Here is a 1,106,266-nt window from a genome sequence, read left to right on the forward strand (position 1 = left end):
CCCAGACCTCCACACCTGGTAAAAACGTGTTTCAAAACCTACGGAGAAAGGCTTTTGTGACAGAAACAGTGGGAGCTGCCTGCCAGCGCTCCTCCCCTCTGAAAAGCGTCAAAGGCAGCCCCCCCCGGGCAGAGGGGACAGGACGCAGCCAGCAGCACAGTAGGTGTGGCCCACCCAACTCCCCTCTCCTCCTTCTAATGCTTGAAAGAACCGTCTAAAGCAACACAGCACAAGCTGCGTGTCGGCTGCGTACAAAGGGAAGACATCCGGCGAAGGGCACCAGGCGCTGGAGGAGCAGGAAGACCTGGGGTGACCTCCCTCCCCGCCCAGGGAAGTGTCGTTATTCAGAGAGGGTAACGTTCTGCACAAGCAGTGTGGTCAGCCCGCAGGCCGTCGCCAGCAACGTCTCTTGGACTAGAGCACACCCAAAGCTTCTCCAGCGCAGACGCCCAGCAGGACCCTTCTCATCTCCACACGTGCCTTCAAAGACTATTTTTGGCAACACTGCATCTCTGCCAAGGCCACCACCCAGGGTCCTCCTGCCCTTGAATCCCTGTGACAGCTAGAATTAAGAGGATGTATTTATCAGTATCATCTTTACGTAAAGCTGCAAATGCTTTAACACCAAAGCACGTCGGTCTGACCGGACAGCCCGACATTTCCAGCAGGACGAGCCCAGGAAAGCATTAAGAAAACACAGGTGGGAGGTCATTTTAGTGGAGTCACTCCTTTAATTTAAACCTGTGACTGTCATTTTATGCTTGACTAAGAAAAGTATTAATAAAAATTCATTTTCATTTGGATTGTTTAAAAATCTCTTAATAAACGTGACAGTATTTTAAAGCTGCTCTGAAAATAGGTGGAAATGTCCTCAGAAAAGAGCAGCCGGGCGCGGCTCTCTCACTAAAGTGCTCGCTGCTTCCACTCGAAGACAGTGATTTACTTCCTGGTGCACTGAAGTAGCATTCCTGTGGAACGAGCCACGTGCGGAACACATGCCGTCCGTCTACACGAGGGTGCCCTCCCGGCTGCGGCCAGGGCTGCGCCCGCGGTTGGCGCTTTCCCGGCTCCTACGGGGCCTCCTGCAGGAGCAGGCGCAGCCTCCTGCGCTCGTCCCCCGCCGGGGTGGCCCACTCCCTCCTCAGGTACTGGACGTCCACGCTGCCGGAGGCTCTGGCCAGCACCAAGGCCAGGAAGCTGCCACGGGTCTTCTCGGCTTCCCCCACGACAGTCATGGCCACCAGCCTGGAACCGAGAAGCATACGTGTGACCCTGACTCACCCAATCATCCGCGTCCCGGGGAAGGAAGAGGAAGGCTGAAGCGTCTGTCATCATCAGAATGGAAATCAGACCCGAGGCAGACGTACTCAAATCTACAGAAACCACATTGAAACGTGTCTCTGCAGCCAGAGACTGCGGGACTGACGTCTGTGATGGTCACTGCTAAGCACCAGGGACGTGCTGCCTTAAGACGGGGAGCCCACAGACCTGCACCCCTCGCCCAGACCTCACCCTGAGCTCCAGATCCGCCGTCCAGCCAAGGAACTGCACGTGGGGCCGCTGTACCATGGGCACTTTCGCCGACCCCGTTTCTCCAAGCAGGCCTGTCTCCCCACCATGTCCCCCCCATGGCCACCCCATACCCCCGTCCCCACACAGCACCCTCTGCAGCCTCACCACCGTCCTCCTGTGGTTCAGTGCCGTCTCCCCGAGGCCTCCCCATCCCTGACTTCCAAGTATCCTAGGAACACCCCTCATCACGTAGTCACAGCTTTAATCACCAAGATTAAACCACACCCGCCACAATGTGCCCCTCCCCGTCTTCTCCACCATGACCGGAGCCAGACCTGAAGGCCACGCTGGTAGACTGCAGGAGCAGGCAGCCCCTCGAGGGGCAGTGGGGGTCTCAGTGGCAGGGAACCCCCATCGGGGCCCACAACCCAAATACCCCCCAGCCCTCCCCCCAGGCCCCAGGACGTGAGCCCATCACATTATTTCATTTTATCACCCGTCAGCCCACGGGGACTGCAGCCCACTGACCAGTTCACTGTCACAGCCCTGGTGCCTGCAGCCATAGGGGCGCACAGGAAGGACCCAATGAATACTTGTTTTCATATGTAGTCAATTCACCTATGGCACAGGAGCCAAGAATACACAGTGGGGGAAGGACAGTCTCCAATAAGTGGTGATGGGAAAACTGGACAGACCACCATCTCACACCACACACAGAAATCAACTCAAAACGGATTAAAGACTTGAATGTAGGACCTGAAACCATAAAGTCCCAGGAAAACACAGGCAGCAATCTCCGCGACAGCGTCCAGGTGATGGCCTTTCTGGATCTGACTCCAGGAGCAAAGGCCACAGAAACAACCAGCTGGGGTAACATCAAGCATGAAAAACTGCAGAGCAGGAGAACTGAGCAGCAAAGTGGACACAGACCGGCGGACGGGAGAGCACGTCCGGCAGCCACACCCCTGCTGAGGGGCTAGCATCCTAAACACGTGAGGGACTCACACCCCTCAAGACAAAAGCAAAAGCAACCCAATTTAAAAACAGAAAGAAGATCTAAACAGACATTTCTCCAGGGAAGACACACAGAGGCCAACGGCCACATGAAAAGGCACTCAGCACCACTGGTCATCAAGGAGATGCAGACCCAGACCACACAGACGTCACCTCACCCGTGTCAGGACGGCCATCATCAAACAGACAACAGCACGTGTCGGCGAGGCTGTGGAGAGAAGGGGGCCCTCATGCACCGCTGGTGGGAATGCAAGTTGGTGCAGCCACTGCGGGAAACAGTCTGGAGGTTCCTCAAGAATTAAAAAGGGTTACCATATGATCCAGCAGTTCCACTCCTGGGTAGGTATTCAAAGGAAACGAAAACAGGACCTTAAAGAGGTATCTGTGGCCCCGTGTTCACAGCAACACTGTTCACATAGTCAAGACATGGGAACAGCCCAGGTGTCCATCAGTGGTTGAAGGGATAAAGAATACGTTATGTACACGTATTACATGTGGAATATTATTCAGCCATAAAAAGAAGGAAATCCACTTGCAACATCAAAGGACCTTGAGGACAGTATGCTGAGATACGCTGGACAGAGAAGGACAAACACTGTATGATCCCGCTTATATACGAAACAAACAAGAAAACCCAGCCAAGCTCACAGATACAGAAACCAGACGGGTGGTGGCCAGAGGCAGGGGCGGGGGCGGGCCGAGGGGGTGAAGGGGTAGGAAGGCACAAATTTCCAGTGGTAAAGGAACCACCATAGGACGGGACGTTCAGTGCGACAGCTGTAGCTAAGTATCACTGAACTGCGTGTTTGAAAGTTGCCAAGAAACTAAACACTACAAGTTCTCATCACAGAAAGAAAAGTCCTGAAACTACGTGAGGCGATAGACTTAGGTGGTGATCATTTCACAACGTGCACAAACACCGAATCACGACGTTGCACACCTAAAACTAGCATGTTTTATGTCAGTTACACCTCAATATAAATAAATAAATGACAGACAAATACGTTTTATTAAATAACCAAGACACGTTTTGGAATAAACTGCATGAGCATTATGTGTTTGTAAGCAAATTACAGTTTGGATTTTAATGATGTAATTTTTTAATAATTAGAATAATGTAAGTATACCTACTACTTGAACTAAACCTAAACGCGATTCTTAATTTTTTTCATATCTTATCAGTATGCCCCTAACATTCTGTCAAATGATCTTCTGGTTTTGATCACTTTTTATCTTCTTTCTTTTACAAAAGGGATGTGGTCCCCATCCTCCAGGTTGTAACAAGCCTTCACAGAAGGAGGATTTACTGACAAGAGACATAAAATCTAAGAAAAAAAGAATGGTGAATGGAAAAAGTGGTCTCAAGGAGGACTCTTCCTGATGCTCATAAAACAACAAAGATGAGGAATTACTAGAGCACACGGGTGACAAGCCAGCTCTCACGTGTGTGGAACGGGCCCCAGTGCAGTCGGCCCCCAATCGCCTGGGGCAGGGGGACTGCGTCTCTGTGGAAGTCCCTGACTCCTGACTTCCACGGAGCATCCTTGTCAGAACGCAGAAGGAACGCTCTGTCTACCGCTCAAATGTGCGTGAATTTATAAGACTAGTAAATAAACTAGTAAATAAACAAGGTGCTAAGAAGAAAAAAGCTCCTTTTATTTACAGAGTGAATTCTCTAACCACACACTATTTTAGGCTAAATATCAGACAGACACACTTTAAAGTGATTTTTAAGACAGTACTTAAGTATATAAAAATATTATATATATTTAAATACAAATAACCACACTTTAAAGTGTAGTAACCTTATATGTAACTTAAGAAAGACCATCAGTGATGCTTCTGCAGGAAATCACCCGTGAGGGCTCAAGCCTTACCTGTCTGGGGAGACGGACTGTTTGGCCACGGGACCCAGGTCGCTCTCCAGGAGGTCCCAGACGTAAATGCAGGACGCGTCGTCCCAGACCAGAAACATGGCAGGTCTCGTCAAGGACCAGTGCAGGCCGTTTATGGCGTGGCCGCCCGTGCTGTGGTCCCACTGCAGGCGTGGGAGCTCGGCCGTCAGCTGGTGCAGCCTGAGGCTCCCGTCAGAGCAGCCGGCCTGGGGAGGGCAGACTGGCGTCACTCAATCTCACAGCCAGGAAAAATTTCAGAGCATTAGCTTTCTTTTGTTTGTATAGCAGAAAGAGCTGGTTTAATTTTTGTTTCCAAACATAAAATTATAACATTAAATGTTGTCCTCACAAATTACAAACTTGAGCATTCTCCTTGGAGACTGACTCACTGTGAACGCCCTCCAGCCCAGGATGGCTGAGATCAGTGAGTTGGGTGACCAGGTAAATGGGCGCTTTTTTAACAAATGGGCTGTCGCCGATTCAAGCTAGGACGCTGAGACTGGGAAGACTGACACTGAAGTGGAAATCACTGTGCCACTTTTTAAAAGTTACGTACACTGGCACCAATAATATGACTGTACATTCCTTTTGGAGTGAAATTTCCATTAAAAAACTTAGCTGGTTTAGTAAAAGACAAAGTTTTTAGCTTAGAAAGAGAACCCTAATTCCATTTTACTCAATATATTTAATCCTTCACATTCTTAACCTTTCAAAAAAAGCAGAAGCCCGAGTAAGCAATGTCGGGAGGTCTGTCTATTCCAGGACCAAGTAACTAAGCACATCCGTGGACAACGGGGCTGTTGGGGAGGCGGGCCTGGGGTCAGCACAGGATTGGGGCTGGGAGTGAACGTCATTGTGGGAAGAGCTAACAGAACCATGCACAGGACGCAGACCCACTGCTGGGGACAGCCTGCATAGCAGAGTAAGGACTAGCAGTCAGTCGTGACCCATGGGGAGAGTGGGGAGCCACGTGTCCGTGCAGACATAGTGAATGTGCTCCAAGGAGGAAAGGAAGTCCTCCAACCTGTAACAGAATTCACAGCAGGGTGCCAGGAGCTCCAGTAGCGTCCCCGCATCCCCCACCAGAGCCCAGGGGTGAGACAGGGAAGTTGGGGACCCACAGGGGAGACTGGAGTCTGCAGACGAGGAGATGCCAGCAGACTGGATGGAGGGCATCTACGCCCTTGGTGAGGGCCCAAGGCCGTCCCAAGCAGAGGGGACACCGCGACTGAGCAGGACTCGGGAGGGGCATGATCTCGCTCGTCATGGATGCTGACTGACAGGATGTTTTGCTCCGCCCCACAGCCAACAGGACGGAGGCTAGAGGAGGACCAGCTTAGCTCGTCAGGGATGGACACCCTGGCCACGGGTCAGGGATGTTTCCCCACGCCTGGCAGGGGCGGGAATCCTCGTGCTGGTCTTGAAACTGCTCTCTCAGCCTGAAATTATGTCACAAGCGACGGCCCCATGGAGTGAGCTGCCCTGACCACAGATGGGGCGTCAGGACATCAGGGCAGACGTGTGCCAACACCGTAGACGCAGCAGAACTGATGCTTTAAAAACCGACGCTCTTACCAGGAAAACTGGTTCCCCGAAAGGTGAAAAGTCAACCACGTTCACCCTTACGGGTCTCACGCCCTGTTGCTGGGGTCTGAACAGCCTGGGAAACACCCTCCGCTCCTGTCTGGTGCTGTGGCAGACGAGGCCCTGGTGGTGAGAAGAGGCCCCAGTGAGGAAGGAGGGGTCTGGCCCAGGGCTGGACAAAACCAACATTCTTGAGACAATGTAAACAGCGTCACCACAAGGGCGAGCGGAAGCTCATCTGCAGGGAGACGGTCACCGAGCAGCTCTAGTCACAGAGCGAAGTCTGAACACAACTCACCATGTCCGTGCCCACGACAAAGCGATCAGGGTCTGAAGGCAGAAATTTAACGTTCAGTGTTTGTGTGGACACCCAAAATTCATCACCTTTATGGAAAAGGCTGGAAAAAAGAGAAGGACAAATAGTGTCAGGTAGTCTGGAAGCCGCAGGGCGGAGGTGGCACCTGTGCCATATGGGGCGCCCGCTCCCAACCAGCGTCTCCAGCTCCCTTCCTCCCGCTCCTGTGCTCTCCGTGGGTCACTAATCCTTTCTTCCAGTGTCTGGTCTGCAATATCGTTCCAACTTTCAAACCTCAGAGACAACAGTTCCACCTAGGAACGCCTTCAGATCCCACGACCGGCGCTGTCCCGGCGCCTGAGTGTCTGTGACCTCCCCGTGCGGAGCCGCCCGCAGGCAGCAGCCCCTGTGCCACTGCACGGACCCCAGGCCACCCGAAACTTGGTTTCTGGATTTCTCCCACTGCAGGGGCAGTGCGTCCCGGAGTCCGTGGGGTCAGCTCTAGCGCACGGCCCAGCAAGCCCACCGCTTCCCCATCCGCGGGTCCCAGCTCCGTGAGGAGGTGCCAGCGCGGCCGCACCACAGCATGGAAGACTGCAGGCCAACTCAAAGTTCCACCATGCTCTAGAGTCTTCCTCTCTCTTTTCTGAAAGACGATATTTGGTCTATTGTTGGTTTTTCACCTCATGCTGCGTACCTATCTGTAACAGGCAGGGCCCAGGACTGCTCCTTCTGCGAGGCCACCCCAAGCACACGGCGGGGGTCTGCCCCCATCTCCACCCACCCTCTGCTCACACCCACATCCCGGACTCCAGCCGCAACCTGCTCAGGACCCGTCACCTCCTCCCTCCAGATTTCGGTCCTCTGTCCCTGGAACTGCCGGCTCCAGGTTTCCTCACCTCCACCACTAAGGGAGCCCACCCTTGAGTGCCTGCTGCCGCGGCTCCAGCTCCAGCTTCATCTCTGATCTCGACTGACCCTGCGTCAGCCCCTTAAGGCTGCCCAGAGCCCCGTGTGCCGTCCTCCATTCCCGCCTCACACTGTTGCCAAGCTGATCACCCTAAACTGCTGAGAACCCCTAGGAGTCCCTGTGGAGCCCGTCTCGTCCCTGCCCCCCGAGGCTGGTCTCAGCCCTCAGCACAGCACACTCTTTGGGCCTGGCCCCGACTCATCCCTACTTCTCAAAGCAGATCTGCTGCAGGCTGCTGATGCATTGGGGTCTGCTGGGCCCCATCTCAGCCGTCACCTCTCTGAAAAGTCACCACAGCCCTCCCTGAGCTCCCAAGCTCCGCGTGCCTCCCCCAGAGCCAACCACAGGGACGAGGACACTGCCACCAAGCCCCTCGGGGGAGGGCTTGCTGCCCCAGGGGCCTTGGGCGCATCGCCCAAGGTCACACACCTCCAGGGACGCCCACGGTCTGCAACTGAGGGGGTGTCAGGCCTAGCTCAGCCCCCAGGGCTGCCATGTCCACAGCCCACCCCTCACCAGACGCCCTCTCCAAGGGCTGCAGCGACCACTGGTCACCGTCTGCACTTGAGGGCCTGAGCGAAGGGGCCACACAAGTTTGGATGGTGCTGGTTGTGCACAGACCAGGGGAGGCACCGCCTGGTGTTTGGGGGGAAACCCAACATTGGCTACAGGAGACACTTCCCTTTCAAGAGCGTATAGTTAAGTACAGAAGAAACCTATAGTTGAAGGGTACGTGTAACGCAAGGTACCAAGTGCATAAAGGCCAGAACCGAGATGAGATGAGATCAGTTTGGCAGAATTCAGAAAAGGGCCTGGGCCACCTGTGCTGGGGTCTGCCGTGTAGCCGGTGAGCTTTAAACATAACTGACTCCTGCCACGGTTACACTGAAACCAGCCTCGGCACGCGTCCGATCACTGACAGCCCAGCGGAGTTCGTCTGAAGAGAGGACTCGGGCTAATACGAAAACTTCTCAGGGTGAGTCGCAGGCTGAGAGCCCGACTGCGGTTACTGACAACAAAGGGCATCTCTGGGAAATCAATTAACACGATGTATAAATACCACAAATACTACTTGTACACTTAAGATTTTATGTCATATCAAGTTATCTGAGTAAACATAAATCTAATTTCTGAATAAAACTTTCATATCACTGTTGCCGAATCCTCAAACTTGTCTATTTAGCTTCCGGGTTGCATTAAAACTGGATGAAAAATAGTGAAATGGCACCAATTTACAAGACAGAAAATATTTAAATCAAAGAAAAAAACTGTTAGCTCTGACCTGGTACTTTTACCTATTACTCTGAGTCATTAATAATAGACCAGCAAACACACGGCGTGTGAAGCCGGTTTCCGCGACGCACGCCTGGCTTGCTCACGAACGAGCCTCGAGCTCCTTCTGTGGGGAACCTACCTGCCACCCAGGTGAACGGCCGTGCTGTGCAGCAGTTTGATCCTCCCTCCAGGTATCAGCCCTGAAAATGGAGAAACCAGAAATAAGTGTGCCTCTAACGTGAGTTAAACCAAAATCCAATCACACGTGCCTGGAATCACTTTCCACTGCTTCAATACCTGTGTCCCGCCGTAACATAAAAACACAGGTAGGTAAAGAGTGCTCCCTCCCTAGAGCAGGGGCAGGTCCTGCAGTTCCCTCAGGGGAAGAATCAAGAGTCTGCAGTTCAAGGCTTCACGGGAAAATGGCTGGTGGGATCAAGATCAAAAAGCTTCCCATTTTTAGATTTGATAAAATAAAACAAAGGGAGTACACTAAGCAAAAAAAAAAATCAATACATAACTGGAACCTCCGGTTCCCACAGAAACCCTCTTCTGCAAACGTCCTCGCGCCCTGGTGGTCTCGCTCCTCAGAGGCTGCCTGGCTCCGCTCCGCGACCCCTCCCTGCACTCCCCACGGGCTCACGGCCCCACTGGCTCTCCCTCCTTTGTCCATTTCCAGCTTCGTCCTCTTCTGTAATTACTGCAGAGGGGGAACTAGAGACTTACTTATACTGAGGCCCACGTCCTAGCAAGGCACAGCCGAGAACCTTGGCAGTGGATGAACTAAAAGTACACAAAAAACTCAACCTGCAGTGAGAAAGGGTGGCTGTAGTTATAAGGCATGGGACTGTTTACAGTCTTGCCACCTGTCACAGTTATAACTGATTTCAGGGCGTGCGACGTCACCGATCGCAGATCCCACTTTCCCAGCACCTGCTCCCCGGACCAAGCTGGGGCTGAGCGTCTTGGCTCAAACCTTCCTCCCTGGGAAGGCTTCCCCGATCTGGGCCCTCAGCCCTGCTCCAGCAGTGACAGCACGATGGCCAGTCTCCCCAGGAGACCACTCCCCAGGCAGCGCTGTCGCCCCCTCACCCCATTCCCCTGGCACCGCAGCCAGGACCCGGCTTGTTCAGAGAATCAGTGAATGAAGGACTGGTTCTAAGCGTGACCTGAGCTCTCCAAGAGGCCACTAACCTGATATGCACACGACAGGGCTCGGAACCACCCCAGCCTCTCCCGCAAGCATGTAACGCCCAGAGCTTTCCTGGTGCGAATGTCACCCCCTCTTTTCCTAAAAGCAGAGCTAGATCAGTGGCTGGAATTTACATAAGTGGTTCTACAGATAAAGGAGTCTTCTTACAGCAACTTTTGATAAAATACACACTGCCTGATAACACCCTTTGTGAGACTCTCATTTATATCACAAAGTACTTTCACGCAAAGTAATTTTGTCTCCACAGGCAGACTATGAACTGACCTCCCAACACCACCTAAAATTCCCCCAAGTGCCTTGGTCACCGCACAGAGGCCTTGGGTACGTGACCCCTGAGGTCTCTGAGGCTGGGGCTGGGGTCTCGGGGCCAGGGTGCAAGCCGGCGAGGGCAGCATCGGGCCCTATCAGCCCACATTCCAGGAGGTGCCTGGGCCCTCCCGCCCAACATTCCCGACAGACACAGTGAACACTGCCCCAAGCAGATGAGCAGATGCTGGGTGGAGAAAATGCCGAGAAAGGCGGGGCCCCGCCTCAGACAGGCCTCCATCCAGCCTGGCTTCTGGGAGCGAGTCCACCTCTCAGCCAGGCCGCCGCGGCCCACATGAAGCCCGGCAGCTGCTCCGCAAACCGGGGGCGCCCCTGTCTGATTTCGAGCATCGGGGCAAAGCTGGGGTCACTCTCGTTACACCCATTGCCTGGGTCTACAGGGGCACCCCCAGCTCAAACCAGGTGAGGGGCTGTGGGACGGACGTCCGGGCCCTGCCTGACACGGCAGACTGGCCACGGGGCGTCAGGAACCGCTGACCTCGGGCCTCGGCCCCTGCCCCCGCTGCCCCTGCCTCAAAGACTGTGGGAGTCACCCTGAGGGGTGGACCTGGGACTCGCACACCAACTGGTGACCCAGGACACAGAGGGCCCCGCAGCACAGACAGGACACGCAGCCCTTCCTGTAACAAGAGCAGCATGCGAGCTGATCTCGGGGCCTGTTCGAGGGTCAACAGGGCATGAAGCATACAACTTTCATCTTCATTTTCCAGGTAGCTAATTACTTTTTTTTCCAAAGCAGGTATTGGTATCTTTTTATTCATTTTATTCATTTTAGCAAACACTGAATAAAGTTAGTGCTTTTATTTAGTAATTACCCAAGTCACTTATTGAACCAGCGAGATCTGCCCTTGGTAATTCAACCACCACCTGAAACAGACGGGAAGATGAACACACTTAACACTCGTGGAGCCCTCAGCAGAGCAGAGCTCCGACAAGGACAGCATGCTGCATTAGCCACTAAAAGGATCACTGCTCCAGAAAAGGGACGGGTCGTAACTTCCGAACCGATACTTGCTGTAAACCGCCTTCTTTTCAACCCGTTTCTCCACACTCCATGAGGGGCCGACGTCCAGCGCGTCCTCTGCAGTGAGTCTCCCACCCTCGTCCTGTGGCCCCGACTGTCCCCACCTCTTGCACTGGCATTCGCTCGTTCCCACAGGTAATTCCCGATGGCCCGTCTGGTCCTTGTGTCCTCGAGCCAAATGGAGCCCCCCACACCCAACCAACCTCGGCACAGACCAGGCCCGGGCGTGCGGCCTCCTCACCCACACGTTGAGAACCCCGCTCTCGTCCAAGGACGCGATGTGGAATGACAGACCCGACGTCTCTGTGAGGACAGAAGTGGGGAGGGAGGCTCGAGACCAGGGGACCACTCCTCACGACCTGAGCTACAGAGCTCACGAGGCGAAGGGACGTACCTTCCGGAGCAGAGAAAGGTGAGAGCACGCAGCTCTGTCTTTTGCAGACAGACGCTGAGACCGGTTCTATCGCTCGGAGGGGACTGCGGTGGTTCACCGACGTCAGGACGCCATCTGGGGATGGAAGGGTAAGTCAGGGAGCACGTTAGCACTGAGTTGTGGGGGGATGGGCACAGGTGCATCTCCTCAACGAGAGACCACGCGGACCACACACAAACGTCCACGTGCCACTGCTGTCAGCTTCACCGTGAAGCGCAGACCAGAGTTCACTGCAGCCAGTGAGAAGAGGGGTGAGCTTTGCATGCAGGGCTGCAGGGTGAGGAGGGCGAGGTTCAGACCCCTGGCCGGGACCCTGGGGGCCACCCTCCACCTGCGGGGACGACGGGGCTGGAAGGTGCGCAGGACAGCAGGGCTTCTGGAGGAAGAGGAGGCTCAGACAGAGCAGCATGGGGCACAGGCTGACGGGGACTCAGAGCTGCTAGACCCCCCATCCCCATTCAAGAAGTGACCCTCGACACCCTAACACAACACAGCTCCTCTGACCACAAACATCCACCTGCACAATGTCCAGGAGCAGAAGAAACCAGACAAGCTCACGCAGACGCCGTAGGAACAAGGCAGAAAATGCAAATCACAGTGTTTCAGCCCCTGAACATTCTCCCCAAAAACAAGCACAAAACAGACCAGAACGCAACACTCCAAGCTACATCATGTCTCTTCGAAAAGCACTTGGAAATGTGTTTAAAGCAAGGAAACAAATCAGAAACCCAGAACAAAAATGGGTAGAAGACAACAAGAAGAAGAAAATGAGAGTTGGAGCTGAACTCAGGAAAAACCGAGGGAAAAGGCAAAGCAGTCTGAGGAATGAATGAGGACGGACAGGGCTCCAGGCTCAGTGCCCTGAAGCGAAGGAGGCGTAGTGAGCGGGTGTCCCTCTGGAGGAGAGGCCACCGGCACTGGAGGTTCTAGTGACAAAGTTCAGACGGCAACAGAACACAAGGAAGCACCTTCCTGGAGTAAAACTTCAAGTGAAGTTAAAAGCTTAAGAATTGCAGTGTTTTGAACACAGAGGTGAATCAAAGGTTAACCAGTAACATCAGCAGAAGTTAGAAAATGAATGTCCTTAAAAGACGTCCTCTAGCGCATCAAGCCCTTAGGTACCCATAAACTCATACCTTCCCAACAGCGGCAAGGTCGCCTCCAAAAGGGCAAAAATGGGTTGTTGGGAGACGAAAACCTGCGTCTTCACGTGGGAAGCACAAACACACTCGGCAGTGCAAACAGACGCAAGGCATCCACATGCGTGGCAGTATCACAGAACAGGAGGGGAAGCTGGAAGGCTACTCGGCTGGGAGAGAGGCCGGCCCAGACGCATCTGACACGGGACTGCGCCCAGAACATACAAAGACCCCTCACATGCAGCAGTAAGCAGCAACAACTCAACTTACACCCCGGGGAAGAGCAGGCAGACACCCGCCCAGACAGAGGGCGAGGGAGGACGCTCACCCGCGTCCTCAGGGAAACCACAGCAGAACCGCGAGACGCCCCACAGCTCAGCCGGTGAGGACGCAGCCTGCCTGTGCCACAGGCCCTGGTCTTGCCTGCCAACCACAGAACTAACTGGAAACCCCTGGACTGCTGGGTGGAAAGACCAGGCAGGTGCACCAGAGGTTCTGCCAACAGAGGGGAGGGAGCTCGGAAACACCTGGTGCAGGAACCCCAGGGCCTCAGGCCAGGGAAGGACGCCGGGCTCACAGGGCCCCTTACTCGCTGTCTGGAGAGAACCGGGGTTCCTGGGCAGGAGCAGAGGGAGCATGGGCTGAATGCAGTCGGGCCAAGGGCAGCCCCTCCACGGTCAGCATGGGGTCAGTGCGCCGTGCACGAGCTCCCCAGCCCCCAGCACTGGGAGGTGGGCCGGTACGGGCACTGAGCAAGCCAGTCCACAAAGCACAAGAGAAAACCCCAGGACACGAGTGCCTCCCCAGTGGGGGTCATGCTTGTGTGGTTGTGGCTGTGGTGGACTCTGGTTATAATTATGGCTGTGGTTGCAGTTATAGGTGGTTGGTTGCTAGTTGGCTGCAGGTTGTGATTTTAATCGTGGTTAGCTGTGGTTGTAGTCGTGGCTGTGGTTTGTGGTTGTGGTTGTAATCGTGGTTGTTTGTGGTTATAATCATGGCTGTGGTTGTAAATGTGGTTGTGGTTGTTTGTGGCTGTGGCTGTGGTTGTGGCCACAGCTGCTCGACATGCAGTAGTCACACGAGTCTAACTAGAGGTCCTGGCAGGTCCAGTGCTTCCAGTTCCCTTTGACGCAAGAGGCAACCACTTCTCCTCCTTCAGCCCTCTGTGGGCTGCCTCAGCCATGGGAGCGCAGGCTCTGATATGCCAGATGGATTTAATCCAGATGGATTTAAAACTGAAAGTCATCTCACTGAGGACCTGCAACCCCAGGTTCAACAGGAAAGGACACCCCACTGTCGCCGGCCGCTGCCTGAGCATCCCCTGGAAGGGGTCCGTTATTCCTGCTCGTCAAAGGACCCTTTTGCTCGTAGGTCAGACCATTCTGGGGTAACTTGAAGTGACGAAACAGAGAGATTTCAGGGCCCCTCTGTAAGTCCAGGCTGACATGCAGGCATCACTGACCAGTAGAAAACTGTTGAGGTCCTGAACGTCCAGGAGCACCCACTCAGCTTCAGGGAGCAATGGATCCGGGCGTCCTCTCTCAGGTCCCACACGAGCACCGAGCCATGCGCGGTCCCAGCAAACAGCAAAAAGGCTTTACAGGGGCTGAAGCAGCAGCACGTGACCTGGAAAGACCCCCCCCACCCCGACAAAAGCCAGACACTGAGAGCTCCCGTGGACCCTCCCGTAGAAGATGGGGGGACAGTGCGGGGGGGGGCGTGTCTGAGTGTCCACGGCCTCTGGGATAAGGGAGGCAGTCGCGGGTGAGCCCCAGGCATCTCCATTCCGCCCAGCCGCCGCCCAGAGTGGCCAGGCCACCCCTGGTATGTCATCTGCCTCCCAAGCCGCAGCACTCTGTGATTCCCAAGCCCCAAGACTGACACCCACAGAAGTTACACTTCTCCACAGCCTGCGTGGAGATGGAAGATTCTGAGGTCATGGAGATCATGACTTGGAAACATGCATGTATCCTCCCAGCCTGAAAGCACAGCCCTCCCACTGGACCTGCATGGTCAGCACACCACAGTCCCACCAGCCAGGCCCGGAAAGGCTCAAGCTTGTTTAGAACCCCAGGAACAACTGTCCCCAGCCGCAAGAGGCCAGGCATCCGCTGCTGGGACCCCAGGGCGCCGGGCCCAGGTTTTCCTCAACCCTGCAGCCATGCTGACACCCGACCCCGGGACCTGAGAGGTGAGCTGTCCTTCCAGCTGAGAGCACTGTGCCGAATCCCCTGCACACAGCGGCGGCGGCCGGGACAGAGGAAGCCACGTGGAAGCCCCCTCCTTGGCGCCCCTCGCCCACCCCCAAGTTGCACGGACGACTCCTCAAGCCGTACCTCCGACTCGCACAGCAGGACCTTCTGAGGCCCTGACGGCTGCCAGATGTCCCACACGCAGAGCAGGTGCCTGCTGTCTAGCAGGGGCGCCGCGGCCTTGCCAGGCAGACCGTGGACGGACACCACTGTCCGCCTCTGGGCCTGAGATGCATGCACGCAGGTCACCCTTCGGTCTGAGGAGGAGACAAGAAAACGCCCCTGTGGTTAGTGACCCGCCAGGACCGTGTCACGTGAACACTTTTCAGACGCGCATCAGCTCGACGAAGAGACAAACGTGGTCCTTCACCGCCACACACGCCTGGATCTGGTGTCGACGGGTGGCCACAGCTCGGCCGGAGGCCACCCGTGCCCTTGCCAACGTGGCCCCGCTCCCTCTCACTCCCCGCTGCTCCCACAGACTGGGCGGCGCGGAGGGGTCTGGGGAGGCCCCGCAGCCAGCCCATCAGCACCTTGTCCGCCAGCAGTGGTGACACCTCCTCTCCCTCCCGAGGACCTGCCCTCCCGTGGCCGTCCACTCCCCCTGTCCGGTCAGCTCACAGCGATGTCTGTCTGTCTGTCTGTCTGTGTGTCCACTGCTGACTCCTGGGCCTAGGACACTGGACACTCCTGAACGTGTGGAACCAACAGAAGAGCAAGTGGGCGGCCAGCACTGCGTGGTTCCTGGTGGCAACAGCGTTGGGGGGGCCCTCGTCCCTACCTCCAAGCTCAGATCCAGGACCCGTGCCCCAGGCCCAGGCTCAGACACTGTCATCCCAATCTCCTCCTGGTGCCTCACAACTCACTTTACCAAGCAAAACACACCAGAACCTGCACTCTGTTCACATGTGGAACAGGGGCAGGTCCCACAGGACACACGAGCCTCCCCAAAGGGCCCTGGTGCATGCACAGCCAGGCCCCCAGCTCTGTGAAGCCGCCGTCCCTCCTCGGCTTCTCAGGACGCAGAGGAAAGTGGGAGCCTGCATGTCCACATTTCAGATGCTACAGATGCGATAATAGTACTTTTCGACAATCAGTCTTATCTTTTAAAAACAAAAGCCCTCTCAAACAATATGAGTTTTTAAGAAATTAACACCACCAACTTTGCTAATGTTGAACGTGGAGGAACGTGAGTGCATCTGAACGTATAAACAGCAGGTAGCACAGGAAACACCTAAAACACCCCAACTGGCGGCACCAGAGCCTGGTGCCCTGGTGCACACGGCCCGTGGGCCTCGCCTCCGCTCGCGGACCAGCCTGGCCACCCACGCCCTCACCAGCCACTGTTTAAAGCCCAGCGGCGACTTGCTCAAGGAGTCACACCTGGTCACGCGAAGGCAGTCTGTGTGGCTCACACGATCACGTGCAGTTTCACTGCGTGTGTGACGTCGCAGGGTGCCCTGTCCCCAGGAACCTACTTAAACTGAAGTCAGGAGCTCGAGGGGAAACTGCTGAGCCACGTTCATTGCACGACTCCCACCCTGAACCCTCCCATGCTGCTCCCGCTGCACCTCTGCGCCAAAAACCAAAAGCAGCCGAAGGAAACGGAAAATGACCGCGTGTCCTTCCTCCAGTCACGCCTGAGGAGGGCCCCACAAAGCCGCGACCTCACACTTCAGTCTGCAGACGCAGAACCTCCATTCAGTAAGCCCACCGTGGGGACACAGGTGTCCCAGTAAAGATGGCCGTCCTGGCGCGAACATCTCCCGCTGGACCCAGATGCCGAGCAGGGCCGTGCTTACTCTGGAGGAACAGCAGGCCGGTGTTGAAGGGGACGGAGCCGTCGCTGAGAGGCAGGGTGCAGTCCTGTGCCCGGGGGGGCCAGCTCGGCTCCGCGGCCACACGGTCCTCTTCCAGCAAAACCGCAATCACCTTCAAAGACACGAGAGCAGTCCTTGGTGAGCACTCCCAACGTGCTCGCTTTACAGGAAAAACACCACACACAAATCACTACCTGGGCAGTTATCCACTTCCAAAAACCTAACTGCCCAAGTCCAAGACATCACGACAACTGACACAAGGAAACTAGAGTGTTCCTCCCACACAACAGCAGAGACTGCAGGGAAAATTCCAATAACGTAAACTCCACGGGGGAGCCACGGTCCAACACGGGCATCGCTTGTCACAGTAAACATGGGCTAAAGGTAACGGGAGGGGGAGAGGTAGACCCTCCAGCCTTTCTAGAGGAAACTCAGCACAGCCCACGTCCCACTCGCCGGGCTGCGCTGAGACCCAGTGTGACAGCATATCAGCGTCTCTGCCCTCAGGAGTCAGGGGTCCAGCTTGGGACGATGGCAAGGAGGCGGGAGGGAGACGCAGGGGATTCAGGAAGGCAGCTGGCCTGGAGGCCTGGGTAGAAGATGAGGGACCACGGTGACACGAAGCTGCCGGGCCCGTCCCCAAGTCGTCCTGCACCACCTTCCCCCCGCCCATCCTCACTCCCCATCAACTCTAAGAGAAGCTGAGTAAGTTTAAAGTCACATGAAACCAGACTCTGTAACACGCTGGGGGAAGAATCTCCGAGACTCATACTGAGCCTTCGTGGAGGGTCTGGTGACTGTGACCGGCTCTGACCTAACTGAGGGGCAGGGCTGGGGCTCAGACGAGATACGCGGGCACTCGGGATCCCCGTCGCTCCCTCAGTCTTTGGACGTACTTAGAACCAGTTTTTAAAGCCATGAGTTTACTAGTTTCAAATACCCTGGGTATGTGTGTCCCTTGCCAACTTAACATGCCTGTTTTTCAGTCTAGATTTTACAATGCAAGCAATTAACGTTAAGGAATACAATCCAGGTGCACAGACAGCACTAGCAAGATGCTGCCCCAGGGCCGGCATACCTGGCAGGCTGCCCGGAGGAAGCTGCACAGCCGGGGTGTGTCAACCTTCGGGACCACGGCAGCGCCACCGGGGCCGCCCCTGTCACTCCCTGAAAAATAGCTCATGTGAAACCAGCTAGGTGGACTCACAGGCACACGTCACAACCTTAAAGGTGTCGCAAACAAATGAGGAGCACAGACTGCCCAAATTAAGAGCGGGGAGTGTTGGGGGAGCCCGTCCGCAACGCGCCTGTTTGAGGGTGAGCGCCTTCCCTCGTGTGGGCCCGGATCAGGGCCCAGACACTAGGGGTTCTGAACACCCAGGAGGCGGCTGGGAAGAGCACGTGTTTCCACAGCCGCACAGCGGTGACCACACCCAGGACAGAGAAAGGGCAAGAAGGTAACAAACACACCCCAGGGCCAGGAGCCGTTTACCCCCAGACACAGCCGCACCCTCTCCCGGGTGCTGGGTCCACACTTCCCGGGTCTCCACCTCTTCGGTCTGCACATCCCTCTCCACATGGTCTTCGTTACACTGAACATATGCCTTAAAAACAAGGTGTGCCAGAGTCAGCTCTGGGTCTTGACCTCAGAGCAATTTCTCACAACTGAAAAGAAAACGATTAAAATGTTTAAAGTTAATAATGACAGTCTTCTTGCTTCTGTCAAAAATATGTACCACGGCGTAAATAAAGCCACGCAAATGCTGCTCATGTCTTAAACATTCGATGCACGCAGGCCTGAATCTCAGAAGTGATTTCAGAAAGTCACATCAAACAAGTCAACTCTGGTTTGAAAACAGTTACCAAATCCACCGGCACCCTACTCTCTTAGAGCACAGAGGCTTCGCAAAACCAGTTTTTTAATTTAAAAAAGGCACATGCTTTAGGGGTAGGGGATTAAGAGGTACAAACTACTACGTATCAAATGAGTAAGACACAAGGACACTGCACAGCACAGGGAGCAGAGCCAGTGTTTTATGCTAACTGTAAATGGAGCATAAAACACTTAAAAAGTGTGAGTCACTTTGTTGTGTACCTGAAACATGTAATACTGTCCATCATCTACACCTCAATAAATTAATTGATTAATTAATTAAAATAAGTAAATAAAAATCAAAAGAAACAAGCGGAAAAAGGTACATGCTTCAGTGAAGACAGTAAGATACTAAGAGCTTTGAATGAGGAAAACAAGCATAGAAGTCAGAGGATCTGCTGAGGGTCAGAGTGAGTTCAGCTACAAAGCCAGGATTAATCTGGCGGCTTCTTAAATTTCATCCTGTGACCTTCCTCCATTGAGAGGTTCCTGATGGAATTCACCCAGGAGCATGCTGATCCACGGCACCATTGGGACACACGAGAAGCAACAGAGGGTGTCCCTGACTTTAAAACGCCGCAACTGTTGGGAACTAGACTGAAACATAATTAACAATAGAAAGCAGGATGGGGGACAGAGCTGGGGGACAGGGGAGCAGCGCTGGGCCAGGGGCAATTCAGCAAGAGTCACCAGGAAGGAGCCCCGAGAACAGGCCAGTGGACACGGAGGGACAGACAGGTCGCCAAGAGGAGAGGCAGGGACAGCAGGAGCACATGATGGAGAACAACAGGGAGACAACAAATGGGCCTGGCAAGGAGGACACAGGCAGGTAACGAGGGACCTGGTGAGGTAAGGAGACACTTAGTGAGGCAAGGGGGACACACGCAGTGATGGGGACCTGGCACAGAAAGACCTGGGAGAAGAGGCAGGTGGATGGGAACAGGGGAGGGAATCGAAGGTGAGCCTGGCATCTCGGGAGTTCGGGAAGAACCTGAGTGGTCATACCTGTGGGACAGGGAGGACGTGCAGGACTGCTCCACCCCACAGGAACCTGGACAGTGACCAGAGGTGACATCCCGTGACTTCCCATAAACCCTCCCTTGGTCGAGCTGTCCTCTGAGCCGGGAGCCTGCCCAGTCCTCCTGTGTGACTACGTTTATGCTGGAAGGCTCTGGACACGGAGGACATCACACAGTCTCTCCAGGGAAGAGCCCGTGACGGAGGAGCCCCTCTTCCCTCAAGTCTGTGTCCTTCACACCATCCCAGGTTCTAACATCCAGAGCAGGACAGAGCCAGGCTCAATCCCCTCCCTGCATTGTACCTGCACTGTCACCTGTCAGCACACCTGCACCCACCTGCTCACGTGTCAGCACACCTGCACCCACCTGCTCACCTGTCAGCACACCTGCACCACCAGCTCACCTGTCAGCACACCTGCACCACATGCTCACCTGTCAGCACACCTGCACCACCTGCTCGCCTGTCAGCACACCTGCACCACCAGCTCGCCTGTCAGCACACCTGCACCACCTGCTCGCCTGTCAGCACACCTGCACCACCAGCTCGCCTGTCAGCACACCTGCACCACATGCTTGCCTGTCAGCACACCTGCACCACCTGCTCGCCTGTCAGCACACCTGCACCCACCTGCTTGGTGTTCTTCTTCCCAAAGCTCCTGATGTACATGTCATACTCGTTCACCGGTGGCAGATCCAGGAGGGAGAAGGTGAATGAGAAGTCCAGGTCGATGAGCCGGAGCAGCTTTGTGCTGCGCGTCCTCAAAACAGTTGGAAACAAAACAATGTCAAACAGACAACGTGCAGAAGGGGGAACAGGCCTCGTGGTGAGATAGTAGCTCTTGCTGAGGACCTAACTGACGTTTGGTGTGAGTCAGATATTAATGGTCATTAAAGATAAGACACCGCAAATGGGCTGGTGATGCCATGTGGCTGGACCACGCTGACGGCATTTTGTCGGCTCTGTCTCCGAGCCCTAGGCCCTGCCCATCCCTCCACGGGACTGAACTCTGTCCTGCTCACAGGCGTGCACCCAAGACACATGCGCTCCCTGTCACCCCACCTGTCTTCACTTGATACCAACACTGAGAGCTTTGCTGCTGCAGATGGTTAGTGGGCAGGAGACCTGGGGGGGCACGGCGAGGAGAAACCCCCACGTTCCAGTCAGTGTGGACGCCTTCTCCCCAGCAGTCATGCTCTGGTTTTGCTTTGGCCTCTGTAAACCTACAGCTCCACTCCTCCATCGAATCTGCACTAGACCCAACACCCAGCCCTAGACCACCGACTGAGAACTTCACTTCCACGAATCTATGAATGCTACAAATTTCTGAGTTCACAGTAAGGCGAGCTTGGACTCCGACACGTGGAGGAACAGCCCTGGTGGTTCACACTCAGCTCCCTCAACCCCAGAGGCTGACTCGAGCCTGTGGTCGTCTACACAAGGACCTAAGGACATCAATACAGGCATGGTGTCCGAGGCACTTGGGACGCATGGCCCACCTGGGACTCTTCGCCCGAGAATTCTCCAGCTGCACATCCGAGAAGCAGCGGGGCTCACAGGGTTGTCCAAACCCTGAGCAATGCCAACCACGCCTCGAGAGGCAGTGGCACCTGCAGGGGGTCAGGCCCGGCCGCCAGCCCTGTGACCACCTGACTGTGACTCTGCTACAGCCGTGACAGGTGGGGCTCCCAGGGCCCCTGAAACTGACACAACATTAGGGCCACATGTCTTTGTGCAACACTGTACACCCACAGCAATAGCACCACACCGGGCACAGGGAGACACAGCACAAATTAAAGACCCTGCCTGCCCGTCAGCTAACTTTCAAAGGTACGTTGAAGAGAAGCATTTTAAAACTAATCACACCTTCTGCAAACTTCCCAGTCCACCTACTTTTGCTTAAGTGCCTGAGTCCGGCTCTTCTGACGGTGTGAGGCTGTTGCAAAATCCACGAGAATTCCACAAACAGGGGTTTGGGAAGGAGAATTGTTTGCACCTGTTTAGGAAAAAAAAGCTATTTTTGTGAAACTGAAATATTTCTTTCAAGCAAAGGAAGTCAAGAGTAAAGGAATGAGAAGCACGCATACCACTTATGCTCAATAAGTCTTTACACGTAACGGGTGACGACAAAGGGAAACACCTTCCCCGGGCATCTGGAGAACCGCTTCTGCTCATTTCATCTAAAACTCTCAGCAACGAAGCACAATTTCCTACGTATGCACCAATCATACTAGTTTCAGACATATTTAAGAACACACAGAAGATGCAGTCCTCCACTCCCATCCCCCTCCAAAACTGCACGCTCTGTAAGGGACTGAGATGTGTAAGGCAGGGCTGAAAATGGCAGACGTGAGCTCCTGGGGGCTGGCCACTCGCTGCCCCGAGACAAACGGGCAGGTGTGGGCAGAGGTGGCTGGACTGGTGACCAGTCATGGAGCAGCCTAGAGGCTCCTGTGAGGGCCAGCAGCTCCACCCACAACTCTGCCACGCATGGACCTCCTCACATCGCCTGTTCCCCACAGGTTTCTGTGGTTTCCGTACAGATGTACCTACATGTCTGTTATGTATTTATTTCAACTGTATCTTAATCCAACTTCTTAGTCCTTCTACATTTGTGTTTGAACTCATCCAAAGAGCATGAACCATCCTGCTGGCTTACAGTTTTACCAAATCCCCGAGGCCCGCGGGATGGAAGCCATCCCACAGCCCCAGCTCTGCCCTGGTGCTGGCCTTCTGCAGCGAGCAGGTGGCCAGTCTGTGCGCCTCCACCCTCCCACGGTCAGAACACCCACCAGCAGGACTGAGACAAGGGTGGAAGCAGGTCGCGTTTATGAGAAGAACCCTAGCATTTGCCAAGCACCGTGCAGGACCGGAGATGATGCTGACTGCTGCTCCAGCTTCAGAAGTGAGGAAACTGGCCCCTGACTGAGGCCACAGGGTCAAGACGAGAACAAAGACCCCGCGGAGCAGGTGTCCGCCCTTGGGAAACACTCCCCAGCCAAGCACGCAATTCCTTCTGGCGGTGTGTGAACACTTTCACACCACGGAGTAACTTATTGCTCTGGAAAGTTACTTACTGAACAGTTTCCTGTCACCCTGGACAAGGATGAGGTGTGTCATTTACAAACAAACAGGTCACTGCTGCAGCCACAGCCACCCCCGACGTGGGGCTGACCGCGGAGGACACGGAGAGCCAACACCTTTCGGCTGCTGAAAGATGGTGACCGGGCGGCACCAACGACTAAGGTCTCTGTGTCACCACGGGCCTGGCGCCCCCGAGCGCTTCGCACGTGGCAGCTTGTTTAGTTAAGTCCACAGCAGCCCTGAAGATGCCATGCCCTTGTTCTACAGGCGAGGAGCGAGGCACAGAGAGGCCAAGGTAACGCCAGGCCGCACAGCAGCGACAGGGGCAGCACACCAGAGCCTGCGGGCCGCCGCCCGGCTCCGAGGTTCAAGAGGACCCTGCACACCAGCACCCCAGCTCAGTCCTGCTCCCTCCAGAGCAGACGCACAAGACAAGGCAACAGTCGCTCTGCCTGGCCTCACCTGGATCATTACATTATATTAATTTACTCGTTAACAATTGTTTTATGAGACCATTTAAAGCAGTACACTATCCAATGTTTTTAATATTGTCCTAATTGACTTTTTTGGGTTATTTTAATGCTATTTTTTTATTAGAATATCATAGTTTTCCCTTTAAGTGGTTTTAAAATATTTATTCCTGCCCTTATACAAGTGACTTTACCGTATCCAGATGCCAAGAACTTCTGAGCAAAGTACACTTCCTAAGGAAAAGCCCTGGGAAAGGAGACTCCCCTGGAGGTGCCCTGACCCCTGAGCGCTGCGTTGGCCCTGGACCTGCTGCCCCTCATTGGTGACACTCGTCTCCTCTGTCAGAAAAAAAGCGGCCTGCATGGCAGCCTGGCTGACTGACCCCGGGAAATGGGCGGTGTCTGCGGCCCGCGGCCCCATGGGCACTGAGCAGCACTCAGGCACCTGTATCGGGAAGCGGGGGAACCGGCCAGGCTCACGTACCTGGCCCTGCGCCCCTTCCACGCTCCACCCGGCCCGGGCTCTCCAACAGCTTCGGAGACAGCTCGCCCACCCGTTCGTTCTCCGCATGGATGGCTTTCCGAATTTCTTCAATCTCCCTCCTTCTGGCCGGGGGAAGCTCTTCTGCCATCTCTGCTGATTCAAGTGCATCCAGCCCGCTGTCCTCATCCCCGTCACAGACCTCAAAGTCGTCCTCATAGTCCTGCAAACAGTCACAGAGCCTGGAGCTACTAGGACAAACCCTACACGGAAGAAAATACACAACTTGTCCCCTGAAGCAGAAGAGGGCCGCAGCGAGGCTCAGTCTGTAAAGTCCAGGGTCACTGAGTGGCCAATCGTGTAAATGGCTGCATGTGTTTCTCTAAAAAGGAACCGGAGTCTACAGACCTGCGTCCACCAAGACCTGAGTGGACAACCACGCGCAAACGCTTCAGTGCTGGGAACGTGCGTGCATGTGCATGTAGACACGTGTACTTTGTGCTCCATGCAGATGTACACGTACACAAGTGTACACACATATATACACACACGTACTACACTCGTATACACACGTACAGGTGTGCACGCACACACACGTTTGACTGGGAGGGTAAGCTTGAGCCATTTAATCACATCACACTGGTCAGCACTGGCAGACGTGTAGGTAGCAGACCTAAGTCAGATACGGAGCAGTTAAGAGCAATAGAGAGAGAGCAAGACTGCTAAGCTTCTGGTTTTGGAACAGATTACCTTTAAGATGAGAACACTTTTAAAGCTAATAATAGAATACCTTTAATTTTTAATTACACCTACTTCAAAATCACCTTCAAAACCAACTGTATGTTCACCAGCTCCTGCAGTTTTCTGAGTCAGCGTCTTCCTTTCCAATCTCCTGGAGGAAGAAATGAAACATATAACTAAGACATCCAATCATAAATTTGAATCTTGCAAATAGGTTGGGAAAACATACGTTTTCTGAGATTCATTTGATGTTGCTTATTTTAAAATGTGTTTATAAAACCAACATAACCTAACCACAAATTCTTACAGAAATACCCTCATGATGAGTATGACCACGAAGAGAAAGCGTCAACAGTCACACTCTGAGAAGCCTCTGGAATTCTGATGACTAAAGAAAAGAGGCAACCACAGATGCACAGCAGCGCCTCCCCACGATCACATCTGCGTCTTCCCCGTGAAGGAGACACAGACACGTGTGTTCCTGCACGCAGGGACGCCTGCTCTGGCCCTGGCCCCGCCCTGTGGGCCTCAGGGTCTCTCCTGAAATCGGAGGACATGCATTCCGTGGGGCTCCGGAGGGTGGGTGGCCTCCCTGGCCGGAAGGAAGAGGGTCCCAGGAAAACCAGCAGAGCACGTTCCAGGTTTCCAGGGAAGAGGCAGCAGAAACGAGCACCGGTGGAGAAAACTCCCGTTCCCCACGGCTGCTCCTGCTCGTCCACCTGCTCTTCCCGCCCAGTGGGGACGCAGCACCTCTGCATCCCACAGGCACCCACGTCGGGGCTCCCCCAGGGCCCTGCGCCCCCACCTGACAGCTGCTCCACCACCATCCCCAGTCCAGCCCCAACCTTCCCGTGTCCCCTGTCCCCTCTCAGTCACACGAGTGAGGGGAAATCTGATCAAAACCACACAGCTCGCTGCACTGGGGGATGGATGGATGGGTGGCCGAGCCACCACAGATCCACCCACCAAAGGGGCCTTGGTTTCTATCCTGGAGAAGAAATAAAAGTGGCATCAACGGGAGCCTCTGGCGCCTACAGGTGGGATGGACGTCGGGGCTAGAGCAGCCGTGCGGGGTGGGGGGATGTGTGGCCTGCCTCAGGGAAGGAGAGGCCTGTCAGCCTTTCAGGATTAAACCAGGGCAGGTGTCGGGGATGGCAGAGGGAGACGGCCTGGACCTGGTGGGAGACTCCCCAAGCGGGGAGCTCAGGGAGGAGGGCAGGAGATGCTGAGAGATGCGAGGCCAGTGGGTGTCCTACCCCAAGCCCCCAGGTGCTGCCACAGTGGCTATGTGGGCCTGCGCCCACAGGACCGAGAGACAATTCCCAAGGGCACTGCACGGCCGGGTGGCGCAGTGACTCCAAGCAAACGCTGTTCAGGAAGAACTGCCCCAAGACAAGGCCTCCCAGCCCGACGTCACAGCAGAAAGACGTCACGTTCACTGCACCAAAAGCGGGAACCCTGCGACTGGTGAGAGAAACTAAAACGAATGCTTTGCAGGAGCTTTAAACAAAACTCACAGCACACAAGCTCCTCACGTCCCCAACAACGCCCCCCTCAGCAACACTCAGGGCTGACAGCGGGAAGGGTGCCGGCCAGGGGGACAGGAGAGTGATGACAAGAAAGTGTCCCCCATCCTGTGGAGGCACTGAGCAGAGAGCCCCCCACATCACCCACAGTTTTTGAAAGAATGGCTCAGTCTCACCAGCGGGCCCCTCTGGTCGGAGGGCAGCTTCCGTCCAACTCTCTGGTTTGGCATTTATCTCTGAAAAGTATCTGCAATCTTGAACACCTCTCACCAACAACAGCCTGAATTCGGTCTTTTGTAATGTCTCTAGTTTCTCCAGTTCTCCCCAAACTTGTTGACTATAAATGCAGAGCACCCAGGTGCAGGCTGGGCACCCACCCAACCCGAGCTCCTCCCAGTCCGCTCTGCAGCCCCACCAGGACCGCGGCCTCGCAAACGGACGCCAACACCCCTACCTCCCGCCCCAGTCCCCGTCACAGGTGCCCGAGTGCAGGGAACACAGGTGACAGCCAGACACGCGCCCTCTCCTCACCACTGCCTCCTCACTGCCTCGCCTCCGGGCCAGCTTCCACTCCAACGCGCCCTCCTCACGGCCATGCTGAGGACAGAATGCAGTGGTCAGTGCGAGGGAGCGTCTCCGGGCAACCCCTGGGCCACCCATCCCTCTATGGGGCCTCGGGTCTGGCTGGGAGGCAGCCCAGTGCTGCGATGCCCCACAAGTCACTCAGCCTCTCGTGCGTCACTGTCTCCTCTGAGAAGCGGGAGAGCCTTCCTGGTGCCTCCTCCCTGGTGCCAGCGAGGGGCGGGCAAGACAGAAGAAGTCGGACACCAGCCCTGCTATGGTCACTGGCACCAGAAGGCACGGTTCTCGGACGTCACTGCCCTGAACTATTCAGTGCATAAGCGTGGGGACAGCACGGTACCCCCATGAACAAGGGGGTCGTCCACACATCCAGAACATATTCTGGCATATTGAGGGTCTCATAAACGCTCAAGAACTAAACCAAGATCAAGTCAGTGCCGATGCTCTGAAACACATGCCCCAAGCACAAGCCAAAACGACCTGTCAAATGTCTTCAAGGTCCCTTCTGGATACCTTAAGGAAAAAAATACTTAACATATTTTGCTCCTTTGGTGAAAAAGAGAATGTAAAATAAATGTCTCGCTGATAATTTTTTACACTGGTTACATGTTGAAAGAAAAATATTTCAGGACTGTTGGGTTATATATTATTAAAGTTGATTTTATGTTTCTTTTTTAAGGTGATTACCAAAAAATTGAAAATTACAAATATGGCTCATGTTATAATTCTAGTGAACAATGTTAACCTGTACAAAAAAAAATGGGAGGCACAAGGAAAACAAAAAAGATATATTCTCATCCAATAATTCCACATTCAGAAGTTTACCCACAAAAAGTAGGAGGGAGGCCTGTATCATTAGAGCTGGAGGGATTTCCACAATGAACTGGGAAAAACAGTGTGCTCCACTGGGGTGGGGCGAGAAAAAGGACCCAAATCCCCCAAACGTGTGTATCTAAGCAGGACTGGAAACCATCACACAGAAAAAAGGTCACGTGGGAAGAAACATTTGCACAGCTGCCTTTTCCCCTAAGGTGTGGCTGCGCTGGACAGTGAGTGACCCAACCACTGCCTCAAACTGGTGACTAAAACACGCACACACCCAGCAGCACACGTGCTGCCTGCCACTCGGAAAGTTACTGCGCTTTCTGCGTGTGTGTGGAATAAAGATCCACAAAAACAGGGCACAAGACACGAAAGACAGTTTCTCCTGGTCCTGCCCCCCAGATAATAACACAGAAAGGGAAACCACGGAAGCCCAATCTGGTTGTCACATTGTCGACAACAGAATGGAAAACTGAGAAATGTTTTGACAGCCACTCCAACACCCTGGTATGCACCACTTCAGCGAAATGAAGTAATCATTCTGAAGACCACTCGGCGAGAATTACGAAGACAGCGTAAAAATGAGGACGGGGAGCTGCTGGTGTCCTAGTGATGCTGCATGATCCGCATGTGATCCTCACGTACACACACCTGCATACGTGCGCACGCACACACAGACACCCCGCGCACACTTACATGTGCGCACCCCAGCGTGCACACGCACACACACGCATACATGACACACACACGTGGCCCAGAACACAAAATAATGAGGCAGGGAGTGGAGCTCCGAAGCCGGCCAGTGTCAGTAACAAATGTGTGATAGTTTTGCCCGTGAGGTCACGGGGGCCTGGGCTGCTTTGTGGGAAGATTTTTAGCACTGACGCGACTACTTACCACAGGTCCACTCAGACTTTCCTGCTTCCCCGGAGGCCATTTCACTAATTTACGTCTTCCAGGGATGTCCCTTCCGTCTGAACTGTCTAGCCTGTAGCGTGAAATGCTGTCGTCTGTCCACTATTGAAAGTGGGGGGTAAAGCCTCCTACTGTTGGATTTTCTGTCTCTCCCTGTAACTGTCAGGTTTTTGCTTTCTGTATTTTGGGGCTCTTCATGACGTGCGTGTTCTTTTACAATTGCCACATCTCCTGCAAGCAGCTCAGTTCATCCTTATGAACTGTTCTCTGCCTCTTGAGCGACTCGGCCTGCACACAACAGTCACTCAAGCTCTGTTACGGTTGCTGCTTGACAATTCACCTCGTCCATCTTTTCACCTTCAATGTGAGTCTTTTAATCTAAAGTGTGTCTCTTATGTGCCTCCTGGAATCACCACTGAAATAAATCATCTGAAACAAGGCCTGTCTCCGGCCCAGCTTCCAGGCTGAGACACAGGACCACACCTACTGCATGAAAGAATCAGTGCAAAGTGTCTTACCTTCCTTCTTGAGTCTTTATCTCTTTCATTATTCCTCCCTAAATTCTCTGCATGCCTAGAAAGCAAACATGATCAAAATCAAAACTAATGTTAAATGAAGACGTGAAAAATAAAACATTTACACCTCAGTGAAGGCTGTTATCAGCATTTGATACAATTAAGAGTGGCTATAGGTTGGCAAATTTGTAAAGCCTGGTTTATTAGAACTATGAACACTGAAGTCTTTTTAAAAACGATTTTTACTAATTCAGCAGTAACGCAAGATAGGAAATACCTTCAGCAGAGAGAAGAAACTGTGTTTGAACAAACTTGTGCTTTGTGTAATAGATCCTCATAAGGGTTCTAGAAAATTCCTGCAATTTTATTAGAGAATCAATCCCAAATACTGTTTTGTGTTTAATATAATATTTGTATTTCCAAAAGAAAGATTCATCTTGAAATATGTTCTATTTTTTAGTCATGTGTATATGTTTAATTGGACCCTAAAATTAAGGCTTTCAAAATTTCAGACTGATTTTCAGTTTTTGGGACTCACACTCATACCAATTCAATATAGCACGTGGCTGAAAACATACAGAGCCAGGCAAAAGCTTCACTGTGCACCGCAGCAGATCTGCAACACACAATCTAGGAACTGGCACCCCCAGGTTTAAGGACTAACTTTGCTCAAACTTGTAAGAATTTGGACAAGGCATTTAACCTAAATTTTCCTCATCTATGAAAAAGAATGACCAGAAATGGTTGTCGCAATGCACAAATTAAAATGTAGAGCTGATACACAAAATGAGAGCTTCTATAAACTCTAATCTGTAACTTCACAAAACCCACAAGGGGCATCATCTGAGTTTTACAGGTGAAGAAAGCTCCATGGCCTGGCACCCGAGCAGGCAGACGGGCAGCAGTGGCGCCAAGGCCCTGGGTCTGTCGTCTGACTCTCGGACACCGCGAGCGGGAGTCTGCAGGCGGCTCCATGTCCGGGGACGTGGACCAGATGCTGGGAAAAGGTGCCTGACAGCCCGTGTGCAGAGGCTCCCGGCTCATGGTTCAGGACGGTCCCCCCTCCGCCCCATGAGAGCTGACTTCCTAACGCTGCACTAGCAAGTGTGCAAAAGGCAGAGCAGGACTAACCGTTTGTAACAAGCTTTCAAGCCCCCAGCACAGCAGACACACAGTGGGAGGGCTGTATCTGGAGTAAGTGAAGTAAACCCATTATGTACGCTCGCTTACCAACCACAACCAGGCCCAGTAAGGAAAATTCACCCCACGGCACCTGTGAGGACTGCGCCACACACACAACCCACAGCCACCACCCAAGAGCGCGGGGCCTTACTGGCTGCTGGTCTCGTCCTTCTTGGAACCTGCACCTCGACTTCTGTGCTCACCATTCTGTTGGGAAAGATTCCACAACCACTCATTAGTACAGCACAACAAATCAGCAATAGTTAGTGACGCCTGCAAGACAAGCGGGGCTCAGTCCTAGCAGCGTCTCTGCTGCGGCGTGTCTCACAATGATGGTTCTCAGCTTTAGTAAGGTGTCGCCCTAAGTAAGGGAGGTGAATAAGGGTGCACTGAGAGTGACTATCACCTCAGTGACATTACCTGAGCAGGAGAAATTTATACTCGATGTCACATCATTTTCAGAAAATCTGACTAGCTCCTTGTACTGCTTCAAGTTACAAACTTTCAAACACATGGAAGATGGCTATGTCACAAAGCCACACACTTAGAGAAGAACACCTAAAGGGCCGGGGTCCCCAGGTGTGTCGGCGTTAGACGGTCTGTCGCCATGAGCACCTCACAGAGCTGGGTGAGGCCACCGGCCGGGAGCCCGGGAGCAGGGCGGGCAGGGCGCGGGGGCAGGTACCTTGGCCGCCCTCCTCCACTGCTCCTCCCTCCATGGCCTGTCCTTTCTGTCCGCGTGGCCCCGGGGCCGCTCGTCCTCGGAAGGAAAGCCCTCCGTAAGCCGCCGGTCTCTCCGCCGCTCCTCCCCGCCTCTGTCAGACAGCAAGCGGCTGCTGTCTTTTGCGCTCTTGTCTCTCCTCTCCCTGGCACGGCTCTTTTCTCGGCGCTTCCTCTCCTCCTGCCACCTGTGCGGTCTCTCGCCCTCCTCTTGGTGCAGCCAGTACTTGAGAGGGTTGTCCCTGCTGTCGCCGTACCGCAACTGGAACATGACATGGAAACCGAGCATGAGGACTGGAAGCGGCTGTCCCTCACTCCCTGCCCAGGGTGCTGCCGAACTGCCCGAGGACGGCAGGGGCCTCATCCCAGTCCCCCCAGCGCACACCCTCTCCCACAGGACATGTCCGGGACTTGCCGGCTTCTGTGGGCTCCCCTCCCAACAGTGCATCCCCAGGTCCCTCGGTCTCCTGGGCAGTTTGCACGTCTGCCCCCTCCCCACAGGGAGATCCTTAAAACCAGCACCATCGCTACGTCATCTCTGCATCCCCCAGCCGCCTCGGAGCCCAGCGACAACTGTGACATCATCACGAGGTGGGTGAGCGTGGACCAGCGCTGGCTGGGGTGCCGGGCCGGGAGAACCGTCTCCAGGCCTCAACATATCCCCAACGGGACTGGCCTCTTCCTTCACGCAGGGCCTCCCCACCTCCGTTCCTGGGGCCCCACGCCCTCCGTCCCACTGCAGACCACCCCCTGGCCTCCAGCCCCACCCACCCTGCTCACAGCCACCAGGACAACCTTCCCAGAGAGAAACGCGACAACCAGGTCCTGATGGAGACGCTCAGTGTAACATTACGTGGCTGCCTACACCCATCACAGAACAAAGTCTGAGGGATTAGACCTGAGTGTTTAAGAAGTTATGAGGACTCAGAACAAAACACAGGCGACTCCTAACATGACGCAAGTGCGGGGAGGAGAGCTCACTGCATCAGCAACGGGAATTCGGAAGGACAGACTTGACTATTTCATGATTTAAACATATAAAAATACAGATTCCACAGTAACATGAACAGAACAAACAGAAAACCAGCAAATGTGACAGGCACAGAGGTCACCTCAAGGCGCTCTCAAAACTAGCACGACACCCCGCCAGACAGGCACGCACACACACACAGGTCGGGCCCAACGCAGGGCAGCAGAGCCTTTTAGGAAATGCCCTTTTCTCTGAGTCAGATTAGCAAAGACTAACAGTGATGACGGTGCCCGGCTGCTCAGGACGTGGGGCGCCACACTCCGGTGATACACATAATCACAGCTCTGAGGTAAAGCAAATGGGCAAGTGCACCCTGACTTTGATCCAGCAAGTTCATTTCCAGAAATTAATCGTAAAGAAATAATTCAGAATAAGTGAAAAAGTTTACACCATGGATGTCTTCATAATAAAAAAAAAAATTAGAAGCAACTGAAGTGTCCAAAAAAAGCAGATGTGTCAAGAAAACCATGACAAGTCCATATCATTAAATATTATATTATGGATAAAATAATATCATAGACACACGATAGCTTAGGAAAATGCTCAAGATGTATTCAGTTTGAACAGTTATAAAACAGTAACAATCCAACCTAAGAAAACTGTCTCTACGTACATGTCCATCCACATACGCACACATGAATACACATGCATGATGTGACCCACGGTTCTCTCTGGAGGGGCCCGGTTTTCCTAAATTCTCCCAAACGGCCACGGTTCTCTCTTGCACCGGACAGACGAGACTGCCTGGCGCCCAGGCCCAAGCCGGCAGCGGCCCACCTCCCCACGTACCTTCCTCTCCCGGTACCGTCTCTCTCTCTCCTTGTCGTCTCCTTCAGGCTCCTCACCCTTTGGCTCCCTCTCCTCAGGCCTTGCTTTACTTACTACAAAATAAAACGAGTTTTAACATTCCCATCTCCAGCTTCAACTGAACTACACAGTAACATGTATGTAAACACACCCCTGACTAACACTCTCCAGTCTCGAGGGTGGGAAGTTCTGGAATCGGGCTTAAAATGGAATAAATGGCAGCTGCTATCCAGCAGCCTGGAGAAGGTGTCAGAGGAGGCCCTGGAAACTTGAGAGGGGCAGCAGCCCGATGCCAGGCCCTCGGAGCCCCCGTGCCGCTGAGAGGATCCCAGGAACAGAGTCCAGTCCTCCCAGGAAAACTGGCCAGGAGGGCAGACGTCTCCTCCGAGTGCTCAGCTGCCGGAAGATGCCGGCCTCCGACCAGCTGGGCCCCAGCCCCTGCCTCCCAGAGCCCTGCTGCTGAGGGCGCAGCGTAGTGGACCAGGAGGCCCCACCATGAGGCTCCGTCCAGCCCACCTGCTGCCCAGACCCGCAAGCTCTCCCTGGCATGGGCAGCCAGTGGAGCCACCACTTACAGCCTTATCCAACAGTGAGAAACTAGACTTTCTCTTTTGAATCTGCTCCAAGTTATTAGGCTTAGTCCTAAGAGACGCGATATTTTAAAAGATGAGCACAAAATTAAACATACAGTGATCACTGAAACAAAGTTCATTCCGTCCAGAAGTATCCACCAAACACTGGCTACTTTCGGAGCCTGGGTACAAGAGGCCAGAACAGCAGGTGGGGCCTCCCAGGGCTCGCGCCCGACATGGGGGCAGGAGAGGGGGTGGGGGCCCTCCCAGGGCTCGCGCCCGACATGGGGGCAGGAGAGGAGGGGAGAAGGGCCAGGCTCCCCAGGCTGGGAGAGGAAGTGCGGGTCAGGGTGGTCCCCAGGTTTTCCAGCCTGAGGAAGGGAAGGCCATGGGGGGGGCAGGTTCTGGGGGCTGTCGGGCAACAGGGGCTTAACAAGCCTGCAAGTCAGGGATGAGGTCCAGCCTTATTATTTAAAAAAATACCAAGAACACCAAAATAATAACCCCAGAAAGAGGCAACGAACTAAAGTGATGACCCACCTCAGCCCAGCCCTGCCCAAGGCCACAGACACACCCCCTCCCGGAGCCTGAGCCCAGCTTCCTAGCCTGGGGACTCCAAAAGTTACTACGAACTCTTCTGACATTCCCTTTTTTGTTTATGTTGGTTGGTTTGAATTTCTTATAGGAAGAACACACCATTTGTGTAATAAAAGATAATGAAATACGTACTTGGGAGAAAAAACACATTTACTTCTACAGTAGAATTCCTAGGAATCTGGACAAGTGATATTTAAATATTGCTTAAAATAAATCTGTTCCTTTTCAGGATTTCTTTCTATCAAAGAGCATTATTTTTGTCTATTTACTATGTGGACTGAGATTTACGGAGACTTAAGTCTAAACTATATTTCACAGTAAAACCCCAGCAAACAATGAGACAACAGTTACCCCCTCACTCGCCGAGATGAACTGTAAAACATAAGAAGGGGGCAGGGGCAGGTGCACATGGTGCAGCCCAGGCCTCTCACTACAAACCCACCACCCAGCATTTACAAAACTCGGAGAGCAGCAGGGAGGAGGCCGCCCTGCACACACCTGCCTGCGTCCTGCGCTCTGGCCTGTCAGGTGGCCGCCCCTGCGTGTCCTGGCCCAGCAGGTTGTGGCAGCCAGCCGCCTGCCTCAGCCCGTCCCGCCATGCCCTGTGGTCCCCCTTCTCGCGCTCCTTCCCCCGGCTGGGGGCCTTCTCAGCAGCGGCCTGCTCTCGGTGTCCCTCCTTGGGCTTCTCTCTGTCCCGGCTCCTGGTGTCCTTCCTCCTGTTCCGATGCCGGTCCTGGTCCTGGTCCTGAAGCCTGTGTGGCTTCTCCCTCTCGGCCACCCTGTCTCTGCACCTGGCTTCCCGCTCTGGGTCCCTGCGTCTGTGCTCCCGGCATTCAGGGAGGTCAGTTTCCAGATCCTTCTGTGGCTGCTTCTCTCTGTGTTTCTTATCCTCCTTGGGACCAGCTGACTGTGCCGCCTGAACAAGAGATGGCAAGTTTCAGAACCAGAGTCAGACTCACTGAGGGGCCTTAAAGTGCAGGCTGAGGGCTTTCCATCCCAGCAGGACAGGCCTAGACCAACACTCTCGAACCCAAGAAGGGGTCAGACTTGGCGGCCCGACGACTGGTGACAGCACCCACCTAAGGGACACCCACGTGTGTTGGCAAATCAACCCTAAAGTACCACGTGGAGCAGAAAGAAAAGAGAGGGTGTGGGCTGGGCAGTAAGTGTGACACTAACCACCCAGGGCCCACTCCACCAGCATGGACCCTCGTTGTAAGCCCTCAGGAGGCCTGGATCACAACCTGGATGCCCCCCGCATACACATGCACACACACACACACACACATACACACACACACATGCACAGTGACACACTGTCTCACACACGAGCCCTGAACCTCGACAGAAAGCCGACTGAGCTGGTGGGGCGCTGGGCGGGGGGCGAAGGGACCCTATCCCAGGGCCATTCCAGGGTAATTAACCACGTGGCTTTATCTCTGTGTGAAAACTGCCCCAAACGAGTCACGTCACACGTGAGCAAAGTTGTGCAGCCCTGAGAACCAGGTAAAACTGCCCCAGGTAACCATCCAAGGTCCATGTCTTTCTTCCCAAATCTTTAAAATATGTTACCCAAAGGTATTTTCTGAGGTCATCTGCTTTCCAAGTATCGTCTTTGGTTCTTCTCTGAAACGAAAAGCATAAAGTCAGAATCATTAAAGTTTAAAAGACCGAATTTTGTCGCTCCAGGGAGCTTTGTCACTTCCAGTCAGTGGCAATCAGCCCTTCATATGCCAGAAAACACAGTCTCTCTACAGGAATTAAAAGTACCACCAACACAGATCTTAAAACCACCCACAAGTGATCACAAGCTACTTCATAATGTGACATTCACATGCTCCCAGGCTCAGGCCACCAAGGGACTCACGGCAGGTGACCCCCCAGGTGCTGAGAGGACATCAGCCCATGACACGGGTCCCCAGCCGCATGCAAGACATGGCCTGGTGAAAACAGTAAGAAGGGACCAAGGGCGTTTCCTGTGGACTGCTCCCCTTCCCTTGGAGAAACACGGCCTTAAGGGCACAGCTGCAGGGCGACCTGGAGTGCGCCGACTTTAAAGCCAACGTGTCCCAAATGAAGACAAAACACAGAAGTCTTCCTGGTGATGTGAAAATTAAGGAAGCAGAAGAAAATCACAGCCGCTCACAAATACACTAAGCAGAAATAAACAAAAAGCAAGCCGGTGGAAGAATCTGGCCAAAGGGTGGCCACAAAACGTGTCGCCCTCTACTGTCACGCTCACTAGGAAATGTATTCTTCGTCTGATAAGCTGGTCAATTTAACAGAACGGGTCACAGGAAGATGCAGTTAAGAGGATCAGCGTCCAGCACGGCTGCAGCTCACAGCTGCTGAACTTTAAAATCAGTTCTCTCAAGTTAAGGCTCCTTAGAGGGGTTAACACATGACCTTTTCCGAACAAAAGGTCCAAACCCGAGGAAGAGCATGTGCCGGCAGTGTGGTCACCCAGCTCCAGGGCTGGACAGCAGACCGAGGGCGTCGGGAGCCCATCGGAATGGCTCTCCAAGTGGCTGTAATCACAGCACTTGTGCCAAAAAGTAAAAACCTTGAAGGCAACAGATCTCCAGCAGAGACCCCAGGGTTCTCCGCCCGCCTCCAACGTTCCCACCAACCAAAGCTCAACTTCAGGTCTCAGTCCTGCACTTTTCTTTCTTTCCCTTTTCTCTTCACACTTTTTAAGCCATAAAATGACAAGCACCTAGCGCCCACCACAGCTCACTGTCACACGAGTCCAGCAACGCCATACAGTCGCGCGGGGACACGGCTTCAGGTGGGAGCCGCCCTCGCCCGCGCTCCCCGTCTGCCTCGTGGAGCAGCAAGTGCAGTTAAAACCTACTCCACGGCCAGAGGCCGCGTGTCCTCCGTGAAGGGCGCTGCCTGAACAGCAAACCCTCCGACCACAGGAGCAGCCAGTCTACCGCGGGGACCGCAGCTGGCACCCCACGTGCGTGTCGTCCTGTGCGCGGGACGGACAGACACAGGGAGAGCTCATACGCAGCCCACGACTCGGCTGCTGTCCAGGAGCTTCTACAGCAAAGCCCTGCTGGGCGCCCAGTGAGAACCCAGGCAACGGGCAGTCCGTCCACCTCCACGGGGATAAAGGGGTCACACTGCTTCCCTCCCTTCCCATCCACGCAGGGCCCGCAGCTCATCCTGAGACCGCGGGAACCAGGGGAGGGCCCCCAGGGGACAGGCGCGGCCCCAGGGGGGCCCAGGGAAGCAGCGCCATAGACCCCAGTGCCCTGCCTCGGGGCCCACATGACTACGCAGGGTCCACCTCCCTGCACCGTGTCTCTCCTGAGCCAGGCACAGGCCGTCCAGCCATGGCCTCACCCCCAGGGTCATGTTTGGGTCTCTAGGCGGCCCTGCTGGCCCTGTTTCCCTTTTGGAGAAAAGTAATTTCCCCAGTTTCCCCACCCGAACAGCTCAGCCGCCCGGACCTCCCCACACACCCAAGCTGTGACTTCCGCCAGCTGCCCAGGCAGTCCTGTGCTCACGGGTGTCCCATCAGGCAGCGCCGGGCAGCTGCCCGCCCCGCAGGGGCCTCCACTCCTGCCTCCAGCACCCTGCACCGCCCGGGCGAGCAGACCTCTCCCACTGCCTGCCCGCAGCTGCCAGTCACTGAACCAGTCCGCAGGTCAGAGAGCAAGGCTGTTCCGTTCTCCATCAATTGGGTGAAAACGGCTGTCCCTGCTCCCTAGACTTGAGGCCAAGCAGGATCAGTCTCCAAGCACCTCGGTGCAGGTCTTGGTGCCCGGACAGCCAGCCAGGGGTGGGTCCACTCTCAGATCAGACACGGTTCTTCACCAGGTCCCTGCATGTCCTCCTCTAACTTATGCCCTGCTTCCACCCTCCAGTCTGGGCCACTGCCACCCACACCCAGCTAGACTGACATCTCCTGACCTGCCGCAGCCCTGGGGCGGGGTCCCCGCATCACCGCGACTCCCAGGACCACAGGGCCACAGGTGCAGTCCACCCCCAGAGGTGACAGACCACCCTACGCATTTGCTAAAAAGACCCGAAGAGGGAAAGGCTGCTTCACACACCGCTTTGGGGGCAAGACAGGTCCCAACTTGCTGTCTTAATCTTTTAAAATTATGCCTGATACCAGAATTTTTTTAAATTATCGAATTCAGTGACTGAGGAAGCGCTCCCTAAACATGGCTACTGTCCTTTGTTCTCACTGCAGTGAAGCTGCGGGGGAGACGCGGGCTCCCGCCTCTCCAGGGCTGCCCCCGTGTCCACTCCTGTCCACCCTGCATGGTCTGCTGACACCAGGCCTCGCCCCCAGTCCATGGGGCAGATGCTGGGCCTGGCCATTCCCATGTAAGCAAGGTAAGCTGAAGTGTGCTCTTTCCTTCAGGTAAAACAGGTGTACAACACTGTGTAATACATAAAGTACTCACAGCACTGCCTGGTCCTACCAGCAGGTGTGCCGCTGAGGAGACACAAGGCATGCTCAGTGTCCCAGGGACGGCCGTGAGCACCGAGGGCGGGGAGGCCTTGGCCCTGCTGCGCTGCACTGTCGGCGTGTGAGCACAGACCATGCATGTGTGTGTGAACACAGAGTGTGTGTGCATGTGTGAGTGCAGTGTGTGTGCATGTCAGCACAGTGTGTGTGTGTGTGTGAGCGCAGAGTGCACAGATGCTCAGAAGAAGGGGAAGGGCTGGCACAGGACACGGGCCAGAAGAAACGCCATCAAGAAGCTGGTGCCGCCTTGACCCCTCCCTTTGCGTCAGGAGACAAAGTGCACACTCTAATAACTCCACGAAGTCACAGTAATTACACAATCAGGTTCCAACAACTGGTGGGTTAACTTCCTAAGAAGTAAGTGACCAGCTTAAACTGAGAACTAAGGTGCACACCCATCAGCTGTCAGGGAACATTAGCCCTGAGGTCGTGGCTTTTGTGACTTCAAATGTTTAATAAATACGTACCAGAAAAAAATCCCAAAGGTGACCCAAAAATAACACAAACTGTAATAAACCAGGTGAGTGACCTCAGCCAGACCACAGAAAAACACTGGAGGGAAAGGACCTCACGGGGCCCCAGCGGCAAACAGGTGTCTGAAAGGGGTGTCTGATGACTAGTGCGAGGACTGGTGGAGAGGAGCCCCGAGGGGCTTCGGGGCTTGTGCTGGAACCCCGGCTCAGTGGCTTCCAGCAAGACTCTGCAGACAGTGCAGGCGATCTGACAGGGAACCAGAGCAGAGGACCAGCAGAGAAAACCCTTGGAATCCCAGAACTTACACAATTAATCTGGCGCTTCCCACAAATAAGAAAGATCAGTGAGAAAAACAAACATGAGAGAGCAAAGAATCAAGATAAACAAACGGAGAAAAGGATCCTAAAAGGAAATGTGACCAAGAAAATAAAGAGAAATCTTTATTTTTTAAAAAAAGCATAAAAGAAATATCTTCCAAATTTTTCTAAAATATTATAAGCACAAGTTAAACAAATGCTGCTAAAAGGAATGATATAAGAAAAAATCCTTGATATTAAAATTAACAAAGTAAAACATTAAGTAGATGAGGCAACAGTAAAGTTGGAGAAATCTCTTGGAATATAAGGGAAAAAGACAGAGATGGAAAATGTGGGCCATGAGTTCAACATCCTACAAGAGACTGAATCAGAGTTCCAGAAAGAGAGAATGGGGAAAGCAGAGAGAAGGAAATACAGAAATAACAGGAAAACTGTCCTAGAAGTGAAGGCGATCTGAGTTTACATTTTGAAAGGGATGATCAAATGTCAAAAATAACAAATGAAAAAAGACCCACAACAGATCCCTGCCGTATTTGTCCAGAGCACCAAGAAGAATGATCCAGAATCTTCTGAAGAGAAAGAAGATGTTACTTGCAAAGGTATCTCATCAGCCAAGCAGTAGCTAGGAGATAAAGCAGACGCTACAGTCAAGGTGCTGGGACTGAATCTGCACCCTGGGCCACACTCTTGCACAGGGCCATCAGTGCAGTAACGTGTTCTCAGAGCATAACACCCTTGGAGAAAGGGTGTCTGAGGATTTACTCTAGGGGAAAAATGGGGAATTTCAAGGGTGGTGACAGCACTGGATCCAAGAAACAGTAGATGTAACCCAAAAGAACAAAGAAAAGAAATTCCCAGAACAGCTCTGTGAAGGTCTTGAAAACAATTAGCCCTGAAAGTCAGCGAGCCCTGCGAAGGGTTTTTTAAAGGAGATTTCATTCAACAGATAATATGACTGATTAATAAGCTAAGTCATAAATGATAAGGTTGAAATTTAAAAAGAACATGCTCTTTTCTCCAAAAAAGGAGGCAAACAGAAACTACAGGAAACAGGAAGTAAACTACACTGTGATACACTGCACTCAGTGTGAAAAGAGACGACCCCTTGCCCCCATGCTAGGGCTGTACAGCCACATTTCTTAGCTCCGCAGGGACGACAACGGTAACTGATGACAACTGACATAATGGAGGGACCCCAGCTCAGGCACACACAGGGTGGGGCCGGTGGCCACTGAGGACCTGGCCTCAGACCCGTCCCTGCATCACCAGGAACCTGAACCTTGTCTGAACAGCACCAGACCAAGGACACTAGCAGCCATCAAGCAGCAGCTGCCAGCCGCAGGCCCCCAACAAGCACCTCCACTTCTTTCCAGCTCCAGTTATAACTCCTGACAAACAACTCACGCAGACAACTGTGATCATGCCATTTTGTGCCTTTACCATCCTCCCCCACTCTGTAGCCTGGGAACACAATTCAAATGCTTCTTCAATTCCTGTCTCCCTGGCCACAGTCTTAGCAAATACCAAATAAACATTTTTTATTTCAATCAGGTCTCCATTTCTAAAATTTTGGTTAACACAACTTTAAAAGCAACCTATAAACAACTCACAAAAAACTTAAGTTATACAATAACTTTTGAAAATCTAAGGGAATCTTGGAGAGGGTGACAGAGGGCAGGAAGTTGCGGAGGATAGCGAGGGCACTAACTTCCTGCTCAATACTACAAACATTATAAAAGTGAATGATGGAAACAAGAAAGTAATAGGAGGGAGAGTGGGAGGAGACGTATGCAAACTAAATTCCTCATCTTTTAGCGGGAATCCACAGACAAGCAGGACAGCGACAGTTAACAGCTACTGAGTTAATAACAGTGGCCTACAAAGCTGGAGGCATAACCCTCCCTCACTTCAGACATTACTACAGAGCTACAGTCATCAAAACAGTGTGGTGGTGGCACAAAAACAGAAACATGGATCAATGGAACAGAATAGAGAGCCCAGAAATAAACCCACGTGCCTAAGGTCAATTGATCTTCAACAAAGGAGGCAAGCACATACAACGGAGAAAAGACAGTCTCTTTGGCAACTGATGTTGGGAAAGCTGGACAGCAGCATGTAAATCAATGAAGTTAGATCACACCCTCACAGCACACACAAAAATAAACTCAAAATGGTTTAAAGACGTAAATATAGGACAGGACACCATAAGTCTCCTAGAAGAGAACATAGGCAAAACATTCTCTGACATAAATCCTACTGATGTTTTCTTACATCAGCCTCCCAAGGCAATAGAAATAAAAGCAAAAATAAACAAATGGGACCTAATCAAATTTATAAACTTTTGCAAAGCAAAGGACACCAAAAACAAAATGAAAAGACAACCTACAGCCTTGGAGAAAACATTTGCAAATGATGCGACTGACAAGGGCTTAACTTCCAAAATATACAAACAGCTCATATAACTCAGTAACAAAAAAAAAACCCAATCAAAAAATGGGCAGAAAATCTAAACAGACATTTCTCCAAAGAAGACACACAGGTGACCAATAGGCACATAAAAAGGTGCTCAATATCACTAATTATCAGAGAAATGCAAATCAAAACTACAATGAGGTATCACCTCACAACAGTCAGAATGGCCATCACTAAAAAATCTATAAATAATAAATGCTGGAGAAGGTGTGGAGAAAAGGGAACCCTCCTACACTGTTGGTGGGGATGTAGTTTGCTGCAGCTGCTACGGAGGTTCTTTCAAACACTAAAAATAGAGTTACCATATGATCCAGCAATCCCACTCCTGGGCATATATCCAGAGAGGACTCTAATTTGAAAAGATACATTCACCCCAATGTTCACAGCAGCACTATTTACAATAGCCAAGATATGGAAATAACCTAAATGTCCACTGACAGATGACTGGATGAAGAAGCTGTGATATATTTATACAATGGAATATTACTCAGCCATAAAAGAAGAATAAAATAATGCCATCTGCAGCAACATAGATGGACCTACAGATTATTACTGATTGAATGAAGTAAGTCAGACAGAGAAAGACAAATATCGTATGAAACCACTTACACGTGGAACCTAAAAAATTATACAAATGAACTTATTTACAAAACGGAAACAGCCTCACAGACATAGACAACATACAGATGGTTACCAAACGGGAAGGGTGTTGGGGAGGGATAAGTTAGCAGTTTGGGCTTTGCAGATACACACACTGCTGTGTATAAAACAGATGAACAACAAGGACCTACTGCAGACCACAGGGACCATACTCAGGTTCCTGTAATAAGCTATAATGGACAAGAGCATGAAGAACAGGTATTTATGTGTGTGTGAAACTGAACCACTCTGCTGTACGCCAGGAACCAGCACAACACTGTCAATAGACTAGACTTCAGTGAATAAAAAACTATCACCGTTCTAGGCACTTTTCCTTGCAGGGCTCCGCCGACCCCACCAGTACTGTCCCGACCTGATCCGCGGGGACACAAGCCACGTCGGTAACGTCCCCAGAGGCCAGGACTCCAGCCCCGGCACCTGGTGCGCCCACAGGCTCAGTCTCCCGCGAGGCGTCCGCACCCACCTTCCCGGGCTCCATCGCCGCGCGCAGGCCCGGGGCCGCGCAGCCGTCTGGGGCCAGGCCGGGAGGAGACGCCCGCCCGCACGCTGGGCCCGGCCGGCGTCCCGCCTCCTAGCAACCGGCAGGCCGGGCAGCGAGCGCCGAGCGACCGCCGGCCCGGCATGCCCCGCGGCGGCCCCCAGCGCGCTTGCGCCTCCCCGCCTCCCGGCAACCGGCAGGCGGGGCAGCGGAGCGCCGAGCGACCGCCTGCCCGACATGCCCCGCGGTGTCCCCCAGCGCGCCTGCGCCCCCCCGCCTCCTAGCAACCGACAGGCGGGGCAGCGGAGCGCCGAGCAGCCGCAGCCCCGGGACTCCCGCGGGGCCCAGAGGGAGGGGCGCGGAAGGGAGTCCTGCCCATGGTGTTTGGTTCCGGGCGTCCTGAGGGCGCGGGGTCTCCCCCCTGTCGGTGACTCTAGATGCGGGGACGGAGCTGGGCCGGGCCCGCGGGCCGCCGGCAGCACCGCAGCTGCAGCGGGGAAGCTGAAGCGCGGCCGCGGGCCCGGCGGCGGCGGAGTGAGCTTCCGCCCACTTTCCCTCGTGTTTGACGGAACACGCCCTGCGAGGTTGGTGGGACTCAACAGTATTTGAAACAGTCACTATTTAAAGATTCAGGTTTTATACAAAACAAGAGACAGAGGACTGAAATACTGAGACACATTATGCCTCTCAGGTTTATTTTTACCACAACCGTGTTTGTTTGAAGTTTAAAAGCCAACCCAAGACTAAAGAGGTGTGGGTCCCAGTAGGGTGATGCGCGTTGTAACTGACACTTAGCTCTGTTTCTGCAGACTGTCAATGTTCCTTGAAGAGTGCACTTGACGTTGGGGGGGGGGGTGGAAGAAGGGGAGACAGACCGGGAGGGGGAGGCTGTCAAGTCCTGCGCTAAGGAGCAGCCAGGGAGTGTGTTATCAGGGGTCTCTGACTTTGATATCACGGTTTTTCTGTAGATGCACATTTTGCAGACGTTGTGTTGTTGAGTCACATACTATTAGGAACCAGTTTACGGTTTATGCATCTGTCTGCTTTGCTCCGGACGTAAAAGCCATTTACTCAGCTCCTTGCCTTAGAGAAATTAAACACAGATCCAACAAGCCTTTGTATTTAATTGGCCTCTGCACTACTACCTTTTTCATTTTCACTCAGCAGCACTTAGGAAGGACGCAAACAGGAAAGGGGGTTATGAAAGGTAATTTCAGTGATAGCTACTATTAATTTAGGGACTGCTCCCAAAGGAGGCACCACACTAACACTTTCCACTTGGTAATTCGTTTAATTCTTACAGCGGTCCTGTGAGGTAGGCTTGTTGCTGTTTTCCAGATGAGGAGGCCGAGGCCAAGAAAGATTAATTCAGTTGCCTAAGCTCACACAGCTAGGGTGGTGGATGGTCTGATGCCAGAGTCCATTCTCTTAACCACTGTCTCACTCTTTGTCAGCTGAAAACAACTGATACTGGAAAAGCTTCAGACTGTTGACTGTAAGGATAAAGTCACCAGCCGCAGTATTAGAGCAAGTCACAAGCGGACGCTGCTGGCATGACCTGAACCCTCTCCCTCCCCTCCCCAGTGCAGTCTCAAGCTCTAGTCAACATCCCTGTGTCTTGATTCTGTTTTTCTTCCACTCCAGCCCCTACCAGCCTATCCTCCTCCCTTGCAGGTAGCAGTCCAGCAGGTGACTCTTGCGTCACTCCCTGCTTGTCCCCACCTGGCTCTCACCCAGTTCCCCAAATGCACCATATTCACAGGGCTTTGCAAATGCTGTCTCCTTCTCCTCACCATCCCCACCATATTGGCCAAATAAATGTCAATGGAGGAAGTGAAAAAATCTTTCTCTCCTCAGACTTCTTAAAACAATTCTTTTCTAAGTAGCTCATTTGCCTGTCACATTTTACCTTGTGATATCCCTTTATCACCTCTATTCATCTGAGGACATGGGGACTGGTAGAGTGCTGGAGACAGCTCCATGAACGCTGCCTGGACCTCTAGCCCTCACAACTGCCTGGAGGGAGATGTGTGTGAACCGCTGTGGCAGAATGTGAGTGTGAGGGCTCCTCGTAAGATGCAGTGAGTGGGAAGTGACAGGCTCTGTCTGGAAGAAAGGAATGAGGTCGGGAAGGGCCTCACTTCAGGTGGACCTTGAAACAAAAATCACCCACCAGGCAGAGAGACACAGCATTTTAGGGGAAAAGGAATATGGGTGCAAGTCCGAGGGAGGAGGGAGGGTCTGGAGGGTTCAGGAAATGGGATAGCTGTGTCTATAACAGTGCTGTCCAGCAGAAATACAATGCGACCCACAGGGCTGATTACAAATTATCTGGTAGCCACACTTTTTAAAGTGAAAAGACACAGATTAAATCAAATTTAATCATATATTGTACTTAACTAAATATACACAAAATGTTATCATTTTGTCACATAAAATATATTTAAAATATTGAGTTGTTGTATACTTTTTTGTGCTCTCCTTGAAATCCAGTATGTACTTTATCCTGACAGCACATCTCAGTTCAGATGAGCCCCATTTCCAGTGCTCAGAGCCCCACGTGGCCAGTACCTTCCCTATGGGCAGTGCAGGACTACAGCAGAGGGTGTGTGAGTGGGGGTGGGGGGCATGCGGTGGGTGGGAAGGCTGGAAAGGGGACAGGGCCAATTTGTAAAGGGCCTTGAATGGCATGGTGTGCAGGTTTGAAGAGTTAGGTTGGGCAGTGATGTTCTTCACATGGGAGAGGAGGCTGTGTTTCTGGCAGACGGCTGGGCAGCTGGGGAACTCCCGAAGCCCAGAGACAAGGCGGGAGGCTTGGTGGGCTTTGTGCGGGTGCTCCTCTGCTGGGGGTCCTGTCCCTTTCTCTCCACCAGCTTCAGCCCTGCTCACCCCGGAGCCTCCACTGCTCCGTCGGCATCCGATTGGTTTGTCACAGTCCCCCGTATCCTCTTCCCTGTAATTTAAAAATGTCCAACTTCCTCACTAGACTGTAAACCTGCACAGTTGCAGGTTGTGATAAAAACAAAACTTCCCTCCGACCCCCCGCCGTAATAAACAACTTTGTTACAAAAGCCACATAAGGATAGTGTCACTGTAGAGTGTGGGTGTGACACAAAACCTAAAACCTGGTGAGGAGTCTGTGTGTCTGAGCTCCCGTCACTAGCAGCTTGTTTTACTGCCCCGTGCTTCTGTGAGCTCCCCGGTGAAGGTGGGAATTACCAGGTACCTGCTCTGTGGGGACTGAGAGGATTAAAGGAGTAATTCTGTCAAGTCCCGAGCACTTTGTGCCTAGTGCAGACTGAACACTTAATAAATGTTCGTTATGAATGCTTTTTTTTTTATTACTATTGCTACCATCATCTGAATTATAAGCATTTAGAGAAGGTGGAAATGGGTGGGGTACCACAATCATAGCCTTCATTTGTAAATTCATAAATTATCTTGATTCTGTTATCGTGTGAAAGGAATTGGAGCCCTTTCTGGAATTTCAGAGAGCCCATCAACACGTCTTTCTTATCTCAACTCACAGGGAGACTGTGGTGGAGAACCCCAGTGCCCCTCAAGTCCACGGTCTCCCGCGGTCCACTCTCCTCCAGTGTGAGCAGACCTGTGAATGTGATTGAACTACAGTCCATGAATAGCCTACTGATGACCTAAGTCAGAGGGAGATTATCCTGAATGGGCCTAACTAACATTAAAAGGAGGTGACATGTCAGAAAGTCACTGCTGCAGTCCTGGGAGAGGAGAAAGCAAACGGCCATGACAGAAGGGGCCACGTGGAGACAGCTGAGGGGGACCCCTGATGTCCACCTACAAAAACTGGGACCTGAGTCCTACAGGCTCAATGAGCCTGGGAGAAGATGTCAGGTGACGTCCCCAAGGAGACCATAGTTCAGCCAACACCTGCCTTGCAGTTACTAGGCCCGAGCAGAGGACCCAGCGAGGCTGTGCAGACAGCATCTTCATCATCGGCAAACACTGAAGTGGGGCCTGCGACTCAGTGCGTGGCTTCCGCGGGGAACTCTACTATGTACCAGGTAATTGAGACCTCCCCCATGAACATCAGGCGCCCCTCACGGGCACGGAGCTGCCTCAGGGGCTCCTGAGGGCTGAGCTGTATCAGTGGATAAGTTGCATCGTAGAGACGAGCATGAGGTGCAGACAGGATTAACTCACCACCACAAAAGGCTTCCCAGAGGAGGAGACACACAAACTGGGCTCTGAAAGATGCTCAGGAGTTTTGCAACGGAGAGAGACCATGGCACGGTGTGCTGAGCGTGCACAGCAGCGGGACAGCCAGGCACAGACCCCCGGCCCCGGACCCCGGACCCCAGACCCCAGGAGGGAGAGGAGCTCTGTTGGCAGTGCACAGGAGCTTTAAGTGCACGGTAGAAGCAAAGTAAACTACAGTTCATAAGCAGGGAGGGGAATTAATCAAATCTGCATTTAAATTGGTCATTTGATAGAAATAGGGACTTTTAGAAATAAGTTTGGAAATAATTTCACGTTTAGGTAACTATTTGAGTACAAAGAACTCCTTTGTCTCCATCACCCGGACCTCCACTGTCAGCCTCACCAACTTGCCTGCTCCCACTAGCCTGTAACCTGTCTGTCCTTTACCGTCTACGTGCACACACTTACATTAGTCGTCTTCTGAGTCACTTGACAAAGAGCTTCAGATATGGTTACCTATCACCCTGAAACAGTCCAGCACCTGTTTCCCCCAGACAAGGACCGCCTCGGCTCCACAACCCTCCCAGTCAAGAAGTAAACAGCAACCAACTCTGCTGTCTAATCCACAGACTGTCCCCCAAACACTCAGGAACTTACACTGCATGCAGTTTTACATTGCATTCAGTCTCCTGGGACCTGGAGAAACTTCAGTTTCTCAGTAAAAAAACAGGGGGTTCCTAACACCGCATCTCTGCGTGAGTTCCCAGCCACACATGGATCCAACTTCCTGGCAGAAGTGCCCCAGAAATGCTGCTGGGCTCCTCTCAGCACAAAGAATCAGGTCTCAAAAACTAACCTGGTTCCCCCCACCCGCCACTGGCAACAGGTAGCTGGGTCCTGACTGCCGGCTTTTCCCTTTGTGATTGATATGTCCCTTGTAGCAGGTGTTAAAACCTCCCCCTGCCATCCTTGGCCTCCACTGATCACTCACCTGGCACTGCGACGACCGCTAAATGGAGGTTTTGTTTCCATCACATTTCCCGGGCACTCTTGGCTCACTCATTCACTGACATCCGTAAGGACTCACGGATCCTGCTTTACTCACTGGGCTGTAATCTGCTAATATTGCCCTTGATTTTGCTGCTCAAATGATCCCCGGCTTAATCATTGGGTGCCCCTCTCATTGTCTCCAGTGTTCTTTGATGTCATGTGACTCTTGGAGCATTTTCTTACTCTCTGGCACAAAAAATACTTGAGGCTCATCCTGTAATTTCCCCGCTCTAGCCCAGAAGTCAACTATTTCTCCAGAGATCCTGCTTCCCATCACTGGGGAATGGTATTTAGAAGTAAGATCGGGAACTACTTGTCTGTCCATCTGTGCACATACATCAAAACACACTCGTTTATACTCCCTCCAATTCCAATACAACACTTCACAGCTCTTTCTAGCTTCTCCCTTTCCATGCTTATGAGCCCACCAATGGCAAGAAACCTGATTTCATTATGTTCACTGTGTGTGTGTCTATTTGCAAGTACAACCAGGCTGACTAGTCACTAGTGCTAGGCCCACTACTGTGTCCTCCGTGCCAGGGAGGGAAGGTCTCCAAGGAGATTTTAAAGCAGGCTTAATTTAAGGGATAACAATCAACTCAGAAAATTCTATAATAAGCTTAGCAAGCCATAAAGGACCAAGCCTTTTCTAATCCCTACAGACGTACAGAACAGAGACCTGCTTGGGTGGCTCAGATGAAGAGTGTGTGGTGGTGTCACTTAAGAAGCATCTCAGAAGCCCAGGACCAGGAGTCTGCACGAGTTTGGGCAAAATGAGTCTGCTTGCCTCCTAAAAATTCTCGCTGATCATCTGCCTCTACAAGAATTATGTCAGGAGCCACTGCAGCCACTGACCTTCAACACCCCCTAAGAGGAGCTCCAGGCAGAGATCAGGAATGCTGTGCTCTGGGAAAGCTGGCAGAACAGGCCTACAGATAGAGATTTTCAGAAGATTTTATGAGCCCAAATTCTTGTGTCTCTTCATATCTGGAAAAGCACTGAAATCATTAACGGGGACACCTGCTCCTTGGGACTAGCAGCATGTGTGCTGCCTAAACGTGTGCTGACCGCATGTCTCCCCAGCCTCACCAGGACCACGTGCACTCACCTCCCCTGCATTTTGGAGCAGCCTCAGAACCACCTGAGACCCTGTCTCCCAGGGTAGAGTCCTCATTTTGCCTAAAATAAAATTTAACACACAGCTCTCACGCTGTGCTTTTTTTTTTTTTTTTTTTTTTTTTTTTCAGTTGACAGCAGCATAAAAGCAGAGAAGCAGACTGTGCCCCCACCCTCTGCAATGACACCTGGGCAGAGGTTGGGGGGTGGATAGGGAAGAGGGAAGGGGGAGGGGTGGATGGAATAGCTGACAGGTCCCCAGTCCCAGGTGGGAGGGGAATCCAAGACAAAGCAGAACAGGTTGAACTTAAACGGAAGGCAGCACTCTTCTCTGAAACTGGACAGGCCTAGTGCAGAGGCTGAAACTTCATTCTTCTGACCAGAACACTCACACTGATGCTCATCTCTCTTCTGGGAAAGCGAAGGCCTTTCATTGGAGAATCATCTATGCAGAAGGTAAGGAAAGAGTAACACAAAGAGGCCACAGGAGATTTGGGGTACAGAGTAAAATGCTGGCAAAACCCCCAAGAGCTGGGCTGGGCCTGGCGTTTGACTCGGTGCAGGGAGATGGGTTCTGCCTTGTGGGAAGTGGCCAGAAGTTCAGTGGGGTCACAAAGGCGGCAGAGGCTTGAGGCTGACTGGGGCGTAACACGGGCCTGTCTCTTGGGTGTACCTGACATCCCCAGGCCCCCAGGTCAAAGGCTTCATCACAGACACACAGGACTTCTCCTGGGACATGTGTTCACCCAAGTCTTTATCCATAGGATGTGATTCAACAGCTCTTTAGAGGAAGGATCACATGACAGAAAGGCTCATGCTCCTTCCTGTGTTAACAAGGCAATTACTTTTTTTGCGTTGTGATTCGGTCTTGAGTGAAAGGTGGCATTAGAGCATCAAGTTGCTGCCTGAAAAGGGATGAGAGGCACCAATTTACGTATTTACAACTTACATAATGTAATTTGGGGAAGAGCAAGAAAAGGAAAACCACTTCCTTCGCTTGCTTGAGGTTTAGTGCCCTCGCTCAAAGTTGAGTGTTCTAGCCCCTAGAGTTTATCTGATACATATTTATCTGCATAGCCACACACACACACGCACACATGTGCACACTATGTACAGACTCAAATGGGGGAGGGGAGGCATGGTTTATGTATTCAGCACCTGCTGTGCCAGGCACTGTGCTGTACTGAAGATGTGATAACGGACATAATAAATATGTTTCTTGTCCTCATGGTCTTAGAGCCTAGTTGAATTACTAATGAGACTTTGGCAAAGCTACCAATGCATGCAAATGCTTCCCACACCCAAAGGTTCATGCGAGCAGTAAGTCTTTTGCTGGCTGCGTCTAACAGGGCTGTGACTGCAGTTAGTCTTTAGCTGTAGTTCTTCTTCAACTTAACAGGCTTTTTCTCTTTTGTCTGCACAGCAAACTGGCCTGTGGGACATAACAGTTTTCTCCTGTAAATGCCAGGCTCTACCCCTGCAACTACTGCATAGTTGTCTTGTCATTTTCCAGAATCCAAACAATATGGCAGAGAAGGGCCACGTGACATGAACACGTCCATCAAGAACTTAAAAACACATACGCAAGCTACATTTCTCTCCAGTAATCCCTGCTCTCCTGAAGGTGATCATTCAAGGCTGCCAGCAACACAAAGACTTGAAGAGTATTTGGGGGTGGAGAACTAGCCCTCTTGTTATAAACTGAATTAAAATATCCCTGGAACTCACTAAATACACTTATAAACACTTACCTAGACTGTCCTCTGCAACTGTTTGGCTTTAAGTAGACTACAGAACAAATACAATTACTGGCTACTTTGCCGGAAACCAGTGATGGAGAGCTGTCTATGCTTCTGGGAAGTCTCGGGCAGGTGCCAGCACCTGCGGGAGAAGCTGCCGTGTGCACCTGGAGGGCAGGTTCAGCAGCCCCGCACCTAGGGCACATCCAGGCGAGCGAGCACTCAGGAGCCTAGCGGTCGTATTTTCATGTCTCCAAGACGGCTGGGGGTTCTGGGTGCTGCGGGCTTTCCGCATGCCTGGAAACGCACACCAGGCTTTACGGCCCACAGAACCTATGTTTTTTAATATCTTAAAAGTACCTGAAACATATGTGGAATCTTAAAAAAAAAAAAGACGAACTTATTTACAAAACAGAAACAAACTCACAGACATAGCAAACAAACTTATGGTTACCAGGGAGGGAAGGGGGTGGGAAGGGATAAATTGAGAGCTTGAAATTTGCAGATACTAATAAATATAAAATAGGTAAACAAGTTCATCTTGTATAGCACAGGGAACCATAGTCAGTATCTTGTAACCTACAGTGAAAAAGAACATGTGAACGAATGTATGTATGTTCCTATGTGACTGAAGTATTGTGCTGTGCACCAGATATTGCCACAACATTGTAAACTGACAGTACTTCTATAAATATATATTAAAAAAAAACTGGGATTGATCTAAAAAAAAGAAGTACCCGAAACAGTAACTTTCAAAAATTTGGCAAATACAGCACAATCGCAGGACAGTGCGCCCCTCCTTTCACGCTAACCCCGCAGGAACCGGGGCCCAGGAGCCAGCACCGTCCCCACGCCGCTAGGCGGACACCAGCACCAGGTAACCCACCCCACCCCTCCCCTCCCCTCCCCTCCCCCCTGGGGCCCGCCCACACGAAGACTTCACGGAGGCAACGCCCACCCCGCGGGATGACATACAGCGGCCCCGCCCACCGTGGCTCAGGGGCACTCCGCCAGCCAGCGCGACAGCACGGCGGCCACGCCCATCCCACCTCAGGGGCGCTTTCCCTGTCCTGTGAGGTGCCACCCACGCCGGCCCCGCCCACCCTAGATGACGCCACACAGCGGCACCGCCCACTCCCGCCGCGGCGGTGGGATGACGTCACACGCTGGCCCCTGCGCACCCCGCGTTGGGCGGTGCCCAGGCAAAGGGTCACGCCCAGCCGCGGCCCGGGCCCCGCGGCGCCGCCGCCCCGCCCTGCGTGCTGACGTCACGCGGCGCCGCGGGCGGGGCGGCAGTACGGTCCCCTCAGAGGGGCGCTGGCGCGCTGGCTGAGGCGCGTCGGCCGGGACCCGCGGGATCGCTGCGCGGCGGGGCGATGAGCGGCGCCCGGGCTCCGGGCCCGGCGGCCGGCGCTGCCGGGGACGAGCCTCCCGGTGCGGCGCTGAGCGTGGACGTGGCCGGGCTGCTGGCACAGCTGGCGCGCAGCTTCGCGCTGCTGCTGCCGGTGTACGCGCTCGGCTACCTGGGCCTGAGCTTCAGCTGGGTGGCTGCTGGCACTCGGGCTGCTCGTGTGGTGCCGCCGGAGCCGCGGCCTCAAGGCCACCCGCCTGTGCCGCGCGCTGGCGCTGCTGGAGGACGAGGAGCGCTCCGTGCGCCTGGGGGTGCGCGCCTGCGACCTGCCCGCCTGGGTGAGTGGGCGCCGCGCAACCCGCCCCGCCCCTGACCCCTCCCGACACGGCTCCGCCGTGGTCGGGGGTTCCCGGTCCGCCACCTCTCCGACCCCGCCTACCCGCCCGCCACTGCCCCTCCCGGGTCAGGGATCCCCGCCGGCCCCGACCCTGACCCCGCCCAGGTCGGGGGGGGTCCCCGCCTGCCCCAGCCCACCCGCCCACGTCGGGGCGTCCTGAGCTCAGCCGGCAGCCCCGCCGGGGTCGGCGTCGGGGTCCTGAGTGCTGTGTAAGTCAGGAGTCCTCGCCGCCGTCGCGCGGCCCACCCGCCGGGGTCGCCCTCTGCCCGCCGTCCCTCTTGGAAAAGGCACCTTCCCTCCGCCGCGCGGGTCCGAGCAGGGCGGCGCAGGTGAGGCCCGCACAGGTGAGGCGCGCTCCGCGCTGTCCTGCCTTGGCCACGTCGCCAGGCCTCCCCGTGCAGAGGCCGTGACTCCTGCCTCTGGAATGTGGGCTCGGGGCCGCCGGCTTCCCCGGCCGGCCTGGACGTGTTCCCTCCCCTGCGGAGAAGGCAGCCAGCGGTGGGGGGAAAGGGCGTTTTTCCTCCCTTCCTGAGAAGCCTCAGCCGTTTCTCGGTTGTTTCTGACACTGTTGAAGAGCAGTGGGGGTTCCTTGAAAGATCTGCTGATGTTACGATAGCTGAAGGTTTGTTTCACTTCTTTGGAAGTAGCATAAGCTGAGTAACGTTTATGCAGGGTCACCTCGAATGCGTTGTGAATTAAGGGGGCTGGGGGAGGAAGTTATGGAAGAGTTACCCTATTAGGAAGAGTCATCGTATTGTTTTTACCTCAAGCAGTTCCCTGCATAATTTATTTATGCAGCATGGAAAACGAATGCATTTGGCTCCCCCATTCTTTTTAACCAAAAGTTGGTGTCAGTTTCAGACCACACGAAGTAGTGCTTATCTAAGATAAAGGATGCTCATATTAGGCTTGATGTAAGCTTCATGGAAAAGTGGCCAGTCAGTGACTTTGAGAAGGGTCCTTTTCTCTTAGAGGAGACAAGGGCTTGGATATGATCCCTGTTTCCAGTCATAAGACACTTTTGAAGCAAGGCGTGGAGTGCGTGACACCAGGCAGAGGTTGGAAGGCAGGGGTGCCCCTCAGCTCCAGGAGGACCTACTAGATACTACCTTGTGATGACAAGCTGCAGGTGCAGTGAGAATCTAATAGTTGGGGACTTTGGAAATTTAAAGTTCTGTCAATACCTGCTGTTGTATTTGGAAGAATCACATTAAGTAGTGTGGTGTAGCTTTCAGCCAGAAGCAGGAAAGAGGAGGAAGGTGTAGAAAACGGGACCTCAAAGTAACCAGGGTGGGAAGAGACAAGACAGAGGTGCACTTAGGGAAGCAGGAGAGCTCTCAAGTGGGTCTTGTGGTCTTCCGTTCCACCAAATTAAATGATTCCAGAAAGTAGCTAAAAACAGAGTAAGTACATTAACAAAACAGCTGGTGTTATCAGGGTTGAAATTCATAGAACTTGGTGGTGCTGACATGCATAGATACCTGATTATGGAGCAGTGGTACTAACATCAAATTTGCTTATAAAAGTCATGAAATGCACACTGTTTTAACATAATAAATTAACAGGTGCAGTTGCTGCCATATTGAAGGACGAGACAGATTCTTCCTCTTTTTTTTTTTTTTTTTTTAAACAGAAGGATGATTAGCCAGAGTCTTTTCTTGGGTTTTCCTCTGTGTGACTTAAACTGATGAACATGGTGTTCATCTCACAGTAAGGAATTTGTATTTTCTCCAGAATTTTTCACTTATTTATTTCAAATGTGTATTTGTGCTCCTATCACACATATGTTTACTCAAACGTGCCTGTATTGTTTAGAAAACTTCTGTAAGGATTCACAGGAAAACTTGACAGTGATCATATCCCAGAATAGCACTAGGAGTCTGGGGGCTGAGCGAGTTCTTTTAATGTTTGTTTTTATTGGGGCCCCATGTGTTATTTTCATAATAAAAGCAGTGAGGTACACTGTCTGGAAGTAGCTAGGGCAAATCAACAATAGAAGAAGCTGTGCACAAGAACCATGGAGGTTTCTATGTTAGTAGTACTTTGATTTTGACTGTACGTGCTTAGGTTTGGGGGTTCTGAACTTTGGGCTGCTTTTTTGCTTTGAATGAGATGTATTTGTGCAGATTTCATGGTGTGTCATGGACAGCTATGATTCCTAGCAGGGGGGAACAGGAAAACATAGCCCAATGTGGTACTCACTTCCTAACCCCATTTGTGAGTATGTCTACTGACAGCTTTTCTTCTTTTTATTTAGTAAAAAATTTATACTGTCTTTGTAAAATGAGATGATTAATGGATCTTAATACTTTGAGAAAAAATATATATGTACTGCTTCAAATTAAGGCTATTAGGTTATGAAAAGTGGCTATCACTTAATATGTGATAATTCTGTAAGACTTTGGTCCTACAGCTTTAATGTAAACCACATTATTACTCATTCTCCCTTTTTTTCCCATCAGTAGGGAAAAGGCATGGCAGGTTTGAGCTGATGGATTGAGGACTGGCCTTTCTGTTGTACCAGTGGTCTCCCCTTGTTAACGGGCCCTGTAAGATTAGATTATAGGTGAAGAGTATTGAGGAATTTTTGTAGAGATGAGTAAGGATGACTTTCCCACTGCTTTTTTTTTATATGAAAAATTATAACTTGGTGTGGTGTCTGCCCCTTTCTTGCTCTCACTTCTGACAATAAATGCTGATTCTACGGCTGCTGGTGAGTGGAGACCCAGACCTGTCGTAAGTGACGGTCAATCTTTTGTTTCTCTGAGAATTGATGATTGGGATTTAAAGCATAGTCAACTTCCATGTTGTCCTGTTTTTTCTATTATGTACAATCTTTATTTGGGGAACAGTTTTCTTCTTCCCATGGTTCTTCTGGGAAGTCTGGGAGAATTTAACTCTAGCCAAAATTTAATATGTATAGGCCAAAATCCAAATGAACGAAAGAAAAGAATACATTTTGGTCTCATGTAAAGGAAGGGCAAATACTTTTATTCTCAGTGTTAATCACTGAGTTATACTTTTGAAAATTTTTGTGAAGACTTGTAACAGAAAACAGTTTGTGTAGCTAAATCAGGAGTCACAGTTTAGCTATTTTAAACTGTGGTTGCAACTTTAGCACCTAGATCCAAGGGCGATATGTGCTGTGGGAAAATGTTAGAACCCTCCTCCTACCTGTGAAAGGGACGGAAATGCTCTCTGGTCTCATTTATACCCACTTCTGCTGTAGTTCAGAGGGGAAAAGGGTGTCGTCCAAATGCGTCAGAAAGTTAGAGCTGAATGCCCCATGGCTGGTGGACATAAAACACTAAATACCTGTTTTTTTAGTTTAAACTAAAAAATGGATTTAAATTTAGGACATGCATCCATCAGGTTGTATGTTCTGGTTTTAGTAATACTTCTGTTTCAGATGAATAGTAGCCTCACTTTACATTTCAAGATAGAATATCGAGCTAGGATAGAACTATAAGTAATTTAAATAGATACATTAATTTAAAATATGTGTAGTGTATTTATAGTAAGTTCATATATGTTATATTAAGTTATATTAACTATACTTATAAAATATAGATCTCGATTCTGTGAAGAACCAGTTGTGAACAACTGACTAGTGATTCAGTGTTCTCCTCAGGCCTCTGCTGAACCTCTGATCTCTGTGGGTTTTCATGGTTTCTGCGTTGATTACAGCATTTCCTCTTGAATAATATCACAGATATTGTGAATAGATTAAAAACCATTGAATTGTACACTTTAAATGCCTGAACTGTATGGCATGTGAATTATATCTCAGTAATGCTGTTAAAAAATATTATAGACACTGAATTTCTTCCAAAAATAAGAAGTGAAACGATGAGTTATAGTACAAAGACAGCTGTTCAAACCTCCATATGGAATTCCAGCTAAAGCTGTTATAATCTTTAAAAATTATTGTTTCAATATAAATTTGGAAGCATTTACTTTTAAAGACTATTTAATGAAAAGGGAAGCTTATAAATGAAAAAAGTAACTAAGTTAATATTTTTACCTTAAGCCTAATGTTGCTTTAAACATTGATACTCTCTGTTGGCTAAACGAACAAATAGAAATGTGACCGTGCATCAAAGATATAAATATCCTAAATGTGTATGTTTTTTATAAGTTTTAAACTCTTATCTTTAATTCAGGGTATCAATATGTAATTACAATGTGTGTTTCAGAAATTTATCCTGTAGATTGGCTTGTTTTATGTAAGATACATTCTATCATAGCATGATTTTAGAATGAACTATTTTTAGTCTTTTGCATTTCATTATGTTTTGTTAAGTCATATCTTCTTTAGTTTCCATGACAATGCTTCCTCCATTTAAAGGTCTGAGGACCACTGCATGCAGACGTGTAAGATGTCACCTTGCCTTCACGTGTGTGCTCTCTTCCAGGTAGACAGGAGGTAGGGCTACAACTGAAGAGACCTGGTGGGTGGGTCAGAGCAGAGGATGGGCGGAGTTGGTGGTAGGGGCACGCATAGACACACTTAGGGACGTTGAAGAGTAAGCAGGAACAGAGACATGAAAGTGCAGAGTTGGGGAATCTGGCATATCCTAGGGTGGAACTCTGGGGGTGCCTGGGCTCTGCCATCATGAGGCATGAGGTGAGGAGGGCGATGGAAGGTTGGACCAAGGCTCAGACTGGTTCTGGGCCCAGGGGTGAGGAGGAGACATGTTCAGATGGGGCCTTGGCTGTGCTCTCAGGGTTTGGATGCAGGAGGAGGGGGCATTGCGATGGATTCAGCACCAAGCTCGTGAAATCAGACAGTGGAGACCCCCGTGCAGGGACAGGAGTTCTCTTGCTTCAGCTGCCAAAGCACTTAGAGCCCAGGTTACTGCTGCTTATCCCCCAGATAAACTGTCCTCTTTTCTCTTCGTGACCTTACTGTGCCCGAAGCACTGAGTCACCTGTGTTCTTCTGGGGCTGGGTGGGGCATGGTTCTTGCATAAACAACGTCAGTAGTTTCTTTTGCAGGGGATCATTTTTCCATTTAAAATGTTTTATTCACAAGTTTTCTCATGGTTTTTCTCCCTCACTGGTTTTTCTTTCTTTCTTTGTTTTTCCTTAACTATTCAAAACATTCTTGTAAATTTGTTAAAGGAAGCCATTTATTTTGGTGAATTTTTCCTAGAGTAGATCACATTTTAAGGACAAGCCCAGCTTATACACAGGGACTAAAAATGAGCCTTTACTGATTCATCTTTTCACTCAGCCAACAGTTATTAGGTATTTGTTTTGTTCTAGGTAATGAATAAAACAAGGCCTTCAACTCAGAAGTCTCCTAGCTGGTAATAACACAAATCTAGGTGTTATCCTAGTTTTAGTCATAGTATGCACTGGCAGTTTTTGTTGTTTTAAATTAAAGTAATACATATTCATTTTTGTTAAATTAAGAAAAAGTATTTTGAAAACATTATGCATAAATTGCAAACCACCATAATAGTAGCTGGTGAAAAACTGTACCAATGTTGAATGGAGTTGTTACTGTGAATTTGTCTGTTTGTACTGATAAACCACGCTAAAAAAATTTGTTCAGAAAGGTATGGTTTAGCATCTAAGAGTTTTCGAGACTTAACTACATATGGAAAAAGAAAGGGAGACCTTTATTAGGTCTTTCGGCTGGGGAAGTGGTGGGTTTGTTTTTTTTTTTAATTATTGATATTTAGAGCATGTTGTACATTTAAAATAATAGCTCAACTCTTTAAATCAGTCTATTGTAAAACAAAGATTGTGTGGATGAGGATTAAAACTTTTTTCCAGGGTTTGTAGATGTAGCTGTGCATGTAAATTCAAGTTTATGCTATCCTGTCTTTGTATTTTGTGAAAGGTAGTTCTGTGATTACTCATAGTGGACGCCTCTGAGGCCAGTAGTTCAGTATCTGGTGTCTTTTTAATGGATCACAGCAGGATGTCTGGATGAAAGTATCGACACAAAGTGGGAACACACCTTAAGTGCACCCTGTGTCGGCAGTAGTGATTTCCTTTTTTAAAAAGCTCCATTTTTGTAGCTGGTGACAACACTGGAGAATTGGTGATAACTGCAGAAGTGGCAGACGTGGAAATACTGATATGACATTTTTTATTGAGTTTTCTTTTTGTTTGTAAAAATGTCATTGAAGTTGAACTTGAAGTTTTTTTTTTTCCATTCACTTAGTGAACGTATCCTTATTTTTCTATTAATGGAATTTGGTCATGTTTTCCTTTATTTCTTACGTTTTGGCTAGACAGATTTTAAAAACATAGTTTTTCTGGTATGAAAAGACTGCATGCTCACTGTAGAACATTTCAAGCTTTGGAAAAGAATAAAGAGGGAAAAAGTTACCTGCAACCCTACTAACTAGTAATAGCCGTTATTAACATTTTGGTGGTTTTCTGAGTCTTTAGTATGTTTGGAAGGTATGGGTTCATGCGTGTGTTGTATTCTCCTTCATTAAGCACTGTGTTGTGGACATTATGTCACTATTCTTCAGAAATATGACAGATAATTGCAATAGCATCCATTTTATGGGGGTGCTGTGCTTTATGTAAATTATATCTGGTGGACAAGTTCCAAAAATGAGATTGTTAGATACTGTGTGTTGGGGAAAGGGAAAACTAGAATTTTAGATATTTAATTTTCTGCTCTTTTCAAGTTTTGAAAGAGTATTTGCTTGAGCTATTTATCAAATCTATCCAGGATATATAAACTATTTTTGAGCTCAGAAGAGTTGGGTGATAATTTTACAAGCACAAGTCTAGCTTTAGAAAACAGTGTTTTGAGCACTGTGATGTTAAAATAAGCACAGTAGATTTATCCAGAGCCCCTCTTACGTAACTAACCTTTAGAAGAAGAGCATTCCCCCCACGCAGAGTCACTGTTCAGACAACTTTCTTCCCTCTGTGCTGTGCTGGGATGTGAAAGTCGGTTAACAGGAGCAAGACTGTAAACTGGAGTAATGGCTTCATGTCGCCCAGTGTCGTGGTGGCTGTTTGGAGGTTGCCGAGAAGGCTCCCTGGATTGTCCTTGGTCTTGTCTGAAAATAACCAGCTGTGCAACTGGTGTCGTAGTGTCCCCTGGCCACCCGTGGTTACTGAGTGGTGTGTGCTCCTGGCGGCTGAGTAGGCTGCCCTTGCGTCCCGATCTCACGTGTGGCAGCTCTGCTGCTCAGGCACATGCTCTAGGTCTGGAAGACGTGGGTTCCTACCTGAGACCCGCCTCTCCTGAGTCTGGGCACTTGGATCCCTCAGTCACACCTTTAGAACTTAGTTTCCTCATCACTAGATGGGCATGAAATGAACTTGACCCCATGTTGTGGTTCTGAGGCTGGAACGAGGAAAGGCCGGAGGATGCGGGCCTGGGACAGCAGCGGTGGCAAGTGGGACCCTGGGGCGAGTGATCTGAGTGGCTGATGCTTCCTTTCATTTGCCCTGTGTTACCACTGGCTTCCTGCTGCCTGAGTCCTTCTCTTCCTCACCTTGCCACCTGCTCCCCACTTCAGCTGGCGGACAGATGAAATCTGAGCTTCTCTTTGTTTCTGTTTCACTGTGGTTTGTTTATTTTGTGTTGTTGCTAAGAATTTATCTGTGATCTTGCTTTGTTGTTCCTCACACTTGTAATTTCTCTTTTTCTCTCTGTACATCTCTGAAATAGGAGCCCACGTTATTACCCTCATCCTTGTGTCTCCCTTAAACAACACAGGTTCTCAGTTCTGTTTGCAGCAGCTGCCCTGATGCAGTTGATAACCAGTTACATTTTGGCAGTATCATGTCATACAATTTTTTTTAATTCTAATACTCATTTCCTTCCTCTTGTGAGTAAGTGTTGGTTAGTGACTAAAGTGGAGATTTGAAAATGCACACCCTGTTTCTGGGTCTGTTGTGACAGTTTGATTTAATCTGTTTTAGATGTGGAGTTGTTTCCCTCTGTTGGCATCTGTGGGTTGCGATGATTTAGGTTTCCCACAGTAAGGTGGATCTGTAGAAGGTGAGCCCGGGAACATGGGAAGAGAACCTTGTGCAACGTGCTTCATGCCCTGAATGTCACACTGCAGGACATATTACATACTGGTTTTCCATTATGCCACTCACATTCTGAGATACCAGCATCAAATTGCTAAAATTACTAATCTGAGTGATATTCTTACCTTCTATTTTCTTAGAAAACTTCTTACATCTTTGTTAGATCTGCTTTGTCCCGTAATTGTATGTAGAGTCTGGAGTTTGAAGACGAGGACTTTTTGTATCTGCCACAGCATCTAACAGAGTATTTGCACTGAGTTTGCTCAGTAAACCTAGGGAGCTGTTGGAGCAGTGAACTTCCAACTGCCTGCTTTATTAGGACTGTCTGCACCCAGTTTGTAACTTGTTGCATAAGGCCTGCGTGGCTGTTACTTCACGTAGTTGAGATCATTAATTTATTACCTTTGTGCTGTAAACATGTATATGCCTAGCAAGTGAATGCATACAATCTGTTAAGACTTTCTAATGTCTGAGAATTGGGTTTTTAAAACCAAAAACCCAAATATAATCTGAAACAAAAATAGCGATACAGTGTCCATTTTTTCACGTAGTGAAGATCTTGACGTCTGTCCAGTAGCTGTTGGAAAGTGTTGCTTTTGCTTAATAGCTTGAGTCCGATGGTGGTTTCACCGTGGGGGAGGTGAAGGCGTGAGCGCCGCGTCCTGGAGAGCAGCCTTCGAAGGAGTTACCTAGGGGGTGGTCTCCATGGTGAGCGGGGCAGGAGAGGGGAGGCAGTGGGCCCTCTTTGCTGCCTGCACTAGGGCCACTGTGAGAAAGTGCCACAAACTTGGTGGCTTAAAACAACACAGATCTATCTTTTACAGTTCCGGAGGCGAAAGCCTGAAATTGGTTCCCGTGGATGAAACCAAGGCTTCAGTGGGGCCCTGCTCCCTCTGGAAGCCTTTCCCAGCCTCTGGAGCTGCTTTCCTGGGCCCTGGGCTGCTCTCCACCCTCACAGCCGGCAGCTGCTGCCACCGTGTCACCTGTATGTGTCCCTCTTAAAGGGATGAGTGTAATTGCATTAGGACCCACCCAGATAATGCAGGATAATCTCCCCAACTCAGGATCCTTAATTTACCACATCTGCAAAGTCCTGGTTTTGCCATGCAGGGATTAGGACTTGGATGCCTTCGGTGGACCTGTTTTCCAGGCAGCACTGCCCTGTGTCTTGGAATTCGCAGAAGTTAGGGTGGCTCAACAACAGCCATTGCAGTTCATCTTTGTTTCATCAGTTCTGAAAGATATGGTCCCCTACTCTTAACGCCCGGACTCAGATTCCCCTTGCAGCCGCGTGTAATTTCGGTAGCGTGCTCTTTCTGTCTTGTGGCACAGAAGTGATGGCGTGTGTTGTCATTGGTCACCTCTTGGATTCAACACTTACTCTTCCCTTTTCCTGCCTTAGCCCTAGTGCTTGAGAACTGGCATGTGGTCTTGGAGAGACAAGTGGTGGGGAGAGGGTTGGAGGAAAGGTGACCCACCTGGGCCAAAGTGTCCGTGTTGGGAGGTGAGAGGCACACAGAGCAGAGCCTCGCGTTGTGTGAGCGGGGGAGCTGGGATTGATCTGAAGGGCACCAGGAAGACATCAAAATATTTAAAAGAATGGTGTGTCCCAATTTTAAGAAGGGATGTGTAGGAAGATAAATCTGGCGATGACATCCAGATGGACTGAGGGGACAGAGACTGGTGGCTGGGTCCCAGTGCGAGGAAGGAGAGCCTGAGTCTGATGGGGCCACACTGGGAGCGAAGGGGGCGTGAAAGGTGACTGCAGGCGACCTGCTTGGGGCATGATGATGACATTTTCCAGTAATGATTCAATGGGAAGCATAGTTTGGAGGCCCAGGGACAAGGGTGGAGGATTATTTGTCTTATAAACGCTGAGTTTAAGGGGCAGTCACCCACACAGCAGTCAGCGATGGTGGTTAGCGCCCGGAGACATGCGGGGCTCCATCAGCTCGGGCGAAGGGTGGTGGGAAAGCGGAGCAGTGTGCAGATACCAGGCCAGAGGGCCTGGGCAGACCCTCTGGCTCTGGAGTAAAGTGGTTAATTCATTCGGTGCTTACTTACTCTGCACCGTCTGCCTGCACAGCTCTGCAGAGCGGAGTCACTGAAGCCCCACAACAGACCTGTCACCCTTGTTGTGCAGACAGGACGCAGACCATGCTGACTTAAGACAGTCGTGGCTTGCCGTGGTCCTGGGTAGAGCCTGGACTGGGACATCTGCCCCTCTGCTCCCCTCCTGTCTAGATGGTGGTGAAGAAGAAACTGGGGAGTAGACATCGTCTGATCTGGTCACTTTGATCATTTCTGCTTTCTGGCGGAGGAGACTAAGGCCAGGGGTTTCAGCAGGTACCCACAGCCACGCAAGGACCAGAGGTGATGCCGGGCTGGCGTCATGTTCCTCCCCGCATGCCCTCTCCCCTGCTGCTTGGTACCCAGAGGGCGGGCAGCCCCAGCCCCTGTAAGGGTGGGGGCAGCATTGCTGCCGACAGAGCAGCCTGACCTGGGCTGGTGGCCACCCTGACAGCAAGTCCACCTTCGGGTGTACAGCGTCAGCATTCTTGAGTGTCGTGTTAGGCAGTAGTGTCTGTTTTCAGAGGTTCTGATCTCTGTAATTGGGACAAGGAATAGAAATGCTCTTTCTTGGTCTTTGTTTTCTTCCTCTATTTCCCAGTTTTTGTCTGCGGTCATTTTCCTCCTGCCTGGAAAACTCCCTTTAGTACTTCTTTTAATGCAAGTTGGACAGCAACAAATTTTCTCAATTTGTGTCACTTACAGAAAAACTGAGCAATCAGAGTTTCCATACCCCATCCGCATACAGTTTCTTGTGTTGTTATCATCCAGCATTAGTGTGGTACGTTTGTTACAGTTATTGAAACAGTGTTGACACAGTGTTAACTGCAGCCCACGTTTCCACTGGGAGCCTCTCCTTGTTTGTAGGCTAGTTTCGCTCCCAAGCCCGCACCTCTGGGCGGCCACTGAGCAGTTTTACTACCTATAATTTTGCCTTTTCCACTGTGTGCAACCTGTTCAGATTGGCTTCTGTCAGTTAGCAGTAGGCATTTAAGAGTTTTTCCCTTATTCTTTCCTGGCTTGTTGGTTCATTTCTTTCTTTTATGTTTATTGCAATAAAATTCAAAAAATGTAAAATTTTTTATTTTTTATTACTTTATATTTTTAAATGTACAATTCAGTGTCATTTCGTGCATTCACTGTGTTGTGCCACCATCACCTCTGTCTGGTCCCCGAAACTTTCATCACCCCGAAAGAAACCCTGTCCCCATTAGCAGTCACTCCCCACCTCACCCTCCCCCTGCTCATTCAACCACGACTCTGTTTTCTGTCTCTATGATTTTACCTGTTCTGGACATTTCATATAGATGGAATCATACAATATTCGACCTTTTGTGTTTGGCTTATTTCACTTAGCGTAACGTTTTCAAGATTTTACCCTGTAGCACACTTCATTTCTCTTTATGGCTGAATGGTGTTCCATCATATAGGTAAAGCCAGTTTGTCCACCCATGCATCCTTTGAAGAACTTTTGGGTTGTTTCTGTCTTTTGGCTCTTGTGAGTAGAGTTGTGAACACTCGCAGATGTTTTGTTTGAACGCCTAGTTTCAGTTTTGGGGGGTCTGTATACTGAGAAGTGGGATTGGTGGGTTTACCTTTTTGAGGAGCTGCCAAGCTCTTTTCCACAGTAGTGGGAATATTTCACATTCTCACCAGTGGAAGTTCCTGCACATGCTTGCCAGCACTTTCTCTTTTCTATTTTTTGATTCTGAGCCATCGTAGTGGGTGTGCAGTGGTGTCTCACTGTGGGTTTGATTTGCATTCCCTGTGACTGATGCCACCACCTCATGATTGCATTTCCTCCCAGCTCCACACTTAGGGAGGTTCTTTTGGTAGTTTGACGTTGGCCACAGTGGGAATATTTCCGCCCTGGAAGTCGGCAGTCCCCAAGAGTTGGCCGTGAACCGGTGCCCACTCTACCACCGCTCTGAGCTGTGTCTGTACCCTCCTCCAGAGAGGTTCTCCGTGACCTCTGAGGGTGGATGGGACAGATCACCTTAGCGCAGCAGTGCTCTGAGTTGGCATGAGGGTGGGTTGCAGGGAAGAGCTCCCTCTGGCCTGGTCTCACCCACTCTTGGGCTTCTGTCCTCTGGAGGTGGTAGCTGAAGACCTGTGGTGTTGGCTGAGCCTCCCTCGGTCTGTCTCAGAGTCCAGGCTGTGCTTTCTCAGGACAGGGCACCTGCTGAAAGCTGTTTTGCTTTTCAGTGGCTAGCTTTTTGCCTTTAGTAGCTTAAAAATTTGGAAGATGCCTGCAGGATAACTTACTTTACCTCCCCTGCCCCCAGGGGTCCTGGCCCTCAAGTCCTGTTGCTCAGCTGACCCCAACTCCAGTCCTGTCTCCCTGGTCTGGGAGATTTCCGTATGCTCAGCTGGCTTCTCAGCCACATTTCTCTGGGTTTCTCAGCCTCTGGCACCATGCCCGTGGGGGGAAACAGCCACAGCAGATCGACCCCTCAGCCCTGGGCCTCCTGTGCTCTCAGTGTGCCTTAGCCTTTTGTCTGGTTGCCTGCGAGGCGCTCTGACCATTGGAGCTGGAAGCCTGTGTTATTTTTAGGGGAAATACTTGGGAACTAGCACACTGCCCTGTGAGAGTGAGAACAGATGGTCTCCGTTGCTGAGGGCGCACTTGGAAGGGGAGGGGGAGACAGATTTAGGAGAAGGGGGTCAGGTGTCCAGTTTTACTTGCATAATTTATTTCAAAATGTTTCCCTGGGTAAATAAGTTTAGGTGGGTTTCACGGTTTTGAAGAATTTGGTTTTTTGGTGGTGGTTGTTTGAAGGAAAATACTGTTACTGTGAAGCACAACATATGAGGTGTTTAGTAAATTTTAAGCAGTGGAGCACGAAGTAAACAGCTGTAGAAGAATTCCAAGTTGGGCTTCACTTGTCTCACCTGTGATATGGCACCTGACAGGTCAGGTAAACCCTGGAAATACGTGTTCAACATGACCATTTAGTGAACTCACCTTTCTGGGCGGGGAGTACTCTTTGTCTCACGCACTCTGTACCTTACAGCCCCGGGAGGAAGACAGCTTGAAAAGGAGGAGGAAAAAGTTTTGAAAAATGGATGGTAAAACTTTGCACAGGAGCCCCCTTCCTGTGTGAGGAGGGCTGAGGGTCCGGGGTCCCAGCGTGGGTCTGGAGCCGAGGCCAGTTTCAGTATGGCCACTGTGCGCCGTGGCCCCAGCCAGAGTCTGGGACTGAGGAATTCAGGTCCCTTCAAGCTCTTAAAAGTGAACCAGGAGTTGGACCTTGAATGAGGGGGTGGGGGAAGGCAGTACAGCATGGATAAGGCACGGGGAGGGGAGAAAGTGCTTTAAAGTGGGAGGTGAATGATTTATAGGGTAGAGGAAACTGAGGCAGTAGGCTGGAAGTGTCATTAAACACAGTATATAATATGATAAAGCAGTTTATTCGTGTGTCTGTGTGGTGTCACCAAGTATTTCAGTTCTGTCATACGTCCAAGTTGTTACTAACTTCAGAAATCACCTGATGCCTACAGTGACATGACCACTGCTCCGTCAGTGAGTGGACCAGGTATGCTCTAAGGCCAAGTGCACCACTGACGTGTCTTTGATTGTTGACTGATCCACTGACAAAGAGCTCAGAATCAGGCTGCACGTTTACCTCTAGGCCTCCGGATTATGTACTTGGTTCTGTTATTTTTAGGGAAATGCCTATTCATGTAAGCGTGGTATGCTACACAGTCTGCGTTTGGTTGGAACCCAGGATGCAGGGAGCTGACTGTAAATCACACCCAGAGTTTCGACTGTGCAGAGGATCAGCTCCCCTAAGCCCTGAGTTAATCAAGGGTCAACTGTATGCAAATCAGTGTTTTTGGGGAATATTCACAGGATTTTGTAGCCATCACCAAAATCTATTTTTAGAATATCTTTGTCCTCCCTCCAAGAAGCTCCATGCCCACCAACACTCACTCTCCCCCCACTTCTGATGCCAGCCCTGGGCAGTCGGCAGCCCACTCCTGTGTCTGTGGGCATCGCTGTCCTGGACATCCCACGTACGGGCAGCCTGACGGCATGCAGGCTCTGTGGCCCTGACTACCAGAGTGATGGATGGATGGTAGGGGTTGGGAGGTCGGTGACAGACAGGGGTGGACTGGTAGATCACTGGGAGACACCACAACCCTCTCCGGTGGTGGTGCTGCTGTGGCTGTGTAAGGTATGACCATCGGAGGGACCTGGGAAATGTGTACACAGGGCCTTGCTGTGCTTTTTTTTTGCAATATCTGTATTTTCAAAAGAAAAAAATTTTTGAGGGTGATGTTATGATCTAATTATTGGTTTCTGTATAGAGTTGTCCATTTGTGGTGAATAAACTAGAGGACTTTTTAGGAAGAATTGGAGAGAGTTTGGGATTTGATCAAGGGATGTCCAGACATTTTTGTAATTTTCTCCCTGAGGTTCCTTGATATTTTTTAGTCTCTTGTGCAGAAAACAAAGAATGATAGATATGCCGCATAATTCCCCTGGGTTGTTCCTGTAATGATGAAGCTGACGGTTTTCTCTGGTCAGTTGGTCGGTTGGGTTTGGTTTTGTTTTGTCTTATTTTTTTGTGTTTCTGTGTCGCATGGTCACAGTTAATGGCAAATAAGCATTATGGGGGATTTACTGGAACCTTGGTCTTAAACATCCAGCAAAGATAAATGATTATATTCGGGTGAAGAGTCCTAATATTTCCAAGTGCCTAATTACCTAGTGTTTCTCCATTGCACACAAATAAAGGAATAAAAGTAGAAAACGAGAAGATTTTAGATTGGTAAATTTCTCTCACTTCATTCTTATAACTCAAGATATTTACTGTCTGTGTGAGGGAATAAAATTAAGCTGAGAAATTTCATGTGAACCTATTCCTTGAAAATGAAAAAGTCACAGTAAAGTTTCAAACATGATGTGACTTCTGATTTCATGTAGATGTTTGGTATACCTGTCAGGTCTGTAATTCAAGGGGATTTTAACCCCAACTTCACAGTCTCATAGTTTCTTCCTCTTCTTCTGCTTTTTAATAATAGAGCAAAGCTGGATTGACTCCACTCAGTACATGGAACAAGTACAGTTATTTCAGTGCTGTAATTAACATGTCTATCTTTCTGTCCATTCTAGTCAAGACATAAGAATTTAAATATGAAGGATAGCATTGGATTTGATGTAAAGTAAAAAAACAACCAGATTGTCTTAAGTGTTTTAAGAAGGAGATGAGAAGACATGCTTCCTATTCTCGGACTCATTTCAATTTGTGGGAATGATAGATCTCATGCCAAAATCTCAACTTTAAATCAAGATTGTCAAATAATTTACTTCTGTGAGTGTTTTTCTTTTTAACAGTTACAGAAAGAATGTTATGACTTTAGAATTTTGTTAAAATACGATTCAAGTCTTTGAAAAATTTCCATAAACATACATCTGTATGTAAGGCATTAAATTGATCTCTCGACATTAGTATTTTGATGAAGGGATGTCTAATTGTTCTGCTGTATAGAAGTTATCCATGTCCCAGTTTTGACTCTGCCGTTGACGGTCAGTCTTGGCTTAAATGTCCTTGTCACTCTACGCACACACTGAAATGTAAGTCCCCCTTCAAAAATAAATAAGTAGATGAATGGTACATCTAGTATAGCAGATATGTGAAATCAGAGAAAGCCTCACGATAGCATTCCTTTCTAGTGAATTAGAAATAGGAGTTGGTTTTCACATAATTTAGATAGCTTTGTTACAGAAGGTATGCTGGCTAAGCCTAGCTTTTTAATTTGTATTTTACAATTTCCTGATCTACAAAAATAGGTAGTAGTCATTCATATAGCAAAGAAATAGCCAGGAATTTTTGAAGATGAACGTGCGCTAACCGAGTGTTTGTCCATGGGGTAGGTACCTGTTTCCCCTCCCCTGCCCCTCTGACCATCAGAGCGAGCCCGGCAGAGCCTCAGGCCAGGCCCCCCCCCCCCCCCACTGTAGAGACGACAGAAGAAGCGCATTTACACTCACTCCGGTCTTTTCCTGGTGCGCAGGTGGACGGGCCCTCCCTGCCTGAGGTCTCGGCGGTGATGCAGGATAGTAGTGCTTCTTCCTCCCGTGGGAAATTGCTCATTAACATAAAAAGCACCTTGGAGAGAATTTTGAAAGTTTCTCCTGGTAGGAAGGCCATAAACAGGTGACTTTTCCAGCAATGTCGGTATATTTTAATGTCTTTGTACTGCAGTGTTCTTTTTGGTCAGTCAGATCTCACTGTTACACGGTAATCAAAGTCTACATAGAGCTCATACGGACAGACCACTGAGAAAATTCTAACTGTGGATTTTGAAAAATATTAATTGCCGTGATTAATGTGTGAATTAATTGATTGCCTGCTTTTTATGTGCACCAGAAATAGACAAGCCCAGTTGTTTTGTGCCATCTTTTCCATCCAGGTGAGTAATTTGGCCATACTGGTAATAACCCTTGACAGAGGTTCTTAGGGAGATATTCTCTCTCACCTTTCTGGAAAACCTTGAGTACTTTCTTCTTTATGGGAAGAGCTGTTAAGAGAAAGCATCCCAGTATTTTAGAAAAAATATTAAGATTTCTTGACCCTGTTTTTTCAATTTCCATGCATACTGAGCCTCTGGAGAAGATGGGGGAGGGCGGATTGGAATCAGGGGTGTGAGGAAAGACAGAGGTGGTGTAATAACCCCTGTGGGAATGGGTAGAGACATTTTAACATAAAAAGATTGGAGGGTACAGATTTTTGTTGGTGCCAATTTACATTTGAGCCCTTTTCTCCTGACCTGGTCATGAGCCAGTCTTTGGGAATACATGGAGCTCCCTGCTGTGGAGCCACAGAGAGGTGGCATGTGCTCTGGTGATGTAAATGTAAAATTTGTTTAAATCCTGTTATTTGGAAGTTTTGTCCGATGTCAGTATTTTTTCCCCATCATAATTACATTAGCATGGAAGAATTGTAATGGGTTTTTCTCCAAGCCCCAAGCAGATGCTCCCAGGTGCCTGCAGTGTTTCAGCAGGTCATATGTACTGTGTCATAGTTTCCTGTGTTGGTCGCATTGGGAAGGGCTGGCTAGAGAGCTGTGGACGTCCGCCTGACCAAGGTCAGGAGAGTGAGGATGATTCTGATGCTGTCTTGGACACCAGCCCAACTCTTTCCCCATCACTGACCACAGTTCCCAGGTCCCGGGTTCTCCAGGAAGTTCTTCTGTATGTGGAACCTTGGAGTCCCCTTTGGCTGATTTGTGTGTGAACCAAAATTTTTCTGGGCGTTTTTACTTTCTGTGAGTTTCCCTTCCCCATTGCTCTGATTTTAAGACTAATCCCCATGCAGACAAAACAGTATTAAACAGCTGACGATTTTTGGTTAGTATCTCCCCAGCCTGTGACCTCTGATTGCACGTCAGGTCTGTGTAAGTGAACCCGCTGTGTACTTCCAGGCGAAGGTATGTGTCGACTGCTTAAAGGTTCCTGAAAGCTGAGTTTCTGTTGTGAGACAGCAGGGCACGGGCCTCTCATGGTTTCGTGGAACCTGCGGTTCTGTTGTGCTAGTCTTGCCTCATCCGTTCTTAGTTTTCGAGGTGTAAGTGTTGATTTTAGACAAGAAAACCTAAATCTTGCTTGGATCTTTCCAATTTGTAGTCTTACGTAGAGCTCATCGCCTGGTGGGAGAAGGTGGTGTTTGGGGGTCAGCAACAGGTGGTGACACGCACCCAGGTGTGCTGGGTGACCGGAGGCCCCACAGGCTGGGACCTCCTCCAGCCGCCCAGGGCCGCTCCGAGCAGCAGGCCCGGACGAAGCGACTTCTTCCCCTGGAACCAGTCATTGCTCCAAGTAAGAACTGAGTGGGTTTCTTGATGTTGGTCTTTTTTGGCTTTTGTGTTTGTTTTTTTTTTGACACTGTGCCCAAAGGACTATGTAGAAATGAGCGAAGCTCAAATCCTTGGAATGAGGAAGAATGTGAATAAGTGAACCTGATTAACTAGTTTACTATTTGAAGTTTAATAACATTTGGTTTCCAAGATGATCATCATTTTATCCATTATCTTCTGTATTTTACTAAAGATACTTAATCACTATTGTTTCAGCTGTAATAGACCTACATCTTTCCTCATGTTTTCTAAGACATCAGTTACCCTATTTGGATTTTTAGAAGGAAGGAATGAGTGTGTTTACCCAGCGTGTCTCCACACTGCTGATGCTGTGGGGTTTCAGCAGGTGTCCCCACAGCCCCCGTGAGGGTGAGGCACCTGCTGTGCTTTGGGTGGTCGCCCTGGGCCGAGCAGGGGGGTCTGACTGTTAACATGGCCTGCAGGAACAGCGCTGTTTGAAGACAGACAGTCCTTTTGTTTAGCTTCAGTTTTGAACATTATCCCATGTTCACAAATGGGGAAGATAGGAGTTAAGTAGGAAATGTCAGCTATGTATTAGTTTGTTCCATCTTTTATACTTCAGGGAAGACTTTGGAGTCCTCTGGGTCTGGGACTCGTCTCTCTAGCCCACTTCCCCTCTAACTTTGAGCACGTCACTTCCCCCTCGTGGGTCTGTTTCCTTATCTGGCATCACTGTTAAAGAGCTGTTGTGAGGACTGGGCAAGGTATTGTATTCGGAGTTCTGGCATATGGTTAGTGTTCTGCCTTTGTGTGTTTGGTTTGCTTTTTCTAAACAAACAACTTTGATATTATCAACATCATATTAGAATTCAAAATACGCCTTTGTTCTTTTTAAAGAAAAGATAAAAAGAGATTTCTTGGGTGGTGTCAACTCTTAAATATAATCAAAACTTAAATACTCATACAGTGATTATTTCTAGCTTGTAGAGATACTATGGATAATAAATATGAAACTTGTTTCATGATAAGACTTATAAAGGAGATTTGAGTGGTGTTTTGTTTTGTAGGGGTGGGGAGTTTCTGTTGAAAAATAAGATTTGGAACCAGATGACGTGTTCATCATCCCTATATGATTTAGGGACACATTTTGTATTTTCCCTGCACATCTCTGCCTTTCTCTGCCATGTTTTTGCTACTTTAAATTCTGTTTTGTGGAACATAAACAAATGTTTATCAATATGTATTACTAAGAAGCAGATTTTCAACATAGGGAATAGAATTAAAATTTGGTGACAGATTTACTTTCTTCCATTTTGATAGATTCTTTTTCTTTGGCACTTGTAAATTAAAAACCTCAGAACTATTGAATGCCTTGGGATTCTGCTACTAAGAGATGGCCTGACTTTCAAAATCCATCTTCGTGAATTTTAGTAATGTAGCCAGTTTACTTGTGTTGAAAGCTTACTGTGCATATGGTTTCTCTGCCTTGTCTTCTCTGGTAGTTCCAAAATAGATTCCCTGAGATCCTAACCTTAGGTAGCTTCTCTCCTGAAAACCCCAGCGTTGACCGCAGCGGTGAACGAAGCAGCACTGCTCTGCGTGACACAGAAGGCGCTTCGGGCTGGGCTGACCCGACTTTTCGGTTTCAGCACCACCGTCCCGCCCACTCCTCACCTAGCAAGAGTGGATTGCAGGTGCCATTGTTTTTTCTTGGAAAATTCTCTTTTCTTTGCAGGGCAAACCCCAGCTAATGCTTTCCAGCCCATCACACACCATCTTCATCCTGAAGCTGTCGTGGACCCTTCAGGAGGCGGCAAATCTTCTTGCCTCCTAGGCTGGCAGTCCCACCTCCCCCGCCAGCCCACCGCCAGCCACGAGCCTCCTGAGCCGGGACCAGGTCTAATTCCGCATCACATCCCGGGCTCTGGGCACCCAGCCAGACCCAAGTGACTGCTCGAAAATGGCTTCTTCCGTCTGTTTTCCACAAAGAACAATCTACACATGTGCAGTAGGTTAAGGAATAACACAGTGACAAAAATGCAGTAACAGAATCAGAATTCACAGCAGGTGAACGGTTTCTGCCTGGTGCGTGGTGGTGGGCAGCAGGGCTCTGGTATGATGTGTGGGTGCTTCGTGGGACTGGTGACAGGGTGACTTGGAACTACTGGTGCCCTGGCAGATTAGCTGAAGAACTGTCGGTGAACTCAGAGAAACCAGATGCTGTTAGAGAAGCAAATATCTCATTTTGGAATGGTTTTTGCAGGAGTCGTTTTATCATACTTAATCATGAAAGTGTTTCTTTCAGCATAGTTATACTTTACCTTTGAAACCTGATAAGTCAGAAAAAAAAATGTTTAAAGCAGATTTGAAGTAGATTACTCATGTTCTAAGAGAGTCTTGTTTCTTAATATCACTCTCTCTAAAATAAGATATAGTTTAATTTATGGAAATTATATTTTCACATAATTTTAGTAATTTTTTGTATAAAATAATACTTCTGTGTTAGAAAATTCTTAATTTTAATCTTAAATTACAATAGTAATTAGAAAAGTAGTTTATGCTTCTTACAAGTAATTGGAACGTATGAAAATAGAAGGGAGTGTGGAAGCCTCATTCCCCTCTGTGTTCCACTGGTTTGGTATATATTCTTGCAAACTCTTTTCTGTTTGTTTATAAACACATACAACTTGTGTAAAGCTATAGGTTTATATACACGCATATAAACATAGCAGTATTTTTAAGCATATATGGCCTCTATTAATCAATTTTTATCTATTGGTAAATCTGGCAGTATCCTCTATTACCAAGCGTAGTAATTTCTTGTAATTTTTGGCCCAGCTCATCTGCACCGCCTCCTCCGCCCTGCCCTCACCTTCCCAAAGGAACAGGTTTTTAAAGTTCTTGTTAATTTTTTATTAAAAGATTTTTATGTGTCTCCGCCACCTTCTGAGATGAATGGTAGCTAGTTGTACCTGCTTTTCTCCACTTGTATTTTCACTTAAAAACAAATCCTGAAAGTTATTCCACAGCCGTTATTCAGATCATCCTGGGCGCTGTCACCGCAGAGACCCTCCCTGTCGCTCTGAAGCTGTGCTACAGGCAGCTCTGGGCACACTCGCTGCCATGCACGCATCTTCTCGAGCGCAGGCAGAGCTGCCTTTTCACCTCCAGTCTGTCACTAGTCGCTGTCCTGTAAACTTGGGATATTCGTAATTCCTGTCTGTAGACTTGTAAGAATTAACTCAGATACTGTGTGTGAGTAGCTTAGCACAGAACCTGCCATGTCAGAAGCAACTCGTACTCAGTAAATGGTGGTTACTTGGCTGATTTGAACAGGTAGAGTTTATAGCATAGTCAGCCGCCCTCACTGGTCTTCCAGAAACCTGGCTCAAGGGGAGTGGTTGTCTGTCCCTCGGCCGTCCAAGGGCCGGGTCCCCGGTCCCGCCTCCCTCACCTTCCGCTCCTCTGGACCTTCCATGCGACAGGCTTTGAAGAGGGCTCAGCCTTGTGCTGTGCTCTAGTCCTTTTTGGTTTAATGGCCCCATGAGAATCTGAGGATTTGGTCTCCAGGCAGACTTGCCTACAGTTGTAGGCATGTGGATGCCCAGACAGGACCCCGCCGTGATGAGCCTCCCTTAGATTTGAAGTGGGCGGAAGGTCTGGATTAGTCAGAGCTTTCTCCCCACCAGGCACAGGGTTTAGGATGCTTGTTTGTGGGTGTTCAGAGCTCAGCAAGAATTTGGTTCGTCCAAGAAACCAAGGACTATTTTGAAAATAAAAATTAAAACCACTATGAGTACACTATCCCCCTCAGTAGTAGAAGGGACCTTCTTCTGCACATAAACTGCAGAGAAACAGTGCTGCTCTGAGGTATACAGGATGAGGAAATGACTCCCCACCACCTAGCAAAAAGGAACCAACCACTTGCCCCTGCTCACTGGGCAAGGGTGCAGCCAGTCTGGCCCAGGTGTGTCTGGCAGGGCCTGAGGCGCCCTGTCCCTGGGTTATGCGGGTCGGGGATGTCCCTGTGCAGAGGAGCTGCCATTGCCCTGAGAGGCTGCATGCTCTCTCTGTCTGCTTTGACTGCCGTGTCAGAGCGAGTAGCCACACTTAAAGTCAGTTTTAACCAGTGGTGGTCCCGTTGTTTCCTGGGATGAACAACATATCCTGTCACTGCATAATATTTGGGGGAGAAGAAAGGATCTGAAAACAGATTTTAAAAAGGCTTACGTGACAGACTAAGTTCATTTTGCTGTAATTTTATCAAAAGACACTTAACATTTGGGGTATTTCTTTTGGAAGCAGAGTGGCAGTTGAATTCTCCAGCAGTGATGTCACCCTTGCCCTTTCACGACACCCTGGCGTCATGCGTTCTCCCTGAGTGTAAACCAGGGTGTGCCAAGGGTCATCTTGATGCAGAGATGGTCTCAAGTAAATTGCTTCCTGGGACCACGGCCTCACGCCTGCTTTACAGCCTCCTACCTGACTTTTGGAGCACTGAACTACTCTAATATTTAATTTCCAGAAACAGCAGAGCACAACCTGCAGATGAATGGCACTTGCTAATTTTGTGGCCTAGTCGGGCTGGTCCAGCAAGCCCTCCAGTTCTCCCCACCCCAAACTCCACATGTCACCTGGCTTTGGGGGAAGTGCAATCCTTTGGTCATCTGGATCCACTCGGGTCAGAGCCGGCCCCTCTGTGGTGGCAGAGCCTCAGATTGGAGCCATCGTCACCACTGTTCGCACCGGAACCTTGGCCTCCTGAGTGGTGTCGTCCCCGAGTCTTGAGCCTTTTCCTAAATTCTGGAAGGTTGCCATCTACTCGGTTCTGTCCCAGAACGGACTCAAGCTAACTTGATTTAGAAAAGCTTATTTCCATCAGTCTCGCCCACCCTTATGGTTCAGGCAAATTAAAGGCTTCCCTTGGTGCTCTGTGAAGGGTCAGGTCTGCTCGGGCACGTGGACACGGGGCAGGTGGACCCGGCCTGACCTCCCGCAGAGCTGCATGGCCGCAATATATGTGGTGAGAGTGGCCTATCTCTAACAGAGGAACTGGCTGCTCCTGGGCCCCATCCCGTGATTTGTTCTTAGGGGCCAAGCAGAAGAGGTGGAGTTGGTTCTCAGAGAGCTATCTCCTTGGGGCCACCCCACCCCAGGGTAACATTCCCTGACCAGTTCTGCTCAGCCAGAGTATGGGATGGGGGCTTGTCTTTTATTGGCTACAGTATGTGTGTTACTTAGGAAAGTAAGTGTGGCAGTTCTGGAAAACATTTCTCTGACCCCATCTCGGTCACTGTGGTCCATCACCCAGCAAAGCCAGAAGTGTGGCTTTCAGAACGTTGGCATGGCCAGTGTGTTCTTTGAGGGTTGGGGAGGGGAGTACGTGGCACCTCAGAGGAGAGCTCCCTGCCCCAAACAGCTTCTGCCTTTTCCTGCAGGAATGGCTGTAACACCAAAGAAAACCCTTTCTCACTATTTTTCTAAATAGAGTTTTTCCTGCCTAAACACTTACTTTTTCCAATATGCAAGCCCCAGGCATGGAGAACTATAATTATAATCCTCATTTGGGAGATGGTGTGGGGAGGAGCCCAGGACGGGAAATTGTGTGCTGGCTCCTTGGGGCCATTAGGCAGGAGGAGAGAGGCAGACCTCAGGGCTCTGAGCCCAGATCCCTGGTGTGGGGTGACAGTACTGGCGGTGGGGCGGGGGAGGAGGGGCTTGGGGTCGGGTGCTCCTCTGGACGGCGGGGAGATGGGCAAGTGCCTCGGAGTATTCTCGGGTGTGGAGAGCCAGGGCCGCATGTTTCTGTATCCAGCTTCCCATCAGGGTGTTTAAAGAACATTATGCAAACAACAGATAAACAGCAAGAATGCTAAACGGCCTGCCTGGCGTCGTAGAGCTGTTAGGAGTCAGTAAGTCACGTGTGTGTGTGTTTTTCCTTAGGTTCACTTTCCAGACACTGAAAGAGCAGAATGGCTAAATAAGGTAAGAGCCAGAACATCAGTGGGAATTAGAGGATGAGATGCCATTTTTCCGTATTTGGGGGTTTGGATGTTGACAGTGTGTGAACTCATCTGGACTTAGTGGGTTGGCTTGTGCTCCCAGAAGAACTCAGTCATAACTGATATGTTGCTTTCCTTTTCTAAACAGTGCAAACTGTGTCTTTGACGTGAGAAAATTATGATGTATTTACAGTTGGATGTTTGGCCCTGTGTCTCCCTTACTGATCAGCCACTGGTCAAATCTCTTTTATGATAATCACAAGCGAAAAATTTGGAAATGTTATTATGAAGGGGGAAATAACACCCAGGAAATCTAGTGATAGATAATAATCTTTTTTGGAGAAGGTTATGTTTTTAGGTCATTATATTTTGGAGTAGATCTGTTATCTCTGTATTTTATATATCCTTAGATTTATATAGTAAAAACTAATGTGGATAGTGATTACCCACAGAAAATCACTGGAAGTTAGTCCATCCTTGAAAACAACTCATTAATGTTTATTAAGAATGATACAGTTTTAGGAGGCTTTTAGCAATGAATTGAAACCACAGGATTTTCTGATTTTTTTTAGCAATCATTAAATGTGCCTGTATACTTAAACAGTATTTAGCTAGAGTAACTGATTCCTGCAGCATATTGGTTAATCAATAGTTTACTGTTCGCCTGGTGCTCCGGGACATTTTCAGAGGGGGCAGCTCTGCCTGTTTTGCTGTTAATCTAAGAACAAACTGTCTGGCCCCAGCATGGAGCAGTGTGGGTTGTGTCTTTATAGTGTGGCACCATTTTTCATTTGAAGTGAAGTTTCTGGACTTCAGCCCTGCCTAACTTCAAATATGTGTAGAACACAAATAAAAAGGTAAATGATTGTTTGATTACTTAAAAAAAAGCTTATTGTAATACATTTTAAAAATTTAGATACTTTTTTTGTATAACAAAAAAGCCCCCCCCATTTTCAAACATTCTGAAAAACTGTAGGACTATGATTTTTCATGATGACTTGAGTACTATTCCATTTTGTGTAACATGTGCTCTTTCTTCTTTCCAGACTGTCAAACAGATGTGGCCTTTTATTTGCCAGTTTATGGAGAAATTGTTTCGAGAAACCATAGAGCCGGCTGTGCGGGGAGCACACCCCCACCTCAGCACCTTCAGCTTCACGAGGGTTGACATGGGGCAGCAGGTTTGTTTCATCTTGAGTGTTCTTACCTGTGCACACACGTTATTTTCTAGAGGAAATTTCTGGAAGGCTGGCAGTGTGCATGCAGGTCCTCCCAGGCCAGCATCCTGCAGGTCCTCTCCTCCTCCATCTGGGCTCACCTCACTCATCCCCTGTGGTCTCTCAGCCATTGCAGTTTCATCGGTGGTCCCCGTGGTCCCCACCAGTGTCTGCCCCACGTTCTTCTGTCAGAGTTACCTTTGTACAGTTTTCTGCCACCTGTTCTGCTGGAAAAGGAGTTTGATGTATAGACATACCAATGATGCTGTGATGACACGTGATGAAGGCTTTACTCTCCAGACGTTTAGAGGCAACAGCTCAGGGCCCCAGTGCCAGGCTTTCCGGCACCACAACAATGACACAGGTGGAGGGAAAGATAGATTCTGTTATCGGAGTCACCTCACATGCAAGGGAAAGTCCCTAATCCTAACTCTACGGAAGCCTTAAGACTGTTTTTATATTTTTAAGTCAGTGTTTACAATTATTAGTAATGGTTGAAGGTAGCATTTTTTTCTATTGAGGCATAATTGACACATAATGTTATATTACTTTCAAGGTAACATTTTTTCTATGCCTAATAAAAAGTCGGAGTTGAGCAGTACTTTCAAACACACCCACAGCAAAGCCAGGCATGGACTGTGTGTTCAGATGTCTGTGCTCCAGCCTTTCGGGGTTTTAGTGGACGTGTCTGAGAACTGACCCCTGGCCGTGTCACTGCCCCCAGGCTCTTTCCTATCCGACATCTCCTGGCTGCTGGTCCCCTCCCCCATCGAGGGCCATTTTCTATGTGCAGAGAGGGCTCAGTGTCTTCCACAGTGACTCAGGCTGTCTAATGAAGAAGAGAGGGAGCCCACACAGGGTCTTTGTCCATCCTCGGTCGGTGCTGGTCCCCCGGGGTTGGCCCCTCCTCCCCCTAATACGAGGTGTCGTCTGGGAGGAAGGGAATCCTTGGTGCAGTCATTTGAACTCAGGGCCCTGAGTGTCTGTGCCCGCTTTTCACTTATCCACATGGTGAGCTCACTGTGTCCTGTGATCTGTCATCCTGCACGTGTCTGAGCTGTGTGATCAGGGGAATAGCCCGGAACCTGGGACGGTAGGAAAGGTAGACTTAGAGTTTAGTCCTGCAGCTGGTTGAAGAGTGAGATTTCAGGACACCCATCCTGTCACAGAAGCAGTAGGCAAGATAGGTAAGATATTTCTTCAGCTTGAGTTTTAATGCTCAAATGTGCTGTTGAGAACTTTCTTAGAAGGGGTCTCAAATTAATAAATAGGGAAAAGGTTTGGAAATGGTGTTACAACGGGGCCCTTGAAGTATAACATCTATTAATAGTCTGCCTTTTCTTTTTATAGAGTTGTTTGATTCTGACTTTATATTGTGTATTAGGTATTGAAAATATAGCGAGTATTTTAAATGAAAAGCCTCGTTTAAAAAAAATTGAAGTACAGTCAGTTACAATGTGTCGGTTTCTGGTGTACAGTGCAGTGTCCCCGTCATGCATGTACACACATATATTCATTGAAAAGCCCTGCTTTTGTGAAAATCTTAAGAAATGGAAAATTATGACATAAAAAATGAAAGAAACTTATGTTTCAAACCATGTAGTAAGGATGGGGCAGAGGGGGACGGGGCAGAGGGGGAGAGTCGGGGTCATTTGGCAGAGACCAGGGGCTTGGGGTCCTGAAGGAGCAAAGCCAGTCGCAGCTGGAGCCGCGTCCACCGTCCTGAGCACTCGCTGCAACGGGCAGTGAGTGCTCCAGGCGCCTCATGCTTCCGTGTCTGGTAGCTTCACGTTCCCCGGGAGCAGGCCCCTCATCACATGTTGTACAGATGAGGACACTGAGGGGCCAAGGGTTCGTGGCTTGCTGCTGGAGAAGCAGCTAGAGCATCGTGAACACGGAGTCTCCTCTTCCTTCCTCTCTGCCATGTCGCAGCACCTGGTTGTCTTCTGCCCTCCTTAGTTTTTAAAGTGAGTTGATTATGTTTCAGCCCCTCAGGATCAATGGTGTTAAAGTGTACACTGAAAACGTGGACAAGAGACAGATCATTTTGGACCTTCAGATTAGGTGAGTGTGTGTTGTGTCAGCTGCGCCCGTGGGGGGGGGGGTGTGAGAGCGCTCTTCGCACCTGCTGTGGGTGGGGTCTGACCGGCTTTCTTGTTTACTTCCTGGGTTTCAGTTCCTGATAACCTAGGTGATTGCCACTCATAAAATGTGTGAAATAAAAGAAATTACAGGCATTGTAAGGAAGGAAAATGACAGACTCGTATCCCTTTCGAACATTGATGCGAAAATCCTTAATGAAATGCTAGCAAGCTGAATTCAGCAACGTGTTGAAGGGATTCTACACTATGACCAAGTAGGGTTTCTTCCTGGGATGCAAGGATGGGCCAACATATGGAGACTGATCAGTGTAACACCCCACATTCACAGAATATGGAGAAAGCCACGTGATCAGTTCAGTTATGCAGAAAAAGCACTTGAAGTTCAACACTCTCTTTCCTGGTAAAAACACTCAATAAACTGAAGAGACAGAAACTATGTCAGCATAGTAAAAGGCATGTGTTCACAGTGAGCATCCCACGAGTGGTAGAAGACTGAGACCTTTGCCTCCGAGATCGGGAACAAGAAGGGTACCAACTTTCGCCACTGCTCCTCAACATGGATGTTCTTTCAGAGCAAGTAGGTGCGAGGAAAACAAAGTAAGGTGTGCACGTTGGAAAGGAAGAAGTAAAATTATCTCTGTGCACAGATGGTATTATATTAAATGTAGAAAACCCAAAGATTCCACCACGAAGTCTTTCAGAACTAGTAAACAAATTCAGCAAAGTAGAAGGATACGAAGTCAACACAAAAAAGAAAAATCAGGTACATTCTATATACTAACAATGAACAACCCAAAAAGGAAAGTAAGAAGACAATTTCATTTACAATAGAATCAGAAAGAATAAAATACTTAGGAGTTAACCGAGGAGGTGAAAGGCTTGTACAATGAAAACCACAAAGCATTGCTGTGAGAAATTAAAGATACAAACACATGGAGACACACGAGAAGACGTAAATCCCATGTTCATGGTTTGGAAGATTTAGTATTGTTAAAAGTCAACACTAAAAGCAAGCTGTAGAATCAGTGCAATCTGTATAATCATAGATCTCATAGGGACTGAGGTCCCGAATGTGTAAGGAACTCCTTCAACTCAACAACAACAAAAAAGCAAATAACCTAATTCAAAAATGGGCAAAGGACTTGGATGGACATTTCTCTGAGGAAGATACACAAGTGGGCAGAGGCACGTGAGAAGTCACAGTTAATCGGGAGACACACGTCCGAACGACCTCACACCCAGCAGGATCCATCACTCAGAAGACGGCTCAGTGAGGATCACAGATGTTGGAACCCATGTGCCCTGGTGGTGAGCGTGTGAAGTAGAAGCACAATAGTGGTTTCTCAAAAAACTTACAGTGTTACCATTTGATCCAGCAACTCCACTTCTGGGTATATACCCAAAAGAATTAAGAACAAGATCTCAAAGAAATATTTTACACTCGTGTTCACAGCGGCTTTATTCACAATAGCTAAACCGTGGACACTATCCAGGTGTCTGTGACTGTTGAGTGGATAAGCAGGAAGTGTCATGTTCATAGAGCAAAGTGTCATTCAGCCTTTACAGAGAAGGAGGTGCTGGGGTAGCAGTGTCCATCCTGCAGCAGCAGGGGTGACACGCTGAGTCAGTAGGCCAGGCACAGAAAGACAAGTTGCAGTGTGATTCCACTCATACGAGGCCCCTGGAGGAGTCAGATTCGCAGGGACAGAAAGGGGCTGGGGGTGGGGGAGGGGAGCTCGCTGGTCAGCGCTATAGAATTTTTGCAAGATTGATAGCGTTCTGGCAGTGGTGGTGGGGGTGGTTGCACAGCAGCCTGTGCTTCATGCCCCTGAGCCGTGCACCTGGAAGTGGTTGAGGTGGCCAATTCTATGTTACGTGTGTTTCACCACAGTAAAAGGTAATTGGGAAAAGTGAATTGGGGTCTCCTGGTGCTGTGCCCACAGTAGGGTTTTCTCGGCTCTTGTCTTTGTCCTTCATGAACCTGGCTTGTGCTCCCCGCATCCTCTGAGGCCTGTGACATTGCTGTGAGGCAGCGACTGACACATGGCAGCAGGGATATTATTTTATAATGTCATCCTGGAGTTTGGAATGAGCGTTAATGCAGTAAACGTGCAGAGTCAGGACTAGTTACTACGGAAGGGAGGATGGACTGCTCCAAGGACGTAATGCGGAAAACTCGGCGTCTTTGATGTATTTGGCACCACTGCAAACGCTGCTGCCACCAGGGGAGTGAAGAGGAAGCCTGGGAAGGACTGTCCACTAGCTGAGCATGCGATTCCGGGGCACAAACCTTGTCCTCTTGTTCCAGCAACAAGGGAGCGTTTCACACGTTTATTAAATACTTGCTGGAGTGAACCTGTTGACTGATGCCATTTTGAAGACGCCATCTGGCTTTTGTGGTTTTAGCAGACATCATGGCACATGGAAGTGATGCAGCTCAGATGTTCTTGTCTCCAGAAAATCTGTACTCTGCCTTCTTGTGTGTTCCAGACAGGGACCTAAGTTATTGGCAGTAGAGACATGGAAGGAGTGATTGAATGAAGTTAGGAAACAAAATGATCAAGGCTTAAAGTGCATGGGTGAAAACTTGTCACTGGCTGTGTGCCTCTGCGAGGATTGCGTCACCGGGAGCTGCAGCCCTGAGCACCAGAACCCCGAGGGGAGGTCTGGGCGGAGACGAGAATGAGGTGCTCTGTGCTCTGGGGAAGCCAGCAGACCATGCCTGCAGATAGAGACTTCCAGGAGAAGACTTTATGAGCCCAGATTCTTGTCTCTTCATATCTGGAAAAGCACTGAAATCATTAACGGGGACACCTGCTCCTCGGGACCAGCAGCACGTGTGCTGCCTAAACGTGTGCTGACTGCACGTCCCTCCAGCTTCACCAGGACCATGTGCACTTACCTCCCCCGCATCTTGGAGCAGCCTCAGAGCCATCTGAGACCCTGTCTCCCAGGGTAGAGTCCTCATTTGCCACAAATAAAACTTAACTCACAGCTCTCACATGCATTTTTCTCAGTTGACAAGTGAAAAAGAGGAAAGTTTTGAGATGGTTTTGAAGCAGGCTATTGGTGATTTACCCATAAGCAGGAGACCCGTGCTCAGTTTGAAGGCCCTGTAGGTACCGACTTTTACACCAGGACTGCAAAGATGGGGAGAACATGCCCTAGATGCCTTTCGTTAGTACTTTGCTCGTGCGCTTAGACACTCTGTGTCCAGTGATGATCAAACTGACCCTGGGGATTCCCAGCAGGAGCATAATGTTCTGCTTCTGGAGTGGAGGGTGGGAGTCATGCAAAGCATCCTGTTTGTGTTAAAAAGAGGTGCACGCCTTACATGCAGCATCATGTGTGTCCAGGTGTGCTTCACGCTAAAGAGTGAAATGACTTGTCACTGAGTAGAATTGATGCCCGGACACATGCCATGTCTCTAACCCCTGATGGCACCGGGCACATCCTGAGCCTCGCTGCCATGGGCCTCACTGCCGTGGGCAGGAGTTGGCTCTGCAGCAGTGAGCACTGTGCCCTGGCAGGAACGTACTTGGACATGGGCGGGGCTGCAGGCGACAGCTTTGCCTACAGTCTGATGTTGTTGCGTTACTATCATTGTATTCAAATTACATATCTTGCTGGTCTGTGGTGATTAAGAGAATGTAATACAGAACTTTTTCTTTGCTAGTTTTGTAGGAAATTGTGAGATTGATTTGGAGATCAAGCGATATTTTTGTAGAGCTGGTGTGCAGAGTATACAGGTAAGGTTTTTAAAGTTTCATTGTCTTCTCAAATTCTCTATGCTCTATTCAAAAAAAAAGTTGTGAAGTTTTTATTAACTCAGAATTTCTTTGAAGTTAAGTTTTTCTTCATAGGTTATACTTGAGAGAAAACTGAAGTCAGATGCTCAGAAATCACTAAGAACATCATGCACCCCCTCCTCCCATCAGTAAGTGGCCTGTGGACTTGTTTTCTGTCACCTACTTTGGTCTCTGTTTGAATTCAGATTCACGGTACCATGCGGGTGATCCTGGAGCCGCTGATTGGAGACATGCCCTTGGTGGGAGCTTTGTCGATCTTCTTTCCTCAGGAAGCCAGTAAGTCCACCTTTATCTCCTTTTCCTCCAGCTCACTGACAAGCATGTGCACATACGAAGAATATACAGAGTGGAGGAAGAGAGTTTAACTCACTCCATTCCCTTTCTGGAGCATGACTCCTATGTGTTTTCATCTCTTTATGCTTAGTGGAGGGCTTCACATCTCTTGGTAGACGGTTTTTTTCCTGATTACAAAAATAAAGTATTTGCTACAGAAAATTTGAAAAGAGACTTTTAAAAAAAACAGTGGGTGGGAACTAACATTCAGCACCTATCACTGAGTAGGATGTATAGATATTTACTCATTCAGTCCTCATAGCTCTGTAGTTACCTACTCACACAGTTTCCTTTTGCCGGCCAGGAACTGAGTCTGATTTGTCCAAGTCACAGAACCATGAGTCTGGGCGTCTGCACCTGGCCCAGCCTGGCTGGCAGAGGTGCTGTCCTCAGGCCCCCAGGTTTCCCCATGGCCCCCGAGCTGGCAGTGCGTGAAGCACACAGACACGCCCTCAGTTTTTGAAAAGTCACAAAGATTCTTTTTGACTGAATTATATTCTAACACTTTGATAAACTGTGGTAAATAGTATCATTTCACATTGTTAGGTATGTGTGGTGTTCCATTTTTGGTTACAAGGAGTCAATACTCATTACTAATTAGGCACAAAAATAAGAGAACAGAAATGTTGTTCCCACCTAGACGCTCCCCCCACCATGGCCTCACTCCTCCCCAGTGACCCTGTACCTGCATGGCTGCTCACTTGGGCTTCTGCAGCCTTCAGTTGGCTTCCTATCTGGCTCTGTCCTCAGAAGACGTCACCACTAGCGTGTCTTCCCAGGTGCACACTGACCCCCAGGGGCCGGCTCTTGCTTGCAGACAGTCCTCTGGTCCAGGTGAGGTCTGTCTCCCCAGCCCTTCAGGCTCAGCCCCTGCTGACTGCGCACGGGGAGTCACAGTGCACGGTAGTGCCCCCAACCCCATGTCCCTTACCACCCCCTCGTCCTCTCTCCTCTCCCAGAGCATTGCCCTCCCCTCTCTGTTTCTCCCCTTCCCGGGACACAGGTAGTCAGGCCCTCCTTGGCACCCAGAGCCCTGTGCCTGGTCGCTCCTGTCTCCTGAGCTCTTGAAGCACAGCCGCATCTGTCTCCATACAGTGGAGTAAATGTCTGATGAATAGGTTGATCTGTTCTGCATCTGTCTCTTCACCAGATGCCACCTTTGTAACCTGTGACGTGCCCTTTCTGGAGGCACCATTAGCATCATGTATGATTTAGAATGGGGATATTCATTTGTATAATTTGATTCAAATAACTGAATACAAATTATTGTCTTCAGGTTTTTAAAATACAGGTTTATCAGACCAAGTGAGTGGCACTTTTCTGTATAAAAATATAAGACTTAAGTGTCATCACTTTGTTACCACTAAAATTATTATTCGCCTTTGCTTTTTATTGCTTAAATAATTGGCTTATTTTGAATGTACTTTAACAACAGAAAACAACGTAAAACTCAAAAACTATTAAGGAACTTCTGTGTTAAATTTTAATTTACTAAAATTTTGAGAAATGAGATTTATGAAAGATTTAAAATTCATGGATTTTTTTCCGCACACACAAATTGTTTAAAAGCCAGAATGTTTAAGAAAATCACTTTATTAACAAGTATAAAAAGACTAGTCTCTAGCAAAATGCTAAATAATTTCAGTTTACAGGGAATTTTTAACAATTTACAGAAAGACCTTTTTGTCAGTTTAGAATGTAACAAAATTAAAATCTGTAAGTCTTACTCTTTAACTTAGCAATATTCTTCCTTAGTTTGGATCTTCCATAGGTGTATTTAGTTTAAAAACTAACATTGTAATATTAACTTCCAAGTGAAGTTTTAGTGCTCAGAAAAGAAGGATGAGGCGATGAAAGGTTGAAAATCTCGTGTCCTTAAATGGTGAGTTACAATCACCAAACACAGGGTTCGGAGAAAGGGGACTTTTTCAGTCACTTCCATCTGGAAACTATGAAAACAAAGCTCCCTGTTGGTGCCAGGTCCTTCCTCACTCCAGGGAAAGACGGGGTTTTGACCCTCCAGATGACGTAGAGGTGAAGACTTGGTCTGCTTGCTGGTTTGTCTAGGTTCGTGTTGATAACATGCTGCTTGTTTAAGAAAGAAACTGAAAGCACGTGGTGTGCTGGGTTTGTGGGGCGCAGAGAAGACAGGACGGGCCACACTGAACTGCTCTGGGTCACGTGGTGGAGGCAGGCGCCACCCAGCCTCCGTCTCCACCCGGGTTCTTCCTCTTCCTTGATCTGTGTGCTTTGAACAGATTGCAGTCTCCCCTCAGTGTCTGCAGGGGACTGGATCCAGGCCTCCCTTGGATTCCAGAATCTGTAGATGCTCAAGTTCCTTATACAAATGGTGTAGCATTTGGACATGACCTGTGCTCATCCTCCTGTGTACTTTAAATTATCAGTATACCTAATACAGTAGATTCTGCATAAATAGTTTAAAATTCAATGTAAATGCTATATAAATAGTTGCCGTAGTGCTGCAAATTTAAGGTTTACTTTTTGGGACTTCCTGGAATTTTTTTTTTCCAGATAGTTTTCATCCGTGGTTGGTTGAATTCAAGGATGTGGAACTGGAACCTCAGATGTATTTAATTTCTTTAAGCCCCAGTTTCCCCTTTCCAGCAGCACCTCTCTGGGAAGATTAGAGATGAAGATGGAGCGTTAGTGGGTGTAAAACACTAAGTGTACAGTACCAGGCCCCTAGTGTAAGTCTTCAGGTTTTTAAGAAATCCAAAGTATTCCTAAATGTAGGGTTATTATTCTGGTGGAGTCTGACACCAGAAGTCAAGTATTGGTGAGCACAAAAGTTTGGATGAAGGTTCTGGTACTAGCCGGGGCGACCCAGCTGGACGGGTCGCAGGGAGTAGGTGGCCACCTGCACGCACTAACCTGGCAGACATTGGGAGTGTCTGGGCACGCGCGCTCAAGGGTGTTCGGGAGTCCTTGCGTCACCTCTGCATCTGTCGCAGGAGTGTGGAGTAGGCTGGACTGACTCAGGAGTTCTTTTCTGGAACTTCTCCAGGGCATGGTCTGGGACTTGCTCTGAATGTGGTTATCCTGGGTCTCTGAGCCACAGGTTGAGTTTCTTCACCTGTGAAATGGGAATAGCATCTTCATTTTAGAGTGACTGTAAGAAGGAACCAAGTCCTCCCAGCCAGGACTCCAGTGTTGAGGAACCTTCAGCAGAGGAGGGAAAAGGAAGGGCTTCCTTTATAAACAAATTAGCATATTTAGGTGCCTCATGAAGCCCGTGCTGGGGCTGCAGTCGCGGGTTAGGGACAGAATGGAACGTGGGCCGTGAGCGCCGGGGCCGCTGTCCCTCTCCCGTGCTGTTCTGCCTTGGCTTCGTCCTTCTGTTGCTGAAAGATGGGCCCCCATCCCCGACGAGCCAAATAACCCAGAGACAAGGTCTTCGAGCTTAGAAGAAAAGAGGCAGCTTTATTACTTTGCCTGGCAAAGGGGACTCCCAGCAGGCTTGTGCCTTCAGAACTGTGAGCCCGTCTTGGGGTTGGGGCTTTAATGATTATATAGCGAAGAAACCGGAGAGAAAAAGCGGGTATCTATCAACAAGAGCCTCTGGTGAAGCTTCCTTCCGAATCTTGGCGAGTCTGTCCAGCATCATGGGACTGTCCACTGGTCTGGAGTGTCATCAGCACGTGACCTTCTTTATCTGATCAGGCTCATTAGGCGCCAGGAGGGACTTCGGAGGGTCTGGTCACTCTCCTGAGGTTGTTGTCCGGTGACTCCCTTCCTAGGGGGATGACTCAGAATCCAAACATGATTGTAAATTTCAGTTGCCAGAGTGAAGTAAAACAAACAGGAAAATTAATAACTCCAGCTCTACTTGTAACAATGGGCCTGGGCCTGGGGCAGTGTCCGGTCAGATTTGCTGACCGTTTTAAAAGTAAACGGCAAGTATAAGGCCAGGAATTAGCCTAAGCGCAGCCATTTTATTACTTCTCTTTCACTTCTCTCTGTGTCTTCACTCTGTCCTTGCCTGCCCTGTTCCAGCAGCACCCAACACGGGCCCTTAACCCCAGACCAGGAGTGGAAGGTCCAGTGTTTGAACAGGGCTCCCAGAAACCAATTCCACAACCCTTGGCGGGCGGCAGGGAGATGGAGGGGCAGGGCCGGGCAGACAGGCCTGCAGGGCTGCCGGACTAAGGAGGGCCTGGACTTAGACTGCACGTTAAGACTGAGAGCACCTGGGGAGCTACGGGGGTGTTTATAAGGTGTTCTCTGAGCCTCCTGGATCTGGAGTTTGGTGTCTTAATTACGTTGGAGAGTCTCGTCCCGTCAACGTTGTCCAGGCGCACTTTCAGTGGCCCTTGGAGAGTCTTGTGCGAGAGAGAGTACTGCATCTCTGTGGTCTGGGCCTAGGATGGTGTCCCCCCCGCCCCCAGGGCACAGAGGGTGGGTTGTCTTCCTTCCTCTCAGCTGCAGTGGGCCTCCTTCTTTGTATCCTCCGGGGAAGGCAGGCCTGTGTCTCTCCAGTAGCAGCTGCCCCTCCCTGGCCTCTCCCTGCAGGAAGTCCTGTCGGCTGGCACACCACATGGAGTGTGTGCTGATTTCTGTGGATTCCATAGGGCCCCTCTGGCTGTGCTGCCCTGGGGGCTCTGTCACCTCAGCTCCCTGTGCACTTAGGAGGGATGCTCTTCCCAGTTTCCTGCGTCCCAAGTAGGGGGTGGGAGTCCCAGGAGCTTTACGACGTAAGGAAAGCATTTGTGACCTTTACCACCAGCCCAAATAGGCATTTCAAACACTCTGGAGAGGAACAGGAGCCAGCAGTCTATATTTTTAACCAATGTCCCACACAGGACGCCTGGCCCTGGCATGCAGTCTGCTGCAGTGAGGGTTGTGGTTGCTGCCTCCGTAGCGCCATCCGCGGGTCCCCAGGGAGGCTGCGGGTGCAAGTCTGAGCTTCCGTGGATCACACGTGCGCTGGCGGTGCGGTTGCAGTGAGACCGCGTTACTCGTTGCTCCTCACAGGAGAGCATGGCAGCCCCACGGGTGGTTTCCCATCATTGGGAAACGCGTCTCACTGGCTCTTCAGTTTCCTGAAGGAGATCTCAGTCGGGGGGGTGCAGGGAGGCACTAATTTTAGCTGTTTTTCCAAAGCACTGCCTGGACCTGCCCCTCCCAGTGAGCTCCTGCCTGTGTCCCCACACGTGGGCACTTATGCGCTCACACTTTCACACAGTCACTCACACTCCTCTCCCCCTGTCCCCCACCCCTCCTTCGACCCCAGCCCCTTCTGGTGCCCCCTCCCCACCATGTGCCTTCAGGGCCTTGAACATGGGGGCCCTTGGCCTGGGGCTTTCTTTCTTGTGTTCAAATCTCCTCTCTTTCCAAACCCAGCTGAGTCCTTCCTTCCATGAATTCTGCCTCTGCCCCCCCACCTCACCCTGGCGCTTTGTTTCTCTGAGCTTGGGTAGCGTCTCTTCATTTTGACAAGGGGCCTGTGAGCAGGCCTCAATCTCCTGAGACTTTATTGTCTAGTGATGGTTGCAGTCCCTTCCCAGAGGTGGCTCCCTGAGACGGCCCTGGAGGTTTCTTTACTCTTTCTGATTCAGCAGGATTGCCCAGGCTCCCGGTAACAATTTTTGCCCCAGGCCTAGATTTCTTCAAAATCCCCTGTCCTTTAAGTGGAAAGTGTGTTTGAGATCATGATCGGGGTGCCGGGAGGTTCTACTTTCAGGACTTGTTGAAATAGTTGCTTTTGAGTTTTGATCCAGATGAATCCTAACCCTTCCCGTTCATGTTTGTACTTCCCAGTTTTGTTACTCGGGTGTGTGGGTGGTAGAGGTTATGCAGTCTCGCCTGACATCTTCTACAAACACAAGGCCCAGGTGATTCTATTACATGCAATGCTCGTCTTCATAGGAAAAGCAGCGTTTCTAATCGGTGCTTTTTACCTGTCCACATCAATTTAAGAGACTCTCAGCCAACTATGTAGGAATTCTTCTCAGTTAAATGCCTGCTAGAAAAATGAGCAGAAAATACAAATGTTGAATGAACGGAAGGAACATGTTCCGCCAACATCAGGAAAATGCAGATTGAAAGAGTGGTAAAGTACCATATTTTAACTACCAGAAAGGCTGATTTTTAATGTCTCTCTTTGATGAGAGTATAAAAGAAAGGATATCTTCCTACACTTTTGCTGTAATATAAATTGATACAGTATTGGGGCAACTAGGTGGCATCTATCACATAGAAAATAAACACATGTCTCTGACAACTTCCACTTTTGGAACACTGGTCTCCACATGCATGTAAGAACATGTGGTAAAAAGATACTAAATCACTACTTACAATAAAAGAGAAGCTGTAAGTATTCTAAGTGCTCATCAATAAGAGAATGGTATATAAATAATCACATGATTTTACTGGAGAAAACTATGAGCTCAAGAGACAAAACGAGAGCAGGCAGGCCATCTGCACACCGACAGGGCCGGCGGCCTCCAAGTTCTCCTGCGTGGGAAACGAGGCCCAGGACAGCATTATGCAGGAGCCCGTCTGTTTGTAAAGAAACACCTGTGTGATTGCATATGATAACTGGAAATAATTTGTATGCGTAATATTTTTGCCCTTTTCTCATTACAGCTTTTAGAAATTAACTGGACAGGACTGACTAATCTTCTCGACATCCCTGGGTTGAAGTAAGTACTCCGTCCCGCGCTGTAGTTCGCCTGTTGGTGGTGCGGGGTGCCTTCTGGGTGTCGTGAATACCCAAGGGCATCCCTGGGCCTTTTCCACAGGCCCTCGGGGCAGTGGTCGCAGCGCATCTGCGGCTCTGGGCCCGGACGAGCTGTGGGAGGACCGGTGAGGCTGGACAGGGCCTTTCCGTTTGCCGTTGGGTGTTTTCCAGTTTTGATGTTTTAGGAAAGTAGTAGGCTGTTAATTCCTGTAAGTGAACTGTTATATTTTGTTTGTATTTGTTTTCCCAGAAAAATAAGGCAAACTTTAAAAAGTTTTCCAACTGTATGTTTCAGAACTGTCCCTTTCTGGGTTCTTTTCAAGCTGTGCTACCTCCTCTGCCCTGGTGCCTTGATCCACTCCTTGGATGGGTGGCAGCCAGGCCTGGACCTGGGAGCGCACAGGGGCTCCAGGAGCCGGGTTGCGGGGCAGAACTGAGTTCCTCCATCAGGTCACTGGGAGTCCCTTCGTCGTCTGTGCAGTCTGGTGTCTGGAGCACAAGGAGACGTCCCATGATGAGTCTGTGAAGCTGTCAGGCGCACGCCCTGCTGTGTCCCCGCCCCCATGTCCCAGGGTGGAGGGCGCCTGTGACAACCCTGCTAGTCCCCCCCCCCCCCCAAGGCTGGAAGCTCTGAGCTGCAGCCTCAAAGCCTGCTTTTGCTGGCTTCACTATTGTAATTGAAGGTTAAAATGCATTAAATATTGGTTTAAGTTTCATGTGTTCCCAGTGGACACTTGGCTAATCTCTGAATTTTTTTCCTCTAAAATAGCTTAGAAATTAAATTTGAAAGTCTTGGTTTCGGTCTGTTTTTTCTAATCTTAACGTATTTGTTTATGTCCCTGAAATGACCATTAGAAAGAATTTTATTTTGTTTCATTATCAAGGAAAAATTAAGACTTTACTAAATTGAGACATAGTCTTAATAAAAGTCTCTTTTAGGTACTGCGGTTTATTTGATGTAGAAAAGTACTGTTATCTTTAAAAGATCTTTGGAAAGAAGGGACAACTTTTTTAAAGTGTTGTTAAAGTGTCAGTAGGGATCCTTGGTTGCAACAACAGTTGCAATTCCCACAGTCTTAATTAAGTGAGTAAATAAATACTGTTTTTTAAAGCCAGTGTATTCATTCACCCAACAAATGGGTACTGAGTGCCTGCCAGGAGCCGGCCGCCGTGCTGAGTGCCGGGTGCAGCTGTGGATGGGCGGCCAGATGCCTGTCTTCTGGAGCCCACGTTCCTGGCTCAGTCCCCAAGAGGCCTGGGGCCTCGTTTGGGTGACCTCAGCTGCAGCCAGGTGCTGGTGTCCAGGTGGTGCCATGGGCTCTCTGTCCAGTGCCCAGCTCTGTGTTTCCACTGGGGGCCGTTTCCAGCCAGGCACTTGCTATGAAGGAGCAGCTTCCAGCTCCTGCGCTGCCGGCAGGGCAACCTCAGGGATCAGAGCCCCTTCCCACTAGCTCGGGCCAAGGCTCCAGGGCTGACTTCTGTTTCTCCGCCCTTCCTTGGACAGATTCCCAGGATTTTGAAGGTCAGGTCTGGGTCTTGTGCCCACCTGGAGGGGAGTCAGAGAAGTGCTTGAAAAAGCTCCAGTGAAGGGAGGGGGTCCCTGAAGAAAGAACTGTCATCAGAAGCAGGGGAAAGGTTCTTGTCCCACCTGGGGTATCAAAACACCCAAAAACCAAAACTGAAAAAAAAAAAAGAAAGAAAAGAAGCAGCAGCAGGGGAAAGGGAGCAGGTCCTGCTGTCACTCAGGGCAGAGGGGTGTGCACTGGCCAACCCCTCTCAGCGTCGCGTGGAAGGAAGCCTGGGGTCCGTCAGGCACCCGCTCTGCAGACAGCGTCAGGTCAGTGCCTTTGGAGAGCCAAGGGCAGGTGAGCCCCGGGCCACTGCTTTGGGGCTCAGACCCCGTCCTTCAGTTAAGCTGGGTACACTCATGCATGTGTGCGCCTGGAGATGCAGACACTCGTACAGCTCCGTTCCACTTTGTGATTTTGTATGTAGACAGGCTCTTTTTATGCAGTAATAGCTTCTCACTATTGTATTGTACATAGATTTTTACATACACAATACATATATAAACCATTCTTACATAAGCAATATATAGGATTACATATATCACTAAAAATATTCATGTGAAATAAACACACCATTCAAAAATGAGGTTATGAATTAAAAAATGAGGCTATGGTTTAAAAGGGATATATTAAAGTATCCCTTTTAAATTATACATATTTATATGTGATTTGTAATTATATAATTTGTATTTTTATGTAATAAAATGTATACACACATACTTAACATAAAACTTGGGCTACTATTTCTGACTCAGAGACTTTCTCAAGTAACTCACAGCTGTGGCAAGCCTTGTCACAAAATTACACATTCCATAACTTTGAACATAACTTAATGAGGTCATGCCGCAGGCTTTACAAAATGAACATTCTACACGCTGTTTGCACTGATGACGAAGCAGAGCTCAGGAGTGTTATAAAGTGGCAGTGACGCCTGAGTCACTTCACTTCACCATAAATTTTAGCTGTCCTGCTGTTTTGGGGGGCAGAGTCCTGACCTGAGTGTCAGGGGTGTAAGAGGAGTGAGACTGGGGCTGGAAATCGCCGTCAGGTGATGAGCAGGACGGTTTGAAGGACTGGGAGGGCTGGCGGGAGGCTTGGCCACAGGAGGCTGCCCCTGGGTGAAGGACAGCCCTGCTCCGGGCACCGGGCAGCCCTCTGCTGGGTGTAGGCGTTGTGGGGGCGGCAGCTGACTCATCACCACAGCAGCTAAGGGATTCTTGAAACATTACATCACCAATGAGGGGTTTTGTGTTTCAACAGACTTTTCAGTATAAATAAAACCAGTATTTTGGAGGGAAACACCTGTAGTAAGAACAGGTAAAGCTTCAAAGGACCACCTCCACCTCTGCTTGGTAAGCGCGTATCCAGGGTCCGCCAGCTTAACTCTCTCCATCCCTTTGGGGCGTTAACCCTGCTTAACTGACATCTTCACCCCAGAGCGGTGCTGTCTGGGGTGTGGCTTGATTTTCCCTCGTTGGACCGAAAGTCCTGAGCTGAGGCCCTCAACTTGCAGCTGGGCTCGGGCATTGCTCCCCGATGACTGTAGGAAGTACTGGTGAGAAGAAGGGTTCTTTCAAGGCTCTGCAGTTCTGATTCAAGGTGTTCTTCAGTAGCAAGGAAACCTCATTCGTGTGTGCTCTCAGAACTGTTGTCACACACGTTGCTTAATTCTCACACTGACCCCAAAGAAGAGACAACAGATGAGTTAGGTGTATGTTTCTTTAGCCTCCACGGTCTTCTTCATGCTACTGAGTTCTTTGTGCTGGGTGTGTAGTATTTCAAAGCAATTGCAGGGTTTAGTACCCAAATAAAGTGTGAGGAGGGAATGAACTGTACATTTTTTTGCTTCGTTGGGAGCTCTGCACACGTAACCAGAGAGAGAAATCTAATGTAACGAATGTGGGCTGAGCGAGTGGATGCTTATTTTGGTTTTCTCTCCACTTTTATGGGTGTTTGAAATATTTTATGTTAAGAAAGAAATTTAACGAAGTGTGTCTTAGTTTTTCAGTATTAAATCAGTATAAAGTTACATCAAATGTATGAGGTGTTATTTGGGACACTGTGAAATGTAGCCAGAATATGACCTCATGTCCTCAGAATAATCCGAGGTAAGTCACTGTGGCAGTATCGCATCTGCATTGCAGAGCGGCTGTTTCTGAAGGAATCAGACAGCTTTGGCCATGTAACTCGGACGTTGTCTTGTTTGTGCTGAGTTCACTGTTGGAGGTGAAACTAGCCGTGAAGTGTCTGATGGTTTATTCTCGTTCCCCCACAGTGGCTTGTCAGACACTATCATTCTGGACGTCATATCGAACTACCTGGTGCTTCCCAATCGCATCACGGTTCCTCTGGTCAGCGAGGTGCAGATCGCACAGCTGCGGTTCCCTATACCAAAGGTAAGCACCCCGACACTCACAGGTAGGCTGGGCAGCTTTTCACATCCCTGGGTGTGGTGATTCCTGGTGTTTCTCCTAACGGTAACCTTGGCACGTGGCCCTCCGTGCAGTGCAGGGGCTCGTCCTGCCTCTCTCCTCAGGAGACTGGCCAAGGGACGTCTGGTCTGAAAGCTTCCAGAGACTGAGGGCAGTTCCAAAACCCCAGCTGTGAAGCTCAGAGGTGCTCCTGGGGCCTACTCCTGCAGGTGTTGTTGCAGATCGTAAAGGACAGCTGTGACAACTGATTTATCCACTTGTACGTACCCAAGTATCACCGTTTTCTAAGCTGGGACTTCGCACCAGCTCCCTCTCAGATGTGGCAGTGTGGCCACCGGTGGGGTCACTGGGTGAGCCATGTGGCAGGGGCATTTTTGGTGTTACAGCTGCCCCAGATGGGACGGGAGGGGATGGGCTGGGCTTCAGTCTCTTCACCTGTAAATTGGGATGATACCTGGCACACAGAGGTCGGTCACAGATACTGGAGTTGCCCTCCTTTGAGTAAACTAAACAGCTTTGTCCCAGGACTGCGAGAGCTTGCCAGTCAAGGAATGAGATTCGTCTGCTGCACACGGAGGACGTGGTAGAGGGATGGTCCTGCCCAGTTAGTGAGAGCGCCTCCTACATGGGGCTTCGCACCAGCCGGCTGGTCTGTCTCCCTCACCGTGGGGGCCGCCTGTCACGTGTCTGTTACTCTCCTGCAGAAGGTCTTGAGCTGGCCCTATTTCAGTGTTTGTTTCCTGAAGAGGAAGTGGGCGGTTACTCTGCCTCTGCCTATTGCTCTTACTAGTTAAATCAGAGCTCAATGACAGTGCACAAATCAACACACACGGTGAGCATTTCTGCATTTCTGTGAAGTAGCATCACCCAGTCATTTGTGCCCAAATTAGTTAGTGTTGGCCTTCAGCAGGTCTGAGGGGACACCACATACAAGACAGGGGTATCTTCTCCTTAATTTAGGATTCTCATCTCTGAAAATGCAGGGCTGACTTTCCACGTAGAAATCCTGTGGTCCTTGGCCATGAGGCTTGTTACTCTCCGAGCGCAGTGACGTCTGAGCCCTCCCAGACCTGACCCCTGTAACTGTGGGTTAAAGCCATTGCTGCTCAGTGTGTGCCAGAGTATCTAAGCTTTAGATGTGTGAAAATATCAACAGTGAATTTTCCTTGTTAAGTTTTTAGAAGTGTATTTGTGAAAATGTGTATCTTCCTGTGCTGATTGGGTCAGGAGTGTTACCTGGTAATTTTTTCAAACGTGTTTGTGAGGTAGGATGCCCCTCCTCCAAAGGTAACTTCACATTTGTGTTTGCCTTGAAAGAAATACAAGTGGATATTTTTTACTTTAATGATTAGACAACATTTTAGGGGAAAAAGAGAACTATGTGTAAAGTCTGTGAGTGGTATGTATGTCACAGCTTCAGTGTCCCATCCTTGAAGCAGGTTTAGTGGCAGGCCGTCATGGGCTTGTTCTGAGACTGGATGGGGTCATCCGTGCACATGAGGACTTGGTAACGAGCTCGTGCATCCTGTACTGCTGGTTACCCTTACGTGTCTCTGCAGTGACCGCTGCTGTCTCCACTACCAAGACACAGGACTGTGGTCCTGCCGCTCCACCCCGCCCTGCCCAAGCTGTTGCTCTGGGAGCTGCGCCGGGGAGGTCCCTGGAGGAGTGGGGCTCACGCTGGCCCTGGGCTCTGTCCCTTAGCCCTGCCCGGCGCTGCGCAGCTGTGCTGTCTTTGCTGTGCCAGGAGGTGCCCGTTTTGTTCCTGGCATGGCTGTGGTTCCGTCTGTTGGGAACCAGCGGACAGTATGCTTTGTGCTCCTTTCCAGGGTGTCCTGAGGATACACTTCATTGAAGCTCAGGATCTTCAGGGGAAGGACACTTACCTTAAAGGACTTGTCAAGGGAAAGTCAGACCCCTATGGAGTTATTCGGGTGGGCAACCAGATCTTCCAAAGCAAGGTCATCAAGGAGAGCCTCAGTCCTAAGTGGAACGAGGTTTACGAGGTGAGCCTGTCCCCGGCCCTGCCCATGCCGTGCCACACCGCTCTCCCGTCCCGCCCCACCCCGCCCCGCTCCCGCCTGCTTCCTTCAGGTGCTTGGTCTCACTCTTGCTTAAAGTTCCCATCTTTTGAAATATGTACCTGGTGTTGCTGCCTCGCAGCACTCTGTTAGGCCAGCACGCAGAACTTTAAACCTTAATCACATGGAGCTGTGACAGGGAGTAACTAGCACAAATCGTATACAAGAGCGAGGTTCGCTGTATACTGTTTTGTGAACTTCCATTTGGTGTCTCTGGACGTCCCTACGCGTCAGTAAATGCAGCCGCTCAGTTGAATAGGCCCCATCGTTTCTCTGCCCAGAGCGGTCTCGGCTGTCTGGTTCAGCGTTATAACCAGTGCCGCACCAGTGTCATGGGACAGATTTGTCTTGACTTAGCCAAGCTCCCCCAGATAATGCTCCTCAGAGTGGAGCTGCGCATCCAAAGTTACCTGCGTCTGAAGGGACTGACACATTCGCAGGATTGTTCCTCAGAGAGGGGTGCAGCTCATACCCTACCAGCTTCCCTCCTCCCTGCCCGGTCTGTGGCCAGATCTCTTTATGGTGGTGGGTGGGTTACTTGTGGGTCGCAGGAGGCCAGCACTGACTGCAGCTGCTGCAGGACTAGAGAGATGTCCCAGCCTGTGACCCTGTCCTGGAGCGACAGGACCCCAATACTGAGGACAGACACAGTGGGCTGTGACCATGCGCGCAGATGTTTCACAGTGACCCCCAGGCGTCCAGCAGTGTGTCAGGACTGCTGGTGGGAAACCTCAGTGCCAGACAGCTTCTCACCATGGGGGAGAACCGCCCCAGTGGTCTCCACACTTGACGGTAAAATGTGAAATAACTACGATTTTTAACCTTCCAGGCTCTGGTCTATGAGCATCCCGGACAGGAACTGGAGATCGAGCTCTTTGATGAAGACCCGGACAAGGATGACTTTCTGGGAAGGTCAGTCCTGTGTGTGATTTACACTGTGCTTACATATTGGAAAAATAAACATTGATTTGTTTACTTACATTGAACAACCAGTACAGCTGAAAAGGTGAGCTTTCAAAAAGCACACTTTAGCCTAATCTTTATTATTTAACTGAATTTCTTGTGGCAAAAAAGATATGGGGGTAGGTGACATTGGACAGGCCTGGCTTCATCAAGAATGGCCTGTTGTCAAGCTGTGACCTCAGAATTCATTCATGAGATGATTTAACAAGGAGCACCCCAAAGACTCTGAGCCAGGCAGTGGTCAGGTCAGATGTGATTCTGCCAGACCACTGCTGGGTCAGGGTGTTGGGCTGGGGCTGGCCCCGGGGAGTGGGGGAGGAGGGGAGGTGGCAGGCATGGGGAGGCTCCTGGAGCAGCTGGGAAGGATGCTGGTCTAGCCCAAGGCGGAGGGTGGGCAGAGAGCCAGCGGCTGCAGGAGGAAGGGTGTGGTCCTCTGTCCTCTTCGGCTCTGGCCCAGGGCTCACAGCAGAGCAGGATGGTGGGGGAGGAAACGCACCCCTGGGGCCCAGAGCAAGAGGCTGGGGAGCTGGTGAGAGCTGAGGAGTGCGCCCGCCCGAGGGCCTGGGGAAGACTGGCCTCTGGCTCCACTGCCTTGGCTCCTCCCTTCCTCGCTTCACATTCTCTCCTGATAGACTAGTGTTTTGTTGCATGTCTGGAGTGCTTTTTCACAGACTAATATTTAAGGCTGTTTCAGTTGTACGAAGTGTGCTTCTGTGTTCTGAAGTTGTTGTGTTGTTTCTGTAGTCTTATGATTGACCTTACCGAAGTTGAGAAGGAGCGCCTTTTAGATGAAGTAAGTGTCCTCTGAGTTTGTTCTATTTCACAAGTACTGACTGAGTCCCTGCTGCGCCCCCACTTGGTGGTCTGAGAACTTAACATCTGCCTCACAGACACGAGAGCTTGGGCCTCCTAGTAACAGCAAAGTGAAGTAAGTTTCAGAGCCAAATCAGATAGTGTGTATTGAGCGCCTGCTGTATGCTCGAAATACCCAGGGAGCCAACAGAAGTCCGCTTCATTTCAGGCAGTGCGCTCTCCTGCGGGGTCAAGGCAGAGCCTGGGAGAAACTCCCTAAACTGGGTACTTCACAGATAGATAGAGTTCCTAGCAGAGCTGACGCAGTGCGGCTGGTGAGAAAGGTCCCAGGAGAGGCACCCGCGGACTGGAGGGCCTGGGCAAGTCAGGCACGATCAGCCGGGTTTCTGCTTCCAGAGTGACACGCCCTCCTTCCTGTGCGAGGCGCTCGGCAGGCACCTGCATCTGTCACGTGCTGTGCCGGGCACTTAGAGTGCCAGTGTTGGCTGAAGAGACAAAACCCTGTGCTCCGGGCAGGTCCTTCTCAGTACTGAGCACTGGGACTGCCTCTGGTTAACTGCTTTGTGACTTGTAAGCTGAAACAAGTGTGCACTATTTATTAAGCACATAGAGATGAATAGAAACAAGCATGTCGGCCTGCCTGACATTGACACTCAATATTTGGGATCAGTATTATATTCTCTCTGGGCCCATAGGTTCTGTTAGGTTCTGTACGTAGGGGCCCACAGTGCTGGAGAGCACGAGAGGGAGGTGGGTCCCAGTGTGAAGCAGGGATGGAGTTAGCATCCGCGAGTTAGTGCACGCTGAGCGTCTGGAGTGTCGACGCCACGGGCGGCGCCTGTATGAGGTCCCCACCGCTCTCAGGCTGTCCCATGGGCAGACTGTGCTCAGTGTGTCTGACTCAGAGAGCCCATGCTGAGCTGCTTGTTTCCTCCACAGTGGTTCCCCCTGGACGAGGTCCCCAGAGGAAAGCTGCATCTGAAGCTGGAGTGGCTCACGCTGGTGGCCAGTGCTGCGGACCTGGACAAGGTGCTGGAGTGCCCGCGACAGCAGCCCCACAGCAGGATGAGGGTCTGAGGGTTGTGCTGCTGTGGGGTTAGGACAGTGCAGCCCTCGTTCTGACCCTCATGCTGAGAGTCACCGCAGTAGCATCAGTACGCACTAGAGGTTTTTAAAAAGGAGATCAGCAGGTCATTCACCTGTGTTACAAGGTCTTTGCATGTTGTACTTAATGTTGTGCAGGGATTTGAGAGCCACAGGTCACCGAGTGCTTCATTTGATTTCTGTAGAATCTTGTCATGTTCACTCTCTTTGTGTTGCCTGTATTGGGTGGTTTATTTTTCCACTTTTCTTATTTTCCTGAGCATTATAATCAGGTAGAAATATCGAGAATCTTTTGGAAACACACCCGCTGAGGCCCATGCCTTCCCTTGAAGGTGCTGATGGACATCAGAGCTGACAAAGACCAGGCCAACGACGGGCTGTCCTCTTCGCTGCTGATCTTGTACTTGGACTCGGCGAGGAACCTTCCGGTAGGTGTGGCTGCGGGAGCTGCCTGGGTGCTGGAGTCCTGGTGGCGGCTCTTGGTGTGTTCAGCCGCGCCTGCGCCCACGCAGCCATGCTTCCACTTCACCCCGGCCCAAGGAGCGGCAGGGGACAGGTTCTTGTGCAGTTCCCTCAGGAGCATAGTTCTGTGTTTCTGCGTCTTACTGGCAAGATGTTCAGAGCTGTCTTTACTCCAGCATGTTTTATGAAGAAGCCTCCAGGATGTAGGAAGAGAGTACAGCTAGTAGTTAGGGAAGAAGATATTCTGTAGGAAATTGCTAAATTATTAAAATTATTATTATTATTATTATTATTAAAATTTAGTTGCCTGAAGATGAAAATTGTCTCCCTTTGGCCTGGGAGTGAAGTAACAGAGCAGCATCCATCCAGGCGGTGGCCCGGCGGGAATGGGGCAGCGTGGGGCGCAGTGGTGCTCAGGGCGCACTGGCGCAGCAGGCAGGTCGCCCAGCCCTGCACATGCGGCCTGGACCACGTGCTCCTCCTCGTTCGCATCAGGGTTGTCTTGCTCTTAGAAGAAGCTGTAGAGTAGAGTCTTTGTAGATGATAACCATCGGCATGGAGGAGAAGAGTCACACTGTGCCATCACACGAGGCCTGGTGGGACCCTCCACCGTACCCTAACCCCCAATGAGGGTGATGTGGTCACTAAAAATGATGAATTTTTTTGAGTGCCCATTCACTTGCTCAGCAGACAGTCTTTCTGCTGTTTCTTGTGTGGGAGCCCAATTTTGTTGAAAGAATGACTACTGGCACCAGATGCAGGCTGTTTCCTCCCGGGACTTGATAACAGGTGCCCACTTGTCCGTACGTTGTGGACAGTCTCCCCGTGGGCGTGTCCTTGGTGGAGGTGCATGTGGAGGGAGCACGCGGGCTCGCCGTGCTCACACTGTCCCTGACTGTGTGCAGTACACACCTGGTTCTTTCAAGGGCTCAAACTGTGCATTACGTGGGCTTTGCTTAAAAGCAAAGTCAGTGTATTTTGCACATCTCTATGTTTTATTTTTAGTTTTCAGCAATTAAAATCTGATCAATCTATTTTTTTTTGTATTGGAAAGATGTGATTGAACTGGGTGTGTGTAAACGTATATAATTGTTCTTTTTTTCGGTGAAGATTTCACCTTTCTGCAGAATTATTTATATGGTAGAACTTTTTGTTTTTAACCACAATGTTATAAAGTCTTATAATGCCTGATGGAAATGAATTTACTGTGTATTTTAGGATGTAGAGAACAGTATTGGTGAACTGTCAAGAAGGAATTAGACCTGTCCTTTAGAGCTGTGTTTTGTCACATTAAATTGAAATTTAAATAAGAAAAATTTCATAAGCAGAAACAAAGAAAGAAAGGAAGGAAGGAAGAAAAGTGAGTTTATTCACTTCTATTGAAAGGGCGCTCTGTGCAGGAAGCATGCTCCGGCTGGCGGAGGCAGAGGGCCCTGCAGAGCCGCTGCCCGCGCCACTGCCGGTGGGGCGCTGCGCCTCTGCCGCTGCTCCCTGGTTACCGTGCTTCTGCGCCTTCACTGACATTTGCTCTCTCCTCCCGTTTCCACTCTCCCAAGAGTATCTACGAGGGAAACTTTGGGTGTGGCTACTTAAAAGAGAGGCGAGCGTCGGGACTAGTGTTTTGTGAAAATACCGCCTCAGTCTGTAGAGCACTATTTGTGAGTTCTCAGTGTTCTTTCCTCCTCGTGCTTGGTGGGGCTGCCAGAATGCGGCTGAGTGCCTCACGCGCCCCCTCAGTGCGGAATGACCTGCATGCTGGCCTGTTTCCCGCATGACCTCCGCTGCTGTGCGTGTTCTGTTGTGCCTGTTTGGTAAAACGTGACACTCTCTGCCATAACCACCGCTGGTGATGCCTCTGCTGATGAGTGGATGGGCCTAGGGGTGTTGGGGAGCCTCGGGCTCCTACCCGCTCCTGGCCCGTAACAAATTTAAAAAATCATCTGAGCAAAAAGTGAAGCCACAGGGACTAACGTGGATTTTTGTATGGTTCATCTCAGTGTGAGATGTAATGTTTGCAAGCTTTTCAGAAGCTTCCTTAAATCTACTTTCTCCTCCTGACCAAACACAGAAGTGTCAGAACTTGGCTTTCTTTAAAGTCCCACCTGCGGCCCTGGGGACAGTCAGTGAAGACAGAAATTCACCTGCTACCCTGAAACCTTGCCTTCTTCCTCACTTTTAACCAGAGCAACTCAGGGAGGTAAACTATACATTGAATTATGGTCCAGAGCAACTCAGGGAGGTAAACTATACATTGAATTATGGTCAGCTTCTTTTAAGGAACAAAGAATTTCCTGGAGTGGCTAATTGAGCATTTGTAGCTTTCTCTGGGAAGCTGATTTTAACCTCATTGTGTGTTTCCCTGGGGCCTTCTCTGGTGCCTTGATTCCTGGTTCTGCTCTTGGTCCTTTTGGCAGGGTTATTCTCGCTTGCTGTGAAGTCAGAGAAAGCCACCAATGGCTTACTCATTAGTCTAGAAACTAATTATTGATTTAATTCAATGACTAGTGAGATTCCTACAGTTCATTTGGCCGCTGACTCTGATGGTGGTAGTGCTTTATGTTTTTGAAGGGTCTTCGTTTCTATTTCCACATGCTTTCTCAGTTTATTCTTAGTATTAAAAAGAAGGAGAGGGGGAGCTTGAAAAATAGTTATTTTATCCCATTTTATAGGTGAGGACAGTCAAGCCCCTGAAGGTGGGTGAGCTGCGCTGTTGCAGGGTCAGACGAGGGCGCCGTGCGTGCGGCCAGCCGTCCTCCTCCCATCAGGTGGTCCCTAGTGGAGGTCTGTGCTGTGGCCGCTCGCTGTCAGTGACAGCCCAGCCCGCCGAGTGAGCTTAGTCCGCCCTCCAGTAGCTTCTCTAAGTTTCTGCTTCTTTTAAAAGAAATACTGCTGACCCGTGTCAGGATTTTTTAAACCGCTTTTTAACTTTTAGCTGAGACGTTGCTGGGTTATCCAGACTAACTTTCCTCCCTCGTTATCAAAATCAACATACTGTGCTTTATGATTCAAATACAAGCATCAACAAAATGTTCTGAAAAATAAACCTGAATAGGTGGGTTACTTTCCCCACATTGGCTTTCAGTAATGAAGTGAGGTCAGTCCTGTTCTCAGTTTCCTCAAAGGCTGGACCTGTCACTAGTTCTGGTAAAGGTTTGGGATGGTGGCCACCCTGTTGCTCTCTTACCTTCTGCTACTCAGGACACTTATAATTTTCACCCCAACGAGTGCATCACCTCCAGGGGTCCCCATCTGAAAGCAGGACCTCCCAAGCTGGAAACAGCCTCTTTCTCCCGGGGCCTCAGCCCTCTGCCTGCCTCCTTTTGCCCAGAGGAACGAGAGGGTGTCCTCTGACTCCCAGCTTCAGAACCTGAGGCCTCTGTGGCCACCTGTGTTTCCCAGCACTTTCCACGGGCTCCCTGTGCACAGCTTGTTTAGTCTCGGGCCGTCGCGATTGCTTCTCAGGTGAGACCACACGGGATGAGGCACTGAGGTTGAGACCCAGGGTCATGGCTCAGGGACCTGAACTCAGCTGTGTGACCCAGAGCCCTCAGTCTCCACTCTTCTGTCCAGTCCATCCTAGTACAAAGTGAATTTGCTATCATGTTATTAAGTGTGTAAGTTCATAATGCTGTGTATGGAAAGGAGTGGTGTTTGCTCTAACGTCTACTTTATACGTGAAGATGCTGCCATAGGCGTGGAGGCCCTGGGTGTGATGGTCCCAGGCGCTCTGTGGAAGTCACGTGAGTTCATTTTGTCAAAAGTGCAGGAGGTGTGGAAGGTGCAGTAATGTCCAGAGGCCTGGTGCTGGCCTGGCCTGGCGCACCTGGGCCATCTGGCCCGTCACACCCCAGCCCACTGGCAGCTTTCCCTACCTCGCACGCTCCTCGTGCCCCAGCCCACACCCAGGCCTGTCCCCCGCTTAACTTTAGTTGACATGTGTTAGAGTGACGTGCACACTAGTGCAGACGCCAGGACTCAGAGCGAAAGGTTCTCACGGTGCCTGCAGACTGCCAGTCCTCACAGGCAGTGGTTCCATCCTCGCTGTCCGGGCCCTGAGGCGGGTCCGGGGGGCCCAAGGGGTCCTGTGAGCTGAGGCCCAGCCTAACCTTGTGCTTGCTCTCTTGCCGGCCCCGCCTGCTGCAGTCATGGCAGGCAGGAGGCTGGGTGTCTGTCTTCCTTCATTACAAAATCTGCTGTTTAGTTTAAAAAATAATAAAGTTCCATTTGTCATTTGAGGGTTAACTACAACTAAAGTGACAAAATCTTTCGTCTTAAATGTTAATCCTCCAAGGATCTTGCAGAACAACTCAGCCCTGCCCTCTGGAGGGCAAGGAAGTAATGAGTTTTTAAAAATTAGTGGAAGTAGGACATAAAACCCATAATAACAGAGGAACCTTCGAGGGGCTCTGATTAGCCTCTACACCTGTACTTGGAAAAGCGCGAGGGCGGGTAGGGCAGGCCACTCTCTGCTATGTTGTGCACCAGGATGGTCTGTGGCCCATCATTTGCACTTCAGATAAAACCTTTAGGTTAGTTATGGGTGGTATTTTAGGGATTTATTCAAGGGAAGGATAGTAAATAGAGTCCTTTCCTAAAGCATCACTTTTGGAATTTTCAAATCCCAAAGCGGGGGCAGGGAATAGTAATCATAGAGGGGAAGGAAATGTGTTTTGATGTCTACAGATTAAACCTTTACTCTCAGATACACACTTGGGCATAAAGAATAATTTTACAAATGGCTTTACTGTTTTTTTGTGTAATTCTTGTTGGTGGTTTTTGTTTAAAGATTTTTTTGTTCTCATTAATTTTCATGTCATTAACCTTACGTAAATCTCATTGCATGTTTTATTAACCCTTGGTATATTCATTTTCTTCTGACTTGAAAGAATAACCCATTAGAATTTAACCCTGATGTCTTGAAGAAGGCTGCGGTTCAGAAAGCTTTAAAGGTAAACTAACAGTTTTCCCTTCAAAAGTTAATTAAAACATATTGAAAGAGATGATGCTCTAACCCTCGTGGGTTTACTGACAAATTCTCTGTGGAGTAACAGAGTCAACGGTGGTTCAGCTGGAGAGAGCCTGCTCTTGCTGCCGAGAGTCAGGGTTAGAAGAACGTGTCGACTGTGAAGACAAATGCTGTCAGTACCAGCACGACCAGTCTGACTTCTGTCCTGTGGGCCTTAGCCCTTAAATCATCGGCACTTTAATTGGATCGGAATTTGTGAAAGTGGTGAAATAGAAGTCCTCTCTGAAATCCTGACCAGTTTCCAGATTATGGCTGAAAAGTCTGCCCCAGGCACTGTTTTGCCGCTCACAAATCACCTCTTCCAATATGCAGAGGCAGGGCCGCCTCTGAGTCGGTGACCGCGTGGCTTCTGGCGCTGCTGGTTCAGGTGACAGCTCTTTCAAGGAGCTCTGAATTTCATGAAATGAGGTGTATTGAAAACTAAGCTCCACTTCCTACAACGACATGAGGATGTATTTTCTGGCTGTATTGTTAAAGGTTTTCTATAGCTTACAAATGCTTTATTATTTTTTCTCTGATTCTTTGAACATTTTATGCTTAAATATTTAGGGGAGTGAGGGGTTAAATGTCACTGTTTTAAGAAAATTCTATCCAAAGAAATCAGGACTATTTTATACTCAGTTTCATCTGGAAGAATAAGTTAAATTTCCAAAGTGAGGAAGACTGACAAGCTCTGCTCTGATGCAGTGTCTGTGAAGCCCTCGCCACGCACCCTCCGCTGGGGAGGTGCGGCGGACTGCTCCTTGGGGCTCTGCTTAGCACGGGAGTTCAGATAACTGCTCCTCACCAGAACGCGGGGAGGAATCGTAGCCACAGTCTTTCCTCACCATTTCCTTGGTAACTGAAGACCTTGCCTAGCAGAGCACGGTGGTTATGAGGCTCTGCAGTTAGGCTAGACTGTCTGGGCGCAGGTCTCCGCCCAGCTGCTCGTCAGCAGGACCTGAGGGGAGGTGCTGACCCCCTGCTGCGTTCTCTCTTCTCCAGGGGAGAACTGAATAAGTCGCAGCAGGTCATGCATGCAGAGTGCTCAGTGTAGCTAGCATAATATGTGTGTTTCCAATTGTTACAGTATCTCGTTCAAGCCTACTGACGGGTCTAGAAATGGTATTATGCCCATGTTGTAGACATCAAAACTGAGGTTCAAATACATGAAATGTTGAGTAGATCTCAGTAATCAAGTGGTAAAGAGATTTAAGTTCAAGGCAGTTTGACTTAGAAGCTCGTGTTTTCACTGTACCTGTGTCGCTCACTTGTGCTGATGCATTTTGAGTATTGCATCCTTGTAGAAAACTTAGTCACTGATTTAACCTTATTTCATACAATCTAAAACATCAGTCATTTTAAGAACAGTCGGCCCTCTGTCCATGAGTTTTGCATCTGCAGATTCAGCCAACTGAGGATCCGGAAGAAAATTTACAGAAAGTTCCAAGTAGCAGCTTTTACGTTGTATTTACAACTATTTACATAGTATTTACATTTTATTAGGTATCATATGTAACCTGGAGATGATTTAAATTATAGGGGAGGATAATCCCACACTATTTTATAGATGAGACTTGAGCATCTTTGGATTTTGTATCCTGGGGGTTCTTGGAACCAGTCCTGCAAAGATACTGAGGGACAACTGTACACCGTTGTTTTATGTACCTCTAAGAAAGAAAATAAAGGGCTAGTTAAGGTTTGATAGTGCTTATTTTATACTTATTGAAAGAACTTTTAGGCTTAGGATGAACATAGATTTTTATCATGTCACTCACATGCGCACACGAAAGGAAAACATAAGCAAGATAAATTGGTGAAGGCGGTGATAACCACCACTCTACTGTAATCCGCCCAAAAGCAGTACTTAATGTTACCAATCGTTCGTTTCATTTTGTTTTCGGAGATGTTAGAAAAGTTTTTAAAAATAAGGATGCATTACAATTGATAAGCTACAGTAAATCTCTGGGAATGAACGGCTACTTTTTCAGAGATTAAGTAAGTGTATTAGTGAAACAAACTCAGCTTCTGTATCCAAGACTCAGAAGCAGTAGTAGCTTAAGCAAGACAGGAGTCTGTATTTCCCTTGCATGTGACAGTTCTGGCTTGTGCTCTGTGGTGCTCACCACCTCCAGCCAAGGAGCGGGCAGCAAAGGCAAGGTGCCGGGTTGGCCACAGGCGAGGTTCCGAGGGAGAACCCGGCACTCAGCTCCGCCCTCAGGGCTCCGGAGTCTGGGAATAGGAGACGTGGGTTTAGGGGAAGTAGTCTAGTCCTCCACTGCAGTAGCTTGTAGCCACATATTCGTAACTATTTATTTCATTTTGCAGAATTCATTCACATCAAAAAGGTGAACCAGAAAATAGATTATCGCAGTAGGTTTGGACTAGTAATATTTTATTCCCATAATCATGAATTTGATACCTCTATCTTTGCTGCAGTGTTGAGGCTTGACTCTAAAATTATTAAAGACATTTTTGTGACCTTCTCGTTAATTTCCACTAACACAAATGTTTACCTGCATCTTGTGGGGCTAAGTTACAAATAAACCTCATGTCCCATATGTGTTGCATTTTACCTTGTTTTCTTCTGTCAGCCGTCTGTGTTAAAGTATGATTTTTACCATTTTTTCTTATTCCCGAATTTTTCTTACTGCATTTAAATCTGCTTAATTTATGTGATTTAGATTGACATTTATTCTTCCAGTCAGAATTACTTAGCAGCTGGTGAGCAGGGTTTGGTACCTGGTAGCCACACTAAGTTGGAAGTGTGAGAGCGCGCCTCTGACTCCAGCACTTCACGATTCCAGCCAGAAGGCTGTGCCGAGCCGCCCGCTCTTTCACACTTGTCCTCCTGGTGTTTTTCTGTTTCCAGTGTTTGCTCTTTATTCATCTTGTTATCCTGGTAAAATGAGTTTTGAGAGTTGGAATTAACATTAAAGATTTTCAGAGGATTCCATTTTTCCAAAGTAGCTTGCTTTAAAAACAGAAGGCCCTAACATTTTAAAATTGTTTGCAAATATAAAATTCCTTAATTTATTTTATGTAGATACAACTGTGGCTTTGGGGTATGCTTAGCAAGTGTTTTCCAATTAAATTGTTCCAAGATACTCCCTATAACTGAAGTATCAGAAGTAAATAGAAATGACTGTTCATATAAGCCAATAATTCCATTTTTAGTAATCCCCATTTCAAGATGTTTATTTTGTCTGTTTTTTGTTTGTGGATAGTCAGGGAAGAAGATAAACAGCAACCCAAACCCACTTGTCCAGATGTCGGTCGGTCACAAGGCCCAGGAGAGCAAGGTGAGGTGCTGACTGGTTCCCTATGACCCTCCATCACTGTCACTGGTGGTAGTGGGGGCTCCCTGTGACCTCCGTCACTGTCACCCGGGGGGCTCCCTGTGACCCTCCGTCACTGTCACTGGGGGGCTTCTTGTGACCGTCCGTCACTGTCACCCCGGGGGCTTCCTGTGGCCCCCCATCACTGAGTTCTTTTGTTTTCTTGAATCAGTCGTTTGATAACCAGCTACGTAATTTGATATCAAATATGTTGTTCATTTAAAAATAACATCAAAAAATAACATGAACATGTGAATGTGCTTCTGGTTGATTTCATGGGTAGATGACATGGGACAAATTTCCAAGTTTCCTTTCAGTGCTCTATTAATATTTTGCTTAAAGGACAGCCAACAGTGTGCTTAAAATTCAGCAAATACAGTTTTATTCAGGAATTGAGGGAGGGCATTGCTGTTGCTGTAATGTGTCCTACTTGCAGGAAATACTTCAGGAATTACTCTTTTTTTAAACTGCTAACCATTAATTTGAGAAGCTTTCTGATGTGCAGCACTGTGTCAGCCCCAGGATGTCACGGGAGGGAGGCCACACCGCGCGGTGCAGGCCACGTCGCCGGGGGTGGGACACGGGCTGGGGTGGCTAGCGGTTCACCCCCGACACCCTCCAGAGCTTCTGCAACTAGTAAGTGATGATCCAGCTCAGGAAACTGGTGTCCTGGAACTTAATCAGCGCCGTCCTAGACCTGCAGCTGCAGTAGCACAGAGCTGATACCTGGCTGTTTCTTTCAGATTCGGTACAAAACCAGTGAACCTGTGTGGGAGGAAAACTTCACTTTCTTCGTTCACAATCCCAGGCGCCAGGAGCTTGAAGTCGAGGTATTTTATTTGCATTTTAAAATAGATTTGTTGAAATATGATCAGCATCAAAGAACCGCACATATCTAAAAGGTGCCGTTTATGGGCCCCTCCCTGCAACCAGTGTGTCTTTGTCAGACTTGGTCATACAGAAAATGCTGTGTGGTTTCAGTGTTTACTTGTCAGCTCTTGGCTGATTGTCACTCGTACCAGTTGTTCTTGATTTTTGCGTGCCGACATCTTACTCTCAGCCCTGCTGACCTCGCTGCGGTTCAGGTAGCTTCCGTGTGGATGCCTTAGGATTCTCCTGCATGCGGTCTGCTCGCAGTGACCCTTCTGCTTCTGCATTTCCCGTCTGGGCGCCCCATTGCCCAGCCCGGGCTTGGTGCCTCTCGGTGTCCCTCAGCATGAGTGGACACCATTGCCTCCTGCAGACTTAAGGGCGAAGCGTGTGTCTCACTGCCATTAAGTGTGACGTTTGAGGGCATTTCCCTCTCTTCTTGCTGCTGGTTTGCTGAGTGTTTTTGTCACAAGTGGATGTTGAATATTGCCAGGGACTTTTCTACAACTAGTGAGATAATCATGTGGTTTTCTTTTGTAAATATACAAATTTTCATTTGTAAATACAGTGAAATGCATTGTTGATTTTCAAATCATAAAGCTTGCAAACCTTTATTTGGTTTTCAAGATTTAACATTAGAAAACCTTGCAAGCAAACCTTTATTTGCATTTTAAAATAAATTTGTTGAAATATAATCAACATCAAAGAACTGCGTGTCACTTGATCATGATGTAGTATACTTTTTATGTACTCAATTTAATTTGCTAAAATTTTGTTAAGAACTTTTGCCTCATAAATAGGCATCAAGGATATGTTATGCAGCACAGGGAAATACAGCCATTATTTTGTAATAGCTTTAAATGGAGTGTAGTCTATAAAGTTACTGAGTCAGTGTTGTGTACCTGAAACTGACACATTGTAAACTATGCTTCAGTGAAGACAAGTAATTTTTGCATCTTAGTCATGAAGGATGCTGATCTATAATTTTGTTTTCTTATCCTGCCTTTTCAGTTTTGTGTCGGATTCATGCTAGCCTTTGAAGTAAGTTGGGGAGTGTTTCCTCCTCTTCATTTTTCTAGAAGAGTCTGTTTAGAACTTGTTTTCCTCGAGTGCGCGGTAGAGCTCACTAGCAGAGCTGTCCGAGCCTGTGGAGAGAAGATGGTCAAGTTCAAGTTTAATCCCACTGATAAGACGCAGGTCTGTCAGGGTGTCTGTTTCTTTTTGATGGAATTCCATGCTTTGCCCCAGTTACTCTTTGGTTGGTTGGTTGGTTTTGCCTGACTTGGATTAATTGGGTGTATTGCTGATTGCATTCTGTCTCCTTGTTCTGTCCTGGTCTTTCAGTGGGTGCCTTCGGGTGCCTTTCACCGTGGCCACCGCCTCGATCGTGCAGGTGCCAGGCCGCAGTGGCTTGTCCTCTCCTGGGCCCTATACTCTGCGTCTGTGCCTGTGTTTAAACCCACCATGTGTAGTATTATTTCTGCTTTGAACTGTCAATTATATTTTAAAGAGCTTTTTAAAAATAAATACATGGGGCTGTCTTTCCTATTTAGACGAATATTCACCACCCCAGTGACTTCACTCTGCTGAGATCCCGGTTTTCAAATGGCATGGTTCTTCCGCTGAAGGGCCTCCTGCGGAGCTGCTCTGCAGAGCTTTCTCAGCTATTGTGTGTCTGGGAAACTGTCTGTTCCACCTTCGTTTGCCAGAGGTATTTTCATGAGACATAGAACGCTTCTGGTTAGTAGGTTTCTTTCCTTCCACTTTCTCCCATCTTGCATTGTTTCTGATGAGAAGTCTGGGGTTTTTAGCCATGACTTTCTTGGATTTCCCCCACCCCGAGACTCTTCATCCTGCAGACTTTTCATCTTAGCAGCTGAACTCGGGTCTTCCCCTTCCGTGTCTTCCCCCCCGTCCTGCGTGTGTGTCATGGAGGTGTCTAGCTTCCAGTGCCGGATCTGCTTCTGCGAGTGACTTACCTTCACTATGGGTCATATATTCCTGCTTCTCCAGTTTTCCATTGTGAATTTTCCATTATTGAGTGCTGCGGGTTTTTACGCCTCTGGATATTCAGTTTCCTTTTCCTCATTTGCAGACAAGTTAGTTGGAAACACTTTGAGCCTTTGGAGGCTTGACTTAAGCTTCCGTCGTCTTGGGACCACGTGACCTCGCGGGTCCAACGCCCTGAGTGCCGTGAGATCTCTCCTCCTTGCTGGGAGTGGGTGCTGTCTGCAGCACTTTGTGCTCTGGGAGCTGCCCGCTTGTTTTTCCTGAGGCATCTTTCCTGGCCTCAGCTGGTTCGCTCCCTGCACGCGCTGATCAGCAGAAGATTCGGGGGCCCTTGGAGGCCTCCAGCTCTCTGGGGAGCCCTCCCCTGCCGGGGCCTCCTGCTCCCTGATTTCCTCACCTGGGTTCTCGGTGCAGGGGCACTGGCCTCATCTGGGGTCCTCAAGCCAGCCTCGTGGCTGGAACGCTGCCCAGCGACCAGCCCCGTTGTCAGGCTCCTCCCCTGTGTCCACACTCTCTGCACTCCTGTGTCCAGGGTCAATGCTGTCCAGCCTGAAGCCCGTTGTCTCGCTTACCTGTCCGGCTTTGAAGCTGAGGTGGGACGATACATGTGGTTGCTGTGCTCCGTGATGGTCAGAAGCACAAGTCCTTGGCATCTTTTAAACTCGGATGTGCGCCTGCTCGTCCCACATGTCTCAGCTCTAAGGAGAGCACTGTTCTCAGTGGGTCACGCAGCTCCCGGGGGCGTCCCTGTGGCCAGGTTCTGGCCCCCGCGCTCCTTTTGGCACAGCCTGCTTCCCAACACTAAGTCTCTGAGGAGTTTGAGGGCCTTGGTTTTGTTTAGCTTGTATGACTCCAACTTGTTCCTTAGCCCCTGAAGTCTGGGGGTTGAGGGGTGTCCTGTCGTGGGGGTCGCTCAGCTTCCCGACAGAGCGCCAGCCACAGTCGGTCGGGTGCGCCCAGCCTGCTCCGTTACTGTCTGTCTGTTGTTTTATATTTTCACACTGTTTTATACGAAATGTGTATGTCCAGCTACTTTTTTTTACTTTTATACTTGTCTAGCTAACTTTTTCCTTTATGAATTGCACTACCTTTAAAACAATTTATAGTAACTGAGTCTTGAATTTAAAAATATGACTTTTGAAATTCTATAATGATTATTTTATTTAAAAATTATTTTGTGATTATAGTTTTTTAAAAATTTTTCTTTGTATTTTGGGGGGGTAATTAGGTTTATTTTAATGGAAGTACTGGGGATTGAACCAAGAGCCGTGTGAATGCGAGGCATGCAGTCTACCTGAGCTCTGCCTTCTCCCTATGATCATAGTTTTAAAAGTAAGCATCACACTTAGGTTTTCACATGCAGTTGACTTCCTTGACTGGTTTTGTTTGTATAGCCCGTAAAACCACCAGAGTTCTTACTCTTTTGGGTTAGTTATTTTGTATCACAACAGCCTAACAGGAATAATTCCCGTTGCAGGGATAAAGCTGAGGATTGTAATTCAGGAGACAGAAATGACCAGGCATTTAAAGCAGATATTGTAGATTTTGAATAGGGAAGGCTTAAAAGAAAGAAACGTGCCTTCTCCATGAGCCAGGGTCACCAGAAGAAGCTGGGTACATCACTAGGAGTGTGTGCTTTCACCATTTTCATAGGATTTGAGGCGTTTCCTGTGGACCCTCAGATCTGTGCAGACCGCTGCCTCTTAGCGCAGAGTCACAGAGCATGGTTTTCTTTCTCACACTCGGGATGACTGCGATGAGGAGACACAGGTGCGTGTGACCCGGGTACGTTGTAGCACCTGTCACAGAGCTTTGTGTCTCCTGAAGAGGTTTCCTGCTGCACTACTCACACGTAAAAGGAGGTGGCCGAAGTGTTTTCAAAGACTGGGATTTGGACTGTGTGGCTTTCTGTCTCTGTCCTCAGAGCTGAGTGTGCTGTGGTGTCCCGCAGGTCAGAGACGAGCAACACCAGTGTTCTCTGGGGAACCTGAGGGTCCCCCTCAGCCAGCTGCTCAGCAGCGAGGACATGACTATGAACCAGCGGTTCCAGCTCAGCAACTCAGGCCCCAACAGCTCGCTGAAGATGAAGCTTGCCCTCAGGGTACTGCGGTGTGCGGCGGGCCGCTCAGGCAGTTGGGAACGGGCTGGGAGGACGAGGGTCAGGGTGTGGGGCGCAGGGTTGGGGACCCAGGAGGATGGGGGTCAGGGTATGGGGTGCAGGGCAGGGCCAGAAGGATGGGGGTCGGTGTGCAGGGTGGGGGACCCAGGAGGATGGGGTTCAGGGTGTGGGGTGCAGGGTGTGGGACTCCAGAGGACAGGGGTCAGGATGTGGGGCGCAGGGTGGGGCCGGGAGGACGGGGATCAGCGTGCAGGGTGGGGGACCTGGGAGAGTGGGAATCAGAGTTTGGGACACGGGACAGGGGACTCTTTAAATCCTTTGGCCCAGAAAGTATTTGCTATCTTGATCAACAAAGTTTTCTGTTAACGTTCAATTTTCAAAGTTCATTAAGAAGAGAAAATTTAATAAAGCCCCGCAAGATGGCAGAGATTATAGGAAAAATAAATTTTGCCCAAAATAGACAATGATTTGTTTGTAAGTACCAAAGGAAATGCTGAAAATAAAACTGGCAAACATATGGGAAAATGTTAGAACCCCCTAATTATTAAAATGAAGAACCAACTTTCAAGTCAAATAAACTTGGTCTGTGGAGGGTGCAGTGGAAACAGTCTCCTGTGCCTGGTCACCCCTGGGTGTGGGGACAGCCTCCCGGCAGGGACCACAACCTCTCTGGTTGTCCATCTGGAGCCCTCCCCCTGGACGTCCGGCTTCTGGTAATAACAGAACTGGAGGCGCTGGCTGCAGCTTTACTTCATGGAAGCGGAAACAGACTTCAGGCTGCCAAGGTGACCCCAGATGCAGAGTCACAGACGTAGATGTGCTCAGGCCGTGTGCTCAATTCAGAGCACGTGTGAAAAGCAGACAGAGTCAGTGACCCGCTGCCCACGCAGGGGAGGGTGTGGCTGCTCCTGCTGGACCCTGGTGGAGACGGTAGGGTGGAGGCCCACGTAGGGTGGGGTTTTTCTCCCGGCCAGGGCGTGACGCGACCTGTCCATGGTGGCGTTGCCCCTGCCGTGCATACCCACTGCCGGTGGAGGAAGTGAATGGGACGCACGGGAGTGAGTCTGTGCATGCGGTGCCGTGTCCCTCCCTCCCACGGGCCTTGTCCTAGGCTTCCTCCACACGGTAGAAGAGCTGAATGGGTAGACCGGATTGTTCTTCATGCTTTGTGCGAAGCTTTAAAGAAACACTTGCAAACGAGTATCTCTAAGCTGTTCATGTGTGAGGCTGTGAGGCTGTTCACCAGTGTCACTGGCTTTATTTTTCGGTCTCTTTTCACCTCTAGGTGCTCCACCTTGAAAAGCAAGAAAGACCTCCAGACCACCAGCACTCAGCTCAAGTAAAGCGACCCTCTGTTTCCAAGGAGGGGAGAAAGGTTGCAGTCAGATCTCAGATGCCCGCATCCCCAGGCACCGGTGACAGCGGCACCGCCCCGTCTACACCGGTCATTGGGGGCAGTGACAAGCCTGGTGTGGACGAGAGAGCCCAGCCTGCAGAGGCCGGCCCCCTGGAACCAGGGGACCTGGGCAGAAGCTGCTCCAGCCTGCAGGCCAGCGCCACCTGCTCCCCTAGCCACGCCTCCGTCAAGGAGCCCACCCCGAGCATCGCCTCAGACATCTCGCTGCCCATTGCCACGCAGGAGCTGCGCCAGAGGCTGCGGCAGCTGGAGAAGTAACGTGGCTCCCCACCCCGGCTGAGTTGGTGCAGGGCCCTGGGCTGTGGTGGGGTGCCAGCTAGGCGCAGCTGCCTCCAAGTGTTGCCCTGCCCTGTGAGGCCTCTGGCTTCCATGTAAACCTGCCGTTTCCAGGGCTGGTGTTCGGCTCACTTGAAGATTAGGCCCAGTGGGGTGATGTGGCCACAAGTGGGAGAGGCCCTGGGGCTCCTGTGCATCCTGCCCAGACCAGGAAGGCAGAGTCTAGAGCTGATCCATTGGATCCTAAATGGGCAGGACTTGACAGGACTTTGTTGTGTCAGAACAGGTCCTGCTCTGTCTGCTTGTCCAACCTCGTTACCACCTCCAAGCTGGTGCTGTGTTTGGAGGTTTGTGGGGCTTTGTCCCTCACGCCTTGAGTTGGAGGTGTGTCGGGGTTTCCTTGGATAAGGGCCTGGAAGCCTGCACTTGTCCTGAGCTTCTCTGTCCACTGGAGGAGGAAGTTGCCCTCTTAAGTAGTTCTCCTCTTTGCTGCGCCAAGGAGTGCGGGCTAAGATGTGGGGGCAGAGGCGTGTGGCTGCTCCTGGGGCCCGCGCTCAGAGCCGCCTGTCTGTCTCAGAGCCTGGGCCTGGGCTGGGCCTTGACACAGAGATGAGGGCATAGTGACCCTGTTGGCCCATCCCCGAGAAACAGCGAGTGACTTTCACGGGCTCTGAGGAAGGCCCAGGCCCAGGAATTCCGCAGCACGGGGTTTGTGGTTAGGAGACGCAGTGTCTCGTTTTTATGTTGAGCCGTCAGTTTAGTGACAGAGTTACGTCCACCTCTCAAATGAAGGCTGAGCCCAGGGCCTGTCTGTGCCCGGGACCACAGGTCATGTCCGTGGGCACTTCGCCCCTCGTGAGTGCGTAGTCTCACGTGTGGCTGTGGCAGTGACACGCCCCCTGTGTTGTTCTGCTTTGTCTCCCCAGCGGGACGACCCTGGGACAGTCGCCCCTGGGGCAGGTCCAGCTGACGGTCCGGCACAGCTCCCAGAGGAACAAGCTGGTGGTGGTCGTGCACTCCTGCAGGTGAGAGCGCGGGGCCCCGGCCCAGTGGCAGGGAGGCTGTAGTCCCAGTTTCACTGCACTTGTTCCATGATGTTTTCTAGTCAGAACCATCTTGGTTTCGTTGTAACACTCCCTGGAACTGCTGTTCTGTAGTCTGCGTGACACTCCCTGTGGCTGAGTGTTTAGGGCAGGAAAGTGAACAGTTTTTCTTTTACTGAATGTCCTTGGGGGATTGGACTTCCAGGAGTGGATTTGTGTCCGCTCAGGGTCCGGGCGAGTCCGGGTCATGGCAGGAGAAGCTGTGGTCCTGCAGGAAGGGGCGCACCGCTCTTCCCCGCAGTCAGGAGGGCTTAGCGTGCGCGGGACTGATCAGCAGACGTGAGGTCAGGCGCCATTGTTGCTTCTGTTGTGCTAGATTAACGGTGCTGGTTGGAGCTGACGGGTTATTTTCTGTTATGTGACTTGTCTGTTTCACTAGTAGCTGTGATACAAATATTTGGATCTTATAAAAAGGTGTTGGAAACACAGGAAAATAAAATTAGTGAGATTTACAACTATGACCGCACAACCCCAGACCCCGGTTCAGTGCGTGTTTGCTCACGGAGCCCCTTCCTGCTCCCGAGTCGTGGCTGTGCGAAGTCCAGGAGCAGAGCACTGACCGGAGGCTGTTCCTGGCTGGGTCTTCAGATCCATCAATAAGTGAACCACCTGAAGTGGCCACACATACAGTTGACCCTCGAACGACCCGGTTAGATCTGCACGGCTCCACCGCATGGGGTTTTTTCAGTAGGAAACGGTACAGCACTCCATGATTTGTGGCTGGATCCTTGGATACAGGACCGTGTGTTCAGATGGGTGGCACCCTCAGCCTCAGTGGGGTTCAGGGGTCAACTGTGATTACACACTGGGTGGTATTTGGCCCAGTTGTCCTCAGACAAGAGTGGTGTGGGCTGCGGGAAGGAGGTGGCCCTCTTCTGTGAAGGGATTAGGTGGACACAGCTGACAGTGGGGTCAGCGGCCTGTGCAGGAGCCAAGGAGGACCGAGTACACTGGGGGTCCGCTGGACAGTGTTGGGAGAGGGGCGGCTTCGTTTGGCCGTGAGTGCAGTGAGGCTGTGTGCGGAGGCCAAGCAGTAGTTTCCGCGAACTCTGGGCCCAGGAAGTGGGCAGAGGCCAAAGGAGCTGTGAGGAGCCGGCGAGGGGCCAAGACAAAGCTTCTTCTGGTGCCCTCAGCATGGAGAGTGCAACCTCAGCTGGTCTGTTCTTGTGGGCGCGCCGCGTTCCTCCGCGGTCTCACACCCAACTGCTCTCTGGTTTATGTCCTCAGAAATCTCATCGCCTTCTCTGAGGATGGCTCTGACCCCTACGTCCGCCTGTATCTGTTACCAGACAAGAGGAGGTCGGGAAGGAGGAAAACACACGTGTCCAAGAAAACGCTGAACCCCGTGTTTGACCAGAGGTGTGTCCATCTGCAGGGGGTGGGGTGACCCTGGCAGGAAGGCCCCAGGATATGACCGCACAGCCCTGCTGAGCTGTCATGAACTTGATAGTGTAGATAAGCAAGTAGGCTCTGGGCTTCGCACGTGAACCCTCAGGCTGCTCTCCACGAGCTGAGCCCTGCGCATCTTGGCATGGCTACTGCAGGGCTTAGGGTGGGCGCATCGCCAGTGGTTGGGGGACAGTGAAGTCGACGGTGCTGGAGCCACCAACCCAGCTTATGTCCACCCCGGAAGGTATCGTGGTTGCTCACAGTGACCTTACCTAAAGCAAGGTCAGAAACTGACCAGCAGACGCCCGGTCCCGCTGTGGGCAGGCTTGCTTGTGGGAAAGTGGTCACAGCCGTGTGTCTCTGAGAGGCCTCTGGCCTTGTCCTCTGCTTTTCCGGAGGCCCTGCGCCTGCAGCCCCATGGCTGCCTTGCGGACTTGGCTCCTAGAGGCATTTACTCCTCAGCAGCTGGCTCCAGCCGCTGGAAGTGTCTGCAGCCCACCCTCCACTGAGGGCACGCCCGTGATGCCGGTCTTCCGCCCATCCGGGGCCTGGAGTCCGTCTCCTCGAGTCTGTGGGCCAGTCCCACACTGAACCCCAGAAGAGCTGGGAGTTGTGTCCAGACGGGACAGGGGGGTCACAGGCGGTCGGGCCTTGCCCACATTTAGGTGCTGGAGTCTCCTCTCACTGTTAGGAAAGCAACTGGAGAAACCTTCATGTCTTCCTGAAATGCCAGGCGCAGACATCCAGCAGGGGGACTCAGGTTTACAATAAAGGCAAAGCGTGGCATGAGGACGGTCTCAGACAGACAGCTTTTAGTTGCTGCAAAACAGCGCAGGTCACAGAGGGGCTTAGGAGTGGTCCTCTCTCCCGCTTCAGCTTCGACTTCAGCGTCTCGTTGCCGGAGGTGCAGAGGAGGACTCTGGACGTCGCAGTGAAGAACAGCGGTGGCTTCCTGTCCAAAGACAAAGGGCTTCTTGGCAAAGTAAGTCTGACACAATCCTTGATCAGTTCCTACTCTTCGTAGAACTTAAGCACGTACCCAAAGTGCCTTTCTCGGACCAGCATCACACGGGCGGACAGCCCGTGTCTGCTGCGCTGCCATCAGCGGCATGGGAGCCAGTGTCCCCAAGAGGCGTCATAATAACTTAAGTGCAAGACTGCCGAGCACAGGGGCCCCCATGGGTGTGACCAGTGTGGGGTTCACAGGCAGCTCCTCAGGGAAGAAAAATTGAAAAACGAGACTCAAGACGAGGGTGGTGCCATGTTGCCCGAGTAAGACCGAGAAGACAGAAGAAGTGGTGAAAAGCCTAAAACCCACTCCAGCAAATGTCTTCTCCCCCAGGTGCTGGTCGGCCTGGCATCTGAAGAGCTCACCAAAGGCTGGACCCAGTGGTGAGTGTCCCCATCGCAGACAGGGAGCCCGGGGTGCTCGTGCAGGGGCGCCCCCATGACCGCGTCTGCCTTCTTCCCGACTCCCAGGTACGACCTCACGGAAGATGGGACGCGGCCACACGTGGTGCCGTAGGCGCTACCCCGGAGCCTCCCGCTGCCCCGCCTCTGTGCCCAGACACGCATCCCTCGGACGCACCCATGCTGTTTTTATAATTTCGTGTGTTCAGTCACGTGTACCTTATGGTTTTATAAAACATGTTGACATTTTAGGCATATTTAGCCAATATTATCCTTGAATTTTGTATGCTTGATTTCCTCCAGTATTCCCGCCAGGTGTCACGGCGTGCAGCAGGGTGGTGGTTAGCTGCCGTGTGATGTGCAGCGTGTGTGGGTTGCATCCACCAGGAGGTGCTCTGTGGTGGCCTTGTTGTGTGTATCGCTGAGGTACTTACGCTGTGTAAATAGACTCTATTTTTTATAGTCTCTACATGCTGGTTTCAATTCAGAGGAAAATAGATCAAGGAAATATATATATTTTTTCTTCTAAAACTTATTAAATTCTTATGACAAATAATAATTTTTGTCTTTGCAAGAAAATGTTCTCAGTGACCTATTTTGTGGTGTTTCTTTTTAAAAAGAAAGCCTGAAAGATTAGTAAATATTAGTATATTTCTGCCCATTATGAATGATGAAAGAATGTATTCAAAATATTTACACTTCCAAAAATACAAAGATGTATTATCAAGAAGTCACTTGAAGTGCTTACAAGGAAAAATGTATAACTGAGTAATATAAGATATTAAGAGTTGTCATGGCTCATAAACCATAGTGTGCTAATCTGAAATTTCTTGCATAAAATGAAATGTCTTAAGTGTATTTTCAGTTGCTTGTTGTAACTTACTCATGGGACAGTGCTCAGTACACAGTGACCCTTTCCTGGAATGTTACTCAGGCAGATCTTCAATGGCAGCAGTTAGGCTCTAGTGCAATTTTCAGTGTTTTCTCAGCCCGCACTGTGTCCCAGAGGCTGGGAGGTGGATTGGGGCCCGCAGACGGGAAACCAAGTCTGGACGTTACACGCAGGGTGGGCTCCCCGGGCTGGCACCCGCCTGAGGGGTCTCCGCTCGCAGCTCTGGGCGTCTGTGACCGCCTCCCAGGCTTCCCCACTTGCGCTGCCAGACCTCGGTGCTGGGCCGCTGTTTCACAGTTTCCATTGGGGAGTATATTTTTCTTCTTAGATTATGAAAAGCATGCTTTCTGTACTTAAACGGCTGAAGCCTCTGGGAGGGAGGCTCCTTCACAGCGTCCCAGCTGTGCGGGCAGGCCGGGTGACACCAACGACTCCCGAGCAGTGAGGACGCCAGGCCACGCGCAGACGTGGGACAGGCACGATGGGGCTGCCCAGGCGCGTTGGCTGCCTCACACTGTGCACCATGGCTGACGTGTCAGGGGCTCTGGCCTCGCAGCGCAGGCTCTCATGCTCTCCTCAGCAGTGAAACTTCACGCTGAAGTTGCTTCCTGTCGTCACAGGAGGATGCTGACGTGCAGGGACACAGGCTCATGGAACATGTGAGGCCGGTGTGTTAGCAGCGTGGGAAGGACATGTACTTCGTAGACCTCGCTCTGCCCGTGGCATTGAGTTTGTTGGGGATTTTTTTTAAAATGAGGGTTGCTGAAGGGCTTCTGGTGTAATTTCTAAAAGAGGAGAAATACTCTGAAATGTTAGGATAGCAGTGATTTCTACCAACATCCTCAGTTTCGGGGCTTTGCAGCCATGCGTGTCCCCTCTTCAGTGTGTTTTATTGCTAGAATGCCTCACTTAGGCAAATAGGTTCAAAACCCACACAAAGCCAGTGGCAGCATGAGGCCCACCCTCTGTGGATGGTGGGGCTGGACAACCCCCAGCAGCCAGCTCCATTCTCTTTGAAAGGGAAGAAGGAACGGAAAGGGACTATTCTGTGGTCACTGAAACTCCTCCCACGTAGACTCTGCCTTTACGGCAGACGGGCCATCACAGGCAACCTCATGCACCTGCGGGGCGGCTGAGCATCCCCGTCAGGCCGGACGCTGGAGGCCCAGGACGTGCATCGCCAGTGCTCAGTAACTGACTGGTCCGGGAAAGGGAACTTTAACTTCTCTACATGGAGGGAAAATTAAGGTAGGCGAGTTTGAACTCTGTTACTTTATTGCTCATCCTGTGCCTTAAAGTAGGAAGTTTGAGGTGTTGTTTCAAGTTTCAGTTTAAAACAGAAGCAGCCTTGTAGCTGTATTTGCCACGATTTTTCCATCCTGTGAGAATTCCGCGCACAGACGCTCCTGTCAGGAGGCCAGGCCTCCTTTGCAGACCAGCGTGTGTGCTCACCTGGGGCTGTGCCGGATGCCGCGGCAGGTGCTGGTACACGGCCGAAAGTCCTCTCTGCTCAGCTGACGTCACACGACGGCGCAGGGATTTACGCAGTCAGACTTCCACGTGAGCTCGCTTGTGACTTGTATCCCCTTTGTCTCTTGAAGTGAGTTTTTAGTGTGGAACCGGAGAATTTAAAGCAGATAATAGTGTTTATGTTTGCTGTTTGTGAATTCTTTCATGTTCAGGAGAGGCAGGTCACTGGTAAAGGAACATCCGATCACTGGCATGAGTCTTTAGTTTCTGTCTTCATTGGCCTGTCCTCGGCCTGCCTCAGACTCTGGGCTTTGAAAACGGGATTATTTGCTGGAAGATACTCACGAATAGAAAACAGTCTTTTAAATGTACTCACTTTGTAACTGGCGCCAAGAGGAGTGGAAGTGGGGCCTGGTCTGAACAAACGGAGGCGCCCCTGCCGGGGGCTGGAGCCAGGGCGGGTCTGTGCGCGGCCGCCCCTCCCGGCCCCCAGCACCTGGCCCTCTGGGTTTCCTTCTGCGTTGCTGGCCCCTAGGCTCTTCGCTGTCTTCTGACCCCAGACTCTTAAGTGTGGAGGAGCGCAGGTTTTGGGTCTGTTTATTGTGTTTTGCATTCTGCTTAATACCGTTGGCATCTGTGGTTTCCCATACAGACAGGGCTGCTAAGCTCAGGACCGTCTGCCCCTCTCCTCTGTCTCTCTGCTCCGTGTCCCGTCCGCCTGCCCAGTGCTTCGGCTGGAGACCTAGACCATCCTGACGCCCCCTCCGTGTCTCTGCACACGCAGACGCCCAGCCCTTTAGTTCTGCGGGCGGTGTACCCCGTCCACCAGGAGTCCCGGGAGCCCAGTTACCTCCCAGCTCACGCAGCTGGCCCACATTCTCCACATGGCAGCCAGAGGACCTTTTCAAGTCCAGATCGAATGCACCATCTGCTGTCTCCCGTTGCTCTCAGAATAGAGACCGCTGTGGTCTGGTGTATCGTGTGTGGCCCTGGGGCCCCGGCGCCTCCCCAGTGGATCTGCTCCTGTCGGCCCCACCCCATCTGTGATGCCCCGCCCAGGACTCACACCTGCCTCCCCAGACCCTGCCCCGTCTGACCTCCCCCTCCCGCCCCGCTACTCAGCGCAGGTGGTTTCCTCCACGTTCTGACCGACACTTCGGTCTGGGTTCAGTCTCCTGTTGGAAGGGCCACGTTGCTCCTGTTTGTCATGCTGAACACGAGTGTGATTTAGCCCTGTTTACGGCTGTTCCCCGCCTGGACCGTAGGGGTCCTGGGCAGGGTTATGTGGGTGTTTCTAAGTCTTTTCTAATCGTTTACCACTGTTCCTCGCACATGGTTGGTGGATAAATAACTGTTGGATAAAGGGTGTATGAAGTTGGGCAGACCTTAAACAACAGTAATTTTCCACTTAAAGACAGACGCCCATGGACAGTTCATAGTAACATTGTGAGACAAGGTACAAAGCCAGTGATCTGAGAAGCCACTGAGGCAGGAAAGTGGGAAGGGAGCCGGGAACCTGTGGTCAGTGTTAATCTGGAAATCCTGGGCAATACAGTATGAAAAGAAAATGATTATGAATTTTGTGTTGGGCAAGAAGGTCATTTTCAAATATGAGATTGTCTCCCTGAAAAACCTAAGAAATTCATCTGAAAGCTTTTGAATTGAACAAGTATTGAATAAAGGACCAGTCATAAAAACATAAATTTCTGCGTCTTATGCACTAATATTAATGGCTATTAGAAAATATGACGGGAAACGTCACTCAGCAGCCTTGGAGCTGCAACTGTGCTGAGCACCTGCAGCCAGTCGGGGGTGCAGGATGGGTTGGGCCCCCAGGGGACTGTCACCACTCACCTGTCTGGCTCCTGGGGCAACCACGTCAGAACAGTCTGTGGCACTTGTTTGACACTGCCCCAGGCAGCTGCAGTGTCACCAGTTGGGACAGACAAGAGCTGACCAAAACATTCTGAAGGAAAACCTAGGAAAGAGAGGTCCCAAGGGGGCTTTGAAAACCTCTGGTGTTCCAGGGGCTCTGGAAAGACGTGTGCACCTGCCCAGGAAAGGCCTGTGCGAGAACGGTCTGCCACCTCCAGCTGGTGTTGAGGCTCTGCGAGCGGGACGCAAAGAAAGGCAGCTGTCGACTGCCTGACGGGATGTGGAACACAGACCACCCCCCCGACACATGCGCTCCCCCCCACTCCCCCCCTACATGCACACACACTCCCCCATGTACACACACTCCCCCACTCCCCCCACATGCACTCCCCCCTCCACCCCTCCACACTCCCCCCCTACTCCCCCCATGTACACACTCCTCCCCTATAGGCTCCCCCACATACGGTCCTATGTACACACACTCCCCCCCACTCTCCCCAACTCCACATGTACACACACCCCCACAACACTCCCCACACACACACCTCACTCACACGCACTCCCCCCATGTACACACATGCCCTCCATACGTAACCTCAGGCCCTCGGCAGAGGCTGGGAGACCCGTCCAAAGTACGTAAGGAAATCTCTGACCGTTAGCTAGCTGACCAAGAAGGCTAACCTAGCAGACTTCGGAGGCGGCACATAACAAAGAATACAGTTTTTAACCAATTACTCCAAGAAAGTTACTAAGAAACACCCAAGTTGGAGGGGAGCACTCTAGAGTTGCCACAAACATTTTTTAAATGTTCAGTTTACAATAATAAGAGAAACACGAGGCGTGTGAAGAACCGCACATAATGGGCCGTACCAGCCGAAAGCAGCCAGCAGGAAGTGCCCCTGCGGGAGCCCGGAAGTCAGGCGGCAGGTGGACCTCAGTCAGCGGCCACCCCAGTGCACCCAAGTGCAACTATGTCTGAAGGTTTCAAGGACAGTTTGAGGCTGATTCTCAGCGAAACGGTGGAAAATCAATGGAGAGAAATTATCAAATGGATGAAATAGAAATTCTGAGTTTACAATACGGTAAGTGGCGTGTAAATTTCAGTGAAGGATTTCAACACTAGGTTTGAGCTGACAGAAGAGTCAGAAAACTTGAGAAGTCACTCAGATGATCTTGTCTGAGGACAAAAAACAAGAGGAGTGAACAGGCCACCAACACGTCACCAACACACAGTGACGTCCCAGAGGGGAGGTGGGAGCAGAACCAGAACGTTTAGAAGTAAAGGGCAAACACACTTAAAGTTGGTGGGAAACAGGACACATTAAAGAAGCCCAGCAAACTCCAGGTCAGACAGACTTAAAGGCCACAGCAGGCACGTCTTCCTCAAACTGGTGAATGTCAAAGACAAAATCTTAGCACTTCAAGAGGGACTGTCCACGCAAGGGCTCCTCAGCAAGACCCTCCCGCCCGCTGGCCCGAGACCACGGGGAGCAGGGCGGGGCCGGGGCACAGGTGCCCCCGACCCCATTTGTCATTGCTGCTGACCCACCTGCCCTGCAGGAGCACGCAAGGTGTCTGCGTGTGCTTACTGGGGGCTGCTCCTAACCACTCTCCTTAGATGAGCCCTAGGGTCCTGTCCCGGGGACCACCGCGGCTCCGGGCCCCACCTCTGTGCTCAGATGCACGTCGGGCCCAATGACTGGGAGCAAGCCACACACCTCTCTGCTGCCGCTTCCCACCGTGAAGCGGGGTGGCCATGAGCCTGCCCGGGAGGCGGGGGGGGGGGGTGGAGGGTGAGCTGGCTCCCCGCCCTGCCCTCCCTGTCAGATCACAATGTTGGAGCCTCTGCTCCACGCCCACCTGGCAGACGGCCACACAGACAGGGCAGTGGCTGCCACCAGCCTCACCACCCCCTGCCATCCCAGGCGCTGGCCATGGCCTGCTTGGTGGTGAGACTGCCGGCCCCTCCCTGCGGGTCCCGCCCAGCCTGGTTTGGATGGTGCGGCCTCCTCTCCCCTCCCACAGCGCAAAGGGGCGACACAGTTTGTGTTTACAGCTTTCCTTCACTGGGGTATAAAACACACACAAATGTGCAGAAACCCTGACTATTCTGCCTTGAATTTTCACAAATGGCTGCCATGTGACCAGGTCGCGGCAGCCTGGGCCCCCTCCTGCGGCAGCAGCTCCTATCCCAGCACCCGCCCTCCAGGTAAGCTAGTCAGAGTCAGAGCTCTGAGTGCATCTGGCTTTTGTTCTAGGGCTTGTTTGTGGCAGACGCGTGATGTCTCTGGCCTGGGTCAGGGCTGGGGTGAGAGCAGCGCTGCAGGGAGAAGTAAGGCTGGTCAGCGCGGGCTTTGTACACCTCCTGCCTCCAAGAAGCCGGCCCACAGCCCTGCAGATGCACCTGAGGGGCCAGGCCTGTGGGAGAGAGGGACTTCTAGGCCCAAAAGAGACCCTCCCTCGTCCCAAGGCTCCCCCAGACGGAACCCCCGTCGGCTGGGACACGGGTCCTCCCTGGAGCAGGACCCACCACACGCACCTCTTCCCTTTGAAGGAACTCCAGACGGGACCCCAGAGACCAGGCCGGTTACCACAGCAAGTGCAGCGTGGATCTCCACCGTGAGGATGGGGTGGAGGGCCGCGCCTCACGGGGCTCTGACAGCAGGCCGCCCCATACCCAGTCTCACCAGGGCAGTCACACTTGCCACAGCTTTCCTGGAATCTAGCCCTGACTGAGGGCCTTGGGGAGCCCGGTCCTGCGTGTTTTGGGTCTTTTTATTTCCTTGAGCTGCTGAAGTTGGATTTCTCTCTGTAATGAAAGGCAGAGCTATTTATGGAAGTTTTCCAATTAAATAAAGAGGTGGGGACGCAGCCCCTGTTCCACATGTAACCTCACCTCCTCCTGATGCACACTTTGGTTCTCCTTTCTGAATTCGCTTTTCCCTTCCTTACAAATATTTGTATCAAACAACCTCTTTGTTTTGCCTGAGATTTCCTTTTACTTGTCCACGGTTTTGCAAGCTGCTTCAACCCTCAGTTTGAGAGACTAAGCTTTTTATTTATGAACATTTTAATGTTACTTAAGTGAAACATAACACCAGCGCTTCTTGGATCACTTTTTATCAACAGTTCTTCCAAACTCCTGCCCGGGGCTGGTGCCGTGAAAGGGTCCCTCACAACTTCCAAACGTGAGTGTCCCAAGCCGAGGAACCAGGGCCGGCACAGCTGTGACGTCTGCTCCTTAAGGCTGAGCATCGGGACAGCCCTGGGGAAATTCTGCTGTAGACTCAGCATTCCCCTTCTTTACAACTGTAAACCCAAGGCGCACCTGGTTGACCTTCTCCAAACCAAGTAAAAGGCCAAACGCTGATAACCCCCCCTCCCGCTCAGTGACGTTCAGATCGCAGCCCGGCACGCACGCACGAGGCCGTGTGTGCTGGGCTGCGAGGGGTCAGCACCCGCCTACACGGACCAAACGTACTTATGTGCCTGTGCGGGCATGTGTGTGCGGGCATGGGCATGTGCTCACGTGAGGGGCATGTGTGCACTGCGTGTGCACCTGAGTGTACTATGCGCCTTATGTTACGTACGTGTCCACACGCACATGTGCAACCGCATGTAAATGTGCTGGTGTGCACGTGTTTTGTGCATATGCACGTTATGTGCACATGTGTGCATACTCATGTGTGAGTGCACACGTGTGTGTTTAGCTCCTCCAAGACCATCTTCTCAAACCCAGGGTCTGAGTCTGAAAAGCAGAGCCGCAGGCAAGGCCTGCGTGCATGTGGTTTGTCTGGGAACGTGGGCCTGAGAGTGAGACCTTTTCCTTTTTCTCTGTTCTCTGAAAGAGTTTTCATAAAATGGTGATCATCTGTTTCTTAAAAATCTGGTGAAATTTGTCTTTAAAACTTTCTGAGCCTGAGACTTCGAAGACCCATCCGTTTTCAAATTTTGTGTTAGTTCATTTTCAGTTTCTCATCAAATCAATTTTGAAGATTGTCTGTTTCATGCGTTCCAATTTATTGGAAAGTGTTTCTTGTGAATGCAGCATCCCTATCACACTTGCAGTTGCCTGTTTCCTAATGTCATTTGCTGGTGCCTTCTACTTCTTTCTTGACTGGGTAGCTTGATTTGACAAATCCGTGCATCTTACTAGTTTTGTGAAGACCTTGCTTATTGTTTTATTGTGTCACTTGTTCCTCATTCCTGTTTTTGTAGTAAAATCTGCTCCTGCCCCTTCTGTCTGCTTTGGTTCACTCTGTTGTTGTTGTAGCTTCTTGAGTTGAGCATCAAACTTATTTTCAGTCTTTCTTTTAAAACAACTAAGTCTAGTTGTTTAAGGCTGTAGATCTCACCCCACATCTCGCTGCAGCTTCATCTCCCAAGTGTTTCAAGCACACAGTTCGTGGGATCTAGGCGTGTTCCATTTCCACTCAGACTGACTTTTTATTCCATGAGTGATGTAGACCATTTGTAAATTTCAAAGCACATTTCCCCCACCCTTTTGGTGTCAGCTATGAATTTAATTGCCCTGAGGTCAGAGAAGGTGGTCCATACAATGTTCATGCTTTGGGGGGGTGGGCGTTAAGCTCACCCACCCCTGTCCAGTCTTTCCCTCCTGGCCCCAGGTCCAGAGCAGGTCTTCAAGGACATTCTGAGATGCCCTTCTTGGTGGTATTTGAGATTTCCAGATAGCAGCTCCTGTGACCGAGTGGGAGGGGGCTTGGTGTGACCACTGGTTGGCGCCTGTATCTTGGTCCATGGTTCTGTGCCAGCGGCACCAGCTGGGGAGACTTTCAGCTGCTTTTCCTGGGTGGCTCCTGGCAGTGAATCCAGCCCTCGTTTCAGTCCTCCAAGGGCTGCATCTGGCTGCACCTGCATATCGGGGGCTGGCACGCCCGCAGCCTCTGCTGTCCCGCCCCATTCTCGCCCCATGGCTCAGTGATGTATTTGTGGTTTTCTCTGTTTATATCCTGTCTTTTGGAGCTGCTAGGAGCAGGGCAGCGTGCAGAAGCATACATTCATTCACATCGTAACAGAAGTCCTCAGTACGTGTCATCCTGCTAGAAAGGAATCCGCTGGTGGTCACCTGACGGGTCTGGGGCAGCAGGTGACCGATGCCTCCTGTCCCCTCGGGAGCCTTGGTCCCACCAGGTGATGCTGCAGCCACTGTAGCACCTGGAGGCTGGTAGAGGTTTGATGATGAGTTTCTGCATGCACTGTGCAGTTTTAGAGTTGGAAGGAACCGCTGCTCATTGCAGCCCCACCTCTCATTCCCCAGTCGAGGAGCCAGGCTCTCAAAGAAGGCGATTTGCCCAAGATCTCACCGCTGCTCAAAAGAACCAGGTAGTCCCACCGGCAGATTTTATAGACGTCTCAGGATGACAAACTTGCCTCCTAAGGAATCCTCTCCTTCTGAACTAGGGGTACAGACACATCGAAATACAGTGAAGTCATCGCAGTAGAGTCACTCCTGTGAGGTGACACGCTTGATGGCCATTACTTCACTTGCTATTTTCTGAACTGTTTCAGTGTCACAAAGGCATCTGGACCATCCCTTGAATTTAGTTATTCAGTAACAGCCAGTAATTATGGCCTTGTTACTCTTTTATAAATGGATTCACAGGAAAGTACCCAACAGAAATGGGATAGACAGAGTATATGATACAAAATGATTTAACAAGATAAACAGGGTTTCTTAACTTGGACAAGACAAGACTGACCCCCGAGTAGTCTACGACAGGTGCTTAATGTTTCTATTCCCAGAGCAGACCATGAGAGGCAAGCCTTGCTTCCCCACGGGCGGAGCGCCTCACGAGGGCCCTGATCCACTGAAGATGCGGGCGCGTCTGTGATAGAAGCTGCTGGCAGGTTTCGCCAAGCATGAGTGACTCACGCGGGGCAGGCAGGGGCCCCTTTGCCACCTTCTGGGAGCTGGCCACCCGGGGTGTCTGTTGCCTCCTTTCACTCCTCGAGTGACTGTCACCAGGGTCCCTGCCTGTACCAAGCCCAGTGGACTTTGGTGTCAGTGAGGGGCCCTGGAACCACCCTCGTGCTGGGGCCCGTTCCCAGGGTGGGGCAAGGGTGGCTCTTGAGTTTCTGGTTACTCCTGCTTTTTCTCTGATTGTTGAAATACACCTCCATTTCCCAAGTTCAGACATTTACTGTTAGAGACAATAAGGTATAAAACCACGAAAAGAAGGAAATGTTTCTGCCTGTGCCTCCTCACTAGCCGTGAGCCTGCCCCCCAGGGTGTGTCCCGTGGGGCAGGAGCTGGCGGTGAGGCCCCGGGGCCCCGGGCTGGGCTCTGCCCACAGTGGCTGAGAAGTTCTCCCTGGAGTCAGATCACATGAGGTTTCCAGTGACCTTTTCTTGTTTTAGCATGTTTTCCCAGTTACAATCATCATGATCAAATTACAGACTTTGTATTTTCTTATTAGGAAATATTTCTGGAAGGATATTCAGGAAATTGGTAACAGTAGTTTTCTTTGAATTAGAGCCATGTGATTATATTATTCGCTCAATACAAAATAAACTAAGTTAAAAAACCTGCATTTTATACTTGGTCCATTATCCAAGATGTTATTTTAGCCAAACTTTATGCCCTTTCATTGCATGATCCCAGCAGCTTTGGCCGTAGCTCATACTGGCTTGCCGTGGGGCCCAGTTTTGATTCTGGAAGCCTTTTCTCATTACGACATTGAAGGCTTTCAGAAGAGAGATTACGTCATGCCCCATTCATTCGTTCAGAAAGCATTTCCAGACTTAAGCTGAGGATGTGGGATTAATAAGAACTGGGGGGAGGGGGCTGGGAGGGGTGCAGCCAGGATGCTACTGAGAGGGGAAGTGGGTGGGGTTTGGGGGGAGCTGGGGTTCAGTCACTTTGGTGACTCCAAGTGCAGACCCGCTGCTGAAGGAGGTCCTCTTATTGCCGCAAAGTCCGGTGAGGCTCAGAGACATTGAGGGATCTGTCTGAGGTCACAAGGCCTGTAGAAGCCCTTCTACCCAGGAGGCAGCACCCCCAGGAAGCGTGGACGTGGGACGAGAGAGGGAGAAGGGAGCAGGATTCAATGTCCAGGAGGGGTGGTTGGGACTTCAGATTTGGATGGAGTGCCCACAGCCTGCCCGACATGTGGGAAACTCGGACCTCGGAGAAGTGTGTGCATGGACGCCAGTGGATCCAAGGGGCGTGGATGCCCAGGACAGGGTGACAGGCTCAAGGCAGAGTCCAAACTGAAAGGAGGGATCAGGCCTGGGGGCGTGGCATTCAGAGTCTGCAGGGGAGGGGTGGAGAGGTCGGTGCCCAGCATGACATGGGTGGTGCCTGTGCGGACCCCCTGAGCCCCTCTGGCCTCCCTGCTACAACCTTCCTGTTAGACCAGTACCCCATGCCCAAGAGGCTGCACTTCTTTGTGGTTGAAACGAAGATATTTTTGATCTAATGGGTTTAATGAGGCATGTGGTTAAATTCGTTTCACTGTTCACTTTGACCTGTCCTGGCGGGGTGGGGGGACAACAGCTGCACACACAGCTCAAATCATTTTCCATGGGAGGCAAGGTGCTGGGATGGGGCCACCACCCTGGGCCTCCCCTGCGCCCTCTTTTGTTTGGGTCGGTCTGAAAAACGGGATCCGCTCTGGCCAGTCTGGATGAGAGAGGCCAGCTGCTGGGCTCGGAGGTCATGAGGGACTGGCGAGGGACTGAGAACCTGGCACCACGGAAGGAGGGGAGGAGGAACAGGGCCTCGTGGGGGCCGGGGCTGGGACACAAGGTGCAGGTGTGGGCTTGGTGTGGTGGTGGGTTTGAATGGGGCATGAGCACAGCAGCCACTCTGCTTTGCACCAGGAGCCCCCCTTGGCCCTCACCAGCAAAGCCCAAAGCCTCGGACACCGCTGAGTGGGCTCCTGCTGGCCCCTGGGGACGGTCTGCGCCCAGGTCCTGACTCCAGCTGGAGGCCAGGGCTGGGCTGAGCTGGGGGGGCCTTTGCTCCTTCACCCTGATGGCCCCAGCGGCCCCCGGGGGGGGCGAGGTCTAGGGTTGCAGTCTTTGCTCCTCAGTAGTTTATGAAGCCCCAGGCTTTCCAACACAGCTCATTCGGTTTTGGCTTGACAGAGAGCCTGGACTTGCTAATTGCACTGTTTAGATGACACTTTCCATAAACTGAGTCAAATCTTCAGCTCTCCAAGGTGTGGGGAAAACGTGTAAAACCAAGCAATAAAAGCTTTTTTACAAAAAGTTGTATTGACAAAAGTGCTTTGAAATTAAAAAAGTAACTGCTGTAATTAATGGTAATTCAATGTACCTGGGTAAAGGTTTTTTTGGAAACTGAAAAATGATTGCAAGTGACTGAATAAAAGATCTTTTTGAAATTCAGGTGGTTTCCAAGTTTTTGCTTTCAACAAAAATTGAAAGAAAGGCAATCAAGTTATTAGCTGATACAGATTAAATTAAAAGAAGCTAATGATAGATCAGTATGTGATTTTTGGCATTTAACTAAAATATGTTCAAGGAATTGAGTATGTTGCTATTAATTTTTTTCATTTCTCTTCCCTTTTTTATGTGAAAAAGCTTTCTCAGGATTTACGTCTACAAACATAAACAATCAGAATAGAATATTTATTCTTAGAAACATGAGTTGATTGAAAAAATAGTCTGAACAATAGCATTAAGAGGTGTTTCAACAAAATTTTAGTTTTGTGATTAATAGGTACTTATCAAAATTCATCATTAATTTGTATGGTTTTGATGTATTTGTATCCGTAATAAAAGTAAGTTTTAAAATCTAGAGCGCTGTGTCTGTATGTGTGTATATATGCGTTGTTATTATTATTTTTGCTGGAGACGTGAGGAGAGAGTCACATCGGAGACACGGATGGAGACTCGGGCTCAGGACACCCGGGTCCGGGTGCTACTCGGACGTCAGGGATATATATAGTGATGTCACATTTTTATTTTAAGAGTCAATCTTTATAGTTATGTCAAAGATTGCATCCATTTCAGTCGTTTAAACCAGTGATAAGACAAATATTGATGTCAGACTGAAAAATGTCAGGACCCCAGCTGGAGTGAAAGAGGCAGGTCCGAGAACGGGGGGGGCGGGGCGCGGCGGCCTCGGGGGCGGGGCCCGGGTGTGTGGGCGGGACCCGGGTGTGTGGGCGGGACCCGGGTGTGTGGGCGGGGCCCGGGCGCGGGCGGGGCGGAGAGGGTGCGCGCCCGGATCTCGCGAGAGCGGCGTGTGGTGACGCGCAGGCGGGCGGAGCGCGTCGAGGGCGCGGGCGGGCGGGTTTGAATCTGGTCCGAGCGCGGGAAACGGCGGGTCCCGGGGACGAGGTAAGCTCCGCGGTGCCGGCCAGCGAAGGGCTCTGGGCGGTGGGCCGGGAAACGGCGGGGTCGGGCGGGTCGGGCCCCCAGCACCGCAGCCTCCACCTGGGCCGCGATCCGAACCCACGGCCCGGCTGGCGGCTCTGAGGCGACGGGGGAGGCGGGCACCGGGGCCAGGAGCGCGCCAAGCTCCGCGCCTTTCCTCTGGGGCTGGTTCAGAGGACCCCTGAGCCCTGGACCGGGGACTGACCCCGGAGGGGACCCCTGAGCCCTGGACCGGGGACTGGCCCTGGACGGGACCCCACGGCTTGGAATCGGGGTGACCTGCCTTGGAGGGGATCGCCCAGCCTTGGGCTGGGAACTGATCTCGGTGAGGACTCCCAGCCCTGACCGGAGACTGACCTCAGAGACCCGTTCCCTGAGCCCTCGTGCCCGGGGAACCCGCCCCCAAGTATCTCTCCTGGTTCTCAGGTGAAAGGTTGGCTCCAGGTGAGTGGGGTTTTCACGGTGACAAGGTAACAGGGATCTCTTTTTAACGCCCATCTTATTTCAGCGCCGGACCTCCTGTGTGGGGCCCACGGGACAGTGGGGCTGGCTACTGCACGGTGAGATGACCCTCGCCTAGAAGGCAGCGTCTGTCTGGCAGGAGGGCAGGTCTTGACCGCACGGCGCAGGAAACATAACGGGGCCACTCTGAGAGAGACTGAGTGTAAGTGGAAAAACCAGTAACCCTTAAGGAACCGTGATCACTAGTGTCAGAGAAATGGGGAGAATGGCAGTAAATTTGGCAGTCTAGTGGGAGTGGGCTACTGTAGTTAGAACCAGCATGCTAAGAATTACACCTGGAAATGCAGCAAGCCAGGAGAGCAACCAGGATTACAGAAAGCAGGAGCGTCCACAGTTTAAGGTGTCCAGTTGCATGTAGTCGATGGCACCTTTTTGGAGTGTGGTTTCCGTAAACTCGTGGGTTGGTACGAGCCATTGTTACTCTGCAGGCTTGTTGCTGGCTGCCCTCCCACCTGCTTGGTCAGTTGGAAGTTCAGCTCATAGCTCAGCCATCTGAGTTGAGGGAAGAGATGCCCACACTTCAGCGGTGCTTCTGTGGGGAAGTAATTTTCTGTTGTTGGTTTAATTTAAATGCTAAGATCTTGGGGTTCTGTATATAAGAGGACTCTTTCCCCGTAATTACTGCCTTTGGTACCAGTAACTTTCCATGTTGCTCTACTTGTAACTGCAGGACGTTTTCACTTACTTATTTTTTAATAGAAGTATAGTTGATCTACAGTACTGTGTTAGTTTCATACATACATATATATTCTTTTTCATATTCGTTTTTATTATAGGTTATTACAAGCTATGTTCTGTCATTTTGCTGTTACTTTGTCTTTGGGTTAATGCCTTTCAAACAGGGGACTGCTCACACTCGGTGTTGTGAATGGAAAACAGGATTTATTGTGGGAACACAGACGGGGAGGAAGTTGTGCACAGTCCCTGAGCTCTGTCCCCACAGAATGGGGGAGTGCACTGTGCTCGGCGCACCTCTGCACACACTAACAAGCTCCCTGGTGACCCCAGGGCCGCACTGCAAAACAAGGTGGCTGTGATGGGGATTTGCTTTGGGGAGGGAGAGACCTCGGGCTGTAGCAGCTGCGCTCAGTCTGCTCTCTGTTGAGCATCTTGCAAAGGTACTGAGAAGGGAGGGAAGGTGAGCCTCCCAGACCGTCCGGGTCTGTCTTTCCGTGGTCGGTCCCTCGTTAACAGCTGACGGTAACCTGTTGTGTTGATGCTCTCCTCAGTGAAGAAGACAAGTCACTTTTTTAGACATACTTGTTCATGTCAGAATATTGTTACCAACTGCCCACCACAGGGGCAGGGGGTTTTCCTGCAGTTGTGGATGTCAGTACCAAATTACATCTTGTCAGGAAAGGTGTACTTGCAAATGTTAAGTTTCATGATTGTGCTTTTTTCCCAGGGTTGCAGAGTAAATGCCGTATGAAAACCAGTTTGATCTGCCATGGAAAAACGTGAGACATTTGTACAAATAGTGTCTAAGGAGCTGGTTGGAGAATTTTTGCAGTTCGTTCGACTTGATGTAAGTTTTATGTTTAGCTTTATTGTGATTTTGACTGTTAATGTGAAACATTGGTCTAAAATCATTATGTCTACAACTGAAATACAGTCATCTCAGTGAATCCTTAGGGAACAAGGTTTATTTGAAAAAATAAAACAACTAAAATAGACCTGTCGATGGGCAACTACTCAGAAATGGTATTTCCTGCTTTCTTTTAAGAGGGGTTTGCAAGGGAGCTGAGAGGCACAGGGCAGTGTGCTTCCAGTTACTCAGCGCATACTTATGGTCTCGCTCCGTGTGTGGCTTGTTGGGGAAATAGTGCAGAAGGCCCTTTCTGTCCTCAGGTAGTTTGCAATGTTGTGGTGAGTCCAGGTGTGTAAACACAGCAGAGTTGGGGCTAAGCTGGGCAGGGATGTGGGGGCACCCAGACTCAGACGTGGAATGTCCCCCATTCAGTGGAAAGGCTGTGGAAACTCAGATCTAAAAGGTAAACAGAAATTAGCCGGTCAAAATGGACCTGGAGAAGGACCGCTCCCACTGGAGGGGTTAGCGCTGAAGCCTGCTGGAGAGGCGCCTTGTGCGTGAACCGTAAGAAGTTCGCAGGCCAGAGTGTAGAAACGCAAACTGAGGAGAAGGCAAGGGGGGAGCCTGGGGGCCGAGACTTTACCCCTAGAGGAACAGGGGCTTTACGCAGTGTCCTGCACTAAGAGGATAAAAGAGGGAGAGGAAGCTAGTGGGGCGAGAGATGAAGATGGAGAAGTGAGCTCTGCTTTCGCTGCACGTGAGGAGTAGAAGCCGTGTCCTTCAGGACAGAGGGTGACTAGGACATGGAGGTGAGAGCATTGGCCTGTGTGGGCTCTCAGGTTGAAGGATTGCACGTGGGCCAGGGAGGATCCCTGGTGTCTGACTCCAAGTGCTGTTCAGCAAGATGATGAAGTGGGAAGAGGATGGGTTGGAGGGAGAAGATGGGCTCAGTTTGGGACGGGTTGAGTGTCTGCCAGGGGTCATGCGGTTGGCCTGAGGCCCAGGGCCACGGGTACCTCGGCTCCAGTTGGAAGCTGAGGTCATGAGAACGCACGGGGAATGTATCGTGTAGCGAGAGAAGAGGGGCCTGGACAGGACTCCGGGGACCCAACATTCAAGGCACCAACTGAAACATTCCTGACCTTGATCCCACCTGCCTCACTGGTTCTGGTCACACAGTGAAAGTCATATTAGTGATAGCGAAGAACTAGAGAAGAATCTCATAAACTTGTTGCTGCAGTGTTTATTTTTCTTTATAAGAGAGAAGTGAGCTTATAGTATGATAAACTTAAACATAACCAGCAGTCTCACCAGCAGCACATCACCACAGAGGTGTCTTGGATGTTACGTGAGTGTCTGCTTTAGGGTAGGGTGTAGAGGATTTGTATAGAAGCTTTGCAGTCTAAAAGATGGCTGTTGCCAACTATGTTCCGTAGTACTAACTAAAGCCACTAGCGAAATGATGATTTGAGCTAAGTTAGTATCAATTTAAAATTAAGCACAGGGAATTACTGCTGTATGGGCACATGGTTTCAGTTTTGGAAGCTGAAAAGAGGTCTGGAGACGGTTGGTGGTGATGGTTGCACAACAGTGTGAATGTTCTTAACACCACTGAACTTAAAAATGCTTAAGGTGGTAAATTTTGTGTTGTGTATATTTCACCACAATAAAAAAAAACTGGGAAAAAATAAAATAAAATCAAAAAGTAAAAGTAGCAACATTTGGGCAGCACGGTCACATGGGCTGACGTGGTGTGTTCACTCCAGCGACCCTGTTACCTGCTGGAGAGCCTGGCGCTGCTGCTCGGCAGTGGACGTCTTGGTAGCTAGGGTGCTGACTTGGTCCTTATACTGACGAGGCATTGGTTTTAGTTTATGAGCAACAAGTTTTATGAACACTTAATAACTCAGCCTAGTCCCTTGGTCACCATGTAAGCTCTTAGTTAAACATCAAGGTGGAAATATGTGGGATTGTGCGTCAAGTTGCACCAGGCTGTTCCGTGGAGTTGGAGACGAGATATCATTCTGTAGGCAGAATAGTTGAATGATGGCAGTTTCACAGTCAGCCTGGTGAGAACTAAAGCAAAGACTTACTTGAAGCCAGTTTGAAGCCTATTAGGTGGACCTCCCCAAATGCAGTCGGTTCTGCTTTGTCTCCGCTTCTACATTCCGGTAAGTCAGTGTGCTCTGTGAGATGGGCACTGAAGAGCAGAGGGACTGTGGGGAGACGGGGTCGGGGCACAACAGTAAAAACTTCACCAGTGAAACATTTAAAGAAAGATGGGGACCAAATAAAATAGCAGTTTTATACATGTTAAAGCAGCGAGAAGTACATAGATACCATAGTAAATATGACAGGTTGCCTTGAAAAATGTCTGGGGTTTGTGGGTGGAAGTGAGTGCCAGCGCCCCCAGCGGTGGCCACAGCCCTGTGTGAGGGAGGAGAGAGCGTGGCCAGGCCGCTGCCCAGGGCGTGGTGGGGGCGGCGGCCTGAGGTGCATGGTGGGGCCCACAGCACATGTGGGGTCCCAGGGGCTGCAGGTGTGCAATGTGCCCTGAATTCCCCGGGGCTGAAGCCCCACACAGCCAAACCAGAAACTTGCTTCTTGCTCAGATTGTTCCCTAACATATCGACTGCGACAGGACAAGTTTGAATTTCAAAGCAAGTGTTGTAGAGCAGAACTGACTGTGTGGGGTGCCCCCCACCCCGGAGTGGAGGCTCAGGACTGCGGGGATTCGCCATTAGCTGATACCCCACGTGCCATCCGTGTGCCAGGCTCTGTCTGCTCCGCAGGCCAGGGTACAGGGCATGCAGGGGTGGCGGGAGGTGTGCAGCTAGTCGAGCTGGCTGAAGAGGGGTGGGTGGTTAGGTCAGAGATTCTAATGGGCTGCGTGGAGGTTGTGGAGACTCGGGGAGAGAATTCTGGACAGAAGGGAGGGACACACAGACCTGAGGAGGGTGCGGGCGTGGGTGCTCTGGGAGAGACAGGCTGGTGGGAGGAGGGCAGAGAGGTGGCCCTGAGGGCCCTGCGGGGCTATGCCCCCCTTGCCTAGTGCGGCGCCTGCCAGGCCCCGCCACCTGCCCCACCCCCAGCCTCCTTAGCGCGTGTGTTCTTTCTGTGTCGTTGGAGGGTCGGTTGCAGGCAGTGTCTCATCACCCCTCAGTATTTCCCTGTGTTTGCCTAGAACATAGACACTCTCCTGTAGAGTCACAAGAATACCCTCAAAGTTGGGCACTGACAGTCCCCGGTGTGTGTGTCCCAGTCTGAGATCGCCGTCTGTGCCCAGCTGTCCTGACTTGCTGGTTTCTTTACTCCAGGGAGTTTATCAGCCTCACTTTCCGTGGTGGACAGTCCTGGGTGCAGGCAGCGGGCAGCCATCTGTGGCCTGTCCGCCCCCTGCCCCTGTTTGCTGATCTGATCACATTCTTTTCTGCGTTTTGGAGAAACTGTGTTCATGAGCGGTGTCACGACCTTCTTGGTGAGGCGTATGTCCCCTTGTTGGTGCATTTGTGTTGTCAGTCTACTAGTGTGGGCGTCAACAGATTTCTCCACTGTGAAGCTGTGTTTCCACCTTCATAATTAGCAAGTAATCTGTGGGGAAATAAGTAGAGATGAGGTACCGGCCCTGTTCCTTGTCAGCCTTCTGCCCACCGGGCTCAGGATCCACTGACACTCTTGCTGACTCGGTTGCTGTGTAGCAGCCGCAGAAGGGCGACTCTCCAGTCCCACGCTGCTGCTGTCCCTAGCATGCCAGGGCTGTTAGTGAGTTACTGGTGATTATGTGTTAATTATCAGTATGGCCTTACTGATTCTTATTTTGTTCAGAGGGTTAATCCCTTCCTGTTGCTGTCTTGGTGCTCAGGTTGCCCCATACTGGGTTCCAGGAGGAAGTCAGGGCCCAGGGCAGGCTGGAGACACAGGGTGCAGCACGCAGTCGGCGGGGCTGCGCGATCATTCTTGTCGCTGCTGCCGCTGCTGCCGCTGCTGCCCTGACCCGCTCTTGGAGCCCGACTGCAGGCCTGGAGATGGGGGACTGCTGGATCTTAGGGAGTTTTGCTAAGAGAGTGAGATTCCTACACCAGGACTGAAGAGGTGGAGGAGGAGTCTGCTTTCTGTCCAATAAGCCCTGCACTTTCTCTTCTAGGAATTGGTTTTGAAAACTGCAGCCAAACTCTTGAACTTGTAACTAAGTTAGCACATAAACTTTTCTTTTGATGCCGTTATAAAAAGGATACAACTATTTTCTTGTATTGGAAATGTAACAATTGTTACTTGTTTTACAGAAGGATGCTTCTGACCCTTTCAACCTAAATGAATTACTAGATGAATTATCAAGGAAGCAGAAAGAAGAGCTGTGGCAAAGGCTCAGGAGTTTACTAACAGACGTGTTGTTAGAAAGCCCGGTGGACGGGTGGCACTTGGTGGGCCCCCCCGGGGAAGACAGCATGGAAACGGAGCATGGCTCAAAAACGGTAGTGCTGGTCTTTCAGAAAGTCTCCCTTTTCTCTGTTACAAATAATTGTTTATTGTGTAAAACTGAATTTCAAGTGAAGGGAAAATGTGAAGTTAGGAGTCTGCTGAGGGAGTTCTACCCTTTCCCGCCCTACTGCTGCTAACCTAGTATTCAGGGCTGCTGTTCTTCCCCGAACCGACTTGTGCTGAAGTTTAACTCACTTCTTAGAATAAAGTTAGTGTCAAGGGTGGCTTGGTTTTTGTAAATTTAGTAACTTTTACATTTAAAAATTACATTATAAGTTGATTTTAATCCACTTGTGCTTTGATTTTTTTCATTTGTAGAAAAAAACCATGGAAATAATTCACGCAGTGACATCTGTGATTCTTGCTTCTGTGTCTGTGATAAACGAAAGTGAGAATTTCGAAGCCTTGCTGGAGTGCGCTGTGATGCTAAATGGTAGGTCGACCCAGAAGGCGGCACCTCTGCACGACACGCAGTGAAAGGGAGCCAGGCTCTGTTCAGCTAAGACGAGCAGAGGTGCCTTCTGTCAGGGCCGTCCTGGAGAATTGCTGAAGTTAAGCCACATGTGAATGTTTCAGGGGTGAAAATGTGCATCGCTGAGCAACTGACTGCTGCTCATGGGTTTTTTTGGGAATGTCTTATTCAACCTGCAGGACCAGTGATGAGAGCTTATGAAGGGAAAGCAGCCTGATTATAAACTTCTTGGCTGGTGGTCTCTGTCATAGTTTCAATTTGACCAAGCATTTGTGACCTTGAATTTTCCTCTTTAGATATTTAGGAACGTGAGCTGAGGAACAGTTGTTGACTCTTGGGGAGTTTTTCTATACTAAAATTGATATCGCAATACTTTTCAAGGTTTACTGAACTGTAAAACTGTGATTACTAATTTAAGAGGAGCACTAGTCTGAGTTAGAGAAGGTCTGATTATATAATATTTATATGAAATTATAGAAATAGAAGATGCAGAAGTAGTTTTAAGTAGTGGTTTTTAAGAAAAGTCTCCCGCGTGCCCTCTCCCCCTGCTGTGTGAATATAATTAGTTCCATGTGACAGATTCTCTAATCAAACTTTCACCCTCAGTGTCACTTGGATTTACACACCGGCTTAGTGTGCTGTTTTATTCAGAATTCCTGCGTTGAAATAGTGTCTTATAAGTATAAAAGCAGCTCCCAGATGCTTGTGACTGCTGTCAGTTTACCCTCAGTCTCCGTCAGGCTTTACAGAGTGACCGGTGCTCACGCTGAGCTCCCAACCTGCCATCATTCAGGAGTTTGTCAGTGCGGTGGTGTTCAGGTATCTGGACTATGGTTATGAGCACACTGTTAGTGTTATCAGTATTTTAATTTAGTTCTTGAGCTCTTCTGTTAATAAAAGCACTGGGTTTTGTATTTGTTATAATAGTTGCTTTCACTGTTTTTCACCAATGAGCCAGAATTTAAGGCCAACAAATTGAGGGACGGTTCTCATGGATTACTGGTCCCTAGGCCTGACCTGGCTCCAGTGTTAAGAGCAGCTGTGGGTGTCCCTGCACTTAGGTTCGGGGGGCCTCAATGTCTACCTCTGTTAAATTAGGAGTTTTGGCAACGTGACCTCTCTGAGTCTTCCAGCTCTAAAATTCTCTCTTCTATTGGGTACCAGTAGCAAAGCAGTTGTTTAATTAACACCATTTTATGTTCCATAAATAATGTGTGTACATCTTTGGCAAGTTAAGCATAAACTAAATTTGCTTAGCAAACCTTTGTAAATACTGGTACTCTGCACTGTTGAATCTGGACTGGCACTGTTATGTTGCTCGCTGAGCAACAACTGCTCTGTTTTAGGCATTCTGTATGCATTACCTGGATCTGAGCGGGCGCTGCAGGGCGCCATCCAGGACCTGTGTGTGGTGTGGTGGGAGAGAGGCCTGCCCGCCAAGGAGGACATGGGGAAGACCGCCTTCGTCATGCTGCTGCGGAGGAGCCTTGATACGAAGACGGTGTGTACCCTTCCTAAGACGTGTGCTGCGTTGTGCTGGAAAAGGGCCCATGTTTACACCGGCTGAGAGCTATGCTTGCTTGTGAGAGGCTGGGCCCAGGGCTCCCGGTCAGGGGCGGTCAGAGACAGGCCATCGAGGTGGGCAGCAACTCCGTGTGCAGACTCTCTCCCCTGTCTTCCTTGGTGTGTGTCCTGTCCTCCCTCTGGTCACTTCGCAGTCACAGGGTGGCTATCCACCTCCACCTTTTGTGTGAGTTTCAGGCAGGGGAGCAGCCAGGCAAGATCTTCTCAGAAATTCCCAGCTGGCATCCAGCGGCAATGTCACCTGCCACACTGGTCTGCTGGCTAGTGGAGTTTTCAGAGGACACACTGCCTCTCAGCAGAAGTGGGGCCTTTTTAGAGGGAGGAAGGGGTGAGGGACTGAGGTGGGCGGCTGTGCTCTGTGGTCCTACATGACGGGAGTGGGTGGCACGGATGGTCAGGGAGACCCTGCAGGCCCGAGGGCTGGGCTTCAGACTGCCCCCCCAGGCCAGTGGAGAGCGTGCGTGAGGAGAAGCTATACCTTGGGCTGTTTCTCATCCTGTAATCTTTGGTATGCAGTTCAGAAATCCAGAAAAAGTCTTGTTTTTACCCCTGGTCAAGACAACAGATACTTATATTCATCTTTGAAAACTGGACAAATGAGGAAAAGGGAAAGTGAGGAAGATAAAAATTGGCCACACCCAGGATGACCATGTGACCTGGGGATCTATAGGGAACCCCCTTTGACGCCCACGCCTTACATCTTTACTTCCTCGTCATAGATCCTAGAAATGAAGCTTGTGGGTTTGAACTGGGAGCTCTTGCTCATGTTGCCAGCAGCTTTCTCTAAAGTTTACACCGGCCATGTCCTTTCCACCGTGGGGCAGTCCATCTCACCTGGGCCTCCAGGGAGCAGTCAGTTTTATGGCAGAAAAGAACCTTTTTGGCTGAGTCATCTGGCTGCCAGCCTTTGCCTGCTGGCCATGGAGTGATTGAAAAACCCTCGTTTGTGTCAGAACTTATACTTACGCTATAGTTAGTTTGTCTTTTAAAAGTCCATTTCCCCCACCATGTTTGTTTAGCTTTTACTTCAAGACTTTATTTAATGTCTTCCTAATGTTCTACACCTGTGCTATTTAATACAGCAGCCACTAGTCACATGGGGCCATTTAAATTTCAAGTCAAGAAATTATAGATTTGCTTCCCCGGTGGCATTGGACCTGTTGTGGTTGCCCATAGCCCGACGTAGCCGACGGCTCTGCACTGGTCAGCACAGGCCCACGTCCTTGTGGTCCCACAAAACTGCTGAACAGCACTGGCTAGCAACAGCTCTGCTTGCTTTTGCCTGTGTTTTTAAAAAAAATATTCTCTAGAGTTCCATTTGCAAATTTTAGTAACATCTGCAGATTTTAAAATCTGTTTTCTCTTGTCATTTCTTCCTTTGGATGAGTAATCTAGAGTTGTAATTATTTATGATATAAAATACTCTCATAGTTAATTTGAAATGTGACCTTTCCATTTTTTAAAATACTCTAACATTTTCCTTTTCACGTTGTCCCAGGGTGCAGACATATGTCGGCTTTGGCGTATTCATCAAGCTTTGTATTGCTTTGATTATGATTTGGAGGAAAGTAGAGAAATTAAAGATATGCTGCTCGAGTGCTTCATAAATGTTAATTACATCAAGAAAGAAGAGGTAAATGGCTTTTCTTTTTTGCCGTTTTTGTGCGCTTGTCTTTAATGGAAGCTCTTCCTAGCTCGTGTGTTTGCTGTTTGCGTCCCACTCAGTGTTTTAGTAAAAAACCAGCTTAACTGTCGGGAGCTACTGTATGTGCTGCACATCGCTTTTGCTGCGTGGCAATATTAGGGAAGGATTTTACGAGTCCTTGCTTATTTCATCATTAAATCGGATGGTCACAGGTGGCTGTGTGAATCCTAGGGGAACCATGATTGTATTTTGAATTAAGAATGATTAAAAATAAGGTTGAGAAAGCTCTTCCCCATGGGTCAGATCTGATCCTCTGCCCTGATTCCAGGTTGACAGGCATATACTCAAAACCATCATCACACAGTAGCCTTTCTTCCGCCTGTCCAGTAAATCCAAAGAGAGGCTTTCAGCCACTGCTCCAGTGTCCAGTCTGGTGGTCACTCCCACACATGGCTACTGAGCATGTGCAGTATGGCCGGTCCAGTTGTGGCCTTCAATGTAAGATACACATGGATTTGAAATGTAATATGGAAAAAGAAGGTGATGTATCCCATTAATAACTCTACATATTTATTGCATATTTAAGTGACAATATCTTGGCTATATTGGATTACATGGATGTATTATTAAAACCATGTAATTAAGCTTTTTCCTTGTGTTAATGTGGCTGCTGGAGAATCAGAAGTCACGGGGAGCTTCCCGTTCCTCTGCACAGCGCTGATCTGCTGTCTTGGGGTTTCCTGGGTCGTTTATTGAAGACTGACTGTTCCCTCATGGGAACACCTTTTATTGTAGAAAACAGCTTTCTTTCTGGGTTCTTGTGGCCTAGCAGATGGGGGTTAAGACAGAAGGAGGCAGTCATCACCCCTTTGTGAAGGAGGTGGGGAAAGACTTCCCAAAGGTGGAGGAGGAGGCCCGCAATGGAGGTGGCGAAAGGTCTGATGGCTGGTCAGCAGGAGAGATAGGATATGACCCTGTTTGCCGGCTCCCCAGGCTCTGCCTCCCACTGGCGTGGCTGAAGGCCTGGATGTGGTCACTGACGCTGGCCGAGACCTCGGCTCTCGGGGTCTGAAAGGCTGTGTTCACATCTCTGTTCGTCCACTGAATAGGTGGTGGCTATGATCAGACTTTTTTCAACCTCAGTGTTTCCTCCTGTAAAACAGGGACGCAGTTGCCTTGTTGCAGGGCCCCGAGCGGCTCAGGAGTGATGTCCACTGGGCAGGAAGGGCAACATCATCATTGTTGGAAGGATGTGGTATGTGTGGCCTGTGTCCTGAGCCTCTTCTCTCCAGGATGGTTGTGAAGTGTTGGGAGAGTAAAGAAATTCAGAGTGGGTTCGGACAGATAAACTTTATTTCTGTTTGTTGGCTTCTGCACAGCAGTTGATGAACCACTCATATAATGTGTATACACATGTCCAATTTCAGTTGGAATATAAAGAGACAGAGACAGATACACATGTGTATGCACATGTATACCAGAGACAGATACGTGTGTGTACATGTGTACGCCAGAGACAGATACACACACGTGTGCACGTGTATGACAGAGACAGATATGCACGTGTGTGCACGTGTATACCAGAGACAGATACGTGTGTGTGGATGTGTATGCCAGAGACAGATACACACATGTGTGCACGTGTGTGACAGAGACAGATATACACGTGTTACAGCTGTGTGCACACGTATGCCAGAGACAGATACACACACGTGTGCACGTGTATGACACAGATATGTGTGTGTGCACATGTACGACAGAGACAGATACACGCACGTGTGCACGTGTGTGACAGAGACAGATACACACGTGCTACAGCTCTCTCTTTAGTTCATGTGCTCTTTTGAATTAGTTTCCTGCTCAGTCATTAATTTGGTCAGATCAGTTTCCAGTCATTCTGGGTAAAAAAAAAATACATCTTCTACACTCTATTGGCAAGTTACTTCCAGTCAATATTTTTTTAAGAACTTGTGTGTTGCCAGCTTGGTCACCGTGCCATTGGTATCAAAGTGTGTTACGTCTGTAGGATTCCAGATGTGGTCATGTGCCAGGAAGCAGTGAGGAGGTGGCCGTGCTGCTGGCAGGGAAAAGGCATGCTTGATTTATCTTGCGCTCCAATAGGGAGTAACTGTGGTGTTCTTGGTGTCTACACTACTGTGTGTGGTCTCGCAGTCTCGCAGTGTGCATGTCGACCAGTGTCACATGATGCATGCGTGACACTTAATAACTGCATGTAATACATGGAGACTGCATGCATTTGAAAATTCTACCTTGGCAAATACTTGACTTCTTACTTTACAAGTCCTCAATTTTCTCTTTTATAAAAGATGAACTGAACTGATGTTCAGTTCCATTCCCACCCCACAATGCTAGATTTCAAGCATTCTTTGATCCTAGGTCATGTAGACATTCGTGACAGAGCCAGAATGAAGTGTTTTGGGGCCACTTGGCTTGCCTGCTGGGCAGCGGGTAAATGTCTGTGAAATCCTGTGGTCGAACTGGAGGGAGCTCCGTGGTAGGAGCTACTACACCCTCTACAGGGGCCCCCCTGCCCCGTGGGGCCCAGCTCGGTCCCTCCAGGACTCCCACCGCTGTCCCACCGAAGCTTGTCCCCAGGGCGTCTGAGTTACAGTTACGGGGGCTTCCCTACCGGGAGGAGTAGCAAGCGTCAGTGTTAGTAAGCAGGCAGACAATTGTTTGTGATTTTGTTACTGGGAACTTGTTTTTTGGTTGCAATTTGAACATTATATCCTTTTTTTTTTAATAGGGAAGAAGATTTCTTAGCTCTCTCTTCAATTGGAATATAAACTTTATTAAAATGATCCATGGGACCATTAAAAACCAGTTACAGGGATTACAAAAGTAAGTATTAAAGGTAATTAATATTTTGTGCTGTCTTAGCCTGGTTTTGAAAATTTCTATTTGACATGACTTCTTAGTTATGCTAATGTATAAGAAGCTTTAGAAACTGTCTCTTAAATTATATGATTCACTGTGTGCTGTTGTGCCTCTGAGTGTTTTTTCTTGCTGTAGGAAACTGTTGTCTTTCAGCAGTGATGCTGAAATTAAGGCTAACTTTGTGGTAGTCCTTTATGTCCTGGTTGACTATCAGCCCCAGTCACAGGAAAGCCCATGTGGCCAGCACTTCTGTGTGGATGCCCCGTCTTCCCTTCCTGTGGGCTGAGCTGTGGTTGGTGGAAGAGCCCTGGGATGGGGGTGTAGGACGCAGGCCCTCGCCCGAGCTCCCAGCCTCTGGGGCCCCTTCAGTGGGCGGAGCTGTTTGCGGGGTTCGGGGCAGGTACTTAATCTGCTCTGGAGCTGAGGAGCTGACATTTTATTTTTATTTATATGTGTGTGTGTATGTGTATATATATATATATATATATATATATATATATATACACACATATATATATATATATATATTTTAACTTGTTGATTGCCCCACTGTGGATTGGGTGTCCCCGAGGAAACAGCTGTCACCCGATTGGGGTGGCGTGGCGATCACCATGTTAACCGGGCACTGGGGGTGGGCCCGGACCTCGTGCGCGCTGAGCACACGTCCCACCACTGAGCGCCACCCTCCCCGTGAGTCGACACGCTAGAACTGAAGCCTCAGACGCCTCAGGTGGGCGGGCCTTAGACTCAGGTCCCCGTCGCGCAGCTCTGAGTGCTGAGCTGGGGTCTGACCCTGGGCCGGTCAGTTTACTGGGGTGCTTTCCCCTGCCCTCACTTGGAGAGTATTTGGGTTGAAGCAGCCAGTTTCCTAACTATGAGTCTGAAGTCAGTCCTGGTATCTCAGGGCTTCCTGTGCCTGAGGGAATCAGTCTGGAAAGTCCAAAGTGACTCCAAGTCGAAAATTTATTTATATTTAAACATCTGTTACTTAAGAATTTGGTTCTGGGCTTGCGTTCTCATAGTTTTACAGAAAATAGTGACGTTCTGGGGAGGTCTTGACTGAGAAAGAAGAAAACAGTTTGATATTTCAATTGTCCTTCTCCAACCTTTTTTTGTAACTTTCTGCTACAGGTAGATAACGAATCTCTACTATGCAAAGCACTAGTCTGAAACTAAGTTTCTTCTTCCCTAGAATAGGAGAATGCCTGCAATGATACACTTTAAAAGTATAATCTTTTGAACTTGCAATAAAAATTTTTGATTTTTTTTTTAACAGATCTTTAATGGTACACATTGCAGAAATTTATTTCAGAGCTTGGAAAAAGGCTTCAGGGAAAACACTGGAGGTATTTCCTTCCATTTTATGAAATGTTAACATGTTTTTATTGTGTTCTGGTTACTAACTAGATAGCCACAGTAGGGCTATTTGAAACCTGTGCTGGTGTTTGTCTGTCACACTGAAGGCCACGGCGCGAGTCCACATGACAGAGACGTGTCACGATGGTTACATCAGAACCCATGTGACAGTCGTGTCCTCTGGTCTCATGTCGCTGCCTGGCTTGCACACAGCCTCAGGGGCCCCATCACTCGGCACCAGGCGCAGTCGAGTGGTGCCGAGCTTTGCCCCGGTCACTTGGGCAGCTCCAGCCCTGTGCTGTCTGGCCACGTGTGGCTGCCTGGCGTTTGAGACGGGCTGTAACTATAAGAGACGCACCAGTCTTGGAAGACAGTGTGGAAAAGAGGAAAGTGAAATATCTCATGGGTATTAAAAAAAAAAGTATTGATTACACATTGAAAGGTTAGTGTGTTGAATATATTGGGCAAACAAAATATGTTATTAAAATAATTTTGCCCTTTTTTCTGTTTCTAACGTGGGCACTAGAGAATTTGAAGTTGCTTTTGTGGCTTGTGTCTTGTCTCTGTTGGACAGGGCTCCTTGGCAACCTCAAGCCACCTCTTTAGCGACATGGTTTGAGAATTTAAAGATGTTTGTGTGAATATGGCTAACCTTTAGTAACTGTGTGCACCTGCATTCTGACTGTGCAATTCACAACCACAGGTAAAGATTCACAGACCCTTTTGGAAAAAAATTAAAAGAGAGTGTCCTTGTCTGATATTCCCTTGTGTTTTTCTCATCCTAGGTTGTTAGATGTGTTTTCTTTCCTTCTGAGAGTACAGTCTGTACTCTGAGTCAAAAGGGGTCTTTCCTTTGGGAACAGGCCCGGACGGGCAGGTGGGGAGGCGGAGGAGGGGCAGCCCCCTGCCGTTTGGAGTCTGTTTCCATCCGCTGTGCTCTCCTGGCCAGCGGAAGCTTGGGTTAGACTTGCCGGGGTTTCACTGACTTTGCCCCTAGAGAGAAAGCGCTGTCACTTGTATCCCCCATTGACAACTGCTGAAATAGGTTTACAATGTATGATTTGGGGCGAAAGGGCAAAACAAGGACTTTGTTCTGCAGTTCTTTGCACTGCTTTATTGCTGCATGAAACTTGTTCCCAGAGAGGAGTTCATCCCCCTGTTCTTCAGTAGTGGTTTAAAACTGGGCGTTTGTAGTTGAAACCTTAACTGACTAGGTCTGCCCCAGATTAGCACCAGCAGCTTGTGCTTCACAGGCTTGCTCCCTTCCCTCTCCTCCCGCCGCCCCGCCAGCATTTAGAGCAAGGGCCAGACTTGGCATCCCCTGTCTGTGTCCTGGAGCGCGTGTCTCTGGGAAGGGTGGTTGTACAGTGCCAGGATCATACTTACCAAAGTTAACATATTTGAATTTCTCATAAAAGTGGCCGGAAGTTTAAAAAAATAAATTTCTCAGCTTTGTTTCAAAAATGTCTTCTTATAGTTTTTTTGGAATCGGAATCTAACCGTTCTCCCAATGGCACTTGCTTGTTACATCATTTAAATCTCTCAGAGCGCTCCTCCCTCTTCTATTTTAAAAAACTCTGCCACTGACATGCTGGGAGACCCAGGCCACTGCCCTGCAGGGCGCCCTTGTTCTGGTGGCTGGCTCTTGGTGTCAGCCCCGCGGTTCTGGCGGCTGGCTCTCGGTGTCAACCCCGTGGCCCGGACACTTGCCTGGTGGTGTTGGTTTCTCCTTGTCACCACAAGTCAGACTCAGGTTTCTACGTGCAGTGATGCTGAGATTTACTGGCAGCTTCAGGTGGGTGAGATTGTTTCAAAGATAGTGGAGAAGAGGTAAATATTGACAGCACGGTTTCCTACATCCTTCCCTGAAGCCATGGAGTCCTGGGTGTGGGGCAGTGTGCAGGAGAACAGACCAGACCTCCTGGGTCCTGGCGCCCATGTCCCATCCCTGCCCCGCCCCTCTGCGGCAGCCCTGGAAGGCTGTGTTTCAGTCAGTTTGGAATCCTGGCCGCGCCTTAGCAGTAGCTCAATGTTAGCTCTGCAGGGATGCTTGCACAGATGTAGTTTTCCAGATTAGCAGGATGGCGCAGAGAGGGGGACCCCGCCTCTCTCGGCCCCCGCGCTCTGTCTGACTGGCTGGAGCTGGCTCCAGGGGTCAGGGGAGGCTTGCCCTCTGTTTAGCGCGGATTAGATGTTTCATCCAATAAGATAGCTGCTCTTTGGTATGTGACAGCGGAAGGAGTTCTAAAGGTGTGGGGTTAAAGCGGGAGCGCTCTGGTGCAAGGACCCAGGCCCTTTCCCTCACGACGCAGAAGGTGAACAGGTCAGACTGTCTTCCCCACCCACGTGTGCTGGCGCCCCCCAAGCTCTCACACTGGGTTTTCACTCCAGGCCATCGAGAATGACTGCATCCAGGACTTCATGTACCACGGGATCCACCTGCCTCGGAGTTCTCCGGTGCACCCCAGAGTGCGCGAGGTGAGCCTGACCTGTCAGCATTTTCAGAAGTCACGCCTCATCTTGTTTGTTTTTAGATAATTGTTTTTGTGAAATGTTGCTACACTTTCACAGGCATCAGTTAAAGGCATTTCTTAGGATCTTGATATTTGGAATCTGGGAGTTTTACCCTGCCTCCAGAGTTTACAGTAGGAAAGCAAAGGTGTGGCTACTGTTAAGACATCAGAATTTTGTTCACAAAATCTTTCATTAAATTCTCTGGCATAAAAATGTCCAGACTCATCACTCCCTAACTGCCACTACCATGTTTTTCAAAAAAGAGGATATTTGAGTCTTTTTTAATTGAAGTAGTCAGTTTACAGTGTAATTTCTGTTGTGTAGCACAGTGATTCAGTCATCCGTATCCACATGTGTACACACTCCTTTTCATGTTCTTCTTCATTGTAGGCTATTATGAGGTATTGGATGTAGTCCCCTGTGCTGCACAGTAGGACCTTGCTGTTTATCTATTTTCTGTATAGTGGTGTGTGCCTGCAAATCCCAAACTCCCAGTTTATACCTCCGCCCCCCACCCTTTCCCCCTGGTAACCACAAGTTTGTTTTCTATGTCTAAATCTGTCTCTGTTTTGTAAATAAATTTGTTTGTATCACTTTTTTTAGATTCCATATGTAAGTGATATATAGTAATTTTCTTTCTTTTCTGGCTTACTTCACTTAGAATGACAGTCTCTCAGTTCATCCATGTTGCTGCAAATGGCATTACTTCATTCTTTTTTATGGCTGAGTAGTATTCCATCGTATAAATATACCACAGCTTCTTTATCCAATCATCTGTCAATGGACATTTAGGTTGCTTCCACTTGGCTATTGTAAATAGTGGTGCTAGAGTTTTCTCTAGATATATGCCCAGGAGTGGGATTGCTGGATCATATGGTAACTGTATTTTTAGTTTTTTGAGGAATCTCCATGCTGTTTTTTCCACAGTGGCTGCACCAAACTACATTCCCACCAGCAGTGTAGGAGGGTTCCTTTTTATTTGAGATTATTTTTATTATTTATTCTCATACATTACATTTCCATTGTGGTATCCTGCATACCAAATGGATGAAATGTTTCGATGGTTTCTCTTCTAAGATTTTGTCTTTGAAAGGTCCTCTCGGAATCTGGGTGTGGACGTGTCCTGTGTCGCACTTGGTCTGAGTAAACCAGGCTTTGCTGTCAGAGTGACCCTGTCACACCGATGCGGTCTGATGGTCACAGTAACCTTGCAGGAAGACAGGCCATCTTGTCTCTATCGGTCAGTGTCCAGATCCCCCAGCGACGCCTGTTTGCTGTCTTGGCAGCCAGCTGTGTGTCAGGAAGCTGAGGGAGTAGAGGCAGCCTCGCTGCTGTTTCGTGCAGTGAGGTCGCTGTTATTGGTGGGATGCAGGCATACTAATTATACGGAGTTTGCGTGGACAGGAAGCATTTCTTTTACGTTACTATTTACTTTGCATCTTCCAAAGATGAAGAACCCAGAGATAAATATATTCAATTGCTCCACCCCCTAGCACACACACAGACACAGACGCACAGACACATACACACACACACACACACACACACACACACACACAATCCCAGTGTGCTTCCTTGAGCTGTAGGTCAGTTTGGTGTTTCAGATACTGTTTAGCCATAAGGAATCGTGTCGTATTCAACTGTACAAGTTTGTGACATAGTTGCTTTACTCCTGGTCCCAAATGACTAAAGACGTTTTTCATATCTGGTTTTCTGTTGTGGTAGTGTGAGTAATTAGGATATTATAAATATAGATATAATCATTTGTTAAATTTATGGAAAAATGCACAGAAAGAATTGAAAGGAAGAATATCAGGTTTCACTTTTCAAATGAAATGTATTCCTGGACTCCAAGTAATGTTCTCACTGCTTATAACACGTTATAGTTTCTTCAGATCCTTTTTTTGATAAACATCAAATTTACGTTATAAATCATTTTATTGATATGGTGAAAGGTTTTAGCAGGTGCCTTAGAAGTCATTTGAAAGTAAAAAGTCCCCACATTGTTAATGAAAGTCTTCTGAAATTAGATAGTAATGATTACACAACTCTGAATGTGCTAAAACCCACTGCTACTTATATCTCAAAGCGGTTTGACAAGCTTTCTGTGAATACCATTGATATCGAATTAATATTGTACACACACAAAATTATAGATTCATATCACTTAGCACCATATAAAATCTTGTAAATAAAAAAATTAAGTCAGAAAAAGTAATCCCCCGACTTTCAGGGTAAAGTTGATTCAAGTTCACCTAAAGTGTGTTCTGTTGTTTTATAGCCTAATTTAAAAATTTTTCCATTTTTCTGTAATGTAATTTTAGCTTCAGGAGTTGTGAGTTAAGGAAGACAGGCAGGTTGTTGGGGGCAGGGTTCTGTGAAGAGCTGCAGGAAGAGTCTGGCTGGTTAGGAAGGGAGTGGAAAAGAGCACAGGCGGGAAGCTGAGAGCAGCCCGTTTCCTGATTGTGCCTGAGCTGTGGGCGAGCTTGACATCTGCGTGGGGCTCTCCCTGGGAAGGAGCCCCACGAGCGGCGCTGCTGGGATACAGCCATCCCTGGGTGCCTGCGGGGCTGGCCACCAAATCCACGGCTGCTCCAGGCCCTCTCGTGTACTTAGGCTGCCACTGGATTACTTACGATCCCTGAGACCTCGTGAATGCTGTGCAGATAGTGACCAGCAAGCAGCAGACTGGAGTTGCCTTGGAGCTTCGTGGATTTTCTTCCCGAGTACTTTGTGCCTGTGCTTGGTTAAACCCGCAGATGCAGAACTGGGTGTGGAGCGCTGACTGTGTACCTTTTGGGTGTCCGGTGTAGGCTCTCAGAACAGCGGATGGTTGGAGCCAGAGCGCTTGAGAACCAGAGTGCCCTGTAGAAGCCACTCAGGCTGTTCCGTTTTCCACTTTACCCTGTTGGTCAGAGGTGCCAGTGACTTTTCATGAGGTTTCCTGGCTGTTGGTAAAAGAGTGGAAACTGGAACCCAAAGCCAGTGACCTCTTTCTGCCGTGGATTCCTTTGCCTGGTGAGCCGTGTTCAGTGCTGTCAGGATGCCTCTCCCCTGTGACTCCCGTCAGAAGAGACCTGCTGAGGCCGGTGAAGCCCAGGTGCAGCCCACGCTCCCTGGGTTTCTGCAGAGTGGATCTTAAATGCTTTTTTGGAAACACCAACATCACCGTTCTGTTCTTCTCCTCTCAACTCTAGGTGCTGAGCTACTTCCACCACCAGAAGGAAGCGCGGCAGGGGGCGGAGGAGATGCTTCACAGGCTGTACAGGCCTGTCCTTTGGAGAGGACTGAAGGTGCGCCGCTTGGCCTGCCGCGCCTGGAGCGCCGGCCACGCTGCTGACGTTAACACGCTCTGACTCAGTTGCAGTAAGGCAGTAAAAATAAGACTCGAGGCCGGGAGTGTTAGGAAAGTTTGGATGAATAATTTATTCTTCTGTTAAAAGCATTTCTTGAGTGGGAGCCTGGGTTGGCTGAGCGCTGCAGCACAGCTGTGAGGAGGGCGGTCTTGCCCAGTGAGCTGGCAGAGACGCTGGGGGTCTGCAGAGCTGCGTGGGCCACCCCGTCCTCAGGACCGCCTGCTGGTGGCCAGGGACAGAATGTCAGCACTCTAGGGAGGCGTTAGGGGGACTCACGGGCAGTTTTAACGCAGGGAGCTCCAGGCTGGGAGTGGGATGGTCACTGCTCCTGACAACACAAGGTGGGCTGTGACGCAAGGAGGCGTCCTCTCGTGTCTGTCGACGTCGAGCTCGGGGCGCACCTCCCTTACGGAGGGTCTCACAGTTCGTTTAGTTTGTGTACGGTTGTCTTTAATTTGCAAGTGCGTCTGTGTTGAGATACTGGCGGTGGTCCTTCAGGAGCCGCACACGGAAGGCTCTGAGGGGCCTCTCTGGATGCTGGAACTTGCTTTCATCACTGCAGGCCAGAAACTCGGAAGTCCGGTGCAACGCTGCGCTGCTGTTCGTTGAAGCATTTCCCATTAGGGATCCAAGCTTCAGTGCCATCGAAATGGACAGCGAGATTCAGAAACAGTTTGAAGAACTGTATGTACGTGTCTCACGTGGTCGAGCTCCTTAGGCCGCAGCTCTGCAGGGCCTGGCGTGCGTCCTGGCCGCCCCTGAGCTGGGCCGTGCTGCCCTCAGAGGACACGCTCTTGCAGGAGACCTGTGCTCTGCCACTGTCTCCTATGCAGGTGGGCCCAGAGTGTCCTTTCTATTCCTCTCAGTCTCCTCTGGAGCGTCTGTCTACTACTGTCTGTGGTTTCCAGCATCTTAAAGGTACTCCTGTCCCCGGCAGAGAGGCAGCAGAACAGGGTGGTGAAGACAGACCCCGGCTTGAGTCCATCCCTCGTTTAATAGCTGTGGGGCTTCGGGCACTTTGTCTGTGAATTGAGGGTGGCAGTTCTGGCCACCAGAAGGTTGTAGGGCAGTGTCAGTGAGCTAACGCTGGTTATGTTTTAAGGCAAACTGGCAAGTAATGCCTTTTGCAGTTGATTGTTTTCAGCTGCCTGATCTCCACACGAGATGTGCGGATGTGAGGGGTGTTGTGAACCGTCCCCTGGCGGGAGCAGTGGTGAAGAGGGTGGTCGCGCCCAGTGAGCTGGCAGAGATGCTGGGGGGTCTTAACTCCCGCACGGCCCCGAGCGGTTGCAGAGCTCCCTGACCCCCACCGAGAAACTGCGTTGTCGTGGTTCGCAGAGGAACATCTCGCAGGAAGCGATGGCAAACGAGGATGTTCCCCGCGGCGCTCCTCAGACGCTCCTTCTGTTTCTCACTGTGAAAAATCTCAGACTTGCAGAACGTGGAAATAACAGTGTACTGAGCGCGTGTCCGCTCACCTCTTCGCATGCAGGTGCACTCACGCACGTCTATAAACACCCACCCGCACACGCAGGGGCCGCACCGCCTAGGGCCAGTAGTCCTCAGTGTCTGCCGGGTGGGCCTCACCCACACGCGTGTGCATCTGAAAGCCCCTGCAGGGACCCTGGGGGGTCAGGGACGGATGTCTCTGGGGAGGCAGGCAGTGGGCCTGGCCCGAGTGGAGCACTCGCGAGCGGTGTTGCCAGTGGCTGTGCGGAGGCGTGTGCTGAGGGATCGGGAGCGGGGAGTCACGTGCTTGTTCTGAACCCCAGCTCCAATTTAATGAGTCTGATCTCTGTCACATTACTTCACCTCTCTCTACACCTGTTTCTTCTTTAAAGGTGGGAATAATATTATACAGGATTGTGACAAGGTTTCAGTGAAAAATTGTATATAAAGTGCTTAGCTCAGTCCCTAGCACTAAGATGGCAGTGGTCATTTGCTGCCCAAAGGAGCGTTAAAATACATGAACTGCAGAGCTGTCGCATGGGGTGCCCTGTAACAGAGCTATCTGTGTTCAGACTAACCTGCATGAGGTTTATTTAAATAAATTCAAAACAGATTTTTTTAAAAGACTATTTTAAAAATCAAAAACAGCAATAACAGAGTTTGAGCTCTGAGTCCTGTTTAGGGTGAAGACAGATTTCTAGGGAAAGGCTCGTGTGTGAGCAGCGTATCCTGTGAAAGCCTTGAATCGCTTTTGGGAGTGAAATAAATGTCGGGGTCTTGGCCGGTGACGGTAATTGCTGGGCGAGCGTCTGGCTTTGCTTTGCTGCAGGGAGGCAGAGGCCTCTGACTGTTGAATCCGACATGTTCTGTACTTTTCTGTGACATTGATTTATAGTTTGGCCAAGTGGAGAATTTTGTATGCAAAATATCTTTTTTATTCCAGGACTGCCAAAATATTTGGTATTATTTTCTAGCATTGAGGGTTTCTGAAACTTTAAGGATGTTTCTATCATTTGATTTTTTCTAGCTGCCTTACCATGAAATCCAGTCTGTGGGTCTGAATCTTAGAGAAAGGAAGTTTCCTTAATAGTATGTTTCTTTTCTTCTTTCCGGTGTCTGTTTGTTCCTAACTCCTTTTAGGAGGCAGTGCAATATAGTAGTTGAGTTAATAACAGTAATAGTTACGAGCAGGAGCTGTCTTTGCAAAGGGCCAGATAATGGAGATTTTAGGTGTGTGGGCCCCATGGTCGCAGCTGTCCCACCTGCCCGCGCTGCACAGAGAGGAGTAGATGGCGAAATTTGAATTTCACATCATGTTTCTGTGTCACAAACTATTATTCTTCCAATCTTTTCCAACCATTTAGAAATGAAGACCACAGAGATGGGCGTGGGCCGGATTTGGCCTCAGGTTGGGTTCCTGACCCTGCGTCAGGGCCCGAGGTGGTGGGAGCGGGTCTTGTGAGGAGGGAAGGTCCTCAGGCAAAAGTGGGGTTGCCCTGCGCTGCCAGCTTCCTGAGCTGAAGGAGTGGGGCAGTGCTGAAGGGAAGGCCGGCACCCCCTGTGTGTGTGGTGTGTGTGTCTGTGTGTGCGTGTGCGTGCGCGCGCGCGCGGCCGCGCGGTCAGGGTGTCCCCTTGCAGAAACGGCCTGCAGGGTAAGCCCCATCACGTTGGCGGCTGCGTGGCTGCCTGGAAACACAGATGCAGACCCCAAACTTGGGAGACTGTACGTTGTAAGGTGATTACCCAGAATTGTTTCGGAAGGGTAATATTGGAAGTAATTCATAGAAAACAAAACTTACAAAACCTGTGAGTTTCTAAGGTTCTCTTCAGTTTTTCATTTTAATTTTTAATGTCGTTTCCTTGCTATTTGCTTTTCTCAAGTGACCCGTCATCTTCACTTTTCCATCCTTGTCTCTGAACGAAGGGTCGGGGTCGAGAGGCAGCACTTGTGTGAGTGCAGGGCCCATCTGCAGGAGGCTGCTGCCAGCCTGGGCACCTGGGCCTGCTTTTGCATCAGCGCACAGGGCGCCCTCGGGTCCCGCGCAGGGAGCCGGCGGCCTGGGACCCCTGTTGGGGGAAGGGGGTTCCTTTCCGGCTGCCTGGTGCCCTCCTCTTCCTGCTTTCCTGCTGGAGGTTTGGGGTGATTGCCGATCCTTCTGTGCTCCTGGTCTGTTTTGAGAACTCTTTCAGGCAGATCATTCATCCCTGAACGCCCATGTCCACGGAGGCCTGGCCCCAGGTCCCGGCTGGCCCGACTCTGCAGCCTCGCGATGCCCGTCTTGACGCTCCGCCCTCCCTGCGGCCACCCTGTCATTGTGGGCGGATGTCGGGGAGAGCAGAAGCGCTCACTCATCCTACCTCGGCCTTCTCTGGGCTCACTGTGGAGTCAGAACTGTTTTTTGTTCTTAAACTTTGACCTGGAGAGTTTCATGCGTTGAGGCCCATGTGCCTGGCGCTGCTTGCCCCGCCCGTGTGTCTCCGTCCCTGTTTAGAAGCGAGTCTGCGCCATGTGACACTTCTGTAGGTAGTGGAGGTGTCCCTAAAAGATAAGCATGATCCGACCATTGTCACAAGATGACTGGTGATTCCTTCAGGTCGTTTTTTTAGTGGCATTTCAGTGACAGTCTGGGTTTTACAGAACCTGTCCCTGTTTGATGTTAGTATGTTCCTCTGCCCTTTGTGTTTCCTGTAAGCTGGTGGCTAAATTCAGAGCTGAACAGAGTCGTGTTTCTGTGTGGCTTGTTGGTCACGCTAGGTTCTTGGTGGTGGTTGTGAGCTACACCCCGGGGCTGTGTACCGTCTTACCTCTGTGCCAGCACCACTGGCAGCCGCTGCCTGGGTTAATCCATCACACGAAGAATTATTTTGTTTGGTGCATTGCAGCACTTTCGAAGTTGGAGGGTGTTACCCAGGCTGTGTCTCCCAGGACTGGCAGGGTGGGAGGCCCTGCGTGTCCCATGTGTGATCAGGGCCTGCTCAGTGGAGGCCGGCAGACGGGCTGGGCAGATGAGGCACCATGTGCCTGGACTGTCCGCTTGGAACACTCAGCTCTGGAGGTGATGTACTCAGAGGCCCTGAGCCTGTGGGAAACTCTTCAGCTGGCAACATCGCGCAGGTGGTGAGGGCTGTTGTGCTGGCGCAGAGACCGGCAAGGAGCAGACACGTGGGATTACTAAGCCTGTTTCCCTCTCTCACTTTAGAGCCTTTTAGAGGACCCTTCCCCGATGGTCCGCTCCACAGGGATCCTGGGTGTCTGTAAAATCACCTCCAAGTACTGGGAGGCGATGCCCGCCGCCATCCTGGTCGACCTCCTCAAGAAGGTCACGGCGGAGCTGGCCTTCGACACGAGCTCCGCTGACGTGCGCTGCTCTGTCTTTAAGGTGAGATGGCAGTTCCACAAGCAGTGCTGTTTGTGGGAGTACAGTCCAGACCACACGCTCCTGCCCCATCAGCACGGCTCTGCTGACGTTCTTGTCGTCTGGCCACAGGGAGCTTTTCAAAAAGATGTCTCCTTGAAATGATACTCGTTTGTAGTGAGTGTGGGGAGTGGGGAAACAGCATTTAGAATAGGAGCTGCTTGTATTTAAAACTTTTTAACGTTATTGTACATTGAAATGGACTTTTTGGTTTAGTGGATGCACTTTAATAAGAACCTTACAGAAGCGTTCTTTCTCCGCTGCCCTGTTTCCACACTTACCAGGACACGTACAGGCTTGTTTCCCCTGCTGCCCCTCCCGCCGTCCCCCACGTGTAATTACTTTGAAGCAAATCCAGGATATTAGGTTTATTTATTTATTTATGTATTTTTATGGAGGTCCTGGGGATTGAACCCAGGACCTTGTGCATGCTAGGTACACACTCTACCACTGAGCTATTACCTGCCCCCCAAATCCAGGATATTATATCAGCACATCTGTAAATATTTCAACATGATCTTTAAAATAGGTCTCTTAAAAATATATCCTTTTTCCTAATAACTGGAGAGAGACAGTGGTGGAGCAGGTCAGCTCTTCAGACGTGGGGGCCGGTCTGAGCTTGGGCCTCTGGTGCGGGCACCGCCGTGCGGAGTGCGGGTCTGACAGGCGTTGGGGTTCTGCGCCCCTCGAAGCAGGAAACCCAGGGATCTGTGGGCTGTTAGGAAACCATACAAGAACCCTGGGGCTCAGCTTTGCGGCCACTCCACTGGGGTCCTCCTGCTCCTTTCAACTCTAAAATCCTTTAAAATTTCACTCAGAGGAAGCACTGAAGAATGATTTTATAACTGCTTCAGCCTTGTTTGAATGAAACAGTGGGTGAACTGATGATCAGGCATTGAAACTACATTAATTCATTCAAAGTGTGCTTCTTCCATGAAACTTTCAGGGGAGCGCTGTTTTCTTGAGGTGTGTTTATTTCACTAGTTTTAGTGAAGATGGAACTGAATGTTTTCTGAACTGAATTTTCTTAACTTTTTCTTGCTAATGTTCTAATTTTGAACTGTTTATCTTTCTCCTTTCTTGTAGTGTCTGCCGATCGTTCTGGACAACAAATTAAGCCACCCATTATTAGAACAGCTTTTGCCAGCAGTGAAATACAGTCTCCATGACAATTCGGAGAAAGTGAGGGTGGCTTTCGCTGACCTGTTGCTGAAGGTGAAGGCTGTGCGGGCTGCCAAGGTACCGTGAACGGGAGCTTTCTGGTAAGGCGTGAAGTAAGGAGGTGTCGTGGTCATCGACAAAAAGGCAGAGCAGTTCTGACCTCGAGGGTTTTGGTGCCACCCTGTGTGCTGACCGATGTCTGGCCCGTTCTACACTTGTTTGTCCCGTCAAGTGTCACTTGCTTTGTCGGTGTTTTCCTTGTGAAAGCGGCCCCAGCCCTAAATTTTATTTTTATCATGTGCATAAAAGTTCTCGTTGAAATATTTAAATGCTTGGCACACAATAAGCACTGAAAACACTACTTGAAAAAAATACTGAATATAGATGCGTGCCTCCCCATTCCACAGAAGGAAGGGGGGTCGCTTGCTGGGATGTGCGTTTTGGGGGAGTGCAAATTGCCGAAGGGACACCCTTAACTCTGGTTCTGTTTGGCTTTTGGCTAAAAATGTCACTTATTAGGGTTCTTAACTTCATTACTCTGCCCGGGCCCCGCTCTCTGCAGAAGCCCTGCGGCGCATCCCGCTGTGCTCTCGGGCCGCACCGCCCAGGCGCTGCCCTCTGTGCTGTCGCAGAGGTGTCGGTGGTTTCGGTCCTTTGTGTTTCCATGTAAAGTGCAGAATCTGCATGTCAGTTTCAACAAAAATGCTGCTGCAGTTTGACTGCATTTGTTGTAACAGCCTTTTGAAGGTGTAGTTCTGAATCTGAAGGTGAAATTTGGCCTCGTGTCTTGTGTGAAGTGGACCTCTGTTTGCAGAGGATGACTGGGTGACAGCTCGTGAGAAAGTGGAGAGAGCAGTTGTTTTCAGTTTACGGGTCTGTCTAGGAGAAGGGGGGCCAGGTGGGACCTGGAGAAAGGCCTGTGACTGGGGAGTCTGGGGTTCAGGGACGGCAGGAGCAGGGAAGGAAGGCATCATGTTTTCACCGGGGGCTTCTTTCATCTGGTCCTTTGCTTGCAGAAGCAAGGCAGAGAGTGATTTAGCTCAGAGACCTCTGGGAAGGGTGCTGGGCGCACGAGCTGAGTTCCCTGGAAAACGCAGGTCAGAGGTTGGCAGGCCTGCGGAGGGCAGCTGTCGGGAGGGGGCTGCTGGCCCCACCAGGCTGGAATGACAGGCTGCCGGCCGGCACTGGCCGGCACTGGCAGTGCTTGCGTTCCAGTCTCCGCCTGCTGCTGCGAGGGCGGGATGAGGGCGAGAGCTGTCCTCTGCTTCCTCCCTGAGCCCGGGCAGGGCTGTGCGCAGAGGGACCACGAAGGCCCGGTGTGGATGTTTACCGCTGATTAAATAAGAGTGCGTCCTGTGGCCGAGGAGCAGTTAGCAGCTTGGCTAATTAGGCTTCTATTTATAGTTTTCATTGCCAGTGCTAGCAATTTCAAGTTGCTTGCTGTTCGTTTTGAAATTCTACATTTTTCGTATTTTATAGCTAAGATTTAGGCCAAATCAACAGCTACTAATGTTGAAACTTCATAATTAAAAAGAAAAAAATCTTTGGGTTTCTTTTATTTTTTTCTTCTTTGGATTTCTTGATATGCAATTATTCTTAACATTGGAAATGAAACACCAGTTAGCAATGTGTTTATATTCTTGTCTGCTGTTGATATCAATCTGTGGGTAATATGTTTGGATAAAATAAAACCTCAGGTAATTGAAACAAAAGAAATCAGAACCCTGAACTAATCAGAGCCGTTCTGCATTTTATTTTAGAAAAAGTGTTATCAAAGAAGAACAGGCTAATGTTGAGGGGGTTTCTCGAAAGGCAGCCTTGCGGGAAGAGTCCGTTGCGAGAACCGCCCCTGGGCCTTGGCGCTTGGTGAAGGTGCCGACCACTGTTCCCTTTCAGGACGGTTGGGCCTCCGTGAGGGCTCCGGAGCCAGCCTTTTCCACGTGGAAGACCTCTTTTCAGTGCTGCCCTGTGGCCGGGCCGCTGTGCTGACCTGGGTGTTTCCTGGGTGTGTTTGTCTCGGGCAGGTTTGAGCTCCGTGAGGTCTTGAGGCCTGGAAGCCCCCCGTGAGCGCCGCCTCCGTTTCCCTCTCGGGATCTGTGTTGCTGGGCGGCCCCAGTGGATGTGCAGCTGAGGGCGTGGCTGCAGGCCTGCTCTGACCTACTCGCTTGGGGAGGAGTGGTGACATGCTGAGGGGCTGTGGCCGGCTCGGGAGCTGGAGGGGTCTCCGCACCCCTCCCTCCGTGTCTGCTCCCATCCGCCCCGGTGCTGAAGCGGTGCAGCCGAGCAGAGCCATGGTCTCAGATCCCAGGCATGGCTGAACGGAGACATGAGCCTTTCAGGAAATGTTTGTCACCCACAGCTGCGCTGGGTGCTGCCTGGGTTCCACTCGGCGTGCTCACACTCGCAGCCCACCTGGATGGCTGGCATGGGCAGGAGGGGGCCGGGCAGAGGGCAGAGCGGGCTGGTGCTCGTGTTTCTCCACCAGACTCTGGCGCGGGGTCTCATCTCACCTCCAGGCCTCAGCCGGCGGTGCTGGAGGAGTTGGCTTCTCCCTGGAAACACCTGCCTCGGGGGGCTCTTGCTGTTGGAAGCTGGGGCTCTGTTTGCATCCCCAGTGGGAGAGTGTGCGTGATAGAAGTGTTTGCTGTGAGGTTTGGGGTTAGTTACTGAGAAATACCAGGAAGTGTGTGGGTGGAGGTGTCCCAGGAATGTCTGGGGGAACGGTGGTAGTGTCAGATGCTCAGACGTCCCCTCCCGGCGGAGGCAGAGTGTGTCTGTCAGGATTTGCAGCACAAGGTCCTTGTGACCTGGGCATGGAAGGCTGAATGCGGGTGAGCTGTGCGCAGGTGGGAGTGAGGATGGGGCTGGGGGAGGTGGGGGATGACATGTTGTGTGAGGCTTGAAGCGACATGAAGATGCCTCAGTGCTGATGAGAAAGAGCCAGAAGGCCCTGGCCAAGGGTTGGTCGCTAGGGCCAGGGCCTGGAGGGACCCACGCCAGTGGTGCCGTCCCCTCGGACAGATGAGGGCCGTGTTGAGTGTATTTGTACAAGTGACGGAGACATGGTTTGAATGCTTCACCATTAAAACATGTTTTCTTACTGTTATTCTGGGTCATTTTCCCTTTGTCTTGAATTTCTTGTTGAGAAGTTTGGCCCTTTCCTGTGGGCGTGGCCAGCTCTGACGCTTCTGAGCTGAGGGGCGGCAGGACAACGGCGGGCAGCAGCTGTCAGGTGGCCAGAGGAGGCCTGAGGCGGAGAGGGTGGGAGGGTGACCAGGCGTGCGCCCGGTGCTCAGGGCTGAGGCCTCTGTGTCCAAGTGGAAACGAGGCGCTCGCCTGAGCTTCCTTCCTGTGCCAAATCTGCTGTAAGTGTTTAAATTCACTTTTCATAGTAATGGACCAAAAATTGCGGTGTTCTAGGAAATTTAAAATTATGAGACTGATGGCTGTCCTTTGAGAGTCCGCTGTACGTCGAGCGTGGTTCTAAGGGATTACAATTAAGCCCCAGCAGCCTCGTGCTGAGTGCTTTTAAAATACGGGTTTATTCTGATTTCTCTTCACAAGAGGCGCAGATTCTGGTATAGTCATTTGAAATGAACTTCCTTGAGTACAGAAATTAGTTTCTTTTTTATTAGGCTCTGGGAGTGTTGCTTAAAATGTTTTCAAGGTTGCAGGAGGGATTGATCGTCTCCTTCTCGTGCTTCGCACACAGTTCTGGAAAATCTGCCCCATGGAGCACATCCTGGTCCGGCTGGAGTCGGACTCCCTGCCCGTCTGCCGGCGCCTGGTGAGCCTCATCTTCAGTTCCTTCCTGCCCGTGAACCAGCCCGAGGAGGTGTGGTGTGAGCGCTGCGTGGCGCTGCTCCAGATGAACCACGCGGCCGCCCGGAGGTTCTACCAGCACGCGCACGAGCACACGGCCTGCACCAACATAGGTACCGCCCGCCCGCGGGACTACGTGCCAGGGCACTTCCTGCCCAGTTCCCTCCAGCTGTTGGGGGTTATAATTTCACTGTGAGAGAGAAGCTCTTATTGAAGAAACACATAGATCAGTTACTGTTTGTCCTACACATTGTAGCCAAGCTGATTCATGTGATTCGCCACTGCTTGAACGCCTGCATCCGGAGGGCACTGCGAGAGAGCGGGGAGGACGAGGAGGAGAGGGAGAAGGAGAACGCCAGCGTGAGTGGGGCGGGGCGGCGGGGGTAGGGACGGGCTGGGCACGGGGACCGGAGGGGGCGGGGACGTGTTGCGGGGAGGGACGCGTGGGCACGGGGACCGGAGTGGACGGACGGGGACGGGGCGGGACGGGAGCTTCTCCCCCGGAGCTTGTGAGACAGGACAGCAAGTCAGAGTGGTGTCACTTGCACAGGCTGTTGCTTTAGCCAAATTCTTACTTTCCATTTGTTCCTTTAGTACTGGTACTTCAACTAATTATTTTGAAGGATCATAAATAATTTTTGGGGAAGAATTCCCATGTGTCCTTCTCTGAGTAGGGTTAAATACAGAGGAGAAGTTACTATTGGTGACACCATTTTTCCAATTTTTCACTTTAAGCTTCTCTATTTTCATTTGACTTGGGGATAGCACCCTTGGATTGGGTCTGGGTGTTACCGTATTTTACAGTTAGATGGGCGCCAGTGCCCTCAGATTCTACTGGAAACATCTTGGGGTTGAATTTCTGGGAATTAGCTTTATTTAGAATGATCTTTCAAACATAACTTATCAAAGGGACTGTTTAACTGCTATTTCTTCAGAATCCAAAGTGACTAATACATCAAAAAAAGAATATTTAAGATTTAGATACGTATTACTTATAAGCAGTATCTTAAGCTTATGAGCTAACTCTCAGGCTTGTGTACCTCTAAAGTAGAAATCTGGGGTAGTCTTTGGTGTCCAGCCACGTAGATTAGGAAATGGCCTTTCAAAGAAAATAACAAAAGACAGTTTGCCCTCTTGCTGAAACCTGGTGCTGCGTGCTGGCCGCACAGAGAAGCTCCCGCGCTGGTCTGGCCACCTGGGATGGGGTCTGCGAGTGTGTGCGTGTGTGTGTGTGCGTGTGCACACACGTGCTCCCGTCCACTCAGCATCTCCTTCCTGCTCTGACTGGGCTAGAGCGCACGTGTGGTCTAAAGCACACGTTCAGAACGTAACGGTGGCTGCTGCTCACTGCCAGCGTCAGCTTGGAAGGTGTAAGTAGGTTTGTCATTACAGAGCAAACCGAAGAGGTCCGTGGCTGAGTGGGAGCTGGCGCCGTCAGGCAGGCTCCAGAGCCAGGGGCTCTGACTGCCGGCCCCGGGGGCTGGCGGCCGCTGGCCGAGGCCCACCCCAGTGTGGTCCGCCGAGCTGTGTGTGTCTGAGTCGCGGCAGTGACCACATTCAAGGACACAGCCCTCCTCCCTCAGTCTTCTCACATTGAGGACTTGTGAGGCTGACATCTTCTGACACAGCAGAAAGTATAGTAAAAAAGCCTGCTTTTCAGCTGTGTTACATCCTTAAAGAGTCATTTATACGTTTTAATCTGTAGAGGATTTTTAATTCATATAAACTGCTTATTGAAAGGACAGAGGGCAAATTTAGAATTTATTTCCTGGGTGGGCTTTTCAAAACAGATTGACCTTTAGTGATGGAGATGCTCAAGTAAAGTCGTTCACGGCGTGAAAGTAGCCCTGCGTCCTGTGCGTTTCTGCTCTGGGTCTGGAGTTGAGATGTGCTTTTAAACAAGGTGCTCTCCTAACAGTCGTCCTGAGTTGACTCTTCCGCAACGCGGTCGTTGTTGCCTCAGGCCCTGGACCAGACGCTGTCCGTGAGCGACGCGGGGTGCATGGCGGGCCTGTTGGAGGTCGTGGTGATCCTCTGGAGAAGCATTCACCGGAGCTGGAAGAGTAACACGGAGGCTGAAGTGTACACTGTCAGCAAGTTTGCCGCCATGCTGCCCGAGTACCTGAAAGTGTTCAAGGTGAGCCTGGCCGTGCTGCTGCGGGCGTGCTACAGTCACGCTTGTGCAGAGTCCGCCTGCGGGGCCTGAGCCAGCTCGCACCTTGTGGGGCGGCCGGCCTCTCGCCCCTCACGGGGGTCCCAGCACCCAGAGACGTGTCCCGGGTGAGCACCCAGTTGCTCTGTCTCTGATGGCCTGTGATGCTGTTTTGGAGTCTGGTTTGAGTGCGCCGGCGCGCTCACCGCTGCCTCCATCTGAGTGTCTTTCCTCCCGCGGCTCCTCCGGCAGCCCCGCCCCACTTTGTAGACACAGAAGCCGAGGCTCAGAGACAGCCCTTTCCAATGTGCGGGACCCTGGACTGGGGTTGGCAGGTTCTCCCTAAGATGCGCTGTTTTCCTAGAGGGATTCTGATTATCTTATTCAGGAGTTTTTCTCTGACTTAGTTTCATTCTCTTGAGTTTTATATTCAGGACACCACGTGCATAGAGTTTTTTTTCCCCCTTTCATCATTACTGTTTTTAAAATAGGAGTCAGTGCCTTGATGCAAGAGAATGTCTGTTCTAGTTACTGCCAGTAGCCCCAGGATCTGCTCATACACAGCAGGTGCTCAGTAAATATTTGCACAAATTAGTGTATCACACAAGGCAGTAAATGTCCTATAAAGCCCTGGGCATACGCAGCAAACCTGACACTTACCTGGGGTTTAAGTTTTCCCCTTGCATATTGAGAAGGTGGCTCAGTTCCTACAGAGCAACTTTGAAAAATGGGCTCTTGGGAAGTCACTAGGGCCCTGGGAGTGCCTGAGTGCCTGATGGTCATGTTCCCTTCTGTTTCGTCTCTTCATGCCTTCAGGATGACCGCTGCAAGACCGCCTTGTCCATGCTGGCGTCCCTGATGCCAGCCTCGGCCGTGCCCACCTTCAGGTGCCCTCCCCACGTCCTGCACGTGCTGGTATCACCCTCAGCAGACGGCCCACGACCCTCAAGTGCTCGGTGCTGCCGCCCTCCCACCTCCACCCCTGTGGCGGGGAGGACAGCAGACGCGGTTTCCAGGGCTCCAGGGTTGCTGAGGGACACGGGAAGAGATGGGGAACTGAAACCACCGCTCAGCTTCAGAGTCTGCGGCCATCCAGCCCAGAGCAGCAGCACGCGTGGTTCTGGGCACACGAGCGTGGCTCTGGGTTGGATGAGCTGTGTGGGCAGGATGCACGTGGACTTGGGCCTGGCGTGGAGAGGGGCATGTGAAGTGTCTTGTAGTGCTTCTCTGCACTGACGATGTCATACCAGTGTTGAGGGCAGACGGGGCTAGTGAGATGCATTGTTGAAGTTAATGTCCCCCAGAACCTTTAAAATGACATAGGTGGCCTGCTTTTGTGGCTGCATCGTGTTTTTTATTAGATAGTGTTACTCTAGAGTGTTGGTTATTCCCTCAGTAACAATGGCTTGTTTTTATTCATATTTATGAAAAAATAAATGTTTTGATGCTAAAAAAAAAATAATTCCCCCCAAATTAGGGATCTTTAGAGTCTGACGGAGGCAACACAGAAACAAAAGGCTGGGGTTTTCATGAGCCTGGCGTGTCCTCTAGCTCATGTCGGGGCTGCGTGGGCTTGGCTGCCGGCAGTGCTGCAGATTCAGCATTTTGTGCAAGCTCATCCCACGTGGCGATCATGGGAAATGGTGCATTTGTTCCCGTGGTGCAGCGTGTCTGGGGGACCTGAGACAGGCTTACGTGCCTTCAGTTTTTAGCATCTTCATTTTCCCTAGCTTATAGAAAAGCGAGAACTTGCTATTGAAATATCAGATGTGATCGCACGTCTTTGGCATTTGCAGCTGTGGTGTGATTTCCACATTAAGAAACCAGGAGGAGGGAGCGGCCGACAGGAGCCACTGCGTTTTGTTGGACTGCCTCTGCTCCTGGGGGCAGGTGGGGCACGTGCTGGAGTTAATTGTGGACTGGCTGCCAGAAGAACAGCCTGCGAGCAAGGTACCCTGGGCCATGCTTGCAGCGTTTGTGGGGCGCAGTGTGTGAGGGCCTGCGCCGCCTGGGGTGTGCATTGTAATTATTCTCTGGACTCTTAGAGTAACTCGACGTCCAGGCGGAGGGTGCGGCTCCAGGACCCACGGCCCGTCAAGCCCGAGCTGGCGCTCGTCTACCTGGAGTACCTGCTGACCCACCCCAAGAACCGGGGCTGCCTGCTCTCCGTCACCCGCAGGAAGCTGAACCGTCTCCTCAGGGCTCTTGAGACGTCAAAGGTATCTTTGTAGAACAGACCCAGACGCCCTGGAAGTTGAGTGATGAAGTAAGATCTGAATTTCCCGTGTTTATAGAGTAAAATTTTCACCTGGGGGCAGCATGGGGGCTGGTTGAAAATTTCCAGGCCTGGTCTTTCTGCCAAGTCGCATCCAGCCCTGGGTGCAGGGGAGTCAGGCTCGGCGGGTAGCCTGCGGTCAGGACGCATGCGTCCACAGGGGACTGCCTGCCCCGCCCCCACCCCTCCTGCTCTGCTCCTGCTCGTGGACTTGGCGCACTAGCTTCCCCTCCGAGTCCTGGGCAGGCTTTTCTGGGAGTCTTTGGGTTGCGTGTCCGTGAATTCACCACCTCCTGCAGGGCCAGCCCTTGGGCAAAGCCTGTTAGGCTGCCTGGTCTCAGCTCTGCTGGAGGCAGAGGCTCCCTGCACCAGCCCCAGGCATGGTGGGAGGAGGGGTCTGCTGGAGGCTCAGCCGTCCAAGTAGGGGTGGATGCAGCCGTGGGCTAGCCTGGGCCCTGCTGGGCGCTGTCTCACCTTCCAGGAGTGGGCAGGTGGGCAGGGCTGGGATTTTGCCTGTGGCGGGGCCTGGGCTGCACTGATGCAGAGAGGTGGGCGGCCTGTGGGTTCTGGGGATTGGGGGGTGGTGCCCCCAGCTGGCTTTCCTGGCCAGGGTGCCAGTGGGATCACACCTGCTGAAGGCCGCTGTTCCCCATCCTGCTCTGTGCCAACCGGGCACCGCTCCTATTAGGGTGGGCGCTGAGGGGCCGCAGGCGAGCTGGGGCGCCTCACCCCCGTGCCAGGAGAGAGCTGTTCCTGGGCTGCCCTCCTCTCTTCTGCTGGTCTGTCCTGACTGCTGTCTCACTCAGATTTGCTAGAATTTACCCTGACGGCTCCTGAAGCAGCACCTGTTCAGAGCTGCTCTCTCTCGCCCCTTCGAGGGGAGGGTCTGTGGGGGGAGAGGTGGGGACGCACGGTTCCCCTCCCCGGGCACAGCTGTGTCCTGGCACTGGCTTCTCAGTTGGAACCTGCCCTGCAGATTTCCTGTTTTACAGGTGGATCTGGAATCGATTTTGCGGTCACCAGGTGGGAGCCCTCACAACCTGAGTGAAGGAACTGCCCTGCGCGCCTTCAGCCTCCACTGTCGGCTGAGTGTCCACCTCCAGCACAAGGTGCGTCCACGGCTGTGGCAGCGCGGGGGCGTGTCGGCGAAGGGGCTCCGCCTCTAACTCTCTTCTGTTGTTGTTGGACAGTTCTGCTCAGACGGAAAAGTTTGCCTGTCTACTCTGGAAGACACTGGGGTTTGGTTAGAAAGCAAAGTTTTATCTTCTATCCAAGATCAAGAAGAAGAGTACCTGAAGCCTCGCAGGGTCGTTTACCAGCAGATCATCCAGGTCAGGCGCCTGAAGGCGCGCAGTCCTCCCGCTTTGTCGAGCTGTGATGTGCTTCTGGGTTTCAGTTTCTGATCTGAAGTTGTAACTTCAGACAATACGGCTGCTCTTCTGAGACACTCACAGTGGCATCTGGATATCTAGAGTTTATTTTCATGCGAAGCATGAACTGCATAATTTTAATGTAATTTTACAATTGCATATAATAGGCATTCAGTAATGTTTGTGAAATTACGTAAAGTGTTATTCTGGGTTTCTTATGCAAACTAAAATGAGAACTAATGTATCTTTATGAGAATTCCTTTATGAAACATCTTTGTAAACATCTGCCCTACGAGGTAACCAGCAGCACCTCAGGTGGTAGACATTCACCAGGCTGGATGCGTCCCTTTTCCTCCTCGCCGTGGCCTTTGTTGTGAAGTCACATCAGCGTGCCTGTCTCCCCCACAGACCTACCTGACTGTGTGCAAGGATGCTGTTATGGTCGGCCTCGGGGACTGCAAGTTTCAGCTGCAGCTTTTACAACGGAGCCTTGGGATCATGCAAACAGGTATACTTCCTTCATTAAAGGACTAGCTGAGAGCAGGTAGTAATCAGAACCGGTCCATCTCTCCTTCCCTCACTTTGCTGGCCAGGACTCACTTTCAAGTGACAGGTATGTAACGCAAACTGGCTTACACCCAGAAGGGAAGTGGTCACTCCAGAATGCAGCTGAGTCCCACACGTAACCACATGTAAGAGTCCAAGTTCACAGAAACGCAGATACTTTTGCTGTAATGTAACACGTGTGTTTCGAAAAGCACCACGCATTCTGCAAAATCATTTGTGGGAAAAGGTGCCTTGGGGCAGACGATGAGGTGGTGCCGTGTGACAGTACACCGAGAAGTACTAACCCTTGCAAAAAGAATCAACACAATTAAAGAGGAAGGTGAAGTTCCTAATACAAATATTACAGGGCATGATGGACCTCATCTTAGGAAGGTGAAGGGAGAGTGTGGAGGCCACGGCCCCCCGTGCAGAGCTGGGGACCTGCCTGGACAGAGCATTTGTCCATTGGGGCCAGAAGCGACCAGGTCCATGGTGTCCTCTGACTGCTGCTTGTGCACAGACGCTGGTCCCTGAGGCCCTCCCTGCTGGGGCCACCACCCCGGCTGAGCCACCGGGCGCCCTGACCACTCTAGAGAAGCAGGCGCTTCCAGCGTGAGGGTTTCCAGTTCCCACAGCTGTGAATTCTTCTCAGCCACTGACCGTGTGAACACACGTTGCCTGAATATAGTGCATGACTTCCAGCCTTTCAGATTTCTGTCCATAAGTAAAGACACTAGTTAAGGGCAAGGCTCTTCGGCTGCACGGTGACCTTGAGGGTGGACAGAGAGGACAGGCCCTTTGTCTTCAGCCCCGTGGTCTTCTGCACGTTGGCTCCGCGGGGCTGGCCCCTTACTGGCTGTTCACTGTAGGGACTTATGTATGTGGAGAATATGTACCCCTTTGCCTTCTTCGAGATTAATTTCTTGAAAGTTTCTGTTACGTTTGCAAAGATTCTCCCAATTCTTTCATCCTGGCAGTGCCATTCACCTGTTGAGGGCTAAACGCGACTGGAACATGACCATTTATTGTACTTACTTTAGCAGATAAATGTGAATTTGGGGTCAGTCTCTTGTCTCTGTTTCAAGCAGAGCTTTCTGTGTCATTCTAGTCTCTTTCATAAATGAGGGCCATGTGAGGCTTGGTCCCTGTATAAGATAGAAGAGGCCACACTGCTTTGTCACCTGGATAATAATCTTTTTTTTTTTTTTTTAACATTTTTTATTGAGTTATAGTCATTTTACAATGTTATGTCAAATTCCAGTGAAGAGCACAATTTTTCAGTCATACATGAACATATATATATTCATTGTCACATGTTTTTCTGCTATGAGCTACCATAAGATCTTGTGTATATTTCCCTGTGCTATACAGTATAATCTTGTTTATCTATTCTACATTTTGAAATCCCAGTCTGTCCCTTCCCACCCCCTGCCCCCTTGGCAACCACAAGTTTGTAGATAATAATCTTTTATGAGGAACGTTATTTCTGTGCTTTTCCATATGACAAGTTTTTAAAAAAAGTGTGAGTGTAGTTTGTATAGCATACATTTTTAAATGTATATAAGCATCATGGATCCTGCCCAGTCAGAGGGAGGCACCCATGCACACAGGCCTGAAGGTGTGAGCAGCGTGTGGTCCAGTGTGGGACTCGGACACCCGGGACGCTCCCAGGGCTTGCAGGGACAGTGCTGCTGGCTCTGTTCGTGGCTCAGCCCACAGGCTGGCCTGGAGCGAGACAAAAAGGAGAGCTGAAGGTGTCCAGGAGGAACTGTAGGACTGAGTTCACACACTGGAACATTGCACCATATCAGCGCCACACAAGAAAGGAGAGAAAGACACCATAAACCACACAGTGTTGGAGGGGTAGCAGAGCTGGCCTTGGAGATACCAAGTATGTTTAGAAAGCTCTTGGGCCACCCATCTCAGACCTGACACGTGAGAAGATAAGGTGTCCGGGGAAGGACACTGTCCCCGGGCAGAGGTCCTGAGCGCCTCAGCTGAGTGCGCTGCTGCTTGATATTCACAAAGGGCAGCTTGCGGGGGTGGTTCATGCTGATCTGATCAGCCTGGTGCTGGCTCACCCTGGCCCCGTTAAGTCACATGACATGCATGTGTTAAGTGAGAAAAGTGAAATGGTTTCAACTGAACTGTGAGATTAGGTAACAGTTTTTTCCAATTTTCTTTGCAGTGAAGGGGTTCTTTTATGTTTCGTTGCTCCTTGGCATTCTGAAAGAGGTCACTGGAAATTCCTTGATGCAGAAAACAGACTCAGAGGAAGAAGTCGCGTGGCTGTTCGATATGGTTCAGAAGGTGTTTCAGAAGATGCTGGAATGTATGGCCCGGAGCTTCAGGAAGCAACCAGAAGAAGGCTTGCGGGTGCGGGCGCCTCCCCAGGGCGAGGTCATCAGAACACCTGCTGGCTGGGTGTGCAGAGCAAGGCCAGATCTGCTCCCACGCTGGCCGTGGCCCTGCAGGTGCCGCCAGGCGCCGGGTGAGGTTCGGCGCAGGTAGGAGGGCTTGCCTGGAGCCAGCCTTCTCCAGAGGGCAGCGCTCAGAGACAGTCCCTCTGCTCTGCTCGTGGCCCGGGAACCCACCCAGACTGTCAGTGCTGGAGCAGGTGGTCCCGGGGTGAGGCCAATGGCCAGCAGCAGGGCGCTCACCTGCCCAGAGAACTCACTGTGGGAGGCTTGCAGGGGTCACCTTCATTAGTGAAGGTTTAAGAGATGCTTAAACGGGAGGATGTTATGAACTGTGGAAACTCAGTTTTATGCTGTTTTTAGCTGATGGAGGTCGGTGAAGGCTGTGGGCTTGTTTTCCATAGCTTAGTTCATATCCAACTTAATTTGAAATATTCCTGTTTTTGATGAGTTGGTTCAAGTGTCTGGGACTGGTTTATGAAATTTGTGTCCAAATCTGTTCTCACCATGGGCAGCAGCCCTGTTCAGAACACATGGTCCCAGAGTTGACATCTCCCTTAATGCCAGTGATGCTTCCTCTTCCCTTTCTTCCTGCTGTTTTCTTTATTAATATTATCGAAACTCCCATTTTGGGGGCGTTTTCTTTGCTTTGGGGAAAGAAGGTCTAGAGGTGGTCCCTGTGGGCTTTCTCACCCAGTGCCGGCAGCAGCAGAGAGGAGGACGCGTGTGAGGGTGGGCAGACGGCCTGGCACCTGGCTCGGGGGAGGGCAGTGGTTTTCCGGGCACTAAAAATGACTGATGTGCTTGTGCTTTTTGTAGCTGCTTTATTCTGTTCAGACACCTCTGCATGAGTTCATCACCTCAGTCCAGTCTTGGCACATGGACACGCCCGTTCACCGCGGTGTGTTCTCCACTCTGATTGCCGCGTCTGTGGTCGAGATGAGTCACCGGCTGCGAAAGGTGAAGTGCGCTGGTCCTGAAACTGCTGTTTCGCTTTGACCTCTCAGGAGCACGTTTTTATCTTTTCCCAAGTATTTTATGGGAACTCCCATTTAGTGGGAGGTGTGCTTGTCCACAGCCGCCGCACAGCCTCATCGCTGGTTTGCGTGGTCACGTCACATGGCCACTGGGAGCTACGGGGTGGAGGGATGCTGTCGAACACGTCCTTCGCTGTGAGCTGTTCGGTTGCCGTGCTTGGAGACTTAAGTGATTTGATACATTTCTTAAGCCCCCTTCTCCTGGAAGGCGAAGGAAGCCGTAGTCGTGGTGAGCAGCGTGCTCGTGGGCTGCACTTTTGGGAGGTCACGCCGTTGCCTCACTGTAGCATAAGCCTTGCTTTTCTGAGTTTTCTTTTATGTTTAAGCATAGGCAGTGTGAGCTCGTGCTCTCAGTCTAGAGACAGTGTCTTCACTCCTGCTCTGTCAGGAGAGCAGCAGCCTCTTTCATGTGATCGGCCTCCTTGGTTAAAGACAGACACACTTGGTGATAATTCAGGTCCAGACAGAACCGTTCTTCCATCCCGTGGACTCCTGGAGGCAGTGAGCCAGGGCTTGAACCAGGGACTTAAGACAGCAAAAATTCCCACGTGTTTTCTAAGTATGAAAAGATGCAATCTGGCAGAAAGTATCGTTGAATTATATAAATGCAAGCAGATGTACTTGCATAAACTTTGTGTTATAAAATCATGGCTATGAGAAGTTGACAAGGCTCTGAAACGGGAGTGGAGTTTGAGGCCTCCTGAAAGCTTGATGGGGGGCCAGCTGGGTTTGGGAGGGTGAGCGCCGCTTCACGCGTAGCAGAAGACCTAGGAGTGTCCGCCCCGCAAGCTGCACAGCACGCCTGTTCCCCACGTGCCGACCTGGGCTGCCCTGGTGTTGCAAATGAAGTTGTGAGCGCGCTGCAGCCAGCCCGCGACCACGCCCATTCTGTCCCCTGGCCCACCCCTGCACCCCTGCCCACCTCCACGACCGCCTGGTGCCCGCGGCCACGCCCACCTCCACCCACGGCCACGCCCACCCCGCCCCGTTTTCCCGCGCGCTTGCGCTACAGAAGCAGAACTGAGTAGTTGTGACAGAGACTGTTTTGCCCACAAAGTTGACAGTAGTTACTATTTAACTTAAATATTTAGTATTTTACTGCCTTACAGAATCTGTACTAATAAAAGTAATGAGTTAAGTTTGCTTCACATAGAAACACATCGCTTACAGAAAACATCCACATGAAAGGTTTGGTTCAACAGCAAGGTTGCTGGTGACATCTTTTTCCTTCACCTCCATCTAGCTGGGTGAGGCAGCCGTGGGCACAGGGTCAGGTGGGTCCTAATTAAGGTGAGCATTACAGCAGTTAGTAAAAGGTCATTATCCTGAGGCTCCCGAAAGCCTTTCTTTCTCAAGTGTGGGAGCAAACCCGAAGTGCTCGCCGTGAGACCCTCGGTCGGCGCGGTCTCCATCTCAGTTTTCAGTTACTGACTGACTTTTGTGTTTAGGTTTCAGATACGGAAGAGCTTGCCCCGCCGACGTGTCTCTCGGATCTTCCACCGTTTTCAAGGTGTTTAATAGGAATAGTACTGAAGGCTCCGAGCGCAGTCAGGTAACCCTCTTCCCTGGGCGGCCGCGACCCCGGTGTGGCCGTGACCTCTCCGCAGCTGGAGCGCTGCTCCCTTCACTCCCCGCCCCTCAGAAGGGCATCTTTCTCCTAAGAAACACATTCCACACAATTTTTTTCTCATTTTATCAGCAGTTAAAAATATTAACACTATACTTCAAAGAGAGATTGTAACTTTCTGTGAAATATATTCATCCAGAGTCTCTGGTTAGGGTTACTGTAACTGAAGTTCAGTTAGAGGGAAACACTTTGGCTGTTAACGTGCACTAAAACTCTTCCACAATGCGCCCTTCGGAAATGCTTGACTTGGTTAAACTGCGCTGTGGTTTTCACTCGGCACACGGCTGCTCCTCGTTCCTCCGGGCCCTCTGTCCCGTGACCCACACTCTAGGGTCTCTGTGGCGCCTGCAGGGCTGCGGGGCCACAGAGCAGTAGTGCTTGCCGGGGTCCAGTGCCAGCGGACAGTAACGGCAGATGTGTCCACCGAAAACTTCAGAGAGCGTCACTTTTAGCAGCAGTGAATTATCTGTCGGCAGCATTAAACCCTTCCTGTGTGCGTTGTGAGCATGCAAGTAGCTTTTTCACTTTCTAGGACGTCCAGGGACTCCTTCCACCACTGTCACCTGCCTCCAGAGTCCCCGAAGTGAGGGGCTTGCTTCACAGAGGTGGAAGGAGGTAATCAGCCTCCCGTGGTGCCTGAAAACTGGAGCTCATGGTGGTTCATGGACCTTGGCTGCATTTGTCTTTGTATAAAGTATTGGAATATATACTGTGGAGTAACTTCTGGTGTTTATTACATTTTTGCAGGTCATTTTTAGATGAATTGAAGGCATGTGTCACTTCTGACGATATTGAAGGCATTGTATGTCTCACAGCTGTTACACACATTATTCTGGTTATTAATAAAGGTTGGTTACACTTCCTGTCATGTTGTCTGGGCCCTTGCTAGGCGTGTCTTATGTAGAACTGTGGGGGATATCTGGGAAGAGGCCCCTGCTGGTCAGGCTCTCACGTGCTCTAGATGCCTGCTGCCCCAGGCGTCCACTGCTGGCTGCCAGCTCACCCTCTGAATGCAGTTCCCGTCCGCGTCCCCCTGTGGACCTGCCACGTACCCTTCTCTGTGCCTCGGAGCTGAGCTTCTGTTGACTTGTCATGTATTACCGTTGTTGTGTGTGCTTAAAGCTCTGAATTTGTGCTTGCTCACGGTGGTATGTTTTGGTATTAACTTTGATGTGTCTGCTGTTTTGCTTGAGCTTTAACCCTGTCTATTCTGATTTCCCAACCAGTTGAAAAAGTATAGAAAAATAACTGGAGATACCTATGAAAGGCTTATCTCGGTGTAAAACACAGTAATGTCCCTGTAGATGGACTACTGTTAAGTTTCTGTATTTTTTGTTCAGTTTTACTAAAGTTGAAATTGTTTTCTGAGTAACGTATTACACATAGAGCATGCTTTTCTCAGGACAAGCTCCACCCACAAGCCTGAATGCATAGTATGGCTGCACACTGGTGACACCACAAATGTCTAGCTAGTCTGACCCAGGAAGACTTGCCCGAGGGAGCCCCTGGTGGTGATCAGCAGGCTGGGGAGTGCGGAGGGTGTGGGACAGAGGCTGGGCCCTGGGAGCCCTCGTGCCACACAGATGATGACCCTGAAGTGTGTTTCTTGAGGGGCGCAGGTGAGCGTCAAGTCTGATGGCCTACGTAGAACTCCTGGGGCCCGGGCTGCGGGGACAGAGCTCACGGGGCCGTAGGGCCCCCTCAGAGCTGGTGAGGTGCTTTCATACACATTCAGTGGTCCTTCTGACCCCTTTATGGGGGATTATTACTGGTCCACAGGTCAGTAGGTGGGTTTACTCAACGGGGAGGGTAGGAGGCTCAGTCCTACTGAAGCTGCACCCATGCTGACAGAGCAAGTGTGCTTTTTGTGTGGAGTTCAAGTCTTTTTCTGTCTTTAACGTACCTTTCCCCACAGGTAAACTTAAGAGCTCAAAAGTGCAGGATGTTGCCGCGACTGTTCACAGGAAACTGAAGGCATTCATGGAGATCACTCTGGAAGAGGACAGCAGGGAGAGGTGAGCACGGCTACACCCCAGGTCTGGTCATCTGAGGACCACTGGTTCCCCTTAGGTGTGTTTCAGATCACGCTTTCATTTCCGCTCATTACAGCCAGGTAGAAAACTGGGGATTGAAAAGATGGAAACATTTTTGTTGGCAAAACTCCTTGAGCATATGTTTAATTTACTTCCTCATTCTGTCTTTAGGAGCAAAAACAAAACTGTCATTTGCAAAATTCTACTCTAGAAAAGTAAGGGCATACACACTCATTTTATATGGCTTTAAACCTAGACAGATTATTTTTGGTGGCTTGCTGTATTTTTGAAACCACGGGCGTCCCGGAGACATAATTACCCTGTTTACAAGTATCCCCATTGGGAACGGGAAAGCCCCCTCCAGAGGCTGGAGGGCTATGCATCCCTTCTTACCTGCTGGGTGGCTCGTCGCTGCCACAGGGCCTGCTTTCTAGGAATGTGTTCACTGGGCTGTTTTTGCTGCTATATATACTGTTTCTGTCATGCTGTGCAATTTACTATAGACTTTTGACCGGACCAGCCAGAGAAGCAGTGTTCTCCTGCAGTTTTCTGAACATTATATGGTCGAATGTTACAGGGCTCTGAGCCAGGTGATTAGTTTGTTCACCTGGAAATCAGCTGCTTCCCATAGCTACTTTCTGCCCTGGAGAAGGGCTTTCAAACTCCTGACTGCTCACTTACGAACAAGGACCTCTTCCTTCTCCATCTGTGTGCTTCTCTCCCCTTTTGTTGTCTTGTGGCATCCAGCCAGGCCCCCAAGACGGCACTGAGAAGGAGCGGTGGTGGGGCACACTTGTCTTGTGTGTGACCTTGGTGGGAAGGCTGCTCGTCTCCCACCAGGAGGCACATGTTGGCTGTAGGTGTTCTTTATCAGGTTGAGGACGTCCCCCTGTTCCTAGTTTGCAGGTTGCTCTTGTCCTGAGTGAGTGTTGGGTTTTGTTAAATGCTTTTCTCATCTACTGATAGGATTGTGTGATGTTCCTTCTTTAGCCAGCTGATGTGGTAGGTTTTGCATCAGCTGATTTTTGGGTGTTGAACCGGCCTTGTATGCCTGGCATGAATCCTACTTGGTCATGGTGTATACTTTCTTTGTACACTGTTGCGATTGATTTGCTAATATTTTGTTGATTATTTTTGGATCCATGTTCATAAGAGAGATTGGTCTGGTTTTCTTTTCCCGTAATGTCTTTGTCTGGCTTTGCTGTTAGGGAAATGCTGGCCTCATAGAATGAGTTAGGAAGTATTCCCTGCGCTTCTGTATTCTGAAAGAGACTATAAAGAACTGGTGCCACATGCAAACCAGTGAAGTTAGAACACTCCCTCACACCATACACAGAAGTAAAATCAAAATGCTTAAAGACTTAAACATAAGACAGGACACCATAAACCTCCTAGAAGGAAAAATAGGCAAGACATTTTCTCATATAAATCATAGCAGTGTCCTCCTAAGGCAGTCTACCCCGGCAATAGAAATGGAAGCAAAAATAAACAAATGGGACCTAAGTAAACTTACAAGCTTTTGCAGAGCAAAGCGAACCATAAATAAAACAGACAGCCTATGGAATGGGAGAAATTATTTATGAATAATGTGACTGACTAGGGTGTAATTTCCAGACTATACAAACAGCACATACAACTCAATAACAGAGAAACAAACAACCTAATCAAAAAATGGGCAGAAGACCTAAACAAGCAATTCTCCAATGAAGACATGCAGATAGCCAATAGGCACATGAAAAAATGCTCAATATCGCTAATTATCAGAGAAATGCAAATCAAAACTATAATGAGATATCACCTCACACCAGTAAGAATGGCCATCATTCAAAAGTCCACAAACAATAAATGCTGGAGAGGGTGTGGAGAAAAGGGAACCCTCCTACACTGCTGGTGGGAATGTAGTTTGGTGTAGCCGTTATGGAAAACGGTATGGAGATTCCTCAAAAAACTAAAAATAGAGTTACCATATGATCCAGCAATCCCACTCCTGGGCATATATCTGGAGGAAACTCTAATTTGAAAAGATACATGCACCCCAATGGTCATAGCAGCACTATTTACAATAGCCAAGACACAGAAGCAACTTACATGTCCATCAACAGATGACTGGATAAAGAAGTTATACACACACACACACACACACACACACACACACACACACACACACACACAATGGAATACTACTCAGCCATGAAAAAGAATGAAATAATGCCATTTGCAGCAACATGGGTGGACCTACAGATAGTTGTACTGAGTGAAATAAGTCAAACAGAGAAAGAATAATACCATATGGTATCATTCGTATGTGGAATCTTAAAAAAAGAGAAAAAGGACATAAATGAACTTATTTGCAAAACAAACAGATTCACAGACATAGAAAACAAACTTATGGTTACCAGGGGGGCAAAGGGGTGGGGAAAGATAAATTGGGAGTTCCAGATTAGCAGATGCTACTATATATAAAATAGATAAACAAGGACCTCCGGTGTAGCACAGGGAACTGTATTCAATATCATGTAATAGCCTATGATGGAAAAGAGTGTGAGGAGGAATATATATGTGTGTACAGGTGAATCATGCTGTACACCGGAAACTAACAACACTGTAAACCAGCTATGCTTCAGTTAAAGCAAATAGAAAAGAAGGAAAGAGCTGGGATGGCTTCGTCCTCAGATGCCTGGCAGAACTCCCCGGTGAGTCATCTGGATCTGGTGCTTTCTCCTTCAGACTTTGGGATGGATGGAAGCCTGTTCAGATTGTCTGTTTCTTCCCCAGTCGGTCTTGGTAGACTGTGCCTTTCGGGGGTTGGCCCGTCTCGTCGAGGCCATCTGCTTTGTGGGCATAGTGTGTCTTGAGCGTCCTTTGAATGCCCTGTAGTGATGTCTCCTCTTCCACTTCTGATGCTAGTGATTTATGTCTTCTCCCTTTGTCTTTCAGCCTGGCTAGAGGCTTATTGATAGCATTAAGTTTTCAAAGAATCAACTTTCGGTTTCATCGACTTTCTCTGTCGATTTCTTGTTTGCGGTTTTTTGATTACTGCTCTGATTGTTACTGTTTCTCTTCGTCTGCCGGCTTTGGGTCTACCCTGCTCCTTTTTTCTGGTTCTCAAGGTGGAGGCTGAGATAAGACTTTAGGAATTTCATCTCCTCTCACAGGCCCCTCGGTGCCGTAATGTACCCGCTAAGCACAGCTTCTGCTGCATTGCACAGACTTTAATGTTATGTTTTTGTTCTCATTCAGTTAAAAATACTTTAAGATTTTTCTTGAGGTTTCTGCTCTGACCCATGTGTTATGTAGAAGTGTGTTGTTTAATCTCCACACACGTCAGGATTTTCCAGTTATTTTCCTCTTCCTGGTTTCTAGTTCAATTCCACCTGGTCTGAGAGTAGACGCTGTGTGGATTGCTGTTCCTTTAAATCTGTTAGGATGTGTTTCGTGACCTAGGGTGCGTCCTGTCTCGGTGAGCGCCCACGCAAGCTTGAGAGGAGCGTGCGCGGTGCTGCTGCTGGGTGCGGGGCCTGCGGGGATCGGCTGTGTCCTCACTGACGCTTTTCTGCTGGGCCTGCCCATTTCCGACAGGGTTGCTTTATATACCTTGCGATCCCCACATTGGGAGCACATGCGTTTAGAACTGATACATCGTCTTGGTGAACTGACCCTTTTATTGTTACGAAAGGTCCCTCTTTTTCTCTAGTAATGCTTTCCCCCGTGATGTCCATTTTGTCAGGCATTAAGCCAGCTCCCCAGTGTCCTTTGGTGAGCATTTCCAGAGTGTTTGTGGCTTCTGTCAGGAGGCAGAAGCCCCACAGTGACTATGACACTGAAGCGCAGCCACGAGTCCTGTCCGGGTGCTGGTGTGATGGACTGTGGGCTCGAGAGGGTGGCTGCGAGCTCTGGGTGACAGCAGCACTGCCCTGTGGAACACACACGTCCAGGGCTAAGCTGGCTCCCGGACGAAGTCCTCAGACCTTGTGCTGGGACCGCTGGACGTCTCATCTCTGGGGGACGGAGGAGCTGTCTGTAGGGAGGTGCTGAGGGAGAAACCGGGCCAGAGCTGGCGCTCTGCTGAGTCCTGCTGGGGCCGCGTAGCCACTGGCTGGGCAGCCACCCCATGGGGCCTGGAGGGCAGTGCCCTGCGGTGCCGCTGTTCTGTCCAGGCCTCCCGGGGAGGGCTGGGCCCTGTGGGAACCTGGCCCCGGAGAGCATGTGTCTTCTGCGGGGGTCAGAGCCGAGAGAGAAAGCCCCTCCCACATGGGGAATGTCCCTCCGGCGCCCGCTGACCAGGACCCGTGCCGTGCCTCTGTGAGCCTCAGCTGGGCACTGGAGCGGGGGCTTGGGTGTCCTTGGTTGTGAGCCAAACACATGCACTCAGTTATATGCTTTATTCTAGAGACTGGACTGTTTACTGTACAATTTCAAAAGGACATTTGAGGGAAAAACCCAACAGACTCTAGGTTTTATGAACTTGTTCTATTTCTAGGCACGTGGGGAAGAGGGAAGTGATACTCTGATCTGGAGGAAACAAGACTGTATATTTCTGAAAACACTTGTCAGTGCAGACATGAAGCAAGGTCATCAGAATTACAAACTAGATAATTGCTAAGTTATTGTCATAGGACATGGTAAAAATCTCAGAAATGCAAGCATTTTACAAGATTCCTTTGTTACAAACACCATTTCTAAGGTGAGAACTTGACTTGTGTTTAGTTAATTGAGAGGAAAGAGGGCTTAGAAGTTCAAAACTTACCCTGCGGAAAAGGAAAGGGTATTAACAGAATTTAAACACCGAGCATTTGTCACTGGTTTCCGTAGCTAATTCCTTCTTTCTTTGTGTTTCAGATTTCTCTATGAATCATCATCAAGAACTTTGGGAGCACTTTTGAATTCATAACCAAGGCCACATCTTTGGTTGTGTAAAAATAGAGAAAAAGGACTTACAGAAAGCGAAATGAATGTGTATTTTCCTAGTGTTTTTAATGTCAATACCCCATCAATAATGAAAGCGTGGGATTTATTCGGGGTGGGTGTGGGTAGAAAACTCGGAAGTCCTTACGCTTTTGCCCAGTGCCTGTGTAAATAATATACGTAACGTAAAGGACTCCAGGTATCATGGTGCGGAAACCCACGGTGCAAAGATACTTTTCTAGCAAACCTAGCTGTTTTTAAAGTGACTTTTATATTTAATGATTGCTTGCAGACTACAAGTAATAAAGCAATGACAACACCTATTTGTGTGTTTTAAGATGTTGGTGTGCATTGTCCCCTTCAGGGACAAGGGCTGCATTCTGAGGTGAGCCTGCCTTCCTCCCAGGGGGAGGGGTGCCACAGACGGAGCGGCTGGGCCGGCGGGGGTGGGCTGCCCTCTCCATGACCCCGCCTCACCCGCCCTAGGCCACCGTGGTCTCCACACGCGGACCCCGTCAGCCACTGTCCAGGCCTGATGGGAGAGAGAGTGGCTTCAAACCCATGCACGTCCTGTCCTCAGACCCCAGCAGATGAGGAGAGAAGACCAGTGCTTCAGTGCCTGTTCCTCTAGGAAGGCAAGAAGTGGGCTATTTACCGCACTTACTGAGCATTTAGGATTCTGAGAACTGGGAGGTAAGGTGGCTTCCTTTAGCTAACTTTGAACACATGACTTTCTAAACACCTTTGCTAACTAAGCTATACTTTATATTGGTGAATTTGTGGTTTTTTTCCTTTTTTGCTCTTGCCTTGTGTCAAGAACAGGCAAACCTCATGAAGTGAACTGAGGCGTGTTCTTTCAGTGCTCCTGGAGGAGTTTGTGCAAGACGAGAAATAGTTCCTTGGACTTGTGGCACTCAGCTAAAACTGTGTGAGCTTGGTGTTTGTTTTCTTTGTGGGAAGAGGTTAATCGGCTTTTTAATTTGCATACAAGTTTTCAGAGTAGTCAGGTTTTCTTTTATCTTTTATCTTGATGTGTGAAATAGTCCAATTTGTCAACAAATATAATTCAGTTTTTATTAGGCCAAAATAGGTGATAAAGTCCTGTTGGAGGCATACACCCTTAGAAGCCCCTGCATGTGCGTGGGGATGCGGAGCCGGGACATGGAGCTTCAGGTCTGTGACAGCAAGGAGGGGACGGCTCAGATTCTCTGCAGAGGGGGCAGGCGGCCATGGGAGCCGGGGCCATAACTCCTGCTTCACTGGGGAGCAGGTTTAAAACATGCAAAACTGAGCACTGTATTGCTTATGCTCACATGTGTGATGGTAATATATTGACAAATAAGGGAAAAATAAAGACAAAAGCCAGAACACTGCTTATGAGAGGACAGTTAGGAGTCTCCAAAGGCAGTGACAAAAATGTTTCTTAAACTAGAAATAGTTCCGTTAGTCTCTCTGCCTTATATGTGTTACAAACATTCTTTTGTATTTAGTATTTGACAAAAATTGAAAGAAACAAAATCGACGTGAGGAAGTGGGGGAAAGCAAAGGTGCCCCTGGGGACACAAGTGTTATTGCCTGGGACCCAGCCGCGCACACGTGCCCACGGGCGGCCCTGAGTAGCCTGGGGGACGCATTGGCTGCGTGGAGTGAAGGTGCGACGGTTGCCTGCAGACATGGGGGAGGCTCAGATGGGTGTGCGTGTGGACACCTTGTGAGGCCAGAAAACCCACTGCAGGGCTGTGTGCACAGGCCAGAAGCCTGCCCCGAGCACAGGCCCCAGTGTCCCAGAGTAGGCCTGGGGGCTCCCCAGCTGACGGCCATGGGTCACAGGACCCTGAACAGTAGGACCTGCTGGTGGTGAGTGGTCATCAGACGGGCAGATCAGAGGCCTTGTTCCTGCCCAAGAGGCAGGGAGAGGGTCCCTGGACAGGGCGTCCCACAATAGTCTGTGCACCACGTAAGTCCAGGATGATTGCCTCAGGGAAGTGGCCCCAGTGAGAAGTCACAGTCGTTTGCCCAGGTCCCAGACTGGAGCCAAGAGTGACTGAGAGGTCCCAGAAGGAAGGATGTGACCTGCCTAGTGTCTCCCCAGAGGGCCCTGGGGCCACATCCGGGGCTCCTGGGGCTCAGCTCCTTGCCCCCAAGGCCTGAGCCAGTGCCCCCCGGAGGGTCCAGGAATGTGCTTCCACGTCTGCCTAGTCTCCTGGGTGTCACGACACCTTTTATGGTTAACTTGGGACCAAATCACATTTCTTCCGGAAAACAAAGGACATTTCTGAAAATGGGTTAATTTCTGCGGCTGTCTTACTAGTCTCTTGTTGCCTTCTCTGTCATGCTGCAGGCTTGTTTGGTGTTTTCTCCGAGCAAGGGGAAGTTTCCTAATTCGGGTTTCTCTGTGCTCCTGACCCCAGTGTCTGCCTAGGAGCCTCTGTCCCGCGAGGCACTGGCGTCTGCTCCTGTGGGTGGCCCTGGCCGGGGGTCAGCAGGAACTGGCAGCCCCATGGGTTTGCGCAGCAAACGCAGAGCAGTTTCCCTTCACACCTGAACCAAAAAGCTTTCCTCGGCCTCAGCCCAGTTTTCTGGGACTCTGGCCTCCAGAAGCCATCACTGGCGTGGGCAGATGGCTCTCCTGCCTCTGGACAAAGTGTGTCAGGCAGACACTGGGGGAGGGCAGGCTCCCAGTCTGCGTGGAACCTCGGGCCTGCTCGGGTTAAGGCAAATGGACAGGCAGTCTGTCTTGTAGCTGGAAAATCTCTTGACTTAACGGCCTCACAAAATTGGCAGGTTTTAGGTTTATCCAGAAAATGGTCAGAAAGTTTGCCTCCACATCCTGACACTGTCTCAGAATTACCTCTCCACTGCTGTGGGCCGTGCCAGCCCCGGGCCTCGTGTCCTCGCGCAAGCACCCTGTCATGGTCGTGAGGACAACCCGCGTCTTCCCCACGACCTGTCCCCACGCGGGCCACGCCAGGGGAGGTGGAGGTGGGGGGTCTCCACCACCATAGTTCGAGTCATTGCAGGAGCACAGACGTCTGAGTTCAGAGAAGCTGGGATTGCTTTTTAGTTTTATTTTTTTGATTCTGTTAGTGTACATTTTATTTTTTTTATAAACGGTCACAATGTGCCAGTTTCTGGTGCACAGCACAGTGTCCCAGTCTTGCATACGCACATGTATTTGTTTTCATACTTTGGTATTGCGTTTTAAAACCTGAGTAATTTACATTCAGTGAAACACAACGATCTTAAGTGTACCTTTTGATGAGATTTGAAAAATATATTCAACCACATAGCCCTAGTCCACTCAAGGCTAGAACATCCCTGTCATCCGGAAAGCCCCTGCCCCTCCCTCAAGGGGCACCCACTGCTGGCGTCTTCGTCGGCACAGGGCGTGTGGCCTGTCTTTGATTTGATGGCGTGAGATGATGTGCGTCTTTGCCCCAGCAGCGTGTTGGACTCCCCAGTGGACTGCTGGACTCCCGCGGAGGCTCCCTTGTCTGCATCGACGTTCTCTGCTGGGGAGATGGGGGAGAGCCCTTCCTTTGCCACGCTGATGATGCCCTGGCTCCTTTCCGTTGCCAGCATCTGAGTGGTGTTCTCCTGAGCTGTTACTTTACCAGGAGCTGCATGGCGGTGGTTTTCTAACTGTATCATTCTTTGCATTGATCACTTGGATTTTTTCCTGCAAAGAACTTTCCTTCAGTAACCACTTGGTTACTCTCAAGTTTTATTCATGGAAAAGTCAGGGTGAACACTTTGATTCCTTTACTTCAGCGGTTTTTAGGAGAACAGCTTGGTGCCCCAGAAACCCCTAAAAGCCCCCAATGGGTTTTAGTATCGTCATGAACGAACGCATTTATGTCTGATGGGGATGGACCCATGGCAGGCACTTTTTATTGCCTCTTCAGGTTTGTTCTTGTGGTCCTTGAACACAACCCACTCTCCTAGAAAGTTTCTGTGCCAGGAGCTTCTCAAGTCTGGAGTTCTGTGCGTCACCCCTGGGGACGTTCTAGCCTGGCTTTGAGGTTAAACCTGGCCTGACATGTTGGTTTAGCCTCTTGGTAGCTGCGACACTTTCTTTATCTCTGAAATCTGAGTAACAACAACAGTCATTTCACATCAGCAAGGTATCAGATGTGAAGCACCTCTGAGATGCAGGAGGAGACAGCGAATGCTTCCCCTCGCCCTTCCCCATGACCGACTTGACAGCCACCCCGTGCACGGCAGCGTCCTGCTGGGTGGGTGCCAGCCGAGGAGACCTGCCTGCTGAGAATTCCCACGTGCTGCTGTCACCAAGGTGGCACTCAGGTGGCGGTATTCCGGTTTTAATTGTAAATGGAGGTGAGGGTGCATGACATTCAAATTGGGATTTCCTCCAACCACTCCAGGTTACTGGTTCTCAGACGCCACCTGTTGGGAGTCCAGATCAGATGCAGATCTGTGTTGATTTGGTTTTCATTTACCTCAATCAGCATCATTCAATTCTGCTTAGGACTTTAACCTCCCGCCTGCTGTGTTCTCACGTCTGCTCCGTTTGATCAGAGAGACACTTGCCTCTCCAAAGGGGACTGCAGGTTAATGGGTTACGGCTTGTTGGGTCCTCTGTGAGCCTTAGGCTAGTAGACAAAGTGGAGACATCAGGGCACTGTCCTTGTGAATGAAGCCTCGCTCTGAGGAAAGTCCAGTTCTGAAACCCAAACAGCAACCCTCAGCCCTCTAATGGGAAGTGGCCAAAGGAGGCGGACACATCAGATTGCAGACGCCCAGCTCCCAGCCCAGCCCAGAGCAGAGCTGGTCTGAAGAAGACGTGGTCCCTGTGGGCCCAGGTCACTTGGGGAGCAGATGACGGTGGGTGGCCCCGGGCTGAGGGCAGCGCCCGAGCCTCACATGGTGTCTCTGCTGCTTTGCCAGGGCACTTCCAGCCAGGGGGCCCTCATGTGCCGCCTGTCCACCTAGAACACCCTGCTGACAGACTGACTTGCCAGCCCGTCGGGAGAAGGTGACTCCGCCAGGTTCACATTCGGGAGAAGGAGGGCTGATGCCTGCGGCCTCTGACTTCCTCTGAGTAAAAAAACAGCACCGAATTAACATGCAGCCTTCGGGTTGCCAAAACCTCTGGAATCGACACCCTAGGAGCAACCAGTCAGCATGTACCAAGTCCAAGCTCGTCCTGCTCGCTGCACAACCGGCCACTAAGTCGTGAGGCAGGTTGTCGGGACAAGGAATAGCGACTTTATTCAGAAATCCAGCAGACTGAGAAGGTGGTGGACAGTGTCCCAGGGAACCGTCTTGCCCAGGTGTGGAGGTTAGTTTCTTTTACAGAACAAGGAGTGGGGGTGAGGAGGTAAAGTTAAAAAAAAAGGGTAATAAATTGTTGCAAATATTTCCTGGTTGCAGGCAGATTCCCAGACTCCGGAGCGGAGGTATTAATTTCTTCCTTCCTGGTCATTGACAGGGGGCCCTTGTCAGGATGTGTCCTGTGAGCTAAACAGGTGTTTCAGCTCAGTGCTCATCACCCGGGAGGCAGGGTTCCTGGAGGTGGGCCGCTGTGTCTGCTTGAAGCTTACAGGCAACAACAGCCCCTTAGTGATTAATTTGTAGCAAAAGAAATAGAATAAAAAGGTTAAAGCAAAAGAAGCTGATCCAACATGGAGTCAGATTTATGTTCTTCCCTGCGACAAGCACCCTGGCTGAGCCCTTGCTCTGGAGAGGTCTGGGCACCACTGCAGGCACTGACCCTGGAGCTTCCTCCCTGGGTCACCCTGAGTCCACCCCGCACTGGCCTGGTATCCTGGGAGGATGTTAGGATCTCCCCAGCTCAGTACCTCCCAGAGGCGGGGTCGCCTGGCTGCTGTTGGTGCCTCCCCTCGTTATGAGGCGTTTCTCTCACCAACCACTAACAACCGTCTGTTAACAACAAGGACTCTTGCACACGGCTATACAGAAAACACCTGGGCAGCACAGGGACCCACAGTCAGTGTCTTGTAATAGCCTATGATGGAAAAGGATCTGAAAGTGTTGTACATGTAACTGAATCATTTTGCTATACATCTGAAACTAACCCAACACTGGAAATCAACCATATTTCAATTAAAAAATAAAATTATAAAAACAAAAAAGGAGAGATGGTGTAGCCGGAGCCTGGAGAGTTCAAAGGAAGTAGCTCAGAGTTGGTTTTGGAGATGAAGCCTGAAGCAGCTCAGTCAAAGAGTGTTAGCCAAGCGGCACCATGTGTGTGGTTCTGAGGAGTGAGTGAGTGTAAGTGAATACACACCACGATTCAAACGGAGTGGAGAGTATAAACCACTTATTTACTGAAAAAATTAATAATAAGGAACCTGAGGCTGAGCCACCTTTCAGTGGAGCAACTGACAGGCACCGGGAAGCCAAGGGCTGTAGGAGGCAGAGGCCCCCCAGGGCTGGAGATGCAGGTGCGGGCCGGGGTGTCTGGCTCCAGAGCTGCCAGGCAGGCCAGGATCAGCTCTGTGTCTCCAGCCCATGTCACTCGGCCCCCTCCTCCAGGACAGAGTGCCTGCCTGGCCTCATGCAAGCCTGAACCCGTCATGCATGTCCTGATGGACACGTGTCCCGTGTCCGGGGAGAATTCCCACAAAGACCAGCTTGAGTGCTGCTGGCCATGAGGGGACAGACACCAGCCCCATGCCACACCAGGTTAGCCTCAACTCCTAACCCCTTGTCTGGCTGGCAAAGTGCGATAATGTGGCCCCCACATGCTCACCCGGATTCCTCCGAGCTGTAGGGTGCAGCTCCCCTCTCCCCACTCTGGGGCTGTGGCCTGGAGTCTGGTGGCACTTGGCAGGGGACCGAGCTGTTACTCAGGGGCCAGGGAGGTGCTGCAGAGGGGAGGGAGGCAGGGTGCACTGGGAGTGGTGGGCGACGTCCCTTGCTGAGCATGGGCAGTCTCTTGGGGCACCAGCCCCTGCAGGACGGGATGGGAACGGTTTGCTCCTGCCCTCGAGATGGGCTCTGTGACTGTCCCAGGCTGGCGGCCAAAGGGCCCATCAGAGGCCCCTTCTCCTGGGCCTAGCAAAACTGCTCCTGATGAAGGGGAAACACAGTGGGCATCCCAGCCCAGCACACCAAGCGCCCCTGACCAGAGGGAGGACACAGTTGGTGCTGCTCATGCAGAACAGCCTTGTGACTCATATCTGAGCCCCACTCCCACGGTTTCCACGGCCACTGTCCCAGCAAGTCAGCCGTGGCTGTGCCATGTTTTTCAGCAGAGTTGGGGTGAGGGCTGGCTTCCCACTCTGAACACCTTCTGGCCCTAATCAGACGTCAGGGTTGTTCTGGTCAGCTCCGAAGTTGTCCCGAGCCCTGACTGACACAGTCAGAACCCTCAGCTTGATCTGTTACTGCTCGGCGACATGAGGCCACAGAGCTAGTGTGCTCGGGGCTGGGATGTGAGCCCTGAGTAGGGTCGTCCTCAGGTGGGGCCCTGAGGGGACACATGGCTCAAGGACCTTGAAAATCTTGGAAGAGTCATTCCTTGGCCTGTGACTGCAAATATGTTCTTGCTTAACCTGTGCAACCGCATCCCATGCAGACCGTGGCTGCATATTAGAAGCATTAGCAAGTGCAACAATGACAGACTGGATACTTTCATAAGGAGAGAGGCCTCCCCGACCTAAAGGGCCCAGGGAGTGAGCATGTGTGTGAGCGTCTGTGTGCCTTGTACCGCATCCAGACATGTTCTCACACGCACACACACCTGTGTGTTGGGTCCAGCACAGGGGACACCTGCACACAGCCCCTGCCCGCTGAAGTCTGGGCTGCCTCTGGAACCGGCCTGTTGCTCTGCACGAGATTCCTCTCCTCCCTCCCTCCCTCCCTCCCTCATGCTCCATTTCTCTGCTGTTAGCTCCTCTGTCTGGTTGGCAAGCTCGGCCCTGTGGCAGGTGGCGCAGCGCCCAGCACAGGTCTGCTGTGGTCACAGCGGGGTGCCCTTCCCTGCCCCTGTCGTGGGTTCTGGGCTTCTCCCCAAGCCTCGTCGCTGCGGTGTTCTCGCATCCATCCTGTACCTCCGATTCCCATTTCCCCTTCCTGGGGTCATGTCAGCGTCCTGAAGCTGGGGCGAGGGGTGACACAGGACCGGGTTCCAGAAACCCCTGTTGGCAGCAGCCAGTCAAACAAGGAAAGGACAAACAGTCCCAGGCCCTTCCTCAGAGCCCCTGTAACAATGCCCAGGAAGGAGGCGCCCGCCCCAAAAGTAAACAGCCCTGCGAGTTCAGGCTCAGGAGGGGCCCTGGCTCCTCTGGGTGCCTCACGACAGCCGACCGCCGTGAATGCCCTCGGATGTGCCCAGGGTGGCCCCAGTGGCCTCCGTGTGGGCAGGGCGCAGCCCCTCGAAGTCGGGCAGGTGACTGATGATGTAGACCCGCATCTACAGGAGTGGAGGTGGCGTCGGGTGTCACACTGAGCCCTTTCTCCTCCTGCCCTTGGACCCCTGAACCACTGCAGGGCCTGCCCTCGAGCCCACCTTGACCTTATTTCCATTCTTTCCCTACTGTTTTGCCAGCAAACATGTCTCTGGTCAGCTTTCTGGACTCAGAGGACAGACTTGCCCGTCAGCCTCCAGCCTTCACTGGGCTGTATCTCAGCCGGGAGCCCGTGCTTGGGTGGGCCCCGTGTGCTCACACGGTGGTTGGCGGAGTGCTCAGCGGAGCTGAGCAACGAAGGCTGGTGGCCTTTCTCAGACAAGTCTTCGGGTGAGTCATCTCACTGACATACCCTACGCCAGGAGGCACATCTGCTTTGAGGTGAGACCCCCGCGGTGCTGACCCAAGTCTGGCTGCTGAAAATAACGTGCTGATTAAACAAACCGTCTGCAAAAAGCCCATTCACTGTGCTTTCCCCCCACCTTGTGGGATGGGGAACAGCGCGTGGGAACACGAGGATGAAGGCGGCTGCTGCCTCCCAGGGAGGACGGTGTCCCTGCAGAGTGGACCTCCATCTGGGTCAAAGATAGGCTCCCTGCCCACCTGTCAGGCCAGGGGAGACACAGGAGCAGGACTGCTTTCTTGGGTGCAGGCACTGAGACTGTTGAACAGGGTGGGTGGGAGGGGCCTGGGAACTGTGGGACAGTCAGGCCCAGCCCCAAAGCCTGCACAGCCCAGCCTTGTCAGGGTGGGGAAGCTCCGGGAAGGCTGCGGGAAGCCTGCCGGAGGCACCATGGGAATGGGAGCTGACCTGGGGTCAGAGGAGGGTGGGGAGCCAGATGCTGAAGCAGGCACGGGGTGACGGAGGGGATGAGCCTGTGGTAGGGTGTGTGGGACACGCAGCACAGCCACACTCATCCTCACCTGCCAGCCACACTCACACACTGTCTGCTGACACACAGCCCCCATCCACTGAAGGACCCCTTCCATGCCCAGGTCTCCAGTTAGTAGAAGTTCCCTGGGAGGAGCACGAGGTCCCCAGCGCCCCTGGCTGGAGCCTTGGACAGGGACCAGCAGAGGGCCAGCCACGGGAGGAGAGAAGGGCCCCCAGCTGACCTGACTTGGCCATATGCCGACTGTGGGTTCCAGACCCCGAGGACTGGACCTCGGGACCGGGGTGGCTCCCACGCCGCAGCTCCATCCCCACTGACCCCCCCAGGTTAGGCTCCCACGGCCCTTCCCTTTCAGGGGTGGGGGGCACGTGCTGCCCACGCTGCAAGTGCAATTCTGACTTGGCCATGAGGAGGGGTGGCCGGCAGGGCAGTGCGACTCCATGGGACCCGGCGGGAAGGGCGGGGGCGGGGGGGGGGGTAACCGAGGTGGGTGGTGGGCCAGGGCCCGGCAGGTGGAGAGGGGCCGAGGAAACTGCGGGGGAGGCGAGGCTCCGAGCCCACAGGGGCGGCAGGAGGCGAGGGGCGGGGCCCGGGGGGGCTGGGCGCCCCCAGACGCGGCGGAGGAGCTGCGAGGGCCGGAGCTGGTGGCGAGGACCTCTCCCCTGTTGGGGGGGGGTCCGGGCGGGGGTTAGGACCTGCGGGGAGCACCGCGTGTCGGCGGCGGGACCTGCGAGGTGCGCCGAGTGTCGGGGGCGGGGCCGGGCGCGGCGGGGGCGGGACTGGGCGTGCCGGGGGCGGGGGCCGGGCGCGGCGGGGGCGGGGCCCTCGGCGCTGTCCGGTGCTGAAGCCGCGGCAGCGCCGGGAGCGCGGGGAGGAGCGGCCGCCATGGACTGAGCGCCGCCAACATGGGGCCGCCGCTCGCGCTCCCGCTGCTGCTGCTGCTTCTGCTGCTGCCGCGCGCCCCGCCCGCCGCCCCCGCGCCCGCGCCCCGCGCCCGCCCGCTCCCGGGGCTGCTCGGTGAGTGGGGGTCGGAGTCGGGGGTCGAGGTGGGGGAGGGGCGCCCGAGTGAGGGGGCGGGGGCGAGGGGCTCTCGGTGAGAGAAGGGGGCGTGGGGCGCCCAGGTAGCGAGGGGGAGAGGGTGGGGGAGGGGGCGCCTGCGTGAATAGGGCGGGGGCGTCTCGGGAGTGAGGGGAGGTGGGGGAGGGGCGCGGGGGGCGCGGGGTCCGCGGGTGCTCCCGGCGCGCGCGCGGCAGCAGTTCGCTGCCCCTCGGGGGCCGCGGGGCGGCGGGGACGAGCGCTGCGTGGGTGAGCTCCCCGCGTGTTGGTGCCGCGTGCGCCGCGGGCCGCGCCGGGAGGCCGCGCGGGGAGGGACCCACGCGTGCGCGGCTGGGGTGACTGGGAGGGGCGCGCGGGCGTGGGTCCTTGGCTCCCCCGCGGCCTCGGCCCCACGCGCCGTCCTCCGCGGCCTCCTCCCCGCGCGTCACCACGCGAACTCCTGGGCCAGCTCCGCACAATCAGACGGACATTTTCCTTCTGTGACAGGAGTGGGAGGACGAGGGAGGGGACGAGCCCAAGATCGCCTTCCCTCAGGCACGGCCTTCACCATTTCCACCCAGGGAACGTTCTGTCCCCCACGGACCTCGCTCCGCGCGCATCTTTTTTTTGTTTCGGAGGTTTACCGTAACGCCAGTAAAGGCCAGCGTTTCCGTGGCTTTGAGGCCGGAATTACTGAACATAATAGATTAGAATAATAGGTGTTACCAGACTGAGTCAAATTCAGGTCCAGGGCTGGGAGAGGGGCCTCCTCAGCCGGTCTCCCCCTCCCATCCTGGCCTTGCCCTTCTGGTCTCCCGTGGGGTTCACTGTCCCAGTCCCAAGCAAACAAACTGCAGGGAGCGTTGGGGAGGCGGTCTCCCTAGATTTCTGGCCAATATGGGCCAGTTGCCCTGAATTTCTCCCTTGCTGTCCTGGGTCCTCACGCACTTCCTGGCAGGTGGGGAGCCTGGCACAGCTTGAGGGAGAGCTGGTGCTCCCAGAGGAGAGCTACGCCTGCTGGGGTGGAGTCCCGGGGTGGGTATCTGCTCTTGTCCCCGACATCCTGGGCGATGTTGTCAGAGCCACTTCAGGCACAAGTCATCCTTGCCAGGGGAGCCCCACCTGGGGAGGCCTGGGGGCCTCACTCACTCTGCCCTGACCTCCAGGACCTTGCCCCAAACCAGTGCACCGGTCCGATTCTGCTGGGCTGTGTTCCTTCCTTCCTCTGGCTGAACTGGCATATCATCTTGTGCGAGGGCTGTTTGCTCAGCTGGCCAGACGCCACCCTCCACATGCACACAGGTCAGAGAGACCAGGATCAGCTGACACCGGCCAGTCAGCCTCCTAGGGGAGGCAGCTTCAGTGGGATGAGGAGGGGGCTGGTCCTCAACTTCTCTCTTTCCATTGTAATTGCCAGTTCACAGTGTTATTTAGAAATCAGAGAGAAAGGAGGAAGGGGGAGGTGCTGAGGGCGGGAGCAAAGGAAAAAAGGAAAACCCAGGGACGGAGGGATGTGAAGGGAGAGGGCTGCTCAGCTGCTGGGCCATGTTGCGTGACGCAGCCATGGTGTTTTGGCTGCAAGCACAGTTGAGTCATGAGGAAGGGGCACCTCATTCCCCCTCTGTTCACTGTGTGCCCCAAGGGAGCCTCCTAGGTGCAGCCTTGATGTGGGACAACAGTAGGGCCCCGGCATTGTTAGGACTGTCTCAAGGACTCCAGGTGACAGGTTTAACTTCTGTATCCTGAGGAACTGTGCGTACAGACAGTGAGATGGAAGTGTGGTTTTCCCATTTGGGGACCCAACCTGAGGTCTCAGGTAGCCTTGTCTGCCTGTGTATGCTCCTGGTCCTGTTCACCCAGCCTCCTCTCCCTGCACCATCCTCACCCAGAGGGCTGCTACCCTATCTTGGAATCCACATCCTGTCTCCGGACAGCTCAGGGGAGCCATGGTCGCCCCTGAAGGCATATGCTGCCATGTTTCCTCCTTCAGTCACCTGGGTCTTGTTTGATCGTGATCGTACCAACCTCAGTTTCCTGTTGGTGGTGTACGAGGAATGCTGTCTCTGCCTTAGATGTGGCCCAGCCATGTCACTTGTGCCCAGGTATTTATTTAGCAGTTCAATGCTCAGCCTCAACTGAAGGCCCACAGAAGGCACGATTCCAGGAGATGCAAGTTTTGCTCTTCACTTGTATCGTAAAGCTGGGGGGTTGAATGAGGGGCCAGATATCACCAGACCCAAGACCAGTTCTTTCTGCACAGAATGCCGCGCCTTGAGCCAGGGGCCTGTTCACATTTAGCTGGTGAAGGAGCTCTTGCTGAAACGCTGGGTCAACAAAACTCCTGTGTCCAAGTTTATCCACATGCCACGGCGTGACCCTGTTTCCACCACAGCTGTGGGCAGCACCCCAGTGACAGTGGCTGTCCTGCCTCTGCTCTTCAGGGCACCCTTTCCTGTGATCCTGTTGCCTTCCTGACCTGCACCCCGGCTCTGCCCACATCCTTCTGGTGCAGAAGGCCCCTTGAGGCACACAGTGCCTGTTGCTTGTGGCACTATTGTCAGAGCTGAAGGGGGCAGGGATGTGGCACCCCACCATGGTGTGACTCAGCCTTGCTCATAGCCAGAGCACCGTGGCTCGCCGGGCAAAACGACACCGGCTGCTGAGCAACTCTTCTCCTCACGTGTGTCCATCTTTGGGTTTTCCGTCTCCCTCTTTCTGCCTTTCTCTGTGGTTTCAGGATGTCCTTTTGTTCAGGTGCTCAGTGCTTTCCATAAGTCCGCCGTGAACAGGAGCCTCTTGTCCCTAAGGCATTCTTCAGTTACAGGGAGGCCCGTTTGTGAACCTGCTCTGGCGGCCCCCACGTTGACGAGCAGTTGTAGAAAAGGTCCTCCTCTTTTGCTAAAGAAATAGGAACTTCACTTCCCAAAGGATAGGGTCAACCTTTCATGCAAATTTTGCTTGGAGAATCCAAAGTCAGACCCAGCCAGTGCACCTGGCTTTGAAGAAGGCTCCCATTTCCCTCCTTTGTTTTTGCCTCTTGATTTGCCCACACGGAGCTGGGGAGAGAGCTGCCGGGAGCAGGAGTCAAAGCAGCCTTGCTTTGTCAACGAGATGGCATGATGCTTTATTTTTAAATCAAAGCATCCTTCCTGCCAGGAAAGCACAAATCAGGCTTTACTTCTTGGGGTCCGGCGCTGAGCTCGTGGGCTGTATGGAAATGGGCAGCCCGCCCCTCCCCTGTGCCACCTGCCCCCCGCTGGGCTGCGAGCCCTTTTCCGCCCAGTTGTCTCCTCCTCCTGCTGTGGCTCCTGCAGCCTCAGGTGCTGACGTCCCGGGCAGAGGGACTGGGGCACAGGGATGACCCCAGGCTTCTGGGAAAGGGAGGTGCCAGACAGTGGGCTCCCCCACAAATGCAGGGCGTGGGGTGGAACGGTGACGCGGCTGTCTCCTGTGTCCAGAGAGCACAGTTAAATGTGTCAGACTCAGGAGGGATGTGCGGCATGTGAAGAGGGTTCCAGACGGTCCCCTGTGTTCGTGCAGCTTCACTGTGTGTCTGAGCACCTTGCAGCCCTTCTTTTAAAAGCTGACCTGTTTTTGCACCTGGTTTACCGAGGGCACCGCCAGTGGTGCCCGCTGCGCGGTGCAGGGGTTGCTGCGTCTGTGGTTGTCTGCTCTCCACTTCCCCCGGTGCCGGTGTGGCCCCGCCGGTCCCCTCTGTGTGCCGGGAAGCATAAGGGCAGGGGGACACAGAGAGCCCGCGGCTCGGGGCGGGAGGCAGCTCGAGGCTCGTCCCCCAGGTATGTCTCCTAGGAGCTCTGTGGTTTTCATTGGTTCTTTTCCGTGGTAATAATTTCTGCATTCTGCATTCTGAGTTTACCTTGTTCTGTTGTTTGCATGCAGTATTTTACCTAGTTAGTGAATATAGTTATTCACCCACTTTTCTTTGGGTTTTGAAAGTCAGGAATATGGGGTGAGGAAGGGCCAGCGAGCTGTCATTAGTAAGAGGGTTTCCAGCACCACGATGTCTTGGCTCATCACCTTAGAATTTCAAAATTTTTAATGAAAAAGTGTTTGTAACTGAATGTGGCCCAAATGAAAAGGACCCTCTAACTCTGCATAGCAGGTATTCACGATATGCCTGGGTATGCGCAAATACTGCTAGTTTAAGGATTCTTTATATGTGGAGAGGTGAAGAAAAGCCTAAGAAATGGGCAAAATGGGTTTTATCCAGATGTGGGAGGTAGGTGCAGGCCTGCTGAGGCTGACTGAGAGCCCAGCTTGTCTCTTCTGACAAGATGGTTCATCTCCCGAGAAAGCAAACAGTTGAATTCATGGCAGAAAGCCCTCTGCGTCACGTAGAAGCGCCTGGCAGCTGTTCTCACGTTAGTCTAAACTGACCTCCATAAACGTAGGTGCAGCTGGACTTATTTTTCAGATCTTGGTTGACAGGAGGCCAGAAAGCTAGAGAAGCAGGGAACAGCCGGGGCACCTGTCTGCTGGCTGGAGACAGTTTGCTGGAGGAAGAAGGAATTTTCTCTTTCAACTCGCACCTTCTCTGGCTCAGCCACCACCACTCTAACGTCTGCATGTCCAGGGCAGGGAGGGAGAAGGTGCGGCTCTTCTGGAAACACTTATGCTCACATGTTAAGTAACTTTTTTGTTTGTTATTCTGAGCTGATAAGTGGGTGACTCCCATATTAGTCTAAGAAACTGAACTTTGGACTAGAGGTGCTGGGGCCTGAAGCGTGAGGTCCACCTGCATGTAGAGTGGCCCCCGTGTGTGTGACGTGAGGAGGGGAGGTGGCCTCGAGGGCTCTGCGATGATCACTTGGTACCCGCCCTCCTGTGTGGAGGTGGAGGAGAGGGCTTTTGCTTTACTGATTTTTATCTGTTGCCTCCAATTGTATTGACTGTGATTCAGAAAATGCAAGGACACGCCCTCTGCCCCGTGGGGCTGTTCAGGGGCATGGTGCCTGGATGGTGGGGTGAGCTAACAGTTATAAAATAGATTGGGGTGATGTCCCTTTAATTTACTTAAAAATTGTCACGTAGTGGAAGTGAGCTTTTTCCTTAGGTGAATGGCTCTCTGTACAGATTCCAGTGCCAGAGGCCAGAACAGCTTCATCCCCCTGACGCTGCCCCACGCCTCCCCTTTGCAGCCCGCCCCCAGCCCTGGCAACCCCTGAGCTCTCTGCGAGTGGTTATGTGTATACCCCATTTAGCTGTGATGGGCCAGCATTTCTGTCTCCGTTCTATAGATGGAAAGACTGAGACTTGGCGTGGCTAAGAAACCACCGTGGACACCCAGTGCTGGGCTTGGCCCCAGGTCTCCGGCCTTCAGAATTCTGTCCTTTTCCAGCAGATGACCCCAGGAAGGGGCAGGGAGAGCGCTGCAGAATGGGGTCCTAGCGGAAGGGTTCTGTGTGCTGTGAGAGCTTGTCCTCCAGCTCCACAGGAACACGGGCGTCTGGGGGAAGGCGTTGCTTTCCTGTGTTGAGGTTTGTTCTGGTGTCAGATTCGATCCTTTGGCCTCTCCGAGGGGATCTTGATGTTTGGAAGGGGCTGGCTTGTGTTTGGACACCTTCAGCTTCCCCACGATGGCAGGAGTGCAGGCGCCACATGGAAGGCACGGGTTGCTGCGTCCGTGAACTGTTGAGAATGCCTCGGCGCTCCCCTTGGGCTTTTTAAATGCAGTAATACACACACCAAAGAAACTAGCTCTCATTTGAGACTTGTTCCAACAAAAAGTCCACTTCAGAGTAAGGGATGAAGGAGGGATAACTTTCGTAAGAAAAAGGGTAAGAGTAGGTTCCATCTAAGCTTGAGATTTAGAGCGGCAGACGGGCAAGGGATGGGTCACTCAGGTCAGCCGTGAGCCTTCTCAGAGGGCAGCTGGTAGACGAAAGAGTGGACCACCCCACCGTGACGTGGGCAGTCTGTGTCACACTGCGCCATCCCACGTACGGTACAAGGATGTGTTTGGATAGCGTTTGTTTGGTGGAAGGAATTTTCAAAAGAAAGGTTGACCTGGTTTCCAAAGGGAAAAGGCCTCTATATTAACAGTGCGGTCAGTTCTGACTCCGACAGCAAAACGTAGTCAACGTGTAAATGATGGCGCAGCCTCTAAAGGTGGCCCTGGGAGGCCGGTGCCTTTTCCATCTGGGGCTGTGGCTTCAGTCCAGCTCAGAGCAGTAATTAACCTGAGGAGCGTCTCGAAGCCAGTTCGGGGACGTGTGTTCTCTGAAATAGCCGGTGTCCGTGGCACCGGATGCGGCGCAGCAGCCAGGGAGGGCGCAGCTTTCCCCGGCAGGTCGGGGGCGGGAGTGCGGGTGCAGAAGCAGCGTGAGCCGCCGTCCACCAGTCTTCCTGCCTCAAGCCATCTCTGCCCCGAGAGGCACCTCTGCTTTTACCAAAAAACACTTGGGGACTTCTTAAATCTCTTTTTCTGCTTTTGCCTGAAAACAGGCCGAGATTCAGATCACCAGACTTCCACCTGGATTCAGCATTGTCTGAGCAGAGCACAGAGGGGACTGCAGCGAGGAAGGAGCAGGGTCTGCCCCCAGGGCCCAGCCCACCCTGTGACCAAGCCTTCCCTCGGCCTCTCCCCGCCTCACCAGGGTCTTCTGGCCTCCAGTCCCTGACATGGTCAGTGTGGAGCAGAGAGGGCCTTAGCAGAGCCAGGAGCTGTCGGCGGCTTCCAGACACGTGGTGGGGTGCGTGGCTGTGGGTCTAGAACACACGTTAGGCGAGAAAAGACAGCATTTCAGGGCGCACGTTGAGGGACCGAGGGCTCCCCTGTCTTTCCATCTGGTAATCTTTACCGTTTGCACTTGGTTTGGAAGTCAGGAGAAGTGAAAGGACTTCCCCCAAATCTCTCTGAATTTATACCACAAGCAAAATACCGAATTCTTCGTGCTTTTGAGAGGATTTTATGAAATGGCGGGAGAGCCCTTGGTGAGAGCAGCCCCGGCGGCCACTTCTGGAAGCTGGGCCTCTCCAGGCTGGTGGCCAGATGACAGACCGGTGTTCTTATTGCAAACAGTGTTACTTTGCTGTAGCTGAATTGACTGCTGAGGTTTTTGCAAAAGCATTACCATTTAAAATAATAATATCACTTGTGTGTCTTAATGAGCGTGTTTAAAAAATATTCACACCCAAGTGGGATGCAGTCGGGCTGTGTTCTGACACTGAGGACGAGTCAGCTCGGTAACAGTCGGTTGTCCCTCCATGTCATCCCTTCAAAGAGCTTAAGGCCCTTGGATAGAAGAAATGAGGTTTAGATGATGGTCATACGGACTTCTTACGTGTTTGCATGGGAAGTGCAGTAAAAGGAGACAGTGCATATTCTTTTTCAAATACAGTAAACACTTTCTTTTAAATAATATTTAAATATTGATATTTGATAGATGCAAAAATCAGAGCCCTTTTTTGGGGTATGTTTGAAATGTCTAGACTGCAGTCTTTTTAAGTGTCTGGAGTTTTGTTTTTTCACCAGGGCATAAACATATTTGACGACAGGGACTGAGGGACTTACGTACCCTAGAGAAGTGTTGGGGTCACACATGGCGCTGGGGACCCAGCTGTGCCGAGCTGCTGCCTCCCATGGGCGACACAGCCAGGGCAGCGCACCCCACCCCAGCCAGCCCCGCGGCAGCTGTCCCAGAGTGAGGACTGTCCAGGGAGGCCCACGTGCTGCCCCGCGGGCTGTCGAGGCCCGGGCCATGGCAGTGATGGCAGAGTGGGGGTCTCACTGCCCCGGCCTGACTCTGGCAGCATTGCTCCTGTGGCCCAGGCTCCACCAAGGCCCCTCTACGGGGAGGGCCCCCACCTCCAGGCTGTGCCTCGCTGGTGTCCAGCAGCCACCGGGCCTAGCCTGCTCTCTGTGTCTTTGGCCTTCTCGCTCTCCCAAAGGAGCTTGGTGACATCTGGACTGCGCTTTGAGGGGTGGTACCTGCCGGCCTGGTGTCCACAGGCCTGCAGGTCTGTCAGGTCCCGTGAGCTCTGCGACCTGCTCGGGCCGTGGGGCTCCTGTGGGAGGTCTGCTGGGCTCTGGCTGGCGCCCCGTCCTTGTGGTTTGCTTCTCCCAGCAGCCTTTCTCTCTGAGAGCGTGACAGGGACAGGCGCCCCCTTCGCTCTCCCCCGGCTGCCGTAGGGCTCCTCGGGGTCCCTGGGGAGGGGAGGCAGAGGTGCCCGACATGGGGGCTGGGGCCCTCCCGTGGGGCATGCTCTGAGGTGAACCCAGCAAGGATTCCAAGTTCCCAGCCAATGTCTGTGTCATACCTGAGGCCTGGAATGTGCTAAAAAAAAATGCAGCGGAACAGAGACTTTCTTCTCATGCAGAACCAGGCGTGGGCCTGACTTTCTCTGCGGCAGGAGCCAGGCAGGGTCCCGTGCAGGGCGGCCCAGCGCCCAGCTGAGCCAGCGTCCGCTCCCCTGGGAGTGACCACTCCAGGCCTTAGGCCTCCTGTTCAGCTTTTGTCTTGTTTGGGGCAAATGCTTCAAGAGGACACACAAGTGGGGAAGCTGAAACCCAGAAAGCACTCGTCTGCGTGGGTTTGCCCTGCTGGGAGTTTCAGCAGAAGGAACCATTTTGATGACTTTGAGTGTAGAAACCCTTCTTAAGTGGAAAAATGATGTTTCAGAATAAAGGTTGGATTCTCAGGGCCGTCTTCTAGAAGCAGGGCCACCTACTCCCTAATACCCACGGCGCCTTCTGACGGCCGCGCCCCTGAGGCGTCATGATGAGGAGTTTAGGGTTCGGCTCCCCCTCGTCTGGGAGGGTGTGGGTGCGGGCACACAGACCAAATAGCCAGAGCTGTGTGGGTTACTCTGCTGGCACACTTCAAACCACCGCCTGGAATTCACGCGACAGCCAGTGAGGCAGTATCAACAGGCCAGTCTGGGAGTGAAAACTCTGTGAGTGAGAAACGTGGTGAGTGTGTTAGGAACGAAGAGTGCAGTACTTAGCTGCGAATTCAGATCCTGCTGGTTGTACCTGCTCTGTCTCTTTGGGAAGACGTCCTTCTCAAAGCATGTCTTGATTTAGTGCTGTTCTGAAAAGGTAAAGATGTGCGTGCAATCGAGCTGAGAATTTTTCTTATTCTCCAAACATTTTGAGGGGGTGAGATACAGATGTAAAATGCATTTTAGGGCGCCAGGAAACTACATTATTGACACAGTAGTACATTAATTAGGAGGTCTGCTGGTGATGTTAAAACCTGATGTGTTTGGTCGGCATTGATACTGTTGAAGAATATGCAGCATTTGCTTAATGAGTAAATGTTTTCCTTAGGAATTCTGAAAGAACATCAGATATCCGGGTTACATTTATAGTCAAACACTAGGGAAAAAAGAATGTTCCAGATTGTTAGAGGCGATCTTACGTAAAACGTTCCACAGAGATTGTAGAAGATTAAATGGGTGCTAACTCCAAAATCAAAGCCTTATTTTGAAAGCGTCTACCCAGGTCTGGGTACATGTGTTCCAAATGTTGTCAGAGTTCCTCCAGGATATCAAAAGATGCTGCTTTGCTCTATAAAATACATGAATAAAGAAGGATGACTATATCCTTTGAATAAAAGGCGGAGGGCTGTGTTAACTTTCAGCCTGGAGAGGAGGGCGTAGTTCCTTTATGTAACCCGGTGGTTCTCAACACTTTTGGTGTCCCAGCCAGGATGCGTGGAGTGCGGCTGGACCCTCTGGAGTGGAGGCAGGGGTGCTGGACGCCCTGCAGTGGACAGGCTGCCCACCCAGAGAACTGGCCGGAACGCCAGCCAGGCCAGCCGAGAAGCCCTGGTGCAGGTGGGGTCTTGGGAGGAAGCAGCTGGCCGTGTGCTCACGTGCAGGGGCAGAGGTGACGGGTTGATGTGGTGCAGAACCAGCCCTAATAGGAAGGAGTCTTGCCTCCTCCAGCCCGCCCAGTCCTAGTGGAGTGACCGCCTGAGGTCTGACCCTGTCACTGTTCTGCTAGAAACTCCCCACACCTCATGGCCATGGCCCATGCCACGTATATGTGTGCCCGTATACACATACATGTGTAAGTGTGTGTATTTGCCAATTACATGCATGTTCTATTGAACTAATGCTTACTACCAAACAAATTAAAAATCAATTTAAGAGAATGAGAAATTAAACATTATCAGTGATTAGTTAATACCGTTGAAGCTACAAAGCATTTCTGTACTCACGAAAAGTATTAGTACTGTTTCAGATGCTTAGCTGTGAAATGTTTCAGTCTCAGTGGCTCAGGGTGTCATGGTCTGCGGTCTCAAGGCACAGTGTGCAGCTGTCCAGTGTTAGTGAGAATGCGCGAGTCCGTATTTGAGAAAGTCTGACAGGTGATTTTTAGCCTCTTTGGCTACTTGCTTGTGGGGTCTGATTGAATCGCTGATCCTTTCACCTCGTCCTGCCTGAAGATCTCCCACCAGGAGGAGTGTCGGCTGGGCCCCTTTTCCGTGTCACCATGAGCCGTCCGTGATTTCTTTGCAAGAATCTCTTCAAATCCGGTTCATGTTCTGTTCGGTTACGGTGGATCCGTAGATCATGCCGCTGGGCACGGGGGAGCGGCGGTGCACTGAGGGGCCGGTGGAGGGTCGCTCACCCTTCCTTCCTCAGAACCTGCCGGCCCGCTTGCCACGGACCCAGTGAGGCTGCAGAGGGAGCCCATACGCCAAAGACACTTAGTTGTAAGTCAGTGTAAGGAGGGCATATCTCAATATATACACGCAGTCATTTTTGCTGAATAAATGAATGAACCAGTTGTAGATTTTCAGAGATGGGAAGGACCCCTGCTCCAGTTTCATCACTTTACAAGCAACTTCTAAGTAAGGAGACTGAGACGTGGGCATGTGGAGGTTACTAAGCCTCCGAGACCAACCCAGACGGAGCCTAAGGGGGACACGGGGCTTCTCTTTGCCTAAAAGTCTTCAAGGAATGAATACACGTGGCCACGAAGTGGGGGCGAGCTCTTGCTGAAAGTCGGGCCGCTGGCCCAGCTGCTCTTCCAGAATCCCTCTGGTTACCCTGGGATCGGACTCTGTTTTCAGCAGTGACACTGAAGAATGCCCGTTTTCACAAATGTGCGCCATTGTGCTGACTGTATCTGAACGCCTGTCCTGGCCCCGTTAGCACCCAGGGTCGATGTTCTCTGCATTTCTAGGACGCGGCCCCCCTTCTCGTCCCCGCCCTGTTTCTCTGGGTGGGTATAAGATGTCAGTGAAATACTAAGGAATGCTGATTATCAGATGAGGCATCTGTACCAGGAACAGTCATTAATTTAAGGGTTTTTGTAGCAGCAAGATGAGGCGAGGGAATGCATCCCTGCACCAGAAGCACCAGGCTTCCCTGCTCCTGCTCATCACGCAGCACTCTGACCTCCAGAACAACACTGTAAAGTTCAGATTCTCACTGTAAGAACATTTCAAAACGAGTGAAGGGCCTTCAGCCTAGGAGATTTATATACTTGGTTGGAATAAAATGTGAACCATCCAGGAAGTACAGCCTCCCGTTTGGGGGCTTGCCATCCTGGCTTCTGTTGGGGGCTGGTGGCCAGCTCACCTCTTCATCCAGAGACCCCACTTTATGTCAGCTCGGTCGCTTCCTACTGAAGCACAAGATCTAGGGCCGTTTCATTGCCAAGGACCCCAGAGAGAGCCCTGTGTCTGACAGCGGTGGACTGAGCCACTGACCCACTGAGGACCCGGGTCAGAGCGAGAAGTCACAGGGCCGGTGGAGGAGGAGGACGGCGTGTGTGGGGAGGCCCCCCGATCCCAGGCAGGGTCCCTGGAGCACCCCTGAGATGCCGCCTGGGGCCCCAGTGGGCTGCGTACCAGCCGTGGTCCAACAGAGCAGGATGGCCTTGCAGCTGCGAACTTCCTTTTCCCCCGGGGAAGGTTGTGGGGGCAGCAGCAAGAGCCCGGCTTCACTGGAGGAAGGCTGCCGCCTGAGCTCAGAAGCAGCTCCACTGTTCACGTCCACGCCGGGGACTAAACCCAGCGGCAGCTGGCCCTTGGACAGCACTGGTTTGAACTGCATGAATCCACTTACACGTGGGGGTTTTCTGATTAATATGTCACGCTGCAGTCTGAGGTTGATTGAATCTCCGTCGGGCCGAACATGGGACGTGCGTTTCCGTGGGCTTTGGTACCCGTGTGGGTCCTGGAGCCAGTCCCCCATGGATACGAGGGACAAGGGTGCATTTTGAGGAAACTTCAGGTGTCTGTTCTTTGTCAGGCTCCTCTGTTCTCACTGTGGACAGTGTCAGTTTTCCACTGAACTGTACAGCGAACCAGGTAAACCTCCACTCACTGCAGTGGGCCAAGTCCCTGCCGTGTGCCAGGCCTGGTTCTGGGCATGGGAGCTGCAAACACAAGACAGGTCTGTGGGCACGGAACCCTCTCTGCCTCCCGGAACTGTTACCAAGCCAGGTTCGTTCCACCTGACACACAGCAGGTGCCACGCCGAGATGCCGGGGCGCACCTGCAAGGCAGCCAGGCGCGGAGACAGGAGAGCCCATCTCAGACCCGCCCCCCCCGAAGGCGGGGCGTCGGCGCCTGTGGGATGAGGACTGAAGGCGCAGGCCTGGCTGAGGCGCGGGGAGTGGGGGCAGGTAATTGGGAGGAGGTGCCGCTCGCCGGCCTGCGCAGGTGTAGCTGGGCTGTAGGCCCACGGGGGTCAACCGCGCAGGCCCAGCTGGGGGATCGGCGGCCCGTCCCGGCTCTTCCAGCTGGGCTGGGACCAGACGCAGCTGCTCCGGGTTCCCGGGAAGCTGCCCGAGTGGGCGGCCCGTGTAGGCTCTGTGTTGCTTGGAGGGCGCCATGTCTTAAAACGACCGTAATCAGGGAAGGCAGGTAAGGTGGGTCTGACCCATTACCCACAGTTTCAGAGCATCCTCTGCCTCCAGAACCTCTCCTGCCTTCCAGAACTTTCCATGGCCTCCAGAAGCCCACCAGGGCTGTTCTCTCTCCTGTGAATTCCTACTGCTTGTCGCAGAGTGGAGTTTTATTAAGATGTTCCACGTAGTGACTAGGGTTTTCCGTGGTGTTGGTTTGGGAAGCCCTTTTCAGACAAGGGCTTCCCATGTGAGGAGACTTGTGTGCAAGCACCACGTTTCTCTCTTCCGTGGTGTCTATTTTGTTGTGTTTCCTAATTCTCGCCAGGAAACGGAAGTGGCGCTTGTGAGGTTGGCTTTTACGTTTTACATGCGTGCTTTCCACTAGCTGTGCTGACAACCGTGGGCCTTGTTAAAAATCACACGTGGGCATCAGGTCCAGCGTGGAAGCACACCTTGCAAACGCTCTCCTGCGCGCGCGGGGGCCGGGCAGCAGGCACTTGGGAAGGCGGGGACGCTGTCTGTGCCCGGGCCTCCTCCCCCACCGCCTCCCCCTTCACAGCCTTGGTGTTTGCTGTCTGGGTCCTTTGAGGCTTTGTGAGGGGAGCTGCTCGGTCGGGCGAAGGAAGCTCGCGGAGAAGCCCCTGTCCAGGAGCCGCCCTGGAAAGGCAGAAGGGTCAGCCTCCGTGCTGTGAATTGTTTCCGTCTCCACGGAGCACGATCGGCCTCGACCCCGAGTCTATGAAGCGCTCGGTGAATCGGCGCCGACCCGTCATCGGCAGGGCCTTTGCTGGTGCGGGTTCGGGGGCCCGTGAGGACACTGCTGCTCTGTGCCCCGCACGGCTTGTGTGGGGGCCACGTCCTGACGAACACCAGGAAAACGAGAGTGAGGGATCTCCAGGAGGAGACGAGGCTGGGAGGGGAGTCTCTTGCCTAGGTGTGCACACTCGGCGGTGCGGGCTGGGCCTGGGCGCTCAGACCCGCGTGTGGCCCTCGGCGCGCTGTGACCTCCCGGGCCCTGGGCCCAGGCTGGGAGTGGACAGCATCTGAGTGCGTGCTAGTTTAGCCTGGAGTTCACACTGTTGGCAGATCTCCTTGGTATACTGGAAAAGGAAATCTACTCTAAAAGTTGTTTTTTTCCCCCAAAGACCCCAGAAGGAATTACTCAGTGTGGCTGCCGTGTCTGTTAGTTAAGAAAAAAGTAATGGTTTCACGATTTTGTGACCAAACTGTCTACTTTCTCTGGACCTCAGTTTCCCCGTCTATGAAACGAGGACGTAGGACCCACGTGTTCATAGTCACATAATTTAGAAACACTAGCTCTCAGTAAGTGAGAGCCCCCTCCTTTGCGTGGGCCTTCGTGCAGTAGTGGACGTAGCTCGTGGCACACTGGCTGGTCATTTCTGCGTTCCGGGTGACGGCTCACCCATCGCGCACATCTGGGCTGGGCCGGGACCCTTTGCAGAGCCTGCCTCCCCTGAGGGCCCCGCAGTCTCCCTGCTCCTCCTCCCTGGCCTCTCGCCTCCTCCTGGAGGGCTGTGCCCCCAGCACTGCCATCAGGTCAGCCATCTTGGATGCTGGGCGGCCTGCTTGGCACAGGCCAGGAATGCACGGGCTTGTCAGGTAACGAGCGTCCTGGAGGTCTGGAGGGAGCCTTGATGAAGAGCCTTCCTAAAATACGCGCTGCCGGGTTGACGTCTGTTCCGGCGTCTGGAGGGGGCGCGGGCACAGGCACCGCGGCTCAGCCAGCATGTTTGTCACGGTGACAGGGCAGCCTGGTGTGAGCTCAGGCGTCTCCCGGCCTGGAATAGGCAGGAGTAAACACCATCAGCATCCGGGAGGTGCGGGCGAGACGCGTTTCATTCACTCGGCTGGACGAGGGCCATCTGGCACTGTTCAATTTTTCACCACTTCCGTAGTTTAGTTTTGCCAACAGACCTGCCATGAACAGGACCATCCATGACCCACGAAGACGGGGCGGGGGTCGGGGGGAGCCGTGCCCTCCTCCCGCCGGAAGAAAAGGATGAGGATGAAAATCCTTTTCTCCTCTGGACACGTTTGAAGTGGGGAAGCCCCGAAGTCTGGCCGTTCGCTAGTCCAGGCCCCTCACCTGTGAGGAGCACCAGCCCGGGACACCAGGTGTCCTGGGGTTAAAGGTTGGGGCTGCCTGTTCCGGGCGGCTGGAAGGGGAGGGAGGCAGGCCGCGGGGTTGCGCGCTGGCCTGGAGGGGGGTCTGCAGTGGCCCCGGGGCCCTGGGTGTGACATCTTTGTCCCCCAGTGCTCAGGAGCCCACGGGACCTTCTGATGCTGGTGGTCGATCTTCAGTTTCTTCAAAACTGAGTGTGATCTCAGGGGAAGGTTCTCAAGGGCAGGAAGACGGCTCAGACCAAGGGCCTGTTTGGGGGACAGTGCTGGGGTTGGTGGACAGGCTTGGGGTCAGGTGACCAGGAGGCTCTCAGTGCCCCCGTTCTCAGTCTCCCGCCCTGCGAGGGGGCCTGTGTGGTGAGGCCAGGTCAGACTGTTTCTGCGGATCCTGCAGAGCCTGACCGTGTATCCTGGGTCCGAGCGTCAGGGGTCGGCTCCCCGGTTCCCCTTGGACTGCGGGTGAGGCCGGGGGGTGTGATGTCTAGGCAGGAGTCCTCCCCACACCAGGATCCCAGGGGCAGCTGCACTGTGTGGACACAGCTCCTTGGGACTGGACCCAGTAGGGCCGTGGGTGGGGAGGACCATCCGGTGGCGGGGCCCTGACTCCACCTTAGGGTGGGTCTCGGCAGCTGGCCAGGCTCCATTCCCAACGGGAGTATTTGAAAGTTGCTTGGTTAGCCTTTGTGAGTTTGGCTCTGACAGCCCTGCTGCAGGGACAGTCGGTCCTGGTCCTCAGACAGGCAGCTGGGCTCTCTTCCGTCCCGGGGCCCCGAGGTGAAGGAGGAGAAGGCTCACGCTGGTTTGGTCTGTCCTCGCCTCTGCCCACAGAAAGGGCTCCCAGCCACGTGGCATCCCTGGGGCTGCACGTGGTTTTTATGAAGGCAGTGCAGGGGGCAGGCACCGAGGGGCTCCCCGTGGTTTCCCACGAGTCAGACCCCAGAAGGAGGTAGCGCCTGCACAAAGGGTCCACGTGGGCCCTGCTTGTCCCGCCGTGAAGTCCCTCCTGGGTCCGCACGTGTCTCTGTGCTCCGGTGAGACCTTCATCCTCCCCGTGTTCCTGCTGCCTGAGCGGTCCCTCCAGGCCCTGCCCGATGATCTCTGACCTGCCCTGGAAGTGAACTGGTGCTGGATGAAGCTGAACCAGAATGGGTCTAAAAGGTGGCGGTGGGGAGGGGAAGGCAGGTGATCCCGGGGCCCCGCTGGGGTCGGGGAGGGGGCAGGAAGTGTCTCCAGGCTGCACAGAGTCTGGGGTGACTGGCGAGGGGTGGGGCCGCCCACTCACACGCTCTGTTGGTGGGAGTGGGGTTATCTCAGCTTGTGGGCAGGGCGTTGACTGTTTCCACCCCAAAACGCACAGATCTGTGACCTGAAGTCCCACTCGGAGGAATCTGGACTACAGCCTGCTTGCACACGTGTGCGGCGGTGCTTGTGCATGGGCCTGCACTGCTGAGGCTTTGGCTATAAAATAAAACTAGAAACAACCTAATTTTTCGTGATGAGAGACTGGTTAAGCGTATGCTGTGTTCATACCATAGGACCTGCAACTGTTAGAAAGGTTGAGGCGATTTGGTTCAATATCGGGAGGAACGGTTAACCAGGCGGCTGCGCGCCGGGCCTGCCCTGCCCTGCCCCTGTACTCACATGTCCTGTCCAGTCCCCGCAGTGGCCCTGCGGTGCAGGAGCTGCTCTGGAGCGTGTTGCACAGACACACTCAGGCACGGTGGCCTCGGGGCCCAGCTCTGAGCCCACGGTAAACGGCCAGGTGCGAAGAATGACCCCGTCAGCAGGTTTTAAATGTACAGACATATGTCCTGCACACAGAAAAGAGCATTCATTAAAAAACAGGAATCTTACCAAGGACTTCTTTTCAAAGTTTATTAGGGGCTGAGAAGAGGGAGGTGAGACTGGGCTGAGAGACTCCCCACCCCCCGCCCTGGGGCCTCCGTGCCGCGCTCGGCCCTGGTTCAGGCCGTGGGGCCCGCAGAAGGGAGGCCCGAGCTGAGGAGGACGCCCAGGTGTCGGAGGCGGGAACGCACACCCGGCCCGAGCTGCAGGAGCGCTGAATGCAGCGTGATTAGCTCCATCTGGGGGAGGATTCGTTGTAATCAGGTTGTTTTTCTGGGCTTTGCAGCCCAGTTGTTCTCCAGCTTGTGCCGGCTGGGTGTTGGCACTGCCTTACCCAGACTTCAGACTATGAACCGTCACTGCCAGTTTGCACACTGCTGTGTGAATGAGACTTGCGTTTTGTGATGCTTTCAGTTCTTCCTGGTGCCCTGGGCCCCTTACACTGAATCCTTCCCATGTCAGACTTCCAGAAAAGCATGATGGTGGACAGTTTCTGCTGGAGAGACAAGCAGTGATTCTGTCTCTCCTGAGATGTGCTTCCAGGCACCCCCACCCAGGGACTTCAGCTGCAAAGTAGCAATCCTGCTCGGTGGCAGGGGTTTCAGCTCTCAGGTCACCCCGTGCTGGGACACCTTCTCTGCCCACACGAGGCAGCGGGGCTCTCTGTGCATGAGGGTTTGGCCGGCTGGGTAGTTCCTCTGCAGCCAGGAGGACCCTCCCTGCCCCAGGGAACAGTTGCTGTGGGAAGTACCGAGCTACCAGTGTTACAGAACCAAACCTGGGTCCACTGGCTGGACTCAGCCAAGCCGGCCTCCTGACGCCGGGTTGTGGTGAAGGAACGCACAGCGTGATTGCAGGCCCAGCGAGGAGCACGGCAGCTCCGACTCAGAAGCCCTCAACTCCCCCTGGCTCTCAGGGAAGGGTTTCTAAAGACAGGAGGAGAGGGTCGCAGGGTGTACGATCAGCTCTGGTTCTCCCTGCTGAGTGCTGTTCTCCACAACAAGCCTGTGACTTTTGGGGATTCTTTCTTGTATCCTTTTGGTGCGGACACATGCAGGGACGTTACTGCTGCCCCCGCGTGGTCTGTACACGGCAGGGCAGCCTCGCCAAGTGCCCAGGATCGCGGCCCCGCCCCAGCCGCTTCCACCAGAGCAGCTCTGCTTCTGTGTCTGATGCGGTTGGTGTTCTGGAAGGTGGTCAGCACCCCTTTGTTTTACAGTGAGTGGATGAGGACGGGGTGTGGGGCATGTCCTGAGTCAGAAGTCCAGCAGGGGCAAACCCCTGCCGTTCTGCGCCGGGACTGGTGGGGCCGCCGGGCAGCTCGGCTCCTAACCAGGGCGCTTCTGAGAGTCAGAGGTGCGGTGGTCAGTGGTGTTCTAGGTGCAAAGGGGCCGCCTGGGGGCTTGGGAGGGTCCCCACAGGCCAGCCTGGGCCACTCGGGGGGCTTGACTGCTTCCCTGGTGGCTCCAGACCCCAGGAGCCCCTGTAGGGCCACGTGGAGAGCAGAGAAGTCAAATACGAGGGGCCCTGCCTGTGTTGCCTATAGACCTGGCGCCGGGCCCCGGTTTTGTGCACTTGCTCCAAGACCAGGTCTGTTGGTCTGTCACAGGCCTCCAAAGACCTTTGTTTTATTTAGCGCTTCCTGGGAAGAGCAGCGTCTTGGGAATGCGCCCCCGCGAAACCATGGCACCTGCAGGAGCCACGTGGGGCCCGAGAGCGCACGCCTGCAGGGCCGCGGGTCACCTGGGGCCAGAGGGGCTCCTTGGGGGTTCTGGGGCAGAAGCAGGGGCGGCCCGAGTCGGGGTGTAGCGAGGACTGCCTTTTTCATCCAGCCGCGGCCCGGCTTCTCATGGGGGTCCCCGGTGGCCTGCGGGCTCCACGCAGACCTGGATGAGTGGCCGCTGGCCTCCCTCCTGGCCTGGGTGGTGAGCGTCCTCACAGGGCCTTGCCTGTGGGGAGGTGGGAGGGGAGGTGGGCGGGGAGGTGGCCACCAGCCCTCCGGTTTTGGGTTTGGCCCAGTTGGTGCTGCCGTGGTGCCCCGGGCTTCCTTCCCTTGCGGCCCACAGATATGTTGGCCTTGCTGAGCCCACACCCTGCATTGTTTGTGGGGGAACTGGATCCAGTCCTGGGGCAGGAGGCACAGGGCTGGCTGTGGGCCTCTGCCTTCTGAGTGCGCACGCGAGAGAAGAGTGGCTTTTATTTAGGGACCACGGCTTTCCCAGGGGGCTGGCTAGTCTTTCTGTTTATCGCTGCACGCTGGTGCGTGGAGCCAAGTACAGTCCTTGAGAAGTGTCCACAAAGCACTGGATGGAGCGGAGCTGTGGGTGGGTCTACTGCTGGCGGCTTGAAAGGCGGACAGAGGCCACTGGGTGCAGCCGGGAGCTCGGCGCTCCTGGAGGACCTCGCATTAAAGGCCGTCTGGGTCCAAGGTGAGCTGCTCTCTGACCCAACAGAAGACCATTCTGAGGGGCTTGCTCTAGGCAGAACTACACAGTATGAAGAAAGTCAGCTTTCCCCGCCCAGAACTAAATTCCAAGGGGTCGCGACATGGGGTTAGGGGTAGGGAGGAGGACGAGACCTTGGCGGGGAGCTGGGGTACGCGAGGAGCAGGTGAATTTCCAGGCTGGGTCGCTGCCTGTCCGCCTGCACGTGCTCTGGCGGGGTGGCTCAGCCGGTACCCGCCCACCGTGGACGCGCCCTGGGGAGTGACGGTGCGGCCCCATGTGAGAAGACACACAGGGGCCCCTCTCAAGCCTGTGCCCTCCCGGCTGCTGGCCCTGGGGCTCCCGGGGTGGGGGACAGCTGGGGTTTCCATGCAGCGTCATTCTGGTCAGTCTCCTTCCTCCGATTGGCCCTCTGAGCACCTGGGAGATAATTCTCGTGTGCCTCAGGGGACAGAGGCTGCCACTGTCCAGCAAGCACCTGCTTTCAGAGAGTGTCAGGTGGAGGACGGCCAGCTGGACACCTCCAAGGGCCTGACGTGTTGCCGGCAGCGATTTGTTGAAAGGTCCGAAGCTGTGCTCTGAGCTTGTGCGCGGGAGCCCCGTCTCCGGGCGGGAGGGGTGTCCTCCGAATGCTGACCGTGCCTCCCGCCCTGACTCCTCCCTGCTTTCTCACCCCCAGGAGGACAGGCCTGGCTCCAGAGTCTTGGTTTCTTGTCACTGTGCCCCCTTGGCGTCTCACGGTCCCCCACAACGTGACGGGGGGCCCGAGCACCTGGCCGTTTGCTGTCTGGCTTGTTGAGGGCTCTCCCGGGATGATGGTGAGGCCTGGCTTGGCTCTCTTGCAGTCAGCGGGACATTGGGGTGGGACCTGGAGTTGCTTCGGGAGAGAACAGGTGACACGCCCTGTGTGACTCTGCGTTTCTGAGCCTTAGTTTCCTCAGATGTAAAATGGGAGGAGCAGACCAAGTAACACAGAGCACGTCGAATCCTAAAGGCCTCTGTGGGTTCAGTTTTTCACTGTCCTCTCACTCAGCGAGCGGTCGGTCAGTGGGGCTCCAATGCCGGCTGCTCAGGGTCAGACATAGTCTGATTAAAGTGAACATGCTTTGTAAGCAGAAGTGACGCTGTTGTGTCTTAATGTGAAAGTGAGCTCTGAGCTTCCTGGCAGCCAAAGCAAAAGTAAGAACTCACCAGTTCACACAGTTTGTACAGCCGATCAAGGAACTGGTCGAGCACCTTCGTTTGGTCCAGGCCCTGCCCGGGCCTGGGAGGAGGTCACCGAGGTGGCCTCAGATCAGAGCAGGCCTGCGTGGAGGGGTGGCCCGCTGTGCTGGAGGGATGGGGAGGGCCTGCTGACCTGGCTCAGGTGTGTGCGGGCATCTGCCCCGCGCCCATCCGCAGCCCCCAGAAGTTACTGCTGAGTTACATCTTGTAAAATCTGAGAGTCCTAAAGGGAAAGGGGATGTGGTAAGATTCTGGAGCAGCTGAGAGTCCACTGGTCACTCTCTCCTTGACCACAGCTCCCGTTCCTCTCAGGAGTCTTGTGTGGCCGTCAAACCCTCCTTAGTAACCAATGCAAAGTGTTGGTGGGTGTCCTGTGCATGTGTTTCGAGGCCTTGCAGAGGCCCATTTGGCCGGAGACGTGACCGTGTCGATCCTGGGAGGGTGTGGGGGTGCCCACGAAGTCCTGCTTGGAAGGAGGGTTTGCGTGGAACAGGGCATCTTCCGGACTTCGCGGCCCCCGGCTCCAGCGGTGATGGGGCAGCCAAGGGGCTCGGGTGGAAACAGGCTTTCTGACCATGACACGGTGGGCTTCACAGGGGCTCTGCTTGCTTTGGACAGGTGCTCATCTGGGGTTTGTGTTCTCAGCAGATTTGTGTGGGAAGGCAGAGCCCCAAGGTCACATCTGCATAGCCCACCCTCCAGGTGCCAGGTTGATGGCAAGCCCTGCGGTCTCCCCACTTTCTTTCTGCCTGAAGGAAGCAGGCTGTGGCCCCCAGACACCGTGCCCCTAGTCTTGGAATGTGGCACGCTGTGTCAGGAAGGCATGCACAGTCCAATGGGCTGGGCTCTGGGGCCTGGCGGGCAGCCTCCCCCAGGAGGAGACAGCTCGTCTCCCACCCATGGAGGTTGGAGGGGGCGGGGGTTTGGATAGCCCAGCCCCGCCCAGGACAGCCCACACCTGACTGCGTTTTGGCAAAGGACTAGGAAGTAAAATTGGCCTTTCGAGGTAAAGATCGGTTGATGGGCACAAAGACCTACCCTGGAGGGCGTCCAAATGCTTTGCTCCAGTGAACTCCTGAGGTCACAGACGGGGTCAACAGGCGAGGGTTGTCCCCTCCCGAGTGCCAGCTGGGCGCCGGGGAGGGCCGGGCCTGTGAGCAGGGCCCGGTGTCGGTTTGTATTACACATGTCCTGGCACTCACCGTGTTTGCAGTGAGGCCTCCCACAATAAAGTGCGGCTTTGGAGAATGCAGCCCTTAATGTAAGACTGTGTTTGTATGCACGTCCCAAAGCGCTAATATTATAATGTCAAATGTTCTGCCGTCTTGGCAGGGGTTTTTCTGAGATGATGCAGTAACCCTCAGTCCTGTTTTTCCATCACATCCCAGGGTGTTTTAGTTACCTTAAGAAGGGAAATAAAATGCAGAAGCTGACCCAGCTGTTTGTAGCGTGCTGCCCTTCTGAGGGCTTTACGAACAATGAGAAGGGTGCGCTGGGTGGGGACCGCACCGCACGTGGGCCGCCCTGCTGAGGACCGCCCATGCTCTGGCGGGGCGTTTCTTCTCACTGGGCGGCCTCACGGGGCGTTGGTGGGGAGGGCCCTGCAGGTGAGGCCGACCGGAAGGCGGGGCCCCGGGTGGTGCCCGCAGGAGCTCAGGGTCGACGAGCTTGGATTTCCAACCGGGGTCTGGCTCTCCTGTTCACAGAGGATCCGGAATCTGCCACAGAGGACTGACAGTTGGAGGGGCCCATCTCTCCAAGTGGAGCCGAAAGGCCCAGGTTTGCCGTCCTCAGACGTTAGTGCTGTGCGGCAGCAGTGCTTAGGGGTGTCCTTCATTAACACCCGAAGAAGGAAGAGGGGGTTTGTAGGCTTTGGTTCTAGAAGACAAGTTCCCGGTGCGCGCTCTGGGGCAGGACAAACGCGGTGGGTTATTTGCTGTCCAGAGTCTCGGGGTGAAGCTGCCAGTTGGCGGCTGCGGCTGTGGGCATGTCAGGGAGCCAGTGATGACGGACAGACGCCTAGAATGTCGCTCGACACTCACGACAAAAGTCCTCCCTGCATCTTCCGAAGGAGAGGCCGGGAGCCCGGCTCTTGAGGGGCTGCAGCGAGCGTGGCGCTCCAACAGCACCACCTCCGCTGGGGCTTGTGGCCACACGGCCAGGGTGAGACTTGGATTCCAGTCCCACAGCAGTTCGGGTGGTGCGGCCTCAGGCAGATCGCGGGGCCTCGCAGAGCCTGCTTCCTCATCTGCGAAGCGGGGATCTATGTCCTGCTGGCTGTTGTGAGGGTTAGACAAGGTCACTATGGGAAGTGCTTTGTGGGTAGAGCTCAGTAAATACTTGACAAACGTGCTGCACGGCCAGCAGATGTCAGATGTCGCTCCACAGGTGGGTGAGCACACGAGACACTTGTCGGATGAGTCCTCACCGCAGGAGAAGCCCCGAGGTTTGCGGGTGGAGGAGGCACCAGTGCGGGGAGGTGTCTGGCACCTCAGGGTTCGTGGTGAGGCCAGGGCCACCACGTACGCCCCCCCCCCCCCACCGCCGATGTCCCGCGGTCCCTGCTGCCTCTGCCCCGGGCGAGGCGCCCGCAGCCATGCACTGGCCAGCCCTCCAGCGGTAGGCGTGCTGGCCATCGGGAGGGGTTGACCTCCTCGGAAGTTCATCTCCGATGACGGGGAGGCACGCAGCCCGGCCCCTCATCGCCCACGAGGCCCAGCCTGCACACTGAGCTGTGGCGGGGACTCAGGCGGGAGCCAGGCGCCCGTGCGCCCTGGGGACCCTTGGCCTGCAGCCGCTTCTCCAGTCCAGCTCCTGAGGTCAGTGACTGAGGAGCAGGAGGCCCTCCGCTGGGAGATGGCAGGTAACACTGAAGAGGACCCCACAGCGTGAAGGGCCAGCGGGGAAACAGACCGAAGGTGGCACCGGGCCACTGAGACGGAGTCACTGCAGGTGCCAGGTGCCATGCAGGCGGTGAGGACAGACTGGGCCCTGCACAGACAGACAGACGGAGGGGAACGGGGGCAGACGGGGGTGGCTCTATCCTGACCCTAGACTGAAGGCACCTCTCTTCCAGCTGGGCTGCTGCCGGCCATGTCCACCCGTTTCCTCCTGGTAGGGCTGGGGGTGCGGCCCTGAGAGATGCCAGTCTCTTCTCTGACCTGAGCTTGGACCTGAGTGGCATCTGGGTCTTCAGTCAGTGGTGAGCCACGTGCCCTCCCTGTGGGGCCACTCAGGCCCGGGAGGTGGGGCTGGGTCAGCGTCCCTGGGTCAGCGTCCCTGCTCCCCATGTGGGGGATGGGCTGCTGGCCTTTATTTCTCTGTGGAAACGAAACACCCCGAGGATGCTTAAGAGGCACGCAGCACTGCCCTTGTGGTTTGAGGGGTGAGTCTGTGCTGATTAAATGCGCACGACCAGTATTACTATTACCTGCAGCTGAAAGCACTGAAAGTTTGAATAAATAGTGAATCCACACCTTAGTGCATTTGAATATGAATTTCAAAAGATTCTCAAGCTCATTTGAGTTCATAGCCATATTTTAATTTTTTTGTTTTTAATTTTATTTTTTGGAGGGGGAGGCAATTAGGTTTATATTTATTTATTTGCTTTTTAATGGTGCTGGGGCTCGAACCCAGGACCTCGTGCATGCTAAGCACATACCGCTCACCTACACCCTCCACCCCATAGCCATGTTTTTAGATGAAGTTTGAGAAATAGTTTGTGGGAAAGTGTGCTGATGTGCCGGTTCCTTACGGCGTGGCTCTCCGCAGTGTCTAGCTGGAGACTGTCCACTTGTGTGTGCTCCCCGAGCGCTGACATGGATTCTCGAGCTGCCTGTGCTGTGGTGTTGCCTGCTGTCCAGAGCAGAGTTCCTGCATCGCCCTGGGTAGAGGAGGACGTGCCCCTGGTGTCTCACTCATGGCAGCTCTTGGAAAGCCAGTGTTTTGCTTCCAAAGCTTTAAGAAATCAATTATGAGGAGAACCAGGATTTTATCTCACCAGCTCTAAAATGATGGCTTTTCAGCATTTTGAAAAGCAGTTCTTCTGCCAGAATTTGAAACAACAAATTGAATTTATGAGGTCAAGGTGAAACTAGCAAATGTGACAAGGGAGAGGAACATTCATGAATGAAAACGAGGACGAGAGGTCACTGGTCAGAGAGCTAAACGAGGAATCGGCTGGGCGCTCGGGCAGGGTGAAGCAGGGGCACGAGGGCGATTTAGCCCCATGTTCAGATTTCTGTGCAAGAAACGGGTGCCCAGAGCAGGCCAGCCGCTTCCCTGAAGGACGGACGAGGCCTGGTGTTCTCTGCCCTCCAGGGCCGCCCGCCCTCCCCTCCTGCTTGAGCCCCAGGCTGGTCCGGCGTCTGGCTCGGGCCCCGGCCCCTGGGCAGTGGGAACCCAGCAGGCACTGAGAAGGGACAGGACGGTCTGGGTTCCTTCCCGGGACCCCTCCCGGTCAGCCCTGTTCCGGAGCTGCGGGCTCCCCTCCCACAGTGTCTGCACCCTCTGGGGCCGTGGTGCTGGCCCGGGGTTGCGCTCGGCCCCTGAGGTCCTCCGCCTCCGCACACCCTTGTGCGGGTGAACCCTCTCCAGGTCGGCTCCGCTGGACCCAGCCGTCAGTCTTGGGCATCTGTAACGAACCGGGCCACTCAGACTGCAGACGCTTGTTTCTTGTCGTTCTGGGGGCTGGACGTCCAAGGTCAGGGCGAGGGTGCCGCGGTCCCGGCCCCGTGTCTGGCGAGATCTCTTCCCAGCTTGTGGATGCCCGGGGTGGGGGGAGAGAGCTGGAGGGGGCGGGCTCCTCACGTCCCCTCCCCTCGGCCGTCACGGGGCTCCGCCCTCCGGGCTGAAGCCCCGCCTCCCGACTGAAGCCCCGCCCCCCTGACACGGCGCCTTGCGGACGCAGGGCACGGGCACGCGCCGCCCGCAGCGCCTGCCTCGTCCCCGCTCCTCCCTGGCTAACAGGGCATCCGCTCGGCTCTCCCCCAGGTTCTGGCGCAGGTGAAGGTGGGGCTGGACGCCACGGCAGCTGACAGCCCAGCTGGTCTCCTCGGACCTGGTGTAGCAGGTGGACGTTGCCCGACAGGCCCACTTACTTAGTTTCTTCTCATTGTTTGCTTGTTTTCTTGGAAGTGACACCAACATTTTTACGAACCCAATCAAAGCCTCGAATCTAAATGCTTCAGTTTCGCTCGGCCGGCTGGTTTACCGGTCCCTGTCTGCACCCTGACTTGCAGCAAAGCTTAAAGAGCATTCGGGCCTTCCCATTTCAGGTTTCATGTTGTCAAATTTGTTGCTGTAGTGGCTCGGGCCAGTGAGGTCTGGGGCTGCGTCCCCAGCAGCTGCAGTTGGCGGGGCGCTGGGCTGGGAGGGGCTGCTTTGGGTCCTGACCTTCGACTGTGAGCTGAACCCTTGTTTCCCTTGTTCCTCTTTCCTGGCCTGGACCTGGCCTTTTAAAGCACTCGTTTTGAAGTATTTTTTCTGATACGAAAATACCACAGGCTCATGGAGGAAACTGTAGACTTTCCGTGAAGGATGAAGAAGAGAAAACTGACCCCACCAAGTACGGCCCCCATGTTAGACCTGACGTTCGTCTTTCCAGTCTTTTTTAAAGTCATGGTTAGAAAGGAAAACATGTGGTCGTGAACATACCTGACACACCATTTGTGCTCTGCTGGCTTCGCTTTGCATTGTGTGAGCAATTTACCAAGTAATTGAAAACTCTACAGCCTCATTTTTGACGGTTGCCTAATGAGAATTTTCATATGTTTTGAATAAATAACCGCCTGAATACTACGAGGAGGAGCCACCTGTGCCTGGTGATCCCCGGGGAGGCCCGAGCCACCCACCCCTCTGGCTTTCTCTCTTTTTCAGTGTGCTTCTGACAGCGGTTCAGTCGCTGAGGGCAAGATTTCAAACACGGTCATGTGCTGGGGGAGATGCGAAGCCAGGCACTGCCTTCCGACTCACCTGGTGCAGAGTCTCCCAGGGGCCCCCGAGGAGGTGTTGTTGATGCCCGTTTCACAGAAAGGAAAACGGAGGGGGGCAGTCAGCATGAATAGCTTGCCCTGTTCTCGCAGCCATGGGGATGGGGCCGGGATTTGGAGGCTCATGTTTTCCCCTGTTCTGTGTTGTCAAAAGTACCAGAGACCAAAGCTGCTTTTTTCTTTGACAAGATTATGGCAGGAACACGAGATGCCTTTGCTGCAGGGTAATGTGGAGCTTCAGCTGTCCCTTGGAGGGTGTGAGTAGGAGCCCCAGGAAAGGGGCTTCCCAGCCGGGATGTCGTCCGGGCGGGATGCAGGCGGGATGGGGCTTCGAGGAGCCCATCAACGCCTCAGGTCTCAAGGAGGCCGTGCGGGGTTGGTGGGCGGCGGTGCACCCCCTGCCCCGAGCCCGCACGCCCTGACTGTGCTGAGCGGGGAAACAAGCGCCTTGTCTCTGTTGATCTCGAGGCTCGTCTCTGTTGACCAGCTGCCTGGAGCTGGGAAGTGAGCTGAGGTCAGACCCTGAGTGGAAGGCGGCCAGGGATGCTAAGCAGTGACCTAGCTTTGGCTGGACAGTGAGGCCCACTTAGCAGAGGATGGTGTTCGGGAGGGGCCATGGCAGTGGCCGGAGCACAGGTGTCTGCAGGTGAGGTTTGGGGGAGTTCTTGGAGGTGCTTGGAGTGTGAGGGAGGCAGAGACACTCTCAGGAGTCCAGAGGCATGTGTGGAACATCCATCACAGCACAGAGCTGTCCCTGACAGAGCCGGGGGGCGGGCGGTTACGGCCTCACACCAGGCCCGGCACCCCCTGGGGTGGGCGGGGACACAGCCTCCAGGCACCTCGGGTGAAGGTCCCTCCAGCACGGCTGGCAGCCGGGGGAGAGGGCAGCCAGGTTCCGGCTTGTGTCTCCTTGGTGAGTCCCGTTGCACGGAGTCCCCGCACGGAGCAGGGGCTACAGGTTTAGCCATCGTTCCTTCCCCGTCACTGCCTGTTGAACGGCCGGCTGAGTCCCTACCGTGTGCCGGCCACACACACTCCTTGGGCCGGAGCGGGGCTTTGAACCACAGCCGGAAGGAGGTGCGCAGGCAGCTGTGCCCTGTACCCTCCAGCTGCAGCCTGGATGCCGGTTTTAGTGACTGTTCTCATGGCCGAGTGGGCTCTTCCCTGAGCCCCAGGCCTGACTGCCCCTCCCACCCCTGGCCCGGTGTCCACGGCCATGTTCCAGGGTCAGTCTCACTCTGGGCTCCTCACCTCCTGCTGGCCCGGCCTTGCTGCCCCACCGAGCATGTTCGTCCTGGCCCTGGGCTGAGTGTGTGTCCTGTGAGGCCCTGTGTTCTCCCCTCCTGACACCCACGCCCTGGGCCTGGGGGCCGTGTGAGTGGGGTGGGAGGTCCCCGGTGCCACAAGCAGACAGTGTCCAGGGCGTGGGTCCCAAGGAGACGGCGGGGCTGCGTCTGGCTAGACATGACACCCATGTCAGGGAGGGGAGGGCGTGGGCTGAGGTTGGGGAGCCCACCGCACTGTGTGCCCGGCCTGCAGCCCAGCAAGTTCGGAGAAGGGGAAGGACACTCGTGGGGAATTCCTGTGAGCTGGGGACACAGTTCCCACCTTGTCATGTTGCTGGGGAGCCTGAACACGGTGAGGGTGCTGCAGCCTGCGTGCTGGGGGTGGGCTTTGGTGAGCGCTGGTGGAGGACTTAGCACCTGCCAGGGTCGGGCCCCCAGTGGTTGGTCTGGGACCTAAGTGCTTGGAGCACCAAGGAGCCTGCAGAGGGGCAGGCAGGGGGGGTGACTGGGAGGATGTGGTCTCCAAAGGATGACCCCAGGGAGGAGCAGGGGCAGTGAGGGCTGTGCATGGCCAGTGGTCAGGAAGGGAGGAAGGCAGAGGTGGGTCTGCACAGCCCGACCCGGGCCCCAGTGGTGTGAGTCCCAGGGGGTGACAGCCCTGCTGGGGCCTCTGCCTGTGGCTCCTGACCCCTTTCAGAGGCTGTGATCTCCCCAGGGCCTCGAGGCTGCACTCGTCTCCATGAAAACCCCTAGAAGCCTGGCATTGGGAGGGCATGTCTGTGCTTTGGCAGAGGTGGGTCCTGAGCAGGGCTGGGTCTGGGCCTGCAGGCCGCGTGGAGGCGGGGGTGGGCCGCGTGCAGCAGGGATGTTGCTGCGGGGCCCTGAGAAGCCGCAGGTTTCAGCCCGCAGAGGTGCGGGGCGGGATGAAAGACCGGGTGTCAGGGTGGGGCCCCAGGGCACCAGGTCTCTGGGATGCCCCCTGGAGGTCCCCTGGAGCCGTGACCTCTGGCTCTGGGGGCAGGCCGGGAGGTGGATACCAGAGCCCGGGGAGCAGCGCGGAGCGAGTGGCAGAGGTGGGGGCGTTTTGGACAAAGCAGTAGCACACGTAAATGGGGCATGAAGTCCCTGTGATGCACTGAATTACGCTCAGTGATGACTGAGCCCTGCGCCTGTTGGCCGCACGTCCCTGAGGCAAGGCCCGGCCCGGCGGGAGGGGTGGAGGAGCCCCTCTCTCCTTCCTAAACCCAGAGGGGCCTGGGGGCTGGGAGCTGCAAGTCGGCCTGGCTCTGGGCCCCTGTGGGGCCATCTCTTGTCCAGGCGCTGCCTTCTGTGGTGGCCGCTGCCTGCAGTCCTGCTCCACGCTGGACGCCCGGTTTCCAAAATAGCTAAGCCTTGGCCTCTGGACCATGTCCTGGGAAGGGCGTTCCTTCCACCGCGGGGTGTCCTTTGCCTGGATGCCCTGCCCTGCAGCAACCAGAGCCTGGCCTGGGAAGGCCGAGGGCCGCCCCTCCCAGTCCAGGGTGGTGGTTGGTCTGATGGTTTCCTGTAAGGTCCTCGTGGGTCACATGCCACTGGGCTGTCTCTGCGGAGGCTGCGGACAGCAGGTGTCGGTCAGCTCTCATGGTCAAGGATGCGGGGTCCTTGCACCGGTCCTCTCTCGTCTGCTCAGATCTCCTGGTGTGAACTGGGCTTGCCTGCTGGCTCCTGCTCTTGGTGCTCAGGAGCTCCCCAGCTGATAGAGGACCCTGCCCTGCTGTCATCCCTGCACAGCCTGCGCACAGGGGCGGGAGCCGGTGGGAGAAGCTGCTGGGGCAGAGTGGGGAGTGGAGAGGGCCGGTGAGGTCTTTGACCCTGAACTGAGGCTGAAGGCAGGAGTTCTTCCCGGAGTTCAGTGGGGAGATCCCAGGGATGAGGTGTGCGGAAGCCTGGAGGCCGGGTGCGGGAGCGGGCAGGGGCCACAGACCCAGATGAAGGGGCCCTTCGGCTTTTTGCGGAAGGGATGGACCCATCGCTGGGGTCCTCATTGCTGGACGCAGCTCACTGGGCGTCATGGAGAGTCTCTGTGGCCTCAGAGAGAACGGCTGGAAGGGAAGTGGCTCACACTCGGGGACGAAGCAGGAACCACGAAGGCCAGAGGTGGCGGGCTGGGGTCGCGAGAGGAGGTGCGGCCAGTGTGGACGGGGCGGTGTCAGCAAGTGTGGCAGGTGGGGGGCCGCTGGCCAGAGGCCTCGTGCAGCCGGGTGATGTGTCTGGAGCAGCAGGGGCCCTGGGAGAGCGTGGCTGTGTACACAGGGCTCACTGCTGGCGGGCCGTCCCCGCGGAGGGTCTGCCGTCTGCGGTGTGGGTGAGGGAGAGCAGAGGAGGCGGCTCTGCAGGGATCTGCATCGAAGAAGAGGCTGGAGCATCTTAGACACCTGACGAAAAATTAACCCGACATTCTCTGCTGTCCCCAAGTCCCAGCCAACTCTTGTCAGCCTTTTGACTTGAGAAGAAATGAGTTGAAAATCATGTATCAGTTGCATGTGTCACGCTGGTAAGAGTCTCTGCAAACTGCATAGTGGCCTCATGTCCATGAGAGGAGGGCTCTCGTGGGAGGTGGCGGGCGGCCCAGCGCCCCGGTTCTCGCACGTGCCACCAGGCAGCTTCTCCTCGCTGAGCCGTCTCTGAAAAGGAGCCTCTGATTGTGTTGATCTACTCAGGAGTCTCTCCTGTCCCCTCTCCTCCGCATTTTTTTTTAGGAACATGATTGTTTCTCCTACGTGGAATTTCGGTGATTTTCGCCCCATGGGGGATTTTCTGATGTCTGTGAGGCTTTGCTATTACAGCAGGAAAGAGGGTGGAGCTGGAAGAGGGAGTTACAGTGGATGCAAAGAAGGGCAGACTTTTCTTTTTGTGATGAAATCCTGGAAAAGATAAAATAACCTCAGCCTGTGAGAATCAGACAGAGACACAGCGGTGGGGAGGGGGCGGTTTGGGGGCCTGCGCTGTTCGCGGGGCGAGACGTTGAGCGGTGGCTCACTTATTTGCACGTGCACTTGGTGATTGTTCTTCGAGCACCTGCTGTGCGTGGGGTGCATGAGGTAACCCCGGACGTCCCGGCTGTTCTTTGTCACGGGGCTGCAGGGAACCTGAGGGGGAGAAGCTAGAATACAGTCAGAAGACTGAAGATGTGCCCAGTGTCCCTCAGAGGGCCAGGCCCGGAGGACGGCCCCTCGCGCGCATAGGATGGGACAGGCTCACCGCGTGTCCTCCGCACGCAGGGGAGGCCCTGGCGTGTTCCTGGTGGGACACCGTCACCAAGTGAGACACGCAGATCCTCCTCCCTTAGTGGCTTCTGGGGACAGAACACTGTATTTCACTCGTGTTTATCTGTGTCTTTAATTCAAGGCCCACGGAGGACCTTGAATAAACCCTTGCTGGGTGGAATCACGATTTCAGATGCACTCATTGCTCTTGGCACTCCACGAGGCCCAGAGCGCGGCCCCACTGTTTCTCCCGTGCAGACCTGCAGACAGACCCACTGGCATGTCACCTTCATTTGGCGTGCTTGGCCACCCAGGGCCTCCGGCTGCCCTGCCGACCCCAGAGGAAGACAAGCCTCGTCGGTGTCCGGCTGCCTGCTGGACCGTGGCTGGCGCCTGCATTTCCCTGTCACATGTGGTCAGCAGAGCCTGAAACACGGACCTAGATGAGGCCTTGGAGGCCAGGAGGACGGAGAGGAAATCTTGAGGTGGATTTCTACCCGCTCGCCATTCTGGCCCCGCTTTCTGTGCAGCGTGAGCTCTTGTTCTGGTTACCTGGACCTTTGAGCTCCGGTCAGTAGGAAGGGGAGGTGGGTTGGATGCTGAGGCCCCGGTCGGCCTGAACGAACCCCAGAGTTGGCTCACTGGTGGTGGGGATGGGGCGGGGAGACAGCTGGAGAGGGGTCCCCAGGCCTGCACCCCAGGACCAAACAGCCTCATGGCACGGAAAGGAGGTTCCCGGGTCCATGTGCTGCAGTTGTGACCAGAGGTGCTGTTACCCAGTGCTGGACGTGGCCCCGGGACCAGTGTGGGGCCCCAGGACCCTGCCTGCCCCACCGCAACCCATGGCCCAGGCCCCTCCTCCCGCCCGGCACCGCCCGGCACCTCGCAGCGTCCGGCCCTTGTAGGCTGACTGGCAGTGGCTGCGGCAAGCGGTGGCTGCCATGTGGGACGCTGCCCAGTGTCTGTGTCACTTGTTACCCCGCGTTCTCCACATTCACAGCTGAAACCCCGGGCTCAGAGTTCGGGGTCTTGGGGCCCCTTCCTCTCTCCCAGCTGCTCCTTTCCTTTCGACCCCCGCCCCCACCCGGCCCTGCCTTTCCCACTCACGGCCTGGCTTGGAAACGGCCGCCTGGGCCAGGGCCCACCCAGGAACATGCACTTTGCAGTGAGTGTGCTTCTGTTCCTTAGCTTAGGGCATTTTTCTTTCAATTATTACTTTTTTTTTAAATGCTGGGAGGCTGTGGATGCCTCTTGTAGCCAACAGGGTGACTCGGACATCACAGAGGTGTCCATTGTGCATAATTGAATGTCACACTTCTGGGGGAAGAATGGAACTGGCCCCTGAAGATAATTCCCCATGGCGTGTGAGCACCAGGCTTTGCATCTGCCTTGGCGGCTCAAGGTGTGTGTTCAATGTGCCAGGGGTCCTGTCACCTGGCCTGTCTGGGGCCATCGTGTCTGTGTGGCTCAGCTGAGCCACTGCTCCCCCTGACCCTGCTGGACTGGCTTGTGGGGAACCTGGTCCGGGGCACCTGCATTGCTGGGAGCTTTTTGGAAATGAGGGTCTCAGGCCCACCCACACCCCCTGAGTCAGGAGCCGGGTGGGCCCAGCCACCACGGTTTAACCAGTCCTCTGGGTGCTCAGGGCCAAGAACTGCCGGGCAGGGCGGCTGTGTGGGTGACGCTGGTCCTGCTGTACACCTGGGTCTCGTTTACTGTTTCCCAGTGAGGGGTGGGCAGCAGAGAGCTGCATCTTGAGAATTGTGGCAAATGTCGTCTGCTGGGTCCTTCTTTGGAGGAGAGCGTGGCCCTTGGCAGCATCGAGGATTCTGAGAATCTCGCAGAGAAGAAACCTGTGGAATTCTAGCTCAGAGTTTTCAGTGAGTGGGGCTCATTAACACCCCTCTTGTCCTGGGGACATCATTGCCAGCCAGCCCTGCTCCTTCCTGAGGTGACTTTCACTGTGATACAGTTTTCAGTCGTTTTTCTTTGTTGTTCTGTGTTTAATCTGGGGCTGCAGTGAGAGCAGGACGCACAAGCCACGGACGAGGGTGGAGACAACTCCCGCTCAGGTGCACCCTGGATCCCCTCTCCAGACCCACCGGCCTCTTCCTCGGCAGGTCTGGGTGTCCCCGGCTCTTCAGACTCAGTGTCAGGAGAGGACAGCGCTCACTCCAGGTGTGGACAAGGACTCCCGAACTGCAAACGCTCCTTCTTGTCTCATCATTGAAAAACAAGCCCAGAAAGTCATCTAAGAAAACACTTGATGTTTTTGAGCTTATGGTGTGAGAATTCTAAACCTCAAGCCCAGATATTCTTGCCTTTTTACTCCTGATCAAATGACAATTATGTTTAAACATATACCTGCCTTCAGACTGAACCTAACAAACTCATGAATGTTAGTTGACATGATTTTTCTTTCATAGCTAATACAAAATAACTCAAATATGGCATTGAAATTTGGGATAATAATGAATGTGGATCCAGAAAATGGATCATAAAGAGTTTAATTTACTTGACGATACAGTCTTTAATAGTGTGCAGGTTCAAAATCCTAGACGAAAATTACACGCACTGTGCTTCTGCTTCTCGCTGGAAATGCAGAAACTTGGGATCGCATCAGCATCCGGGCTGGTTCACGGGCAGGAAAGTTCCGGAATTACGTGCTCTGTCATGTGATGATGGCAAAGAAGGACAGATTTCCTAAGGAGGGTCCTGAGACTGTGGGCCCCGTGCGTCAGGAGTGGCTGAGAAACTGTGACCCAGTTTTCCTCCTTCATCTGAGACCACGGCTAAGGCAGCCCAGCTCTGCCCCAAATGCTCAAGCCACGTCTTGTGCACCCCTGTGGGAGGCGGGGCCTGTGGCACACATGCGCGTACCCCTGTGGGAGGCGGGGCCTCCGGCACAGCTGCGCACCCCTGCGGGAGGCGGGGCCTGTGGCACACGTGCGCTCATCCCAGTCCTCCTGTGCGCCTGGTCTCTATCATGTCACATTGCCATGCTGTCCTTTCACGGGAGTGGCTGAGTTTGGCCCAGTTCAGGCCTGTCGCGAGTTTCGGGGTCTTAGGGGTCCCATTTCTTTCTCCTAACGGAGTGCTTGAATCCTCAGCATTTGACATTCAAGACTTCTCATTAAATATCTTTTCAGAGGTTTTCTTTAACTCCGTATCTATGGAAACAAGCTTAGAAATGCTTTCTTAATCCAAAAGAATAATTCAACAAATGTCCTTTTTTTGAAGATACCATTGCATTTCAGAAAATTGAGGACAGAAGGCCAGGAGACAATTGAAATACCACTCAGAGCTCACCTGGCTGAGGTGGAGGACTCCAGCAAAGCAGGACCGCGTGGTGCTAATGTTACCCGACACGGGCTCCAGGGCCCCAGGCCGGCGCTGAGAAGGCAGCAGAGGTGCGCAGCAGCCTGTCCCTCTGCGGCGGGGACGGGCCTGTGCAAGCGCTGTCTCTCCTCCTGGGTGGTCCTGGGGCGGGGCAGCCCCCACTCCTCCTCCCATCACTGTCCCCCCCCTTTCCCTTCTGTCTCTGAAATCTCAGTCACGGCTTTGCTCTATGGTCTTGTCGCCCAGATGTGCGGCAGGTTCGGCTGCTCCCGGCTCCAGAAGCACATGGCCTCGGGGCGGCTGCTCTGCAATCTCTTGCTTGCTCTTCCAGGTCTTGTTCCATGAGAAGTGGGTTTCTGATGTGAACGTGGTTTTCTGTTCCTGCTTGGACACCCCACCCTGAGGCGCATTTTTGCGTGGATCTGACGGAAATGTTCAGAAGCAGCACATGGGTGCAGGGGCCAGGACGTGTGGTCTGTGCTCGGGGCCAGGTTGAGGGCCCGGTGGTGGGTGGAGCGTCCACCCGTTCCCAGCTGGGATGGACGGCAGCTCTGCGTACCCCCTCAGAACAGGAGGAACGAGGACAGCTCTGAAGAGACACCACCTCCAGTCCTACACCCCCCCACGCTTTGCCAGTGTAGGTTCCTAGGAAAGAAGATAATTAATGTAATTATTAATGTAATTCCCCAGCACTTCAGGTTTTCAGCCCCTTAGAGTTTTCCACTGGGGAGAGACACAGAAAGTGCCTACGCTGAGAATCCCCGTGTGGACTTTGGTGTTGAAACCCAGACACCAGGCGTGCAGTGGAGGCTCATGGCACAGCTGCTTTCTCCCGAGGCTGAGAGGAGACAGGCGGGTGCACAGAATCCCTGCCATAGATGGCCGTGGGTGTGAGGGTCCTGGGCCACTGTGCCCCAGGCGTCTGGTGGGGTCTGGAAGGGGACAGCTGGCCCCGCGGGAGAGGTGACACTTGTGTCACCTACTGTGCCTTAGTCGTTTAAGTCACGACTGTCTGCTGCCTTCCCTGTGCATGAGCTGTGGTGTAAAATGCCTTCTCGGAGGCACTGCATGTCCGTCCCGAGAGGATGCTCTGTCCGTGTGCCCGGGGCGGCGGGGCCGAGGGAAACTTCTCTGCGGGGAGAGTGAGCATTCGGCTGGGGCAGCTGCTCGTGGCCTCCGGACAGCAGGCGTGGGCTTGGTGGAGACGGCAGTGTTCACTGGGTGCGGGGTCTGGGTGAACAGGTGACCACCGTCTCTGATGTTGCCTGATATCAGCCGATGCTGATTCGTCTGATGCTGGCTCCGTTCAGCTGGGCCTTATGGACCTCCGGGAGACAGGATTCACATGGGTCCAGAACCACCTGGGCAGAGCGAGGCTGGGCCTTCAGCCTCCCCCTGCAGCAGGTGGGAGGTGGCTGCAGCATACACTTTTCTGGTCTTTGAGGGGTGGCCCCTGTCACCTGGGGAGCCCAGCTGTCACGGTGGAGGAGGGGGCCTGTCACCCCTGCCCCAGACCTCGGCTCTGCAATGAGGGCCCCTCCTGCTGCCCAGCGGGGTGTCAGACTGGGACAGGGGACGGGGTCTGGAAAGTGGGCAGCCCCGAGAGGAGGGTGGACACCTGGGCTCCAAAATGCCATGTACCATGACCTGGCTTCGATGCCGCTTCTCAGAGAAACGAGAGAAAAGCAAGCTGGCCTTGTGACATGGGGTGGCCTCCTCGCGTCTGGGGCCGGAGGAGAACCCCTTTGGGAACCGGGAGCTGTTTCCTCACCTGGGCATCACCCAGCGTACCGAGCGCCTGCCCTGGGTCAGAGGGCCCAACCGACGTGGGCAGGAGCCGCGAGGGTCCCCAGTGCGGGAATCAAGTTCAGCTCAGGTCTGAGGGGTCCTGGGTCCCTGAGCCGCAGAGCTGTCCCCGCCCCGTGATGGAGGAGGCTGCACTCGGGACCCACGCACAAGGTGACACTTCTCCAGCGTCTGCCCTGAGCCGAGCCGAGCCGGCCGCCTACCCTGGGCGGGGCTCCGGGGCCCCAGCCTTCAGAGGGGCCTTGCCCCACCTTCCGTTTTCTGCAGGGCAGAAGGCGCAGAGTCTGGGCACCTCCGGCGCAGCTCCCCCGGGCCTCCCTCCCCGCCTGCTGGGCTGGGAGCTGCTCCGGGGTTCCCGGCTCTGGGGCACGTGTGGGCTGGAGCAGAGCGCCGGGCTGTCTTCTTAGGGAAGGAGCCTGTGGGTGCGGGGGCTCTCGGGGCAGCGACCCTCCCTCCGTCCTTCCCTCCAGATGGCAGGTCTCTCCTCTCCTTCCCACGAATCTGCTCCGCGCAGGACAGTGGGGCAGGTGGACGGGCGGGGCTGGAAGGTGCAGCTCCACCAGATGAGAGTCCGCAGGCCTCCTCCCGCCTCTCTCTGCTCAGGTGACTGTGGTGAACACACACCCCTCGGCCTGGAGCAGCGTGGAATAGGGAGGGGGGCACATTGGGGACAGAGTCTGGCTGAGGGCGTGTTATTCACCTCTGAGTTCTGGTTTCCTTGCCTGTGAAACTCCCGTCAGTGCGTGGTGGGGACTGGACGCGATGTAACAGGTCGGTGTTCAGCTGATGCCAGCCTGGGAGTGAAACTCTGTCATTACATTGTGTGGCCCGGGAGGAGAGGACTAGAGACAGAGTAAGGGAAATCCCGATGAGAAGCCCTGTTTGTGGAAAGTCACTGTGGGAAGCGGAGCATGCCTGTCACCGTGGCTGGGTGGCCCGCGCACGCGGGCTCCCTGGAGTTCTATTTGCTCCGAGGCTGAGCCGCTCTCAGCTTTAACAAAACTGAGGAGGACACTCTCGGTTCCTCAGAATCTTCTCCTGATTTGTGGTCTGTCTGAGAGGGAAGCTGTTCCATTTTTTGGTGAGAGAATCCATTTCAGGCTCATTTTTTCTTACAGTTTTTAGTCACAAAACCTTTCCAGTTACATTAGTTGACATGTGTTAAGTAGTTAGTGGCTCTGTTCTCGGCACTTTTGCAAAAGCCCCAAGGAAGGGGAGGGAGTCACTTTGATTCCGGCTGGGCAGCTGAAGAGACCAGCCCCAGGAGGGAAGCCAGTCGCCTGGGCTCGGCCGGAGCACGGGGCGGGGGGTCGGTGGGGCTGGGGCCCTGGCCGCCCCAGCAGAGTCATGGCTCGGGGGGCCGCCAGGAGTGAAGGGTGGGGTCCCTGGGGGTTCCCACTGTAAAACACACACCCTTTGTAAGCGTCTCCTGGGAGCCAAGGCTCTGAGAGGAGGGCAGCCGGGCTCCTCTCGGGACGGCTGGACCTGCTGTAACTCCCAACAGCACCAGGAAGAGGCCGCAAGGCGGGGCCCAGGCACTGCATGGCATTCTGCGGAGGTCAAGGGGAGGCAGGATTCAGGCTAAAAAGTTCAGTGTGAGTGTGTGTGAGCTTGTGTCTGTGAGTGTGTGAGAGAGTGTGTCTGTGCACACGAGTGTGTGTGAGTGTATATGAGTGTGTGTGTGAGCGTGTGAGTGTGTGAGCGTGTGAGTGTGTGAGTGTGTGAGCACACGTCTGTGTGTCTGAGCGCATGCATGTCCTGGAGCCAGGGGGAGACCTGTGGGTGTCAGGAGTGAGGGATTTTGGACATGTCTCCTTGCCTTGATGGTCAGGGTAGACCACACCCTTCCAGCGAGGAACCTGGGTCTGAGCCCTGGGCCCAGGAGGCTCAGGGTGGGTGGCGGCTGTGGGCTTCCTCCGAGGGCTTCACTCTTGCCTTCAGAGCCACAAGTGGGCCCATTGGCCCAAGGGGGCAGCGTGAGCAGGTGACTGCCTGGTGGGGGGAGGGCGGTGCCGAGGTGGGGAAGGTGGTGTGTCCGATCAGGCTCTGTCAGACCGAGGTCTTTCTTTCTCTTGATGACTTGAGGCTGATACTCAAAATGAAAGGTGGTCTTTCTTAATTTTAGAGCAAATAACCACGCAAGTGTACTAGCAGTCAGGTTAGCACGTGGCCCGCGGGGACGAGGGCACAGGGAGACCGCTCACGCTCCTGAGTCTGGGGCAGTTCTGTCCCCATCAGAGTCCCTCCTGGTTCTGGGACGATGTTTGCTTTGGCATCTTCTGCGGGCCCTGGCTCCGTGCCTTCCTGACACAGGTCTGCCCAAGGGCATGAGTGCTTCAGTGCGAAGGATTTCAGAGCAGCTCCCTGACGCGGGAGTCAATGACTGCAAACTCTGTGGCGACCTGGCGCGACTGTCCTCTTTCGCTCATCTATTTACTCCTCAGCACCTGCTGTTCGCCAGACATGGGGGCACCACTCAGGAAGCGGTGGAGGTTAAAAAGGTAGCTTTGTGTGGCCCCTAACCTTGAGAATCTCATGTTCAGGGAAGTTGTGCCCTTAAGTGGACATCACAACACAGTGTGGAGATTCCTACAGCAGGTGCTGGACAGAGCCAGTCGCCAGTCTGGTCATGGGAGAGTCCATGGGGGACGTTCAAGTTGGGTCTCAGAGGGTGGCTAGGGGCTTTCTCAGTTGGAGAAACAGGAGTGCAGGCATGATGCTTTGGAAGGAGTGTGTCTCAGTGTTGCCGGAAGGCATGTGTGTTCAGAAGGCACCTACTCGGGTCCATCCGTGGCCCTCACTGGGCAACCCTGGCACGTTGGCTGTCCACGCCCTGCCGAGGCTGCGTCTTCTCTGTCCTTTCCCTGTGTTGAAGATGCACTTGAACGTGGGGCAGGTGGGCCGCCTCCTCTGACCTGCCCTGCCCCTCCTGGTGGCTCAGTGCGTTTGGCACCCCTCCCCACGCCTGCCTTCTCTGGTGGCGGTGCAGGCCAGCCGTCCACGTCAGGATGCAGGCAGGGACTGTCAGGGTGTTGGAGGGAAGGCCCCAGGATGCCACCCTGGAGGTGATGCCCACAAAGTGCCGTGGGTCTGGCCATCTGGTAGCACGCCAGGAGGTGTCGACAGAATGGCCCACCCCCCGTGCTCCCTCTGCAGCTCCCCTGGAAGACCCCTCGGGCAGGTGGACCCTCCCGTTGCCAGAGGAACGGGATGATCGTGGTCCTCCTCCATTGGAGAGGCCGGTCCTGTGGTTACTCCTCTCACAACTGGAGCCGGATGATCCAGCACCACCTCAAGGAAGCCAAATCCAGAGCCTCTGCGGGTCTGCGTGTTCCTAAGGACTCAGGAGCCAGCAGAGGCCGTGGCCCCGGCGGGCGCACTGCTCCCCGGGAGGTGCTGACCCTTTCTCCCCTGCTTCTCCTCCCAGGCTGCCTATTCGAGGACCAGCTGTGCGGCCCGACGGAGACCTGCGTGAACGGTAAGTGGGCCCAGCCACACACAGCTGGGGGTCTGGGCCCGCCTCTGCCCTGCCCACTCACGGCCACCCCTGGGGTGGCTCCATGAGCAGATGGGAGGTTCTGGGTGAGTTTTGTTTTGTTTTTGATGCTTCTGGAGAGCTTCGTGGAGCTGAAAGTTCTCTGGGTATTATTAAAAGGAGAGAAAATGGAAAATCAGTGGAACTGAGACAGGCCCTTTCTGTAGACGTTTGTGTCTGTGTGTCTGCATCTGCGTCTGTTCCCTGTAGCCTGGGGTTTTCGGGTGATTTGTGAGGAGCCCTGTGACAGTGGGTGGTGGGGTCTGGTGTCCTGCCCCGCCGCCCACCCTTGCCCCCTGGCTCCAGGTCTGCTCTTGGGCAGCAGCAGGCTCTCCATCCTGTGGGCCCCGTTTTCCTTTCTTGTTAGCTGGAGAAGACTCTGGTGCTTTGTGTTTTCAGGGAGGGCTCGTCACCCACAGTGTGGGGCCTGAAGTGTCTGAGCGGGGCAGCCCCCGGGCCCGGACTCTGGAGGGCAGGCACCTCTGCTTCTCTCATGGGGCTTCGCTCAGGGGGCCAGACCCATGGTGCTCTGAAATGACGAGCAGAAGACCCCACGACCACGACACACATGGCCCTTCACACGTCGATGGGGGTTAGTCTGATCACACGCTGGGAAGGCAGTCCAGCTGGTCTGCACTCAGGACCTCAGGCTGTGGGTTCTTCCCTCCTGTAGCGCCTGGCTCCATGGGTTTGGGGGTGGGTTTGGCCCCTGCCTGCATCCTGCCCGCAGTACTTAGCACCTGCCCAGGCCCCCTGGCTCTGTGCATGGGGGTATGGGTGGAGCCCACCTGCCAGGACTCATGGGCCCCTAGGACCTTCTGTCCAGCCTAGTGAGGCCCTTGGGGTGAAAGGTGCCTCTGCCCGACCTCCTTGACTAGCTCGCCCTCGCTGGGCCCCCACAGGATGCTGTTTGAGGGTCTGAAGGCCAGAGACCAGGCACAGCAAACATCCGTGGTGAGTAAGTCCTGTGCCGGTGTGGATTTCAGGGCCAGGAGCAGCTGTGTGTCTGTGTCCCCACAGCTCGCCTGCCCGGGGGATGCTGCTGGCAGGCGGGTGGCTCTGTTGTGTTTTTTCATTTTGGGGGAGAATTCTGTGTAGGTTGTGACAAGCAGTGGCCTGGACTGGAGGAAAGTACAGCAGAGGCTCGGCGATCCAAGGTCACCAGGCTTGTGGCCGCCGCGTGGCTGGCCAGCCTGGGCGCCTCCATCGCGTCCACCCACCGTTGGCCTCTCGCTGGCCCTGCAACCCCGGGTGAGGACTGCACTCGTGCAGCTTTTATTTAGAGGCAGCTTTTAAAACATAATTTTATTAAAAAAAAATGTCACCTGCCCTGACTCGGTGAAACCTGATTGTGAAGGAAACAGGTGTGTGTGTTCCATTGAATCAGAGATGAGGGTGGTGCTGTCAGAATAAAGGCCAAAGCTCTGTCTCCCACTCCGTCCTTGACAAAACTCCCGCCTGGGGGTTGTGCCCTTTCTCAGAGGCTTCCCGTCCCTGGCCTCAGCCCGCCTCCCTGGCGTGGAGTCACTGTAACGTCGTGTAAGAGAATGGCTGCAGGCTCTGTGGAAGGGGAAGGCAGTCCAGGTGTAAATATCAACACGCGGGCCCTGGGCCTGGAGGCAGACGGAGTCTGATGCTGCCTCCGGTGCAGTTAGGGCCCCCCTGGGATGTGGCAGAGCTGGCCTGCAGGAGTGCGTAGTGCTGGCCTGGCCCTGTGGTCACTGCTGGTGGCTGCGGGCTGAGCCTGGCGGCGGGTGGGCTGGGCTGGGCTGAGTGGCCCGCAGCCGCTCAAGGCCATGAGGGGGCCACTGCATGGAGTCCAGAAGGCTCAGTGGTCGGACACAGGGCTCCTCTCTCTCCTCCCCGCCTTTTCTTGGCATACAGGTAGAAGTGTGTAATCCTACTAACCTTGTGTGTGTTTTCAAAAAACCCAATGGACCTTGTTAACCACAAGTAAAAGTAGACTATTTGTGTGGGATAAGATATTTTATAAAGAAAAGTCAAAAGATAAACAGACTTACCACCTTGCACATATTAGGACAGCTACTATGTGAAAAACCAGAAAATTACAAGTGTTGGTGAGGACGTGGAGAAACTGGAACCCTCATGTGCTGTTGGTGCGAATGTAAAATGGTGCAGCTGCTGTGGAAAACAGTACGGTGGTTCCTCAAAAAATTAAAAATACGGTTACCACAGGATCCGGAAATTCCGCTTCTGGGCATGTACTCAGGAGAATGGAAGGGACTAAAGAGATATTTCTACATCACGTTCACAGCAGTGTTATTCACAGTAGCCAGGAAGCCACCCACACAGTCACTGACATGAACGGAAAGCAAAACGTGGTCCATCCATACGATAGAACATTATTCAGCCTTAAAAAGGAGGGAAATTCTGACACCTGCTGCAACAGGGATGAACCCTGAGAGAGATATGTAAGTGGAATAAACCAGGCATAAAAGGACTGATAATGGATGATTCCTCTCATGAGGCCCCTGGAGGAGACAGAACGTAGGACAGGGGGGCTGGGGGCTGGGGAGGGGGTGGGGAGTTGTGTTTAGCGGGGACAGAGTTTCAGTTTGGAAAGATGAGAAAGCTCTGAAGATGATGGTGATGTCTGCACAGCCGTGTGGATGTACTTAGTGCCACTGGGCTGTGCACCTGAAGATGGTTAATATGCTGCGTTTTACGTATATTTTACCACAATTATGAAAAAGGTAAGCAGCCTGGGGAAACCGCTAGCAACATGGCAGACCGAGGGCTTGTCTTCTTCATTACAAAGAGCTCCTACGGTGATAAGAACAGGCAAAGAGTTCCGCAGGAAGGCACCTGAGGACGTGAACAGTGATTCACAAGAGCAGGTAGACAGCCTGTGTGGCTCTGGAGCTACTGGGGCTGCAGCCATGTTGCAGAAAAATGTGTTACAGTTCGGTGTTACAGCTCAGTTGTGACAGCAACCTGGATCCCGGCGAGAGACCAAGCAGCACTCAGAAAGCTGGAGAACTCAGGTTTATTATACCAACAGGCCCAGAGGAGTTAACACTTCAAGCTCTGGATCCCGTCTGTAGGGTTACACAGGCCTTTTATAGGCTGCCAGTTTTACACTTTGCAACATCATATGCAAATAAAGTACAACAGGAGTTGACCAACCAGGAATAAGCTTTGTAGAAATAGACCAATCAGGAGTAAGCTCCATGCAAATGAAGTACTACAAATGGACCAATCAGAAGTTAGGGAAGTGGACCAATCAGCAGTGAGAGTAATAACCAATCATGGAGTGAAGGAAATAACCAAGCGGCAGTGAGCTCAGGGAACCAATAGAATTTTAGGGGCAAGTAAGCCTTTCAGAGGCAGAAAGTGAGATAGAGCCTCTGGGCCAGGGAACCGGATGGTGCCATCACGAGAGCAGCGGCCCTGCCTGGGGGCCCTGCCGGTTTTTTTATGGGGCTTCCCGCCTCAGTCATAAACCCTGCCGGTCAGGCAGCCCAGAGGTAAAAAGGCGAGGGACGTGCGGTGCTGGAGAGGAGGCAGGGAGTGGGCGCCGCACTTGCTGGTCCGGGTGTGAGCCCTGACACTCTTTCAGCATGCAACCTGCAAACACCTATCACGTGAAAAAGCCTGTGATTTGACTTACTTTTGAGATTCACGTGTAGACAAAAGCAAAGCATCTGACAAACCCAGTCACACCTGCAGACCCACTGATGTGGGGGCGGTTTCATCACCTACGGCGGGTCCACGGCGGGAAAGCGGTGAAGCTGCTTAAAATGAGCTAAATGTCTATTTCCTCGGCAGGAAAACGCGGCGCAGTGGCCCTCGTGGACCTCACTTTCTGTGTGCGTCTCCCTCCCTGCACGACCAGGGAGGAGGTGTGGGGGGACCCCTGGTGTCTTTTGGAGACAGTCTGCAGAGGGTGTACACTGACGTGTAAATGTCTTTGTATTGATTCATTTATGGAAGTGGTCTTGTCTTCCTTCTGTAATAAAACTAACCTAATAAAGACATTTCAGAGTCTGGTGAGCTGATTTGGAAAGGCAGGTCTGGTTAAGGCCTGCTGCCTGGGGCGCTGACCATACAGGCCAGGACTTCAGCCCCAACACAGGGGCAGCCCTGGGGGAGCCACCAGGCCCCATTCTGGCTGCAGATGGAAGCTTCTTGTGAAGAAGATAGAAGATGTCTTGGGTGTCTGAGGTGGGTGGGCAGGAGGACAGATGGTACCAGGAACGTGGTCTCCAGGGTGGGTTAGCACGGGCAGGTCACTGGACAAGAAACTGGGCGCAGAACAGCGCCGACGTCCAGTGATGGACACTCACGGGGGCGGGGGTGGAGGGAGCACAGGCCGGGGCTGGGGAAGGGACAGCAGCCTCTTCCAGGAAACGGCACCTGTCACCACGGCAAGAGCCTCGCTGGCCCCTGTGGGGGGGTTGGGAGTGTCTCTGAATTGGGAAGAGGCCTGGGGTCAGGTCTCAGGCCAGCCGCTGCGTCTTTCTTGACTCGGCCCTTCCAGGGTCTCAGGTGTATGACTGCCGGTCATCAGCTGTAAGGCTCTGGGCTCCCAGCGTGGGAAGGAGCCACCCTCTGTCCCTCCCTCCCTCCCTCCCTCTGTCTCTCCCTCCGTCTCTCCCTCCCTCCCTCTGCCCCTCCCCCTCCCTCCTCCCTCTGTCTCTCCCTCCCTCCCTCTGTCCTTCCCTCCCTCTCTCCCTCCGTCCCTCCCTCCGTCCTTCCCTTCCTCCCTGTGTCCCTCCCTCCCTCCGTCCCTCCCTCCCTCCCTCCGTCCCTCCATCCCTCCATCCCTCTGTCCCCCATCCCTCCTCCCCGCCTTGTCCTTTTCCTCCCTAAGGCCTCTTGAGGTCTGAAGGAAGCAGGCCAAATCAGTACTTCTGTGGGAAGTGCTCAGAACATTTTTTTCATCTTCGTGTTTGGTGATCATGAGCTGGGCTTGTCAGCTGTTGGCTGTGACCTGCCCGGGCACCCGGCACACCACAGCGGATCTGATAAACAGACCTGATCTGCTTTATTGCACTGGAAAAAATAGAATAACAAGAAGCTTTAATTTGACAACTGGGAGACTGTGAAAAAGTACAGTCAGCTTGAAAAGGAGATTAGGCAGCGGCAATAAAATCAGCGCGGTATGAATGATGGGCCGGCCGGAGCGCCGGGGAAGGCCCGTGTGGTCCGGACGTCTGGAGGCCGCCGGCCGTGGAGACCTGCTCTCGCCGCGGCTGGCTCTGCGGGCGGGCATGGCGGGGGCGGTTCCAGACCCTCCAGCTCCTAAGGCTAGTGGGGTTTCCATGGAATGGTTTTACAAAACCAGCTTTATGATAACCGTTTTCACCACTTTTTAGGAAGATGGTGGTCCTGTTTTGGCCACTGTGGTTTGGGTAGTGAAAGCCACGCTGTGGAGTTACTGGGTCGCTGGTTCTCGACTTGGCATCCTGGCTGGGCTTCTCGACTCTGCGGAGGTGGAGTCTGGCTGTAGTTTTTTCCGGATAAGTCACAGGTTCACGACGCTACAAATGTCGCATAATGATGTTGACGTCGTGGCCGTTGAAGGAGGGGCCACGTTCTGATGGCTTTAATCTTCACCAGTGAGGCTTTCCTGGGCAGTTCCGGGTCCAGAAGTGCACTCTTGGGCGCCACCGTGTAGGATCTGCGTGTCGGCCTCCTCCCGAGGCCCTGGGGCGTGTTGGGAAGTGGCGGCCATGGGCCGTCGCCTCCTCCTGTCCATGTCCCCAGCGGCGCTCCCGGGCTGCTGTGGTGAACACACACGAGGCCAGCCACGTGGCGTCGAAGGAGCAGGACGGGACTCAGGACTCGTGGGGCGGCCTCGGGGGCCGGTTCCCTCGACAAGGTCCTGAGTCCTGGGAGAAGCCGTGCCCCTGTCTGCTGTCTGCCCAGTGGTGCGGCCCACGGTTTCTCCCGTGTCCCGGGGGCCTGTTTGTCTGAGGTCGGAGGCGGGCTCCTTTGAGGAAGCAGGGGCTTCTGCGGAGTCCTGGGCTGGCCAGGCCTTGTCTCTGTGTCCTCGGGTCTTGTGACATCCTGCCCTGTCCTGGGGGGGGGGGCTTGGGAAGACAGTGTGTCCCTGCCGCCTGGGGCAGCCTCGGGGGGTGGACCTTGAGTGGCTGACAGCCAGCAACGTCCCCGAGGGCCCCGAGGGATGGCTCCATCCCCCGCAGCAGACGGACCCACGGACCTGCAGACAGATCCTGGGCTGGCTCAGTCGCTGCGCTGGGGGTGTCGTCCTCACGGCTGACCGGAGAGCAGGCAGGCGGGGTCTCCTGCCCTTTCACTGCATGGAAATCCTCTCCAAGCAGGGGCGCACTTGCCCGGGGGTGCTGGCTCTCCGAAAGCCCCCTGCGCCCCGGCCTCGTCGGCCAGGCCCTCCTCCGCCTGCCGGATCTGCAGGCCTTGCCTCCCACGTCTCTTGCCAAGCGAGACGGGCTCGTATTAAACTCCCTGAAAAGCAGAAAATGCGAGGAAAATAGAAGTCACTGCCTAGGGACAGCCTCACGTCTGTGGTAGCAGCTTAGAGCGTTTCTCCAGCCTTTTTGCCTCCACGTGTCTTGCACAGCTGTCATCATATTAAACCTACAGCCTGTTTCTGAGGTTTTCAGTCAACAACCCACCACCTGTGTTTTCTGACGCTGTTAACGGCTGTTCGCAAGTTTCCTTTTTAATGTCTGCCTAATACTCCAGTCATGAGAGTGTTACACAACTGTAAAAAAGCGTTTTCGTGTTTTTAAATATTTGGGATATGCCCACTGTTGTTTAAATTAATGTAGGCACCGCCGTGAAGAAGAGCCTTGTGCTTGACGTTTTCAGTCGTGTTTTGGGTGGCTCTCCTAGAATACGTTCTCGTGACCAGACCCTGGGTCAGGGCTGTGGGCTTTGGAGGCATGTGACGCACGCTGGCACGTGCTCTTACTTGCGCTTCCACAGAATGCGTGGAAGGGGACACCTCGCTTCCCAGCCAAAGCATGGTCTTTTAAAAATCTTTGCAAATTGGCTTTCTGTTTTTATGTGTGGGTAGTTGATTATTACACCTTCGGAATTTATTTTTAGGACACACATCTGCTTTTGGACGACTTCCCATTAGAGTTATTGGCCATGGAATCAAATCCACTGTAAAACAACCTTAGACACCTGCCTTCCTAACATCAGGGTGTGTGTGGGGTTAACCAGGGTGCGTGTGGGGTTAATCAGGATGCGTGTGGGATTAATTAGGGTGCGTGTGGGTGCATGTGGGATTAATCAGGGCACGTGTGGGATTAATCGGTTCGTGTGGGATTAATCAGGGTGTGTGTGGGATTAACCAGGGTGCATGTGGGGTTAATCGGGGTGCGTGTGGGATTAATCGGTGCGTGTGGGGTTAATCGGGGTGCGTGTGGGATTAGTCAGGGTGCGTGTGGGTGCGTGAGGGATTTCACCCAGACTCCCCCGTGGCCTGTCCCAGGAGGACATAATCTCTTTCTTGCCAGCGTCACTTTGAAACACTTACACTTTTTTCTCTAATGGCCAGGATTGTTTGAGTTTCTTCTTTAAAGTTGTCCTTCTGGTGTGTGGCCCTCGGTCTCAGGGACCCCGTGCTCAGGAACCCAGTCCCCGCCGGCCACCCCACCGACCCTGCAGTGTCTTCCGTTTCTCTGGTTTTCATTCTCACAAGGGCCTGAGCCCCTGGCCAGTCCCGTCTCCCCTCCGCCCTCCTGCGTGGCACCGGCCACGACCCTGCCGTCCCCCAGGCCCGAGACGCCCAGCGTCCTCCGCCAGCAGGGCCACGTCTGGGCTCTGGGTTACGCATTAGAACTCAGTGAGTCAGCGTAGGAGTCTCACTGCTCACGTTTGCACCTGTTAAGTAGATCTTTACAAGTAAAGTCTTTGTTTTGTTTTTCCTGATTATAACTTGTAAAATCTGGAAAGAAAGAAAGAAAGGACCCAATAAGAATTACCCCAGAGGTGACATCACAGCTTGCTCTGCTTCTTCCATTCGAGCACATTTTCGTTCCTCTTTTTCTACAGTTTCACACATGATGTTTGTTGTGCTCAAACTGTGCAGGTGAGCGCGCCACCTTGCTTGGGAAGTAGAGCAGTGTTGCCCCCCTTGGGCCCCTTCTGAGTTATTTTGATGAGAGAAGATGGCGGAAGTCTTATTATATAAAAGAGGGAACTATTAGTCCCTGGAGTATTTCCCCGCCTTTCTCTTTTTGGTTTATCACGTGTTGATTCAAAAACAGATCTCACGGATAGTCCACGGACACGTTCTCATGAAGAGTGAACAGCGTGGGAAGACAGAATAATCAGGAAGTGGCGTGTTCGCCCCGTGTGCCCTCGCCCTGCCAGGGCTGCGGCTTTGACCCGCTGCTCTGTGCCCGGCCAGGCCTTTCCCCACGTGCGTTCCGGGGAGCGCGCCAGGCGCCTGCTGTGAGAAGATCTAGCCAGGAGCACGCCTGCCGGTCTGAGCCTCGGCACCGTGCTCGGTGACCGAGCCGTCTGTGTTGTCCAAGGCTGCTCTGCGTGCAGACCCTCCGCTGACAGGTGCGGGATGACGTCACTGGCATGACCGGGAGGCTCGTTCCAGTCCCAAATTCCAATCAGTCAAAACTAAAAGGGAATGGAAATTAATTACTGAGTTAAACGATGTGAGGCAGGGTTTAATTTGGCGTGTTAACCGGAAAGGAATGCAACACTGAGCCTCGTGTTAATGACTTGAGATGAGCTGAAATTGATTCAGCTCCATTTGAGCACAGGCTGCACGCACGTGCTCACATGCACACACACGCACACGCGCACACACGCAGTGCATGCACACACCACACATACATGTGCACACGCCACCACACGTGCGCGCACACATGCATACATGCACACACCATGCACACGCACATATACACACTTCACACATGTGCACGCTGCTCACGCACAAACACATACACGCCACACATGTGCACGCACATGCACACACACACGTCTGGAAAGTGAGCAGGATGGCCGGCGACTGGGCTGTGAAGATTCCGTCTGCCCCTTGCCCGTCAGGAGTCTGGGGGACGCAGGGGAGCAGGAGCAGCTCCCCATCCCCCACCGTCCTCTTGCCCAGCTGTCCCCTGCACTTGGACCCAGAAGCCTGCATCCTGAAGTCACCTGCCTTCCATCCTCCCAGCCCTCAGGGTGATTGGCAGGTCACCAGGGGGAGCGGGCAGGGTAGCTGCTGGGTGAGGACCTCGCTCACTGTCCCTGCCCCGAATTTCTAGAGACACTGGCTGCTCCCCCTGCATCTGGGCTGGTGGTTGCTGGTGGGTCAGGGGGCCTTGTGTGTTGGAGGCTGATGACCCTCCTCCTTTGTGCCTTCCTGGGCGCCTGTGTCAGGCGTCCTCGATGTGACCCTAGCATGGCCATACCTGGGGTGGCTTTGCAACTAGAATCATCAGCACTGGAGAGTGATGGGTGGATGGCGTTGTTCTGAAAAAGCAGCAAGAGAAATACAAGTCCCAGCAAGTAAGAAGTGTGGTTTCAGAGCCAGGCTGTGGACTTCCCTCCATCATGGCGGTAAGGAAGCGACTCCTGAGGGCTGCTTTCTGCACAGTGTGGTTCTGAGCCCTCTGCTGCCCACACTCGTCCCCAGCTGACGTCCCGATGGTCCTCACGAAGCCTGTGTTGGAGCTCCCACTGCTGGAACCTGTCCACAGTGAGCCGCGCTGGGCTTCCCGAGTGCCTGCGTGTCCTTGGAAATTCAGGTAGTGTTGGAAGCCCCTCAGCCCCGTCCCGCCCTCCCTGGGCACAGAGGCAGCCTGTCCATGGAGTGCAGTCAAACAGTCCGGCTGGGGCCCTCACCTGCCGGGCCTCTCCGGGGGCTCCGACAGGACACGTCCTTTCCTGGGGCCCCGCCTCCTCGTGTCCTCAGACAGTGGCCTGTGCGGAGTCTGCCTTCACCTGCACTGGGCCCTCCCCGCAGAGGAACTGGGGTGCCGGCGTGAGGAGGGTCGCTGTCTCCCTGCCAGACCTGGACTTTGCGGACAGCACCCCGTCAGGACGCACGTTTATTAAGATGCTCTTGAAATGTTATTTGGTCCTTTTCTCCCAGTTTCTAGATTGATTTATGAATTAGTTGAATTAATTCTTCAAAATCTCTCGTTGTGAAGACAGAAGGGCTGATGGACCGTCTACTGTGTGGAACCTGTTTGCCTGTTTCCTGTCTCGTCCAAACCAGAGCTGTTTAGAGTGTTTCCCTTGGGGACGTGAACTCCAGGCGCCGCTTGTGGACAGCATTTTCCGCAGGTTCCAGGGCTCCCGCCAGTGATCGCAACGCGTAGTAGCCTTTTGGTGAATGAGCAAGTTCCGTGTGTGGGTCCCACGCCCTGCGCCTCCTCCGCTTGGCTCAGGGTTCTGGGCAGACCAGGCGGAGCGGCCACGCCCACACCCACCTTTCTGGCCTGAGTCTGATACTCGTTTACGCTCAGTGTCGCTTTTGGTCGTACAATTACCGGATCTTGGTATCTGCCTACGAATGTCAACAACGTAAAAGCAAAGAGACGTTCGGTCGTGCAGGAGTGACCAGGGCCTGAGTTGAGCCAGGTAGACCACACGAGAGCCAAGAAATGTCACTACTTGAGGTTTATGTTGGAGTGGTTTCTGCTTTGCAGATTTTTTCTTTTCCTTTCAAATGCCGAAAACGTTTGGTTTCTAAGATATTTATAGCAACCTGTTTGTTCTACATCAATATTTGGAACAACACTGATTTTCTTTCAGTTTATCCCTGTCGACTGTCAGGTAGTTGGATGGTGTGGGCGGTCTTTCGAAGCTGATACTGGGGTTTAATTAGCTCATTTCAAACCAGCCTAGACTTCCTGGGCCGACGACCGTGTCCTTCTGGGGGCCGTGTCTGGGATGTGCTTTTGCTCTTAGGAGGCGCCCAGCGCTCTCACCCCGCCGTCCGGCTGCCATGGTGATGATGACTGTGGGGCTGGGTCCCGTCTGCAGGGCGGAGCGAGCCACCGTGGTCTGGCCGCAGGGCCTGGCTCTCTGTTCTCTGCTGCCCTTCCAGGCGTGGGCTCGAGCTCACCAGCCGTGGGGACGCCCGCACCCTGAAACAGCACCTTACGGAGACGGTTGTTTGGAGAGTGGGTGTGGGTTTGTGGCAGGAACAGTTTTAAAGTTTTAACATTTTTCATGGCTGCTGCTTCTCTGCTAGTAGGACTCAGGTTAGAACTGTGGCTGTGTGGAGAGAGAGCTGCTAAAGCCTCGTGGATTTTGGTCCATCCTGCGGGAGGCGTTGGAGGAGGCCGGGCGCTGGCCCTGGGGGCCCGGGAGCTGATTTTCAGCCGTAGCCACGGGACTGCATGAGTGGTAGAACCAGCGGTGGGGCTGGTTACACCACAGCCCAGGTGGTTTTCAGGGGTCCAGCCTGGCGTGGGCTGTTCTGGAGCACGCCCCAGTCTGTTCCCGGGCTTGGAGCCTCTGAGGGATCAACGTCTCCTTTGCCCCTGAATCGGCACTGACGGCAGCTGTGCGTTTGCGCTGGGTTGCGCCTCTCCGAGTGTTTTCGCACTTTATTTTGCTGGACTTCTGCAACAGCCCCAGATAGTTCTCACTTAACAGATGACAGACGCGGTCTCCTAGGGGGTAATCTGGGGGAAGCAGGATACAGTCCGATCTGGAACCACGGCCGACCTGCCCTTCCTCCAGCTGAGCCGCCCTTTGCCTCTCAGAGGTGCATGGATCGCGGTGGGTTTGCTGCTAAGACCCCTGGGACCCTGATTTGCCTCTGCTGAAGTCCTCACGGTGCTGGCAAGAGAGAGGACATGGTCGTTTACGGGTGAGACGGTGTGAGGTGAGAACCTCTGTGCTCCAAGCACCGGTGGGGCTGCAGGAACTAGCTGGTGACCGGGGGTCGCCTTTTTGCCCCCAAAATGGCTTTCAGGGATGGGATGAGCTAGGAGACCCTGCAGAAATCCTGGGGCCGGAGGACCCTGGACTGGCGGGCTCTAGGTTGCTCTCACCCATTAATAATAGGGAAATGACTTGTAGACAGCCCTCCCCTTCATCAACTTGCCTTGAACTCAGTCTTGTGAATGGGGTTTCAGACTTGTTCCAGCGTGGGAGAAACCCCCGCGGCTGGAAAATGGGTGACGCTGCGTGTGGATGGGACCCTCGGACGTCAGACTGCTGGCAAGCCCGTGGGCTCTTTGAGGGGCAGGGGCGTGGAGGAAGGCCGGCCTGTGGCACTCTCCGTCTCCAGAGGGAAGCTCGCCGGCTGCCTGCTGCCCCTCGCTGGAGAGCGCAGCTGCCCCCCAGGGCCCCGCTGCCAGGCTGGGCCGGAGGACCACTGCCTTCCTGTCACCGCCTCCAGTTTCAAAAAAAAGAAAAAGCTCTGTTTTTTGCTTAAAATAAAATGGATCCTCTGAGAGGATTGGGAGAGAAAGAGGAAGAAACGCGTGATTGTCCGAAGGGGCTCAGGGTCAGGACCTGTGTGGGCGGGCCTCAGGCTCCCCAAAGCCGGCAGTGCTGGGCCCGCAGAAGTCAGCTCAGCTCAAGGTCAAGTGTCCAGTGTTTTGAACTGTGTAATGTGGCGAAGAGACTGGAAATAGCACAAGATTAATGGATACATTAAAATAGCGATCACGCAGGCTGCGGTCCAGATGTGGACTGGCCGTATCAAGTCTGACTGCCAGAGTGTTGAGACCTCCGGGGCCTGTCCCCACAGAGACCAGCCAGAGTGGGGGCGCTCGGGTCACGCTCGGGTCCCACCCACCCCCTGAAGTGTTGTCGGGTCCCCAGGATGCCCTGGCTGCCTGGGGGGAGGGGGGCTCAGCTGGGTTTGGAGCAGACCCTCCCCGCCCCCGTGCCGTCTCTGCTCCTTAGGTTCTCTGTGGTGTGCGCTCAGGGCTGGGTGCCTCTCTGTCTGCACGACGCCCACTGTTATGCGGGGGCCTGACCTTGCTCTGCCCAGTGGTCATTGGCACCGTCCTTGCCTCGGCCCCCCTGGCCTGCACCTCCCGCCCCACCGTTTGTTCCTCTGCTGCTGGGTCCTGTCTCGTCGATGAACGGACGGTGTTCAGGTTGTTTTCAGGGTCTGGCTGCTGCAGGCTGGCTGCTCTGACCCCTGTGCTGGCCTGGGAGGCTGGCCCACCTCCTCGTGAGGGGCGGGTGGGCTTGTCTTGGGGCCCCTCCCTGGGAAGCTCCCTTGTGTCAGGTTACCTGAGATTCTGGTAAGACGCAGAAATGTCAGAAATCAAAATAAATAAAAAATGGATTATCCTATCCACTGATGGGAAAACATGCCATCGTCTTTTCAAGCAGTCTGCTCCTGTCGGCCAGTCTTAGTTCTTCAGAAAATGGAGTATGTTTTCTGTCATTTTCCCAGGTGTTGAGACAGAAGGCTGTGACCTGGTCTGATCGTAACTTCCATGCAGACGGGGTCTCTTCCATCTACTTTATCACCCTCCAGCGTGCCAGACCCTGATGACGGCAGGGAATTCCCCATTCCTTGTGCTTCCCTTTGGCTGGGTTTTCTCTCTCACTTGCCAAGCCGCCTGAACAAATGCCCTGTGGCCACTGTGGTGACCTGGTAGGATCCTGCCATCCTTCCCTGTCTCAGGGAACAGAAGTGCACTCCAGCATTAGCAGGGACCCCTGCGGGTTGGGGGGCAGGGCCCAGTGGTCAGTCTCACGTGTCCAGTGCTCAGGTCGTCAACTCCAGCTGCTAGTCTGGCTCTGGCCGGGTGCGGACTTCAACTCAACCACTGCCTCACGAGACTCCTTCTGGCCGGGTGGGCTGGGGGTCGGGGCTGGGGTCCGGAGCTGCTGCACCAGCAGGGCTGGCGGGCTCCCCCCAGCCACAAAGTTGTATCGACAACGTGCACTTCTTTCTTCCTTAGAAGGAACCACAAAACAGCCAGACCCAAGGCTCATACTTTTTTGGGTCTGTTGCCCGTGGATTACCGTTTTCATGTGCTTAATCTGAAAGCCTGAGCCGCTGGTGCGCCCGCTGTGTGCGTTCGTTCCCTTTGTACACGCGTGTGCGCGTGAAGTCTGTGGCACGAACACTGGGCCGGAAGTCAGGAAACAGGGCTGTCCGGGCCCTGCCTTCTGTTTAAGCAGCTTTCCCACTTGAAGCGGCCGGTTTTCTCACCTGTGAAATGAGGAGCTCAGCTCTGTCCGGGGCTCACCCACCGTGGCTGCTCCTGAGAAGCGCCTGGAAGCTTTTAAACCATTGCTGGCCAGGCTGGCCCCGCAGGGTTGAATCAGAATCTGGGGGTGGGGGTGGGCTGGGCGTCAGTTTTCTTTCTTTTTCTTCTTTTCTTCTTTTCTTAAGCTTCTGAAGTGGCTGTAACGTGTTGTCATAGCTGAAAACCCCGGGGCCAGGAGGCTCTTGAGGCCCTTCCGCCCCTGCAGGTTCCCTGACGTCTGCGCTGAGAGCCAGCTGTGCTTTCTGCGGGAAGCCAGAGGCACGGAGCGGAGCTCAGCTCCTCCTTACAGCTTGTCTGATCTGTTAGCCGGAGCACATTAGCATGAAGGATGTTCCTCTGTGGACGTGCAAATCAACGCGAATGACTGATCTGCCGTTTAAGGAACTGCAGATTGCAGCGCAGAACTGTCTCAGGTAAGCAGCCCCGGCCCCGCCGAGCGGCAGCGTCCTGCGCTTTGTCGCTGAGGGCGCCAGCCGGAGACGCAGAGGACTGGAAGCGCGGCAGTTATCGCCAGTGCCTGCACAGGCTTCACAGCGCGTGGGACGTTTCACACACTTTCTCACTTGAACCAGAAGCTCTAGGCCCCCCGGCCTGGCTGCCTGGGAAGCTGTGGTTTCGTCAGAGAAACAGGCTGGGGAGGTGGGGACACGGGAGTGTAAACAGCTCGCGACAACCCAACCTCACCCAGCGAGGCAAGATCCAGCGGGGCGCCCAAGTCTTCGGCAGCAGAATCACCTGAGTTCTGTGGCCACGTACAGAGAGGACATGGAGTCTGCTTTGCTTCGTGGGTCCTCTCGTCCCTGCCAGATGCATCAGGCAGCGGAGGGACCACCGGGAGGAGGGGAGGGATCTGGGTTCCAGGTCTGCTCACGGGTCCCCAGGCGAGCAGCCTCGCATGTGAGCCCATGGGCGCTCGACGCTGCAGGTGAGGGGGTCAGGGACCACGTCCAAGGCCAGCACTGCGTGGCGAGGGACTGGGTCTTAGCGAGTGTCTCCTGGAGGCTGTTGGACACACACTTTTAGGGCAGCATCCGGTGTGGGCGTCTGTCACCGACCTGGACAGTGGTTATTGTGCGTATGGATTGTGGTCTGTCTGCTCCTGGACATGAGCTGCCCGGGCAGGGGCTCGACTGCTGGATGGTTGGTGTTTCTGGCGTCTACACTGTGCCCACCACAGACCAGGTCAAAGGAGATGCCAGTATTTACCTCACATTTATGAGACAAGGGGTTTTAAAGTTTCCCTCAATTAACTTTATCAAGGTAACTCATAAACATGGTTTTAAATAGTCAGTTGACACGAGGTTCCAACAGAAGTGGCAGACCTCCCCCACCCCTCTCAGGCTGCCGTCCTGTCTGAGGTCCGTCCTGTCCAGGAGGGAGGCCAGATCCCTGTGCCCTTCCTGGGCCTGCATGGAGCCCTCGCATCGGAGCGCAGCCTCTGGCCCCCGCAGCATAAGCACTTGTAGCCCCGCAGGCTTCAGTGGGCAGCGAGGTCCTCTCGGACCCCTTGGCTACTGTGGGGGCCCAGCTGGCGCTGTGGGAATTCCTGGATGGGGCTTTCTCGGCCAGAGGTCAGGGACGCTGGACTGGAGCACAGCCTTTGATGAGGGAGGGGAAGGGCGGTGTCTTCCGGCGGAGACGGAAGCACAGCCACGCTAGGGGAGGTGGGCGGGTTGGGGTGGGTACAGACGGGCAGCAGGCATCCCAGCGAGGGCACCATGAGGCCAGAAGGCTGTCCACTGCCCAAGGAGGTGGGAGACTCCTGTTTCAGTTCCTCCCTGATTCGAGGAGGGTTGTGGATGGGCTTCTTAAAGTCAGCAGGTAAGAAGGGCAGGTGTGGGGACAGGTGATGTGCTGAGGTGTGTCAGACCACGTGGGGAGTCTGCCCAGCGCTGCCCCACGTGCCGAGGTGGCCTGTGTCCGGAAGCCTGGCCCTCTTTCCTTCCTCAGGGCTGGCTCACACTCGGGCCTGAGTTCACTCCCTGTTTCTCAGGGTCCGCCTGGGCCTCCTGCCTGCGGTGCTGCTAGTGCCCACTCTCTGGACGGCAAGGTGTCCCCACCCCAGGCTAGTCTGCCCCCGCCGGTCATCCGATCCCTGCTACTGGGTCTCACAGCTGCTCTTCTGGGGGAGCAAGCAGGTGTCCCCCTTCGTCCAGCCCATGTCCCGTGAAAAGAAATGGGGCCAGTCTGCGCGCAAGTCCACACGTGATGCGCTTGGCTCCGGGGCATCCTCCGGGACGTGGGGAGCCCGCAGGGCGTCGTGCACGCGTCTGAGATTTGGCTGCACCCACAAGTGTTTGTAGCATCTCCTGAGATCTATTTATGTTCTGCATATTGTCGTTGGTGGTGAGGACTGTGGGGAAGGCCAGACCCTGCAGTAGAGTTGGGATCCAGTCGAACTCAATTAAAATCCTACGTGTTCCTCTTGGCAGGTGCAGGTAGAAAAGCCTAATGCAGAGTAATAATTATTACAAGTCACTCAAGAGTTTTTCCTACACGATCCTGTTCTCAAACGTTAATCGACTCCTTGAAGATCCAAGTTTCAAAAAAATGTACTTCGGTTTTCTCATTAGTGTCCATTTATCCTAAGACACATGTGTGGGAGTCACCACCCTGTGGGGCGAGGTGCCTGCCCGGACGTGCGGGCAGCAGGGCCCGGCTCCGCCCTGGCCGCCAGCCGTCGCCAGAGTCACCGTGAGGCTGCGGGTGTCGGTGCTGGGGCGGCGGCCTGTTGGTGTTGCTTGTTTTAAGCAAACAGTGCTGACTGGCAGTGTCTAAAGGGCAGAGTGTCACGGAGGTTTCATTCATTATTTTGCGTCACGCAGGTAATGGTCTTCATCAACCACTGGGACGTGCAGAAGAGCAGAGAGAAGACAAGGAGCCTGCGGCCTCTCCGTGGGCGGCTGGGTTTTAATCTCTTTGTTCTGGTGTTTTTCCTGCACGTGGGCATGTTTTATGCCTTTACATTCTGCTTTAGAATGCTCTCTTGAATTTATATAATAAGTATTTCCCATCTTACTTCACTCTCTTCCTAAATACAACCTTTAACAGAGTGAATAGTTTTGAGCCATTGAATTAGTAACCCAAGTCACAATCCCTCTTCATTGCACAGAAGACCCGTCCATCCGTCCCTTCATTCACTCGCTGTTTTGTGGAGAGACTTGTTTACGAGCTCAGTGCCAGAAACTGGTCAGGCTGGGCTTTGACGCCCCCGGGGGGGTGCAGGGACGCGGGGAGGGGACATCTGTGTGGTCACGATGGAAACACTGTCCCACCCAAAGGGTGTCTCTGCTTCTCCTGAAACAAAGCAAAGGCTTTTAAAGTTGATGTGGAGAAACTCATTTTGTGAGATTCTGTAAAACCAACAGAAGAGCTGGAGAAAGTACAGGAAGCTTCCGGCAGAAGACACCAGGGAGCTAGAGACAGCCAGGGCTCTGCCGGGAGCCGGGGTCTCGGGAGGGGGACCAGCTTGGGCGGATGACTGACCTGTGCTGCGGAGGGCGGGGAGGGGCAGGACCAGCACTGCGGGTGCTCAAGGGCGCTCGTCCAGGGCCTGCTGGGGGTGACTGTCCCCGTGGGCCAGCGAGGCTTCGGGTCGGGGCCCCTGACAGATTCAGAGCACAGCAGGGGTTGTCACCCCGGGTGAAGTCTACCCGGCCTGGATGGCTGCAGGCCCCGCCCCGCTGGCTGCTGGGGGCTGGAGGGAAGGGTGTCCGGGGTGAGGTCAGCTGGAGCCTGTTCCACATCCCATGCACTCCATCCACATTCGGTTAGAGCAGCCTCGTGTGAGGTGACATGCCTGAGAGGAGACAGGCGGGTGGCGGAGCCAGGTGCAGAGGCTTTGCGGTGCTGAAGTCGGCCTCTCATGCTGAGGTGCGATAATTCAGATTTTGGAAACAACAGGTGACAACTGGGGAATTCCAGAGCAGCTCAGTCCGTACAAAGAACGCATGGAAATCCCAGCCCTGAGCGGCGCAGGGCGTGGAGGGGCGCAGCCGGCCGGCTTGACACAGGGCAGACGCAGCGGATGCAGTGGGTCAGAGGACCACGTCCAGAGAGGACAAAGGCGGAGAATGTGCCTGGAGAGGGAGGGACCTGTGGACGGCGTGAGGAGGAGGCTTTCTGTGAACCAAGCCCACAGGCGGGAGGCTGGTGGGCAGAGCAGCGTGTGGAGAGAGAGAGACGAACAGCTTCCCGAAACGTGACAGGCGTCAGGCAGGATTTCGAGACGCACGATGACTGCCAAGAGGAACACACACACACACACATGCACGCACACACACGCACCCGGGGAATTGCGCAGTGCGGTTGTCGAGGACACAGATTAAACCTTGTAGCCCTGAGGCCACATACGCCTGCGGTAGGGGCTGCAGCCTCGCCCCACCCTGTCTCCACCGCACGCGAGCCCTTGGCCAAGTCCCCTGCGTCCCGGGGGGACCTCCTGCCCCGCGGCCTCACTCTGCACACGACCGCTGACTTTCCTTCGCCCGTCAGTCGCGGATGGAACAGCAGAGGTGCTGGTCCTGACGCCAGGGCCCCTCGGGCTTGGCTGACACTGTCGTGAGGGTGCGGCCGAGCCAGCTACGCCCGAGGAGGAGGGCACGGGAGCAAGGCCACCAGTGGGCGCCACTCACAAGCAGGTGGGAAACTGCACGTGACCCTTGTTTGGAGCCCTGGCCTGGGGGGCGCTCCTTACGCACCTGACGACCGGCTTTGACAGAGTCAGGGTGGTCAGAGCCATGGAATGCCAATTTTAAGGAACTGAAAGAACATTACTGCCGACCTAAACCGCTCTACCCAGGGGAAGGGCCTTTCCAAGGGGAAGGGGAGACAACGATGTCTTGGGCCATCGAAGAACCGAGAGGACTTCTTGCTAGCTGCCCTGACCCTGCAGCCACCCCAGGAGGTCTTCAGGGAGGAAGTCTGTGCCCCCAGACGGGGACAGGGGCACGGCGTGGAGTCAGCAGGGCGACCCTGCCCCGAGGCCGCAAGGAGCGAGTTGTGGGGAAGGCTGTTCCCGGGTGGGAAGCCTAATGTGACAGCGGGGCTGTCTCTCTGAGTAACTTTATGTTTAAGGGACGCACGGTTGCCCCTGAAACTATGCAAACGGTTCTAAAGTTGCCGTTGAGAAGCAGCAGGAAGGCAGAGAGCAGGACAGGTGGGGCTGTGGCTCCGTGCAGGAGTCTTCACACCGTGAACAGACAGGCGGGGCGGAGGGAGACGACAGGCAACCGCAAGACAGGCCCCCGTGCGTGTGGTGCTCAGTCTGCGGTGATGACGGCGTTTAGAGTCTGCGGGGAAAAGATGTGTCATCCAGTGGTGATCTGGGGACAGCTGGCCAGACGTTTGGAAAGTTTGTAGCCGGATTCCCCCCAGTCTCCTTACCCCCAAATAAAACCCAGATGCTCAAGGACTTAGAAGTGTGATGGATTTTACACGCACCAGAAGAAAACTTGGGGGAGTTCTTAATAGTTTTGTCAGGGAAATTTTTAAAGCAAGACAGAAAAGCTAATATCTAAGAACATTTAAAGTGCATGTGCCTCTACCCGCCAGGCCCACCCCTGTGACATTCCATGACTGTGCTGACCTGTGTGTGTGGGTAACCAAATGTGAAACGAGTGTTGGAATAGGGGGAACCCGCGAACGCCCTGAATGTCCTGCAAACCGTGGTTTATCCTGTGTCCGTGCAGATACAGAAGGACCTTAAGAGGCTTGTAAGTTTCATGAGGTCCCATTGGTTTATTCTTGCTTTTACTTCTATTGCTTGGGTAGACTGTCCTAGGAGAGCATTTCTGAGATGTATGTCAGATAATGTTTTGCCTATGTTTTCCTCTAGGAGGTTTATTGTATCTTGTCTTATGTTTAAGTCTTTGATCCATTTTGAGATTATTTTTGTGTATGGTGTAAGGGAGTGTTCCAGCTTCACTGCTTTACATGCTGCTGTCCAGTTTTCCCAGCACCATTTGCTGAAGAGACTGTCTTTATTCCATTGTATATTCTTGCCTCCTTTGTCGAAGATTAGTTGACCAAAAGTTTGTGGGTTCATTTCTGGGCTCTCAATTCTGTTCCATTGGTCTATATGTCTGTTTTGGTACCAATACCATGCTGTCTTGATGACTGTAGCTCTATAGTATTGTCTGAAGTCTGGGAGAGTTATTCCTCCAGCCTCTTTCTTTCTCTTCAGTAATGCTTTGGCAATTCTAGGTCTTTTGTGGTTCCATATACATTTTATTATGATTTGTTCTAGTTCTGTGAAATATGTCCTGGGTAATTTGATAGGGGTTGCATTAAATCTGCAGATTGCCTTGGGCAGTGTGACCATTTTAACAATATTGATTCTTCCAATCCAGGAGCATGGGATATCTTTCCATTTTTTAAAGTCTTCTTTAATTTCCTTCATCAATGGTTTATAGTTTTCTGTGTGTAATTCTTTCACCTCCTTGGTTAGATTTATTCGTAGGTATTTTATTACTTTGGGTGCTATTTTAAAGGGGATTGTTTCTTTACTTTTTTTCCTGTTGATTCATCGTTAGTGGAAAGAAATGCAACTGATTTTTGAACGTTAATCTTGTAACCTGCTGCCTTGCTGAATTCAGGACTGCAGCAAGGACTGCCCTCTGCTAGACGAGGTCTCCTGCGTGGGGACAGTCAGGACCCGTCTCTGCCGCACAGTGGGCATTGGACGTGCTCGTAAGGCTGGCTTTGGGGGGAGTAAGGGTCTCTTTTATTGGGTCTGTCTTTTATTTGGCTTTCTTTGAGACGTGCAAGAGGACGTGTGTGCCCCTGGGGTGAGGGCCTGGTGGCGTTCGGAATGTTCTGGCTGCTGGGACCCCACCTGCATGAGTAAAGAGCCGGCCTGGCCCCCCCGCCTCAGCTGCGGGAGGGAGCCGTCCCCGCTGAGGGAGGGGGGGGCTGGGACTTGCTGCAGTTTCAAATGTCGTGGGGCCTTGTGGCTGCGGCTGGATTCTGACACAGGCCGGCTCTGCCCGTGTTCATCCTCCAGGAAAGATGCGGCAACTGGAAACTTAGCGAATTCCAGCAAAGTTGTGTCTTCATGTTCCCGGAACGTGGGTTTCACTGAAGAGTTTCCGTGATGAGCCTGCGTTGCTGGCGTCCGGACGCCCTCGGTAGCAGCACTGTGGTCTCCGGTCTCAGCCTGTCTGCGGGGGCACAGGGAAGGGGGCCCGGTCTTCAGCGTCAGGACAAGCCCCGCTCACCCCACCAGCAGGTCTTCGTTCCCCTGCAGCTTGGAGGAGCAGGCGGCATCAGGGCCGGGTCTCCCCTCCCAGATGTGAGGTCGGAGTTCCGGCTCCGTCCCGCGCGCGTCCGGGGGAGCGACCGGCCTCCAAGCAGCCCAGCGCGCGTCGGGGAGAAATCCAGCCTCGCTCCCTCTCTCCCTCACTTTCACGGGAACCGTGGATTGTTTCTTGTTTCCGATCAGTCATGTTTTTGAGCAGAGAGCACGTTGCTCGGCTGCCCTAAAGCCACTGCCTACGCTGTTCAGACTTGGCCCGAGCGTCTGCTCTGCCCCTCGCTCCCCACTCATTTTTGAGGCTTCGCAGGAAAGCTGCTCTGACACGGCTCACTTGGAGAAGCGACAAACAGGACAATATGGCAGAGACTTTAGGTAATATTTTGTCAGTGCGTTTTTGCATAAATAATTAAAAGTTAGATTCCACGCAGGGTTCGAAAACTCATTGCTGTTCCCCCAACTTAGAAATAAATTTGAAGACTCCATGAAACAAAACACATCTTATATTCACATTTCTTAGTGGGGTGGGTCTCCCTAAAATGCAGCAGTTCAAGTTCTTCCTTTCAGGTGTGGTTCTGTGGAAGTTTCTGTCTGAACGTACTGGCGGTGGTTCGTATGAAATGCATGTCCTAATGTGTTTCTGGTCGGTCGTGTCACTGGCAACGGGTGTAACTGGTCTGTTTTCATTCTGGAGCCTGAAGTAAAGACCTGAGCCACGCAGGCTTCAGGGGGGTGAGCCGTCCCCCTACAGATGAGCCAGAAAGCTGAGAGCGCTGAGTCTGCCAAGCACACTTGCGTGCTTTCTGAGGGCTTCTGTTTCAATAATGTAACCTGAACAGTTCATTAATAATTCAAAGAACACCCCCCCCAAAACCCAGAATAAAAAGTTCTCTCTGCCAGTCAGGCACAGGACCCACATGGCCCAAGACGCGTGCTTCAGGCCGGACAGGCTCTCCCTCAGGATGCGGAGGTGGGGGTGTGCGGGGCGAGGAGTCCTGGCACCCAGGGTGCCCACGAGCCTCACTCTGCACGGAGGTCAGGACCCTGACGAGGCCTGGCCAGGCCAACACGGGATGTGGTTACTGGTCTTCAACAACCAGGGGAAAACCGGGGGTTCTGGGACCTTTGTGTGTCTTGTAAAAAAATGAAACTCTCTTAATGCTGGTTTTACGTGCATACGTGGAAACAGAACCGTGATGCTGATCGAATGCACATGACTTAGAGCGTCAGAAACACGGAGGGTCAGCTGAGAGTCTGGTGTCCTGTGTCCTCGCAGGCGAGAAGGCGGCATCTTTCTGTGACTTGGGGAGTCGTCACCTACTGAGTGAGGGCCACCTCCCAACATTCTGTCCTCCCCACGTTCACCGTGAAATGCCTTTGGGGTTCCTTCCGAGGTGCGTCTCTGCCGGCGTCACCCCCTTTCCCTCCCAACCACACCCCTGGTTTCTGCGGATGTGCTGCCCTCACGCGCTCCTGGGGCCCCGCGTCAAGTGTCCCAGACGGTGGCCGCGTCTGCGTTCACGTCCGCTCTGCCGCCTGCTGCTGGTCCACTCGGCGGCCTCTCTGGCGCTGTCACTTTTCATCTCTGCTTCCTTGGCCAGTTTTCTCTGACCACCACTCTTTTCTGTGAAATGTCACGTGGTTTGTTGCCGGGAGCGGAGGAGCCAGTGTGCCCATGTGCCTCGCCGTCCGTGCGGGGACAGAGCCGCGGGTGTGCCGTGACCTGGTGCCAAGACTGCGCCCTGACTGATCACGGCCTCAATGCGGGTCCGTTACACACGCAGGACACACCAGCTGAGAACCTGGCAGCAAGCTTTGTCCGATTGGCAATTTTGGCAATTGTCACAGTTACCATCCTGGGGGGACCGAAGGGTGAGTGTGTCCTTGGGGACGGCCTGTGTAACTGACCTGTCCTCCTGCTGGACGGGCAAGGGGAGGACAGCAGGGCCCCAGGCCTGGCTCGTTCCTGAGTGGACTGAACCTGAGTGGACTGAACCCGGGCCCCAGGGTGGCCCTGCCCCGTCGTGTGCACGTGTGGAGGCGCTCTCAGGTCTGCGGGACCCTGATAGGTAGGTTTGCTGTCCGCGAGACCATGGCCCAGCTGCAAGGGAGGGGAACGCCAGGCTCAGTACGCGGCTCTGCTGCTGGAGGGAATCCCAGGAAGGTGGGCGCCAGGCCGTGGCCCAGAGGGCCAGCTGCGGGGGGACCCCCGCCCTTGGGTTAACACTCTCCCCAGAATGTTCTTACAGAGGCCATTTGAGAACTACCCACCCTGCGCTGACTTTCCCGAGGACCCTCCTCATGTACCGTGTGGGGGGCGCACGCTGGGCAGGGCCGTGCTGGGGGTCCTTGATGAGGGGTCTCTCGTGAGTGAAGAGTCCCTGCTGGGGCGGGGGTGCAGCCGTCAGAATAATTGTCAGGCGGGTGCTGTGGCTTCTCACTGTGTCTGCAGTACCTGCCCGGGGTTCTAAACCCTTCCTGCTCGGAGAATCTCCTGGGAGCTTAACTGGAGCCAGTGCGGGGGCCCCCGGGCCTGTCTCATCAGAGCTTCCGGACGCAGGACCCAGGCACCTGTGCCTCAAGGCCCTGGCGGTGCCAGGGTGCCGCCAGGGCCGAGGAGAGGCTGGGGGCGGGGCCGGGGGACCCCAGGCCCTGGGGTGGTTGGTCGGTGCAGATGCGTGTCTCAGAGGGTGACTGGAGAGGAGAGAGGAATCTGGACGCTTGGAGCCCGAGGTGCCACCGTCCAGAAGGTAAACTAGCGGGTCCTGTTAGTGGAGCTGTGCCGGGAGTGGCCCCTGGTTTCCCGGCCAGCAGACGCCCCTTCCCTGCCCCCCGAGTGCGGATCACTGGTGACACTTTCCTTCCAATGACCTGGTCCTTCAGTTAGTGATGGATTTGGGGAGGACAGAGGTCCCCTGCCCCCTGCATGTTGGGGGGGAACCTCAAACCATTAAGCACGTTGGTGTGGACCCCGCAGGGCGCAGGGCAGCCCGGACGGTTACGCTGGACGCGGGGCCTCAGGGTGAGGCTGTGTGGGTGGGGAAAGGGGGCTGCGTCCAGCGTGTTCACGGCCGGAACCGGCGTTTCTTTCTGGGAACCGTAGTGGGCGGCTCTCACGCTTTAGTTGCAGCCGGGCCCGAGCCGCCTACTCTCGTCCCTCTTCTCTTCCCACAGGTGCAGTTACTGTAGAGAAGTGTGGAGTCCGTCTTAAGGTCACTGCTCCCCTCTGCAGGCCAGGCCATGTGAGCACCCGCTAGCCTCCCAGGCCTGCTGCTTTGGGCTCGGCGCCAGCCTGTTAACTTGCTCTCTCATCTCCCCCAGGCGGGTTCTCCCAGCCAGCCCCGTTGTCTGAGCCCGGCCGCGGGGCCCGGGGGGCGGCCCCTCCGGGAGGTGCCGGGAGGCCATCGCCCCGCGCGGGCTCAGCTCACACGCGACGCCTGTTGTTGGGAGGCTCCGTGTCCCCGTCCAGTCGGACCTGCGGGTCCGCGGCTCACACCTGCCTGCCCGAGCCGCCCTGTGGGGGCCTGGCCTCACTTGGGGCTGGGCAGTGTCCGGCGGGCGTCCTCGTGTGCCCGGCGCTCCGGCTGTGCGGCCCTGGCGCTCAGGAGTGCTCCCCAAGCTTGCGGGGAAGCCCACAACTTGAAGTGGTGCCGGGCCCTGGGTGGGGACTCACCTCCGACCCAGAGGTCAGAGGTCTTCCCGCCGAGGTTCCTCTGGAGAAGACGGCCGGGCCTGGGGCAGCCCCTCTCTCAGCTGCCGGCCGGGAGGCTGGGAGGCGACGGCAGCCTCTGGTCAGGCCTGTCGTGCTGTTTGCTTTAGGTGACGTCTCTTTGTGTTTGGTTTTGCCTGCATTTGGGATCAGACGCTAAGTGAACTGTGGAGGAAATTTAAACATACTCAAGGAAGTGAATTATCGTTTTCCATAACTCCCTACAGCTCATTACGAATCAAGTAACAGAAGATTATTTTGATCCTGAACTAAACTTTAGTTCAAAGCCTGTCTTTCTTGCTGTAGATTTTGTCATAGGTCTTCAGCCAGCGCACCTCCGCTAGCTGGACTTGCTCGGAGGCAGAGGGAAGGGGCAGCCGGGAGGGGAGGCGCGTGCGTGCGGCCGGGCCCACCACCAGGTCTGCGCGCCCGTGGTCTCGGGAGGGCACGCAGTCCCCCGGGTCCTAGATGGAGCCCAAGCAGGCAGGTCTCTGCCCTCCCAGGTTCACCCCAACCTCCAGGGGGGAGAGGACCTGACGGGGGTGCTGGAGCTCCGGGGAGACCGCCCTCTGAGGAGAACCCCCGCCCAGCACGCACACATGGTCAGCGTGAGCCTGGGTGGTGGTGCTCTGCCCCCAAGGGTCCACACGTGACCCAGCCCGAAGCAAAGCGGCTTTACACAGATGAGGACAGGGACTCAGTGTTGACTTTCTCCTCTGACGGCAGCTGTGGTTACCAGGGTGACCACCTCATAAGGCCCAGAAGAGGCTGACTGGTGCTTCCTCGGGCACAGTCGGCCCTCCCCCGGGACAGACTGAGGGTGACGGTGCGGGCTGGCTGTGGCCGCAGGGGACGGGCAGCGCGGGGACCCCTCTGAGCTGCCTCTGCCTGTGACTCTGCGCAGGGGGGACTGAAAGAGACTCTGTAGTTCTAGTGAGGAGCCGCCACTCTGGACGGGAGCCTTTACTAACAGGCAGCGCCCTCATGTGTGAGCGGCTCCAGGCCCGAGGATGGCAGCTGGCCTGGGACGGCGCTGGGCGGCGGTCACGGCACAAGCTTCCTGTCCGCGGCTCATCCAGGGCGGCGTGCCCAGCCCCGAGGGGTGGTTCCGGTTACAAAGAGCACCGTGGCCGCTGCCTCCCCCGTAGCAAAGAGCCTCAGAGATGGACGTGCCACCTCCTGGGAGCAGCTCCATCAGGAGGCGCCCCGGACCCACCCAGCCTGGAGACGGATACTCCCAGGGCCGAGTTGGGGCGAGGACGCTGGGAAGTGAGCTCCTCTGAGCTTCTGCAGGGCTGCGTCCCAACCTCGGGAGACCAGGGGGCGTGACCTTCCAACCCAAGCTGGGAGGGGGCTTTGCAGGAGCCCTCGGCTGGTTTGAGTAGCTCCTTGCAGGCGTCGAGGACTGGGCCTGATGGTGGTGTGAGGTCTGGCCCCGACCCGAGGGCAGGACGAGCTGCTGGGTGTGGCTTCCTGGGGCCCCACGTGCGAGTGGAGGGAGGGGTGGCCAGGGGTCTGGAAGGGCCGGGGCCTTGGTGGGATGGGCTCGGGCATTAGAAGGAGCCAGGAGACCCCCATCTGGGAGGAGCTCGGTGCCAACCGGTTCGGGGCGGAAGCCCAGGGCTGTGCCCGGCCACGTGGAAACGCTCACGGAGACACGGGAAGTAGGGCTTTGATCATGGTGCTGCCGGCCCTAGTTTGCCCAGCTCCGCGACTTCATCCGTGTCCACCCCGTGAAGGGCTAACTGCACGTGGGGGACAAGGGTGAAACACGGGGTTCTCGTCGCGGGGGCCAGCGAGGAGGGGGCTTTCCATCCCTCACGGTGCCCTGGGGACCTGTGGCCTCCTCCCTGTGCTCCGGGGGCGTCTCTTCCTCTGGGAAGGGCTCCAGTCACTGGGTCTGGGTCCACCCAAGTCCAGGATGGCCACCACTCCAGATCCTTAGCTAATAACATCCACTGAGACCCTGTTTCCAAGCGTGGCTGCCGTCTGAGTGGACGTGGATTTTGTGGAGACTTCAGCCCATGGCAGGACCTGTCCCCAGGTGGGTGAAGGACACTCTGCCATCACCTTACGGCCGAGGAAACAGTTGCTGGAGGGGTTGATCTTGCTCGATGGCTTCAGCTGACTTGGGACCCCCTGGGGGCCCCTGCCCCTGCCTGGGGCCCACTTAGCCTCCAAGTCACGGTACTTTAGCAGGAGGAAACCTTGGGGGGGACGGAGGTCAGCCGAGCCACTGTCCCCTCCCTCGCCTTCCTTCTGAGGGAGAGAAGCCTTTGGTCTGGAGTTGCTGGGTGACACTGGACACAGTGGGCTCCACAGTCCTGCCCTCTGGTCTGTGTCCTCCCCCCACCCCAGTGGGTGACTCGTGTGTCCTTGCTGCTCTGTTAGGTTGGTGCTTCAGTGATGGGGAAAGAGCTGTAAGGAGAGACCAGGGCTCTCGGTGGGGGGCCGTGGCACGTGCCTGGGGGTGGAGGAGGGTAGGTGGCCCGGAGGAGGACTGTGTTTTTCTTAAACAATGCTGAGGGAAGGTGCACCAAGGCCCTGGCAGTCGTCAGCAACTGCACAGGCAGGTCCAGGCTGCCCTGACCCCCCCGGGGGCACTCCAGCTGCAGATGCCAGTGGCTGGGTGGCAGGACCCCCTCCTGACCACACGAGATGCCCGGGTGGGCAGCCTCTCCCCGGACAGTCACAGCTGTGTTTGCGTAAAGCCAGCATTGCCTGTGGGGCGGGCGGGCCAGCCCTGTACCCACTGCCCGAGCCGGGTTCCCACTGGGCTCTCCGGGGCTCTGCTCTCCCCCGGGTCCCCTGCCGTCTTCCTGTCGTGGAAGTTCACAAACAGGAGAGGAGTGGGTGGGGCCCTTCTGGGTTTAGAGGACGGTAGTCACTTGAATCACTTCAGCCTGAGACACAGACGATCCGCAGTCACGTTAGGACGTGTCGGTCAGGTGTCAGGCACCCCCGGCCTCTGGGGTGACCTGGCCATCACTGCCCAGAGGAGCTGCCGAGGAACCTGGCAGGACAGTCTGGTGCTGCCGTGGACAGAGGGACTGGCCCTGGACTGGCACAGCGGGCAGTCTGGGGGAGCAAGCTCTGTGCGGCCTCACGGAGGAGGGACGTCGGCTCTGGGAGTGGACGTGGGCGCTGCCCCGGATGAGGTGTGGCCGGCGGGGCGGGGGGTACTTTCTGAGGAACAGAAACACCTGGGCCGCTCGTCCAGGGACCTGAATGTCCCCAAGGCCAGGAATGTGAGCCCGGGGTGTCGCTCATCCACTCCTTGTGTCGCTGCTGGTTCCTCTGTGCGGCAGGACTGTGGTGAGACCGTCTGACTCCTGGGGCGCAGTGACAGCGAGGCCCTGCCTGCTGGTGACGGACATGACGTGGTTACCCTTCGGCGCGGGTGTCAAATTAGAGAGAGTAAAGTTATTACTAGAACCGTGGTGGGTGCCGGGGTTGACTTTGTATCACGTTTGCAGTAACAGTTTCAGACTGGGTTTGGAACGTGCAGGAACAGAAAAGAAACAAACGTGAACACGGCCGGGCGGGGCCGGGCTTCGTGTCAGCAGGTTTGCGTGAAGGTGTTGGCCTCTGGTCAGTTGCCAGTTACCACCACACAGGCTGAGAGCGGTGGGTGCTCGCATGTTTGAGTGTATCTTCTCAAACTCAGGGGAAGCACTTGAAATTACCTTTTGTTATGATTCGGACTTTTTGGAAGCCCACTGAATTACCCACTTTTCTGGTTTAATTTTGACGTGATGAACGCTCACTTCCTCCTAAGCTCACTGCCGAGGGGCAGCAGCAGTTCTCACGGGAGGGGAGGGGTCCCCTGCTGGATGCCCCCTGGCATCCGCTCCTTCCTCCCCCGCTTCTTGCTACATTCTGCTGGAAAAATTCCACCGTGCAGGGGGCTACTCTGCTCTGGCTGTCAGGAGGCTGTGGCCCAGGAGCAGGAAAATCAGGCTGTATTCTTTTGGTTTATTAAAATAAAAGTGCATAAAGACACGTCCTTAATAATTTCATTAATACTTTCTCCTGCCTCTGGTGATGTATGCTTTCAATACCGAAGAGAAGGGGAGGACGAGTCTGGATGGCACGTGTGTTCAGACTGCAGAGGGAGAGGCCACCAGGTGTCAGTGTAACCTCACGGTGCAATCTCCTGGTCGCGTCAGGGGTCTGCCACAGGGTCTGCTGACCTGAAACCAGGAGGCGCTTGGGGGCCGAGCGTGTGGGCCCTCGTGGGGCGTGCTTCGCTCCCTTGAGGGGCTGCGGGTTCATCTCCTCTGCTCGCAGCAGCGAGGTGGGCCGGGGTTGGGACGGCGGCTCCCTGTCGGGGCCGAGGCAGCTCTGCCTGGGTCTTGGGGTCCTCGCCTGAACTTTGACCTCCTCGGTTCTCACCCCCGGCCCTTGCTGCCAGCCCGAGGGCGGACGGGCTGCTTTTCTGTCCAGGGCTGTGGCCCAGTGTCACCCGGGGCAGCCCCGTGGGGAACCTGCCTGGTCCAGTTCGTGTCTGTAACAGTCTCCCTGCGTCCACAGCCGGGGGAGGTGAGGTCACTTGCCTGCCGTCACTGACCTGTCCAGCTCTGAGCTCGTCACCCGGCTCTGTCTGACGTCAGGAAGACAAACAAAACTGGCTGAAACACAAACCTAAAAAATCCACCCCCAAATCAGGAACATTTTTCGGGTGTGGAAGAAATCCATGGGAGCTGAGGTGAGGAAGTAGCTTGTTGAGCGGACGGTGGGTGAGAAAGTGACCCCTGGAGCGTCTGTGGCGGGACAGGCGCTGGGAGGTGTCCAGACTCAGTCACTGTCAGGGTCACGATGGGTTCAGACCGAGGCAACGTCAAGGGTGCCCCGGGGGGACGGGTGCCACCCCGCTCGCTGGGGAAGGGGGGTAACGTCCCCGCATCTCCAGCCTCCTCCTCAGTGTGGTGGATGCCATCGACCGGGGCCCGCCTTCAGCTGGACACCGCGGGAGTCTTGGAAGTTCCAGCCTTCCCCGGCCTCCCCACTGGGCTGTGGAGGCTTCCAGGTTTCCTGAGGGGAGCTCCCCAGGGGAGGTTCACTTTCTCAGGCCTAAAAAGAGCCCGGATTTGGTTGAGTTCAGAGAAGTAGATTCAGAACTTGTTCAGGAAAATACTGGACGCCACACCATGGGATCAGTCCTACTGTGCAATGGGGACAAGTGTGCAGGTGACACTATTTATTCGGGAACTCTGGACGTTCGTGGTTGTGACGTGCCAGTCAGGAGGGCAGAGGAGACGCCGGAGCGACCGGTGTGTCCCCGCTCGTTGGCCCCGCGCCGGGCACACTCTCCTTCCTGGCCTGTCCTGGAAAGCCGGCTTTTCAGAGAGGGTTTCATCCAGGAGACCTTGGTCCTTCAGGACCCAGCTCTGGTCTACAGCCCACATCTCCCCATCCTCCGGGGGCACATCCAGTCTCAGCTCTGGCGTCTGCATCGCCGGGACCCAGGGCCCAGATGACTGGTGCTGAGCCGCTGCCTCCCAAGACTGGCTCTGGAGAAGGGGCCCCTGGGGTGGCCGCAGCAGAGGCCCTGGTGCGAGGGACGAGGCCAGAGGAGCGCCCTGGGGCCCCCGCCCTCACGCGGCCCTGCAGACCTTCCTCGGGGACCTCAGTGCCGCCTGCTGCTGGGAGACCGCAGGGGAGGCCCGAGTCCCTGCAGACTCAGGGCGGGGTCCCTCCCCTGCGACAGCACATGTGCGGCTTTGCTCTCAGGCCTGCAGCTGGTAAGGGGTCCCCTGGCAGTGACTTCTGCCCGCGCCTCTGGGCTCACGGCAGCCGCGTCTCCACTGCTCCTTCGGGGTTGAGCCGCCTTGTGGGGGCCGGTTTTCGCCTTCATTCCGCTGTTCAGCACCTGCAGCTCTCCCTGCCTGGCAGCAGGGCAGCACGTTTACAGTCAGTAAACTCGATGTTTAAAGTTCTTGGGGGCAGGGTACCCTGATTAGGAGATTTTGACAGCGTTAGTTTTTCTCACTGTCGCAGTGATGGCCTTTGTTATAGAAAATTCAGAGGACGTGAGCGACTGCCGAGAAGACGGTCCGAGTCAGCCTGGATTCCACTCCTACCTGTGTGAGTCCCGCGGGTGCACGACGCTCATCAAAATGAAACCAGAGCGTATTCTGTGGCTTTAACCCGAGTCTGAAGTGTCGTTACCTTGATGGGCTGAGGTTTACGCTGCCCTGAGAGGCAGAGCAAACCCCCGTTTGCCCCCCTTCAGCAGTTGCTGATTTTCCCGGAGGGTGTCGTCCTGGAGGCAGCTCAGAGCCCCGGGGAAGCCAGGTGAGGGCTCAGCCCCCACCCTCCCCGCCCTCCCTGCAGCCGTCCTGCCCTGAACAGGGAGTCTCTCTCAGGAGCGCGGGCCTCACGTGCACCTGCTCTCGGCCCCTGGTTCTCAAGCCTGCTGCCCGGGAGGCCCCCGGAGCCTGGACCCCGCCCAGGCTGGTCTCAGGGGCCTGCACGTGGGTTCCACGTCCAGCCAGGGTGGGGAGGATCCAGGTCTAACCCTGGGATCATTAAGAAAACTGTGCGCAAAGGGGAAATCCCTGTTCATGCATCACTGGCTTCTTTAGCTTAAGAGGTGGCTTCTTGGCTGGATCTCTGCTCGTGGAGGCCCGTCCGCCGAGGCCCTGCCCTTCAACCTTCGCTGGGGCAGGTCTGCCCCTGTCACACGGCCGGCCTGCTCTGCCTCCCAGGTGCACATCGCGAAAGGCATCGTGATGCGTTCGTGGGAGAAGTTTTACCAAAATGCCTGGCTGCCTCCAAATGGCCATGCCAGGAAGGGGCTGCCTCGGGACTCCCTGGGATGTGGGCCCCACGTGGGACAGAGTGGGGGACGTCTGGGGGCTCCGTGCACTCGACAGAGAAGTGGAGGTCAGGAGGCGCTGGAGAGCGAATGCCCACAGAGCCCTGGACGCTGTGTCCGGTTGTGGCTGAACCGTGCGCAGGTTCACGTGTACAGGTCCACGCCCGGCACCTCAGGATGCGGCGTGGTTGGAAATGGGGCTGATGCGGGTGTAGGAGCTGAGTCATTAGGGTGGGGTGACCGGTCTCCTCCTAGGAGGAGGGGCGGCCAGGTGCGGACACGTGGGAGGGCAGCCGTCCACACACCAGGGAGAGCGGCCTCAGGAGAAGCTGGCCTCCGGGCTGGGAAAGTACGTTTCTGTTGTTCTAAGCCACCTGATTCGGGGGAAACTGACGCAGGCCTTGTCTTCTCAGGGGGACTCGGCCCCTGTTCTGTCCCAGTGTTGCTGGCTTCTCCAGAGTTCCCAGGTCCCCCAGACGCCTTTGCAGCTCTGACTCCAGCTGGCATCTGTTTTTGCTCACAAGCTCTTGGCCGTGCATGGAGCCTCGTGTTTTGGGAGGAAGCCGATGGGTCTGCTGGGCTGGCCCTGTAGTGTCCCCGGGGTGAGGACCGCAGGCCTGAGAAGACAGGGGTGAGAGGCAGCAGCCTCGGCGTCCTCGCTGGCCCTCACGGCCGTCTGGGGAAGGGCGAAGCGCCATCTGGGAGCAGAGGGGAGAACGGTGCACCATCCCCACCAGGGCAGGCCCAAGGAGCCCGCCATCTGCCTGGCTCGACGAGGACCATTTCCCCGCACACCTGTCCTGCGTCTTGTCCTTCGGGCGGCCGGGATGCACGCGGTGCTGTGGGCAGAGGTGGGTGGAAGGGTGAGCTCCCGCTTTCCACCTGGGGTGGTCTCTCTGCCTCAGGGGTGCCTCGTGCCGGCACCCTGCCTGCCCAACACACCTGGAGGGTTGGGGTGGGCTGAAATGAACAAGCACCATCACCACAACTCCTGGGAAGCCCAGCGGAACACAGACCATGGCTGGGTAGCGGCCGGCAGGGCAGTGTCTGGTGCCTGCTTCTCTGCGTTAGCGGTGAAGGTGTTCAGGTGGGAAAGGAGTGTGGAGGTGCACCAGCCATCTGTGCTCCTGCTCAAGTGCCCTGGGAGCTGCAGGAAGAAGAATGGGGCCCCTGGCGCGCCGTCCCACCCAGACAGCCTGAGAGGCAACCAGCCACACTCAGCTGGGCTGTCAGGCTGGAGGCCAGGCCGTCAGCCCCGGTGTTGTAGGTGGAGCCTTTGGGGGGAATTTGGCCTTTCGCACAGTTATCAGCCAGCCTGAACTTGGCCACGAGGGAGTCAGGGGTGCTGCAGGGACGGCACTAAGGGCATTTGTGAAGGACGATTACTTGTCTCAGGGAGGATCCTGTGCTTTAATTATACCTGCAATTAACAGACGTGAAAATTCTGACTGATGTTGGTGGCCCTGCTTGTAAATGTCGACGCGAAGACGCAAGTACCAGGGAGGCTGGGAGACGCCATTATCCCCCGGGCCCCTCGCAGCGTGAAGAGAGGGCAGAGTCATCACGGGGCTGACTGGGAATTACTCATGGGATGTCTGTCCACAGGAGACTCAACCAGATTACATTTAATCACACAAAAAAATCGTCTAGGGCTGTTCCATAGTTAACTCAAGTCCGAGAGTCCTTGGAGAATTCTGTGTCTAATTGAGGGGATGAGTTTTATCAAAAGCAAACAGGAGGATTCTGGGGAAGCACGAGAACCCACCTCCCACCTGGACCACAGCTGCACTGGCAGAATCTGTCTGATGGAACTGTTTTGAACACTGGAGTCTCTTGAAGGCTTGCAACTTCCGGGAGGATCTTGGACGGTAATTGCGGTTAACTTTGGTCATTCTCAGCTCTCGGCATCTGCCTCCCACCCCGGCCATATGACAGGAGGCTGTGCATGTTCCCGGAACAGCGAGCACACACGCTGTGGGAGCTGGGGGTGGTGCAGAGAGGACCCACCCTCCAGATACTGGGTGTCGTGCTCTGATCGCCGACTGCTGCTTCTGTTGGCAGCGGTGCAGACACAGAGGAGGGGCCTTCCCCATTGCCACATGCCCTCCCTCTCCAGCTGAAGTGACTCCAGGGGATCTAAAGCTTTATTCACCTCTTCATTCTTCACTTTTCCACTTTTGGGAGCCAGGTGTCAAAGACCAGGGTGTTACAAAACAAGTGCGTATACGCGGTTAGAAAGTGCCTGTGTGCCCGAGGAAGGGCTCAAGAAAGGCCTGAGGACACGTAAGTTTACACCGTAGCTGGTCCTCAGCGCAGAGCCCGCTGACAACAATCAAAATAATAAAAACAGTGACAAGAAACAGCAAACCCTGGGGAAGGGGGAGAATCTGATTTCCAGAGTTACCGCATTATTAGAATCAAATGTCCAGTGTTCAATAAAAAAAATCACGAAGCATACAAAGAAACGGGAAAGTATGGCCCAGTCAGAGGAAGAAAGTCAACAGGCTCAGTCCTGAAGAAAGCCCGCTGGCTACGGTTTCGCGTGCTTGAAAGTTGCTAGGAGAGTGACTCACACGCACACACACGGAGTTCTGCCCCCGTGTGGGGTGATGGGCCTGAACCTGACTTGCTGTGGTGACCATTCCGAAACACATACAAAGACCAAGCCGTTGTGCAGTCACCTGAGAAACTAACACAGTGGTGTGTGTCAGTGACACCACAATGAAGATGTCACTGAAAAACGCCTAGTGGCGAAGATCTTTCAAATAACCTCTAGAGAAAGACTTTGAAGCAGCTGTCTTAAAGGTGCTAAAGGACTAAAGGACAGGACTAAAGGAAGATTTGGAGAAGCCAAGAGAACAATATGTGAACAAAATGGAAATATCAGCAGAGGTAGGGAACCTAGAAAGAAACCAAAAACAAATTCTAGGAAAAAGATAAAATCTTTTTGTAACAACATGGATGGACTTTGAGGGTGTTGTGCTAAGTGAAAGAAATCAGGAGAAAGACAAATGCCATGTGAATTCAACTCGTACGTGGAATGTAAAATACAAACAAGTAAGTGAACAAATCAAACAAAAACAAACAGTAGATACAGACGACAGAGTGGTGGTTACCAGAGGGGAGAGGGGGGGTGCAAAATGGGTGCATGGAGTGGCCTGTCTGGTGACGACGGAGACTCAGTTCTTGGTGGTGAGCGTGTGGTGGGGCACGCAGAAACAGAAATGCGATGTTGCACACATGAAACTTACATGATGTTATAAACTACTGTTATCTCAATTGAAAAAGAAGAAATTCCGGAGCTGAAAAGTACAGCAACTGAAATGAAAAATTAACTAGAAGGATCCAAAGGCAGGTTTGAACAGGCAGGGAAAGGAGCAGCGAACTTGAAGACAGGACAATGGAAGCCGAGTCTGAGGAACGAGAAGAAAAAAGATTGAAGGAAAGTGCACAGAGCCCCAGCCTGCTGGGGGACGCTGTGGAGCCGACAAGACACGCACTGTGGGAGTCCCAGAGAGAAGAGGGAGACGGAGGGGCAGAAAGAATGTCTGAAAACGCAACAGCTGAAAACTCCCCAAGTCTGTTGAGAGACACGAATGTAGACACCCGAGAAGCTCAGTGGACTCCGGTGCGATGAACGCAGGGAGACCCACAGCAAGACACAGGGAGGCCAGACTCTCCAAGCCGAAAGGTGGGACTTGAGGGCAGCGAGTGAGCAGCGAGTCCTCAGCTCACAGCGACCTGGGATGGCTCACCCACGGACGTCACACAGAAACGGGGAGGTCTGAGGGGTCTGAGGGCAGGGGGCTGACAGAGTAAAAGGGCTACAAGAAAAAACCCCAGAATCCTGTATCCAGCAAAAATGTCCTTAAAAGTGGGGGGTAGATCAAGACGTTCCCAGGTGAACAAAAGCTGGGGGAGTCTGTGGCCCCCGGGCCTGCCCTGCCAGAGATGCTGCGGGGCCCGCAGGGAGAGGATGGCAGGCAGCTCCTCGAAGCCGCGCGGGAGGAGGGGCCTTGGTCAGGGCGCCTCCGCGGGCCGCTGTACAGGCTGGGGTTGGGCCGGCGGCTCACGACCGCACTGTTTCCTACACGATTTAAGAGACTAATACATTTAAAGGAAAAAAAATAGTGCAAAAGCTGGTATTACTGCAGCTTTGGCTTCTGACTCCAAGTCTCGCTCTCTGCATCATTTAAAAGACCGGCGCATTTAAAGTAGTTATTAGCTTGTGTTTTGGGGCACACGATGTATGAAGATGTAACTTTGTGACATCAGCGACTGAAAGGCGTGGAGACGGAGGTGGGAGGGAGCGGAACTCTTGCTTGTTGCTGAAGCTGGGCTGCTGTGAATTCAAGTGAGAGTGTTATGACTGCAGGTGTTCAGTGTGAACCACGTGTGCTGTAGAATACACCCAAAAGGAAATTAAGAAGGAGTTTAAGGATTTCACTATAAAAGATGAACTAAACACAGAAGAAGACAGGAGAGCAGGAAACGAGGCCCAGCGCCACGGGGCCTGTGGCAGGGGGTCCCGCCTTGTGCGCGGCTACTTGGAATGTGAACGGGCTGAACGTTCCCGTCACAAGGCAGGTGGGCAGGATGGATGAAACACATGTTCCCACTATGCGCTGTCTGCAGAGGCTCGCTTGAGACCCAAGGACACAGAGAGGTGGGAGGCCGAGATGGTGAAAGGCTGACGGCTACTACAAAAACAAAGACAGAAAGAAAGAAGAAAGAAAGAAAGGAAAAGAAAAGAAAACCGCAAGTGCTGGCAAGGAGGCGAAGAACCTGGAGCGCTGTGCGTTGGTGGTGGGGGTGCAAATTGGTCAGCCATTGTGGAGAACAGGATGCAGTTTCCTCAAAAAATTAAGACTTGAACTACCAGCAGTCCCACTCTCCGGGTAACTGTTTGAGGAAAACAAAAACAATGATTCAAAAACATACCTGCACCTCCGTGTTGATTGCAGCGTGACTTACAGCAGCTAAAATGTGGAAGCAGCCCCGGAGTCCTTCAGTGAGTGAATGGATAAACAAGCCCTGGTCCATCCATGCAGTGGAATATTATTCAGCCATGAAAGGAAGGGAATTCTGCCACCTGCTACAGCACGGATGGCCCCGAGACACTGTGCTGAGTGAGCGAAGCCGGTCACAGAAGGACATCCTACGGGATCAGTCCTTGAGGCCCCAGAGGAGTCGGATTCAGATACAGCGAATGGGACGGGGGCGGGGCCTGGGGAGGGGGTGCTCTGTTTTTATTCCTGACCTCACCACGCGTGCAGAGCCCCTCCCAGCAACGGCCTTTGGGTGGTGGTGGCTGGACAGAACCCGGTGTGATCTGGGTGAAATCCAGGCTCATGGTCTGTTCAGCGTTCACTCCCAACGGAGAGCACCCTAGATCCGGGGATCTGCCACAGGGTCAGGGTGGGGGTTATCGGCTGGCGTTTGAGGAGCTCGCCCAGGGCCAGACGCCTGGAGACCCGTCCTGGCCAGCATGGCCGGCGTGGCATGGGCAGTGCCCTGGTTTGCGTACAGGACACTCTGTGGTGTGAACTTAAAGCCTGACTCCGAGCAGATGCTTCAGGAGTTGGGAGCAAGCACATCCCGCCTGCATTTGTGGCTGGAGGGGCGGCCGCCGGGTCTTCTGGTTCATGAGGTGGGTCTCAGCTGCTGGAGAGACGCTGCCCGCCGTGTAGACGGGGACCTCGATCATTCTACACTTTGGTCTTAATTGAAACCAGAGACCAGAGGTTAATGCAGTTGTGTCATTTTTATCAGATTTGCATCGACGTGCCCCCGTGAACCACTGTGACGTCTGGATGGCTTTGAGTATCAGGGAAATGGACTTAAGTGATTATAAAATGACCCCACCGATTTTATGGCTGTTATTTTGTTGTGGTGATGTAAAGAGATTTTTCTGTCAGGTTTTTGAGGAGCCATATGTCTGACAAAACAAACAGCAATGCAACAAAATAAAAATAAAACCCAAATTCTGCGCAAACCCCGAGTGTGGAGACAGCAGGAAAGCATGAATTTCGGTGACAAATGCCTGCTCTGTCCGTGTAAGCAGTGCATGGGTCCTGCTCCCGTTAAAAATGAGATGGGGTCGGTGCAAAGGTCACCAGGATACTGCCTTCAAAAGAAATGCTGACCAGTCATGCCCGTCCTGTGGGACGCAGTGTCTTGCTTCGGGAGCCACGGCTGAGCTGTCTGGTAGTCACGGCGGCTATGACCACAGAGCCTGGGACAGCATCCGCGGTCCGAGACAGAGGGCAGGTGACAACAGGTGCCAGGTCTCAGCTCTCGATGACGCCACCTTTCCTGGGCCTGTTTCTGCAGGACTCTCTGTTTTAGCCATTTCACATGTTTGAAAGAAAAAATACACATAGTCACCATCGCCCCAGCGTGATACTTTTATTCTGTTTCAAACAGCTTCTTTACTTTTTGGTGAAAATGCTCAAAAGGCCTTTGATTCAGACAGTGAGGGAGGCGGCCCTGTGGGGAACAGCATCTCCCCTGGCAGAGGGCCCCTCACCCCTGTGGGCCTGGTGACCTGCCCCAGGGTCTCAAGCAGTGCCCCCAGGCTGTCCTCGGCTGACCTCGGGATGTCCCGCGAGCAGCCCAGGGGCAGCGTCCAGCCTCCTCTCCCGCCTGGAACGCGGGCAGCTTGGTCCTGGTTGGGGGGAGGCCGAGGCCAGCCTGAGTGTGAGGGGTGTCTGGGAGGGAACCGCAGGCCCACGCTGCTCCCTTGGGCTCCTGGAACCGCCTGGGTAGCCTGAAACTGTCCCCTCCTGGGCTCTTCGCCAGGGGGTCTGGGTGGTCTGGGTGGGCCCGTGGTGGGGACCTGCCCTCCTGTGAAGGGCCAGGAGGGGAGCTGAGTTCCCTTCTCCCTGCAGCCCTGGGAAACAGACCCCTGCCTCCCATGCCCGCGCCCCCTCCTGCTTGGGGAGGGGTGGGCAGTGAGGGGCAGGTCAGCTGGAAGGTTCATCTGGGCAGGTTCACAGGGGCGCCCCTCCCCGCCCCCATAGCAGGTGCTCAGCTGAGCCTGGGGTTTGGGGTGAAGGCCTCTCCTGGGTGCCATCTTGTGGCCATGTTCTGGTATTGCAACCTTCCCACCCACGCCAGATTCCCACAGAAGTGGGTAGAGTTAATTCCCACCCTAGTGCCTGGAAGAGGGGCTGGAAATCAAGGAAGACTGTCCAGATTAAAGCAGGGGCTGCTTCCTCCCTCCGAGATGCCATGGCAGGGGGGCCGGGATGGTTCGTGGTGGCACGGGGGCGGCCGGCAGGCAAACCTGGAGCCGCGTCCTCTGATGTCTGTCCCTTGGCTCCTGGCTTGACGTGGGGACGGAGTCCTGGCTGCTCTGGCCGTGTCCCCGCGTATGTGCAGCCTGTCCGAGAGCTTCAGGTCTTAAAAGAGTCGGGGGAGGAGCCCCCCCCGGGGGTCACTTCTCTGAGCCCTCACTGCCCTTCCCGGAGAATTCGAAGCTTTGACATTTATCTTCCTCCCAGGAAGAGAATTTTCCCTCGTGGTCCAGCTGCCTGTGTCTTACGTCCTCCCTGCGCTTTGGGGCGGGGGCACGGCAGGGCAGCGCTGGGCCGTCGGGGTGACCTCTGGGGGGCAGCAGTCGCTGCTCCCGGGCGGCCTATCCCCTGCCCGCCCCAGACGGGCCTTGGGTTTCTCCTGGTCTCCGGGCTCCTCTGGCTCCTGTGCCCCCAGTGCTCCCTCATGTTAGCAGCTGTCCGGGAGCCCCCGAGGGCCGGCGCAGGGTGGGAGGGTGAGGGCAGGAGCCTTGGTGGGGCCGTGGGGGTGTGGGGGAGGGAGGGGTGGGTCATAGGTGGAGCTGGGCTCCCGCTGCCTCAGGCCATCCCTGAGGGGCGGGGAGCTGACCTCCGCGTGCGGCTGCGATCACACTCCGTGGTCCAGCTTTACGGGATTCGGCGACTGGGTCGTGACCGACACGGTACAGTAATCGCACTGTTTGGGAGACTCCCCAGTAAGCTGTGAGAAATTTCTCTGAAAAACAAGAAACTTAATGTGATGAAAATCACGTCTGAAGAATTCCAGTTCTGAGGTGCAGACTCATCGAAGTACGAAACCACAGCATCATTCACCCCTAACGCCCCCCGGGCAGGAGGCCTGCGCGTTGTCTCGCAGAAGTGCTCAGCCCCCCGAGTTCTGCTCTCACTGGGCTGTCCACGAGGGGGCGGGCATGTCCACCAGGCTGGGCTGTGGCTCCCCAGGTGGGAGGTGGGCCATGTGTTGAGTCCACCTACCTTGTGGGAGTGACAAGAGGTGTCTCTTGTACACCGAGGTGGCGGCTGGTGCCTGGGGCCCAGGGTGGCCTCGGGGTGGGGACTGGTCCCAGGAAAGACCAGGGCACGACCAGAGGACTGGCTGTCTCAGCCCCACCTCCGACCTCTGGCAGGAGAGGGGCTGGAGGGTGGCTAGTCGCCAGTCGCCAGTGACAGCGAAGGACGGAACGACTGGCGCTCTCATCACCGAGAGGAAGGGCGGCACAGTCTTGATCAGCTGACGCTCAGTTAACCAGGGGGCTGTCTGTTTGCCCAGACAAGCCTGTGACTTTCCACTTGATCTCCACACGGCTCCCCGGGGCTGCCGTGCAGCGAGATGTTGTTCATGGAAATAAGGATGGAAGGCACTTCTGCTTTGGTTGCTTTGTGTTGACCTTTAAATCCTTGCAAAGCTGAAATATCATCAGGAAATTTTCACGAGTGCAATTAAAAAACTTCTCTGTGGTGTCTTGCCTTAATTACAGGGGACAGAACAGGCTCCGGTCCCGGGAGTCGCCTCCGGGATGGTGGTGAGGGCAGCTTCTGTTACCGTGGGGCTTACCTAGCGGTCACCGCGTGGAGGACGGTCGGCTCTGCGTTACCAGGAGAGGGGATCCTTGCGTCTTCTCACTCCGTGTTCCGAGGGCGCTGGTGGCAGTAGGGAGGGGCAGCCCCTCCGTCCGGGGGGCCGCTCCCATGAAGGGGACCTGCTGTCCATCTCTCGTCCCTGCGGGGGCGCCGCTGGTCGACAGGGCTTGGCCGTCCTTGTACGCATTCCAGGCTTAAGGATCACCATTCTGTCCACTGACTTTATTTTAAACATGCAGAGACATAGCTGTGGCGACTCTGGATGAAGTGAAGTTTCTCTTGTCCATGAACGCACTTCTGTCCCCTCCGAGGGGGCGTCCACCCTCCAGAGCTCGCTCGCGTCCGCGGGGCTGGGTGCTGGGGTTTCCTCTGGGTCTGACCTGTGAGAACCCCCTCGCTGCAGGCACCAGTGCAGCGGGAGAACCTCTGAAATTTATCACTGCTCCTGCAGCCTCAGTTTGCAGGCTTCACTGCCCGTGGTCCCAGCAGCTCCGAGACCTCCTGCTTCTCCTTGTCACCTGGGGCCCCCGGTCTCAGGCTGCCACCAGCCCTCAAAGCCGTGGACTCCTCTGCTTTGAGAGGCTGGTGATGCGGACCCCAGCCGGTCTTCCTCCTTCACCACCGGGTGGGCGCCGTCAGGGACACACACGCGTCCAGTGATGTCGGACGGGAGGTGGGCACAGGGCGGCCGGCATGCGGGATCACCGTGCAGGGCACGTGTGGACGGTCACTGGTGGAGACGGCGGTGCTCAGCCTGAGTCCCACGGAGACTCAAGTTTGCTGTGGCCGCTCATCTGCAAGGTCACCCACGTCCTTGGTTTGAAACGTTCTTTTCTCTGAAAATGTTCAGTCAGGGTTCTTGACAGAAAGTGACAACACAGAATAGGGAGCCTTTTCAAACCACGGGTCAGGCAGAGATGCAGTCTTTCCGCGTGCTCCGACTGTGGGTAAATCGCTCTCATGACCACACCTGCTAGTGTCTGTGCACCAGGCAAGACAGAAGCGCCTCGTCCGGAGGGCCCTCTATGCCCACCTCAGCCTGGTCTGTGGGCGGGGTGGCTGCCGGTGCGTCTGCAACCTCACTGCCCAGCACTGGGTGGGGGGACGCCCACCTTTCCGAACCACGTGAGCCTTCCTCTGCCCTTCTGTTTGATGACTCTGTTTAGAGTGCTGTCTTCTGAACTTCAAATTAAATTTCTGATGCTCTGGCCAGTTAACTTCCAAAAGCATTTCTTGGCTTCTCTGTAGGACGTTAGCGTCTTCGATTCCCTGCGATCAGTGGGCAGTGAGAGCGGGTGCGCTGGCCACATCCATGCTCGGCCCGGGGCTGGGGTGAGCTCTCCCTGAGACACTGATGCTGGGTGCTCAGGAACCTGCCTTCTCTGAGTCGTTGGAGGAGCAGTGCTGGTTATATCGTGGCCGTTCCCAGGCCGACGCTGGGCCCGGAGGGCCCACCACAGACACGTCTGGGCCTGGAAAGAAGCGGCCGGTCTGCCTGCCACGCGTGCCTCTGATCGCTGTCTTCAGATGAGATACAAAAACACTTCTTCACAGCAGCTTAATGAGAATTTTCCTCCAGGTCTGCCTTCTGAAGTCTCGCAGGATGTTTAGTTCGGGGGCGTCTTCGCGGGCGTCCTGGCATGTTCACACACACGCGGACGTTCTCTAGCCGGCCGGCCGGTGATGGCAAGCGGAGCGCCCTGGGCGGGGCTGGTGGGTGGTGTTTGCTGACAAGCTGCAGGAGAAGCAGACGAGACAATGTTCCTTCCCCAGAAAAGGGGTTCCCTTCCACCGCAACTCCCCGGGGAGGGGGGGGCCTGGAGGAGGGGAGGGCTCTGCGGGCGGTGCGGGTCCACCTGCTTCGGGTCAGCCCCCGCCCCCTGCCCAGGCCTGACCCAGGAGGAGACTCCAGCCCAAGGGTCTGAGGTCCGGGCCGGGCGCTGTCCTCCTGGGACGCGGCCCGGTTCCTTGTCCTTCTCTGACTCTGTGTGGTTTCTGTCCCTCCCGCCCCCTGGGGACACGCATCAGGGACGTCCTGGGAGGGCAGTGCTGGCACTGCCTGCGTTAGAACCTGCCCCCCACACCCGCGTCCCTCTGGCCAGTGTGGGTCTGTTCATCGTCGCCCTGTTGTAACCGGTCTTTGGACCTGGCGTTGCCCCCACGCCGCGCGGCCTCTGAACCTGTGCCGGCCTGGCTTCCCTCCTGGGTGATGCCCCCCCCCCCACGCCCTCCTTCCCTCCTGCCTTGCTCTCAACAAGTATTTATGGCGCAAACGCTGATTTGCTAAGCCCTGTCCCAGCCTCCGGCCGTCCTGCCACCTCCAGCACATGTCGAAGGTCAGAGGTCGAAGGTGGCGGAGTCCGCGCCTGCGCAGGCGGGGCTGCCGTGTGCCGCTCCGGGCGCGGGAAGACTGCCCCCCCGCCCCCCGCCTGGCTGGCTGTCTCTTGCGGGGGTCCCGTGAGGCGGTGCAGATTTAACCACAGAAATATTCGTTACCAAGAGAGTTCACAGACGAGAGGATAGGACTTCTCAGCGGAGTTCCCGCCACCCTGACAAGTCCCGTAGGTGGATCAGCGCCGGGTCTTCATGGCGGTGCCGTCACTTTTGGTAAAAATGTGACCAAGCATTTCTTGTGCTTTGTTTCAGCTTCTCCTGCTAACAGCCGTGGTGGGGGGTTGGGGTAGATGGTATTATTCTCCTTAACTTATTAATTAAAAACCTCTTTATGCATCACTTGGCCACATGAGCAGAAAACACCCGAGTCCAGAGTCTACCCTGGTGCCCCCGGCCCCCAAGCCCGAGATTTACCCCCTTGACTCACACAGTGGCCGTCAGGGTGAGGGGGAGGGTCTGGGCCACGTGGAGGAGAGCATGGGGGTGCCAGGCCGGCCTGGGTGCAAGTGGGGTGCACAAGTCGGGGTGTGCAGGTGGGGTGCACAGATAGGATGCACAGGTGGGGGTATGCAGGTGGGGGTGCCAGGCCAGCCTGGGCACAGGTGGGGGTGCACAGGCACCTGCTGCCCGCCCTTCAGGGCATCTCAGTTCCTGTGAAGAGGGTGGGGCATGCAGGTGAGGGGTCCTCACCAACTGGGTGGGGCATTGAGCCCGATGGCCAGATTAAGCCGAAAAGCCGTTGCAAGGTCGTGGGGTCACCCTGGGAACGTGCCAGGTGGCCAACGCGCCATGTGTACTTGGAGTCTGGTCTGCGTGTCATTTGCGGGCAGGTAGACTCGTCCCTGTGATGTATGGCCCTGGCTCCGCGGAGTGGTGTTCCAGGTGCGGGCACACCGATGTCCACATCCGTTGTCCTGCCGAGGGATGGCCCTTTTCCTGTCTCAGTCTGTGGCTGCCACAAGCGAAGCTCCTCTGAGTGAGTGTGCTTGGGCAGTCATCTTTACAGACACCTGTTCATTCCTCCCGGGCAGACACCTGGGGTGGTTGCTGGGTTGCTGGGTTACTGGTTAAGTGTGTGTTCCAGACACTGAGAACTGTTCCCCAAAGCAGTTTTGTGCCCTGTTGTACCAAGAATGTGTGAAAGCCAGAGGCTCAGTGTCCGTTTTGGGTCTGGCACCCAGTTCTCACACAAGAGCTTGGGGTCAGAGAGGTCAGCGTCTGGAAGCTGGCCCCCCCTGCCCCACCACTGGGACCTTGGGCCACTGGCTCAGGCTCCGCCTCTGATTACCCTCTGTTGGGTGGGGACCGTGATGCGCCTGTCGGGGGAAGGGGTCACAGTCCCTGCCATCCCTGCTCCTCCTGGGTGTGGCCGTCCATCCGGTGCTGCCCGTTTGCTTCAGGGTCCAGCTCAGCGCCACGAGCGCCTGTGTCCCCTCTCCCCACTGGCTCCTGGGTTGTCGGGGCCGCCTGGGGCCAGGCCGGGTGTGACCGTGGGCAGGGGCCGGCCTCTCCCAGCGGAGGGCGGCATCCCCTCCTCACACCTTGGGCGACGGCTCTGGACCTGGGCGTCCGGCGTCCGTCTCCTCTTCCGCAGCTCCTGTGCTGGGAATTGGCCGCACCGCCGAGTGACCTCCCCCTGGGAGATGATGGACTGCGGACACTCAGCAGGAAACAGGCGTCTCCGAGCAGCACCAGCGCCTGTGCCTGGAGAGGCGGCTTCGCGCCCGCGGTGAGGAGGCCGAGAAAGGAGCCCGCAGTGAACGTGTGTGAGCAGCTTACTAGAGGACAGGTTTTCCTTAAATCAGCATCACTTGCTGTAGATGCACATGCTGAAGAGCTGGAGCTGCGCCGAAGGCCAAGGCTTCCTCGCCCTGGACATGCGTGCCCTGGGCTGCGCGCGCGGACGCGTCTTGTCGGGAGCAGGCGGGCCGCGCGCATGGCGGTCATCGTCGGTGGGGTCCGTGGCACACGCGCCTGTGGTGGAGCCGCCTGACTTCTGTCTTAGTCGTGGCACCTTGGTAACGTCCCCTTAAGACGCAGCTGCCTTGGTTTGCGCCAGCAGCAGTACTCTTGCGTGGAAACGCAGCTTTAGGATGCCATGGGGTGAACGCTCTGAGGGTCCCATCCGTTGGGGGCCGGCCGAGCTCCCGTGGTGCAGGCCCCAGCCTCCACCCCGCAGGGCCGCCCCGGCCCGGGCGCAGGGCCCAGCGTGGCAGGGGCCTGGGCTCAGGCTCGGGGGTGAGGCTGCCGGATGCAGGGGCCTGACCAGGGGCCGAGGAGCCCCCCGCCCCCTGCGTTTCCCTGCGCTTCCCTGCGTTTCCCTGCGTTTCCCTGCGGTCTGCTGGTTTAATCCTGTCTCCTCCCTGCTCCGCCGGATAACACAGCCGGTGTAACGACCAGGAGGAGCTGCAGGCGCGGGGAGGGCCGGGCCCTCTGGGGTGGGCGGGTGCGCGGCTGTTCCGGGTGCACAGGGCCTCAGCTGTGGTGGTGGTGGGGGGCGGGCCTGTGCGCTGTCCCCGGGTTCACCAGGCTGATTTAGGGTTTCCTTCTGGTCCTGTGCTGAGAATGCTTCCTTTTTGCTTTGTGAATTTTATTGGTGAAAGTCGTGAAAAGTGTCTTGTGCACGCCAAGGATGTTCTTGCAGTGTCTGATGGGAAGGAAAGCTTTGTGAGTCAAATCAAGGTTTCCCTTTGCTTCCTTCTTTCCTTAGGAGGACTTCTGAATTCCAAGATCTGGAAACTTTCTACCTAGATTTTCTTCCAGTTTTCTCAAAAGGTCTTATTTCGGTGACTTTGCCATCTGTCCTGGTCACACAGCCCTCATTTCGTGCCCATTTGCTCTCTACGCACCGGTCAGCATTCGGGTGGCAATTGATCCTGGACATTAAGGTTCTGGTTCACTTCTGTGACCAGGAGTCCTTCTCCCCATCGCATTTTCTAAGTGGCAGTTGCTTGCGTGTCTTTAACTTCTGTGGTGTTGCCCGAACTCCCTGGTGGTCAGGCTGGGCCCTTCGGTGCTGCGAGGCCCTGTCCCCGTCCGAGTCGGGCCTGCTCCCTTCCAGGCGCCTGGCTCCCTCCCCCTGCCGACAGCGGCCCCAGTGCTGGCTCCCAGCTTGTCCCCCTCCGCCCCCCGCCCTGGTCGGCATGTCAGGGCAGCTCTTCATTTTCCTGAGCCTGGCTTCCGTGTGATGGGTCTGGTTTTCCGTGGGGACGGTTGTGTCCCCGTGAGTCTGTGGTCCAGGCTCCCCTTGGCCTTCTCCCGTCGAACCTCCTTCCTCCCGTCTTCGCTCGACCCCCTTTAATCCGCCTGTTGTGCTGTTCCCTCCTTTTCCATGGTTGCCATTTTCTTCAATGTTACTGAGAGCACGAAGCAGATGCTGTTTAGAATTTGCAGGGGCTTCTGACAGCAACTTCAAACGTGTTTTAGGATTTGTTTATACTGAAGTCCAGTGGAGGCACAAGGTTGTGTCATTTCAGGCGTACGACGTGGTGGCCTGGTTTGCGCGTGCACACGCAGGCGTGCTCTCCGTTCCAGGCCGCTGTCAGGTCCTGGGGACGGCTCTGCAGCAGGTCCCTGTCTGAGAGTCGTCCCCAAAAATATTTTCCTTGCACCTTCTGTGCAGGCTCATCTGTTCTGTGTTTTGGAATCGTTTTTTAGGCCTCAGGTCCTTCTTGTGTTTGATGTCTGTGTTGTTCACAGCTGCCTCCTCTCCTCTGCCCAGAGCGCGGTCCTGGGGAGGCCGCGTCCTCGCGGGCGGCTGTGGGCGCACGTATCCGGAGACTGCGACGCACCTTGCCCCCGAGCCTCGGGGCCGCAGCGCCCGAGCCAGCCTCGGGTCAGCTGCACACTGTGAACGCGTGTCCGGTTAGTGGCACGTGGGATGGTACGGCGGACTTGGGATTTAGACAAGGAGGAGCGTTCACCTGTGGCCCCATCAGCGAGGCTCGCGCCGTGTGCTCACCGCGGCTCTGGTGTCTCCCGGCTCGGGCTCCCTCTTGGTCCCGTGTAGCGACGTGGCTGGTCTGGGTACACAGAGGGGCTCGCACTCATCTTGAGTCTCAGCAGGCACGGAGCCCGTCGCGTGTGCCCTGGAGAGATGGTCTCGTCCTGGACCCCCCACGGGGGCTGCGAGGCAGAGCTGCAGGCAGGGCCGGTGAGCGAGCTCGGCCTCCACACCCCACGCTGGGGGTGTGCACGGGGGGCTTGCCTGCTCTCTGGGAAACCCTAACCGAGCGCGTCCTGCAAGCTCCACACACGTACAGACCAGCCTCCCTCGGCCCGTGCGGGGCTCTGCGCAGCACCCTGGGCCGGCCTGCCAACCCACACCTATGCTGCCAGACGCGCGGGCGGTGTGTGGTCTCCCCGAGGCCCCAGGGCCTTCCTCTGTCCGACCTGTGTGTTCCAGCATCACCTGAAGGACCGAGAATACTGTCCAATGTGGCTGTCCTTTTACGTGTGAGAAGCAGGGCCGTGCAGCCTGAAGGGACTCGTCTGAGGCCACCAGTGAGGTGGTGCTGGGCTTGGACTGGAGCCACTGCCTCCCCCGCGCCTGCCCTGAGCCGAGTCTCCTGGTCCTGCTGCCCAGGGGACTGCGTTTCCTTCGAGCACAGGGCTGAGTCACAGTTGAGGAAGCAGATGTGGGGGGGTCCTGGGGGCCTGGGCACGAGCTTACCCCTCATCAGGTGAACTTGCCTTTCCCAGGGACACGGGGGGCACCTCTGATGTGGACAGCGTCCCCTCGACCCTCATGCTGCCCTCTTCAAGTCCGAGTGGGAGAGGACAGAACTTGGGCCCCGGTGGCAGAAACACCCCGAGATAAGCAGAGGGAGCACCTTGCCCTGCCTTCCCGGGGGTGCTCTCACGTTACCCTCAGGGTCTGTTTCCTCTTGCAAACCTGTGGCAGCAGCTGTGGGGCCTTTGGAACCAGAGGCCGAGAGGACAGATGGGTCCTGGACAGGGGCCCCGACCGAGAGTGACAGATGGCTGGTTTCAGCAGGGACGTGTCCTTGAGCCGGGCCCGGCGACGTGGCAGGAGAACCACCCGCGATGGCACTGCCTCCTGCCTCCAGTCAGCGTGCTGGTTCTGAAGACACGAGGGGTGGGCGCTCCTGCACGGTTGCCATGGCGACCCCTCCTTGTTGCCAAGCAGCGGGGAGGCCGCACAGGGAACTGGCAGTTTACATGTGTCCTGCGCCATCTTCTAGGAGCGAGTGTGTGTGCACACGTGTGTGTGCAGCACATCCATTAAAGAACGGTTCTCCCAACTGCCCGAGCACACTCCGGGCACACGCCGGGCACACGTGAGGCACACGCCGGGCACACACGGGGCACACGCCGGGCACATGCCAGTTTCCGGATGCAGGCACGTGGCCCCGGCTGGAAGACCAGAGCTCTGAACGTCAGGGGCTAGGTTTGCAGGAGGGAAGGGTGGACACCCTGCACCCTGACTGTGAGGGGGAGCAGTTGCGGTTTGGACGTGCAGGCCCGTCTGTTGCCCCTGGCGAGTGGGGCCTGTGTGGGCACTTCCCCTGCTGCAGGGTTTCCGGTGCTCAGTCCGGGGAGGCTTGGGCATCTGAGAATTTGCAGGTTGCCCTGAGGGGTGAAGGGTGCCCCTGGGAGCATGGCCCCCAGCTGACCCCGACATACATGTTTAGTGTGCGTGCAGGGGGCCAGACGCCGTGCGCCCTGTCCCTGTGGCCGGGGCTTCATGGCTCCCTCCTCGGGAGGCCCAGTCTGTGACATTCGGATCACAGCTCCTGGCAGGACTTGTGTTTGGAGAGGGACACGCGGAGGCAGCCGGTGCTGGGGAATCAGCGAGGGCTCCACGCAGGTCAGACGTGGGAGAGGGTGGTGGGGCCGGCCTCCAGCAGCCCCTCACTGTGCAGTCTGGGGTTTAGCTGAGCACCCACCGCTTTACTAAACTTCACTAAATGTCCACAGAGCCTCTGCCCCTTTGCCTGTGTTCTCAGATCATGGGCAAATATTACAAATTGATTCCTGTATGAGCCAGAAAAGGAAACGGTCTGACTCAGACTTAACTGATTGTAAAGTTAAGGGGACGCGCTGGAAAAATGCACCCCCTGCTCAACAGACGGGCGTGTGCTGGCTTGGACGGGGCGAGAGCAGGTCCTCGCCGGCCTTGATCGCTCAGTCAGCTTCACCAAGCCCGCTGGCAGCACGTCTTTGCTTGTGATTCTCGCAGACCCCCCTTTCAGACGGGCCCGCGGCGCCCGGGCCCCTCGGTCTGTGCTGACTCGCGCCGTCGCCCAGACCCCACCCTGTGTCCAGAGCTCCCTCCTGGCCAGCTATGGCTTGACCGTCAGGGTGGCCAACAGGAAAGTGTCAGAGAGGAAGCCCGTGGCCCTGGACCTGAAGACCGGGCTGTGAGGCCGGAAGACAGAGATTCCAGCAGCTCAGAGCCAGAGCGACACCCGCGTCTGGAGGGGGTCACCCGCGTTCCGAGAGCGGAGAGCCGCGTGGCCCCCCGGTGGGTGAAGGGATGCGAAGCCTCGTTCGTCACCAGAGAGGCACAGATGACAGTGGAATGTGGCCTCACCGTGTCAGCCTGGAGGAGTCAGCTGCGGGGGTGCCGGGGCCGCCGCGGTGTGCTGGGTGCAGCCGGGCGGCTCCTGGGGGCGGCAGGTGTCCACGGGGCTCGTTTCCCCCACCGCGCTGCCTGGCTGACAAGGCCGGGGTCAGCAGGCTCGGTGCGCCGAGTACGCCAAGGGCTTTAGAGGAAGGTTCTAACGCGTTTTGATAACAACAACAATTACTTTGTTCTAAAATGGGCGTGCCTGTCGCCCTCGCCTCTCAGCGGCAGCTGGAGTCATCACCACAAGACACCCTTTGGGCAAAACCCCTCGCTGCCACCATTTGCGCCTCCTTAACTGCGGTGGGGTGGAGGGGTTTTGTTCCCCGTCTCTGCGCGTGCATGCACGTTCAAACGTGCGTATGTACGTGTGCGCACATGTGCGTGTGTGTGCGTGTGTGCACGTCGCGCACGCACGCATGCGTGTCTGTGTGTGTGCGTGTGTGCTCTCCGTCTCGGCCCTCCTCTGGGTGGGAGTCCTTCTGCCTTCTCTTGCACGATCCCTTGGGGGCTCCTGGTGACTGGACGCTACAGCACACGTGGGGTGACCTCCGCCTCAGGGAGCCACCATCCCGAGGCTCAGGTGGGGTCGTCTGTGGGGCGAGTGGGGACACCGGTCTCTTGGTGCCTCCGCGCCCACACCTGCCTCAGGGCCCACCTGAAGGTCGCCTGGTCTGACTCCCTGGACGGCTCAGGACTGGATGGGCAGTTCCTGTGCTGAAGTCAGGCCAGATCCAGGTTGTGAAATCTTTTAAGAACCTGCTGCCCATGTGGCCACTCTGGTCTCAGTCTGAGAATCAGAGCACGGACCTCGGGAGGGCCTGTCAGGTGTCCACGGCGTCCCGGGCGCGGGCGGACACCAGGGTCTGTGCCCCGTCTGAGCGTGGTCTTGGCGCCATGCCACCATGGGGGCCCTCAGTGTCTACGTCTACATGTGTCCCAGGTCTTGGGGTCCAAGGGGACACCTGTCTGCTGGTGCCGTTGCTTTATCCTGATGATGTCGGGAAGGAGAGCGAGTCCGTCAGCCCCGCAGGTAACGAGGCTGCGGGTCCCTTTCCTTCGGCGTCTGGGCTCTTGCACAGGCTGCCATTCTTAATCCTATTTTAATTTTCAAATAAATTGCTTTCATTATCCTTTCATTTACAATCACACACACACATCTCTGCTCGTTAATGTTTGCCAGCTTTTCTCTGAGGCTGGATTTTAATAGCGTGGCTGCAGCTCGGCGATTCAGGAGGACCCACCTTGGTTCACAGGAGTTATTGCCTTTTATTTGTTTATTTTTGTATATACATTTATTGAAGCACAGTCAGTCGACAGTGCTGTGTCAGTTTCTGGCGTCCAGCACGGTGCTTCGGTCACACATGAACCATATATTCATTTTAGGAGCTACTGTTTTTCAGTCTTTGAGAAAACAGCAGAGAGTTGCTGAGTTGGTCCCTTCGAAGGGACACGTGGAGGCCACGTGAGGCTGTGACCGACCTTGTCCTGATCTGGAGGAGGCGCCTGGCCCAGCTGGCTCTCTGTCGGGAGGTCCACTGGGCCTGAGGGGGGCTGGACGGACCATCAGCCTCACCCAAGGCCTCTGCCAACAGGAAATCAAATGAAGGTGTTTGTGTGAATCCACCGTTGAAGTAACTCACCTGCCGCAGGAGCTGGGCTCGCCCAGATCGAAACCCCGGCGTTTTCCAAGTTGAGTCATGGGTTTCTCTGTGTGTTTGCTGGCCTCTAATCCAGTTTAGGGTCTCGAGGGTGCACGTCGACCCCCACGCGGACGGCGCCGGCCATGGGGTCTGGACGGCAGGCACCGGGAACCAGTGCCGCTCCCTCATCTCCGGGCGGCTCCCCACTGGCACTGGGCGCCGCCTCTAGCTTACAGCCCGACGGGTCTCCTGTCTTCCGTCACCTCCTCCCCGTGGGGAGCTTCTCTCCCATTCAGGTTTTCATTCATTCGCTAAATTTTCTATTGCTCTTAGAAAATTATAGTAAAATAAATGTAACGTGAAATTTACCATTTACTTTAACCATTTGGGCGCACAGTTCTGTGGCATTAAGTGCATTCCCGGTGCAGCCACCACCACCGTCACCCCCAGAACTTTCTCATCTTCCAAAACTGAAACTCTGTCCCCGGCAGACACGACCCCACTCCCTCCTCAGCCCCAGGGACCGCTCTAGGTCCTCACGTGAGTGGAGTCATCTCGTGTTTGTCCTGCCGCGATGGCTTATCTCACTGAGCACAGTGTCCTCAAGGCTCATCTCTGTTGTAGCAGGTGTTGAAACCCCCTCTTTTCTGTGGCTGAATCACGGATGGACCACATTTTTCAGCCGTTCATCCATCAGTGACACTTAGGTTGCTTCCTGGCTGCCGTGGACATGGAGGGGCAACTATCTCTTCAAGTCCCTGCTTTCAACTGCGGTAAATTATTACTCAGTGATTTCCACGGGCCAAGCATTGTGGTGCGTGGGACCCAGCGTCCCTCTGCCTGGGGGCAGGCAGACAACCATGGCTCCAGAACGCAGGGCTCGCTGGGCCCCAGGGAGCGTCAGCGGGGCTGGCATGCGAGTCAGGGGGAGTCGGGGGCAGATTCCCAGCACACAGGCTCCCCATGGGGTGTGGGGTGCGTCCGTCCCCGGACTGCTGGGGGGCCTTCCGCCCAGACATGCCTGCTCCTCCCTCGGTGAGAGGACGCGGAGGGAACGGGGAGGCAGGGCACTGGAGCTCCCCGACGCCTGACTTGAGACGTCCGTCTGGGACACGTCTCCTGCGGTTTCCTGGGTGCTAGCAGGGCGCGCCCAGCACCCTCGCCCAGCACCCTCCCCCAGCACGTGTGGCTGCTGCTTCCTCGAGGGCCCGCGGGCTGGCAAGGCCAGGCTGGTCTGTGGGGACAGGGACCCTGTGGTCCTCGCCATTCGCAGAGAACCGGGCCCCCCGTGTCCGGAGGGCGGGGCCCTGAGGCGGGATCCCCCAGGGTTGCTGGGAGGCCAGGACGGGGCACTCTCAGCCCCACCCCCGGCCCAGGCCTCTCCTGCTGCCCCGCCCACTCAGTCCAGAGCGCTCCTCCCAGCAGCCCGAGGGCAGAGCTGGCGATGGGGGGGGGGTCCAGGTGGTGGGCTGCCCGGCGGGCGGTCGGTGGTCAGGGCGTCCTCCTGAGGCTCGTGCCAGAGCGGCCCCAGGTTCCTGGCTCAGGGCTGTGGGTGTGCCCGGCCTGCAGGGGTCAGCTGGGCCGCCTGGGCTGGAGGGAGCAGGCCAACCCTGCCCGTGGGCCTTCGGGACTAGGAGCTGCCTGAAGTGTGTGAGAGCACGGAGGGAGAGAAGAGAGGAGAGGGTCTGCTCGGTAAACCTGCTTGCGGACAAGCCCCTCTCCCTCCCCTCCCCCCTCCTCCTCCCTCTCTCCGGAAGGTGGGCGAGACCCTCTTCGGCTGGGGCTCAGGAGTGGGTGTGCGGCAGGTGACGGGCAGCTGTCACTGTCCAGGTAAGGCTCATGTGTGCCTTCCCCTCACCCCACGCAAGGTGCCAGCTCCGCTCGGTGCTGCTTACAGCCCTCAGAGCCAGGCCTTTCTCTTCTGTCTGAACAGTCAGTGGAAGGTCCTGGGCTGATAAGAGGAGAGGCCTGGTTGCCCGGCAACGGCTGGAGCCTGGGCTGCTGATGGGAGATGAGCTGCTGCAGATAAACCGCCTTTCCTTCCTCTGCTGCTCTGGGGCCCGCGGCAGGCAGCCCCGCATCCACGGCCTGCGGAGGCGTGGGGGGCCTGAGCTCCTGAAGTGAAGGTGCTGAGCCCAGAGCCAGCCTTGGGCAGGCACCTGTCCCCAGGGTGAGCCTGGCTTCCCGGATCCGGGGGTGGGGCCGGCAGGTGGTTAATCCTGTCGCCTCCTAGAAAAGAAAGGAAAACGCAGCTGAAGTTCCCAAAGCCTGGCCCTCCTTCTGGGGGGCGGTCAGCCCCAGGTGGGACACCCACGAGCGCGAGCTTGCAGCCAAGGCCTGGAAACCGGGTGCTGGTTTTTGCTTCTTCATCGTTTAATTGTCTTTCTTCCAGTAAACGCCTGTTGGTGTGGCTGACCCCCCACCAGCCCGCTGGTCTGGGAGCTGCCTCTGACACACGAACCCCGTGTCCACTTCCCTCTCCTCTACCCGCGAATCCTGCCTGTTGTGCTTTGGTTGTCTGTGCGAGGTCATGGAGCTTTAGCATGAGTGGAGCCCTCGCTGACCAGAGAGGCTCAGCAGTGGGTGAGGGTCACACAGCCCCTGGCAGCAGAGCCGGGCTCCTCGCGGCCAGGCTCCCGAAGGTGCTTCCAGCTTCCCAGCAGCAATGTGGGGATGACCACGACGAGTTCTGGTTGGTCTGCCTGGGTCACTCCATCTAACCTCCCCATGAAGTTCCACAGGCGGCGGTGGGGGGGGGCAGGGCGTGGAGCTCGGGGGGGGGGCTCAATGTGGAGCGTGAGCTTGGCACGCACGAGGTCCTGGGTTCCATCCCCAGCATGTAATTACCTCCCTAAATAAATACGTAAGTAAAACTTTTAAAAGTTAAATTTAAAAAAGGACTCCAATTACATTAAAAAACAAACCAAAAAAAAAAAAAAAAAGAAAAGAAAAGAAAAGACAAACGACTATAAACAAAACAAACGGCAAGTTTCCAGCAGTCCCAGGGGGCTGTGCGCAGTGCCGGCTGCCCCCAGCAGACGGCACGGGGGACTGTGAGCAGTGCCAGCCGCCTGCGATGACAGAGACTCTGAGAGGGAGGGCGTGCGTGTGCGTGCGGGACTGGATCCATGTGCTGCTCACCAGAAACCAGCACACTGTAAACCAACTTCAGTGAAAATGCTCTATTTAAATGCTTAAAATAAAAAAGAAAGAGGATGCGAAGACGGTTTGGCTATCAGCAACGTGCTGCAGCCTTCCCCCGTTACGCTGGGCCTGGCCCGCAGGCCTGGCTCCCCGGGGAAGGCACGCGCTCCACGGGGACGCGGCTCCGTCCCTGTCCTGGCGGTTTCTTCCGGGCGCCCTCTCGGCACTTCCAGAAGATGGAGCACGTTCACAGTCAGTCCCTTTATCTGTTCCCTCAAGGCCGGGCGGGGCCCCTGCTGGCTGCCAGGGCTGTGTTTGCCCTCGGATTCTGGAGCATTTCAGCTACTTTGGCAGTGTTACTATTGTAAGTTTTATTAAGTTCTGCTTTCCTTTTCAAAAAAAAAAAATTAAGGAAGCAACAAGGAGCCGTAGTGTGAGCCTGATAAATGTGAAGTTGAAACGTGAAATTCTGGCCGAGGAGAGGGAAGCAGGCATGCTGCCCATGCTGGTCGGGCCGCTGTGCGGAGCTTCCCTGCACGCGGAAGGAAAGGGCAACACGACACATTGGATGTGGTTTCCTAATGACATAAACGTTCACAGACGCGGTGGGACCGAGGGGAGGAGTGACTCCCAGAGCCCCGGGAGGGTCTCACCAGCAGCTCGTCCGTTGTAACTGGCTTTATTGTCTTGTCCTGTCACTCAAGGACCATCCTGTACGTTAGAGACCTTGTTTCCATCCATTTCACCATATGGTGAAAAATTCTCCATAATTAAAAAAAAACTGAGCTTGAGGTGCCATGGCTGTGGCCTCAGCACTGAGAAGGAGACCCCAAGGATGGTCAGCGCTGGGTCCTGGCGGCCGGGCGGGCTCTGGGTGGTGGCTGCAGGGCCGAGATTCCCCCCAGCCCCCTCCTCCGGGCGAGCAGAGGGGCAGCAGGGCCCGGGGCAGCGGGCACCTCCCTCCGTCGAGGGGTGCAGGATCAGCCTCGCCGCTCCATCTGGGTTCTCCAGAGTTTGCCCCCTCTGTCCGCCCGTGAGACAGCAGTCCCTGTGGTATCCAGGTGGTGACACCAAATTTTGGATGTGGCCAAGCAGCTCTGCAGAGCCTGGTGCACTGGGGACCCGCTCTGGTCGTAGGACAGGCCTCCCCTGCAGGGCGCTGGGGCTGGGGCCGCCCGCCGGCTGTGGTGGGCGGCCCCTGCCTTCCCTCAGTTCCCTGTTCGGACGCACGTGGACAGACGGGCACAGGGCAGAGAGAAGCAGGGCTGGGGGCTGCGAGCGCCTCTCAGTTGGGGTGAGGGTGGGCAGCTCCCGCAGCTCAGAATAACAGGGGTGCAGGTGATTGGACTCGTGCCCCAGGTGACTTCACGCAAGCCCAGGGACCTGAACTAGACTGGACCTTGGAAAATGTCTAGTTCTAATTCAGCGGTTGCATTTTAGGAACGGAGGCTCAGAGAAGTGAGGTAATGTGCCCAGGGTTGCCCAGCAGGCGGGTGGCCAAGCTGAGGCTGGAAGCTGGTCTCCTGGGGCCCCATTTGGGTTCCTGCTGGTTTCTCGCTGCTGGATGGCAGGGTTCAGGGGACAGCAGCTGGTTTCAGGTGGGTTGTGCACGCAGTTTCAGGTGTGGCATGAGCGTGAGCGTTGTATTCAGCAAAGTGGAAAACGTCTGCCAGGACCTTTTCAGGACTCAGCCCAGAGTGACGCTGTCTTTCGACTGTGGTCCTTGAGTTTCATTCTGCTGTTGTCTGTTGAAGGAGGACCGTGGTGACGAGGCGTCAGACTGGGGCCGGGGGTGAGGACCGGCTTGCAGCAGCATCTCAGTGGAGAGTGGGGGGCGGGGTAGGGGTGAGGACGGGTCCCCCCGGCAGGTGGCTCAGCTCAGGACCTCAGCCTTCCAGTCTGTGAGACGAAGGGGTCTGAGTAAACCACGGCTGCCGCTCTCCTCAGCTCTGGTAAAAACCCTGATTATTCTGGAACTACGGGGTGCAGCCTGTCGGCCTACGGCCGGGGTCCATCCGGCTGGAGAGCAGAGCAGACGGCTGGGCAGAGCTGCTCCGCCCGGATGGAGAAGGCAGTTCAGAAAGGTTGCCGTCTCCACCTGGGATCTGTCATCGCTCTCACCGACTGTCCAGGATCGGGGTGGAGCACCGTCCTCGGTGACGCCGGTTGAGTTTTCTCTGTGGGAGGTGCCGAACATCCAAGGCTCGGGGGTGACGTTTTTGCCCATCAGCGCTGCGCTCAGGATTCCCAGCGCCAGCCCCCCAGCTGCCCTGCCCGGAGAGCTCGGGGCCCCGTCTTCAGGGGTCAGAAGTCAGTAAGAGGCTTGGACGCGGCCATGAAGGGCGGTGGGGCCGTGCAGACCTGGTCCTGCTGTGGTGCTCAGCGCCAGTCAGAGGGCAGCGGCCCGGTGACCCCGCACCCAGGCCAACTGTGCGGCCAGCAGAGAGGGGTCAGGACGTTTGCTGGGGGCCAGCGGCCCCCCAGCCCGGTGTCCTGCTGCTGCGTGGTGACAGCTCCTTTCACTGTCTAAACCGTAGCTGATGACAGCAAGCAGGTCCCTGGGACGGCCTTCCTGGGCGGGAGTGGGGCTGTGCGGGGCAGGCGGCACGTGGGGGGCGGGGCGGGGCGGCTGCGGCTCCCACCGGGGGCTGGCTTGCCCTCTGCCTCCTGGCCAGCATGTTCCTGAGGCCATCTCCCCTGTGCAAGTGTGATGCCCCTGGGATCCCCCAAAATTGGTTTTGGTTTCATTTAATGGGATCCACGTGGGTCCTGGGAGCTGGTCGCGATGTGATCCGATTTTCCTGGGAGCGAAGTTGCCTGGTTCACACCTGGGGCTCGTTCTGGCCATCAGTGGACAGGCTCTCTCATCCTGAGGGCCTGGCTCGAGGAGGTGGGGGCCGGGCAGCCAGCAGCCAAGCGAAGCTGGGAGAAGTCTCGTCTGGCTGGCTGGAGCCTTCCCCTCCCCGGGCCCTGCCTCACTGCGGTCCATTCCCGGGGCCCCTGAGGGAGGACGTTTTTGGGAGGCTCAGGGTGGCCCTCCCCCTTCACTCAGAGTCTTGCCGGTGGAGGGTCCCGAGCTTGTCCCTGTGGCCTGCGTGGGAACCTTGTCCCGAGCCCGCCAAGGCCTGAGGTCTGAGCGCTGTCTGGGGGTTGGCATCCGTTAGCACCCGGGCCCACCTCACGCAGCATGACCCTCAACTGGTGGCCTCTCACCTGGCAAGTCTCGGCGCCCCCGTCTGACCCCCCCTGGACACACCTGCGGGTCCAGCCCCGCATCCCCGCCCCCGCTCTGCTCGAAGGTGAACGAGGCGACATCGCCTCCAGACAGCGGCCTTGTTCTCTCTCCCGGGGGTTCTCAGCCTCTGAGTCACCCTAGAGGTGGGAGAGTCTGCTTTTTGTGTGTCTGCACTCACTTCCAAGTTCCTGTGTGGCATTTCGGCCGACACCCTGAAGACTTTCTTGCATTGGTTCCAGATAGTGCACTTAGGATTCAAAGCCCAGAAGCACTGGGTTACAAGTGGTAATTTAACAGCAAAGGTGTGTCTGTCCTGACGGTGGAGACGCCCCTTGCAGAGGTGGAAACGCCAGCTGGTCCCACTGTCCCTGCAACTGGAGCCGGCTTTGCCCTGTTGAACCATGAGTCCTGCTGAATGAATCAGCTGTCCTGTGCTCTCCAGCGACTTCAGCTACCGTGAGTCTTGTGCTGGCGGGAAGCCAGTCCCCCAGGCTGAGCGCCGTGGCTCCGTCCATGCAGGGGTGGGGAGCAGTCATTCCTTTGCGAGCAGAAGACTCACTGTCCAGGCTGAGCAGGGCGCCTCTCAGCTGGGCCGCTGCAGGCCTGCCTCCTCCAGAAATCCCTCCTGGTCAGCACGACTCTCTCCGGGGAGCCAGGCCTGTCCCTGGGCCTTTGCCCTGAGGCGCTGGCCCTGGTGACATCTTGGTGCCCACAGAGGTCTCACGTCAGGTGAGGGGCAGTGTGTCCCTGAACGCCAACTGCTGGGCGGCAGCGTGTGGACAAAGTAGACGCCGAGTGTGCGCAGGGGTCTGACCTGGACTAAACGTGCATGCACGCTGACAGCTGGACGTGCAGGGTTGCCCCAGTGAGAACCGTCCCCAAGGCAGAGCCGCCGTCCTGACGCGGGCGGCGGAGTGCCCGACCCCAGGGGCCCACGCGGCTCCTCCTGCCGCACGCCTCCAGCATGTCGAGCACACACATCGCTCTCCAAGACTGCGCTGCTTTGCTGTTTTCTTTTCTTTTTCTTTTGAATTGCTTTCTCCTCAGTTTTAAATTGTGGCAAAACCTATATAGCTTAAAACTGACCACGTTAACCATTTTTAAGTGCACGGCTCTGTGGCCTCACCCGCATCACAGCGTGGTGCAGCCAACACCACTGCCGAGTCCAGAACCTTCTCCTCTTCTCAGACTGGGACTGTCCCCATCAGACACGAGCCCCAGCGCCCCACCCCGGCCCCCGCCCTCCTCTGTCTTTACGAATCAGTGACTCCAGGGACCTCATACAGGTGGACTCACACAGTGTTTGTCTTTTTGTGTCTGGCTTATTTCACTCAGCACAGTGTCCTCAGGGTCCACCCGTGTTGCAGCGGGTGTCAGGATTTCCTTCCTCTTTAAGGCTGAGTAACGTTCCACCGTCTGCTCAGCTGTTGTGAAGGTGCGGCCGTGAACGTGGGTGTGCCAGTGTCTTTTGAGTTTCTGCTTTCAGTTCTTTGCAGTGCAAAGCCAGAAGTGGGGTTGCTGCGTCTACCTTCAAGGTTTTGAGGCAGGAACCTCCGTGCTTTCCACAGTGGCTGCACACCGTGTGATTCCGACCAGATGACATTCTGGAAAAGGCAAAATCATGGAGACAGTAGAACTGGCAGCGGCTGCCAGTGGTGGGGGGTGAGCAGGTGGAGCGCGGAGCTGCTCCGTGTGACTGCCGTCGTGCGCACGGGTCCTTACACACCAGAGCCCCCGGAGCACAGGGCACCGGGAGCGAGCCCTCACATAAACCGTGGGCCCTGGGGGGTGGCAGCGTGTCAGCGCAGGCTCACCAGGTGTAACAGAGGCGCCCTCTGGGGGTGTTGGTGGTGGGGGAGGCTGTGCCTGTTTGGGGAGGGGGCATTTGGGCAATCTCTGTATCTTCCTCTTAATTTTGCTGTGGACCTAGAACTGCTCTAAAAAGTGAAGCTTATTAATTAGGAACATGCACCGGGGCCCATGTCTGTCTCTTCCTCACCAGTATGGTTGTAGTCTAGGGGCAGAGAGGGTCAATGGTCTGTTTACCTTCAGCTTTCAAACAGTTAAAACCAAATTATTAGCTAAAACTAATTTTAAAGACACAACCAATATTGTATATTGTGTTATATTTATTGTAAACATATGTTTAAAATTAAGGTTTCAGGAAAATCTAATTAATATTTTCCTTAGGACACATTTATAGCAGCGTGAGCCACAAACCAAACTTAAAAAACGAGTAGTTAAAAAGCAACAAAAGTGAAAAATACTGATCATAAGAACAAATTACAGACAATGGTTTTTACCACACGAGGTTGCTCATTTGTGGAATCTAAAAAAAAAAAACCACACACACACAAAGCATAAATACAAAACAGAAACAGACTCAGACCTAGAACACAGACTTGTGGTTGCCAAGGGGGCGGGGGTGGGAAGGGACAGACGGGATTTCAAAATTGTAGATACTGACAGGCATGTGCAGAATAGACAAACAAGATTATACTGTGTAGCACAGGGAAATATACACAAGATCTTGTGGTGGCTCACAGAGAAAAAAATGTGACAATGAGTATACGTATGTCCGTGCATAACTGAAAAATTGTGCTCTACACTGGAATTTGACGCAACATTGTAAAATGACTGTAACTCAATAAAAAAAAATGTTAAAAAAAAAAACAAAAAACGAGGCCATTGCCTCAGAAAGGAAATAATGTGCTTGGGACGCTCTGAAATAGATGGGCGAGGTCTTGCCCATTTTCCTCTGTGACACCCTGAGTGATGGGTGAGTTTCCTGAGGGAGGCGGGTCGCTGGCACATCCGTGGTGCTGTGGTCGCCCCGGGCCTTTAGCTGGTCACTGACGAGGACCTGACTTCTCTGCCTCCGGTGGCTGTGGTCCTCACACTCCGGCCTTGGCTTCCTCATCTGTGAAATGTGGAGTTGGACCATCTTAATGCTCCTTCCAGTCTCGACTTTCAAGATATTTCCATTTGCAAAGTGAAGCGAAAGTCCCAGTTAATTCTAAAGAGTCTCATTTTCCTCCTCCTTGCCCCCGCCCCCGCCCCCCGACACACCACCCGCAGGCACGGAGTTCTTTGCACGAAACAATCAAAGGACAGGGTCCCGGGCTGTCTGTGTCTTGCTGGGTGGGGACCAGACCCTCCCTCGGAGACACCACTGCCGGGGTCCCTGGGGCCGGGGGGCAGCTGTGTTAATTTCAGCAGCGCCGTGGGCCCAGTGCGTGGGGGCAGAGGTTTACCCTCCCGTGGCCGATGTCCGCCCGCTCCGAGCAGCAGGCAGGTGGCCTCCCGGACACTCTGGGCTTGTGGAGCCCCACAGGAAGCCAGGAGATCCTTGTGGTGCTTAAGATGGTTCTCTGCTGGTCTCGCGGTGCCGTCTTAAGCACATGTGTGATATCCGACCGGCAATTACTGATGAGCCTGGCTCTGGGCAACTGGCTTCTGCTAATTAAACTGGTTGCATTTGAATGGCTTTCTTCAGCTCCGTCAGCAGCGCAGTGAAACTGCTGTGAACAATGGAAGCTGCTCCCTCCCCTGGCCGAGGCCACAGACGCCCCGTGCGAGGCGCTGGGCCCTGAATTAGCCTTTTGTACCAAAGGCGGCGATTTGAATGTTTGAACCCCCCACAGGAAGCTTGTCTCAAAGTGAACAATTCGCCAAATAAAGACTAATTAGGCCCTAAATTAATTAGAAGGTGCGGTTTGAAAGGATGTCGATGAGCAGAGCCTGTCATTTCAGACAAATGGGACAGAACTGGATAAATGGGTCCGTTAACGTCTCCTGTTCTGCGAGCACCCCGCCTCCTCCGTTCTCAGAAGGCCCCCTCGAGGCCAGCCGCCGCTCTGTCCCACCGCCGGCGCCTCCCACGTGGCCGGCGGTTCCCCTGCAGAGCACGTGTGTTGGGCTGGTGGGGGGGCTGGAGAGTAAACGGGAAACCCAGCCACCCTGGGCTCACGGCCCTGGGGTTTATTTCCCGAGGCCCCGCGTCCTCCAAGTTCTTCTGCTCTGGCAGCTCATGGAAGCCTCTCCGGGGCCCCGTGGGAACGTGCCAGGGCCTGCCCGTCTGTCTCCTCTCTCACCCTACTTCCTTCTCTGCTCTCCACCGCAGACGGGCTGTTTGGACGGTGTCAGGAGTTTCCGGCCACAGACACGCGCCGCCATGAAGCATCGCCGGGGGACCTGCAGCACCTGACGGCCGCCCTGCGGAAGCTGTCCCGCTCAGGTAGGTGTCCGCGTGTGTGGCCAGTGGCCCAGCGGACTCTTGTCTTCTCCTCAAACAGCCGCGGCCTCCTAGAGCCGAGCAGCTGGAGAGAGACTCACTCATCCACCGTTGCGGTGGGCGAGCCGGCGGTCTGGTCACAGGCCTGGCGCATGAGCCCCTCTGGGGTCGGAGGCCGTCCGGGCACAGGAGCCAGGGCAGGTCCACCATGCCCGTGAGCGTCTGAGGTGCTCAGAGGCCTGGGGGCAGAGGGGCCGGGCTGGGCCTGGGCGTGGTCGGTACCAGTCCAGCCAGGCTGCCAACCAGCTTCCAGAAACCAGATTGTCCAGCCTGCCATCCTTACGCAGGTTTTTGTTTTTGTCGCAGGAGATACCTGTTACCTGCTTGCTCCGCAGGGCTGGTACGCGTAACGGCCACGTAACAGTGCGTGCACACACACAGTGTACGCACGCTGTCCAGGACTGAGGGCGCCGTGTCGTCAGGCTCAGCGTCACTGTGGCCTGCCCCCGTCACTGAGGCGCAGTCCTCTCTCCCCGTGCCCTCGGGGCCTGGGCGAGAGGCCAGGTGCACACACAGCCGTGCTGCGGAGTAGGTCTGCAGCCTCCTGGTGGGACCCGCATGGCCCTGCCCAGAAGGCTTGGAGGGAGGGAGCCCATGACTGTGGCCCCCCACTCGTTCTGGGTCCCAGGGCTCCCTGAGGGCCCTGAGTTGCTCCACAAGGAAAGACAGTCTGCGGTCCAGTACGTCTGGGGACCTGTGCCTGATCTGCCCTCCTGGTGTGCGCTGTGACCCTCGGTGGGTTAGGGCCCTAGAGAGTTCTGCAGGGAAGGCTCACGTCCATACATTCGCTCTGAGTCGTGGGGCCTCAGCACCCTTCTCCCAGGGCTGGGCTGTCCTGGGCTCAGTCAGAGAAGCAGAACCTCTGGGAGGCCACGTCCGTGACACTGGTGGTTTGGCTTCAGCCGTCCTGGGAGCCGGGTGAGTGTCTGTGCGCCAGAACCAGGGGTCTGCAGGGCAGGCAGAGGGAACAGGATTGTGGGTGCGAGCTGGGAAACCAAGCCCTAGGGTGGACGAGAGCCTGTGTCCAGTCTTGTGGCCGTGGCCTTGGTGGTGAGGGTCCTGCAGAAGCTGGCCCCAGGTCCCAGGTCTCAGAATTTGAAGGAACCGGGGGAAGTGGAGCCATTGTGGCAGGTGCTGGGTGTCCACGAGGGGTGGAGGGGGCGACCGTGTGTGTGACCCACAAAACCACACGAGACCCCGTTCCTAATGTTCTAGTCCCACCACCCGGTCGAGCCTGCAGTTGGGACCGAGCCCAGAGCAGTGTCTCAAAAGGAGAGGAGTCACATGCAGAGGAGCCGTGAGTTTGCTCCAAAATCCAAGTCTGCACTGAGTCACCTCCGGGGCCTCCCGGGGCTCCCCGTCTGCCGCCGATCCCCGCATGCAAGTGTCTTGGCTGTGGGCGTGGAAGAGTGGCTGCTTCCTGCGCTCTGGGTCCACTCAGCACTGCGTCCTCCGTGTACTGACATCCCCTGCACGGTGCCCTGGGGAGAGAGAGGTGATGACAAGGGCTGAGAGTTGACAGACCTCTGACCTGGCACCGTGGCGGTGTGTTGCGGGCCGGGGCAGGCGAGAGCAAATTGCTGCTGCTGGCCACTCCTGCAGGTGTGGGGAGGCGTCCGCCGGGTCAGTGGCAGTGTGGCCGGTACCGTGGGTGTGTCCGTTTGCCCCAGCGGAGAAAGCACGTCTGCAGCGGCAGCGTCGAGGCCAGCACCTGGTGGACAACCTGCTGCTCCAGCCGCCCTCCAAATCCACCGGCCCTGCCGCGGGTGAGCGGAGGGCGTGGGGCGCCGTGAGTGCCCAGGAAAGGATCAGGTCCCTGGGGGGTGCCAGTCTCTGCACCCCACCCCCAGCAATGTGATACGGCTTGTGTTTACGCTGTTGTGAGTATAAGTTTGGGTTCGTGGTCTTGTCGGTGGAGGCAGTTTGAGTGTCTTTCCCACCATAGTGGACCCCAGTCCACAGGTCAGGGCACGGCGGGGATTCTGCCCGCCCTGAGTGCCTGCGCTCCAATGATTTCCTCCAATGACGCGTTCCGGAGCTGGGGGATAACCATGGGGCGGGTTTGCTCGCCTGCCCCGTGAGCCCGTCTGACGGGTGGACCACAGTGGCATTTGGTCACGTCTGGTGTGAGTGTTAGTTGAGAGCCGGTGTCCAGTTGTCACTGAAAAGCCCTGTTACTTCCTTTTTCTCACTGCAGGAGGGCCCTGGTAAAAGGCCGGAGGACCCTTCGGTGGGGGCTGGGAGAAAGATGAACAATATGAGTGTTTGGCGTGTGTACTGGGGTCTTCCCCCCAGTAACACTGGAGGGGTGGGTGTTTCTGGGCGAGTTTGAAAAGAAGCACCATGGGGTCAGCTGTCCACCCTGCAGTCACGTGCTCCAGTGCTTTCTGGACATTTTGTTTTCTCCCCCGGGCTCCTCCAGCGGCTCACGTTGGCTCTGCGCTCCCCTGCCCAGGCAGCCGATGGCTGGAAGGTCTCCAGGCCCCTGCCCTCCCTCGGCCAGCACGCCAGAGATCCCTGCCCAGCGGCCTGGGGGTAGACGCCCCTCCAAACTTTCCATCGTCCTCGGGGGTGAGGGGCAGTTTCCAGAGTCAGGTTTGCTGTTCTTACATGGGTAAGGATGAGGCTTTGGGAAGATCCTTGTCCAGCTGGAGAGGAGACTCTCGGGAGTCTGAGGGGCCCTTTGCAAGGGAGTTGGAACCTGCTTTGGAGAAGGACGCAGACCTGTGAGCTAATGTGCAGAACAGACCCCAGGAGGACCCCTGCCACCCCACCCTCACCCGAGTCCTCGTTTCTTCTCTCGGGGGACCTGGGAGGGAGAGAGAAACAGAGGAAAAGCATGTTCAGGGGGCGAAGTGACCCCAGGTTTTCACTGTGAAATTGCCTTTGACGGGCCCCATCCCGGCTGACGTCCTCCCAGCCCTGCTCATCCTGAGGGCTTGGCTGGGACCTTGCACAGAGGGCAGCCTCCTGGGAGGCAGAGGTGAACGCGCTCTTGGCAACCTCACTCTGTGCCTGCCTCCTGGGTATGCGTCCCGCGGTCGCCTTGTCTTCCCTACTTTGCCACGATCCTTGAGCTGAGCGTCGCTGCTCCGGCTCCAGTGCCGTCTCCCGAGGACCGGGGGTCCCGCCTGCTGGCTTCAGGCTTTGGGGGAGCATCAGCTCGTGTGTGACGCAGACAGTGACACCGATGCTGCGGCCTGGACAGCCCGCTTCATCCCCAGGGACCGCCGTCCCGGTGCCCGTCGGCCTCCTGACTGGTTGCCTCTCCCTCCTGGGCCGCGGTTTTCCCCAGACCAGGAGGAGTCATCCTTGGAACACGCAGGTTCACGGGCCGGTCCTGGCGGTTCTGCGTGGGCTCTGGGAGTCTGCGTTTTCAGTCAGCTCTGCAGGTACCCGAGGCAGGAGACGCCTTTGGTCACCTGGTCCTCTGGCGAGTCTCAGCCCTCCTCTCGGGGCTGCGTCGAGGGCATGTGCTGCTGGCCCGGCCACGTGAGGGAGAGCGTCCGCCTACACTGGGCGGGTGTGTCACTCTGGTGTAATTTAGAGTCTGGCCTGCCCTGCCCGGCATTTGTGCTGCGATGGTCCTTGTTGTGAGGGCTCCTTATTGCAGGCTGCTAGCCAGAGCCCGGCTCTCCCCCTTCACCCACCAACACGCACACGCATGCACGTGTGCACACGGTGACCACACGCACACTCACGTACACACACATGCACAGACACGTGCATGCAGATGCACACACCAACAGTGACACGTGCACACAGCCCACCCACACGTGAGCACACGCGTGTACTGCAGCACAGTGATGTGCACATGGAAGCCAACACACACATGGGCACACAGCCGTGTGCACACAGATGCCCACACTGTCACGTCCAGCGTGCATGACTGGTAAGCTGAGCTTCCTCTGTTTCTTCAGTTGGTGTCACCTGCCCCCCACCTCGTTTTTCCTCTGGACCTTGCAGGTGCCCCACCTGGTCACGAAAGGACTCAGGAGTGGACGCTCTGTGTGGGCCTGGCCAGGAGCCCCCACTGGGGTCCTGACCTCGGTCAGCGGCCAGGCGGGGCTGGCTCCTGGGGTGGGGGACTCTCAGCACCCCACGTCCCCCGCCTCAAGCCTCAGCTCCTCGTCCTCTCGGCCGCTTCTCAGTCCCGCGACAGACGGCGGCTCGCACTGCTGCTGGGACGCCTTCCTCTGGAAGAAGGAAGGGAAAGTAGCGTTTAATTGCACAATATTCTTCTTCAACATAAATATATCCATCAAGGGACAGAACACGTTCACTTTATTTACCGTCCTTGGCTCCTGCAGGCAGCGTCGTTTCATGAGTGGACACATTGTTCTCTCACGTATTAAATTAAAAAAATACATTTCACTTCTTCTGACAAGCCATTAAAATCCAGCATTTAAATGTCGCCCATCGGCACATAATTTGCTGTCATAAACACAACTATGGGTCCATTTTCTGGGAGAGCTTTCCTGACGCCCTGAGTTGTGCGTCAGAAGCAAAAAGCAAAACAGCAGAATTAAAAGTCTAACACAGTGTCGTGATGCCTTAAAAGAATGAAAAGAAACCCCCTAAGGATAAGGAAGGGAACCCCGGAGACCTGCCGCGTGGCTGCAGCGGCCGCCCCTCGTGGGCCCTGCAGGGGGCGGGCAGGGCTGCCTTCCCTGCGGCCCTGCTGCTGCCCCCGCCCCTACCGGGACCCAGCTCTGGCTTCCGTGGGGCCTCCCTGTGCCCGCCCCGCCCTGCGCGCCCACTGCCACCTGCTCCTGTTAACCCCCGCCTGCCCCCCCCCCCCGCCCCGTGCCTGGCGCGCTCCGAACTCTCCGCCCGCTCCGTGCCGGTGGCTTCTGCGAGGAGCGGCTGTTAGACACGCCCGCTTCCCGAGTAGCCGGCCAGGGCGTCGGAGCTGGACTCTGCACTGGCCACGTGGCAGGCTGGGGCCGTGAGGGAAGGGGGCAGCCTGGCCGGGCCTCCCGACTAGCGCTGCCGGTGGCCTGCTCAGGGATTCTCTCTGAACTTGGAGGGTTTCGGAGGGTTTGCAGGGCACAGGGCTGAGCGCTGCTGCCTGGTGCGTGGCAGGACCAGCGTGGAGGAGGTGAGGGGCCCTGGCAGGTCCCAGAACGGAGAATGGTTGCAGTTTCTGGAGGGGCAGAGGGTGAAGCCGCCTGGGCAGGGGTGCTGCTGGGGGTCAGCCCAGCACAGTCCAGGCCGCTTCTCCCGGGGCCGCCTGGAGATGCGCGTGGGGAGGGGCCGTCCCGTCCCACTCACCCCCCTTCCGGAGCCTTCTCTGAAAATGCCGCCTCGTCACCGGCCACCAGCTCGCCTGTGCCCTGCCCGGCCGCCCAGGTCACCCCTCTGGCTCTGTCCCCAACGGGCTCTTCCTTGGGGACTTTCCGTGTAAATGTCACTCAGTCCACCTCGGCTCCGAGGAACTGCTGCTTCCAGAGGTGGCGGAGAGGAGCTCGAGGGCTCCCTCAGCGCCGGGCACAGGGTCCTGTCTGACCCGCCTCATTGGCTGGGCGCCCCGACTCCTCCATGACCTGCACAGGGCGGTGGGGCGGGGAGGCCCCTCGGGCACAGGCCACGCCCTGACTGTGGGCCAGGACACCCCGACCTCACTCACCCCCGACTGCAGACCAGCTCTAGGACCCTGGCACTAAGGCCTCTTTCCCCTTAAGGCACTTTTGAATCTTTTTATTGTAAGGTGAAACACACATTTGTCTCTTAGGGAAGGTTTGCTAGCCTGTGGGCTCTGCCTTTGTTTGAGGACGTGTCAATTTCTCCTTCATTTTTGGAAGATCGTGTCAATTTCTCCTTCATTTTTGGAAGATCGTTTTAATGGCTGTAGAACTCTTGGTTGACAGTCTTCTAGGATTCTGAAAACTGTGTCCCACTGCCTCTGGCCTCCGTGGCTTCTGAGGGAGCGGGCCGCCAGCCTGTCGAGGGCCCGCGGCATGTCGCGCGCTCTCCTCTCTGGCTGCCTTCGAGACCCTCGCTTTGGCTTCTGTCCGCGTGACACTGGCGTGGGGTCTCTGGGTTCACCGGTCCTGCTTGGGCTTTGCCGAGCGTCCTGGGTGCGTGGATTCGTACTTTTCATCCGTTTGGGGCGCTTGGCCGTCGTTTCTTCAGGCATTCTTTCGGCCCCATCCCTCTCTCCTCCGTCTGAGGATTCTGTTGCGTGTGTGCTGGTGCAGTTGATGGTGGCTCGCAGGCTCTGGGCATTTTTCCTCGTTCTTCTTCCTTCCCGTTCCTCGGGCTGGATGATCTCGTTTGACGATCCTTGAAATGACAGATACTTTGCTCAGATCTGCTGTTGGCTTCCCTGGTGAACTTGCATTTCGGTTACTGTAATTTTCAGCTGAAGAATTTCTGTTGTTTCTCTAAAAATTGCGTTTTTATCTCTTTATTGGTGTTTTCTACTTGAGGAAACATTCTTTCCACTAGTTCTTCAGACGTGGTCTCCTTTAGTTTTTGGAACACACTTAAAACATCTCACGTGAGTCTGTCTCCTCGGCCGGTTTTTACTGTGTGATTTCCCCTCTATGTGTGGAGCATCTTTCCCTGTTTCTCTGCAGGCACCAGAATTGTCCACCGAAAGCTGGATGTTTTAAATGGCACAGTGTGACGGCCCTGGAGCCGGGCTCCTCCCCTCCTCCAGGTGCTGCAGGAGTTCATCACTGTCTGTGCGGTGACTTTGGTGAACGAATGCTGTAGTGCGTGCTCTCTGCAGCGTGTGGCCACCACAGTCAGGGTCAGCCGGCTTAGTGGTCAGATAATGATCGGACCAGTTTCCTTAAGAATCTGGAACCAGTAAGTCTCCCAGGCTTTGCTGAAGGTTCTGTACGTGCTGGACACGCCTTAACGCTCAGCCGGGCAGCTGACAGCTCTGCCTGGACCTGCACTTCCTGCTGGCTCAGAGCCTCGGGGTCACCCAGAGGTGGGCGCTGGGGGCTTCCCCTATCTTTCCTGAGCAGACGACCGCCCTGGGCCTGCGGTCAGCCCTGTACCAGCTGGTGGCCACCCAGACTCCCAGGATTACGGGGCAGCTCTACGAAGCCCCCGCAGACACCCCGTTCCTGCGTCTTTCCTTTAGCTTTTTGGTTAGCCTATCGTTTGCCCCGATGTTACCCCACCTCAGGCAGCTGAGAAGGTCAGCGTGTCTCTGAATGTTTCCAGCAGCTGCCCCTGGGAGGGGATTTCATGCACGGCGAGCTGCGAGTCAGGCTGCATGAAGGCAAGTGGGGCCCAGAGGGAACAGCCAGCAGGTGGTGACGGTCTCCCGGTGACGAGGTGTTAGGGGCTCCAGCCATCCTGCCCTCTCCTGCGGCCGCTGGCTTGTTTCCACTGTGACTGCGGCGTGGGGGTGGACGCAGGGCCGGTTACAAAGCAAGTCCGCTGGTCCTCCTGCAGATCGGCCGTTCCTGAGTAGTGCTCCCCCGATTCCTGCCAGCCTCTGTGGTGTCTGGGGCCCTGAACGGGCCAGTTCCGACCGTCTCTGACAGTCTTCCCGCTGTTTTTAAGGAGGACGCCTGCAGCTTATTCCTGAGGTGTCTGGTCTCCTGTCCCCCCCCTTTACCTGGACGTGGTCCTGGGGTGACTGTCCTTGGAGACAACTTCACTTCAGTGTGAATTTAGTGTGGTCTTGGGTTCTGCTCACCATCCAGTTGCTCCGTCTGTTTCACGTGGGAATCAGGGCTGAGCCAGCACTTCGCTGCCAGGCTGCTTCCGCCTCCCCAGAGGCAGTTCACCACTCAGCCAATTCTCCTGCCCACTCCCTCCACGCCCCAGTCTCTGTGTGTGTGTGTCTAATCTCTGTTTTGTCCAACACAGAAACGAAAGCCCATTTCCTGTCTCGCCCTGTCCTTGTTAAACACAGCCCCGACTCGCTCTGCACGGGATGAGGCTGAGCTGTTGTGGGTTTAGAACAGCGGCTCGAGCCCTGGGTCACACGGACGCAGCCGGGGAAGCCTCGGAGGGGAGGTCGTCGGAGCCTCACCCCGAAGACTCCCAAGTGGCTGCTGTCTCGTGGGGCCTGCTGTCAGCCGCTCTTCTCAGTTCCCCAGGGGATGCCGACGTCTTAGTCACGTTTTTCATATGAAGTGGGACTAACAGTCTCTGTGTTACCTAAACCTTGTTTTAAACACAAGCATACCAATCGCTTGCTCCCTGTCCATGTCTTACATTTCTCATCTGAATGTTGTAAGACTTTCAAATAGCAAGTTCTGTGGCGTTTCAGTCCTGTGCAGTGAAGTGATGTGATGTGTTTGTTACAATGTTCGTAGGATGACGGCGAGCAGCAGTGCTCAGAGCAGCACAGAAGGGCTTGCTGTCTGGACAGCTGTGGCTTCAGTGGCCCAACGCTTTCTTCTTGCTGTGGGGAGGAAACACCTTTTTAGCTCGTAGATTAAACGAACAAGGACATACGGAGGCACAAGGTGGTTCAAGGTCCCAGCGCCGCCTCATGAAGAGCTGGGATCAGAGCTCCCAACGGCAGGGCGGACGGCAGCGGTGCTCAGACTTCTGATCTCAGGACCCGCCATGTTATTAACAATTACTGAAGACCCCAAATAGCTTCTGGGTTTTTTTGGGGGGGGAGTAGTACTAACCACTTTTGCTGTCGTACAAATTAAAAATTGAGAACATTAAACATTCATTCAAAAATAAAAATAATCATAATAAACTCATTACATAGTAACCATAATAACTGTGTTCCAAACATTGAAAAATGTGCCAAGTGTGGCGTTTGTGTTTTGTTTTACATTTTTGCACATTTCCTTAATGTTTGGCTTAATAGAAAACAGCTGGGTACTCCTATCTGACTCGTTCTAGGCAGTTTCCACCCACACAGCCTCTGGGAAACTCTCATGTGAAGGAAAATGAAGAGAAGAGGCAAACAGTGCCTTGGTGACCTCGTGACCACCCTGGCGCCCTGGACGCACGGAGGCCCTCGGGCAGTGCTTTGGGACCCTCTAGAGGGAAGGGCGCCTGGGGAGTCCGGAGGGAGAACCCAGCTCTGCCCCCCGTGCTTGCGTCTCTCCCCTGCTGCCCGTCTCTGCCCGTGGAGGGGCTCCTCCAGCGTCCCGGCACACTCCCTTCGGGCAGGGCCTGCTCCTGGTCCGTTTCAGAATTGGTTCCGGGTGACTGACAGCAGAGCCAGAGCGCTCACAGCTGCTTCCAAGTGTTGCTCGGCCTGAAACAGTAGAGGCAACCGTGTGGTTAGAACAGAAAGTGTGATGGGGTTTCAAGCTCTGCTCCTGGCCTCTGGGAGCCGTGATACCAGAAACGGTGCAGGGCCGCCTGCTCCTCTGGGAACCCGAGTCTAGGGGACTCGGACACCTGCACGTTGCCTTCTCACCGTTTTCTCTCGGGGAGCTGGGTAACGCAGGCCGTTCAGGTGTGAAAGGCTCGTGCCTTCTGTGACGCTGCGGACTCCCGCCCTTCGCTGTCTGGCCGGCCTTTGGCCGGCCGGAGCCTGGCCTTCCCTCGGGTCCTCAGGTGTGACGAGGAGCCCGTGGGGCAGGTGTACAGCCCCCGGGCCACGTTCCACACGCCCCGGCCCGTCCCCTGCCTCAGAAAGATGGGCTGTGGTCACGAGAGCGTGGCCGAGAGGGCCTCGGTTAGCCAGCAAGTTCATCTCTGCTTAACGAGCGGTTGAGCACTGTTGTGGCACCTGACAGTCACAGCCTGATGACACTGTGCCAGCTCCGAGGTGCCGACAGGGCAAGGGTGTCGTGGACGCCGCGAGGCCGGGCTCAGCCACGGAGGGTCCCCACCGCACGGCCCCTGGGGGCCCAGGTTCCGTGTCCCTTCAGGCCCGGCCGGGATCTCTGCTCTCACCTCTTGCTGCCGCCTCTCAGGCCTCCAGTGGCTCCCTCCACCAGCGGGGCTGACGCAGGCTCGTTTCCACGGCGCCATCTGTCTTCCAGGAGCCGGCGGCTGGGGCTGCACGCCTCATCCTCGAGGCAGCGCAGATGCAGGGAGGGGACTCCATCGTCCTAGCCGGGGTGCCATCAGCTGGCCCCAGGGCGAACCTGTGGTTCACGTGAGAGCACTCACTCCAGGTGTGGGAACCAGACATGAGGCGAGGACCTCCCACAAAGTGTCATTGATGACAAACCAAAGTCTTTCTCCTTTACGTGTGTTTGAGCAGCAAATCTGTCCTCTGGAAGAGGCCGAGGTGCCCTTTAGGTTCAGGGAACGTTGATAAAGTGTACACTGCCCTGATGGTGGAGGCGAGGTTTCTTAACTTTGACACTTTAAAGGCTTGCATTTTTTTCTGATGCAAAGTACAGGCGTGCTTTTAAATTTTACAGTGTGAGGTCGGGGGGCTCCGTCCCTGTGAAGGCTTGACTGACTGGGGCGCTGGGGAGCGTCTGTGGAAGAGCTGACTGGGAGGCGGACGGGCACCTGCCTGTGAACACCCTGCAGGGGGCTTTATTTCAGATGCGACAGAGCGTCACCCTCCAGAGAAGTAAATGCAGCAGCAGAGGTGGAAGTCGAGATGCCTGGAAGCTTCCAGAAGCACCGAGAACCCTGCATTTCTGAGAGATGCAGGAAGTAGGGGGGGCACCCGTTTACGGGCTGAACGCGATGGGATTCTGTCCTAACCCTCACTGAGCGCTGTAGAGGTCGTGAGACAACCAGGCTCCCATCTCGGAAACGGCTCACGTCGCAGGCTCGTGTGCTACTTGCCTCATGAGATAACAGCCTTTAGATTGGGTGGGCAGGCACTGCACATGGGCGTCTGGGCCTCTCAGTTTGGAAGTGGTTTTCACCCCCTCCTCTTCTTTCTCCCCCTTACATCTCTCTCTTCCCCAGTTACACTTGCTGGTTTTGTAGGGTTCTGGGCGGCCCGACAGGAGTAGACGGCAAAGCTCTATGAAGACGTCACTTTTACTTGAACTGAATTACAAAGTGCAGGAACATTGGTGCAGACAGAGAATTTCTTTTCCACTGTGTTCAGCCTCCGATGGATTATCACAAACCAGGAGCAGTAAGCCAGGCAGCCCGCAGTGCTGACGACGCCCAGCGTCCGTCCCAGCTATCCCCGGCTGTGCTCCTGACACAGAACCCCGTTTCACTCAGCCTGGCAGTCCTGGGTGTCAAGACAAAAGCAAACAGATAAACACCTTTTGTAAACCATTAGAAACTAACCAAAATCTAGTTTATTCATTAAAACGAGGTGGGAAAATAGAATCGACAAACCTCTGGCAAAACTCACAAGGAAGAATAAAGAGAGAGCACAAATTAGCAAAATAAGAAAGGAAAATGGAGAAATTACAACAAACAAAATAGAAATACAGAATATCATATGAGAATATTATGAAAAACTGTATGGAACCAAACTGGATAACCTAGAGGAGATGGACAAGTTTCTGGAAACATACTGTCCACCAAGACTGAATCAAGAAGAAACCGAACACTTGAACAAATCGATCACTAGAAATGAAATTGAATTAGCAATAAAAAAACTTCCCTACAAATAAAAGTCCAGGACCGGACGGCTTCACCGGGGAATTCTACCAAACATACAAAGAAGAACTCATACCAGTCCTCTTCTCAAACTCTTCCAGATGATTGAAAAGGAGGGAATACTCCCAAACTCATTCTATGAAGCCACCATCACCCTGATACCAAAACCAGACAAAGACACTACAAAAAAAGAGAATTATAGGCCAGTATCACCGATGAACATAGACGCCAAGATCTTCACCAAAAATATTAGCAAATAGACTCCAACAACACATAAAAAAGATTATACATCATGACCAAGTGGGGTTCATCCCAGGGACACAAGGCTGGTTCAACACACGCAAATCAATCAATGCAAAACATCGCATCAACAAGAGAAGGACAAAAACCACATGATCATCTCAATTGATGCAGAAAAAGCATTTGATAAAATTCAACACCCATTTATGATAAAAACTCTCGCCAAAGTGGGTATAGAGGGAACATATCTCAACATAATAAAAGCTATATATGACAAACCTACAGCCAGCATAGTACTCAATGGTGAAAAACTCAAAAGCTTCCCACTAAAATCTGGGACAAGACAAGGATGCCCACTATCACCACTCCTACTCAACATAGTCCTGGAAGTCCTAGCCACAGCAGTCAGGCAAGGGAGAGAAATAAAAGGGATCCAAATTGGAAAAGAAGGGGTAAAAGTGTCACTATATGCTGACGACATGTTACTATATATAGAAAACTCTAAAAGGTCCACACAAAAGCTACTAGAGCTGATCGAAGAATTCAGCAAGGTAGCAGGTTACAAGATTAATGTTCAAAAATCAGTTGCATTTCTTTACACTAATGATGAATCAACAGAAGAAGAAAGTAAAGAAACAATCCCCTTTAAAATAGCACCCGAAGTAATAAAATATCTGGGAATAAATCTAACCAAGGAGGTGAAAGAATTATACACAGAAAACTATAAACCATTGATGAAGGAAATTAAAGAAGACTTTAAAAAATGGAAAGATATCCCATGTTCTTGGATTGGAAGAATCAATATTGTTAAAATGGTCACACGGCCCAAGGCAATCTACAGATTCAATGCAATCCCCTATCAAATTACCCAGGACATATTTCACAGAACTAGAACAAATCATAATAAAATTTATATGGAACCACAAAAGACCTAGAATTGCCAAAGTATTACTGAAGAGAAAGAAAGAGACTGGAGGAATAACTCTTCCAGACTTCAGACAATACTATAGAGCTGCAGTCATCAAGACAGCGTGGTATTGGTGCAAAACAGACATATAGACCAATGGAACAGAATAGAGAGCACAGAAATGAACCCACAAACTTTTGGTCAACTAATCTTTGACAAAGGAGGCAAGAATATACAATGGAATAAAGACAGTCTCTTCAGCAAATGGTGTTGGGAAAACTGGACAGCAGCATGCAAATCAGTGAAGCTAGAACACTCCCTTACATGATACACAAAAATAAACTCAAAATGGATCAAAGACTTAAACATAAGACAAGATACAATAAACCTCCTAGAAGAAAATATAGGCAAAATACTATCTGACATACATCTCAAAAATGCTCTCCTAGGGCAGTCTACCCAAGCAATAGAAATAAAAGCAAGAATAAACAAATGGGACCTAATTAAACTTACAAGCTTCTGCACAGCAAAGGAAACCATAAGTAAAACAAAACGACAACCTACGGAATGGGAGAAAATTTTTGCAAATGAAACTGACAAAGGCTTGATCTCCAGAATATGTAAGCAGCTCATATGACTCAATAAGAAGAAAATAAACAACCCAATCCAAAAATGGGCAGAAGACCTAAACAAGCCATTCTCCAAGGAAGAGATACAAATGATCAATAGGCACATGAAAAAATGCTCAATATCACTAATTATCAGAGAAATGCAAATCAAAACTACAATGAGGTATCACCTCACACCAGTCAGAATGGCCACCATTCAAAAATCCACAAATAACAAATGCTGGAGAGGCTGTGGAGAAAAGGGAACCCTCCTCCACTGCTGGTGGGAATGGAGTTTGGTGCAGCCACTGTGGAAAACAGCATGGAGATTCCTCAAAAGACTAGGAATAGACTTACCATATGACCCAGGAATCCCACTCCTGGGCTTGTATCCAGAAGGAACCCTACTTCAGGATGACACCTGCACCCCAATGTTCATAGCAGCACTATTTACAATAGCTAAGACATGGAGACAGCCTAAATGTCCATCACCAGATGACTGGATAAAGAAGATGGGGTATATTTATACAACAGAATACTACTCAGCCGTAAAAACCTGACAACATAATGCCATTTGCAGCAACATGGATGCACCTGGAGAATGTCATTCTAAGTGAAGTAAGCCAGAAAGAGAAAGAAAAATACCATATGAGATCGCTCATATGTGGAATCTAAAAAAAAAAAAAACAAACAAAGCATAAATACAGAACAGAAATTGACTCATAGACATAGAATACAGACTTGTGGTTGCCAAGGGGGTGGGAGATGGGAAGGGATAGACGGGATTTCAAAATTGTAGAATAGATAAACAAGATTATGCTGTATAGCACAGGGAAATATATACAAGATCTATGGTAGCTCACAGAGGAAAAAATGTGACAATGAACATATATATGTTTATGTATAACTTAAAAATTGTGCTCTACACTGGAATTTGACACAACATTGTAAAATTATTATAAATCAATAAAAAATGTTAAAAAAAAAAGAGACAGGAAGTGGGTGGTCCTAGACCTTAGACTTAAAACAAAATAAAACAAAAATAACCACACTCCAGTAAATATCTTCATTACTTCCCGCCTCTGCCGATGTGTGCGAGTCTGCATGATAACTTTGTCCGTGCGGGATCTGTGTGGGAGAGCAGAGCAGGCCCGGGGGCGTGGTGGGTAGGTGTGCTTAGAGACCACAGATGGACGGACGGAGGGCCGGTCGGGGCAGCAGCCTGCTCAGGGGGACTGGAGTGAGATGCCCCTCCTCACGTTTTGTCCCCTTGAAAACGCAAACCCCCTTCTCCTGTTAGCAAACATGAATTGTGTGGGGTCAGGGCGTCTGAGGCCATTTAAGCCTCAAGCAAACCAGCAGGATTTCTTCTGGTTTCACGTTACTGATTCAGAAGCCTGTGTGGGGGACGTCTTTGCCAGGAGCGTGGACTGGGGACGTGCGCTTTCGGGACAGGGTTCCTGTGTCTTCAGTGGGACGTGGTGGGACAGAGGTCCTGGCTCCAGGCGTCCAGTCTCTCCGTGGCCCCCACCAGCCGCGTCAGGCCAGATCCTCACCATTGGCAGGAGGATCGTCGGAGAGGTGGGCGTGACAGTGCTTTGTGGGTGACGAGTCCCGTCCGACCTCGAGGTCAGCGGTGACCCCGTTCTCTGTGGAAGGACGGTGGGCATGCTGTCCTTACTGAAGGGTGTGGGTGCCACTCCGGGGTCTGCGGGTCTGCAGCTCTGGCCCACTCGGGGGTCTGAGCAGAGGGTGTGGGGACCGTGTGCAGACGGTGCTTTGAGGGCTGCTCTGTCCTGGTCCTCGATGGCACTGCTCCCGGCCGCCCCCACCGCCCTCGGCCTCTCACTTCTCTAACTTTAACTGGAAGTTAAATGCTCTCTCAGAACACACTTTTGTTGTTCAGCGTTTGGGAAAATGTAAAAGCTGGTGACACGGTCCTTGGAAAGAAAGAGGGTTTTGACTTTTCTCTGGTTGAGCGAATGAAGTGGCTGGAGGATCCAGGGACAGCAAGGGTGGCATCCTCACTCCCCAGTGCCGGCCGTGCCCCCTGCCCCTCCTGTGTCTCTTTCCATCAGGTCTTCTCTCTCAGCTGCTCTGCTTCTGCCCTTGGTCTCAGCGCCACAAGAGAGTCTTTGAAGAGCTGGTCTGAAAAACACCCCCAGAGAGGACCAATTAAATGTGTTAAAATGGCTTGTGGTGGAGACTGGAGTCTCCGAGTTCACGAGAGCATCTTGAATCTCCAGGTGGAGGGGGAGGGTGGGGGCCCCTTCCCACCCCTCCTGGCAGGTGTCAGGACCCTGCGGGCCCGCGGGGGCCCCATCCCATGCCGCGCTGGCCTCCTCCCTGGTGGGCAGCGTATCTGCCACTGCCACTCGGCACCTTCTAGGAGAAAGTATGCCTCCCTGAGCTCTGGCTCCTGGCTGAGCCCCTGAGTCGGGGAGACTGCGGATCTGGGGCCTGGGGACCCAGCTGGGAGCAGGGCTGGGTGGACGGTTACCAGGGCAGGAGCTCAGCCGCCTGCCGGCTGGCCGTGTGCTGCCAGCAGGCTGCCGGGCCCTGGGCTCCGCCCGTCCACGTCGGGAGGTGGGCCTTACTGATCAGTGGTTGCTTTTCTGCAGTGGGATTTGACCTGGAGCCCCTCTTTCCTCAGGCGGTGACTTCCTGGAGGCAGGCAGCCTCTGCTCCTTCATCCGTGGGTCCCCGTGCTTCTGAAAGCACCCATGGACAGGCCGGAGGAGCAGATGCAGCCGCCCAGGGAGGCTCTGGACCTGACACGCAGTCTCCCTCCGGACAAGACACCCCCCCGGGCGAAGGTTTAACCTTCCTCTCCTGTGGCTGAGCCTCTAGGGAACGGTACCTGTTCCTCCTCATGCAGGAGACTCGGGAGGGGTGGCCCCGAGGAAGCACAGGGTGGTGGGGGGCGGGGAGGACGGGGGCACACGCTCCCCCAGTTCTGCCCTGGAGAGCGTGGCCGTCCTGCTGCTCCTCCCTCCTCGGCGCCCAGACTTAGGGCTCAAGTCTGAGGTGATGCCTTGGGCTGTGTCCTGTCCGGGGGCTTCTCAGGGGACAGGACACATGGGTGCTGTGGGGCCCTGACGCAGGAGGGGCAAAGTTGGGAGGGAGCAGGGGTGGCCACTCGGCTGTGGAGACGGGACACCGGAAACAAGTGGCCCTGCAGGGCTGCATGGTGACCGTCGCCGAATCCCCAGTGGGCCTGGGGCAGAAGCGCCCTCGGCGTGAGGGAGGACCATCCCCTCCGCCAGGCCACATGGGGCCCCACTCCATGAGGTCATCCTGCACCGTCACCCACCCCCTCACTGACATCAGGGCTTTCCAGATTCTCCTCCCAGAAGAGACGTGAGCTTGGATGGGAGGGCTGTGTCCGAGTTCAGGCCGGGGCGGGTTGGGCCTCCTGACCAGGCCTGTCCCTTGTGGTCTGTGGGGCTGGCTGCCGGCTCTGGCCAGGCTCCTGGCGCCTCGGTGTCAGTCTGTGTGGGGACTTTGGATGCTTCGCTGTGGTCAGTCCTGGGGCCAGGCTCACCCTGGGGAGAGGGACTTACAGGGCTATGGGGTCGGGACGGGCGCTGGGGGAGCCAGGACGGAGCTGGCCCGGTGGGGGAGGATGGGAGGACGATGAGGCGGAAAGGAGCCCCGGGAGAGAGGGGGAAGACAGGCTCGGTGGGGAAGGAGGTCGAGGCCTGCTGGGCGGATGCACCTGGGCGGACGGCAGGATCGGAGGCGGGTCTGGGGTTTCAAGGTGCCGGGAATGTTGACAAGCAAGATGGTGTTCTGGAGAATCTGGGTGAAGCTGAAAACCCGGATTCGCCCTTATCCCTGGTGTGGCCGAGGGTGACGAGGCAGCCACCCCTGGCCTCGCAGGGCCCACAGGCAGCCTTCTGTCCCCCGGAGACCCGGCCCCGAATAGGGCCCTGGCCTGGCCAGGCAGTGGCAGAAGCAGCACCTTGCCTCTTACCAAAGAACAAAAATTACTCACAATTACAGGCAATTAGCTATTTTAAATTATTAATGGTGGTGAAAGAATGTGTCTATTCAACAAGTAATTTATCGTAATTTTTTGTAATTGAAAGTAATTTCTAGCAATTAAACCCTAATTTAGTGCATTTTCTGGGCGATGCCTTTATTCAGGGGGTGCCTCTGAGTTGTATTACTGGGTCTTTTTTCCAGGCACTTTGTTCAGGAAAATTTGCTGGGTAGGGTATTTGGGGGAGCAAATAGCCAAGCCTTGGAGAGAAGTGAGAACAAAGGGGTGGCCCCAGCCGAGTCACTGGCCGCGTTTGCAGGTGTGGGAAGACGTGCTCCTGCCCGGCCTTCCCCACCGAGTCGCCTCCTCCTTGTCTGTCCAGTCACTGAGAGGAGGTACCCCTGGGCCAGCGTCCAAGGAGTGCTGCCCGCTCCCCGGGTGCCCCCTCGGGCCGCTGGGCTTGGGGACGGGCAGCGGCGGGACGTCAGTGCTGCTGCAGGAGCCCGGGTCTCCCTTCGCTTCTGAACTGAACCCCCACCCAGTGGGCGGGGAGTGGGGGCCTGGTGGGGGGCTCCGGCTGCACCGCGGTGACCAGCTCACGGTGGGTTTGCACATGGAAGCAGCTGGGAGACGGGGCGCCTTTGTCAGCCTGAGGGGGAGTCTTATCCGCGGTGAAGTCTCCTCCTGTGTCAGGAAGCAGATAAATATTCTGAGTAAATTCTTCAGGAATGAAATGACTTGGGTTCATCTGGGAATGGGCTTTATTCCCTTGCAAATTAGTCATTTAACTACGCGTGACTTCTGCGTCCTGGCGGTAATTGAAACTTGAGTGTGGTTCCTGCCCTCCCGCATTTATTCTCTGTTGGGAATGTGGGACCTGCGTGGCAGAGACCAGAGAGGAAAGACGCCTGTGATTACACACGGTTCTTTTTCCCGAGCAAACTCGGGGCCGGGGTGACTCCCCACACCCCAGGCAGCAGCCCCGTCCGTTCACACGGTGCCCCTCGCAGTCCTGCTGCCCCTCCCCGGGCAGCTGCTGCCGTCCACGCTGTCCACACCGTGCACACCTCCCACACGCCCAGGCTTCCCTGCTCCGTCTTCCTCCGGTGGCTCAGGTCCCTTTGCCTAATCCGAGAGCCCCTCTCTGCCCTGCGGCCTGAGCTCCTCATGCCCAGGTGCTCAGCCCTGCAGAAGGTCACAGGAGGTCGCGTCTAGCTCAGCCGCAGGGCTCAACCTTTTTGTAACAAGTATTTAGTCACCCCCTTTACTACCCTGAAATAAAATGAATAGGATGGCGTCCCAGCACCCGAGACTTGAGCAAATGAATCCGGTGCTGAGGTGTAAGGGGGGCAGATGGGGAAGGCTGGGTGCGGGTGAACCACACAGGTGTGGCTCTGCATCCGTGCCCGACGGGGCAGGGTCTCAGCGTGGACCTGCTCCTCCTGCCGTGGGTCCAGCTGAGGCTGAGTGATGAGATGCCCTGGGGTACATGGCGAGCAGGTGACTGGAACCACCTTCTGGAGGCTGCAGTCCTGCCCTGACTTTCTGAAGGGCGACCAGGACCCCGAGGTGCACGCGGCTGCAGGTTTTTTTTGGGCCCTCCCTCCTGGCAGCTCCAGGAACCCTGGGAGCTGAGGAGCACTGTGTCCCTTGCCCCTGGAAGGTTCCTCGCCCCTCCCCAGGCTGCCCAGTGGGTGGGGGGCCCAACACACACTCTTCTCCCGCCTGCCCCCCGCCTGCAGGCCTGATGCTGGAGACCCAGCTCCTGGCAGGCAGCCGAGGGCCGTTCCGACGACCAGGCTGGGGTGAGCAGGTGTTGAGGGAGTCACGCCAGCAAGGGGGCCTCCGACCTGTAGAGAAGCCGTGGTGCTGCGTCCGCTTCCCCGGTCATCTGTCCGGGGAACTCGGGGCTCTGGCCTTTGCACCTTGAGCCCACTTGGTCTTTCTGAGGGAAACTGCCAGTACGTCCTCGGGCAGAGCGGTCAGGCTGGAAGGAAGCGAAGGGTGCTCAGTTCCTTTTCTAAACTGACGTGACCAGAGAGCGAAGGGCCAGGTTCACGGCTGCTCCGTCCGCCTTGCCAGGGCGCCTGGGCACAGCGGAGTCCTTCTTTTTCTGGTCAGTTAGTGCCCGCTCAGTGCCTGGCAGCGGCCAGTCCACTGTGGGCCGGTCCCGCGGGGCCGAGGGGACGCCCCTTCTTTACTGCACGTGTCCTCTTGATCCTAAATCGGGTTTGGGTCGAAGCATTTAAAACCTGCTCCTTCTCTTCCTCTGCCAGTCGAGCAGGTTGGATCTTGAGTCACTGCTGGGAAGCGGCGTCCTGCCTTGTGTGTGCACTGCGAACATGTTTGGGTTCATCTGTCACAGCAGTGTTGCCAAAGCCTAATACAGAGGAAACTCAGTCCGGGAGGTTACAGCCAGTGATACTGCCGTGCCGAAACCGGAGCAGAAGCGTGGCGCTGGTGGCGGTGTGCACTAAGCTTCTTGTGAACTGAAATTCATGAATTAAAGCCGTAGCAGCACGTAAACTACTCCTTAAGACGGTAAAAATGTAATTTAAGAAATTAAGGAAAATTTCAGAGCCTCGATGATTCTAGATGAATGGGACTAAGGAAGCTAATAAAGATACTGAAATACATTTCCCCGCTAAAATAAACGATGTCACATTGTTATGGTACTCGGTGAGATTAAGTGAACTGGCGGCTGCAGTGACAAGGGGGTGAGCAAGGTCTGTTCAGTGGGTGCCCATGCGTGTGGGTGGAGACGAGGGGGAAACGAAACCTGGTCCACTCAGGAAAGCTCCTGGCTCCCAGGTGGGCCGCTCGGTCGGCGGGGAGCCGGCAGGGCAGAGGCGGGAGGAGGGGAGAGGGACACACGCGTCAGGGACGAGGCGTCCTCTGGAGCGAGCGCTCTCCTTCCCTCTGACTGTTGCCTGGTCTGGACCAGGGAGGCTTTTTTCTGGGGGGTTTAGGACCCGATGGGCCAGCACTGCGGTGGAATCAGCGTGGTGTGTGCGGCAGGTGTGCAATGAGGCTCTTCCCGGGTCATTGTGACTCTGGCGGTCCTCAGCCCACTCCGGGTAGCACCCTCCACGTCCATCCACGCCCAGGACGCCCTGAGCAGGCGCGTGCGGGCTCCACGTCACGGCTCCATGCAGGGCACCCCACGAGACAGCCTCATCACCGTCCGACCCGCAGCATCTATTCGGGTGTCCCCGAGCCCGGCGCTTGGAGACGTTACACTCTCGTCGTGTGTGCTCGTGTCTGGACTTGGGTTTCTCGCCTGGCGTTGCCGTAGCAGCCACGTGCGCAGGTATAGTTTCCGGAGGTGGGACACGTGTTGGCAGGGAGCGAGGGGACACAGGGGATGGGGAGGGCCCTCCTGACCCGAGGAGGCACACACGCTGTGGGTTTTCTGGGCAAACCTGTGGAGTGCGTGGGATCAAGGCACTGTGATTCAAGGAGTTTCTCTACTTCTGCCAAAGACACCTGTAAAATCAGGTGACAAAGAATTACAAGCAAAGATGTAAAAGCTTTGAAGAATGTGCTCCCACTCTCATTCTTGATCCTTGATACCCGGGTTTGCAGAAAGTGGAATGAGGTGGCCTCGCGGGAAGGGCATGGCCCAGGACGTGGCCCCCGCGGCCCGGCGCGTGCCCACTTCCCCGAGACGGGACTGTCCCTTGGGTCTCCTTTCATGAGGATGCGCCCCTGTGGCTGGAGATGTGTCTCTTCTTCCTTCTCTGAGCTCCCCCAGCCCCGACCCTGGCTCCTGGCTGCTTCCCATGCCTCACTTTTCTTTATGTCCTTTGACCTCGTCTATAAAGGGATGCCGACCGGGACCCGGCCGTGGTGGAGCTGGTCAGATTCTCCGCTCCTCGGCACTGACTGTGGAAATACACCAAACAGACAAGCACCGTAGGCTGTGACAAGGGCGATGGTGGACCCCAAGTCCCGCGACTTGAGTCCGTGTCAGAGACACATCTGGGAAGGGAGTGGGGATGGTCTCCGACACTCGGCTCAGCCCGTGGCCGGGAGTCATTCTCGGAGGACGCTGCGAGGTGGGGAACTCAGGGTGGGCGGGGCGCGGTCGGCGTTTGCAGGCTCTGAGGCTGATCTGCGAAGCTCACCCCCCTCCTCAGTGTGTCTGAAAGTTCTAGGCGGGGCTGAGCTCAGGCCTGTGCGACAGGAGACCATGAGGTTTGCTATTGTCTAGTGGGTTTGCTCCTTGGCAGGAAGGCTCCAGTGCTCAGGCTGTGACAGAGCTGGTCAGTGGAGGGCTGTTGGTGGAGCGCCCAAGGGTGCCCGTGGTGCTGGGGCTAGCGCTCCCTGCCCCTTAGCATTGCCTCCCGTGCTCTGCGTCAGAGGTCACGGGAGAGCTGGTACGGTGGGCTCCACCCAGACGGCCATTTAATTACCCACGGAAGCCGGTGACGCACGGATCACCATTAATAACGTGAAGAGGTGCCCAGGCCTCACTGTGGAGACAGGAGAAGGAAGGGCCGGGCACGGCCAGTCGCAGAGGCTGGCTTTCATCTGCTGCCCTTGGGTTGTACGCGGCCAAAAGCACCAAGGGGAGGGCGTGTCTCAGGCTACTGAAGCCGTGATTTAGGTCTGATGCTAACTGAATGGAAGGAGGGCCTTGGGACTTAGGGCTTCTTGGTCCAAAGAGGGTGGTCAAGGGTCCAGCTCTGTCACCAAAGCGGACCTCCCTGTCCCGCCGTCATCAGCTCTGTAAGTGGTGCTGCACCCCCAGGCCCGTGCCACCCGCCGAGCTCTGGCCTAACCGGCTTCAGTGGGAGGCGCCCGTCCCCACGGCGCCCGCCTCCACCTTCCCCGGGTCCGACGGAGAAGTCCTTGCGGAGTGGGCTCCCAGGAGCTCAGAGCTTCTGCCTGGATCCAGGGCGTTGCCCCACTCAACGGACACACGTTTACTCAGCTGCCTGAAGACGTCCATGGGGAGAGCACACAGCCTCCTGGCCGTGTCCCATGCCCGTCTCGGGGGAGCCTCGCCCCCCCTCCTCTGGCTCTCAGGGCAGCATCACTGTGGCTCCTTCCTGATTAAGCACTGTGAGAGACCGCAGCACCGTGCAAACATTCCCGAACCTCTTAAATTAGGGCGCTTCCTGCATGCTGGGCGGAAGCTGGGCAGGGGTAGCGGCCATGTAATGTATAAATCACCGGAAAAAAGGCTTGAAAGTGAGCTGGGCGTCCCTGCCCTTCAGCAGCAGGGAAGATGGAAAATGCCAGCATCTCGATGCAGGGGGCCAGCCCTGGGCACAGTGGCCGTGCTCGCTGGGGTGCCCAGCCGCCAACCTGAGTCTATGGGCAGCCCTCCGCCGTGGCTCCTGGTCAGCACCTGGCAGCAGGGGCAGCCTAGGCCTGTCTCCCCTGTGTGTGGCCAGCGATGAGAACTGTTTCAGTTTGGTGTGCTCGAACCCCACCTTTAATGGTGTTGGACAATGATGCTTTGAGTTGTTGAAGCGGCTGTGAATTCAGCCTTCAGAAGGGCAGAACTCCGCATGGTGCAGGGCAGGTGTCCGCAGTGCCCAGGACGAGCTGCTGTTGGATCCACGGAGTGTCCCATCCCCTCCTGGTTTCTCACCTCCTTCCTGGCAGATTCCAGCATGGTGACTGCGCTTCCCTCCGGGGGCTGGGCCGTGGGGCGGGGGCCGCTGATGGCGACCACACTGACTGGCCGGCAGGGCGGTCTCCCCCTCCGTCCTCCTTCAGGGCTGGTTCCCCATGAGCAGTCCTGGGTTTGGGTCACACGTATCCCTCCCTGCCCCCAAGGAGGAAGAAGGAAGCCTCTGGATTCACCAGGAAGGAACCCATCTCTCCTGGGCTGAGCCCTCCTCCTGGGGAGGGTGCCCCGCCCTGCCCTTCCTCCTCCAGGACCACCTGGGGTCTCGGGAGCCATCTGTCTCCACCCCAAGGCTTCGGTCAGAGCCCTGCGGGTGTGGGAGCTGGGTGCCCAGGCCGGGCCCCCGGGGGCTGTGTCTGGACCACTTCGCGGCTGCTCATTCTCCCTTGTCCACCAGTATTCGCGCTGCACACTGTGGGCTGGGCGTGGCTTCCCAGGCAGTCTGTGTGCCTCTGCGTGGCCAGGGCTATATGTGCTGGTGCGACGGGGGCACAGGGCCCACCACTCTCTGCCGTGTGGGACAGGAGGCCGCCTCGGGAACGGAGGCCTCAGCCAAAGCAGGAAAGCGTTCCCGGGCGTCTGCCCTGGAGTCACCTGGAGGGCCTCCAGCAGGACAGCCAGTGCAGGTGTGGAACTCGGCCGTCAGAGGGGGCACGACCAGTGCCCACCGGCCTCTGCGGAGTCACCGCGGGGTAGTCCACGTGCGTGGCTCCTGGGCCGGGGTGGGGCACAGGTTAGCCAGGCTGTCAGGCAGCCGTGCTCCATGGTGGGGTATGCTGAGCAGGTAGGAAGGTGACCCTAAGGGGCTGTTTCTGGGCTTCTGGCCAGTGGGGTGCACAGGAGAGAGCCCGAGGTTTGCCAGGACGGCTGTGGAAGGAGGTGGCGTCTCGTCTGCCCAGCGGATAAGAGGGTGGGGGGCGTCCACACAGAGGGAGAAACGGGAGGAAAGACGCAAAGTTTGGGACCTAGACTCACTTCCCCAGATTTTGAGGGAAGTGCCCCGAGGGGGTGGGGGCTTCCCGTGAGTTGTGACGCTGGCCGGGCAGAGGCCATGTTGTGGAGGAGGGTGTGCTGGCATGTTCAAGGGCTTTCTGCCAGTGGGCACGTGGCACAGGCCAACCTTAGAGAGATCTGGGTGGGCAGCACCCAGTTGAAAAATGGGTGGGCGCTCTGGTGAGGGGAGGGGTCCTGGGGAGAAGCCTGCCATGGGTCCCCGATGATGTTCCCTCTCAGAGTTGAGGAGAAGGGACCGCGTGCGAGTGTCACGTGTGGGTGGAGGCACTGAGTAGCAGCGAGTTGGGGTCTTGCCACGGTGACCCCGACGAGTGCCTGTGGCTGCGGCTGATTTGTGTTTGTGTGTGTCGTGTGCTTGGCGTGCGGGATTTCAGCCTGATCCTGACCACGTGCAGGCCTGCGGGCCAGTGTCGCGGCTGCCTTGTTTTGGAGGTGCTGGGAGCGCACGCTTGGGTTTTATAGCCCTTCTGGGCTGTATTCCAACAAATGTTTTTCTAGGCCTTCAGAAAAGTCCTGCGCAGCTGGCCTCATGGATCCTTGACTGACTGGTGACTGTGTGTCTCTGTATGTTACTGATAAATTATTTATAAGGCAGAATTTTGTGTAGGAAGTCTCACTTCCCTGTGGAATCCTTTAATAAGATCTGAGCGACGCTGAGAAGGCAGCCTCGCAGCACCGACATGTAGCATCTCGTCGAGCCTGAGGCGGCCTCCTGGCTCCCGGACCCTCCGCCTTGCTGGTTTGCTCTGCTTTGGGTTTGGGACGTCTGGTGGCTGTACTGACGCGCGTCTCTGAGCCCCGTGGATGGACAAACAGGCGTCTGGGCTGTTAGGCATGTAGGCATTCTTTTTCTCATCTGCAGACTCCAGTCCCCCATGCCTGTGCGCACGTGCAGATGCAAATGCACACACATCCAGACACGCACACGTGCACATGCAGACACAAATGCACATGCACACACCATTGCGTCCATCCCTGGCAGAGGTTGAAGGGGGCGTCACCCTCATCCCAAGGGAGGGGTGGGGTTCACAGGAGGGGCGTCACCCCTCCTTGGGCTCTTCTCAGCAAATCCTCCTCCCAGTCTGTGCCAAGCTGTGCGGTGCCCACGTTGTAGGTGGTCCGGGCAGTAGCAGCCCACTTCTCCAGTGTCCAGGCAAGATGTTCTCGCTGTTGGTGAAGACGGTCTTAAGCAGACATTACAGAAGCCACGTCGGTTCGTCCCTGAGACTGGGGGGGGGGGCATCATGACCTCACGGCCCTCTCCCCTAGCTCAGGGGCGCCGGCCCTGGCGCCCGCTTCCCACCTGCTTCCACACGTCAGTGGCTGCCCTGCCGCCCCCGAGTGTCTGCCTGAGAAACCGTGGGCTCCTGGAGGCCTCTCTGCACGTTCTTGTTCTACCAGGCTGAGGTTTGGGGGCAGTTCTGACCTGATAGGGTTTAGGATTTTCAGCATCGGAGAGAAGAGGCATCAAGGAGCGTTGGAGAATAAGGAACGAGTGAGCTTTAAGCCGGCCGTGGGGGCGGCTGTCCTGCTGGCTGGTCTCCTGTCCGCCCCGCGTCTCCTGCCCTCTGTTAGAACTGTTCGCTGACCCTCACTCCCTCCGCACAGTCTCCTTAGGGGACCGTGACTTCTGCCAGGGGCTCCCGCTGGTCGGCCAGCACCACGTCCACCCAATGCCTGCTTGTCGGGGGGCTCTTGGCTGTGGCTTCTGGTTTAGGTGGCCCGTGAAACCACATCTGACAGTGTTTCCCTGCAGCTTGACAACCTGAACTGCAAGGGGCAAAAACAGGCAAGTAAGAGAAAGGGAAAACCACAGAGTGGGCGGCCCTGGGGAAGCTGGGTGGTCCCACAACAGTGGGGTTGCATGGGGTCCCTCCTCGTCCTCCTGGAAATGGGGTGCAGGGTGTCCCTTTGGGTGGAGACTCAGGCCAGAGTAGGAGGATGGTGAACACATGGAGTTACATTTCTGCCGTAGCCACTAGAAATTTGACCAGAACGTCGACAACAGGAGAAAGAAGAGGACTCTGGCAGAAGGAGGCCTGTGCAGAGCAGGGCCCCACGGGCAGCCGTCCCTGCCGAGTTCTCCCCTGGTCTGCGTGCCGGGGAGGGGGCCACGGCAGGGAGGCTGGGAGGCATTTCTGGAAGAGTCTGAGGCTCAGGTAGGTTTGGGAACAGGCTGTAAGGCAGAGAGAGTGAAGAAGACACCAGACAGGACGTCGGCACAGCTGCACGAGGAGCTTCAGGTGAGCGAGAATCAGGATCAGTTCTTGATAAACCTGCGTGAAGACAAGTCACACCTGGGGTCTCTCCACAAATGACTGGTTTCCTCAAGTTGGGTCAGGCTCCACCTGGGAAGTAAAAACTTCCTCATAAGCAACTCTTAGATGAGAAAGCACAAGTGGGAAGTAGCCGTAATGAAAATACGCCACACTCAGCACTCCTGGGAAGACTCAGAGGAAAAGCCGTAGCCTTTATCAGCCGCGCTACTTCCCAAGCAGGCGGCTTCCCCGAGAGGAAGGAGCACCAGCGGGCTGAGCGATACACGTGGCTCCGAGCCCCCTGCGCAAGGACAGTGCAGGTGGCACCCGCTGCCTGGGCCGCGCCCAGTGACGTCGGCCCCGCCCCGGACCCCGCTTCCGGCGTGCTCCCCCGTTCTCAGTGTGCCGGCTCTTCCTTCTCAAGCTCCTCGCCCTGTCCTCGTTACCCAGTGACCCCGAGTGTCCGCTGCAGTCCAGGCATCACATTTGTGGCAGAGACGGGGGAGCAGAGACAAAAGGCATCTTTCCTCTTACTGCAAAGGAGGTAATTTCCACCCCAGCCCCGCACACCCTCCCCGGGTGCAGGCCCCTCGTTCAGTGTCCAGGACTGGTCACCGCCGACCTCCAGCTGCGTGTCCAGGTCTTCTAGCCTTGGTGGGAGCAGGAAGGGATGGCCCAGGTGCTGTGCCGGTGTCCCCATGCCACCCGAGACAGCCAGGTGGGGTGAAGGAGGGAGGTGCTCGGCCAGGAAGGTGGAAGAAGAACAAGGCCCTGAGGGAACCCTAAGATGCGAGGAGCCTGTTCGTGAGGAGGAAAGGAGGACAGAGAGCAGACTGCACGCCAATCGGGGAAAAGAGCAAAAACACAAACACACAGAATCAGGAGCAGCAAGACCCTCATTAAAACAGAGGCAGCGAGCGCTTCGCGGAGGCGCACAGACGCACGTGAAGTCTGGATGCGGTCCGCTCTCTTCAGAGGAGGACCGTATTAAGTCTGATCACGGACCGCGGGGGCGGCCTGAGCTGACGGCGCGGGTTGGCACACAGCCCGCCACCCCCACCCCGGGTACCAGGCTGGCTGGCTTCACGGTAAATTATTTCAGATCTTCAAGGACTGGGTTATTTCTGTGCTGTGTAAACTATTCCAGAGGGCAGATAAATCCTGAAACCTTCCAAGTCAAGCATCACGCACAATAGCTTACGAGGAAAACAGAACAGAGTCCAGAAAAAGGCTCAAATACGCGTGGAATTGGAGGAGGAGGATGATGGATGTTAAATCAACGGGAAGAAGACAAATTGTTCAATAAACTGTGTTCCAATTGTTTGGGAAAAAAAGTATTTGAGTTCTTATTTCTTTTGGCAAAAATAAATGCCAAATGAATCAATAACTTAAGTGAAAGTCATACAGAGGGGCTGCGGAAGGCGGCGTGGGGCGATGCGACGCCATGGGCGCCCTTTTAATTGCGATGCTTTAAATCTAAGAAGCCATAAATGGAAAGAGTAATAAGTCTGACTGTGGAAAACCTTAAAAAATTACTGGGAGGAATATCATAAGAAAAGTTGTAAGACACGTGCGACCGGCAGAGCTGCACCTCCGTGTGGCCTCACGCAGGTGAGCGCGGGGCACGAAGCAGCCGGGCTGCGAGCGGGCGGCCTCGGGGGTGGCAGGACGGCGCCCGGGGTGTGAGCGCTCGCCCTCCCCGGATGGCAGGGCGGCGGGTGAGACCGCAGGGAACCGCAGCTCCTCACTGACGGCCCACACGCCGGACCGCAGGCCCGTGTGGTCTTGCGGAGCAAGGAGGCTGGTCCACGGTGGACGGAGTTGGCGCGCTGCAGCTTTCTGGGGGCACATGCCCCCCGCTTTAGTTACATGTTCAGGCGCCCTTGGGCCTCACGTGGGGGTTGGGGCCTTTGGTGGCCGGGAGCCCATCTCAGCCGACCCTCTGAGCAGCTGGGCCGCTGGGTGGGGGCCTCCTTGTAGCCAGGGAAGCGAGGCCGGGCTGGACCTGAGGCCAGGGCTGAGTGGTCACACCCCAGGACCTTTCACTGCTGTCCTCGACAAAGTGCTCAGGCATGGAGAGAATGGCGTGGATGCTCTGGGACGTTAGCGTCGGTGAGAATCTGTGAATGACCCGCAGTCTCCGGGGAAGCGTCAGTGCCATCCAGCCCCGTCCCCACACCGAGCGCTGGTCATCACGGCCCTCCCTGGGTCAGTCTCTGTTAGACCCTCAGTCCCACGGGGCCAGTCCTTGGTTGAGGGGAGAGCTCGGTCCACAACAACATCCTCTGAGTGGGTGAGGACATGGCAGCCCCGCCTGGACGCTGCCGTCCTGCACGGCTCTGCACAGGGACCTGGCGCCGGATCAGAGGACCAGGGCATCCCTTGGATGAGAGGAAACGTCGTCGGCTTACGTGGACCGTGGTTGTGGCGTCCCAGGTCAGCTGGGCAGAAGGCAGCTGCCATGTTCTGGTGGGTCTCGGTCTGAAGACGTGAGGCGGTGACCTGAGAAGGGTCTACTGGAAGGTCCCTGCTGGTGGTGATAGGGAGGGCGCAGACGGAGGAAGGCGGCCAGGAAGTAGGAGGAAGGGGACGCGGACCTGCCCGGTTCGGCCGCGGGAGGGGCACCGCTAGGCAGAGACCAGGTGTGGGGCCACGGGGAAGCCGGCAGCCGCCCCCGCACAAGGTCCCTGCACACACTGTCCCCTCCATGCCCAGTTCCTCTCAGGGGGCATTCCTAAGAAGGGAGAGGGCATCCCTGCTCTGAGATCCTGGGGTCTCCTCTTGAGTCTGCCCATGCGTGAACCTCTTTTTCCCCACGAGCTTGGCCCCCCAGGGCCTGAGCAAGGTCAACACAGGGAGGCTGTGTGTCTGTGTTACTTTTGTGGAGTGACCGCAGATGCTGGCGGGAAGGGGAAGGAGGCCCCCGTGTTTTTCCCAAATACGCTCTGGTGAAGCCCCTCAGGGGTGTTCTTTCTGTGGGGAAACCAAAGCCTTAAGCAGGTTCTTTTGAAAAGGTGTGTACTCACGTGTGTGCCTGTGTGTGCACGGGTGTGCCTGTGTGCATGGGTCTGCCTGTGTGTGCACGTGTGTGCATGGGTGTGCCTGTGTGTGCATGGGTGTGCATCATGTCGAGCCTCCTGTGGGCTCCTGGGGGAGGTTTTCAGATGCTCTGGGACGCTGAGCGTCAGGAGTGGATGGGTCCCCACAGGAGGCAGGAGGCAGGAAGGGGAGAACTCAGAGAGAGAGCTGGGGTGTTAGTTTTACCTCCTCTGCGGTTTTTCCTGGACCAGCCGCATCTCCAGTGTTCCCTCTAACTCAGCGAGCCATATTTTTCATTTGTTTTCAGGTCTGTTTTGGTATATAAAGCAGGTATGTCCATTAAATACATTTCAGGGCTCAGGAAAGTTGAGGTGCTTGGTTTTCCAGGAGCAGATGTGATGGAAGTCACCCCCGTCCTGTGGGAGTGGAAACCCGTGCCGTCTCTGTTCCTGATGGGGTCAGAGGCCCTGGTGCCGTCGGGAGGCTGAGGGCCTGTGCTGCCCGAGACCACTGGGGCTCTGTGGTCTGGGGGCTGTTCACTGTGGCCGGGCTACGCGTGAAGCCTGCAGTGTTGGCTTTGGAGTTAGTCCGCCCTCCTGTGAGCCAGTTTCTCAGTGCTGCCTCTTTTTGGAGCGTTTTAAACACTGGGCGCCTTTGCCGGGGGACGTCCTGGATCCCGGGGCCTGGCTGCACCTTTGGCAGGTTCCTTCCCTCTGCCGGCCGCAGACCCGGCAGCCGCCCCAGGCAGGAGCAGCTCCAGCTGAGGGGCCGTCAGGTCCAACCACGGCCACGGCGCCCCCACCCTCCCGATGGGCAGTCCTCCTGGATCTGTGCAGGGTCCTTTGTGAGAGCAGCACACGTGACCGTGGCCACGGGGACCTGCCAGGAATGGGAGTAGGTGTCCCCTCTCTGCTTCCTGAGGGAAAGTCCCGTGAAGGGAACCGGTTAAAACCTCCCCAGCAGCTCACAGTACCTCACGGCCAGGTCCCTGCTCTGGCGGCCAGCCCAGCCTGGCAGCTGCAGCGACGCGTGTCCAGACTCAGTCCCCTGGACAGCGAGGGAGCCCAGGTGGGTCTGTGACAGACTTGTGTGTTGATTTTAGGTTCTCCCAGGATCAGTGCTCAGCACATATTTAAAGCACTTGGAAATAGGGTGGAATTGCTCCGGTCGGTCTGCTCGGGACGGTTGATTCCCGTTCACGGGGACTGTGCCTCCACCTTTGTCCCTGGTTCTTGGTTTGGGGGGACGTGAGGAATTCTGGATCAGATGAGCTCTTACCTGGGGAACCTCAGCTCAGGGAAGAACGACCGGACCCCCTGATGAGTGGCGTCCATCTCAGAAGCGGGCTTGTCTCGCCTCCGGACGACCCACACTGCGCGGAGCTGCGGGTGGCTGGAGCTGGGCAGGTAGCGGGCCGTCCTGGGTTTGCACATCATCCACTTCTCTTTAGGGAGCGCGTGCTGTTTTCTGTCCGACAGGCGACCGGACAGGATTGACTGTCTGGCCCTCCTGGATTTTGGCCCCTGACTGGGACCTGCCCCCACCCTCCCTGATCTGTGCCATCTGCTCGGCTGGGCCAGCCTCCCCAGAGCCACGTTGCGGGGCGGAGTGGGGGGGCGCTTGCTGTTGGGCGAGATTGTTGGGGGACGTGCATCTCGTTCGTGGTTGACACCAGGGCGGGGGTGAGAGTCAGGAGCAGGTGAGAACACAGCTCCGGCTCCCGGGCACCTTCAGCTGCACAAGATAGTCGAGCAGCAATAGCCCAGGTCCGCCTGTGCAGGGACGCCTGGTTCCTGTCACCCGGTCCGGCCAGAGGCACAGGGGACATGGTTTCACCTCCAAGCAATTGTCACCAGGAGGCCAGGCTGCGTGGCGGGGTAGGGGCCGCCGTCCTGGCCCTGACTCTGCAGTGGACGTGGATGTGGAAGTGCCCACAGACCCCCACCCATTCGTGGAGCCGGGAACGTGGGGTTGCCATGGCGACCGGAGAGTGGGCTACTCAGCTCTCAGATGACAGGGGACCTTCGATTCCCACCAGCCTTTTATGTTTAGTGGAATGAGAGTGTCATGTGAGGGGACCAGGAGACCAGAGGGCCCTGACATGCTGTGAGCCCTTGGATGCCCGTCGTGGACTCAAGCCGGGAGCTGTGGGCTCTGGTCACAGCAGGGCTGCCGGGTGCAGGACCCACATGACCGCTTTGCTCACTGCACGTGTCCTGAGTTCACGCGTGTCTACAGTGGACAGCAGGGTAACGTAGATGCTGAGAGGTGGGTGTTGCTTTCCCAGTTCATGAGTGGTGACTGCTGGGCCCCAGCAGGACGTTAGACCGACCCCCTGGCCCTGAGTGGTGGTTTCTGGGCGTCAGCCGGGAGACACTGCGGTGCTGGCCTCAGGATCCTTGCCTGCCCGTTAGGGTTCTCATTTCAGCCAGAAGCAGAATTGTCTCCAAGCTGTTTTTATACTGTTTCCCCCAAGATTTCAACAGAGTTTTCATCTCTGTACTTGTTATGATCAAGTCAGAATGTATTCAATTCACTCTCAATAATTTCACCTTCTTTCTTTTAGAAAAATTTCTCACAAGCACTTGAAGAACATGTGAACTGTTAATTTTTTCCCTGCCAGGTAGCAAAGTAGCTGAAACTGTCTTTCATAACAACAGGGTTGGCTGGGCAGAGTTGCAACTGGTTGGAAAATGATATAAAATATTGCTAACAGTGGTGCTAAACATTAGTTGTCAGTTTCAAGGAAGATACCAGGACCGTGGCTCAGGAATTAAATGTGTTTTGTATCACATCTGAAAACCAGACACGAGGACAAAGCTGTAAGAAAGCAGTTTGAGATCCAATGTAAGAAATAAGCTTCACTTAAAATTTTTTTTCTGTAAGAATCTTTCTTTCAACTCTTTGAGTGCCTGGGGGTTTGTGCCGTGTGTGTGCGCATGTACATGTCTGTTACGTGCTTGTACGCAGGCATCGTGTGCGTGTGTGCATGTGTGTGCTTATGTGTGCTGTGAGCATGCATATGTGCATGTGTGCATATACGCAGGCATCGTGTGCATGTGTGTGTGTACTGTGAGCATGCGTGTGTGCACACGTGCATGTACATGCGTGTACGCAGGCACTGTGTACATGCAGGAAAAAGCACAACCTTGATTCTGGGGAAGGGGAGCTGGCCCCCTTCTGCTCCGTGTGATTTATGTGTTGTTTTGATGATTTCTGTTTTCTTCAATACATGTGCATTTCGCCTTCAGTTTATAAAATTAAAAAAAGTATGCTCATTAGGAGTGTGGACAATGTGTAGCCGTGGAAATCAGAGCACATTCACGGTCATGCCTCCTAAAGACCCTGGATCCTCATGCTGCCCGTCTGCACCCAGATACAGATGCACAGAACACCACACCCAGGTGCCCGTCCACACCCAGACACAGATGCACAGACCACCACCACCCAGCTGTGGGCCCTGTTCCACTCACCTTGATAATATTATAGCATCTTTGTTATTGTAATCGTTTTGTGAATATTTTAATGACCATGAAACATTTTGAGTTGACGTGTAATCATTTATTTAATAATTCATCTATTGCCAGGCCTATAAAAATGTTTTTATTTTTCACTTTTATGAGAAGTATACGGTGACACACGTGGGCATGACATTTAAGAAGGGTGCATGTGCAAGTGCGTGTGTGCATGTGCACATCCGTGTGTGTGCGTGCACATGCTTGTGTGCGTGTGCACATCCGTGTGTGCACATCCATGCGAGTGCCTGTCCATGTATGCACATCCGTGTGTGTGCAAGTCCGTGTGTGCAAGTCCATGGGAGCGCGTACTGCGTATGCACAAACCGTTGGGAGGATTTGGCATATCTCGTCAAAGCAGAGTAAAAGCATTTGAATTGGAGTGCATTCAGTATGTGTTGAATTTAGGAGTGAGTGGCCACTAATGAAAGGTGCCAGTTAGAGCTGCCACCTGCTTGGCAGGCACGTGACAGGGCAGCTCCCAGGCCCCGTGTGGCCCTTCCACCCGAGGAGTGAACTTCCTCTGTCCTAAACCAAGGAAAGCCCCCTCCCTTCACCAGCCACTTCGAAGTCGGGCTGGAGGCTCCCATGGGTGGGGTGTGTGTGTGTGTATGTGCGTGTGTGAGCATGCATGTGTTTTGTTTTATTTCTTGGTCTTATTGTTTTAAAATGTTTAAGTTCGTGGCACACATTTTATAATCAGGGTTCAAACAGCAGCTGTTTCCAGGTCTTTGGAGAAAGTGGAAGCCTGGCTCCTGCGTGGGAGGCAGTGTCCCCCGTTTGGCTGCTCTCCACCGCCCTGCTGACTGGCATCTCCAGGGCACGGATGTGTCAGTGCCCAGGTAGGGATGCTGGCTGTGCTGGCCAGTCCCTCTCACCCCTGCGAGGTGTCAGGAGGGATGCCTGCCGCGGTCGTGTGCACGGGAAGTGCGTGTCCCCCTCTGCATTTCCTTAGAGATGCTCCCAGGTCGGGAGGCCTCCCCTGCTCTCTCCTGCCTTTGCGGCCTTGGCGGGACAGTCCTGCTGGCCTGGGCCCTCCTCCAGACCAGCACACCTGGAGCCGAGTCGGGGTCTGGGTCCAGGCATGTCGGCTCCAAATCTGAAGCCTCTGTGTCAGTCCGCCCAGACTCCGGACGGAACCCTGGCCTGGGCTGAACAGCAGGCATTTTCTGTTCCCAGTCTGGGGCCCAGAAGCCCAAGGTCAGGGCGCTGCAGGGTCGTGTCTGGTGAGGACCCAGTTTTGTTTTGTAGATGGCGTCCTTCCCCTGTCCTCGCCGGGCAGAGGAAGGGGCTCTGGTCTCTTCCTCTTCTTCTAAGGGTCCCGCTATGGACGCTGCACCCTGGAGATCACCTCCCAGAGGCCCCACCTCCCCAGACCATCCCCTGGGGGCTGGCGCTTCCAGGTGCACTTCAGGGACACAGACAGCTCTCAGCCCCCTCATTTCTCTCTGTCTCTCACCTCAGGGAAGCGGCCTCTAGGTCACCAGGAGACCCACCGTGGTCTCGCATGGCTATTTCCACGACGCTGGTGCCCTTCCCCGCTTCCTGCCTGGAAGTGCTGGCTTGAATTTAACTTTTGAGGGGTGTTTGTATTTTGCTACATGACTCAGAGGCTTAGGAGAAGTGTACATGTTAAACAAGTCTAATACATAAACCAGTCAATCTGCAAATGCGACCCAGCCCGGACGATGCATTTTTCATGAGTCTCGATGGCACACAGGCCTGTGTCGTTACTGCAGGGAAACATCATGCAGTTTTATCCTCACAGGCAGAGGGGGTCTCGGGAAGTCCTGCTCTGCCAAGCAGGCCAGTGTGCTTTGGCAGACGGGAGGTGGTGTTTTCCCGGGGGTCGGGGTGGGCCCTGCCCGAGGGCACTGGAGGCGCCAGGCGGGTGGCAGCAAGGCCCCTCTCAGTCTGCACAGCAGCCACGCAGGGTCCTGCCTGACCCTCAGGGGAGCGGCACTAAGGGTTTGTAGGGCAGTCCTGACCATCATGGATTCGGGCTGCAAAGCTCCTTCCTGTCCACCACAGTAGGTCCAGTCTGGAAAGCTCCCTCAGCCAGTTAATTGATGGGGGTGGGGAGGGCGAGGCTTGTTCTTCATAAGGAGGCTCTGTTCTCTCTTAAGAGACCTGCTCCCGACTCTGCTTGGCTCAGGTAGGGGCGGCCCACGTGCTCTCTGACAGCATGGGGGAGATACCTCACACCAGATCAGTGAGGCCCCACCAGCCACACGCTCCTGGTCAGGTGACCAGGCTCCGCCTCATCGGCCAAGCTCGCAGTGAAACGGCTCACCCAGCGAGCCGGGCCTCCTGGAGCGCGGGCCTGAGGGCTCGTCCCCGCTAGGCCCGTAGAACACGTGGAGCGGCTGGGAGGGAGTGCTCTGCGCTCTCTGCAAAGATCAGACTTCCTGTCACGTGAGTCCCTGTGTCACGTTTCCGTGGGAACCTCGGTCACAGGATGGAATACGTTTTGTCTAATATGACGCTCACAGCACAGAGGAGGGACCCGGTCACCGGAAAGGTGATGTCACTGCCCAGGACACACAGCCTGTGACCACCTGTCCCTGCCCCGCCCCCCCCCCCACGGCCCACCCGTGCAGCTCGTCTGTTACATCAACCACACGCAAGCTCAGAGAAAGGTTAGTTTCCGTTAGATACTCACTCACACGCGCACCCCCCCCACACACTGCACATTCGAACGCACTTGAGCGCACACACACCAGACGGCACAGTATACGTGTGCAAACGTGTCGGTGTTACAGCTCAGTTGTAACAGCAACCTGTATCTGGGCAAGAAGCCAAGCAGCACTCGGAGACTGGAAAACTCAAGTTTATTACACCCGTGAGTTCAGAGAAGTTAACACTGCAAGCTCTGAACCCAATCTATACGTTTACACAGGCCTTTTATAGGCTGCCAATTTTACACTTCGCAACATCGTATGCAAATAAAGTACAACAGAAGTTGGCCAACCAGGAACAAGCTTTGTAGAAATAGACCAATCAGGAGTGAGCTCCATGCAAATAAAGTACTACAAATGGACCAATCAGAAGTTACGGAAGTGGACCAATCAGGAGTGAGAGTAATAGCCAATCAGGAGTGAAGGAGGTAGCCAATCAGAAGTGAGCTCTGGGAACCAATAGAATTCTAGGTGTAAGCCGCTTTAGAGGCAAAAAAGTGAAACAGAGCCTCTGGGCCAGGGAACAGAATGGTGCTGGGAGGAGAGCACCGGCCCTTCCCGGCGGTTTCTTTACGGGGCTTCCCGCCTCAAGTGAATGCTCCATGTGTCTCTCCTCCCCCCGTTTGGGGTGTGGAACACGTTTGTCGGAACTTTCCAGCCTCGAGTTCCAGCTCAATACGTTGACTTTGTCACTTTTAGTTTGTCTACTTTGAGGTACTTTTGTGCCGCCCCCAAGCTTCTTTCTGAAGGTTAGTTTCGTTTTTCTGCACTAGGGAGCTAAGAGATAAAGGCTGTCGTGGAAGTGCTTCCGAGCCCCAGGGAAGGAGCCCCAGCGGACGGCCCCGGGAAGGGCGGTCTGACCTGGAGATGCCCGTCGTCAGGACGCGGCCTCGATGTTCCCTCCTCACTGAGCAGGGGCCGCCGCGGGACTCCCAGGGAACGAGGCCGCGTGCTGTCGGCCCGGGGCCGGGTGCTGCAGCCACGGTCAGAGGGGCACGTGCGCTACGCCGTGGGAGGGAGGGCAGTGACGGGGCGAGCGGAGCGCCGGGGTCGGCTACAGAGATGCTGCGGAGGGGGGCTTAGGACCTAGTCGTGCTCAGTGCTCAGAACACGCAGAAACTGCTGCCGAGGAGCAGAGCACCGCTCCCCCAGGGTGGCGGGGCCTGGCCGGCAGGACCTTTGTGTCCTCAGACTGGCCTCCGGGAGCTCCCTGGGGCCCTCAGCCGAGACCTCGAGGACCCCTGGGGCGGAGTGCGGCTGCGACATGTCCCGGGTCCCCAGAGCGACCTGGAAAGGTGGGGAACCAGCTCTCAGCTGAGTGTTTCTTCTCCCGAAGCCGATGGGCGATCGGCGGCCCTCCCCCTCTCCGCAGTGATGGCGACTGTCACCCCAGCTGTCCTGAATGTGTTTCTCGCAGGGGCGTCTGTCTGGGACCGCGAGAGGCAGCAGGGCTGCGCGGAGGGGCGGCCGCCCTCCTTGCTGTGGCCTCGCTGTGCGAAAGGGGCGGAGGCCTCAGCTACCGCGTCACTGAAACGCCGGGCCTTTCCTGACGCGCTCCCTACGGGCTAAGAGCCCTGCTCTGGCTGGGACAGCCCGGCTCAGCGGGCTGCTTTCGCTGCGGGTTTCACCCTCGCGCGCGTCACCAGTCGGAGTCGTCGGAAGGCGCTCGTCTTCCACGCGTTGCTGGCGTCCGAGCACAGGGAGGGACGGCGGCCTGCGGGGAGGGCGGGGGGTGCGGAGGGGCTGCGTGCAGCCCCGTCCTCGGGGAGAGCCTGCGGGTGGGCCAGGAGCCGCTAGGGTGCAGTTTGGGCCAGATCAGACTCAAGTGAGACTTGGAAGCAGCACAAAGGCAAGGAAAGCAGCTTCAGCAACGAGACAGAGCAGCCGAGTGAAGGCACGGCCTCCCGTGTGGGACGCGTCTGGTGTCAGGGGCTGGGCCGGGAGGTCTGAGGTTTCCGCGCCGCTCGAGCTGCGTGGCCCTCTTCCCTCAGGTCCACGTGTGTTTTGAAGCTGCAGCATCTCCGTGACTGTGAAAAATGCTCCCCAGTGTTTTCTTGCTCAGTAAGCACCTAGGAGGCCCTGAAGCTGTGACACCTCGTCAGGGGACCTGTGGGCCGTACGGCGTTCATTGAAAAATCAGTCACAAGATGCCGGCGGAATCCCTCCCTGGTGGCCCAAACCAGCGTGAGTAGAAGTTTCAGGAAACAGTACCGCTTGGCGAGTTTGGGGGCATGACGCGGGCTTTGAGGTCCGTGTGGAGGGAAGCGAGCGCTTTTACTTAGGGGCGGGGCCGTCAGCAAACCTGTTTTGAAGAAGGCGTGGCGGCACCGGCTGCTGGCTGGAAGCACGGACGCAGTGTCACGGTTTGGAAAACGGTGGCGTCTTGCGTCACGCAGCCGGTCCCGCGTGCTCGCTGGTCCCCAGCCCGAGGCTGACTGTGCCGGGGCCACGGGGGCCGCGTGAGGCTCGCCCGCCGGCAGCGCAGACGGGCGCGGGGCCTTTGCCTTGGAGGCGAGCTCCGTCACGTTGCCGGCCCGCAGCGAGGCCCCGCCCCGGCTGCGCTCGCTCCGCGCTCCCACCCGAGCTCGGCCGGGGCGAGCACTCGCGCTCCTCCGCTCCCTGGGGTTGTCCTCCTTCGCTGTTGGGAAAACGAAGGCCTGAGGCGCGGGGCTCGAACGGCGTGTCCGTGTCGCTCCGGGAAAGCTCGCTCTTGTCCGGACGGCGCTCTGCAAGCCGTGTGGGAGTTCGTGTCGTCCTGACACCTGGGAGGCCCAGGAGGACCTCCTGCCCCGTGACCGACAGCGAGGCAGTGGGGCCCCGCGGAGCTGCGTCCGCTCGGCCGTGACAGGCGCACACAGCCCCGCAGGCCGAGGCCTTGGCGTCGCCCTCCCTGCTCCACGCCCGGCTCCTCCGGGCCCCGTGCGGTCTCGGGCCCGCGTGCGCCTGCAGCCTCTTCTCCTGGGAGGGACCGAGGCAGCCTGGGCTCAGCATTGGCTGACCCATGGGCAGGTGCTTCAGCCACTGTGGGGCCAGTGAAACCCATGCCCCCTGGACAGCCCCCACCTTGTCCCCACCTGGGGGACTTGCAACGTAACAGGGAGGAAGTCGCCGTGAAAGAATGGAGGGAAAGGGGTCACAGAGTGATGAGCAAGAAACCTCAAGTCTGCAGTAAGACAGTTCCAGGAGACGGGCTCCCCGGCGGTGCGGAGGCCGTGAGTGTGGTTGGGTCGAGAGGGCGGTAACTCGGGCAGAAAAACGCCTTTCTAAGGGGCATGGGTCATGGGGACCCTTGGGGCTGCGACCTCCCTCCTGTGCCCGAGTCCTGCCCTGCTGTGCTGTGGTGCCAGATGAGCCCCACTCCATTCAGATGGAGACGCAGGCAGGTCCCTCCCACTCCGGGAACCTGCAGGGAACAAGGATGTTCTCCAGCCGCCGGCCTGTCCCTTCCTCCCTGGCGGAGGGACCCCTGGCCCTCACCGGCCCTGACCGGGGAGAAGGGGCCTGGGCGCCTGCTGTGCAGCGGGGACACTCCCCGTCTTCTGCTCCTCCGTCACCCTGGGCGCGCCCCGACCTTCCTCCACCTGTGAGGACTGTTCATTCATCCTTCCAACCTCTGTTCGAGCACCACACCCTCTATGAAGCTCTTCCCAGGTCTCTCCCTCCAAACGGGTGTCTTCGTTTCTCTACTCCCATAGCTGTCAGCATATGCCTTTATTATATGTTCATCACACTTCAACCTGGACCTTAGCTGACCATGCACCCAAGCATGGCAATGCTGGCCCGTGAAAGGGCAGTGGTCTGGAGGACCTGCCTGATAGGGGGCACGGGAGCCGGTCGTGCAGGTTACAGCGGTGAGGGTGCGTCCGGGTCGCCACTGTGTCCGCAGTGCCTTCCTTTTCATCACTGAGTTGTCTTGACTGCTGAGGGCTTGTGCACTGTGGGAAGGACCTGCTTGTTTACCCCTCACCCACTGAGTGACATCTGGGCTGCTTCCTATTTGGGGTAAATCTTCATTTTTCTGGGATAAACGGCCAGGGGTTCAATTGCTGGCTGTGTGATGTGTATGTTTAGTTTTCCAAGACCGTCAGACTGTTTTCCCGAGTGTCTGTGCCATTTTGTGGCCCCACCGGAAACGTAGCTGTGTTCTGGTTTCTCCAGATCCTCGCCAGGATTTGGGGCTGTCGCTGTGTTTTGCCCTAGCCCTTCTGATAGGGGTCAGTGGTGTTTCGCTGTGCGTTTCGTTTGCATTTCCCCAAAGGCGAATGCTGTCGCGCAGCCTCACGTGGGCTGGTTCGCCGCCTGCACATCCTCTTCGATGAGATGTCTCTTCGTGCCTTTTGCCCACTTGTAACTGAGTTTTTCACTGTCCCATCCTGAGAGTTCTGCCTGTGTCGCAGATTAGTCCCTCACTGGCTGTGTAGTTTGAGGTTCTCTCTCCCAGTCTGTGCGCACCTCCTCATCCTCTAACAGGACCTTTCACAGAGCAGAAGTTTTAATTTTGATGAGACCCAGCTTATCGGACTTTCTTTTTACGGATGACGTTTGGTGTCAAGTCTAAGAACTCGCTGCCTCACCTCGGCTCCGAAGATTTTTGATTTTTGATTTTTGATTCCTCTAAACTTTTCACTGTCTTATATTTTACATTTGCATCCATAATCCATTTGGGTTACTTTCTGTGTAAACCCTGAGCCCTGCGTCGAGGCTCCTGTTTTCCCCTCTGGAAGCTCAACCCTCCAGCTCCATCTGTCGAAAAGGCAATTTTTCAGCACCAAGTTGCTTTTGTACTTGTGTCAGAATCTGCTGGACGTTCCTGTGTGGGTCTTTTCCTGGTCCCGTGCTCTGCTCTGGTGACCTGTGTGCCCATCCTCCATGGCACCACGAGGTCTCGGTGACCGGCTGGTGCGGTTGGGTCACAGGGGTGGGATCTGTAGGTAGAGCAAATGTCTCCTTCTTTCTTCTTCTTTTTTCTGGACTGTTTTAGCTCCCAGGTCCTCTGCTGTCCCACTGAAGTTTCTTGTCTGTGTCCACAAAGCCTCTTGCTGGGATCTTGATAGGAATTGTGTGAGACTTCTGTATCGGTTTGGGGAGGATTTACATCGTTATTATGTTGAGACTTTCAACCCATGAACACAGCATGCCTGTCGTTTACTTAGATCTTTGATTTCTTTCATCAACACTGTGTAGTTTTCAGTGTGCACAGTCCTGAACACGTTCTGTCAGATTTACACCCAAGTACTCACCTTCTGGAGTGACTGTAAATAGTATGTTAGTTGCAGCATCAGTGTGGCCATAGCTAGTATACAGACAAATAATTTATTCTAGGAGTTTTTTGTAGATTCGCTGGTATTTTCCATGTGGGAAATTATATCGCCTGGAAACAGGCAGGTTTCTTTCTTCCTTTCTCACCTGCATGTTTCTCATTTCCTTCTGCTGCCCATTGCGGTGCTGAGAACTTGCAGCTCTGCTGAGTGAACGTGGTGAGGAAGCACACCCTGCCTCGTTCCTGACCGCAGTGGGAAAGCTTCCAGCTTTTCACCGTTAAGTGTGGTGCTGGCCGCAGGCTCGTGCGGATGCTCGTTGTCGAGGCGGTGAAGCCCTGAAGTCCCCCCCGGCCCTGTTTTCCTGAGAGTTTCCATCGTGAGTAGGTATTGAACTAATTGACTGATTTAGGGTTAAACCAGCCTTGCATCCCTGGAGTAAACTGCATGAAGTATAATTATTTTCACGTGTTGCTGCATTTTATATGCTAAGGTACTTTCTTATGGGTCTTAATGTTTATATTTATGAGGGATGTTGGTCTGCAGGGTTTTTTGTTTTTTGTTTACTGTCTTCGTCTGCTTTTGGTATCATGTTAGTATTAACTAATACTAACATCTAAAATTAACTGGGGACATTTGGTCCTTTTCTGTTTTCTGGAAGGAATTGTGTAGCATTCATGTTAATTCTCCCTTAAATATTTGGTAGAATTATCCAGTGAAACCTTCTGGGTCTGGAGATTTCTTTTTGTGGAGGTTTTAAATTATGGATTCAATTTCCTTAACAGTTATAGGGCTATGAAATTACCTGTCTCCTATTGGATGAGTTTGGTAGTTTGTGTTTTTTGAGGAATGGGACATTTCATCTAAGTTTCCCTTTGACCATGGACTCTTTAGCAGTGCTGTTTGATCTCCAAGTGTCTGGAGATTTGTCGTATCTATGATTGATTTCTAGTTCGATTCCATTCTGATTGGAGAATATACTCTGAATGATTTTGATTCTTTTCATTTTGCTGAGTTTTATTTTATATTCTAGGATCTGGTCCACGTTAGCTGGATTTGTCTGTTTCCCCTTTCGGTCCTATCAGTTTCTGCTTCACATACTTGGCAGCTCTGTTGTTTGGTGCACATGAATTTAGGGTGTGTGTCTTCTTGGTGGATTTACCTCTGTCCCTGAGGCATGTGTCTCTCTCTGATTTGTTTGCTCTGAAGATTTATCTGCTATTACTGCTTTTGTTTGACTGACAGTTTTTTTTTTAAACCTTTTACTTTCAACCTGAAAGTTGGAGTGAGTTTTTTGTAAATGGCATATATTTGGGTCATGCGTTTTTAAACCGCTCGGTCAATGTCTGTCCTCATTGGTGTATTTAGCCCATTTATGTTTAATGTAATTATTGGTTTGTTAAGGCCTTGAATCCCATCTTACTATTTTTGTTTTCTGTTTGTTCTATTTCTTCTCTCTATTCTTTTTCCTTCATTCCTTTAGGTTATATTTACTTTTTTTTCAAATCCATATTGATTTATCTACAGTGCTTTGACTGTATCTCTTGGTTGGTATGGATATTACATTATATGTACAAAACTGTCACCATTTGCTGGTGTCATCATTTTACCATTTTGAGTGGGGTCTAAACCCTTACTTCCCTGAGTGATTCTTCACCTGGTTTATTATAGTTACTTAAAATATTTTCTCTGCATATAACTAGAAGCACATCAGACAACGTTATAACGTTTGCCTCAACTGTGAAACGTAACTCAGGAAACTCAAGGGAGGGAGAAGGGGTCGCATTCCCTCAGACCTTCACTTTCATGCTTTTTCCTTCTTGATGTTCTGAGGCTTCTCCTTCTGTCACCACCTTTCTATTCACAGAAGTTCTCTTAGCAGGCCTTTCAGGGTAGGTCTGCTGGTAAAGGAGGCTCTCATTTTCATTTGCCTGAGGATGTCTCCATTTCCCTGTCACTCCTGGACGATATTGTCACTGGGTGTCTGGACTGGAGGATTGTCAGGATTCTGGATTGACAGCTTTTTTCTCCCAGCATTTGAAAAATGTTGTGTGATTTCACGTAGCCTCTGTGGTTCCTGATGAGAACTCCTCTGTCACTGGATTATGTTCAACTCATGGGTATGGTGTTATTTCTCTGGCTACTATTTCCTTTGCCTTTAGTTGTCTGAAGTTTAATTATCGTGTGTCCCAGAGGAGATTTGAGTTTATCCCATTTGCGATGCTCAGCATCTGGAATCTTTAAGTTTATTCTCATCAAAACAGAAATCTTCAGTCATTTTTTGGAGTGCCTTTCAGCACTGTCTTCCTTCTCCTCTCCTGGGACTCTTATGACATAAGCATTAGATTTTTTGTTACAGCCCCACAACCCGGAGACTCTGCCCCCGTTTTTTCAGACTGTCTTCTCTCTGTTGCTGGAATTGGGTAATTTCTACTCTTCTGTCTTCCAGGTCACTGATTCTCTGATCTGCCCCCTCCATCTTTCTATAAAGCACATCCACTGAGCTGTTTGTTTTGGTTATTGTCTTTTTCAGTTATAATATTTTCAGTATTTATCTATTTGCTGAGACTTTCTATTTCTTTGTTGAGGCTTCCCATTTTTAATTTGCTTCAAGTGTGTTCATAATTGTTCACTGAAGCGTCTTTAACATGGTGGGTTTACAGTCTCTGTCAGAAAATGCCGGCATCTGTGTCATGTTAGTGCTGGTGTTTACTGATCATCTTTCTCCATTCAGTTTGAGGTTTTCTTGGTTTTGAGAAGAGTGGTTCTCTGTTGAAACCTGGACATATCTGGGTTATATTATGGGACTCTGGGTCTCATGTAAACCTTGTGCTTTAACTGGCTTTTTCTGGCACCACTCTGCTGGGGTGTGGAGGGGGCTCTGTTACTGACAGTGGAGGTGGAAGTTGGGGTTCCCCACTGGACCTTTGCTGACACCTGCAGGGAGGGTCTTGTCCTCACAGCTGGGAGAGGGGTGGGTGGGAGTCTGAACTCCCAACGTGGTCTCCGCTGATATGAACAGGTGATTACCACCTAGAGGGGATCCAGTCGGGGTCACTGGCCTCACAGTGGAGGATGCGGAGGCCCCCTCTCAGCCTTTGTGTGAGTGGGGGTGGGGTCGTGCTTTCTTCTAGGTTTTGGGGGTAGGGGAGCTGCATCGTCCACAATGTGCTCAGTTGCTCCTTTCCTGGCCACTGACTAGAGAGAAGCGACTTCAGCTGGGTCCTCGTCGGCACCTGGGCTGCTGGTTGATTCAGCTCCACGTCTGAGATGACAGGCCAAGGGAAACATGGGGGCCCCACACGTGTTTTCTCAGGTCCTGGGCCCCTGGCCACCTGCCACCTCCTCTCCACCCTACACAGCCTCTCATGTGTGGCCCAGGGTGTGGCTGAGCCAGGTGGGAAGAGCAGGCGAGTGTGTGCTCACCCAGGGTCTCGTCTCTCCGACCTGCCTAGGAGACACGCTCACGGAGGACGTCCAGCCCCTATATCTGTGTGCTCGGTTCCCGAGTGCTGCCAGGAGCGCTTAGAGGTTCAGGGTTCCCTCACTGGCCCGACAGACACATCCATCACGTGGCCTCCACACAGACCCCAGAACGGGCACGGCTCAGACTGCTCTGCTCTTTAGATAAAAATATTACTGCAGTTCTGTTATTTAAATTTTAAAAATGATTTTTTTTTCATAGTAAGTTCCTTCTGTGCTCTTGATTTTTCTGTTTCCTCCCATCCTTCTGGGAGTGGCGTGCTGAGACCGTGCCCGTTCCTCAGCGCACAGCGCTGGACCACATGCTCACACTGCAGACATGCCTCCTGGGGGGGGACCAGTAACAGCCACACAAACACATCGCATGCGGGGCGATTTTTAGGTGCTTTTGTCAAACGGAACAGACTAGCTTACTTCTAAGCATGTTTAACCCCAAAGTAAGGGTGACAGTGCCTGTGAGGCTGGGTCTCCGGCTGGGTCTCCAGCTGGGTCTCTGACCCTCTCTCCAAACGTTGCGTCACCCTCAGCTGCTGGTGGCCGCAGGAGGCAGCTGAGGGGGCAACTTTTCCGTCAGCTTCACTCTGGGTAATGCTGTCAGGTCTTCTGAGATTTAGACTCAGTTGGAAACTGTTCCAACAGTTTGAATCTTGCCAGTTGTAAGTTTTAAAAAATGTTAGATTTGCATTTGAAAAAGCGTTCCAGTGGGTCTATGAAGGCAGTTTACATGTAAGAGCTGTTCTTTTAATTCTACTGAGAACGCATGTTCTCAGTGAGTCCTGGACTTTCTTGTGCTGCACTCATACACACACCAACGCACACAAACGCATAGCCGTCCTGATTTGAAGATTTTGGTAATGTGTTTTTGTACAGGGCATAAAAATACATCTCTGTAATTACATGATATTTAGTGATTAGATAATTATGGATAATTGCACGGGATAGTGCTAAGTGCTACAGTGTTACCATAAGATCTAAAATGTACAAATTGCATAATAATTATTCTTGGGAGTTATTTGGTAATTCGGAGCATAATTATCATGTGATCTGCAGTGCATGTAATTAATGCATAATCACATGGACTTTGCCATCATAACTGCTTTGCCCTTGTTATAAAGCTCTTTGTCATAACATTTGAGTATAAATATGGTGTAATTGGCTCCAGACACAGTACATTAAGCCCCACGATAACTGCTTTTCTAGTAATAGTACCCCTTATTTCACTTCAAACGTGTGGCTCTCGAGCAGGGTGGGGTTAGGAGGAGCAAGTTGCCCAGACGTGGCCGCGAGCAGGCCTGGTGGCCACCGTGTGTGCTTGGGGGCCATGGCCAAACCTTTCCAGGTGGGGAAGTTGGCCGCTTTCTCTGCAGACGGCTTCCCTCTTTGGACCAGAGTGCATGCCTGGCCGGGGGCTCCTGCCGTCCAGCTGTCCAGCCTCCTCCCGCCTGGTTTTCCACTAGCAAAGCGCCCAGCAGTTTCTGGTGCAGGGAACTCCGGGAGCCAGAGTGTCTGTAAGGAGGAGACCTGGCTGTGAACCGCCCTCTGTGAGGGGACGACGTGGCGGGAAAGCCGGGAACAGCAGCTCTGCTCGGCTTTGCCTCGTTAACACAGGTCCTGCCGCTCTCCCCGCAGGTTCCTCGTGGCAGGACACCACCGCCCAGCACCTGATGGCCCGGGAGCTCTCACACCTCCCCCAGACCTACCCACGACGTCCCGACGCGTCCCACCTGGCCAGGTAAGGTGGATGTGCCTTCTGTCCCCATGAAAACGGCCACAGCCAGCAGCCACCAAGCCTAGTTCCTTGTGTCATGTGGCAGAGTACCCCCATCTCCCTGGCATTGAAGTTCCACAAAGTTGGGGTGTCTGCACGGGGCCCTGCCCGTGGGTGTGCTGCAGCCACCCCCCCGGGTGCCCTTGTCACCCCAGACGTGCCCAGGGGTCCTCCCTTGTTCTTCCTGAGACCCTTGGAAAGTCTGCGTCCTCAGCTTTGGCTGAAAGCAGAGAAGTCAGAATTCTCATCTCCCAGGGAGAGTTTATTGTTCACTTTGGTACAAAAAGCAGGATTAAGCCCCGAGTGTCACCCCATTCCCTGAGCACCGCGGCCTGTGTGAGCGGAGGACTATCCCCACCACGTCCTCACCTGCCCCGTCAGAGGGTCCGGGGCCTCGTCCATGCCTGCAGGGGACACAGGCCCGGGTTGAGCGCTCTGTCCAAGGACATGGTGCAGTCAGCGGGCCGTCCCTCTCACTCACTGAGCGGGAAGAAGACCCTCCGGCTTCATGTGCAAAGTCCATTCTTCCCTCAGAGAGAGAATGTCCCACATGGCAGGCCTAGCCACAGCAGCCCTCGAACGCTAGCCTTCAGGGCCTGCCTTTCTGCCTCTGGCCTTTGAGGAGAGGAAGCACCTGGGCCACCAGGTCCCGGGGACAAACGTGTGAACCTGATGGCTGGTTACCGAGGTGCCTCTCGCTGGCCGGACTGAGGGTTTCTTGAGGGTCAGAGCTGTTCTTTGTGTTTCTTGTGCCGATACCCTGGGCTTCATCCAGGAGAATGTGTGATGTCGTCTGTTGTGTGAAACAACACAGACCCAGCGTCAAGCTGTCTTCGAATTTCCATTTTTATTTGGGTGAGTTCAGACTCTCCATGCTGGACTTTACATTACGCTGGGCGTCTCAGTGCCGCCCACTTCTCCTCTTCGTGAAGCTGGGCCTGAGTGTGGTGCGCCGCCCCAGGCCACCACGTGAGAGGCTCCCACCACGGCTGGAGTGCAGGGTGGACGCCACGGCCCTGGGCTGGCAAAAGCTTTCCCTTTGCTTTTCAGGAGCCCCAAGCAGAGCGTCCAGGACGAACGGGGCCTCAGCCGGGAGGGCAACGTGCTGGCCGAGGTCCTTCAGCGCTACCTGCCCTACCTGGAGGCCTTGGCCCAGGCTGCCGCCCCGAACACGCTCCCCGGGCTGAAGCTGGACAGGCCGCTGGCGCAGGTGACTTCGGAGCTCTCTCTCTAGTCTGGGGCATGTCTGTACCTGCCAGGCGGTTCCCTCTGGGCACATGGGGACAGTGGTTCCTAGGCCCGCAGCATCTCTGGGCCTTCCGCTGTATCCTGGTCAGTGGGCGGGGCAGGAGGCCTGGCGTCTCCACCCTTCAGGAGGGCCTGCGCGCCCGCTTGGACAGGCCGGGGCCATGGGGCCCACTTGTGCTCGTGGAGGGTGGGAAGCAGGTGGGTCCAGGGTGCCCCAGACTGTCCTGGGGCCTGCACTGCGAGTTGCTGTCCCCGGAGAGCCCTCCTTCCACACACCTGCCCTTGGGGCGGCATGTAGGCACCAGCTGTCGGGCCCGAGGGTGGAAGTTCATTTTGTACTGAGGCCAGTCTGCTTTAGAGCCACCCAAGATTTGGAGCACCTTGAAAAGGACAGTTTACAGAAACAATTAGAGATCTTGGTAACTTTTAGTGGGCAAGTGTGCGTGATTTTTTCTGGCAACTGGTTGAACGGGAGTTGCCAGGCTTTGACTTGCCTGGGGTGAGGGCGGGGGTGAGGGTTAGGGTGGCTTGTCCCCGAGGGGCCTGGGGTGGGTGGCTCCGTGGCCTTCGGAGGCACTCCTCACAGAAGCTTTGGGAAGAAAGGTACCGCTGAGATGGGAAAGACAAGTTACAGGCGTGGAAAGAGTGTTTGCCAGCAGTGCACCTGAAGAAGCACTTCTCTCCGTGGTGTGTAGAGAGCTCTCAAGACTCACTGGAAAAAACAGAGATATAAAACATGAGCAAAAGTTTGAAAGGACTTCACCAAGGGGGACAAACGGGTGGCAGAAAGCTCGTGTGAAGTGTTGGACGTGGCTGTTCACTGGGGAGGTACGAGTTAACAGCAGTGGTGAGAGGCCACTGCGTGCCTGTCAGAGCAGCTGAACGCAGAAGACTGACCGCTCCGCATGTTGGTGAGAAGGTGGGTGCACTGGACTCTCGTGCTGCTGGCGGGAGTGGAAGGGGGTTCAGCCACTTTGGAAAACACACACCTGCTCTCTATCCAGCCACCCACTCCTGCCCGAGAAGGGAAGCTTTGTCCACCAGGAACAGGAATGTTCATGGAGGCTGCAATAGCAATTTTCAGCGAGTGGAGACAACCCAAGTGCGTATCAGCGAGTGAGTGGATAAACACCTTGCATTTCACCCGTTAAACGGAACGCTGGTTAGTGATAAAAGTGAATACCGTGGGCGCACGCAGCAGCATGGATGAACTTGAGAGTAACTGTGCTCATTGAAAGACAGGAAAGAGCACATGTTCTCATCCCATTTATACAGAATTTTAGAAAATGAGAACTAGAGCGTAAGGGACGGGAGGCAGGCTGGGGGCGGGCGGGGCCTGGAGATGGAGGCTGGGGAGGCGTCCAGAGGGCAGGCAGACACGTGTGGGGTGACCGGCACACACTGTCCTGACTGCCGTTCCCCCAGGGTGCGCCTGCGCAAGAGCGTGTGAGAGCAGAGGTGCACCGTTCACTGCGTGTCAGCTGCGCCTCAGCGACGAGCGGCTAGCGCAAGCATGCGAGTTCTCAACAGGTGCTTTGCTTAAAAAGACAAACAGGTGGCCAGTAACGGCACCCGAGACGCTGACAGTCATCATTCATTCGGGAGATTAAGGAGCAAACCTCATGTCCACTAGACTGGCTAAAGTTAAAAGAACCGTAGTACCTACTCATCGTGGGGTGAAGAGTGATGGAAACACTCCAGTTCGTGGGAATACGAGCTGCTCAGCCATCACTTGGCAGTTTATTTACGGCTGAACGTCCGTCTGTCCTGTGACACAGCAGGTGCCCCCGGGCTGCTCAGGAGAAGTCCCGCAGGCGGCTGTCACTGCAGCCTTGCTCACAGGGCCCTGCCCGGAGACCACGCAGGGTCCACCAACAGGCCCGCCACCTCGTCTCTCGTCTCTGAAGCGGTGCCGCCTTCGGAGATTGAGTTTGGGAACACGGGGGTCCCTCCTGCCCTGGACTTAGCTACGCCACTGGGAGCAGCATGTGCAAAACTGCAGAGCTCAGAGGACCGCGGCCACAGTGCTTAAGCGTGCCACCTCTCTGGTGTCGTTTGATTTTGAGTTTCTGGCTTCTGCTTTCATTTGTACTGATCTTGGGTGGGAGGCCGAGCCCTGGTGGTGTGCGTCCACGGAGGAAGGGTCAAGGCGTCCCAGCCGTCGTCCTGACCCCCTTCATCCCGGGACGACGTCCCGCTGCAGAGCAGCCTGCTCTCCTGGCCGGGGCATCCAGGACTCTCACCAGCTCAGAGCTGAGCTGCGGGGCAAGCCAACCTCCCGGCCGTGGTGGGCTTGTGCGCCTGGTGGGGCGGTGGCCATGGTGTGGATGCAGGAGGGCAGGTGCTCAGCTCGTGTCTTTTCGTGGTGTGATCACAGCACCTCCCCGCCCAGGCCCCCGCGGCCCTTCCCTCTGCCTCTGCTTCTGTCCTGGGCTCACGTGAGCTGGACCTTAGTCGCTTCCGCCCCAGGGTGGATGCTACAGCCTTGGGGAGGTGGCCGGCTCTCTGCAGCACCCCTGATGGGGGAGGTGGTGGCGGTCTGAGCATGTGGCTAGCACCTGCCAAGCTTCGCGGGGGCTCTGTGCTCGCTGGTTCCTCTCCACTGTCGAATTCTGTGTGCGCAGAAGACGTTCTCTTTTTTCTCTTTAGTTTTGATTTGACTCCTCATGTCGCCATGTGCAACGCTGCCTGGGTGGTCTCCACGGGCGTTCACCCGTCCCTGCGCTTCACTGAGGGGCGCTGGCCTTCTGCGGTCACACGTTCTGGAGAAAGAGACGTCCCTTGAGACCATTGCTCGGCACCTCCGCTGATGAGGGAAACAGCAGCTGTCCACTTTCAACGCTTAATTGTTGGTAGTGCTGAAACCAGAGCCCTGAAATTCTCCTCCAACTTTTTCATGTTTATTTTTTAAGTCCAAAACAAGGTCCCCGAGTTGGCTCCTTAAACCTAGCTGAGCATGGTTCTGCATTTTCCGTCGGGCAGACTGCAGGGCGGGCCTGCTTCTCTGTGGCCAAAGCCAGCTCTGCCCGAACTCACAGGAGATCTTGTCTCTTGTCCCGAAACTGAGGATGCTTGTGTCTACACCAGAGGGTTGCTGAGGAGGTCAAAGGGAACGAAAAGCACTCAAAGCCAAAGAAGGGCCTAGCGCTGGTCCTCAGAGCACACGACCCGCGCTGTGCCTGCTGTCCTGACGGCCTCAGTGGGGTGCTCTGGTTGGCTGGCCTGCAGCTCAGGCCTCGTGCGCATCCAAGGGGGAGGGAAAAGCTGATTGCACCTCTGCTTCCGTCCAGTCCCTTTGCTCTCTGCTTGCGGGTGTGAGGCTGCGGGTGCAGCTGCTGGACAGGACAGAACAGAATGCCAACCAGAAGGCGCACGTCCTGAGGCAGAGACGCTGGAGGGAGAGGCGGGGTGGGACGGGATTGAGGATGGCACCTGCTCCGTGCTTCGCTGGGGTTTCTGTAGAGTAATTCCAGCTGCATAACGTTTGTTGATGTCCGTGATTTAACAGCCACACTCCGTGTTACTCTTAACCTTGTGCAGAATCATTGATCCTGAGGTCTAGATCCTAACACCTCTCCAACCTCAGAGTGTGTGAACTCTGCAGAAGCTGTGTGGGGCTTATTTTTCTAACTGAAAGCTCTGTATCTCAGCAACCAGAGCACAGCTACCCTGGTCAGAGACAGACCCGCCTGAGGCTCCTCTGACTGCAGGAGTGTCCTGTCTTGCGACAGTGCTGTCAGTAAGAATGACACCTCCAATCTCCTTCCCCTGCACGTGGCGGGCAGCTTAGAGCCTGAACACTGTTGAGCTCTGACAACTTTTCCACTGTGTTGGGAGAGACAGACAGACAGACAGACAGAGACAGAGAGAGAACAACTGGCCAGGATCTCCCTCTGCGGCCGGAGCACAGAGAAGCAGAGCAAAGTAACCCCCCACTTACATTAATGAGCTGGAGGTGGGAGTTCCTGAGACCCCAGCCCCCAAGTCCAGCTGCGTCCGGTGGTGCCTCAGGGCCATCTCGTTAGGGAGCCTGTGGCAGCCCCACTGCTGTGGACTTCGTCACGCCAGCAGCAAGCGTGTCTTGATCAGTGTGCTTGTCAGCGCTGCCTTCGGGCTGTGAGACAAACTGGAGGAAATGTTTGTCATCTGGTCCACAGATGGCCCAATTTGGGTTTCCTAATTTGTTTTGGATCCTTGGCACCAGAGACTGTCTGATGAGCATGAGTGACCAATGTGTAGACGTGGGTCTCATCCCCTCAGCGTTTGCTGGCATGTGGGACTCGGAGGGCCCGCAGGCCTTCCTGGCAGTCTGAATTCATAATTGTGCAATCTGGGACTGGGGTGGGTAGGTTTCCGTGACAGGAAGGCACCGACCTGCAGCCCGAGGACCTAGGTGCTGGCGCAGCTGGGAGGTAAGGAAGGCACTTCCATGGCTGCCTCACTGATGGGCAGGCAGGTCTAGGAAGCTGGCTCCAGGAAGCTGCCCTGATTTCCCCAGCTGACTGGTCACTTCCTTCCAGGCTCTATCAGCAAACCTCCTTAATACACTTTCAATTATAGTTACTGATGTCTGTGACTTAACTCCCACTTTAGTCTGCAAATTGTCTGAAGATAGGTCCGTGTTTGATATGTTCCTCCTCCACAGAATGTAGCCCAGAGCTCAGCACAGCAGTAGGTGTGATGGTGGTAATGAAGTTGGTGATGTTGATGGTGGTGACACTGGTGGTGGTGGTGGTGATGGTGCTGATGGTGGTGATGCTGCTTGAAGGCAGTGATGCTGATGCTGCCTATGGTTTATCAGATGCCTCCTCGGAGCTGTGAGCTGAACTAGGCACGTTCCCCTATACTCTCCCTAATACTCACAACTGCTTCAAGAAAAAAAGAACTTTTCCCCAGTTTTGCAGGTGGTAAAAGTGAAGTTCAAAGAGGTCGCAAAGTTACAAATGCCCCACTGAGCTGTGCTGGCCAGACGGGGCCAGTCTCCCCCTGTGTCTGGTCAGCCAACGCCTGTGGGGTGTGTTGTGAGTGGGTTTCACCCCCTCTCCCGTGGGAGCACCATGAGTTAAGGGATGAGCCTGGATGGACGTCATTTCAGTGCAAAGGGCAGCGAGACTGGCAGCCGTTCTCCACCGCTCCACACACAGAGGGGATCGCACTGCGGACACCCACACTCGGCGTCTCTGACGCGCAGCTTGAAGCATGAATGTGCCTGGAGGAGCCAGGCCATGTGCTGGAAATCGGCCAGTCCTTTTAGGTTGCAGATTTGGGCAACTGTACAGTCTCAAAAATTATTCAGCATTATTGTAGGAAATTTGAATCATAGGTTTGTTCAATTGAGGCTTAAAACATCTTTAGAATAGGGGGTTTGAAAGTGAGCTGGAGCTTTTTAGACTCAGAGCTGACAGTGTGACAAAGGGTGCACTTGGATGGCCCCCGTCAGGGGCTGACCCTCAGGTTTCCTGCTGCTTCAAAGAAGGTACAGGTATAAGAAGGCACCGCAGGGACAGCACCAGGAGCCACTGTGTTCCAGGTGCCAGGGCCATCTTCCCCACTTTACAGACGACTCAGAGGTTAACTGACTCGCCAAAGCGAAGGTCACTAGCCTTGTGAGCAGCGGAGGTGGAGTCAGACCCTGGCAGCCTGGCCCAGACCCCAGCTCCCTCCACGCACTCTCTCCTCCAGGATGTGAAGCGACCATGAGGTTGCCTTCCTCACTCAGCCTCCCCGGAGACCAGGGTGCCCTCACCGGGAGGACACCGCCGTGCCCGAGTCGCTCTCAGAGGACCTGGTGTGACTGGTGGAAGCCCGTGCTTTCAATCTTTCCACAGCCTGCCTGCTGAAATATTCCTTCTCCCTCTTCACCCTAATTTGGTTCAGAGCATGAAAGACCCATACAGCATGTCTGTCGCTGTCCACTGCACGGATCGCGCCCCGCAGTGCTCTGCTGCACCGTGCTCGGCCTGCTGGGTCCTGCAGCCGAGCACCCACTCGACTGTCTTTCAAGGCCCTCGAGTGGGAGCTCTGGGTTCGGCGGCCTTCGCAGCGAGAGAGGAGCAGGGCTCGTGGCACAGCAACGAGGCAGCCCCGGACCCCAGCGCTGCGGCCTGACCGGCTGTTCAGAGACAGCTCTCTGAATAGAGTTCAGGCTGGACTTCAGACCGACACTCCCTCCCCGTTTGTGCGGGGGGCTGGCGGGCTGTTTGTTGTGGAGCGTGTCCCTTTCTCTCTCTTTCTCTCTCTCTCTCTCGTGAGGCTTGCTTTTTCTCTTCTAAAGGAAAAGCAGTTGATTTCAGCCAGTACTTGGACAAAATTCAGCAATTCAGATGACAACTAAAATCACATCATTTTAGAAATAAAAACCACCTTAGGGATCATGTCCAATCTCCTTTGACAGAAGAAAACTGAGTCTCAAGAGGTCGAGTGATTTGCCCGAGTTCATGTGTGAGAGGGAAACTGGAACCCAGTCACCCCGCTTTCCGGCTCGCTCACTCCACCGGGATGCGTCCTGGGAAGCTGAGGCCATGCAGTTTAAAAAGGAGGCAGACTTGGGAGCCTGAACCACCGTCTTGAATTCAGTGATGGCCACACATCTTAACCCAAGTGTGTAGCCAGTGACTCGGTGTTGATCGTGGCACCGTGGGAGTTGCGTGGAGAGAGTGTGAACTGGCAAGACTTAAAGATTCACGGCCCGCAGACCCTGTGGGCCCGTCGCACCACGAAGGGGCTCTGAGTCAGGTCCAAAGGGGGATATCACTGTGTCTGTCCATGAAGTTTTGACGGTGCTGCAGTCAGAGGGAGGACCCAGACTGCTCACGTCTTCACGGCTGTCCCGGGCTGGGGAGCTGGGCCTTGTTTGGGGCAGTGGGCAGAACAAAGTGTGATGGGGATGCGTCCTCCTGGGACTGTGTACTAAGTGGGTGTGGAGGGAAAGTGTGTGGGGCTCAGAGGCCTGGGGTCCACGTCAGGTGTCAAACCAGAGACGCTGGCAGCATCACCAGCTGGAACATCGCTGTAAAAGGAGTAGGGTATAAAGGAATTTAAATGATCAGCAAAGGATGGAGCTAGGATGAGCAGCCGGAGCTCCTGCTGAAGGAGCTGCTCACCCAGGGGCGCTGCTCTGTGTGACCACAGCGTGCTGCAGGCGGGGCTGGGGGACACACGAAGGGTGGGTGCTCCACCTCCTTTGCCATCGGGGAAGTGCAAACCGAACCTCAGAGATACCGCCCAGCCACAGGACAGCTGCGTAAGGAAGACGCCAGCACCGAGTGTGGGTGAGGACACCCAGGGCCTGGAGCCTCACACGCTGCCCCTGTGGCTGTAAGGAGGGTATGTGGTGCAGCCCTGCAGGGACACAGTGGGCAGTCCTGGGCCAGTTACGAGTCCACACTCCCAAGCCGATGCCCAGGGAAGCAGACACAACATGCAGAACCTTGGACACAAATGTTCACAGCAGCATCCCTCACAGTGGCCCCAAAGTGGAAACAACCCAGTGGATGAATAAAGAAACAAAATGCGCTGTGTCCTCAAAACAGAATATTCTTCAGTCATTAAAGGGATGTGGTACCAACACGCTGCAGCCGTGGAAACATCGCATCCTACGAAGGAAGCCAGGCATAAAGGGCCACGTGTTGCACTTCCATCTAATGAGATGTCCAAGGGGGCAAAGTTGTGGAAGCGGGCAGTGGACTAGCCTGGGCTGGGGGAGGGGAAGCGCACAAGGTTTCTCTTGGGGAGAGGATGTCTTCCGGTATCTGACTGTGGTGACGCTTGCGTGACTGTGTGGATATACTGAAAATTAACTCTGAACTGAGTGAGTTCGTGGCCAGTGGACTGTATTCAGTGAAGCTGTTAGAAAGCAGTGCGGCAGGGAATTGGACTGGGAACTGGGCCAGTCAGGGCCTGGAAAGGGCTGTGCCTGCTTGGGTATGGGTTTCAGGTGCCTGCGCTGTTGGGTGACCAAGGCTGCCTGGACGTGTGGCTGGTGATGCACACTCACCTGCTGTCCATCTCCTGGCCCTGCAGGGCGAGGACCCCCTTGCCGAGAGCGCGCTGACCTTCGTGGCGCAGACGTCCGCCCTGACCTTTGCTCCTGAGCCCCGAGCGGATTTCCCCGGGGGACGCCCGCTGCCCACGCTCCGCCGGCTCCAGCCCGATGAGCTCACCCCCAAGGCAGTGGGCGGTGTGGACCGGCAGAATCTGGTCACCGCGCTGAGTGCCTACGCTGCTCGGAAGCCTCCCTTGCCCCCCCGGGAGGGCGACCCCGCGCCGCACAACCTCCTGAGCGCACCGTGGAGAGAGCCCAGGGTCCTTTCGGCACTGGCTGCCCCCCAGAGATGGCCTTCGCCTGCAGGAGATCCCAGGAACGCCCCGGGCATGGACGATGGTAAGTCATGCTCTGGTGATTTTATTGCCGGCTGGGTTCTGTTTCTCCCGCACCCGCCCAGGCCAGCCCTTCGGGGGTCTTCTCACGCAGTCCCGCCCCCTCGGGGGCCTGCGGAGGGGCGCGTGGGTGGGGAGGGAGCTCTCCGCTGGTCCTGCTACCCCGCGGGGAGGGCTCAGGCGGTGGACTGGGGGTTTGGGTCTCCTGAGGCGGGCCCTCGGTGTTCAGTCCTCGCCTCATTCAAGCCCTTCCCTACAGTCTCGCTGTTTCATGACTTTATTGATAAAGACGATGGGGTGCGACTTCTGGCTGCACTGCCCCCACCACACCCCCCATAGTGGTTAGTCCGAGATGCCCGCGTCCTGTCTCCCCTTCCCCCGCTCGTGGTCAGGCTGCCCAGCTCACTGCTTGGTGGTCATTTGTGGTGACCCCACAAGAACCCCCCTTGCAGCGATGCGGCTCCCAGGGCAGGCTGTGCTCGGCCCCCAAGCCAAGGGGCCGCCCTTCCATGTGAGTCCACCCCGCCGCGGTCCTCCCACTGAGGGGTGCTTGCTGCTCCCACTCCTCCAGAAGACTCGGCGGCTCCCTTCTGCCTTCTAACTGAGACCACGACATGGAAAGTGAGATTCTGTTAAAATGTGCCTTCTTCGAAGATATGCAAATAACAACATCAAACAGAGGACAGATGAAAAAAAAACGGAGACTGACGATGTGTCAGCCTTGTGAACGAAGGCCTCGTGGCAGCGGCTCTGTGCCTCTCTCCCAGGCTGGGTGGCTCTCTGATCTCCCTCCCTCTTTGTCCAAATGGCCGTAATGGCGGGTTTTAAACGGAAGGGGTGCAGAGTTTCATGGAGGGAGGGAGGGGTGGGTGGACACGGGTGGTGCCTTCCTCTGGTTCCTGTCCTGAGAAGCAGACTGTGCACGGACGAAGCGCGGTTTGCCCACGAGCGCAGCCTAGCCAGGCTGGAGTCGCTGCCTCGAGTCGCCCCTTCCCCTCCCTCTGGGGCTGCTTCTGCTTTCTGCTTCTGCTCTGAGAGAGTCCTCTCGCTGGCCCCACTGCCTCCTGCGCTCCCCTGGGCACTGACCTCTATCGGTGGCGGGCACCTCGCCCAGCCCAGCACCAGCTCACAGCTCTGCCGTGGGTGCACTGTTGAAGGTCGCTCTTCTGAGTGGCCTTGCTGGGACGCCGGCCCTCTCCATGGTGCTGACGCCACTTCCATCTTCTGTGTTTGTGCTCCACACCCCCAATGTTGTACAATGTCTGTTCTGCCTAAACACCCCTTCTGTCTCCTTCCCCATCTCCCACAACTTAAAAAGCCCATTTGTCCACTACCTCCGTGCTAGTTACGGGAAATAGGAAGAGAGAAATACCCCTGCCCCACCGCAGGCTGAAACCTGCCAGAGCCGGCATCCTCAGATGGACTGCGGCGAGCTCCCAAGTCTGCTCCCACTGCTTCTCCCGCTCAGAAGGCTCTTCCTCCCTTTCCAGGTTCCTCCTCAGCCTCCTTTATGTTCGCCGAGCTGCACATCTTCATGAACGTCCTCTGAACACGCCTTCTGCACTCTCTGGGGGTTCTTCTCAGTGGCTAGTTTGGTTGGCGTTTTCCTGTGTTGAGTCGTGGTGTCGGTCATCTTTCTAGTACGTTGTCTTCCCAGCTGTGCTGAGTGCTTTAAAGAGTCGTGCAGAATTTCGGTCACAAAACAAGGGGAGAGACTTGCAGGATGAACGGCCACAAGGCATTGCTGGGCCTCAGCAGCGGCAGCTCCCGGCGTCTCTGGCCACTTGTGCGCCCACCATCTCCCCACACTCCCTGTTGGAGTCCATCTGTCCATATTTCTGGGCTGTGTTGCCAAAAGACAAACCCAACCACGACAGCTTTGTCCCATAATAAAACTAGTAGTGATGTCTTAACATCACTGAATATCTAGTAAGCGTTCAAACTTCTCAGCTGCCGTACATTCCCCTATAGTCGGTTCTGTGGTGGCAGGATCCAAAGAAGGGCCAGTGAGTCGGGGAATGTACCTGTTAAGCCGCTTTTAAAATACAGAAGTTTTCTCCTCCCTCTTTTTTCTTTCCTTGCAGCATTTAAACAATTACATAAGTTTCAGAATCCGACATCTGTGTACGCTGGTGTGACCACCCCTGGGCTCCTTGCTGCCCATCCCATGCTGTTGACCCCTCCACCCGTTTCGCCCCTCGCCCCAGCCCCTCTGGTAATCAGCAGTCTGTTCTCTGTATCTGTGAGTTTTTGTTTCATTTTGTTTATCTGATGTTAGAGTCCATGTCTGAGTGAAATCACACGGTGTCTGTCTTTCTCTGGCTTGTCTTACTAGCGTAATACCCTCTGGGTGCATCTGTGTTGCGGTAAATGGCAGACTTTCATTCTTTCCATGGCTGAGTAACAGTTCGTTGTATGCAAATATACATACCCCACAGCTTCTTTATCCCTTCATCTGTTGATGGGCACTTGGGTTACTTCCATTTACTGGCTGCTGTAAATAATGCTTCAGTGAACACTGGGGTATGTGTGTCTTCTTGTATTAATGTTTGTGGTTTCTTTGGATAAACACCCAGGAGTGGAATTGCTGGACCACATGGTGGTTATATTCTTAACTTTCTCAGGAATCTCTATCCTGTTTTCCATGGTGGCTGCACCGACTTACAAGGGTTCCTTGTTCTCCAAATCCTCACCGACACGTGTTATTTCTTGTCTTTTCAGTAACAGCTGTTATAACAGGAGTGCAGTGATGTCTCACTGTGGCTTTGATCTGCGTTTGTCTGATGATTGATGATGTTGAATATCTTTCCATGTGCCTGTTGGCCAGCTGTAGCGTCTTGGAAAAATGTCTGTTCATATCCTCTGCCCATTTTTAATCAATGTGTTTGGTTTTTCGCTAGTGAGTCATATGAGTTCTCTTTAATATTTTGGATATTAACCCCTCGTTGTTATGTGATTTGCAGGTGTCTTCTCCCACTCAGCAAGCTGCCTTTCTGCTTTGATGATGGAGCTTTTTAGTTTGACGTTGTCCCACTTGTTTGTTTTCGCTTTTGTTTCCCTTGCCTTTGGCGTCAGATCCAGAAAACCATCACTGAGGTTCATGTTGATGAAGTTACTGCCTGTGTTTTCTTCTAGGAATTTCATGGTTTCAGATCTTACACTCCAGTCTTTAATCCATTCTAAGTTATTTTTTGTGTATCGTGTAAGGTTGTAGTCTAGTTTCTTTTATGTGTAAATGTCCAGTTTTCCCAAGACCGTTTATTGAAGAATCTGTCTTTTCTCCATTGTATTGTCTTCCCTCCTTTGTCGTAGATTAATTGACCATCAGTGTGGGTTTATTTCTGGGCTTTCTATCCTGTTCCATTAATCTGTGTGTCTGTGTATCTGTGTGTGTGTGTGTGTGTTTGTGTGTGTGTGTGCACGCATGCCCGTGCACCAGTACCACGGTGTTTGGATTGCTGCAGCTTTGCAGTATAACCTGAAGTCAGGGAGTGTGGTGCCTCCAGTGTTTTCTTCCTCAAGCTTGTTTTGGCTGTTTGGGTCTTTTGTGATTCTATACAAATTCTAGAAGTATCTGTTCTAGTTCTGTGAAATTCGCCATGGGAATTTTGCGAGGGACTGCACTGAATCTGTGAATTGCCTTGGGCAGGAGGGTCGTTCTGACAATACTGAGTCTTGTAACCCACGGACAAGGAATGATCACCTTGCTGGTCGAGAATTCTTCATCAGAGGTCTCCTTCTCTCAGCACTTTGCTCTCCCTTCCGGCTGCAACGTTTCTGCTGAAAAATCTGCTGGCGGTCTTATGGGGGCTCCCTTGCGTGTCATACGTTGTTTTTCTCTTGCTGCTTTTAAGATCCTCTCCGTATCCTTAAATTGCACCTCATGATGTGTCTTGGTGTGCTTCTCTTTGGGTTCATCCTACTTGAAATTCTCTGGGCTTCCTGGACCTGGATGTCTGTTTCCACCCCCAGATTAGGGAAGTTTTCAGCCACTATTTCTTCAAGTAATTTTTCTGGCCCTTTCTCTCTCTCTCCTCCTTCTGGGACCCCTGTAATGAGAATGTTATAATGCGTGATGTTGTTTGAAGGGTCTTTTAAGGTGTCTTCACTTTTTAATGTTCTTTTTATTCATTTTGCTGCTCGACTGGGTGAGTTCCCCGGCTTTGTTTTCGAGCTCACTGATTCATTCTTCCTCCTCGTCCAGTCGACTACTGAACCCCTCTAGGGTATTTTCCTGTTCAGCTATAACTTCTTTTTGGTACTTTCTTATAATTTCTGTCTCTTTTTTGAAGTTTTCACTGTATTCATACATCCTTCTCCCAAGTTCAGTGAGCATCTTCTCAAACATTATTTCAAACTCTCTGTCAGGTGGGTTGCTTATTTCTGTTTCATTTTAGTTCTTTTTTCTGAGGTTTTTGTCTTGTTCTTTGGTTGGAATGTATTCCTTTATCCCCTCCCTTTGCCTGATTCTCTGTGTCTGTTCCTATGTTAGGTGTATCAGCTGCCTCTCCTGGTCTTGAGGGAGATGTCCTGTGGGGCTCAGAGGCGCAGTCCCACCTGGGCACCAGGCGCTCCAGGTGTCCCTGTGTGGGCTGCATGCTTCCTCCTGTTGTGAGCCTCTTGTTGCCACAGGGCCATGGTTGTGGCAGGGCCATGGTTGTGGGGCAGCCAGGGCTGCAGTGGGGTGGTGGTGGGCAGGGTTGTCCCTGGTGGGCTGTGAGTGGGCTGCGGTGTGGGTGGCAGGCTGTTGGGGGACCATGCCCTCCTGTGCTCCCTGGTTAGGTGACGATTCCCACAATGTTGCCCTCCAGTGTCTCTGTCCCTGGGGAGTTTCCCAAGTGGCTCCTGTTTCTTCTGCAGGCACCTGAAGATTCATAAGTGGGTCCCCTTCATCTGTGGTCCAGGAACCTTTCAGTCTGATGTTTTGTGTTGGTCTTGGGGCGAGTCTGTACGTGGGCTGTGTAAGGGCGCGTTTCCCGTTCTCTGTGATTCTGTGATTTTCCCGGACAGATTTCCCGTTGGTTTTCAGAGCCGGGTGTTTTGGGCGCTCATCTCTCCTGAGCAGGATCTAGGGGTTGGGATGTCCACGTGGAGCTTGAGTCCCTCACTCCTCATGCAAAGGGTTCATCCCTTTTGGCTCCTTCCCAATTTGTGGGTCGCCGAGTCTGGGGTGTGGGCTCCCGGCGAGACGGCTCCCACGCCCCCTGCTGGTCCTGCTGCTGTCCTTCCCCTCGTGGTGGAGGCTGTTCCCCAGGGTCCAGGTCCCTTCCTGAAGGGGCCAGTGCGCGTGCAGTTGTGCCTCTGTTGTGTCCATGGGAGGAAAAGAGTTCAGAATCTTTCTAGGCTGCCATCCTGAACTTTTTAAAACACTTGTCTCATAGACTTTGTCACGCTCTGTGTTTTTCTGATTGCAACCCAGAGAGAGCGCGTACCTCATTCCTCTGTTTGTGCTCCCTGCGAGGAGGAGCTCAGAGACTGGACCACTGTGTTCAGCGTTTGTCAAGATGGCTTCAGAGGTGGCATCGTGCCCTTCTGTGAGGGGGCACTGCCTGTGTGTCTCCTTTGGTGTCTGGCAGCCATGGGCCACGCAGCCTCTCTGGCAGATTTCAGCTTGAAACGTGCACAATCCCAACAAGACACGCCCCCGCCCCCCGGGGCCAGTGCTTTCCGGGGACATGCATCTCGCCGTCTGAGTTACGCGTGCGTGTATACTTGGTAAATGTTGATCTTCCTTTTAGGCTGTGAGCTGAAGGGAGACAGCAAGCCGTGCCTCCTTCTTCGTGTTAGCACCCAGGGCTCAGCAGGTGCCTGGCCAGGAACTGCTGAGTGAATTAAAGTGTCATTTGCTCTTCACGTCAACCATAAAAGATGGTGTTATCGCCAACCTCCTTTTCCTTATGAGGCAACTGCACCCTGAGATGGCAAATGATGGTACCTAAGCCAAAGTCAGATCGCTTAAGACAAAGCTGGTTAGAGGTCTTGAGGACCAAGTGTCTAATGCAGATTTAACAGTTTGCTTTGTTTCTCAGGTAATTGGTCCTAGACGCTGACCTGTTAAATGGCAATTTGTAAAGGATTATTTGTTGTTCTTTTTACCATTTGTAAAAGTGATAAATCCAAAACTGAAACAGTAGGTGTGGAGAAAGAAGAAAGCAAGTCACCTCTGATCTCATCACCAGCGGACCAGTCCCGGCAGCATCCAGGTGCCCTTTGTGCTCTGTGTGCGACCGTGAGGGGTCACACTGAGCAGGCTATCGGGGGCGGCCATATGCAGCTGTTCCCCATCTCCCCATCCCCCCATCCCCTGAGTGGATTCCCCGGGGTTGGTGCCACCTCTGATGCTGGATTAAAATTCAGGCAGATCCTATGAACTCTAGTCACTCTTTGGTAATAAAAGGTGCCACGTCCACTCTTTATATTTAAATTTTTAAAAATTGTGGTAAAATCCACGTTGGTTTGGATCTGGGCCAAAATTGAGTGCCTAACTGCGGAACTGTGGTGTTGACCAGAACACCAGGCGTCTGCCAGCTGACCTTTGCTCCTTAGAGGGGCTTCGACAGCTCTCACCCTTCAGGGCATGTTTCTTGAATGGGGTCCAAATACTTGGCTGGTTCAGTCCATTTGGTTAGTGTAGATGGGGTTCAGGTACTGCCCGGGTGGCCGCTCTAGGGAAGTTTTCTATCTGAGCCTGGCGTTTGCTACCCAGCGTGTGTCTAGGTTGCTTCCCTTGTCAAAAGTCAGCTCACATCCTGAGTGTGGCCTCATGTTACTGTGAATCTAAATGAAACTTCCTTCAGGAAGCAGTTCGACTGCCAGCCCCACCACCAACTGAATCTTGGGATTAATGCCAAAGCTGGTTTGATCTTTGCTCTTTGACTCACTATTGCATGTAATAGAGAGTTAGACTGGGTGTCTGCAGAGTTCTGCATATAAACAGCATGGCCTGTGTGGGTGACGAGCCCTTCATCCCAGGTGCAGGTTGGGGCTTTTCATTCAGCCTGTGAGTGATACATGCCACTTGGCTGTGATACTGTAGGCCCTGAGGTTGGAAAGAGAACAGTTCACTTTGTTTATGTTGTTTTCAGTGAAAATAGACAGGAAGCTGGTGTATCATTGATTTTTCCCATATCTTCTGGATGGAGGCACAGATGAGGTCAGAATCAAATAATAACCTCCCACAAAATTTATCTCAATCCTTTGCAAATACAAGACAACTGGATTCCAGCAATTAAATGGACTGCATACTCTCTAAACAAAAGGGATCAAGTAGATTCCTCTTGATGGTGATGGTGGTGACAATAGTGATGGTGGTGATGATGATGATGTTGGTGATGATGTTGGTGATGTTGGTGTTGATGACGATGGTGGTGTTGATGGTGGTGGTGATGGTGATGATGGTGATGATGATGGGGATGGTGGTGATGATGATGTTGGTGATGTTGGTGTTGATGACGATGGTGGTGTTGATGGTGGTGGTTATGATGGTGGGGATGATGGTGGTTATGATGGTGGGGATGATGGTGGTGTTGGTGATGATGGTGGTGGTGATGGTGGTGATGGTGATGATGATGGTGTTGGTGGTGGTGGTGGTGATGGTGATGATGGTGATGATGCTGGTGGTGATGATGGTGGTGATGATGGTGGTGGTGAGGGTGATGTGATGGTGATGGTGGTGGCCTGGTCTTGGCAGTGATGGTGATTGTGGTGATACTGATGAGGGTGGTGACGATGATGTGTTTGGATGTGGCTAAACCATACTCTCATGCATACATGGTGTAAATAAAAGCACTTAGGAGCAAAAGCCCTAGTGCGTGAGGCATGTCCTCTTTGTCAAAGGAGTTCTGCAGGGAGGTTAACTGCACACCACTGCTTGTCCTCTGAAGCTGATAGCGTTTGTCTAGGGACCCTATTAGGACATATAATTTCCGTAGGTCAGGCCGGCAGCAGTTGTGCATGGGAGCTGATCGCCTACTCCAGGCCTTGCGTATTTGATGTCCTGACATTTCGTGTAATTGCGCTGCTAGAGCCCACTTGGCACATTGAAAGCTACTTAAAATGTCACTATAAGCGGGCCAGACCTCAGAATTACACGGTGCGGTTGATGGAACAAAAGAACGTTCCACTTTGATGCATGTGGTACTTGATTGCGCTCTGTGCCATGGTCCCTCTCCAATCCTCTGGGGCTGGCTGGACTCTGAAAAGGACTTCCTCATCTGTTCACCTGCGGATGACCGACAGTGAGCGCCTCTGAGATAACGCAGCCTGGCTGATGCGGTTACGCGGGGCCTGGCGTCTGACACGCGCTACTTGTTCTCACTCGCGGGCCAGCCGCTCGCAGCCATTGTGTGCCTGAGGACGTTTTTTGAAGTTATTTTCGCTAATGGGAATCTGAAAAGATTCTTTTTTGGATGAGAGGAGGCAATTTTAGGGCTTACATTTTGTTAGTCCATTTTGAAGGTGGGTGTTTCTTACTATGGTCAAAGAGGCTCACGGAGAGTCTCCCCAGTTCTCTGGTCTTTATCTTAAAGAACATGATTCTCTCATGCTGCAGTCTGTTTCTGCGCTTCCCTCCACGTAGAGAGACTGGAGCTAAGGGAAGCTGAAGGGAAAGAGATGTGTAGTGACCTCCGGGAGACCCTTTACATTGTGAAACGCCAGGACAGAGTATCGCAAGAGGGGCACAGCTTCTCCTTAGTGACACTGCCTGTTAGTGTGGTGGACAGTCTACGCATTTGACTTCATTTTCTCAATAACCCTCTCAAAGTGGGAATTACTGACTCCATCTAAACAGACAGAACCTGAGGCTGCAGGGCTGGAGAGGCGCCTGAAACCACGCTCTCAGTGAGCCTGGGTCGGGCTGGTTCCAGAACACACCTCCGGGGACGTGGTTACCTTGCCTTGTGCAGAGGGTCATGCCCCTCTGTGGCTGTGGGTCTGACATGCCCTGACCTGACCGGCATCCTTCCTGTCCTTGATCGCAAGACAGAACAGCACCTGGGGGATGCTTCGAAGGGCTGCCGAGAGCTCCCACTCCAGTCCCCGGCTCTGCTGACGTCAGGGACTCACACTCGCACGCTTCCTGCAGCTTGGCTTCTGGTCATCCCCCACCTAGCTCCTTTCTCTCTCCTGCTCCTCACACTGGGCCCATCAGCAGGTCCCAGCGCACCCCCGCCAGTGCAGCTCCGCCGGCTCACACACCGTCACCCCTCCCTGGGTCATTGCTTGACCCTCCTTGGCCTCCCTGCTGGGACCTTGTCTCAAGCCTGCAGTCCTTTTAAACTCGCTGCTCAAAACCCAGTGAGGGCTTCTCATCCCACTGAGTTAAAACCCAGGTCCTTTTCATGGTCTGAGACCATGTTACACGACCCCTCCCTGGGCCACCTTCCTGTCCTCTCCGTCCCCCTGCACCAGGGCCTTTGTGCTTGCTGTTTCCTGCAGCATTTCACTGGGCTCGGGACTCACCTCCTTCGGGTCTCTGGTGAAACCTCCCTTCTCTGTGCGCTTTTCTCCAGCAAGCCTGTGTCACGCACCCTCCTCCCTCCCAGCCCCCCTACCCGATGTTCTGTGTATTTGTGTTGAATTGTTTACTTTCTGTCTCTTCTACTAATGAGTGTCCCGTGAAACATGGCTTTGTTAACTGCATCATTCCTGCACTTTGACAGGTGGCTGTGCATAGAAGACGTGCAGTAAACGCTTGTGGAAGGAGGGGAGGAGGGGGGGAGGGGCAGTGGCTCAGACCTGGGCGAGTCACTCGACCACAGGGAGGGAGCGGGCGCGGGGGACGGTGATGCAGGCTGGCCACCTACATGGATGCCGAATGAGGGAGCCCCAGGTGCTGCCCTTGCCACCCCAGATGCTCAGCCTGGCTCATTCTGGCTGCAGCCCAGGGCCCGAACAGTCACCCAATGGGTCGGGTTCTCCCGTGCACACCTCCTTGGTCTGAAATTGGAGGGAGGCTGCAGACAAAGTTGAGATCTTAGGAGGAAAGATTCTGCCATGAGTCCCTCCCAGAGACAGTGGGGCTGGGCGCCGCGTGCAGACCTCCTTGAGGGTGGCCGCAGCTCCGCGCTGTGACACAGCTCCGATCAGGACTGTGTTCGGGCTGCTGGGAGGGGGGAGGCTCACGGTGCTCGTGGGTTTCTGGGTGGGCAGGGACACATGGTCACCGGGGACGTTCCTCTTCCCGGAGATGCTGTTTCAGACCAGAGCTCAGCTCTGTCGGTTTGCGGGAGAGTGAGCAGCACCATGTTGTGCAGTGGCCTCCGCCTGCCTGTCTCCCTGTGCCTAACGTGACTGTAGACAGTGGTGACAGCACCACCGTGGGAAACACAGGCTCCACATGAGAAGTAGCACAGGAAACTGCGGCAGACGCTCGGAACGCGTCCTCCGAGGGAGGGGGCCGAGCTGCGTTTGGGACGTGAGGTGAGGTGCTCACGGGTGTTTCCTGCGCCTTCCCTTCTTTCCTGCTTACCTTTCTTCCTGGCAAAGTGGTCGCTTCTCCGAAGCAGATACCTGCAACCCACATGCACACACACACTCACGCTTACACATGCAAGCACGCACTCCCACTCACAATTTTTCATAAACCTGTGAGGCTGAAAAAAACCCCATTTCTAGAAGTGCATGTTGATCAGCTCGAGGACGTGATTCATTTCACGGCAAATCCTGACGACTAGGGACCTTGACCCTCTCTGTTCTGAGGCCACCAATTTTTCCTCCCTCGCCAGCCCTTGCAGTGTCACGACCACTTTTCAGGCCAGAGACGCAGGTGGCAGAGGATCACTGAACAAACACGCCCTCCAGACTCCAGACATGGCACTAACTCCTGGGAGCCGCTGTGGTCTTGCCGTGTGGCCGGCGGGGTTTGTGTCCACGGGAGGGTGGCTGGTGAGGTGGCTGGTGGGGTGGACAGTGAGCCGCGCTGCCTGGGGGCTCTGGGCGGCAGGCCCCTCTGCCCCACCACCCCCAGGCTGGGTGTGGGGATCCCTTTACCTATGGAGCTGATTGCCAGCGACCTTGCATGCTGGGGGCAGGTCCATGGTGCAGACGTGATTGTGAGGACACGGGGACCTGCCCCAGAGGTGGCCCCTGCCTGGGCCCTGGGAGGGGGAGCTGCTGAGGCTGCTGTCAGCTGGTCCGTGTTCCATGGAGAACACTTCTTCCTCTGCGAGTTGTCGTTTTGACCCGCCCCTCGGGTGTATCCACACACAGTGCCCTGGCGCCCACGGCGGGGTCCCACGGGGTCTGCTGGGCGTCCAGGGCGCGGCCTCGCCTTCGCACCCAGAGGACAGGGTCACAGGACCGCACTGTCCGACTTGCAGCCGTCGTCCGATCCAGGTGTCACTCCGCCGCCCCGCCGGCCCTCCTGCGAGACCTCGTGTTGGGTCCGTGGGCTCGGCTGGAGGCGCTCGAGAGAGGTGGACGGGCGCTACAGGGCTGCCCTGTGGGGCAGGACTTCTCCGTGGAGCAGGAGCCTGCAGGACTTGGCGCGCTGCCGGCCGCCTGTCCTGATGCCCCCACCCCTGGCCCCTGGAGGCGAGGGGTCCTCCGTGGTGGGAGGCGGCCCGCGGGGCGGAGGAGCGGAGACCGCAGCCAGGCGGCTGTCTGGGGGCGGCAGCTGTTCAGGGGGAAGGGAAGTGCCCTGGGCGGCCGTGCGGACGTGGGACGGTCTCTGAGGGCGACAAGGGCAGTGCTGTCAGAATAGTGGTGGCGGGGGCTGTGCACCTTCCACTCACAGCGCGTCTTCCGTCTGCCCTCCCAGACCGCGCGTCTTCCGTCTGCCCTCCCAGACCGCGCGCCTTTTGTTGGCCCAGGAAGAGCAGAGACCCCCGCACGTCTGTGGGCCGGGGGGTCTGGGTCAGGTGTGCTTTTCTGCGTTTTTACGGTGTTTCTATTTACGAGGAGGCGAGAATTTTTCCAGGCTCACTGCTGAAAGGTATTTTCAAGGCAGACGTTTGGTCCCTGAACGTTGGGGAGGACGTCTGTGTGGGACCCTGTGGTTCTGGGGATGCAGGGGGCAGTGCCCTCCTGGGGACCAGGTCGGGGTGAGGACCCCGGGGGAGCAGCCTCGGGAAGGCATCGGTCTAAGCTTCCTTCCACCGGAAGCTGCTCCGAGGGGCAGATTCTGTTACTGTTCAGTGTGGCAGGTCCCACAGGCCAGTGGAGGTTTATCACCGAAAAGGTCGTTTCCCAAGAGGTGGGGTGCCAGGGCCTCGTGGGGAAGTACCAGGCTGGTGGCGGGGCGGGGCGCCCTGGGCAGGGGCCCTCTGTGCTGCTGCAGAAAGGAGCGGGGGGGGGGGGGGGGCGGCGGGGGGGCAGGCTCAGGACTGGCCGGTGTGAATATGGTCAGCACCGGGGCTGGGGGGGCCGGCCCAGTAGTGGGGACCTGGCCCCGGGGGGACCGGGGCAGGGGCCAGTGGCTGGAGGAGGGTAGAGCTGTGGGTGGGTTGGCGTTCGGAAGCAGTGTTTCTGTTTGGACACGTGGGCTGCCCGGGGAGGGTCAGTCTCTCCAGGACCCGCGAGGACCAGAGGTCAGGGCGTCCGTGGTGAATACGGAGCCAAGGCCGGCGGGTGTGACCACCCTGCAGCCATCCCCACTTCTCCCCAGCCCGTGGGGCTTCCCATAGCATTTCCTGCAGTGCACCCACTGCTGAGGGACCATCTTAACTCTTTAAAACAATATGAAGAATGTTCCTTCCACTCTTGTGCTTGACGAGCGTTTCCGCCAGGTTGGCTGGACTCCAGATTCAGCACCTCCCCTGCTAGCACCTCCGGGTTCCTTCGCGCGTCCGTCGTCAAATGTGCAGTTACATCCCGTGTCCCCGTGTCGTCCTTCAGGACGCGCAGTGTGTCCCGGGGTCACCACCTGAGCCGTCTGACCTTCTCTGCCAGGGGTTTTCTGGGAGCTCGACCGTGAGAGGCGGTGGTGGGTCTTTGTTTAATTCCTCTTGGGGTTTACCGTCCACCTTGACTCTCCGAGCTAGTGCTCTTCCCCGATTTGGGGAGATTTGTGGAGGTTTCTTCCTCCTTTTGTGCCTTGGCCTCCCGGACCCGAGCGCTCCTGCGCCACCTACGTCGTCCGCAGGCGACCGAGGCCTGTGCAGCCCTTCGCCCTGTTCTGCAGACCACGCCTGCTTCTTTCATCTGCCTGCAGATTCACCCCCTTGTTCCATCATCCCATCTGCGCCCACGTCCACCCAGCGAGCTTTACGCTCCTCTGCCTGCTCGTTTAGGGCTCCCGCGCGGCTCGGCCCGACCCCACCCCCGCTGCGGGGCCGTGTCCGCCCGCCGGCTCCTCGCGTCCCCGTCCCCTTGTTCTGACGCCGCTGCTTTTCTCTCACTTTGCTCGTGCTGTTTTGCATGACCTTCCAGAAGCCCGTGTGCAGACGCTCGTGCGGGGCCTGCCGCAGCATCTGGGCGGCATGGAGGGTCTGGGCGCCCTGGACGTGGACGCAATGGCCCGTGCCATCGCCAGTGCGCTGCCAAGTGGGGGCGCAGACGGGGAGCAGGGAGGCGCCCGGCCAGGAGACGGAGGACCCAGGGGGCAGGCGGACCGCTCGGAGGTGGCTCCCCACGGCGGGGACCAGACAGGTGAGCACCAGCCCTGGCACTGGCACGCGTGTGGACGAGGGGTGTGCGAGGCCGTGGCTCACCCAGCGGTGATGCACTTTCTGCTGGGGAGGTGGGGTTTGTGGTAATGGTTTTTATTTGTCTGAACTCCTCCTCTGAAAGCTTCCCTAACAGGCTGAGCCTTCCAGAGCAATTATGTTGAAAGGTAAGTTGCTCTCTAGCAGGCATGTGGTTCCTCCATGCTGAGGTTCGGATTAGAAGACACAGGAGTGTTGGAAAGGGTGTCTGTTTGGCTAGTGTGAGTGGAGACCAGGAGTCAGATGTTGGAGTAATAAAGTGAAACGGGTTCATTCAGACGCCTGCTTGAGGCCCACATCCACTTGGGCTGCTCTGGGGAGAGCAGAGGCCCTCACCCCCAACATGCATGTGCACACATGCACACACATGTGCGTGACACACACTCGCATGCATGCACACACAGATAGTCATACAATACGTGCACACACACACAGTCACACACACATGCACGGCAGCAGGGACTCTGGGTGGGGCAGGCTCTGTCTTCCCTGCCCAATGGCTTCTCAGAGTCGCTGGAGCTATGTCAGAGCATCTCACGGTGCGCCTTGCACACAGCAGGTGCACAGACAGGTGTGCTGCAGCCCAGGGGAAGGGTGCACATCTCTCCTCTGAGGGCTGGGACAGGGCTTGCTGGCAAGCTGAGTACATGGCTCAACTGATGTAGGAAAAGACCCTGGGACGCCGCCCAGATGACGTTCCAAGGGGCAGCGATGGGCAGAAGGTGAGGCCTGGATGGAGGCTGCGAGGGCCTGGAGGTGCTGGTGTCCCTGCTGCCAGCACAGGGACTCAGTGAGTCACACTCCGACTCCCGCACGTGCCTTTAGAGAAGCGAGCACCCCAGAGAAATGGTGACTCCAAAGACACCTGGCTGGGAAGCTTGGCTCAGACGCCTCGCCGCTGCTCCTGGCTGCTCGCCGCCCCCGGCTGGGGCTCCTTGCTGCCGGGAGCCCACGTGAAGGGCAGCTCGCCTGTCCCTGGGGCCGGTCCCGTGACTGACGGCTGGCTCATGTCTGGCCCAGCGGTGACCTGCATCTCTCACGGCTCGGCAGGGTGCGGAGGAGGTGGGGGTGGTGGAAGGAATTATGCCAGCAGCATCGGGCTTGACCGCCGTAAAGAGGGGCTCTCGTGAGGGCCCCTTGACGGCTGGGGCCCCGGGGCCGAGGTTCCTGATGTGGATTCTGATGAGCACGTGTCCCCCACAGGTGACGCGGAGTCCAAGGACGGTGGCAGCGTGCACAAGGAGGTGAGATGGGCGTCTGCGCCTTCGTTCGGGTCACGTGGAGCCGGGGCCAGTGGACGTCTTCTTGTTCGTGGTTTGGGAACATACAGGAAATACAGACATTTCTTCTAGACATACAGGGAAAATCCCAAAATTGAGAAAAAATACAGACTACACGTAGAATCATGTTCCTTTAGATACATACTACTGTGTTTTCCGATTACATACTAAAACTTACCCATTGTTGGAATATGAACCACACGGTTAACACAAAGAACAAACTCGGTGTTCCTCCGAGTTCCCCACCTGGGGACATGAAGTGACATCGCACAATGGCGCCATACGCCCATGCTGTGAGGTCGAGGTCTCCCTGTGGGTGCTGGTCTCTAGGGTTCACTTACAGACCTTCTCAGGCTGCAGGTCATTTGACCTGCACTGTCCACAGTGGTGGCCACCAGCCACGTGTGTCTGCAGAGCTTAAATTCATTAAATTAGGTAAATGAGAGTTCAGAGTCTCCGCGGCGCAGCCACACGTCCCATGTTCCTTAGTGCTGTGGTCTGGATGGGCAGACGCAGAGCCTCCCGGTCGCTGCACGAGGTTCTCTGGGTGGCGCTGGCCGGGGAGGCGGGAGTCTGGGAGAAGCTCGGGCACGCCTCCCCCCCATGGAGCCAGTCGTTGGCGTCTCATGCGTGAGAACCTTTGCTCGTTAGTACGAGTCTTAAGGCTGCAGCGGGTCAGCTCACAAACGAGACAGCGGTGTGCTTCTGGGAACCTGATTTGTGGGGAGGGAGGATCTGGCTAGCACGCCTCCTGTCGCATCGTGTCAGTGGCTTCTGGTTTGTTGCCCGTCAGCGAGCAGTGAAGGAAGCACCAACAGTTCTCCCAACTGTCCATCAGAGAGAATGGGCTCTTCCCTCTGGGCTGTGGAGGGAGACGTGGGTCTAGGGACACGTTCCTGATTTAGGACGTGGGGGAGGAGGCCCACAGAGCTGCAGGGTCCCCAGACGGCGCACATTCAGACAGGGCCCGAGCCGCCCTGCATGGCCCGGCTCACGTGTGCGGCGTCCCACCCTCTGTGGGCTGAGCGTGGGTCACTTCTCTGTTACTTGGGCTTCATTCTCAAGCTGATTTTCTTTCTGCCAGGTCAGCCGTTCGGGTGCCAGACTCGGGGACCCCCTTCAAGGTCCTGGGTCCCCTCTCTTGCCTGGAGCCCCTCAACTTGCAGAGCCCTTCAAAACAGAGATCAAGAAATCAGAGGCCCCCGCGGCGCCCCTGTCCTCCGAGGAGGAGCGCGCCGGGGTGGAGAGTGTGAGGAGCCGGACCTACACCAAGGAGCTGGCAGAGGGGCTGCTGAAGCCGGGGCCAGGGCTGGGGCCGGGCGCACCACGGGGGCTGCAGCGCTGGGCTCCGGTTGGGCCCCCCAGCCAAGGCCTGCGGCTGGAAGCCAAGTCCTCCGGGGAGCAGCACGGCTACATCGTGACGCAGCATGAGTGAGTGGGGCTCAGGGCTCGTTGCTCGGGGGCGGGTCCTGGCCTCGATTTCACCTCTCCCTTCGTCACCTGGAGACCGGGTTGGGGGCATCCCGGGAGTGGGAGTGCAGCAGGGGCCGGCCCACCCCCCTTACCCAGTGTCCCCAGCTGGGAACCGAGTTCCAGGGCGATTCTCTGCAGACAAAGCCCTTCCGGGTCTTCGGTCCTGGCCCCCAGCCGGTCACCCTGCAGCCTAGACACGGGGTCTCAGGCGGGCGGGAGGGCAGGCGGGCATGGCTGGGGTGGCGGGCGGGACCGGGCTCTGTGCTGAGCGCAGGCTCCACTCCGGTGACAAGTCCAAAAACTCTCAGTTGCCCACATACCAGGACCCAAGTCATCCTTCAGAGGGGGCCCGTGCCTCTCAGCACCGTGTGCTATGTCCTTGCTCTCATTCTGTCCTGAGGGAAGGAGTCACAGAAGTCATATGTCCTTTTCTTCTGGTCTCCTCGCTGGTGAATCTGACATTGACCCCGGGCTTTGTAACAGTGTTGTGTTTTCTTCAGAGAATGGAAGTGGTGTTGCCAAGGCAAAACATGTCTGGCGGCACGCACACGTGTGTGCAGGTGTGTGTGCACAGGTGTGTGGGTGCAGGTGCATGTTGTGCAGGGGTGTGGGCATGTGCAGGTCTGTGTGGGTATGTACTTTTGCTTTGGTATCATGTGCACGTGGCCAGGAGTCTCTGTGTCATGCTGCCCCTTTACCTCCTGATACCGGCTCCGATGCCACCTCTTCGAGGCAGCCTTCCAGATTCTCCAGCCTCAGTCGGAATCCCTCACCCAGTGCAGCCCCGCCCTTCCCCTCAGAACCTTACCTGGGTGTCAAATGGAGTCAGGGGTGAGCCCATTTTTGCTCAGTGGTGTCCTGACTCCTCTGAAGGCACTTGGTGGTTTGTGGATCAGATTGTTACAGAAACCCAAAGTCACAGAGTTGATTCTTTAAAAGCACCTGTGACAAGCTGCTTGCCTCTGAATAGAGGTTCTACTTAGAAACTCCTCCAGGGTGTAGTTCAAAGACCCCACCCTGCGGCCTTGGCGCTGCCCTGAGGGAGGAGGCAGTATCTGGGAACACCCCCTGATGGCCATGTCCAGGTGCCAGGTGGGGTCCCTGTGGCCTCAGGTCGAGTGCTGGTGTCCCTGCTGACGAGATGCAGCCACAGGCCCCCAGTCCACAGGCCCCCAGTCCACAGCGGTCAGTGTCATGCTTTTCATGAGGCAACAGACTTGTTTTTGCTCCTTCTTACACAGAATTTTGAACATACACCAAAGCAAGATAATGACCCAGGCCCAGTGAACCAGACACCCACGCCCACCTCTCCTCCTTTGAAACAAGCCCCACTTGTGCTGTCTTAGAAACGTTTCATGAAGCATCTCAGGACCGAAGGATTCTTCCTTTTTGACATCCCGTGATGCCACGTGGCACCTAAAAGTGACAAAAGTGCCTTAATACACCAGCTCTGTAGTCTGTGTTCACGAGGGCAGCCGTCCCACCTTTGTCAGGGCTGCACTTAGTTTACTTGCTATTTGATTCAGGATCCGCACAGGCCACCCCTGCAGGTGGCCGTTGGGTCTCAGGGACCTGTAGGCTCCTTTCATCTCGCGGAGGGGGCGGGGGTTGCAGAGCTGGGCTGGGTGTCCATGTCTGTTGGTGGCTGGAATTCCAGACGGGACCATGTTGCAGACTTGTCTGGCCTCTGACTGGTGGCAGTGGCGGTGCAAACATGGATGTTAAAACAGCATCTGCGCCTCTTTGCCTGGTGGTTTCCAAGTCTGCTCGGCCATGTCCAGCCCCCAGAAGATGCCAGAAATGATGGTGTGTGGGGGCCCTTGTGGTCTCTGACTGTGAGCCTCCTTCCCACCTGCCATCTTTCTGCTGCTCGAAGGGCAAGCTCTGTTGTCGGTGGGTGGGGGCAGGGAGGGGAGTAAGGATCCAGACGGCCCAGCCCTCTCTGACCAGCCTGGGTTCTGCAGCTCAGCTGGGGTCCATGAGATGTAGGAGGGTCTCAGAAGGTCCTGGTGACGTCAGGACCCCCTTGTCTTTTAGCCGTGTTGACATCATGGCAGTGAGAGATCACCATAAGTTCCCATCTCTGTATCTACGTCTCCACCTGCAGGTGCTCTGTCACCTGTCCCCACATCTGCACCTGCACGACACCTGCATTTCTGTGTCTGCATCTCTCTGCATCCACATCCGCACATCTCTACGTCTCTCCACCTGCAGGTGCATGGACACCTGCACCCACATTTACTCATCTGTATCCACATCTGTATCATGTATGCCTATGTCTGTCTCTGTGTCTGCACAGCCCACAGCTGGACTTGGTGTTGGATTTCCATAGTCATTGGGAAGCTTAGCGCTCCCTCTTCAGCAATGCCCTGAAATTCCACAGCAATCCCCAGGGGCCTTCACGTCCTAACCCCTGCAATTGATTTTTTGCAGAGTGTCATCTGCATTATATATTGGCCTAGACTTAAATCTTTCAAAGGCGAGCATTTTAAATTTGACTCCTGCATATGGAAGAATAGGAAGGAGGGAGAAAAATATGAAAAGATAAGATTTGTTCTGCTGTCAAAATAGTAGTAAGTCTGCAAACGAGTAGGGAAGCCAGAGGGAAAAGACGAAATGGAAAAAAATAGTGTCCTGAGGTAGCTCGCTTGTGGAATCTTGGCTTACTTGGAAAAATGACTTTTTTTAAGGAATTAAAATGCTTTTTTTGGAATGATGACTTTTAATAAAGCGTGTTTTTCTGGAGGAGCTGCTGTGGGTGCTTAGTGAGAAGGAGTCGGTTTTAGGCAGAACTTGGAGGGCCCCTGCTCTGATCTCCAAGGGCCGGCGGGCGGGGGCGGCACCTGCAAAGGTCCCCCTGCATCAGGGGGGCAAGGACTTGAAGAGCTGAAACGAGGCTGGGGCAAGGGGCCAAGAGTGGTGAGGGACAGGCTGCGAGGCCGCAGGCACCAGCAGGATTTAGGTTTCTCCCACAGACTTGGGGCCCCTGAGGGCGCGAGGTGGGTGGTGAGGTCAGGGTGCGCTCTCCTGTGTCCTCCACTGCCGAGGGGAGAAGGGGGAACAGGAGACCGGCCCACCAGCTCTGTAACCCCACCTTGCTCCCTCTGCGCTGCGGGGCAGACCTTCGAGGCGGCGTCCGTGCATGCTGTGAACTGGGCTGGACTTAAATCTGAGACAGCTTCCCATGACTCCGGCCTCCTAGGGGCCGGGGGGAGGGGGGACAGCAGAGCACCCACCCACTGCTTCTCACTGGGGCTGCACTGGCGGAGGCCTTGCATCCGGAGTGGGTTTGGCGGAGACCCCATCCGACACGGGGTGCTGCTGGGGGAGGCTGAGGCCACGCGGGCGGGTGCGGGAGGGGAGTCAGGAGAGAAGGGCTTCCCTCCCCTCCTCCCGCACCCTGATCGCACGGCCGTCTGGGAGCCTGTGTTTGCACTGCGTTCAGCGTCCAGGAAGAGGTGAGAGTGGCGGGAACCACAGTGGCTCCCCTGTGGACACCGCCTCTGAGGGCAGATGTGGTTGTGGCTCATCGTGCAGGGTGTGGTGCCGACAGGCTCTCCCAGCCACCCTGGTGGTCCCTGCGCTCCTTCCCGGCTCCTCTCCGCTGCAGCCGGCTACGAGGCACTCAGGCCCGGCACCTGCCTTTGCAGCGCCTCTTCCAGCCCTGCTGGTGATTGTTGTTGGTGAGTCCAGGGGTCGGGGACCACTCTGCCCATGGGCACTCCGGGCCTCCACCCAGTTTAGACGTCTGGCCCTTCAGCCACCCCAGTGACTCTGCGGCCCCAAACCAGGGTGGAGGAATGTGCCTGGGAGGCATTTGCACTGAGCTGTGTCTCCCTGGGATCACGTGACCAGACCAGAAGTGGCATGAAGGGGCCGCCCCAAGGGCCAGACACAGCGTGACACGGAGCGGAGGCTGTGGACGCAGAGGTGGTGCCAGTGAAGCAGCCACTCGGCAAGGGCCTCGTTCACGCAGGGGCTTCAGCTCCTGGGCTGGAGCTTTTCTCTTGGTGTTTTATTCTCTTTGCAATTATAAACGGAATCGTCTTCTTAATTTCTTTTCCTGATGGTTTATTGTTGGTGTATAGAAACGATTGATTTTTGTGTATTGATTTTGTGTCCTGTAACTTTACTGAATTTATTTATTAATTCTAACAGGTTTTTAGTGGTGTCATTGGCGTTTTCTGTGTACAGTGTCATGCCAGTTGCATACAGGGACAATTTTACTTCTTTCTTTCTGACTTGAATGCCCTTTCTTTCTCCTGACCAGTTGCTGTGGCCAGGACTTCCAAAGCGGCCAGATGAAAGTGGCCAGGGTGGGCATCCTTGTCTTGTTCCCGATCTTAGGCAGAGAGCTTTCAGCTTTTCACCGCTGTGTGTGGTGTTAGCGGCGGGCTTGCCGTATGTGCCTTCATTGTGCTGAGGCACACTCCCTCTGTGCCCACTTTGTGAGAGTTTTTGTCACGACTCATTGTTGGATTTTTTCAGGTGCTTTTTCTTATCTGTTGAGATGACCATGGTGTTCGCTCCTCGTTCTATTGCTGTGGGGCGTCACACTGGGTGCTTTGTGGATGTTGAACCATCCTTGCATCCCTGGGGCAAGTCCCACCTGATGCTGTGTGGTCCTTCTCCTGTGCTGTTGAGCTTGATTTGTTAATGTTTGTTGAGGATTTTTGCCTCTGTGCTCCTCAGAGGCTTTTTTCTCGTGGGGTCCTTGTCTCGCGTGTCATCTGAGAAATGCTGGCTTTGGAAAATGGGTTTGGAAGTGGTCCCTCCTCTTCTGTTTTTTTGGAAGAGCGAGGAGGACTGACATTCATTCTTCTTTAAATGTTTGGCAGAATTCACCAGTGAAGCCATCTGGTCCTAGATGTTTCTTTGCTGGGAAGTTTTGTTTATTGATCCAATCTCCTTACATGTTCTTGGCCTGTTAGGACTTTAACAATTTACCTTCCTGATTTAATCTTGGAAGGTTATGTGTTTCTAGGAGTTTATCTGTTTCCTCTACGTTGTCTGGGTTGTTGGTGTGTAGTTGTTCATGGCAGTGTTTTATGGTGCTTTGTGTTTCTGTAGTATTATTTGTAGTAGCTTCTCTTCCGTTCCCAATTTTGTTTATTTGAGTCCTCCTTTGGGGGGGGGGTCTTAACTAAAAGTTTGTCAGTTTTGTTATTTTTTTAAAAAAACAGCTCTTAGTTTCATTGATCTTTTCTACAGTCTTTTTAGTCTGTTTTTCATCTGTTTCCACTTTGATCTTGTTTCCTCCCACCTGCTACCTTTGGCTTAGCTCTTGGAGGTGTAAACTTAGGTTATTTGAGATCCTTCTGTTTTCTTAATGTAGATGCTTTTCACTGTAAACTTCTGTCTTAGCGCTGCTCATGCCGCCTCCCCTATGTTTTGGTAAGTTGAGTTTCCAGATTCATTTTTTGATTTCTCCATTGACCCACTGGCTGTTCGGGAGCATGTTGAACGGATGGATAATTATCCACTGTTGGAAGCAGCTTATTGAAGTCCCTTGCTATTGTTATATTAGTGTCTATTTCCTCCTTTGGATCTGATAATATTTTATATATTTAGGTGCTCCTCTGTGGGGTGCACATATAGTTACAAACATTATATCTTAATTTATTGACTCTTTTAACACGATATAATGACCTTTGTCTCTTATCAAAGTCTTTGGCTTAAAGTCTGTTTTGTATGATATAGATTTATCTACCCCTGTTTTTTGTTTGTTTTCCATTTCCATGGACTATCTTTCACAACCTTTCACTTTCAGTCTGTGTGTGTTCATAAAGCTGAAGTGAGTCTCTGATAGGCAGCATATAGTTGGGTCTTTTTTTAAAAAAAATCAGTTCAGCCATTTTGTGGTTTTTGTTTGGAGAATTTAGTCCATTTACACTTAAAAGTATTTATTGGTAGGTGTGAATTTATTGCCGTTTTGTTAATTGCTTTCTGTTTGTTTTGTAGTTTCTTTCCTTCCTTCCTTCCTTCCTCCCTCCCTTCCTTCCTTCCCTTCTTCCTTCCCTTCTTCCTTCCTTCCTCTCTTTTGTGATTTGATGATCTTGTGTCTTTGTATATTATTGCTTTCTCTTTTATCTAAGTGTCCACTATTGGCTTTTGTTCTGTGGTTACCATGAGATTTACGTAGGCATCCTATATTTATAACAGTCTATTTTAAGTTGATAACAACTTAACTTTGAATGCATACAAAACCTTTACATTTTTACACTACTACCTTTTATGTTTTTAATGTCCATTCTTTTTATAAGGGTAGCTCTAAGACATTATGTACTTAGATTTGTAGTAGGCTGTTGGCAATTTTTTTTTCTGGAGAATAAGATTGTTTTGGAGAATATATTATGAAGAATATGTCCATTTAAATATATTATGGAGAACATATTTATTCAAAAACTGGAATATATTTATATTGAGAAGCATAGAGTCATCTTGACATTAAAAAATAATAAGTTGTTAGAATACAGCAGTTTTTCACCTGTTTATTTTTTTACCTGTGAAGATGGGACGTTGTTAATGAACACGTCTTTAATGAGCAGTGATCTGGGACTGCTGGAGACTTGAGGTGAGTGCACGTGTGCTCTGGGACCTCAGCAGTCACTGCAAGTGTGTGGCCGCACAGATTATGGTAGCTCACTCCCCCGTGCTCTGAGAACCCGGAGCTCTGTTAGACTCTGCAGGGAAGGTGGCGGCCCCAAAGCAAAGTTGGAATTTTAAATCATTGTGATACCTTTGTCCTCCATCATTTGCTCATCAGAAGCATCACTTCTCTGCACTGGTGAGAGTTCCTGTGGATTAGCAGAAATTTTAACTTACAAGATTATTTAAAAAGATAAAAACCATTATTGGTTATAGTGATGGGTACGGATAACTAGAATAATCTGCGAATCCCATGAAAATCTCATTTGATCAATTGGCTTCAAGTATCGGCTCATCAAAAAAATTTGTATCAAAGTTGGCTCATTTTCATCTTGCAGTCCATCCATCATTTGGTTCCTAACCTTTGGTGAGTTTTCAAATAAACAGTAAAATGTTCAAAATCAGGAAGTGAAGCAGCAAAGAACAAACAGCTCTGGAACACAGAGTCCCACACGTGGATGTCTGATTGGCGGAAACCTCCGGCCCCGCGGCCAGATCCTGTTCGCAGCCAGATTCCATCTGTCTCAGAAGCAAGAGACAGTGATGCCCGGGAAGACGAGACGTGGAGGCATTGTGGGTGCAGACGCTCTTCAGCGCACGCTGCAGCGGGGCGCTTGCCCCACCGCCCGGAGCCTGCGCTGCAACGTTCACTTCCCATTTCCGTTTGCGTTTTCCTTGGGGGTTTTCTGGTGTCGTGAACTTGGGCAGTGAATTTAATTTCTCTGGTCTGTTTCCACTTCTTTCAAGTGAGGTTAATAATGGTACCTTCCCTGCAGGTCTTTTCCGAGCACTAAATGAGATAATTTCCACAGGGTCATACATGGCAGGGAACTTAGGGAAACCTTCAGGATGTTTTCTCTGGTCTTGTATTTCCGGCCCTGAAGCCACTCTCCTGAGTCTTCATTTGCTCCTAGGAGCTTTCGTCGTCTCATGTACCCAGTTTTCTTGTTTTGTGTCCACTCTTTGGCCGCATGATGGTGTCGGTGCCATGGACATCCGTGGTGCAGGCAGGTGGTGTCGTGGGGCTGTCACGGAGGTCGGGCTGTGGCCACGTGTCAGACGAGATTCGTCAAGTGAGGGACATGGACGTTTAGATCCCCCCTGTTTTGCTTATTGAGTGACTCCCCGGCGGCAGCCTCATTTAAAATGATCGAGCAGCAGTAATAGCGTGTGGCTGTGCTTCAGGTGGGGAGTGCGTTCACGGGGAGACGCTGCCTGGCTCCTGACAGAAAACCCGTCCTGCCAGGACAGCGAGGCAGTGGTGGGGGCCCTGCAGCCCCCCAGCTCTGACCCCAAGCTGCTGCAAATGCTCCCATCTCCCCTCCACGGTGGCCTCGGGCAGGCAATCAGGGTGGCGGCGGTCACAGGGCAGAGGAAATTGCCCGAGCAGTGTCTGTCCATTGATTTTGGAGATTGACTCCAGCTGCTTTCTAAGGAAGTTCAGACCATGAAGTGACAGCTGACGGCCACGTATTTTAAAAATAAGTTGGAAAGAGCTGCATGTGCATTTTGAGCGCAGTCAGCACCATCTCGCCCGTCCGGTGGATCGAAGGGAACCATGTTGTCATGTGTCCGTCCCGCCTGGGGCCCTGGCAGCTTGCAGTGCTGGGGGAGGGGTGGGGGTGGGGCTGTCACGGCTCCTGTCATCGGGGCGTCCCCTTCACGGGGCGGGCCGGCTCCTGAAGGTGTCCCGGGCTGGGGAGTGTCACCATCGTCTTGAGGGCTGGTGTAGACCATCTTGTAATGGAGAAAAGTGTTAAAATCCTGCGTTTTGGGGGTGGAGGTCAGGGGTCAGGATACGGTCAGGAGGGTGACAGTGGGCCCAGCTTAAAAGAGACCTTTTAAGGTCTCACAGTGAGCTCGGTGGTTTTGAGTCAAAGTGCAGAGGGAGTTTTAGGAAAAGGAGGCGCCTCTTGGGCCTTCATGGTTGGAAGTGGGGGGGCCGGCGTGGGGGCCAGGGCTCGGGGAGGGAGGGCGAGCCTGGTGGTGTGGGCTCCTTGGCGGGCGGGATGCCGTGGAATGTGATTGAATTCGGCTTGTGAGGGGCTGAGGGAGGGGTGGCTGGGCCAGCTGGAGCTCAGGTGTCACCCCGGGGGGCATGGGGGAGTCAGGCACGGCGGACAGGCGGCCAAGCGGGTGTCGACCCAGGAATGGATGTCCTCACCGCCTCTGCCACTGTTTTCAGGACCTGCCCACGACAGCACCTGTGTACCCGTGTGCCTGCTCCGTCCTCTCCTGTCCAGTGCAGACTCCTCTTGGGGGTATCTGTAGATGTGTGTGCCCCCTGGGGGTCTCTTGTGTCTGCAGGTGCATGTGTGCACACCTGGGGGGGTCCATGGCATCTTCTCAGATGCCTCCTCTGAGGCATTCCTTCCGTGTGGAAGGAATTCCCTTGCTCATCCTCATGGCAGGGCCAGGACTCCAGCTTTGGTCCTGTCCCCACTGGATTGGGAGGGAGGAACCACGGAGGTCCTGCACATGTCCAGTTAGGAGGGAGCCCTCAGCACAGAACAGGCACATCTGTGGGCAAAGCATGTTCCAAGTGACCACAGACAGAAAGACGGCTCTGACGACCCAGCCAGACCTCCCGACCTGGACACAGCCCAGCCCTGCCGTCCACCTGCTGTGGGGCTGGGTGATGGCCAGCCTCCCTGAGCCAGCTTATCTGGCTTGATGGTCTGCGAGACCCTGTGTCCACGTAAGGCCACCTTGAGATTCTGGGTGTGGGACTTGAGGGTGTGGATTTCCGGGGACAGAGTTCAGCCCTGACAACACGCCATTTCTCTGCGGGTGACTCGCTGCCTGTGCTCCACGTGGGTGTTGGCCCAGAGGCGGGGCTCAGCCTTCACCACTGAGTCCCCTGCTTGGCGCCCGGCACCGGGCTGCTCACACACCGCTGAATGGATGGGTGGGTAAGTGAGTGATGGGCGGACGGGTGGGTGGGGACCCTGGCTGGTGACTGTCCACATGACAGCACTGCCAGGACGCCTCTGAAGGGGCACCGACAGGAGCACACAGGAGCGCAGGAGCTGCATGCCCAAGGCCAGGTTCAGGGTTTGCAGCGGGACCTGAGTCCCCCTGGCGGCGGCAGGCGGGTCCCCTCCTGGAGAAGGGGCCCCTTTTAGGGAGAAGCTGCCACTGGCTGTCCCTCCTGTCTCACGGCTCACAGTTGAGCATCCCCACGGCACGTGAGTCACTCTAGCACAGAGTCCTCTTAGGAATGCACGTTTCCGTTGGGCTGAAGCCCCTCCTGCACGTGGGTTCTCAGCCTCTGCTTCTGCGCCCCCTCTGCCGTCTGCCCCCTCCCCTATTATGTTTTTACTGAGATTGCTGCTTCCTGGGCCCATCACGCCCCTTGATGGTCCTGTTCGCACTGTGTCATTCGCCTTATTGTCGGGAAGTTGAGGTTATTCATCTTGGCTGGGGAAGCACCGTATCCCGGCGCCCCAGAGCTGGTCAGATGTGACCGGAACAGTGAGGGCAGGGTCCCCTGGGGGCCAGGGTGGGATGGGGCCTGGCAGCCCTCGGACACCAACGAGTCCCCCCCTAATCCTCTGCTCCCCCCCCCCCAGCCCCCTGAACCCGGAGGAGGGGAAGGTGCTGCTGGAGCACGTGGCGCGTCTCCTGGAGGTGCCTGCCGACGTCTTCGTGGACATCGGGTGAGTGCAGGTGCCCCGGGCCTCTCCGCTCATGGCAGGTTGTTCATAAACTGGTTTCGGGAGAGAGAGCCGTGTGTCTGTGGGTCTCGTAGTTGTATCACAGAAACTATTCAGGAGGGAAATGAAAGGAGAACCCGCTGGGGTTTCGGTAGATTCTTTAAGCACAGCCTGGGTGTGATAAGAATTATGATCTCCTGAAAGAGCTGGCCGAGGCCCGCAGGTGAGTCAGAGCCGCCTGCACGGCGTGTGTCTGCGGTGGAGGGTGCCCGCCTGGACACACCCTGCCGCCGGCCTTCTGGAGAGCTCACTCACCGCGAGGGAGGGCTGGGGTCCCCAGGTGCCGCGGCCCCGCTTTTCATCCGTGGCCAAGGCTTTGGAAAGAGCTGTGACATCTGGACGAAGGGCTGGCACGCGGCAGGTGCAGGGGGTATTGCGTGTGGAGCACAGGTGCGAGCATGCTGCTGGCGAGAGTGGAGGGCACCCGTGTGGAGGGCCGCGCCCATAGGCCCGTCCACGGGCCCGCCCCTACAGGGGCCACACCCATGGACCCGCCCATGGGCCCACCCGCGTGGAGGGCCGCGCCCATAGACCCGCCCACGGGTCCGCCCCCACAGGGGCCACACCCATGGACCCGCCCACGGACCCCCCCAAGTGGAGAGCTGCACCCACGGACCTGACCACAGCAGCTGCACATGTACTCGTCCCCATTGGTCACATGGTGGAGGTGACCAAGCACTTCCCAGGACCTGGCATCGCCAAGGCGCTTGCTGCCCTGCTTGGGGGAAATGCTGTCAGTGTGGAGGGGGTGGGGACGTGCATGGGGAGCCCGTCACCCAGCCTGGGTCCCGGAAGCTTCTAGGAGAAGAGAGCAGAAGGGCAAGCAGCCCGTCGCACAGAGAAGTGCATCCCCCACCCAGCCCGGAGCGCAGGACACACGCAGACCTTCTGAATGAAGATGCCTGGGGACAGGCAGAGACCTGGGAGCTGCTGGGAGCTCACCTCCCCCGGTGTGCACACCTGGGCTCACGGAGCAGGGGGTGTTGTGCAGGGGAGGAGCACTGAATGGGGGAGAGCACGGGGGCTATCTCAGGAGCCTGGATGGGGGGGTGTCTGAGGAGAGAGCGCTGTCAAGAGTTGCGTTGAGAAGAAGCAGCCTGGCTGCAGTGGGGCCCAGAGGGGATGAGAGCAGGAGGGTTTGCAGCAAACTGGTGAGGGTGGGCGGAGGCCTGCTGTGAGGAGGCAGCAGTATGCACCCGGCGGGGGTGTCCACCTGGGAGGCAGAACGGGGTGGACCCGGAGGGCAGGTTGACGGCCGCGTGCAGAGACCAGTCCAGCAGGTCCACAGCACAGCTGGCACAGATGCAGAGGCCTGAGTATCTGGTTGAGAGAGGACGGGTGGTTGGCAGGAGGGGGGCCCCGGTGGTGCTGGTGGTGGAGGGAGGAGGGGCAGCAGCTGCTCCCCCAGGAGGGAAACACTTCTGTTTTGTGGTGCTGGGTAGGGCTCACTGTCCTCGTGAGAGGGACGCCTGCTTGGCCAGACTGGGTGTGCAGTGGCCTTCAGGAAGCCTGGGCTTAAAAAGGGGGAGGGTCGGAGAATGTCCTGAGGGGCCCTGTTCTAATGGATGCTGCAGGACTTCAAAGTCGTAGGGATCTGGGTGGATGTAGAGGCCGAGACCCTGAGGCCATAGCTCAGTTGTGTCGTCGTAGACCAGGGACAGCGCTGTGCTGGGCACGGGGCACCCACAGCAGTTTCCAGTCTGGCCAAGGAAACGCACGCACAGGAGAGCCCTGGGGACAGTGCCGCGGCAAGGCGTGTGTGCTGCGGGAGGCTGGCAGACACCCCGGTGCACCCTCCAGTCCAGGGCGCTGCGTGGGGCCGGGAGCCTCTTGTGGGCACCTAGAGGGCTGGGCCTGGGCCTGACCCCACATTGCCGTGCCCGGCCAGGGGACCGGCAGTCCTGAAAACACACTTTGTCTGGCCTCTGAGTCTCGCCCTCTGAGAAGCTTTCCACATGCTTTTTCCCACTTCCATTATTTTACTTTAAGTTTATCACCTTTTGAAAGACTCATACTCAGAGAACTATAAAACACTGATTAAGGGAATTAAAGATGATTTAAAGAAACAGAAAGGTATCCCATGCTCTTAGGTTGGAGGAATTAATATTGTTAAAATGACCACACTGCCCAAAAGCACTCTGCAGGTTTAAGTCAATCCATATCAAATGACCACCAGCTCCTATTTCACAGAGCTAGAACAAATAACCCTAAAAGTGATACAGAATCGCAAAAGACCCAGAACTGCCAAAGCAACACTGAAGAAAAAGAGCAAAGCTGGAGGAATAACCCTCCCAGGCCTCAGACAACACTGCAGAGCCACAGTCATCAAAACAGTGTTGTAGGGCACAAGAACAGACACTTGGATCGAGGGAACAGATCAGAGAGCCCAGAAATAAACCCACAGCCTGTGGTCAATTAATCTTGAACAAAGGAGGCAAGAATATACAGTAGAGAAAAGGCAGTCTCTTCAGCAAGTGGTGCTGGGAAAGCTGGAGCCACATGTAAATCCATGAAATAACCTTCCCTCACACCAGACACAGAAATAAACTCAAAATGGCTTAAAGACTCAAACATAAAACAAGACACTGTAAACCTCCTAGGAGAAAACGTAGATAGAACATTCTCTGACGTAAGTCTTAGCAATCGTAGGGCAGTCTACTTAGGCAATAGGAATAAAAGGAAAAATAAACAAATGGTTCCTAATTAAGCTTACAAGCTTCTGCAGAGCAAAGGAAACTATAAACAAAACAAAAAAACAACCTATGGAATGGAAGAAAATATTTGCCAATGATGTGACTGACAAGGGCTTAATTTCCAGAATATACAAACAGCACATACAACTTAATCACAGAAAAACGAACAACCCAATCCAAAAATGGGCAGAAGACCTAAACAAGCAGTTCTCCAATGAAGACATACAAATGAGCAATAGGCACATGAAAAATGCTCAATATCACTAATTATCAGAGAAATGCAGATCAGAACTACAAAGAGGTATCACCTCACACCAGTCAGAATGGCCATCATTCAAAAGTCCACAAACAACAAATGCTGGAGAGGCTGTGGAGAAAAGGGAACCCTCCTTCACTGCTGGTGGGAATGGAGTTTGGTGCAGCCATTATGGAAAACGGTATGGAGGTTCCTCAAAAACCTAAAAATGAATTACCATATGATCCAGCAATCCCACGGCTGGGCATATGTCCAGAGGGAATGTTAACTCAAAAAGACACCTGCACCTCAATGTTCACAGCAGCACTATTTACAGTAGCCAAGACATGGAAAAACCTAAATGTCTATCAACAGATGACTGGATGAGGAAGTTGTGGTGTGTTTATACAGTGGAATACTACTCAGCCATAAAAAAGAATAAACTAATGCCATTTGCAGCAATGTGGATGGACCTGGAGCTTGTCGCACTAAGTGAAGTCAGCCAGAAGAGAGAAATGCCGTGTGACGTCACTCACACGTGAAGCTTCCAGGGCAGTGGGTGGCCTGGAGCGTCTGGAGAGAGTCCTTACATGGAGCAGCTCTAGCATGAAGCGCTCAGACCTGCACAGGGCTGCATTGAAGGAATTTTCGTTATTTTCATTTAGCGAAACCCTCCGTGGTGATGGTGCAGCAAACAGAAGGCAGAGGTCCCAGCCGGGGCCTGCGTTTCCTGGAGACGAGACCCCCTCACTGCCCCTTGTTTCCAAGAAACCATCCTGACTGGATGGAGGGGCGAGGTGGCCCCAGCTGCTGGGACATGAGGGGTGGAAAGTGCCAGGGGGAAGTCTGTTCCCAGGACCAGGGGCGCTGCTGCGGGGTGTGGGGCAAGTCAGGACCGAACAGCAGAGGAGGCCCCTCTGCCCTTCCCCCACCTCCCGCCACCCCCAGACCACCTGCCACCCCATCACCGGAGTTGGTGGGCAAGACCCAGTCCTGCAGCGCAGGTTGGGGAGCCCTCGGGCCACACCGGAAGCTGATGGGGTCTGGGTCGCCGCCCACCTCACCCGGAGCGCAGTCAGGCCCGCTCTGCGTCCTCTGTGTGTGGCCCGTGGGCTTGCACCTGCGCTGCTCTTCTTGGGAGTGACGTGGTTTCAAGGCTTCGGGTCCCACTGGAGGAAGGTGTCGGTGTCTCTTCACTCAGAGGCACTGCAGATCTGGGATGTGTCCCAAGACGCCAATTCCAGCAGTGATGTCGCCCACCTGCCAGCCCCCTTCTCGGCCCTTGTCGTTCATCCCATCCCCTCATGAGGGAGACCCCCCGTCAGGGTGCCTGCGGCTCCCGAAATCACTTCCCCTTCCAGGCATCTCAGTCACGTACGTCTCGTTGACCTTTTGTCACATCTCAGCCAGGTGGCAGGACCCTCAGTCGCCAGAGCAAAGCTGGGGGTGTCTGGACTGAGGGCTTCCGTGGGAGGGGCTGCTGGGGCTGGGGGCTTCCGGAGACATGGCCTGCACCCAGCTGGCGCACCCTCTCCCTGCGTTTCCTGGGGCCTGCTGCTACCCCCGCGCAGTCCTCCCCAGACACCACCCCCGGCCTGAGGGCCGGCCGGGCTCCCTCCGGCCTCGGGGGGATGAGCACAGAGCTTGCCCGCTGAGCCACTGACACCAGATCTTCTGTCAGTGTTACTTGTCCGGTCTCCTGCTCAAAGAGCTGGGAAACCCTCTCCCAGGAGCCACCGGGACGCCCCCCCCGGGGGGGGGGCTGGGCCACAGCTCTCGCGTGAGCCAGACCCTCGTGAAGTCCTTGCCTGGAGGCCTTGCCCCGGCTGGCCGCGTCCCCCATCCCCCTGCTGTGAGAGCTTGTGCTCTTGGTGCTACAGCGCCCAGGAGCCCCAGCCCTGGCCAGTTAAGACCCGCCCACACGGGGGGGGTCTATTAAAGAATGTTGTATGTGTGCAGGGACGCGTGTGGGGTCCAAGCCTTGCACGCGGGTCCATGTGTCACCCCTGGGCCCTGCACTGTGAGGCCACATGTGAGGACATGTGCTGGCTCAACGGACTGACCTGGGCAGCGGGGCCCTTGGGGGAGAGGTGACCTTGCGGCTGGCCCTTGGCTCCACGTTTCAGGCTCTCAAGGCTGATCGTTGTTCCCGGGGAGGGAAGGCGGCTGCCATGCGGACCAGCCCCTTCAGCCTCATCTGCGTTTCTGTGGGAGTACCGTGATGCTTAATATGTTCTGTTAATGGGTATGTAGCTGCCAAGTAAATTCCATTATTTCTTATTACATCATTAGAGACCATTAAAATGGCATTAGCCTGCTGATGTAATTACGCCGGCAGGCGCGCGAAGGCCAGGTATGATTTTACAGTCTGATCACGGCCATCCGGGCATGCTGACTGACGCTGGCTGCTCCCCTCCCGGTCAGGCGGGCCGGCCGCGGGGCCCCCCGTGCCGCGAAGAGTCTGAGCTCACAGCCCCGCCGCTGTGGGGCCCGAGACAGCCTCGCCGAACGAGTGAGCTTCAGCTGGGCCGCCAGGCCGGCCCGGGAGGCAGGGCAGCGGCCGATCCTGGAGCACCTTCTGTTTCCCACGACGCAGGAGCCATTAGTTCCTGTGAGGGGACTTACTGAAGATACGGTGGGAACCCGCAGCCCAACACTCTCCCCGGGCTCCCATGTGCACGGGCTGGGGGTGCGGAGCCCAGCCCGACCCTGGAGGAGCCCGGCGAGGATGCAGCCCCTCCCTAACTCCTGCCCATCCCGCTGCCCTGCTGACACCCCCATCCACGTGTGAGGGTCCCTGGGAGGTGGAGGCTCTGGAAGATGTTTCAGTTCCCTGGGGCAGAATTGCGCTGGTCTGCCTCCTGGTTTTGTCTGACTCACGAAGGGTCAACAAGGAAGTGGAGGGAGGAGGGTGGCCTTGAACTCCCTGGTCAGGGGACCCTCTGCTTCTCTCTGAGCCCAAATGAAGACAGAGCCCTGGATAACTTGGGAGTGTGCAGCAGTCACCTTGGCTCTGGGTAAGTGACGATGGCTCACGGCTGGGAGCCTCCAGCTGTGACACCCAACTCTGCAGGAGGCCAGGGCCATCCATGGCTGCGCCCCTGTGCAGGGGCCCGAGCCCGCAGGCCCGTGCTCACAGGTGGATGGTGCCACCCGCTCCTGGGACAGGAGTTGCTCAGCGATGCCACCTTCGGAGGCCGGGGCAGGAAGGCTGTCTGTGCACCTGCAAGACTCCAAGGCCCACCGACTGGCTGGAGACGGAATTTCAGGGAAACATCACAAGAGGCCCAAACCTCCCCAGCTCTGTCTTTCAACTGAAGACGGGACAGCAGGGAGGAGCCCCTGTGGTTCAGGAACAGTAATTCAGGTTGGGCGCAAGGCGGCCACGCCTCACGCGAAGTAGATCCCGTGCTTTGGTTGAAGACGGCAGCGCTCAGGGTATTGCCTAAGTCCTGCTTCCTGCTGGGAAGTGACATCATGGTTAGGGGAGGGCTGAGTTACTGGGCCTTCCCAGACCTCGGTTTTCCGGCCCTGAGACGTGGGCCGCGGGGTGCGGCGTGGCTGGGGCCCGGGGCCCTGCTTCAGGGGGCCCCTACCAGGTGCACTGCGGCTCTGCCCTCTTAGAACTCTTAACATTTAATTCCTCAGCACAGGGGCCTGGGTTTCCGTTTTGTGCGGCCCCCCCACCCTGTTGTGTAACTGGTCCCGGGGCTGACCGGGTGGTGGGGAGAGCCGGCAGGGGAACCTGCCGGGAGCAGAGCCCGCCAGGAGCAGTTGTGCGGCTCGGCCATTGTCTTTGTTGTTGCTTAGAAGGGACTCTAAGATCACCTGCTGTGCGTCAGTTCCTCGGTGGCAGTGACCCTCTCAGCTCCTTCTCCTGGACTTCTGCAGGTGCTGGGCAGGCTGGAGTTTGGGGTCCAGTGTGAGGGGCCTGGAGGAGGCTGTGCTTTCCTCACACGGTCCCGTGACCAGGAAGAGTGAGTCTTTCCCTCTCCTGGAGGACTGGCTGAGCTCCTCGAAGGCAGGGAGCGGGTCTCCATTCCTCAGTGATGCCGAAGACCCGGGCACACGGCAGTGTCAGTAGGCTGTGGACACGGCACCCGGGCCTGCATCTCCTTCTCCACATGCCACAGGCCTTGGACAGAGGTCTCAGTCTGCTCATCTGCAGAACGAGCAGGTTTCTGCTAGGGTAGCGTTTTTGTGGGGCCTACCATGCATGCGGGATCTCCGCACCAGGGAGGGTAGTGTTCTCCATACCCTGTACCATGGAAGTAACACAGCGTTATTTACAGAGAAATACGTAAACACCTGGGAAAGTTGGATTTACACGGAAACAGAACTGGATGCTGTTGTAAGCGTACACATGTTTGGTGCCTGCGCCGCCCGTCCTGGACGCCTCTGCAGCCTCGTGCTTATTTTTCTCAGGAGGACAAAGTAGAAGCTGCTTTTTCTCTCCACCTCCTCTCCCGTGTCGGCAGCAGGGCAGGTGCTAAGGTTGCAGGTCAGGACACTTTCTCTGGGTCCATCCCTGCAGGACACCCTCCCCTTCCACGTGCAGAACCACGTCCATGGAGGGGCAGGAGGAGGCTGCAGACCATCCTGCCAAGGAGCCCACCGGCTGTCTGGGCGGGAAACTGACCGTGTTCTCTGCATCCCTGACGGGACACACATGACGGCAGTTCCCCCAGGAGTTAAGCAGCCTGGTGTCCAGAGGAGGCAGGATAAGGCTGAGACATAACAGGAGCTCCTGAGGGACAGGCTGATGCAGCAGCTCGGAACCCAGGCCCACCGGGGAGGGAGGTCCCCCTTGTCATCCATAGCCCTGAGGGACCATCGGGCCAGTTCTCTGAGGTGTCCGGGAAAGGCCTTGGGCCCAGTGCTGAGATGACCGCCTGGCTTCTCCAGGTTGTTGTTTGCGGAGTGCAGTCCTTCAGGGCTGGGTCCTCCCACTGCAGAAGGGCCTTCAGACACGGGGCTCTGTGCTCAGCGTCTGCTGCTGCCACGCAGGGTCCCTCGTGACCGGGCACGTCGCCCGTCAGCTGCAGCAGGAGCGTGAACTGCTGTGAGACTCAGACCTGAGCAAATGCTTTCGGAGTTCAAAGGCAACACACAAGTTCTGTGTTCTTCCAAATTCTCCATGAGGAGGAGAGCGTTCAAGGCCGGGCAGTCCCTCACGACAGAAACGAGTTCTGGATTGCACACAATCACAAAGTGATTGCAAGTAAGAGACTGCCTGCAGGGTGAAGTGGTCACTCAGGCCTTCAGGAGGGCAGAGCCTCGTCCACTGCCATGTCTTGGTCGAGGCCTGTGTTGTGTGGAATTACCTTGCAGTAACCACGAGTCCTTGTTTCCTCACGTGTCCGAATGGGAATCGATTCGCTCAGTCCTTCCTCCTTGGTCAGCCCTCAGATGAGGTCTTCTGGAAAGTTACTGCCTGACTTTTGGGAGGCAGGAGTAGATAATTGTGCAGAAAATCCCGAAATGGAAAATTTGCTTCAGGAGCACTCGTGGGCGTGGTTCTGCTACCTGCGTGGAATTCTGGAATCTTGTCACGTGACGTGGAAGGGTTGAGGCCGGAAGATGAAGCTGTGCAGCCAGGTTCTGTGTGGGCAGGGGGTCAGCCTAGTACGAGGGGCCTCCTGAGCTGGAGCAGGGGAGGGAGTGGCCCTCGGAGACGCCGGGGCAGCACCAGCTCTAGGGAGAGCGCGCGTCCACGACGTGGCACGAGCACCGGGTGCCCCTGGGCCCAGCAGACTGTCTGGCCAGTGGCGGTGGGGGGGGTGCGCCCCTCAGAGAGCTCCCAGTGGAGGGTCAGGAAATCGCTGTTCCAGGGGTGGTGTCTGTGCTAGAACTGGACTGCTGGGGCTGGTCCTTGAAGCCCCGTGTGTCTTGGTTTTCCTGTGTAAAAGCGGAGCTCTGCTGGGTGGGTGTGCAGCTTGGGTCTGAGTTGCACGGCAGGCGCCCGGCCCAGTCCTGAGTTCTCTCCCCGGGTCTGGGCTGTGTTCTTCCCGGTGCCACCTGGTGTGTGTGCCTGTGTCTGACTCTTAGAGTCTTTCTCCTGTGAGCCTGTTCCTCGCCTTCCGCCTGCTGCCTCCGGGAGGGAGGAGGTCTCCAGCCTCCAGGGCCTGCGGGCTCAGAAGCAAGGGCATCTTTGCTGAATCAGGACAGACAGCCTTGCTGTTAGCTCGAGGCCCCCAGAGTGTTCTCTGGCCCCCGCACAGTGTGCCTGTGTGGGGGGTTGAGCTCCCACCAGCGTTCTTCAGGAGTCCTTGCTGACGTAGGGACCTGACGCTTCCTGACTGTGGGTCCGCGTGTCCCTGAGATGTGTCTTCCTGGAGTGTCATCTTCCTGGGGTGCAGGGGAGCTGCCTCTTCTGAGTGCTCCCCGCACAGCGGTCTGTGTGCAGCAGGGTCCCCGGGGCGAGTTGGTGGTCTGCCCTCCCGTCCCCCATCCCCTGTCCGGGACACTGCTGGACAGTGGCAGCACCACCGAGGCACTGACTTCACGTGCAGCTTCCTGTGGGAAAGCTGAGCCTCTGGGCCAGAACCACCTCCCATTTTACAGCTGAGTAAACAGAGGCCTGCGTGGTTGAAAGTCTCAGTGGGTGACAGCCTGTGATGCAGGATGTAGACGTCTGTGCAGACTGTCACATGTCACTCATCGCAGCAGGTGCTGGGGAAAGAGCGTCTGAGCTCACACCGAGTTTGGCCCCGAGGGGTTGGATCTGTCCTCTGTAACAGGTGACCTCCCCTCGCCGGTGCCAGGGCCAGGGCTCGGCCAGGGGGGCTTGGGACATCACAGACGTGGTGTCAGGTAGGGGCTCGGTGATGGCAACACCGACCCCCCATTCTGGGAAGTGCTTCCCACGCTAGGGTCATGTGTGCATATCCCAGGTTCACGTGTACACGTCTGAGGGTCACGTGTGCACAGTCCAGGGTCCCATGTACATATCTCAGGGTCACCTGTGCACGCCCGGGGCATCACGTGTGTCCCTTAACCACAAGCCGGTGACTCGCTCGTCCTGGAAGGTAGGCAGCCGTGGTGCCCCTTCTGCGCTCCTGTTGTCCCACAGGTGCAGGGACAGGGGAACCGCGTTTTCCCCCGACCCCCTAGTGCTGGGTCTCTGAACTCTGAGAGGCAGGGCCTTTAGAGAAGAATTCCGGCACCTGGGGTAGACCAGGGTTTGGGGGTCCTGCCTGCCGGGGCTCTTCAGATGTGGTGGGATTGGACACGTCCCAGGGACCATGTGCAAACCTGGGGTCTCGACCTCGGGTCTGTTGTCAGTGCTGGCTGGCGGTGGGTGTTGGTGAGGACCTTCTCTTGATCTTGGAAGCATTTGCACTCGGATATCTGACCCCGTCCCAAATGTGGACCCGTCATCCACACGTGTGCAAGTCACCGTCATCCTCTTGGGAAGGGGCGGAGACCCTATGAGATAGCGAGCCGTTTAAGCACTGCATGGCAGGCACTCACCGCACTTGCTGGAAGACCTCAGAGAAGTGGTTGTCAGTGCCTCCGGGGGAGTCAGACCGCGGAGAGTGTGTGTCAGTACGATTCTGTGTCACCAGTGAGGGAAGCCCGGCCCCCGGACCGATGGGAGGACATTGGACTGAACAGGGCCTGTCAGCCGGGACCTCAGTGGTCACCATGAGGAGCAGCTGTCCTGCCAGGAGCATCCTGACAGCCGGGGACCCCTGAAAACCTCGGGGTCTGGCGGGAGGGCCGAGCGCACACAGCCCCGAGCCCCAGGCATCCCCGCGCCCTGTCCACCCTCTGCACTGGCGCCCCATCCAGAAGACCTGGAGAACAAAGATGGCGATGGGGCGTCCAAACGGATGACAGACCAGGAGGTGGGAGCTGGGAGGGTCCTGACGAAGGCAGCCCTGCGGCCCCACCCCAATAAAGCAGTTGTTAAAATAGGGATGTACATTTTAAAATTGTGTTCAACATGGCATTTTAAAAGCTCTGAAGGTTTTCGATAGCTGCCGTCTGGCAGTCCCCTGCCAGTCGTTTTTATACTCAGTGGTTCTTAAACACTTCGGTAAGTTTTTAAACAGCTCCTGTCAAGAGAATTTTAAAAATACCCGTCTCTTTCCTTTAGCTTTTGGTGCCTATGGCTCCCTTGGGAACCAAATACTAAAACCTGTTTCCATAACAATGTTTCTTTTTCCCTCACAGGAGGATCTGCCTGTTATTGTTGGGTTACTGGACTGATTTGAAGTTTTTCTAAGGGCGCTGCCGGGGCTTTTAGATGGGCAAAGCCTCTCGATAGGATTCCCGGAATCTGGGAACAGAGTCACAGTGACCAAGAAAACCCAAACCCACGGAGGCCGGGTGTGGCGCAGCGGTGGCCGTGGGTGTGCGGAGCGTTCAGAGCTGCAGGGCCATGCACGGAGTCGCTCTGACGCCTGTGACATGCTCTTTTCCAGGGTCGCGGGGCCCACAGTGACCTTCAGGGTGAGCGCCAATGCCCGGAATGTGACGCCGGCAGATGCGGTGAAGGCGGCAGGTAAGGCTGTTTCGGCTCAAGCGGCGGGAGAGCTGTCTGTTCATGAGGAAGGACGGTCTCCCAGGACCCGATAATGACGGGGACAGGGAGGGGAGGGGAGGCTGTGTGCGGCACCCTGAAACGTGGCCAGGCTTCGGGGCGGGGGGACGGTGGCCACAGCACTGGCTCTGAGACAGGGCTGGTGCGGGGCGTCTGCGGTGACCCTGGTGTGGATGGAACACCCTCGTGCTCTGAGGTTTTCCATCTTGTGCCAGGTGAGTGGCACACGGCCTACGCGTCCATCCCCTGCAACCGGCACAGGATGCGGGGCTGGACCGGGGCTGGACCTGGCTCCCGCTCGCCTGTCCTGAAACCACGGATGAATCCCGGCGTGTGGCTGGTGTTTGTCACATGGGATGTAGGGCGAGTGTGAAGTCTGCCTCCCCTCAACTCCGAGTCTGTTTTCAGCTTCTGAAACCTTGTACAAACGTGCAACTTTTCTGCCTGGTAAGAAGAACACAGGAAACATAACGGAACTGGAGCCCCCGGTTTCCAGTACTTCAGGGGAAGGACTCGTATTTCATGGTCGTTTGTAGGCAGCGTGTCTGAATGTGCACCGACCCCAGACGCGGCGGAAGGCGGCTTTGTTTCAGCCAGTCCTGCGTGTTGCTAAATGTGTGAACTGCTTTTACACGACATTCACGTGAAATGCAGCAGAGCACTCTGACTGACTCAGATCTGGACGTTTAGCTGCGTCGGCTGAGGTGTCTTTGTGTCGCATCCTGTTACCCTAAGGTTTATCCGGTGACAGTAAACAAAGCGGCCCCGCACTTAGCGGGACAAACTCCAGGGCTTCCCGAGGGCGGCTGCCCTTGCTGCTGCTGTGGATGCTTTTTGTGACTCTTATTTGTGAAAGTAGTGACTTGGGGCCACGAATGTTTGGCTAAAGGAGAATTTCTTGCACAGATGTCCTGCACCCTGAAACCGGGCAGCCGTGAGCGCAGGGCAGGGCCTGTGTGTTCGCCGTGAGGCAGGCGAGCTGTGTTACAACCGCCGGCAGTGCAGCGCCCTCCACGCGGTCTGGAGGGAGGACGTCGCAGGGTCTCCTGGACACTCTGCCGCCTGAGTGGGGGGGCCGTGGCGCTCGGGGCCACGGGCTCTCCCTCCCCGCACAGCACCCATTTCACGTCCTTGTTCCCCGGCAGAGGAGATCACTGAACGTATATAAGACCAGATCAGTTACCAGTTTTTTTTTTTTTTTACCCAGAAATGAGTTAATGATGTTTCGCAGTTGGCAGCGCATCCCAACACTGGGACGTAACCCTCTCGAGATCGGGTTTGCTGGCCTGATGGGCGCTGTGAGTGGTGTAAAATGGAATGAAGGCTTTCCATCTTTTTAGAACTGTGACAGTATATTCAGGACAGTGGCCTTTCATTTATTTTATTGCTTTCTGAGGTGAAGGAGGCTGATTATCTGAAGTCCAGTTTCTTGGTCGCTCTCAGCGTGTCCACGTCATGTGCTGAAGGGGAGCCTGCGCGCCCCTTGTGGGCCTGAGGGCTGCATCGACGGCTAAGTGCTCAGGCTTCTGCTGGCACCAGCGCATTTACGTTCACCCTCATGGCCGCTCGGCCCGGGCGCTTTGGGCTCGCTGCGTCCTCGCAAGATGGTCACGCCCATGCACGGCCGAAAGCTCAGTTCCTTCACATTCCAGATGACCTCGTGCTGCTGCACGGGAGCGGCTTACAAAGGAGGAGTCCGACCACGAGGATCGTGTCTGGCGGCAGAAGCACCGAGGTGCGCGGCTGCTGCCCCGTCTGCCTGTGGTGTTTGGTGTCTGTATCGTCCAGGAAGGGAGACACTCCCTGTGATGGACTCTAGTGTTCATTTTGCCAGCTTTGTACAACGTGACCCCAAGCCCAGGAAGGGCCACCTGGTCTTCACCGCGCCGTCCCCATCAGACCCCGGCGGCGCCTCCAAGTGCTGTGTGCCTCACTCAGACCCGATCTCTTGGTTTCACTGGGTGACCCTTTTCTGGGCGCTCAGCTCAGTTTGTGGGCTCAGGTGTCAATGAGAGGCACAAGTGATCATTAAAGTCGGGGTCTTGCGCACGGAGACACCCGCTGTCCTCAGTGTGTAGAAAGGGCGGGTGGTGACTTTCCCTCTGTGTCGTCAAACTGAGCAGAACAGGGAGCCCCATGTGACTCTTCACCTTCTTGCCGGTTTGCCCTTCAGCATCACGTTTCTCGTCCCCTGCTGGCTCCTCCTTTCAGAGGAGGGCCGGTGGGTCGCCTTGGAGAGCCTTGGGAGCTCTGCCCCCCAACCGCGGCCTCTGGGTCTCGGGACCTTCGCGGGGGGCGGTCTCACCGCCTGTGGTGTGCGTGTCCTTCCTGCCCGAGGTCAGCTGTCCCGCCCTCCCCTGGGCCGGGGGCCGGGGGCTTCTCCTCACTTCCCTTCGCGGCTGTGTCTGCTTCGCTGGCCGTCAGGCAGGAGCCCGTCTTCAGCACCCCGTCTCCCTGGGGTCTGGGTCTAATCTGAGCTCCAGCCTGGGCGCTCGGCTCATCGTGATTTTGCGTGGCAGCACCTCCTCATGACAGAATGTGGGGACTCTGCCAGAGGGTCTCAGTGCCCAGAGTCCCACTGCCCCTGCCACCTTCCCCTGCAGAGCGTCCCCATGGGGTCCATGGGTCTCCTCCCACCGTCCTGTCTTCTGTGCTCTGTGACTTACAGGCCATCTCGTCTGCTCTGTGCAGGGAGGGGCCTGCCGTCCTGTGGCTTCTCCCTGGACACTGCCCAGGGCTGGACCCCGGACACAGAGGCCGTGAGCATGTGTGGGCATCAGTTCTCGACGCAGGGGTGCTGGTGGCTGGGACGGCCAGACCCCGGGACCCACATGCTTAACCCTGGGACCCTGCACAGGGGCAGGTGTATCTGCTTTGGAAAGTGACGTGGTCGCTCCTGGTAAAATGACTGTAAAGCAGGCCCTGGGGGGCTCCAAGGGCTGTGTGGGTCCCGGGGGGCTGGAGGGGAGACAGGGAACCGTGCGAAGGCAGCAGGAAGGGGGCAGGAGCCCACACGTGGGTGGGCAGGCCCAGCCAGTGGTCTGGGTGCTCACCCGTCTCGACGTGGGGCGGGGCCTTCAGGTCACAAGAAGTGCTCAGTGGATTCGCAGGCACTGGTGGAGTCCCCGCTGCCTTCCTGGCCTCCGGGGCTCGGCTGCTGGCCCAGGTGCCCGTGCCCACGTCAGGGGCCCGAAAGCCGGGAGCCTCAGGCGAGGGGCCTGGGGGAGGGTCCTTGCGGCGGCAGCAGCCGTGGACACAGGTCTCTGATCCAGCCCGGCCAGCTGGCCTCCGTCCCACCCTCTGTCCTGGCTTCTGACACGGCGGCTCAGGACCGCGAGCCGGCGGCCGGGAGCTGTGCGCGTCACCAGACACAGGTGGCCCGTGCACCTTGGTGTGATCGAGACACCAGGACAGGTATGAGCGAACTGGGGAAGCGTGATGTGGAAAGACGCCATGCTTTTTCAGTGGAGGATAAGGAGGGTCCCTGGAAAGGCCCCCAAAGCCCAGCACCAAGAGCCATGCTCGTCTGCACGTGAAGACCAGCTGTCAGATGTCAGGAGGAGCCCGGGCGCACGGGGACGCACGTCTTCTCCGAGGTGTCACGTTAGAGAACCGGAGGACTTCTGGGTAAAGGGACCTTGGGGCTCCTCCTGAGCTGGGCCTCGCGACACAGAAGAGAAACTCTGGCCAGCGCGGCTGGCGGGTTTGGGGTGGGGCTGGCGGTCCGCTGACCTGCCCATAGCCCGGGGTGTGAGCGGCCTTGACTGACTTCTCCAGGCGAGCGATCCCGCTGGGTCTGACACGTCGCGGTGCGGGTCCCATTTGCCCAGCAGCTCGGGCAGCTTCCCTGTGGAGGGGCCGCGAAGCTTGGCTGGCGTGTGGGCACCAGCGATGGGCAGGGGTTGCCGCAGGCGTGGGGAGTCCATGTGGTTTGACGGACGCTGCACAGGAGGACCGAGGCGGGAAGACGGACAGCGTGGTGAGCGGGACGGGGCATTCGTCGCTGTGAGACCGTGTGCGTGGGGATCAGCCAGGGAAGCAGACCCCGAAAGGGCAATTCTGGAAGAAGAAACGGAACGATTTTCCAGCCCTGACTGTTGTGTATTCTGCGTTGACTGTTACCTGGAAGAATTTGCTTTGTTTACCTGAGCTGATTGATGATGTTTCGAAAGCAAAGTGCAGGAAGGAGGCCTGTCCGCAGGCTCTCCCCGTCTGCACCCTGGGAGGAGGCTCAGCTCCAGGCGGCGGTGCAGTGAGGGAGGTGCGGCTCGGAGGAGCCCTGCTTTAACAGGGGCTTTGTGCTGTTTGATGATGAGAAAAGGAATCTGAAGATGAGCCGCAGCCCTCATTCCGTGCAGAGGAAGTGGAGAGCGTGCGGGCTCCATCCTGGACTGATTCAGTGACCAGCTCAGAACACACGTCGGGGAGAAAGATGTGGCTCTTGCTACTGAGAAAAACACCGTCCTTTGGGGAACGTTCACTCTTTGCAGGACTCGGCTTGAGAAGCTCCTGTGGTAACGGGGGTGCTGCCCCCTCTTCACACGATGACGAAATCTGCTTCTGTTCAGAGACATTAAAGGCTGTGAAGGAATGTCTCCTCTCCTCCTCGGCCTCAGAAAGGTACTTTCGTGCAGGTTTTTGGTCCCCCCCCCCGCTCCAACCCCCAGGAGAGCAGACGGGAGGCCAAGGTGCCTTCAGGGAACGGGCTTCTTTCCTGCTGGGGTCCTGCGCTGCCTGGGGTTGGAACACAGCCCAGGCACCAGGGCTGTGCAGGGCCATCAGCACCAGAACCAGATGCCAGCGCGGTGCGGTCCTGTGAGGGCAGGGCCGGGGTCAGACTGCAGTCTGGACGGGGGTGGGGCCCAGAGCTCGGAGACCGCTGGTCGAGCAGGGGTGGGAATGCGGATCCAGGGACTGCCTGCTTCCTCCTTGGTCACACGCGAGCACAACCAGGGTGTCGGAGGAGGGGCAGACGCCATACTGAGTCCCGAGCTCTTGTCTCCGAGGTTGAGGTGTCCTGAGGAGGTGCTTTTAGTTGAGGCCGGTTTCCGCTGCACCCTTCAGCTGCTGCCTCCTGGGGGCCGGCCGTGTGCCAGACCCTGTGCGGGTGGTGGGGATGCCGCAGTGACTGGACAGGGACTCGGCCTCAGTGAAGGCCGGCCCAGCAGAGAGGACGGAGAACGAGGAAATGAACATGCATCGAACGTGCCGTGGCGGGGCGGGGCGGCGGGACGTACGTGTAGTGTGACGTGGTGAACGGCCTGTCATGTCTGCGGCGAGGAGCAGGGCACGCACCACGCAGCGCAGCATGTGAAGCACGTGAGGGGCTGTGGCAGCGTGTGCTGTTACACGGTGCAGTCACGTGGTTGCACAGTCATGTGCCTCTGAGGTGCCGTGTGCCGCAGACTCCGCTCCTGCTGCGGGTCGTCCAGACCAGCCCAGGGCTTTGATACTTGAATCTTCCTGACACTACACTGCAGAGGCCCCATGAGACCTGCCTATTGAACAGCATGTCTGAAGTTCCCGCCCTTTCCCCAGGCAGCTGGGCGGCACGTAGCCCCTGCACACATGAGGAGCCCGGGGTGGTCACTGGCTGGCCAGAGCACGTCCTGTAGATGCCGGGGTCAGGAGAGGTGCCTCTGGCCAAAGGGCAGGGGAGGAGCAGACGCTGAGAGCTGCCTGGGGTGGGCGTGGGCCAGGCCCTGGCTTTGGGGACCAGCCTGAGTCTGCTGGCACTTGGGCAGGAAGCCCTTGGAAGCTGTGGTGGGAGGTTTGTCCCAGGCGGGTGTCCTGTCAGCAGGCTGCTGAGGCCAGCACCGCCTTCCTGGGCTTGCTCCCTGCCCCCTCGTCTGTTTTCCTCCCGCACGGGGACACCGCAGCTCTGATGGCCGGTCCTCAAAAACCAGCCTCCGATTTACACGGCACGTGCGTACCCAAGTCCATCTGGCCCTGAGACCCAGCTCCCTGAAAACACAGTGTGTGTCAGGGGCATCGAGGTGACACCGCCGGTGGTTGTGTTAGGGACAGACTCCTTGGGGTGATGACGGACCCATGAAAGGCAAATCAGTTCAACAGGCGACGTGTGACCCTGCCCGCCGCCCTCGCACCGTCTCTGCCCTCGGAGGCACCGGAGCCACATGGCTGTTACCAGCGTCCTGGACACACTGGCCACAGGATCGCCTGTGACCTGTGAGCCAAGTCAGGAGGGGTGCCAGCCCCAGCCCAGCCCGGGCGCCCGCTCGACTGTTTCACCGCAGCCGAGGTTGGCGACCCAGATACAGACCCGTGAGAGGCCCTGTTCTGCTTCGTCTTCTGGTGACGATCTCCTCTGCTCTCGTCGGTCCCTGGCTCCTTGTCTGCCAGCCAGGCTAGAATTGTGCTCCTGGGGTTGCAAAAGGTCAGAGCAGGGGGGAAGGGTTCTGATGGGCTGGCAGGGTGTTGTCATTGCCCCCCTCAGATTTCTGCTGGCCTCATTTGTCTGGAGTGTGTGGGTTCTCCACGTGGCCGGGCACTGCGGGGCATCTGCTGGGGTTGGGATCATGAGAACCCATGTGGGTGTGCAGATCGGGGGTCGTGGGCACAAGACCCTGTGTTGTCACTGGCCCAGGTGGATCCAGGTCCTCCCAGAAGATTCTGGACTCACAGAGGGTAGGATGTGAGCCCTGCACCTGCCACTGCGAGAGTGTCCGCTTCCCTTCCCATCCTCTGTGCCCCCTGCCAGTGCCCTGGCCCGCCAAGCCCCTGCCATGAGATGCCAGTCCCTGCTGCTCTCGTGTGGGAGGGACGTCCTCCCGTCCCCTCGCTGGAACGTGGTGGTTTCCTCTTGTCCTCAGGACAGGAGCACAGCCCAGTTACAGGACAGAGGGGCCTGCAGAGCCAGTGTCCACCCCCAGGGCACCCCCACCTCTAGGGGGCCCATATCTGAACGTCCACTTCCAGCCGAGGGTCCTGGAAATGAGACCTCTCTCCATAGGAGCACCCCCTGCCCCGGGGTTTCTTCACGTCTCCTCCAGTCATTTAAACGCTGGTTAAATGAAGAGAAACTTATGTGCGCCTCTGTTAGGTGTGAATGTTCATCGTTTACCACGTACAGCAGATGTGGTCCCTTTGACGAACTTTCCACTTGGTCACGACACCCCTCGCTCTGTGGAGCCCCCCCGTGGGATGTGAGATTCGGCAGCCGGTCCTGGACTGTTTTTCTTTCTCTTTTGCAAAGTCTGTTCTCCTCTTTTCCACACGAGTTAAATAGTGACCTTCCCCAGGAGCTGCAGCGGGGGTGTCATGGGCCTGGGGGGGACGCAGAGGCTCCCCGCTCTTCATGTTGCTCATGGTTGAAAGGCTAGTCCCCCCAGGACAAAGTAGGGGGTGGAGGAGCAGAACTGTCAAGTCGCCGTGTGGCTGTGGCAGGCCCCCCACCACGAGGTGCAGCGCGTGGGAGGTGGGGGCAGAGCCCCAGGCTGAGCAGGGCAGGGACAGGCGCTCACAGCCCCACAGCCTCTGTCCCATATGGCAGCCGCCTGGGGAAGCCTGGCCTTGGGATCAGGGCCGCCGGGCCCCCACGTGTGGCAGAGATGTGAGGACGCCTGCTCCCTGGTGGATGAGACCAAGTGCTTCCCCTGGGCCTGAAGTTTCTGGTGGTGAGCGTCTGAGCTGAACATAACACCATCTCACTGTATAGGAATTCCCATAAATCACCCACAAGTCCACAGTCGCCGCTCTGGGAGGACGCAGTGAAGGTGCTCAGTCCTCCCACAAGTCTCACAGCCCAGTGTCCACGCACCGATTCTGCCTTCTCCTGAAGAGAAGCGAGAAACCAGGGAACAGGTGCACAGGGCATGAGGGAGGTCCCTGAGGATGAGAAGGTGCTGCAGGCAATGAACAGCACGTGCTTAGCAGGAGAACCTCCTTGCAGACGCCATTCCCGCGTTAATTCAGCCCCCGTGTCTGAGATCATGGCATCTCTTTGCAACAGCCTCTCGACTTCACTCCCCCAGGACCTTCTCTGGATCAGAGGCCAAGTCCACCACCTGATGAGCTGGTCCAGCGCGACGGCCTCGGTGCAGGGGCCTCTCGACAACAGCCTGTCATCAGAGACGCTGAGGATGGCGTCTTCCCTCCTCGCTCGTGCAGAGGTGCCGCGGCTCTTGGCCCCTTCTCCCGTCTCCCGCAGCCCCGCAGGCGTGTGCTTCAGCTCTTGAGTTTGGAGCTGGCTGTCCTGCAGAGCTGCTTATGGATGCCCAGGAGCCTTCTCTGCTGAAGTTCAGGGTGTGTTTTGACGTGTACATTACATGAGGCGTGTTTAATCAGTCACAATGATATGCTAATTGGATTCATCTGTGAACTGAATAAAAAACACTTGAAGGAAAAGGAAGTGAACTTATCGCCAGCTGAGACACCTTGTGATCAGTGCGGTGCTCATCCAAATGCGAGAGGGTCGACTCTCGGACGTGCGGGGGGCGCGGCCGCCCTGGGCCAGGTGGCTGCTTTCCAGCCTCACTGAGAGGCGGCCGGACCTGTGACCAGCCGCATCGCTCTCCAGGGTGCTGATTTGCAGGAGCACGGGGCACGTGACAGGGCGACTGCGAACCCCATGGGCGTGCGAGTGTGTGCGGGTGTGTGCAAACACAAGTATGAGCACGCACAATAGTGTGAGAGTGTGAGCATGAGACCATGCATGTGTGAGCGTACGTGTGTGCACGTGCCGACACAGGCGTGTGCCTGTGTGTGAGCATGAGTATGCGACCACGTAGTCGTGGAGAGGAGGGTGCGTTTGCCAGCCTGTCCCCAGAGCCGTGTTGCAGCCCAGCAGCCTGAGTTCTGACTGGAGCTCAGATCTGGGCCGCGTCCTCTTCCGTGAATGGTGCAGTCGGAGTTCAGGGTCCTCTCGGAGACTGCGCAGGGGCTGCGGTGCACATGGCCCCCGCCCGCACAAGCACACCCTCCATGGGCCTCACCAGCTGCTGCAGCCTCTCTGCTTTGCTCTGCTGCCACCTCTGCTTCCCATCCTTTAGTTGGAAACCAGCAGAGGGAGGGAGGCTAAGGCTGTGGGGCCCAGGTGGCCGGGCGCCCCCGCTGTGGGGTCCACATCTCCCAGTCCCCCTCCCTGCCCACTCATGTCTGATCGGAGGTGCCTGTGCACAGTCACGGGTGGAGTGCTTCCCGGGCTGTCCCCCGAGGGAGCGGGCTTTCTTTGGGAAATGCAACAGCTAAGGGGGCCTTACCCAGTGGAGCAGGGGTGGGCGCGGAGGGTCAGTGCAGCTGGACGGAGACAGGGTTGGCAGGGCTTCTGCTGTTTCAGGTGTCTTTTTGCCTGAATGGGCATGCCTGGAGAGGTGGATAGACTTTTCCTTTTTGGTGGCGGGTACTTGAGGAGCTGGGGACAGGCGAGGCAGACGTGAGGGGATGGGATGGGATGGGGGTGGTGTCCTGCCTCCGAACCCTGCGTGGGAAGGAGGTGGTCAGCCGACCCTGTCCAGGAGCACAGCCTGGCTGCAGAGGCCGGGCCGGGGTGGGGGCTGCCTGCATGACATGGGAGGGTAGCGGGGACTGGGGGGTGCCTCTGGGGAAGCAGCCCGTGGCCCTTGGGTCTGGGAGGCCTGGGGAGAAAGACTGGGAGGTTGTTCTGAGCCCGGGCAGGACCCCTGAGCAGTGGGTTCCCGAGGTGGTGGGCTCCAGGCACCGCACGGGTGAGTCAGTAAAGTCAGGTGGAAGCTGATGGTGGCTTGTTCTTGCGGGTTGAGCCTGAGGACTGAGCGAAGGAGACGTGAGGGGAAAGGGAACAGCCCGGCACTTACGACAAGGAATGCAGGGGGTTTCACGCCGGGAGCCGTGGTTCTCTTTGATTCAAAGAGAAGGTAGAAACACAAGCATAGCTGCTTTGAAACATGAACAAACCCTGAGAACCCACCGGCAGCGAGTGGTTCTACTCTTTTCGAAGTAAGTCTGCCGGCAGCATTGTAGCTGTAACTGTTCTCAGGCGACTTACGCCGCGGTTTGCTTGGATGCGTCTTTCCGGGAAATGCATGCCTGGGTGGGTCGGGCGCCCACTGCCTCGTGTGTTACATTTTGTTCTGATGAGATGGGGTCATTTTTAGTCGGTTACCGTCCTGTTCCTTAACTCCTGGGGCGCCGATGGCAACTGCCACGCAGTTACTGAGCACCAGGTGTCCACCGGGCAGCTCTGGCAGGGCCCAGGCCGGTGTGGTGGGACCCGCGACGCTGGCCAAGCCCCGGGACGCAGGGATGGACTGCGGGTCTGGGTGCTGCGGCCTGGCCTCCGGCCCTCAGTGCTTCTGCACCGACCGAGGGTCCTGATGAGCAGGGGAGAGGCCGGGTAGTCAGAGCGGTGTCCAGTCCGGAGCCTGAGCCACAGGGAGCTGAGCTGGGGTGGCCAGGAGGAGCAAGGACGGGAAGGCCAGGTGAAGGACAGAGGAGCCGGACAGCAGGCGGGGCCTGCCCCCAGGGGGAGCCGAGGGCCTGGACCAGAGGCAGTGTGGGACGAGAGGACGGGTAAGATGGGGGCCTGGATCGTGCAGGGGGGCTGGCGGGCGCCTGCCTCGCCCATGTTTGTCCCCCCGGGGCCCTGAGCCCGTAGCCTCCCTGTCCCCCTGCAGGGCCGCGGCAGGAGCCCCCAGGCCGCCCTCTTGTCCCGAGGAGAGTCCGGCCTGTCTGCTGCACGCTGCCCCCATCCCTCCGGCTCTGCCCCCAGCCCAGCTCCGCCCTCTCGGGTTATGGTGGCATCTTCGAGGTGACTCAAGCCCGAGTCCCCCGCGCAGCCCCCCACGTCTCCCCTGATGCCGGGTCGTCCTGACCCCTGACAACTGTTCTCGCTTCGGGGGCTCCCTGTTGAGGAGGAACCGGAAAGGCATCCATGCTGGATTTCTGCTTGGCTGTTTTATTTTCCAGTTTCCGCAGAGGGCAGCTGTCTCGGGGGGCCGGTGTCTGGGGGGCACGCGGGTCGGAGGCTGAAGAGCCAGCCGATAAGGGTGTTCCCGCCCCCTTCCCGGTGGTCCGCTCTTCGTCTCCTGGAGCGCCCCCTGCCTGCCCCAGCCTGATGATCTCTCTCCTGCCTTCCGTGCCACTTGGTCATTTTTTTATTTAACCAAAGGCTGCTTTGGACATTTCGTGGGCTGTTGGTTTATAAAGTCACATATCTCAGATAAAGTGCTTTAACGGTTTCTGATCTCAAGCACCCTACAGGGTTGCTTCAGGGGTTAATTTAATTTATGAAAATTGCGTGCGCCGTGGTGTAGGATAAAAACGTGAGCTACAGTTGGTGACGGGCATGTCTCCGGCTGTGGGGCCCTGACTCCCCCGCTCCCTGCACGCTGCCCTGCGTCGGGTGGAGCTGTCGGTCTGCACATGTAGGTGCTCACGAGTGTCTGAATGAAAACTGAATCTCACACGTCCCTTGTGACAGTGAACGTGGAACAGCCGTGCCGGCGCTTGTCAGTGTCCTTTCTGAGTTGTCCGAGGGTCCCAGAAGGCGGGCTTGCTCTGCTGCCCCGGGATGAGGACAGAGGTTGTGAGCAGGTGTGTGCGTGTCCAGCTCTGCCCCAGGCACTCCAGCTCGTGCCCTGACACCGGTCTCCGCTGCAGACAGCCTTGTTACCCCAGCGGGGTCTGCTGCCCAGTGCACGCCTCCTGCGTGGAGTTTGTGCGAGCAAGATGGTTTTGCTGATGAGCATTTAGTTGAAATGCTTGGCAGCAACCAGAGTGGAAGCCCTGTTGACCCCCCTGCTGCGCACACGGCCGCGGGGGCGCGCTTGCACCCAGGACCCCAGCTCTGCGGGGAAGAACATCGTCAGTGAAGAACACATCTTTGCTGCACAGGAGGTAACACGGCGCATTGTCCAGCAGATGGAGCAGAGCCTCCCTGTGCAGCCCGGGGTCTGTCTCTCCCAGGAGCTTCCTGATTTACCCCCCACCCCAAGTTCCTCCCTCTGCCTGAGACGCACACTGCACGGTTCCACAACCTCCACAAATACATTTTATTTTGATTTTTGTTTGCCTTTTGTTTCATTTTGCTTTTTGCCTTTTAGCGTGCTTTGTAATTTGATTTATTTGTTGGAAGCCAGACAAGATGTTCAGGGCAAAGGGAACTGAGGCCTTCGGTTTGGGGTTTCATGTTTATCAGTGTGGGTCAGGCCACGTTTACTGTTCCACGCAGAGGTAGGTATCAGAGGCTAATATTTTTTTCTAGTGTCTTTGTTTTGTCTCCTCTGCTTTCTTTGAGTTTCCCTACAGACTTCTTCTTGAATAAAGTCTGAAATGTGCATTTCTTTCCACCTGTAACTCCCTGTTATTGCACAGAAGCCCTAAGATGTGAGGGCTGGAGGGAGGGGACGCGTCCCCTGGCCATGGTCAGGTCTCCGTGTTTTAGCGAGTCTGGGCTGCGACCTTCACATGAGCTCCTCAGTGCTCTTCTCCCTTCAGTGGGGCGTGAGGGCTGGAGGGTCTGGCATTGGGAATATATGTGAAATGTGTGTCTTATAAATAGTCCGTGTGGAGTAGTTACAACATGCTGTATATGCGTTACAAACACCATATGCATTTCATGTATTATGTAAATATGCACAGTTGACCCCGAAACAACGTGGGGTCAGGGACAGGCGAAAATTCTCATGTAACTTCATGTTGGTCCCTCGTATCAGTCATTCCACATCCGTGACTAAACCAACTGCAGAGTGTGTGGTCCTGTGGTATTTACCACTGGAGGAAGCCCTGTGTGAGTGACCCGTGCAATTCAAACCCACGTCGTTCAATGGTCAGATGTGTTAGGTAACAATACATAAATATAATTATTCACACAAAAATATTGTATGTTACGTATACACCATGTATTACAAATAGAACGACACCATATAGTCTGTAACATCATATTTGAATACTGGTTCTTTGTTGGCAGAGTATTTATGTTACAGAGATAAAGATGTGGTTTATCTTTTTCATTTTATGTGGTTTCTGTACTGCATAGAACTTAGAATTAATCTCATCAAGTTTAGCAGTATTTTTGTTTACAATATTTTACCTTGTATATATGCATGGAATGTTACTCAGCCATGAAAAGGAGGAAGTTGTGCCATTTGCAATAACCTGGATGGACCTTTTGAGGGCCTTACGCTGAGTGAAGTAAGTCAGGCAGAGAAAGACAAATACTGCACCAGCTCTCTTCCACGTGGAATCTGAAAATCCAAACTGAGAGAAACAGAGAGTAGCCTGGTTTACCAGGGCTGGGGTGGGGGAAGTAGGGAGATGTCAGAGGGCACAGGCGTTCAGCTGGAAGATGAGTAAATACTGGAGGCGTGAATCGTATGCTTGAGAGTAGATCCTAAACGTTCCCACCGCGCACCCAGGAAGGGACCGTGTCGGGCGGTGGAGGTTCTGGCTGGTCTTGCTGTGGGCTGGCTTCGCAGTGAACACACGTGTCAGATCACTGCATATGCGCCTCGGAGTTACACAGTGCTTCCTGTCGCTTCTGTCTCAGCGAAGCTGAACAAAGTGATGAGCATGAGCTCTGCTGAAAACTGGGTAGAGCCGTCTTGCCGCTGGCTGTTCTGGTGTGCGGGGCACGCTTTTGTTTTAACCTTTTGTCTCTCGTCATTGAGAAAACCCTGTGTTAGCCACCATTGCTTGACTGCAGATTCCCAGTGTTTCTTGCAGACAAACCCGCCATCTGCAGCTATGAACATTTGCTTACTTCCTTTCTGATCCGCATCCCTTACAATTCTCCAGTTTTGCTAAGCTGCTTAGGGCTCTCTGTGCAGCGTTAAGTAAAAGGAGGCGTGTTAGTCGCCACCGCCTCGCCCAGACCAGGAGAAGCTCTTCCACTGTTTCATGTGGCCGAGACTGATGTTTGCTGAGCGATTTTAATGGAAAACCTCTATTGAATTAGGAAGCTGTGTTCCCAGTTCCTTAAAAAGTCTTAAATCTTACGTCTCTGAGATGTCAGTGGTTTCTTATCCCTCTGATCTCCCAGTGACGTCGCCAGACTTCAGCTGTGGGACCGTTTTTCTGTTTCTAGAATAGACCCTTTATGGTTATTAAAGTTTTGTTGATTTCCCTTTGTTGGATTCAGTTGCTAATATTCTCTGAGAAGTGAAATTCACCTATTTTTCTTTCTTGCATTTTTCTGGTCCAGTTTTCGTCTCAAGGGGACACTAACCTCACAGCCAGCAAGTCTGGCTCTTGACGGCAGTGCGTCCGCGTGGGACGGGGAGTGGCTGGGCGTTCGCGGCGGGTGGGCTGCCTGGGCCGGGCCTGGCGTGGGAGCTGAGTGGCAATGCAGCTGTTTCACGGCGGCGTAACTGTCAGGTTCTGTTCGCTTCAGTTCAGTTTTGGAACTTCGTATTTTTTCCTGAAAATGATTGATTTCATTTACATTTTCCAGTTACGTTTATGTTGTTCCTAGTGACCTCTGTGGTTCTGTAACTCTCTGCTGCGTATGTTGGTCATTATTGCTCATTACTGATGTTATTTGCTTTTGGTTTGTCGTCTTTCCCGATAATCTAGACAGATGTTTTCTTATTTTACTGGTCTCTTCAACTGGCCGGCCTCTGGGCCTTTGCCTCTGTGCTCTGCCCTTTTCCTTTCCATTGATCTCTGCCTCGCTGTCTCTGTCAGAGGCTTGTGTGGCCTCCATTTCTTACATTGCTGATTCTCTGGTTTGCTTCCTCCCTTAGATTTCGCTGACATTTCCTCATTAGGACTGATTTTCTCTGTGGTTTACGATTTTTTCATTGTAAACTTATCTTCAGTGTCTTTCTTCCCAGGAGAACTGTTTGAATGTCCCAAGAACCCTCGCTGTCGGAAATGTTCCTCCAGGGGCTTTGAGCAGAGCGACTCCCGTTAGAGTGTTAAGTGTGCAAGGACTTCCTCGCATCAGGATGTGACACCCTGTGTGACACAGACTCGGGGGCTCGCTTCCTCATGGGAGGCATGTTTGTGTCCATCCTGAGCCTGAGGAGGAGGGAGGCGGTCTCCTGCCCCGCAGTGGCGGGTGGTTCTGGGCGGCTGCTCCGTCTGCGCCCGGTGCCCACGGGCCGGCTCCGGCCTCCTGGTGGGTGTCGGGCCCACTCTGCCCCCACCCCGCCCCCACCCACATGCCCACTGCTCTGGCTCCAGTTCTGCCTTTGGCACTGGGCGTTTAGCTCTCTGGGTTAGCTGCAAATCAGAGCTTCGCCCCGCATCATTTAGTGTGTTTATGCGTCAGGGAGCAGTGTTGTATCTGCAGGGTTTGCTTCAACCCAAAGTCCCCCTGACCCTTCAGTGTCCCGTGAGGAGATGCCCGTTGACTGTAAAATTAGTGTTTCGAAATGCAGAATTTTGCCACACGAATGTTTATAAAGACAGCCGCACGTGAGATTTTCTAGATGGTCAGACCTCAGATGTCTGGTCTCCCTGAGTTCAGACACACTAAACAGGCTGCACGTTCTGGGCTGGAGTTCCAAAAACGGTGACTGCATTGGACACGTGGTCTCCCGAGTCCAGAGTTCTGCCCAGTCACGTCAGTAGGACAGTCAGCCCTCCACATGTCACCCGAATGGCCGGGGGGCCTGGATGCCTGCTTCCCCGTGAGTTCACGTCCAAGCGTATTTAGACTCTCTCTGTGTTGACAGTTGTATGAACTCATCACCTGCACTTCGTGCCCTTTGCCCTAGACTCACCTAGTCTGAGCCTCACCGCATCTGATCTAACACGTGGAAACTGCCAGGTGCGCCCTTAGGTTCTCCGCACGCCTAATTCAAACCTTTACAACCTGCCTTTTCCACTTTGTCATTCGTCTTTCCAGATCTGTATTAATTATAGACTTTCTTCTTTTAGTTTGGTTTTCCTTTGCTTCCTCTGGACTTTATTCTGAGACCTGCACACACATGTGCACACACGCACACATCTGCTGCCACACTGGTTACCTGATTTGCCACCATTCCACAGCATCTCCCCAATATTGAAACTTCTGAAACATTTTTTTTTACTGTTTCCCCCTAGAAATGTTTATGGCTCCTCAAATTAGATTTGAGGGGACCCCAGCTCCTGGAGACCCAAAGTATTGACTTTTGCTCCAGTATTTTGGGTGCATTTCCGATGCTTCAGGGGAACCAGGGCTGCGAGATCGCCACTGCCTTGAAGCCCGGACAGGCCCTGCTTGTCTTGCGCTGTGTCCAGATGAGTTTTGGAAGGATTATATTGGTAAATATTTAAACCACAGGCACTTATAAGGCCTTTTTAAAAGATGTGACACATGCTTACAGGGGCTGATTTGTGCAGCTGTGTTTCACGTGTATGTAAATTGGTGGGTTGTGAGTCAGCGTCTCCCTGGAACTGTGTCCTCCTGGGAGCTGAGACCAGTCACCTGTTCTGAGGCCTCACTGTCTGCCGGGCACCGAGATGGGCTTTCCTGCCTGAGTCTGGGGTGTGTCCGGCGGGGCCACTTCTCCTGCAGACGCACTGAGGCAGTGGGCATTGAGGGGGTGGTGTCCACACGCCGTGTCCCAGGCTCCCTCCAGGTCCTCTCGGCCAGCAAGGACCTGCTCTCTCGGGGCAAGAATGGGGGTGTCCCAGCCCGCTTTCCTGCCAGGACGCTCGCAGGGGTGGGACGGAGGACCCTCATCGACCCCTCCCGCTGGCCTCCACTCTTCTGCTCCTGGGAGCAGCGCTGACGACCGAGGGTGGGCAGGGGGCTGTGCCGTCTGGGCTGTGCTGGGTGCCCTTCCCGCGCAGGGAGGCGGGCGAGCTCCCTGCTCCCGAGTGTCCTCCGTGTCGACTGGAACGAAAAACAGGAAACGGAAAAACTTGAAAGGTTTCTGTGCAGTGGGGGCCCCCAGCTTTCAGCGGCCCCTCCATTGGGGTGTTCCCTGCGGCAGTGATTAACGCTGGTGAGAGGGCACTGCGGTGGCAGATGGCCCGCCCCGGCGCCGCCCGCTCCTCCTGCCCTGTGCATGCGTCCTCCCGGCGCTGCCCATCGGGCTGTTCACTGGCCCCTGACCACTTTCCCTTGTTTTAAGCAAGTGCGTAGTAACTCCTTTGAAGACTCAAACGCATTTTGGAAAGTGCTATTCCTACCAAATGTCATTGCCTGCCCTTCACTTGGTTTTATCTTAAGTCAGAAAAAACATTCATTTCCCAGTCCCTGAATATGCATGGTATTTTTTTTTTCATTTAAAAAATAAACATCAAGCAGCTTAAAGAGCTTTTTTCGCACCCATTTGTGGACGTTTGATCCCAAAGCGATGGCATTTGGTGCAGACGCACTGCTTGTAAGTGAGCGTCTTGTTACAGTTTGCAGCTTCACCCTTTGCTGCTCTGCCCTCTGGTGAGACCTGTCCTTCCCTGAACACGAAACAGACCCCAGATGTCAAGTGTGGGAACGTGCGAGTGTGGCCACCCAGGGAGACTCAGAGGAGTGTCCGTGAAGCGTGCTGCCCAGCATCGGCGTCTGTCACCGCGGGGTCAGGGCGCTGTGCAGTCACACAGTCTTCTGGACAGATGTTCGGGTGTTTTTAAATTCAGGGAAACCTGGGCAGACGAAGACATTAAAGACAGCGGTGGTTCAGAGACCAGTTCATGCTGTTTCCGCATCCTCCACCCACGGCTTGTCCTTGGCTCTCAGCATGTGTTACGAACGACTCGACGGTGTTATCTGACAGGGTGCCTTCTCTCCCGTTTCCACCTTTCCAGCCACGGGGCGGAAGGAGAGGGCTTGTAGGGGAGGGGTGCTGGCGTCGTGAGGGAGACCGGGGCAGCCCCTCCCTGGCCGCAGCGGTGCGGGGCCCGCAAGCCACTGGTGTTGGCTGGTTTCCTGGTGCTTAAACAGTCCAGGGCCTGAGGCCGAGGGTGTCGGCAGTGCCAGGTGCTCCCTGGAGGTGAATTTCAGCCTGAAATTCTGCCCCGAACGAGCCATCGTGGACACTTGCTCCCCATTCTTTCAACTGTAGCCTGGCCAGTTTGGCTTTGGTACAGGGAGACGTCTGTCCCGATCCCACCTGGCATTGCTGTTACCATGGTGTGTCTGTTCCCCCGTCTTCGATGAGACCTGAAATCGTATGTTGGTGACGGTTTACGTACATAACGTCTTCTTGTCTTTGTCGGGTGTCTGCTTTGTGGGGGTCTTGAGGTTTCTAACTGCCGGTGGCACCCAGGCTCCCAGACTCCCAGTGCCCGGGGCTGGGCTCAACTGTCTGGCCGGCTACTCTGGAGGCGGTGACGGGGACGCAGGCCCTGTGCCCTGCCTCGTCCCTTCTCGGCTGTTCGTGGTTCTTCCCAGCACTGCTGCTCCAGCGCCGGGCCTCTCCGACACCAGAGTGGGTGCAGACCCGCAGGTCAGGGCTCAGTCCTGCGAGGCCGCCTCTTCACACGTGCCGCAGGTCAGGGTGTTCCTGCGGCCCCCGCCTCAGGTTCAGCGGTTGCTGGAGCAGCTCGCAGGACTCGGGGAGGCGCTGGGCTTGCTCCTGCCCGTCTGCTACAGAGGACACCGGCCAGGAGCAGCCGGATGGAGGAGACGGGGCTGGGCTCCCGTGCCCTGCCACGCACCCACCAGCCCAGAAGTGCTCCCGGCCCCAGGGCTCAGGGTTCATGGAGGGACCGGGATTGACTGGGTGCGTGACTGGTGGAGGCACCTGCCGGCAGCGGGTGGTGAGCTCAGAGCCCTGGCTCCCCTCCCTGGAGGTTGGGGGCTGGGGCTCCTAACCGGGGTTTGATCTCTCTGGTGCCCCACCCCCACCCCACCCCAAGCCCTCCCTGTCCTCGGGAAATCGAGGGTTTTAGGAGCTCATGTCTGGAAACGGGGACAGAGGACCCTCCTTCCAGGAGGCCCGATGCCGAGAAGAGTGTCTGCATCCGTCAGGGCAGACGAGACATGGGTGCCAGCGGTCTGCCTGGCTTCTGCCCTACATGCTCCAGGGGCGAGCCCGACCGGCCGTCTGTCGTCGCAGGGCTGGGAGCGTCCTTCGGGTGTCGTGGGCTCACAGGCGCCAGGAGTCGCGGAGAGAGACAGTGGGACAGAGCCCCAGCCGAGCTGGGTGTGTGCGCGGCAGGAGGGCTGCATTCAAGTCACTTCATTCTGCTTTTCTCAATAGCCACTGGCAATCTTCTGGTCATTTTTTCTCTTTAAAAAATTCAGATGCAAACGTTTCACTAGACATCTTTAAACTCCACTTTCAGTCGAGTGGAGTGCTTAGTGCGGCCGACTGTGCTTGTCATTGACCTGCTTCCTGGGATGAACTGACAGCTGGTGTGTCCAGACCGACTGTCAGTTGAGTCAGACTCTCCATTGGCTCCGAGGGCTTGTGCCAAGTGGCAGCGAGGACTCGGAACTCCTTCGTCCTCCAGCTGTGCTGCAGAGCGGATGGGCATCTCAGCAGGAGATGGAAATGGCCCTCATGCTTCAGGGGGAGTTGAAAATGGCACGGGACACATGCGTTTAGCAGCTCTGTTAGGGGGTCAGCCCGCATCTGCTGGGTGTAAACACCAGCACCGTGTTCTGTGTGTGTGCGTGTGTGAGTGCACGTGTGTGCGCCCATGTGTGCACATCGGGTATGCATGTGTGTGCCTGTGTGTGCACATCATGTGCGCATGGCTGTGTGTGCGTGAGTGCACGTGTGTGCCTGTAGGTGCACGTCCGGCTGTGCCCATGTGTGCACATGCGTGTGTTGGGGAGTGAGAGGGAGTGAGTTGAGGAGAAAGAAGGTGATTTGATGAACAATTGGGACATGAAGATTTGCTTCCTAATTTCAAGATATTTCGTAGTAACTAGTTTCATGTCAAAAACGCATGAACCACAGTAGGTGACAGAGACCCTACTCCGAGGGCCCAGAGTCTATGTCGTCAGTAGAAGCCAGACACCCCCAAACACAATGCTGTGTTTCCTCCCTGGGGAGAAGTGAGCTGAGGGCTGGCTAGTGTCCAGTCAGTGAATTCCCTGGGGACACGGTGGGGAGCACTTTCCTACGCAGGGTCCTCTGCAGCCTGGTGCCCGAAGCCCTTCCGGGGGGCTGCCCTCCGAGGTGGAATCATTCCAAGTCGAGCCCGGAGGACCAACGCTCCCCGGGTGAACGTTGGGTGAGGGCACACACCCTCACAGCGGCCTCCTCCACCTCCCAGCGCGAGCTCAGGCCAGACGCAGCCTCCCCTCCCTTCCCTGCGTCTCTGGACACCACTGTCACCAGGGCAAACCAGGGCTGACGCGTCTGGGACCCATTGGCTACCCGGTGCATGGAGCAGGCGGCCACGGGAGTGAGTGTTCCGGCCTCATGGTGCCTGCAGTCGGATGGGACCCTGGCCACCTCCCCACTCCACCCCGCCCTCCCCCGGGGACCTGGTGAGGTCACCTTGGTCTTGGTTTCCAGACTGTCCCCAGGACAGGGGTTGGCAAACTGGCCCATGAACTGGCCGCCTGCTTTTATAAAACTAGGGTTATCAGTGTGCCGGTCTCCAGGGCTGCACAACCAAATCCTAGTAACTTCTCATGCTTTATTTTCCTTGTGAGACATAGGTCTCATGGATGTTTTTCCAAAATAGTTTTTCCTTTGGGCCCCTGGCATCAAATCTGTCTCCAGTGCTGGTGAATGAAAGAAAAAACTTTTAAGACAGGGAATAAAACACCCTGTTTTGAAGGTTCTTTTTACTTTTGCAATGTCATTCTGTGCAAAAGAGATAAAAACGTAAGTCTCAACAGGAAGTTTACAAGCGAGTATCTGGACAGAAAACCTGCACACGTGATCACTTACATCAATTTTGCAGGCAAATTAACTGCCTGTGAAACAGCGTCTTCCCTGAGTCCCTCTGCTGCCTCAGCTCTCGGAGTCTTGCGGGTGGAAGGCCCACCTAGTGTGACGTATCACGCACACCAGCCCCACGAACGTCGCTCAGTGCGGCACCTTTCGCTGCTCAGTGCTCTGTATGAGGGAAGAGCGCGCCTCGACACGCTGACCAACGGCCAAAAGCCAAGCTTCCGTGAAGATGTTGAGGGGACCCGAGCGGGAGACCCAGTCAGACACCAGAAGGAGGCTGATGCCTGCTTGGTCCCGTGAACGTACGTAAACCAAACCAGCCGCCTGACAAGTCGCGATCTAAGGTTTAAAATGCCTGTGGAAACCCAGTTAAAACATGCTTGTCGGGTTAATGTGAAGGATGGCAGAGATTAAGCGAGTAAGGTTGTGGCAAGATTGCTTCAGGTTCAATTTTCCTTCGATTGATTTCCATTTACAATTGAAAACATGCAAAATACATTCCCTATGCATAAAGTTAATGTTTCTTAAGAATATAAGGGAGGCTTTAACAACAGAAGCTGATCTCAGAGCTCTGAGGGCTGGAAGTCCAAGGCCAGTTTGCCAGCAGGGCCGGTTTCTCTCAAGGCGGCCTCTGTCCTCAGCTGGCAGTTGACCCCCTCCCCACGTCCTCACTCCACCTGCTCTGTGTGCAGACCTGCTGCCTCTGGGTCCCAATGTCCTCTTCTCAGGGGACCCCGTCCTACTGGAGCAGGGCCACCCTGGCATCTTCACTCTCACGTAATCACACCTCAGGAGGCCCTGTCTCCCAACAAGCTGCATTACGACGTGCTGGGAGCGGGGGCTTCAGCATTTGAATCTGAGGGGAAGCGGTTCAGCCTGTGACATCAGACCCTGCAGTTACAACACAGGACAACAATTAAATGTGAATTTCAGGTAAATGGCAAGCTGTCCATCGGGCACACTTTAAATCTGAAAAGTCCTAATTTGGCCGAAGGCTCACCTGGCATCTCTAATTTTGAACGTAGTTGTACTCCCTTCGGGTAGCTTTTGTCTGTGGCTGTTTCGTGTTACAGTGGCTTGAAGGAACTGCAGCCGACCCCAGCTCCTTTAAAAACACACGTGGGAAACTAGGCACCACCCTGGGAGGCGAGAATGTGAAACTCGCAGTGACTGCCCGGAACCAGGACTCGACGGTACAGAAGCTCCGGCCGCAGGTCCTGGCTGCGGGTCCAAGCCCCGGACGCTCAGTGTGAGGATGTGTTGACGCAGGCCCTCCCGGGCCCGGCGCGGAGAGTGGGGGTGGGCGCTGCGCGCGCCGGTGGCCGGCGTGTGCCTGCTGTCGACGTTCCTCGAGGACCTCCTTGTGTGCCCCCACCACGTGCCGGCTTTTGGCCACCGTCACTGACAGCGCTCCTCGCTGCCTGGTCCTGAGTTAGGGACATGTGAGATCCACTGGTCGCCATGGTCTCCTCTCTCCCTCTTGCTGGCTGTCTTCACCCTGCGCTTCTGAACTTCTCCATTATAGTCACTGTGGCACGAACGTTCCCGAGCTCGGTCCTCGTGCCTGCTGGGTGCTGACAAAGCAAACACAGGCGTGTAAAGGCTGAGAAGCCCGAGAGGTCAGCAGGTTGGGGAAATTCAGAGAAAAGCACAGAAATGGTCAGGAGGCTGGAGGGTTTACTTGTGAGAAAAACAGAGGAGTTGAGTGTGTCTGCCGTGGCAACGTGGTCCCCAAGACGGGCAGAAACACAGCTGAGAACTCTGAAGGCAGCTGTCCCGGGGGAGACGGTTGCTTTAGGGCTGCAGAGGGAACTTAATTACTTTGACCGGAAGTCAGTGGAGGACAGGCCTGGTGTGAAGTTGGGTCCCGTCGGGGGATGGAGGTGGCACGATGAGACCAGACGTGGCTCCAGGTGGACCTAGGAGGAGGGCGGGTCATCGCAGTGCTGAGTGTGGATCCCACTGTCATCAGCTCCCCAAGGTCGGGTGACTTTCTGCTCTCTATATCCCACGAGACACAACCTGTGTGGCCCCCACCTGCATGTGGCACCCGTCAGAGCACTGCCTCTCCCTGCCTGCGATCCTCGTCCTACCTGGGAGTCTGTTTCCGCCGTGGTCCTTGGAGCAGTGGCAAGGCAGCATGTGGGGGCCTCACCAGCCACATCGGAAGTCACCGGACCATGCTGATTTTTCCTCCAGGATCATTCTGGAGTCTCCTTGCCCCTGGCTGCTGACCACATCCCCAGCCCAGGCCCCGAGCACAGGCAGCCATCCGCCCGCCGCCCTCCCTGCTCCCTCCAACCCAGCCCCGACCCCCTCACTCACCGGTCAAAGGCTCCGGTGAGTGCTGGACGCAGACTGTCTGTGGTCCGCTGCCCACCTCGCCTGCGTCCCTACCGGCCACCCCTCGCCTGCCCCGTGGGCCCCCAGCCACCTGCATCTCGCTCTGTGCTCTGGCGCTGGGAGTCTCCTGCCTGGAACCCCCGCTCTCACCCCGCCCCTGCAGCAGGGCCCTCTGAGGGCTCAGGTCAGGCAGAGCAGGAGGTCCCCTCAGAGCCTCTCGAGACGCAGCAGGGGTGGCCCCTCCCCCTCATCATGTGTTCCTAGCGTTTGCACCGAAAGGGTTGCATCCAAGGAATTAAGATGCAGGAAGGGAGTTGAGCGTAGCAACAACAGTCAGATGTTCGTGGTTGGAGAGGGCAACAGGGGTGCACCAGTCCAAACCACACTGAACGTGGAGGGCCCAGCCCTGGGCAGGGACCTGGCTCAGCACTGGATTCTGGGTGATCCAGGGCAGGGGCTGGGATGCGAGGTGGGGAGCCCAGCCTGCAGGAGAAGGTCTGGAAAGGCCAAAGGGACAGTGGGAGCAGCAGCGCTCCTGTCCCCTGTGGCCTGAGGCTGGGCACTCCGGCGACACTGATGCTGCCGCTCAGGGCAGCAGGGCTGACCTTGGGTGTAGGTCACGCGGGCCGGGCCTCCCCCTCGTCACTGGCTTCGCCCGCTGGGTGCGGAGCCGCCCCGGGTCTACAGAGGTGGTTTCATGAGGCTGTGGGGTGAGCGAGTAGGACGTGCACCCCCTTTCCAGCAAACACTGACTCCGCAGTTTGCTTGCTTAATACAAGTCTTCTGTACGAGGGGCTTTCAAGAGGTTATTTTTTATTTGACTCAATTTAAGCTCCCTCTCTCATCCTTTGCATTCTTTAGAGGAAAGACACTAAGGAGGAACAAGAAGTCACTGTGTACATGAGCGGATTCTGTCCGTGGGTCCTGCAGGCAGGTCGGTTTCCTGCAGCGAGTCGTCCAGCGAGACTGGGCAGCCCCTGGCCTCCTCCTGCCTCCCGCGTCCACACGTGCAGAAGCCGGGGGTTGGTGGGTGCTCCTCGTCTCCCCTGCTCCCCCCATGGGTCGCATGTCCCATCCACGCTGCGCTGTTGTTCATGGTGCTCGCTGAGTTATACATATTTGTGCATTGGAAACGTGATTCAAAATGAACATTATTTGCTGACAAAACATGTTGTTATGAGAAGAGACAGCCGTGGAAAGCTTCCACCAAGCCTGGAGCCCAACGTGGTGTCTCGTGTGTGGTCAGGATGACCCTGGCCCTTGAGGTGGCTCCTGGGGGCCGAGACAGGTGGGACGGCCCTCCTGGGGCACCCCTCCCTCTGTGTTGCACGCTCGTGTGGGTCAGCTTGTAGTGACTTCTACTTCCTCATCTCAGCGAGCTGCACTTGATTTATACATTTCTGGCAGTCTTTAAAATGTTACGTGTAATTTTTAAAGTTGAGATACAGGTAATGTACCTTATGTAAGTTTCAGGCGCACAACGTACTCACAATTTGTAAGGGTCACACTCCATCTGTAAGTGTGAAGTGTCGGCTGCGTCTCCCTGCTGCACGGTGCACCTTTGCAGCTTGTTTCTCTCCCATGGTGGTTTGTGTCTGGTAATCCCTCCCCACTGGTCACCACTGGTTTGCTCTCGGTGTCTGAGTCTGTTTCTTTTCTGTTACATTCACCAGTTGGCTGCGTGTTTTAGATTCCACGTGTGAGTGACGTCGTGCGTGTTCGTCTTCCTCCGTCTGAGCCACTGCGCTGAGCACGGCGCCCTCCAGGCCCACCCCTGCTGCTGCGAGCGGCATGTTCCAGCCTCCTTGTGCCTGAGTAGTCGTCCCTTGTGCACTCACGCACGGCGTCTCTTCACCAGCCGTCTGCTCCCTGTCTGCGCTTATTGCACGTAGCGCTGTGAACACCGAGGCCCATCTGTGTTTTTGAGTTAGTGTTTGCAGTTTTCTCCAGGCACATGCCCAGGAGTGGAGTTGCCGGAGCACGTGGTAGTTCTGCTTTTTGTGTTTTGAGGAGCCTCCACACTGCTTCCCACAGCGGCCACACCGGTTTACATTCCCAGCAAAGCGTGCAAGGGCCCCCTTTCCTCCATGTCCCCCCCCCGGCGTTTGTTATTTGTGGTCATTTTGGTGATGGCCGTCCTGACAGCTGTGCGGTGACACCTCATTGTGGGTTTTTTTAAATATGTAATTTTATTGAAGTGCAATCGGTTTACAATGTTGTGTCAATTTCTGGTGTACAGCACAATGCTTCAGTCATACATGAATGTGCACATATCCATTTCATACTCTTTTTAACCATATGTTACCACAAAAAGATATCGAATATACTTCCCTGTGCTACACAGTATAAATGTGTTGTTTATCTATTTTACGTGTAGTAGTTAGTATCTGCAAATCTCAAACTCCCAATTTATCTCTTCCCACCCCATCCCCCCAGTAATCGTAAGTTTGTTTCCTTGTTTGTAAGTCTGTTTCTGTTTTGTACATAAGTTTGTCCTTTTTTTTTTAAAGTCCCCATATGAGTGATACCATATGGTATTTTTCTTTCTCTTTCTGATGTACTTCATTTAGAACGACAATCTCCAGGGCCATCCATGCTGCTGCAAATGGCATTATTTTATTCTTTTTTACAGCTGAGTAGTATTCCACTGTATAAATGTACCACAGCTTCTTTGTGGAGATCCTGCTGGGGACTCTGCTCTTCCTGGACTTGGATGTCTGTTTCCTCCCCGGGTTTGGGGTTTGAGAAGCTTTCAGCTATGTGTCTTTAAACGCGTCCCCACCCATCTCTCCCTCTCCTTCGGAGGAACATCACTGCTCTTGATGCCGCCCAAGAGGTCTCGTAAACGGTCTTCTTTTCTTTTCACTTTTTCTTTTTTCCGTTCAGCACCAGTGATGCCACTTCCCTGTCTTCAGCACCCTGATCCGCTTCTCTGCGTCATTTGCTCTGCTGTGGCTTCCGTCTCGTGTACGTTTCATCTCAGTTACTGTAGTCTTCACCTCTGTTAAATTATTCCCTATGTTTCCTAATTCCTGGTTAAGAAATTCTGGCTCTTGCTCTGTGCGCCCGTTCTCCTCCCGAGCTCTCCCGTCCCCGTGGTCTCTGCCGTGCGCCTTCTCCCAGATATGTGGCCTGTCTGCCCGTCACTTGCTTCTTCCTGGGGTTTTATCTTGCTCCCTCTCACCTCACTTGGCCTAACTTGCTGTCCTCATTCCTGTGTATCTGTGGGTGGGTCACGCCTCCTGACCTTGGAGAAGCGGCCTCTGCAGGAGACACCCTGTGTGTCCTGCGGCGCACTCCCCCATTGTTACCCCAATGTGGCCTGTGCAGGGCCTTGTGTGTGACAGGCTGACTGCTGTGGGTGGCCTGGCAGGCTTCGCTCGTCCCGTTCTGCTTGGTCCCTGGTCTGGTTGGCTGCCAGGCCCTGCCCTGTGTGGATGCTGCTGGCCACTGGTTGGCAGGGCTGGGTTACAAGGCCACTGTGGAACCCTGGGGGGGCCCACGGCTAGTGCTGGCTCCCTGGAGGGTCGAGTTCAGGTCCAGGAGACCCCAGGGCCCTGGAGCTGGTGTCAGACCACTGGTGGGTGGGGCCGGTTCCTGACCCAGCCGGCTGTGGGGCTCCTGGTGTCTCGAAGCGTGTGCTAGCCTGTTGGTGGGGGGCCGTGGTGGTTCTGTGGTGGATGTCAGCTTGCCGGTCGGCGAGGACAGTCCCAGATCTTGAGCAGGCTCGCTGGGCAGCAGAGTCCGGGACGTGGGGGCTGGTGCCTGCCTGCTGGTGGGTGCAGCGGGTCCTGGGGTCTCCGGCTGCAGGGCCCTGGGGGTCCCAGTTCTCGTGCCTGAGCGCCTGTGCCCTGGCGTGTGGGGCCAGGTCCTTGGCCCTTCGCTGGGCAGGGCTGTGTCCGGGGCGGCTGTGGGCTTGGGGTGAGTGTTGAGGCAGCCTGTCTGCTGCTGGGCAGGGCTGTGTCTCTGCCCGCCTGCCTGCCTGGCCTGAGGCGTTCCTGGACTGGTGCTGACGTGCTGACCGGTGGGACAGGTCCTGCTGCTAGCAGGCCAGAGGGGGGACTCCACAGTGGGGCCGCCGGTGCCAGTGTCCAGTGGTGGAGTGAGCTTCCAGAAATGGCTGCAGCCAGTGTCTCTGTCACCAAGGGTCCCACTCACGTCCCTCCTCCTCCCAGAGGCTCTCTGAGATCGGCAGAAGGGACCCAGCCTCCGTTCAGATGACTGCTTCTGCCCCGGGTCCTGGAGCGTGTGAGAGCTGTGTGCCCTTGAAGAGCAGGGTCGCCGTCTCCCCAGCCCTCTGGGTCTCCTGGTTGCGGGCCCTGCTGCTCTTCAAAGCCAGATGCTCTGGGGGCCAACTTCCCAGCACAGGACCCTGGGCTGGGGGGGGGGGCCGGACCCCTCATCCGTGGGGAGGGCCTCTGCAGCTGTCGTGTCTTCCTGTCGGTGGGGGGCCCGCCTGGGGCTTGACTGTACCGTGGCTCCGCCCCTCCCGCCGTCTCACTGTGGTTCCTTCTTCACGCCTTTGGTGTGAAAGGTCTCTTCTGGAGGGCTTTGGCCTTTTCTGTCCCTCGGTGTTCTGCAGGTCGTGATTCCGCTGTGCCTGCGAGAGGAGGGGAGCTCGGGGTCCTTCCACTCTGCCATCAGGGCCGATCTCTCTCCTTTTTTATATTCTTAAAGAGAACCCGACTGAGCCTTCAAACAGAGACAGTTTCCACCAAACGTGGTGGTGTTTATCGCCACCGTGTGGGGCAAAGCTCCCACACAGGTTTCCTACGTAGGGGCAGATGTCTTCTGAAGTGAAGTCCAGGTCCAAGGCCTGTTGTGCGTTGTGGACTTTAAAGCCTTCGAGCCTCACGACTTACACAATCAGCGCCGTGTGTCGTCTCCCAGAAGCTCCAGCTCCACGTGGATCTGATCTCACCCACGCAGCTCTGTCGGGGGTGCCTGCGCCCCCACCCCCGGTGCTAGTCTGAGCACGTGCAGGAGCGACACCTTGCAGGGGAGTCCTTCCGTCTGGATGGTGACGTGGCCCCCGGGGGCGCTTCTTGGGCCTCAGTCCTGGTGGAGGGGTGGGGACATGCACTTTCCCCCAGTCACCCCCCACCGTTGAGTGACCAGTGGCACCAGCACTCCGGGCCGAACCCCACCGCAGGCATGGACGTGGCGGGGAGACTGATGCTCGTCCTCGAGCAGAGACTGAAGCCCACGTGACCCCGTGTCGGCAGTGACGCCACCGCAGTGAGGAGAAAGGAAGAAGGGAAAGGAGGCTCTAACCGGTGGCCTGGAGGCGTGCATGCGCCACATCTGTCCCCACATCGCGTGTCAGGCTGATGGGTTTCCAGCGTGTCAGCTGGAAAAGACTCTGGGGCCACACGCGGGGCAGCCCTGGTGCGGGCGGGCCCCGCGGCCTCTGCGCAAGGTCACAGCCTGCCCCCCCCAACATTCTAGCTGGAGGCGCCGTGGGGCTGTGTCCCTCACGCCCTCCCTCCCCACCCGTCTTCATGCCCTGCTTTCTCCTCAGATTAATGACGAGTCACTGACGAATAGACTTGTAACACACTGAACACGTCCTACACGATGACTCGACATACGTACACTCGTGAAGCTGTCCCCAGGTCAGGTGAATTCGCATACCTGTCACTGCATGTACTTACCTTTTTCTCCCTTTTTTGGTGAGAATATTTGAGATCTCCCCTCAGCCCGTTTCAAGGAAATGACGAGGTGTTATTAACTGGACCCCACACTGTGCAGCACGTCCTTGGCTCCTCACTCCTGGGAGGGGGTTCTGGGGACGCCCGGGGACCTGACGTCTGGGTGAGGGGCAGGGTCACTGCCTTCACCCAGCCCTTTCCTGGCTGCTGGCTTGTTCCTCGATCACTGTCCGTGCATTTTAACATCGCCTTAGGCAGAACTGGGGTGCTAACTCTCAGAGACGAGAAAAGGGATATAAATTCTTCTGCGGCACCTCACAGCCAGACCTAACGCCGAGCAATGCTGCCCAGCCCGGGAGTCATCAGTGAAAGCACTCCGGGCAGCACCCCTCTTCTGTGCAGGGTCCTCACCCGCCCAGAGGCCCACCCTGTCCCCAGCCTGGCTGTCAGGCTGTCCCTCCCCGGCTTGGCTCGAGGACACCTTTCTGCGTGATGTCCCCCCCTTGGGAAAGCCGATGGTGGATAATCACCAGACCTTTCTCCTCTGGTAAGTTTGAGCCACACTTGTCAGGAGGTGCTGGTGGTCATCTGCAAGTGGGCCTTTCTGTGACCTTCAGGCAAAGAAACGCATTTCACGAAGCAGCATCCTGCCCTTCGCCATCGTGCTTGTTAACGTCACTAACCTGACTTGAGTGAAGAGCATTCTGTGTGTTGCTCCCCACCTGCACACTCTTCCCTTTGCGGTTGGCAGGTTGTGCCAGCGCGCCGTTTTCCTCTCCGGCAAAGACGCAGGGGCTGTGTTAACGTGGGCTCTGCAGGTGCAACAGCGAGGCTCTGTAGGCGGTGAGGCGCACTCACGTCTGCACGATCAGTCTCACCTTGTGGCTGTGTCTCCGAAAATGCAATTAACAGTTTCACATTCAGCTTAGCCGGCTTTTATTTCTGCTGCACGCTGTGCAACATTTGCATCATAAAAAAAACTAATTGGTAAACACAGTCTTGCCAGCTTCTCTGCCATCCACCCAGTTCTCTTCGCGTTAATTGGCTTGGCTTCAGCACACACTGGGTGGAATTTCAAAGGATACTGCAGATTAGAGAGCTCGCGAGCACTTGTGTTTCGCAGGACCGACTCCAAGGAGACCGGGGAAAAGATCTTACATTAATGCCGAGTGCGGGCAATGGGCTTGTCCAGCTGTTGCCGGGGAAACCCCTTGGTCTGCTAATCTGATGGGGGTGCTCACTGGGACTCATCCCTGATAACCTTCGGAGAGGAAGTTGGCCTGGAGGGCCCTCTGCCCCTCGGTGGCCGAGTGCGGACACATCGGGTCCCTTGTGTGTCCTTGCTCCACCCCAGCTCAGCCTGAGCGCCAGACCCAGCCCTGTGTGTGCGAGACCCCGGGCGGCAGTGCTGGTGGCCGAAGCATACACGCTCCACCCAGAAACGCATGTGGGCCGTGGAGAGGGCCTGATCTGTCCGGAAACAACGTCCCACCGCCCCCCTCTCCCCTTCCCTCCTTATGAACCTTCCAGAGCAGTCAGGTGGCGCCGCAGAGAGAAGCTCGGTTTTTCTTTCTCTCAGAGAAATTCTGCTCATTGGCCTGAGTGGACAGGCCGCGGAAGCACTTCTCATTCCTCGAGTGAGGATGCCGACTGGGCGAGCTGCTTGCTGTGAGTTTTCCATGGAGGCTCCCAGAGCCAGGAAAGGCTGGGGCGACACCATCCATCCAGAATCATCCCCGGGAGGAGGCGCGAGCTTGCCCAGAGACCTGAGATCTCGTTGGCCTCAAAATCAGACTCTTGTTTCCTCTCCTTCCATCCGCCTTCCCCGCCTAGATCCTAGACGCTGCGTGTCTCTGTCTTAATTACCAGGCGCTGAGGAATATGTGTCTTCCCCTCAGTGTGACCTGAGGACTGTCAGACAGCCGCGACAGCGAGACGTGTTCGTTTTGAGTTCTTATGAATAGCTGTTGGCTTAATCGCAGAAAAAGAGGAAAGACCTCATCTGTTCAGCTTCCTTTGAAAGTGGATTGAGAGTGGATTGTAAATACGTAGATGGGGAAGGAGGCAGGTAAGGGGAGAAGGAAGTGTGAGGCGGGGTCACTGCCATGACTCAGAACTGGGGCAGAATCCACGCTGAGCAGACGGTCTCCAGCAGCCCTGCCTCTGGTGCTGGAGGCCCACCCCTGGTCCCCTAGAGACGCGCTTCACGCCGCACCTGTGTCCAAGCTCTCATTTGTCACAGGCTCTCCGAGGACCTCAAGGACTTCTCTGTCAACAGACTGAGAATTCACTCATTGTAGGATTTTAGGTTACAAACAAAATGAACAAATGAGAACAAGTGGAGAAAAGGTAACAGGAGATATTATGGCTTAGAGAAGCTCGAAGGTGGACAACCAGGTCATCGGGCTCACTCTGGAGCGTGGAGTGAGGCACGGGCTGGCACTCGGCCGCACCTGGGAAGACAGGTCAGCGAAGTGCTCCAGCTTCCTGGGCATCTGGAACCAGAATTTTCCCCTCAGCTCTGTCCAGGCCTCCTGTTTCAGACAGCTACCTTTCTCTGGGATTTGCAAAATGAAAGGAATGAAAAAAATTAACAAATGAGGTAGGAGAAGGGAAGAAAGACTGGAAAAGTTTGTATTATGTTTAAAATTAGGAAACATAAGTAAGCTTTTGAATGTAAGAAAAGAGTTTGCATGAAAAACAATAGCCTCAAATCTTTTTTTCAAAACTGAGGGAAAGATAGATGGATAGATGTAGATAATGGGTGGATGGATGGTTGATGGTGGATGAAGGGCCAGTGGATGGACAATGAGTGAGTGGATGGATGATGGATGGATGGATGATTGATGGATGGATGATAGATAAATGGGTGGATGGATGATGGGTGATGGATGGTTGGAGGGAAGGATGGATAGATGGATGGATGGATAATGGATGGATGGCGAATGGTGGATGGATGGATGGGTGGATGGATGGATGATGAATGGACAAACAGATGGATGGTGGTGGATGAAAGGAAAATGTTCAGCTGTGGCTAAAACCCCTCGAACCCTGTCTAGTGGAATAGTGGTATCTTAGAAACTTGCCTAGTCTGCTTGGGAGCTGACTGGCTGAGAAGAGAAGGCACTGGGCTAGGATTCTGAAGCGGGAATTCAGGGAGGAAGCAAGAGAGGAGAAAGAAGGGCTCACGAGCTCAAGTCCCTCGTGAGCCCTGAGCTGCCAACTTCCAAATTTTCTGCCCGAGAGACAAAGCGCCTATGTTGTCACTCGCGTCTTCCCTGTTACTTGTGCCAAAGTCCCTGCTGGTGGGGCCTGTGCCGCACGTGTCTTTAGGTTTGTGCGGGTCTGGATGGAACCCCACTCATCCCACCCCATGTTAATTACTTAAAAAATCTTCCTTCTACATGTTGTAAATTTTGGTAATTCTTCCATGTGGATTTGTCATCCCTTACTTTAAAATTTTCCACTATGGTTTACTAAACACCGTATTTTTTTGGGAAACACTGCTGAGTAAATGCCAAGGCTTTCCCGCGTCTGCCTCACTGTGACTCGTGGCTGGAAGACCACGTTCCCTGCTCTGAGCATCACATGCTCAGGAGTGCCTTCCGTTTAACCACTAACCCAGCAGGTGTTTTTAAACATGAGTCTGTAAAAACTGTATGTCAAACACTATGAAAAATACACAGACCAACGGGCTGTGGGCCCTGCCCTCTGTGTACTTACAAGCTATTAAGGAGTGTTCTAGAAAGGGAATGGTTATCTAATGATTACACAGTCAATAACCGTATACAACACAGAAGCTGAGTGACTTTCATAATGACCTTGAATTCGTCCCCGCTCGGTAATAGGCTTCTATTCTGTCTAGGTTGAGGCTGAAGTCCTTGGAAAGCCATGAAATGGCTACTTTTCATCTCTTGTTGTTCTAGTTTTCTGACAAGAAAGAAGAAGAAAATAAGGAAGGAATAATGAAAGGGAAAAAAAAGACTCCTGTGTTATGACTGTACTGAGAGCTGAAAAAGGCACCTCACCATAAAATGATTACGGGTGGCCAACTGAAACAGCTGGACTTAAAAACAGTATGATCCTTTCACTTGGTGTTATGTCCTCCAAGCCCATCGACGCTGTCACAAGGGCCGGGTCTGCTCCCTTTGCAGGCTGAGTGGTGCTCCGCCGTGTGTGCATCTCATTTCTTTCTGCGTTGTCCTGCACGCATGGACTGCGGTGGCTTCCTGTCTCCGTTGTTGCGGGTGGTGCGGAAGTCAGTGTGGGTGCAGATTCTCCTTGAGATGTGACTTCGTTTCCTTGGGAGAGGACCCCCTCCCAGTTCTGATCTCAGTTTTCTGAGGACCCTGCACGCCATCCTCCACAGGCCACACCGGCTCCCATCCCCAGGGGTGCCCAGGGCTTCCTTTTCTTCACATCATCATCACAATGAAACTTTAAAAATGGGATTATTCTTGCTCTCCTTTTAAAAGTAAGCTTGGTTTGGCACATGGTTTCTCTTGTCCTCTTGCTGGTTCAGTGGAACCTCTGTGTGGGGTGCTGGGTGAGGGCAGCGGTCTGCTTGCACCCTGGTCCCGGGCCTCCCAGGCTCACGGTCAGGGGTCTGCAAACTCAGGTCTACAAACAGCAGGGTGGACACAGGTCAAGGGTGGTTCCCGCCTTCATCACTGTTGTTTCGTCATCTTTACTTTCATTTCTCTCTCCCCACATCTTCCTGTGAACCCCGGCGTGACAAGGGGTCTAATCTGTGCGGCCTTCCGCTCCCGGGGGCGGTCATCCCAGTCACAATGAGGGTCAGACTGTTCGGGGTTCCTGTAAATGTGTGCTCCCTCTTCTGGAGGGTGGATGCTCCAGCTGGAATGGAGCCAGCCTGCAGCTGAGGGTGCTGGCACTTTGGAAAACCACTCCCATGAAGGAGCCCAGAGCCAAAGATGACAGAGAGCCTTCCGCCAGCTCTCAGCAGTAACCAGGCAGCGAAGAGCGTGGCGCTGTCCTTCGGCACAGCACACGCCCCATGTTCGGGCGCCATGCCCGGTAAAACCCGCGGGCACCTTTTGTCTTCTTCCGCAACCACATGAGAACGGGTCTCATGACGGTGAAGACGGTCCGCATGAACTTCTTCGGTCGTTTTCAAGCCCACCCGACGGTGACCGTCCACGATCCCATCACAAAGTGGTGAGCTTCTCACGCCCTCTGTGTACAGAGCTGGTTTTATTCAGGGAGGAAAGGTGCTGTCACAGTCGCTCCCTCCTTCCCAGCCCAGTGGGGCCCTCTGGAACCACAGGCCTTCCCGCGGCACCAGGAGCGCCGGGCTGATGTTTGAAATGGGGGCTCCGAGCTGTCGAGAATGAATTGGTGGTTTTCATTCTCCTGAGCTCAGGGCATCAGAGAAATAAGCAACGCTTAAAAAAAGGCTTCCCTGAAAGTATGAAAACCCTGGCTGGCTGCTTATGTGCCCTGTTCAAGTCGCCCTGGAAACACCTCCACTCGGAAGCACCTTCGCCTGCTGGGTGGTGCATGCGGCCGGTGCTTCTGCGTCATCTCCAAAGCCTGAATCTTCAGTGGTTTCGTGTTTGCCAGGCTCTGCCACTGCCTGTACCTGCGCGCGTGGGTCCCTGACGTGGGACTGGGTCCATCCCGTGTAGCCACCTGGGAACACCCGATGCTGTTAGCTCAGCGTTAGGAGCAGAGCGTCTGTGCGTCCGTGTGTCTGTGCGTGGGGGCTTTGCACCCCAGGACCCTCTGCTCTGGGGCAGGAGACAGACGTCCCCACCAGCCCGGTGGAGACGTGGCCCCGAGGACCACAGGGGATGCACCTGCCCTTCCCTCCCAGGGCACTGGGTGGGGGCAGCAGTGTGGACGCGCAACGTGTGGGGGACTGGGAGGACAGAGGGTGTTGGTGAGGCTGCCCGGGTTGGGGACGGAGGAGGGTGACTTCTCAGCAGGAGGAGCTGGTGCAGAAGGCAGATCAGAAGTGGGTATGAGGTCCCAGAACCCAGGGATCAGTAAGTGCAGAACGTGGAACAGTGAGGAGGTGGCACGTGTGTGCGGGGTTGGAACCCCATGCCCACCGTCACCTCAGGGGGCATCTCCGTGTGAGGCTTGGTGACAGGCCCCCCCCCTCCACCCTGCTCTTTTGAGCCCTGAAAGGGGTGCTGGGTCTCCCGGGGGAAGGTGGGCACGGGGAGGCCGCGGTGCTGAACAAATTGGTTTTTGGGTCAGAATCTGCACGTGTCCTGATGCTCAGCACAACGTCAGGGTTTCGCGTAAGTGGGGAAGTTTCTCTCGTCTGAGATTTTTGGCTAAGAACGCCCAGTTGTCAGTAAGAATCGCGATCCCATCGCTGGAACCTTTTTAATCTTCTGTGTTTTTATGGCGTTCTTGCTTCGGACCAGATAGTCACCGCTTCCCTCACGTGTGGGTTTCGCTCTGCAACGCGGAATTGACATCACGTTTACAACAAAGTGGTGGCTTTCCCATGGACAGGAGCCAGTGCCTGCGTGGAGGGAGACTCTGGGCAGTTCCTCGCTGGCACAGGACTCAGCTTGGCTGCGCAGCTACCAGCAGGAGTTCGCGGGTGTGACTGTGTCTCAGGGTGGCTGGGCTGGGTCGGGAGGCTGCAGCCTGGGTGGTGGGTGTTTTCAAGTCCAGCCTGGAGAGGGCGACCACAGGATGCCGGGACGCCGCGCTGGGTGCGAGCGCCCTTGGTAGGCCCGTCTCCCCCCGAGAGCAGGCCCGTGGCCGGCGCGGGGGGGGCCTGGGGCAGAGCTGGAGGTCCTGCAGGGAGACCCGCCTGGGCTGAGCTCAGGGATCTCAGAGCCCCGAGAGGACAGGGCCTCAGCCTGTGACTGCAGAGGAAGGTCAAGGTCAGTGCTGGGGTGAGACGTGTTCTTATCACATTCACTACACACGTTCTTAATGGTGACCATATGTGTGATGACCAGTCCCTGAGAATGACATGCACGTACCGGGGAGGACACAGCAGAAGAAGTTTTGTGCAGGCCTTATCCAGGGTCCAGACACTGGCTGTGTGCCCGCCATGCACCTGGATTTGGGCACGGCTGGAAGGGAAAGAGGTGGTGCGGCCTGGGTGCAGTTTGTGAAAGAGGTGAAAATCAGTGGAAGACAGAAACCCTGCACCGTCTTTGACGGTCGGGCAGCCCCTCCGGACGTTCTGAAGGCGTCGCAGTGGACGTGGACCACTTTCGTCCACAGCCCGGGGTTGGCGGGGACGGGGCTGGATGGGCACAGGCCTGGGTGGCCAGGGTCCCAGAGGGCCCCGCCCTCCTCCTCTTAAGGATGAAACTCGGAAGGAGTCGCGGTCCTGGTCTCCCCGCCGTGCTGATGGCAGTTTAGGTTGGTGTCATCATTGGCTCACTCATTCATTTGTTCCTCAGCAAGCACACTGCGTGTGTGACAGTTACTCACAACCTCACACGTCATTCACTTTTATATTTTTCTTTCTGGTGTCTTTCCCATCCACCCTCATTCTCACAAATTCATGACTGTTTTAATCCCTCTATGGGATACGCACAGCCGCTCTGATCAGGAACCCCACACTGAGCTGCTCTGAGTTTGTATCCGCTTACGTTGAGAGCCCCTCGCCCCCGCGGGGCCAGGTCTCTGACTCTCCCCTCTGCCAGGCTGTCCTCTCCTGACCTCTGCCCTTGGTGTGGTTGCCAGTGGCAGGTGGGCTTCTGAGGTGGTAGAGAAGCAAAGGGAACAGTAACAGGGAACAGAAAAGTAAAGGGAACCGAAAGGCCCTGCCTGTCCTGCCCTCCACCCGACCCTCCTGCCCCCCAGCACCCGCCCACCCCACACCTGGGGTGGCGCCGGTTCCTGACTCTCTCTGATGTCCTCCTGTCAGGGCGGAATTGTGTGTCCCCAGCACTTACATGTTGAAGTCCTCCGCCCAGCGTCCCAGGATGCGCCTTTAAAGAGATGATTAAATTGAAATGAGGTCATGTGGGGGGCCATAAGCCCCTCTGACTGATGCCTCCCCAAGGAGAGGAGACACGGACATACAGACACCACGGCTGCACACAGAGGGACGGCCACATGGGGAGGACACGGGCAAGACCGTGCCCGTGTGCCGAGGGGACCAGCCTGTCCACACCTGGATGTCCGCTTCCAGGCTCCGGGGTGTGACACCGAGATGTCTGCTATTTGAGCCACCCCGTCCAGGGCGCCCCAGATCTGACCCGTGTGTCGCTGACAGGGCTGTGATTTCACCCGGGCACGCGTCCTGCCCGCAGCTGCGGGGCAGCCTGGGAGCTGCTGTCTCCTGTAGGAAGAGGGCGGCTGTTGGGGTGGCCCATGGTCAGTGTCCACTTCCGTAGTGACCGAAACAGACCTCCCAGTTCGTCCACCTGCCTCTGTGACAGGGAGGCTGGACTCATGGGACAGCCCTGGCCGGGCACTGCTGGCAGGACTCAGACCCCACGCTGCAGCCCGGCCTCTGCTCCAGAAGAGAGTTGAGACCCTCAGCACCAAGGGGCAGGCATTCAGGAGGAAGCTCTCCACAGGGAAAGGGAATGACAAAAACGATCCCCTCAAGGACAGCGTTTCCTTCCTCGCGGTTTCGTGGGACCAGCCCTCGTGGGGATGCTGATGCCGGGGGAAAGCGTGAGGCTGGCTCAGCCCGAAGGAGCCGCGCTCCTGGAACACCGGGCCCACTCTCAGGACGCCTCTGAGTCTGACTCCGGGTGGGCCAGCGCTGGAGCTGAACCAGGCCTGGGGCAGACAGAGATCTGGACTCTGCAGAGAGGAAGGGGTGCTGAGTGTAGTGACCTCCCGTAAGAGTGACGTTGTTTTCTTTGGGAGTCATGTCAGTGCCTGGCCGGCGTGGTGGGCCACCTCCCGGGAACTTCTGGGCTGGGCTGGGGGGTCTGGGCACAGTCAGGTGTGCCCCTTGGAGCAGGAGCTGCGGGAGCACCAGGCGGGGAGCAGAGCTGTGGGCGGGGAGGGGCCCGGAGGACCGGACGCTGGAAATGGGCCCCAGGGAGGTGGTGGTCACTTCCATTTGCGTCCTCGTGGAACGGAGAGGCCCCGCGAGGCCCGCTGGCTGTGGGACCTGTGCCTGCACAGTTGAACCAACTGACCGGAACAGGAGGTCACGGGACACAGATGCTCACCCCGCGCCTGGCTGCTCTGCGTGGCTGCCAGGCCCGGGTGGCCCCGTCCTGTCCGTCGGTTCCGAGCTCTGTGCCTGGTTCCTGCCTGTCTCTGACTCTCCCAGGCCCAGGCTGCGAGGGACCAGCGCCTTGTGATCTAGCTTCCGAGGCTGAAGGGCTGTCAGCGGCTCCTGCTCCTGTTGGTGGTGGGCTTGGGACTCCAGGCCAGTTGACGCACGCGGCCGAGTGACCTTTCTCTTCTCTGCATTTTCTAGAGGAAATAACGGAAGACAACAGTGGTAACCTTTCCACGCTCACTCCCAGAAGCTGCGCTGACCTTAAGAAAGAGGCCTGGCAGCCTCAGCCTGGCTCCCGTGGCAGCCCGGACACCAGGCGCCTCCTCCTGCTGGAAGCCCCGCGTCTTCCAAGGGAGGGGGCCCTGGCTCGGCGCTCTGGGCCTGTCGGCGCCTCGGTTCCGCGGCGCAGCGCAGGCTTCCAGCGGCGCGACCCTCCATGAGCCTGTCCATGGTGTGAAGAACGGGAATAAGCGTTTAAAAGGCAGGGTTTGGGGGGGCGGAGGGCCCCTCTGAAAAGGAGCTCAGAGTCGCGGGAGTGAAAGTCACGTTACGTTACAGGAATCAGACATCCTCACGAGTCTTCAAAAAATGGAAGCATGTTTGGGGGAGCACAAGCGGGGGGATTAACACCCCCGCTGGGGTGTCTGGTCCGGAGGCTGACCGTCAGCGGGCGGGGCCCACCTGCCTCTGTTCCGAGAAATGTGATGTAAACATGCTGTAAAGCCCGGGAAGCCAGGCCCCACCTTCTGATTCCCTCCTCGCGGGTCCAGTAAGGCGCTGGTCACACACAGCGAGGGGCCCGTCGAGCTCGTTGGTGAGCTTCACGTTCGCTGCGAAGGGGACGCCCCCAGCAGGGGCGGCAGAGGCCCCGGGAGGAGGGGGAGCGGGCGGTGGTCCCATCGGGTGGGGCTGGGCTGGCGCACCTGGCGCGAGGCTCCTCGTGGGGCCGGAGGAGGGGTCGTTCCCAGCAGATTCGTGGGGACGGCCACAGCCCGCTGAACCCGCCGTCTTTCCTCAGGCACAGCGTCACCATGTCTCTGTTTTGGGTGTTAAATCCATTCTTTACCCCCAAATTGGACTCTGGAAGCACTAGCAGAGCAGTTGGTGCCTTTTCCGCGGCCCCAGGGCCCCAGGGCCCCAGGCACTCAGTGAGGAGCTAAAGCACCTCGGTTCAGACCCAGTCTGTGCTGCTCAGTGTCGATTCTCTGAGGCTCTTCGGGAGCGAGGTGCTGACAGGTTTGCTGTGATGTGCGACTGAGCAGCAAATGACTACTGCAGTTTATGGAATTGTAAATGAAGTTTCTGATTAAGTCGGCAACAGGGATGAAATTAATAGATCCTCTCGAGGTAATTAGACAAGCGAGCTATTTTTCAAAGAGAGAGAGAGCTTGGAAAACTCTATTCCGTTTTGTCAGTGGCCTCAGACATCTGGGAAGGAAGCCCCTTCCTCCCCCAGGGGCTCTGAGCAAAGCATAGACAGAAAGACCACGGCATCCACTCCCTCCTGTTGGTCAGTGGCCCCAGCAGAGCCCCCCACCCCGAGGGGGCAGCACTGCCAGTCACACTGGGCACCCCCACGCACGGACCCCTGTCCCTGACCAGGTAGAGGAGGGCGCGCGGCCTGGCTCTGCATGCGGCCCCATGGGTGGGTGAGGCTTCAAGGACCCTGACCTGGTCGGCCATCTCCCTCTGCCTGTCCGCTCCCTCCCTTCCCCGCGCCCGGCGGGACCCACGAGGCCCGGAGGTGTCTCTCTGGACGACGGCCGGCCTGGGGCACTGTGCACCTGCCACCCTGTCCTCTTTGCTCCCAGACGGTGGTGGGCGGGAGGGGCCTGTCCCCCATCCCCCGAGGTCTGTGCACTGGGTCTAAGCCTCAGGTGCCTCGTGGGGATTTTAGTCGTTTCCTCATGCACGATGTTCCTGACTTTGTTGGGCGTCGAGAAGCTCTCTGGGCGCCGCTGGCTGTGTGAGAGACAGGACACCAAGGTCGTCTGGCGAGAAGCCTCAGTGTCCACGTCCTCCTCGCTAACGCCAGCCTTTGAATGTCCAGAACCGGGTCGCACTGACCTTGTACCCCTCCCCCCTGGCCCTGGCCCCTGCACTTTCTGTCCTCGACGGAGTGGACCCTTCAGACAGCTGCCCTTGAGAGACTGAGAGCCTGAGTGAGCGCGTGGGCGTGTGTGGGAATGAGCAAGTGAGTGAGCGAGAGGAAGCACCAGCACGGACCTGGACCAGGCCGGACGCTGCCTCTGGGAGCTGGGCATCTTCGCAGGGGCGTGGTCTCAGTCCTGTCCTGTCTATGCCGACTTCACGGCTCCTGCTCTGTCTGGGGGAGACGGTGGGGGGACAGTGGGGGGCAGGCAGCCTGGCCCGTGAGCGCCGGTTCCTTCATCGCTTCCTGTACAGGGATGTGAGTGAGGACATGGTCCCTCCTGCCGGGCCCGCGTGGACGTGGGGCTGCACGTGTGGCCCGGAGCTCCTGTTACTCAGAGGGAGGTGACGTCAGCTGTGCTTTCTCAGTATAAAGTCCACGGCCCAGCCTCTGTTTATGAGCCACGTCCAGGCGTTTGGAGACGGTGTGCCTGACTTCTGAGAGCAGGTGCTGGAGTGTTCGTGTTCAGATCCTCAAATGTGGTACAACCCGATGGCTTCATTCAAACGGGTCTGAGGGGAAGGGTATAGCTCAAGTGGTAGAGCACATGCTTAGCATACAAAACGTCCTGGGTTCGATCCCCAGTGCCTCCTCTAAAAATAAGGAAGCAAGTGAACCTAACTACCTGCCTCCACCAATGTAAATAAATAAATAAGAAATTAAAAAAAAAAAAACAACAGGTCTGGTTCTGGGTGAGACTGCAGCAAAAAAGACAGACCAAATCTCTCGCGGGCCTGCGCCCCGCGTTTTCAGGCTTTTGAGCAGAAACCCTTGAACAGCGTCACGGAGCTTCTACGGCAGTCGTGCAGCCCGGCACGGGCAGGGACCACACGGGGGACTGCCCTCTCCGGACCGTCCAGTTACAGCACGCTCTGTGTGCTCCCACGTCCAGGTGCCCTGCTGCTGTCCACCCACGGGCTCACCGCGAGGAAGCGGCCTCGGAATCGGCTGTCCGGGTCCCCGTTCTGGCTCTGGTTCTGGGAGCTGCATGAGCTGCAGCAAATCTGGCAAGACTGCGCTTCAGGTCCTTACAGACGCTCAGCAGACCTAAGCTCTGCGTCTCAGGGCCTCCGTGAGGGAGGCGGAGCGAGGCCCCGTGAAAGGGCCCTGGGCAGAGTCCAGGCACCAGGACGGCGTCTCCCGGGGCCCCTCAGCACGCAGGGCGCTTTCTCACGGAGGCCTGTGCTCCCGCGCCTCTTCCCGCGCCTGTCACTTTGAACTGGGGACTCTCACCTTTTATTTTAATCTGGTCATTTCCCAGCTGCAGCCTGAGGTCGCCTGTCGCTCCAGAAAGTGGTCGTATCAGTGAGGCGAGCACTTTCTTTTTTAAAAGTAAAACGGGCCAAGGTTCATCAGGTGAAGCCCTTTGCTGGGGTTCGGGCCCAGGTCCCAGCTCCTAAGCTTGAACAATGGCCCTGAGTCCCCCCAACCCAGGGTCGTGCAGGCAGGATGGGGCCCAGACCCTGGTCCAGGCTGGCTGCCCCGGCCACGGTGGCCGCCCCACGTGTGGGAGGAGAGAACTGGCTGTGCTGCCCCGGCCCTGAGCCGTGGCCCATGACAATGCGCAGTGTCCATCACAGGAGTTTTGTTGGGGAGGTGAGACGTGAAGGTGGGTCTGCTGGGGACGTGCGGGTGGATGATGGTGACACACGGACGGACCCCATGAAGGCCTGAGTTAGTGAGGACACGGCGGTGGTTCTCCGGGTGAGACTGGCGTTCGGGAGTGGGTGTGGTTTGTGGGGGGCAGGGGGCGCTGAGGGGTGGACCCCCAAACCCACCTCAAGCCGGTAGCATCAGGCCTTGGTGCTGCTTTGGCCGATTGTCCCGGCAGAGCCCGGACCACAGGGGTCCACAGGAACCCCCACCAGGTAGGACGGAGCCGGTCAGACAGCTTCAAGCCCTGGGAACAGGACGTAAGGTGGCGTTAACGCTCGATCACGTTTCCTGAGCGCAAAGTGCACATTTAACAACCCTTGCGTCTCAGCCAAGTGCCCCTGCAGCTCGGTGTCAGGGGTTGGGGCGACTGCTCCCCTCCCCTCCCCGCAGCACCGCCGGGGGCACACAGAGCGCTCGGCTGGTGCTGGAGCCAGGGTACACCCTGACCCCCAGCCACTGTTGTCACTCCCCCACATGCCATGCCCCACATTCCTTTCCCTCAGACGGATACGGCTGTGGGGCCGGACAGTTAATGAAGAAGGAGCAGGAGGAGGACTTGGGGGCGTCCAGGCCCCCAGTTCACGTGTTTCCAGCACCGCGTGCGTGTGCTATCGTTTTGTTCTTCTCTGCCCTGCTTTTACCCCCGCGTTTAAGCCTGCATCTCGTCACCCTGACTTCCAGTGACAAGCAGTGCCCACGTGCTGCTGAGTGACTGCCTCGCGGGGCCTCCCCTTCTGCTACGTAATCCGCACAGCGCGGCGCGGATGTCCCTCGACACAGGTGGCTGCTGGGCACTGGCCCTGTGGCTGGTCTGCTGGAGGGTTGGAGGTTCACTTTACCTGTAAGTAGCCATGTGTACAGTGGCTGCTCCAATGGACAGGACAGACCCCACGTCTCTGGTCCACGGGGTCAGTTTGATACAGTGAAGCGTGTGGAGCTAAGATCGTGGACAGAAAGCGTTAGAAGGTCACCGTGCGTCTGCCTCACCTGTGGGCCCGTCCGATTTCACCGTCTCCCTCTCCCTGTCCCGAGGAAGGAGGGGAGGGGAGGTGGGGAGTTTGCACAAGACCCTGTGGAGTGCGAGTGGGTCATGTCAGGCACTTATGCTACGTCTACACCAGGGGAGGTGGGGACGTGAGCAGCCTGTAGGATGATTGTCCCAGGACCTCCTTGTCTAACAACTATTGTTATTATTTTGCTGTCTGACGGTGAAGCCTGGGTGATCTCTGAAGACAAGGGGAAAACATCTCATCTCAGATACTGGTGCAGCCGCGGGACCAGGCCTTTCCTGGGGACCTGGGGACAAATCGCAGCATCTGGGCTGCCCACGGGGTGGGGGCCTGGTGTGGAGCCCTGCGGGTCCCGAGGATGCAGTGGGGGCCCAGGGCTTGCTGGGGATGCTCAGGCCCCTCCCAGGCCCGTGGTTCTGCTCGTGGTGTGACCGTGGCCATGGGAGGGAAGGGCCCAGGCAAAGACAGGAAACAGAAATGTCCACCGACAAAAATCTGCCCCAGTGTCGGGTGACCCTGTAGAGCCTCCTGATTGAATCAATAGTTTGTTCCAAATCTTAACCATATTTTTTAAGGATGGTGTAATTTTAAAGTTATTTTTGCTGAAATTTGAGTGTGTGCCAGAGAAACCAGGTCTCAGTGGGCGACTTTTCCTCTACGCACTGAGCTGTGAGCGGGGAGACCCCTCTTTCCATTGAGGGTGGAGCTGGGTGTGCAGGTGGACCCCCCGGCTTCCTACAGGCCGCTTGTGCCTTCACGGCCAGGGCCCCCAGGAGCCATCAGCTCGCACCTTCTGGGCACCAGAAAGCACATGCCCTGGAACCTTCAGGGATTTTGGATCATTGGGGTGTGTTTCATAAGTGCTGATTGAACCTAGACGGGCAATTTTCCTGGTGAAGAGGGGCATTTTTATCTCCCAGTTGCAACCAGAGTGGTCACATGGTCCCTGAGCAGCAGGCAGGCCCTGGGAGAGCAGGGCGAGACACGGGAGCACGACTCGGTCTCTCAGCTGGGAGCTCGGCCTTTGCTGTCAGGGTCCAGCGCCTGGTGTGCAGGCAGCCCAGGGCCCCGCGCCCACCCTGAGCCTCCTCTGCGGCCGGATGCTGGCTTCCTGTCTGCTTGTTTGAGTTTGGTCAGCTCTAAGGACAGAAACCTTGGGAAACTTCACTTGTTGAAATAAGTCAGAAAGGAAACAAGGGGGCTTATAATTGCCCCAGGAAAGCTGGCTGCTGGGGCCCAGCAGGCGTCCTGCCCTGAAGCTGCGAGGTGCCTGCCCTCCAGAAGCAGGAGGTCTGGGTGGCGTGCCCCCAGCAGGTATTTAAGGAGCATGAAGACCACACTGGTGTGTTAGGGCTGTTCTGCTGGTTTCATGGAAGCACCCACACTCTCCTCGGCAATATTGCGACCCTAACAATGGACACAAGTCACGTTCCCTGTGTGAAGCGCAGCCGTGCACGTGACCTCGGGCAGGGAAATGACAGCTGTGCGAACAGTGACGTGTGACGTGTGGCCTGGGGCCTCAGCGTAGCCGCCGCCAGCCGTGGGCACTTTCGGGGGCAGCCCTCCGGCTCTAGACCCTTCTGCTTGCCCCACGTCCTTCCACCCCCGAGTGGGCAGTGCTTGTCCACAGAGGGGAATGACCTGGCCCCTGGTCCTGAGCCAGCAGTGGCTTCCCGCGCTCCCTCCCCTCTGCACGTGGGGGGACGGGGCGGGGGCGGGGCGGGGGCGCTTCTTGGCCAGGCAGCTTCTGGGTCTCAGGCCATCAGCTGATGAAAATGGCGCCTTTCCTGTCTTTGCGGGCATTTCAGGGCGCCTTGGAGGTTTCCTGCTGTGCCTTCTCTTCGCAGGCCCTGCTCCCGGGTGGATGCATCATGGAAATTACTTTTCTGAAAGGAAAAGCAAATTGACACCCACGGTGAGCGTGTCGGCTCTGGCCAGGAGCAGGGATGGGCTGTGGGTCTCTTTCCGAGACGCTATTGCTGCTCAGATATTAATATTTCTTTAATGTTGTCAAGTCACACCACCTGGAAAAACTCTATTTTCCTCCACGTCCTGGGACTTCATCTTAACCTGGGCTGGTGCGCCAATGTGGGAAACCTGCCCTTCAGAGAAACCCGAATCTATTTATGTTTGATGGAAATCTTTCGAGCAGCCTGTAATATATTGTGGGAAAATGAGTTTGAGCCAGCCGTCAGAAAGTGGAGGTGCGGGGCCGGCCTACTGGCAGCCCGCCCGCTGTGACCGGTCTGGGCTGGGCATCGGGGAGGACGGGGTGGGACCTATGCCCAAGCCCACCGCCCTCCTCTGCGGGGAACTGCCAACATCCATTTATCCCCTTTCAGGGGTGCCTGTGGGGGTGATACACCTGTGGGGGAGGTACACCTGTGGGGGTGGTACACCTGTGGGGGTAATTCACCTGTGGGGGTGATACACCTGTGGGGATGGTACACCTTGGGGTGATACAGCTATGGGTAGTACACCTGTGGTGGTGGTACACCTGTGGGGGATACACCTCTGGGGGATACAGAAGGCACCTTCTAAGCCTTCCGGGGAAGTCATAGGGTCTTCGTATTCGTGTTCATTCTTAACACTTAGGTGTGTGTAGAACAGAGCCTCAACTCTGGTGGTATCTGACCAGATTACCTGGAAACCACAGAGACACTGCTGGGCGTGGTCAGGGGTCCCAGGCTCTGGTGTAGCCTGGCCTCTGTCTCCTGCCTCTGCCCTCGGTCCACCCTCCCCGAGCCCCCCAGCCCTGGGCTGAGAGCTGAGCCCACCTCAACAGGTGTTCCGGGGAAAGCTGTGTGCGGCCTTTAGCTTCTGTGCGTTATTTAATGTGAATGGAAAACCTCAGCCTGGGAACCGTGGCTTCACCAGTGCTATTGTAATGAGTGGGGCAAGGGAGCAGCAGGTCTTCCTGAAGCGGAAGGCGTGTCCAACTCCCACCCCCCACCGACAGCTGAGCTTCCATCCACGCTGTGCAGACACCCAGGGGCCACAGGGGCCCACTGCCCGCTGCACTCCCAACCCCGCACCCCCATCAGAGGGGCCAGGTCTGCCCCAGACCCCAATGCTCATGAGCACAGACCACCCTCTTCTTGCAGGATGCTTCCTCTTGATGCATTTTATTTTTTTAATTTGACATAATACTGTATTTTGTTTTTGTTGTTCTCATCTTAAAATTGCCTTCTCGTAACAACGATGCTGGTTTTCATTTACAAGAGTGACACTTTTCCTGGAATACTAATTTATTCAGTTAAAGAGTGAGACTTGAAGAAACACCCTGTACGTCACAGCTCAGGTGGCGTGGCGACAGTCCTGAAGAAACAGTGTTCACTCACTTACTCTAAACACCCGTCTTGAGCCTCCCGCATGCCCGGCCAAGGACAAGCTGGAGCTGGCATCCGTGGGCTCCCCCAAGTGCCCTTTCTGGGGAAGCTGCCTCTCAGGCCCATCCTGGGACCCCTTGGAGGCACCCCTCCTGGTTGGGGCCCTGGGTGGCGTCACTTGTGGGCACCCACCCCAGCGGGTCCCTGGGTGCCTCGTACCTCTGACGCCCCATGGTCCGTCCTTGGCAGATGGAGCTTCGCGGGCGGTGGGTGCCCTGCCAGCCCAGACTCGTCCTGTTTCCTGGCACCCAAGGGGGCTGTCAGTCTCCAGGAGCGGAGACACCTCTAACTGTGTACCCCACGCAGGGTGGTGCGGAGGCTGAGGAGGAAGCTCTCTTGGGAGGAGCTGGTGATGAGGCTGAGGTCCTGCAGCGGGAAGTGTAAACCCACGTCCGCCTCTCATCCGCGACGACCGGCAGCACGACTCATCTGTCAGGGGAGAACCTGTGTCTGGTTAGAAAGCCTCAGCTCCAAAGGGTGGGTGGTCGTGGTGATTGGAAAAGCGTCTCTGTGGCAGGAGCTGCCGTATTGTATGATAACTTACCAAGTGGTTTGTGGCTCCGCCAGCCTCCTCCACAGCTGTCCCTGGATGTGGTGGCTCTGGGCTGCAGCCTAGCGCGGCCCAGGCTGCTCAGACGCAGGCCTGAGAGGGTGTGATTACAGCCCTCCCTCCTGCCCCACCAGCTGCGCGGGGTGAGTGTCTGAGTATTCTCACCTGTCTCTTGTCATTGTTGGAGTCGGTCACGTTTCAGCTGCATGTGCCCCAGAGAGGGCCCCGTCCTGGGTGCTTTCCGACGAGGGGGGTGGATGTTGTGGACACTGCCCTCATGAACTGGGGGATGTCTGCCTGCCTCGTGGTTCTGGTTCTCAGTATTTGGGTCAACCTCCCACGACTTTGCTCAAGAGTGAGGCTGGCTTTGCAATTCGCAAAAGACACAAAGCTGTGTCCCACACAGAAGAAAAATTAAAAGTAATAGAAAAAGGAAGGCACCTTTGAGACCACAGTGATGGACCCGAGAAGTGACTGGATCTTAGATATGTATGTAGTCCTCTCCAGCGAGGGCCTCTCCAGTGTGAGTGCCCCTCCTCTCTGCTCGCTGGTGCTGCGTGTCAGTGTCTTTGATTTCTTCCCCATTTTGAGTGACACGGTGTGATATGTCTAATGACAGCTAGAACAAATTCTGGTAATGAGGTCACCTTGGGCCTGTATTACTGTCTGACTGCTGTTTTCCATAGAAATTATTTGTGAAAGCGCCCCACGTGCTCAGAATAACTTCCTCTACATCAGTGGGGGTGTCAGCGGGCAGATATGTTAAAACTTGCAAGATACAAATGGCTTGCTCCGGCCTCTAGTTCAGGGATGTAAACAGGTCTGTAATGAGACAGCTTCTGCTTTCATTGCGAGGAAAGAGGGATTGGCTGTGATTAAGTTATTTAGTTTCCTTCAGATGTAGGCTTTTTGGAAGGAAGGTGTAAACAGAGCCCAGAACATCGTATTAATTTTCCAAAAGGGAATTTTTAGTGAGTGCAGACCATGTTTCCAGAATTGTGGAGAGGACTGTGGTTGAGTTGGTGGCAGGAGGCTTGTGGAATCGAGGGAAGCTGGGTGCTGGAGAGATGGCGGGACTCGGAAAAGCGAGCAGTGTGGGCATCCAGGCAAGGAGTGCTTCTCGGGTGTGGAAGGAGCCGCGGGCCAGGGAGGAGCCTGGAGAATAGGGGACGTGATGGGGGTGGGGGTGGAGGTGCTGCCCAGGCGTGAGAGTTCTGGAGCCAAATGTGAGCATGGGACTCACCACATCATGTGGTGGGAGCCACCGTGGGCAGATAGAGGGCTTGGCTGGCCCAGACAGCGAGTGGAGGGGCTCAGGTGTCCTGGGGGAGGCCAGAGTTGCAGAGAAGGTGTCATGAGGACCTCCTGCCTCCCAACGGGTCAGACAGCGTGGGCGCGATTGCTGGTGAAGTTAGCCAGTCACCTGGCCTGCAGGTCAGACCCCGAGGGCCCTGCGCTGCAGGGCCAGGTCCCAGGGATACTTCGAGGGCCCTGCATGTGCACCCCAGTCCCGGTGCTCAGGCTCCCAGGTGGAGCTACGGTTGGGGAGGGGTGCACCCAGGGCAGGTTACACTCTAGTAGAGGGGATCTTCCTTAGCCAACAGCTCCCAGGTGATGCCTGGTCTAGGGCCACACCTGGAGGACCGTGGCTTTAAGAAACCCGTGAAGAATCACTTCATTTGACAGAGGGGCCGCAATTATAGTAACTTGAGGTCTTCAGATCATAGCTGTGCTATCCCGGAAGTGTTGTCAGTTAATTAACTCGGACATGGATCACTTGTAAAACCCAAAGGCAATTTCAGAGAAGCCTTGCTTATGCAGTAGATGTAGGGCCTGAGAAGAGATGAGCCAACAGAATTTTAGGACATTGGGTCATTAAATCATTTGGTGTACTGATTTTTTTTAATTTGGTGAAACTGCATGATTAAAAATAAGAAATAGAAGAACTCGCTGGTTCAATAAAGCCAAAGGGAAAAATTCCTTTTAAAACAAAGAAAATGATTATTTTTTAGAAAGAAATTGTTGTTTTTTAAAAAAATCTCCTATTTTACCTATGATTATAGTCAGATTTTTTCTTATGTTTTAACATTTATTAGCTGATTTTATTTCAGTAAGTTCCATCTGTACTAGAGCAGAATTCTTACTACAGCAGGAAGTTTCCCAGTTCGCCGTCAGCACACACTCGGCCCGTGGCTCTCCTGTCACTGCGCCGTCTGCAGCTCCTTCCCGGAACCTGTATGAAGACAAGGAACGTGTGGGCTCTCTCAGGGTCTGAGGTGCTGTGGGAGGAAAGCCCGTTTGTCCAGTGGACTTTGGTGCGTGTGTTCTGCAGGGCACGGATCCGGACGTCTGCTGCTGCTGTGGGCTGGCGGCCCTGCCCGGGCCTCCCTGGGGCCGCCCCTCCCTGACATTCCCGCCTCTGCAGGCCCCCCCCTGGCTCTTGGTGGCTCCGGCTGTGGGAGCATCTTCCTTTCTGCATTATTGCGGAGACTCAGAATCGACCCTTTATGCGGTTGCAGTTCTTTGTAGAAGAAAATCTCTTCACTCGCCTGCTTTCAACCAAAAGGACCCGGAGTGGAAAGTACTGTTCTTAAAACATCCATGTCTGTGACTGGAGTCAGGTTTTTGTATGTTTTAGATGTATTAGCCGGTTTGTTGACCTCAGGAAGGCAGATGTGAGTCAGCTGTTTCACTGTTTTGCTCTCAGCCCCCTCGGTGGAGGGGACCGCCAGTCTTCCGGGGTAGCTGCAGACACAGCGTTGACCCTCACGTGGAATGTGGAGCTGCTCGGTCCTGGAAGTCTCTCTTCCCACCTCTTGCAGAGGTGGGATAATTTAGTTTGGCCTTTGAGAAAACATAACTGTGTTTCTAAGATTTTTGAAGAATATTCTTTCCTGAAATGAAAAGAGTACCTGGTTTAAGAACTTTCCCAGCCAGAGGCTGAGGGACTGGAGGCCTCTCAGTGTCCAGCACATCCCATCGGTCTGAGAGTCACAGACAGACTGTGTGAAAAGAACACTGTGGTCACAGTGATACCAAGCTCCAGCTTTCACAGAAAAATCTCATTGACGGGCTAATGCTCTCATCACTCCCTTCGCTGCTGAATTTTTGCCAGGTTATCAAAATGTGGTGGCCATTGAGCTGTAATAAAAGTAGGATCACATTGCAAAGGAAGGCCCAGTGGGATGGATCCTTACAAAGCCTTCGTTCACTGAGGAAATGAGCTGTATTCAGTATCTAATGTACAACCAATTATCCCACACTTGCCAGCATAAAACAGCAAGCATTATTATCTCACAGAGTTTCAGAAATCTGGGAGCTGCCAAGTCAAATGGTTTTTAGGAGACAGTTGTTGAACTGCAGGCCTGGCGGGAAGTCTCATCTGAAGGTTTGACTGGGGCTGAAGTGTCTGCTTACAAAATGGCACCCTCACACATCTGTTGGGCAGAGGAGGCCTTGGTTCCTTGCCACAAGGACCGTCTACAGGGATGTCCACACATGGCAACTGGCTGCCCCAGGAGCAAGTGGTCTGAGAGAAGGACAGCCAGCAGGAAGCCACAGCACCATGATGACCGGGTCCCTCCCATTCCATTCCAGTCACTGGACGTGACTTTCTAAGTCCAGGTCACAGCCCAGAGGAGGGGAATTTGGCTCCACCTCTTAAAGGGAACAGTATCAAGAAACTTGTGGACTTCGTTAAAACACCACACATACCCATAATAAAAAGAGGAATTAAAAATGTGGTATTCCTCCGCAGGCAGGCTGCCTGGGTTAAGATACTGGCTTTTCTACATATTGACCAAGTAATAGACTACCTCAGTTTCTCCACCTATAAAATATGGGTTATAATAGTACCACTTTCATAGAATTCTAATGAATTAAATATGATGTAAGAACTTAGAATGATTACTAGTACATAATGCACACTCAACAAAGCAGTGTTGTTGCAAATATTATCATCATTATCACTATCACCATTACCACCACCACCATCACCACCATTGTCATCATGATCACTTGTGTGGTGTCAACATCTTCACCATTGTCACCAACTCCACCATCACCATCACTGCCATCACCACCACTACGAACATCACCACCACCACCACAACCACCATCAGTACCATCACCACCACCACAACCACCTCCAGCACCACCATCACCACCACCAACTCCGTCACCATCACCACCACCTCCACCATCACCACCAACTCCATCACCATCACCACCACCACAACCACCATCACCACCACCAACTCCAGCATCACCATCACCACAACCACACCACCACCACCAACTCCAGCATCACCATCACCACCACCACCATCAGCACCACCATCACCACCACCACCACCATCACCACCCACCACCACCACCGCCACCACCACCACCATCACTGTATCTGTTGTTACAGCTGCTTCAGCCACAGCTATGGAAAGAGTGTTTTCTCAGGTGTTTAAAGTTCCCAAGAGTAGTAGCTTTTCCAGAGAAAACCATGGAGGTAAGGACAGTATGTTTAAGTTTTGCCTCACAGTTAACACGTTCTTCTGTTGGGAATTTTTTTCCCTGCTAACCTGAGCAATGTCCCTTTGTCTCCTCTGAGCATTTCAAACATTTAAGGTTTGTTCATTTTCTTTTTTATCCATTCAACATTCATTAACTACCTACTGCACACTGGTGTTGTAGTAGATTCTGAGTGTGCAAAGGAAAAGAAATGGTCCCTCTGCCCAGGCACTCACAGGGCCAATGTGGTGACGAACACACAAGTCCGGCAATGCGAGTGCCCTGTGGGGGCCAGGAGGGGGTGACCCCAAGCAAATGTCGTCCATTTTCCAGAGGTCACAGAGCTCTAGCTGAGTGAACTTGAGCTAGCCACTGTACTTCCCTGCCCTCCGGACCCCTTTGTGTATAACAGAGCTGAAGTATCTGGCCTCACGGGGCAGCTGTAATGATTAGGGTGTGTCCACAGCGCAGAGCCGGCCCCCCGAGGCTCCATCCACCGTGGCCGAGTGCACACGTCTGCACAGTGGTCGTTCAGCAGAGCAAGCACTGACTTCAGCAGGGCGAAACGCTGCTCCAGCCTCTGAGCAATGGCAGGAAAGGGCAGAGAGAGTCAAAACACGTGGTTCCCGAGGGAATCTGGGAGGCTGAATGAGCTCCTCCTGTCTATAAAGCATCACTCCTTGCAAAGGCGTCAGGCAGCCAGCTCTCAGCTTTGAGAAAAGTTTAGCTCTGGTTTCTGTGTTTCTGGGTTTATGGCTTTGAGGGGTTTGTTGAAGATGCTCAAGTTAATCCCTCTCCATTATTTTCACCAACATTACAGCTGTGGGCACGAAGGAACTGCCGCCTTGCCAGGGGCTGAGACACACTGGGGCTCACAGCCTTCTGTGGAGCGAAGGACTCAAGCACCCGCCAGCAGTTTCCCTGATAGTCTGTGGTTTCTCTTTGCTCAGGAAGGATGTGGAGTCAAAATACTTTCATATGTTATCTAGGAAGAGAGGTTTGGCTCTTGAATAGGAAGGCCAAGACAACTGATAAATCTAACAAGTTATTAAGCAGCACTCACCCGGTGCTGGACGACTCAGGGGGCCCGTCCAGCCTGAGCTGCGCAAGCGGCCAGGAAGGGAGGGAGGAAAGCCTTTACCCCGAAGACGGGACGGAGGCTGGAGACCAGGGCCGCCCGCAGCCTCCCAGGAAGCCGACCCACCTGCAGGCATCCATCAGCCTCTTTTGTCCTAAATGGTGGTAGCTGTTAAAATCCACTTGGCCCTTCACTCAACTCTTTTTAAAAATGTTGCTTAGAATTTAATCTGTGGGTGTCCCTGTGGGTAACCAGGGCATGCGCACCTGCCCCACTGGCCACCTCCTCGTCAGAGCAGCGTCTGTGCTCGCCGGGGGTCACTGTCTCCACTTCCCCCCACAGCCGCCACCAGGATCTCTGGAGCATAGTCAGGTTGTGTGCTGTCCCTGCTGAAGGCTCTTCGGGGGTTTCTCGTACTCTTGAGGACCCCACCCCGGGATGACCCCACCCCTGCCTCCACCCCGTCCCCACTGCCCTGCTCATCCCCACCCAGGGCCCTGAGCCTTCACCCCTCCCACGTCAGCCAAACATCCCCCGGCGGGCATCCCAGCTTCCAGATCTCCGCAGCCCCGCCCCCCCGCCCCCGCTCAGCAGCCCCCTCCTCCTCCATTCAGAGCCCGGGCACGATCCAAGATGATCCTGTTGAGTTGTATCTGCTTGCTGAGGGTCCGAGCAGCCCTGGGTAGGGAGCTCCGTGCCGCCTGCCCACAGGGTCCACCCCGGGACCCAGTGCCCAGAAGGGCACCTGCTGTCACAGATGGCGCTTGATCAGCGCGCCTTCGTTAATTAGTGCGCTGGTTAATTAGGTGCGAGGACTGCTACCGCTGGCTCCTGTCCTGGAATCTATTTCATTTTCCATACCTACTAATAGTTCCTGATTGAAACTGTTACTGTTAGTAATTACACATGCCTTTGAAATTGGGTGAAACCCGTAACAAGCCATGATGCTCAGTGCCCTGGGTTAATGACCTCTGATTTGATTCAACTCACTCTCCTTGCCCTGAATCTGGCTTTGGTGATTCTGGGGCTTAGGTGAAGGGGTTTGTATTCTCTATTGACTGTAAAACGCTCCTCACCCCCACGCAGTTTAGTACAAACAAGGTGAAATGAGTTTAGATATATTTAAAAACAGAATAATCAGTATCATTAATTACATCCTAGAAGCATTTTATCCTAATTACCTGATGCCAGAATATTTAGCTCAATTCAGCACACATTTGTCGAGTGTTGCAGTCGTATTCGGGGCGTTGCCCAGATGCTCTGGAAGACACAGAGGGGAGGATACTGGTTGGTGACCTCAGGTCCTCGGGGTTCAGTAGGGATGTGACTGTCTGTACACAGTGGACTGAAGAGAAGGCAGGGTTTGCAGCGTTGCTTGGAGGGTCCACCAAGTGCTGGAACCAAACCCCACCGGACTCTCAGGGAGACCGGGGAGGAGAAGGTGGCCCCTGTGGTGGCCGCGCACTGGACTTTGTCAGGTGAGGCTGAGGGCGGCGACTCGGGACCCCGGGAGTGAATGGAACGGGACTCGAGACGGGACCGCACGTTCGGGGCTCGGAAACCACCCGTTGGGGCTTCCGGGATGTCGCAGGAAGGCCAGGAGGGGAGGGGCTGTCATTTGTCCAACGTTGGTGCCAGGCTGTGGGTTCCTGAGTGAACAGGGCAGCCAGTGAGCTCCTTAGTCGGGAGGGGTTGAGGTCAGAGCGGAGTTAGGGAGATCGCGCACCTGCCAGGCGGTGAGCTGGCGAGGGGCTGAGATGGTCGCGCTCCATCGGAAGTGGCATGCGTGCCATGGGCTTTGTCCTGTACAGCCTGGAGTGGTCAGGCGCTGGATGCTCCCCGGGGACGGGAAGGATGGTGAAGGCACCAGGCTGCGTCATCCCCCTGCTGAGCCCAGTCCGGGTCCTCGGCCAGTGCCGCCTCCCCTCTGAGCCGGCATGTCCCCCACCCGCCAGAGCCTTTCTCTGCCCTGCCAAGCTTGCCGGCCTGTCTGATGTGCGTCTGCTCTGCTCTGGCTCTGACGGCCCTCCCTCACACTCGGTCCACCCAGCCCCTGCCCAGTGCCCCCATCCGGTGGCCTCTGGGGGCCGAGGTCCCATCCAAATGAGCCAGGTCTCTGGTGGCTGAAACCGAATGTCCAAACCAAGGCTGGGGGTGTGTCCCCTCTGCATCGCAGTGTCTCAGTGACGTGCTGACCGGGCACCTCGAGCCCTCCCTGCCCACAGAGGGCTTCGCCCAGACCTTCGCCCAGTCTTCGTCTTCTCAAAACAGAGCCCTAGCGTCTTGCAGTGGGTGGGCCGTGCAGTCCCGGTACTCACGCCTCAGAGTTGCAAGCGGGTCAGAGCCCTGTCTCAGCGCTGGACTTGTCCCTGCGGCCCAGCAGGACATCCGCCAGAAGACCCAGGGGCGGCGAGCCTTCCCGACTGGACCGCGGCCCCGGGCTCCGCATCCACCCACTGTCGGAGCGATCGAGTCAGAAGTGTGTCCTTGGGGATTTATTATACAGAAAAGCCCGCGGAGGCTCTCGGTGCAGCTGATGGGCGGCCCCTGCAATGAGTTTCCAGAAAGATTCCAACACCAGAAGGATGTTTCCCTTCTGAGTCGTCTTTTTAAAGTAAACTGTTTTTGTCTTTATTGTTTTTCTTTTTTTGTTATTTTACATTGATATTAAAAATTAATACAGATTTAAAGACATTTTGCATCAATGCTTTTATCATCTTATAGACGTGCTCCTTGCCCATTACCTGGAAACCAGGCGTTTGGAGTTCGAGGAAGCCGCTGCAACTTGAGTGAGGCGCGCGGGGAGCCCCGCCCCCATCGCCTGCCGCTGGAGGTGGCTGTTTGCTACAGAAAAAGCCAGTGCCTCACAGCTGTTAACCTCTCACGGGACCCCTGGCCCGTGCGAGTCTTCTCTGTAAAACCTCCGATTATTTTGTAAATTACCTGTGCAGTCGGCCCCCTCGTGTCCTCAGAGCACTCTTCCCAGGCCCCCGCTGGACGCCTGAAGCGAGGGTGACACCGAACCCACAAACACTCTGTTTTTTCCGTGTACACCCCTGGATCAAGCCTAATTTGTAAGTCAGGCACAGCGAGGATTAACAACAGTAATAGCAGATTAGGACAGTTGTGACGACCGACTGCAATGGAAGTTACGTGGCTGGTCTCTGCTGAGCTGCCCCGCCCTCCTGGCGACGGGTGCCGCGAGCAGGGCGTGCTGTGACCCAGCTGTGGGCTACCGCCGGCCTCCTGACCGCGGTCAGAAGAAGGCTCTTCTGCTTCGGGGACCTGGGCCGTCAGCTGCGAGGAAGGGGCGAGCGGGAGCCGGGAGCGGGCCGTGTCCGTGGCGGTGGTGCAGGCAGGACGTGGCTGGAGGGCCAGAGGCCATCAGATGCTCAGCACCTGCACAGCTTAAAACTTACGAGTTGTTTGCCTCTGGAATTTTCCCTGTAGTAGTTTTGGACCACAGTTGACCTCGGTAACTGAAACTTTGGGGAGTGAAACCGCGGATACGGAGGGGACACGGTATATAAATACAAGTATTAACGTAAATGTAAACACTGGAAGTCAGTTCTTCCAGGTGGGACAACGACGTAAGAGGTCTGGAGACGGCGAAGATTAAAGTGCGTCCCCCGGGCTCTCCTCCCCCTTCCACCGTCCCTCCCCCCAAGTGCGATGTGCTGTTTGACGTGCGGGCTTTCTCTGATTCTCTGTGTTCGGCCTCTAAAACGTGTGTATCCATCCCGTGGGCCCCTTAGCCGATGAGGCCGGGCAGGACGCCCCGTTTGAAGCCTGCTGCGCACCCCTGGGTCCTGAGGCAGGGGTGTGGGGCAGGCGTGGTCCCCGGCTCCGGAGGCCTGGGTGCGGCCCGCAGGGCCTCTGTTCTCCTGCTGTGATGTTCCGGCAGTTTTCCCCAAAGCGACCACAGCAACCTCTGTGTCAGGACAGTGTCAGCGTTCTCCTGTCCTGCGTGTTTCTCAGTCAGCAATTGAATGCCTCGCCCGTGTGCCCCGGTTCAGCCTTTAAGATCTGAGGCGCTGTTAGCTGCTTTCTAGGTGCGTCTGCGAGTGTCTGTCATCCCTGGAAAGATGCGCATTTGAACACACAGAGCAAAAACCGGGGTGATTGACGTGACCTCTGGCTCGGTTCTGCCGAGGCTGCGGCACGCCGTCTGCTGGGGAACCTCTTCTAACGATGCCGCCGCACTTGCCGGCCGCGCAGGCTTGTGATCACTCCTCTTCCCACCTCGATCTCCAAATGCCAATCATCGGGGAGAAAATTGCGCTCCTGAATGAGGTGGCCTGCAATTTATCCTCTGGAAATTGAACACTTACCTTAAGTGGTAAAAAAGGTGTTTTCTGCACCTTGGTATAAGTTTGCATATAAATCTCTGCCTTCCTGCACCTCGTTCATGCACACTGAGCGTGTGTCTTCGTGAGTTAGCCTCCTTCGTTCAGTGGAGTGTTTAACACACATTTCTAAACTGCTTCCGTGCGTGTGCAGCTAACACGTTCAAGCGCTGGGCCTCCCGGGGCCCCCTTCCCTCCCGTCCCAGCAGCAGCCACGGCGGCCACGGCTGTGAAGGCTGGGCCCCTGCACGAGGCTTCACTCCCAGATGCCGACAGGGCGCTTCTTTCCTCCCCGTGTTGCTTCTTTATCGGCTCAGGATTTGGATCTCGATCAGAGTGTGCAAGACGCGTGCTCAGTCGTGAGGCACGGTGACACCTTCACGTGATGTCCCAATTAATTAAGGCGGGATTGCAGGGGAATGTTGCAGGAGGCCACGAGTCTCCGTTTACTCCAAATGAGTTTGCTGTGATTAATGTTATCGTAGAAATACCAGAGGAATTAATAATGGTCAGGCCATTACTTCCAAGTGGTGCTGAGAACTCAGAGACCGTCACTCATCACGACAAGAGCTTCCAAAAACCCACCACTGTGCGCCCCTGTGTTCCGAGTGTGCGCTGGGCTCGGGCGTCAGTGCAGTGCGCCCTCGGACTGGGCCACTGGAGTTTGCTTCCGGGTTCGTTTTTCTTCCAGGAGTATTCAAATGTGGGAGCAGGACGGGTTAGAAAATAGACTTAATTTTTCTGAGACGATAATGCTTCAAAAATTCGTTTGTTCACATCAAAAAATAGTAAGTACAAACACAAATGTTTGTTGTGCCCGAGGCGCTGTGTTGAGTGTTTGGGGCGAGGCAGAGCTGGACGTGACATGGTTCCTTTTCTAGGAGACTCGGGGGAGGGAGCACCACGTAAACAGGGTACATGACAGCCACGTGCTGTGAGGCTGAGATGGAGACTCCGAGCATCACGCCCTCAGGGCTGTCCTGCAGGAGGGGGTCTGTGGGCTGCACCCCCTCTGAACTGGGGTGGAGACACGGGAGTGAGCACTAAAGAGGGCCTGCACACCCTGCGGCTGCCGCCCGCCCAAGCCCTGCGGGCCGGGGCAGACGGCTGGGCCGGGGTGCCGGCGCCCCTGACAGGACCCAGCCGCGCTGCTGTCCTGCTGCCGACCTGGCTGCGAGCAGCTTCCCGAGCCCAGTGGGTGGGGCGGGGGAGTTGGCGCCCGGTCACTGACAGCCGCCCAGACGTGGGGCCTGGCACAGCTCTGCCTTCCTGCCCGATGGGAGCGTCCGCCGGCACCAGGTCGCCAGGGTGAAGGCATCCGTGACGCACTCGCTGTCCAAGCCCTTATGGGGCTTGGTTCTCTGTCTCATGACATCAGGTCCTTGGGTGGGAGTTGAGGTGGTGACTCCCTGCCCGTTCGCGACCTTCAGCTCCTGACACACAGGGTGTGGGTCTGGGCAGGGGGCCTGGAGCAGAGGGTCTGCGCGGCTCCCAGCTCTGCCTGAGTCGCCCGCGCTCTGCTCTTTCCAGGCACACGCTGAGCTCCTGGAGACGTCGTGGGGTAGAGGTGGCTGGTGTGTTTAAACTGCCCCTGAATGATGATTTCCACTGCTTTGCCCCCAAAGTCGCCTGAAGAACTAGCATGTGGGGCCTTGGCCGTGCAGAATACTGATGTGGTCCCGCGTCTCCTGTGCTCCCTAGGTCAGGCTCTGTCCGGCCTGCCCCTGCAGTGGCCCCCGTGGCCGTCCCTGAGAACGCCCTCCTGTTCACGCCCTTGCAGGCCATCCTCCAGTCCTTGGCAGCTCCTTTGTGTCCTTCCTGGCCCTCTTCCTTCCAGCCCTGCTGGGACCTCCTGCCCACAGCCCCAGGGTCCTCTCCCCGCTCCCCAGGGGCCCAGGGTCTCTCCCGGCCTCTATCGCGCCTGCAGTCCTCTCTCTGCCTACAGCCCCAGCCACTCAAGAGCATCTCTCCTGGGGACCTCCCTGCCACCTGAATCTGCCTAGAACCAGACTCACCAGGGTGCCTGCTCCTGGGGACCCGTTTCCCTCGGGCCGGAGCCCCAGGGCCCCCCTTCCGTCCACACCCAGGATTCAGATCAGAGGCTCAAACCTCCTTCAAGCCCCCCCCCACCCCGTTCATGCTTCCTCGTTTCCATGGTTACCACCTGGTCCCTGGAGGTCCCCTCAGGCCGTGTGATGAAAGGCAGACGCCCCGGCCCAGCTCAGGCCTGTCAGCCCCCCGCCCCCCGCAGGCCTTCCTGCTGTGATTTCACTTCAGCGTGCACAGGCCCAGGGCCGGAGGGGGGCTGAAGGGGACGTGGGGCTGCAGCCCTCGCGCCTCTTTTGCGGGGAGTTTCGGCCGGGATTAAGAGATGAAACGAGAGCAGGTTTGAAAGGGCAATTGCCCTGTGACTCGTGGGACGGGAGGCCCCTTGCTTGTTCTGTGTGGCTCCCTGGGGCTCAGGAAGGAGGCCGTCCCCCCAGGCAGCCCCGCAGAGCCGGCAGGGGGACCCGCCTGCCGCCCGCTTGGCCCCCCCAGGACGTGGACTGTGGTCCGCACACACCCACACGACCAGTAGACTGGGCTCTCTCCCCTCACTGCATGTTCCTCTCTCCTACTTTCTTCACTGCATGCGTGGAAATACAGTAAGATGACGTCAGGAATTCCCTTAAAAAACACACGGAACAACTTCCAAGCTAAATCCTAGCGTCCAGAACCTCCGTCTGTGCTGACGGACGCGCAGAGCCGGGCCCACCCCCACCCGCCAGGAAGGAGGAGGAATGGAGACCATGAGACTCCAGCTGCCTCCCCGAGGCCTTGAGTCCTCCCTGGCCCCTGGTCAGCCCTGGCCCCACCTCACAGCCACCGGGACGAGCCCCGACGTCCGGGCGCTGGGTTAGCACCTCCGAAAACGGGAACGAGCGGCCCTACCCCGACCTCACGTGCAGCTCTGCACCCCAGGTGCCCTGGAAGCCAGACGCTGCCTCCCGGCCCAACTTGCGGGGGGCCCTGGGCGGCCATGAGCCCCACACTGACCGCGGGCACAGCGTCACCGCTCGCCTGATCCCCTCGGGGAAGATGAGTGCCCGCGTCTGGGCCGCCCACTGGGTGTGTTTGGTGTCTGGGTGGAATCGGGCCTCTCGGGGGGGTTCTGTGTCCCAGACGGTGTCTCAGGGTTTTGCGTCAGGGCTGGGCCTGTAATGCCTGCTTCTCATGGGAAATTTGAATCAAATGGTGTAAGGCGGGCAGAGGCACATTGTAAACGGCAGAGCGTCACGCGGCTGCTCACACACGGCCTTCGACAGCCCCTTGCAGATGGCGCGGTGGACCGGGTGGGGTGTCCCCGCCGGGCAGGTTACTGCAGCGGGTCCTGGGAGAGCAGGGGCCCGGCGTCTGAGTGCTTTAAAGGCTGATGCTCTGAACGATGCGGCATTCAAATGGCTTGAGCTCCGGTTCCTCTGAAAGGGGTGAGCCGGTCGGGTCCCCGGGACTGCTTCGCACCCCTGCGGCGCTCTGGCCCTGGCCTCCTCTCATGTCTCAGCCTGTGTGGCTCTGGACCCTGAGTGGCCTCGGTTGCTTCTGTTGGACCTCGAGAAACAGGAGTGTCTGGAACGCGGTGCTTCGGTGGAGGAGGCTGAGCGTCCTTCGTTATCTGTGTTCATCTTTCCTGATGGCTTGCCCCCAGGTGAGAGCACCATCACTCACAGGAGGCCCGTCAGCCTCTGTTCTCCGTTTCCAGCCTCCTTCTCATCTGCTTTTCCTGCCGTCGCTGTTTCTGGCCGCTCTGAGGGTGTGACCGACACAGGTGACGCCTTTGACCGGTCACTCTGGTCAGTTGGGAGCAGGTGGGCTCCTGCCCCGTCTCCCCCGGTGACAGATTCCAGCCGCTGCACCGCCTTGTACAGGTCTGACCGACAGAAGCAACTGACGCTTACGTCCCAGCTCCGAGGGGGCACAGACGTGGCACAGAGGTTTCACCTGCGTGCCCCGTCCCGTTTGTGATCGTCCGTGTCGGGGGCCCCAAGGCTCGTCCCCGGGCATCATGGGAGGTGAGGGGGGCAGGGCCACTGGACGCAGTCAGTGCCATTCGGGTTACAGTGTTTAGCCGTGTTCTGTCTCACACCTGAAAGAGCGACTCTCCCCTGAGTCCCGAGCACGCCTTGCCATGAGTGATAAACAGGAGGATGTGGTGAGGCCTCCCGTCTCCCGTTGGAGGACCAGGGTCCTCCGTAGCAGCGCAACTGCTCTGTCCATGAACCCGCCCCCTTGCTCTGGGGGGAGAATCACACCCCACGCGGTGTCCTCACCCAATGGCCGGAAGCTGTGAGGGTGTGGCCTGTCACGGCACACGGGACTCTGCAGCTGCGATGCAGGTAACTGGAGGATTGTGTGCAGAGCCCTGGTGTAAGCACGTGGGCCAGCCAGAGGGAGCCACGCTGCGGAGGGAGAGCCTGGAGCCCAGGGACGCAGGGGACCCGGAGAATATGGAAACGGCCCGGAGCCTCCGGAGGGAACAGTCTGCCGCACCTGCAGACCAGTGCAGCTGTGCTGTGCTAAGTTTGTGGTCTTCTGTTACCGCAGCCGGAGAGGCCGATACGCACTGAGACCAGGGCTGTTCAGAATCCAGTGCTTTCTGGAAATGGTGTTGATGACAGTGGTGGGGGCAGGCAGGGAGCAGGAGGTGGGTCAGGGGCTGGGCGCAGACCCCGCTCTCCAGGAAGGCGCGGGAGCCGGCCGCACAGTGCTGCGTGGGTCATGGGTGCAACTGCGCTTTCAGACGCTGAGGGGCTCTCTTCTCCTTCTCCACGGGTTGTGGCAGCTGTGGGAGCTCTCGGGTTGGAATCGGGCCCTCCGGTAAACGGTCCTCCCGTTGCCCACCTGCGAGTTAACCCAGCGTCCCTGTCTGCCCGGCGGGAGGCCGCAAAGCTCAGGCCCAGTGGAGGCCGATCCTGGGGCCCCGCCCGGTGCCCGCCCGCGGGAGGGACGCAGCAGCCCCGGAGGCACCGGGGGTCTGGATTTCTCACCCTCCTCCTTAGGACGTGTTTTGGGAAATGTGCTTTACGTTTGGGGAATTCGCCGGCTCAGAATTCTTCAGAAAGTCATGAAGTGAGCCTGTTTCTGAGCATCAGGAGGTTGAGCTGCATGTGAGGCAGAGCCCGGCAGCGGCTTCCACAGGGCGAGACGGAGGGGCGGAGCTGGGGAATCTGAGAGCTGGAAACGTCTCTGGCCCTGATCACCCCTGACCCGGGACCACAGGGACCAGAGGCTTGAAGAGCAGGGGTGGGGCAGCACGAGTGGTCCCCACGTTGTCAGGGGTTCGTAGGGGAGGCACGCCAGCTTTCCCTGGGGGCTGACCTGGATCTGAACGCTGGCTCCACCGCTTTTAGCTGTGAACTTGGGGCAGTGACACAACCTTCATGTGAGCATTTGGGAGGCTGCAGTTCATCCAGTCTCAGCGTGGCTGGTGAGACACGCCTGCTTCACGTGCCACCAGGAGCGAGGCGCCCCGGTGCCAGAAATGTCTTGCTGTTGACGATAGCAAGATGCACCTTAAATCAAAGACGTTAGAATGTGAAAAACTGTGCGAGTTGGAAGTGATGAAATGTGGTGCCCCTCGGCTCATGTATGAGCATTAAGTTAGTCAGCGTCTAGCACACAGTAGGGCCACAGGCACAGCTCCTCTTCCATCCCCCCATCTCCTCATTCTGTCTACAGTCCCCTTCCCGGAGGTTGGGGGGCTACCTGAGCTTCCTGTTGCGTGGGGACGTGTCACCTGCAGACGGGGTGTCTGCAGGTCCCAGTGTCGGGGGGCAGTCCCCAGGGACACAGCACCCCCTCCAGAGGCTCCCTCTGTGGCAGATACGTCGTGTTGTGACCCGACTTACAGAGAACAACCACCGGCAGATCCAATCCCAGACCCACGTGTGGTCATGTGTCTGGGGCTGGGGGAGGAGGTCACAGGAGTACCGGCTGTGAGGTGCCGCCAGGGTGGGGAGGGGGTCTCACAGACGCACACTTGGGGCCGGCCCGGCGGGTGGGAACAGCGTGCTGAGGATGGAGGGGCTGCAGGGGCGACGGCGAGCCTGGCAACATGTCCTGGGCCGGAGCAGGTGGTAACGGTGACACCCACGGAAGCTGGTCAGCTCGGGACTGTGAGGTGGAGGAGGTGCCCAGCGCCTGCGCCATCCGGCACGGGGTCACGGAGTGGACCGCTGACCACGCAGACAGCCACAGGAGTGGAAAGCTTCAAATGTAGTCTGTTTAAATCCAAACGGATCAGCTCCGCTCCAGCCCGGACTGCCCCCAGGTGGGCTGTCTTGACCCACTCCAGGGGTTCTTACTCTTCGGTGCTGGCCCAGAGCCAGGTGTGAGGGCCGCAGCCATCTCGGCATCTCAGGCCCGTCCAAGCTGGCGGCTTCACCTCTGGCTGGACTTAGGAATCACCTGGGGGACCTTTTAAACACAGATGTCCAGACCCCAGACCAACGAATCGGCAGCAGGCAGTGGAGTCCGGCCCCCCCGAACCCCTCAGGTGACGTTACTGTGCACATGGGCTGTTCTGGTGACCTTGTGGGAACGAGGGTGAGGAGGACAGAGACTGCCCCACACCCTGCAGCCCTCCACTTGGTGTCCCCGAAGGACCTGGGGGGACAGGAAGCCACAGCCGAGGCAAGGCCAGGTGCAGGGTGAGCTCCCATGTGCTGGCCCCTTAACAGCCTCTTACGGACACGGGATAAGACCGCATGAGAACAGTCTTCATTAGAAATATGTATTTTGTTTGAACTTAAGCACGTAATGTAAGTAGGATTTAATAATAGAAATCACATTTTGTCAGATTAGCAACCACTGCTATTAAACTGGAAAGGTAAATGGAGACCACTTAGTGACTAGAATTAATACTGATTTGGCCTCTTAAACATGGACTAAAAAGAGAGGGTGCGTACAGCTCAGTGGCAGAGCGTGTGCTTAGCATGTGTGACGTTCTGGGTTCAGCTCCCAGCACCTCCGTTTAAAGCAAAAACAGAAACCAAAACTGTGGCCTTCTCTGCCGGTGCTGAATGAGGGTGGTCCCGGCCGGCAGGGGTCCCAGTGCTTTGGGAAGGAGGGTGGGAGCTTTCCCAGCTCCGGGGCGGGGCCGCTGCCGGCCAGGTGGGGGTTCTGCGGGGATTCCTCACGCCTGTGGGACACGTCCTGGGAGGAGATGTGAAGTGATTGAATCCAAGCTAATGGGCTGCTTAGCGGCTGAGCCAGCGTCTTTAACACGCACCCCAGGTTGTTCTTTCTGAGAACTGCGTCTCCACCACGGCCGTAGTGCTTGAGAAGAAACGGTAAAACCGGATCGATTCTTGGTTACCCTAGTCCTGGAACACAGGGATGTTTTCAGTAAGCAAAGTCCACGGATGGTCAGAGGCCTCGTTGTGAGGCTGGTTCCGGGGTTCCCGCCTTCTCCCTCCTGGGTGGCAGGGCTACTGGGTCCTGTTCTCGTCCCCCCTCGCCCCCTGGACTCGGGCGGGGGTCACACACCCTGGGCTGCAGCTCTGCCCACGTGGCCACACTCACCACCCACCACGGCCTAGGAGGTGCGGGGCGTCTACTGAACGCGGGCCGAGGGCCAGCCCGGGGGTGGGCATATCACCCCTCTTTCAGAGAGAGAGGCTGGGACCTGTCCCTGCGAGTGGGGTCCATCCCACCATCCACAGTGTGTCGGACTCCACGTCCACACCACATGCCAGTTGGATAATAGCGGTTTCTCCCGAAACCAGACCTGTCCAGTCAACCCATGTGAGTCCCTTCGGGCCGTGGCTGAGATGGCTCCTGAGGGCGTCATCTGGAACTTTCCCCACGTCCGCAGTGAGAGCGACTTCTGGAACCATGGCCCTTCCCACCCCACCCGTCCCCAGGGCTCCCCCCATCGCAGGTGCTGGACACCAGGCGGTACAGACGCCACAACAAGCCCTGACCGAAGGGAGCCTGTGGTCTTAACATATGTGAAGTAACCACGTGCCAAATATTGCCCAAATATGAAGGGAACAGCCCCGAGCTTCGGGATTCAACCAGCACGTCCTCTAATTTCTCATGATGGAACTTGCCCTTGAAAACAAGCCTGCTGGTGCCGGGCCTCACAGTCCCACTGTCAGCGTGCGTTCCGGAACATCCTGCCTTTGGTCAACTCCACGGAACAGGAAGCTGGAGGGGAGTGACCCCCCTCTCCCGCTCGCAAATGTGTGATTTAAATTCACATCTCACCCTCCCAGTGCCACGGTGCCCTCACAACCAGGAAACACGCAGACACACTGGGCCACTCATGCTGATTCACAGACAGAGTTTAAAGCACCAGTCAGTGATGGCCATGCTTGTGGGTTATGGATGGTTCTCTGAATCAGCGTGGACACTCCGAGTGCAGCGGGATTGGGGGCCCAGGAGCCAGGGGACGGTGATTCTACAGACGAGCTTTATTCCCTGGTGACGAGGCCCCGGGCCCTGCAGTGCGTCCAGGTCGGGCAGTGGCCATGTCTTGAGATTCCGGGGCCCTTGGCCTGTCCCGGCAGGACACAGACATACGGACAGGATTTATAAACACTTCAGATAAATTGAGGAGAGAGTCACTCAAACTCCTCCCCTGCCCTGGTATCTGATCTCCCTGTTCTCCCCTCAGCAAGAACTCCCTCCCTGCTGTCTTCTCTCTCTGACTTTCCACCCCCTGACCCCACTCTGCTCGTGGCTGTAAATGCCCAGCTGTCGCTGCTGTGTTCAGAGCTGAGCCCCCCACTCCCCACCACAGCACACCTGAGTAAAGTCTTCCCTGCCGCTCTAACAAGGGCCAGAGCCCATCAACACCGTCTTCTCCAGAATTTCCTCATCTTGCAGAACTGAAGCTCTGTCCCCATCAAACACTAATTCCCCGCCCCTCCCCCAGCCCCTGGCCCCCCCATGCTGCTCTCCGTCTCTGTGGATGGGACGACCCTCAGGACCTCATGTGCGTGGAATCACAGAGTGTCAGTCCTTCTGTGTCTGGCTTGTTGCTCAGTGTCCTGTCTGCAAGGTTCTCCCACATGGTAGCAGGTGTCGGGACTCCCATCCTCTTGAGGCTGAACACTGTTCCCCTCTACAGGCAGACCTCGATTTTTGTTTCTCCGTCAGTGGCATTTAGGTCGTCTCACCTCTTGGTTGCTGCTGGAAGCATGGGTGTATAAGCCTCTTTCTGAATGCCTGCTTTCAGTTCTTCGGGGTGTATACTCAGAAGTGTGGGTGCTGGGTCGTATGGTAATTCAGTGCTTTATAATAAAACAATTCATGTGATAATTTAACAAGTTCAGCAATTTTAGCACTTTTTTTAGGAGATGCCATACCGTTTTACATAGCGGCTGCACAGTTTTATTTTCCCGTGAGCAATGCATAGGGCTGTAGTTTCTCCACATCTTCGCCAGCACATCCTTTTGCGGGCTTTTTGGCTAACAGTCATCCTCGGGACTGAGGTTGTGTCTCGTTGTGGTTTCAATTTGCATTCCCCTAACGGTTAGCGGTGCTGAGCGTCTTCTCATGTGTTAATGATCATTTCTGTGTCTTCTTTGGAGAAACGACTGTTCAGGTCTTTTGCGCAGTTTTAATTGGTTGTTTTTTTAACTGAATCTAAGAATTCTTTGTATATTCTGTATATTAGTCTCTCACAAGATATGGGATTTGAAAGTGTTTGTCCCATTCTGTTGGGTAGCTTTTCACTTTCTTGATGATGTCCTTTAATTCACAAAATTCTGATGAAGTCCAGTTTACTCTTTTATTCTTTTGTCACCTCTGCTTTTGGTGTCATATCCAAGAAATCGTTGCTAAATCCAATGTCATGAAGACTTTCTCCTATGTTTTCTTCTAGGAATTTTACAGTTTTACATCTTACAGTTAGGTCTTTGGTCCATATGAGTTCATTTTTGTATATTAAGTAAAGTACAGGTTCAATTTTATCCTTTCTCTTGTGGATGTCAAGTTGTCCCAGCACCGTTTGTTGAAAAGGTTGTTCTTTCCCCCGAATGGTCTTGGCACATTTGTCAAAAATTATCTGACCATGTATGTGAGAGTTTAATCCTGGGGGCTCTGCTCTGTTCTGCTGTTCTTTATTTCTGTCTTTGTTTCAATACCACATTGCTTTGATTGTTGTTGCTTTGCAGTAAGTTTTGAAACCATGCAGTGTGAATCCTCCAACTTTGTCATTCTCTTCTAAGTTTGTTTTGGCTAATTAGAGTCTTCTCAGATTCCATATAAATTTCAGTGTGGATTTTTCCTAAATTGGGTGCTGCAAAAAAGTGGGGGCTCTGCAGAGAATGTCAGTGGGATTTTGATGGGGACAGCGCTGAGTCTGTAGGTTGCTTTCTGTAGTATTGACATCTTAGCACTATTAAGTATTACAATCCATGAACATGGGATGTTTTTCCATTTATTTGCATCTTTTTAAGTTTCTTTCAGCAACATTTTGTAGTTTTCACTGTATAATCTTTCATCTCCTTGGTTAAGTTTATTACTTTGATGCTGTTGTAAATGGAATTGTTTTTTAAATTGCCTTGTCAGATTGTTCGTTGTTGCTGTATAGAAACACAGCTGATTTCTGCTTGTAGATTTTGTCCTCTGCAATTCTATTGAAGTCATTTATTAGTTCCAACATTTTTTGTGGAAGTTTTAGGTTTTTCTCCTTATAGCATCATGTCACCTGCAAACAGAGGTAATCTTCCTTCTTCCTTTCCAGTTTAGATGACTTCTACTTCCTTTTCTTACCTAAGTGCTCTGGCTAGAACTTCCAGTACTACGTTTAATGGAAGCAGTAAGAGCGAGCACCCATGCCTTGTCCTCGATCGTGGAGAAGAGCTTCCCGTCTTTCACCCCTGCGTGTGTGCTGCTGTGGGCTTTTCATGTCTGGCCTTTGTTTTGTTGAGGTGGATTACTTCTGCTCCTCATTCGTTGAGTGCTTCTTATTGTGAAAAGGTGTTGACTTTTGTCAAATGCTTTTGTTTTTTTTGCATCAGTTGTTATGATCATGTGTTTTTTCTCTTTATTTTGTTAAAGTGTTACATTGATTGATTTCTATATGTTGAACCATCCCTGAATTCCAGGCATAAGTATCACTTGGTCACAGTGTATAATTCTTCTAACATCCTGCTGAATGATGCTTGCGAGCATGTTGTTGAGAATTTATACATCAATATTTGTAAGAGATGCTGGTCTATGTTTTTCTTTTCTTGTAGTGTCTTTATTTGGCTTTGGTATCGGGATAACTTGGCCTCATAGAATGAGTTAGAAAGTGTTCCTTCTGTTTTAGTTTTTAGGAGGAGTTTGGTAAGAGTTTGGTTTTAATTTTTCTCTGAATGTTTAGATCTGGTCTGGGGCTTTTCTTGTTGTCGGGAGGTTTTGGTTACTGATTCAGTCTTCTTACTCGCTGCAGGTCTGTTCACGTTTTGAGTCTCCTTGTGGTTTAACCCTGGCAGGGGGCCTCGTGTGCTTCGGGTTGTCCAGGTTGCCGGCAGACGCTTGCTCACAGCACTCCCTTGTGGTGCTTTTTACAGCTTAGCACGCTTTGAAAGCATCGACTGTTGCCACTGTAAAGCGTTACTTGATTTGACTTTTTCATCTTTCATCTATCGGTATTATAGGCATTTTTCTCTGGAGATTATTTCTCCATACTCTGATTCTCATTTTGTTCTGTAAATACACTTTCTTTGAAGTCTCTTACCCACTCACTGCCCTGTTGTTAGTTTATGAGATTCGCCCATGCGGATTCATATTTAAGGCCAAAGGCAAGCATTTCGTGCTTGCACAGCTACGACGCACCGTTGTGCTCGTGGTGGGAATGGGCACCGCAGTCCTGGGATGCGCGCGTCCCCGTGTGCTCGAGTCTGCAGACCTGATGCTGCCTGGTGTGGTCCCGTCTCCCCACACGAGCGCTGTGAGGGCCGGAAGCGCAGACCCCGGAGCATCTCGCCAGCTCCTTCGACCTCTGTCCTTGCTCCCTGGATGCCGTTCTCAGCCACACCTGTGTGCTCTGGGTGGCTGCCTGTCCAGGCCCCAGCTCAGGTGTGATGTCTCTGTCATATTCCCACCCATTTGAGCTCAGACTCAGGTATTTATGAAAGTATGAACCTGGTATTCTAGGCAGGAAGAACATTTAAATGATCCCTTTGGTTTGTGGCAATAAATTCTTTTTGTGGGTTTCTAACGTGAATCAGTCACGCAGTTTAATTCCAACTCATGGGCCCGTGAGCCAAAAGCCATCAGGCCCTGTATCGAAGATGCGTCCTCTGGGAAAGTAGGGTTTCTATCAAAAACTGAAGCAGTGGCCCTGACACTTGGCTAGCTCTGTGGGCCCTTCATCCTCTTGGCATCAGTCGGATGTTTGCACGGGGAGGACACCCCACTGAGTGCCTTGCAGTCATTCCTCCCCCGGGACTCAGAGCTGTGGCATCTTTTAAGTTATTTCTTTTGTTCACACATGACAGCTCAGGGCCGGGAGAAGCCGTGAACCCCATATGCAGGCGTGTGCACCACACACCTCTTGTGTTTGTTAGTGCCTGAGGAGCTCTGTGTTCCTCAGATCAGGAGCCCCGCCTGTCGCTCACGCACTGACCGAGACTGGTGAGCAGCACGTTTAAGCCAAGTCACATAGACTCTTCTTAGATGTTGTGCTGACCCAGCACGTGGACCCAGCTGCACAGGAAATGTCACTGCCCTGCGGTCCTGCTGCACCTCTAACCGGTCCTCGTGCCGATGGGAATGGCTGGGTCCTCTGCTCTGACCCTCCACGCTGCCCAGCACCACGCCTGTGCCCAGAGATGCACCAGGGAAGCCCTTAGCTTAGTCACAGCAGTTCCCCAGTTTCCCCCACCAAGCGGCCGTCAGTAGCAGCAGTGCACTGGGCGCCAGCATGTGGGAGGGGTACATGTCGTACAAACCAGGACAGAGACGCCCCGGCGCTGGGGGCACAGCCGGCAGGCTGACGGCCTGGCAGCGGGCCCCACGGTTAGAGGACGTGTTTGTCAAAATTGGCGTGTTTTTCTCTTGTTTTCTGGGTTCCGCTGACCGCTGGCTCACCTTAGACATAGGCAAAGGCCACTTTCTGTTGCCGAAAATTGCACCGAGTTTTGGACTTTCTCAGCAGTGTTGTCTGGGAGTGTCCTGCCGGTGCCTCTGGAGCCCAGGCCGCATCGCACTGCCCCACGGGGCCTAAGGCAGCGCTGCCCTCACCCCCCCCCATCTCTCCTTCCTGCCTCGTGCGCTGCCGCTTAAAACCGAAATGACCGGGGTGTCTGAAGCAGGGATCTGCTCCGGAGACCGTTTCTTCAAGTGCTTGAGTAACCCCCGCTGCGTGCTGTCTGTGCAGAACCGAGGGGCTGCTTTTCTCAAGGGGTCTGAGATGGGCTGGCAGTGCATTCCCGGTTTTTGCCTTTAGAAGAGTTGATGTGGTTTAAAAATTACTGGCAGGGCCTCCCGGTCCTCTGATTAGATCCAGAAATTGCCCCCCGCGGGGAAGATGTGAGCCTGTCTCACGCTTCGTGATGGGTTTCCAGCCGCAGGGGATCTCAGGTATCACAACATGACTAACCTTTGGCTGTAGTATTTAGTATTGCTTTCCTCCACCAAAGTACTTATGATCTGGCATAAATTCAGGATATTTAGTGCAGAAAGAGGTCGCTTATTCGGCGGTGAAGCGACACGCTGGGAGGGGGAGTTCCGGGCTCTGCAGCGTCAGCGAGCGTATCCCAGAGCTGTTCCAGTGCACAGGTGGCCTCTGCGAACCAGGATTTCTGGAAAACGGGGTTGGAGGGGTGCTTGTCTCACAGGAAAAGGAGATTTATTTACACCAACCCAGCGGCACTCCGCTTCGTTCCTGGGCGGAACATGAAACCGCACAAAGAAGCAGTGCTTTGTAGAGCTGAGGAGAATGCTGCAAAGCCCCGATTTTTATATTTTAAAATATCATTTTTGATGTATTATTCTTTTAATTTATCTTAAAAGATGGTTTAGTGGAAATGAATAAACGTGATGACTGATCAACATGTAGGATGTTTACAGATGTCACCTGATAGTTCCAGAGATTCAGGCAGAACTGGCCGGGGTCCCTCGAGCACCACAGCGGGTGACAGGTCGGCGCCCCCTCCCCCAGGACAGCAGGGCTCCCTGGCAGCACCAAAAGGCCCCCCTCCCAGCCCCGCGGACTCCCTGCTTCTTTGTCTTGACGTCTCTGGCTTCCCCGCCCCCCGCCATCCAAAGGTCCTCCGGCAATTAGGAAGGAAATAACAGTTCAGGATCAAATGTGCAGGGGGCACTTCTCAGCCCAGAAACCGAAACTGGCTCACTGTTGCTGGAGCCTCCACTAATGTGACATTTAAAAAAAATAACAACTCTTTGAACTGCCTTTCAAGAGCCTCCTCTGGGGGTGGCTGCTCCCGCAAGCACCTATCTTCAAAGGGTGGCGTCGGCGGGCGAGGGAAGGCGGAGACCAGCACACCGGTGGCTTCTGCTTCAAAATGCTCGTTTCCCTGGACTTCTTGGGCCCGCATTCTTTCATTCTCCTGTCAGAGCTGTCACGGTCCCTCCACTCCTCTCTCTTGTCGCTGGGCCAGTCCTACGTCCAAAGCCAGCTTCCTGTCCGGCCCCCGGGCCCCACCGCGCTGCGCAGCTACACAGCCCTCTGCCGCCGCCCTTGGACAGGTCCGCCCGTCCTGGCAGGACTCTCCAAGGCCTAGGGTGCAGACAGGAGCCACACCGTCTCTGAGCCCTGGAGCAGGACAGGGTTGTCCAGTGGGGTGAGTCAGGGCCCAGTGGTCCAGGCAGGTACCGTGCCCCCGTGAAGGACCGGCCCGGGGTGTCCAGGAGGGCGCTGTCCGGGGAACTCCAGTGTCAGGCAGGTGAGACCGTCCTTCCAACTCAACTTGCGCCCTGGTGTCCCACAGAGGGCTCCCTGGGACGTCCTAAAGGGGTTATAACTCGGGCAGTGGTGATGGGGAAGTCCGATGGGAACTCAGGTTGAAGTGTGGTGCAGAGGGACACTCATCGCGGGAGCCAGCGGCACAGAGTGGACAGGCTGATGGGGGGGACAGAGTCCCGAGTCCCCCAGGCTGAGCGCTCACACCAGCACATCTCCACGCAGCTTCTCCTGCAGGCGGGAGCAGGTGCAGGCCACTGGGGAGCGGGTCCCAAGAGGAGATTTGGCTCTGAGCCCCTCTCTTCCTCCCCAGGCCAGCGGCCAGCTCTCAGCTCAGCTGGCAGTTTTGTTCTGCGTTTTGACCCTCGCAGAGGCTGATGGGGGCTGAGGGTGGTGGGCATACGGCAGTTGGCTCGTGAGCTTTGAAGAAATCTGGCAGAAAATCACAGAATGAGACCCAGTCTGGAGACTGTATAATAGAGCATCTGGAGGACACCCCGGACGGAAAGCGGTGAAGCGGGACACACAGGGGCGCCCAGCACCCACCAGCGGGCACCCGGCCGGGCAGCGAGAGCGCCCTCTGCTGGACGCAGGCCCTGGGGTTGGACGACACGCGGGCCCGTTCTTGTCTCAGAGGACCCCAGCGGGACTGGCCTGTCACCCTCTCTGGTGTTCTTTCCTGCCCAGCGGTTGGCCTCTTCCCTTCCTGTCCTCACGTCCCCATGTCCCTCCTCCCTCCAGCTGTTTCCTGGGATCACCTCCGAGGCAAATTACATGGACCCACATCCGTATTTATTAGTTTGTGGAAACACAAACTAATGCAGCCTTCAAAGTATTTAGTCCCACAGTAGTGACGTCTGGTGTCTGCAGCTTGGGGGTCAACCTTGGCTACCCGTTCAGGGCAGCAGGGGTTTTCACACGGCCAGGGCAGCGGGCAGGGCGACCTGTGCCCGTTCCTCAGGCTGTGGGCCCTCCGTTGCTGGCTGCGGGCCTTAACGCCTGGGTTACATGTTACTAATTTAAAGCATCTCATTTGTGTGCAGAGGTGTCAGAATGATGACACAGAGTCCTTGCGTGGCACGTGTGAAATGGTGTGGAGAAGTGGTTTTCAGCATTCTTGGTCTCCGTGACTCCACTCCATGCACGAGCAAGGTTTCCCACTGAATCCCCCAGACTGAGGAAACCTCATTCTCTGAGGACTAGTTGGACCTTACTTTTTCTTTTTTAAGTGGCTTCTTGTGAAAAACATCTATAAAAATCCTCACGAGGCAAGAGCCAGCTGAAGAGACTTCAGAAAGCTGCTGTGGTTATTTCACAAGAGCAGAAAGTTGGGTTTTTCCCTCCACGCCCCCCAAAGTGAGTGTGGGAGGTCGGGAGCAGCTCTGCCGTTCTGAGACACGATGGAGTGCCTTCTCTCTCGCTTTCTGCTGGCTCCTGGGCCCTGGCTGGGAAGTGAGGCCGGGCTGCAGGTCCCAGCAGGAAGCTGTGCCCTGGTTCCTGTTGTGCTTGGGCCTGCCCCCTGCCCTGAGTCTGGGGCCCCGGAGCAGAGAGCAGCGGGCGTGGTGGCGGTGCAAACAGCCGTCTGCAGTCTCACCCTTTTCTGGTGGCTTTTCTCAAACTGGACCTGGATACGGTGACAGAACCCGCGGACCAAGCTGAGTGGGGGCTCGTGACAGGCCAGGTAGACCTGGGGCAGGAATGCAGCGCCTCAGACAGCGGCACCCGTTTCGGGGTCCCGGCCCCCCACCCTGCTTTCGTGGCCCCACTGCTGGGTGCTCCGGCCCAACCTCCCACTGGCCACGGCCACGCTCGGGCTGCAGGGAGCGCCCACGGGGGGCTCACTTAGGACACCAGCTCCGGCTAGTCCCCTCCCGGTGGCGGCTCTGCCACGACTTGACGGAAGGTGGTGTCTTTGTGAAGCTTCTTCCTGACCGGAGCCTCCAAGAGCGCGGAGGTCACTGAGGAGCTGGCGAGAGCTCCGCCTGAGCTCAGGCGGCCGGCGGGAGGGGCGGGGGCGCCTCCAGCTTCTGCGCCCCGTCAGCTCCCTGCTTTCTGGGCCCAGAGGCCAAGGTGAGCGGGGAGCCCCGAGGGCGGAGGAACCAGACTAGGAGTCTCCGTCTCAGTAGAGCCGCCCCAGGCTCACACTGCTGGGATGCAGCGGCAGGGCGGACCCCTGGGGCGCGAAGGCAGGCCCTTCGGGACCTCAGCACAGCTCTTCTGTCGGTCCCGTGCCGGCTGTCGCTGGCTGTGCCCGACCCCCGGGCCTCTTCTCGGCGCTATCCCCGGTGTCCCCCAGCCCTGGGTCCTGACGGCCAGCCTGGCGGGCGCCCTAGGGCAGTGCTGGCCGAGATCCCGAGGTGACGGGGATGTTGCAGGTCTTTGCTGCCCAGAATGGCAGCCGCTGGGTCATGCGACCTCTGACACTGGGAGTGTCGCCAGTGTGACCGAGGACCTTAACTCTGTGTTTGACTTGATCTCAGTTCATGTAACGTGAATTTGTGGGGCCTTGGAGGCTCCTGGCTGTGCTGAGGACGCTTCCCGTGGTCCTGGGGACCCCGCCCACTGGCCTTAGTGCCCGTGTGACCCTGTGGCCAAAGCACAGATTTGACAACCCTCCCCTTCACTCTCAGGCGTTCGGTCATCCTGTGCAAGTGCACAGCCTCCCAGAAGGTGATTGTTTTCATTAAAAAGCGACCACATTTAGTGGGTCAGAAAGACGATGTGGCTTTGATGTTAAGTAGAACTTTTGGGGAGAGTTTCCTGTAGTTCCATCACTTCAGCACAACTTACACGTTTGGTTTTTAACGTGTGGATGTGACAGGTCTAACATGGAACATGTGGCGTTTGGTGCTAGACGGACCTGGGTTCAGACCCGGCCTTTACGCCTCGTGTGCATCACTGTGGCTCCCGGCCCCTCCTCCCCACCCGCTGGGGGGTCCGAGCCCCGTGCCTGACACAGGTGGGGGCGGTGTGGGAGCCGCTGTGCCTGGAGGTCCACTTACCCTGTGGTGCCATTCTCATATCTGACCCCCCCCCCCCCGCCCAGCGCCAGGACCACGACCGGCCGAGGGTCCCTGAGACCCGCCCGGAGGCCAGGCACCCTCCTCCGCGGGCGCCGCACAGCGGCCTCTCCGCCCCGTGGTCCCGGTTCAGCTGCTGTGTTTCCCCTGCGTTTGCACTGCCGTTCCTGTGGGACTTTCAGCACAGTGGGTGCTCCCATCTTTCCGCAACTGCCAACTATTCCAAACAGAGGAGACCTTCCCTAAGACGCAGTCGCGTGTGTGCTCGGCAGCCCCACGTGACAGCCCCGTGGAGCTGCCCCTCCTGCCCAGAGCTGCAGTCCCACGTGGAAAGCGGCCTCCGCTCTGAGCAGCCGGGGCCGCGTACGCGTGGTAACACGGCGCAGCCCCACCGCGCGCTCTGCTCAGATCTGGAAGGCTCCGTGGGCCACACCGTTTCCACATTTCAGCCTGACATTGTCAAAGAGGGCAAAGCAAGGGCGAGAACAGAAAACGTGTCCAACAGCCATCAAGGCCCGAGTCACGGCGGCTGTAAGTGGGGCTCCGAGTGCGGGTCACTGCAGACTCGCCTCGTCAGGCTGGGGAGGAGCGAGCAGCCCAGGGCGCAGGCCTTTCCGGCGGACGCTGCAGCTCTCTGTAGACACGAATCCATCCATCTCCTCCTGGTCCGTGGGCTCGGGCGCCGGGCTCCCCAGGCCTCGACTCACTCGGCAAAACTCAGGGAGGCGGGCCTCGCCTCGGTGGTGAAGGGGGTTGGTGGAGGCCGGAGGGAGCCTTAGGACTGACGAGTCCACCCCCTCTCTGGCTTTCTGAACATTTTCTGCCGAGCGTGAGAGGGGAAGCTGCCCCGCTGGGCGCCCCCTCGCCCGAGCCGTGTTAGGCTGGTGAAGCCATGGCCGCCTCTTCTTCTCAGATCTGTGGCCCGGCTCCCTTCTAAACACCAGGGGGTTCAGGGCAGCCGCACAGCCTGCTCCAAAACTCCAGGACAAGCACGTTCTTGTGCCTTTTCACTTCCTGAGGAAATCCTCGCGTCCCCTCGGGCTCGGGTGGGAAGAGGACCTGCCCCCTGGTGGGGTCGTTCAGGACTTCACTCACCCGAACGTGGTCAGTTCCCGCTCGTGTTGTCCCTCGGGTTTGGAAGCTGTGACGGGCCCCCCCTGGAGGCCTGGCCTCTCGACGTGGCCGGGGTGTCACGGTGTCCTTGGGCCTGGGCCTCTGTCCTGAGGTCCCTGGGGCTCCAGGAGGCTTTCCTGGAGAAGGATGCCGGGGTGGGTTCTGAAAGGTGAGCAGGAATTACTCGAGTGAAGGAGCCTGGTGTGGGGGTGAGAGGCAGCCTTGGGCAGGAAGGTCCAGGAGAGAAGGGGAATGTGGTGTGTTTAAGGGGGTTCACATGGTGGGCCCGGGGGGGCAGGCCAGGAGGTGGGGATTACCCACTCGGTGGGAATGAGCCTGACGTGTCATCCATCAGGAAAGCGAGCCTGATGCCGACTGGGGACTTGGGAATTCTCAGGTGGGAATGGAAAGCCTTTGAAGGTTCCCCAGGAGGTTTCCTGCGGTCAGACTTGCGGCACAGCCCTCTCACTGCGGCTTCAGAACAGGAGAGGTGTTGGGAGCAGGAATTCCTGCAGCCAGGAGAGCAGGGCGGAGTCTGTGGGGATGTCTGGGAGGCATGATCGTCGCGGTGGGAGAGAAAAAGGTGGGATGGCCAGAGCGCTGTTAGCAGGGTGCGCAGTAGGGCGTGGTCAGATGACTGGGGTGTGCAGAAAGGAATGGCTGCGGCTAGAGGTTCCAGCCTGGACGTCACGGGGACGGAGGCCTGGACGTCACTGGGGACGGTGGCCTGGAAGTCACGGGGACTGTGGCCTGGACACCATGGGGATGGTGGCCTGGACGTCATGGGGATGGTGGCCTGGACGTGACGGGAACGGTGGCCTCGTGTGTTGTCTCCTCAGGACAGCTGAGCACTTAGCCCCGGGAATGTCAGTCTGGTTTTTTAATTTCAGGCAAAATGCCTTCTCAGACTCTGGCGCAGGAGTGTCACGGCCCTGGTGAAGCCCAGTGATGACCGTGAAGCGTCCTGTGTACAAAGTCCTGGTAGCAAGTCTAAGTGGAGAGAACTTGTGTGTGTGTTGACTTCAGTAATCGGTGTGTGATTAGTTCACTTTGGGGCTGCAGAGCGGCCCGTCATAGCAGTGCTGGTGCGCATTCCAGGGAACACCTGCTAAGGAGCACAGATGCTGGCAGCTCACACTCATTTCTGATGTAAAAAGCAGTGAATGAGGTACCCCTAGATTCCTGTGACGTCCGTTCAGAATGTCCAGCATACGATCAAAAAGTACTAAGCATGTGAAGGAGCAGGAAAACGTGACCCGTGATGAGAAAAAGAAAGTCGCCGACAGACACGGACTCTGAGATGAGCAGCAAGGGCTTGACGTGCTGTCACAGACGCGTCCCAGGGCTGGACAGGGAAGTGGGGTCCTAATGAGGGGACACACGGGGAGCCTCGCAGGAGAACGAAGGCCCTACCAAACACACGTAGAGGGTTTAGGAAAGAAAAGCACGTGCGAAATTGTAGACATTCACTGGGTGGAGGTGGACAGCACACGAGGCTGCAGAGGGAAGGGCTGGCAAACCTGAAGGAAGACCGGGGGGCGTATCCAGCCTGAAGAACAGAGGAAACAGTGAAAACTGAGACAGAGCCACGGCCTCACATGCCAGAGGAATCCCAGAAGGAGAGGAGGCAGACGGGACCGGGCCGGGGGGCGGGGCACACAGCCCTCCCCAAAATCTGTGAAGGAGGGAGCGCGGAGGTCTCCAGGCAGGATGAATGAAGAGGACCGGCCCGAGAACGTCGCAGTCCGCCTGCTCAGGGGTCCACGCAGAAGGTCTCCAGACGCTGGGAGGAGAGACCCCGCCTCCTGAGCAGCGGTGACACGGACGGCGGGGGCTTCATCTCAGCGCAGAAACAGCAGCGACCAGGAAACATTTAGCATCTTCAGAGTTCTGCAAGGGGGAGAAACAGTCGACCCAGAGTTACACATCCATCAGAAATCTTCTCCCAAATAGGGTGAAATGAAGCGTTTTCACGTCAGCCCGTCGTGAGCGAGTCTGCGGCTTTGGCCCAGGACCCCCCCAAATGCCAGAGGAAGCTCTCTTGAGGGGAGGGAGGACACGCAGGTGGAAACCCAGATCTGAGGGAGAGTGGGGGGCCCAGAAATGGCAGATTCTCGGTGCTCCAGGCAGCAGAGCGGAGCGTGGGGCGCCGCGGGGAGGAATGGGAGGCTCCCACAGCAGAGCAGGAAGGGGCTGCCTGTGCTGGCGCCATCCGCAGCCACGAGAAGAGGCCACAGACCACAGGACGGAGACCTGCAGACGCCCAGTCACGTGGTCGGTCCACGCGGGTGATGCAGGGAGGCTGCGGTGCAGACGGACTGTGTGTCCAGGCGTCCCCTCCAACCCTGGAGAGGAGGACAGAACACGGTCCCCGTGCCTGCCGTCTGTGGCTCCATGCTTGATCTCCTCGCATTTGGCAGTGTTTACATTAGAACCAATATAGTCTTGAGAGTGTCTGGTCTGGACGAGAATCGCCAGTGCCTGCTGAAAGGAGGGGTGAGGTTCTGAGGAGCGGCCCCAAGATCCGGATTAACTCCGATGGGAGCTCAGTCACGTTGACACAGAGAGGCCCGGCCGACACAGCCCTCTCACGGCACGGAGGTTCACGCACCCACAGCGACAGGACAGGCATCCGGCCCTGACGCACCGCCCAGGACACGCAGCACCTCTGCGGGGCTCTTGCCCACGTGCGAAACCTGCTCTGATCGTGAGACAGGCTCGGATCGAGGGGCACGACAGAGCATAACTGAGCGCCACTCTTTAGAAGCATCAGTGCTACGAGAGGCGCGGGGAGGCTGGCACGCTACCCCAGCGGCAGTGGTTAGAGACACGACAGCTGAACGTGGTGCGTGACCTGCGCGTCCAGCTCCCCGTACGCAACACTGCTGGATAGGTGGACAAACCTGGTGCCTCGTCACTGCTCATCTCCTGATCTTGATAATCGTGCTGTGATTCTGCAGGAGAATGTCTTTGTTTCTGGAAAATACACACTGAAGTTTTTAGACTAAAGGGCTGTCGTGTCTGCACTTTCCTCTCAAATGGTTACTAATGATGGAACAAAGTGTAAGTGCAAATGCAAATGCAGGGGGAGTTCGGAGGAGAGAGGGAGGTGTGATGTGAGGGCAGTATTGGGGAACCCGGATGAAGGGAACACGAGGGTCTCGCATGAGATTCTCACAGCTTTTCTGTAAACCTGACATATGTCAAATAACATGTTTTTTAAAATTAAAGTAAATCAATTTAGGGTAGCAATAGAAAATCAGGGCCAGCTGAAACTGGTTCCCTGCCAGTAGAATCGGGGGAATTCCTGTTTCACACACCTGCTTGTACCGATGGCCCTCGGAGTCCACAGGGGACCAGGTTCCAGGGCCCCTTGCTGGTACCAGAGTCCGCGGGCGCTCAGGTCCCTTCTGTGAAGTGGGCAGTGTTTGCAGAGACCCTCCCACATCCTCCCGTGAACTTCACGTCACCCCAGACCACCTGTTATCCCCGATGCACCATAAGTGCTGTGTGAATAGTTGCTGCTGTGTGGAAAATTCAGGTTCTGCTTTTTCAGAACTTTATGGAATTTTTTTCAAACATTTGCAGTCCTCGGTTGATTAAATCTGCAGGTGTAGAGCCCAGAGACGCAGAGGCCGGCTGTCATGGCAGGAGCCCGTGACGGCGCTGAGCGCAGGGGCCGTCGGTGGTGAACACCAGTCACTCACGGAATTCGGTTACCGACGCTGAACTTCTAGCAGTTTCCCACAGTAGCCCTCAGTCATACGTAGAAGTGAGGGTCTGTGGAATTGCCCGCGAGACGTTTGCACAGCACTTGCAGCTTCTGACTCGCTCGTGACTCAGAGGTGCCGAGGGCCGTGGACGCGGCGCGAGCCCTTTGGTCCCCGCAGAAGAGCGGCCCCGGAGTCAGGGCGGTGGTCTGGCTGCCGGCTGAGCCGCCTCTCCTGAAGGGCCTGCCCGGCCTGTCCTGGGAGGCAGAGCCGGCGCGAGCACCGACCCGTCTGCGGTCCTGCTCGGGCCGGGCTTGCGCGCTCCTCAGTGGAGTGCACGCTGGACCACCGTCCGGAGTGTGACTGTTACCCGAGTGACCCCCGAGCCCCCGCCCCTCCCCGCCGCCCCCCACGCCTGGTGTCAGCCAGAATTCTGCCGGAGCAGCTGGTGGGCGTAGCAGGCTTGTGTCTGGAGGGTGCTGTTTGGCTCACAGACTCGCTGGGAGGAACGGGGCCCCACCCCCGGGAGACACTGAGACCACGTCCCTGAAACCCCGTCTGTCTGTGGCCCCGACAGCTGCCACAGAGAATCTTGATTTCCTTGTCCTCCCCCGGTCCCCCCAAGCCCAGGCAGGAGGGCCAGGCTCCGTGCCTGCACCCTCGTGGGAAGGGAGCCGTGGTCCGGCTGGGGCAGGGAAGCTGGCCTGCCTTTTGCCTGAAGAAACCTCTGAACACGGGAGGCAGACGTGGTGGGAGACGGAGGCTTAACTCCCACAGAAACGCTCACTTCATCCGCAGAAGTGCTTGTCCTGGGAGCAGGCCGGGAAAACGCACCTTCTCCGTCTCTTCACTTCCACACACGTGTCGGCCTCCCTGGGAGCCTGACCCCAGGCAGGTGTCCAGCTCCTTCCTTGCCCCTTGGTCCACCTCTCCTAGGGAAGCCCCTTCCGGAAGGAAGGGCATTGGCGGGAATCTCGGGCCCTCCGCGCTCACCTGCCCACCGCCCGCCTGTGCTCCCCAGCCTGCAGAGTCCGCGCACGCGGGCGGGAGAACACGCCCCTGGAGGACGGTGCGTGGCCGGCACGGGGGCTCTGGGGAAGGGTCTGGACGCATGGTGCCACGTCTCTGATCAAACGCTAGTAGGTCGGACCCCACTTAACTGCTACCGCTTAACACCCTGTGCTGGGGCTGTTTCACAGTTGTAGGCCGCCTGGGCTCCTGTTTGCAAGAAGGTGCAGGCCCCACCCCGGAACCTGCCCAGGATGTGGCCTCCCTCCGTGGGCCCAGAGCGCACTCTGCAGACCATTGGGCTGGCCCTGAGGCAAAGCAGGAGCTGACTCCCCAGCTCTGCCCTCTGTTCGTGGAGGGCACAGGTGTCCCATCTCTGGTGGTGGCTCCTGGGCCAAGAGCCGTGTCCAGGGCAGAGCATGCAAGCGGGACTCAGCCCCGCGACGCTGTGGGAGCTGCTTACGCCTGGCGCAGGCGGAACATGGTGCGGGCGACGGTGCGGGGAGGGCCCTGCATGCCAGGCCCGAAGAAGGAGGCTGCCTCCAGCACCATGTCGGGGACAAGGAGAGGTCAGAGGACTGTTAACAAATGTGTTTGACAAAGGTGGCAAATGTGGAGAAGAGGGGCGTCTGGGTGTGAACCGGGACCAGCCTCACCCCAGCAGCGGCAGCTCCCTGAGGCTGCACAGAGGAAGCCAGCCAGGCACTCGTCACCCCAGGCCCAAGCTGAGGCCCAGGCCTCCAGGAGGCCACAGTGATGGGGGTCCCTTAGGATTGGCGCCTGGTCTCCTGAAGCCCGTCCAGGGTCCCCACCAGAAGAGCAGGAAAGAGCAGGGTGTTGGCTAGCAGGGTGGCCAGAGCACAGGGACCTGGTTACGGGGCTAAACGGAAGACACCCGCTTTTCCTCCTTTATAACCTTCAGCGAGGCCCCTGTGCCCCTGGGGCTGGGTTCCCCGTCTCTGAAGTGGGCATGTGGGCTCAGCTCCTCCTGCCCTGTGTTCCAGGGCATGCTGGGGAGGCTGAGCCACCGACACGGTCGGAGCCCTTTCCCTGCGGCCGGTGTGCGAGGCGGGGGGTAAATAGACATGGAGGTACCATGCAACAGAGCCTCGGCGCTAAGGCAGGTTAGCACACGAACGCAGATCCAATGCGGGCACCTCGCAGAAGTACCCGGAGCTTGATGAAGGCCGCACCAGCGCCGCAGTTACAGGGCAGCTGCTGGAATTATGACAAAGTGTGAAATACATTGTGTAGGGACATAATCCTCTCATCTCTGGGAGAAGTGGTTTTATAATTACTCGGAAAAAAGAGAAACCTGGGGACGTGTGTTCTGATGAAGCGCGCAGAGAGGGGCTGGTCAGGTTTTCCTCCATGGTCTCCTTTGCAAACATCATCTCGTTGTTTCCTGCCTATTCTCGTTTGGGCCGTGACAGCTGGGGATCGTCTCTCTGGGGCCTGGCCCGGGGGCCAGCTAGGCGTGCGGTGTCCTGAGTCAGTGCCTCACTGGGACAGGGCCCAGGGGACGGCTGTGCATGAAACGTCACACACACGGGAAGCCCCGCCCCGGTGCCCCCGGGTTTCCTCCCGCGGGGCAGCCCCCAGTCCTGGAGACGCAGGGTCCACCGGCAGCTCCGGGGGGCCTGGGTGGGGCGGGGATCCTCCAGGAGCCGACTTGTCATGGGCTGCCCTGACAGCGGCTTCCAGCGCAGCAAACACAGACGTAGGCTTTCGGAACTCTGAAGATTCTGGAAGCGAGTTGACCCAGTAAACTGAGATCCCACACACAGGGCTCAGCACCCTGGTGGCACATCCGCATTTGCTGTGTCCCTCGGTGACCTTCGCCCGAAGTGTTTTCATCACCTAAGATGGCGGGAATCCCAGGTCTTAACTGGGCAAAGCTGGGCGAGCTGGACACAACGCAGCTCCTGGTGCTCGGGCAGAGGGCTTCCTGCCCTGGCGTCACCAGCAAACCAGGGGTGCTCTCCTTGGCCTGGAAATCCGACGCCCTGTCTTCTCTGGGGGCTCAAGAGTGTAACTACCCCCACGGGAGCAGGGACACTGCTGTTGGCCGTCCAGTGACGACTCTGCCGTGGGACTGAGCCTGGGGTCCCCGTGAGCCGGTCCCTGTGAAGGGGGCCTTGGAGGCCCTCCTGGGACAGGGGTCCCAGGTCAGAGCCACCATCGGGAGGAGTGGCTGCCTGTGCTGGACGCTGCAGTCAGAGAGGACGTCCTCGGCCGTGAAGCCCAGGATTCTTCCTGTGATGCTTCAGCTGAGAGTCTCTCCTTGCAGGAGCGGAGGGAGGCGAGGGAGGGTGTTCCCATGAGAGCCACCCCGGGACGCCCCACGGGTCCCCGATACCGTCCCTCCTCCTGTCCTGTCCGTGAGGGGGTTCCCCGCTGAGACGGGGGATTCCCCGCTGAGACGGGGCTCCCCGCTGAGACAGGGCAACACTCAGGACCGTGGGCCGCTCTGCCCCCCCGCCCCCAGCACAGCCTTTGGCTGGGATTTCCAGAGCCCGCTGTTTCTGGTGGTCCTTCCCTCCCAGCCGTGGGCTCTAAGAGGCCCCAGCGGAACTGCCAGTTGTCTTCGGAGGGTTTGTCTTCACCCAAAGGAGGTGATCTCACCTCGTCCTCTGCCTCCCTCGCTGGCCCTGCGGGTCAGGGCCATCTGCAGAGGTGACGGCTTCTCCGAGTTTCTGGCTCTATCTGTCGGATGGGAGGAGGGACTCGGGCCCTCCGAGCTCTGCTTTGCCCCAAACGATCTGCAGAGTCTTCAGGGGTTGCCTCCTGCTCGGCGTGGACCCACCGGTGCAGGGGAATGATGTAGAGGGTGTTTTTGCATTTCCAGCTAAGGGTGGCTGGCGCCCGCCCTCCACCTCCTCTGAAGGACTAGCCCCTGTCCCCCCTCCCCAGACATGCCCGCTGGCCCGGTCTCTCCTCGGCCCAGGGCTCGTGGTCAGGAGTCCCCGCTGTGCCCCTGCACCTCCCTGCCCCTTGGGGGGAAGCTTCCTGGGGCTTATGTGATTCCTGCAACTTGGGGTTAGAAGACTTTCCCCATGCTCTGCAGGGTGTGGGGGTGAGATGAAAATCCGAGCGATGTTTTATTTATAGACCTGCATTGAAACACACGCCGTTTAGGCTAAACTGTATGTTGAGGCCTGCTTACAAATGAACGTCTCCATCTGAGTCAACGGGCTCTGGGGTCTTTATTGCAATGGCTTTAAGGAGAGAGGAAATCGTGACTGCGGTGGTGGGGAGCCGGGGGGCGGCTGGGCTCAGGGCCGGCGGATACAGCCGCATCCCTCATCGTGTGGCTTTTCATTTTGCTCTAAAGCAGAGCAGGTAGGTTTTTGTAAGCGAGCGGCCTCGTGGATTAGCTGTGTTATTTGTGACTTAGTGAAGCAGTCATTGAAATACTGAAAACGTTTTCCCCACTCAGCTGACTGTGGTGCCGCACGTGCACACAGGTGACGTCCCTCCCATGCTGCCTCACGGGTCTGGAGGGGAAGACCGTAATCTTCCCTCGAGGCCACCCTCTCCCCAGCAAAAGGGGCTCCCAGAGAGCGAGATGGAAACAGGACTGCACCTGCTGACTCGTCTCCAGCTGAGAGGAGGCTGTCCTGTATAATGAGCACCTACCTGTGGGTGCCGGTCTCCTCTGTGCGTCCCACCCGTGATTTTCTGTGCAGAGCTGCTCAGACGCCCCACCGCTGGCCTCTCGTACTGCAGGGCTGTGGCCTGGAGGTCCACTTTCTTCTTTGCTGCGTGTCAGCACGTGCAAGGGCCCTGAGGCAGGGTGAGGAGCCAGCCAGAGCCCAGTCCTTCTGTGGGCACCCCTCCCCTCTGCCCCGTCTCCCAGCTTCTAAAAATTGAAAATTAAAAGTCCTGTGTTGAGATGTTAGACATGGAACACCAGTCAGTTGAATTGGAAAATAATAATCACACTTGACAATTCTCCAGAACTTTCTCTAGTGGTAATAATCTCTGTGCCATAAGATGCGCTTTTCCCGAAGTTCTTAAGGCACTTGAACATCTGCCCAGGGACTCCTGCACTTCAAACAAGAACCACTAAGGCTTTATCTTATTTTTAATCGGCTTTAGGTTTAGAGCAGTTGTATGTTTACAGAAAAATTGAGTAAAAAGTGGAGAGAGTTCCCATGTACCTCCTCTCCATCGTCTGGGTGTACCAGTTTATCCATTCACCTGCTGAAGGACGTCTTGGTTGCCTCCAAGTTTTAGCAGTTATGGTAAGACTGCTGTAAACATCCACATGCAGGGTTTGTGTGTGCAGAGTTCTCACCTCCTGTGGGTAAATGCTGGACCCTGTGCTGAGGTTGTGTTGAGTTTTGTAACTAACCACCAAACTGTCTTCCAAAGTGGCTGCACCATTTTGGATCCCCCCACCCCCCACCCCGCAGTGACTGCAGCTCCTGCTGTGTCACGTCCTCGCCAGGGTTTGGTGTTGTCAGTGTTTGATCTTGGCCGTTCTGATAGGTGTGTATTGGTATCTGACTGGTCTGATTTGCGTTCCCTGGTGCCACACGGTGTGGAGCGTCTTTTCAGATGTGCTCGTTTGCCAGTCTGTGTATCTTCTGTGCCGGGGTGTCTGTTGAGGTCTTTGACTCGTTTTTTAACTGGGTTCTTTGTTTTCTTACTGGTGAGGTTCAAGAGTTCTTTATATACATGTTCAGTGTATTTCTGTATATTTTGTACACATACAAGTCTGTTCTCCGGTGTGTCTTTTGCAAATACTTTCTCCCGGTTTCTAGGTTGTCTTTCCGTCCTCTGCAGTGTGTTCTGCAGACAGAAGTTTCCATTGGAATGAGGGCCCGTTAGCAGTCGTGCCTCCTACAGACCGTGCTTCTGCTGTTGTGTCTAAGAGCTGCCACCAAGCCCCAGCTTACCCAGCTTCTCTCCTCTCTTGTCTTCTGGAAGTTGTGTCGGTTTGCGTTTTACATTTGGGTTTAATTTGGAGTTAATTTTTGTGAGAGGTGTGGGGTCTGCGCCCAGGTTCAGCCTCACACGTGGACGTGGCTGGGCTGCCACCGTCTGAGGGGCTGTCCTCCTTCCCAAGTCACCTCGGCTCCTTTGGGAGGTCAGCGGGCGCTGTTTGCACAGCCTGGACTTGTGAAGTGTAGGGATGAGGTGGTTTTGGAATTTCAGCACCTGCACCCTCTGCCCAGAACGGCACAGTGGGTGGGGAGGAGGAGGAGGCGGGCCCATCCCCCGCAGGCCACGGGAGCCCGCGCTCACCCTCCCTGCTCCCTGCGAGGGGCTGACCAGGGGCCGCTTGCTCCTTGGAGCCTCAAAACTGCTTTCCTTCCTCAAAGTCTGGCCCCGAGCTTTTCTTGGAGGAGATGTCGCCGACAGCCCTCCCTGCTTCTTCACAGCTACCCATGCAGGTCTCTCTTCGCGCTTGGCCAGCTTGGCGAATTACGTTTTCTTTGCTCGTGGCTCAGTGCCTGAGGAGTTCCGGGCTCGCCTGCTGTAAGTAGCATCGTTAGCTCGTTGCCCTTCCGCTCCCGCTGGGCCTGTGGGTGTGTTTCCTTCTTCATTATCCGTTTTTGGTGATTTCTGGCTTGTAGGTGTCTTCTTGTCCCCTGTATTAAACCCCTGCGAAGAGTTCATGTGTTTTTCCCTAAAATCGAGCTCTTGGGTTTACTCATCCTTGCGTCTCCCTTGTGTGGGTTATTCATTTATACCTTCATCACCTGCTTCTAGTCCTCCCTGAGTGGTAGCTGTCCGACTCCCTAACCGGCAGCCTGGTTTTGCGGGGCCTGCTCCTTCCTGTGGTGGGGGAGTGTCGGCGTCCCGCCTGCCACCGTGGGGCGCCCCCCCCCCCCGCTCAGGTCTGTCCAGCCCCATCACCGCTGTTTTCTAAGGACCCAGCAACCATAGTTTTGATTTTTGCTCTGACCTGAGACTCACTGAAGAGTGTGCCTTTCAGTGCCCAGCCGACTGGAAGGTTTATTTTCTGGGGTTATTGATTTCCGATTTTATTAGGTTATGACTCGGGAATGCAGCCTGGGAATTGCGGAGGCCCGCCCTCAGGCCCACGTCTGCTCAGCCGGGCGGGCGTCCCATCGCCTGTTTGCGCTGGTTGTCGTGACGACGCGCGTGTGTGTTTGTCGTCTTGTCTGTGCTCGCTCCGCCCCCCACGCTTCTCCCTGTTCTTTCACCGTCTGCCTTGTGCCCTGTAGATCCTATTGGCTTCCTGTTCTCGAGTGAGTTGGAACCTGTATTCACTGCTTTAAGTTCTTCAGACTTTTCAAAACCCGTTTGGATCTGCGTATTTCTAACGATCACCTTCAGGAGTCAAACAAATTCCCTCGTGTCAGGAGGGCATCGAGGTCACCTGGCCCCCACGCTGGATGCAGGTGGAGGCCTGGTTTAACATCAGCTTCACCTTGTCTAAAACACGTCTCTACCTGTGTTGTTGCTAATAGCTTAAAAAAAAAAATTGTGAGAAAACTCAGAACCTGAAACTGTGGCTGTGTGTCTGGAGAGAAGGCTCTTGCGGGGACAGGCTCAAGGCCTCGTGGCGGAGAGTTGTCAGAAAATGTGTTGATGAGGGAATGTGGCTGTTTAGATGTGTTTAATAAAACACCTTCGTCAGATTTCACTGCTGTTTGCTTTGGGAAAGCCAATTACATAGCGAAATTGGTGGAAAATCTTATTATTACGAGCTCCGAGCCCCTGCTCTACCTGCTCACTTTAATGTCTGGCGAGGAACGATCAGGAGACAGATTTCTGTGTCTCCGACGCACCCAGGGCCCCTCCCTCCTCCGTCGCTGACTGAGCGAGCGGTTTGCCAGGACCCACACATGGAAAATTGCTGAAGATAAACATTGTATCTTGAATTACTCCAGGCAACCAGGCAGACTGGAAAAAATCATTTGAACAAATTGAAAACTGAAATGTTGATATCAGATATTAAATTAATGTAAGTGAGATTGAAACAATATCTAATTAAAATAATTTGAAAAATGACTTGGAAATTGAAGCTGACATAGCTTTTACCGGCCTGTCATTATTGTCACCGTGCAGCAGAGCCGTGCCTCCCTGAAGCCCAGGATGCCGGGCAGATGGACGCCTCCTTTGTGCGCTCGGCTGAGGTGGAAGACGAGGCCTCGAGAGCCTGTCTTGGGACCCCGAGGTGTGGGGTCTGCCGCCCAGGACTCGCAGTTTCCACGGAGAGGATGGCTCCCCAGCACGCACTCTTGCGCCTGAGCCTGGACCGTGTGTGATGCTTCACTTAGCAAAGGCAGTAAAGAGAGAGATGCGGGCTTGGAGTGAAAGCAGGGACTCCAGGCTCCCGCTGCAAGGGCCACGTGTGGGTGGAGGGCAGCCCCGGGTTTGCACTGGTTTTGAGGGGGTCGCTCCTTGGATCCGAGCGAGTGCCCTGCTGATGAGGTACCACGACCCATCTCGGGACCCGGCATGGCAGTGCCTGGCACGTTGCCTCTCGTGCCCCCAGCGACTGCTCGGGGCCACCCTCACCTCCCTGTTCATGACGAAGGTGGTGGGAGGGGGTGTCTGTCACGTTGAACCTTCTCTGTGATCTGAGTCCTGAAGCGAAAAATGGCCTGGAGCCCAGAAGGCCTGGCTGGACCGCCCACAGCCGCACTGAGAACCGCTGGTCTGAGAGCAGGGGTGGCTTGGGGCGTGGCCCTCAGGGCCAGCGTTGCTCCCCCGAGGAGCTAGAGACAGACGGAGTCTGCAGGGAAGTGCGGGTGGCGGGTGGCGGGACCCAGTCCAGAGCCGGGGCACTGGGCGTCAGGGGCGGGCAGTGCTGAAGTCCTGTCTCCCCGTCCAGACAGGCGCTCCTGTGGCCCGTCTCACGCGTTGACTCCTCTGACGCTTTTATACACGCTTACCGGCAGTTATGGTCAGCATGACGTAAAACTGCTAGGTTATCTAGTGTCTACCGTACCTCGTATTTAGCAGTCCACACGGTTTTGCTCAAAGCCCACTGAGTTAGCTGTTCTTCCAGAGTGTGGAGCAGTCAGGAGTGGACAGGGGCTTCCCGGAGGGTGGCTGGCCTTCCATTTCACCACTGAGAGAACCAGACACTGGGACAGACCCTCGTTCAGAAAACGACCAAAATGCTGGAAAATGAAGAAATAGACAGTTTTAAACATACTAGGTATTTGGCAATATTCAAGTTCTTAGAGATCCCAAAACTAAAAGCAGGAACCCATGGATATAAGGGACGCCGACGTTAACCTTTATCTTGAGGGCATTTTCCAAACCAAGCTGAACTTGAACTTCTGCATGCGTGACCCTGTGGACTGTGGAGGGCAGGGGACAGCTGGGCCGGACTACCACGACGAGGCTGGAGAGGGCTGGCCACGTGCAGCTGGGCCACTCAAGATCACAGGGGTGAGGGCAGCCTCAGCTGATCCCTGCTTGCCCTGAGGAGGGTGCTCCTGTGTCCAGCATGGTCACTGGGTGTGGGGAGGCATGGGGCACAGAGCCCCACAGGAGTGTGCTGTCCACCTGCACGCCGCCTGGTGGCCCCACTGCCCCAAGAAAGCAACTCAGTCTAAGCTGGTCCTGCGTTGGTAGAGCGTCCTGAAGCCTAGAAGAAGGACACGCACATCCTCTCAAGGACTCGTTCCTTCCTCTGTCCGCAAAGGACTCCCACAGACAAAATCCCAAGAAACGGGTTTCAGAACATGCTGGGGAACAAGGCAGCGTGCGAAAGGTCATCTGAAAGCAGGGACAGAAGCAAACCCCAGACACTGACTTGTAGACGTAGAATGTGAATTCCAGAGTCTTACCTGTTTACAGGAATGAAGAGGGGAAGGAGATATGTCCCAGCAGCCAAGAGCCTGAAATGACCAGAAGTGCTTTTTAAAAGAATTGAATTATTAAATGAAAGACATAATAATAGAAATTTTAAACTCAGGAGTGTTTAAATCCAGCTGAAGAGAGAATTAGTGAACTAAAACATGAAACTGAATAAATTATCCGGAATGCAGCCTAGAGAGAGAACGAAATAGAAAATGTGAAAAGAAAAGAAACAAAGTACGTACGCCTAGAAAACAAAGCAAGAAAATCTTACACACTTAGTGGGAGTTCCCGGAGACAGTCCCCCTCGAGTGGTCAAGAGAAAACATTTGAAGGTAAAGAGGCTGAAATTTCTCAAAATCTCACTGACGGATGACACCAGTCCTCAGATTCAAGAAGTCTGTTGGCGTGAACACAGTTTCAAATCTGGATTCACAGCAGTGAGACTGCAGAACGCCTAAGGCAAAGCAAGAATCGTGAAGTCAGCCAAGGATGAGAGACAGCTGCCCAGGAAGGCATGGGAGTTTGAGCCACCGCTGATGTCTCAGCAGCCAAACGAACCAGAAGACAGTGGGGAGCAACGTCATCACATCACTGGGGGATTGTTGTCCACCTCAAACTGTACCCAGAAAAAGTGCTGTCCAAAACCGACGGCTTAAAGATAAGGGCTGAATAAAGATACTTTCAGGGAAAAAAAAAAAAAGAGTTTGTCACCAAGAGATTTTCATTTAAGTTAATTCTAAAGATTTACCACATGCAAAAGAAAGTAACCCCCTAAGGAAGACCTGGGGTGCAGAAGAACAAGGAGCAAAGAGAGCAGCAAATGTGGGGACAGAGTCTGCCGTGTGCAATAAAGCCGCATGAGGCCAGAAACAAGGTAGGGCTGAGACAGTGAGGGTGGAAACAGTAGCATTTGAATGGAGGTGAGGCTGCTGGGTGGGAGCGCTCGGGGTCTCTGGACACTTAGGAACAGAGCTGGTCTTCACTGACGTGAGCGTTTGCTCCCTGGGGACACCGAGATCTCTGCGAGACCACTGAACGTGGAAACGGAGTGTAACGTTTAAACATAAAGGCAGCAGAGGCTGTTAGAAGTGAATTCAAATATGTGAGGAATCACAATAAATGTAAAGGAGCAAAAGTCCCAATCAGAACAGAGATTTACAGACTGGAAAAATATATATGTTGTTTATGAGACACAAAAAGTTTTATATGTACATACATATATATATAGAGAGAGAGAGAGAGAGGGAGAGAGGGAATGCATACATCAAAATGGAAATTTTAAAAATACTGTTCAGTGATAATGGATAATAGAAACACTGAAGTATATTTTAATACCTGAGGGTTTGCTTTAAAAACAGCACGTTGAAAGAAACTTGTTGCTTCAACTGTTCATATTAGAAAGGAAACAAGACTTCGAACAATTGACTACATTTTAAGTTTAAGAAATATGAAAAAGAACAACATAATAAACCCAAATAAAGTGGAAGGAAGGAAATAATAAAGATAAAAGCAGAAATGACCAAGATAGAGAGCAAACACAAACGGAGGACAGGCAAATAATATTTCTTCTTGGAAAGAACTGATAAAATTGAGAAATCTCTATCATAAATGTCAAGATAAGGGAGGAGGGCAGAACAGCACTGGGCACAACGAGTGGGGTGTGCACAGGGGGGCTCTAGCGTAGAGGAGGTCGGCAGAGGGACGGCAGTGCCGTGAGAGCTCACTTCAGCATGCAGACATCGTGACCAAAATGACAAAGCAGGAGACTTTCATGATCCTGTAACCAAAGAAGAAATTGAATTAGTAGTTGACGTTCTTCCCACACGGAAAACCCCAGGCCCGCGTATTTTACAAGCAGGTACTCCGCACGTTCAGGTGAACCCCATCCTGCAGAAAACTCCCCGGCTCCTCACCTCCTGAGGTCAGGAGACCCCTGCTACCAAAACTCAGCAGTGACAATGCAAGGGAGAGAAATTAGGGACAAATTTCCTCTGAAACACAGGTGCACAAGCTGAACCAAACACAAGAAGGTGAAGCTGGCAACTTATTTAAAGACTACGTCGTGAAGAGTTTAAGTTCTCACATCAGGAAGATGATGAACATAACTTACCACATTCATAGATTAAAGAAGAAACCTCATTTGGCCATCCAAGCAGATGTAGATAAAAGCATTTGCTAAAATTTAGCAAGTTCATTCATAATAAAAATGCTTAGCAAAACAGGATGAGTTTGTTAACCTGATAAAGTCCTGCAGAAGCATCATGCTTCGTGGTGAAGCACTGGACGTGCCCCCGTAGGAGCAGCAGCAAGACGTTGTGTTTGCCTGTTGCGCTGCGGGAGCCACGGCGGCACCGGCCAAGCAGGAAACAGAAGGAAGGTGGAGGAAGGAAGAAAGAAACACGTAACTTTGACAGGCGATTTACTCACTCAGAAACACCGAGGAAGATCCAGATAATTTAATAGAATTAGTCAGATAGTGGAGAAAGGTTGCCATGTATAAAGTCACGTGCAAAAATCAACTGTATTTCTATACTTAGAAAAAAATTAGGAAATATAATTTAAAAAATGGTAATTGTTTACCATAGCATGAAAAAAAAAGGTACTAGGAATAAATATTTTCCAATGCGAGACCTTTATGGAGAAAACTATGAAACGTGTTGGAAAGACGTGAAAGAAAGCCGAAACGCGTGGAGACGCTACACGAGCACAGACTGGGACTAAAGGTGTTATTTCCCCAAACCTCCAGAGTCAAAAAAATTTTAACAAAAACCCCAGCAGCTTTGTTTATTTTTGTGTTATATTTTTATGTTTATTTGGGAGCTTGATGAGCTGATTCTTAAGTGTCTTGGTGCAAAGGGCTGGAGCAGCCAGAGCACCCCCTCCAGGAAGCGGGGAGAGGGGCCTGCTGTCCTGGGGTGCAGCCGGTACCGGCGTGGGGCTGGAGACGGGGCAGGCCTGGGCTCGCAGGGACAGCGGGACCCCAACAGCAGGACCCCAGCAGTCGGCCCTCCTGTGGAACTGGTTCCTGATGGAGTCGGCATCGCAGATCAGGGGAGAACGACCTTCTCATAATTGTGCTGCGAAAACAAGGCGTCTGCTTGGAAGAAAACCTCTCCTCCACAGAATCAGCCCCTGGATGTCAGACGTACACGTGAAGGGCAAATCCTAAATCTTTTAGAAGAAAATATACAACGACATCTTAATGATCTTGGGATAGGGAAGTTTTGCAACCAGATACCCAAAGCGCAAACCTTAAAGAAAATGATAAATGAGACTGTATTAACATTAAGAAACGTAAAAAGCCAAGTCACAAATGGGGATAAGACAGTAACACATAACTGGCAAGGTCTCAGTGTGCAGAATGTTTACAGACCTCCTACAGAGCAGGAAGAAGGCAGACAACCCAACAGGAAAACGGGCAAAGGCATGGCAGAAGGTTCACGTGAGAGGAGGCAGGAATGGCGAGGACACACGCACGGTACGCAGCCTGGCTTGTAACAGAGGAACGCAAGTTGACAGTACAGGGAGATGCAACGTGACACCCCCAAACCGGCAAGTGTCTGTCTGACAACAGGCGCAGGTCTGGAGCAGCAGGAACGCTTGCGAGCGGGTGGCAGGAGTGTGAGTTGATACGAGCACTTTGGGGCTCTGTCCCAGCGACGCCACCAGGGCACGTCCCCTCCCTGCACCTGGAGCCATGGGCAGGGATGCCCACGGCTGCCCACGCCGATCAGGAGCAGAGGGAGAGGAAGCAGCCTCTGGTCCACTGGCTTGGACAATTGGCGGGAGAAACAGATCAGGATGTGCTGAGATCATGAATGCAGCCAGAGGCAGTGAACAGATATGAGTCACCGCCAACGCAAAGCCAATTCCAGGCCTCGGAGACATGAGGCTCAGCACGGGCCTCAAGCTGGAGGACACGCATGACAGTGTCTCATCTCAGTACATTCAGGCCCAGCGAAAGTGAGCGGTGTGCACGTATGTGGACAGGTCTGCAGAAAAGGGAAGCGACGCCCCAGAGCTCAGGGGAGTTGATCCGCCCCGTGGGGGGAGCCCCGAGCGCCGCATGGAATGGTAAGGCTGTGCGTCTTTTTCAGAGGGTGGCTACCTGGACAGGTGCTGTCTTATTATTTATAACCAACACGTATTTTATGAAACATCTAATCTTCAAACATAAATATAAAGTATGGATACTTTGGAATTACAAATTAACTGAAGAAATATTTCTAACCGTCAAGGGAAAGTCATCATGAGTGACATGGGAGGTGCTTCCCAGAAGCCTGCGACACACGTCTAATCACGGAGTTTCACACGTACGGATGCCATACGCAGTATTTCACCCACCACACCAGCGCTGCTGTTTCTTCTGCACAGTGAGCCTCGGGCTACGTAGAAACCAGCCTCGTTGCGTTGTTTTAAATATCTAAGGGGGTGTCTCCCCAAACTGGAAATCCGTGTAGGAAGCCGGCTGCCTCAGCCGCTCCTGACGGGAGTCCTGCTGACCTGTGCCCTGCCCGCTCCTCCCTCCCAGTCAGGCCTCCCCGCCCGCACAGTGACGTGGGCTCTTCGGGGGACGACGAGGTGCGCCCCCGCTCAGGGCCTCTGGAGCCCTGACTGGGAGCAGACGAGCCCGCCTCCCTGCAGGAGGAGGTGCTGCCCACCCCCCACCCCCAGAGAGGACGGGGGCGCCCACCCTGTCCTCCCCTCCCTTGGAGCAAAGCCTCACGTGGTGTCTCTGGTTTTGGTAAACAGTGTCGGGAGAGCAGCCACGTTCCAGGGTTATTTTAATTCTTTCTGACAGTTAGCGAAAACCCAAACTCTACTTCAGATGACCCAGCCTAAAGTGAAGAACGTAGGGCGACTGTGTTGTCGCCGCGCAGGGGTGCCGCTGCGGGGACCTGCCCTGCCCGCGGTCTCAGGAGACTCCAGGTGCCCTCCTGCCACGACGCTCAGCCCGGGGCCTGACAGGCCATCCTGCGCGGTTTGCTCCACATGCAGACGGCAGCTCCCGCACGGCCACGTGGGGACGGGGGACTGAGAACGCGCCCGACGGTCCTGAGCCCGAGCTCGCGGAGGGCTGCCTTCGGTGGTGAGGACTCCAAGTCCAGCAGGCAGCCTAGACGTCTTCTCTGCTTCGATGCTTATTCAGAAAGTCCAACCATGGGTGTAGAAAGGACCTGCACACGTGAGGCTGTGATGACACGGTAACTCACGGTCACAGTGAGGGATGGCGCAGAAACCTCCCGCAAGAGCTGAGGTTCCTCGTGCACGCTGCGGGTCACGGCTCCGTTCCCTTGACAGACAGTCACCGAGAGCCTCCGGCGAGCTGACGCTGACCCAAGTGCGGGGCCGCCTGCCTCATAGGACAGAACTGCTCTGTAGAGCCACCTTCTAGGCAGGAAAACTGGTAAGTAAGTGCACACTGCGTTGGATGGAACAACCACTCTGCAGAAAAGGGAAGCTGGTGGGGAGGGGTGGGAGATGGGCTGACACTGGGTGGCAATAAAGTGACTTAACAGCTGAGACGTGGAGGAGGGGAGTCCCGTAGACACTGGGGGTGAGCATTCTAAGCTCGGGGAACAGACAGCGAGTGCAGAGGCCCCAAGGCAGGAGGGCCCACTCCTAGGAGCGCCCAGGCTGGAAGGAGCGGCCGGCTGGCAGGGCCGCGGCCAAGGTTCAGATCTGAAGGCCTGACTCCTGTGGCAGGAGCCTGAGGCCACAGGGGGGACCCCGCAGAGCATGAAACCCTGCTGGGTTTCTAATAGTGAAAAGTCTACAGCAGGAGAATGAGCTGTTAACATTCCGCCTTCATACTTGGAAACTATACATTCATAATGAAAAGAAAGTTTAAATATGTGTAAAGCTATGGGTTTTGTTTCTGAAAATCAGCCGAATATAAAGGACAGTTGGACTGAATTATTGGTGGTTCTCTTATTGGCTGAGCGGAGTTTGGATGAGCATTGAGTTAAAGACGTATGTAATTCCTGAATTATTGTGTATAAATACGATAAGTTTATAAACATATTTGTAAATATATTTTCTTCACTTTGTTTTACAAAATTATTAATAATATTGTTTAACAAAGATTTTCATAAAACTGCATTTAGACAGAAATGATCCAGCTGTAATTTCATACAATGTATAAAATGTGAAAGCAATTTTATCAAAAATGTACATATGAAATTGAAAATTAAAATTATATGCCTTCAAAAAGTCATATTTTAAAAAATATTCAAAATGAACTATTATAAAACAAAATATAATTAATATTTTTCTTTAAAATATTCAAGATTAACTATTATAAAACAAATTTTTCTTTAAAATTTTCAAAACGAACTATGATAATTATTAGACAAAATATAATTCATAAACAATCTTTAAATCTAAAGTGTTAATTAAACTTTTAATTCTATTTTTTTAAAAAGAAGTAAAATTGTAGTTTTTTTATAAAGATAAAATACGAGCAGTTGTAGCCTCAGGACCCGTCCAGCCCCCAGCCAGGACCAGGACTCGTGACACGGTGTCTCACCTGACGTCCAGGAGAACTGGTAACTAGTGGACGTTGTTCTGGGTGCAGAATGCTTCTGGGCCACCGTGTGCGGCTGCTGCAGGTCCACAGTCATCCAGGAAAACCTGAAGGACCGCAAACCAAAACGCGAAGATAGGCCGGGGTGGACGCTCAGCACTGCTGGGAAAGGGGGCCTCTCGAGCCAGGAATCCTTTGCTTTCCAGCTGAGAAGCAGGCTTGACAAGTTAATTAACTTGTGTCTTACCCCCGCCCCGCGCTCCTGAGGCTCAGACCCCCAGCCCCTCCTTCTCTCAAACCCTTGTGGCCTTAGGTGGCAGCAGCCTGTTGTCCAGAGGACAGGAGGCCAGATGTGGGGACCCTCCCCACCCGCGTGTCCTGGTGGCCGGTGGAGAAGACCACAGAAGCAGGCGTCTGCCCCTGCGGTCCTGCTGTGGTCCCGTCCCTCACCCAGCGGGTCTGCGGCGGGACCAGCTGCCCAAGTGCCAGGCCCCAGGGCGGGGTGGGGGGGGCGGTGGAGAGGGGCGGGACCAACTGCCCAAGTGCCAGGCCCCGGGCAGGGGGGATGGAGGGGCGTCGTGTTCTCAGTGAGACTGAGACTAAGCGGGGCTGCAGCCCAAGGGACCCCCTGCCCAGCTCCAGGTCAGGTGTCGACGGCTCACCTCTGGCCCTGGAAGGACCACTGTTCACCTGGGCCCTGGCTCTGAACACCCCCTTGGCCCTGACACAGAAAAGGGGAGGTGTGGGCGAGATGGCCTGGGCACTGTGGGGTCTGGGCACCCAGAGCATCGAGGTCAACTGTCTCCCAAATCTGCTCCCTCCCAGGACTGACCTCAGCCGGACAGGTTCCACGTGGGGCATCTCTAAGGAAAGGTCGAGTCACTTCCCGGCGATGGGAAGGGAAGGTTGATGGTGGCCGTGCGGGTTTCCGTGAGGCCGGCCCAGGGCAAGGGGGGCTGGTGGGTCTAACCAGCAGCCCCCAGACATCCAGCCTGTCTGCTTCCACAGACGCCTCTGGGTGTAAGCAGGTAGCCGAGCGCAGCATTTCTCCTAAGGTGGAAGCAGGTACGGATGTTCCCCCGGGAGCAGGACTTGTGGCTCCGCCAGAAACCGCCCCCGCCCTTTCCTGCAGGCGTCCAGCCCCCCTGGCGTCTGCCGCCTCCCGCACCCCCACTCGCCGCCCTCGGGCTTGCTAGCGCGGCACAGCATTGAGTCGTCCCGTCGCAATTTAGATCACAGAAGGGACTTCTGCTCATCCTTTCAGGTTAAAATCACGAGGATAAAGAAAGAGGCAAAATTATTCCACTGTCGCTACGTGCTTAATTATATGGAATGCTGCATAAATTGTCAAGTGCAAAGAATTATTCTGATAAATTAAAATACTAATTAAATAGGCTATTGCAGAATTTTGAGAACATTGTAGGGTTCTGCTTCTCCAGGTAATTTGCATATCCTTCATCTAGTGAATTTAATTTTAAAGGACTTCTTTTTGTGTTTGGAAACCCTTTTTGTCTCCCGTGAAGATAAGAGTGGGCTTTATGCATTGTTCTTGCCTTTATTAAAGCAGCTTCTCCCGGGGTCTCTGCGTCCTGGCCTGCCGGCAGCTCACGCCCACCAGCTCAGGGTCCATGTTTGGCCATGGAAGTAACTCAGACAGAACATCTGGCCAATGAAAGGCTTTTCTTTCCCCCTCAAAATGCTTCCTCAAAGCCTGAAAAAAAAATGGGAGAATTTTGCACCCAGGTGGAGGTGGTGCTGAACTTACACGTGTTTCCAGAGAGAAGGTGTGTTGCGGGGGGGTGCTCGGAGGTGTGGGGGTGCCTCTGAGCCAGGTCTGAACGCCTGTTGGAGGTGCCGTCCGTATGAGGGACACAGTCTAGGAGCACACAGACCACGTTCTGTGGCGGTTTGGCTCTGCGGGAGAGACGCAGGGGCAGGAACCCGTGCAGCCATGTAGGGAACCCTGTGAGGGAACACACAAAATGACAGCGTGTGGAAACATCGCTGAGCAGGGCTCCAGGATGCCCTGAGGACGGCAGAGCACACTGAAGAGCGCTGGGCCGGTTTCTCTTGTGGGTCGGTGTGAGTGCCAACAAATAAATACAAGTGAACAGAAACCCCAGAAGGGCTGTGCTGAGGGGGAGTTGGGTGCCTTGTACACGCGCTGGAGAAAAGGCACCACTGGGTGTCTGTCTGCTACGCCCACCAATGAGACATTTCAAGGAACAAAAAGTTACATTAAATACAGAGCCAGCAGGCACCGCTGGAAGGGGCCTGACGCCCGACCGAGAAGGTCGCAAAGGAGCGCAAAACCGCGAGGCATTGGTGTGAGTCCCAGAGACGGTGTGGGCCCCGGCCGCCAAGGCGCCCCGCGGGCGTGTTGGGAAAGCCCATCGCGTCTCCACGGAGACTTCTCGGCCAGGAGCGGGAGACGGGCTCCGGGAGAACCCCACAGGGCACTGTCACTCTAGCGACGATGGAGGTGGACGCCCCTTCCAGAAGTTTCTGCAGCTTGTCGGAAGGTGCCCGGGGAGATTTTCCAGTAGAAGCGATGATGTGTGTTTTTTTGCCATGGCCCCTGAGGGCGTGGGCGCAAAGGCCAAGGGGCCCCGAGGGGAAACACGCGCTTTGTTTTATTGTTTATTTAGTGGAGGTACCGGGATGGAACCCAGGACCTCGTGCGCGCTAGGCGCGCACGCTACCGCCGAGCCGGATTCCTCCCCCTGGGGACACGCACACCTTAGCATCGAGGAAGCATGGCGGGTTAAGACCTAAACTTCGCACACAAAGTGCCATCCAGACGGGGCTGGAGCCAGTTGGGACTGGCTCCCCAGAGATCATGTTCACTTTTCCAGGAACGTTTTGAACCAGTGATTAAACGCAGCCATTATGAAAAATTAAATTCCACACACTTGCAATTAATTATGTCAGAAACAAAGGCTTAGATACCCAGCCGGTCGTCCACTACGTTCTGTGGTTCTCTGTGCGCTGAGGTCATGTCACCCCCAGGGGAGGAGGAATGCCGCCTCTGGTGAGAGCCCCTCCCCCACTCCCCTCACCCCGTCCCACTTGGGGCTGCGCGAGCCTGCCCTGGTCTCATGTGAGGACAAGGACGTGGTTTTGCTGGAAAGGTCTCCCCACACCTGGCAGCTCTGAGACGGTCCTGTGTTCACGGAGGGGAGGGGTCGGGTGGGTTTCTGGAGGGAAAGGGCTGAGGGCCTGGGGACGTACCTGCCCGGGCCTGGTTGGGGGGTTGGGAGGTTGGTGGGGGGACAGAGGAACCTGGAAGCTATGCTGACACTGACTGTCCCCCCAGACAGATGACCCGGGAGGTGCTCAGGTGCAGAATGGCCAGCGTCCCACCTGCTGCCTGGTGTGGGGATGGACTTGTGGGCCAGTGGGCACAGCCTGCGGTCACCCCGGGCCCCCTGCTTGGTGGAGAAGGTTTTGCTGGAACACAGCCAGACCCGTCCCTCTTTCTTAGTACTGTCCCCACAGCCGGGTCGAGACCCACGGTGGCCAAGCTGGCCGTTTCTAGGAAGGACGTTCGCTGCCCCCAGACTGGGTGACCTGCGGAAGTGTTGCCAGGCTGGTTTGTTCATTCCAGAGCCTGAACTGTCTGTTACTTCTCCGAGGCAATAAATGGAGTATTTTTAATTCCCGTCTTTATGTGCTCTGTGCTCCTCAGTCTGCTGAAGACTCGCTGTTATCCCCCCAGAGTGGCCTGTCATTCAGTAAAATGTCTCCTTTGTTCGCAAGAGAACATTAAAATCAATTGCTTTGTGCTCTGCCTCTTACAGAATATTCCCCTCCACCAGGGTTTACTTTGGGGCCACCGCCCCTCCCTGCCCCCTTGGCGCCGCCACCCAGCTCAGAGCCCCTTAAAGTGCTGCTGCTCCGACCCCGGGCCGGGGGTGTGCCCCTCTCTCAGTGCCCGCACAACTGCCCACACGTGGAAGTGGCGTTCCTCCATCCAAGGGAGACGGTGGGAGGGCCCCAGAGGCAGGGGAGGCCGGCTGCAGCAGGACCTGGGGTGTGTGTCCTTGGAACAGATACAGTGTCGCCCCCAGGACTAACGTGGGCATTTTACAATAAGGGGTGAAAGTAATTTCTGTTTTCTTGCTCTCTCATTCTGTGTTAATCACAATTGCAAGGCACTCTTCATTCTTAAGGTTTGCAATAAAATTCCGTTTCTTTCTGGTTTTCATTTCCAAAACAATGGGGCTTTATCCAGAGGAATATTTCCACAGAATCGTAAGCCACGGCCAATCGCTCTGTGACACAGCTTCTTCTCCAGGAGGGGTCCGGGGGTTTGCCGCGCGGGCCCCAGGGTTAGCTGCGCTCTCACTCCGACTGCTGGCTGTTTCTAGGGCTCACCCTGCCTGGGCTGATACGCGTTCTCTGTAAGTCTTCCTCATCCTAAGTCAGGAGCAGGCCAGGATGAGGATGGCACCGGAGCTAAATGGTCGCAGGATGTGTCTTGTAGGGGCAGGAATAAGAGGGAATAAATGAAGCAGCTCCCAGAGCTAACGGGACGGAGGCATCACTCAGTCTTGCCTGCTACTGAGCCTTTCTGTGGACACAATGCTCGTTAATAGAACCTGTTTTCCAGTGATTATAATTAACAACCATCATGTCGTCCTAAAATCAGACTTCGCAGTCTGCAAAGCAGGTCTGCCTACAGTTTCTCACCCAGTCTTCTCAAGGGTGCTGTGACTTTCCTGAGACAACGTTTTATGGGCAGAACTGGGGGCACACATCCACTGGCCAATCAGTGGGAGCCTTCTGCCCAGGCTCGTCCACGGCACTGATTGGATCAGTGGTCGGAGTGGGGCCTTCCTGGAACGTGTCCAGAGAGGGAGCGCTCAGGGTGTCTTGAGAACGTTGCCTCTCTAAGCTGACCTCTTACTTCTTAATTTCTCCTAACAGCTGACAACAAGGAGAAACTGGAAGAAATGTCAGGACTGAAGATCCTTCAGACAGGAGTCGGCTCGGTGAGTAGCTGCAGGCTGTCTGCTGAGACACCCAGGCGGCCGTGTGGTCTTGGGGGAGAGGCCGGGCGAGCACCGGCCGGGGAACAGTGGGAGGGTCTGTCCACGCGACGTCGTGCTGCGTTAGCAGAGGAGCCGCTGGCTGGGGCCAGGCTGGTCCTCCCATTGGCTGAGACGCTGTTCCACGATGCCTGGCTAATTGGACAGTTTTGGTTTTGGTTACCTTTGAAATTGTAATTTGGTGTCTCCCCGAGAAACAACAGTCATGGCTAAGGAAAGGTTGGAACTTTTGGAAACCTGTACTTCCTTCTTCAGATGGTTCACAGTTGCTGAGTTTGTGGCCGAGAGAAATGGCTCTTCTCTGGGGTTGAGGGGGCACTTGTATCTTCCTTGTTAAAGACGTGTGTGGGGTGGGGGCAGCATGCAAGGAGAGTGTCTCTGCGGCGAATCCAGGGCCTTGTCCTGATGCTGCTGTGCGGGCGTCAGAAGGGAGCCCTTGGCCAAACGCCCCGTCAGCAGTGAGGGCTGACGGCGCTGAGCCCCGGGGACCCAGTACGCGGGTGCCCGGTCTCGGGCCCCGCAGTGAATTGCACTCACGCGGGGCGGGCGTGCTCCCTCTCAGGGGCAGTGTGCGGCCACTCAGAAGTCAGCACGGCCCGAAACCAACCTGCGCCGCGTCTGCAGGGCTTGGCTTCACGGCCTGGCGGTTGATTAACATGAAGTGCACTTGTTCACGGCGCTCCTGGCCTGCAGCAGGTTCCTCCCAGAGCCACTCGGACATCGGCCGCTGTCTTCTTCTCCTGGGGAAGCCCTTGTTCAGTGGCTGTGAGTCTGGCTCCTGAAATGAGAACTCACTTAACCGCCAGTTCTTGTTAGACGGAGGCTCCCTGCCTGGCAAGTAGGGGCGGGGGCTCCTTGCCGAGCGCAGGCAGGAGACCGGGGACCGCAGAGACGCGTCAGCGCGGGGAGGGCCGGCCTGATGAGCGGTTTGGCAGCGGAGGGCATCCTGGTCTTTTCCGGCCGAAACCCAAAATGCACTGTGTGTGACTTTAGCAACCCGTGAGGTTGGGGAGAGGCCAAGGGTCTGTGGGGCCCCAAGACCGTGTGTACCCGTGGAGGTGCGGGGACAGTGGTGGGAAGGGCCAGGTGGCTGGGAGGTCCCGCGCCCGGGCTGGAGGGCTCGGATCCTCAGCCCCTCTTCTCCTGCCCCCTCAGCCCCGTCCAGTGGGGTCCTGTTTGGTGCCACGTGGTGTCCAGAGACTGGGAACGCATCCAGACTGGCTTGGGGTGAGGCCATCGGGGCGGCCCAGTCAGAGGATGCTCTGGTGCTGAGAATCCGCCCCTACTGGGCGGAGTTCCGGCCACACAGGGACAGCGGGCTGGGCTGGGCCCGCGGTGTCTGTGGAAGGGCTGGAGGGGCGGGGAGGGGCAGGACCGGCAGTGGGTCCTCCCGTGCCCACCCCACTGGCCGTCCTCGCGTCCCCTCCTCGCTCTGCTGATCGTCTCGAAAGCCATAACCGCGGAGGTCGGAGGTCTCCTCACCCAGGCAGCTGCCCTGCGCGTGCGTGCATGGTCGTCCCGTCTGTGACGCGGACGCCTGTTTCACTGCGCAGAGGCCCTGCCCCTCCCTCATCGGACCGCCGCCCAGTGAACACTGGGGCCCCTGGCCTGGGGCGAGGCACCTGCTCCCACCTCGCTTCGGGGCCGCCTCCTGCCACCCGGTCAGGCCCCCTCTCTCTCCTGCGCCATCGCTGCTCCGTCCTTCTGGCTGAGTAACGTCAGCACACAGATCTGCTGCAGTATTTCCCACCTCAATAAGGTACTCAGCCGCCTGGACACCCGTCTCTCCCCAGCCAGGCCTTTTCACCCCCCCCACCTCCACGGGAAAACTTCTCCCAGACTGTGTCCGCACCCCGCGGCTTCTCCTGACACCCACCAGGCCTGGTCCTACCGTTCAGGGCGTCCCCAGGGCCTCAGCTCCTGGCACCAGTGTCACTTCCTGCACGCAGATTCCTTGCCCTCCCGGAGTTGCTGAGTGGCCTCCTTTCTGAGGCCGGTTGTGCTGAGACCCCTCCCCCATTGGATCCTATTCCTGATTCCTCCCTCGCCCCCGAGGGAGCTCACCCAGGCCTCGGAGTTTTATGTTACGTGTACGGTGATGACCTCAGGTCACACCTCCAGCCCCAGCCGGTTCACTGTGATCCACACACGCGCAGACACCAGCCCCTGCACATCTGTCCCTGGAGACCTGCCAGGTGTGGACCCAGCCCGGGCAGTGCCGGGCTCTCGGCGTCCTGCCACAGCCTGGCTCCGCCCAGGCTCCCGGCTCCCGGGTGGAGACGGAGTCGCTGTCAGTTGGGAAAGTGCCATCTGGGACCTGGGTGGATCTGACTCGTGATGCCGGCTTGCGCCTGGCTTCTCTTAACCTCGGAGGGTCACCGTTCCGGGTGCCTGCCCTTCTTGCATGCAGGCGCGGAGATTCTGCCTAGACAGGTGGGCTGCTGGCGGAGTGCACAGGGCAGGGCAGGGCAGACCCCCCACCCAACCACTGCACGGCCCCTGCGTCCTCGTCCAGTCTCCTCTGCTTCCTCTCTGGCCCCGAAGTGGCCAGAAGCCTGACCTCACCCTCCCTGGGGGCAGACAAGGACCAAACCCCAGCCCATTTATTTCATCCACTGATGGAAACGTGGCGGTGAGAGGCTCGCCCAGCCCTGGCTCTCCCTGACAGTGAGGGGTCCCCAGAGGTTCCCTGGACCCACAAGTATCTGGAGACCAGCTCTCCGACCCCTGTCCTTTTCTACATGGCAGTGTTGCATTTCAAAGGCAGTATTGCTCTCACCTTTGAAGTTGTCTGAGGTCATCCTGATGGTTCTAAAGCCCAGGGTCCCACATTCCACGTAGCTTCTTCTGACCAGTCTCCAGTCTGGACAGAGACAAGAGGCGTCCGTGCATTTGGAGCGGGTTTGGGGAAGTAAAAATGGGAGTAGAGGGGCAAGTTGCAATGTCTTTAAAAAGCCAACAGTCGTCCTTTTCCTAATTTTCATAGCCTCGTGCAGTACTGAGCCTGATTTCGATGCTTCTGATTGTTTTTTTGAAATGTATTTGGTATGAATGTCTTTGCTAATTCCTGACTCTGGGAAGTAAAGCTCAGTCTCTGCTAGAAGTCTGACAGCATCCACAGGATCTCTCCCTGGTGCTTGGGACTCAACGTGTGATGACAGATATAGCGGCATTAAACCTTTTAAGCCAAATGGAAACATCTCAAAACAAAATTTAAAGAAAATGAACAGATTACAGTACACTCACACGTTCCTGATAGATCGGTGGTATTTTGACGTGTTTCAAAATCTAATTTCCGATATCTTGAAAGTGTTCTCATTTTTTCAAATTAATAAAGTCACGTGTTTTCCAAAGGAAAATTATAACATTACAAAGAAAAACTCAAATATTTGGAAGAGAAGTAATTGAGGCGGTGTCACCAGGAGAGCAGACTCGCGAGTGTGGCTCCGTTAGTGTGTCTGAAACCAGTCACATCCTGGTTTCTCATCAGTGTGACAGACACGGTGCCATCAACCTGCCCAGCAGCTCAGTGGGAGGAGCGGTGGCCCTGGGGCTCAGCGCAGGGAGGGCTCCGCCTCGGCGGTGGCGGTGACGAGCCCCTCACCGCAGGCTCAGGCGGAAGGGAGGTGCCACCCGCTCAGATTCTGGAAGAGGGAGGAGAAAGTTTTCCCGGAGCCTTTTAGGGCTGCTGATTGGCTCTGAAAATTAATCTGGCCAAGACAGATGAACAGGGGCAAAGCACCACCTTTATTTGCTGTTTTGTGTGACTGGGGGGCGTGCGGGCGTGGAGGTGAAGGTCCCTGGTGGGCACACGGAGCCTTCGTGCTGGGGGTGGTAAGGGCGGGGCGGCCTTGGAGAAACGCTGGGTTTGCAGCAAATGGGGGCGGGGGGTCTGTTTGTCCGGAATCTTCTCCTCGGAGATAAGGAGGTCCTTTCCTCCAGGTTCAGGGGGCACCTCTCCCACGAGGGTCCTAAACCTGCTCCGGGGAGAAGGGTGGGCAGGAAGGAGGGACCTTCGGCCCAGAACGGTGCCACATTGGGGGCAGCATGTCCGGGACCCATCACCAGTGCGGTGTGATGTCAGACGTGGTTCTCAGATACTTCAAAGGGCCCTGGGTTCGGGAGTTTAGCTGGGGGAGGGCAGGAGGGCTCGGAGCCAGCCCTGCATGCTGTCCACTCCCTGGTTTAACCAGGTCCGCCCCTCCCTCTGTCACTTTTGGGCTATGGGTTTCTCTGTACAAAGAAGGGATTTTGTGGCCAAGACTGTGCCGAGCCCCAAAGTCCCCTAAGAGTCTCGAGTCTCCGGTCTGGTCCTCCCCCAGGAATGAAGTGACCTCGTTATGTGAGGTGTGTGCTGGCGGGCGTGCGGGTCCCCAACGGTCGTCACCTGGAGGCCCGGCGGGTGGGACAGGGACTCAGGACGGGTGTTCCCCAGGCACCACTTGGTCATTGCCCGTCTGGTGGGGGAGAAGCCACTGCTCTGCACCCTGGTTATTTATCTTTTACTGAAGTGCAGTCGGTTACCGTGTGTCGGTTTCCAGCATGCAGCCAGTGTCCCCGTCATGCATGTACACACACATACTCGTTTTCAGTTCTCTTTCATTGAAGGTTGTTATAAGATACTGGATGTAGTTCTCTGTGCTCTACAGAAGAAGTTTGTTTTTTATCTGTTTTATGTACAGTGGTTAAGTTTTGCAAACCTCAGACTCCCAGATTTAACCCTCCCCACCCCGAAGCCACTACTCTAAACAGCTTCATCAAAACCTGAGTCCAGTGGTCTCGGGAGCCCCTGAGAGGAGCTGGGTGTTACGAGCAGACGTGGGCCAGGCCGGGGGCAGAAATGCAGGCGGTGATGGCCCGAGTCACAGGGATGCTCAGGCCGAGTCAGTGTCCCGCCAGGTCCCCAGAGGCCCATTTGCAGTCGCATGGACTCAGGAATGATCTGGTATTGAGGGGCCTTTCCAACGTGAAGGAGGCACCACAGTAAACCCCCCGGGGGGACCGGGGCAGAGCTCCATGTGGTCGTCAGGTCGAGGGGGCATGGTCAAACCCACAAGTGTCCCTTTTCACACGGTGGGTGGAAGGGGCACCTGCCTTCATCGCACTCAGTAAATTCCTACAGGTGTTCGGGCAGGACCCACAGGTGGTGCAGCACCGACCTGAAGCACTGCGTGTGGCTCCGTGCGGCTCTGCGGCCAAAGGGAATTTGTGCCGAGACAGGAAGCCCCGTGCGGGGGGGCGGGGGACAAGTGGACCCGGGTGAGGAGCCGGCAGACACCCTAACCTCCCCCCAGAGTCTAGTCCAGAGCCTCGTCCCTGAGGTGGTGACAGAGGTGGCTCACAGGTGACAGTCTCGGTTTCTTTAGTAAAGACCAGAAGTGCTCAAACTCAATGCCCAGTTCTCAGAAACCAGCAGGACAGTGAGAAGCCACAGCCTGTGAAACCTCTCACCCCTCAGCCCGGTGATCGTGCTCCCAGAAACTTAGCTCAAGAGGAGCGTTCGCAGTGGGAAGACGAAGACACGGGCTTTGGGAAAAACAGAACTGCCCTGAATACTGAGCCAGCGGGGGCAACTAATCACATCACCGTCATCACGTAACAGAATCGGGGGGCTCCACTGAAGGTCGCTGTGGCGAGCCTGAACTCAGGGAGCTCTGCGCTCGGACGCGGGACGAGGACCAGGTGTGGGGGGGGCCCGTCCTGGAACGGGCTGGGGGTTCTGAGCGAGGTTTCTCCTTTCCCGAAATTTTGTTAATACCATTTTTAAACTTTCATTCTGAAATCATTATAGATTCAGAGGAAGTCGTAAAGACGGCACAGAGATGTCCTGTGTACACGTCGCTGAGTCTGCCCCAGTGGTTCCACCCACGTGATTCTAGGAAAAGAGCGAAACCAGGAGGAGGCTGTCGATTCAGTGTGTGTGGTTCTTTGTCATGTTATCTTCAATACCAGTTTTCACGATTTTAATAAAGATAGAACATGCAGCCAGAGGAAGTGAGCACATACTCGTCTTTAAACACATGAGGACGCACGAGGACACACCGCCGCGTGAGCCGCTGCGGCTCCTGGGTTGCCGGGGGGACACGGCCGGCCGGTGCACGTACCAGAGACAAGGGAAAGTTTAAGAGGCTAAGAAGCGGAGTAACAGATACGCTGCCACAGGCAGCAGCGGCCGCGCAGCCGACAGGTGCCTGTGTGTGCCCCGAGGGCCAGTGGCTGAGGTCTTTCCTTAGGGGGTCACACCAGGTCCTGAGGGGTCACGGGGTGCTCCAGCGGCTTGTGTGCAAGCCTCTGATTGGCTGTCGGTGAGGTAAGAGGTTTGGCGTCCACGAAGGGCCGTGGGGTTTATGGCTGCAGGTGGGGATGTGGGCTGAGCTCCCGTGAGATTAGGCGTTCCCCAGGCTGGTAGTTTGTCAGGGGAAACACGCCCCATAAAGAATGTACTTTATCTGAGGAGGGATCGCAGGCAGGCGTCCAGGAGCCCAGGAAGGGGGGTCACTGAACTGAGACAGATGCCAGTTGGCGCCACATTTGTGAAGGTCGTATATGACACTGCATGTACACGGGCAGGACATAGTAAGTAATTAAAAATGTCCCTGGCTTGGGATCCAGACCCGTATTTGGAATTCAACAGGAAGGGCCCTGGGTGTGTGGGCAGCAGAGGAGCAGGAGGGGTGGGGAGGGTGTCCCCTGCGGCGATGGGCCGACAAGGGGTCATGACAAGGCAGTCTTGTCAGGAGGGAGAAGAGGCAGCAGACTCGGGACTGGCTGAAGGAGGCAGTGCATCCGAGGACGCATTGCTGAGTGAGCCAGAGATGTCGGCGCCGGCGGGGCTCCTGGGGAACAAGGCCACAAGCTGCTGTCTGAGGTGCTGCTGGCGTGTTTGCAAGAACCAGCCGAACCCGTGGTTAAAGACTTTGTGGCTCCTTAGAGGGGCATGCGGTTGGCCCTCCCCCGTCCCAAGGCTCCCTTCCCATCCATCCGCAGGCCAGCTGTGACCAGAGGACAGAAGGTGGACACCAGCGGACCAGGGAGGTCTGGGAACCCAGACGCGGGCAGTCCAGGGATTCGCGGCATCCGCACCCGCAAGGCCCTCTCAGCTCCGGGGTGTGGGAGGGCTTGGGGACAGAATCTGTGCTGGGGGCCACGGGCCCTGAGGGAGCCGGGCGTCCCCCTCCTGGCCATGTGGGCCTCTCTGCTCGTTCACGTGGGCCCGGCGGCACCAGAGCCCGGCTCCCAGCACTGTCACTGTGTGCGTGGTCGCCGTATTTTATTCTGGTCTGCGTTTCTGGACAGAGAAAACTGATACTTTTTCTTCTAAACGCAAAAAGTACATCAGCTCTAAGAAAAGCCTGCTTACTTGTAAATATTCCTAACCTGTGTTTGGAAAGGGAAACCCACGTGAAAATGCACTGAAACGTTTGCAGGGGCCTGTCCAGACCGGTCTGTGGGTCCCCACACTGAGCGGTGGGTAGAGGTCAGAGTTCAGGGGCCACTGGGCTTCCAGCGCTCCTGTGGTCGCCTCCCTCTGCAGACAGTCGCTGGACGGCCCCCGGAGCCCCACACCCCCACCCCGGCCCCCCCAGCACAGCCTTCTCTTCATACTGTTTTCTTACTGCTCAGAAGTGAAGAAAATCGCACAGAAGTGTGTTCGACGTGATTAAGTGCACTCGACATACTGACAAATGCAAGTTCATTGTGAGGCGACGTTTCCTTCTGAGATGCCGTATGAAGTCCACGTCACATGGGCCCACGGACGTCTTTTCAATACTTTTCATGATTTAAGGCAGGAGAGGGGCCCTGCGATGAGGCAGTTGCTATAGTGACAAATTCAGTTTTTATTCACCATCGGAGCAAATAGTCACGTCAGATGAAATGAGTATTGCCTGCCTGTGGCTGCGGCAGCCCCTCCCCCTTTCTGACACCCCAGCTGCGTTTTCGTGGAAAGTGCGTGATGTGTGTCCCGCGCTCTGTCGGGGCGGGGCCTGGACAGGCCCCCCCGAGACGCGGAGGGTCCCCGCAACACAGTGCCAGTGGTTCCTGCTGCCTCCTCTCCTGGGCGGTTAGTGTGGTATCAGCAGTTAATTTTTCATTTAAAAAGCTGAACTCCAGGGAGACCCCTGAGAGCCCTCACAATGTAATATCTCAGAAACCCGTTTTCAGTCCTCAGCCTGTAAGACTTGAAATTGCTTGAAGGAGTGGAGAGACTTCAAGGAAGACACGCAGGGCAGACGCCCCACAGCGCGTCCCGGGCTCACCCCCCAGGCGCTGTCCTGGGCACCGCACAGGCATCCTCGCCCTGGCCCCGCGAGGTGGGCACACGTCACAGACGAGGAACCGGCACAGGGAGGTCAAGAGACAGCGACAGTGGTCAGGCTGCCCTGCGGGCGGCCAACCCCAGAGCCCGTGTCTCCTTCCCTAAATGGAACCACACCGGCTTTGAAATCTGCCTGTTGGTGAGAGGACCCTGCTGGCTCCTGTCACTTGGAAGTGCAGCCACCGAGGGGGTGGCTTCAGAGTTGGCTCCTGGTCTCCCAGCGACAGACCTGCGCCCTCTGGGTTCCCACGGGAGCTGCTGCTCCGCGTCCTCGCAGGGGAGGGGTGAGTGGGGCATCTCTTTGCTGGGGCTGCAGTCACACAGCCCCACGACCCAGGGGCTCAGGGCCCCCCCCCCAGTGACCTCACTGTACCATGATCCCCTCGGTTAAGGTCACATCCTGAAGTCCTGAGGGTCAGAATGCCAACGCTGCCCACTTTGGGGGACACAGCTTAGCTCACACACAGCGAGCTGGTTGTGTGAGACCCCCCCCCCCACTCCACTGGATGGCTGCGCTGTCAGGAACCCCCATCCTAGGGATCCAAAGTCCAGAGGGTGGAGGAGCCCAGAGTCCCTGCCTTCCCCACCCGGCTTTTCCGTAACGTCCCCGAGTGTCTGAGTGACTCAGTCCACGTCTGTCTCTCTTGTCCGTGAGCTCAAGAGTGAAGCCACGTGCGTGGTAATCACCCGCATCTCCAGCCTGGAGCGTGATGCCGGCCACACGGCAGGGGCTCAGTAAACCCTTGGGACAGACTGATCCGGGGCCTGACGCCCTCCTGGGCGCGTGCGTCTGCACCATCTGCTCCAGGGGTCATTCCTCTGCTTTCTCACTGCTCTGACATCTCCGTGGAAGGTGCCTCACTCTGGAAAAGGCTTCTTCCCTGCCCACCGTGCCCACCTGATCTGTTGTCACCGGAATACCGGAGGCTCCCCCCTGTGTTGGCCCCAAGGCAGCCGTGGCCCGTCCGCAACCCGTTCCCACCCCAGGCCAGTCTCCCTGGCAACGGATCTGATCCTTTAACTGCTGGTTTGAGTACCTCCCCTAAGCGCAATCCATGGGCTTAACAAAAATTCTTTTTCAGCCATATGAAGTAATTAGTGATCGATATAAGAGAAAATATAATCAAACGCTAAGTTCAAAGTAACCTCGTGTCAGAGCAGACGCGCGGCCTGTGCCACGCTGGCGAGCTCCACGGAGGGGAGTGCGGCTTGGAGGTACCCGGTGCGTCCGCGTGTGTCCACGTCTCTCCTGCAGTAAGGGCACCTCACTGAGGTGCCCCTGAAGCTGGGCCCAGTTCTCCAGCGTAAACGCCCCGGTGTTCAGTCAGCAGTGAAATGTATGCCCTGCATGTAACGAGCGGTTCCAGGAGGGAAGGGCAGCTGGTGCTAGAGGAACCGCCCTCGTGGGGCTCGGTCCTGGGCAGCGTCGGGGCGTCAGGGCGGCAGAGCCAACCTCCCTCCTCCCTTTCCTGGACTCCCGGGTGCAGCGCCGTCTCCGAGGCGCCACTCCAGGCCCTGAAATTGCTCCACAAGCACCACCCTGTGGGGGCCACGAGGCCCTGGGATGTCTCTGGTGCCCCTGTCACCACGTGTCACCCCAGATGTGGCACCATCGTGCCAATCTGTGAGACCGGACTTGTGGCATGCCCGGGTCCCACAGGCCTCCCACAACTGGCAGAGGGCCTTCAGCCACCGGGGTCCTGCCTGTCAGGGTCCCACCCGGACCGCGGCCACCACCGGTCTGGGTATCAGGGTCCTAAGGCTGCAGTGGCAAAGTGCCCCAAGCCGGGGCTGAGAAGAGCAGAAATGCGCTCTCCCCAGGGCAGGGCGCCGGGAGTTCAGGATCAGGCGTCTCGGGCCGCACGCCCTCCGGAGCCTGCAGGGTGGATCCTCCCTTTTCAGCTCTGGTGTCGCTGGCGTCCTGCACTTGCAGCCGCCTCCCTGCAGCCTCTGCGTCCATCCCCACAGCCTCCCTGTGTGTCTCATCTCATAAAGACACTGGTCATGGCCTCACCTGAGCTGATCGCGTCTGCAAAGTCCCTGTTTCCAAGAAGCCCTTCCTCCCAGGGCTGAGGGTTAGGCCGTGACACACCTTTTGGGGAGACGCGGTTTGACCCTCAGGATCCACAAGTCACAGATGTCATCCACCTCCTGACCCGAAGCACCAGGATCGATTATCAGCTGACCTACAACTGAATTTCCCTCCTTTGGGGTTACAGGGCCCTGTCCACCCGCTTCATAACGGAGTTCGCCTCTGCAGCCAGATCGGTTTCCCTGTTAACAGTCAAGTTGGACTGAAAGGACCTCGGGTCAAGTTGGATCCCCTCTGCAGTCCCCTCCCCTGCACACACACACGCACACACACACGTGCTCCCAACACCCGCCGTCTGAGTGATTGACCCTGGTGAGTCGGGGCTGAGAAAATCGGAGAGAACTGCACTCGACACCTGGGGTCGGGGCTGTGACTGACCTCACCTGTCCGGTGAGATGTCGCAGGGAGAGACAGGCATGGCGATGGCTCACTTACAGACCTGTTGGATAGCTGCATATTTTCATGAAAACATGAAAAGTAAATAATTTTTGTTATTTGCATTGGACTGTCATCTTTTCTCATCACGATTCTTGAAAGTTGAAATCCCCTCAGCCTCCTCCCCATGGCACAGGGACACCTGCTGTTCTCCACGAATATGACGAGTTTTTTAACTAGACGGTAGGTTAAGTGCATTTACAGGACTTTACCCACGAAGCTGATAAGATCAAGGACAAAACGCAGATTTTCCGACTTCTGGAGAAACTGCTCTAGGTAGACCTGGTGGGGAGGGGCGCCCCCAGGAGCCCCGGGAAGGGCCGTCCACGGCCAGCGAGGAGCACCTGGCTTGGTCTCCGTGTCGTGCGGGGGCGTCGTGGTGCTGGCCAGACTCTCACTTAATCCAAGCTTGTACCGCTCGCCCCACGACAGGCCAGTAAGTCGAGAGACGTGGCGTTGGGACAAGGAAGAGCATCTTTATTTGGAAAGCCAGCAGACCGAGAAGATGGGGGCTAGTGTCCCAAAGAGCCATGTTGCCTGATTAAGAGTTCAGGGTTGTTTTATACTAAAAGGGGAGGGGGTCACGTCAGACGTTTCCTGGTTCTGCTCAGCCTCCGGAAGGGACGTGTTAATTTCTTCCTTCCTGGTCACTCGCAGCGGGGCCTGGTCAGGATGTGGCCTGTGAGCTGAACAGAGGTGTTTGAGCTCAGTGCTCCCCTCCGGGAGGCAGGTTCTCAGAGGTGGGCCATGATGTTAATGTAAGCTTATAGGCCACGTCCTTTTAGTGATTAACTTGTAGCAAAAGCGATAGATACAAAGATTAATGTAAAAGAAACAGATCCAATATGGGGTCAGATTTGTTCTTCCCTGTTACACACATTCCTCCTTCCTGACCCCGGACACCCTCCACTCGGGCCCAGCAGCCTGGAGAGGTGCAGGCCTGGCAGGTGCTGGGCACCAGCTGTGGGCAGGCAGCTGAGCTGGGCACCTGGTTCTGCCTCGGCCTCAGGGCCCACCTCCCTGGATGCTGACCACGGACCGGAGCCCTCCCAGGGCTGTGGCTGCGGCGCCTGCACTGCACCTCCGTCTGTGTGGGACGTCTTGTAATCGCGTATTAGGGAGTTCTCAGGACCGTGGGCGCAGGGAGCCTGGGGGTGGCGTCAAGCCGTGCGGAGTGGGGGCGGGGGGCACCAGATTCTTACTCAGCCTGTCTGCACAGACTTCATCCTTTGTCTCTGTGAGATGAAGGCCCTATTAAAGGGCTACTTCGTGTGTACAGACCCTGAATTACACAGCTTTTTTTTTTTTTTTAAAGAGAGCATAAAGCAAAAAAAAGTTTAAGAGGTAACTCTCTTCCCTTGAGAAGCACCCGGACCTAATGCTACACTAAGAACGCCTGCTTTCTTCCCCCCCTGCTGGTGACACACCCTGCAGTCACCGAGGGGCTGTCCCTCCAGGCTCGTTCCCAGAGCTGCCTCGGTGAGTCCCACAGTCGGGCCCTAAACAGAAGACGTCTGGTGTCTCCCGTCCCGGAGGCTGGGATCTGACACCCGGGTGTTGGCCAGCTGGCTCCTCCTGAGGCCTCTCTCCTTGGCAAGCGGACGGCCATCTTCCCCCCGTGTCCTGACGTGGCTGTCCCTCTGTGCATGTCTGTGTCCTGATCGCCTCTTCTTGTGAGGACGCAGGTCACGCTGGATCAGGGCCCTCCCACAGGACCTCGTTTTGCCTTCATTATCTCCTTAAAGGCCCCGTCTCCAAACGCTTGTCTTATAGGTCCTGGGGCTAGGGCTTCAACACAGGGGACTTGGGACACAGCTCAGCCCCGACACGGACCCGTAATCCAGTCTGTCCTGTTCACGTCTCATTACTCGGGGCTCCTTTTATATGTTAGCCAAAGGACCGCCTAAGGGCAAGTCCGCTTCTGAGAAATACCTGTGTGCCGTGTGCTGCGCCAGACGACACATAAGAAAATGAAGGGTCTACCAAGCCGATTGGGGAGATAAAAATAAGTAAGTGAAACTCAGTGTGCGTTTTCAGAAGCATATGGGGCAGTTCCGTCCAAAACCCTTTCAAATCCGTGGTTTGATCTGGGACACCGAGTCACAGTGATGAAGTGACCATTCGGTGCAGAGGCCGCGACTGTCACCAGTGGTGCTGGGCGTTCAGGCGGGAAGGCTGGCGTCCAGGGTGCGGGGGTGCTGGCCGTGCTGGCTGCTGGCCGGTCCCACTGGGTGGTTTTGCTGGGAAGCACGTCTCGGGATGTGAGGACCAGGGCGCCAGCCAGACGCTCCCCTCCCGCAGGGAGGCCTCCGAACAGTTCTTGACATCAACGCGGTATCAGTCACGTTGCCACTTCATTTCTTTGGCAAAGGGCCCTGAGTCTCTGGCTTGTTTCCGTTTTGGTGTTCAGCAGGTGGACTCAGTGGGTTTGGGGCGTCGGTGCTGATTCGTGGTGCTGCCTTCGCGCAACACGAAAGGGGCTGCTTGTTAAACTGCTAATTTTCGGATCTTCTCTAAGTGAATGCAAACAAATTCTGGTCCTCAAAACCCTGCTAATTGTACGATGTTCAATTTTTAATTTCCAGTCCATCTTAGATTATGGGATGAAAAACAATATTTAATCCCTCGTTAACACATGAATAAGCGGAAGCTGTCATTTTCAACCAGACAATGACAGGATTATATCAAGAACTGTCAGTTTATGTGAAAACATTATGTTGCCCAAATTTTCATAAAAATTAGCAGTGGGTAATATTCAAGATCAGAGCAATGGAAAGAGGAAAGTCTATTCATGGTAATAAATATTCATATTTGTCTGCTCAGGAGATGAAAATCTAATCAAGGGGCTATTGATGGGCTGGCCTTTTTTTTTTAACCAAGATGTTTCATCTAAATTGGGTTTGATATGGAAATCAGTCTCACTGGAGTCCTCCAGGCCCCCACACGCGGACACCGCGGCTGGGGTGTCCCCAGGTCAGAGGTGCTGGCGTGCACCGCTGCGGGCGGACGGCGTCACTCCGCTCCGGGTCCTTAGCGCTTCGTGTGTGGAGTCACTTGGACCTTCCCGCCCTTTTTTAAGGAAAAAACAACATAATTTCATGCCGGTTAACTTCTAGCTACTCCAGGGTTAAAATCATCTGTGTTTTTGCTTTTGTTGACAATTACCATAAATCAGAAGACGCTCGGCATGGAGCTTAATGAAATATGTATGATTTTAAAAAGAAAAGATGGTAACTGCAGGATGTTGCTTTGTGTGTGTGTTTGTGTGTGTGTGTGTCTGTATCTGTGTGTGTGGTTTGTGTGTGTGTGTGTGTCTGTCCAGAGCCTTGTCACTCCTCGGGGGCGGGGCGGGGGTGCTGAAAGGAGATGGGGAGGGACTCGTGGGTCACAGCTGCCTGCCAGCTCAGCTCTTCCTGGTGGCCCGGGGCTCCTCCCTGTCCAGTGCTGCTGTGCTCTGCTTGCTGTGTGGATACGGAGCTCATGCCTCTTCTCCAGGAGAAGTCACTCCTCCTCCAAGTCAGTCTCAGTGCGTGTCCTGCCAGCACCGTCCCCTGGGTCCCTGTGCCTGGTTCCCCCAAGCAGGCCTCCCCCGCTGTTACCTGTGACTTACAGCGCCCAGCCCTTCCGTCCCAGCCTCTCATCACCCCGGGGGATCTGCCGCCTCCGCTTCCTCCCTGTGTGGCCTTGATCTCTGTGCACATGTTGTACGGAGCTGAGCCGGCCCCGTGCTCAGCCGTCAAGTGCTGTGTCGACAGTCTCGTGCCCTGTAGCCTGGAGGGTTAGGAGCAGCTGGCGTCGCCGTGCGGGCCGGAGCCTGCTGTCTGCGGGCGGGGCCCGGGGAGCCGGCGGCATGCGTCCCAACCTGTCTGAGGCCAAGGCGCAGGAGCACGGGTGTCCAAGAGCAGAGACAGTGACGTCTCAGCTCAAGCAGGGAGCACCTTCGCCACTCCCGCCTTTCTGTCCTGACCCTCGACGGACTGGTGACGCCCCCACCTTGGTCCTTGGTGCAGCCTCTTCCTGCGCTTACTGGTCCACGACTCAGACGCCCACGTCCTCCCAAAACGCGGGCACAGACACACCCAGAAATGGTGTTCCCGGGCCATCTGGGGTCCCTCAGCCCAGGCAAGGTGACACTAGAATTGACTGTCACATGTCCTGGCACTCCTCTTCCCCGCAGCCGACACCCGGAGACGCTGCACGGCAACGTCCTCTTCTCCACGAGGGTGGTGGCGGCCTTCCCGGGTGGGCTGGCCAGCTGGGGTTCCCGCTGCTGCATGACCTTGAGGGGTCGTCCTTGTCACACCAGAGGGAAGGCGCTGGCGGGGTCCCGGGCTTCCTCTTCCTGGGGGTGAAGACCCGCGAGCATCCCGGCCCCGTGTTCCTGCCGAGACCTTGCTGTGGCCCTGCTCCCGGGGGCGGGCCAGGAGCCCGGGCCAGGGTGGCAGGAGCCGGGGGCGGGGGGCGCGGGGCGCGGGGCTCGGAGCCACCAACCGTGGTCGTTGAAGGGGAACTTGGGCCTAACTGGGATTATTATTTGGGGTGGTGTGAACATCAGTTCTGTTCTTTAAAGGGAAGGGATAACTTGCCGCAACGACAACCCCAAAAATAGTGTCAGGGCTTAGGCGGCTTCGGGGGTGCGGTCTGCCCTGGGTTAGTCCTGTCTCCTCGGTGCTGGTCTGCGGGGCGGTGACCCAGAGGAGAAGGCACTGCTTCTCTGTCCTCGGAGTCGTCCCAGAGATGGTGACCGACAGGAGACTTGGTGTAACTGGCAAGGGTCCTCTCATAGCCGAAGAGACCAGAGGGACTTTCTGATGGACCTACTGGGCATTGCTTCGCGGGCCCTGGTTCATCCGGCTGTTACGTGAAAGAAGGACCTGGGAAGGCAGGTGAGTGCGGGATGGAAGTGGGCGTGTGATCAGGTTCCTAAATTCCGACCGTTGTCGGGAGAAGCTGTAGCAGGTGGTTCCCAGGCCAGGAGCTGCTGGAGAACTCGCTTCTGTCCTCCGCGGGTGTGGCCTATGCCACGAGGCCCCGGGGGCCAGTACCACCCCAGCCCTCCTCCGGGAGGGCCAGCGCAGGACTGGCCTCTCGCCTCCCTGTGGTGTAGCCGCGTGGCCGCCGCTGGACCACTAGGGGTCACACTTACATCCCTGGATCCGCAGTCAGCGGGCTCCCGGGATAGGGCGCTCCCTCCTCCGTGAGCCGGCAGGACTTTACCAGGATGTGAGGGATGGGGGAGAGGGGAGAGAGGACAGGAAGGGGGCATGGAGGAACAGCAGACTGGACGTGTCCAGAGCTCTGTCTCTGGGGTGACCCCGCACTCCGGAATTAAGGACCCGGGACTGCAGTAAAGTCTGTGGGTGACAAGCAGTTTCGGTGACTTAACTGAGCGTCCCCACCAGCAGCACGGCAGGGAGGCAGTGCCCACCCTCCAGCAAGGTCACCAGCAAGGTCACCAGAGGTCGCTGGTTTGTACCTTCTGTCTCCTGCTATAAGCACCTGAAGCCAGTGGGAGGAGAGCCCTCAACGGCTCCCCGTGCCCGTGGAAGGCCTGCCCACTTTCCAGGTTCCTCCCGTGTGAGGCTCCACAGGGCTCCTGGGAGAGCACTGTCCAGACCCGTGACGGCCTCGTCTGCAGAACCCGCAGCAGCGCTCCGCGTGTGCAGGACGGGCGGCGGGGCGACTGCCTGCGACGCGCCTCTGCCCCTGCGGAGGGTCTGCCGCACAGGATCCTGTGCTTCTGTCTCCCTGTACACGAGTGTGATGTGCGAGCCTGTGGGCGCGTGTGCGAGCGTGTTGCTTCGCTGCCCTGCTGCTGCCGCCGACGCCCCCTTTCTTCATCTCCCCCAGACCCCCGAGCTGCCTGCCGGGGGTCGGAAGTTCCCTGATTGAGGGACAGTCAGGTGGCCCTGAAGTTTCTCTGAGAGTCTCAGTTGGGGGAAATGGAAATTCCTTGAAGGAAGAGTGGCTGTGAGGGTACCAGAGGCGAGAAGGAGCCTCCAGGGTGGGGGGGGGGGAGTATGAGCAGAGTCAGAGGGCGGGGCTGTGTCGTAAGGTGGGGCTGCGGGGTGTTGGGGGTGGGGGGGTGGGGGGACAGAGGAAGCGGGAGGGGCTGGCGACTCCGAGGAGAGAAGCGGTGCAGGCACCTAACGCCCGCGCGTGGTGGCGGAAACGGGCGGAAGGGCGGCTGGGGGCCTGATGTGTTTGTGGCAACGGGGTCGTGGGGCCCGGGAGGGACAGCAGCCTGTCCAGTTTCCTTCAGGGTGGAGGGGAGAAGCAGGAAGCCCAGAGACTGGCGAGGAGACGGCGAGTGCTTGGTCCAGGGTGGAGGAGGGACGGAGAGGACGTGTGGGGTGCCCCCTACCCCTGGCCCGGGCGGCTGGTCAGACGTGCATGTGGTGTGAAGGTGAGGGGTGGGCTGGCGGGTGGGGGCCACCTAGCTCACCCGTCACCCTCCCCCACCCCTCCAACTGAACACAGGCTGCGGGAGGCTCTGGGATTTAATGGGGGTTTGGGTTGGGGGTGGGTGGGAGGCCGGGTCGGGAGGAGGAGAGGGAGACCCTGGCGTGAGTCAGGAGTGAGAATCTCGGCCCTTGGAGCCGAGAAGCGGGTGAGTGCGGGCGGTGGCGTCCTGGCTGGGCAGCTCTCCCTCTCAGTGGGTTTTTTGGCTTCATCTGAGATTAAGCTCGGGTTTTTCGCTGGACCAGAAAGTGTCCTGTAACACAGACGACACCAGAGTTTCATGTGGAAACGAGAACTCGCGGGGCTGGCCTGGGAGCTCACTGGTACCCAAATGCAGGAAGGGGCACAGCAAAGCCCCCTGGACGCCCCCCCCCCCGGAGGCTGAGGGCTGGAAGGGCCCCGACCCCAGGAGCGGAGGCTGGCGGGATCCCGGGGCCGTCGGCGCTGTTCAGTGAGAGCAGCTGTCCTGTCCCCAGCTAGACGGTGAGCCTGGGAGAGAACACGGCTGACCCTGCATCCTCCCAGGACGACCCCAGAGCTACAGTCAGGGGTCAGCCTCGAGGTCACTGGGGTGGTGACGTCGGCAGTGACGAAGCGCTGTGGCCGCGGACGCTGTGCGGGTCCCTTCCTGCACATGGGAGTGTGCGCGAGCGTGTGTTGAGGGAACTTGAGCCCTGTGACGAATTGTGTTTAACTTATCAGGGTTTTCAGTGATTGTTTCTTCCTTGGGAAACTGCTCCTTGGTGCGAAGTTTCACCAGGCGCCAGCCCGGCCTGGCTGCTGCTGACGGCCCCCGGCAACTCCGACACGGGCGGGGTCGGCCGGGAATGTCCAGGACACGTCCCTGCCAGCGCGGCAGACAGGCTGGTCCGGGTGCGCTGACGCGTTTCACTCGTGTGCCCTCAGAGCCCGGGCCGCACAGGGTCTTCCAGAGAAGGGACCGGGGGCGCTGCAGGCCGGCTGTGTGCCGTCCCGCCCGGAGGGCCTGAGTGCCACCACCCCTGCGGGCAGAAAGTCCCACAGCAGAGTTTCAACAGGTGACAACCTGACCTCTTCCGGCGTCCCTGCCCACAGAGCCTATTTTTCTTGTGACACCAGCGGAGCTCACTTAAGAGAGCGCCAGCCTGTCCCAACCAGAGCTCGGAGGATGTCGGGGACTCGAGGGACGCAGAGACCGGACGCTCCGCTTTCTCATGAGAAAGTCCAGTCTTCCTGGAGCTGCATGGCCGGGTCCCAGCTCCTCGCAGCGGGTCCGTCTCCCGGGCGTTTGCACACGACTCACGCCTGCACTGCGGCCCGGCTGTGCACGGCGGGGACTGGCCCCACCGCACCGCGGCCCTGATGCTTCCAGGACCTGCGTCTAAACAGCGCACCCCATGGACACGAGCTTTGTGAATCCCTCTTAAAAAGCATTTCAGACTGGATTTTGTTTTCAAGCCGGATGAGAGGCCCTAGGCTTTATTATTATTATTATTTTTGCCGATCTGTGAGTATTGAATGTTCACTCATTCTTCCGTTCCATGCACACCGTGGTAACCTCAGGAGCCACACTGGACTCCAGAACCACACCCGCTGAAACAGAGGCCCCATTCTCAAGGCTTTTCAGAGCGAGGTGGTCAGTATCAGTTGGCTTCTGTTCTGAAAACAGAGATGAATTTAAACACGAAGTCCTCATGATCTAGTGGAAGAAATAGGATGGATGTGTCAAAGCAAACAAGTCAACGGTGTGTGAGGAATTAGTGAACGGGGTGAACACGGGACTCTCAGTTTTCAGGGCGGACTCCCTTGGCAGTGGGCTCTCTCCTTCTGAGGGAGCTTCATAACAGAGAAGACGCTCCAGCCAGTGTGGAGGTCGGACTCGGTCCCACAGCGGGACCCGAGTCCCAGCCCCCAGGGCGCAAGGAGCCACCCTGTTTGGAGCCCGGGAGGCTCCGGGTGGGATTACCGAGGCTGAGAGACGCCGTGCGGGAGTCAGTGGGCCCGGAGTGCAGGGCAGCCGTGTCCCTGGAGAGAGGACAACACTGGGTGAGGACAGGACAGGGCGGAGGCTGCAGGGTGCGTCTGCAGACCGAGGGGGCGGCAGGGAGGCCCCTCCCCGGGGTCTTGAGGGGGGCCCTGCCCACTCCTGACCTCAGGCTTCGGGCCTCCTGGCCCCGAGAGAAGACGTTTCTGCTGTTCTGAGCCACCCCGTGTGTGGCGATGTGTTCGCGGCTGGGTTTCAGAACGATGTAAAATGTCTGGGCAGAGAGACAGAGGAACTGGCAGGAACCTGTGCTTGGAAACCGTGAGGTCCCGGGGGCAGCTGGGGAAGCCAGTCGAGAGCCAAACGCTAGTTCAGGGAGGTGACAGGAGGGTGGGCTCCTGGCGGGGTACGGAGCCCAGACCACCCCCTGGACCCACATGGGCCGAGAGGGCACCTGCACCTGCGCCCGACGGGGTCCTGGGCTCAGATGGCTTCTGGAAAGCGTCTATTTTTATAAGTGTCACTTATATTTAAAAATATAAGAACTGAGCGCTTGGGCCTCACGGGGCGTGTTCCAGAGCTGTGCAACCCCCTCTGCGCTGGGGGTCGGGCCCTGCTCTCTGTGCCCCTTTTAAGAGAGAGGCAGCGGGCTCCCGGGCTTCTCCACAGGCCCTGGAACGAGCCGCAGTTCCTCTGTCCTCCTCTTGGTTCTTGATTAACTCGGGGCAGGGCCAGCAGGGCCTGCTCCGGACTCCGATTCCGACCACGTTGACTGCATCGCCTGGGGCAGCTCCACGGAAAATAAAACAGCCCTGAGCCCGAGCCGCCAGCCGCCGACTGAACCCACCAGCCAGCGCGGGCAGGCGGCCTCTCAAGCCGCCTGGGCCACGCCTGCGCTCAGTGGTGCTTTATTTAGAGCTTGTGCACTTAGATGAAACGTGGGAGACCGCCGGCCCCTGCCCACAGTCCCGCTCTGTCACCGCGTTGTCTCCGCACGACCGAGATATTAAAGCAGAGGTTAGGTATTAAAAGCCTCGTTAAAACACAGAAATGGGATCTGCATAGACGATGTCTAATTCCAGACTGGAAAGGCATTCACAGAGGACACGGTTAGGTGTCTAGACCCAGCTTGGAAAATCCTTATAGGAGAACAGACGAGAATTCATGGCCATGTTCAGAATGTACGAACTCTGCCTTTTTCCTAAATGCGAAGTGGTGCATCTCCAAGGAGTGTCTGATGAGACAGGAGACCGGATTCTGTTTGCAGGCTGTCACCCAGCCGGGAGGGCCAGCGGGGGGACGTGGGTGTGGGACGGCGGCCGTGTGGTCTGGAGAGGGCACCGTCTGCAGCCCCGGGCCCCGCGAGTCCTGGGCCGGCCCCACCGCGTGGCGCTGCCTCCAGCAGGTGCCCCACACACTGAGCGGGACAGGCGGCCTCCCTCACAGGGCAGGCAAGGAAGCAGCTCCCACAGACCCGAGGGACGTCCAGGGAAGAGCCACTGCCCAGCCAGCAGCGGGACCACACGGGCTGGATCTGGGCCACTAAGAGACGGAGACCCCCAGTGGGGCGGCTGCTCCCGTGGACCCCCTCCCCAGGCCAGCGGTGTCGACCTCCTGTGAGGGGGGCCACTCACCGACTTTGCTGTTGGGCGGAATGCCAAACAGGCTCCCAAGGGCCTGGGGCCTGTGTGCAAAGCAGTGCTGACCAGGCCTCGATTCATAGACCTGGGCCTCCAAAGGGAAGGCGTAAAGAAGGAGACGCGTTCAGAGGGGCAGGTGACATCTCTAACAGCAGCAGCAGCACTTTGCAGGGGAAGAGGCCTCAGAGTGGGAATAACTGTGGGTGAAGTAGCTTCCATGACTGAAAAAGTTCTTCAGGAAGGTTCCGGGCTGAGGCCACCGAGCTCATGCCACGTATGAACTCCCCCTGGGGGCCCCGGCTGACCGCCGCCTTCCCGGGCTCCAGCAGGGTCCCGGTTCCAGGATGGAAGAGCTGCTGTCAGCAGCCGGGGGCAGGGCGGGGCGCCCACAGGCCGGGTGTTGGGGCCGCCTGTGCCTGTGGACTCGCGGTTTAGAAGCAAAGGTGCGTTTTCTCCCTGGGCTGCATTCGTGTGAGTTCCAAACGCACGTCACGATTATTTGGAGACGCTAAGGGACAGTTCACGTTCTCAGGTGATGTCCTTCATTGTTTGAGTGGTGCCCGTGCTCTCTAAGCACTGACCGCCGCCCCACGGGGCAGAGGCCCCCAGGACCGTCCCATTAAAGGGGTGATTGAAAGGCCCGGATGAAGGCCCCGGCAGGGTGGTAGTGCCCCCGTGTTGGTTAGCTCAGGGGGCGGGGGCAGAGGCCCGGAGCCCCAGGGCGGGCCCTCCATCCTAGCTCCGCGTCTCTCAGCCCCTGCCGCGCGAGCGCCCCTTGCTTTGGGCAGACGAGGAGGAGCAAGGGCCTGAACCCACTTTCTGAGCGGTCGGCCTCGGCTTCATGTTACACGTTGATGGGGCAAGAATTTGACCTGCTGCTGAAGGAAGGTCCCCTCCGCCCGGACTGGGTCTGCCCTGTGGGGCCCCATGGGATCCCACAGGATCCGGACCCTCGTCTCTGAGGAAATCGGGGGTCGGGGCCCCCCTCAGCACCCACGGTGGACCCCTCTGGGAGGAACTTAAAGCGGCTTAAACGGCTCACATTATCCCCCTCGGCGCGCCGTCCACTCTGACGGGACGTCCACGCGGCCTCACGGTCAAACCTCAGGTCGTCTGCTCCAGGGAGGTGGAAACCGCTCTCCTGGCGCTTTGAGCAGGAAGAGTCTGGAAGCGCAGCAGGACTGTGTGTCTCCCTCCCTCCCTCCTCCCAGCTTCCCTGCAGAAGCACAGCTGAGAAGCCTCGTGTGTGGCTCACAAATCGAGCTCCGCGAGGCACCAAGACCCTTGAGCTGGTTGCGGGGCAGCTCTCTCCGTGAGTGGCACTTCTTTTCCCCGTGAAATGTTTTCAAGCACATTTGATCTGTAGCTCATTTAATCCAAGGGTGTGTGAGTAGGAGAGGTTAACGGCTCCGTTCCTGGAAGACAGTCCGGGGTGCAGGGGAGCTGCCCCCGAGCAGCAGCCGCCCTGCCCCCCACAGTCTGAGCCGTTTCCTCTTCCTCCTGCGATGGGCCCCGGTCTCCTCCTGCGCCCAGCGCCGCGACCAGGAGAGCTGTTTCCACCTCCCTGGAGCAGATAATCTGAGGTCTGACTGCAAGGCCACAAGGACGCCCTGTCGGGGTGGACGGCCTCCCAAGGGGAATAACGCTCCGCGCTGCTGCCAGGACTGCGGACGGACAGCAGAACTCAGGATATTTGGGACATCAGGAGAGCCCAGGGCAGAACCAGGGGGCTGAGTGGGAGGATGGAGAGGCCGGGTGCCGCCCTGCACGGCCCCTAGGTTCGCGCCGTGTGAGCGAGAACTGATCGCCGCAGACTGCAGCTTGTGCTGTTGGAGATCTGCCACGTGCCGCTGGATCTGCCCTAAACGAGGCCGGGTCCGAGGGCCAGCCCAGGCCGTCACTCCTGAGTGCAGCCCCAGGTTGGGGGCGTCACTGAGGTGCAGCCTGGGGACCTGACCTCCCACCACGGAGCTGTGTGACCCAGAGCAGATTCGCAATCCCTCTGGCCCTCCAGCCAGAGGACGGGGCTGGCCTCCTGCTCGCTGTCTCCCCGCCATCCACCACCCCCAGGCCCAGTAGGACCCTCAGCTTATGAGACCTGACCTCGGGAAAGGAAGCAGGGAATGGCCCCATTGCCTCAGAGACCCCTGCCCATCACGGGGTCCACAGTCCGGCACAGACGCTCGAGTCCCAGGAGCCAACCACATGAATCTGCCCATGGACGCTGGCCCGGGACCGGCCATCGGGTCGGAGTGTGGGGCTGGGGTCCGAGTGCACGGTGGGGTGCTGAGTCAGCAGGGGGCGTGGGGATCAGTCTCCCTCCCCTCCATCGCAGTGTGGCTGCCGCCGGCCAGCTGGGGGCAGGTCCGGGCTGCGCAGAGGCAGAGGCAGGACAGCGAGCTGGGGCGCTGTCGGTGACTCAGGAGGGGCCTGTCAGACACGTGAGGGAGCGGGTCTCCGTGGGGCCCTGAGGAGGTACCTCGTGGCCACTCCGCGTGGAGGCCTGGGTGGTGCTGACAAGCTCTCTGACTTTCTGGACAGTGGAGACTGTTTTCTCACCTGGAAAATGGGCTGCCGTGTCCACCCCACAGGGAAACCCCGGGGTCTCTTGGTCACCTCAGTCCAGCGCCGTCACAGCGACCATCGGCAGTGGTGGTCAGGGGCTGGCACCTGCGCTTCCCGGGCTGGTGGGGAGGCCCCTGTTCCAGCCTCCAGATTGCCTGACGCCCCCACCTGTCCCCAGTGTCACCAGGGGGAGGCCTTCGCCTTCAGAGCCTCACTTACGGGCCCCTTCCGTCTCCTCTGAAGGCGGTCTGGGCTGTTCTTAGAGTTTGTTGACTGTCTGGCTGCTTTACAGCCAAATTCAGGTGGTCTCAGTTTTCAAGGTCGGTTTGCTTTTTAGATCTCCTAGGATGGAGACTTGAGTCATAGTCAGAGCCTACAGAAATGTAGTAACAAAAATAGTAACAAAACAGAAGAAACAGAGACCATGGGCGCACGGGAACGTGTCCTCACGTCACTTGGACTCGGGTAACCAGGGCCGGTGGCGTGCGTGTGGGTCCAGCTGTTGTGTGGTCACCCGCCAGCACCCGGCTCACCCCTGCAGAGCGGTTAGCTGGGATCAGCCGCCGGGCTGGGAGGTGGTGGACGTGCGTGGTGGGGCGTGTAGACCAGCTTACACAGTGAGGGACCCTTGTGACTGGTAATAGAACAGCAGGGCTTGCTGGCTGCCAGAAGCCCGCCTTCCCCGTCTGGCCTGTGCCCGGGGTGTAGAACAAGTTCCCTTTCCTGAGAATGGCTTTGGGCTTCCCTGCTCACGGCCTCCTGTTCAGACTCGGGGCCCCCACCCCCTGCTTTGCCAGACCCCCCTTCCCTCCAGGCCCCAGGCATGCTGCCATCACCTGAGACGTCCTGTTGTCCTGGGACTTCAGCCCGAGGGCCGTTTCTCTTCCCCTGCTGTCCCCTGCCTCCTCTGGCCTGTCCCCTCCCCGGTCAGGGGCTCAGCCGGCGCCCAGCCCAGCCCCAGCGAAGGGGCTCCAGTAGGGGGGATGGGGGACCTGGCCCTTCGGCCTCAGACCTGAGCTTAGCGTCTGCCCACAGGAGGCCAGGCTCCCCCCTGCCCCCTGCCCCCACCAGCAGGTCCTCTGTCCTCCAGCCCTGGCCGAGCTCACGACGTCAGGTCCGAGGGTCCCTGTGTGTAGACACGCGATGCGGCCGTCTAGAGAGAAGCCGTGACTGCCTCATCTCTCCCCAGTCTCCCTCCCCATCAGTGAAGCCACGTGGGTCACCAGCACTGCGCAGAGACTTCCTTCCCCACCACGTGTGCAAAGCGAGTAGCTGTGTGTCTGAGTGCGTTGTGAGCATCTCGGAAGGTGCCCGAAGGCATCCACGCGTGTTAATACACACCCTTCACTCCGGCACTGCACTCAGCCGTCAGCCTCCGAGGTTTCGATGTTCCCGGCTTGGCCTCGCCACCCCCACGGAGGTGTCCCCTGGGGGATGGGTGCCCAGGGAAGGGGCACCGAGGAAAGGTGGGGAGCCCTTCACTTGCGGGGAGGGCTCAGGTGCAGGGGCGGGGCCCGACCCTGGGAAGCAGTGTGCGAGTTGGAGCCAGCACGCCGCCCCCGGGGACGATTAATTCATTAGCGCCCCGGACCACGCTGCATTGTTTTCTTGTAATTACACACGCCCCGCACGCCTGCTTTTGAAGACATTAATTGCATGATTAGTTTTATGATTTCTTCTGATTACCAATTAAGTTACCTTTTTTGTATTTCATACGTGCCATCGGGGCTTATAGTGCAGCTTTTTTAATTTCTCACCTAGCGGGGGTCCTCGCACATCTGAAGGCTGCATTGCGCACTCAATAAACAGAGAGAGCGTAATTTTCTGTGTGAAGCATTGGTGCGGACTCGGGAAGAGGATGTTTCAGATATTACGCGATCAGGAGTGACACTTAATTTTACAGGGGAGAAATCTTCTGTTTCACTGTCACAACGATGTTCACAGAGCGTGATTTTAGAGACGGGTGGGGCCCGGCGCGAGGCTCCCGCGTCTGCCGCGTGGACAGAGCTGTTGTGGCCGTTTCTCTGAGAAGATGCTGCCAGTCACCGCCCTCCTGCCACCTGAGTTAATTTTCTGACGCCGCCTTCTCCCTGAGGACCAGGAGCGAGTGGCTGCCCCACCCAGCTGGGTGCCTCAGGAGACCCTCCGGCCCCACCGGGCACAGACCTGAGGGCGCCTGCCGAACGTGGGAAGCAGGTGTCCAGGCTCCCGTGGCTGCTCACGAAATGGCATTCAAGCCCTTACCGTGCCGTCTGAGACCCAGAACCCCAGTCCCGCAGGAAAATAGCGCAGGTAGATCTGTGACCAGCAGGCGGCCGGGGACACGACGGTCCTGGATGCACCGAGACGACGCCGTAAAGCGGGACGTGGGGTGGGGGGGGGGCTAAACCGCGAGACTCCAGCGTCGCCCTCAGCCTGAGCGCAGAGCGCGGGAGAATAATGCCGCCTGCGTCTTGCGTGTGGGTTGGAGACCTTCGCGCTGGATGAAAATGTGCAAGTGGTTCCGAGGCTCTGCCGGCGCCCGGCGGGGAGCTGCTGGGGGCCAGGCCACTTTTCATCGCACGTGGCTGCGGAGGGAGAAGGTTCCAGTTCTGGCGCTGGTCCTTGAGGTGTCAGCCTGACAGAGCTCCGTCTGACGGCAGACAGAGAGGAGGAGGCGCAGAGAGGAAGAAGCGTCCAGGAGCCACCCGCGTCACGCGGGAACCGGGGCCCAGGGCAGCGTCAGCCGTGCCTCTCGTGACTGGGAGGGTGGCCCACGCCCCCAGGCTGCAAGCTTTTCATAAACTGTAGGACAATCAGTAAGGTTTCTTGAGTAACATTTATTTATTCCCAGCTTCCCTTTTATTAACCAAACTTTCTGTTTTTAAAGCCGGCTTCATTTACAGTCCCTTGTGCTCCGGAGTAATGTGTGATCAGGGCCCTGTCCGCCCAGGAGGTGCAGAGGTCGGGGAGGCGGGGTCACGGGCTCAGCGACCTCTCCCTCCGCAGCTCTGGTCATGACTGCTCCTGCCCCAGATAGATTTGCGTCTGTGTTGAGGCTAATTTCGGGTTTCCTGAGGGGGCTTTAAAAAGCCATCCTGCGGAGTGGGCGGCGGAGTGGGAGCTTCCCCCAGGTTTCATTTAAACCCTCGTGCCGTCAGAGGCCCCTCGGCTGGCCTTGAGCAGCCCGAGTCTCAGGCAGCGGCGGTGCGGGGCTCCATCTGGAGCCGACACGGTGTGGTTCTGAGTGTGTTGCTGCCAGGGAGCCTGCTCTGGGCCCAGTGGTGCTGCCGCCCCGGACCCCACTTCCCCGGACTCACAGGAGGATGTGAAGGACCAACGCGGGAAAGCTCCTCGGGACCCTGCAGCCAGTTCAGGAAGTGCCCCGGGGAGTCACAAGTCCCTGTCCCGCCGCCACGGAGCTCCTGGTGTCTGACCACAGAGCTACTTTCGCCCGAGGATGTCCCTGGCTTTAGTGAATGACCCCGGAGGGCCCTGGTCTGTCTGCCCGCTGCTCAGAGGCTGTGGGACATGGTTACCCTCCACGACGGACACAGGGAGGGGCTAGCCTCGGGTGGCAGCAGTTCCAGGGGACCCTGGACCAAGCCCCCTCCTCCCCCCAGGACCAACTGCAGCCTGCCCCTCCCCGGGCGGGGGTCCCACCCCTCAACCATCCAGGGGAAGAACCTCTGACTGGGAGGCCTTTCCGGGGTGGGGGGGCAGCGCTGGTCAGGCCAGACCTGAGGGGTAGGGAGCCGGTCACAGCAGGTCGGGCGGCGCATTCGTCTGGAACAGAGTCTAAACTGGAGCATCTCCTGCAGGCACTGCCCTCGACCCAGGGGACGGCCCCGCGTGCCCCACTTCCCACGCCCTCTCCTCCTGGCCTCCCTGTGACTAAGACGCGGCATTGCTGGGCCCAGAGTAGGTCCCCAGCAGTGACTCAGCTCACCCCCACACTCGCACTCACACACACACACACACACACACACACACACACACGGTGCTGTTAAAGGACGAGTCGGAGCTGCTGGCTTTCAGGGGAGGGCTGGCGTGATCAGAGGTGACTTCAGGGACACGTTGCAATGATTGTGGCTCCTTGAAGGGTGAGAGGGATTTGAACAACGTTGTGGAAGGGGCGGTGCGACCCAGGAGGAACGTTTATGCGTTTACTTGCAAACCGGGGCTGAGATGTGTAGGACCCAGCCTCGCACCGGCTGCTCCTGGCCTAACAGGTGGACACACGACCGCGGCCTTCCAGTCTGGGACAAAGTGTGCTTAGGGCTGTGGGCAGAGGTATGGACAGAAGGGGGGTGTCACCACTCCACGGGGGGCTCGTGGTGCTGGGCATCGGGCGTTGGTAGGGGTTGCTGAGGGGCCGGTCTCAGAAGGGCAGAGACAAAGGGCCCAAGAGGCTTCGACCCTGCTGGGGTCCGGGACTGTGGGCGTTACTGACGCGTGTCTGAGGGAGCGCCCACTGCCTTCCCTGGAGGAGGCAGCCTCGCCCTGTGCTCCCAGGACACCCTCTGCTGGGCTCCCTCCCGCAGCTCTGCGTCCTCCATCAGACTCTGCATCCCTCAGGGACGCAGACTGTGTCCCAGCCATCGCAGGAGTGCACCTTGAACCTGGCCCATAGTGCACTGCGAATAAAAGGTCCTCTGTTCGGACGGACCATTGGGTGGATGGATGGGTGAGGATGGAGGATGCGGACTTGGGGGGTGGGGGGTCAGATGGACGATGTTGGAGAAGTGAGTGAATGGTCAGATGCGTAGGCAGGTGGGTGGGTGGGTGAGCAGGTGGACGACTGACGCAGCAAATGCAGCTCTGGTGACGCTGTTGGAAAGTGTCTGCGGAGACAGGACGGCCGGGTCGGTGCCTTGGGTCATGACGTGGGCCATTGGCAAACTTTGACATTTTCAGAGTCAGGAGATGCATATTTTTGTTAAAATACTTGTTTCACTTTATTGAATACTTGTGTGGAAAACTTAGAAAATGCCAAACAATAAACTTAAAATCACTAATAATTCCGCCCCCAGCTTCACTCGCTAGTGGTCTTTCTTTCAGAGTACGTGTGCAGCACACGTTGCATGGAACACACATGACACACGCTGCGATAGGGTTTTATCTTCCTTTTACTCAGCGTGTTTGGCCTTGTCAAACAGTCTCTGAAGTGTCCTTTGAGGGGCACCGCGTTCTTCGCGTGGTCCCACCCTCGCTTGTCTGGGATCCAGCCCGCTTTGCTGAGCGTTTTACTTTGGTAAATCTTGCTGCAGTCACCATCCTGAGACACAAATCTGACCTGTCTGACTTGTTATTCCTTTAGGACACGGTCCCAGACATCTAAGCCTGTGTCTAAAGGCGCACTCTCCCAGGGGTCTTGGTTTTCACTGTCCAGGTGCACCAGCGTCCACCCCAGATCCTGGGGGCGTCTGGGACGGCGGTGCCTCTGAGCGGCTCTCTGAGCAGCACTAGGACAGTCGCTCGGCTTGAACCTTGGCGTCCTTCAAGGCGAGCCGTGGAGTCTCGTCACTGCTTCCACGTGCGGCTTTGAGCCCTGCGAAGTAGACACAGGTGCTTGCGCGTGGGCCGTCGGGCTTCGGGGAGAATGCTGCTCAGGATTTTCGTGGTCGCTTCCTCCATCGGCCGTCCTGCCTGTGTCTGTTTGCCTGTCACAACTGTGTGAGGTTCAGAGCACGAGGCTTTGGCGCATTCAGAAGCATTTGTCGTTTCGTTCCAGGTTTGACCGGTCACACTCGGGTTCAGAGGCCCTTGGTCTCTGTGGTCGGCTGCACGGCCCCTTTCGTGCTTTAGTTTCTGTGGCTCCTGCTGCTACCCCACGGCTTCACCTGGGTCGTCTGGGCGCTGTTGTCCTGCATTGTGAGCGAGGGGTGAAGGGGCCTTTCCCCAAACATGCCCTTGCTGGCTGAGTAGCCCATCCTTCGCCCGTTGATTTGCGAGGTGTCCTGAGCTGTGTCCTCCTCTCCCCCTAAACAAGGCTGTGCAGTGAGGTGACCAGTGTGACTCCTGTGTGAACCCCCCGTCTCTCGCCCGCGTCTCCTGGACCGGAGTCTTCAAGCTCGTGTCTGCCGTCCCTCCACTGATGGTCCTGGGTTCTTCCCCGGACATGCCAGTGCCGCCCCTTCCTCATCACCCGGGAAGTGGGCAGTTCCACCCGAGTTCCCCCACCACCCCCTCGGGGGGGGATTTGAACTCAACCCCCGTTTTCACTCCCTGACAATTATGTTCAACCCCAGTCTGCTGGTGTCTCCCTCGTGGCTGAGCGCTGCCTGGCGGCTTCTGCCTGTGCCGTGGGGACCACCTCTCCTCTGGGGACCAGCACCCTTGACTCTGGCCTCTGCTTGTCGGCTGAGGCTCGGGACGCTGCTGCCCGGTTCTGGAAGTTTCCCTCAGACGCCCCTGGTGCTGGTTCTTGGCCTGCTCCTGACTTGATCCTGATGGAGGACCTCCCATGTCAGCCTGCCTTCTGGCCGCGTCGTGTGTCCCAGTCCCCGGGAGGGGTGGGGACGCCCACCTGCTGGGCTCCTGGGAAAATCCCGTTTCCAAGGCAGGTTTTAATCAGTTTTCCTGAGGTGCGACTTACTTATGGTAACTCCACCGGTTTGATGAGTTTTGACACCTGTATGTAGCTTTTCAACCACCTGTCAAGCTGGACCCTGCAGCCGCGCGCACCCCTTCCGTGAGATGCGTTGCTCAGTGTGTTTGAATCAGCTGGTTCTGGTCTCAGTCCTGTGAGTCCAAGTATACTTAACCCCCTGCACCAGCTCGGTGCCTGGACTGCGTCCACCGTCAGTGACCCATGGGCTGGCGAGGGAGGGCTCAGGGGGCCGAGGACGCCCGGGGAGAGGACCATGGCCTCTCTTGGTGCCAGGCGGAGGAGGGGCCGGGGCAGCGCTGCCCCGGGGTCTGGCCCGAAGTACCAGGCATTCAGGCACCACTGAACCTGGAATTACACAGTCAGCTCTGCCCAGTTTCTGCCCCGATTTACTCTTAGGGAGCTGAGTGGCTCAGCCCTAAAACTGCTGTGTAAGCATGAAGAGCTTCGCCCGGAGGAAATGCGAAACGGTGACTTCTCTCTGGGAGGAGGTCCCAGCGCGTTAGCTAGACGCACCCAGAGCTCAGCAGCCTCCGCCTCAGCCTCCGTGCTGCGCCCAAGGCACGGGGGCCGCGGGCGCGGCCCTGCGGTCACGGCCCGTGGTCACGGCTGATACGCAGACCCACAGCAGGACGCCCCTCGCTCTGGACGTCGGGGACCACGTCTCCCTCCTCCTGGGTGACGTCCCAACCAGGTGGCGTTTTCCCTTTGCCAGGTGTTCTCACTGCCACCTTCGAATTTCCCGCAGACCCCATCTTCTCTGCGGTTGCTCTTACCGCTGGGAGGCGGGGAGCAGCTGCACACGCACAAACACGTGGGCTGAGCCTCCCCGTGACACAGGCTCTCCGTTCGGCCTTTAGATCGACCCCAGCTCCTGTGCGAAGTGTGGTTTTGGAAACGGCGACAGGTTGTGCCTTTCTTTCCTCGCCCCCTCCCCTCCTCACCCCTTCCATCGCCTTCGTGTTTTTCAGGTTTTTATTCCTTTTCTCATGGCGGTTTTCGTGCAGGAATCTCTTGGTCTCGGGAGCGCTTGACCGCACTCGGTGGTCAGACAAAGCACAGGTGCCGCTCTGAAACGGTGGGTCCATGTATCAACACGGCTGAACCGCCGCACTTCCCGCCTTCCACCTGCTCCTCAGATTCGTATTCAAAATGAAAACAAAAGCGTTTATCACCTCCAGTTCACAAAAGGCAGCCATCCCGAACAGACCAAACTGGATTAGAGCGTCCGCACCCGTGGAGCCCACTTAGCAAAGTGAAGCAGTCGCGGCGCAAGGTGATTTGCAAAGTGCAGTCGCCTCTGATCAATCTGAAATAATCCTCCTGTTTGTGAAACAGAACATAAGATGCGGCACCGAGCGTGACGCCAGTTACGCTTGTAAAGCCGGTTTAAAGTGGTGCCGGGGGCAGGCAAGCCCCGCCCGGGCTCGCCATCCTCTTCCTGGGGCGACTGGAGAAGCAGCCGCCACGTGGCCGTGGGAGGATCCCGGTCCTCGGGAGTAAACCGAGGCACCGGCCTGGAGCGATGTGAGTCCCGCCCGTCCGCGGTTCCCATGCAGATGCCAGCGGGAGCCAGGAAACTGTCCCTCCCAGTCTAACTCCGGAAACAGCACCCTGGGTGGGATGGACGTCACACCTGCGTCAGGACGCTGGCGGCTCAGCCCTCTGACTGCCCATGTGTTTCCGGTTTCAGTTCCTTTGTGAAACGCACTTTTAAACACGTGTCTTCTACGGACAGACCTTCTCCCACGTCATCTTCCAAAACACAGCGTCGACGAGTCATATCACCGATCACAGCTCACCGCCGGGCCCCCCTTGTCCCAAGACCGCCTCTCGCGGCTGCGGTTTTACTTTTGATCCAGATCCTGTCAAGGAGCAACGCTGCTTTCTGTGGTCGTATCTCCTTGAACTTCCTCCTTCTAGAATGCTCTTCCTGGTTTTTAATTCCATTTCTTTTTTGGTTTGCCCCGAAAGTGCAGTTTTTAAAGACGCCGGCCGATTGTCGTGTGGAACGTCTGGCCCCGGTTTGTCTGATCGCCCCACGTCGACGAGAGGCAGGTGGAAGGTCTGGGCAGGCATCTGCCCCCATGGGTCTGCACATGCGTCCTGTCGGGAGGACACGTCAGTCTTTCCAGGTTTGGGCGCTGCTTGGTGAGCTCACATCTTGGTGAGCGTGGGGTCCGGCACAGGCTCCCCCAGGAAGGTGACTTCTCTCCGTCATCTCGGATTGCTCGGAGGCTGCGAGGCTCTCCTGGGCCCCGACTGCCTTCCACTGTGCACCTCTTGTTCCAAGCTGAGCAGGGGAGTCGGGGGCCTTGTGCAGAGAAGGCGGCCGTGCACTGCCACAGCGCCCACCTGCGGACGTGTGGGCACAGAGGAGCCAGCACAGTGTCTCTCCGTGGCGGGAGCTTCTCGCAGGCCCAGGAAGCAGGAAGGCAGGACGCTGAGGGCCCTGGCACGAGAGAAAGTCAGGAGGGCTCGCTGGTGGAGGCAAAGGGCTGTGCAGACCAGGGCCCGGGGACCCGCCGGGTGATGGTACTCAGACGCGACACTGCCCTCTGTGAGGGAGCGCCAGCCCGGGCACCGCGCAGCTGAGGGGCCACGGCGCGAGGAGGCCCTAGGTAGGAGGGGAGACGCTCGCGCTACTGGAGGGCGCTGTCCGGACAGGACCAGGCTCACCCCAGACCAGATGCCTTGCACCGAAATCAATGTCGCGACCAGCATGCCCTAGGAGGATCGGGGACCAGACGGGCACTTCCTGGGGAGACCAGCCACGTGGCTGCTCCCCCTGCTGTGTCGGAGCCCCGGCCTCCCTGCGGCAGGGCCGTGGGGGAAGCCACTTACCGTCTCCACGAAGACTGGGGGGGCTCACAGAGGTGTGGTCCCTTCTGCGTTTCTCAGTGAGTCCTCGGTAAACTGACTTAGCACCAGATCCCCTGGTTAGCCTGGCTACAGCCTCGGACAGCAGGCTTTCCCGCCACTTAGCAGAGTGGCCTTCAGGGACACACCCGGAGCACAGACTCGCCCGCGGCGGTTCTCAGGCCCCCGGTCACCTGAGGGTCTACACAGGCACGTGTGGTCACGTGTGTGGCCTCAGGGCAGGGTGACCGCAGAAGAGCCCCCCAGGTTATGGCCTGAGTGATGTGGAAAAGCTCTATTTGTCATTTTTTTGAAAGACGCCTACTTACCAACAGCTTCGAGTCACCGGTGAGACCTGGTCTCCCTCTGGCGCCAAGGAGTCCAGGGTGCGGAAGCGCCTGCCCAGACACTCGCTCTGAGGGGTGTCCCTGCTGTTTGTCTGACTTTGAGTAGCTCCTCTTTGTAGAAGACAGCTTCTTATGACTCTAAAAGGCAGGTGTAGTCACATCCACATTAAATACGTGTCACAGGTTTCCGGATCCAGGGCCCGGAGGAGGCCAGGCGTGGTGCCTCTGACGCATCGGGGACACGGCGGGAAAGGAGGCTCCCTGGGTGCACTTGGAGTGAAGTCCGTGTTCAGTTTTAAGACAGGGCTGCAACCGGCTTCCCTTTGAAAATTAGCAGGAGGACTGAGGTGCAGAGAGGAGTGTGGTTTAAAGAAACAGTGACGCCACGTTTTTACCGAATTCACGCCTTCAGTGACCGACCCCTGGTGGTGCTGCCACAGAGGGCCTCACGGGCCGCGCTCGGGTCCCAGTGCACCTTCATGGAGGTCCTCCTCGCAGTCGGAAGGGGCACGTTCAGATTCAGCGACTCAGACGGCTGCCCTGTGACTTGTCGGCTGCTTTGCAGGGAGGTGGGACTTGCCATCCAGTTACGTGGGCGCGGTTTTGATGAACTTGTCATAAGCACACGTTTGCTGTAAGCTTTCGCGTCTGCAGTAACGAGGCCCCCCGTCCGACCTCTACCATCTGCCCGCTACCGTCTGACAAGGCCGCGGGGCCGCAAGGCGGCGGGCTGGGGGCGGGTGCGCCGTGGTGCCTGCTTGCTTCACACCCAGCTCTCTGATCTGCTCCACCTCGGATGTCAGCCGCCCTATGACACAGATCGAATCCAAAGAGGAGACTCCTCGGTACCCAGGCAGGCCAGGAGAGGACAGCTGCGGCCGCAGCGATCGTCAGGAGGCCTCAGGCAGCCGGGGACGGCGCCACGGGTCTGGGAGGCAGCGGTGCCCTGTCCTCACCGTCTCAGGGCTCGCGGCTGAGGCCGTGTCTCCTCTGGACGGCAGCTGCCCCGTTCACACCCGCCTGTCTCGTCTGCCAGGGACCGCGTCCCGCAGGGTGGGAGCTGGGTGCAGCATCGCTGTGGGGGAGGGGGTGCGCGGGGCCTCCGTTAACTCTGTCTCATGGTGGAGAAAGTCGTAAGCAGGTCACCAGCTTGTCCCGTGCTCTGGCCCTGATGCTGTGGGGGTACCGGTCGGCCTTCTTGCCGTCCTCTCTCTGCCGTGATGGTGACCCCTCCGCCCTGTAAATCTGTGTCCGCGGCGCTCTGCAACCTGGAAGTCTGATTTGTGGTTCAGGAAACGAGCTAAAACACTGCAAGTAAGGCAGCTTATCCTCTGGCCTTTGTTTCAGTCTCCCTGAAATCAAGGCCGTGGGAGGCACTCGCGCCCTGCCTGCTTCCGAGGGGCCTGATTCTTTCCCTGCATGGCCCCCGTGCGGCACGTGCCATGACACCCGCCTGACCCTTCCCAGCCCTGGGATTACCCCCGGAGGCGTGCCGTCTCAGCAGAGCCCCAGCGAGGCTGTGAAGCTGTGCCCGGCCTCTAGGTGTGGGGCCCGGGTCTTAGAGAGGCTGGGGTCTTGCTCAGGATCACTCAGATGCGGTCGGATCTTCATTCCGGGGCTTCCTCCTGGAGGTGGCGGACAAGACCTGGACTGCGTCCCTGCCGGCCCTAGTCCGTCTCCTTCATCAGCTCCGGGCGAGGGTGGAGGACCTCTTCCAGGACGGGAAGCCCCTTCTCCCTCTGCTCCCTCGTCCTGCAGGGGCCGGAGCTGGGGCTTGATGTGGGGAGGGTGTCCGGCGTGAGCTGGGGCCGGACGTGGGGGAGGGAGTCCGGCGTGAGCGGGGGGCTGGGCGTGGGGGGGCGTCCGACGTGAGCTGGGGCTGGACGTAGGGGGGCGTCCAGCGTGAGCTGGGGCCGGACGTGGGGGAGGGAGTCCGGCGTGAGCTGGGGGCTGGGCGTGGGGGAGGGAGTCCGGCGTGAGCTGGGGGCCGGACGTGGGGGAGGGAGTCCGGCGTGAGCTGGGGCCGGACGTGGGGGAGGGAGTCCGGCGTGAGCTGGGGCTGGACGTGGGGGGGCGTCCGGCATCTCCGGCTGTGAGACGTGATGGTGACGTCCTGTTTTCTTGTAACCCCGCGGTCAGGCTGGGTCCCACCCTCATCTGAACTGAGGAAAACTCATCCAAGGAAGGAGGGCGTCCGGCCTTCCTCAGTGAGCTTTGTGCCGGGCCCCCGGCTGGGAGCCTCACCTGGTCAGGTTCTACCTTCCTGGTGGCGGCCTTCCTCTTTGAATAATGCACGAGAATGGGCCTCATATGGTCACACGTCTTACCCTGAATCGGGAGCAGAAAGGAGAAGAAATGAGGGGGGTGGGAAACGGCCCAGGGGCACGAACCATCTCCTAGACTCTTCCTCACCACAGAGTGGCCGTCAGGGTGACCTGGTCGCCAGCCCAGGTGATCTCCATGAGGCTCTCCCAGACTTTCTTCTCAGCACGTCCTGCCCCTGGGGTTGCTCACGTCACGCCAAGTGGGTTCCTGGGCCCTCTGAGTGGGGTGTCCCCCCGAGCCCTGCACCCCTTTCCCTGCAGCCCTGTGTCCACTCTTCCAGAAAAGGCCATGGGGAGTGATCAGGCTTTAACGTGTTGTACGTTTTGTTCAAGGAAAATGAAAGGTTTGCGCTTCGTGAGTTGGTTTTGCAGACGTGTTGCTCTGTGTAAGGTCAGCGTCGTGGGCTGTACCTGGACTCCGTGTGCAGATGGGCAGATCGCTCCGCTGTGCGGGGCAGGGGGCTCTCATGGGCAGTGGGGCAGCAGCGGCTTCCTGCCCCACTCAGTGCCGCCCAGGCCCTGCTGCGTCCCGACGGAGGGCGGGGTGGGGTAGCACGGGCCCCTGCGATGAGGGAAGCAGTCAGGTCTCTGGAAAACCATGAGCAGCTGGGGCTTGGTTCTGAGGACGCTGACCCCCAGACCAGGTGCTCTCAGCTGGGGGGCCCGGACAGCCTGAGAGGGTCGTAGATCACAGAGCCTGGCAGTCGGGCCAGGTCGCAAGTGCAGGGCCCCCACACCTCGGGTCAGCTGTGGCCTGTGCCGACCGCCTGCGGTCCCGGGCCCAGAGCTGCTGCTCCTGGATTGCCCTGTGGGCGGGCCTCACGCTGGCAGCGCTTCCCCCCCGGAACCACCCAGAGCTGCTGCGGGGTGGGGTCTGCGCGCCCACCCACGGGACCACTGCCTGCACCCCTGGCTCAAAACACAAGGGGTGTTTTCTTTAGTTTAACTTTTTTGGGAAAAACAAAATCAAAAAGGGCAGTTCACAGAAGCCACTGATCCTCTGAAGTGATCCTGAGAGCATGGGGATCCCAAACTGCAGTGTCAGAGCGAGCAAGCTGGGGGCCCAGACCCCAGGGCCCGGATCCAGCACGTCGGGGCAGGGTTCCTGGGAAAGCTGTTCCCGATCGCCCTCGTCCCTCCGGCGTCTGGTGCCCCGTGCCCGGCTCGGGGACCACAGCCCGTTCCTGAAGATGCCGACGCCCTTGGGACGCAGCGGTGCCCCCGGACAGCCGGACCTCTAGGTGAGCACGTGGCCCGATGCCTCGTCACAGCCTCGGCTCACTCCTGGGGAGCGTGCCCCCAGATGGCCAGGAGCCTAAGTTCCCGCCTTCCTCCACGAAGGGCGCCCATCTCTCCAGACGGGGAAAGAACAAAATGACCACAGGATCCCTGAATGCTGCTAAGGCAGGGGTGTTTTAGAGACGTTTGCACAGGTGTCGGGTTGGGTCTGGGAGGGTATTTACGTGCACAAACTCCCAGCCTGCCTTGTGCTCAGACAGGCCCCCGTGAAGCCCAAAGACTGGACAAAACAGCAGGCCCTCCCGGATGGGAGGCCCCTGTTGGTGGCATCGCTGGAGACACGTCACGTCTTTAAAACAAGCCGTGTGGTCCCGTGCACAGAGCCCCTGGGGGTAACACGTGTGCTTGAGCAGAGGCAGTGCCCCTCTGCGGGGCGTCGGGCTGCCTGGCTCCCTGCAAACCGGCTTTGGCTGACTCCATGGCCCCATCGTCTCTGGCAGCTGCCCTGCCCTCTCCGGGACTCCTGGGTCCCTGCCCGGCCGCTGTCAGGATGCCCCATCCCCACCTCTGCCGGCCCCCCTCCCCTCGGGGGCCCCATCGGAAAACTGGGGAGCCTGGTGTGGGACACGTGCGCACCTGCATGCTGTGATGGTTTCATCACCGCCTGGGTGTCCTTGTCCCCGAAGGGCAAACCATGCCCTGAAGAGCGAACCACGCCCACCTGCTGACGCGGAGGAGGGCAGGCACAAAGTGGAAGACAAGGGACGCTGAGCCCCTCTGGAGAAACTGGCCGAGTTCACAGAGGGCCGTCATGTGCCTGCTGTTGCGCCCAGTGGGGGCGTCCACGAGCTTTCCCCGGGAAGCTGCTTTCTGTGCTCAGAGCCTGCAGGCCCCCGAAATGCCACCGGGGGCAGGAGAGGCGGGAGGGCTGTGGCGGGCGCTCAGGCTCCCAGAGGGGCCGGCTGGCCGCTGCCTGCCTCGTGAAGATGCGGTGCACGTGAAGACCCTCCTTCCCGGTGGCGCGCTTGCCTCACAGTCACAGTCCTGATGCGCCAGCCTTCCCGGCTCAGAGGTGTGACTCAGAGATCGACTTGGCGTCCTGACATATTTGAGAGGATAATCCGTTTACTGGCAAACACGTGTGTATTAGTCAGGATTAGTGTGAGTGTCTGTGACAGAAATCCAAAATAACAGCGGCCTGAACAACTGGAAATTTATTTTCATTTCTTGAAGAAGAAAAAGTCCAGAGGCAGATGATCCAAGAACAAGAACCGGGCGGCCTTCTGAGGTCACCGAGCACCTTCCCTCCTGTTGCTGTCACACCCGCCTTATGGGACTTCCTCTTCGTGGTCCAAGGTGGCTGCCAGAGCTCCCACCATTAACTCACATTCCAGCAGCAGTGAGGGTGGAGAGGGGAAGAAGCACACACCACGAGACATTGCCTGGAGGCAGCCTGTGACATTCCCAGTCACGGGAGTCACTGAGCTCGCCGTGGGGGTCGCTGTGTGTCCAGCTAAAGAACAGAGGTTCCAGGAAAGAGAGGGGAGTGAACACGTGTGCATATATACACGTATGTACATTTGTACACGTATGCAAGTATATGCAAGTACACAGACATACACACATACAGATACGTGTGGACCCATGTGCATATATACACACCTGTATACATGTATACACACGTGTGCAGGTACACATGCACACATATATGCACGTGTGTGCATATACATACGTTTATCCACTATGTACATATACACACATTTATACATGTATGTATATACACACAACATGCGTGCACACGCGCACACACAACACGCATGTACACGCACACATCCTTTATGCTTCTGTGCTCCAGTGTGGGCTCCTCCTCACGCGGGGTCCCAGGGGTCGTCTGTGTGCACCAGGACAGCAGCAAAGACCGACTCTAGACCATGTGGGCCCTGCCATCACCTGGATTGTGCGCTGGGACCTCCGCTCCCACCAGGTCCAGCAAGCTCACTGTCTGGGAGCCTTGGGGTCCTTGGGGCTCTGGCGCCCACCGTGTCCTCCTGGACAGCAGACAAGGACAGAACTGCCGGTTGCCCCTGGGTGCCTGCCCTCTGGACCAGAGCGCGGCCCCCGGCCTGGGTGTGTGGCGCCTGCGGGGGGACCACCTGGGGCCTCTAGCTGCTGCTGCTTCCTTCCCTGCCGAGTCTCTTCTGTCCCGCTCTGCAAAATACGGCCCTTGTCCTGCAGTTACGTTGCTGAGTTATTAAGATCTTCCTCTCACTTCAGTGTCAGCCCCGTCCTGCCCCGCCCCTCCCACTGGTGGACGAGGCCAGGGGACCGTCCCCAACACCAGCGGCGGTTTCAGCGCACCTTAAACGCCAAGCACGGCGTGTCTGATGTGTGTTCCACGCGTCTAATTTTCCTCCCTGCTGCCCATTGAAATTCTCTGCGTGTTTTAATGTCTTATTTCTTCTTTTCTCATCTCCCTGAATTTTACCCTTGCCTAATTTGTAAGAAAAATGTGCTTTGAACTTTTAACTAGGATGTGGAGAATAAGCCACCTTTCGCTCCTGAGGAGCCAACAGCCTCCTCCTCCTCCTTAAACCTTGCGTTGTTGATGTTACATGTATTCTTTCTTTCTTCGCTTCTTAACAAAACGACGAGGCCTGAAAGGGACCTTCCACCCGCAGAGCATAGAAGGCACCGTGGGAGGGAAATTAGTCGTCACTGTTAGAGCGGGAGAGGGTCCTTCATTCTCACGGGAATTTGTGATTTTCAGTTTTAGTGGAAGACGTACCTGAGGGTGTTGGCGCGGCCCCTGGCTGTGTCCTATGGGTTTGCGGTTGTTTCCAGGAGCTGGAAGGGAACAACTTGGTCTTGGGAGTTCAGCGCCCCATGTGCCCCCCACCCCCCGTGCTGGGATTATTCGGCCAACGGGACCCCCGGTCACTCTGACAGCCCAGGACAGTGGGAGCCAATGTGGGGACAGACAGTGTTTGTCACAGCAGCAAGAGTAGGGAGGGAGCGAGTCCGCCCTGGACGAGGCCCGGCCTGGGGCTGCCCGTGGCACAGGCGGGTCGGGGTGCGGGGCAGGAGATGATGGCGGAGCTCTCCGCAAAAACCTGCCACCATGGGGAGTCAGGGCTCCAGGCTCGGACTGGGTGATGGGCTGTCGGTCTCTTCTGTTACCTGCTGGCCTCCCGGCAGGGCGAGAGGGCCAGAGGGGAGGCAGAGGGAGGTGTGTGCACATGTTTGTGTCCACGCACACGTGTCGTGGTCTCATCCAGAACTGCTTAGCTGGCAACTTACAGCTCTCTCTGGGAACAATTCCCAGCCTTGTCAACTTGTCTTGTGAACCTTTTGGTCTTTTCTGACCATTTAGTTGGGCGTGACCAGACCGTGACATCGTGGCAGCGTCCCCTGCCGGGCCAGTCTGTACGTGACAACGGTTTATATACTATTTGGAGACCAAGGCTGGAGCCTGCTTCCTAGGGAACCCAGGACTGTGCGATTTCTATGTTTCCCACAACGAGGTCTCTTATTTCAACTCCAGGTAGCTGACGACTACGTCAGGATTACCCTCACTGCACACGTTTATATCAAACGATTTCAATTGCTCCTCTCAAGGGGCTTTTATAAACCATTTATTATTTCACTGTGGAAGGAAAGTGTGTGCTGGCAATGAAGAAATTACACCAAAAGGAGCTGGTGGCATGTCCTGCTCTCGTGAAGAACGTGCCCAGAGCGCCACTTAGAGATCACGCACCGCTCCTGACCTCAGGCTACGTGACGAGCTCCAGGGATGGAAGCGGCGCGGCACTGGTGTGAGGGCAGGCTCGGAGGTCCGTGGAACAGAATGGACAGCCCAGGAATAAGCCCGCGAGTGCTGTGGTCAACTGGGCCCTCCGACAAGGGCACCAAGAATCCCGGTGGGGAAGGACAGAGCCTTCAGTGGGTGCTGGGGGAGCTGGGCGTCCATGTGAGCCTCGTCTTGCGCCACGCACACAAGTCAGCTCACAGTGGGTGAAGCATCAGCCCTCAGACGGTGAAACTCCCGGGAGAAAGCAGACAAGAGCTTCGTGACACCTGGTTTGACAGCATCCCTGGACGTGACACCAGAAGCTCAGGTAACAGAAGCAACAGCAGGCAAGTGGGGCTACGTCGCACTGCGGAGGCGCCCGCCCCGCGAGGGAAATGGGCGCCGGAGCGAGAGGGCAGCCGCCGCGTGGGGGACGTGCGGCCCGCATCTGGCGAGGGGGCAGCGTCCCGTGTGTGTGAGGAGCTCCCGCAGCTCAGTGACGACAGCAGCGAACACATGGTCTGACTTTAAAACGGTGAAGGACTGGAGTAGATTCTCCTCCAGCAGAAACAGGGATGTCCTCCGGCAGCTTCTCCTGTGGATGACACCAGGCCCCCCAGCTCTGCCCCAGAGTGAGGAAGGGTCTGTGCACCTCTCGATCACGTGTGCCCGCCTGCTGCCACGATAACGTGTGCTTTCAAGCAGAAGTATGTGTTTTCACTGCACCCTGTCACCCCCGGGGTTTCTCCGCCCAGCGGGGCAGAAACGGGGGTCTGTGCTGTTTCCACGCGGAGTCTGACATTTGAAGCTCCGTGTCTCCGCTCACCCCGGGGATGGATTCACGAGTGACCCTCGTGACGTCCCCTCGCATCATCGAGGGCCAGGGTGAGTGAATCGCCACAGAACCTTCTGGAAACGAGGAGACAGTCTTAGTAAGCGGTGGCTTTGTCCTGCTTTGCGGCCATTGCTCCAGACAGGAGAAGCTGTAGTCTGTCGTCCGGGGCCCCGGGCGCAATCGGTTATGCCCCAGCTAGAGGTCAGCTTCTGGTCTGGAGTGGCGCCTACCCCTCGCAGAGTCAGATCAGGCATACAGAACGCCTGGTGTCACCGCCCTGAAGGCAAGCTGTGAAGGGGTTACTCGTATTTTAAAGTTTTTTTAACCCCTCTCTTTAACAAGGTATCGGCTGAGTTTTAAATGCACAAGGTGAGGTGGGGAAGACCAGCCTGTTTCCCTGAGCTTCTACACTGGGCACCCCCGGAAGGACCCCTGACGCCATCGAAGGGCCCGGGGGTGGGAACCACGCCTGGGAGAGCACGCTGTCTGTGGAGCGTCCATTGTAAACAAGAAGACGCTCATTATGCAGAAAACAAGCAGTGGGAAGAAAACACCGCAGTGACTCGACATTGGCCACCTGCAGTGGGAGGCCCGTGCAGACCAGGGCGGTGAGAAGCCCGGACCAGAGCCGGGACAGTAAGCGCCGAGACCCGACCAGGCGCAGCCGAGGACCAGGAGGCAGGCCGCCCCGGAGAGGCGGGCTCCGGGTCGCCCTGGCCTGCCACGTGCTGAAGGACTGTGGGTCTTGCCCCAGCTGGACGAGAGCCAGCGAGGTGGTCAGCCCGGAGCGGAACGTGGTTCACATTACGATGTCGAAAGACGACTGCGGTTCAGCCACAGGGACGGAGCATGGGAAACAGGAGGTGGCAGCAGGAGCCGTGGGGCTGGGACGCCGTTTACCAGCCTGGATGGGGGCTGGGAGTGAGAGGGCAGGTGCGGGACAGTTGGCCAAGGGACCCGCAAGTCAGAGAAAGAAGACCCTGAGGCCAGCGGACGCCACCCAGGCTCCAGCACCCTCGCAAGGCCGGCCTCTCCCTCTGCTCTGACGAGCCTGCGCCCAGCGGTCCCCCGTCCGGCCTCGGGCCCCTCCCTCCCGACCAGGGGGAGCGAATGCGAGTGCCCCTGAGTTCGACCCGTCCGAGTTAAGTCTCAGGCCGAGACTCAGTGCCGTGTCCTTCCTCCACACGCTTCCAAACCGCCTGGACCTCAGGCGGGGCTCACACACGGGTCGCCGATGTGAGTCTGAGCCCGGGCTCCGGCGAGGTCAGATCTGACCCCCAGAGGCAGGGCCGCGCCCTCCCTCTTCACTGGGTGGGCCGGAATGCTGCCAGGCAGGGGTGGTCAGCGGGCGTGTGGACACTGCCAGCCTCGCGGCCTGTGGAGGGAGGGCACCCCTGCGTGGTGACAGCGCAGGTCAGAGGCTGCTCCCAGTCCTGTCCTGGCTTTCGTGTGGTGGCCGCCAGCCCTTCGGCCACCTCCTCCTCCTGTGACCTCGGCCGCCCTGGTCAGTGAGCAGGGACGGCGGTGCTCAGCTCACAGGCCAGGAGCAAGATGTGAAGGTGTTAGCACATGTCAGGGTGTGGAGCCCGAGCACCCACAGCCCCGCTGTGTGCTGCCTGGACGAAGCGTCCTCTAGAGCACCAAGCAGAGAGGGCCTGTCACACTGTGCAGCCTCCGGTTGCCTCGTATCAACAGGCAGAAAAGAGATAATTAGTAAGATGAACACGAAGTTCTAATCGCAGGGTGTGAATCTCTCTCTCATCAGCATCATTAAGATGAGAGATGTGCTTGTGATTGGGGGGAGGAGGGAATAACCTCGTCAGGGAGAGGGGAGCGGGCAGAGGTCCTCGAACAGGATGCGCTGAGCGCGTGTACCTGCGTCTGCGTGTGCAGGGGGGTCACGTGTGCCTGTCCCTGTGTGTGTGCACGTGGGTCATGTGTGCCTGTGTCTGCATGTGTGCACGTGGGTCACGTGTGCCTGTGTCTACGTGTGCATGTGTCATGTGCATGTGTGTGAGACACGGCCAGGACTACACAGTCAGAAGCAGCAGCAACTCTGTCCGTGGTGTGGACAAGAAGGCCAGCCTAGTGACAGGACATTTAGGCCCGGAGACAAGTGGAGAAGGCACTCTGGCATCTCCTAGAGGTGACAAATCACAGGTTTGTCTTGGAGGCAGTTTCCATTCCAGAAGACAAGATAATTCTTGTTTTCGAGGTAGGAGGCCAGACCTGGGGTCCCGGAAGACAGGGGCACAGCCCAGTGCTCAGGTCTGGGGGTCGAGGCGGCCCCAAAGCCGTGGGGAGGTCCCGAGGAGGGTACCTGCAGGTGAGACTACGGCGGACCCGGTGCGGATGGGGAAGGGGGGACCCAGAGACAGACGCGGGTGAATAGAAAACGTACATGAGGACAAGCCGGACAGCCTGGTCCGTGCAGCCCCGTGACCGTGCTCTGAGGGGCCAGAGGTCAGGCCAGGGCAGCTGCTGGAACAGAACCTTCCTTTCACACAGTCCAGTGACCTCGAGTGCCCCGCAGGCCGTTCAGCAGCACCTCTGTCCCGGGCCCGTCACCCAGCAGCCCGCCCCGAGGGCAGCACCAGCCTCTGCGCTGCACCTCCTGGGTCCTGCTGCCTCCTGCTCTGTGGCCTCAAGCAGGGCCGTCGGGTGAACCCCTAAGGGGAGGGGAGGGGGACGGGCAGGCGCCATGTGCTGCAGGAAGGGGGAAAGCAGCCCCTGGAGGCCTCTCATGAAAAAGCCCTGGCTCTACTTCTCTTTCTGCACCTTACAAAGACGCAGAGACACGCCGGAGCCCGGCCCAGGGCCCTCGGAGGGGACGGGGCGGTGCCCCGCTCGCGGTGTGAGCAGGGCAGTGGGAGCCCCCCCACCGCACCCGCACAAGCTGAAGCCCAGGTTGACGTGAGACTTGTGAAAAGAGCCCAGAAGCTTTTAAAGTTGCAGTCGAAGCAGGAGAGAGGTGAGCAGAGGCTGCAGCCTGAGGCCGTGGGTGTTGCGCCCGGAGAAGGGGCGCGAGTCAAGTTTCCTCCTCTGTCAGGAAGAAGGAGGGTCAGAGACGGCAGAGCAAGGGTGGCCGAGGTCCCGGGGGCTCATCACAGGTGTGCACACCTGGGGGCACCTGCGCCTTCCGGAAACGCCCGGCCACCGGTCCCACTGGGAAGTGACGTGCCTGTGGAGGAAGCCTGGAGCGGCCTCTGTTGATGGTTCAGAGACCGCAGAGCCTGGGGACGGCGCTCAGAGTCAGGTTCCCCTTTCAAAGAGAAGGCCCGTCTGGGAGACCGTGGCCCAGCCCCGGAGCACACAGGCGAGTCGGCGAGGGCAGTCGCGCTCAGAGCGGAGCGTGAGCCCAGGGACGGGGGGCAGGGCCCCGAGCGGGCCCACGCGTGGGGCGCGAGTGCTCCTGGAGGAGGCTCGTTTCCTTAGCCATCAAGTTCGAGAGACGCCTGTGGGTCTGGGGATGCTCAGAAGACCGTGCAAGATCGTCTTACGTTCCCAGGGGAAACAAGGCTGGGGAGCGGGGCCGGGGCCACGTCACTGTCTGAGTTGCTGCGGAGCCCCGGCCAGTGATCGGATGCCGGTCTTGGGGTTTTCCATGGGCTGAGCGCTGAGCGTTGACTTTGTCACAGTTTAATGGGGACGTAGATGCAGGTACCCTTGCCCGTTCTCTTAAGAGATGTGCCCTCGGGTGGTGAAACCAGGGTCTCAGAAGATCGGGAGTCAAGGACCCACAGCCAGAGGCCCTCCCCAGGCCCCGTCTGCTGTGCCCGCCCGGCCCCGGTGGGCTCGCCCCGCCGCACACCTCCTCTTTGTCCCTGCCACCCCCTCCTCTCTCAACCTCGGAGCAACTTCTGTCTGACAGTCTGCACGTGGTCCGCGGGGACCATCCCACGGCCTCAGCCCCGTGGACACCATCTCTCAGCCAGCGGATCTAACCAGGCTGGACCAGCACTGGCATGAAACCCGCTTTTCCCCTCACGGTCACCACGTTGTCCTAACTCTGAGGCCTTAGTGAGAAGCAGCCTTAAAGCTGACCTACAGGCCTGCAATGAGATATTCTTTGAAATACCATGAAAACGTGAAATGTGCATGTTTCTGCGTATTTGCTGAGTCAGTGTCACATGTTTCACTTCCCACGGAAGCTTTCACTGACCCTGCACATTACACGGAAACCCAAGGATGGGACAGGCTTTGTTTTGCTTGTTCACAGCAGGAGTCCTGAACGACACACCATGGGCTGTTGGGATTTGGGTGCTGTTTAAGCCAGGCTTTTCAGCTCACGCCCCACTCCCCACGCTGACGGATACATGTAGCCAAACCAGGGGTCGGGACGGTCACTCCCTCCTGTCCCACATTGTTCAGTTGTCTCCTCTCTGACTAGCCGTGTCACTTCCTGAGAGCAAGGTTCTGCCTGCCCCTTCCCTGCCCTTCCCGGTAACAGGGGCCGTGACTTCCACATCTAAGCATCTGGCACCTAATTCCCGGCTGACCCAGAGCCTCCGGTCCCTGGATCCTCTGTGTGTCTCTCGTAGACACAGCAGCCTTGTTTGTGACTGCATGGAAACGTGCCTTGGTTGACAGTCTCTTTGGGGCCCCGAGACGCCCCCAAGAAGGGCTGTCATCCTGGTGGAGTGAGCGAGCCATTAGCACGGAGGAAAACAATGTACTCGGTGTACACATCGCTATCCGGAAAGTTCGCTGGGAAAGAAAAAAGCTGAAGACCCTTTTGTCTGGTCTTTGGAGACGAGATAACCTAGTGACTGCTGCTCCGCCCTGGTCCCGGGAGGAGCCTTGTGTCCCTTAGACGGAGGACCGTCGGGACTGCGATTCCCGGTGATTGAGCCGAGGCTGTTTCCCAGCCCACAGCGTGTGCGCTCACTGCTCCTGCACCGCGTCGGCCCCTCGTCTGCTAGCCGGGAGGTGGGATGGGCGGCTCTGGGGCCCCTGGTCGACCTGCCCTCGGTCACCGACTCCTAAGGGACCAGTGGCCCCTGGAGCGGTGGTGGTGACACCAGGGGAGTCGGGCAGGCCGGCCTCACTGCCCACGCACCGCCCAGAGGGGCTCTGTGTGTGTGCTGGCTTCTCCCTGAGAGGCCACGGGAGACGGGGCAGCAGGTTGGACGGGCTCCTCAGAGGAGCAGGGGGTGGGGCGGGCTGTCCCCCTGGACAGACGGACAGACCTGCACCAGGTGAGCTCCCCACCTCCAGCCCAAGAGCCCCCGCAGGGATCTCCACCACACTTCTTTTGAGAAGTGGGAGTTGGCACCTGTAAGGGAGGGTTGTGATGCTGGTTGGGGTTCTGGGAAGTTGGAGGAACCAGCACCCCAGCGTCGATGCCCAGGGATGGAGGAGGGGAGGACAGGCTCTCAGCCCCGGCTCCAGGTACAGTACCCTGGGATGTTTAAACAGAACCTGCCCCTCTCTGGTGGTCGCGCCCTCCTGCTCTTGGCCTGGGAGGCCAGGCCCCGGGGTCCTGCGCACCCCAGATGAACACACTGGCTTCTCTGAGCTGGAAACCCTTCCAGGGAGCCTGTGGGTGCTGAGCTTTTGCAGGACAATGACAGGCAGGGAACTTCAGGGCTTTGTGATTTAAATTCTGCCTGTGCTGTTTCAAAGAGGTTTCAGCTAGAAAAGCCACTGGGAAGAAACGCGCCGGTGTTCTGCTGGTAGCGGTGGCCCCACGAGCCACAGCCGGTCCCTCTTTCTCGGGCGCGGTGTTTCAGGCTCTCCGGGCTGCTCTGGAGCAGAAAGCGCGATAAAAAGCGCAAAATGCGTCAGGTTGACCTCTCCTTGTGCGAGTCTGCTGTGTGTTCCTGTCGGCAGTGAAGAAACGACGTCCCAGCCCAGCGGGGCAAAGACACTGGGTCAGTGCTGTGGTCAGCGCCTCCGTCCACTCGCTCACAGACAGATGGAGGTGCTGTTTTCATGCGTCCGGATGCAGTGGTCCTGCAGGGACTGGGGCTGACCCGGCAGGCTTCTTGGGAGGAGAGAGCTTGCTGCCACTCTGGCCCGTAATTTGTTCCCCTGGTGACCGAGCTCCTAAGGGCCAGCTGAGGAGCCGGGCAGGGCGGCCAGGACCCCTGCAGAACCCGCCCTGGACCCTGCAGGCGGGGGCTGGGGCAGAGGGACGGGGCTCTGAGATGGGGGTGCAAGCTCGTGTGGCCACAGACGGGGCCAGGAAACCCGGGATAGCCCTGAGGCACTGCCTGACGGTCCCCTCCCTGCAGGCCGTGCCACAGGCACTTCTGGCCCCCGGTGTGGGTGAGCTGTGCCCGTGGCCCTGCTGCGGCCTGGACCCCCTTCACCTGGCTCCCTCCTGCTGGTCATAGGGGCCCAGGGCCTGAAGGATGTCGGGGTGCACAGCTTGGCTCAAAAACACCCAGAGGCTCCACCTTGGGCCTGGTTCAGTGGCGGGGTGGGGGCCTCTGCTCCAGGCCCCACAGGGAGGAGGGGGAGAGAGGGTGGAATGAAACAGCCCCCGCCCGGGGCTTCACACGTGGTGCCCCTTATCCCAGACTGACCTGTGAAGTGGGTTCTGTCAGCCCCAGTCACGGCAGGGGAGCTGCGCCCTGAGAGCTTCAGTCAGTTTCCAAAGAGCGAATGGATGGAAGGGAGGACACCAGGGCTGGAGCCAAGCTCCATCCAACTCTGACATCAGCCGCCAGCCCCTCTGCCTGTGGCTTCCAAGGGGCCTTCAAGGAGCAAGCCGTTCCCAAAACTGCCTTCTGGAACTCCGCTCCCGGCGTCAGCGCAAGGGCACCTGCCGCGCTCACGGCCCTGCCCCGTGCGACATGACAGCAGAAGGCAGGGGCTCCCAAGGGCCCCAGGATCAAGGACAAGCAAATTCCCAAAGAACAGGAAGGAGACACAGCCGGCGACCAGGCGGAGCATGCCCGGCGCAGGGCAGGAGGGAAAGGCAGCCTGTGGTCACCTTGCAGGGACGAGGGCGTGGCCTCCATGGGAGAGCGGGTGGCGTGCGGCAGGACGGGGTCATGGAGGTGCTCCTGGCGGCTCGGACGCCAGGTCCTGGTGGCCCTGCAGTGACGTGATGGCGTCTCCTCGAGGCTGGAGCTGCTGACCCATGTGGACCCCACATGAAGACCCCACGGAAGCCGTGGTTCCGTCTCCAAGCAGGGCAGCGACCTCTTGCTCCTCCCAGCCGAGTGGGAGCTCAGGAGAAGCTCACGTGGGATCCAACCACAAGCCCCTCCCCCGGCGCCGCCTGAGAAACCGGAAATGGGGGTGTCCGACTGGGGCCCTCGGAGCCCTCCTGCCCCAGATCACTGCGATTCTGTGATTTTCATACATTTGAACAATTGAAGAGTGAAATTCTCCCCGCAGACGCACAGGCGTCGCCTTCTCCCCACAGACGCACTGGCGTCGCCGTGCTGGCGCCCAAGGGGAGCCCAGGGGGCCCTCAAACTAAAACGTCTCCACCGTCATGTCACCTTTGGTGTGGACGTTGAGGTCTGCCATCTCACACAAAGTGCCACTTCCACTTCCCTAGAAAACCTTGTGATTTTTATTACTGTATGACATTCGCTCTAACTGAACACCCTGCTTTGCTGTGCAGATGCAACTCCAGACCTGCAGCTGGGCCCTGTCCCCAAGGTCCCCAGAGAGCAGCTCAGAGGCACCACTCCACCCCCACCCGCACGGCACAGAGGGGTTCCATTATAATTTGGGCCAAAAAAACCCTACAAGGTATAGAGAAAATTCATCTCGTTTATTTAAGCTCATCACTGTTGATTAATCCCAACCCGAAGTCCCTAGCCTCCGCTTTGGAGAGAAGTGATGGGTGTTAAAACTGCATCAGTGGCCGTGTGAGCATGACAGAGAAATTGATCCGCCCTGGCCGAGCTCTGAGGTTAGAACGGAGTGTTCATTGATTTCTGACGATAAATCACCAGCGATGCTTTAAAATGGAAAGCGTGTGGATGAGGGTGCTGGAGCTCTGAGCTCCTGCAGTCACTGCACAGCAAGGCCCCCCTCAATGCAGCGGCCCCAGGGGGGAGTCCCCACCCTCCGCTCTCCCCGCAGGAAGTCGCACAGCCCCGCCCACCCGTGCCCCCGGAGAGAGCGAGGCCTGCACATCCTGGCCGGGAGCATAGAGGGCCTGGCGGGCAGAGGAACGAGCTTTAGTCATTCAGTTAAACACTCCTCTGTGAGCACCTGAGGTCCCCAGGTGCTGCCCTGTGGGCTGGGAGGCCAGGAGGGGCGCAGAGATACCACAGCTGCCCGGGAGGTGACAGGGAGCTGTGCCCGGTTGGACCTCTGGCTCCAGCCCCTGGGAACCCCACCGGTGCTGGAAGAACTGGCCGGGCACGTGTCTCCACCCACGAACAGCTCAGAAGCAGAGGGGGCACCTGTGTAGGGGAGGCCCAGGGACCGGCCAGGGGCTGGCTAGGGACGGCAACCCAGCCCCGCCTCAGAGCTGCTGAAACTCTGAGACCAGGGGACGTCGGTGCAGGGGTGTGGCTGTGGGCCGTCCAGGGCACGGTGGGAGTGAGCCCCGGGGGTGGAGCCAGGGGCCGGCAAGAGCCCCAGGGTGTGGGGGCTGGACGAGGAGGGCCCTGGGAGGCGCACTTGCCCACTTCCACGGGGAACATGGGGCGGCAGGGAGGGGCTCTCGGGTGCAAGGCCTCCTCCAAATGACAGGTCCCCGAGAAAGACGATCTGGCGCCAGCAAGCTCCCAGCATAATAATCCAGGTTTTCAGTCAAAGCCAGAATTGTTCACTAAGACCCTTTGTTGCCCAATTAACTCCAAAGCCGAGAAGGAACTCTTGGTGGAGAGGCTGTTTATAGGAAAATGAGAAATCAAGCCGGGGGAGACGGCAGCTCTTCTTGTCCCTGAGAGCTGGGGTCCGTCTGCGACTCGGGGGTGAAGGGAGAGGACACTGTGTCCTCGGGCCCCCTGCCCCATGGAAACTTGAGCCCAGCAGGCGGATGCCCAGGACCCCGAGGGAGGGGACGCGTGGACGGCACGGGGGGGCCACCTGCCCTGCGCACAGCAGGTGCGCCTCCGAAGCCAGCGCATCCCGAGCCACCACGTCCGGGTGCCTCTGGACCTCAGAGCCACACTCGGGGCCACCTGGGCTCTTCCAGGAGGCGGGCGGTGGACAGCGTCCCCTCGCACACCTGCCCTCCCTCGAGCAGGACCCGCCGTCCACACTGTCCACATCACCCATTTCCCGGGTCAGGTGAGCGCTTGTCTTTTTTAAGATTTTTCCTCACTTCAGAAACATCAAAAAGCCCAAACAAGAAGAGAAAATGGACACAGCCCTTCGCCCTCCCTCGAGTCACACTCAGGAGTGTCTGAAGCACTGAGGGTCTCACCGCACCGCCCCCACCCGCCGCAGCCCGAGAAGCACGTGCTGCCCAGAGCCTGGGCCCCCCGCCCCGCACGCAGCGCTCAGGTGCGTGCGCTGCGTCGTTGTTTCTTGTTAGGTTTGGTTTGTTTTCAGAAGTGAAGTCGGGTGTTGGCTGTTCCTGATTTGCTTGAAACACTTGTTACAGCCCGCGGTGGAGCGTGGGTATCTTTCCCAGCCAAAACCTGGAGATCTCACACCTTCTTTTTAAAAACAAAATATTTAAATACCCACAGTGATAGCTTGTTTCCTATTTATTTGCTGTTGCAGACAATGCTGGAGTTATTGTTTCTGTATGAAAATATGCATTTATGCTGTAATTTTTGTAAATTAGATTACAAGAAATGGGATCTTTTTGCTCATAGAGTATGTGCATTTTTATTGCCAAATTACCCTCCAAAAGGGCTTTACCAATTTATACACATAATAGAAGTATATGGGGAAAAAGACATTATCAAGCTTTTTAACTTCTGCCAATGCGGTAGGTAAAATATTGTTTAAATTTTATTTTTTAATGACGACAAAGTTGAGCGTCTCTTCACGTTCTTATTTCCCCTGGAACTTCTTCTCTGACTTACCTGATTGTAGTCTGTGCTCATTGTTCATTTTATTTTCCTTACTGACTTGTAGGAACTATTGGCACATTGGAGATGATAACCTTTTAAGATTTACGGATTTTGTAAATACCGCAGGTTTTGTGATAGTCGAGCCTTTATATTTTCTTCTGGTTGCTTTCTAGTTCATCTTTTAGTGGGTTGTTCTGTTTTATTCTTCAGTGGCGGTACTGGGGAGGGAACCCGGACCTGGAGCGCGCTAAGCATGTGCTCTGCCGCTGGGCTAGACCCTCCCTCTCTAGTTCATGGGTCTTCACATTTAGATCTTGAGTCGCCCAGTTGTCCATGTGGGATTGTCTTACGAAAGGACATTTCATTTTCCCAGCTGCGCTCCTTGGCTGTTTCCTCCACTACAGCTGGCGTGAAGTGCCGCCTTTGTCACTAAATTCCCGGGCCTGACTGGCTCCCGTTGCATTCCCCTGAGCGGGTGCCGACGGGTTCTTGCCCCGCCACAATGCCCCTCGGGGCTTCACTGTGGATTTTAATATCCTTGGCATAACCTACTCATTCTTCCCCTCAACTTCTTGTCTGTCCCTCGGCATTTACCCTTCCAGGACCTGAACCCCAGTCATCTTCAGAGCCAGGTTGTTAAGTCTCTCTCACACACACTCACACTCACGCACACGTCAAGCTCGCCTGATTGGGATTTTTATCACGAAGTATTAAAATTACACGTGACTTTGGAATGACTGGCTTTTCACAACTGGGAGCCTCTCAGCCCAGAAGTGTGATTAATTTTTCCACCTTTGAAGGACTTGCCTCATGTGTCCCAGCAAAGCTTTGTGTCTTCTCCATAGACGTCCCCGCCTGTCCTGTTACTGTGCTGCGGGGTTTCTGTGGTTGCTGTCACCGTGAGTGAGGTTTCTCCCCGGTTCAGTCTCTTCCGGAGCAGAGCTACAGAGAGACAGCAGCTGCTGACTGAGCGTTGCCCTCGTCAGACCGTCCTGCTGGACCCCCGTCGGCACGGTCGTGGGTAACGGGGTCTTGGGGACCCCCTGGGGGCACGATCGTATCTTCTCCAAAGAGTCATCCTGTCAGTGGTGATGCTCATGGGGTGACACGGCACTGCAGTAGCTCAACGCTCTGAGACTGACCTGAGTGACAGGTGCCCCCCGGCTTGCGACACCCGTGGTCTCAGGACCCTGCACTGCCTGCCCGGTTACATCCCAAGTCACGAGGAAGGACCTGCTTCCACACCCCTTTCCACCCCAATTCCGTGTGGTGCCCTCTGGTTCTCAGCACTCGGTAGTGGTGACTACAATGTTATCCCTTAAGATCATTGGTCAGATCACTGCTCGCCAGAAAAACTGGAAAACGTGGGACCCCTCAACCTTCAAGGCTGCCCATGGAATGTGAGGGTACTGGCTGGTCTCTGAACCATGTCCCCTCCTGTCATGAGCTCAGCCTGCTCGCATCCTAGCCACCGGGAGAAGTAGACCCCACCCTGAGACAGCTGGGGGGGGCACAGCCCCGAGGTGACGGAGCAACCAAGTGAGGGTGCCTGCTGCCCGCGCCCCCCCCCAGCCTCGCTAGTCCCGTGCCTGACGTTGGCCAGAGTCCCGTGTTTCTGAGGACTGTTCTTAGGGGGCCAGGCTCTCCGTTGTGTTCTTCTTGTGCGTCAGTAGAACCACAGCATCCCACACACCCACCAAGACCTCTGTCGAAGAAATCCAACCCAGTGAGCTTATTGCAAGCGTTTAAACCAAGCCCTGGTGAGCTGGGCGTCTGTGGGGTCCCGCTCTGGGCCCCGGCCCACTGCACCTTCTGTGTCCTCCCCCCCCCCGGTGGCACCGCTACACCCACCGTCAGATGCCCAAAGCCCCCTCCTCAGGAGAGGGTCTAGGGACAGGCCTTCCCTCCCTGCACCTAGCTTCTGTCGGCACAGTTACCCACCTGGGGAGACTGGCCGTGGGGACCAGGGTTCTCCAGGGCTAATTGTGTGTGTGTGTGTGTGTGTGTGTGTGTGTGTGTGTGTGTGTGTGTGTGTGTGTGTGTGTGTGTGTGTGTGTGTGTGTGTGTGTGTGTGTGTGTGTAAAGCTGACCCTTGATGAGAACCATGTGGGTCCACTTACACGCAGACTTTCCCAGTAGTAAATACTACACCAGGTGAAATTGGTTGAATCACAAGGATGAGGAACCTTGGATATGGAGGAACCTCATATGTGGAGGGCAGACAGTAAGTCATGCTGGAATTTTCTACTGTACAGAGGACCATCACCCCTGTGCCCTAGGTTGTTCAAGGGTCAACTATGTGTGTGTGTGTGTGTATGAGAAAAAGAGACAGAGATCAGAGACAGACAGACAGACAGATAGATAGATAGATAGATAGATAGATAGATAGATAATATGTATGTACAGAGATTTATTTTAAAGACTTAGTGCACATCATTGTGGGTGCTGGCAAGTCTGAAGTTTGCAGAGCTGGCCAGCAGGTTGGAGACCTCAGGTCTGAAGGCTGTCTGGAGGCAGAATTCCCTCTTCCTTGGGGGAAGTCAGTCTTTTTTCTATCCATGTCGTCAACTGATTAGACAAGGCCCACCCACAGTGGGAGGTGGGCACAATCTGCTTTACTCCAAGTTCACTGTTGTAAATGTTCATCTCATCTAAAAAATAGCATCATGGCAACAGTTCGACTGGTTTTGACCAAATATCTGGGTGCTGTGGCCCAGCCAAGCTGACACATAAAATTCACCATCACTCTGGCCTTTCAGCCTTCTCCCAATTTCCTTACTGGGGAAATGCAAGGATTTCTGCTCCTTAAAGAGTTTTCAGCATCAGTGGGCACGTGGGCAGAAGTTGGTCCAGGTGGATTCACCTGCTGGCCTGAAATCACTGTGCGGTACCCACCTCCTGGCCAGAAGAGCCTAACTGTTAAACAGCCTCCCGCACCAGGGCTCGCTCTGTCCCCTCCGGGGGGTCCTGTGTTCCTCCTCTTCATTGACTCCTACACGACTGAAGAGCCAGCCCACGGGCACTGACGGGCAGAGACGTGTAGCCGTTGGTCCTTACTCGCCCTGGGACTCGACGGCTCACGTGTCGGCTGTTGGCCTCCGGGCGGCATCCCTCCTGGGTCCTGCAGAGGCCCCTCTGGGAGACTCTCAGGGCTTCCCAGAGAAGCCGGGGCTCAGCCTGTCTCATCCCCGCGGCTCACCGCACGCCTGCCCGCCGTGTGCACAGCTGCCATTCCTTGGTGCAGAGTCGAGCCTTGCTTGACTGGCCTGGCCCTCACACACCCGAGTCCTGGGTTCCAGATGCACGGATTGTGGAGAGACCTGGCCCTGCCCCAGGAGTGCACGGAGGAGACACCAGGAAGGAGTGAGAGGGCGCCCCTGCAGCTCAGCCCGTGGGGCTGCACCCCGCAGGCCTGTACGCAGGCTGCAGAAGGGGCCCCGAGGTGGCAGTAGGGCCATTGGGGTTACTGGACGGGGGATCTTACATGTCCAAGCAAAAGGGTCCTGGAGCGACACCAGCATGGACCGTGGACAGGACAGGGCAGCAGCCTTCACTCCTCGGGGGAGAAAGAGGCTGCGGGTTCCAGGGGACTTGACGTCAGGTGGGCTTCAGCTACAGGGAAACCAGCCGCCTTGGCGTGTCCTCCCAGCCCTCAGGTGAACCATTGTTCCGAGGGTAGGTGTTTCCCTTTAATAAACCAGCAGGTGGAGCCGTTGCGGCCAGAGGGGTAGACGGTCCCCAGCAGGCGCAGAGGGCAGGCATTCTCCTGTGAGTGGGTGCATGGGGCAGGGACGTACACAGAGCCAGAGGGCCGCCGTCTCAGTGGCCTGACCACACACCGGCCCCAGCTCCTCGGGAGACGCCCTCTCTTTGGCATCACTTCCACTTGGACCAAACCGGACAGAGCCTCAAGAGCCTGGAGCAAAGCTGAGATGCGAGCAGACCCAGGGCAGGCGTCCGAGAGTCCCGCGCGGGGAGAAGCCCCGGTCTGGTCCGAGGTGGCGCGTGGCAGTGTGAACCGCGGGGCCTGAGGCTCGTCGGATCCCCGTTTACAGCGCTGCTTTTCATGGAGAGGGTCGGTCAGCGCTAGGGTGGGTCTGCTGGGTGGCGTAAGCTCGGAGTCAGGGCAGTTCTTACCACCAAGGTCACTCCACCCTCGATTTAAGAAGCCCGGTGTGGTGGTCAGGGTTGCGGCCGGGCCCGAGTCACGCCGGCTCAGGTCCTCGTGTGAAGGGCCTCGCTCAGTCGTGGGGGCTCGGAGGGCCTCCTGCGTTTCGCTGGAGGCTCCCGCGTGGCTCGTCGTGGTAGCGTGTCACGTGAGTCGCAGCCAGGCCGCGGGCGCGCAGGGGCCCTCCGTGAGGCAACAGGCTTCTTCCACCGCCCGACACCTCTGCAAGGAAGGGGCACAAAGTCTTACCTCCGTCACCTGCCTCCCCGATTCCTCCTTCAGTGGACGTTTGTGTGGTGGTCATTTTCCACTTGACGCCGGTGTCCCTCTCTCGGAGGGACGACAGGGAGCAGCTGGGACGTGGCACACGGGTGTGTTTTTCGCTGGTTCCTGCTGTCTCCGAGGAGACTGCAGACAGCAGACCTCGGACAGGGCGGCCCAAGCGGCCTCCGGGCCTGGATGACCATGGTCCTGCGGGGTGGGCCTCCGGCTCTTTCCTCTCCTGCTGAGTCCCTCCTCCTGTGACTGGCCCCCCGATGCCCGGGGCTCCCGGCCCTGCAGGCTGTCAGTTCCTGGACGCCTGGTCTGGACCACCCGCTCAGGCTGGTTGGTGCCCAGGTTCTGAGTTGAATTCTCGCGTGAACCAGTTATTCTGGGCCAGAGCTTCAAACCGTCAGCCTCCCTCCATCCCTGCTCGGGGCCCATAAAGTGTGGTCCAGTGGTCGGGCAAATCCACCTGCCCCACTCGAGGAGCCAGCCCGGGCCTCCCGCCGTGGATGGTGGAATAAGTGAGCATGGTGCCTGCAGGCCGATGTCTGCTCTCCCGAACCCGAAACCCGGGACCATCTGTGACCAGCCTGGGGAAGCAGCGGCTGCAACGTAGGCTCCTTCTCAGGTTCGGAGGCTGCTTGGTGGGTATTTAGAAGTCGTCCCCCGAAGCCGAGACAGTGATGGGGATGGTTCCCTGGAATGCGATTTGGAGCTGGCCAGGCGCTGGTGTAGGGGGTTGAGGCCAAAATCATACAGAGTATTTTGAATGCTGTTAAGTCAGATCACTTGGGTAAAGACAGTGACAGTAATGATTTAACTGAGGGTAAGAACACAAGATGGGAGAAAACCCGTCCGGCCTCGATTCAGCGTGAAGCTGCCCGTGCAGGGCTGCCCCGGGGGCCACCGCCTGTGCATCTCACGCCCTGCTTTTTAGAAGACAAGACCGTTGATAATAAAACAAGGGGGCACCTTGAGGAGGCGGATCCCTGGCAGGTTAGTGCAGACTCGTTTCACCTGAAGTCTTGGTGCACGACGGCATAATTGGTCACAGTTACAGGGCCAGCCCGATCCAGTCACGTTCGCTGTGTTTACTGGACAGAGAAAAGCTCGCATTTGGTAAGGACTCCTCCTGACATCAAGAGCTTGGATGTGTAAAGGTTAACCAGCTATTACCCTGAGAACTTCTTGTTAAATCCAGGTCAGGACAGATTCGCCGTTAGCCTCCTTTGATTATAACAATAAAAGTAACACTCGTTGAATGTGTCGCATAAAAACCAGATCTGGACTTGCTCGGGCGGGCCTCTCTTCCGAAGGACTGCTGGGGGAAGGAAAGATTCTGCTGAGCGCGGAACGCTCTGAGCACAAGGTCTGCGAGGAGGCCCAGAGCTAGGCGGGGGCGGGACGGTGGGTTCGTGTTCGTTTTGTTTTATTTTACAGCGAGGAGCGAACAGACGAGAAAGCCCACCGTGGGGCAGAGGGGGACAGGCTGGGTGACAACCCGGTGGGAGAGCCGCCCAGCTCTGGAGGGGTGGGCCGCGGCCCCGGCCCCGGGGAAGGAGGAGGCGTCAGCCAGCTGGGCTAACGGGCGCTCCGTCCCACGCATCGGGGACGGAAGTTCGGCTGCTCACTGATGAGGCCGTGGCCTTGTCGGGTGAGCAGGGGCACCCGTGTCTCCTCCAGGCCTGGGAGGGGGCTTCTCTGCAGGAGGGTTTCCCAGAACACGGGGTGGGGGTTCTTTACCTTCACTTTCTGGGGGGTCTCGGGCGCAGGTAAATTTGACCCCATCAAGTGCTTGTACGTGCGGGAACCACCCCCGTGTCTCCTCCGCGGTTCTGATGTGAGGAGCCTCATAACAGCCCCGTGAAGCACCTGAGGGCCTCGCGCACACACGTGGTGGAGGCGCAGCCTGCAGGCCTGGTCCCCGCCTCGCGCAGCCGGGGGCGCAGAGCTGGGCTTGGCCCGGGCGTGTGGGCGCGGCTCCCTGCCCTGGGCCGCTGTCCTCCACCGCCGGCCCCGGGGCCCGTCTCGGGACAGCCTGGCCTGGGCGTCCATCAGGCCGGCTGCTTCTCTGCAGCTTGGGGCCTGCCTTCAGGTCAGGGAGGGAGAGCTGGCTGGGCGGCAAGGTGGGTGCAGGAAGAGGGGAGGGCCGGAGGGGCCGCCCTGGGCCTGCCCTTGTCCTCCAGGCAGAGGGAGCCTCACGTGGGCGGAGGAAGGCGGGCAGGTCGCCAGGCGAGGTGGACGCCGCCTGCTTCCCCTGGCCCGTGCCTCACCATACACTGTTTGCTCGGAACTCCAGCCGTCAGACACCATCGGCAGAAGCAGTCAGCCGTCCGTGGAGAAGTCTGCAAAATCCTACCCCGTGGACGTTGTGAAACTACTGACCGCTGGTGGACACACAGCTGGAAAACAATTTCATTCCTTGAAAGCTGTTTTTAGACAGAGTGTTGATCGTTTCAATTAATAATAATTTCAACAAAGCTGCTCCTCACTTAAAGCCAGCGTTACCTCTGTTCTCAGTGAGCGAGAGGACTGGTGACTTTTAGTGGCATTTGTCTGTGAAGAATTTCTGGGAGTCGGGACTCCAGCTCCACCCGGCCCCCTCTGCCACACGCCTCTCCCCTCTTTTCCCAGCACAGAAGGCGCTCTGCCCTGTGCTGACGGGCGGACATGGGGCCCGGCTTCCGGACTGCAAACCCCATGCGGCTGGAGCACCAGGTGGGGGAGGTACAGAGTGTCACAGACGCGCCTCGCCCGTCACCCCGTGGACCCCTCTCTCTGGGGCTGGGTCACAGTGACGATTTCGAGCTATTGACTGATAACGCTGGAGAGTCTTGCCTGAGAGGACAGACATGCTTTGTTCACTTTTAACAACCGCGGAGAATTCTGTCAGCAGGCTACGAGCCGCGGGCTGATGGATCCCAGGCGCGGCCCAGGCAGCCCAGGTGGGGGCCGGGTGAGCCCGAGTCTCCGTCTGCTGTGACCCAGGAAACACTGCCCACCAGGACCGCTCGGGGGGCTGCAGACCAGGGCGTGCCCCTGGCCGGCCCCCAGCCCCAGCCTTCCTGTTCAGAGTCGAGGGTCCGTCTCTGGCCTTCCGAGACCCCGGGGCAGAGCTGGAAGCAGGCACTTTCCCCTCCGCCGTGCGAGTTGTTGAACAGGTTCATGGGACAGGCTCGGCCTCCCCGCCCCCGGCCCGTGGAGAGAAGGGTGGGGCCCCGTTGGTCCTAAAGCCAAGGTGTAGGCCAGTCTAGCTGGACCCACAGCTGTAGTCAAGGCTTGCATCCTGGCGACAAAAAAAGAAAGTTCTGCACTCAAGCAGCATTTGCTTGAGGGGCCCAAGACCCCCTGGGGGACCCTCTGAGGACCTCTGACGAGGCAGAAGGAACGCTCTGCTCGCACACGGTGTTGCTTTAAGCTGATGCTTTGCGTGAGCGGTTCGGTTCGTTCCCAGAGCAAGGCGGGAGCAGGTCGGGCAGACAGCGGGAGTGGTCCAGCGGCCTCACCGCGGCTCCCGGGATGCTGGCTTGCAGTTACCGCTTCCTTCCGGTGGGAAGTGACACCCACATCCCAGGGCGAGTTCGGACCCAGTGGCACCTGGCAGGCGGGGTGGTTCTGGCGTTCTGCGGCCGTCCCGCCCGGCCTCCCCGGGGCCGTCAGGGCGCGCGTCTCACGTGGCCGCTCCAGTTGTCTCTGCAGGGATTCGTCTGCTTTCTTCAAGCTCCTGTTCTGTGACTTTGAATTCCCCTGGTGGCTCCTGTCTGGGCTGACTTCACTCTCGCTCGGTTTGAGCTGTGCTGTATGCTTTGCCCAAAGGCACTTTAACACCACAGAAGTCAATCCTGTACCAACACCATGGACGGAAACACCCTCCTCGTGCTGGTTGAGAAGAGCCTGCTTCCAGGCAATTGATTCTGCTTTTCCTCTGCGTTCCAAACTAAAGAGGAAGGTGCAGGCCAGCGGGCAAGTTTCCGTGTGTGTTTCAGGATCTGACTTGCGGTGTCGCACGTGAACAGGTCATCAGAGATCACCGGCCGTCAGTGAGTGACGCCGCATTTCCTCTGTGCTCAGCAGTCCTGTCCCAGGAAGAGACGGGCTGATGGGGCTCAACGCCCGTCGATTCACAATGACGATGAAAACGCACATCGAGATGCTGTTTTCTGCGTGTCCGTGTGGGCGAGTCACCAGCTGGTGCTCCCAGGAGACAGGACCCGCCAGGCACACGGGCTTGCTGTCCCCGGTTCCTCAGTTTGGGGCAGGACGCGCCTGTGGCACTGGGGAGCCCACGGAGGGACGGGGGCCCCATGAGGGCGTCCCACGCTGCCCCCCCAAGGCTGGTCCTGACCCTCGTGTTTCCAGCTTGCTGTGTGTGATGCTTCCGTTTCCGACAAGGACTCGTGGATCTGTTTGCTGTTGAGGGAAGGCCGATGCTCTCCCCAGGCGTGTTGTTTGTGGGAGAGACTGCGGAGAGCACGCTGGAAGGAGAAAGGCGGGGAGGGAAGAGGAAGCAGCAGGAAGGGGGACCGCCAGGGCCTCGGTCCCGCGGGCACTGCAGGAGGATGTGGCCCTCCACCCGCGTCGTCTCCAAACACCGAGTCACCCTCCCAGAAGCCACCCACCCGCCCGCTGCTCCCTGGGGCCCCAGCTTCACCTCAAAGCTGAAGTTAGATTAGACACCTCTCCTTTGTCTTGAACGATTTTTTCTCTTCCGGCTCCCCCTCTGTCTTTAAAGAGCTCTTTCAAATGAGGGCTCGAGTGCTCCCAGCCAGTGAGGACAGTCAGCTGCCAGCCGCCCCCACTGGCGAAAGGTGCTGGCAGGTGCGTTCACAGCCTCCAAAGGTCACCACCAGGTACTCACCTGCTACAAAAGGAGGAGGGACCCTGACCCCCGTGGGGGCTCCAGCGCACAAACCAGCAAGAGGTCAAGGGGGCCTTGCCAGCGCGCGGTGCCCCTAGGGTGGCGCATGGGGGCGTGGCGTGTCCTGTCATGCAGCCGTCCTGCCGAAGACTCTTGACTACACCCAGCAGTGACCAGACACAGACACACCCCAGGGACGGTCCTCACCCCGCAGAGGGCGCCGGAGGGGCTGCTGGTCCTGTCGTGTCCTCCCTCCCCGGCCACCAGCAGGGAGAGTCCAGCTGCCCAGCGTTCACAGAGGTGCGTGAAGCAGCCTGTGGCGTCGGTACTTCCACGTGACCTTAAAAACCTTCACACATACCCTGGAGAGGGTCTCTCTTCGTTTGTGTTCACAGATGAGGAAGTGGTCTGTTGGGGGGGGGGGTGTCAAAATAGGACAAAACCCAGAAAGAAGTGTGCGAAAGTGTCCACAGCGTTAGAAGTAATTTGTCTGCATTAGGCCTTTCGGTATTTTTCAGTTTTTCTTTTTTAATCAGAAAGAGCGAACTGATTTTCAAAGGTGTTTTTGGTGCCCTTCCTTGGCCAACACTGAACCGACGCTGTGTGCGAATCCCAGCAGCCGAGGTGGCGTCGGGGTCCCCTCGTCTCCTCTGCCCTCGGGGGCCGGGTCAGGAGGCCCCCCGCACGTGCTCCCCACACGGAGGGCCACGGCCTCGCTCCGGGCGCGCCCGCGGGGCCGGGCGTCCCAGCCTGTCTCAGGCCCTGGAGGCCCTGGTTTTCTCTGAAGCTAGAAACGCAGACCCGAAGGCTGTTCATTGCTCTCAGTGTGACTCACACCTGTTCAGTCGTTTCTGTGCTGACCAGAAGGCCGTTCCCTGCTCGGCCACAAATGAAGGTGTAGTCTAGGGTGCGCGTCGACACGGTCTTCGTCCCTGAAGCAGCACAGCTGTGGTGAGGACACAACGAGAAGTCAAGGGATAAGCCTCCCCTGAGCTGTGACGAGCTTGGGGCTTTTCCTGTCGGAAGACGTCAGAGTGGCGGGGCGGCCCTGAGGGTCGGGAGGAGGGCCGGGCTTTGCTGAGAGGCGATGGGGCAGGAGTTCCGTGGGGCGGCGGTGGGGTCGGCACTGAGAGGAGGAGCGGGAGGAGGGACAGGCGGAGGCGTCAGAATCTGGGGTTTGGAGTCACTGGAGCGGGAAGAGGGGGAGGGAACGGGCTCAGCTCTGAGCTCTGGCCGTGGGTGCGAAGGTGGTGAGAGCTGCCTCCAAGTCTGGCTGTCCCCGTCCCAATTCCGAGTGGCAGCAGGAAGAGAGCTCCTGAGTGTCCTGTGTGTCCTGTATGTTCCTCCCACCGCTACTCACAGTCAGACGGTAATTCCACACGAGGACACGAATCCAGCGGCCGTGCACGGCAGAGCCAGATCACTGAGCGCAGTGTGGCCATTTCTAAAGTCCTTTAGGGCCCGAGGACTGAGCCGCGATTGTTGGCAGACTCTGCAAAAGCGGGGCTCAGCGTTCTCCGAACTGTGAACCTCCCCACCCCGGCTCCCCACTGTTGTCTGCCTTTTTCCGTGGGGATTTCTGTGAGCATGCTGTTTGAATGAATATCAAAGGATCATTTGTGTTATAGACTAAAAGCTCGATGGCATAATGTGTCAACCTCTCAGGGATGTTGTGTTTTGGGAGAGGGACACCCAAAGGAATGCGTCTCTAATAGTGGAATTGCAATAGAGAAAGTTCTTATTATCCAGCCAGCAAAGAACCTGGGTGCAGGCGAAGGGTGCTAGAGAGACGTAAAGCAAGTAAGCCACAGGTCTGGGGGAAGCTCCTGTTCCTTCCGATTTCTTCAGCGTAACCCCTTTTCAGCTCAGAGTTCCTGACTTGCGTGACTCTCCCCCAGACTCTAGCAGCTTGAATGGTGGTGAGTCCTAACCAAGAGAGAGAAGAGGCGGGTGGTCAGGAAATGGGGAGGGACGTGCGCCTAGAGGACATGGGTAAGTGGAGTTTAAGAAGCCTGTTAGGGCCGCTCCTCCCCCAGCCCATCCCCAGCTCCCAGAACCACCCCCCCGCCCCCCAGGGTCAGTCCTGGGACCCTCCCCTGTCCTCGGTGCTCGGCCCCTGGCCTCCCAGATGCCAAAGATCTCTGCAAACCCTGCCTCTGCTGGGCCCAGACTCTGCATCTCACTCGCTCCCTGTGGGCGGGAGGTGGGTGTGGTGCCCGCGCCGGTGGGCAGGAGGCCCGGGCAGGGCCCTCGGAGGCCAGCTCTGGGGAGGATCTCCTGCAGGTCATGTCACGCCCCTCACACTGGCCTGACCTGCCCCGACCCCAAAAAAAGTCTTCTCGCCCCACGTGAGACCCCAGAGCGACGATCCTCCTGCAGCGTTGGAAACGGGCCCCACTGACTGCAGAACCTCCATCTGGGGCCACGGGAGGAGCCCTGGTGGGAGCGTCCAGACCCTGGCCCGGCACCTCCAGCCTCAGAACGGCATTGGACGGAGCCGTGCGGGGCAGCGTGTCAGCGGAGGAAACTTCCAGAAGTCTCTCTCTGTCTCTCTCGGGTCTGCTCTGCCCGGAGCCAGTGTCTGGAAGGCGGGGAATGAAAGTCAGCGAGCCTCCTGCACCCCAATTCACACGTCCCCCGGATGCAGGAAACTCACAGTCCAGCAGAAGGACGGGGAAGACCTTCCACACAGAGAACGCGTAGCTGAAAACGTGGCTTCTCTCCAGGCCGCCGTGAAGAGCCCGGCACTAGGCAGCAGCGGCGTGCGGTGAGGACGTTGTGCGTCCTGTGGCTGAGGAGCTTGAGCCAGTCGCGTCCTGTCTCTAATCTCTGCTCTGAAGCTGAGCTCCGTTCCAGTGCGTTTCTGAAACTGAATTACTGGATTAAACAAACAGAATCGAGGGCGCCTGCATCTCATATCTAAATTACACATTGTGGGGTGAAAGCAATAAAAAGCCTTTTTTCCCCAAAAGGAAGCGTGACCGTTCGTGTCAGCAGACGGTCTTTGTCGTGAAAGACCCACCGTGGACAGACGTAGGGCCCCCGGGCGGGACGCGCGGCTCGGGCCTCTCCCCACAGCCCGGGGCGTTCTCCCCTCCCTGCCTTCTTTGGAGGGACCTCGCACAAACACCCTGCAGAACCCACGGGGCCGCCGCCGCCTACACTCTCCGGGGACGCGTGTCTGCTTGACGCGCGTTGTCCTCGCGGTCGCCGTGAGTCAGCGCCTGGTTTCCTCCTGCCCTCCTGGGAGCTCAGGATCGGAGTCACAGCCCAGACTCAGCAGTAGGTCTGCAGCACGATCTCCCACTGGGGTTTTTTTCTTTCTCATATTTATCGATACTTTCCCTGGACCTGATTTTTTTTATTTACCTATTTTTCCGTTTTATTGTATGCATTCTTTTCCAGGAAAAGAAGAGAGATAAATAAACTTTAGTGCACAAACAGACAACTCCATAAACATGTAAAACGCTGGCTTTCACCGTATGAGGATTTTGGAGGATCGGATGCGCGTTTCACCTTTAACATTTCCTTACACAGGCATTGCACGATGCGGCATGAAGGGCGTTCTCTGTGTCTGTTCAGTCAACAAGTGATTACTGCGTGCGCCTCCACACCAGGCCCTGGTGACCACGGCCCGGTCCCAGCTTAGTGTCCATGGGAGGGACTGGTCTGCACTGTGGGACTCGGTGCACTCCCCTGGGCCAAACCGGGACTGGAAGAACAAGGCCTAGGTGGACGGGCACAGGATGGTGTCCTGGAGGAGGAAGGACATGCCGGACGTGGCGGGGAGGGAGCTGCGCGATCCTCGCAGGTCAGAGTGGACTTCGCAGCTGAGCTGGGGATTCCTAAACCACGGAGAGTTTAGCTGGAGGGAGAGAGAACACCGTCTGGTACGAGTTTTTAGACTGGCCGGCTGGCTGTGGTCATGGGAAGAACACATCCCATGTGGGGAGGGGCGGATGGCAGAGTGGAGGGAGCGAGGCCAGTCGGGGGTCTGCACGGGAGCCGAGTGGGCTGGCTTGGGGTGGCAGGCCTGGGGAGGGGGCGTTGTGGGGTGGGCAGTCAGGGGACCCTGCAGGAGGGCCCACAGGCAGGAGGAGTTTGTTCTGCTGTTCAGAATCCAAGGGAAGATACAAGCGTGGAGGTGGCTGCGCAGGACCCAGGGAACCCAGGGCGGGGCTGAAACCGCAGGGCTCCTGTGCCCACGTCCACATGGAGGACCAGGGTCCGTCGGCACCTGGCGGGGCTGGTGGGAACGAGACCCCCAGACGTCTGCCCTTCTGCGTTCGCTCCGTGTGGTGCTGGGACTCGTGCTTGAATGCGCGTGGTTCCAGCCTCGGGGTCTGCACCTTTGCTGAGTCATCGTGTCACACCTGGGGCCCTGCAGCGCCCTCTCCCTCGGAGCAGGGACGCGCTCGGTGGCGGGTGTGGGCCGGAGGCTCTGGGAGCCAGTGGGGTGAGCAGCGTGGTGGTCGGGGCCACTGGCGGCTCATTAGCGCTGCCCCCTTCAGATTAGCAGTAATTAAACTGTGAAATCAGACCAGCCGTCAGCCCGGACACCATGCCAGGCTGTCAGGGGCCATCGCGGGGGATAAATCACCGGCCCGTGCACGGCGGCTCCCCCTTGGCACGGGCCGGGCGGGCGGGAGGCGGAATAATGAGGGCATTCAGCCTCCCCTCTCGCGTGGACACTGGGCAGGCGCGCTGCCGGCCGTTGCCATGACGATGGCGGGGCGGGCCAGCGTGTCCCCGCTCGCCGGGCTCGGTGAGGACGACCGCGCGAGGTCAGGCCGGCATCACGGCCACTCCGTGTGTGACGGGCACACGCAGTGTGACAGCCACTGTGTGGTGACAGACGGGGCCCGGGGCCGGGCAACTCCGACCAGAGCCGGTGGGCCAGCAGCTCCTTCCAGGGAGCCTCCGCTCCGCTCTCCGAGCCTCCGTAGGTGGCCCTGGACTCCGGGTGCCAGAAACATCCCTAATCACTTTTCATTGTCGAGGAAAGAAAAGACCCTGCAATTAAAGTGAAAACTGCTCCCTTCAGCAGAGTGAATGAGATCAAGATAAAGTGTTTTTTAAAATTTTTAAGGAACTCAGTATCATTTTCAAATTATTTTTCCTGAGGGATGAGGTTTTTATTTTATTTTTAGAACTGCTTTTCTCTCCTGGCTGAGACACTTGGGCCGGGTTGGGGCCAGGCTTGGCTGGGGTGGGGTGGGGGGTCACCCCCCCCGAGTGCGCTCTGCTTGTCCGCATCCCGTCACCTCGTGAAGATGAGCCCTGCATGGCCGAGGGCACAGGCTGGCGTCAGGGGGGCAGTGGGGTCACTTCTTGTCCCCAAGAAGAGCCAGAGAGACAGCACGCACTCCGCACAGGGACGTGCTCAGCACAAGTGCTGTGAGTGAGCCGCTCAGAGGAGCGTGCCGTCACTCACGCAGCATGGACTCGCTGGACGTTCTCTGCGCATCTCCTGTGGTGTGGACTCGAGTTTCCAGTAGTGGAGGGAGCTCATCGAGATGCACCAACAGAGGTGTGTCTCGTTCACGAAATGCTTGGTGGTGGTTTTGCTGAATAAAGGTGTTAGTGGTTGGACCCCCGGGCGGTGTCCGCTCTTCTAGCGTTTGGTTTGAGGCGTGTTCTGGGAGGGGAGCTGGTCCGGGCTGGTGGCAGCAGCCTCCTTCCCTGTGCACCTGCAGCGGCAGGAGCTGTGGGGGGCACGTTTCCATCACGGCACCGGGGGGTCCTGGACGCCCCTGCTGAGCCCCTTGTTAGGTCCTAGCTGCCTTTCCACCTTAAAAACCACTGATGGTGCGGACACGTGCTCCAAGTGGCTGCTTCCCACAGGGCCACGCTGCTCCGGTCTGAGCACCGTGCAGACCACTGGTCCCCTCCCAGCCGTGTTTCTGAATGTGCAAGAATCAGCGACACCAGGACTGCGTCTCGGGCCCAGAGCCTGAAGCAGAACATGCACAGAACAAAACCTGCATCTGAAGAACCGGGCCGGCCTGGCTCCACCACTGGATCAGCCCCCGATGGTCCTCACTGCTCAGAACTGGGTTCTTGACACGTAAACGAGAGCGTTAACAATTCCCACGTCAGGGGCTGTGGTAAGGGCGCCTCACCGTTGACGTGCAGCAGTGGTCAGAGAAGGTGTGAAGCTTGGGGTGGGTCACTAAGGCGGAAGGTGGCTATTCTGAGGAGGCAGGTGCGTGGGAGGGACGGCTGCCTCCCCTGGAGCCCCCGCAGGGCTGCGTGCGCTGTGGGGGCTCCAGCTCGGGGGAGTGGGGCCCGGGCCAGGGAAGGGTGTTCTGGTGCCGGGAACCCCCCGAGCGGGTGTGCGGGGCGAGGAGGAGCCACAGGACTGACTCCTGCGTCATGGTGGCGGCAGGGCATGGCCCTTGGTGGAGAGGCCAGGAAAGCTGGGAGGGGGCTCGGGGGCATCTGAGGGTCAGCAGCAAAACTCCTGAGAATCACTCAGCTCCCAGCACCCAGGAGAGCCAGCCACTTCACCTCCCGGTGCCTAAGCCTTTCCCCCATGAAATGGGGTGAGAACAGGGCCCCTGGCACAGGGTTGGGGTAAGGGTCCCGAGTCCCATGTGAGCCCCGGGACAGAGCCTGGGACCAGCACGCACACTACGTGACAGCAGGTCCCCCGGAGTAGAAGCTCCCACACAGCTCGGGTTTTGTTCCATGGTCGTACCTGCGGCGAGATGTTTGTTGACTGACTGGATGGGTGGATGGATGGATGGATACAGAGGCTGACTGGTCTGTGCCCAATGGGGCTGCCTCTCTGGGACGTTGCCAGTGGGTCTGGACCACAGACCCACCACAGACAGGATCCTGGTGTGGGCTTTCTGAGGCCGGAAGAACGCTGGCCATCTCCGCACAACCACCCTTCATTCGGAACAACCCACTTTCTCCTACCAGTGGCTGAAGGAGCCCCGGGGCTCGTGTCCGCCCTGTCAGGAGGACGGGGTTGTCAGACCCTGTCCTGAGAGCAGGCAGGCTGGGGGGCAGCCTGAGTTCTCCAGAAGGTGGGGCAGGAAGGGGGGCAGGGCTCCAAGGCCAGCCTGCTTCCGGGTGCAGCTTCCGGGTGCAAGACTGGAGAGGACCACCCTCAGCTGACGGTTTTGGGGCACAGGTGGACCATGGGGCTGGACTGAGCCAGTGCCCTGGGCCCACTCCTGGGTGTTCTGGGCCCTGAGAGGATGCCCACGGCCATGGTTCCAGGGGGTGGTGGGTCCCATTCCCTCAGCTGGGCTCTGGCTGGGCCGGGAGTGACGGGCGGGGAGGGGCACAAGGACGGCAGAGGTGATCCCCTGATGCCTCACGTGCGGGGTGTGGGAATGGCCCCCACGTCCTGTTAGATTGTGGTGAGCATGGCAGGTGCAGACACGGCTTGGGGAGGACCCGCTGCGTCTCACTGAGGCACCGTGTGCAGGGAGGGAGTGGAGGCAGGTGGGACCCGGGAGCCCTGGGCACTGTACTCGGGAGGGGAGGCCCTAAACCACAGACACCGGCCTCTCCGCCTTCTCCACCCATCAGCCACGTGTCTCCCCTCCCTCTTCTCTGTGTAAAAGACGTAACACACAAATTATCGTTTTAACTATTTTTAAGCCCAGTCTGGTGGTGTTAGTGCATTCACACGGCTGTGAGGCCTCCCCCCCCCCAGCTCGAGGAGTTTCTCATCTTCCCAAGTTGTAGCTCTGCCCCCATCACACCTGAGTCCCAGACCCCCCACCCCACTCCCCACCTGCTTCCTGGGTCTGCGAACTGTCCTCCTCGAGGGCCCTCACAGGGTGGGTCGCACAGGAGCCGTCCTTCCGGGACTGGCCGCTACACCGAGCACAAGTCCTCCTGCTCCCCAGGCTGCATCAGGTGTCGGAACTTCCTTCCTTTTCGACGCTGAGTAATATTCCACTGTGAGGATGGACCGCACGTAGTTTAGCCATCAGTGGACATTTGCGTGGCTTCCACCTCCCGGCTGCTGTGAGCCACGTGCCGGAACGTGGCTGCGCACAGGTCTCTGAGTCCCTGCTTTCAGTTCTTTCGGATGAACACCTACAGGTGGGCTTGCTGGGTCAACTGGAGGTTCTGTTTTTAAGTTTTCAGAAACCGTCATCTGTCTTCCACAGAAGCTGTACCGGTTTACATTCCCACCAGCACTGCACAGGGACTCCAGTTTGTCCACATCCTCACCAACGCTTGCCACTTTGTGTGTGTGTGTGTGTGTGTGTGTGTGTGTGATCACGGCTCTCTGGCAGCGTGCGTGCAGCCTCTCCTGGCCTCACTGCTTCATCTCATGGCTGTGACTGAGGCCGGGGTTGTCTGAGGAGCAGTCAGCAGCCCCTGGTCTGTGGAGACCATCTGAGTAGGAAGGGACATGGGACGAGGTGGCAGGTTAGCTGAGACGCTGGTTCTCTGGTTTCCCTGAGGGCGAGGGTGCTGGCAGGAGCCAGATTGCCCCAGGAGTGGTCAGCTCCGCCAGCACAGCTGGGGTGGGGGACACCAGGGCAGAGGGGGTGAGGAGGGCCCACCACGGACCCTCACCACGGCCTCCCAACCGCTGTGGGCCGCCTCCCCTCCCCAAGGAGACCTGCACGGGCCACAGGGACGTCTGCCCGAGGCCGGCTCCTTCCCCAGCTGTGAAGCGGAGACAGTGGGCCCCCCCACCCCACACAAATCTGGTCCTCTGAGTGGTGCCTTGCCCTCCTGCCCTGTGAGACTCCTCGAGGGAGGAGGGAGAGCTTGCCACCAGCCACAGCGCCGTCCAAGTGAAAAATTAATTCTTAATGAAGGAGAAACCAACCAACAAGCGCATGAAGCCCTGAGCAGGCTGCTCTGCGGGCAGAGCTGGCGTGGCAGGCCGGGTGTGGGTGCTGGCTGCGGCTCTGAGTCCCGGGCCATGGGAAGAGCTGCCCGCAGACCACCAGGCCCACTCCGTCCGGCCAGTGAGCTGTGCTCCGGGACAAGGACCAGGTCACAGTTTCCATGACTGGCCACTGGTCACCTCCCCTCCAGCTGGGAGGGCTGAGTCCGGGAGGACACCACCATCCCTGGGCAGAGCGCACACACTTGGCGCATAGTGGGGGCTCCTGTTTTGGGAAACAGGTGGGAGAGAGGGTGCGACAAGGTCATGTCCCCACCCGGGCCGCAGTGTGCACGACTGGGAGCGAGGCCCCCACCACCCGGCACTGTCCTGTGCACCCTGCGCTGGCCTCCGAGCCCGTGAGCAGTGGCTGTGGGACCCGAGGGAGGGACCTGGGCCACGCGGGTGTTGGGATGGGACGGGGTCGTCACCACAGAGCAGTGAGGGGACCCCCTCCAGAGGGGCTCTGCCACCTCCCCTTCGTGTGCTTCCCAGTGCTCACCCTTCACCCTTCACTCCTTAGGCTCTTAAAGGTTTTTCCAAATTTTGGACGCCTGGGGCCAGACTACTGAACGGAAGTAGTGGTGGAGTGAGGCCAGGCCAGGCCTGGGGGTGGCTGGGGGCCCAGAAAGGACGGCCCAGGGGAGCCGAAGTTCCCTTTGCAGTTTTGTGGAGAGTATGTCCTGGGTCCAGATAACGATCAGCTCAGGAGCTGGACTTGCTGTGGTTTTATTCGCATCATGAGCGTTTAGGAAGTTCGGGTCAGGCGTGTGGAGCAGAATTTCAGGCCCAGGGAACACGAGCTGGTAGCGCTGCCCCCGACTCTGCGGAGTCTGTTTCCCTGGGCGAGCCTGGGCACGGTCTCCCGGGGCTGTGGTCCCTGTGGGACGGGCCTGCACGGCCCCGGCTCCGCCACGCGTCAGGAGAGGGTGTGGGGCTAGTTACTGAGCCCCAGCGAGGAGGGGGCGGCCACCTTGTTGCAGGAATTCAGCAGATGGTTCGGGGCCCCTGGATCGGGAAGCAGCAGCGGCTCCCACGGCCTGCACGTCAGGTCCCTGCGCCCGGGGTCTCTCTGGGGCCGAGTGTTACATCCCCAGGGTGGCCCCACAGCAGAACGACTAGAGCGCGTCTGAGAAGGGGAGATGAAGACCCCGGGAGGGGGCGCTGAGAGTCGCCCTCTTTGCCCACCTGGTCTCGGGACATGGTGGTCCCACGGGCACTGCCAGCGCAGACCCCCCTCGCAGGAGGACCTCCCAGACCCCAGGAGCGCAGGGAGGCTGGACCAGCGCTGCGCCCCCCATGGTGTGAGCCTGCCCGCAGGGACTGGCTGGTCCCAGAGCACACGCCAACCTCAGCTCCGATGGCGCCCATCATTTGGTGGAGTCTCTTTTGAGACCTGTGAGTCACGGGCCCAGAACTTGCGGATCTGATATGAAAATGGCTGACCAGTGAAGCACGGCCTTGAAGATGCAGAGCGTCCAGGCCGAGCCGGGCGCCCGCCCCATCCGGTCCTGGCTTCCACTAGAAGGAGGCACTGGCCGGGGGTCACCGTGTCCTTCAAAGTCCAGCCTTCAGTTTGGCATTACGCGCGAGGCCTGTGTGTTCTGATGAGGAGCTGCCAGCGGCCGTGGCAGCTCAGGCATGGGTGTGCAGAGGCAGCTGCTTCCGAGGGCAGGCTCGCACGCTTTCCCCAGGTCCGCAGGCCCTGTGCCCGTCGGCAGGGCTGCCCGCTTCCTTGGCTGCTCCCTGCAAGTCTGTGCAGTCACTGCCTGGGGGGATGTTCCAGGGCCACGTCCAGATCTCACGGGGGCCATCCACGGGGCCTCCCTGCACCCACATCCCTTGGGGAGTTCCCTGGCGCCTGCCATCCAGGGCCACCCAGAGTGAGGGCGGGGCTCACCAGGGCAGGTAGGCATGCGCTGCAGTGAGCACCCATGATGTCCGTGCTCAGATCTCGTTTTCACTGGTCTGTGCTCAAGTCAGCGGAGGAGGCGCCTCCCCTCCTCCTCCATCAGACCCGCAAGGCAGCCTCGTGGCTCCCGCACCTGCATCTCCTCACTTCAGGGTGTCGGCTCCTACGGGCCGTCCCCGGCTGGATCCAGACGCTGTCCAGCAAGTGGTCGCCTAAAAGCCTGGACCAAAGGGGTCCCTTTGGGCCCCACGGGGGAGCCTCGCTGCCTCCTTCAGGGTCTTGGATGCAGGGAGGTCCTACCTCAATCCCAGTCGTGGGGCCTCTGTTTAAAGCTCCCTGCAACGTCTGTCTGCAGCGCAGAGGGGTCTTCAGGCAATCACTTCTCTTATTTTTCAAAAGATGTTTTGCAAATTCAGACTTTTTTTAAATAACATAATATAGTGACGAGGGCTTTTTATTTTTTTTAAAAAACACACACTTATTTAGGAAACAGTGGAATCAGTGAGCGAGCTGCACAGTGCCCACACTTCCCTCTGTGGGCCACGTGCCAACCAGCTCAGTAAGACGTGGAAGATGCAGGCTCTGAGACAGGACGCGTCTCTTAAGCCGCCAGCGTCCCCAGACGCCTCCTCTTCGCACTTGTCTGTCCTTCCCCCGTTTCCCAGGTGGCCTGGGGCTCCTGAGAGCTCAGCCCCACCTGCACCTGCCAGTCCCTCATTGGTGCCGTCGGTCACTGTGGGGCCTGGGGATGTTTGGGGCCCTCCATGTGACCTTCCTTCGGGGCCTGGCCTTCTTTCCCGTATCTCGAGCACCCGGTGAGTGTGGTCCCCGTTACAAAGCTGCTTCTGTTGGGGGCCCCGAGTGTCCCGCCTGGAAGGTTCACACCCAGTCGCCCTTGGGATCCCCTGACGTCGCTCTGTGGTCTCCTGGTTTCCTGCCAGGAGCCCGGGCCCACCTGCCAGTGAGGTCTTGTCCTCCCTGGCCCCAGCCACGGAGGATTCCTTCATCTGACGCGTCCTTGAAGCGCGGCTCTGTGCGCGGCTGTCACGGGGACTGTCTCCTCCGTCTGGATTATCGACCGGCGCCTCAGTCCCTTCTGCATTGGCAGGAGGATAATGGAGTGGAAAGGCCGTTTCTACTTTCTCTGAGCGGGTTCTCATCCGCCAGGAGCACACTGATTTTTTTTCTTGCCCACCTCCTCCTGACGCACGCCCCCTCGCGCCTCCTGCGAATCTGAGCCGCAGCCGGTGTGCGCTGAGTCCCGCGCTGACGGCTTCCCAGGCCGTTTCTGCTCTGGTCGCTGTGGTGGCTCGGCCGTTGTCGGGCGATGACAGTGAGATGGTGACATTTACTGCCGCCTCCAGCAAGACAGAGCCAAGACCCCAGCCCAGGCCCCACGTGGCAGCCACTGCCAAAGCCCCACCCGTTTAAGGATAGTCCTTGTTGGAAACACCTCTTTCCCAGAGAATTCCACTTAAACACAAACACATTAATACTTTTTAATGTAAAAAATTCTTGACTTGTCACTACATTTTGTACAACTTCTCACATGTGTGTTTCACTTAAAACTGCCCTCATGGGTGCACAGACCCCGTCCACAAACTGTCAAAACGGTCACCCTGTACGCCCAGCGTCACTCGACGCTGCCCGGGGACTTGGGCACAGGACGCGGCCCGGGCAGGACTTGTGATGGCACAAAGTACTCCCTTTTTTCTCCCAGTCAAACAGAGATGATGCAACTTTACAAAACTCACCCATGGACCCACAGGTATAAATGTGAAGCTCTGAAGTTTGGTGAGAAGTTTCTCAAAGAAAGTTTCACTGAAATACTCTCTCGCTGCACCCAAGTTCTCAGTGGTAATTTAAAAATAACAAAAATCATCAGAAGTCAGTGCTCCGAGTTACAGCTTTTCTAGTTTCCTCAGCATTGTGAGGGCATCGGGTCCCGGGGAAGCGTCTTTCCAGCTTGCGTGATCTTAGATGGCAATGTTTATTTTTCCAGACAGATTTTTTTTGAACACCTTCACTGTGGGATGATTCCTGTGCGTAAACTGCACATATTTCAGATGTACAATTTGGTGAATTTTGATAGATGTGCACACACCCATGAAACCACAATCAACACAGCTGACATTTCCATCCCTCCTCAAAAGGCGCAAATTCCGAATTCCCAGTTTATCCCTTCCCACCTCCTCTACCCCCTGGTAACCATGTCTGTTCTCTGTCTGAGTCCCAAACAGAATTTTAAAAGTAAAACTTCCACTGAAGCAGGCCCCACTGTGGACTTTTCATCACAAACCTTAATTTCAGTGCAACTTAAGCATCTACTCCAGTCTTTATCTGAAGAGGCCGGCTCCGTGTGGCACGTGCCGCGTCAGGCATTTGCACACACGGTGGCTCTGGGGTCCTCGGGCGGAGCGGGCAGAGCTGGGGGCTCGGGTGCCATCAGCTTCCTCTGGAACATAGGATGGTCACCAGGCTCCGCGCTTCCTGCTTGTGGAACGTGTCGGCTGAGTGGACCCGCGTGCCCCTCGCCGTCCTGCCCGGACCCCTTACTGCAGGCCCGGCAGGCGTGGGGGGCTGGAGAGCGAGGCTTCCCAGGGATGGAGGTCACTGGTGTTGAGCCCGGGGTGGGGGGCAGCTGGCAGGAGCTAGTGCTTGGCTGGGGGTGCCAAGTCGAGGCCTGACCGCTGACCAGAGCCGCTTCCCAGCCTCCCAGGAGCCGGTGGTGTGACCTGGAGGTGAACAGGCCACTTCAGGGCGGGAGGCGAGGTCCACGTCGGCGGTGAGGAAGCAACGAGGCAGGAGGTGGGCCGGCTGAGAGGCCCTGCCCAGACCGGAGAGGTGGACACTCCCAGAGACGGGTGGGGAGGACCGAGGGGGCCAGAGACGCGCCCCTGGAGTTGCAGGCTCGGGCCTGGGCGTCGCCCGGTCCCGGTGGAGGAGGACCATCCTCCCTCCCTCTCTTTTCTGTGCTTCCTCCTTCCTTCTCTCCTGGGGAAGGAGTGTGTCCGAGGCGCTTTTCCCCACTGGGAAAGGGTCCCTTCTCTTTGGTGGGCGCTGAAAACAAAGGGTGCTCACCACCCGGACTGCGCGCCACCCGCCTTAACCGAGGCGCCAAGCGAGGGCAGCTCCGCCAGTCCGCGGGGAGTAGAGACACGGGAAGGGAGCCTCGGGCACCCCGTCCCCTCTGCCCCAGCAGCCAGCCACGCCTGCCTTTCACCTTTGAGGGGCCCCTCCCCTGAGAGTGGACGGGAAGCTCGCCTCCCCGCCGGAGGTCTTCTCCAAGGGCGCGAGGAGGCGCAGCAATTAACCACTCAGAAGAGCTGTCGGCCCCGCGCACGCCCGGGCTGCGTGACGCCTCCGTGCTAAATCGTATCTGACGTTTAATTTAAATGCGCGGAGCTTTCGTTCAGAAGGAAGCCGGCTGCTGCCGGGTGGGTTTCTTTCTTTCTGCCCGCTCCCCCTCGCTGACCCCAGCCTCACCCTGCCCGCTCACTCAGGCTCGAATCCAGCTGTCTGTGCTCTGGATGTCGCCCCAGTGTGCCCCCGGCCCGGGCTTCCCCTGTGCGTGGCAGGATGTCTCCACCTGCAATTTGTAACCGAGAAAGAAATCAATTCCCCAGGATTGCTGCTGCGCGCGACCGCCGGCCCGCTGATGGGCGTTTGGAGAGCTGCCTCCCCCCGCACCTTCATCATCGGCGGCCCCCGCTCGGGCGATCTGCCCAGGGGGCCGGGTGCTGATGGGCGGGTAATTTCTTTAGGGAGCCTCTGGTCAAGGAACCCTTTCTGAGCAGACGTAAGACATGGCCCGGGGCGTCCTGCTGCCTGAGGGTGAGCCTGTGCCTGCCCAGCAGGACGAGCCGGCGCCGCACCCTGAGCCGCCCTCCGAGCCCGGGCAGCAGTGCCCTGTGTCCCGAGCAGACGGCGTCTCTCCAGGCTGGTCCCGCTTGGTCTGGTCCTCTCAGACCCCCGAGTTCCCGCTGCTCTGAACTGCCCGGGGATTCAGGCTCCCAGCGCGTTTAGGTGGTCTCCTCTGAACAGGCGCCTGGGTGCTTGGCCACGGCGCTGAGGGCGGGGAGAGGCTGGACGCCAGAGAGTTTCGCTTAGCTGCCAAAACCCATTTTTAAAAGAAATGGAGACACACCCCAGTCAGTGCCAGATGAAGCGGGAGTGTTCTAGGGGAGGCGGGTCCAGGGTCCCCTGGCCTGTCCTCCATCCCCCTCCCCCCCTTGCTGTGCAAGGGCCCCGGGGCACGAGGAAGCAGCCAACAGGAGGAATCCCAAGGGAGCGCGCAGGTGTGACTTTCCCACGTTCGCCCCAGAGGGAGGAAACCCCGTCTGTGGAGGCAGTAACCCTCCCCACCACCCCCCGCTCAGGGCTCAGCAGGACCCAGCACATCCGCAGCCTTGGACTGAAAACCACAGGGCCACCAGCCCTGGCACAGGCAGGCCCCCAGTACCGTGCAGAAGCTGAGACCCCAGAGTGATGGCTCGGCCAGGATCACACAACGAATTAGCAGGAGGGGAGTCTGGGAGGGTGCCCGGGGTGCCCACAGCGCTCCAGGGAGGTCGGGAGTGCGGTGTCGGGGAGTCCCAGCACTGCGCCCTCCTCCGCGAACTCCTGGGGCCACCGCGCCCACGAACCCTCTTTCAGGTGGCGGCGGTTTTCAGGGAGCTGCCTGGCCGGCCACATTCGGAGCCACAGCCAGACGCCAGCCCCGTTCCCGTCTTTTCACCGGCGCCCCGCTCACCCGTCACCGTGGCCAGAGGGGCCCATCTCCCACACCCCGGCCAAGCCCCTGCCCCGAGTGTTTCCTCGGAGCACCGGATCCCGGGCACAGAGGCACCGAAGAGCCAGGAGCAGTTTAGGGTGAAATGTGCCCCTTTATGTTCAGCAGGTTAAGGGAGTCAGTGACCGTAAGAGGCGGTTCTTCCCGCCAGGCCAGGGCTCAGAGGGGCCCAGCTCTCACTTCCTCTTGCCAGTGCAGCTTCCTCAGAAACCCCGGGGAGCCGGGAAGGGGCTGGACCCCACACCCCGGGGCCGGGAGAGACTCCCAGACCGCTCAGCCAGAGATCTAAGCCCTTTGCTCCGCCGCACTTGCCTGGGCGACGAGGACAACGGCAGACCTTCCACCCGCAGCCCGATTCCCTGTAAACTGCAGACATGCTGGCCGCCCCGTCTTTTCTGTGCTTCCGTGTACGTCCTGGGCCCTTCCCAGGTCAGAAGTGCGGAGAGCAGGCTTGCGTTACTTTCTAACACGCAAAATCAGACCAACCTCATACCTTAAACTGAGGCTGTGAATGGCTGCACTGCTGTAACTTTATTTATATCATGTTTTAAGTGAAGAATTAGTTGTCCTGTTTTACTATTAAAGTGGGATTCTGAGCGTGTGTCACCCCGAGTGGACTCCAGGGTTGCCATGGCTTCCACACAACGGCCTGCTTGGTAAGAATGGAGAGTCAGGCTGGTTAAAACCATCACTAGGCTGGGGACCCGGCCACCTACATGTAGGTGGATCTTCCAGTAGCTTCCCCTCACTTGCATCTCAGACTCTCTGAATCTAGGTCAGGGTCTAGGAGTGCTTTCCTGACCCCCCACCGTAGGTGTCCCCCCACCCAGCACAGCACCCCGGTCTGTCCTCAGCAGCATGTTCTGGCTTGTGTTCATTTGTGTGCACTTGCCCCTCCCCCAGACTATCACTAACATGTGGCAGCCGGGCAGTAAATGTCTGTTGAATTAAGGACTCTGCACAAAAACAGAAAGCAAAGATTATCCAGACAGCAGCAGATACCAGTTCCTCCAGTGTTGTCAGTGTCGAGCACAGAAAACAGTCAGACAGCCAGGGCCTTCCTGTCCCTTGAGACGTCCTGCCCAGCTGCACGTGGACCCACAGGTGGCAGGCCGGTGTGGGAGGGCAGCTTAGCATCTCCTTAGCGTCCTTGCCGGGTCCTTGCCAGAACCTGAGTCGGTCAGCCAGGAAATAGCCATCTCATCTGAGTGCGAGAAGGTGGATGGCAGGGGCGGAACGACGTGGCCCACCCCGTCCTCCCCGGCAGGGGGAGGCGCAGTTCTCACCCAGGCTCTAGGCTGGAGCCCCTTCCCATCGGAGCAGAACGGTGGTGAGATTGCAGTTGACGTGTGTTTCTCATTTGCCCTGGATCTCTAGCCCCCTACCACCGGGTGGCCTTGGTACTGCGATCAACTGCTCTGCGGGGTTGGGACGCCTGCCGCCTGTGGGCCGGGGGAGGGGGCAGTTGGAGAACCACAGCTGAAGGGTCTGCTTTAATGGTGTCTGGTGACGTGTCTGTGGCGGAGATCGATTTGTTCCCACGCACTGTAAGAACCTGTTATCTTAGAAAAGATGTTGAATTAAGGATTTTGTAAATTATAGTGTCTCTACTCCCAGGAAAAGGGCTTAAGGCAGCTCACCGTTAAGAGAAGTGTGTCTGCGTGTACGACACGGTCACAGGGACAGACAGTCTGGGGAGGAGGGGCTCGATGGCCAGCAGGAAAGCACACTTCAGATACGCGTTTGAACAAATGCAGGTGTAAGGGTCAGTAACAAAAATTCCAGCCACACAGACCAAGAGCACCTGTGGGCGCTGAGGTTCAGCTCCACCTGGAAACCGTGACTCCTCGTTTGGAAAGATGGTGAGAACACAGCTTCCTCTGGCTGGAGCCCATCGTGGGGCACCCCGCTCTGGGGGCCTTCACCCCAGCTGAGCGGGTGGAGATTGGGTGTGGATGTAAATGAGCTCAGACCTGGGGGTGTCACTTTTGAGCTGTCCACCTGCCGTCCATCGGTACCAAAGCACATCCCCGGAACCAATGTGGCGGCTCTAGAGGTGTGTTGTTTGCACAGTGACTGAACTTAGCATCTTCAGTAATTCGGTGTTTGGTTTGATAACAGCCTTGTGGGTCAGCACTTGTGCCCCAGAGCGCAGGGCTCTGCGTCAGCCCCATGCTGGCCCGTGGCCAGGTTTCTGGCCACTACTGTAAACTTTTTGGCAGGAGACCTCTTTCTTCTCCCTAAGGAAAGGACGGGACAGGGTGCAGGTCCTTTGGGGAGTAACATGAGGACCTGTGGGTCCCTCCCCAAAGGCATCTAAGGCTTGGGAAGCAGGTGTCAGGAAGTGAGGGGTGACCGGGGACAGGAGGCCGGGGCCACAGGTGCAAAGTGGGCACCTTTTCCGAGTTTCCTGGGTGGTGGTCGCGGCCAGCGCGACAGCTGCTGCTGCCTCTGTGTGTTTTGAGCTGCCATGGTTAGGCTGATTTGGAGGCACGAACTTGAGGCCCAGCTGAGAGCCTGGAGAGCGGGCCCTCACCTCGGGGACGTCGAAGGCAAGCCGTGTCTCTCCCGGGCTTCAGCACTGCTTCTCTGCGGCGTTTCATAAAGTGAGACACGTCCCTCTCCCACGGGCACGTGGGGACAAGCAGTGAACACTGTGTGCAAAATGCCCAAAGCTCCTTGGAAGAGAGAGACTGTCTCAGGTGGAGGTGCCAGCCTGATAAATCCAAGCGGCTGGAAGGCGACCCTTCTTCTGCTTCCCCATCCCTGCTCCTAACTCCTTGCTGTCTTCCTCCAAGTCGAAGTCTTCCAGGGATGGTGGCTGGTGGAACAGTCATAGTTTGACTTGGGCACATCTTAATTCCTTCGTGGAATTAAAAATGACAGCACGAAGCCAGAAATCAAGGTCTAGAAACAGCCAAGAGTGCCGTGCTTTCCTGCAACGACGCTGACTCGGATGCTGAGAACATCAGATATCACATTATGTCATTTAAAATAAGGAAGTGTGGGTCCTCCGCAGAGGCTGCGGCGGCCTGCGGGCGAGGCGGCGTGGTCACACCAGGCACAGCCCCGGGACTGGCTGCAGACTGACCTTGTCCACCAGCCAGTCTGTTTGCTATCTTGTGTTTGGACTCGGAGCAAAGGAGCTGCTCCCCGGAGGCTGAGAACCTCCACAGGTTCCGGAACATCCCTTCGTCTGGCAGCCCTCTGCTGCTGCTCGGCTGGCGCGCTCCCGCCGCCAGCAGCCGCCAGCCCGGCCCCGCAGCCTCTCTTCTCTCCGGCACGTGAGAGTTCAAATGCAGTGCTCGCGGGTGTCCGCCCTCCTGCAGCCCTGGGGGCCAGGCCTGCGGTTAGTGTGTGGTTTGTTGCAGAAAACCACATGCCTGTGGCTGGCAGTTAGCTGCCTGTGACAGCCTTATTTTAATCAATGCAATAAACAATTTGTAAATAGGTTCTTAAAAGAAACACAGTACCAGGAGGGCTTGAAGTTAACATTGTTTAAAAGTGAAAGCACTCACGACAAAATAAAATTTTTAAATGACAGCCCTGAGCCGGGAGGCCCTTCAGGTAGTCGAGACAAGTGAGGCGGAGACACAGCCCTCGACAGGGCTTCCCAGGAGGGTGGGCAAGCTGGTCCTGGCTGGGGGCCGGGAGGAGAGGGACCGGTGGCAGGGCCCTCTCTTTCCTTGCCTGTGTGTCCCTGTGAGCCCTGTGTTCCAGGCCACCAAGGTCCTCCCAGGGCCCCTGTCACTCCCCCCGGCCACGCGCGCTCCCAGGGCCAGCGGTGGTGTCTGGCCGAGCACACAGCGCCCTTGATCCACAGGCCGGTCTGTTCCAGGCCGTCTAGGCAGGCGCTGTGATTTTCCTTGGAAATTACAGGCAGTTCTTCAGCCAGGACACAAGGAAACTGAATGCACCTCAACATGGATGCCAGGGTTCCACCCTTGCCGCACGTCACCGCCTCACAGGGAGAGACAGTATCCTTTCCGTCCTGCTTTAACTGGGGACCATGGAACCAGAAGGGAAGGCCCAACCCTGAGATGGAGGTCAGGCAGCCTCGAGACCTACCCGTCGGTTTTTTGCTTCTGAGGAGCCAGCGGCCGTAGGTGGCCCTCCTCCAGAGCCCCGCCAGGCACAAAGCCGGAGCCCCACGGGGGACGAGGGCTCCCTCCGTGCACAGCTGACGGTGCACACGCGCGCTCTGCATGCAGATGCGGCCGGCCCTCGGATGGTGCCCGCGTGATCCCGCAGGGACCCTCGCTGGCTGTCCGCCGGACAACTTGGGCTTCCCGGCCCTGCTGTCAAGGAGGAGACGGGCACAGCCCTCCAGTGGGGGGAAATGTACCCAGATAAGAGCTGCAGACGACTGACAAGTGTGTGCTGAGGCCTCGTGAAGCACTTGTCACATCACCTGTTCAACCAACGCGCGGAGCGCAGGCAGCCGGACCCAGGGCCTCACCCACTCGCGTCTGCCCGCGGGGCCTGCATGACGCCCGCCGAGGTCTCCTCTTACCAAGAGGACGGCCGCGCCAGGAGACTCCTGCAGCCTCTGAAAAGGGCAGCTGAAGTCGAAGCAAGTTTATTCTATCCTTTAAAAATGTCACCTCCCCGTCTCACCAGGACAGAGAGCGGCTATCATTTGTAGGGAGAGCCCTCGGCTCCAGAACAAGCCTGTGTCCAGTCTGGCACTGGTCACTGTGTCCTTTTAAAATTATTCTCTCTCAACGTGGCAGGAACTGCACCAAAAGTACATGAGTGGGAGGGAGGGTGGAGCTCGGCGGTAGAGCGAGTGCTTAGCATGCACGCGGGCCGGGGTTCAATCCCCAGGACCTCCACTTTAAAAAAAAGTACATGAACAGCACATGGTGCGTGAAAGAGGGAAATGGGAGGTTCTACACAGCGCGGCCCTGATGGTCCTGAGGAGGATGCTGGCCACCCTTTCACCCAACAGTGGACACTGTCTGTGGTCCCCAAGCTGCCCCGTGCCTGCTGCCTCAGTCTCAGTCAGCTCAGGCTGCTGTGTAACAAGCACCACTGACACTTACCATCTTGTGGTCCTGAGGCTGGAAGTCCCAGATCCAGCAGGCCTGCAGGGTGGGTTTCTCCTGAGGCCTCTCTTGCTGACCTGCAGACGGCCACCTTCTCTCCGTGTCCTCACAACATCGTCCTCTGTGACATGCAGAGAGGGAGAGAGGGGGACGTCTCATGTCTCTTCCTCTTCGTGTAAGGACCCCAGTCCTGTCAGAGCAGGGCCCACCCCAGTGACCTCACTGAGCGGTAATTATCTCCTTCAAGGCTTCGTCTCTAAACACAGGCACATTGAGGGGCTTCAGACTGAGCTCAGCAGAGCCCGCCTGTGTCCACGCGCAGCCCAGGGGTCGCTCTCAGCCTGGGACTGGGACTCGTCTGTCCTAGTAACCACAGCTCTGGCAGGCTCGCAGCCAAACTCAGCCGAGGCTCGTCCGGCTCATCTGCTTAGTCAGAGGGCCCATCCAACTGTGAGGGGAGCTCAGGTTGGTGGGGGCGCAGGTTGGGGAGAACACGTGGACGTCGTGGCTGTTGTTCTGAGCTCAAAGGCGGCGCACCACCAGTGCCCATCAGCTGCCATCGGAGGCCGACCAGCGTCACCCCAGGGCCCCGTCCAAGGTCCACCCACGTGGACGCCCTGGAGACGTGGCCAATCCTGACCGCACAGAGTGTCGGAACCACAGCTCGTCAGGGCCAGGCCCTCACCGACACTGCATAGTCCAGACGCACGTCCCCCGAGAGCAGGCGAGCACCTGGTACACGGGAGATGCTGGTTAGAGCCGAGAGTGGTACCAGCACGGCGCTGCTCCTGACTGGCGACCTCGGACCCCGCGTCCTCAGCCATGGCGTGGGTGGCGTGGGTGGCATGCAGTGAGGGGCCGGGCGGCCCCTGTGGTCCCACTTACCACAGTGGTTTCGTGTTACCATTTCAAAGCCAAAGGAAAGTGGCTGTATTCCAGATGGAAGTACAGCCTTGTAACTTTAGCAAGATGGGAGCAGGGTTAAGAATAGAAAACTGTTTATGCAGGGAGTGTTGGCTGAGTCACCGATTAGTCGTTGGGATGTTGTTAAAATATTTGTGCGTCTCTGGGGCTGGGGATGCTGGGACGCTGCGACGCTGCGTCTGCCTCCCTCTCCACCGCAGACCGAGGAGCTGAGGTCCGCTCGGGAAAGCGTGCCGTCTCCGAAAACCACACGGGCGACTGCAGCGGGTTGTAAATCTTTTTTAAGAACCGTGTTGTGTTTTCCTGGAATAAACATTCATGGAGCGTTCGCTGTGCCTCCACTACTGTGCTTAGTGCCCGAGACGCAGGGCAAGTGACATGGGTCTCCGTCCCCAGGGAGACCTCTCGGATTAACATATTATCCTTCGCGAAATTTTCGCTGAGCATCTGTTACGAGCCAGATGTAGCTGCAAGATTCACGGTGCGCACGAGCGGTCAGGCTGCAGCAGGGCCGTCCACGGGCTCGGGGAGGGCCGGGAGGGCCTTGGCCACCTGCCCGGGGGCCCGGGGCGGACTTCGAGGACCTGCTGTGTGGGCAGGGTCTCCAGCGCCAAGAAGCAGTTTGACAGCTGGGTGTGGTTGGCCAGAGCGTTCCAGGGAGAGGGCGGTGGGGCAGCATCAAGTCAGACGCAACTGTAAAGCCGTAAGTGATCAGAAAGCTGACGGATGACTGCCGGAGTTCTGTCTGGATAGGACACAGATTTTGAGGTGTGGCCAACCGAGACCAGATGACCGGAGATGGGCCTAGACAGGCCTCCAGCTGGACTCAGAGGCCGGTGCCCAGCCAACAAGTGTGGGACTTGTTGGCGTGTCCACTGAGGGGTTTAGCTCAGAGAAATCACATGAGCAGACTTACGTCTTAGGGGAAAACACTTGGGAAGTGGCTTAAGGTGGGGAAGGCTCCGGGCGAGGAGGCAGGTGACCTACGACAGTGGGGTCTCTGGCGGGGAACACGGACTCGCGCCAACCACGGACGGGGGGGCAGCCGCTCCACGGAGGCCGAGCTCATCCCGGGACGGGCACCCAGCAGCACGCCTCGGACACGAGGAAGACTGGTGGGAATGCGGGAGGGAGATGGTTCACTCTTGTGAGGAGACCCTGGCTGGCCTAATTCTCCCAGAAGCTGACCGTCGGAGCGGACGGAACGCGAGGAAGGGTAGGGCACATGTGAGCACCGCGGGGACAAGGCAGACCTACTAGACGACACGTCCCACTGTGAGCCCAACGGAAGAGGGTCCAGTCCTTCCCAGAAAACTTCTCGGGTGAGTCCAGGCATGAGGCCACAAAGGCAGGTCTCAGGACAGCCGGGGGAGGCCGCGCCGTCAGGGTTCACACGGCACCAGGTGCTTATCTGCTGCCAGAGGGGAGCCAGGAACATGGAAAAGCAAGACAGGGCGGACGTCAGAAGGCAAAGCTCAGAGGGGACGGTGTTGGGGGGAGGGGTGCGGGGAGAGGGGCACAGACAGCAGGGGCCTGGGCACAGGGCTGGACCTCGAGCCCAGAACTGCGGGACTCTGCTCCCTGCCCTGCTTAAAACCATCTGTGCACATGGCACCCCACCACTCAACAGGGCCACTTTCTGTTGTAGCATAAAAATAACTTCCCCAAGTCTTCCAGTAAACCTGACCCTCGAGGAAGATGGACGCGTTTATCTCGGAGCTTCGCGTGCCTCTGGGAGACGGCGGTCTCTTTCACACCCATCTTTGTTTTCTTCTGAAAGGAAGACAGAGAGGGAGAGCCTTGGCGTCCCTATGCCCGCGGCGCTCCCAGTGCCTCATCCGGGGTCCCCACGCCCCCGGCCCTCCCTCTCCCACGCACATCACCCAGAGGGCCCGGACCCGCCGTGGGGCCAGTTGAGCACAGGAAAGTCCTCGGACAACCCCGGACCATCCTCCCCTCACGCCCCCACCCTGTTGCCCTGGCCCCCAGGCTGAAGGGACGACGTCCACTTTCCCCCATCGCGGTCCAGGACCAGCACCACAGGCATCCGGCTCACAGGGGTCTCCAGAGCAAAGGTCCCTCCTGCTCTCAAACTTTCCAAGTCTGCCCTTCAAGCCGACAGCACTCTTTCACGCAAGTGTTAACAGGGGAAGCTGTTCCTCAAAGAGAAGCTTCTAGGAACTCCAGTACATGGCAGAGTTCAAGGTGGAGCCGGGGTCCGGGCAGGTGTCCAGCCCCCGAGCCCCGGGCTGCTGTGCAAACTCCGGCCCGTTCTGGAAACCAGGATGGGGATCCCACTGTCGGTAAACAAATCTGCACCAGGAGATGAGTGTCTTCCATTTCTTCTTCCCTTAAACACACGGAAATTCAAAGATGGGCAGATGGAAAAATCAGATTCCCTGTATTGTGTTTAATGAAGCTTCTGCCTCAGAAGATTTGTGGATCAAAGTGATTACTGACCTTCCACCTTTCACGGTCGCCTCCCTGTTTATTCTCATTTCCAGCGTTACCACCTGGATTCTGGAGACCCCTAGCCCTGGAATTCTGCCGTCTGTGCCCTGGCCGGTGCCCGCGCGGGGGGCCTCCCGCTTAATCACGGCTGTGCCCGACCCCACCCCCTCTGACGGGGCCTCTGCCGGGCTGCGCCCCCCCGACCCCGTCTCCAGGCTGGGGTCAGGGGCTCTGGGAAGTTTGTTCTGGGGCTTTGGGAGTCTGGACCGGGCTGGGGAATTCATCCCTTTTTGTTCCAGTTTCATTAACCTCATATAAGGAAGCAGGTGAAAGCAATTTATGCAAATCCTTCTTTCAATAGGGTAAGGCTTCTACCTTTTGATAACAGGCAGCCGGGGATGGGGGGGGGCGTAGATGGGCGAGTTTGAGGTCTGTTTAAAATCTGAGCTCCCTTCTTTTCCCCGACTTCTTCAAAAGCTTCTCTGAGGATAAGATAAGAATGTAATCCCTTAGTTTGGTACAAATGTTTTAAGACTTTGGTTTCTAAAATCCAATTTGAATTATCCTTGAACTTTAAAGCTGTTTTGTCGGTGGAGCCAAAAGATGCCACATGACCCGTTTCGTAGCTGGTGTTGTCCGGCCTCTGTCGCTGCCCCCCCAGGCCCCAGCCGGGTGTGCCGGCCCAGCCACCGGAGGCAAGCGCCACCACTTCAGAAAGCTCCAGCGCTTGTCCCTTCCAGCAAAGACTTTTCTAGGCTTCCTTCCCCGTAGGCTTGAGGAGTCTTCTGTGTGACAGCGGCCTCGCTCTCAGACACCCTGGGCCGCCCGGGCGCTGTCGGGCCGCGGGAAGCACTAGCACCGACGTACCGGCTGCCCTCACGTGGTTGGCGCTACCGGTCCTCCCCGGGGCCCCGGCGGGACAGAGAACGCCTCGTCTCCGGGTGGCATCCACCCGGAGGACCCTCACGCCGCAGGCCCCGCACGGGGTGCAGACGGGGCACGGCCCACGGGGCCGCCCCAGTGAGCCCCAGTGGAGGAGGCCAGAGCTCGGCAGAGCAGGGGCCCCAGCACCGGCGGAGGGATGGCACACCGCACCGGGGGCCCGGCCAGGGGCTCAGCTGGGCCGCAGAGCGGGCAGAGGCCCGCCGTGCGCGCCACCACGGCCTCGCTGCTCTCAGCCGCTTCCCGACTTCACTCACGCGTGTTGGCCTCTCAAGACTTTTTCTCGGGGACGGATAAGCCCTAGAAACTCCACTGGTTCAGGTTTTTTTCCCCAGTATCACATATCCTTTTTTTATTGTGATAAAATACATACAACCCTTTGAGCGCGTTCAGCTCAGCTCGGGGCATTAAGCGCGTTCACCTCGTTGTGTGAGTGGCACCACGCCACCTCCAGACTCTTCATTTCACAAACCTGAGACTCTGTCCCCGCGACACACGGACCCCCTGCCCGCCTCCCAGCCCCTGGTCACTCCCTTCTGCTGTCGGAGGCTATGGGTTGGCAGTTCCGAGCACCTCACAGGAGGGGGTCCTGCAGTGTTTGTCCTTTTGCGACAGGCTTGTTTCACGCAGCGTCATGTCCTCCAGGTCCATCCGTGTTGCAGCAGGTGACGGAATTTCCTCCTTTTCTGAGGCTGAATCATCTTCCATTTTTTGTGCCACGTCATGTTTATCCAGCCTCTGTAGGTGGACACTGAGCTGCGCTGTCTTTTGGTTACTGGGACGCGCGCGGCTGTGAACTGGTCTGGGTCCCTCATTTCAGTGGCTGCGGGTGCGCGGCGAGAAGTGGGATTTCTGGGTCACACAGCGACTCCTGGGTCTAACTTTCCGAACCGTCAGCAAGTGGCTCTCCACAGTGGCTGCCGCTCACGTGTCCACCAGCCATCGGGAAGATCCCAGTCTCTCCACGTCCTCCCCAGACTGTGTTATTTGCTGTCCTCTCTTGGAGGAGCCGTTCTGACGGGGGAGGCGGTGTCGAGGCGCGTTTCCCCCACGGCCAGCGGCAGCTGAGCATCACTGCGTGCCTGCTGGCCCCGCATAGACCTTTCTGGAGAGACGCCTGCTCCGCCCCCGTCTGTCTTCAGCGGGGCTGTTTGTTGCTGTATTTGCGTCGCAGGCGTCCTCTGTGTGTCCCGGATACCAGGCCCTTATGAGATATGTGATTTGTAGTTGGTTTCACTCTCTCTGTGGGATGTGTTCTTCACTCTCTTAATAGTGTCCTTTAATGCGTAACAGGTTTTAAGCTCGATGAAGTCCAGTTTACCTATGTTTTTCTTTGGCTGGTGTGTTTTTGGTGTCCTCTGCAGGAAATCACGGCCAAATCCAGTGTCATGACGATTCTCCCATGTCTTCTTCTAAGCGTGTGGAGTTCTTCCTCTTGCCTTAGGGTGTCCCATCCTCGTGGGTTCATCGCTGTTTCTGGCGGGAGGTGAGGGCCTAGCGCCACTGTTTTGCTTGCAGACGCCCGGTTTTCCCGGCACAACTTCTCCACGAGACCGTCCTTCCCCTCAGAGCTTTCTGTGAAAGTCAGTTTGTCTTTGTATAGTGTGTGGAAAAAACATTATTTTTAAGTAAGAGAGTTTCATTTCAGGTTGGTATTTCTGAAATATTGTATTATAAAATTTACTTAATATCATCCTTTAAATACTGATAACGTATGAAGTGAAGTATTGACTGTCCTGCTTAACACATGATGCGTACTTTCCAATCGGCTTTAAATTAATTCCGTGAGGAAAGCATAATTGATGGGAGGTAAACTCCACAAGCATGTCTCATGTGTAGTTTGGGAGCAGAAGGCGTATTAAAGTGTAAACTGAAATTTAACCAGGTGTTACGACTCCAGTAATAGACAAAAGATACCTTCATGCCCTGATGCTTGAAATTCTTCCTTTTTCAGTTAAAAATGGTGCATTTTTATAATTTCTATGTTTTATTTCTGGATTACAAGATAAAATGAAGTTTCAGCCACTGTTTGTAAGCAAGCTTTTGTAAATAAACACACTTCAGTCGTGGGTGGTCTAAAATCTCAAGAAGCTAAAAGCCAGCTTGGACATACTCCCCTTGGGTTTTCAGCTCCGAGCGTGTGTCTGAAGTGGGGGCTCTGGGCTCGGCGGAGGGGCTGCGGGAGGCCGGTGTCCCCACGTCCCACAGGCTTCCTGAGCGCCGACCTTTCCGTGTCCTGCCCCCACTGCTTCTCCATCACCGGAGCTGACTTCACCCCCGACCTGAGTATGAAAGCGATGCGTGAACCTTCCATGCTGGCCGGTGGCGTCCGAGGCCAAGATGAGCCATCCGAGTGAGGACCCTCGGGGGGGGGGATGACGTCATGGAGGGGACGAAGCAGGTGGAACAGTCAGGAGGCGGAGGCTGGGCTCACTGTGGTGGGAATGCAGGAGGGACAAAGTGATTTGGAAATAAAACCCCAGCAGGAAAAATGGGGTGCCCGGCTGGATGTGAGTCCAGAGGACAGAGGCCATGTTCTGGTTTGGGACTGGTGCCACTCACCATGACGGGCGGGCTGGCAGGGGACACCTGAGCTCTGTGGGGACGTGCGGGCTGAGACGCGCCCCGGACACGCCCCAGGGGAGGTGTCCGGCTAGCACTACGATGGGAGAACCAGAGACTGAACTCAGGGCGCTTGGGCGTGGGGGACAGAGAGCAGCGAGGGCTGTCTGCGTCCAGGGACCCCCGTGCCCAGGAGCCCCCGAGCCCAGACACACGTCGTGCAGTTTTGACCTCCTGGCAGATCTCCCATCGTTAACCACGAGCCAAAGGCCGGCCGCGTTGCAGACAGTCGGGGTCTGCAGGTCTCGGGGTCTGCAGTGTGGACCGAGAGTTCCTGGCGATGCCATCCACACGGGTGGGGACGCAGACGGTCTGCGTGTCTGTGCCTGGTGCGTTGGTTCCGTGGCTGTTCACCGGGCACCTTCCAGGGGACTTTCAAGCTGGTGAAGCCTGTCCAGCCCATGTGACACCTGCTGAAGCAAAGCAGAGGGGCCCTGCCTCCCTGCTGCCCGTTCCCCTCTCTCTGGGGGACACGCATCACTGTCCATCCATACTTCTCTCATGCCAGCTTGTCTGGTTCTTCCCTGGCACCTGCGGCCAGAGACTCGGCCCCTGCCCGAAGCTCCAGTGGATGACCCCGCAAGAGCAGAAGCAGCTGACCCCAGACCCCACAGTCCCCGCACCTGGGCGAGCAGAGAGCCGTGCAGGCCCCTCCCACCCACCTCTCTGTGCCAACGTGAGGTCAGGCTGCCGGGCCTGGAAGGCTGTGTCTGGAGGGGACCAGCCCTCAGGAACCCCTGGCGTGAGTGTGGGGGCCTCTCGGAGGACAGCTGGAGGGGCTTCGCAGGCAGGGTCACCACCTCCCCTCACGGCTGCTCTTGGAGGTGTGTGTTATCCGTATCCAGTGAACTTTGACCTGTGTGTTTGGGGTGGCCAGGAAACATTTCTGTGTCTGTCCATCACTGCGGTGACAAACACCCCAGGAGAGGAGGTGGGTTTCTGCCCAGGCTGCGTGCCCACCTTGGGTCGGCCAGGGGCTCAGGCCTCCCCAGCTCGGGCGGGGTCAGCGCAGCCTGGGCCCGGGGCTGAGCAGGTTGTGGGCGAAGGGAAGCGGAAGTGGCACCCTGGCCGAGAGGCACCTGTGCTCATGCTTCAGCCCCGAAGCACATCTGTCACCCCAGCTGGGGTGGGGGTCGTCCCACCAGCTCCCCGAGGAGCCCACCAGGGGGAGACAGGCCACACATCCACTGACCGGCAAGAAGAAACCCAATGCACGGCCGGGCGGGGACAGGCCCGGTCTCGGGGCAGGTGCAGGCTGGCTGCGGCCCCTGGGCCTCAGGAGGCCTCTCGGCTTCTGAGAACCGTGTCCAGACGGGGGCTGACATGGAGAGGTGGGACCCGGCCCACAGCCACAGCTGAGCCCGGGAGCCTGGGGGGCTGGGGCCCCTTCAACACATGCTCTCAACCCAGCGTGCTTCCCGCGTCACAAGTCAGCGGAGGGACAAGTGAGCTCCCGGAAAAACCCTACACCGTGACTCGCGGGAAGCGCTGTCCTGAGAAAATGGCCAACAGAATATTTCCCATATTTGATATTTCTTCCTCACTTTAGTTTTCCTCTCTGGGCTGTTCAAACCAGGGGAACTTCTTGGCCAGGAAGAGAGGGCTGCGTCTTAAAAGGTTTAGGTTTTAAATAACTGAATACGGGTTTGAGGAACTCCAGCACTAATCACGTAAGAATCCGGCTGGCTCTCACTGCGGGCTGTCAGCCGGCGGTGGGCATCACGGAGTTACTCGGCGGACAGCGTGTCCCAGTGGTTTTCCTCTGCCCGTACCCGGTTCCTAAAGCCGCTGTAACAACATGGTTCGAACTGGATGACAAGGCGGCAGGCGGGTATCCTTTCGCCGTCCGAGGCTCCGTTTGAAGTGGAGTGTCCGCAGGGCCAGGCTCTCTGAGAGCTCCACAGGTGAGCGTTGGGGTTTCCGTTTGTCTTCGTGGTGAGAATGCTTAAGGCCCACTCTCCTGGCAAAGTTCAAGTATTCAGTCCAGTGCTGTTAACTATAGTCACCACGTTGTACATTAGATCCTCAAACGTAATCGTCTTACGACCGAAATGTGCGCGTTTTGACAGACAGCACTGGTCCCCCAACAACTCTGTTTGCTGTGTTTCTGTGAGTCTGAAGTGTTTCTAGAGTCCACCCGTAAGAGCGGCCCCGTGCTGCTTTTGTCTCTGTCTGACTGACTTCACTGACCATACGGCCCTCGCAGCTCGAGGTGCGTTGCCGAGAGGGCAGGACATCCTTTCCTCACGCGGCTGAGTCACACTCCCCCGTTCACACACACCCGCGTCTTCCTCATCCTGTCGTCTGCAGAGGGGCACTCAGTTCGCGTCCACGTCTTGGCTGCTGTGAACACCGGGCTGCGTGTGTCTTTCCAAATTAGGCTTTTGTTTTCTTCAGACAGACACCCAGGAGTGAGATTTCTGACTCGTACAGCGGTTCTGCCTTTAATTTCTTGAGGAACCTCCAGACTGTTCATCCCGCAGCAGCCGCACCAGGTTCCTCTCCCACCAACGGTGCCCGGGGGCTCCCTTCTCCCCGCACCCCCAGCAACACTTGTCATTTCTTGTCTTTTGGTGAGGGCCGTCCTGGCGGGTGTGAGATGATGTCTTGTTGTGGTTTTGATTTGTGTTTCCCTGATTGGTAGTGACGCTGAGCGTCCTTTCACGTGCTTGCTGGCCAGCTGTACGTCTTCCCTAGAACAACGTCTATTCAGAAGGACCCTTCTTTGTCTCCCTCGGCGGTAGGGGCTTCTGGCGTCCTCGGTGCCCCTGGGCTCACAGCAGCCTCGCTCCAGGCCCTGCCGCTGCTGTCGCCTGGCGCTCTGCTGCGTCTGTCCTCGCGCGGCGCAGCCTCTTACAAGGACACCAGTCCTACTGGATCCGGGGCCACTCTGGGACTTGGTCTCAGCTGATTACATGTGCAGCGAGTAAGATCACGTCCTAAGGGGCTGGTGTGTCTTAGGCCGTCCAGGCTGCTGTAGCAAGGTTACCACCGGCTAAGTTCTCTGAACAACCAACATTTGTCCCTTACGCTTCTGGAGCCCGGAAGCCTGAGATCAGGTTGCCGGCAGACTCGGTACCTGGAGAGGACCCGCTTCCTGGCTCACAGACGGCTGTCTTCTCCTGTGTCCTCCTGTGGCAGGAAGGACGAGAGGGCTCTCCAGGGTCTCTTGTCCAACCCCTCCTACCTAATTACCTCCCCAAAGCACCGCTTCCGACACCATCATGCTGGGGATTGGGGTTTCAACGTACGAATTTTGGATGTGATACAAACTCAGGCCATAACATGGGGCTCGGGACTTCGGTGTGTCTCTTGTTCCAGAAGTGGCACAGCTCACCCAGGCGCTACCTGAGGCACGGTCTGCTTTTGTAGGAGGGAGAGAAATTCGCTGACAGGCTAACATTTTTGTGTTGTTCTCAGATGGGTGGAAGGGTGGCTACCAGCCGCTCGTGGCACTGCCTCCCCGCAACCCGACTCACTCCGGACCTAGGACAGTCCAATGGGGTAATGAACCAAGAGCGCAGCAGGGGTCCCTGCCTGGCCCGCTGGACAGTGCTGGTGTCTGGGACTGGCCTGGCAGCACCACGTGGCCAGTAAGAAGTCGCTCCTATAAACGGGTGTCTGACCCCCAGCCGAATACATGATTCTCTCTCAATTCCAAGAGAGTTCAGTTTATCTCTTACAGCGCTTACCACATGTGCCCTTTGTGGGAGTCACTTATGCTGACTGCTGTCTGCCCACCTCCCTGGGTGCCCAGACACTTACAACGGGAACCAGGTCTGTCTTACCTTACAGGCCCCCACGGCCCGAGCGCAGTGCCTCCACTTACAAGGACTCAATAAACGTTTGACGACTAGACGCTAATGAGTTAGTTAGCTCACGTGCGACCTTCTTGGTAATACGTCTGAGGCACCTCTCGGTCCAGTGAGACTGGATGAACGAGCCTGTGAGGCATGAGGGAGGTGCGTGGGGGTGCCAGGAGGCAGGGCACCGAAGAGTCTCCCGGCAAAGGAGACTTCACAGTGCTCGCCCGCCTCCTCTGCCCCCGCCGCCAGCACACGGAGCCTGTCGAGGGCGCTTTGGAGGCAGCTGACTCTTGTGGCATCCCACACTAGCGCCTCGGTGAGAAGTTCAGGCCAGAGGTCCCACCGCCATCCAGGGTGACAGAAGAGAGACGAAGATAGAGAATAAGCCTAAATAGTTGCTGAGTGTCCTGGCTTCTCATTCTGAGAGAAATTCTCATTAACTCTCCTTAAACCCTTTCCTCTGTGGTCCTCCCCACACTGGCAGCCTCCACTCTGCGTGGTCCTTCTTGAGGCCCCGTCCCAGAAGGGAGCTCACGCCTCCTGCCTCCCGGCCCGTGAGTGTGGGCTGGGTTCTGCCTTCACTGCCCTGGAGCTTCCAAGTGCTGAGAGGCAGGTGGGAAGGGGGCAACACTCCTGCGACCCAAGGAAGGGGCCGGTCCCCTGGACACACGTGCTGTGCCGGGAGCTGGTCGATGTGTCTGCATGACGCCCAGGACGTGGGGCTGGAGCTGGAGAAGGTGGGGGAAGCGTCCCTTTGGGGCTCAGGAGGAGGGTGGCCCAGCATCTTCCTTCCTGCCCCCCTGGGGAGACTCCTCTTCCTCAACCTAAAGGAAGAGGGGGCTTCGGGCCCCCTGGAGAGACTGACCCCCTTCCTGGGGTGGAGACTGGAGGGGGCACAGGCCTGCAGAGAACTTGGCCTGAGCAGCCCAGAGCCTCGACTGCCAGTGGGAAAGGAGGCAGAGGGCTCCCACATGCGGGGGGGTGGGGCGCCTGGACCTGGTTCTACAGGGGCCCAAACAGGAGGGTCCCCACTTGGGGGGGAGACAGCTCCATCAGAAAGAACTTGGGGCTTTGGTTTTGGTGGCAGAACTGAGTGGGTGGGGTTCATGAGCAGTCAACCGCAGCAGAGGCACCGTGTGAATGTGCTGGGGGCACTTTCTGGGGGCTGACATCCTGCAGAAGGGCGAGGCCCCGAGAGCACCCACACAGGGGTCAGAGCCAGGACAAGAAGGCAGGGTGCCTGCCTGGAGGAGGAAGGTGCTAGGAGGTCGGGGGGTATGGAGGCCTGAGTGTTCGGGAGTCACTCATCGGAGGCTGCTGGCCAGACTGAAAAAGGACAGGCTGCTGTCCACTGCCCCTGAGGACCTTGCTGGTTGTGTGCCTGCCCGGGGGCCACTCGGGTGGAGAAGCAGGACCCCAGGGGCGCCCGGGCCTCGGAGGGGAGTTAGCTGTGCTCCGTGCGCCCCGGCAGGCCGCCTCGTGGCCGTGCGGTTTCTCTGCTGGGCTGTCCCGATCGCTCAGGGACGGCTGGCGCGGGAAGGATGCGTCCCGTCATCGCTGTTTCATGGAGCACACGTTAATGCAGAGAAAACGAGTTGTTTTTTAAAACAGCCTCCCTTCAAACACCCTGAATTCACTGGACCCGTTCACTCACATTGCCCTGATTTTATCGTTTGTCCCAAATCCCACATTTATTGCAGATTTGTTTGTGCTTTGCTGCCCGCCCCCTTGTAAAATGGCTTAGGAGCGATTACGAAAGTTCATTTAAAAGAGGTTTAAAAAAGAGAAGTCTCCCCACTTGGACGTGACCACGGCCCTCTCAGTCCAGGAGGCCTGCTTCCTTCTGCTTCCACAGGAGCCCTGGGGAGGTGAGAGCACCCCAGACCTCGGGGCCGCATCCTCAGGGCCCGCGCCCCTCGGCGGTCCTGGCTTCTAGCGGATTTGCTGGGAGTCACGTCAGCGTCGGGGGCTGATGTCCCTGGAGTGGCTCAGAGACCCGATGGCCAGGCGGAAGGACCTGAGCCTGGGGCAGGGCCTGTCCGCTCACCCACGGGCCACTGTTCAGGTCAAAGCCAGGGTCAGCCACGTGCCACACAGAACCCAGGAGACCTGGGCCCACTCCTTGGACCCATGCGAGCAGCCTGTGTGCTCTGTCCCAACCCGCCCCTCCTCCTGCCCTGCATCCTTCTGCGTGTTTCTGGGGCCGTCACAGGAGGACAAGGGCTCTGTGCCCCGACCCACCCAGCACAGGTGGGGGCGTCCACTGTCCCGAGACCCCTGTCGTGAGCCCTCCACCCGCAGGGGAGGCGTCTCTGGACAGAGACCACCCTGAGCAAATACATCACAACGAAGGTGGACAAGAGGCAGCAGGTGCGTTTTGCGGGGCAGCCGGAGGGCAGCCCGCGTCCAGGAGCAGCGCACGGCTGGGGGACGCGCCCCCCCGGCAGCTGGGGTCCGGGCGCTGGCTTTCTCGAGCCTCTAGGGTGCTGACTCTCTGAGGAAGGAAGCAGTCTGAACATCGTACTCAGCGGCAGTTATGCGCCACCGTTTCTAAGTCCGTGAGCTTTTCTACCTGTTAGGCCTGCCGGGTGTCCTCACAGCCCACGGGCGGGCCAGCCCGGCCTCCCTGAGGCTGCGGCTCGCTGGGGGTCGCGGAGCTGCTGTCGACCTCAGTGCGGGTGCTAGGAGTTTTCATTTTTTTAACAAAATGTCCAAACGCAAAGATAAAGAGGTAGAGGACAGCGCCTTTACACAGACTTCCAGTTAAGCGAGCCAGCCTGTTCCTACAGGCCGCTGAGTAAATGCCAGCCACGGGAAAGCCGGGCTCCACTGGAGAAGCTCCCTTGGGACGTGCTGAGGGGCACCACCTCCGCCCTGCTCTGTTCACCGTGTTTGCCAAGGCTTAACAGAAGCCGTGCATTCGGGTTTCCTAAAGGTCATGGATACGGGGCCGGAGGGGCAGTGGAAAGAGAGACGCAAGGGTGGAAGTCCCTCTTGCGTTGGAATTCTAAGACGAGGGCTGCCCGAGAGCCCGGGTCGGGGGACCGGCTTGAGGGTGTCTCGGCTCCGTGAGTTCGCCGTGCTGGCGCCTCTCACCAGAGGACGCGCGCTGTTCCCCTGGGGCAGATGCAGCCCCAGGTGTGTTTTGTTTGCCCGCGTGTCCATCTCCCGGGGCTGCGGTAACGGAGCACCACAGACCGCAGCTTCAAACCACAGACGGGAATTGTCTCGTGGGTCTTGGGGCCAGAAGTGGAAACCAACGTGTGGGCAGCCCTGGGGGCTCCCGGCGTCCCTGGTGGTCCCTGGCTCGAAGATCATCACTCCAGCCTCCGGTGTCACCTTCTTCTGCACGTCCCCTGTGAACAAACTCCCCTTCTCCTAAGGACGTGGTGATGGACCCACCCTGACGACGTCGTAACCCGATCACCTCTACCAGGACCCCATCTTCAAACAGTCACATTCTGAGGTCCTGAGGGTCAGAACTTCAACATATGACTTTGGGGGGACAAAATTCGGCCTGTCACAGCTCACTTACTAATTTCAAAAACAGAAATTCTATATAGGAATCTTCAGACGTCTGACTTGACCTCCAGGCCCACCTTCCCTCCTGGCGCACCTGCTGAGCGGGTGGGAGGGGAGAGAGTCAGACCCTGCCTCCTCCTGCTGCTACTCCGGCCACTCCACCTACCTGCCCCGCTCAGCCGCCAAGAACGCGGGGGTCACAGCCCTGGCTTCCACCTGCTGCACCCAGGGAGCCTTTAGGCACCTCTTAGAAGGAATGTGAGCACTAAAATAGTGACGGAATGAAGAAGAAGTAGAAACCTGTGGCCACAGGAGAGAGGGGCTCACCGATGTAGCCTGAACACCTTCCGACAGGACTGCAGCGTCCCGGGGAGGGGACCACGGCCAGGGCTCACTGGCCTGGCCACCTCCGTGGGGCAGCCCTCAGCTCTAGGCTCTGCAGCCTCCGGAGAGTCAGAGCCAACAAGAGCAGACCAGAGGGGCCTGCAGGCGAGGCCAGAGGAGGGGGCGGGGAGGGGCTGGCCGGCACTGTCAGGTCAGAGGCGGGGGCCGGCATGTCAGCTGCTCCCCAGGGAGGAGAATCACAAGAAGAGACCCTCGTTTCAGCCGCAGGGGCAGACGTCCCGGGTTTGGGCCTCTCCAGGGAGAGCAGCTGCCCCAGGACAGCCCTCATCTGACGGGGCAGGTGAGGCCTGGGTGGGACGGGAGGGCTCTGCGTCAGAGATGGCAGGGTCACAGGGGCCGTGAGGCCGCGGGAGGGGCCGACAGGCGCTGCCCGCCCAGGGTCTCAGCCCTCTCCCCTCTGGGTCTCCTCTGGGAGCCTGGGGCTTGCCGGGCAGGTAACCCCTGCCGGCCTCCTCTCCTGACGTGACCTCCTGGTGGGGCCGGGCCAGCCCTGACTCCTGAGTTGGAGAGGCTGCCCAGGGCCCCGCCCCCCGAGGCCATGCACCCCAGGCGAGCCTGCCTTGCCGGACTGTTCCTTGTTCATTTATGGTGATTTTCCCCTCTGGGTTTTCATTTCCCCCCCTTGAATTCCAGCTTCTCAGGACGCCCCAGCTCAGTTAGGGACAGGGCTGTGTTCTGCCCCCGGGGCTTCCGAAGAGCAGGCGGTCATGGTGCGTCCATTAAGAGGAGATGTCGCTTGACTCCCCGGGCAGGTGTGTGAGACCCTCGGCTCCCCGCCCCGGGGCTGCACTGCTGTGGATGAAGGCCCTGAGGGAGCAGAGGTCGGACTGGTGCTGGGAGGCCGCCAGGGGGATGCCCGCTCGGAGGGGAGAGAGGGGCCCTGCCCTCCTGTCACCGCGCCTCCCACGTCTCTGAGAAGTCAAGCTGTCGAGTCTGTCACGGAGAGTTTCCCAACCCAGCACCCTGCCTTCCATCTCTCAAACGTTCTTTTACTGACTTGCAGGAGGAGAGGGGCTGAAAGCTTAGTCAAAGGTCAAATCGTCTTTGTAATTTTCTTGGAAATAAAATTAAACAGTGCCTTCCGAACTGTACGCCGGTTAGGAGATTTCGTACAGAATGTCTAACTCCTGGGCTCACCTTCTCCCACCGGGGAACCCCTGTGAATGCACCACGTGGCCCCAGCAAACAGGCCTGGCTCCGTCCGGAGCGGCGCCCGGCTCCAGGCAGCACCGCCCTTGGGCAGGTGGCCTCCCTCCCGTCAGGACGTGGAACCACAGGTGACGCTGCCAGGCTCAGTCCGAGCATCCAGCCCCAGGTGGCCTCTCATCGCCCTGAACAGGGTGCCGGTTCTCAGGGGACCACCAACCTCTATTGGGACCCTGCGGGATAGCCGGGCTCTGGCGGAGAAAACGAATGGAAGGGCATGTCCAGCTGTTAACGACAATTTGCCTTGAACCCACCTGGTCTGTCACTGAGCTGTGACTGTGAACTGCACTAAGTCTGACGTAAGGGACAAAGGTTACCTACCTGGGGCGATTCCACTGCACTCATCAGTTCACGCCCCTGGGAGTCCCACAGAGAGAGTGATCCATCACAGGCACCTTCATGGTTGATTTTAGGTGTTGAAGCCAAAATCACTCTTAAGATGTGGAAAGGGGAGCTCACTTCTGGCCGTGCTAGTGCAGTTTCACAGAGACCCAGGCACAGCGGGTCCTGCCCAGACACGGTCCTTGCAGGCAGGACCTGGAGATGGTGACGCTCTCCTGGCTCAGCAGAGAGCCGCCGCCCTCCAGCTGGGGCTGTTCCGCCTTCAGCCACAGCGCCTACCCTGATGAGCCCCTGAGACGGCCCCCACGGACAGAGGGGACACGGACGAAGGTGGAGGGAGACGCCTCCAAAAGCAGACGGCGCTCGCAGGGGCAGGACGGGACGCCTCATCTGCTGGAGGAACGAGGTGGGAACTGAAGGAGAGCCATGCTGCTCGTGCAGCATGTGGGAGAGAGGCCTGCTTCCAAGTGGAAGGTGCCATCAGATGGCCACCGCCCCCCGCCACCGCAGAGCCCGGGGACCATCCCTCGGTTGTCACCATCTGCCATCCCCTTGGCTTCTACAGAAGAGATGCTGGTTTCTCCTAGGGACCGCGGCTTCCCCACCTCTGCGGTGGCATTTGCTGAGTGGGATAGCCACGAGGACTTCATCTTCGAGAACCTGGTACTGTGTTTCCGAAGCTGCAGGAGGATCTCGGCGGCCTGGCCCTGCAGGGGGGCGGGGGGCCGCTGCTGTAACCGAGCGCACGGGGTGGGGGGGGCGCTGCTGTAACCGAGTGCACGGGGTGGGGGGGGGCGCTGCTGTAACCGAGCGCACGGGGTGGGGGGGGGGCGCTGCTGTAACCGAGCGCACAGGGTGGGGGGGCCGCTGCTGTAACCGAGCGCTCGGGGGGGGGGCCGCTGCTGTAACCGAGCCCACAGGCCGGAGCCTCTCCTGGTTCTCCCTACACGCAGCTGTTCACGGTCACTGTCACCGGACGCTGTCCCGTCCACAACTGTTTCAGACGCCCCCCACGGTGCCCAGCGCCGTGGGTGAGAGACACCCTGCCGTCCTGAGTGCTGGCACCATGTCCCGGGCCGGTCTGGACCTCAGGAGACCCTACAGCTCCTGGGGCGGGTCCATCTCCCGCCAGGCGCTCGCCGCTCGCCGTGCAGGACACATGGAGAAAGCCCTGGTGTCCTGCCCTCAGGCGGGTCCCGCTCTCGGCGCCTCGGCAAGGGACTGGCCGCACTGGGACTCCCCGTCTGGCAGATGGAGGGGATGACAGTCCCAACCTCACCAACTGTTGCCGATTCTAAGGAAGTAGCCTCACACAAGGCAGGTGGGCTGGGGTGCGGGCGTGGGTTAGTGACTTCCGAGAAAGGTCATAGCAGGTTCCAGTCGGGAAGAGCTGCTCTTAGGACAGCAGGCAGGTAACTTTGGAAGCCGCGAGAGTGATGGGGTGGATACGGTAAACCCCAGTGAAGGCAAACCGCCGCCGGGCACTCGATTCCAAATTCTGCCTCGTCCTGGGCTTTCCCACGGGGTCCTAACAAGCAGAGAAACGGACGATCTGAGACCCCCCCCTCCTCTGAATGGCCCTGGAAAGAAGCTGCCGGACCAGGAGGGCTGGGGGAGTGGGGTCACTCCCCGCGGCGGGGAGGGGTCCTTCACTCCCAGATCAAACTGTTTGTGACACTTCTTTCACTGCACATAATTTTTCCTCTTCGTGTTTTTATTACCGAATTACAACCCCTTTAAATTACAGCGTCACCGTTTGTCTGAAAACAGAATTTCCATTTGCTTCTGTGGACGTGAAGGTGGAGCCACAGGGCAGAGATAAACACACAACAAGCAGCAAGGACCCCGGTGCTCTTCCCCACGCCCTCCATGGGCTGGACCTCTACTCTGATCCTCCCCGTGGGCCCAGGAGGCGAGGACCAGCCGTCCCCACCTGCAGACAGGGAAGGCGCGGCACCAAACCGCTGAGCCCTTGCTCAGGTCAGAGTCAGGAAGCGGCAGAAACAGGGCTGGAATCGTTTCTCTGAACCACCACACGGAGTTCCCCCTGGGCCCCCAGTGATGCGAGAGGAACGAGAGGGGCTTCTCAGTGCTTGGCTCTGAAACAGAAGAGAAGTGACCAGCCTGGTCGCCTGAGGCCCACGCGGGACGGCAGAAGGAATTCCAGGTGGGAGTCACAGCACCATTTGGCTGAACATCAGGTGAGCTCCTCAGAGGAACCTGGACCCCGTCATGAAGATGCTTTCAGAACGGTCACTGGGTCAACTACGCCGGCGTTACGGTGAAGGGAAAAGTGACCTGCGAGATGGTTCTGGTCAGCAGCTCTTCCGGTGCCTGCTATTGGGAGGGGAGACGGTGGCCAGTTTGGCCTCTTCCTGTGGCTGTAACAGCACCCTGAAGCCCTGCACCCTAGAGCCCTGCGCCCCAGAGCCCTGCAGCCCGGAGCCCTGCGTCCCGGAGCCCTGCAGCCCAGAGCCCTGTGTCCCAGAGCCCTGCACCCGGAGCCGTGCAGCCCGGAGCCCTGTGCCCCAGAGCCCTGCACCCGGAGCCCTGCAGCCCAGAGCCCTGTGCCCCAGAGCCCTTCAGCCCGGAGCCCTGCGCCCCAGAGCCCTGCAGCCCGTGTGGCAGGTAGGCAGGCACGAGCTCTGCTGCGGCGTCGGGCAGTGACAGAGGGCTGACCTTCCAGGACACCTGCCCACATGGGCCAGGACTCACTGAGAGCCGGCTTTCTCAGCTGGGATAAGCAGATGGGCCTCTGAAGCACGTCCGTCTGGGGCACTCCCAGTCCGGCCTCTCCCAGGCCGTGGGAGCAGCTGGACTTTGCTCTCAGATCATCCCGACTCCGCTGCTGCCCTTCACTGCGGAACAGTCTCCCCGAGCCCCGCAACCGAGGACAGTGAGCACGGGGACCCCCATGTCCGAGCCGGGCCCCCGGGACTCTCTGTGCCCGCTGCGGCGGCCCCCGGCCCCGGAGGCACGTGCCGGCTGGCTTCCATAACCTCGTCCCTGGAGGGCCTCCGCTCACTTGGCCGTACTTCGCCTGCCAGACTCGGGTCAGCAGGTCCGGGCCGGCGGCAGCTGGAGTCGGCACGCCCACCTTTACTCCGGTCGCTCGGCCAGAGGCTGGGCTTACGAGTAGTTTCCGTTCCCCCATTTTCCGAACATCCTGGGATGCGGTCTTCCTCTTTTCTTTCAGATTTTATTTAAGGCTTTTGACAAAGAGCCCAGCGCCAGTCCTCTCCTCGGACCTGTCCTGTTTCAAAACGGCAACACTCGAGGACAGCTGTTTGGGTGACTGGAGGGAGGAAGGCCCCCAGGCTCCCTGTGGACGCCGGGTCCCCGTCTGCCAGCGGGGGCTCCGTGGGAGCCATGGCGGACAGTGGGGGCACAGCTGCCCCCCTCTGTTTGTCTGGACTGCGTCAATCATTGAACAAAAATCACTTTTTAAAATCCATGGATGTGGAGAACTGATAAAAACGTGAAACCGTGAGCAGGGCTAGCGTCTGCTGCATTGTCAGAAACCGTTAGGTGACGTGGCCTAGAAGCCTGGCCCTGCAAAGCTGGGCCCCGCCCGCCCGGCGCCTGACTGGAGGGAGAAACCGGACAGAGGAAGGAGGCTTTGCACAGAGGGGTGAGGAGGTCAGAGGACAGGCCCTCGGCGTCTCTCCCCGAGGACTGAAGCGGGCCTTTCTGTCTGGTGGGCGCGTGGCCCGGGCCAGGGCCTTCCTTGCCTAAAACTCTGTGTCTGTGTGGGTGGGTCGGAGCACCAGATGCCGTCTGCACAGCTGTGGTTCTGGATGTGGTGCTGGAAGCCAAGGGCAGCGTCAGGGAGGGCCGAGGACGGGCGTGTGGAGTTGGTTGTAGCACCGTGGCCCCGCCGCTGATTCCCAGGGGGTGCACGCTGGGGCTCCGGAAACGGCAAAGCGTGTACGGGGCCCACCGTCTCATTCCACAGAAGACCGAGAATGAGGGGCCGCTGCTTTTCCAGACAGGCCTTGCTACTGAGCTGTTACTCTGGTAATAATAGCGACTGTTACTCTGGGGCAGCCGGGAGCACCTGCTGGAGACTGGGGACCCTGCGCCACACAGGCTGCTCCCTAGGCCCCCAGGGAGTCTGTGGCTGGAACCCGAGTTCCCCCCATAATACGGCACAGGTGTGCGCAGGTGTGTGTGTTCACTGGGCTCCAGCCCCGACCAGCCTGGGCCCTCACTGCACCTCTCACGACTTTGGTTTTCTCATCTGGGAAAATGGAAACAGTGAGACGCAAACCCAGGGCTCTGCAGGGTATGGAGACAGCACAGGGGCTGGTAGCAACTTGTCACTGCAGCCGCACTCACACTGGCATCCTCCTCTCCACGTGTGCAGGAGCACGCACACATATGTGAGGTGGTGTGTGTCAGAGGCTGTGTGCACGTGTGTGAGGTGCATGCGCGAGAGAACTGTTTGCGTGTGTGAGGTGATGTGTGTATGTGTGGAGCACTGTGTGTGTGCGACGTGGCTGATCCATGCGTGCAGATGCTGTGTGACTGTGTGATGCTGTGTGCGTGTGTGTGAGAGCTGGAGCATTTCATTATTCTGAAGGCAAGGGATTCATTGCTGGGTTGAAGGGCTCTGAGCTGACAGCCTGGGGGAGCCGTGTCCAGGGGGAGGGGGAGGGAAAGACAGCTGAGGGGACCCGGTACTGGCGGCCGGCGCAGGGGGCCTGGGAGGAGAGGGTCTCTGGATGCACCCTGTGAGCTCGGCTGGCTGGGGGAAAGGGAGCAACCATGGGTGGCTCTGGGGAAGAGCTGGTGGAATTCCTAATGAGAAGGAAGCGGGTCCGAGGGGCTGAGGTGAGGACACTGAGGGCTGAGGGCAGCGCCCTGAGGGGACAGAGACGGGACACCAGGACGAGCCCCCACTGGCACAGGCAGGGGCCAAGTCGTGGCCTCAAAGAAGGACGAAGGCTGGGAAAGCCTCCAGCCTCACCCCAAAGAAGGACATTCAGGACAGAGAGACCGTTGTCATGGAAACCAGGACACCCAATGGAAGAGAAGAACCAGCTTCTGTTCTCAACCCACTGAGACCACAGGTGCCCCTGCTTCTTCCTGGAGACGTCCCCTGGAGAAGCCACTGCTTCTTCCTGCCATGCGTCATGGCCCACAACACTTTGGGCACTGCTCTTATGAAATGGCCTTTCAAATACTATTCTTAGTGGTAGGAAGTGGGCTTTCTTTAAAGGTTTATTTTATTTTATAAATACTCCAGAGCCATTTGGTGGTCAGGACAGTGAAATGGGGGGTAATCTAGTTAAGTAATAGAGTTTTTGGGGAATCATAAGTGAAAAATGGTTAGAAAATGTAAGACTAGATTTCCGGTTTTACTTGAGCACGTCTCCAGATAATTCGGAACGGGAACTTCAAATGTAACAGAGAAAGGATGAAGTAAATATGTGATTTCCCAAAGTATTTGAATTGAAAGTTATCCTAATATACATGTATATGTATATGCCCTGATACTTATATCCTGAGGTACATAAATGCCCTGATACGTGTGTGTGTATGTAAATGCCCTGAAATACATGTGTGTGTGTACAATATATATGTAGTGGGTATGTCTGCAAGAATTTAACAGCTGTCTCAGACATCCAGCACCTGTGTCAGATGACAGGCTCATTTTGCACCACACTTGCTAAAATGCCAGTGCACACACGTCATGCTGCGTCCACAGAGAAGATTCAGGTATGTTTTATTCAGCTGGCTATTTGGCTGCTCTGGGCGAATTCATGTGGAATTCTGAAGAGCCATTACTGAGTTTTTCAGAACTGATAGCTGGCCCTGAACCTTCTGGGATTCCTCCGTGTTGTGTCAGAATGACAGGCAACTGGCTGCTTCCAGAATTTTTGTCCCCATTAGATCTCAACACCTGTACACGTGTTTGCAGCCTGAAATCGGGATGTATCACTTCACGGTGACTGCTCTGCATAGACTCCAGGTACTAAGCCAAACTCGTCAGGCTGTTGCTGTTTTGCACTTAATGGGAGCCCGTTTTCATACGTTAAAGCACACGTCCAGGTTTCCCTAACAGTCTGTGCCGACAGCAGAGCTGAGATGTGTGATCATGACGCACACGTTTGCTTAGATTGTCTTTCTCCTTTAATTCCAAATCAATTTACGGGGAAAACGGTTTCCAAGCAATGATGGTGGACCTGTAGTATGTAACCAACGACGTAAGCGAAACGGCCTTTCACTGAAGAAGAGGGAGAACCTGTGTATTCTTGACAGCGCTACGTCATCTCCTTTCACCTAAAGATGACGGCATGATTTGGCCATTTGCAAAAAAGTTAGATTCTTGTTCACGTGGCAGTAAGTCTTTTTTACAAACCTTCACTCTAAGGAATTTTAGCTCAATTTTGTAAAGAAGATTAAAATCTAGTCATGAACATACAATATATACACTATACTAAACTTCAACTATTAAGTATTTATTCTATGGCAGTATTTTGTAAATAATAAAAGGTTAGATTTTTACAAAGAAGTAAATTGAAAGTAATGTGTCTTCTAAATGCTAGCACCTAGAGAATGAGGACCAAATTAACCTGAGGGAGACTGTTCTGGGTAAACATCTGTCCCTGGGAAGAGCTTTTCAGAACGCTGCTTCTAATGGACAGACTAATAATAGTGATAATTAGGCCTGGAGGCTTTTTCTTGTCCTTACAGGAATTGTAACTTCAAAGTTTGAAAAAGAAAGTCTAAAATAATTTTTGCATATCTGTTAACCAACCCTTCAGTCATAAATTCTTACTGAAATCCATTTTTTGTTTTTGATACAGTGGTTTCATGGCAAGCCTTGGAGGGGGTAGTATCTCCACTTCATAACAGAGTTCCTATTTTTGTATTTCAGAAGTTCTCGATCAATCTGAAAATAAGCTAACATGACAACTAGTAATGGAGGCTGGATTATGTTGGTCATTTTATTTCAAAACAAACAAGAAAAACTTGTTTTTTTCAGTTTTGAGTAAATAACTCACCTTTTTCTTGAAATAAATTATTTGAACCAAAAATTTCATTATTTCTCCATTCTTCTCAATTTTAAAGATTTTATAGTAATATCTTAAAATTGCTAAAGAGTCTCCCCAGTTGGTGAATTCCACTGTCCTGCTTCCAATATGCAAGGGAGACTGGTGAGGAATCTACTAAAATGCAGCACCGCACCCCCCATTGCAATAGCCTTATCTTGTGTCACTATGAATAAAGACTTGTCATTAGTATCGAATGCTCCTCCAAATATTGTCCTTGAAAAAACTGCTGCTGACAGTAACGAAGTTCAGTTCAGAGTCATCCTCACTGACCTGTGCCAGCATCCTTTCTAGAAAATTATCTCTGTGCAGGTACTGTTTCTCTACGAGGCTGACCAATTAAAACATCTTGCTTTTCAAAATTCACTCATTGATTAAAATGTTATTTTAACATTATATATATAAGAAAATACAATATACACATACCTACAATATTCAAAAGGATCAAATTCCATTTTTATAATTTAAAATCATTTTTATAAGTGGATTTACAAATCAAATTATTTTAAATATAATTTGTGTAACATTGTTATAAATTACTGTTTTCTTTTTTAAAACCAAATTGATTTAAGTTTTCTGAAATCAAGCAAATATCCCAGAAGGTGCTTTTACCGCTTTCTGCCTCACCACGATATTGCAAATTCCTGAAGTAGGTGTTGTTTTGCTTTATGATAACTGTGTTTCCCATGACAGTCTTTCTCTCTTTTGTTTTAAAATACATTGTCTTTGATAATTCAATTCATTGGAAATTTATTCTAATCACTTAGACATGTGATCTATAACAGTATGCTGTTCCCTAAATTGAAAATGAGGTTTTTATCACAGAACATTAGGTTTTGCACATAACAAACATGAACTTTGCTTTAAAAGAAGCCTTTCCAAGATCAACAGATCATTTTAAGCTACTTATATTGTTTAGATATTTTGTAGGTCTTGGTGAATTTTACATACTTTTTTATTCATCAGCTAAACAACCCTAACTCCTATATGAATAATATACTCATTATCATATATAAATGATTTCAAGTGACATGCTTCTCAAAACCATTTTGCCTCATGTTTAAGTTTTCTCTGAAAATGTCGTGGAAATTGTAAATTGAAATGTATTATTAAATGAAGTCTAAGCTCTCATGACAAAAAAAAAAAAAAAACCAACATCATCATTCATCCCACAAGGTAGTAGCTAGACTTAGTCTTACCTTATTGTCAGAACACTTTCCTACTAAAGTGTTTTCAAGAGTTAAAAGCCAGATCCATTTTTCCAGCCCTGGATATAAGAAAGGATTTAAAAATAAAGGGAAATAGAATGAAAATCTGGTGGATTAATTTATCAGTTTCTGAAACAGACTCCAAAGGCCAGCACCTAAAACACGAATACATTCTCTCAACGAATCCCCTGGGCGCCCGTTCATCTTTACGCTCCCAAAGTGAGGATGCCGCAGCCAGGCGTCGCTCAGGGAGGGTGGGGAGAGAGGGCTGGGGTGACTTTAAGAAGACAAGACGTTGGTGCCACAAAGAATGTACTGTGTTGTGTGCCGCAAGGTGTGAGTGAGAAAATGGACTTTCCTGCTTCTGAAAACCTGCATGAAGTGTTTAAGGCCCATCTAACTATTTAAAAAGTGACCACAAGCAAACTTAAATTGTGCCCCCACCACCCCACTCAGCCCTTCTGAAAGCCTTAGAGAGACACGTACGTAGGTCACTAAATTCAGATTAAATCAGGAATGTGCTGCTTTGATTTTGGAAGGGAAACCCTTTGGGACATCTGAAAAACCAGCAAAATAAGTTAATGCATTTATTTACTTATTATGTATTTACTGTCTTGTTTAACGTACCATATCATTTTTGTAAGGAAGGAAGACAGCGCCTGGCTTGAGCCGCACCCCGTCTGTGTTCCTGCTTTCCCTGGGGTCTGCGATCCTCTGGCTGCCCCAGCGGCTCTGGACGAAGTGGCCAGGGTCCTCCTCGCGCTATTGTAGAGCCAGGGTGGCCGCGCGGGGTCTGCGCCACCTTGGTGACTGAGGGACTGGACCGGGCTGCCCCTCGGGCCCCCGCCCATCCCATCCGAACAGGGTCCTCACACTTCGTTGTGGCTCCTGGTGATAGAGGGCGAGGAAAGCGAGAGGGGCAGGGAGGGTGGCCGCGGAGGCCGCGTCTTCGGGACTGGCCCGGGCTGCAGCGCTCGAGGCCAGGCCGCTCGTGGGCTCCCGGAGCCTCTTGGCGCGTCGCCGCGGGTTGGGAGTTGGCGCGGGTCAGCCGGCCGAGCGCTCCCAGAGGCGGCGCGCCGTCCCCGGACCCGCGAACCCCGCCGCCCATGTGCCTGGCCGACCCCAGGCCGGCGGCGAATGGGGGCGCGGCCGCAGCGGCCGTCAGACCTGAGCCCTCCCCGCCGCGCCCCGCGAGACACTGCGCTGGGCCGCGACGAAGACGCAGCGCCCGCGCTCACTTCCCCGATGTCCCAGGGCCCTATGACTGCAGCGGGCTCAGGCCGCGAGGGCCAGGCGCCCCGGTGCCCTTACGGCCGAGCGCGGGGCCCGGGCACGTCCCCCCTGCTCGCCCCGTGACTGGCGCGGGGTCTCCAGACCCCACGACGTCCCCAGCACCGCGGAGGCCAGCCCTCTCGCCCTGGAGAGGATTTCCCTGTCCTCCGCCCCTAGGGTTCTGAGACCCCCTCCACCCACCCAGGGCTGGGGAGTCCCCGGAACCCACCTACCCAGATATAAACGCACGCGCGCGCACACACACACGCACGCGCGCACACAGGCCGTTGCTATGGAGAGGCGGGTTCCCAGCCAGGCTGAGGGCGGCAGGTCCCCTCCCGAAGCCTCTCCTCCCTCCCAGCCCCTCTCTCCTCCATTCTACCCCCTCGCCCCACCAGGACTCCCCAGGTTCCCTCCCGCCTCCTCCGCGCACCCCCGTTCTCTCCACCCCTCTAGGGTCGGGCCAGGGTTCGCCCAGGAGGCTGGAGAGGTACGCCCAGGCCCCGGGAGCGCGGGCCGACCCGAGCCCCGTGGAGGGCTGCAGGGAGGGACAGAAACCTCGGCCAGTCGGATTTTTGGCCCCAGATGGCCGCCCCTGGCGCAGCGCGGGGCGTGGGCTCTGGGAGTGGGGGATCGGACAGCTCTCAGGGAGGGCGGACAGGTGGACAGAGGGCTGGGATCCGCAGGCCCTGCCCCGGCGGGAGGACGTGAGAGCCAGGGTGGCTCCCCTCTCCTGTCCTGACCGCTGTATGGGGACTAGGTGCGCCACGGTGGACAACCCGAGAGGAGCCGCAGCTCCCATTTGGTCTCCCCGGGACGCTTCTCGAAGCCCGGCGAGGCGGCATGGAAGCCTTCTGCCCCAGGCGAGCTCCGGCCCACTCAGGCCTACCGGGCCCGGGCTCTGAAGCGCTCAACTCCTGGCCCCTATAAATACCAAATAAAAGTAAATCTCGCTTAGGCCTTCGGTCCGAGAAAGGGAGTCCTTTGGACGCTTTTAGACAGGCGCTCGACGACGTCTGTTGGCGACCCCTTCCCCTGAGCCCTGGCCCGGGGGGCTGTGCACCTCTGTTTCCCGGAGAGACGCGCGACGGCGAGGCCCTCGGCGCGGGGCAGGCCTGGGGGCAGCGCCTGCGGGAAAGGAGGGCGGGGGAGCGGCTCAAGCTAGGCGGCGGGGCTGCCCGAGGTGGGGGCGGGGGCCGAGCTTGCCCAGCAGGGGCCGGAGCGGGCGCAGGGGCCGCCGGGTGTGGGCGGGAGGGGCGTCGGGTTAGGAGGGGCCGCCTTGCTAGGCGAGGGCCGCCGTCTCCAGCTGTCCCGAGCGCAGGAACAATGGGGAGGCGGTGGGAGAGGGGGACCGGGAGGAGGGCGCCAGGGTTTCCAGAAAAGGAGAAACTAAAGAGCTCTCCGCAGACTGTCATCTGCATGTGACAAGATCGCTCCCCGACTCCTTTCTTTCTTCCCCTTGTTCCTGCAGCTGTGGGCCGCGGAGAGAGCATTGTACACACAGATGTTGGGTTTCTGCTCTCCGCTCTCGGCTGCTCCGCGGGGGGCGCCGCGCACCGGGGGTGCCCCAACCTGTGGCTGCGAGCAGGGGTCCAGAGTGTGGGGAGGGAGAGTGTGGGAGAAAGGGCCGGGGGAGCGCGACGGGGCGGCGGGGAGCCGGCGGGAGGCCAATCACTGAGCCCTACGGGCCCGCTCGCCCCACCGCCCGCCCCTCAGGCCCCAGCTCGGCCTGTCGCGCCGCGGACCAGACTCCAACTCGCGCCCTGGGCCCGCGCTTGAGGTCAGGGAGCTTCGGGAGGCGCGAGCGCCTGGGAGCGCGGCCCTGTGACCCCGCTCCGCTCCACCTGCCGGCAAGGCCTTGGACCTGGGAAGACCGGGCAGAGCTCGATTTCCTCCTTTTCCCCGCCGCCTCAGTCAGCTTTGGGCTGGCGGCCGCCAGTTCGCCTGGACCGAACGGTGGCCAAGTTCTCACTAGTTCTCGCGTCTGGCAAGGCGCTTTGTACGCGCATTCGAGACCTAAATACTCGATCGGGATTCATGTCAAGGTGAGGGTTGAGGGGCATCAGTCGCTGGTTTGCCGGCGTAACTGCCTTGCTTCAATCTGGAAAGCGAGCAAAGGGCCCCGGGGCAAAAGTGTTCAAGCCAACTCGGAAGACGGCTTCGTCCTGAGGTTTTCTCTTGCAGGAGTTTCGACGCCCCCACCGCTCCCGAAGCAGAGGTCGCAGTAGGGCCGCGAGGGTTGACGCTTTTTGCCGAGTCCCCTCTCCCCCGAGCGCTACCCTGAACTTGCCCAGGATGAAGGCGATTCGAACGATGAAAGGGAGAAAGGCTGAAAAGAAAGAAAAGGCGAAGGCCCGGGCTGCCGCGCTGTACGAATGACTGACAAAGCCAATGTCCATTCATAGTCTCGGGCGGGAGAGGGTGTATGGAGAGCCGCGGCCCCTTAGCCAATTGCTGTCAGCAACATGTGGGGGGTGGGGGGGACATCGCTATAGCAACCGGTGGCTGGGCCGCGAGCCGCGCCGCCGCCGGCCGGGTGCGCGCCGGGCCGGATATAAGGCGGGGCGCGGCGGCCGCGCTGGATGGAGCTGCGCGCGCGGCCGGTGGCCCTGCGGGGACCGTCCCGCTCCCGTCCTCGCCGCGCCCTGACCCGAGCGCCTTGCCCCAGGCCGGGCCCGGGCGGAGCGCACAGAGCCCTGCCGAGCGGCAGAACAGAGCTGCAGGCTCCCGCGGGCTCGGAGATGGTGCCGCCGCCGCCACGGCCAGGTGGAGCCGCGGCGCGCGGCACCTTTGTCTCCGCCGGCTGCCCGAGAAGTTTGTGGTCAGAAGCAGGATGGCCCCGCTCGTCTGTGGCTCCGGCGCAGGGGAACGGCTGGCGGTGGTGATGGCGCCGCTGCTGCCCGCGGCCGCCGCGCCCCGAGGCCGCTCCGCCCCTCACACGTCCCCCTCTCCTCCGGCTTGGGCGCCCGGCGCTCGCCCCGCTGCAGGTAACCAGGGGCGCCGGCCGGGGTCGTGGGCACTGGTGGGGTCGTAGGAGAATGGACACGGGTTGGGTTGGGGGCGGGAGGGATCAAGAGGGACCGACCCACTGAGGGCATCAACCAGCGCATGTAGGCGATGGGGCGCGGAACTGGAGCCTGGGAAGGGCGGAGGGTACGCCTGGGGGAACTCGGATGGGCGACCAGGGCGTCGGAGAGCCCAGTCCAGGGGCTAACTCTGGCTCGCAGCAAGATGCCTGTCAAAGGCTCTGTATGGCTGGGGAGGTCTGCGTAGGAGGTCATCCCCCAAGTAGGCCAGGGGTGGACATCCCCAAGTGACCCGATTGGTGGCAGCTCTTCCTGGGCGCAAAGATTGAGAGGGGGTGCAATTGTCCCACCCCCTAGCGCCCCGAGGAGACTGCCGTGGTGAGGCTGGGGCCGCTGCCTCTCGGACTTCGCCCTGAGCCTGTCGCATCGCCAGCCACTCCGGGCAGTTCAGACCGTCAAGAGAGAGGGGGCGGAGTGGGGGGGCGAGGGCGCAGATGGGGAGGGTTGTGGGAGAAGATGAAGGACAGGATGAGCAGCAAGGGTGGAGAGAACCCATCGTGGGGCCATTTTCCTCCCAGCCCATTTTAGGGCGCTCTTCGCCCTCCTCACTCGGATCCGGGAGCATGCCTCGGTACTGTCGGGGTGTCTCAGTTAGAGGACACTGGATGGGCACTAGGGAGGACAATGTGAGAGGCGGGGGGGGGGCCGTGTGTAAGAGTGCAGGGTCCTCTGACCCCCACCCCCCAGCCTGCAGGAGAAACGCCTCGCAGTGGCCACCTCCCCTCCCCCAAAGGGAACCTGCGCTTTCTCAGCGCCCCCCCCCCCACTCCCCCAGGTGAGGCGGCCGAGTGCTCGCCAGAGAAACTTCTGCTGCAGAGCTGTTTGAAGGTGGGACTTCTTTCCTTCCTTCATTAACTGCCTATATGGTTTTGAACTGTGACCTGCTTGGAGGTTTTTGAGAAGCCTCGCTGGGGACAGTCGGGCATACCCCAAGTTAGGGGTTGAAATCTCAGCAGAACAGGCCTTTTAGAGCTGGAGAGAGACTCCCGCCCTTTTGTGTCATCAGTGCTCAGAGCTCGCCGCGCTCCCAGCTGGACGGCTGGGGAGGGTGGGGGTTGTGTCACAGTCGCCAGTGCCCACTGCACCCCTAAACGCACAGCCAGAGGGTGGCCAGAAGCACCGCGCGTGGCCCTGCTCCTGCCCACCTCCCTGTGTCCCGGGCCGACCCCTGCTCCAGCGCATCTTCGGGCTCTGGGGTCCATTTGCCCAGCTAAGTCCGCAGACAGTGGCCCCTGGTCGGCACTGAGGAGCCTCCCCGCCTTCGTCAAGGGCGCAGCGGGCCCAAGTGGCCTTCGCCAAGGCGGCCTTCTCTGAATGTAGGCAAGAGCAAAAGTGCGGGGAGGTGAAGGTGTGCGTGCAGGCGAGAGACAGACGCTCATTTCTTTTTGCCAACTCGGGAGGAAGGGCCCCCACGCAGCCAAGTACACCCCACTTGGTTACTGAGAGGGGTGACGAGGTGAGGCAGGGGGCCTTAGCAGCTCCCCGGATCCTGGGGTGCTCGACGGCGTCGTTGGGGACCTTGATCCGTGCCCCGCGGCCAGCGCGCTTTATGGCGGGGGAGGCTGGGACGAGGCATTGTCCCTGCGGGAAGCGGGCTGGGGCCGCTTGGGGACCCCCTCAGTGCTCTGAATGCCGGCGGCTCCCAGGAACCCTCGACCCTTTGTGTCCGGCGCTGCGGTCTGATCTTTCCGACCTCCGTGCAGATCTTGTAAATAAGAAGGGGGGGGGTGCTGGGCAGTAGCTGGGAGAAAAGCCCGGGCCTGCAGGGCGGGGAGGGGCCGAAAACGGCCGTGCACCTCGACCCACGGTCCCAGTGGCGTCGCCGCGGGGTCCTGACCCGCACCGCCGGACGAGCCTTTAGGATGCGCCTTCCGAGCCTCCGTGAAGGAGACCGAGCCAGACCCCAGTCCTGAGAAGGGCCTGGTTCCTGCGGAGGGGAAACTCCCTCCAGAGCACGGGCTACCCAGGCCGCGCTGGCCCCGGGGGCGCGCGCCGGGGTCCTGGCGGCCTCGGGGCAGACGTGCACCAGCCGCGCGGGCCCGGAGCGGCGCTTCAAGTTTATTGGCCGAGTTTGAGTTTGGGAGCCATAAAAATGCCGGCAGTGAGTCTGAAAGATGGCTGGGGCCGGCTTTCTGCTGGGGGCCGAGCAACTTCGCTGTGTTCTCAGAGTCGCTCACTCTCCTCCCGGAGACGATTTTCTGTTTATCAGGCTCTGCTGAAAATTAGTGCACACGGGGGTGCCTCTCCCACTTTAAACATAAATATCGTAAATCTTCCCTGATACCTTAAAACAGAGTATTTCCCCAAAAGTGATGTTCTAGGAGTGCTTAAAGATGCAAACACTGTATAACCTTTTGTGCACCTACTTTTATGCCTATGCCAGGAAAAGGCTTCACAAATAACCTCCTTTAAAACAGCATATCCCCACTTATCTTCATTAAAGTTTGTATTTAAGAATAATTATTTCTTGGAGATTGCTTTCTTTTGCTCATACAGGCTTTTTTTTTTTTTTTGGCTACTTGAATGGCAGATTTGCAAGTACAATTTCATCTGCACAGACGAACAATAGCCTTCAGTCGCACAAAGGATTTCTCCCACCCTGAATTCAGACTGCAATGCCTCTTGCTCTGATAATAGCTTCTGAAAAGATTTTGTAATGCAGAGAATTAATACATGATTATTTCCGCCTGACTTCTCTCATTTATTAGAATTCTGTGGCAAGTTCCAAATTAAAAATAGTCCGGTTAACAGCTTTAAAAAATACTTTTGAAATATTTTAAGACCCCCCCCTTCATATTTTTAAAGTCTGATCATTCCTATGGCCCCAAAACTGTTAATATTTTTGATCAGCTTTACAGTGATAGTTAACTACGTTTTAGTAAATATATTTTAGCATGAAATTTCCAAGTAATTCCAAGATGATTTATCTGGAAAACCAAAGACAGATTTGTTTTAGCAACTCATTAGTAGTCTCTAAAATTAATTTCTGAATTTTACAGGGAAAGGGGGCTTCATAATTATAGTAACATAGAAGTGCAGAGGAACACAGGATGAGCCTTGGTTTGCAAATCACATTCATTAGAAATGATACAAGTGAAAACACTGATCTTGGAAGTTTAATATCAGTGAAGGTGCATGCCTGTGCCCATAGGTTTTGGTACAAGTGTATTTTAAATTGAAGTCAGTGACTTAGATGACGCATTGCTCTTGCTAATTGGTTTCACTGCACAGCCCTGGGAAAATACTAAATTTTCCTACCTGTCAACAGATATTTTTACCATAAAGTTTTGTATCTGTGTGGCTGCCTCCGTTCTCACAGACAAGTTTGGGTATAGAATGTTCTTTTTTTCTTCTTTCTTCTTTTATTTTAAGCTTACCACATGGACAGTTTAAAAAAAATTTTTGAAGATATTTTGCCATAAATGGCTCAGAAGATAATGTAAAGGAAGCCTCAAGCACCTTCACGTATAAGTACAAATCAAAGTAGTTTAAATAGGTCAGATTTAAATGCCTAGATTCTAAGAGCAATTCCACTGATTGTCTCTGTGGTCACACGAGTATTTCCAATCACAGCTTCTGCAATACATTATATTATAAATTCAAGGAGCTGCAGGTGGAGGTGGTTGAGTGGAAGAAATATGCAATATTGTACTTTACTCTCAAGATACATCTGATCTGATATAAAGTTGACTTAACTATTCCTAATCATTTTTGAAATCACACTTTTCCTGCAAGTCAGCATTAAGTGCTTGTATGTGAGCCTCCTGCATCCTGGGGTGCACAGACACCCTGAGCTCCTCTGTGACCAGGCTGCTCGGAGTCGCTGCTGCCTCCTCGGTCTTCCCCCTCACTCCTCCCCTGCTCCAAACTTTCTGTGAGGCGAGCCACCGCTGTACAGAGGAGGCATTCCGCTTTTAAAAGACGCCTGACTGTAAATGTCAAAGTCATAAATATTTAAACATTATTTTCTTTCAATTTCCAGTCAAGACTGACAGGATGCCTCTGATTAGTCAAGGGCTCTCTGCAGGGCTCAGCCCCAGGATGAGACCTCAGGAAAGCACCTGTAGTTCCTGCCCCCAGCCTTGGGGAGCAGGCGCCCCGGTCACTCCTGGGCAAGGTGGCGGATGACTCGCTTTCAAGCAAAAGCAGACACTTCTTTCTTCTAAAGCTTCTGGTTAGCAGGGGTTTTCAGGTAATTTTTTTTTAACTCCATGAAATAGAAACATAAAATAATCGTAGTTATTTACACTCAATCACTATGCCAAGTAGGGGAGTTCACTCTCTTAAAACACACACACACACACACACACACACACACACACACACACACACACACACACGAAGACTATCTGTGAATGTCTTGTTTCTTCCGGATTCCTGAGACCTGACCTGCAGCCCACAGGTTTTCCTCCTCGCTTGACCCTCCTGCCAGCACTAGGTAGGACGCTGGAGTCACTGAAGGGGGAGCCCAGAGAAGAGTGACTTTTCAGTTTCCAACTGAGCTTGCCCGAGGGCCAGCGTGGGGGGGGGGGGGTCCCAGCCAGGCCCTAAGACCCTGCGACCTCAACGTCAGAGTGGTCAGAGCCCTCACCATTCCTCTCTACCCAATTTCTCTCCCCTCCCGATCAGACCACTTCTTTCCCCCGCCATTTCCAACTGTCCCTGCCGTTCAGGCCCCGAGGTGACCCGGTGCCCACAGTCCCCAGCCTCACTGGACTCTCCCCTGGCTCCAGGAGGGCCTCCTTGAGGGTGGGCTGCGGGAGGTAAGCCTGGGCGGCTCCCACCCAGCCTAGGGACCACTGTCACACCTTCTCTGCCGGGCAGTGGAGTGCTGACGAAGCCAAAGAAAATGGAATTCAGTGGGCATAGGGTCCCGTCCTCTTCCCTCCAGGAGCACCTGGGACCCAGCAGGGGCGGGGCAGCTGCCAGGAGGCAGAGCTGGCCCAGGGAGGAGGGACCCGGGATCTTCAGGCAGTAGCTCTCCTTGACATTTTTCTTTGACCTCTGAGTAAATTCCAAGCGCGCAGCTGGGGGCAGCCAGGCAGGCCCCGTTCCGCTCCCCTCCCGGGCTGAGCGCATCGCGGGTCACAGTGACCCTCAGTTTCCAGCAACGACGACCCAGCCGGCCTGGCTGCTGCGCCTAACCTGTCCAGCCTCCCTGGGAAGTGCTTCGGCGCGGCCTCCCAGGTGAGCGCCCAGCCAGAGTCTCTCCTGCCGCCTCAGATCTGGGCCAGGGTAACGTGTAGGCACCGCCACCGGCCTCCTCCGTGGGGCTCATGCGCGTTCACGGCCTCTCACCTAGAACCGAGTGACAACCAGGCTGCGTTTGTGTCCCTTGCCGGGAGAGCCAGCGAGTGCCCAGCGCGGCAGAACCCCGCGCCCAGCCGGATGGGGCCTCGCTCCGAGTCTTGGTCCCCTGCGTTCGTGAGCGGCCGCCTGTCGGGTGCGCACGGAGGTGTCTGCCACACACCGAGACACTGTGCGTTCCCTCGGAGCCAAGCTGCTCACCGCATGCGTGTGCGCTTCACGTCGCCGGGCTGGAAGGTTCGGGAAGTCCCTGTTCCCAGGCGCAGTCAGCCACGTGGGCGCGCGGGGTCCTCCCGACGCCTGGGCGGGACCCTCTAGGTGGGGGCGCGGGGACGCGCCCGGGCGGGGAGGGGTGGGGGCATGCGGTGACGGCCAGGCGGGCGGGGCGGGGTGACAGAAGGACAGCCCCTCCGTCGGCCGCGCCCCCTCCATTGTTGTCCTCTCTGCTCAGTCTACCGAAGCTCGGAGCGGCTCCGGGGCCCGGGTGTGGATTTGGGCCTCTCTCCGGGAGCCGAGGGGGCAGTTGAGGGGGATGGGGGTCTCCGGCGGCACGGGAACCCGGGCGGCGGCCGGCCTGGACTCTCAGGGGAGCGTCCTGGGCGGGTCTGGACAGCCCCCCGCCCGGCCCCGAGGGCGTGGAGAGAGGCGCGCTCGCCTTCAACGCGCCGCGGGCGGACGGGCGCGAACCACCGCACGGCCCGGGAGCCGGGAAGGGAGGCGGGGTGCCGGGCGCCCTCCCCGCCCGCACGGGTCTCCGAGGCCTCGGTCGGCCCCTCGTGCTTATTTCTGTGGCTTTGGCTCTCGGCGCGGGCGGGGACAGGGTGCCGAGGGGAGCAGGGCAGCGGGGATGGGAGCCTGCAGCCTTTGGGGTGACTTCTTTCTGGAAGCGGCTGTGTGGGCCGAGGAGAAAGGCGCGAGGGGAGGGGGGAGAGGGGACGGGGAGGGTCTCCCGCCTCGCCCAGGGCCGGCCCGGCCCGGCCCGGGGGCTCGGCGCCCCGCTCCCCCTACCCAGCCGGTGCGTCCCGGGCCCCTCCCCCCCGCCCCTCCCTCCGCGCCGCCCCCCGCCCCCCTCCTTCATCCCTCCCGCCGCTGGCGAACCTGCCGTCCTCTCGGAGCCGCGCATCCAGGCAAGAAAATCCGGCGTCTTTTCTCATTTCACCCGCGTTTCCATTAACCCAGTCCCGGCACCAGCTAATCCGCGGCACCGAAGGCAAAAGGAGGCTAATTAATGACCAGCTTTTCCAGTCAAGACCGGCGATAATTGCTTTGGTGGCCTTTATGATTACAAGATAAAAATGGCCCGGCCTGACATAAGAGGCCCTGTGTACACTCGGAGACGGGAGGAAATGAAGAGTTGGGAGGCTGAATACGGAGCAGAAAATTACCAATAGAAGAGAGATAATGAATAGGCCGGCCAGGCATTCATGGGGAAAAGTCCATTTTGTCACCACGCGGAATTAGGCGGCGGAGGGAGTCTGCTAATTGCGCTCATCTTGTAGCCGCCGGGCTGAGGCGGGGGCGCGCGCCTCCATTCCCCCCCGAGCGGTCGTGGAGGGCTGTGCTGGCCGGAGTCGCTTCCGTCTTCCCCTGGCGTTTTTAATTGTTGCTAATATTCCTCATAACCAAGCTAATGAGGGCGAGCGCTCTGCAACTTTGTGCACACGGAGACTAGTGAACCGCCCCGAAGGACCTTCCCACCCCCACCCCCCCGAAGCCTGAGCATCTGGTGGACGGGCTCCCTCACCTCTTACCCGCCGCATCCGCATCCGAGAGGTGAACTCCCGGGCCATCGTGTTCCCACGTCTCGCAGCTCCTTTCAGGGGGAAAGTGCAGAGGTGCGACGTGCGGGGGTCTGGGCTGCGGGGCAGCCCCGCGTGGAGAGGGGCCCAGGTCCGTGGACTGTACCGGGGGACGTGCCTCGGAAGGCAGGCCGAGGGCCTTCCAGGGCGGCACCTCCCTGCAGTGTTACCGAGAGTATTAGCAAGACACCTCAAGCCGGGCTGGACTCGTTCCACTTCTGCTGCTACTTTTAGCCACAGCGGCTCTGGCACCCATTCAGCACCCCCCCTCCCGCCCGCTCGCTGGTTTGCATGCTGGGTCTGGGCACCTTGCTGTGTTATTTCCCTCCCACCTGCTAAGAGGAAGAGGTGAGCGCTGTGTTTTACTTAAGGCAGTGAATTAGCTGCCCAGTGCTGGATATTGTTAAGTTTGAGAAACAGCAGCCTTTTAAAGCGAGGGAAAAGTGATGCCTTCAACGTGCCCTCTGAAAACATGGCGGTCTGTGGTGCGCTGCTTGGAAGGGACTCTGGCGGCGGGTCCTAGGGCTGCGTGTCTGGGCCGCCCTTCGGCTGCTGCTTTGGTGCCCGCCCAGGGCTGTTGTGCTGTGCGCAGCTTCACTTCTTAGGTTGCTGTTTGCAAAGGATGGTTTTCTGGAGCTCCTGAATCGCTGGGTACTCACATGCCCCCTCTCCCGTTCCGCAGAGAAGCAAACTCAGGCTCCTGCCTCATCAGGCAGAGCAGGACGACTCCGCCAAGTTCATCGTGCTCACCCTGGTCTCCATCGTGGCCGTCGTGGGGGTCCTCCTGGCATCCAGCGTCTTCTACTGCCTGCGCCACAGCTCTCACCACAGGCTGAAAGAGAAGCTCTCGGGACTCGGGGGTGGCCCGGGCCCAGATGCGCCCAGCGCCTACCAGGTAAGAAGTGCCTTTCCTCAGCGCTGTCTCAGGTGCACTTGTCCTGGAGCAGACGTTGGACTCCCCTCCGGCCCCTCCCCCGGCCCCAGCAGTTCATTTATTCCTAGTTTGGGTTCTCCTGTGATGACGATGTGAAACTTCTCATTAGCATTCATGTAAATACCTGGCAACCATAGTTTTCCTGCTTTATATTAATCTTATGCTGTTCTTGGATAGTCTCGTGTTAGCTGTGAAAGCGAGTTGCTAATTAGAAATGTGGGGGGAAGTGTACGCTACATGAATTATGTATTACTTGTATCTTCCTTAGTTTGGCCAGTATTAATTTTAAAAAAGTCAGAGTTGCAAGATAAATTGGCTGTGTAGATGTTTGAAGATGTCTCTGAAATCACTGACTTCCTCGGGTCTTCTGTGAAAAGACCCTCCCACCTGCTCTGTCGCCGCCCTCACTAGTATTTGGATAAGTGAAGTAGAACGCTGATAAATGGAAAGTAAACCAGCAGTGACTTCAGGAGAGCAGTGGGGGCAGCTGTGTCCTGGGGATTCGAGAGACCAGACGCACCTGGAAACACGCTGGACACCAATGAGAGTGGGAGGAAGGCAGGTTCAGACCAAACTGGACATTTAAAAAAAAAATCGCAGAATGTGTGGAAGTTCTGCAGCAAACACTTCAGTGTTAATAACGTTCTGTAATGAAAACATACCTTTGGTTGTAACAGCAGTGCAAGCCTAGAAAATATACAAGTCAGGGCATCTGATTTCTTTTAACTTAAAATATAATTTAACTCCAAGAACATTAATCACCATTTTTAAAGTTCAGTCAGTATATTTTGTAGAAGATTTTCTCCCATTGGAGTAGATTCTTTGTTTTCGCAAGTCACATGATTATGATGTGGAATATGTTATGTAAATAATGCATCATGTCTGACAGTCACATCTAAGTTAAATATTATCATTCTGTCATCCCAGTACACCACTGGGGGTGGGGGGCTCAAGCTCTTTCTAGAACCTGCCCCCCAGGTGTTGTGAGAGGTGCCCTCCAGGAGTTGTCTGAGAGCCACCCTGACCCTGTCTCACATAAGGAGCTGGGCTATATTTATAAAATTGCTCTGCTTAAAATAGACCAGGAGAGAGCATTTTTTTTCGTGTTTCAAAATTCTTGGTGGTGGTGTTGAACGAAGAAAACTCTAGTTTTCTGGAAGAAGTCACAAGCCTGGCCAGTATGATCTTTTCTTATAAAGAAACAGCAGCTTTCAAATGTGTGGGAGATGGCATTTCAGTCACAGAGTGAGCTTAGCTTCAAAGCAAAAGAAAAATCACGTTTGAAGAAGAAGCCTGGGAAAAATGTCACATAAACTAGTAAGAATGTACCCAGAAATCCTATTGAGCAGGGACCATCAGTGCAGGATGCCGGGTCTTCTGGGCCACGTCTGTGCCAGGACATAAATAAATTATCACACCAGTTCTGTTCCGTGTGCAAGAGATGGGAGATCATTACGGGGGTAGGTTTTTAGAAAGCATAGCATCCTTTGATACACTTTGAAATTCGAATATAAAATATTGATAGAAAGGGAAGGTTGGACTTGCATGCAGAAACGGCTCATTCTGACAAAAGTGCATGTTGCAAATGCGTACTTAGAACTGAGTTTGTGATAATTAACAGGAAAAAAAAGCTTCCCCGTGACAGCTCTAATTAATAGTATCTGTAATTAAAATCATGCCCTTCCAGCAGGAAAACTGTTTGAATTTCTTGGAGTGACCTTTACGCTGTCCCTCCTGGGGGCACGGTGGCTAAGTTGATATTGATTTTATAATGAGCTCTGGTTTGTTTAATAAGAATCTGTAATCTAGACAATAAATGAAATGTGTGCTTTTCTTCAATCCAGACTAATAAAAAAGGGAGAAAGTACAGGGGAAAAAAAACTTTTCCTTTAAAAATATGCATGGAAATTTGGAAATGAGACTGTTGTAAAGATTTTCTGGTGGGCTGCATTTTGAAATCAGCGCAGAAGACCTTTGGGGGTGCTGCTTGACTAGATGTGGAGGTTTCCAGCGTCAGAGAGGACTGTCCCCTGGTGAGAGCATGGTGGCTCCGGGCTGCTGTGTTATTTTGGCTTGGCTGAGCGGGGCACACTCAGCGAGTGGAGATGGGGGTTTCACGAGTTTTAGCTCTAAATTTAGCTGAGTCATGGGTTAAGGAGGGTGAAAGGATAGTTCCACGTACAGGGGTTCACGTGCGCAGACGGAGCAGGTATCAGTTCACTGACGTGCCAGGACCTTTCTAGAGCTGCCACAGACCCAAGTTTAAAAGTCTGTCTGAAGAGTTTTTTTGAGTATTTCAAATGTAAAATAACAATTTGGGGAATAGTATCTAGTTGCTTCAATGCTTCATTTCAAGACATCGAACTTCTGCACTTTGCTAACTCTGTGATGCAGGGAGTTTGCAGACAGACCTCGTCACCCTTCTCAGCACTGGCCACGAGGAAGACCGAGCAACTTGATACGATGCTTTCTTCCTTTTATGGAGATGTGATGGAAATATTCCATTCATTTTATAAAGGTTTCTGTGTAAGTTGGGGTAGAAGTTAAGTGACCTAGAGATGACAGAACGGTGGGTGCAGAGTCATAGTTTCACTGACATCAGAGTCCGAGGTCACCCTTTAAAGACAGAACTAACATTCTTACACGGGGAGAGTCGGTGGAGAGGGAGGCTCGGGGCTGGTGTTCTGGAGAACGGACCAGCGCCTTCTTCCCAGAGAGTCAGCAGAGGACCCGCGTGTCCCAGTTACATGGCACAGCAGTGGTGTCGTTGCAAGACTCTTCTAGCGGGAAGGCCTCCTCTGGTTGACCCTTCATGAAGCATGGGTCGACTTAGCCCTTAGATGTGCGCCTGCTAATGTCCGCGCCCTGAAGTCGCCGGCCGTGCGTGCAGGCCCCCGGCGTGTGCGTGGTCGGCGGTGTGGGGGGTGGGGGCCACTGGGCCCCCGGCGTGTGCGTGGTCGGCGGTGTGGGGTGAGGGGCCGCGGGCCCACGGAACCCTCCTAATAGCGGGCTTTCCTTAAGTTGTTTCAACACAGTGAGCAGTTTGCAGTATTAGCTTCTCATGCAAACGTGTTTACACCTTTTTCCGTTTCTCCCTTAAAATAGAACTACTTCAGAGACAGAGCTAGCATTTCAAAGATTTCTTGGTTTACACGTGCGCGTGTGCGGGTTTTGTCTGCTTCGCCTACTGGGGAATCAGAGCTCCCTGGGTAGACGCTTGCACTTTAGCACTTAAGGAGCCGCCAGTCTCGCCAGGTTACCTGTGGACGTTCAGCTAGCTCACACGTGCCAGGGTCAGGTGTGTTAACTTTCTGAAGAACTGAAACCCATTTTTAAAGCTCGTGTTTCAATGGAATACCGCCACCAAACTTTCCCCCCATTGCTTTAGTGAATGTTATTTTTTCCTCCTAAACAGATAAACATAATATGTTTGGATTAAACCTGTACTTCATTATTGAAAAAGCCAGGTTCTTTGCTTTTGGTCTTTCTCCCCCAAGTTGGCGTGTCATGCCGCATCCGTGTTACCTGCACTCGTGAGCGCGCACGGAGGTGGCGCGTGCGCACTGAGCTGTGGTGCTGGGTGAGCAGCGCGCTGTGCACGTTTGCCGGGAGGTGTCCCACTTCTGCGGAAGGTGATTGGGCAAAACTGTGCAGAAACAAGTCGTTAGATGGTTAGAAGACGTTCCCCGCCTTTTCCTCTCCGAGTCTCTTTGAATGTTGCGTGCGTGTCTCTGAGGCTTTGATCATCTCAGAGCAGCAACTCGCGCATCCTGCCGGCCCCTCTCCCTTCCCGCGCCGGGGCAGAGGCTGCTGCGGAATTTTCAGCAGGGCCTCTTTTGATAGTTTATTCCACAATACCCAGCGGGCTCCCTTGTTTTTGGAGGCTCTGGAACCAGACCTGGAGGAGGGGCGGCGGTGGGCGCGGGACCTGTAAACAGCCACCCAGCGCCCCTGCCATTGCTGGAAGCTGCTGCTCCGATGCTCCAGCGCCTGACCGCTCACCTGTGAGCCAGGAGGACTGGGCTGGCCACGGGGACGTGCCCCAGGCTGGCTTTGCTCCTGGCTTTTGAATTAGGGGGCCTTCTCCTGGCTGCATTGACTCTTCTCTGCTTGGTGTATCGCTGGTCGCAGAAACGTTTCCCGATTTGGGTGAAAACCTGTGACATCGCTTGCGGCTTCGTTGATCCCACCGCAGGTTCGCACGCCGGCCCTTCCTGTCTTGGTCGGCTGTGTGTCTTAGAGGGCCTTTGCTTTGCTTTATGTTTAAATTTTCAAATCAGAAGAATTTTTTTTTTTTTGGCGAGTTTCCAGTAAGCAGAATCTATCCTGTTTTAAAAATGAAACGCTGCCCTAAAATGCTACTCAGCACCGTCTCCGTGTGCTGCCACCTCGTCAAGCTGGAGAGCTGGGTTAGAGTTGTGCAGATTCTGCCTTTGCGGGAGGAGCTGACAGCACCAGTGTCTGCAGGTGGACTTCCGTGGAAACTCTCCAGGTTCCGGCTGCTTTTGCAGGTGTGCGTGTTCCGTCTGGTCAGGTAGCAGCCAGGTGGCCTTCCTGTGCTCTGTGACCCCAGAACAGGCCTGGGCTCCCCTACACACAGTCAGTGCCACGTTGCTATCCGGGGGGTGCTCCTAGAGGCAGCCTTGGGAGAACCCAGGAAAACTTGCTCACCTTTTCAGTGAGGGGAGCGAAGGGACCCATCAGCCCTGGGGGTGTCCGGGCCTGCTTTTCACATGTGCGTTTGGTGTCAGGTGATCAGTATCAGAGCCGACAAGCTCGGCTGAACCTTCCAGAGATCTTTCCACTCTGGGTCCGAGCATGTTTCTGGAAGACGTGAATTTGTAGCATGTTTTCCTCCTAAATCTTAAATTTTCCAGCACGCAGTTTCCAAAAGCAACAACGACTCTCTCATTCTCTGGTTTCTGTACAACGTGTTTCCTCAAAAATAGCTCCTGAGATTTGGAAATAGATCTTCCAGGGGAGGCTGAAGTCTGGAACGATTGCCAGGGAAATGGCTAAGCATACAAAGGAAACATGTTGCCACCCTAATATAGCCAGGCACTCCCCCGATCAGACAGAGACAATTAGCTCAGACTTAATAAAAAATAACAGGCCACTCAGTGAGATATTTGGAAAATAAAAGATTGGAACGTCTAATGCTGAGAAGCCCGAGGCCTGGAGTCCATGGCTTCCTCCGGATGCTGAGTTACTTGCGCTGATCTGTTTGCGTTTTCGTGGTGTGGCCGTGCATCTGGGTTTGACGTGAAGACCTGTTTCTCAAGGAAGGCCAGGAAGCTGGGAAGCGTCTTCCCTCTTCTGTGTCTGTGCCGGGGGCTTCTCCTGGGTTCTCTCGTCTTGTCCTAGAGTGACCCAAAGGGAGCACATGTCCCTGAGCGGGAGCTCCGTGTGCTCACACGGCTGCCAGGTGAGGGCGGTGTGGGAGGTGGGCAGGGCAGGTGCCCCATTTACTCTGCTTCCGTCCAGGGCATGTTCTAGTCTGCTTGCCCGGCTCACTGTCTGAGTCAGGGAGCAATTCCATCCTGCCAAAGCCAGAGGGGCGCGTCTGATGGCGCCCTGCACCCAGGAAGGCTCTCTGAGCCCCCCGCCCTGGTGCCCTCATCCTCAGCCACCAGCTCCTGTGAATGATGCCCACAAAGGGGCTTTGAAAGCCTTGCCTGGCCACACCATATGGCCACTCCCAGCAGTCAGGGCCTCCTTATACACGTGGAGAAAGAGGCATGGGAGAAGGTGTGACTTGTCCCCGGCCTACGGCCTGCGGGGGAGGGGGCAGAGCTGAACTGGGCATTTCAGCCCCAGACGCCCAGAGAGTGGGCCCGCTGGCTGGGGACCCTCAGCAGACGGGACAGGACCTTCTCTGGTCTCAAGCTCTGGTGGCCCCTCCCCCCCCCACCCTCCTCGTGGTGACAGGCGCTGCAGGAGACTGAGGAAAGACTGACACCACGTCTCTGCTCTTGATAATTTCAAGTAGCCAAGGCGTTTGCCATAAAACCACGTGAAGCCCAGTGAGCAGCACAAGAAGCCAGCGATGGTGAAGAGGTGGCTAGTGTGGTGCGGAAATCAGATGGGTTCAGGGTCACAGGGAGGAGCCCTGAGCCCACGGGTGGATGGAGGCTGCATGGGGTCCCCGGAAAGGAGGGACCTGCGGGTAGATGGGGGGACAGACATTCCAGGCAAGAGGATGGACTCAGGCACTGGGGGTCCTCACCACTGGGCGACAGACTCCACCAGGACAGGCCTAGGGAGCAGGGACCGGAGGCAGGAAAGCTGGGAGCGGCTGCAGGGACCATGCAAGGACCGCTCCCAAGATCCCAGGCAGCCTTCCAAGCCCGGGCATCGGCACCAAGGACCACGGTGTCCTCTGAGGATTTCAGCTCTCCCTGGGGCTGGCAGTGGCTCCGTGGACAAGGCTTTAGTCTCCCCCACATGTGGCACTGGCAGTGGCTCCGTGGACAAGGCTTTAGTCTCCCCCACATGTGGCACTGACAGTGGCTCCATGGACAAGGCTTTAGTCACCCCCTGACACGTGGCACTGACAGTGGCTCTGTGGACAAGGCTTTAGTCTCCCCCTGACACGTGGCGCTGACAGTGGCTCCGTGGACAATGCTTTAGTCTCCCCCACATGTGGCGCTGACAGTGGCTCCGTGGGCAAGGCTTTAGTCACCCCCCCTGACACGTGGCGCTGACAGTGGCTCCGTGGACAAGGCCCTTAGTCTCCCCCAACATTCTTCCTTCTGAGTCTCTTTCCCTCTTGCTGTGCTTTTTACTTGTTAACTCTTTCTTTCCCGCCATTTGGACCCATGGAAGAGCCCGCGAAGCCCCCTGTCCTGATGGCACCAGCCAGAGCCTGGGCCTGGCACCTCTCACAGCCCTGCCCTCCTCGCCACAACACAGGCAGGAAAGGGCTGGGTGCCCTTCACGGCGCTCTTGGAGTTCAGAGAAGGTCGTGGGGGTGTTGGCTCATTTCAGTTCGAAATTCTGTCTGCTTGTGGGGATCACGGGCTCCCAGCGGTCTTTGTTGTGGGGGCTCATCTGGACGGCTTGGCTCTGGGCCCCCTGTGTGTGTTTCTTACTCACCTGCCTTTGTGGGGGTGCTCTCAGCCTTGGGCCCTGATCCAGAGACCTGGGCACATTTTCTCAAGCAAAACTTGGGGCATCCAGTCTGCAGAGAAAGCAGCATACTCCTAGAGAAGCCGGAGATCTAGACTGTTGTGTAAAGTTGAGGACACTCTGAGGAAGGCGTCTGGGGAGGTGCGGGTGTGAAGACAGAGTTCCGGCGACACTGTGACTTCCGGGAAGGGTGTCTTCTTCACCGTCCGTCCAGGGCCAGAATTCAGTCAAGTCAGCCCTCAGTTTGTCTCTGGAGGAAGATGGACCCGGTGTGTAGATTGGGGCCTGAGCCACCTCCAGTCCCCTCACCCACCCCACCCAGGACGTGTGTCTCTCCTGTCACACCAGGGCTGGGCTCGGGCGGTCCTGGGATGAGAGAAATGTGGCGGCTGTGTGGGCAGGTGCGCTTGGGGACCGGCTGCAAGGGGACTGCTTCTCAGAGAGGCGAAGCCGCCCTGACATCAGGTGTGTGTGGGGAGAAGCTTGAGAGAGTAAAGGGAAGTGTGAAAGATGGATTAAATAGGGATTTAGACCAAAACAGCCACGGTGGGAGAGGGAGCAGGACTTCTCCAGGGCAGGCTGTCGGAGGGCCCGCAGAAGTGGCAGCGGTGGTCCACACCGAGTGCAACAGCCCCGGGCACCCTTCTTGTGGTGGAGGGGGGGGGGGTCGTGTCTCTATGGAGAGGCCGGGGTGGCCATGCAGGGCCCTCTTCGACCAGAGCCCAGCTCTCTGCATGCCGCCTCCCCCGGGGACAGCCTCCGTCTGGCGGCTGTGAGCAGACCCCGCGGGCCCGCACAGCACCCGCAGCAGGAGGCTCGTGCTGGCCCCAAGGTCGTCCACTCTGACGCGCCCTCGGTGGGCACCAGAGGACGTCTCCATGCTGAGTGGCGTTATCTGCAGTGAAATGCATTAGCCTGTCAAGAATGGCCAAGCCCAGCTCTTAACCCGACACGTACCCGGCATCGAAGAGGAGAGGTTACAGAAGGTGGCAGAGTGAGGAACAGCCACTCGGGGGTGGCTCGGGCTGTCAGAGGTACATAGGAGCTGTGTATTTCGAGGGGAGAGAGTGCTAGGAAGGCAAATGCAGTCAAACCCAGGGGAATCGGCAGGGGACAGCAGTTTCCAAATGTCAGAGGAGGCACATTCAGGGACGTGACAGAGGAAGACGGGCCCCAGCACAAGTCCCTGACACAGAGCAGTCGGCCCGGCGGCTGCCTCCTGCCCAGGGACACTGGGCGCTGGCGTCACCCTCCCCAGGGCCCCAGGCCCCTTTGGGCTTGGAGTTCTCCGTGGCTCCCAGCCCGTGGCCGCCCCTCGTCTTCCCAGCCCTGGCCGGCAGCTGCTCTGGGCGCGGAGTTCTGCTTGAGGGCCTGGCCCGTGTGTGGCTCCCAAACACTGCGTCCCTGTCGGCGCGTGGGTCACCCTTGAGGTACAGACACCTCAGAGAGCCTTGGGAAGGCTGCGCAGCTGAACTGAGAACTCTTCCAGAACATCTTTTTTCTAGAAAGCTTATTTCTCATAACGATAGAGTCACATTTTCTGAAGCAACGGGGACAAGAGAACTTTACATCTCATCAGAGTGTGAATGTCGGGCCGGTTCGCACTGGTGTTAAGGACGTGCCTGAGACAGGCAGCTCTGTGGTGGCCCACAGGGAGCCTGGGAAGGTCGGGGGGGCTTCCCAGAGGAGCTGGGGAAGGGGGCTCAGAGGGGGAGAGACGCAGGCAGGTGCCCGGGAGAAGATGGAGCCCATGACGCCGTAAGTCTGGGCGGCAGATGGGGAAGTCTTCTTGGAGCTGAAGCTCACGCTGAGGAGAGAGAGACGTTTGGGAAGGGCTGAGCCCGGGTCTGGGAGGGTCTTGGACGCACAGACGAAACAGAGGGAATTCCAGGAACCGGCAGAGAGCCCTCTTACTTGCGCTAGACCAGTCTGTGCCGGCCTTCGTCGATCTTCAGGAGGGTCGAGCCACGGTGAGAGACGCCACGGAACAGCGTCTCTCTTCTGCGTCGAACTAGCTGTTCTTAAGTCTGCACTGGGGTGTTCTTCTTTGGGAATCTGGGGAGGTCGTTTTTCTGTCAGCAAGAGCGAGACACTCACTGGAGGCTCTCCGGTGCGGACGGCGACAGTTGTGAAAAAGTATTCTCTTCAGACTTGTGAGCATGAAAAATAAAGCAGGCGTCAGAATTAGGTCTCTGTGTGTGTGTGTCTGTGTTTAGGGTTATTTGGAGAATATCCAAGTGATTACATTAGCAAGTAAGGACAGATGTTTTAACACGCACAGCTCCGTGGTGTTGAAGGGAGGGAGGGACAGGCAGTCAGGTTTACCCTTGGGTTGACTTTGTGACGTTTAATCGCAAGTCAGGTAGGAGAGTTTATGTGGTAGCTACTGGGTTATTCGTGCACGCAGGGTGTTAGTGTCAATGTGAAGCTACGTGTAAACCCTCTAATTAAAGTTTAAAATTTTGGATTTGCTTTATAGGTAAGCACTTTATCATTTGCATTTTTTTTGTAAAGACAGTGAAGCCAGGGAATAACCAGGAGGGGAGTGTTCCCAGCATCAGCTCTCCCATAAACGCGCAACACACGCCCTGTGACCGGAGCCTGAGGTGCTCCTGCGGGAGGAGCCAAAACACAGACTCGTGTGTGAAACGCAGCAATCCGCTGGAGCGGAGTCATGCCTAGTCCCCGTGTTGCAGGACTTTCTCCCCCCACCCCGGCTTCCTCATCCTCTGCCACATTCAAAGAGAAGAAAAATACTGAGTTAAGTGGCCCCAAAATTTGAAATTGAAATGTAAGGGGGAAAACTGGGCAAAAACCCCAGCCGCTCTGGAACTGTGTCTCTTCTGACCTTGGACCCCGCGTTTCCCAGTGATGGCGGTGACACGGGCGTTTTAATTCTGCGCTGGCTCCGCGGCTCCTGGGAGCCCCTCGTCCAGAGGTGGGTTTCTTTGGCACATCTTGAGTCTGCAGGTTTCAAATCAACTCCAAGCGGGGCAGCAAACAGAGCTGGGGCCCTGCATGTGACAAATGGCCCTTGTTCCCCGGCCAGCAGCGTCCCAGGTATCCGCTTGCTCTCAGATCCTCTCCGGGCACCTCCTCCCAGCCCTCAAAGTTCGCATCCCACAGCCCCTCCGGCCTGAGATGCAGGACACCCCCTAGCTGGCTTGACTCGAAGGCCGATGCAGATGCCCATGTCCCGTGGGAGCTCCGCCCCACTCCCTCTGGGCGGGAGGTGGCAGCTTTCAGAAGCTCCCGCAGGCTCAGAGGGCAGAGCCTGCCCTGCTCGGCTGCAGAAATGGAGCAGAGACAGACCAGGAGTGACTTGGCCGAGGCCACCAGCGTGTCAGCAACAGAGCCACCAGACCCGTTGTCAGAGATCCCTGTGCCCCACAGCCGGTTGCAGTTCCCAGCAGATCTCCGAGGAGGAACTGGGCCCTGTGACGTGCCATTTCTGAGACCAGAGGGACAGCTGCTTCCGTGACGCCACCGCCCCGCCCCCACCCGGGCTCTGCCCTTTGGCCTGATAGGCGCTGGATGCAGAGTGGGACTGTGAATCCCTTTTGTGCTCCTGGCCGGCTCCTCCTCAGCCCAGGGAGGTCCCCTGTGCGCCCCTGTCTCTGGGCCTTTGTGCAGCCCTCGCTTCCCACCCTGAAAGCCCTCCAGCCCTGCTTTATCCACAGAGCAACCCATCTGTCAGCTGGCCCAGACCCCCGCTCCGCCCGCCTCCCGGCCCGGCACAGGGCCCTCCCGTCGAACCCTGCTGCCACCCTTGCGTTGCCCTTCGCATCAGGAGCGATGGCTGTGGCTGAGAGAGACCTGGGCTGGGGGCCAGGCTCGCCGTCCCCACTGTGCCTTCCCTCCAGAGGAGGCGTTTCTGAAGTGCCAGGTCTGTGGGGTAAACACGCAGCACCAGGGGGGGGCCCTTCCCATGCTCCGTGAAACCTCGTCAACACGTTGAACTAAGGTATCGGTGTGGGAAGAGCTGGGGGTGGGGGGTGCTTTAGAGCCCCCGTGAAACCATCAGCCGTGACTGCCAGCGTGCGGGGCGGCACCCGGCACAGAGGAGGCGCTCTGCGAGTGCTGAGGGTGGTGGATGAGGACACAGTGACGATGGCAGTGAGGACGGGTGGTGAGGACTCCTTGTCTCTTGAGCAAGACGAGGGTTAGGAAGGCGACCAGAACTTCCGGTAGAACTCAGTCCATGTCCAGCCCAGGCTGCTCTGAGGAGGTGGGCATCTGTCTCTACCTGGCGTGGCTGCTTCCAACCACCTGCGTGCCAGCCTGGACGGCCCTGGCACACAGGTGGGGCTGCGCAGACCTCCTTCGCCCGAATTGAGCCAGGACGTCTGACTTGGGGAACCCTTGAAGCGTCAAGGTCGGTGAGTCATCAGCTGCAGGAGTCCAGGAGGCTTCGGATCGTGTTTATTGCTTTATTTGCCCATCGCTGGTGGCCCGGCTTGGGGAGCGGGGCTTGGAGGTGGGACTGAGACCTCCTGGGTCGGCTGGAGTGTTGCCAGGGCTGCGGGTCAGACGCGCCTCCTCTCACGTCTCCAGTTCCAGCGTTCAGCTGAAGCATTAAAGGTCGTTACAGAAACCGCATTAGCAACAGTCTGGGGGAGAAAGAAGATGCTTGTTGGAGCTACGTGGGTCCTCCCTGCGTTTCCATTTTCACAACTCCACCCTGATTTGCCCCGGTATTTATCAGGAGCAGAGCACGTGAGGAAGAGGAGTGTGTGTCTGGTCTGCGAGGACTGACAGGCTTTGGGGAAGGGGCCAGCTTGCGCCCCAGCGGGCGCATGAGCTGCGTCCTGGAGGAGGCGCGCTCAGTAATGTGCCCTCTGAGCCCCCCTTTGGGCAGCCTGCCAGCCGCAGAGTCTGTGAGGCCGAGGGCTCTCCTGCACTTCACAACCATGGAGAATGATGGCCCCTCCGAGCCGTCCACGGGGCTCCCAAAGGACGTCACAGCGCTGCCTTGTCTGCGCCTCCGGCAGCAGGACCTGACTCCAGCTCCCCCCGCAGCACCTCCTGCGTCACCCCGGCTGCTGCCCGGGGGCCCTCGGTCCCCCAGGGGCTGCTGCAGGCAGTGATGCCCACCAGGGAGCTGGCATCTACTGAAGCCTCTGTGGTTCTGTGCTGGGCATGAGGGGGCCGGAGAAAGTGACTTCTGTCTTCGAGCTTGGGAGGCGAGAGTTCGCTGACATGAAGACAGCCAGAGACCAGGACAGGACCGGCTGGGGGAGCCTGGCTTGGGGGCACGGGCAGGGCGGCAGGGAGGGCGCGGACAGGGTGTGGGGCTTGGGGGGGCGCTCTGTTTTCTCTGACTGCAGTCGGTTCCAGACTTCGAAGAGACTTGAAAATCATTTTCACTTCTTAGTTAAAATGTGTCTGTATCTTTAACTGTTATTTTGAGAAAACATTTGCAGAATGGGAACGATCACTCCATGCTGCTCAGTAAACACTGCTGGTGGTGGAGTGTCTCGGGGACTTTACTGACGTTGTGGGACCCGAGTTATTAAAATAACGCAGCTGCATCCGACCAGAGGAGCATGGGTTTGCAGCCGAAGCTGTTGTTGGGGTGTCAGGGGCTGGGGGGGCGCCACGTCCCTAGTTAAAGCTCTGGGACCCAGCTTAGGATTCCGTCTGGAGAGGTGCTTCTCCCCGTGGGGGGGTGTGCACATGAGTGCGCACGTGAGTGTGCTGTCCCGCCTTGGAGCCGTAAATGCCGTCTGAGCATCGCTGAGCAGCCGGGCGGGGGTGGTGAGACTGTCCCAGGACGAGCGTTGCTGACTTCGTGTCACGAGTCAGTGAAAAGGGAGGCGGGGCTGAGGACCGAGGCTCCGCCCCGGGGACAGGTGCCGGGCTGGCCTGGATGAGAGCCGGTCACCCAGGGCTTCGCTCTGGCTCTGCCCTCTCGGGAGGGGGAGGCAGGTTCCTCTGCTTCTCCCTCAGCGATGGCCATGGCCCTGCGCCCCTCAGCCTCTCCCAAGGCGGCACGGGCCCCCGGAGCCGGGAGCGCCCACCCAGCGCACACAGCCCACGCCCGTTTCCGCTTCCCAGAGCAGCACTAATCAGACGAGCCATTTACGGTGAGAACATCTCCATAAAATAGCTCCCGTAAACCAAACTGTGAGTCAGCGCTCCTGGGGTCACAGCAGCCCAGCCGGCCCAGGAGGGGCAGCTCCTTCCAGGTCGCAGCCGCTCGAGGACGGCCGGCCGCCGCTCTCCTGTCCCTTCTGTGCTTTTTCTTGACGAGGCAGTGCTGGCCTCTGCCTTCCCCAGGCCTTTCACTCCTGTTTAATCATATCGAGTGTAGAATTTTATGTGTTTTAAACCTACCCGGTATTGTTTTTTTATTACAACCGTTCACGCCTGCTCCACTTAGAAAATATAAGTAAAAAATAAGGCGAAAGCCTGTGCCCCTCCCCGAGCGGAGCCCCTCCGTCCGCGGCGTCGCGGGGGCCCTGCCCTCTCAGGGTGTTGGCTCCACGTCCAGGCTTCTGTGGGGGCCTCCCTGTGCCCCCAGGCCCCGTGGCCGCCTGCTCGTGACGAGGCGGACGGCCGCCTCCTCCTCCGTGGGGTTGGGGTGCTTCTGCCCCCCCCCCCGTTTTCACCCTGCTGGGCTCGGGCCCCGCCCCAGGGAGCCCCTCCCTAGCAGCGCGTTCCCGGGGTTTTGTCCTGTCCGCAGAGTAACTGCCCCCCGCCCCCGCACACCCTGATGAACCCATTTCTCTTTCTCCCAGGCTTTGTGCACCCCTCCTTCGTCTGGCCCTGTTGCCACTAATTACGTCCCCAAATAACCCTAAACCCCGGTCGCCTTTGTGTGCGCTCTCCGGCGGGCCCGCTTTGTTCCTGTTGTTCCTTGAAAGGTACAAAGGGTTTTTCTCAAGCCGTTGGCGGCCTGTCTCTCCCTCGGCGGAATCCAGGGACGGCGGGTCTTTTCTCTCGGGGTGAGTCTTGCTCGGCAGCGACAACCGCAGAGGGGACGTTTGCGTTATTACGTGTGTGGGTGGATTTCTGCCTCAGAATCCTAGTCGACGCACTCAGCAAAGTGTGTTACAAAGACGTACAAAATACCTCGAGACGCTGCAGAGACGCCCAGGGCCTGTGCCCTGAGGTTCTGCAGAAAGGGATGACTGTGGCTCGACACGCGGCGTGTGCCCTTGTTTTCTGAGCCTGCGTCCTCGCACCCTAAGGACTCCCTCTGAAACTCGGAAGCTCTTGGGTAGAAGCACGTCCGGTGCTGCCCTGCTCTTGCTGACTGGGCCCCGGGCAGGGGGCGACCAGGCTCGGGGCCTCCGGGTGGCCGGTGGGGCTGCGTGTGCTGCTGGGGTGACTCTGATCACCACGCCCCTTGGCCCCGGACAGGTCGGAGGCAGCGGCGCCAGGATGGGTGTTTGCCGTCTTCTTGTTGGAGCGTCGGTGCCCCTCTTAGCTTTCCGGGCAGGTGAGGCGCCGTTTGGATCTGGTGGAACAGAGGGACACAAGCCTCACACGTCTGGTTGCTTTGTGACGGAACATTTAAGTTTAGGGGCTGTGGGAATGCTGCTCCGTTCTTCTCGGAAACTTCCAAGCTCCGATTTCCCCAGGAAGGGAGCGGAGAGATTCTTGCTCAAGACAGTGGTGGTCGGCAGACGGGGCTCCGCACGGCCCTTGGTGGCGCAGTGCAGCAGGCAGTGGCCCGTGTGGATTGGGGCCCCTCAGGTGTGGTGTCCTGACTCCCGTGTCCTCCCCCGTCTGCAGACGAGGAGGCTCTGCGGGGAGGCTGCGTCCAGCACGAGGAGGACACTGATGGTGGCTAGATTGCGCTTCGAGCCAGCCCGAGTTAACTGCGTCACCCGTTCGCTCTTAGGATCCTCCCAGCAGCTCAGCGCAGCCGCTCCACTGTTACACCCACTTCGCCGGTGACACACTGAAGCACAGAGACTCGGGCAACTTGTCCAGGGTCACGCAGCTCGTGAGCGGCCAGGCCGGGCTTCTGACTGGGGCGATCTGGGCCCCCGACGCCCAGCTGCACAGAGCTGGCCTGGCTCTGTCTTCTCCACCACCGATGACTTCCTTTCCTCCGTGGGACTCCTCCCGAGACACTGGTGGCCCTGGAAGACCTGCCTCCTGAGAGGACAGGCATCGATGTCCCTGCTGTGGGCTTGCCCAGGGTCATGTCCGCCCCGTTGCGCTGTGAGTGTCCCTCTCGCCCGGAGCTGGAATGGCTTGCGTCTGTTTCCCTTGGTGATTTTCTCCGCTCCCGGGAGGGTCCAGAAGCTCCGAAGAGACAGACGCCTTGAAACCCAAAGCAGCACGTGCCCCCCCCCCCCGCCCGTGTACGTGATCGCCGCTTTCGCTGCCAGAAAACAACTTTCTGTTAATTGACACACACGCTGGCTTCTCCTTTCCTGCGCTGGGATGAGAAAACAAACAGATCTGGCCAAACTCCTGGGAGGAGGGCGCCAGCTCCCGGCCGCAGGGAGCTCTTGGTGATGGGAGAGGCTCACCCCAGGTCTGCGAAGGTGCGGTTCTTGGGCTCGGCACCCGTGGCTCTGCAGACGTGGAAGGAAGCACCATTAGAGACGAATTACATGGACGGCTGGTCGACCCCACATGTAGGTCTATGGCTGAAAGATTCACTGGTTCAATCTGTCTGTCTTCTTCCTTCATAATTAATTGCCTCTTGGTTACCGAGTCCCTGGGTTGCTGCACAAAGTCGTAATTGTCTTTCTAAACTCCAGGGCATCAGGCCAAGTGCTCAGGGGCAGTTCGTTACAGCGGTGCCATCCTAGGTCGGAAGCAGGCACTGCTCTAAGTAAAGCAGAGTCAGCCGGCATCTCAACCACTTTAAAACACTTTTTTAACGAAGGGGCTGGAAGGTGCTGCACCTTCTCGTCCTGCAAAGTGAAGACCGTTGGCCAGAAGCCTCCACCGGGCTCAGGATGTGTGTGCCGCTGGAGGGAACCACGGCTTGACCTGCGTCTGCACCTTGGCCGGCCCCTCTAGTTCACAGGTCAGGGTTTCCGTGACCTCAGCCAGGGAGTCTGCATCCTGAGTGTAGATTCTGCCCTTCCTGCCAAACCAGGAAGAGCTCAAAACGGAAGTGGGCTGGTATCTGTCTTCCTCAGAGCATGCTTTGCAGGGTATTTGCCGTTGTCAGGTACCTTTGCTCAAATTAAACGCCCTCCACGGATGGTCACAGCCCTGTGTTCCAAACTCACTCGACAGAACGTCACTCATAGGAGGCTGGTCTTGGCTTGTCCTCGGCGTGGGGGTCCTGTCCGGTCTTGCGTGGCCCCCTTGCAGGTTTGGTAATGATTGCAGGGCGATAAACTCGGGTGAGTGCTCTGGTCCGATAGCCTTGCCCTGCAATGAGAACTAATGCTGTGAACTTGAAGGTGCATTTTAAATAAGTGTTTGAGCCCAGCCCGGGGTCTCTCTCCCCCCGAGGGGTCAGTGAGAGCGTGCCATCACCTGTCCCCGGGTGGACTGCGGTCGCCTTTCTACGACCAGGTGACACTTCCAAATGAGGAACACGGCTCCAGGCCGAGGCCCCGGGGGGTCACTTGCTAGTCTGGGGGCGGGAGGGTGTGGGAGCAAGGGCTTCCCCGACAAACCCCCGTGATGGGCTTGCTGGGGGCTCAGACCAGCAGCGCACAGGATTGACAGGCTCCCCTGAGCCGAGGGGCTTCAGGCCCAGTCAGTTCGTCTCCCGACCCCGGCCAGAGCCTTGCGAAGTCAGGCACTGTCTGCATTGTTTTTCTCTGTTCTAAAAAGAAGCTCATTTTTCCTGAGACGTTTTTAATTTTGAAGTCACAGTACAGAGAATGGACAGCGTATAGAATTTCTATAAATAATTTACGAAGGATAATCAACCTCAGGGACCAGTTTAAAAGGTCGTGTGGTGATCCCCCTGAGATTTCTGCATCTCTTGGCTCCTGCCTGCCTCTCTGGGGACACCTGCCGGGTCCTGTGACTGTGCAGCAGGTGGGGGAGGAGGCTGAGAGGCCGTGGCAGGCGTGAGAGCTCGCGGCTCAGGTCCTCAGTGACGTGGAGGGACGGCACGTGGTGCGGGGCAGAACCAGCCCTGCGGTGCTGAAGATGTGCGGGTTCCGAGCCCCTTCCTTGGGCAGCGGGACGGCGTGTCCCCTCCTGGTGGGCGTGCCCATCAGACTGGGGCGTGTCGCACTAAACCACTTGTGAGTGATCTCGGGCTCTGTCACAAGCCGGTGGATCGACGCTTCTTGTGTCAACTCAAGGGAAGCAGCCGAGGGGGCGTTTGCCCGCGGCGGGTGTGCAGCCTGGCTCTCCCAGCCCTGCCTGGCAGACTCTGGATTCCATCAGACACCTCAGTGAGCCTCAGAGTACCTGAGACCCACACACAGCTGTCATCGCTCCAGTTTCGTGGCCTTGTGCCGTGGCCCAGGCACTGTTCCCACCCAGCCTCAGGTCCGGAAGACGAGGTAGGAGTGGCAGATGGAGAAGAGGCCCCCCGTGCCCGCTCCTGCACAGGGTGGAGCTCGGACCCCAGCCTCGCGGAAGGCGGCAGGCAGACCCCTGTGGACGAGCGAGCTGCGGACTGAGGGGACTGCCTCCAGTCGGCCCAGGAAAGCTCGGCCACGAGCCAGGCTGCCTCAGCAGGGAGATGCCAGCTGCAGGTGCGCAGTTCTCTGCCACGTTCACAGCCCATCAGTGCAGGTGGGCTCCAGCCCACATGCGCACAAGAGGCCACGTCCCCGTCGGCAGGGCCTCCAGCCAGACTTGCACCTCCAGACAGTGCGCCAGCACGGCGGAGTCACACTGCCAGGAGCGGTCAGATCGCAGATGGGGGCTGGGTCTCAGCGGTGTTGCCAGCGGGGTTACACGGACCCACGTCCCCCTGCTCACCCCCCGTGGCTCCACCCCCGGGAAGTTCTTCTCTGGCCTCAGCGGTGACCCAGCCTCAGCTCTCTGGTGCAGGGCCTGGGTCCAGCCCTGGTGGGACCAGCGGGCGCCGGTGTGGCCTTGGCTGCGCCTCTGAACTGATACTAATCACCTGTCAGATGAGGAGGTCTGAGTCGGCCAGCTCTGAAATCCTGCGTCTCCTCTAGAAACGTCTCTGACCTCGCCAAGCTGCCAAGACTCGGTTCTGGTTCAGAGAACTGTCTTCCTTTAGTCGCTGCGGCTCCTCCGCTGTTGCTCTGGGCAACGATGGGGGCGGGGCGGCAGGCACTGTGCTGGGAGCTCCACCTTCACGGACCCTTTCCTTCTGTACCGTTTTGTTACTTCCGCTTCTCAGTGGAAACACGCAGGCTCGGGGACCTGGAGTGGCTCGCCCAAGTTCTCACAGAGCCTGGCCTCCCCCCGGGGAGCCAGGACGGCCGGGTGCAGGCTGGGCAGTCACCAACAGCTTCACAGGCAGACGCCGGGCAGGCCTGGTGCTTCATTTCTCGGGGAGGAGACCTCGCACCTCAGATCCTCTTCCCCCGAGGAGCCCTCTCTCAGAGGACGTGCTCTGAGCTCCCTTGGCCTCAGCTCCGTCAGACCTGTCTTGGGTGAGCTGTGTTGAACTGTAGACGTTACTGCAGAAACGTTTTTGGTGTGTTTCGCCCATTCGAGCAACGTCCCGTGTGCCTTAGTGGGAAGTGAGAGGTGGACTTGGCTCCTTGTGTCTGGGGCTCTGTGTTTTTGAGATTCTGGGGAAACGTGGGTGGGTTTTTCAAACAAATTTGTTGTTTAGAAACCACGTGTAATTCTGAGCGCTGGATGAGGTGGGGCAAGGAGAAGGGAGGGGTGGGGAGGGGGAGGGGCCGGGGAGGGACGGGGGCAGGGACTGGGGGGTGGGACGCTCTCGTCAGAGACCCCACCTCACCTCACCGTTGGCCCTTTTCCATTTTCACTTGTCCTTTCCACGGTCCCCCGCAGGCACCCACACTGGTCCCTGTGACCAGTCGCTCTAGTGGGGAGGGGGTTCACGTCTGGTGGTGCCTAGCAGACCCTCAAAGCACCCAGGCCGTCCTCCCACCTGGACAGGCCCCCAGGGCCAGCACAGCGTCCCCAGGGAGCTCCGGGGGCCCTGCCACCCGCCCTCGGTGGCTTCTCAAGGACCTCCAGTGCCGAGGAAAGCAGCAGCCCGGGTGATGGAGGGGAAGCCCACGGAGGGCGCGGAGGCCCAGCCGCCGGGGGCTGGAGGGCAGGTGGGGTGGCCCCTGGGCACGTCCGCAGCTCGTGGGCTCAGACTCCGACAGACTTCCCTCCGTGTGGTTTATTCGGAGGCCCAAGCGGAAGGCTGGGATCTTCCTATCACCGCTGATGCTCCGGAGTCGGGGGCATCCGGCTGAGTCTGGGGTGACTGGGGAGGCAGCCGGAGCCCCACGTCTGGCAGCCTTGCGGGGCCGAGGGCGCAGCCGGGCCTCCCACGAGGGCTGGCTAAACGTCCCTGTGCAAGGTGGCCCGAGACTCCGCGGGGACCCAGAGGGGCTCTGTGGTTCTCCATGGGGCCGGGCCTTCAGCTCGCCGACACCCGAGCCCTGCCCAGCGGTGTGCCCAGCAAAACGGGCGTTCTCCCGCCAGCCTGGCACCATCCTCCGCAGACTCACTTTGTCCTGTCCGCTTGGGCGGAGTTTAGGGAACAAGGAGAAGAACAGAAAGAGGGGTTTTCCCTGAACACCCCGACTCTGGTGCCAGTGTCTGTGTTTCCGTCCATCGTGCAAAACCCCTCGCCTCCCTCCGTGGCCCACACTCTGATACAGGAGGAGGGCACCTGAGTCAGAGCACACCTTCTCCTGAACCTGTGTGTCTGTGCGTGTGTACCTGTGTGTACCATGTGGCATGTGTGTCTCCAGCATATTTGTCTGTGTGTGTATCTGCAGGTGTGTGTGGTCACAGGTGAATCCCCAGCCCCTTGGCTCTCAGGACCCAGCTCTGACCCCCGCCGGCACTCACTTGCGCCCTCCCTGTCTTGCAGGAGCTGTGCCGGCAGCGCATGGCCGTGCGCACGTCCGAGCGCCCGGAGGCCCCGCACACGTCCCGCGTCAGCAGTGTGTCGTCTCAGTTCAGCGACGGGCCGATGCCCAGCCCCTCTGCGCGGAGCAGCACCTCGTCCTGGTCGGAGGAGCCTGTGCAGCCCAACATGGACATCTCGACCGGCCACATGGTCCTGGTGAGGCGCGCGTCCTCTGTGCTGGGACGGGCTTGGCCGTCTCTGTCGGGGGGACAGGAGGGAGAGGCTTGCGGGGCCCCACCCCACTCACACGCCCCGATTCCTGCGGCAGCAGATGTAAGGTGGGGGGAACGTGACCTTGACAGGTGGCTCAGGGGCAGGAGGAGGGCAGCCACACGTCCAAGCCCCTCTGCACTGAGGTCTCCCCAAGTGGGCACCTGAGAACTGGCCACTTGGGGTCCTCTCTGCTCTGCTCAGAACCCGAGCACACCCCTCAGTGCGGGGTTACACCTTGGCTATCTGTGCCAGTGGTGGGTGCACATCGGTTAGTGCCTGCTGTGTGCATGGCTCCCCCCAGCCCGACGCAACAGACAGCAGTCCTGTCCTTGCCCCCAGTCCTCCTCAGGTGAATTAACATCACTCACGGGCATCTTCTAATTAAAAGTGACATGGGAAGGATCGGGGCTCCGTAAGCGTCTGCTGGAGGCCACGGTGCAGAAGCCTCCCAGTGGGAAGCCCCCCCAGTGGCCCTGCCCCCCCAGCACGTGCCCCCTCGATGGCCAGGTTTTGCTGAGAGGCATTTGTTCTATCTCAGCCCTTCTTGCTGGGAAGTCCGGAAGGCCGTGTGGACACCCCTCTCCCACCCCGGCCGCAGGTGTCCTGTCCAGTGACTGTCACTGGACACACAGTTCCTGGCCATTGTCTCTCCCCTGGAGATGGGGTTCCCGTTGGGGAGGGGTTCCCTCTGTGGTTAACGTCCCAAAACCCAGTGCGGGGGGGGTCCTGCAAGGTGCTTTTGCTGCGCTGAACATTCACTTCTTGTGGGAACTTTCCTTGGTTGTTCGTTTAAGAACAACACGGACAAGGGGAGTTAGGCCACAGAAGCCGGGGTCTCGGTCCCGCTGGCCGCGGTGACGGGCACCTCTGACTGGGCAGCCTCAGCTACAGACACCGCTCACCGTCTGGAGGCCGGGAGTCTGAGGTCCGGGGCCCGCAGACCCGTGTGCGGCGGAGGGCCGCTCCTGGCCGCAGCCGGCAGCTTCTTGCTGCATCCTCACGTGGGGAAGGGGCGAGGGAGCTCTGTGGGGTCTGCTACGAGGGCACCGACCCCGTCACCACGGCTGCACCCTGTGACCTCATCACCTCCTGACACTGCCACCCTGGGGGTTAGGACTCAACACAGCAATTTGAGGGAACACAGACCTTCCTTCCAGAGCAGCCAGGAGCCCACGTTTTCCCGAAAAAGCAGAGCCTGGAGGTGACCTCGGGGGCCGAGGCACTCACTTGCAGGATGTCTGAGTCCTGGGCCGGGAGGCACGGATGCCGGACCGGTTCGGACCAGACACGGGGAGAGTGATGAACGCAGCAGCTGGCCTCAGAGGGCATGAAGGACAAAATGAAGACGAAGTGGAGGTGTCCAGCTGGCCGGGCAGCCGAGGCTGGGCCGCTCGTCCGTGCCTGCTTCCTCCCGGTCACACGCGCGGCCTCGCGGTGGAAGGGCGCCCGGGGCTGAGTTCACAGGGTGCTCCTCAGGCTCTGGTGTGGGCGCGGTTGGGTCCCGAGTCCCGTGCCTGCAGTTCCCGGAGCAGTCGGCTCACAGCTCAAGGTGCAGACGTGTGCTGACGCCCTGCTGTGCACCGAGCCAGCAACTCGGAGAGCCTCTTCCCTGGATGGATAATGGTTACGCTGCGTTAGAGCTGACCTTTCAGAGAACATTTGGATATTTGTCCCTTTCAGAAAAAGAACCTTGACTAGAAGTCCAGCCTTCTAGTGAGACTCCGTCTGGGGACCAGCACCAGCAAATGCACTTGCCAGGCGGGCTGGCTGGGGAGGTTCACTCCAAGAGCCTTTACTGTGCTGTGAGGTTTTCAGATTTCAAGTCACTTGAGTCACAGTCTGCTGATATCTCAAGTCTAAGTGGGATGTGGAAACGTTGTATTTGGGGTAGAAAATTGTGTTTTGAGTTCACGTGTGAAAGGCAGACAGAAAGGAAGCCGGGTGATTGCCTCTCAGTTGAGTTGCCCCGGCTGCGAGCTGACTCAGTCTCCAGCCGGCCAGGTGGCTGCTACAGCCTGGTGCGAGGTGGCCCAGGTGACAGGGCCCTGCCCAGCTCAGACGCCGTCGTGTGTCCAGACGCATGTCCACCACCCGGCCAGCCTGGAGACCCACACAGTCAGCGTCCCCAGCTCTCCACCACAGACCCTGGACTCAGGGGCCTTTCTGATTCACCGGTGCTTTATTTGAAGTGGGCATCCAGGTACTTTCTCGACTCCAAGGGCACAGGCTGTGGGCAGCTGGAGCCGGAAAGCCAAGGGGACCTGCAATGGGCAGCATCTGCCCCTCAGTCCTGGGTCCTGCTTTCTGCCCTTTGACCCCTTATGGCGGGTTTGGGCGACCTCCCAGCCCCACACCTGTCCTTGCGCCGGGCATCATCCCCCTCTGGGACCCAGACACCTGGAGACATGGCGGACGTGAACCCCACTGGGCGTTTGTACAGCTTCTCACCCACAGAAAGCAGGTGAAAGGACCCATCCTTCAGGCTCTGGAGCTGCGGCCCGGTCTCACAGGAGAGGCCGTGGGGCACGTTCACTAGACCGGAGTCACCATCTGGGGACCTGGTGTGTGGATGGTGGGGACCGTGTGCCGGGACCTCAGGACTCACCAAGACCACGAGGAGACAAGTCTGCGGTGGTCAGTCATCCGGGCGCCACGGGGAAACGTTTTGTGTTTATCAGATGGCTGGCGTAATGACCCCCGCAAACTGCGTGCCAGGGACTCAGAGACCAGGCGGTGAGTCACACGAGATCCAGGCCGATCCCAGGAACCCGCTGTTCCTGGTGTCCAGCTGCTCCCGTCGTAACTGAAGATGTGCTGGAGTCAGCGGCAAAGCTCCCTGCGTCTGGACAGCAGGTGGAAGCGAGGGGCCCCCACAAGTTGCCTGGGAAGGACACTCGTCCCCGAGGCCAGTCACCAGTGAAAGGACAGAAGCACTTCTGAAGGAATGAGTGGCGTAGGAAGGTAAAAGGCGGAATATTGACCCGTCCCACTGGAGGACCATCGGGGGTGGGGCAGGGGGCCCGAGCGCCCTTCTCCCTCTCCCTCTCCCGGCCACTCCGTCCACTGCAATGTGTCCTTAGTGTATGTGCTGTGACTTAATGCTAGGAGCCCTCACATAGAATTTTAGAAATAAACGCTCCACCTGGGGGGTGAGCAGCCTCACCCTCCCCCGGGAGGAGGCAGGAAGGTCTCCCTGATGACGAGATGTCACAGGCTGCGGTGCAGACGATGAAGCCACTGAGACCAGCTCGTTTAATCCAGACAGTCTTCATGGGGGAGGAGGCTGAGGAACTTAGCCACCTGGGCAAGGCGTCCAGGCTGGGGGACAAGGCGGAGAAATGGCCCAGGGAGCACGTACTGCCTGAGGCCAGGGGCACTGAGGTCTCAGGGACCACAAGGGTTGGCAGGTGCAGGAACCTGGTTGGGGGAGGGGTTCCTGGGCGGCTGCTCAGGAGAAACGTGGGAGCTGGTGGGGCCGTCAGAGCCCCTCCCAGGAGCCATGTCTTCCCCCGGAGACTGACCAGCATCAGACTGCCACCGCTCAGGGCACTGAGGGCCAGTCTGGGGGTGGCACACGGATTCTGGGGCCCTGTGAACTTGGGACAAAGCCGGGAAGCTGAGCCGCTTGCTGGTTCCATGTCCCGGGACAAGCCCTTCGACTTCTCTTTTCTCATCTGCCAAACGGGCTTAGGAGCAGTGCCTCCTGCGAGGGCCCCCGTGAGGGATGAACTTGATGGCCTGAGAGGTGCCATGCATCGTGGAACCTCCCCGGCATCGCTGCCTCCAACTGCAGATCCACCAGAAAGGATCACAGGGAAAAACAAACCAGTTTTCCTTTGATGAAACTATGGGAGAACAGGGCCTTCTCCACACGGAAAGCGTCTCGTGCCCCAGAAACCAGCAGCCCCGGGCGCACGGGGAGGTGCTCGGGGGGGGGGGGCGGTCTCCAGGAGGCTGTGACTGTGGCCCCTCCCTCAGCAAGTCGAGGCCACACCGGGCGCAGGGCCCTGTGCGTGGTGGGGGCCCCGCAGCATTTGCAGAAGGACCAGCATTGCCAGGAGGAGGAGACGGGAAGGGAAACAGCCCCAGCGATAAGCCTGGTCGGTTTCCAAGGCAACAGGGCTTGGAGCAGTGCTCCGGAAACAGGCGGCCTCTTTTGACTGACTTTGTGGAACTGTTGTCAACTTCGTTGGTTTTTGGGGGTTTTTTTAAATATATTTTTATTGAGGTATAGTAAGTTTACAATGTTGTGCCTTAAATATGCAACCGGGACATGACTTAAGAGCTCTGCCTCCTTTTGTGAGGCGAAGCATCACCTCTGAATTATCTCTCAAGAAGATCTGTTTCTAAACCACATTTGTTTTCAGAGGCTGATGTGTCAGCCTGACGGCTTCGTGGGCGACACCGAGGGCAGGTGGCGGTCCTGAGGCCCTGATTCCTCGGGCGCCGGACGCCAAGCACGGGGCCGTGTAGCTGGAGGGGCCGACGTCTTCATCCATGATGCAGGGGAGGGTCTGGGCTGAATCTCTGCGTCCCTTTTATTCTTGGAAAATACGATAAAACAGGAAAGAGTGTCGCTGAGCATTTACGTAACAGCACTGCCCTAAGAAACCGTGGAGGAGGAGCTGTTTTAGCCCATTTCACAGATGAAGGCAATAAAACCAAGAGCAGTGAGATAAATCCCTGAAAAGTCACAACATTGCAGCCTCGCACCCATGGCTTCCCACGGCCCCAGAAGAGAAGAAGCTTATGGAAGCAGGAGTGTTTGGGGATGTGGTGGCTGAGGGCCCACGGAGGGTGAGGACCGGGCAGCCGCGGTGGACCTGGCCACGTGCTGGTGGAGCTGGGCCCCTCTGACCTCGCAGCCCGGCCCGCAGGACTCGTGGCCTCCCCACAGGCGGCCGCCTCTGCACGCCTGGAGTCTCACAAGGAAGAGCCTTTTTTGACCCTTGCACTTTGAGGAAGCTCCCTGTCTGGTCGTCTTCTCTCTCCTTAACTTACACTTTTATACCTATCGATGGTATGAGTCAGTTGCTTAACCAGGAAGCAGACGCCTCTTCCTGGAAGCCACAGGAACGGAACAGAAGCAGAGGTTCCGTTGGGGGCCCCTGGTTCCCGTGTCTCCATCTTTCAGTGCAGCACCTGTGTTTCTAAAAGGGGGCGGCTCCACAGTTCCTCGCCGTGCTCTCTCCAGCCCTGCTCTCTCTGGCCTGCACGTGTGTCTGCGGCTCAGCTGGCCACTGTCCTGGTGGTGAAGGTGCCTGGGCTGGGCTCCCTGCAGCTGTGCACCCGCTCGCTGACACCAGTGGTGGCAGCGGCTTCGAGTCCATCTGAGCCAGGGGTCTCCTTGCCGCTGGGGAACCACATCCTCAGACGTGGAGCTCCGAGGCTGTGGCTCCCGCCGGCGGTGCTGGTCTCTGTGGTTCATGCTCGGAGCAGCACACTCTTGCCTGGAAGCTGTTTCCTGCTGTTTGACCACGTCCTGCTACTGAGACAGAGGCTTTCTGGGAGTGAAATGGCTCGAACGCATCAAAGCAGAGGCCCGCAGCCCCCAGCTCTCCCTGCCTGGTGGGCGTGGGTGACGGCACTTTGGGGGTGGCCGTGGGGAGCCTTCCAGGCCACATCGCGTGTTGGTGTCAGGTCAGAGGTCCTGGGCTGTGCTGAGTCTCCAGAGCAGGAAGGTGGGCCTGAGATGAGTCGGGGTCAGAGGAGCAGGCAGGGGTGAGAAGTGCCCACTCAGATGACCCTGGGACACACTTAAGAGCTAGGCCATCAGTCAGAGTCCAGTTCGGGTAGAGTCAGCCTGAGCTCCCGACGGCGGCCCTGGCCTTGGGCTCGGCCCCGACCTGAGTCACGGCGTCTCGCTGGCTTGGAGGCTTTTCTAGAGCCTCCTGTGTCTGTGTGCTTTCTTACCCCAGTCACCACCTCTCCAGCCTAGAAACCGCTGCCGTGGAGCGAGTCCACACCCGCTTCTAACTGCTCGGGGAGCCCAGTTACTCAGACCAGACAGTGTGTGGCGGTGCCTGGCGGGTGCCTGGAGCACCATCGGTGTTTAATCAGGATCGGGACCCTGCTCTGCCCCCCTTGGAGTTCAGGGCTGTACCCCGCCCTCCCCATTTTCACCCTCACAGGAGGGCGTTCATGCACCCATCTCCAGACTGAGAGTAATGCCCTGGGGGCTGGGGGTGGGGTAGAGCTCAGTGCAGAGTACTTGCCTCGTATGCGTGAGGTCCCGGGTTCAATCCCCAGGACCTCCGTTAAAAAAGAATTATAAAAAAGAGTGGTGTGCGGCTTTAAATCCTGCATCTTCTTAAAAGCAAGTTTACAGTGGCCTAAGTTTACGGTTTTCTTAGCATTTTCCTGTTGTTTGAGTCCCAGCCGCCCAGGTTCGAGGGTTGTGTTTTGTGTTTGCGTTAATGGAGACGTTTTCGTGACGACTTGTGCACCTGGTGGGAAGGTAGTGGTGGAGAGCGTGTCTTCCGGTCTGTTCCGACGTCCGGGACCCCAGGCCCTCGTGCAGAGCCGGCGTCGCTGCCCGGAGCCGCACACAGCCTCCCGGTGCCGCGGCGTCTGGGAGGCGGCCCCACGGAGCGCGTGCCCGCGCTCGTCTGGACAGTCTGTGTTATTCTGCTGCTCAGTGAACAGCGGTTTGTTTATTGTATATGATTCAAGGTGACTGAGCCAATGTTCAAACGTCACCGCTCCGTCACAGCATATGTAAGGATGGCTGTGGGCTGAATTTCTGGAAGTAAGACCCTGGGTCATCGAGTGTGCCTGTTGTGTGTCCTGAGAGGTGTCGCCAAGCTTCCTGCCAAAACGTGGACGTCCTGACGCTCCCACCAGCTCTGCAGAAAATGACACCTGTGCCCCAGACCCTCCCCACCTGGGTGTTGGCCAACTTTGATCTTCCACCGGTGAGTGGAAATGCTATTTCAGAGTAGTTTAATTTTCATTTCTCTGGCCACACGTGATTTTTCATAGCTTTGGGAGCCACTTATTGTTCCTTCCGAGAGTGATTTCAGAAGTGTCCCTCAGGGTGGGGGGCCACGACCCCAGAGTGGAAGTTCTGCACATAGTTACAGGTCAGCAGGTGTGGACGCCAACGGGGGTTCACGGAACATGTCATTGTGAAACCAGCCTGCTTTTGTCTGTCTTGTGTGCCCAGTGACCAGTCCACATGGGACAGCCAGCCACGGTCGTCGTGAGAGAGGCAGGGACCCTCTGGACATCCCACAGGGATGAGTGACCTGGCTGGAAGGCTGGCCGGCTGACTGCCCCGAGCCTGTGTTTCCTGTGTGTGAGAATTGAGCGTCGGTGCTCTGGGACGGCAGAGTGTTGTTACGGCTTCCAAAACTAACCTGCCTGGTGATGTCACAGGAAAGTGGCTCTTGAGGGAGGAGCGCCTGACTGTTGTGGTGGGGTCTCTGGGCCTCAAGGGACCAGTCTTGGTTGGCTCAGGCAGACGGGGTGACTTAAATGACAGAATCTCATTGTCTCCCGTCCTGGGGGCTGGAAGTCCCAGAGGCAGGCATGGCAGGGCTGGTTCCTCCTGAGGCCTCGTCCTTGGCGTGCGGACAGCCGTCTTCCCCCATGTCCTCACACGGGCGTCCCTCTGTGTTGTCTGCGTTCCGATCTCCTCCTCTTATAAGGACACCAGTCGCACTGGGTCAGGGCCCACCCGTATACCTCACTTCACCGTGATCCCCTCTCTAAACCCCGTCTCCAAATACACCCACGTCCTGAAGTCTGGGGGGTCATGACTCCAGCGTGTGAACTGAGGGACACAGCCCGTGGCAAGGACCAAGGCTTGGGCCGGTGTTTTCGGTAGCTTGACGCCGCTGGAGGCCACGTCATGTTCTGTGGTCGCGTGCATTGTGGGGCCGAGCGGGGGTCGCACTGCCGAGGGGACTCCGGGGCGTCTGCTCTGCGGCCCCCACTCCCTGAGCACGGCCGGCTGGGATGGCGCAGAGGCTGGTGAACCTCAACTTCCCTGGTGCAGGTCACACTTTCCTGGGGGCTGACCTCCACCCGCCACCTTCCCTGGGAGAAGGCGCATCTCAGGAGCATCCTCGGGGAGGGAGGGGTGCACGTGGCAGTCACGGGGTCAGGCCGGTCAGTCTCTCCCCCAGGCGCTGGGACCTGGGCCAGACGCTGTGTGGGAGGGAGGGGCCAGGCGCCCCTCGGGGAGAAGGTGGCAGGGGATCGAGCCCACGGACACAGGCTCTGGGGCCCTGGGCCGGGTGCTTCCCTACCGAGATGACCTGCAGCCCCTCCCAGGTGCCTGGCGCCCTGGGCGGGGGCTGTGACCCGGCTGCCGCCCCACGTGGCCGTCCCCACGGCACCAGCTCTCCTTGCAGCCGTGACACCAGTGGCTTACAATGGTTTGGTGCTGAAGTGGGCACGGAGGGCGGCTTCCACTGCCCACCTCTCACCGCCGGGGGTGGGGAGGGGAGCAGAACTGCTGTGTTTGCAGTAGGGGTGTGGTTTGACTTACTGTGTAAAATGTTACAACAATGCAGGATGCCTTCCCTCCTAGAGTGAGGAGAATTGCGCGTCCAATTAGTATTTGCTGAACCAGTGTGAATGTCAGACATTGAATGTGATGGGGAGTTTGCGTCTGTGAGGGGAGGAAACTCCACGTGGCGTCCACGAAGCGCTTGGAAGGTCTCCATTCGTACATACGAACGAGAAATGTTCCCTGAGGTCCCCGTGGCCAGCGGGACCTGACCAGACACCGGAACAGAGGCCGCGCTCTCCTGGCCCGTGGGCGCCTCCTGGTCTGGCAGCTGGAGAGACGTTCAGGGAACAGAGTGACAGCAGGGTTAGTCCAGGCCCAGGATGGAGCCTTCTGATTGTTCAGGTACAAATTCATGTGTAAAATTAACAGTACATAAAATGTAGCTTTTGAGACCGCATTAAGCCGTGACGTCCCACCAGTCACTCTTGGACAGCCCGGCTGTGCTCACCGTGTCACCCGCGGTGAGTAGCGCTGCTCTTGGGCATAGTAGGCGTCCAGGAAAAATCTCCTGAGTGAAGTTGACAGCCCGTGTTTTGCCCTGAGAAGTTTACAGCCTATTTGAAGTGAAAAGGGGTGCGTGGCTAGAAAGACGCAGCCAAGTGCCAATTCGTGTCCTTTTGCTCGGAGACGCCTCCAGCCCCACGAGGGCTGGGGAGGCGGAGGGAGCCTGGGGAGGGGCGGAGTTGGTCCCAGCGCGGCTGTGGTCGAGGCGGAGCAGCTGTCCTGGGCCGGGGGCCGGGGGCCGGGGGGCACAGCAGGAAAGATCACGGCCCCTCCAGGAGCGCTGGTTCTGCTCCCAGGATGCAAGTCTGGTGGGAGAGATGGGAAGGTCCCACAGCCTCCATCTGGATGTGGCCCCTGCGGTTTCTTGAACAAGAAAGTGACGCCTGGTGATTCGTTTGCTCGCTTACCTGAGCACACCTACCAGAAGGTGAGACATTTGTCACAAACAAGCGGGAACTGCCCCGGGGTGACACCTGGGGCAGCCCAGAACCGTCAGTCTGGGATTCCCCACTGGTGAAACCCGGCTGCTCACAGAGGCCGCGTGGCAGTGCGGCTGTCAGGAGGGGGCACCCGCTGCCAGAGGGCCTGTCCGCTTGCTCGAGTGTCGTCCAGACGTCGCTGGTGTTAGAGGTGCTGGAGGTGAGGGAAGGAGACAACCGTGGCCGCGCTGTCAGAGGCGTGTGAAAGGCGCCCTTCCGCGTGTGCAGCTCGTGTGGGGCTCCAGTGGCCTTGCCCCGTCGTGGGAGCGCTGCACCGCCTCCCGACTCCTGCCGGGCGAGGCCCTCTCCCCGCCACGCCGCAGCAGTTACGGCCTCACACTTGTCCAGATGGTCTTGACAGGCACAGCTGAACAGGGTCTGAGGTGACCGTCTCTGCCGGCGTCCCAGATAGACCCAGACACTCTGAACTCGTGATGACTCTGACACGCAGAATGTGGGTGCCCAGGATTTTAGTTTTGCCTTATTTTCACACCCTTAAATCAACCATTTTTATTACTGACATTCGTGGTGGCACTTGTTCAGATCGGCCCTCGTCTTACTGGGTTTTCTTTCCTTCGCCGTCACTCCTTGCTTCTCAGTTCTTTCTTCTGGGTAATATGTCCCTGTTACCAGAAATACATCCTTCTTTCAGTCCTTCCGTCGGAAGGTCTCCCCGCCTTTGTCTGAGAACGTCTTTAATTAATCCTCAGACTTGCGCAGCACGTTAGACAAGGATCGGCGTCTAGCTGAGGTTCTCTCGTCACTTTGCAAACACTGTTCCCTTGCCGCCAGCGCTGCAGCTGCTGAAAGGCTGTGGCGCGGGCCCGGGGCTGCTCCTTCCTGCCGTCTGCGCCTCGTTGTCCTGGGATGTCCTCGTGCCCTGTCTTGGTGCGCGTGGCCCTACTGTACACACATTTACACACACATACGTACTTGCTCCAGACTTCCTGTGATTCCTGAGTCAGAGAAACCCTGTCTTCCGTCAGTTCTGGAAACAGCCGCCCACCCGCAGCGTGCGGCTGGGCCGCCCCCCTTCCCGACTCCTCTGCTCTCACCCCGCTGCCCTGCGTCCGGGGGACGCCCTCAGACCTGCCGCCCGGCGTGCCTGTGTCTCTTCGGCAGCGTCCGGTCTGCTGTGCGGTGCGTCCACTGTGCCTGTCGTCTCCGGGAGCGTCTTTGCCGTGTGTGGCGTTCTGCCGCCTTCACACCTGCCTGCCGTGCTGCCCTCGGACTGCGGCTCCCCCTCCACGCCTGCAGCGCTGCGAGTGTGGTAGTTGACTGTTTCCACACAGTACTGCTGTCTTCTGGGTTCCTGTGAGTCAATGCCTTACTCTTGGTGTGTTTGCCATCCGGGGGGCCTGTCATTTCCGGTCACTGGCTCCTCTCTCTGTGCTGACAGTGTTGACCTCAGAACACGGGTTTCGAGACTGATTTTCCAGCCACTCCAGGCTGTCCTAAAGCCTCTACCATCTTTATGTCAGTTCCCCACCCAGAGACTCCCAGACGAGGGCGACAGTGTAAACTCGAGCCTCATCCTAGGTGAGGCCCAGGGTCCAGCTGTCTTCCCATTTCGAGTCCGTGTGGAGACAGAGAAGCTTTCTGGTGGCCTGGGCAACCCCTCCACCCAGAGCGTGGTCTTCTGCACATGCTGGTTTGTGCGGGGGTCTCACATCCAGCCCCCACTCCTGCATGCCAGGTTTCCCTGTGGCCCCTGGTGGACAGTGGAAGCCAGGACCCTGGGTTTCAGGCACAGGAAGTCACCGTGCCCTGCCCCTCCCCCAAAGGCTTGAGTGACTTCAGGTCACGTGTCCCCCACTTCACTCCTCTCTTCATGTGGGTTCTTGAGGATTCACCCTGATTTTGTGGGAGGCGGCTGTGCCATTCGCCCCGCAGCTCTGGGTGTCCTGTAGGAGAGGCCGTTCAGGTCCTCCTGCTCTCTCACCTCTGGGAACGTGAGACTCAGTGCAGGTCACACACAGCGCAGATGGATGCTGCCAGTTAACTTCACGTCACCCTGACAGTCACGTCTAAGAGCGTTTATGTTCTGCGTAACAAAGGACACCTCATGGTGGCTGCCTGTGATCAAAGAGGGCGATCAGCGACCTCACCCAGGCCACTTCCCACACTGCCCTCTCGGGACACGGGCAAAGGGGGCACCTTGCTTCAGGAAGTGCCTGCACACCTGTGTGTCCGAAAGGAGCCAGCTGTGGATGTGCACTGACAGGTGCCTCGGTCAGCAGGCAGGTGGGCAGGTGAGCGGACCCTAAATGCGAACAGCGGGCGGCATGAAGAAATTCCGGCTGGCACGTGTGTTGCAGTGATGAAGGCAGCCGTCTGGAGGTGCGGGCTCCAGGCTCCGCATTTGGGTTGTGCTGGAGCGGAAGAGCAGGAAGGCTGACATCTGATCATCCTCCCTCTTCACCCGTCAAACCTGGAGCGCCGTGGGCGTGGGGTTGGGGCCGTGCACAGCACGATTGGCAGCTGAACTAGGAAAAGCTGGAAAACACACTTGACGGCCTTATCTCTAACTTTTCACCCTAAAAAGTGAAAACGAGTTTTAAAAGATCAACACTCTTCTCTCTTCTGCTTCGAGCTCCTCACTTCCAAGCGATCGAATAAAGAACGTTCATCGGCCAACTCGGGGCTCCCGTGACTGCCTCTGGAATTGTTCATTCCTCCTTTTTCTTCACTGAACCTTAGCTATTTCAGTGCTGGTTGGAGGGTTGGGGGAGAGAGAGGAGACGTCTAGGCTTTGTTCCCTCCTTGCAAGTGGAGTTGGTGAGAAGATGAAGGTAGCTTTGTGAGTCTCGGGTGAACCTTCTCAGCAGTGGTACCACGTCTGTTCCTCCATTCTTGTGTTACCGCTCATGAGCACGAAGCCTGTTGGTTTTGGGAAATTAAAAACCAGACAGTTCTCCTTCCAGTGAGCACTTTGAGAACTTCTGCAAATATCTTCTAATAATGGATGCAGAACCCAGCATTTCCCATCTGGATATAGGAGAGAAAATTCACGTCTGTGTTGCTTGCCTAGGTAACATTTACTGCACCCTCCAGAATTCTTTATTCTCCCTAAAAACTTCATCAGAAGATCGTAATGAGGACATCATTGGTACAGAACAAGAAAGGCTGCTGCTAAGAAAAGCCCTCCTGCTTTACCATGCACGAGATGCGGTCTGCGTGTTGCCAGGCAACCCTCCCTCCTCCTGCCTCTTCCTGAAAGGTTTCCCTGTTAAGCGGCTGTCGTCATCTCTCGAGTGAAAATTGTCTCCTCTGGGCCGTTTCACGTCAGTCGGTGGTAGTGAAGCGCTGGGTCTTAGAGTCTGCTCCCATGATCGTGCCCTGGAATCGGCCACTTGTGTTTTGTAGGTAGCCGTCGAGTTGGGGAGGGGTGCATGGATGGCCCTTTACATGCAGGATCTGCAGGTGCACATGCAGAAACGTTACTCACAGCTGCTTTTGAAGAAGATCTTAAGGCAGCGCCGCCCGACTCTCTGAACACCAGCGAAGGTGTCGTTGACTTCTGCATCGCACAACTCCCCATCTGGGCGCCCACCCCCCGTGGCAGAGGCGGCGGGGACGCTTGGAGGTTCTGCTTCCTCCGAGCATTTGTTACTGTATCAGAACGTCTTCTTCGAGGGTCGGTTGTCTTAGAACTGCATCGGTCATGACTCTTTCTTCCCTTATTCCCTTTCCTATCAACTCTGGAATCCAAGGTTGGTTTCTGTTGCGTTTTGAACATTAATGGAATTTCTGAATAACTCACGGTTGGAAGTATTTTTCATCTGCCAAAGAGGCATCGCTGCGGCTGGAGCCAAGGTCTTACCTTCTCATTAGCAAAGACTTGTACTGATTTATATTAAGAATTTGTTGTAAGGTGAGTGCTTGCAAGTGCACTCCGTCACGTGGCCTGCGTATTCATGACAAGGAAATAGAAACGCAGCTTTCTGCCGACGGCTTCCCCTTCTAGTTAAACTGTTCTGGTTTCTCTTCCACGTTAAGGTCTCAGACACACTAACTTTCTTTGTAAAAGTAAACATTGGTTTCTGCGCTGAACCGTCTATAGTCAAACTTTGATTTTTCCAGAGAATGAGAGGATGTAATTGTTGTTAAACACAGAGGCTTTAAACGAATGAGAAACGAGTGAGATTTTATTTAGAATGATTGGGGTTTATCTCTTCATCTTTCTCGCTGTTTCTTCTAAGTTTTCCAGTGTTTTCCATTTATCTATGAAGATGGGTGTGTCACTGGTAGAAATAAGACGATTTAATAGTAATTTTTTGTTTGATAAGCAGCTACTTCAGGAGTTTAAAATGCCAAGGGTAGATATTTTAAATTTTTAAAGGGCAGAAATCAGTAGAAATGTCATAAAGTTGAATTAATTTTTCTTTCAACTTGTGTTAATTGAAGTAGCGGCTGACTGGCAGACTGATGTTGAGAATCACTGCATTGTCAATTGTGAGGGGTTTTTTTTCCTTTTTACTGTCTATAGACCAAAAGTACAAAAAGAAGAGAAACACACAAAAGATATTTGGTAAAGGCAGGTGGTCTGGATGAATAATGTTTCTTTCATTAACATATTTCCCTTATTAGCTGTATAATTAATTGTACATAGCCAAGGGAAGCTATGGAAATTGCATTTTGAGATGTATCAAAGCCGCCTTATGCTTCAGACTTCCATGCAATTTACCGTTAATGAATCCAGAGATGGAAGCCTCAAATCTATAATTATTACTTACTATTTGAATGACAAGCAAAGAATTTTATCAGCAGAGTTTTAAATGAAAGGGGATTAGCAGCTAATGTTGAAATTGTTAATCTTTCTTAGGAAAATAATTTTGAGGAAAATGTTTTAGTGGAAAGAGAGGTTTGAGGGAAGCATTTGCCATTAAAAAATGGCCATTTTCTGATACTCCACGTGAATTTGTCCATGTTTGACAGCAGGGTGCAACTATTTTTGAAAGTGAATAAATATTTTATAGGCTCCAGAGCTGCTCGTGTGTTCCAGGAATCGATTATGCAATATTCCCAAACATGCTGGTGCAGGTGAGAGTCAGTCAGCTAGCCAGAGGAAAGAAGTGAGGCTGAAAAAAATTAAAATATAGGAGCATACTCTACAAAGGATTAAAACCTGTTTAATAGCATAGAGGTCTGCCTTTCCCCCTTCTCAGTGTTTATTTGATTTAAGATTATGGAAAAGTAAATACTGTTGAAGAGAACTGTAAAACGAAGCACTGATACCCATTTTTCCAAAAAGATCTCACTGGCGAGGCCACCGCGTCTCAGTGTCTCCCACTGTGGTCTCCAGAGTGATGCTGGTGGTCACTTACGCCCATGTGTCCGGCGGGCAGCTCCAGCCTCGGTGCGGGGGCCGAGTCAGAGGCGATGGAGCCGGGGCACGTACTCCGGACCGGGCTCCCCTCGTCCATCCCACAGACGGCGTCTGGCCACCTGGGAGGTGCCAGGCTCTGCACAGGACCCTGGAGAGGCCGTAAGGAGTCAACCAGTTGGTTATTGGGAGTGCCTGAAAGCACGTCTCTTTGTCTTGGTTTTTCCCACGGAGCCAAAGGCACGGATGAACATCCCAAGTTTATAGCATCATCTGGTTGGAGCTCAGTGTCGCTCGGAGCACGAGAAAGGCAGCGTTCAGATTTTTCGAAGCTCTGGAAGGTTGGCCCGGGAGGGACGTCCCTCTTAGGGCCCGTGGCAAGTCCCGTGCATGTCCTGGGTTTAAGGTCGTGCTGAGCCCTGCTCAGGTGGGTGGAAGAGGCGGGACCTGAGCCCTGGGCGGTTCTCTCGGAAGTTCTGAGCTCCCCTCCCCCGTGGTGCTGCGGGGCATGAGCAGGGGGTGGCACGCAGTGCGGGTGTGCCCTCCACCCCCGTGAGTTCTGGCCTTCTCAGGCTTGATGTCGCCTTGGCTCCGTCGGAATGTACCTTAATGCACCGGCCCCGTCGGTTACTCCGGGTTGCGACGCTCTCACGGAACGTGTTTGTGTCGTCTGGGAGCCAGTCACGACTGCCATGGGAATTCAGTACCCGGGACCCAGGTGGTCGGTGCCTCCGACCTTTGGGGGCGATGTGCTCCTAGGACTGCGACCAGTTACCGCCCGCCCGCCACGTGGCCGTGCTCGTGTTTGGAGACGCCCTGTATTTCCGTCAGTGCCTTGCTTGTGTGAGTGTGTCCGCGTGGTCCAGGCCAGCTTGCTTGTTGACCGCTTTCACCTTTTCGGTTTTGTGCTGAGCTACTGGCTGTTCCTTTTCTGTGGCCCTTTGGGCAGACTTGTCTTCCGTGAGCTTTTGGAGCACGGCTAAGATAAAACTAAGTGGTGCGTCCCGTGTCTGAGCACTTTGTCCGCGTAACAAAGGTGTGAGGGTGGCTAGAAACGTCAGGGCTGCCGAGGGAGCGTTTCCCACGTGCCCCGGATTTCTGACGCCAGGTGAATTTGGGCTGTGGCCTTGTTTCTCAGATCAGATCTCTCCTCGCCGTGGTCGTGTGCAGGCTGAGTTTAAACCATGACTGGCTAAGGTTTGCAGAGCTTTAGGCGTGTGAGAAAGAACAGGTTGGACGAGGAAATGAGCTGAATCTGTATTAAACAGATTTAAAGCCTCCAGTGTGCTCTCTACCTAACCCTGTGGTTCCGAGTCCCAGGTACTGAGCGCTCCTGTGGGACCGCCCGGCCGGCGTGATCAGTCCCAGCCTGTGGCCGACGTGAACTTTTAAGAGCATTTTTACCATCATGTGACTCCTCTACTTACAACTCCAGCTGTTTCCCGTTGCTCTGGAAATAACCCCAGACTCCTCCCCTGGCCTGCCCCTGGCCGCCCCACCTCACCCCCGGGCCCACCTGGCCTCCTCTCTGATCCGGAGCAGCCAGGCCACCCCCACGGCAGCACTCACCCCAGGGTGCTCCTCCTGTGATGCCTCCGTGGTCCTCTGCGCCCCAGCCCCCCCCACCCTTCAGCAATCAGCTCTTCAGAGGGCCCTCCCTCCCTGAGCCCGCACCCGCCCCAGCCACCCCTGTGTGGCTGTTTTACGTCCTTTCACCCCTACGGTTGTCTGACGTTATCTTTCTCAACCATATTTATCTACTTGTGTGTGGTCCGGTCTCCAGACGGAGATTCAGCCGCGTGAGGACAGAGGCTCTGACCGGCTCCCTGCTGGGTCCTCAGAACAGACAACGTTCCCGGCTCACACGGTACATTTAATAAAGGTAGTTGCGTGAATGAGTGAGTGAATGAATGAATGAATGAATGAATCAGTGAATGGTGAAACCCGTCAAAACATGAGCATGAATCTGAAATAGCGCTGCAGCTCTTAACTCCCCCGCAGTCAGAGGAGGACCCAGGTTTCCCTCGGAACGGCAAGCCAAGCTCTTCTGCCTTAAATTTAAATACTAATAGCTGTACATTCATGGGAACAGGGTATAATTCTCTTAATTATTTTCCATTGTTTATAAGGATTCATCTTTGTGTGTTACCGACGTTCATAGAACCTTGATTTTTAAGATGTTAAATAAGACAATAAGGTTCATAAAATTGTTCACTTAAAATTCTTTGAGCTTCTTGAAAATGGCAGCTGGAAAGGAGGAGGGGACTCACTGTCCTTGTTACTGTTAGCACCTGGCTTCTCTCGCAGTCTTCCTGCAGAAGACCTCTGTCACCTCACCTGCGCACACCCGAAATTGTCACCCTTAAGTACCCAGCAAGCAACAAGCTCTCAGTCGTATGGAAGAATGAGCGTCTCCCCTGTTCAGTAAGAGCAGGTGGTCAGGACGAAATTCCTTTTTTATGGTTTGATGATACACACATTTTTAATTGAGGTATAGTTGATTTACAATGTTGTGTTAGTTTCCTACACAGCAAAGTAATTCGTTTACACATATATATATTCTTTTCCATTCTAGGTCACTACAAGGTGTTGAGTAGAGTTCCCTGTGCTGTACAGTAGGACCGTGTTGTTTATCTGTTCCACGTACAGTAGTGTGTATCTGCTGATCCCAAACTCCTACTTCGTCCCTCCCCCCGCCCCAGGACAAAATTACTTGTTTGTTTTTTTTAATGCACATACTAGCAATTGAACCCAGGACCTCATGCACGCTAAGCATGTGCTCTACCACTAACTCTACCCTCCCCCCCAAAAAATTACTAATTTTTTAAGTTTATTAATTAGAATATTTCTGAAACAGTATGTGTTCATTATTTTTTACCAGGATTTCAGTTGTAAGTCTTCATAAGATTGACTTTCCTTTTCTGTAGATTTCTGTGGTCGAGGTTAGTGAAGGTCACAGCCAGGCTTGACAAGCACGTGTTTAGTGCACGAGGGCCTTTCAGAGCATCAGCCGCCCGCATGGCCCTCCCTGGACACGCGTCCCAGCGGCTGGGTTCGTGGTTCCCTGGCTCCAGGAAGAACCCTGCACGTCATTGCACCGTGTTTAAGCGCTCTTTTATCAGTGTGCTTTCCTGCAGTTCTGGGCTCTTCTGGAAGAGCTGGAATGCCGAAACTTGTAATTGTAATAAAAATACGCTCACTGAGACTTCCAGTTAGTTACAGCTCCACAGAATCGAGACTTAACTAATTTATGTGTCCGTTTAACTCAAGACTTTACCAAGAGCGGGCCCTTCCCCCGGCTCGTCCAGCCTCTGCCCCACGCAGAAGCCAGGAGCTGGTCCGCGTGGACGCTCCCCCGGCGGCACTTTGAAAAGACACGTTGTTACCATCAGAGCTTGTGTTTGTCTGTTTTCCTAGTTCTTGCATGGACTTTATTTTTCAGTTACCAAAAGGATTTTAAACAACACGGACAACTCGGGGATCGCGGCCCCCCGACCTGCGCGGTGCGTTTTACTCGTCCTTCCCCGGTCCTCCGCTGCCAGCTTTTAGCTCCTGCCCCTCGTGTGAGTGGGAGCTGCGCCTCCCCCTGAGGCTCTGCATTTGGGGACATTTGAACTCTCCCCCCCCCACTTCAGCTGCTGAAAGTCTCTATCCTGCGCAGCCTGCTTGGTTATACTACAAAGAAGAGTGGGGGAGTCGCACTGAGACCGCGTGAGGGCAGCGCCCGCGGCTGCTGGGCCTGCGGGGTCCGGCCTGGACCAGCTTGAGAAACCGAGCTTCCAGGGAAGGGTCTGCGGGGAGATGACTCCGACTCACACTTACCGGTGAAGCCGGCCCTGCTGCCCACGTGCGATGCTTGTGCCGGTCAATTCCATCTGGGTTTTTTGATAGGACTTTTTTTTACTTTTTAAAAATGTTGTTGTTGTTGTTTGGTTTGTTTTGGGGGGGGTAATTAGGTTTGTCTGTTCATTTTAACGGAGGTACTAGGGATTGAACCCAGGACCTCGTGCCTGCTAAGCACACGCTCTAGCCCTGAGCGCTACCCTCCCCAACTTAGATTTTTTTTTGATTGAAGTTGATTCACAAGGTTGTGTTAATTTCTGGTGTATAGCGTAGTCATTCAGCTACACACACACACACACACATACTTCTTTCCATATTCTTTTTCACCAAAGGCCCACAAGGTATTGAATATAATTTCATCTGTTTTAACCACTTTCCGCTCCACCAGGACACAGGAAGCTAATTGCTTACACTGCAGGCCGGTGCGGGCTGCTTCCTCCTCAAAAACGAACGTCCACGGAGGCAGTATTTAGGATGTAATAACAGGAGAAGGACCACATGCATGGCCTTGCATTTATTCTTCTTAACTCCTTTGGTCCTGCTCGCCTCCTGCAGGCTGTGCACGCAGAGCCCGAGGCTGGATTTCAGACTGAGCTTGCATCTCCCAAGCCAGCCCGGCTCTGCGGACGCCGGGCTCTGGGCTGGCCGGTTCTGGGTCTGCGTCTTTTCCCTTTTTAAATACGACTTGTGTGTCGCTGCTCTGCGTTTGAAGTTCCTGGCTGGGAGGAGCTGGAGTGAGGCTCGTGTGCCGATCCAGCAAGGCCGCAGCCGGGGGGCGGGGCAGGTGCAGGACCCACCGGCCCTGGGGGGGCTCCCTGTGCGCTGCGCTCCTCTCGTGAGTCTTCACTGCAGTCAGGTGGCAGTCTGAGTACGGTTGTGTGGCCTGTGGTTCCCGAGTCAAGCAACTCTTTCCTAAGCTAAGAAACAGCAAAACTGCCCTCTGATCATTTACCCGTGTTTGTCCGTCCTGGAGTTTGAGTGGACCACTCTGAATTTCTCATTGCAAACGTCTTAGCCTGCCTCATGCACGCCACTAATAAACAATGTGTTAAATATGCCAGACTGCAGCAATCTGTGGGCAACAGAAATACCTTCTGTAAGCAAGCAGTTTGCTGTTCCCTTTTTCTCTGTGTGTCCATCTGTGCTCAGCCAAAGCAAGTGCCCCTGTCTGATTTCTCCTTTCATCTTTCATTTTTTTTGTTTGGAATTTACACGTCTCACTTTGGGAATTCAGAGACATTTAACATAAACGTTTCCCTGTCGTGTATTACTGAAGGCAGGTGACAGCATCTGTTTCTAAAGAGAAAGGTCGTCATCCCCCCGAATGGCGGCAGAGACAGCTCGCTCCCTGCTCTGAGGAGCACGGCCCCAGCTCCGTCTGATTCTAACGCACAGACCTCCGGTGCTACCACGAGGGAAGAGCGTGTGAGTGGGCTGCATTCCTACTGCCTGAAAAGGTCTGGTTGTTGGAATGGTTGCCCGTGCAGAGAACAGAGCCCGGGCAGAGCTCTCCTGACACTGATGGGTCTTCCCCAGACCGAACTTTCCTCAGCGCAGCGGCAGAGGCTTGCTCCCGGCAGCACCGCTGTGAAGTGAACGCCCCGGAACGGTCTCCGCTGGCTTCATGTCTGCGCAGAAGCCCCCGGAGGTCCAGGGGGGCCCTGCCGCGCTGACAGCAGTGGTTTCTGGGCGTCGTGAGCAGCGTGACATCCCGCCGACTGCGCCCCGTCCGCGGGCTTGCCCGGCGGCTCCGCGCCGCCGGGCTTGGTGCTGAGAGCGTGTTTTCATTTCTCTCTTTAGTGACAGTGCATCGTCTTGCCCCTCCCAGCGTCCCAGACCGTCACTGCCAGCGACAAGAGACGCCAGATAACACCACTTCTGTGGCTTTTAGCTGAGTGAAATCTGTGTCGTCCGCCCAGGCTCTCGCGGCCACTCCACGTGGGTCTGGGTGAGCATGCTGGCAGCCGGGATCTGTCACTGGAGCCAAACGGACTTTCCCAGGCGCCAGGACCCCTCACCCCCGCATTCAGAGGCGGCCAGCGCCGCCACCTGCCGCAGGGAGGGTGGCCGGGGGGCCCCTGGGGCCCTCAGCTCTCCTTGGGGTAATCACGGTCCAACACCACGGAGACCACAGAGGCTGCCGGTGGCCGGCGGTGAAGTAGAAGATTTTTAGCGAGTGGGATTCTTTCCTGGTGACTCTGGAAACGGATCCTTGATGTTGAAGCTGGTATAACGGCGCCCGTGAAACGATCCAGACGGCGACAGGCTCTGAGGTACCGAGTCAGCACCGGGGGCATCCGTGCTCGCCCGACACCAGAAACCAGCCTCAGTGATGAGCAGTGTCACTGCACGGGGTCTCAGAAACGGGCATTTCCAGCAGCCCTTCGTCACAAGACTGGTCGTGGAAGACCCCGTCTTAAAAGAGGGATGAGAAAGCCCCCAGAGGGCGTGGGCACGAGCTCCAGACCCTCCCTGATCTCAGGGCGCGGCGGCTGGCAGCGTGGGCATGACCCTCAGGTCACCCGCCAGGCTTTCGCACGCGGTGAGGGGGCCGAGCTGTCAGAGGGACCGCTGCCCTTGTGACTGGGAAGCCGCGCTGGGACCCTGCGCTCAGCGGTGTCGCCGTTCCTCCCGGCTGGCGGCAGTGACGCTGGCCGCACGTGCAGCAGCGCACACCCACGGTCGCCCCTCGAGCCCTGCGCTCAAGCCGCCGTCGGTGGCGGACACTCCCAGCGTCGTGTTTCATTAGGTCTCGGTCAGTGTCTCCAGAACCGTGCGGTCACAGAATGCGGAAGAGGCGTCAAGAGATTCTCTGATTCCCTGTTTCTTTAATGAGAAAGACCATCGCCTCCATCTGCATTTACCTCACAGTTCACGAGGTTTGTTTCATATATTAAGTCAGCCGACCCTCAGCCCCACCTTGGAAGTGAGTCCCGTTTCTGGGCCGCAGTGACTCAAGGGTCAGCGAGACTTGGTGGTCTGCCCAGGAGTGCACGGCCCAAAAGCCGCTGAGTGGGGACCAGACTTTGTGTCTATTACGTTGTTAAGAATGCTTTCAAAATTAAGCCCAACGCCTTCTCCATTTTATTAGAGTTGCCTCCCGGCCGGAAGCTCCCCTCAGCACTCGTGAAGGCGCCGTGAGTGACGGGTACAATCGCCTCCTGAAGGTGCAGACGGCTCCTGTGACCATTAGCAAACCCTGCTGCGCTCCGGAGCACCCCAGGCACGCTGTGTTCCTGGGACTCGCTCTCTTGACCTGAAGGTGTTGACAGTTTGATCAGAAAACAGTGCAGGAAACATTTGGGCTGCGTTAACCCATTGTGGACGCACGTCTCCGCCTGCTAACCACGACAACACTTTTGTCCCAAAGGTTTGGGATTCTGTGTAAAATGATTCTGTTCAATGTGGAAGCCAGTTGGTTTGTCCGACACATGGAGAGCATTTCCTGAAAAGTCATCTGGTGGCATGTGGGCCTTGTGGCCTAAAAATCGTCCCATCATGTAGGCTAGGAAAGGGGTGTGAGGTGGGGAGCTGGAAGTGCGAGGTCGGAAATAAGATTAAGGAGGAAAGCCTTAGGTTGAGTTAGTCTCTCATGCAGTAAGAAAGCTGATGCTGTGCTCAAGGGGCCAGACACTCAGAACTGCGGGTCCGCCATCGGCCCTGTTGTAGACGCCCTGCAGTGGTCAGAGGCCATGGGGTCAGTGGCGGCCAGCGTGCGTTGGCTCCAAACTTGGAAAACCCACATTCTGAAACCTCGGGACTTTTTTCCGTGAATGATTTGAGCTGGGGGTTATCTTTTACGTGAGTGCGTCAAACCTAGGCCTTGGAAAGGCTCACAGCTCAGGAATGTTCTAGACACCTTCCCACTCAGGAACCAGCCCCAGTCAGGTTCCCCTGACGGATTCCAGGGGCGCAGAAACCAGGGCTGTGTCCTTCCAGCCAAGACTCTTCAGAACCCCCACCTCGGTCTCCCCTAATATTGCTGAGTGTAATGAAAAACTGCGAGATTAAAGACATGCTTCCAAATGTTCCTAAAGAACCAGGGTCACTTGTAATTGATCTGAGTTCTTCACATTGGATCAGCCGACACTGAGCCCCAGCTCTTCCTGGGACTGAGGTTTCCAGGGTGCATGTGGTGGCCCCTTCACATGTTGACTCCCGTCCAGTGCGTGTAACCAGGGCTCTGCTCTGCGTGTCTCAGGGCTCCCTTGCGTGCGGGGCGGTGCAGGTGAGTAAGACGGTCCCTACCCCCAGGAGCTCAGAACCCATGGGGAAGGCAGGTCCTAGAAACACCCTGCCCGCTTCACTGGTGCCAGCACGTACTGTGTCCCAGATGAGAGGTGCGTACTGGGGGCACGGGAAGCCGCAGAAGGCCTGAGAGGCCTCGGGGAGCCAGCGCCAGGCCTGGACTTGAAGGCTAACGAGCAGGGGAGTCTGGGAGGAGAGCATTCTGAACTGCTGTTGTGCCCTGGGGTTGTCGCGGGGACATCAGGACGTGGCCCCTACTTGACGCGCGTTGTGAAGGTGTTCCTCGGACAGCTCGGAAAGGGAGAGGCAGCAGGAAATTCTTAATGACACGCTCCCAGGCCCTCACGGTGCTTTTCTTGAGCAGTGCTTCCAAGCCTCAGAAAACTCGAAGGCGGAGCTTCTAGAATGCCAGCCATCAACACACAATTTTTGCCTGTACTGCAGACTACTTATAGAATCTTCCAGGTTACGAGCAATCATTCAACAAATCCTGACTGTGTGCGAAGTGGATGAGACACGGGCCCCACCCTCGGGCAGGTCAGCTCACTAGAAGAGGAAGGTCCTGGCGTTCACAGCTGCAGCGCGAAGCAGAGCGGGGTCAGTGTCACAGAGGGGGCGTTTCCATGATGGTGCTGGGAGGGGGGGTGCAGGGAGGGGGGGTCACAGAGGTGGCGGCAGGTGTGAGGGTGGAGGTGGCGTTTGCACTGACCTCGAGGTCTGGGCAGAGTCATCACGGGAGGATCAGCGTGAACGAGGCACAGGGAGCGACGGTGACGGGGGAAGGGCTGCAACGGGAGTCTCCCTGGGACAGAGTGGTAGGTTAGTGACATGAAGCTTGGACAAAGGACAGTGCTGCTCTGGACACCGCTGGTGTCTTTTGAAGCCGGCAGGATTGTAACCAGAGATGCAGGCCTGGGTGCCCTGTGAGGAACTGAAGGGGCCGTGCAGGGAGAGGGGCCGTGTGGGGGCAGGATGACACCGGCGCACTGTGCACACTGGATCCGAGCCACGGGTGCCCTGGCTGCGGGTGCTTAACTTCCGTAGGCCTTGGTTTCCCTGTGGGTAGGATGCAAGCCTCATCTCAGCAGCTTTTCAACTTAAGTAAGAAAATCCTACCATGCTGAGTCATCCAAAGCTTAAGCAGCCGTTTTCAGAGCAGAAAAACAAAAAAGGAAGCAGCCCACATATGTGCCGGGAGAGGGGGCTTCACCGCGGCCTTTCGGTTAGGTCGTCTGGGGAGGTATCAGCGGCCTTTGTTTTCATTCTGCACACGTTCATCTCCTGTTCTTTTCTGTGTGCACTATTTATGGAAGAAAAAGTCGTTTTTTTTTTAAATTAAGCCCTCCTGCGGCCCCCCCCCCACACCCACCCCACATACGCACACAAAGGACTTTAAACGACACCTGCGGCCTGGGGGGGGAATGTGCTGGTGTTTAAATGCCCCGTTAACTTCCCTGATTACTCCAGGAGTGGTGGTGTCTGGGCAGGATCGCCGTGCCCGCTCGCACACCCTCGAGAGAAGGGGCCGCCTAGCATTGTTACTGTGGCAGTTTTCGTTTTGTTTAAAACACCTTCTTTCACGACCAAGGCCTCGCTTCCCCGCAGACGACGTGAAACACACTCTCGTGTCTCAGAAGAAAAGCATCTGATCCACAAACGTGAAGAGCAAAGGCTCCTAAGACACGAGTGGGAACAACACCCGTGTGACGCCCAGAGCGAAAATATTAACAGGAAAACACAGAACAGATCAAACCGAGACGGCCAGAGCCGGGCAGAGGCAGGCTGCTGGAGCAACACGGCTGAGAGGATGGAGATTTTATCTCAGTGTTAATACAGCCAAGAGTGTCTTTAGTGACCGAATTCTCAATGGAAAACAGAGTCCCGCTGCTCGTAACACTGTCTCCGCCCCCAACACTGCCGCTTGCTTGCCGGAGCCCCCGCTTCTATTTCTTGCCGTCCGTTTAGGAACACCAGCGAGCTTGCGCGTGATCTCACCTTCCAGAGCTGAGATAAAGTGAGCGTTTAAGCAGCTGCCGTTTACAGGAATTAAGGTGATATCTAATGCCCCTCCTGCAGACAACATGAGATTAGATTAAACCCGCCGGGGTTCGTCATTTTAGAATCCATCATGTTTATTGAAAGAAGCTCATTCGTTCATGATGGATTTTGTGAACAGAACATTTTCCAAAGAAAAGTGAGTATCTAAAATCATTTGGCCAGGAACCATTTTATATCCATTTGTAAAACTGTGTGTTAACCAATCTTGAGAAAAGTCACCGCAAAAGCACTTCATCCAGAACGCCCTCTCCTTCCCGGGGACCCTCACACACCACACTTTAGGCTGCAGATAAGCTAGTCAGTTTGCACAAACTTAAGTGTTACACCAGGCAGAAGTGTCTCCCTTATTAGGGTAACTTTGGCCCAAAAAATATGCATCAGATGTTCCATAATGATTGTCCCAAAGAAAGCAGACTGTCGTTCACATTTTCTAGATTGTACCACTTAAATTTGCATCTTTCCGACCCGAAGAAACCCGAGGGCTGTGTGGGCAGAGGTGGCGGGGTCAGGAGCTGGCAGGGAGGGCGGGCCTTGGAACAGCTGCGATGTTTCTGTTCCCAACGGAGGTGAGCTCCTGAGGTTCATGGTGTGGCCCGGAGGAGGCGTGCATGGTCACAGGTCTCGGTCATCTGTGCGAAAAGCCATCTGCTGGTTCCCGCAGTGACTGGAGCAGGGGCCCCACTGCTGGCCTCCCGGAGCCACACCTGCGGGAGCGGGGCCTCAGCGGCTGGGCCAGGCCTCCCCGAGGGTGGCTCCTCCCCGGCTCCTGTGCCCTGGCTCTGCTCACACGTGCTGATAGACACACCGGTCAGACCAACATGGATAGAGTTGGTGTTAATTGAGTGAATAATAGAAAACAGTTCAAGTCAGCTGTGGTCAAAACTTCACTGAGACGTGTGGGACTCCAGCCCGACTGTCTGGCTTGAGTTTCTTCCTGTGCCTCTGTGTCCACTGGGGTGGGTGCGGGTGAGCAGACGGCCCAGGGCGGGGGTGGGGGTGGGGACCGCAGGAGCCCTGGCCCCCGGGTGACCTGAGCTGGGTGACAGAGGGGTCGGGGCGGACGTGGAAGGGCGTGAACACTGGGTGCCTGAGCTCCAGAGGCCTGGAGCCCTGTGTGCCCGTGTGCACTCACATGTGCGTGTGTGTGCACTCCTGTGTGTGTTTTACTTTGCTGAACACGACACCACAGGATGAGACTGCTACGCCTCTGAACGCAGTAGAGCCACCCAGTCTGGTTCTGGTTTTCCTTAAAATCACAGTCACTTCCCGAGTGGACAGACCACTGCGGCTGGCTCGGGAGTCTCTGTGGAAAGAACGTCTGGAGACCCTTGGCTCCCTGTGTGCCTCTCCAAGTGTCACTGCCAACAGACAGTGCCCTGGAAAATTAGGGTCAGAGTGGCCGAGGGTCAGGTATCTGCTGTGCTGTTTTGTTTTCCAACGCTTTGCAGCACCTCAGAGCCAGCCTGTGTCTTGACTGCATCGCCCCAGAGGATTGAGAAAAGTGGGCCAACTGAAAGAAAAGTGACTTCCGTGTAAACAGAAATGGGAGCGGGGCAGCCTGTGGAGGGACGGGTCTGAGCTCCCCAGCCCCGGAACGTGTGACCGATTTCTAGTGATTGCAACGCCCTGTCTGTCGGTGGCTAGTGGCTCTCTGAGAGGGAGGATGAGAAGATGAGGCTTGCGATGCAGAAGTGCTTTCCCAGCCTGAGGCCATGAACACCTTTTGGTTTGGCCCTGTGCTCTCAGGCTGGCCGCAGCTTCGGTTTCCTTCCTGCGTGGCATTGCTCCGGCTGTTTCATATTTCTGTGTTTATTCTGTCTCTGATGCAGAGACGAGGGCTCTCCTGTATGTCCCACGCAGAGGCGGACGCAGACCTGCTCCCTAACCTCCCTCAGCCCGTCCCTCAGAGCCCTGACGCCCCAGACAGACTTGAGAGCCCCAGTGCCCTTGGCACTGGCTGTCCCCAGCCCCCGCCTGACACACCTGTGCGCCTGCCTGCCCCTCCCTCACCCTTCAGCACGTGGTGCCGTGCCTCCCTGGCTGCTCTCGTCCTGCTAACTCACTGGGTCCTGGCTGGACGCACTTCCTGTCCCAGCTTTTGGTGGTCAATCCAATCTGGTCTGCGGTGAGTGAGGCCTGTTTTCACAATGGCTGAGTGTTCCCAGGGCCCCGCCCAGCACCGTGGTTCCCATGCCACGAACATCTCTGAACCAATGAACTGGCTGGAGCCTTGGCTGCTCCGGCTGCGTCTGGCTAGTCTGTGCCCTCCTTACTGGGCCCGGTGCCAGCCGGCTCCCACCTCGTCCGTGCAGGTGAAGTGTGGGCCCCCCGTGTCGGCCGCCCGGCGTCCAGGATCCTGCCCCCCAGTCCTGGGGCGTCCCTGACTCTGCACTTGCATTCCAGGCCTACATGGAGGACCACCTGGAGGACAAGAACCGGCTGCAGCGGGAGTGGGAGGCCCTGTGCGCCTACCAGGCGGAGCCCAGCTGCTCGCTCGTGGCCCAGAGGGAGGAGAATGTGCCCAAGAACCGCTGCCCGGCTGTGCTGACCTGTACGTACCGCCCGCGGGCCCCCGGGCGCGGGAGGGCGGCCCTCCACGGTGGGCACAGGCCGCGCCTGCCGGCCCTCACGCAGCAGGACCGCCCTTCCCTCCTGCTGCTGGTCTGCCCTCCCTGCCGGCCGACTGTGCCCTCACTTCAAAGAGCAGGAGGGCATCACCCTGGGGGACCTCCAGCCTCAAACCACGGAACCCGCGTCTCCATTTTGGCCCGGCGGGCTGCTCCCGAAGCCGTGCGGCGGGGCGGGCAGACAGCCCTGCGTTGGCTGTTGCTCTGTGACTTGCGGCTGGGGTCTGTGCCCTGGGAGCCTCCTTCTCCTCTGCACTCGGGGTCTCGCCGTCGTCCTTAAATCTCAAAGCTGCGAGGGTCAGACGAGGCCATGCCGCTGGCCTCCTCACACTCTAGGCTCTGGGTGAGCAGGAGCAGGTGCCCCGGCCACGTTCAGCCATCTGGTGTCCCCATAAGCGATGCCAAGGACTTGCTGTCAGGCCATGAATCGTCACCAGAAAGCAGAGACACAGAAAGACACCAGCCACCCAGGGTCTTATGTACGGTGTGGGTGTGTCTGAGGTGACGAGTGACCTGCAGAAGCAGAGGCCCGTGGAGGGGCCTGTCACCCAGCTAGTGATGCACCGGCCTCCTGTGTTCCAGCAGGTTCCAGGCCAGGCCGGCTGTGATGAATGTGTACCCCCCCCCCGGGAGCGGGAGGGGAGCTGAGGGCTTCTGACCAAAGTGTCACATAGATGCCGACTTCATGGGTGGTAAGTGGGGGTGGGGGTGGTTACTGTTTTAGTAACGTAAGGGAACAAGACAGAACGCACTTTGCGGGCTGACGTTCTCGAGGGCACAGCAAAGCCACCTGGGCCTCACGGGGAGCACCAGCACCCACCGTGGGGGCTGTGCTCCCGGGGTCACGGGCCCAGCCCAGTCCTGCGGGGCCCGTGCGGGAGCCAGCCAGGTGCCACCTAACAGCGCAGTCCCGCCGTCCTCCCGGCCTGTGGGAGGCAGCGGCAGGTGCCCTGCCTGCCTCACGGTAAGCGGCAGCGGTTTCATCTGGGCTCACAGGACAGGAAGGCCAAAGGGTCCCTCTTGTGTTGCTGTAGACGCCAGCCTGGGAATTACAGGCCTTTGTAAAACCTTGACACACGTGGGTGTAAGTGTTCCTAACAGTGTGGTCAGTGTTCAGAAAAGCTCTGTAACGTCTGAGGGGTTTTCCCTCAAGAGCTCTTAAAGTAGGAGCCGTTGCCACGTCTAAGCTTCCTATTGAGAAGAGACGCCGATAACTAAGATTTTATTAAGTGCCTGCTGTGTGCCGAGGGCCGCGGACGGACACAGGGGCGTCCAGCGAGCCGAGCTGGCCTCTGTCCTCAGAGGTTCTAGACGGGGCGTGGGTGGGCGATGACAGCTGCACCCTGAGTAATTGGTGGTTTGGGCAAATAGCCTGTGCTGAGCGTGTCCCCCGGGCCTGGGGGCTTCCTTGGGTGTCAGGTATCGAACTGTAAACATTCAGGTTGAAAGGCTCTTCCCCGAGCGCTGCTCGCAGCGATAACCGGGACGTGGCGCGCTCCAGTCCACGCGCCCTCCAGCCGGGCTGGCCCCCGGGCCCCGGCTGTGCCACATCAGCGGCAGGTCCACAGGCCAGGACCTCGTGACGCAGGACATCTTGTGTTCAGCCGTGAGGCGAGGCTCCAGCCCTGGGAGCCCTGGCACTTCCCCTTGGGCCAGAACCTCGTGGCTGCCATCTTTGGGCCTGAGTGAGGGGTCCAAAGAGGAAGCTCGCTCTTTGTTGGGCTCTAGCGCCAAGAGTTAGGAAGAAGCCATCACATTCGACCACCCTTTTCGCCCCGGAGCCTGACCCGGATTCTCGCCTGTCCGGTCGTGTGGGAGGAGAAGCCACAGGCCCAGGAAGAAGGTGGGGCCCACACCAGCTGAGACAGAGCATCCGGCTGCATGGGTCCACTTCCCGCAGGCGCACCCCTCCTTCGTCCTCCGTCTTCACTTTGAGAAGGAGGTCGCATTGTCACACTGCACCCTGCGTCCCTTCCGAGCAGGCTCTCGGGGGGTGGCACTGCCTCAACTCCTGTTGGTCTCACCAGACCCACCAGGGAGAAGGGCCTCCTCATCCCAAAAACCTGCTTCCTTCCATCTGGCTATTCACTCCTGACTGCGCAGAAACAGCCTGTAACAGAGCGTAGGGTGTTGACCAGGGTGGGCATCCACACGGCCCATCTCCACCACTGAAGAGGACTTCCCGAGCGGGCGGGCGCCTGGCTCACCACAGTGTGGACGGCGCCATCCCCCACACCCCTGCTCTGACAGGGGCGTCAGTCAGCCACCCTCGTGTCTCGGATGGAAACCCCGGAGCCGTCCTCTCTCCACAGTTGCTTCTTTTGCCGTAGTCTCGCCTTTGTTTCTGGGTCTCACCGGCACCTGCCATCTCTGCTCACCCCCACCCCCACCAGACCCGATCTTCCTTCCTCCAGCTCTTCTCCTTGGAACCAGCTCGCTCGGCCCTGCTTCTCCTCAAGTCCTCCCTGCAGAGATGGGAGTGGTGGCCGGGCTTCCACGCCACATCCACCCGGGCATCTGCCTGGACCCCGGGGCAGCCCCATGGCCCGCGCCTCCCACCGCCTCCCACCTCCTCCGCCCTGTGCGCATCTGGTGCCCCTCTGAAGTCTCTCTCGCCCCCCGCACTGGGGCAGGCCCAGCCAGGCTGGAAGACATCCCAGTGGCAGGTTGGCGGGAAATTCAAAGTGTCCGGGTGAGTGACTTTTCGATTCCTGACAGCCTGGAGATTCTAGCTACCGACGATTTACTTCCCAAGGCAAAGGCAAGTAGCATGTATGAGACGTTGGCTGGCACTATGCTGGGTCTGGTGATATCTCAGAAGTTTAAAGAATTTAATATGGTTTCTAATTTTTTTGCATTTTTTAAAAGAATTATGCAATATTCCTTTCTTATGCTTTTTAAATTAAGAACAGTCATATGATGCTGTTTTTGGTGTGCCATCTGAAACAAAAAAATATTTTTGATTCTGAGTTGTAATAACAAGATAGAGACACGGAGACACTCAGATGGAACCGGAGAGCAGGTAAATCCGAAGACGCAGGTTCGTAGAGTTGGAGAGAAATCTGGTGATGCTGTTTCTCATGGTTTGGCTTTTTAGGGCATTGCTGCTGACAAGACCACAGCCCAGCAAACGGGGCCGGGTCGGGGGAGGGTTGGCTCCGGACTGGCTCCTCCTGGGGGCCAGGTCGCCCGGGTGGCACTGCAGGCGAAGAAAAGCACAGTCCCCAGGCTGAGCACATCACAGGCCACCACCGAGCACGCACCCCGGGCCTGCCCCTCCCCACCCCCCGGAGCCACCCCGCCTCACTGGACGGAGGAGGACACTGGGGTTCGAGCCCACGTCCCCTGTGCTGACTGCACACTGCCCCGCACGTGCTTTGTGGGCTCACCTGAGGTTTCTCGTGTCAGGAAAATGAACCCAGTTCTCAGACATCCGCAGAGGGAGGGTTTGGGGCGCACAAGGGCTGCCGTGCTGCCCTTAAACCACGCAGGAAACAGTTTCTGTCCAAACAAAGCTTCGCTTTACAGTTTCTCCCCAACCCTGAGCAGAGTCCCCATAGTGAACGTTCTGGCCTGGTAACATCTGCGTCACCTGGTCTGCCTGCAGCAGTCAGTCACGGAAGATTCTAGATCTGAAAGGCAGACAGGACGAGCGGGCGGGGAGGTTACGTGTCGGGAGGAGCCCTGGCTCCGCCGGGTTCTCCTCCTCCTTTCTTCGGCCTCAGAACAGCTGGGGGTGGGGAGGCCTGGGTGTGCTGGTGCTGGAAGGAAGACGTCCCAGCAGCAGGGTCTGTGAGGGCTTCCTTCTTGACGACGTCTCGGCAGGAGCCGTGCTCCCGAGACTGGAGATCTGTGGGGCAGGGGGCAGGGGAGACGCCCTCGAAGCACAGACAGGCGCCCGATCGCCAGGCTGCGTCTGAGGGCGCAGGTCCTCGGGGGCGGGGGCGGGGCCGGGGCTGCTGGCTCACACCCCTCCGTGGGCACTGCCCCGACGCCTCCCAGAGCAGAGGGGCTGCCTGTTGGGTGGAGGCTGCGCTGTCCACGCGGTTCAGCCGCTCAGGCTTCAGGTTCCCTCCTCTCAGCTCCTTTCCTTGAGGCTCCGCCCCTAGACTCACAAGACGCCTGACCTCATGTAGCCTGGCTTCTGTCCCGACGCTGCCCAGAGACTCGCGTTGGAGGGCCCTCAGAGGGCGCTGGGAAACTGGCACCTGGGGGTGGCGCTGACAGCGGGCCCCTCGATGGACACTAGTTTTAAGTGCCCAAAGCAGCCGATCACAGCCCTTCAGAAGGGCCACGGCGGGGGCATGCTCCCTCCTCCGCGTGGGCATTTCTGTCTTACGTCCCCTGTGCCATGGGCATGTCACAGGGCACAGCCCCAAGCCTCCAGCCACGCAGGGCTGAACTCTGCATCCACCTCTGATAAACGGATCCTTGTCGAAACGAGACGAGGGCGATTCCTGGGCAGCACAAGACCTCCCCCACCGCTCTCTCCCATCCGCGCGTTTTGTAAACGTGGTTTACGCGCCTCCAGGCCGTTGATACAGTCACTTCCCGCAGGATGAATACGGCGCTGCCTTCCGAGGCCTCCCTCACGCTGACACGGGTCCAGGAAGGCGCATCCCAGCGGCTGTTGGTGGGCCAGGCGCTGGCGGCAGCTCTGCTGTGCGGCAGGCGGGTGGGAGCAGGCAGCGCAGGCCGCGTGTGCAGCGTCCCCTTCACACGCTCGCCCTGGAGCCGGAGCGTGAGGAGGTGACGTGGCCGCCCCCGCTGCCCTCCTGACCCCCCAGAGGAGTCCTTGTCGGCCAGTCCGGGGCGCTTTGCAAAGAAGCAAGGTTTCTGGCCTGATGTGATTTCTCCCCCTACTTTTTATCACAAAAGTTTGGAAACACTCAGGTTGAAATGGAAATTTGGTGGTCGCCTGCGTTCCCACCAGCTAGACTCCCCACAGCTGCTGCTCAGTATTTTGCCACTTTTGTGTGACGTATGCGTGTGCTTAATTTATTGGCCGGGCTTCTCAAAGTGGGTTCTAGGCATCGTGACAGCTAAATGCTTTAGCCCGTGCCTCGTAAAAATGAAGACTTTCTCCCGCATAACTACGTCCCCATCGTTGTAACTAAGAAAATCAGTAACTCTCCGTTGTCATTAATTCCGGCCCATATTCCAATGTTCCCAGATATTCCAGTTACATCACTTACAGCAGTTTTTTGTTGCAGTCAAGGTTCATAACTGCATTTTGGATTTCACGTCTCTTTAGCCATTTTAGTTCTGAAATGGCCCCCTGGGTTTTCCGACTTGACCTGCTCCTGAGAAGCTCCTCTTCCCCCAGTGATCGCCCCCTCTGTCTTCACGATCCGTCCAGCCAGGTGTCTGGCCCCTTTGCCAGGTCCTTGGGAGCTGACGGCCTGGTTTCCAGACCTGCTGTTTCCCTCTTTCTGGTCGTGCACCCAAGACCCAGTGGCCTAGGGACACTATGCGACCGGACTTTGCATCCCCAGGATGCTGCTGTGAACATGGCAGCACGCTCTGTGGCCGCACCCAGAGGACTTGTAAAACCCGTTCCTGCAACCAGAACCTGCCAGTGACCCCTGTCCTGCCAGCGTCTGTCCACCCCCTACCTGTCTCCTCTCTGTCCTTTCTGGTTTGAAAAAGCATTCTCTTCACCATCCCCCTCGGGGTGCCAGCCTCTCTGAAACCGTCCTGTGCAACGTGAGCCCCTAGTCTGTGTCCATCTGTGTCCATCCCCTTCCATCTTTTGTGTGTGATCTTTTCAGTCGTGGAAACCCTGGTCTCCTGGGATGTCTGTTTCTCATTCTCTCACTCAAGATGCCTACAGCTGTGTCAGCAGAATTCTCGTGTTTCCATCTCTTTGGCTCGGCGCGTTCTGGAGTCTCTGGAACAAAATGCTCTCATCTGGTTATGTATTAAATGCCCAGCATTCTCCTTCTTGGCAACTAAGAACTTCGAGATGATTTGGCCGCTTTTCTCTCAAGGTTACTGTCAGTTTAGTTCTTTCCTTGTTAGAATTCAGTTCGGACATCCAGGAATACACTTGCTTGCTTAGCTTCCACGGTATCTGTTGTAGCAGGAAAACCGGAATTAGAGGCTGTCCTTAGTTACGCCCTCGTCCCCTCCCACCTGTCCCCTCCCCTCTCTACGTCTTCCCACGTCTTCCCACCTCTCCCCTCCTTCTCGGCAGCGAGGCTTCCTGTCGCTGTCCACAGCCGTGGTGCTGATCTCGGCGCTGTGGTGTTTCTAAGCCGAGTAGCCACATTCTACCCCGGGGATCCGTGAATGCATTTCCTACACGATGATGGGAAGCTGAGATTACAGATGAAACAAGGTTTGCTCATCAACTGACCTGAACTTAGGGAGAGGAGCCTGGTTTTCCGGGTGGTCCTGAGGTGATCACCAGGGTCCTTACATGCAGAAGAGAGAGGCCCCGAGCAGGCTGAAGGTGGGGGGCCCGCCAGGAACGGGTGCAGCTGGAGGCGGACACAGCGAGGAAGCGATTGGCCCCGGAGCCTCCAGGAGGAACCCGCCCGGCCGGCACCTGGCTTCAGACTCATAGACTTCTGAGCGGCGGGACCCGCCCGGCCGGCGCCAGGATCCAGACTCATCTCAGACTTCTGAGCGGCGAGACTGTCAGAGGTTTGGTTTTCAAGACAGTAGGTTTGTGGAAATTCATTCCAGCAGCCACGGGAACTCGTCTACGGAGGAGGGGACTCCCACCGAGAGGTGTGAGCGCAGCTGTAGCACTGCCCCCAACACCCCATCTCGGCAACAACTACCGGAAGGTGATAATGAAAATGTTTGAAAACGTTCTGTGTGAAAAACCACCCTGGGAATAAGGTCAGCTGCCACCTTATGATGGAAATGAAGGAACAGAGATGCTTCCAGCATGCCTGCCTTCTAGCCCAGCACACCGCATCATCAGTGACCTAGGCCTGTATCCATAGGCCTCTTCCGGGCCTAAACGTGTAACCAGACTTTTTGGTTATACTTTGGCTCCTGCTGGGAGGAGGGCTTATCCGTGGAGCAGCGTCCAGCGCCGAGGGCCTCAGGGAGCTTCTGGGCGTGTCCCCCGGCTCCTTCGTCTTGACCCAGACTCCGTCCCTCTGCTCCCTGACAGCGTGAGGGTCTGGCCAGGACCCACCTCCCAGGTGCAGCCCCCCTCCCTTCCTTCCAGTAAGATCGACCTTCCACTGCTGTTCTGAGCACCCCGAGGCCGTGTTTCCATCTGTGCAGGATGCCGGGCGCTGCACCCACACGGCTGGTCAGAGGTACCCCTGCGCCTGAGGTCTTGTTTCTGCTCCCTCTTCCTGCCACGTCGCCCCCAGACCCCTGGGCACCTTCCACGGCCCCTCCCCTTCTGGGCCGTGTGAGCCGTCAGCTCTGTGAGGTGTTTGGGGAATCCTCCCACCTGCTCACTACGGGTGAATCTCTACTAAGGTAATCGGCAAGGTTCCTGCCAAGTTTTCTCCCCTTGCTTTCCCAGAAACATCTTGGTTGGCAAGGCCTGGGGGGATAACCATCTTGTCCTCAGGGGTCAGGGTCTCCCCGTCTGCCTGGTCCCTGTCAGGGGCTGTGACTGTCAGTTGAAGGTGACACCTGTGTTCGCCCTCTGTCTACCCTCGGTCAGCACAGATGGAGACCAGGATTGTTCCTGGTGATAGCATTGTGCTCAGGACAACACGGGCTTTTGCTCTTTTGTTTAAACATGAGCGAGTTGCCCACCCGCCAGGGCCCTGGGAGGCCGCGTTCTCGCCCATCTTCATGTCTTGCCTTCCCATCTCAGCTGCCGTGTGGGATGCGGTCCCTGCACGGAGATTTATAGCCCAGGTTGGCTGATCGAGGTCTCTGTGTGGAACTGTGTAGGTGGCGTGGCTTTGCTTGGTTGACGCCTGTGCTCTCACTGTGCACAGTTATTCTTGTGCGTTGCTGCCGGCAAACCCTCGCACACTGTGCTCCCAGTCACCCTGGCCTCGGGGCACAAGGACGGCGCGCTGGCTGCACCGCTGTGCCCGCGAGGCCGGAAGGCTGGTGCCAGGAGCCTCCTCCCACAGAGACACAGCCCTGCCGCTGCTCCCGGGCTCATGGTGGCACCACGCGTCTGTTTGCTGATTACTTGTGGAAAACTAGCCTTTTTAGCTGGTGGGAACTTCCCGGTCATCAGGTCAGCCTCCTCCTGAAGAAGCAGGGACCCAAAGCAGTTAAAACGCGTGGAAAGGGCAGACAGGCAAGTTGCGAGAAAGCCGGACCCGGGTGGACCCCTGACTCCAGGCGCAGGAGGGTCCAGGGCAGAGATGTGTCCTCACAGGCCACAGGCTGGTGTCCAGGACAAAGCCGGCCCCCCGGGCTCTGGGGGAGGCATCTTCCTGGGCCTCCTCTTGGCCTGCAGACAGCAGTCATCTCCGTGTCCTCACGGCATCTTCCCTCCGTGCCTGTCTGAGTCCCAATTCCCCCTTTGTAAGGACACCAGGCATGTTGGATTAGGCCCACCCATATGACCTCATTGTAACGCGGTCACCTGTACAGACCCCAAGTAAGGCCACGTCCTGAGGTCCTGGGGGCTGGGGCTCCAGCACATCTTTCTAGGGGACACAATTCAACCTTTGACACCAGGTGCCCGGGGCCGCTCAGTAGCGGGGCTGGTGTGAGGCCACACCCTGAGCCCTGAGGTCTGTTCCTGCTTGGCACACGGGCTGTGCCAAGAGGGGCCTTTTCCACGGAGATGCTGGGTGACGAGGTTGGTGTGCAGCTGGACCGGGGCGGCCACCGTGCCCCAGCCCGTGTGACCTGCCCACACTGCCGCTCACATGGCAGACTGGGCAGCAGTCCTGCCTGGGGTTGCTGCTTGGGAGATCTGCAGAGATGCTGGTGAAACCAAGAGACGAGACAGGAGACCAGCTGTCTGACCACATTTCAGGACACATGTGTGACTCCAGGACCTGCTTTTGCTGTGCTCAGGGCCGGGAAGCCAGGGGAGCCTCTGTGTCATGGGACGGCTCAGGCGCTGGGCGAGCATCTTGTGGGACAGATCCAGCCTTGTTTTCTCAGTGTCTTGGACGTAGGCAAGTGTCTGGACCTGGGACCACAGACGCCCTGTTTGCCCAAGTGCTGATCTGAGGAGACACTGCACAGAATGCTGCAGCTTTTCTTCTTAAACGCTTCAGAGAAAGGGTGTTTCATGGTCACACTTGTCCCCAGGTCCCCAGAGCTGCAGAGAAACATGACATCTAGCAGCTTCTCAGAGCCTTGGTTACCAAACACGGTGTCAACACTTTCTGCTTCGCCTCCACTGTGACAAGTCCAAAGCAGCAAAGACGGTTCCAGGTGTGCTTGGCAGGAATCAGGAGACTGACGGAGAAGGACAAGGAATATCCACGGCTCACTGACCCATCCATGGACCCACGGGATCGGAGAAGAACCCGTGGTCTTTGGTGCCATTTGTGAGCATGTCCCGATGTGTGAGTCCCCCTGAAGACTTGGAGCCCTGACCGTCCAGACAGAGGGCTGGCCTGTCACCAGCCACCCCATCAAAGCAGAGCAAATGCCGCCAGGCAGTGAGGTGGTTGAATCTAAATCCCCACAGAGCGCTAAGGCAGCCGGAGCTCCCGGGGGGACACTGGCAGATGGCTCTCATGAAGAGCCCTCCTGTGGCTGTGTCAGCCCATGGCTTCCGCGGAGGCCTGATCCGGTGACCAGCAGCAGCACCACAGACTCCACCCACCAGAGACATGGAGATCATTGACTCGGACGCGGGTCAGCACACTTAGCGTGAGTGCCAGAACCGGGGGGCTGGGAGCACGCCATCCTTGGAGATCCATTACAGGCTGAGGTCACATGCCACGGGCCCCCGCACACCTTCCTCAGAGGGGGTCAGGGGAGCGTGGGAAGGCTCTGGACGATGGCCCTGACTCCACTGGCGACCGAGCTCTGGGTCCTCTCGACGACCCAGCGCATCTGTCCTCAAGGCTTCCTCGCCCCAGTCGTGATCGAGAAGCGCTGGGACCTGGGTCTCCCGCTGGCATTTCTGGGACTCTCTCTGCGTTTGCTGACAGCACTGTGAACCGTAAACAACTTCTGCCGGCTCAGCTGACTTTGAGTCAGCGAGGCGTGTGGCCGCCTGTAACCCTGAGCCTGTTCCCACAGCCCTTGCTCCGCGCCCGGCCTTACGGGAGCGCTTTGTGGAAGCCTTACGTCACAGCAGCCCTGGGGGTCAGAGGCCACCGCCCTCATTGTGGGTGATGAATCTGACACTGAAACACCGAGGCATTTACCCGAATACCACCTGGCTGGCAGGTGGCAGGGCTGGGCCAGGTCTGGGCCCTGAGCTCCGTGGCCTTTGTCAGGTCAAGTGTTTGATCCTTGGGGCCTGAGTTGCTTCAACCTGAAGCAGGAAAGTGGTCCCTGTTCTGCGCACGGCACAGCGTCCCAGGAAGAAGGGGGGCGATGCACGCGACACTGTGTCAGGACAGGCGGGAAAGAGAGAAGCTGGAAGCAGCGTCCTTGAGCACGGTGGTGCCTGCTTGAGCGCCCCGGGCTCTGAGAAGCAGCGCACACCCCGGGAGACTCAGCAGTGCCCCCAGAGCTGCCCCCCACCCCCAACAAGGCTCACAGCCGTGGCTCTGTCCTGTCAGAGGAGAAGACTCTGTCCCAGAGCCAGACGCAGACGGGGAGATGTACCTGCATTTCTGCACGTCCGTGCTTCCTGGCGCCTGAGCGACGTCTCAGACCGAGATCCTGAGGGACACACCCACTTCTCAATGCAAATGTCAGCACCGAGGCTGCGAAAATTCTTGTTCTGTGTTTGGGTCCTCGTGTTGAATTTGCTGCCAGGAATGAGACGTGTGTTTGTGCTGGGAAGACGAAGAACTGACATTCAGCCGACCACGTGTGGGGGAGGGAGAGGGTCATTTGCTCAGAGGCCCTGGCTTCGCCTCTACCCGTGTGTTACCGTGAGTGAATCTCCTCAACCCGCCAGGCCTTGCTGTCTGACTTGCATCTCGGAGAATATAGCGCACCCCCGCCCAGAGCATCCCTTTGAAAGGGATGGACAGGAACCGTGAGCCACAGAGCAGTTCAGAGGCTTGCCCCCAAGTGAAATGTCTGCTGGACCGTCCCTCCTACGTGGACCCACCCCCCGCTGGACTCTGGCCAGCGTCACTCTGGCCCTTCCGGGAAGGCCCCAGGTGTTTCACCCGGAGGTTCAAGATGGTCCCACAATAACAACAAAACAAGTTCACCATTAATTTTAAAATCCACTTGTTGCCACAGTCAGATATGTGGTAGGAAGGCCATGGACGTCTGAGATTTGAAGCCCTGGTCTCTGACTCAGTGGCCTCTTGGAAAGGGGGTCCTTCAGGCATGAACGCAGCCGGAGGGGCCCGCTGCCCGGATGCTGGGGTCATCCGCGAGCTGTCCTCACAGCCAGGCTAGGGCCCTGGTGCTCAGAGCACTTTCTCACTAACCATTGGGCATTCACGGGACTCCCAGCTTAGGCCACGAGCTCTTGGTTTTCCAACTAGAAAATCCAGCTACGCTCGCCCACTGAGCCAGGAGGCTCCGCGACCGGGGGCTGCTCTGCTCCAGGAGGGATCAGGGTCCTCACGGGGCCTCCCGCCTGCTCCCCTCCCTCCGATCGCCAGCCAGCCTGCTCTGCGGTTCTCGGGCACTGGCGGGCCCGAGGGCCGCTCTCGCCGGGACCTGAAGCCGGCGTGTTGAAGTATGTGTGATGAGGTGGGCTCCAGGGAGACCCTCGGGAGCCCTCCAGAAGCAGCCGGAAGCCCTGCTGTTTACCCAGACTTGTGCATTCAGAAGAAGGCCTGCTCGCGGGCCACGGCCCAGTGCCGGTCTTCGATGGCAGCCGCCCACTGAGAAACGGAGCCTCTCGGACCTCGCCGTGGAGCTCGTGCTTGCGGCGTGCTGGGATGTCGCAGCTGACCAGTGTTTCTAGTCGGTCATACTTCATCTTCCTGCCACAGCCAACTTTCACTCTCTCAAGAATAAATCTGGCAGGACCCAAAGCCATTGACTCCAGGGGACTTCGGTCGCTGGTCGCACCTTGGCGGGGCACTTCCAAATCTCCCGTCATAAACACCTTCTGAATGTTTCTGCGTCGTCTGGGTTTGTGTGACGTGTGCTCAGGTGAACATGTCAGGCGTGAGCCCCTCCCTCTCTCTGGATGATTCTCACCTGCCTTGTCTCCACAGGGAAAAAGCCAACATCAACACCTTAACGAGAGACAGGACGGTGTTCAGTGTAGTGGACAGTACCTTCCGAGTTCAGTCAGTCTGGGGGCTCACCAGGTCTCCCGAGCCCCAGAGTTGTTTAGAGTAAGCAGAACCTGCTGGAGAATGAAAAAGCACAAAGCACAGTGAGGTCCCCATGCTTCCCTGCCCTGCCCCCGAGCTTGCTGGGGGCAGGAAGTGGGGAGACCCGGCCGGGAATCTGGGGGTGACGCGCTCACAGCTGGGGAAAGCCTGGCTCTGCTGTCTCAGCGGAAGCAGGTGGTGTGTGGCCACCGAGAGGCACTCATTGCAGCAGCAGGGGACAGAGCTGAGCTCCGTCACTGTCCGTTTTCAAGTCTGCACCTCGCAGGGGAAGGGGAGGAGCGGGCAGGGGAGGGGGCTCTCGGGGGCGCCCTGCTCACTGTGAAAGTCCCTGAAAACCGGCAGAGAGAGACGCCGCTGTACGTGGATGGGTGGTGATTCCAGAACCGAAATTCAGGATGATTCCTGTACTAAACCAAAAAGCCTCGACAGCTCACGTGTCCTGAGTCCCCGTGGAAGCGTCTTGTTTCAACATCAGTCACATTAATGTGCCCATTAAGGCGCGTTCCTGTGTCTGCGAGTCTCCACGTGCCCTCATTCCCCTGCCCCCTCCTCGGCTGCATCTTCTTTTTCTCCCACCCTCCTTTTAAACCTGCATTCTTGTCGTCTTGAGGATTTAACTCTCTCTAGGCTGCAAAATTGTGTATATTGAGTGGTGGTCTAACAGCTTAATATCCACGTTGATTTTATGATTTGCATGTTGCCAAAAATGTGTCACTTAGAGGCAAACACTGGACAGAGGATCGCAGAGGAACGCCAAGCCTTGGTGTTCAGACTTCACACAAGAAAAACGGGGGGATATCTCCATTCTGCCGAGTGGGACTGCGGGGACGGGGCGGGGGGGGGGCGCTCGCTGAAAGGCCTTCAGGAGGGCCAGGCGGCGCCGAGGAGCGCACAGGGGATGTCCGCGGGTGGCCACCTGGGCTCACTCCGCTTCCGCGTGGTGCTCGGACGCCCGCACACGGTTGACTCTCTGCTCTTGGGTTGCAGACGACCACTCCAGGATCCGGCTGAGCTCGGGAAACAGCCACAGCAGCTCCGACTACATCAACGCCAGCCCCATCGTGAGTACCCGCAACGCCAGGCCGCTGGCTTCCCCGGGGGGTGTGGCCAGGACCCGCCCTCCCAAGGCTCCCAGTGGGCCCACCCGGCACTGGGCCGCAAGCTGGCAGCCAGTCTCCACCCGATAACTAGCCTCCACCAGGTACCACTCGGCCCCCTGCCCACGCCCGGGCCCTGGTTCAGAGCGCCATTGACCACACACCCTGAAAACTCGCGGGCAGGCTCCCTGCACAGTCTGCCCCCAGGCGGGACCACGTCTGAGGCAGAGGGGATGAGGTGCTGGGGCGCCGGGCCTGGCCACCCTGGGGCTCACAGCAGCAGCCTGGCGGGTGAGTTGCTGTGGTTACCGCTGGAACCCGAGACTTCAGGAGAATTCCCAGTTGGTTGTGTGGCGGGTTCCTGGGCCCACACGTTCCTCACACGGGAAACAGGAGACGCCAGACCCAAACCTGCCTTCCTGCTGGAAGGACAGAGAGGCTAGAGGCAGACCTAAGGCTGTGGGCTGGTTTCCTTGGTTTTCCGTGGGTGGGGTCTTCCTTCCCAGGGGGCAGGTGCCAGGGCTGGGCCTCCCGGGGTGGCACGTGTCAGAGGACCAGGGGAGGAATTCCTGCTCCTGGAGACCCTGGGGCCAGCAGGCGCGCCAGCCACCCCCGCCGGCCTCGCCCCGCCGCTCCTGTCCTTCCGCACCGGGGCGGGCAGCCCAGGGACGGAGAAGAGGGGCCAAAGGTCACTCTGAGTGGTGATTGGCAGCCTTTCGGGACTAAGTAGAGTGAGTGCCGGTGACAAGATGGTGAAGTGAGAGCTTTCGGAGCGTGCGGCAGAGCTGGGGGGACGGGGAGGAGGGCTGTGCAGGAGGCTGGTTGGGGCATCCCCCTGAACCCTGTTCCTCAACATTGGTCTCCAGGGGGTGTCAGGATCTCTCACCAAATTCTCAAATTGGCTTCCAGTCGAATATAGTGCGTGCAGGAGACCCCTCCGGTCCTGACGCAGTGAGGTTTCGGGGGGAGGGTAGGTGACCGAGGGAGGCAGTGGTGAGCTTAGATGAGGCCTTTGCCGTCTGACGCCCCGGGGGTGACCAGGGCCACGGCTGTGGGTCCCACTTGTTCCAGTGATCTGTTGCCTGGAGCGTGTCCCTCAGGCCCTGGTCAGACTTCACGCCCTACACGGTGAGGGTGCAGCATGGCGGCCTCGCTGTGGGAGAGTGAATTCAAAGCGAAGCACTTCGTCCACACCCAGCAGACCTAGGACTTGGTCTCTAGGGTTATTCTGGGGAGGAAGTAGCTCCATCCCTCCCAACGGGGGTCGACCTCAAACGCTGCTTCCGTCTGTGCTCAGAGGCCTTGCTGCAGCCGTCCGGCCAGGCTTTCTCGGTGAACGCTCTCGGTGTGCTCGGTGTTTCTCCAGCCGGGCTAGTTTAGAAAACCAAGCCGATGCCTTGCTCGCACCCCAGCCTCTCGTCTGGTGGGGCTGGGCTGTGTCGCTGCCTGGGCTCCGCCCCTACCCAGGGCCGCGGTGAGGGCGGCTCAGGACCGTTCAGAGCGAGGAGGACTGTCCTCCTCTTGTTGGGGTCCTTCCCTGGAGTGAGCCGTGGACCAGGCCACCGTGAGAAACTGGGCAGTTATTTTCAGGTCTCAGAGACGGCAGTTCAGTGTTGGGGGACGCCCAACACTCCCCATTTCCTGGGTTCTGGCTTCCAGACGTCTGGGCCGGTTCAGGCATGAAGTCAGGACTGGGTGAGCACAGGGATGCTAGTGAGAAACCGCCTCGCCCCGAGAAGCCGCCAGCAGCAGCTCCCCAGCTGCCGAGCCCCCAGCCTCCTTCCTACGGGCGGAAGTTCAGGATGGCCTCCCAGGCCTGATGGGGACTTGGGGCAGAAGGTGAAGCAGGAGAGAAGATACGACGTCTTTTATGTTTTCCTTTTATTTCATGCCACAAGTCTTTTTTGCCCACATTTGGGCTATAAGCGCAGTTAAGCAGAAGCCCCCGATACCTCTCCTTCTTGCAATAACTGAAGGTACGATGCGAACGAGCTTCCTGGCAGAGCGGAGTGAGAAGCGTGTGGCCACGGCCCGCGCAGACCCTGGCTGTGCAGAGTAGACTGTGACAGTCACGTCCATCGTATTTGTACTCAGTGCTCACTAAATTCCAGGGGAGTCATCCAGCAGTAAATAATGTGCAGTCTCGGCGTTGAAATCAGAGGTCACGAAAGTAAATGGGAATTCTGTTTCCCCGCCTGGGGGGCTTGCAGGAGAAACCGGCCATACCCCCGAAGCTCAGCCCAGTTACTGGGGACTCAGACGAACCACGGCTTCAACACCACAGCGCATGAGTCTGCCACCGGGAACAGGTCTGCAGGTCCCAGCGACGCTAGGAAGCAAGCCTGCGCTTCACCCCTTAGAGGGGCAATCGTGGGACTTTTAGCTTGGAATGCGCTTAACTAACTGACGCCTCGGAAGAGGATGACTGCCCAGATGTCCTGCACATCGTAAGAAACTGGCCAAATGCAGAAGCCAACTCTTTGGATTTCAGAAAATGTTCACAAGCAGGCATCTCTGTGTGTGTGATTTTGGCGTATAGCAAATATTTTTCTTAAATAAATCTCAACTCCTAAGAATAAAATACGAAAGTAATTTAGGTTCGTAAGTCAGCTTCTCTCCCACTGATTATTAAAGACACAATTTCCCAGTAAGTTCTCACATGAAGACTTGGTGTCTGGTGGGGAAGGGGTGTGGTGCACAGGGTGTGGCTCAGTGGTAGAGCGTGTGCTTAGTGCGCACGAGGTCCTGGGTGCAATCCCCAGTCCCTCCATTACATAAACAAATAAATACACCTAATTACCCCCACACACACCAAGTTACAAAACAAAGCTTAAAAAAAAAAAGCTTGGTATCTGGAAAAGTGACTTGAAAACTCAGGCTTGCTGTAAAGTTTGCTGTAAATGTTAGAAAAATCAGGGGTTAGGTGGTCAGAAAGGACTGGTGTGAGACTGCAGGCTGAGAGGCACGGTCCCTGCAACCCCTCCCCAGAGGCTGGCCCAGACCTTTCCTGAGACTCCGGGCCGTGGTTGTCTGGGCAGCAGACCCACCCCGCCCTCACCTGCGCGCCAGCAGGCAGCCCCTCCAGCACTCTTCCAGGCTGCAGAGCGCGGTGTCCTGTCTTCGCAGGCCGAAGGCTGGGTTTTCAGGGTGAGTTTCGTTTGGAGCATTGGGCAGCTTTGCCGTGCTGTGTGATGTAGGTGAGACGCAGTCACTCACGTTTATTTGTAATTGTCATTCTGCAGCGTAAAGCGAGTCACTGGGGTTTTTTTTAACTGTGCGTCTGGAAACTCACAGAGTACACCTTGCGGGCACCCTGGTTCATGGGGTGTCTTCAGAAGATCAGTCAGCCACGTGGACAGCAGATTCAACACAAACAAATGGCTTTACTTCTGAAAAAATCCCGGAATCCCAGAGCTAAAGGTCAGGAGGGGAACATGCCCTCCCCCGCCCTCCCGTGGCACTTCACAGACCCTAGACTGCAGCCAGAGACACTGGCCGGCTTCATGCCTGGCTCTGGAGCTCGTGCTGTGACCACGACAGTCAAGCAAGCAAGCAGCTACAAGGAGGGGGAGGCGCCGGGGCAGCCAGGGTGAGACCCGGCACAGCTGTTGGGGGGAGCCGGTGCGGATCCCCGCCAGGAACAGGAGACGGCGTCTCCTCTCCCCATCCCCGCGCTGCGGCGCCGGCCAAAGCTCCTGGTGGAAGAGCCAGGTTCGTAGAAACTGACGTGATTTCCTCTGATTACACTGATCCTGCCTCGGGAATCTTAAGTGTAATGAGCCTTCATCCGTTAAAGATGCGCAAAACCAGGCTGAGGCTTCTGTGGCCCCTCTTCGCTCCGCGCAGGGAGTACTTGTGCCCAGAGCTCTTTCCTGTTCACCGGAATGTGCGTGGAATGGAGTGACGGTGACTGTCTTCTGAGTGGTTGTCCAGCCAGTGGCACACTTCACCCTCCGTGGTCATACACGGTTTACTGCCGGCCAGGTGACTGGCGTGACGGCGGGGCGGGTGCCCTGCCCACATCCTCGGGCCTCGGCCTCCAGGCAGAGCAGGTGATGGGGAGACGGGTGCCCGTGACCTCAGACCCCCCCTCTCCAGCAGGTACCTTATGTACCTTCCCGAAGCCCTGTTCAGATGTCTACTTTCAATCACGTTACTTCTCACCACGAGAGCACCTAAACATGCCAGGGCGAACATATTAACGGTTTTTAAATGTGCTGCTGTCTAAACTGCTCTGGGCCAGAGGAGTCCGTTTGCAAAGGGGGTGGGCTTTTGCTGTCCACACAGCACTATTTTGGGGATGTGACAGGGGTCTCCATACACAGCTGTCACCCCCCCAACAAGTGCGTGTTTTAAACGTCATGACTGCTTCCTTCTGCTAGGCGCTTTTCTCCTGAAATATTTTAGTTGAGGCTTTCAGCCAGAGGAACGTCACTTTACCTGTATAGAGTGTGTGGTTGTGAACTTCCAGTTTTAATTAGGAGTCACTAAATTAGATGCTCAGAAAGCATCTTCCCTCCGCCTAGCAGCCAGCGTCCCACTGTTGTGCTGTTGGAATAACTTGCATCTGTCATTTTATGCGCGTCCCCTGTTCCGCAGCACAGTAATTACAAGGTGCCCCCTCTCACGCTGACGACCGCCATCTCAGGAAGTGTGGACGGGCAGTGCCGCCTTCACCGGGTTCCTGGTAAAGGAGACGTGCCTCCCGCATGCCCCTCTCAAACCCAAGCACGAAGCGGGCTCTAAGGTGACAGCGCGCTCACCGCTGACAGCCCACGTGTCGCTGTGGAATTGTGTGTAGGTGAAACCTTCTTGTTTTCTACATATTGGGAAATGCGTTCTTAACAAGAATCCAAACATGGAGCATTTTCAGTCTTTAATCAAGCCCTGGGTCCAGAGTGGACACTGGGACTGGACATGAAAGAACCAAGGACAGTGGACGTCGGACAAGTGAGCGGCTGCCTTACAGGAGAGCGAGACCCGCCCAGTGTGTTCCGGGGCTGGTCCCCCCGCCCCGGGGTGACGGTGAGGCCAGCTCTGTCGACCCCTCCCCTGGCACCTCTCTGTCTCCTGCGGACACCAGCAGGAGGGGAAGAGCCCATCCATCCGATTTAATCCTATTTGCTTCTCCAGGCTTTGTTCTCATGTTTTGGTTTTGTTGCGGGCTTTTTTCCTGCTTAGTCAGTCTTTGAACTAAATGTTACGATTAAGTTCTTTTAAGCCAGACCTCCTCTCTCAACACTAGCACGCTGCATTTGGACAGATAACCTAGTCAGAAAACCCAGCACTGCGCTCTTGTGTGTGTGTTTTCAATCCCTGTCTGGTGACGGAAATAGACCAGGGAGTTGGCTGCTGGGAGGCCTGTCTCGGGGAAGGACTTGCCACGTGGCTCTCAGACCCCAGGATGACTTGGCTGTGCCCCAGCGCCTTTTGGGGGAAACAGAAACAAGCCCTCACCTGGGGGCAGTTTACTCTGCCAGCAGCAAGGGAGGCAGAAGACAGTGTCGGTGGTCCCTCCAGGACCCTGGACAGCACCCCGCCTCTGCCAAGGCCCCCGCTCCCCAGCCCAGAGCCTGCGGTTTCCTCTGCAGTCACACACGTCCGCAGACAAGTCACTGTGCGGTGGCCCTGCCCTGGGCGCCTTCCCCTTGTTCTCAGCACCTGCCTCACCAGGCCTGTCCGTGCACAGTATCCTGGCATCTGGTCTCTGGTTTGCTCAATTCCAGGTACAAGAGAAACCTGCAGCCCTGGTGGCCAGGTGTAGGCGCCGGACCCCAGGCTCCAGCCGCCTAAAATCCAGGCGGGTTTGCATCAGGAAGGAGAGGAGGAGCGGCTGGTTTTCCGGCCTCCCCAGACGTGGGGTCGTGGGGTCGTGGGGTCGTGGGGGTGAGGGCTGGAGGTGCCCTACCGCAGCTGACGCTTAACTTCCGGGCCTTGGGGTGGTGTTTCAGCTGATCTCTCTCCTGTGGTCTTGCCTCCACAGATGGACCACGACCCAAGGAAGCCCGCGTACATCGCCACCCAAGGACCGCTGCCCGCGACCGTTGCTGACTTCTGGCAGGTGAGCCTGTTTTTAATAAAATTTCTTTTCTGAAAGTAAGATCTTAGTAAGTTGATAATGAATAACGCTTGGATTCAGTTAAACCAATTCAAACTTGTGTTCCCAGGTGTTTATCAAATGCTACTTGATTCCAGCATTTATATGAACCCTTTAACATTTTCTGTTATCAGTCTTTGTTTTCCGTAACACAATGTGAGAAGGTCCCTTTGAGAGATTTAGTTAAAGACTCTCACTTTGTTTTTTAGCGACTTCCACTTTCATTTTATGAAATATAAAGAAATGAAGTAGTAAATGTTTAATGTAGTTCATTCAAATGTGTCTCTTATCTATGGTTTTAATTGTTTGAAGGTAGAAAGCCGGCTAAGTTACAGTCTCTCTTTGCGGATTCTCTGTAATGCATGTTAAAGGCCAGGCTGGTATCTCTTCACTCATCAAAGCCCTGGACGCCCAGACGGGCTCAGGCGTTGAGAAGTAACGTCCGCACTGGCCAGTAAGAGGAGAAGCAGGAGGGCAAGTGGTTCCCTCACTTCCTCTCGGTCACCCACCGAGCAGCAGAGCGTGGTGGGAATGGCCTTGGGACAGTGGCACCGGGGACGAGCGCCTGAGTTCATGTTCCTGCTCAGCAAGTGTAGCAACTTCCTACTGTGTGTTCGGGGACACCGCGTGTCCCCAGAACTGCTCCAAGGGCCCCTTGGCAGCTGAGGACAAGAGGAGGAGGTCGTGCCTTCTGGGTCCCGGAGTGCAGTGGTCGGACCAGGGCAGTGCGTTGGTCCACGTAGCTGGGCTTCGGTCCCGGTGGTGACGCGGTGCTGCAGCCTGGCCGTTCACACAGGCGGGTAGACGGGCTGGCAGCGGGCAGAGTCGCATGTGCGCCACGCCCCTGTTCCTGTGGTCTTCCGATCCCTTTCCCAACTTTCCAGCCAACCCTCTCCTGACTCTTGACCCAGAGGAGGGTCAGTATTCCCTTCCACCCTTGGGAACAATCCCTGCAGGCTCTTCTGGGAAATCAGAAGGGGCCCGGGGTTCGCCGAGTGTCCACCAGGGCGCTTTGCCTCAAAAGCGTATTAACCACCGGCATCATCATCCCCGTGAGACAAGCGAGCACCCGCGAGAGCACCCCAGCCCGTGAGTCGGAAGCCGAGATCCGGACGCGTCTGCGTGGCCCTGCTCTGTCCTGGGCCTTCGCTCTGTGGGAGAGATACCAAACAGCCCCTGCGGTGGTGCCGTAGAGGCATGCGCTCTGGTGGCAGGTGGTCCGCGGAAGCGCTGGCCCCACCCGCCTTGGGAGCTGTCTCCTCCGAGAGCTTGGGCGCCTGGGTGGGGCTCCTCCAGGCATGGGGCACGCGGGCCCGAGGGTCTGGGGACCGTGTCTCTCTAGGAGGTACTTCCTGGCGTCAGGCAGAGCTGCCTTCCTGCGCCGGGAGCCCCGGTCCTGCTCTGCTCCCGGAGCGTCGTCGGAACTCTGCGGAAGCGTGTGCCCGCCCCCCAGGCTCCTGGTGCTCGGACAGACAGAACAAAGAAAACTCTGAGTTGTGGGGTGGAGCAAGGAAGGCCCGCAGCACCGCAGCTGCCCTCCTCCTTGCCCAGGCTGCGCAGTCTACATGTGGTGCGCGCGCGGTGCCCCAAAGAGGGGTTGTTTCGTTCTTACCAGACCGTCAGCCCCAGTAGTCACGTCCTGTGGGCAAAGCTGCTCTCACAGACAGAATCACAACTTTCTTCAGGACACGTGGACACTTGGCGTAATGATCGCTCACATCCAGCGACCCCTCACTCTGAGCCAGCCCTGTGTCTGGCTCCGCGTGTCCTGGCCCGTGGTCTGTGCAGCCAGCGAGGCTTGGAGGCGCGTAGCTCGCCCGGTTCGCGCGGCTGGTAAACGGGGGGGCTGGTGCGGTTTCTTTCCACCTGTTCCGAGTGCTTGCAGCTGTCGGGGGCAGCTTACGTGTCAGCGTCCGCGGTCCGCAGGACGCTCCGGAGCACTCATGGAGGTCTGATGTCAGGAGCGTGCTTGCTTGAAATGGCACGAAAGCATCTCCAGATGACACAAGCAGAGAAAACGTGAAGGTGCGATGGCGTGCAGGGTGCTCTGAGACGCACCCCAACGGGCATTTATCTGACTGTCCCAGGGGACACTGACGTCCCTCCAGGTGGTCGCAGACTCTCTACACAAGAAGGGCTGTGGCCGACAGGTGACCCTCGGGGACGTCGACAGGCACGTGAGCACACTGCAGCCTCTGAGAAGTCCTGTAGCAAGAGGCCCTGCCCCACTTTGTCTCCTCCAAATGCCCTTGACCGAGACGGTGAGGTCTCTCGGGGACACGTGAGGAGGACCCAGTGACGAGATGTTGGCCTTGGCCGGAGGGCTGGTCCTGTCTGTGACGTGCTTCTCAGCACAGCCACGCTTGTTGGCTTGGCTCTGAACTTTGTTATTTCAGACGTGGGCATCGACTAAGCATAGCCCTGTACCAGTACCTGCCCGTGAGCCACAGGCTCGACACTTGGAAGTTCACTGGCCACTGCGGCCCAGCAGAGCGCCTGCAGAGGAAGCACCGCCTGTCTTTACAGCTTCCTGCAGAAGGCGGGGCCGTTCAAAGGCCACCGTCAAGGGTAAGTGCTTTTAAGAGTAAAGCCTGATTGGAAACTTAAAAATTCCGGGCTGTCCAGGAATATCACCTCTCACCTTATTGTCTGGATTTATGGCCTTTAATGAGTTTTGACCGAAGAACTCAGCACGTGTTACAGAAAACATCGAAGCGTCTCCGTGTGCCGCCCTGAAGCCTTCCCTGGGAGGCGCTCACGGGTGTTTACGCAGGAATGGTCACCATGAGGCAAGCAGATGTAAACAGTGGCGTCCCAGCTCCCAGGCACAGAGGAGCCCAGTCTGGGAGCTGGAGATGGCAGAGAGGACCCTCTCACCCTGTTTCCAAACAAGGTCCCAGGTTCCAGGTGGCCGTGGATCTGGGGGGACGTCATTCCACCCAATACAACAGCCAAGAGGAAAACAGGCGTGGAGCCCCAGTGTGGCGCTGTTGCTGCAGGACCAGTGGACACCGCACAGATGGACGGACGGGTGGAGGAGGGGCAGCGGAGGCACGGAGAGGCCCGAGGCCATCAGCAAGGGGGACGCGAGGTGGGCCCGGCAGGCTCAGGGCGACCTCCAGAGGAGGGGCAGGGAGGCTCTGTCTTCACGGGAACACGGCACTTCTAGAACATTCCATCATAGGTGTGCCAGCAGTGCCAGCCCTTCCACCCTCAGCTCGGTCACCACAATCTGGGGTCTCCAGCCCCAGTCGCGCCCTCACTCCCTACTCCCCTCCTCTGCCTGACACAGCACTGCTCACCACCTGCGATTAGAGTGCTTTCTCTAAATTCACATCGTGGGTTGTAAGAATTTGATTCCAAAATCAAACACATGCTGGACGACCTTCCCATAGAAATGTGTTTTGCTCTGTGAGGACGGTGGGTCTGCCCCGGCCGACGGGGCTGCAGAGGGAAGCGGACACGCCCTGGGGGAGGAATGCAGCAGGAAGATGCCATTTACGGAGCACCTTCCGTCTGTGAGCGCACGTGATGCCCCGACGACCAGGCCGAGGACGTCACGGTGTGGTATGTGACACACAGACACTGTGGTGCGGTCCCACAGGGACAGGGATGGTGGGGGCTGGGGCTGGGGAGCTGGTGATGGGGCCAGTCTCAGTCTGGAACGATGAGAAAGTCCTGGAGACGGTGGTGGAGAAGGCTGCACAACAGTGTGAAAGTGCTCGGTGCCCTCGAACTGTGCACTTAAAAGCCGGCTAGGAGGGTGTTTTCACATTGTGTGTATTTTAGTAGAATAAAAGCAAAGCGTAATCCCAGTTCCAGCAGAAGCTGAGGCCCCGGGAGCCCAGCAGCTCGCCTAGCAGCTCGCCCAGCCCACAGCTGGCGGCCCCAGCCCACAGCCAGTGGCAGGCCAGCGGCCCCAGCCCACAGCCGGCGGCCCCAGCCCATGTCATCCGACGCGCTGCTCCCTGCACCGTGCACCTTACTACCAGGAGGGTGCGTGGGTGGGCAGGCGCGTCCCCGTGAAAGGAGAGAGGGACCCTTCCTGTGGGGCTACCAGGGTGTGCGGCCAGCCCCTGCGGGACAACGGTGCTTCCCTCCAGGCACAGAGGATGTGAGTAGGTCCCCCAGGGTGTGTGCGTGTCCAAGGCTAGGTCAGGGTGAAGGCTTCTCTGGGGCTGCGGTCTCCCCACCGGGAGGGGAGGTCTGCGCACCTGCCAGGACCCAGGCACCTCGGGAGCATCCAGACAGCTCTTTGGAGAAAAGCGGGCTCCGGGCTGTGAGCAGGGGGGAGGGGCCAGCTCTGGCGCGGGGGAGGGGCCAGCTCTGGGCGCAGGTGAGGGGCCCTGTGCCATCTCGGGCAGGCGTCAGCCACCTGCCGTGGGGCTCCTCCGGCCCCACTTGTTCAAGGAGCCCTGTCTGTGAGGCAGTCTGCTGTTTGTCCGTCCTTCCATGTTTTTGACTGAGCCAGCAGCACTAAGAACTTCCCCACAGGCAGCATCCTCGTGTCTCCATCACTGAAGCCTCAGTTCAGGTGACCGGTCGGCAGGTGCGTGAGGGCTGTTGCCAGACGTGGACTCTAGAGTCAGCGCACGACGTGCCCAGCCTGGCCCGAGCCGCGCCCCAGCTCAGGGGCCGGCAGCTCCAGGATGGGGACTGGTGGCCGTTCCCCGCTCGCTGGGGCTGGGGGGCCGGGAGAGCCCAGAGGACACTCCAGAACAGAATGTCTGCCCCTGCCCGCCCTGCTAGGCGGGCTTTTGGTAACTTTCAGACGGACCCAGTGCTGGGGAGCTGGAGCGCAGGCCCCAGGGCAGGGCGGGCCTGCCAGGCCCGCAGGAGCTCAGTGGCGCCCAGGTCACGTTGGCGCTCATCACTATGACTGCTGTCCTGCGGAGGAGAGAAGTTCACCTGTAGACTCAGCTTCCTGCCCCCTGGAAGTGTGTGCCGCTGGGACGTCCACGGGGGAGGGTGGGTGCGCTTTCTTCTGAGAGCAGTGGGCTTGATTTAGATAAAGGGGTCACTCCGTATCGCCATCAGTCATTGTCCTCAGGGTGGTCAAGAAAAACGCCCAGCCAGGTGCTGTGGGAGACACAAAGAATGTGAGGGTTTCCTTTCCAGGGACCCGCTGCCCCGGGGGCGGGGAGAGAAGCAGAAGGGCAACTGAGAGGCACAGGAGCGAACCGTGCCCGGTGCCGTGGTGCCGGAGGCCTCGGGCGGGGGGGGCGACGCTGCCCGCTGCCCCTGCGCGCTGGGCCCGGCCAACAGGGAGCCGAAGGTGGCGGCCCGTGTCCACCTCCAGCGGGGCAGCCAACAGATGACCGCTCTACGGCCGGCGTCATCCAAGCCCCGGGGAGTGAGCCTGAGCACCCAGGGGTGGCCCCCGCCTGGCCACGCTGCGCCCCAGGGCCCCCCATGTGCAGGGCGCCCTCCTGCCCATGAGACCACGTCCTGTCAGGGCCCGTCATCTCCAGTTATCCTCAGAGGCAGGGCCGAGAGGGGAGGCCGTCCCTGCGCCTCTGTGACTCTCGGGTGAGTCGCGCCCAGCTGTTGGTCCTGGACAGCTCTGGGCAGGGGTGGTAGAGCGGAATCTGCAGACTTTGCGGCTCTGGACTGAGAGGCTGTAGGAGAGATTTCCTTCTTCAGCGGATTGGTGGGGTGATTTTAAAGCACATTGTTTGATTAAATTAAAGGGGTGACAAGAGTTGAAGACAGCTCGTTTCTTTGAAAACCTGACTTTTCATTTCCGTGAGCTCAGAAGTCCTTTGACCACAAGGATTTAGCAGTCTTGCTGGATTTTCTATACGTGAATTCACAAACTTTGGTCAGATCATCTTATCTAAATTTGGGGATTGAAGGCCAGGATCTTGCAGGGGTGAGCATGGCGCTGCCTGGTGGCCCCGCAGCAGGAAGTGTGCGGGTCCTCCCGCCGCACACGTGTCAGAACGTCAGCTTAGGCTTGGGTGAAAAACATGTACCTTGAGTTTCTTCTTTAACCAATTTTTGTGGCTCTAGCTGAAAACACCCTGATTTGATGTGCAATGTTGGCTCCCTAGTCTGTCCTGTTTTCCTCTTTCTTCCTCCTCTTCCTCCTCCTCTTGCCTCACGAGTGGACCTGATGTAAACGCATCGGGTCTTGATTTTGAAAAGGGAAAAAAAACGGCAGCCTGAGGGGCATTTCCGTCTGGGACGTCAACCTGCACATTTAACGTGAAACATGAACACAGGCCAGGGGGCTGTACGTGGTTCTGAGTGACAGCGCTCCCTCGACCCAGGTGATTTCTCGTACGGTCAGATACCTCCCTTGGAACTGCACAAAGTTCGGATGAAAAGTGCACCTCATTTGTGAGCACGTGGTCCCACCGTGGAAATATCACAGCCGGTGGTCACACCAGCCATGTGGACTCTGCTCGAGAAGTAAGCCAGCCACTCTCTTTGCAAAAGATCTCTAACTTGATTCTAGTGAAATGGCAGGTATTTCTCTCCTGAGCAAAAATACCGACAGTGGAAAAAAATTCCAGAGGTGTCTGCGCCTGTTCCTCAAGTATCAGATTGTGGCTGCGTGGCTGGCGGGGGCCTGGGTCCAGTCTTAACAGCTGCAGGGTGCCTCCCTCCCCGCCCGCCCTGCTGCGCGTCCGCATTTCCTATCAGCGCTGCCACCCGCACCCCCTGGTTCTACCTCTTCACGGAAGCCCACACCGATAGGGTTACTGGGAAACAAATCAGGTGGGTGTGTCCCGAGTCGTGCTTGGAAGTCACAGTAAAGATTCCATAACCTTCATCTGATTTAGTCAGATCTCCATCCCCAGCTATTCATGGTTTGACACAAGCCTGTGACTGCGCGGCTGAAACAGACCCGGGTGCTGGAAGGGCTGGACGACACGGGCGGGGCGGGGCGCTCGGGGGTCTGCCTGCCCACGGGGTTGCCGTCGCCCCTGTTTGTTCTTCTCTCGCCCACTCCAGACCACGTGGTTACAGCTGACGGACCTCTAACGCAAGTGATTCTTAGACCTCTGTGATTGACCCCCAGTTTCAACATTCGTCAGCGTCCCCGTTGCCGGAATTAAGACGATGTCTGTTCAACCTATGAAAAGAAATCGAAAAGGAAATGAGTTGTGTGGTCAAGATGGTAGGGGGACGCATGGGGTCTGGGGAAGGCTGTCTCCACTCCCGCAGCGGCAGTGACGGCGTGCATGCCGAGAGTCCATGGGCGTTGAAAAAAAAAAAAAAAAAAAAAGCACGTTTCTGTACATTAAGCAGGTCCTGGGAGGACCTCTGCCAGGCAAGCCTTTGATAGCGTATTCGCTGAGTTCTCTTTCTACAGGAATATTCAAATGCTGCCTTGTGAAAATATGTATTGTTTTCAACGAAGCATCAGTTAGAATAAATTCCCTGTGCTGGATGCCTTCGGGGGCAGAATCAGCAACCAGAGGCGCTTCAAGGAGGCGACAGTCTGGAAGAAGAAAGGCATGCACGCAAGACGAGGATGACACCAGCTGGAATCGGGTGCCTCACAAGAGACGCGGGGAGGGCGGAAGACGCTTCCAGCCTGGAGGGACCGCGCTTTGTAGAGACAGTGGCCTGGGCGTCTCCCCGGTGGCTCAACTTCCCTGTAATCGGGTCTCAAGCGGGGCTTCGGCTTCGAAAGAGTTTTGTTTACTAAACATTTAGTCCTCAAAAAAGGTTTCCAAAGAAGAGACCCTATAGTTTCTCTCCATCTGCTTTAATTAGCTCCACTAGTTAGAAATCAAGGCACAGTTTTATTATAAGTTTTTTGAGACTGAGGGCTGTTCATCAAATGACGTGTTATTGACAGTTTGCATAATGCAGATCTGAGCGTCCTCCTGGTGCGTCATGTGCCCCCGCACAGAATCAAGGAGGATCGTGGGTTTTACGGGGCTGTCTTGTCGATGCTGGGAGGATGCTGGGCTGAGCAGGTGCTCCTGCCGGCGGGGGAGGCTCGGCGATACCTAGTGCAGACGCATGGTGCGCAGCACGCGGAGAGGTCAAAGGGCAGAGGAGAATGTTCTATGTTTAAATTTGTCTTGTCTTGCCGTGAAATACGGGTTTTATTTCCCAGTATGTATCTCCTGTCACTGGGGCCAACTGTCTGAACGACGGAGTGTTAACGTCCCCCTTGCTTGGCTGACGACCGTGACCGAGGTCCCAGGCTGCGTGGCGTCAGCTGTGCTGTCCTCGTGGTTTCTTCTTGATGTTGCCCCCGAGGGGCTCGGCCCAGGCTGGGCTCACAGAGGTGGTTGTAGCTGCGTGTCTCACGGTCACCGAGGATGGCTGGGCTGGCTGCTCCTGCTCCCCTAGCCGCCAGCGGGGAGGTGGGGGGCGCCGTCACAGAGAAGGCTCCCACCACTCCCGCCCCCACGTGCCAGGCAGCAACAGGCCGCCAGGTGGGCTCCCCAGGTGGGCTGGCGTGTCCGCGGGGAAGCTCACAGAAGGGCCCGAGAGTGCCCGTCCTGCTCCGGACGAGCACCAAGGACTGATGCTCGCGAGCCAGCGCCCAGGCTCGTTTCTGCCCCACTCTGGCGCTTTGTTCATCCTGGGGTGGCGGCTCTGCTTCCTGTGCGGGGAAGTCCCCACTTCACGCCTTGCAGGATGGTTTCGGCCAGGCCACCTCTCGCCACCCCCACCATGGCCTCTGATCTCCTGACTCATGCCTGGTGCTCAATAACTGTGCCCAGTGAACCGGCAGGGACCACGCATGCCGTGTCCTCTGACACGGAACCAAACGGAAAGTGCTGGAAATCGCCACTGCTGGAGTTCACCCGTCTGCTCTGTAATTCAGCAAACTGCTTACTTCAGTGGCCTCCAGCAAGGTCAGGTGGGGACTCTGGTGGCTCTTTGCTTCCTGGAAGAGGAGGATTTCAGTTTCTCAAAGACTCGGCTTGGAAACAGCACCTTCCTGGTGTCGGGCAGGACCCTGCCGAAACCAAGCCTGGGAAGACGCGAGAGTGGGACGTCCCCTCTTCAGAAAGGGCGCCGCCTGACCTGGAGCCTCCGCTGGCGTCCGGCGGCCCCGCGGAAACGCACACAAGCGCCGCTGGTGTGTCCTGAGGGTCGGCTGCTCGGGCAGCGAGGCCAGAGGTGGAAAGAGGCGGGAAGGCGGTGGTTTTCCCGCAGGGATCCAAGGCCCCGCGGGCAGAGCCGGGCGCAGCCATGTGATGTCAGTGCCCGAGTGGGCTGGGATTCGTTTGGGTTAGTAAACCCTCCTCTCTGCTTTCACACGGGGACCTAAAGAGAAGTATCATCCCCCAGAGTGCCTTCAGGCATTTGTTTAAACCAAGCTTCCTTCGGGCTGAGTCTCCCCCAGACCTTCAGAGAGCCAGGCGGGTCCCTGAGCGGAAGGACCCTCCTCAGGTGAGGGGCTTCCGAAAGTCGTGCTTGGGTGGCCCAGGCAGGCTGTTCGACGATAGTTTGTGGTCTGGATCATTGTATTTTTATTACGTTCATAAAAATCTGTGTTTCTCCTCATTTTTGTAATGGCTCCAATGAGCGTCTCCTCCTTGTGAAGGCGCATTAAGTTGTCACGTGCTGGAGGGACCCGTTAGTGGGGCGGATCTGAGGGGCTGAAAAGCTCAAAGTGGGGTCCCTGCTTTGAATTCCCATCTGGCTGGGTTTGCACTGAGGAGAAGGAGGTGTGTGGCCTGAACATCATTCATGCTGATGTGGGCTTTCTTGTCGACACTTCGGCAAGTCCCACTCAATTCTGGTATAAATGAAACGCAGTAAGGTGCCTTCCGAATATTGACTGTTCCTGGCACGGGGGGAGTATAAATCAATATCAAAAGAGAAAAATACCGCGCACGTCTGATTTTTTTAAATGTAATTTAAAAGGGGGAACTTCATAACAAGAACACGAATAGAAAACACTTTCTAGGTGAGATACGTGGATTTCTTTTAAGTAAGACCTTAATTGGATTGCTAAATCTGTATTTAAAAAGAAACAGAAGCTCCCTTGGGCACAAAATTTACATCCAGATGCAGTTGCTTACGGATGTTTCTGCGACGTCAATGTGACCCACCACGGGAGGAGCAGACCCCTCCTCACTGTGTAATTTAAAAAGCCAGCGAGCCCGCAGGCCGCGCAGTCGTGCTGCATGCTCGCGGCCACAGTCGCGAGTCGCGTTTGAAGAAAGCCAGGTTCTGGGGCTTCGGGGCCTTTGTCCTCCCCGCACGTTTTCACGGGGCCCGTTGGTTTCCTGTGTCCAGGAGCCGGGGCTGGTGTGGCCGTGACGAGGCAAGTCAGGTTTGGGTGTGTTTGCATCTGTTGCTCTGTTTGGGGAGAAGTAAATGAAACGCGGCTGGGGTGTGTCTCCCGGTTACGCCCTGGGGGGGAGGTCCTCTCAGAGCGCACTTCTGACAGGACAGCAGCCTCACTGCACGAAAGGTGGCCCTAGTCCCACGAAGTGACAACAGCACCTGAACAGTCAGCGTGTCCTGGAGTCCCGGCGCGTCCCTGCCGGGTCAGCCCGCCTGCGGTGGGCCGCGCGCACCCGCACCCTGCCCTCTGCTCTGTGCTGTGTTCCGGAGAGCCCCCTTGACAGGTGAGAAGTGGGGCGGGCAGGCGGCTGAGCGCAGCGCTGGGGAGCTTTAAGAGGCACGGCAGGAGTTTCCGAGGTTTTTCAAGGCGTTTTATGGCCTGTGCAGAACACGGGGCCAGCAGACTCAGGAGGCAGGCAGGGTGGCAGGGTGAACTGCGGAATGGAAATGAGCTACGTTCCTAGGAACGGAGTCGACCTGGACTCTGCACGGACTCCATGGGTGCGGGGCACAGCCACTCACGCTGGCGTCCTCGGTCCACAGATGGTGTGGGAGAGTGGCTGCGTGGTCATCGTCATGCTGACCCCCCTCTCGGAGAATGGTGTCAGGCAGTGCTACCACTACTGGCCGGATGAAGGCTCCAACCTCTACCACATCTACGAGGTACTGCCCCCAAAGGCGCCACGGGCCACTGGCCGTGGCGGGTGTGGGTGGGCCTGCCCTGTGCAGATGCTGGCTGCCGTCCCTTGAGGCCTCACCGGGCAGTCGGTGCCCACAGGAGGCATCCCCGCCTGCAGGCAGCAGACACCCAGACCCTCCAGGCAGCTGTGCCCCAGGGACTGGCGGAATGGCATGGGTTTCATTTTTAAGTTTTATGAATCTAAATTCAGGGCAGAAAGGACCTCAAAAATGACCTCACTGGGTGGTCATCTGAGCCCAGTTCTGGATAACAGACCTCCGGTGACCCTAAGTCTTGGTGGCTGGCCCCCGTACCGGGCCCTCGAGGGTCGCGGGCGTCTGTGTCCGTGACGCTTGGCCCTTTACTTGGGGGTCACCTGCTGGGGAGCTTGTTTCTCCTGCTGGACTTTCTGTCCACGTCGAGAAGGGGCTAAATAAACCCGGCAGTTAAGCCAGTGCCAGAGCCTCCTTCGGCAGTGTCGGGCTCTGAAATTAGTCAGAACGCCCAAGACCCACAGCAGAAACCTTGTTGGAAGCGTGGAGGTCCACCCCAAGTTGGCTGGGGCTTTTGGGTCCCTGCCCTGAGCCGGGAGCTGTGTCTCTGGTGAAGTCTCAGAGCGAGTGGGGCCCCACTGGGTGGAACCCGTTGCTGTTTCTGGTCAGAAGTGTAATTTTTCTCTGATGATTTTTCTTGAAGGTTTAAATGGCTTAGAAAAGACCAACACTAAATAGTTTTGGATTATACCACTTTTTTCAAATAATTTTTCAAATAATTGGGCTCTCCAGTGACAAAAAAAATTTAGAAAAAATTTTAAAACATTTAAGAAAAAAATTTAATGAAAAAAAATTTTTTTAATTAAGAAAAACAGCCAGGCAGCGGTGGTTTGTGCACAAGGTGTCACAGCTGGGAGTGGGGGCGCCCGCCTGCCGCTGCGGTCACGCCCACACCCCGCCCCCCGCCCCCCACTGGCTTCGAGTTCGGGCTCCGTGGCTCCCAGCCAACGCCTGCCTCTGTCCCCGCCCCGCCCCTCCCCCAGGTGAACCTGGTCTCTGAGCACATCTGGTGCGAGGACTTCCTGGTGAGGAGCTTCTACCTGAAGAACCTGCGGACCAGTGAGACGCGCACCGTGAGCCAGTTCCACTTCCTGAGCTGGCACGACCAGGCCGTGCCGGCCTCCACGCGGTCCCTCCTGGACTTCCGCAGGTAAAACCCGCAGCCCGCCGGCCAGGGAGGCGTCCGGAGCGTGGGCGCCAGGGAGGGAGGGCCGCTCAGCGCCCGGGCTGCCGTGTCTGCGGTGCCCACGGCTGTGAGACGTGCATGTTGTAGATACATTTATGTTTTATGCGGCAGAAGGGAGGGGAGTTACGTTTAGTCACATACTAGTTGCAAGGTGTCTTCTAGCCTTCGTGAGGTTACAGAGTGAGGGGGACAGAGATCTTGGATTCACGGGCCTTCAAGTGGTGACGTCACAGGATGTTAGTCTGGATACTCATCTGCTTAGACACGGCGGTGAGTTAGGTGTAGGCCCAGATTCTGAACTGGACGGTCTCGGATGAACGCCTGGCTGGAGTTAGCACGTGACCGCGTATTTGCAGTGCAGTTTTGAAGCTGCCAGTTTAAAAACAGCCAGTCCTTCGTTCAAGCTCTAGTCAGCCGGTCGCCCATCGGGCCATGGTTTTAGAGTGCGTTGACTGAATAAGTGCTAGGAGGATACTGACAACGCAAAAGGAAAAGCAGAGCGTAGGACAGACGCTCTGCCTGCACGTCAGAGCTGGTGACGGCAGTCGGTGGGCGCTGGCTGTCGCTGGTGGTGGGTGAGCAAGCACCTGCCGAGAGAGCGAAGCCAGTGAGCCGCAGACAGCATGTGGAGCAGGCGCCGAGCTTCCTAGAGCCTCTCACGTTTGTCTGGTCGGGAGACCCACCTAGGACGGGGAGCAGATAAGTGTTCAAACCAGGAGTTCGAGAGTAAGGACAAAATGCACTCGAATCCCCTTCCCCTTAATCGCACGTGACCGGAAGGCGGTTTGTGTCTGAAGAGCCCGCAGTCCTGTGACCGGAGGGAGGCCGAACTGGCAGGAGTTGTCGGCAAGGTGGGGTTCCAGGCGTACCTGGGTTTCCTGAATGTGTGCCTCAGATTCTGAAAGTGATTCTGATGCCACCTCTTTTGCCGGTTAGTCCACTTTTGAAAAGCAGAAGGATTTTTTTTAATTTGAGTAGCTCTTTGTGTCAAATAGCATGGGAAAGAGCTGCAGCAGAGACGTGCGTTTGGTCACCCCTGTGACACAGCGTCCCCTCCCCAAGGGCACCGCACGGAGACCTGGACGCCCCTGGAACAGGTCCTCCCTCGTCCGTCCTGGTAGCCTGGCCGTTATTTACGTTTTCTTAGTGCAAGTGTACTTCTAAAGACCTTACCTCGTCCACATCTCCCGAGATGGAGTCTTCAAACCACAGTCATTAGTGGCAAAGCAGGGTGTAGCTGCCGGGCCGCGGCTTCCCCGTTCTCCCAGTCTTCACGCCCCGCTGGCGTGTCTGTACACGTGTGCGTGTGGGCGGGTCTGTCTCCACATCCCCACAGGGACGTGCACAACACATAACCGGCCTCTGTGCTCGCAGTTCACCATGAAGAAACATCGAATTCCCAAACCCCCTCTGTGCAGAGTCCCAGGGGACAGGGCCCCAGAAGGCTGTGTCAGCTGAAAGGACGGTGAGCCCAGACAGGGCAGGGGCGTCCGTTAGAGCCAGCGCCTCCTGCCCTCACGTGGCGGCGAGGCCGCTCCCGCGGGCCCCGGACCCTGGGACAGCGCGTTCTCAGGGCCCGTCACGCTTACACACGGATTGCTGCTTTGGGATCGCCTCTGTAAAACAGCGCCCAGGTGTCCGCGACCGGGAGGCGCGGCTGCCCCCGCGGAAGACGCTGGTCATTTCCACGCGACAGGGCTGCTCAGCCTCCTTGGAGCAGTAGACCAGCAGCCCCTGCTCCGGCTTGTGTGTTCCTCAGACACCGAGATGTGTAATTAAATCTTCCTGGCGCCCAGAGGGAGCACATTTACACTTTAAAGAGAAGCTGCTAAGCTAAGAGATAATTAGCATCACATGTGAGGGCTTTGCTGCAGAAGAGCTCTCTCTCTCTCTCTCTCTCTCTCCGTCCTCTGTGCTGCTCACGTCCGCTGTGCGCAATGACACCACTAACGCTGCTCACTGTAAGAATGGACAAACCCTTACTTTGCCAGCTAATTAGCGGTGGCCAGTGTCATTTTTGTGATGTTGCAGCTAGTAATATGAGCCCAGTTGCATAGTCACAAAAGTGATCATTGGAAACTGTGACTGTACTGCAGGGACAGTGTGGGAAGCCCCTTTCTGAGCCTCTAACGACCTCTGAGCCTTGCTTGCGGCTGGTTGCACGGCGGTTCCTTCTCTCTCAGTGCCCGGCGGGTCGGTTTGTATCACTAACTGTTCTTTCTCAGCGCGTTCCTCCTGTGGAGTGTATACGACATCCGTGTCGTCGGTGTCCGCGGCCTTTTGCTTCCTGATGATTTGTTCTAGAAAAAGTAAAATAAGACCGCTGTGCACCGCTCATCTTCACCAATCGTGTGCACCACTCCCTCAGGTCGACCAGATGGACGCCTCTGCTGACTCTGCGGTGCCCCTGCCCCTTGGCCTGGTGCTCTGTGTTGTGATGATGCGAGTGCTTGGCCCTCTGTGAATAAACTTCTCCACCGCAGCAGCACACGTGTCTTCACTGCACGTCTCCTCAACTGCTTGGGGCTGCTTGTAAATAGGGTTAGCACAGGGCGGGGCCGGCTTGGACACTGACATTACAGTGAAACCTTCCTCGGTCCTCCCAGGCACAGCCCTGCTGGAGACAGTCACGTTTTAGACGTGCCGTAGAGACAGGAATTGCAGGACTGAGAGGCAAGGCACAGCCAAGGCAGCCAGCAGGTCGCCTGTTAGCAGCACGTCTCAGCCAAGGAGGTTATTCTCACTGCGTTTTGTCAAAGCGGGGCCTGGCCGGTGTAGATGGAGCACTTCTGCCTGCCGACTCCTTCCATTCTTGTTTCCTGAAAGCAGGACCATTTAAAGAAGGGTCTCTGGTTGGTATGTTTATTCTTTTTTAACATACCTTTTCTGTGCTTGGTCCCATCAAAAAAAAAAAGAGAGAGAGAGCAAAACTTAGCAATTGACCAAAAGTCGAGTTCAGTCTTTAGAAACGCAGGCCAGACCGTCAGGCCGGGAGCACCGCCATGCCAGATTTGCGGAGCCGAGGCGGCTCCCGCTGCAAAGACTCGGCGACTGAGAGCTTCCCCGGCAGCACACGGCTGGGAGGTGCGGAGCCACCAGCTCTGGCCTGACGGGTGAGCTCACGCAGCCCTGCGCACGCACGCATGCCTGTGCACCTGCTGGGACACAGCACACGTCTGCACACTTGCATGCGCACAGCCTTCACTGAGCTGGCGGGCGCCCCGCCGCGCACACGGGAGGCTCGTCCTCGGGCCTGGCATCTATTTGTCGGAGCTGAAGCTCACGTTGCCTTGACAACCCGAGTCGAGAACGGGAGATTTGAGAAGGAGGAGCAGGCGGATCTATTTTCCGATCTGTTTCATCCTCAAAGGGCTGGGAAGGCTGAGGGCATTCAGGCACTGATGTGCCTTCGACTTTAATAAGCCCACCTTCCTCTGCTCACCTCCCCTGAACCTTAATATCGGGGTGCACGTCAAAAACAAGGCCAGGCTCCGGCAGGAACGGCGACGTGGCCTCAGGGGCCTGTGCTGCCCGTGTTCTGGGTGCTCACCCCCCAGCTCTTCGAGGCCCGCAGCTTCCATGCTGGGTTTAGACCCGGGGCACACAGGGCATGTGCTGCCCTGCTGGGCCTGGGTGGGGCACTCCTCAGGTGCCTCCCACCACCCACCTCGTGCTGTTCAGGGGGACGGGGGCTCCCTGCAGCGGGACCTTATTCTGTTCGCTCCACAGCAGAAGTAGGAAAGCAGAACAACCCCGTCGCCGGGGCTCCACACCGGTCACACCCCCTCTGCTCGTCAGTCAGCTCCTGCTCCGCCTCTCCCTCCCCCGCCCCCACCTCCTTTTCCCTCGGCTTTTAGGCGTTTGTAGCAGAAAAGCCGGCCAGCTGGACTTTCACTGTCAACAGACTGCTTCTGTGCTGAGCAGGCGAGCCTCTGCAGAGAGCTGTGGCCGTCCCGCTTCCGGCTGGGGATGGAGTCCTCTGCTCTGTCATTCTCTTCCAAATTTTGCTTCCCGTCATTTTGTGGAAATTCTTACCACACATTTTAGGGCACACCCTTCATGCATTTCCCCTTCCAATTAACCAAAATTCTGTCTTTGATTTTCTTTATTTAGAAATACTTCACTGCGAATTTTGATACACTTCGTAAACCTGTTTACGTGTTTCACTGAATTACCAAAAATGTCAAGCTTACACAGTGAATTTTAAATCGGCGCTGCTTTGATTTAGGACTCGGTTACAGAACCTTCATCTATGCTGATTGTTCGTTTTCATAAACTCTGATCTAAAATCTGCACCACAGAGTTGCTTTTGAACATAATCAAATTCATGAAAATAGAAAGACTCATCTTGGGTGTAACTGCGGTCTCTCTGTGATTTAGATACCCTTGCAAAACTGACTGACCAAGAAATGTCTGTGAGATACTTTTCAAGATACCAAGGTGATATTACGTTCCAGGGTGCTGCCCAGTCTGTAAGAAATCTGGAGCAGAAATGGCAAAACCAGAACTTTCAGTGAGGCATCTAGACGTTTTGCAGCAGCAGCAAGGACTCCACATGAGCTGAAGCAGCAAGGGGCGTGGGGGAGGGGAGGGCAGGGCCAGCCAGGCTGCGGGGGGGGGGGGGGGTCGTGGACCTCAGGCCAGAGCTCACACCTGTAAAGGGAGAAAGAACACTGTGAAAATGTGAGGAATGTTTCAAAGCTCTGTTGAACAATTTAATCTTGAAAAGAAAAATAAACCTTTGAAAACGCGTGTGTAATTCTGATTTCCTTTGTCAAAACGGGCTGTGGCAAAAGGACGTCCCGGAGCTGTTCTGTTTGTTCTTTGGGGTGGTGGCCACAAGAGGCAGAGTGCATAACTGTAACTTCTCTGTCTCTCTTTATTTCAGAAAAGTAAACAAGTGCTACAGGGGCCGTTCTTGTCCAATAATTGTCCACTGCAGGCAAGTACAACTTTTAACCTGGTTTCAGAAGTGTTCGCTACCTCAGAATAAACAGTTAAATCTAGGAGCTGAGCTCCCTCGTTGCGTAGTGCCCACCTCTAACTGCACCTCTAGGGGAAGCCAGGGATACAAACTCATTCAAACCGTATTTCGAACCCTCACAGCACCACCGCACACACTCTGAGACGGAGTGTTTGTGCAGGGCGTGGTCTCGGCACCAGGAACGTGGCCAGCGTTTGGGACCCCGTGTGGATGCTCAGCTTGGGGCCAGTTATGAACAGGGACACAGCCTGGGGTCACAAGGAGAGGCCTCTGGGTGAAAGTCGGTGGCTCATGTACCCACACAGGTTACCCCCAACCTGGAAGAACAGATCCAGTCAAAGAAAACTCACTCTGAGGGCACGCGTCCCTGGGCTCCACACTCACCCGTCTTGGTGAAGACCTGTGCTCCATCGTCCAGACCTGTCTCCCAGAATGTTCCTTTCAGCCTGGGATAAAAAGGAACCAGATCTCCCAAGGCCAGACACCAAGTGCATCCATTCAGTCAAGGAGTGCTCGCGTGTGCCTGTGAGTGTGTGTCTGTGGAGTCCGTGTGTGTGTGTGCGTGTGCGTGTGCGTGTGTGTGCTTCTGGGTCTGTGACAGCAGAGGACGGTCCCCCTGGAGAGAGTGGACTGAAGCATTTTTCACCTGTAAACGGGGCCCAGCCGGGAGCAGGGAGGCAGCGGTCTCCGCCATGGGTCTGGGGAGAGTCGTGCTTTGTGAGTTAACAAGCACAGAAGAAAAGCGAGGAAGCCCTCGACACCAGGAGCGAGACCGCGGGCACTTGTGACAGCAGCGAGGGCCGGCGGCAGCCCCACCTCCACAGCACACAGGTGGAACGAGTCTCTTCCCAACCGCGGCTTTTCCACCCATTTGTTTGAGAAATGTGTTGAGGCCAAACTCAGCGGCCCTTCTGGAGAAAGGCACCTGCAGGCGCGCCGACAGGGACGCGTCCCCGGGCCTCCAGGTCGGAAGCTCAGAGCACACTCGTGCGGTCACAGGGCTCCCGGCGTCCTGAAAGGGAACTCTTATTTTCAACCTGAAGTCGGTGCATTTTGCCAAGAGTACAGATGTCAGCGTCCTGCACTTCCAAGCGCTCGTGGGCACGAGCCCAGCCCTGCTTGACAAGGGGCGGCCGAGTGTGGAAACGGCGCTGGGGCCACCTTCCTCCTGGAAGAGGACTCTTCCTTTCTCACATTTGTGATTCTTGAGCCACAATTAAGAACATGTTTACAACTCTGGTCCAGATGGTAAATATCCAGTTATAACCAGGGGACAAGAAGACGTGCAGGGAGGCTCTGAATGAGCGCCAGACGACGTGGCGGCCCCGCTCCTGAGTGGGGGCCGGGTGCCCCCCAGGGTCCTGGATCCCGACCCCGGCCAGTTCACTCTCCCCTCGCACACATGGCCTCTTGCAGATGCTCGGAACACAAATGCCTCACCTCTGACACAGCCAGGCATTTCTTTATTTCGTCTTTTTTCCTGATAAAATTTGCCATGTCAAAATTGGCCAAAGGGGGAGGAAAAAAAGGCAGAAAGAAGCAAATCAACACAGGCACAATAGCTAATCCACGCTGCTGTTAGCTCAGGGCTGAAAGCTCTCCCAGCCCCTCCTCTCCCTCCTCCCACTCTTCCCCTCCCCCTCCCCTCCTCCCCCTCTCCTCCCCCTCCTACCCCTCTGTCTCTCCCTCCCCCTTTCTCTCTCCCTCCTCTTCTTTCCCCTCCCCCACCCTTCTCCCCTCTTCCCCCTCCCCCTCGCCCTCCCCCTCCTCTCTCACCCCTCCCTCCTCCCTCCCCCTCCTCCCCATCTCTGTTCCCATCCTCCTCCCCCCTCCCACCCTGATTCTTCCTCGCCCCACTTTCTTTCTGTTTCTCAAATTCCCTGCCTCCATCTGTCTCCTCTCGTGGGCCCCACTCGAGCAGAGGGAAGACGCTGTGGTTGGCACGTGGGGAGTGGGGACAGCGTGGCCCAGTGTGTCTTCACCTCTCTCCTTCTGTTGACAGTGACGGCGCAGGCAGAAGTGGCACCTACGTCCTGATCGACATGGTCCTCAATAAGATGGCCAAAGGTAAGACTCAGAGCCGCTGCTTTGTTTCGGCAACGAGGTCGGCGTTGCCATGGCAACCTCGGTGCACTAGTCACGGGAGGCCTTGGGGAAAATTAGCCTGTTGTCCCTTCCCCGGATCACGGGAAAGCTGTTTGCGGCAAGCAGGTTGGCGTCCGCAGTTGCTCCCTTGTCGCCGTGTCCCCCGGGGGAGAGCCCTTGGCAGAACGCGCAGTGGGTGCTGGGTAGCTGCTTACTGAGGACGGCGCGTGCTAGCATCGGAGCTGGGAGGAGGCCGCCTGGGTCCTTCAGTGTTGTAGCGGCTCAGAATACCCTTCAATATATCCTCCCTGGTGTTAAAACTACATTTGCAAAATTCAGGTTTCACTCCAGAGCTACCTGAAATCTCTGGTGGGGGCTGTCTCTAAAGCAGGTCACTGCCGGGCACCCCTGGTAACATCGTTTTACCCAAGTGACCCACTCCCTGCGGCCTGGGCCGCTTCCTCCTAAAGACGGCGCCCGGGGGCTTGGGCTCGAGAGCAGCCCTGCAGCGAGGCCATCGCCTGGGCGAAGTCTAACCCTCTGGGCGCGTCTCGTCCCAGGACAGTGCGGGGACTGAGCTGGGCCAGCGGCCCCTCAAGTGTGTTCCCCGGGACAAACCCGTGAGGGGTCCCCCTAGAGGCCACGGAGATCACCACGGGCACGTCTGAGAGAAGACTCTGCAGACCCGCCCCTGGGGGAGCCGCGCATCAGCACGGAGCAGAGGGCCTGGAAAGACCCTTCCCCGCCATCCGGATGCCGCCCGGAGCTTGAGGAAGAAGCAGTGGGGAGGCGCGGGGGTGACGGGGTGGGTGACGTTTTATGGTTTCCTTCCTGCCTGTGGAAAAGCCGCCCTCTCTGTGTCCACACGCACACACCCGTGCGCGCGTGCACGCGTGTGCTGTGACGAGGGGCGGCCACCCTCCAGGGCCCCCACTCTTCGTCTTCTGCCCGATGTCTTTTCACACAAATGCCGCCACTCTGAGACAGGCATTCCCCAGGCTCTGTTTTCTCCTGGTTTGAGAAAGAAAGGAAACTGCAACACATCTTTAGCCCAAGGATTAGACGTGTGAAGATGACGCAATCGCTGCCGTGTGACACGCAGGGGCTGGGGAGCTCGAGCAGGCTGTCGCAGCAACCAGTGACCAGAGGGCCAGACGGAGCCCCGAGCAGGGCCTGCCCGGCCCCCGGGCCCCTGCCGGCTGCAGGGGGGGAGGGGGGGAGCCGGAGCCGCAGTGCCGCTGGGGGCCGTTTTCCAGCGCCTGAGGCCGAGGTGCGCTGGGACTTGCAAACAGAGGGACGGCCGAGGCAGAAGGCCGGCGCTTCTGACAGCGCGTTTCGGTTTTAGGTCGTAACACAATCCTACCGTTTTTAGTTGAAAGGTCACCTGCCCCTGTTCATTACGGCTGCTGCGTCCCAGCAGGTGTGTCTCTTCATCTGCAACTTTGCAGCGACCGCGGGGGGAGGGCTCAGGGGAATCTGTGTTTCCTCCCTTCTCTGGGGCCTCGTGCGTAGTGTCCCCCGTCTCCCTTCCCAGGACACAGAGTGTCTCGCGTGTCGGGGGGGGGCGCCTGTGTTTGTGAGCACGTAACATGCTGACCCACGCAGGTAACATGGCGTGGAGCCTGGCTCACCCCCAGGAAAGGAGCGGGGGGCGGGGAGCCCCAGCCTCAGGTCGGGGGATACTGTGCCTCTCAGCATTCGGGGTCCCCTCACCCACGTGATGGAACCTCAATTCGGGGGCACAGGTCTGTTCACGGAGAGGCAGCTGGGGAGAAGGGCCCTTCCTGCCCCGTCCACCCCCGCCTGCCATTCACCAGCTCTGTCTGCCACGTCCATCCAATTCCACTTGAAGGGTGGGCCGGCGGCAACAATGCGGCCCAGCCATGTGGAACCAGCCTGGGAGGGCCGCCTCCAGGCTCTTTCTGAGGCTGGTCACCCCTCATTCTGTTCCTGGCCCACTCCCCTCTGCCCTGGGGGACGTGCGATGTGAAATCCCCTGACCTGGGGCCCGGGCCGGGGTCTCGGGAGAGATCAAAGGGCAGGGCGGCCCCTCGCTGGCCGAGGTGGGCCTTTCCCAGGCCGCCGCGGGGAGCGGCCGCCCGTGCTTTGTTCTGGCCCAGGCTCGGGGGCCTGTGTGGCCTGGGCCACCTTTGTCTGGCCTGAGAAGCTGGGGGCCCGTGCTGCTGGCCCCGCGTCCATCAGATGATCAAAGGCCCCAGGCCTGGACACCAGCCCTTTCTTCCCGTTTCCTTTTCTTGAAAGGGGTGAATTGCACGAGGACCAAAGAATGGCTGTCCGAAGTGCCCCTGCACGAGTGTCAGCCCCGCCGGCTGAGCTGGCCCGGCCGCGGCCACCGCCTCGGAGCCATGGCCGTTCACACAGGCTTTCAGGGATTAAGGCCTTCGGTGCCACTTTGGGGCCTTTGAGAACAAACCAGGGATAATTTCAGTTCTATCTGCACCGCCTGGTCTGTTTGCAAGCAGACAGTGATGCAGCGTGGAGTCCGAGCGGTCGGGGGGCCTGGCCCTCTGCGCCAGGCTTGTGGTGGCAAAGTAGGTGTCGACCTGTAACATTCTTTTGCACATTCTTCCTGTGGCTGCAGACACACTTCTAGCTCGCCGTTCACATTCTGGGTCAGAGTCAGTGTCTGGAAGCCCGCGCCTCTCTCGCTGAGGGGCCTGGCTCAAACGCAGCGACCCTGCCTTTGCAGCCGGGACACTGTGCAAGCTTGTGCCTTTTACATTTTGTCTGTGACAGCAGTCTGCCCAGGGTTTTCCATTTTTCATCACAGCTTTTAAGGAAACGGGGAGTGCCGGGTGGACGGTGGGCTTCCCGGGGACCGCAGGGGCGGTGGCGGAAACCCCACCTCTGCGAAGCAGCAGAGTTGCCCGAGCCTCCTGGCGCTGAGGCGCCACAGGCCCCAACCGTCCTGGGAGGCCGCCCCCTCATTTGGCAGGAGCCGTGGGACTGGAATTTCTTTTATGACTGTCCCACCTGGCCGGGTGGGCAGGCGTGCCTGGAAACGCCTCTTATGCTCAGGCTGGCTGGGAGTTTGTTCCTGAGGGACCGCAGCACAGAGTGTGAGTGCGGGCCCAGCGCCTGCACGGCCATCGGTCCAGCACCCGGTTTCCGTCCTCAGCAAGCCGAGCTGTCTTCCTGTCACACGGTGCCATCAGGGAGCATGTCCCCGCAGGAGGGGGTGCATAGCTCCATTCTGCCTTGGGTCCCTGTGGATCCGACGACCGCAGGGCCTCACAGGAGTGGAACCACACAGCACCCGTTCTTCTGTGTCTGGCTTACATCACCGAGCATCACGTCCTCGAGGTCCATCCGTGTTGCCGCAGGCGTCAGGATCCCTTCCTTGTTGGTGCTGAACGACATCCCGTCGCACGCGTGGACCACATTTTACTTATCCCTCTGTCGATGGATGGACGGATAAGGTGCATTGCTTCCAGCTTTCAACTGTGGAAATAACGGTGCTACGACCACGGGTGTGCAGGTATCTCTTTGAGTTTCTGCTTCCGATTTTTCAGGGTCATGTGTGTTCCTAGAGAAGAACTGCTGGATCACGTGGTGGCTCTGTGTTTAGTCTTTTGAGGAACCTCCAGACCGTCTCTCACAGCAGCCGCCCCAGTTGTACACGCCCGCCAGCAGCGCACCAGCTTGTCGCCCCACAGCGGCTGCGGCACGTGTGGCTCTCTGGGTTTGGGTAGTAGCCCTCGTGCCTGTGAGGCAGCGTCTCACTGTGGTTTAGGTTTGCACTTTCTTAAAGACGAGAGATGTTGAACGTCTTTTCCTATGTTTGTGGACCGTTGGATGTTTCCTTTGGAGAAAGGTCTGTTCAGGCTCTTTGCCCATTTTTTAATCGAGCTGTTTGTTTGCTGTCATTGAGTGGAAGGAGTTCGTTAAATATTGTGACTATCAAACCCTTTTCAGAGGTGTGACTTGCAAATATTTTCTCCCATTCTGGGAGAGATAATATTTCCTTGGCTCATTGAACCTTTGAAAGCCAGCACTCCCCCGGACCTGACTAGCCACACGTGGCAACTTCCGTGAGTTAAGGTTAAAACACCGGCCACATGCCCTTTGCCCTGGAGCCGCAGGTGCGCACAGGCTTCGGGCAGCGCAGGTGGAGAGCACATCCAAGGCAGGGAGTTGCACTGGGCGCTCCGCTCGAGGGAGCAGAGGTGAAGGTATGCCCAGGCCTCTGCCTCTAGACCAGTGTCCCCGCCCGGTTCTGTCCCCATCTCTTCTGCACCTGGTGGTCAGTGGGACGTCTCAAAGAGAAAGGCCCCAGGAGCCCCCTCTTCCCGCTCTCACATCATCATCGTCATCATCATCTCGGGGCCTCGCGGCTCCTTCCTGCAGGTCGCAGGGCCTGGCGCGGGTCTGGGTGTGGCACGTGCACTCTGGCCCCCAGCCCCTTTCTCCTCCCGCAGGTCCTGTTGTCCATCTCGGCCGCCATCTCAGTCCCGTCCCTCCTCTGGCAGATCCTGGACTAGGCCATGGAAGCACTATTTCTACCCGGTATTTACTGGGCACCTTGTCTGGGTGTCGGGACCACATGGCCAACAAGACAGGGAAAGTCCTGTCCTCCTGGGGTTTACACTCTGTGCAGAGAAACAGACCGTGTCTGCAGCTGGCAGCTTGTGGGGGTGGCGCGCACCATGGGGGCCCTGGGGGCGCCAGGGTCTGGGGTGTGTTTGCCCCCACCAGGCACAGCACGTAGATCGTAGACCGTTCGCCAGAGGGGACCTGGCAGCTCATTTTCTCCAACGCTTGGCTCCGTGAGGCAGAGACCCAAGCGTGTCGTCTGCTGGTGAAACGGGGGTGTGTCATCCAAGCCCCTCCATCCTCCTGAACCTTGCCGGATCCTTCACGGCTCGGTGGGCCCTTGCAGTCACACGTCACGGGGCAGCCCACACGCCGCCCGCTCGTAAGGCCTGCAGCCGAGGCCCCGGGCACGTCCAGGCTCGCCGGCGGCACCCTGTCGTGGGGCGGCGCCGTGATGCCGTCCGCGCCCCCATCAAGGCGTCCCTGCATCTGTGCCTCATTCACGCTCCACGCCTGCAGTGCCTGCTCTCATGGGGCAGCGGGGACCGTGGTCTGAGCAGGGTGCTCGGGGGACACTCGGCCCTCGGGAAGGTCACGGCCAGCGCTCCATCCACAGGCGTCCCTTCCTGACGCCCTCCTTGTGTGGCCGACGTGTGGCCGAGTGCCTGTGGGCACGGGTCCAGCTCTCAGCTCAATGCTGCCGGGATTCCCAGCACGTGACAGAAAACTACCAGCACACGGCTCTGCGTTCCCCGCTCTCCCGGAGTACTGACGGATGGCGAATTTAAAGAGGCGGTACAGGGTCCTACTGTGCTTAACTCGTATTTTTTATAGATTTGGAGGCATCCCAGTTTCTCCTGAAAAGTGACTTTGCATTTGTTCTTCAAAAAAGCGTGAAAAACGCCTCTTGTGTCCGGGTCCTGATACACTTGATTTTTTGATTTTCAAGTGATTAGAAGGCCCATTTGTCTCCTTGGATCCCAGTGAAACCTTGCGAAGAGATTCTAACTTAATCCAGAAAGCCTGCAAAAAACCTTCCTGGTTGTAATTCTGATAAATCTTGAGTTGATCGAGAGCATCCAGAGACACGAAGGGAACCCTGTCGGGCACAGGCGACCAGGACCATGTGTGCACGTGCCCCTGCGTGTGCCCCTGTGCACAGACACAGCGCGGGCTCAAGGCCTGGGGGAGGCAGGGAGGCACTGACCCCCGGAGGCCCCGGAGGCTGGACGAGGGCAGCTCTCTGACTGGTGCCCCGGAGCCTCCCTGACTCACGGTCACTTGACTCAAGGCTCAGTCGTCCTGTTGACCCAGAGCGAGCTCTGGCTGTGAATCCGCCCGGCCCGATGCGGGGGAGGTTCTGCCCATGAGGGTGTGGACTCCACCCACCCCTGCCCTTCACGTCCAGCCCTCCCGTCCAGAAACGGAGCTCCACCGAAGACAGCAGACTCCCAGCGCCAGCGGCCAAACAGCTCCGCCCTCCCGGGCGTGGGAGGGGTTCCACTCCGTTCTCAGATTCGTAATTGTCACCGTTTTTCCCTTTGTCCTTCGAGTGCTTTAGGTAGACAGAGCATCTCCTCTGTTCTTCCCAGGGGTGGAATCGAGGCCGTTTCCTCCTGCAAAATAAAGGCCTTTCTCTCTCGTGCACCTGGCACGTAACATCCTTTTCACACCGAAGGAAAAAGGAAACTTGGAACCCCTGTAATTTGCAAGATCTTCTGGGTAAAAAGTCTGCAACAAAACATATTTCTGTTTATTGCTTGATGGTTACTGGGCGTTGGCTAAAGAGAGAGTGGAGAGCCTGGCGAGGACGGTCTTCCTGGCCGTGGCCGCGGTCCCCTGGCAGGAGGTGGCGCCCCCGCCACCCGGCGAATCCAGGACTCCCTCAGCCAGCCCGCCAGACCGGGAGAGATCAGAGCAGACCTTGTGAAGAGGCACATATGCTTGGCCTTCTTTCACTTCAAGTTGCTTCTCACGTCGTACAGAACAGCTTGTGGTATTTCAATACCAGCATTCTTTTCACGTTTCTTGTTTAACGGTTAATACTTTTCAATCTAAAGCTAAAAAGCCTCTGTTGTCTTAAGAGTGTCTCACCAGTACGTGACCTTGGAAACCCATGTCCCCTGAGCGTGTTCGGAAACCGCAGCCGAGGGCGCTCGGGTGTGCTGAGCGGGGACGGGGTGCACCGGGCCGTCCCCTCTCGGGACACCAGCCGCACAGGCTGCCTCCATCCCTGACGTCCGTTCACGGACTCACCAGCTTTCACCGAGCCCGGAATGATGCACATAGGTACGCATTCCTCTCCCGTCCGCACAGTCCTGATGCTTCGCGGCCACCTCTCCCCGGGGTCACGCCCCGCGCGGCCCGGCCTGGGCTGCGAGGGCTGTCCCGCTGCCCTCCTCTGCCCTCTGCCCGGCTTTGGTTTGCCTGTTAAATCGATTCTTCTACATTCCACGTGCTCTTCGACCTGAGCGCCGCACCCAAGCCGCCTGTCCACCTGGAGCTTAACATCTTGTCGGTAAAGGGATTTTCAACCAGAGGGTTCCGTTTTAAATGCGCTAGAGGGGAGGTTGCAGGATCTTGGGAGATTTAAATAAATCCTTTTACCTTCAGGAAAGCCTTTTATAAAGTGACGAGGATGCGTACCCCTCCCCCTCCGTCCCAACCCCGAGGCTCCGTTTTATAAACGGACCGTGTGTTTCACGTTCCACGAGGTCACTGCGAGGCTCAGGGTGGCTGAAGGGGGCGCGGCACCGTGCCTCCCCCACGGAAAGGACCGCGCGCGTGCGTTCTGTGAAAACTGCTGCCTCTGCACACGCTTCAAATAATTAATTATTCCTAACCCGAGCACGCAGGGAGACGTTAGTCGTCCGCACCCGACAGTTGGCTCACGTGATAAACCTGGTGCTTCTCTGTTTTCAGGGCCGTACGTTTTTTAAGCATTAATTTGATTTCCTCCACTGTTCAGTCTTGGCTTCGGGCGAAGCGTGGTTCTGAGATGCCGTCCCTGCGGCGTCTCAGGTTTAAGTGCCTTGTCCAGGGAAAACCTAATGAGACTTCCTCCCTTTTTTTCCGCTTCCCTCACAACGGACGTCCGAAGTCACATGGCAGTGAAACGAGAGCCACATGTCCGTAGCACCCGACCCCAGGGTTCCTGCTAGCAGGACCACCTCCCCGCGTGGCTGCCCTTCCAGGCCCAGCGCCGGGAGCAGCCATGGCCCCAGGCAGGACCCCACACAGTCCTCCCGGGCCCCCGAGGAAGGACCAGGGGTGTTTGGGACTCCACTGCTGGTTGTGGAGTTCAGACTTGCCCTTCAGAGGAAAACGGCTGTTGAGTTTTTAAACCAGTTTCAGGAACTGAGAGACCGGGCCGTGAACAAGGTTAAAAAGACAGGGTCTTTAGGTCCGTATCCCACATGGACCCCCCGTACTTCATTTGGAAGGTCTAGGCTCTTCACCGTCTGATGACTCAGACGCTCCACTGCACGCCCCGTCCTCCTGGGGCCCACGGAGCAGTGGGGGGCCCCTGGCTGGGGGGACAGGGCAGCTCCGAGGGAGGGTTCTGGTCACAGGATCCGCAGAGTCGTGTTCACTGAGCACCTAACGCGTTCCACGCGTCATGGAGTAAACACACGCCGCCGCTGGGTCCTCACAAGCGAGCTCCACACCCACCCGGGACCTCCCGGTGGGGCAGTCTGCGCCCCGCCCACAGCTGGGCAGCGTCACACGTGAAATTAAATGGCAGCAAAAGCGCTGTCACCACGTCTCGGCCTGGACGAGGTTCGCGGGGTCCCCGACGGCTGAGCTGCCCGGGGCGTCTGCTGTTCCCAAAGCGAGACTCTTCTCCTTCCTAGAAAGGCTCTGACTGAACAGCCGGGGGCACCAGGCGATGCCCTGCACAGGAGGACACGTTCGCTGTCCGGAAGCGCTGCGGGCTGAGATCTGTGGAGCCCAGGCTGGCCCACAGCCTCCGGGTGCTAAGGGCCGAGCAGGGTCAGCCCAGACCCTGGTCTCCAGCCTGAGCGACTTCTTGCCAGATTCCTCCCGTTTCCCCTTCTGAAAATGCAACATTGTGTTGGGACGTATTCCCCCCCCGGCCCTCCCCACCGTCTGCCTTCCTTCCCGGCCGCCAGCCGCTCCCCCCAGCCCCCCACCAAGAGTTTGCAGTCCCCCCCCGTTTCCCTCCCACTCTCACCCACACGTCCCCACGGCACCTCCCAAAGTCTGTCTCAACCTGCCGCTTGGAACACAGCGCTGGCTGCTCAGCGGACACCCAGCGAAGCCACAGCCCCGAGGATGAAGCTCAGGACAGTGCGGGGCATGGCCTCCAAGGTGTTCAGGCTCCCCCCACCCCTCCTCGGCTGACGGCTGACGGCAGCAGTGTGCGCGCTGGGGCGAGAGGGAGGGGCTGGAGCGCTTCTTTTGGCCTGGCTGGGTCTGTCTTCCACACCCGGGCCCGATGAGTGCGGCCACCTGCTCTGTGTGACCGGGACAAGCCTTCGACCTGGGCGAGCCTCGGCGTCCTCTACCCGGGGCGGTAACAGGTCTGGTGCTGAGAGGGAGTGCTGCACACGACGTGCACCTGCTTGAGGTCTGGCAGGTGGGTCCCCGCCGCCTGCAGAGGTGCCGCCCCTCCCAGGCCCGGCAGCGTTCGGCATCATGGTGCTGCGGAGGGAGGAGCTCCCCTCTGCACCATAAGACGCTGGGGAGCCTGTCCTGTTCACTGTCCATCCACCAGGGGACCCAGCAAAATGGAAAACCAAGAATCCATGTGGAATTCACGATAAAGGTTCATTTTAAAACTCAGGTAGCGTTATGTCCCTGGCGCCTGATCACCTGACATCTGGTGGGCGCCCCTGTAGGAGGGGCTCCCGACCACACGACTGACCTGTGGACACGGCGGGCGTCCTCGCCTTTTCTGGGCGTTTGGAGCGCTGGCTTCTGAGAGGAGGGAGCTCTGCGCTTACGGCCAACGTTGAGATGTGTGAGGTTAGTCAGCCTCATTTTTCACTTCTCTGATTAAAAGTTCTAGGCAATAAAAATTGAAGCTTATACACTGCTTTCTGTGGTTTAAAACATTCTTTAAAATGCCCCCAAAAACAAAATGAGGAACGCCCTAGACTCTAATGGCGTTGGCGAGCGGGCGGCGAGTCTCTGTACAGGCATCTGATAATTTTTCAGCCCAGCTTTCTCGAGTTCGTGCTGACAAGCCCGGGCCTGTCTTTCCGCGTGCTCGCCGAAACCGCCGCTGCCGGCCGGCCTGCTGAGGGCTGGCGGGGGTCACTTCCGGGTGGCCTCTAGCCAAGAGGGATGCTGGCATCAGGAGAGGGACAGCCCGGGAGTGCCCGCGGACTGCCTCGCGTCTGAACTCAGCCCAGTTTGTGTTTGTTGCAGGCGCTAAGGAGATCGACATCGCGGCGACGCTGGAGCACCTGAGGGACCAGAGACCAGGCATGGTCCAGACCAAGGTACTGTGGCCGGTCCCTGGGGCAGCAGGGGCTTTGGCGGTGTCCTTCTGTGCTGGTTTTCCCGGAGGAGCGAGGGTTGGGCCCGCTGGCCGCCCGCCACCCCAGTCCTGGGCAGGGCAGGACGCGGCCAGCCCTTCCTGGGAGGGTCTTGGGCTTTTCTGGCAGCGTCTCCGACATTCCAGCATAAGAAAGTGCAGTCAGATCTCAAGTTCCTGGATCTCCCCACTTAACAGATTCGGGAGCAGGGGGAGAACGTGGCATTTTTATAGAAGCAGGTCCGTGGTGAACCTGAGCACCCTTGCGTGGAATGTTCCGCACTCACGAAACATCCTGTGCCGCCTGCCGTGTTTCCAGCCCCCACAGCCCCGGCTCCGCTGTGTGGTCATCAGCAAGTCCCCAGGGTGCCCGGGGTCCTGAGCACCGCTCGTGTGCATACTTACTGAAAAGGCCAAGTTTGCAAAAGACAAAAGATTATAGTTAAACTGGGCTTGACCAGAGCTAGGAACAGGGGAACAGGACAGGCCGGTCCTGTAGCATGCCGGGAATGTCCCCACCCAGCAGCAGAAGCTCCCGCTTGCGCTGAAGCCGTGAAACACAGTTTTCTCTCAGCGTAGTCCCAACCTTCCCGATGCGATTAGCGCCTGCACAAAAGGCCTAAAATCACTAAGGCTGCTCGTGCAAAGTCACTGTTTTATACGTAAGGGGACTGTAAGTTGTAAGAAGCACTCCGGTGAGGTCAAGCTGGATCGGGCTCTGGTGCCCGGGGGCGACTATTCTGGGACCCCAGCCCAGTTGTCCCGCCCTGGAGGGGGGGTCTTACTGTCCCCCACAAAGTGCACACAGTTCCTAAGCCCTCGGTCTGGCTCTCACAGGAGGAAAAACAGTGCAGCGCTGGGTCTCAACTTGAAGGGGGCATGTGGGCTGAGCAGGAAGAGGCCACGAGCCTGGACGGCTGGGCAGCACACTTGGGCCCTGACACACATGGGCTCATCTCTCACGACCCCTGAACGTGGTCATTTGCCTGGTGCTACGTTGCCAAAGCCAGCCCCGAGCACTGAGGCAAAAGTAACTTCATTCTCTCTTGTAGACTCACAGGACTGTTCTAAGTAGAACCCGAGGAAGCGCTTAGGGTCTCTGCCCAGCCACGCCGTGTCCAGCGGGCGGTCACACCTGCCCTGGTCTCTGCCTGCATTGGGGGGAGGTTGGAAGCAGCTTGGTGACACAGCATGGAGAGTCCCCTCTGTCCCTCTGCTTTATTTGGGCCCCGCAACGTGCAGGAACCTGGTGTGGAATGTTACTGCTACACGAAGGTGCTCTGTAGGTCAACGCACACTTCATGTTTCCTTAGACATTTTTAAATTTGCAGTTATTTTAGGCAAAACCTTGCAGAAATAATGCAGATAATCCCCATGTACGCACGGCCAGCTCCCCAAGGTTAATACCTGACGTGACCACAGGGGCCAGCCACGGCCAGCGGGTTGGCATTGATTCAGTGCCACCAACTCCCACGCAGACCTGTCACATCTCACCCGCCGGCCCCCAGGACCTTCCCCTGCAGCCGGCCGTCAGGCCCACACCGCAGTGCGCTCAGCGGTCATGTCTCCGTCACCTCCGTTAGTGGCCAGCGTGTGGCCGAGAGGACTGGCAGGTCTGGTTGGGCTCCTGTGGGCTGTCTCTGGCATGACTGTGTCTGTGTTCCCGTGGTGGGTTCTGGGGTTGCTTCTCGGCCTTGGTGTGTGTCCTCACCCCAGAGGCACGCCCCCCGGGTTCCCTGCTGGTCGCTGTTTCTGCCTTTGCCGTTGGTCGTGTCCCGGGCAGAAGCTGAACCTGCTCGCATCTGTCTGCTGTCGAGCTGTGTCCGGACACGAGGCAGCTGCGAGAGGAGTGACGCTGCTGGTGCCAAGCAGCCATGGGCTTAGTGCCCGTGGGAGGACCATCCCGTGGGCCTGACCGTGTCCTGGGGGCTGGGCTGGTCACCCAGAAATGCAGGGTCAGTCCAGTGTTCCTGGTGGTCTGGGCCCTGCGTGGCCACAGGAGCCTCGGAACTTCAGACAGCTCAGAACGGGCTGGGAGAGCAGGGACCCCTTGTACCCAGGAGTGAAAAGCTAATTTAGTCTCCGGCCGAATCTTCCTTCGCCGTGGCCCAGCTGCCTGCCGCGTGGGTAACACTCAGATCTCGAATCCAAACCTGTCTCTTCCCTCCTTGTGCCTGGCACCTCCCAGGCAGGCCTCTCCCGTCCCCAGAGGACACAAGGACGCTCAGGTCGGACCAACTCCGGGATGGGTCCAGGCACGGCCATCAGAAAGGTGTATCTTCTCACCAAAGCAGGAAAAACCAAGTCTCATACTCTCAACACCAGTCAGTCCTCTGTGGTCTGCAGCCTGTTTGCCGCAAAGCCCACGGGCATGGCTCCCCAGGCCGGCCTGAGCGGAAGAGGGGGTGGTCCTCGTGATTGTCACGCCTTGTGTGGTCACAGACCCCGGTTTCTTTAAGTGACCAAGTAGCAAAATGTGCACGTCGTATCGGCCAGAGTATCTGGTCCCAGGGTCTGATGCTGCCAGAGGGCAGAGCCTGGCTGGCCCCACACGTGACCTCCGGTCTGGATGACTGTCTGCCGGCTCCCGCCCTCCTCCAGGGGCGCAGGTCCGAGGTGTGTCCTGCCGAGCGGACGGCAGGTCGGCTCCAGAACCTCAGGTGCAAAGAACAGTAAACAGAAAACCCCAGACCTGTCTTAGTTGACGGACGCTCTGCCCAGTGTCCCTCCACAAACTGAACTTCCCCCTAACGTCCAGCTGAACAGGAAGAGACAGTTTTCTGTGACAGTGTCATGCCGCACCGGCTGAACACGCTTCCACGCCAGCCGAGGGAAGGTCGTCCACGGTCACGTCGCGTCATCTGAGTTGAATACAGTCAAAATGAGAAACTGTGACTCGCTGAAACGGGGGCCTGGGACGGCCTCCGAGCCCCTCATGCCCAGCCTGGCGGCAGAACTTCGCCTCATGTTCAAAAAAAGCTGCAGAGAGCAGTTCTCCACCTGGAAACGAACTCTTGGTCAGACAAACCCCAGAAGCCTCAGGGATGGCTGCCTCCTGGAGATGCGGGGGGCTGACCGGCCCCGGGAGGGGGGCGGCGGTACGAGGGTCAGAGCCAAGAAGACACCAGCAGAGAAAGGCGTCACGTGGTGCCTGACATTGTCCACACAACCCTGTCGCCGTACATCCGCACCAGGCACGCTTATTTTTAGGAAGAGAGGTGAACCCACAGGATGCGGTGAGAATGACACACTTCAAACGAGCAGTCAGTCTCTGCTCCACCATGTGTGTCTTTAAACAGATTCCTTCCTGCCTTGGCCTCGAGTCCGTCTTCTGAAAGGTGCCTTTTTAACCAAAGGCCTTAACACTTGCTGCTTCTCCAGAAGCACTAAGTCGTCACTTAGGTGTGAAAGCCTTTTGACTGCTGTGTTCAACCACCTGCAGGCGATGATGCCGCGCGTGCCCGCCTGGAATTCGCCCCGGTGTATACAGGTGGCGGGCGGCACACCGCCCCCAGCCTGTCCTGTTTCTGCGCTGAGACTTCACCTTTTCTGTGACCTGCTTCTCCGTGTATCCCTCCCGCCCTAACCCCCCTTCTTCCTGGAGATACAGGCATGTTCACGGGGCCTGGATGAACAACACGGGTTCAAGTGAGTGTAATTCCGGGTCGAATCCCCCGACCACCCCGACCAGCGTCCCGCTCCATCGGGACCCTCCCCACGTGGCCGGAAGTCTTCCGTCTCTCCGTCCTCTTGCTCCGTGTCTGTTCCCGTCTCCCCTCTGTGCACACACACGGACACACGTGCACACCTGCGCACCGTGCCTGGGCCCTGTCCCTGCTCTGCTGCCCGAGGTCGGGTGGAGCCAGGGGCTGGCATCTGAGCGCAAGGGGGGGTTCCGTCCTGACCCCTTTAAGGGAGGTGCTGGGAGCACAGCCTGGAGGGGGTTTCTTGAGCCCCACAGAGGTGCCGTTCCCTGGGCCCTGCCATCAGGGCTGATGAAGGGAGATTAGTGCACTCAGTTCCTACAAACCCACCAGCCCTCGTGTGAGCCGGAGGGTGGCAGATTCAAATCTGAGACGAACTACAGATCCAAACACACGCGAGCAGCGCCCCCTGCCCCACGGCCTCTCCACCTGGCCCCCCAGCTCTGCGTGGAAGGCTCAGAGAGGCCTGGCGACTTGCCCAGGGCCACACAGCTTCCATGCAGAGCTGAGCCCCAGTCCACCTCTCCTGCCACTCAGTCCGGGCCTTTTAAGTGCACAGGGTCTCGGACCGGGCAGTCAGGACAGGCCCCTCCTGTGGCCGACGTGAAGCCACAACATTTGAGACCCCACAGCCGGAGTCACTCCGTCCCTTCCTCAGTTCGTGTTGACCTGTGAGGTGAGGGACCGAGCCCCAGGGCCGGGCGGTCTGCCCGCTGCCCCGTCACGGCCGGCCGGGGGGGGGGGGGGCGTTCCCACTCACTGTCCCTGTCCTGGGTGGGCTAAGGGCAGGGACAGACACTCCTCCAGCCTGAACCCCACTCCCCCGTCCTGCCTCAGCCACCCCTCACGCCGTGGACCGGGCTCTGCAGGGCCCACGTTTCGCTCAGCACATTTTCTCGTTCAGAGCTGTCAGCCCGCTTCCTGACTTCCTGTCTTGGCAAAGCCAGCCGGCTCGGACGTCTTACGTCCAGGAGCTCCGAGCCTTCCTGCTCAGGGAGCCTGTCCTGAGAGTGGGTCTGTGCCAGTCATTGTCTTGTCATTTACTGTGTTTCATTCCTTAAGTGCAGCTTCTGCCTGTTATTTTAATGGTTTCCTTAAAATCCCAAAAGGACTTCGAATGCTGGGGACTTCCCAAGTCCCGGGGTTCCTACACAGACGTCTCAGCTAAGGCGGTGCTCCTCGAACTGCGGGCCTCACACGGTCCCCCGGCCCCGTGACAGGGCGAGCCGCCGGCACCAGAGCCCGCGTCAGCGCTGCCTCCTGGCAGGCACCTTGCAGGTGACGGTGCAGAGCGCCATCGAGCCCGGCTCAGGGAGAGCAGCCCAAGGGCGCAGCACCCCTCCCTGCAAAGACCCTCCATCCAGGACCCCCTCCTCCCAGCTGGGCTGTCGGCGCCTCTCCCAGGTTAGAGACCCCAGCGCCGGGAAGCCTGCAGGTCAGCCCCTCGGCCGCACGGTCAGCACGACGCCTGCTTGGCCCCACGTGCCCCTTGCACTGTGCTGTGCTGTGGACAGAGTGCTTAAGTAACTCCGGTCCAGACACGGGCGCGAGTCTGCCTCTGCGTGTGTCACTTAACATGCGGCCATAAACGTTGGCTTTCTTATTAGACACTTTTCTGTAAAATAACGGACTCCTCTTTGGCGGTGGGTGCTTTCCGGCATCTCACGGAGTGAGGCCACGGTGCCTGTCCCGTGCTTGTCTGTTTCTCCCTTTAAAGATGAATTCTTACAACAAATTTCCATAGAAACCGCCATGTGATGTGCACAGGCAGATTCCCAGAGGCTCCCTCTCCTCACAAGACCTTGGTCTGCCCGTTGGCAAGTCACCATCTGGGAGGAAGCCGCCTGCGGTGGCCGCCCCTGCCCTGCACGGACCCGTTCCTCTGAGCAGACCGTGAGAGACGCGGCGGGAGGCGGCTTCCCGAGGGCGTGTTTGCATGCGTCCCGGTGACAGCAGGACCAAGCGCCAGCCCCTGGAGGGGAGGGGAGGGACCGTCCCCCTGGGAACTCGGTGCTGGAAGGTGCCGGACACACGTGGACGTGCCTCCCACAGCCCCAGTCTGGACGCAGTCACTGCGGGCGGCGCCGGAAGGTCTCCGTGGGGGTTTCCAGGACGTCCGTGGGAGGCTGGTGGCCACGAAAAGAGGCTCCACATTGGAACCGAGCAGACCCTCCCTCCAGTGTCAGGTCAAAGGGGACACTAGTGAGAAACGCTTTTGCCCCAAAGTGAGCGTTAAGTTAGGTTGACTTTCTGCCGTTTCGACCGGAGCTGTTTCTACTTTCTGTGACGTGCTGGCCAAGGTGGAGATTAAGCATTCGTGTCCCAGCCCGCTTAGGACTTGAACTGCCAAGTGTTCAAGCCTTGGCAGGGCTTTCCCCGAGCTAAATCCTTGACCGGGTGGGAGTTCACATCACTTATCTTTGTGACTTCCCTGGCGTGATTGGGAAGTGCCTGATGAGCTGCTTTCAAGTTTTTGGCACAGAGTTTGGGCGCACAGGGGGGCTCGGCGGGGGAGGGTGGGCTCGCCCTCCGTCTGCTGAGCCCCAGTCTCCTGGGGGTGGGCAGTCCCTCCTTTCTCCCCAACAGTCTTGGCAGGTGTCAGCTGCACGAGAGGCGTGCCCCGTGCTGGGTGCACCTATGTCTGTGGACACGTGTGTGCGCCCACGTCTTAGGTTGGACAGTGGTGGGTGCCGTGAGGTTTCTGGGCAGACGGAACTGAGCGGGGTGGGGCTGGGTGATGGGTGGGTTTCCAGAGCAAGGACAACACCACCCCTTATGTTTCTGGGTGGGAAGGATGGGAAGCCCCGAGGGGTGCTGCTGTGGCTGTCTCCACGGGCAGTTTAGACGCGCGATGGCGCCATCCAGCCCCATCCGTCAGGAGATCCACGAGCTCAGGGGTGGAGTCAGAAGGAGCCGAGCAGGCCCTGGAGCCTTGGGCACCGTCTCCCTGCTGGTGTTTCTGTCGGCAGCGCCTCCCAGTGGTAAGAGCTGAGGCTCCCCAGCGTGAGCAGCCGTGTCTCGCCCTGCAGACCAGTGCCTCTCTCTCCACGGAAGTCTGCGAGCGTCCCTTCTGTCCTGGACGGTTTCTTTCTGCAAAATAGCGCTTGGAGCTCAGGGCTCGAGTGAAGGGACGCCCGCTCACATCTCCTTCCTTTGTCTCCAGGAGCAGTTCGAGTTCGCGCTGACGGCGGTGGCCGAGGAGGTGAACGCCATCCTCCAAGCCTTTCCCCAGTGAGCGTGTTTCCCGGGGCCTCGGAGGAGCCCCGGCCCGGGCGCTGCCGCCGTCGGGACCGAGGACGACTCGGCTTTGTCTCCTGGAGCGGCTGCCCGGTGGTCGGCCCTGAGGCCCTGCGGTCTGCGCTGTTCAGCAGTTAAAATGTGTATTTTTGTTCAGCCAAACAGTACTAAACAGAGGTCTGTGGGAACATGCAGTTACGGGGCGGTCGGTTCATCTACTTTCACTCTCTTGGAAAAAAGGTTTATTTTTCCTCAAAGCGCACCTTTCATTCCTTGCTGCAAACCCTGTCGTCCTGACGACGCAGTGACCCGCGCAGCCAGGACGGCCCCCAGAAGAGAGCTGGCTCGTGATCGGAACTTTCTGAAGGAGCTTCCGCCACGCGGGGAGAGGCCCAGGGCAGCTGGCCGGGCCCCCGGCCGCAGGCTCTGTCTTCATGACGGTCCCTCGCGGGGAGAAACCAGCAGCTGGGACGTGCGGGCCGGACGGGCGGGAAGCTGCCCCTCTGCAGCTTGGGGGCAGGTGACAGGGGAACCACCCCCGCACTTGGTTCAACCCAGGCTGCTCGACACCCCCCAGGCACGGCTGACAGCCCCCCCCTCAACCGCCCACCCCGGGTGGGCGGGGACCCCGGAGGGCAAGTGCCATCCCACTGGAGCACCTGCTTCCCGGCCCCCCGCCCCCGAGACGCCTCGCCTGGGCAAGGCGGGGGGTGGCTTCCAATCTCCAGACATGGTTTTAACTTATAATAGGGATTTGCACTTTGCAAAATCAAGTGCAGCTAGTGAGCGCTCTCCTGCAGGCTAACCCAGATCAGGGAGGGCTGGGAGGAGCACGTAGTGAGCCCCCGGCAGGCACGTGTGGCCCCTCGCAGGGGCAGCGGGCGCCTTGCTGGCATCCAGAGAAGACAGGTTGCTTTCCCCACAGGAGGAACACAGGGATCACAGCAACTGGAGAAAAGTGACCGCCCTGGGCTCCTGCCAGGGCTCATCAGACCCCTGGCCCTTAGGTCGCCCACTTGTCTGACATCACGCAGACACCAGCGTCTGGAGAGAGTTTGCATTTGCCAAAAAGCACTTGTGCACCAAATTTGCCAGCGCCCCCAGCAACAGGAGAGTTTCATTAAAGCGAGGGCGATGACGTGGAGGGAGGTGTGCAGGCAGCTCTGCGGGCTGCCGGTCTCGGGAGTAAAACCTGCCCTGGTACCTTGTCCTTCCAGGCTGACACACCACGCCTCCGTCTTAAACAGATGTTGCAGCTCAGAGAGCAGCAGACCAGGGAACGTGGCTGGCTGAGTGGGGAGAAAGATGCCAAAACATTGTCTGTGTCCTTAACGGTGTTGTCGTGTAAATCTGCTTTAACATAGCTCTGATTTCTCTCCCAAAGCTGTTTCTCTATCGGGAACCTAATGATTAATAGGAAATAACTATTACCTGAATATAGGAGCGTAGACCTGCCTGTGGCTTCTGACATTTTTGTTTCCTCGGTGTGAGACACGTGACTGTATTTAACTGTGTTTGATTAAACGTCTGATTTCACACTTGAATGGTCTTCATTTGGGAGGAGAGCAGGGTCTTTCCCCGTCCATCCTCCGTTCCTCGAAGGCAGGGCGTTCGACCGAGGCCGCAAGGTGAGCGCACCGTAGGGCTCTCTGCCGAGGTGCTGCTTTATTCGCAGGGCTGGCTGTTTGCTAAGGGCCAGAGTGTCAGGCGTCACTGAGATTTTATTCATTAAAAAGTGATTAAACAGTCTCAGTCAAAAGCTGAGGAGCGGTGTGCGCTCTGAGCACGGCCTGTGCCCTGTCCTCACACCCAGTGAGTGTCTGGGGAACCCCGCGGCGGCCCCCTCCTTCCTGCCCGCGGTGGAGGGGGCGCCCCACCACCTCGCCGAGAAACAAGCCGGCCTCAAAGCTGGCGCTCACACCAGGAGCATTTAAACCCCGGCGAGGGGCGGCCCTGCTGGGCGTGAGGCGATGGTGTCCCTCTCGTCCTGCTGGCCCATGTCAGCAGGCAGGGGCAAGACTCGGTGGCCTGTGGTGTCCACAAGCGTGTCAGTGTTCATTTCTGCAGAAATCAGCCCCTCCGTCTCACCAGACAGTCGTCCACTCACATTCCAGCAGCTCCGTCTCGCCCAGCACCTCCTGTCCCGAGTTTGCTTCGGGTCAGGATCCTGCCCGGCAGCCGTGAAGCATCTGCTTTCCGTGTGCCACAAAGTTACTCTCACTGACGTTTCACGTGCGCACGTAGCGATAGGTGGCGCGTCTCGTGAGAAACACGTGTCAGAATCTGCAGGCGGCAGACTGGGGAGCTGCGAGATTCCCTTCCTTCTGGGAATATTTAGGAACACTGGACCAAAGGCACTTTTAAAATGTAGTGCGTAGCCAGCTCTGAAGACAGAGAGGTAAAGACGGGGGTCGGTGTGGGCAGAGCCGATGCCGAGCCCGGCGTGGGTGCGGCCGGTCCCTGGCGTGTCCACCCGGAGCCCACAGCCCACTCTCTGAAGCGATGGACAGAGGCGTGCTTAGTTTGTTATGAGATTTGCACACAGCCTGCACCAGTGAAAACACACACACCGTCCTCCCCCACGTAGCTCGTGGGTTCTCACAGGAGGCTTGCTCTGGTCTTGGGGGATTCCTGCGGCTGCAGCCAGCCTGCGGCTGCGGCTGGGGAACAGCTGTGGCCTCGGTGTGGACATGGGTCAGTGTTTGCGCCTCGACAGGGGACGTGGGTCAGGACTTCCCTGGCTCATCCGTGGGGCACGCGCTTCTCTGCCGAGTCAGACGGTGGCTTCCGGGCTCTGGAGGAAGCTGCTGTGTGCTGTTCAGATGCGAAGCCCTCGCTTTCAGGGTGAATCAGTATCGTTGGCGTCTCCGCCTCTTCCTACAGTCTGGCCAACCAACAAGACAAAAACAAAGCCTTGACTTGCCGTGTTTGCTGATTTCTGTGACGGGAACACACCACCGTGAAGGGCTTCAGTGTGGACGCGGCAGGTGAAAATGATGAGAGTAAGATGGCGTGAGATCAATCAGGGAGCTCTAAGTTTTGAGTATTTATTACCTGTGTATCAATCTGTCAGGTCACACGATTTAATTTTTAATAGTGGCTGTATTAATAACCAGCCCATAAAATTCCTAAAAAATTAACCATCTGCTCCTGCGAGTGGGCACGAGCCAGCGGGGATGCGCCTCTGCCTTGGGGCCACACAGTGAGGAAGGGAGGAGTTTGGAGGGCGGCAGGTGCAGCCGTCCAGCTGGAAGGAGACGGGTGCTGTCTGCCGGGGTGGGTCTGGGTCCCCCACCCACGTGGCGCAGGGAATCCTCCATGAAAAGCGCTTAGCGTCTGCTCCGCCCCAGTGAAACCCTGAGGTCCCAGCGTCAGCAGAGGCAATCCACCCAGATGAACCACGTGCAGCCCACAGAGAAGACACCCCCACGAGGCTCAGCCGGTGCAGTCCGTGTATTTTACTGGACGGTGTACACGGATGCGCGCACACTAAGACGCTTTATTTTTTTCTTATGAAATTAACTTCGTACTTGTGAAAAGTGGGTTTGCCCGCGGCCCCGAGCGCTCAGCCATCTCCCCCTTCTCGCTCTCAATTGTGTGCGTGAAGCCATCACACTTGTCCCACGGGGACTGCCGGCAATATTATATGTAATCTGTGCTGTGTGCTTTATTAATCAAGTAGAACGCTAATAAAAAACCTTCATAATTAGTGGAATAGGCATTAACTCAAAGATGTTTATTGGAATAGAAAATGAGAATTTGATTACACCTTTGTTCCCAAACAATGGCTGGTTTTCATTTTATTCTGGATATTTGCTTTGAAGCTGGTCTTAGCCATTTCAGTTGCTCCGTTTATGAGACAAACCATATGGTGGGTGTCGTTTGTCTTCTGAGCTGAGCGCGGTTGGTGAATACTGCCGCGGGTTTCTGGACGGCGCTCTGGGAACCAGGCCCTCTCTCCCTCCTGGAGCGGGAGCGAGCGGTGCCACCACGGGGCTGGCACCCTTCCGGGCCATGTGACTGTTCCTGTGTGATGGGTCAGGCCGTGGTGGACACTCAGTCCAGGGGCTGGTGGGGGCAGTGCTGCGGAACCACTCACAGGTACCTGGACGGATCTGAGACGGGCCTGGGGACGCTGAGCCTCGCGGGCTGGCTTCCGGCTCCAAAAGAAGCCTGGTCTCCAGAGAGGCCGTCTCAGGCAGGGGGAGGTCGGTTCTTAGGATGAAAAGAGACAGGATGGAAACACATGAAGGAGCAGGCGCCTCCGTCTCTCCCACGTCTGTGTCTGAGCCTGACTTCCGCGCCCCGCTGGGCTCACCCTGCCTCTGCCTGCGCACCTCTGTGTGCAATCCGCCCGCCTCTCTGTCCCTCTGTCCTGCGTCCATCTCTCTGTCTTTATCTCGCTCTCTCCTCCCTCCGGGGGTGTCTGCTCTGAAGGAGGAGCATACACAGAAGTCTCATGGCTTGGAATGGCACGGCTTCTAATTCCAAAACGTCTTTTGGAAGCTTCCGCTCTTCCCAGGGGTGGGAGGGGCCGATTCCAGGGCCCAGTGTACTCAGTCGGGGTCGCTCTGGGAGGAGCTGGGAATCTGGATGTTTAACAAGCACCAGCAGGAGTGTTCGGACCGTGGTTTGGAGAGACCCTCGGCCTCGGGCTTAGGCGGTAGCACGGGTGCACAGAGTGCAAGGGGAGGGGACCAGGGCAGCGGTCCTCACTCCGCCTCTTCCCTTCCCTGACCTCCTCTGCTGTGTTCATCTTTGCAAACTGCTCCAAATTCTATTTTGGAACAAGGTAGAAGACAAAAACAGCAGCTTGAGGCAACGTCCATCACACAGAGAACTCGTGCCCCGGAGACCACCTGAGCCCCGTGTCTGCTGACTGACCTGAAGGGACCCCTTTGCCCAGAGCGGACCTCGCATCGAAGTCCCGCCCTCAGACCACAAGGGCTGGGGAGTGGAGGTAACCGTCAGACAGACGCGGCTTGAGTCCTTGCTGTGCAGTCCTCAGGGGCCACCCGCCCCACATGGTCTCGTGCAACTCAGTCATCCCCCTGAGGCCCAGGTCTGCATCCTGCCAGCCTCTGTGGCGTCTAGCCACGGTCTCAAACCCAAAGAGGCCATAGCCAGCCCTGGTGGCCCCGCTCTGTCCTCCCATTTCCATGGTGGCAGCTGCAACCTGCAGATGCCCGAGCAGACCAGCGGGGTCATGGTGGCCCCTCTTCCTCTTATGCTTCACACCCCACCCGGGACCCAGCCCCAGCACCCCTGCAGCTCCCCCCTAAACTCAAGCCACCGCTCCGTCCCAGATCACCGCTCGGCCTTGACAGTCTCTGCTGCCGCCTCAGCCCCTGTCAGCTCCGCACGCGGGGGGCGAGGGGCCCAGCAAAGCCAGGCATCTCCTCCCCTCCCCTTTCCCTCCTGAACGTCAGGGGAGGGAGTCAGGCAGGGACGTGCCAGGTGGCAGGGCCGCGGGGCCCAGAGGGTACTTGGAGACCACAAGGAGGCCGGGGTCGGAGGACAGGCGTCTGCATGGGGGGAGCCCAGGGAAGGGCGTCCCGGCCGAGTGAGCTTGTAAACTGAGTCCCTGCACCTGCCGCCCTCACCTGCGCTGTGGACAGACCTGCTCGGGGCAGGGCGGGCCGCACCCGGCCCCAGCCCCCGGCCTCGGAGCCCTGACGTGTGGCCGTAACTCAGCTTTAGGCGTCCGCTGTGTCCTGTGAGCAGAGCAACGCCTGCCACGTGCAGGGCCCGGGGGGACTTGCTCCTGGAGACAGAGCAGCGACGACAGGCGCAGGGGAGACCTGCTCTGTGAATGAACCTGCTCAGCAGTGTGTGTGTCTCAGATTTTAATCTTGTTCTTACTAAGTTGCATAAAAATTCGATTCTTTTTCTTATATTGAAATCAAACTTCACTAAACATACAGAAGCCTGTGACCATTTTAGGTGATTCTAAGACCCACTGCGTCAATAGGCCTCCTCGCGACACCGCAGGCCTGGTCCACGCAGGCTGGTGAAGGTGGGAGGCCAACAGCAGAAGCCCACAGCCCAGCTGTTTACGCATCGAAATCTTTGAAACAAAAGGTCAGGAAGGTGGCGGCCCCAGCCTACCGAGGGAGCGGCTGGTGGAGGAGAACCCGGCCCCACGAGACGGTGTGCAGCCCAGGTCGGGGGGCTGTTGGTTTCCAGACTCCGGGCTCCCGTGAAAGGGGGAGACGTACCACAGCCTCTAAAACGAAGCAAAGGGAAGTGAAGCTTGACGACAAGGGAAGCTTTATTCGCAGAGGAGGTTCAGGCAAAAGCCAAAATGACTGCATCTTCCGCACGGCTCAGCAGACCTCGATTTCAGCACCAGGACCCAAAGGGGCAGGAGCTTTTTCGGTGGGAGACAGAAGTAGCTTTAAAGGTCAGCCTTCAAATTTAATTTTAACCAAAGTATGAATCCAAAATTGTTTTCTTTGATCCAAACTAAAGGCCGAGTCCACAAACCTCGGCAAGTTTGGAAGAAGCCCACGCTCTGGTCGCCCTCTGGCCTCCCCCAGGCCCAGCTCCCCGCCACCGCCCCAGGAAGACACAGGTCACAGCTCCCTGCGCAGCGAGTGCGGAGGGGCGGGAGCGTGGAGCCAGCACAGGGACGCAAGGAGGCAGCGGCCGTCGGGCAGCCTTGGGGGCGGGCACTTACGTGACCAGTAAGAGAGCCACCTGTGGAACTTCAGGGGGAACGTTACATGCTTTGGGGCTCAGAAGAAATTCATAAAAATGTGAATGATAACATAAGGCAGGATATAACAACCAGATGATAACAAAATTATTATTTCTATACGATCGTTTGGTGTCCAAGTATAAAGTTAAACAAATTCATGCACAAGAATTTTCAGAAGGGAGGGTATAGCTCAGTGGTAGAGTGTGTGCTTACCATGCTCAAGGTCCTGGGTTCAATCGCCAGTGCCTCCATTAAAAATAACAATAATTAATAAATAAGCCTAATTCCTCCCCCTTCAAAAAAAACTGTAAAAATTTTTTTTAAGAGTTTACAATGATTTGCCTGTACTTAGAACAATTCTGCCTCGGGGACACATCTCAACTTTTGAGAATGAATTAAAAGCTGAACGTTAACTTCATAGTTCCTCAATTCCACAAACAGGAAACAGTCCAGACTGACATCCACTTCCATACAAAAATGCATCCCCTTTGATTCAACTGCAAAAAATATAGTGAGTCTGAGGGGAAAAGAAGGCAAGGACCGACCCAGAAGTCCCCAGTCTCCCGACCTGGCCGGACATGCGCTGGGGGGACCGACGCCGGCCAGCAGCTGGCCGCGTCGGGAAGGAGCTGCTCTGCTGCGTCGACCCGCTGCACGGCTTCAGTACCGGCTGCCTCGATTCCCAGTAACAAGCCGTAGCTGCAGCGCGGCTGGTCTGAAGCGCCTTCTGCGACGGGTGTACCTGGCTTCTGCCTCAACTTGGACCGTTTGATCATAAACCATTGGGCCAGAAGGTGAACACCTGTGCACCTCTAGTCAGATCCCTGCTGGACCCAGACGGTGACCAGCCCCCCAAGGCCCCTCCTCCCCCGTCCCTCCCGACCAGGATGACCCGGGTCCCAGCAGGTCCCAGGCAAGCCGGCTGAAACCGCGGAGCCGGGACACACACAGAACACGTGTGGGTACAATGCACTGGGTGGAGCCAACACTCGGGACCTGGGCGTGGACTGGCCGGGGAGGGTCCGGGGAGGAGGGCAGGTGGGGAGGAGGCCTTTGTGTGTGAAGATGGCGGGGCTGTGGTCCGGAGCCCCTCCCCTGGGGCTTGCCTGGACCTGCACCTGGTAGTTTGCCTACGATATTTGGGAAAAGGCCAGGCCCAGCGAGGAGGGCGTGGAGCTGCTGCAGGTGGTGCTGGGGTCGGGGTCCGAGACGAGATGTGAGAGGTCTCCCAACCCTGAGACAGGAGGGCTAGGGAGCACAGGGGCTGGGGGAGGTGGAGGCCGGAATCAGGGCCGAGGTCCGAGCGCTGTCTCCTGGACCAGCCGGTGAGCTCCTCCCTGCCCAGTGCCTCTCTGCCCGTCAGCCATTGCCGGGTAACAAACATCCCCCACCTGGAGGCTTCACGCAGAAAGTGCTTTACGATTTCTCGTAACTCTGGTGCTGACTGGGCTCAACTACTGGTGTCATTGGGGTCTCTCGTGTGGCTGCTGCCAGGAGGGGCACCTGGGCTCAGCAGGGCTGGACCCCTGGGGTTCCTCTCTGTGTCTCTCTCTGCCCCCTTCTCTCTCTCCTTTGCGCGTGCACACACACGCATTCCTAGTGTTCTCCTCAGAATTTACAACAGTCCGTGTGCATCAGGGCCCCACGAGCAGCACCCCCGAGGCTGAAAGGCCCACACCGCCCTCCCGGGCAGCAGACCCCTCCCTGGCCCAGGGATAAGCGTGGATGCCTCTGGTGACCCTCAGACCAGGAGACAGTCAGCTCCCTGAGCAATTTCTCTTTATCTAAAAGGGGAGGGTGTCCTTTTGGTGTGGGAATGAAAAGTTGCCTTTCGTCAATGCTTGGCTCAGAATTGTCGGCTAGAATTAAACCCTTATTGAGCAGACATTCTTAGCCTGAGTCATTTCCAGCTCAGGCTGTGTGATAAGTGAACTGTTCCATTAGTTCTTTAAGTCCTCGTCATATTTGTGCACGGGTTTAATTAACCCTTCCCAGGGTGTCGACGGCTCTCTGGGGAGACGGTGTGGATGGTGTCTGTGTGCATCAGAGCTGGGCCTTCTGACGGCAGACCCGCCAGGACCCCCAGGAGGGCAGCAAGAGGCCCAGCTCTGCCCCCCAGACCCTGCACCGGGCTGGCCGCGAGAGGACCCTCTCCAGGGCGTGGACAGCAAGTGCCCAGGACCCCAGGGAAGTCCCTCCCAGGGCACGTCCTCCGTGGCTGCACGTCTGCTCCAGAGACTACTGGGAGGGAGAGGTGTGGCCCGACTTCCTGGCAGGTGAAGGAGGTGGCGGAGGCAGAGGCAGGAACAGGTGTACACGGCCAGCCAGTCAGCACCCGGTCCCCCCACGTGCTAACCCGCTGGGGCCCGTGACCACCCCCCGGGGCAGGGGTGGCTGTTACCCTCACTTCTCTGATGGGGACACTGAAGCACAGAGACGCACATGCCCAAGGATGGGCCAGGTGGTGGGGACCGGAGCTCCTGCCGCCTGGCTCAGGGTACATGATCCTACGCCCAGATGGTCTGATGACAAGTGTCAGAGAGAGGACAGTGTGGGGGGATTAGAATGGCATGTAGGACCCCAGCCCAGAAGCGAGGGTTGGAGGAGGCTCACTGTTAGCTGAAAGCTGGTGTTAGCCGCTGGGACGAGGCAGAAGGAGGGGCTGCAGGAGGTCGGAACAGCATGTGAGCAGGGCAGCCGCAGACAGTGGTGCAGGACACACACTGCACAATTCCCATCACGGGTTGTCAATATGCCCCCTGAAACTGGGCAAACGCAGCACCGCGTGTGACCAGGCCTTGAGCTGGTAGAGAGCAGGGTGCCACGGCCTCTGGGAGCTCCCGCGTGGCCGGAGGGGAGGATGGGGGGGCTTTAGGTGCCTCCTCCTTGGAGGAAGGCACTGGACTCTGCCGTGGTGGAGGCGAGGCAAGTTCGTACCGTGTAGATTGTGACTACAAACCCCGGGAGGAAATGAAGTCTGCCGATGGCGGTGGGTAGTGAGTCACAGCAGCAGAGTCCTGGAGGGGTCGCCCCGGAACGAGAGAACACACAGAACGACTTCCCCCTTTGAGACTTTTATCCTAAGGGTGGCCTGTGGTTGGTGCCACTGGGCAGCTTAAGCTACAGGCGATGTCGCTCTGGCCTGAGGAGCCAGATCCCAGAATCCAGGGCCCCCACAGCCTTGGAAAAGTCAGGTGGAATCCCAAAGGGTGGGGCTTCAAGCTCCGCCCCAGCCCCTCCTGCCCCTGAAGGGTGCAAACGCGAGGCTCAGGGCGCCCTGCCAGGACGAGAACCTGAACGGAGGTCAGAGCGGCCCCCAGAGGCAGGGTTTGTGGTGTGAGGTCAAGCCGGGGAGCAGCCCTGCTGGAACAGTCAGGAACCTAACAAAATCCAGAGACGTCAGCCGGGCAGCCACCTGGCAGAGCTTTGCCACTTCCTCGGCCAAAACAAGGCAGCAGAGGTGACACTGAATGGCTTCTCCCTGCTCCTCTGCCTCCCGCGCCCGACCTCAGGCCCGGCCCACTGTGTGCACGGGAGTCCAGGCCGCGGGAGCCCACGCCCGGGTGTCCTGCCAGCTGGGCCCTCGGCCCGCGGCCATCACTGCCTGCCGGACGCCAGGTTGGAGGGTGAGTCCCACCCCAGCCTCCCATCTTCCAGCTGAAGCACCAGACGCCAGGCGGCGAGGCAGGTGGCCCACAGGGCCCTGTGTAGACCGTTCAGCCACAGAAACCGAGGAGAGACAATAAAGTGCTGCTATTACTGGTTGAAGCCACCAAACTCGGGGTGAGTCGTTACACAGCAGTAGAAAATAACAAGGACCCTCGAGAACCCGCGAGACCGCATTACCAGGTCCAGCTTTCATGGGGTGGGTCCCCGACGAGGAGGCGAGAGAACGGGGCAAAAAATATTTGAAGATTAATAGTAAAAAAATTCCCAAATTCAATGAAAGACATGATTTTACAGTTTGCAGAAACTCAATGAGTCCCAAGCAGGATAAGTAGGGGAAAAAAAAGAAAAAAGAACACACCTGGGAGAATTGCAGTCAGCCTGCCGTAGAGTCTTGAACACACCTGGTGAGAGTGACCCGCTCTGTAGCGGGAAGCAGGGCTCAACCGGCCGCCCCGCGCGGCAGAGGACCTGGGCGGTCACCGGGTGTCTCCAGGGCCACGCCTGGAAGGGCCTCTGGGACCTCGGCCCACCTTCTAGAGGCCGGAGGTCAGTGACAGGCCCCTCGAAGCTGGGGCAGGCGGGAGGGTGCGAGCTCCCGGAGCGTCCGGGGACCCGGCGGTAAACTCCGCTGGGAGGGGCCTCCTCCACCGGGGGCGTCTCCCCAGCGCAGCCTCCTAGTCCCGCCTCCCTCTTCTGATCTGACCTCCGCACCTGGGGAAAAGCTCCATCTACAGTGTTTCTCCATTTCACTCTTATCCTCTTAGAAAGTGGAAAAGTTCTCTAATTGCTGCAGAAAAGCTAACGATACGTTCATGCAGAGCGAAGTTAAGCCATAAATCCTCAGATGCGCCAGGCCTGTCTGCGGATCAGAGGCTCCGCCTCAAAAGCCCTTCTGCGCCGGCCAGCCCGCGGGCGCCCGGCTCTCCCTCCGCAGGACCCAGCACAGCGTCCATCCCTGGCCCGCTGGGGATCAGAACGGCCTGCCACGGCCTCACCGTGCGCCGCGCTGGGGCTTCGTCCGGGTGCTGGCCCTCCAGCCACGTCATTTTCTGCCACTGAAGGTGTTTTCCGAGCCGGCCTGGGAATCGCACCACCATTGGTGACACTGTCTCTGTGGAAGACGCTCTGAATTTCAAACAATTGACTTATTAACACACTTGCATTTTAACTCCGGAGACCTCATTTCCCATCCAGTAAGTGCAGTGACTTCCAGGTGCCCAAGCTGGCCCTGCCGTCAAAGTGACCCCTTTTCTGACCATCTCACACCATAGAAATTTCCGTTGCCAAGATGTCAGCCCCTCAAAGGCGCAGGTGAGAAGCACCCCCGTGACAGCTGTAAGGTACGATCTGGGGGTGTCTTCCGTCCCCCAGCCCAGTCTCGGGTACCCCAGGTCCCTCTGAAGTCACACCCTGGGTTCAGAAGCCTATGAATCAATGAATGCCTGAATTCGGGGGACGTCCCTAGAAGCGTCCCAGCACCCACGTCAGGCTGTGGACAATAAGCAACTCGCCATGATCATCGCAGGTCGGACCTGAAGGCCCAGCATCCACACGGTAAGGTACCGCCCTCCCCGGAACAAAGGCTGCGGAAGCTCCTAAAAATAAAACCCAAGGGTGCAGCAGTGGCCAGAGGCCCTCTGGTGGCCTTGGCCAACGTGGCCTCCTCCATTCGAGCAGCCAGAGGGTCCCTAAACCACCTGACGTGGACGACAGATCCAAGAGGTGAGAGATGGGAGAGTTTGCAGAGGCAGGACGGTTCCCCAGCCCAGACCTTCACGCTGGCGCTGGGACACTCAGAACGGGCCTGCGGAGAGTGTCCGAGCGGGGGTGCCGGCCGCGGTGCATGTGATGCTGCCGCCTGGACCATGGGGCCTCGGCGCCCCGGCAGGAGTCAGAGGCCCCCATGGTGGACATGAGTCCGGGGTGGGGGTGGTGAACAGGCTGAGAGAAGACAGGACTTTGGGGGAGCGAGCCCTCTGCCTGGTCCCCACCTGACCCGCCAGCTCCCAGAACCCAGAACAGGGCCTGCTGCAGGAAAGAAACTCAGGAAGTGTTTGTTGATTGATAAAACTGATGAGACAAGAGCATTTCAGGTCTGGGAGATTTAGAAATCTTCTGTGTCTTTCCCTCAATGTGCTCATACAAACATGTGTATACATGCCTGCGTGGCCTACACATGTGTGCACACTTGTGCACAGGCACATGTGCATTGCATGCACACACCCACACAGAAATGTGTGTGCACATGCATGCCTGATGCATATGTGCACACACCTCCCTGTGCACACGTGTACACACACACCTGTGTGCACACACCTGTGCACACCAGGGCATTAGGGCCCAGAGGGACTGCCGGATTTCCCAGGTCGAAACACAGGCAAAGCCTGGGAAGAGGGAAAAAGCTCGTGTAGAAATGTGCGAGGTCCTGCACACCTGAACGACACACACCACGTGGACGACACACACCACGCGGCTGGTGGGACCACTCCCCCTCGGCCTTGGGCCCCATTTCCCAGAAGAGAAGCTCCCTGGGCGGAGGGCGTCCGTCAGTGACACGGGAGAGAGTCAGCCGTGAACCCTGACGTGAAATTAGCCGTATGCACCAGCGGGTGGGAGCGACCCTCTGATGCCGCCTCGGCCCCGAGACGGCGCTGGGGCCCAGTCATCGCTCAAGAGAGTCGGGACGTCCAGCAGACATAAAGGAAGCAGCTCCCACTCTGTGCACACAGGCCCGTGACCGTGTCCATGGCACAGAGTCACGGCAGGGAGCTCACCATTCCATTTTACAGACGAGCAAGTAGGGGCTCAGACAAGTGGGTGGGCGCCTTGCCCGGGTCCCAGAGGTGGCAAAGGACAGCGCACGCCAGGACCAGAGCCTGACCTGCTGCCCCCCGGCTGGCAGATGGCAGGAGGTGCGTGGGGGCCAAACAGGAGCCGAGGCCAGGGTGGCCCCCAGGTTACCTCCCACCACATCCCTGCAGCGGCTGCCAGCTCAGAGCTAGTCTGCCCACCACACTCTGACTTGGCAAAAGCGTTTTTACCCAAATCTCTCCATCTCACAGGCCTTGTAGACAGAGCCAGAACCAGAGGCGTGTGGACCGGACCCTGGGCGGCCCGTGGCCTCCTAGCCCAGCCTGAGGGCCCTGGGGCCGGTCCGCCCTGTTTTCTTCCAGGGGAAGCTCACAGCTGCCGCATTTGCTCACGTCCTCTGATTTGGTGCAGAATCAAACCTCCAGGACTTCAGAGGGACTAAGGCTCTGGGTGACCCAGGACGCAGAAAATCAGACCTGCAGCCTGGCCACACTCTCTCTGCCGCAAAGAAAACCGAGAATGACGGTGTCTCCGTTTCCCAACGCAGGAGGCCGCCTGCTCCCTTTGCTTCGGGGCCACTCGCTCCGGCCGTGGACCCGCTCCTGCTTTGTCTCCGCTGCTGAAAGGCGCCCCCGTTGGACTCCGAAGGTCATTTCCAGCGGAGGTCCCGGACCCCAGGGATCACTAACTCTGTGTTCTTTGTTTTCCTGCTGCAGATTTGCCCCGAGGCTGGTCAGGCGGGGCTGGGGGCCGAGCCGGGTGAGGGCACAGCCGGAGAAGTGATGTGTGCAGCCCCTGCGCTACGGCAGGCGGCTCGGACGTGATGCTCAGTCAACAGCCACTGACCTTTCCCAACTGTAGGGGCCTTTCGGGTCCACACGGGGGGTGGTGGCTCAGAGTCCGTGATGTGAGTTAACACCACGCACGCTGCCGGTGAGGGTTTCTCCCCCACCCCCACCTCCCTTCCATTTTTCCAGCAGCACAAAGACGGAGTCGGAGGTGAGCTTAGCGGAGAGCAGGGGCACCTGGGCCTGCAACAAATATTTCCCAGGCTGCGAGCCTGGGGGCCGGGGGTCCGGAGGAAGCCGGGGGCGGGGGGGACCCAGGGGCAGCTCAGGCTGCCAGACCCAGGCCAGACCGAGGGGACCTGCACATGCCCCGGCTCAGGGGCCAGAGAAGGAAACCAGACCCCCGCCTGCCGCCCACGGAGCCGGGAGCCAGCGCTCATTAGCAGGCCCATCTCTCATCCGAGCTTCTGGGTGTGATAAAGAATTAGGTTTAGCAAATTAGGTGAGGAGAGGGCGTTTGGAAGTGACACCACGGTGATTGATGCTGCTAATAAGCCTTCAGCCGGGAGCGGCCCCCGCCCCCGCCCGCCCACCGGAGCCACGGGCTCACCCACTTGCGTTCAGCCATGCGCACCAGGCAGAGCGGGGGACCAGCCTGGCCTGCACCCGGTGGGGGCTCAGCCCTGTCTCTCCAGGGTGTGAATGCACAGCTGACACGGGGCTGCAGGGACCCCATCCCGGGCGGGTCGTCCTCCTGCCCGCCTCCCTTCTCCCCACCCCCAAAACACGCTTACATCCCGAAATCGAAGAAAAGAGAGTGTGACTGCCCCCACCCCACGCATCGCTTTTGGGCACGACCCCGTCTGCCTCCGTCTGCGCGTCTTCCCAATTTTCCCAGCCGTCAGGGCAGCAGGGGTGCCCCCGTGAGGCTGGCCCACAGGCAGACGCCCTGGCCACACCGCCCCTGACCACGGACAGACGTGCCCCCCGACTGCGTGCCCGTTTCTCCCGCCAGCGTCTGGAAAGCCAGCCCCGCTTTCAGACTGGTTCCCGTGAACGCGTAACACTCCTCGTTCTAGGAGGCAGACCTTTCCAAACAGCTAGGGGGTGCTGTTCAATTCATCCTACACGTTTCTTCTCTGAACAAAACGTACTGCGCGTGGCGTGAATTCATGGGAAGTAACATAAGCAGACCCTGCCCTTCAGAGCGTCAGCAGAGGCCACAAAGCAGCTCACCTGAGGGGCCCTAAAAACTGAGCAGCAAGTGTCCGCAGCAACAGGGTGCAGCCGGGGTGTTGGGGGTGGAGAGCAGGCTGCCAGGGGTCGAGGCCCCGGGGACGGGGCCCACCTGTGGGTGGAGCCGGGCACCGGCTCCCGCAGTGAAGGCAGGCTGGGGGTGGGGGGTCTGAACCCCATATAGGCTTGGCCACAGGCGTGGTTTTCCCTGAGGCACTGGGAGCTCTGAGGGGCTCGGCGGAGACACCACACAGCAGGTGACCTCGGGCCTGAGCCGTCCTGGCAAAGAAGCTGGGTGGCGTGGGCGGCCCAGCTGGGCAGCTGGCGAGGTCCTCTGCGGCCGCGGCCTGCCCAGCACGGGCGCCCCTCCCCACGGCCCTCCCTCTGGGCCCTGGGCCCCCTCGGCCTGCCCCCCACCCTGATGGGGACCCCCTGGCTCTCAGGGGACAGCCGGCCCGTCCTCCTTCCTCTGCGGTGACACCTGCACAGACAGGACAGACTGGATTATTTCGCTGCGCAGCCGAGCGCGGCCCCCAGGTTCTCAGCAGGGCTGCGCCCCGGCTCCCGGGAGGCGGCCTGGGCCCGGGGCAGCTCCTGAGGGTCTGGGCAGGGACATGCACTCCCGCGCCTGAAGTCCTGTCAGGGGACGTGCGGTCCTTTACCAGCAGAGGGGCTGACGGAAGACTGACGGGCCGCACTTTGGGAAAGAGGTCGACAAACCTGCTGACAGGATCACAACACAGACAGAAGCGTGTGTGCGGGATCCCCCACAAGCTGAACAGCGGCCCCGTGCCCCTGCGTCCCCTGCTCCCCTGTGCCCGGGGCGTTGCGACCTGGGCAGAGGCTCCGGGAACTGCTCGGGCATCCCACTGGCACCGTCTCCCTATCTCCATCGCTGCACCTCACCCGTGGGCTCCCGCGGTGTCCCGGCACCAGCCGCAGACCCCACACACACGACAACACCTGCGTGTCTGCCCTTCACTCGTACCTTCCCCCACCCATGGCTTCACGCGACTTTTCCGCCTAAAATCCCACCACACACCCAACTCGGTGTGGCAGAAATGGACAGCTCCTCCTGAAAGTCTCCTGTGTTTGCCTCCAAAGTAGTGGACACACCTTTTGCCCAGACTTCAAGTCCACGGAAGATCTGCCTGGTGTTTCCGCCCTCCCTGTCCACACCCTCCTCCTAAGCTCCGCCAGACCCCTCCCTCCAGCCGCACCGTCGCTGCCAGGAGGCCTGCTCTCGCTGCCACGCCGTGTCTGCAGGCCCCCCTCCTGGCTGCCTCCCCCTGCCTCTGCCCCACCCGATGTCCACACGTCGATGGTCCCATCTTCCACAGGCAAATCCAATCACTTCAGCCGCCAGCAGATCCCTGCCGCCTCCTTCTGTGGCTGTTCCCATGACAACGGCGTCTTCCCCTGGTCCCTGCAGGAAACCCTTGCCAGTCCCTAAGGATGGGCTGGGTGTGGGGACACCAGCCTCCCGGCCCCTGTGTCTCACCTGCCGACCACTCGGTGCTTCACTTCACTGTGCGGTCCTGGAGTTTCTTCACGCCTCCTCCCGCCCCGCGCCCGCCAACAACTAGACGGCGAGCTGTGCTATGGTGGGGTCTTCCTCTTCCTGGCCCTCAGAACTATGCACACGGTGGGCGGTCAGCGAGTGTCTGTGGAATGTGGGAAGCCACTTGCTCCCTCCCTTCCCCTGCGCTGACATCCACCACCTATAAAATTGTTATTTCTGTCGCATCTTTCCCCAGAGGGATCTAAGGCCACTTTGATCAAAACTTCACAGAAACCGATTTCCCAGGACTCCTGGATCGGCTCAGAGAGCCGGAGGCTTGAAATTATAAATTCATTCATTCAATCAACAAATATGCATTCGTCCCACGCCCAGCTTCCCCCAGACAGTCTCAGGGAGCCCAGGGCTGCCATTCACTGGGGGGGGGGGGGGTGAGCACCGCCACCCACTGGTTTACACACGGTCACAGGAGGAAGGTGGCAAGAAGCCTCTCTCCATCCTTTGAGGAAGAGCTGCTGAAAACACAGGCTCTGTTTATTCCATCTCTAATCCTGAGACGCTCCCCAAGGAGCTGGGCCGTCCCAGGGGGGCAAACCTCTAGAGATTTCAGGAACCCCAGCCAGGCAGGCGGGAGGGGCCTGACTGCACCCACGGCTCTGAGGTCCACGGTGCAGAGAGGAGCTGGGCCGGGTGCCGTCAAGGTCTTCCCAACTCTGGAATTCCGGAATTCTGATACTGTGGTTCACGGGAGCAGACAGGGCGAGCCCAATCAGTGGAGCATCTTGGCTTAAAGAAAACGGCTAAAAGTGACGAGAGTGGCCTCCTCCTGACCCATTTTGAAGAGATGATGGCAGGCGAGGCGCGGGCAGGGAGCCGGGGCGGAAGGACTGAGGGACGCTGACAGATTTGGCCTTGTCCGTCTACTCACTAGGCAAACGTTTGCTGGAATTCCCACCTGCAAGGCGCTGGGTGGGCAGAGGGGCGCCGCAGCCGTGGACACGGGGGTGCCATCCTGCCGCTCAGCTCAAGTGCAGGGCGGGATGGCGTCCTTCTGTGGGGTCAGGCTGTGACAAGGCTGCAGAGGAGACAGAGCAGGTCAGGAGGCAGGAACGGCGGGGGCACCAGCAGGAGGGATCTGGCGGAGCCCACCTGGAGAACGGGGGCAGCTTTCCAGACGGAGGACAGGCCAAGTGTAAGGACCCAGAGAGGGGACAGGAGGCGGCCCCCACAGGGGACAGCGCAGATGTGGGGAAGCGACCGGACTCGGGACACCCTTGACCTGACCGTGTTGCTGCCGGACCTGCCGTGGACGCGGTGCACGGGGCGTGGCTGGCAGTGGGAGAGCGGGGAGGGGGGCGGATTCCCGCACGAATCTCAGTGTTTTGGCTTCAGCAGCAAAGTGAACGTGCTGGGGACAGAACACTGGCCGGGACGCCGTGTCCTAGAACTGTCTATGACTCCAAGCTTTTCAGAGCCAGATCTGTCCGTGTCCTTCAGTCCTTCCTCCCCAGGCTCCTTCCCCACTAAAAGGCTGCTGTTTGCTCAGCCCACCAGCTTTTCTGCTTTCTGCAGGATCTGCCTCAAGAAGGAAATTGGGCAAAGCTGGTGTTCGGGGCCACCTCCTCCCCTGCAGCCGGTGTGGAGACACCGGGAGCGTCAGCAGGAAGCCGGAGCCAGGCTGCAGCGAGCTGCCGGTCCTGCCCCCTCGCACCTCAGGCTCATCACGCACCCTGGCTCCAGCATCTCCCTCTCCTTTGCCGCCAGCACCTCTGAGACTCTGGCTGCAGCGTGGCCCTAACAGGGATGTGGTAGCATCTGGAAGGTGCCCACGTGGGGCCGGCCCTGGCAGAGGGGAAGCATGCGAGGTGTGGACCTGAGCACCAGTGAGGAGGCAGCACTTTATTAAACGACAGATGGGGAGTATTCGTTTTCTTTAAGAACATGTGACATTTTATGAGGACAGTGTTGCCTGATGCCAAAACTAGGCGAAGACACCACAAGTTAAGAAAACCACAGAGCAGTAGCTCGTGTGAAGACGGATGCAAAACTTCTAAACAAAATACTAGCAGATTGAACCCAGCAACATAAGAATTAAGCACTGTGCAGGGGGGAATAGCTCGGTGGCAGAGCACACACTTAGTGTGCATGGGGTCCTGGGTTCAGTCCCCAGCGCCTCCATTTTGAAAAAGCGTAAAAAAGTAGAGAATTAAACACCGTGACGAAGTGGCGCTTATCCTGGGGATGCAGGAGCGGTTCAGATCTGAAAATCGATTAAGGTCGTTAATCATTATCAACAGAGTAAAAAACCACGTGACCATCACAACACACACAGAAAAGGCATCGGGCAAACCCCACATCTTCTCATGATAAAAACACTCAGCAAACCAAGACCAGAAGGGAAATTTCTCAACCTGACAAAGGGCAGCCAAAGGAAAACCCACAGCTAAGGTCACACTTCATGTGAAAGTCTGAACGCTTTTCCCAAAGATCAGGAAGAAAACAGATGCCCACTCCCCTGTTGCCCAGTGTGCCGGAGGCTCTGCCCAGGGCACTTAGGCAGGAAAAGGAATAAAACGCATCCCAGCAGGAGAAGGATGAGCAAAACTGTCCCCAGTCACAAACGACATGATACTGTATATAGAACAGCCTAAGAAATCTGCTAAAAAACTATCACAGCTAATAAATTAAACAAACAAAACGGTAGGATACAAGCTCCATCTGTAAAAACCACCTGCATTTCTATACACTTGCAATGAACGTTTACCCCGTGCTTTCTTCTAAGAGTTTTATAGCTGTCGCTCTTACACCGAGGCCTCCAGCCATTCTGAGCTCATTTCTGTGTGTGGTGTGAGGTAAGGGCCCAGCCCCGCCCTTTTGCATGTGGATGTCAGGTTGTCCCACTTTCACAATAGCATCAAAAGAATAAAACACTTGGGAATAAATTTAACAAATGAATTGTGAAACTTACGCTCTGAAAACTACAAAACATGGTTGAGAGAAATGAAGAAAATCTAAGTAAATGGAAAGATGCTTCATGTCCATGAGCCGGAAGGCGTAGCACTGTGACGACGGCGCGTTCCCCACACTGATCTGGAGAGCCGCCTCAGCGCCTAGCAGGTCCCAGCTGACTTCCTCGCAGAAACTGAGGTGCTGATTCTAAATTAGTACTGAACAGCGAGGGACCCGGGGTAACTGAAATGATCCTGGAAAAGCAGAAAAGGGCAGGAGGAGTCACGCCTCCTGGTTAGAAACTTACTACAAAGCAAGAAAGAGTGGTACCGGCACGTGGACAGACATGCAGCGCCAGGAGCCAGGAAACCAGCCCTTACACCGACGGTCAACTGCCTGCCAAGACCCTTCAGCGAGGGACTGGACAGGCTTCAGCAAACGCTGCTGGGACAACCTGACATCCACACGCAGAAGGACGGCGCTGGTCCCTGCCTCACACCACACACAAAAATGAGCTCAAACTGGCTGGAGGCCTCAGTGTAAGAGCGACAGCTACAAGCTCTTAGAAGAAAGTGTGGGGTGAACGTTCATGACCTTAGGTTTGGGGAAAGAATTCTCACACCTGACTAAAAGCACAAGCAACAAAAGGGGAAATAAATTACATTAGATTTCATCAAAATTTGAAGCTTTTTTTTTGTGCTTCAAAGGACAGCAAGAAAGTGCCTAGACCATCCACAGAACCGGAGATTTTCCAGTCACACGTCTGAAAGGGGCTTGTGGGAAGAACTCTTACAGTGCAGTAGTAAAAAGACAACATGACTAGAAAATGGCCAACAGATCTAAACAGACATTTCCTCAGAGAAGACACATAGGAAGCCAGCAAGGACATGAAGAGACGCGCCACATCAGCAGTCGTCAGAGAGATGCAAGCGGAAACCCACGATGAGGAGCACGGTGCACCCACCTGGGTGGGCAGAATCGAGACAGCCCGCCAGCAAGCGCTGGCGGGTGTGGAGGGACCAGAGCCCGCGTGCGTCGCTGGCGGGGATGTAAATTGGTGCAGCTGCTTCGGAAAACAGCCTGGCAGTTCCTCCGATGTAGTTACCGTGTGACCCAGCAACCCCACCCCGAGGCAGACACCCAAGAGAAACGAAAGCACGTCGGCACAGAGACCTGGGTTTGAACGTTGATGGTCGAGTTATTCATCATGGCCAAAAAGTGGAGACAACCCTCACGTCCGTTAACAGACAGCTGGATAAACACCACGCGGTGCAGGCACAGAATGACGTCAGCTGAGAAAGGGCTGGAGCACCGACACCCGCCACGGCAAGGGCGGACCCTGAACGCACGGCACTCAAGGGCGGAAGCCACGCACGGGAGCCCGCGCGGCACATGTTCCGTTCATGTGAGGCCCACAGCGGGGAAATGCGCAGAGGCAGGAAGTGGACGCTCGGTGCCTGGGGGGCGGGGGGTGGACCCTCGCGCAGCTCGGGGTCTGCGGTCAGGGGGTCATCGGGGCTCCCAGGCTCACAGCTGCACCACCCAGTGCCGTCTCCATCGTCCCGGGGCCCCGTGTCTGCATCTCCCCTCTTCCTCTCCCGACGCCTGCATTGGATCAGGGCCCCTCCTCCAGGATGACCTCCTCTCACCTCGGGGACGAGGGCAGAGACCGGCTTTCACGGAAGCCCACGAGCACAAGGAGGGGCAGGGCTTGAACCTTCCTTTGAGGGACACAAAACCCCACCCACAATGGCCACGGGACTCTGCCTTTAGACGCGTTTTATTGGAGTCTCCCCTTCTGGCCGTGGGAGGCCCCAGGAGGAGGGAGGCCGTGAACCCCAGAGCCCCCTCTTCTGCTGGCTCCTGTCCTGCTGTCTCCTGCTTCATTTGCTTTGCCTTCATGGGTCTCTTTGTTTAACTTTTCGAGTGCTTCTTTTTTTAAGTTAAACAGTGTTCATTGTGCAGACATTGAGCGTCACACACGCGTCGTGTCTGTGAAGCACTGAAGGGTCTACTCCCTACCGTCTGTGACTGGAACTGAGACCAGGGGTTTGCCCTACGAATGGTGTGGGAAGAGTGAAGCACCACCAAGGTGGCGGGGAAATGCTGCCCCTCCCACTGTGGCCGGAGCAGCACGGACGTCAGGAATGCCTGGCATCTGGACACATCACGCTTCGCGGGCCCGCCTGGGCTGGCAGGACCAGAGCGAGAGAGGCAGCCCCGCCCGGTGCCACCCGCGGCCTGAGTCTCTCCTGCTCCGGGGGGCCCAGCAGAGGTGGCGCCTCCACTTTTCTGCCCCCTTGTCTGCTGCCTTCATGCTTCTGTGTCTGCCGTCCTGGAGGGTGGGGACACTGCCTGGTGCATCTTCGAATTTCCACCCCGCCCCACGAGCTGGGGACATCTTCGGGTGCTCCTCAGAAGCTTCTGCAGATGGAAAGCTCACAAAAAGCATGAGGATAACCGCACGCCTCGTCCAGACCCGCAGAGACGCTCTGATTAGTAACTCACGAGGGACCCGTCCCTGGAGAGCCTCGCTTCTCCAGAACCCGGCTCAGCCCCAGCCCCTCCCGGGGTTCAGCCATGAACTTCTCTCCTGCTCCTGGGCGGCCGTGGGCCCGAGGGCTCCCTGCAGAGAGTCAGGGATGGGCCATCATGTCCCAACACGCTGGAACACGGGCGACACCAGGTCAGGCCCTGAGAGCAAACCCTCTCACTCTGCGGAGGGGACAGGCCAGCCAGGACCGTCCCCCGGAGCTGGGACCTCTGCTGTCGGCCCCGCAGCAGTGCGGCCTGTCCCAGATCCAGTGGAGGGGGGAGGAAGAGAAAGGCACCTCGGACAAAGGACAGGACGTCGGCCCCCGTGTAAAGGGATGTGAGCCCAGCCGCCTCGCGAGCTACAAATTACAGGAGCTTTAACAGTTAAAAGGTTTCAAAGGTCATTATACATTTATCAGTGAAAAAGCAATAGGGATTTCTGAGCAGCGACAGCTGGAAGGGGCCGGAGACGCCGCCTTCAATCACCGTGGAGATCTCTGCTCATCACACACAATCATATTTCGTTATTAACAGACGTCGGCCAGACTGACGTTTTGCACATTTCATCCCAAGACGCGTCGGGGACACTTCTGGCACACGCTTTATCGTTTTCATCAGTGTCGTCCACGGACTGACCGGCCCGACCCCGGAATCTCACACTGCCACTCATCGTAAGTGAATTTATCAACGTGTGCGTAATCAGAGTCCACGGGGGAGTCTTAACTGTTTGCATACGAAATTACTTCATTCTCCACGCTTCAAAAAAATTCAATTTTGCATAATAAATGATGATAAAGGCCGGTTGACAATTACGTAGGTGGGAACAGCAGGAGGAGGTGACTGGAATTTCAATGGGGCTGCACGCGTGTATCTGGGCTTGCTTAAGTGATCAGCAGCCAGGCTGACTCTCCCCATTGTCGGGGTTAATGCAGAGCCCTTCAGCGCCTGTTAGAGGCAGCCTTACTTAAGCTGCAAATTGGCACATATCCTATTAGTATTTTCCTCCTGTGACACATCCTCCAACTGACTTAGATGCACAGTCGGGCGAATATTAAAATTAATTAGGCTATTATTTGAATGCAGAGAAACAGCAGCCTGTCTCAAAAAAAATCTTACAGAAACACACACACTCCCCCACCCCACAGCCAGCCTTGCACAAAAGCCTGCCGTCACCTGCCAACAGACCCCACGCAGAGCGCCCTGAGACTGGGGCGTGGAAGTGCCACACCCTCCGGGCAGAGCTCGCTCTGGGTTTTTGCAAGGACAGCCAGTGTCCTCAGCACAGGACGGGGCTGCGCGCAGACAGAAGTGTGATCTTACGTCTGATGACAATGGTTTCAAGACAGATTGTAATTTGGCTCATTAACTAAATGTGTCTCTCGTGTTCCAGCCTCGTGATTGCATTGTTGAAGGGTCCCCCAAAATTACACTGTCCCCCAGCTGCCATGCGCCTTCTCGCCCACGTCAGGCTGAGACTCAAACACGACAGGTCCACAGACCGGGCACAAGGCTCAGACACCAGAGCAAGACCGGAGGCCGCCTGTCGGGACCTGGCCTCCCGAGAAGGGGGTCCCAGAAAGGGGCTCAGAGGTCCCTGCAGGGGCACAGCCGGCGCCTGCACCAGGCAGCTGTGGGAGCCTGACTCCAAGTGAACGCACGTCCACCGAGGCCAGCACTGTGGGCGAATAAATAAACTTACTTGTTTATGGAACAAAAACTATAAGAAGACCAAAACGTCACGGAAAATAAAATGAGGATGTTCAGAGAGACAAGGAAACACGCTGCAGTCACGGAAGAAACGACGCCACCTACAACGGAAAAGAACGAACAATTGTGAAAGAGCTGTGACGGTGGAAATGAGCGTTTGCATAGAATGTCTGGAAGAAGAGCCTGAGGAAATCTCGGCAGAAGTAAAAGCAGGAGCTGAGCACAGGTGCAGGGACGATCGGGACACGACTCAGTCGGGGCAGCGGGCGGGTCTCGGGCGGGGGCCCCGCGGAGGAGGGGCGGGGCCCCAGGAAGCCCCGGCAGCTGGAGGGGGGCGCAGGGTCCCCTCCGTCCCACCCAGGGAGTGAGGCGCCCGCGTCACAGCCGGGAGCCCTCAGCCCGCACGGAGGCGGCTTCCAGCGCCCTCCGGGCGGACGGGTGGCCCCGCGGCACCCGAGTCACAGCTGGGCCGCTGGACAGCTGCCCGGGACGCCGGGAGACAGGCGGCCTCGTGTTCCAGGGAGACTGTGTCAAACCGGAGTTTTGTCTGCTTCCTGAGCCAAGCTCGGTCCCGTCGTCCAACAAGCAGCAAAGCCAGTCGACTGGCACCGCTCGCGGGGCCGGAACGCGGCGCTTCCTGCAGGTGCCCAGCGCGGGGCCGCGGGAGAGCGGGCAGCTCGGCCGCCCGGGCTGCGGCTTCGGGACGCCTCTGGAGGCACCGTCGGAGGTGGGCGCTGCGCGCGCGCGGACGTTCTTCTGATGGGCTGGGGGCGAGGCCCCCGGGGGTCAGCGTCTCCAGCCTTGGTCCCCACAGGTCTGGGGACTGCGCGCTGGTGGGCAGCACACAGCTAGCGTCTCCCGCCGGCTGGGCCTCCAGCATCTGCCAGGAGGCCGGATGCGGCTCGGGGCTCGCCTGCAGCCCTCGGGTCGGCCGGAGGGGTCGGGCTTTGTTTTGTGGCGGAACTGTTGTTACTTCCTCGTTTGACTGTTTTTCTCTGTTCCTGCCCTTTCTCATTTTTCCGCTTAAATTTGCTCTGCAGAACTCGGGGAAGCCGAGGGGGCCGACACTGTTCCACCAACCGGAGGCGGGGAATGCGGGCGGGGGTCCTGCCCCGCTTCATTCTCAAGCATGAGGAGAGAACATGGCTTTCTTAGACGTGCAGGTCTCCCGGACACCCTCTCAGGAAACTCACAGAAAACGCACTACATCAAACGAGGGGCCGAGCCAAAAAAGGAGACCGGCTCTCGGAATCAGGGAAGCCAACGGATGGAGAGAACCAGAAACGCCCCTGATGAGGGCTCAGGGGCCAGACTGGGGGCTCCGCTCTGAGGGGGCCACCGGGACGGGGGGGTGCGGGCGGCCGGGAAGGTGCTGGGCACCTCAGAAGCAGTGTTACCGACTCACTGGGAGGACTGTGTCTGGGTTGGTGATCCAGGCATGAAAAACAGAGCACACTGAGGAAAAAAGAGGGGCCTCTAACTCCGTGAGAAAACGAAACTTAATTCAAGAAACAAAGCAAAATCGTTTGGTCAGTGGCTTCAGCTCTGAACAATGTTTACAATATAATACTGTGAGCATTAAAAGTTACGTTCTGAGCACACGGGGTGCAGGAGGAAGGGCCCCGTCACGGCGCAGCCGGAGACACGCCCCAGAGGAGCGGCGGGGAGCAGCAGCGCAGGCATGTTGCTCCCAAACACGGCAGAACAGCAGAGGAGACGAGACGCTGCCCCTTTTAAAGCGAGGTTACTTTGTAAAGACCTGTGTTACTTTGATTAAACAGTAAAATTTAGGGGAGAGAGTACACAGCTCAGTGGCAGAGAGTGTGCGTAGCACCTCCATTAAAAAAACAAAAGTGGAAAAAAGCAAAATCTAAATTAAAAAATTAGGCGTAGAAAGAGAAGGGGGAGAGATGAGGGGTTGGCGCCGCGGCCCCGCCTGCAGGGACGACTCGACGAGGGAGCTGGAGGGTCGGCTGCCGCCCGGAAGGGACCGGCACCTGGCTCTGTCCCCTCCCCGAGGAGCAGGGGTGTCACCTGAATGGTCACCTCATCACCTAAGGCCCAAAGGAAGGCTTGGGAAAGTGGGAGAAGGAGGCAGACACTCTGGAACCTCACGTCCCCAGAGACCCAGTGCGACCCGTGCTGTGCCTCCTGCATCCGTCCTCTGGCGTAGGGTCGGGGCTCCCTCCTCACGCTGCGTGCATCACAGTCCCCTCCGCCCAGGGAGCGCTTCCCCCGTGGACACTGGCGGGGTCACCACCGGGTTCCCACTCACTCCCTGGGACTCTAGAAGGGACACCACACTGCAGCAGCTCGGGGCAGTCAGCAGCAGAGCCCATCTGGCCAGTCTGGTGCACATTTGGAAGCTGCGAGTCCATCCTTCCTGTGAACACCGAGGAGTGCACGGGCCAGGTCATGGGTGGGTTTCTCACTAATGTCATAAGAAACCGCCAGGCCACAGTCCACGGTGGCTGGACCAGCTCACGCCCCACCGGCCCCTGAGGGCCCAGGGGCTCCACGTCCGTGCCAACACTTGGTGCTGTGCGTTTTCCTGGTTAGCCGTCACGCAGGTGCAAAGTGTGGCGTGAACTTTGCCCTCACAAGTGAACAAGGCCAGGCCTGCTCGGAATGTCATGCCCTGACGTAAAGTCGGGAAAAAGGTCCCCATGGAATGACACAGGGGTCAGGACGGTGTCTGAGCCGGACCCCAAGTGCAGGAGGCTCAGGGGAGTGCACCACTGCTCCCGCTGTCCCCCTGGTGTCCCCGCACCGTCAGGGGCCAGTGCTGGACGACAGGGCTGCAGCGGTAGAGACCATGTCCCGCCCACAGGCTACATCCTGCTGACGAGGCCTGAGGGCCCTCAGACACCGCAGTGCCAGCCTGGACCCGCCGTGACTCGGGCTCCCGCCTGAGCCCACACCACACACGTTCCACAATGGACACCCGGGGTCTCAGCCCTGGCCCAGCCCAGCCCATGACCCTAAAGCCCCTCTCCAGGACGGGCCCCCCGGGCCCCAGAGCAGGTCCCTCCCCCCACAGGCTGCACCTCCGCGCACTGGGGCCCCTGGGACGGGGAGGAGCACTAGACGGTGGAATCCGAGAGTCGGAGCCACGACAGATTAATTGCCCAGTCTTTCCTCCCAAGTGGCGGGAAGGCCACAGACTCGGAGGATCTTCCCGGCAGGGCTGGGCAGCCCTCCCCTTGCTTCTGTCTGCGTTCTGGTTTGCAGTGGCAGAGGCATTGAGAAACGAACGCTGGGTTCCAGTAGCTGCACACGGCATCCGAGGAGCACCTGGGACATCAGTCGCGTTCCTCCTGACTTGGCACATGTGCAGACCCCACGTGTGTGAACTGCCCGGCCCCCAACCCTGGAAACCAGACGGCTGTCGGGGGCGAGAATTGAGACTAGCTGCGTCTTTAAAACAATGTTTCACAACATCTAACTAACTGCAGTGTTTGAAAATTAAATAAAATGTGAGGTTTTTAAAAATGATTTTGATTTAAAGGTTTTAATACTCACTCATTCTAGTCTGCACTAAGCCTTCTAAGTTTAAGAGCTAATTTTAACATCCTAAAAGGAAAAGCTTTTTTGAAAACACATAAATAATCTCAACACTTTAATTTTTACATTTACTTTAATTTACATTTTAATTCAAATTTTATACACTGAACTATAGCTACTATTTTCTCCTTCGGATCGTTACCGTCCATAGTATAAGACCTTGTGAAAAATGTTTGTTATGAAATGATAACTGGTCACGTTGCTGAAGTAAAGGGAAGGAAAACAACCCTGTGGAGCCAGTGTGTAACCATTTGTAAACGAAGCTCGCTCCTAAACCTCACCCAGGCAGCGCCGGCCCATCGGCCGAAGGCAGACAGGCTGAGCGGCAGCTGGTTCTTGCCTGACAGTTTGCAAACTCCAGTTGTAGAAACTCAGGGGTTGACGTAACCCTTTGATGTCGACAAAGGTGAAGGGGCATTTGTCAGGGGAGGGGAGGGGTGCTCGGGTCTGTGGGCATGTGAGTCCCTCCCTGGCACCTGCCGGAGCCCCACACTCACAAGGGGCAGGACTCGCCCTGGGCCGGCCTGGGGTACCACTGGGCAGCTGGCTACCGCATCTCAGAGACCTGGAAGGCCCGGCGCTGGGCGGCTGCCCCAGGAGGCCTCGCCCATCAGAGGCTGCCCGGCTCTCACCCGACATCCCCGAGTCCTTGTCCCTCCCCTTCCATCCCTCCTCCTTCTGTGACACCCGCAGACGTCAACCCCCACAGCCTCTGCCAAGCGTTGCAGCAAGTGACTCCCTTGGGCTCTCAGGAGCCACAGAAACCCGGGAGCCGTGGCCACTCGTGTCCGACCTTGGGGGCCACTCCAGGGGCAGGGACTCTGCCCTCCCCCACCCCAAGCCCTGCGTGAGGACAGCCAGAGTCACCTCCGGGCCGGAGTGCACGCTGAGCCCCGATCCCAGGAGGAGGAAGGGCGGGAGGGTGGGGTGCTCTTCTGGCTAAAGCAGCGAGAGGGACTGGATGCTTCGCTGGATGAAATGCAGTGTTGGTCATCTTTATTTCTATAAACAACCAGAGATCCACGCAGCCAGGAGGGCTGCTGGCCCTGTGGGCCCGCCCGGCGGGGCTGGGCCTGAGGCCAGCGTCGCTGGCGGTGATAAAGCACTGGCCGAAGCTGCACGGGCGGCCCAAGTCAGTTCTCTGGGTCCGCGGGGGGGCACGGCCCTGGAGACAGCCTTATTCAAGAGAGAGAAGGCGGTTCCTCGGTTCCAAAGCTGCCTTTGGGCCACAGGAGGCCAGGCCATTGGCCGCGGTGGGGCAGCTCAGACAAGGAAGCCTCCGGGCAGGTGTGGGGAGTGGGGGCCTCCCGTGACCTCAGGACTGGACCCCCGTGACGTGGCCGATGAACGCAGCATGGGGATGGAGGAGGAGCAAAGGCAGAGGCCTGCGCCCTGTCAGAGTCTCAGCTCTGGCCCCTCGGATCCACGAGCCGAAGTCCTGACCCCAGGACTCGGGGCGTGCTGTGTGTGCAGATGGGGGTCTTCAAAGAGGTGATTAAGGCTGAAACCATGGGTCACTGGTGGGCCCTGACCCCACAGGACCGGTGACCTTACAGGAGGAGATAGGGACACAGACACACAGAGGGACAACCGTGTGAGGACACAGGGAAGACATGCCCACACACCAAGGACAGAGGCTTAGGGTGGCATCCACCGCCTCCCTGGGCTCGCAGGCCCGTGCGGGGCCCTGGAAGTCACTGCCTCGCCCCAGGGGACAAGGACTCAGCAGGGACCCACACCTCGGTCCTGGCGAGAGGGGGACTTACTGGAGCGGCTCTCCCGAGGGAAGTTAACTCCCACTTTGTGAAAACAGAAGCTCAGAAAAGCCTTTCTGCCAACAAATGCCTGGAAATGGGTTTTGAGTGATAGGAACACTTTAAATGTCCTGCTGAGGCGTGAGTGAGGGAGTCCGCAGGGGGGAGACGGGGTGAGGAGCGGGGACGGGTGAGGGGTGCCGAGCTGCCCCGTCCCCGCCAGCCGGGCCCTGGCCGCCCTGGCCCCTCATGCCGGAACCCGGGCCCTGGGCCCTGAAAGACGAGGGGGCCGGGGCGTGAAGCCAGGACCACCGAATCTAAACTGGGGCAGACGTTCTACAGAACATGCCCTAGACTCTCCACATGTCACCGTCACGAAAGGCAGAAAGACAAGTCTGAGGAAGGAAACCAGAGGTGCAGGTTAGACGCGAAAGCCGAGTGCGGCTTGATCGACTCTTTGATTTTAAACAGAACCGCAAGGAAATTACTGAGACAAAAGCACAACTTCAGCTGTGGCTGGAGAGCAGGGCTGTTGTAACATTTCACATTTCCTGCCTGTGATAATTTTATTGTGGTCACACAGGACTTTGTCTTCAGAGACACATATTCAAGGATCGGGAAGTGCCATAACAGCCACATCTCACTCTCAGACGGTTTAGCCGATTAAAACCTGCACACGTGCGAGTAAACGCACACCCTAGGGACAGAGAGGCGGGGGAGCCCGGAGTAGCCAGTCCAGGTGACGCTCACAGGGCGTTCCCTCTGCTGCGAGCAACTTCCCTGTAGGTTTGCAATATTTCCGAATAAAAAATCGGAAAAAGAGAATGTGAAGAAAGAAATACAATGTAAAATGAGGGAAACACAGAGGGGAGGCGATGGTGAAAGCTGAAAAGACGCAGAAGCAGAACCCACAGGAGACTTGGTGAAAACCCAGGTGCGTCTCAGAGAGACTCGACTGTAAAAAGCAGTGATCGTAACGACCGATTTTTAGGGCCAACTTTAAACAAAACAACTAAAGCGTCGGACGAAAGTCCCATGGGAGCAGGGCAGGGGCGTCGCGGTGAACATTCGAGGTCTGTGCGCTCGGGGGAGGATGTGTCACAGCAGGTGCCCCTTTAAAGCATGAGCGGCAGCACCTCCGAGGCACTGGAGGGGGTAAAAGAATAAAGGAACCTGATCGATCCAACGGCAAATGGCGCAGGAAGGGAAGAGCAACGGGATAAAATGATCAGCAACACAGAATAAGACTGCAGAGTGAAGTCCCAAGCGAGCCGTCTTCACAATAAATGCAACTGAACTTAATTACCAGTTAAAATAGAATCTCAACTTAGAGTTTTTAAAACAGCAGATACAGTTGATAAGAACATGTCTACAATGAAAGGGTCTGAAAAATTGAAAGTAGAGAAATGCCAGAAATAAACCAGGCATGTGCTGAGCGCATGACGGCCGGGACTAAGAGCCCCAAGTTTAGAACCGAAACGGCCAGTCCCGCAACGTGCAGGGCCGGGCGGTAGGGCCGTTCCCACAGCAGAGGGCTGGTGGGCGGGGTCCGGCTCCTACACTGAAAGAGGCAGGAGACAGGCGACACCGTGGGCAAGGGCTCGGGACAGGCCCCTCCAGAACAGCCGGCACGCAGCACCCCGAGACGGGGAAGGGCCGGAGGAAGGGACCCCAAGCTCTCGTCCCTCCCTCCAAACTCCGCTGCTCTGCCATCTTTGTTCTCTGGAGCGACCGCAGGCCCCAGAGGTCGGGCACCTCCTGGCCCAGCAGCGCGACTTCACCCCCAGCTGGGCGGTCCCAGCGGCATCTGCGGGTCCTCAGGACTCACAGCATCCCCTCCGAGGCCACGGCGGCAGCTGAGCAGCGCTGAGCCTGGCTCTGGGCGCAGGACACAGGGCCCCCCGCGTGCCCGTGATGCTGGCTCGTCTCTTGGTCCCCATGGCCTGAGCCACTGTGGCCGGGCCCCGCCTGCGGCCGGCCAGGAGCCCACGTTCATGGACAATGTGCTGTCCCTCAACTGCCCGGTCTGATGCTGGCCTCCTGCAACCCGTGGGGAGAGGGTCCTGACCCCGATGCCGGGTCCATGGTCTGAGCTGCTCCGTCCACTCCCTGTGGGTGTCCACCCCTCACCTCCGCCTGTGCTCTGCGTGGCCAGAGGTGGCAAGGCGAACAGCACTTCTCTGAGCAACAAAGCACAAATATTAACACAAACCCGACCACACGCCTCCCACCCTGGTCCCCTGCATAACCCCTAGTGGCTGCAGAACCCATGGGCTGCTCGGGCGCCCTGACCTTCCCCGACACCCCTCCCTCCACCCTCAGAGACTGCCTGCCCGGCTCCGGGCCGGGAGCCCTCCCTGCAGCCCCTGGGACACTAACCTACCGTCAGGACCTGTCCCACCAGCAGAGGCCAGAGGTGCAGGCATCACGAGGCCAGGCGCCAGGCCCCAGGCCCCAGACAGGGCAGAAGTGCTCAGCTTTCATGGAACAGCACCCACTTGCTAAACATCCCTGGGGCTCTGGGAGCAGAGAACTTCTGTCCTGGCGTTCGGAGAGGGGCACGAGGCGGGGGAAGGCGGGAGACCGAGAACTTGAACTGCGGTGGACGTCCCCGTGCAGAGCAGGGAGCTGGCAGCCGGAGGGGCCGCCACCCCGCACTGTGTTCCGAGAGCAGGTCGGCCGTGACGTAGGATCGAGGGTGCGAGAAGCCACGGCTGCTGGGCCGGCTGTTTTCTGGGTCTGCAGACTCCCAGGTGCCACAGAAACTCCTACTAGGTAACGTGCTGGTACCAGCAGGTGTAAGTCCACGTTCGGGAGACGAAGAGGAAAGGGTGTCGTCCGTGAGTCCACGCGGAAAATGCCAAGAGGGAGACATCAGCGTGAAGGACGGTCTCACAGCCCCACGGCCCCGGAAGGGAGCTGCCAGGGACCCGAGAGGACAGCAGCCTCCAGCCCCCCTGCTCCCGGGGCCTTCAGTCCACGTGGAGGGCAGGTCGCACGCTGCACAGAAGGACCACCCCCGGGAGAAGGGCGAACGGCAGGAAACACGCCCTGGGAGTCAGAGAAGGGACCACAGACCAAAAGGACAGGGCGGCTGGCCTGGGTCCTGGAAGATGAGCGGGGGTGGGGTAACCGGGACAAGGGTGAGGGCACTGTGGAGAGGGCGGTCGGGGAGGAGCGCCCGGGAAGGCTGTGGGGAGCCAGTGTGCGCAGTGAGGGAGGCACGGCTGCAGGGCTGGGGAGACCAGACATCACGGCCCTTCCCTGCGGTCACTCCCCACGAGGGCCGGGCTGGCCCCTGGAGGATGATGCCGGGCCGGGGGCCCCACGTTGCTGCCAGCAGACGGGACACCCAGCGGCCTGGCTGTGTGGAGTCCAGGCTGTGACCCGTGTGTGCTTGATTCACACCCTGTCCCCGTGGCCGCTTCATTCTGGGGCCCACTGAGCAGGCAGGTCGCAGAGGCCGCCCGTGGCAGTCGCCAGGCCATTTGGGCGGCTCAGTCCTCCTCCCATGGTAGACAGTGTCCAGTGGACAACACTGTGTGGCACAAGGGTCACACTGGGTGCTCAGTCATACATGTCCACCCACACGTTCCTAGGGCCCTGCCTTGAGGGGGTCCCACAGGCCCACGTGGGCTGTGGCCCGTCCAGTGGCACCTCTCTGTGAGGGGCAGAAAGCCCCCTTTGTCTTGGGCCAATGGCCCCGGCACCCCCACGACCTGGCAAACTGCCCTATCAGCACCCCCGCCAAGGGCCACACCACCCAGGGGTCCAGGGTCCTGACTCCCATGCCAGCCTGGGCTCCGCCAGGGCCGAGGAACTGACCCTCGTGCACACACCTCTCAGTGAGCAGGTGCTGACCACGCCCCTGCTGGGAGGTCCTCACAGGTGTCTGGGGGGTGCGGCGGCCCCCCACTCAGAAAGGGCTACGCAGAGCCCCCGGCCAGCCACGACCCACGTTCAGCCCCACCACGGATCCTGCGTCCACACCATCCGCACCAGAGCAGCTGGCATCCAGACATGGTCCCGATGGTCCAGGCATCGCTCAGGGCTGCACAGAAGTGCCTGGGCCTCAGCCATGAGTCCACGTGCGAGGATGCTCGGCCCTGAAGCAGAGACCACGACGATGATCGTGGGGGAGGTTCTCCTGGTCTGGAAGGGCCCCTGAAGCAAAGGCAGCTCAGATCCACAGTGTCACGAGCTGTTATTTGTGTCCCATCAGGCGCAGGCCAGTATTTTGTAAACCGCGACAGAAGGGATTTACTTTCACGCGACCGTGCACGCGTCTGACTGTCCAGGCCCCCACGTGCTCGGTCTCCTCTCCGCGTGGGCCGCCTGGGGGAGGGCGAGGGTGCGTGGAGCACGCGTGGGGGCGCGGCTGAGCTGGGGGGGCCTCCACCCGGCCCCACAGTTTATCAGGTTCCGACTGAGACTCCCCTCTGTCTTTGGAATTCTTGCAGATCCAGTGACTCTGTCCATTTGCGAGACTGTGTGAAACTGACTTGGTTTCACGTTGCTGACTCAGGGAGCGAAGTCAGAAGTGACGGGTGTGCGCCTGAGGTCACCTCCCTCCCGGCCCCAGACACCACCCCATCCTGACGGATCTGAGAGGCAATAGTTACTGCGCAGACACACACACGCTTCACCGGGTCAGCGCCCGCGGCCCGTCCACACCCCACGATGGCTGCTGAACTGGGGTGAGCAGTACCTTCTCTGAGGACAGGGTGGGTCTCCTCCTGTCAGCCCGATGTCCCATGTTAAACCACAGCAAGTGGAATCTACAAAAAGACCGTGAGAAATTCAAGCAGCTCTGGAAAATCAGACCAAGCAACCGTCCTGGCCCGTCCTGAAGGCCCTCTGGGCATCCTCGCGCCATGGACCCCGGGTAGAACCCGGGCGGCGGCCACGGCGCTGGGCTCCTTCGTGCTAACCCTGCCCCGCGGTGACGCCTCCTCGACATTAAAACGTCCACCGGGCGAGGCACGGGTCCCTCGGGTCTCCAGGTGCCCCGAAGGCCCTGTGCCCAGCAGCAGGGCAGCTGGCAAATACTTTGGTCTTAACTTGGACGTTTCGCTTCCTAAATTCAACCAGAAGCAGCCCCGGACCAGGTGCCCTGCAGCCAGTCAGCCGGGCCGTGCTGAGCCAGCCTCCCTCCCCAGCCCCGGTCTCAGCTCTGCCGAGAACACACGTGCTGTCTGGGCCCCGGACACAGACCCCCACTCCTGGGCTGCGGGAGGCCTCCCGCGTCCCGAGCAGGATGCAGCGTGAGGTGTGACCCCGTCCCTCCGGCAATCACTCTGCTGCCTAATGGACCTGACAGCCGCGCGGCAGAATGCATAACGCGTTCGCTGCCGCTAGGAGCGGGGAGGCCAGCGGGCCGCGCGTCGGTGACAGGAGCACACTCCCTGGGAGCGGAGCTGCTGCTGCTCCTCGGGCAGAGGCGGGCGCCGGGCTTTGCTTCTGTCCCAGCGCAGGGGCATCTCGAGTCGCCGTCTGAGGGGAATCTCCTTGGCGCTGTCTGTCAGGTGGTTGGTCCCATTGCTTCCATGAAAAGAACCTGATGGCACAAACGTGTCCTGTAAGCAGCCCTTTCCTGCGAGCCATGTCCGTGCGCGACGTTCCCAGAGAGAAGAACCCTTTCACGTCCCCCGGACGCCGGGCGCTCCAGCCCATCGCAGCGCGGCTGTCCCTGCCCCAGTGGGGCCCCAGCCGCACCCACACACGCACAGCGCGGGAGCTGCCTGGAGGACTCAGGCCAGAAAGGGAACGTCACCTACGCCGGCCGCCTGCACGCCCTGGGCTGTCACCGACTACGTCCGGTTACCCCCCCACCCCGCCACCGTGGGCAGACACAGGGTGAGAGCAGCCCGCCCGGCTTTCTGTTTTGCTCTCTCGTAAATCCTTAGACAAAGGCTATGACCAGTTGCTGCTCTCTCCTGGGGACCCTGACCAGAAAAGGTGACGCACGGCCCCTCGTTAAAGTCCCCGAGGTTCTGAAACAAGACAGCCACACCGTCCTCTCAACAGAAAGACAGAAGGGATCACGTTTAGACGCACAGGGAATGTTCGGGAAGGAGCCTCAGTAGATCGTCCCGCCCGTCTGCGGCTCTGGTGCCCCGTGCCTCTGAAATTCTCTGGGCTGACCCGGTCCCTGCGCAACAAACACTGCGATACAGGGGTGACGAGTGTAATTTTCACCTCCACTGCTTTTCTGTCGTTCTGGAATAAAGACCTCGCCTCTTTGAGATGAAGTTCCTTTTCTCCCCTTTCCTTCTTTCAATGACGGTGGGTCTCTCTGCAGTGGTGAGAGGCTGCCTGCTGGTTGAGGCAGGTAACAACAGGGATTTTCCATCGCTGCCCATGCCAAGTCCAGCACCTCCCAGAAAGCTGGCCGATCGTCTCCGGTGCGGAGCCCCAGGGCCCCAGAGGCAGCGCCACCGTGTCCGTGAGTCCCGGTGCCTGTCCTCACGCAGCCCCCGTCCATCTGCAAGGAAGAGCCCGCGGCACAGGAGGGGTGGGAACGCGGGCGGGAGTTGGAGCGCGGGGTTCACAGCCGCTCTTCCCTCCCCCGCAGGCCACTGGAGGTGGGGCCCGCAGGGCAGCTCTTACTCTGGAAAGCGCCCTCGGTGGGACTGGAGTGCTCCCTTGTCACCAGAGCTCCTGCGACCTCCTGCTTGCAGCACCAGTGCCGGGGCCAGGCGGCGGGGAGGGGCAGGCGGGGCCCAGCCCTCTGTCCCCCTCAGGCCAGGCAGGGGTGAGCACTGAGGCCACCCTGCAGAGACCACCCCAGCACCATGGCCCCGGGGAACCCGACAGCCCCCAGAAGGGGGCGTGAGGCCCTTTCCAACCAAAACGGACAGAGGGCGGCCCACGCCGAGACTTCACTGGTCCACGCTCCACGCACAGAGGGCCTGGGTCCCTTTTGGGCGAATGCTTCTCTGCCTCTGGGGTGGAGGTGGGCGCAGGAGGGTGGGAGGGAGACAGGGTCCCAACTGATCCGCCAGCCAGAGACCTGACCCCCGAGTCCCTGGCTCCGCAGGCGCAGGGGAAAAGTGTCTAATATCCAGAAAATGCCACTTCCAGTGTTTCTATCCCGTTTTGTCTCTGATCACACACAAAGAAGGATGCCCCCCAAGGGTCACAGAGTTCAGTGAAAATCCTACAGGCTTTTCCAGAACAAATAACAGACACTGACCCCTGGCCTCTCTTTGCATAAGAATTAACACGGGCAGCCCAGCCTCTCCACCAGCAACAGGGACTTCACAAATGCCAGCTTCTGATTTAAAACTCTGATTTTTTTTTTTCCTCCTAAGAAGCCAGAAGAAAGGGGGACGGGAGCTCATCTACATTACAGACCAGGCCTCTCAGAGAAAATCAACCATCCATAATTCATGGCATGTTTCCTGAAGGGGCTGGAGGCAGCGCCGTCCTAGCAACGGAGTCCTGGCAACGGCGTAGCCAATCCGGCTGGGAGGAGGGGCCGGGCCGGGCCGCGCGGGTTGCCTACTCCGCGCATCTGCACCGGCTTTTTATGAACTATTACTCGGGCGGGCCTGGGACGGGGGCGGAGAGGTGTGGGCGGGAGAATTTGAGCCGCAGAAAATATTAGCTGAAATCTGGGCAGGATCCCGTTTTTCTGAAGAGCAGAGGTAGCCGCCACACTCGCCGGGTGGACGTGAGCACGCCGGCTACTAAGTTTAAAACAACACCGTCTCGCACTAGCAAGCAGTTTTCACAGAAAGAACATGCCTCGCGACCCAGGCCCCTGGCTGCCGGCTCTGAGGGGGCTCGCTGCACTCGGGGGACCGTTGTGCCAAAATAGAGATTTCAACCCTCCCTTTTTATCTGCAAATCGAATCTGGTTTTCTTCTTTGTTTTTTGTTTTTTAATTGAAGTGCAGTCAGTTTACAACGCTGCGTCCAGTTCTGCTGCACAGCGTCCTGTTTCAGTCATACGTGTGCACACATAACACTCATTTTCATGTTCTTTTTCATTATAGGTCACTACAAGACAGTGAATATGGTTCCCTGTGCTGTATAGCAGGTCCTTGTTATTTATCTTTTATGTATAGAAAACCAGATTGTCTGTTTGTTTTTCCAATAATGCAAAGAGCTTTATTTAAGAATCCTGTTTGTCGTTTCAGTTTCTTTTTTAAAAATTTTTTTTAATTGAAGTCTGGTCAGTTGCAGTGTGTCACTTTCTGGCACACAGCAACATGTTTCAGTCATACATATATATACATGTATTCATTTTCATACTCTTTTTCCTTACAAGTTACTACAAGATATGAATATAGTTCCCTGTGCTGTACAGTGGGGTCTTATTTATCTATTTCACATATAGTAGTTAATATGTGCAAATCCCAAACTCCCAATTTATCCCTTCCCACCCACTTTCCTCCTGGGAACCGTAAGTTTGTTCTCTATATGAATCTGTTCTGTTTTGTAAATAAGTTCATTTGTGCCCTTTTTGTAGATTCCACATGTGAGAAACACCACATGGTATTTTTCTTTCTCTTTCTGGCTTACTTCACTTAGAATGACCATCTCCAGGTCCATCCATGTTGCAGCAAATGGCATCATTTTATTCTTTTTTATGGCTGAGTAGTATTCCATTGCATAAATATACCACAAATTCTCTATCAGATTGTTTTTGATGAAAGAATCTGGGTTTAAGACTCCACTGAGGAGGGTTCTGGACACCTTAACCCTTTGACTCCCACCACCCAGCCAGGAACCTACTCGATTCTGACCACTCGGCCGTGGCTGGACCTGCAGCCACACGGAGGGACACGTCTATACCCGCTCACGGTGACAGGAAACCCGCACGGGAGGAGCCCTGAAACCCATTAAAAGCCACGGACGTTCCTTAAATCAAGAGGGCAGGAGCCTGGCCTCACTTTGTCTTTCAGGATGACGCCTTCACTGCAGCTCTGACTGCCTAATCTTCAGCTGCCCCTCGATGGAGCGACAGCCAAACTCACACCACGCTGCCCACCCCGGCCGCCTCTCCAGAAAGCAGAGAAGGTTTTGTCTAGCTGCCCCCCCACCGCAGACGAAAGCAAACATCCACCAACAGCACGAGCTGGTGGCCCCAACGGCAACTCGGGCCCTGAGGTCCAGGTGTGGCTTCTGCCTGCAGTTGAGCTTGGCAGTCTGGTGTCTCTGAATGTGCACATCAAACACGCAGACGCCCGCCCTTCCTTCACTCGAAGGTGCCTGATGACTCCTTGTAAAATCACGGTGAGCCAACGCGGGCAGTGTTTTATGCGTCCGTCCAACGGGAAGACACCCAAGGATGCAGTCTCCGGGATGCCGTGAGCACCACCTTCCCCAGGGGCCGCCCTGACGCTCCCCAGACGTGCGCTGGCTGCTGGAATAAGCTCACAGGAAATTGTCCGTGTTTCTCTTCCAGAAAAACGAGGAGCTCATTGCTCTGCACTGGGTTTGGGGCAGCCGAGAGCCAGAGCCCAGGGCAAGGCCCCTCCCCCTGGAGGTGCCCGTGGGCCTGCACTGTGGCTCCCGCAGCATGAGTGGCTGGGAACGCTTCCCACGGGCCCTCCAAACCCTACTTCGGGGTCCACTGCCCTACGCTGAACTTTGATGAATTGAGTAAATTAGCAAAAGCCGCCAAGAACAAGGAGGAAAACACAGCTTCCCTGTCGCGGCTGCATCCCCCTCCCCCAGAAAACCCCTCTGGAAGGCGGGAGGGCCTCACCCCGAAACCGTCCCGAGAGCAGGTGTCGCGGGAGACGGCGCCCTTGCCCGGTGCCTGCTGAGCGGTCAGCGGCGGGTCTGCCCTGCGCTGGCACCGGGTGGCTCCCCTCGGGTCACACGGAAGCATCACCTCCAACAACGACTGAGGCTTAAAACTGCACTCACGCAGCTGCAGTGTTCAAACGGGCCCCACAGAGCCCATCACGCTTTAAGGGAAAAAACGCACAAACGGACACACCCAGGGTCAGTCAGCACAATGGAAATACGAGAGGCTGCGGGCACAGCTGTGAACCCGAGGCACGCCGGACGCGTAACTACCTGCTCTGTGCTGCGTTAGTCACAGAGGGAGAAGACTGCACAGCAGGTCTGCCCTTGATGAAAATGCCCCGTGGCCCTCTGGTCTGTGCGGCTGGAGGAGCACCCGGGACGGCCGGTCGCTCCTCGCACGCCTGCCGCCCTCGGGGTGCGGGACGCGCCCCCTGCAGGCGTCCGCTGGGGAGAAGCCCCAGCTTTCAAGCCACCAGGGGAGCACAAAAACGTAAGCTAATGCGTCTCATTCCCTCTCACGTCGGTAAAAACTCAGCGAAGGGCTCAAAGGACACCTGCTATTTTTAAATAACTTTGCACATTTCTCTTTTATTATAGAGTGTTCCCTAAAAAAGAAAAAAAATCGTGAAAATGGTCCGGCAACCCAGTTCTTAAGCAGACGCCTGTCAGGATCAGGTCGCCACAGTGAGAGGAGCGCTCGGGCGAGCTCCGCCTGTGACCGGATGCGGCGGAGGCCACCGCTCAAGGACAAAAGGGCACAGCACCCCGGAAAAGGTGCACCACAACTGAAAACGGCTCACGGCAACGTCCCCACGACCTCCTCCACCAGGCAGAAAACCGCGGGAGGCTTCTGCTGCCTTGCTCCTCGCCCACAGCTGCTGGAGGCGGCCCGGCGCCCCCGCACCCCCACCTGTCCCAGCGGCGGCCATGCCGCTGGCCTCGCCCCAGGGGACTCGGCGTCCCCCTTGGCTCAGCACTCCCGGAACCCCAGCAAACCCGGCTCCAGACAAGCCTGGACCCTCACGGCTCCAAGTTCAGCCCCCGGAGAGAAGCAGTCAAGGGTTTCCACGTCGCCAGCAGACACGCGTGTGCACACGCATGCACATGGGGCACACGCACACGCGGGTTTACTCCTCTACCTGCGGCTTTCCCGTGCCTCCAGACGGCCGCTTCCCAGCCCCGTGGGCCGGACAGGGGCCAGCAGGGCGTGTGTCCCCGGAGTGGCTCCGTCTTGGAGCTGCGTGTGGAGATGGTGCTCAGAAGTGCTTCCACACTGAGCTCAACAGCACGAAGCCCATCGTGTCTGCTCCAAATGACGGGAGCCTCCAGTGACCGAGACGATGTGCCTGAGAAGGGTCAGACGTGAAAAACGTCCAGGACACACACTACTGAGGCGGAAGGCAGGATTCAAAACTGTATATGCGAGGGAGTGGGCAGGCACCAGCTCCTCCTGCCAGGAACCCTGCCTAAGCCTCTAGTTCAGCCTCATCCACCAGGGCAGGTACCAGAAATGAGAAAACAGCAATCCCAAAGCCTGTGGAAGGAGCCCACACACACAGGCCAGACTCCACACCTGGGACCAACAGGACCCTGGCCCTTGGGGGACAAGAGGAGTGCGCTGCTGGGACACACAGGACATCTCCCACAGAGGGCCACCTCGCCAAGGGCGAGAAAGAAACTAACCTACCGAAAACTACATGGATAGACGACGTGGGGCAGCAGCGGAGTGTGTCCCAGGCCAAGGCACAAGACAGAATCCCAGAAGAAATAAGTGGTGAGGCGATAGGCAGTTTACCCAAGAAAGAGTTGAGTAACGATGGCGAAGATGATATTCAGAGAACTCAAGAGGAGTACAGATGCACAGAGCGAGGTTATAGCAAAGAAAGAACTGGAAAATATAAAGAATACGCAGAGTTGAAGAATAAAATCACTGAAATGAGTAACACACTAGAAGGAACCAAGAAAAGACTAAATGAGGCAGAAAAGATCAGTGAGTTAGAAGACAGATGAGTGGAAATCACTACTGCAGAACAGAAGAAAAAAAAATGAGGATAAAAGTTTGAGAGAACTTCGGGACAACATGAAGTGCACTGATATTCGCATCATAGGGGTCCCAGAAAGAGAAGAGAGAGAGAGAGGACCTGAGAAAGTTTTTGGAGAGAGAATCACTGAAAACTTCCCCAACCTGGGAAAGGAAACAGTCACCCAAGTCCAGGAAGCGCAGAGAGTTCCACCCAAAATCACAGAGGATCCACCCAAAGAGGGGCACACGAAGGCACACAGTCATCAAATTGACAACAATTAAGGACAAGGAGAAAATATTAAAATCAGCAAGAGGAAAGAAAGAAACATACAAGGGAGCTCCCATAGGTGATCAGCTGATTTCTCAGCAGAAGCCCTTCAGGCCAGAAGGGAGTGCCATGATGATATAAAGTGATAAAAGGGAAAAACTTAGAACCAAGAATACTCTACCCAGCAAGGCTCTCGTTCAGATTTGAGGGAGAAATCAAAAGCTTCACAGATAAACAAAAGCTGAACGATTTCAGCACCAAACCAGCTTTACAGCAAATGTTAAAGGACCTTCTCTAGTCATCAAACCACAAGAAAAGAGAACAAAAAGAAGAAAGAGAGAAAAAAAAAAAGACCTACAAAAGATTGCTTTGGCCGTTCGGGGTCTTTTGCGGGTCCTTATAAATTTTGGAATTGCGTGTTCCCGCTCTGTGAGGAATGTCGTGAGTATTCTGACGGGGGTTGCGCTGGATCTGTGCGTTGCTTTGCGCAGTGTGGCCGTTTTGATAGTGTTGATTCTTCCAATCCAAGAGCACAAGAAATCTTTCCATTTCTTTGTGTCATTTCAGTTTTCAGAGTATAGGTAACCTCCTTGGTTAAGTTTATTTCTAGGTATTTTGTTGTTTTTGATGTAATGGAAATGGCTCTGCCAGTTACAAAATTCTGGTTTTTGAAATGAAAAAAAAAAAAGTGAACGAAGGGCTACAAATGGCAAAGCATCTTTGAATTAATTCTTATTTTGTGGTTGGCTTTATTCCTTTGATAGCTATGTAAGTTTAAAAAGCTAAAGCTCTGTATGTTCTTAGAACAATGAACAGTACATAGAGGTCAATCTAAAAACATACGGGCAGTGAAATAAATGAGCTATCACGCCATGAAAGCCATGGAAGCCGTGGAAGAAACTTAAAGGACACGTTCCTAAGTGAAAGAAACCAGCCTGAAAAGGCCACAAACTGTACGACTGCAACCAAAGGACGTTCTGGAAGAGGCACAGCTACAGAAACAATAAAAAGACCGTGGATTCCAGGGGTCTGGGGAGAGGGAGGGAGGGCGGGCTGAGCAGAGGGGGCACAGGGGACTTTTAGGGCAAGGAAGTTATTCTGCGATACCACAGCGGCGGCTGCATGTCATCACGCATTTGTCAAAACCCACAGGATGTACAACCTCAAGAGTGAGCCCTCATGTAAGCTGTGGACCTTGGTTGATGATAATGTGCATCAAATACGCCGCACTGACGAGGGAGGCTGAGGGCAGGGGAGGATGCACGCGTGGGTGGGGAGGGCTCTGTGCGAACTCTCTGTATTTTCTGCTCAGTTCTTCTGTAAATCTATAACTGCTCTAAAAAAATTGTCTATTAAAAACCAAACAAACAAAAAACTATATACACGAGGCTTTCACTTGTTTTTAAAACTGAAGCACAGCGGGTTTACAATTCTGTGTTAGCTTCCGGAGGGCAGCGTGGTGGGCCAGCTGTCCGTATACACAGACGTTCCTTCTCCACTAGAGGCCACTACAAGGGGTCGAGCACAGCTCCCCGTGCTGCACGGTGGGACCTTGTTGCTCATCTGCTGTTTGTTGTTTTGGGCGGGGGTGGGGGTGGTTAGGTTTATTTATTTATTTATTTGTTCTGATGGCGGCACTGGGGATGGAACCCAGGACCTTGTGCATGCCAGCCATGCGCTCTACCCCTGATCTACACCCTCCCCCCGACCTGTTGTTTTTATTAAATACGTGCCTACACAAAATCTGCTACCGAGTCAAAGCGCAGGAAGGAAGGCGCCCCAGGCCGGCCGACTGAGTGACGGGCGACTGACGGCAATACAGCCTTGGTCCAACTTCCCGCTGTTGTCCAGCTTTTCTCGAATGATCATTTGTGTCTGGGGGCAGGGGGTGCGGTTAACAAAGGCTGGGGCTGAGGAAACACTCGTCTGTCAGAAAGTTCCAGAGACCTCGGCCTGCGGCAGCTTCCAGGCAGGTGCTGTGACTGTGAGGACTGGGGCTCCGGACGGCCAGCGAGGGCAGGGGGTGGGCTGCGGAGGGGCGCCCGCGGCCTGGGGCAGGAGGCAGGGCCGGCCCCACCGCACTTGACCTGTGCGCAGGCCCGTCAGACCCGCACAGCCTGAGCACCCCCAGGGGCTATCTTCTGAGGAGAAGCGGCCGGTGAGCCCCTCTCTGCTGGAGAAAGAGCTTGGTGGTGACCCCCGCCGGCCCCTCCCCCAGAAGGAGAGGGCGAGGGGTCTCGACGACGTTGACCGCCTTTCACGGGACGGAGGCATCGCCTGGAACCTCGGAGGGGGTGACCCTCGCTGACCCAGCTCACGGGTGGTGAAGTGACACTGACCGTCTCCCTGCGGGGGCACAGAGGGGACGCAGCGCAGAGCATCTCCTCCCTCCAGAGCTGACCCGGGAGCACAGGAGAGAGCCCTCACCGCATCCAGACCAGGGACCCCAACCTGGGCAGCCCTCCCCCAGAGGCGGGGGACAGGAGACCAGAGACCCTCCCACCTGGTTCCCAGGGCGGCCCGGCGGCCTCCCCGGACGTCGCACTTTCCGGTATGAGCCCCGGCCAGCGCAGGGCGGCTGAGAAAGTGATCCTTAGCCCCGGGCTCGGCAGGGGGCTGGGGTCCAGGCACCGTGGGGGCGGCCGGAGGGTGCCATTGAGTGGCGCTGCGGCCCCTCTGAGAGGCCGGCGCCCCCGGCCCGCGCCCTCCGGGGAGACCGCACTCAGGCGCAAGCGCACTGGAAGCAAGAGTGAGTCTCAAAGCCCCCGACCCAGAGCTCAGACAGCAGAGTGGGAAGGAAATTAAGCACCAAAATCAGGACTGAGGCACGGTACCAGGGGCCCGCGGGGGAGGCGAAATCAAGGCCGGGCCTCGGATTGCAAAGGTTCTGATTAAAGAACAAATTGCCCAGCAAGCCGGACTAGCTGTGTGCTGCCTCTGCCCCGCGAAGTGACCTGGCTCTCCCCTGGTGGCTCTCAGCACCCCCGGGGACAGGCCGGGGCCCCTGATGGGAGCGGAGGCGGGGGGAGGGAGTGCAGCTGCGAGTGGACCTGGGCCGATCGTGGGACGGTCAGCAGGTGCCCCCCACCACGTCACCTACTGGGGGACGCAGGGCAGGTTACCCGCTGTCTCCAGTTTCTCGTCTATAGACTGAGCAGTGAAGGCGGCCTCAGGTTTCTGTGAAGGCCCAACGAGGTAGCATGTGCGGAGGCTTTGTGGCCACGCGGGCTGGGCCAGCGCCACATCAGCAGTGGCAGTGACAACATGAAAACAGGGGTCTCGCAGGGACGAGATTTCAGGTTGGGAGACATCTCCAAAAGCTGGGGGGGGGGAGGTGAAGAGAGTTCTGAGAACCCTGGAATTTGCAGAGGAGGGCGTCCGTAAGGGGTGGCGGGTTGGGGGGGTGTTAATTAATTAATTATCGCACCAACCGTGAGGTGAGACGTAGCCGATCCCAACCGTCAAACTGCCGACACGTCAGTCTGAGTCCGCCCGGAAAGTCCGCCCGCAAGGCAGCAAGAATCATTTCCCAATGGAATCTTGAAGCCAAAGAGTGGTGGCAGCAGACTGGAGAGTCCCAGCGACGGCAGGACTGGCACCTTCCCGCCGACCCCCGCCGGAGCGCCGGAGCGCCAGAGCGCCTCACAGCTCGGGGGTGTATTTTATGAAGATGCAGTGGCCTTTAATTTTTACTGACGTCTAGTTGGCTGGCAGTGTCGTGCGAGTTTCTGAGCACAGCACAGTGATTCAGTTACACACACACATTCTTTTTCATCGTAGGTTATTACAGGATACTGAACGCAGCTCCCTGTGCTGTGCAGTAGGTGCTTGTTGTTTATTTTATATGTAGTCGTGTGTGTGTCTGTTAATCTCAAACTCCTAACTTATCCTCCCACCTTCCCCCCAGTAACCATGTTTGTTTTCTGTGTGAGTCTGTTTCTGTTTTGTAAATAAGTTCGTTTGTGTCATGTTTTCAGTTCCGCATATAAGTGATGTCATATGCAGCATCTTACGAAGCCAGTATCACCCTGATACCAAAACTGGACAAGCATATCACAAGAAAACCACAAACCAATATCTCGTATGAATATGGACACAAAAGTCCTCAACAAAATACTAGCAAGCTACATCCAGCAACACAGAAAAAGACGCACACCGTGGCCATTCGGGGTTTACCCCAGGAAGGCAGGATCGGCTTAACATCTGAAAATCAATTAATGCAAACGTCACGTCACCATCTCACTTGCTGAAAAAGCATTTGACAAAATGTAACACCCTTTCATGATAAAAGACACTCAGGAAAACTAGAAAGTTCGGAAGGGAACTCTCTCCACTTGAGAAAGGCCAGCACCTGAGGGGGAAGGGCCGCGGGCACCCCACCTGAGCTCAGGCTGGAACACGGAGTCTGTGGAACACGACCACCACTGAAGGCCGTGCTGCAGGGTTTGGCCAGGGCAGTGCGGCAAGAAAGAAAGAAAAGGGCATCCAAACTGGGGGGGCAGGTAGAGCTCAGGGGTAGAGCACGTGCTTAGCATGCACAAGGTCCTGGGTTCCATCCCTGGTACCTCCAGTAAATAAGTAAGTGAACCTAATTACCTCCCCCACAACAAAACACAAACAATGAAAACCAACTGAGTTTAAAAAAAAAAAAGAGAGAGAGAAAGAAAAAAACATCCAAACTGGAAAGGAAAAAATAAAAATTTGCTGATGACGTAATTTTGAACATAGAAAACCCTGAAGGATCCACTAAAAACGTGTTAGAATGAATGAACAAGGTTACAGGACACTAGATCAGCACATGAAAATCATCTGTATTTCTGTACAACGGCCATGAGCAACCTGAAAACGAAATTAAGAAAATGATTCCATTCATAAAAGTGTCAAAAGAATGAAACACTTAGGAATAAATTCAACAACAAAAAAATGCAAAACTTACACTCTGAAAACTTCCAAACATTGTTGAAAGAAATGAAAGAAGGTCTAAATAAATGGAAAACCTCCCGTGGCCACGGATGCGAAGACAAAATACTGTTACAATGGCCACGTTCCCAAGCTGCTCTACAGCGTCAGTGCGGCCTCCGTCAGAATCCCAGCTAAGAATCTGAAAAAACCATATACGTATGTGTGTGCATGTGTATGTATGTACGTGTGTAACTGAGTCGCTTCGCTGTGCACCTGAAACTAACACAACACAGCAAATCAACTACACTTCAGCTAAAAATAAGAACTTAGAAAAAAGAACTCCAGCTGACATCTTTGTGGAAAAAGAGCAGCTGATTTAATATTCACGTGGAATTTCCAGGGACCCAGAATGGCCAAGACAATCTCATTCCTGCCACCAGAACACAAGCTACAGGGAAGGGGTCTCCCTGGCGGTCGGGCCCGACCCCCCAGGAGCCAGCACCCCGTCGCGTGACCGGGAAACCTGGGGCAGGCGGTGCCAGAGCGGATTTGCGGATTTCCAGGCGGGGAAAATGTGCCATGTGGCCAGCGTCTGCTCATCTGAACAGTCAGGGCCTGCCAAGGCGGAGACGTGCAGACAGGGACAAACCAAGGCCCCACCAGCAGGACGGCTGGGCACCAGTGGCTCAAACTGGGGCCCAGAATGGACAGGCTGGCCCTCTGCCTGGACGCTCCGAGGCTGGACCGAGTGGCTGTCAGGATTCCGTCCGCTGTGTGTACGCGGTGGCAGGCCCCCCCCGGTACCCAAACACTCACGGAAACACCTGCTCTGCGCCAACTCCACGCCCCGCGCCAGGCCTCTACACGGCGCAGCCCGGGTGGAGCACGTCCAGGACTGGTGCCGCCGCCCGCGGGACGCCCGGCCGGGACCCGGCACCGGGGCGCAACGTGGACACATCCCCTCTGATGGCCGCCTGGAGGGGGTTCGGTGCACGGATCGCATTGTTGGTGATTTTGCTTTATTTTCGACACTTCCGTTGGCCTCTATTTCTACTTGAGAAACAGCAGGATCTAGAGAACGTTAATTATTGAACCAGCTTTTAAAAGGAAACTTTCTAATACTTAAAAATACTCAGATCTCTCCTTCCGCACAACCCCCCCCCCCCGCCGGGGTCTTAGGGCATAAGTGGCAGGAAGAACTCAGGCGGACCAAAGCTTGCACAGTTCCTCTCCGACAGCGCTGGCCTGGGGCTCAAACATGGGCCCCACCCCCACCCCCCGCCTCACGGGTGGCTTGAAGGACAGACCAGTATCCCCCAGACTGGGGACCAGCAGGCCTGGCCCTCCCGAGGCCTCTCTCCTGGGCCTGCAGACGGCCCCTCCCCGTGTCCCCACCCGGTCGTCCCTCTGTGCACACCTGGCATCTCGCTTTCCTCAGGAGGATCAGGCCCCACCGTCTGACCCAGTTCACCTTGATCCCCTCCCCTCAGGCCCCGCTGGGGGTCAGGGCCCCACTTAGGAATTGGGGACACGCACAGTGAGGTGCCCACAGCACTGTCCGCCTCCTGTCCTGGGTGCAGGCTGTGTACCTGGGCGTGTGAACTTCAGTACGTGTGTCACTCTTCAGTAAGAAGGGTTTTAAGCCCCTGGGCCAGGACGCGCTCCAAGGCCAGCCAGCGGCCCTGGGTTCCCTGGACACTTGCCCCTGATGCCTTGCCTGCTCCTCCTGCCGGGCCCCGCGGTCCCAGCCGGCGGCCAGCCCTGTGGTCAGCACTCCTAGGGGCCTTCCCGGGCTCTTCTCAGCCCCGCTTTGGCGCTGACCGTGTGTGGAGGCAAATGAGGATTCAGGACATTGCAGAGCAAGGCTGGACAGGTCCCCAGGCAGGACGCTGTGCTGGGGGCTTCCTGTGGGGCAGAGCCGACCCCAGGCCCCGTCCCAGGAGAAGTCAGCGTCAGTGGGAGCACGCGCACACGTGTGTGTGTGTGTGTGTGTGTGTGTCTGTGCGCTCACACGCATGTGGCAGAACACTGGAGCTGAGCCCGTGAAACATCAAGTTAACATTTGACAGCTGTCCGCACGCTCAGCAGAACGCTGGCGTAGCAGAACGCTGGCGTGGCCCCTCGTGGCGGACAGTGTCATCCTGTCACCAGCAGAACTTTCGTGGGTCCATCTTTAGGGACCAGCTAGGGAAACCCAGCCTCGCGGTTGATCTGCTGGGGTTAAATCTCTTCTCCTCTCTCGCCGAGCCCCCACGGCCCCGGTCCCCTCCCAGACTCCATCCTCGCCGGGCACGCCCATCGAGCGCCTGGTTGTTCCCAAGATCAAACACCCTCGCACCAGAGAACAGAGGCCCCAACCCGACGTCATCCCAAAGCATCTTCCCTGCAGCATCACCGGGAAAACACAGCCGACCCAAGCCGACTGCTGGGGGGCGATGCATCTGGGTTTGCTCCGTGCGTGAGTGTGCGTGAGACGAGGACTCAGGCCGCGACACACAGAGCACGTGGCGCCCAGGGCCTGAGGGCCAGCGTGTCCTGCCACTTCACGTCGCAGAGAAGCACCCTGGACCATCCAACGGCGGCCACGACAGGGCCACAGTTTCCTGTGACGGGTTCACACTGAGGTGCGTGAGGCCTTTGTGCACAAGTGGTCTTTGCTCTCGTTTCAGTCAGACGCTGTCAGCTTGGACCAACGAGACAGATTTTATCACAATCGTGTTTGCACACCAGGGCTTTATCGCTCCCACGTCAAAGTCTGCACGCTGTCCGCCAGCTCCTCTCTCTGGCTACAAGGAGGGTGTCTGCACTTCCGGGCAGAGGTGCCAGCCCTTCGGCCCCCAGACGTGTGCGTCCTGCAGCAAACGTTGGCGGTCCTGGCTCCGGACTTCGAGACCAGCAGAGGCTTCTGCAGACACAGGCTGCTTGTACCTTCTCACTAATTCCTTCCAGACTGAAAAAGAAGTGTTTTCAACAAAAACAACTGAAAATAAAGAAAAAGTCACGAATGCTCCCCTAGACCCGCTTGTCAGTTTGTCCAGTACGTGGAACATCGGTGCATCGAAACAAACTTTTCCTGTGTCATCAGAACCAAATTTAGAAAGGAGACAAGATCTCAGTTTGGGGAAGTTTCTGAGGCTGCTGGTAACCGTTGCCTCATTAGTCACCACAGATGGCATGTTGCAAAGGAGAGGCGGCCGGTGTCCAGGCGGCGTCCCTGCTGCCGGGGCCCCAGGTCATCTCCCAGCGGTCTGATCATTTATCTCAAAGAAGATTCCTGTATTTGTTAACTTCTGCTTCCAGTGTTCTCCACATTGTCTGTCTTTCTGAACTCTTTGTAAACGGCTTTTAAAATGCAAAGCACAAGAGGCAGGTGTCTGTCTCTCTCACACACACACCTCATCACTGTGTGTTAACTGGCGGCTCCCTTGGTCTTTGGCCACGTTTTAGACACCAAACCCCGTGGTTCCTTGTGGCAGCTGGGACACGTCGCTATTCACCTCAAGTTTAAAACTTTTCCGTTGTTAATCTGTGTCCCTAAAAGTGGCGATAAAAGCAGGCGATCACCACTTCATTCCAGGGACTCTTATTTTACGAAATACTCGCTTGCCGAAGACCACAGCTTACTTTTTACAGCTTCACTTAACGATGGGACATTTGGGACATTCCCTAATTAATGCCGACTCTCTGGACCGCTGGGGTGTTTGTGGAGCCTGCGATGTCACCTCTGGCAAGTCCGCAGCTCAGACGAAGGTGAGAGGACACTCACGTCCGACCAGCACCTCCTGTTTTGCTGTTCTGAGCAGACGACGGGCGTTGCGCCAAAGGCATGTAAACTGTAGAGGCTGTACACAAAAACAAAATTCCAGAAATCTGCAGGCAGCCTCTTAATCTGAAATGACATTGGCTGCCCGGCTCTAATACAATGGATTTAGCCGGCAGAGCTGACTAGTATCTAGGTTCTCCCGAGGTGCGAGGCACCTGCTGCTCAGTATTTGTCGGTGCAGCTGAAAACTGAAAGGTTTCTCTCACCACTATTGAAGGGACGGAGAGGCGAGCTTCTTCCTGGCCCCTGCTGTACTTCCTGGCTCCTAAATCTGGACGAAGGGCTCGCTGAGACTTTTACAACCCTTTGGACCATAAACGGTCTGACTGGGAGCTCTGCTGGGGACGTGGTGTCCGGAAAGCCTCCCAGCCCCCAGATGAAGCGAAGTTCTTACAACCACACAGGAGGACGCCTGAACACACACCCTACTCTCAGATACTGCATTTGCAATTCACACAATAAACCCTTTAAGTATGAGGCTTATGTTAACCAGGGAGTCACATAAGTCAACTGACTTGCATCAAACTGCAGCTGACCTAACCCGGGAGGGTCCTCTCCGAGCCCGGCTGGGGACACCGGAGGGTCTTCCCGGGTCTGCGTTCCCGTCTGAGCCTGGCGTTGGGGTGTTGTTTTGAAGAAGGGGCTGCGGCCAGCACATCGGAGCATGTCACGCATTTCAAAGTCCTCCTGCGCGTTGTAAACAGGAAATGAGGGTGACGGGCCGTGACTTCTCCCTCCACTGTCGGCAGGAGTGGGGTGGTTCCTGGTTTGGCCACTGCCTTCTTTTCCTTTTATTTTATTTATTCCGTCAGCTTGAGTTTTTTTAACTTTGGCTTCAGTAACAATTTGGTGGGGAGTGAAGGACAGTAGGGGACACTAGAGGTCACCCTCTCTGAAGTCAGTGTCAGGAGTGAGACACACGTGCTCTCAGGTGAGGAGACACAAAAGAACCGAGGGGAAAAGGAAGATCTGCTTCATTTACCGCGATGTCAAACTGCACCTTAGGGAAGCAACTCATCGGAAAAGTCTGGATTAATGAGACAGACGCATGTTCACTCCAAGAGCTTCAGAAACAATTCCAAGGCGGGTTTCGTCAAGCTCGGAGACGCAAGGCCTCCCCCGGGCTCCCGCTCCCGGGACGAGGCCCAGGCAGCCGGGACGACCAGGCCGCGCAGGTCCGGGCAGGCGTCTCCTCCTGTCACCTCCTGTCACCTCCTGCTGGGGGACCAGGGCAGGGTTCAGGAGGTCATGGGACTATTTTGGCCAGAAATTGCTAGAAATATCAACAGCAGATTTCACTCGTCTCTATTAGCCCAGGAAACCACACATCGCCAGCTGTCAGATGTTACTTGAGCAAAACATGTGAAACTGCTTTGGGTGTGCGCGTGCAGGGAGAACGCGCAGAACGTGCGGCGGAGCCCGGCTTCACCTTTGAGGCTGTGCTGCGGGGCCTCCTGATGGGCCGTTTCTGACATGAGGCTAGACGGCAAACGCTGGCGAGGACGCCCCGGATCCCCGGGAGGGTTACTTTATTCTGCCAGGGGAGCTGCGTAACTGCTCCGTTCTCCCCCCTCCAGCTCGTTTCAGCCTTGTTGGCAGTTGAGGCTGACTTACTCTGCCGTGCGCGCGGCCGCGTGCGGGCGTGTGTGCGGGCGGGGCGGGCGGGCGGGGCGGGGCGGGGCGGGGCTCCTGCCCGCAGTCCGGTTTTCCTTTGTGGAGGCGCCCTCCTGTGGCCACGGAAAATATTGCGCCACGAAAGAGCAACTTCCCACACAGACGGGGCCTTGGATAAAGAAAAATCCCCTCCAAGCTGCGCGGATACGCGGAGTTTTCAGAAAATACCGGCGCGGGGTTCTGAGAGTTGGGAAGCTGCGGGATCACGGCACCGAAACCGCTCTCCGCGCGCCTCCGCGAGCAGGGCCCGCGGGACAGGGATGCGCCCGGGGTGGTGGCCGCGCCCCGCGGGCGCCCCCTACAGGACGCTGGGCCGGACCGCAGGCCCTCGGCTGGACGGCCTCTGCGAGCTCCTCCCAGGCTCCAGGCGGGACCCTCTCCCTGCGGAGGGCACGGGGTCTCGGGGGGCCGGGCGCAGCGGTGGCAAGGAGCAGGGGGGCGCCTGCGGCCCGGGTGGCCCTACACCCAGCGCTGCTTCTCCCCTCACCTGTTCCGCCTGGAGGTCGTCCAGATGGCCCTGAATCCCGGGTTCTCCTCCTGAACCCCTCCTGGGCGGCCAACTGCTGGGCGCGCTGGGTGACACCCCCAGGGGACGAGGGTGGGAGGCCTCTCACAGGCTGCTGGCTGGCTGCTGCCAGAGGCTGGGTCCTGGGGTTGAGGGCCAAGGAGAGGGACACCCAGAGCCAAGGGGGACCCGCCTGGAGTCAGTGATCAGTCAGGCCATGGGTGGCCCTCGAGGCTGCAAGACAGACGTCGCTGGTCCTGAAGGAGCGGCCATCTCCTGGGAGCGTGTGAGCATCTGGAAGTCACCCCGAGGGCCCCTCCAAGACCCCCCTTGGCTCCTGCTGCTCCATGTCCAAACTCAGGCCTGAGCTCCAGGGACCTGCCCTGGTGCCCATTCACCCTGGTTCTCTGACACTGGGAGGGCGCTCGCGGGGCGGACCAGGATGGACGTGGTCCTCAGAGGGCGCAGACCCAGCGCGGCCCACCCACCAGGGCCACCAGAGCACAAGCCGCAGGGGGGCGGCAGGAAGGCCGCTCAGCCCCTTCTCCTCAGGCTGTCCGTGTCCAGGCCAGGCCCGCTCTGCGGGCAGAGCACCAAGCCCTGGTTGCCCTGGAAGCGGCCCCGGCCCCCTCCCACGGGTTCCTCTCGCCTGAACCCCCTGCCCACCTCTGTCCCCCACCAGCAGGTGCCCTCCTTCCACACCAGTGTCGAGCCCTGGGCCGGGGCCTGACAAGGCAGGACAGGGGGTCACCCTGCCTGTGGCTGGCACGTCTGTCTGGTCTGGAGTCCAGGGCTGCCGCTCGCTCAGTGGTGCCCCCACGAGCTCACCTGGCTCACGCTGGACACGCCGAGTGTGCGCTGGGTGAGGGCGGTGACGGTGGCCCAATCCGCCCCTGGCGGCCCCTCCGCCACTAGGCCAGTGGGCGGGGAAGGGGCCGAGGGGCACAGGGGCACCGGGGGAGGGAGGAGTCCTGGGGCCACCTGGCCTCTGCTGGTCCTTTGAGGTCAGGCCTGTGGTTCCTCGCGCCTGGCTTCCTCGGGGACTCGGGGACTGGGGGACACGGGGACTCGGGGGGGGCTGTGCTGCCTTCTTACCCTCCTACTACAGCCCGCGGGTTCTTCCTGAAGGACTTCAAGGTTGGGTAACAAACGGACCCCTCGTCATGGCACAGACACCCCCGCCGCTGCGGTCATTTCTGGGGCCCACGTGCCCTCCTGAGGGAGGCTGTCACGGGCCAGGGCTCCCTGCCGTGTCTCTGTGTCACACATGTGCACCAGGCCCAGCTCAGCACCCAGAACCACCCCGAGTCCTGGAATGACCCTTGGTGAAATGTGTGCTCGTTACGATCACCAACACTGTCTCCCGTGGACCGACAGGACGTGAGCCCCCGGGGGCCCCGGGCTGGGGCTGCAACAGACAGAACACAGGAAAGGGCTTCCAGCCTGGGGGTTCGTGGTGAGTAACGAGAGAAAGTGACTGGTCACCCTGGTGTCACGGAGGCGGCCAGAGAGCAGACTGGTCGTTCTGAGGACCGGGAACCAGGGCGGACGCCATCTATGAGGCTTTCGCTACAATCTGTCCTTCAGGGATCCAGAGAGGACCTGGAAAAATTCGCCTTCGCCGAATTCCAGCGGAGAATGCAGAGCAGTCACGGGGTGCCCGTGAGGACCGGATGGCCCTGCAGACCAGGGAGCACCAGGAGGGGCCGTCCCAGGTGGGTGACGACCCCCGAGCCCACACGTCAACCTGAGGCCAAATGACCCCCAAGAGAACGGTCTCTAGGCGGCAGGACCAGATGGTGAGGAAGTGGGGAAGGGGCCGTGGGCACCCTTGGAGGTCTCGGCTCCAGCTTGGGGCAGAAACCGCCCCTGAAGCCATCGGGGAGACCAGGACCACCGGCGAGGGCGGAGACGCGAACTGGGTTCCAGGCCTGGTGAGTCCGCGGTCTCCCCACTGCCAAACAGCTTTCAAAGGTAAAAAATAAACAGATCAGTCAGGTGTGGTTTCCACTGTCACGATCCCACTTTTTTAAGGCTCCAGCAACAGTCCGCAGTGTCCCTGTGGATGGTGCCACGTCACTTTCCTGGTTCTGGTGCTACCCACCCCTGGGGGCTGGGGCGGCACTCACCTGGCACGCGGCAGGATTTCCTGTGAAAGTACAAGCATCTCTATAAGGACGTTTCAAAGTATTTGCTTCAGTGAGTTCTGAAGCCCCTAACCAGCCTCAGGGGAGGGACGAGGGACTGAGGGGCGGCTCCCCGCAGCCCCAGCAGGCTCTGTCCCCGAAGGGCCTCCTGGGGGAAGGAGCTGCGGCTAGAGGCTGGGCCCTGACCCTGCCGCCCCCACCCCGTCCTCCACCCCCTCGGTGCTCGCCCAGCACCCCCAGGAAGGACCCCGGGGAAGATCACAAGGCAACGCAGGAGGCCCCCTCCTCTCTGCGTCACCCAGACCCCCCGAGAGCCTAAGCAGGGCTGCGGGCCCACTCGGGCCAGCCCCGCGCCCCCTGGCCCCAGCACGTGGTCCATGGAGCAGACTCTACAGCAGGAGGCAGGGCCAGTGGACAGACTGCCCACCGCTACCTCTGCCCCTCTCCTCACCTGTGACCAGGGGCCTCTCCCACTCACTCAGGAGCCGCCCCACCGCGGGGGCATGTGAAGGCGTGGGGGCCCAGACGACCCTGGGGGCTCTAACAGCATCCCCGACACTGTCCTGTCCCAGGTGACCAGCCTCAAGGACGGCGACATCTTCCCACGTGGGGTCACCTCCCTCCCTGGTCCCACACAGGGAAGTTCTAGGGTGTGAGCAACTGACAGGGGGCTCTAAGTCCTGAGGGACCTTCCCCTTGTGGCCGCGGACGTGGCCTTGGTCTCGCTGGGCCCGCGTCCGGCATGTCCAGGACGTGGCCTGAGGGACGCCTCTCATCCCCTGTGCTTCCCGCTGGTGACCGTCAGGCTGCTGGTCTCCCACAACGAACGCGCAGTGGGAACGGCAGCTTTAGAATGACGTCGTCTCCACCCTCCAGGAACGCACCTCAGGCTCCAGCCTTTAGTCCCCAAAACGTCACTGTGTCTCTCACTGAAACGACGGAGAAGAAACGCCGTTCCTCTCCCCACTAGTAACTGCAGCTTCCTGGCGTTTGCAAATGACGGCAAGGGAGTGTGAGTCAATGTGCTTACACTTTATTGACGTGGGGGGCACTGAAAACCCACGATGCTTCCATGGTTACGTTTTCCACACCAAGCATTAAACCCTGTCCACTCTTCCCCCGAGTCCGCACCGCCTCCTGCCACCACCGGGCCTTCAAACACAGGGCATGCTCGTTCCTGGCTTCCACGCCCGCGGTGCTGCCGCGAGGGCCGTGCCCCAGGTGCCTGGTTCCAACACTGCAGGGTCAAAGCTGCCGCCACTTAAAGCCCCATGGTGCTCTCAGTGCCTGAGAGCAAAGGGAGGGGGACCCCGGGGGCCTGACCGCAGGCGGTGGGCGGGCGGGGAGGGGGGCAGCACGGACGGAGTCCAGTCGCCCTGGCAGGAGGGAGGGGAGGAGGCACGTCCTGCAGAGAAGTAACCGTGGGAAGCTGTCCAGGGCGCAGTGGCCCCGAGAGGAGCCGGCACTGGCTCAGCACCAGCTACCCGGGTGCAGGGAGCTTGTCTAACCCCCAGCAGGACCGGAGCTGAGAGGCAGGGTGGTGTGGCCAGACCGAACTCTGCAGAACCCCGTGCACACGCCCAGAACAGCTATGGGTCCAAGAGACGTGGGATAACTCCAGCTGCATCTGGACCCCCTGGAGAGGATTAAAATTAAAACCACAAACACGAGGATGACCACATGCCTGGCGTGACCGGCCAGGGGCCACCGTGAGGGTCTGGCTCCTGAAACCAAGGAGCGGCCGCCCGTGTTCAGGAGGCACCTCTGCGTTCCCTACGCTGCACTGGAGCCTAGAGTCAAGCGTTGCGGCCAGCAGGAGAGGAGGTCGCTCCACGCACACGCACACGCCATCCGTCCTGGGCACACGACTAAAGCTACAAGCGTCTTGGCACTGCGCGCCAGGGGAGCGGGGAGGGCGCGCCCCGCGGGGGAGGCGCCCCCGGCACAGAGCTGGGGAGGAGAGGCCGGGACGGCCTGGGCGGCTCCGCGTCCCACCACCGCCACCCGCAGCCCCTCCCGCCTCTGCCAGCCCCACGGGTCGGCCAGCGCGTCCCCCGCGCCGTGAGCAGGTGTGGTCTCGGGACGTGGAGAAGCAGGTGCCACTACCTAACGCGCGCGCACGGCCACGGAGCGGCCCGTCTAGAGGTGCCCTTTGGTCGACTTCTTCTTCTTCGACTCCTCCTTCTGCTTCTGCTTCTTCCTCTTGCCACCTTCTTTGAATCCTAAGGAAACAGGCGTGTGAAACACTGGGCAGGAGCAGCTGCTTCCCCACCGAGAGGCAAACACCCCCCAGGTCAGAAAACACACCGGTCACGTCCCCCTTCCACCTGGTCCGCACCGAAGCTCAGGGGAAACGGGAACTCACGCAGAGCTTCAACACAACCCTAAGAGCGCCACAGCCCCGCAGAGCCGCCCCTGCCCGCCGTCCCCGCGGCCCGGCCGCGGGCTCCGGGCTCGATGCGGCCGAGGCCTTTCGTCTCCCATGTCATGTGCCTGCCTGGAGCCCACGGAGGAAGGAGCCAGCGTGACTCGCTCGCCCTCCAGTGGTTCTGTCCCGGAGCCAGCCATCTACACGAGGGCTGGGACGCAGGGAACCACGACGTTGACCTTGGGTCACAGAAGAACCACGGGGGGGCCGGCCTGGACCACTGCACTTACACACGGGCCCCACGCCTGCTGGAAAGATCGCCTGAGAGCACCGCCAGGATTTTAAACCTGACGGTGCCCCTCTGGAGCATAGTCTCCCGTCTGTGCAGACACACACGGAGGGCAGGACCCTCACGCATCCACGCTGGGGGCTCCGGTCCTCACAGAACGGCAGTCCCCGGTGGGCCGGGCCTGGTGGTGGTCAGGTGGGTGCCCCCAGCCAATCCGTAATGGCCCGCGACGCCTGTGACCCATGGGGCCAAGGGAGACGCACGTGCCTTGGACACCGCAGGGCTGCAGGTGCCCCCACCCACCAGCCTTCCCACCGACTCAAACCCCACACACACGTGCTTGCCGCGGCCCAGCCTGACGTGTCCCGAGGGCTCCGTGAGGCCTGCGTGTCCTGCCCACCTCCCCCGCAGCACGGAGGCCATCCGCCCATCAGGAGCCGTCAAGGCAGTGGGCTTAGGGAAGTGGCCCCGGCAAAGGGTCTGGCTCACGAGAGGGAGAGGATGATGGCCTCTCTTCCCCCACCGGGCTCAACTACACGCACAACAAGCCAACAAGAAGGAGAGCAGCACCTGCCAGCGTACCAGCATCCACAGACCTTCCTTGCCCCAGACTTCCCGAGGTCCCTGTCGCTGCGATTGGGCTGCCCCTGGGCCAGGCCAGGCCCCACGGAGGCACTGGCAGGCCTGGTGACCTGCTCCTTCCTCCCACCTGGGCCCCACACCTGTCTCTGGTCATGAAATCCTACCACCCGACCCAGAAGGGACCTGGAAGCTCTGGGGACGCAGAGGGCAGAGCTGGGGCTCAGCCGTCCTCCCAGCCACAGCGCCTCCGGGGAGACCGCCTGCTGTCACAGCACAAGGCGGTGGGGAATCAATTCCTCACTCAAATTTCTTATTCAAACGCCTCATCTGCAACAAGACACCTTTAATTTTAAGACACAGAAAGATAACCGCGGACAAACTAAAGGAATTCAGCACAAATGACAGGATTCCAGGGTACGTCCCTCCGGGCAGGTGCCAGTCCCGTGCGTCCGGGGCGCCCGGGGGACACCGACCGGCCCAGCTACAGACCCGAAGGCAGGCACCAGTGTGGAAACCACCTCTCCTCTGCCCCTCCCCCCTTCAGGGACCGCTGCGGTCCAGGGAGCAGCCTCGAGGTGGCAGTGCCCTCCCGTCACCAAGGCCAGTCCTCGGATCTGAGCTACGAAGAGCAGTGTCGCTTATCCTGAGAGCCGGCTGTCAGCAGGAAACCTCCACCTTCTGGAAGGTCAGTGTGTGGTGGAAACTACCCCGGTGTGACGCGCGTGAGCCCTGCGCACGACCTGCACTGGTACCCGAGGCCTCAAGTCGGGGGGAATGGAGTGTCTGGGGACATGGGGGGCCCCGGCCACACGTGTCACACAAATCTCAGGGGGATTCAGTGCAAACCCGGACAGACCTGCTGCGCCATCACCAGGGCGGCCGGGCCACGGCGCTAACCTCCCAGACAAACGCAGCCAAGGTTCCGGCCCAAAGAAATCACAGGTGCTTCTGGGAAGAGAAGCAAGCAAACAAAACCGCGGCTTCCTTCCTGCAGACCGACAGGACCGCCGTGCAGCGGCCACGGCTCCACCACCCAGAGCAGAGGCTGTCGGGCTGCGGGAGCCGCGCGTGCGGCCCACTGTCCAGCAGAACCAGGCAGTGCTTTCTCACAATGCGCCATGTTTAGGCAAAAACCCACGTCTTTAATTCTTCGGTGATTTCACCCAGACACTCCTTTGAAGGCCTCATGACTTGATTTCAAAGGAAACAAGAAACGAGGTTGACTCGGCAGCCCTCAGAGCCCGCCGGCCGCGCTCCGCCACCACCCACCACGGGCAGGGGTTCAGCAGGAGCCAAGTCCGTCCCTCGCCCGTGTGAGGATTCGAGCGGCTCCTAAGTCAGCTGGGCCTCCCCACTCAGAAACAAAACCTGGTAGAGACCTGGGGGTAAAAACTGACAAAAACCCGCGATTTCAGAAAGCGGCAGCACCTTCTGCTCTTCCTGCAAACCCCTGCTCCCAGGGTCCCCCGGCAGCGCCGCCACCCCGGGAACCACGGCAACAGGGCCTTCAGCTGGCTGGCAGCCCAGCCCGAGCCCCACTCCCTCGTCCTGCTCCGGGGGCTGGCGGACCCTGCTCCTGCGACTGGGACTTCCCACCTAGTGTCCTTCCAGAGGGACGCGGCCGTTATGTCACTGCTGGAAAGTCACCTGTTCGGGGAGACTGAGGCACAGCCCTGCCCTCACCAAGACCACCCCCAGAGCGGCCAGCACCGGGAGCTGACCACAAAGCCGGGGGAGCGTCCGCACGCCTATTCAAGGCAGAACAAGTTTTCGCTGAACTCACACAGCCCTTCCAATAGCCTCTAGTCTTCATTTAATCACACAGGAAAAGGCCGTCTCTGCCCATCTGCCTTTGCCGGCTGGCTCCCCGGCAGCCGGTGGCCAGGTCTGCACCCTTCCGCGGGGCTCCGCGCCCCAGCTGGAAGCCCAGGATGTGCGCCTTCAGGTGGACGCAGGGCACACTTTCTTTGGTCCTGCTCAGAACCCGACACATACCTCTGCTCCACCTGAGAAGGGCTGGAAGGGGCTTCATGCAACTGAGCTCCCACAGGAAGTCCTGGAGAAGGGACAGACTTCATCCCGGGAGGTCCCTGCCCAGAGGCACCGCCCATCCCAGGCCCACAGAACTGACCTCCAGCACGCACCGAGACGCCGCCCTGACGCGGGACCGAGGATGGACGCGCACCTCACAACCTGCCGTGGTCACCCTGGCCACTTCCAGCGCTGAGAACCAAGACACAGACGCTTCAAACTGACGGATAGTTCAAACTAAATCACTGTGGCCTTTCGACTCAGCCAGGGTCAAGCCTACGTGCACAGCCACACCACCACACCGGCAGAGATAATCCAGAAACTCCTATGGGGAATTCGCTTAGCCACCTGGGCTCTCTAAGAAACTGTGCGTCAAGATGCAGGAAGGGGGCAGAGCTGGGGCCCCGGAGGCCCAGGGCAGCGAGCGCCCAGGGCACCCGGGGAGCAGCGAGCGCCCAGGGCACCCAGCGGGGGGCCTCCCCTGGTGAAAGCGTGGTCAGCACCCGTCCAGTGGACGGCAGGCCCCCTCGGCGGGTGTGAGGCCGAGCTTTCAACTCAACACAAAGGTGAGGAGCAGCGCAAAGGCGGTGGGGCACCCAGTCTACAAGACAAGATCCCCAGTACTGAGCCGAAAGTTACAGAAAGGAGCGTCGCATGTAAACACAGCACCTGCCATCTTCCACCCACCAAGAGAGACTGCACCCGCTTTAATGGGGGGTCTGGGGAGGGGAGGCACCTCCCCCTGCCGCAGCCCTCAGGTCAGGACGCAGCAGCACAGGGGCGACTTCTGTCCTCTCGGGGCCGGGGCTGGAGCTGGGGCCGAGGTGGTGGGGGCCGAGGTGGTGGCGGCCGGGGTGGCGGGGATGGGCAGCTCCTGGTGCACACCTGCCGAGAACACGGAGGGGGGCTCCCAGCTGCCGGTGGCCCTGGGGCGGCCTGGCTCATCCTCGTCATCACCAACGTAGTGGGACGCGTGTTTGGGCAGAGAGGCAGGCCGGTGTGACCTCAGTGAGCGAGCGCTGGTGCTGGCGGGCTGGGAGGGCAGCGCACTCTGGCCTCGTCGCCGACACTCCTCCTCGAAGGCGTCCTCGTCGGCCACACCTGAAAGCACAGGACGGAGCGCATGTCAGGTTCTCCTACCCGACCTGGACACAGATGGAGCCCCTCCGTGGCAGCCACCACCGCCGCCACCATGGCCCCGCAGCAGCGAAGGAGGGCATCGCCTCACTCCCCCCACCGCTCTGCTGGGGCCTGGACTCGCCTTCCGGGGAGCAGCCGCTCCCCCCCAACCCTCAGCACACGTCAGTGAGTCTGAGAGAAAGAGGGCGTCCTCTCGGAACCACGGTCAGGCTGGACCACCCGCCACGGTCGCATCGTCAGAGTTAGCCCAGGAGCCCCCCTGGCAGGAAGGGCTCCGGACTGTTGGCCTCCCCCATAGGCAGCTTTGGCTCCGGGACCCGCACGCGGTGCTGAAACGAGCCTGGGGGTGGGGGCGGCGGCCATGGGCCCTGCGGCCCGCCCGCACCGGGCGCCTGTCACACCAGAAACACCGCCAAGGACACCCTCACCGCTCGCAGGCCTGTGCTTCTGCTGGGCTTTTGAAACCAGGAGTTTTGCAGATTAGGTGGGATGCTGGGGATGGAATCAAACACAGCGGTAACGTTCACTGAGAGGTTCAACGCCTTTCTCTTGAGACGTTTTGATGGCCAGTCACGTGGCGGAACGTGAGAAAGGCGCTGCTGAAGTCCAGTAACGAGATGGCGAGCCCACCCATCTGCTGGGGTGGGCGCAGCGACACCCAGAGCAGCGGCACCCTTCCTGGGCCCCTGGACACTCGGCTCCGTGTGTGCAGGGGGCGGGGGGTCACCAAACACCACGGCAGCGAGAGCCTCGAAGTCTGAGCCCTAGCAAATGAGCCGGAAGGGTCACCTCCTCGTGGAGTGTGAACCAAGGCCGGACGCCTGCGTGAGCTCTTCCTCTGCCCCCTGTGCGGGGGCCCCTCCATTCCTGCCTCCCCACGACCACTGTGCAGACCTGCTCGGGGAGATGCTCCTGAAATGAAGCGTTTGTTACGAAAGACCTGCACTCACGGGGCCCCTACACTCACAGCTGCTTGTGCTCCACACAGCGGCCCTGAGTGCCAGGCTGGGCGCGGGGAAGAGGTGCGGGGCCGCCGCTCCACCTCGCCACACGCCCACACGCACGGCCCACCCGCACAGCACACCTGCTCGGGCCCCGGCGTCCCCCCTTCGCCGGGTGCGCTGTCCGAGTCCCACCACCCACACCACAGAGCAGTACGCGCCTGAGAGCCCGGGGAGCCCATAACCTGGGTGGGGCCTGCGTTGCACTCAGTTCCTGCTCCGGGATGGGCCACGCCTTATACAACCCAAGTGCCCCCGTCCGGGAACAGCACTCGGGCTGGCAGAGAGCCGGCCTCCAGGCCACGGACCAGTCACAACCCCAACACTCAAACAGAAGGGAGACACGTTATCTGTGGACCCACGGAGGCCCTAAGGCTGGGAGGGAGTCCTGGTGCTCAGCGCCCGGGGCCTTGGCAGCCATCACGTCAGATGCCCTGTCCTCAGCAGCCCTCCTGAGGACCACTGGCCACCCCCACTGCGGGTCCTCAAAGTCAAATGCCAGGCTGAAGAAACAGGCCCCAGGCTGTCACTCCAGCCTCAAGCAAGCCCTCCACCTGGGCGTGTGCTCCGTGGTCCAGCCTCGCCCCCAGTGTGACTGCTGAGGAAGGGGCCACAGGCTTTGGTATGAACACGCCTGTTTGCCTGCAGGAGGGCGGTGTGTAGGGCGGCTCCTGGGGCAGGGGCACTCAGGGCTGCAAAATCTAACACCCACACGTGGGCCACGTCTGATTCCCAGATACATGGAGCCCTTTCAAGGGAGTGGGACCCACGGAGCTGGGGCCAGGAGGTCACTGCCGTGGAGACCTGACATCAAACCTGCACTTGAAGCAGAAAGCAGGAAGGCACTGGCGTCTCAGCACGACCCCAGCCCACGCTCAGCTTCTCCCCACCTTGGAAGGAAGAGGACCTGGACCCTGTACGGGGAGGGGCTGTGGAGACTCCCGGGGGGCCTGAGGCCGAGCAGTGGTCCACTCCCTGGTGGTTAAGATATGATTTCAGGGTGACACCTTTGGGGCACAGGACACGCTGGCACGTTTGATCTGAGAAGGGGGGTGACCACAATGGCCCTAGACTTGGAGGAGGCAGGGGCCTGAGGGCCAGCTTCAGCGGCTTCACTCACCTCACCTGCAGCGAGGTCCGCACCTCAGGCCACCCCAAACCCACGGGTGCCCGTTGGCTGTTCAGGGAGACCCACCTCCACATCCCCCATGTGCAGCCGTGGCTCCGCCAAGACTCACCTCCCATGGCGGAGCGCGAGGCTGGTCTGTCCCGCCGCTCGCCTGTGCTTCTCCGGGATGGTCTCCGGGAGCCAGCGTGCGGGCGGGGAGGTCCCCCCGGCCGTGCTGTCACCCCAGGCACACCGGCCCATCGCCTGGCCCAGCTGCCAGCTTCCTCCTTCCGGAGCCGCCCCGCCCCGGGCCCTGCCCCTGATCTCAGGGCCACCTGCACACCCTGTGTCTGCTGTTTAGAAGATGAAATAGTCACTCAAGTGTTGAGCTTGGCTGTCGGAGAACAAGCACTCAAGCATGGGAAACAGTCACCACCCAGGTTTACGGTCCCTGGTCATCTCCCCTAAGGCCAGGCACTCTGGGACCCTGGGACCACTGACCAGAGAGCACGGAACTGCAGAACTACAGCGGCCTGGCATGACAGGCCGCTCTCTCCTGGGTGTGGAGCCCCTCCCTGAGCAGCAGGGCAGCTGTGCCTCCCCCCTCACTGCCCAGGGCAGAGCCAGCTCGAGCCCCTCCCTCCCGCACAGGCCCTGAGCACCGCCCATTTCAGGCCCCGCCTCTGCCAAGCCCCTCCCCCCGCCGGCCCACGTTCTCTGCATCAGGGGTCACCCAGGCACGGAGGGAGGGGCAGCAGGTGACAGCCAGGTCTCGGGCTTGGCCTCCCAGGAAAGCCCTGTCTGGGGACACCCAGCCAGGATGCCAACTGCCCCATGTGGTCAGCCCTCGAGGTCCCCAGACAACGTCCTGAGCTCCAGAAGTCCTGGGTCTGGACCCCACAAAGCCTCCATGACACCCTGCTGTGCCTCAAGTACCAGGGAAAGGGTTTGAAAAAAAGAAAAAAAGGTGGTGACTAAGAACCTTACCCGAGCATCTTTGCTGGGGACCTTCTGGAAGGAAGCCCTCGACGTGTGCTTGTTCCAGCACTCATTCTGAACCCGCTATACTAAACCCAGAATTCCACCAGGTGTTGACAGATTCACAAAAAGGACTCCCCGTCCTCAGAAGGGACACAGCGATGCATGGCACACGCCCACGGGAGGGGAGCTGACTGGGGCGACAGCTTTTGTCAAAGCCAGTGGTGGGATCCTCCTCCCGGACAAACTCAAGTGGCCTGGCTCTGACCAGGCGGCCAGTGGGGCCCGTGGCCTCCAGCGCTGTGACCTGCACTGTGGACAAAGCGTGAACGAACTGGACTGGTGCCACTCACAGCTTTTGAGCAGGACAAACGAGAAGAAAATGGGGGAGTGAGTCAGCAGACACGCGTGGGGGAAGGAGGGCAGTCCCGGGCTGGGAAGGGCTGTCCTGCCCCAGTGACCCCAGGGCCAGCTGGCCCCTCCGAACAGCAGCCCCGACCCGCTCTCCACCGTGTGCAAACGGGCTATGCCCCAGGAGCACTGACCTAACTCCTCCCGGACACAGACCAGCCGGGGTTTGGAGAGGACCCCAGCCCAGGTCCTGAACCACTGCCCCGAGACGCCCCTCGGGCCTCCTCAGGACAGGTCTGCCCAGAGCAGAGGCGCTCCTGCCTTCGGGGCAGACAGGGCTGTCGGACATCCAAGCTCGGCACTGCGGACACCACGTCTCTGGGGGCCGTGGGACCCCAGAGCGGCCACCCATCAGCCAGGTCCTGGACCGGAAGCACCAGGCACCCTGGAGACGAGCGAGAGTGGTGCGCAGAGCGGGGCCTCTCCAAGGCAGGGGGGTCTGGGGGGCGCGACCCAAGAACGCACGGAAACGGCCGCTCCAGCCCTAACTCCGCTGCAGCACATCATCTGTTTCGGGGCTTTCCTGTCGCAGTGCCTCCAGACCTCATCCTCACGGCCTCCCCTGTACCCCAAATGTCAGAAGGCCACGTGACACTTGACACGGAGGCACCAGGCTGCTCCCTGAATGGGGACTGGCCGAGAATGCCGTCCCCCGACTGCGAGTGCAGGTGGGGAGCCCCTGAGCTGGTCTTCTGCTCCGGGATCCAGCAGGGCGACCTCGGCTGCAGAACTGAACCGACCCAGACAGTAGGGACGCACTGGCCCGAGGGTGCAGCAGACGGTGAGCGGGCGATGGGAGCCCCACTGAGCAGCCAGGGTCCGGAAGTCAGACGGCGGGGGGGGGGGGGGGGGGGCCACACACCACCTGCCCAGCTCCGTGAGTTGGGCTGTGAGCCCAGCTGTGCAGGAAGACACAGCTGCCCTGAGCCCGATCACAGAACTCTCGTCGAAGACCGTGCTTCCCAAAGCAGAGGGGAAGCTCTCCGCTGGCGGCGGGAGCACCGCCAGGAAGTAAAGCCCCGAGGCTCTCCTTGGCCAGGCGCTCTTGACCGGAAGACACCATCGCTCTGCAACTAAACAGAGCCGTGCCCTCCCCAGAAGAGGCACTCGGCCAAAAGCGACTTTTCCTTAAACGTCTCAGCCCCACAGCACTTACTTGTTACTGTCAGGATGAGCCCGGCCCACTTTCGTGACTAAAGACCTGGGGTCGGTCTCCTTCCTTTCTTGGTCCCCCCACGTGGTCGCCCCAACCACGGGCTACACAAGAACTCAGAAAGCCCGTGCTGTAAGTTAACATCATCTGGCAAAAACACTCTGAAGCATCTTCGAGTCAGAGAAGGTGAGCCCGCAGTCGGCACCTGGAAGGACACGCTGCCGCCCCCTCACGAGGAGAGAAGGCTCCCTGCCGGCCACCGCGGGGAGCGCCCCAGCCCTGCACACGGCTCCAGAAGACCCCCACCAACTAAGACCCAGCGACACTACGCTGATTCCCGTCCTCATGGACCCACACAGCGCCTTGGGGTGGACCCAGAAAGTGAGGGCTGCCACTCCTGTCTCAGCCCCACCCACCGCCCCGGCTTCTCTCCACAGCCTCTTCCAAACTCCCCACGCTGCTGTCAGTCGCTAACACACTCCTCTTCAGTGGAAGTTTACCACTAACTTTGCAGACAATGTGAGTTCGGCGATCTGCGCTACATAAAGGCCAGACGCGTTACTTAGAGCAGCACAGATGAGCCACATCTTAATTCTACAACCCAAACGGAACTGACTGTTTCGGTATTGTTTCCGCTAGCTTTTTCCTGCGCACAAATTAACGATTAAAGCATTCGAATTAACTAAAGTTTACCCTGCTTATAACGGATCAGGCACCCTTCTCATTTGGGAAGCTGAACACACCAGGATACCCTGCCCTCTAGGACCAAGTTCAATGAAACTTAAAAACAAAGCCGAGATCTGCCAGGATCCCCGCCAGAGCACACTGAAATCATGGAGCAACTATGAAAGGAATGTTCCAGCCGCTGTCACATGTGCACAGCCACCACACCAAACACTTCAGTTCTCTCCCCAAATGGAGTCCAAATGCAGAACAGGAATCCGGCTGATAACATGCAAATAAAAACAAACTTCCACATATAAAGGCACAATCACTCTTCCCAAATATGTACAACCCAAGAGGCCTTGCTTGTGGCTGGTTTCGGGTTTTTTTTTGGTTGGTGGGGGCGGTTAATCTCATACTTAATCAAATCATGAATACCATTCTGTTATTTTTAGATTATTCAAACATCCAAAGATACATCCATCCCCGGACACAACACTGTAAACTGACTGTACCTCAATCAGAAACGAAGAGAAGGGAGGAGGAAAGCTAACCCGTGGTTCCGGGGGTGGGGGCAGGGGTGCACATGCTGCACAGCGCGGCCCCGCTGGACAGCACAGGGAGCTGCGCGCTCAACTCCTGGCATCAGACCAGCAACGGAGCAGAGCGTGAACGCGAGTACCTGCACATACGTGCAGGACGGAGACGCCCTGACACAGCCCCGCACGCGGACTTGACGTCAGTTCAGCGTACTTCACTGCCTGACCTGCGGACGTCACAGCTCAGCCCACCTCGCACGTGCCGGGACACTTCCATCAGCCCACAGCTGGGCCGTCGTCTAACACAGCTTATTTTATAAAGCACTGAATATCTAAAAAAAACAAAAAGCAGCACCAGCCCGCTAGAGGACTCTCACGGAGCCCGGCAGCAGCACCAGGCACCACGGCCCTGGCCTCGCCCTGGCCCTGCAGACACGCCGCGGGCAGGCTCGGCGGCAGAGTGGGAGGGGCGGCAGTAGCAGCGGGGCAGCAAGGGCGGGGCTGCGGGAGGTCGAGCCGTGATTAGGGCGCAGCAGAGAGCAGCTGTAAAGGACAAAGAGCAGCACAAGGCAAACCCAAAAATACCTCGTTAGCTCAGGAGCTCTGAGCGGCTTTAAACAGGGGAGTGACTTAATCCTCGTAACCAGATCACGGGATGTGGTGGCCACGCAGACGTGGACGGAGAAGTGGTTCCGGGAAGGGGACACCAAGTGGGGAGGGCGTCCAGGCTCTGGCGGGAGGGGCTGGCAGCAGCTACGTGGATACAGGAACACGGGCCCAGAGTAGAGATCAAGGAGGGCGCATAAGAAAACTCCAGCCCGAGCCTCTCGGAGTTTAAGACAAGCTAGTGCACAGAATCCACACCAAGGGCAAAGGTCCCCGCCCCCCATGCAAGCGCAGCTGGGCCTCAGAGGGTCATACCTAAGGACGTGCACCACTTCACAGCCGTACAGAACGCGGGATGTTCTCGCACGGCAGCTGTCCCGTCACCGCACGTCAAGTTTTCTCCCAGTTAACCCAGCAACTCCAAGCAGGGGCGGGGGGGGGGGGTGCCCTGAGCTGACTGGGCTTCTCATCTCAAAGAGGAAGAACCCCCGGCAGGGCTGGGACATGGCAGAGGCGACGACTGACAGACAGCGACTGGGGCTCAAGTGAGACCAAAGCACAGAACGAGCGGCGCCCGAGGCAGCTGCAGGCCCCGCAGAGCTAGCAGGCGGCGGCCCTCGCGAGGAAGCTGGGGGAAAGCTGGGTGCGAACTGGAGCAGCAAACACAAGCGAGGCACGAAGAAAGCACGCCTAGCGTGCGCCTGCAGGACGCCTGCGGCAGTGAGCCAGCGGCCACCAACACACACCTTTCCACTGAAGAAACCGGGACCGCGGTGCAGGGAGTCACAGGAGCACGTGGCGACCGCACAGGACCACCCCTCAGCAGAGCAGACAAAGGGCCGGTGAGCCTGGACTCAGAGGCGCTGGGAGGCAAGGCCCTGCAGAGCGGCTGTGGCGCCCGCTCCCCGCCGGAGGCGCGCCGCCCTGGGCCTGAGCAGAGAAACGTGCTAACAGTCGGTACAGGCCGGTGTGAGGACCCCACCGTCGACAGGAGCGTGCTCTTGGCGCAGAATAACTTATGACTACTGGATTCAAACGTACACATTTCCCAACCCAGTCATGCCACCTCTAGGCACCTCATTTAATGGAACTCCTCCGACAAGAGCACAGACTCGATGCAAATACCTCAGAAATCAAGGGAAGGAGATACCAGCCTCTACTAGGCTGCGCCAGGCTCTCAGGCCAGGGCCCCAGCGGGTGCGGGTGTGCACAGCCAGCGAGCACGCACCACGGGCCTGACCACTGCTCCAGCCTCGCGCCCACCAGGTGACGACTCAGGACAGCAGGTGACCAGCAGCAAGCGCTGGAGTCCGCGGGAACCTCTCCTGTCCCTTCTGAGACTGCCACGCCTCTCACACGTCATCACAGGTCAGCTGTGCACAGACCTTTCATCAGAGACCCCAGAAGAGGGAAACACGGAGTGACGCATGGAGAACCCTGTTCCCTTCCCGGCTGGATTCCACCCGGAATCTCAGGAAGAGGCACCGGCCTCGGCTCAGGCCTGGCTACCAGCAGCGCTCCCAATTTTAAGGGTGGGCAGGACCTGGCAGCCCAGCAGGGAGACTGCAGGTGCCTCCTCCTCCTCCCCCCCGAGGAGAGGCGGGCAGCAGGGCAGGGTTAGACCCGCCTGCAGAAGGGGGGGGGGGAGGCGGCGGCCACACTCTGGGCTGGTTCCCCTCTTCCTCGTGTGCAGTCACTGGGATGCGCTGTCAACTCTGGTGACCGCTAAGTTTTCAGGAGCTCCGGGAGTGTCTGTAATCAGGAGGGAGGGCCACCTCATTCCAATTGTAAGTACAAATGCTCCCGAAGAGGTGAAACTCCTGGAGCTGCCCCGTGGGCACGACCGGAAGAGTGGCTTCTGCAGGAGCGCCAGCCAACACTGTGCGGATGCTGGGGGTGGTTTTCATATCCGCGGTGGAGTCGTATGTCTCCCGCGCCCTGAGATCTTTACTTCTGTTCCCCTGTTGGCTCTTGCTACAACTGTTTCCTAGAGAAAACCACCCCTTGATCCTGGCTCTCCCCGTCAGAACTGGTGCCCTGACACCTGCAGCCCAGGCCTCCTGGAAACTCAGCTGACTTACGTACGTGTGTTCACACCTACACACAGCGCGGGTGACGCTAGATCGTGTATCGGTGGGACTGGGAGGTTCTGGTACCCGGTACCCTCCTGACGAAATTCTGCCTCCAAATTTTAAGCTGGAAAGCCGTTTAGAAAAGAATCACAGCGATGTGACTTGTTAGATTTTTGGTACACATGTTAAAAATTGTGTGCAGACTGAAGTGAGGCAGGCCTGCCCGCGTGCGGGACACACAAGAGGAAGGGGAAGGGGAGAGAAGGGTGTGGCGCAGCTCCTTTTAAAAATCAGGTCAATCCCCCTGGGATAGAAAAGGCTGGCGTGGGCCCAGCCGGCTCACCAGGCATGGAGACAGGGTGCCCCAGGCCCACGCTCCGGGGCATCGAGGAGGTGAGCGCTGAGGACAGCAGCACGCTCTGGGTTGACTGAGCAGGCACTCGGGGATGCTCGCAGTGCCACATGCTGGGAACGCAGAGCCCCCGTCTCACGGGATCTGCATTCCTGGGGGGCTGGACTGCAGGACAGGAGGGAAAGGGGAAGTCACAGTCGTCCCTGAAGTGCGCAGCTGACCCAGGTCCAAAAACTCAGTTAGTGGCTTGTAAGCAGTTTGGTAAGATCAATGGACAGAGGACATGAAGCCAAGGAAGCAGAGCAAGTGACAGGCCCGTGACGCCCAATGCCACGTCCAGCAGCCAAGACACCCAGGTCCCGGCCAGGCCTCGTCTCTGGACATCCGGGGTCACCTAACTGCTAGATCTGTGATGGACAGAGCAAGAGCCTCCGTAACTTCCCCTCCTCTGACCTTCCAACAAGCAGGCTGGGGGGCGGGGGAGCGGGCAGGAGCCGTCCGTATGACCGAATGATCGATCTGTGTGTCAACCGCTGGTCACACTGAGCGCCAAGTCTCCACCTCGTTAACCCAATTTATCAGGAGTACAGGAACTAGCAGGCGCAAAGGCGCCGAGACGGGAACGCAAGGCCTGCCACGCAGCCGGCGTGTCTAGAGCACAAGTGGGAGAACGGACGCGGGAGACGTGACAGGGAGACCCTGATCACTTCAGCAGACATCTAGACTCGCGTCATGAAACCACCGTCAAAGCACCAGCCACCTTGGAGATACCTCAAAGGGAGACAGAATCTTGTACCTGCATTTAAAAAAAAAAATGGGCCATCAGATCACACGACCACCCCTCCTGGACCAACAGTGCGTGCGTGACCCTGCCGGAGGCTGCGCCCTGAGGTGCAGCAGCACAGACAAATCCAGCTCGACGTAACTGCTGTATTCTCTGAAGATGTTTTCATGGGATTACATCAAGCTGAAAGGCAGGGCAAGCAGAGCGGCCCCTGAGGAGGCTCACGCAGCCCAAGGGCGACCACGGGGCTCCGCAGGCGGAGGGCAGAACGAGCCCTGGCGGGGGAGGCGCTGCCCAGAGCGCCCAGAGACATCGGCAGGCCAGACCCACCGGGCCTAACCCGGGGGACGTCAGGGAACTGAGGCCACCGTGGCAACGTCCACAGCCCGCCCTCGGGAGGACACAGGGTGCGGGGGGCCCCCACGCAGGCACCCCGGTGCCGTCTGTACCAGACTCAGCTGCTGGGTTCCAACAGCCACAGCCGAGAGCTTGGGGACCCGCCTGTGTCAGACAGGACACGAGGCAGCAGCACTCACTGAACTACGTCAAACCCGCCCAGGGAGGATCCATGGGACGAGAGGAGCAGAGCCCAGACAACAGCAGCACACGGCCGCCCTGCACGATGCTGCCCGGGGAGCTGCATGGAAGACCCGCGCCTCCAACGGCCGCGCGGGTCCCCCAGAGGACACGGAGCACCTGCCAGTCCCCGCCTGGACCGAGCACACCGCCACTGGCAGCTGGGGGCACCGGGCACTCGGGTTTCCTGCTACAGAGGCATTCAGGACCACAGGAAGCTTTTTTTTTTTTCTTTAAAAGCAGGAAGCATAGGGACCAACAAAGGGCCAGAACCTGCCACGTAAACTACCTGCTATTCTTCCTGCTCCTTGTGTGAGTGGTGCTTCCAGTGCTGGAAACACGGGCCTAACTGTTCCAAGCCACCTCCCAGGACGCTGGGCTCAGCCCCCCAGGAATGAACTTGACCGTTTTCAAATACTGGAGGAACAAGACCTGACAGCAGCAAGTCCTCTGCACTGCTAGATCCGCAGTCCCACTGACAGAAGTGCAGAGCAGCAATTTTCCCAAGCGGAAATGACAGACAGCTAACTGCGGGGATCCCTCAAACACACTTGACAAGAGTCACCTTTCCCTGCAACGACAAGGTCTGGGTAACCGTTCACAGCCGGGGCTGCAGTGGATGCAAACTCTGCCATCTGAGGACGCTGAGGCATGTGAAACCAAGGTTCTGGTCAGACGGTTCCTCAGAAACCAACCTCGCTGGGCTGGACACGACGCCGTTCCTTTCCCCGGTCTCCCTGGGGACCCTCAAGCTGGCTCTATCCAGTGGTTTGTTCCCACCATCTTGACAAGTCTGCGCGCTGCGTCTGGGGAGGGCCAGTTACTCCCATGTCTCTCAGCAACACAGAACCATCCACCCTAACAGCAGGAACGGATGGAGGCTCTCTGGTGCTCAACTTCTGAGTTCGTGAGACTATATTCTACAGCGTGGTTTCCAACACGTGACGTGTCTGCACACCTCCCTTATCCAAAGGGTCTGTGAACTAAGATGGTGCACTGACGCACCTTTTCCACTGTTTTCCTTATTTATCTTCAGGTAATTTTATTTTGCAATGACTTTTTAAAAAATACATTATTTGAGGTTTTGAGATTTAAAAAATACCTTTTACTTGTTTTCAGGACTACGTTAGATTCTTTAAAGACTGTGTGGTACCGTCTGCCTTCAACTAAGCCTGCACTGACAGGAATAACCCTCAGCAACCGCTTGTCCGAAATACAGGCGAGCGTGACTCTGCGAATGCACTCGTTTTCCTCTGCCAGGAACTCTCGTCACCAGTGGTCACCACGACAGAGTATACAGATTGAAAACCAAAACACCTTCACTTTTGCCCACACCTGTGTCATTCCACAATCTTACCATTCGTATCTTCTTTAAATGAGCTGGCGTCAAAAACCACCCAGGAGACTAGAGCGCACTCTGCAGAGCAGAGAGTGGAACAGCCGCTTCCCCTCTCCCCACAGAAACGTTATCCCCCAGGACATACACTGCTAGTAGTCACTCAACATAAAGACGAAAGTCGTCATACAGATCTTCATACGACTCCAAGTGTACTGAAGAATACACGTAACAATTTCAGCGTCTGCCTCAGCGAGCAGACGCAACAGTCAGGAGGCGACACTGGAAGCCCAGACACAAAGTCACACGGACACAGGAGGCCGCGCCTCGCTCAGGAAAGGATGCGCCAAACACAGTTGCATTTATTTTCTTTTTTTAAGCAAATAACAAAGACCCAGTTTACCAGCTTTACTTTTTTAAACCTAAGCTTAACATTACATATCTAAACAATTTTCAAAACTTACTAAGTTGCCAGCATTCATGCACAACTAGAAAACATCCTCAATTTATATTAAACCAGAAATGTGTTACCATTAACGCATTAATGTCTTTCACTACTGAAAACACTGAAGAAAACTGGAATTACTTTTGTGGAAGGTTCGTCCCGGCAATGTTAGCTTCACAGCAGGCTGACACTACTTGGCTCACGTTGCAAGCACAATGGGAAGCAGGCCCGTGCTGGTGTTAGTGTACGAAAGAGTCACGGCCGCCTTGAGTCACGTTTAATAAAAAAGCAAAGTGCATACAGAGATTTACAACAATTTTAAAGACAAAAAATGGTCCTATCATGTGGTCCCAACAATAAACTCAAAAGTCTATGACAAACAGGGCTCCGACGAGCTGTGTATAAATACGTTAGATCAGGTACAGTTACACGGAAAGGCGAGATCGTCTGAAACCTGCCAGTCCTCGGGGCGCCCGCTACACGGAACGTTCCTGTGCCACGTGGGCCGGGAGCTACTTGTTCTCCAAGCGCAGCAGCTGCTCCTTACCATTTATCGTCAAGGACTTTAACTGGCCGTTCTCTTCAACTTCCACTCTTTCCTGACCGTTCTCGACAATCCTGGGGGATAAAATGCATTTTAAAACCTTTTTGTTAAGTATATACATGAACATAAATGCATGTTTTAAGAAACTGCCATAGAGATACATGAAATCCCTAATTTTGTGGCCAAAAACCACAGCTGAAGACAACCTACTCACGACCGGTGTTTCTCCACTAGATTTATTCCAACAGACAGAGCTCGTCTCAAACACCGCACCGCGGAGCACTGAGCCCGGGGACAGACGCTAGCATCACAACAGTCAGTTTTACTGCGAACGGCTTCCCTCTCAGCACACCACCAGGGATGCCAGCACTCACTACACGCTGACGATGGCTCCAAACAAAGGTGACGTCTAACAGTCAACACTCAGCCAAAGCGTAAAAGGAAAAGCTCTAAACCGAAGACCAAGACTCTCGTGGTGCCAGGCTCCCCGTACCACCTGCGCCCCACACGCTGCAGGCGTGCGAGCAAAGCGCACCACCAGGGAAGCACACCGCCTGCCGACGAGAGCCACCGCCACGTACCTCTTTGTGGTGATTTTCCTGCCGTTAACCATCTTGGTAGACGTTGATACAGATTTGTAGTTGCCCATTCCACCACCGCCGAACGCCGTGGAAGAGAAAGACGTGATGCCTCCGTGGCCTAGTGAGCCAAAGGACGTGAATCCTGAAGGAAAACAGGAAAGAAAGAACATTAGAACCAACACGCCTGGTGCTGACTTAGCACAAAACTGGCCGCTTTTCAGGTTTTCATCAGAGCCACGGCGCGGGAGGAAAGACGTGCTCTCATCTGCATCGGGGGAGCAGGAGGAGAGCCAGGCCACCCCTCCTCTGCACAGGGCCCTGCGGCCTCACCGGCACCTCACCCTGCGGATGGGGACAGTCTGGTGCACATGTCTCAGGAGTGCAGCGGACTTTCTGCCACAGTCTGGCAAACCCAACTTGTTTGTGACCACCCCACTGCAATGTGACCGCAGGGAATAAAAGTCTCAATTATTACAAAGCTAAGGCCATTTTATGAAGGGTACTGCAAATAATCACCTGGAACAGCACGGATCCAGAGCTCACGGACTAATGCCCAACTACAGGGTGTCCCCTACAGACATTACAAAGTCCTGACTTCCACATGTCACACTGAAGCAACCTGAGGCCGGTCTGCTTGTTAAGAGCTCACTCCCTGTCCCGCTCCCAAACGTGCCCATGAAAGCAACCACCCGGTAACTCCTTGGCGTGACCCTTCACAGGGCTCGTTAAAGGTAAGGACTGCAGCCCCCACACCCCTCACGCCAGCCGCATGTCTCTTAAATGAAGCACTACTGCATTGATACTTTTAACCAGCTTTCTCTTATTCTCCAACTTCAGCATATTACCTGGCGCCTGACAAAAGAATCTCTCAGAAAAGTTGCACCTACAACTGCCCTTTGTCAAGTCCGACCACAGGTGACTTCCTCAGCGCCGTCCTGAAGGGACAAGCACCGGGAGCCGTAACACGTGGGGCAGCCGGCCAGTAAGCACCGCCATTCAAGACCAGAGACTCGAACGAGACGGCAAGCGGCTCCCGTGAAGAGGAACTGGAGAGCATGGAGGATGAGCTACGAGCCCCACCCTGCAGGGGAGACCCGGGGCTCTACCTGCAGGTGCACCCGGCACCCAACCTGGCACCCAACCCGGCACCAGCCGCCTTCGCCGACAGCCACAAGTGACCACACCTCCCAGGGAATCGGTGTGGCTCTGGCCACACACGGACCTTATGAAGCCCCACCTTCTGATCCCACCAACCTGGACTCGTCCAGGATACGAGAGTTGGTTTTTTGATTTTTCAGTGAGGATGTTAGATAAGAAAAGATATAGTGAGACTGTCTAGTAGGCAATTTCACATTTGCCCAAAGCCACAGGATTCATTACATGTTGGCTTCAACAGTTAAGAGCAAAAGTGGGTTTTGCAGTGTAACTTCTTGGGAAGAAAAGGGGTAAGAGCCAGGTCACTAAGCACAGCTCTGTGCACATCTACAGAGCTGCCTTAGCAAAAAGCGTCCCCGCGCTTCAAACTGCCCTAAATACGAGAACGCTGCGCTATGTCTGCTCAGACACTGGAGACTGAGCCTGAGGGATTCGTACCTGTATCAAAAGAAGAAAATCCCCCTCCAAAGGCAGGAAATCCACCGAAAGTGGAAAGGAACGACCCTGTGCCTCGGTTCCGGCTCCCACGGGGGCCCCTCTGATTGCTGAAGAAGTCCTCAAATGGGTCTTCTGAAAACAAACAGAAGTGCTCTGTGAAGCCTTTATCCAAGCCTGTTTTCTCACAGGAGAGCTGCAACACGGGGAAGCGGGTTAGTGCCTCGTATCACGGTCCCATCAGGAACGACAGGCTGACCCCCGAGGTCCAGCAACGCAGCTCGCTGACAGAGCAGCTGACGTCCATCCAACCGGCGTTTCACTTACCTGTTCAATGCAACTAAAGCTAGACCACACTGGGGATTGATTTAAATTAAAAAAAAAACACAAGGTACATACACGTGTAAAACTCCACATCACTTAATACACAGACTCGGACAGAGAGCTGCTTTGATACGGGTTTTCCCTGAACGTTCTGGCAGACACTGTCCCAGCAGATGCCACTTAAGAGGTCAGGATGGTTTCACAGCTAAGTCGTCGTACTGCACGGAGTCTGGGCTGCTCCAAAATAATTCAGGAATAAAAAAAAATGGATTCTCCTCACATATTTACTTGTGACACAGAGAATGTTGCAGCAAGGGAGGCAGAACTTAACGGCTGTCCTGCTGTACCACGTGGGTGCTCGAGAATCCCTTTCACTCTTCTGTAAGCTTGATGTCTCCAAAAACTTTTAGAAAACGTTAGTTGAAGTCAGATTTGGCTAAAGGTCAATCGGCAGACATTACATTGTTCTTTGATAGAAAACCAACACAAACAGGCATTATACAGCTACCAAAGCCGCCACGATGCCCCTGGAAATAAAAACAAAACTAGCCTTGACACTTTAGGGATTGGGGAGGGGGATCAATGAACACTTACTGAACACATGAACTATATAAACTTCGTAAAATAATAGCTGAGGGATCTGTTTTTCATATTTATCAGTGCTGTATTTTTTTGAGGATATGGGAGTCCTTTCAGAAATAAAAACAAGGACCCCTGATGGATGGACAGCAATGCACGAAGGGAAAGAGAAAAGCAACCTAGGACACAGAAACTATCAACTCGTACGGCATATCCTTAAGACAAGGCAGGAGTGACCACAGCAGGGAATTAATACATTTGAGAAGCGGAACAAAATTAAAGTAAACAGAACAGCACACAGGGAGCATGAAACCAAGTAGAAACTGAGATTCACGGTGCGCTCATGTTTCCAGACAACATGGCCTGAGCAACGTGCCACCCGCAGCGGAACTCAGGCAGCGGTCTGGGAGGACGAGCCCCAGGACAGGACACCTGTTCCCCGAGACCCGGGTGACGACGCAGGGCGAGGTGAGGCCAGGGCGTCCCAAGGAAAGCTCGGGATGGTGGCGGGGGAAGAGGAGGCAGAAACAAGGCCTCGCAGAAACAAGAGAGCCACTCAAAGTGCAGGGAAATGGACCTGGAGAAAGAAACATTCAGAAAAACCGGTCACTGCCGGCTTGCTGAAGGACCCATAAAGAACCAAGCGCTAGAGGAAGGACAGCGCAATCCCAGCAGCCCCGAGGCGGTTTGAGAGTCCCAGCCAGCGGCAGGCGACAGCTGCTCCTGCTCACAAATTAGCCCCCAGATTGTGCTAATTTTACCCAACACATTTTGGAAATTTCTACAAAGCATCATCCTGTTCAAATAAAATCCAAGCGTTCTCTAAGGCACCTCATCCCTTACTGTCACGGCAGCGCCGAACTCAGACCCAACACCCCTGCATCATGCCCCCCACCCCCGTTAAGAGAAACTTTACAAACTCAGTTCAAACTCACAGTGAAGTAATTTTCTCTCACTCCCAAGTGACCATTAGAAAGCATTCACATGGCCAGCTTCAGGCTTACTCCCCATCCCGCGTTCCTGAGCCCGGCGCTCTTCCGCGCACTGAAACTTCATCTACGTCGGCGCACTGCAGCCTTCCACCATGCACCTTTTATCACAGCTGTCACGTTAGTTATTGTTTCTTGAGCTTCGTACACAGCAGCGAAACCTTCCAAGGTTGCTCATGAGGCTTTTGAGAGTACCTGAAGCCAGTGTCCACTGACACCAGTACCGAATAAATGGTTTTAGTTTGTTTACACTGAGCTGATTAAGACTTCCACAAATATAAATCACCTTCTTCAGAAGCCACTTCAGAGAAGGCAGTTGAGTAGTAAGGATGGACAGATTTTGTCATCCTCAAGGGCAGCACGGTACCCCGCTATCAGTGTGTCTAAAAGTGCTTCTGGGTGAGTGAGTGGACTGAGCAGAGCAGGCTGGCCTCCCCAGTGTGGGAGGGACCCGCCCAATCGGCTGTGGGGCTGAACAGAGCAGAAGGCTGACCCTCCCCTGTACACCTGCAGATTCTCCTGCCTGTCCTGTCGGCTTCCAACCTGCAGCGCAGCTGCCTCGGCCTCTAGGCTCCAACTGGGACATCAGCTCTGCAAATGAGGAAGCTGTCCGTCTCCAGTCAAGTGACCAATTATTAAACACTGAATTTCCTTAGACAGATTTCCTAACTTCCTGTTGGCTCTGTTTCTCTGGAGAACCTAACACAGAACTCACAGGTTTTTAGAAACTGGTCATTTCACAAGTTCTTTAGTCAGGTCTTCACCCCGTAGCATGACGGTGTGTCCTGGGCCACCAACGTCACAGGAAACAGGCATCGGCCTGCAAATGAGCCCTGTCTTTTCAGCGCCCTGGGTGTCCTGTATCAAACTCGCCCTCAACTTTTACACCCGCCTGCTCCTCTGAGATATTACACCAAATCCAAGAAGGTGGCATCTGCAAAACACTCAACTGACCGACAATCTAAGTGACAATGTCAGATTTACGGCAAAAAAGTACACTGAACTGAATGCTGTGGGAAAAAACTGAGCGCAAAATGTGACAAATGTTTACATGCATACATATATATTAAAAGACTTAAGGAAAAACCAAGTGCAAAAAAATGTTTAAAGCCATACATTTTCTGGAATTTTACCAAAATTCAGTATCTGACAGACTAACCACACAGCAATAAAGAGACATCAGCTCAAGTCCAATGCTCTACGCCCGTCTGAAGGGCACCGAGCAAGGCTCAACGCCAAGGTGATGGCCAGTCCTGCCCTCGTCCTGAAGGAAGATGTTCCAGTGAACACAAAACCCAAGCAATGAGAGGCCAGAACTGATGATCCAAGGTGCCAGCCGGCCCCTTCCTCAGGGCCTCCCACACCGACTGCCCAGGCACACGGGAAAACTGGACATGACACAAGCTCTAAACACATCACGGACTTGTCGAACAAAGGAAAAGTCCTCACAGTGCACCACACGCACAACCAGAGCGACCCTCACAGTGCACCACAGGTAACAACCAGAGCGACCCTCACAGTGCACCACACGCACAACCAGAGCGACCCTCCTCACAGTGCACCACACGCACAACCAGAGCGACCCTCCTCACAGTGCACCACACGCACAACCAGAGCGACCCTCCTCACAGTGCACCACACGCACAACCAGAGCGACCCTTAGGGAAGAGAAAACACGTGAGATTCAAAGGCCGGGGGCAAAGAGACCTCAGGGAGGCGATCTCCCAGATACCCAACACTTCTTCAGGACGAACCAGATTTTTTAAAACATTATTTCTTACATTTTATTTGAAAGGATCTGAAATATACAAAAATGGGAGCAAATTAAAAACACAGCCATGGTGTTAGACTGAACGGGACCCCGGGGAGCACGGGGTCGGGAGCACACTCTCCACCGCGGCGCCTGGCAGCACACAGTAAGCCCGTAGTAAACACCTGCCAAGCACATCACCACACTCTCAACTTTCCATACAATTATCTTCTTACAAAATGTAACTTCCAATCACATCACAGGTCTGTTTGGGACGGTATTTTCTAAGGTTGCAAAAATCCATCCGAGTCAACAATCCAAAATACGCACACTGGATCCAAATCACCCATCTCAGACACCAAGGGCCCAGGTTCCTCGAGAACCTCACCCCCTCAGAGAAGGACCCTACAGGTAACATTGTGTCTTGCCTGGCAGGCTCCCTTCTGCCCAACACCAACCTAGCCAAAGACACTTTCTCCCTTGCCTCCGCCCTACTGCTCCCGCACATCCTGCGCCGTGCCTGTTTTCACTCCCCAAGTGGGAGGAGGCCGCCACAACATGCCTTTGCCTCACCCTCCACCCGCCCTCAGCCACAGGGACCACAACTCCACGAGAAAGATCACGAGCAGACCCTGCAAGGCACTCAGGAAACCCTGACCCACACGGCCCTGCAAACTGCATCACAAGCCTCCAAACCACAGCCCAGGGAGGGCTCTGCTGCCAGCACGGTGCAGCTGAAGACACCTGCAGACCTCACTGCAGGGGGCACACCCGCGGGGAGGCGCACTCCAGCTCTCACCAGAAAGACCTTGTCAAGAAACCCTTTCCTCTCCCTTACTGGGGGCAGGGGTGATCAGCAGAACACAAAGTACATAGAAAAGCTGAGTATCGCCAGAACATCCCCCAACGTTTGCCAGCAGATGAAAAAGTCTTACGTGAAAATGAACTGTTTTCAAATACCAGCTCCACATTCCAACAGGAAGCTCTCCAGACACAGAGAGCATCCTTCCTGCCCCCACGCCCACCACACCAGGGAACCACCCACCAGGTGGAGGAGCGGGGCGTCGGTGCTGCCTGCTCCAGAACCTGGCACTGAACGGGGGCCTGCAGTTGTTTCACAGCTGCGTGAAAAGTGCTTTCAACTACCTTAGCTGGACACCTGACACGTTTTCATGTAGATCTGAAGTCTTACTCCTTGCCTCTCTCAAATGAGCTGCAAGCAAGTCAGTCTGAGCCAGAGTAAGGCGGGTACCCCGGCCCCACGCCGTGTCAGCCCCGCAGGAGAGCTGTGAGCTCGCTCTGCACAGCACCGCATTGCACCGTACCTGACTTCTACTCCCAGTGCATCTGACTTCAGAGGTGTCCCCTTCTGTCCCCTTCAAAATCTGCTGCTTCTAAACTGTATAGACATCTCCATACATTGGAGGATAAATTTGGGCCCCCACCAAATGGAGTGAAATTCACCACCCCAGGGCCAGTGAACACAACCCTATGTGGGAAACAGGGGTTCTGCAGACCACAGGGTCAGGATGAGCTCATTCGGGTGGACCCTGACCCCACACTACTAGTGTCCTGATTAACAGGAAATGTGGGCAGAGGCAAGACGTGGAAAGAGGGCATGAGGCGAAGACACAGAAAGATGACACCTGCAGGCCAAGGACCGTCCGAGGCCACCAAAGGCCGGGGAGAGGCCTGGAAGAGGGACGCAGCCCTGCCCACACCCTCATCTCACACCTCCATCCTCCAGCACTGGTGTCTCCACCACTCAGTATGCGGAGCTTCCCGGGCAGCCCCAGGACACTGACACAGGCAAAGACACTGTTTCCAGGGTCTTCAAAGTTCAGGGTGGCCTGTAGGACAGCTGACTGGATGCTCCTGGAGCCCTCCTCTGCTGTTTCTTCAGTCATCCCCAAAACAGCTGCTGGAACTGGCCACGGACCACATCAAGGCACTAGTAGCAGAACTTTTTATTCCAGGTACACTGAGTAGGCAGGCCAGCCTCCTCTCGGGACACTCGCGGGTACACGAGCAGGGCCTCGAGCTCGGGCCCACTGTCCTCGCTCAGCGGCCCCTCACACTCCTCGATGATCTCCTCCAGGTCCCCTAGACTCACCCCACCCTCGCTGGACAGGGACTCCAGGTCCTCCCTGGGGGGCCCGCCCAGGCCCCCGCCCCCGCCTTCACTGGGCTCGTCTTCGCTAAAGAGATCGAGCTCCTCGCTGGACACCATGTCCACAACCTCACTGTCCTCACTCCGGCTGTCTTCCACCGCCTCCTCTTCAGGCTCCCACTCCTCGCTGGCCACCTCCTCGGACCCTGGGGGAGCAAAGCGACTGACTCACTACCCCCTGCTCGCAGAGGGCAGAGCAGAGGCCACCCCTCCACACCCCGCCTGCCTCATCTGCATGCCCACCACTCCCTCTGCTGAGTGCGGTGACTGTCCGCCACCGAGACCACTACCACGGGGGGGGGGGGGGGGGGGGGCTGAAGTGAGCACGCTCTCTGGAAGCAGTTTCCGGCTGCAGAGCGTGGTTTGGGCTTTCGAACATGAAGGCACAAACCAATAAGCATGTCTTCCCAGCAGCACTTCCTGCTCTGATTCGCTGCTTTCCTGTCTTAGAACACGTTACAGAGCAGTGGAGTCCTTCAATAATAAAGAGATCACCCTAATTCAAATTACTGTAATCCCTACTCATTTGTTTCTCCAACTTACATTCTCACAAGGGCTAGTTTTTGTGTGCTCCATATTTGGGGAAGAATTTAAACAAAGTTGGCAAGCCTTGAAAGTCTGGCCTGCACCCCCTCCGTCTCAGAGCCAGTGCTCAGGGCAATTTCAGAAGCAGCCTCCACTACCTCCCCACCCCCGGAGGAGGGCTCCCACCAGCAGGACCCCAGGTCCACGTCCTCTCTTCACAATGTGACGTTTCTCAGAGCTTGGTCCCTGGGCACAGAATTGCTTGCAGCCTGTCCAACGCCCCTCACACCTTCACTCTCCCCACCAGCTTGCTGGCTCTTCTCATTTCCTTCTCTTTTATTTGGGGAGTCTGAAGTCAGACATGGCATTTTATATTCTGACAAATGCAGAACCAAGCTCAAAATGTCTTTTAACAGATTTCGAGCTATTTTTCTTGGTTTTTTGGTAAACCAAACAGGAGAGGGGGAAAAGTGGGTCGTGTCAAAAGTGAAGATGAAAAGACCACGCACTACTATGAATGGACATGGCAACAGTGCTGAGTGAGCAGGATCTGGAAGCTGATAAACATGAACCCAATCACCACCAAAGCAGAACCCCCAGCCCTACGCCCACGGATCTGCCCTGGACGTACCGCCAGCGCACTGCACCGTGAACTCAGACACGCAGTAGCCGTGGGCCAGCTTCTCCTCCTGCGTGTAAATCCTGAGAGCCTGAAAATGGAAGGCACCTAGAACACCTAGAATGGATGAAGACGGAATCACTGCCACACCGCTTGTGGGCACCACAGGGAAATGTCTGCTGTTAAAAACTTAAGCATCCCAGGATATAAGACAGAGGCTGGAGAGCCTTGAGTTATGGGAAGACTGGGCACCTCCTAAACTCGGCTCTGAGTCCAACAGAAGGCACTTCTGCGAGCGAGCCACAGCGGCAACCTCTCGCGCTTCTCTGTGAAATGCACGTGCCGGCTAGTGCTTCAGGTTCACAGTGCTCCGTCTAGGAGACATGGAGCCAGCACGTTTAACAGCTGACAGTGGGTAACGGTTACTTACTCACCCACCCTTACTCTAGAAAGAGCTGCTCAAGGAAAGCCACTTGTAATGAGAAAGCCTGGCCTGTCCGATCTGTTCCCAGGAAAACGAAATCTGGCCACCACTCAGGTACTAAGGGACTCGCCCTCACTGCTCTTTCTTTTGAAAGGAAACTAAGTGCTCAAGCAACATGAGAGAGGCCCGGCCTCGGCAGGGCTCCTGCCTCATGAGCCTCCGCCTGCAGCTGGAGGTCCAGAGAACAGAGACGGGGCCCAGGAGATGCGGGCTACCAAACACAGGCCTCACCCAACACTGCCTGCTCCCCAAACCAACACTCCAGGGTGTGCCTCAGACTGTGAATAAACACAAAGGTAATTTTAAGACAGGAAAGAGAAACAGAATCCTTTGCTTTTCCTACAGTAAGATTTCTTACGTCCATGAAGGACAACCGATAAAGGACGTGCTACTGCCTGTATTCACAGGGATCCTTCCCAACACGCGCCTGTCTGCGGTAGCCGTGTAATTACAGCAGAAAAGTCTTCCAAACCCTTTCTTGGTCTCCTCCCCCAGTCAGCTCCTGTTGTCACGTGTCAGTGAAGTAGTACATACATTAACACACACACACCACTCCCTCCATAAGCTCCCTTCTTAAAAAGTCACGCCACACCACAGAAAAAACGAAGGACGGTCTCCGAACCCCCGTCTGAAATAAACTGAGGGGTGCACCATTTAAAAGGCCCAACATCTACCAGACACGGCGGTGAGGACCCCTCCTTGCGCCCGCGATGGGCAAGGCCCACCGTCTTCCTGTGGGACTGTGCACAGAGCTGTGCTTCGTGTCTCCCTCTGGAGGTGCCGCAGATGCTGCTCAGTCTTCTCAACCAGCCTCCCAGGAACCAAGGGGCAAACACAGGATGTGTTTCCCCTCAATGAGCCGAAAGACAACAGTGGCCACAGCAGCGCAGTGAGCCCAACCTCCCAAGTCACCCGGCACACCGGACAGTCCCTGCAGCGGAGGAGCACCTCCAGCAGACACCACCGTGGGCTCACAACACTGCCCGCGTCCAGGACTCACAGGACAACCCGAGTCAGGCACAGGGGCCAGACGTGCAGCTGCTGAGAGACCCTCTCCTACGACGAGGCAGCAGCTAGAGCGCCAGGTCTCGGTGAGCATGACTGTCCCTCCAAGATGGGAACCGGCGACGCCTCATCCCAGAGACACCCCTTCTTCCCAGAAAGTGTGACCTCGACAGTCACAACACAGCACAATCAGAAAAGCACGCACAAAAGGAATATGGACACAAACATACGTCTATATTGCACGACTGAAACATTATCCTGTGCACCAGAAACTGACACATAGTATACTTCAATTTAAAAAAAAAAAAAAAAGCACGCTCACAGATCAAATTTCTGAAAGTCATCTGCTGTGATGCGCACTGTCTACTAAGCGTGTGACAGGGCAAATTCACACAGAATTTCACACACACTGTTCAGTCAGAAACAGCATTTCTGGGCCCTCAGTGTCCACAACCTTATCACTGCCTAATCACAGTGGCAAAAAAAGTTAATTAGAATCAAAAACAGCAAATGAATACATTACAGCCTTTATTATGCTAATGTGCAAGGTTTAAATTTAAAACATTTTTCCAAAGGGAGAAGAAAAAGAGGTTTGGTTAAACCCCTGCACTGCTTAGACACAGTTTAAGAACAAGCTCCAACAGTGGGTAAACAGAAATGGTACGTCAGTCTTCACGTGAGCCACAGACAGCCCACGTCATCGACGGCCCAGATGAGGAACTTACCGAAGAAGTCGAATGAAAATGGGTCCCTTCCACCAAAAAAGTCCCTGAAGACGTCATCTGGGTTTCGGAATGTGAAGCCAAACTCAAACGGACTGTCAAAGTGAATTCCACCTACAGAAGCACAGCACAGCTTTCAGTTTATGGACTCCCGACCTTAGCAGGCAATTACTTGTCTACAGAACATTGTATAAATCGTGACCTAAAAAAGGAAGTATTTCATAACCCCGAGGCTCCCTCAGGCCCTGCCTCGATCAAAAGGACCTGTGCCTGGAGTTGGCGAAACCACTGGACTTCAGTGCTCCTGAGATGCCTGCACACAGGGCCCACCACCTCTAAATCTGTAATTACACTACTTGCATTTCCGTTATGAAACGTCATGGAAACCAAGCACATGAACATTCACTCGCACGACGTGTGTGTGGCTGGCTGCAGCATTCATGCCCAATGCACACCGTGCAGCCGACAGGACAGTGGTCACTGCGGGAACTTTTCATCAAAAACACACACATCTAGGCCTCACCACCAGAGGTAGTTCCTCTGGTAACTAATTTTTCAAAAGAATCTGTTTTTCAAAACTTAAACATATTTTGACAAAATATCAGGTACTGACCTAGGGGTACAAACTCACAGTAAGGTTTTAGATTACTTCATAGAACACCAAATATACTCTCTAGCCTAATAAAAATTTTTATTAGACTTTTCCAATGCTATCAATTTCTCCTTCCTCTCCCCAATTCAGCCCACTCGCCAGGCTGCAAGTATATTATTTACTGAAACACAACTGTCCAGGGGAGTAACAAACTGAAGCCCTTGTGAGACTCGTGTCATCAGACCACCTCTCGGCAAAAGGCCAAGAGAAGGACCGCATGCACACACGTACCTCCACCGCCACCGTTTAATCCTTCTTTGCCATATCTGTCGTAGATGTCCCGTTTTTTAGCTATAAATTTAAAAAGAAAAGTCAGTAAAGACAAGCTCTTTACCTTCAAAATTTAATAAAGCATTTCCAAAGTTATAAATCAAAGAACCAATGCAGTTCTCAATTTTTCACCATTAGTTTAAGGAGCTAGGCCGCCCTTACTTTAAATGAAAAGGGGGAAGAGGGAAAATCTAAGTACATCTCTCCTTAAAAACAACTCAGTACAAAGTCTAAAATATTTATTCCCTCGTACTGCCCAGAGAGCCCACGCAGACCACACGAAAGCCACACTACGAAGCTGCAAAACCATTCCACCCTCCAAGTGCCCCTTCTCACTGTCAGGTCTGATTGGGGGTGAGATCTGCAACACTTGGTGAGGGTAGAAAGCAGAGGTTCGCAAAGCCAGAATAAGAGCCAGTCCACACCCTACAGCCTGATCCCCCAGGAAAGCAACAGGCCAGCTGAGCCTTATGATGCTCTGCTGTGCCTGGTCATCTTATCATTCATGTTCTAGAAGAAAAAGGATTAAGATGTAGCCCTTACAGACACATAGGTTATTTTGATAGACCATCTGTATTCCCCTAAAATCTCAGGTTCTACAGAATCGTGTGTGAAATAACAGGGGTGACAGAGGAAACAGGAGGAGAAGCTAACCATTCAGACACCCTTTGATCATCAGTCTCTTAAAAACAACCATGCACCTGTGACAGTTAACTCCTGAGGCTGAAGGCGACGTTAAGAGACCATGAAAAATACACTCTCTCGAAAAAATAAAAATAAATAAAAAATAAAAGTAAAAAAGAACAAAAGCATTCCTATGGGAGTTTAAAGGTTCTCTTTCTGCCAAAAATCAAGTTTGACTTTAGTCCTCAAATTTTTCTAACGCCCCTGGTCCCACAAATCTGGGAGTAACGGGTCAGCAGACAAACAAACGGCAATGACGATGACGAGTTACTTGTGAAGTAAGACATCGGGGCATTCCTTTCACACAGAGGGGGAGGGCTGCCAGCAGCTAAAACAAGCATGGGCACGTGTTAACCATTACCACGTGGTGAAGGTTACACGGAGCTTTTTCTAAAATAAAAAATTGTCTTTCATAGTGACCCTGACCATATGTAGCTACACTTGGCCCAAGTGTCCACTCTCTGCGGTCAATGACATGCTTCTGCCGTGACTCACACCAGGCCACCCAGCACTGCTTCCAGGCAGAGTGATGTCAGCAGTTTTCGTACACAGTTCTGCAGTCTGACCCTAATCCCAGGACCCTCACACGAGGCTTTTCTATGGAGAACCCAGCGGTTCTAACTGGCTAACAGCTACCTCTGCATGATCCATGAAACTAAGCCACAAGATCTGACTTTCAGTCCCTACTTTCAACACCTAAGCTCTCGACCTGGGGTGGGAAAACCTACCTACATGTTGTGAAGTCTGAATCTCAGCTGTATGCACCAAGTCGTACTTCCTGAAACTAACGAAATCCTTTCAAGCAGTAAAAGCAGAGTGGGTTTCAGTAAGGAATTGTGGGGGAGAGATCACGACACCAACAACACAGGTGGCCTCACCACCACTAACCCGGAAAGATTTCCCCATCCTCTGACCAGGGGGTCAGGAAATGGCCATGCTAGGAGAACTCGCTGGAGGCCAGGGTGCTCCACAGTAACCGAGGGGCCGCCGGGAACAGCAATGTCAAATTGTAGCAAGAGGAGCAGCTTTGTTCTCAGTGACCCCAGCCTCACTCAGCCATATGCGTCCTCCCTCTGCGAGCCCTGGGGAGGGTCCGCCCCCCGCGCGAGGCTGCTCACCATCTGATAACACCTCATACGCCTCAGCCACTTGCTTGAATTTTCTCTCCGCTTCTTCTTTATTCTCAGGATTTTTATCTGGATGCCATTTCAGGGCCAGTTTCCGGTATCTTAAAAAGAGCAAAATGGTACTGTTCACATCCAATGTCCAGAAATTCAACGGACTTAGAAACATAATTAAGCACAATAAGAGCTTCAGAGCTGCAAACTAGTGAGATTAATATTAGTTTCTATTGTAACATCTCCTTTTCTCCCAGAATGAAATAAATAAGCTCTAAAATCCAGGCAGCATAATACAAATCAACCTCTAGAGACAGGAAAAACGTTTTAAAAATGTCTGAGGACCAAAGTGTTATGCACAGTGTGCACTCATGGTGACAGGCTGAGGGAGTCTGGAGGGCCCTGCAGACGAAGACCCAGCATGACTGCGTCCGCGTGTCTGTGTCAGTGGGCAAGGCCAGCCAGCAGCCACAGCACAGGCAAGTGCTCCCGGTATCTTCACAACTCAACATCTCAATTCAGGATCCACTCAAACAGGTCACGACCAAGGTCGGTCTGCTCCAAGGTTACAGTTAACTTTCACAAGCACATGCTTCCCAAACACCAAAAAACAAAATGAAACAAAGCAACCTCTTTTCTAGCTAACTAGGCATAAGCAGTCCACATCGCAGAGGGGGGACACAAAGAGGGGAGCGGGTGTGACCCTCAGAATAAGAACCAGACTGACCTTTCAACACTTACTAACGTAAGGCTGCTGTGGTTCGATTTACTTTTGTCATTTTAATAAAAAGAAAAACCTCAGCATAACTCATTAAAATCTGATTAGAGCTGGGATCATAATGCTAAGCCAGTCCTTTATTCTCCCATCACTGTGGACCATCCGTGTAGTAGCAGACCAAGACCCCTAAAGTGCTACAAATCCTCCATTAAAAAAAAAGACAAGCCACATGAAAGACTAAAGAGAGAAAGAACAACTGCTCTGCACTAGGGTGCTCAAGTGAAAATGAAAAAACGGGAGTCCAGGGTAAGTTTAAAGTGTCTACGCCTTGTGAAAAACTACGCATTTTTTCAGACTCCAGGCCTAACACGTTAAGTTAAGGAGGCACCACACCCCCTTCGATGTGGACCTCTGACTCAAGTCTGACCAACACACCACTGCTTCAGTGCCGGAGGGGAGGCTAGCACTCAAGTGGAGGGAAAGCGCTCGGCCTGTGACTCAAACACAGAAAAGGATGCAGGTTTCGCAGGAGAAATGGGAAGGGAGGTGCCAGCCACACACGGCTTGTCCTCAAGGAAAAGTTCCGTGGTCCCGGCACATGAACAAGGGCAAGAGTCAACAAGAGGGACTGTCCTAAGAATACGCCACCAGCAGCTCATTAAAAGTAAGGAGGTGGGGGGGGGGGTTCAGGGGCAGAGTGCGTGCTCAGCATGCACGGGGTCCTGGCTTCAGTCCCCAGAACCTCAGTTTAAAAAAGAAAGAAAAAGAAAAAAAGAAATAGGTTAAATTGTAGTCCAAGGCAGTATTTACTCAACTGCATACTTAACAGAAAAATCTTGATCCTTTCACCAGCAGCAGACTGCACACTTCCAGGTCCCCCCGGAGACTCCGACCAGCCCTGCTCTGCGCTCGTCCAGCACGATGAAGACCTGCTTTTCCCTGAGTGAGTCACGGTGCTGTGCACATACTGCGTCTATTCAAGAACAGTGCAAAATCTCCAACCGTATCAAGCTGCTCTTGGCCGTGCCCGTGACCAGGTGTGAGCTCTCAGGTGCGTCCCCGTCGCCTGGCCCCGACGGGGCAGCTGCTCCTACCCGGTGTCCTGGCCCAGGTTTGACCCGGGGCGCTCGGCAAGCAGCTTCAAGTACGCCCAACTCCGCGGCCAGCCTGCTGTACTGGGGCTCAGCATTTTAAAATAAACCACTTGGTTCAAAACCCCTCAATTTCCACCTACAAACCTAAGACTAGTAGCACAGGCTTCATCATGTATTAAAAAGCTGGTCCCTACAACACAAACGGGAGCTTCGTTCCCAATTATTTCAGGCATCCTTATCAGTTTGGAGCTACGCTAAAAACCTGTAAAATCTAATGACATTTTCTGCTATTCACTAATACCAAAAGACTTAAGCAGATCCCAATTTACCTTGAGAGCCGCCTGTGACCCGAGACTTGCCTCGTGTGCTCACGTGGGGCAGGCCCCTGTCACACAGGTGAAGGCAGGACAGACAGCAGTGCAGGCCCCAGGCTTTAACGCGGACCAGATGGGGTCACGCAGCGGGGATGCTTTTTAACAACTGCACCGAGGGGGTTTTGGCAGCATGTGCTGTGAGTGCCAGGGCAGCTCCACTTCAAAGTCCGATGTCAAAGCTCTCTGAGGTTCTTTCACATCCTCAGTTAGTTTCCATCTAATTCCAGAGGAAACGGAATCCACTGTCCCAGGGCAAAGTAACAGGAACTCGAGTGCCCTTCTCCCTAAATGCAAGTGTACGGCGGGCCTAGGGCTGAGAAGGCAGAAGCTACTGTGCTGCCTGCTGTCTAAAACTAAAACTAAACCATGGCCTTCAAAGACTTACGCCACGTCCACTGCCACTGCCACACTCAATAAAAACTTACACCCCCAAACGACCAACGTACAACTGCACAGATTTACTGTTTCAGAAACATGATTACTTACGCCTTTTTAATGTCCTCAGCTGAGGCATGTCTCTGCACGCCTAGAACTTCATAGTAATCCACCATGTTTCAACAGGCTGTTGGAACGAGTCCTGCAATCAGAAAACCGTGGTCAGTGACAGGACTGTCGAGGTTGGGCTCGTCATGGGGCTGGGAACAGAGCAGGAGGGAGAGTATGTCACCTTGCTGGGCACTAAGCACCAGCCTGCTGGGCTGGGGCCTCCTCTGGGAACTCATTCTGAGGCTCGTGCCCTATGACCCTTCTTGCTGCGGGGGAGGGGGGGCGTGCTCTGAAATAGGCTAAGAATAGCCTAAACTAAATAAAACTGACAGATGACCCCGAGGCAGAGACTCAGGCCCCGGGGGAGCGTGAGTTCCCTCCTCCCTGGTGCACTCCTATGCGGCCACCAGCATGAACATGCTGTCCCTGCCCCGAGGACACAGCATGGGGGCCACACAGGCACCTTCCAGGTCAGGCGGCTCTCGCCAGGGACCAGCCAACGCCCTCCCACGCGTCCCTTTGGAGGAAAAAGGGAAAGGGCTCTGACTCAGGGCTATTCCTGCACCGTCCTCCCTGTGGCCTCAAACACCCGTCCCTCTGACAGAAAAACTTATGATGCCCTGCTGCCAGTAGAAGGAAAAGATGCCCTGAGACGGAGCCTTCATGGGAAACTCAGCAGCGGAGACCCGCTTCCCCTGCAGCCGCTTCCAGGGGCCGGAGGGTACAGTCCAACAGATTTGGCCTCAGGTCCCACATGTGCTCCCTCTTAACACAGGACATCTAACGAATTTACACCTTCACTTGACTGGCTAAATCACTTCATTAAACCTATGACCAAAAACTTACATGAAAGGCCTATTTCACACAGCAGCACAAAATAGCTTTGCCCAATAATGTAAGTTCTTTGCTCAAAACCAAAGCTAGCTTTCCTGCAGCCCTTCCAAAAACTCTAGTATCAAATTTTGAAAAGAAAGGTAGTGACTGTAAACAAATACATGAGATCATAACCTCCCTGAGGCCATTTTGCTGAGGTAGAACAACGTTAAAGTTGTGTAATACCACAACTGGGAAGTATTCCTTGTCTCAGGACAAGATGCACAGTGGTGTGTTTCTACTTTCCAATGCTGGGGAGCAACCACTGGTTGGGAGGGGGTACCTGTTACAACATGACTCCGCATGAAGTCATGTTGTGACCCTCATCAAACACAGAACTCTGCACAGAAGGGTCAGGAAGAAGCACACACAAAGTCAATTTGGTACCAGTCCAAGGACCCCAGGCCAAATTCACTCAAAAATATCACAGGATAATCAAAAATAAAAACCCCTCCTACCACCTCAAAAAAATTCCAACGACCATGTCTGAAAAGACAGCTGAGCTCCCAAGGAAGCGGCAGCTCAGAAACCACCCGAGAACTAACTGCAGCCGGAGCAGCGCTGGAGGCGGGAGGACAGAACTGCTCCTGAGGCACAGGAAGCTGGCAGCGGCGAGGAAGAGACACACAATGGGGGAAGCTCCTCAAAAGGCTGCGGCGGAGAGAAAGGGGGACAGAGAAGAACTCTTCTCTACTGAACTGCAATGAAGGGGCAGGGAGCACCCTGAGAACCCAGGTCTTCAGCCTCAGGTGCGCAGAATGGACTCTCAGGACCGCCATCAGCCCACAGTGCTCCGAGCTCTCCACCACATGCCACCCCAGGACGGGGAAGCACACGCAGCTGCACCGGACAAGTAAGTGTCTACAACCCATGTCACAGAGATGCCAGAGGAAGACAATCTCTGCTGAGATGAGCTCAGAAACATGAGAAAAGCATCAGATGGGTAAGAGCTAGAAGACCTCCAGGAATGTGAAATGAGAACAACCCAAAAGGGAACACATCATAAAGTGTTCAGAAAATAATCACAATAAAAGTGGAAACCACAATGGGGGTGGGGGACCATCCGCTGCTCTGGAAATAACTGCAATAATGGTAATAACATTAACACGGCCGCTGTGATTTACAAGTGGACTAAACAGAGAGTGATGTGGAAGTTAGAGCTGAGAAAATCATCCAGTGAAGGAGAGACACTGAAATAGAATAAGATAAAACATAAACCTAGGGGAGGGGATAGCTCAAGCACTAGAGCACATGCTTAGCAATGCACAAGGTCCTGAGTTCAATCCCTAGTACTTCCTCTAAAAACAAATAAACCGAATTACCCTCCCCCTCCAAAAATTTTAAAAATTAATAAAACATAAATCTAAAGATAAGCAAGAGGCCAAGATCAAGAGGAAATGAGAGGTGGTGTTGAAACTGGTCACTCGTCTCCAGAACTAATCAAACATAAAACAGGGCCAACTCACAAACCAAATCCAACAACACAGTAAAAGGCTCATACACCACTAAGCAGGATTCATCCCAGGGACGCAAGGATTTTTCACAAGTCAATCAAGGTGATGCACCACACTAACAAACTGAAGAATAAAAACCATATGATCATCTCAATAGACGCAGAAAAGCTTTTAATGGAATTCAACATCCATTTAAGATTAAAAAAAAAAAAAAAAAAACTCCAAAAAGCCAGCACAGAGAAAACATACCTCAACACAGTGAAGACCGCTTATGACCAACTCACAGCTAACATCACACTCCATGGTGAAAACCTGAAAGCATTTCCTCTAAAATCAAGAACAAGCCAAGGATGCCCGCTCTCACCACTTCTGTTCAATGTAGTTTTGGAAGTCCTAGCTAGAGCAATCAGAGAAAAAACAAATGGAATCCAAATTGGAAAGGAAGACATAAAACTGTCACCATCTGCAGATGACATGATTACTCTCCATATAAAATCCTAAAGACACCACCAGAAAACTACTAGAACTCATCGATGAATTTCGGTAAAGCTGCAGAATGCAAAATCAAATACAGAAATCCACTGCACTTCTGTACACTAGCAACAATACCAGAGAGAGAAATTAAGGAAATAATCCCATTACCACTGTATCAGAAAGAATAAACACCCTGGAATAAACCTACCTAAAAAGGCAACAGACCAGCACTCTGAAAGCTGTAAGATGCTGAAGAAAGAAAGTGAAGATGACACAGATGGAAAGATATGCCACTTTCCTGGACTGGAAGAATGAACAGTTAAGATGACCACACTACCCAAGGTGATCTACAGATTCGATGCAGTCCCTATCAAAGTACCAATGGCATTTTTCACAGCACTAAACCAAAAAAATAAAAAATCTGCATGGAAACACAAGACCCCGAATAGCCAAAACAGTTTTGAAAAAGAAGAATGGCACTAGAGGAATCATGCTGCCTGACTTCCGAGTACACTACAAAGCTAGTCATCAAAACAGCACGGCATTGGCACAAAAACAGAGATCAATGGAACGGGACAGAAAGTCCAGAAATCAATCCATTCCTTACCTTCAATTCATCTACAAAAAGGAGGTGAGAATAGACAATGGAGAGAAGACAGTCTCTTCAATAAGTGGTGCTGGGAAAACTGGACGGCTACATGTAGAAGAATGAAATTACAACATCCTCTAACACCATATAAAAAAATAAACTCAAAATGGAGTAAGAACCTAAATGTAAGACCACATACTATAAAACTCCTAAAGGAAAACATAAGCAGAACATTCTTTGACATATATCACAGCAGTCTTTTTTTGGATCCGTCTCTTATTTAATAGAAATAAAAGCAAAAATAAACAAATGGGACCTAATGAAACTTAAAAGCTTTTGCACAGCTACGGAAACCATGAACAAAACAAAAAGACAACCAATAGAATGGGAGACAATATTTGCAAATGATAGGACAGACAAGGGCTAATTTCCAAAATATACAAAGAGCTCAATACAGCTCAATATCAAAAACAAACCCCATCAAAACATGGGCAGAAGACCTAAAGAGACATTTCTCCAAAACACACAGAGAGCCAAAAGGCACATGAAAAGATGCTCAACATCGCTACTTACCAGAGAAATGCAAATCAAAATTACAGTGAGGTATCACCTCACAGCAGTCAGAATGGCCATCATCATCATCAAGTCTACAAATGATAAATGATGGAGGGAATGTAATTTGGTGCAGCCGTTACGGAAAAGAGTATGGAGATACCGTGAAAAACTAAAAATAGAGTTACCATAAGATGCAGCAATCCCACTCCTGGGCATATAACCAGAAAAGACAAAAACTAATTCAAAAAGACACACGTGCCCCACTGTTCATGGCAGCACTATTTACAATAGCCAAGACTTGGAAGCAACCTAAGTGTCCATCGACAGATGACTGGATAAAGAAGTTGTGGTGTGTACACACACACACACACACACACACACACGAATACTACTCAGCCATTAAAAAGAATGAAGTAATGCCATTTGCAGCAACGTGGATGGACCTGGAGATCGTCACACTAAGTCAAGTCAGTCAGACAAAGACAAACATATCATCTGCATGTGGAATTATTAAAAACTTACACAAAGGAGCTTATTTACAAAGCAGACTGTGGTTACGGGGTGGGGCGGTCTGTAGGTGCACCTGCTGGCACACCACAGATGGACACGGTCCTGCTGCACAGCCTGTGAGCATCTATAATGAAAAGGTGCACGTGTGTAACTACATCACTACGCTGTACACCTGAAACACTGTAAATCAACTACTTCAATAAAAAATCAGTTTTAAAATGGAAAAAAGAAATAAAAAGATTTTAAAAACCAGGGCCAACTCCTTTTTTCCCCCAGCTTGACCAAATTACAGTTGACAGAATTCTTTACATTTAAGGTGTAAAACGTGCCAACATACACTGTGAACTTACTACAATCGAGTTCACTAGCTTTTCCATCACCTCAGATACCATTTCTTTTTAGTGCTGAGAGCACCTAAGACCTACTCTTAGCAAACTTCAAGTTACGTGACACTTCACTATTCCCTCTACTCACTGCGCTGCATGTGAGGTCTCCAGAAATCACTCGTCTCTTACTGAAGGTCTGCACCCTCTGAATGACATCTCCCGGAGCCCCCCAGCCCCAGGCAGCCACTCTTCTACATTTGTTTCCTTCAGTGTCAGTTTCTTAGATCCCGTATGGACGTTGAGATGCAGGGCTCGTCTCTGTGTCTGGCTTACCATCCTCCACGTTGTCACAAGTGGCAGGTAGGATTTCCTACTTTTTTAAGGCTGAGTAGTTCAGTTCACCCTCAGCCCTGCCACCACCTGGGAGCACCCAGAGCCCAGGGTGCCATGTGGACAGCAGAAAGCACAACCTGCTGCTCAAGTGTAAGGATAAACACACTGGTCGAAAACAAGCTTGAGGACAGCACGTGAGGAAGACAAATGCGCAGGACGTCAGTTCCACGCGGACCTTACAAAAGCAGGAACAGTGTAATGGTGGACACCGTGGGTTGGGAGAACCGGGGAGGTGTCGTCCAAAGTGTACAGACCTGCAGCCGGAAAACGAATACGTTATGGAAACTGGACGCCCAGTACCGTGATTACAGCCAACAAAACAGGATTTTGTAACATTCAGAGATGCTAAGAGACTAGATCTTAAATGTTCTCTCTGCATAAAAGGTGATTACATGTGACAGAGGTGTTAGCTAACTCACGTAGTAATCATACTGCAGTACATCAATGATTCAAATCAACCTGTCTCAAATCAATTACATCTCCATTTTTAAAAATAAAATTTCAGAAAGAAAATGTAACCTTACATGATGAGAGAGGGCCACACAGGGATCCTCGTGGGAAAGCGTAACACAGGACTCCAAAATTTTTTAATTTAACAAAACACGTATAAGCAGGCATAATTCTAAGTGTCCTATAAACCTTAACTCATTTAACTCAAATACTTCAGTAAAACAAAATAAAGATATCCTAAAATTGAATGTTTTGTTTTCTCAGCTTTTTTAAGACACAACTGACATATAACATTGTACAAGTTTAGGGTGTACATCATGCACCTTAATTTCATTAAAACTAAATTTTTTTTTAAAACTACAACTGACCCTTGAACAACGCAGCTTTGAGCTTTACAGGTCCACCTGCGTGCGGATTTTCTCTTTCTTTCTTTCTTTCTTTTGTGTGTGTGTGTGGTGGGGGTGACTAGATTTCTTTCTTTTCTGAGGAGGTGCTGGGGACTGCACCCAGGACCTTGTGCACGCGGAGCACGCCCTCCACCGCTTGAGCCATATCCTCTCCCTCGGATTTTCTCAGTAGAAATACTAGTAACTTTTTTAGATACTTGCCACAATTTGAAAAAACTCACAACTGTGCAGCCTAGAAATATTGAAAAAAAATTAGGCACATTATGAACACAAAAGAGATAGTGTAGATACCAGTCGATCCTCACATAGGCATAAGGTGAGTGATACTTAATATAAAACTAGTAACGTTCTAGTCTTCTTACTGTTTTCAAACTTTGCTTCCAAATTATTACATCACCATACAGAATGTCTCTCCCTCCCATGTCAGCTTATCATCGCAAGGAAAAGTGTTTTTTATGTAACAATGTTTCCAATACTGTCTTATAAGTAATTGTAATACTGTAAGCCATAAAAATGCTGTAGGATTCGCTCCTCAGCGTGCAGGCCAGGCTCTCTGAAGCCTCACAGCTATCACTATGCTGCCTCAACAGTCATTCACTGCTTCTTCGTTATCAGTGTGTGAATCATCACACCCATAAAGAGACGTGTATTTCTTTTCCACAGTATCTTTTCATTTTTGTTGTCTTGTGTTAACATCTACAGTGTTTTGTATCACATAAGACAATACTGATGTAGGTACTGACAGACAATTCACATTCTAAACAGATATTGTGGGGGGGGGGGTACAGCTCAGTGGTAGAGCCCATGCTTTTAGCAATGCACAAGGTCCTGGGTTCAATCCCCAGTACCTCCGTCAAAATAAATAAACAACCTAATTACCCTCCCCACCTAAAAAAAAATTAAAATACAGATAAACTAAAAAAAATTTTTTTAACTGTGTAAAAACAGTATCAGTTAAGTACAAAAATGTATTTTCTCTTTATAATTTTAATTTTTTTCTATCTTTCTCTATGGTAAGAGTACCATGTAATAAACACATAAAATATGTGTTCATCAACCATGTTATAAGTAAGGCTTCTGGTCAACAGTAGGCTCTAAGTTAAGTTTTGGAGGAGTCAAAAGTCGTAATTTTCAACTGTGGGGGGTCAGCGCCCCTAACCTCATTGTTCAAGGGTCAGCTGTACACTGTTTTGAGACAAACTCATGGGCAGGAAAGATGTACAAGGCGAACACTAAGTGTGTGCACAGCAGCATGACTCTCAGGAAGCATGCACTGGAGGAAGAGCATCTCCAGGAACAGTAACTTCACGAGGATAAAGCAAAGAATTCAAAAACTAGCATGGCCTCAAAACATCCCGACCAGCAACAGCATTACAACATAAAAGGAAGCGTGCAGGACGCCAGCGGCTGGGGGGGACGGGGGTGGGGAGTCACTGCTTTATGAGTATAGAGTTTCAAAGTGGGAGGGTAGAAATGTTCTGGAGACGACGGTGGTGATAAACACACAACAGTGTGAATATAATGCCACTGAACTGTTCACTTAAAAATAAGATGCTGTTTATGTTATGCAAAAACAAGGTACACTAGATCTAGAAGCACTTTTTATATATATTTTCTTTTTATACATTATATATCTGAAATTGTATATTACGCTGTTTTTATTTAAAAAAATACTTTTTAAAAAACACCCACAATCATATCATTAAGCAGAGAAAAAGTTAACTTGTAAGATTTGAGCACATTTAACAAGCTTGATGTAATGGACATTGAAATAGGGCCCCACAGCAGACATGAGAAAATACCAAGGCCGTGTGGTCTGGCATGCTTAACACTCACGCTTAGAAGGCTTACAAAAACCATGGAATTAAGAGAAAAATCAATTATGACAAACCACAAAGAAATAGCTGCGAAAACAACACTTTTTTCTTTTTTGAGAATGCCCTTGGGTCGAAGAAATCATAAAGGTATTAGGATATATTTAGATGTACAAGAACTACATATCAATTTCATCAACTGACCACGGTGAAATTCAGAACCTCAAATACATTAATAAAAGTTCTAGATGGTAGGTGGTTAAGAACTCAGAACAGGCTACAAGATGTGCCATCTTTACAACATAAAAGTATGTGAATGTAAAAATATATATCTTTGTCAAACAGAATCTCAGTTTTTTAAAATTACAAATTAGGGATAAAATATGGTTACTATTTTCTTGTAATTCCTCCCACTTAACGTTAAAATCCTATCAGCTGTGATAGATATGCAACAGATAACCAAAACACTAACTGGAGAACGTACTCTCGGTACACGGTTGCTCAATGCACAGCTTTTCTCAATTGTGTTCTGGTACGTTCAACATAAAGTCCTGGAGAATCTGTTCTGCACAGCAACCAGTTATGGGAGCGAGCACCCAGTTACAGAAGGTTTCTCTGTTGATAATTAGAAAATGTGAAGCACAGTGGTTGGCTGGTGAGAGCAGCAAGTTCAGTCTGGAAATCACTACGCACAGAAGAGCTGGCTGGCAAGAACACAGCAACCTCGGATCTTCTGGTATTAAACTCTGGACCACGAGCCGCTCAAAATCAGCATCCCTTCACCGGGACTTCCAAGGGCTGTAACCACCTACCCATCATCAACCACTTTCACTCTGCAGCCCCAGGACTGCCGTGTGGGTCTGCAGGGACGCGACGTGCGGGGAATACTGGGGACACCAGCCCACCGCCACCCACGGAACCAGGGGAGGATCTCGCCTTTCCTAACAGCTGAACCGCTGCCTGAGCCACGCGTGACCAGAGGTCGTCCAGTGTGTCCGATGCCGCTGCTCAGACATCTCTGCTACCAGTTCGCAGCTCACGCGTTTTGTCTCGTGTCCGCAGTAAGGTGCCAGCGTCTGGGCGGATGACGACGACGGTGAGGAGGGAGATCCTCGGGGCAGGCAGTGCCAGCACGGGAAGGTGGGCTTAGACTCTAGCGGCCTGCCTGCCAAGCGGAGTGCCGAGACTACTTACTTAACCTCCTTGAACAGCCACTGGAAGGCTGATCTATCCCCCAGGAGGGTCTCTGGGACTGAGGGTGCACAAGAGCACCATCAATTAACAGCGCCCGGGATACGAGCAGCACTCAAGTGTTGGCTGTTTCTCTCTCCTCCTAAAATGGAGACTACCCCACGAAGAAAGTTCAAATGAGCCAATTGTCCAAGGAAGAGCCCCAAACCTCACCATCCAAGGCCCCTTCTGTAGAACTCTGGACACACACCACCTCCCTACTCCCTCGATCAGTCCTGTCCAGCTCCCACCCCTGCACCAGAAGCTTACTCGGCCTTAAGGTCAAGAGGGGAAAAGCCTCCCCCAGTAGCACCCGTGCACTCAGGGCTCATGTGTCTGACTCCCCAGACCCTAAACGCACGAGGGCTTTCCGGTCACACGGCCTGCGGTTTGCCTGCGCCCCTCGGTCAGCCGTGAGCATCAAGGAGGAGAGCGCCGGGCCTCGAAGCCCTTCTCTCCCCCGCGCCTCTGTGCCTCTGTCGCTCCCATTATTCAAATACCACTGATGCAGCAGCGATTCCCTGATTTTAGGTCCCACTCTGGTGCTCGAGACACAAGTGACAGATGGCTACCTGACGTGGCCATCTGGATGCCTGACAAACATCCCAAATAGAACATGACCCAGTGCAGCTGCCGCCCGCCCCACTCCCACACCTGGTCTCTCCCTAGTAAATTCTACCCCATGCCCAAGCTGCTAGGTGGGAAACTGTCCCGAGCAGTGATCGACACTGGTACATCCACATACACTCAACTAACCAACCCAGAGCTCTGCCTCATTTCTCTGCAGAACAGCTCAGTCCCTCACTCTTCTCTCGTCATCCACACCAGACACCCCACCCTGAGACACCGCCAGCCTCTCCTCTCACAGCCAAGGGAACACATCTCAACAGACACAACATGCCGCCCAGCGCCAGACGAGAGTGGCTCTCAAGGACGCAGTCAGCTCCACTGGGGATCGCTGCCCTGGCTGCTTCGAGGTCCAAGGCAGGGAAGGCACAAGATGAGCCGAGGGCACGTGCCAAGCAAGCAGAGATGCTATCAGGAGGTACAGGCCTAGGCCCGGAAACCGAGGGAAGACCATGCGGCTGTGCCAGGGTGGAGGAGCAAGAGTACCTGACAGCTACGTGCCACGTGGGCTCCTGGACTGGCTGTCTGGAGCAGGAAAAGAATGCCGGGGGAAAACTGGTGAGATGTGAATGAAGTCTGTAGTTAACATGACCGTACCGATATTAATTACTTAGTTTTGAGAAACACAATTTAGTTACATGCATTATATTAATGACAGCTGGGTAAGAAGCAGGCAGGCAGACTCTACAACTATTCTGTAAATACAAAATGGTTTCAAAATAAAGTTACTTTCACTTTTTTTTTAATTCAAAAAGAGAAGTACAGCCATGTCAAAAGGGCATCCGGAACACCCCCTGGATGAAGCCCCACAGACCAGCGGGCACTCTGGGCGGCCACGCACCTTTTTCTTGCCCGTTTTACTGAAACAACCCGCCACAGAGCACGCTCGGTTAAGGGTACACACAGCACGCAGGACTCCCTGGTGAGCTTCCTATCGTATCACAGACACAGGACAAGACAGAGGGCCTCTCCTTGCGATGAGGACCCAGGAGCTACCTTCCACTTTCACGTGTGAACACACGGCGGCGGCAGTCGCACTTCCCAGGACACACACTGCTCCCAGCACTCGCTCATCTCGTAACTGGAGGGACTGCCGGGCATGGCGCACACACGGACCAGCACCACCACCACCACCGAGCGTTTACGTCACCGCACTGCCTCTCCTGTGCAGACTGCCTCTGTACCCTGACAGCTGTTGAGCCAACACTCTTTTCACAGAATTCCAGCAGACAAATGCAGGAGAAATGTGAGCACTGGAAAACTCTCATCCTGAAACCCCAACACTGCGGCTCTCAGAGCACTGACGTGACTGGCAGCGTCCACACCCTCGTTAAACAAAAAGGGCCTTGACAGAAATCACTTAAGCCTCGCCGCAGAAAGCACCGCCACCGCCTAAGCACTAACCCGTCCCCACTGTCGCTGCTGAACCCACTCCCGGAAGCAGCCCGCTGTCTGGTGGCCCTGGGCTCCCCTCACGAAGCTCCGCAGCGGGCCCCACAGAACGGCCACGCCTGGTCTCCATTCAGGGCCCACAGCGCAGCTCAATGTCCCCTCCGTGCAGCTGTCTTCACACATTCAAGAGCTCTACTTCCTATTTTACTCTCCAGGCTGGCACATCCTTACGTCTCTTTCAATTACTCCCCAAACCACCGCCCTGGCCTCGGCCATGAGCAAGCCCCAAAACCGCAATCCCTGGGCACCCAGAGTCCAACACTGTATCGAGGAGACACTCCAGTTGTCGCCAACAGAAGACTGTTCCCCACTTCCCTCCTGACTCCCAGGAAAGCCCAGAAGCCTCTGGTCACTGTCCAGCCTGTCACTCCCTTGTTGCACCTGTGGCTCCTCAGACAGGTGGGGGGCACGGCCTGCCCCATAAAGTCCACCCTGGGTATCCTGGCCCACTGTCCTAACACATCAAAACCTTCTGGGTATCAATTATATCACCAACACATTCAGTCCCAGGAAAAAACAATGATGTGGTTTGAGTGCATTTCACTATATAAATTTAACATTTGTAACAATCATATGCTACTTCTGGGGCCAAGTCACCAACTGTAGGAGACAGACGTGCACATACAATGAAGTGTGTAAGGTGTGCTGCGGAGAGGTTGTGGAGACAGCGTAGCAAAGAAGGCTTAAAGGAACACTCCACTTACTGAAGAACTGAAGGACAGGAAGCAGCCCCCTGAGCAGAGAGGGAAAACCTCAGACAAAAGCACAGCTTATGCGCAGTAAACATGATACAAGCACACAGCTCACGTGAAACTCAAGAAGTCAGTATGTCAAGAGATTTCAGTATGACGTTTACTAGCAAGGGCTCAAGACAAAAAACAGAAGAAGAATTTCAGAACATGCTCAAAATTTAGGACTTTTCAACTCTAAGGGCTCTTAAGCATCAGTGTAAGCGGGGGCGGATTTGAAAAGGTCGCGCGTATGGTGCAAAGCAAGCAGAGTTCCAAAGGAAGAGAGAGATGACGGGGTTGGGGGAGATCCGTTAACAAAACATTCTGGAGAGATGCATGTCCAAATCAGAGCCACGACAGGAGAGACGGAGGATAGAGTAGAAGAGCGAGGAGATGCTCTGACAGCTGTTGAGGGTCACTCTCTAAAGCAATGAAATGTCACTGGAAAGGTTCCATGCACAGCCACAACTGTTGTATGAAAAATGTCAAAAGACTTCCTTCTATTTCCATTGAAAACACAACAATTTTAAAAAGCTTTTCAATCTGCGTAATTACATCCTGCTCAGTTTAGTACTAATGACGGCTCTACCAGGTGAGAAGGAGCCGGGGGCTCCCGCACCGGGCCTTCTGATTCAGCACAAACCCTTGTCACAAGCACAGCTGTGGGGACCGGGGCAGCCAGAGGAATTCAGGCCACTGCCCAAGGTTCCAGTAAACTCAAAGCCCACAGTCTGCCTGCAGAGCTCCCACCCTCGGGGCCAAACTGCACTGCCAACTCAGCTCACCAGGACAAGCGAGCCCAGGGCCGAGGGCTTCACACGAGCACACTCTTCACATCAACGCCATCTCTTCAGTGTTAAGAAGGGCCAGCCAGGTTACCAACTCTGAAGACATTCAGATAAAAATGTGCTCCACAACAGTAACACGAGAATACTCCAAGGTCTAGAAATGGAGATCCCAGTAAGGTGCTGAAGACCTCAGACCTGAGATCTGAAAAGCTGGCTCGAGTACTGCTACCACAGCCGCCACCCGCAGCGGGAGCCACAGGTCAATTCACTTCCCGCTGCTTCGGAGTAATCCCGCACAAAAGAAACAATTTAAAATTTGACAAAATCCAAGAAAGGTTAATTGCGTTCACGTTACTTCTGACTAACCCCAGAGTTTTACACAAAAAGCCACTTACACATTTGTATCAGCAATTTCCCTACAGAAGTCAGTATTTCTAAATATTAACAGCATTATTTTAAAAAACTGATAAACCTATACACTAAAAAATACAAAAAACAAAAAAACAAAGTCTATACATTAAATGCCCAATATTTAACATACATTAGATGAGATGATAAAAGGACCCTCAAAACCTAGGAGCACTACCCAGCTCCAAAACAATTTTAAGTAAACCAACAGGTAACAGGCTAGCATACAAATACTATTTCACACAGAGACTATTTCCCATTGACACAAACCTTCGTTTAGCTTCAGTCCTTCTAACACCATCTTTCTAAAGCACCGAATATATGCCTTTATTTTCAGAAGGATGCCGTCCATGGCACTGAGACACTTCCCACGGCCTTCCCATGACGGTCGGCACTGGGGACCACACCAGGAGCCGGTCTCCTGACCTGCCTTTCTTCTCATCTCCCTCGTTCGGGGATCACAGGAGGACAGGGAATGCCGGGAAAATACAGGCCCTCAGAAGGACTGAGCACCCCCCCCTCCGCCGCCTTCCCTGGGTCAAGGGCAACATGCTCCCACCCAGAAGCCAGCGCACGCCCCTCAGCGCTGGGGGCAGCGCAGGGCCCTGCGGGAAGAGCAGGCAGAGCAACGTGCCCACTAGGACCTCAGCAGGTGGGAACGCAGTCAGCAAGCACCGCCTCACACCGCACTGCCCACAAACGAACCCGCCAGCCAGACCAGCCACTTAAACTTCAAGTCGTTAAAACCAAATACCATTTGAGAACTCATTCCCTCTGGCACAGGAGCCGCACTTCCAGGGATCAGCAGCCAGAGTGGCTACTGGCGTCCGTCCTGGAAAGCACAGGTAGAGGGCACAGTCCTCAGTCGGAGCCAGTGGGAAGCATCCTAACAGAAGTCACCTCGGACCCCGGGTTAGGAGCGGGGAGGTGCTCTCAGACTGCACTCATCATCTTTCCTGTAACTTCCCACGGACACCACCTACTGTGTGTTAAGGAAGCTATAGGAAAGCAGTGCTTTTATTCTGAATTAAGGAAAAAAAGCTTCTTAGGACAACTAATTTGTTAATCTATGCAGTTTCCAACAAAATAGGCCTAATCAAGTGAAAAAGATTTAACTCGCCCTCTTCAGTAAAGCCACTGTCTACCCTAGTAACTATTAACCCAAAATAACTGCCTCCTCCAATAAATCTAACCCCCTTCACGTCAGGACTCTGAGAAAGCATGTCACATCCAAGTCCAGCAGTATCCACTCATCTGAGTACCACCTCGGTGGAAAGGCGTGCATGCATGCGTATTTATAAATTATGTCCAGATGCCTCAGAGATGCCGTGTGCGCAGTTCCAGGCCATCACTGTGAAGCCAGTGAAGTGGGTCACACACTTTTTGGGGCTTCCCAGTGCATACAGATACTTTACACTGCAATCTGTTAGGGATGCAATAGCACTATGTTAAAAAACCAGTATGCATACCTTAATTTAAAAACACTTTATTGTTTGAGAAAACAAAAAGCTAACCTAACCATCATCTGAGCTTTAGCATCTTTCTGCTGGTGGAGGGTCTTGCCTTGATGCTGATGGCTGACAACTGCTAGGGGTGGTGGTTGCACGGCTGTGGCAATTTCTTAAAATAAGGCGAAGTTTGCTTCATTGGCTGACTCTTCCTTTCACAGAAGATTCCCTGTAGCAGGCAGTGCTGTGTGATGTTTTACCCACAGGGGAACTTCTTTCAAAACTGGACTCAATCCTCTCAGACCCTGCCCTATCAGCTAAGGTTCTGTCACACTCTAAACGCTTCGTTGTCATCGGGACACCGTCACAGCGCCTTCACCAGGAGAGGATTCCGTCTCAGGAAACCACCTGCTCTGCTCATCCTTTTCTGTGCACGTTTATCTTAAGGCTGCAGCAGTTCAGCCCCAGCTTCAGGCCCCCCGTCTAATCCCAGTTCTCCTGCTGTTTCCACCACGTCCTTCCTGCACTGAGGTCTTGAACCCCCAAAATCATCCATGAGGGTTAGAGTCAACTTTTTCTGAATTCCTATTAATGTTGATGTTTTGGTCTCTTGCCATGAACAGTAACTGTTCTTTGATGAATTTATGATGGTGAATCCCTTCCAGAGGGTTTGCAGCTTACTTTTCCCAGATCCATCAGAGGAATCAGTCTACAGCAGCTACAGCCTTATGAATGTATTTGTTTAACACATGCAAATTCAAAGTACTCCCTGATCCGTGGGCTGCAGAGTGGACGCTGTTACAGGCATGAAAACGACATGACTCTCACCGTCCCTCTCCACAAGAGCTCTTGGGTCACCAGGTGCGTTGTCTAAGAGTAATATTCTGAACACAATCTTTATCTCTGAGTAGATCTCAAAAGCAGGCTTAAAATATTCAGTAACCACGCTGTAACCGGGTGTGCTGCCACTCAGGCTTTGTTCTGTTTACAGAGCGCCAGCAGAGTAGACTTAGCATCATTCTTAAGGACCCTGGGGTTTGAAATGGTAAATGAGCACTGGCTTCAACTGAAGTCACCAGCTGCATTCCAGAGGCAGCCTGTTCTTTGCAGCCAGGCGCTGACTTCTCTCTGCCGTCCTAGCCGGCACCGCCCTCAGTGTAACGCCGCCTCACCACAAACCCGCAGCTCAGTGCGGGCCTGCATCAGCCCAGCTGGACCTTCTGGAGGAGGTTGCCAGCCTGCATCTCCTGCTTCACCTGCACTTTTATTTTATGAAGACGGATTCTCTCCTCAAACCTCATGGACCAACCTCTGCTGGCTCCAAACTGTTGTGGGCTGTCTCACCTCTCCCAGCTTTCACAGAACTGAGCAGGGTCACTAGCACCGTGCGCTGGGTGAGGGCTTGGTTAAGGGAATGCTGTGGCTAGTCTGATCTTCTCTCCAGACACTGAAACTTTCTCCCTAACAGCAGTAAGCCTATTTCACTTTCTTACCACTGGCGGGCTCACTGGAGGCGCACTTTTAATTCCCTTGAGAACTTCTCTGCATTCACAACTTGGCTGTCTGGCACTAGAGGCCTAGCTCCCCGCCTATGGCAGCTCCTGACAGGCCTCCCTTTCTGGCTTCTGATTTAAAGTGAGAGATATGCAACTCTTCCTTTCACTTGAGCAGAGCCCACTAAGGAGTAATTAACCGGTCTAATTCAATATTGCTGAGTCTCAGGGAATATCAGGAGGTCGGACGTGGCGGGGAGAGATGGCCCCTCAGTGGTGCAGTCAAAACACACAACATTTATTAATCAAGCTCGCTTTCTTAGATGGGCGTGGTTTGTGAGCCGCAAAACAATTACAACAATAACATCGAAGATCAGTGATCATCGTAACAAACAAAGTAATTCAAAATACCTCAAAAATTACCAAAGTGTGACAGTGTCACAATGTGAACAAATGCTGTTGGGAAAACGGGGCCAACAGACTGGACAGAGGCAGGGTTGACACAAACCTTCAGTTTGTTTAAAAAAAAAAAAGGCAGACTCTGAGAAGTGCAATTAAGCAAAGCACTACAAAATGAGGTCTGCCTGCACCTGCCCTACTACCATGTACATTAAAGCCAAAAGTAAAATTACAAATGAGGAAATTTAGAATATTGTATGTACTTACCAATTACGATGGTTTCACACCATAATCAGCTCATCTCGAGGGACACAGTCAGGAGGAGAGACCAGCCAGAAGGCCCTGGCAGTGCCCTTCCCCCCTGGCAGGTGGGGGTTCCGTGCAGAATCTCCCCCGATGCCCAGCCCCTGCAGTCTTTTACCCCTAGACTGGTTTACAAATACAGGTATCCCTTGCTTTTCCAGAGTCCAAAGTTCCCTTAACATGTCACTTGTAAGAAAGACCCACATTAGTACCTGTTTTCACTAACCAAAAGAAATACAAAGAGGATTTTCAATTTTACAGGAAAAAAAAAAAAAGAAGAAAGTGAAAATCTCATCCAATGTGTTCTGCAGCGAGCGCTACAAAGGAAGCGGCGCCCAGAGCAGCGGGAGGGGCCCCGCCAAGCCCCTTCCTTCCCGGGACGACCCGTGGCGTCTCAGCGCCCAGTCCCACAGCTGGGACTGTGTCTTGAGTTTCACCTCTAGGAGTGCTACCAATTCCTCAGAGTAAATACTGGAGGGAAAAACGCCCTGGTGCTTCAGTCAAGGGGAGGGGGAAAGGAACATAACTGAGGAATCTGATAGGACAATAAAAACCTCAAAAACTGAAAAACAAAGAGACTAAAACAAAAACAGAACACCCAAGAACTGTGGGACACACATAAGGAGGTCACCAGAAGGGAACAGGAGCAATGTTTTCAAGCACGAGTCAGTCCTGAAGCAATGACAGAATTTCCCCCAAATTCACATCAGACACCAAACCACACATCCAGGAAGACCAGAGACCACCACACAGGATAAATTAAAACAAAACAAAACAAAACAAAACAAAACAAAACAAAACAAAAAAAACCTAAGCCTACGCTTATTATATGCAAACTTCAGAAAAATCCAAGACCAAAACACCTTGGAAGAAGCCAGACAAGAAAAACCCCTCCCCTACGCTAGTAGAGTGGGGTGGGAAAAAAAAGAAAAAAAACGGAATGAAAGATCTTAAGTGTTGAGAAGGGGGTGGCAGGGCACCAACCTAGAATCCTGTAGCTGCAAAGTTATCCTTCAGAAGTGAAGAATAAAGATATTCTCTGGCAAAGAAAAAGAAGAATTTGTTGGCATCACATCTGTCCTGTTAGAAATATTAAAAGTTCTTCAGAGAGAAGGAAGACGATATAGATCAGAAACACAGATCTAGATAAAGAGCATTAGACAAGAAATAAGTAGATGTCAGATAGAAACTTACTTTTCTTAGGTTTAGTTGATCTAAGAGATAAGAGTGTATTCGAACAAGAGCAGCGATGTGCTCGGCTGTGCAGGCTTCTGTGCACACCTGAGCCCATGTACAGGTAGGTGCAGTCAACAAGGCCGACACAAGGGCGGGGAAGGGAGACTTAGGAAAGTGTGGTGGTCCAGTGCCCGACTACCTCCAGAGCCGCGCAGCACTCATGACTGTGTACTGCAAACTCTAGGGCAACCATTTTAAGTTTTAAAAACATACATTAAGAAAGAAGAGAAAATGAAAGTATGTAAAATGTTCCATTTAAACCACAAAAGGCAGAAACGGTGTGGAAGACCAAAGCATCAACAATAATAACAATAATCACTTTAAACATCAATGGTCTAAATACACCACCCCCACACCCCCCTACCACAACTGCTCCCAGAAGCCGCACCTCTTGGCCCTTCACACAGGCAGGACCTGCTCACCCTTCTTCAGTGAAACTGTGAGCGGAACTGGGGCCATTTAAATTACTAGCTTTTTCTTAACTTTTGGTAGAGCATGCAAAGTGGAAACTGGCAAATAATGAATCCATGTGAAATCAGAAAATACAAGGATGATCATGGGACATGATGAACGTCCAGCTGCACTACTGTAGTAATCACACAGCAACATGCAAATGTGTAAAACTAACACGCTGTACACCTCTTCCATGTCAATCACACATCAGTAAAAAATTTTTTTAAATCCAGGATAAATTATCAAAATCAAAAATCTATGTAGCAGGACAAAAAAATTGACAGTGGAGATACCAACAGCAGAACAGTCAGCTGGCAAGTCGACACGAGGCCTTCCCCTGAGTGGCTGAGAACTGGCAGGGCCGTTTTGGAAAAAATATTTACCATCCACAATTTCCCATTTTAAAATGAAAAACACCCTGCAGGGCGGAGGGCACGGTGAACATGTGTGGTATTTGAATGCTTCCGTGTCAAGCACTGGTCTAAGCAGTAGGTAGACACTACTGCAGCCTAACTTCCCCGCTGGGTAACCCAAGGCCAAGTACAGGTCTGGGTCAAACACCACAGCGGGGAGCTAGGAGTCAAGATCACCCCCGGGTGCTCCAGTGAGAGCTGCCGTCTTCATCAATGCTGTGTGACAGGAACCATCTCTCTAGGCAAGATGTAGAAATTTCTGCATCAAAAAATTTATGCAGCTAAAAAAAAAAAAGACTGCGTAACTGTCTTCCACAGAGACTACCAACTGCCATCCTAGCCAGTGTTCTCGGCCTCACGTTGGGCCTGAGCCTCAGCCCTCAGAAACAATCACTAACCTGTTTCATTTTTCCAACCAGTTAGGTGAAGCCTATCTGACTGCTCTGCACTCATGGAGCTGAGCGTCTCTCCCAGCTCAGAGCTCTCTGTAAGTGCTCCCTGAGTCTACATCCTTTGCCCATTTCTCCACTTAATTGTGGGCCTCTTAACTTTTCTAACCACATCTGACAAAGGCTTACTGGGATCACTGGAAGTCAAGCCTCAACCATGTCTCCTAATAACTCCTTCAACATGGGGATGTCCAAGGGTGTCATCCACTGCTAAGCTGGAAGAAAGCCGCACGTCAACAGTGCTTCTTGGGGGTGGTCTAGCTCAAATGGGGACGATCTAGCTCAGCGGTAGAGCGCGAGCTTAGCATGCATGAGGTCCTGGGTTCAATCCCCAGTACCTCCATTTAAAAAAAAAAGTAAATAAACCTAATTCCCCACCCCCCAAGTGTAAAAAAATAGGGCTTCTACCAACACGGGACACTGAATGGTGTTGAGAAATGAAGCAAAGTAAGGGCTGCAGAGAAAGAAGCACGTACAGACACCAGAGAGACGGGCACGCAGTGTGCATGGAGAAGGGGAAAAAGGCACGCGCCTAGATGAGGATTCCTGGCTCCATTCCGAAAGACGCCATCTCACCCAGCAGCATGGCTAGCCTGTGAACCTGCATTTCACACAACACCTCAGGTGACTGACACAAACATCCACCCAGAATGTGAGCCTGACACTGCCAGTCCACCTACCAAGACGAGCCATGAGAACCCACGCACAGCAGCAAAATGCGAAAAAGGTACTGCACACACAGCACACGCCCGTGTTACACACTCTGACCCAGGCCTCCTGCCAGGCAGACGCCCGCATCGCTGCATGCACCCAGGCGACCACCAACTAGCTCCTCTCTGGAAAGATGAACTCCCGCTTCTCTAAACTCCCATTTCTGCAGTCCCTCCAGCACAGAAACAAGTCCTGTGATCTGGAGCTTTGTTCACCTGAGGGCTAGTGCTGCTGGAGTCCTCACAATACAGATCCCCTCTGCCTCCAAGAGGCCGTCCCTGCTCCCTATTCTCTAGACCAGCAACCAACTCCCACTTCCACCCCTACGAGTCCAATCCTGCCCATCCAAGACTATCACTTCCTCCAGATCTTACAATTACAACAAGAAAGAGCAGAGGGTATACACACACAGGACCCAAGATGCTCCTTCTGGGTGGGAATTCAAACACCCATTTCACTACTGGGGTGCACACTTCAAGCAACACCCAAAACCAAGTTCTGGCTGCCAAAGCTAAATCAGCTAGCATGGGTTACAATTACCGTACAGGTGAATTAAACCATTATTGAGTGCACTTACAAGTTCTACTTTATTACCAGACAGTTCTTGAAAGTAAAGTCTGGGTAAAAACCTGAGATTTTCCTTCTATTAAAAGGAGGAAAAAGTGCATCATGAACATCTACACCTGTGCGTCACTGGAAAAGTACTAGAAACACACTTGACAGGTTCCTAAACCCCTCTGCTACCTTCAAAAATTCACTTCATTCGCTTTACTTTCCTTGACCTATCTCACCACTCCAAGTTCTTCTGAATTCATGGGTAAGTAAATACAATACAGCCCCCTTGAATCACCTGCATGCAGCCCAGGATGCAGCAGACAAAAGATCTAGCTACAAAGATAACACTCTCCAAAACAAAAATGTAAGTTAAACTTAAAACATTCACGGACACCATTAAAACAGTACAAATTTAACTTAACCCACTTCCCCTACAGAAAAAGAAAGCAGAAGACAGAAGCGAGCCCTGTGGGACAGGCAAAGATGAGGAAGCAGCCTACAGGTCCATCCCAAGGAAGAGGCAGGGCCAGAGTCATCTCCCAAGACCTCATCTGTCTACATATAAGGCGCATATCCCTCCTCCTTCCATGCATTCTCACCCAGAAAACTGCACCTCCTGTCACCTCGGACTCTGGAAAATACATCCAAGTTTTGGCTATTTGAGGTGCTCTGTGGTGAATTAGTTCTAAAACGCCAAGTTTTTTTCGAATAGCTTAGCCGACCCCCTTGAGTTATACAATTTTGGTTTTAATGATTTCTGAAGGAGAATTTCCAAGTCATTACATATGGCCCATTTTCTTAACAACACTTAAAAAAAGTGTAGTGCCCCACATGACTGTTACAAATGTATCACCCTCCTCGCCTCCACAAGATCGTCCCTGAGTCAACTTACTCAAGCTCGCTGCGTGGCCCAGACACCTGCATTCCGAGGCCTTCTGCTAGCTCTGTCCCAAATCTTGGCCATCCACACATAAAAGGTGTGTAACTGGGCTTAAGTGATCGTTTTTCCACCCACGAGACCTTTCTGAAATCTCTCTCCATCTAACCCTAAGAAACCCTGCTCTGCTTGCTATAAAAGTTGCTCCTTTGTTCCTTTCCAATCCAAGAGACTCGATGTTGAAACTGGAGCTGAAGGGAGGAAAATTACCTTCCTCCTTCCAGAAAGCCTTTCATACTATTCACCCATAGACTGGTACTCATTATACGTTGTTTTACACAATGCAGTTTGTCCACTGAACACATTCCTTACCTTTAGCTTAAAAAACCAGCAAATAAACTCATTACATCTACTAACTTGGAAAAGGAGAAATTTTAAAGAGAATAGTCTCTCTAAAGGTTAAATTCATGTCATGACATGAAACTGATTTTGTGCAATATTACCTACCTAATGGAATGAAAGCAGGCAAATTTAAAAAGAAATGGTAGATCTTGTGGTAGCTCACAGCCAAAAAAAAATGTGACAATGAATATATGTATGTTCATGTATAACTGAAAAATTGTGCTCTACACTGGAATTTGACACATTGTAAAATGACTATAACTCAATAAAAAAATAAAATAAATATAAATAAATAAATAGTAAATCTGGACAAGTATCCTACATATCATTTCATTATCTGAAAGATTCTCAGCACACACATAGGTAAGAGGAAGACAGAAATCAATCAATATTCCTTATTACAGATCACCTGCTTACATATTTTGCTCTTACCTGATATGCCCTGAAGTATTCCTGAAACAAAGAAGTTACTTCCTCTATAATTCAAGATCCAAGACCATTTTTTCAACTAGCAATCATCACCTATTAGACACTTACAGGCATGACTAACCTCGTTCCATTAAAATAAACTATAATCCATGGCAGGTACTCAGCCTTGGTTATAACACCTGGCGGGTACTCAGCCCAGGTACTTGTAAACTGAATTTGTAGATGCACTTTTCCACCAACTTTCCTGACCTCTGGATTCCATTAGTAACTACGGAAGGGTAATGGAGGAACAGACAAACCAGGAAAAGGGATCCAATTCAACCAGTATTTTCTGAGCACTCAGGTGCAAGACAATGCTCTGGCCGTGAAGGAACACAGACGTTCAAATTCCAAGCCTGCCTGAAGGAGTGCACAGGAGGCCCGGGTGTGCCACCCCACACATCCAGCAAACTCTCAGCACCTTGCTGACAAAGGCAGGACGAGAATTTTAAAGGGCACAAAATCACCTGCTGCCTGAGGAAGTCGCCCTTCCAAAGACAACTGACCCTTGTAACAGTTTAAGAATCCTAAACTACTTGGAGTATTCTGACATACAAATAGTTCTACTGCCTCACAGCCATCTGCAATGGTTGCTGCTTTTTATTTAGAATGATCAAAAAATCCTTACAAATTTTAGAAAGGGTAACAATTTTAAGAGAAACCTGAGCTATGCCTGAATAAGGTACAGCTTTTGAAACGAGGTGAACGACGCAGCTTAGATCCTCTCTGCTGTGACACGCCCTGCAACCCTCACAGATGTGTCTGCTTTCACTGTTTTTTCAGAAAGCATTTCCCCCACCTTAAAAACAGACTGTTTTTTAAATTTATTTTCTTTTTTCGGTTCAGAAGCAAAGTTTTATTCTTTGTTCAAGCAGAGAGGCGCTCACTCCCGCTCCAGAGCGGCCTCCAAAATTTACTTCTTTCTTAAATAGAATCAAAACAAAAGCAAAACAAGTTTATACTGTATAGCACAGGGACCTATATTCAGTATCTTGTAGTATCTTATGGTGAAAGAATATGAAAACGAATACACGTATGTTCCTACATGACTATGCCGTACACCAGAAATCTACACATTATAAACTAACTATACGTCAATAAAAAATACTAAAACAAAACAAAAAAAACCTAAAAAGTCAACTGGGTTTTTGTATGTCCCACTAAAAATACAAACTTCGAAAGAAAAAAACCTTATTATCATATATAATAAAAACATCAAGATTTTTCTAGCTGACACATCCAGTAACCATTTTCTTCAGAGGCTTTAAAACTGCCTTTCTATTCCTACATTATCATTTTTAGCAGTGTTCTTATTTTCACCAATCTCATTTTTCTTCTCTCACTTCACTTTTTTGAAGTGTGAAATTCTCTTAAATTCCATTCACCAGCGATAACTACAGCCCTTCTTAATCCTGCCACTGACCCTGTCCTGATTCACTGATAAGTCGCAGTTACCCGGCTTCCACCGCTGGGTGGTGTCCTGGACAAATTTTAAGCAAAGCAGAGTTTAAGCACAGAACACCATCCTAAATTCAAGATCATTCCCACAAAAAAAAAGTTTTCTAAAAATCCTGAGAGAAGTAACGCCAAAATCACTAAGGTGACATGGTGAGGATTACACTGCGATCCAGAAAACCCCAGATGAAAATAACTCTGCCCTCTTAGAAACTAAAAAATGCACATAATCGCTCCCACCCCAATCCTGGCTGAAAACGGCATTGGTGAGCAGTACAACTTCCTTGTTTGCAACTGTCCAAAACAGAGTTGACACGAGGGTAAACGTTTTCACCCTTGGTCCTAACACCTGAAAACTAACGGGCTTGCTTTGCGAGGAAAACTACTGTATGCCACTTGGTTACAGGTTTCACACTACAATTCCCCATCCCTAACTGAGTACTCAGAGTATTACTCAAACAATACTCTCTACCCAGGCCTCCAGGTGAGTTTCAGTTCTGCAGCCAGAATCTCCCGGATTTACCGCTTCCAAGTCAAGAAAACGAATTTTAAAATACTGCTATTTCGAAGAGGGTACTCACCACATGCCAAATTCCTTAAAAGCTCTTCAATTCCCAACTCGCCTGTCTTGTACAGCACACCGAGCCTGTTAGACACATTTCGGGAAAGCGGCTCCTCATCCCCTTTTGTTCTCCCGCTTCCTGTCAAGTCATTCGCACCTACAAACCACTAGACCGAGCCAATTTATGCCCCAAATTCATACTCTCCATAACCCAAAAAATCCACAGCTCACTAGATAGTATGCACAAAGGGCACTCATTTTTATTAGGGACCACACAAACACTAAAGTCCTAAACCCATGGGAGCTGGGGTCTCTTCCTGGGAGCAAGTAAAGCCTGGGTTAAACCTCCCAGACAGAATCAGAGGACGGGGCAGTCTGGGCAGAGGGAGTACACGACTCCTTCCAGATACTGGGAAAACATTCTGATGCACATAGTTACTTACAACGTGTGGGTAAAACCTGAAGAACAATCAGCAAATAAACAAGTTCAAATGGTTAAGAGTTTGTTTCTCTTTCCTTTTTTGGTCATTCACCCTAACTTCCAATAAATCAACTAATTCCCTTAAAACATTTCAGCCATAAAACAGTACTACGAATCCACAACTAAAATAAAAAACGTTGAGAATACAAAGGGCGCCGTCAGCCTACTCTTCCCCGGGGAGGCGGTGGGATTTTTCCACAAGGGCCTTTCCGTGATTCACGGGAGTTAGTAACGAAGCTTTCATGTCTGACTAGCAAGCCATACATCTCTGAAAACTTTCTGCGACAGTACGAGGTTCACAATTTCCACTTCTTGCGTTAATTCTTTCCTAACTTGGGCAAAAGTTGATATAAACTTGAGTTATATAAACTGCCGCACACCTTGAAGCTAAGCCAAACAAACTGGCTCTTCCAGTAGACTGAAAGCCAGGCATCTCATTTCGAAAATTAAGAAACTTTGGGAAAGCCAGCGGGGAGTCCCAGATACGCGGCCCGGCCTCCCCTCGCCCGCTTCCCGGTCTCCGTACTTGGCAGCGCGACCTCCCGCGAGCTTCTCTCTTCCTACAAACCTACCTCCACCTGGTTTTAGGGTCATGTACGTGGGACCTTAAAGAGTTAAAAACAAGCCTCCCCTGCTGCAGGCCCCCGGCCCCCGGCTCCGGCCGCAGCCGAGCGAGACGCGGAGCGACCTCGGCCCCGCACCCGCCGCCCGCACGGGCCCACCCCCAACCGCCTGCTCGGGGCCCCAAGGACGCGGGGGAAGGGGGCCTGAGAAGGGACCGGTAAGGCGGGCGGGAAGCCTGCCCCAAACACGGCCCCCGACCCGGGGACCCCTTCCCCCGCACCCCGGCCGGCGGCCCCACACCCGGCCCCGGCCTCCGGGCCCCTGCCCCCCGCGTCCCCGACCCCCGGCCCGCCGCGGCCCGGCCCCCACACGCCGTGGCCAGGGCCGGGTCGCGTCGGCGGCCGGGCCCGCCCCCCGGCTGCCGGCGGCCCTCACCAAGGACTCGGGAGCCGGCGGCGGGAGGCGCGGCGGGGTGGCGGCCGGGTGTCCTCGGCTTCGGCTCGGGGGCGCTGGTGGAGGCGGCGGCGACGGTCCTCGCGCTTTCCTTTCTCTCCTTTCTCCAACAACAAACAGGAAGTGCGTCACGCGGCGGCGGCGCGGCGGCGGCACTTCCGCCCGGCCCCGACGCCGCGCATGCGCTCCGCCCGCCTGCCCCCGCCTTCCCGAAGGTTCTGCGGGGCCCAGGGCGCGGCGGCCGGCGCGCGTGCGCAGTGGAGGCCCCACCGCGGGAGTCGGACGGTGGCGTGAGTGGAGTTGGCGCAGGCGCGTCTGTGCGGCCGGCGAGCGTCCGGTCCCCGCGTCCCCGCCCCTGTCCCCGCGTCCCTGCGTCCCCGACCCCGGAGCCCGGTTCCCGCCCGCTGGTCCGTGCCGCGGTCTGGGGCGCCGGGAAAGCCGGGGGCCCGCGGTCCCCGTGTTCCCTGCGTCCCCCGGGTCCGTCTGTCTCTTAAACCCTCGTTGTCTCACCTGGAGCTCGTGGCAGGTGACCAGTTGGCCAAAGGAAGAGCGTTTGAGTCAGTCGTCTGTGCCTTTCTCGGCAGGTTATATAAATCCGCGTCCGAGGAGGGCAGAGCCGCGGCCGGTGTCACCGCACCCGCCCGCGGCCCGGAGTCGGCTTCCCTCGGTGTTGACAGTGCTGTCCTGCGACGGCTCCCATGAAAATGGGTCCCTGCAGCAAGTGTGGGCTAATCTTGAAACGCAGACAGCACAAAGACATGAATTTTAAATAGTAAGTGGTAGGCTGGCCACAAATAACTTTCCTTACCTCGCTCCAAAACATAAATAGATAAAATAGTTATTAAAACATCTGTCAACGCGCTGAACTGTACATGAGAAAAATCAACCAGTGCAAAACAAGGCAACCGGGTGTGTTTCTGGGAGAACAGGAAAAAATACCTTGGAAATTAAAGGAGTGGCGATGTTTAAGCAACTCTGTGAGACGATCTCTCAAGAGAAGATTAAAGGCTTATTCCAAAGTCAGTGTTAGCCCCGATGGGGCGGTGCTGCTGGAATCCTACTTCACTGGAAGGTCACTTCAAAATGCAACAGCAGGGGTTTGAACTGGTGTGAAGGCCTTTGGAGAGAAGTGAGGACAAGGTACAAGGGCACCCGGTGGGCCTGGGGACAGCGAGCAGAGGTGGCAGAGACATGGAAGGTACTGGGGCCTGGAACCTGCTGGGCGAGGGAAGCCAAGCCGCGATAGGTCGGGTCTGTAGGACGGACAGAGGAGCGGGGAGACTCTGTGACTTTGTTTCCTCAACTGCAAGATGGGGATAGTAGGCTTGACGTGAAGGTTAGCTGTGTGGGCTTGGCGCGCACTAACACTCAGTAAGTAACAACTCTCCTGTGTCGTGGCCTCGTCAAGAAACTGATGAAAGGCACGGACTTCTCCCCAGCAAAGTAAGTGCAAGTGGCAGGAGGGAACTCGTAGACACCTATTCACACACACCCTGCCACCCCCACCCCAGGGTCCAGGGACCTCAGGTGAAGGTCTTGAGTGACACAGGCAGTTTTTACTATTCTGTGAAATTTATCCTTCAATACGAGGGTAACATTTGCAAAAATTTGCCCTGAGGTGGTAAATTCAAGAAAAGAGAAAGAAAAAGTAGATACATGCGAGGTTATTGATCACAGCTTTGCAGATGACCGGTTCCTCCTTACCAGGAATACTTTGCAGGCCATACAAATGATAGCGCAGTTACGCTTACTAACATCACATGTATCCAGCACGCTACTGAGATAACGTGATGCCATTTTTGTAAAGTTGTATTCGTGTGTGTGTGTGTGTGTGTGTGTACATATAATTTCCCCTCTATGCTTCTGAGTTCTCGGCTGAGACTCCCTATGATCAAAGAGAAAGGAGAAACACAGAAAGGAGTTTACTGATATGTATACTTCAGGAATGTAGGAGATAGCAAACTGCACAGGCTGCCCCAAGCACCATCCGGCATAGCATCTTCACACAAAGACAAAGAAAGATGTTGGGGGAGGGGAAGCCAGTTAAGGGAGATGAACCAGGAAAAGCACAGCGAACCGGGGCGAGGTTGTCAGTGCAGATTCCCGTCTGCTGTCTTCTCCACGGACAAGAGATTCTTGTGATTTAGAATCAGCCTCCTCTTCCTGGTACCAAGAGAGAGACTCGTTTACAAATGGAGAGTTCCCTTATGAATGTAAGTTTCCCCTACAAAAGGGTAAATTTCTAGTCTCTTTTCAGAGTTTCTCCTGCTTCTGCAGTTTCTCAAAAAAAAGAAAGTTTGCGCAAAATAATCCTTATGCCAAAGAGGCATATTCTGCTTTAAAACACACATGGGAAACTGGAAAACACTAAATTATTGCAGTTGTTTATATCTAAGTAATGAGATTTTACATCATTCTCCCTCTTTTGCATTTTCACTATTGTTTGAACTTTTCTGTTCGATATAAAATAGTTACTTTATTTATCATTACTTTTCCAAACAAATAAAAACATTTTTATGAAGTTGAAATCACGAGTCCCCCAGAACTCTGTAGTAGTGCGGTGTGAGACAGTTAAGAGGCTGGAATAAAGTGTCCGATGAGCATGCTTTTATTTATCCACTTAATCGGTCTCATGAGCATATATTGAACACCTACTGATGCAGGAAAATAGATGTGGGGTGTGAGGAGGGCTGTGTCCCAGGTCTCGTTTGAGCCCCTGGGACGTGCCCACCAAGCGTGGGTCCTTGGCTTCGCGCAGGAAAGAATTCAAGAGCGAGCCGCAGTTGAGTGAAGGTACATTTATTCAGAGAGAGACATTGAAAGGCAAGAGACGGGCCATGAAGTGTGGGGGTTGGGTGCTCAGATTAAAAGTAGGTACACACTCCATAGACAGAGTACGGCTGTTTCTGAAGAGGGAGAGGGAGGGGCGGCCGCAAGGCGCCGTGTTGCTGGTTTTCATGGGCTTGGTGGCTTCATATGCTAGTAAGTGGAAGGACCCGTCTTAAGTAGCCTGTGGAAGGGGCTGGGATTCCCAGGAAGTTGGCCATTTCCCACTCTCTGACCTTTTGTAGCTAGCCTCGGGACTGCCATGGTGCCCGTGGGTGTGTTATTCACCACGTTAATATATTACAATGGGCTTGTAATGAAGCTCAAGATCTGCTGGAAGTTAAATCTCTCATCATCCTGAGCCTCAAGGCCTCCTGGGGGTTGAACCTTTCACCATTTTGATGTTAATTGCTGTGGCATTCCTTGCATGGCTGTGCCCTGCCCCCTTCCTGTCTCACCACCGTACACCAGCATGACCTGGGCACAGGTCAAAGAAGGCAGGCCTCTTCCCATTAGGACCTTACAGCCCTATGTGGAAGGCGCCTCTACACACCAGCAGTTCCCGTGCCCTGTGCCCAGGCCCCAGGCCCAAGGGAGGGGCCCCCGAGTCAGGATCCGAAAGGGGCAGGTGGTTGTCAAGACAGGCTTCCCAGAAGAGGCACGGAGGGTGGAGAGAATTCCAGACAGGAGACATTTCCAAGGGTAGCCAAGGCCAAAAATAAGTAAATAAATAAATAAAGGGTACTATTTTTAAAACTAAAGCTGTTCCACGTTCTAGGAACAGCAGCAGGATTCTGATTTCAGGAGGAGAAATCTTTTGGTTATGCAAAGGTAGGGATACCAACAAGGTCTAGAGGAAAGAGATGCGGGCAGAAAGACTGCAGTGAGGTGAGAGACCTCTCTGTGGGGAAGGGCATCTCCGCAGAAGGGCTGACAATTTTAACTGAAGAAGGGGGACAGGAAGGGAGGACGGGCGGGAAGCAGGGCGGGGGGTGGTGAGTGGAGGCCTGAACGGGGCGGGGGGGGGGTGCCAGTAAAGGTAGCCTTGGAGAAAGGGTGCAGCCTGGGGTTTAAGAGCCTCATTCCCAGAGAAGCAGTGACAGCTGACGTCCCAGCATAAAGGGTGGTCTCCGAGCTTTTCCAGTCCTTTTGTGACATCTCAAGTCTTCGGGAATGTCTGTTAATCTTTCTGGCCTGCTGTTACCTTTGTGTGTGAACGGGAGCCTTGAAGAGTGAAGGAAGGGCAGGTGTGTGCACAGGAGGCGACAGTGACAGCTGGACTGGTGCCGCTCTGGGGGCCCTAGAAGAGGAGCCCAGTGAGGGGCCAGGTTCTGGGCAGCTTGCAGTCATTTTGGCAGGAGACTCAAATTATTTTATTGGACAACTAAAGAAAACAGTGACTGTGAAGGCCTTGGAAACGTTCAGGGTTAGAAAAGAAAAATCTAGAGCACTTGTGCGGACGATGGGGTGAAGGGAAAGGAACAATAAAACTTGACTGCGCAGCATGAAGGTGTTAACCGGGAGAGGTGACCCTCCCGGATGGGGTGATCAGGAGGGACAGCCACTTTCGGTGGAGGGGAGAGTTAGGATGTTGGCCCCGCGGAGAAAGGGGACAGCGTGGCTGTAAGAAAAGCACCCGGCAGATGTTGTCACCGGTCACCGGGGGCTTCGAAGACCTGTGGAAGCGCCAAGTCACAGTTTAAGAGCCTCGTGGCTGTGGGAAGAGAAGAAGAAGCTGGGACCCAGGAAATGGTGCCTGCTGCCCTCCAAGAAGAAGGAATTTCTGAGAAAGGCTTGGGTAATGTCATCCAGCGAGAACCAGAACGAGAGCTGAGCAACGTCGTGGTTGAGTGTTGATGGCCCTTGCTGGCGTCGTTGCAGGAGACTGGACTACAGGGGGGCCATTGTGGGGATCCCAGGCAGCAGGTAGAAAGATGTACCCCCAGCAGAGAAGGGAGGAAAGACGCCACCCAGAGCAGGAAGGTTGAAGAAGGCCTGGCGTTTGTCTGGTTCTGTCGCTCCTTTCTGCCTGTCAACTCGACGACGCACCTGCGTATTGCTAGCCGCAGGGCCTGTGGGCAGAAACGGAACTGAAGGCGTTGGAGAGACAGCGATGGTCGAAGTTCAGTCTCAGGGAGTCTGGAGGTTTCAGGCCCAGCGTAAAGGTAGAAGAACTCACCTTGAAAAAAGAGGAAATTTACACCTTCCTTCAAAACAGATGGTAAGAAGAAGGAGGTGGAGACGGAGAGGTCAGATGTGGGACTGCCAGCACGCAGCTCAGCCAGCACACAGAGGACTAGGGAGGAACTCTTAGCTCTCAGAGCTGTCACTCTGCCAGGCCTCAGGACAGTTTGGTTCCTTGGGTGAGTGGGGGAGGACAGAGCACCGGCATCGGGGCCGGTAAGGAACCCTGGCTGCTTCTAAGTAGGGACCGCAATGACGCAAGACTCGGTGCCTCGCATCCCCAGGATGCCCAATAAAACATCGATGATGACGGTGCCACGCCTTTAACCGGGCCCCGGGCCTCAGTTTCCCCGTCTGTGAAACAGGAAGAATGCTGGCCACTGCCCCGTGTAGATGGGTTGGAAGTAACTAGTCCTTTGAGATCCCCAGATGAGAGGGCGCACCGCAGCACAAGGTGTTGAATGAGAAACGGGCTGTTTCACGTACGCAGGTACGTCTCTCTAATCAAAACACTGTCTTCAAAGCCCCGGAGGAGCATGCGTCAGTCAGAAACCTCAAGGGCACCCAAGGTTGCATAACCTCGAAGAGTCCTACGTAGATACACGGTTTATCTTTTAGATGTCCTGCCTTCAAAATAAACTGCCCACAATTTGTATTAGAAATAGCAGCCTTATTCCTGATCGATCTATCACATTAAACAGAAACTTTCACTGTACTACAGAATTATTCAGTACCTACACGTACGTTCGCAGAAATCACTCTGTTAATGTCAGGACGAGTTGCTGGGGGAGGCATAGCCAGCGGTAGTGCCTGCTCAGCGTGTGAGGTCCTGGGTTCAATCCCTGGCACCTCTGTGAACAGCAGAAAAGACACGTTGCTAATCGGGAAAAAAGCAGACTGTGGAACAGTATGTGTGTGTGTGTGTTCTGCCTTTTGTGCGAAAGAGGAAGAGTAAGGGCCGTTTGTGTTACTTAGAAACTCAGGGATCACACCCTGGAGACGCGGAGGGTGGGCCTGGGGTAACATGAGACTTTTCAATGAACGCTTCCTCTGTTTAGAGTTTGAGGCTATGTGAGTGTATTCCCTGTTGAAACTTTTTCAGAGGTAGGTCTGCACACAACAAGGAGAGAGCCCCCATCCCACAGGCTCAGCTCAGAACAGGGCGTGGAGCAGAGCCTGCTGGTGCACACGGCTGCCAGGGCACCCTCCCGGGGAGGGCAGAACGGGGCTGGGGCAACAGGGGACCTCAGTCTATGCTTAAACACTGAAGTTTTTGGTGTTTTTTTTTCTTAAAAAGAACCCGGCATCTTAAGTAGTCTCCCAGACACCTTACGACAACACTGGGTGGCCGTGGCTACGATTCTGGGCAGGAAATGAGAGCAGGAGACCATCCCTGCTGTCAGGCACCAGCCACTGGAGGCCGAATTAGGTGACGTTTGCAGCTGACTGCGAATGACACACTCCTGCACCCAGCCTGCACGTGTGCAAGTGTGCGAAATCATCTGAAGCCAGCTGCAGACACCATACGTGTGTGTGTGTGTGTGGAGAGAGACAAAAGGGCTGTGGCAAAATGTTAAGAATTGTTGGATCTAAGTGAAAAGTATAAATATTCATTTATTCTTTTTCTTTTCAATGGAGGTACCGGGGATTGAACCCAGGGCCTCGTGCACGTCAGGCATGCACTCTGCCCCTGAGCTCTGCCCTCCCCCCTATCCTATAGCTTTAACTTCTCCTTGTCTTTGATATTTTTCAAAAGGGTTGGGGCCAGGACACGGGAAGCAGAGGATGAGAAGAGGAATTTGTCCACCTGGTTGTTTGGCTCTTGCCCAAGGAAAGTGGATCCACCAAGAGCACGAACAGACGCCCGACAGGAGGAGCCCCTGGTGAGCACCGCGTGACGGGTCCGCACGTGTCACAGCCCCAGAAGGCCCGCGGTCGGGGTTCCGCACCTTCTGATTCAGGTGAGAGTGTGTTCTGTCCGCTGACCTTGAACGTGGCCCAGGCCGCTCTCAGCGGCTCTGGTCCAGCCCTGAGGCATCATCCACTCACTCGGCATCGGGGCGGAGCGGCTGTGCACACCCGGCGGCAAAGGCCCCTCACTGCCGACGCGTCCCCGTAGGTTCTTGTTGGCACCACGGCTCTTCTTTGCTCCCCGCCTGCCTGACCAACACCACGGCAGTCACCTCACAGACCATGCGGCAGTTTTTTTAAGTGATGAAAATATCCAGAAATGGTTTGTTACTGAGTTCCTTCTGCTTGACCCGCACAGTGTTCGCAGCTGCAGGGACACCCTCAGCCGGTGCTCCACAAATGCCCCTCCATCAGTTCAGGATCCCAGAGCTCCAGAGCGGAGCCCTGAGGGCCTTCAACAAAGCCTGAAGAGGTGGCCCTGAGGGGAGACGCAGCAGGAGCCGCAGGACGGCCAGGCTCGTCCCCACCATGCTCAGAACCGCGGGACGGTCAGTATTTGGAAGCTGCTGGATTACTGCGCGTGGCTCCCCGATCCACTGCGGGAATCCACTCCCCTTCCTCCAGCCCTAAAGGGTGCACTTCACAGGAGGTTACGCCTTATGTACAAATGAGGTACCTCTGTGCCTGCAGTTCACAAATGAATTTATCTAGAGTCAACAGCTACACAGGGCCAGGACAGAGCAGTCGCACTTTCAGCACACTTGGATTCTGTGAATCTGCGAGGGCCGTGACGTGTGTTTATGTTCTGCAGAGGTGCCCTGGGAAATCAGCAAGCAGATGAGAGACTTCCACGAAGTATCGGAACACCTGGATAATCACTTAAAGCAACCAAAAGCTGCCTCACGCCACACACAGAAATTAGCTCAAAGACACCAAAATGTAAATCTAAATCCATGAAACTTTTAGGAGAAAACACAAGGGACTGTCTCTGAGACTCTCACAGGCAGAGATTGTCCACACATGCAGAGCATTCGACATAAAAGAAAAAAATTAATCAACCAGGCTCACTAAAAGGAAGAACGTTTGTTCTTCAAAGAGCACAGTTAAGAAAGTAGAAAGACCAGTCGGAGGCAGAAGAGCCCAGCTCTGGGACCAAAGCCCTGTTTCCTGCTCACCCCTTACACCCACTGGGACGGTGGCTGTCGCAAAAGCAGGAAGTAGCAAGTGCTGGGGGACTGCAAAATGGGGCAGTCAGCGTGGAAACGGTGTTCCCGTTCCTCACAAAATTAAAACCAGAACTTCCGCCTGACCCAGCAATTCTAGCTTCTGGGTGCTCTCACTAAAGAAGAGAAAGCAAATCTCAAGGAGACGCCTGTGCACCGTGTTCCTGCAGCGCCATTCACACTGGCCCAGGGTGGAAGCCAACAGGTGTCCTTCGACAGGTGATGGGTGACAAACGTGGTCCATCCCTACAGTGGAACATTAGTCAGCCTTAAAGAGGAAGGAAATTCTGACACCTCCTGCAACACGGATGGAGCTTGAGGACACACGCCCAGGGAAACGAGCCAGTCACGAAGGGACAAGCACTGTGATTCCACTTACATGAGGTCCCTAAGGTTGACAAGTTTGTAGACAGTAGGACAGTGGGTGCCAGAGACTGGGAGAGGGGAGAGGAGCTGGGGTTTAATGGGGACGGAGCTTCAGTTTTACAGGATGCTTTGTGGAGATGATGGTGGTGAATGTATTTAACACCAGTGAACAGGACACTTAGAAATGGTTAACACAGTGAATTTTATGTTTTGTGTATTTTACCACAATAAAAAAAGAAATAAGAGGGGGAAATCCTATGTGGGATCTTTCTGGTTGACCACAGGCCATCACAAGGCTTTGTCCTAGGCTCGGCCGCACTCTTTGTCCCTCTCACTGGACTTCAGCCCTCATTCCGGAGCTGCCACCGTGGACAGCCCATGGGACCCTGACCGGCCCCAGGGCAGAGAGGGCAGGACTTGGGCAGGAGATGGTGTGCCTGAAACTCAGATCTTCCCAAATGGGACGGGCTCCTGCAGGGCAGTGAGACCCCCATCCTGGAAGCGTTCAGAGTGTAAACTAATATAGTGAGGGTGTCTGAGAGGAGACTCAAGCCACGAGGGTTTTTCTGGAGGAGAACTGGCTGCTGGCTGACTCAGAGCTTGTGGGGCGACAGGACTGGTGGAGGCTCCCACAGCCTGGGGCGCACCGAGTGGGGTTCCCTTCCCTTCCAGCCGTGTATCCACTTCTTTATCTAACCAACACTTACCAAGCATGTAGTATTTCCCACATGTGCCAAGAAATGCAGAGCAGGTGACAGGCGGCCTCGGCCCTGGTGGGACGTGCGCCCGCTGCACTTTCTCCGACAGCTTCGGGAAGGCCGCCTCTGGTGCTCGCGGAGCCTGGTTTAGGGTTAGTCACGGGGGGCGCTGCGCCGGCTGGGCTCAGGACCATCACCGCAAGGACGAGCCCCTGATCAGCCCGCTCCACCAGTCGTGTCTGCTCTTTGGAAATGTCTCAGATACCTGCTGAAGGAAATTTCAGTCAACAAGTGCACGCAACCTTAGGCAGCTGGGATTTTAATCAAAAGCACCGAGAGTGTACGGAGTCCCTGGTCGGTTCCTTCCTCTTTCCTCCCCCAGACATAAGACCAGCTCTGCCACGGCGCTGCTCGCCCGGCGCAGGCTCGCTCGGGTTTCCCAGACGAGGAAACTGGGCTCAGGGACACTGGCTTCCCTGGGCAGTTTCTGGGTCTGGGAACTGGAAAGAATGGCCTGGGTCTCCGGGCCGGGCCTCCTCCACCAGAAGGTCACTTACTCCCCAACAGGGTGACAGCAGCTTCGCTCCTCCACCTTGGACTCAGACCAGCTGATTTTACGGAGCCCACCCAGCTGAGCAGAAGAAGGAAAGTGAAATCTGCTGGCCTCAGAAAATTGCCGCCTGTCGCAGTCATGTTTGAACCCCGAGAGTGAAAGCAGAGTGAGAATGTGCAGATTCTGTAGCGGCAACTGGCACACGCGCCTGTCGCTCTTGAAGGCTCTCCAGCGCTCCACCTCTGCAGCAAAGCCCCTGCGGGATGGCTGCGCTCTGGGGTCCTGGAAGCTAGCATGTTTCCCTCACTCTCCCTACTGTTTCGAAGCCCGGATGAGTCTGGGGAAGGCCTTTCCAGGGTTGAAATGGAATCTGTAGCCACAGGACCACTTCCCACATTCAGCCACCCTGCAAACGGAGCCCCCAAACAGAGCCAGGGCTCCTGGGTCCCCACGGTTCAGGCAAGCAAACCGGGGCAGCCCCTGTGCTCTAAGAGACTGTCTCTTCAACACAGACCATTCCCTGCCGTCCCGAGTCCTTATTTAATTTTTCAGACCTACAGGAAAAGTGAAAAACCAGTCAAATGAACACGGTGACCCTCCCCCTCCGTTCACCAATTGCTGCCATTTCCCGGTAGCTTGGTCTTTTCCTTTTTTAGCTTTTGCTGAACCATTTGGAAGCAGGTTACTGACAACGTGACGTTTTACTCCTGAATATTTTAGCATCTGTTGCCTAATGAGGAAAGGTTCCTACAGACCCTCAAAACTACCATCACTTGTAAGAAAACAAACATGTATTCGCGAATACAGTTTGCCAGGTAAGTGAGGGGGCGGGAGGATGCGCTCACAACGCACCGCTCGGCACGCAGTTGTTTGAGCTGAAGGCAGCTAAGACCCAGCAGGACCTGCCTTTCCTCTCCCTTAACTGCCGAAAGGATTGCGGACAGGAAAAGCGCTACCACCAGAGATAGCTTGTACATCGCAAAGACTTACCTGCGCGGCCTGGTGAACACCTGTTCCTGACCAGCTGGACCGGCTTCCTCCGCTCTGAAGCCGGGCTCCTGCCCCCGCCCCGGAGCTCAGGACGGTGCAGATGCCCCCCTGCCTGCCTGCCTTGGAGTCTCGTATGTTTATGTCTGAAATTGGCTTTTCTCCTGTTAATCTGTCTTATGTCAGCTTAATTATTGGACCAGCCAACGAACCTAGAAGGGAAGAAGGAGAGGATTTTCCTTCCCAGCAGAATCCAGTTCTGAACATCCCCAGTTGCCTCCAAAGTGACTTTCACTTTGTCGTTACGCCCAGGCTTCGGCCACGGCTCATGCGTTGCGTTTGCTCATGTCTCTTCTGTCTTCTTTTTTTTGGAGGTACTGGGGATTAAACTCAGGACCTCATGCACGTCAGCACATGCCCTACCACTGAGCTCTGCCACCACCCCTCTTCTGTCACTTTTGTCCTAGAATAGTCCCCTGAGCCCCCACCCACATCTTATTTTTCTTGCCAGGGAGTTTTGACAAGAGCCGAGACAAGCCAGCTTGCCGGATGCGCCACACCTGGGATTCGTCTGATTCTTTCCTCACGATTACATTCAGGTTAAATGGTGTGGCAGGTCCTGCCCCTGCCGAGGGCCAGTTTGTCCCCACGGTGGGAGGTGCTGGAGGGCGATGGGCAGGCTGTCTCGATCGCAAAGGCTCAGGTTTGCCTTTGCAATGAACACGTCGTCTGAGAGGCGGCAGGCCGCAGTGGCAGCGAGGACTTAGTCCGTTAGCAGGGTCGCGGATCGGAAGGCCAGCCCACCGAGCTCTGCATCTGCCCTCTGCAGATTAACACGAGACACGTCCGTGGGGATGGGCAGAGACGGGGTGGCGCCGCAGTGTTCACCATCCATCGCTACTTAGTGGTGAGCTTGCAGATGATTTTAATTGCCTCCCTTGCCATTTTTGCATCTTCTAGATCTTCTGCAATGAACACATATTGCTTTTATAATTCTGAGGGAAATGTGTTCAACAGTTTCAGGAAGAGAGGACGAGGGCGGGGAGGAGGGAGGTGAGCCCTCAGTCTGTGTGGGGAAGGCCGGCGTGGAGTGGGGTCAGTGTGACGGAGGAGCAGTGGGCGCACAGGTGCTGGTGCCTGTGCCAGGCCACCTCGGGTCAGCCTCACTGGCCTGGACAGAAGCCTGTTCCCTCTCGCTCCCTGTGTCCCCTGGGCTAGAGGCCTGGCAGCTGTGCAGCCACCCCCAAGTCTGTCTTCCTGCACCTGGCACCCTGGGGATCAGCGCCTTTGCTAAATAAACTCACCTGGGCTTCTCCTGGTTGGAGTGAGCGGTTTCCTTGTGGACACTGTGGGTCCCTCCGTTGGCATCACTGTCCCCAAGCCCTCCTCAGTGTTGGCTGCTCCTCTAGCCGGCAACCCCGTCCCTTGTCCACCCTGGAATTCCCGGGGCCTTCCGCGGTCTGAGGCGCAGAGTAGGTCCCCTAGAACACTGATGGACTAAATGAGTGGTGAGCACGCCCGTGGACGTCTGGAGGCTGGAGGTCGTTGTGCAAGAGAGCCAGAGGCTCAGGGACCTCACTCCAGTCGGAGGGACCCTGACCACCAGCCTGGGCCCGAGAAGCCACCAAGAGGTGGGGCTTCTGTGACGGGGCTGATGGGCCAGAAAGGAGTCTCTGAAGGCCGCCTGCCAACCCAGGCTGCAGAGCAGAGCTGGGCCTGGGAGGGTCCCAGGGCGGCCGGTTTGAGGCCCATAGTCTTGCTGGCCCCCAGGGGGGTCAGGCTGAAGTCCCTGACCCCCATGGAGGGCGCAGGGTGGCTCCTGGGACCCTGAGTGGCGCCAGCCCCGGTGCGGGCCGGGAAGGAGGGCCCGGCCACACAGATGTCCCCGAGTGCCGCGTCCGGGGCTCATTCCTTTCTACGTTCTCCCCTTCATTCTGTCTCCGGTTCATTCTCCAGTTCAAGCGCCGTCCAGTCACCAGTGCTGTCCCTCTCCTGGGAGGAGGGGCCTGCCTCCGTTCCCAGGGATGCTTGGGCCGGGGCAGTGGGGGGGGGAACGCAGGCAGTCAGCTTCCAACGGCTCCAAGATGCAGAGAGATTAAGGTTCTCTGCTGGGGTCGCAGGACCCCCCCCACCAGGACTCTGACAGTTAGGCCCCCAAAGCCCTTCGAAGGGACCCCAGGTGGGCGAGGGCACACCCCCAAGTTCGAGTACGTTTTGTGTGCACCTGCTGAGGGTCGCTGAAGTTAGCCTTTGACACAGCCTGGTGTTTTCCAGAAAGAGTGAGGGGTGGGGAGGCTGCACGGCCACCTGCTCCGTCACTTAGACACTGTCGCATCTGCAGAGCTGTTCCAGAAGCACAGGGCACGTGCGCATCGCCGAGGTGACAGCAGAAAAGCTCACACCGCGGAGCAGAGGAGAGCGGCAGTCAGAGTGACGGCTGACAGCAGGGAGACGCTTCTTGTCTTGACTGCACCTTTTTTCCTTTGGAGTAAAAGTAGTTTCAAAGTTGGAAAATCATGACAACTGTGTTGCTCACAAGAAGCGAGATCATCACGCTCTCACTGCTGCTTTACCCGTGGGGCCAGGTGGCTCTCGGTCCAGATCAGGGAACTGTAACAGGGCTGCCGTTCTGTCGGCATCAGGTGACGGGCGTCACGGCGACCTAACCTGACAGGCGAGGACACGCGGGGCCGCCCTGTCCCCAAGCTCCTGCTGCGCCGGGCGCCCCCGGGCCCCCACCACCCAGGAACTCTTTCTGTCCGCAGCCACACGCTCTCACCACAGCTGTAACCGCCTCACCTTCCCAAGCACCCCTTCTCTTGGCCAGTATTCCTGGTGTTAGCAGACTCACGGGCCAGGCCAGTGGCGTCTGAGGAACAAAATCTGACCGGACGACACTGAGATACCTTCAGAGCCAAAGAGCTGCAGGCGCACCTGCTGCGAGGGGCCCCCCACGAGCTCGGGGCCGTGGGCGGTGCTCCAGGGATGGTCCCCACCGGGGGCCTCGGGTCCTTAGGGAACCCGGGGCGCTGGGAGGCAGACCTCAGCCCAGTTGGGTCAGAAGATGGCTGTTCTCAGCAGCACTGTTTCCCCTTTGTCCCGAAGAATTAAACCTCACGTTCTAGCTCCTTTTAGAACAAAGACTGCATCCCAGCATTCCTGGCAGCTCGGCTCAGGCCAGCGGGACCAGGTGAAGGGTCACGTGGCAGATTTCCGGCACTTTCTTTAAGATGCCCCAAGACACCAGGAGCAGAGCCTGGACTCCCCCCTCCGCCCGCCCCCGGGGCCTGGGTGCAGCGCCTGTCCCTGGGCCTCTGTCGCTCACTGCTGAGCCAGTCCTGAGTAAACAGCAGGAGGTACCTCGGAATCCCGAGAAAAGTTCGGCTCTCGTGTAGAAATGGCTGTGACCCACGCCCAGCGGGTCGGCCGGGCACCTGCGACAGCACTGGGGGAAAATAAGTAAAAACACTCTCCTGCCAACCCAGGAAACGGAGAAGGGCAAGAAATCAACTTGACCCCTGAAAGAGCATGACGTCAGAAGGAGACATGCATCCCAAGGGGCCCACGAGAGAGGCTGTGAAGACAGGAGCCCGTTTGGGGGCCGAGGGGACACACCCTGACCCGGCAGGCTTTGCAGTTTGGAGTCAGGGGCAGCCGAGGGCAGCCCGCCGCCCCGCGGGCGTCAGGGATCCAGCGCTGCGTGCTCCCTTTCAAAGATACGCTCCCAGGCCCTTGAGGAGTCACTCAGGGCTGGGGGTCGGCCAGGGGCTCACTAGCCCTCGGAAGACCACAGACCTCTGAAAAGGTGGGAAGAAGAACTCTTGAGAGACTCACACTCCGGGCGCAAGTGTCAGGCGGGCAACTGGATGTTTGGATCTGGAGGCAGATGCGTGAACGGGAATCATCTGGACACTGAGGGCAAAGAAAGCCTTGGGCCTGGACGGGTCCACCTCCCTGTCTAGACGCTGACAGAGGAGGGTAGCAGGAGGTCCCCCGACCCCGGGCAAGAGGGCCCAGGGAGCCCAGAGAGGAGGCTGCTCCAAGACGTCTGAACCGCCAAGGCCGCCGGGCCAAGGAGGGGCTGGGCCAGGAGAGGGAGGGGAGCCCCCAGGGTTGGGGGGCACGCCGGGTGGCCTGGGCTTGGAGACCCCATCCTCTGAGGGCACATTGCCTTCCAGAACCACAGCACAGCCGGTCTGCCCTCTCTCTTGCTCCAGGAGAGCCCCAAGGGCACCTGGACCTTTGCCCACCACTGCCGGCAGCAGCTGAAACCCCGCCTCCATCAGGCCCTTCACGTGACGGCCCCTCGGGTTCACACCACGTAAGCCAAAGTTTCTATGACCAACCGTTTGTTGTCCTGAAAAATAAATTCCTCTCTTGAATGAATGCCGCTGTGCTGATGGGCTTCACCGCCCAGCTGTGGAGGTGACTTAAGGTGACAATTTGAAACCTAGGGAGTGCCCCATGGAGGTGAGTGTCCAACGAGGCCACACCCCGGCAGGGCACGTCCCAGCAGGACACTCTGTGGAGACACATGAGCCCAGTTCACAATTGTTCAATCCAGGTCAACTCAGCAAATGTCTGCAGACAGTGAGAAGATTGTTCGGGGTTAAGTGGGGCGGGGTGGGGGAGGACAGGAGGGGACAGGAAAGGGACGGGGGGCAGGAAGGGGCAGGAAGGGGCAGGGGGACAGGAGGGGACAGGAAGGGGCAGGGGGACAGGAAGGGGTGGGGGACAGGAAGGGGTGGGGGACAGGGGGCAGGAAGGGGCAGGGGGACAGGAGGGGACAGGGGGACAGGAAGGGGCAGGGGGACAGGAGGGGGCAGGAAGGGGCAGGGGGACAGGAAGGGGTGGGGGATGGAAGGGGACAGGGGACAGGGGGCAGGAAGGGGCAGGGGGACAGGAGGGGACAGGGGGACAGGAGGGGGCAGGAAGGTGCAGGGGGACAGGAGGGGACAGGGGGACAGGAGGGGGCAGGAAGGGGTAGGGGGACAGGAAGGGGTAGGGGGACAGAAGGGGACGGGGACAGGAGGGGACAGGAAGGGGTAGGGGACAGGAAGGGACAGGGGGACAGGAGGGGACAGGGGACATGAGGGGACAGGAAGGGGCAGGGGGACAGGAGGGGGCAGGAAGGGGCAGGGGGACAGGAGGGGACAGGAAGGGACGGGGGACATGAGGGGACAGGAAGGGGCAGGGGGACAGGAGGGGACAGGGGGACAGGAGGGGGCAGGAAGGGGCAGGGGGACAGGAAGGGGTAGGGGGACAGAAGGGGACGGGGGACAGGAGGGGGCAGGAAGGGGCAGGGGGACAGGAAGGGGTAGGGGGACAGAAGGGGACGGGGGACAGGAGGGGGCAGGAAGGGACAGGGGGACAGGAGGGGACAGGGGACATGAGGGGACAGGAAGGGGCAGGGGGACAGGAGGGGACAGGGGGACAGGAGGGGGCAGGAAGGGGCAGGGGGACAGGAGGGGGCAGGAAGGGGCAGGGGGACAGGAGGGGACAGGAAGGGACGGGGGACATGAGGGGACAGGAAGGGGCAGGGGGACAGGAGGGGACAGGGGGACAGGAGGGGGCAGGAAGGGGCAGGGGGACAGGAGGGGGCAGGAAGGGGCAGGGGGACAGGAGGGGACAGGAAGGGACGGGGGACATGAGGGGACAGGAAGGGGCAGGGGGACAGGAAGGGGCAGAAGAGAGCAGGTGGGGCAAGCTGCTGCTTCTCAGTGATCCGTCCTGGGCCCGAGGTCGCACAGGCAGGGAGGCAGTTCAGTAACCTCTGTGCTGGGCGTTGGGAACCATCAGCCTGACCCAGAGGAGCCCAGGTGAAGGGCTGGTACAGCCGGGAGGGTGGGTGGGGGGCCCGCCTCCTGGTTTTGGCCCTGACCCAAGGTCAGGGCCGAGGTCGATGCCGGACAGCACAGCTGCAGGGCGGCTCTGGACAGCATGTGGTCACAGTCCTGGGCTGCTGGCTTCAAAGGGTCAGGGAGCACTTGCCCCTCGAGGGGGGCAGAGAGAGCACAGCAGCGTGGTTACGGGGCACAGGACACCGAGGGGGTGTCTCAGGGAGATAGGGGCTCTGGTGGGGCCAGCAGATTGGGGGTGGGGATGCAGCAGGCAGAAGGGTGTGACCGTTTCGAGAACCGTCAGTGATGCTCATGAAGCAGAGAGGCAGGCGCCGTGGCCCCGGTGAGCGTGTGCCCGAGTGACACTCCCGTCGCTTAAGCCCAGGCCACACAGCAGGAAAGCAGCCGGGCCCGGCACAGGTGCGCCGGAGGCAGGGCTGGTGGGGAAACCACTTCACAGAGGCCCCTCGGATGGCGCTGTGACTGCCCTGTGTCCCCCAAAAGATATGTCAAGTCCTAAACCCCAGAACCTCAGAACGTGACCTTATCTGAAAGCCAGTCCGCGCTGATGAAATTGGTTAAGACCAGGTCACCCTGGAGCAGGGCGGGCCTGGGGCCGTGACGGGAGTGTCCTAAGAGAGGAGAGACGCAGACACAAGGGTGGCGATGGAGGCCGGGGCGGGAGGGTTGCAGCCAGTGCCAGGCCACCTAAGATTCAGGGTGGCACTGAAGCTGGAAGAGGCCAGAAAGGATGCTACCCAGAATCTCAGAGGGAGCGCCGCTGGGCTGCACCTGGCCGGTGCAGACTCCTGGCCCCAGAACTGTGAGAAAGTGAACTCTTACTCAAGCCACGCAGTGTGCGGTCCCCCGTCACAGCAGCCCTGGGAACAAGTACCCACAGTTAGGGAGTTAGGCCCAGGTATGACAGGTCTACCTGAGATGGTCTGCACACCCGCCCTAAGAAGGAGACTGACGCCACTGACCCGTCCCCATGGCTTGTGTCCAGTCCCTGGTCACCGGCCAGGACCGAGTTCAGAGTTTCCTTTCTGTATCAATGGAGGAGGCAGAGGGAATTTTACCCAGGCTGTGAAACAGATGCATTAATCACTTGGTTTCCAGGTCTGAAATCTGTTCATCCTGCACAGGTGCCGGCTAAGCAAGCCTTTCTATCAGGACAGCTGCCGCGTCAGGGGTCCCCGCCCTGTTCTGACTCCTGCAGTTCCCGGGCTGGACCAGGGAAAGCCGTAGGAAATTGCTATCAGGTCAAAAACTGTCAAATGTTGGTAAAAATCTGTCAAATAAATTTGCCATTTCATAGGAACCTGCTGAAAGTCAGCAATTCCATTGGGTTCCATCTAACAAAGAGATTAAAATTTAAGTATAATTGAAAAAGCAAAACAAAAACTTTAAATAACACATGCTTGTACCATAGGATCCAGCAATCCCACTCCTGGACATATATCCAGAGGAAAATATAATTTGAAAAGACACCTGCACCCCAATGTTCACAGCAGCACTGTATACAATAGCCAAGACATGGAAGCAACCCAAATGCCCATCGACAGATGACTGGGTAAAGAAGATGTGGTATATTTATACAATGGAATACTACTCTGCCATAAAAAAGAATAAAATAATGCCATTTGCAGCAACATGGATGGACCTGGAGATTGTCATTCTAAGTGAAGTAAATCAGAAAGAGACAGAAAAATACCATATGATATTGCTTATATGTGGAACCTGAAAAAAAGGACACAAATCAACTTATCTACAAAACAGAAACAGACTCACAGACATAGAGAACAAACTTATGGTTACCAGGGGGCAGGAGGTGGGAAGGGATAAACTGGGAGTTCGAAGTTTGCACCTCTTGGGGAGCAATGGAAATGTTAGCCATCCTGATTGTGGTGGTATATACATCTATCAAATTTCATCAAATTGTTCATCTCAAATATGTATAGTTTACCATACAGGAGTCATACCACAATAAAGGTGTTAAAAAAACAAACGCACTTTGGGGGGGGAATGCCAAGATGGCAGAGTGGGACACATAGCTCACCCTCTCCCACGAATACACCAAAAATTACAACTACAGACCAGTCAATTCGTGAACACCTACTGAACTTGGGCAGAGTATCTCTTACTTCGAAATACAAGAGGATTCCTCACAAAAATGGGTAAACAAGTTTCTACTGTAGAGCACAGGAAACTGTGTTCAATAGCTTGTAGTGACCTATAATGAAAAAGAATCTGAAAAGGAAAATACGTGTGTATCGCTATGACTGAGACATGATGCGGTGCACCAGAAACGGACACGCTGTAACTGACTAAAGTTCAAATAAATAAATAACTACACGCGTTACAGCAAGTCATGGAACAGATTTTTTAAATTATCTTTCATTCTCTCCTAAGGATAAATTCCTAAAATACAGTTGCTGAGATGAAATATACATTTCGTATTTTAATACATATTGTCAGATTGCCTTCCCTGAAAATGGTTCTAATTTACACTCCCACAAAACCGTGCATGAGAAAGCCCATTTCCTTACACCCTCAGCAGTGTCCAACTCTGTTTATCTCAATCTACGGCGATCTGATAGGCGAAAAATACCTCGTGGTTATATCGATTGGTATAATACCAATAATTTTTACTGTTGATGTTACGATGATTTTATTCTTGAAAATAAAGAATATTGTTAAAAAAAATAAAGAATATTTTCTTGGCCTCAGGTACCAGGCTTTTCTCCCAAATTCTTCGCCAGTGGTTCTCAAATTGTAGTGTCAGTTGGAATTTCCTGGAGAGTTGTGACGACACAGAGTTTCCGACTGAGCAGGTCTGGGGTGGGGCCTGAGGCTGTGCATTTCTGGCAAGTTTCCAGAGGCTGCTGGCCCAGGAGCCCCACTTTGAGAACCACGGCTTTAGGTGCGCTGTTTGGTGACTGACTGTGATCTAAGGTGACCTCTCAGGAAGTGAGTCCAGAGGCCGGTCGGGCCCAGAATTTGTTAGGGTGTAGGCAGAGATTGAGGGGGCTCAGAACAAGCCAAGAAGATGGCACTTTGGTGGAAAGATTATTTTAAGGTGAAGACATTTGACATCAAGGGGTAAACAGAAAAAGGGAGAAAAGACCTTGGCACTTCCCTCACCTGACTAAAAACAGCGACCTCTGGGAAGTAAGGCCAGAAAAGTCTCTTCTGGGCTGATCAGCTCCCAGAAGGGAGACTAAAACCAGCCCAAATCCCTCCCCAGGGGAAGGCTACGGCTTCAGTGGAAACGGAAAGATGGCTCATAACTACGTAGACAAACATCCTCACAAAGTCTATCTCTTGTTTGTTCTCCTGAAAACCATTGATCTTTCTAAAAGTCATGTGTCTTCCCACAAGCGCCTTCCCCCACCCCTTCACATGCTAACGTGGTTTAGAAACTCCTAATTCTAACCACCTCTCAGGTCACTCACCACTGAGTCCTCCCATGTCTGTGTGTGTTACATGTGGAAATAAACTCTGCTTTTTTTAATCCTTCTCCTGTTAATCTGACTTTTGTCATTTTAATTTGCAGCACCCTGTGGACAAACATAAGAGGGTAGAGGAAAAAGTTTCTTCCTCCCCTGCAAGATCAACATGAACTCATGGGCTTGGGTCAGATTTTACAGTTATGAATACCAGTCTAGAGCCATACCCTGAGAAGAGCTGACATGCCAACAAGAAAAATCAGAACCCCTACCGTACAAGAGCTTACATCTAGCATCTCAGTTAACGCAAAAACGCAGTTCACGATAGAAGGGCCCCGAGCAGAACACTGGCACCGTCTTTAGAGGAAGTGATTAGCCCTTTCAGCTTCCACACTTCAACCCCTTTAGAGGCTTGAATGGATAATAAAATCAGGTGTCCAGCATTTGTGGATTCTGTGAAGCCTGGAGAGCGGATACAGAGCTGTCTGAAATAAGATAAGGACTCCCCGCTTTGTCTCACTGGAGCTGGGGTGCAGCCAGCCCGAGCCCATGGATGCAGGATCTCAGAGCCTGAGCCTTGCCCCATCTTATGCAGGCTTCACAGGGCAGCTGCAGCGAGATGCCCTCTAACCAGGGCTGGCAGCTGGCTTGCAGCAGCACTCAGGGCTCAGCCCCACTGCACCTGCATTGGAACAAGGCCAGGAGGCAGCCCCAGGGGCCTGGGCCTGGGGCCGGGGTGGGGGGGCAGGTCTGGGGACCCACGGCTCCTGCTGCTCTACACACACAGCTGGAGGGGAGGTGGGGCGGCCCCCAGGGCGGCTGACCTGCTCTGACCCTTTTCTGCCTGGAGCCAGGCACTCATGGCTGAGTGAAGGTAACGGGGCTTGCTCAGCCGGTATTTCAGGGGCCTCTGCCCTGGGGACAGCCTTCCCTCTGGCTGCCAGGCCCCCTCACACCCCGACCAACCCGCCTGGGTGTCAAGGCCTCCTCTTGTAAATTCCAGGTGACCCGTAGGAGGGTGCAGACACCCCGTCCCCGATTGACCCAATTCCTCACTTGCCACTCCAAATTCCGTGTTACCAATGATTAAACATCTTCTAGAAATTTCAGAATGGAAATGATTTGCATCTTTACAAATCATTACCAAGAATAGCAATTAGGATTCTGTGAGAGTCTGAGGCTTTTTTAAAATAGTCTATCCTTGTATGGAACGGCTCAAAAATACTCCAACACATTCTAGAGCAAAGTTAGGGGGCCGAGGAGATCCTTCCACCAGCAAACAACGCGGGCCCGGGGCATCTCAGGAAAGCAGGCCTGAGAAGAAGGTGGAGAATGGGGGCTTCCGCGGGCGGACGGGGTGAGGAGTTAGGAAGGCCATCCGGCGGGGCCTGCAGAGCAGGGCGGCCGGAGTAGGGCGGCCGGAGTAGGGTGGCCGGGCCCTGGGCTGAGGAAACCAGCCTGGATCCCGCGTCAGACTCAGCCAGCCTCCCGGGCCAGAGCCCTGCTCCTCAAACTTACAGGAATCTCCTGAGTCACAGAAGAAGAAATGCAAGGGGCCAGTAAACAGAAAAATAAAACTCTGCTAGTGAGTGATTAGAGGCACGAAAGCAAGTCTCTGAGCTGACCGGCAGCACTGGGAGCTGGGAGACTCAGCCAGGTCTCGCGGGGGGGGGGGCACGCCCGCCCCGTCGGGTGGCAGATGTGCAGCCAGCTCGGTGTCCAGACCCCGCATACACGTTATCTTCTCAAGTTCATTTAATTTTTAACTTTATTTATTTTTTAATTTTTGTGGGGGAGGTAATTAGGTGTATTTATTTTAAATGGAGGTACCGGGGCTTGAACCCAGGACCTCAGGCACGCTAAGTACGCGCTCTACCACTGAGCTGTACCCTCCTCCTCCTATTTTCAGCTTTTTAATCGAGATACAATCTCACATAGCATAAAATTCACCTTCTTTTTTTTAAAACACCTTTCTTGTGGTATGATTCCTGTACAGTAAACGACACTTATTTCAGACGTAGGATCTGATGAAAAATTCACCCACTCATAGTGTACAATCCAGGGGTTTTGTGCATCCACTGAGTTGTGCGACCACCCCCATTGCCAATTCCAGAGCAATTTCGTCAACCCCCACCCCCTCCCCAGACACCGTCCATCTGCTTTCTGTCTCTACGTTTGCCTGTTCCAGACAGTCCATGTAAAAGGAACCTTTCAACTTAACTCGGATTTTATTAGGCGCAGCAGCGTCTGCGTATATTTGGATCAGTAGCACGTGTCCATGTGAGGCGCATCTGTTAACCCGGCCTCCGAGAGCCTTCGGCCCACAGCCTCTGATGCACCAACTCTGCTGATGGGCGCCTGCTCCCCAGGCACCTGCAGGAGAGCACAAAGCCGTACAGGTTAGCGTGTGCTGCGTGACTGGAGTAGCGGGAACGGAGTTACCCCAAGTGCTCGTTACTAGTGAATTGGTGGACTTAGCCGTGGTGGCACCATGTGGTGGAGTAGTACACAGCCACTAAAAAGAGGGCAGGTCCAGATGTTCTGGCTCAGGAGGCTGTCATTCTTCATGATGGACGTGTGTTTATGTGTCACAGGGACATAGATTAAAAGCTAGCGATAACAGTCAGCCAACAAAAGACCCACACCAGACACATAAGGAAAACCATTCAAGACTTTCATCTGTAAGCCACGCCGCCCACGTTGAGATCAGAGCAGCCAGAACCCTGTCTCCACCGTCACGGCCTGACCACTTCCTGGTACCAAGCTTCCCAGAAGCCACCTTTGTCATCAGCGTTGCTGGGTGAACAGCCCCAGGCAGACACAAGTGCATGGTCTTGGTTGTTGTTCTTGCGTTTGTTTGGTTTCCAGAACAGCGACTGGTGAAGTGTCGCTGGCCCCAGATAGAGCCCACCTCCTTCTCCATGGCAACAGTCAACATCCGTCCTTGGACGAGGCGGCACCAGCGCCGACTAAGCTTGCTCTGCGACTTCCCCTTTCCTGGACTCCTGGAAGATCACCACACTTCTCTTCAAAGGCAAAGACTCGAACTTTTCCGCTGCAGCCCTGTGTTAGAGGCTGAACTGCGTCCCTCAAACTGTGTCACATGCTGGGGTCCTAACCCCCAGGACCTTGCATGTGACTGTACTTGGAGACAGTTCTTTAGGGTGAACAGGTGAAGATGAGTCCTTCCTTAGGGTCCTCAGGTCAATAGGGTGACCATCACCTGGCCTTAAACAAATGGGAAATTTGGACACAGAGATGGAGGTTGAGGGCGGGTGACGTGAGGACCCAGGAGGAGTCGGCTGTGTGCAAGCCAGAGAGAGGCCGGAGCAGTGTCTCCTTCCAGCCTCGGTTGGACCCAACACTGCTGACATCTTGATCTGGGCTCTTGGCTCAGGAACCGTGAGACAATCAGTGTCTGTTGTCTAAGGGGCTGGTGCCTCGTTTTGGCCGCCCCGGCAAACCAGCAGGGTCTCTGTGCGCACGGAGAACGCGTGCTCTGACTCCGGCCGCGACACACTGAATGTGCGTGACTGCCGTGTCCCACGCCATCACACAGATGCACAGCTGTGACAGTGATCTGACTCACTTACTGGTTTTATTTCTGTATTTCTTTTTGTGGGGGGAGTGTAATTAGGTTGATTTATTTACTTGTGTGTTTAATGGAGGCAATGGGGAGGGAACCCAGGACCTCGTGCATGCTCAGCATGAGCTCCACCCCTGAGCTCCACCCTCTCCACCGCCCGGCTTTTATTTCTTTTTGCTCTGTGGCTGTGTTAACCCCCCAGCACAACATCCAAACCTGTTAAATCTTTCTCTTTAGACACATCTTTCTCTGTTACATTCTGACCTTATTGGATGTGTTTCCCAAATCCTCTCATCAGGTGATTACAGACCAGCCCTTGTACTTTTATCCTCCTTCATGAATCTTAATAGGTTTAATGCTAAGAGAGCACCCTTATCTCCTCGTCCCAGGGACACTGTACCTGCCCCTCCGAGCTTAACTGCAGGGGGCAGGAGAACTTTCAGTCAAGGGCAAAGTAGTGTTTTAGACCTTCTGGGCCACACGTGGTCTCTGCTGTATGTTCCTCCTTGCTTGTTTGTTTTTTGCAGCCCTATAAAAAACATGGAACCCGATCCTGGCTCCAGGGCGGTACGAAAACTGACTGCATTCAGTCCCAGAGCTGTAGTTTGCTGTCCCCTGACTGGGAGAAGGATCGTGGAGTTTAAATTTCTGAAGAATCCAAAGGGGTGACGCTGAATAAATGCAGTGAGAGAATCACCCGGTGGGGAAGGCGAGTTTCAGGGACGCAACCTGATGGTCCAGGGCCCCTACGTGGTCCTTGTCCGGGGAGAGCTCAGGTGCAGCTCATCCCGTGGACTCAGCCACGCTCTCCTTCTCTGCAGGTGCGTCTTATGTGCCTGCACCGAGAGGGAGTGCGGTAACGGCTGTCAAAAGAATGAGCGAGTGAAATTCTCGTTGTTGTGCTGAGGATTCTATGGGGGGCCTGGCTTCTGTCCTCCGGCTCATTTGCATCCATGTCCTGTCCTCTTGCCAGCTCTGCATGCACTTGGGCCAGAAGCGGCCTCTGTCAATGTCGGGCATCCACTCGACGGCCAGACCAGGCAGGTCCCGCCGACACAACTCCGAGATTTGTAAGCGAATTGAGGAATTCCCTGTTTCTCTAACAAATAAACGCTCATGAAATCATCAGGGAATTACAAACCAAAGCCATTCTGGGCGTTTATCTGCGAGAGAGCAAACGACGTTCACAGGGAAACCTGTACCCAAGTGTTCACGGCACTTCACTCGTCATAAATAACCGTGGACAAACTGTGACGGTCCCACGGAGCGTGCAACACAGCCCAGCCATAGAAAGAAATGAACCGCGGGTTCCGCGGCCCTTGGATTAATCCCCAGGGACGAGGCTGAGTGAGCAAGCCCCCCAGTCCATCACAGTGGCCGGCTCACGGCTCCCCAGACCCAGGCACTCCCTGAGCAATAAGAGCGATGGGGTATTTGTGGCATGTCCCCCTTCCAGAAGGTGACTTCTGGATCCCACCCAAGGGCGGGCGCCGGCTGCCTGGGTTGGAGGGCTGGAGCTTTCAGCCGACCCCCCCAGCCCGGCCCACTGACCTCGACCTGAGCAGAGACGGGAGGGGCTGGGGCTGAGTCGTTCACCAGTGGCCAGGGAGTCAGTCGTGCCTCTGCGGTGAAGCCTCCGCAAAACCTGGAGGACTGGGCTCGGGCAGCAGGGACGGGGAGGGTGGTGTCTGGGGGCAGGGAGGCTCCGCACCCCACGTCCACGCCGTGCCCTTGTCTCTCGGTCTGACTGCTGTTTCCTTCCCGTAATATCCGTTGGTCATAAATCGGAGGCGGGGTGTAGCTCAGCGGCAGCGCCCGTGCCTAGCAGGCACGAGGTCCTGGGTTCAGCCCCAGCGCTGCACTCCACTAAAAAGCGAAAAAGTGAGTAAATAATCTTAACTGCCTCCCCCCAAAAAACAAACAGGACAAAATAATACAAAAAAATACACAGAGCGGAAGTCTAGTGAGTCTAGTAAATTTTCCTCAGTTCTGTGAGCCTCTCTGGCCAATTAATTGACCCCAAAGAGGACATCGTGGGGACCTCTGAACTATAGCCAGTGGGTCAGCAGCACAGGTGACAACCTGGACTTGCAACTGGTGTGCGAAGCGGAGGCTGGTCGTGGGGGACGGCCTCCGCCTGTGGGTCTGACTCCCCACGGATACGCGGTCGGGGCTCCGCCCCTGCTGGTGCCCGAGGCTTGCTTGCTGGCGTGGGGAAGCCTCCTCAAACACACGCACGCACGCACAGGCACACACACAGGCACACGCGCACGCGGACGCGTGCTGGAGCTGGATCTGAAGGGGAGGCTCTGGCCCAGGCCTCTCCTTCAGTTCCCGGTGGTGGCCGAGGCCCTTGGCTCGTAGACGCCTCACTCCAATCTCTGCCCCTTGTCACGTGACCCTCTCCCTGCGTGTGTCTGTGTCTAAGTTTGTCTCCTTAAAAGGCACCTGTCATTGGATCAGAGCCCACCCCGATCTCCTGTGACCTCACCTGAACTTGATCACGTCGGCAAAGACGTCACTTCCAAGTAGGGCCCCACTCACGAGTCCTGTGGCTTCAACATGTCTTTCTGGGGGCACAGTCAACCCCCCGCAGCCAATGCCTGGTAAAGACGGCCTGTTTGCCTCTCGAGGCTGCACCCCCAGGCCAGGGGCTCTTCCTGGGGGACCACCGCCCAGGAGATGGTGCACACAGCAAATGTGGGCCACTGGGGCTTCTAGAAAGGCATGACATGAAGCAGGGAAGGAGCTCTGTGTTCTATTGCAGGTCACTCAAGGGATGTCACCTGTGAGCGTAAGTTACACAGCACGGCCCACCTCGGAGAACCCGCCTCCTGGTGATGGGCGCTGAGCTCAAACACCTCTGTTCAGCTCACAGGCCACACCCTGACCAGGCCCCGCTGCGAGTGACCAGGAAGGAAGAAATTAACACGTCCCTTCCGGAGGCTGAGCAGAACCAGGAAGCGTCTGACGTGACCCCCTCCCCTTTTAGCATAAAACAAGCCTGAATTCTAACTCAGGCAACATGGATCTTTGGGCCACACTAGCCCCCCGGTTTCTAGGTCTGCTGGCTTCCAGAATAAAGTCACTGTTCCGTGTCCCGACACCTCGTCTCTTGGCTCGCTGGCGCATCGTGTGGCAAGCAGTACCAGCTTGGATTTGGTAACAGTCTGATTAATGAAATAAAACTCACTTTAAATGTTCCTGAGTTCCCTCCTTTCATAAAAACCCAAATTACAATTGCTGCTGCTCGAAGGGCCATGGTTACCTTCCGGTGTCAACCATGGGGATCGAGCAGGGCCCTGGGGGCCTCCTGGGTACAAAAGCCCCTCTGCACCCTGTTTCTCATTTGTAGAAAAAGCCTTCTGTCTCTGAGCCTTCCCTGAGCTCCAGGGAGCAGGCAGGTACTAGGTAGGGGAGTGAGGGGCCCGCAGAAACAGGGAGTGCTGGGAAGGGTTCAGGGCTAGCCCCCCTACCCCGCCCCCCACTCATGCAGCCGCCTGCGCCTCATCTGTGACTTGTCCTGCGGAGACTAAGACCCCTACTGGAGGAGGGCTGATAAGATGGCCGCACTTAGGCCCACAGGTGGCCGATTCGCAGGCTCGCCCTTGCAGTGGCCCACTGGCCCCGCTGGCCGGTCGCTGCTCACGGCTCCAGGCCCGTTGCTGAAACTGAAGCCACTGGTGTTCCTGCTTCTACTTTACTCCCGTCATTGCAGGTCATCGTCCTGCTGGGTCTCTGAGCCCTTCTCCAAGGAGGTCACAGGACCGTCACCTCACAAAACAGCCTGAATGGCCAGGAAGGCCAAGCCTTGAGCGCTTACGAGATAAAGAGATCTAACTGCTCACTGGCCGCCTGGAGGCCTCCTGCGCCATTCTGCCTTCTGATGAGAAGATGGCTCTGCTGCTTGTCATCGGTGCTTTGACGTTTGGGCTCTGGCTGTGTAACCGCCCCACCCCGTCCCCGGGGGGGGCTCGCAGTTCTGCAGGCAGCAGCCTGCGGTGGTCCCCTTTGCCCAGCAAAGCAATAAAGCTGCCGCTTCTAAGCGCAAGGCCTTGTCTCTGGGTTGTTCGGCTTGTCAGGGACGGGGCCTATCTTTCGGCAACACTCCCAGGTGGAGGACGGCGGCTGCGCGCTGACCACAAGCACGGAGACCCCAGACTGGACAAAGCCAGGAGGCCGATGACTGGGATTCCTGAAACGGGGGGTGGAGGGAGGCTACGGCTCGGGTCAGAGCATGTGCTCAGCTCAGCATGTGGGCGAGGCCCTGGGTTCAACCCCCAGTCCCTCCTCTAAAAATAAATAAGTGCCCCTGATTACCCCCCACCAACACGCACACCAAAGATTCCTGAAACGTCGCCCTGTTACCTCGTTGCCGACCAGTCAGAGGAAAGTCTACCAGTTGCAACCCTCACCCCACGTGTTGCCTCTGCAAACGCCTCCCTCTGAAAGCCAGCAGGGGTTTGGTCTTTTGACTAGTTCTCCTTGCTTGGTTGTGAATGAAAAATACTGCAAACCATATCAGTAAACAAAGAATGCTGAAGCCATCAAGTCATCAGCGGCCGCCACCTCCCCGCAACCCCAGTGAGGACCAGCCTGCGGCCCAGCCTCTGCAGCCACTCACAGTGGTGCCCCCTGAGGGGACTCAGAACAAGAAAGGACAGGACACCGGCCCTGGACAGCGAGGTGCTTGTCAGAGGAATGGATTCAAGGGCCCGAGTGTTTGCTTCCTCCCATGCACAGAATAGCACCAAATTCTTTCACTTAAGACGCCTGGTTTTCTTTAGATAACAAGCAATCTCTCATTGTTCCAACTCCCTGGTGTTTGTTGTAAAGCTCCTGCATATCCTGGCTCTTCCCCTGCCTCTCAGAGCAGCTCCTCAGAGCATCTGAGAGGCTGTCAGCCCAGCTTGAGTCCTCCCACCAAATAAAACATCACTCGCAACTTTTAGGTGTGTGTTTGTTTCAGTCAGCAGCGCCCCGCAAACAAACACTGTGCTTCCTTCCCCACAACCTGGCGTCCGCAGGCTGGCTTTGCGGCCGGAGGGTGAGCGGCTCACGCCGGGTCCGGCACAGCGAGGCCCGTCCTGTGGGTTTTCCTCACGGCGCTTTCCAGAACTCGAATTAGAACCCTGATTGTGGAGCCGTGTGCTCAGAGTTTGCTTCCCCACCGTGAGGTCGGGGCTTTGACCCGTGACTGCAGCTGGTCGGTGGCAGGCGCCCTGCCAGCCGTGGTCGAGTGCACAGGAAGGAACAGTGGGGTGAGTGGACAGGGTGGGGGTGGAGCTGACAAAATCACACGGCCCCTGGGCTACAAACCAGGGACACAATTACTACGGTTACAACAGAGTAGGCTGCTCATGCTGTGATCCGGTAGCTCATCTTTGTGACTTTGAAATCTTTGCATTTTGAGCTTAAAGTCTGCAGACCTGGAGACGTGAGTCCTAACAGAAGGGTTCCTGAACATCCCCTGGAGCAGGACTAAATCTCCCTCACCGACTGTGCTCGTGCTGATGCTTTGACCATGGGGATACCGCGCACACCAGGGCAGGGGGATGAACGCCCTGCTGTGGAAAAGGCTCCGAGCCCTTAGAGCCCGGGTAACGATGTGCTCACCTGGGCCCCGACTGCATCGCAGGTCAGAACTTTCCAGGAGGTTCTGGTGCCGGCTGAGGTCAGGACCCACAGTGTCCAGGGGCGGGCTCCTGGGTCCCTCGGGCCGGGATAAGATAAGGGCCTCTCTGAGCCTCTGGAGCCAGACGGCCCTCCTGAGGTCTCACCTGCTGATGGTAGGCACGCCGCACCCCTGGGGGACAGGCTGACCCTCGGCCCACAGTCCTGGGCCATAGTCTGCACAGGCCCGGGGCTTTCTGGGGCTGGTCCTGGGATTAGCCGCGTGGCAGCCCCACCCTGCCCTCCCCACCCCGGGATGAGCCAGCCGTCCCAGCCGGGCTGACTCAGCACTCACTTGTGCAGGTGCTGGAGCCAGTGCCCCGCCTCCTTGACCCGAGGGCCTCGCAGTCTGTCCCACGGGCCCTCTGCTTGGCGGAAGTGAAGGTCGGGGCTCTTGGCCCAAGTGCCCCCAGGGGAGGAGACGCCTGCCCAGCTCTCAGGTGCGTGGCTGGTTTTCCTCCAGGACTGGCCTGGGCCAGGGGTGCTGGAGGACCACAGGTGCCCACTGGCTCACACGCATTCACACACACGCATTCACCTACACGCGCATCTCTGCACAAACACGCATGCGCTCGGCCCGCTCACGCTCCCCCTCCCCTCCCTGCTGCCCCCGACCCGCTCCTGCCCCTCAAAGAGAACCGGCATCACCTGTCCTCGCTGAGGCAGCTGAGGAAGGAGAGGTTCCCGCCTGGAGACTCTCTGACCTTTAACGTTGGTCGGGTCTCCGCTTCATGTCCCTTTAAATACCATGTTTTCAGTTGTGACATTGACATCAGCCCAAAGTAAATCTTCAAACGGCACAAATGAGCCCTCCACCCCAAAGGCAATCGCAGTCCCTCATCCAGCCTCAGCCGCAGAGCCAGTCCATCTGCATGCAGGGGTGTGGAACCTGATTCTGAAATTTTCTTTTCTTTTAAAAAAAATTTTATTGAGGTGTAGTTGATTTACAGTGTGGTGTTAGTTTCTGGGGCACAGCACAGTGAGTCAGTTACACACCATACTCCATTTTTCATATTCATTTTCATTATAGGTTATTCAAAGATATTGAATGCAGTGCCCTGTGCTGTACAGTAGGACCTTGCTGTTTGTCTATTTTGTATGTAGTAGTATCTGCTGATCGCAAACTCCTAACTCATCCCTCCCCCCGACCCTTTTCTCCCTGATAATCGTAAGTTTGTTGTCTACGCCTGCGAGTCTATTTCTGGTTTGTAAATAAGTTCATTTGTATTATTGTTTCAGATTCCACATGTAAGTGGTATCATGTGATATTTGTCTTTCCCTGTCTGACTTCACTTAGTATGACCATCTCTAGGTCCATCCCTGTTGCTGCAAATGGCAACATTTCATTCTTTTTTTAAGGCCGAGTAGTACTCCGTTGTGCACACACACCACATCTTTATCCATGCATCATTCTTTAGGTCTTTTTTTTTTTGATTGTAGTAAAATACACATAACAAAATTTGCCACTGTGACCGCTTTCATTGTCAAGCTCAGGGGTGTTAAGCACGTTCACAGTGTGTGTAACCTTCACCACCATCATCTCCAGAACCTTCTCATCTTCCCAGACTGAAACTCCGTCCCCGTGACACGCCGACTCCCGTCCCCTCCCCCAGCCCCTGGCCCCGTCCTGGTTTCTGCCTCTGTGGCTCTGATGCCCTAGGCCCTCGCATGAGTGCAGTCACCAGCCTCTGTCCTGCTGTGACTGGCATAGGGCCCTGAGCATCCGTCCACGTTGCAGCAGGTGTCGGACTTCCTCCCTTTAGGCTGAACAGTCTGGGACTCGGACCTTGCAGAGACGGCCTGGCACCCCTTTGGCGCCCCTTCACCCCTCTCCGTACCCTCTCTGTGCTGGGTCAGAAGCCTCCCTCCCAGATGCTCCAGAATCAGCTCAGAATTCGCACTCCTGGGCCCCAAACAGGAAGATGGAGGAATAATGAGACAACAGGTGACGTTTACCCTCCCTGTCCTGAGGGCTTTGTGGTCACAACCACTGCTCTTAGCGGCACCTCATCCCGGGAGCCAGTGGGAAGGGGGCTCCTCAGGGTCAAAGCCCTGGTGCCCGGGCCCATCCCCCACTAGCACCTTCCCGGGACTGCCCTCGTTGCGGGGCAGGGGTCCTGCTGTGTCCACCTCCAGCCACACGGGCAGGGGCAGGGGGTGTGGACTCCTGACCCCTGTCCCCCGACGCCCTCCTGGCCACGGGCATCCCAGGTACCCGGCAGGTGTACCTGGTGACACGCCCACCTGTGCCTGCCCGGCCCCCTCCTCAGGCACCCTGGCCTCGCCCCCCAGCACCTTCCCTGGAGAGGCAGCCTCCAAAGGCCCCTGGAGACAACCCTCCCAGCTGGCAGGCAGGCGCTCCTCTGCCCTGGGGACTGCCAGCTGTTCACACGCTAGCGCGAACAAGCTGACTCTGCAGTCTGGCTGAGACAGAGGGCCATTCAGGGGAGGGGCAGGTCCAGGAGCCAGGAGGGGCAGGGAATTTCCCGGGGAGCAGGTCTGGGTGGGGCCCAAGATTTCCCATAGAGGCCTGCAGGCGATGAGCTCTGGGTGGGGCACAGAGAGGACAGACGTTAGGCTTCCTGTTCTGCTCAGGGCGCTCTTCCCAGGGACTTGGGGTGAGCAGCAGCCAGGCCTGCAGCCACTCCCTCTTGTCCAGGGCCGTCCTGGGACGAGGGACACCATCTTCTCTCTAAGTCTGCGTAAGCGTTGGGGGTTTGGGCGGGGGCCCAGTACTGACCCCTCGTGGGTCTGGCCCCCAGACGTCTCCCCCAGGAGACTGCCCAGCATTCACTCCAGTTTAACACTTACCCCCGGTCTCTCCACCAGGAGCCTATTTTAGTGGGTCTCATGTTTCTGCCCGTTTTGGGAGCAGAGACACTGGCTGCCTTTTCACGAGGCTGGCACAGCACCAGTCTTGGTGGCAGCTAAGGACTTGCTGAGGGCAAAGGTCAGAGAAGACTGGTCAGGCACCCGGCCACCGCAGGGCCACCCCGTCCACAGGGGCCTTCTCACCCCCGCGGGAGCTCGGGGTCAGGAAACCCACAGACACCAGGTCAGGGCCGGGTCCCCCTTGCTGCCCCTGCCCGTGACAGGGCCCCCTCGGCCTGCCCCGTGAGTGGGCCCCTTGGCCTGCCCCGTGCGTGGCCCCTTGGCCTGCCCTGTGGGCCTGCAGTAGGGTGGGACTCAAGCTTGCCCTGGTCTTGTCACCTGGGAAAGCACTGGCCTTCTATTCTCCGGGGGAGGGAGCCTTCAACAAAAAGCAGGAGCAAAGTGCAGGCCCCCAGGGCTCCAGGTGGAGCTGCCGGCCAGTGGGGGAGCTCCGGGGTGCCCCGAGGAAGGGCCAGGCCCTGCAGTGTGAGAACACCTGAGTGTGCCTCAGGGAAGTGAAACTCACTTTTCACAGCTTCTGGGGGAAGCTGGTCTTTAGGGAAAACTTTCCTCTCTCTTCACCAGCCCTGCCCCAGCCCCTGCCTGGGTGGGGCCAGTGGGACCAGGCAGGGACACAGTCCCAGTCCTGGCCAGAACCCGCCCGCAGGGTGCAGAGGCCCTGGTGCCAGGCCGGGCGGGGCCTCGTGGACCTGGGGTCCCAAGGTGGACCCGGGGCCTCCCCTCAGCCCCCTGCTCTCACAGCCCCACTGGTGACAGCTCGGCCCCTCCCGGGCCTGGGGGCAGGACTCTGCTGCTCCTGGTCAGGCCAGTGGTCTCCAAACCTCTCAGACCGGACACCCAGTGGATAAAAGTGTGCGCACACCATCTGTGTGGGTGTCACGTCTACACCGCGCGAGGTTCCACCAAGCTCAGGGATGGGAAGGATCTGTGTTCCTCGCTGACAATTTCAAAACCTAAACTAAAGTGTTGCCCCCAAATTAAGAGTTAATGTGCTAATAAAAAGCCAAATTTTTTAAGTCAGTCTATATATTAAATATCCATAAAGCCTACATTAAAAATTTTTTTTTAACAAAAATTAAATCTAAATAGAACCTCTGGTTTCTCCCTGCGCCCAACAGATGTTCCAGGGCCCACCTGTCTGATTGATCCCAGGAGATCAGGACTGACCGGAGGTTTCTGGGCTGGGAGGGGCTCAGGTGAGGGGGCCACCCACCCACCAGCAACCACCCTGGCTGTGCCTGAGGCTGCCCTGCCCGCCTGGTGGAGACCACAGTGGCCTGGGGCCCGGCCAGCCAGGGGCGAAGCCTGAGCAAGCTGTGTTTGCCTGCAGAGCTCCCTTCTTGGCAGCTCTCAGGAAATGCATGTTTTCTTTTTTTTTTTCTTCCAAAATCAATTTTTAATAACAAGGCAAGATCTGGGGTTAGTGTTTGTGGCCACAGGTTGGCACGTCGCCCTCTGGCACGCCCGAACTTCCGGCCCTTGGACCGTACAGAGGGTTTGGTGTGGCTCTGTGGGGTTCCTGGGGCCTTGCCAGAATGCCTGCACACGTCTCGGCCCTTGCGAGGACTGGAGGGCAGGACAGTGCCGCAGCCCTTGGGCGAGTCCAGGGCCAGCTGGTTGAAGGTGAAGACCTTGCCCCCGGCCTTGAGGACGCGGCTCCGGGCACGGCTGCTCACTCGCAGGGCAGCTGCCTTCCGCTTGGGCACCTCCGGGACACGCACATCGTTGGTTATGGTCCCCACAACCGCAGCTGTTCTGCCTCCCCGACCAGGAAGCTTCACCTTCCGGATCGTCCGAGAAAGGGACGGAGGTGGCCGGTGGGTGCGACTCATGAACCACCTCTTCAGCACAACCTGCCTGAAGGTGGAGTTGGTTCGTCAGGCCAGAAACGGTACAGCTTGCCCAGCAGCCTTAGGTAAATGTCCTGGCTCCTGGGCTCCTGGCGCCGACCCTTTCGGCCTCGTTGTGGCAGATGTCAGTTCCCATGATGGCGCCGCCTTCTTAGCCAGGTCCGGAAAAAGGGGAAAATACACATTTTCTGTGTCCCGAGAAAACCACTTGAGAAGCTGATAGAACAGGAAAAAGGATCACAATTCTTCCGCAAGAATTAGGGTTTAATAATCCACCCAAAGACATCACCGGCTGGGGGGACTCCCTGGGGTCAAGTCAAAAGCTGGAGCCGGAAATGCGGACCGCGGTGTGGGAACTGGGGCAGCGGCCGAGAGCCGGGCAGCATCGCTGGGAGCTGCCGTCCCGATGGAAGCGCGCGAGCGGGCCCGTCCGCGGCCGGCGGCGAGTCATTCACCCCGGGAATCAGCGCCAGCCAGCACACCCCCCCAGATGACTGTTCAGACCCTGTGAGACGCGCCCCAGCAGTAACGTGCTCTGGACGCCCCTCGGCCCTCGGTCTGTGCGAGAGCTGCCCTTGCTGGCGGATGGGCGCCACGTTACCCCAGCGCTCCCCCGGAACGCCGTGTCACAGCCTGCAGGCCTTGTGCGCGCTGCTAAACTGATGCTCCTCATTGCACAGAAGTCTTCAGTTTCCAGGACGGTGAACACAGAGTGTGAGAAGTGTCACAAATACTTTCAGAAAGACGAAGGACATCGACCAAGATGTGGCCGGAGCTGTTTTAAATCAGACTGAACCATGTGTTTATTATTTTATCTTTTTAAAACAGAAAAGCCCCCAAACTTTTCACGTGACCCTATCAGAGAAAAATGATTTACTCGTTTTAAGCAATCAATACTCCTTGGAGACGTGCAAATGACGTGTTATAAAGAAATACAGATTAACTCAAGATTGTAGGAATTTCTGCTATTTCTCAGGGATTCTGACTTCTCATTCCCAGATCTTGAAGATAAAAACCTGGCAGAAGGACCACCTGAGTCCCATCCAAGTGTCAGTTCCTTCTGCTCATTGCCTCCCCCACCCCTCCCCTCTGCTATGTCAGGCCCCTTATTCATTCAACAAACGCTCCTTGAACTCCGACAATGCCTGGGACTGGGTGAGGCCCTGGCAGGCAGAGTGAGGGGACACAGGCTCCGCCCTCTGGGAGGACACGTGGGTGGGGGTGGCCATGAACCCAGGTTAGAACGGGGAGGGCGCAGCTCAGGGAGTGGCAGCAAGTGAGGCGGGTTACCTACCGTGCCCCGGGAGACCTGCTGACAGCACGCACCAGGCAGGCTGGCCTGAGAGGACAGGGCGTCGGGGTGCGGGGTGGGAGGGGTGGAAAGGACCAGGGGTAAGGTCTGCGCTGAGGACTCCAGGCCTTGGGGACACTGTCCTGGCATCACCAGCAAAGAGCCTGGGAACCACCCCTCCCTCCCTGTGGGCCAGATGCCCGAGTCTGTGCACAGCAGATGTGCGGGGGCAATTAGAGACAACGCATTAGGTCATGGAGTCTGGGCTTCTCCTGGGGCGGGGCAGCACTGATTCACATAGGTGGGGGGGGCGTGCCGCCGGGAGCCTGAAGGGTGAGTGGCTGCCGGTGAGGTCAGGGAGCAGACGGCTCTCCCTGGGGAGCGGGAGGCCGTGGTCCTTCCTCCTAATGGCCACTGCGCAGGTGTCCGGGGCTGTGGCCCCCGCAGTGGGAGTGTCCTGGCTCCAGGGGCTGGTGAGTGTCCCTGTCGTTACCTGGGCCTTGCACCAATTAGGACAACACCTCCAAGTGTCCGCCTGGCAGTCCCCAGGCTCGGCACCCTTCCCCAGCCTGTACATGCCAAGACAGAAGGGCTGGGATGAGGGTCCTTCACAGGAAGGTGGCTCTGAGACCTCACGGCCGCCCTTGTCCTCTGGAGTCTGTGACTCTGGCCGAGGGGGCAGGCTGCCTGAGTGTCCTGGAGCCATCTCAGAGGGCGGCGTCTGCAGGACAGGGGTGGGTGCGCTGTGGCCCGGGTGCAGGTGTTCGGGACCTCCTCCACCCCGCTGGCGGCCCCCCAGTGTCGTTTGGGGGTGACTCAGGGGCCCTGCCCTCCCTCCCCATCCTCCTGCGGTTGCGCTCAACTTCTTCCTTATCTCTAGCCTCTAAGGCTCTGACCCTTTGCCCCCCAAGGCTGGGCTGGGGCAGAGGGCAGAGGGCAGAGGGCAGAGGGCAGAGCTGATCCTGTCCCCAAAGCTCTGCCCCAACCTCTGCCCTTGGACTTGGGCTGTTTTAGCATCTGAACTTTGGGGCAGACGATTCTGCCCTTTGCTGCCACCCTGGCCGGGCTGGGGGCCTCCTCGTCAGGAGTCAGGCCAGGCCACGCTGTGGCCCGAAGGAGCACCGAGAAGATGCCAGGTGGCCCTGGCCCTGAGAGGGGTTGGCTATCCTGGCTGCCACCTCTGTCCACCCGTCCGCCCCGTGCTGACCGTGGACACACTGCGCTCCCTCTGCTTTGGCTGCCGGGAAGGTGGGAATCCTAGTAAACAATCTGGGGCACACTTGGGTGTCAGAAACTGGTCCCTGTTTGCCTGAAACTCCCTTCCCACTGGACGTGGGCGCCTCAGGCCTGGGGCGGCCAGGACCTCCCCGGGTGGCTGGTTCTCGTGGCCCCGGCACCTGGCCCTGTAGCAGGGCCCTGGGGGGCAGCGCCGGGCACTCCTCAGCCTGGGAGTCCTGGTGGAGGGGCTGCGGAAGCGATGTTCTCCCCCCTCCGCGATCTGTAAAGGAGCGAATGCTCCTACCATGGCCTGTGCCCTCCTGTCGGTAGAGTTAACACGACCCAGGGCTTTGCTGAATTGTGAATAATTGAAACTCCGTCTTAAGGTACTTGAAAGATTAAATGGGTTTGACAACCCCCTGCAGCCTGGTCTCTTACCTCCCGTTCATAAAAGCTAAATGCCGTTGGCCTGCGAGAGGCAGCAGCCCCCGGGGCTGGTGTCGGGTGTGAGGTCAGGAGCGGCGACCTGGGATCGGGGGTCTTGGCTCATGCAACATTCATGAACTCGTCTGCCCACGCATCCCAGGGGCCCGAGCGTGGGCCGGGTCAGGCAGGGCTGGGGACCGGCTGTGACTGTGTAACTAACCAAGGTGACGTCAGGTTGTCAGCTGTTCACTTCTTTGGGCTCCGGAAGCCTCATCTGGAAAAGAAGTGGCTTGGAAGTAAGGCTTCCGGGTAAAGCCGAGGCCGCTCAGCCATTAGAATGCAGATCAGCAACAATCCCTTTTTAGTGCGAGTGTTTCCCACACGTGGCCCGAGCCGTGCACGCACTCTTCCTTACTCGTCGGAAATTCAGACGTGACAGAGCCCGGAGCTTCCCTGTGCCGTGCCCGGCAGCCCTGAGGGAGGAGGGGAGTTCTCTGCACGTGATCACAAGGACTGAAGAATTAGCACCCCTTCCCTGCAGGGGCAGGTCCAGCCCTGATTTGACAAAAGCAGCAGCTGAAACACTTATGATGAAGGGAGGGGATGGGGGGGTCCCTGTGGGTGGCTCCCAAGAACCCCGCCCTGAGCCCCTCCGGGGGTGTCGGCTGCAAAGGCCTTTGACCCACCCGTCAGGCGCGAAGGTGCATTTTACAGCCAGTGACGCTGGGTCCAGAGGGGTGAGGGGCTGAAAAAAGACAAATTTAAACCCCCACCAAGACAATGTAGGCAGTGATACCAAAGAATCCAAGGCCCTGTGGCCTCAGGTCCTAGTCCCAGCCCCTCTGCCCTGGGTGGGCACCCCCAGCTGGGCGGCACGCACTGGCCGAGTTCCAGCGGGGCCAGGACAGGGAGACCCCACAGCCCAGGGTGGGGGGCAGGGTGGGACCCAGGCTCCCCTTGTGTGCTCCGTGCTCACGCGGGGAGTCTGTCCGATGACAGCAGGCTCCCCTGGGTCACCTGGGCCTGGGAGCAGGAGGGAGGGGGACGGAGGGGGTGCCCACGGGCAGCAGGACATGGCCTCTTCTTTCTGAAAATACATTAGAAAGGAGGTAAGTGTGTCCAAACTTTAGGAGAAGTCCAGCCTCTCATACAGGCCTGTCAAGACCACCCCTCCACTTTCCCAGGAGCAGGATTCTGCTGTGGTCACCCGGAGTCAGCTGGGACGGGCAGAGGGGGGCCTGGGAGGGGTTCATCCCTGCTGCCTCCCCAGAGCCTGGCTCCGCAGGGAGCAGGTGTGAGTTACCTGTGTGTGCGCGTGTGGTGTCATGTGAGCGCCTGGGTCCTGTGTGCTGTGTGCACCCCCAGCGCCCCCTGCCGGCCACATCGGGCACCGCGGCGCATGGGCCCAGGCCGGGCGGCTTGGCTTGGTGGGGGACGGGGAGGCCTCCTGTCTCCTGGGCCCCCAGGGGGCTGCTGGAACCTGCCCGCAAGGACCAGGGCAACAAATGTGACTCACACAACTAACCATCCAGAAACTAGGACCAGTGAAGGGACGGCCTCGTTGGCCAGGAGCGAGGTCGCCCGAGCCCTGAGGACCACGCAGGCTCCTTCCAGGCCCGCCAGGGCCGCCACACAGTTTGAAGCAAACTTGATTGTTTCGTTTTATTTATTTGATCTTATTCTTTCCAGCTTTAAGTAGCTATGGTTGACAAGAATCGTTATCTATTTAAGTTGTATGCTGTGTTTTTTTTTTGAAGGCGTACAGCGTGATGATTTGATACCCGTGCACCTGTGCGATGGTTCCCGCAGTCGGGCTGCTAAACACAGACAGCCCCTCGTAGTTTTTTGTGTGTGTGTGTGTGTGTGTGTGTGTGTGTGTGTGTGTGTGTGTGTTGAGAATGCTTAAGACCCACTAGTCTGTTAAAAATCCAAGTATTAACTACAGCTTCCACGTTGTTCACCAGGTCGTCAGAAAGTACTCATTTTAGTCTGTGCCCTTTGACCAAATCCTTCCCCCGCTCCTGTGCGTCCCCCTCTCAGATGCCACAGGCAAGCGAGATCGTACAGCGTTTGTCTGCCTGCCTGAATTCCAGTCAGCATAATGCCCTCCCTGCGGTCATACATGGCAGCGTTTCCTTCTTTTTATGGTTGAATAATACTCCGCTGTGTATATATTCACAGTTCCTTTACCCAGTCCTCTGTTTGGGGACATTCAGGTTGTTCCCAGGCCCTGAGTGTTGTGACCAGTGCTGCAGTGACTGTGCGGGTGCAGGTGTCTCTGGGAGGCCCTGACCTCAGTTCCTCTGTATAAATACCCAGAAGTGGGACTGCCCGTGGTCCTGACTGCTCGAGCAACCTCCACGCTTCCGCACGGCGGCTGCACCAACAGCGCACGGGGCTCCCCTTTCTCCACACCCTCCCCAACGCTGGTTATTCTAGTCTTTCTGATGGTGGCCTTCCCGACTGGTGAGGGGGGTCTCACCGTGGCTTGGATCTGCAGGTCCCTGACGGTTAGAGATGCTGAGCAGCTTGTGATGTACCTGGCGCCACCTCCGTCTTCTTTGGAAAAGCCTATCCAGGCCCTTGTCCACTTTTCAACCTGTTTGGTTTGGCTGCTTCTTTCTGCTGTTGAGTTGCACGGGTTCCTATGCATTGTGGACAGTAGCCCCTCATCAGATGTGTGGTTTGCACGGATCTCCTCCGTCAGGCCGCCTTCTCACCGTGTGATGGCTCCTCTGCTGCGCACGTGCGCTGTGGTCTGACGAAGCCCCACCCATTTTTTTCTTTGGTTGCCTGTCCTTTTGGTGTCATGTCCAAAAACAATCCTTTTATTATTATTTATCAACAACGGATGTTTGGGTTCTACCTGCCTTCGGTTACTGTGAGTCACAGGCTTTGCGTGGACCTGTCCCGTCTCCCGGGGACAAGCCTGGAGGCTGGAAGCGCGCGCTCACGTGCCGAAGCTCTGAGGAGCCAAGGCGGTGGACGGTAAACCTCATTTCAAGCTTTTACCGAAAGCCTGGCTTTACGGCCGGCCGCTTTATCAGCCACCTCAGGGTGAAGGCACAGGTGAGACGGCCCCGTTGACCCCGTGATGGACGCGAGTCCCGCGACAAGTCACTCACCCCCAGATGTGGCCAGTGGTGGGATCGCCCAGGGAACCTGGGACAATACGTGGAGTCACTCCCAGGGCCAGCGGGGAGGCCCTGCCTGTCACGTGCTGGTCACACAGACTCGCAGACTCGCTCCCACCAGCTGGAGCCCGTTCGCCATCCAGGAATGGACAGGCGGCGGCCTAGCGAGGAAGCTGCACTGGGGAGGGCAGGAAGGCCCCTCGCACTGGATCTGCAGGCGCCAAAAGGTAGGGCTGCAGAACCAAGTGCCCGGGCACCGGGGCGGGCGGCTGGCAGCGGCAGGTGGACTGGTCACCACAGGTGCAGAGGGTTTCTGACCTGGGCCCGATGGGCCAGAACCTGGAAGCTTGTCAAGGCATTAACTTGGGCAGCAAGAGCCAACTTCAGAGGAAAACCCACCCATCCGACAGTTACTGAGCACCTACTGTGTGCTAGGCGCCACCCTAGGAGCTCGGTACAGCAGCTGCCTAAACAAAGTCCTGCCCCAGTGAATCTCGCAGTCCAGGGGCGGAGACACAAAACACCAAGTGCGTGAAATGCAGCCTGCATCAGACAGGAGCAGCGCCCCCGAGAAAGTGGCAGTGGGGGCCAGTGACGAGCCTACCAGGGTGGAAGGGAGGTGACCCCCAGCACAGCCGCACCTGAAGAAAACAAGGGAGCAAGTCCGCTGAGCGTCGTGAGGAGCGGCTTCCAAGGGCTGGGAGTGAGCCAAGGCCTGAGGCTGGGGAAGGAAGCGAGCGGGGCGCGGCCGACTGCGCAGAGCTCCCGCCCTCCACCCCTCGTCCTGCGGGCCCTGGGAAGCTCTGCCCGGAGGCGGGGAAGGGACTGACGGGCCCAGGCCGAAGGTGGGGGAGGACAGGGGTGTGGAGGACACCCGGAGGCCACTGCAAGTCCAGGAAGATGGCTTGGGACTGGGAGTCGGCTGGCTCTGCTGCGTTCTAGGCGGGGCTGCAAGGTTTTCATTGGGCGCAGGGGTCAAGGAAGAGCCAGTGGTTTGGGGCCGGCAGTCTTGGCCTCGGGGGGTTTGGGGTGCTGACTCGAAGGCCAAAGGCAGAGCTCAGGTTTGGGCAATTCCTGCTGGAGACACAGGCCCCACGTCTGCACTGCAGTCCCCAGGGTGGATGCTGCCTGTGTGCCCGCAGCGGGTGCAGGGGGTGCAGGCGGTGCCTGGCCTTGCCCCTCCTCCAGGAAGCCCACACGGGTTGGAACACTGTGCCGACCACTCGGGAAATTCTGAGCCTCTGAGAAGTTCTCGCGGTTATCTGATGGCCTGGGATGCTTTTAAAACACGGACTCACGAACCCCTCCCCCAGAGAAGGGGCCACCTCCAGGCAGGCTTGGGAAGCTCCAGGCCACATGGCAATGGCTGAGCGAGGCGGCGGCGTTTCCAGCTTCCAATTAATGGACACATCTTCAGACCAGATGCAGTGGGTTGGAAGTGAGGCCCACGCCCCGAGTCCCAGAGCTGTGAGTGTGACCTGACTCGGAGAGAGGGTCTCTGCGGGTGTCATCACCCTGAGGCCCTTGAGGTGCAGTCACTGGGGGGGGGGGGGCAGGACTGTGGCCCCTGACCCCGGGGTCAGGCCCCCGGCCCCAGGACTGACAGTAAACATGCTCCACTCGCCCCACCTGTGTGACCCTGTCGCAGCGGCCGCGGGACATCTGGGTGGAACCCTCTCCGGGCAGCAGTGGCATCTTACCTCCCTGCCTCCGACTCCCGGGTCCAGCCGGCCGGGCCTGGCGCGGGTCCAGGCAGAAGCCGCTGCCGGCACGCTCAGCGACTCACGCGCTGGTCCTCCACCTGGAGGGGCGACGCTGCCACGCGGGGCTGCACCCCTGCCCGGCCCCACCTAGTTCAAGGACCGACTTGGACCCGACTCACCAACAAACCTCAGAAACTCTCCCAGGAAAATCTGGAAAATCTCCACATCAAATTCAAGATTACAAAAAAGCTATCTCCCAGGAAACAGAATCCCTGTCCTGAGCCAGTGACACTGGACATGCCTTTTGTTTTTATTCTGAATGGAGAAAGAAAAAAGGCCACGAGCCTCTGCAGAACTGGGTCAGGTGCGCAGACCTTCAGCTCCGAGTTTCACGTGTAAAGAAGGCGCCTGGTGAGGTCACAGTGAGCTGTCAGTCGCTGCAAACACGGAGACCGGGGACCCGAGGGGAGGCAGGCAGCGAGGACCCGGCCCTCACAGCCCACTGCAGCTGCGCCAGCTGTGCGTTCGGAGCAGGAGTGCGGGGCGGGGGGGTGGGGAGGCTTCAGGGTGACTGTTTCCTGCGTTCGCAGCGGAAGAGGAATGACGCTGTCTGAGGGCAGCGCTGTTATCACTAAGGCCCTGGTCAAAATGTGACGGCTGCAACCCGTGAAATCAAGCCGCTTAAGACGAGGGAAAGGCATGTTTACGGCTCTGAGCACACCTTCACAACACGCCTGTGAGGCCCCAGAACAGCTCCCCACTCTCCGAGGGCAGGGTGTTCCCAGCACAGCTTTCCTAAGCTGAAAAGGCATAAAGGGAAGAAGCAGTTACCTGGGGACCCGTCTCGCTCACAGGGCACAGAATAAACGGAGGTGAAGCACAGGTGCGCAGGGACACGGTCGCAGCTGGGGGCTTGGTGTGGTCCTGGGGAACGCGTGGTCCCGGGCGGGCGCTGCCCTGCAACGCTCGGAAAACGCACTGGGCTGAATGAGATTTTTGCTTTTTTTCTGTAAACTTGAAAGTCCTCTTCGGATTTCTTTCGGTGAGTGAACACAGGTTGTTCTAACGTGGCCTTTACTCGTGGGGGAGACCTGTATCTGGATCATCTCCATTTCACAGATACACAAGTTGAGGCACAAAGTATTCAGAGTCAAGAACTCGCAGGATTTTCTGCAGGCAGAGCCCCCGGGTGGCCCGTGACGCGCCGAGGCCTAGAGGAGCCTCTGGTCTGGGCTGCCTCGGGCCTCCCAGCTCTCACCCAACCTGCCCACCTGGACCTGCCGGTCACCTGGCCTCTTGAGGGCACCAGCTCTGGCCACCACGGCAGGGCCAGGAAGAATCCTCCAGAAGCCAAGAACAAGCCCAGAGACTCACCGCCGTTCGTTTGGGGAATGCAGATAACTCCCCCACATCAAATCCCAGGGACTCTGCTGCCTGGTGTGGGACAGACCACCATGCTGCTGTCACACGACCTGGAGGAGATGAATCTCAAAGAGGTGACTGTAAGAGACCAGCTAAATCCAGCGTGGCTAGCTTACCTCAGGCTCCTGTGGATTTTTTTTACTCTATTCGCATTATTATATGTGTTTAGCTTTTATCTTCCTATAAAGTATAAAGCATCTTGGACCTCAGATTATGCCCAGCTCAGCAGTCCGCCCTGCGGGAAGTGTCCCCGGGCAGCTAGTCCCAGCGAGCCCTGCCCGAGCGCCAAGCCCAGGAGCCTCACAGCTCCGTGCGCGCGTCTGTCCGGGGCGCCTCTCTGGCTCCCGCAGGCTCCCCGGTGCCCAGAGCCGGGCCGCACACCCCGCACCCCCCGCACCCCCAGCCAGGGAGCGGCCAGCACTGCAGCAGCGCCACCACGGCCTGAGCACCAGGTGTGACGACACCGCCCCAGTGAGCTCTCCCGGGACACCAGGCAAGTCTATTTGCTGACAGCAGGTCCTGTGAAGTATCTGGAACCACCTTCCCTGGCTTGAGCACAAACTTAGCAGCAACAAGCAGAAAGTGGGGTAGGACAAAGGCAAACAAGACAATGGAGACGGGAATCTTCCTTCAGGTGCAATTTTTCTCAGTAATGTAATGCTAAGCCCAACGAGAGCTGGCCAGGTCGCCCGGCAGGGTGACAGTCGCTCCGGGGAGCCCAGGCTCCCAGCAGAGCACGTGCTGCCACAGCCCCACCGTCCTGGGGCCGCCTCTCCCGGTGCCTTTTGGACGACAGGCACCGCGGTCGAGCACGTGACCTTGAACAACGGGCTGTCGTCGCCCTGTACTAACCGATGACCGCCGGACACCTGTGATGGTACTTGGACGTGGCGCTTTTGCTAGGGCAGAACGGAGCGAACCGCAATGATCTGGGGTGGGACTCCACACAAACTTGGGGGAAAAAATTTAATGCAAATACGCAGCCACTGGAACATACAAATAAATAAGTAAGCAAGCTCAGAACAGCTGAGGGAAAAAACCCCAGAGACGCGTAACCGCCCATTTCTCTTCAGTCCCAGATACTCCATTTTCAAAATACCGTAACTAAAACACATAAATCACCTAATGAGTAAGAAAGATACAAAACATCCAACATGAAACAGCCCCAAATAAAAACAAAACCAAGGACAAGCCCTAACCGTTTTATTTCTGTGTATCAAGACCACAAACAGCATTTAGACACTTAATTTATTATTCAAATTAAGAAATTACACACTTTGTTTTGATAATGGTCATTGTCTTCAAAGTGTCATTTGGCTCCCCATTTAAAAGTGTATTGCTAATTCTGTCAACGCGACGGCCAGCCCCAGAGCCCCCGTGACAGCGAACACCAGCCGTGGAGGAGAGGCGGCGGGCGAGACACCTCCGGCCCCCCGGCAGCAGCAAAGGGCCACTCTGCTCTCACAGGCGACGTCTGCAACGCTCTCCGCTTTCAGAGGCCAAAACCACCCAGCAACAAGTCAGGTCCTGATAAAGTGCCGTATCTCGGGGGGGGGGGGCACCAGCGCGCCCCCCACTGGTCTGGGGCCGGCCCGCTCGTCCTGCACAGCAGCACCGGGGCTGGAGGGGAGCGGAGGAGGCAGGAGCACAAGTCACCCCCACACCCGGGAAGACGGCCGCTGCAGCCCAGGCGAGGGTGTGCGAGCCGCACTTTGGTTCAAGTGACTTGAGACCGTGCCGTGGGGTCTCCTCCCCCCGAGCCATCACTCACGTGGGTCACACACGCCGCAGGAACTGGACGGAGACCCCTCCCCTGAAAGCTCTCCAGGCACAAAGTGGAGACAGAAATGGAGAGAATGAAGCACCCACCTCGCACACACCCACACACAGGAACGTCCAACCATCCCGACGCAGGTCAGTGGCACACGGGGAAGCAAGCAAGCTCGCCCCGTCTGGGGCAGATGGCTTAGGAAACACAAGTAAAATAGCATCACTTTATCTATTTTCCAAACCTAACCACTTTGGGAAAAGGCAGCAGGAAAAAAAAAAAACGCCTTTATAGTTTTAACAATCAGGCTTGTAAACAATTCACCCACGCGAGGAGCAGCGGCCCTGAGAGCAAGCGCCTCCCGTCGGCCCCAGGGTCTCCGCGGGCAGGGCCAGTCTGGGCCCCCAAGCGGCGCCGTCCGTCTCTCAGGAGCCCCCCCGGGGCCGCGCGGCCCAGGGAGGGCCCGGCTCCGTCCGCAAAGCCAAAGCTTCATCTTTGGTTAATTTCACTGAGTTGCCACTAGTCTGCAAACTGTGCTCTTCTGGGCAAAATTACTAAGTGGGCCACATGGCACATAACACGTGTTATTTTAAGGATCTGAAAAGCAACGTCCATCTAAGTAAGTGCGCACAACTTAATCAACCACTGAAAGATGAAGGGGGCTGGGGGGTGGGGCCGGGAGAGCTTCAGAGTCCAGCCCGAGCGCCCCTCGGCCTGGGTGCTGCTCACCGGGTGGGGTGCGGGCGGCTCAGCTCAGCTCGAAGCCAGCGGCGCACTCGATGGCGTAGAGCAGCTTGCTCCGCAGCAGCGCCTCGTCGTGGAACTCGGGCAGCTTCAGCAGGTTCATGCAGGTGCTGGCCGTGGGGAGCCGCTCCAGGTCGGAGCCCCCGTTGTGGATGCAGAAGGCGGGGTACAGCTCCTGAAAGACAGCAGGGCAGGGGCGCGGTCAGTAGGCGTGGCCCCAGAGGAGTTTTTAAGAATCACACAAAACTGGCTGTAAATGGTGAAAAGTGACGGCTGCTGTCACACTTTCCCAAGAGGACACTCGCTTTTTTGTCACACTCAAGGCTGCTCTGGGCGTCCTGAGCACCTGACCGCAGACTGAATGCAGAGATGAGAAGGTATTTTCTCCTCCCTTCACTTAAAAAACAGCAGACGTTACACACACGCCTCTGTGCTGCGACTGCTCGTCACCCGCTAACGCCCACCGCCCTGGGAGACTGCGTGGGGCTCCCCGGACGTGCAGCACAACTTGTAAACAGACACTTCGGTAGTTTCCATCTCCTAAGAACGACTACGCAACAAATAAGCACATGTTATGGCGTGTGGCACCGCGAGCGCGTCTGCAGGCGTCACACGCAGACCAAACATGCGACACCTCCGGAGACGCCGGTCCTCTGAGGCCACAGACGACCAGACAGGCTCTCAGACACGAACCTCAGCAGACACAGGGTGTGACTCACACGCCTCCCTCCCAGAGGAGCCCCACCAGGGCCTCGGCCTGCCGACTCTGGGGCCTGGCGAGCTCACGGCGGAGGCCGGGCTGCTTAAACATCCTCATAGAGAATGGGCCCAGCGCTGGCGCCTGGCGACAGGCGGGAACCAGGAGCCACCGGCGGGGCACGCTTCCTGCTGCTGAGGGCCGTGATGGCAGGACAGAGGCTTCAAATACCAACATGAAGGCCGGTCTCAGCAGCGCTCCCTGCTGACAGTGGGGACTGCCAACACTTCTCCAAGCTCCGCCTGCCCCGGGGGGCCGGCTGACTCTGGGGGGCAGCCTGGCAGGAAGGTGAGGGGCCCACGCACACGAGACCCTGAGCACGGCCTCGACTTCTAGGACCGCATCCCGAGACAACACTCGGGGCCGCGGCTGATGGTTTAGGTACCAGGATGCTCGCTGCATTGTTAGGAGGGAACAGCTGTAAACAACTAACAAAAAAGCAGTAAGCAAAGGAGGTAAACTCACATAATGGGACATTATGGAGTTGACCAAAGATACTTCAAAGGCGATTTAACTTTCAGAAAAGTGATGTTGGTGTGATGCGGAGTGAAAACCGCCGCCTGTAAAGCAACACGACACAGCTGAAGCTACGTTTTAAAATGACGCCTATCTGTCCAAGCCTGCGCCCACACGTGGGCGCAGACGCCCATTCGTGTGAAAGCATGAGGTGGGCAGAATGGGGGAGTGATGGGTATTTTTCCTTCCTTATACGTAACCACAACTCCCAACTTCCTATAACGAGAATGCTCCTCTCGCTGCAAGGAGAAAGCCAGGAGCACACAAAGAAACCCCCTGCTAAGCACCACGGAGGAGGGCAGAGGACAGGACCGAGCAGGGGCCCGACGGGGCCCCCAGCTGGCCGAGCTCCCTGGGCTGGATCTGGCTCCTTCTGCCTGCTGAACTCGGCACGTGACGTGTGACGTGGCAAGACTGGGCACGAGCACAGACCGCGAAACGCTGAATAAAGACACTTAACGGTGCTTCCTGTCAAAGTCTACGCGATCTACGTGCATGCAACACGTGCTCAAAAGCCACTGCCTTTCCTCCCTAATGTAGTTTATATGCTACTTTAAATCTCTCATTAAAATGTCAGAGCAGGAACCAAAAGAAACAGAAAGAACATGTATTACTTATTATTTAGCATTCTAGGTACTCTGGCGGCAAGAATTTCTCACACGTTTGAATGTGCTAAAATAAAAACATCACATTTTTGAACCAGAAAAGGACTTCTGAAGGCAGGTCAGTGAGTGCTGGATACATGACCGGTAAATGGAAAGTCTGAAATACACTTTGCAGTCAAACACCACATTTTACTGTTTCTTTCATGTTAACTGAATTTCCTACTTGGAGTCTTAAAAGTTAAAAAAAAAAATGAAGTTCTGCATTGAAATCCGAATCAAGAGCACTGTCTGTGCACCATTAAACAGAGAGCAACGGGGATTTGCATTCATTCAGTGAGGAACTCAGGGATTCATTATGTGCCTGACGGCGACTTCACCATTTCCTACAGCACTTTAATGATCTTGCTGTCTGTAACAACCACACTCGTTAAACTTTAATCGGCTTTAGAGATGAGCCTCTGCTCCAGTCGCCTGGCAGGAAGGAGTTTCACAACTTGTACGAGCTGCGCTCCTGCCACTGCTACTCACAGGACTCCAGCGAAAAGCCGCCCTGCCCTCTCAAGCCGGAATCCCGTCGGCCCTCCCCCAGGCACGCGGAGCTAACTGGAAAGCATGCGTGTTACAGTGATTTCCCCAAATCCAGAGCCTAATGACACCTGCAAAAGCATCTGCAAACTCCTAATTACATTTCACATTTAACATGCTTTAGGTCATTGAAAAAAATCTAAAATAGGAAGACTGTCTCATGGTCCCCAAAACATACTTTTCACTGTGTGGCGGTAACTCGATTCTGATTACATGGGGATCGTCACCAGGGGACCAGAGGACTGTCACTGCAACTCGGTTTGGGGTCTCAGAGCTACTGGAAGTCCCTCCACTTTTCCCACTCGCTGCCAGAGTCTAGAGCCCACCCCTTCCGGCAAGGCTCCTGGCTCCCACCTCAGCAAACACCCCGCACCACTAACGAGCGAGGAGCCAGCAGAAGTCTCTGCGTCCCCCACTCGGTTTCAACGGACAAGGTGTTCCAAACTTCCCTTTTTGAAACTAGGCGCTTAATTTTATTACTTCTAGCTTTGGTGTGGTTTTGAAACTGTAAGATACTAGAAGCTTCATCTCTTATAATACATGTTACTGATAAAATTGCCCAATCATATCAAAGGCTTAGCATGTAAGAGCTCAGGTCACAGGACTGCTTCCGTCACTGGCCGACGGCGCCTTTCACCAGCCCCCCTTACTGCCGGCGCCGGCCCAGCTCACCTGCGTCCTCCTGCTCCCTCAGATCCGACTTGGCGAGGCTGCCTGACCTCACTACACGCCCAAGAGCAGCCAGAAAGCAGACGTGTTTCTCGCAGGTTGATGGCTGCCCACTTTTCACTAGACTCAGAGGCCAATGTTCATGTTCGGTTTCATGGGCCAGCGCTCAGAACTATGAAGTAGACCCGCCTATTTCTTTGGGAAGAGGGGGATTACCCAGCAAGCCAGGGCACCACCAACCCGTCCTGAGTCACCGTGCTCAGGTGTGGTGCTCTGTACACAGCAGTTTTTTCTGGCCCAGTCTGACCCCTCCTTCTAACAGACGAGCTGATTCTGGGCGCGGTCACTGCTGCCACAGTTCTGCCTGCCCCTGGTTCTGTGTTTTCTACTTTACGACAGCACTTTTGATAGCTGTATTAAGCTACTGATGTCAATTTCTAAGAACATGATAATTGAGGTGTAATTTACACACTGTAAGAATTGCCCATGTAAATGTGCAATTCAAGGAATTTAATAAATTCAGTTTCAGAATGTTGCCCTTTCCCCTAAAGCGCCCTGTTTCTGCCCCAGCCCTGGGCGACCACTGGCCTCATGTCTCTGGGCACCTGCATTTTAAAGACATTTCATGTGCGGGGAGCCACATAATCAGCAGGCTGTGCGCTGTGCACGTCTTCACTCGGCGTAAGGTCTCCAACCTCCACACAGGGCGGAGTGCGTGACAGTAACGCGTTCCTTTCATTTCTGAATGTACCCCACTGTGGGGACCCACTTCCAGCGGGGGACAGCTGGCTGACTGTCTCTGGCCGTCACCGGCAACACTGGTCTGAACACTCGCGTGAGCGCGGTGTGCACGTGTGCTGCTTGTCATCTGTCTGAGGACTTCACTCCTCGGAGCAGGGGCCCCACTGTGCTGAGGACATTCATTCTCAGGATGACGGGCCTGCACCTGCTGAAAGCGTCACAGACAGACTGGAGGAACCAGCGGGTGGTCTCGGGCTGGACTCCGATCGGGGGATGGGGTTCTACGAAGGACACTGTGGGACAGCTGGGGTCACTGCAGTGGGCCTCACACACCCGAAGGGCAGGTTCAGACGGGAGGGTTGGGCCTGCTCCCCGAGTTGGTTCTGTAGGACTGACGGGGGGAGGCCTGAGAACGTCCACTTCTAACGTGTCCTCAGGTGAAGCTGCAGCTGCCAGTCTCGGGACCACACTCTGGAAACCGCAGGATGAGACACACTGCACAGGCCTTATTTCCAGCCCAAGCTGTGGTTATGTGTGTGGTTATGTGAGAAGCGTGCAGAACACCAGGTCTTCAACTTACTCCCAAATGATTCAGAACACAAACGTGCAGAAGAGAGCGATGAAGCAAATGTAGCAAAACGCTAACAACTGGTCAACATGGGTGAAGCAGGTCACTGTCCAATTCTTGCAACCTCTCTATACATTTAAAATAATTTCAAAGTAAAAAGTTAAAGAACTGACATACACCTCGTCAATCCAAGGTTACTGGAAGGTGAATGCCTCTCTGCAAGCTTCACAAGCACAAGAACAGACGATGCTTATCTGAGTCGACACTACTGTCCTACACGGCACTGTGTGTATCTCTGAACTATTAATAAAGCTCTATTTAAATTACCAGAATAAAGAAAACATTAACTGTCCCTTGACCAATTTTAACTGCTAAAAATATTAAGCCACATCATGAGGTCAAGACTAAGCTGTCAGAAATGGTTCACTAAGGCTAGGTAACACAAAATAAGTAACAGTGAACAACTAGGGAAAAACATACTTGTGTTCACGCATCACTCTTACCAAACACGTCATCATTTGTAGCCTGTGTTTTCTTCAGTTCTGAAGTGAAAATGGCCTAAGATGCAGACAGACTTCTGAGGCTGACAAAGTCCACTTCAGACAGCCCACCCGGCTGCAACCCCCATCCGTTCACAGGCCACCCCCACAGCCACAGGAGAACACGGTGGACGTGGTCAGAACACCCACCACTAAACTGGCACCGGGTACACAGACAACAGCCAACACTTCACTGACCAAGCTGAAGTGGTCAGTGTGGTAAGACGCAGTCACGCACGACGACAGGGTGCACAGGCGCGACGCGCTGGGAGCGTGTGTGCAGCTTCCTTCGACCCCCCCAGCCCCCCTACCTTGAAGCCCAGCAGGGGGGGCCGGGAGCAGCTCGTCACGAACTTGAGCAGCTTGCGTTTCTCGGCGTCTGTGAACCCCTCCACAACTCTCCAGAAGACTCTGATCACGGGGTGGTCGGCGGAGTAGCCTCCTGTGACAAAGGGAAGAGATGTCCGAGGACAAGCAGGGGCCCAAAGCCCGGCTCTCCCGAGGGCGCCCAGGCACGAGCCGCAGGAGCGGCCGCGGGCCGTGCTGGCCGCGGGGACCACAGCCACCATTCCGTCCTGGGAGGGGACGGGAGCCTCAGAAGGACAGGCACCAGAGGCCAGAGCGAGGAACCAGGCCTGCGGCTCCCGCTGCCGGCGCCCGGGGCCCGAGAGCTGGGAGCCCGCGGGGCGCGCCCCGGCCTCTGCTGGGCAGCACATGCCCAGGCCCAGCAGCGGAGGGTTCACGGGCCGGTCACGCGCCTGACGACGCAGGCGCACTGGGAGCCTTGTTTTTAATAGGGCTCGCTGCTTTGCCAACAAATCTCAGTATCTAAATTCCTTTTATCAGCCGGCCTTCTGACAGTAAGGCACAGACCACGTCTACCCGGCAGCCCAGCCCACAATTAGACCACTGTCCTGAAGTGTAATGTCTGCTACTTACAGCTTTTAATCTAGTTAAGTGCTTCCTAAAACTGAAATAATTGCCATATATTGTTCCCTCGTTGATAATAGACTCCAGAAATAACATCAATAAAATATCTTAAGTGCATTAATTGGCACCAAAATGAATATGGTAATATTTTAAACCTATTTACTGGAATAGCTAAGGTCACTAAAGGTACGCGTTCCCAGTGCAGACAGGACAATGCAAACTGCCCAAGACAGCTTCTTGGCGAAGGGAAGGCTGGACTGATTTCATGTCTTAAACGTAAGACTCGACGTGACCTGAGGTGTTACTTGCCTTTACAGGCGCATCAGAGCCCAGACTGGCAGCAACACAAACTAACTGCAGAAGTGGAGACGCACGCACACACGTACACACACGTAAGTAACCAACACCTCAACCCACTTATAGAACATTTCCATTTCCTCAAAAAAACCCCACGTCCACCCCACCGACAACCACGGCCGCTCTCTGTGCCTAAGTGTGCCCTCAAAGAGGTTTCGACTGAAGGAAACTAGGCCCACACGCTGCGTGGGCAGCGCCCACTGGGGCCACGTCCAGCATCTGAGCAGAACGGCCCTGGAGGGAAGGCTGGGAGGAGACTCAACACAACAGGGGGTCTGGAGAGGTTTCCCTTTTAAATTGGGGTAAAACATGTAACACAGAATTTTGCACAGAAGCCATTTTCAGGTGCATAATCCAGAGCATTAGCTACATTCACACTGTTGTGCAACCATTTCTGCTGTTTTCAGCCCAAACATTTTCTTCACCCCAACAGAAACCCCTGTGACCACTAAGCAGTAGGTCCCCTCCCTCTCCCCAGGCCCTGGTGACTCAGTGGCTAGGAATCTGCCTGTTCTAGGCATTTCACATGAGGTGACTCACACAATCTATGTCCCTTTGTGTCTGGCTCACTGCACTCAGCATCATGTTTTCAAGAGCCACCTGTGCTGTAGCCTGTATCTGAACGTCACTCCTGTTTAAGAGTCAGTAACATTCCGCCGCACGTTCACGACACACTCGTCCAGCCATTCACCTGCAGGTGGACACGCGGGTGTCCCACCTCCTGGCTACTGGGAACACGGTCTCGGTCTCCGGCTCCAGTTCCTCTGGGCACAGACTCAGGAGCAGGGCTGCTGGGCTATACAGCAATTCCACGTCCAGCTTTTTGGGGAACTGCCAAACCACCTTCCACAGGGGCTGTCTGACAACCCCAGCAGCAACGAAGGAGGGCTCCAATCCCCCTGCATCCTTGCCAGCACCCGTCACCGTCTGTGTGTGTGTCCGTGTGTGTAGTAACAGCTGCCCTACCACACGTGACCTGCTCCGTGGTCAGCGGTGCCGAGCGTGCGTCTGGGCGCGCTGGCCACGTCACCTTCCCGGGAGAGAGGCCTATGCCCGTCCTCTGCCCCCCGGGAACCGGCTCGCTGCCTTCCTGCTGACCCGCGGGTCTTCATGTGCTCTGGATGCCAGGCCCTTACCAGACGCGTGACCTCCAAGCATCTCCTCCCCTTCTGCAGGGGACCTTTCCACTTGCTTGATTCTGTCCTTTAATGCAAAGCCTGTAATTCTGATGACGTCCAACTGATGTTCTTCTTCTCTTGCTGCTCCTGCTTTCGGTGTCATGTCTGAGAATCCACTGCCAAGCCCAAGGCCACGAGGACGTGTCCCTGCGTTCTCCCAGGAGCTTCAGGGATGAGAGTTCTTGATCCATTTCGAGTTAATTTTTGTGTGTGGTGTGAGGTGAGGGTGGAGCTTCATTCTTTTGCAAAAACCCCGTTGTTCCACAATTAACTTTGAAAGTAACTGTAAACCTTCCTGAAGAGGTTCCACCATTTCCCACTGCCACCAGTCAAGAGGGTTCACATTTTTTCACAGAGTAACACTGGGTATTGTCTGTCTTTCCGGAACATTCTAGAGGGCGAGTAGTGGTATCTCACTGGGATTTAATATGCATTTCCTTAACGATTATTGGTGTCAAACATCTGTCCACGTGCTTCCTCTTGTTTGCTTACCAGACATTCTTGTGTATCTTCTGAAGTGAAACTTTTTTTTTGCATATGTTTTTAAATCTTGGTTGTCTTATTACTGAGCTGCAAAAGTTCTTTATATACCCTGGACCCAGGCCATTATGAGACGTATTACTTGAAAATGTTTTCTCTTAATCCATGCCTTGTTTTTTCTTGCTCTCAATGGTATCTTTTGAAGCACAGAAGCTTTAATTTTGAGGAAGTCCCATTTTCTATCGATTTTTTTCTGGATCATGCTTTTGGACTACAACTAAAAACTCTGCCTGATCCAAAAGTCATGAAGATTTCCTCCAGGAAGCTCTTTTGAAGTTTTGCAGTTTCGGCTTTGCCTCCAAGTCTCTGATCCCGTTGAATGCATTTCTGCATGTCTAAGCTCACTCTCCTCCGTGTGCACACTGTGACGCGCGCGTCAATTAACTGTGGCCCTGAGGGTGTGTCTCTGAGCCCCACTGTGTCCATCCGTCAACGTGCCGCTGTTTGTACCGCTTTCAGTGTCTGGATCATTGAGGCTTTATAGCAAGTCTTAAAACAGAGCAACAGTCCTTCCACTTTGTTTCTACAGAATTGTTCTGGCTATCTTAGGTCGTTTACATCTCCATATAAATATGTTTACTTATTTATTTTCATAGAGGCACTGGGGGTTGAACCCAGGACCTCGGACATGCTAAGCACACGCTCCACACTGAGCTATAACCCCACCCCCCTATTTAAATTTTAAAATCAGCCTGTTGATTTTCACATTTCAAAAAGCCTGCTGAGATTTTGAGAAGGACTGCATTTAATTTGTAGATTAACTGGGGCGAATTACATTTTGACGAGTCTTCCAACCCATGGGACGGACTGTCTCTCCGTTTACTTACAGCTTCTTTAACTTCTCTCGGCAATGTTCTAACCACTCACACTGTGAGCACCTGTCTGTTCACTTACTGGACACTTAAATGTCTTCCTCTTAGTCTTTCATCTTCTTAAAGAGCAGAAGCAGCCAAGTTTAATTTAATCAAATGCAAGTATTTCTATGCAGTTCAGTCTGCAGTTTTCTCTTTTATTGTCAGTGGGGGTTTCTTGCTATCACTTTTTTTAAAAAGCAAAGACCTGAAGCAACCCAATGCCCCAAAGTAGAGACTTAAGAGGACAAGCTGTGAAGAGAAAAAAGCAAAATGCAGAACAGTGCGCACACAGCAGGAAGATAAGGGGCAAGCGTGTGTCTGTGTGTGGCACATGGTGGGCACGGGTGGGGAGGGACGCAAACGCAGGAAACAGGACACGGAGGGGGACGCTCACTGTTCACCTCGCTGCACAGTCTGGGTTTTAAACCATGTCAGTGAATCAATCACCTGGAAACACAACCATCTGTGGCATTTTCAGAAGCAGCCAGCAGTGGCAGCATACCTGAGTAGTTCGTGAAGGACTTCAGGTCCTCCAGGCTTATGGGGACTTGCGCACCAGAAATCAACACCTGGAAAAAAGATTTCAGGTCATAAACTCCGAGGCAGGTGTTACGCAGCCCCCGTCCCCGAGCGTGAGGAGCGCACCTGAATCTCCTGCTGGTCGAACATGCGCAGCCACTCCAGACTGACCACGTTGGCCAGGCCCTGCCGGAAGGCCAGGCAGTGCTGGCGGATCTGCCGGTTCAGCCTGTAGTCGGCCACCAGATGGATGTACGCGATCCGGTTGGCGCTGGTCACAGGGATGTCCTTCCCGCCCAGCTTCAGCTCCACCACCTGGGAGATTAAAGCAGAGCCAAAGTTCGGGAAAACAAAAGTGAGAAACAACGACGTCACGGCAACCCCGTGGGGCTGCTCCGCACATGAGCGCCTGGGTGGGCAGCAGCCGCACAGACGTGCCCCTGCCTGACGCTCGGGGCCGGCCCTTCACCCTGCCCTGCGGTCATCACCCACCCAAGTGTCAAGGGACCACGCAGCAATGCATCCGCGGCAATTCCATTCAAAAAACTAGAAACCACACAGGGCAAAGCTATGAACCGAATGCTCAACACGAGTCAGGAGGGTTCATTTTGGAGAAGACAAAGTGTGAGGCACTGAGGTGTGGTGACATGATCGCTCGCGTCTGTCCGCATCAGCGGCACCCGCTCCTCCCTGCGTTTCTGTGCTACCGCTGCAAAGCACTGTAGGTGTGATTTAAAGGGTGGTGGCGAAAATCAGAAGTAATTCCTCAGCCCATGTCTCATGTGTGTAAAAGAACGAGAAAGAACTTTCTTATCACATTTAAAGACCCCCACAACCTGTGGGCTAGCGTCGGGTCAGGAGTGCCCCTGGAAGCCCCCGAGTGCTGGTGGGAAGGCCCTGTGGGGCGGACGAGGGGCCCAGCCCCAGGGCCACCCTCGAGACGTTCCCTGGGCCCTGCACATCATCGCTGAGATGGTGGTACTTGCTTTGCCTCTCTTGGAACTGTGGTGGCAGAACCTCACGTGGACACAGCTGACCGAAGAAACCCCACAGCCACAGATGTGCGAGCCTAACTCACGGGGGCGTGCCTGAAACTCCCCAGCCCGCTGGCACTTAAACAGCGGACACGCGTTCTCTCCTGGGCGCACCCGCACTGGGTGAGGCACTCTACAGAGAAGGAATACACAGCGCATCCCAAATAAGGGCACAAAGGCGCTCCCGAGCGCGCCAGCAAGGGGCTACCGCGGCGCAGGGAGGGAGCGGACGAAGCCTGTCTCGAGGCGCCCGCCCTCGCACCTCTCCCGGGAGCCCTGCACTCCCAGTGCAACTGTGACACCCCCCCACCCCCGGTGACGGCATGCCCCCAAGGTTTTATCACTTCACACAAAGGCTATTTGAAAATCTGCTCGAGCCTCTACTGAAATCATCCTAGCCTGATGGTTTCGGGACCACCCGCAGTGTGTGCCAGACGACGTGTCACTCCTCGCCACTTCTTGTCCTGTCCTGAGTGTCAGAACCGCCCGGTGTAAGGAAGGGCTCTCGTCACCAGCCATGGCGCCGGCTGCTCTGCGCCAGTACCTCAGCTATCACCCGCGCTCCTGTAAGTGGATTCAAGGCAGGGAATAGACAAGGATGTGCTGAGTGACCAGGAAGACAGAGGGCCCCTGCGGGAGGCAGCCCTGGGGCCCCTGCCTAGTCAGACAGCCCTGACACCTCCAGTGATCCGAAACCGGCCGCACCGTGGCAATCTAAAGTCCTGTCTCGGGCTACACCTAAAAAGCTACATATGTTAAAATCGTATCAAATCTGTCCTAACAGTTCCGTTCTGAGGGTGTATTTAAATCTTTAAACCCGGAGCTGGAGCAGCTCTTAAAGCACGAGCTCTCCTCTCTGCCAGCCTCTGCCGACACTTCACGGCACTTCGGAACCACAGGCCCGGCCGGGACCGCTCGCCTGGGCTCATCGCGCTCTCCTGACAGCTCACATCCTCCCAAAGAGGAAGGGCTCCTGTGACTTGCCCAAGGTCACAGAGCAAGGCAGCCACACCAGGCCCTGAGCCGGGTCTCGGGATCAAGTTCAGCGCTTTCCTACAGGACAGCTGATTACTCATGGGTCCGTCTTAAACCCGAGCATCTCCTCGGGGGAAGACGTGTGTGTAGATCAGTCGTCTAAAATTTCACGTTCGTTTTCACACGCGCTAACGAGCAGCTGTATTGATTACGTGAAAGAAAACAAATTTGAGAGCAACAGCACTCCTTAAAAGGGAAGATTCACGAACACAGCATGCCGACATCATGAAGTATCTGCACACCACAGACCTTTAAGTCGTGGTACTCTGTAAACCTGAACCTGCAGAGGACTAGGTTTTTTATCAATTTCTACAGAAACCCCGTGAGATCTCCCCGAACGAGGTAAGTGGCTTTCATTTTTCCAGTTGAACTCTTCAGTGCGATTATCCTCGTGCCTCATCATCCATAACCTCTCCGCTCAGGGGGAGCTCCCACGACTGACTGGGACATCTCAGCGTCACAGTGTCGCTCTGAGCGGATTACTCCAACGTGACCTCTTACATGTGCGACGTTTCACTGCTACCATCTACCTCAAAAGGCACATGGAAACTCCCCGTCAGCGAAGGCCTGGGCAGGTCACTGGAAAGCCGGCGGCCTCAGGCACGTGTGTCGCTGCCGAGCGCCGCCATGAGCAGCAGCACTGCCGCGCCCGGGGAGATTCCCTTCCGACAGCGACAATCTTGAAAAAACCTGAGTTTTGCAGAGCTGATACTTCAGCTCTACAGGACAGAAGAAGGGGTCGAGTCGAAACCCACCAGGAGAGCTATGGCCGTGAGCGCCCCTCCTCACGCTGCGCTATGGCGCTGGTGCCCGCTCAGAGACGCCCAGCCACCGCCGAGGGGGCCCAGGAAGTACTGCTTCCTTTATTCCTATTTCGGACTTAATCAGCACCCATTTCTGAAATAGGTGGTAGCTTTAAAGTCTAAGAAACAGACTGAAAATTCAAAGCCCACAGAGACGATCATTTAAAACATATCCCGAGAGTTTAGGTCCTAGGCTGTATAAATCTTTGTGTTCTGAAGACATCACAGTGGTGTACAAACCGCAGGACGGCTGTGCAGTCCGGAGAGGAAGCCAGTGAAGACACCACATCTCCGAGTTTTCCCGAGGAGCGCTCAGGACCACAGCTCAGCGCTGTGCTTTATCTGCACGATGAGACAGCACTGCACGCTCAGGAGGACGGCTGTTGTTTAAAAAGAAGGACCACTGGGCTCTGGTGGGAATGTAAACAGCATGACTGCCGTGGGAACCTGCACGGAGGCACCTCAGGAAGGTAAACACACAACAGCCACGTGACCCAGTGATCCCACTTCCGGTGTCACACACACAGCAACTGAAAACTGGGCCCAAAGAGATTCACACCGCAATGTCCACGGCATCCTCATCCGTGGCAGCTGCCACAACAGTAACGCCCACAGGCAGGCGGATACACAAATGTGGTCCATCCACACGGTGGAACGTCAATCAGCCGTAAAAAGGAAGAGGCTCTGACACCTGCCACCACGGGGATGGGCCTCGGGGTCGCGATGCCGGGTGAAGCCACCAGTCACATCAGGACAAGGGCTGTGCAACTCCACTTGGGGGTGCCGAGAGCTGTCGTGGAGACAGAAAGCAGACGGCGGTGTCAGCGGCTGGGGTGGGGGAAGTGCAGCACGGGAGTGCCCTGCCCGCCCCACCCCTTCTCTGACTCAAATAAAATCGACTGAGTTCAAGACACTGATCTAGAGAACGCAATTTTAAAGATGAAAATTACAGCAGAAGTCCTCTCATGAAAACTTCTCATTGCTTAACCGAACTGGTTTCTCTGAATTCCAGGACCACCTGCTCCCAGGACCCGCCCTGACTCTCAGAACCCAAACCTCCGCTTCCTCAGACAGGAGGCTCAAACGTCCACATTTCCCTCTCATTCACCTGCCTGTCAGCTCGGGCTGGCCTGCCCTGAAGGGCCCTGACCAGCTGTGGGGTAGACGAGACCCTGGTGCAGATCCTGGATGTGTGTCCAGCCTTCCTACAAGACCAAGGCCTCACAAGGTTCTACACGATGACAGGGTCGAGCCCAGACTCCCGGGGACCCGCCCACCATTCCAGCTTTGTCCACCCACACGGGGAACCCCTCCCCACCCTCCACGGCCCCTCCCCCTGAGCTACCTGGCTGTGAGCTACCAGCAAACCACACACATCTTACGACAGAGTTCGTATCAGCCTCTTGTTAGAATGCACGCGCCCCCACAGGTAAAAAAAAAACAATCTCCCACGCACAGCACAGCGCAGCGGCGACTGCATGGAGCGCTGCCATGAACGAAGGGAAAAGAACAGGCGTGGCGGTAAGCAGGCAACGCGGTACAGAAACCACCAGCGCTGCGTCAGCCCCAAGTGGCCAGCGTGTGTTTACCAGAGGCTGCCAGCGCTCGCGCTCGCGCTCTGGGGTCAGTGACCACGTGGGTCAGTGCACTGTCAGTGCTGACTGGACTGAACACTAAAGATCCACGAAAATGATGCTTTTAAGTTGGCAAAGCTGACAACCTTTGAAAACCTGGATTAGAAACAAACCAAGTAGTAACAAAAAATTAGAGAAACAATTACAAAGCTTAAAGACGCTATTTTTGCAGTTAAAAACCAACTACCAGATTCAGAAAAGATTATCAACCTGTAAGAACAGCAGAAAGCATGCATCTTCCCCATGAAAGAGATGTGTTTGTCTGAAAACCAAATTAAGTCAGAAAAGCATGAGTTGGTTACTTTTTTTTAGAGTCAGATTTTTAACAATCTAGCTGAAAATGTATTACAAATCTACACACATAAGATGATTTAAAAATTTCAAATAGACATCAGGTCACATCTACTCTTGGACACTTAATTTTTAATCTACCATCTCTCCTAGTAAAGTATTGCATTACTACTCATTAACACATTACATGATCAGAAAGTTAAATTCACCACAATCCACTCTTACTAGAATGTTAAATGAAAGCACAATATAATATAGTTATATCTTATAAACACAGTTCACTCAAACTTTTACTAAATAAAGCATTAATATTGACTGGCAGAATGAAAAGACACTTTTGAAAATGGGGATAGTGCTGATGGAGAAAAATCAGTAGGAAAAGAGAAATTAAATGACACTGAGAAATACAAATTTAAAACGCTAAGTGAAATTAATCAGGGAGAAAAAATTCATGTTGTACCATTCAGTTAGTCAAAACTGCTCTTAAATTTTAATATTCAAGTGAATTAATGCTTAACCCTTATGGCCACTCATTACCTTCCCTATTTTATCCAAAACTGACTGGCTATTATTGTGCAGGGAAGCAAGAGGCATTTAAAAACACTCAGGAACATAATGATCCAAGTTGGTTACTTCGAAAGTCTAATAAGAGGTATTAACAAGTATGACTTCAAAAGTCCTCACCTTGATCTGCCTGAACGCATTTTTTAAAGTTCTGCAAACTGGAGTCCATGCTGAAGCAGACAGAACTGTATAATGAGCTCCACGCCCCCACCTGCAGCTTCAGCAGGCGTCACCTCGTGGCCGACCCCCCACGCCCTCACCTCCTGCCGTGTGCTCAGCACGCTGCAACTCTTTGAACGCAAACGTCCAGGAGCTCACACAATATCCAGCGAACGTGCCTGCACACAACAGGAAACTCGCAGGCTTGTGACCACAGCCCTCGCTCACCTGTGCCTCTCCGAGGTCGTTGTTCACCACAGTGAAGTTCAGCCCCAGCTCCTCCACGTCCCCTTCATAGCTCTTGAGAAAGAGCAGGTTCCTATACACCTCCGGGTCCAAGGAGGCCAGGTGGTGGATGTCCACGTCCGCGCTGGTCCCCAGCAGCTTGGACAGGAAGAAGCCTGCGAAGGGCAGCTCCACCAGCATGTTCTCGTAGAGGGCCTTCAAACAGAACAGCGACACCACAGTTAGCACGTCGCGGGACTCTGGTTCTAGGCTTCCTCGAAATAAGAAACGGGACGTCCAATTTGATATTTAATGGAATCCTAAGAGCGCAGATACTTTTTCTCTCGAATAAGGATAAGGATGGTGGAAGCTAATACCTGGTGAGCATTTACCGTGTGCGAGGCCACAGTTTGACAATCAATATACACATTCACTAAGTAGAAAACTCTGGAACAGACTACCGAAGCATGTTAGGGATGAGGCACCAGTGGGGACTTTTCAGAGCCAGGCCCTCCATGCTGTGAGGGGCCCGCCAAGCACTCCCTCTGCAGGTGCACCGGGCTGCTAGGGCTGCTGCAGCAAGCACCACAACCTGGGTGGCTACAAACCACAGAAACTTACGGCTCAGTTCTGGAGGCCAGAAGTCGGAGGTCAAGGTGTCAGCAGGGCTGAGGAGGAGCCTTCCTGCCTCTTTCAGCTTCTGGTGGTGCCGGCGTCCTGGGTGGGCCCTGGCAGGCAGCTGCAGCCTCCCAGACCCCACCTCTGTACCTGCTGTCTTCCCTGTGTGTCCGAACCACCCTGCCTCCACTTACGGAGACGTTGGTTGTCAGATTCCAGGACTCCCTCTAACCCAGTATGCTCTCAGCTTAGCCTGATTGCAAACGCTGCCTGACTTCCAAGTGGGGTCGCGTTTGCAGGCACAGAGTGTTAGGCACTTGAGCGTTATCTTTTGGGGTCGCAATTCTACCCACGATGGTAGGCAGACCACTCGTCCATTCTGCCTTCACAGCACAAAAGGAGCACAAAGTGTGGACGAGGGAGGGCCGCCGTGTGCCAAAGCTGAGTTTCATGTAGTTTCCAGCGTCAAGAAATACTCTTCTTCTTTAGGTTCCCCCCCCCCACCCCCAACCGTCAGTGGAAACAAAAACAGCATTCTCAGCTCCCTGACCGACCACACAGAACAGGAGGCAGGCTGAACCTGGCCCACGGGCTGCGGCCCTGCCAGTCCCTGCTCTAGAAGTGGAGGAGCTGGGCCTCGGAGCTCTGCGAGGTCTGTCCAGATGTTATGAGCCAGCAGGTGACAAAACTGGCTTCAAAACCCAGCTTCCCTGACGCCCAGATCAGTGTTTCCACGTAAGTCGCCGTCTGCCTTTCCATCGAAGGACAGCAATGTGCAATGATTTAGCATTTATTTACACTGAAATACCATTTACAGACAGTAAAATGAAATGCACAATCTACAGTGTCTGCCTTCACCTGTGTAATGGCCACTCAGACCACAACAGAGCACATTTACACTCTCTCCCCAAATCACGAGTTTCCTCAGGCCCTGCAGTCAGCACGGCCCCCAGGTTAACCCCGTTCTGTAACCACCACAGGCAGGCCTGCCAGTCCTAGAACGTCGTGACTGGGATTACACGGCAGCTGTGCCTTTCCATCTGTCCTCTGCAGCGTGTTTCTGAGGTTCACTGTTACTGCTTGTCTGTTACTTACTTACTGCTGTGTCCCGCCTCTCCCTAGGCCCCCAGCTCTGGCTCTGCGCAGCGAAGCTGCCAGAAGGGTCGTCTGTGCGCATCTCAGTGGGCGTGTGCTCTCATCTCCCCTGCCCGTGTCCCTGAGAAGGTCTGGAGACACGGAAGTACCCGTATGAGACGCTGACATGCTGCTTCCTGGAATACGAGGATTCCCACGTGAGCAGCAGAGCAGGAAGGTTCCAACCGGTCTGCATTCCCACCAGTTGTCAGTACTGTGACTCTGCTACGTTTTAGTTGTTCTGCAACTAAAACGAGGCACCTCACTGTGGTTCTGGTTTACGTCTCCCTGGTGACCGCTGGCGCTGGAGGACACTACGTGTTAGGACTACCGTGTGGATCCCTGGAGGTCCTCCAAGGTGGGCGAGAAGGGAAACTTCGTAAGCTCCCAGCACAACGGCAGGGTCCGCCCGGCACGGTAACCACTCCCACGGCCACGGCCGTCACACGCGACGAGCAGGCAGCAACGTGCCGCACACGTCTCGGGAGCACGCCTGTTACTTCATTCTCACAGCTGACGGCCCTGGAAGCCACAGAAAGTCTTTCTTGGCAAAACGCTGCAATGAAAAGAACAGCTCCCCTTGCTGAGCGCGCCCCCGCGTGTCCGCCGCGCCCAGCGGCAACCCGGCTGCCGCGCGAGAGGGACTCTTACACGGGGGTCCGGGGAAGCCCTGCGTCCCGCACGAAGGCCGCTCTTGTTAGAAAGCGGCCAGTCTGCACAGACGTGTCCCCGGCCGTTCTTGGGGACGCTCCTTCCCGGTGGGGCAGGTGGGCTGTCCCCGCACTGGGTGGATGCGGAGTGGCAGCGGGGTCTCGAGCACAGGTGGCCGTGAGCTTCCTCTGACTGAAGGGCAGCCTGTGACCCCAGCCCAAGACAGAGTGACCCCAGCCGGACAGACAGGGAGGCGTGAGGGCCGGACCCAGCCCCTGAGAAGGGACCACAATGAGCTGCACGGTGCTACACTCACGTCCTCTTTAAACCACCGCCGCTGCCCTGTGTCTACAGTGGCAGAAGAGACACGTGGTTTGCCCTGAGGGGTAGTCATTCAGCCGGACGCCAGCTTCACAAGTCGCCCTTCCAGAGGCTGCCCGATCACGTCCACACACACTGAATGCTAAACACGAGGGCTCACTGAGGCAGATCTGCGTGAATTAACTCCCACGGGAGTGAGGCGCTCCCAGACAGCCAGCACCCCGCTCCCTGGCTCTTCCCTCTCACACGAGACGCCCAGCCCGGGAGGGGCCGCGGCTTGTCCACGCGCGGCAACCCGCACACCCCTGACCCTTACACACCCACCTCGCGCTCTCACACGCATGCCCCCCCTCTTCCCAAACCACCAGAGAAGTGCGCATAACCCGCAGAATGACATCTTAGCCCCACCCACTGGCATGACCGGAGGAAACGGGAAAACGGCCGTCACACGTCCTCTGGGAATTGGCGCGCCCCGAGCAGCACCCTCTCCTGGTTCCCCGCCCGCCCGCCAAGCCCACGGGTGTCTGTGCCAGGTTTCCACGTGCGACGTCCCTGTGCTTTTATCCGATTTGAAGACTAATGATTACCCAATTAAGTTTGAAGATGGCAAAAAAAAGGACTTCTTAATGAGAGAATGAGTAATAAAATGGCAACTAGCACTTAAGTCACCTACTGACAATGAAAAGAAAGAGCTGTTGTGAAAAGCCAGTTTGCTTCAAGTTAAGAACTCTAGTACTATTAACCGGGAGCACTTACAAATCTCATCACTTCTAAGTGAACGATGACTTCAACGTGAGGGGCGCATTTTGCATAAGGCACGATCGACCCCAGGTGCTGAAGAGACGCCTCGTCTGTACAGCGGACCGTGAAGCAAACCAAACGTGTAAATCACCTGGTGCTCAATATATACGGCCACTGTCCGCCATCTCTGCATTAGTAACAGTAAACCTATGAAACCCGCGAAAGCTATCAGGGCTACCTGAATTTTAAACAGAAATTCCACCGTGACTCATAAAATGTAAATGCATAGGTATAATTTTTTACATGAGGCAGGTTTAAACCTTTAGAGCATTTAATACACAAGCACTAATAAATGGTAGCACTAAAAACCCTGACTGCATCAGCTAAGTGGCTTATAAATTAAATTTCCATAATGTATGCAACCGGGACACAAATGTAAGCATAAATCAAGGTATTTTCTAAACACAGGTTAATTACACAACTTCAAAAACTGCCTATTTTTTATGCAAAATAATCCACTTAGCATTTTTCACACGGGCCTTTGTCCTCAGCCGCTGCACACACTTGTTCCTAGAAACACATCAGTAACGCCCGTCGTGAAAAGATACCAATAGGTGCATGGAAACAACCTGCACGTAGTTTTCAACTGCCTGTCTTTTATGAGTGTTTATAGCTAGAAATTGTGCCAAAATGATTTGAAATAAAAAGGATTAATTATGGTAGAAGCCTTTTAATATAAGTGAGTGCAGTCGCAATGCAAATGCAAACCGCGGCACTGTCGTGAGAATAAATTGAGCCGCACCGAGGCGCTCTGTTTGCTGCCAAGTAACTCCAGTAATTTACTACATTAAGAATCAATAAAAAAATAATGCTTTTCAAATGCATCTCTATCAATCTTCAGGTAGTTCTAAAGTGAACATTTATAACTTAATCTAAAAACTATATCAGAGATGTCTTGTTTTAAAACCACTCTAATTGAGCAAGAAAATAATAATTTTAATTATTTCAGATCACGCTAACCTTGGAGTTCAAAAAATAAGAAAGATCCGTAAAATCAGGATGTAAGGTGACGGTGACACACTGTGTGGCTCAGTAGCTGTGCTTCACAACTAGTAACTGAGAGCTGGAACTCAGTCTCGCAGGGTGGGGGACACCGTATGGTGCCCAGGCATTTAACACATTTCTTAAGTGCCAACCATGGGCCACAACTGACCTTCAGGCTGGAATTCTGCATCCACGAATTTGCTGACAAAAAAACATTTACTCTCTTTTGAGCCATCTCAGGTTATGCAGAACCATGGAGATGTCAAACCACATTTCACACCCGCCGCCCTCCTGCCCCTCTTGCTCCTTTAAGCCTCTGCCGGCCCCTGCTTCTCAGTGACACGGTGTGTGCCTGCGCCCAAGCCCCCTGGGGACAAGGGGTCCCACCAGCCCTGGAAGCGAAGGTTTCAGGAGGAAAGACTTTAACTTGTTCATCGTGACCGATCATCTGCACTGAGGGTCTGACAGCTTTACCCCAGGAAACTCCTGGGGATGCTGAGTGGGTGGAGGTGAAGGTCCACTCCTCCCAGCCCATTTTTCTAGTGGACACCCAGGAATCCGTCCACCGTACGGAAGCAACTCTGACCGGTGGGAGTGGACCTCCCGCCCCCTCCTCCCAGCTCTGAGGCTCAGGTTCCACCAGAAACGCCTCTGCTCCCCCTGCCCTGCCCACAAGAACATCTAGAAGATAGAGAACTTACACCTTCAAGGCCAAAGTCACCCACATTCCCATCTCTGCCCACAAGGAGTAAGTGTCAGGAGTCTGCGAACAGCTGTTCACTTCCTGCCTCTGAAAAGAGATCCATTAAGGCGCCCCACGCAGCCAAGAACTTTTTCCATAATTAAAAGGCCATTTTTCAGGTCTGAAAATTCTCCTTTTACCAAACAGGACGATGAAACACCAGAGCTCTGACAAGCGAGGGTCCTGATGCCCCTCAAAGGTGAGGGGGCCACCCCAGGGCCTGAGTACCCCTCCAGACAAGGCGTGGCCCTGCCCGTGACTGCTGCTGGCGACACCTGAACCCACCTCACACCCACCTCTCCTCCCTCCTCAGCACTCAGGGGCTCTATCAAAACACAGTGTTACAGTGTTATTTTTTGGTAACAGCTTTATCGAGATGTAACTCACATATCTTACAATTCACCCACTTAAAGTGGACAACCCAGTGGTTCTTATATTCACAGAGTTATGCAGTCATCACTTTTTGGACACTCCCTCACCCCCGAGGGACACCTCCAGCCCTCGGCCGGGGCCCCTCCTCCCCGGACAGCCCCCAAGGGCACCCCCAATGTGCTGTCCGCAGCACAGACACGCCGAGGGTCTGTCCTCTTTCACACAGAAACGAAGCTCCACGAGCCCCACGCCCCGACAGCTGCAGCTCTGAGTTTCTGAACAGAGACTCCGCAGCAGAGCAGGCTGCAACCGCCTGCCCACCCCCCTCCCAGCCCTCCTCCCGGCGAGCCGCAGGCCCCAGGCCAAGCTCAGGCATCCTCAGCGCGAACCCACTCACTGACAGTTCCACCCCCCGACGGAAAATGACCAGCAACCCAGAAGCCCCTCTCGGGCCTCCCCATCACCACCCTCCCGGGATCAGCCATCCAGATGTGCAGCAGCACAGACCAGCGGCTGTGCTGGGGACCCGTTAACACATGATCCAGCACCATCGCCCCTCGGCTCGATCCCCGCTGGCGGGCCAGGAATCCCAGCCCGGCTCTCATCACAGGCCTGAGCTCAAGGACCTGCTGCCGCCTCCCACTCACAGCCGTCCCCACCCAGAGGCGTCAAGAGTGCCTGTGGACATCATCCCCCGGCTTGCCTTTCATAAACTTGCGAATTCTAAGCGACTATTTAAATGTTTAGAAGGATTCAAACAGGCTAATTTTACTTTCAGACATTTTTTTTGCCCTTGTCGCACAAATAAAGGCCAGGGACAGACAAGCAGCAGACTTGGAGCAGCACCAGCAAGAGTGTGTTTCTCGTTCTCGCGGTGAGAATGTCACATGTGTTAGAAAAAGGAAAATGCCCCAGTACAGTACTGACCCAGGTTAAACTGGTGCCTGGAGCGCTTAAACACAAGAGGCGGCATCTCATCAGTGGGCAAGATCTCCTTCACGCAGGAGCAGGAAGAGTTCTGGCGAGCACCTCAGAGCGCTTAAAGCCACGACAACACTTCTGGGCACTGGAACCCACTGACTTCTGGAATACACCTGCCATTTCTACTGTACGATAGAAACCAGTTCTGTCTCATGCTTAATTCTGAAAAATAAATTCATCTAGAAACCATGACCATAACTGCCTGGAAGAATAATCTCCAGATGAGTGACCGCTTTGCTCTTAACGGAAACCAATGTAAACCGTGACCATCAGCATGCTGTCTCAGAGGGGGCAAGTTCCAAACAAAGTAATCATTTGTAAATTACGAAGTTTACCTGTTACACATCTGTCAGTTGTGCTTTCTGATGTTTCCGTTTCCAAAACAAGCTGAGGCCAACTAGCGTGACCTGACGCTCAGCCCCCCACAGCGGACTGGGAGCGCAGAGGTGGGCTCCTGAAGCCCGCTGGTGCCCCACTGAGAAGTCTTAACACTGACAGGAAGACATGTGTTAAGCAGAGAAGATCAACTATTTGCTGAATGTTATGTTTAAGAAAAAAATCTAAGGGAAAGATACATTGACGTTAGTGATCAGAGCACTTCGTCCGACCGCAGTCAGATGGAGCAGCTCACCTGCACCTGCCCTTGACAAGGCTGAGCTCAAAACAACATGTTATAAACGAGAAGCTTTGCCATTTAGGGACCAGAGCAACTTCAATTACTACTGTTCACCTCAGTCGACAGTTTTAAAGCCTCAGCAAACTCAGTGAGCATTTTATAAAAGGACTCTAATGAACAGAAAAATAAATTATCCCAGCTCTCAAAAAAATTTCAGGATAAACTGTTAATGGCCAACATTACACTCTGTGATACATTAAGTGCACGCTGAATTCTACTAAAATACAAAATTATAAATGACACCAGAGTTTTGTGATCTGCTAACTAAAAATCGGAAATATATGACCAAGATATTATCAAATAATCTGATTTATAGGTCTCCTGTTCCAATTAAATCAATATTCTGAAGCAAGAAGAAAAGAACCATTTCCAAATAGAATTCAAATATGATAAAAGATTTCCTTCAATAAATATTCTGAACTTAATCGGCTTAAATGGATCGAGGTGCTTCTATTTATTAAAAAAAAAATCAGGATGCCATTACCACATCCTTGAGCTGTTTATTTATTCCCTGTCTGAAGCCGGATTTACAGGTGGTGAAATGCAATCACAACCCAGACCAGAAGCAGGAATCATCTGCTAATGGAACTTTTAATTGAGAAGTGACCAGTGACATGAGGTAATTCTTCGTACGTATGGCTGCTCTTGAAGCCCTCTTTGCACTTTATCACAGTAAACAATCACTAACATATGCATTAAAGAAAATTTCAATACATTATGACCCAATAAATATCATAATCAATCAATATACAATTTTCCTCTCTTAAAAGATTTAATGTTCAGACAGCACACTATTAGTGCCACACTCTCGACACTCACTTAGATCTGGACAGTTTTTCACGTGTTGGTACGAAGTTTAACCGTTTGTAATCAGAGGTAGAAACCAGTATCCCCTTAGGAATTTCCATGCAAAACACCGTATCAGTAAAATCATAAAAATGAGGACTTAAGTATCATCCTCAAATAACCACAGTTGTCACTGCTTTTGTCTAAACTTCATTACGTTAAAGAGCTTTACTGAGGTGCAATTTACACAAACTTCACTTCTGGGAGAAAGATTTAGATGCCAAATTTTTCTCCCCGGAATCTGGTCTAAAGAGATAACACACAGCACTTTGCGAGAGAGGCTGTGTCTCAGGACAACCGCAGCCGTGAGCAGCCGTGAGTATGGCGAACAGAGGGACCCACGGAGTCACCAGTGCCCCGGAAAGCGCCAGTGCGCCAGCAACATCCAACGCTCCTGCCTCTGTACCACTCAGCGTATACACCCAGGAAGGAAAAACAACACAGAATTTAATGAGATTTGGTTTATGCAAATAAAACTACGGTGCTGTCTGTCACCGCTCTGTGTAAGAACCACTGAATTCAGGGAGTACTTCAGGTTAGCCTGGCAAAACACAGGCTCACCTTCAGAGGAAGGTCAGTGGCACAACATTTCAGAGACTTTTGATTACAAAACTCGCATCCCTGGGAGGGAGCTGGGGCTGAGTGGAGAGGGACCACGGACAGGGAGAGGTGCTGTCTCACTGAGCACTGATACCAAAGCCAGTACACAGCTCCGGGGGAGAGATACATTGTGCTTCAAAGAGAATTAAAGTGAGAAAATGATCTGTTTGAAATTTATGCTAAGGAAGCTAACATCAGGTCAATGCCTGAAATCTGCCACCGAAATCAGGCAAGCCTCAAGAGACACTCTGTTAAGACGGCGAGGCCCCGCTGAAGCCCCTTCCTCAAGCCCAGCACCTCACACCTGCACTGTCAGAGCAGCATTCGGAACCTGAACAGATACACGACAACCGGGCCTGTACTGCCGCGTCTCGCGGAGACGCACAGGGGCCTGACTCTTACGCCCAGACCCTACTGCTTCCCACCACCCTCTGCCTTGCTAGGCCTGGGGTCCCATTTCCACCTGTCACTGGCAAACACACGCACACACAACACAACACTCACGACAGAGCTCCAGTAACCAAAACAGTGTCACACCAGCATCAGGCCAAGCCCAGAGACCAACCCAGAACTGAGAGTTCAGCAATAAACCCTCACATCTGTGGCCACCTGACTCTCGACCACAGTGCCAGGACCGTCTTTTCAAGAAACAGCGCTGGGACAGCTAAACATCCACACACAAAGGAAGAGAGTGGGACCCCCTGAATCACACTGTCTACAGAAATTAACTCAGATTGAATCAAAGACTTACATGTGAGAGGTAAGCTACAGAACTCTTACAAGAACACACGGGTGCGCATCTCTGTGGCCTTGGATTAGACAACGGTTTCTTAGATGAGGTAACAAAAGGAAAACAAAAATTAAAAACTTCTGTGCTTCAAAGGACAACACCCAGAGAATGAAAGACAACCCAGAGAAGGAGAGACAGTGTTTGCAGACCACATGCCTGATAAGCAACCTGAAAGCAGAATACATAAAGGACTCAAAAAAAGACAAACTCAATTTAAAGAACGGGCAACGGACTTGGGCAGACATTTCTCCACACAAGACAAGCGGCACACGAAGATGTGCACCATCATCAGTCACCAGGGGAATGCAAATCCGAACCATGATGAGATACCACTCCACACCCACCAGGACGGCTGCAAGGACAAGACAGAAAAGAGTAAGTGCTGGCGAGGCCGTGGGGAGGACGGAGCTCCCCTGCGTGGCCGGTGAGAGGGCAAAGGCTGCAGCGTTAACTCTGGCAGCGCGCCCTGGGCCCCACCACTTCCGGCCGGGGTGTGCGCTCCTCTCGGGGAAGAGGAGTGGGAACACTCTGTCCACACAAGGACCTGAACACGAGTGCTCACAGGCACTGTCCGTCACAGCCGAAAGGTGGGGACGCTGAAGCGTCCTCCGAAAGACGAACGGGCGAGCAAGAGTGGTTCATCCACACGGCGGACAGCGTCACGAAGCATGTCACGCGCCACCATGCGGGGAACCTGGGCAACATCGTGCCCAGGTGAAGAAACCGGCCACAAAAGGCCACGCGCTGTAGATGAAAAGCCCAGAAGAGGCACATCCAGAGACAGAGGCAGGCTGGTGGGCGCTGAGAGCCGGCAGCACCAGCGCAGGACGGGGAGTAATGGCTACTGGACGCGGGGCTCCCTACCTGGGATCTGCTCTGAAGTCACGGTGCTGATGGCCACACAACACAGTGAATGTGCTATAAACCACCGGATTGTGCTCTTCAAAAAGCTGAATTCTATGGGATGTGAATTGCACTTCAAAAAAGTTGGTATTTCCAAGTAAGTCACGAGCTGAGTTTCAATCAAGCTGCTTCTCAGACGGGCGAGTCCTGACGCCGGCTCCCAGGCAGAGCGGCAGGCAGGTCTGCTTACTGTGACAGGCACCACAGGGAACAGAACTGCCAACGTGCCCTGAAGGGAACTTCATGATGAAGTTAAAACTGACTACAACTGTGATTAATTTCCACAGGAAACAACCACACAGCAACATTAGTTCCCTACTTACTTATTTAAAGATGACAGAGCTACTGAGTGACCCTCCCTGAACCCTGGGCATTGAGCACAGCACAAGTCGGTCACCTCCGGGCTCCGGGTCACCGCCGCGGGCAGAACGGCATCCCTCACGGTCCCCGCCCTCCAGACCTCACACACCTTCCCCCAACACACCGTACACCTGTTGTCCTTGATACACTGTCTTCACTGAGACCCCACCCTCTCTGGTCTTCCTCCCCACCGGGCCCTCCCCAGAGTCCCTCTAGACACCAGAGTGCATCCCCGCATTAGCTGGGCACCTGTCCGTCCCCCTCCTCTCTCACCTTGTCCAACAGCGTCGACCGCGGGCCCCCTCCCTGTTCACGCCTGAAGCTGCCCTGCACCTGCACTCAGAGCTGCTCGGCACTGCAGCCACACCCATACTGATGAGAATCGCCTTAAAATCTGACTCCCTGCACCAGCCCCCCGTCAGAGACACCACCTCCACCACCGCAGGAGGCTTTCCCGGAGAGCACGGCTCTGGGTCTCACTGGCTCATCAGTTCTTTGCTATGTCTTTCCCAGGACCCCAAACCACCCCTCCCCCTTGTCTGGTTCTTTACCAAACAGCCACTCTGTCTTTGAAAACCAACCAACCCATCCACCCACTCTTTTCTGGAACTTGCCCTTCCTCTAGGGGTCCCCTCTCGGTCCCCACTCTCCTTCCCTGCAGAGCCGAGCCTGCTAGAAAGGCCACTGACACGCTTTCCATCTGTAAACCTTCCATTTCCTTCACTGCACCTCAAAGCAAACCCATTTTTATCATGTCACCCCACTAGAAAGATCACCAAGGACAACCCTCATGTCCAGCAACTGAGGAATGGTTACAGAACGTGGCTATCATAGAATGGAATATTACCTGGCAATGAAAAGGAACAGAGTGCTGACACACTTCGTGACTTGAATGGTTCTTGAACACATGCTAAGTGAAAGAAGCCAGTCATGAAAGGATACACACTTGACAATTCAATTTATAGGAAATGTCCAGAACAAGGACGTTACACAGACAAAAAAAGTAGATTAGCGCTTTGCCTGGGGGTAACTGTTAATGGATAAAGGTGATGAAAAATTCATAGGTCGTACAACTCTGTGAATGTATTAAAACTGCTGAAATGTACTCTCTAAATGGGTGACTGCATGCTTTGTGAACTCTACCTCAGCAAACTTGTTATGAGAAAAAAACACCAAGGAAACAAAAACTTGCTGGTAAACCCAGTGGTCACTTTCCAGTCCTCAGCTTACCTGAACTCACCGCACGACACCAGTAATTTGGGCCACAGCAGTAAGGACCTGGGTTACGGCCCTGTGCTCTAAGAGCCACTCTCCTCGCAGTGACCAGAGGGTCTCCCTGCAAGTGCAGTCAGTCCACCACCTCAGTCACGTGCTATCACAGTGACTCTCCATGACCCACAGGATGAAGAGCACACTCTTCATCGAGGACACACAGGCTAGCTCTGCAGCAGGGCTGGCAACACTGCCCTGAAAGGGCCCAACAGCACACGTGGCAGCACTGCTCGCCTCTGCCCCTGCGGGAGCAGCCACAGGGAACGTGGAAAGGACCCGGCAAGGCCGCGTCCCACTGAAGCCCTTTTTAACAATAAAACAGGTGGGCAGACTTGGTCAGAGGCTGCAGCCTGCTGGTCTTAGTTTCAGAGGGTCACCTCTGGTCACTCCTTTGACTTGCGGCAGCCATACTGATTACAACCCTTGTGTTACAATCCAGTCTATCTCTAAAAATGTGTTGGACAGGAAGTATTAAATACGAGGCATTCCTATACTACTGTTTCAAACCCAGGGAAACAAAATGCATTCCTAGAGCATCCAAACACCCTAACGAATTTAACCCAAAACACCATCAAAGATGTCCACCTGTCTGTGTAACAGCACACCAGGGGTTCTGGGGTAACACACAAAGCCTGCACTTCACTCATTAATGATCTTCTTAGTGGACATGGTGTGTGCACCGAGCAATGGCACTTTACAGAAACAGATGTCAGCTCCCTCCTTCATCGATAACTGCAAGAAACATCCCAGTAATGAAAAGAAACGCAGAAGTAACTCGACGAAGAGCTCTTCTGAACTGGACCCTGGACGCCTCGCAGAGGCTGATGCCGAGAGCCAGGCAGTGGGGTGGGAAGATGCCCCCTCATCCGGATGAGGCGGGCCCGCCGGGCCTCTTCCTCATCTCCTGCCTCCACACTGGGCTTCTGACTCAGAACACGGACCTGGGGTGAAATTTCTGGATGGTTATTTCAGGGAGTATTGGTAGTTAAAGAGCTGCAGTGCCAGGGAGTCCCTGCACACTCGCCCTCGCGCACCGCACTCCATCAGTTACGACTGGTGCAATGAATTCACGCATTCAAAGAAAAACCAAGAATCATTAGTTTTCGATTTCCCACAGGAATAACCAGACGCTTCCCCCCCTCATGTGCAATAGCTTAGGCACAATTACTAATTTTACTGGGGTACTTGTCAACAACAGCCTGCTAGGATTGGTAATTATCAACACAATTTATTTAAAGTGCAAAGAACAAACAAAAGAACCCAGAAAAATAACTTGCATGTAATGCTCTCCTGTTTAAAAATGTTAGTAATTAACTAAAAAGACAAAAAATAAGCATAATCACTTCCCTGGAGGGCTGGACTTGACCTGTGGGGAGCAGGTAGACATTCCCAGTTTCAATGAAGTCTCACCTCCTCCTGTGCCCCACCCACACCCCCAGGCTATGCTGTGGTCTGGATGCTCCCTACAATGTGGGGGTGTCAGGAGATGGGGCCCTGGTGCTGGAGCCCCTCCCACCACGTAAGGACACAGGGGGAAGGCGCCAGCTGTGAACCAGGAGGAGGGCCTCCACCAGACAAGACCACGTGGTACGCTGACCTCAGACTTCCAAGCCTCCAGAACTGTGAGAAGTAACTTTAGGTTTGTAAGCCGTCCAGGCGGTGTATTTTGTTACAGCAGCCTGCGCAGACTGAGACGGGCTGGGACTGCCCCAGCTCAGTGATGGACGGGACTGGCAGCAGTGGGGTCCTTGTCTTGCTCCTGACTTTAACGGGAGGGTGTACTCTGAGGGTTTATCCAGGAAACAGGAAGTTTCCAGTAGGTTCTATAACCAAAGTTCCCTTGCATTTCCAATAAAGGGCAAGGTGTGTCTGCATGTATGGTGGAGACCATCAGGTGTGACACTCCAGGCACTACAGCATCACCATCACATCATCCCCGAGTGGCCAGTTTTCACAGAAGCTGCATGCAACAGGCAGCACACTTAACCCATGCTGGGTGACTGCGCTCTCCCACCTCACAGGGCTTTGAAGACTTTACAGAACGTTAAAAGAATCGCTTTTAGCGCTGACTACCAACAAGAGCCGCTGCGCAAAGACTTCAAGTGCTTGCAGCACCCGTGCCCACGCAGCAGGCGGCCACCGCAGACCTGCGCAGACAGCGCTCCGCACCACGCTTCCTGCTTCCTGAGCTCCAGCAACTTCTGCACGTGTGTAATGTACGCTGATGCAGTGTAGCTACTGGGTGCGTCTGGGGCCCGAGACCAGCTTGTACGCCACGTGCACTTTACCTTTCCAAGCATCCTGCCCAGGAAGTAGTAATGTCTGGCGAAGGAGCCTCCCACGAGCATCTGAGCGGCCGGGCTGGGGTACAGGAGCCCTTCGTTAGTAGTCTTAAAGAACCCCTGGTTGGGGTTAAACCCTGACTTCAGCAGTTCATTTAGGAACTCTCTGAAAATGCCACCGCCGTCAATGCCAGCTTCGTCCAGGCCGTGCGCGTTGAGTAAATGCACACGAATCCGCTTTTTCAGATCAGGTTCTGTTAAAAAAAAGGGAGGGGGATGGGCAAGGAGAAAATATCTTTTTAAAAAGCAATAAAATAAGCTGGTATCATAGAAAGACAGGGACGAGAAGCAAGGATATTAAAAATATTTCAATGCAAGACTTAAAAAAACCAAAGACATTAACAAGAGACAATGAGATAAACTGACCAGCACTTCCCTCAGAGCCCACACTGAGGAGACGGGAGACAGAAGTCCCCTCATGTGACGACATCAAGGACGGAGCTGGTGGGGGAGGGGAGGAAGGTGTGTTTAGAAGAAAATAAAGTTACCCCACATCTGCTAAAGGACACAACAAACTAAAATACTAGGAGAGGAAGGGAGTGGAGTTACGGACTTAAGGATAATACTGAAACAAAAATGACCAAGAAAGGCAAAAAGAAGACGTCAGTGAGACTAACATTACAGAGACCTTCTGAAAGAAGCAAATGGTGCAGGGAGTGAGGATGCCAGAATCTACACCATCACTTACAATGATATTTGGCTGGAAAATGGGGGGGAGGGGTTGGTTATATACTGTGTCACAAGGATTAAAAAAAAAAAAAAAAAAGCTGCAAAGCTGCTCCAGTCTGCCTGACAGTGAGAGGTCCTCGTAAGGGCGGCCCTGCGCAAGCAGGACACAGGCCCCAGGGACACCAGGTGGGGTCTGGCAAAGTAACTGGCTGCCCTTCACCAATCCTACCAATGTCCTTCAGGTGCTCTGCATGCAGGAAGAGGGGCAGCAGGGCCCAGGGGGTGGGCCCGCACCCAGGTCTGGGCTGCTGCCACCTTGAAGGCACCCCAGGGACAGCAGCCTCTAGAGAACAGGCTGGAAGGGGGCAAGCAGAGTGCTCCTGCAGCAGCACCCCAGCCCTGCCGCGCCAGTGCCCGCGCTCCTCAGGTCACAGGGGCGGGGGAGGGGACGTTCCACCACGCGGTCACAGCGGGCAACAGCTGACCCTGTGGCCCAGGGGGCTAGGACACCCCCATTCTTCAGGGAGAACGCCAAGGACAGGGAGGGCTGGGTTATTACCTGAAGACACACAGTTCATATGGCAACGGGCACCTCTACAACTTTCAAACGGGTATGTATTAGCTACAGCGCTTTTCTACTAAAGCGTACCTTTATTTTTAAAGTTTAACTATACTAGATGAAGAACGTAATATTCACTGATGATTAAATCCCACACATAGGTTATTTGCACCTCTTTTGATCAACATGATCACAAAATGTTCCATCTCAAGGCCTAGGTAAAATGCAGAAAGAATTCTAAGCAGATAATCATGGATGTAACACAAAAATACAGTTGAGCATTTATCTTTACGTATATCCTCCTAACAGTCAGTTTTAAGAATGAAATACAAGCATTTATTTGTCAAATGTAATTATTTCTCAAACTGAATGCCAGCACTTAATACAGCATCAGATTTTGAAAATTCTAAGTGTAAACATTTTTAAGTGGGAAACGCTCAATCAAAGCCCGCAAACCCTCTCATTCAAATGCAGCCCTGATACCCCTGCGGGGGGGGGGGGGGGCGGGGCGTCTGCATCTCAGAGACTCCACGGCCGTTCACAGAAGTCACCCCCTCAACTACGGCTAGAACTGGGGTTCAGCCGTCCCTGGAAGCCCATTTCTGTGAACAGCAATACACAAAGCACAGCATTTTCAGAATCAAATCTAGTCGTCCGGGCATCTTGCCACTTCCTGATTCAAAAGATAAACTAGAAGTGTCTACTTACACAGTAAGGCTCTGGCGGAGGGGAACCTAAGTCAAGTACTACAGCTGACCCTTGACCAACCTGGGGGTGAGGGGTCCACGCACAGCTGAAAGCTCACATGCAACCTCTGACCCCCCAAACGTGAGCACTAACGGCCCACTGGCCAGAGCCTCACCGACACACGACAGCCAAGCAGCATGTTTTTGTATGGTGTGTTGTGTCCTGTTATTTCTACAGCAAAGCTGGAGAAAAGAAAACGTTGCTAAGAAAATAAGGGAGAGAAGTACTGTGCTGGATTCATCACCACAAGCTTCCACCACGTGTGTGTGTTCAGGATGGACGGCCTGCTGTCAGGACCCGCATCAGCACTGTCTTACACGACACAGAGCACTGCAGCTGCTCCGTGTGTCACCAGACATTCGACATCAAAGATGAAAAGATAACGTGAAAAGAAGAGTGCATCCGTTCACAGGTATAAGGACTCACGCACTGATCACGAAGCACCAGGAGTACGACTGCTCCCAGGAGCCTGGCTCATACACCCGGAACGAGTCCAGCGGGATAAGAGCTGGACGGCAGGCAGGAGCTGCCCGAATTCAGACTCACAAGGCAGCGCTGGTAACTGTTACAGGTTTAAGCCGCTTGCCTGTGTCCGTTAGCTGGTACAGTTTCTCCAGCTACAAGAGAGGCCTCCCGCATGATGCTGCAGCTCTCTGAAAGCAGAGTTACAGACGAGCAGGAAAACCAGCACATGGCGGGCTTTGGTCACCGCCACTCACGCCGTCCTTGTGCAGGGGCGGGCCATGCGCTTCAGGACGCGTCTTCCACACAACGGTCTACACACAGAGTGCTCAGGCGAGGGAGCAGGAACAGAAATGCCCCCTACAGTCAGCGGACTTGCACGCCAAGACCCTCGCACCCGCACGGCAGGTAAGTTTCAACAGTACGGCCTGACGGCTATTTCCTACTCAGAAGTGGACGAGGACCGTCACAAAGGTCTCCGTGCTGGTGGCCCTCGTGCACACTGAGCGGGGCTGCGGGGCGAGGAGACGGACGAGGGGAAGGGAGGCAGGTACCCGTGGTGTCACTTCATGGAAGTACGTCCTAACTTCTGTCCGCCTTTCTTGCGTTTTCTCTGAAACAGTTTCTGCGCAGCGCCAGCCCTTCTCCCACCGTCTGCCTCAGTGTCAGAGCCCAGTGTATCACACGGGGCCTGCGTCGTAGAGGAAGTCAAACGTGGTGCATAATCTTCTTGATCCTTGCGTGACGAGAACCCTGGCTAGGCCGTCCAATGCCAGGCTACGTCCTGGCGCTGAGTCTTCGACAGTCTCCTTCCTCACCGGTTGTGAAAGCGCCCATCTTCTTCAGGTCACCTTCAGTTAAGTCTGGTGTGGGGTCTATCAGCTCTTGAATTTCAACAAGATCCGTATTTTGGAGCCCCTCACCCTACCTTTCCTGCCATATCCACAGTCTCTTTAATGACTTCCTTGATGGACTCTGTCTTGAATCCTGCAAAGCCACACCTGGACAGTTTTCTCCAGCAGGAATTCACTGTTTTGGGCTTGCCAGCTTTCCTGTTTTTTTAGAACAACGATGGCGTCCTCAGTGGCGGGACCCTTTCGGACTCTCACGGTGCTCTCTCCGTCAGAGTCCCCTCCACCATGCTGCCACCCTTTCTGTAGAGCTCCGACCCCCATTCGGGGGCTGAACAGAGACACTGTGCTCGGGGAGACAGATCCACTCTGACACCTTCGGTGTTGGACTCGCGGGGCTCTGGGAGACCAGGGGCACTGCCCAACACCAAAGGGACTTTAAAAGTCCGTCCCTTACCAACAAGGTACTTCCTGCCTGCAGGAACAAGGCAAGGACGGAACCGGTACAGAGGAAGGCTCTGGTGGTCCAGGCCTTGGTGTTGTCCGGCCGCAGGACCGGCAGCTGGGGTTTCTCCTGCCCTTCAAGACTAGGGGCCAGCAGCTCTGCAGAAGAGGGCAGCCTGACCACACCCCCAGCTACACCCACAACCAACAGTGGCTAGCTGTCCCGTCCCGCCTCACGTGCTGGTGCAAGCTGCTTCTCTTCCGCACTAACCCACGTCCTTTGTGGCCTTTTCTCCCAGGATAGGGCACTTCCGTCTGCATTAGAAGCCTGTGCAGGCCAATGTCCTTTCTCCTCAACAATTTTCTTGGCGGCATCTGGGAACTCACCTGCGGCCTCTTGCTGGGCTGCCTCTGGTCTGTCATCCTGACAACTGAAACCAAACTTCTTTCTAAAGTTACCAAAACAGCCTTTGCTGGCATTAAATTCTCCAGCTTTCTTTCCGTCACCTTCCTTCTGCTTTAAGCTGTCACATAAAATACAAAGCAGCGTGTGACACACTATTCTGAACAGACCAGAAATAAATGTCAGGGCTCTCCCGACAACTCCAAAGCTCCCCCAGAAATTCCGGGCAGTTTTGAAGCAGCACAGTTATTAGATGGCTTGTGCTTTTTACGGCCAACGAGGGAAAGCAAGTTGGAAAGTGCGTTAGAGAACGTAAATCTCTAACACAGCGTATGGGTGTATTTTTGGAGTTTGAAAATTCTTTAGAAAAAGTAAATTAACTGAAACATTTCTGGCTTTTATATAAATAAAATATGTGAACTTAAAATAGTACATTATGGGAAAATACATCACAATTTCTTACTATATTTTCGATTACATCAATGTTATTGGAAATTAAACATCTGGAGAATTAATGAAAGCACGATGAAAGAAAAAAAGTTGCCATGTCTGAGGATTTCACTTTTTCTCAGATCGTATTCGAGTCCGTAGGGACACCTCTCTCACAGCAAGCCTGCACCCACAGAAACGCTGCCTTTTCAACACAAGATAAAAAGGTATTTCGCAATTACAAAGCTCTCGTGTCTGCAGCAACAGCTTCACAAGTTTCCTTTTCCCCCCACGCTGGTCCTTACGCCAGATTCATCCGTCTTGCAACAGCGGCAGCTGTGGGACAGACCAGACAAGTCCCCGTGCTCCTGTCGCGCCGGGAGCGCTCCGAAGGTTCCTGGCACCGTCCGACAAAACGAGGAATTCGCCAGAACCTCGAGGTCGCTTTTTACTGGATTTACCTGGAAAGACGAGTGGCTCAGGTGGAGGCGACCAGCGTCATGTTGCCTCAGGCAGGTCCTCACACCACCTAGCTCGGCGCCACATCTCCAGAGCAGGTTTGCAGGTGACACTGACTTCCATCTGTGGTGACTCCACAGGGCACCTTTCCCTGTGTTTACGTCCCTCTTAACTGTGAATGGTGCCGTGCTCTGTGTTTGTCTAAGTTCTGATAAATTCTGACTTCTTGTAACAGATCTGTGCATATTTCATGGCAATGAACGGTGAAACAGACTAGCTCCTACCTGTATTTGATGCACCTACGACACACCTGGTTCTTAATTTTTTTTGAATATTTCTAGGCTACATGATTTACCTGCAAGTTTTCTGAAACTGTCACAAATCTCAAAAAAATTTGCCAATATGTTTATGGAAAAAAATCCGCATAAGTGGACCCATCCACTGTGCTGTTTGTTGTTCAAGGATCGACTGTACTTTGATTTTGCCCTGTTATCATTCCTTCTTCAGAAAAATGATGTAACAAATCCTGCCCATTAAACAAAACGAAGCAAAAGCAAGCGACACACAGAAGCAGGGACATGAGAGGCTCCCAGGGACTGACCACGGGCAGCCCTGAGCTGGCTCCAGTGCAGCCCCTCCCCACCCCTGGGTCACGCAGGGCGCTGGAGCTCACCGGGACGCACCATCTCCATAACCCTCACAGCACCCGAGAGCAAACCCGTGCACTTCCCCACCCTCTCCACCAGGAGGAACAGACGTCCACACCGCGCTCAGACCGGGCAGAAGGCTGCAGTGTGGCGGCTCGATGGGACCAGCGTGCTCAGGCGCCACTGCGCCAGCACCCGTGTCACCGGCATGCTTGGCACCCACTGCAGAAAGAGGGCACTGAATATCCCTGAGCTCCACTGGGTCAGCTCACTCGTCCAATGGGGCTAAACTCACACTTGAGAAAACTCTTCTCAGATGAGAGGAGACAAACAGTACCCGTGAAGACTGGGTTTGTTTTAACAACTAAGGGACACATGGAATAATCATACTGACCGAGCACATGCAAATGATCGGCCAACAAAGCACGTCAAATCAACTTTTCACAAGTAAATGAAACATTCTGAAATGACATTTAATTTTACAATTTGCATACCAGAATACCAAACAATTTTAACACAGTTATGGTTGAAAAATTCTTACAAGGCCCGAATCAGAGACCATTTGTAAAGATTTATGGCACTGTAAAATAAATATTACGAGATTTTTCCAAACCCTTTAAATCCAATGCAATTATCAGCATGCACAACTAGAGAGTTGGAGTATGACCAACTTTTGGACAATTTTTAAGCTTAAGGATTCATTAGGAAACTCGGGGCTTGCTGTAACTGAGCAGTAACGTCTTAAGCAATCAACATGGAAGCTTTAAAAGTTAACCGAAAACCGCTGAGAAGCACATATCCTCACTTGGGCTGAAGAGGTCACCGACGCGCTCCAGCGCCAGAGCCGGTTCTGCCAGGAACGTCCATGCCCTGGGTGGTCATCTCGCTGGGAAGACCGGCCCCTCTCTCCTACATCCTGGCTCAAGTCCTACCTCTCGTGAAGCCTCCAGCATCAACCACATCTCAGCTCCTCTCTGAACACAACTGCCAATCATTTGCAAACTTATCATCATAAACAGTTGTATCTCTTGATTTTTCCCCAGGTTCAGTACAAATTCAACAAACATCTATGGAGTGCCAGCTGTGTGGCCTGAAGCCCAGGAGCCGTCCCAGACAGGCCCTCTGCTGGAGTGAGAGAGGGACATGGAAACCACTAACGCGGTAACACAGAACCCAACACGCAACCAGTGTAACAGATACAGGAGCAGCTGCAGGTCCCAAAGGGGGGAGGGGACTCTTTTACCACAAAAATACGTCAGACGAGGAGTCAGAATACCTGATTTCTGCCTCAGTCGTACAAAAATTGTGAAAACGTGGTACTCTCGGCAAGAGTAACCTGTGCAGTGAGGAGCTCGGGGCCTGTGGTCAGCCTCAGTCTGACACTCAACTCGGGGGGCCAGGGCACAGATTAAGTGACAAAACTAAACCACACTACAAACAAAAGCTTCACACACAGAAGTGGAACAGGGCAAGGGAGCAAGAGACGCTGGCCTTCCTCTGCTGGCCCCGCAGCGCGACAACACTAGTTCTTTCTCTAAGAAGAAAAGAAGGATTCGCCATCAGAGGTTTTGCTCCCCGAGAAGAAAGTCAACTGCTCCCCAGAAGAAGAAGGCAACTGTTACCTCACATTTGACAACCCCCACCGGCTCCCAAAGCTGCAGTCCAGAGCCGGCCAAACTTTCGTGCTTAATTCCTGCACTGACTGAATGCAGCATCGTGGACGCCAGGTTATGGGGCGCATGTTGCTGGCCTCTAAGTGCTGTCCGGGTTCTGGTCACAATGAACTCGTGTATCTGGCAGCACTGCCACTGAGGCACACTTACGTTTTTACAGAGAAGTCTGGATTGCAGCGGTGTTTACTGCAGTGTATTTAATTTGCTTACAGTTTGGTATTTACATAAATCAATTGTTATATACAAAACATAGCCTGTAAATGATTGTCCACTGACATTTTTAGAATTACAGGTTGTCAACTAAATTTTAGAGATAAATAGGTGGAGGCAGGAAGTTTCTTGCCTTAAAAAAAAAAAGTCAGTATTTGAAGAACTTCTGTTGCAATAATTATTTGTCAATCTTAGAAATGTTATTTGATAACAGACAACTCCCAAATCTGACCCACTACACTTCAGGTGTACAAAGTCATCACAGAACAAGGTAATGAGCACGCATGTTCTATGATTACCTTTTTCTATAATCCCCCAGCCCCCCTGCCACACGTATGTACACACACAGAAAGAATTATGTATACCATTCTCTGGGGAAAGTTTGTCATAAGCGTCTTCATAAATATAATTTCTTCTTATTGTGACATTAATTCCATCCAGAAATGGACCATCTCCTTGAACATCTTGCTTGTCTGCATAAATCAACCTCTGAAAGATCTAACAGAGGGGAGATTGTAAGGTTATACTTGAAGCAACGGACTTCTTGTTAAAACATAAGCAACCAAAAGGAAAAACTGCTAAATAAATCAGCTTTTGTATCTCCATGAACTCTGAAACAAATTTTAAAGGCCAACGAATCAATCCCAGTAAACGTGTAATCTGTATCTATTTGTAGTAGCGCTCCCTTTCCCTCCTTGACAGCTCACTGCTAAAACCCCACGCTGTGGTGTATTTCAGTATTTTCTTTTCTGCAGAGATCCCGGTGGTGGAGGAAGAGCAGCTCTGTAGAGCTGTCTATTAGCCTTAGCAGGAGTAGCGACAAAGTCAAGTGATCCCACCCGGCACTGAGAGGCCAGCAGAGGGCGCCCAGGAACCAGGCAGCGGCACGTGTGCAGGAGCGTGAGCGCGCACGTGTTTCAATGAAGCAACGCCAACAGCTTTAAAGGGAATTTATTCTTATGCTCACCCTGTGAAGAGTGGGCAGCCCTAAAAACACCATCTTGAAGCCATCACCTAAGTACAGAAGTGCAGTAGTTTTTCGAAATTTGCTAGGTAAGTTGGTGAATACAAAAGAAACATTTTAAATTTGGAAACAGATACATGTAAACAAAGTTCTGTACATCAGTCAGAAATCATTATGTGGTGGGGAAGGTACAGCTCGGGTAGAGCATGGGCCTAGCATGCACGAGGTCCTGGGCTCCATCCCCAGTGCCCCCACCAGAAATAAATAAATAAGTAAATAAACCTAATTACCCCCCCACCAAAAATAAAGTAACAGTTGAACTGCCATTAAGAAAAATAATTACACAAAAAATTAAGATAGCCATCCATTTCTTAATTTTTTTAATAAGGTAACATTTGTGATAAATAACTTAACAACATATTGTACAGGGGACTATCTTCAAAAAAATCTGCATTTTCAAAAACACAAAGTTTACTGGACAGAAAGGACCTTACACAGAAACGACAGTGTAACAGGCCTTTAGTCACAAACAAGGAAAAAGTATTTCAGGTCTGTACAAAGAGCTGTTTGGCTGGATCACAGGTTGACAAACCATGGCCAACGAGAAAAATCTAAATTACGTAATCAGATAGGTACCCAGGACACTTTAGAGATTCTTCCCACTGGTGTTAGTTTTTAAAACTGAGATGCTATAAATAACCACAAAACACACGAGGTCAATGCGCAAAGAAACCAGATTCCATACCTTTACTCGTTCTTCAAACGGGACCACGAAGGGCAGCTCTGTTAGGATGGCGAGCTGCCTCTCCTCGGACACAGACAGCGGCGGGGACTCCAAGCCCACTGCAACACAGTTTCAGACCCCGTTAGCCGGGCGCTCTCCCTTCCAGACCCACCAGGCTACGTTCAATTTGAGACACTCATTCTTCAGGAGGTCAAACTGTATGCAGGGACACCACTACTAATCTGTGGTTGCCAACGGCGGGGCAAGGGGCTGGCTACCAAGGCACGAGGCAGCTCCTGGAGTGATGAAACGACTCTGCCTGGCTGATCGTGCTCAGAACGCACAGCAGAGCAGACCGAAGAGCGACGCTTCGGTACGTGAGCTACACCGTGACGCACCTGAGCGGAGGGAGATGTGCGGGGCCCCGGGGACTCACCATCCAGGGTGGACCGCAGGGGGCCGATCCTCCCCATTCGCCGGAACCGCCACGCGTTTCTAGACGCCGGCACGTAGAGCTGGGTGACCTGTGGGGACCAGACAGCCAGTCAGCACTGCCGTAGGCTCCAGCACAAACCTCTAGCACACCTCGGTCACACCGAGTCGGTGCTTCACGCTCAGTTAGGCCCCCTGCTCTGACTCGGGCTCTTCACAGGAGACCTCTTCACACTTCCTCTCTGTGCCGCTGCCCTGTCGCGCTCTTACTCTGTAATCACTTTTCCTAAATACGCCCCAAGGAAACCTCTCCTTGTTCTGTTCGGTGACTGACAGCGTCTGGACACAGCAAGCACATCATCATCATGCAGCTGCTGTACGGATCCTACCCTTGCTTACGTTACCCTTAAAGGACTGACAATTTCTTACTGTTACCAAATATTTACTTTCTCAGAAAAATACTGTATGCTATCACTCACATGTGGAATCTAAAAAAATGACACAAATGAACTTTTTTACAAAACAGAAACAGACTCAGACATAAAAAACAAACCTACGGTTACCGGGGGTGGGGGGTGGGAAAGGAGGTGGAGGGATAAACTGGGAGTCTGGGATTTGGAGATACTAACTCCTACGTATGAAATGCATCAACAGCAAGGGCCTGCTGTGCAGCACAGGGAACTACAGTCAGCACCTCGTAACAGCCTATAATGGAAAAGAATCTGAAAAGGAGTGTGTGTGTGTGTGTGTGCATGTACAACTAAAACATCCTGAAGCGTTATGCTGACACCAGAAACTAACACACTGTAAACGGACTGTACTTCGGTAAAAAAAAGAAAAAATTTCACTTTCTCAAAATTAAAAACACACTGAGCATCCAGATAAGGCTGGTATCGCATGCTATCTCGTAAGTTGCTTTACTCTGTCAGGTCCCTTCCGCCCGGTAACTGTCGGTGGAGAGGCAGAAACATCTGTCCTGTAATCTCTCTCATCATCTGGATCTTGCTAATTGCATCTCACAGTGTCAACATGTCCTTCCAGGCCCTCCAATTCCTATAAACTTGCGGTTACAGCTGGAGGTTTCACCACACTCAGGTTTGGTTTTGCAGAAACACTTCAGAGGTGGACGGTGTTCTTCCCTCAAGAGGCACATGTGGTTCGGCTGCTCCAGGCCTGTGCGCTGTTTCCACAGTTCAGCGCTGAGATCAAGAACTTGTGGCAAAGTAGCAGTCGATTATGCCACCAGACACACTGCTCAGTCAGCTGGTACTTTTCTGGAGCAAAACTTCCTGGCGCACAGCAGCAGCACAGACCTGCCGCAGCACAGACCTGCCGCCTCCCGGGGCCTGTGTGGGGACACCTGCGCGGCACGGCCGACATGGCTGCCGGCGCTGGGGCCTGTAGGATGGCGTGACTGCAGTCCAGAAAGGCCTTCTTTGTGCATCGTCAGCTGGGTCTACATCGAGAAGGGCCTCACAGCATCGACTCCTTGGCTGGCCCAAGTACAGATCACACAGGAGGGGCAGGCTGGCGTGTGGCACTTCTCTTTGCAAACCAGTACTGAAAACTCGGGTGCGTCCTACACGAACGGCTGCTGGCATGCTTCTTCTCAGCATCCGTTTCATAAACTCGCAAATGCACACACACAGGCTACTCCGTCCTCTGCGCCTGCCTTGCCGATGCTCCCTCCCACCCCCTCTGGCAGCTCCAGGCCTCACACGGCCTCCCACGGTCCCTGGCTCCCTGGTGACAGAACAACCCACACCCATCTCGGGTAGCTCTCCCCCAGGCCTACAACCCACCACTGTGCCAAGGACTCTTTCTCTCTGGCGGGAAATGCTGAGAAACCCCACGGCGGGCCCAGGAGGTCTCCCCGCTACAGGGACTGTCGCGGCTTCTCAGCCTGGTCAGTGGGCAGAACCAGAGCCACGTGCGACCTTGAAGATGCAACCTTTCACGTGGACAAAGCAAAGCTGCTGAACCTGCCCTACGACACCCTTGTTCTCTTTGAACATTCCTGTAACCTGGCTTCTTCCCTACCCGGCTCTCCGCCCCACCCTCGAGATTCTGAGATCAATCCTGTCCTGCCTTTTTCTGACAGACAAAAATGAAACCCCTCATGTCCTTTGTTAATGTTGTTTTAATTTATTTTCAAACAGATTATACTATTAAATCTACTTTAGACCTAGATCTTAATAATACTCAATCTGTCTCTATGCCTTTAGAAAAATCACAAGTTCCATTTCTTTTAAGCACTAAATATATACTGATAATAACAATAAAGGCAATTTTTTTTTAACTCCACCCAGAACTATTAGGCTTCAATACACTTCGCGGTTAAAAGGGAAATGAGGGTTAATAACAAATGCAGGACACACACGCTGGCCAGTGATGCCGCATACACCTATCATGGGCCACGAGCTGCTCATGCAGAAGTTTACTACTACTCTTTAGGTGCATGCTAAGTAATAAACAACTTTAAAGGATTTATTTTTCTCCCTCGCAAGTGAAAAGCTGAAAAAAACATTTAATGAAAAATACTTGAGAGATCTTTCAGTAGCACCTTATCTGCTTTAATGTCTTCTTGTTCTGACAGCCAGTGATTTGGAGGACAGAAACTTCTCCTTGTGTCTCTGGACTTCAGCATCTTCACCAGGTTGGTGATGACCTGAAGAGGAAACACAGGACCATGTTACATACAAGCTCGGGCGGCCAGGGCGCAGCAGCAGCAGCGGGAGTGAGGCCCGCGCAGCTCCTCACCGACATGCCGGAGGGCACGCGGGCTTCCACGGTTAAGAACCGGCCAGATGCCACCGGCCCGGTTTACAGAAGAGCATCTCATTCCGCCACCAGAAGAGCTAAGTCTTTCATACAGAGTGGCTGGCTATTTACCAACAGAGAAAAATTAACACAAATATGTGCAAGACCTGATTTTTTAAAAAACTACAAGGGACGTAGGTTTAAAACTCAAATCTGGAAATGCATTAGCTCGAGCACAGCACTTCCCCTAAGGTCAAACACGTGTCTTACTTCTCTGAAAGCCACCGTCAAGGACACCAGGGTGAGAGCCACGTCCTGGGAACACCTCACATCTTCCAAAGAGAAAGCCAGTCTCGGGACTCCTCTCACACAAGCCTCTGAAGTTAGGTCTACTTCCCACCACGCTTCCACGAGACTTGGCCTAACTCCCTCCGTGAGGTTTCCCAGATGTCCTGGCCTACCCAGACTCCCCCCCGCACCCCCACGGCTCAGCCCTTCCGCGCTTCCTCCCGGCGGGCATGAGCCCCCCCTGCAGGAGGCGCCCGTGAGCAGAGCCCGCCAGCCCCCGGGATGCCTAGGAGGGGCCTGACGGCTGCCTTGGGGTCAGCAAAGAACTGTAAACTCTGTGATGGATAATTAAAGAGATCAAACAGCAACTGTCTATTTTTAAAAGATGAAGCTGTACGTTAAATAGAAACGTGTTTTGTAATAAACAACGATAAATCAATACAAAGTTGTAAATCCAACTTCAAACCTTTACAACCAGGATTGGATCACACAGCTGCCATGTAGTTTAAAAACTATGATGATGTTTTCGGAAAAAGCCATCAGGCTTGTGTACACATTGCCTTTAATTAGATAAAATATAATTTGGATAAATAAATTTCACCGTGTGTCCAACGAAAGTGGGTGAGAACGGGTCCTCGGCTGGCATCTCAGGCCACTACAACATGAACCCCACTGGGAAGACATGTTCACAGACAGAAAAGGAACACCTGGGCAGTTTGGCCAGTAGACAAAACTACGGGAGTAAAAGCCGCTCTAGATCCAGAGCACAGCCTGAAACTGGTGCGTGTGTTCTACCAGCTGAGCCGTGGTGCCTGCCTTGTGGTGCTTTAATGCCTCTTGTAACACTGCGCTAAAATACCCTCTGGAATCAGCAGAAATTAGCCCAGGTAAGTCGTCAGGGTGAATTCAGAGTTTATTATCCCTGACTCTGGATTCTGCTGTGGCTGCCCAGGGGTTCGGTTACACACACACCATGTTTTATGATAACTGATTTTACGTGCAGCTGAGAAAAGCCTAGGCTTTTGGTTCTATCTGGTTAACTGCTGGTCATAAACAAAGCATGGTCATTGACCTAACGCACTTAATTCCTGGAAGTCTCTCAGCTTTGCTCCTCCAAAGACAAAATCTCAGTGAGTTACAGGGTGTGTGCTGCCGTGGTCACACAGAGCACACCACAGACACTCAACAGGTGCTCTTCCAGCAGCGGAGACAGGCGCAGTCTTTTGGTATGAAGAACATTATGTCTTCTCTTTCCATTTACATAACCAATTACACTGGTATTTTAAATAAATTCAGATTTAATGGCTATTGTGCTGAAATCTACTCATAACACACCACGAGTGCAGACAAAGACTCGACTCTGAGCAGCATTCGTGCATGTGTGTGAGCTGTCCTCTTCCACTCAGGGCCTTTGTGCGTCACCCCCCATGCATCGCCTCCACCAGACTCGGCTCCAAGGAGGAGCAACGTGCTCAAGTTCACGTGAAAGGCAGGATGAGGGCTGCCCACTTCCTGATACTACTGTCCAAACCCCATTTCTGAGGACGTCTACTTTCTCTAGGTCACAAATGTCACTAAACTATCTAAGAGGCAACTGATGGAACAAAGTACATTCTTCTTTTCAATTCTGGTGAAGTTAAGCATTATGAAGTTTCAGTATAGGGCAACCCCTTTCATATTTTCATTCTAAGTATGAAAAAGGAAGCAATAAACCATTTATAAAAATGTCCTATCCTGGTGTCACTGATCTTTTCCAAAAATTAAGGAAAGAAAGAGAGGCAGGGGGAGGAAGGGGAGGGAGGAAGGAAGGAAGAAGGAGAAGGAACAAGAGAGATCTGGGCTGAGAAGACTCGGGGGGGGGGGGGATGGCAGAAGTCACTGGGGAAAAGCGCATCCTAACCAGTCACAGTTGACGGGAGACAAAACTTGAAGGTGAGCCCCCGACAGGCCTGCCAGAGAAAGTCCAGGACTCCTAGGTGAATCTGAACTTCAGATAAACATCAAGTCAATCTTTTAGTGTAAGTATGTCCCAAGTATTGCTTTATTCAAACTGTAAGTATGTCCCAAATATGGCTTTTTCGAAAGTATAAATGTATCCAAAATACTGCCCAGGACATACTTACATCTAAAACACATTTGTTATTTACCTGAAAACCAAATCCGACTGGATGGCACCTATTTTGTGTGCTAAATCTGGCAACACTAGCCCTGGATGAACTCCCCAAACACTTAAAACGTCAAATTTTAAATTCAAGTATTTTAAATTCAAGTAAGAACACTTCTCTCCTTCATTTCAATGATTTATCTTCTAAGTTTTGGAGAAAAATACAAGTTGTAAGAAACCATGGAAATTTAACTGGATCCCTTTTGTGATTTCAAAACACCTTTAAACATGCTCCTTTTCTCTACATTCACTTTCAGTATCACAAACTCAATTGCTACTGAAAAAGCAAAGCTTAAGAAGTAACCAATAAAAAACCACACAAATTGACGAAGGATTGTCAAAGGTCAGAAAAACTGGAGTAGCAATTTAATACTGGATCAATAGACATCCGGCGTTGAGATCAAAAGAGGTTTTCTTTCAGTTAATTTTGTGCAATTTCCTGGCATATATCTGCCTACCAAAGACGACTGCCCCAGAACGGAAAGACGGACAGAGCTTTAGACTACACAGGCCCCAAGTCATGGCCGGTGCGGTTCTGCAAACTGAGATCAGAGGTTCCAAACATCTGTGGGTCTTAATCCCAGCTGCACATTAGACCCTCCTGCTGACAGATGCCTACATGGGGCGCCACCAACAGCAACTGTACCCTGCAACCGGGACATCCTGAGACACAGGGAAGCTTGAGAACCAGAGTGTTAAGACATAAAACTTAAAACTGCGAACAGGCAGACCCTGGAGTAACCAGATGCACCTCGCTCAACGCACAGTTCTAGCAGACTTTACCAGTGACAAATACAGTCGCATCATTTACATGATGCATTTAACCCTTGTCTCCCATGCCATGTTCCATGCTAGATCCAAACTGTAGATCAAACACTCAAAAACTAAAAATTATTTAAGCAAGTACTCAGAAATGCACAAAATTGTTACGCATGCTCGATTATTCATCACTGAATTTAAAAATAGGTGACATCTGTAAACAGGTCCCCTTAACCTCAGTGTTAAAAAGATCAAGCAGATGATGGCTCAGAAACACAGACTACTCATAAAAACCCCATGTGACAACTGCCCAAGCTAAAGGTGCTCAATTAACACGCCTACTTCACAAGACCGCTGTCTGTCTGACAGCTCGCGGCTATGATGGCCACAAGAGGACCTGACTAGCAACCTCAGGGAAACAGTCTTACTAAACGTTACGTATATTATTACAGCAGGTAACACATGTATCTATGTATTACTGACAACAACACAGATGATGGCGACTCGACCACGGCACTTCTTAAAGGAAACCCCTGGTATTCAGTTACACAACTGCAACCAAGAAAAAGTACATACAGTTCAAACTCTGAAAGGCAACTGTGAGACTAAATGACATTATGTATATAAAATAATAATTTCTTCTTATCTTAAATCTGACACGTAAAATCCTGTAGGTAAAATCAAACATCTTGGATAATTATTTGAGAACTTCAAAACAAAGCACGGGACATAGCACATAAATTATGGGCACCTGGAAGTGCGGTGAATACACATAAAATAACTCGTTTCGATTTTGATTTCACAGTGAAGCACACACACAGAAATGAAACACAAGTGAACCAGCAAGGCACCAGGTCTAAGACGAGCATCCCGTGAAAGGCCAGAGCGCCGCTGCCCTGCCGTGAAGCGGGGGTGCGGGATGGTCTCAGCAGCCATGCTCGCCACCCATCTGCCCCCCAGCTCTGCCTTAGCTCAGTCAGCTGGAAGCCTGTCTTCTCCACTACATAGAGACATTCAAAGAACACGGACTCTGCCCGACTGCACTTCTGGCCCCCAGCACAGGGAGGAGCCAGTGCTTCCGGGACACACGACGCGGGTGCTGAAGTCACTGCCAGTGACAGCGCCCTTGCCTATAAAAGACAGAGGTGTCTGTCCATGGTTAACACAGTGTGACACAGCCCTTAGTCACTACCTGTTAAAACTGTATAGTTTTAAAGTTAACAGTATTCTCCAGCACATCTAAAACACCACAAAACTATTTCTTAAAGTATGCATTTGATTTAGGAGTCAGACCAAAACCAACAAAAACCTTCCAAGATGGAAAAGGACTTGGCACAGCTTGGCCACTTCCGAAGGGAGCCTGGTCGGCCTGACTCGGGCGACCTGGTGGGTAGTGGGGCACGTTACCATGACAGCTGGGGCGCTGCTCTTGTTTCCATTTTTCACCTTTTTAAAGAGTCTTTTTGAAACTGAAAAACACAAGTCAACCACCAGGAAAGCGAAGGTCCCTCATAGTCCGCCCTCTCTGTGCAGAGATGTGCGCAGACGAGGAAGGGTCTCCCTCCAGCCCCCAGCACACCTTCCCCACCCCGGGGTGTGACCCCACTGCAGATTGGCAGCTGCGCACAAAGGCAACTCACACAGGAACTCCCGTCTCCTCGCGGGGCTAAAGCAATTACAGCTATAAATTACACTTCAAGAGGAGTTTATAAATTTGATAAATGCATAAACTGTTTTAGCAGTGTCAATGCGGGGCTTAGAAACTGACCTCAATTCTTACAGTGACAAAGAAAGATAGCTCTATCCACTTAAAAGTCTATGTTGTGCGACCAGCCACCAGAGCCTCTCTCAGAAATTAGTTCGAGAGGACCACCAGGAGGCTGAAAGATGGAAATGGCTGGTGGCCGAAGGCATCAGGTCTCATCACATGCACCTCTGTCAACGTCAACTGAGGGCAGGAAATCACGGGCAAAATGCTAGTACTTTCTTTGCGTGATTTTACCTTGAATTCTTCAACTCAAATTTGACACTGGGATACACAGAAAGTGCTGAAATGCTATGCTGGTACCCTCCAGAGGGGCAATGGAGAGGAGCAGCTGAGTTCACGTGCTGGCTCTGTCGCCCGCCAGCCGTGGGGCCTCACCTGTGCCACGGGGGTGAGCACAGCGTCTCACGCCCAGAATTACTGCAGGAAACGAGCGAGCACGTGTGAGACCCTCCAAGTGCTGCTGGAGACACAGCAGCCACTGAGGGCAAATTCTTCTTATTTCATACCAAAGATAATTTTTTCTTAGAAGAAAAATTAATAGCAGTTGAATCCTTTCAAAGACTGTGCCTTGATTTGTTTTGTTTTGAGGACTCAGCTCAAGAGCAGGCAGTAAAAAAAAACCTTTCTCAAAGAACAAGAATCCTGTTCAAAAAACTGTCCTCAAACAATTCTGTCCTAAACTCAGAAGATCTTCGTAACAACTCAGTTTCAAATCTAAAACAATCCTGTTCCAAAAAAGTGAAATTTCATTTTAGTTACTAACTCATCCTTAAAACAAAAACAAAACCCCTCAACCCTTAATAAAGTAGCAATGAGGCATTTTGAGGCACAGGAAAAAATTCAGTACAAAATTCCATTTAATGCTTAAGCAAAATAAACTAGGACCAGGGGAAAACACCTTACACAGCATTATTAACTTCAGAGATTTCTGGGTCCTAAAGATAAGCCTGTCACATGAAAATTATGAAAGTCTGAACAGGTGCTATAAAATAGCGAAATTATCTGACACTGTACACAAACCTGGTATCACACATAATGGAAAGTCTTATTAACAATGATCCCAGAGTTTAATTAAATACTTAAAAGAAAAACACATATGCTACCATTAATACCCATATCCAGGAAAAGCTTACATAAGAATTGTAAGTTTTAAATGGGTGATACAGCTTATTTTTAACTTAGAAAGGTTGCAAAAGTGTCCGTCTTTAAGCAAGGATATATTAAGGGCTCAACGTGTGACCGTAAAAGTTTATCCAGAAACAGAGAGACAGGCAATTAAAATAAATTGTGCAAACATATATTACATCAATCTGCACACATTATAAATTCAGTGGTGCATTAGTACTGTATTCAGTGCAATCAAAACATTATCAGTTACTCTCACCACTACTGACGCTCGTGCTCATAAGTGAAATGTGTTGTAAAACCAGGCAGAATGGGCTGGAGAGGGACTGCCTTGCGCTCGCAGGATGAGTAAGGGTCCTTAATTAGCCCATCAGGCTGAGTGCAAGCATTAATGGGCCTTTCCTAAAGTCTGGCTTGACATCTCTCTCCAAACGTGGCCAAGAAGAAAGTTCCATTAGCAATATTAATACAAGCTTAGTTGATCATTTTCATTCAATTAACTTCTTTCAATTAAATAGATAGCTTGACAAAAGCAGTGATGAAAGACCTAAAGGGACAGCTGATGACTCGAACTGAACATTAGTGTGCGAGAGGTCGCCGGTATTAAACGGACTGTAAATCTAGCATTCAATTTGGAAAATGCATTTCTTCTGCTCTCACCCCTTTAATGAGCAGTTTTAGCTGACTAGATGTGTTTGCTGCAGAAATTTCATGGGAAGTCAAGCACCCTTTCTCTTTTCTTTTTTTCTACCCCAACAGCTACAGTCTCAGTGGTGGTGGTCTCCTGCCAACATTCCAGCCACGGCAACTCATAACTTCTCTTTCTGCACGGCTAAAAACGAAGATATTTTGAAATAATTTATATTCACCTTGCGTTAAATTAATGACCTTATTTGATATTTATTAATTAATCTCTTTAAAGATTAAAAAATTAAATTAGTATGAGATCTTTCAGTGAAAAATAAAAGGATTTTTAAAATTTTTTTATTTCTACATCACCTTCTCACTTGAAGTACTTGGGCAATTTAGAGAAGATACCGCTAACAAAAACTAGGCTTTAAATGGAGGCAAACGTAAAATGAAAATGACTTTTCTTAATTTAAAAGTTTTGTGAACTAAAAATTATGCCTGAACAAACCTGTATTTCTATTCTTCTAAAAGGAACCAAGTCAAAAAAAAGTTGTACATTATTTGACCTCAGTAAACCAAAAATGCACACGCTGTCTACCTTAAACAGCTGAATCCACCGCTTCTGCTCCATCTGCATGCACCGCTGCATCTCCGAGCTCGTAGTGACCCCAACGCTGCGAAACGCCGTGACATACTCTTCCCGAACCTCTGGCTTTGTCTCCGGGTACGCCAGCTTGATGATCCCTAAGCAGGCGTCTCGAAGGCATCGAGACAGTATTACCAGCTCTTCTAAAGTGAAAGGCATCATTGACGACGGCCTCTGACCTACAACTGAAGATGGAATCCAGCTTCTAGCATGTTTTTTTTCTTTCATTTCTTAACACATATCAAAAGACTCAAAAGGCTTAAAACTTTTCTATCATCTATGAAAATGGACAGGTCAGCAACAAAATCCTTACCTTCCATGGGGTCACCGAAGAACTCATTGTCATGGATGGAAATCAGTGAATGACTAAACAAGGAGCTGAAAAGGTAAAAGAGGGGGATGATTCTACTAGAATCTTCAAAAGACATTGGAGAGCCCCTTGATATCACCTGGAGCAGTGGAACCATAGACCTTGAATTGGGGAAAAAAAGAAAAAAAAACAACAATAAGCTGAGGGGCAAATTAAGACATGACATCAGACAGACATGATCAGGGAAAATAACATTTACGTTCGCAATCACACAGCTCACAGGGCAGGCAGAGGCATCCTACCAACACAGGTTAATATGTAACGTGAGCTAAAGACTCGGACACCAGCATCTCTCTCTCTTTACTAAGGTCCCTGCTGCTGTCCTCACGGCATTAAGCTCAGTGACCGAGGGGGCACCAGCGGCCCCGCGGCCACTAGAAGACAGAGTTCCAGGAGTAAGTCCACTCTTAGAGACACACTTGACTTGCATGTTGAAAACTGGCCCCCCCTTCACATACTTAACAAAGGCAGATGGTCCTGGTCTCATGAAAAATGTATCCAGCTACTTGCATTTGGAAACATCCAAAACAGCTAATACTGAACCCAGACTGGAAGCCTGCAGCGCGGTCTCCCGTCTCGGGCCCGGGCCCCGTTTCTGTTCCCGTCACCCTGCCGCCCAGAGCGGCTCTGAAGGGAGCAGTCTCCGGAGCTCCGCTCACCCCTCAGGGGCGGCGAGCCGCTGAGGCAACTCTCCCACCGAGATCCGCTCCCCGTCCTCTGGCTGGATGCGGCCCCTCCCTCACTGAGCACTCAGCTCAGAGGTTCGCCTGTGAGCTCTCCCTACACGAGAAGAGCGCCCACACGGGCAGGAGCGCGCTTGTCTCCCCCCACGGGGGCCGCGCCTCAAGCATCTGATCCCACAACCCCACAGCTACGGGTGAGGCGGCCGTGGCCAGGTGTCAGGAGCACAAATCATCAAGGGGATGCCCACCACCGCCAAAGGCCCCAGGAGACAGCGCAGCAGGGGAAGGCCTGGCACAGGGGCCTGTCCTCGAGGGGCTGTGGTGAGCCTGGAGGAGCCCCCTGGAGCTTCGGGGTCTCCAAGGAGCAAGTTCAGGGGGCAGCACTGAGACAAGAGACCCGGCTGAGCAGCCTGCACTCTGGGCAGAAATACTGGCCGTTGGCCTTGGCACCGTCAGCACGCCCTTTCCCTTCGCACAGTCACAGCCCTCGGCGTGGACCGCTCCGCTGACAAAATAAAAACGCAGTGAGGGTGCGCACGAAGGGACAAGGCACAGCTCCCTCCCTCACCGCCAAGGCAAGGCGGACGGAAAACGGCTGTGTGCGGCGGGACCGGACCCTCTTCTCTCTCCCGAGTCCCTCCCCACCAGGCCTCGCTCTGGGCTGTCCACACAGTACAAGTTCTGCTGACGTGCAGAGGAGAAAAGATTACTGTCACCTCTTTTGCTGATACTAGTAAAAATAATGGTTTGTATCTTTTAGTTCCCTTGCCATTAAATGCCGAAGTGCCTACACAACAGATGCTACCGATAAATACCGTTCAGCGGAACATGGTGCAGGCTGAGCCACCCAGCTGCAACGTGGAGGAAGTACTTCCTGAATCGAGAAAAGCAACAAAGCCACTCTCAGCTGTGATCCCTACCAAGGATCCTTGCATTTAAGATCACCACCACCATTCACGCACATATGTACCAGCAGGCGCGGAACCCTAACACTGGTCCCCTAAGAAAAGATGAGGGCGCCCCTGCAACACCGGCTTGTTTGTTCTCTTTAGCCCCCGTGAGGGAAGCAGAGGGAGCTGATCATTTTCACTTTAAGGAGAGGAGGTGTGAGGGGAGGGGAGGCAGCTGTGTGCCGCGGTCTCATCCAGCCGGGACGCAGATGAAACGTGTCCCCTGACACTCCGCTGACTGCTCTTTCTGCCACAAACACTGATTCAAATATTCCTCTGAAAACAGGCCACTCTCAAAGTCTTACGTGCAAATAAAAAGTTCATAACTGACTGTAATGGAAAGGAAAAGACATCAGCTCCTAACCCGGAGAGTCGGCTGGATCACGAGTGTCAACAGGACCTCAGAAGAGCCCTGGCCTCTGGACACACCCTCAGAACTGAGGCTTCCACGCTGGCCTGGCAACTCCCCCGCCCCCAACTGACGGAGCATCCCTTCTTCCAAAGCAGCGTCCAGTGCATGTGCTCTGGCCTTGCGCAGGTCTAAGGGGACCGAGGAGTATTCGCCACTGGGCTGATGTGAAGAGAAACGGGCAGCGCACACGCAACACGGTTCTGCTGAGCCACAGCCAGGGGTGGACGTGGGGCTGGCCTCACTGTGCAAGCCAGGAAGGGGCGAGCGCCCCTGCTGGGCGCTAGTCCAGGGATGTCACAGACACACAGACCAGCCGCCCGGTGTCCCTTCACCCCCGCCTGCATCCCAACCCTGCGCGGCCTGTGAGGCCGCAGCCCTGAACCCCCGCCTCCAGGTCGGACAAGGAAACTTCAACAGGCTTCTCCGAGGACCCTTCCACTCACTGAAGCCCAGGGTCCCAGCTGTGGAAGCCCTGCTGTGAAACTCTTCTCAAGTTAAACAATGCCATTTTCATAAGAGTCAGGCATTTCACCTAAACTTTATTCCAGTAATAGATGTGATGAGATACACTTTAGGGACACGTTAGTACACTGCAAGTTTCTTGAGGGACTTTATTTTAGTAAATTAAACAAGTGAAAAACTGATTCTCAAATGAGCATTTAAGAAACAACGAGTTTTTAAAATAACTTGACCAACGTATAATAATTTAATGTAATTAGTACTACCTCATTTCTCTCTCGTACTCCGTGACGCCGTCTCCTCAGCAGGAGACGAACGCCATGGACAGACAGGCCCTCCCCAGGCGCCGCAGGGACAGGGTGCCTGCTGCTGGGCTGAGGCACTCGGAGGCCAGCGGCAGCTCCCTGTGCCCACGACCCCCAGGCTCCTTTCGCCCCAGACCAGCCGCCCAGGACGCCAAGGCCGGCACAGCCCCAAGTGGCTGAAATGCACCAAACAGCGACAACAGCAGTGCAACAACAAACCTGACACTTCAGAGGCGAAAGCATACAAAAGACACTCCTAGCAGTTAAGTGCTGCTGGGTTTCTCTCGCATCTCTGCTCACTGTCGACACAAGACAAACCGCTTAACCCTCGAGAGCTTTACCAGCTGCGACACGGGCGTTAAAAACTCCCTCCAGTCACTTAAGATGCCTTAAAACTAGAAGAAAAAACATGAAAGTAACGCAAAGTAACGCCCTTCATTGTGTCGTGAGAGCAGTGGCCCCTCACACAGCGTGACTGGGAGGCCCCCGAAGGCACTGGAACAGGACCGCCGTCCTCTCTACGCACCAGACGAACACGCTCCAGGCCCCGCAAGTCCGGCACAGGGAGCGCACCGCCGACCAGGTCGGACGGTAGGCGCGGGAGCACTCACATTCTGGACACCCCAAGTTCACTCACCAAACAGCCTTTCTTTTTACTTCTTGTCCCAAAAGAATTTTTTTAAAAAAGTAGGTAGACACTCTTCCTTCCCAACTCTGGCCCTAAATCCGAGAAGTGCTTTCCTGTGCAGGACCGGCTGGCTCACAGCTCGCAGGCGGGCAGGGACCGCCGTCCCCGCCCGCGCAGTCAGCACCTCGTGCAAGCGCACTCACAACCGAGCCACACTCTTCACACGCAGTGCAGACGGGTCAGCTGGGACCTCTGCACAGCAGGCGCCAGCGTGGGAACGGGCTAAGCCGCTGACTGGAAGGGTGTTTACGTGAGTATTACACTCCCCACGCATCACACAGTCAATGAGGACATATACGGCAAAGACTCCAGCCTTCAAGTCGTGTAATGACTCATAGAAAGTCAAATCATGTCAATAAAAAGGTTTAAAAGCAAACTTCCACAGTATTTTACCTGTTCATAATGGTGTGAAATTTGCTTCAAATCTGTATTTTCACTATCAAAACCACTGAAGTCACATGGAGCAAAGAACTGTCCAGATTCTGGTTTTCAAAAATACTAGGATTTTTAAAACAAATTTACCCTCAGATAAAGCCACACTCTGAATAACAAATACAGGTAAACAACTGTAAGTTAGGCATTAATTTTTTTCATTTTGGGAAACTGAGACCATTTAGAATTTTTCTTCTCATATAAAACAAGCTAAGAATAGCAGTACTTCAGAATACCTTCTTACAGTACTTTTTATCAGGTTGCCACTTTCCATGTCTTTAAGCTCAATCTGTAAGTCTGGGTAACACATACCCTGTGATCATCCGTGTTGTCATAGAAGATATGAGGAACCAGAGATGTCTCAGAAACCTGGCGTTAAAGGCTAAACTGTAGAGAAGCCTAAAAAGAAACGGGAGAAACGAAGTAAGAGTTAGCAAATAATTACTCAGTATTTTTCTTCAAAAAGAAAAAAGCTGTAAACTGAAGATAACGCACCATCTGGAAAACATCTGCACGAACACCGCACACGGCCTGCTCCCGCAGCAGGCCGCCTGGGGAGCACGCCTGGGCAAGGGGGGGCCGCACAGCACGAGCTGGGGCGGCCTGCCCTCTGAGCACAAACCATAACACACTAACAGGCCGCAATACTCTGCGTCACCATTCTCACTGCTACTAACACACACTAACATTTGTAATGTCTAGTGGCTGATTTTAAGGACTCCTTTAAAAACAAACACATTAAAACATTTTTTATGTTAACTAACATCTCAAAAACAATCTAAATCTAAAAATACATTTTAAAGGTTTTTAAGAACCCCTCCTGTGTAATATCAATCTGATTAAAAAGACTAAGGAACGTTGTGGGAAAAGGGCAGAAGTTTAACTCAGCATACTACACTTATGTAACAGGACATAACTTCTATTTACAAAGTTATAATCAGGAACGCTTGCATAAAACATTTTTAGAAGTGCAGGCGTCAAAAGTTAAATTTCAAACTTATGAGACTAATCCCAGTGAAAAAAGGCTTAGAGTGGGAGGAGAACACGGTTGTAGGAAAGGAATGTGATGGTCTTCGGAATCCCCAGGACAACAAGGAGCCGAAGAGCACAGAGCATGCCACCTCAGTCTCCGCCTCCGCCACGCGACTGGGGAGCACGCTCGGGGGAAGCACCACGGGAACAGAACACTGTGTTTGCACGCCCATTCATCCATCGCGCGGTCTTGTGCACTCTGCGGGGGAGCTGAGCAGCACCATCACCGAGTGGGGAAGAGAGTCACGTCAGCACGCGGCGGAGCAGGCAACAGACCCCAGGGGCCCTGAAAGACGAGCACAGGGCTCCTCCAGCGCCCCCCGAAGCGTGGCCACCAGCCAGGGTCTCTTCAGACCACTTCCAGGTCGTTTCATGAGAAACGGTCATTCACAGTAACTGGATGACCTGACTAAATGAAAACACTACGGAGTGTGCATCCACAATCCTCTGTGGAGCTAATCACCAGTCACTGTGAACACCGGACTGAGTATAATATTAGCTATTTAATAGACTAATATTTGCCGGTAGTGCATTAATTTAAATACCCATAATAGAAGAGAAATGAACAGGGGTTAAATAAGTCACTTTTCAATACAAAAATCTCAAATTTAATTGAATATTTTTCTATATTCAATCCAAAATATCAGACACATTCTTCAGGATTAGCATTTTCTGAGTACACCACAGGGGTTATGGAGTACTGGTCTGAAAAATCCAGCCTTACTTTAGTGTGGTGAGTTTCGTGATGTCCACATGGCATTAAAAGCACAATCATTTAAAAATAGTGAAAGCATGGAAGACTACGTAAGATCTCCCTAGGATCACGAATCTCAGCCTAGAAAGAAATCTCTCAGCTCACTGAGACCAGCCCCTCTTCAAACACCACGGAGGCCAGAAGCAAGCCTCCTCTAAGTCAGAAAGCAAGGAGACTGTGCTACACCAGTTCCAAGGTCTCCTCCAGCTCAAAGCACGATGATTCTACGGAAGTGAGTCAAGTTTGCTACAAGTGCATATATACAAGCGGTAATTTTGTAAAAACAAAATTTATTGGAATAATGACAAGTGGCGATAACACAGTAAGTTATAAGAGACCAATTAAATAAGCCGTGTTATTAAGTGCACTGAGTCCTTGTCATTCATGTCCAAGCAAATTTCCACTTAAAAGTCACTTCAAAAAGATTATACTGTTGAAAACTAGCGCTGTGTTGGAAAATAATAACGCACCCCATCTCTGAGAGATTTAACACGTCTGCCACGCGCCTAAATGTAAACGAAGAGTCAGACTCCACGGGCTGCCTCTGTGGGTGCTCTGTACGCTGTGAAAGACACCCAGAGAACCACACAGGAAACAGAGTAAGCTGGAAGCCGTAAGAAACGTTAAGCTTTCAACATAAAAGGACTTTAGAAGGTAGTATTTGCTTGCCTTACTTCTCTTTAATCAAGATATTAAGTTCTTTTTAAAAGAATGTGCAATTTCACTGACAAGCAAGACCTCTTAAAACTGTGTTAAATATGAATACTAACAGCACCTCAAAAATCTGAAGAATCATCTATTTTAATCAGGTTTGTTTCCTTTATTTTTCCTTCTTAACAACAACACAATAAGGCAGAAGATCATTCACAGTATTTCATCCCACGATCCTGGAAAGAATCAGAGATACTTACTACCTGGGAATAAATAATATGTCCAGATATTCTGTGTAGAGAAGTAAATAAAAATGAGGTTCTCCAACATACTCTTATGACAGTTTTTCAGTTAATATTATAATTAAGATCTTTCCACATGAATATATATATATTTCTTAAACATCATTTTCATGGCTACGTATTTCAAAAGTTATATTTCAAGTTAATTTTGAAACAATTATAGTTCCTAAATTAATCACGTAATGGGCAATAATAAAACGAATTATTAGACCTTTTATAAAGTAGTAAAGATTATTTGGGGCTTTACTGCTAAAAGGTAAGGCAGTGCTATATTCTTAAGATATACTAGGATATGTTAAAAATTACCCATTAAGCTTTATTTAGCTGAGATAACCCCATGAGTTAATTGGTAAAGGGCAACATTTTCAACCCAGGTCATAAATTCGGGCCAGTTGTCTGCAAGGACTATTTAAGTTATTAAAGAGAATACGATGGAGCACACGGCGCACATGCAGGAGGAAAGGTCGCGACTGCAAGGCATCCCCAGGCACCCCCTCTGCATGGAAAGATGCCACAGGTACGGGGGGTCGGGCCAGCCAGCCGCCCAGACCCCTCCATTCCCGCAGCACGCAAGTGCAAGCGAGACACTGTGTTTTCCTGCTCAAAGTGTCACTTTATTGGCAAAAGCAGTATTAAAATACATATACAACATTTCACCTCTGAGATAATGCAAGATTAAAAATAAGCTCTAAATTTCCTTAATGATAATAAAAGTTTTAAGATGTATTTCAGTTTGAGGCAAGTTGCCAAAATTTTTTCCTTTACTGACAAACTAGGATCTAAGAATGGAAGATAAGCTTTAGACATACAGCTGCGTTAAACTAACGTCCCAGCGCTAAAACCACGGTTTAAACAGACAGCTTCCTTTCCCTGACAATCGACTTTCTTTAAGATGAGCAGACTCGGAGTGTGCTTCCCCCTGCACTGCAGTTTAATGAAAATGGGAGACAGCAGTGCCCACTAACCTGGTGTCTTCTTTCACATTCCTTCCTCGTATATCTCTTAACACCTTTCTTAAAAGAAAACTTATAAAAAATTCTAAATAGCCTTTGTGCATGCTTTTCTTATGTTTACTTGCATTTCCTGTGACTGACTCATCATTCTTAAATATTCAGGAAATTAGAAATTTCAAAACTCACTACAAATTACTTTGCTAAATTTGACAAAAAGGAAGCCTATTAACCTGATGTCTCTAACAACAACTGTCAATTCACTTATAATCTACATGACTTCAAAATACACAATAATAAAATCACTGTGTTGACGTGTTAAAAAGCTCACAAATTTTACTTGACCTTTTTAACAACGCGAAGTATAACAAAACCAACAGCTACTTAAATTTGTTGTTTAAACCAAAAACATTGCTGATAACGAAAGCAGCATGAAACCACAGGCTAAAAACTAAGTATGTTTCTCTCTGTAGGTACATCCTCCGTATTTCTTCTAAAATACTATAAAAAATTTGTTTATAAAAATATGTAACAATGTGTACTTCTACAATACACACATAACACAAATCTACAGTTTTCTCCACTGAAGTCACTTGCATAAGCATTCTATCTCCAACTATTAAAGACACCATGTATAAATCAAGAACTAAGGCGTCTCCGTTACCACACTCACATCACAGTGCTTAGACAGCAGACGAGGAAATGGCTGTGCTCTTCCAGGGCACACGATCATTTACTCACACGAGATTCGTAACACAGACACAATTAAGCTGGCTTGTTCTATTAGGGTTTGATAGAAGAATCAAGCAGCTGTTGCAATAAAACGGATTCTAATGGTGTATGATTCGATGTATGAACAAGGGAACTACAGGCAAATTGTAGTACCAACCTTCCTGATCCCTAAAGCACTACTTCTAAAATTCCACTGCAAAGTTTTACATCTCAATGAGACGAAAGACCCAAGTTCCAAAGAACATGCCGATCTGCCCACCCTGAAGCCAAACTCCTCAAAATCGGCGCTCTGAGAGTGGGTACCTGCCACAAGAAGGAAACCTCGCTGAAAGCGGGAACCACAGGTGAAATCTCAGGCCATGAGCTCAGGAAGCTTCTGAGAGAGGGCACCCTCCGCATGACGCTAACAGACAACTCAGCTGAGGCGGAAGGACGCGGAGGGCAGCCGCCAGCACGGGCCAGAGGTGGGGCGTGGGATGTGGGGCATGAGATGCGGCGCGAGGGGGCGGGGGAAGCGCAGGCGCCGAAGCCTGGCTGGGGCCGACACTCTCCCGTGGCCAGAAGCGGGATTCAGAGAGGTACCCAAACAGTAAGGAGAGGCCACGCACAAATCAGTAAGCCAAGGAGTGTGAATCTCTTCCTGACGAAAAAGGATTCACTGGTAGATGTTTAAGCAGGAGAGCAAAATAACGGGGGTTCTATTCCTGACAGCTCAGTCTGGCAACACCTGACACAAAGAACGCAGCGCCCGCACATCCGGCGACAGTGCACACGGGGACTGCTGAGAAAGGCAACCCAGCAGGACTTTCTGTGGTGATGGAAGTGGTCCCAGCTGTGCTGTCCGCACGGCAGCCACTGGCCACACGTGACTGCCAAGCTCTGGAAGTGTGGCTCGTGTGACTGAGCAACTGGGTCTGTACTTTCACTGAATTTCTACTAAAGTGAAGCAGTGGCATTTCCCAGTGGCCACGCTGCTGACTGCTGCAGCCCAGCGTGGCCCCCACGCTCTGGGGAAAGGCGCTGAGTGCGATCTTGGGCAGTGACAGGAGTGCGGCAGCGCCCGCCGAGCAGCCGGAAGGGAGTCTGCAGCTCTGGAGAGTGGACGTGGCCCAGAGACTCCACTCAGGAGAAGAGAACCAAGACACTCAACAGGAAAAGAAGTCTCGGGTTCAGGAAACAGTGAAACAAAGAACCATGCACAGAGCACACTGAGGAGGAGCCCAGGAGGAGAGGGCAAGTCACAAGAGGACCCTGTCAGGCAGGCAGCGGGCGGGCGGGCCGCTCCCAAGCTTCCTTATGCAAATGCAAAGCTGCTTTCTCCACCTCCCAGACACAGAAAGATTATCCCCACTGTTCTGCATCTTCCTTTTTTCACTTAAACATAGATCTCAGAAATCTTTCCAAATGAACGCAGCAAGGCCTCCACCTTCCTCTACACATCCTGACAATCAACATTAAAGAGAAATTACAATCGCAAACCACAACCCTGAAAATAAGAGGGACTAACAAGGACCCGGGAGGAGCTGAGAGGGAGTTATCAGTCTAGGAGTTTACTGATCGTCTTACACAAACCTTAAAAAAAGTAAGCTGAGAGCAGTTAAAATCCTCAAGAGCGAAAGTAAGCCTATTTGCTCTTTCGTGGGCTATGAAAAACATTGTAAATACTCGAAACCTAATATATTTAAACCATAAATAGAATTCCTAGAGTACTTTCTTAGAGGAAATAGGTGCTGTACTCATAAAAGCAAGGCTACATATAAAGCTCCTTTCCCATTAAACGCCTTTGGGAAGCGGTTCACTAGTAAACCCCAGGCCAGGGCAGTGACGCATTAAATCCAGTCATTACCACCCGAAGCAATGGACTTTGTGCTCCAATAAAAGCAAGTGGCCTGGCTCAGCCGCAGAGCCTCAGATCTCACATCCTGCTCCAGTGCAATTAGGCCACAGAGAGCTAATCACCTCATCTAGGGACGACAGTTTCACTGACATCGTACTTCCTCCGACAGTAATAAACACCAGAGAGCTAAGACAGCACCTGATTGCTGGCTGCCTCTGTTTACAAGGCAGCTGCAGCCGATGACGTGGTCCACGCACACAGTTCATTTCAAAGACTGCTTTCCTAGCAGAAGAAACAGCTCTTTCCACGCTGGGGGACAGCACGTTACAAGAGGAGAGGAGGACTCTAAGCCATGCAGACCGGCGGCTGTGCCGCAGTGGGGCCGCTCCGCGGGCGGCCCCCGGCACCTGCTACACAGCGCAGCACTGCGCTCGTACGTTTTTCTGTTGAACTCCAAGAAACCGCTCAACTGTCACTCCGAATAGAGGGAAAAAATGGTTTAAGACTGCTGTCATACTCATCCGCCACATTTAAACTTCCATGTTTTGTTTTGTCCCTCTCAAAAATTTACTTCAAAGTCTTATAAAACTTTCTTGTTTCAGTATTTCAAATACTAGAGCACACTGTCATGGGCAACCTGACAAAAAGAGTGCTATGAAAAGGCCTAAAAAGAGAGCATAAATGCTGGTTCTAGAACACAGGCACGAGGCAGACTTTTAAATGGGCGGCCAGGCCTAAGCGCCCTCCCCTCACCCAGATACTGCACGAGAACGAGCTTCTTTGATTTGTGAACATGTTACAGGAAAAAGATCTCAAAGTATTGGCTAGTTCAGGAAAGAGAGGCACAGAACAACTTCCGTCTTCCACGAAAAGCATGAACAGCCGACACTCTAGGCCATGCTCCCCTGGCAACGGCAGACACAGCTGACAGGCTGCGGGGAAGCTGCCCGCCAAGAGGGGAGGGGAGCCGGCCTAGTTGCACCGCCGTCCACACGCGGACACTTGCCTGGCCTTGGGCACCATCACCCGGTGCTGCACCATGAGCGTGTGGCAGATGCCCGCCATCAGCGTGAAGGCCTCCTCGCTGGCCGAGTCCCTCCAGACCAGGTTCAACAGGGTGTTGGTCTGCTGCTTGGTATCCAGTTTTTTCAGACACTCCTCTGTTATGTATGGTACTGACAGTCTACCATCCTCCTAAAACACACCAGGTAAGTTAGTTAATAATGTTCTATTAGAACTGAGCTCTACCCTACAAAGATACATAGAATCTTCCTTTCCTTCAAGTGAAAACAGACAGGCGTTATCTGAAACGTATCCACCTCACGACGAACGTATCAGTATCTCTACTAACGCACCCGGTAATCTAAAATCCTCCTGAGAGCCAGAGTCACTATCTGTATCAGGCACCAGTTCTGCCCAGCACAGTAGCACAGAACTGTGAATGCTCAGTTTTTGCTTACTAATATGACAATATTTCCAGTCTGCACATTTTAAGAAACTCTCATATTTTTAAGATTGCATTGTACTATATACATGTATGCGTGAAAAATGTTTCATCTGATAAAATTTCCATTTTAAATTCTTTGCGATATCACAGTTTAAGCAAAATACTCAGATATAAAGAAACTATAATTTAATCAAATGAAATAAGTTATTTCGTATCTTGACTTTTCAAAAAGATCTGATTCATTGACTAAAACCTGCGCTAACACTCTATGCAGTTTACCCATCTGGGATATTAACCAAAGACATATGCCTTTTTCATATGTGTGTGTATATATATGAATATATAAAACTGGCCATATACACAACATTGGGTATTGCTGACTTACTGTTTGGAAACTTGGATGAATATAATTTATGTAACTTATAATAATCTACCAAATAAAACACTGTATTAGAGATACAGCTGATATATATCTTCACTCAGAAACAAATTACACTGTGTACAGGCACAGCCTGGAGACACTGCAGGTTTAGTTCTAACCATCACAATAAAGCAAGTATCTCAACAAAACGAGTCACAAATTTCTGGTTCCCAGCGCAGATGAAAGTTATGCTTACGCTCCAGCGTCATCTATTAAGTGCATAATGTGACAGCATTGTATCTAAAAAAAAGGGTACACACTTTAACTGAAAAATGCTTTATTGCTAAGATGCTAGCCATCACCTGACGGCACAGGGCTGCCAAGACCCTTCCACTTGTAAATAATGCAGTGTCTGTGAAGTGCAGGGAAATGAGGTGCGCCTGTATAAATAAAATTTTTATTTCACAGATTTTCTAGAAGGTAAGTAAGTGTTAAAAACTATCTTCTATTTACAAATGTTGGCCACAGATTAAAAAAATTTTCTTCTGTACAGCTCAGGGAACTATGTTCAGTATCTTGTAATAACCTCTAAAGAAAAAACATGACAACGAATATATGTATATATACGTGTGACGGGGACACTGTGCTGTACACCAGAAACTGACACGTTGTAACTGACTGTACTTCAATAAAAAAATGATAAAATAAAACACTATCTTCTAAAAACAGAAGCTTTATCTACATTTCATCTACAGGATCCTACTTTTTTTGACCATACAATTTACACTCTTTGGGGTACAGTTCTGAGTTCTTACAGATGAAAAGTTCCAGCATCCACCAGAAACTCCCGTTCTGCCCCCGCGTCATCAGCCCCACCCCGGCAACAACGACTGCGTCCCCACCTGCCTGCGATGACTCCCTCGCACACGCAGCTCTGCCTCGCCCTTCCCCCCCCCCCCCCAGCAGACTCAGGCCGCTCTCCAGCGCACTCTTCCTGGGACTAGCTTAGCACTGATTAGTGTGAAATTTCCTCACAGAAAAATACTTCACACCCAGTACAGCGATCCCTCAAGCCACTTCAATTAAGAGAAAAAAATTAATTAATAATTAAGAGAAAAAAAATCACTTAGGTAAGACACAAATTGCGCAGACGTATATAAGACTTAAGGCTTTTTATTCCTTGAAAACACACAGTAAACAGTGAGAGCTAAGAAATGAGAGAAGGGGAATCTAGAAATAATGTGTGACAATGCATTTAAAATGAATTCTAAAATAAATCATAACATTTACCCTCTATGAAGCTGGCAAAAACTGACAAAAGATGTTACGCGGTGTTCACAGACAGGGTGAGAAAGAACTTAACCTTTTTTTCCTTTAGGGGCAGGGAGAAGCGGGAAAGGGAGTGACTGCTGTGGATGCGTGTGGAGTGATGAAGATGCTCCGAAATCGGAGCATGGGGGAGGCTGCACAGCTGCGCTCGTATTCTAAAAAATCCCTAAATTTTAGATTACCTCAAAAGGGTGAATTTTACAGTAAAGTGTATCTCATTAAAGCTGTCGTGAAAGAAAAAGCAGAATAGTGCCTGGCACATGGTGAGTGCACTTTCTCAGAACTCAGAACTCAACTCATTCACCTTTCAACCCAACAATTTCACTTCTAGGAACACTTCCTAAGTGACAATTAAACTAATACACAGTGTGACCTGATTCCACACGAAACCACCAAACACAAGCGACGCAGGCACGTCTGCAGACGTGCAGGAGAAGGTGTGGAAGAGGGCATCTCCAGTCCCTGGGATGTTATCTCTGGGGACACAGCACAGCAGCAGAGGGGGCGGGAGGCCACAGCTCCACAGGCTGAAGGCCTCACCACAAGAATGCCTTCATGTATGACTCATGTAATTAAACCATAAGGATGGACACCAAGTTAAACAACACCTTCAAAGCCAGAGGAAGCCGCGGGCAGTGTATGCCACACAGGTGCGCGGGCCGGCGGGCAGGAGCGGGGCTCACCGGGGTGCTGGCCTGCTTGTCCGTCTCTTCGCTCTCGTCTTCAGAGTCACTGGCTGAATCCTGACAGCTTGCATTAGCAGGTGACACTGGTAACTGAGACAGGAAGGTCTGGAGCACTCTCAAGTACACAAGCAGTCCTTCCTCAGAGAGCGTCCCTTTGTAAAACGGTGACAATACTTAATTAGAAGGGATTAAAAAGAAACCGGAAAACTCGGGTGATCATTTTTCTTATCCTCAGAGAGGCATTTCTGATCAGGACTTATTGTTAAAACTCTAACAACTCATATACGGAAGTATGCGTTAAAATACATTAGAGGACGGCAGCAAAACTCCCGAACAGGCACATCAGTAGTTCACATACATGAGAAAACCATCTCTATACTGAGAAGAGCTCTCCCATTCAACTCTAAAATTCTTTTTAATCTCCACGGCCTTGTAATATGCATCTATAACAGACTTTTCGTCGTGCCTGGAAACCTTCCCCAGGGACACAGCCCAGGTCACAGCCCTTCAGCAAAAACACTCTTCCCAGAAATTCCCAGCCCAGAGGCCACCTTGACAACATGACACCTGCCAGGCACTCCCCTCCCTTGAGGCGCTGATACTACCTCCGCGTGAGTGTGGGCAAAACGTCTTGTAGTTCATACCCAGGTAATTTTCGCCAACAGTTAGAACAAAGTAGAAGAGCCACGGTGTTCCACCGCTTGTCCTCGGACAGCCGCTCTCTCCCGACAGCAGTGCATTCAGAAAGGGCTCATAAGGGAAAGCAGTCTGCACGTCTGCTAGTGCTGGAATGACCAAATGGAAAATCTGCTCTGTGAAAGGCGCTGCCAACACCTCCTTTGTGAAGGCTGTAAAAACTTGTTGCCTGAAAAAGAAAACTGGAAGCTTTTAATAAAATCAAAACATACTGCGCACAAAATCACTGATTAAAATTACCTTTCAAAATATCCTTCCAGATCAAAGTTAAGCGGTCAACATCAACAAGGTCACCCTGAACCTAATTTTGTGTCTTCCCTATTAAGAAAACTCTGCCATGTTTTTGTATCTTTTGGTAGCTACTAGGAAAGCAAGAAACAACTAGGTCAACAGAATTATAAGCTTGTATTAGGGTGGAGGCCAGACAGAAAAAGGACATTTTTCTTTAAACTGAGTCATACTAATACAGCAAAAGTTTGACTTTCAAATCTATATTTAAAATAGTATCTTGTGTAGGTTATTGTTAGATACAGATCTTGGGAAACTATAAAAATCAACACTTTTTTTCTAACTTTTTTTTTTTAATGCAGAAATTGAGGATTGAACCCACGACCCTGTGCATGCTAAGCACGCACTCTACCACTGAGCTGTACCCTCCCCCATAAAATCAATAAATTGATTCCATTCTCACCTTGCACCTTCTGGACAGGAGTTGTAAGTAAAGTGCAATGGTTTTAAAACATTCTCTAGCAAAATTTTTGCTATAGGAACTCGAGATAAATCAGAATATTCAATACTGGATGGAAGTTTGCTGTTAATTAACAAATAGAGAGATCTGTAATACCCTAAAAGAAAAGAGAAACGCAGTTAAAACTTGGTACCTTTTCTTACGAGGAGGGGTAAAAACCGGTTAATTTTTAATTGCTTTTTTATAAATCTCTACAGGTACAAATTCAAGTTAAATCTTCAACTTTTTATTAAGAAAAACGCTGAGTATGAAAGCAGCCTGAGATGACGCGAGCCCACGTGCCAGCGCCCAGCACCACCGCTGATCAATTGCAGCCAACCCCACGCCTCCGCTCGTCTGGGAGCAAACCCAAGGTATCACTGTCGTAGTGTATCACCAAAGGTAGAAACTTTCTTTCCCTTAAAAATACCATTATCGCAGCTAAAATGAATTAACAGTAGTTCCTTAACATCACAAACACCTAGTCAGTGTTCAAGTCTCCAGCTGTCTCATGTTACAAAGTTTTATTTAACCAGTTTATGTGAACCAGGATCCAAGTAAGGCCCATATACTGTGATTTTTAAAGTTTCTCTCCGAAGCATCCTCCACGTAAATAAGCAGTCGCAGCATGTTGAGCTCAGAGTCCCACCGCGGCCGCCATTCTCCTCGCTGACGCTCCAGCTGCCCTGACTGGCCGATGGGGTGGGCCGAGGTGGGCTCCTGGGGCCCAGGGGCCCCCAGCAGCACCTCCACTATTTGATGGGACGAGATGCCCCAGACTCACCTTCTCGTCTCCCCATCAGGACCCGCATCAGCCTTTCTCCAGGGGTTCTCCCTTTCAAAGGAAAGGGTCTCTCTGGAGACCACAGCGTGGGCACCAAGAAGCCGAGTGTTTCAGAGGCGACCTTCACAAAGCAGCAACAAGTTCCCAAGCTGCACGGGCTCTCTAGGTGTGCGGTGGGCATAAACCCTGCTATCGCCAATGACGCAAGTCACGCAACCTTTTAGAAACACCCGCCCCTTCCTTACACAGCAGTAAGAATGATCTTCAGATGGAGTCTGTATCTCATCACTGCGCACGCACGTTTGATGGTGCACGTTATAAAACACAGGCATCTGCTCGGCAGTCCTCTCCAGCCCTGCACCTGAGGTACCGTCGCTCAACACTGACTCTCCATGCTCCATCACTGCACCTGCTTTGTAGCCACCCCAACTCTAACCTCACACACGCTCATTATTGGTGAAACTCAACAAGAAAGCTTGAAAGCTCTTTTGCTATCAACTGAAAAGACAAAAAAACATGGAAAAAACTGTTCTACCACATCAAGAAAACTTTTTTCAAGTGTCACAGCATTCATGCAGTAACACCGACAGAAGTGCACACCGAGCAGACTGGCAGCACAGCCAGAGTGTTAAGTCCAGGTGCGCCTGTTGCGCAGCTTCGCGCTGAGTCACAGCACGCAGGGCACAGCCACAGTGCAGACCCCTAACAAACAGAACGCTACGCCTCACAGACTAACGTCAAGAGGCAATCGATTTAAAAAGGTGAAAAACGGCTGTACCAGAGAAGATGCCAGAAGCAGTACTTTCCGCACGGAATTCTGAAGCACCTCCTAGTTCCAGATTCATTTAGAGTCGTGTCTGTTCCTCAGTCACCGTCTTTACACTTTTATAAAGAAGGGTGAATATTCTCACTGAATGCTTAGCCTTAAATCAATACATAATCATATAACACATCAACTGACATAGTGGACCACTTATAATTACCACTAATTTGTTTTTTAAAAGGTCAAATTCTACAAATTTCTACTTACTTTTAATTACCTCAGTAGTTTCCCAAACTTTCTGACAGGCTAAGTAGGGTTTCTTTTTTATAAACCCAAGTCAAACAGTAAGTGTGGGATGTGTAAGATGGACAGGGTGTATGAATTTAATTCAATTTTTACTTTTAAGTTTTAATCTGAGGATTAAACTAGCTAATTTAACCTAGATTGGTACATTCCGAGAAAACAAAACCAAAATTATTCGTTTCTATCAGTAACCACTGCTTTCTAGGACTCCCTGTAGCTCCTTTTATGACTAACAACATACACGTTTAACGTCAGTATTCCTGGAGTCCAGGAGCCCTGCAGTGTCTGACTTGCTACCTGCAAGAACACTGGGAATCAGATTTTCAAAAATGTTTGTTTTATTTTACACGGTTTAAGTCATCATAAAAGTGTTAAAAACCACGTGTATTTCAGAGCCTCTCTGTGAGACAGTGTGACCAACGCGTGCTCAGAGGACTCTCAGAGCCAGGTCGTCACACGGCACACACGCAGCCCTCTAAGAAGAGCGTCTCCGTGTCAGTCAGAGAACCCGAGTGAGCCGAGCGTCTCGCTCTGCCCTGCGGAGCTGACGGGACCGACGACGCAGGCTCTCCCCGCCGGTGGATGGTGTGCACCCGGCACCACCGCCCCCCACGGGCACACGGCGGCGAGCGCGCCTGGGACGGCTTCTGAGAGTAGACGTTCTCCCGCTTCATTGTCAAGCAAGGAAAACCAGGTGGAGAGACGAAGCACACTTCCCAGTGCTGGGGGGGGGGGGGCGGAGAGGAGGACTGATGCTAGAACTCAGAGCCCTCGGGGACGCCCCCGACCGAGCACAGGCTTCTGCTCCGAGGGCCCTGTGCAGGGTCCGGCTAGGCGGGCAGCCCGGAGAGGCAGCCTGGCGTGCGGACACCCCCACTCACCATTCTGAATCATGTAGTGCAAAATCTGTTCAATTACCGACACCACATAGCTAGCATCTTGTAAAATAGGCAAATAAGTGTTCTCGGAAGAAAACACCTCAAGCATCCTCATTGGAAGTGCAACATTCAAACTGTCATCATTACAGTTCTGCAGCAACCTGCAAAAATGAAAAAAAAAAAAAAAGTATCACATACTAAACGGCAAATGTCACCAAAACCTTCCTCAAATTCCCGCCTTCACCGCGAGTGTTCGAGCCATTCTGCGCTAAGCCTACAGCAGTGCGGGAGCGCGGAGCACGCCGCACAAGCCGCCGGGCTCACCTGCAGCACAGGCCCAGCAGCCTCTTTATCTGAAACAAGCACGTGAGCCTGTCGGAGCCGCCCAGCTGCTGGACAAACGCAGAGCCGTGTTTAATTAGGTGCCGACACGTCCAGGTCTGAAAGAGTAGAGCAGACAAATCACAGCTCTCAGCCCACAGAACCCTAGCTGCTTACACAGCACTCCAAACTTCTCCCACTGGTAACCAGACAATCAAAACAGTCAGCACACGCTAACAAGGAAACCTTCTAAGTCAGGTTTTACTTAGTACAGACACGTTTTGGATTTTCCATCTTGAAACGGCACGCCAGCATTAAGCTACGTTACTAAACTTATTACTAAAAGTACACTTTGGATACTTTCCTTCCGTAACGCCATGAAATTTTGGTAGAAAAGACAAGCACATAGTCCCATTATTCCCAATAAAAGGCCAGATGTGTAACACGGGAGGTGATGGACGAGTCACTGAACTAGATGGGAGGAACCCTTTCACGACGTTTACGTGTATCAAACCATCGCAGTGCACATGACATTACCTCAGCTTTATTTGTCAAGTACATCTCAGCACAGCTGGGAGGAGGAAGAGGAGCTGGCCAGAACTGCCCTGGCCCTGGACAGGAGGGCTGGCAGTGCGTCCAGCGAGTGCTGTTGGATTCCTGCCTAACGTGCTGTCAGGAGGCCCACGGAGTCCAGAGGCCGCTCACAGAAAGGGCTCTGAAAGCGCAGAGCCCAGCAAAGACTCGCCTGTGCTTTCTCTGCTGACCTCTTGTTATGTGCTCACCTCATATGACACCTTTAGAACCAGCCTCATCAATGGGCCACATAACCTTCTCTTTGCCCATCACCTTTAAGGAGTTTCTCCTCTGACAGTAACACTTATTTGATAAAAACTGTCATCAAACAAAGCACTAATGTAAGTGTTTTGCATGATAAATCTGACTATGTCCTAAGTTAGGTGGAAATAATTCTGAGACCCACTCCGAGTGTTAATCTGCCTACACCAGCTTTCTCCTCGAGCTGTTTGGAGCTGCGTGCCTGCATCTTCCCAGGAACCGCTATGACACGAATACTTTCTGTACCATCTGACCTGTAGTTCATGTTAAAATCTGTTCTATCCACTTAACAAATAAAAACGGGATGTACAGTAAGTTGACATTATAGAACCTAAAGGGCCACTGCAGGAACGACAAGAATAAGGCTGTAAATACATTAATCGAGGAATGATGTTTCAAGTTGCCTGTGACAAAAAAAAAAACCTCAGAGCATTTTATATGAACACTTTCTGAACAAGGGTTTTTTAAATTTTGAATCGAGGTAGAGTTGATGTACAGGTATGTAAGTTCAGGTGCACAACACAGTGATTCGGTTTTTAAAGGTTATACTCCATTTATAGTGATAAAGTATTGGCTATATTCCCTGAGCTGCAGTCTTCTTTTTTGGGTTTTGATACTGTTTTTTTTTTATAGCTCTGACAAATGCACCACAATACCCCCAAAGTTCTAACTACATTAGACAGCTGCTTTGCTTAACTTTCTGTTGCTGTTTACTAACATCGGATAAGTAAAGTTTTACAAACTTTCCTTCTTCATCCTTTCTTAGGAAGTCAACTGGGGAGGTGCATCAGGAAAACAAGGGGGTGAACCAAGAAAGCAGGAAGATGCGGGATCAGGAAGGAGGATGCGAAGCCGAAGCAAAGCAGAGGTCTTCCCAGGGTGACGGCAGGCGTGCACAGCAGCCGGTCACTGCTGGGGACGCTCGGGGGAGAGCGCACGGAGGCCCTGACTCTGATCATGGGAGATGGTACTGAGAAGCATTTTACTGCTGGAAGGTCGAAGACGACTTTATCAAGAGACCCGAAGGTAGTTAAGTAAACAAAAGTGATGCAATTATTAGCTCCAGAATGATTCAAGAAAACTGCACACAGAAGAAAACACAACCACAGTACACCGTTTCAGCAGAGGGCATATTTAGAGTCACAACAAAAATAAATAAATCAAGCGAGCTGGGGACAGCCGTACGTGCTCAGGTGTGCACAAAGCACGCCAGGGCAACGACCACAAGAGGCCGCGCACCTGTGCTCTACGCGGGGACTGGGGTGCCACAGGGGACTTCCCTCCCATGTGTGATGTATTCACTGTTCTTGCATTTCTGTTTGCAAACTGAGCACGCATTCCAGTTCCCTTTCATCTGTGAACCAGGTCTGATGACATCTAACTCTGCGTGGGGTCTTTAGGGCTGGGCAGCGGCCCTCACGTAGCTGTGCTCCGCAGAGACGGCTCAGTCTGTGAGGTCAGAGCGCGTGAAGACGCGACAGACGGCCCAGCGAGAGGCCTGACAGACCCCGCGCTGCCGCACTTTTCTAGCCCTCCTCCTCGTCATCTTCAGACAGCGAGCCTGCAAGGAGCCTACGCTGGGAAAGCCCAGGGCGAGCAGCCTAAGCCGCCTCTGCTGCCTCTCTCGACAGCTCCAGGGCACGGAAAGTCCACCCCACGTGCCAGCCCGCTCCGTCCAGGAGGCAATGCCGGGTTTTAAAGCCAAATGTGAGCTAAGCAGTGAAGGACCCCCGCACCCTCTGAACTTCTGTCTCACGTGGGGATCTTTCCAGTATGTGTGCTTGTGTGGAAGGCTCACTCTCTCTGCACACCTGTCTTCTATCTTCAGATGTCTGTTACAGGCAAACAAGCATTTCTAAGGATGAACACAGCTTCACCTAATCTTCACGCGTGGGTCTCCTAGCGCCTCCCGGGAGACCCGGCACGACAGCAAGCCCCGCCTTTCAGACGGCGGCTCACCGTGTGTCTCCACCGGGAACGCGCACTGCTCCGCGTCGCTGACGACGCCAGAGCCCGCACACTCTCAGAAGCAACACAGTTACACTCCGGCTGTTGCCAGAGGCCCTGGGCTGTGGAGGCCCCCACTGCAGCGCTCAGAGGGAGCAAGCTGGGAGCGTCGGGTGCGCTGCCCAGGGCTGGAGGCACAGGCCTGGAGGCTTCTGTGCAGAACGGGCGCTGACTGTCCGGACTGGGACATGGGCACACAGTGGAGAGCACAGCACGCTAGTCTGCCTTTTCTTACACTGGAAATTTTCCATAATAAAAAAATGAAAAAACCTACTCAAAAGCTGATTTTTAAAAGGTACAAGAAGGGTTAGTAAAAATGTGGTTAACACTCACCAAACGTTTTGAGTCTTCATTCTGTTTGTAAAAAAACAGAAGCTGCCTCACCAAAAGGGTAAGGTTGGGACCGCTGGCAAGGGAAAACGCGCCACCGGACTGGGACAGGTTCGTGCAGCGATCAAACGCACTTCTCTGGATGGAATACTGAAACCAAACAACACAGACACAGCACCGGGCACGTGATCGCATGGTCTAGACGGTCACTAAACGTTGTAACTGGTGTGGGGGAAACTGACAGTTAATCTCCATTACCGAGGCGTTGTCATCGGTAAAGGGTTAATAAAACCCCAGAAGCCCGGGATGCAACTACAGACCCTAAGGCCACTGCTGGAGTCTTCCCCACCGCCTGCCACTGCGATCTTCAGAGGTGCTACGGCCTGTGTTTGCATTTTATTATTTAAAGCACATACAAGATAAATTCCACTTCCAAGAATCCGTATTTAAAATAAGCTCTCACACGCCTGACTCTCTCAGTTTGAAAACAAACTTACTTGCTGCTTTCTGTCTCTGTAGCCGCGAATAAATGACTGGATAATTACTGCATTTTTCAGTCTTCGCCTTTCTTCCTGAATCATATGGGGACAAAAGAACATCAGTCAGAATCAGTGACAATGACAAAGAGCTAGTTAAGACTGAAAAAAAAAAGGTATATAATTCACATGCCACAAAATTCACTCCTTTAAGAGTACCACTCACCAATCTTTAATATATTCAAAATTGTGCAATCACCACCACTATCTAATTTTGGAACATTTTCATCAGCTGTCCCCAGTGAAACCCCTGTACCCGCTGGCAGTCCTGCCTCACCCCTGCCATCCCTCCCCCAGGGCCCCACCCCTGGCATCCACCGGTCTCTCTCTGCCTGTATGTTCTGGACACCACGCACACACGGGATCGTAACGTGTGGCCTTGGTGCCTGACTCGTCTCCCAGGGCGGGATGCTGCACCACAAGTCAGTACTTCCCTCCCTTTTACGACGGCTCACATTCTGTTTGTCCATTTCTCAGCTGACGGACATTTGGGCTCTGTCCGCTCTGGGCTGCTAGGAATAATGCTGCTGTGGTCATTCACGCACAAGTGTTTGTGGGGACGTAGGATGTACCCCTAGGAGTGGAATGACTGTCGGAGGAAATGCTAGACTATCTTCCACTTTACAATTCTACCAGCACAGTAAGACTTCTTTAAAAAGTTTCTTTTTAAATATAGAAAGAATAACAGACAACACAAACATCTATTTTTAAAGATGTTTAAAACTTTGTTTTCAAGCAGAAAATTTCAACTTTTCTCGACTTGAGACTATCTGTAAAATTTTTAGTGACCCGGCAAAATCATCCAGTCTTCATCATCACCATAACCGTCGTGGCTGTCACTGTCTGAGAACCCCCAAGTGCCCGCATTCGCACAGAACCTGTTCAGGTGAGTGCTACTCCTGCTTTAAAGACACAGAAACTAAGATTTCCACAAAGATGAAGTGATGCCGAATGATGTATGAGTCACAAGGTATAACCAGGTGACACTAAACCCTGTCTTATCACAGGACATGTTTCACATCTTCTGTGAATGTTGCCTACCAGGCCTGAGAGGCACACACACTCCCAGCACCTCAGGGTCGGAGAACACACCACCCAGTCACGAAAGCGCGCTTTCTGAGCTCGAAACGGTTACAAAGGAACCCCTGAGCTTAAACGCGGTTTGGGAACCTCCTCATAACTATGATGAGTCTAAGAGCACTTAATTAAACACTCATGTATCATCCCACGAACTGTCAGAACATTTATTTTTATTCAATCAGTTGTTTGCTGAGGAGGACGTCTTTGGAACACGCCAGCCGTCCGGCAGATGCATGGGAAATAGGTCGACCCTCCCAAGGACTGAAGGCCAGCTTCAAACCGGCTCACCCCGACAGTGGTTAAAGGTGACCTGTCCCTCTCCCTGCGGCCTGCCAGAGCACATGTGAAGCTCTCCAAAGAGAGGTCACGTTCTAGGTCCTGAAGGTCTCACTTCAGTTTAGAATGTGCAATGTCTGGTGTTCAACCAGAAATAACTAGGCCAAAGGCAAGAAATGAAAATCAACAGGACAAACAGAACAAACGCATGGGAGCTCCAAACACAGAGTTTAAACACTATCTTTAAGAAACTACAATTATGTTCAAGAAATTAAAAGATAAGAGAATCAAAGAAAATTCCAGAACTGAAATAAAACCTGAAGTCCAGAACTCGATGGGTGCATTTAGCTATCAGACAGTCCGGAGGCCAGAAGCTAGGTGACCAGAAAGCACCCAACCGAAGTACAAACGTCCAAAGGGACACACGTCAGCAGAGAGTACAGGAGACACGCGGGCCATGAGGCGGAGCCTGGACGCCCTCTGCTGCGCGTCCCAGAGGAGGAGGAGAGGCAGTGTGCAGCAGAAGCACTGCCGGGAGACGGCTGGCTGGGAATCCCCAGAGAGGGTTAGACACACCAGCCAACACACAGCTACCCCACCTGAGCAGTGAGTCACTAGTGAGGGCAGCTCTCCCACCGAGGGACCACCGGGTCATTTCTAGAGACATTTCTGGTTGAATCAGCTGGGGAGAGGGTGCTGGGGCATCGCACAGGGAGAGGCCACAGATGCTGCTGAACACCCAGCAACACACACAACGGTCCCCACGACAAAGCGTTACTCCGTCCAAAACGTCAACCAGGCTGAGGGTGAGAAGCCCTGCCTGAGAGCTTCCACACCTGCTGTTCCCTTAACCAAGAACGCTCTTCCTCCAGCTTCCCACAGCTCTCCTTTCTCATCCTTCAGGAATTCCCTCAACCCTAACCAGCTCAGAGACGCCTTCCCTAGACACCCTATCCACAGCGGCCTCCCCGGTCCCAGTCACGCTCCTCCCCAGTCACCGCCGCAGCGCCCTGACTAACGCCTGTGCTCCACCACCCAGCAGAACAGTCTGACCTGCCACCTGCACACTCAGCAAGCAGCACGGTGCCTGCAGCGTGACAAGCTCTCGGTATTTCTTAGGCGGGACTGAACGAATTATTAAAAAATGAAACAAAAAACTATCTAGAAACGCAGGACCACAAGACACCAAAATCGCTGATGACTCAACAAAGTAAAGCCATTTTAGGAAGTTATCTCTAGAAAGATAAAACATAAAATAAAGAATAAAATAGCAAATGCCCCTGCTCCTCTCATCTATTTAGCTTCTTCACAGACAGTTCAGACACGTGCCTTGACACTGAGTTCTCTCCTGCTTGGCCAAATACAGACATGACACACTAAGGCTTCCCAGAGCTTCTGGAAACCCACCAGGAGCATGCAAGCGACCCGAAAGCCCGCTCTCTCCCTCTGCTCTGGAAGCTGCCCCTTCAGCCCATCTTTTCCACACTGGTTCCAGGATGGATGACACTGTGAAATCCAACGATCCAGAAACGTTTCCCAAGTTTAATATGCAAATAAACACATAACTGAGTGAATGAATGAATAACGTGATGTCACATGTAACACACCTGTATCTGTAACAGTAAAAGCAAGACTCATTTAAATGCCACAGAAAAGTGCTCCTCTGTGGAGACTATCACAAAACCGCCGTTACCTCTCTCTTTCTTCTCTCTTCCTGAGCGCGATGCAGCAGAGAAGCCTTTTCTTCCTGTACAGAGAGAAACGATGAAGATTATAATTTCAAATTCTAAAATATTCTCATACAAAAATTATAGAATGTTCTAACCCAAAAGGATTCGAAAGATCATGCAATCAAACTGTCTGACATAATGAGAAATCTGAGACACCAGAGGTTAAATGGTTTCCCCACTCCCACCCCCAGGTCACAGATCTAATTAAACTTGGCACTTCAGTAGTTTTTCTAAGAATAAAATCTGATTTCTTACACACATGCACACACACACACAAACACACACACTTGTTTAAGTAAAACTGGGCGATCTGTGTAAGACCAGTGCATCGCACACACATCAATATCCTGGCTGAGCTCACACTACGGTTTTGCAAAATACAACCCCCAGGGGAACTTAACTGACGTGAACAAGAGTCCTTTCTGTGTTATTTCTAATAGCTGCACGTGAGTCTACAATTATTTCAATTAAAATCTCAATGAAAAAATCAATTTCTTTATTGTTACCAAGTTTTTAAAATTATTCTCATCATAAGTAAAACTATATTTTGAACAAAATTACTTGATATATAGAAGGAACTGAAATAGTAAAGGAGAAAGTTAAACATTTCACATAAAATAAAAATACTGAAAGACAGCCTCCTTCCCCCAGAACAGTCTCAGGCTATACTATATGTGAATTTTATTTTTGTAAATTTATAAAATTAAAAGTCTAAGATAACAGTGTATGGATCATTAGAAAATTCAATAAACTTAACTTTCTTAACACAAATACACACCCCATCAGAATAGTGTCAGAATGCAAGTAATTAAGTCAATTTCAAATAGTACACTGATATGTAAAGGAACACACAAGGTGTAGAATGAGGTTTCTCACTGACAAAATTTAAAGCCAAAGAAATAAATCCTTAATATTTTCCATTATAGAAAATTTAATTTCCTGAATTCAAATAAGGCCTTTATCTACCATATTAAAGGTCAGAAAAATATTTTGTTTCTAATTAATTAATTAATTAAAAGAAGGGGGAAATGGAAAAATCTCAAGTAAAAAGTGCAAAGTTGCGACGCTCAGAATTCTGGAAAGCTTCTAGATAAAAATACAACCATATTTCTGGTCATTATCTTGATTTATGAAAGAAGTGGTATGAAAATGCCTATAATCTCTCTTCCTTTATTCCATTTGTCCAGATTCAACATGTGTTCATTACTTGGTTATAGCTAAAGACTTACGATTTCTTAAAGTGCCACTGCTGTTACGACTGTGAGAAAATATACGTAGTGTCTGACATTAAACGCAGTTTACATTTAAAAGTGGTCCACGCTGGCAAACAGTCGGCAAATTTACTCCACACGTAGCTCAGTCCTAACCCAGAAGCCCCATGGCTCAGGGCCCCGCCTGCGCCTCACCCGTGTCCCCACCATCTGCTTCCAGGCCTGGCATGTGCAGGTATTCAGTATTTACAAAGTAATGAATGAACGTTTCCTTTAAGTAAAACAAAGCAGTCTAAAAGAAAAGTAACCATTCAGCTGAAAAGCACTTCTGAACACCTGCAACACAGCACCTAGGCTGCAATATTTAAAAAATCAAAACAGATACTAATTATTAAAAAGCATAATTGGATTCTAACTGGACACTTAGTTTCCTAGAAACTCTGCTCTAAGTCTGCAGCCTGCTGTGTGCAGGACTGCGACGCACAGGGGCCCGTGTCAGGCGTGCGGAGGGGAGACACCCTTGGCCTTTGATGGCCTGCAGGGCACTACTAAATGTGAGCGTCGTTCTCTTACCCGCGCTCAAGAGCTATCAAGTTTCCTCCTTAAAAAAGTTCATTTCAAAAATAATAAAATAAGCACAGCGAGCATATCCAAAGTCTCGGGCACACACAGAGCCTGGTGTGACTTTAACGGCAAGAGCGCATTTTAAATGTTAAGGCCTTCCATAGAGCACTCGTGCTCCCTGCACAGTTCACAGAGGAGGAAAGGTCTACGGGGGAGTCCACCAGGGACAGCCGGCTCCAGGGGCAGCACCAGCGGCTGCCGACACTGACCTGTCCGCACCCGTCCCGGGCCGGAGCGCAGGAGGATGAGGGGAGGCGCAGGGGCCACCTGAGGACAAACACGGGCGGCGGAAGCACCCCCCGTGCTGAGCGGCACCCTGCACCTCTGGGCTGGGCTGGGGCTGTGTCCCTCAGCACAGCTCTCCAAGGAAGCTCTGCTGTCCTTGTTCACGGACGACAGAAGTGAGCCGACACCCGACCTCCCGACGGGTCCACAGCCTAAGCCAGCGAGCAGTGTGCTGTTCGCTTTGAAAAAGGACAATAAATACGATCATATTATTTCACATTTTGAGAAATTTAAGAAATCTTTTATCTTCATAAAATGTAAGTCATCTGGAAGGTATATCAGAAAAGAGACTGGTGGGGAGGGGGAGGCCACAGGAAAAAACTCTCTGATCACCAAAATGTGGCCTGAGCTCTGAGTGCAGGGAAGCAGGAGGGGCTGAGAAACAACAGGGGCAGCACATCTAGAAAAGGCCACGCAGGGAAGCGGAGAGTCCCGGGGCACAAAGGCTGCCACCAGGAGCCAACTCAGCACAGAGAGAAAAGCGTGGCAGCACACCATCCACGTCTGCGAGCCATGCCCACTGTCACGGGGCATCCGGACTGCAACTGAATCCCCAACTGGAACCAGGGCCGCTTCCTGTGCTTCCCACCCAGGGACCGTCCTGTTCAGTCATCTGAGGGGTGAGAGGGTCATGCTGGGGACTGGAGAGCTGGAAAGTAATAAAAGCATTCGTTCCTGAGGAGTTCCTGGTCTGTCTGGTGGGAGACGCAGCAGCCCGTTACTGAGCACCTCCCTGGGGGTGACACAGTCAGGCCTGAATCAGCGGGCTCGGGCCCTGCCCCCGTGAGCACACATCTCACACAGGCAGGCGCTGGGTGTGCACCGCACCGACTCTGCCCCAGAGCACTCGGAAGAAAAGGTGAACTTGAAAGAAATCTTGGAAGGATGTGTTCAGAAGGACGACAGGATGGAAAACAGCAGCAGAGGGAGGAAGCCCATGAAGCGGCAGAAGTGGAGGGACAGAGGGGCGGGAGACAGGGCTGACCTTGACCTCGGAGACTCCGTGTGGGAGTCCGAGGCCAGAATCAAAGATGAAGCTGAGACCACCACCTCTGGCTACAAACCTCGAACCAGGACAGCTGGGACAGAAGGGAGGTCACGATGACGCTGAAATTCACTGACTTGAGATTCTCTGGGTGGAGAGCCAGGAGACGTGTGGACGGACCATCCAGGGTTCAAGATGCCCATCACCTGAGCTCAGACTCCCCCCATGGCATCACTCACACGGGGCGGCCACACCCTCAAAACAAACAAAAATCAGTCTAATAATCATTTCCTAAAAGACCACTGAACACTAAACAGACCCATCTCTTCTCAAAGCTCAGTTATTGAAGTTAACCAAACTCATGTAAAGCTACTATACTACCCTCACTCTTCTCTTTCGTGGTAGCCTATCTGTGACCATGATCTGAGAACTGCCAGCGGATCATCAGAGATCAAGTTCAGACACAGCCTTCAGCACGGCAATTTCATGGCCAAGCGTCTCCTCCCTTTTCTCCCGACTATGTCTCTCATACCATCTCCAGATGCTGCCTCCCACACATCCTGCCCTCCAAGTCCCTTCAAGTCCCCAGTGCTCTGCTCCTTCCACCCAGGCTGGCCTGTCCTCCTGACACTAACACGTGCACCCGGCGAGCACTCGCTCACCTGAGAGAGACCACTTAAATGTCATCTCTTCCATGGAGCACGCCCTGGAAGACCTCACCCGCCCCCACTCCCCCACAAGGACCTGGTGGGTTCCCCAATGTAGAGACTGCTGTAGCACACCTGATGTTCATGGACGTGTGCCCGGAACACAGGGCTGACCACTCAACATGCAGAAAACGACCACCTGCGCAGGTCCGAGTCACAGAGGCCAACATGGGCATCACCCACAAAAACGTGGCCACCCAGTGCTGTGGAAGGTCCCTCCAGCAGGTGACGCCACAGAGCCAGTGTGGCTGTGACTGTTCCAGAGTAGAGCAGAAAGTAAGAAAACAAAACGGACTCCATCACTGAAAACAGCAGGAATGGGTGATCACAGTGCAGCAGACCTCATGCCAGCCCAGAGCAGGGTGTGTGGCGCACAGTGCGCAGGAGGAGCCCCTCTCATGAGCACTGACGGCCTGCGGGAAGACACCAGGCTGCCGCCTGCCAGCATGCTCCAACCGCACACAGCTGATAATATAGCATTCAACAGGGTCTGTATCTACGTGCCTAACAGGAGCTCCAGGATTTGATCACATAAAAAAGTATCTCTTTAAAGAGAAAACCTTTTTTCTCTTACTGACCCTGGAGAGTGGAGAGTGAAGGTAACTGTAACTATATTTATTTGTTTCTCCTTTAATAAATTATGAGTTCCTTAGGAAGAGCCTGTGTCTTATTTCTCTTTAAAATCCTGGTGGTTAGCATTGTGCACAATTTAACGATTGAAGGATTAAATTTAGAAAGCATAAAGGTAAAATTGGAAAACTGAAGCTTCAAAGGTTTTAAAGTTGAAAAACAAATTCATGATAAATAAAGAAACTAGCCTGTGCAGAGGCCGACATCAGAAAGCCCTATGCCATCCTTGCCAGCATTACTTGGTGCCACCCAAGTCAGAATACTGGCCAGGCAAATCTTAAATCCAATGGACAATTTCAACGTTCTACATTCTCTCGGGACGTCAACAAAGAATTTCAAAAATACTGTAACATCACAAATGTCATCGCTATTCCTTACCTACGCAGTCGCTCATTTTTATAGTCTACTACGAGATACTGAAGCCAGGTCCCCGTGCTCTCCAGCGGGACCTCGACTCTCTCCGTGAAAAACGAGTCCTAGGTGGACAGGCTGCTCCTGCAGCCTCCACGCTGCTCTTGCTAAACATGCAAACCCCCTAGAGAGGAGCCCTTAAGCAGCTCGCCCACAGCACAATCTTGACTAGGCATGCAGAGTAATCCACGCCATACACCTTCAGTTAGTTAGAGCAGAAAGAAGCCAGTGGGGCTGCAGCCAGAAAGGTGAGGAAGAGCATCTCCTCTGAAGCAACGTCAAGGAGAGACCTGCCTGTGGTCCACAGGGGGAAGTGGGTGCTCAAGTTTCCGCAGGCAGGCTACAGTTCAGTCGCCTGCTTTTAACACGAGTGCTGAATTGACACTATTAAAAACTACTTTTTTTTCTTTTTTCTTGACATGTGGTCAATTTAGAATGTTGTGTTGCTGGTGTGCAACACAGTGATTCAGTTAACACACACACACACACACATTCCTTTTCGTATTTTTTTATTATACGCTACTACAAGGTATTGAATATAGTTCCCTGTGCTGCACAGTAGGACCTTGCTGTCTATTTTGTAATGTAGTAGTAAATACGTGTAAATCCCGAACTCCCAATTTATCCCTTCACCCTCAACCCCTGTAACCACAAGTTTGTTTTCTATGTCTGTTTCTGTTTAGTAAATAAGTTCAAAGGAGTTAAAAAACAGAAACAGACTCACAGACATAGGAACTGCTCTTAAATATCCTGGCATACATGAGACTCACAGGAGCCTTCTGCATAGAGAGGTCAAGTTTCCGGTGCTACGACAAGGGACCAAGCCCCTTACTGAACCACCACAGTGTTTCCTACTATCTTCTGCTTTTCCAATGACATCGCATGTTAAGTCCGTGTTACTTTTTGTCACAAAGTCATCAACGGATTTTAAAAGATTTCCTCTGATTTATGAGTTAGATTAAAAAGGTCCTCATGGACTTGTTTATTCAGCTCTCAGCTGACGAACAGTAAAGGATTAGTTGAGTTTGTAACTTCGGGGGCTCTCAGTCCACCCTGAGCAGCACCAACCCCATCTTCCCTGGGAGAGTAGCAGCTGCTCCACGTACCTGGCCCATCTCCAGGTGGACAAAGAACTCCGTCCCCGGACAAAGGGATTTTATCAAGCACGCTATTCGCTTTGTCACTAATCACCACTTTTAATCACGACTTTCTGTGCATTTGGCCAGTTAGCAGGTCCAGCCTCTGCCATGATGTGTTCTCAGCTTTTGCACTTTCCATTCCTGTCGCCTTGTGCACTTACTTTTAGTCTGATTAGAAGTCTCCTGTTTCTTCCCAAAAGTTTAAGAGGTTTGGGGTGGCATGCTTATGGTTTCAGAAGAAAGCCTGGTTTCACACTGGAATTTGGCTCATCACGGGACGGGCTCGCTCTCTCAGCTCCAAAGCCCCCGAATTCAGAAGCCTTCTCTGTGTTTGTTTGATTCATGTTTTGTGTGCAGGCAGTAAGTTAGTTCCAGTGCATCATTAAAGCAGCCACCTCTAGCGCCTGAATTTATAAGACAACCTTCACCACTAGGCTTTAAAGGCAACACTGCCTCTTTACTGCCCAGCCTGCTGCCAGCCCTGCAGTCAGGCGCAAAAATAAAGGCACAGGCCCGATCTCAATTCACGATTCTGAGTTCCTACACGTGGCTCGAACTGGTAAATAAGTACCAACTTCCGAAAGTGAAGAATTCACCCTGCTGCAAAATAAAATAAAATAAAATAAACAAACCTACTACAAGGCGCAAGGAGCTTCTGCGTCCAGGAACCTTCCCGAGCGAGGTGGACCAGGGCTGGAGAAACAGGACCACCTGTGGTCCACCCCTGGCCCACCGTGATGCTCCCTACTCCCTCCTCAGGAGAGCAAGCATTTCAGGAAAACCACAGGTTCAACATCCTAGCTGTATTCTTCCATCAGGAGTTGAAATAAACACTACGAAAAAATTTAAATGTTCTTCCACATACCACCGGAACCACGACACACCAGGCTCTGGGACACACACTCACCTACACTAACGAGGCTGAAGTGGGGGCGGCTGGCTCACTGCCACGGGGCTCCAGGGAGACTCACCTCTGACAAAGGCAGCATTTCACACCTGAAGACAGAAGTGCACTGCTCAAACACAGCAGCACCGCAACCATGACGGGCCTAACAAGGGACACTGAATGTCCAGTCCTCACGTCGGAACAGGCTCCTGACAGACCTGAGGTCTGCACACACACGGCACTGCATCACATGTGAGGGTAACGCGGGAGTAGTTTTTAGAATCTCCATGTGGAGGAAGGCTTACTCTAAGAAAGAAATATCACATCACACATTGGGTCTATGTTACTGTTTGTCATTATTTAAGAATGATAAATCTGACCACGTAAAATTAAACCTTTCCACACAGAAAAACATCATAATCAAGGGTAGAAGAGTGGCCAAGTGGGGACAAGCATTTGTAACACTGCAAAACCAACTATTTGTAAAGCCTTAATAATAATCAACAATCAAATAGAACAGTTAGCAAAAGCTATGAACAGTATACAGGGAAATCTTTTAAACATAAGAACTTCATCTTTACTCATTTTAGGAAAAATGCAATAAGCACACAATGAAATAGGCTCTGTACCCTGTCTAACTGGCGAACTTTAAACTGAGGTAACATGCCAGGAGGACAACGGAGGAAGCTTTCACGCACTGATATAATCATCTTCGAGGGCAATTTGGAAACAACTACAAAACTTTAAAATGTACACAGCCTTTGGCCCAGCACTTCGACATTTAACCTGCAAATACTGCTGGCACATATACAGGGATATGCACTGCAATGACGTTTAAATTAGCAAAAAAGCTGAAAACAACCTAAATGGCTATTAAAACACATGACAGCTAAGTAAGTTACAGAACATTACATGAAGTATCATACACAATTTTCTTTTTTAAAGGCACTGATCTGTTTGCACTGATCTGAACTCTCTCCAGAGTACCAGGGCAGAAGGGAATTACAGCAGACGGCTCAGCATGCTCCACGTGTGTTCAAACAAGAGGAGAGGGCAGCGACGCCCACCTCAGTGGCTCTCCTCTCAGAGCAGGCTCCGCTCAGAGCAGGCTCCAGGAGGACAGGAGGAGCCCAGCAACAGACCGCGATGAGGGCGAGGGACGCAGGAGGGGGCAGCGGGGGAAAGGCAGGGAGGCTTTTGTTTGCATCTTCATCTTCTACTGCTTGAATTATAATCCATGTACATGTAATACTTTCTCATTGTTTTAAAATAAGAAACTATTAACTTCTTAAAAGTAAGAATCTTTAAACTTCTTTAAAGTTTAAAGAATTTAAATTTAAAATAATGACACTAAGAACATAAGCTTTTAAAAACAGCTCAACATAACCAAGACTAAGTTCACAGTTAAGCGGCCTGCAGGAAGAGGACAAGGTGCCAGCGAACAGCACATTCAGATTTTGACTCCTAGCAAGTTCTTGGTTTCGACTTATCATTCTTGGACTATCTTTTACCTCCTAGGTTCCACTGGCCTAGAAGAGAAGGGGAGTCCTAGCAGCAGTCAGCCACACGCCAGTTTCACAGCCACACTGACGACTGACTGCCCTGCCCCACTGGACACAAGCCGCTTTCAGAGCTGGCCGCCCACCTCACGGCTGTGGCGCTGCGCCCACTCACCGACACCGGAACAGCGGTACATCACGGCAGACTCCCTATCTGATCTCTTAGCTTCAGGCACGTTGTCTTACCCTCGGTTCTGCAAGCTAAATATGGCCAAACTTCACAAATACCAGTAATAAAGATGTTTTTTTAAATGGGGAAAAATGCTTTCTTCATGCTAATGAATTAAATGGTAACAAAATGAAGTATTTAAAAAGTAAGTCATATACAGTTTAAATTAGATGTCATTAAGCCTCAGAATAAAAAAACTGTATCATCAAAAATTTGAATATAGCTCAAGGTAAATTTACGTAACATGACAAGGTCCATAAAGCCAAATGCTCAAATTGACCGCTAAACATTTGTAAAAAGAACTTCAGCACGTTAATTAATACCTCACATTTTAAAAAAACCATGAGGTTTCCTATGCTTCCTCTGTCTGGGTCATTTTCCATTAGCAATTTACTCCACTCAGCAATGTAAACAGAACAGTGTCACATCCCTTTCAGTTAGTGTATCTCCCCACTCTCAGGTACAATACTAGTAGCTATGCACAAATCGAAGAATATGCAAGTAAAATACTTTCTTTTGAGTCAATTAAAATGTTAAGAGTTATCAAAAGGTTTATTTTTGAGTAACATGAAGCCTATGATTTGTGGGCTTTCCCTATTTTTGCAGGTCAGTGAGGAGGACCCTTTGTGAAAGTATGCGAGCAACCAAGCTCACAAACACGCAAAATGCTTAAGGTGCCTGAAAACACAGCAAGTTACTAAAAAGATACGACTCCCAGTTCAAACAATACAGAGAAAAAGACCAGAACAAAACTCACACACATATTAACAGTGTCATTCCTAAGTTGTGCGTGGATTCCAAATAGGTAATTTTCTTTATATGTTTCAGTGTATTTAAGTTTTCCATGATAAACATTACTTTATAGTCAGAAAAGAGCTAACTTTAAAGTACCAAAACATAGTTAACAGTCTTATGGTTACTGGGGGGAAAGGGGAGTGGCAAGGGATAAATTTGGGAATTCAAGATTTGCAAATATTAACTACTCTTTATAAAAATAGATTAAAAATAAATTTCTTCTGTATAGCACAGAATTATATTCAATACCTTGTAATAACTTTTAATGAAAAAGAATATGACAATGAATATATGTGTATGTATGACTGGGGAAAAAAATGGCTCATCTTCAGAAAAAAAAAAAAGATTCAGGAAATAGAAGAAAATGACAAAAAAGCTACTCATTTTCCCTCTTTTATTGAAGTTCCCTAAACTCAATATTCTAAATTTAAACCAAATGTTCTAGAGGAGGTTGCTCTGAAATAGGAATAGTACATTCCTTTCAATGGTTTCCAGAGGCTCTTATTTAATACATGCATATTACATGAGAAAAGAAAATTCCTTCATTTAAATGTTAAAATGTATGTTATTATCTTAAATAAAAATGTATGTATAAACATTAAAAAAATTCAATAGTTTAAATCCCATTATAATAAATTCCAAAAGACTTTCTTTTCTTACCCCCAAACCATGTGATGATTATGTTAATTACTGTTTTAATGTCAAGACCCAGGAAACAGCCTGCACGTATGTATCTGTCAACAGCAAAGTGGTTACATGACACAAACCATGTGATGGAATATTACACATCCACAAAAATAACCACACAGACCTAAAGGTGCTGGCACAGAATTATCACTAGGATGCAGCACTTGAGAGAAGAATGTGCTCTGCTCTCCTTTTTATTTCAAAAGGTCGGGGGATATGTTTATTTATATTTACTCTAGTTCTGAAAAAATACTAAGGAAATTGGTAACGTTTGGAGTCTCAATGAGAGGAAGACTTCATTATATGCCCTTTGGAAGAATCTCAGTTTTCATAACCTTTTTCAATTAAAATAAGGTAACTGTTTTAAAGGTCCACTGGATATAGAAACATTATTAGACCAAGCAGGATTAATGATAATCTAATTTAATTTTCTCATTATCAAGAATTATGACTTTCCCATTACAAGACGTGAAAAAGAGAAGCCCAGACGGTCGTGGAGATGAGCATTTTTTCAAGTTCCCATTATACTTTTTACAATTTCATCTTTTGCAACAACGATGTGATACGAACCGTGCTGTTTGCTAACATGCTAGAGTTCACTAATGTTCCTTAAAAATTTTTAAAGAGCATTAAAGCTGCATTATAAGGAAAATTAATTCAAAAAGACACAGGACTGTTAAAGCACCTTCTCAGCACCTGCAGGACATGGTCCTCGACTTGCCAGACAGGTACAGGAAAACTTAAGCAGAGCAGGGACAGAAACAAGACATGCAGGCTACACACACCCAGTCGAGGCTCAGTGCACAGACCAGGGCTCACATCATGGAGCCTCGTGGTTCTCACTAAATGACTTGGAATCTCTGAACCCTGATTTCTTCCTCCAAGGGACACAAGCACCTCTTCCACACAGAGCAGGAGCCAAGATGAGATGGGATTGCAGCGCCCTGCAGGGGACAGATGCTGAGGATAGCAGCACAGGTAACTGTAACAAATAAGGAAAGAAAACAAACACCTGGAGACAAAATGCCCTCGGGGTTCACTGCACTGCGCTCTGCGACCACACACAGCTGCCCAGAGGCAGCACCTCACTGCAAGGCCAGGGAGTGGAAGCCCACGTCATGTGTTCTAGACAACAAAGCTTATCGCAGGTCTTCACAACATGTGCACTCTGGCCAAGCAATTCAGCTTCTTTCTGCAATTTATCCTAAAAAATAATTATAAATCATTGGCTATAAAGATGTTGTTCACAATAAAAAAAAAACAACCTCAATGTCCAAAAGTGAAGGACAAACATGTATACTTCATACCTAGTTCATACAAAGAACAGCTACAGCAATTTTAAAAAGACAACAAAGCTGGATTTTAGAAAATATTCCAATCCTCAGCTGCAGGATAACCCACAGTATAAATGTCTCTCTTTAAACGGCGGCGTAACTGATCTGCAACACTGTGTCAGTTTCGGGTGCACAGCAAAGTGACTCAGTTATACACACATGTGTATACATCTGGTCCTTTCCACAGTCCTTTTCCAGCATAGGTCACTACAAGACATCGAATACAGTTCCCTGTGCTGCACAGTAGGTCCTTGTTGTTCACCTATTTTATGCATAGTAGTGTGTGCATCCGTTAATTTCAAACTCCTAATTTATCTCTCCCCACCCTGCTTTCCCCTTTGGTCACTTAAGTTTGTTTCCTGTGTCTGTGAGTCTGCCTCTGTTTTGTAAATAAGTTCATTTGCATCATTTTTTTTTAGATTCCACATGTTAAGCGATATCATGTAACAGCTCTCTTTCTCTGTCTGACTTACTTCAGTTAGTTGCATAATCTCTGGATCCATCCATGTTGCTGCAAATGGCATGATTTCATCCTTTTGCCTTGCCTGGGAGAAGGGAGCTTCAAGTCAGTCCTCTCTCTCTCCAGTTCTCTGAGCTCTTCTAGTTTACTGGTTCCTCTGCCTGTGCTGTTTCCAGACTGGTGGAACCCATCCCCCCACCATAAGCAGAGGAGGGCAACAGTGACACGCGTGATAGTCGGACGCACTCAGTTCAGGCCCTGGGTGCTCTCCCTGCTCTCTCAGATCGCCGGCTCTGGGGAGGCCAGCTGCTCTGCTATGAGGACACTCAGGCTGCCCTAAGGGGACATCCAAGTGGCAGGGAGGTGGAGTGAGTTACTGACCCAGCGCTGACTTCCAGGCTCAGCCCGCACCAGACTGGCGTCCGAGAGCCCCTGAGCCAGAAGCACCCAGAGCTGCTCCCACACACCTGCCCCACAGAACAGAAGAACAAAAGTAGTGCTCTAGGCCACTCTTAGGCATGAATAGAGAACTTGTCCTTTATTCACTGTTAATTCAGAAACTGGTAAAGCAGAGATCACGACTGTTCAGACTGACATAATTTAAGTGCAGACTGCGGTACTGTTTTGCTATCTACCTGTTTCCATTAAAATGACACATTTAATACCTATAATGAATAGACATCAATAAATTATAACACTAACAAACATACATCATGACCACTTTAAGTAGCTTTATAGTACCTCACTGCATGTATTACTACCATTTGTTTAACAAATTTCCTGCTGTTAGACATTTAGGTTGTTTTGAATTTTTCAATGTTATAAGTAATGCCACAAACAAAATCTTTTCTTTCCCAGGCCCTATCAAATTAGTTTCTGAAAACAAATTTCTAAAAGTACAATTACCGGAGTGGAGGGGCCGGACCTGTCTGAGACTCTGCACACACACCACCAGACCGCCCCTCTGGGAGGCTGGGCCAGCTGACGCTGCCACCCACACCCCCAGCAAGTATTTCCGTCTTTAACTTGGTCAGCACCGAAGGTGACAGACTCTGGAGAAACAGCACCAGAAGGAAGGTGCTGCTCCTGCCTTCACGCCGGCAGGCCACGCTGGCAACATAAGGTTTCGTGAAGAGGCCGTGGCAGTGGAACGAGGCATGAAACGAGGGTCAGAGTCAAAGAACAAGGTGCTTAACTCCCGACCTCCCAGGTGCCAGCGTTCTTTACAGCTACAGGAATAAAGGCGAAGCCACCGAGGGACGCTCTCTACTGCTTCTGCAGCGCCCTCTTCAGAAGGCTCATCTAGGTCCTATGAGGTGACCTACTCACCGACTAACTCAGAAACCTAGCTGGCAGCTAGCTCCACAGCCCAAGCACATCAGCACACAGGAGCGTGCACAGCCAGACAGGGCCCGGGTGAGGCAGGCCGGCGTCCAGGCACAGAGCTTACGGAGGCGCTCGCTCTCGGGGCTGTAACCCGAGCACCCTCGGTGCCTTGCTGGTCTCACCCAGGCTCTGCAGACAAGTCCAAAGAGAATTACACAAGTGGTCTCGTCCTTCTATTCCACCAGATCAAGAGTTCTTGACCTTACCTGCTGCAGGAAACACAGGTTTTTGGTCTCATCTGTGCAGGCTGCAGATAATTACATTCAAGAGAACAGATGCAGTGCTGCTGCTGGATAAAACAGTATAAAGTAAATAACACCAGTCCTGACAGTAAATTAACATTTTAAAATCTCATCTATGAAAACATCCCCATTTCACCTGAAGCCAGATCTGCGAGAAACAGCTCCATGTTCCGCTGCAACACAGACAGAGGAGAATGACAACACATACACCAAATGTCACCTTTTCCAAGTAAAGCAGCATGGAAATTTTTAAAGTTAACGTATTTTAGGTAAGACCTTCAATTACACAATAGAGGGCAGCTTTATAAAACTGGCCAATCAGAGTGCCTATCATCTGAAGAGTGGTCTAGACCAGTCAGAAGGGGAAACCACAATTACAGAGCTGGCCTCAGCAGCCCTGGAGCGCAGCTGACTGCAGGAGGCCAGCGGCACCCTAGTACCAAACCAGAAGACACAACGAGAAATGAACTACAGACGGATCTCTCTTATGAACATGGATGCAAAACCCCACACAAAATACCAGGAAACTGAACCCAACAATGTGTAGAAACAATTACGAATCACAGCAAAGTGGGACTTCTCCCAGGTGTGCAGGGCTGGTTTAAGCTCAGAAAGCCCTTAGTGCCATCCACCATGGCAACTGGCTAAAGAAAGTCGTACGATCCTATCAGCAGATGCGTTAAAAAGCATTTAACAGAACCCAACACCCATTCGTGATAAAAAGTCTCAGTGAACTAGTACTAGAGGGGAACTTCTGCTACTTGGTAAGGAGCCACCACAAACATCTACAGCTAATATCACACTTAATGGTGAGAAACTAGAAACTTCCCACTAAGACCGTGGAATAAGGCAAGAATGTCCTCTTGTCACCCCGTCTTTGACATCATACTGGAAGGCCTGGCTAATGTAGTAAAACAAGAAAAGGAAATAAAAAGGAAGATAGGGAAGAAAGAAAGAAAACTGTCTTTGGTCACAGATGGCATAATCGTCCACGTAGAAAGTCCCAAAGAATTAACAAAAAGCCCCCCAAAACTACTAAGGGATATAGCAACACTGCAGGACACAAGGTTAATAAACAAAAGTCAACTGTCATTCCATGTAGCAGCAATGAACAATTAAAATTTCAAATTAAAAAAAATGTTTCCACTATGGAAAGAATATTAAGGTTCCTCAAAAAATTAAAAACAGAACTTCCTGATCCAGCAATCCCACTTCTCGGTATCTATCCAGTGCAAATGGAAACAGGACACAGAACAGGTATCTGCACCCTGATACTGCAGCACTACTCACAGTGATCAAGATACGAAACAACCTAAGCATCCATCAAACAGATGAGTAGATAAAAAAGGTGTAGTGTGTGCACACAATGGAGTATTATCCACCCACAAAAAAGAAGGAATTCTGCCATTTTAAAAACATGGATGGACCTTGAGGGCCTTGTGCTAAGTGAAATATGCCGAAAGAGAGAGAGACAAGTACTGTATCATATCACTTATACACAGAGTCTTTAAAAAAAAAAAAAGTCAAACATTTACAAACAGAGTAGAAAAGTATCTGTCAGGGGTCGAGGGGTGTGGAATAGGGAAAAATTGGTAAACCATAAATACAAAACTGCCTTCATATACACCAGCAACGAACAACTGGAATTTGAAATTTAAAACACAGGATCCGTGCACTCCAATGTTTATAGCGGCATACTTTACAATAGCCAAGGCGTAGAAACAACCTAAATGTCCATCAACAGATGAATGGATAAAGAAGTTGTGGTATATTTATAAAATGGAATACTACTCAGCCATAAAAAATGCCACCTGCAGCAACATGGATGGGCCTGGAGAATGTCATTCTAAGTGAAGTTAGCCAGAAAGAAAAAGAAAAATACCATATGATACCACTTATATGAAGAATCTAAAAAACAAAAGCAAAAAAACACACAAATGAACTTATTTGCAAAGCAGAAAAAGACTCACATACATAGAAAACAAACTTATGGTTACAGAGGAGGGATAAATTGGGAGTTAGGCATTTGCAGATGCCAACTACCATATATAAAATAGATAAACAACAAGTTAATACTGTACAGCACAGGAAACTACATTCAATATCTTGTAGTGACCTTTAATGAAAAAGAACATGAAAAGGGATATGGGCACGTATACGTATGACTGAGACATGATGCTGTGCACCAGAAACTGACACGCTGCAAACTGACTATATTTCAATAAAATAATTAATTAAAGGGTAAAAAAAAAAAAAACCCACAGTATCATTTATATCAGCATGAGAAAAATGATATACTTCAATCTAAATCTAACTACATATATATATATATATATACTGAGATAGAAAGACATTGTCTACCTGAGGTAAACTACTGAAGCCTGATGCATGAAATGAAAGAACTAAAGTGCTGGAGAGACACCGCATGTTGGACAGGAAGATTCAGTACTGTCACTATCAGTTCTTCTTAACTTGCTTGACCTATAGATTCAACACAATCTCAGTCAAAACCCCAATAAGTTACTTTGTGAATATCAACAAACTGACTCAAGGCTGGTATGGAAAGGCAAAAGACCCAGAAGAGCCAACACAATGCTAAAACAACAACAACAACAATAATTGGGAGGACTGACACTACTCGACTTTCAAGACTTAATATAAAGCTACAGAAATCAAAACAGTATAGTATCGGCAAAAACAAAACAAACAACCCCAAAGAGACAAACAGACCAATGGAACAGAGTAGAGAGCCCAGAAACAGGCCCACAAAAATACAGCCAACTGATCTTTGACAAAGGAGCAAAGGTAATTCAATGAAGAAAGGACAGCTTTCCACCAAACATGTTGGAACAACTGGATATGTACCTGTGAAAACAGAAAAAAAGAAAATCTAGACCCAGACCTTAAAACCTTTCGCAAAAATTAACCCAAATGGATCACAAAGATACCTAGATGAAAGATACAGAACTATAAAACTACTAGAAGCTAACACAGGAGAAGAGCTGGGTGACCTTGTGCTTGGAAATGACTTTTTAGACACAACATAAGAAACATACTGCATGAAAAAAAACTGATAAAACTGGACTTCATTACAATTAAAAGCTTCTGCTCTGCAAAAGACTCTGCTAACTGAATGAAAAGACAAGCTAAAAACTGGGAGAAAGTATATCCAAAAGAAGTATCTGAAAAAAAGACTTGTATGTGTACAAAATACACAGAAATACACTAAAAACGTATATAAGGAACTCTTGAAACTCACCAGTAAGAAAACAAAGAATCCAATTAAAAAATGAGTCAAAGACCTCAACAGACACCCCGGCACAGAAGATACACAGAAAGCAAACAAGCACATCTGAAAAGACGCTCCACATCGTATGGCATCAGGGAACGCAGATCAGACCAGTCAGATACCACTACACACCTATCAGAACGGCCAAGATCAAACACTGACAACACCAAACCCTGGCAAGGACGTGACACAGCAGGAGCTGCAGTCACTGCGGGGTGGGGGGTGGGGGGGGATACAAAATGGTGCAGCCACTTTGGAAGACAGTTTGGTGGTTAGTTACAAAACTCAACACAACCTCAGCACAGGATCCAGCAATCGTGCTCCCAGCATTTACCCACAGGAGGTGAGAACTCTGCACACACAAAACCTGCATGTGGATGTTTACAGCAGCCTTACCACAACTGCTAAAACTTGGAGGCAACCAAGACGTCCTTCAGCAGATGAATGGATAAACTGGTACATCCAGACAATGGAATATTATTCAGCCATTTGGGGAGTGGGGATGGTATCAGTCAACAAAGAGCAACTTTAAAAGTTTATTCCTAAGAGAAAGAAGCCAGTCTGAAAAGGTCAAAACCCACAGAATGTACATCACGTGGCGTGAACCCTAATAAAAATTAAGGACTTAATAATTATACATCAACACACACGGCCCACTGGCACATGAAAAGATGCTCAATATTCCTAATTGTTAGCGACATGCAAATCAAAACTCACAGTCAAGTATCACTCACACCAGTCAGAACGGTCATCATTTAAAAGTCCACAAACAATAAATGCTGGAGAGTGTGGAGAAAAGGGAATCCTGCTACACTGTTGGTAGAAATGTAATTTGGTGCAGCCACTATGAAAAACAGTATGGTAAGTCCTTAAAAAGCGAAAAATAGAGGAGGGAGGGTATAGCTCAAGTGGTAGAGCACATGCTTAGCATTCATGAGGCCCTGGGTTCAATCCTCAGCACCTCCCCTAAAAGTAAGTAAACCTGATTACCTCCCCCTCAAAAAATAACAACCAACACACACACACACACACACACAAACACACACACACACACACAAAACCCTAAAAATAGAGTAGCATATGATCCAGCAATCCCACTCCTGGACATACACCTGGAGAAAACTAATTCAAAAGGACACATGCACCCCAATGTTCACAGCAGCACTATTTACAATAGCCAAGACCTGGAAGCAACCAAATGTCCACCAACAGATGACTGGGTAAAGAAGTTGCGGTGTGCGCGCGCGCGCGCACACACACACACACACACACACACACACACACACACACACACACACACACACACACACACACGTTCGGAATGGAATACTACTCAGCCACAAAAAAGAATGAAATGCTATTTGTAGCAACATGGATGGACCACGAGATTATCATACTAAGTGAATTAAATCAGACAAAGAAAGACAAACATCATATGTCATCACTCATATGTAGACTCTAAAAAAAATGATACAAATGAACTTATTTACAAAACAGAAATAGACTCAGACATAGAAAGCAAACTTACAGTTACCAAAGGGGAAAGTGGGTGGGGAGGGATAAATTAGGTTTGGGACTAGCAAATACAAACCTCTATATATAAACAGATAAATAACAAGGTCCTACTGTGTAGCAGAGGGAAATATATTCAATAGCTTATAATAATCTATAATGATAAAGAACATATATACATAGCTGAATCACTATGCTGTACACCAAAAACTAATACAACATTGTAAATCAACTATACTTCAATAAAATAAAAAAATAAAACTTTTTTTTAACTTAAAAACTTACGTATCAACATTGGTCAATCAACTGTAACAAACATATCACATTATGGCAAGAGGTAAATAACAGAGAAAACAACATGGGGTGGAGATGGAGTGTGTGAGAACTCTGTACGTTCCCAATTTCTGTAAACCTAAAACTTCTCTAAAAATGTCTGTTAATAAAAAGTTAAAAAACACGCAAGCTATCAAGCTACAAAGAGGCATGGAGAAAACTTAAATGCGTATTGCTAAGTGAAAGAAGCCAATCTGAAGAGGCTACACACAGTATGGTTTCAACCACAGGCCGTTCTAGAAAAAGCAAAACTATGGAGACAGTAAAAAGATCAGTGGTGGCAGAGGGGAGGAGGGGTAAGGGGGAGGATGGAGAGGTAAAGAACAGCGAATTTTTAGGGCAACAAACGATTGCATGTGATACTGTACTGGTGGCTAATGTCATTACACAACTCTTCAAAACCCACACAAAGTACAACATACAGAATGAACTTTCCTGTACTGATGCCGGCTCATCAGTCGTAACAAATGAAGCACACTAAGGCAACATGGTGGTAACGGGAAGTGTGAGGTGGAGGAGGAGACATGAGGAAACTCGATCTTCTGTAAACCTAAAAATTCTCTATAAAATAAAGTACATCCATTTTTTAAAGCAATGGACAAACATTAAGGAAATATTAATTCCACTGCCATGCTTACCTCAACTATCCATGGAAAGGTAGAAAGGAAATTTTAATTTCCTTCCTCCTGTCTTTAAACTTTGCTATTTCCACATCCATTTCTTTTCTTTAAATCCTGAACTATTTCCCTCCTCTGCTCACACCTGATCCCTCCACTCTTGCCTCCCCCAGGACTGACAGCACTGCCGCCCCCTCTCCTAGCTCCTTTGCTGGTCAATACACCTGCTCAAGTTTCTCCCGCCCCAAAGAAACCGAAACCTTGCTTTGCACCCCGGGTGCAGCCTTCTTCCACTTTTCAAAAAGAGTCCACCCGCTTTGGGACTTCCTGTCACCTCTCAATGAGCTGCAGTCTGATTCCCACCCCGCCCCCACCCTGCTCCCCTGGAATATGCTCCCTCCAAGGTTCCCCAGGTCTTCCCGTGTCACCTCCCCGCAGCACCCGGCACTGCGGTCACTCCTCTTCCCCTGCCTGACCTGTGATTCTTTGCTAAGCACTCCCTTCACTTATTAACTGTCGTCCCACAAGACCCCCCTCCGCGCCTTCTCCCTAGATGACTTCACCTATCTGCTTTTAATGCCCAAACCTGCGCACCTAGCCCAGATTTCTCCTCCGTTTCACACGTGTGCCTGTTAGCCCCACTCCGTCCACAGGAACTGAGACATTTCATCCAACAGCCACCCCCCTCTTGGAGAGTGGACCTCCCGCCCCTCACACCTAGACTGCTCGACTTGTACCGGACTCCAACACCTTCTCCAGACTCTGCTTGTGAGAGGAAAGCCTGACTTAGGCCCATCAGATTCCCCCTCCTGAGAAGTGGAACTGAGATTCACTTGTTTCAACTGGACCAGAACTAGGAAATCACATCCCGCCAAGATCCTGTGCAATGGAAAGGGAGGAAGCTGCTCTGCAGAGCGCCGAGCAGCAAGGACACCGCGCAGCCCAGGCGAAGGACTGAGAGCTGCCACATGCCAAGGTGCTGATGGCTTGGTATCTGGGTATGGTTCTGCCACGACATTCCGTGAGGTACCTACTAAGCTAGCTTCAGTGGATTTCCATACTTGTAATCAAATGATCCCTAAGATAATCTTCTATGCAGTACGAAGAAAAGAAAAGAACACTGCCAATAAACTATGTCATGCCATCAAGATGTGTCCTGACTTCAGAATATTACGAAATGGAAACCTGTGGGACTTAGAATCAGTGGAACCGAGTATAGATCTACCCCTTACACCCCTCCGCCCACCTGGAATACTTCCGTCTCCCACCGGCCTAACTCCCCCCACCCCTCAGGACTGAGCCCCAGCCAACTCTCCCCTTTCCCGAGTCAGCCCAAGGGAAAGCCAGATGTGGTAATTACTCTCTAGTGTTACTTGAACTTTTAATTAAGTTTTTTCTTCACAACTAGATTATAATGAAGGCATGGACTTCTCCTTACAACGTTTCAGACCCTACACAGAACCTTCACAAATAAACACTGAAAATATTTAATTTGAGGAGAAAAAAGATGTATTTACTCAAAAGGTGGCAACTACTCACTTTCCACTAAGCTTAAAAAAGGGAAGACTTCAAATAATTTAAGACATGGGGGAAAGAGCATTTTAAGGTTTTGTTTTTTAAATGAGACAAAGGACTCATGTTGCAACCAAAGAGCATTAAGGAAAATAAGCACATGCGGGTGTTTAAGGTCACTAGATGCTAAGAAACAAAATTAAAAACACAGGGAAACTACACAACCACCAGAACTGCCAGAAGCAGAAGGACTGACAACGCTAAGTGCTGGCAAGAAAGTGGGGCCACTGGAACCTCAGACACCGCAGACTTGCCACCTGGGGAGACACTGCGCCGGAGCTATACCCACAGGTCCTGTGACCCAGCACACAGGAGCACGTGTTCCCCAAGAGACACATACAAGTATGGACCAGCTGCAGTATGTCCAGATAAGGCAACAAAATGAGATGATGGATTCCACTTGTGAGACAGAAGAAACCACATCCAAAAAAAGGGGGACCCCAAGCACACTCAAAGTTCAACAGGCAAAACTAACCTATGGCAACAAAGGCTGGAACAGTAATTATCTTTGGGGAGGAAGAATTCAGGACAAAGGGAGCAGGAGGGAGCCTACAGCATGCTGGGAACGCTGCCTGGTGGCAGTGGTGGTCTTGGGGGTGGGTTCATATGTAAAAATCCTTCCAGCCAAACTTACAGGTAATCCCCCAGCATAGATTCCTGTACACCCAACCTCCTGCCAGTGTGACGGAGCTACAGTAGGCTCCTTCCTCTCCTCTCTCAGGAGAACTGCTCTCAGCTGAGGGGCCAGCAGGGTTCCAGTCCCACCCTCACCCAGGCAGCCTGCAGACAAAGACTAAATGGTAAGGAGATATAAAAATGCCAGCCCCCTTACCTCAAGGGGGCTGAAGCTGCACTTCAATCCAGAAGGCCCAGGTCCCCTGCCCTCTCCTCTTCTTGCCTCAACTTCACCTGCACAAGGATTTCCGCCTCAGGCTCCTCCAGGAGACACAAACACTTAACGCTTGTACCTCAATGAAAAGGAGTGGGGGGTAGGGGAGGAAAACTGTTTTGCACAGCTGAAAAGATGTGAAATCTTCCTTCAAGGTTCTGATCAATAGGGAACTATTATTTGACACAACATTGTAAAATGATTATAAATCAATAAAAAAATGTTAAAAAAAAAATAGGGAACTATTTTCCTCGAAGAAGAGATGTGTTACTCGGTGAGAAAACAAGACCAACACCCAGCAGGACATGCCGGGGCACTGCTCTGTGACAAATCAAAAGGTCCTACATCAACAAAGTGATGTGGACTCTAAGGTGGTGACCCGCCTGCCACTGGCTTGCTCTGTGTGTGTGCGATCACTCAAGGGCTCCTATCTTACCTGTAAACTAGATCTGAGCCTGAGGTTCTCCTTGGCCTCTTCCAAGAGCACAAATCCTTTGTTCTCATTTGGAATTTTCATGAGTACCCAAGCCACTGAATGTTAGCCACGCCAACTCTGCTGTACCAATACGGCACCTAGTCTGGTTCCTAGTTCTGCAGACAGCCACCTCCAGCCAATCGCCATCATTCAAAACCCAAAGCTAGAAAATTATCAGCACACTTCTTCCAACTCCCTACCAGGTTCCCCTCCTCCACCCTCAGAAACCATCAAATACAAAAAAAGAAAAAGAAACCCTCATGTGCACACCTCGACTGCACAACTTTTAAAGGAATAGCCTTAACATGGTTTTGAGCATCCACTTAGGGTCATGGGCCAACCTAACCTCAGGGTCACGTATCAGTTAGTAAATGTAGCATACAGAACATGCTAACAGAACACACGAACCATTTAAAGGGCCTTTTAGAAAATTATTTGGTAAACAATCAGCTAATTATATTCACTTAAACTGTTCAAACACCCTCAGCAAGGGGTACGATACCTTTATTTTTTATCTGACAGAACTGAAACAAGTAGGAAAGGGATCCAGCGGAGAACTGGCGGAAAGCAAGCAAATGAAGCAACACTGGCATTGAACTACGGGCAACTCCACTGAATCAACAGACGGATGCCAGACGGGGCAGCAGAGCAGCTAGTCTGCCCACCCTTACTCGAAACCATGACCTAAGAATACCTGTAAGACCAACGGTAAACAAAAAAGTCCTAGAGTTTCTGCAGAAGTGTTTTCTGAAGGCGGGTAAAGAATAACTTTCACAGCCTTGGATTCAAACATGTGGCCGATGGTGAGGAGTTCTGCCTCAATTCCACAAACTGTTGTCGTTAAAACACACACTCTGCTCACTTTCCACTTCAGAAAACAGCCCTAGGCAATCAGTACGCGAGGTCAAGTACCTGGGTAAGTACCTGGGCTCATTTCTGAAAGAAGCACTGTCTCCTGCCCCGAGCTTTCCACCCAAATTTAAGTCTGCCGCCCTCAGCATCCTTGCAGCTTCTGGGCCACTCGGGCCCGCAAAGCCCTTCTCCTCATCAGCCATCCTCCCAGACCTGCTTTCGGCCACTGGGACAGGTGACCCGGCAGCCGGCCTCCCGCGCCGGGGGAGGAGCCCGCGGGCCCCGCCCGCCCCCGCCCACCCCCCGCCCCGCTGCCCGGCCCCCGCCCGGTCCCTCCCGGCCCCCGCCCGGCCCCGCCGCCCGAGGCCCCGCGGCGCCGCGCACACGCAGGCCTGCCCTTACCTTCCGGCTCGCGCCTCCCAGGGACACCTTGGGCCTCGTTTTGAAATCCCCTTCGAAACTGAACATCTTTATAGCCTATCCCATCGGGGAGGAGCCCGACCCCGAGAGCAGCGGCTGGGCGGGGCGGCCCGGGGACGGTCCCCGGCGGGGGCAGCGCGGGGGACGGGTCCCGGCGGGGCGGGCGCGGCGGGGACGAGGCCGCGCCGGGAAAGGACCCCGAGCCCGCCCCGGGCGCTCGGCCCGCCCGGCCTGCCCTCGGCGGGAGGGGCGGCGACACTGGGGGGCGGCCCGCCGCCGCCTGCCCCTCATCCACGCGTCCCGCTGCTCCGGCCGAGCCCGAGCGCAGGCAGGGCCGCGGACCCCGCGCCTGCACCGGGAGCAGCGCCGGGAGGAAAGATGGCCGCCGCCGCCGCAGCCGTGCGCCGCCCCGGCGGCGTGCGCGAGCCCGACACCGACGCCGCGGCGCTCCCCCGGCGGCCGCCCGCGTGCGCGCGCCCGCACGGACGGCGCGTCGGAGCGTGGGAAGGCGCCGCGGCGCGCGGGCTCTGCACCCGGCGACGGGGGCGGGGCCGGACGAGGGGCGGGGCCATGGGGCGCGGGGGCGGGGCCGGGGTGGCCTAGGTGCGGCGCAGGTGCCGCGGGGGCGTGTCGGGTTCGGGCACGAGTAGTCGGGGCGCCTGGGCACGGGGCAGCCTTCTCCCGGGGGCGCGCGGCCCTAGGGATGCTGGCGAGCTCCGCGCCCGCCGCGCTCCGAGGACGGGTGCCCCTAGGGGTTGATGGGCGCCAGGACCCCGAAGGCCGGACTCGGATTTTGTTTGTGCGCATTTCCCAGAAGCGGGATCGGAGCTCTCGATAAAAAACCACCCTTGATTGATCTGAGGAAAAAGATCGCTTTTATTACTCGACTCCCTTAGGGAGTGCGTACACTTAACGTTGAGACCCAGCTCATGTGCTAACTCCGTGCACAAGTACGCATGTGCATCATACACACACACGGATAAATACACAGCACGTACATACACATGCATAGAAGTGCATATCATGTACACACATACACATACATAAATGTGTCACATGCACATAAACAGACACAAATACATATCAGACATACATATAAAGATAACATATACACAGAGAACTTGTATCAGATGCACATACACATACATACCACATACATTTGCATAAAAGTCTATATCATGTATATGTATATATACATACATAAATGTCACATGCACATATATACACAAATACATATCAGACACATACGTAAGGGTATATACATATACATATATACACAGAGAACTATGTATCATATACATATATACATAAATATTTATCATATACATACATTTCATATACATATGACTGAAACCAAAATCTTAAAAACTTTTATCATTACTGTGTGGGATGCACTATTTTTTACTCTGTTGTCTTTTTTTTTTAATACTAGTTGCAAATCACTAAGTACATTTCACAACCCATTAATGGGTTTCAATGTCATTCTGAACAATTCTGCCATTCACACACACACACACACACACACACACACACACACACACACAATGTGTATGCATGTGAATTAGATCATAGCAGTCAGGATCAAAAAACTTTAAAAGCCACTGACTAGTGCAGTTTCCCAGTTAATATATAAGCTACTCTATGTCAAGAAATCCTTGATTCATCAAAAATGTCCAAATTTTATCAATGTGGAAATTTTACAGATTTTATAAATAAATCGTCACAGTTTTTTTAACCTGTCAGATGAGCAAAGATTTAAAATATTGGTAATGTCCAGTAAGTAAATATTTGTAAAATGTTAATAAAGTATTTTATTTTATATAGATTATATTAGTAAAATATTAGGTTTTTTAAAGTCAGTAAAATATTGGTAATATTCCTCAGTAAATAAGTCCACACTGAGGTCTCAGGTTTTGCCCCAAGGTCAGGGCCACAAGTGAGGAGAAGGAAACCCATTTAACTGGACCACCAAGCCTAGTTCTCCAGTATCAGCTTTCTTGGTAATTAAGATATGTTGACTCCATCTACCGGGTAATTTTCAAAATTTCTACATTGGCCAAGGACATGTCTGTCGATATTTTTTAGTTTCCTATCATTGCTATAACAAATTAGCACAAACGTAGTGGCTTCAACAACGCAAACGTATTATCTCACCGTTCTGGAGGTCAGAACCTCACTGGGCTAGCATCAAGGTGTCTGCAGGACTCTATTCCTCCTGAGGAGTAGGCCTAACCTGTTATCTCACCATTGCCCTGGTGTCGGGCACTTAAGTTGACACCATTTTGTCATTGCTACAAATTTTGCTGCAAGAACTTCCTCGCACACAAGAGCGAGTTCTTCCTGCAGGAAAGACTCCCCAAAGCAGGGAGCTGCGTTGCAGGCAGCAGGCTCACCCTGGCAGGGTCCGCAGAGCATACACCCCTCTGCTTTGGGGCCATCCTGGTGACCCCTGGGAGTGCTGGCTCCAGTGCCTCTAGAGTGAGTCCAAAGAGAACGTTCAATAAATTAACACCAAGGTCACCGGACACCCCAGGCTGGAAATTTACTCCTTCCATTTACCATCCCAAATTATGCCCAGCCACATTGACCAGTGCATTCACCAGAGCTCATGCAATGAGCTTAAATGATCACATTTAGATTCTCCAACAATAAAATGCCAAGAAAATTCCAATGAGTAAAACTGTAAAGGAATACACAGAAAATTTTGTCTCCAACATAGGGATGGTTGTTACTGATCAGAGAAGACCTTGGAGCGAGAGTGGAGGTTACTGGCAACGTTGTTTCTCAATGTTCAACAATGTTTCCCCACGCATGGTCTTCCCAGGGGAGTCTGCTTTGGTACTGTGCTTTAAAATGTTGATATATGCTTAATACACTTTCTGTGTGTGGAACGATTTTGATGATAACTTTCTTCTAGAAAAAGCAACTTCATTGTCTCAGTTCAGGCTGCTGTGACCGGCTGCCACAGGCTGGGTGGCTTATTTACAACAGAAATTCATTCCCCACAGTTCCAGAAGCTGAAGGCCCCAGATCAAGGCTGGAAGATTCGAGGTCGGGTGAGAACCCGCCTCCTGGTTCATAGCTGGTGACTTCCCTGTGTCCTCACGTGGGGGAAGGGACGAAGGAGCTCTCTGGAAGGGAGTCTCCTTTTATAAGGGCCCTAATCCCACTCGTGAAGGCTCCACCTCGTGATCTAATCACCTCCCGAGGGGCCCGCCTCCTAACACCATCACATTGCAGCTTAGGATTCAACATATGAATAGGGGTGGGGCACACATTCCATAACAATCATTAATAAAATGGGAACAATAAAATGCCGTAAATTTGAAGATACACTCCTCTCCCATTATCACGTTCCAGGGGAGGTTAAAGTACAAAAATTAAATCGTCTTGCAAGATTAAAGTGCAAAGGTGAAAAAGTCCAAAGGAATCAAAACGTGCAAAAACAGACAGAAATGAAAGAAGAAGAAAATTTGACCGTGAGAGCTGTCGATTTCACTTCCCCACTTTGAATGCTAAATAGACCATCCAGACAGAAGGTCAACAAGGAAGGAAGCCCCCCACGCCGCTCTCAGCCAACTTGACCTCACAGACGGTGGCGCACACCCAGCACCCGCAGCAGAACCCCTGCTCCTCCAGGGGCACGTGCCAGAGCAGGCGACAAAGCAGGTTCTCCAACCACAATGGGATGAAATTAGAAGTCCAGAATGGGGAAAATGTGGGAAACTCACAAATGTGGAAGTGAAATAGATGACTTCTAGGTAGCCCATGGGTCAAAGAAAAAGTCCAAAGGGAAACCAGCAAGTACTGTGAGGTGAGTGAAAAATTGAGATAACAGACCGGAGACCACAGCAGGGGTTCCAAGTCAATTAAGGAAGGGTAGAGAAGACTGCAGGTTCCTAAAAACGCAGCGGCCGGATCCCTGCCAGATGCTCTCAGTTCCTGTCAGAAGTGTAATTACACACTGACCTGAGGGATGGGGAGTTTGGCCTGTGCAAACTCTCCCTTTCAGAAAGTGGTGCTCCAGACACGGTGGCCTTCCATCTTGCAAACTTCACAGATCTGTGTGCTGGCAGACCCAATAGCCAGACTTGAGTGCCTTTCTCTCCTCGCCCAAATATCCCAAACCCCTGAGCTCTTTGCCCCTGAATGTCTCTCATGCTGGGTGCCCACTGAGTGTGAGCTCTGCCCGGGACATCGGCTGCACGTTGGCTGCACGGGGAGCCGTTTCGAGCCACGACAGCCCTCTGCCTGTGGCCCCTTGCTTAGGGAAGCTTCCTCCTACCCCACGTTGGCTCCAGCTGAGATTCCCGAGCTGAGCCTTCTGTGGGAGTTGCCATGGGAGCACCAGGAGCCCTTCCCTCTGTCTGCCCTCCTCTGGTCACTGTCCTTCCCCACCCAGCACATTCCACGCCTTGAGCTGCAGTTGAGGCCATGCTGCTGCGGCTGCCGGACCGCCCTCCTCCCGAGAACCCGGGCTAGGGGGCTCAGTTGCCCTCCCAAGCCAGTCCTTCGCCCAGGGTCTTGCCTGCTGCAGGATCAGCACAGTCTGAGCACATGTGGTATTCTCAGGTGGGCCATGCCACGTCAGCATTGCAGGTGGCCCCAGACCAGCATCCTCTTCCCCTGTGGCAGCAAAGTGCCAGCTGTACAGTGGCAGGAAGTAGCTGCCTAGCAGGCTGGGAGCGGCCCAGCCCTGGGAAGAGCCACCCTGGTGAGCTAGGGCTCAGGATGCTGCTCTGAAGCCCAGGGGCACATGCCGATGCCCCGCCAGGCCTGTGTCCTCAGAGGTGCATTTGTAACTTTATGTAGGACCACGTCCTCCTGGAGAGAGAGGGGTCCTGGCCGGGCGGTGACCTGGAGGGGCAGGGACATAGGTCACGAAGACAAGGGAGGCAGAGGGAGCCATGGGGCAGGGCCGGCTGGTCTCATGGCTGGATGGGAAGCAGGAGGCAGGTGCATGCGGAGGGAAGCCCAGAGATGCTGATTCCACATGGGCCGGCTTATGTTCATCAGGGGCACCTTTTCTGTTCTTTGTCATCAAGCTCTTTATGATTAAGGACTATGAATAGTAGCTTTCCGTTGGGCATCACACTGAAAACTGCAGGGATTTTTATTATGTAACTCCTTACGGCTGGCTGGAGGAAGAGAGTTAGCAGTTTGACTGCTGGCCAGCACGGAGCAGCTGGGATTCAAATCCAGAGTCCCTGTGTAACTCCAAAGCCGGTGCTTCCCCTGAAACACATCACTTTATAATCTATGGTCTGCCAGGGTTTAATTTCTAGCAACATAAAGAGGCTTTGGCTCAAAGGTTTCCATAAAACGTTTTTTTCGTTTGTTTGTTTACTCTGGGGGGAAAAATGCTGTAAAACTAGCCGACTTTGTAAAGACAATATTGCAAAGAGCACTTCACTTAAGTACCTCCTGATAGTTACACATCAGGGCAGCAGTCCGCTGCCAAAGAATGAAGACATTTTATTTAAAATTACACTGGCGCAAGACCATCAAAGTATCCTTAACATTTTCATTAAATTGAGATACGGATATACTTAGGGTAGTAAATCTCTTCTGATACAAAGAGTGCGTTTGAGAGCCAAGGTTCAAAAGAAAATCCAGAAACACGGACACCTTGTTCAGAGCCCTCAACGTGCAGCCCGGCCACACGGTCAGCGGCAACTGGATCAGGATCTATGAGGGTGAGCCTCCAGCTGCGCCCTCGCTGAGGTCTGCACCAGCACCTTGGGCAGCGGGGCGTCGGCAGGGGTGGAGACAGCCAGACTGTCACTCCCGGATCCCAAGGGGACAGGGCGTGGGCGCACCCTGGGGGGCCACAGGGGAGGCACCAGAGCAGGGCAGGAGGGTCAGGAGGTTCAGGGGGCAGGGGTGGGGAGGAGCACTCACTGTGGCTTCTGCGGGAAGGAACGAGCAAGGCAGTGCCAGCAGGCTCAGGACTGGCCCGTGGGAATTATTTCCGCTGACCCTGGGGCACAGGGGCTGCCCCTCCTGGTTGAGACCTGCCCGGAGCCTGGTGGAGAAGGGGAGGATGGGGTGTGGACCCTGCAGTGCTCATTTGCGATTGTAACGTGCACTCACGGGTGAACGGGTGTTGCTGTCTGTGGGAACTGGCTAACCCTGCGGGAGCAGTCCGTCTCCAGCGCCATTGAGCCCCAGAGGCAGGCCCCCCAGCCCCCGCCAGCTGACAGGCAGGAGAGGGCAGCACGTAGGCTGTGGAGACTTCCATGGGCACAGGCCCGCGGGAGACCTTGAGGGACAGCCGCCCAGCTAACCGGCCCCAAATTCCCCGCCTCCAGGCACTGAGGTGCTGGATGTTTATTGTTTTAAGTCACCAAGTGCCGGGGCAATTTGTCAGGCAGTGATACATTGCTGACCCACAGCTGCGTCTGTGAGGTGTTGGCAAGGCTAGGCCTGTGGGCCTGGGGAGCAGTCAAGCTGGAGCTCAGCAGTGCATTTACAGCACTCGGACCCCAAGTGCTGGAACCGGTTTCTAGTCAGTTCCAGGGATTTCCAGACGGACGTCCAGTGCTGGTGGGGCTGGACTCCTGCACCTGTGCTCTGCTCTGCAGACGCCCGCCTAACGGGGAAACGGCCAGTGACTGAGGAGGGGGCTGAGGTGACCACAGGGTCCTCCCAACCAGAGGGTCTGAACAGATGCAACGACACCTCCAAGCCTGCGCTGTGCCCCTGCGTCACCCGGGGCCACCCTGACACTTGTAAGAAAGTTTCGTCGTAACTCACCTGCTTCTGAAATGCCTGCTTCTGCTCCACTCACCCCTGCCTCACTGGTCATACCTGGACTCTGCTCAGAGAGCACTCAGGGTCCGCACAAGGCCGCCGGAGATTTCCCACCAGCTGGAGGGGCCGTGGGGAGAGTGTGTCCCAGGATTGGTTGGATTCATTTGAACTTTTTTTTTAATGGAGGTACCGGGAATTGAACCCAGGACCTCATCAATGCTAAGCACGCGCTTTACCACTGAGCTCTACCCGCCCCAACCATTTGAGCTTTTAAAGTTATTTGAAAATTATGAAACTTACAGAAAGGTCACCAGCACAGCTCCCTCGCGGCTCAATCGCTCTGTGTAACTGTCTCCCGACCCATTTGAGAGTAAGTTGCAGAGTTTCTTTTTCCCCCCAGTTTAGAGTCCAGTCGAAGAGCTGGCATTATGTTTATCCGCTGTGAATCTTCAACCTCATTTCATCAGAAGAGGTTACTTTCAAAAGATCGTTAAGAGCCGGCACACAGGGCACTTTGTGCTTCCTGTCTTGTTCTGACTTAGCCTCCATCCCTCCCCTGCCTCGCTTGCGCAGGAACTTAAAACATGGCCACGTGTGGTATATTTTGAGCCCCGTTTTTTCCCTTAAAATGTGTCCAGGGCTAGAATAAAACGCGGTGCCTGTCTCACGTGAGAGCCAGGTCCTCCTGGGTTTCCGGCACAGGCAGGCGAGGCCCCTCTGCGCCCTTGAGCGACCCCCCCCCCCCCAACGCCCCGGGCTGTCGGAGAGGCCCGCCCCCTGCCGCCTCACGGAGCGCTCACAGGCGCGCAGGCCGCGGGGCGCGCCCGCCGCAGAGCCTTCCGCACAGGCCTCCGCCGCGGCCCGCGCTCGGGGAGACGCCCTGGGCACGCGCCGGCTCCGCTCCTTCGGTCCCGGGCCCGCGCGCAGGCGGTGCCAGGCCTGCGAGGGGGCTGCGCCTGCCGCCGGCCCCGCCCGGGATGCCCTCCCGCCCGCTCCCCCGCGCGGGGCTCGGGCTCTGCGGGGCCGCCCCGGGCCGCCTGCCGTCTGATGGCGTCTGCCTCGGAGCGGACGTCCCTCCGCCTCTGCACCGGTTCCCCACGTTCAGGCTCGCGGGCCTTGCTCGTCTCCGCCCGTCCTGGAAGGCGTGGGGCGTGCCTGAGTTTCCGGTTAGCGGGTTCAGCTGGCATCCTACCCAGTGGAGCAGACACGTTGTCAGCCAGCACACGAGTCTCCTCCAAGTGCGGACTCCGTCAGTCCTCTCGGCCGTCCCAGTCTAACTCGAAAGCAAACATGTTTTCAGTAACAAACGATTGAAAGGCACACACAGTGTATTTCAAAGGTGACGGAGTCATCGTATCTTAATGTTACAAACAGAAGCTAATGCAGATGTGGCAGGCTGCTACGGCCGCAAAACATTTCTCGTCCACCTTCCAGTATCTTGCCACATAGCTTCCATTCAAGAGTCTAAAGAATGAGCTAACCTAACCTGATTTTACTCATGATTTTTTTATTGTGGTAAAATACCCACGACACAAGGTTTACCGTTTTAGCCGTTTTTTCAAGTGTACAGCTCACTGGCATTAAGTCCATTTACCTTGCTGTGCCACCATCCCTACCATCCACCCCAGAACTTGTTCATCTTCCCAAACTGAAGTGCTGTCCCATGAGCACTAATGCCCCTCGCCCCAGCCCCCAGCCCCTACTTTCTGTCTGTGTGAATGTGACCACTCTGGGTCCTCATGTAAGTAGAGTCATTTCGTGTTTGTCCTTCTGTGTCTGGCTTATTTCACTGAACATAGTGTCCTCAAGGTTCATCCATGTTGTAGCAGGTAACAGAATTTCCTTCCTTCTCATGGCTGAATAATATTCCCTTTATGGAGGGACCTCACTTAGTTTGTTCATTCATCTGCTGGGGGACACTTGGGTAGTTTCCACCTTCTGGCTGCTGTGGACAGTGCTCTGACCATTGGTGTCCAAGCATGTTTGAGTCCCTATTTTCAGTTTCTTTGGGCACACAGTGAAGAGTTGAGTAAAACTAAACTGTTAAGGGGGGAGGGTATAGCTCAGTGGTAAAGTGCATGCCTCGCATGCACGAGGTCCTGGGTTCAATCCCCAGTGCCTCTGTTAAAAATAAATAAATAAACTGAATCATCTCCCATCCAAAAACAAAACAACAATAACAACAACAACAAAAAAACTGAACTGTTAAGGTAAACGTCTCTGCTATGGCAAAATCACAGCCACAAAATGAAAACATGAAATCCAGTATGCACAGGAAAACAAAGGATGATTTAGTTGCTTTTCCACCCAAGACGGTTTCTCAGAGAACAATTGCAAGACTGTGGCTCCGCGGGTAAGAGGGACGCAGGGCTTCAGACGCATGAACGCTTCCCCCTGGAAACTGGAGACAGCACTGGTTCACAGTCTGTTTAAGAGCACGAGCCCTGGGACTTTGTAATAAGAAAAATACACAGAGTGCAGTAGAGACAAACATTTCGAACGACAACTTAATCGTAGCCTGGAATCTGGCTTTTATAGTCACTTGTACACGAAACACAGCAACATGATAAATGGACGCGGAGCCATAAATTTCAAACTAGAAAGCAAGCCTCTTAAAGCCACCTGTGGCTCGTCTTCCAAATTAAATTTGCTAAGTAGGTTTATGATTGTATTTTTCCTGAGGAAGTGTGACTACTTAAAAATATTTTATGGATTTTTGAGACACAAAGACTGGCATACAGATATTAAATAGAAGTGGGATGGATAGGTGTGGATCTGGTCCAGCCCTCTCATTTTACAGATTAGAAAATCTGAGCTCAGAGAAGTCAAGAAAATTACTCAAATGGATGCAAATTCCAATTCTCATCCTTTACATTAATATCATGATGCCTTGTTTATTATCCTAAAATTATCTCAATCTTGTTTCAGAGAGAGCCTCCTTCCTGACATCTCAGGGCTGGGAGGGCCGTGAGCAAAGCACACAGAGGAGCAGCCAAGCCGGCTGCCCGCCCGGCGCCCTGGCCTGCGGTCTGCTTGTCTTCAGGCGGTGCCAGGAAGCCCTCTCTGTCAAGGGCACCTGCCCTGTGTCCTCATTTCCTAGATCTTGTGCCTTATCTGTTGATCTGGAAATAAGTGGCCAAGAATTACTGTTTCATCTGCTCAGGTGACATCATGGAAAGTTTTAAGGCTTCTTATTGGGGAAAATTTTAGACGTATGCAAAAGCAGAGACGTATCGTAAAACCTCACATACCGATTAACTTCAACAATTAGCAACCCGTCACTGGTCTTGTTGTCCTCTGTGGTCACCTGCTTCCCCCACTCCCACCCATCCTCTTCCAGCCCCAGTTATTTTGAAGCTAACCCCAAATGCTGTATCATTTCATCCATAAGCATTTCAAGGTGGGTCACTAAAAGGCAAGGACTACTTTTTTCCCCTAAACCACAACTGCAGTTCCTTTGTCACACCCAAAGGGATTAAAAACAATGACTTAACTTGTGGGCATAAAATGTGCAGTGTGGGGAGTATAGTCAATAACTGTCATATCTTTGTATGGTGACCTTGTGACTAGACATCGTGGTGATCCTTTTGAAATGTATAGAAATATGGAGTCACTACATTGTGCACCAGGAACTAACATAGTGTTGTAGGTCAGTTATACGCGAAAAATAAACAGACTCATAGAAAAAGAGATCAGATTTGTGGTTATGAAGCAGATTGGGTGGAGGTGGTCGAGACGTACAAACTTCCAGTCACGAGACGTCTAAGCACCAAGGATGTAATGCATACGGGGAAGAAGCACTGCCGGAGGTCCTACGTGAAAGTTGTTAACAGAGTGCATCCTGAGTTCTCATCACAAGGACGTATTTTTTCCTTTTTTCCCCTTTGTATCCATGTGAGATGATGGACATTGACCAAACTTATTATAGTCATCATTTCATGGTATTTGTAAGTCAAGTCATGATGCTGGACACCTTAAATTGATACAGTGCTGTGTGTCAACTACATCTCATAAAACTGGAGGGGAGCAGTGAGCTAGCAGTGCACTGCAAATAACAGTAAATTGCTTAATCTGTCAAGTATCCAGGTAGGGTTTGGATTCCCTGATTGTCTAATAATTTTTCACTTTGTGTCAGGATTTAAATAAAGGTCACAGGTCACAATTTGTTGATATGTCTCTAAAGTTTCCTTTAATCTCTAGGTGCCCCCTTTATTTCTGTCTTTTTCAACAATTCATTTTCGAAGAGACCGGGAGGTGCTTTGCGTGGAAAGCCCCACAGCGTGTTACGCAAACGCACCCCTCTGGTGGGGAGGAAGGTGCTCCCCTGGAGACGAGAAGTCGGATGGGGGCTGGGCCGCTGCAGGTTCAGTGTTTGGCAGGACTAGTTCCCAGGTGGCGTCGCACTGGTCACATTAACTGTCACCGTATCCCGGACGCCATGAGGGTTTGCCAAACAGAGGGATTTTGGTGTCTACATTCCAATCCATCCTTCTTCATTTCTAGTGAAAAACTGCTATCGAGAGGAACTTTCCCTCATTAGCATTCCGTAACCTGGTACAACGACTCCGGGAAGAGAGGGAAAGTGCTTCACTGGTTTTCCCTTTGGCCACTAGCTTTGAAAATGACACGTGTTTCCTGGGTACTCTCCAAATGTCGGCAGCTGTGCAATAAGGAACTTGGCTGGCCTTTTTCTGACCCCTTAGAGGGACACTCCAAGCCCCCCTGGGTCAGGGCGAGTCCTTGTTACTCCCGTGGACCACGCCTGACCGCTCATGCTAACGAGGCGGGGGGGGGGGGCAGCCCCGGGAAAGACCCAGCGCGTCCTGGGCGGGCGCTGACCCGGGCCGAGGCGGCTGGGGAGCCAGGAAGCAGCCCTCTGTCAGCTCAGTCACACTGGGGTGCCGGGAGATCAGCGTCCCTGAGGACCGGGAAGACTGCACGTGGGACACGCCCAGTCCTCACCCTGTGCCTCCTCACCAGTTTTTTATAAAGTATCAAAAAAACCCAAAAACCCCATGGTGGGCATGTTTTAGCCACTGCAACCGTCATCCTCACTAATGCTTGTACGACCCCAGCTTCGGCTGATGGGAGCCTCGCAGCCCCGGCTCCCAAGCCATCTGGCAGGACTCTTGCCATCTTTGATAGTGTCCTTGATCTGGAATGACAAGATATTCCAGGCTCAACTTATATAGTTCCTGCTTCATTTTTGACACAGTCCATCATTGTGTCTTCTGACCAAGACGCACTGCAGATGACAATACTGTATGCAGACAAGTCGTTGCCATGCGGAGCTCCTCACTCTTCCACTTTTCTTGTGGAAGATTTCAAGTGCAAGCACAGAGCGCTTAGCAAATTCCTGTGTACACACCACCTAGATTTGGGAAATATTTCCCACTTTCGCTTCTCATCCTTTTTCCTTAAAGAAATAGGAGTGTCAGGTACCGTTGGAGATGCCTTCTTGCCTCCAGGTACCCCCCCCCTCCCCCCGCAGAGAGAGGCGTGCATCCTACCTGTGTGTCCATGGATGGTATGGCTTGGAGTGTTGTTCTTTTATAGGCTATTTTTAATTTTTATCAAAGTAATATGTCAACATGGCTTTCGAAATCAAGTAACACCACAAGGCTTTAAACTAAAAGTAGGTCTCTTTTCCAACTCAACAGCAAAAGAGCAAAGAGTTCAATTAAAAAATGGGCAAAGGAACTGAATAGTCATTTCTCCAAAGAAGACAAGCCAATGGCCCTCAGATGTGTGAAAAGTGATCGACGGCACTTAATCATCAGGGAGATGCAAATCAAAGCCACGCTGAGATGTTGCCTCCTACTGGCCAGGCCAGCTATTATCAAAGTAAACAAAACAACGCTGGTAAGGAGGTGGAGAAGAGGGAACCCTTGTGCCCTGTTGGTAGGGACGTAAATTGATGCAGCCACTGTGAAAAGCAGTACAAGTTTCTTCAAAAAATTAAAAACAGAACTACCAAATGGTTCAGCAACCCCACTCCTAGAAACGTGCCCGACGGAAACGGAACAAGGCTCTGCAGGGGCCGTCTGTACTCGCACGCTCACTGAGGCACTATTCACATTCGTTCTTCAATGCACGAATACATACAGAAAATCTGGTGTATATTTTATGTACAGTATATACGTATACACATATATGTATGATGGAATGCTATTCAGCCTTTAAAAATAAGGAAATACTGCCATGATAAAGTATGCAAATACTGTTTGCAGCGTCATGGATGAAGCTGGAGGACATTATGCACTAAATATGTACAGCTTTTTGTATATTTAAAAAACATTTTTTTAAATTAGGTCTCTACCCCACCCTACCCCCAATCCCACAGGTGGCCATTTTCAGTTCTTTCAGTGTTTTTATTTTGTTTTCTTTAAGTTTTTTAAAAAATAATTTATTCTTATTTTTTAATAAGGCGGTGGGGGGGTTAGGTTTATTTATTTATTTTTTAAATGGAGGGACTGGGGATTGAACCCAGGACCTCGTGCCTGCTAAGCACGTGCTCTGTCCCTGAGCTCTACCCTCCCCCACCAATTCTTCTGGTTTTGATTCCAGTTGTTTCCTCCCAGTTTCTGTATAATGTGCACCTGCCGCCATCTCTTGACTCTGCCATCTTCAGCACTCTTACATCACGATGACGTCACGTTGTGGCTGAGGATTTTAGCTCTCCGACACCACCTGCACCCCCCTTTTCCCAAGACAGGTAACTCACAATTTTATATTACATCTGGGCTTAGTGATTTCATCATAGTGATCCTGTAAATACCGTCAGCGCTGAACCGAGTTCCGTGCCAGCGCTGTCCAGCAGGACGTTCTGTGGAGACGGAGACACTCTGCATCCGAGCTGTGTGATACCAGGCGTGTGTGGCTGTGAGCTTTGGTGACCAGCACAGCTGAGGAACCCACTCTTATTTCATTCCAGTTAATTAAAGTGGAAGTACACACTTGCATCTCTTGGCTGTCATGGGGGGAGCACAGTAAATCTATACTGTGAATTCCCTTTTTTGTGTAACTTTTCCCCCTGCAGTTAATAACTGTCCACATTTTTGTGCCTTCCCTTTTCTGTGAGATATGTCCGTTTCCTCGCCTCCCACGGCCCTGTGTCCTGTCCCGCACCGTGCCCAGTGCCCTGCTGGTGCAGCTACCCTGTGAGCCACATGTCCCCGGGGGCTGCACAGCTGTTGCTTCTGGAAACGCTGCAATTGCTCGGGAAGAATCTAAGAGAAGTGGATCTGGCAAGATCGCCAGTCCCTGAACGTCTTCCTCTGTGCTCGCCCATGACCGCAGTGTGCGTGCATGTAGGACAGCGTGCCCGTTGTCGTGTCGCTCGCCCTGTCGTGTCGTGTCGTCTCGGGGATGCGATGAGGCTGCGGCCCCCGTCCCTTGCACGTGACTGTGTCTTTTCTCTCTGGAGTCGTTCGGGATCCTCCCCCTAGTGGTGTGTACCTCACACCACGCGGGGCCTGTCACGTTCGTGACTCAGGGATGTTGAAAGGGCCCTTTCAGTCTCAACCTTGTGCCTTTCCGCTCTGGGGAACGGCCTCAGCTACCCCTTTGATGACTCCCTCCTGCCTTCCCTCTGCTTCCTCCTTCAAAGCGGTCACTTCAGTCTGAGGTCGGGCTCCCGGGTGCCTCTGGCCCTGCCAAGCTCTCTGGCCGGCTCTGTCTGGCAGAGCTCCGCAGCCGTTCTCTCGTGTGCTTTCCCGTTATCTCTGTGCTGGCCTCTGGTTGTCACTCACGGTTCTCCTGCGCCTCGGAGCTGCCACGTTCTGCCTCGTTGGTCGGAAGGTCCTGTCATTTCTTCGGCGGTCTTCTCCCTCTCCTTCCATTGTCTCTGTCTCTCCTGAGACCATTCTATCCTTTTACTGGTCTTCATCTCTCTCTGGCCTGTGAGAAGCGTGCCATGATGTTCTTGGCTGTCCCTTCGATGGGTGAAGACGCTGATGCCCTTGTGGGAGTCCTGCGGTGGAGGGACAGTGCCCGGTGGGGGGCGGACTCTTCCACAGGAAGATGCCTCCGCGGTCGGTGGCGTTTGTGTTCTCTGTCAGAAACCCCCAGAGGGCAACATCGTTTCCTCCAGAGTTCAGTGTGTCCAGAGCAGGACGCTCCGGGCTCCTGCCCCAGGGGTGTAGAGCTGCACTGTCCTTTCAAGAGCTGCAGGGGGTGTGGGGGGGGGGCTCGTGGGCTGCTAACTGCCCGGGTGCCACGGCCGCACCTCACTTCCCGCCCCCACGTGCCTAGTTCCCAATCCGGGGTCTCCCTGGTTCAAGTTCTCCAAATAATAAAACTGCAAACCCCTGGATGAATGGCGACTGTTGCCTGTCTGTGGGGGGTGGGAACTGGGGCTCACTGGTCCTTATACAGACTTTCAAGCCACACTCGTGTTTGAAGTGCGGAGAAGACAGGAGAGAAGAGGGGTGAGGCAGAGCCTTTGCTCTGTGCTCACCCTTCCCCGCCGGCCGCCTGTCCACATCCCAGGGCCGGGTCTGAGCTCACCGCGCACCTGGCCCCCGTGTATGCACGGGGCCCTAGCAACCACCAACAAAGTCGGTGCTGGCGCTCAGGGAGCTCCTCACATGTCAGACACCGTCCCAGGCTCTGGGCAGACAAGACTGGAGGGTGGGGTGCTGACCGGGTGGCAGGGGGGGTGCCCTAAAAATGGTCAGGAAAGCTTCTTCCAGAGAAGGTCAGAAAAGATGACTTTTGAATGAGACCTGAGTGTTCGCAGGAATCACCCCCGACAAGATTTGGAAGAAGAGGACTTAGGACCCAGGGAACAGCCCAGAGGGAATACTCTGAGGCCAGAGCAGTTTGGGCCTGAACCCGTCATTGGGAGAGGATGTTGGGCCGACGGGCGGGGCCCGCCCTGGGAGGTCTAGGCTAAGACTGTGAACCAGAATCTGCCCCAAAGGAAGGGCCCTCTCCACCCCCAGCAGGAGGGTTTGGAGCAAGACAGGGACGAGGCTCTGCTTACGATTGATGATCTTCACCTTTCTTCTCAAATTACGGGCAAAACAGTCAAGGACTTTTGGAATATTCAGACTTACAAGGGAAGGAAATCCTGACACCTGCTACGGTGTGGATGAACCTGGAGGACACGGTGCTCAGTGAAGCAAGCTCGTCGTCACAGGAGGACAGACACTGCGTCCACTTACCTGAGGCCCCTGGAGTGGTCAGATTCATAAAGACAGAAAGTAGATGGCGGGCGACAGGGGGGTGAGGGGCAGACGGGGACTCAGTGTTTGATGGGGATGGGGCTTTTGTGGAGATGAGGAGAGAGGTTCTGAGCGGATGGTGGGGATGGTTGCACAACAACGTGAATGTGCTTAATGTCACTGAACCGTGCATTTCAAAATGGCTAAGACGGTACGTTACATGCATTTTATCATAATTAAAATAGAAAGTAAAAATGAATGTTGAAACAGTCAAGGAATTGGAAGGGAGTTTTGAGAGCAATCGGAGAGAGGAGGTGCAGAAGAAGAGGTGGGTTCTCCGCCCTCCTCCCCACTCCCATCCCGGAGTTCCGCTCTCAGTGCGCCCATGCCTTCCGTCCGTCAGCCAAGGTGCCCCATCCTACCCCTTCTTCCCAAACCCCAGGGTCCCTGGGCCGACTCCCGGTCCTCCCTCCCCCTTTATTCCCTGTCTGTCCTTTTCTCCTCCCTCTTACCCTGGGGATGGCCAATGGCAAGGTGGATGGCGTTCTGAGCTGAAGAATTTATTGATTCTGGAGGGAAGGAACCTTTCAAAGAAAGAAGTGAACAAAGTGAACCCGTAGCCCAAACACTCTCGAGAGGTTCTCAGAAATCCTGATTCGTGGGTGTGGGTGAAGGGATGACAGGCTGGCTGGCAAAACCAGGCAAGCGGGGCGGCATCAACCTAAAACGCTTCCGCGGAGCCAAGGAAACCGTCGACACGATGGAAAGGCAGCTACGGAGTGGGAGAAAATACTTGCAAACCACACATCTCATAAGGGGTTGCTGTTCAAAATGTATAAGGAACTCATATGACTCAACAGCAAAAAACAGCCAGACTGAAAAACAAAGGACCCAAACAGACATTTTTCTAAAGAAGACACAGAAGTGGCCGCCAGGTACATGAAAAGATGCTCACATCACTAATCATCACGCAGATGCCGATCCAAACCACCGTGAGACACCCCCTCACCTGTCAGAATGGCGAGTACCAAAAACCCAAGAGATTATGAACGCTTGCAGGGATGTGGAGAAAAGGGAACCTTGTACGCTGTTGGCGGAAATGTAGACTGGCGCAGCCAGTACGGAAAACGGTACGCAGTTTCCTCAAAAAATTACAAATGGAACCTTGAGACTCAGCAGTCCTGCTTCTGGGTATTTGGCCGAAGGATGTAACGTCAGAATTCCGAAGATGTACGGGCACCCTCCTGCTCACTGCATGGCTGTCCCCCTTAACCAAGACATGGACACAACCCCAGTGTCCTTCAGTGGGCGAGCGGGGACACGTACACAACAGAACAGCATCGAGCCTCAGAAAAGAAGGAAATCCTGTCATTTGCGACAACGTGGACAGAGATGGAAGGCATTACACCTGAAAAAGAAAAATCCAGTCACAAGACAAACACTGCATCATCTCACTTTCGTGTGGAATCTAAAAATAGTCAACCGCAGGGGGAGCGGAGAGCTCAGGCGCAGAGCGCGTGCTTAGCACGCACAAGGCCCTGGGTTTGATCCCCAGTCCCTCCTACAAATCTAATTAAATTACCCCTCCCTGCTAAAAAAAAGAACATGAATTTAAAAACAGTCAAACACGTAGAAGCAGAGAGCGGCACGGAGGATGTCGGTCACCGGTGCGCAGCTTCAGCCAGTCGAGAGCACCTCTGAGGACGCAGTGCGCAGCCACGTGACTGCGGTGACCGCTCTGCTGTGCACTTGGAATCTGCTAAGAGGACGGCTCCTAAACTCAACCTGCTCGCACCACAGCAGCTGCCACGCAAAATGGCTCCTACGTGAGGGGACGGGTACCAGAGCTTTTCACGGCGTGTACGTGCGCTGAGCAGGGCGTCTCTGAGGCCCTGGGGCTGCCTGCGGCTGCGGCTCCTCCCGCGGCTTCGATCTGGTGGCACACTTGGAGGCCCCCCGAGATTCAGTCAGCTGACTGGCCACAGCCAGCCCGGGCACTCAGGTAAACGCTGGCGGACAGGAGGGCAGGCGTGTAAAAGCTCAGAGGAGGGGCATGGTCACACGGCTAATGTGCTTCTGAAGATACCAGAAGAGTAAGTGAATTTTGAAGGAAGAGGAAAACATCTCAATTTCTGTTGTTGGCAAAGCCCGTGTCTTCCTGAGCTACGTGCTAAAGTAATCGACCCTAAAAAGAAATGCATTTTCAGAAATTATTTTTAAAAGCCGTGAGCTTTTCCAGGAGCCTCGAAGCATAAATCACGCCTTTCACAAAAACCCATAAAATACACTCAGCCTGAGCGATGAGATGAAATCCAGACAAACCTCATGATCACAGTCACCAGCCCTGAGTCCAGGCCTGGACAGGAGGCCGCTGCCGGGGTTCTCTGCTCTCGGACAAGCAATCCATAAACCAGGATCGCAACCTCGCCAAGTCTTTTGCTCTAGAAATTGACATTCCTGACACATTTTGACACGGCCTAGCTCTCTGGGACGTGTAATCTGTTCCACTGCTAAAGCAAGTTTCATCTCGTTTCCTTCTGACACGCTATTAGGAATTTGGAAACTTGGAACAATTTGAACAGCATTTTGTCACCGAAGCAGCACCAATTTGAGATTTTCTCATATTACCTTGATCAGAAGCAGCACAGCCTCATGTCCGGAAGGAGCCGCACGTTACCGCCAGTAAATCAGACGCTGTGGTGACAGTCGCCTTGCACAATAGCTGTACATCTGTCGTACCTGACGGGGCTCTAGGCCTGAGTTTGGGAAACCCTGGAACCTTCCCAAGGAATTCAGAGTCTTAAAATACAAACTGGACAAATTCTCAAGGTTAAAATAAATGTTTAACTCTCTTTGACTTAAAAGAAAGTATGAACATCAGATTATGTGGCTGAGAAAAGGTGAATATATTGTGAGGGTGCACGGAAATGAAAATAGAAAGTAGAGAATGTCGAAACCCAAACACAGAGAATGTCCCACCTATGTGACCAAAATGGCTCAATTATTCTGAGTAAGTGACTAGCCATTAACGCGTCAGACAATCTCAGACTGGCCCGTTGGTTGCTGCAGACAGTCTGAGTAAGCCAGAGAAGCCAGCGGGGGCCTCGGCAGAACATCGGTGCTGCAGCCAGAGGCTGAGCGAGCCCAAGCAAGAGAAGCAGGTGCTGGCGTCTGCAGGTGCCGCGGGGCCCCGCCGGGCGCTCCGTTCCCTGAGCATCAGGCTCGTCACTCCCCAGGGATTCTGGGCAGATCCTGATTCCAGTAAACGTTGCTCTCATGGAGCAAGGAGGGCTCTTGTTTTCAACTGCAGGAGGTGATGATGTCCGTGGTGGCTTAGTTTCCGGTGGTGGCTTAACAGACGACCACAAATTTCGTTGCTTAAAGCCGTGCTGTGTTACGTTTCATTTCTAAAGCTCAGAAGTCTGACTTGGGTCTCTGGGCTAAAATAAGTTTTCAGCAAGAATGGTTCCTTCTGCGATTTAGGGGAGAATCTGTTTTCTTACCTCTTCTGGCTCCTGGAGGCAGCCACGCTCCCTGCTCGAGGTCTCTGACTGGCCATCACGTCACTCCCGCCTCTGCTTCTCTGACCAACCCCCTGCCTCCCTCTTACAAGGACAACTCCCCCGTGTCTGCATCCTTAACGTTCGCATCTGCAGTTGTTCCCTTTGTCCACAAGGTGACATACTCACAGGTTCTGGGGATTGTGACGTGGACACGATTGGGGGCCATCACCCCACCAACCATGAGTGCATTTCTTATTTAACGTATTTGGAACGGAGGCGGGTAGAGCTAGCAGTGGCAGAGTGTGTGCTCAGCACACATGTGGTCCTGGGTCCAAGCCCCAGAGCCTCCATTAACAAATAATAATAGTAAAGTAAAATCACGTTGAAGAAGGAGGGTTTTTTGGAAGCACCCGGGGGCAGAATTTAGTATCATCAGAGCAGAGGAGCGACCTGGTGGCACCTGAGGACATATGAAGGCAGCCCCTAACCTTGGCCGGAAGCCGGTGAGTGACTCCAGCCACGACTCGGTGCAGGGGGCTTCACAGACAAAACTGGAAGGATCTCTGAGACCAGGAACGGTGCCATTCAGCTCAGTCCACTGAGCAAAGTGTTTTTTGAGTGCCCACTGTGTGCTCTGAGGGACGGCCTGTCCTGAAGACTGCTTACTGTCTCGTTCAAGGACACACAAAGCATTGACGATGGCCAGCCTGAGACGTGAGTGGGTAAGGACCTTGCTGGGGATGCGGGAGCCAAGGGAGCAAAGACGAGGGAACCGGGTCCCCTCATCCACCCACTCCACGCCTTGCCCATCACGGCCCCGAGGGCATCGTCCACCCCATTCCCGTCTGTCCACTGCTGCTCCTGAGCCCCGGACATGGCTGCCACCTGCCTGCCCCACAGACACCAGAACTCAACACAAGCGTGTTTCTAAAACCCTCTCCTTTCCTGGATTCCCTCCTGACACCATCCTCCCGGCCCTCAGCCAGGAGCCAGGGCTCCCCTAGACTCTGTTCTTCTGGTCTCTTCTCTTCCTGTCCCTGGACAGGCTGCCACCCACCCGATGTCTCTGTCCAGTCGATGTCTCCTTGCTCTGTCCACTCATCACCTGCTGCCCATGCCCTGCATCCCCAAGGCCTCTTACAGGCTGTTCCTCCTTTCCAGGCAAATCACCAGGTCTGGCAGAGTACCCATCACTGAAGCTCGCAGTTGGCACCACTGTGTTTCGGGTCACGGTCTAAAGCCTGTCGGTGCCTGGGTGCCCTCATCACCTGCCTGGGCAGGGTGCCCTGTTCTTGTGGGTCTCAGGGGGAGGCTCATTGGCCCTGGACCCAGCCCTTCTGCTGGTGTGGCCTCTGCTGAGAGTGGCCCAGCACCAGGGATGAGTGGATGCTGACCCCAGCTGCTCGGAGACCGCTCCTGGCAGAGGAGGAAGGCTCACCTGCCCGCACTGCCCACCAGGCGAGGGGCAGCCCTTCAGAGTCCATCACTCAGTCCCAGCTTCCTTCTCCAGCAGACCTGCCCTGGCCACTGGGCAGCCCACCCTGCCTCCTCTCCCACCAGCCTCCCCTGGGCCGACGTCAAGACTGATGGATCACAATGGCCACCACCTGGAACAGTCAGAAAAAAATGCCAAGCACCATTAAGAAACTTCTATTTTAAAATCAATTTTCACTGCGCAGACAAGAGGAAACCGGGCTCTGTCCTCATGGGCCTCCAGACGGCTGGATGGTGTTGGGTACCCACCGTCCGTCTCCGGTCACTTCTGGTCCAGGTTCTAGAGACGTAGTTCATGACCAGTTTCTAAACTGCCTGGAACAAAGTGATCTAGTGACCTCTTATCAGTGTGACGTGGGGCACACACGTGCAGCCCTCCCCGTGTGAAATAAATCAGGGCCCGTAATTAACAAGGACTGGTGCGATTGCCGGCACAGGGAATTAGCTTGGGCACCACCTGCGGGATCACCCGGCACAGCGGTTACAATTAATGGATTTAATTTTAAACGCAAGGGCCTCCGCATCGAAGTGCTAAAGAAGTCCATTTTGGACTTCTTATGACTCTTTGATTGTAATTGATGTACCTGGGAACGGTGTCAGCGGTGCCCGTTTCCACACAGGTGCTGGGCCCCCTCAACACGCCCCACCCTGGCGGGTGATCGGCAGCGATAGGCAACATGGTTTTGATGAAATCCAAATTTATTAGGGTTATTAAAAGTCATTAATTATTTGGCACCATCCAGATTTCATTTGCTTCACCCTTAATGAAAATTGACAGCTTTACATTTTTACGTGTGAGGAGTGGGCTTTAGCTTTAAATGCTTCCTGTCCTGTTCCTATGGCTGTGGCCTCCCGTATCTTTCCCTCGTTCCTCCCCCGACCTTTACTCCCCCTTCCCCCTCTCTCCCCCCGTATTGATTTGCAGCCCTTTCCCTTTCAGACACATGGGTAATTTGTCTTCCCCTGCGCCCCTCTCCATGGGCCCTGTGGAAACTCCCCTCCAAACCCAAGGACAATGGTTTCGGGACAGAAGTGGGCTCCGAGGGCGTGAATCCAATTACCCAGCCTGGGGAGAAGCAGAGCCGAGAATTAAAAGCCCTGTTTCTGAAAAGGAGCACCGCCATTTCGTCTGGCAGTGCCCCTCCTGCTCGCATAACGTATCTGGGTGTTTAACAGCTTAGCTGGTGGCCGTGGAAGAAAACACAGCCGTCTGCGGGGTCACCTCTCACACAGGAGGCCGGGCCAGCCATCTGTCCCCTGCTGCCGGGCGGGTTTGCAAGTGAGGGTGTAAATGTCAGGGGAGCCCTGGTTGCGAGAGGCACCAACTGGGCAGGCGACTCAGGCTGGGAGAACTGAGGGCACGAGCCGCTGCTCTTGCTGCGCTGGTGTCGCCTGGTTTTCCTCCCAAACCAGCAAGGCTGCCTTGTGGAGGCCCGTGAAATCCATGCTGTGACCTCTGTCACAGGCAGACACTGCCTCTCACGAGCTAAGGGGGCCCCAGGTCACTCAGGATGTCTCGTGCGGTGGGCATTCCCGACTGTGAATAGAGGTCGACTCAGGGAGGGGGGAGTTGAATGAGCAAAATGCAAATCTTGGCAAAGTTCTGCCTGTACCTGTTCATTTTCTTCCTCTGGAACTGGAGAGGCACCTGCTAAAAGTGCAGACTTAACCATCACAATTTACTCTGTATTATTTCCACTGTATGCACGTAGATAGATGCAAAAGAATCCTTTCAAAGAAACAAAATTTCCCCCATTGTCTATGCAGAAAAAGTAGAAATGAACTAAAGCAGTTATTTGTATCCTTCAGACAGAAAATGCTGTGACTCAGAAAAGAGTTTGCACCTGAATCCTTGGACTCTGCTCCGCTGAGTGGGCCCAGGGCCGGGGGGCGGTGTGGGGGGCACCACCTCCCCGCTGCTTCCCCTCCCTCTGCTCCTGTCAACACGAACCCACCCGAAGGCTGCAATGCCCTCGATCGGAGGGACAGGCCTGGAATCAAGGCAGGAGTCTCTCCAAGTTCTTAGTGAAGATGAAAAACTCCCTGGGAACGCCGTCATGTGGGATCAAACAGGACAGTGAGGATTCTCAGCCTGGGCACTAGTGGTGTTTTGGAGCAAGAATCATTCTCCAAGGTGGGGTGGGGTGGGGTGGGGGCTGCCCGGGGCGGACGCTGGCAGCATCCCTGGTCTCGGGGCGGCGTGGTGCGCGGGCGCGGCTCCAGGCTGCGTGGGAACCGGGCGCTTGCGAAGGGCGTCCGCTCACCTCTCCTTTCCATCGCTTGCCGGAGCCAAAGCATTAGGAAACAGCAGTGAGGACCACATCCGACTTGAAGAAGCTCGTCTAGCGGAAAGGCGAGCGCAGGACTGAACCGCTGGTCTGGTCGGGGGGCAAGGGGGGCACTGCGCCCTGAGCCCGTCCGCTCCCTCCGGGGGCCGCTTCCGAGACACAACTGGATGAGCTCCCGTGGCAGCTCCCGTGGCTCGGCCAGTGCTGCTGAGGTTTTCTCTTTTCGATTTGATTAGGAAATTGCAGGTTAAGAGCCCGCCGGTGCATGCTTACTCGGAGAATAGCAGGGTTAGTGCAGACGAGGTGCAGCTGTGCCCGACGGTCGCCGCGCCCCGACTCCCTCGGCCGGGCTGCTGGCTTCCCTCCCAGTCACTGGGTCAGAACGGGGAGCGCCGGGGCTGGTCCCACAGGCCCCAGGAGTGACCTGGCCTGGCTTTGCGCGCCTCCCCTTCACGGCTGTGATGCGGCTGTTCCCCAGGGCGCGTGGGCGGCGGGCACCCCGCACGGAGCCGCTCCCCGGCCCTGCCCCGCTCTCCTCCCGCAGACCCTGACGCCAGGAAGCCAGCTCGTCCCAGCCTTCCCTTTATAGGGTTTGAAGTTGGAGAGGCAACAGTAACTTCCCCCAAAGGCCCCGCCTGGTGACAGCTACCAATCTGGAGGCCCAGGGAGAACCAGCTCAGAGGACACAGCTAGGAGGGCCGTCTTCCTGCGGGGACGGCCTTCTGCGTCTGCTCTGGCCTGGCCCCCTCCTGCACGGGGTCGTAAGTGTTCCCCTGGTGAAGTGCAAGCACCAGCCCGTCCGCTAACGCCTCGGCGGGCATGTCTCAGACTCCGCGGGGAGAATGAGAGACCAGGCGGCTAAGCCGGCAGCGTTAGCAGGAGTGAAAGAAACGTTCCTTTCTTCTGTCTAATCAGAGCGCTGGCGAGGAGCCCCCCAGACGCCACGGGACGAAGCGGACTGAAAGAACTCCAGGATGTCCCGGGACGTTCTTCAGGCCCGCGGCACACTGGACCACAGAAGGCCGTCCCTGGGAAGGAGAAGGCCCTGGGAGAGTGTGAGCCCCCACACCAGGTCGGGTCCAGACACCCCCCGACTGTCCCGACAGCAGCCACCACCAGCCCCTGGCAGCGACGGGGAGAAGGGACCCTCTTCCCCACTTCGTCACCTGACTCAGGGACCGGTCCCCCATACCCAGTGACACAGGCCACAGGACGGAGGGGAGAAGCACGTCCTGTCCTTGCTGAGCTCTGGCGGCTCACGAGGGGAGCAGGAGGACCTCCTCGTCTGTGGTCACGGCCCTCAGCTCTCAGTCAGACTCCACAGCTTTAGAAAATGCTTTCCATGCTTAGCAGCCCTTTCTCCCAGTAGTCTGAGGTCCCCCTGGTGCCACTTTTAAGTACCGTTTCTCTCCTTATTTTCTATGTTTTCTCTTGTGGGGGCGGGGGAGGTAATTCAGTGTGTTTATTTATTTTGAGAGGAGGTGCCGGGGATTGAACCCAGGGCCTCACGCGTGCTAAACGTGCGCTCCACCCCTGAGCTCTGCCCTCCACCTTATATTTATTCTCAAATATGCAAATGTTGAAGCCACAGCAGCTTGAGACTCAAGAAGAAAATCCTGAATATAAATTTGAAGGAATTTCTGGCCCCCACATTTACCACGGGCAGGTAGGCAGTAGGCTCAGGCCAGCCACAAGTGTGTTTCCTTTGACCCGTTCAGTGTTTTAGCGTTCTTCCTTTCACTTGAACGCTTAGAGGCCACTGTAGGTTTATTAACTGGCCTAATTCCAATATTGTTGTGTCTCAGGGAACGGGCAGGGGGCCCAAGGAGAGGAGGCGGGGTTGGGGGAGCAGACAAAACACACACAACACACACAGCACTGAAAAAGTTCCCCGTCACATACAGGGCGCAGACATGGAGCCCCCAAACTTCTACAAATGGTAACAGTCAAAGATCACGGATCACAGGTCACCGTGACAAACGTAACAATAATGAAAAGTTCAGACACCATGAGAATTACCCAGATATGACAGAGACACAAAGTGAGCAAATGCTGGTGGGGAAATGGCGCCAGCAGACGGCCTGGTGTGGAGCCGCCACAAACCCTCAATCTGTGCGAAACGCAGCCTCAGGGAAGTCTCATAAAGCCGAGCGCAGCAGTTTTTGCTGAAACATCTGAAAGTAAATCGCAGACGTGACTTTTCACTCCTAACTACTCTGTCTCCTAAAGGGTGTGCAAGACCGCTGTACCGTTACCACAGCAAAGACAGCAGACAATTCCATAGCATCACGTGGTGCTCAGATGTCCCCAGCTGTGCCCTGAACAACTTCTAGAGCTGAATTTTAGAAGTTTTGACCCACTCAAGGTTCATATACCACACTGGGATGCCTCTTGGTTGATGTCTTTAATACGAAAACCCCCCAGCGGGGTTTTCAGGACCGAGTTGCTGGGAGAGGCCAGGCTGGGGTCTCGCCAGCTCTGCAGAGGCCCTGTTGTTTCCTCCTGATGTGATGCAGGCCAGCGTCTCAGGGAAGAGGGTGACACAGCTGAGGTCTACACTGAAGAGTGTTCTGTGGGATGCGTTTTTGAGGGACATGTGCCCCAGCTCCCTGACACTCGTCCCCCATGTGCTCTGGCCAGCACCCCCCCCCCCGCCTCCCTGGACCCTCTGTGTCGGACGGCTTCATTTCCCACAGCAAGAAGGCTGCAGTCAAGACCATGGTGGTGCAGCCGGGGAAGGGACACTTAACGCAGCCTGCTGGTCAAGCTCATCGTGTGTGAGCCAAGGCCACCCCACCACACCGACCCCTCTGGGGACTGAGGGACCTGCAATGCCAGGGTCAGGACGCCCCCAGGCCTGATGGCTCTGGGGTTTGGGGTTCTCAGAAAATTCATGAATTCTGCCAGAACTGCCAGAAACGCCAAACAAGCCACAACACGAGCTAATCTGTATATACAGCGCTCCATTTCCTAAACATTTTCCCAGTATATGATCTAATTTTCAAATGCCCTGTGGGGTAAGCGATATTAAGACGACTAATATTTCAGAAGAGCCAGCAGGTGATGCGGTGATGACAAAACACAGACAGCAATTTGGGCAAGTTATTCTGGGAACAGCGGCAGAGATGGGACAGCAGCTGGAAGGCAGGCAGTGTGGGGTCAAGAGGCGTTCGGTTATTATTTGTCCGAGGTGCGAGCTGCTTGAGCGTGCACCGCAGCGTGTTTATCCATTAATCTGCTGAAGGGTATGTGGGTTGTTTCCAGTTCCTGGACATGAAAAATTAGCGAAGACTAGTATTTCATTTTACTGAAGAAAGTGACTTTGCAAAGATAAAAAAGACAGGAACCAGCACGAGGCAGTGAGAACCAAGGTGTGCGGGCCTCAGGCAGCATCGGGCAACCACCTTCTATGACCACAAACAGATAATAGAAAGATCTTTCTAGACTGGACCTCGGCCTGGCTGTGCTGATGGTCACTCGGAGGAGCACGGTTTCCATCCCCAGACAGCCCACGAACGAGCACCCAAGGAACAGGGTGAGGTGAAGGCTCACAGCAGCGCTCAGAGGGACCAGGACTGCCCACGGGGTCCCAGGGCGCCAGGGGAACGACTTCGGGGTGTCCTCGGCAGGATCGGTAGTTCTCAAGTAGCCCTGAATGGTGGCGGGTCCACACCTGAGTTGTCCATTGCAGCTTCCCAGGGAAGACAGAAGGGTAGAGTCAAGAGGGAGGGACGGAGGGCTGAAATCTAACAGAACAGCTGGAAGCATGTGGACCCCCCCAGCTTCACCCTGAGTCTGGATATACATCCAAGTCTAGGTTTAGAAAGAAAACACAAAGGCCCTGTTCGCAAAGCTTTCCAGGTTATAAGAATGTTGGCCTTTGAAAGCCATTTGGGGTCAGGCTGAATGCATTCATTTAAAGACATACTGCTTTTGTTCAACATAGGATTTGTGCATGTGGAAGCGAAACACTGGGAAACCAGGAAAAAACAGCAGAAATCAGTCACTACTTACTCTGTATTCTGCCTTATATTTAAAAAGGGAGAGAGAGAAAGAAAAGAACACTTTCCCAGAGGTTTAGCTATAAATTTTGTGGTAAATAGGGCACCTATTAAATTAATTCTGTATGATATTATAGTGATTAGGTTTGCAGAAAAACCATCAGCTGAAGTGCGTTCCTGCTCCAGCCAGCGCGGTGGCCCAGTTTCCATCCGCTTCCCCCTGATGTCTGGGCACGGCTGGGAGTCCTCTGTCAAAGTTGGCTTCCAGGCGCTCCTGGGATTCTCAATTAGGTAGAAATTTTAGGAGCAACAAAAATTATGGGAGGAATGTAGCTTCATCAGTCATTTTCCCGCAGGAACAGTGGCAATTTGAAGAGTTTTAGCACTCTGAAGGTCAAGATTAAAAACCAAGTAATTTATTACCACTGATTTAGAGATTAACATGGTGCCAATTAATCAATTACTCAATGTGACGAATTGACGATTAATTGACATTTCAGCTCCAAGCTGGCAAAGCTTTTTGACTTCCATAGTGAATAATTGACATCTCTCAATCGCAAGGTTATGAGGATTTCCTCCAAGATCAAAACGAGAAGGAATAAAAAAGAATACATAAGGATAATCATCCCCCAAATTGTCACACAGGGCGAACCAGCGAGCCGTCGACGTCGCTGGACAGCCGGGCTCAGCATGAGGAGGACGAGGACCCTCTCTTCCTGGCGACTTAGGAGTGTCTGCCCAGGTTTATCCTCGTGCCTCTGCGAAACTCCCTGTTGCCTTGCGCCGCGAGCTCCGGGGCCGTCAGAGCCCTCGGCGGCAGCCCACAAATGAGGGGTTTCCTAAAGGGCTGACTGCGCCCGTTTAGACGGCCCTCTGAACAGCTCTCAGCGTTCAGTGCAGTCAGGCCAGACCCAAGGTCAAGACGACCACGTGCCAGTTGTCCAGCTGAGATCACACTGCTCCCTCCGGGGCTGAGTGTGGCGGGCTGGCCAGGGAGCCAGACGCCTGGGCAGTCAGCTAGGTCACGGAGAGTGGTCAGAGCTGGAAGGTCTGCTCTGAAGGCCAGGAGCCAACAGACACCTTGATGCCCAACAGACAGGTGGAGGGCCTCCCGGGAAGGGCATGTGAGGGAGGGTCGGGGACGCACGTGAGGTTTGGAAGAGACCTGGCTCTCCTCCTGGCTCCTGGACCCCCTTCCTGTCACCGGCCACGCTTGTTCCAGAGCCTGCCTGGCAGTGACTGCCTGACCTCTTGGGCTCCTGACCTTGGCTTGTTCTGGGAGCCTCAGCCCCACAGCACCTGAGACCTGCGTTTCCCAACGCAGCCAAGACTCCTGATTCCCCTGAGGGGGAATCTTCTCAGGAAGAAGGAAGGAGCTGCTGCCACATTGGAACCACGGCGGGAACTGTCACCAAGTCCAAGCTCATGCTGCTTGCTGCTCGACAGGCTGATAAATCCAGCAACGAGGTGCTGGGACAAGGAAGAGCGACTGTATTCGGAAAGCCAGCAGATCGAGAAGATGGTAGTTGGTGGACTAGTGTCCCAAAGAATCATCCTGCCTGTGTTAGAATTCAGGCTTCTCTTATACTAAAAGGAGAGGATGTAAAGTCTAGTCAGGACGTTTCCTGTGAGCTAAACAGAGGTTTTTTTAGCTTAATGCTCATGACCTGGGAGGCAGGGTTCTCAGAGATGCTTCATTATGTGTAATTTAAGCTTACAGGCAACATCGCTTAAGTGACTAACTTCTACTGCAAAAGCAATGGAACACAAAGATGGAAGTAAAAGGAGCAGGTCCAGTGTGGGGTCAGTTACAGAGCAGCATTCAGCTTCTAAGAGCCTGAAGTCCACTCAGGCAAAGGCACGGCGGCTGCACTGCAAGGGAAGATGGAGTTCTTGACAAAAATACTGGCAAATGAAGTGACAGGAGACCATTTTAAATGTGTGCTACAGCCAGCAGACTTTCTGCCACCCACACGCACTCGTCTGAGCCCCCCAGTGAAGCCACAGCCTCAGGGCCCGACAGCCCGTTTGCCCCCCAAGGCACTCTGCTGTTTCAAGGCTCGTGTCAACAAACTGCAAGGAGGTCAGGGAACACGTCCCCGTTGGGTGGGCACAGCTCGGGTGTAAGAACGCCCACAATAACGCCCACAGGTCCATTTCCCTTCCTCTCACTGTCTGCCCCACCCACGGGCTGCCTTCAGGCCGGCCAGCTTCCAGTGAAGGCAGAGGTGGAGGGCTGGTGCTTCGCTCAACAGTACAGTCAGGACCGGAAGCTGAGGCTGAGGTGGGGATGCTGGGGAGGGAGAGAGGCCACCAGCAGAAGTCATGGTCGAGGACTCAAGAGGTCAGTTATCCACCAGGCAAGCGTTGGGAACAGGGCAACCGAGACAGGAGGAACAGAGGCCGTGAGAGTCAGGTTTACAGCAGAGAGGGGGCTGGAGCCGGCCAGAGTGGCTCCTGCCGATAGCCAGTCGTACCCACGGCGTGTGGGGCGACCACTGCTCAGTCCAGCCCGGCTCACCGTGTCTCGTCCTTTTCTCATCACCGTGGTGAGCTCCTGTATTAGCCGGGAAGGCTACCAGTCACGAGTCAGAAAACCAGTTCAGCAGGGGCTCCCGTGCCCGGGACTGTGTCTCACACCGTGAGAAGTCCTGAGGTAGGTGACCCACGCAGGTGCGGCAGCTCACAGATGCTGCCAGGGGTGCAGGCTCCTTCTGTCTCTGCTCCATCCTCCCAGCGTGGCGGCTTCCAGACTCGGGCTTCTCGCCCAGTGGCTTCAAGGTGCAGGTCGCCTGTCTGGAGTGCACCTGCCCTCCTGGCAGGCTGGAGGAAGGGAGGGGAGGAGAGGGAAGGAAGGAGGGCTTCCTGGAAGTGCCCGGCTAGCGGAGCTTGCCCAGAAATTACAGCTGTGCTCCCCCTCGCGTCGCATTGGTCAGAACTGTGTCACACGGTCACCTGAACTTTCCCAGAAGTCACACCCGTGCTTCTCCTTGCATCCCCATTGGCCAGAACTGCATCACTTGGTCACATACCCCCCCCCCGAGTCTCCCCCATACTTCTACTCACACCCCATTGGTCAGAGTGTGTCACACGGCCACCAGGGCTTCACGGAGGTTTTGGAGAGCTAGTGTTTTAGTTGGGCACATTTCCCCTCCTCCAAAATCAGAGTTCTTTTTGTAAGGAAGGACCTGGGCCTTAAATGTGAGTGTCCCACTGGTATTACAGAGTCTCGTGAAATCTTGGGTGGAAGGTGAGAGGACAATTGGGTAGAGGAGGCATGAACACACAGTGTGTCACCACAGTCCCCTGAGCAGGGGCGACAGATCTCAGTCATGCCCACCACGGACTGTGACCTGGAAATTATGTCTCCACAGGGACGCTTAGCTTCCAGACCAAATTGTTCTTTAAGCAAATTAGAGATGGAGGCCAATTGCATCATTTCTCTTAATTAGCAAACCAATCTCTCTCAGAGGCTGGGAGTCCAAAAGTGAAATCTGTCATTCCAAGCTCGCTCTCAGCTCACCCTCCAAGCAGAGAGGGACAGGTATGGACCCAATGTGCCCTCCAAGCCCACCAGCGAGGATGGAGGCGGAGAACACAGGGGAGCATTGGCATTTAAGTGGCCTGTTAATGTCTGGACCCCTGAACAGTCACAGAACAGCAATAAAGGAGCTCTTCAAACGTTGCTGGAGACTGTCCATAAAGAGGATATAATGAAAAGGACGGCCCGAGTGTGCAAGGATAATACAGTTAATGTATTACTTCTTTTATTATTTTATCATCTTTCATTAATTGCTGGCAGCACGCCTGCAGGAGTTGGTTCCATGGAAAGGGCTTTTAGTTAAATGTCTTAAATGAAACGACCACTTAGAACCTGCGAACAAGGTTGAACCAAGGTTCACCTGACTTCAGTAAATCTTGTCTGAAGGGTACAGAGGCGGGAAGAAGGGGCTTCTTCTGGGACAGCCTGGCAGTGCCAGCACTGAGACACCCCGGAGCTGCTCGGAACTGCCTCTCTCAAGTTGGAGAGCACAAGGGTGTGATTTTTTTTTAAAGTCCTTTCCCTACCTGTCTGCCACCACTAATGCGCTGTGTGGTCCTGAAGATGTGACTTGCAATGTCTGAGCCTCAACTTCCTCACTCAGCAGAGACTTTCCCTGACACCAAGCTCATTAACTTGCTATTTCAGGGTCACCAGGTCATTATCAATTAGCGGGGAGGGTGATGAGGTTGGGAGGGAAGAGAGGTGTAACCCTAAACCAAGAGAAGGCTCTAGAACGTGGATGCCAGCTGCTCAGGACTGCTCTGAGGCCCCCCGACACTCGCTGATGCTCCCCTAGCGGTCCTTCATTCCTCCACATGCTCCCTCACCTCCCTGTAGACAGCAGAGTGCCAAGGAGCAGGCAGACCCTTGGTGCCAAGACGCTCCTGCCACGTGGGCACTTTGTAACCCATCTCTTCTTCCAGACAGTCTGGGGGAAAAAAGCATTAAAATGCTGCCAACTCCTAATTTCAGCAACTTAACACTCCCGTCTTTTTGCACATCTCAGATCCCACCCCATTTCGTTCAAAGCAAACATTCACGGAGCGTGTCCTGCGTGCCTCACGCCGTGAGGGCGGCTGCAGAGATGCAAGGCACCAGGCGGCGTGAGCCTGACCTTCCGGGGTGCCTGCGGGACGGAGGCTGGGGACCCAAACGGGCTTGCAGGGAGGGAGGCCACAGCACGGGGGTGACCAAGTGGGCGAGGAGGTGAAGGGAGAGGAAGGAGCCAAGGACCCTACTTTTAAGATTGTTTTTTAGTTTTACTTTTTTGGGGGGGAGGTAATTAGGTTTATTTATTTTTTAGAGAAGGTTCTGGGGGTTGAACCCAGGACCTTGTGCATGCTAAGCATCCAAAGACCCTTCTAAAACTGGCTTTTCCAGGCTTGACCTCTGGGTCTGCTGAACATCACCACCGGAGTGCCCCAGTAATACCCAAACCACCAAGTCCCAAACCAAAGGAACCAACTTCCCCCGAAGCCGAGTCTCCTCCCGACGCCCCGACTCCTCTCCATGGCTCCATCACATTCTTGCTCACCAGCCCTCTGTGCATCCCCCCACCTCTGGCCCCTGTTCAGTCCCCAGACTCCATCCAGGCGCAGAACCGCTGGCTCTAAGCCGGTACAGACAAGGTCAAGTTTGACGCAAGTAGATGCATAGCGGTTTGTGGAATTTAACTGGAATGGTTTGAAACCTGCCTGGGGTAAACTCCGTCCTAGTTACCACTTCCACCGCGCCCCCCCAGACCTTGCTGGGTTGCCCGTCCCACCCTCCCCAGTCCCTGTTTATTATCTTATCATCACGTTTTATGCCATTAACAACGATTTTCGCCTTCTGAAATTATCTCGAGCATTCATCGCCTTGCGCATCACCCGTCTTCCCCAAGCAGAGCGTAAACTTCACGATGGCAGAGACCTTGTTTGTTCCGTCCCTTCTGTCTTTCCAGGGCCAAGAACGGGGCCTGTTGGATAGCAGGAGCTCGATAAATACTTGCTGAATTCGTGAACTCGTCATCTTTTCTTGAATATTCCTCCTCAATCCATACTGCTCACCGCTGCCAAGGCAGACTTCCCAAGGCATGGGCCCACACCTTCACCTGCTGCTCAGAAACACACAGGGTCCTCGCGTCATGGGGACTGGGGCCCCAGCTCAGCCCGCCTCACTGCCGCCGGGACCCACCCGAGCTGGCCTTCCACCCGCGCCCTTGCGCACGTGCAGTCCAGTCCCCCTCCATGAAGAGCAGGGGCTAGAGGTTCCACTTTGCCTGATGAGAAACGAAAGGAGCTGTGGAGACGGATGGTGGGGATGGTCGCACAGCAGCGAGTGGACTTAGCGCCCCTGAGCCATGCACTTCAAAGTGCTTAAGGTGGTCAATTTTATGCTATGTGTGTTTTACCACAGTTTGCAGGGGGAAAAGTGGGGCAGCATTTAGCACAGTGAGAATAAGGTTATAGGGGTGTTTGAGTCAAGTGTGGACAGAGGCACCCCGCCTCGGCAGGGACGACACCAGGGAGGAGAAACCCGCAGGCCTCCACACCTGCTCCGTCTGCTCCCTCCCCGCCCCTGCCCTCAGTTCACGGCACAGCACAGGCTTGTAGGCCCCACCGTGCAGACTGCCAGCCACTGAGCCCCAGCTTCCAACTCCCAGAGCGGAGAGTCTGTGTGACCTCGGCTGGGTCAGGGGCTCGTCCTCCCCCACGCCCGCCAAGACGCACAGATTTAGCTCTGGGGTCCTCCTCGGTGACCTTGTTTTTAGAGCCATGGTCATTCTCAGGGATGGAAACTATTTAGAAAAGGGGAAACACCCTAAAAAGGACTTGGGACTCACCTTAGTTTGGATTTACCTTAGTTTAGACCCAGAAGCTTTCCTGAGGAAGCAGAATTTAAGCTAAAATCTGAAAAACAAAGAGGCATGATCTGAGCAGAAGGAGAGCAGAGACAGGAGTTTTGTGCTGGAGCTGGTGTGTGTCGAAGCCTTGAGATGGTGTATGAGTGAGTTTGACTGCGTGGGATAGAAAATCCAGAATAACGGAGGCCTTCACTTCTTGATTCAAGAGGATGCTTAAGCTCCAGCCATCATGCCTATATTCCAGGAGTGAGAAGCAAAGGGTCCACCCTTCCCTTAAGCGTCCATTCCAGACACCCCTTCTGTTACAAAGCACTGGCCAGAACCTCGTCCCACAAGCCATCTGGATGCAGGGGAGGCTGAAAAGGGTCCTCTTTACTCTGGGTGGCCACGTACCCAGCGAAGAGGCAGGGCCTCTATTTCCAGAGAAGAAGGAGAAGACAGATTCGGGGAGAAGCGCAGCAGTCTCTGCGCAGACGGGCAGGAGCATTGCTCTTCCCAGGAAATGGGAAACCCCCGTGAGAGGAGCACAGAGTTGAGGGGACAGCCTTTGACTCAGAGTGGAAGGTTGGCCCCACCTTTCTTCCAGTTACTGCTTCTTTATCACTGTCCACGGGCCAGGCCTATTTTTCAGAAAACTTTGTATCTGGCAATAGTTAAAGATTCACAGGAAGTTGCAAAGAAGTGTGCAGGGAGGTCCCACACACCCTTCAGCTGCCCACCCCCAAGATGAACATCTCCCGTCAAAACCAGGGACAGGGCGGGGTCGGGCAGTAGTTCAGTGGTGGAGCACGTGCTTCGCATGCGTGCAACCCCCAGTCCCTCCAGCAGAGAAAAAATAAAAACCACAGAGACAAAAACTCGTGTGTATGTGCAATTTATCGCACACATAGCTTCATGTAATCACCACAACCCAGTCATGTAACTGAATCACCACCATAAGACCCTTCTCACCACACCTGCCCTCTCTCCCTCATCTGTAACCCTGGATGACCCCTCAACTGATAATCATGTTACCCTGCGAACTCGGTATGTAGCCTTACAGGCAGCGTAACTTCCGTGAGGCTCATCCAAGCTGTTGCCTGTTTCACAGCTGGCTCCAGGTTGTTGCCGAATCCTCTTGCAGGATGGCTGCGCCCTGGTTTAGCCCTTCACCTCCTGAAGGGCATCTGGGTAGCTTCCAGTTTGGGGCTGTTGCAGACAAAGCTGCTATGACTATTTGCTTACAGGTTTCTATGTGAAAATGAGTTTTTATTTCTCTGAAATACATGCACAATTTCTGGACTGCAGGAAAAGTCCATGTTTACGTTTTAAAGGAATTGTCCCACTACGTTCCACAGGGGCTGAACACTGTGCACCCCCACCAGAAATGGACGAGTGAGCTGTTTTCCCGCATCCCTAGCCACATTCACCACAGTCTACTTTGATAGATGTGCAGTGACATCTGCTCGTGGCTTCCATTTCCACGTCTCTAATGACCAGCTTGTCATGAGCTTGTTCTGCCTCTGCGTCAAACGTGGGATTGTTTGAAAATGTGCGTGAGACCTGCAGTCCCCTCTCCACCCCCGGAACCCCCGCCCTCCAGGAGACCAGAGATTTCTTCTCTGGAGAGATTGAACGAAAGAGGCTTCTTCCACAAGGACGTCCTGCGCAGGTGGATGGAGGAGTGCGGGCGGGCTCTCAGGACACAGGTGGCTTTGTGCTGTAACACCTGCTACCAGGCTCCCAGGCTGGAGGTGCAGTCGATATACTGGTATCTGGGAATTCCCGAACCAAGAGGCCAGCCTGCCACCTGACCACCCTGGAGTGAACACACGGTCACCCTGCCTGTGCGCACACGTGGTTATCTGTGCTGGGTAAGAAACATCCCCAACGCAGTGGCTTAAAACAATAACCACCATTTGTCTCACCCACAAATCCACACGTGGGGACAGCTCATTTCTCTGTCACACCATGGACTGGCTTGACATCAGCTTCCAGAAAGGCCCCCTCACCGGGCTGTCAGCCGGGCGCTCAGTCCGGGCTGCTGGCCTGACCCCCCCTTCCCCGGGGCCTCACCGCGTGGCGGCCGAATTCCACGAGCAAGAGTCCCAGAGAGCTGCGGCACAAGCCACAGGCTGCTTATGATCGGCCTTAGAACTCTCAGGACGTAAGCTCAGCGGCAGGAGCGCAGAGTTCAGGGCCGTCACCCACACGGAGCTCTGGATAGACTCTCAGAGCCCCACTCCCAAGTGTGAGCAGATGGCCAAACCCCCCGAGGCGTTGGCGGGAAGTCTCCGATAGGAAGACGGACGAAGGAAAACAAGAGAAACTACAAACCTACCACCGTTACCACCTTCAGAGAAGTAAGGGAAGAGACTGGGTTCTTGAAACAACAGAATGGATCGTCATTTGAAAAAGGGCAACAACTTACAATTGAGAAAGTGCTCTTAGGTCCTGAAGGTACGAGAAACAACAAAACGGGGAGGGGAGAGCTCGGAGGCAGAGCGCGCGCACAAGGTCCCCAGAGCCGCCATTAGATAAACAAATAAATAAATGTAATTACTTCCCCCCAAAGTAATAAAAATTTTTTGATTAAAAAAAGTCAAAAAAAGAAGAGAAAAAGAAACAATAAAAAGTCAGAAAGTTTGGTAAAGAAAGTTGAAGGGATCTCTGCAAACAGAAACTGCAGACGGAGACGGAGCAGCAGGACAGAAGTGAGGAGAGTAGAGGATCGGCCCCAGAGTCAAACGTCGGATGAACAGGGGTCCCTGGGAAGGAGGGGTGGGACAGAAAGGGGGCAGGTACCGGAAAGTCAACACCAGGACGCTTCCCAGAACCGAGGGCCACGAGTGCCTGGCGCGCCCAGGACGAGCCCATGACCCTGTAAGGAAGCTTCTGACAGAAGGGTACGGGTTTGAGACGCCCGCCCGCGGGGTCTGCAGCAGCAGCTTGGTGTGCACTGCCGTCTGGTGCTTCGCTGAACGCACAGCCGCCATTTCTCTACCCGCTCTGTGGCTGATGGGTTCCGCTTCTTTCCGGTTGGCGCTCGTCGCACACGTTGCTGCCTCGCACGTTCCTGTCTGCATCGCTGGGCCGGCTGGCCTTGCATTGCCTTTGGGCGCGTTTGGAGAAGCAGGATCGGGGCCACAGGCGCAGGTCTGGTCAGCGTCGGTCATGCTCTTAGACAGTTTTCCAAAGTGGTTGAGCCACTTCTGTTCCCACCAGCAGCCCGGGAGCTTCCCTCCGGTTGTCCCCACACTCCTGTCACCAGCTGATGCTGCCTGCCTGTTTCACCCATTCCCTTTCAGGTCAGCATAATAATCATAAAAAGACCCACAACGAGGAACATCGGAAAGTCAGAAGAACTTTAACTCTGACTCTGGAAAGACTCTGAGCAAGACAGTGGCACAAGCAAGGCCGGGAAAGCCCCACGTCGCACAGGCCTTCACTGGCCACGTGACGGTGCGGACTTGACTTCACGTGCGGGAAGCTGCTGAGGAGGTGGTTCTGAATGTCCACAATGTCGTTCTGGCTTCACTGCGAGACATGGGTTCAAGAAGCCAAAGCCAGTGCAGAGAGAGCAGCGAGCTGCTGCTGAAGTCAAGGGCAGAACTGGCGAGGCTTTGGGCGAAAAGGAGGAGCCCGCTCGGGTGCCGTGCAGGAGGCTCCAGGCGTCCTGGTGGTGGGTCCGCTGTGTGGGCTGAGGGTGGGGAGTCCGGGGGACTTACCCACCGGGGGAAGGGGGTCCCGGGCTGGCCCTGCTCCAGACGAGCTGCAGACTTGGGGCTGAGGGGGCAGTCCGGCCTCGGGCGTATTGAGTTTGGGGTGCCTGCGAGACACCCAGGTGGAGACCTCAAACAGGCGGCTGATGAACGCCATCTGGAGCTCTGACCAGAGGTGGAGGGTGAGGATGTTGGTCTGGGAGTTAGAACTGTGAAATCAGATCGGTCGCACAGGAAGCTAGTTTCGACTGAGGAGAGACACAGCCGCGAGCCCTCAGAAAACACGACGCTTAGCGGACGCAGGACTGGCTGGCGCGGAGGTAGGGCGCCTGGCTGTGTGGGCGGGGGGGGGGGTGGGACGGGGGAAGGAGAGCCGGCAGCTACTTGGCTGCACAGCTCTGCACTTGGATGGACGGGCCTGGGGGGCCCGGCGGGACGGATCTGGGCCGGCACGGGGGCTGGAGCAGGAAGGCTGGGGGTGGACGGTCAGCGGTAAAACTCTCTTTTTGTCTGTTTGTTTGTAATGGCGGCTTTGGGGGTTGAAGCCAGCACCTCCTCGTGCTAAAAGCACGCCCTGCCTTCCCCTAAAACGGTCTTTAGAAAAAATTCTAGTCTTAGGTTTTTCATCGCCAGACGGCTTCCCTCTCCCTAACCCCCTCACTGACCGTGTCCGTCCTAGGCCCTCCCCTTGCCCCGTGGGGGATTCAGGTGAGGACAAAATGCCTGTTCCAGATTGAATGCTGCCAGCGGGCTCCCCAAGGTCAAATTTATTCAGTATGTGAAACACACGGACCTGGAAGAGGGTTTCTTTTCTCTTTCTCAACGAATGGCCCTGAGTTTCTCCGCTGCTGCCCAAGGAAGCTGAGGCTCTGGCTCTGAGAGGCGTGAGGAGCTGCTCAGAGGGCAGCTCCGGGGGGAGGACCACGGAGATGCAGAGAGGCAGGTTCTGATTACCTCCAGGCGGGTGGCCTGCCCCTTCACAGAGCTCCCTTTGGAGAGTGTCCCGATCCCGGAATAAACGTCCAAGCAAGCCCACGACTGCTTTGCCCACACTGGCACCACCAGCAGCCCAGCAGCGTCCTTCACAAAAACCAGAGGCAGCTTCCCCCAGGGAGCCTCCTCTGGGAAGAGCCCACAACAGGCTTGGGAGTGGACTGGGAGAGCTGGAGCCCAGAGCCGGCCCGGACCCCAAACTCGAGGTGCAGCGCCTGCAGGGTCACCTGCGCACGTCCACTCCCAGCCAGAACCCTGAGCTGTGACCTTCCTGAAGGGTCCAGCTGCTGAAGCTGAAAAGTGGGGCATGTTCATTTGTTTGTGCCACGCTGACTGCCAGCGGTTAATCACCAAGGGTAAGTGGAAGAAATCATTCCTGTTCATTTGCAAATGGAAATCAGATGAGGACTCTGCCTAAATGCATCAGCGTTTTCACTTCCAAATGAACGCGTTTCGGAGACAGCTGACCTTGGGGTGCCTGGCAGGCGCGCGTCCTGCTCCGGGCGTCCTGTGCCTCCCCAGACACTGCTGCCGGCCATCCCCGCTGGCCTGGGCGGACGGGCTTGGCTGGGAGAGTAGGAAGCGTGTCAGCAGCGGCCGGGAACTCACATGCACACAAACAGCCCCTTCCCCCTTTTTTATTACCCCAGGAGCCTGAGAGATGCTTTTACCTCACTTAAGGAGCCCCAGCAAATTATGCTGAAATCCTTCCAAGGGTTGAAATGAAACGTTTCTAAATTCTCCTTGCTGAACTGTTGGCCCCAAGAAATCTCACAGCACTAAAGACGTACGCGCTGGGGGTTTGGGGTTCTTTTTCTCCTCTGCCCTCTGAATGTGTGACTTTTCCTGTTCAGGGGGTCGGTGTGTTGATACCACATTCCATCCGCATTAACGCCCTCAAAGGCACGTGCCCGGAGCACCGGGGTAACAGCCCGCACAGCAGACGTGCAATGAATTTCCCTCCATGCTGGTGGATTCATTACCGTGATGTATGGCTGTTTTAATGTACACAACCTTCTTAAACAACTGAGTCAATTGTTCTGGAGCCAGACCTGGGTCCCTGGGAGCTGGAGCTGAGCCATCGTTCAGGGACTTATTGGTGTCCCTGGGCAGGTAAACAACCTTGGACCAAAGGCTCTAAGTTACCCGCAAACACCACTGATTGGAATAAGAAGCACCTTCTCATGGGGAGGGGCACAGCTAAGCACCTTCTAGCCGGGAGCAGCTGCCTGCGTCCTTGGCACCTTCACTACCCCAGGAGGGCTGCATGGAGAAGAGAAAAGAGGGCGGGGCTCCCACCCAGGTCAGCGTCCGAAAGAACCCACCTGGGTTATTTGATACCTAAAGATCCTCCTTTTACTCAGAAGGAAACTTGGTGGATTTGCTTTTGATACTTTTAATTATCTTAAGAACGGCTTTAACACGGTGCCCACAGTTTCACCCTAAAGCAAGACTCGGGTGGTTATTCTCAGAGGATGGGGAGCAGAAACCTGGAGGGTGAGGGACCAGCTAAGGTGTGGAGGTGGGGCGGCCTCCTCTGTTTTACATCAAATCACGGGGCATCTGTGGGAAGCTTCAGCTGCGGAGGGAGAGCTCAAAAAAAGAAAGAAGACTCCAGAAGCAGGGGGAGGGTTCTCTGCAGAGGGAGGGCAGCATTCTGAAAGTCAATGCCTGGAAGGCAGGGACCCCCAGGAGTGCCCTCGGAGGCCAGCGGGAGGCAGGGGTGGTGAGGGTGCTGGGGGAAGGTGCTGAGAGCCCCCAAGGAAGGCGCACAGGGTTCCCGAGGGTGAGCCCCGGGTGTGGAAGGGCCTCGCTTTCCATCCACCAGAGGACCTCTTGGTCAAGGGCCAGTCAGTCCATCCACAACCTTGCGCCCTGACAGCAGTGGACTTGCTGCCTTAGCTCAGCCCAGGGGACCAGAATCTGTCTGACTGGGAGGGGCTGGGTTTTCAACATTGCGTGCTCAGCGCACATTTCACAAAATCCTGCAGCTTTTTGCTTCTTCTCCTGTGACCGTTTCACACACCCTCGTCTCATGCCTGGCTGCACCCTCGGTAACGAAGTCTTGAGTGGACCCCGCCTCGCCTGATTCTCGCCACTACCCGTTTCATTGATGGAAAAATCGACAGTTGAGAGGTTTGGAACTTGCCTTAGGAAATACAGATGGTTTCATACGTAGGAAAAGAGCGCCTGCCTCACCTGTAATGAAAACAGAAAAGCAAATGAGGACCACAGTGAGCCAGGCTTTCCCACCCAGCTGACAGGCAAAGGGGAAACGTGGGTGGGGGCTGGGAAGCACGCCCTTCGGTCCGTGGCCCGGAGCAAGGCTGCAATTTAGCATTATCTCTCCAAATTTCAAACGACCAAACCCTTTGCCCCAAGAATGCCTCTGTAAACAGTCCTTGTAAATATGCACGAAGACGGCTTTATGGGGATATCCAGCGCTCGCTGTTTTTAGCGGCATCACGGGTCAGGCGCTCCTCGCCTTTGCTGGTCTAAGACATATGCTCAATAAATATTTGTCATGTAGTCTCCTCGCTGACCGTACGGGGCAGGTGGGGAGAGGTAAAGGCAGCGTGTGGAGGTGCGACAAGAGCTGGTCCTGGGCCTGCCAGGTTGCTAACCCACGGCTGCCGCAGGGCCGCCCGGGCCCCAGGCACCCGGCCGGCGCTACCGGGGGACCTGCCCTCAGGGGCAGTCCGTGCTCCTTAAAACCTCAGCCAGCTGTCCTCTGCCATCCACAGCTGCCATTTCATCACTCGTTTACTCAGCAGTCGTCTGCTAAATGCCAAGTAGTTGGGGTTCTTGGCTATGAGAAACAGGAGATTTGCTTAACCGGCAAAAAAGGAACTTACTGGAAATACATCAGATAGTTCGTGGGCTGAGTAGAAGGCTTACAAAACGGCGGGAAGCAGAGGGGCCGGCGGCAGAATCGGGAGCAGGCACAGGCTGGCTGGGGCTCGGGCTGCCACCAATGACGCCGTCCTGTGAACGTTTCTACCCGGCCCTACATCACTGTGCCACCACCTGGAGGCTCAACATGTGTGCGGGACCATGACGGACTGGCCCAGACACGGGCTGGGACGAGGGTGGACGGGTCCCCTCGGCCTCTGCAGGGGAGGGGGCCCTTCCCCCCACCAAGACTCAGGCTGAGGACCCCTGCCAGCAGCGTGGATGTCGAGGGAGGCAGCAAACCACAGCTACACGGACTGCAAACGTCCGGGCCACCGCTTTGGGATCCGTTTCATTGAAACCGAAATCTCACGGGTGTTTTGGCCCCCCCACACCCCTTCCTGGAGACGCGGCCCCAGCCTCTGCCCTCTGGAATTTTCTCTCTTCTAAGCTTCTTCCTCAGTCGATCACACTGAAGACGAGCCCCCTGCCGAAGGAGAATCAACCCACCCCCGCCCGAAGCCACTCAATTTCTCCTCTTGTCCTAGAGAATTTGAACTAAGAGACCAGGAGTCAGTAGTGAGGGTGGGGACTTGAATGGAAGAGCAAACGGATTGAACCAGCCAGTGCTGAGGCGGCGGAAGGCATGTGTGCACACACGTGTCCCCCGTGACAGGGAGGAGCCCGTCCTGGACAGCCCAGTTCTGCGGTACATTTGGCCCGGCCGTTTTGCTTCTGCCTTGGGCGGCCATGGGGTGGCCTGGGTATCCTTGCAGCAAAGCCCACCTACCCCGGCTAGGCGGGGGGTGTCTAGTCCATGTGACCAGACAACCCCTCATTAAGACAGACACATCGGAAGTCCTGGGCTGGGCCGGCACCCTTGTGGCCAAGAGCGCGGCTGTACCCTGGGCAGGTGGAGGATCACGGATGAGCCACGAGGACTGGAGGGGCCTGGCTCGTTCTTTGCGCTCCTTCCTGAACAGATGGGACTCCGAGGCCCAAGGTGGCTAAATGACACGCCCACAATCACGGGGCAGAGCTGAGCCTGGCGTGTGGTCTCCCCACATTCTTCCTGCTCCCTCATACTTCCGCTTACACAGGACTCTCCCCCAAAGCTCGCAGAGAGCAGCAGACACGGCTGCACGGAGGGCCTGCCCCCCAAAAGGGCCACCCGAGGTCTGTCCCACAGAGGAGGAGGCCCCCAAGTCCTGGGCTGGCCACCTTCCATCTGGCAGCAGAAAGCTCGGCTCTTCCGGCAACGGTGCAACCGTCTGAACATCAGCCGACAAGTGTTAATCAGCCAAACGTGGGGACAAACGTGCTGCCTGACAGGCCTGCAGTTCCCGTGCTGCAGAGTTATAGCTCCCTGCCCCCGCCCCCACCCCCGCCGTGGAGCGCCTCCCCCGATGGGAAGAGAAGCAGCTGGATACGAGAACACACGGAGAAGGACGTGTTTCAAGCAGGGTGGCTTCTGCCGGCTCCCCTGTCCCCATCCTTGTCGGGTCTACCCGAGTGTGGGCCTGAGGTCGGTGTGCATTCGCCTCACCTGGGATTTGCTCAATTCCAGCACGTGTCTGAGAGACAAGAGAGCTGGAGACACAGTTCCCGCTTCGAGAAGCCCCCAATTTCATAAGCGATACCGTGCATTCTGAGCTGAATTACATCCCCCCAAACTCACACATCGGAGTTCTAAGCCCGTAGCTCAGAATGCGACCTCATTTGCAGGGTCATTGCAGGTGTGGTCAAGTGAAGAGGAGAGCTTTAGGCTGGACCCATATGAACGTCCTCAGGAAAATGTGGACACAGAGACAGATGTCCATGGGGAGAATACCGTGTGAAGACAGAGGCAGAGAAGGGGGGGTGCTTCTGGAAGCCCCGAATCGCCAGAGGTTGCAGCGAACCACCCGGAGCCGGAGGAGGGCCCAAGCGGATCCTCCTCCCGGCCTCAGCAGGAACCCCCTGCCGGCGCCCAGGTCCCGGGCCTCCAGCCTCCCGAGCGACCCGGTGAATTTCCGGCGCTTAAGCCCCCAGGCTGCGCAGCTCTGTTCCTGCGGCTGGAAGACACTGACGACGTGTAGAGTAAGGCACCGCTGACCGGGACCCCACGACCCCGGCAGTGACAGGTCAGGGTGGCATCCACAGACACAGGGCGCACTGGTCATTTTTCACCCAGACCAGTCAATTTAATTAAAGGGGGAAGGAGAAAACAATTACGTTGAACAACTGGTTTCGCTGATTTTTTTTCTGTCTTTCACCAGCATTTGCCTGAATTTACTTGGGTCTTTGACTGGGGGAGCGTTCCAGTCCTGTGACCCTAGTGCAGGGTGGGGGGGGATCCCTGCACAAAGGTCGGCTGTGCTGCAGGGCTTGGCCCCTGCTCCCGCCGTCACCCCTCAACACCGGAGACAACGTCCGTCTCTGACCCAGTTCGGGGCTCTGGTGGCCAGAGACGCATGCACGTGACTCCAGCTAGGACAGGAGGCTGCCTGCACCACCGCTGACTAATGGCTTGTTTGGGGCCAGGAAGCTGTCTCCCATGAGAAAATATATTATTCGATCTTTGCCCTAAAATATTAAAAGTGGAGTTCTGCTCGGGGGAGGGGGGCGCCGATCTGCCCTCATCCACACCCCCTAAGGAGGAGACACCTGAAGGGCTTTGGAAGTTAAACCCGGTTTCAAATCAAAGGCAGCCTCGGGAAAGGGGGGTTCCTGTCGCACCCCTACGGGTGCCTGCCGAGAACACTCAGCCTTGGAGACCAAAGGACTTCCACCCTACACGGAGTGGCCCCAGGGCTGAGGCCGCAGGGGGGGACCAGGAGGGCAGCAGTCACTCAGAAACCGGGTACACGAAGTGGCCGCTTGGGGGAAGGGCGGCAAAGTCTCAGCCAGAAACTCCAGGGACGTTGGTCTCATCTATGCAGGGCTGTTTGTCGGGGTGTCGTAGACCCCCAAGAGGCCTGTGGGAAACTCAGGAGTCCCTGCACTTGGATGGGAAATAATTATGTCTCTATTTTCACTAAGCTCCACCTAAAACTTGGCCCTTTACCTGTGAAAGCGGAAGCAAGGCACCGTCACACGAGCTTGCCTGGCGTCTCGGTCACCAGCACAAAGTCACGTCTAATGCCACGCGGTTGCGGATTTCTCCGCAGGCGCCACGTTTCTGCAGAGACCTCAGAGTGTTGTTTACACACGTCATTCCTCCAAAACACACACGTGTCCGAGCCCCGGGGCCTCGCCCTCGGAGGCACCGGTTAAGAGGTGCGCCTGGTGCTCTAACATGTTTCTGTGGATGTTTTGATACATATGTTTCAATACAACCGTTTTCTTTCCAAGCCCACATATTTTGCTTCGTGCACTGAAAAACTCTCTTCTGAGCAGCAAGTCCCTGGGCTCTACCAAACAGCCAGGGCGACCGTGTCACAGAAGATAAACGATGGCGAGTCCCAGACCTCGAAGCACAAGAGCGGGACAGGAGTGGGGGTCCAACCCAGAGGCAGCGAAGACGGGGAGGCTTAAGGCGAAGGGAAGCGATGCAGGGCGCTGGGTCTCAGGAGTGGAGGGGCTGGGACATCGAGCTGGGGTGGGGAGTTCTCAGAAACTGCAGCCACTGACGCCGCCAACACCCTAATGCAGGAGGACAAAAGGAGGACTGGTGCCTAGACTCCAAGGGCCGGGGGGCCGGGAGGAGGCCCCAGCAGCTGCCCAGGACGCCCCGAGTCTCAGAGAGGGAACAGCGCCCTGGCTCCCCCTTCCTCCCCTTTCCTTCCTCCGAGGCCGAGGGACTAGGGAGCTTAGAGGCCTGCGGGCCTGGAGCCAGCACCGCCCTGCACACGGAGCCCTGTGTCACGTCTCAGGGAAGGTGTGAATGGGGTCATCACCTGTCCCCAAGGCCACCATGGCTCAGGCAGGAGAGCGGGGTGCCTCGAATCACAGCGCTTCCGTCCCCGAGTCTGGAACTCCCGCTGATGCGCCCCTCCTGTCCCCTACCCCGACGTCACGTGGACAACAGCACGTGGCCTTGTGCCGTGGGCGTGGTGTTGAGGGAGAAGAGAGGAAATTATGAAAGGCTCTCATTGATTTACTCATCGCAGGCAAGCCTGATCAGCAGAATACAATAAATATTGGTGGTACCTGGAGGAATTAGAACAATCACTGACTTATTAGTGTTTGGCACCAGAAATACGGCTGGGATTAATGCCTTGGGATCCCGGCTGCTCCCTGCAATCTTATCTATTTCACAAGCCAGCTCTTTGCCTTCTGAGTCACCATAAGAACCGCAGTTTTACATCCATTACATCTCCATTAGTGCTGAGATATCTCTTTTCACAGAGCATCATCAGACTGTGGATACACAAAATGCCAATATTCCCTTTCACTTCATTATGCTAATCCGTCCACGCCTCGGCCGGCTTCCTAGAGGACTCGGCCGTGCATGCTGATGCAGCGGTTACAGGCAGTGAGACTTCCCGGGTGGCAGCGCACTTCCCACATCTGCGGACACGCGGGTCCCGGGCTGACGCTGGAGCGGAGGCCCACGCGGCTGCCCAACCGACCTTCTGACCATTCGGGCACATTCGATCGGTCCGGAGACACAGCAGTGCTGCTCTTCTGCTTATCCATCAGCCCCTTCCACGCTGCAGTCAGAAAATGCTCATGTAAATGACTCAGGAAGGAACAGTGAAGAGGCTGGATCTTCTCCGGGAACTTGCTCTTCGCCTGGTTTTCCGCTGCTGCCCCGGCCGACCTGTGGCTGGAGCCGATTCTCTTCACACCCAAGAGACAGAAGGGCAGTGTGACATCCCTGTCGGTCACCCAGTCGGCCTGCCCTCTAGAAAATGTAAGTCCTGAGTTAATTTCCCTTCCTGTCTTCTGCACACCAGGGGGATCAGACTGTTTCACAAAGGGCAGCCTCTCTGGAAGCAAAGCTCGAGGCAGAGACGCAGGTGCTCTTGAGGAAAACCTGTGGCAGAGGCGCTGAGCAGGGCAGCAGGGGCGGCTCAACAAGGGGGCGGATTCAGGGCAAGACGGGCCTTGGTCTGATCTTTGAGCTGCAGCTCATCCTGCCTTGGGGTAGCGGGGCCAGGCCTTGGGCAACTGCCGTGGCTTCTACAGCCAACGCCCCACAACAGCGGGCAGACGGGACGGTCTGCTGGCCTCCTGAGTGTCTGCTAGGCTTGCCAGCCTCCAATTTCTTACAGGAAATCTCTTTCCACACACACACACCCTGTTGGTTCTGTTTCTCTGGAGATCGCCGCCTGATGCAAGCCCTTGTGATGAAGTTAGGGTCCTTATAAGAAGAGACACAAGCCAAGACAACTCAGGGAGGAAGTAATAGCTTTTTCAACAAGTGGTCCTAGGGCAACTGGAAAGCCACGTGCAAAGGATGATCTTGACTTCTTTATACCCTAGCGAAAAGTTAACTTCTAAGGATCATAAACCTAAGTTTAAAAGCCAAAACTATAAAATTCTTCAAAGAAAACGTACTAGCAGATATCTGTGACCTGGGTTATGTAAAGCCACCTTACAAATGACACTAAATGCACGAGCGACGAAAGAAAAGCAAACGGTATGAAAGAAAAGCAAACTGTACTCCACAAAAATGACACGTCTTTGAGCTTCCACGGACACCACCAAGAAAGTGAAAAGACAGCCCACAGAAGGGGAGAAAATGTTTACAAATCACGCATCTGAAAAGGAACTTGTATCTAGAATACATAAAGAACTCTTACAATTCAACAATGAAAAGACAAATGACCCATTAAAAAAATCATCAAAGGATCTGAATAGACATTTCTTCAATGAAAATACTCGATGACCAATAACCAACATCCTTGGCATCAGGCAAAAGAAACCAAACCCAGGACAGGGACGGCCTGTCACGCCCACCAGTGCTACGGAAAAATGTGTCACAGCTCGGGTGTTACAGCTCAGTTGCGACAGCAACCTGGATCCGGGCACAAAACCAAGCAGCACTCGCAGAGCCAGAGAACTCGGTTTATTACACCAAGAGGCCAAGCCACTTAACACTCCAAGTTCTGAATTCCAGCGGTAGGTTTACACAGGCCTTTTATAGGCTGCCAGTTTTATACTTCGCAACATCGTATGCAAATAAAGTACAACAGAAGTTGACCAACCAGAAACAAGCTTTGTAGAAATAGGCCAATCAGGAGTGAGCTCCATGCAAATGAAGTACTACAAGTGGACCAATCAGAAGTTAGCAAAGTGGACCAATCAGAAGTGAGAGTAATAACCAATCAGAAGTGAGAGTAATAACCAATCAAGAGTGAAGGAAATAACCAATCAGAAGTGAGCTCAGGGAACCAATAGAATTCTAGGTGTAAGTTAGCCGCTTTAGAGGCAAAAAAGTGAGACAGAGCCTCTGGGCCAGGGAACCGGACGGTGCTGGGAGGAGAGCAGCGGCCCTGCCTAGGGGTCCTGCCGGTCTTTTACGGGGCTTCCCGCCTCACCGGGATGCTACAGTGAAAAGACAGGTAGTAGAGGTGTTGCCAGGACGCGGAGGAAGCCTCGCCCACCACCAGTGAGGGGACTTCGAAACGCAGTTTGGAAGCTGATGTGCACCAGCATCAGCTGCCGTAACACATTCCTCAGAACGTTACATGCAGTGTCACCACCGGACGTCGCAAGTCCCCTCCTAAGGAGATTCTCAAGGCAGATGAAAACGTACATCCACACAAAACTTGCACACGGAAGCTCACAGCAACACTTTTCCTAGCGACCAAGGGTGGAAACAATCCAAATGTCCATCAACCGATGAATACATAAGTAAAATGTGGTCTATCCACGCACGGAAATTGTATTTGGAGTAAAAAGAGAGTAAGCGGTGACACAGACTACATCGAGGTTGGTCCTCGAGAACATGACACCGAGTGACAGAGGCCGGCCACACAGTGTGTGATCCCGTTCATATGAAATGTCAGCCTCGACAAACCTATCACTATGGAGGCTGCTGGGGGGGCAAGTGGGAGTGAGGGGGGGACAAGCAGTTAGGTCCAAGACCACCCACTTGAGGTGAGACCGGTCAGCGTGGCTGTCTTTCCGCTGCAAACGTGTGAACACAAAGAAAACATTCGTGTAATCAGCGTGGAATTTTGCAGGGCGAGCATGAGGAAGAGGGGGCTGGAAACGGGTGCTAAGGAGTTTTGGACGTTGAGAACGCTGTAAGACGTCGTCACAGACTGCACAGGGAAGCAAATCCTTCCTGCGCCTGGGAACGTGGGCGAAACAAGACTGCAGCTGGAACACTGGAAGAACCCTTTCCCCAGTTTCTCTGTGCAGATTTCACTGTGTTCGGGAACCGCTCACCTCCCGACTGGCTTTCCTGCTTCCCCCAGTCGCTGAGATGGAAGCGTCCTGTTGTGTTCTCCCCGAGACAAAAATACCCATTGAGAGAGAGAGATGCCCAGAGCGTCGCAGGCCATCTTAGATAACCCAGAACTTGGCCCTGTTTCTCTTTGTTACGAGTACCAGTCTTTGTAAGCAAGCAAACAGTACTACTCTTAAAATACTGACACATGTTTTTAAAATAGCAAAATTAAATTATAAATTAAAATCAGGGGAAAATAATTGCAATAGATGCGATAACCAAAAGGTAAGTCCTACAGTCTGTAAAGGGTGTTTGTAAATCAGTAAGACAAAGCTGAGCACCTCGTGGTGAAAAGTGGCAAAATATGTTACCTAAGAATGTGTTTTTTACCACAATTTCTAAAAAAGAATGAACTGGTGATACATGATGCAACATGGTTGAATCTCAAACTAGTCATGCTGAGTGAAAGAAGCCAGATGAGAGTCCATTCTCTGCAGTGGACACATTCTATAGTCTACATGTGACCTATAACCTATAATCTATACACAACGTCCACGATCTGTAGTGACAGAGAGCAGGTTGGGGACTGCTTGGGAATGGGGGGCAGCGGGGCGGGGGGAGAAAGGCTTCAGAAGAGCACAGGAGATTTGGGGAGATGTTGCATATGTTCCTTATCTTGACTGTGACGTGGTTTCACCGCGTATGGATACCCAGGTCCAATCAAGTGGCCAATTATGTATGCATTTTAAAAAATTCAACATCTTTGGTAACTAAAGAAAGAAAGTCAGGAGATATTACCTGTTACCTACCACACTGGCAAAGAATTTGTGAACGGTCATGTCCAGCTCTGACATGAGTTCGGGGAGCAGGCAGACCCTGACCTTTGCGCCAGAAGCCCGCAGGCATAGGGCCAGGCCTGTGGGGAGCTCTCCGCCTCCCCCCCCCCCCCCGGCGAGGACCATGAATGCCGGACAGGTGGGGGCAGCGGGCACAGCCGGCAGCATGGAATGCCTGTGTCCACCAGGGACCCAGCATGAGGCTACGTGACCTGAGGGTCAGCAGGTGGCCCTGTACCTCCGCCATCGCCCTCAGCTGTCAGCTGCCCTGCTGGGGGGACGGAGCCAGATGACGGCGATGCCCCTGGGGGGGCCGCTGACCACGGGCCCTCTGGGAAGCTCTGACATCGGACTGGGGCCCCCAGATGCAGAGCGCGGACCCTCGATCTGAATCCCAGCCATCCCTGGACAGGCTGCCCGAGGCTGTGCCCTCCGCTTGGGCAAGCCTAACCCAAAGATGCTGAAGGCCGCCTCCTGCCACCATCCAATGAGGCAGCAGGAGCAGCCTGGCTGGACAGCGGGACTGCCCTTCACAGCAGAGGTGGTCTCAAAAGAGCATCTTCCTCCCAGGCAGGAATAGCCATGATTTACAGCTGAGTTGATACTGAGACCAGGGCCAGCCCTAACTCCAGGGCAGAAATCCTGGCTCTGCACAGTGGGTGCAGGGCCCCACCGATGGGGATGGTCGGGGCCGAGTCACTGGGCCAGGACCAGCCCCCCGGCCTGGCTGGCAGGTGCCAGTGAGCGCAGCGCTGGCAGGGCTGACTTGCCAGCGCGGCCATCGACCCGCATAATGGAGAAATGACGAAAGTAACGCCGGCAGCCTCAGTAATAATGATAAATACATCCGTGGCCCTTCTGATGAATGTTCATGGCACAGCCGAGCGGATGAGGCTGCACCAAGTAATGGCCCCGTTCGTTCTTGGCCCTCTCTGCTGAGATTGCCAATTAAGATAGTGCTCTAAGAGGGATGTGGATTCCCACCGGCCCGAGGGTGCTGGAAACCAGCACGTCAGCCTAGGTGCCAGGCGGCTCTGCTGAGTAGCAGCGCCTGACCTGCCTCTGACCCCGAGTAGCAACGCCATGGGGAAGACGCCCGCTGTCCTTGAGGGAGCTGGGGGGCTGTGTGCACCTGCCGCGTCCCAGAGCTGTCCTCGCGGACCCAGCCACTTCCTCTCCGGTGGGCCCACCTCTGCCCCTTGGATGCATCCCATGGCCTCCACGCCTGCACGCGGGGCTGCCTCCAGTGGGGTGAGGATTAAACAAAGAAACACCGAGCGGCCACAGAGGCAGGACCACGTGGGCACAAAGTGGTGTGGCCTGGGGACCCCCTGAGGAGTAGGTGGCCAGGCTGTGGCCTGGCCTCCACCAGCTTCAGTTTCCCGCTTTGCTGGCACCTGTACCAAGAACTGCAGCATGGCCAGGATGGGTTCCCGAGCCGTGGGGGCTCCGAGACCCCATCACCCATGTGCAACCACCGTCTAAGCCCACGTCAGCCAGGGCCACCGGGTCCCCGGAGGCCAGCTCCTCAGCAAGGCCTGCACAGCCCCGCCTCAGGCACCGGCCCGGCCCCTGCAGTCTCCGCACGGAAAGAGAACAGAAGACAATCCTCACGGCTTGGGAACTGGACGTGGCGGTCTTCCAGGGCCACCAGAGCCAACCAGCAGAAACGGCACGGCTTAGACAACACGCGTCTACGGCGTCCCAGTCTGGAGGCCAGAGTCTGAGATCAGGCCCGGGGGGCCTGTTCTGGGGGTCTCTCCCAGCTCCTGGCGGTTCCCCGACTCGTGGCGGCAGAACACCAGTCCTCCCACGACATTCTCCCTGAGCTCACGGCGGTGTCCGGGTTGCCCTTCATTATAAAGACACCAGTCACACTGGATTAGGGTCCGCCCTGCTGGCCTCATCTTCGCCAGACCATCTGTAAAGCCCCACTTCTCTAAATAAGGTCACTTTCCGAGGCACTAAAGATTAGGACTTCAACACACACATTTTGGGGGGACACCATTCAACCTATTAAACAGGGGAAACAAGCCCGAGCCAGTAAAAGGTGTGAAATGCAGATTTTTGTAAAAGAAATGTGATATTATATAATATCCAGATAAATACACTGGGAATGAACCAGCTACAGTATTCGTGCAAAAGGTTAACCAAAGTCAAAGTGTTGTCCAGAGGCACCCCGTGCCCCTCAAAGGCCCCACGCAGATCTGCCAGAGCACCCAGAGGAGATGGACAGATGTACGTCGCCCTGACTCCGACAGACTCACAGAGCTGAGGCAGCCGGTGAGATATACAGCCTCAGGAAAGCTCAGTATTAAACTGTCATTTTGTCAATAAAACGTCATTTCATCAATATAATGTCGGTGTGCCTGAATGTTTCTGCATAATTAATTCTGCTGATGCATTAAGGAATGTTATACACAATATTAATCAAAAGGTGGTGTCAACAGAGGGTAATATATAAACCCAGCTAGAAAGAGCGCAAACCTCCCTGAGAGCCGTATTCCCACCGAGACACTTCTCATCGAGAAATACTAGGATTTTTTTCATAAAACTGCTATTTAAAAAATTAGTCAGTCAAGGAAAAGCAATTAGAGTAATATACAGAAGCCTCTTGGGAAATTAATTTTGTACAAAGCGTATTTTAATAAATTGCATTTAGTGTTCAGAAAGTCCTCTAAGGATGGAGACAGCCCTGTGGCGTCCCCGCCGCGCACACCGGCACCCCGCTGCTGCCCTCACAGACACCCTGACGCTGGGACGCTTCCTCTCTGGCTGCTTCAAAATGTGCAAAAGTTTGTCTTCTTGGGGGTGCCCCAGGGGGTTCTCCCAGCACACATACACCAGGGAGGCCAAGGCAGGGTGCTGAGCTCCGGGGGTCTCAGCAGAGCCCAGAAAAGCCCCCACCTGCTCTGTCTGCTGTTTCCGAAGCACTGCTGCCCAGCTCCTGCCCAGAGGCAGGCGGCAGGAAGTGTCAGGGTGAGCAGTCCGACCCCCCTCAGGACTGGCCCCACCGTCCCCTCCACAGCTGTGCTCCTGGCTCTGCCCCCAGGGCCTTCCGTTAACTCGCATCAGCCCCACTCCCTGCCGGCCCCGCGGCCCTGTGAGCCCCGTCTCTCTCTGCCAGCACCCCCCACACCAGTACAGAGGCGACTGGGTTTGCTTTGGGCAAGAGAGGCAGAGAGAGAGGTGAGAAGCCCTAGGTGAGCAGAGACGGGCGCTCACAACTGCCGAGGTGTCCACTCTCATACACCGTGAGCCTGTCGTGCTGAAGGTTTGGCCCTGCCCGGGCCTTGAGCCCAGCGTGTCACCATCCAGAGGACACCTGAAACCACCCCCTGGCCCCTGGGGTGATCTGGAACCGATGCTGCGGCCCCAAGCCCAGCCCTCCCCTGGACACCCAGACGCCCTGAGGGCCGCAGCCCCACCTGCAGCCCACATCACTGGTCCCCAGTCTGCATGACGGACTTCTGCCCCGGATTCCAGCTGCAGGCCCACCCCACCCTGGGATCAGACCCAAGATGCTCATCGGAATGTAATGGGAGACCCCCCAGGTTTCAGATCCAGGTTGGCCACCTCAAACGCTGTGGCTGCGGGCAGCTCCCTTTGTTCAGTTTTCTGAAAAACGGGATGATCACGATGCCAACTGCACATGTTGTGAGCACCTGATGTTCTCGTGCCAAACAGCACTCGGTACGTAGTGAGGCGCCGCAGGTGTCGGCCGTCGTGGGGCTGGGGCTCAGACTCCTGATCGTGCTCTTGCCTGGGGACCCCAGTTTCTGCCCCGGGGACAGAAGACCGTGATGCTTACAAGCGCGAGTCAGAGACACACTGGCTCAGCCGCTCACCAGCTCCGTGGCCTGGACGAGTCACTCCCCACTCTGAGGAAGGCCACGGCCCGGCCCGTGTCCTGTGCTTTCTGAGCCTGGAAGAGGCTCAGCTCAGAAAAGGTGAGCAGCCGTGACCAGTGGGCAGGCTTTCTGAAGATACGTGGCCCCCGGGTTCTGCTCACTGGTGGCACAAGCCACTCACTCAGGTGAAAAGACACAGAAGGGGCTGATCAGAGCGGGACTCAGGATCCCCTCTCGTCTCTTCAGAGTGTCCTGGGCCAAGGATGGGGAGGCCAGGCTCCTGAGAGCAAGATTCCCCAGGTCTTTCCAGGGCACCTGTGTCTCCAGAGTGCAGCCCACTGAGTCCCCTCGGTGAGGCTCTGGAGGGACCAGCAAATCCAGCAACGCAGTCAGGCTAACTCCAGGTGGGAAAATTTAGCAGCAGGAGGAGTTTTAGCAAAGCACTGCATCTCCCTTAGCCTCAGTCTGTTGACCTGTCAAATGGGCACCAACAGAATCTCTCTCCCCAACACACGAGGCTTCAGTGAGCTGATGCACTCGGACCATAGGCTGCAAATGGTCAGCACCACACGTTCAGCTTCTGGTTCCCAGCTTTGTTTTTCAGGCACTTTCTTGGTCTACTCAGGCTGGTATAACAAAACTGCAGCTCAAACAGCAGACGTCTGTCCTCTCACAGCTCTGCGGGCTGCAAGTCCAAGGTCGAAGTATCAGTGGACTCCGCTCCTGATCAGAAAGAGCTCTGTCCCCGGCTCGCCTCCTCACTGTGTCCTCCCGTGGGAGAGAGCCAGCCCTCTGATCGACTCCTAGAAGGACAATAATTCCATCACCAGGGCCCCACTCCCACGACCTTTCCTGCACCCCTCACCTCCCAAAGGCCCCACCTCCGTACACCATCATACTGGGGGGGGAGGTAGGGCTTCAACATACGCATTTGGGGGACACGATCAATCAGTCCACAGCAGGCACACACGCAGCGGTTCCTGCTGATGCTGCTGTCACAAAAAGTCGGTATCAAACAGCACACATCCCCCGGAGCCCGAGGGGACCAGTGCATATTAGGCACTCGCTGTCATGCCAGGTGTCCCCACGTGTGCTCTCGCTGTGTTCCCAGCATCCTTGTTAGCACTGACAGATGTTATTACCCCATTTTACAGATAAGATAAGGAAACCGAGGCTGAGAAGGGTCTCGTGACAACCCGCAATGACCAGCTCCACCTGGCTCCAAAGTCCAGCTCCTCCACACCAACCAGGCTGCCCCCCAGCGCCACCTCCTAAGTGCACACGGGGCCCACCGAATAACGGTCTGTGTGTCCTGAGCTGCTCTCAGCTGCTTCTTCCACACCCCTGGCTGGTGAGAGCCTGTTCTGAAATGTTTAAACATGGATTTGGTATTTTCCTCTCTATTCCACAAAGGGCTTCTAAAACTGAAAAAGCCACACTTTATGGAAGACGTTATCAAGTTTTTATTCACAACAGTAAAATAAGGATATTGTTGTGAAGTGTTTTGTATTTGTTTTTTCTTTAACATTTTCAGAGACTCCATCTAAATGGATTTTGATAGAAAGGTCACCGTGGCGTTAAGAACAGGCAGACTGCCCTCTCTAACTGCAGAGGGCCCGTGTGGTCTTTTAAAACCTCTTTAGTTGGCAAGACAGGTATTATTAGCTCTGTGTATCATCCAAAGGCCCGTGTTTGAATCAAATAGTTCTTATTAATTTAATTATTTAACCAAATTTGCAATCATCACGATCTCTTTCCAAAGAAAAATTGTATTATCAATATATTTCCCATCAAGTATTCCGAGGAGCTTACAATTATCTACACATATATATCCGTGCTCTGAACGAGGTCCTGCACGTTAAATATTTTATCTTCTTCATCCGATAGCCTGTATCATCTGAAAATGTTTTATAATCGTTTGGGAAAACCAAACTCTCTTCATCTCTTAAGTTGCAGGGCATCAGTGCACAGGAAGGTTATTCTGATATATTTAAGGCATGCAGTAATTCCTTTGCATATTTTTTGTCTGTGTCGGAGCCAAGCAAGTATTTTCGCCTTGTGGTCATATAAGTGTGAAAGATTCACTAACTAAAAATCAGTGTGGCTTGTAATCATTTAGAATGATGTGGGGAAAACTGGAAAGGTTAGGGTGACGGTGATGTTGATGACGAGAGTATTAATAAAACGTGTCCTAAATTGCTCTTTAACTAAATCAATAAATCCCAGCCTAGAATCCCCGGGTCTCCAGGCACCCATGAAGGTAGTTATGAGGGAGGGCAGTGCCTTTCAGAGGATTTCATCATAGTAGAAGCTTAATAGAAATCTTGCATCTTCTTTCCCTGAGGGTGCCTTAACTGAAGTCTTCAGGATCTCTGGTTGGAACTGCGTCGTCTAAGCTCAGTGCTGCATATGTGTTATCCCTCTCACGTGGACTAGAAGTTCCTTATGTATTTGACTGACTAAAAAAAAGCAACCTATAATGGAAAACAATCTGGAAGAGAATATATCTATCTATATATATGACTGAATCACCTTGCTGTACACCTGAAATATTGTAAATCAACTATACTTCAATTAAAAAAACCAAAAATCAAACCAAGCAGAAAAAGCAATGCATTATTTTTTTAACTGAAGTACAGTTGATTTACAATGTTGTGTTAGTTTCAGGTGTACAGCAAAGTGATTCAGTTATGCATACACATATATACATTCTTTATCAGATTCTTTTCCATTACAAGTTATCACAAGAAATTGAATAAAGTTCCCTGTGCTCTACAGTAGGACCTTGTTGTTTATCTATTTTATATACAGTAGTTAGCATCTGCAAATCTTGAACTCTCAATCTATCCCTCCCTCCACCTTTTCCCTTTGGTAACTGTAGCTTGCTTTCTATGTCTGTGAGTCTATTTCTGGTTTGAAAATAAATTAATTTGTGTCATTTTTTAAAAGATTCCACATATAAGTGATATCAAATGATATTTGTTTTTTTCTGACTTATTTCACTTAGTATGATAATCTCTAGGTCCATCCATGTTGTTGCAAATGGCATGGTTTCATTCTTTTTTACAACTGAGTAGTATTCTGTCATATATATATACCACATGTTCTTTACCCAGGCATCTGTCGATGGACACTTAGGCTGCTTCCATGTCTTGGCTACTGTAAACAGTGCTGCTGTGAGCATTGGGGTGCATGTATCTTTTCAAACTAGACTTTTCTCGACAACACATTATTTTAAAATACAGTTTGGTATGCAAGTATAAGATTTATAGAGAAAAATGAGAGAGGTCTTTTCGTGTTGCAGAGTTTTCTAAACAGACTAAATAAATTAGGGAAAGATTACACACAGATAAATCGATTAAAGTAGATTGAAAATAAACACCAAAATGCTTGGGTTACAGATTCTCATTACTGGCTCTCTGGTTAGGGAACCAGAGCAGAGTAGATACATTCAAAAAGACCAAATAAACCAGCCAGCCAGTGGCCAGGACGCTGGGGGAGTCCGCGTTCTCACGAGTCAGCACTCGGCACCTGTGAGGCGCTGGCCCGTGTGAAGGCAGAGGAGGGCGTCGCTTTCAGTCTACTTTATTCTAGAAGCGCAGATCCTCACTGTTTCAGAACCAGTCTCCCAGGTCATTTTGCTCCCCTCTCCGTTCCCGCTGCCTTGGAGACAAGCGCCACACAGAGCCTGAAGCCTGCCTGAGGACACCGAAGGCCTTAAAAGCCCACCCCCCCCCGCACCAGAACATCGCCGTGCGGTGAGCGTTCCGGTGACGGAAGAGACATCGTGGCTTTGAGAACTTCCTGCGCGAGTTTGCCAGTGAAGGGGATAAGCCCACGACAGAAGTCTCCTGGGCCTCCCCTTCCAGCTCCTTCCTTCCACTGCAGCCGGGAAACCCAAAGAGGACATGTGCCCACCAAGAGCTACGGGGCTGTCAAATACTCCAGTGGGTTCTCATAGAATTCTGAACTTAAAAAATTAATTAATATTTTTAGAATTTTTTTTTTAGTGGAGGTCCTGACTGACCTTGAGCACACTAAGCACGCACTCTACCACTGAGCTCAACCTGCCCCCCTCAGATTCTGAACTCCTGAACCCTAAAGGTTCAAGACCAACCCCCCCGAGCGGTCACTCAGCCCCTTCGGGCTTCTGTTCTCTCGGCTCCCAGGAAGCCTCAGTGCCAGGTGTTCGAGGCCTGGCGGCTTTAGGTGAAACGCAAGGTCATGCTGGGTTGATTTAGTGCATTATTAGCTGTTTATACAGTCCTGAAGCGGCACAGGACGTATGAAAAATGACTTTCCGATCTCAGGGAGTAAATCAGGGCAGCAAGCGATGCCACTTAATGCTTAACTTTAGCCGGTAAAATATTACAGCTGTTATTATTCAGGGCAAACACAGCCCCTTCCATTTGCTTATTGAGGAAACAATTTATTTGAGGACATTTAATTGCAACAGTGAAGCCTGGCTGGGGGCTAATCCCAGTTTATCGATGCAATTAAAGCAGTGTGTGCTGTGTCTCATATTCATTATCTGGGGCCGAATGTTGACACAGCCCGGTGTTGGGACGGGCGTGCTGGAGAGGGTCTGCCTTGCAGGAGGCGTGAGGTGCGGGCCGCCGTCAGCGCTCGGGGAACATCACTATTTGTGCTCTGTGGAGGCGTTTGCATAATGTAATTGGGGAAAGGCCTCTGATTTGATTTCGCTTGGAGCAATAAGGGTTCAAACTGGTATATAGATTCAGCACTGTTTGGTTTCTTGTCAATGATTCACGGCATTTTAATGCCCCCGGACAAACACCACAGCGCGTCATTGCACATGGGCAGCATTCCATGATTACCTTGGCCTGAATCCCACCCCCTTCCTCCCCTGACTGCTGGATATTCAGCCTTTTCTAATTTCTGGGTACCTGCCCCTCTCACGGGGTGATCCCCTCTCCAGAGCTGGTAGGGACCTGCCTCCTGGAGGGGGTGCCCCGAGGTGGGGACAGAAAGCCACCTGCTCACCTGGCAGCCCCCACGTTCCTTCCTGGGGTCCACCATGAGACGTGGCCGGAGAAGGCAATTCCACAGATCTTAAAAACATCTCTCCTTCCCCTCTGTTGGTTATGGTTTCCATTTTCCTGATCACATTTCTGTAGCTTTTATTCTGGCTTTGAAATTTTTTATCCTTACTTGTCTTTCTGTTTGATATTTACCTGCCAGCATCGGGAACCGCTTTCTTACATAACTTCACCACATGTAACGTGAGGAGGAGAGCAGCCTGCGGTCTCTCCAGCTGCCTTCTCTTCCCTCTCTGGCTGCCTCCTTCCCCACAGCATTTCTTTACCGTCTCCTCCTCTGCCTCCGGTGGCCCTGGCCCTTGGCCACTTCTCCCCACAAACCATCCCTGGCGCACGTCGATGGCCCTCTCTGTGCACCCTAATTGCCTCCAGGCCTTGTGCCTGGTAAGACGCTGCGAATGTATTGGTGGTTGAACTCCAGCTCTTGAGTGGCTGTAGACTAAGGGCTGGTTGGGATTTCATCAGAAATACGAAACCTCATCCTTCTGACAGGTCCGACTGTCCCCGTGCACGGCAGCAAATTCTCTGCTGCGAGGTACTAGAACAGGAGCAGACCTGCTGCAAAGGCATGTCTGCTCTGAGCCACTGGCTGTTGAAGGGACAGTGGTGAGCACGGAGAATCTGGGCTCTGGGGACCACACGGGTCTGGGTTCACATCCTGGCTCTGCCCCTTGCTGGACGCATGCTTTAGGGACAAAGCAACCAAAGTCCCCAGGTTCCACCTCCTCCCCTGTAGAGGGGCCTAAGATCACACACAGCAGCCAGTCTGCACTAGATTCTCCAGCGATTTAAATTACCCATCCTCCACCGAGTTTCTGCAGAATCAAAATAACCACAAACATTTTAAAATTCCCTTCTGTTTGATTATTTTATGATCCTCAATAGCTCCGTGAGGATGGATAGCAGAATAAATTTTTCACAGATGATGAAACTGAAACCCAAGGAAATCAAGCAAATTGCCAAGGTGATGGTTAATAAAATGAGAAACCAAGGCTGGAGCAGAACTCCACATCCTTCTGTGTATGACGTCAGGGAAAAGCAAGATTCTGACTCTGTTTGCTGTGCAGCCTGAGGGTCTTCCCTTTGGAAGGATCCTAGGAAAGACCCACCCCACGACACAGCCCATCACACACACGTGCTGGCTGAGCTCTGCTCCCTCCCTGTTGCCCCTCCTTCCTGTACACACGGTGGTGGTGTTTCTAATGCGCACCTACCTGTGCATGCTTTCTCCTCCTCTAAGAAGGAATCAAGTTCCCTGAGCACAGAAAGGTACACTTGAAGCTACTGCTTTATCCTCTAGTATCAAGCTGGCTGTGCGAAGTGGCTTAACAAGTACTGCTGGCTTGGAGCCTATTTGGGGCCAAGAGACCAGAAAATGTACCTGCAAGTGTCACTTGGGACAGGGGAGTGGAGGCTGGGCTCCTCTCCCCAGCCACAGCGTGAGTTGTGGGGGCGTGGGGTGGGGGTGGGGGATATTCCAGAGCACAGTTTCAGTGAGCCTTCAAGTGCTTGTTTGGCAGAAAACCCACCTGGCGGGGTTGCCTGTGCTCCCCGGCCCCTTGGCTGGCCAATGTCAGGTCACTGCTCTGACCACGTCCAGGCAGAGCAGTGAAGATGAAAATGAAGTCCATCCATTCTGCCCCAGGCATGGCGGACGAGGGAGTCGGCAGATTTCTGCAGATCTCACTCCTCCAGGGCTCTTTTCTGGCCGAGGACTGTTTTTCCCTCTACCTGGTCAGTAGGTGATCCCAGCTGACAACCAAGGGAAGAGGTGAGCACATTTTGATTTCTGCCCCGCAGACGGGCTCAGGGTGAGCAAAGGGGATGACCTGCCCTTTACCTCCCCCTGGGAGAGGCTGCTCTGTGGTCGCCCTTGCTGCTGGAGGTTTGCCAGGATCACTCCAGATTCCAGGGTCCTCCCTCCTATGGTAGCTGGAGCTGCTTAGGGAGTGGGCTACCAGCTTCCAGGGACCTGAAATCCTCCTCTCCCCTCAAAAAACGCCATCGCAATGAAGACCCCTGCCCTGCCAGCTATTGTCTTTCCCTGGGAGCAGGTGTCAGGCAGCTCTTCTTGTGGAGGGGTGATTTTTGGAAGGAACACAGGCTGGGGGTCAGGAAACAGGCTGTAGTCTGGCCGTAGGACCCTGGGCAAGACCCTAGCTTCTTTAACCTGGTTTTCCATGGCCTCTAAGGTCCAGACTTAAAATGTTAAAATCCGCCCCTCCAGCTCCCCCCACAAGCCAGTCGCATCCCCGCATTCAGTGAGCAGACCTAAGGACAGGACCCTCCGGAGCACAGGGGCATGCGGGTTCTGTGGAAGGGTGTCCTCGACCCAGGCTGTGGGGAGAGGTGCATCAGGCTGCCTGGGAGGGGCTGGGACAGCCCCGGGGGTCCCCAGCAATCTCATGTCCCACTTTTAGGACAACCCTTGAAAAGAAAACAGCCATCTCTTTGCTCTGGGGAAGAAAAGCCAGGTGCCTAGGGAACGATTTGAGGGAGACTTTCCCACTCTAGGAAGCTGTGGGGAGGGAAGGACCCCTTAGAAAAGTAAATTTCTAATTCGTTCCCCTTGGAGGGAGGGGAGAAGAGGGGCCACGGGGCTCCTGAGACTCTTACTGGAGGAAACTGCCCTGCCTGCCCTCCCAGCTTTAAGACATGGCGAAGGCTTCTAGACATGGCCGCTGGGGAACTGAGCCTGCAGCTGGGTCTCCGGAGAGGTGCAGGTAGGGGTGCTGCCGCTCGGAATTAACCGGCCTGGCTGGCCGGAGGACTTGCTCTTAGCTGCGTCCAGGTCCCACCTCACAGGGACCCCAAGGGGGCCAAGCCACTGACCCTCCCGTCAAACGAGAGCCCACGCTGAGGGGGCAGCAGCCAAGCAGGAAGCAGGGGAGGGGGTGGGGGTCCTCGGGTTCACCCTGAGCAGGAAAGGGTGTGCGCTGCGCCCGCCTTGCACCCCTTTCCCGGCTGGGCAGGTCCACCGCCCCCACCTGTTGCACCGGCAGATGCAGCTGGGGTCCTGGGAGATGTGGCTGGGGGGCGGGGGCAAGGTTGGGGGTGCGCACACGCCAGCGGGTCCCAAATCACCCAGGCATCTCCGGCACGGGGGAGGGGGCGCCAGCACAAAGCAGCAGCCACACAAATCTCCTCGGGAGGAATTAGTTAATTCGTCAATTAATTAAGGAAGGAAGGTGGATCCCTCCTCGTTTGGGTTGTCGGACGGTTGTGGGGAAATGAACGTCATAGAGACAGGTGTCTGTCTGCCATGAGGGGCACTGCTCCCTCAGAGAGGTCGAGGGGGACTGGAGAGAGAGACTGGCCCAAGGCCATTTTCCGAAAAGTGATTTTAAAGCCTTTCAAGGCAGCAAAGAGGGAGGTGGCAGTGGAACAGAAGGTGCCCGGCGGCCCTCCCACCTGCCCATCTGCACCCAGAACCAGCCCAAGCCAAGCCCGCTCTCCACCCGCCAAAGCGGCCATGGCCTGAAGGTGGAGGAGGAGGACGTGCAGGGCTGCTCTGCGGGTCTCCCTACCGCAGGGCTACCCGGCTGGGAGCAGATTTAAACCCAGAGAATTTCCAGCAAAGGCCCCGGGCTGCCTGCCGAGGTGCCTGTGGGGGCCCGGGCAGACCCCGCGCAGTGCCCACCTCCCGAGCTGCCAGGCAGCTAAGTGGAGCATTCTGGCCAGATGTTCAAGACAGATGAGGGACGAGTAGTTAAAACCCACATTATATAGTTCTGTCGGGTATAAAATTGCATGTGCTGACCCATATATTCTAACTGGAAACGGACTCGAGTCACTTAAAATATTGCAACGTCGATAGGACTAATTAATTGGAAATAAGAAACGAAAGAATACAATTAAACGAGAAGAGAATCATTTTCTAATTTAATAGAGGGACATTTATAAAGATCACAAGCTAAAAGGCATCGAATGATTCTATCGACATTCTATTAAATCAGCCCCCGCGCCCCAGGCGGGAGGAGGAAGACGGGGGAAGCAGCACCGGGCTAGGGTTCGGTGCCCTCGCCGCTTTGCTGTGGCCACAAACCCCATGTTTGTGTCTGATCCGGAGCCGGCCCTCCCCTCAGAATTCACTCTTTCCTCTGCCCGCCCCTCAGACCCCAGGCCAGGAGAATCCTGCCTCTCCGCCTGGGGAGTCCGAGGTTCATAGATAAATTACAACAAAATTACTAATTGGAAAATGAAATTGTCAGTAAAGCATCTCCCCTCCCCATGTATACAATATCCTTAAATATTAAAATATTTTATTAGACCCATTTCGTAACAATAATTTATTGCAATAAAACAGACACCACGGGTCCCCCTAAATTGTCTTTTCATAATGAATAAATTTAAGCAGGCTAATTAATATATAAACTAGCCCGATTTGTCAAGTTGATTTGTATTTTAGTTAATTGTGAAAGTAATTACCACATGGTCAAATTAACAGCTTTCTGGAAATGACCAAGCCTGAGGTTTTATTTCCTTCCTGGGTGAAGAAAATTCATTTTTCCAAGCTCTTGATGTGATGAATAAAAGTCATAAATCTGGGTGATTGGTGCAGGCAGAGTCTAAATGGCTTCATATTTCATTTTAGGTTTAATAGAAATATTCATGCTCTGTTTTAATGAAATTAAATTGAGGGGGGATGGGGCTGGGAGGCGGCAGTGGCCGGGGGCTTAAAGGGACAGCACACGTTTTCTTCCCCGACGGGCGGGCGGGCCGGCCACCGAGGTCACCTCCAGTGGGCAGCAACTTGCCACTCCTGCCTGCGGGAGCCCACAGGGCCGGGGAGGTCCGTCCGTTGCAGCCGGCCCACCTGGGGTGCAGGTGGAGGCAGCAAGTCAAGAGCCCCACCCCAGGTGCACAGCCGGCGCCCACTCCCTCCTTGCTGAGGTCTCTAAGCGGGATCCGGTCAGCCCTGAGTGCAGGTGCAACCCCGCCCGACTAACACCTTTCTGCCTGCTGACTACACTCAGGCCCCTGCGAACCAGGCAAAACTGGGGTGCACTCTTCTCCCTTCTGCCTCTAGTGGGGACATGTAGGAGGGGTGTGCCGCCCTGGGCTCATACCCTCTGCTCCCCACCCACTGCGACATTCCCCTTGCCTCAAACGTGACCCGGCCAGGACCGGAACCGCCAGGGCCCAGGACAATGGGCCTAAAACGCTAGGCTGCAGAGGCCTCCCCTCAGCCTTCAGAAGTGGAAGGAAGTCTTCAGATCCAGCAACACTGCCATGTGCATTCTCGGTGCTCACGGTTTAGAGGAGCCCTCGACGCCTGGGCTGGGGTGGGTGAGAGGTCCGTTGGGATGTCCCTGGGCCCCAGGACTGTCCTGGGTTGGCAGACCCTTAACGGAGCGATCTGTGACTTGTTGATTTCCCCTGAGCAAATAAGGCTTTGATGCAGTTCAGCAAGAGTGGCTAGCTGATGAATTGACAAAAACTAATCAGCTTTATTGGGAAACAGGTTAAGGGCACGGGCGTGTCAACAATTCTCCGCCTGACCCCTTCATCCATTAACCCAGGCGGGCTGATTAGAGCAAGAAGACCCTCTCGCGTTTCGCACTGAAATTGCTTTCATAAACTCACCATTATTAGCAGTCGATGCGAGCAGCTAATTTAGAGAAGACGTCCCAGGCACGTCACATCTATCATCCGGTTTATGTATCATTATCTCATTTACAGAATGTCGCAGTGTAATATGTGTTTTTGGCAATAGGCTTGGCCCCGCGCCTGGGCTGCGCTGCTCTTTTTAGCAGCACAGCGGGGACCTCCTCGCTGCCTCCCCCCACCCCACATAGGGCCGGGAAATCTGCGTGCCTGAGGGTGCTTCCCGGGTGGGCAGGGAGGACTGAGAGCCAACCGCCACCACATGCAACCCCTCCAAATGCGCCCGTACAAACGCATGCACACCCGCGCACCACCCCTGGTGCACCCCAGCTCGCCCTCCCGCATGGCCCTGGCGTGCGGCCCAACGTACGAATTACGAATTTGCTCCCACCTCGGAGCCGAGTTTGCTCCCACCTCGGAGCCACCGGCTGCGAGTTCGCGGTTGTGCCCTGGCAGCCCCTCCCTGGAGCTCAGGCTGCTGCGAAGGTGGCCAGGTGCTACCGCTCCCCTGAGCCTGGGGCCAGGGGCCTCCCTGAGCACCGCCCCCACCTCGGGATCAGGCCTCGGCCGGCTGGGTGCCAGAGACCCTGGTGCCCGGGGACAGCCTGCCAGCCCGGAAGGCCCCTCTCTGCCCTACCGGGCTCCCAGGGTGGTGGGCCTGACCTTCCCTCCCCAGGAGACAGTGGCTCTGCGGCCCAGATGCACCCGGGAGCCCTGAGTGGGCCACCTGTTCCTCCGGGTAATTATTTTAATGTAAGGGGCCCAGCGTCGCTGGGGTACGTGCCTCCTGCAGCGACAGACGGCGGCGGGGGGCTGGGACCCTCTCCAGCCTTTCAATGGAATTTCCCAGATGGGCCGAGGGGAGGCCAGGCAGGTCACCAGGGGCCCTTTAACGAGTTCATTAGCCAAATTATCTTGCCCGCAGCACAGTGCCCTGGGGACTGGGGAAGGGAGTGTGGAGGGGTGGGGGACTTTCTCCCCCCCCCCATCTCAGCGTGGAGACAGGTCTGCACGAAGGAAGAACAGCCCAGCCCAGCGGGCGTCAGGAAGGACTGAGGGGCACTGTTGTTCAGCAGCAAACATCACAGCTCCCTGCCACTGCTGGGTTCCACAGGTAGGAGTCTGGCCCAGTCAAAGGCCAAGTGGGGAAAAGTGTTTTTAGATGCATGCCGTGAGGAAATTATAATATGATAAGGGATGTGACTGACTGGGCTAGGGTATAAGGCCTCACTGCAGGACGAAGCCAGAGCCTGGCCTCTTTCCTGTGGGTTCTGGAGCAAAGTGCCTTGATTTCCAAGAGCCTTAGTTTGCCCGTCTATAAGTTGGGCACATGGGTATGTTTTCTGGTTATAATAACTATTGGATGAGACTATTAGAAGGTGCATTGAAACACTCAATACATAAGCATGCGAACATCCCAGCAGGGCTGGAAAATGCAGTCTCGTCCCTCCCCAACTCCATGGACTCCCAGCCTTTCTCAGGGTCTCAGATTCCTTTTGGGTAAAATATTCCCTGTTCACCTGGTGGGCTCGGCAGGGAGTTCCTCTGCCCTGCCAACCCCACCCCATCGAACCCCACTTAGGAAACATGGATGGGAGTGTGGTGTGGGCACGGGAGTGTGGTATGGGCACATCAGTGTCCCGTTCCTGGCAAACCAGCCTCTTACTTGCAAACACAACCCCCCACCCCAAGTCCGCTTCAAGCCTGAGATCTGTCCTGGGGCTTTGAACTTGCCCCTGTGCAGAGAGGCTGGGGCAGAGTTGAAAGAGATGAACTTGACCCAGAGACCACTTGCCCATCTTGGGGACTATCCCGCAGCTTTGGGAAGTCCAGTGGAGATCCAGCCCCCCTGCCTCCTCTCTCCCAGCAGCCTCGCAGCTTCTGCCACCTCAGCAACTACTAAACAGACCAATTAGCAGCGGCTTCCTGCCATTATCCACCCTGGACGGGGACGTTAGCGCTGCCATGCGGCCATAATCCCAAATCAGAACGCACTAGGAAGGTCACACACTGAAGCATGGACGCGCCCAAGCAACACCCTCCCTGGATTTGTGCTTCTTCCCTGTGCTGTTGCCCCCACCCCCCAGGACCAGGCCTGCAGGTCAGTGGGCATGGTCCAGGCTGGGGTGGACGCCAGCCTGTGCAGGTCTGACCTGGGGTGGGTGCAGAGTTGCTGGTGCTGGCTCTGCCACCCTCTCCTCCTCCCACTGAGAGGTGTGCCCAGTGGCCCTGGGCCGGTGCAGCCTGAACAGCGACGGCGCACCCTTAGAAATCGAGCCTTGGAGAAGACACATTCCCGCAGGAGACTGGAAAGCTGGGCTTTCTCAAAGCAGAGAAACATTGTTCTCAGTTTTAAAAAATAAGAACCCTTCCCCCCCCCAGGGTGCAGGACTCACAGACACTGTAGACCACCGTTAGTGGTGGTTTGGAAGGGGTCCTGCCAGCCTCCCGCCTTCTGAAAAAGCTGACTTCGCAGGTATGTGTGCTACATACCTTGTTTCTGACAACAGGATATGTGAACCTGAAATTAAATTAAATTAAATTAAATTAAATTAAATTAAAAATTAAATTTAAATCCTCCAGCAAGAATATAGTCTTCTTACGGAAATTTCTCATCTCTGTTGAGGGCTATTGTCCCCTAGTGTGATTAGAGGGGCTCAAATCGGGGTGGGAGGTGTATAGGTCAAGCGGTAGAGTACATGCTTAATGCGCAAGGTCCAGGGTTCAATCCCCAGCACGTCCTCTAAAAATAAACAAACAAACAAACCTAATTACCTCCCTTCCAAAAAAAAAATAATAAAGGAGCTCAAATGAGTGTCCCCCAGGCTCTCAAATTCTTGGGGGAGAATTTGTTCCTCTTTGTAACCCAGGAGCTTTGACTTTGTGCACAGAAGAGGCTGGAGACGCCGTCCTTCCCTAGGGCAGACAGAAACCTTCAGGGGCTGGGGACTGCCTTCCCCGCACGCCCAGCGCTGGGCAGGGCACTTCCCTTCCCCTTGGTGTCCCGGGAAGCAGGGAGGCCGTCCAAGGTCTAACGAGATCGCAGATACTTTTGTATCTGGAGGAAATTTCCAAAAATAGAAGGCCCGTAGGCTGCTGGATTGTTTGAATTCTACGAGTTTAAATCCTGCAGCATCCCCCGGACCTCTTAGCAAGCCCTCAGCAATGAGCCCGGGTTTGGGCTGGTGGTTGGCAGCCAGGGCTGGGTCGGGTGGGCAGACCCGCGGCCCCAGGGCGCCCGGAGGTGGGCTCCGGCCCGAGGTGGGGTCGGCGGTGACGGCGCTCTCTAAAGGCGCGACACGAAGCCAGGCGTACGGGGCGAGGCCGACAAGCCAAGGCAGCAGCGCGTCCTGCGGGCGCGACTGCGGGGTCCCAGCCTCTCCAGACCCCTGTGAAAGGCGAGCGCCCCGGGGTCGGGGAGGAGGTCGGCAGATCAAAGGGCGGCGCTAACTGCGAGATACCTTTGGCCCTCGGGCTCCGCTGGTGGCGGCGGCGGGGACACCTGCGCGGACCCGCCCCTCCCCCGCGCTCGCCTTCCGGTGACCCCAGCCCCCCCCGCGCGCCCCCAGGTCCCTGCGCGGGTCCCCGCGGCGGCTCCGCGCGCCGAGCGTCTCGCCCGGTTTCCGGCGCTCGCCCTTCTGCCTCCGGCTGCGCGCCCTGCCGAGCTCAACCAGCGTCTCCGCAGAGTAACCGCTGCCCGGGTTCAAGACCCGCCGCCGCCGCCAGCTTAGGTTCCTCCCTCAGGCGGGTTACGCAGCATCCCCAGGCCTGTTTCCTGAAGGAAACCCCCAGAGGGTAAACTGGAGTTCAACTGAGTAATCCCGGGGAGACGGCCTGGTTTCAGCCGATCAGGCTAAGTCGTCTGCGCGAGCCCTGGTCCCAGTTCTGGAAACTGCAAGCTCTGGGAAGCTCTGTGCAAAGGGGTTACCAGGGAAAGTCATCTTCTAGCCTGTGCTCCAGGGGCAGCATCGGGGCGCCTTCCTGCTCGTTGCTCTGTTGTGCCAGCCCCGCTTCACGTGGAAGGCGGCGATATGTAAGTGATAAAGACGCCCCTTCCATCGCCTGAACTTGTGAATATATAGGTTCCATCCCAACTCCAGATAAATGATTCCAGACATGAATGGACCTGGATGACAACAGCTTTTTCTTTCGCAATTGTTTGTAAAAATCACCAATCCTCCTCTCTAAGTAGTGGGAGAAAGGGTGACTGCAGGCAGTATTCCGCATCTCGAAGGAAGACCGAACATTAAGAGAAGAGGGATGCTGTTCCAGAAGGGAAGAGGCCAGGACGCGCGCCAGTTTGGTGAAAGGCCTTCGCTGCTTCCCTTGGGAAGTGGAGGCTGGATGCTGTTCCCAGGCACCTGGAGACTGGGCTTGGGAGTACCTCTCCGACCAGACCTTTGATCTCTCGCTGCGGCCCTTCCCAAGACCAAGCCCTGCGCCTCTCTGCCCAGAACCTTCTTCAAAGCAGCTGGGCTGGATCAATACAGATGCTGGAAACAGGAAGAGCCTCAGTGTGCTCCGCTTCACACGTCATAAACCACACAAAGACCCCAGCTTCCCAGCCCTCTCCCCTCTCTTCCCTGCAGCTCAGAGACCTCCAATATGTGTTACCTTATTCTTAGCAGAAACAGACCATACGATCATTTTAAAGCCCTTTAGCATGACCGAGTCCATTTCGTCTTAAGCTCGGTTTTTCTAGACAGAGAAACAAAACTCCATCAAAATAAAGGAGCTTCTACCTCCAGAATTACACTGCATTTAGTGAGGCAGCCAGGACCAGGACCCAGGGCGAGAGGCTTAGTACTCTTCAGACCGCCCTCCCTCAGTCCCACAAGGTGGTGTGGACTTGGGGGTAACTAACGGGTGAAGCTGCTGAGCTGGGTCCCACATGCAGTGTCCTTCCTGTGTGTTCAGGAAGTGCTCTCAGCTGGTCCCAGGCAGAGTAGAAGTGTGGTGGAGGCAGGACTTTGAGGGCATACTCACTGGAATGAAAAAGGGTGATGTGAATTCCTCTGGGAGTCACAAAAACAGAATGATGTTAAGAAAGGTGGGGTGATTGATGAAGTCTAGACTGTACACCCATCACCAACTAAAACAGCCTTGATAGTGTTGGTTTTTTTTTTTTCAGGTAGGAAAGGGGGTGGCAGACTCTCCAAGAACAATCTTGGGAAATTTAGTTTGCAGTTACTCCCCTCCCCCAACCTCCTAAATCATCGCCCTCTGACAGCCGACCCATCCCAGCAGATGGAGGAGGGGGAGGGGAGGAGAACTTGCACTAACGCCCATCAGAGGTGGGAGCCACAATTCTTCTCTCTGACTTGGGGAGGCAGAGTGGCAGCCAAGACCCCCTCCTTGAAGGATGAAGGGCCTCCTGTACAGAACAGGTGGCTAATCTGAGGTCTCTGTAAAGCCCTCCTTCTCCAGAAGGAGTAGACAGGATGGGGGCCGGGGACACTGGGACTTTGAGGGCAGTAGGTGGGAATTGCCAGGCCCCTGCCATCAGACCTGGTCCCAGTCCATGCTGAGGCTTAATGCTCTGCTGGGATGAGAGCCTCAACGTCTCTGAATCTGTACTCTGTGAAACGGAGTTGATGAAATTCTTCATCTGGTGTCATAGTGAAGATTAAGGAAGACAATACTAGAAAGCTCATGGCACATAGTAGGTGTTCAAGAAATGTGAGTATACCCCTCTCTCCACTTAGTGGCAGGCCTGCATTTTTACCACCACAAAGAGATATTACCTGAAAACAAGACAAACACCATGTAAACAGTCACTTCTATTTAAGGTTAATCTTGGTTCTTGCAAAGATAACAACATGTAACAGTTGCTGCCATATCCACTGCTATCCTCCTGATATTCCAACTAGTGGGTCTCAGGACTACCCTGTTACAATGAAAAAGAAACAAGGCTCCCCAACGTAACCATAACTGCTGCAATCACCCCTCACGTGGACAAAAGCCTTTTGAAGGGAAACTATATTGAGCCTTATATTTATGTTTAAAAAAAATCCCTCTTGTAGCAATCTGACCTGCTGATTTTAAAGTTTATCAGGCCCTGATTTTTTCTCGGTTCTCTGCACCTCCCACAGCCCCCTTCCTGTCCTTTATTCGCCTCTCACCTGCATGGGAAGCCAGGCTTCCAGAACCCGAACTCCTCAAATCTCTGCCTGGGGAAGGTGACTGGGTCTAATAAAGCTGTGGACCAAGCCTGTTGGTGGTGGGCGCTGAATTCCTGCCTGTTGGTTCTTTCAGCTTCAGAAAAGCCCTTGGAAGTGCTTTCACTGTAAATATTTGATGTGCGTGTATGAGGGTGGAAGTGAAGTCTGGATTCTCACTCCACCAGCTAGCTCAGCCAAGGGAAGCCCCTTCCTCCGATTTCCCAGGAACTGCAGGAAGGAGGAGAGAAACTAAATTTTCCTGCCTAGGGCCTGGGGGCTAGGAGGACCAGAGTGACAGGCCTCGGATGACTCCTGCCTCCCATGTGGGGCCTTCCTGGGCCGAGATGGGTCTCTTGCATGCCTACCAGTGGTGTCCTTCAGCAGAGAGGAAGGGCTCCGTCACTGAAGACCTGCTCCATGGCAGGTGGGCGACGTCTCCAAGCCAGCTTGGGTCTCCCAGGCGGGACCACCAGACTCTGCCCTCTCACCTTGACAGGGCAGGGCTGAGTCGAGGATCTGCGGAAGGCAAGTTCACACAGACACCACCTGAAACGCAGGGAACTTCCCAGAGTAGGTGAGAAGGTTCGACCTGCAGAAGCCTGGCGACAGGGACACAAAGCGCTCCTGTGGGTCCTGGAGACCCAACAGCGGGACCTGGGGACCAGAACAGTCTTCACTGTGCGGTCGTCACTGAGCAGAGACCTAGATCTGGAAGCAGGGGTGGCTCCCCTTGAAGAAATGGACAAACTTAAGTGCTGACGCGGAGGAGGGAGTGAACGCGCCCTAGTGACACTAGCCCAGAGCGGGACGGCGTGTGTCGAGCTGGACTTGGGCACCGTGGCCCACACGGACCCCGAGGTTGCCAGGGCCCGCCGAGCGGCTCAGCACCCGCAGGAGGGCGAGCAGGCACCCCAGGCTGCGCCCCTGGCCGCCGTCCCCATCCCGCCTTCGCGGCTCGGCACCCCGGGCTGTTTAGGACCCCGCGGCGCAGGGGCGGGGCGGCAGGCGACCCGGACGGTGACAGGTGCGCCCCTCGGCCAATGGCGGGGCTGGAGCCCCTCCCCGAGCCCCCGCCGCACGCGCCAATCGGCGGCCGCGCTGCGCTTCAAGTGCGCGGAGGGGCGCGGGTCCCCACCACGGCGCCAGCGGCCTCGGCGCGGTCGCCTGAGGGCTGCAGCGCTGAGCCGGGCTCTTGGGCCCCGGCGCGCCGGAGCACTCGCGTGGGAGTTAGTGCGAGTGCGGGCGAGCGCGGCCCGGGGCGGGGCCGGCACGGAGGAGGCGCCCGGACCATGGTCACCCTCGGCTGAGTTTCCGGCGGCGACTTTGATTACTGGCAAATAATCGTAACAATACCGAGCCTTGGGGCTGCCACCGCCACCCACCGACGCCGCGAGCCGGCACGCGGCCGCATCACTCACCGCCGAGCCCTGAGCGCCAGCCCCTAACGAGCTGATGGAAAAATCTAAAAATTTCCGCATCGACGCGCTGCTGGCCGTGGACCCCCCGCGAGCGGCCTCGGCGCAGACCGCTCCGCTGGCCCTGGTCACATCGCTCGCGGCCGCTGCAGCTGGCCCCGGTGGCGGCGGCGGCGGGGCAAGCAGCGGGGCGAGCCGCAGCTGCAGCCCCGCGTCCTCGGAGCCTGCCGGGGCTCCCGCCGACCGCCTGCGCGCGGAGAGCCCGTCGCCGCCGCGCCTACTGGCCGCGCACTGCGCGCTGCTGCCCAAGCCAGGCTTCCTGGGCGCGGGCGGCGCGGGCGGCGGGGCGGGCGGCGCCGGTGGCGGGCCCGGGGGGCCCCACCACCACGCGCACCCCAGCGCCGCCGCAGCCGCTGCCGCAGCCGCCGCCGCCGCCGCAGCCGCTGGGGGCCTGGCGCTGGGGCTACACCCGGGGGGCGCGCAGGGCGGCGCGGGCCTCCCGGCGCAGGCAGCGCTCTACGGCCACCCGGTCTACGGCTATTCGGCGGCGGCGGCGGCAGCTGCACTGGCCGGCCAGCACCCGGCGCTCTCCTACTCGTACCCGCAGGTGCAGGGCGCGCACCCCACGCACCCCGCCGACCCCATGAAGCTGGGCGCCAGCACCTTCCAGCTGGACCAGTGGCTACGTGCGTCCACCGCGGGCATGATCCTGCCCAAGATGCCTGATTTTAACTGTGAGTACCGCGCAGCCCCCGGCCTGGGGAGGGAGGAGGGCACGGGAGAAGGGGAGCGCTGGCAGAAGGCTCCCCGGCGCATCCTCCTGCACCTGGCTCCTCCTTGCCCTGGCTCTCTATTCGGAGCGGTCTGCGGAAGCGCCGCGAAGACGCCTCGGCTCTGCCCGGGGCCTGGGAGGACTCGTGCGGGCTGCGCGGTGTGGGATTGCCAGCGAATTATTACAATGGCCACGCGCGGGCCTCGTTTCTCTCCCTCTTTTAACGGGAAGGGGCAACTGGGAGCGTGAGACTCAAATTTAATGATTAACTGGCGGGCGAGAAGTGAAGGAAGTGGTGGGGGAAGGCGAGCCGAAGAGCACCGTGAATGAGGGGGCCTGGGAATCAGGTGCCCCCGAAACCAGGGGTTTATCCTCCGGGAAACGGACTTGACTTCGGTCCGCACTATACCCCCGGGCCCTCCCAAGGGAGGGAGAGATCCAGGAGTAGCGAAGGAGAAATGAGCTTCAAGAGGCCCAAAGATGCGGGGCAAGGGCTCTGGCGACCCCGAGGTTCTGCCTGCCTCTGGAAGGGCCCTGGGTCGGGAGTGCGATGCCCAGGGGGTGGGTGACCTGACTTGAACCGAGAGCTGGCACGCTCCAGCAGCCCGAGAGGTGTGCCCTCCTTCAGGTACCCCCTTGCAGGGCTCTAAGCAGCAGGTGCCGGCCTCCAAATTCAAGGCATCCAACACAGATCAAACCTCTCCCCAAGATCAAAGCACGGGAGGGCTGGCCACTGCCAGCCGGAGGGAGAGCCTCTGGGCCGCAGGCGGCGTTCCCTCCACCCAGGCTGGGTGCCTCGTGGAGGCCTGGGTCTCTCAGGCTTTCCTGGCACGCGGCCGCACAGAACTGGTACTTGGGAGAGTCAGGCTCTCTGGTCCGTCCGCTTGCCCACCCGGGCTCCAATCAGAGGAAGATGCATGAGGCTTTTTACGCTTTCAGCCGAGAAACACCCAAACAAAGAGACCCCATTGTTTCCGTCTGAGTGGATTTGTTTAGACTGGGGAGATGCAGGCATGGGAGGGAGAAAAGGCAAAAAAGAAAACAGAAATAAACATTTGGCAGAATTCGGATTCCTCTGCTAGAAGCTATGGTTGTGACTAAACAGAGAAAAGCCAGGATCCCAGAAGGCTGCAGAAGTCACAGCCGGGTGAGAAAATCCCAGCATGTGCGCTGTTTGCCTGCGGCCACTCCAGGCTTTTCCCAGCGCAGCTCCCAGAAGGCCCCAGTGGCCACCCATCCCTTCCATAGTCCCTCCTGACCCTCCCGCAAAGAAGAGGGAAATCTTGCTCTCACCTCTCAGTTTGAGGGCTGCAGCCTCAGGCATATCTGAATCCCGCATCGTCCAAACCCAGGGCACACTTCCAGGCCCTGCCTCAGAGCCCAGCTGATCTCTTCTGATGGAAAGTCACCCCACAGATTTTTCATAATAACCTGATTTCCCAGAGCCTGGGATGCACAGTCTCCCACTATGGGGGGCGGTGTTCTCCACAGAGGCCTCCCTGCGCACTGGGTTCCCTGGCCACCTGGCTGTTTCCCTGGGGCGGGAAGGAGCTCAACGTTGGCCAGAAAATCAATTAAAGCCACATCCCCTCGCCAACACACTTTGCCGTCCCTCACTCCTAATCTCGGCCTAGTGGTGGCTGAATTAAAACCCAGCCAGTTTTAAGTTCAGATAAAGACGCCGAGCACCGCACCCTAAAGGGCAGCAATAAACCGGCGACGGTGCCGGAACGTGTCCTGAGAGTCCGTCCTCTGGTCGCTGGAAAACCTGCTTGGTTTCCTTTAATTGGTGTCTCAGCCACTGGATGGCATTTCCCAAATGGTCCCTTTGGAGCCAGTGTTTTAATTAAAGTTCTAATGTATTGTCAAGTTGGGAATTCGGGGCCTTGTTTAACTAAAGCGGGGGGCGTGGGCCTTCCCATAAAGCAAATTGCCCATCCCAGGGGAGCCTGAGCTCTCCTGCCCGGTGCTGGTCTCTTGTCTCTTTTCTTCCCTTTCCTTTCTTTTATTGTCTGACACTTGTCAGGCTCCTGGGAAATCAAGGGAAGTCTCGTTTTGAGGTCATAAAACTCTCTGTGATGTAACCGTGTGAAATTATGCAAATAAAGCGGAGAGACCTCCTTGAATGCGTGGAAAGCCGGATCCCCCTTGTGCCTAGGCCTTTCATTTGTGTGATGAGAATTGTCCTGAAAAGCCTTCCAGGCTCCCCAGGATCGCCCCCTCTGCATCGTGGGTGGGGCTGTCAGGAAAACGTTCTAAATGAGGGCAGAGTCTCTGATGAAAACACACATGTAGGCCCAGGATTCGGTCCTTTTCCTTCCTTCTGTCCTCCCTCTTTTCTCCTTTTTCTCCTTCCTCGGTATTTGAGGAGCTGGTGCGAGGTGTGCTGCACCAGGTCTTTCCCAGGCAGGAGGACGCAGGAAGTGATTCCGGGCCGTGTGGGTTGGAGCCTGAGGTGAGGGTGGCAGGGAAGAGTGAGGAGGTTTGTCTCTGGGCCTCTGCTTCTTGCCCGTTGCCCCGATTTCTACCAATGCCCAGCCAGATGGAGAGGGGCAGCCTGGGTGATAGGGTCTCTTTAGTCAGGACTCCCAGGCCCCGTCTGAGATAAAAAGATTTGGTCCCGTTAACCCCAAGCATCTGGCTCCAGCTGGCTCTGGGGGTCCTGGGCCCCAGGGCCTCCTTAGGGGAGAGGGTGCTGATGTTGAAGAAAAAAACAGCGACTCTGCAGGGCCTGTCAGTGGGCAGCCTTGCCTGCGGATGCTGGTGGCGCTGGGTGGGAGTAGGCCGCCCAGCGATCCCGGTTGCCAGCCTCACGACCCTCTCCCACCCCAGCCCAGGCGCAGTCCAACCTCTTGGGGAAGTGTCGCCGGCCACGCACGGCCTTCACCAGCCAGCAGCTGCTGGAGCTGGAGCACCAGTTCAAGCTCAACAAGTACCTGTCCCGGCCCAAGCGCTTCGAGGTGGCCACCTCACTGATGCTCACGGAGACCCAGGTGGGCAGCTTCCCGAACCTCCCAGGGGCACCGTCTCCTCTGCTCTCTAGATCCTGTGCTTCCGGGGCAACTGGAGCTGAGCCTGTTTGACCTTCAGGCTGTGGATTAATATCCGGGCCAGAGTTCACACCCCCACCCCCGCCCCAGCCCCCGTCCCTGCCTCTGCCAAATGCCAATACTGGCCCTCAGAAGTAGGTTCAGGTGGGCCCAGGAATTTCACCCTCCCCACCCCATTCTGAAGCAGGTCGTCCCCAGGCTACATTAGAGAAATTTCCTTCCAGAAAGAGAGGAGGGAACATCTTGAAATTTATAGACGTGTACCCTAGCTGCCCTGGCCCTTTCTATGCGGACTGGACCGGGGGCTCGGGGAGAAGACACCCGCTGGGGGGGGGGGTTGGGGTCGTAGTTGGCGCTTCCTTGGAGCCCCGGACTCAACTGTGGATTTTACCAATGCCCGGGGTGGGAGCGCCACTCCCCTGGACCCCGCTCCCGGGGCTGGTGAGGGAGGCGAGCCCACTGGTGGGGTGCAGGTGCAGGAGCCCAGGGACTCAGGGCGAGGGTGGAGGTGGCCGGTTTCTCACGCCTCCTGTGCCTGCAGGTGAAGATCTGGTTCCAGAACCGGAGGATGAAGTGGAAGCGCAGCAAAAAGGCCAAAGAGCAGGCGGCGCAGGAGGCCGAGAAACAGAAGGGCGGCGGGGGCGCGGGCAAAGGCGGCGGCGCCGAAGACCAGGGGGACGAGGAGCTGCTGGGGCCGCCGGCACCCGTGGACAAGGGCGGCGGACGCCGCCTGCGGGACTTGAGGGACAGTGACCCCGAGGAGGAGGACGACGACGACGACGAGGACCATTTCCCCTATAGCAACGGCGCCAGCACACACGCCGCCTCCTCCGACTGCTCCTCCGGGGCCGACTCGCCGCCCCCGCGGCCCTGCGGGCCAGGCCACCAGCCCCCGTCCCAGTAGGGGCCCCGCGGCCGTCGGTCGGCCGGGCAGGCGGGCGGCGATGCGCCCTGGATGCCGCGGCCTCTCCCGCGCCCCTGGGCAGCCGGGCGACTGGCAGGGGCCCCCCATGTCCGGCCCCCAGGCCACAAGCCAAGGTGGCCCATTCCTGGGGCTGCCCATTTGGGCCACGGCACCTGTCTGCAGGGACGGAAAGAGGGAGGCCCAGCAGGTTCCAACTAGAACTCCCATTCTTTCGAATTTAATTTGGTTAGCGCTGGGAGGAGGTGTTTGCGAGAAGAACCGACCACGGGGGCAGCCTCCTGACTCCCCTCTTCTGAACGGAGAAGGCGGAGATCTACAGTGTTAAGCGACCTCCTGAAACTTGAAACCTTCTCTGGAAACGCCTTTCTTCTGAGTATTGAAAAAAAAATGTTTCGTGCTTATGTATCTGGGGTGGGGGGGGACTTTATGTCATGAGCATTCAAACTGCTGGAAATCCCAAAACTGTACTGTCTTTATTTTTGTATATTGTATTTATATGTGTATATATATAAAGAAAGGTCTACTTGCGCATGCTAAATTATCATTTAGCTTCTCCCATCGCCCATGATGGAATGTAAAATAAATTGGTTTTTTACTGGACGAGGGTGCAAATCTTTCAGTGGGAGTTGTGAAATCAGGCTTCACAATGTTTGTGGTTAAAGTGATGGGGTGGGGTGTCTTCCTCAGCCGACAGCGATCAGAATGGCAAATGGGTATCAGGACCGCGCCCTCCTCCGGGCCCTGCGGCCGGTGGGGAACTGGATTCCGGCCGCTGGGGAGTCGCAGGTAGGAAGCTCCTTAAAAATACCCGAGTCCAGGTGTCAGCGGGTGCCAGGCTAGCATCGGTCCCAGATGCGAGAATTTCAAAAAAGTAGCCTTGGACTCCGTGTATTTCTTTTCCTATTTCTTTGAGGATCTTCTTGCTTCACTGGCATTCCAGAAGTGGAAACACACTATTCGTTTCAAAAGACAAGCTTCAAACGACTAGACTTCCCTGGTCCGCCGGCCCGTACGGCCCGGGGCGCTACCTCCGCACCTTTTCGGGACGGTCTCCGAGAGCGCGGAGCGTTTCTCCTCGCCGCGGGCCTTCGCAGAAAACCCTTCCTCGCGCTGGCCGGGGCTGGTTTTCTTGGATCTGCGCGAATGTCCGCGAGGACAACAGCGGGCGACAGGAACGCTTCACGCCGGAGCTGCAACGGCTCTGGGTTAATAAACCGCGGCCGCGCGCGCCATCAATCACCCGGGCCGAGCCCGGCCGCCGCCATGTGCTGCACACATGCCCGCTCAACCTGCCGCCCCGGCCTCCGCGCTCGCCCTCCCTCCGGGCGGCTCCCCTTCCCCCGGCGCTGACCCGGGGGCCTCTCCTGGGCCCGGAGGAAATAGGTGATCAGGGGACATGGCTTCTTTCTCCCTCCCCCGTGCCTTCCCCAATCCTTCTGTTTCACTTTTTCACCAGCACCTGGGCTGGGGTGAGGGCCCCTCCCCCTCCCCTCCCGCTTCCCCCTGGCCTCCCCCTACTCCCAGCTGATAAATGAGTTCAGAAGGGCCTGCAGTTTCATTTGGGTGATTACCGCCCGGGCGAGCGCAGCCACTCCTCTACTTCAGGGCCCGGGTGAGATTAATATCCTCTCTGGCAGCTCATTATCACCCCGGGCTCCTTCCATAAAATCCAACCTCAGCCAAGGCCGGGGGCGCGGCGCTGCTGGGAGCCCGGGCGGGAGCAGCTGTTGGGCGCGGGCGGCAGGGCGCGGGCCTCGGCCTCCTCGGGGTCCAAAGGTGCTTTGGGGGAACCGGGACTGGGTTTGCAACTGGTGGGAAAGCCCAAAGGCCCGAGGAGAGGGGTGGGAAAATTAGAGAGAGGGGGTGGGGAGTGGGAGAGGAGAAAGACAGATGCTTTGGGGGTTTAACAAAGCTGCAATCTGTGTGTATCTCGTTTTAATTTCTACCACATTGGTGAAGTTCAGCCTGAAGCAATCTCTTCTCCGGCTGGCTCCACATCTGGGGGTTATTCCCCCGCACCCCCCTGCTAAGCCGGCCCAGCCTCAGTGCCCCCACCTCAATACTGGGCCCACCAGGGACCAGGCGGGCTGGCCTGGGAGGGGTGTAGCTTCCGGCTTGGAGCGGGGTGGGGGGGGTGCTTCCAACCCTAGAGGACGTCCTGTCCCTTCACCCCAGGTGTAGACCCTCCCGAACCCCGAGAGTTGTTGGCTCCCTCGGGGACAAGGGGAAAAGGAGCACTGAAGGAAGATAAAATTATTGTGACCCCCGCCCCCGGTTGCCAACAGAGCAAGCCCCGGTTTGGCGCGGGGACTTGGCGGCTAGGGAAGCAGGACCCGCCCGAGGCCCCAGCGTCTCCAGCCAGCTGCTTAATCGCGACGGAATTTATCTCGCTAATAAATTTAATGATCAATTCGTTCTTGTCACAGTAGCTCTTCCCCAAATCAATTATAGCAAATTTAAATATAATCACTGGCTCATCCTCACCCACTCTGGGCACAACGAACAATTCATTCCGCCTAATGAACAGCCGCCAGCCCTGCTCTGCCTGCCGCTGGGGCGTGTCTCCCCCAGCCTCCCACGCACAGACCCTGCGCCTGGGGAGATAGGCTTTGCAGCCTCCAGCACCTGGTTTCCAGGACCAGCTTCAGGTCCACCCAGCCGAGTCCAGAGGGGGACGAAGGTACTGTCTTCAGACAAGCCCAGGCTTGGCCCTCGGACAGCCGCACAGGCCTCTGGTGGTGAAGCCGTGGGTGCCTGGCCAGGTCTCCCCACTCCCTACCCGAGCGGTGTGCACCCCGAAGACCCAGCGAGGGTCCCCCCCAAAGAGGACCCTGCCCTCTGGGAACCCCACCTGCCCCCTGCCATCCAGGGTGAGACCCTCAGCTCGCATTGTGTTCACCCTAATGGGGGGATTGTCCTCCGTTGTCAGAAAGGGCACCTTGTCCTGTGCCAGTATCCCCAGCAAGTGCAAAAGGATGTGGTTAAAGCCCTTTTTGTGACGAAGAAACCAATCCTTGGGCGCCCTCCAGCCGACAGCCCACCACCACCTGTCCAGCCCTGGTGGAGCTCTGGCCCAGGGTCTGAGGCCCTGATGAGGCACCTTTAATACTCAGAGCCTGAAAAGTGCAGAAATGGCTAGGATGTAGATGAAATGGGACTGCTCCTTCGTCAGCTGGCCTTCCTCCGCTTTGTAACCCAGACGGAAGTCATCTTGGAAAGATTTGCGTAAAAGGTTTTCTATGGCAGCAAAAGCAAAAATCATCCAATGGGATTACATCAAAATTTAAAACTTCTGTGCTGCAGAGGAAAGAAGCAACACAACAAAAGGCAACCTAGGAAGGGAGAAAGTATTTGCAAGTCATATATCTGATAAGGGGTCAATATCCAAAATACAGGGGGAGGGTATAGCTCAAGTGGTAGAGCACATGCTTAGCATACACAAGGTCCTGGGTTCAAACCCAGCACCTCCTCTAAAAATAAATAAATAAATCTAATTACCTCTCCCTCCCCCCTTAAAACACACCAAACCAAAATACATAAAGAACGACAATTCAACAATAAGAAAGAACAACTCAATTTTAAAATAGGCAAAGGAATTGAACAGACATTCCTCTGAAGAAGAGATACGAGTGGTCCATAAGCACATGAAAAGGTACCCAGCTCACTAATCACTAGAGAAACGCAAATCAAACCCACCGTGAGATAGTGCCTCCCGCTTACTAGGACGGCTGCTACAAAAACAAAGCAAAACGGAAGATACCAAGTGTGGGCAAGGATGCGGTGAAATCGGAACTCCTGTGCACTGCCGGTAGGAGTGTGGAACAGTGCAGGCATTATGGAAACAGCACGGGGAGCCCTCAAAACAACCACCACTGCAACAAACCAGAATTGCCACGTGACCCAGCAGCCCCACTGCTGAGTGTGTATCCAAAAGCACTGGCAAGGATCTGGAAGAGGTATCTGCACACCCATGCTCATTGCAGCATTATTCACAATGACCCAGAGGTGGAAGGAAAGAAGGAAATTCTGACACCTGCTGTAACATGGATGAACCCTGAGAACATTATGATCAGTGGAATAATCTGGTCACAAGGAGACAAAGACTGCGAAATTCTACTTATTTGTGGGATCCAAAATAGTCAGATTCTTAGACAGAACATAGAATGGAGGTTGCCAGGGGCTGGGAGAAGGGGAAAGGGGAGATGTTCAATGGATAGGGAGTCAGTTTTGCAAGAAGGAAAAATTGTAGAAAAATTGTAGAGCTGCTGCCCAGCTATATGGACACAGCCACTGCTACTGTGCTAGACGCTTAAAATGGCTGAGATGATTAAAAGGAAGACAGACCATTCCTCCATCCCTCCCTGCCCCTTCTCCTCCTTCTCCTCCCCCTCCCTCCTCCTCCCGCTCTCCCTCCCTCCTACAGAAAGGGTAGACTTGCTGTAGGACTCCCGATCGATCGCGGAAGGCTTGGGAAGGGAGCACCTGGCCCCAGGCCGCCCGGACCTGAGCAGGAGCGGCGTTTGCGGGTGCGGGCCCGCGGCTGCCGCTGCCGCGCGGTGTGGGGCGCCCCGGCCCCTCCAGGCCGGCTCGTCGAGCACCTCCAGGTTTGCGGGTTAACTGACGCCTGCGGCCCCCGGGCAGGGACTGCGCTCCCGCTCCCGGGGTGGGGAGCGGCCCCGCGCCGAGCGGTGGGGTGGGGGGCGCAGCTGGGAGGGGGTCTGCAGGGAGGGCCGCGCCGGGTGTGAGCCTCGTGGGGGGGTCCCCGCAGGACGTGGGCGCCCCCCACCCGTATCAAAGTCCTGCGGTGCCTTGTGTCTCCCTCAATAAAACTAATCCCTTCGGAGGTGTGACTCACCAAGAATGCTGCAGTGTTCCAGACTACAAGGCAAATATGTTTTTCAGATTTGGTTTTTATGGTCGGATTAAAGTTTATTTTCCATAATAGGGCACCTAATAAAACTCATAAAGCCGGGTCGGGGCTCCAGCTGGTGGCCTCGTTTAACACTTTCACTTCGTAAATCACTTTACGACCTGCCAGGTGTGTCCCAAACTGGACGCCAACGAGAAACAGCCCCCCTTCCCCCCACCTCGCGCAGGTCCCACGTTCGGGGGTCCCGGCCAGTCCCAGGTTGGCGACCCAGGCCGGGCGGGGCTTTCCTCCAGGGTCCGCGCCCCCGCCGCTCCCCTCCCGCACCCCGAGAGGCAGGGGGACCCTCGCGGGAAGGCGGGGTCCGGGACGCGGGCCGGGAGCCCCCCGCGCGCCCCCCGCCCCGCCGGCCCCGCGCCGACCCTGCATTCCGCGGCCGCGCACCTGGCCGCCCCCGAGTGTACACAAGGTGCCGGACAATGTGCGGCTCCCCGGGCCATTGTCCGCGGCGCTGGGCAGGACAAAGGTGCCCGGGGGCCGGCGGCCGCGGCGAGGGGCGGCGGCGCGGTTTACCCAGCTGGGGGCGGAACAAAGGCCCGCCGCCTTATCGCGGCCGGGCGGGGGCGGGGGCCGGGCGGGGCGCGGGGTCAGGCCGGGGGCGCGGGGCGGGGGGCCCCTCTCGGCCGGGCCGGGGGTCGCCGCACCCCCTTGGCTGCGCCCGCGCAGAGGATGCGGGCGCGCGCGCGCGGGGGGTGGGCGTCTCGACCTGGCGGTCCAGGGATCCCATGAGCTTCTCCGGGGACGGGAGGGAAAGGAGGTTCCCCCGTGGGCACGATCCGCTCGATGGTTCGCGCTCAGAGTTAACCCGTTTCTGTTACAACGCCGGTGGTTTTCGTCTGGGTTCACCTTCCGACTAATATACTTTCTTCCGAGCATGCAATTTCTTCTGTGCTGAAATACCATCTTGAAAAAGGATAAAAAAAAAAAAAATAAAGGTGAGGGCGTCCTGGGACAGGGGGCTTCGAGGAGAGAATGGCCTGCTTTTCCTTGCCGGTCTGGGGGACAGGCCCTGGCCACCGGCCACAGGAGGCCTTTCCTGCTCCAGCCCCAGGTGAGGGCTTAGCTGCCTGGGGCCAGCTGCGTCTCTCTGGGGCATTTCTTCCACACCTAAGATTCCCATACTGTGCTGGGAAGCTTGCAGCTTACCTTCTTGATAGATAAATCTGCAGAGGAAATGCAACTTGTGCTTTTTCCTGGGTCTGCGGCTGTGCTTGCTCCTTCTCATCGCCCTGCTCCACGTATCCTGCCAATTACTTTATCTGGGGTGGGGGTGGGGGTTAGATTCCCACACCTGTGTGACCCTGCAGCTTTTCACCCACGAAAGAGACAATAGCCAACTCAGAGAGCCCAGACACCATGCATTCATTCAACCAACCGTTCTAGAAGAGCTGCTCTATGCTAGACAGCATTGTAAGCACCAGGATACGGCTGGTGAACAAAACAGACAAACATCTCTGCCCTCCCGGAGTAACACTGTAATGGGAAGAGAAAGACTGAGGCCAACAAACACTAGGTATGTGCATCATCCAGCGTAACAGGGGCATGAACGCAGGAGGCTGTGTGTGAGGCAAAGACTGAGGAAAGCGGGCTAAAGCGGGTAGCAGAGTTCTCACTGGGCGGCCGCTGCCATTCTCAGTGCCGCCTGAGATGCAGGACCTTTGCTCTTCTGGTTCATGGTGGGCATACGGGCAACAGGGGTGTAGCACAGGCTGCCTGCCTTTAAGTGAGTCGGGAGGAAAGGAACCAGAGACCTTTCAGAACTGTAGATGCTGTTTATCCTGAGTCCAAGTGATCAAACATTCTCTTACTGACTCCAAGTGTTTCTAGCTCTGTTGAGGGAATAAATATCCCAGGAGTAGATGCATGTGTGGGTGGTGAAGTGGGAATACATTACATGCGTGAGTTCCTTCTTTTTTTTACCGAGATATAATTGGCATAAAACATGGTATTCCTTTTAGGTCTACAGTGATTTCTTGATTTTAATAATGAATTCATGCATTTGAGACCACTCTGGAAAATCAAAGAGAAACCAGTTTTTACATAAAAGGCTCACTGCTGATTTTCGAGAATCGGGAGCAATATCTGACCCCAGACACAGATGCTCATGGACCCCCAAGAGCAGGACGCGGACTGTGCTGCCTCCCTGCACCGCGGACACCTGTGCACCCGCCTGGCATCTTCCCAGCATCCCTGCCAGGCACAGGCGTCCTGCCTCCACGCCACTGCACCGGCTGCTCTGTCCCTGGACTCCGGCACCCTCGCTCTCCTTAGGCCTGTCCATTCTTCCAGATGGAGTACAAGCTGCCCCACCCCCACCCATGACATTGTGCCCAGAGCAGAGGGCTGTAGAGGAGGCAGGGACCCTGGAACCCAGGATTGCGTCCCATCTCACCTAGTGTGTGGCCCGGGCAGGTTCCTTGACCTTGTGCTCCAGTGTCCCCGTCTGTAGAATGAGGACCCTCAGTCCGCACCTCACAGGGAGCCGTGAGGGCTACACAGCTGGACTGCGCCAGGCACCACACACCGGCTCGTGGGACAGTGAAACACACCAGCACCCCGCCCCAGGCTGGTGCCTCTCTGACCCCTGGTCTCCAGGCCCACAAGGCACGGGTGGCACACAGAACACGTGCTCCTTTCCCCTTCCTTGAGGAGAAGATGTGGTGGTGGGGGGTGTTAAATGGGGGAAGGGGTGTGCGTGGGGGGAGTCTTTGCAGAGATTCCTTGGGACTCAGAGGGATCCAAGAATAAGAGCCAGGAGGTGGAGGTGTGGCTGAAATCCTGTCACTGGTTGGGTGACTTGACCTCTCTGTGCCCCAGGTCCTCCTCCGTCAAGCAGGGCGGCTGTGAAGAGGCACCATGCCGGTAGCAGGAAGGGCCATGCCAGAGGAGGTGACAGCACACATCAGCCCCTCCAGCCCCTCCCCCCACGGAGTCTTGTGCCCTCTTGGCCGTGAGGTGCCCGCTCTCCACTCGCTGCCCCCCTGGTCTGGCCTGTCCGAGGGCACATGGACCCAGGGCCACCCTGTCCCGACTCTGGGACCAGGCAACTCCTGTGTCCACACCTGCGTGATCACTTCTATCGGAGACTCCTGCAGAACAGAGACAGAGAGAGACAGAGAGAGGGAGAGTGAGAGCTCGAGCTCACAGCTTCCCCGAATCTGCCTCTCTGGCCAGCCTGGAGTCTGCAGCCCAGAGCCCAGAGCCCCAGTGCGACGCCTCCTCCAGGCCCATGTGGGCCGTGCTTGCCCGATGGGACATTTGATGGGGGGCACCTCCTGGAGCCTTGAAAAAGGCTCATGCCCCTGTTGCCCCGGAGAGGCACAGCCAGCCAGCTAGACACAGGCCACAGACAGGTTGTCAGCAGCCTTGAGAGCGAGCCCCCCGAGCTGCCAACCCACAGAAAGATGCGCTAATGATTGCCGTTTAGGTCACTGCGTTTGGGGTGGATCTTCACACAGAAAAAGCAATTGGATCCCCTACACACTCCTTGGCATGGCCCAGCTTTCCAAGCCAAGTCTGTACAACCACATAGGCGAGCTCGGGTAGCTACTTGGACCCAGCCTCACTGATTAATACTTACTGAGCATCTCTTGTGTGCCCAACACTGTGCCAGGTTCTGGACGGAAAGCAGAGAACAGCATAGACGTGCTCTCCGTGCCATGGGCCTTGGGGTCGAGCAGGCTGTGGGCACAACGCCTGGAAGGTCCCCGGGAGTGGGCAGCACCCAGGGACGTCCACAAAACCACTGTGCGTGTCCATCACCACCGAGAGCGCTGCCTCCCATGCTGTGTAAACTCGAGGACCTTGTTGGCCAGTGTATCAGTTAGGATCAGGCCAACCCCAGAGGCACGAGAGCTGAAGGAACAGTGGCCCACACAGCTGGAAGTTCACGTCCCTCTCCTGTAAACCTGGGCCGCCAGGGGCTGGTCTGGGGTCCTGTGATCTCCATGGTCTCAGGCCCTTTGTCTCGTGGCTTTTCCTCTGTTGTCGAAGGTGGGGCTGGGCTCCACCTCCCATAGCAGGACAGAGGGCAGGCAGGGACGTGCGTGTCCTTCACAGGAGTTCTGAGCGTGGCCCGTTCACTCCCATCCCACTGGCTAGATGTCGTAGCGTGGCCACGCCAAGCTTCACCAGAGGTTGGGAAGCGAGTCTTTATTTCCAGTTGTCCCTGGGCCTCGCTAAAAGTTGGGGTCCTATTCCAAGGGAGAAAGGGGTATCAGATCATAACTAACTCTGCCCTGTATTTGTTCTCTGGTTCTTCTGTGTGTGTGGCAAAACGCACGAGAGGTATTGTTGTGACCGCTCATAAGCACACAGCTCAGTCGCGTTCGGTGCTTACCCGGTGTTGTGCCACCACCTCTGTCTGTTCCCCAAACTTCTCATCACCCGAGACCTGACTCTGCCCCAACTAAACAACCCCTCCCCTCCCCCCGCCCCAGCCCCGGGACCTCTCCTCTGCCCTCCGCCTCTGTGGACTGGTCTGTTCGGAGTATGTTTTGATTCTTTGGGACACTCCCCGAAGTATCCAGCACAGACATGAACATGAAAAGGGCTCCGATGACCTAAGTTGCTCTTCCCTTGTTGGCAAAGGTACTGCGATCCTCCCAGGGCCCCGTGGCCGAGCCTGCCCCCAGGATACGCATGCTGGGACCTCCCCAGCACCGCTGGCCCTGCCACCTGCCCCCACCGTCCCAGGGCCTCCGAAGTGGCCGTCCCCACCCACTCTGTGGCCAAGCACCCAGATGCAGTGGCGAGCAGCCCGGTGCCCGAGAAAGCCTGCCCTCGGGCCCGAGTCTCCGTCAGGAGCCCAGCAAGCTGGCCCTCGTGCACTGGGGGCTCCTTGTGGGTGGCCGCGCCACCCCGTCACAGGCACCAGCATGTCTAGATGTGGCTCGAGTACTCAGACTGCTGGCCAGGGCCTGCCCCAAGCAGCCCGAGGGCCGGGCCGCCCACAGAGCAGCAGCAGGAGGGATCAGAGGCCAAACATCTCACTTTGAGAAATAAAGCCAGTGTGTCCAGCAACCTAAGTCCTCTGCTAACGTTAAAGCCAGAAGCACGGGGCGCTCCCGGCTCCCAGCCGTCCTTCCCGCCGCCGTCACCTGTCCTCCCAGGTAAAGAAAACCCCTGCCGTGCCACCCAGTGCACTCTTGGCAGCTTCTCAAAACTGCTTGACAAATCCTGGGTTTTCCAAGAGGCACCAAGGGGGCTCGCGCCCCCCCGGCGCCCCCCAAGGCTCCCCCTCTGCAGGGGGCTGGGGGGCCCATGGAAGCACCCCCCCACCGTGAGGCCTTCTCTCTTCTATCTTCATAAAACAAAGTAATTCGCTTTTAATGACTGCGGTGTTTTCTTTCCCAGTTCTGTTTGAGCAGATAATGTGTCGGGGGCCGTCCCCACAGGGTTAAACCACTGTGACCTTCCTAATCAGAGAACAGGAATAAATTATATTTACTCATAAATGGTGCTGGGTTCCCAGTGCCCAGCTGCCTCCTAACCACAGCGGGGGTGAGAGTTTTTGCTTTTATCAGGCCTCTCACTCACAGGGAACAAAGCACTTTATCATCCTTCCAAGCAGGTAGGGAGCCCGCAGTCAGCACGTGGGGTCCCCCTGCCCGTGGCCCCCTGAGACCCCTAAGCCTGAGGATCTGGCCGGCAGGACCCCCAAGCCCCCTCTGGGATCTGACAGACACACCTGGCCGCTGCTGTCAGGAGACAAGTCACTGGCCCAGGCCCCTCCGGCCGGGCTGCCCTTGGCTGGGGCATGGCAGTGAGGGGGCGGCCAGCTCACTGCTGACTCTCTCATGCGGGCTGTTTCTGCTCCTGCGAGCTTCACAGGAGCCAGGCCAGGGAGCCAGCATGAGAGCCGTGGGCTGGAAGGCTGGACAGGGAGGCGACTGGGACCAGCCGGCGTCAGAGAGAAAGCGAACTCTTCTTCCAGGCCCAAGTGGCCAAGCCTCAGTGCAAGGAGGTCAAGGCCCAGACACAAAGTCCACCTTGTTTTCCCGGCTTCTCTGTTTTGCCTGTCCTGGGGCGACTTTGGCAGCGGGGACGGTGGCCCTGCTTTCCCAGGGCAGACCTGGCCCCTGTGGCTGATTTACCAGTTAGTCCCACAGTCACTGGCACAGTAAAGCAGACCCTGTCCACCCCATCAAACCTGATTCAGAAAACAGAGAGGTTTAAAACCTGCCATCGTCCATGCAAGCCCCAGACCGCCAGGGCGCTCGCGACCCCTGAAGGGCCTTACCGGCTAGCATGGGGCCAGGTCGGAAAGCACTTCCTCCCGAAGTTCCAGGGCAGGGCTGACGTAAATCTCAAATAAGCACACTGTATTCTTGACGCGTTAAATAAGTGTGTCTCATGCCGTGAACACTGAGCTTGCTTTTCTGCGCACGGTAAGCCCTGGATAAGTGCTCACCGGGAAATCTGTGTTTGCAGCGCGTCGGTTTTACTTCTCGTCTGATAACCGTGCCCCTGGGCACATCTGCTCAGAGCTGGATCTTTGTCGGAAATCCGAGATTTGGCCAAGGCTGGACAAAATTAAGTCATGACAATAACAGAAATAATCTTAGCCCTGGGTTTTAAGGTGTGTGGGTACCAGGTACCTTCGGAGCACTGGACTCTGAGATGCTGGGAGCCGGGCTGGCCTCCAGGGCCTTGGTTTCATCTTGCACTTTTTTTGCCAGCTTTGTTTTACTCTTATTAAGGATAATTTCCGCAGAGGCAGTAAAAATGTCCTGGATCAGCCACCAGCGTTTAAGAATTATAAAGAAGCTCCTAATTCAGACCTTCAGAATTTGCACTTCAGGAAGAAGTAACCAGAGAGAGAGGTTCTGCTCTCCAGAAATTCACCAGCACCTCCTGTGTCCAGACAAGAACCTACCTGCTGACTAACAGTGCCAGGTCGTTTGCAGGACACAAAACTCATCACAGGTCATAAAATCACAGACTCTGGATTGTTAGTAGCGCCTCTACCCCTGCCGAAGTCATGTTGTCAGCAAACCTGATAAGCACACCTTCTTTGGCCAAGTTTCTGTTGAAGTAGGGTCAGTTTACAATGTTGTGTCAATTTCTGGTGCACAGCATCGTGTTTCAGTCATACGTACACACACATATATTCCTTTTCAGATTCTTTTTCATTATAGGTTTTTATAAGACATTGAATATAGTTCCGTGTGCTCTACAGAAGAAATTTGTTGTTTATCTGTTTTATATATAGTTTTGACCAAGCTATTGATACAAATATGGGGGAGAGGAAATGCCGGGTGTGGAGACAGACCCGGAGTTGCTGCCGGGAACCTTCCTGGGCCGGCAGGGTGGTGGTCGGCGGGGCGACGAGCCCCACCTCCTGGCCCTGCTCTTTGGTTCCCACCCCCCAGCTTGTCCCCGTAGACCTCACCAGAGCTCTTGCTTGTTGCTGTGCACTGCGGTGACCAACCCATCATGGCACCAGAAGTCCTGGGTCTCAAAACCCGCTCAGCCCTGGGTAGGCCAGGAGCACTGGGCACTCGGCCTGCTCTACACGGACAGGATTAAATACCCGTGAGAAGAGAAATGAGAACAGCATGGACTTAACCAGTTGTCAGTGAGCTCATCTGGCATCTTGGAGACGTCACTGCTGTCGTTCCAGGTGCCCCCAGGCCTGCCCGGGCACTTGGAGGAACGTGGACGGCAAACTGCCTTTGTAGAGGATAGTGCTCAGAAGGAGGGTGGCCGCTGTGGGTCAGTGGAGGGGGCTGGCCTTGAGCTGGGCTGGTGGCAGCACCGGCCAGGTCTGCTGTCCTTGGTCCCCTCTATACCTGTGCCTGACCAACTGGCATGCCTACCGAGCATCACCATGCCTTAGACGAGACGGGGCTGCCCAGGGACCGGGCAACAACGCTGTGCTGAGGCTGTAATAAGAAGCTGCACCCAAACCTGGGTACCGCGCCAGGAAGGGCAGTTACGCTGGCGTTTCAGGGTGACGCAGCTGTGAGTTATGGAGGCTGGGTCTGCGCAGCTGGGGATCCCCTCCACCTGGCAGGATCTCCCTGACAGGCGGGGCCGCGCTCCCCGAACCCCCTGCCCCAGCCCGACTCTCCCACAGGCTTTGCTGGGAAGACGTCCCCTGCACTTGCCGCAGCTGAGGACAACAATCAGCTGTCGTGACTGCGTCATTTCAAGATGGGTGGAGTCTGATCTTTCCCCGGGAAAAGGGAGAGCGGTGTAAGAAGACACATTGTTAAAGAAGACTGGGAATCTAAAAAAAAGAAACAGAACGTAAACACAAAACAGAAACAGACTCATAGACATAGAATACAAACTTGTGGTTGCCAAGGGGTCGGGGGGTAGGAAGGGGCAGACTGGGAGCTCAAAATTTGTAGATACTGACAGGCATATGCAGAATAGATAAACAAGATTATACTGTATAGCACAGGGAAATATACACAAGATCTTGTGGTAGCTCACAGCAAAAAAAAATGTGACAATGAATATGTGTATGTTTTCATGTATAACTGAAAAATTGTGCTCTACACTGGAATTTGACACAACATTGTAAAATGACTATAACTCAATAAAAAAATGTTTAAAAAAAAAAAAGAAGACTGCCCGCTAGCAGTGAAGGGGGAATGATCGAATTAGAAAATGACTATTTTTGCGAGTAATCATTGATTCTGGCAAGAGTCATTAATGGCTGCCTGACCACGAGGCAAAATAGTTGGCGGGGGGGACAGGAAACCCATGTGTTTTGCCACTTTTTTCCCTTGAGAGAGAGCATGGAATCCTAACCACTAGACCACCAGGGAGCGTCAACTTTTTTCCCTTGTAAAATGTCCTTAACTTTGGTGATTAATTTCCCTTGGTAATTACAAAGGCAAAAACGTACCTTTGCGGGGGAGAGGTCTGCTGGCCTTAGCTGTAATTAGGTGACCGAGCGCCACCAGCCATGATCTGTGCCAACTGCGTGTCCCAGGTGCTGTGGGAAAGGCGCCAGTGTCCCCTGCAGCGAGTGTCCCAATCACGTTTACACCAAAGCTGCTGCACACAACCAGGATGCGTCATGACAATGGGCCAGGACTCTCCAAAACCCAGTTTCGTGAGAACTTTTCGTGAGAAGGGGAGGGGGATGTTCTAGGCTAAAAGAGAAATAAAAGAAAATGTCATGCTGAACCTTGATTGTATTCTACCTAGGAAAAAAGCAGCCACAGAAAACTCACTTTGTATCAACTGGCAGTATGAGAACTGGATCGTCTGTGGGACTGCCTCACTGGATGGATGTTCGAGAGCTCAGGTGCGGTGATGCAGTCGCCGTAACTGGAGAAGGTTCTTGTCCTCAGGAGACGCAGGCTGACAGCTTCAGAGGTAAGTGTCATGATGCCTGTTACTTCCAGACGATGCTATCAAAACATGTGTGTGTATAAATGGTTGTGTATTATATATAAAAGAGACGAAAACAAATGTGGTGAATGTTAACAACTGGCAAACCAAAAAAACAAAAGTGGAAGAACTTGCCCTCTTTCTTTGGAAACACTTCTGACAAAAATGAAACAGTCCATTTTTAATGATTTTTTTATTTTTAAATGCTCATAAATCATTTTTACCTCGGCCTGAGACTAATCCCATTTCACTGGGCGGTCGAGGGCTGTCGCCTCACCTCTCGGGTCAGCAGGAGCAGCTGAGGCTGCGTAGGGCTCACCGGGGAGGCGAGGGGACCATGAGCGGGTTCCCCAGGGCAGAGGAAAGGCTGCGGCCCATGGTGGGGGCAGTCACTCTTCCGCAGACTTGACACTTCTGCAGCGGGGAAGGCGCTCACGTGGTAACTCCCGAGGCCATGGCTGGGCATCCTGGTTTGGACATGCTCAAGGTCAAAATCGCAGCTCCAGCGGCCCGTGGGCACACATAAGGCATTGTTTTCCAAACACACACAGCCCTCAGTGTTCCTGAAATCACCTCTGCATCCTTAGAACATTCTACATCGCTCCCCATTTCCCCTTTCATCTTATCACGCAAACATCATTTTTCATCACTTATCCAGCCCAGCTCAAGATAAACGCCATCGCCCTGCGAACTAACTGCTTTCCTGCCGGCTTCATCAGCGAGGAACAGGACCCGACTCGGAGGGTGAGAAAAAGCGAGCGCCCGGCTCCCAGGCCAGTGTTACCTTCCCAAGAAAAGGCATGCTTTACTGGCCTTCCGCGGCGCTCTGAGCACACGCGTGTAGAGCAGTCACCCGAGCACCCGCGTGTCCTGAGCACCTGGCGCCTGGGGAGATGTGCGAGGCTCTCCAGGGGCTCCCAGCGCTTGTGAACAGTAGTCTCTGCGGGAAGCTGCCTGCACCGTCCAGAGCCTCCGTCCCTGGACACGTCTGATCTGACTGCGGATGGCTCCCAGCGCCGACCCCCGGGGCCCGTTCTAGGTCCTCCCGCGGCTCTGCTCTCTCCAGCATCCTGCTCTGGGCCCTCTCTCAGAACTCAGCCCCCCGAGGGTCTCCAACCCCCCTAGAGTGGAGTCTGCTCCCTCGACCAACCGTGATCCCCAGGCTGGGAGACATCCCCGAGCCCCTCCCTCCTCCAGGCCCTCTTCATCTCAAGGCACCAACTTCTGATGCGTCCATGGGGAAGGTCCCCAGAACCTTCCTTCTCACAGCTGCTCCTCTGGTCTGGTGTGTCACTTTTGCCCGGAGGTGACAGGGACTGTCTGCGTGGTCTCAGTTGCCAGCCTTCATCCAGCAATAGTTTTGAAAACATGACCTTGATTATGTAACTTCCTTGCCAGTAACCCTGTGATGCGTCCCTGTCGCTGACCAGGTAAATCCCCAGCTCCCCAGCGAGAAGGGGTCCGTCACTATCCGGTTGCAGGTGCCCCTCTGGCTGTCTGTCCTGAGTCCCAGGGCCCCCTGACCCTGGCGCACCTGCCTCTCACGTCCTCCTGTAGGAGCCGGTCCAAACGTCATTTCCTCTGCAAAGCGTCCCGCTGGGAAGAGCTGGCTGTCCCCATCACACCTTTGGTGCACTTGACCTGCAGGACCCATCCTGACAAATGAGACTTGTGAACTTTTCAAGCTCACCCTGGGCTCAGCGTGATGGCTGGCATCAAGCAGGCCCCCAACCAATGCTGAACGGGATCAAGGAGACCCGGTATTCCCCGGGTCCTCCCTAGAAGGGGCTGCAGGCTGACATGGTCCAGGGACGGCCCAGCCTTAGCACAAAGACTCACGTGGTACCGAGGGCTGGAAGGGAGCCGCAGACGGGGTGGCTTGAGGGAAGACGCTGGGTGCCACCCCCCCCCCACCAAGTGCTCCTGGAGGGGACGCACGACGCAGGAGGATGCCGTCACTGGGACGTCACCTGCACACAGGCCAGCAGCCTCGTGCCCCGAACTCTCGGTGACTGATGCCCCGGCCCCCAGGCTTTGGTCAGTTAACGAGGGGGCCGTCCCTGCAGCCCCGCTGGTTCCTCCCACTCACCCAGGGCACCTCACAAGTGAACCAATGGAGGCAGTGTCACCGCCGCACAGGGAGGCCCCGTTGATTTTTCACAGAAGAGGCAAAAGTGACTTGAATTAGCTTAGCTATTTTCATGAAAAAACATCAGTGTCTTAGGCCTTTGAAGAATGAGTTCTGCATTATGAATGCTTTATAAAAATTCTTTATTTTCAAATAATTTAAAACATACAGAAGATGATAAACATATACTTCATCTATATAAACTCCACCCAGGTTCAGTGACAACTAGCATTTTGCCTCACCTGCTTTCTCTCTGTCCACGGGCACAGAGGGAGGGGGACAGAGAGGCCCTTTTAGGTGCAGCCTTCCGTCTACCGACAAGCCTCTTCTTTCAAAGTAAACCTTCACTGGCCCCCTACACAAAACAGGAAAAATAGATTTTATGTATACATTTTAATACATTAGAAAGTTTGTTCCTTCTGCCTCTATTTTAAAAGATAAATTCCTTAAAAGCCAGCTTTTCTTTCCTACACATCAGAAACTCTCTACATCAACAGCTCTCAGCCACACCCCAAGTCCAAGGGCCCACGTGGCACCAAGCTCTGGCCGAGTGGCCTGCGCTTTTCTCAGATGTGAATTATTATTGTAATAAATTAAAACCCCTTCGTATTTAATAAAAGCAGTTCTGAATTCACAGTAGCTTTTGCTCAAGATGTACTCATTTACTGAAAGCATGATTATGGTCACGTGGAAACCCGGTGTTCTGTCTAAAGAAGACAGAGTTTTGGATAACCTGCCATGTAATAAATGCAAAACTTAAGCAATGAATTAAGTCACAAACATACTCCATGGCAAAGGGAAAGACACTTTTATTGTTTTAAAAATAAGAGATGATGTAAAAACGGGGCTCCGGTTACAGATTATCTTCTGCAGGAAAGTCAGCTGAGCAAACCGGCACCTCGCACAAGGGTTAGCGCCCGCATTACCGTGTTTCCAGCCATGGCAGCTGCTCGGGGACTGGTCCTGACCCAGGTCACAGGGGGACGGGAGCCCCGCAGGGCAGACACCACCTGTGTCACCGCACCCCGCCGAGGGGCTCAGCCGATGCTGACTTCAGGGCGAGGTGCCCCAGGGGAGGGGACAGTGATGAGCTGACCTCGGCCTGTCCCCGCCCTGCAGACACTGTCTGTGAAGAAGCGCCCAGCACGGTGACGCCCCCACCGCCCCCAGCCTTCTTTCTCTGCTGTCTGAGTTCAGAACTGGCTGGAAGATACAGGTTTGTCACGTGGCCTCAGGGGTGCGAGGGGAGCCCAAGAAAGAGCAGACAGTCTCCGTGTTGTTCTGCACTTAACCTCCGGGTGTTCCTGAGTCTGCACCCCCGGCTTGGGGACCCCCCAGAGACACCAACTGCATGCCACAGCGTCTCGGCACACGCTGTGGCAGGGCCACATTAGTGCTTGAAGGCGTGTGACTTTCACAGGGGAGCCTGAGTGCCTGAGCCAGGCCAGGCCTGAGCCAAGGTGGCCACTGGGACGGGCGGCGTGGCTGGCCTTTGTGACTCTGTGTACAAACTACTGTTCTGTCCTCACATCTTGGTGACTTTTCTCAATGACTGAAGGGAGAGAGAAGCAAGTTCAAAGGGCGGGAAAAAGAAGACATCTGTGACCCAGTGGCAGATGGAAGGCGTCTGAGCACGTTCCTGCTTCTCCTCAGAGTCGACGGTATGTGTTGCCGGCAGCTGGGGCGCAGGGTTCTCGCCAGATAAACATGCATTCCCGGCAGGCAGTTGTCTTACTCATGTCACACCTGCCGGAACCCAGCTCAGCAGCAGCACCTGTTAAGTGTCCGACATCTATCTGGTGACCTCGAAGTTGTTCAGGAAAGTGTCTTACGACCTGGAATTGAGGGGGCTGAGCCAAGGACACAAACAGGGAGGAACGCCCTTCACGACGTCGGAGTTTTGGAGGAGTGACAATGAAGCCCCCAGGCCGTGCTCTGCCAGCACCTGCGAGGCCTGAGTTTACTGATGACTTTTCCGGAACACTTGCATTCCAGATACTTGAAATAATCAAACACCAGGCACGTTTAACTGATGGTTTTTGAACTTTTAACCAATATATTAAAAAAGATAAAAATGCATCAATTTCTTTATAAGAAAAGAAATACTTCCGTGCACTGCCTGGAAGCCTACTTTGTCTATTAAAAAAATAAGACACTGGCACACCCCTCGTGGTCTCATCACTTAGAGAACACTGTCCAGTGTCTGCCACTCCCCCTCCCGCCTCCACTACGTACAAAGAGATATAGTTATTTGACAATGGTTCAAAACACAAATACAATATAACTTCAATCAAAATACAACATTTTAAATACATCAGACTGTGCTACAGCTCCACCAGGCTTTACACAGAGCAGAGTAACGGGCCTTCTGGGTTTACAAAGGACATTTTACAGACAGATGAGCACCCCCCCCACTCCCGGACTACATCCTCAGGGAAGCCCTTCCCTGCAGAGATCTGGTGGTGAGCTCAGCTCTCTCCCTGAGCACACTGGCCTCCTCGGCGCTCCCGGGAACCTGGCCGCCCTTCAGCAGGAAGTGGCTGATGAAAAGCTTCAGGCCCTCCCGCAACAGGCCCAGCGCGGGGTTGTCCGACACCCTGCAGGGGAACGGAACAGGCGGTCAGGGCAGTGACCCGTCAGGCCCCCAGCCTCAGTTCTAGAAACCCCGAACAGGAAGCCACACCTGGTTTCTGTCCCAAACAGAACTCTCAGTTAAGGACTTAAGGACGTCTTCTACCTGCCAGAAGTCATTACTGGTTTGCGGTTAGGCGGGCTTCCCGCTCCCCAAGCTGATGTACGAGACGTCATTACAATTAAGATGGAGCAGCTACACGTAAGCGCTTCCACAAAGCAGCAGGAGCGGAAATCACTCCTCTCGATACGTTTCGTCAGAGCAAGCTGGGAACCAACCTTGCAAAAATTAAACCAAGGTCTTCAACCTCTGTTTCCATTAACAGCATATATAACACTTTTCTTAAGAAGTGGACTCTGGGTTTGTCCAATTCACTGAATTCAACGACCTAATAGAGCCAGAATAAAAAATAATAAAGTTACATTGGTTTAAGCCAACTTTTCAGTGATTTCTAAATACAGTTTGAGTAAAAAGTAACCCCCCCACTCCCTTAACTAAGGCTATTTCCAGTTTTACAAAATGAACAGCTGTTGGCAAGGCCGCGGGGCCCTGGCCCCGCATCACACCAGTGTGGAGAGTGGCCTGGAGCGGTGAGTCCAGATCGGGGGTGGGAACCTAGTCATTCAGGAAACTAATTTCTAGAGCTGAAACATACCATCTCCATGCCTTAAAGAAACTACCCCCTAATTAAAGCCACACACACACACACACACACACACACACACACAATCTGGATCCAGGAGGAACCAATTCATACACACATAAATCACAGTACACTTAACACAGGAGAACACTACACAGCAGTAATCAAATCAAAGCAGAGACTGCAACTACAGATAGCAACATGGATAAATTCCAAACTTGCAGTGAATTTAAAAAAATAAGTAAAGGACACCACACCGCTCGACCCCGCCGCTGTGGGGGAGAGTGGACGGGTGTGGCTGTGTTCCAGTGAAACTGCATCTGTGGACATTAGTTTTGAATTTTCTATGGCTTTATTCTTCTTTTGACTTCCCCCTAACTTTTAAAAATGCAAAAACCATTCTTAGATCATGGGCTCTAAAAAAACGAAGCGGTGAACCGTATTTGACCGTCAAGCCGTAGTTTGTCAACACCTAGTTTAACACAAAAACCTTGGTAGAACTGAACACAAACTCCTTGGAGGCTGAGAGAAAAACTAGTAACAAACTAGAAAAAGAAGAAAACTCCTGAACTTCAGAAAACTACAAGAGACATCACCTGACAAATAAACACAACGAACGTTCCTCACTGACGCCAGGAGGAAATCAGGAGCGCCTGTCACTGTCTAGTCCACAACGTCCTGCTGGCTCGGGGAGGAGGGACAGAAGCAGCTGTTCTGGTGATCTGATTGTTCTCGTCAAACCCTCAGAGGCTAAACATGAAAATTTAGGTGACCTATCACAAGTTCAGCATACAAAAATCAAGTTTCCCTCACAGTAGCGACAAGTGATTAGACAACGTAATTAGAATTGCACGGTATCTCTGCACAGAGTGCACATTACATTGTTTTTTTTTTTAAAGTATGGTGGCAGTGTAACTCTCTGTATGGAGATTAAAACCACACAGAACGACATGGGGGCTGTCGCGGACACACAGGCAGTGGGACCCTCTGAAGAGGGCCTGGCCCGGGGCTACGGCCGCTCTCAGGACAACTCTGGGCTCCCGTGCACCTGAGGGATGCACCGCACTCCACTCCACCCTGAGCTCAAACTCGAAGGCAAGGCTCACCCTGGTGACGAGAAGGCACGTGGGAGGCCCCGGGCCCCCACTTTCACTGCAGACCCCAGCCTGCCGGCTCAAGAGGTCGCCTGCAGCAGGCGAGCAGGAAGGGTGAGCAGGAAAGCGCAGCTGCAGTCTGCGCGGCGGGCCCGGGGGCAGGGGGCGCGGAGGCCCCGGCCCCCAGGTTCCTGCACAGCACCGGCTCTCAGGACACCCAGACCCCAGTGTCCCACTGGCCAGGCGGCCTCCACCCGCTCCCGCATCTCAGCTGCACCGTCCACTCCAGGCCAACATCAGAGCACCTGCTGTTTCATCGACTTGCACGCGGCAACGTGGAAGCATGACAGCATTGGGGCCCCTGCTCTGAAACACCCCACAGTGACGGGAGAAAGCCCGCAGCCCGGCCCCGCTCGCCCGCCTCCTCCCGACTCGGCAGCAGCCGCTGCCCATGCATCCCCGGCCTGGAGACAGATCCACGGAGCCGCGCCACACCTGGAGCTGCGCCCGGAGCTCCTGGACGCGTGAATACCATGTGCTTTCGGTGACGCCTCCTATGACAAAAACGTGCTTCAGAATCGAAGGACACGCATCTTCCTAAGGTACTGAGTGTAAGCAACCACAGCTGAGCCCTGAACTCGGCTCTGAATCGAGAACTGTATGCGCTGTAGGACCCCAGGGGCCGAGGCTGTCTGAACGCTCACACGGGACCCCAGGGGTCGAAGGCTGGCTGAACGCTCACACGGGGGACCGCAGGGGTCGAAGGCTGGCTGAACGGTCACACGGGGGACCGCAGGGGTCGAAGGCTGGCTGAACGCTCACGTGTGGGACCACGGGGCCAAGGCTGGCTATGAAGTTACACTCGGATTTTCGCCTGCACGGGGTTGGCGCCCTGCACCCCCTGTGGCCCAACGGTCACCTGTCAACTGTCATTTCATTGCTTCGAATAACTGCATACGTTACACGCACCTTTAAGATGGAAAGTGGCAGTGATTTTGCCTTCAACAAGTGGGCCACCAGATGAACCAAATTAGAGAAATTAGTGGCTGGCAAATTTCCTAAATCCCGAAATTTGTCCCAGATGCTGAACTGGAAAGTCATCTAATGTAACAGAAAGATAAAAAAAAGTTACAATTCAACAAATTTAGAAGGAAACACAAACAACACAGAAGTACTGTACTTACTCATTTGTTTGTTTTTTGATTATTTTGGGGCGATTAGGTTAACTTATTTTTATTTATTTTTAATGGACGTACTGGGGACGGAACCCAGGACCGCGTGCGTGCTAAGCACGTGCTCTACTCCTGAGCCACACCCTCCCCCCTTGTTTGTAAAACTCTAAAAATAAAGACTTAGAAGCAACTACCCTTTCTTTTCCTACACACAGTAGTGTGAGTAGCTTCACAGTAGGTTCCCTCTACTGCTGTGTCTTCCCTCAAGTCAGCAGGAACATGAGAAAATCACGTTAGGAAAGGAAGGTGCGGCATCAACCAGCGGGACGTGCCGCCGGTTAACCGGGTCGTGCCGCCCCTCACTGGTGACACAGGGGACGCTGCCGACTGTGCCCACCCTCTGCACGCAGCCCTGGCCCCAGGGGCCTCCTGACTCGGGGCACTCGTTGAAGGGGGGGCTGAGCCAGCCACCTGGCCGGCCTTCCAGCTTCGCCACCTGAAACCGCCTCTCGTAGTCACACAGCTTGCCGGCCAGGAACGCATAGAAAGGGTTGTACGTTCTCTCCTGAAGGCAGCAATCCATGAGGACGTGGACTATTTCCCTCTCCTGCTGATCCTTAAGTCCAAGTCTGTAAGACAGAGGGACAGCAACAACTTAATCTTCAACTTGCCAAATTTTAACAGCTTTAAGGCAGAATCTTTCAGAGGAACACAGCCTGTCTGAAGGTCTGGTTAAAAGTAAGCTGAGGAGAGGAGGTTGGGGTAGCAAGCCTGGAGCCCCAGGCCTGGCCCCACCCTCTGACCTCAGTGTTTCCGACGTGGCCCAGCGAGGGAACCCAGCGCTCTACAGTCTGTCACCAACCCCGCGCGACCACATCGTTTGGTCTGTATGCAGCAAAACCTGCCCTGTTAGTGCACAGTGTGCAGTTTGGACGAGTGTTTGTACTTTTGCAATATTTCCCTATATTCCTTCTGAATCTGAAGCAAATAAAACAAAGTTAATCAACACCAAATCTTTTAGAAGTACTTTGTCAAAGTGCACAGATGCTTCTAAATCTTACTACAACTAATTATAGAAACTACACCAAGAACTTTTAATTTAGGAGTAAAGTTGTTAGAAAGAGAACTTTAATAGGAAGGTTCTAAGCAACTCATGACAAACTACAGCCCCTGAGAACTGTCCGCTGGTCGGTGGGCAGGAGCCGGACTGCAGCCCCAGGCGTCGGGCTGTTGGCAGGGGGAGGGCCTGGGCCCCAAGTAGCACCAGGCCCGGCCTCCACGGTGCGAAACCCGACCCCCTCGTTTCTCAGCATCTAACCCAACGGCAGTTCAGAACGTTCACACAGAGTCTTACTTTAGAAGCTTTTCAAATGCATCCAGAAAGTCTTCACTAGTCATTATAGTACAAAATATGTTTCTCCTGACGTCAGTGTTCATCCTCTGCTTCCGGGCAAGTTCCAGGATCTTCGCACTGACCTGGGAGGGATGACAGAGGCAAAGGTCGCACAAACGTCTCCCTGAAATTCACTCTTGGCTTAGTGCAGTCACTAAGCCTGCATAGAACGTGCATAGTTCTGCCGTCTGACCCGAGCATCGCCGTCAACTGCACGTGCACCCTGCGTGGAGATGCTAAGTCTGCTGCTGGCCGACGGCCCCACGAAGAGAAGACAGCAGGAGCTCACGGCCACCGAGGAAGCGCCGCGCGACGGGGGGCTTCTCGAGGCAGCGGAATCAAGCAGAGGCCCCGCGGCCAGGTGGACAGAGACGGCCAGGTGTGACGGGGCCCTGCGACAAAGAGGATGCCGTGGGAAATGGAGGAAATCTGAGTAACATGCAGACTGCGGTCAGTAGTGAAGAAAATAAAAGCACAGATGTGGGCAGTCAGAAACCCGGGCCAACGGGCCAGGAGCCGTGTCTCCCGGGAACAACGCCACCTTATCTGTGACCTGAGTGTCCTGACTGTCGTGAGTTCCCCTCACTCCACTCCACTTTTAAGTCTCTCATGTAATGTTTTGAGAAAACCACAGAAATGGAATTAAATGACAGCACAAAACAACAGTCATTTCTAGGAGGCCTTCAGGTAAACTCGGGGAAGTCCACAGCGAGACGCAGGGGACACAGAAGGTGCCTGTGGCAGTGAGCTCAGGGTGGCGTACCGTCCCCAGGGGCCGCTTCTGTGGGGTCTTCTGCTGACTGTTGTCAATCATCGGGGCGCCGCTCCAGGCCGACCCCACGATCCACCAGCGCCCAGTCTGCTCCGCGTTCAGGATGTTGTCCCAGGAGACACGGAGCTGAGTCTCTGTCCCTGAGCCGGCGCCGCGCACCTGACAGAAGGAAGGGAAGGAGTTGGTGCTGCTTCTGATGGCTCAAGTCGGGGTTGCCCCACGCCAGGCGCTTCCCCTTCTCCATGTCAGCGCTCATGGGGCCGTGGTGAGTCACCCACACTGAGGACAGAGGCAAACTCTCAGCACGTGCCTGAGCTCTGCACGTCTGTCACCCCAAACACTGCTGTCTCAGGACAGTTATCACTCGGTGGGAAAAGGCTCTGACTCAGGCCACAGGGGGAGCCCCATCAGCTGAGAATCTGACCAGGAAGGGCTGGGACTTGCTGGAGTCAGCAATCCTCAAGCTGACCAAAGACCAGGGCTGAAGAATGTGCCCGACTGGGCCCGGCGTTAGGAACACGCAAGGAACTCAGACGAGCCCCCCAGCACCGACACTGACCTACTGGCCCAGGCAAGACCCTGGCCCAGGCCCTTCTTCAAAGCAATCAGAGGACCCTGCTGTGTGGCCGAGCCGAGGCCCCGCCGGGCCTGGTGTGGCACCCACACAGCTCTCAGCCCCGCCCTCGGGCCACACACAGGGTCCCAGCACAGACACAGGACACTTCCTTCCCAGATCAGGGGTCCTGCTGCCCTCCGCAGGGCCCGGGGCGGTGGGGGTGGGGGGTGGGCGGCGTGGGCCCACGCTCAGAGCCGCGCACAGGGAGGTTACCAGTGCTCTCTGCAGCTTCCGCAGCCTCTCCACAGGTTCGGGGTCGTAGCCCGGAATCTTCCGCACGTCGTTGTTCTTCAGGGCCAACAGTGTCTCCAGCATAAACCGGATCTTAAAAAAAGCAGGAAAAGCCATCACTGCAAATGGCCTCATTTCAACCTGAGAAGAAATAAACCTCCTCTGCACACATGCTCATGCAGGACGCGTCAGAAGTGGCCTTCAGGCCGAGTCCACGCTAACTTGGACGTCCGGCTCCAGGCCATTCGAGACTGGAGTGCAGGTCCCGCACCCGCCCGCTGGGGACATGAACACCCCCAGGACCGCATGTCCCCTGCCGCGCCCTGACCCCTCTCCCCAGCACCTCCCCTCCCCGCCGCACCCCTGACCCCCCATCCCCGGCACCTCCCCTCCCCTCCGCGTCTGCAACTCCTGCCCGCCCCTTTCTGCTTTTTTAACTTTAAGTTGAAAGTAACGTCACACAGAGAGCAGCCGTGAGAACAGCAGAAGGACGCCCACACTCGTCTCCCAGGTCCCCAGGTTCACGTGGAACTGGGACAGAACCCACCTGCTCTAACACCCACAGAAAGCGCACAGTTAGTGCGTTCGGGGTTGTGCCACTGTCACCTCGATCAACTGTGGAACACGTCATCACCACCCCAAACCTGCCCGGCCACCCTGCCCCCGGCTCCTCCAGCTTCAGGCACAAGTCAGAGGCCGCTGTCTGCTAACACCCATGTTCTAAATGTGACTTCTGGGCGTTCAACACAGGGACAAGGTATCCGTTGGGACACTCCACCCCAGCTCCTCAACACGTGGCAACTCCCCCACCTTCACAGCTCCTGGGACCCCCGGAGGGTTTGGCCCCCCACCCCTCAGAGCTGGCCTGGAGCTCATCTTGGGTTGTCAACCATGGGCCAGCCTTTCTTCTGAGTCTGCATCTCCTGAACCACCAGCTGTCCATCTGAAGGCCCAAGCTGGGAACCTGGAGTCACCCCGACCCCTCCTTTCCACCACCCCTCACCCCCCAAGTCTGGCCCCTTCTGACCCCCAAACCTGTGCCCACGGCACCCATGCAAACTGTCGCCCCAAGCCGAGTGGCTTCTCCCTCCCTCCTATGCTGTAGCCAAAGTGACCTGAGCGGTGAAACTCCACATGTACTCCTCTGCTCAGAACCCTTCTCGTGTCTCTGGGATAAAATCCCAATTCCCCGAGGGCTCAGCCCTCACACCCTCCCATAGGCCTTCCCAGGACTTCCCGTGCCCAACAGGCTGCAGAACAGCGAACCAGGTGGGAGTCAGGATCGGCCCCACTTTTAGATGGGGAAACCGAGGCCTGGAGGACTCGGACCTGTCGCTGCCAAGCAGGCGCACCTTCCCCAGCCCCGCACCACAGACCACCTCAGTCAACATCTTCTGAGTGGCTGAATGTCAAAGAAATCGACTCTTACACTCACAACAGTGAGGAAACAAGGTTCGTGGACATTTTGAAGATAAAGCCACAAAGCCAGACAAGGCAGAAGGTAACGGGTCACGGGGACGAGCGTAGCATTTACCCCGAACACTCGTTTGTGTGGTGGGCTCGTACCCGGCTCTGGTCCCGGAACTCGCCGCCCGCCCGGCTGGCTTTGGCCTGGGTCTCGGCGATCAGCTCCTTGAGTGACAAGGCATCGTCTTTTCTCAATGAAAAGCCCACGTGTTTCAGCATTAACAGGATCAGCTCGATGTCTTTCTCTGTGAAAGTTCCCACAAGTTTTCTCAAGATGTCAAAGATGAGGAGAGACTGCACCACGCGGAAGTTGTACAAATGGGCGATGACGGTGAACAGGTTGTCGCACTCCTTCCCCTCCCGGCCGCTCGCATAGACGCCGGTAAACCGCCTCACCACGGCCTCCAGAAAGTGGGCGCCGACCTGGACAAAGGAAACAGAACATCGTCGCAAACGTGTAACAACCAAATGTTAGCAACTTAGCTACAGGAACCCTCCTTTCTCTTTCAACTTAAATGTGCACTGAAAGAATCGGTACTTCTTAGGTTAGCGCATAGAACACACACGTGGTAAGACACAGACTCCAACAGGGCGCGAACTCTACAGAGAGCAGCCCGAGGGCACAGGCCTCCCAGGAGGGCACAGAACAGGACAGGACATGCAGCAGGTGCCCGGGCGCACGACCCTCGCTCTAAGGGCGTGCTGGTCCTGACAGTCGATACGCGGGCGTGTTTCGGTCAGCGGCCATTCTGGATCCTTGGAAAAAGAAAGTTGTTGAAAACACTAAGAATGCAACTATCTCTCTAAAAGTGTGCTGCTCTCCAAGTACACTTGCTTCTGAAGCTGCAGCGGGACTGGAGGGGGACAGCGGGAGCAGGGACATGGTGGTGCCCGAGTGGCGTCCACACTGCAGTGGAGAAACGATGACCTGAACCAGTCCAGCCGTGCGGGCCCTGGGCAGGAAGAACGGGCTGAGAGCGACTGGGGCCACAGCCAGAGGGTGTGGCCAGTCACTGGACAGGAGAGGTTAGACGCCTGGGTGACAGGTAGATGACGGAGCTCCTGACTGCGGCAGGGAACCCGTGAGGGGAGCAGGGAAGTGGCCGCTGCGCAGGCTCACCTGAAGACCGAGCTGCTGGAGCCGCGGGCACAGCTGGCTGGGCGGGCAGCTGAGATCGTGGTGAGGGCGAGACCCAGCGGGCAGGAGAGCAGCGGGAAGACGCGCACACCACCGCCACGCTGCCACAAGTAAATGCGAGAAGAATCCAGAGGAAGGCACCTGCCCAGCAGGAGGGACGGTGACCTGGCGGAGGCAGCTCTGCCAGACTGGACACAGTCCTGAGTCTCTAAGGACCTCAGACTTATAAAAAAATTTAACCTGTAAACTTCCGATTCCAGCCCCTTCCCTAAAAATAACCCTGCAGAACACACTCCCCCATCATGACCGCTGTATTATACTCAAACACAACCTGAAACAGAAAAGAAAGTGGGACTAATTCAGCATTTGCCTGACCCGTCCTGCGGGCCGTTGTGGAGGCTACACTGGGGGCCAGGCATGCAGGGACGCCAGGATGCCGGCCTGTTCCTGGGGGAGGGCTGTCACAGGGCCAAGCCACTAAAGACCACCAGCCAGACAGACTGCACCACGCAGAGGTCCAAGGGGACCGACACGTGCTCCTCCTGAGTTTAAATGTCATCGAGGAAACGAAGCCCCGTTCGCCTGCTCACCAACTCACCGACCAGAGTACCGCCTCCCGTCACCAGACCGACCGCCCTCAGCGACCCCAGCACCTGCTACACTGGGGGACCGGACACCGGCTGGGAAGGTCAGGACCCCACCAGGAGGTGACAAGAGGACTGGGAAGAGGGGGTGACTGTGGAACCAGCATCGTCACCGTGGGGCCTCCCTGAGGCCAACACAAGGGTCACTGAGCAAAGGCCCAGAACGCCCTGCGGCAGGGCGGGGCCACCAGCCCCCAACAAGCACCTGTTCAGCACCAGGCCCCCCGGGCAGCAGGTGCCGTAAACACGCTGTCCATCTCATCCTGACAAAGGCCCCACTTCGCAGACGCAGGCGCCGACAGGTCTGTGGCCCACCTGGGGGGGTAGGGGGGCCAGGCTCCAGGCCTACGCTCTGTCACGCGTCTCCTCACTTAACGCCCAGTTTGACCTCACACTCTGATGGCCTCCATTCTTATGAAGAGACAGTCTCCTGCCCAAAGCGAACACCACACAGACCACTGTGCTCCGGACACCCGACAGTGTCATGGGGGATACTGGGTACACAAAAGCAAGTCCAAACTGTCAGTCCAGAGGGGCGGAAACTATCAGACCACGAGGACACGTCAGAATGGACCGAGCACATAGCCAAAGCCAAAGACATCACTCACGTACTGAGTGCGGTTTAGAACGTTCGGCGCAGACAGCGTGGCACTGAGCCCCACCGGCCAATCATTAAACAGGCAGCGTTTAGACAGCGGCCCGGAGAGGCGGCCCCACCTCGATTCCGACCGTGCAGTGAAGAATGCTGACCAGGAGGACGTGCTCCATCACCAGCCTGCTGGGCATGGCCGCGTCCGGCGCGCAGGCACTCAGGAGGACGCCCGTCAGAGTGTCGCTCACGTCCTTCCGGCTGTGGGCCATGTACAGCTCCTCCAGCTGCCCGCTTATCGAGGCTAAGTTTGGCTCGCTCAACCTGCGGGCATGGGGCAGACAGAGCAACAGTGGGGTCTCAAGTGAGGAACTATTCTTCAGGTCAGTTTTAAAAAACTGCAGTTATCACTGCTACCAAGAAATCCTATTTGACGTACACATCTGCCCCAGGGACAACCTCCTCTCGCCTCGGTGGCCCACAGCTATGAACACAGCACAGACTCCTCTGGAACCTTTGAGTAACATCACTACTGTTACTCTTCACTTCCAGCTGAAACGTGGCCACAGTAACGCACATGCAGGGTTCCCTTCAAGCCCGCAGAGCCCGTGCTGAGGACTCGCCACCGATGTCCTGACCTGAGGTCCCCAGGCAGGGGCAGCAAACCATCCTCAGCACATTGGTAGGTACTGTTGGGAAAAATCCCAACCGTACAGCCTTTTTGCTGGCTTAAGACTTTATTTCCTAACACGGAGAAAAGACTGCTCCGTTCACTGGGTGGGGACGGGAAGGACGTATCCAAGCAAAGAGGCCACGCACCGCGCCTGTGCTGACACTGAACGTCAAATGGCTCGTCCGCTCAAATTCCAGGATGCACCGTGGAAACTGGTTGTTTTTTAATTAAAAAGAAATTAAAAAACAAAACAAAAAACGCAGGCTTTGGTTTAATTCCCGGAATCGTCCCTCTGTTTCTAGAAAACAGACGATCTCTGGAAGTGACACAATGGACCGCTTCCAGGTTACCTGTTAATCAGACCTTTGACCTGTTTCTTCAGCCTTTCCAGCTCTTCCTTTTTCTGCGCATCCACTGTCTCCTCTGCTCGCCTCTCATGAGGTGGTATGTACTTTCCACCATTTTCACAAAGACTCTGCTTCAAAGGGTAGAAACAAATTACAAAAAATTTACACTGAATAAATCCCACTTTCCCCCTTGCTATATTCACACTTAGACATTAAATCCCCAAGACCTGGTAGAAGCTGTCACTATTGAGCACGGCTGCTCTATGCACATCAGATGTCTGCTGTGCGCCTGGCCGACTGCACAAGCCCCACTGGCCTGGGCGGGGCGACGCCCTTTCAGTCAATACTGCATTTCATCATCTCACTTCTCCCCGCAGTCCTTCAGCGCTGGCTGAACCCCTGTCACCCGCTCAACGCAGCCCTGTCCTCCACACTTCTGCCATCCTTAGTTTACAGCAGGCACCGCAGCACAGACACCTGGATCACACGCACCACCAGTTTTGGAGGAAAAGCATTCCAAAATAATTTAAAGCTGGTTAAAAACTAGTAACTAAATTTACATGATAAAGTCAAAATCCACCCATGCTCACCATTCCCTAGATTTTCAACTTAGAGGGTCACACATCATTCACTGATCAACACTCCCTGGACACCTACACCACAAGCCTTTAGGTGACAGACATCTTCAAGGCTAGATCCTTGCTGTTAAGACTTCAAGCTTAGGTGGAGAAAGCGTATTTCTATACTGGAAACTTCCTCCCGAGACAGCCATTAGTATGTCAATTACACCTCCAGGGGCTGTGACAGAGACCCAGGAAGAGTCAAAAAATGAAGATCCCAGAGAGCAACTGAGCACGTGCTCACAAAGTGCCAGGTGTAAGGCACCAGGGACAGAAACGAAAGATAGGTTGCGTACCTAAGGAGGGGGGCGGGGAGGTTCCCAGAGATGTTTGACGTGAGCAGATAAACACAGTGAGAAAATGGGGAAAGGCTTTGCAGGCAGCAGAAATAGTAACTTAGAGGCAGAATGCTGAACTAGTGAGCCGCGGAGGAGGAAGCACAAGCGACTCCACACGGCCACCTTTAAGGTGCCTGGTGCGGGGAAGCTGGTCTAACCGGCAAGGGGCCAGCCCCAGAGGCGCCAGCTGCTCTGCTGTGGGTTCTGAACCTGATCTTCAAGGCGAGACTTTGTCCAAGGGAGGGCTGTGGATCACTTTGTTTTAGAGGTTCACGCCCGGGGCTGAAGAGGGCAGAGGTGAGTCAGGGGTGCTGGTGTCCCTGGGATACATCACAGGGGGAACAAAGCGAGGGGGAGGGAGTCAAAGTCAGGCCTGGAGACTGAGGCAGCAAACACGAAAGAAGACGGAGCCTCAGGACAACGGTGGGAATGGCCCTTAAGTCTCTGGGATGGAAGATCTCTAGAGATGTTTTCTCCCACGTCTCTTTGTTACGGAAATTTAAATAACCCGACTTACCCACACTCGCTCAATTGCCAAGACATCAATCGCGTCGCTTCTGCCCCACGCTCTGCCCCCACCGTGCCTCGGGGGGGGGGGAATCCCAGAGGACTTACTAGTTCACACGATACCTGATCTGCCGCGTCAGCCTCCTCCGAGGAACTTTCACTCCTCTCCTCATCTTCCGCAAAGCGGACTCTCTTTTGCCTCCTTTTCTTCTTCGCTGTCCCTTCCGCTCCTCCGCTTTTTCGCTTTCCCTCGTCCTCGTCCTCCTCGCTCTGCGTTCCGGCTTCTGCTTCCCGCTCGTCTTCCTCTTCCACGTCCTGCGCCTCCCGTTCGTCCTCGGTGTCAGTCTCTGAATCATTTTCCGGGAGTGTCTGTCCGGCGCCCCCCTCCTCCTCCTCCTCACTGCTGCTCTCATACAAGGCACTATTTCCCCCAGACTCCAGGGCTCCCAGGATGTAGTCGAGTCCATCGCGGGCAAAGCTAAGCGGCACGGAGCTACCGTCGCCCTTCTTTCTGCGCTTGTTCAAGCCGAGGCAGCGCTCCAGCTTTCGGATCTCTCGGTCCTCCTCCTCGTTGGCCGCCAGAAGTGCGCGTTTCCGGGCAGCGGCGGCGGCTAAGGGGGCCTTGGTCCTCCCGGGGGAGCCTCTGGCCTTGGCCTGGGCTGGGGCGGCCTTGGCCGGGGCCTCAGAGGGTCGCAGCTCCTCCGGCTGCAGTGGGGCCCGACGTGGGGGCGGCCGGCCGCCCTCTCCCGCCGCCCCCGCCTCTGCCCGGGGGCCGCTCGCTCCCCCGGCTCCGCCGCCCCCCGGGCCCTGCGCGGAACCGGCCGTCCGCTGGAGCCGGCGCGCCTTCTTCAGGTGCCGCTTCTCCTTCCTCAGCTCCCTGCGGCTTTTCCTCCCGCCCGGGCGCCTGCGTCCCTGAGCCCGGCGGCCCTCGCAGCCGCCGGGGGTCTCGCGCTCCGAGGTCGCCTGCACGAACTCCTCCACTGCTAGCTTTAGCCGCTTCAGAGCCCCCTCCCCGCCGCCCCCAGGCCTGCGGCGCTGTCCGCGCCCGGCTCCGCGCTTCCCGCGGGCCGTGAGTCCCCCGCAGCCGTCCCGCGCCAACGCGCCCGGGCTTGTGGACGCCGCCATCTTGCGGGACGCTCTGACGCCCGACTTCCGGCCGGGGAGCGACTTCCTGGTGGAGAGCGGCGCGCTACGCGTGACGGGGCGGGGCGGGGGCCCACTGCTGGCGGGAGGGCGGCAGCGCAGGAGCCGCCGGATAGTGAAGGGTGCTTCCTCTGAGACTTGGAAATTTCAGAACGTTGACTTTCCGATGAGCACAAACACGTTCTCGTTTACAATGGAAACCTCAGGGGAGGGTGTAGCTCAGTGTACAGTGTGTGCTTCGCAGGCGCGAGGTCCTGGATTCAGTCCCCAGTATCTCCAGTAAAATAAACAAATAAACCTAATCCCCCCAAATAAAATGAAAACCTTACAGCTGATGGTAAAGAAGGCTCTCAGCGACGCGCCACAGAAGTAACTGCACTTGGGAAAATGCAAAAAACAAACACACAAACAACTGAAAGAAAAACAAAAACAGAAACAGAAGTAGCTGCACTTGGGGAACGGGTGGGCCTCTCAGGACGCGTGTGCACTTGCACCCCCCCCCAGACACGCCGCGTGTGAGTGTGTGTGCGTGTGTGTGCGCGCGCGCCGGACACGGGAAGTTTCCTCCTGCTTTCTGTCCTGGAACTGGCCTCGGCCTCAGGCCTCTCTCTGTTGGGGCTGCCGGGATTTCCTGGGAGGGGGCCCGTGGTTACCTCTCTACTGACAGACACCTACTGGGGTGAACTGGTGCCCCCAGAATCCGTGTTCCTGGAATTCGTGAGCGTGACCCCGTTTGGAAGCAGGGCCTTTGCAGATGGACTCAAGTTAGGAGGAGGCCCTCAATCCAATGACGCGCGCTCTTAAAAGAGGGAAGTCTGGGCGCGCACCTCCCACGCAGGGACGGCCACGCCGCGGGCCGGAGGCGGCAGCGCTGGGCAGAGGCTCCCCCGGCCGAGGGCTCCAGGGATTGCGGGCGACGCCAGGAGCTGGCAGTGGCCCGGAGCCGGCCCTCTCTTGCAGCCGCAGGAGGAACCAGCAGCTCGATCTCCGGCTCCCGGCCCCAGGACTGAGGCTGCACACGCGGAGCCGTGGGTGGGTAGCTCGTACTGGGCAGCTAGCCCGGCAGGTGGCAAGACGGGAGGCAGGAGCAAGCAGGGCTCAGGGCTTGCCCGTGAGGAGCGAAGGGAAACTCCAGGAGGACGAGTGACGGCGGAGCGCAGGTTCCACACGCAGGGCGCTCAGCAGCCAGGCTCGGGGGCGCCGGTCCCGACCCGCCGCGGGCCCGCTGCGTGACTCAGCTTCTCCGTCTGCAGAGCGGGGTGACCAGAGGGCCCGTCCCGCAGGGCCGTCACACCGTTCGTGAGGGTTTAAAAGAGGACGTCTTTCTTCTGTGTCACATCGGAACCCTCGCCATGGTGGCTCTGCCCGGTCCCTGTCTGACCCTCTTTGTCGCCTGCACTCTGGGGCCGTGGGCTCCTCAGGTGTCTGCCTGCGAATTAACCGCTCCGTCTGGGGATGGAGTCCCAGCGGCGGGGATGTGAGGCCAGGGCTCCGGGCATCGCCTGCCTCCCCAGGCCACTGTCCCCTCAATTTCTGGAGCAGAGTGTCGGAGGAGGAAGGCTCTCCCGGCCGCAGCCCCCAGGTCTGGGGGTGAGGAGCACAAGGAAGGGGTGCGAGGAGGGGCAGGGGCCCAGCCCTGCCTTCCTGAGCACCTCCTCCAGAGCCTCGCCCCTGATGTGGCCGGTTCGCCCGGAGGGAGTGGGATGAGCCAGCCGCCAGGCGGGTGCAGGCTCTGAGGCTGCTCTTCCTCACCCTCACCGGCCTCCGCCTCCGGCTGCGCTTCCCCGGCTCCCCAGGGTCTCTGTCTGTCGTGAGCCCTGCAGCCGGCCTGTCCTGTCAGTACTTTCTCTGGTACTAACTGGGGGTAGGGAGCTGGTCACCCTTGCTACTACCCCGTTGTAACAGGAAGAAAGGACTTAAATTCACTCATTCATTGTAAATTGGTGCAACCACTATGGAGCAGAGTATGGAGCTTCCTTGAAAGACTAAAAATAGACTTACCATATGACCCAGGAACCCCACTCCTGGGCTTATACCTGGAGAAAACTGTAATTCGAAAAGACACCTGCACCCCACCGTTCATAGCCTCACTATTCACAGCAGCGAAGACATGGAAGCAGCCTAAATGTCCATCAACAGATGCCTGGATGAAGAAGCTGTGGTATATTTTTGTACAATGGGATACTACTCAGCCATAAAAAAGAATAAAATAATGCCATTTGCAGCAACATGGAAGGACCTGGAGATCATCATTCTAAGTGAACTAAGTCAGACAGGGAAAGATAAATATCATATGATATCACTTCTATCTAAAATATAAAGAAATATACAAATTTTATTTACAAACCAGAAATAGACTCATGGACATAGAGAACAAACTGTGGTTGCCAAAGGGGAAAGGGGAGGAGAATAAATTAGGAGTTTGGGATTAGCAGGTGCACACTACTGTATGTAAAATAGATAAACAACGGGGACCTACTGGACAGCACATGGAGCTATATTCAATTTCTTGTCATAGCCTATAATGGCAAAGCACCTGAAAAATATGTATGTATATAACTGAACTGCTTTGCTGTCCATTTGAAACTAACATTGTAAATCAACTACACTTCAAAAAATAAAAAACAATATTAAAGAAAAAAGAAAAAAATTCACTCATTCGGGCTCAGGGCTCTGGCCCACAGCAGCCGGTCGGCGCGTGTCGTTGAGAACCCTGTGTGCGCACCTGCTCTGGCCTGAGACCTGGCTTGCTCAGGGCAAAGCTTTCTTTGCTCTGAAGCCATGATTTTCAAGGCTGTCGGGGGTTGATGTGGGCAAATCTCAGGGGTGTTTTTCTTTTTATTTTGTTATTTCCTTTTTTATTTTGGGGGTGTTTTTTCAACCCCAGGATCCTCATATGAAGGAGGTCTTTGCAGCGATCCTGGCTGCTTCACAGCTGGCGGAGCTGTGGCTCTCGGGGCGGAGCCCACCCCGCCACAGGCCTCGGGGTGGTGGAGAGCTAGTTCATGTCCCTGGTTCTGGCGGAAAGGGCTGGCAGGGGCTGAGCAGGTGGCTTTAGCGCCTGGTTGCAAACATGACACAGTCCATTAATGCCACGGGCTGACACACATGCAGCAGAGGGCCCTTGGCAAGTAGTAGGGCCGGACTGCCGGCGTGCGAGTGTGTACATGTGAGTGTGTGTGCGTGAGTGCATGCGAGTGTGTGTGTGGTGGGCTTGGAGAAGTGGGCAGAGGCCAGGCGGGGAAGGTCTGGCGCATTTGGTTTTTATTCTGGGAACGGTGGGAAGCCAGTGCGCTGTTTTGGGTGGAGACAGGGGTGGGAGACCCGGATGGTGCTGCACTTTGAAAAGATGGCCCGGCTGCTTGCAGGACTGGCTGCGGTGGGTCAGAATTAATGGGCAGACAGAGGCTGTTGCATCAGACACTTGTCCCCCAGCCTGGAAAAAATTGCTGGTTGCTGACAGCTCTTTAAAATAATAGCATGAATGATCTATTAAGAGTAATATGATATACAATTTAAAGTGTAACCTTTAACTCAGTGTCTTAGTCCGTCCAGGCTACCATGCCAGGACAGCACACACATTTCCCACAGCTCTGCAGGCGGGATGTCCGAGATCGAGGTGCCAGCAGGTTCAGTGTCTGGTGGGGACCCGCCTTCTGGCTACACCCACACGTGGGGGAGGGGTGGGGAGCCCTCTGGGGTCCTATTTTAAGGGTCCTGCTCTCATCATCAGCCCTCCACCCCGTGACCTAATCACCTCCCAAAGACCTCACCTCCCAACACCATCACTTTGGGGGTTAGGATTCAACACATGAATTTTGGGGAAACACAAGCATTCAGATCGTAACACTCTGGGTTCACAAACTTTTTTGGGGTTTCAATGCATTAATTTACTGATTATTTTAAAATATTCTTTTTTCTGATATAACAGTAATTTATGCATACTATAAAAACCTGAAATATCGTAGTTATGTGGATAATGTAGAAAGATGAAGTCCATCTCAAGCCCTTGCTTCCAGAAATACATTTCCTTCCAGATATTTAATGCATATGTGTGGGAGCACACACATGGGTTAAGAAACTTTGATATTGTAATGATTGTTTTACCAAATCATATTCTCACCTTTATGTAAACACATAAGAAATGTATAATCAAAACCAATGCTTTCCATATTTGACTTTATCTGCTCCTTCAAAGCAAAATGTCCAAAAGCACAAAAGACTGAACTCTCAGTACCGGTCTCCACCTCATCTACAGAACTTCGCTCAGCTGCCGTGAAGCTGCCGTGCTAGCAGGAATCTGCTACGAACTGTCTCCTCGCCGTGAAAAGCAGAGACGTGCTTTGCTCGCTTTGCTTTTAGCTCAAGGTCATAGATTTAGGGCTGCTTGTGCTCACGGAAAACCACAGCTCGTCCCTCACCCTAACCGGCAGGACGTGCTTCGCTTACCAGGCGCAGGTGGACGGTGTGGGCCGCTCCCGCTCGCAGAAGACTGTGGCTGAGCCCTCAGCTGGGGACGGCGGGGCTACTTTGCCTGCAGAGACGATTTCTGACCACAGTGTGGAGACTCTGTGGTGGTCTGGGTTTTCATCATCAATTGTTTGGAACACTGTAACCTTGCTCGCGTTGTCTGAGGTTTACAATAACCACTTGTACTATCAACATTGTAACCTTCTCCCTAAGTATAAGTTAAGATTAGAATGTTTGTTTTTCAGGAGCTGAAGCTGCTGGCCTGCGTCCCTGCACGTGCGCCACTCCCCTTCCTCGCTCCTACGACGCGTTTCACTTCGACTCTTTGCTTGACTCTTCTCAATAAATACAAGAGCTTTGGAGGCGCTCGGGGGGTCGGTCTCCGGCTCCCTCTCACTCTCTTGACTCAGTAAAGTCTTGAGTGATCTCGTTCTTCCGCACTGGGACTTTGCTGGACAAGACCCACGACGACCAGAACCCACACATCTGTTAACTCGCACTGTGATTATTCTGCACCAAAATAGGATGTATTGTTCGTGTTTCCCTTTGACTCCCGGTGACGGGGCCCAGGTTTTCTCCCACACCCCGGCGGCAGCGCTGTCTGAGGCCTGTTAGAAACGCAGCACCGCGGGCCCGCCCCGGGCCCACTGCATCAGAGCCTGTGTGCGTCAGCTCCGCAGCGTCTCAGCAGCCTTGCCCGCACGGTGACGTCACAGAACTGCTGGTTCGGAATCCCTCGCTACTTTGGATGGCTTTATGGGCATAACTTACGTGACCAATCTGCGCATAGGGAGTGTTTGCTTCCTTTTAAAAACGTGTGTGTGTGTGTGTGTGTGTATACACATGCGTACACGTTGCACTATTAAACAATGCCACAGCAAACGTTCCTCTGTGTGTGTGTGGCAGGACCTTGCAAGTGTTTCACAAGGTTATCATCCTAGAAATTGCTTAGGGAAAGTGTATAAATATTTTTTTTAAATTAACAGATAATGCCAAATTTCAGACCAGAAAACTGAGCCAACTTGTGCTAAATCAAGAGTGTGAGCACCTGTCCCCCAAACCCTCCCCTTTGGTGACGGGTCTGGCCGGTCATTTTTGTCCACCAGTAGTGAGAGGTCAGCGAGGGAGAGCGTGGCTGCAAGGTTACAGACCTCCTTCGCTAGCTTCCTCACTGCCCAGACCTCCTCCGCAGCCTGCCTCCCACCAACCCCGATCGAGAACATGCAAACCCAGGTGCCCCGGGCCCCTTCCTCTCCATCCTTGCGGCCACCGCCCCAGTGCCCAGGCCCTACCTGATCCCCTCCAATCCACTCGCGGCCAAAGTGCTCACTTCAGCCCTTGTGGTCCTCACCCCCCACCTCCTCAGGGATCCTGGGTTTGGCCTCCCGGAGGCCCCTCTTTCCCTCAGCTGGAACACCTGCCCTGCTCTGCTGGACCCGCCCGCCTGTGGGGAGGTAGTTTCCCTGCCTAGTCCGCCTGTGTGGCCCTCGCCCTTGTGGAACTCTGGGGTCTTCTCTGTGTCTGTGTCTGTGGAGGGAGCTGCTCAGATTCCTTCTTCCTCAACCTCCAGCATCTCAGTGTCTGCCCCTGGGGCTCATTCAGCTCCTGGTGCCCACTAGGCAGTGAACACATGAGCAAATGAATGAATGAATGAATGCCTTCAGATCATGCTGGGGCTGGAATGAACTTTCAGAGCCAGCACATCCTCAGTCTCTTGCTTTTGGTGCTCTAATTATCGGTGGCATGGCAGAGCAGAGCAGCAGGGTCCAGGTAGGTTGGAGCAAGGGATCTGGACCGGCCTGGGGAGAAGGGTGCCCTGGGGGAGGACTTCCGGTGAAACGGGGTCGGAGCATGTTGATTTGCGTTAACTGCAGGGTGAGCTCGTCACTGGACGCCGCTCACCAGATGACTAAGGAGCGTCCCTGGGCCGCAGACCTGTGCTGACATCTCTGCCCGTAAAGGAAAGGAAAAAAAAGTCACAGTTGTTCATTGCGATTTTCAGTGTTTTTAGTTTACAAGCCAACTATTCATCACATTGATCTATAAATAAATTTGAAAGCAGTGATACATCTGGGTCTTCGCAGGCCCCAAGTTGAGGCAATGATCTGTAAATATATTCGTCTGTGTCACTGATCCCTGTTTTATTAATGTCGCGGCTTTCTCTGTGGTTATCAATCTCGCTCCCGATTACCAAAGGGCTGACAAAGCCTTTGTTCGCTGGTCCAGAGCCGGAGCCCCTTAGCTCTCAGGCAAGCGTCTGGGTGACGAAGTCACACCCCCTCCTGGCTGCAGTTCAGGTTCCACTAGCTCGCCCTGGCCTTTCAGATGCGTCTCCCTACTTCTGTGGATTTTTTTGTTATCTGGAGAGACTTCCCTTGTTTGGAGTGTGGGTGACCTAAATGATCTTGAATTAAGGGTGACGTTTTCGACAGAGGCACACTTCACCCTCTCAGCAAAAGTTAAGCCCATTTCATTAGTTACAAAGGACGTCTCACTACTTTCCGCTACCGTCTTTGTTTTTGTTGGTTCTACGCGGCTTCATCCATGCAGGGCAGCCTTAGACGAGGCTTGTTTCCCGTTGATACTGGTGCATGAGACCATCCATCCTAACGTGCTGTATCGACAGTGACTCTGGCGACATTAACCCAGGGGTGTCTGCCGCTTTTGCACACGCTTGTTGAACTCTTTGTCTTTCTACTTACCGCTGTCAAATTCATCTTGCTTAGACTATATTTACCTTTTTATATTACAGCCAGCTAGTAAACCTTGCAGGCAGCTCTTTCCAGTCGCATAAACGCTACTCGGTGCCATCACTGGCTCAAGTCACCAACCCTTTCTTACTGCCAACGCTGCCTTCTCCATTCAGAAACCCTGGGAATACAATAATCACCAGGCATATTTAATTTTTTCTAAATGGAAATAGCTTTCTTTTGGTTATGAGACGTTCAAAGGAACATTTGCAGCTAATGTCAAAGAGTTTGAAAAAGAAGGTTGTGGAAGGGGAGGGGATAGCTCAGTGGTAGAGTGTGTGCCTAGCATGCATGAGGTTTTTAAAATAAACAACAAACAAACAAACCTAATTACTCCCCAAGATAAATTTTAAAAATACATTAAATAAATAAATAATTTTTAAAAAAGAAAAAGAAGGCTGCAGAAGACACTTTTGTCCATGACTCCGTGTGTCCTCCATGCAGCATGTGCCTGGATGTCCTGGAGCAAGGAGCAAGCATCTCTCTCTCTCTGGGTTCTACCGGGGCATCGGGTGAGCTGAGATCAGGAGAGCTGGTACCCGGGGAGGGGCAGCCCGCGGCCCATCACGGCTTCGTCCCCGGCCGGGCTGGCTCTGAGGGCTGCCGAGCACCCGGCTGCTCCTCTTCCTGTCCCAGTCCCCTGCCTCACCACAGGGCTTCGGGCATCAGCCCTCAGCCAGCCCTCGTGCACTAACATCCTTGTCTCAAGGTTTGCTTCTGGAAGAATCCAACTTCACACAGTTGTTAAAAGAAGCAAAACCTACTAATCAGAATCAATTGCCCAGAACAACCAATGTAGAGTGTTCTTCCCAATCTTTCCAAACCCAAACTTGGTTTCCTCCTTCCTCAGCCCCAAATTCTTTCTGACACACACACACACACACACACACACACACACACACACACAATTTTGAAGGAAAGGAGAGTGGGGATCCTATTCCCTTCTTTCTGTTTCCCCGAAGCCCCCGCGTGCCCAGGAGAACAGACCGGTGCAGGCATGGCGACCACGGGCAGATCCCAGGAGTTGAGCTGCAGAGGCAGAGGATGAATTAAGTAAGTCCGCAGAGGCGGGGGCAGGGACGGCGGCAGTCAGCACCGCTCCACATTTTGGGTGGCTCCTTCTCCCTCTGTCCCCAGAGCCACCAGAGTTAGGTCCCAGCTTCCTGTTCATCCTTTCGTGTGCCCAGGGGGATGCCTCACCCTGTGTTCATGGTGACACTGCCCCACCAATCTAGCCCCCATCAAATCTGCCTCTGTTTGAAACTGAGTCTCTTCTTCCCGGTCCCTAAAGGTCCCCCTCACTCATAATTCCCCGGCGCCTTCTCTCAGCACCTCTGTGATGCCTCCTGCTTGTTTTTAATCCAAGGACCACGTTTATCCATGGACCAGGACCTGGGCCACACTTTTCTGATTTCTATGGTCTGGCGTACAGGCCTTTAGAAAACACCTGCTCATTGGTTGATTGAAGTGGGGAGCTTTTCAAATCCCTGGTCGAATCATTTGGCTCTAGAAGTTCATATGGGAAATTGTGGGCTCATTTTGGTTATTTTAATCATTCACACGGCAACATGTTTAGTTCTTGGGGAGAATTTGAACAGGTTCTTTAAAAAAATTATCCAGTGGTCTTGTCTGCACCTCTTGTACTGATGATACTTAGTACGTAATGAACTTAGACAGGATTTAATTTTTCCACATCAGTCACAATAAGGAAGGCTAACATTCACTGCTGTTGGCCAGGAGCCAGGCACTAGTCTAAGCTTTTAAAAACTTACCATTTCACTTAGTGTCCCTGAGATCCCAGGAGGCAGCAGGAAGGCTGTGCGATTTACACGGAATCGTGGTCCCTGGTCACCTTGCTGTTGGGGGTGGGGGGGTCAGTGCAGAAGGTGCCGGCTGCACCTCCCTGGCAGGCCACCTCCGACTCCCGTGCGGGATCTGCAGGTGCCCCCTGAGGGTGAACAGATGCTGCACAAGTGGTGTTACCCTGGCAAAAAGTGGGCCCCTCTAGAAATGCTTATCATTTGTACCCACTCATCAAGGCTGTTGCTGCAAAGCAGCTTTCTTTCCTTGCTTCCTTAGCACTGAAATTGCACCTGAAAAAAAAAAAAAAAAAGACAAAGAAACAATAACTACCAGAGGAAAACCAGTATCTATCACCCGACAAGCCAGTTCACTGGAGGTTGGATCCGTAGCTGGGGGAAGCGGGAACAGGTGCAGACAGGATACTTTTCTTGTTAGCAGAGAGTGCATCTTTAGCAACAGTCAAACGCTACTCAACACTAGCCTTTAAATTAGCTGCGTTTTAAATAGCAGGGTTTAAAAAATACACAACAATAGATCAGGAGACCCCTGTAAATCCGGGTCTCACATCACCAACCCCATGTCTCCTTTGTGAAGTGTATGATTAATCTTCTGGTTTCCAGGGAAGTGATCCTTCCTGCTGGAGAGCTGCAGCGTGGATCCGAAGGTCCCCTGGCCTCGGTGATGCTCGCTAGCCCGGTTCTGACTGAACCGCCTGCCGACCAGCCGAGGACCAGGAAGCTTGCACGTGTTCTGCATTCACAGTGCAGTTCTCACAGGTTTTCAGGGTCTACGTCTAGACCAAGTCGCACCTGCTTCTCTTGTTTTCCTTCTGGTCAGCTGGTAATAGCTGGCCTTTGCCATGCCAAAGGCATTTCTCTGCTTATAAACTCGGTGCCAGCACTAGAGTTTTACTATATCAAGTTTGAACCCTAAGAGCTCAAGAGTAAAACCTTCCAGCGTCTGCCGGGGGTCGGGAAGGGCACCTCCCTGGGGCTGGCGTCGGCCGGGAGAGGTCTTCAGGATTTTACCTGGAAAACGAGGCACGTCTAACATTTCATTTCTCAATTAATTTTCCCAAGAAAATAAATACAACCAACAAGTTACTTTATTTATTTATTTTTTACAACTACTTTGTGCCCCTTGATCACTTTTTAAAACACACAGAAGTATTTGTTTGTTTGTTTATTGGGGGCAAATTAGATTTATTTGTTTATTTTCAGTGGAGGTACCGGGGATTCAACGCCGGACCTCATGCATGCTGAGCATGTGCTCTGCTACTGAGCGGTACCCTCCCCCCACAAATTATTTCACTTGAGTAAACTGTATATTTAATACTGGAATTATGGGAATGCTTTGGTGTTCAACTAGAGAGCATTCACTCATACTTTATAGAGCAGCTGGTTAGAAATACTGTAGAACTTTTCACAGCATTTATTGATCTATTTCTGGCATTTGAATCCCTAGACAGGAACTGTCTATGCGCGAGATTTTATGACCTCAATATAGATCCAAAGCTTTTAATGCACCTTTTGCCTTTATCATAATGTCACTGAGAAAATCAGAGTGGGTAGGAATGGCCTTCTGACATCAAATTCCATGTTTAATTATGTTAAGATGGCTCTGTTTTACACAGCCCTTACAACTAAAGATTTTAGAATAGTTCTTAGCTGATCTGGTCATGTGGCCCCTGACATTAAATAAACAGCAGATCCTCCTTCATGTCAATAGTGCAGAGCTACTGCTGTGTTCACCGACTCCTCAGGACACAGTAACCCTACCAACCATCGTCAGGAGGAACAGAAAAATATCATCATGCCAACAGCAAAATCGTCGTTCTTGTCAGCCTCACTCTGGCATCTGATAATACTGAACAACCTTATATAGCAGATTAACTTACCTGATTACTTGGTGAATCCACTGGTACATTTTCAGAAGACTTGCTCAGTTCTTTTATTATTTTTTTTTATTGAAGTACAGTTGATTTAAAATGTTGTGTTAGTTTCTAGTATATAGTAAAGCAATTCAGTTACACATATTCATATTACATATATTCTTTTTCAGATTATTTTCCATTATAGGTTATTACAAGGTATTGAATACAGTTCCCTGTGCTGCACAGTAGGACCTTGTTGTTATCTGTTTTATATATAGCAGTTAATATCTGCTAATCCCAAATTCCCAATTTATCCCTCTTTCCCCCAAGTTCAAATACATTCTTTAAAAAATTGACGTTTTCTTACTCCCCCCATACTTTGTGATTTTGATGTCTTATTTCACATCTTCATGGTTATCCTTTTGCTATTCATTGTAGTTATATTTGCTTCCAAAAAATTTCTTTTTTAAATCTGTGTACTGGCTTACTGAAGTGGTCTACAGTCCTTTTATATCTTTTGGTGAGAGAGGTACCATTCTAGTCAGTGATGTCAGTAAAGGGGGAAGCTCTGCATGTGTTGGAGCAGCAGGTATATGGGAAATCTCTGTAACTTCATCTCAAGTTTATTGTAAACCTAAAATTGTACCCCCCTGAAAAATAGTTATTTTAAAAAAAACTTAGCCTAGGCAATAGATATGAAAGATGAGTATCTTAAAAATTAATTTAGTTTTTATGTCCTTGAAGTTTCATTAACCTGTTTTCAGGAAATTGCATACTTAGACTATTTCACTCTGCACCTCCCTCACCCCACCCCACAGCAAACTCTTCAGAGCCATGACGGAGTGTCCTGCCTGTGGATTCTGCAGCAGGCTGATAGCACCCCCATAGCTCATCTTTGTGCTTCCCAGGGGTTTGCCATGGAGTGTGCTGTTGCTGACCAAGAGACATGTGGACCAGATGCTCCTTCAGGGCTGGCCTCAGCTGCCGAGAGCCTCCTTTCCTTGAGTCGTCCATGTCCAGTAATTGGGTTGGGGGAGGGGTGTTTCTGGGGCTCCTCCGAGGGGCCACAGCGGGCCCTGCCTCCCTGCAGACTCCTGGTCTGAGCCACAGCTGCCCGACTCCTCCCCCTCCCCTTTCCTCCATGTGGCTCTCCAGCACAAGCTCCCTCCCAGCCCCCAGATGGGAAAACCCAGCCTTGGACATGGCTCCTCCTAGTCCCCCGTAAAGACACCTAGGACACACCGTTTTTCTCCTGCATCCTTTCTCTACACAGTGTCCAGACTCCTTAAGCTCCAGGGCTGCGTCCTGGAGGGGGGAGGGGGCCGGGGGGCCCAGGGTCCCTCTGTCTGTCCCTTTCTCTCCATTCTCTGGTCCATATCCTTGAATGATGTCCCAGAAAAGGAGGGGGGAGAGAGCAGGAAGCAACCTCCATCTATGTCATACCTGAAAATGATTAAATTCTACCTCGTGCTTGATGGCTGGTTTGGGGCCAGAATTTTAGGTAGAACATAATTTTTTCCCTCAGAGCTTTGAAGATGTTGCTCCATTATTTTCCAGTGTCTAGTGTGGTTTCTAGAAAATCAGATGCCAGTCTGGTTCTTGTCTGTGTGTTCTGAGTGATGTCTGAGATGTGGGTCTTTTTTCGTTTATTGTGCTGAGAACCCTCGGTCTGAAGACTTGTGTCTTTGGTTCTGACAATTTCTCACATTATCTCTTTAGCAACATGCCCCCGTCAGTTTCTTCGTGTTCTCTTTCTGGGACTCTCATTGGTTAGATGTTGGGCTTGTTTTTTGTTTTTTGTTTTTTGTTTTTTTTGATTGATGTTCTAAGTCTTTCATTGTTTCCCATAGTTTTCACTTCTTTATCTTTTTTCCTCAGCTCCATCTTCCAACTTTTCCACTGATGTTTTCAATTTCAGCCTTCTTTTTAAAGTTACTTGTCTCCTATTTTTTCCTTTTCATATCATCCCATTTTTGTTTTATCAATGCATTGGTTCCCCAGCATCTCTATGATATTATTTAAAGTCCGCTTGAGGGTCTGTTCTGTTGCCTGCAATATCTCAAAGCACTCCAGGTTTTTAATATACTGTTTTAGTTTATTTCTACTTTGAAAAACATGCTTTCATATAAATTCAGAAGCACTGCACATTGGTGGAGGGAAAACGGAATTGGAAGATGAAACTGAAAAATGCAACAATGAAAGAAATCACATCCCACCACCTACAGATTAACACTGTTTCCATCTGAGCAGGTATCTCTCCAGGTGTGCATGTATACACGCACGTTGTATTGTTTACAAACACACTGTGTCTATTTCTAGTCGGGATGGGATCATAGGTACATATGATTTCTTGGTTCCCTTTTTCTTTTTTCTCTTACTCTTTCTCCTTTGCTTATTTCTGGCTTCCTAGGAACGTCTGGTCGTTCTTTGTTGACTTTCAAGCTAAGAAAGAGGCCATGGTTCTTATTTTCTGCATAGGCTCACCGTGCCAGGCTTCACCTTCGGGTGAGCAGGATGGGAGACCTACGGGCTTATCACGTGAAGAGACTTGCACTACGAGTTGCTCGGAAATGGGGACATGGAATTCACAGGAAAGCGTGTGCTTTAATGTTTTGTTACATTTCTGCAAGAGTCTATGATCTCCTTCAATAAGACTGAAAGCCAAGGCCATTGAGAACCGGCACAGCCATGCTGTGCCTTTCCAGGGAGCCTTGGCGGCTCTGCTTTGGGGTGACCAGGCCAGGAGCCAGCTGTTCCTCTGGGGGCCCCCTGAGGGCTAGAATGCCAAGCAAGTCAGAGTTCGTTCCACGCACTAGCTTCAGTATTTTCATCTAACCATACAGTTAGGGTTGTTCCATTTCACAGCAGGCAGGTCTACCTCGTTCTTTTTGAAGCAGCGGAGCGTTCCGTGACAAGGCTGCTCACGTGGGCTTCCGAGCCGTCCCTCCTGCACGTGGGCTCTGCGAGGCAGGCTCTGGGCTTCCTCTTGTGGCTTGCTGGGCAGCCTACTTCAACTGGTTCTCCCCTTTGGGCTTATCCCTGAGGTCACTGTTTCCAGTGGCTAACATCTGCAAGCCCTGTGACGTGAACCTGCCACGGGGAGTCTTCAGCTGGGTTACTGCGAGGCCTTTTTGAGCCAGAGGTTAATATATTAATGAAGACTGTGGCTGTTACCGTACATTAAATAATGGCTGGGAATGATTGGAAGAAAAACATCCTTATGTTCTCCTGCGGAGTGTGAGATTGATGAGAATGGATTACTCTGCCAAGAGAACTCAAAAATATTACAACCTTTTATTCCTCTGCAGCTTGGAGGAGTGCGTATTCATTTCTATGTTATTACAAAAAAACTCTCACAACAATTCTGAGCTAAAAACATATTAAATCATCACGTTAATTATATCGAAACAGCCCACTGAGATTCTGTCGCTAATCTAGTTTAAGCTTGGCATCTCCAGCTCATCCAATATTTTATTTCTCCTCAGGTCACATTAGTCAGTTGGGCATGAACAACTGTATTTATTTATCTTATTAGTTTATTTTGGTCAAGCCATAAATTATGATAGAATTATAACGATTCCTCCATTTATATACATCTCACAGTCACATTCAGACTTGACGTTTTCAAATGCGGTCTAAACACGATATAAATATTACCCCTTCCACAATTGTTTCCTCCACTTTTCAAGAGGAGTTGAAGGGGCTCAGAATTCTGGATTCTATTTTTCTCTCTGAAACTCTCCCATCTAGTGCTTTATTTGTGGCACTATCTCTATGTGCAAGTAGAGACAAGAAGAGTCACGTAGTGTGACAATGTGCTGTAAAGCTAAAGAAAAAAAGAGAAAAAAAGACACTAGTGGAGGGCAGGGTGCCCCCGGGCCTAGAACCCTGTCTGTTGCTTGCGGATTTCACCCAGAGGGTCCAGCGCGGCAGCAGATGCCCAGGCTCCCCACGACCCAGACACGTTTTCAGTGTCTCCAGGACCACGCAGGGGAGGCACCCGAAACCCTCCCCCACTCCCCTCCGCTCACTCCCTCGTAGCCTGCGACGGAGGGGCCGCTCCTGCAGATGCGCGCAGGCCCGGGCAAGAGCGCACCTCTCCCCGGGATAGGCCTCCCAGGGCCACCTCCGCGAACACAGAGCGCTCCGTGTGGGTCAGGCCCTTGTCCTGAGCTGCACAGCCTCGGAAACTCGACTTCAGCAGGAGACTGGGAGCACGTCACTATGAGGGACACAGGCGGCTGTCACAGGGCATCTTGAGTGCTGCGTTGTTATTCTGGCTGTCTGCCCAGGAAGGGGGCACAGCCTCGTCTCCCACCCAGGGGGTGAAAGGGGGCAGAGCTTCCCGCTTCCTGCCCGTGGCAGCCAGAATGGGGACATGGGAGCCAATCGGATGCGTCTGCCCAGGACTGTGAAGCTTCAGAGCCAGACTCAAGGCATCCTTGTCTTGGTCAGGTTTCTCTCTTCCACAGCACGATGCGGGGACTGCGGGTGGCGGTGACTCTCCCTTGACTCTGCAGAGGCCAGATCGCAGAGGCAGGACACGGAAACAGGTCATGGAGACTCACGGAAGAGCTCAGGGGGGTCGGGGCACGTGGCTCCAACTTGGGAAGAAATAGCTCACACTGAGGGACCCCCTAAACTATCAAGTCAGGGGATACAGGGAGCCTGGACCTTGGCAGGACTGGGGCAAGAGAAAGCCATTTGCAGGGACCAGAAATGGAGGGGTTGAGACCATGCCAGCCTCACCAGGATCCCCCCCCATGCTGCCTCTTCGAAGAAGAACACCCCGAAATGGCCAGTCCACAACGTGAGGGGGTGGGCAGGAAGGTCACTGGCAGGGGAAAGTACCCGAGTCACAAGGCCACGAGCTCCCGGTGAGGGCAGGGCTGTGCCACCTCCGTTTCCCCTCCATCCCAGTGTCTCCGTCAGTCCGGACCCTCCCCTTCAGGGCAGCCCCCGGCCCCTGGTTTTTGTTAGCATCCCTTGAGTTTTCAGTTCTCTCACGTGTTGCCATGTCTCTGCTTCTTGGTTGCCAGTTAAGCAGGAAGCATTCTCTCTTCAGGTGGTAGCAATATTACTGCTATTGAAATAAAAATAATAATGTTCCAGGTAGGACAGAAAATCATGAAACCACTTTCAATGAAGAGTAAAACCTTTTGGATGTGTGTGCTGTATACATAGAATGATGGCTATTATGTAATAGTCTTAAAATCACAACTGCAAAGGCAGGTGGCTGTCGTGATCCAAGGCACCGTCTCTGTAATCAGAGTGAGGACATTTGTGAATTAGCAGATGAGACCGATGCTAAATCAGAGGAAGGAAAGGCAAAGGAATTTTTCTGCATTACACTTGCGCAGTCACCTTTGAGGAACGGTTTGACCGGCATCGGGTCTTGGTGACACAGTGCTAATGATGCAGCTCCCCCCAGGGCGGCACCGGCTTGCCACGTTATGGCTCCGAGTCAGCTTTTCCAGGGGGCGTCCGGGAAGTGTCTGCAATATTGTGGACTGTTTTCCCACAGGAAGTGCAGTATGGAAACCGTCCTTCCTCTTGGTTCCGCTTTTAAATACCCTGGAACTGAGCAGTGAATGGTGGCACCATTTTTGCTGCAGTCGTCGGAAAACTCACGAGGCAGAGGAAGCCCATTGCAGTGACCATATTTCTGCTTTTTCTTTCTTCTTGATGTTCCAAGATTCCTTCTTTTGTCATTTCCTTAATGTCTGGAGAACTTCCTTTGGCCATTCTTCCACAGTAGGTCTGTTAGCAACAAATTCTTTGAGTGTTTCTTCTTCTGAGAACGTCTTTACGTTCCCTTTGTTCCTGAAGGAGCTTCACTGAGGCTACAGAGCTGTGGCTGAAGGACGTTTAAAAGTCTCTGATACCAAGACTGTGTAACTTCTGTTCATCTGTCCTCACGGTCACTGATCCTAGCCCTTGTCACCCTCCCTCCACTACTGAGTGTGACCATGACCTTTCCATTTTGGTTATTGCAGTTTTCAGTTCTATCATTTTCATTGGTTCTTTCTTTCTTTCTTTTTTTAAATAACGTCTATTTCTAAGCTGAGGTTTCTACTTTTTCATTTGTTTTCAGAGAATCTGTAGTTACTCACTGGTGCATTTTCATTCAAGGCTGCTTTAAAACCCTGCCGGATGACTCAAAGTCCAGTCTGGTCTTCTTGGTGTTGGCCCTGGTTGACTGTCTTTTCCTGTTCTGGCTGTGATATTCCTAGTTCTTGGGATGACAGGGGATTTTCAGTTGTATCCTGGGCATCGTGGCTGTTACACTCGGAGCCCAGGGCAATTTGGGTCTTTATTTCACCAGGCGGCCTCCCCGTCTAGGTTTAGCGAACAGTTCTTGCCCTGCGTCTATGGGCTGTGGTTCCAATGGTAGTTTAGTGCCCAGAGTTTCATGGTGCTTTCAGTCTGTTACCTAGTGCTGGTGGGGCTGCCCCTGGTCCCTGCTGGGGCCACCTAAGGGGGTGGTGGGACCTTCCCAGGCCAGGCCACCTGGTGCCCCCCTAGGAAAGAGTTCCCAGCCCAGTTCCCAGAGTGTTTCCTGGGCCAGATGATGAAGTCCCCCCCGTAGCCCCTGGCCGCGCAGCTTCTCTAGGTGGGTGAGGGCACGTATCCTGTAACCTCTTCTGGTCAATTCCCTGCCGGTGCTGCTGGGTCACCTGGTTTTGTCAGTGGGAAGAACTCCCACCTGACCTGGGGGAGGGATGAGCCTCCCTGGGCCACCTTCTGCTCAGGGCTATGGGTCAGGAGATGCTCACCTGGTCCCCTGTGCTGCTGGTCAGGGCTGTGAGATGCCCTGCTACCCAGGGCCCCTAACGGGCCCGCCTTCCTCTTTCCACCTCTCTGAGTTCTTCCTTGGGTCTTTCTAGACCTAATCTGCTCTTTACCGCAAGATTCTATTTCAATTCTCTCTGCAGCATTTATCAGTCATTACCTGATACTTTAATTAATTGACCAGCTGTAATTAGCAGTTACGTCTGTCTCTCCTCTAAAGCACAGCGTGTGACAGCTGAGAGCTGCAAGCATCGTCCGTGTTTACGTAAGTGCTGACTTACCGACTGTACCCACGCACGTACTCTCAGGGCCTAGACAGTGCCGAGCACAGAGGAGGTCAATGCTGGTGAACTGAACGGATGAAACGAAAAAGAAAAAGGAGAGGGGGATTGTAGAAGTCTTCTTCACCCTAAACAAGATGCAAAATACCCGCTGACTTAGTACACGAAGAAAGGATAGCTTTCCTAGGACAGGTCAGGCAAGTGCGAACGTTGCCCATAGTGCAAGCTTCAGTCTCCTTGTTTGCCAGAATTCACCAAGGGAAGAGTCAGTTTGACTCTGTAAATGCCCCCAGGGTAGAGGGAGGGGCGGAGGTGGGTCTGTGGAAACACTGAAAGGGGTGCGTCTGGGTGGGACGGGACTGTCACCACGTTCCCACTGCCCTGCTGCCGTCCCCTCACGGGACCCTCATCACCTGACTCGGGGAAGAAGAGAGAAGCTCTTCCCCGTGCCCCGGGGCACCCCAGAGACCTAGTCCCTGAGGCTGTTACCTGGTCAGACCAGCAGTATGACTGTGAGAGATGCTAATCCAATCACACTCACTCTCTTGGTGGGAAGAGGAAAACCCAGGCGACAGCCACTGCCAGCAAGAGCCTTCCCATCCTTTGGCAGGTCCGGACCCATGCTGACTGGGCTCCTGCCTTACTCTGTGGGCCCCACGCAAGCCCATTTATTTTTGCTAATGAGACAGAAGTAGAGGGTTGGGATTTTTACAATGTTAAACATTATGCTTTATAAGCCAGCCAATCTAATTATTTACAGGCATCAAGGATATTCACCGCCCTCCCCATCTACTATTTATTATTGTAACATGTCTGAAAGGAGTTAACCACAGTTGATTTTCTTTTTTAATTGAAGTCTAGTCAGTTTACAATGTTACGTCAATTTCTGGTGTACAGCATAATGTTTCAGTCATACATATACACACATATTTCTTTTCATATTCTTTTTCGTTATAGGTTATTACAAGATATTGCCCTGTAGTCGAGACTGGTTGTTTACCTATTTTATATATGGTAGTTTGTATCTGCAAATCTCGAAATCCCAATTTATCCCTTCCCACCCCTTTCCCCTGGGTAACCATAAGTCTGTTTTCTATGTGAGTCTGTTTCTGTTTTGTAAATAAGTTCATTTGTGTCCTTGTTTTTTTTTTTTTTTTAGAGTCCGCATATAAGTGATATCATATGGTATTTTTCTTTTTCTTTCTCGCTTACTTCACTTAAAATGATGATCTCCAGGTCCACCCATGTTGCAGCAAATGGCATTATTTTATCCTTTTTTTATGGCTGAGTTGAATTTTTTTAAAAAATTGAAATATAGTTGATTTACAATGTTGTGTTAGTTTCTGGTGTATAACCATGTTTGAATTTAATTAGAAGAGAACATTTATGATTTCAGAATAAAGTTTATCCCTGCAAATTTTGAGAATTAATCTGATTTATTCCTACTTGGACTTCTAATGCTTCTGAAACAATCTTTCAGAAAAAGAATGACATATGGTTTCTTGTCAATGACCTGATAACAGAAAATGGCTATGTGACATTCAAAAATAATTCCTCAGTTAATGCTACGTGTTTATTTACAAGCTTTTTCTTGCCATTGTTATTCAAATTCCATTCAATTCCACTCCCAGATACAGGCCAGGAGCTAAGCGAGACAAACATCACAGACATTGTAAGAAGAACTGAGTCAGGGTGGGGTGGTATAGTGGTAGAGCACATGCTTAGTACTAAACACATGAGGCCCCGGGTTCAATCCCTGGTCCCTCCATTAAAAAAAAAAAAAAAAAAAAACAATAAAAAAGAACTGAGCAGATAATCTTAAAGGGGGAATGAGAGCATTTGCCAGCTTCTACATTCGTGTAAATAAAGGCTGATGACTCAGCAGCTCAGACAGCGGAACTGGTTACTAAGATTACAGAGTCCCAGCTCCTTGAGATCTTCAAGAACACACCCCACCCACGCACTCCTACATAGGAGCCTGGGTCAGTGTTGAGGTCTTGGCCTTCGATGTTTAACGCAGCCAAATAAACAAATCAAAACCCATATTTTCATGACAAAGTCATAGAACAGAAAGTAAATAGCAAGTGTCCAGTGAATGCAGGCAGTGTCGACAGTGGGTACCCATCTAAACACTTACTCCAGCCTCAACTCAAACAAAACTATTACCTGTCCGCACTGCAGCCACAGCTCTATAGTCTAAAGCAACACAACGTAACAATGTGATACAATCCATAACACGAGCCTGCACGTCACAGCCGCGCAGCAACGCAGCACAGCACAGCAGGACACAATTTAACGTTAGCTACTATAATATTTTTCACTGGATCTCTGCTGCTTACCCAGTCTTTTCCAAATCCCTCCTGGGCAGACTGAACCCAGGCAGCAGGGAAGAGCTTACACCGAGACCGGGGCTCCGATCACAGCTGCAGAGAAAGCAACTCAGGTTTCACCTGATGCTTTTAACAAAGTCTTTACATTGGAAAAATCAAAACAACCAAAACGACCTCAGACTGGGTAATAGAGCCAAACAATTTTGATAATGTGAGTAATAAATACTAGAGGTAGGCCAAAAAAAAAATTACAAAAATATTTTTTCAAATCAGCAGTTTTCACAGCACCTACAATAAACATTTATCAAGACAGCCTATGAATATAAACACACCTACATCTCTTTAGAATACAAAATACATTCTGGGAGCATCTGAATTCATAAATTGCGGGATGAGTGTTTTCCACGTGCTGCTCTGACATAATTCACACAGATTATTTCTTGCCCTAAGAGCACTCCTTTGCACGGTGCATTATAGGAGTGTCAGCCTGGATTTATATGAAGAAGAATTTCTGTACAGGGGATTATTGATGGCAAATGGAAAATTCACCAGACACTGGAAATCGGAAGTACTCCTGAAAAACCTCTCTTTCACTTGAAAGGGCTATAAATCTAAAAATAATCTTGAATTCACAAGCAATCCTTTTATGCAATAAGTTGATAGCAAATATATCACTGAAGAGACACATAATTACCTTAAAATCTACCACAGTTAGAAATGTATTGGAACTCTTAAAATACGATTAATTTTATAATAGTAAAAAATATAACAAATATTTTTACTGGTCATTTTTTTCTTTGAGTTTCACCTTTTATCCTCAGACATATAAAGACAAAGTAGGGCTGTGTGTAAACTAACATCCCAGACTGACCCAGGAAGCTCCAAAATTATCTAAATACATTAAAAGCTGATTTTGAGGAACGACAGAAGGGACATTTGATCATCCCTTTCGCTATATGGAACCAGCAGTCCCAGAACTCTCCAGCTTGGCAGACACCATTTCTACGCTATCATCTCCCTTAGAGAAGACCCTCTGCGGATCGAAGGGAATGAGCAGGAGCTAGAGTATCCAGACTTGGGGGGTTCTAGCTTCACATGAGAACGTTTACCTTGGCCAGCTGGCAGGGGGGCTTTGTCTCTGTCTCTGTCTCTTGTCGTGTCTTTGTAACTGTATTCACCTTTCCATCGATAACCGTCACCGTACATACTCACGCCCACGTCAAAACCACAACCACCCTCTAATACCTACACTCACGTCCGCAGCTGTGATTATTCTGCATCTGCCCCTGTCTGTCCATCGCTGCATCTCTGTCTGTATCTGTGTCTAACATGCCCCTCCTCCGGGAGGGCTGCACAGAGTGGGAGAGAGAGCTCTCGACCCGGAACGGAGATCTGAAGTGCGGAACGGCCTCTGTCGTTTACTAACTATGCAAGCCTGAGTGTGTTCTTTTTTACCTCATTATATTTCAGTTCCTCATCTGTTAAAAAGGGTTGACAACCTTAATTTATCTTGTGGGGTTATTGCTAATTTAAATAATGGATAGCGTGTGCTTTCTAAGCCACAAAATACCTACATCATTGGGGAGGGCGCAGCTCAGTGGCAGAGCGTGTGCTTAGCATGCAAGAGGTCCTGGGTTCAAGCCCCAGTGCCTCCGTTAAACAAACCAACAAATAAAAAACCAAACATATGTGTTCTCTACCTACAAGGGGGTGGGAGTAGCTCAGTGGTAGAGTGCATGCTTAGCATACACAAGGGTCTGGGTTCAATTCCCAGTCCCTCCATTAAGAAAAAAAAATCAAAATACCACATAAAAGTAAAATATAGTGATAAAATTTTTTAGGGCCAGTTTGGGAACCAGTAATAAATTAGGATAGAGTCTCATTTTAAGGCCCATTCTCCAGCTTATTAAGCTTTTCTCACCTTGGGAGGACCTGAGGGGCGTGAAGGACGAGCCAGGAGCCAGACCCTGGAGCACTCACCCCTCCCAGCCTCAGCTTCTTTCTTCTGTAACCTTGTCGGTTGACTCCACTAAAAGTTACTGCCCTAAGATCCGGGCGAAGTCCATGGTCAAGGACAAATTAAGTGTAAAGATAAGTAGGATACGTAGCGTCATCTGTGGCGCAAAATTAGCCAGTCCTCTGATTCGTGATGGGCTCCTGTGCTGGAAACCCAGCGCCCAGCAAGGAGGGAGAGATTGATGGCTCCAGGGATCAGAGGAGCCCCGCGGGGTCCTGGAGGAATGCAGCCGCTGGCCAGCGCGTGAGGGAGCCTTCCATGTGGCACTGCTGCCCCCTAGCTCTTCTCCTCCTCAGAACATCCCTCCCCACGGAGGACCAGCCGCAGAGTGTGGCAGGGGGTGGGGGGGTGCTCACGCCTTCCGCCAGAGTGCCAGCCTTGACCGGAGAGGGGCCCCCGCCTTCTGTTTTCTGACACTGAAGCCCAGGTACCACTGCTCCCATCAGACAAGTGTCAGGATAATGAGGCATTTTCCAAAGCAACACTTGTTTGTGGTCCTTGCATTGAACGTCTGCCTCATTTGAAGATTTCTTGGCGAGGGGACAAGCAGGCATCTCTATGAGCCTGTTCCTGTCTGTGACCTCTGGGGTCATCATCTACAGTAAGCCTTTCCGGAGAAGCACCCTGAGGACCACACCAGGTGCGGAGAGAAAAACTGCAGGCCCTGCCCTTAGAGCATCGATACTTAGGGAGACGAGAGAAATGCACAAGAAGACCACGATGACAGCTAGAAAGTCCACCGTGCCACCCGTCACAATAAAACGCGAGGCCACCCCGGGGTCTCAGGCTGTTTTGTGTGGCGTTTGTCCCGATGTTTTACAGCCATGGAAACGTCCCCAGGAGGAAAGCTCTTTGGAAATTTGCAAGCCCTGCTAATGACAGTAATTTCTCTGTCCTCCAGTTTGTCACACGACCTAACGGGCTCCAACAACCTGTGAGACTTCTTCCGTCAGTTCCCTGATGTGGCTCTTTATGTCCTAATGATTTGCTCATAAACCTACACCTGAGCACAGTGTGCAAGCCAGTCAGGCCATCCCAACAGCATTTTACATCTTGCTTTTAAAGTTTATGTCCTGGAGATGATGGGGCTGACTTCCTGGATAGAGTGATTTTATGACACTCACTTGAAAATTGGTTTAAAAATGCTGTAAAAGGGGAACATTAGTAGCAGGATGTTTAGGAATGCCACAGCCCAGGAGCCCATAAAGGTGGCCGAGATATTTCTGTCAAGGTTTATAAGCTACACAGATCAACCCTTCCAGCTCCTTAAGTAACGCTTGGCAGAGGTACCGCCCAGCACAGCCAACCGCTGGGAGCCAGCTCTTCAAGGAGGCATCTGCTCTGATAGTGGACTGTGTTCACTGTGCAGAAAGGCTGCCTACCTGGGCGTGATCTGCCCTGCCCTGAGAAGTCTGGAGAGAGGGAGGAATCTTAGAGAAACATTTCACATTTCTGGCTGCTGGATGTGGCTTGCAATCCAAGAGCCAAGAGCTGATAGAAAGATGTCAGTTCACTTAGATACAAAGATAGTCCTTGTTCTAGACGAGGAGATTCACACGTTGTACAAAATGCCAGTTCTCCCTAACTCAATTCCAATTAAAGACAGAGAGGATTTGGGGGGTTTAGAGGTAACAACAAATGATATCAAAGTTCATCTGGAAAAACAAACATTTGAGAGTGAGTAACCAGGAAACAGTAGCGTGGAACCAAGGGGACATTCTCAATGGACTTGTTGCAGGAAAATGGGATGCCACAGGGTGGCCATGTCCCAGGTCTTGGGCAAGTCCCTGGGACGAGCCCCGCCAAATGAGGGGCCCTGGCTTCACGTGGGAAAGAATTCAAGAGGCTGGCATGGTAAAGCGTAAGAAGATTTATTCAGAAGGCAAGAGGCCCCAGGGTGTCAGGGTGGCCAGTTTTTATGAGCCGGCTAATTTCATATGCTAACAAGCGGGAGGACTCTCCCAACTATTGTGGGAAAGGGGTATCTTGTAGTAACTTATGGTGAAAAAGGATGGGAAAATGAATATATGTGTGTATATGTATGACGGAAGTATTGTGCTGTGCACCAGAAATAGACACATTGTAAACTGACTCTACTGCAATAAAAATGTATTTAAAAGCTAGTGTAAAATGTTGAAAGTTCCACATCCACTTTCTGAAGGTCTCAGGGCCCTTTCCTGGAGCAGTTTAGGAGCTGGTTCTGCAAAGAGAACACCTCCGCAGTCAGACAGCTTCTGCACTGCGGCCTCCAGCCACTTAGTACCAAGGCTGGGAAAAGACCCGGGAGACAGAACCGCAGGGGGACTTACTCGTCTCCTTGGCTCGCAGATGCTCACTCATTTAACGGGGACAGCTCGGGGGCAGCGGGGAATGTACTTACTGGTGTGCCTGAGCGCACAGTTAACCCAAGTACATGCTCAGGCCACAAACGAGGGCAGATGAATTTAGAGGGAAGGGAGGTGGGTGGTTAGGGCAGAACCCCCAGCAGAGGGACCTGGGGGTTTTCCTCTCTGTCAACCACGACGAAGCCGGGTTTTGGTTCTACTGCTTGGCGAGGAGCCCAGTACTGTGGGCAGACAAGCGTGAGTGAGTCAGCGGAGCGGGGCTCGAATGCGGGCTACCTGACCCCGGTCCGGCTGCTCACCCTCTTCAAGCCCCGGCATCTACAATGGTGAAGCGGAGCTGGCACTACCTACTTCGCAGGGTCCCGCAGAAAATAAAACCAGGTGAAGTGAGCGAGCACGTGGGTTGGGTGCAGGTGGCCGCTGTAGCCACAGGAGTCCGTGGTGGCCTCTCTGAGTTGACAACATTCACGCTGCAATGGAAGTGAGAAGGGGCAGCTGTGGTCCAGGGGGAGCATTCTGGGCAGAGAGATGGAAGGACAAAGGCAATGTGGCGGGACGGGCAGGAGGCTGGAAAGGTGGGTGGGGTGGTCCTGGGTTCCTGCTGGTCTCCGTGAGGGGTTAGTGTTTGATTCTAAGTGGGATGGGGAGCTCTAGGGGGGAAAACCTGACTGATGCTGGGCTGGCGGGGGCAGACGAGGGGCTGGGAAGAGCGGATGCAGGGAGACAGGCCGGGGGCCACCTGAGGGATGAGGTGGCTGGGACCTGGAGACAGCAGTGAGGGCCTGAGAAGTGGCTGGTTCTAGACCTGCTGGGGTGGGAGAGCTGACAGTTCTTGGTGAAGGAAGGCGGCCTGATGTGAGGGGCCGCACGGAATTCAGGATGGCTCCAGGCTTGGAGCTAAGTAGCTGGTGCCTGTTCTCTCTTCCTCTGGCCCGCGAAGCTCCAGCAGAAACGTGGGTTTGCGTGGAAAGTTTCCAAATTAATTTTTAAGACTGTAAACAGATTTTTTGGTGTGTGCTGGAAAGAACCTTAGGAATCATTAACTTAAATGAGACCCAAAAGGTCACCCATGGCAGAGCTGGAACCTGGTTTGCCGAATCCTTGCTTAGTGTTTACTCTGCTCTAAGGTACCCCCTTTAGCAAGTGGCAAGTTGAGGCAGAGAACCCACTGGTTAGGCTACCAAACAGTGGTGCTTCTTTTTTTTTTTAATTTTTTTTAGCTTTATGTGGTTTTTAAAAATTTGTTTGTTTGTTTGTTTGGGGAGGTAATTAGGTTTATTTATTTATCTTTAATCGTGGTACATGGGATTGGACCCAGGACCTTGTGCATGCTGAGCACACACTCTACCACTGAGCTACACCCTCCCCCAGTGGTGCTTCTTAAAACAATTCCTTTTTTAAGTACTGTGTAGACACGGTTCATGCAACAGTTATGATATGTAAGGAGTAACACAGGCGTGGTGAACCACACCCTGGCCCCCCAGGGTTAAGAAACGAGCACTGTCATTCTCTTTGCAGTCCTCTGAATGCCTCTGTCCAATCTCTTCTCCGATCTCCTTTCTTAGAGGTTTATCACTCCACCGCTTTCCTTTATAACTCTACCACACGTCTGTATCCCTAAGTAATATCCCATTTAGGTTCTGAACTTTATGTAAGTGGAATCATACGGTATGTTTTCTTCTGTGATTATTTTTTTGCTCAACGCTGTTTTAGAGACTCATCCACTTTGTTGCTTACAGCTGCAGTTCATAGACTTTTCACCCCCGGGTAATATTCCATTATATGAACACACCAGAATTTGTTGATGCTTTCCACTGTGGATGGACAGCTGGGCTGTTTCCAGACTGTTACTTGTTTATATCTCTTGCTGTGAGTATTTGAATAAAGGGGGAAAAGGCCCTTTGACGGAGGCTGGAAGGAATTTGGGTAACATCTGAACATTGCTTGGCTTGGTTTTGTATAGGGCATAAAGAGAAAAAAATTGGTCTCTATGTCCTTTTGTCTGAAAACTTTGAACTCATTGAACCTTGGAGAATCAGAGTGAGGCCTAGTGAAGTGAACGGGACCACGCTGACTTCAGGCGGCTTCAAAGGCACGACACAATAGTGCAACAGCCGCACAGGAACCAGCGGCCGTCTCACCTGGGACATACGAGTCTTAGTGTTGGTAGTCTTTTCCAGTTTGGAATCCTTTTGTTTCTTTTCCTTCTCTGATTGCTGTGGCTAGGACTTCCAAAACTATGTCGAATGAAAGCGGCGAGAGAGGGCATCCTTGTCTTGTTCCTGATCTTGGAGGAAATGCTTTCAGTTTTTCACCGTTGAGTGTGATGTTAGCTGTGGGACGGTCATATATGGCTTTTTTATATTGAGGTATGCTCCCCCTATGCCCACCTTCTGAAGAGCTTTTATCACAAATGTTGAATTTTGCCAGAGCCATATTGTTGGAAACACTGGCAACATCTGTACCATTATCTATATAGGCATAGAAATTTGAAGACTCACTGAAGCTTGAAGACATTTTTGGGAAATTTCTCAGAGCAACCAATCTTTTGACCAGTACGTACTTGTTACGTGTCTACTTTGGGCAAGGCATTCTAACAGCTACTGCGGGAAGGACACAGAAGTCTACAAGATGCAGGAGGCGATACTCTAGACCTTCAAGAACTTGCACCCTGCGGACAGACACATATACAGGGAATGTTGACATGTAAGATATAAGGATGTGTGTGTTAAGTGTCCGATGAACGGCTGTAAGCTTTCCGTGTAACTCCTGGACTGGAAGCTTCACCAGAGCAGGGATGGAAGCAGTCCTCTTTCCACTGTGTGCCCGCAGTTTTAAATCAATGAGTGAATGAGGAGACTGGAACTGTCAGGCAAGACTTTGTGGAGAAGGAATATCTTGGTGTAGACATGGAAGAATGGTAGCACTGAATCTGAACAGGAGGGAAGGGGGTTGGGATGGGTACAAGTTCTGGGCCTTGGCAATGGGAAGGCACTGAGGGTTGGAGAAAGAGCTCCTTAGGGAGAGAAATGGTTAGCACAGTTGGAAGGGCAGAGTGGGGCCCAAAAGTCAAGGTTCTCAATGTCAGTTAAGGAGTCTGATTTTATTCTATATTTAATGAGAATAACTGTGTTGCATTGCTTACAGCAGGGGAGAACAAACCATGTATTGGGGGATGCAGAAAAGACAATGTCAGCTGGGGTAACAGAGGTAACTGGGTCACCTACCTCCAGCTGGTGTGGGACTTTTCTGCACGGTGGCAGTTGGAGGGTGCCCATGGGCGACAAGAAGGGACAAGTCCTAAGGCACAGCACTTCTCAATAGCTTCCTATGTTCTAATATTCCTTTGGCCAAAGCAGGTCACATGTCCAGGCCCAGATCCCAGGGGTGGAAAATCGGCTCCACTCCTTGATGGGAGGAGGGGCAAAGCCACAAGGCAAAGGGGTGAGTATACGGACAAGCCTGTGGCCATT

General features: G+C 54.9%; 8 protein-coding genes, 3 long non-coding RNA genes, 2 other non-coding genes and 1 pseudogene across 36 annotated transcripts; 8 read left to right on the forward strand and 6 right to left on the reverse strand.

Moving 5' to 3' along the window:
- Nucleotides 1-711: 711 nt before the first annotated feature.
- WDR60 (WD repeat domain 60) lies at nt 712-42,785 on the reverse strand. The gene is given in 27 exon segments (XM_032484358.1): nt 712-1,245; nt 4,404-4,627; nt 5,997-6,128; nt 6,304-6,403; nt 8,685-8,745; nt 10,901-10,952; nt 11,351-11,412; nt 11,504-11,617; nt 13,771-14,029; nt 14,140-14,307; nt 15,018-15,190; nt 16,736-16,865; nt 17,832-17,920; nt 18,246-18,357; nt 20,274-20,403; nt 21,537-21,639; nt 23,682-23,901; nt 24,492-24,530; nt 24,532-24,570; nt 26,477-26,542; nt 28,783-28,837; nt 30,113-30,168; nt 30,647-30,943; nt 32,501-32,592; nt 34,186-34,603; nt 35,260-35,313; nt 42,563-42,785. Coding segments are annotated over 27 exon segments (3,435 nt in total). The 5' UTR covers nt 42,578-42,785; the 3' UTR covers nt 712-1,070.
- A 9,149-nt stretch (nt 42,786-51,934) lies between these two features.
- ESYT2 (extended synaptotagmin 2) lies at nt 51,935-122,907 on the forward strand. The gene is given in 25 exon segments (XM_032482965.1): nt 51,935-52,202; nt 52,204-52,344; nt 76,263-76,304; nt 77,368-77,502; nt 79,526-79,602; nt 83,317-83,389; nt 83,635-83,709; nt 83,711-83,725; nt 90,389-90,444; nt 94,326-94,446; nt 96,312-96,488; nt 97,393-97,475; nt 98,271-98,319; nt 99,279-99,368; nt 99,776-99,871; nt 104,792-104,854; nt 108,138-108,212; nt 108,992-109,078; nt 113,080-113,229; nt 114,533-114,918; nt 115,867-115,965; nt 117,271-117,402; nt 118,309-118,414; nt 118,775-118,824; nt 118,912-122,907. Coding segments are annotated over 25 exon segments (2,595 nt in total). The 5' UTR covers nt 51,935-52,031; the 3' UTR covers nt 118,958-122,907.
- A 9,416-nt stretch (nt 122,908-132,323) lies between these two features.
- NCAPG2 (non-SMC condensin II complex subunit G2) lies at nt 132,324-186,653 on the forward strand. 6 transcript variants are annotated; one of them, XM_032482968.1, is made up of 32 exons: nt 132,324-132,409; nt 132,954-133,109; nt 134,373-134,492; nt 138,779-138,967; nt 139,293-139,407; nt 140,793-140,947; nt 142,529-142,663; nt 145,443-145,537; nt 146,850-146,919; nt 149,321-149,407; nt 152,641-152,736; nt 153,362-153,487; nt 157,449-157,628; nt 158,751-158,903; nt 162,538-162,760; nt 162,904-163,007; nt 164,611-164,784; nt 165,616-165,686; nt 166,596-166,749; nt 166,845-167,018; nt 168,067-168,183; nt 168,265-168,405; nt 168,853-168,952; nt 171,179-171,366; nt 172,227-172,367; nt 173,893-173,996; nt 174,819-174,919; nt 175,987-176,086; nt 180,944-181,394; nt 181,496-181,702; nt 181,827-181,937; nt 185,918-186,653. In XM_032482968.1, the coding sequence occupies exons 3-29, from the start codon at nt 134,415-134,417 to the stop codon at nt 180,993-180,995; spliced, it is 3,423 nt and encodes a 1,140-aa protein (XP_032338859.1). In that variant the 5' UTR covers nt 132,324-132,409; nt 132,954-133,109; nt 134,373-134,414; the 3' UTR covers nt 180,996-181,394; nt 181,496-181,702; nt 181,827-181,937; nt 185,918-186,653. The 6 variants fall into 6 exon arrangements, with proteins under 6 accessions (XP_032338859.1, XP_032338860.1, XP_032338861.1 ...); XM_032482969.1 differs by lacking the exon at nt 181,827-181,937 and having other exon boundaries at nt 185,918-186,311; nt 186,462-186,653; XM_032482970.1 differs by lacking the exon at nt 181,827-181,937 and having other exon boundaries at nt 185,918-186,303; nt 186,404-186,653.
- Nucleotides 186,654-191,149: 4,496 nt separating this feature from the next.
- PTPRN2 (protein tyrosine phosphatase receptor type N2) lies at nt 191,150-711,043 on the forward strand. 2 transcript variants are annotated; one of them, XM_032482973.1, is made up of 23 exons: nt 191,150-191,315; nt 230,914-230,964; nt 292,981-293,094; nt 338,885-338,987; nt 340,074-340,233; nt 348,294-348,654; nt 362,022-362,240; nt 363,500-363,540; nt 364,661-365,007; nt 375,270-375,356; nt 386,771-386,850; nt 487,491-487,555; nt 605,557-605,769; nt 625,865-626,059; nt 653,496-653,643; nt 667,042-667,115; nt 673,135-673,212; nt 684,064-684,183; nt 685,236-685,402; nt 690,327-690,380; nt 692,425-692,489; nt 702,456-702,529; nt 709,432-711,043. In XM_032482973.1, the coding sequence occupies exons 1-23, from the start codon at nt 191,204-191,206 to the stop codon at nt 709,501-709,503; spliced, it is 3,000 nt and encodes a 999-aa protein (XP_032338864.1). In that variant the 5' UTR covers nt 191,150-191,203; the 3' UTR covers nt 709,504-711,043. The 2 variants fall into 2 exon arrangements, with proteins under 2 accessions (XP_032338864.1, XP_032338865.1); XM_032482974.1 differs by lacking the exons at nt 191,150-191,315; nt 230,914-230,964; nt 292,981-293,094 and adding an exon at nt 329,072-329,263.
- A 5,341-nt stretch (nt 711,044-716,384) lies between these two features.
- On the forward strand, nt 716,385-716,456 carry TRNAG-ACC. Its single transcript has one exon. It is a non-coding gene; the product is annotated as a tRNA-Gly (tRNA).
- A 48,398-nt stretch (nt 716,457-764,854) lies between these two features.
- Nucleotides 764,855-825,477, reverse strand: DNAJB6 (DnaJ heat shock protein family (Hsp40) member B6). Of its 7 annotated transcripts, none has more exons than XM_032482981.1 (11): nt 825,341-825,458; nt 799,556-799,646; nt 796,884-796,993; nt 795,043-795,102; nt 794,163-794,273; nt 784,996-785,127; nt 783,403-783,544; nt 782,825-782,895; nt 769,999-770,214; nt 769,214-769,305; nt 764,855-766,065 (listed from the first exon to the last, which is right to left on the reverse strand). In XM_032482981.1, exons 2-11 carry the CDS (start codon nt 799,618-799,620, stop codon nt 765,946-765,948), a joined length of 1,119 nt encoding a protein of 372 aa, XP_032338872.1. In that variant the 5' UTR covers nt 799,621-799,646; nt 825,341-825,458; the 3' UTR covers nt 764,855-765,945. The 7 variants fall into 7 exon arrangements, with proteins under 7 accessions (XP_032338872.1, XP_032338873.1, XP_032338869.1 ...); XM_032482978.1 differs by lacking the exon at nt 764,855-766,065 and adding an exon at nt 766,096-769,138 and having other exon boundaries at nt 825,341-825,477; XM_032482979.1 differs by lacking the exon at nt 764,855-766,065 and adding an exon at nt 766,096-769,138 and having other exon boundaries at nt 784,996-785,124.
- Nucleotides 825,478-833,610: 8,133 nt separating this feature from the next.
- On the reverse strand, nt 833,611-836,445 carry LOC116664757. The gene is made up of 3 exons (XR_004321160.1): nt 836,110-836,445; nt 834,576-834,831; nt 833,611-833,748 (listed from the first exon to the last, which is right to left on the reverse strand). It is a non-coding gene; the product is annotated as an uncharacterized LOC116664757 (long non-coding RNA).
- Nucleotides 836,446-858,562: 22,117 nt separating this feature from the next.
- Nucleotides 858,563-859,792, reverse strand: LOC102520372 (annotated as a pseudogene).
- A 9,750-nt stretch (nt 859,793-869,542) lies between these two features.
- UBE3C (ubiquitin protein ligase E3C) lies at nt 869,543-969,944 on the reverse strand. Of its 2 annotated transcripts, none has more exons than XM_032482976.1 (23): nt 969,508-969,944; nt 946,020-946,073; nt 942,932-943,006; nt 942,438-942,584; nt 939,267-939,382; nt 938,946-939,103; nt 936,179-936,332; nt 935,436-935,656; nt 934,789-934,943; nt 931,975-932,162; nt 925,023-925,109; nt 920,725-920,789; nt 920,364-920,596; nt 912,835-912,939; nt 910,276-910,363; nt 909,861-909,958; nt 908,517-908,649; nt 900,545-900,792; nt 886,209-886,421; nt 880,587-880,775; nt 880,444-880,510; nt 876,394-876,524; nt 869,543-871,277 (listed from the first exon to the last, which is right to left on the reverse strand). In XM_032482976.1, exons 1-23 carry the CDS (start codon nt 969,571-969,573, stop codon nt 871,107-871,109), a joined length of 3,162 nt encoding a protein of 1,053 aa, XP_032338867.1. In that variant the 5' UTR covers nt 969,574-969,944; the 3' UTR covers nt 869,543-871,106. The 2 variants fall into 2 exon arrangements, with proteins under 2 accessions (XP_032338867.1, XP_032338866.1); XM_032482975.1 differs by having other exon boundaries at nt 920,725-920,882.
- LOC116664758 lies at nt 876,411-885,641 on the forward strand. The gene is made up of 3 exons (XR_004321161.1): nt 876,411-876,544; nt 882,786-882,790; nt 885,631-885,641. It is a non-coding gene; the product is annotated as an uncharacterized LOC116664758 (long non-coding RNA).
- LOC116664759 lies at nt 914,156-925,820 on the forward strand. 2 transcript variants are annotated; one of them, XR_004321162.1, is made up of 3 exons: nt 914,156-914,230; nt 917,776-917,779; nt 925,809-925,820. It is a non-coding gene; the product is annotated as an uncharacterized LOC116664759 (long non-coding RNA). The 2 variants fall into 2 exon arrangements; XR_004321163.1 differs by lacking the exon at nt 914,156-914,230 and adding an exon at nt 914,818-914,889.
- An 8,386-nt stretch (nt 969,945-978,330) lies between the features above and the next one.
- TRNAA-CGC lies at nt 978,331-978,402 on the forward strand. Its single transcript has one exon. It is a non-coding gene; the product is annotated as a tRNA-Ala (tRNA).
- Nucleotides 978,403-1,040,699: 62,297 nt separating this feature from the next.
- MNX1 (motor neuron and pancreas homeobox 1) lies at nt 1,040,700-1,046,295 on the forward strand. The gene is made up of 3 exons (XM_032482986.1): nt 1,040,700-1,041,694; nt 1,044,565-1,044,725; nt 1,045,324-1,046,295. Exons 1-3 carry the CDS (start codon nt 1,040,998-1,041,000, stop codon nt 1,045,684-1,045,686), a joined length of 1,221 nt encoding a protein of 406 aa, XP_032338877.1. The 5' UTR covers nt 1,040,700-1,040,997; the 3' UTR covers nt 1,045,687-1,046,295.
- Nucleotides 1,046,296-1,062,904: 16,609 nt separating this feature from the next.
- NOM1 (nucleolar protein with MIF4G domain 1) lies at nt 1,062,905-1,078,520 on the reverse strand. Of its 10 annotated transcripts, XR_004321164.1 has the most exons (13): nt 1,077,113-1,078,516; nt 1,075,528-1,075,655; nt 1,074,633-1,074,828; nt 1,073,254-1,073,493; nt 1,072,233-1,072,556; nt 1,070,649-1,070,759; nt 1,069,811-1,069,978; nt 1,069,009-1,069,130; nt 1,068,052-1,068,283; nt 1,067,452-1,067,583; nt 1,065,024-1,065,133; nt 1,064,797-1,064,902; nt 1,064,570-1,064,710 (listed from the first exon to the last, which is right to left on the reverse strand). XR_004321164.1 is itself a non-coding variant. In XM_032482988.1 (12 exons), exons 1-12 carry the CDS (start codon nt 1,078,112-1,078,114, stop codon nt 1,064,536-1,064,538), a joined length of 2,937 nt encoding a protein of 978 aa, XP_032338879.1. In that variant the 5' UTR covers nt 1,078,115-1,078,513; the 3' UTR covers nt 1,062,905-1,064,535. The 10 variants fall into 10 exon arrangements, 7 of the variants coding, with proteins under 7 accessions (XP_032338879.1, XP_032338878.1, XP_032338880.1 ...); XM_032482988.1 differs by lacking the exon at nt 1,064,797-1,064,902 and having other exon boundaries at nt 1,062,905-1,064,710; nt 1,075,528-1,075,652; nt 1,077,113-1,078,513; XM_032482987.1 differs by lacking the exon at nt 1,064,797-1,064,902 and having other exon boundaries at nt 1,062,905-1,064,710; nt 1,077,113-1,078,512.
- Between the last annotated feature and the right edge of the window lie 27,746 nt (nt 1,078,521-1,106,266).

This window comes from Camelus ferus, chromosome 7 (assembly GCF_009834535.1).
Source record: "Camelus ferus isolate YT-003-E chromosome 7, BCGSAC_Cfer_1.0, whole genome shotgun sequence".
Taxonomy (NCBI): domain Eukaryota; kingdom Metazoa; phylum Chordata; class Mammalia; order Artiodactyla; family Camelidae; genus Camelus; species Camelus ferus.

Excerpts from the sequence above, each read along its gene's own strand:
- MNX1 (XM_032482986.1), top strand. The coding sequence starts at position 1,040,998 with ATGGAAAAATCTAAAAATTTCCGCATCGACGCGCTGCTGGCCGTGGAC. Across the intron at positions 1,041,695-1,044,564 it reads CAAGATGCCTGATTTTAACT|CCCAGGCGCAGTCCAACCTC; the intron begins GTGAGTACCGCG and ends CTCCCACCCCAG. Across the intron at positions 1,044,726-1,045,323 it reads TGATGCTCACGGAGACCCAG|GTGAAGATCTGGTTCCAGAA; the intron begins GTGGGCAGCTTC and ends CTGTGCCTGCAG.
- NOM1 (XM_032482987.1), bottom strand. The coding sequence starts at position 1,078,114 with ATGGCGGCGTCCACAAGCCCGGGCGCGTTGGCGCGGGACGGCTGCGGG. Across the intron at positions 1,069,131-1,069,810 it reads AGAAGCGGCCCCTGGGGACG|GTCAGTGCGAAGATCCTGGA; the intron begins GTACGCCACCCT and ends CATCCCTCCCAG. Across the intron at positions 1,064,711-1,065,023 it reads CTTGGTTTAATTTTTGCAAG|GGTGTCGGACAACCCCGCGC; the intron begins GTTGGTTCCCAG and ends GTTCCCCTGCAG.
- UBE3C (XM_032482975.1), bottom strand. The coding sequence starts at position 969,573 with ATGTTCAGTTTCGAAGGGGATTTCAAAACGAGGCCCAAGGTGTCCCTG. Across the intron at positions 935,657-936,178 it reads TCCTGTCCAGAAGGTGCAAG|GCAACAAGTTTTTACAGCCT; the intron begins GTGAGAATGGAA and ends TTTCTTTTTCAG. Across the intron at positions 900,793-908,516 it reads CAAACTTTCCCCAGAGAATG|AACCTGATCTGAAAAAGCGG; the intron begins GTATACATAATT and ends TTTTTTTAACAG.
- PTPRN2 (XM_032482973.1), top strand. The coding sequence starts at position 191,204 with ATGGGGCCGCCGCTCGCGCTCCCGCTGCTGCTGCTGCTTCTGCTGCTG. Across the intron at positions 340,234-348,293 it reads TGGACAGGCCGCTGGCGCAG|GGCGAGGACCCCCTTGCCGA; the intron begins GTGACTTCGGAG and ends CTGGCCCTGCAG. Across the intron at positions 362,241-363,499 it reads CCACGGCGGGGACCAGACAG|GTGACGCGGAGTCCAAGGAC; the intron begins GTGAGCACCAGC and ends TGTCCCCCACAG.
- NCAPG2 (XM_032482968.1), top strand. The coding sequence starts at position 134,415 with ATGGAAAAACGTGAGACATTTGTACAAATAGTGTCTAAGGAGCTGGTT. Across the intron at positions 145,538-146,849 it reads CAGTTACAGGGATTACAAAA|ATCTTTAATGGTACACATTG; the intron begins GTAAGTATTAAA and ends TTTTTTTAACAG. Across the intron at positions 157,629-158,750 it reads TGCGCTGCTCTGTCTTTAAG|TGTCTGCCGATCGTTCTGGA; the intron begins GTGAGATGGCAG and ends CCTTTCTTGTAG.
- DNAJB6 (XM_032482978.1), bottom strand. The coding sequence starts at position 799,620 with ATGGTGGATTACTATGAAGTTCTAGGCGTGCAGAGACATGCCTCAGCT. Across the intron at positions 794,274-795,042 it reads ATTAAACGGTGGCGGTGGAG|GTGGAATTCACTTTGACAGT; the intron begins GTACGTGTGTGC and ends GTGCTTCTGTAG. Across the intron at positions 785,128-794,162 it reads ATTTTCATTCGACTTCTTCG|AAGACCCATTTGAGGACTTC; the intron begins GTAAGTTCCTCA and ends GTTTGTTTTCAG.